The following is a 1,153,433-nucleotide window of genomic DNA, read 5'->3' as shown; positions in this document are numbered from 1 at the left end:
TCTGCTTGGTAGGCTAATTAATAATTGTGTTATATAGATAAACATAAATCAGTTGATTAGTAGCCAAAAATGTATTCAGTCTAAACTTCTGTATAGTAAACAGCTTTACTTTGTAAGTTTGCTTGCTGTACTTATGGTTATATGAAATCCTGGACAAAAATGCCCATGTCCTAATTGTGGCCCCTGTTGCTGGTACAGGAGTATGGGCCAGTGCTAATAGTACCACTGGCCCATACTCCTGTACCAGCAAGAGGGGCCACAATTAGGACATGAGCATTTTTGTCCAGGTGGTGCTGTTGGCATTGGAATTTGGCCTGCTGGCAATGTTGTAGCAATGTGGCTCTGTTATTTTTGTGGCCCAGCAGGGCAATTAGTATGAAGTGGGGAAAACTGATGCTATATGTGACCCAGCGATGCTGTTGGCTTAAGAAAGCAAATAAGTGGTACTCCTGGTATAGTAATGTGACTCAGTGGTCCTCCTGACATAGGAGGAAGCCCCAGTGGTGCTGTTGCAGCAGTAGCACCCAGGGGGTATTGTTGATAATGGATTGTGGCTCAGTGGAGCAGATATTTGGAAATGTGAGCAATGGATACTGTTGTTCCGAGTGTTGTCGCTAAACTGCGGAAAGCTCCAGTGCTTTAGCAATATGGGCTAGTAATCCTGCTGGTATAGCCGAGTGCTGCAGTGGTGCTGTTCATGTACAAGTGCCATGATATAACTGTGCAGATGTAAAGATTCTGGTAAATGTCTGACATAAAGCCAATAGGGAGCTAGGAATTAAAAAAATCCTGAAATGAGCCAAATACAGTTATTAGGGATTCCCTCAGCTTGCCTTGCAGGGGCAACACCCAATATCTGAGCTGTGGGCACCCCTGGGTCTTTTTAACTATTAATGCCATGCAATGACATAATTTAAACAATTTAAAAAAATACATAGGCATATTATACATTATGGCCAGTTCTAATTGGCACTCAAAGCTAAGAGCTGAAAGTGATACCTCAATGGGTAGTTTATTACAATTTGCATTAGGGATTAAGGAATGGTAGGTGTGTTAGAACTAGTCCCTTTAGCAACCAATTGGATGTTTGCTTTTAAACAGGTGACCAGTAAATGTTTCCTGGGTTACAGCTCCTGGGCAAACTTAGTGCCTTTTATTACATAATCCCCATGGTCTATACTCCACAGAACTGAATTGTGTTTAGCTACTCAGAGCAGTCTCATTTGTACAATTTATTCTGCATGCCACATTAATAAAATATAATTTTCAGTTATTATACCTGGTCTTAATCTCTGCTGGTACTATCACTTAAAATATAAATTTTTTAAGCTTAATTAATAGATTGATATCTTCAATTCTGAAGCTAATTAGATTCTTAGCATTATTGCCTCCCCAAACATAAGTAAAGGGTTATTAATTATTTCAGAAGTGTCTTACAATTCTATGCAATAGATAAGTTGCATGAGGCACCACTCTTGTGGTCTGTGGTGTCAGAGCCCCTGATCCAAATGAGAAGCTTTCTGTAAAGCAGTACAAATATATGTTTTATTTTAGCCTCTGAAATCCAATTTGAAAGTGGGATATTCTAAAGTTTTTAAAAAAGCTCATTATCAACATTATTTTGAAGTGTGATTCATAAAGGGGTTCCCTTAGGTGAATCTGGGCAGATAGTGATTTACACAGCCAGTAATTTGCATTGAATTGCCAGCTCTTTGTGACTAGGGCACTGGCTGGCACAATACAGATAACACTGTATGTATACATGCAGAAAAGGAATCAGATGATTATCATTTTGTGTGGCAGACCTTTCAGCTCGGTCTGATAAGGGCTCTCTCCCAAGCACTGCTGAGCTGTGGGTAATATATCTATTTGCCTTTTGTTGCCTTTCTATTCATGTGTTACACAATGGGCAGAAATTAAAGAGAACACCAGAGAAAGCTGTGTCTTGGAAAGTGACCTTTTGCTTTGCTCTGCTTTGTGGAAGTTGCTTTATCAGCTCAGTTATTTTCCCTTCATTGACATTTTTCCTTTTTCAAATTATCCAGTGACTCTATACAAAGCATCAATATTGGAATCAGATGAGTTCACCTGGGCAGGTCAGGGAGATGGAAGCAATAAAAGGATACTTTAGAATGGTTCTTGGGAAGGACAAATCGTGTGTGCAGAAGGGCTACTTTGAGCTGTAGGTTTTACTAGTACGCGGTGTAACCATGCTGCCATCACTTGCTTCTCCTGCCCCACTTCCCACTAACTAGTGGGACAATAGAAAGACAATATTGTATATCATAGTATATATAGTTTGAGTTCCACAGTTTTTACCCAACACATTTAAAACTTATTGATTCCTTCCCAAAGAAAGGCAATAAGAGGGATTTCTATAGTGTTTTAAAGAGCTTCCATAGAGGTTGGAGCAAATTTCTCTTATATGGGGGTCTGCTTTTGCCCTCTAACCCCCATTTGTAATAAGAGGCTCTAAGTTTGCCCAGGAACACTAAGCCATAACAACCAATGAGACATTTGCTTTTAAACAGATGACCATGGCTTGCTCACATGGAGCAAGCCATGAACTCTGACATTAAAACAAGCATTCTACATAACTTATTAGATGATCTATTTATATATTTGCACTTATTTTCCTTAGCTTTGTACCACAGCAGAATAATAATGGACCTTTAATGCTGACAATACATGGGAAAAGTAAATACTGTATAAAAGGGAAGGTTATTGGATTTCCCTGATTCATGCTCAGCTCCTGTTGATTATTCAGTAAAACACAGCTACGACCAATGAAGACTTTTTATAGGTTTGTTTGTGAACTGTCTTTACAAAGTTATGGGAATCTGTTTTTACACAACCAAAATAACCAACTGGTTATAGATGGAGAACTTAATTCATGTCGAAAAACTCAAAACTCTTTGGCCAAGTTTTTTCCATAGATCTTTATAGAATTTCCCACTTTATCACCTGTTTCCATGCTTCTTTATTTTTTTTATTGCATTTGTAACATGGCCAGATTCAATTCAAGTCAGAAAAACTTATTTCATCATTTATCCCATTGAATACTCATGGGCGAGATTCAATTCGAGGAGAAAAAACTTAAATTTTGAGACAAGTTTTTCTGACGTCAATTGAATCTCAAACTAAATCTTGTCCATGAGTTTTCACATGATAAACCCTTTTCTCACGAAATTGAATCTGGCCTGATTTTGGTCATTCTTTAGGGAGTATTTTTTAGAAAAGAAGTTAGGAGTCCTCCATTAACTGTGATAGTGACATATTCTTATCAGGTATTGGAATGTGTCAGTATCTTGGATGCAAACAGTTGGTTTCAGCTAGATCTCAAACCACTGTGTTATATTTATAAAGACTGCTCCATGAAGCTTGGCGGCTTTGTGAGCAAATGGAAGAAGACTTAGCCATTTGATCCCCTATAGATAGTCTATTTTCAAGACTAAAAGTAAACTTTTAAGCTAAATGGAAGTGTCCCTTTAAACAGTAATGATGCATGCATGTATGTATGTACAACTTTATTCAGTAAGCACTACAATGATATGCAGCACTGTACAATTTTACAATATAAATCAGTACACAGAGAAGGCAATATTATTCTAAATAATAGTAAATAATAATAACTAAGTATAAAAGACACATTAGAAATAAATCCCTGCCTGGTAGAGTTTACAAGTTAAGTGGGTGATAGACAAACACACGCACACGTATGCATACATACACTACGCCCCCACCCACACATATCTGTATACATACATACACACACTACGACACACACACACACACACACACACACACACACACACACACACACACACACACACACATACAAGCTCACATATCTGTATACATACATACACTACCCCCCCACCCACACATATCTGTATACATACATACACTACAACACACACATACAAGCACACATATCTGTATGCATACATACACTATGACACACACATACAAACACACATATGTATGCATACATACACTACCCCCCCACCCACACATATATGTATACATACATACACTACGACACACACATACAAGCTCACATACCTGTATACATACATACACTATGACACACACATACAAACACACATATCTGTATGCATACATACACTACGTCACACACATACAAACACACATATCTGTATGCATACAGTACATACACTATGACACACACATACAAGCTCACATATCTGTATGCATACATACACTACCCCCCCACCCACACATATCTGTATGCATACATACACTACGACACACACACATACAAGCACACATATCTGTATACATATGTAGGGACCCATAGGGTTAAATGGTCCCTATGGCTTTAAATCCCTACAGGTTCAGTTCCCTTAGTTGCTGGGCAGAAGGGAATGTATCTAAGTGAGTTCATTAACATGTGTGCTATTGGTTAGAAGGTATAGTGACCACATCCTGCCTGACTTTGGTATAGTGTTGGGAGAGGAGTGGCACCTTCCTGTTGTTTGCTTCCACCTTAGGGACAAGGTGGATGTGTGCTGAGAGCCCAGGGCATGGGCCCAGGCCCAGTGAAGTCGGGGAACAGGGCCCCGTGAATGAGGCATTAGATAGTGGCAGGTGTAGCTCCCTTTATAGTACACTCTAGGAGTGTAAGGCAGTTAGGGCTGAGCTAGAATGAGCAACATGAGCTCCTGCATAGGATTTGCAGTTTTTCTGGAGACAGCTCTCCCAGGCCACATTGCCTGTAGTGTAGGGATCCAAGTGAATAGGGAATCAGGATAGAGAATTCCCTGAGGGATCCACTACAGGGTGTGTCGCAGAGGTGAAGGGAGATTCCTGCCAGTCTGCCCGCAGGAGAGTGTTAGTCTGAATATACACTCGGTATGTGTTGCATGTACCAATGGCCTCTGAAGCTGTATTGTGAGTAAACCCTGTGGATGTTCAATAAATACTTATTACTTTGTTATTTGCAAGAACCTCTGGCGCCCTCTGTTTTCATTTTTCTGCATAGCAGCAAGAGAGGTGTAGTTGCACAACACCCTCACCTTCCTCTTCCACTTAGCGAAGGCCCATTCTGGGTAAGAGAGTACAGTGTAACCCATGTTCTACTGGTACTAGTCCGGGAAGGCAGCTATTGAGCTGAAATAGGTGTTACACATACATACACTACAACACACACATACAAGCACACATATCTGTATGCATACATACACTATGACACACACATACAAACACACATATCTGTATGCATACATACACTACCCCCCCACCCACACATATCTGTATACATACATACACTACGACACACACACATACAAGCACACATATCTGTATACATACATACACTACAACACACACATACAAACACACATATCTGTATGCATACATACACTACGACACACACATACAAGCTCACATATCTGTATACATACAGTACATACACTATGACACACACATACAAGCTCACATATCTGTATGCATACATACACTACCCCCCACCCACACATATCTGTATGCATACATACACTACGACACCTCCCTCACAAAAGTCACAAGCTCAAACACGTGCATCTCCCAATCATTGACACACTGCACCTCAAAGATTCCTTTCTGTTTGTAGATGAGAGGATTTTCCTGGTAAGGGAATTAAACCTATCATGATCACCATATTCTTATAAAAGTTACTGAACAACACAACAGAAAAATAAAAACACGGAAAAGCATCTCTTCTTGCCTTCTGATTAGTTGCAGCCCAAGCCTGGCAATGAGACAGTTTCCATATTCCTCCCACACCATAATTATTCTGTACAGGTAAATGGCTAATTTTCTGTGTATTGTGAAACCTGGCCCTTGAGTCCTGCTCTCAATATAACAATAAAATATATTTAATTGCTTTTTATGCTTCTCCAGCTGCTGACAGGTCTAATGTTTTATCCGTTACAACTCCCAGGCCAATTCCACCTGAAAACATCAATATCTTTGCAGCTCTTAAGCTTGCCTCATTCAGTGTTGATTTTAGGAGGAAAAACAACTGCAAGGGTTACAATGTGACAACCAATTGCAGTTGCCCAGGGGGTGCCACAGGGCTTCAATTGCAGTCCCGTACACATTTATTCACTTTTCTGGCAATATGCCTTAGAGAAATTGCAATTCAAAGAGGGGAGATACACCAGGTATAGTAAATAGAACAGCTGCTGTTTGAGATTTTCAAACATTTATTGACACAGCAAACAGTGCCTCTTGTTTTGTGCCTAAAGTGAAACATCCATAGGCTAAGGTTTATCCCACAACGTTTTGATATTTAAAGGTATATGAACCAATGGGGGACAGGGAAACATCCACCATGGGAGGCATACATTCTTCAGAAAGGAAAAAAAGAACAACTCTCCTTGTTATTACAGAACATCCCCAAAACACAATTGGTAAAATGCTCAACCATTCCTGTTATACTGTAATAGAGAAAGAACATTTCCTGGTTTTGAAAGGTCAATATATTTATGGTAAAATGTCAGATTTGCTCTATGAGGCTACACTTTTATTGTTATTGCCATTTGTATTACTTATCCTTATATTCAAACCTTCTATTTATAATCTAGTCTCTGATTCAAACCAGTGCCTCATTGCTAGGGTAATTTGGACCCCAGCAACCAGATAGCTGCTAAAATTCCAAACTGGAGAGTGACTGAAGAAAAAGCTAAATTATTCAAAAACCACAAATAATAAAAAAAAAAATCAAGATGGCATTCAAAAGGTTTTGCTTTTTTTAATAGACTTTTTGTAAATGATAGCTTGGATGCAGTTTTATTATATTTTAAGTTTTGCTGACATAATATGACTTATTACATGACATTTTGATATGCTTAACCTAGACGCTTGGGTCTGGCGCCTGCTGCTTGTATATACTATTATTTCCTAATGATATTCAACTCTGTGGCATAAATTGAATGCATACTATGGTTTAACTTACAATGGCCTGTGTATTGTCACCAATATTTCTGTTATTGTCTGAATAAAATAACCAACTGCTAAGTAAAATAACTTATTATGGAACATGACTACATGATTGACAGTATGAATCAACCTTCTGAGCCAAATAAAATGAAATATTATTTCAATCTTCATAAAATAAATGCTACCGGTGTTGTGATGCCCTGCTGTTATGTAACACATATTGAAGGATGTGATGTTGGTCCTTTCACAAAGCACAGTTGACACTTAAAGGAGAAGGAAAGCTAGACATATTATTGCCAATAGATTAGCCCCAATAGTGCAAGGTAGAATGCTGTATTTATTCTGTAGAATGCTGTACCATACCTCAGTAAACAGCAGCTGCCACTTTAGCTTGGTCTGACTTCACTTCCAGGCAGCAGCGATCAGACATCTCTCAGCTCAGATTACAGCAGAGAGGGGAGGGGGAGAGAGGAGCAAACTGAACAGACTTGTGCTGTGCCCTGAAGAGCAGCAGTTCTGTAAGTATTTATGGCTGTATTTACATAGACCTTTCTGATAAAGCTTAATTAGTTTTTACCTTTCCTTCTCCTTTAAGCAATATCCAGACATGGCAATACTCTACTGAAAGCAAGACAATGTTTAAGTATCTTACTGCCATGCTTGACTGACGGTTGGGCCAGACTATCTGTCAAAATTGTGTTGTAAGTTGTAGACCATTTGATGCAGACAATAGCTTAAATGCGGAGTGAGGGTAATAAACCCAATTTATACTGCAACGTAAGCTAAGAAGTAACTTAGTTTGGTAAGACCATACAGCCCCTGATGGTACCCCTGGCTATGATGTTGCTCAATGCACACAATGTGCTGGAAACAGAATTTCTGCAGGCTGCCAGTCAGTTTTTAGTGATTTTTCCAGATCAAATAATCAATAATGAAAAAGTTCCCCACCCTGGGTGCTGGTGTTTGAATGCCTTCCTATTGCTGTGATACCAATGTCTTGATCATAGGCAGCCGGCACATCTCATCTCACACAGCCTGCTCATCTCCCCCTGATAATATCTAACGTTTCATTTCATGTTTTGACAGCTGCATCACACTCCCTCTCTCTCTTCCTTTTTTCTCTGAATCTCTTTCCCTCTCTTTTGTTTGCTCAATCGATTTAAATGCTTTCCACTTTCTCATTTTCCTCTCTGCTTTTGTTCCGTGCTATGGGTAAAGACTTTTTTTTCTTTTTCTTTCCCCTCCATTAAATCAGAATGGGCTCCATCAATAACTTATGGGATTCAAGCCCCCAGATATTAAAAGGAAAAGGATGACTTAGCTTCAATTAAATAAACAAAGGAAGTGCAGGCAGGGATATATATATATAGCAAAATGAAACACACTCCTGTCAGTTGCATTTTTTCTCGTCAGCATTAACCCGTTTTTCCTATTGAGCTGTAAATTTACTGATAGTGTTAAACCACCCATTGTTTACAATGTGGAAAAACATCTCAAAACAAAGGAACTTTGAAACAACCTGGTGCTCCTACTAAAACCTTCCTATCAGTTTTAGTAACTTTTAACAACCAATCAGAAAGTAGCATTGACTGGTCCAATCTTTGCAAATATTTGATTGGTTGTTATAGGTTACAAGACCTTGACAAAGTTTGGGACTACACATGTATGTGTATAGTATGTGCTCAAGGCAGAGCAGAAAAGGGAATAAATGCCAATGGGTTAGTTTCAGGCTTACATTGCCTTAACTAGCACGTATCTGGACCTACAGAATAATGCAGTGTTCCTTTTCACTGGTGTCTATGTTTGACAAAGTGATGTGCCCCAGAAACATTGCATGCTATGTAATAAACTCCCAGGGGTTAATCTCACATGCAATTACTCCATTTTGTACTCAGGGCCACCATCAGGGGGGAGAGGGGGCACAATTGTACTGGGCGCCACCATGAAATGGAATGGGGGCCCAGCCGTATTGCGAAACTTACACAATTGACAACTTCCACAAAAACAGTCTAGAAACTTATGTAACTTGCATATCAAGTTAAAGACAAGGCAGAAGCTTTAAAAAACTTAAGCCAAATTCCACTGCCCCCAGTGAACTAACATTTTAACTATTTATATGAACTGCTTATAATAGAGTAACATCATCTGTTTATTTTGGGATCTGTGTAGTCAATTTTTCAGCAGGGGAATGACTGGTTACTGGACAGCACAGCTACAACATTGAGCCCTACACTTATACAATTTAGGTAACTTATGCAAAAACTTACATTACTTTCAAAGAAACTCCACTGACCCCCCCCTTTAGCACATTAATTTACTATTTTTCTAAACTACTACTGACTAATTATTGGGTCTCACAGAAAGATCATTAAGCCCCTAAACTTATGCAATTTATGTGACGCAAAAACTATAATATCAATATCAAGCGATGACGGCGCAGAGCAGGGGAAGGAAGGAGTGTAGGGTTTAAATTCAGGACAAACTCCATTGACCTCCAAAGAGCTAACCATTAATTAGTGCATTAATTAACAGAACTCTTTATATTGCACACAAAAGGGACATGGCTAAAATGTTGGTACTGCAAGCTTGTGTTCATGGGGGCCCCATATAAACAACATGAACAGAGCATCAAAGTTTATGATGGTGCCCTTATTTGTACTTTTATGTCTATCACATATTGGGAGGGGGCCAATATGGGGCCAAACATGCAATATTCATTGGGCAGGTTGGTTGATTACCATGTTTATGAGCTCTTAGAAATTTAAGAAGATGGAGTTCATTTTAAAAGCCCTTCACTTAAAGATCCAGCCTTAAAAAATGAAAATGCCTTTCTGTAATGATGCACAGCCTGACAATAAAGGGTTACCTCAGCTCTCGTGCCCTTGATATGAGCCTCATTTATCTTTACAAATGAATCCTTCTATAAATAAGAAATATGAATGATCCTTTTAAGACCATTTGTCCAGAAATCTAATGGAACCAGCAGCATCCATCACCCTTCTCTGTACTTTATGAGAATCTTTTCTTTATAGATCCTCTTAAATATGTATAAGATGGTGTTACTTATCTTGTTTACAGGGTTTAGTCCTTCGCATTTATTACAATCATAGGCCGAGCTTATTTATGGTAATTTCCCTGAATCTATTGCAGCCTGTTTAATTTAAATGAATACGGTGACACGTTAGCCTTGGGTATATGAAACACGTTTCTCTTGTAACTGGAGGTAAAGCAAGGTATTTATGATGAGCTATTCATTTTATCGTGATAGCAAACTATATTTTGATTTATTTCAGAGCAGGACTCACTGATGAAAATACAGCATACCATGTCTCCCCAATGCTTTCAGAATTAGCTTGTTTTAATATTGCAAAGGAAATCATTTCAATTAAATATCATACAGAGAAAAAAGACAGAATGAATGCTTATGATACATGCTATGAATGAGCTTATTATAATTAGATACATGGGTGGAACGCTAATGTTTCTGAGACCATATATTTATTGAAAAGAATTAAAGACAATATCTGAGTTATTATTTTCAGGCAGAGCAATTGTACTATTGGTGTTAGACTAGAGAAGATACTCCACAGCACTACTTTAAAGAGGTTGTTAACCTTAAAATTAACTTTAAGAAAGATGAGAGTGATGTTCTCCATTGTTATTGTTTGTAGCTTTTCAGTTACTTAGCTTGTTGTTCATCAGCTCTCCAGTTTGGAATTTCAGCACCATTCTGGTTGCTAGGGTCCAAAATACTCTAGCAACCAGTGGTATAAATGAGACACTGGTAGGTGATCAGGAGAGCACCTGAATAGAAAGATAAGTTATGAAAAGTAACAATAACAATAATCTTGCAGCCTCGCAGTGTAATCGTTTTTGGCTGCTGGGGTCAGTGACCCCATTTGAAAACTGGAAAGAGTCAGAAAAAGAAGAAGCCAAATAAATAAAAATATATGCAAAATAAAAAAATAAGAATTGTCCATTCTGAAATGTACTAAAAGTTAACTTAAAGGTGAACTACCCCTATAAGTGGGCAATGTCACATAAGATCATTGTTACTTGTATTGGCAATTAACACTACTGCTATTTGCCTCAAGTTGCTTCACTATAGCATCAATGGAAGAACTATGGACCATTCCTGGCATGCAATTATCATCCAAAATTGTACACCAGCTTACTCATACAGCAAGCTACACAATTGTATTTTTGATATTTATTGTCATTGCTGAACAAGGCCATTTTCCTAAGGTCCCCTTGTCAGATTCTCAATATGTAATGCCAATTGCTGTCACTGTGCTAGCATGATCCTAACTGGTTTTCATTTAGTAAGCTCACCGCAACTAGGAAGGAAGAAAAAAGCTAAAATTAATATAAAACCAAAATCTTTTTCTCAAACCTGGCCATACACGTAACAATTTGATCTTTCCTGGCACCATTGGTTGCAGGAAAGATCATTCATACCCTCCACTGACGTTTAGGGCTGAATTGTCAGATATAGAGGTAGAAACAATAGGAATTCTACCCCATCTGACGATTTAGCCCTAAACGCAGCTTGAAGTGAACTAATTACTGTATATTGGAGTTAAACCATTTGTCAGCTCAGTTTGTCTTTCTCCTCTGTTTCTTTTTGTGTTGTCATGATATTTAAAGAGGGCCATGAGTAGTTTAGTATGATGCTTGTGTAACCCTATTCTGGCTGATATTCAGGCAATGTCCAGCTAGATGGTACAGAACACGCGTACACATGACTCTAACACACAGGATGAGCCTTCTCAAATGGGAAGAGTGCACTTGAGAGATGTTGCATAAGTACACCTCTCCACTGCCAAAGGTAGTACTAATAAGAATAGGACGCCAGAGGTTCTTTGCAAATAGCTGGAACTTCATATATTGTCCAATACAAAACAAATGTGCATAGTACAGCAGAACATCAGGTGCAGTCAATATTAATGCAGAGTGTTGTAGCACCACTGTGGAGACCAGTGTGGGAAAGCAGACTGAAGTCCCAACCATTTTCAACAAATATGGCCCAGATCTCTACAGCCAACTTGAATTGACTGGCCTGGATTTGTGGTGAGGCCACAAAGGCACAAACTTAGGGGCATGGATGCTGCCCCGCTGCTCACACGCGCATGTGCTCTTACAAATGTATAACCTGCACGTTGACTTACCCTCATTTACAGGGTGTAAATGTCACTCTGACCCCGACTTATGTTTCGAGCTATGACTTTTCTCTAGGGCTCCTGCCAGACACTATAAAATGCACATATGGACATAGAAAAAGTGGTAACATGTAATTCTGCATTGTAACAGCAAACTAGGAAATGGTAGGGAATATGGCTATAGGGATTGTTAACCCTATGGTTCCCTACACTTGCCCTGGTTTATTGTCTTTTTTGGAGGAAAAATACTTTTTTGATGAAAACAAGGGGCACTGTGAGATATTTTCATCCAAATAAAAGTCTACAAAACTCCCATTAATGTATACATTATTTTCTTGTAAGAGAGAATATATAGATATAATTTAGCTTAGTGTACTTTTTGCCTAAAATCTTACACATGGAACATGATAGCATGTCACTCTGGCTCAGAAACGTAGGATAGAATCCTCATTTATAGTCTCTTTCCTTATTTAGGCAGCACAGAAAATGATTGCCACTGTGATGTGGGGAATTCCTTTGAGTTAGAGTGACAAAGGATGAATTCTCAATTTAACCAAACCCCACAGGCAAGGCTGGAGATGGGATCCTTGTGAAAGAAAAGACCAACAGGGTATTACCTGCACTCTATGTTAGTGAAGTTTTTTTCCCACCAGGTTAAGGGAAACTTATATTAACCAGATGGCAAGCAGATCACTTTTGCTAGGGTTAAGTCGAAATATTCAGCATTGTTTTGGATAATAAATACTTATGTATTGTCAGCAGCACAGCTTGCACTAGGTCTCTCTTTTCCTTTAGAAGTCCAATCCCAGTTAAGAGAAGAGTTAGCAAAACATTCAAATTGTACAGGTATGGAATCTATTATCCAGATTTGGGATATTCTATAATTTGGATCACCATACCGTAGGTCTACATTATACTAAAAAATATCTGAACATTAAATAAACCCAGTAAGATTGTTTTGCCACCAAAATATATTCATGCAGATTAGTTACCATCAAACTGATAATTTCTGACTTATAGTGGTGTCTATATGGATGACCTTCCTGTAATTCTGGGTTATGTTGGTTAACGGATCCCATATCTATTCTATCACACACAGCAAGGAAAACAGCAGTGTAGAACAAATCAATGTCCATTTTGTAGATCAGTGATAAAGAATTATACAGTCAGAATTATTCAGTAATACTGAAAGCCACATATCAGCATAAGCATACACATATGTAGGCTCATTAACAAGAATACACTTGTAGTTATGACTTGAGAAAAGGGGTCCTCTTCACATACAGAGAAAAGCATTTATGAATACGGTGCACCTCCAAAAAGGTGCCTATTTGACTGTACTGTTTTTCCAGTATGCCTTTGATGAGAATAGTAAAATGATAAAAGATCTTAAAGCAACAGCACAAAGCACCTAGGAGGTGCACATCAGTGTAGTGCCAAGTGCACAAACTTGAACATAGGAGGTGCACATCAGTGTAGTGCTAAGTGCACAAACTTGAACATAGGTGGGGTACATCAGTGTAGTGCCAGGTGCACAAACTTGAACCTAGGAGGTGTATATCAGTTATTACCTAGGGCAGGATGGTAATATGGAATTGGGTATGAAAGAATTTATTTTACAAGGAATAGAATTTGTGTTGCATCATAATTATTTTTGGTTTAATAACAAGTATTTTCTACAGCTGTGTGGCACCGCCATGGGGACACGATTTGCTCCCAGTTATGCCAACCTATTCATGGATTATTGGGAAAGGGAACATCTAAAAGGCTGGGAGGCAAACCTCTCCATATGGCGGCGCTACATAGATGATATTATTATAGTCTGGAGAGGGACTAAAACGGATTTAAAAGAATTCCTTAATGAATTGAATTCCAATGATATGAATTTGGAATTTGATCTGAGCAACAGTAGAGAAAAAATAAATTTTCTAGATCTAGAACTATACGTGAAACAGTCAAAAATACAATCTAGAACATACTTTAAATCAGTAGATGTAAATAACTATGTACTAGCCTCAAGTAACCATGACTCAGCTTGGCTTAAAAACATACCCTATGGTCAGTTTAGGCGAGTGAGGAAAAACTGCAGTTAAATAGGAGAGTTTGAAAAGCAAGCAGAGGTGATAACAGAGAGGTTTCAAAAGAGAGGGTATGAACCTAAGGAAATAAAAGAGGCAAGAGAAAAAACTAAGAAACTAGAGAGACAACAACTGCTGGTATATAAGGACTATGATCAAATAGAAGGAAATGAGAGGTTTGACTTAATAACACAATACAATCCTCAAAGTAAGGAAATAAAAAAAATAATCAAAAAACATTGGGAAGTCTTGAAATTTGAGGAAAATTGTATCATACTTACCATGATTTTCCTTTCCTGGCCACTCCATGTCAACACTTACTGGGATAGCCCCTCCCCTCTGCTCCCATCAGAAGGACCCTCCCCAAAGCTTTAAAAGACCAACCCTACCTCCACTCCGGTGTCTAGTAATGAGCTTCTAGAAACTTACCGAAAAAGGGTGGGAATCTTGACATGGAGTGGCCAGGAAAGGAAAATCACGGTAAGTATGATACAATTTTCCTCATTCCCTGGCCACTCCATGTCAACACTTACTGGGACATAGCAAGCTAATATCCCTAATCGGGAGGGTAAAAGTTCCACAAAGGAAGGAAGTCTGGATCCCAGAGTATAAATCTATTCCAGAAACATCCCAAACCAAGTGAAAACCCCACTGTGGGGTGTAGAAACCAATATCTGGTAAAAACCTGTGAACCCTATATCTGCCCAGGAATCGGGGCTGAAATCAAAGATGATTGAGCTGTGTGAATCGCCAGGGTAACGACTTTACGTATAAAAAGGTAAAGCCCACACCAAAATAATTATACCAAATGTGTAACCCACATCTGGGGAAAGAGGACCAAACACTTACCGATAAGGGAGGAGGATAGTTAGACCCGAAGGTCTTCTTACTTCCACTACTTACCAGCACGCCTGAAACAACGTGCCCTCTCAGCGATCACTACTGGAAACCGCTAAAGTAGTAAACACCTGAGGAAAAGACTTAGCAGGGGAAACAAAAAAAAAAACAAACCAGTCAATGACATTCTACCTGTATCAGACCAGGACATGCTAATACTAATAGCCTTCTTGTTTACCCCTGCAAAACATACGCATCTTGTAGATATGTCACTCCTGATGTCTACAGAGTGCATAAGGGCCTGCCCATGTCCTAGCCCCCAAAACCCATGAATCCTTCCAGGAGTCCAGTTGGGAAAAATCTAGCTAAGCATGAGACCCCTGAAACTAACCCAGCAAATCCAACCGGTCAAGAGCCTTGTAAGTCCCACAGGCTCTAAAATGGTACCCTTCACAAAAGCCTACCAGGTAGCCAGTTTGATACCTACCAAACATATTAACAAATGGTTTGCCAATACTAACCCCCAGAGACTACATGCCACCACTGGAAGTGAACAGTGCCCGTCTCTGTGAGGAAACCGCATAGGGAAAGCTTCAGACAAGGCTGATCCTAACCCTACACTCCTGGTACCCTGCCCAAGCATAATTTGGATGGCACTACAGGATCTGTGCAAAATAGAATGGGGGTCCAGCTGTAATACATGCCCACAAGACTGGCATTTGCAGAAATGCTTTTTTTTTTTTTTTTTTTTCTCTTCTTCCCCTCCTACTATGAGGATATATACCTTAACAAGGATAATAGAATTCATCATGTAGATTGGATCTAGAACCTATGACTCATTTGCATGCTCTAAAATAAGGGCACCAACAGGAAATGAAGACCCAGGTAAAGAAAGGATTAAATCTAGGTAAGGGGACAGTTATCCCCCTATAGATATAAAAGGAAACCGACCCATACCAACAGTATGACAATGCTCAAACCCATAGACAACTTAGCTCATGGGTCTGTCCCATAGCCTTAGCCTGCTGATGGTTCAAGCACCCTTCTAAGATTCTAAATGTGACAGTTGTAATATGTGGCCTCTGAGCCTAAACTTAGTCCGCTAACTGGCCCCTCTATGTACCTGACCAAGGATACTGGACAGGCCTATCTTACTATCTACCCCAACAGCAAGGCCTGAAAATGATGCACTAGTCATGGCCATAGTTGCCTATACAGATTACTATCTCTGTAGTCCCATATACAAGAAGTTCTTTAAACCGATGCACCCACCGAATACTGGACTTAAATGGTGAACCAATCATAGTGTCCAGAGCCAGGAATGTTTATTGACCATACAGAGCCCTATTGATCAGGCTTCTAGCATAATGCCCTGTTATATGGATAACCATGGAAACCTACAAGGCATTGTGAGCCACGTTCCTCTGAGCCGTCCCTTGTTCCTAGAAGTATCTGCCAGATCAGAAGCCCTGGCAATTTAAAAAAAAAGTGATAAACATTTATAACACTTACCCCAGCAGCACAGCCGTAGTGGGAATCCTCCAACCACTAGTCTTGAGAAAAACCAGCACCTAACAGATCTGAAACCATAACGTAATTTGAAAATAACATGACTACTGTGTCTACAGTAAGGCTAAAACTCCGAGTTAAGTCACATTAAACCCATACACATAATTTGAACACCTGTAGCATGCCAGTGCATACGCAGTGTGTAATACCTGTCTGCACTCAGAGTGTGGCCCTTCGCATCTACACAATATAACAGTGCATATGAAGCCAAGATGGCTGCTGGTTTCAGACCAGTGTATCCTACCTAAACACAGTCTTGGCTGTTTGTACTGGTCCTGTATTGAAAGAAGAGAAAAATACATATACACTGTGTTGTTGCCCCCTCAGAATTTAGCTTTTTACAAATATACAGTATAATACCTGCATGCAACACCTCTGTTAGATATAATACATATACAACCACAATTCTGCTTGGTTGTACCCTTAAGTCAGTTGACCACTACCTTAAAAACAAATAATACAGCGTAGGGACTGCATTAACATGCAAACTACATTATCCTGCTTGGCTGTTGCTTCTACATAAGCCATAGTCAATGGGTGAGCAATACCCAAACAGCCCGTTTCAATAGAAACTATGCTGTAAACCAAAATAAATGTTGTTTAAACAAGCATGATACCGGGTCACTATCAGTGATAATGTTACCCCTACTTACCTGGAAGCTGCATAAGCCAATATGACCCAAAACGGAATCAATACAGTATGGACATTGCCTTAACCCACAGAACTGATAAAATGCTGCAACATATACATTCAAATTGTTAGTTATCTAAGCCTGTCAGGCAACTACATGTTGTGTTTTAACATACATATCAGTTTAAATGGCATATTACCCTGCATGAGGACCGCTCAAGTGTTTGAACCTATACATTCAGTATTACATGGAATATTACCCACTAATATGTTTACCCTATACATTCAGCATCGATGGTATTTTACTGGAATGACTTAATCTATACATCCAGTATAAATGGTAAATTGCCCATAGCAACCACTAAAATGATTTAACATATACATTAAGCATAAATGGTATATTGCCCATAGCAACCACAGAAATGATTTAACATATCCATTCAGCCTAGGTGGTATCTTATGCATGGGAACCACTGAAATTATTTAACATATACATTCAGCATAGATGGTATATTGCCCATAGCAACCACTGAAATAATTTAACATATACAATCAGCATATATGGTATATTACAAATGGAAACCACTGAAATGGTTTAACATAGCAACCACTGAAATGAATTAACCTATGCATTCAGCATAGATAGTATTTTACGGAAATGATTTAACATATACATTCAGCATGGATGTTATATTATGCATGGGGAACCACTGAAATGTTTTAACATATACATTCAGTAGGCTGTTCCAATAATCTGGCCCATAAAGATTCTGCTACAGAGCCATGCTGCCCATTCCAGGCTAGCACATATTCCCATGTACACACTGGCTGAGCCAGGTTACATATAAATATTGCAGACACCAGTTCCCTAGCTTAAAAAGACTAGCCCAACTCTTTACGAGAAGCAGTATGAAGGGAAGTAACAGCAACTTACGGCACCAAAACATAAGTGTAACACAAAGTCCTTACCTCATACTCCTGGGGCTTCAGCCTCACAGCCAGGAAGGAGAAAGGGAAGGAAGGAAAGGGGGAGGGGACCTATCTACCCCATTACCTACAGCTGAATACTGCCCTGCCAAGTAATTACCCAATTACCTGCAACTGGTGTCTGCTCCAACAGGCATTGCATTTGCACAGCTCCCAGAATAGACAAAATTGCAGACTTACCAATTTGCTCCAAGTGTTGAGATTTTGGAAATCAAGCTTGCATCTTGAGCATTACCTCCGTGTGCTGGCTTGAATGGCACCCTTTTTTTTTTTTTTTTTTAAATTACCTCAACCTTGGAAAAGACTTGTGAGGAAGGCAGCTGGCTCTGAAACCTGGAATCCTCCATTTAAAGAAAAAAAAATAATGCCCCAGTATAGGGGAAATAAGGAAAGGAGGCCATAAGGCTCAGGCCGCTAACTAAGTCCATGTTTCCTGATGCTTAGCTAACTGCCACCTCCCTCTCCCATCTGTAAAAATGAGGAGGAGTGTAGGGGCCACACACTCCACTGCCGCTGGACGCTTCACAAGCAGGCCCAGTAGGGCACACAGATGGGGGGATAAGCACCTGCCACCAGACCTGCTACCCGCAGCTGGGAGGGCACATGGATCAAGGACAAACAAGTGATACCTGCCATAGCACCACCATGCCCTCCTGATCTCAGAGCCCAGACATAAAGGACTCCAAAAAAAAAATGAGGTAATGTGCTTGGGGGGATAAAAGATCTCCATGACCAAAAACCCCCAGTCCCTAGGACGCTTTCAGGCAGCCCTAATGCTTCCCCAAGGCTAAAAAGAAAAATTTGCTTCCAATGGGAGCAAAACAAAAAGTGAGGCAGAAGGACAAAAAAGACACCGGAGTGGAGGTAGGGTTGGTCTTTTAAAGCTTTGGGGAGGGTCCTTCTGATGGGAGCAGAGGGGAGGGGCTATCCCAGTAAGTGTTGACATGGAGTGGCCAGGGAAAGATGCAGATTTATATCAACAATTACCAAGCGAACCGGGAATAATATTTAAAAGGGCAACCAACTTGAAACAAAGGGTGACAAGGAGCTGTATACCACCAGAAGCAAAATCAAAGGATAAAAGCTTAGTGGGGTATTATCCATGTGTCACCTGCAAAGCGTGTAAATATGGCAAGAAAACAAAAAAATTTACATCAAAAGTAACAAATGAGGAGTTTCAAATTGATACAATAATAAGATGTACAACTAAGAATGTTATCTATGTGCTAGAATGCCCTTGCGGCCTACAGTATGTAGGAAAGAAAAATCGAAGCGTAAGACAGAGACTAGGAGAACACATTGGTAATATTAAGAAAGGTCTGGAGACACACAGTGTCTCCAAACATTTCAAACTGGCACATAACCAAAACCCAAAGGGGCTAATATGCTATGGTATAGAGATAATAGAACCAAATTGGAGAGGTGGAGATATAGTGAGAAATACATTGCGTAGAGAAAGTTGGTGGATATATAAATTAAAAACATTAAACCCGCTAGGCCTAAATATTGATTACAATCTGAGGGCATTTTTGTGATTCCTAAAAAGTTTTTAAAAAAAATGTAAAATATTTTTTTTTTTATGAATGGGTTAAAAAAGTGTTTTTACATGAAAGGGTTAAAAATATTTTTTTTGGCTATTCTATGCTGTTTTATGCTGATATAAAAATCTATTGGTTTTTTATGCTGTTTTAATACTTATAAAGTTGGAATTGATTGAATTCTCTAAGCACAAAGTGAACACATGGACTTAGAGACATTGTGCAAACAAATGGTACAATAAAGTTTGGACATTTTGAACTGTGGGATATTTAAGCATAGCCAGGATGTAGTGAGGTCATCGCTCAGGAGGAAGCCGGAAGTGGCGAAACACGTCAGCGGTGAGAGAGGACGCAGAGGAGGAGCACTATACAGGGCAGGACTGCTGAACCCAGAAACGACACTGCAGGTCGGGAACAGGGAAAAAAAAAGGAGCAGCCACCTGATCCATACCAGTGACTCCTGACATGCGCACCCTATACTCTGTTTGTGAGTGTATTGGGAAGTTTTATTTATATTAAAGTATTTAAGTTTTTACACATATGGCGTATGCATTTATCCCACAGTAAGTGCACAGAAGGCGAAGGGAAACAGAAAAGTCATGGAATTAACCTAAAGTTGCTAAAGTTGGAAATTTACCTATGTGAAGTGGTTCCTAATACTGCCTGAAATTAAGAGGTGGGAAAGCAGAGAGTCGTGAGCTACAAGCGAACCAATTGGATGCCATATAAACCCAAGGGGGTCTGTAAGTAGATTGGCAATCGGAAAGGGATATCAAAACTGGGCACAAAAGGGTGATATAAGTAAAAGTCATCACTGGTGTTAAAAAGCACATGAGAGTGCACATTGTGAAGTAATAACAGTATTACACTATTTTTTCATTTTTTTTTCTTCTTTTCCTCATAAGACCTCAAGTCTAAAGCAGAAGAGGGCACTTTGGAGTTATTTATTGAACATCAGTGTAGTGCCAGGTGCACAAACTTGAACCTAGGAGGTGTACATCAGTGTAGTGCCAGGTGCACACTTGAACATGACACTATAAGATATGGTTGCCCAAGCCTTTCCTCACTGCTGCATACCATGGGAAAATGCATGTTAAGGTAAATGATCTCTAGTGCACCAGCAGTGCTAAAAAAAAAAAACAAAAAAAAAAAGTTTTTACATTTACTGACAAGGTGTCTATCTGGTCTACTCTGGGGTTTAACCTTAAAACTATCCACAAAGAAAAGCTCATTCTGTGTTGCCTTTAAAATTCTGATCTAGAGTCAACCCAGTGAATATATTTGGCCTGGGCTTCAACACACTAGGTACTAATTCCATTTGTTCCTGAGATAAGGGCTTTATGTTACAATTCAGATAAAGGGACCCATACAAGCAACTTTCTGGTGGGATGAATGGTATTTTTACCAGAAGACTGTTAATTACTATTATGGTATAGGTTATACTGTATGGCCTTACTAGTTCTCAACAAATGTGTTTTATACTCTCAAACAGAAGTCCATTATTCTCCTTATATAAAATGGTAATTTATCATGGAAGTAATAAAGAACTACAGCATATTAGGAGATGATCATGCTGAGCACATTAAGCACTGTCCATACCTTCATGATTTTTCCTGCACTAGTATGTATAACATGTTCCAACTCTTTTAGCATGTGGTTATATTTAGCATGTTCTAGCATAGACTAGTTCCTCTGGCTTAAGAATAGTTCATATACAGTAATTCTTGTAGAGATGGCAGTGAGAATGTACTTTGTATTCAGTAAATGATTTGTATTTCAGGAAATGGATTGCTTCCCGTAAGTATTTGCTGCTTGTCCATTAAAGCTACTGGAGCACAGTATCTTTACTAATGTTTGTCTCTACCTTGTGCTGTACTTTATTCTAATGTAGATCACATATGCTTTAAATGCTTTATTACAAAATTGTACTTAATTTTATTTAATACATATAATAAGCTGTTAAAATACCATAAAATAAATTATTATGTGCAAACTCTGCTTAATATACAATGAAACATGCAGAGATACTCACTAGCATGTTTAGAAGTTTGTAGCCTTCCTTGGGAGGATGTCATGCTACATACAGTATGTAAATAGTTTGCATATGTTTTTGGTATCAATTTTATTTATAATTGAATTTTTATTTATAAAAGTGAGCTGCTTCACCTGTTTTCTACTCTTTTTTTCATTCTGGGGCTTAGTAGATGTGGGCCATAATATAGTCAATACTCCAGATAGTCTTTCTGTTCTGTTGTCTGAAAGCTGTAGTACACAGCAACAACTATCTATGTATCTTCTGTCAAATAAGTACTTTCCCAGTTGTCTCCTTGGATTTCTTATACTTCCCTTGTAGAACCTGAAGTGTCCAACAGCTTCTATAAAGAGAGACATGTTTGGCATATGTCTGTTTCCTCTAGCCAAGTAGAACTCGTTCATAAATGGCTTACCATCAGTAATCTAACATGCACTAAGCTGCCAGTTCCAATGAAATGTCAAAAGATTCCTTGTATTATCTGTTTATTTATGAAATACTGAGCTGGGCCTTACAGCTATAGGCAATTTAATGATATGGTTGCAGTGAGGCTTCCTGCTACAGCTATATATAATCCCATAGCAAACAGGTAAATAGTTAGGGATTTGCCTTCCTTTAGCACTGTGACACCCAGAAGATGAAGAGAATCCTATTAAACATATAAGCTGCTACAAGTAAAAGTACAGAAAAGTAATGCAAGACTGCAACATATAGATGTTTATGTGTATATTTTTATATATATATATATATATATATATATATATATATATATATATATATATTGTAATTAACAAATAATAATTTGCTCTTCCTAAATCCCTGTGAACGTCTTTGGGATGAGCATATATACTGTATATAGCGTATATAAACAAACCAACAAAAATTGCTCTCTTTTGGGGAAATGCTGGGAATATGAGTTCAGCCCCAGCTGCTTTAGCTCTAGACTCATACAGTAAACATTCCTACTGAGAGAGGTTCAGTTTTACAGCAAATGGGCATTGTCATATGCTAAATAATAACCTATCATATGGTACTATGCTATGTCAGTATTTGTGCATTTCTCTGGCTTGACTGAAAAGAATATGCAGTGCACTTGATCTGAAGGCAATCATGTTAAAGTTCTTCTATAATTTATTATTATTGTTATTATATGTTATGTAAGTATGGTTAAATTGTAACTTTTTTTTAGAAATTTTAGAAAACCTGGGACATTTTTACATTTTTTATGGGGTGATTAGTTTATTATAAGTCAATATTTTATCCTGAAAAAATCTGTGCTTTACTTTATACCTTTTGGTGCTACAATATTTCCACCTAGCCACTTTATAACAGCATGGCAAACACAGCCAATGCGGGGAAGCAAGGCTCACAGGGGGCTTCAGTTATTTTCACCATGCCCTGAGAAGGCAGAAAAAAAGAGATTTATTTTCTTCTGTTTGTTTCTCAAAAGAAATATTGACCAAAGGAAAATGTAAACTGCAATTCCCAGCATCCTTAGACAAACAGTAACATTACTGACTGCTGTAAAGGGGAAGGCTTAGGTTATTAGATATTCTCAGTATTGCCAAGAGATGGCAGTAGATGAATTCACAATCAAGACAACAACAATCTCTCCAGTAAAGATGCGATTTGAACGTTTATCATTTGTAGCGGGGGTTATGTACAATATAACAGGCTGATTTTAGAGGGGGCATGGAGGGTAAGTGTTAGCCCCTCCTCCTCTCATCCTTTGCTTTCCCATAATATCCTCCATTAAAGTCCACGTCAATACTGAAGCCTGGCAGAACAGAGCCCTCCCATGCCAGTAACACAGCTGTAGGCAGCATCCACCTGCAAAAGAAATAATTTTTTAACCCAAGCATTGCTGCTATACAACTGTAGATTGTATCATAGACTCTGTGGGACTCTCTGTAAAAAAACAGGTCTATACTCCTAAAATCCCTCCTGCAAAATCTTGGTGTATCCCATTCACCTTACAAAGAGTTGCGGCTTGACTAAAGGAACAACTGCCCAAACAACTAGGACAAAATCACATTTAAATACGTCAGTTTCTCAGTTCTCAGAGGGAGATGATGAATTGATTGGTTCCATATTGTATATAAAACTCAAGCTCTGGATTGACCTGTGCTTTGACCTCTGATTGGTAGAATCGAATGGGTGCCTTTTCTAAAGGGCAGATGCTGTGCCTCCGCATTGGAAGAGGGTGGGGTTTGTTGGTGTCTGTTCAACTCGTTAATATGGTTTGCAACGCTTGTTCTCAAATTATGGATTAATTTCTGAGCAGGCTTTTTGGGTGGAAACAGAGAATGACTTATCATGTCTGGTTCTGTTTTTAAACATGACAAAATTCAGCAAACCCATTCTCTTATTTCTCTTATTTATGCAGATGTACTTCCTGGAGCCTTTTCTCTGTTTTGCAAAGAACAGGTCTCTGATTACTGGATGCCCTGTGATTAGTAGGCAAGTGCAGGCAAGATGGGCACTCCAGTTGTGACTGAACTTCAGAAGTTGGTACTACAGGCCTCATTTATATTGGGGGGTTGGTGGAAGGTTCTAAGTACAAAAATGCATAATACTACTTTTTTTGTTTAACCACAATGCACCTTGCACCCTCTTTTTTTGTGATCACTGGTGACAGAAATTGGTGCCTTTCTCTGGAACACATTAAGGGCATGGCACAAAGATGAAATACATAAATAAATATATCAGGAAAAAGGAATATAACCTGATTCAGTAACAACTATATTAAGTCATAGTATATATTCCTTTTACACAAAGAAGCATTTATTAGTAGCCTAACTGAAAACTTCTATATAGTTCATTTTGTAAAATGCTAGGTACCAGGGGCGTCACTACAGAGGAAACAAACCCCACAGAAGCAGAAGAACCCAGGTCTGCTTCCTATGTAGGGGAACTCGAGCGCCACCTGTGTTTGTTGGTGCATCATGGGTTGTGATTGTTCTTGTGGGTTACCTGCAATTTCCCCTGGGAAGGGTTGTCCAGAAAAAAATAGTGCAAGGGGTGGTCCTGGCCCCAAAGTTACGTTACTCCTTAGTACCTCCTAAAGGACTTAGCAATACTCTTACACCTACCTTAATTTAAGGGTTTTAACCAAAAAAATGTTTTGAGGCAAAATGATTGGAATGTAATATTAATACTAATAATAATGCAAGGCCATTGCAAATCATGGCGATGAAGTAAATGGCTAATCATCAATGGAGCTTGATGCATGCTGTATGATTGTTCTCTAAGCAGCCATGCAGCATGCATTTATACTGATCACTATTCATCCCTGAAGCAGAATTCAAAGGTATCACCTCTACTGAAAGATGAGGTGCAGCACTAAATGCATTAGTGCTCTTTACATACTCATTGAAATGGTAAATGAAGAGAGACATATTATCATTAAGCATTATTACAAGTATTATTTAGCTTGCCATTCACAATGCCTAATATAGAAATTCAAATGAATGTTTAGAACGCTTGGTTGAAGGCATCCTAATCTGTGTATAAAAATATCTACTTTCTAAAACTTATTTGTGCAATATCCTCTCTACTATTTTAACCCACACTTAGGTTTCTGACATGTTTTGCAACATCTTCCTAGTCCTCTGATGGTTCTTTCCACTCTCCACATATTTAGAAGTTATTCCTTTCCCACTTAGATGCTGATGTGTGACTTATTCCAGATGCTGCATCTTCCATGAAAGCTAATTCATAGAATTGTTACTTTGTTAAGCACAGATAAATTGGACGCTGCTATGCACAAAACATGTTACTCTGAGAAGATTTTTTCTTCATAACTGTACAGCACTGTAGAATTTGTTGGCGCTTATATGTATATATATGTATATATATATGTGTGTGTGTGTAGGTGTGTGTAGGTGTCCATATACTTATTACATCCCTACTTTGTAATTCAATAATGTCTTTTAACTTTCATTTTGCCTGAACTATCAGAGCAGGATGCATATGTAAAAAATGACTTCCTTTTGCTGTGTTGACAGTTCCGTTACTTCAGTCAATATCAAGGTAATTAAAATCCCCTATGACTTTGAGGCTTTTATATCTGCAATAGAAGCTGATCTGCTTCCTTTTGTACAATTAACTTGCATGACCTCTTACATTCTATGTTAAGAGTTACCCATAATGCCCAAGACGTATCATTAATGGTTATTACTATTACTTATTCTGCTAGAGGTATGGAATCCCTTATCCGGAAACCCGTTATCCAGAAAGCTCCGAATTACAGAAAGCCTGTCTCCCATAGGATCCATTTTAATAAAATAATTTAGAATTTTAAAACTGATTTCCTTTTTCTCTGTAATAATAAAACAGTACCTTGTAATTGATCCAAACTAAGATATAATTTATACTTATTAGGTGCAAAACAATCCTAAGGACTTCAGAGACCCCTTATCCGAAATACCCTTGGTCCCGAGCATTCTGGAATACCTGTTCTATATCCTTACATCTGTTAAATAGATATACTTAAATAGATATACCCTCACATTTTTATTTACCTTATCCAGTTGCTTTCATTGTAACCTTCTATATTCAGTGCCTCGTAATATGACTCATTCGGCCATACGTCTGTAATACCTGGATCAGCATAATGCATTCATTAAGTAGTACTGCCATTCTGTGCTTTATTCTCAAATGTTTAGCTACAGGCTTTTCTGTCCTTTTCCTTCCTTCCACACTCTGTCCTCATTTTACACAACTATAGCCTGTTATACTGCATCAATCCCAAAATTGCTCTCTTTTTCCCCTTGATCAGTTAAAACCCAATTTAACATTTTACATGTTTAAGGGGGGCATGTTTAAGGGGCAGCTGGAACAACTCGCGGGGAGACCAGTAAATGTATCAGTATGATGGTATTCTGCTGAGTGGTTCTTATAGAAAGGCTTTACCATCACATATGGAAATAACTTGACCGTTTTTGCTACCATAGTAAATATTTCCAGTAAATTAGAAGCAGAAGAAGTTAATTTTCTTTAGTTACATCCAACCCTCCCACCATTGCTACTGAGGGGTTTGTATCATCTTCTCTGGGCCTAAAATCACTGATAGCAAAATAATACTTTTTTTCTGTAGTCATGAGAAAAGGGGCTACAGGAGAAGAAATACTGTGCAGCTTATTGATTTCTGGGACCTGAAAAGGCATATTTACTGCTAATTATTATTTGTAAGAGTAAGGTGTGTGTATGCCTCCTGCAAATGCCTTCTTTCCAATGGAATTTTGAGAGCTGAATTTGAAATTTTGTTTAAATTTTTTCAGATCATTCAGGAATAATGAAAGGAAATGTTACTGCTGTTACAGTAAGGACCAAGAGGTAATAACAACTTTACATTCTTTAAAAGAGTCACCAGAACTCCTGCCTGCAATCTTAGTATTACGGATTTCTAATCTTATTTCAGACATTGCTTTCTTTCCTTTTGATATGCACTCTCATAAATTAATATTGGCAAACTTCCTTTTAAAATTGCAACTTTTTTCTGCCGCTGGTAGTGCCACCTTATGGTAGAAGTACCCCTGGATTTTATATGCTTTCCTGTTTATTACTACTCAAATCTATTTTTGAAACTTACAATATAATATGGTAGGGCTCATTTATAAAGACCAAAATAGTCCAAAAAAGTCAGATATTTATATCCTTGCTGGCTTTTTACTTCCGTTCCCATTAATTTTTAAACCCAATTGCAAGTACTAAAATGGGTGCAAAACTGTGTAAAATTGAATGGAATTCATAAAGGTACTTTATCCCATACATGTTCCTTACAACTTGTAAATAGTGTCAATGAACCCGTTTACTGAATAAGTGCAAAGTACAGACATGATGGATGTAAGGGCACCTTAGATACCATGCACTGGAAGCAATGCAAATCCCAATGCAACTTGGGTGCAATTCACATTGGGAAAATGCATGCAAAGTTGTGGTCATGCTATTAAATGGGTACCAACAATAACACTGAAAATCTGGAAAATCTGGTGCCTTTTTAAAAACATAAAGGGTTGTTTAGGAAAGATTAGCAATGAGCAAAGTGCCATGGCATGTTTAGACTCAAGCAGCTTTACCAAATCAATATGCGCACCATTTGCATCTATTTTAGTGGTTTCAGACTTATATCTATGTTTGCAAATGAGCCCTTCTGAGATTTGCTGCTTTGGTAGATGAGTCCAGTTATGCATTAGAACATTTATATAAACCGGGAAACATGGCTGTACCCCTGGCTTCTCTGCTTCATCCTTAAAACGAGCAAGGTCGATGGAATATTAGGATGATTTTTCAAACATTCATTGGACTTTTGATATCTGTGAGATGCGCAAAAGAACAGTGTTTAATCTGTCTCACTGGAAAAATTTCTGTCTTAAAACTCAATAAATTTGCTACTCACAAGGAGCAAGACAAATGCGGCACTTGTGGGCCCAAATAGCTTTACCTAAGCCTGCATTCCTTTTGTTGTGTTACAAAGGGGTGGGAATAGCTCCAGGCTTTACAATATGAACTGTCTGAAGGAAAATAACAGTTACAGAAGGCCCCTTGGCAATTCTGACATGTGACCCAGATCAGCCATACCTTACCTGTTGTAATAAAGACATGTAATAAGGTGAACTGCTTTCAAATGCAGTATTTACTTGCATGGTAACATGTTTATATGAACTAAATATTAAAAGGAGAAAACAGACAGTCAAACACTGAGCCTCTGCTCCTGTGAGATTGCAATCTAGTTTTATTTAAAGATCCTGAAAGTGCTAAGTCTACATAGAATCGAATGGAACCAGCAATTGGTGTGAATTGCATAAGCATGCATTTAACCATGGGACTAACCTGTCACTGCAACAAACTGCAGCATAATTGACTTCCTTAACAATCCACCAAGGGCTTTTCTGTTTAGACAATCAACAATATGCTATACCTCTGTGTGAACAGAATGATTATTAAATCACCATTGCAGTTTCTTAATGAATAAGGGTAAACATTTGTCTTTATATTTATTGCCTGGACATTCACAAATGGTTTTTGATCTCTGTCTTTACTCTACAACTCCCAGTCAGCCACCCCTATACCATCAGCAAAGGGAAAACATATACCAAACCCGAAGACTCCATCAACAACGCTCCTTGTATGAAATAAACTACTTTAATTAAACCAGTTAACTGCCCTCTCATTGCGTAATTTAAAACCAATACCAAAACCTTGTCCGAAAGGTTTTCTTATGCCTAAATCTTGGCTTAAGTAAAGGGCTAACATCTGTCCTGACTACTGCAGAGCTCTATCAGCCTCTGGCACTCAGTGATGCAGCAGAGATGCAGCTGCTCTCCATGGTGCTAAAAGCTCCAGCCCAGTGGTCACACCATAAGAACAAATGTTCTATGTTTGCATATATATATATATATATATATATAAATGCTGAAGAAGCTTTTTGGTGCCAGTGCTCATTGACACTACTTATCTGCAGGAAATATTAACGAAAATAATCAACATTATTTCTTAGTTTGTTGTTTTGTTTAAACATTATTCTCAGGATCACCAGCAGACAAAAGGTTAATCCACAAGGTTTAGTCTTGCAGAAGGATACATTCTGGAATTTACTTTGCAAGAGTATACATGAGCAAAGTTATTATGAAAATGTGTTTTTACAGAATGACAGAGTTTCTTCACCTCCTAATAATTTTTTAGACAAATGAGCCTGGAATATGTGGCTAAGAGTTTTGAAAGAGCAGAGGTTCAGGAGGAAATGGTAGTGGCTCCTGCAGGCTGATATATTTATGACCAACAATGAGTTCTGACAACCAAATAAAAAAGTGTGATTTCAGTAATAAAGAGCAACTGAGAAACAGTCACTTCATACGTGGAGCAAATAAACTTCTGTTTCATTGTATACCTATGGCTGTTGAGCTGGCACATCTCCAGCTTCCTTAGTCAGACCAGCCTATTACACTCACCCAAAAAATGCAGAAAGGAGAAAGGAAGCAGATTGTCTTTTTAAAACACACATGGGGGTTTTGTGAGAATTTTCTATACAAACTTATTTTGCTATTAATTCATGTTGTTTGGAACACAAATCATAGCAAATACGGATTGGAGCCCATGGCTGTGCAGGTGTACCAAAGCAACTAGCCAAGGCAGGCATAATACCAGCTGCCGAGTTAAAAGTGGTGTTTTTTAGCCTCATAATAAATAAACCTAATATGTAGTGATGAGCAAAATTTTTTACAAGGGATGGATTCGTGACAAATTTTCCTTTGCCGGATATTTTGTAAAACTGGAGCAAAAATTTGTGACGGAAAAATTTAGCGCGTGTCCATGTTTCGCAAATTTTTCAGGGAAGCGAAACAGGACAAATTCGCTCATCACTACTAATATGTTTTGCCATTCAATGATATTAAAGGAACCCAACCTACCATTCGAATATTAGTTTTCTTACAGTTGTACTCATGCTTAATTTTATTTTATGATGTTTAATGTTGCCTATCCGCTTACTTAGTACTGACTTGTCTTGTTAGATATTGTCAGAATGGTATAGAATTTACACCCCAAGATGAACGGTGCAACAACTGATTATTGTAAAACCAGAGTGGCAACAAGCTCCTTCTCTTTGATCCTCTATTGCTCCACCTAAATCATAAACAGAGTTTAAATAGCTCACTTCAAATGCTTTGTGGTAAGTTACTAATTACACCAAAAATGAAATTGTAAAAATTACATTTGTAAACACAGAAAAGATTTACCCTTCAGGAGAAAATGCTGCCTACCTTAATTGAACTTGATGGACGTGTGTCTTTTTTTAATCTAACTTACTATGTTACTATGACATTAACATAGATTATTAGCTGGTCATTTCTGTTCTGATATATAAGGTGCAGTGAAGTGAGACCCATGGGTGCCCTGTACGTGGCACTTGCAGGCACTAAGTACCGAGCTTGCTTTTTTACTGCACCTGTTGGAGCTCCCTCTTGTCAATAACAGAGGACTTCAATGTTATATTGGAAAACAGAAACTCAAAACTTATAGAGCTATGCATTATATTTATTTCCTATCATAAGCTGTCCGTGACAGCCTCTGTTTTGCTCTGTAGTGTGTACTCCTATGTGTAATAAGTGGAACTTGACTTGTCAGTGCTGAGTGCTTTTTCTACTTGAGCCTAAGCATGGTTTCCAGACTGAACCAATCCTTGTGGTTGTCTTTGATTTAGCTATTCTGCGGAATTGTCTGCCATCTGCAGATTTTGCCACCTTGCTATTTACGCTCCCCATTGTATGAATAATATATCAAATTAAATATAAAATGAATTATTGAAAAGCACTCAACTCAGTACAGGTCCTTGAGGAGTATAAGTATTTATTCTTCTCCAGAGTAAAAACTGACAGTGTACTTGTAATTTGTATTTCTGATCCATGAACCATGTTTTGGTCACAGTTAGGTTGTGCTTTGCAAGGTATGTTTGGGTAGAAAAACCCTTTTGGTCTTCCTAGGTAATCAAGCTCATTTCATCAAAATGTAGAGAGGTAGATCCACTGGAGCGGGCTTACAACATAGCATACATTTTTTTGTGGGATATATAAGTATTAAGAAGATTTACAATATATTAGCAAGTAATGAAGTAAATGAAAAGTTATTGGGGTTCTGTGACCATATACAGGTAGAAGGCTGAAGCTCTTAGAACTCTGAGCTGACTTCTGTACCTGTACTTCTGTTGTACATGTCTTGCATTATTCTTGGGTTTGCAATCCAAAGCACAGCTTGGGATGCTGGTGTGTCCTTTGAGAGAGTGCAAAATCTATGTCAATTGTTTAGCAAAGATACCTGCACCAACCCTGGGAATACAGCACTGCTTGAGTTTGTAAGTTCATGAGGAGTGGGAGGCAATTAAATATATGCCCTCTACTCATCCCTTAACTTAAGCATCATTTAGACACACCAGATAGGGAGCAGTGGCAGCCACAGACAGGGTCAGACTGGGGGGTGGAGGGCCCACTGGGGCCGCCGCCCAGGGTGCCCCCTGAACCCCCTGCAGGGGCCCCTGCCACCCACCCAACGTCCTCCCTGAACGCACATAAGTGAAACATGTCAGGGGAGGACATTAGCACCTAGGGGAAGTGGCAACAGGGATCGGGCCCAGGCCCACCAGTATTTTCCCTGGTGTCCCGGTGGTGTCCCCAGTCTGACCCTGGCCACAGGCCTCAATTGGGCCCTGTACTTACACTGAACACAACTCCATATTCCTTTTAACATTACACCAGTTTCTTTTATTGTGTAAAACAACTCATTTATAAAATAATGACCCTTATTGTATTTTTAATGCCTGCCCATATATTTTATATAAATAAGCTGACATTTCCCAGCCGGTGGCACTGTAATCCTGTCATGCAATACCAGCAAATACAGAATTTTTAAATCAAAAGCAGCTTAAATATTCAGTATCAAACGTACAGCAATAAAAATATTATACAGACAATTGGATGTTAAAAAGAAATAATATATATTCTTAACATATATATATGTATCGCCCCATTTCCTATGTAAGTATATAGTATATCTCTGCTATTTCTGTACAGGCACTGAATGACATCAGCAGACATTTGTTTAGGGAAGCATGAAATTGCAGGGAGTGGTGGGGGTTCCTTTGAGACTCCAGGCGGTACCTCCTGCTGGGACACAACATGTAGCCGCGCCAGTCCATTGGGACATTCAGCAAACAATTCTGGCGCCAGACTAATGGGCAGGTGTCTACTGCATGTAGGTCTCCAGCTAAACCCCTTCAGTGCTGAATAAAACACAAAGAATTATTTTACTCACTGTATGACTTATTATTTTAATCACTTTTTGATCAGGAAAAATATTTCTTACACTTATCCCTTACTTATTTAGCCCAGCCGTTTCAAAATATTTATATAACGTAACAGGGCTCAGAAATGGGAATTTAAATGTCTTCCGAATAGGAGCATGACCAGCACAACACTCAGCAGGGGAGAGACAGGGAAGGGATCCAGCAGACACTGCCTTTTGGCAGTCAGGTTTCTTTGCACCCAGTGTAACAAAGGTCTTGTTTGAGTTTCCAAAATCCACTAACCAACCCTTACTCATGCAGAGGAATGCAGCTTTCAGTTATGGATTTTAGGGTAAGAGTTGTCATTTGCCCTGGGGTCCGTTTGAAAAAAAAAATGTTATTTTATTACACGTGTAATATTAACTTAGAGATATTTTCATTTTAAAGTAAGGGATGGCCGACCTTCAACCTATCAGCTTCTGCTGAACTACTTCCAGCCGAAGGCTGATTTAAATCATTTTTTCTTCTAGGGATAGGGTCCATCATTTCTGCATTGTCATCTGCCTCCCTCTTCTAGAACTCAGACCATAAAGAATTCAATTAAACCCTTTCTAGAAATTCCACTTTCCCCTTAAATTTAGAAATAGCATTGGACAAATACTCAGCATAGCTAACACAGATGGCTCTTTGAAGATCTAGTCACTGACAAAGGTGGTTGAAGTTTCCTCACAGAAGGTTGCTCTGCTTTTGGCTCATTAACCATCAGGTACGCAGGTCTCCCTGTATACAGCTGAACTGTCAAACATTCTGACAGTCATTTACTGGGACATTAAGCAGCTAATGAAGCCCGTTCAATATCTGCCACCACACGCAGGTAAAAAAAGACACAACTTTTTAAGATGCAATTTCTTCTCTGATGTTCAACTATTTATATAAAAAAATGAATTTTAGATTTTTCAAGCAGCTTTAAAAAAAAGAAAGTTTTGTTGAAGTTGGCTACCTGCGCGCAGGATGAATGCTATGCAGCTTACAGATGGGTCAAGAGTAATTAAAGTTTTGATACAATATTTTGGAGAATGCTAATGCTTTATAGCAAACCTGTTCTGTAGCATGGCACTATGCAAATTCACTGTCACGTCAGCCAATAGTCAAGGAATATATGGAGTTAGACTAACATTACGATCCCTGAGACAGGTTCTGTTTGGGGTACCAAAAGCTGCAGTACCCATACTTTGGATTATAACAATGGACTTTAGGATGAAAACACATCAAAAGTCTACTTGACTCTTGGTATTCCAGCATATACTGTATATCTGCCCTAACTACTAAGTGTTTGGAATCAGGGCCTAGGTTCTGATTTTAAATAATATTAGTTGATTTAAAGAAAAACTAAAGATCAACAAAGAATAAAGTTAGAAATGCTAGACTTTTTATTTTGAGCATCTGGCCCAGGAACACTACAACCCTTTAGTAGTGCAGATCTGAAACCTCAGTAGCTCTTAATACTGTTCTCTGCTAATTCCCATTCCCATTCAGCTCATGGCATTTTTATGCCATATGAAGACAAACACCCTGATAATGTGGGGTTTTTTTTTGAGTGAAAACAGCCGAGAGCACACTGAGCATGTGCAGTGTCACTGACAGTCAAAAAAGGCCAAACAATATTGGGAAGTGACACTTCTATGGACAACTTTGAAGGCCTACAGTGCTGTCCAACTTCTGTAGTACCAAGGGCCAGATTTTTTCTGGCTTATATGGTGAAGGGCTGATAATGGTCAGTTTTGACAACACCCCTTTTTTTTAAACCACACCTACTTCAAACCATGCTTATGTTATCACAAGAGCTTTTAAGGCCATACCAACATAAATTATGGTAGCGCAGCAAAAACCCAAATGGTTGGTGCTCACTGCAGGGATATCACCCATCACTGTAAAAGATGTTTATAATGGCATATTAATTCCATATGCCTCCTCCTCCCCTGTGTATAGCACAACAAACCTCTGCCAGGTTCCCAGGCAGCATAGAGCAGGCAGAGTATGACACACAGGCAGGGTAGGCAGGCAGAATATGGCACATACAGGCAAGGTGGGACAGGCAGAGTATGGCACACACAGACAAGGTAGGACAGGCAGAGTATGACAGACACAGGCAGGGTAGGACAGGCAGCGTATGGCACACACAGGCAAGGTAGGAAAGGCAGAGTATGGCACACACAGGCAGCAGAGGGCAGGCAGAGTATGGCACACAAGGCAGCATAGGGCAGGTAGAGTATGGCACACACGGGCAGCATAGGGCAGGCTGAGTATGGCACACGGGCAAGGTAGGACAGGCAGAGTATGGCACACACGGGCAGCATAGGGCAGGCAGAGTATGGCACACACGGGTAGCATAGGGCAGGCAGAGTATGGCACACACAGGCAGCATAGGGCAGGCAGAGTATGGCACACACGGGCAGCATAGGGCAGGCTGAGTATGGCACACACGGGCAGCATAGGGCAGGCTGAGTATGGCACACACGAGCAGCATAGGGCAGGCAGAGTATGGCACACACAGGCAGGGTAGGGCAGACAGTACCTATAGTGATACAATGTTGGCACTGCTCCTACAGTCTGAGGTGTGAACAGGTGAACAATGTTGGTGCTTACAGTCTGAACCTGAGATGTGAACAATGCAGGGACTTAAAGGTGTGAACATTACAGGGGTGTGCAAATACAGGGGATTACAGGTGTGAACAATGCATGTGTTTACAGACTGAATTTGAGTTGTGAACAATGCAGGGGGCCAATTAATCTCGGGACTGATACCATTTAAAGTTTACTCAAAGGGAAGCAGTCACAGTATCCAGACAGCTCCCCTATGTGCCCCCCACTGGTCTAGCTGCTGTGACTGCTTACAGGATTATATAGATGAGTTCTATAGGGTGGTTAACATAAGTAATAAAAAAGGAAATATTACATGCACAGGGTATACACTTAACTCATCAGTGGGCCTTTAAGATGTGGCACTTGTCAAACTAATAAGGGATATGAAATCTGAAAGTGTTGTTTTATAGTTACAAGCACTGAATATTTCATTGCAGGAACAGTTAATGGATGCAGTGAGTCACCATACAGCAGACTATTCCCACTAAATTAGTTGTGGTGAACCCTTCCCCAAACATCAATATTTTAAAAACAACAAAAGAAAAAAAGCAGGAAAATTAAAAAAATATGTTTACTTCACCAATATCAACATCACATTATTATTATTATGGACATATTTATTTATTTATAAAGTAGAAAATAGAAGTAACAAGCACTGACCATGTGCAATGTACTGTAGTAAAACAATGCTGCATCCAAGCCAAACAACATCCAGTCATACCTTGTATTGGAAGAAGCACACCTTTGTACTCCGCCAAATGCCTTTAAGCCATTTATTTCAGCAGAAATGCAGCACAAGCTTTCGGGGGAACAGCTGTGAAAAGCAGTATTACCCTGAAAGCTTGTGCTGCATTTCTGCTGAAATAAATGGCTTAAAGGCATTTGGCGGAGTATAGAGGTGAGAGAGGTATAGATGTTTTCATATATGCCCCCTTATGAGTTATGGGTACCCAAGACTGACCAAATGTTATATCTCAAAGGAATTCCTCAGCCTAAGACCACTGGTCTGTGACCAGCTAAATAGCCTCATAAATGGCACTTTCCACATCTGGACTCTTATAACCTTTAATAATATATTATGTATCTATGTCAGCATCTGTAGTCCCCATTGGTAAGCATGCTTTTTTTCTGGATTTAAGTATTTATTAGCCCTTTAATGTCAACACAGGTCAACAAAACACACCTTTTTTCCACTTGCATGAGTGGCATTAGTATGCAACACACACACACACCTACACGTCTATATGCACAGAAATGCGTACAGGGCTTGGGGTTACCACATCAAAAGGCAAAACAATAAATTGCATTTGACTTTCCTGTTAAATAACTTGAGTTAATATGTATCTGCAGATGTATTAGGGGACCTGCTATAATTTCTGCCTTCATTTTAAAAAGGTTCATAGTCATTGATTGCAAAAGAACAATGTATGTCCACTAGGGGTGATGTTCCCTTGTACTTGCCAGCACTAGTTATAAATGAGAAATGTACAATAGCTGACATGCAATAGGAACATTTAATACACGCCAGTATTAGCCAATTTTGTAATACACAGATTACATTTTTCAAGTCCAGGGTACATAAATATTAATCTAAACAAATCAAAGCATAATGATGCAGTACATTATAGTGTGGCATTACTAGCAAAATGATATTATTCTTAATGCATCGGAACAATTTCTTCATAACTTAGTAAATATTTTAAAGGTCTTACTTTTAGTTTTAATTAAGTTTTTCTCCTTTATTAGCCAGATGTGAAATAAAGCACAATCATTCTTTTTATGATCAAATATTTTATTCCTAACAAATTAATCAAAAAGGGAATAGATTGATTCTACTTAATAGAAGTTAATTATCCAGAAGAAGAGAAATCTGTGTTTGAAGCCCACACCCCTCCCTTTATGTGCACACCTTCAATTCAGTTTCTTCTCTATCAGGCTGGCATGAATCAGAGGAATTCAACTCATGTACATTATGGCTCAGTGAGCACTTGCAAGAGCTGTGGATTTGAGAAATATGTTAAGCAATAAGACGGGGTTTAGTGAGAGTTTGTTGTTGGTGCTTTCATATTAGTTTTTTTTTAGCCTCCAGAAACGTACGCCAAAGGCATAACTATCAGTAATAAGTATGCTAAGAACTAGCACTTTAATGGGCATCCATTATGCATTTCTTGTTAGTGCTCGTGGGCAGATGATAGGAAAAAGTAGTGTAGAAAAATTACTGAACTAAGTGAGGCAATCTGTGGAATTTACATTAAGGGAATATGAATATACAGGAATATATATGTATTATATATGTTCGGCACAGTGCTGGCATATGAAAGAGGTTGTGGCAATATCTACATCAGGGGCTTAGCAATTGTTGGGCTAGCCCCTTGGGTTGGTATGGAGCAGTGGTAGAGGGGCTCAGCAGGCCAATTAGAGTGAGAATTTTAGGGTAATATGTGTTAGTAATCATCAATATATTCACCAGCCAAAAAGAAAGTTGGGGTGAGATTTGGAGTGAACACTTATTGTTACTAGATTTCCTTGAAACTATGGTTGAATTGATGATATGCCAATGTTTTCCTATATCTGTAACCTTATTATGAGCTAAGGGAGGCCCTGACCAAAGGTGAACTAACTAGTTTCAAGCTCTTCTCCAAAGAAGACAACCATTTGTCAACATGAATGATATGAAGCACATGAATGAGCTGTCAGCTATTCTCTGCATGGTGCACTAGTTAAGCATAACCAGTGACAGACAATATTCTTATTATTTCCCAGCAAAAAGGACAGATAAAAGCATGACTCATTTATGTTCATATATTGCCAAATCCGCAAGAATAACAGTTATATAAATAGCTATTATTATGGGTGTTGTTCACCTTTAAATTAACTTTTAGTATGATGTAGAAAGTATAGTGAGACAATTTGCAATTATTTGTGTTTTTTTTAATGATTTAGCTTTTTGTTCAGCATCTTTCCAGTTTGGAATGTCAGCAGCTATCTGGTTGCTAGGGTCCAAATTACCCTAGCAACCAGGCAGTGGTTTAAATTAGAGACTGAATATAAGATAGTATGAATAAAAGATAAGTAATAAAAAAATACAGAAATGATAAAATTGTAGTCTCACAGAACAATAGTGTCTTTAGCTGCTGGGTCAGTGACCCCCATTCAAATGCTCAAAAGATCCAGGAGAATAAACAAACAATTCAAAAACTATGAAAAATAAAAAATAAAGACCAATTGAAAAGTTACTAAGTACTGACCATTCTATAACATACTTAGGGGCCCATTTCCATTGGGTCCAAATTTCAGATATTTAAAAGTACGACTGAAAAAAATTGAATTATTAAAGCAACAGTGTGGCGCAAAATAACAGCCATTTGTTATACAGGTATAGGATCCCTTTTTCAGAAACCCGTTATACAGAAAGTTCCAAGTTACGGAAAAGCCATCTCCCATAGACTCCATTATAAGCAAATAATTCCAATTTTTTTTAAAATGATTTCCTTTTTCTCTGTAATTATAAAACAGTACCTTGTACTGATCCTAACTAAGATATAATTAATTGTAACTGGAGGCAAAACCATCCTATTGGATTTATTCACTATTTAAATGATTTTTAGCAGACTTAAGTTATGGAGATCCAAATTACAGAAAGATCCCTTATCTGGAAAACCCCAGGTCTCAAGCATTCTGGATAAGAGGTCCCATACCAGTACTAAATAAACAACATGAAAGCACATTCTTGGTTATTTGATGGGGCCATGTACTGAGTTACATGTAGAAGTAACTAAAACTGTGCTGTCTTTGTTCATTGGGATTTGTTCATTCTGTTGTTAGGAGGTTCTGTCAGATACAATATATTGTATTCAGTTGGAATGAGTTTGCAAAGGGATAGTCAGCCCTGTTTTTGCCCCACAGAGAAGCACTGTATAAAGCAAAAGCAGAATTCACATGCAGTAGTCCTTTGGAACAATGAGAGGAACAGTAAAGCTCGGCTTGTGCTAGACAATGTGAGTTTTTATATGCTATAATGGATTTACTTTACATATCTGATATAAAACAAATTACATTCTTTGACTCTGTTTTTTTTTTTTATTTCCTTTTTTCATTTATTTCATGTTTGCCGTCTCCATTTGCTTTTGTTGGAGCAGGTCGGAATGTTTAAGTGAAACAAAATGGAGAAAGCTCGAAATGAAAGATAGCAGGGAAATTAGCAGCAAGAGTGAGCAGAGCTCCTTCCACCTAGCCGCTGATTTCTCATAACATTCAGAGGAACGAAGTCTCCAGATTGAGAAATATGTGTGTCTGTAAGATTGGATTGTGCAGTGAACAGTAGCAAGAAGTGAACAATAATAAATCATGGTGCCGTAAGACAGTGGGAGAAACACTTGCAAACCCCCTGCCGGAATCATTCTGAAGGTGACCTTAGTGGTAGAAGAAGGAAGAAAAAAAATACCAAAATCAACATATGCTTATACAAACAACGCTGGGCTTGATGGCTTAAGACGGAGGCCATGAAAAGTGTTGCACATTCTCCAAGCACTTAATGTACAGTACGAAAGACATTTCGTGAAAGAAATAACCCTGTATTTGCCAATCAAATCCCCTGTATCCCAAAACTGTACTAATATACAGATCAATACCATCAGCGCCAGTTCTGTGCTGGATCTATATAAATAATGATGTTGGAGGGAAATGTTTGTGGCTATAGTTTTTTAGCAAATAGCAGAAATTCTTAACCTCTCACTGGCTGTTGTTGTTTGTACTCCATGCACCAGTTGTAGGGGCACTGCTCATACAGCATGCGCAATTATGCAGAGACCATCAATACAGACAACAGATATAGATCTATTTCCAAATATACCATGAATTCATTTCCAAGAAATTTTCGTATCCGAATGATCGTAACCTTTCTGACTTTGAACCTTCAGTGCATGATTTTGGAAGCCTCCCATAGGACTCAATAGGGCTGATTCACTAAAGTGCGTTAATTTTTATTGCGCGCTTTTTTGCGGTAAAATAGATGCGAAAATGACCGCGTCGCACATCGCATGCGTTAATTTGCGCGCAACATATGCGTTAATGTTAACGCATGCGTTTATCTGCGCGCTGAAATAACACTAAGGCATGATTCACAAACACTTAGATGTGCTAAATATCGCAAGTATTGGCATGTATGGCTAACATGGCGTGCATTTATTCGCACGACTATTTATATGCAGCTACTATTTATATGCTACTATTTATATGCGGCGACTATTTATACATGGCAACTATTTATATGCAGTGACTATATGAGGGGCGTTGACTAGCGCATGTACCGTCCAATACCGCACGAAAATAGTCTTCGTGACTAAAATAACGCATGCAGTATTGCACGTAAATTAGCGCAAGTATGCTTTTAGTGAATCGTGCGTTAAGTTGTGAAAAATTAGACGCACTAAAAATTTTAGCATGCTATAAATAACGCACGTTTTAACGTGCGTTTTAGTGAATCGGCCCTAATGGCACTCTGCAGCTCCAACCTGGCCCAAGGAAAGTCACGATACTGAAGCTTGAATGAACTCAAAACTTTCATTGCGTCAAATACGATTTTGTCGCACAAATTGACGCAAAGCACAAAAAAGTCTTGGAAATAAACGAAAATATTGTGGGAAATACGCATGGTTCTATAAATTAAAAAAAATACGATTTTTCCCATTCGGACCCAATCGTACATTGATAGATCATGTGGTGAAATTCACATGCATAGACAAGGAAGGATATCACCCCCTCATCAACTGCTCACAAACATCACAATCCTCAAAAGGGCAAGAGATATCCCACAGTCACCTCTCCTCAAGTCACATGCTGACTTAGTTTTTGTTTTATGACATTGTATTATGCAAGAATAAAACAAACAAACAAACAAAGAACTATAGAAACATGTTTGCAGAAATATTCAGTCCCACCAAGGGGAACTGTTAATACGAAAAATGATAAAGGTGTTTCACAAATAATCACAAAAAATGTTTTTTTTTCCTTACAGTTGCTTTAATGATCATAAGTTCTGTAATATAAGATCATTCTCCTGGTTGGAGACACACTTGTGCTGTGAGTCACTGACAAGAGTTGTAGGCTGCAGGTTAAAAATTTTTAGGTTTAGGAATCACATTATTAAAGGGGAACAAAACCCTAAAAATAAATATGGATAGAAATGCCTTGCTACCTTCCCATTTTTCTGCTGATCAGGAAGGGGGTGATATCACTCCAACTTGCAGCTCAGCAGTAAAGTGTGACTGAAGTTTATCAGAGCACAAGCCATATGGCTGTAGCACCCTGGGAAATGAAGAATATGGCTAGCCCCATGGGAAATTTCAAAATTTAATACAAAAAAAATCTGTCCGCATATTTCAAAAACCAATTTCAATGCAGAATTCTGCTGGAGAAGCTCTATTATCTGATGTGTTTTGAAAAATGCATTTTTCCCATGACAGTATTCCTTTAATGCACCAGCCTAATGTTCTGCACATCTACGACAGTAATGATCAAGGCCTTCAAAGCTGTGCCAGAGGACACCATCTTGCATTTAGTTAGGGGTGTCAATGACACTCACATGCTCAGTGTGCTCTGGGCAGGTGTTGAGAAGCTAAGCTTAGGGGTTGTTTCAAATGATCAAGCAAAAAGTCTATAACACCCAGAGGCCATTTTCCCTCACACACATCTATAGTGACATATACAGCTGCAAACAGCAAGTTCATGCAATGAAGAATTCTGGCTTACACAGGCGGAACTTACTTTGATAAAAAGTTCTGCTTGGATTAAACACTGTAGTGGTTAAACTGAGCTCAGCACAGGAGGTTAGGAGAAAAAACATCTCCAGCAGAGCACAGCTAGAGCAGAGTTTCTATGGAAACCAGCAGTGCCATCTCTTCATTGGCTACTAGACTGGAGGGCGTGTTTGGTAACCTGAGTTTAGAAGAACTGAGCATGCTCAGTAGCCAAAAGCCAAATTCAATTTCTGAGGGATGGGGGAGAGTGGGTTAGAGGAGGATTCCCAAGTGATTAAAGGGATGCTGCAGTCTTTCTATAACCCTTTGAACAACCAGAGTGGCAGGTATTTAAAGATTACAAAGAGGCCGTTCACTGATTAAATATTTGTGTGGGGGGTTCACATGTCCTTTGAAGCAAATTTGCTCAGTATTTTTACAGTTATAATGAATTGATTAAGGTGTGCTACACAATGGACAAACCGGCTAGTTGTAGCCCCAGGTGCAAGCTGAACCCTCAGCCAGGGTAAAACAATATCCAGGATAAAATGAAAAAACAGCAGCACTCCGGAAATGTTGTAGAAAAAAGTGACTTTACTCAAGTGCACACAGCAACTTGCTGTGTGCACTTGAGTAAAGTCACTTTTTTCTACAACATTTCCGGAGTGCTGCTGTTTTTTCATTTTATCCTTTACAGTTATAATGATTTCCATACCCAAACAAAAATAAGGCTGGAATGGCTCAAGCTTAGCTCCTAGGATTAGTGATCCCTGTGGCTTGACCGGTGACAAAATATAGGAATTCCAATGATGTCTTGGGCAGAATTTAATGGCTTCCTTCCTTCCTTTTTAATATATATAATGCTTCTTTGCTTTAAATGTGTATTTTGGTTTGTAATTAAAGTTTTTCATGGAAACGCGAGAAGCAGGATACTTGATAAGACTTTCTTTAGGTATCCTTACAATTACATTCAAAGCAAAGATAAGACAAAGCAGCAAACAACAAAATCAGGATGTCAAATTTGCTTTTAAAGGGAAACATTGTTCCCACTACACAGTTTTTCCCCATAGATAGCAAAGTGTCAATAAAAAAGAATAAAAGAGCAAAATTCTTACTCCATCTACTATGTGCAGCTCTACTTGGTAAACTTGTTTAAATCAATGTGCTCAGACTCACAAATTCTGTGGAGCCAACTGCATTAGAGATGTAGCGAACTGTTCGCCGGCGAACAAATTCGCGCGAACATCGGGTGTTCGCGAATGCGTATGTTCGCGAACTTTCAGCGTATGTTCGCAGTTTGGGTTTGCGCGGCGTTTTCCGCGGTTTTTTTATCGGCGCAAAAAATATCGCACAAATCACACATGGCGTTTTTCCGCAAATCCCGTTTTCATGGTGTTTAGCGCGAAAGAAAAAAAGCCGCGTATTTTCGCTAGAATATCTTGCGTTTTTTTTTGCGCAACGCTGTGCCAACAAAGTATTTTTTAGAGAAGTTTTTGCCCTTGATCCCCCTCCTGCATGCCCCTGTCCAGGTCGTGGCACCCTTTAAACAAATTTAAAATCAGTTTTCTGGCCAGAAATGGCTTTTCTAGTTTTTAAAGTTCGCCTTCCCATTGAAGTCTATGGGGTTCGCAAAGTCCGCAAATATTCGCGAGTTTTGGCGTAAGTTCGCGAACGGGTCCGCAAATTTTTTTTTCAGGTTCACTACATCCCTAAACTGCATTATGTGTTTAAAGTCTTTAGGAAAATCTTTTATCAGACACAGGATAAACAATGTTTTAAGATTTGTGGTCAGATCTACTTCCAGTGCAACCAATATATTGTTTTTGTGTTAAAAATGGGCAACAGCAACAGAGTAATACTACTATGTCTGCAGTTCATTATAAACCAATATGTTCTGGCCCCAGCCAAAGGATGCTTTGATGCCTCCTCTTTTTTAACAGCTGTCAACCTGAACATAAGACCAGTGACCAACTGCAATTTGGAATCTTTAAGGCCAAGTCCTTATGCTGACTTACTCTAATGCCATTTCCACACTAACAGGAGGGATTTTTGAGTCAAAAGAAATCTGAATATCCAATACCAGCAGCACTTGCTTATTTTCAGCTAATTGCAGTAATCTCATATTAATTCAAAGTTACTACATTAATGGTACTGCTAAAGGCATTAGACTTTGTAGCGTATACAAGCTTTATTAGAGAAACCATCTCCAGCTGCCTATACAGTGATTGCACTGAGGCCCTGCTTTTGCCATTCGAGAGCCCTACATTTGGCGGGGTCACTAAGTGGAACTCATCTTGATCTGGATGTGCCCTTTATCTCCTAATCCTAGATTCACTATAATTTACAATAGCCAAGAATGTATTCTCTAAGTTCCCTTTTACAACGTAACCTTTAGTCATCTCCTTGCTCTAGATTCTTTGCTGCACTCAGTTGGTATGAGATACACCTTTTAGTCATTTTATTTCAATCCAACACAACATACAGCAAAACAAAACACATGGCAAAACATATACATGCACATTAAGTTACCACAATCCTCCATTACCTGAGACCTACTTTAAAGTGCTGGGTATTATAACTTAGTACAGGTATGGGATCCAGTAAGCTCCATTTTAATCAAGTAATTCAAATTTTTAGAAATGATTTCCTTTTTCTCTGTAATAATAAAACACTACCTTCTACTTGATCCCAACTAAGTTATAATTAATCCTTGTTGGATGCAAAACAACCCCACTGGGTTTATTTAATTTTAAAATAATATTTTAACGTATGGCCCCTTATCTAAAGAACCCCAGGTCCTGAGGATTTTGGATAATAGGTCCTATATTTGTAATATTTAAAAAAATGCTTTGTTCTTTTCAGCCTTAATGGTTTCTGCGGGGCATGCATTGAACTACATAGCAAACAATGTACAATGCGCTCTCCTTTGGCGCAGTATCTGCAGTTGCTGAAAGCCCATCTTGGCTTGCTTAGTGCAGGACTTTTTAAACTATTTTTTTTTAACTAAAGCTTTTTTTATAGTAAGGGATTGTGCAAATATCTGATGTCATATTAGTACTTTTTCTCAAAGGCAGGAATATGGCTGCCAAAAATACACAGTGAATCTGCCAGGATTACAGTTTTTACAGGCTATTTCATTATTTCAAAACATGATGGAAGCAGCTGCTGTACAAAAGAGCAGCGAGAAATCCTTATCTCCTTCATGCAGCGTCCATTGTAAACGCTAATCCACCTGCTTAGCTAACCCCAATAATGTTATTAGTGCATGGCCTCTCATATCTGCTCTAGCACATAATGTGCTAAGATTATTATTTTGCTTTTATTCAGCAGACCCAGTTCCAGCTTTTTCACTTAGCAACATGCAAGGTAGAAGGAAAGCACTCAGCCAGTTTGACACACAAAAAACCCTTCTCCAACACTAACATGAGTATTTAAGGATCACTGGCAGAACAATGTAGCACTTAGGTAACCTTTCTTAATTTTGTGAGAAATGCCACAAACTTAATTACATATTAACAAGAGAAATCCTAAAACATTGTCAGGTCAGGTACTACAAGGACTTAATTGGACAGGTCTGGACACAAATTAGGTTGAAGAGGAACAAGTTACAATTAAAGTGACAGATGCAAGACCAATCCTTGCATAATTAAAGATTAACCCAAGTAAAATACCCCCAGACTAAATACCATTTAATAATATACAGAAATTCTTCCCATATTTTCTACAGTTTGGAAGAACACAGTTACATTTATCTCACGGCTGTGAACAAAAGTTTGCAAAGGATTTTAAAGGAAGTCTGAAATAGTTAAAGGCAGTCTTACATATCTTAGCTAATTACCAGTTAAGTCTATGTTAATGTATTGCTAATTGGTGCCTATTGGTATCTACACTGGTAAAATGCAGTTAGAAAAATGTGCACTTGTGTGCCACCTGATATCCAATCAAGAATCCTTATGGATACCTCCCACAGAGATGGAATTCTTAGATAGTGTGTGAATGGAATACCTCACTGCCCTTAAGCATGACACAATGGCACATTTTGATAAAATATGGGCATACTGGGATTATATGCAATACACCTATGGTAATAGACAAGGTTTATGAACACTGAGATGGACAAACCCTAGGGTTTGGGAGGAGTGAGGGCAATACATGTAGGTAAGGAGCCTGTATTCTCCCTTTTCTCTTTTCACTTACAATAGGCATTGGTCAAACTTACCCATGATGTGGCCTATACAAAGGTACCATAGAGTGATCTATTTAAGCTTGGTTTTTGTTCTTAGTTTTCCTTTGTTTTACCTACCCTCTCTCTTTTTTTTATTTACTATCCCTACAACTAGCAGTCTGCGAAGAATACAGGTGCAACTGGGCTGGTAACCCCCGAACTATGTATATCGCTATAACCCCAGTTCTCTTAAATGCTCTTGTACTGATCTAAAGGTGTTGCCTCATAACAAGTTTTCTTTTTTATGTAAGTTGATACATAACTAGTCTTGCGACTTGCATTTGCATTTATATTATGTTTGTGATTGTACAAAAAAATTCAAATTCCAATAAAAAGATAATTAAAAAAAAAAAAAAAGAATCCTTATGGATAATATCTATTCCTGGGTTTTGTTATATACATCAGTAAATAATGCATTTGGAATATTCCAAGTTAGTTAGTAATGAGGACATTATAGAAGCACTCTGTGGCTTCTCCAACAGAAATATATTGTAAATAGTTACAAATACATACTGATCCAACTGCATTGTTATATCATAAGAAAACCTTATAAAGTTTAATTAGGCAACCTCCTAAGTGAAGCTGAAAATGGTATAAGCCCTTGGTATACCAAATATTACTGAATGACAGCTTTAGAAACATATAACACATCCCCCTCAGCTGTAAATTGAACATATCGATCTATCTTCCCTTTAGGTCAACAAACCCTTCCTATTCTGGGGGAAATCCTTTTCTTGTCTTGATGGATACCCATTCGTCACCGGCATCATATCAAGGATGAAAAGTTTATTAGACAGATCTTTATACTGACCCTCTATGTATCAGCCAAAGTTGATTAAGTCACTTGTAAGGTGCCTCAGGTCATCAGAAGATTGGAAATCACTTTGGAGGAAATGCTATTAGTGGTGCTGTACTGATTGCAATTGATTGCAATTAAACCAAACGAATCATTATTCATGCCGCATGTATTTTACTATAGGTGATCTGGGACCCAAAACAGAGTTGCTCATTTACACCTTTGAAACCATAAACATATATTTACTGTATCTAATGCCATTTTGTAAAATTCTACTATGTATATTATCAGGAAGTATTTCTTATTACAGGGTTTGTGATTAATGAAAGCCTCTAATTGCCTTATTACAGGCTTCTAAAGACCTAATTAAAATGTAAGAACCCAATCCCAGTGACATTTTTATTAGACAATATATAGCAAGAACTTTGTAACCCATTAAAAATATATATCCACATATATATATAATGATATAAACATCTGTTTACATGTGTGTTCAAGCAATGCTGTTTTGTTGTATATTAAATTAAGACGCTATTTGTTATTTAATTAGAGCTTTATACAAAAAAAGCAGAACAGAACCTACAAACTCACTATCTGATCTGCTGGTCCATGGCATTTAATTTAAAGTTTCCCTGAACAACTTTGTTAGTATGTAATTTGTTATCTAACAACAGTGATCTGATTGCCCTTTTGGATTCAAGAATGAATTTTCTCTCACTCAGAGCCAAATTGGAGATATTTTTGTTTTTTCTACCAAACAACCATGCGGTTCAGCGGCTGGACATTCCACGCTGCTAAATTATGCTGAAATGAGTTGGTTATAGCAGGAAAATCAACTTCAAGCTCACATTATGAATGAGTTGTTAGCAGCAAATAAAAAAATGAAAGGTTGGGTAATGCAAAAACTTTAATATTTTTGAAAAAATGTAAGAAATAATCATAAATATCATTTGGGAAAGAGACTAATAAAGCGCAAACTCAACAGTTTAATGGATTTTTTTATTCACGGTGACGGATCTCTTTAAGCATCAAGGTTGAATTTGTCGACCTTACATGATCATTTTTTAATTTGACTAAATCCAGATAGACAAAAACATTAAATGTGATTTCTGTTGCGTTTTATTTTCAGTATATATCCTGGTCTCTGTAACATCCAAACCTTTTACACTTGAACCATTTGATAAATATATTATCTGGTCCTTTGTATGAAACAACCAATCAGAGTTAAGTATGCAATTATTTTGTTGCAGTTGATTGATCATAGTGATTTTGAATTGGTTCATATGTAAAAATTACCCCAGGTCTGAAAATGCTCTGCCATTTTTGAAAATGGTAAAAATGAACAGAATTAGTAGTAAAAAAGTAGTAATAACAATCATAGCTATTGTATATCATTGCATATGCAATATTGTGTATGCCTGCATCAGGCAACTTAAAGGAAAACTACACCCCAAACAATGTAGGTCTCTATAAAAATATATTGTATAAACAAGCTCAACAAGCTGTAAAACCCTGCTTCATCTAAATAAACCATTTTCATAAAAATATACTTTTTTATTAGTATGTGCTAAATAGAAGATTGCCATTTTAAGAATTAAGGGCAGCCTCCTGGGATAATTTGTTTCACAGTGCATACAAACAAGCCAAGGCACACATACATGCTGCTAGGCCACATCAGCCAATGAATGGACAGAGTTCTGCCTTTTGCTCCCACACTACTTCCTTACAGTTGCAGTTAGAGCTGCATTATTTCTGGTCATGTGATCTCTGAGGGAGCACACAGCCCATCACTAAATGGTGGATCAAGGGAGAAGGATAAAAGAGAGCAATATTTACTGATATATTCCAAGATTCTTTAATAGGTCACTGAATATGACATAAACTATCTGTTAGTTCAGTATTCATTTTGGGGGCATACTTTTCCTTTAAAAACTTTAGCCGCAATATGTCACAATATGTAGTGTGAAGAAGAGCTCCTTGACTTTTAGTACAGTGAATAAATTCTCATGCACATCAGCATTATTGGTACAAGTGTTATCCCAACAAGCCTATTGTATATAATTTTGGTCATACCACGACTCATTTTAATGGGCATTTCACTAATACATAAATAGTGGCTATGTATTTACACATAACATAGCAGTTACATAAGCCTTAACTAACAGTTGTAATGTCAAACTTTAACACCAAACAAATGATTTGCCATTGCTAGTATTTTAAAAATCAGGTTTAAGTTCTCAAACAAATGTATAATGCTATTTTATGTACCTTGGATAGAGTAATATTCCTTACAGAGTGCAGTGCAGATAATACAACTCATATAACCATGGTTTTCCTCAGTGACTTGTAATATCCTTATTACACCCAGCAGGAGCATTATATCCCTTACAGTGCATCTATTCCTGCAATCGGAGCAGATTAGGCTTACCACCTGTCTAGTTGTTAGAGGTTTGATCAGCACTTAAAGGGGTTGTATCACCTGCAGTTACAAAGAATATTTGTTTCTCAAAATGGGTATGTTGTTAAGCTCTTCTGGATAAATAATTAAGATAAATCCCATTTCTGCTGCTAAATGCACCATAGTTATAGCATGGAAGGTGAAGCAAATTTCCGTAGATTTCCTTAAAAACAAAATTGATGGGATTATGGTTATGGAAAAGATGTCTAGCATCTTAATGAATTCCCATAAGGAATTTCGTAGAATCTGGGAACCATGGCTTATACAGTATATAGGTACGGTGTGGACTAGCCTATCACTCTCCTTTTGCTGTAAACTTCTGTTTATTGACTAATGATAGTTAGATCACATTTGAGTGAAGGAAAACTAGGCCCCTTTTGTATACACACAGACTAATATTCACTTATTTAACATGTTATAATTCTTTTTATTTTTCAAGATGTCAGATTTGACTAAATTTGTTTGTTTTGATACGTTATATTTGCGATAAATGAATCGAAGTCTTTTACTTTATTCTCTGATGCCAAATGAAAAATTATTTAAATAAAAAAAATAAAAGATATATCCCATTTCTGGCGAGCTGCCTTTATCAAGAGCGGCTGCCAGTTAAAATCGCAAAAAAAATATTAAATATTATTCAAGGGGGGATTAGTTTGTTCTGATCAGCCATGATGCTGACCACTTGGAAAGTGTCATTGTATATTTAAGGCTTGAATTTTTTTTATTTTTGAATGCAAAGTAGCAATTTTTTTGCAGTTGGGTACTTTTTGAGTATTTTTTGCTTTAACGCCATATAATACTGTACAAACATAACTGCATTTGTATCAGCAGCTCTTCAGCCCAAGGTGCAACAGTCTGTACCTTCAACTGAACCTATAGCATTCACTATATCTTTTATAACTGTGCTCCCCTACATGCCAGAGACATGGCTGATCATAGTTTAAACCAATGTACAATTCCTAGGTCAAAATTCAATTCTCATGTATTTATACTGTGTGAAAATCCTGGTTCTTAACTGACTGTGGACAATCAAATATCTCTTCTCTACACAATGAAACCTATTATACCTCCTTTATAAAAAGAATCTTGCTTCTCTCCGACACAAGATGTGCTTCATGGCTTGTGATGAAAGACTCCATCATTTTTGGATGTGGTTGAATACTGAATACTATACAAAAGATTTGCCTGGAAATAAGAATTAAAGATGGACTCTAATCTGCATATTCATACTTGAGCACAGTCGTTAAAATGTCTTCATTTATAGATGCAAATGTATCAAAATTTCTATGTCATTTGTAAATGTAAAAATCTGTTCTACAGCTCTGTGGAATTTGCTTTGCAAATAAGTGTTAATAGCAATAATAATATTGACCTCCTTGTATGATTTTATGTTGTAAAGTCACATGACATTAAAGGTTTCTATTTCGTTCAGAATACCAAAAATGTAGCCAAATATTGCAAACAATGCTGTGGTTTGGTCTGATCCTGAATATAGCCCTGGATTCAATGCAGTTGTGCTCATGGTACCCTTGGTTTTAATGTAAGATGAAAATAGCACAAGGGATGATGCAGGAAGTTTGTCATTGCATGCTATGTTCTGTGTCACTGTCAGACGTGTGCTAAAAGGGTTAACACTTCAGTGGACTAGCTTCTATCTTATTTCTGCTGTGCTAACACATGCTACCTGCAACAAATGGTAGACAGGAAGGAGAGTGTCCCCAAGGGAGGATGACAGCACTGCTGTCTGCCTGTCTGGGTGGTGTTCAATCTATTATTCATTGAGTTGGGGAGGGGAAGCTGGGAGATTCTCGGAGCAGCTGTGACCTCACCATCTACTCACCAAAACAGGCAATTAACTGAAAAGTCATTTATAATAACAAGTGACATCCTGCTGAATCTCAAGACTTAACCACTTTATTGCTAGAGAGCAACCTATGCACATATTCTCTTGGTTGGAGGGTGACCTATTCTGCAACAGTTTCTATGCTATTTACATGAAGTGATATTAAAGTATAAGTGGCCTGCAATTAGTGGCCTATAGTGTTCTGACTGAAAATCAGTAACAAACAATTTCTCTCTACAGATGTGGAAAAATATACAAAGTCAGTGACAGAAAAATGAGCAGGTTTTCAGATTTGCAATGTTTGAATATGCTGAACTACAATTCCCAGCATTCTCAGGGAGCTGGAAACACATTGTTTGTAACACTGTGGGCTTTGAACTCCTATATCAGTCCCACCTTCAAAAGAAAACAGGCTAGGAAACACATTCTATAGGAAGTGCTGGTCCTGGAAGTCATTTTTTGGTAAATATGACTCCTGATCTGGCACCCCAGCCAAATCTTGCATAATATATATATATAGTGAATATATGTACACTGAAAATGCTGTATACTATATATATATAACAGTTCAGATGTTCAAGCGGTAGGCACTCACGATACTGAAGTCATCCAATGCCGAGGTGCAGTCCTCCAAAATCTCAAAGTAGATAAAGGCGCAAACAGGCATAAATATATAAATATATTATAAATATAATTTATTAAAAGTACAACATGACTGACGTTTTGGCTGTACGTTAGTCATGTTCATATAGTGAATAATGTACACCATGTTGTAAAATATTGGGATATTATAAGTTACCAAGGAGTTCCATTACAAGGTCTAATATCCTCATATTTTACAACAGGGGTACATTATTTATTATAATACATAAGATTCAGTGAACCATGTGACAAAAATGACATCACTAAGCACCAATTATAACTGATGACATCAGAATTCAAGATATATATTCATATTCAGGATATAATTTACAAGGTATTAATGGCTCTTTTGTATTTTTATATATATATATATATATATATATATATATATATATATATATATATATATATATATATATATACACATCATTTTTAATGTACATTTTGCATTCATGTACTAGAACTAGAACATGTATGTGCACAACACTGATTTACTAATATGCCCAAGAAACAAATTAAAAATAGAACATCTGACATGGGGAAAATGATAATTAACTACTGAGACAACAACTGTCTTTTTTATAGAGATATTTAAACTGATATGTTCATCTGATATGTTGAAAGTCTATTGGGATTTGCAGTCTCATTGGCTTATAGTAAGTATGGTTACTGCTTATCCTGGAAAATGGCTGTGTCTTCATCCTGGTGATCTCAGCAGCTCTGCACTGCAACAATATACTCAGGGGATGTAATGTTGTGTCTGCCTGCACAGCAATTATTCTGCCTACAAAGAAGTCAGGAGACGGCTCTGGTGCCTCTGCAGCACCGAGGAACTGGGTTTTCCTTTTCCCCTGAGGGTTTAATGTATAGCAGTAGTGCCAATAGTACAGAGAATTGTCTGCACTTGTTAGTGGGAACACATAACCAGCCTTAGTAAGTTGCACAGCACAAGCATTCTGATTATAATAGCAATCTATTTGAGTATACAAACACATGTTATCACTTCTTTCTTTCACAAGATTTTATTACAAACTTACACTGTACAATATTATAGGGATGTACAGTTTTTACATAGAATAACTGTGCATAACTTTACATTCATGCTGTTAACCCTCAGCAAAGGACTTAAAAGTGGCAAATGTTTCATGGCACGTTAAAATGCACACCTGCCATTTCAAAAACTTGTTTCCAAAACAATACGCCATTATACTACATTTTACTTTCTAACTATATTGATAATTTGCTGCTAATTCTATTTGAGTCAACATTGTACTCTATTTATGCACTCTGACCAAGCAAATGAAGGGCTAAAGTATCCTTATGCCCAAAACCAGTGCACAAGAAGGACAGATTTCTGGATAGGAGCAAATGTACTTTTAAACACTACCAAAAAAAAAAAATCTGCATGAAATTAAGAATTAACATCTTTTATGTACCCTGATTTGGAAAGATAAAAAAAATGATTAAGAAGGAACATATTAAACTGGAAGTCACTGGAAAGAGCACTGGAAATGAATTAGTGATGTAGCTAAGGGAAGATTTACTTTACTTAAATACAGGGCTAAAATGTTATATTATATCATAAATAATATGCTATCCAGGCTAGAGGTGGCCTTCACGTGAATTAAGTGAATAGAGCAATGGGCTTATAGAATACATAACAGGATCAACCTCCATCTCAAAGGCTTGCTTGTCTTTAATTTAGTGTATGATTCCCAGATCACTAGAAAATTCAGTGACAAGTATAAAAAATGCAAGTTACAGGGCTGCACAAATTTCTGTCCTTTTGCCCTAGAGAGGAATGTGCTCATGCGATTCTTGTCTATATGATGTTCTCAACTACTGGAGCTGTACCTGGGCATGAAGTTTTTTTTTTTTAAATTGTTTTTATTTTATTTATTTTTTTGTAACAATTGGGTTCCACATGTACAAAGTAGTGTCCATTACAAAGGAAATAATGTAACATAGAACTTGGCATATGCGACATTAGTACAGAGTATAATAATGTGCAAGAGTTGTCTTGTGTCTGATTGTCTCAATATTCAAACAGTTGCATTGGTAGGCTTATTGGAGATTAGCAGAAATATGGCCCATGAGGTAATTGGCTATCTCACACTTATAATTAAATCAAAACAAACAAAAAAGAAAATATAACACAAGGCTTTGGATAAAACCAACATAGAACTATTTACATTTAAGTTCACCGGTTCTGGACAGTTATTTGAATGAATACCTGTTTTCTTGTTGTATTGCGGATCCTGGGAGGCAGCAATGGTTTGTTTCATCCTGGAGCCGTTATGGCAAGTAGTATGGCAGGATGTTTTTTAATGATTGTGCACTTAAACCAGATTGATAGATGAATACCATTTCATAATAATCTAATAAATAAAATGTAGCATTTCAATGCTTTAAACTTTAAAATCTAAATTGACAGTGTTAATTGTGCCAACAAGCTGTGGTCTGCTTCTCTGTATTTGGACAAAAACTATTAACACAAGGGTTTCTATAACAATTTCTACTAATGCTACTTGCATTCCCTTTAGAGTCCCATTGTGTTCTGAGCTTTGTTCAAGTATGAAGTTTTGTATTTATGTAGTTACTACATACATACAAACCTTAATAGTTGAACAAAGATCAGAACTCAATGGGACTCTAAAGAGAATGCATTATGAAGAGTTTTAATTAAGTATTGGCACAGAAATAATATAAATCTAGAAGTTGAAAGGACATAATTCTACTATAGGGACAGATAATAAGCCAAGCTTTTATGACCTGATTACTTTACACTGCCCATAATAAATATGACAATGATACTTATATTGTTATGCTTCTTGACTTTTGGGACAGTCAGCTCAGTTGACCCTCCTCAAATATCCCACGCATGCTATATAATATACAATGAGTCTGCAGAGGCCAAATAAACAACATCTTATGGATACCACTAATAACTTGCTGTGGAACCCACAATATACAAACCGTAAATCCTGATTTTTGAAAAGCAAGCTTAGAGCTAAATCTTATTGAGTGCCCCACCCTTCTTCCTCACTTTATCCTCCTCATACCCACTATAATACCCAATCCTGTTTTGATCGGATATTTATAAAACCAAACAAGTTAAGCTGTATTTGCCTAGGTGGACATTTCTAACCAATGATAGACAAAATACGTCTGCCTCCGCAAGGCCATATGCACCATATTCCACGGTGTTTGAACCATTTCTATATTTGTGTATTTATCTGTCTAATGGAAGTGAATGAAATCTTTGCAGTAGTGAAATCTTTTAACAGAATTGCCACTGCAGATTACTTTTAATATGTTCCTCTTGTAAGACTTTCACAGTTCTCCTGTTTACTTTCATGAGAAATGTGAAATTAGATTTTATTTGTCTTTTCATTGTGTGATTATTTTAGTGAGTTTGCTCTTGTTAAGCAAATATTCCCACATATTTTCAGGTGCATAAAGTTTGTAATAGTATTTATCCTGTTTTATTGTTATCTGCACTTTGCGCATAAATTACCATGTATTTGCATAGCATTTTTCAGGCTTGGCTTGTTTATATCTATGAAGGCTCTGTAGGCTTAGAACAATAATATCCCATTGACATAATAGTTTTGCTGAGGTGTCAGGCAATAAAGTGAAATTAAACTATCTAATGTTGTAGCGCTGCCTTCCAAACCCCATTATGGGCTCATCCATGTTACAAGTTAATTCTTGCTGCATTTTGAGGTTCTAGTCTATTTAAAAGCTAAAGGTTCTAACAGTATAAATTCCTCGTTTCAGCGGCTAAGCTGTACCGTAAAAGCAAATATTCACATGTGATTTTCCAAATATTTTTTCTTTACCTTGGCTAGAGAGCCATTGTTTGGGATTTGCTAAATGTCTAAAGCAAGTTAACGATTGTCATGTGAAGTAACGATGTTGGCATCTCCCTATGAATAATCTCACCTAGGATTATTTACAAGCATGTTTTGCAAGGCTGGATTTCTAATTAATTTTCATACAGAATCTCCCAAATGTGTTTTAACTATGTGAGCACAAATGCGCTGGCAGAATAATAAACATGGTTACCACATATGTATTCCCTTTTCCATGCTATAGTTTGTGAATACAAATATACTGTATGAAATCTATTAAGCTGCCCAAACATGAGCAGACATCTTCCTCCTGATGATTGATATCTGACAGTGGCAGGAAATTTGTTTTTTTGAACTACATCTACCCATGACATAAGATTTCTTCCTTAGACTTAGCTATTGGGTATTGGGAAGTGACTGTTCAACAAGAAGATAAACCCAAAACTGCATGTATTACTCCCATGGGCTCTTTGAATTAAACCAAATGCCATTTGGATTGACCAATTCCCCTAGAACTTTTCAGAGTCTATATACACGTAGCAATTTTCAATCTTTCGTGGACCATCGGTCGCACGAAAGATCGTTCCCACCCTCCACTGATGTTCAGGGCTGAATCGTCAGATATGGAGGAAGAAACAATAGAAATTTTACCTCCTTCTGCCGATGCAGTCCTGAACGTAGATTTTGCTCTGTTGCCTTCATTGGCCCAGATCAAAATCTTTTAACCAGTCGCCTTTTGCGATATTGATCTCCTCGTCGAGCCACCATACACGGTTTCGTACGATATCATTGGTGCATGTATGGCCAGTATAGAACATCATTTGTTTCACAAAGTGCAGGCTGAACGTCAGTGGCCCAAGCCCAGTAGTGTGGGGCAAATATAGTTCTTGGGCTGCCAGGATACTACTGCTGCTACCTCAAAGGTTTCTTTTCTGTATCACTTCACCTCTAACCAGGCTGCTGGGGGGGGGGCATACCCCACATATAAGAGAAAATGCCAACATGGATGCTACACGGATTCACGGACGCTAGTTTACAAAATTTAAGTAGTGTGCTGGCTCAGGTTCAAGACAGGCTGGAAAGAGTTGAGGTAATTTTCAGCCTCAGCTACCACCCCACAGAGCAAGTCAACCACAGTCAATTTAAATTGAGTTGTTGGCGATTGTTTGTTTTGTCACTGAGAAGTTTGCTTTGGTGGGACACCACACGGACATTTATACCAAAGCACTGCAACGGTAACTTAACTAATTTTGCCTGCTGACAGTTTTTTTGTCCTGGGATGTATTGATGATGATGCCATTGGGGTTGGTCTAATAAGATTTATAGGAAAGCTACCCATGTTACAATGCAGGTCTTTTGTTATTCTATCCATTTTTAAGGAAATGCAAGCTGAAAATGACATTTTTAACTTTCTTTTTAACTCATTTCACTTAAAGCACTGAAACTGCCTCCTGCTTAGTGTTGTCAGTAACTCTAAAACATGGGATCGTATAGAAAGAAGTCCAATCCAAAGTACTAATACACAAGGTTGTGCAGGAAAATCTTTATAGACTTTACTTTATAGACACAAAGCAGTTGAAACAGATTTCCCCTTTTATATTTACCACCCAGAGCTTTTACATTAATTTTAAACAAACAAATATATATATACTGTATTATATATATACAGTATAAAATATAAAAATCATATCTCCTGTGAACGTAGAGTTCAGATTTATTTTTTGAATATATCAATGGTGACCTCCTGGTGTAGTCTTATGGCTGTATAATTCAGAGTAGTACCGGTATCACACTTTCCAACAGTGTTGCTCTGCACTTGTGATGAGAACATATGCCTTGCTATATCCTTTCATTTGATACTTATTTAATTTCTTGCTATGAGGCATGTTTAATATTGCTTGATCCAATTTCTGCATTTTACTGACTGCCAGAGCTTAGAAGGATAAACCGCGGTATGTACATATACTAAAGGCGGTAGCCAGAGGTATGTTTAAACCAGATAAATCAGCTGGAATTAGACAGGCAGAAGTTATTTTAAAACTAATTCAACTGTAGTAATATCCACCACATAGTCATGCAAAACCTGGTATTAATATTAATTGCCTTCTGCTCATTTTATGATGTTCATATATTCGCCCAATAAAGCCCAAATGAATATTACATTTCTTGCAGAAATTGCAGAAAATGTTTCCATGGATATAATTTACTGCCAAGAACATCCAAGCTAGGCCATTTTAATCACATTAAAAAGACAACATTTTGGTATCTACACAGTGACCCTGTGACTGACATGTGGGTTTTCAAACTCTGTACCTGGGGATGGAGAAACCTTCAAATGGTGTTAAAGATTATTTAGGAGGGCCTGCAGGGATATCCAGCCTATACCCTTTAGGAGTAAAGGTCCCCATACACGAGGCGATTTCACTCGTTGTGCGACGAACGATTATATCGACAAACGATCGTATGGTGATCGGGTTTCCATACGATATGCCATCCACGGGCAACGATAATTTGCAAAAGATTTCATCGTATCATTATCGTAAAATACGTACGATCATACATCTACGTACGATCCAATGTCGTGGCGGAAGCGGTATTTATTTATTTATGTTCGTTGACTTCCGCTGCTGGCAATCATGACATGCGCAGAGAACAATCGTTCGAAGACAAATGTCTGACACTCAAACCAACTGGCAGATTTTATCGTTAAACGACTAAAATCTTTAAACCTGGCCGATCGATTTTGGGGACGATAATGTCGGGTCGATTAGTGGGCCGACGATCGTTCGCACACCATCAACTATACGATAACTTAACGATAGTATCGGATCGTTCGGGAATCGGTCGTTTGACAGTAAAAAATCGGCCCGTGTATGGGGGCCTTAACTCTGGATACTAAGGGGCTGATTTACTAACCCACGAATCCGACCCGAATTGGAAAAGTTCCGACTTGAAAACGAACATTTTGCGACTTTTTCGTATGTTTTGCGATTTTTTCGGATTCTGTACGAATTTTTCGTTACCAATACGATTTTTGCGTAAAAACGCGAGTTTTTCGTATCCATTACGAAAGTTGCGTAAAAAGTTGCGCATTTTTCGTAGCGTTAAAACTTACGCGAAAAATGCGCAACTTTTCGCGTAAGTTTTAACGTAAAGAATCCGAAAAAATCGCAACACATACGAAAAAATCGCAAAATACCGATCATTACGAAAAAACGCAATCGGACTCCATTTGACCCGTTCGTGGGTAAGTAAATCAGCCCCTAAGAATTATATTGTGCGACAGCCTGAGGACTACACTTGTGATATCTCCTTTATTTTAGGCAACAGACAGGAGACACATTTCTTAAAATCAGTAGAGGAGGGCTGAATCCACAAACACTAGGAAAGGTTCTTATTTATACAAAATCTGCTAAAAGAGATGAATGCAGCAATCCATGTTGATCTTCTGCAAAATGTAATGTTGCTCTGAAAGGTTTTTTTTTTAAGCAGCTGTGATTGAATACCTGCCAAGTTTAAAACAGGAAACCTAATTTTCCATGCCACTTCCCCCCCACACTTTGTGACATATTTAGTAATGTTTCTCTTCTGCTCCGAAAACCCTATATTTAACATCACAGGGAGGATAATGCAACTGTTTATTCTTTGGGTCTGTGAGCAACAAATATAGCAAAACTGTTGCGAAATATATTAATCAAATAGGTTTCATGGAGATGTAGACAGGAAATAAATATTTTTCTAAATGCAACCCAAAACTTTACCATGGGTTTACGTGTAGTTTTTGGTACCTTGGAACCATGTACTGTGTATATATAATATTGCATTAATGTCACATTTCATGTTTAGAAAAAAAAATGCAGTAAAGGAAAGAACAGAACCAGGCAGTGATTATCCCTGTGTCTATAATGTCCTCTAGAGCAGTATATATTACTGGAGTCTTTGTCCAGATCTCTTTGAGCGTTCAGTCATATTGGCACTTTGTGCCATTTTGTACCATTTTGTTCACCTACATGAAAATTGCATGTTCCCTTGAGGGCATGTATAAGCCATAAGGCATACTGGTATTGCTAACTGTGGCCAAAGAACAAACCTTGCTGGCGCACACACATAGTGGGAGATAAGATGTCCTCAAATATCTTCAAAAGTAATGTTGCAATAGTGGCCATGATGAATTTCCTTACATATTGTAAGGAAAACAATGTGACAGCTAACTTTCATACTTTATATGTCATAAAGAAAGGTTCTGTGCACAGACAAAAATGATTCCGTAGCAGTTTATGTAAGGGCAAATAAAGTTTATTTTAAGGTAAGCATCCCTTTTAATATGCTTGTGTTTGTTGATTCCACAAGTGCTGTGCATTCACTCATTCATTACTATAAGAAGCAAGGCCATTCTGAGACCAACAAAAGTGACTCGACTAATGCAAGTACAATATCTTTTCATTTTTAAATACCACATGCTTTATATCTCCCCTCCATTATTTTCTACCTCTCTTGGTCACTGTAATCTATGCTCCAATGGAAAATATTTTAACAAAGCTGCATAACATCTAAATGTAAAAGGATTATAACAGCTATTAAAACAGCCATTTAAAATATAGTATACAACAAAGATAATCATTTTCACATCTCAAATCATTAGCATAAATTTAGGTCAATTGGAAATAGAGTACACACTGTAATCATATTAGTATTTTACATCTTATTCCAGGTACCTAGGGACCTCAAGGTAAGTCCTACTACCATACATATTACCTTACCTAAACTTCAGACCACTTCTCCCCTTCCAAATACATTGCTAGAAACTGGTGACATCGCTGGGGATGTTGGCTCACACACTATAATAAGTATGCCCCTTAATGTAGGCTGAAACATGTTTTCCAACATGAAAATTGGAAGCAATGGTTATATCTACTTCAGGGCACAAGGAAATCAGGGCTCCCTGTGCTAATAATAATTTTTATTTTTGGTATGAAAAGTTTATAAAAATATTACTATACAACTGTGAAAGCGCAATTGCACATGCAGTGCTTAAGATATAATGATGGGTAGGGGGCCACAGATCTAAGAAATAGTTTGAGGGCAATGCAGTCAGCGTGTGACTAAGCTTTTGGGTTGTGTAGAGAGCATTACATGCTTATCCTGCCCATATCATGCTGAAGTTTATAGCTGTGAGGCAACAGCAAAATAGGCATACAGCACTTTTTAATAGCTTGACTAAAGATTCAGCTAAGTCAATACTGAGATTTTTGTGTTGCACATTGCACTGTGGTACATTCCATGAATAACAGCATCAACTTTGACTACGGATCTATAATAGAATAATCAGAAGTAGGAGAAGCCTGTTTATAAATGATATATGGACAGCAACATGGCTCTGGTGCAACCTGAAATATGCAGTTATGTAATGACAGAATGACCAAGGACATAGCATGACCTTCCAGGGACCCCACCCAAACTGATTCCTATCTCCCCCACTATTAATAGCTGCTCTTACTTCTGAACCCCCCCCCCCTTGCATCTGTGTAGTCTGTTCTCCTTATTATTATGGTACTGAGTTTATCATTGTCTATACAGTAAAATGTTATTTTGAAAGAATATTAATAGTTTAAGCATCAAACCTCTATTAAAAGGATTTATTTTGGATTCCCAATTGCTATCACAGGTTTCAGTGTTAATGTTTCAAAAATTCCTTTGTCTGGCCTGGAACAGAATATCCCACTGATGAGGGTGATTTGAAAGTGTGTTTCATTCAAAATGTTATAACATATGCAGAAAAACATGTAATAAATGCAGCATGCACATAACCTCTAGCCCAATGCAATAGTATGTATTTACCCCTTTAATCGCACACTAGGAAACCTGCATGAACCCAGAGTTGTGCAACACAGAATCATGCACATACGTGTATCACACATGTGTGCTTACCTCTCATACCAGTTATACAAACACACAAGCAATTAGACATGCACACAGACCTGTGCATAACCAGACTTAGTCAATACAGCACAAAGCCCACTTGTAGGAAGTTTCCAGAAATATTGCACTGCAGTCATTATGCTAATGGTATAAGGAACATCAATTGTCCTTAAGAAAGAGCAGAATGGGGTGTGCAGTAAATGCCAGTGGATGAGTGATGGGCTTATTGCAGGGATGCTGGCTCCATCCTGCCTCCTCTCTACATTATCCTGATGAATTTTTATGGCCCTGCCTTTTTCCCTCTTTTCAGTAGCTGCACAGGAAGGTTTATGGTATGCAGGTTTTCTGGCTGATTGAATGCAACTGGCGTGCTTGCAGTGTAGAAGAAATGTACTTGGATAACAAGTTTAACCCTTGCTCTGCTCAAAGCTCCCTGACAGCTTTCTTTCTGAGAAGAAAGATTAATCTTATTGGTTTCAAAAAGCTCTTATCAGGTCACTTAGTGTAATGATTGTATAACCTTATAGAAAGCAGAAATTGTTGCATTGGTCACTCCCATTATGTTCATTCATGCATAAGACGCATAAAATGATGTACAGTTAATGCCATGGGACAGTCCACAAAACAAATTCTTCATTAGCAAGATATTTCCCAGTAGTGACTGGACAATAGAAATTTCATTGCTGAGAGTTCAGATATCTTCTGCTGACAGTTATCAACTGTTCTGGGAGCCCAAATATATAGGCTTTATTTGCTCATTCAATTTAATTGGCCAGGTATTGACAGAAAGAAAACCTGATCTGTGCAATGTTAAAAAAAAAATCATATTCACTCCATGTACCTAGAGTTGGATACAATCAATGCTTTGCTTGGACAGTATCAGAACTGAATCCGACACTACTGTTAGAATAACCTGCTCAGTCGCATTGCTTAGGCCGCCACACACCATATGACCCAGTGCACTGATTGGTGGGAACCAGATTTTGGTTACGGCTACACCAGCAGTGCTACTTTTATTCTTCCATACCATATCCTGGAAACATGTTCCCTTTCAGCTGTTTCACAAAAAAAGTCTATTGAGCAAGATGTTCTGTGAAGCCACTTGTGACAGGTTTGTTAGAAAAGGATCAGTTAGTGAGTGTTCTGTATTTGTCACTATAGTAATAATTCTGGTGTCACATTAGGAGCTGTAGAAGAGTGTAAGTATTTGACACTGTCCTATTAGAGAAGCAGATACTGGTTTTTGCCTTACAGATATTCATTTAGGTAACAAACTTTCATTCATTAAGGTAATAAACAAAATCAACATTACATCTGCGTATATACGTAAGAACATTTAGCAAGAGAAAAAAAGAAGCAGACACTTCTGCTTTCCAGGCCCCTGTCTGTCAGGCATGGACGTGTTGGTATTTTGATAATTTTAAAGCATGGAGGGAGAAAAACTTCTGTCAATTTATATTTTTAAATATTTGTGTGTAGATTCATGGCCTGTTAGGACTGCATATTTCTTCTGGGTAAGGGCAAAGGCACAAGCAGCAAATATGGGCATTGTGTTGCATTTTAGCCCTGCTGCCTGTTAATAAAATTTCTGGAATACCTTTACCATCTGCTTTGATAGCAATCACCTGGATCCACATGGGGCACTCATAGATCAAGTTTTTGTTCTTTGAAAACAATCACCTGGCCCAAAAGTACACTGTAGTGTCTAGGCTATTGCTTTGTAAGCGGGTAGTAAATCGATTTAAGGATCCTGCACACAAAAACTGACACCAAAGAGGTACTGCAGAACCACTCTTGTGTTTTTTAGGATGCAAGATCCTTCAGTATCCAAGATTTCTTCAGCAATAGTAGCCAGTAGTGTGTCCTCCATTGATTCGTATTTTAATGCAAAGACATTCATTCAGATGGACGGAGGTTTCACATTAAAGGAAAACTAAACCCTATCCTCAGCCCCCCTCCACTGCCCCACCTCCAAGCTTTCACCTCCACAGCTCCTCTTCTGTCATTTCGCCGATATGGATCTTGTGTGAACATGAACAGTCAAGGCGGATTCAGGCTGTAGATTCAGCTGGAAGATCTATTTGGGTGAACTAAAGGAGAGTGAAGACAGGGGAAGATGGTGCCTTTGAACTCCAGTGAACAACTCTTGCAGATTTCTCACACAGGAAAACTTACGAACAAAACAGATGTTGCAGGCAGTGAGCAGTGGAGGGGGCTGAGGATGGGCTAGGGGTTAGTTCATCTTTAATATTAGAAAAGGGTTTCTTACAGTAAGAGCTGTAAAGTTGTGGAATTCTCTCCCTGAATCAGTTGTACTGGCAGGTACAATAGATAGTCTCAAGGAGGGTTTGTTTTTAGAACGTGAAGAAATATGTATTAGCTCTTAGAATTAAGTTGATCCCAGGGACTGGTCTGATTGCTATCTTGGGGTCAGAAAGGTATTTGTTCCCCTCTGAGGTTGGAGAGGCTTCAGATGGGTTTTTGCCTTACACTGGATCAGGCAGCTTTTATATAGATATAAAAGGTTGAACTTGATGGACATTGAGTCTTTTTTCAACCTATATTACTGTTACATTATTGCCACCCTTGTTTTGATTTTCACATGAATGCAAACTATAAAGCACATTACTCCAGTTTATTAAAAATGACTTCTGAACAACATAACATACACACCATGGTTGGTGCCAGACGATCTGCAAAGTATAAAAATGGTGCTTTGAACTTCCACATGTCCTGTGTGTAAATAGGGCCCATAATCTCCAAGAAAGGGTATTTACAAACTTTGCTCTGTTTAACACACCAGAACTCATAACTGCTGCACAACATTTTGAGGGTCATGTTAGTAGCGCTGCCTTATAGAGTGCCCTTCAGCTTAACTGCCAGAGGAGTGTTGCAATAGCAGGACAAGAGCGCTGCGGCAATTCAGTGATGGGTTTATTTACCAAAGAAACAACACAACAAAAGTACTAATCAAAGCTAACTCCCCTCAGTCAAAGTTTCAACCACCTTTCCATATGAAAATAGCTCTTTATCAACAGGAATACATCTGGACAGTGGACTGAAAGATCTATAGTCCTATCTTTTAAGAAATAAATTACTTTGAGATTCTGCTGGCAGAAGTCCCACAATCCACACACAGTTCAGAAGTATCAATATCTCCTTAAAACTGAGTTATTATTTTAAATGTGTTAATCACAGACAAGTGGACCTTTAACCATTGTTTATTTGGCAGAAAAATGAGAAAAATGTGCAGTGAAGAGTGAAGACTTTCTAGGGCATTATACATTCTGGGAAATTGGCTAGATACAGATGATTGCATGCATATACAATCTCTAAATCAATACAAACAGTCTTAAAAGAATGATATTTTAGAAATCCCTATAATCTTACTCCACATCTAGTTCCGTTATCAGTTTTCAGAGCAAGTTACTTTTACATAAGCTCTGAGAATATTAATATTTCTGGAAGGATTCAGTCATGACAGTATTTTTACTTCACTTTAATTCTGTGTCACAAATCCAACATTGTCTTAAAAAACAAACAAAAAACCCCCCAATATATATGTATATTCTAAAGAGGAAAAGGCTGGGGGCGTTAGATACTAGTGGCCACTGAATGGGCAACAATCCAGCTACATAAACTGCAGCTCATATATCTGAGAAGCAAAGATTCTTCTTCTTTGATTAACTGAAATGGAACCGAGTAAAGGGAGAGTTGGAAACCAATCCCAAATTGATCTGTCAAAATGATTCAGGCATTAGGCCAACTATCTGATTTTTCTTTTTACCTTGCAATATTATTGAAATGGAGGTTTTATGCAATGCCTATTGATCTCATCAATCTCACTCTCCTTCATATCACCTTGTTTTGCAGCAAAACCTCATGCAGATTAACTCTACATTACCCTGCAAGCAAGCATTATTTCAATGTTTTTTCCTGTAAGTGGAGTTTCATATTTGAAGATTGTATAGAGACAAGAAGATTAGATGTCATTATTTAAGACATGTATGCATATAAAAGAAGAGATTTCTATCATTTAACATATATCTACTGCAGTATATATTGGATAATGCATCCATATCTGGAAATTATAAAATGATATATATACAGTATTAGAAGTCACCTTCTGCTTCATGAGTTAATTATAAAACATGAGTATTGTTACAACCATGACATAGAACCAGCTGTAGCCCCGTGCTGTAGTTTATCAACCATTAGTTTAGCACAGACTGTATATCCTTCAGAATTGTAGCTGGAAGTACTCTGGACCTGAGTCTCTAGTTTTAAATGGCATTTACTGGTAGACTAATGGAAAGTCTGGGTTTGGAAGGAAACTACTTGCCTGAATTAATAATGCTGACATTACACATTGGTGGAGGAAGAATAATGGTCTGAGCTGTTTTCCTTGGTTTCAGCTATGGCCCCTGGTTCCAATGAAAACAAAGTAGAAGCTATAGTTTACAATTCAAATCTTGACAATTCTGTGGTTCCTACTTTGTGGCAACAGTGTGAGGAAGGCTTTATTCTGCTTCAGCACAACAATCCAGTTATGTACAGCAAGGGTCTGCTATGATTAGGATGGGAAAACATGACTCGCCTACACAGACCCCTGAGCTCAACCCAGTTGAACACCTGTGGGATTAAAAGGAACCCCGTCTGACACCCGACATTGTTGGCATAAATAATTTTCTAAAATTTAGTGAAAATCCTTTACAGAGTACAGACTGTTATAGCAGAAAATGGAAGGACTAAATTCAATTAAATATTTGTCGGTGGGGAATGAGATATTGCCACCTCTCCTGCCCGGGAACTCCTGGCAGGGAGGTGGGGCATGATGACACAGGGGAGGGGCATAACATCATGGGGGCAGTATATGATCAGCCATTCGCTGCGTCAGTATTAGAGAGTCTGGTTTTCCAAATTGGGAAAACTGGGCGGGTAGTTTTGACCCAGACAGCCCTACCAAAAACCAGGCTGTCTGGGTCAAAACCAGACAGGTGGCAACCCTGCCAAATAATGTAATTTAGGGCAGCAACATTAAAGATGATTGTTTGTAGTCCTATGACTTCCCCACAGTCAATCTTTTATTCCAAAAAAGAGTAAATTCCTATTTTCAAACATCTATGCTCAGACAAAGCACAGATCATTGTTTATGTAAAATTTGGCAAACAGAGAGATGGGTTAGCGTGGTCTTAATGAACTAAACAAAACTGTCTCACAGCAACCCCTGGTTCTCTAATATAGATGACTGAAAACTTGTGGGAGATTGGTTGATGCTTTGATTTACTAATCATAACTAACCCTTTGGTCCTGTGGCACCCCCATGTGGTATTGACTTTTCCAGGAAATGGGCACATATTTAGCTGGATGAGGATGTGTCTGGTCTTAACTGGGTGCATTCTGGATAGATTAGGGTCTTGGCCTAATCTGGAATGTTGGGAGGGATGGATTTTTCTGCAATAATTGTGATGTTGATATGTTATCTTGCTCTCTCTCAGCAAGGAGTACCAATAACCAGTTTTAATTAAGAAGTGCCTTAATGCCAGGGATCTTTAATCTTGATGTATTGTATGTTGGAAATAAACATGGTGCAGCATAGATCAAAGAATAACCACAAAATGTAAATTCTACAGCAGCTGATGGGTGCTGGTACTGCTTGTCTCTGTTTTGCTTCAGAAGCAACCATTACTAAAGGCTACTGCTGAAATGGAACATTTAATATGTCAGTACGGGGAACAGAAATCTAGAAATGTTTTCATGTTTTTCCCCACAATGGGCCATATTCTTGGAAGCTGTTCTTTCTCTCCTTTATATTTTCAAGAGGCACTGTACCAATGACATATTTTACCTTCCTTTTACAGTGGTAGAAATGTTCTTAAGTCTAACATATTTTGCACCCGGTCTCAGCCTTATCAAAAATAAAGAATAACTAAAGGATTTCATCCTAATTCATTACACTGCAAGGTAATTTTCTTTTCTATTTTTTTCCCCTGAAACAAAAACTTATCTCTCGCTGAAAGACTGCAGGAGTCGGGAGAGGTCAGAGAAAGAATATCTGTATCTCTGGGTACTTCCAGGCTGTTTGCAGGAACGAGTGAAGATAACTGATTTAAGGCAGCTGATAGTATTTTTCATTATGCAATGCATTGCATTACACAGGTATACAGGATCCAACGGCTAATAAGAAATGAACATTTGTGACTGCAGAATTTTCTCTTAAGCTGAAGCAAAACACATTTAAACTAAATTCATGTGAAATGAATGTTCTGTAATTTATTCATCCGCCAGCCTAATATGCATTTAGTGAATTTATTAAGCTCTAGATTACTGCCAGTGCAGGCAGCAGAAAAGAAGAAGCAACTAACGGTGCAGTAAGGCAGGGGGGCTTATTTGTAGGTGGTGGTTTCGATGAATCTCTGTGATGCTGTCAGTTGCAGTCCAGCTATAGGGCTGCAGGCTGGACATTCCTGTTTTATATATTAGATATATAGTATTTCAGTAGATCAAACAGTGCAAACCTCTGCCTGCTTATTTTGTCTTCACCATTAAATCATTCCAGCTACAGGGCTGATTAATAATTATTCTATCATTCAGACTGAAAACTGTTGCACACCCCTAATATAACTAATATTCTATTTCCTAAATTCATCTTCCAAGAAAAGGGTAAAAATGTGATTATAATGTTAATAACGCAGAATCAGATTATATATCTTCTTTGCTAAATATTTTTTGTAATTTAATCTAGCAACAATATATCAACCCCTTTACTCTTTATATAAGAGTGTCTCTGTACTATGAGAGCAGATAAACGACTGACTCATTGGCGACTGCAGAATTCTACCTAGTCAGGAAACTATCAGTTAGATGCTATACAAGCTGATCCATGTTTGGCTGCCTCAGTCATTCCCTCAGTATGTTATCTGCAGACAGTCAAACACAGGGACACTATGAAAGCCCATTAAGACCTGCATGATGTCTGAACAATAAAATCTTTTAAAGAACGGGTTTCAACAAAGTGTGAATTATGCTGTCAAGTTGTCACTTTGTCTGACAATCATTTGGTTTAAAGTATCACTAGCATCACTAGATGGGGCCATAGAGCAAAATGTTTTTATCATATTTTGCAACCAGAAAAAGACAACTAAACTGCAGGCCAAACATGCCTTCTGAGTGAGGTGCATCCACAACCTTTGTGCATCCACACAGCCTTTATTGAGGACCATTACAGACCTCAGCTTCAGTTTGGCTGGTGAGAAGAGGAAGACTTTATTTGTAAGGCTATGTAAAGTGTTATTTACTTTGCTGGCTCTATTTAAATAAATCATGATGATTATGAAGGCTTGATAAAGTATTGGATCTCTTCATGTCTGTATTAATTCCATTAAAAAAATCATTTTTATAGATAAAATTGTATACATATATTGTACATCTAAAGCAACAACATGTGCACTCTTATATGTTTGTCTTGTTCCTTCACAACCTTTCTATTAACATTAGAGCTTTTATTTTAAGAGGGCATAGCATGTAACATTACTGTACAGCTACACCCCTTGGTCTAATTACACGCAAGTTTCTAAATAGTCCAAGACTCAGCATAGTTTTATACGTTTCCCGATGGGTACTGCAGGATGCCATGAAACGAATGTAAAGCAGAAAGTGATGCTAGAGGTCATGTTACTATCTTTGATAATGCAGTTTTACATAATATATATATATAAGTACATTGTGTTCTGCCAAGGATTCACCCTCCTGGTATGCCACCAGCACCTTCTTTTGGTCCGGACTCTTTGGATAACAGTTGCACTCAGTTGCCACAGGACAGAATCCCAGGAAAAGGGTGGCACCCTTTGCCATTAAAATGAATGGCTTGCTTTGACTTATTGTGATCATTTGTCTTTTATGGGGCCAAGAAAAAGAGTTTCATGAGCTACTCTATCATGGATCTAGTTGCAAGCAACTTTAGATTGACATAATCAGTCTTGTTAGCCTTGGCTGTCAAAGCAGCATGAGAAACTTGATAATGATACACTACAAGAATTCTGTGTAATGCTTTTGATTGTTCTAAGCTGCACCCCAAAAAGGCTGTCTGTTAGTAAACAGGAATTTCTATTATGTTTTTCTCGTTTATAACAGAATTTCAGTTTTTGGCCCACTGGCTGATTTCTTTGTTTCTTGTTGTTCAAAATGTTATCACAGAACTGTCAAGTCAAGGGGAAAAAACCATATATGTTATGCTAATATTCACAATGCATGTAAATGGGTTGTTTAAGGAAATCAGTAAAATATTTTCCTTGTCTTGTCTAGAAGAGATTTGCAAATCCAGACTGATCATTATTTTTTTTCAATCGTTACTACAATGAATTGCAGTAGTAAATTTGCCCAATGTGATGAGACTAAATCAGGCCTGTTGTCATCAAATGTTGGCCCATCACTGACATTATTCTTTACCATTGTGTAGTCACATGTGTTGTTATTTAGACCTACACAAAGGGATTTATAAGCCCAGCTGACATAACCACTAGAACATATATGTTATATGTGCAATGCTATATATATATATATATATATATATATATATTGCTATTTTATGGTTACATAAGTGGGCCAGGACTACAAGTGGTCATTTTATATATAGGCAGAGAATAATGAAGATTTAGAGAGGCTTGCCGTTCCAAAAAGAGACTGTCTATATAATTATATATACAGGTATAGAATTTATTATCTGGAAACCTGTTATTGAAAACTCCAAATTACAGGAAGTTCCTCTCCCACAGACTGTATTTTAATCAAATAAGTAGAGTTTTTAAAAATTATTTCCTTTTTCTATGCAATAATAAAACAGTAGCTTGATTCCAATTAAGCTGCATGAATCCATATTGGTGGAAAAACAATGTAATGTGTTTTTTTAATGTTTCATTGATTTTTTAGTAGACCTAAGATTAGTTATTGCTTACAGCAGAGCGTAAGCAATAACTAATTCCATACTGTATCTCTGCTTGCTCATTTCATTGGCTTATCAAGCTGTTTGGTGAACCTTTACGCTTTTCCGGGCTTCCTTGAATTTTTAGGCTCAATATAGCTGTTTAGAGCAGGGGTTCTTAGCTTATGGTGGTTCTGAACCCACCTTGATCTACTTTAAATTAGCGACTTTTCCTATGGCAGTACAATAGACCTAATATGCAGACAGTAGGAAAATAAAAGTGGGAACTTGTCAATGATGAATTAAATTGCAGGTAGACCAAATTCTGAAAAAAGAAAGCTTACTAGGAACCCTTTCATATTACAGGTATCAGACCCCTTATCCGGAAACCCGTTATCCAGAAAGCTCAGAATTACAGAAAGCCCGTCTCCCATAGACTCCATTTTAATCAAATAATTCAGAATTTTAAAACTAATTCCCTTTTTCTCTGTAGAAATAAAACAGTACCTTGTAATTGATCCCAACTAAGATATAAATAATCCTTATTCGATGCAAAACAATCCTATTGGGGTTAATTAATGTTTTATTGATTTTTTTAGCAGACTTAATCCAAATTACGGAAAGACCCCTTATCCGGAATACCCTTGGTCCCGAGCATTCTGGATAATGGGTTCCATACCTGTATTTAAATTTTTATTGATATTATTATTTGAAACTTCATCCCCAGATAAAAATAAAACTATTTGTATTCTATATTTAAAATGGAGTCTATAACATATACAGCCAAAACTGTATTTTGCATTTTCACATTTTATTTTCTCTTATAATGTTTATTGTCCTTGAAGATTTTCTATTTTATACACTTTTCAATTTATACTGCAAATATTTCTTATTTAATCTAATCATTTATTTTATTTTCATAACACAATATGTTTTCCATACTGAACTGCTGATCTGGTGCCTGTAGACATCTGTTTCTGGGTTCTGGGTTTTTTTAGTTAAATGCAGTGTCAGCCATACAATAATGTACTTCGCCAGCTGTGAGTGTGTTTACAGTGCCACTGAAGTAATAACTGTACCAGTCACATGGCATCAAAGCAAGCAGATTTCCTTGTTACAAAATATGTTTCTATTGTGTAAGAATAGTACTCTATAGTAGCCTCATAGTACAGTATTATATATATTTATATTTACTGGGAAGCACATAAACCTTGATTTACTTTTTGTGGCTTTGTCATGAAAATACAAAAGCATGTCATCTGTTTTACTAATCAAATCTACAGTTTACAAATGAAACTAATTTTGCTATATTTTACATTTGACTGCAGTTTACAACAATGACTGTAACTGCAGTTACTTCTCTGTATTTATTACAGTTATTTACCTGAATTCAGGGCTGTTTGCCACAAGCAAGCATTCACTATGTATAGTGGCTACCATGGGGGGCAGGGGCTGCACCAAGGCCTGCCCATGTACCTGGGCCCTTGGGTGTTTAGTTATCCTACTAACATCATAATAAGAAGGATGTATTCTCTTTACCACTGAAATACTGCATAGCACAAAAAAACCCAAGCCTTGCAACTCTTTTTTGAACAAATTTACTAAACAATATTGAATGACAGGATGATAGAGTTGCTTGGTGATTTACATCAACCCTTGACACGCCCTATGGTGCTATATTATATTAAACATCACAAACAAATATGTTTTGAACACAGTTTCACATTATGTATGATGGTGGAAATATAAAAAAAATGTACCAAGTCTAGTAACAAATCAGATGTTTGCTTTAAAACAGATGGCCAGTTAATGCTATTTGTTGCTATGGATCACTAAACTTTATGGAGGCTTTACATGTTTTATTATAGTACTACCTTAATGTGTGAAATAAGTGTTGCAAAACAGAAATCAGGAAGGCAAATATAGAAAATGAGGAGCTGATTGTGGCACAGACTAAGACTAACTTCACAAGATTTTTTCAAACGTTTTGGGGGTGTGTCCACCTGAAGAAGGTACCTACTTCTTTCTTAGTTCAGTTTTAGCCAGGCCTCTTTTTCTGATTTTCATAGACTTACTCTCATTTGATACAGCATCTATGAATTCAAGAAAAGCTGAAGTAATTCCAATATGTAAAAACAGAATACAATCTCAGCCTAGAAATTGCAGGCCCATAAGTGACCTCTGTGGTGAGCAAGTTATTTGAAAGTTTGTTAGTAATATCTGGGGAGCACTCACCGGAGCAGTTCCACAATCAAAGAGTTCCGTGCTGTCATGTCTGCATACGCCCCCGGTCCAGGCGAGAGTCAGAGCTAAGGAATGTAGATAAAGACAGAGCACTCCAGGACCTCTTTTCAATAAAAAATTATCTTTATTCGCGTGTCCATAAAAACATTCTTGTTGAACTACAACTCTAGCCTAACGCGTTTTTTATGGCGTCTCGCCACTTCTGTGGTAGCTTCTGAAGAAGTGGCGCCATGAAACGCGTTAGGCTAGAGTTGTAGTTTAACAAGAATGTTTTTATGGACACGCAAATAAAGATAATTTTTTATTGAAAAGAGGTCCTGGAGTGCTCCGTCTTTATCTACATTTGAAAGTTTGTTAATGGATCACATTCAAGATTAAGTTTTGGAGAATGGCATTATCAGGATAGGTCATGTCAGATAGATTTGATTGCAATTTTATGATAAGGTTCATTAGAAGTTGTTTAGAGTTGACATAATCTATTTGGTTTTTGCCAAAGCTTTTGATACAATTCTGCAGAAGTGACTGCTTTCTAATCTAAGGTCTGTTGGCATTAGTAATGTTGCTTGTACATGGATGGGAAACTGTGATCTTTTAAAGAGAGTCGTTGTCAATGGTACCATCTCTTTTTAGAGTAGAATTCTTAGTGAGGTCCCACAGGTTCTATATTAGGTCCACATTTATTTAAATTTGTTATTAATGAAGGAATTTTCAATAATATATCAGTGTTTGCAGAAGATACAAAACTATGCAGCCCAATAAATTTCATACAGCATGTGGCATCTGTGCAGATGAGATTCAACACAGATCAATGTAACGTTATGCACCTGGGATATAAAAATATACAAGTCACTTATATACATAATGTTTAGTTAAATTCATAAGGAAGAAGGACCCTGGGGTTCTTGTAGATAATAAACTTGGTTGTAGCAAGTAATGCCATTCCACAGATTTACCAGTTTTAGCGGCAACTACATTTGATTGCTTCAAGAAGGGGTTGGATGGCTTTTTAGCAAATAAGGAAATGTAGTGTTACTGAAAATAGCTCCATAGGAACTGGTCTTATTGCCATCTTGGATTCAGGAAGGAAACTCTTCCCCCGTGAAGCAAATTGGAGAGGTATCAGATTTTTTTGCCTTTCTCTGGATCAACAAGCCGTTAAGCAGGTTTCACTTAGAGGAATGCCTCAGGAGAACAGTAGCACTGTAAGTAATGGTTAAAGTACAGAAAGGAAACATATTAGAGAAGCATAGTGAGTGGAGTTCAGATGTAGGGCTTGGGTGGCAAAAGGAGAATGAGTGATGAGCTTTCTGCACAAGCTCTGTGACATTATAGCGTGAAGGGCAGCTTAGATTGTAAGCTTTATAGGGCAGCCTATATAACTATATAAGAATAGAGGTAATACCCCATCGGCCAATAGTTGATTATTCCATTTAAGAAGTGTGAAATAAATATGCTGAATTATGGAAGCACTGTTTTGTGTCTTGAGCTGCTATTTCTGACCTCCTTCCAAAGGCTGTTTTGAAAAAAAAAAATCAGAAATTAGCTGCTGAGAATAAGGATTAAACAAGTGACATGCAATAAAAATAAAGATAAAAATAACAGGTTTTGCCTAAGCCATGGAAGCACTATTACTTATAAAATTCTCAGAAGGGATGATGCTTTCATTGCTGTAAAGAGATTTCTGATAGTGTGGAAAGAGATAACGGCTCCACAAGCTAACTGGAATTATGCTTTAAATCAATACACAAATGTGCCTTGGTTCTCCAACAAAACATATATGAGATGACAAGTAATAAAATCAATTTTAATGTGGAAAAAAACACTAAATTTCATATTTAAAACAACATTATAAAGTAAATATGCATATTTCAAACCAGCATTTTTCCATGCTAAGGCTCAGAGCTGCAACTTGCATAAAAGGGGCACCTTGTGCATTGCACCCCTAAGGGCTTATTTTCATGGCAAACTACAATATTTTTTGTAACCTGTTAAAGGAGAAGGAAAGGCTAATAAAGAGTTAATCTCAAGCTGCAGGCATACCTTCAGTTGTCTCAATAGTGCCCTTAAGTCTCCCCATATTTCACCTGTTCAGAAGATCAGAAGCCAAACAGGAAGAAAAAACGCTGAGCTGTGTAAAGAAAGTTCCCATAATGCCTCACTCCTGCACAGACCCTGACCAAGTGAACATGCTCAGTTCATTAGACTATGAGTCAGCTTCCTGCTGATTAGATCAGATTCACATTCCCAAGGGGGGGAGGGAGTTCTTAGAATTCTTGAGGGAGGGGGGAGCAGGAGAGAGCAGGAAGCTGAAAGCTGCGTGTCTCTGGCACAGGAATTACAGACACAACTAATCTTTTTTCAGAGAAGTCAGTGCAGTTTCTGTGAGTGCTTATGGCTGTATTTACATAGACCTTTCTGATTAGTTTTTAGTTTTCACCTTTCTTTCTCCTTTATACATCCCATAGGTGCAGTTCTGCACTTCTTTCAACTGTATTCATGAAAGGACAGGCTGGGGAAGGCATGTAGGCATCCTGTATCCTGCCCCCTAGCTTGTATGTCATTCAGAGCCCTTTCCTTATTACCTGCCTATTAGTGATGGGCGAAATTTTTCGCCTTATCGCAAATCTTTTGAGCGATTCGCAAATTTTCCGGCAAAGCGAAATGGGACAGATTCACTCACCACTACTGCCTATTATTGCGCTCCTTAGTGTTAGCACTTGCAGCAGGGAATCCTAATATCTCCCAAAAAAATATTTTTTTTCCATTCCATTTTCTATAGCAATTCACTCACTGACTGGAGAAAAGAAGTCGTCTTGGGGATTAACTGTAGTCACCTCTACCCTGAAAAACAGAGCATATAGGACAACATGGTATAGTAGTGAGCTCTCTCAGGCCCCTGTATCCCTACACATTGGTAACATCCACTTGACCAGCAATGCCCAATATACCAGGATATTCAAAAGTCACTTTGTTCCACCAAATAAATCTTGGCCAGTCCTTTCAGCAGGGGTTAGGTTAAACTTGGGGATCAATTGCCTATTAGCTAATTTTCCTAACCAAATCCCTATTATGATTAATGTGATGCTTGTTCCAAGCATTCCCTTCAACGCATACTGATTGCTACCTTTATGGAAAAAAGCTTTCTTCCCTATTAATAACCTTAGCATCTAGCATAATTTGTACCAATGAGGTGGTAACCCTTTGCAGGCCCTCTTTCCCTATTGTAAAGGCATCTTATTAATATAGTATTCATATGCCATAGATTTTTGACTTTTTTATGTTTAAAGACCAGCCATTATTTTATTTTTCACTACTTTCTAGTAGAGCTGAAGTCTTCTGGGTCATGGATAATTATTATGCATTCATAGAAAAAGAGATCTGATTTCACCTGGTTATTATTAAAAAAACAAGTCTCACGTACAGATGAATGATAAACACAAACCAAAGACTTTATCTTGCTTGGGAGAGAGTAACTAATTGGGAAAATGCTTACTGCTAAACAGAGCCCTTAAGAGCATGTGGTTGGTCCCCTTGGAATCCCTCCTGTAGTTCTACTAATGTAATCCAATGCTATGTTGGAGACCTTCTCCTCATTGAAGCATTCAGCCACAGAAGTAATTGGCCATAGATGCTTATCATTAATTCACTGTTGAAAATTAAAAACCATTACCATTTAAAAAAAAAAAAAAAAGTTTTAATATTCTTATCAAGGCTAGGAATATAATATTAACCAACAAAAGAGTTTGTACAATGTGTTTTTTTATTTACATAAAACAGAAATGATACCACAATATTGTCTTGATGAAGGCACACTGAATGTGTGATAAAACCTTGAATTGATTTTCTGGAAATCATGAAAATGCCTTCACAAGTTCAAACAAAGGGGAACTTAAATTTAGTTTTAGTATTTATATTTAATAGGGATTTAATAGGACTTGGAGGCAGAAGCTAGTGCCTGTAGTGGGACAGAGTCACAGTATGCTTCCCTGCATCCCATTCCTTGATATAAGGCATCAGCAGATGTGCCAACCATCCTGCTGCAAGGCAGAGCTGCTGTGATAGTATGCCCTATGAGGACTGAACTGGGTGCTACAGTAAAAAAAGCAGCTATATTTCCTAAATTTAACTCTCTGTGATACCATCATACTAATGGTATGGATATGGGTTATTAAATAACTATATATTAGCAAGTTGCAGGTAAAACCCAGTACCCTTTGTTAAATGTATATTGAAGCAGTAGAATTCTTAATGAATTAGATAAAAGTGAGTGTAGGACTGGCCAGACCTGGAATGACTTTGACGTAGTCGGCCAGCTTGAAGTATATTGCAATATATGGACAAACAATCCCTATTTTGCTTAAGGCGTGGGGGCTTATCTTGGAAGCTTAATGCACAGAATGTCTTAATGTCCTATATAAGGTGATAATGGGTAAATGCTGAGCATCTCTTGTTGTTGCTCATGGTTACTAGACATGTATTACATTACTGCCTAACTGTATTACCTGTTCTTTGCTTACTGTGCCTTGAAATTTAAATTTTTGCTCTTTCTAAAGCAGCTTATGTTACATAGCACAATGATGGGAATGGGACCTGTGTGACCAGATTATTGTTTTATTACTCAGTATAATTGCAAAGAAGCAAAAATATGGCATTTTAACTGTGCCCGTTGGTTATTCGTAAACTCATTGCTCTGAAATTCAATTTTACTTTTATTTATTATTCTTATATAATGCTAGAAAACAATGGGTAGAAAACAATGGAATGTGACATAACAATGAGATGAGACTTATATAATACTCACATAGATTGCACCATGCATTTCATTAAGTAAATAATTTGTACTATCATATTAGTTTGCATAAAGTGTATTTTAATATAGTTTTTCCCCCCGCAAGCATTAAAAGCCCATACAAATTCAAATGAAAACAAAAGTAATGCAATCAAATAGCAATTGCAGTGCTGGTTATTGAATTGGAGATATAGGATTAAAGGGAAGGGAATGCTGCTGTTTTTAGGCATGCTTTAACTGTGCAATTAGTGCCTCTCGCTGTCACTCCAGAGATGTGTTTATCTATACAGGTGCAAGGAAATTGGGAAAGGGCATGAGAAAGCAGCAATACCAACAAGAAGGCAGAAAATCAGATACTACAAATGAAACACCCCTCTGTATAAATGCACATCAAGCTTGCGTTTATTGTCCTTGCTTCATCGAGGTTCTTCATACATTAATAATCCAGGCTTCCATTAGATCTTTTTTTCCCACTCAACTAGTCAAAATATGTTGGATTGACTTTATGTCAAATCATAAGCTATATAGGACTATATAGAACCTGCCATAAGACAAATTTTGTCTTTTCTTTAATGAAGCAATGTCCTTTTCAGTATATTAACAGGTTCTGTCAGTCTTTGTGGTTGGATGAAGCAACTACACATGACTACCCATGATAGCTTCATGTTAGCCGCAGTTCTCTTTATATATCACTCTATAGACTCTATTCACACTTAAACAAGAAGAAAAAGCGAAACTATCTTGTAGCTTTTCGTTTCAACCAGGTTCATGGTGGAAGACAGGAAATATTAAAATTAAAAAGGAGAACTTCTCAAAAGGTGATATAGTTGCTTGGGAGCTCAGCCTGAAGACCACAAAAGCATTGTACACATGGAGGTAATGATCCATAAGGAATAGAACCCCATATTTAGGGACAATGATTGTTAGATTTAGGGTAAAAAATGTTTTGCTGCCTTGTGTATTCTTTGAACCATGGATGAATGGCTGTTGCAGAAATGTTTTCATATATATGTAACTTTGTTATGAGCTCATGTGACTATGATTCATCAACCATTATAGGACCTCACACTAAAATCCCAAACTCATTGTGTTTAGATCCGGAAGTCACCATGTGGACCTTGTAGAGGTTACTTCTAAAAAACATTATTGTGGGTAAAGGAGAGATTTAGATCAGTTGCCCATAAGTCATAATGAAAAGGTTACATTTCTTTACATTCTTAGTTGTCTGTTGTACCAATAAAAATGTCTTTTAAGGCATGTTGTGTACATATACCATATGACTTGTAGAGTCATTCATTGTAGAAAACTGCCTTTCTAAATTCTAATTCCAAAACCCGGGGTGTTGAGAGGAAATTGGTCTTGTTTGCTGCTATACTAGCCTGTCCTCTTCTGAGAAGTGCAATTCATCACTGCAGAGATTGAGCTTGCACTGGTCTAGAATTTACTGGTGGCCACCTTTACTGCACTCCAACTGATGCTTAGAATAGCCGATGTTAGGCTTGTGTGCACCTACTCACTCACAAAAACCTCATGTTCCCAAGAAATTGTTTTGTTCTGAAGGCATGTTATGTACAAGCACTCTATGCCCAAATATATTCAGACATCTGCCTTTCAAAACTAAGGGTATTAATATGAATATATTTCTGTTTGCTGCTGGGAACGCTTTCCACTAGATGTCGGAATATTGTTACTGGAATTTGCTTTCATTCTGTCACAAACACACAAGGGAAGTTGGGTGCTGATTTGGGATGATCAGGCTTGGTTCGCATTCAGCAGTCCAATTTATCCCACAGATGATCAGCAGGGTTAAACTCAGAGATATATATATATTTCAAAAAGTGCTGTACTGGTATAACCAAGATACAGTCTCTAAGTGCAGGAAATATTCTTCAGTGCCAGATCTGCATTCATAGCTTCATAAAATTATTTTGAAGAAGACTGTAAAGGCAGTGGAAACACACAAGGTGTCATTTACTTAGCCCACTACACAGATGTGTAATTAGCCTATATACCTCTATTTTATTTTTCATCTACTTCTTATTAGTGCTGCCCATTTTTTTGTTACAGTCCCAATAAAATGACATATTCAGGTTTCTGCAGAATTGCCTGCTTTACTTTGCTTTCTTTTCCTATTTGAGTCAGTCAGTTGCTAACTAATCCTTGTAAGGGTTTAGAATCCTGCAGAGATTGAGACTGAGCAATACCAGTCTTGTACCCTTGGGCAACCATTAAACTAGGATTTAGTGCCGTTGGTCTTTGTTCCATCTTTATTACATCCATAGGTTTCTTGCACTGTTACTTTTTAACAAGACATCTGTTCCTTGTGTTTTGGAGCCATTTATTGACAAACATCAGTCTGCTGCAAGAGTGATGCTTGGAAAGTCAAAAATTAGTATAGTATTATTATAAAAATGTAATTGTGTTTTAATGTTTTGGTAAAGGAAACTGCTGCTATTTATGCATATGCTATTATATACAGTATATAGTTCTGAGTAACTCATTATTTCACATTATTCGCATCAGTTGCTTCTCCAGTGGAGCTTACAGTCTAAGGTCCATATCAAATTCATAGATTAAGGGTCAATCTTATCAAAAGCCATTACTTGGCTTTTATGTTTTTGGAGTGTGGGAGAAAAATGCATGCAGACACAGGGAGAACATACAAGCTCCTTTGCAGTGATCTTGATGGATTTAAACTCAGAACACCAGAGCTGAGAGGCAGAAGCGCTATCACTACTGAACCACCACATCTTTATTTCTCTATATGCAAGGTGCAAAAATGTATGATAGCTTATATATTAAAATATTTTGGTCCCGATTAACTAAAGGTCTATAACGCTTTAACACAAAAAAGCATGCAATAAATAAGTGCCGATTCATCAAAGTCATTTTGCATGCGTTAATCCGCATATCGCATGCGCAAAAAAAAGGCATCATCGCAAAGCGTTATTTCTATCGCATTGCGTTAATTAACGAATAGAAATAGTACGACAACGCATGATTCACAAACACATTTGAAGCCTTAAACGCGCAAAATATTGCTTTAATCTGTGCAGATATTAACACCTACTTGGGGTAGGCGGTACTTAAAGAACATTGCGGTTTGTGAGCGTTTGGCAACACAACATGGACTTTGCAGTGGGCTTTTTCAAGTATATGTTGGCCCTAGAGTGATGCAGCCTCCAGTTTGCAGGGAAATGGTAATTTTCAGAACAGTAGTTTTCAGAAAGTAATGGTTACGTGCGTAATATCAGGCGCTAATATCGCACGCGGCGGAATATATTGCACGCGGCGGGAAGTAACACATACAGAGGAAAATAATGCAAGAAAATTGCTCATCAAGAGTTAAATAATGCAAAGAACATTGCTTCTTAATTATGACACATGTTTTTTCCCTGTGTTCCTCTGGCCCAGTCTGACCCATATCATATCTCCCCTTAAGTACCTCTTCTCCAGCATAAACAAACTCAGCCTTTCCTCATAACTGGGGTAAATTAAATGTATGACTTCACCTCATGCAAAATGCTATTATTTTAACTGCATTATATGAAATCCTATTACCTGGTACAGGACAAGTTATAGTAGATTTACAAATACTGGATTTTGCTGTAATGTGGCATGCAGTAGGATTCATTTACTTTCCAGAGTGCAGTTTGAAAACACACTCAGCTACAATCAGCCATATTTATGCACTTTGTACTTTGCATCTAGGTCTTTAGGACTTGCCACAGGTCTCTGCGGTTCATTTTTGGCTGAGATCTGCCACTTGTACAACAATTGCAGCGCTGACTGCATAAGTCAGCATCAAATTTGTATGGGGCAGGAGGGGGGAGGCACATAGCTGTGCTATCACCCACCAGCTAACCTACAAGTCATTAAGAAGCATTAGTTCATTCTCGTCAGATGGCGCGGGCCACAATAGAGTTCTATGAAAAGCACCACTCTTCTGCACCACTCTTGCTGGATTTTTAATCCGGTAATCTGTGCAGAGTACAGTATTCCTCGAGGAGCAAGTGCTTGTTAAATGAGCACTAAAGGGCATGATCTTTGGGCCCTAATGTTCTAGCACTTGCTGCCCAGGCATAAGCAAATGACCCCTCATTTCTCGAAGCTAATAACTTTAAGTCTTTTATTGCAGAAATAAAGGAAATCAGGCCTAGATGAGGGATTTGTTTAGACTGGACACTTTGAAAACCACAATTCTGAGCCATCTGGATAATGGGATTCTGTATAATAAATCCATGTTCTATCAAGGACTGGTATAAATTATAAATCTATTTTGTGTGCAGTTAAATTAGAATTTGCTGAATTCTACCTCACTACTTCCATTTGCTCATCAGCTTCTGGCATTGAGCTCAACCAATAGGCAATTTGCCTATTGACAGTTTTAGATACATGGGGGGCATTTACTAATGCTCAATATTTATGCCAAAACACGAGAAAAAAAATTAATTAAGCGACCAAACCATTTCAAATCTGAATGCAAAAATACACCATCTTAAACCTGTTGAGATCATGTAGAAGTCAATGGCAGATGTCCTTTTTTCATGATTTTATGGGTTTTTGAATTTAATTGTATTTTTAAAGTTTTCTTTTTATTCGTGCATTTTCAATTTGGATATTTCGATAAATCACTAACATTCGTGTAAATGAGTTTAGTCTTTTAGGCTCAGAACTGCAGTAAATGTTTAGAAAATTAACACAGGACACTCTGGCTTACAAGTACTGCTTTACTAAACAACGGCTACCCCCAGACAATTCTAAACAATACACAATGCTAAATGTACAACAGTGAATAAAACAGCTAAAACACTTGTACTTTGCTTAGTTTAGGAAGTGAAGATTAACTGTGATCCCTAAAGAACTGCAGACTTTAGACAAAGGTAGAATCACATGGACCTTGCGTCTATGGCCACCTTTATGTTAAAATAATAATCCAGGCTCTTCCAAAGTCCAAAGGGGTGATTCTTCTTTCATGTCCTGGGTGGGATTCTACAGAGCAAGCTCATTTCCTATGAGCCAATCAAACAAAACTACTCTGGTATAGGATAGCTTCTCTCATAAGATAAACAGAGTCTGGTGGGGTGAAGAAAACTCCAAGTGCAATGGTTTGTTGTATTAACTAGAAACCTATTGCTACAGTGCTGACAACACTTAACCCAGGGCCTTTTGTTTATAAATAGGCTGCTGTGTCTTAGCGGCAAGGTGGAAATATCATTATTAGTCTGGGCCTAAGCATGTAAAAAGCCTATTTTGTAGTTTCCATACACTAGAAAACATTATTTTTCATCACACTACACAAGAACATCTTATATTTTACAGATACAAATCAGCAAAGTCAACCTTCCAGCCCTTTTGATCATCGTTTTGACATCCCCAGTTGTTCTTCACCATGGTTAGATTGCCTTGATATTGTGGCCTTGAATTGTTTTCTAGTAGTTACTGTATAAGGATTCCAAAATATTTGTGTGTAAAGACACTGAAAGTGTTTATCTATAGCCAGTGAAACAATTATAGTATTTAAAACATCATTCTTAACTCACAAATGAATAGGATTTTTAGTTCTCAGGGAACCACTGTTTCAGCATTAATTAAGCAAGTCTAGTGCCTGGTGCGTCTGTGGCCGAATACCCTCAAGTACTTAGCCGAGTATCATTATGGGTGGCTGGCTTTCTGCTTAATTATTTTAAGAATATTTTTTATAGATTTGCTCTTTTTTCTGCTTAACTTTCACTCCACGTATTACAAGTCCCAAGGTACATATTCAGTTTGATCCAGGGACTCTGCAAAGAAATATCTGTTTTTTTTTCATTATTTAAAAATATGTATTCAAGTTGCATTCTTATTTTATGTGAGTATCACCTTCAAATGTATAGCTGTAATGCATTCTCTTGTGAAGTAGATCCATATTGTACTTAAAAGTACAGAGAATACAGATGAAATCAAGGATAGGTATGGGTTCTAGAAACTTATGACAGACAAGTGAATATCTGGCCAGTAAAAAACATATTTACAGTGAATACTCAGAGAGACTGAAACTAGGACAGGTCAAAGGGTCGAGTCTTTTGTCATTAAAACTGCATTTGTCTTGTATTTTAGTTGCTGTTTCATGTGAAGGTCATAAAGCAGTAACTTTAAACTGTAGAAGGCATCTTGATGATCTCTATCTAGACAGGTAAAAAGTGCCTGCCATGGAACACCAAAAGCTGCAGATCCAAAGAAGATGCAGTTAGAAGATGCAGTTAGACCAGGCTTCTGAGGGGCCCAGAGCAATATTTTCTCTAAACTGAGTGCTTGCAATTATTTCCACCAACAAACTGCACACACAACGCCAGCACACATGTGACAAATTGTGGATCTCACATAGAATTTTGTATGGACTTACATAACTCAGTATTGGCTCAAATTCACATACCTCTCTGCACACAGAAGTTCACACATAAGACCTCATTCATCAACCCCACAGACCCCATAAGTGCTGGGTTCGAAGTGGCACAAAGTTGTCCCTCCATGGAACACTTGTACACAAGGGATTGGTGGTGCAGAGTGCAGCACTGTTTAGTGTACGGAGCTTTTATGGCAGACAAGAAGTACTAGGCTCCCCAGCACGTGTAATAAAGGGGTTAATCTTTATGAAAAAATATGCAGAATATGTGATTCTGATTTACTGCTAGTAAGTAATAATTTAGACAACAGCTAGAATTAAACATATTTACTTAGCTTTAAGTGACTGAAAAGTAACCAGTTCAGAATCACTGATGTGACCCTTAGTTTCCTGGAAATTAAGTGATGATCCAACATTCCCAATAATACTGTGAGGCAAGCTTGCTGAACACTAGTGGAAGTTCTCCTTTTATGCTGAAGAGACCTCCAAACCCAGTTGCTAACTTAGGGAATATAGTTTCTATAATAAATCTGTTTACATCAGCAAAAAGTAAAGCATTCTAACAAATGAGCACTTTTACACCTGGTTCTGTTATTTGTTTGTTAAAACCTGCTCTTAAGCAATGCTCTGTATGTGTCATGTGATAGCCGCGTTTCATGTATTTTTTACTGTTTTACAATTTTTTTCACAGTTTTGCTAATTTTTTGCTGAAGTGAAATGGGACAGATTCGCTCATCACTAATGACTATTAACACTTGGGTCATATGGGTGCTTCTTATATCTAAAAAATGTTTTGCTGCAGGATCAGTCCTGCTATTAAAACAGAACAATATCAAGTACAATTTTGAAATAAAAATAAAAACTGACAGCAACAAATTAATTTTATGATTTCATAAATTTAAAATGTTGCTTACCCACAGCATTGGCGGGTATTACTGCCAGGAGCAGGCACACTGATATTATCCTGACAAGTGCATTTTTTTATTTAAGAGCCACTATGTACAACCAGAATTCTAGATGGGAAGTTCAAGTAACAGATTTGTGCAAAAAACCCCACTATTATGTCATAAAAACAGACATTTGTACAAGCAAAGCTGTTGAATGAAAAATGTGTACCCTATTGGTCTTGCTAGTGGCAATGTGCTCAAATATATTCCATATATATATACTGCTTTAACAGAAGTCTGTCGTTATACTAATCAAATGATAAAATTAGATATGGCTGAAGGACGTGGCAACATACAGTAATACTAGTTGCAGGGATCAGCTGTTTGATTCCAAACGAAAGGTCAGCAAACTACGTAGAAATTCTTTCAGTGAAACATTTCATTGCTCAGCCAGTGACGGATTCTGATTCTAAATGAATGTTTCTAAAAGCGAAACCTCATGAGGATGAGTCTGTGAGCCGCAGTACATTGTTACTCAACTATCAGAAATGGGCTCTGTCCAATCTAATTACAATTAAGTTAAAAATCAGATAATGTTGAGTGCATTATTCCTTTATAAAGATTAATTATTGATAGATGGAATTCAACGTTACACTTTGTAATCGTATAAAATCAAAAGAACTTAAAAAGAGATATTACATACCTGAAAAACCTCTGGTGAAGAATGATTATGAGGTACATATATACTAATAATTTAACAGCCTATCTCTAAACTCCAGACACTGTTGTGAGTTATTCAACATCATCTTTCATGTACTTTTCTAACATTTTGTTGATTCTCTGCAAAATTTTAATTAATAGGCCAATGTTTCTCCACGCCCCCCTTCACCATAGTCCTATGCAATGTAAAAAACAATATTTACTAAGGGTAAGGGATACTTCTAAACGTCTTAGACTAATTAAAGACGGCGTCCTACTTTTTCCAGTAGAAACAATTAAACAGAAGCGATCAACTTAAAATAAAATATTATCCAACCTTGAGCTATATGTTTGCTATATGTCTGTTTTTCCAGGTTTTCCTGAGCACCACAGCATTAGGTAATGTGGTAGGAATGGGATGGGCAAATTTTCCTAGGGAAGGGGAATTACTATAAGAAAAGGTAACTGGAAGTGCCGCTGGTTGGAGTGAGATTCTATTTGAAATAGTTTTTTCTTGTGTGTGGCACATTCATTTATCATTTATTATTACCCAGGAGGCAAGTAGTATAGTATTAAGGGGAGATAAATTGTACCGGAATGAATGAGCCCTTGGCATGGCAATGCTTTGCACCTCGTGCTGCGGGTGCAGTGAAACCCTGTATGTAATACTTGCAAAAGGCAGGTGATAAGTACAGAGCTCAGTTGCTCCTTATACCCGATGGTGCTCCTCCAATGGGGTCGCCTCTTGTTGTCCCCTGGACCTCCCCTTTTTAATACACACCTATTGAACTCTAGAATTATCTAAAATGATGAGGTTTTTGACTTATATTCTGGTAGGCAAAGAAAAAGCACTATATGGGGCACACTAGTGTGTACCTCACTTGGCTAAATGCTCTGTAATTTCTAACCCCCAAAACAGCCTGTCTCAACACCACGACACAACATTTCACATTGTTTCTTTCATTGCAGTGAATAGTATTACTTCAGAACATGTTGCACTAAATGTAACATAAGCCTGTTCCCTCTCAATATCCATGAGTTATCCCCTATTTTTACTCATAATAGTCTCAAATTTAATGAAACAATAGATGGCTGGAGGAGCAAGTGCAAGATTTGCATAGGGTAAAAGTGGAGCAATGTGTCATAATTATAAATAACATAACAATACATTTACTTTAAATCAAATCATCTGAAATGGGTAAATGTTATATTACATGCACCAGTTTTCTAGACAGATGTAGATAATGGACAGTGAATGCAGAGCTGTGTGTGAGTATCAGATCAGTGAGGAAGCTGTCCGTGGTGCTGAAGCACATTGCTCTAACAGAGACCAGGAGCTCATTTGTCTGTGAATTGATTGAATGATTTAGAAATAGTGCTGCAAAGGGGTCTCTGAGACAATAAGCTTTTGCACATAGGATACAAACATCAAAGGGATACTGTCATGCTTTTTATGGTATACTTTTTATTTCAAAATTTACAGTTTACATAGCAAATAATTCACTCTACCATTTAAAATGTTATTCTTGAACCAACAAATGTTTTTCTTTAGTTGTAATACTGGTGTGTAGGCAGCCATCTCAGTGCATTGTGTCTGAGTCTGAGCTTTCAGAAGGAGCCAGCACTACACATTAGAACTGCTTTCAGATAACTCCTTTCTTACTCCCATGTAACTGGAGGAGTCCCAAACCGGACTTGGACTTCTTACTGAGTGCTACTCTGATATCTATTGGGAGCTGCTATCTTGCTGCCTTCCCATTGTTTTGCTGATCAGCTGCTGGGTCACATGGTTGTGGCACCCTGGGAAATGAAGAATATACCTAGCCCCATGTGAAATTTCAAAATTAAATATAAAAAAAAATTGTTTTGTTTTTGAAAAACAGATTTCAATGCAGGATTCTGCTGGAGAAGCTCTATTTCAAGCTATATTAGTTACTTTGTGCCTTTTCATTTGTGACTTAAAGGAAAAGGAAAGACATAATCACTGGGGTGGCCAAATGTTAGGCACCCCAAGTGATTATAATACCTTCACACCTGTACTTTTGTTGGAGCACCACGTGATTAACTCCTTCTGCTTCTACCCTCTTCTCTCAGTATGCATGCACAGTAGAGTGAAGAGATGCTTTTTTTCTTTCATTAAGAACTAATGAAACTAATGAAAAATGAAATAACTATGTTTTTAAAAGGAAAATACTACCTAGGTTATTTGCCAAATGTAGTAAATACACATCCATGAAATTCTCTTTTACTGCTTATAACCCTTGTTTGGATACAAGGGATATTTTTCCTTACTTGGCAATATATGGCCTACAGAGGGTTAATGTTGGTTTATTGACCAAACCCAATGACCTAAGTGCAGAGGGCACTGGTAGAAGTTATAGAATAAAAATATGATTGGTTGCACAGCATGTTACCTCCCCTCAATATTCATCTCAGTTTAATGTTGTATGGGATGGTCATGGGAAGGGCCATCAGTCCTGTTTGCCATCCCATGCCATTTGTTACAGTACCTTTACCAAGACTAGGTATAAACGAAATTAAAAATGAATATAATATATCTTATAAATAGTGAAACAACTCACCATATCCCATCAAAGAACCTTCTCAGTCCCAATTTCCTTACATATGGGATTCCAAGTAATATTTTAGCAGTTGCATTGTAAAGGGAAACTTTGCTCACCATTATGCGTCACTGAAATATCACAAAAGCCTTAATTTCCTGTAAGTTTTCCTTATATCAGCAACATTGCCAAATTATTGCAAATTTCATGCCATGAAGCAAAGAAAAAGTTAGATATTAAATACTCACCATGCATTACTTTCTGGGGTTATCTAGAATGTATAGGATTCCCCGTCCCTGTGTTTGTGTGTGTTCCCCTTAGCATCCTCCCTCACCCTACAAGGGTACACTCCGGCATTCTCAAGCACATTTTGATGAACATTATACAGTAAATAGATGGTGAGACAACCGGTTCAGTATGAGATGATCATCTTTACAGCTGACACTGAGTGTCTATATTGTATGGTTTCCTTTTTTCTTCTGATCACTATCATGGTTTGACCTCAGCAACATTTATGTATTGTCTGAATTGCTGTCTGCCTTGACTTATTTTCTGGACTCGCCTATTGCCTTGCACTGCTCTAGTATTCGGATGGCAGGCCTGTCCATCAACTGTGCCGTGTAAGCCATTTCCTGCTGGCTCTCCTGCTACTCTACACCTCAGCTCACCATTGCTTTCTTATTCAGTTTCTAAGTACTTATTGGGAGGTGCGGGGCAAACTATTCTTCCACGGATTATACCTTGTTGCACGTATATATTTATACATTATTGCTGTAGTACCTTATTGTCATTCTTTCTCACCAAAACATGACCAGTATCCAGCATTCTCTTCCTTTTCCAAGCACACTCTTTACACACGACATTAATATGTAGGTAACACACTCATTATATTTGTCTACTTCTCAAGATAATACAAAGGAGAAAGATATAGTTATCTGTCTCCTTTACTCATTTCAAATTAAATGCTTAACGATATCCAGCACCATTAAGCAGAGTGCTCATTATAAGCATATACTAACGATCATTATAGTGAGTAATATGCTCACTACTCTTCTATGGATATCTTCTGTTGTTATGTGCAGTGATCTCATTATGAGTGTTCAGTGTCTCATTATACAAGATCGTAATCAGGCTTTAGATTTTCACTGTATAGATATAGTTGCTACTCTTCAAGCTTAAACTGATTATACTGCAAAGCCATTTACACTACACACACAAGCACTTTTAAATCCTTAGTGATGAAGGTTTACTGAATTCGGGATTAACGAATATAACCACATATATACAAATAAACTAGTAATACATATAAATGGCTTTAGGCATAAAATGAACACTGTCTGCACTTTTGATTTGTTCCTTTAACACCCTTGTAAACAAATGCTACCCCTGTTGAACACACATATGTACGTACGTATGTACACACACACACACACACGCACACACGCACATACAAACACACACACACACACATGCACACACACACACATATGTGTTTTCCTCAAAATTTTACACATTTTTTTTTACACTGACTTTGAGGATGAGTATAGGGATTATCATTAGTAGACATGGGGGATTACTGTTAATGGTAATGATTTACACAGACCAGGGTCTCCCTTAACTGTTAACAAAGCTATATCTACATGAAAACATTTACTTTACTAGGTATTCAGCTTTAATAGTATTGAGGAAAGTGAATAATTATTTTCCCCAATATATGCAGAACTGCAAATCACACCCTAGCTGGCCTTTAGTCTAAACCCCCAAGATATTGATCATCATTTATATAGCACTAGCAAGTTATGCTGCACTTTACATGAATTTACAGAGGGCCCTGCTCACAAAAGCTGACTATGTAAAGGGTGAGGGAGCAGCTGAAACATTAGGAATATGATTCGTTAACTTCTGATCATAAGGATGCATTGAATATGCTTCTCCATGGTGGATCTATAGGGAAGGTATGAAGGTTTCTTGGGAAGGTATGAGTGTGTGGCAGTTTGAGGCAGGGTGTTTCAAAGACACATAAAGGGTGAATTTATAGTCAGAAAAACAGGAAACGTTTTGGGCCTAGTCCTGCCCTTTCTCAGACCAGAAGAGAGACAGCCAGAAACTTGATTGAAGTCTTGCAAACAGGAATGGGATAAAAAAATGAAGTAGAGGTGAAGCTCAGAACAAAGTGTTAATGTTAATACTTATCTTTGCCCACATGGGGAACAGTCCTATGTTTTGGGAGCTACACATTTAGGCCCATGTCTCAAAAGAAAAAAAAAGTTCCCAATGTCTGTCCAAAAATCCATGTATACCAATGGCTTTTCAATACCAGTACTTTCAACAAAGTACTTTTCGACTTGTCAATATAAGGTTGTGCTATTTGCAGAGGCACCAGTGAAACTCATGGCTTATTTACATTTTGCTAGTAGCTACTTTCTGTGCCACAAGAGAAATAAATATGGTACTGTGTGTGGGCACAATGGTATTTGGAAAAGAGAGATTTGCTGAAGAATAAAAACTTTACACCTCCATAGTAAATTAGATTTAATAATACCCAATAAGTCTAAAGAATGCCTAGAATGGATTTATTCATTACTTTCTCCGGTGGATAAAAGTTTGTTTACAGCTTGATTGTGCAGAGAACATTACACAAACTTCACACAAATGTTTATCACAAAAGAGACTGATTCATGACTCATTTGAGATAAGGTTGTGTGGGTTCCTTTAGCTCCATGCAAGTGATGCATTTTAGAGGCAGAATTATGCCTGCAGAAGATTCCTATTACACTAACAATGGTGGGAAAACTACATATTGATTCAGCTTAATTAAGGCTATATTTTTTATTTGCCATTTCATTTAAGATTTCGGGATTGTGGTAGGAAAAAAACCTTCAAGCGTAGCAAGATTTCTATTACAAATCCTGTAGGATCAATGAACAAAAGCATATCTGTATATTCTACTGTTATATTAATAGTATATTTAAAATAAAAATTGGTTTTTGTTGTACTTTCATTAAGAACTACAAGGCAGATTACAGATTTTACCAGTCATAGTAAGAAATGAATTAAAAAAAATATTGGCCTCTGGTATAGAATAGGTACTAGGATCAATGAAGAATATATGTTTATTATATTGTTATATTTAAAGTGTATTTAAAATAAAAATGTGCTTACAAGAATTACAAGACAGACATAGATTGATAAGTTGACTGATTTGCACTGCAAGGCACCCTATTATTACAGTCTGCTCTGAGGCAAACTTCATTTCCAAAGATCAGGTTGATCCTTATGGCTAGTGTGGAATGGCCTTGTATCTTATATATATAGGAATAGTTAGCTTTTCCCACGTGGCCTCATTAAGTTACCAGTGCAGTGGATCCAGGGCAAAGATCTCTAAAAATGTGGTGTCTGCTTTATTTTAAAGTTATAGCAGAATAAAGATGATGGTGTAGCACTACCCCTGTCCTTGTCAATTTATCATGGACATTTTGTTTTATGGCTGATACCCTTATATGTTAGAATAGTTATATTAATTTATGCAGCCTTGATTACCAATAAGAGCCTCCAGCTGAGGATATATGCCCTTGTATGCCATGGTTAGTGTCACCACTTCTTCAGTTGAGCTTGACATCTGAGGCCTTCCCCCTGTATTTGTTTATTTTATATTACTGTGTAAAGAATAGAATTATGCCTTACCTGTAAATATGAAAGCATGTGAAGTCTTTGCACAGAAATTAATTTTATGCTTCACTATGAGGTAGCACATCCTATTTTTCTACTTCTTTACTTTCAAACGAAACAGCAGCTCATTACTGGCCCCATGGTGTTATCTCATATTGCACTTCAAATGTGTTTTGTGTGCTGGAAATTGCCTTATGGAATAACACTCTTTTTGTAAACAAAGGCCTAAAGGTGCCCACAACATTTCACTGGTGTGTCTGACTGGGAGGATAAAATAACTCAGCATTATTTGGGTTGCCAGATAATTAGGGAGTCTTTAAAGCACATTTCCAAGTTGAGGGCAATAGAGACAATTTGTAGTGGAACAGATGGCTGGTCTTCATTTGCCTGTTGACAGGTAGAATGTCAGCACTTCAGGTTGTTATCATACAGAGAACAGCAGTTGAGAAACTTAATTAGGACCCAGAAGGGTTTGCTGTACTGAATTGGGTGCATCTTAACAGGCACACAAAGCTGCTTATAAAAGAATAAAAGAACCAGCTTGAGTTATCAATATGATTGAACTGGGAAAAACACATACACATGGTGAAATGATTTCCATGCTTGGCTGACTTTGATACCTCGCTATAAATGAGGACTTGCAGAGCTATCAAAGCCAAATCAGAAGAGCCCTATTTACCAAACACTCAGTTGTCTGTGGGAACTGAATAGACTATGGATGAGTAATATACCGACAGCTTTGACAGCAATAAAGACAATACCTGTATTCACTTATTTATAAATCATGTACATTGTTTATTTTTAAGTTTAATAAAAGATTTTTTTCCTCTGCAGTATTACAAATTGATACAATGCAAGCTCCGTATTATCTGCTGAATAAAGTGTATGTCTTACAAAGCTACCAAAGGAATAACTCTCATAGCAACATAATGGGGTTGTTTTACCCTGTAGTACAGCGACCAGCTGATTTCTGTGACCACGATACATTACATTAAGCTACATATAGGGAAAGTAATGGAGCTTTATAGCTTCTATATCACATTTTTAAAACGTATAAATATTCCTCTGTTTATTCCCACCATCTCACAGAGTAAAGGACATGTCCACCTAAATGATGACTTCTTCTTTACTTAATTAAACAACTTTCCAATATAATTCTAAGCAACTTCCCAATATACAATAATTAATCAGTGTTTTTATGTTATTTGTGTTTGAAGTTACAACCAAAAGCAGTTTCTCTCTGCCCTTTGCTATTCCCTTTTTAGTTTGCCAGACTACAGAAACAATTTATCAGGAAGCAACTCTCCTCTAACCATGACTCCAATACCCACAATGCTTTGCACACTTATGTTTTTCTCCTTCTCATGTCTGTTAATCCCAGAATATGTAATGCGTTGTGGGAATTGGCGTCTTGCCTGGAGGAAAGCTGACTACAGATAAAATGTTTCAATAGTATGAGTAGTCAGGGAAGTCAGAAGAGGCAATAGTACAGACAAATACTGCTTTCTCTAGCAGTTACAAATAACTTAAATTCATTAGAATAATTAATGAATGTTCATTGGAAAAATGTTTAGAATAATATTTTTTATAATTCAAGCAGACATCCTCTTTAACAGGAACTGAGAAGGGGGATCTATCTATCTATCTATCTATCTATCATCTATCTATCTATCTATCTATCTATCTATCTATCTATCTATCTATCTATCATCTATCTATCTATCAATCATCTATCTATCTATCTATCATCTATCTATCTATCTATCTATCTATCTATCTATCATCTATCTATCATCTATCTATCTATCTATCTATCTATCTATCTATCTATCTATCTATCTATCATCTATCTATCATCTATCTATCTATCTATCTATCTATCTATCTATCTATCTATCTATCATCTATCTATCTATCTATCTATCTATCTATCTATCATCTATCTATCTATCTATCTATCATCTATCTATCTATCTATCTATCTATCTATCATCTATCTATCTATCAATCATCTATCTATCTATCTATCTATCTATCATCTATCTATCTATCTATCTATCTATCATCTATCTATCATCTATCTATCTATCTATCTATCTATCTATCTATCTATCATCTATCTATCATCTATCTATCTATCTATCTATCTATCTATCTATCTATCTATCTATCATCTATCTATCTATCTATCTATCTATCTATCTATCTATCTATCATCTATCTATCTATCTATCTATCTATCTATCTATCTATCATCTATCTATCTATCTGTTGTAGGAGAGACATACTACATCCTTTATTTATATTTACTGTAACCCAGTACATATAGACTAAAGAAAGGTGGGCCATAAAGGCATGTACCCAGCATTTATAGAGTCTTAGGGGCACATTTACTAATCCACGAACGTCTGAAAAGCGTCCGAATGCGTTTTTTTTCGTAATGATCGGTATATTGCGATTTTTTCATAAATTGTCGCGACTTTTTCGTAGCCGTTACGACTTTTTCGTAAATTGTTGCGACTTTTTCGTAGCGTTACAACTTGCGCGAATTGTCGCGACTTTTTCGTAGCCGTCGAGTACGAAAGTTTCGGATTCATTCAAGCTTCAGTATCGTGACTTTCCTTGGGCCAGGTTGGAGCTGCAGAGTGCCATTGAGCCCTATGGGAGAGTTTCCTTGGGCCAGGTTGGAGCTGCAGAGTGCCATTGAGCCCTATGGGAGACTTTCCTTGGGCCAGGTTGGAGCTGCAGAGTGCCATTGAGTCCTATGGGAGGCTTCCAAAATCATGCAAAGTCTGAAAGTTTTGCCCGCCGTTTACGAGCGCTCAATACGAAAAATTCGCAACAATATACGAGCAAATCGTAACGGCTACGAAAAAGTCGCGACAATTCGCGCAAGTCGTAACGGCTACGAAAAAGTCGTAACGGTCGACAAAAATACGCAAAAAATACGAAAAAGTCGCAAAATGTTCGTTTCCATTCCTAATTTTTCCCATTCAGATTCGGATTCGTGGATTAGTAAATCAGCCCCTTAGAGTGCCCCTCTTTTAATTCATAGTCTTAGCACAAATTTGGAATGGGAGAACAAGGCATGACTATTTAGGAGTTCTGGCCCCCTGTCTGCCTTCTCTCTCATTTTTTAAACACTTGCAATGTAGTTTTGGTTACTGTTGGCTTTTCTAGCTGGGTTGTTAAAAACATGGCATTTATTAAACATGCCTTACTCTGCCTGTGCTAACATAACAATTACCATACTACCTCACTTTTAAATAAATATAGCATGACAATTACTGTGCAAAACCAACAACCTGAATTGATGTGTTGTGAAAAAGTGCCGCTTTTCAATGCTATAGTGAACAGACCTGATTGGAGGCAGAGATCAAGATTATGCATTTACCATCTATTGCTTTTGGAGATGGTGGCCAAAGGATTGGCTCAGCATTTATAGGAGGGGTCTTCAACGTGATCTCAGGCTTCTCCTGTGGTGCTGCAGCTAAGTGATAGGAGAAGAACTGAAAGTATAGCATGTATGATGGACTTGCTAAGACTTACTCTAAATCTGTGCTGAGCACATTTCCCTTCTATAAAGTGTTTCAAAGCTATTAGGAGAGTCACAGCTACGCTGTTATTAATTTAATATTTATATTAAGTGGCAAAAAATGCTAATTTCCCCAGACATACGAATGGTATTCAACTGAAAAAACATTTATCTTTAGTTTGAATTTCCAAACAAATTAAAAACCTTTGTAAAAGTCAGGCTTCAATAACTTTGCTTATTAGTTTCTGAGAAAGGGCAAATGTACTTAAACAGGGGTATAAACAATTACTGAGATGAAGGAATGTACACTGTGATTTTATAATTAGGTTATATATTTTCCAGGAGCTGCTGGTGCTTAGACGCTTGTTTAGGTATGTTTAGATTAAGCCACCCTAACCTTGCAATTAATTAGCACAGATGGTTTTATTCCACTTAATTTAGATATTAACACTTTCCATGATTCTTTCTTATCCTTAACCTGTGTAGTGAGAAAAAGAGTATATGTTTGTGGAGCCCATTATAGACTGGGAGTTTTATGTGGGGCTTTTGGCAACTGCTGAGTTTGAAACTATTAAATTCAGCCTTTCTCAGCGCTGTCCAGCTATTGGAAACGGCATTCCTTAGTATCAATAAGAGGTGTTAGAGGGGCTAGATTTATTTTTGGTCTACAAATGTTTGGTTACCAATAATAAACTGCATTATAAAACTCTGGGATAGGTACAAATTATATCCCCAGTACAATTAAATCACTATTGATTTGCAGCCAATTTATAAATGTTTCATGTGTAAATAAATAATCTATTGACTGAAGAATGTCCAGATCACTAATTGCAAATAGTTTACATGTGAAGGTTTACATTTGAAGTAAAAATAGTGCCGGCTGAGGTATTGATATGTAAATATGTGATCTTGAAGGAATACTATCATGGGAAAACATGTTTTTTTTCAAAATGTATCAGTTAATAGAGCTTCTCCAGCAGAATTCTGAGATTTTTTTTATATTTAATTTTGACATTTCACATGGGGCTAGCCATATTCTTCATTTCCCAGGGTACCACAGTCATGTGACCTGTGCTCTGATAAACTTCAGTTCCACTTTACTGCTGTGCTGTAAGTTGAAGTGTTATCACTTTCATCTCATCCCCCCCAGCAGCCGATCAGCAGAACAATGGGAAGGTAGCAAGATAGCAGCTCCCAGTAGATATCAGAATAGCACTCAATAGTAAGAAATTCAAGTCCAGCTTGGGACTCCTCCAGTTACATGGGAGTAGGAGAAACAATAGGTTACCTGAAAGCAGTTCTAATGTGTAGCGCTGGCTCCTTGTGAAAGCTCAGACTCAGTCACAATGCACTGAGATGGCTGCCTACAAACCAAAATTACAACTAAAAAAAAATACATTTGTTGCTTCAAGAATAAAATTTTAAATGGCAGAGTGAATTATTTGCTATGTAAACCGTGTAATTTAGAAACAAAAAGTATACCATAAAAATCACTACAATATCCCTTTAAACAAGGTATACCCTTTTTTTACAATAAGCATGACTCTACATATCATTTATCACCCATGGTCTAGTGCTCATAAATATTTACAAAAATAAAATCAAGCCAGATTAAATAAACATTGCAGGCCTATTTTATATTCTGGTCATTCTCCCCAATGTATAACATGACACCCAGACATTTCAGTGAGCCAATCAGAAAAGCACACTCACAAGTAAAATTCACATTTATACAGTAGGGCGCATTCACAATGCCTTACCCAGTGTTCAAGTGCAAATATAAGCTCTGTGCAGAAAGCAACAATCCCAGGGGGCACAAGGGCTGTTGCACTTGCACCCAGGGGTTTCCTAAACGACCCCTAATATCTTTTTGTGAGGGGATTGCTAAAATAATAATAATATTTTTATGAAAACAATTTAAGAAAGTCTTAAATATGTTGCATGAATACATTATTGGGGCTTATTTCTTTTTAATTGCATAAATATTACATAGCAGCTGGAAGTATCCTTGTCAGGCTTTGTGAGACAACTTTGTGCTACTACGAAGCAAATGTTTTACCCCCAGTAATTTGCATTATTCCTGATAGGAATGTATGACTTTTTTTCACATGTGCTGAAGGGGATTAAGCGCAGACGACTAAACATCATGTCTTCCATTACCCTTAGGGGCTGATTTACTAACCCACGAATCCGACCCGAATTGGAAAAGTTCCGACTTGAAAACGAACATTTTGCGACTTTTTCGTATGTTTTGCGATTTTTTCGGATTCTTTACGAATTTTTCGTTACCAATACGATTTTTGCGTAAAAACGCGAGTTTTTCGTATCCATTACGAAAGTTGCGCATTTTTCGTAGCGTTAAAACTTACGCGAAAAGTTGCACATTTTTCATAGCGTTAAGTTTTAACGCTACGAAAAATGCGCAACTTTCGTAATGTATACGAAAAACTCGCGTTTTTACGCAAAAATCGTATTGGTAACGAAAAATTCGTAAAGAATCCGAAAAAATCGCAAAACATACGAAAAAATCACAAAATACCGATCATTACGAAAAAAACGCAATCGGACTCATTTCGACCCGTTCGTGGGTAAGTAAATCAGCCCCTTAGAGTCACGTGACTTAAAAGTTCTTTAAAAGCTGATGCAAGTTTTAAAACTTTTCTCTTATTAGAAAATGCAAATTATATTTTGTATTTGCTTCAGTATTCAGAGGAATCTGTTGTGGAGGATTCAATATTTGGCTGAACCCATAAATGATGGATTCTTTCATTTCTCATTTTCTGGTCTGTAATATAATCAGATAAAAACTATTTTCTTAATCCTAGTTTAATGAGTTTTTCAAAAATATTTTTTAAGGAGAATACAAATGGAAACAATATAATAGAGTACTCCATTAGTGATGAGCGAATCTGTCCAGTTTCGCTTCGTCATAAATTTAGCGCAACTTTTTGTAACTTGCATCTTTTTTGCGCCTATTTTGCCGCAGCCGCAACTTTTTTTGGCAAATTTTTGCAGAAGGTTTGCCAATGACGAAATTCACTGTGAATCCATGCCTGGCGAAAAAAATTTGCTCATTACTATCCAATAAATGTATACAATGTAAAAGTGCACTTCAGGATGTACCAACTGTAAACTTTCAACCACTCCAGAGCATAGTGATATTGGCAAAATAATGTTTTACAATGATCTCACAAAAAGTTCTCAAAAACAATATATAATAAAACCACACACTTTTCTTTTATAAATACAGGTGTGCAAACCATTATCTGGAAACCCATTATCCAAAAAAATCTGAATTACAGGAATGCTATCACCCACAGACTACTTTATAATGAAAAAATGATTTCCTTTTTCTCTGTAATAATAAAACAGTAGAATGTACTTGATCCTAACCAAAATATAATGAATCCTTATTGGAAGAAAAACAATCCTATTGGTCTTATTTAATGCTAAAATATTTTTTTAGTAAACTCAAGGTATGGAGAACCAATTTATAGAAAGACCACTTATACAGAAAACCCCAGGTCTTGAGCACTCTGGATAACAGGTCTCATATCTGTACTAATGAATAGCAAGCCAAACTCCCTTGTATGTGGTACTGACACACCAGATAAAAATAAAGTGTATAAAATATAGTAGCGCTTTTTACAATGTGAATATACCCTCTCACAGCCTCATTGAAGTGCATTTTAATATAAACAGGCCATATGGCATAGCAAGTGAGTGCACACAATCCAGAAAATAAAATACCCCTACATCTTGTACATAAGTAGCATAGACGTAGGGTAGTTTACATGTTTCAAGATAACAATCTCATTATTAACCCCATAGTAATTATTTGCCAGTATTTGTCCTGAGGTTTATGGATCTTTTGTATGTAGTTACAAGCAGGGAATACAAAGCCTGCCCATTTTTTTTTATTTATTACACCACAATTATTTTCTTTTTATCTACTTTTAAGGAAAACAGTCCCAAGGCCATATTCCAGACACAGGCTTACTGTTTGGTAAATGAGTGTTTTGACACTGCATTGGACGTATTTTGGACATTCACTATATTCACCATTCTACTTCTGTACAGATCTAAGGGTATTTCATTGCCTGGTTTATGTGTACTCACTGGCTATAACGCATGGTCTGTTTATATTCAGTTGCAACTTATTGAGACTGTTAATGGATATATTCACATTATCATTAGATTTTATTCACTTTAGTTCTCAAAACAATCATATATATGGACAAGCATGAATAGAGCTTCATTATCCCTATGGCAGTACCACTCAAATATGTATTAATGGTATTGCCTAACAAAATTATTTTTATCATCTCCAACAACTGATTAAGAAACAAAACAACACAAGTGTTCCTCTAGATTAAACTGAGATCTATCCTAAGATTTGTTTCACTGTTTCTAGGCCTTTATCAATGTATATAGACAGGTAACATCTAATCCACAATAAGGGCTCTGGCACACGGGGAGATTAGTCGCCCGCGGCAAACTGATAAGCCCTAAAAAGCTTATCAGTTTGTATTTGCAAGTCTCTTATTAATGAATCACAGTTCATGATTGTTTTGCCTTCTGTGAAGGTTCCTCCCATTGTGCCAGCAGCTGACAGCTATTCTGCAGAGTTCATTGGTCCAGCCGTGACCTTATGCCACCTGAGCTTCGTACATCTGAGTCTGAGTATTCTTGTGCTTACTCCAAAATAAGAAGCAAGAAATGTTAACATGCTGACCTTCTCTTTGACTATGGGAATGCATATTGCTGTAACCATGTGGACAATCCCTTGTGCAGAATTATCAACATCTCTGAAGCCTTCTCGTAGTGTCAGGTGAAAATGGTGTTCACTGATCCACTGGTGCACTTGGCACAAGGTGTAATTCTCCTTGTCTCTTTTTAACTTATGTTGCTTATGATCTTCAGTCACACTGGAGGCTTAATTAAATATTTAAAACTCTACATGCTACACTCTCTATCCCCTAAATTATCTCTCTATCCTCAGCAATTAAAATATAATGCTATATTTACGCAGGAAGACTTGAGGCTTGGCCAACAAAGTTGCCACATTTCACATGCCACAAGCAAAAAATCTTCTGTGCAATTAGGTGTGTTTTAAGTGGAATTAATTTATGATACTATCTATACTATGGCAAAAGACCAGGGTTGCATTAATTGGCTTTTTTGGTTTTGCAGTACAAGATACACTATTGAACATGGCTATGGAGGGTTCAATTAATGGTCCCATTCTGCTGACTATGCCTCTAGTAATATCGTGCCCACTTAGCTGCTGGGCTCTTCCCCCTTTTGTATTAGGCTTGCATGAAACCCACCGATAGACTAGGAAACACTAAAGTTATACCAGTAAGAAACCAAAACATTTTGTAAGAGCTAGTGGGGAGGTAAAAGGAAAATAATTATACCTCCATTAGACAAATACAAAAGGAATATCAGAAATAGTGAGACTACAGACCTAAACACAGTTCAGAACTTAATAGTGAAATATTCCCCAGACCACCTCTGGTCTAAAGAGTAATATAACATGACAATCATAGTGTTCTGGAAAAATAATTTATACGGACGTGTAGCTGTTGAACTATTCTTAGTTATTTGTTTCTTTGCTTTTACGAAGCACGTACTCCAGGCATATCAGCTTAATTTAATATTTCACTGTGGATACAGAGTGGCTTTGTTTAACTTACACAGCTACAGGAATGCGAGCGGAGTATTCCAACAAAGGATATTAGTCATTACAGAAACTGAAATGTGTTATTTCTGTTTGAAGGTGAAGCTATTATTCCTGCATAGCAGAAAGCTCTGCGCCTCTCAAAAGGAATGCTACTAATGAACTTGAAATAGCGTTTGATGATCTATGGGGCATTGGTTCATACAGCAGTCTGAGGGGCTGCAAACATATAAAATGGACTTTTAAACAATCATGGGGATTTTAAATAAGGGGTTTTGCATAAGAGATGCACAAGGGGAAGTTTCTAAGCTCTGATAAATCGTAAAGCCGTATTTCAGTACAGGAACGGGGAACAGGAATGCTTCCTTAGACTTTCCGCACTTCCCAGCTTAGATTTTGTCTAAAGTATCTTACAGCTTCCCTGCTGTTGGAGATGAGTGAAAAATGTCAAAAAGTCTTAAAGAAGATTGGAAACCTGTGAACATCTTGTACTATCACTTAGTTCCTTGTTAGCTTCCTTTATAGCTCAAGACTGCACTAGCGTCTATGCAGCATTGGAATATGTATCCTTATAAAAGAGTGGCAATTTATCTCCTTATGATTATTATATATACCTAATATAGGGCTGCTTACATGTCTACCCATATGACCTATAGAGTATTCTGTATATGGATGGAGAAAACTGACCTTCATGTTCCTAGGCATTGCAGATGCACACTGGAGACCTTTAATAGTTTTTCTTCGATTTCTTCATCTCTCTTCATCACTCTATCTTTCTGTAGCAATGAAGAAATATAAGCATTCTTAGGGGCACATTTACTAAGCCACGAACGGGCCGAATGCGTCCGATTGCGTTTTTTTCGTAATGATCGGTATTTCGCGACTTTTTCGTATTTTTTTCGATTTTTTCGGCGTCTTTACGACTTTTTCGTTACCTATACGATTTGTGCGAAAAAACGCGATTTTTTCGTAGCCATTCCGAAAGTTGCGCAAAATCTGGCGATTTTTCGTAGCGTTAAAACTTGCGCAAAAAGTTGCGCTTTTTTCGTAGCGTTAAAACTTGCACTAAACGTCGCACCTTTTAAGTTTTAACGCTACGAAAAAGGCGCAACTTTTTGCGCAAGTTTTAACGCTACGAAAAAAATCGCCAGATTTTGCGCAACTTTCGGAATGGCTACGAAAAACTCGCGTTTTTTCGCACAAATCGTATTGGTAACGAAAAAGTCGTAAAGACGCCGAAAAAATCGCAAAAAATACGAAAAAGTCGCAAAATGTTCGTTTTCAAATCGGAATTTTTCCAATTCGGTTCAGATTTGTGTCTTAGTAAATGTGCCCCTTAGAGTGACCCCTGTGTTTAGTCCAATTCAGGGAGAATTTTTCCCTGGGGTAGAGATATTGAGAGTGTTTGATCTTAATGTGATGCCAGTAACATGTTAAGGTTAATTACTGCCAAGTATAACCCCACTGACATTGTAATTGGATCTTCTAAATGTTCATCTATATACAGTGGATGCTGTAACTATTGAATGAGTTTAAATAGAAAATAGAAAAAATTGACTTGGGACTAAACATACCACTGCCTGGAAAATGTGGTATGAAGTGAAAAATGATTTCCCAGTTGCTAAAGATGGCAGGCTGCTTTCCTGCCTGTAGGAAATTGTGCTCATTGGGCTCATTGCGCCACAAAGTGCCGAAAATACCTTGCCATTGGGAATTATGTAAAACTGAAAATGTCTTCTGGATTTTTGTGTGATTACGGTATTAATGGGTTCTTGTGCTACCACTATTAAGGTATAGTTAAGATATAAAAATGTCACCAAGTATACATAAATTGCTCTGGATATTATATTTATGCTGCCTGTTAATGCTATATTTCCCTTGTTCTTTAGGTTCTTTGCTCTCAGACCCAGTGCTCAGATCCAGGTTATTTGGTAATTATGTTTGGATGTGTTTTGAGACCATTGTTTTTGTTTAGCAACATGTTGAAACTATTCTATCTTGTTTACAATTCTGATTATCTTTTTTCCAGCCTTGAACTAATAATTGTAATCATATTCTTCTGTGTCATCAGTGAAGCTTTTGCTTATCACTAAATACAGGACATTTACAAACAAACTGTATGTGGACACCACTGTACATTTTTATCCTTCAACCCCCATCTCTTGAGAGAAAGGATTCATACATCCTGTTTATCAATCATACTTTTATGTAGGGAGATTTAATTCAGAGAGAAAATGAGGAATTATTGCTCAATATATGTAATGCTGGGTTGGCAAATCCCTGGGGGACTGTATTGAGAATCTATTACTTTACGTCATTTTTGGATCCTGGACAACGAGGGACAGATCTCCTAATTTTTGCTAAAAGTTTTTATTTTATGAAATAAATAAACAAAACCACTGCAACAATGCCTCTCAGTGTAGTAGTGAATGAAGTTTGTTGCTATGCTGCTAGTAGGCTGTAGTCCAATGATTAAATTAGCTTTATTTGGCCTTGTTTTAATGTTATTACAGTCAATGTATTCATTATATTATTTACATTCTACATTCACGATTTACATTCTTGCGGGGGGGATGGCATTTCGGGGAGATTAGTCACCCGCGTCGATGGAGATTTGTCACGGGTGACTAATCTCCCTGTCTGTCACGCCCCTCAGTAGGCACATTTATGCTTAATCAGGGCAGTGGCAGATGGGGAGATTAGTCGCCGCGCGACAAATGCCACGTATGCCACCCCACCGGTGGGATGGCATTTCGGGGAGATTAGACGCCCGCGACAAGAGAGATTTGTTTCAGGCGACTAATCTCCCTGTCTGTCATGGCCCTTAGACTGTGAGTGCATCTATTTTGAAGTAGTTGTTGACACAAATACCTTCAATGAATTTGTTTTTTGTGAAACTGACTGCGGCTGTTTTAGTGGCCGAGCAACTGCACAAAAATTGTGATATTATTGTCTGTTTGGAAAAAAATGGCTTATTTATCAAGCTGTGTATTATAATAATTTTAATGGCAGTCTTTTTTAAACTTTGCTATTTTTAGTTTTTTTTTACAGCCGGAATTTCCTTAATGCCTGACCCAACTGGAGTGGGTTCCACCATAAAAATAACACACCTTTATAAATTTGTAATTTCTTTACACTGATTTTTACATTGTTGTTACGCATCAAGATAAATATGCCCCTAAAGCAGTGCTGTCCAACTTCTGCGGTGCCGAGGGCCGGAATTTCTCTCGCATACATTGTGGACGGCCGCTAATGGAAGCCACTTTTGACCACTCCCCTTTTTAAACCACACCCACTTCAAACCACACCTATTTTATGACAATGGTGGTAGTGCAGCAAAAACCCAAATGCTTGGTCCTTACTGTGGGAATATCTACCGTCATTCATATGTAAAAGAATTTTATTATGTCATCTTAAGATATACCCTTAAATCCATATGCCTCCTCCTCCCCTGTGGATAGCACAGCAACCCCCAGCACATAATTACACACCTTAGGGACCATTTAACGGCTATTTCCAACTGCTAACAAACTCCCAGAACAAACCCCTGTCATGTTCACCTCCCACAGGCAGCATAGGGCAGGCAGAGTATGGCACACACAGGCAGTACTCTGCCTGCCCTACCCTGCCTGTGTGTGCCATACTCTGCCTGCCATTTGCTGCCTGTGTGTGCCATACTCTAAATGCCCTGTGCTGCCTGTGTGTGCCATACTCTGCCTGCCCTACCCTGCCTGGGTGTGCCATACCCTCCCTGCCCTATGCTGCCTATGTGCCATATTTTGCCTGCCCTATGTTCCCTGTGTGTGCCAGTATAGTCCTGTGTTTGCCATTATAGTCCAGGCAGTACCTACAATGTCTGAGGTGTGAACAATGGGGGTGATTACAGCCTGAGCCTGAGGTGTGAACACTGCAGTGGTTGATCAATGCAAGGATTAAAAGGTGTGAACAACACAGGGGATTGCATTTTTAGGGCTCTGGCACACGGGGAGATTAGTCGCCTGCGACAAAACTCCCTCTTCGCGGGCGACTAATCTCCCCGAGTTGCCTTCCCCTGCCATCCCACCGGCGACAATGTAAGTCGCCGGTGGGATGGCACACATGGCGGCGCGATTTTGGGAAATTGCCAAAAAAGACTTGCGAGGCTTTTTCTGCGATTTGCGCGAAATCGCGCCGCCACGTGTGCCATCCCACCGGCGACTTACATTGTCGCTGGTAGAATGGCAGGGGAAGGCAACTCGGGGAGATTAGTCGCCCGCGAACAGGGAGTTTTGTCGCGGGCGACTAATCTCACCGTGTGCCAGAGCCCTTAAAGAATACAGAGGGATTACAGCCTGAATCTGAGGTGAGAACCATGCAGGGGGCCAGTTAATCTCAGTACTGATACCATTTAAATCTTACTCAAATGTAACCCATCAAAGCAGCCAGACAGGTGGGGGGCCACACAGAGGGGGGACAGCACTGCCCTAAAGGTTTATTCAGGCCTTGCTCCCTTTTGCTCACTTAACACCCTAAAAAAAGCTTTTCTGAATATACAATGACCATATGTTCTGTGCAGAATTTGGCTGCACTTTAACTCACTTGCTAAAGTAATTTAACAAGTTATTTGGTCATAACCTCCAGTAATACCAGGAATATGTCTGCAATGCTAATCATGCTTTCCAAAATGTATAACTAAACATTGTAGCCCATAGAATACCTTCCCAAATACTGAGGTAAGAATCACAAATCTTGGTTGCCTTATTTGTAATCCTGTGTTCTGTGTTTTGGATTTCCTAAACTGCTTTTCTACCTTACAGCAGTACATAGCATCTGGAAACATGAATACTCAAAAATAAAAGTTGTTGGCCTTGATAACAATGAACTAAGCTCAACTCTTTCGTATGTACCATTTGGATTAGGCACTGTGAATTAATTCATTTTATCCAATCTTACTTTGACTAGCTAAAGAAGTATTTGCTTTATCCCTTTTGGGTCATAACTAGATTATTCGATTGTACAGCGCTGCATACTCTTGTGGCGCTTTATAAATAAAGTTATACATACATTCCTCATGATAAAAGGCTTTTTTTCTTATAATCGATGTACAAAATAAATCTTCAATACAAAGGAAAATTTTTATTTCATTTGTTTAAATAATGGCTCCACTGTTTTAGGGCAGAAATTTGCACAAACCTTTGGATCATTTTGATGATCAGTTACTAACAACAAAATTGCATGCTAGAATACAAAAGATAATTGCTAGCAGTGACTAAGTAACTTTGGAGAGAGAATTCTACAAATCCCCACCTATTCATCACTACCTAGACTTTGGGAAGAACCTCCAGTAGAGTTAAATGCCTCACTAGTGCCAAATAACCTACTCTCTGTAACTGAAAGCAGAACAGCATGAAGAGGCCAACCCAGGATCTTAGCAAGGCCTGAGGTTATTTTCCTATGCAGCAGGCCCTTCATTTCAGCCATCTGTATAGAATGACCTCTCAACCCCGTGTTGTCAGGTCATTGTGCGGATTTGGACTGATAAAGTATCATTCCTGACTCAGTGTAGTGTTTTGACAGCTAATGTGAATTCCCCTGTGCTTGTACCATAATAAAAATGCATTAGATACAGCATAGCAAAGAAATATTGCATTGCATGGGCCTCAATGAGCCCTTGGAAGATGTTACATGTCTAGGCTAGAAAGCCTTGAGCTTCACTGGGGAAGTAGCTGGGGAGTCTCACAGGAAATGAAGTTGCACTGACCCCATTATTAAGCCAACTTAGTAGTGATAGGTTAAAGGTGTTAGCTCAGCTGCTCAACAGCATGGAAGTGTTGTCTGCTTCAGATAAATCTACACTTAACTAGATAAGATACAGGGGAGCAGCGTAAAAGCAAATAATAGTTAACTTCTCCTTTGTTTTTCAGTTGCATTAAAATGCTTCAATTTTAGTAAAGGTTCTAGTAATATAAGGCTTTTCTTGCCACTGGCATAAAAAAACCTCAGTACAGAATTATAATATATTTTACTGGAATTCTGTTTGTACAGTTTTGTAATTATATATATATATATATATATATATATTTATATATAAGGATGGACCCCAAATTAATACATTGGATTCCTGCAAATATAAAACTCTAAATAGGCATTACTGCCCTTATAAACTTGTAGGCCATGTAGGACTGTGTTTCAGCCACACAACCAGTTTATAGCCCATATGCTATGGTTTCATTTGATTCCTTGGGATATCCACATGACACTGTGTCCAGAATATTTTAATTAAGCTAGAAATGTATATACAGGTACTTACATATGATCACATTCAAGCCCTTGTGTGTGAAATATTCTGCTGTATTAATAGGTGTTGAATTATGTTGAAAAATATTTTCACAGTTATTTTTTTGTGAGAAAATTAGATCTATTAATAGCTGAGATTTATTAACGCTTTGCTTAGATTGAGTCAGCTATATCACTATTGCACAGTCAGCTGTTAAAGAGATATGTGTTGCTTCTTTAAGAAAACATGGATAAACCCATATCTAATTGGGAAGATATGTAACTTTTGTGTGAGTCTGTGTAAACAATACGTTATTATGAAAGAGAGAGTAGGCTTGCCCATTTTTATGCATACAGGAGTCAGTATGCTCTGTCAGGGTAATACAGGTATAGGACCTGTTATCCAGAATTCTTGGGATGTGGGGTCTTCTGGATAAGGGGTCCTTTTGTAGTTAAATCTCCATAATTTAAGTCTACAAGAAAATCATTTAAACATTCAATTAAGATAGTTAAATAAACCCAATAGGATTGTTTTACCTCCAATAAGGATTCATTATATCTTAGTGTAGCTTAAGTACAAGTTAACTTTTTTTATTATTACAGAGAAAAGGAAAAATATTAATTATTTGATTATAATGGAGTCTAAGGCAGATGGCCTTCCCATAATTTATAACTTTCTGGATAATGGGCTTCTGGATAACAGATCCCCTACCTGTATTCCTACTTCCTTTGTATAATTCTTAGATTCCTGTTCATGTATGCATGTTACTTTTTCTGTGTGGGCTGAGTCTACTAGGTTATCATATCTTTTATTTAACCATAAGAGACGTATAACTGTGAGTTTCTGTAGTGATGCACTAAAATTCTGCTCTACTTAGTTCTGGGATGCTGCTTTTGCATGTAAGTCTACTATCCTTACACTAAATATTCTGGTGTATTCATGTTTTTTTTTATTCTTTTTAGACAAGAGAGTAATTTATGTTTGTAAAAATGTGCATTTTTTATTTTATAAGAATGTTGTTACACCAGCATTTGTAAGTGAGAATGTTGCAAGTGCAGAAAGTTGATAGTATTTTCTTTCTCACCTGCCTCTTGAGAGGAGAAATGTGGACATAGCCAGGCTGTACTTGTCGATTAGGTTTTTCTTTTCATGAAAAAAAAACTGCAGCACAGTTCGCTTTTCATGCTAGATTAGTGCTCCTGTGGCCAATTTGCTTTTACTAATGTCAGGGCCCTATGGAGCCAGATCATCTGTTGCATAGCAACAGCCCCAGCAGCAGAGTGGGTACCCATGCATAAAAGATTACACATGATGGCAGGGCAAAAGTGTGAAGAGTTTCAGAATTAGATACAATCTCTACAGGAGTCTGAACTTGGGGGTTGAACAGGAAGGATTTCCGTGCTTAGCTTACTCAGCAAATTCTATATTACTCAAAGTGAAGATGATTAACATCTACTAAACATTGCTTCAACTTTAACCTTTTCTGGAAGATAGCAGCCAGCAAAGGCAGGAGATTGTGCTGTACTTCTTATTTGTTTATTACTATCAGGATATGTGTTTTTGTGGGAGAACTGCATAATGCCACCTTATAGCTAATCTCTATTACTATATATATACTGTATATATACACATTTATAGGAAGGATGTTTATTAATGTGATTCTGACACTAAAAAATTACTTTTCAAAATAGCAATGTACATTAACAGTTACCTACAGGTCATGTTGATCATTTTTCACCGATAGGGCTGCTTTTGTATGTAATTGTTCCTTGAAGTGCCTAAACCTGACTGTGTTGCCAACCTGACTGTCCCTTCCCAATCTGTCAGTTACAGCTTCTAGTGCTAACGGACTCCTGCTGCACAAATATGGCAGCCCCCTCATAGAGGAACATGGGGGATCAGATAGGGAATGCAAAAGCATTGGGCAAATATGTTTAGGGCAAAGTTATGAAAAGTATGCAAAGACAATGTTATGTAAAAGAAAGATTTATTTCTGGTGTCAGTATCTGTTAAAGGGTGCTTGGGCTGGTCATGCTCTGAAGTTACATAGTAATAATAAGCCTTTGCTCCAAAACAAGTTGGGCAATGTTGCCACATGGCTTCCTGTGATTGCTAGAATATTTTTGCATGCATATAGTTAAAGTACTTAATAACGCATTACAAATACAGTATATAGATTGCACTTGTGTGAATAACTAATGCTCAAATGGTTAGTATAACTGCTGCAATGTACAGATAAAAAGTAGTGTAAAAATCTATTCGGAAATCCCTGTTACTGAAGTACTATTTGTAAATACGTACATTTTTTTTCATAAAAACATTGGCCAGTTGTGGAGCTTTTACCAATCTCCTTTCATTGGTAACAAAGTCAATCACTTGGCTTTGTGGAGCAGGTAAGCATTTATCTCTTAAAATATGAAGTCCACTTTTCTTACAATACACACTTGTGTCTTTGACACAATGGGAAGCTACAGTACAAAAGGTGCTTGTTATGATAGTACTTGCCTGCAGTGCCTTATAAGAAATAACAAGAGCTTGCAATTAACTTTGATTCTGGTCACTATTTATATATTTTTTTTACACATTTTTGTGCTGTATACAACCCCATTTTTATTGGGTTTTAAAAAACTCAGAAAACAGCGGGCTATGTAAGTCATGTCTCTTATAAGGTAAAACGCACCCAAGCAAAGCAAAGTAAATAACCTTTTATGGTGAAATATGCAATTATGTGTTTAATATATTGTACTTCAATGTATGTTAAATATGGATTAAGCAAGCAGAACAATATAAAAAGAGGCAGCATAATATATTCTAAGTGTACAAATAATAAATAACGGCAATTATAAAGTTAAGTGCTTTTGATGTATATTGATATTTATGTAGAGGGAGTCACGTATAGCTCTGTTAACTGAGGTGATAATTTTCTTTCTTCTGTATTTGTATGCAGATGCCATGTCTGTATATATATATATTTTTTTTTTTTTTTCTTAATATGTATTCAGGGCAGGTACAAGCTGCCTCAAATAAAATGCATGCAAAGAAGGTGCCATTTAAATCAAGTTAATGACGGAGCTGGGATCCTTATAGGCTGAGTTTGCTTGGTCTCTGGGTGCTGGTAAAGCCAGGCAGACACAAGAGTGCTACAGACTCATTCTGCAGGCTACACATACATTTCCTCTTGGGCCTAGTGGTTTAGCTTCAGTAGGGAAAAGACAGAAATCTAAGAGCATACACATACCTTGTCATTACAGCTTTTGTGACATTTACATGAAAAGATGGCATGCTCAGCTTTGGGACATCGAATGCAAGTTTAACTAAATAATTCAAATGTTTGAAAAAAGATGGAAAATACTACTTGTTGTAAAAGTGTTTTCATCAAGTTTTTGCTTGCCAAGGTCTAAAACCCACAACCCAAGTAGAATTTAAATAAAGGCCAATAGGGAATGGAATAAAAAAAAAAAACACAAAGCAACAAAAAAAACAAGAAAAGAAAAAAAATGGCACAAGTTTATTGATTGATAAAGCTTAGAAACCAAACACATTCTCCCATACTGATGTAATGCCGTTGGTCAGATAGACAGGACTATAACCACAGATCTAAGCGCCTTTGAAAACCCCTGGGTGCAGGTTTTGTCCTTTGTTACAATGTGCTGCTATGTAGCTCTCCGATACTATGTAGTGGAGCAATTTTGTTGGTCAGACATGTACAAGGGTGTGTTGTAGGCAGGGTAAATTGCACAACATTGTCATTGACCTCCTTCTGGATAAAACGATAGTCCTTAAATTATTTTGTTACTGTTCACTGGTTAAAGGAGAAGGAAAGGTAAAAACTAAGTAAGCTTTATCAGAAAGGTCTATGTAAATACAGTCATAAGCACTCACAGAAACGCTGCACTGAGTCCTCTATCAAAAGAAACACAGAATTTGTGTCTCCTTTTTTGTGAACATGTTCTTCTGTATCAGACTTCCTCTCTTCTAGGGCTCCTTCAGGTTTGGGGCATGAGTCTGCTCAGTACTCTCCCCTCTCCCTCTCCTGCTCCCCCTCTCCCATAAGAATGCATAAGAACTCACTGCCCCCTCCCTTAGGAATGTGTGATCTGAGCATCCACCGGCTATAACTGCAGCAGGAAGCTACAAAGACCAAGCTAAAATGGCAGCTGCTATCGGAGGGAGCTTCTAGGGCTCTTTACTCAGGTATTGTAATACTTTCTGCTGAATAAATACAGCATTCTAGGTGGCACTAATGTGGCAAACCTATTGGCAGTAAAATGCCAAAATGATTTTCCTTCTCCTTTAAATAGATAGTGGGGGGCTGAGGTTTGGGCAGTATGATAGCTCAACGATTAACACAGTTGCCTTGCCAGACTGTGTTCAATTCAGGCCTGGGTACTATCTGCATGGAGCTTTTATGTTTTCCCTGTATTGATGTATTCTCCTGCTAAAAAAGTGACAAACTTTATATATAAAATTTTGTTTGTCATCATTTATATCCTTGATACTTGCTACTTTCTCTATATCAATTAGAAATAAGCCCTTCAATAGCAAAGTATCTCCTCATGAGATATATTACTTTTCTTCAGGCGTGATAGAGGAAAATGTTAAGATTTTTATTTTTTTGCAGAAGCATGCTGTATGGCAGTTCTCATCATTGTTTTCATGTACATGTGCATAACATAGGCTATACCTAGGCCAGTCAAAAATTTTCCACCCATTTAAATGCAAATAAACAGATGAAACAAAAGTGCAAAGCAATGTATTCTTGATTCTTTTCATGCTTAATATTCCTATTGTCCTCTAGATGAGGTTGGGACATTTCTAACAAGCACTATTATTACCTCAGGTCTTGAGGAGCAGCCAACAAATAAAAATAGTTGATCTTGCTTCTCCTTCCTTAGTAGCTCAGGGTAACTCCAGGATGTTCTGTACAACTGTATATTTTGGGAACGTGAACAATATAGAAGTCATCTGAAGTCAAATCACCGCCAGAGAACAGCTGATCCAGTTAAACACTTCTCTTCAAACCAGCAAAAAATGGAGCAGATTAATTGTCCTCTACAGCCCGTATCTGTACCCTTATCTGGAAGCAGTGTAATACTTTCTCCATACAAAAAGTACAGAGAAGGAAGGAAAGTGCTGACATTGCTTTTTGTTGATAAATGTCATATTAATGTGACTCTTTTCTGGAACATCGCATTGTGAAGCTCTCCTTTGAATATTTCTCTTTGAATTTCACTGCCCAGAGCTGTTTACAGATATGATTTCAGTTTGATATTAGTATCTGAAGTAAATGAAAAAAAGTATAATAAAATAAAATAAAGCACGTTTACTGTATATTACCTGACTAAGATACACCCAACCTCAGATATGTATTGTTACATATTCTTGATATTATTAAAACCTAGTACAAATATATTTGCACAACAATGGGCTGCCTTGGTGCCTTGGTGCCTGGGAAAAAGTACTGAGCGGAGGTCAGCCTGAAAAACATGAAAGCAGGCATTTTTGGGCCCACCTCTGCTCTGTGTAGCTGTATTTTTCAGTGCAGATAAACTGAGCTGCAGAAGGGAACAGCCTGCAGAAAACAGCAGGCTGAGAGCAGTGGAGTCAATACTTTCTGTGCCTATGGCCTAAGGCAGGGGCCCCCAACTATTTTAGTAGTGAGCTACATTTGGACATAAAAAAAGAGCAACACAAGCATGCAAAAACTTCTGGGGGTACCAAATAAGAGCTTTGATTGGCTATTTGGTAGCCCCTATGTGGCCTGGCAGCCTACAGGAGGCTCTGTTTGGTAGTAATCAATCAAAGCTTTACCTCCCAAGCACCTGCTTTGAGGCCACTGGGAGCAACATCCAATGGGTTGGTGAGCAACATGTTGCTTATGAGCCACTGGTTGGGGATCACTGGCCTAGGGGCTCATTTACACCAACTACAGTGAGCCAAGTGCAATTTCACTGCGGCGATTGATACATTGTGGGGACCATGGAGCTACAGCTTCGTCAGGAGGTGGCAGTGCAGCAGCACCAGATTCAGAAAGGAAGGTAGGAAGGACTGAACAGTGCCAAGATCAACCATACAGAAGTAAAATAATGCTTTTTGATGCAAGCACCTTTAATAAAGGCGGTTTTATGTGCAACTCACTGCTGAGAAAAGTACAAGCTGCCCATGGTGCTTGCGGACATAAATGAGCCCTATAGAGGAGAAACAGTAATTATGGAAAATCGGGAACAGTAGTGTCACATGGTGATTGTGCGGTTGTAAATGAGCCTTAATGTCTTTAATATCTCTACCATCCTTCTACTCAGATGTTACATCTAAAGGCCTGGATATTGAGAGGAACAGGTTAATAGAAGAAAGTTTTAGTGTGAAGGATGCCATATTGACCAAGGAATAGAAAGAATATAACTTCATACTTCATACCTACATTTTCTTTTTCTGGTTACTATGGGCAGCATTCATTCCAACCCTCCCAATCAAATGCTCAGAGACAAGAAACAGGGGCAGAGGGGAGGATGGGGTGTATATAAAGGTAGGTAAGTTTCTAATTGGTGTATTTTTTCAGGAACCTGTCCTATGAGCAAGGGAGTTGAGAAAACTCCAAGTGTGAATGCTACCCATAATAACCAGTAAAGGAAATTTCGGTAAGTTTCATTTTTTCTCATCTTTATAAGAACTGGTGCCCAGTATTGTGGTTTGGATACAATTCACCACAATGGTATGCACAAACCATTAATTTATAAAGTGAATCTGCTATAGTGCGCATGTTCTCAATGAGTAAAGCCAAGGGTTCATGTGTTGGTAGCAACAGTTCAGGAACAATAATCTACTACTTGGTAGCAACAGTTTAACAGAATCTGGATAAAAATGGGGACCAAGTAAAAAAAAATCATCATAAAATGCTGTTCTCGGCACAATGGTGGGTTGTAATTGATTGGCAAGTAGTATCCATGTCATGATGGGTGTCAAACAGTTGGGTCAGGGGCTTCTTACACACACTCTTTACAGGTCTAACTAAGCACACATGGGTACACTGTGTAAATGTAAGGCTAAACTTTACGCCAGTCAGTGGCAAGTGTGAGGATCAGAGACAAGATCCTTTTTTCGACCTGGTGCTCAGTCTAGAGAGTCAGCACCCTCAAAAACACAATGCAAGAAAGTTTTGACCGGCACAACAGGTACAATGAAAGCAGGGCTTGACCACTGCGTATTTATTTCGAGTGAAGCAACATTTTGGGGGCGGACCCCTGACTGCACCCCTAATCATGAACTAGCAATAAGTGCAAGGGAAGAACTGTTTCCAGGTACAGTAAAATATAGATTAGGCCTATGACATTTTAATATACAAAAGTTTGCTTGGTTTATACCCCTAGTTTTGCATCTGCTAATAGTAAATTAGGAGCATTAAATTGAAAAAAGCACACTTTGAAAAAAAGCATTTGGTACATGTATTCTGCATATTTTCCTTTTCCAACTCTAGGAAATAAACCACGTATTATGTCTTTAAATCTGTATTTACAATTTAATAATCCTCTTATATTAAACACCAATGATGTTGTTCATTCTTGTGTGTATTGAATTTATATAAACAGACCTTCATTAACAAAATACTAAACAAAATAATATTTATGTTAATGCAATATATGCCCAGATTGACACAGATGCATTACTAGCACCTCTCCTTCCAATGACTGCAGAGCAGATGATACTATTGAATGTATGCTCCTATTACACAAATTTGACTCATTCTGCATACGTCAGCAGTCTGCCTCAGTGCGAAGACCAATACTTTGAACTGCTCACTTTCTCATTGCAGATATTTTTCTAATGATGCAGTCATTGCACCCCAGATATGCCCCCGCATGGGCTGTATTAATCAGTTGAGCTTCATTTCCTAAGACGGAGAAGGCTGTGGCCTTTCATTTGCTTGGTTTGTAACCAAGGAAATTCAATTCCAAGATATCTCCAAGAACATAAATCCTGTCGCACTGATCCTGCCACAGTTTCCTTACTCAATAACACCACAATTTATTTCTGAAAGAGAGATGTTCTGCTTGTGCTGAATGTCCCTTCCTGTCTATCAGGTGCTGTGCCTGAAAGACCTTTTCATTATGTCTGCCTGCCTGTGTTTATCCTTTCTTATTTTAATTTCCTTTGTGTTTTATATTGCTTTCTTAGGCGAATTCAGTTACTTTCCGCATCGAAACTATGCAATGCATGGGGAACTCATTTAGAAAAGCCTTGTGCAGTAAAGAAACATGCCCTTATTTTGGGGAATGTTTGCATGTGAATGTGTTAAAAAAAAAGTCTGGCCAATAAAGGTGAAAGAGAAATTTTCATAGGAAATGGTAAAAAGTAGCATTGTAGCATTAATATATATGTATATAATTGACTATTGGAAAATATGCTTTAAAAAGGGGGGGAACCAATAAACAGATAGTCCTGGTGCCATTTTTATAAATTTTCCCCAGATACAATAATACGCACAAGCAATTAAGTAAATAATCAACATACTTTTTAAGGGATTTGCATACTTTACATGTATGATTACACATAGGGGCACATTTACTAATCCACGAACGTCCGAAAAGCGCCCGAATGCGTTTTTTTCGTAATGATTGGTATTTTGCGATTTTTTCGTAAATTGTCGTGATTTTTTGTAGCGTTACGACTTGCGCGAATTGTCACGACTTTTCGTAGCCGTCGTGCCGAGTACGAAAGTTTCGGATTCATTCAAGCTTCAGTATCGTGACTTTCCTTTGGCCAGGTTGAAGCTGCAGAGTGCCATTGAGCCCTATGGGAGACTTTCCTTGGGCCAGGTTGGAGCTGCAGAGTGCCATTGAGCCCTATGGGAGACTTTCCTTGGGCCAGGTTGGAGCTGCAGAGTGCCATTGAGTCCTATGGGAGGCTTTCCTTGGGCCAGGTTGGAGCTGCAGAGTGCCATTGAGCCCTATGGGAGACTTTCCTTGGGCCAGGTTGGAGCTGCAGAGTGCCATTGAGCCCTATGGGAGACTTTCCTTTGGCCAGGTTGGAGCTGCAGAGTGCCATTGAGTCCTATGGGAGGCTTCCAAAATCATGCAAAGTCTGAAAGGTTTGCCCGCCATTCACGAGTGCTCAATACGAAAAAGTCGCGACAATATACAAACAAATCGTAATGGCTATGAAAAAGTTGCGACAATTTCCGAAAAAGTAACGTCGACGAAAAAATCGCAAATAATATGAAAAAGTCATAAAATGTTCGTTTCCAATTCGAATTTTTCCCATTCGGATTTGCAGATTAGTAAATGTGCCCCATACATTATGGTAGGCACCAAGATCTGCCTAGAAAGTTCAATGTTATGACTGCTTCAGCACAGATGATGAGAACTAGAATATGCCCCATTTCGCTTCAAAGAAAAATTGGCTGAAAATTTGGTGAAACTGCTACTGCACGACTTTTTTTCTGCACGTTTTCTTGACACAAACGCAATTTTTTTGACGCAACCACAACCTCCTTGTTGCGAACACGCCTTTTCCCTCACTCTGTAAAGTTTTGTTGCACTAAATTTTGCTGAAAAAATTTGCCAGTGGCGAAATGCAGCATTTCACAGCGAATTCATGCATGGCAAAAAAAATTACTTGTCACTAATGAGAAGAGATCTATAAAAACTGAAATGGATAGGAAGTGTATTAATAAGAAGGATTCTGGGGCAATCAGGTTGTGGAATACTCTGCTGAAGCAGGTGCTTATGTATGATCTGTTTAGACCAAGGCTTTAACATGGATTAGATGTCCTTCCAATTACAGGTTAGATAGGGCAACCCCTTGTGCAGCCATAATGCAGCCTTAGAGCCCTTTTAAATAGATTCTCTAAAATTTCAATTAGATTTTCAGTCTACTGTTCTGTAACCTCAATTGGGGTAATTTATTTTGACCCCAGACACAAGTGAAAAACACTAAGGTGCACAAAATCATACCCCGTAGTGCTCATTTGAAAAACACTTGAATCTGGGGTCAATACTCTACATTGAAAATGCACTGTGCAGAGTAAATGCAATTGCACAGATAATAAATCACTATAAAACTGGACCAGAGAATGTGCATTGATTGGCCAAGTCATTTCATTTTTAGTTAGCCTTGGAGTCCTTCCACAAGCCCTTTTTTGTATTTACATTAGGGCATTAACTCATATATTATACATACAAGATGAACTATTCTTATAAACATATATACATGTAATTAAATATAACAAAAATAGCAAGTAGCACAAAATATAACATTATTTTACGAAAAATAGATACATAAATATCTAAATATCCAATCTGCACAGAGCATGTGTATTTGATATTTTATAATATTATTTATATGCCTTTGTTGATACCCATTATTGCTGCTCATGTGAGTAAAGACCCTGCACTGAATCATCATGGCAGCTGTAGTGTTTCTGTGTAGGTCTAAGCTTGCAGCTTAGAAAATCAACCTTCTGAATAGGCAGTAGCAAGACCTGACTACAGGGCATGACACTGGTGGAGAGGGGGTTGAATGCATATTTTAATTATGTTTTACCAAATAGCAACATATATTATAATGGATAATGCACCCTCTGCTAAAATGTATAAGCATATCTAAAGTCACCCCCATGACCTGTATAAATAGCTATTTTAACATATTATATATTAAATCTCATGTAAAATGCATTGCAATTTTGATCTGTGTGTTCATATAAAATTTAGTGGAGAATGGAAAGCAGATCTGACATACAGTTCATCTATTTTTTGTGAGGGGCAGTGGGGATAAATGCAATACATTTTGCTGAGCAACATAAAATATAAATACATAATAAAATCATGGCTAACCTGTTTGGTGTCATGCTATACAGACATGTCTGTGTGTTCTAGAACAGGGACCAGTATATACACAGGGATAAGTAAACTCATTATTTGGTCAGGGTTAGGATATTGCACTGATTGTCAGGTTAAGTAATCCAATAGTTGCTCAACTGCCTTCTTTTTGAACTGACAACACTTCAGCCTGAGTTGTCAGACTATGAATATAAAGGTAACAGCGCCTTATGCATTATAAGAGCGGGGTGTGACATACAGTTTTCCCGGTACAATATAAATGCTGGGTTTTAATTGTTAAAATCTCATGCAAGAATATTGTAGGGGACCCAAAGCGATACATTTTCTGCCCTTGCTCAGGATGTTCCAATCTTTCACCTATGGCTTGTCGGAGGGCAGTTTCCACAATTGGCTCAGGGATCTTGTAACTAACTTATATATTGAGTGGGAGCAGATGGCTCCTCCTCTTTGGCCTTCACTTTGTACTGGGGTGGATGCACTGGTATTCTGAAGCATAAGCACACAATTAAGTTTTGAACCCTAAAGAAACCAGCAACAGAAAGTCTGGGTCCAGGGGGCCATAAATAGTGATGAGCGAATCTGTTCCGTTTCGCTTCGCCTAAAAATTCGCGAATCTTTGAAAAGATCCGCGAAACGGCGAAAAATTCGCGAAACGGCGAAAATGTTGTGCGACAAAAAAAATTGTCGCCCGCGGCTCTTGTTTCGTCACCCGCGGCTCGTGTTTTGTCGCGCGGCTCTTGTTTCGTCGCCCGCGGCTCTTGTTTCGTCACCCGCGGCTCGTGTTTTGTCGCGCGGCTCTTGTTTTGTCGCGCGGCTCTTGTTTTGTCGCCCGCGGCTCTTGTTTCGTCGCCCGCGGCTCTTGTTTCGTCGCACGGCTATTATTTCGTCGCCCGCAGCTATTATTTCGTCGCGCGGCTCTTGTTTCGTCGCGCGGCTCTTGTTTCGTCGCCCGCGGCTCTTGTTTCGTTGCCCGCGGCTCTTGTTTCGTCGCACGGCTATTATTTTGTCGCCCGTAGCTATTATTTTGTCGCACGGCTATTGTTTCGTCGCGCGCAGCTCTTGTTTCGTCGCGCGGCTCTTGTTTCGTCGCGCGCTATTGTTTCGTCGCCCGCGGCTATTATTTTGTCGCCCGCGACTATTCTTTTTTGACGCCGGCGACAATTTTTGGACGTGCGGCGAATTTTTCCGCGGCAACATTTTTCATCCGTTTCGCGAAACAATCCGCCAATGGCGAAACGCGGAAATTCGCCGCGAATCCATGCCTGGCGAAACTTTTCGCCCATCACTAGCCATAAACAAGGTTAAGGCAGTAGATAGCAGCTTTTTTGTTAAAAGTAGCAACAACGGAGTTAGTAAGTTTAGGGACCTCAGACTGGAAAGGGAGTCAGGCTAGTTTTATCCCTCAGTAGCTGGAGGCAATCCATTACAAGGAGGTGTGCCTGAGCGGCTAATCCTTCATAAGTTCTATTTCTTAAGAGTATTGATGGTAAGGCTTTACAAACTGCTTAACTTTTACTGTAGCACTCTAATATTGCCTCATCATTTATTGAACTCAGGAAGTACATTTGCTACTGTCTAATAAATCCTTTTTTTGTTAAGAATTGTTGGTGTACCATCATTCCTTAAAGTGCTTATATGTTGTTACAGCTCAGGATCCTGAACCTTTCCTCCACTACTCCATGAAGGCCAAACTGCAAGTGAGGGTTACAATGTAATAGTTTCCTACTGGTCAGCAACTGGGGAAGGGAAAACATTCAAACCCCCCTTCTACTCTCTTATCTGGATTAATTTAAAATGCTAAAGTTTGGTGCTTTTATATTATAGGCTCCCTAAGAGTCATTAATGAGACTCTGAAGGCCCTGCTTTATAAAATAGTCTAATAGTATTAAGTGGATTGAATATTTAAGATAATTATAAAAAAATAAACCCATTAACCCATAAACACCAGTTTCTGTTAACATCAAGTCCCTTTTTAAACACACAATTATTCATTTTTGACTGATTTGCCTTTTTCCTATAATAAGACTATATCTTTATTTTGATGTCAGCTAAGCTAGCATAAATCAGTGTTAAGGAGAAATTCTTACTATCTTGTTTTGTAATAATTAAATGTTTTTATTAGCTTTAAATAATAATGCCACAGAAACATTCTGGATACCAATTCTATATCTGTAGGTGCAACCAGAGAAACAAGTACAATTGATACTTTCCATCTTTCCTTTACTTCATTTTATGTAACATGCTACGGCAAAATTCGAAGTTGTAAATGTTCTGACAAACTTTTTGCCCTGGATATATTCCCCCCGTAAGATTCTAATCTTTTTTTCTTTTTCTTTTTCTACCTTCACAGTCTTTTACTGTCAACTCTTTATCTTGGTCTGACTTTGCTACTCTCATTCTACCAATTATTCTAGAAACTACAGTATGCTGTACAAAATATCCTTCAGGTAATTAGACATTTGCTGGTAAACCACAATTATTAATGCACATAAATGTTGTATCTTGCATATTTTAATAGCTGTGCAGATGTTTCTATGAGCATTTTATAATTCCTCTTTGCTCTTTTTAAGCTTCACCATTGTTCTCAGGTTTACAGAGTTGACTTGATAGCCGTGCTAGTTACTTTTTACTTCAATCAGTCTTTGGCTCTGCTACAGATTTACTGAGAGCTGATACTGATTATCACAGCAGAAATCAGAAAGTATGAAGCTATTACAAGCAAGAGCTTTAAGTACTATCATGACCTTTAAATCAAAACTAAAACCTAGATGAGGATGCCATTTGCCAGCTGAGGAACATATGAAAATGTGTATATAAAGATACTGTATGTATACTTTATATATACTTTATATATATATATATATATATATATATAAACAGTATATATAGAATGTAATGGAGATCCTCACATCACAGGGCTTAGAGGTGATAAAGAACACTTTATTCGGAGGCCGGCCTCCAAATAAAGTGTTCTTTATCACCTCTAAGCCTTGTGATGTGTGGATCTCTATTACATTCTGAATGCCTTATTTTCATGACTGCACCCAGGCCATCAAAAAGAGGAAATGAATGTGAGTGCCTGCTACCATTGACTGTATATACTGTATATATATATATATATATATATATATATTCATCTATATACAATATATATATATATTCCCATTTATGGTGGAAGCCACACTTCTGGCAAGATAAAGTGTAAGCAAGTTGACGAGTGCCCCATTAACGAAATAAAAACATTAACATTTTTCAAATGAGTATAATATTGTTAGTCCATTTATACATTGTGAATAGAGTTGTACAAGCAGAAGACCTACTTGAAGTTGTATTTTTGCCACGTATATATACATATATTACCCAGTAATAGGTTTTATTACACTGCAGACCGGTTCTAAATAAAGGGTACAAAATACACAAAAAAATGTTTATGCGTGTACTATATACAGTATGGTTGCCCCATTTCTGGTTATGAACCAGACAGTCCCATTTTCACTTAATCTGTCCACATTTCAGCGCTCTGAGACAATACACTACTGCTGGAGCTTTTGAAATACACTAGTCCCCACCTACCAAGTAATCCTGCCTCCTAATGTCATTGTCCAGCCCTAATATGTAATTGCCCTGCCCTATGATGTCACCCCCTGGAGCCCAAATTACCCTCCTGTCCAGTTTCTAAAGCAGAGAAAGGTGCTAACCCTAGTCTCAAACATAGAGAATGGCTGGGTGCCTACTCCACTTAGGGAACTGCTGCTGGGGAGTAAGTGCAGTGGTTCAGCAATGTTCATCTACATATACATTGACAATACATGCATGTTGTGCAATTTCATTGCTAATGCTGCTGGTCCTTCAAAACTGCATCTGCAAGACAGTCCCTACATAGCTTAACAAAGCCCCTGCTTGCCTTAAAATTATTTAAAATGAAGACCCCTTCAGCACAAATCCCAGTAAACCATAAATGTAATACCTACCCTAGGAAAAATAAAAAATTGTTGGTGAACTTTGTATAAAATACTTGCGAAAAAAAGCTTTAGTTCCTAGTTGTTGCTCTGTGCTGCAACCAAATACATTTGTAGAAATCCAAAAAATAGGAAAAAAGCTTCTGCAGGTTTGCTGCATTACATTTATTGTGGGTAGTGGTAACACAACATGTTTTGGGTCAACACTTGATAAAGGGTATTGAACCGAAACATGTTGTGTTACCACTACCCTTAATAAATGTATTGCAGCAAACCTGCAGAAGCTTTTTTTCCTATTTTTTGGATTTCTACCTACCCTAGGAAAATGGCATTTCCATGTTTTAAGTACCCAGCTATAGACTGCATTATCTAAATGACTTGGCTTTCAGGTTGGATGGGGATACACTGTAAAAGATAATATGAAAAAAAAAAAACTTTTATTGACAATTACAGGACATTAATGCTATACATCTTTAATGTTTGACTAACAAAATGCTAAAGCAAGTAAGCATAGCATCTTGGACCTTATTTTTTCTTGTAAAACCTGTTTTCCCTATTTCTAGCCCTGTTGGAAACTTAAATACCTACAGTAATTTGTTTGATTGGCAAGGAGCTGTATAGATATTTAGAACATTGAATCTATTTGTAATGATATCAGCATCTCACTAAAGCCTAGGCAAAAGGGAAATAACTAGGTGGGTACACATTCTTATATATGCCATAAAATATAGCTTTACAATTTTTTATTGCAAATGCATGACTGATGAGAAGGAAATAAATCAGTGACTCAGTGATGTATGGAGTGACTCAGTGACACAGTAACATCCCAGCAAATCAACAATTCTAAATACAGCAATGGTAGGAATAGTATATGAGATAGACATTAGCCCGGGCTTCCCTCTCAATGTGACTAATATAGGGTGACCAGATCACTTGAATATTCCGGGAACATGAAGATCTAGCTAGAAGGGCTGAACTGATTGCAGTTAAATACAAATGGAATCAGTGCTGTCCTGCAACAGGCATTTATTAAACGTGAGTTTTCAAGTGCCTGGTATGCAGTCTAAGATGCAGATTTCTCTAGATCAGCCTTTTTCATTTAGCAGTTTCTGTAAACAGATTTGGGTTTCTTATCCTGCATTTCAGTGTTAAAATATATGCCAGAATTTTATCAAGACATTATATTCCACATTGCATGCACTGAACATTCCTTCTCTGCATAGTTCCCTTTATGTGTAAGGCTAGGAGATACCGTTTGCTTTCTTAGGGCCAGTGATGCACAAGAATATTTGATCACTCTAAGGGAAAATCACCAGTCATCAGTCTTATCTGCCATTAGCTGATTCCAGGTGACATGAGCAGGAATGTACCAGTCTGTGGCAGATGGACATGTTGGCAGTTATAGAGAATGGTATTTTGAGAGATAATTCTCCCCATGGTGATCCAGTGACCTGTGTCCCATTGCCCATAAGTGATCAGTAGTGGATCATGTCTGTGGCTGTCTATCTGTGGCTGTCTATCTGTCGCTGTCTATCTGTGGCTGTCTATCTGTTGCTGTCTATCTGTGGCTGTCTATAGGAACACCTCAGGCAAAGCAACAACAAGACTCATGCATGGAAGGAATGTTATTTGCACACAGTAAACTTTTCACTCTATTTAACATGTTAAAATCGTCCAAGGAGAATTGTATTACTCCTCTCTTGCTCTTGCAAGTGCCATTGATTTTTGGCATATAATAATCCATAATGTCCATAATGTTTGGGAAAAAAATAATTTTTCTTTGTTTTACCCATCTGCTCCTCAGTGTAAAATTTTAAATCGAACAAATCAGTGCACATTCCAGACTTTAATTTAAAGTTATTTGCATACATTTCAATTTCACCATGTAGAAATTGCAACACTTTTATATATTGTCCCTTCATTTCAGGGCACCATACTGTTTGGGACAAAGTAATGGTAGGTATTAAAGAAGTCATGTTTAGTACTGAGGCCTATTAGACCAATTAGGCTGATATTTGGGGTGATCTCTTATTTTCTGTTTTGGAAATACTCTGAACCCCAACAGGATGATTGATATATATTTATAATATAAATGTACCCTTGTTCTTAGGTTAAGGGTGCTTGACTCAATGTTGCACATGAACGGGATGGTTTAAGCCTGAATGCCATTCTATTAAGGGAAATCACATTTCAGGATGGAATCATGTTTTCCTAAATGTAAAAACACAACTGAGCACTTGATTAGCAGAATATATAGACCAACTGGTTCATTTCTGATTCCAAATGTCATGTTTTATATTGTTATATAGGTTAAAATGTACCATATCTCTTTAAATTCTGTTAAAGAGCAAACTGAATCTTCATGCCTGCTGTGCAATTCCTATTGTTTAAAACAGACTTTTTAGCAAATGATATCAAATATGGTTGATTGTCTGCTCACACTTGGCCACCAGTATAACAATTTTCATTTTTTTCTAGAGCTTTCTTTAGCTTTTGTGTAGCTGTCTGCATTGTAACTGTCCTTGATATTTACTTCATCTGAGCTTCCCCTCTCTCCGTGTGTTCATTTTATGAGTGTCCTGTGAAGCAATGAATATACAATCAGTTTCATATTACAATGAAATCGAAATAATGCTAATTTTAACTTTCCAGCACTGGTATTATTCAGTAAGGGAGAAGATGAAATTTTTTTTCATATTCTGCTTCTGATCTTTCGTTACAAGAACAAAACCACATAACTGAACATAAAATATTAATGTCAGGCTCATACAAACCCTATTACAAAAAAATCTATGACAAGCAAATCTCTCTCTTGGTGATAACGAAAGAAAACATTCCAGATTAAATTTAATGGTCATACAAATAACTCCCGAAAAATATCCTATGGGGAAAAAACGCTGCAATCAATATTTATATACTTTTACTTGTGCAATATGCTGAAGATCAACAGCAGCCATGCCTCTGTGCTGGAATAAAGGAAATCCCCTTAATACTGGAATTCTATAGATATGCCTTTTGGCAAAAATATTTTAAGGGCCCTCCATGCATTGGGGGTGGGAGACAACAAGGTAGGTGTTATACTGTAATTTCAAACCATGGGGCTTTTATACTCTTAGGTTACCCAGCAGCTGTCTCTGTTCTTACACCTCTGAATGTATCTTTTAAGTCTATGTATGTTTACCTGGGTGAGTTTTGTTGAACATAAGCACCATGCTTGTATTATATGATCCACATACACGCTAATATAAATAGCATCAACTTTGTTTATTTCAAACATTATTTTCCACATTACAATAAAGCTTACAGGCTCCTGCAGACCTTAGGCCCAAGTTACCCTGGGGTTTTGATTGTCACTGATAAGAAATGCCAATAGTTCATCAAATGGTAACAGTTGAAAGAGTTGCGGACCAGGATTACTGAGCTTATACTGGGAAAACTGAGATGGAGGAACTATAAAAATCAAAAAAGCAAAAGGGAAAATGTTAAGGAGATAACAGAGCGAATACTCTCTTTTGTATAACTTAACTGGAAAGAATAGGAAAACTGCTGCATGAAACTGGGAGATAACACAGGTTGTATCTAAACTGGGGTGGCAGGAACTCTGTTGGACTATGATATATTCTAGTATAGCCTTGGGGATAAGAGGCATAGTAAATAAGCACTGAGAAATGCTGTTTGTCAATAAACATTACATAGCCGTGGTGAAAATAACTCAGTCGCAGAACTTGCTGTGCCAGAATGGGCTAAGGTCAGTGTGCCAGTATGGTTCATGTGTGGGTGCCATTGGACCTGCACATGTTCTGGGTGGATGGTTCACTTTGCTATGATGGACAGGGGATTGTTTTTTATGCGTGGGTTAAAAAAATGAAAGGTTTTAGAGTAATAAAATATGATGTACTGCTGTCCTGCATGGGTAACATTTCTGTGTATTCTGCTCTATAGCCATGGGGGCAGCCATTCAAGCTGGAAAAAGAAAAAAAGAAAAGAGCAAATGGCAGCAATACTCTTCAACATGCATAGGAAGGCTCAAGCACTAGCCTCCAGCTTCTGCAGAACTGCAACTCTGAGCAGCAACATGGTAAGAGTATATTGCAGTAATCCCCAACCAGTGGCTTGTGAGCAACATGCTCGCCTCCCCCTTTGATGTTATTCCCAGTGGCCTCAAGATAGGTGCCCTTTTTTAATTTCTGGCTTGGAGGTAAGAGACACAGTTTTCCTCCAAGCAGAGCCTCCTGCAGGCCAGTAGTCCTCATGGGGCTACCAAATAGCCAATCACAGCCTAGGCATCCCCAAAGGACTTTTTTCATACTTGTGTGGCTCACCAACACTTTTTGTGGCTCATGAGTAAAAAAGGTTGGGGATCCCTGGTATTTTGTATAGTAGTAAGTGTCTCTTCCACAGTCACAAAGCGAATTTGTCTGTTGTTCGTTTGTCTATTCTGGGTTTATACAGCTGGTTTGATTTGCTGTTGTACTTCCATGGTTAAGAATTTATAGAGTACAGTAACTTTAAAGTAAATGCCCTTTTCTTGTACTCAATTAAGGAGGAAAACACTTCTTTGAAGGAGAAGAAGAATTCGCCTCCATACAATCATTTCTATCAAAGTCAACACGAGGTACGTAATTAACTTTTTAAGCACAGAAATGTGAAATCCGCAGTGAGACTCCCACACATAACCATCTGCCACTGGGAATGAGATGTCCACCTCGCAAAGGAAATCCTGAAACTTCGTGCACATAGACAGAAGAGACACAGAAAAATCTTGTGAATGCAGCCTGTTTGTGAGAGGCTAAAGGACTGAACCATGGCACATACTGACCAAACTGCCAGATACAAGCTTCAGTATAATACCGAATTTACAGGCACTATGCATGTGATATGCACATAAGAACCAGCCCTAGTATGAAAGAAACAATCCTTAATTAGACTTAATTAGGTTTTACACACAAGGCTATATTTACCATTACCCCAGGCATTCAGAATCTGGCATAAAGTGCAGAGCACAATAATACATAGCCCAGGGGAGTTCTGTATTTAACATCTGAGATTAGTCAGGCCACCCAGTGGTGTAACTATAGAGGAAACAAATCCCACAGTTGTGGAGAGACCTGGGGGACAGAGGGACCATGGGGTATCCTTCATCTATTGGCACTCTACCTGGTTCCTGAAAGTTTGCATACCTGCTGCAAACTATCCTCAGCCAGCATGTGGTGGGGGCCACTGTGAAGAATTTTTTGCAGGGGGGGAGCCGCGCCATGTTGTTATGCGTCTGAATACAGCACTGCAGAATGCAGGCAGCTCCTCATTTAGAGCAAGATGCAGCTCCATTCTAGTTGTGCAGAGTACTGTGTCTCAGGTCACAACCCAATGGGCAATACAATACAACGTTGTATAGCAAAATATAGAAGTATATCATGTGTTCATGGTACCTTAATGTGTCAGATTCTCTTGATGTATGAAGTATGATACCATTATGTATTACTGGTATCAATAAAAAGGAAATTCTTTAAAAAACATTTTTCATTATTAAATTGTACTGCTTTGTATGTACAGTATAAAATTGCAAAGGCATTATTTTGAGTGGTCAATAATAACTGAATTTCATAGCAGGAACAGTAAAGGAGAACTAAACCCATCTGGTGCCATCTTCTGAATCTTTGTGTTCTCTTCAGATCATTTCGGCATCAGTGAGCTTGCTGGCGCATCTCAGAGTCTCTTTAAGTGCACGTGCACCAGCTAGCTCCTTGTTGCTGAACTGATCCAAAGAGAGCACGAAGCTTCAGAAGATTGAGCCTGCTAGCTCCGCTGCACTGTTTGCGCAGTGGCAGTATCATAGCCAATAAGGTCAAACCGAGGCGTTATTATTGCTAATTGTGATGAAGCTGAGGCTTGATGACAGCGGAGGGGCTGTGTTCCCATTAGGGAAGAGCTGCTGACTTATTTTTTGTCGGGGGCTTTGCACATGCTCATTATGCCTAATCATGCTTCACATCCTTGCCACAGCCATTAGGCAGGCGGGAAGTATTTTTCTTTTATTCCTTCCAGCTGCCAGCTGGAGCCTTACCAAGGCGATTAATGGCATTGCACCCGTACACATCTGCACCCTTTTTGTGTTTGATTTGTGCACCCTGGATGGGTCATAGTCCTCTGGGCTTGACCCTAGGCCAAGACTTGGTGGTTCTCACCCTAGCTTCTGCGAAGGTGGATCTGCCCGCACATGTTGTTCATTGGCGAAAGCCTTGGACACATGAGCATTGGAGCCCATGCCTTCGGGTTGGTCTCACAGGCGATGATTCAACATCGTTTGTATAGGTCAGCTTTACTATCAGAGACACTGTTCACTTAAATAGACTTTGCGGGCAGGGAGCAGGGAGGAGGCTCATTAGATGGCAGTGGATATGGGCTTTTGTCTGGGGGGGGGGTTAGTTCTCCCTTAAGGGCTTATCCTGCATGCAAGCAAGCATCTCCAAAATTGTCAATACAGTAATTAGAAAATTATTTTAAAAATGGAACCATATATTGTTTAAACAAAATGTGAGTGTATTAGTACTTACAGTAGGTGGCTTTATTAAGAGAGCAACAATCTCAGGTTAAGACACCTTGATTAGGCTTCTAGTGTATGTCAATTAGATTAAGCAATTAAGGAATGTTGGGTAATTTTTAAATAAGACATTTTTACTCCTATAAACTCAAATATATTATTCTAAACAAATGTGTAGATGTCCAGGGTTAATTTCCACTACCAAAATGAGTGGGTCAAGAGTGTACCACTGGTGGCAGAAAAGACTACACAATGTTAGACACAACCATAAAGGTCTTATTGTTTATGACCTCAGAAATACCCATATGTGGTGACTGGATGACATGGGAGCCCAAAGAAAAAGTGACCATTTTTGTGCCAGTTTATTGGCAGCTATCAGACTGTTGGATTACTGGAACCCCCTGGAAAATTCAGTAACTGAAAGGCATTGTCATGTTCAAAATAAGAGTAACTTGCATGTACCTGCCATCTTTCTTATTTGGACTTTAAGATTAAAAAAGATAGAATCATCCTAAGCATTGAATGAGGGGCACATGTATAATAAGCTGGCTTGGCTTTTATTTATTTTGTTACTAGTCTAGTCTAATTAGGCATTAGTATTCATTTTTTACTTATTTTCATTGTCTGGATATCCAGAATAAATTTAATTAACTATTAGCATTCAGGTAAAGGATGCTGTTAAACAGGAACATCTTACTCTAATTCTTAGGGCAAAGACATGTGGAACTACTTAGTAGCAGCTACTTGTCACAGCTACTAAATGCCAGAGAGTACTGAGAATTGCCTCTGTTAAAACACATGTTGAGGCAATTATCAGTAAATGATCAGCATTGTCTATTTTTGTAGCCGTGACAAGTAGCTGCTACTAGTAGTCTTGTGTGTCCTCCTTTAGGGCGATGAGACACAAGGAGATTACCTGCTTTACCTGATTACCTGCACCATGCTTTATTTATGTTGAAATAAAGCACCCTCAACTGCACTTCTGCATGGTTCCCAGTGGCGTAACAAGAGGGGTCCAACTGCACCCTGGTCCACACCCTTTGAGGCCTTCCAGAGATGAAATGGCTTCTTATCATGATTGAAAATGCACAGATATTTGCACATGTGCATTCAGAGGAGATCAGAGGAGATTGTGCACACGTGCAGTGGGGGGGGGGGGGGACTGGGTTTTAAACAAGCAGAGAATCTGCTATATTTGACAGTAGCTCTAGGTCAGACAGTGTATGGCCATCTTTAGCCTAACCAAACCAAAAAAACACCCTCCGCCTATGAAACCAAGGTTAGAAGGAAAGAGCAGAAGTCTGGGGTTTAGAGAGATATAATGACGCCTGAAATAAAACTTTTTATATCATAACATTGTCTCTGAATGATCTTTATAAATTTGCCAAAATGTACTTCCTGATGCTTTTATATTACCTATCTGACTCCCATGTTCCTCTGTGAGGGGGCTGCCATATTTGTGCAGAAGGAGCCTGTTAGCATTAGAAGCTATAACTGACAGGTTGGGAAGGGACAGTCAGGTTGGCAAAACAGTCAGGTTTAGGGACTTCCAGTAACACTTACAAATGGAGCCCTATAAGTGAAAAATGGTCAACATGACCTATAGGCAACTTTTAAAAGTAGTTGTTTCATATCAGTATCACTTTAATGATTGCCTGCCTGGAAGAAAGTAAGATGGGCAACACACAAGCACGGAAAACATTTCTCACCATTTCTCGCAGTATTTCTTCAGACCCCTGGAAGGAAGTCCCCATCAAAATAATAGGTCTGCACTGACTTATTTGTAGGCATAGAAAGGACATGTGAGTATGACAGCTGCCGACAGAATCATCTGAATGATGTGAATCTAATTTGGCAAGTGACAATGCTGTATCTCAAAGGTGCCATGTGGTATTTTTATAAGTGACTTTCAAACACATGATGTATGGGCCTATATGAGATCATGTTTTAGAGGGAGCACAAAGGGAATTAGCATCCTGCATGGTTGCTCACAGTGAAATACAATTTATTTAAATACATTTAAATAATGCATAATATTATGCTGATTAAGAGGATTAGTAGCCTGTATGGATTAGTACCCTGTTGGAAACATATTAGCTTATCACATGTGCACATATAAGGTCTGCTGTGCGTTGTATTTATTCTACAATGGTACAATACAATTGCAGGACTGGAAAAGAAATTGTATATTGCTACTTTGATATTCAAGGGTTTAGAAAGAATAGTCAGGCTGTAACGCCACTTGTGGTACTGTATCCAAAGAGTGTCTGATTAAAAACAAGCTCCACTAAGGTTTTTATGATATTTATAAAATGCATTTATATGTTTTAGCTAGTCTAGCTTGCATGTTTTTGGACCCCTGGAAGACGTCAATGGGGGTCATTTAAAAACTTTGCGCAGCTCATATTTTTTTGCAAATGGTTGTTTTGCACATATTTTCCCCTAAACACTTACATTTTGCACTGCTGTGCCCATCTTTCTTTTTTAGCGAATCGCAGTAAAATGCATATTGCGCACAAAAATCTAAAAATGAAATTGCAGTTTGCACAACAGGCCCTCTGTGCGTGTTTATTGTGCATAACTATAGCCCTGATTTTCACTTTGTTAATATAAATTCACAATTTACAAAACTATTTTATGCAGAGTGTGCATACAAGTATGCGCAATTTGCGATTATGCCATATTCAAAAAGCTTTTCGGGACATTTGCATTGCGAATAAAAAAATCCCAATTATGTTTGTGCATTTAATGCACCAGATATGTCCAGCTTTATACATATAAACACAGACAGGGCAAATATGTGCACTGTGCGAATAATTCTGCGCTGCACAAATTTTATAAATGACCCACTGTTTGTCTTATTTGGTGTAAACATGATGGTTTGGGTCTGAACCATATAAAAAAGCAGGCTATGGACATTATCCATGCTGTTTAAATCTAGATATATTAAACAACCCTTTATGTTTTATAAAATGCTGTGTTGGATGCTGTGTTGGACTGCTCATATTCCATCTCTTTAGTTACCTATATTATCGGGTACCTGTATGTGTACACTATTTAATGCTGGGACAGATAGAAGCCTGCATTATTTTTACTTTTCAGCCAGCATGAAACCACACCAAGAGGCAGATTGGCTTTGATTGATCTGCTATTCTGTACATGTTGAAGCAGATTATATCCTAGATTCCCTGCAGTAAATGGGTTAAATAAGAATATATTCAGAGAGATAAAATCAGCCTACAAATAGATGTATTTATTTTCTCCCAGTAAGGCTGCTGGATGACTGATATATCTGTGTATTCACTGGCTGTCAGGACGCAGTTTAAATATCATTAATCATCTCAGTACAGGCCGTACACTCAGGGCTGGCACACTCCACTGCCTTAATGTGGCCAATAAACTGGTCAAGGAGGAACATAAAATGTACTTTATGTATTCCATCTCATGGACAGACATACCAATATATGCCCATTAACCCTTTCACTTGGTTAGATCTGCTATGGGTACTGCTGTTACATAGAAGGTCAAGGATTTGCCATGCCATACAAGGTCCATTAAAGCTTTGATTTGTGTTTAGAAGAAATACTATTTGATTTGCACACTACCTGGCATGGTATTTTCTATTGTTATATAAAGTTTCATATTGTTATATAAAGTTATTTTGACATAACATCATTCTTTAGTTCAGTATTTTACTGTATATCTCCAGTATAGTAACATCAGCGGATTTCAATAAAAAATGTTAGCTAAATTCTCTCCTAGTGTAAAATTTATGAGAGAAATGTTCATTTTACATTTAGGTTTCCCCATTTTTTTTAAAATCTTCCTTTTATTTACCTATTATGTCTGCATATAATTTAGGCATAATGTAATCCATTCATTTGTAAAAGCACTACTTACTTTAAATCCTTCACAAATTCTGTTTTGAAGAATACTGTAAAAAAAAATAAAATCATTATTTTAATGAGAAATGAACAATGGAGCTGCTCATACATTGGGGCCAAAATACATCCATCCTGCAGCCTCCATTACTCCATTCTGATAGTGAGGTGGGATAGGCCTACTGGGAAGTGGACTGGGTTTGCATTCTCCGCCCACTTGCTATCACTTGTGAGGACTATATATATATGTATGTATATATATATATAGAGAGAGAGAGAGAGTTACATCCACTGACATGGCAGTTATGCAGCTCTGGATGTGTAATCTAATTTCCATTTAAAGAGTATATAAACTTAAATCAAAAGTATTCAGACATTTCTTTTATTACCAGGGACCTTTAATAGCCTATACATTTTAGGCTAATGTCTTTTATTGAAGGGAGTTAAAGAAAAACAAAATGAATGAAGGATGCCCAACCTGTGCTATTCTATAACTACAACTACAACTCCAACAATACCCCAGTGCTGTGAAGTAAAGCACCTGAGTTTTCTCCAAGACTCTCTTGTAAACATGGTTTGGTCTTCTCAGTACCGCTATGGGGTATAAACAATATTGTTTTACAATTTACATTTATGGTTGACTGTGAGTCAAGGGGCCAGAAAAGGACAGAAGACACTTATGACACTTTCCTGTGAATATTGGCAGTTGCCTTCCACACTCATATGTTGTGATTGCTGAGGAGCTTGTGCTTGGTGCAGTGTTTGTGCTAGAAGCAAATGTGCGGAAATTGTCAACCGCCTCTAAAGGTGTGCAGTTTAACTATAATTGCATATCATTGGACATTCTATTCAAAGGCCATAGTTTTAAAGCCATACAAATGCTACTGGTATGGGTTTCAAAAAGATCACATATCTATCCAGATATTCATGATTAGTGATAACCAATTTTTTTTGCCAGGCATGGATTCACATCTAATTTCTGAATTTCGCCATTGGTGAATTGTTTTGTGAAAAATTTGTTGCATGTACAAAAAAGTTGTGGTTGTGTCAAAACAGGTGCGGTCGCATAAAAATGGGCGCGGTCACGTAAAAAAAAAAGTGTGCGCAACAAAAAAGCTGTGCTACACCTACATTTCATGGATTTTTCACCGTTTCATGAATTTTTCAATAGTTTCACAATTTTTTTGCCGAAGCAAAACGGTACAGAATCACTCATCACTATTGCCGATATTAGCTGACCTTAACTCCCCTCTGTAATATCCAGCTAGATATGCTATCATTTGGAACATCCTGGGATATACCTTCATTACACAGACACTGCTGGCCCAAAGATCTGAATGAGCAAATGTTTTCACCTGACACAGATAGGCAGCTTTTCAGAAGTAGTGAACATGATTTATGAATCTGCACTAGAATTTCACCGTGATTTTGTTTCACATTTGTTTTATGCAGTAAAAAAAAGACAAGAAAAAAACACCCACTGACAATGCAAATTTTCAGCAAATATTTTTTACGATTTTACAAATGTTTCCAGTGTTGCTCATCACTGTCTCTATTCAATACTTTCAGTTCTGTATGCAATACATACAAAAAGAGAGGGAGTCATTTATGAGCATGGCACAATCAATGACCACCCCCTTGTATATATGTCTCTTAGTCACACAGTTCAGAGTTGCACCAGACTGCTGCTGCTGCTGCTGCTAAAACCCATTGATTATTGAGTTGACTAAACAGAAGAAAGTATAGATCCACTCTTTTCTAAGTCCAGCTCTGAAATGTGTGGGATGGAGAAATTTGTGTTGCTAACAACCAACCAGATCTTTCAGTCAGTTTAACTATCCATATAAATAGCTATGCTATACATATAGTGATGGGTGAAATAATTTGGCAGGCATGGATTTGTGGCAAATTTTCACGTTTCGACACATGGAAAATGTTGCCATCTGGTAAAAAATTGTCGCCCGCATAAACAAATGACACGCGATTAAAAAAATGACGTGTGTCAAACAGAAAGTAACCATTTCGCAACTTTTGTATAGTCTTTCTCTGAATTTAGTAAGGTTTTCTTCTACAACTGTGTTTTAATGTATTTAGTCTGTGGTGTAACTACTCTGCGCCGGGCTTCCCTACAAAAAATCCCTCCTGCAGGAAGCAGGGATTTCTATGGAACAATAGAGGAAGCAGACCCCGTGGGCAGACCATCTGGGTTCCCCTGTCCCTTAGGCCCCCAGCGACTATGGGACCTGCTTTCTTTATTTTTATGCCACTGAATTTAGTATCTGATGAATATTTTAATTGTTTAATTCTTTGTCCTCAAGAATGGTAAGGGCTGTGAATCTAGTGAATCTAGTGAATCTAGTAGTGTAGATAGTTTTATACGTAGTAAAAAAGTAAAAGCTGATGATGGCATCACTAGAGAAAAAGGGGTTAGTATGTTTATAACTGTATCTGTCAAGCATGGATTGGGATAACAGAGCCTTATACTCCCATTGTGACAATTACGATGGGGCAATTCTGTAGCTAAGTCAAACAACATGGCAGATCTAACAGCAAGAAATAGGAAACAGAACAGAAGTGGCAAAATGTTTGCTCCTAATTACTATAACAAATGCTGCACGGTTATTTACATTTCTTGTATTTCCACTACCAGGGTCTGTTGAATAAACTCATGACAGGTTCACTGTTTCCCATTTCCTATGTCTGATATTTCATGCGGTACTCTCTAATGTGGTACAATGTGCTGTCATTACTTACTATTCTGTAAAGATCTAAAGGCCTATATTTCCTTATAGAACCTTAATGACAACAGGACAACAGGGAAAATATGTTTTTGATCTTGGCAAAGCAGGCGTTTATTATTTAAGCAAAATAAAACTAAAATGTAGGTAAAAACAAGAAACCCTTTAAAGCATTTATTACTACACTATTTTGCTTGAAGGTACACATTATTTGTAAATGCCAGTAAACAGGGTAGAATATCCAAGGGTCAAGCTTTCTAGATAGATGCACATCACTAGAATATCAGTAGTCTATATTAAGAAGGCACTGAAAAGATGTTTAATGTTAAACTTGTTTTTTTCTGGGCATTTAATGATCTAAGTTCACTAGTGTGTTCTGAATTTATTTTGCCTTCACATGTTATAAATAATGTGCTAATTGGACCTGTTATTATGGTGTAACTAACTGAAATACATTTTCAAAAATGATAGCTTCTTTCTGCTTTATAGGTAGCAAAGAGCTCTAATTCTCAGCTCGTTCTCCGTAAAATGTAGGCAACGTGTTGAAGAACAAGTTCTTTTATTGCCAGATGTACATTAAATTCTCACACATACAAACACTGCTGTTAAAAAAAACAAGTTTAAGAAATTGACAGTGATCCTAAAATTACTTTAAATGACAAGTTGTTGTGCATGCCACTCCTACAAACAGGTTTGTTAAAATTGAATTATTTTACAAAAAAAGATTTATGTTACATTACAGTAACATGGCCGACACTTTTTATAGCGTAGTTATTTAGTATGTCAGCAGTCACACACTGTGTTGTAATGGTACTGTACATATCTCTGTAACATCGGCCACTCGCTAAAGTTTCTGCTTATTTCTCACTAAGAACTCGTATTTGCAAAACTGAAGCCAATATTAGCAACATAAGGACAAGTCCTCTCTCCATTATATTTTCCTTTGATCTCAAGAAGGAATGATTTTTTACAGAAATGTCTGTGGACTGTGAAAAAAAAGTCTTTAATTTAATAGAAATTCAAAGGTTCAGACTATGAATCAATGAAGATGGAACACAGTGTGAATGCATCTACTGAACATATGGCCATTCCAATATTTCTAAATTACTTCTTTGCAGCCAGAGGTGTCAGCAGTGCAATGTGGATAGGATGATGGCAATCTAATATATTTGCTTATAATACCTTCCTACCTTTTGTGTTTTATTGGAACTAGTGTTAAGATTGTTTGAATAGCTGCATGGCCTACAGCATATGTGTTTTACAACAAGAAAGGATTACTAGGCTCCATTTCCAGCTGTAGAAAAACACTCCATAGATGTAAAAATGACATGCTGGCTTTTTCCACTCAAGATCTCCACACAGTTTATATGGACTAAATAATCGCAAAGTCAGCACAGTGTGTGTGACATACAGACATATTTGCAAATACTCTATTATTAAATAATGGACATAGAGTATAATTAGCTTTGGTGTTTAGCATGCTTTGTGGCCTTCTGGGATTTATAAATGTGTCGCACTGAAAGAAAAAAATATGGTTCCCATATAATATACTACAACATATATGCGATACTGTGTGATTATATAGAATTTTTTTCCCCTGTTTCACAGTGTCATCGCAGTGCTCTACTCGCAACATGGAAGGTCTGCTCTGTGGTCAACAATGAAAATAAAATAAAAGAATACGAAAGTTCTAGAATGATCCAATAGGCAGTATTTCTAAAAGGGAGAAAAAAAATAACTTCATAATTCTCCAAAAAGTAATATTTAGATCTAGTGTACACTTTACTATCTTAAATGCCAGCTCCTTATGAATAAATAAAATAAAAGATTGCCACTTTAGAAAAAGAGCTTTTTTTATTTTTCCAGATTTTTGTAACTTTGAACAAATATCCAATACAATTCCTATTTAAGTGGGATTCATATTGACTTTAAAACTTTCCATATTTTGTGCAAATCATTTTACCTGTCTGACTGTTGGATGCCCATTAAATCACTGTAAAATGTATCATGTTAACTCTGCAGCTGGCCTGCTATAGTGGAACCTAGACTTTTATTGCTTTAATAAAATCATTATGTGAATTCTATTCCTTTTCATATTAAAATACTGCATGGTTAAATGCACAGACAGTACCGCACATGTCTGTGCCCACCTAATTTTTTATCGTAAACCAATACATATTCAAGTAAGTAGAACACTATAGTATTTCTAGCATAGGGCTATGTTGCTACCACCTATATGATTCAGCACAGAACTGGGGAACAGAAGAGGCCAGCATTATTTAGAAGAATAAATCAGATATGCATAGTATTCTGGCAAGGGAAAGCCTTAACCCACACCTACTAATGTCTGGCAGAGTAGTCAGCAGGGTTGTTTCTATCCCCTGAGTCCCTCTGAAGCAGCTCCTGCAATTCGGCCTCTTCTTGCTCCCCAGCACTTACCTTTCCTTGGTCCAGGGGGGGGCACATCACTAGTGCAGAGAGTGCAATTGTGCTCTCTTCACTGGAAGAGCCAAATTTCTTGTTTAATAAAGAGAAATTCAGTTACCAGGAGTTATCAACTTGTGCTGCCGCCTGAGGTGAGCTACTCAACTTGCCTCATTGCCACAATGCCCCTGGTAGTGGGCAATGGGCAAGCCAGCTGGTGTGCTTTTAGCTTGCAAAGCAGAATCAGTCTTGCTGTAGTTGTTATTATAATGGAAGAGAGTTATTGATTGCTATATCATAGTGACCAGTAGTGAGATAGGGACACTCTCATCCAGTGTTAGCTAGATAAGATAATATCAAAAATCCCATCAGGATGCTTATTTTATTTGATATTTACAACATTGAAGAAGTATAAATTGGTGCAGGTAGAAAAAATGTGGATCCATAATGCAGTCCTAATGCAGTCCTAGAGAAAGGCAGAAATGTTTAATCCTTCTTTTGTATGCCTTATGTTATGATGACTCCTTAGTACTTGTAAAGAACTGATCCATGGACAGACATGGTAATCAAACAAAGAGCCCAGATAACATGATATTAAATAAATAGAGACAAACTGGTGCGTGGTACACAGTATTCTTTTTTTCCTGTAAAGCAAAGTAGAAAAAGGATAGGTCTGCTCAAACTATAGTGAATGGGCAGAAGATGGCGATTCTAAAGGGAAAGAATCTAAGACAGTTACCATTTTTTTTCCTTCTACTTTAAACAATAGTTTAATAGGGAAAACCCAAAAATTACAAGAAGAATAAAAATTTCAGTTCTGAAAAAATATATTTTCTGAATATAAATTGAGAAATATATTTATTAAGAGCATTTCTTTACATGGTTAAAGAAAACAATTATTGTGATCCTACAGGTTACTGAACTACAGAACTTCCTACATAACTCATTTTACCTCCCCAAATCCAAATAGTTTATCATGCAAAATGATCAACATTAAAGATGTCATCCAAGTTCCCATCTCATTTCTAAAATACAATTCTCGATAGAGAAATGTCTGCCTCAGAGCAGTAATGGATCACAATCAATCAGAGAGTTGTGTACATTATTCTTGATGCAATCGGATACATCCAATCCTTTTGGCTATATAACCATGGCAAACCTTAACCTACTATGTGCTTTGCATGTGTGTTGTACATGTGCTTTGCACAAGGAGTGACATTTTGACATGCCTTAGCAACAAGTAGACCAAATAAATACACAAAATAAGCACGTTATATATAACCATAACAACGTTTTATTACCATTAAGACTAAACTTGTATTGAAAAGATTTGATATAACAAGACAAGAAAAAGCAATAGCAAATTGTAACTATCAACTAGATTATGCATAGCGAGTAACTTCCTAGTACTCAGGGAAGAGCAGAACGTTTTTTATTTTGTTTTATTTTTTAAAATATAGAACGCTACAGAGCACAAACATACTAAAATTATCAGTGCACTGGATGTGGGAGAACCACCCATTCCATCTTCTGTTCCCATAGCTTTGTTCTTTCGTCTATCAGAGTAACATTAAAATAAAGAACCAGTTTTTTTTTCCGTTTCTACTGTGCATTAAGAAAAATTATTCACGACAAACATGACAACATATCAAACAATATTTCTACACAAGTTACCTTGATACGCTTGTCAATCAAGTATTATAAGAAAACATTTTAAGACATACAAACAGAACTAGCAAAGTATTACAACTTAATAATAAATTAACAGAAAGAAAAAAAAATAACTTTATATATATATATTTATATTATATATACACGTACACACACAAGAAATGACACAATAATATGCTTCTTCCCATAGTTTAAGTAAACAAATAAATAGACTAGCCAAACCTGCTATATTTGATATTGGCCAAATGCATTACATCAGCAATTAAATAAATAAGTGTTGCAAGCAACATAAAAACAGTGTTTAAAATGTGCCAACGCAGCCCAGTTATATTGGAGTGGGCCATAAAGTGAACTCGAAAACTCTTAACAAATTTAAAGCAAATGTTTATTCTTTTTCTAAACACATTACATTGAACTATGATACTAAGATATGTAAATGATTTGTAGCACCTACTGCTCAAACTAAGGAAGTTTTTGCGCCCCCCAAAAAATTAGGTTTTCTTTTATTCTGCTGATATCCCATACTGATGACTTAAAGAAAAAAATTGTCTTGCAATGCACCTCTTGCTTTTTTGGGTTTTGACTGTGGTTTGGGGGTTCTGTGAAGAACACTCTCCCTTGCTCAATAGGATTGTTTGTAACATGCTATGAAAAGGTACGAAGATCAACTGTTTGTAACCCATCTTTCAAAAAACATTCTACTAATCCAATTTAAAACATGTCTTGTTCTCTAAAAAGTTACCAGTGCAGTATGAATGACAAAGTTGTCAATTTCCCCTAAATTAGCCAGTCAAAATATTATTTTATTTTTTTCTCAAATCCAGATTCTCTTGTAAAAATTCTTTATATTTTATAAAAATAGATTTTTCTGGAAACCCATTTTCAGCAAAGAGACCAACTCTTTGGCAACATTGTTCATTTATTTAAATTGTTTTGCGTCATCAGGTATTCTGACCCCTGTGATCCCCTCAGATTTCTCCTTTCAAAGCCTAACAAAGAAACAATACAGTTATTTGCAAAAGTTTTTTATTTTTGTTCCCTTTTTGCACAAATGTATTGTTCCTTTTTTGTTTGTAGCTCCCCTTCAGTGCTGAAACCTTTGCTACATCCCTGCACTTCAAGGGTTATCGGAAAGGAGGGAGGAGTGGGTCACCAATCTGAAAGGACTCATTTTGTGAACAAAAAAGAAAGCTGAGAAAGAAAAGAAAACATTTTTTTTCTTTTCTTTATTGTGTTTAGTTTGTAAAAATTGTTTTTTTTCCAAGTTTTTTTTTTAATTGTTTTTTCTTTTTTTTTTTTACTTCTTCAAATGAACTCATGGTCATCTTAAAAACAGCAACCTTCAAAGAAGGTGTAAAACTAGCCGGCTGGGTTAAAAAAGCCCTGCTCATTGTAATCTATGTATATTATATTCAACAACGACAGCTATGAAAGAACATTCAATGCATCAAAGTTTTTTTTTCTAAGCATTATAAAATCCTTTCCGGTTTATCACAGGATATCCAATGGTAATACTTAGGCAACACTGGCTTATAAAGTCCATGGTTGGTTATAAGCCATTGAGAGTTTGTTTTTTCATCTTCATTTTGTTCATAAGATTAGGGTGATCTGTATAGGCTAGAAATTCAAGACTTGTGGGTTTTGTTGGTTTTAAAGGAAACTTGCAAAACTCTGTCACCCAGGCGATATCCATTAAGGCTGGCAATGGCCATTGCAGCTTCATCATAATTGGTCATTGTGACAAAGCCAAATCCCTTGCACTTGTTGGTGTTAAAGTCACGGATGACTTTCACATTGTTGACAGCCCCGAATGGGCCAAAAAGCTGCCACAGAACACTTTCATCGGAGTCAGGAGAGAGGTTGTAAACAAAGATGCACCAACCAGTACCCGTGTGCCCAGGGATGTTCATTCCCACCAGGCTTGTCATTCCATCAATGGTGATTGGAGAAAACCTAGGCAGATAAAGAATAGCATGTAAGTTATGTGACACTGGGGTCAAGAGTGGGAATGAATAAATAGTGAAAAAAGGAATAATGTGTTTAAAAAAACTCATTGGATGAAGTTCATGAAGGGAATATTTACTCCAAACAACTGAAATAACAAAAATTTATAAAAGTTATATGACTACAAAACTTTAGCTACAATATGACGTGCAAAAGGACAGTTGTGTAAAGTTGTCAATGACCTGATGAATATTCAGGTCATTTTAAGAACTGGAACAATGACTGGTGGCTAAGATTCTCAAGCAGTTTGATTTCTTTAGCAGTGTAAATTATAAGGCTTTTTAATGTAGATACTTGGTGGATCTACCAAGCACAACCTATGTTGTGGTTTCTTTAATATAAATTTGGCTTAGCCAGGTATAAGGCATGCAGTATAGCCAGGGGCTTTGGATTAAAAGTAAGCTTATCTACTCCAAAAGATTATCATAAATATCATACATTTTGCATTATGTTAAAATGGAGTAGAATATAGAACATATTCATCTTTTGGGTATCTAGCATTTTAACTATTTGAACTATTTGAGCTCAATGGAATATGACCCATTGTGGGTTGCATGAATATATATTATTCTAAATTCTACTAAAAAGTCAACATTTAGTTTGACATAGATCATTGTCACCTTATATCTGTAGTAGCATAGGATCATTTCAAGCAAAAAGAGTACTTGATATTAAAACTGTGTAATTTGCACAAAACTGTGTGCAGAAATGGTACAAATTATATTTTATATTTTACAATTTTTTTTTATTTATTCCATTTATTCCAATATTGGAACTGGCATACTATAGAATGTATTGTGTTTATTCTTATATTCTACTGCACTAAGAGTAAAAAGCACCTTCAAAGTAAAATGAAAAAAATAATCATGGCAAAAAATGTATATAGATATATATGTAAATATACACACAACCCCCATACAAATTCACATCTGATTTATATATAAAGAAAGCATATTCAAGGAAACAAAATAAATAAAATGCTATAGTTAGTAATCAAAATACTTCTTAAACCTGCAAGTAAAAAAAGCCTGTGGCTAGTTAAGGTGCACACATCTACACTGTTCATGGAAATGAAATCCAGGACATTTCATACACCCTAAATTGAAAGGGTCAACTGTCCAAGTGTAAATACATGTTTTTTAATTCTGTTAATATTTTAAGGTGTGTTCAATGTGTTCAAATTAAAAAAGTGCGTTTGTGATGAAAGCACTGCTTCATAGCACTGTATTAATTGGAGTTATAATGGCGATGATCTGTTAGAATTAGGAATATTGTTTAATATTGTCCTAATTCTTAAAAGGAGAAACAAAGAAAATATGCTTTGTGACACTAAAACTTTGTTTTAAGCTTTGTATAGTTCTGCCACAACCCTACTGTTTATTGTACATCTGTTCTACAATCACCAGCATGCCAGGTGCCAGAAGGAAAACAACTAACCTGCTAGCAACCATCCCAGGAGCTAAACAGGATATGTTTCTGATGATAACAGAGGATTTTTTTAGGTGTTAATGTTTTAAACTGTTACCATTGGTAATTTTTGGTCAGTAACTATTATACTCAACTGAATCAAGGCCTACAATGCTAGTAACATTTTGTGGGAAGATTACTATTGCAACAAATGTTCACCTTGTTAATAAGATCTATTGTCATTAGGGATGATTGTGTAAATCTGAATTCAGCATTATCTGCACAGTGCTGCTTGGCCTATTGCTCACATTCAGTTTTATTATGTGTGATAGTGTATGTTATTTAGATGTTCCTTTGAATGTGTTTAGTAAACATTATTCTTTTACATGTCAACCAGTGTAGTAGGTGCACCTTAGTCTGGAGCCCACCTGCAAATAAAAGAAAATGTTGAAAAAACACACAATGTACTTGCTTCCCTCAAAGAAATAAACATAACAGAAGTTCCAACTCAAAAGAACTGAATCTGACATGCTGGTGGGAAAAAAGAGCAATTAAACAAAACACAAATAAAGTTAGTGAATTGAAAAAATACATAACAAAACAAACAAAAAGAAATAAATTGTAGCACCAATCTGTGCCAACATGGACATCTGGCATTCTGTGAAATTCTAATTACCTCTTAACGCCATAGGCCATATTAAGCAAATTGTCCAGCCTGAAAGAGAAGGAGTGTCTTTGGGTTAATGTCTTACAGATGGTAAGAGAGCTCAATGGAGCTTTTATAAATGACATCCCTCTTCAACAGAAAGACAAATCTTCTAGCACTTGATTTGGCTGCTTCTGGTTTAGCTTGTAGGAGGCACTCAAACAGTATTTCATATTTAGAAAACCCACACATTGCTGCTTATTAATTCCGCATTGCTAGCATAGGGTGGAAAAGGACCAAAAAGTATGTACTTCATATGAGATAGAGTTGAAATAGTCCTCTACATGAGAAGCATTTAGCAGTTCTGTCAGTTGTGAGAAGGTCATGTAATGCATCTCCATGGAGATGAGATCTGAGCCAAGAATTTCAGCCCCTCAGGATCCAGGCCTTATTTTAGCTGATCAGCTGCCATAAAGCCACATGCCTGATAATGTGGTGGGGGAGGCAAAAATCTCATCAGCCATCTATTTAACATCTCTTGAAACAAGAGTATTATAATACAAAACTTTGTAGAATATCCACCCCCCCTGTAAAATGCACCACCAAGGCAAAATAAGTTCCCAAGAAGGCCTCAACACTTTTGTTTTATATTGTAGACACTTCCATATTAATTACAACAAGAACAACATAAAATTACTAACAAAAATATTCCATTTAATTAAGTTCTAAGCTGTTTATTACACAAACAAGGACATTTAGGAGACATTAATTAAAGTATATATATATGCCACAAAATTAGGGCAAACTGTATGATGAAAGTAACTATGAGCATGATGAAGAGATATTTCAATAAACAAATTATTCTTGAGGGAGGTTGGTGAAAGGAGCCGTACCAGTGATGAGCAAAAAAGTTTTTCCCGTTTTTTGCCATCAACATATTTTCACAGAACAAAAACATGTAAAAAATGCAGTGAGAAAAAAGGCCATTGACTTAAAAAAAAAATTCCATTGACTTCAATGTATATATTGTACAAAACAAGCTAAAAAAAGCCAATTGACTTGAATTTCTCTCTGTTTTATAAATTTTACAGCTGCTTTGCATGTTTTTCCGCTTAACAAAATTGGAGAGATTCACTCATCACTACGCCTTACTATTGTATTGTATTGTATTAAAAAGATGCAAATTTGCACCAGTGCAGGAAACCATAGCAACTAATCAGAGATGTGCTTCTTAGGACTTTAGCCCAATCTTTAGTCCTGATGGTGTCTGCACTCCAAGGCTTTAGTATTCTGTGGGGTGCACAGCCAAAATCTGAGTATTTAGCATGAAATAATCCATGGCCGGCACACCCTTAAAATTAAAAAAAAATTTTTTATTGAAAACTCATTGTTTAAAAACCAATGTTTCGGTCCTCATTAGGACCTTTATCAAGGATAAAGGTCCTAATGAGGACCGAAACGTTGGTTTTTAAACAATGAGTTTTCAATAAAAAATGTTTTTTGAATTTTAAGGGTGTGCCGGCCATGGATTATTTCATGCTATATATATATATATATATATATATATATATATATATATATATATTGTATTTATTTATTATATCACTTGTCCTCCCTGTGTGTAATTTTGTATTCTGTAAGATTGTACAGCGCTGCGTACCCTTGTGGCGCTTTATAAATAAAGTTATACATACATACATATATTTTTAAATAAGCCCTTCATAATTCTGTCCTTATTGTCATCATTTTAGTACTTAAGAAGTGAGAAAGGCTGGTTTTGCTTCATTCTTAGTATTCTGACCTAAAGAAAAACTTGGTTCATGTTTTATTGTAACGGTAAATCTATAACGATTCTTTTTTAATGGATGAATCTACAAAAACGGCATCACTAGGAGACGTTTCACATTAAGAAGAATACAAGTAATAATGAATCTTTCTTTTTTTCAATAGCCTCTGCATGCACAGACATTAAAAAATGATGGCATATAAAGGATTTCAGCTTCCCAGCTCTGCCCGTCAGCTTTCTGAAGCACCACAAGAGAATATCGGAGAAGCACTGATCAATAACCCCTGAAACTTGGCAAGAAGATTAGTTCTCAGCCTTGAATAAAATGGGCCTTTGAGCAGTTCTGAGTGAATAATCGATTTATCTTACCTAGAGTTAAGAAGCCACCTAAGTTTATACTACATTACCTTTCTCACTACTATATTTCACCACCTGCATCACCATAAACTGCTGTTAACCTTTTAAGATCACAAGGAATCAGAAATAATAACTAAATCAGGGCATTTAATGGCTAGATGCAGAACTGGGGTACTGTAGCTTGTTTGCATTCATTTGTATTACCTACTGATAAATCCTAATTCTTTTTCATTGTTTTTGAGTTAAGTTTTTTGTAAACAGTATGCATTTTAGTGCCTGCTTGAAAGACCTATAATATATCCACTGAACAGTCAGGTGAATCAACAACATTTATAATGCTTCATGTGATGCTACCATATATATCTGTCAGGCATGAACTATGCATTAAGATTATACAATCTGTAAGTAGGCCCAAAAAGGTGTTTATAGTACAATAAATATAGATAGTTCTACAATATAATGTTCACAGGTGCTCAGTAAAGTGCTGGACATTCCACCAAAGGGTTAAGGACACTACACTATATCAACTTCTAGCGGTGACCATACACTGTGATAAATATAAGACACACTGAACTTCCCGCAGTCTCTACTCCTCCCAATGGCAAGATAACCTAGTCACCAGACAGAGACATAAATCATGCCAAATGCTAGACAATTCATCTTCCAGGCATTATTGTCTCCAAACATGTCATAAAGGAGAAAGCAGGGCAAAAATGCTTATAGTACAGATGTGTTTATAAACACTTTTTTTTTTTTTACATAGTCTACTTACAGGACAGATATGTTATCACACAGGCATATAATCAAAGCTGTGTACAGCTCTACAGATTTTCTTCATTACCTACTCCATACACCATATATATACACTCAAAGGCATTTCTCTTCCTGCAGGAATGTCCAGTACTTTACTGAGTACATAAGCACTTTGTATTATTTATCAGGTTACTACACTACAGTTTTTTGCACATTCTTTCAGACTGTATAGCCTTTGCAATATGTGTTCCTCCATGTATTAAGAGCTTGTCTGATTTTAAAGGGCACCTAAACCCTCTCAAATATTCTGGTTGCACAGGTTTTATATAGCCCCCCATTCCACTTCCGCTTGTGCTTAGTTTCCATGTGCACTGTACCCACATAACCCCTACTATCATTTAGTGACATCAAGCAAGAATCCATTAATTAAAGTCAGAAACAACCCTGATTTTTTAAATGATGGTGTCTAGATAATTCTGTTCTCCCCCTAACCCAACCAAAACAAGCATATATCCATATACATAATAGGGAATGGGCAGAGATGGGTAAGGACACCCAGTAATTTTGAGTACACAGAGAGCAAAAACCTGTCTGGCACTTCACTTTTGTACTAGGAAATGCTTAGCTTCAAACATCTAGCTAAACCAAGTAAAATATTATTTGGGGTTGTTTAGGGTGCCCTTGAAGGATTCCACAAACTTGGAGAACCTAAAGAGTGTCAGTATTTAGGAAATTATTTTAGGAACAGGAACAGCAGATTTTTATTATGTGAGGATAGCCTAAAAACTTACATTTGCGAAGTTATTTGTGGGTATATAAATTCCTACAGTCATTTATAGAGAGCAAAAAAAGGGCAGAATAAAAGTGAACTACCTGACTATTCTGGGACAAGCAAGAGAATTTCTCAAGAGGACTCTTGTCTCTAGCCGGCAATTGATGTCCCGCTTTACCATTTCAACAATTCAACCACTGTAGTATCTACATCATTAAGTATTTAATGTGAATACAGCATATAGTTATATTTACCTGAATCTCTGAGCCTGATGGTGAAGGGGGCCAGGATAACGTCTGTTGGGGGACTGGTAGAGTTGGGAAAGTAATGCCTGGCTTGTTTTCTGACTGGGGTTGTTGGCAAATTTCACAGTAATTGGTTCTGCGGCTCCACTTGGCTTCTGTCCATTCAATCCCTTTATGGCTTCCTCTGCTTCTATTCTCTTGTCAAAACGAATAAACCCAACTCCCCTGGACACACCTGAACACAAATGCATATTGTAAGGTTGCTGATCAACCAAGACAACAAGGCTTGTTCAATCTTGCTAGACATTTAAAGCTTTCATTCTGTCTTGAACTAGTCTATAATAACGTTTTGTTTGGTTTCTATCCTCATACTTGTATTAACAATCGTCTTGTGTATTAGGTCTTACCAAATGTGCATGTCACAGCAATATTAGCATCACTAACTGCTCATAAAAAGGTGATACTCATGCCATACTCAGGACACAAAATCCGGGGCATGACACTTCTTTTCCATTTTTAGCAGTTAAGGAAGTCTGCTTGAAGAGCCATCCAACATTCTATAGCAAGGGCCTGATTAATGTTTGTATTTTGTTTATTTTCAGGAATCATACTTTTAACTCTAAAAATGGTTTATTTTACTAATTACGCAAAAACATTTTTCGCAAGTTATCAAGTGGAAAAACCACCATCTAAAAGCTGGCAAGGTCATGTAGCAGTCAATGGGAGCTGTCGTGGGCAAATTTTAGCAATCTTTATTTTAGCTTTAGAGGTTTTTGTGATTTTTTTTTTCTTATGAAAATGAGGATTTCAAGGTTTTTGTATCTTTATTTGGATTTTTCATTCATGCTATTTATATTAGGATGTTTTAATAAACTACTTGGCATTCATGGTTTTAGTGCAAATGAGTGTTTTTTCATTGTTTCAAAAACCCACTAAAACCAGAATGTTGATAAATCGGCCTCTTAGTTTTCATTTTGCACGCTAGGCTATATTAAAATAAAGAAATCCTTTACATTTTTAAGATAATGTCAATACCCCTTTACATCTTGGTTTATGCACAAGAAGCTAAGGCAAATATAGGATTTTTATAGGTTGGATTCAGCCATTGCATCTCACTTATGTATTTGTTTTCTACAGATGCATGAAAGACAAATCTGCTATCAAACTTTTATGCTAACAGTCTATAAAAAATGTTGCCTGGTATAGGGAAGCAAGTAAATGCATTCCTACAGGTGTAGAAATGGCAGCTTTACTTATAATCTATAAAGAGATCCTGGACTGGAGGGAGATTCCTGTAATGTACTAGCCATTTTTGCTTGCGTATGAGCACTGAAGTTACTTGAGTTTAGTTATCAGATAATGTTTTAACACAGATGGATCAGGCCTTAATTATTCTGTCATCTCTACCTACAGCCACTTAGTCCACAGCTGACACAGGTATACAACAGTCTACAATGGAAGATAGTCATATGTATAGCCCACATTGTGACAGCTTGCTAGGACATAGATAATGCAGCATTAATTATCTGAAAATTACTTTACCTCTGGCATTCATAAGCATCTACATCACACAACACATGTTTATTGTTATTTGCTAAAAATTTAATTAAACAGTGGAAAAAGAAAGAAAAGTACAGTCAATAAAATACACAAGGGTATAAAAGAATCAGTCCTCTGACTTTGATCTTAATTCTTATGCCAGGATAGTAAAGTAAAGGTTTATTTTCTCTTATAAGTGGTTGTCAGATACATTATCCTATTGTGGAAATCATTCTTCTCATAGAATATGACAGTTCTCAATGCTACCTAAGTGTCAGATACCCAAACATAAACAAGACGAGACAGTCCTTGTGTGTGGGGGAAAAAAAGTAATGGCTTTGAGCTTATATGTATAAGCGTCATTGCCTATTGAAGATGTTGGATTTTTCCATTAATAAAATAATGACCCATGCCACACATTGTTGTACTGATAATAAACATGGGCAAATACTGTATGAGCAAACAACTTCTTCTTTTAACCTTTTACTTGGCACAAAAAGCAGTGGGTTAAGAAGCCTGTTAGGACATTGCCTATTAGGACATGAAGAAAATCAGTGGTGGCTAAGCCCTAGTGTGTCAGTAAGCCCCCTTAGCAAGCCTCCTATCCCCTTAATGCTTTGTGGATGCCCTCTTTATCTCCTATGAGACTGCAAAGGGATCAGAACAGTTCATTACAAATTCATGCACTTAGGAAGTGCCATCACAGGGGTGGGGGAATAAGGGTTCATTTAATAAACATTGTAAGGTTTGTACTAGTTTTAGTAACTCCTGAACTATAACACATCAGTGCTGACTACTTAGCTGCCATGTATTCTGACCCTACACCTATGCCAAAGAAGAATATAAGAGTTAACCAAAGTTTCTGGTGAACCCTTATTGCTCAGGCCAAAACCATGTGGCCAAAACCATGTGGGCTTACATTCATTCATGCATTGCTGTAACAAAAACTAACATCCCATTCCATGTATTGATAAACATTGTACCTGTAACTTGATCGACTAAGATTCTTGAGGTGATGATGCGCCCATACTGTGAAAATAACTGTTCCAGCTCTTTTTGTGTCATGGTTTTTGGAAGGCCGCTTACATACAAGTTAGCATCACGGATTGATGCAGAGCTGGGGCGGGCATAGGAAACCTACCAAATAAAAAAATGAATTGCCTTAAAAACTTATAGCATATAATACAGACATTTTTAGTTTAGATATCCTCTTTCTGCTGGGTGTACATATTCATATTTGCATACTATTTTGCAAGCACATTTGTAATACGAAAACTGCATTTTCCAGCAGAAAATCATAGATTCTGGGACTAAATTAAATCTGGAGCAAAGTAATTTTTTTCTACTATTTAAAAAACACTTTGATTAGTAAACAGTGAAACAGTTTCCTTTCCAATGAAAGAATTAGTTTGTAAAGAATGAAGCCATCATTTCTTTGATACATCTTGACAGTTGTTTCAATAGCACCAACTCGCGGCTATCATTGGACATGATTATTTTTAAATTCTTACTTAAACAGGAGAATAGGAATGAATTTCGCAGTTGCAAATAAAATAAAAAAAATAAATAAAAATATAGCTTTCAATGCAAATGTAAGCTATGCTCTTTCAGCTAATTTATGGACAGTAGCATTAAGGTATATTTTGTTTGTAATTAATTGCTATTCTACTGCAGGGCATACTGGCATGCTTAAAGATTTCTGTTACTATCCCTCTGTGAGGAAGCAGGGTGAAGGGCTTTACTGAGCTTTTAGTTCCACATACCCCAATTAACAGAGTTTCTACTAAAGTCAATAATAAAAAAATCAGTGTTACTGCTTTTGCAAATCCCCCTTACTGAAAGGTTAACCATGATTTTTCAAAGCATACACCATTACTTGCTAGGTGCATTCAGTATGGCTGAATGCCAGTGTAAATAAACTTCCTTCTCTGAATACTCTTATGGAAGCAATATATATAGAGGCATTGCCAAACACAGGAATGTCAGGCCAGCCTTACTCCCCTCCAAATGTAACGAGGCTCAACTTGGTTCCTTCCAACCTGTATATCTCAGCAACCTTATGACACTTATGCAAGACTTACTTTCAATAAACTATTCCAATTGTTTTGATTCCCCCTTTTTCTGTAAAGGCAATTAAAACATATATATGGCAGTAATGACTGCAGAGACCAATAATGTTGTAGTTTCTGAGGCACTGTTTCAAATAAGTGGGGGTATTGTGTTGCCTATTATTAACATAAAATGTGAGGCCTTGGGCCTTGTTGAAAAATGTACAAAGTTTGAGAATCACTGCTACAGGCAACAATATAGAGCATCTATGCATAATTTATAAATAGATAGCAAATAACACAGGCAAAATGGCAGCTTGTACTCAAGAATAGTAAAGAAGCAAATATGCAAAAAGAATGTGCCTTTTCCAACAGTAATCTTTATTTTATCTGGTGTTTATTTAGATACAAACATTTTAAATTATGTACTGATTTTAAAGGTAATTAACCATATTTTTGGTAGTTTCTATAGTATTGTGTTTGGGGAGATTATGTGGAACAGAACTACAGTGCAGTCATGTCTCACTAAAACATTGCTTGTGTCACTTGCCAATACTGCAGCTGTAACCACACTGTCTCTCAGAATATTCCTGACAAGTTATTGCATGCAAGATCTAATATTTCTGCAGACATCAGATTTTTTGGTGTATCAAAATCTTTAAGGCTCCAAGGAAAACTGAGATGGGTTTCTGCAGGATTACTTGTTAACAATGTGATGTACAGAAGAACCAAAGAACATATCACATCCAGCCCCCAGCCACAAATGATCTGTCTCTTTCTGTCCTGCTCTTAAAAATAGATGTTGACTCAGTGCAGAAAATGGAAGTAATGTAAGCTTTAGCATAATGGATGAAGAAATCCAAATTTGCATTTTTGTGTGATTGGCTGACTTTGGATCTTGCACTCCAGTCCTTGCTGTAACTGGAAATATAGGTTGTAGACCACAGTCTTACAAACATACTTTAGTAAAGTCATTTGTAGATCAAGCAGCCCCTTCATTATCAATCTGCCTCTTGCTGACATTATAAATGTTTATGGCAGTAAGTTATTTTGATTAAATTTCATGTAGAAGAAGTCATAGGTCACTTGCAGCCTATTTTAGGCTGTACAACAATAATCAATAGTGCATCAGGTAACTTTGTCAATTGCTCACAGTGAATAGAAAGCATTACCCTTTCATTCATGTATAAATCATGTGATATTGATTGACATTTGGCTGATATTCCATTTGGCATGCAACTACATGGTTTTGACTGCTGAGCTTCCCTTTGTGTGTTTTCTGCTTATGGACCCACTGAAACTGTATAAAATCACAATTACTACTACAATCTTTCACTTTCCAATAAAGATACCCAATTGCCTGGGGACATTGTAGTGCGACCCAACCACATCCAACCACATATCCATATGCCAGAACAAGCTCAGCAAAGGACCAGGACACTGGTAATAACAACCCAATAGCTGGCTTATAGACTGCACTGCCTCTAATCATAGTTCATTATGGACAGAACTAAAGCTTTTCATCATAACTGCGTAGGTTTACAGAATAAAAAAACACCTATTGCCCTAATATCACCTTGTTTCATTCTGCAACCCTGGTTTGTTATTTTGGGTTAATTCCTATTGTACTTACTGTTGCTACATAAACAAACAAAGATAAATTGCTGTGACTAACCACCAATTACTGATGGAAGAATCACACTGCATATGGCACAGGGGTGCAATCCTGAATGAAAATAAGAATGACCTTTTACTATAATGGGAGGAAATACACAGCAGTTCTTGATTTTGTCATATTTTTTTCCACAGAAAATAAAACAAATTAAATAGTCTTAAAAGTTGTTGCTGATACATTAAATTATTAAGAAGAAAATCACCTTTTCCAAAATAACAATGATTAATATACATATCTTGGCAATAAAACTGACATTTTACGCCAAACATTTATCCATAATACATTAAGTTGCAATGTCACTCTATTAACATGAAATTGGCTTGATTTTAGACATTAACCAATAAACCAATGACTTCCAAACTGTGGGTATGGCCCCCTTGGGGGTTTAGAGCAGTGGCTGGGGGCTCAGCCTGAATGTCAGTCAGGGTGAGACTAGGGTATATTGCCTTGTCTTAGTTGCTCCTGAAAGCCCAGCTTTAAGGTTAGTTAGGGTAAGATTTGGAATTAAAACATATTTGCTGTCCTAGATTCTCTTGCGACTGCAGCTGAATGACTGAAAAAAAAACCAATTTGCTGTATCTGTGTTATGAACCAAGGTGGGGGGCAGACTGGTATATTAAAAAGTTTGAAAAACACTGCAGTCAAAACGAACATTTTTAAATTCTTGTAAAGATATATCAAGGCATTCTATTAGAGAATCTACAATCTGTGTTGTTCTAGTGTGGAAATGGATGAAAGTGAAATGGCCTCTGGGATTTCACAGAACTGTGGTTTTTCTCTGTTCAGATTTACTCACAAGCCATCAGAATGACCTTATTCAGGCCAAAGACCAAGTAATGTCTGTCTTGCACTTAGGAAAGCCTGCTTACTTCCAGTATACTGTATGTGTCATTTACTGGGTAAAGCATTAATCCAATATATAAACATGTTATTATATGTTTAATGCATGTATGGCAATAGGTGGAACCATCTTACAAACAGTTTTTATTTAGTCATGTATCAGGGCTTGCAAATTAAAAATCACACATTGTTGAAGTATCTTTTTAAAACAGCATAAAGATATAACATAAATTATATTAGAGGCAAAACCATTTGAAACAGTCAATAGGTAAATCAATTGTGTGCTTTCCTATGACTCACAGACATGGGTGGTGGTATGATTAATCATCAAACCCTTTGTCCAGACGTCATCTAGGACATAAGGACTGAAGCACAATGGCCAAGCTAAATTCCTATTTGTGCTGAATTTTCATGTAGCTACAAATAGATTTTGTCTACTTTAGTGATATCCTATCTGCATGACCCAGCACATATACATAGCTCTGTGTAAAATGCACAAACAAGTACATTTTTTGATGTAGATTTCCATATCTAGTCAACCAATACACTTTGTACAAACATAGTGGTTGACCTTTGTATGTTTGTGAGTATCCTTTTGTGGGTGTTGGTTGGATTAAGGTGGTTGAAACATTACACTATGTTAATTTATGACAATACAATTATACTGATATACTGTAGAACAGATGCAGAGTTTCACTGGGCATTAAGAAACCTTCTTGATTTTGTTAGTGTAAAAGTCTATTTCAAGACATGTGGGCTACAGCTATAAATACAAACCATTCCAATCTGTTTCATCACAGATTTTTTTTTATTAAAAAGTACAGGTGTAGGATACCTTATGTAGAAACCATTTTCCCTAGAATTACTAAAAGACAATCTCCCATGAAGTCAATTTTTAGCACCTAGTTCTAATTTTTAAAAAGGATTTCCTTTTTCTCTGTAATATTTAATTATAACTAAGCTGCATGAATCCATATCAGTGGCAACAATCCTATTTGGTTTATTTAATGTTTAAATGATCATTAGCAGACTTAAGGTATAGTATGGTAGCAGTATTGTGTAAATTGCACTCACATTACTGTTTGTACAGGTATAGGATCAATTATCCGGAATGTTTGGGATCTTTATCCTTTATCCAGAAAACCCCAGACCCCAAAGATTCCGGATAATAGATCCTATACCTGTACAAACAGTAATGTGAGTGCAATTTACATTAGGGTAATATATATTTGCATGGATATACCATATTTATTCTTTGTAAAATTACCCTAATGAGACAGGGTTTGGCTATTTAGGTCCTTTCATTAAATGAGTAACAAAAAAGAAAAAAACATCAATTTCCACTAACAAACATAAAATGCTTCATAGAAGTTCCAAAAGATTCCAATACAATTCCTACTGAGATATGAGATCTATCTTGAAATTACATATTATTTGAGTTATCAGCTCCTACCATTCTCCAAAACATATACCCACCCCCCTATTAAGATAGTGGAAGGTGCCAGAGTGCTGATGATATCCCTATTGCAGTTACCCCTTACAAGCAAGTAAGCTATGTACTACTGTACATTATTGAAGCAAGTCATCTTGACTTTGCTTATCAAGTTAAAACATAATTACTTCATTCCAAAAAATCTCCATAGTTCTGGGTTAAAACATTAAATGTGCCTTAACATATTTGTATTATATATACAAATATTAATATATATAGAGAGAGAGTGCTACACTATATACAGAAAGTGTCCTGGGCTATCTCCTGGTGTATCTCACGCTCTCAGGAACAGTAATGAGCCATAGGTTTTACATATTATTAATTCACTAAATTGCAGATTTAATTGCAAAATAGTCCTTACCTTGATGGTTTTGGTTTGTAGTCTGAGTCCATTTAATGTGTTAATGGCTTTTTCTGCATCCTTTGGATCAATGTAGTTAACAAATCCATACCCAAGGCTCTGCCCTGGATGGGAACAAATAAAGGCAAATCAAGGACTGATCATGGTATGCCATTAGCTTTGTCTTAGAGTTTGAAGGTCGTTAGATTTCCTATGATTATAATCACAAATACACAATATGTGGACGGGCTTTTTAACAATTTAATCATTAATGTCAAACAATGTAAAACTAATTTCATATGAATTATATGAATTTAATTATGAACAGTTGTTTGAATTGTATTCTTCTTTTAATGCAGGTTTTTATACCTCTCTGACAGAGGCTCTTCCACTACAGTTACACACTGTCAAATTTTACTAAAACAAAATGTGCATTGCAAATTATTTAGTCATATTTGCACAACAGCAATACTCAGAAGGACTCATTTACTAATATTCATGCAGTAACCCATAGCAACAAATAAGCAATTACAGTGGCTGCTGTTGTTCCAGTGCGAACTATTGACAGCATATGTTGCTATAAGCTACTGCACTGCTGCAGTTTTGCATATCTGTAAAAACACAAAAGTGATGTAATGATGAAAGTTATGTTATCTGACTTATTCTATATAATCGGGGGGGGGGGGTAAATAGAAGTTACTTACTAACTTTTGGGAAAATATCTATTCTTCACACTTATACTGAAACTGTGCAGTGGTAGAACCCCCCCATCAAGCCCTCTTTACTTCTGACACCCCTACTAGGCCTGCTGTCTCAGTTAGTACAGCCCAAGATACAGTCTGGCCTCATTTACGTGAGTGATTTAGTAGTTCATGCTTTATTGGAAGACTTCTCTTTCATTTATTTCTTAAGCACTTAAAATGACTGACAGAATAAAAAAAACGGTTCCATTATACTGTAATTTAAGCCCCATGCTGTTCTATATTTATATTGTAATTTATTCAGATTTGTTGAACTGAAATTGAACAATATATATACACAACAACTCCCTGTATACGTTTTGGTTATGGACAAATCACCCACAGAAGCAGAAGTGCAAGCTCACACACACATGGGCACATAAAGGGACAGAGAGAAGGAAAGACTGTGGGGGCATGTGTAATGTGCACATTTGCTTGGTTCAGTCAAAAGCCAAAGCTGGTATACAGTGGTGCTTGAAAGTTTGTTAACCTTTTAAAATGTTCTATATTTTTAAATTAATGTTACCTGAAAAATCATCTAATTTTCAAACAAAAAAATGATCCAGTAACATATCTGCGTGTGGCGAAAGTAAGTGAATTGTGCTCTGAGTGTTTGGTGTGACCCCCTTGTACAGCAATTACTGCAACTAAATGTCCTACACATCGACTTGGAGAAATTTTAGCCCATTCCTCCATACAGAACAGCTTCCGCATTTAGATGTTGATGGGTTTCCTCACTTGAACCACTCTCTTTAAGTCTTTTGACAACATTTCAATTGGATTAAGGTCAGGACATTGACTATTCCACAACATTCACTTTATTCATCTTAAACCATTCTTTGGTAGAACGACTTGTTGTCTTGCTGCATGACCCACTGTCTCTTGAGATTCAGTTCATGGTCTTGACATTTTCCTTTAGAATTCTCTGGTATAGTTCAGAATTCATTGTTCTATCAATGATAGCAAGCCGTCCAGGTGCAGCAAAACAGGACCAAACCAGAACACTCCCACCACCAGTGTTTTTCTTTTTCCAAATGCTACGCTCTTTATTTAAGCCAAAAAGTTCTATTTTGACTTTGTTTATCCACAAAACATTAGAACTTACCCTGGATTCCATTGTAACCTCTCAGACTATTACATGCCTTGCAGTTGGATTTATCTTTGATGGTCGACCACTTCTGGATAGGGTAACAATGGTATTGAATTTCCTTAGTTTGTACGTAATCTGTCTGACTGTCGATTGGTGGAGTCCAAACTCTTGGATAGTCTTGTAACCTTTTCCAGCTTTATAGGCATTAACAACTTTTTTTTCTGAGGTCCTCAGACACCTCCTTTGTTCAAGCCATGATACACATCCATGTGTGATCAGGCTTTGTGGATCCCTGTTCTTAAAATAAAACACTCACACCTGATTGATATCCCATTGACTGAAAACACCAGACTCTGATTTCACCTTATCCTAAGGATTCACTTACTTTTGCTGCACTCAGATAAGTTATTGGATCATTTTTTTCAGTAAATACATGAGCAAATATAATAATTTATTTTTCATTTGTTTAACTAAGTTTCTTAATTTACTTTTAGGACTTATATGAAAATCAGATGATGTTTTAGGTCACACTCATATAAAAATATAGAAAATTTTAAAGGGTTCACAAACTTTTGAGAACCACTGTATATCTCTGAAGCCTTGTGCAACAATTTGCAAAAAATAAATGGATAGCTTGTCTTGGCTGTTTATATCTCATTAGCATCGCTCATATCTCAATCCACAAAATCAGTTAAATTGCCTGCCTGAACAAGGCCCTAGTTAGAAAATGCTGACTAATAAGTATGTCATTCTGTATTCCTAGCATTTCAACCCCCAACCACACCCACCAGCTGTAGAACTATAATTCCCATCATTTCCAGCCTTTAGATGGAAATCTGTGCTTTACATTTTTCAGTCTTAAATGTCACATGACTACTAAAATGTAAGCAGAATTAGAGAAGTCTGTATTGGGGAAAATCTGATTTCTCTGCTTCTCATAAAAGGAGAATTCATAAGCATTGTATTTATATTATTTAGCTCCGGCACTTTTCGAAAGCACAGTAAATAAGAGCAGGTCGTATAAATCTCAGACCTTCATGCAATACTAGAAGACAAGTCTAGCCTATTTCCTTTGTACGTTAATATAAACATCCAGTAATAAGCCATCAAATGTAAGGGAATGCTCTTTGGTTTATTTAGTAATATCCATGCAAATGACAGCAAGGCTATATCTGAGGATGAAAGGAACAGTAGTATAGCTGCAAACCAGAGAAAAACATCTTTACTGAGAAAAGCTCTGTCCTGTATAGAATGTGTATAGTAGCCATTACAGAATCTCTGCTGCACAAATGGTAGCTGCTCTTATGAATAATGCAGACACTACACCATGCAGGAGGAGACAGCAGCAGATGTGCATAGAGAGGAGTCAGCAGTGTAATTCTAAGGTTAAAATAATACAATCCGTAGGGATCAAAAGGTAAAAATAACCACGCACTAACGCCGAGACAGCAGAGTCACAATAATTCTGCTGGTTACGTGTATTTTGCTGATAACATGCAGTCCTTGTACAATGTCACCCCAAACTGGCAGGTTTTAATATTTAACCCATCAGACTGATAAAGAAATCTGACTTTCTTTATAACACACTGTAATCTTTATAACAATGTTCCTTTATAACTACACAACATTTCTCCTCGATGCTGTCCAAAGGGCCAAAGGAGAAGCACACAAAGAGCCAACTGGTATGTGAAGAGAAGTGCAGGCCTGGCATGTTTTTAAATTATTTTAATCCAGTTGCTCTGAATGCTTTAGGAGATAACGGCCAAATGTGTACTTCTCATTCGTTTGAAAGACAAAAGGCATCTGTCCATTAGCACTTGCACTGAGCTCAAGGGGTCTCAATGAAAGAAACTAATGATTCAGGGGAAAAAAGGGACAGGGATTTTTATTCATATTGTATGCCCACAAGCCACTATTTTGGTATGCTCTGGAATACTTTTCCAGGTATGTTTGGTGACCACTCATTGGTGATCACTTGGCTGCCCCTCCTGTTTCTATATGCAGCCATATGACAAGCTAATTAGAGGTGTTTATAACCAGGGGTGGGATGCTGGCTCACAGATCCAAAATACAGACAAACCCACATCACACCTATGAATGTGGAAGTCACTGAGGTAGAGCCGCTATACTTTCAACAAAGTGGCTTATCAATCTGGTATCTTATTCAAAAATGTTCAGTTTTGCTGAAATTTCTGTTGACAATTTTTTAAAAACCTGTTGTGTTTTTCAATTGACCATTTTAAGACCTGTTGCACAGTTAATAAAACCATTTATTCCATGTGCAAGGCAGGGCTTAATAATATTTACTAAAGTAGTCTTAACTGGGCACACAAAACTAAGTCTTCTATGGCCAAAATCTCAATTTTTAAAGGTGAAATGAAAATAAAGCAGACAAGTGACCTTCCAGCATTTTCTCCTTGGTCTTTAGGTGTGGCCTAGTGGAAACAATTATTACACAGCAGTAAATAAATAAATATTTATGGTTTGTTTTCTTCTACAAACCTAGAACCAAACCATTTACAGGGGTGGTTCTGCATGAAATAAAAGTACATTATGATTTCAGGCTAGTGAGACATCCTGTACATCAGCCTTGTCCAACTATGTCATTCTGGTGATTCTATGCTGTCTTTTCTAAGTATAGACTAGATCTTTTGATAATGTCATACAGAACAGTCTATTGCAGCCGAGGGGTCAGATATATAAAGGCTTATAGAAGGCCTCATCTTGTCTGGCTAACCCTAGTTGTACAGAAATATGTAGTCAACATACATATTTCCCATAAATCTAATATACCCTTGTAGAACTTAACTTCGTTAGAAATGTTAGCGTTTTGCTTTCTATAATTGTAGAAGGGCTACTGTACATTGCCCGATTAAAGCATTTTATATAATCATCACCTATTTGCAAGTTCTGATAAAGTAAGTTTAACTATGGCAGTCTTGTTTTGAATGTGTAGGTTTATAATTACTCTGAGAATTTTCCTGCAGTGATATACAATAGCCCTACAGCAGGAGGCCAGTAATAGTTGGCTTTTTGTGCAGCAATAATTATAAGAAGAACATTTTCTCCAAAGGGATAACAAACACTATCACAACTATGTTAATTTCTATTAATTTGTACAGAAAGCAAGCAATGCAGTGAATTGTTCCCATGTAACTAGAGGTCCCTCTATGCTCAAAGAGCTGGTTACACTTTTTGTTACACATAATATATCAGGCAGTTACCAACTAAACTTTTAAAGCCTTCTTTTTTGGAACTCAGGGGACAGCTCCATGTCATCTTTCTTCTAGGGCTATGGTACATAAAGAGATTTTTTGCCCGAGAGGAATCTGTGATACCCACAGGCGTCAAATCTTTCCAAAATGCATTTCTCCTTTACAACCTTGTGTATTGTCATATGTAAATTTACATACAATGATCTGGTGTTATCACTGAAAAATGTCTTCTTCTTACACTGGTTAGTAAGGGGAAATGCATTATAGCCCACAAGTAGCGCAGATATAGGAAACAGATATGGGATTTCTGATTAGTTGGAGCTTTCTGGATATTACGTTTCCGAGATCCCATAAAGTACAATTCAAAAACTATAAAAAAATAAAATGAAGATTTACTAAGAACTGGTCATTCTATAACATACTAATGATATATATCAGCATATATCACTGAAACAGCAGCCTATTAGAAAACTGCAAGTCTGCTGTCCAGGGTGCTGGACAATAATTTGTTTGTATTTCTCAACCCCATAAGCAATATTGTTAGCAGTTGGGATAATAAGGGTTGTTTTATTCACCCAGATATGCCCATTACTCCTGCCCTATCTATGATGGGGTTAATTAATATCCACACCTTTACACTTTCAGTTGTAATGTGAGGATGCCTAGTGACCATGAGGCTTTGTTGGACCTCACAGCTCCTTCAGCTTAACTCCTTTTCTTTTATTAAAAGGATATTAACATCCCAAAATGTCCCTTTTCTGTTTGCAAGCACAACTTTAAAGGGTATGAATAAAGCAACCCTTATTATCCCAACTGCTAACAATATTGCTTATGGGGTTGAGAAATAGAAACAAATTATTGTCCAGCACCCTGGACAGCAGACTTGCAGTTTTCTAATAAGCTGCTGTTTCAGTGATATATGCTGGGCTCTGGCTGTTTTGTATTATATTTAAAGGGCATGCTAAGTATTAAAGAGGCATACTAAATTACTATGGATTTGCTGTACACAGTTTACAGACCTGTGAAAGTCTCTTTTTTTTTCTTCAGTGTTCCTACGACACTCAGAGATATTTATTTCTGAGCTTTACGAGCACTTTATGTAATAGCATGTCTCCATGTTACTAAATTAAGGGTATGGTATATGTGACTCTATTGCAGACAAAAATGCACAGTGTCCCTAATCATATTCATTTTTTAATTTAACATTCATATTTGAATATATTTAGCAAAATGTCATTATTGCTCATTATCTTTGTTGCAATTTAAAAGTCACATTACAAATTTGAAACTCAAGGAGAATAACCTAAATGCTATAGTCATTTGCTACTGCAGAATATTGTTCAGCAACTTTAAATCTGTCTATTCTTATGTTCTTATTTTGCTATTTGTATTTAGACTCTGTAAGCCAACTTAATGACACAAATGATACTTTTAAAATAAAGAACATTTCTTAATTTATTGTCAAATGCACATTAAAGGGTTTATTTCCAGGACACGTGCCAGGACACCCCCACTAGTCCCAGACCAGGGATACAGAACTTTTATTATCAGTGCATTTATTAGTTCAACATTAAGATGCTGTGAATTCTGGAAGACGTAGCATGTACATTATAAGCAGTATGCATGTCACTGGCAGATCACATTTTAAGGAGAGGCCTTTGTCAGTGACACACTGATATGAATTGATATGAATTGACTAAGAGACATATATAAAATTAATGATCAAACAAGCCAAACCGTTACCACAAAATGAAATCTAATTCCACATATCACCCCTAAGAGTTCACTATATTCAGTATCTGGCTGTTTTCTTGCTTAGATTAAAATGTCCATACGTATAAGTGTCTATTTTTTATCTAAAATTTCTCTCTCAGAACTGACAAATATGATCCATATGGGAATCTATTTACAAAGACTAGGTTTTAAAAGACACTGTTTAAACACTTCTTGGTTAAGGTTTCCATTATATATCATGCACTATATGTTCCCGCCCCCATTTCTATATATAAAACAATCCAACAGCCTCCATCCACTAGATTTCAATGGGGAACAACTTTCCATTGCTAACTAACACATTGCAAGTCCCTCTGAAACAATAGATACATTATACCAAAAAGCAGTAACAAACACTACTGACCTTTCCCAAAGATAGGGCCCTCTTCAGTAAGGGGTTTCCATTTTGTGCCAGTGGCTAAATCCTTGAAGTGTTCCTCGAATTGTGTGCCTATGGCAAAAATCCTTAGTGAATAGGGCCCCATAAAAGTTATTGCTCTGTATATAATATATATCATACATATACAATATAAAATTTGGTCACCAAGGAGAGCAATAATCATCTCCTAACAAAAAATTATGAACATAATACTGATGACTTAAACACACTAATCACTTAACATTAACATTTCATGTATATGGTATTTTACAGTTATTTAGAGTTGTTAAAAAGGTAATAGTGTCCCTTTTCTCAAATAACTGTACAAACCTTAGATATCTTTCTAATATGCTTGATGTGTGCAGTTAGTTATTAAGCTAGGTTAGCCCACAGAAAGAAACATATGCATTCTCTGGTAGTGTATATACTGTACATAAGAAATCCCTCAATATCTCCTCCCCACAATGCTGCAACTTTTACATACTGCAGTACTTTCCATATACTCCTCATTTCACCATAAATGTCATTTTTATGTTAAATAAACTTGTAGCATTGTTTTTGTTCAGTACACCCTGTTTCTGCTAATCCAGTTGTACCAGATAACAACCCTGTAACTTGTGCGTTCCTTCATGTACTGATCCAAATACTCTATGAAGTGGCAATTGTTTCCTATAAATCATCGTTATTACTGCCTAGTACACATATGGGCTTTTAGAACCACTTAACTTAATAAAATGTTCAGTATAGCCAGTATTACTTTAAAATTTACTGAAATATTCTTTGTAAATTTCTATTCTTTACCTTTAATTATTTTTTTTAATATAGACTGTTACTAATCTACTTATAATAACCTGCTATCTTTACCCCACTTGCATTCTATACACTATTTCATTGTAATGCATTGTCATTCTATATCCCAGCACTCTTCAATACAGTTTCAATACTACACCACTGATATTTCTATTTAGAAATCCCAATTTAGAATGGCTTACAGAAGTGTAAAATGGCTACTTGCAGTGGATTATACAAAACTGTGCTGTTTATATTATTAAATTGTAGACAGTATATAATATATTTCATAAAATTCTTATAATAATTTAACGTTAACATAGATAATCAAATCACCAACAGTGGTTAGGCAACAAAAAAGGAAAATGCATTAATGGTAAGGCAATATAACAAGGGGCTCATGCCCAAATACTACATAAAGAAATCTGTTTTACTATATTTTATAGATACACGTTTTCTTTACATAATGCCTTGATCATCAATACATAATGGCAGAAACCCCATTGGAGGATGAAATAATGGATAGCGGTTTGAACTGAGACTCATGCTGGGCCCATGATCCTTTTTTCTAGTAACCCTTTCGGGAAGTACACAATATTATAGAAAGCTTGGGGCAGAGATATTTAAAGCTTGGTACACATTGGATATGGAATCCTAGAGGGTGGTTTTGTCTCAGAAACAAGAATGGAATTGCAGCAGGGACAAATGTCTCTGTGGTCTCACACTGATATTCTTGGTTATGTTTAGAAAACATTCACACCAGATTTTGCAGACATTTTCTTTAGTGCAAGACAAAAATAATTCTGCAGTGATGTACAGAAACCAATATAACCCTGTGCAATACATTTTTTATAAGCCTCCTGCACCCTTAGATAACTGGAATCAATAGACATTTACACAACAATTAAATGAGATGAATATTTTTCAAATTATATATTGGGAAGTTTAGTTTTATAATTGAATACACCTAAAGGGGAATAATGCAAATGTGAAAATGATAATATCACTAATTACTAACCTATGCATACCATGCTTATCAATATGCCTTTCTGTGTTTGTATTGACATTATGTTCCCCCCTGGGAAGGAACAAAGAAAGGAAAATACCAAGGACCACGTTGGGTGGTGATGGTTCTAAAAGGACTGAAGGAGACATTATTTAAGAAGTAAAAGCATTACACTGGCCCAGCAGACAACTAGCACATAATTTATTTATAAAGAGCTGTGTAAGCCCTTTGAAATGCTTCAACACGTCTAAGAGGATAGCAGATTTTTTTTCCTCCTCCAGCCTATTTACAGCAGGGGTTTTCCTTATTAACCACTGCCAGGTCAGAATGGGGATTGCATACTGTACAGACATTGATTTAGAAAAATCTAACTCCTACATATATGTGCAGCATGAATACTGGGGTGATCAAGTGGGGTGATTCCAAACAGCTACCTTACCACCTCCATGTCTGCAAACAATACAGGACTGCGAGACTTTGCACACTGCATTGCCTTCTCTGATTGTGGGGGACAGATTCAGCAAAAGGATTTCTTTTTTTTTTGTTAAAATGGGCAAAGGCGAAGATCTATCATGTATTTTCAGAGGCCTGTCCCTTTAAATACAGGTTAGCACTGAAATGGACAATGAATGAATGATATGATAAAATGTTAACACTGTTCCTCTGTGATGATAATCCAGCCCAGGAAATGTCAATCATTTACGCTTCAGTTTATAGAAAACTACAACTACCAGCATGCTATGGGCAGTAAGGTGGGGAGGGGTGGAGTAATGAATCCCTAGCAGCTTGAGCACAAAGGGTTGTTTTTCCACTGTTCATAGAATTTTGATATGTTCAGTTTTTCCTGCAGGATTATAGCAGTCTCATAGCATTTACTGCTACCGACAAAACTGTTTTGGTATATTCTCAATTAGCAGTGCACATCTGCTCCGAACAGAGAATAAAATCAGATCCTGCTAAAGTAAACGGTTTAGCTATGGGCTAATAAAACATGTATAGCATGGGAATCTATGGAAGGCGTTGAACAGCATTGAACATACAAGGCCCATTCATTTTACCGTGGCCTCATTTTATCATTTCCTTTCTGCTGAACAGGTAAAAAAGTTTATCAGTCTTCTTTCTGGCCTCTGTGCAGCTTCTATTGTTCAGCGGGGAACAGTTTTACTGTTAATTTAAAAAGCCAGAATTAATTATGTTTTGCAACTGGAAGGCATAATAGGTTCACTTTATGGCTAAATCGCTTCCCCCCTCATCCAAGCTGAGCTTCTTTACAAGACAATAACAGATACCGATCATATCTGTTCGTAACAGGCTCATTTAGGTACCACTGCATCCTCTTAAAGGGGAATGGTTCTGTTTTATAAGGATCCCCAACTTTATAATAGAAATTTAGATTTTAATGTTTTATTACTCCTACCCACCTATATTCATGTTTTCTACCTGGTTAGACAGTTCAGCTGAACTATCCAATATGATTCTTCCATTCTTCTACCGCATCCATATACAATACTTCAGAATCAGGGAGACCAGGATGAAGCAAATTACTCTAGAAAGTGCAATTTATTCACGTTACATGGCTCATTTCCTAACATAGGTGCTAATTTTGCACAAGCACAGTTACGAATAGCAACTGACAAGCAATTATATTGGAAATGTCTACTGCAATGATCTAGTTGGTTGCTATGGTTAACTGCCCAAGTGGAGTTTAGCACCTGTGTTCATAGACCAGGCATCACACACCATAAATCAAGAATGACCCAAGTATGACTCTTATAAGGGGTATGTTTATTATGCTGTGTAAAAAGTGGAGTGAAGCATTACTGGTGATGTTGCCCGGGGCAATCAGCAATTAGATTTCAACAGTTAAGGTCTCCATACACGGGCCGATTCTAGCTGCCGATTTCGGTCCCTTAGACCAATTTGGCGGCTAATCGGCCCCTGTATGGGCACTACTGACAGGCCTGCCCGACCGATATCTGACCTGAAATTGGCCAGATATCGATCGGGCTGGTTAAAAAATCTCAAAAAACGTTGATGCGGTCCCCGAACCGACTTTGCCTATGTCGTTATAATTTGATCGTTTGGCCCTACATGTATGGGGACCTTTAGAAAACCAAAGCAAATCATCTAATTGGCTGCTATGAGCAACATGAACGGCAATGTTTCACTCTACTTTTTACACAGACTGAGAAATATATCCTTAGAAAAAGGGATTGTGAAGCCAACATGTAGGATCACAGAAGTAATATGCTTGTCCTAGTCTCCATGCTTTCTACTGGGCCATCCATTTTAGGGAAATTACTAAGCAACTCTTGATTTCTCAACCTGAGGATTTTCCAAGTGCAATCAACTGATCAACTATACCTATCAGCATAGGACAATTCATTTTAACTGGAATAACTTGGTATAGGCAGCTCATGATTTAATACTATAACATTGTATACAGGGCAGATTATTAGAAATTGCAGAGGAATCCCAACATCATAGGCATGGAGCCACAGAGAGAGTTGTATACAGACCATAGAACTACAAGATGAAGAATATTCTAATATTCTTTTATTTTATAATAAAGGACGCATTTTTTTTTTTAAAGATACACAATTTTCAATGAGTGATTATATCCTTATAAATGGCACATTCTGACTTAACCAGACATACACACTATTTGGTATGTCTCTAGCATCTCTCACCCTTTCTCACTGTCCATCGGTGTTGCTCTTGTGTCCCCTGTCCTTCCTGGTATCTCACACACAACTTGCCTCTTTCTCATCATCTCCCACAGACACACTACCCATCCACAGGCACAACTCCAGCTCACCTACCCTTGCACTTCACCTGCTGGGCAAATGCCCACCTTCCCCTCCTAGTAGGAGCCATTGTGCTATTTCAGCCTCTGCTTCTGACCCCCATGAACCTGCTCCTGGTCCTCTGTTCCTTTATGTGAGCTTGTGTGTACCCTTGATCTCTAATTTCTTCTTTCCTATTTCACTAAGGAGGTATGTTATATAGCAAGATCCAACAAAGTAATAAATAAAGATTAAAGATTTGGGGCAAGTGCTGCATAATTAATAAATTGGCTAGGCATAATGCACAGTGGGGGGGGGGGGGGGGGGGAAGATGGATTGTGGGAAACATGAAGGGAAGAGAGAGAGATGCCTGAAGAGAGATATTTGAATACTAAACCCCCATATTTATATATAAGGCAGTAAGTTTGCCTAGGAGCAGTAACCCATAGCAACCAATACAATGTTTGCTTTTAAACAGGTGACCAGTAAATTCTACCTGCTGATTGGTTTCTATGGGTTACTGCTCCTGGGCAAACTTATTGCCTTTTATTACATAACCCCATAAGAACTGTAGATTATAATGAATATTATGCACCCTACTAAAATGTCTAAAGTTTTTCAGAATAGAAGTCACCTTGGAGTAATGTAACCCCTATAAAAGCTTTTTATATGGTCCCCAAACTCCTCCGTGAATTCTAATATCTTTATAAATTATCCACTTTATATTTTACAGGATATTCATTATTCTTTTATTCTTACATAAGCCTATTAATAAACCTTATAGCAGAGTATCAGTGCAGTACCCTTTTCTACACATTGCTGTGCTGTATATATGGGCACTTATCGCATTTAATTTTAAGTAAGAAGGGGATATGTTATGATATTATATGGGAACAGTACATGTGCCAAACTATTCTTCAGAAATGGCTATTGTGTCAGATGTAGATGTATTTAAATTTTTTTAGAAAGCCCTAAATTGACACTGGACTGGCTTATGTAACTTTCATTGTACAATAATTGGGGCAGACACGTGCAGTCTTTGGCTCCGTAATTGTTGAAACAACAAATGTCATTATTTGAAGGACAGTAGGCCACAGCATGGACATCTCCTGTGCCGTGAAGCAGCACCTTATCCCTGACATATGTACCAGTTATTTGTTAAATCAATAATCGTTACAGTGAGGCCATAGTTCTACATAACACGTCAGGCACTTTCAAATTCTTCAAACATTTTGTGAAACCAAAAATATAATATATATAATAAAATGATATGCCTTATGGCTTAGTGCACCTCCTTAATAAAATATAATATATATATGTACCTGTAATTTTATCCCGCACTAGTTTACAGGATTCTATCTCCCCAATGCTTCCAAATAGACTCCTGAATTCCTCCTGCGTCATATTTTGCGGCAAGTAGTTGACTATGAGGTTTGTTTTGCTGTCATCTGTAGCTGCGCCTGTCTGCATGGGAGAAGGACAGTTCCTGCTGTTACTGGATGGGCCATTGCTTGTATTGGAAGTTGGGCCATTCGACACCTGAGGTTCCATGGTGCTAATTATCTGTAGAAAACACATAATCAAGAGTTAACCAATCCAACAGCATGAGCTCAATTCAAGAAGTAATTAAGGTGGCAAATAGAATCTGGACAATACAATAACATATACAGTACATACCTTACAGTTTTCAAAAATCCCATAATGATATTAACAAAATATTTGACCCTATTTTCCTGGAGAGACCATCTTTGCCAGTTTTGTAAAAGGCATGGTTTTTTTGTTGTGTTGTGGTCTTTAACAAGGATTTGGTCTTTGGACACTGCAAATTGTAGTAACTGTATTTTGCCTTTATTGCCTTGTGCTAACATCAAAAGAAACATAATATAAATAAGAGGCTGCAACTCTTATAAGCAGACATATGAGACAAATGTGCACAAGCTACTGGTCCGCTCACTATTCCAGTGGAATATTTCATTGTGCATAACTTGATGGTTTGTGCCACAATTTTGCATTTGCACTGCCCTCATATATACTGTGAATTATAATTCCAGCTACTAATGTAGTTATTGACTAATTTCCAAGGGCTGTCCTTAAGGCAGGTTTGTCAAATGCTGAAGGGTCTGTCTCACTGAAGGGCTTGTGCAACAGGCCTCTTTATATAATGGCTAACCTGCCTTGTAAAGATGTAGTGTACCCCATTGTCCAACACAAATTCAGTAGATGAACATATGCACAGAACATTGTGTCTCTGTAAATGGCTATTCATAATATATTTATAAGTGGGAGATACTATATCACTTAACACTTAAGTGCAACGCTCTGCACCACAAAACAAAAGTAATAAATCGTAGCAACACTTTGTTTACCCATGTACCTTTACTAACATAACATACTTTACATTACATTTTGGCTATGATAAAACTGATATCAGCAATGCTGACTTCAAAATACGTTCAGGAGCTGGGACCATTAAAACAGCAAAGGCAGCAGTAATGTTGCTAGGCTTGCCCTTTGTGAGGAAAAATAAATATTTTGCATCCTACTATGTGCCTACCTTGCAGTTTGCAAACCGCAGTTTAATTTTTTATGTAATTTTGTGCCATAGACATATTTTGTAACTTAAGCTACAAAAGCAGTGCACGGAGCTTTGATACAACATGGATTTTATTTCAAACAGCACACTTAAAAAAACAGGCACATGTAAATCCTTTGGGTTTTTATAGGTTACAGTGTGATTTGCATCTTAAAGATGTATCCTTAATTAAATAACAGCAGTCTATTTTGAAAGATGTAAGCAATTTTTAAAAATAAAAAGTCTAAGGGAGGAGATATTAATGAATGGACCTGCACAAATATTGGGCCACCAAGGCCCTTTTTATTGTCAATGGTACAATGGGTATACTTTGCCCTTGGCTACTAAATATTAGTTTTTTCCTGGTAATTCTAGATTAGATGCCTGCTGGGACTGCAACTAATATTCTTGTTTTTAATAGATAATACCAATGAAATGGATAATATTTGTATAGACATCCTGTTTTTGTAACTTAGATTTTTATTAAATTTAATAATGTTGATTGAACATTAGACATCAATAAAGGTAAACATGTATGTAACAACAGTGCAGTTATTAAAAGTAGGATTATTGACAATATATGTAGAGTTTTACAATGATATATTTAACAGTGTCCAAGGTTGTATAGACATCCTTAGCCAAAGAAATACCCAAGCCTGCTATGTTGGGAAAGGGCAACAGAATGGAATAAAGGAAAGGTAATGGACCCTAACAGCACTGACAGCTAAATATATGAAAAGCAAAAATTGTGTGTTTGTGTATGAAAAAATCTGTTATCCACAAGAGCATGTGAATGCTTCAAGTTTAACAGATTTAAACACAGGCCCTGCGCAATTCAGCGTGATAAACTAAAAGACATGTTTGTTATTTATCGCATATATAACACGTTATGCTGACAAATCATTATAAATAGTCACGTTAACTCCTACAGGTTGCAGGCCTGCTGAGAGCTATGAGAAAACATAAACCATATTAAATGAATAAATAATAGATTAACAATATAATGTATATACCAAATCAGCTATAGGTATATAAATCAGTTATATACCTTAATGCTTTAGAGTCAGAGGCATACCAATATAATTGGCAGTATTTGTAGCTAAAAGCCAAATGTCACTCATTCTCTGCTACTCAGACTCTCTATTAGTAGTTTTCCATGACACTTTATCTAGTACTTTCCATATGGATTGTAAGCTGTCATGGGCAGAGCCCTCTCACCTCATGTCTTAATTTTACTGTGTGGGTTCTTCCCAATACAATATACAACAATGCTGAATATGATACTACATTATAAGTAAACTATAATAATAATGGTTTCTTTTGTGGTATGTAACGGCTGCTCTCAGTTACCCACAATACTCAGTGAAACCTAAATTTCAAACACAGTGGTTTAAAAATCATACCTTCTTACACCTGTCAGTTTCAGCCTACACCTAACTGAATAAGTTCAATGGAACCATTATGATTGGATGTCTGTGACTGTACTACTCTCAAGGGTTTAAATGCTGGGGAATTCCCTACCACTCATTTGAACTGGAGAATTTGAGTGGTGAAATGTTTTCAAGGAAAAAACTCTGAAAAGTCCAGTTGTTTTAGACTTAATCTTAATTCTACTTGATACTGTATATAATGATCTGGATAAATGATAATCTTCACAGACAGTGGTTTACAAAGGTTACCTGCCACTAATATCTTCTGTAGATAATCAAATTATATGGAGCAAAAATGTTTTTCGGTCTTAGCTGGAAGTACATAAATCAATACAATGAAAAATCATAACCAATTAAGGATAAAGAAAACTGCCCCCCCCCCCCCCGGCTCAATGCTAGATAAGCATGTTTGGATTCTTTAGCACCATGCTCCTTTAATTAATTAGCACTTTCATTTTGATTTTTTGAATTTTCAATTTGAAACATTAATTAACACCTTACATTTTACCTTTCTCTCCTTTACAATGGGGGGGGGGGGGGACTTCTAAGCTATAACTTATTAACTGCAGGAAATGGTTACCATTTGCCAGGAATGGAATTCTTTCCACCACACAAATTTAACATGACTTTGGATAGGGTTTTTCTACTTCCAGTGTAGAATAGTTTAGAAGTTAAGCAGATTTTACTTGGAAAAAAAGGTTGAACTCAATAGACAAATTTCTTTTTCATCTAATACAGTGATCCCCTACCACTAGCTCGCAAGCAATATGTTGCTCCCCACACCTTTGATGTTGCTCACAGTGGCCCTAAAGTAGGTGCCAAATCACAGCCAATCACAGCCCCTATTTGGCATCCCCAGGGAACCTTTGTCATGCTTGTGTGGCTCACCAAAATTGTACAACTGAGAGTGGCTCATGAGTAAAAAAAGGTTTGGGATCCTGAACTAATATGTGGCTTGCTTAGCCTACAGAGACATCAAATAAATCTATGCCTTCAGTAAGATTATTGTCCAGTGCTGTCTTTATCAAAACTGTGTTGTACTTTACACAAAATGGTGAAATGAAATATGGCCAGGACTGAAACATAACCTCCCTGTGCATGTAGCATTATTTGGTGTCTTTGAGTACATTTCTGTACCATAGGTTTCAAAATTTGCTTCAAGATACCCAAACTATTTCAGATGTCTTCCCTGTGTCAATTAGGGAGAAATTAGAACACTATCCCTGTATCTTTATTTTTCTATTATTCAAAACAACTTTCAGCAGTTTTATGACAAAGGATGAATGTACCAAATATGTTTTCCAATGGACTTTTCCCTGTGGCTTATGGATTTTTCACATGCCAATAAGATGGTGTATGGAGCAATATAAATTATCAGTGGCCAATGCAGTTTAACATCACCCACTGGCATATAATCTTTATATTCAACTCATCTTTTATATCCAGGAACATGAACATAATGGAGGGGAGCAAGAAATATGGGGATCCTTTAAAATCATACATAGCACATTCTGAACACATTATCTACAAGGCAGTAGTTTACTGAATGTTAATTGTATGTGACATGTAATATATATGTATGCATAACAGCTAGTCTGCAATAATATTACCATTATATCTGCTGTAAAATCACTGGTATATCTGTTATACGTAGCAAGTAAATGACTTCAACAGCACACAAATTCCCAAAAATAGAATTTTAGCTGAAATAATATATTTTCTATTACAGTTAACCCCCAGAAGCTCTAGGCATACCGTTACGCACGTCAGGCTCCCTGGCTGGGTGCTTATTTGCTGCCAATAAACAAGTTTTCCCTATTTTAGGTCATGACCATATTGTAATAATCTCTGTCCTTAGCTTACTCAGTGATACCCATAATTTCAGTTACTTGCACTGAGTAAATATGCCTCCATTAGCGTGGAAAGAAATATCTTTCAAAGTGTAAATGACACCAGGTGCCATTTTGCACCTGCTCTGTGGATCTGCTAATTTCACGCTTGCCGCTTCCTATCAGAAATCCTTACAAGCAGCCAGGGACCCATAAATACCCTCTATATGTGTCAGCATATATCACCTGACCATGATTTAGCTACAGAGGAAGAATCCATGAGTTGGTAGCTGAGTGCTAATAGACATGATAGATAATAGATTATGAGCTTCTGTCGTAGATAAAAAAATGAAATTTTTTTTCACAACATTTCCTCTATCTATCTATCATCAATCTATCTATCTATCTATCTATCTATCTATCCTTTAGTGCCTATGACACACCAACACACTGAAACAAAAGCTTTCCTTGATGTTCTTTGTAAAGGATGACTTCTACCATTAGCCGTTAGCAAAAAGCAATGGCATTTGGAATGATGTTTGGTCAATATTTGGAAAACATTTCAATGGAATGGCTTCACGCCATGATTTTTAGTGATGACTAAATGCAAACAGGCATTTTCATTGCCTGTTTTCCTGGTTCTGTTAGCAATAATTTCAAATATAGAAAACTCTAAAACTACTAGAACTGTGAGACATTAATGAGCTCTCACTGCAATTACCTTTTGACACCGTAGGGACACATGGGGACACAAATATCACAAGCCATCTGCAGTATAAATAAGCCCTATAGGTACATTCACTGTAGGTTTATATACAGTATCTGACACTGTTTCATAAAGAATGATTGCTGTGCAAAATGGGTTTGTGGTGTTAACTTGGGAATTGGGAGCCTATTATTCTGTTATTGTTCTTATTTAGTTTTTGTGCCAACAATTTAGTTTATGTGCCAAAACATACAGTACCTCTTCTTATTATAAAGCAAATTTTTCATTATAAGGTGGAAATAATACAAGATGTGCAAATCCATTTAATGCAGCTCTGTAAAACAACACAAACCAATCGAACAAAGGCTAATAACCCCCATAACCAGTCAAAAGCAAAATGTAACCAGTCATAAGCAAAATGTAACCAGTCATAAGCAAAAAAGGTTTTTCTGCAAAAAATGTCCATGCACTCCAAATCACTGAAAAAAAATTGCTCTGGATTGGGAAAAAGGCTCCAACTGACTTTTTCCACAAGTTTTGCCATTTTACAAATTTTCCAATAAAACGGGACAGATTTTCTGATCACTACTCATAACCTGTAATTCACTGAAACAACCTAATCTTATAAAATACACTAAGCAGACTTTTTTTTTGGCTTTGATTCATTCTCTTTCTTGGCATCTCCATTCTCTTCTTTCTCCCCTGCTTTTGTGACATACTGTATATGGATCTTTTTGAAATACTTTCTTACTGTTTTGTATTGCTATATTTGCTTGTAAACTTGCTTACAGGTGTAGTGTGAAGTTGAATTTCCATAGTGAAGTGACAAGAATTTAGGATAGTTGTTCATTACTACAATGATCCTTGTCTGCACCTCCCTAAGCAAGTAAGTATATTTGGCTTCCGTGTATTTAGAAATTATTTAGAATAAAGCTGTGTGAGATCCTGCATAGTAAATTGTATAATAACTTTAAATGTCTGGATAACAGCCTGAAAAACCTAACTTAGCCTAAATCTGTCACTAAATGTGTCTGTGGATAATGATGTAAAACAATTTTGAGTTCAGCCCCATGCCTACTTTCAGGAAACATGCTTTTGTAGTAATACTTTGCTGCTACTGAGCAGTTAGTTTTTCAAATCTATGTTTGTATGTGCTTGTTTTAAAGCTTAAAGAGCCACAAATGGACCATTTAACGGTTCTTTACTTTCATTTAAGTTGGCTTGTAATTGTAGGTAACTGTTTAGAAAATAAATATCTTGTTGAGTAAGTTAAATAAGCTGTATATGCAAGTTTGAAAATAGTTATTTTGATACCATATACCAGAGCCACATTACTAATGGGCCAGTCATCCACTATCCCACATATTCTTTGGTTAGATAGATAAAAGCAGACTAATTTCCTATAATTTAACATGCATGAAGAACACACACTGGGGAAGCAATGGAAAGGGGATCTTTTATCTGACAACCTGTTATACAGAATGCTTCAAGATACATCAATGCTATTTTTAACTATGTCCTAACAAACAAATTAAAATTGTCTTGCTAATTTGCTTTTTCTCTGAAATAGGGCAACATTTACATGTAGTTGATGGTAGCGAAGCTGTAGAAATCCATATTAGTGCCAAAACAATGCTTCTGGGTACTTTTAATCTTTATTCAATCATCTTCAGTATGCAACACTTCTAGTATGAGGACTTACCACAGCATGTCTCAAGTGCACTTCAGAGTATGGGGGTAAATCCACTTACCCAAAACATTCTGCTGTCATGACTGAATAAAGCTTGTATTCACATTTATATTAGCAACGTAAAAGACAACCATTGTTTTACACGTATACTGGCCTAATGTTGGAAGTAGTCAGCAGGCTCCTGAGGTAATCCCTCTTGTTATATTGACTTTTAGTGGACTTAAGGCATAGTGCTCAACATTTTAGAAAGGCCTCTTATATGGAAAACACAGGTCACAAGCACTTTAGTTAACAGATCCCAAACCCCCAAACCTGCAGTAACACTGTATAAAATTGCCACAGTCCAGTATCTCAGCCCGGTATTTGATTGTATCATTTATCATTCTAACTGTACTAGAGTATTAAAAGCTTGCTGCCTGGTGGTTTGTTAATGGGCCATTCAACTAGAGCAAACAAGAATCCCCTATGAAGTTCCCTCACAACAGGAATGATCAACTTCAACCCTTCTGAATTCAAAATGAGAAGGATGCAGGCTAAGAATTGCTTTTTATGTACCACATCTATAAAGAAGGAAGGATTGTCTAAATTGCAACCACCAAAGGTTGCTGATGTACAGCACCAACAGTCAATAGGTTATTAGGGATTGTAGTTTAGTAACAGTGCAAGGGCTTGTGGTGAGGCAAGCATGCTTACAGCTTGTGAGCTGATAGCTGATAGCTGAAGGGTATTTTTACCCTAGATCCTTTGCAGTTTGAATCTGGAGACAGCATTCATATCACAGAAGCGATAAAAGCCTTTAATATTTTATACTATGGCTCCTTCAGTCCCAGAATATCCTCAAACATAGCATTGTTCCTACATCAGACACTAGGAAAGGATTTCACAAGCGACAGACACAAAATGCACTGCATGGCTCTCCACTGGCAGAATATTCTATTGTCAATAACTATTTGCTGTTATCAAGGCTTTCTAGCTGTCCTACAATGTTAATGGGAAAACAATTAAGCAAATAGGTTTAATTTTTACGTGTAACCTTTGTCTACCTCCATGATAAACAATTAACATTGTATGTCAAAAAATACTGATGCTAACATGCACATATTGTTCAGCATTTCCCTCCTTGCAGTGATTAATATGGCCAAATGTTCCTTTATATCACTTAGCAATATGCAGGCACGTAAGCTTGAGCTCTGCCCACTGCCATTTGAATTCTCCTCTTTCCACTTTTCAGTAGAACACTGCTTTTCAAATTGCAAGACAAATTATTCCATGTCTGAATGCTTTTAAAAAAGCAAATTAATTCTAGCAGCTAATGATTTAAATTGTGCCATGACCCCTATCTCTAATTTACACTTGAATTATTTATCCGGGAAACGGAACAGTCAGGAAATCTGAATCATACCTTTTTACTACTTAAAATGCCAGTCTGATTAATTAAGATAAATACAGCAGCATAAAAAGTTACGATTATCAGTGATGGTGATTCTGTTGTTGCCTCATTTTGAAAACAATGTGCATATTTTTGCACTACTGCAGATATTCTTTTTTTATGTAAAGTTAAAAAAAGCATATAAAAAATCTGCAGAAACAAGGTTAGATGGGAAAAGTTATTTGTTTCATTAGTCAAATAAATCAGAGAAATGTGACAGCATGTAATAACATTAACAATGCTATAGATTTAAAAGTATCTGAATGCATGAAATAGCTTAAATTTGTCATATAAATGTAGTTACAGGTAGGCTTAAAGCGATTAAGTCCCCCGCCACTTACACTGACTCGCAAGACAGAGATCCTGATTTGATTCCTTATGCCACCTCCTTGCTTTGTCAGCAATTAATGTGGATTCATCTAGGGCAGCTAGAATCTAAAGGCAAGCAGCAGCAGTACTGGAGTAAAATTGTCACATTAATATTTCTGCATATGAATGACAGTGTTCCATAGCAGCAGAAAAAGCTATACTTGCACTCTAGGCTATTTGAATTTAAGATGGCCACATGGCCTGATTGGCTGGATGTCACTGCAATATAGCTACAGATGTGGGTAAACAAATTGCACAGATTAGCCTGCAGGATAAATGGTGTGATCACTCGGAAGGGTGGGAAAGTCCAGTCCTTGGTTTGCCAGCTATCTGTCATATACACTGAATCAGGTCAACAGTCAGTCTGATTTTCCCTTTAGCCTGATCATCCTTGGTGCAATTGCACTGAAGGGCTCATTGGCCAAATCTAATAATATTAATGGGCCACACAGACACACATGAATTTCAGTCAGAAACTGGAAATTTTGTGTGCGGCCAGCTGTACAGAACCTACATTTGTTAGGCAGCAGGCGGTATTTTACATTAAAACAGCATGAAAAACAGTTTCAATTCATATTTTGTGTTTTTATGTACAAGCTGTGTTAATAAAAGAAGAAGAAGTTTTTTTCCAAGCAAACCTGATGAGCTATATGGCATTCTTGTAGTATATCTGGCACACATAGAAGGACGCACATGCAATGGAAATAAAAAAGGTAGGCCATGCAACAAAGAGCTATAATCTGTAATAAAGTAGTCAATTTCACATGAAAAAGGAGGTCATTCTTATACACAATAAACAACAGCAATGTATTGGTAACATTCTATAGAGCTCCCAGCTAAAGAGTCAGTGACACAGAGCTCTAGATATGCCTTGCATTCTGAACTTGTGAATCACAGCTCTCTCCTTCCACCGCTGTTAACCTTTCATGTGCCAAATGCATAAATGCTGAGCCATAACAGTGCCAGCTATATATCAGCATCGGACTCTTCACCCTTGCAAGAAATAAGGATTTCCACATCTCCCAAGAATCAGTCAGACTGACATTGCAAAGAACAACATTAAAGATTATGTCCTTGTGCAATTCATTCTGCTTTGTGTTCCAGATTGTGCTGATGTTGCAACAATCTTTAGTCGATGCTTTAAGAAATAATCTTAAAACTAAATGCTGCCTGCTAATCAAATATATTGATCAGTGCTATTTCTAAACAACGATGTTACTATAACCATGCTGTTGGGAAATAAATGCAGACATGCAAGTGTTGGCCCACAGACATGCTCATCCTAAAAGAACACAGGAGATGATATATTTACATTGCATTTCATCACCAAAGAGCAGGTTTTCTAACAATGAAAGCATTTCCCCCCATGGAGTTTGTGAATATTTGTGAGAACATCTGAGACAGGGATAAAGATTTTTTTATGCATTTTAAGGGTGGAATAATTTATTTTTATGACTGCAAGTTTTCCTGCAATTTATTCAACTAAAATCACATACCACATGTAGCACGAGGTACAGCATGAAGTCTAAGGACACAAGCAAACTTAATGAACAAATAAAGAACAAAAGAAAAGCTAAATCTGAACACAATGCATTCATGTCTGCCTGACAACAAATTAAAATTTTAAGGGCTGAAATGTAATAGGCTCATCATATGCATAATGCTTATCTTATTATATTAGTATTATGCATTCTGAATTATGTTTTTGCAGAGGCCTAAACAATCACATGCAACTACAAATCTCTGAATGAGAACTTGGCAGAGTAGTGGAGTAGTTTAGAGTTCTAAATATAAGTTTATGTTGCCTTTAAACCCCAATCACATTTCTGTTCCCTTTGACCTCTGATTTGACCAAATGATTACCTGTGGAATAAATCACATAGTTAAAATCCTGGAGTGGGTTCTTTCATTTGAGTACCATTGTATGTTTGACTTTTTAATACTGGTCCAGTGTTTTGGAAACATAGCTGCTTTGTGGTCATGACAATGTGGGTGCAATCTGCTATATACATTCGCGTGCAATTAGCATGGTTTATCCAGCATGTACTGAAAGCCAGCAGAATGTATTATGAATGTCAGCCATCATGTGTAATTGGATATTTTGGAGGGAGAAATGGAAAAAGGACCCATTAACAATTCCATCAAACTGCTGGTGCATTGCTGCTGCTAAATGTGCTTACTTTGGCCATGATAATACTATATATCTTCTTGCTGCAATCAATATAATGCTGGCCAAAAGCATCACTCTGTGTCCAAATTGCAACCGTGTTCAATTTGCATTGAAGTATAAGCACAATTGCACTAATTTTATCACATTGTTTCAGGTATGCCCTTCCCCCCCGGTGACCACAAATGCCCTCGAATTCTCAGGAAAACACTGCATTTTGGAAAAAAACATGCCAATAGCTCTCAAAACTAAATTTTACTCACTGCACTTGTAGTTGTAAATAACCCCTTTTACATTTTTTACATTATACACAGTGCCGCATTCCCTTAAAAAAGTTTGCTTTGGTTTTCCGGCATATGAAATGCAAACACAGATGGGTTGGAAAGTGTGGAAAAATAGTTGAGCCCCCAGCATATAGATTACAACAGATGCTTATGGTTAGAGGGTAACTATTGCTAGACAATACTCCTGTATCACAAAATTCTTTCAGTAACTTATAAACACATAGCTTTTTGTTGAATACACATTCATATATCTGTATCTGTACAGATATGTACTGCATGAAAGACAGATATCTATTAATTTCTCCATTTTCCCCATTTGTAATCATTTGGCACATGCTTATGACTGGCCAAATCCCTGTCTACTCAGAGAGATGCCCAGAGGCCATAGCACACCCCCAACCAGCTGCTTAGCATAATACATCGAATCTCAATTATCTTACAATCAGTCAAGGTGTGAAAAGGTTTACTTATATCCTTCTGAATGTCCTTTCAAGTAGCAGCAAGGAGCAGAGTTGTAATCATTTTTACTTTTATAAATCCTAAATTTCAGGTTGTGTTCTCCAGCAGTTGGTAAAAGTGATTTTCTTTTTAATAAAAACGTCTGAATTACTTTACTTTCAAAAAACAACCAGCACTTGCTGATACAGCCTTGAATCCCATTATTGGCTACCTAGTCACAGGATGGGAAAACAACTTGCCCAAGGAAGAGATTGAAGCCAGAGTTTAAGATATGATTTCCAGATCATGGGAAATATAAGGGGAACTTCAAGATTGGGTTGGGTTGGGTTCCACAGATGCAAATAGTTCGTATTTAAATGGAAAACTGTAAATCTAGTCATGCTGGGTTTTCTAGAAGCTTCCCTGATTTTTTTTTACTCTGTATAAATTTAAAACTCAAAATCCTTTGAGACATTTTATACTCACTTCAAATAACACAGCTTTGTCTACAAGCCACCTCACTATTTTGCATAATGTCAGGTAGAAAATGAAAAACACCGATATACATTGATATTGTACAAAGCTGTGCAACATAGATGCAAATCGAATTCACGTAACTATAATGTAATAATAGTGCACAGGCACACATCTAATGTATAGAACTACACCCCCCCCCCCTTCAGCATTGCCACATTGTACTAGCAGCATGTAAGACGCTGTTTCAGTTCCATTTGTACAGAGCAATGTAACATAACATATCAGATACTGAAAAGAACTGTAGAACACTCATGTAACACAAAGAACCAGCAGGTTGATATCTTAGGTGCATATCTTAGGTTAGTCATATATGCCAATTCTTTAGTGTAACTGGCTAACAATCTAGGTTTTTGGCCAGATTAATTACACAAGTCATAGGCAAAACTGATCCAAACTTGCTTGGAACCAAATTATATTTACAAAGTTACTTGCATCAATATTCATACTACTAAATGTTGAAGTAAAATGGTGGTTGCACTTACTCTATGTCCTAAGGGGCAAAGTATAGGATCCGTTATCTGGAAGCCTATTATTCAGAAAGATAGCTCCCATAGACTCTATTTTAAGCACATCATTTTTAAAATTGATTTCATTTTTCTATGCTTGTACTAAAACAGTACCTTATACTTGATCCCTAATATGATTTAATCAATCCTTATTGGAGGCAATCCTTTTGGGTTAAATGGATTTTTATTAGACTTCAGGTATTGTGATCCAAATTACAGATAGATCTCAGGTCCCGAGCATTCTGGATAACAAGTCTGATATCTCTACAGAGTACAGAGATGCAAAGAGGTCCTGGAATGAATACCAACCTCAAGGAGTTGTAATGCCCAATTTACCGTATATACTCGAGTATAAGCCGAGTTTTCCAGCACTCAAAATGTGCTAAAAAAGGAATCCTCGGCTTATACTCGAGGCAAGCTGGATTACTTGTCCTACCTGCACATCCCTCGGCAAGTTTAAACAAAGGTCGCGCTGCGCGCCGAGAAAATGAGTCTTAGGTAAGTCTGTCTTAGGGGTACCTGGCTGCACATCCGTCGGCAAGCGAGAAAAAGAGTCACGCTGTGCGCGCACAGGGAGGGGGCGCGGCCCAACCTTCGTTCCTGCTCGGCGCGCAGCTAGACCAGCCATTCGTTCTTGGCGACGGATGTGCAGGTAAACCCTTAGCGTGACTTCCACTGTGCGCTCGGGTGCCGCAAGGGGGAAGCCGCGCAGCAACGTGACGTTTGTTAGTGCATGCCGACGGATGTGCAGGTACCCACTAAGACAGACTTATTTTCTCGGCGCGCGACCCCCCGTGCTTGCCGATGTATGTGCAGGAACCCCCTATGAGACACTTATTTAAGACAGACTTATTTACTGTCAGTGAAAAAATAGGATCTGTACAAGAACTGTGAATAGACTGTCAAATGGAGGGGCATACTGGGCCATTGCAATCTGATTGCATGTTGGGCCTGTAGCACAGAGAGCCAAATAACTGTAGAAGTGAAATGGCAGGGAAGCAAGCAAGGCAGTAAAATGGCAGGGAAGGCAAGTCAAATTGCAGTCTGTATAGAAAGATGTATTAGAAAAATAAGGATGACAGATTATTCCAGATTTATACCTTCCTAGTGAGTTTATTCCATTTGGTGCAAGTCAGTTTTGTGTGTAGACTGAACACACTAAGGTTAACCCTGCAAGTAAGAGGTACTCTTGCTACTTTAACCTTCTGAGGTGAACTGTAGCACGCTATAGCTCTACAACAACTTGTATCCGAACAATATGTGCACATAAAAGAGCAACAATCTGCAGCTACAGTAGCATAAGCATTCTGCAGCATTATTACTCCAGAGGGTATGGCATAACATACAGTTATGGCAACATATCCCATCAGGGCAAAACTGTGCAGGACTATCATTACCTAGACACTACAAAAATTAAATGAGATATTAACCTGTACAACCTTGCATGTGGTTATCTTATGTTGGATGCGCCTCATTTTCCAGCCCATACCTTGTGTTTATTAATATGGTAGTCATGTAAGCACTTGTGAGTGTCCTTTTATTAAATAATTTGATTATTGAAACTTAGCAGTAGCGGGTGCATTTCCCACCCTAGGCTTATACTCGAGTCAATACATTTTCCCAGTTTTCTTAGATAAAATTAGGTACCTCGGCTTATATTCGGATCGGCTTATACTCGAGTATATACGGTAAATGCTTGGTACTTTATTCACAGATTATATACCCTATGGTATTCAACTGTATCACCAATTCATGGGTTTGAATTTAATAAACAAGGACTACATTGTAAATCTTTTGCATGGATCTTCACTGGCGGTGTTAGATGCTAATTCATAGAAAGGTATGACACTGAATGGGGCAAATCTAAGGCAAATGACCATAGTGTTAGTGTACTGTATATACATAATTCAGAGAACTGTATTGGACTGACAATACTGTCAGTGCAAAGGTGCAAATCTAATTCATCTAAATCTAATAAAACTGAACCAACTCTAAATATGTATACTGTGAATGCACAGTGTCAATGCAAATTCAATACAAAGAAGTAGAAAAATAGTGCATACACTCTATGCGCAGATTCTAATGCGCAGATTTATATTGGTGTTGCATAGGCAGCTAGTTTGGTCCATAAAAATAGACAGCACGTGTATGTATAGAACCGTATTAAGAAGCAACTCCCAATTCTTTTCCCTCATTTATTTTCCAGTCTCTAAAGATACATATTTCCTGTTTCCCTAATTGCCCTTAACATAAAATTTTGTTCTTCCCAATATCACTTCACATGACAAAAGCCACCACTTTTGTTGTGGATTGTAAGTTTGCATTAGGCCCTCATTACCTTGAGTTGTGGAACATTATTATTTGTTATTGACACTTAGGGCCAGATTCATGAAATCACGAGTTTGAATCCTGAATTGGATAAATTCGGATTGGATACGATAATTTCTTAAGATCGCAAATATCACGAATATGCTTACAAAAAAATCATATTAGTCACGATAATATCGTATTGGCGATCCGAAAGTCACAAAATTTTTGTACCGAACAATCGTAAAATGCAGGAAAACCTTTCCAACTTTGATCCTTCTGTGTATGATTTTGGAAGCCTCCCATAGGAATTAATGGCACTGTGCAGCTCCAACCTGGCCCAAGGAAAATCATGATAACGAAGCTTGAATGAATCCAAAACCTTTGTACTCGGCGCGACAATACGATTTTGTCGCAAAAATTTTGTCGCAAGTACGAAAAATTCGCACAAGCGAGGAAAAGTCGCAGAAAATACACTAGGAGCGTTAGTGGATTAGTAAATGTGCCCCTACCTTGTTATACAGTATATCATTACATATTAGTACACAACAACAAAACATAATGGATACAACAATTTGCCAAGTGAATGCACAGAAGTGCATGCAAATGCAGAGTTAATGCATGAAATCCTTCTCAATATAGCATTTAGTACCAGTCTATAGCACTCTTATGTTGGCATCAGATTTTAAAGGTGGGTAGAGTGGTTGTTTTTATTCTGGCTTGCAGGTGTAAATAAAGGATTAGATGGGTCCTGCATGATGAATGATATTCATAGCTCTAGGGTTCATTTGGCACAGTTAAAAAGTTGCTACCTGCGTTTATTTTGTACCATCAGATGTGCATCTGTAGAGGCATTCTAATGATGACAAGGAGAAGTCTATTTATGCATGCCCAAGTGGCATTTGTTTGGAAAATATCAACTCAACAGAGCTTCAGAGAAGTAAAATATTAGAGAGAAGACAGCAAACATGCTGTTACCATCCGATTCTGAGAACAGATTGCTATTCCTAGCAGCATGAAGAAGTCCAAAATATTATCTATGCATAAGGAACTGTTCACTGCACCTTTGTGCCAGGAAAAGAGACTGTGGTAAATTGTGCTTCATAAACTATTCATGAGCTCTGATTTCATATTATTTCTCTTCTTCCTTAATGAAAACACATGTTGCATTCAACTGTATTAAGAAACATTCCAATATATAACACCTAAAGTACTGATCCTGAAAGATTAAAGGCTAACAGGCTAATGTATGATAGTCGGGGGTGCTAAGGGGCACAAAGTTGTGTTCCTTAGTGCCCATAAATTTGCCACTTGCTCCTCTGCTCATGGTCTGTGCTACAGTGCTATGTGCCCTGGGCCAGAATGTAAATCTGGTGCAAAACTGACAGGCGAAGGGAACCCTGTTTTTAAACACTTGCCATAAACTAGGGGTTTGTACAGGATTTCCAAGAGCCTTACATCCCCTTGGTATGAGCAATCCGAAACATGTGCAGGCTAGTGGTGCGCCAGCTGAAGCCCAAATGCCATTCACAAGCACAGGCAGCGCTACATACTCACAGAGGTGCAAGCCTTTGCACTCCTAGAAGAGAGTTTTGCACCTTTTTTTTTTTTTATTTTTGCTTTATGCCATGCCTCCATTCATAATTGCACATAACTATTCACATCTAGCATAGAATTACTAGAGTAGAGTTATTCATGCAAGTAGCACTGTAGCAAGACTTGGGACCTTCTAAGCTTGAGTTTGGGGGCATTATTATGTTCCCTAGTTGATTGAGAAGCAAAGGTGGTGCAAAATAGTGTCTTAAATGAGGGGCCCTTTAGGGTCTTGTTCTGCTTCTGAGTCTAATAGATAGTACTGCAAGACTGATAGAAAATGGGACTAAAATAGTAAAAAGTTACTATTTAGTCACTGTATAGTTGCATTCTACTAAGACCTGCTAGACTTTTTGTATAATTTAGGCCAACTATTGTCCTCTTATATATCAAATCGATTGCTTTACAAAATGCTCTGGTAAACTGTATAGAGGGAGCTGAACTACAACACTTAGCAACCCAACATCACCCTTTAGTAGTCAGTGGATGCACATGTTTTCCCCTAAACAGTTACATTTTGCACTGCTGTGCTATCATTCCATTTTTTGCGACTTGCTGTGAAATGCCCATTGCACATAAACATTTGCAAAAGGCTTGCAATTAAGATTGAGGTTTACGTGAGCATGGCCACTGTGCACGTTTGTTGATTTAGAGAAATATTTTTTTTCCATTTATTAACATGTTCCCAACTGTCAAAAATAGTCTCCTGATAGCAAATTTGTTTAATGATTGGCACATTCATCAGTGCACCTATTGCTTTGGTCTCTGCGCCAATTTGTCAAAATAGGTTCAATTGCTAAAAGCAACCACTTAGGTATACACCAAAAATGCTGTTTTATATGGATTTAATACATGTAATACCACAAGGACTGTGTAATACCATCTACTAATTTACTAACAATCATGTTCAGTTGCACAAGTGCATCTATTTTAGCACTTATCTATGGGATAATAAAATGATGAAATCAGCATCAATTATTTTAATGATTTTATAGAAGAATGTTTCTATAAAAGGAACACCTAAATGCAAGTAACCAGCCAAGAAAACTCTTTCGTAATCTAGCAGAATTTTAAAAACCTTGCCCCATAAAATATAAGGTGCTGTTTGCTGTCTTTTCACAGATGTCATTCAAACGACCTTGACTATTGCAATGGTTTTTAGAAATGTTATTCATATGACCTTGTCTATTGACATTCAGATGGCAAAATACAAATGAAACATTACGTGTATTGAATCCCCTGATCTCCATACAGGACAGAGTTTAAAAAGATCTCATCACAAGAGTAAGAGGTAATTGCCTCATTGAAATTTTATTGTAGAAGTTATTTCCAAAAGTATAGTATAGCAAATACATTTTTAGATTTTGTAACACAGATTAAAACATATTGACATAGTTAAGGTGAATAAGGTATACAGGAGAAATATCCATAGTGACTATAGAACAGGGTTGTGGGATCAATTACTATTCATTATTTATCATATTACAGTTGTAGATATTTTTCTTTATTTTTCTTTTACTGAAAAGGCATTGAGTCCATGTTTAAAACTGCCAACTACTCCCTTTGTTATTAGGAAATTTCAGAACCTGATTGTGTTTACAGTACAGAAGCCCTTATTATGCAGAAAGTGAAAATGTCTTAAGCAGCCCCATTTACTATATTTTTACCTGCCATTCATAATATTTACCAAAGACAAAACAAAGCTCTACTGAGATGATTGTGAGTCAACAATCATAAATACAAGTAGAGGTCATACGGGAGCAAACCTAAAGTACACATTTTCTAGACTCAAGGGAGGACATATAAGAATAAGACCTGTGCATTGCTTTTATAAAGTGAGAGTTTTCCCATTTACATTGCCCTCACATAAAGGTACATTTGCATGAAAGGTGACTTTTTCATTTGTGTTTCAAGCACTGAAATCCATCACTGACAACAATAACAAAAGATTGGGAGATCAGTGCTTATCTGGTTGTAGCCATAAGGCAGAATATTAATCTCCAAATTATTGTTCTACATTCTACACATAATTATCCATGCTGATCTTTGTAAAACCACAAATTCTCTGTTGTCCAGATCTCCTGTTTGATACTCTTCTTTTAGCCAATTTAAGCTAACCAAAACATAAAGGTTTATGCTGCAAAGTGCCACTTAAACGTATGGCCTTCATGATCTCTCCAACCTTACATAGCATACAACCTCCCCTAATCAAAGTTCCTGTGCAGTGGAGCTCTGGGGTGCAGAAATCTAATACACATACATGTCATTTTTGCTCTGGGAATACTCTTTATATCACTGGGAACTAGGTAGCAGCTGCCACTGAAGCAAAGGGAATGGAAATGATCTAAGGGCTACTCAGCTTCTTTACCAGATATACCTCGGCCTAGGCTTTGGTTGCTCAATTAACAGCCATTGGTACTAGCTATCCTTGCTGCACACAAAATGAAAGCAGAGCAATCATCATCACTAGCCTTCCCACTACACACTGGCCTCCTGTAATAAGGCTCAAAACAGAGATCTCAGAATTCATGGTGCTAGTTTTCTATAAGCATATTTCCAAGTTCATTTGGTTTATATTTATGAGGAAGCTTGAAAGTGAAGGCAAAACATGACTGGGTAAAGAAACATTCAATACGCTGATTGAGTGCCTATAAACTTACAGTAGATGGTTGATAAATGAAACATTGATATTACAGTAATGATGGATAAAGCAGCACTAATGGCTGTAAAATGTTATTGTATAGACTGTATGATAGCAGACACTGCAACAGTTGAAACTTAAAAGGATATAAACGCGTTTAAAAATGATAATTCAAAAGTAAGTATTAATGCACAATCATGACACAGCACGAACTGTTTTGTATATCTGGTATAATGGCATGCCACGTAATAGTGTATAATCAAGGGGTAGGCAGCTTCTTGATGCCCAAATATTGCCAAAGTATTTGGCTCCAATATTTCCAGCCAGCAAAATACTGGCAGAAAATCCACTGTTTGGCTAGACCCAGTATATACTGTACATAAATACATGAAACAAAAGCAATCTGCTGATAGAAACAATGAGATCAGCACCTCACAGTTTCCTCTACTGAACATGCAACTATTGTCTCGAACTTTTACTCTTAACTCTATAAATATTGCAGGCTCAGTTTACAGGACCTGCACATTAATCAACTGCGTGCAACTATATTATATAATATTATTAGGACGTACTATGAGCAAAAATATTTATTGTTAGTTACCGGTAGAAAGGTAAAAGTGCTGCATACCAGCACCTGGTACACCTGAAAGTTTTATACTAGAACACTGTGTTCTTTTTATTCTTCAATGAATCAAGGTCCCTTAACTAGTCTATGAGAAGCCCATCCCAGGAGGAGAGACAAATGTTCTATAGAGATCAATTCAAAAACTGAAAGTCAGCAAAATGTCTTTCACAATAGAACATTAAATTAGATCTACCTCTAATGGACACATCCTTATTTATTTTTACCTGAACTTTCCCTGCAAGTTCCCCCTCCACTGTCACCAATAAAGTTTGTAATAAATGCAACTTCCAGGCTCATGCACCTCATCAGCTGCTCCTACTCTGCCATGCTATTCTGCTGACAGTCCTTACACTTGTTTCTGCTTCCATACAGAAAGAGGTAAACTGATGCTTACATGCAAAACAGTTTACACATTTGCCCCCCCCCCGATACCTCTCAACTTATTTCTAAGAACTATCCTCATTTATCCCATTTATTACACTCTTCTAACAATGTACTCCTCAAAGCAATCAAGACTTTACTAGAGCAGCCTTCATTTTCTGAAATTTTACTACTTTTATATGAAACTGTTGAAAACAATAGGAAGGCTTTTCTATTTATAAAATATTTCATTTAGAAACTAGTAAATAACCTAATTGTAGCTGTCTTGGAAGACTTTTGAGGATTAGTTAAGAAAGTTTTTATCCTAATAAATTATTGGTACAGGCATGGGACCCATTATCCAGAATGCTTGGGACCTGGGGTTTTCCAGATAAGGGGTCTTTTCGTAATTCAGATCTCTTACCTAAAGTCTGCTAAAACATTATTTAAACAGTACTTAAACCAAATAGGATTGTTTTGCCTCCAATAAAGATTAATTATATCTTTGTTGGGATCAAGTACAAGGTACTGTTTTATTATTACAGAGAAAAGGAAATCATTTTTAAAAATATGGGAGATGGCCTTTTCATAATTCGGAACTTTCTGGATAATGGGTTCCCGGATAAGGGGTCCGATACCTGTTGTATGAAAAATGAAAAAATGAAACCAATACAAACAGGAGAATAGCCAAAATGACATGGTCTTCACCGGCTGCCAAGTCAATATTGATGAACCTAGGATAGTGTGGGTTCCAGAAAGTTTACTTCCATGATCAAACAACATATTTACAAAATTTTGATACCAAAGCTTGGAAATTTGCATCCTGCTTTCACCGATTCCCTTTGGAAATATTCATCAGGGAGGTCCAAATCAGTGCAAATTTTGATGCATCACTATTCACCATTAATCAAATCTTCAGCAATTTCAGCACCTCTTGTGTCAGGTATTTAGTAACACCTCAAAATAACCAAGTTGTTATCTGGAAACCCATTATCTGGAAAGCTCCATATTATGGGAAGGTCAACTCCAGTAGATACAATTTTAATAAAATAATTCAAAATTTTAAAACTTAATTCCTTTTTCTCTGTAATAATAAAACAGAAGCTTTAATTGAACCCAACTAAGATATAATGAATCCTTACTGGTAGCAAAACAATCCTACTGGGATAATGTTATGCTTAAATTATAGAAGTACAATAATTTGGATCTTAAAAAGATCCAAATTACAGAAAGACCCCTTATCCGGAAAACCTGAGAGCCCAAGCATTCTGTATAACAGGTCCCATACCTGTATATATATAAAAGTAAAGGAATGCTAGTGAATGTAAAATAGCTCTGAAAACCCAAACAACAAATTTCATCAGCTTGAAGTGATTCTCCCCAAAAAAGTGGGATGCAGGTTACAGTGGCACTGAATATGTTAAGTACAGGGGCAGTAGAGCAAAGCAGCATTTTCTGAGCTGGCTCTGCAATTTTCAGTGTGCTGCAGTCAGATCTTTGGAAATGTGCGTGCACATCCATTTTACTGACCTTATTTCTCACACACCCTCACCATCTCTCCAACCAATTTAATTAAAGATTCTGCGTGCTTCTAAACACTTCCTTAGCCTTTCAAGATCACCTGATTCTCCAGGGATAAGGAATAATGAAGGCTAGTGCAGGGTACAGCATGGTATGGTATCTCAGAGCTGCCCACTCTACAGATCTGGTAGAACATGTCTGAAAATTATGTAGAAAAAGGCCAAGAAAAGATTATTACAAGTTTAACCTCTCCATTGCCAAAGCCACACAGTGAAGAACAAAGAGCATGATTGAGTCATTTTTTTTTTTTTTAAATAATTGCATTTCATTTGACTTTTCACACTACAGATAAAAACAGAAAACACTGTTAAGAGAGCACAGGTCATTTTTGGCTGATATAGTGACTAAAACAGCAGAGTATGGTTGAAATCTCACATCAGCTTCTTGTGACCTTCTGAAAGGCCTTCATTTTCTACTGCCTCAGGTACCAAAAAATTAGATTATGAGATTTACAGGACAGACGCTTCCTGTAATTAAAAAATATGAGTACAATTAGCAGTGCTGTACAAGAATAATTATTAAAGAAAGTCCCTGGAAGTGTACTTTTTTTTCCTCAGAAAGCAACCGCCTGTTACAGGCAATGGCCTGTAAATTACATTCCCTATAAAATCTATGTACGCACCATTCACACATCAAACACATATGCAAAGGCACAAGACATCTGCAAGGCACAGAATGAAAAGTGAACACTTTGCATTCCTTTTCTAAACATACAGCTTAAACTACAATTCCCATCACTCGCGGACAGCTTCTTGCTGAGGGCTATTCCTTGTCTGTACATGTAACTAAACAGAAAGTGTTAAAAAGAAAGTAGCCATTTTCCATTTAGTATATTCTTTATACAGAACCTTCAGCAGATCATTCATATGAATTATGCATTTCACAAGGCTATATAGAAGGCATATAATATGCTGGCAAAGCGGTCAATAACTTTGTTAGCAAATTATCTTACACAACCATTATCCTCTAGAGTCAGTTTAAGACTTCTTTTTGTCATTCCAGTAGAGCCAAAATATTTTGCTCATGGGTCAATAAAACATAGAATAAACAGATAAACCACTGAAATCCCCAAACAGCATGCAGAAAGTAAGAACAATAAATAAATATTTGGAAATAAATCCCAGTATATTACTTATCTCTTCAAAGAGAGTATTACATTTTCCTCTGAAAGGCAATAAATCATAAAAGTCCATTTTAATTATGTTGACGCATATTTTTTGTTGGGTTATTAAGTGTCATGAAGCCACCAATATTTGCATCTTAATCATTTCAGTCTATGTGAATATCACTCTGTTTTATGGATGGCTGCTTTTGAACACTTATTTTTATGGGACGCAGTGATTGTTTTCCTGCATTTAAATTTGCCGTCCTTCAGCACACTGTTTATGTGACAACATACCGGGTGAGAGGTCAAGGGAAGAATAGACTGGACAGCTACCCCATGCAATGGATAAAGAGAAGACAAATTGAACATTCAACATCGTCCTGCCCCCATTTATACAACAGGTTCTTCAAATATTAACAATCTACCAAATGTTCCATACAGACAGCTGTGACTCCTGTCACAATTTATCGAGACCAGTGTTCTATATGTTAATTTAACCCATTTCCTTCAATGAGGACTTGGGAGCAGTAAATGTATTAAATATTTAACACAGCTTTCACGCTAGACATAGCAGACACTAGACATAGTGACTGCACTCAGTGAACTATAAGATATTACAGTTAGACTAGTTCTCCATGCTACCGGTCATGTAAATGGAAGAAGAGGTTAAAGTAAAACCAGTCGTCATTTGGTAAGATGAGTGCCAATGGTATGTATAATTTTGAAAACTTGCAAAAATGTCTTTTCTGCATATTTCTAAATGTTAATATAACATTCAGCATTATACACTTTATCCACCAGGTCACCCCTCAAGGTCACGTGTGTTTATCTGCAAGGGTGAGGGTTCTACCTCCATTTCCACCATTCTATGACTAGAAAAGACAGTGAACCAGGGAAAAATATTTTTTTCCTTTGCTTTTAAATTAATTACTTTTTCCCTTGACTTGTGGCCATAGTTCCAGTGCCATAGGTTGGTCTGTTTCTCTCTATGCACTTACATGAGCACACATGACACGAAGCTGAAATACATTCAAACAGTAAGTTAAATGCAGTAAGTGTATGTCGTTCACAATACATTTCTTAGCAAAACAAAGGAACTCCAAATTGACCTATGTATCTCTTTTCAGAATTTCAGAACTGCTTTGTTAATTAAACTTTGCTAATAAATGCTGAGGACCCCACATCACTAAAAGTTTGGTTCATCCCACTACTTTTATACAACCAATCTCTTCTTAATTAGTCACACTTCCCAACATTTAGACATAGAATAGCAGAAGGAGGAGCTATGTTATCTCTTGGGTTTATTACTCCATCTGGCAAAGCCACATGGAATTTGGTGATTATTTTGAAACGTTACCCAGCAAAGTGCTTTTTGCTTTCCCCTAAATATCCTAATGACATTGAAAAAATACTGCATTGCAGTACTCAGTCTACAGTGTTGTATCCTTAGCTGTTTTGTAGGCTAAAATAAATATAAATACATACATATATCCTGCTTAGAGGGGCTGTTAACTTAAGAAGTCCATGTATATCTAAGATACACCGTGGGCTGTTTCTTATAATTCCTTACACAGATACAGTATACACATTATTGGCTCCTGGAACTTTAGGGTCTAAAGGCAAAAAGCTTTAAAGGCAACGACCTACTATACCACAGAGCTTAGTGAACTAACCAGTAGAATGTATGAAGGTTGTGAAAAAATGACCATGCTGATGTTCTCTTTATTTGAACAAAAGGGTGTGTGTGCGTGTGTGTGTTTGGTGGTGGTGGTGGGGATCCATGCAAATCAGAGGCTGCTGAGAGACACTGAGATTCTCAGAACAAAGAAAGTGAAAGGAATTGGATTTAATTTCCCAGAAAAGAGAAGATCGCATCCCTGAAAATATAAATGTACATCCAAAGCATACGAATTAAATAAATGGTCCAAGTCATTGCAGACCCTTACTGCAGCATTTGCGGAAATAATTTGAAAATAGAAAGGATCTATAAAATCATTAATTGCACAAAACCACCAAAGGTTGTAACATAGTGGCTTATTACAACGTAACACAAGAAACAACTCAGATATTAGCTTGTCACAAAGAACTTTCATAGAGTAAATATTAATGGGTGTTGGGAACATATTATCTGTGGGATGCAACTACATCTGTACAGCATATTTCAATACATCCCTGTGATTTTCAATGGTTTTCTCCATAGAGCTCGGTACAGGTAAAGGGTCTATTATCTGGAATGTTTGGGAGCTGGGTTTTCTGGAAAAGGGATCTTCTGTAACTTGGATACCTGAAGCCTGCTAATAAAAATTTAAAAATGAAATAAACCCAATAGGATTGTTTAGTCTCTAATAAGGATTAATTATATCTTTCACTTGGATCAAGTACAAGGTACTGTTTTAATATTGCAGAGAAAAAGGGAATCATTTTTAAAAACAAGAATAGTTTGCTGAAAATGGACTCTATAGAAGATGTCCTTTCTGTAATTTGGGGCTTTCTGGATATGAGGTTTTTAGATAAGAGATCCCATATCTGTGGTATTTTGTATAAAAATTTTCAGCACAATGCAAGCAATTACAATAAACTAAGACAACAATACCTATGTTATCTGTATGGGCTCCTATACATCTCTTGATTGGGCTCCTATACATCTCCTATACATCTCTTGATTGGGCTCCTGTACATCTCCTATACATCTCTTGATTACCTCTTTTCAACAAATTTTTGTATGTTTAATCTGAAATCTAAAATGATCAGACCTCCTGCATAGGTTATAAGTGAGCGTTGTTTCAACAAACAACAAAGCATGGGCAAACAGGAAGAAAAGTTTGAATAAAGGAAACCGTGATCAAACCATGAGACCATGAGAACTTAAAATCATTTTTTTCTCTTTACAAAAGAATCAGTTGGTCAGTGTGTGATAGGATGGCAACCAATACACAGACTTATAACTGTTTACTGGAGCTAAATGAAAAGGGTAATTTTACCTCTTTTTACATTAGGTCTAATGGAGCGTACCGGAAAAGGGAACAGTATCATCAGTTTCTCAGGGAGTTCTGGGAAATGTGATTACAAAAGACATGGAGGAAGTGATAAATATGGAACAAATTACCATATTATCAGGCTCTCTGGCTAAAACTTGAGTAAAACTACTCAAACCATATAAGGAAACACTGGAATTTCTACATGCTGATAATAAGTACACCACAGCACATTTTCTAAATGAAATTGCTATACATTGCACATTATTGATGAAAATGTTCTCTGTTCTTCATAATAGTTACCCCCATTTAGCTCTTGGTGGGCCCATTCACATCTGTAAACGCCTTAAACCGCATACATACAGTACATACACATATATGTATGTTTGTAGGCATATATGTATATAAACGTGTGTTATCTTAAATTGCCTATAAAATGCATGTTTACATATACATATTTATATATTTACTCACACATATTTATATCTCAGTATACACTGCTTTCATTGATCCACTGCAATAAGGATCAAAGTCAGAAATTACTGTATCTTTGTACTCGACTGGAAGGGAACCTGCATTCAACAACAATACATGCATTCCCATAGCTGCTTGAATATTGCAAAACAAGCTTTATTGGCTATACATTATTTACTTACTAAATAGAAATAAAAATGTAGATATTGTGTGCAACAGAGTGTAGTATATCATACGATTACAGGGTTTTTCTGTTCTCCTATACTGATGTTTGACTATATTTCATGGTTTAACAAAGAGCAGATTAGAAGAGAGTAATTGCTGCTCATAGTTTTCTAACTTCCACATAATGTGTTATATTTAGTAGCTGGTACACAGGGTGCAAAAATAAGAGTAACATTATGATCTGAAAGTACTTAAACACAAGTGTATATGTGGTTGTAAGACTACACAGGTCAAATTAAGTCAAGTTTACACTAAATTCCATCTATTATATATACCATTCTTTAATAGTGCAGAATGATATCCCCTTGAATTTCACATGTGCCATGAATGACAGTGCATAACAACTCAACTACAATGTAAATAAATTGCCATTTATTGCTCAGCCCTCAAACTCGTAGTGAGGACCGAGGGTTTAAAAAACCATAGCCAAGTGACAGCTCCATGCAAAGAAACCTTTTTCTTTTTGTTCTTTTTGGATTGCAGGGTAAAAACTCAGTGAGAACAAAGGGAACTGTGAAAGGTTAGACTGGAAAAAGTGTCCATCTACATCTGAGAAACATTCTGCTATGTGTTTTAAAGTGACTGTTTTATCACTCCATCCAGAATCACTGGCGGTGGTTAAAACTCCTTTCTGACTGATCTCAAAGACAGAAAAGCATTTACAGAAACATTTTCTTTTCTTCTTGTGTTCCCACTGAAATTGCCTTTGTTCTTATAGCAAAATGACTGCAGATCTGTAATTTGGCCGTAAAGTGACTGCATGATAAAAAAATAAAAGTACAGAATTCTGCCCATTTACACATGGCAAGCACAAATGTGAGATGAAAAGAAGCATCATTATCTACACTCTAGGAACGGACAAGATCTTGCTTTGTAGGCAAAAGGGAAATAAAGAGAGGCACCCTGGTTACGGACGGACAGATGCTAAAATATACTGTTCAGCGAATCACTGTACATCTGTGGAAGCAATGTAATTAGCACCTATATGTAAAGAATAATTAAAGTTGTGACTGCCACAAAGAAGGGCATAATAGAGGTAGCCCCAGTCTTTTTTTGACGCGCTCGCAATATTCCCAAATGATTGCCACCTGCTCCCCTATCTCGGCTCCCTCCCTGGTTGTTTCCTCGGCAACCTTTCACTAGCTTCCCCTTGAAGCTATAGCTTTCAGTTCGACTGCTCTGTCTAATCTTGTTTGTTTTACAGCCATCAAAACAAGCAGACAGACAAAGATGATTCCTTAAGAATGGGAAAGCTGGGTGGGGAAGAACGGAGCCTCAATTTCTAGAAACAAGAAAGTGTTTTGCGGTGCAAAACACTACGGCAGGTTTCAGGGGTGTCTGAATTGCAGTCAGGGGAGTACATTACGCCTGTGTCCCCGCAGTGTTCAATGACATGCCATGCAGGTCACGACTGCAAGATTTAAGTGTGACACTTTACACTCATTGTGAGAGACCCATACAAAAGGAACGTCAAGTAGTTACATGGTCTAGGTTTGGGGAAAGAAAAGAAAGGACAGATGTACTTATTTAACATATGTGCTTTCTGCGGCAGACGTTTTTGCTTAAAGGCACAAAGCTCTCAGCGGCAGACTGGGGGGGGGGGGGGGGGGGGCGACAACTGACACGTCCAAAGACTCATGTAATTCAAATGAAGATTACACAGCATCAAGTAAATCTGTGATGGACATGCATTGACATTATAGTTGTCAAGGTACCCTCCCAGACTGGTTGAAACACACGCTGGCAGCGGCAGGGAAGGCGATTGAATATAGCCTAACTGGCAAAAAAGGTCCAAAATCAAAATAACTGCTTACATTCAGAAATAACCATGGGTGGGAAATTAGACAAAAATAGAAATATACAATACACTCTAAGTCACTTACCATCTTCAAGCCATTCCACTCCATCTGTGACTATAGAGATGGAGCCTTGTAGCTTGTCACAATGTCAGAAGCAAAAAGAGCGTTATGTAAAAGCTGACATTCCTTCTTACAGTACTGCTGGCAAGCGATGCTACGAAGGACACACACGCGCACACACACACACACAGTGCGCGCTCAAACACACGCCAGCCTCCTCCTCTTTTTATGAGGTCACGGCAGGAAACTCTGAAATACAATATGCAGCATTCACCGAGTCCCTATAAATCATTCTGATGAAAGATTACCATACAGAACGCGCAGCCCATCTGAAATTAGCAGGCGAGATGACATTCTGGGGGCTTGGTCTTTCTACATTTTTTTGGGTTCCTGGAGTCTTTTGTGCAAAAACACAATGGCAGAACTAAAATCTTGCATATAACCCCAGGACAGGCATAGACAGATGAACAGACACACAACAGTCTTTGAAGGTGTTTTACTGATAAGGATGATGCTATCAAGTAACATAGAGATGACCTTGAAAAATTATATTTCTTCTAATCAGCAGATTTCTAGGAGTCAAATCAGTGAAAAAGCGGAATAGCACTGCTTAAGCAACAAAGACCAAACGTAAAGCAACATATTCACAAAAGGTGCAGACACAGAAACAACAGATTCACAAACTGAATGGAACTTCAACACAAGAGAGGATTACGTACCATCACCATTCTTATGGGATTAAATTGAGTCTTGCCGGACTTCGATATTTCTCTTCAATTTCTCAACAGACACTTCGGGATGGTTTTATTTATTGAAATAATTTTGTTTGTTTAATGTATAATATATATTCTGTTTGTTCCTAATCCAGAGAGCACCAAGAAAAAAAAAAAGATATATACGCCTAAAATATTTCAAACAAAAATAACAAACAAAAATAAATAAATAAAACCAGAAAACAAAAATCTAAAATTAAAAAAAAAAAAAAGAAAAAAAACAAAGGGAGAAAAGGGAGAAGCAGAGAATGTGGTTATGCCTCTCAGAAGTAGGGTGTAGATATGAAAATAGGCTTGAGCCTTGCTTGAAAATTGGCTAGATGCTTGCATGCATTTATGGGACTATCTGTCACATGAAGCCAGCGTCTGGTTGGCTGTCTGGCCTGGAGAAGGTGGGGCTATATAAGGTGCTATTGAAATTGGCTTCTAGCAGACTGAAGATCTTAACTCCTTGTCTGCTGTTGCAGGCAGGCTTTTTAGATGTTCTTTTGACATGAGACGCTTCCAGAGCCCTGGGGCCAGTGGCTGGGGGATTAACAATGAAATGTTCCTTGCATCACATAAATAATGACTAGCTGTATCCTTTAGACTCAAGCATATCATTGTAAACTGTTTTAGTCCAAATGGCTGTTGACTGTACTATACTTTATTATTAAAAAAAAAAAAAAAAAATATATATATATATATATATATATAAGGGTGAGTAAAATAATTAAATAATTGTGTGTGTGTTGTGGTTGGTGACAATAATATTACAGTAATTGTAGTTCACAATAACTGGAAGGCTATTACTTTAGCAACTGTTATATAGATACTATCCACCAGCAACAACCATGTATTTTTTTTTTATCAACAACCCTGTTTTCCATTTCTTTTTAAGCATATGCACTTCTAAACATTTTCAAAGGAAAACCCCAAGAGTTATAATTAAATTATGTGGCAGGGAATTTACATTTAGAGAAATTTAGCTCCCTGGCACCCAAGCAGTTAACAAATGCACCTCCAACTCTGGGCCTTTAGCTCAGAGTTTTTTTCAGGGCTGTGATTTTCAACCTTTGGGCCTGCAGCGGTTGCTGATGTAACACCCTAATGGTTATCGGGATGCTGGGAATTGTAGTTCAGTGACAGGGGATGCTGGGAATAGTAGTCCATGTGGGTGGCCAAATGCTGGACACCATTGTGTGCCTTAGGATTAAATAGCTTTGCCATTTTCTCTGGGATATGATTTTTTTGTTGTTTTCTATTTTAGGGGAAATGTATGTAAGATTCCAGGTACTGGGCCCTATCTATTTCAAGGTAGGAGATCTCAGCATCTTATAATCAGAATGTAATCCTTTAGCAACTTCAGCATTGCAACTCAGTGCATTATATCTATAGTAATATAATGAAAAATGTATTTTAAACTTAAAACTAAGTGAAGTTTGGGGCAGTTTGACAATTGTCATAAAGTTCCTTGACATACACAAACTCTGCAATGTACACAAGTGCCCCAGTCCCCATTTATTACAGGAACATAAAATGGACACCACTCTCTAAAGCATTTTGTCCACATGCTAAGAGGTCACATTTCTTTAGCCCAATGAAGATTGTGCGTGATTAGAGATTCTTCTATATTTTCCATTTCTATAGTATGGCTAGTAAGATACATAGTGACAACCAAAGATTAAACTGGAGAACTGTTAAGAGAGCATAACTCTAGATTTTGGGAACTATTATTCCCATCATGCTCTGTCAGGCTGACTTTAAACCATCTGGAGTGCCTGTGTTGATCAATACTGCTTAAGACTCATTGAAACAAGTATTTTTCTGTACTAAAATCCTATACATCAAAATTGGAGCATTTTTAAAATAGCTTGAATTCAATTCTGTTGTTTGGTATATCCATATGTTTCTTTTGTCTCCATGGCTGAGCAGAATATTAAAAATCAATGCCTACCCTCCAGCAATCACCAAGTGTCCCATGAAGCAGAGGAATTTAGAAACCAATCCCACAGAGGAGAACAGTGTCTGTTAGGAGCTCACAGGTTTAATTTACAGGGTAGTCAATTCACTTCTACTATAAACATGTTAGGGGAAGGCACTGCTAAATCTCAATTTCATGGTGGAATGAGTATAACAATATACAGTTTCTTTCTCTTGCAGCATCTCCATTTTTCACTAGTACCCAAGTGGCACAGATGCATTAAGCAGTAGGATCAGCACGGGGTTAAGTGTCTGTATTATATCTGCACATACAGTGGTGGCGCTATCTTCCCAGCCTAAAAGTTATCCATAAACTACTCAGGTGGCCAATACAATGTATACTATGAAGCTGTTTTTATAATAGCTATTTTGCACTTGTATAATAACAAAATGGTACTGTCAACTCCCCTCTGTTTTGTATCTGTCCTCCTTATGTATACATCTATTTACACACCGAGTGCAAGATAATTGGACACAACAAAAGGCAAAACAGAGATTCTGTATAAATACACTGACTGTACACACTGAATTTATTTGGCAGATAAGAGAAACAGTTGTTATACTCATCTTCTTTCTCAGCAAATATCCTGATTTATCCTGTTTCAAGGTCACAAAAATAATCATTTCTGCAATAGCTGAATGCATGTATATCTTACTAGCAATACAGGGCAGAACAAGGAGACATACGCAAATTGATTATGTTATACCGGTATGGACATGTTTCCTTATAAAGTTATATTCACAGATAACAATTCTTGCTTTTATAAAAACAGTCTATAGTTCATATCTATTATATATGCACAAGAAATGCATGTGTAGTGCTACTAACCTTTAAGAAAAAGTACCCTGACAATGTATTAATGTGACCTTCAAAGGGTTGTATACAAAGGTAACTGTATGTGTAGTAGGACAATAATGGAGAAATGTGTTTCATGTCTATTCAAAAGTCTATATAATATAGTTAAGGATGATGCTTATTTTGAGTGCAGAATTGTTAATAGAGAATATATTCTGCATGCAAAGGAAAATTTTGTATTTCATACAGCCAACCAGCTCAGTCTCCCTTTCAGTTTGTAACTTTCCCAAGCAGTGCAAGCACGCAGAGTGATATAGTTAATACCAGCAATAGTTACCATCGCTCCAATGACTCTGCCATGAGCCATCCCAAATTATAGAGCAGTCCCACTGCCTTCTACACCTCTTTCAGAGCACAGACATAAGTAGAAACAAATCACAAAGGAAGAATTTTTCATCAGATTGACAGAACGCACTTGTAACTGCATTTCCAGAAAAGTGACGTGTCCCTCTACATCACAAGCGCTGAAGTGAAAAGTATGCAGACTTCCAAGCTTCATCCAGAGGGGGTAAAAATAAAAATCACAGTACAAGAATACAAAGACACATAAAGGAAAGTAAACTTCTCCAAAGCTTATCAACCAGAATCAAATCAAAGGACAACTGAATTTCCTTACCCTATATGAGCAGCCTTGTAAGTCATTAGTAGCAGATGCCGGTAAAAGAGATGGGTTCACGGCGTATCTCTTAGCCTGACTCCAGCACGCATTGTTCCCAAAGGTTACAGACATCTTAATATCACAAGCAATCAGCAGTATCTCTTACCGTCCAGATGGGCTACACCACAAGCCAATTCAGCATTAATAAACACCTACTCTGGGCGATTTTAAAGCCCCACTTGGTACTATCACAGAACAAAAACAGGTGACTGACGCACTCATTAACCTCTGTGCTGTCACAAGGACCAACAACGGACTGCGCTGATGAATCCTTTGGCTGCAGAGAGGTTTGAACTTCATGAAAAAAAATCTTGTTTTTTTTTTCTTGTTGTAAAATCATAAAATTACCATTTAAATGAGGCTAATTCATCTTCGTTCAATAAAAAAAAACCAACAACAATGTAATCATTCTTCATTATTGCAGTTAATACTTCAGCATGGAAAATTTTAAGAGTCGGATAACAAAGTGCCAAAATGTTACCTCATTATTTAATAAAGCAGCATTAAGGGTCCTGGTGATTTCAAACATCTTGCCAGAGAGTAACAAAATGAAGCCTTTGCTAAGCTCCGTCTGCAAGGGGTCTGGCCGAATTGTTCTTTCCAAGAGAGTCAATATGACGATTCCCTAGAGTTCGCACATCAGAGCTTCTATTCAGTGAGCTGGATTTTCTCCCTGATCAAGCACACAGAGTACAAATGCATTCAGCAGCATGGACCGCTCTCTTGCAAGGTTACACTGCTACAAACATGGCTGGTGTTAAAAGTATTCTTTCAAAGTAACAATTCAAAGCATCACCACCAGGTGGTTTGAGCGCTCACATGCAAATAACCTTGAGGAGAAAGAGTTTCTTGGTTGGATGTGCAGATACAGGTATATTGACTGTTTGCAATCCCAGCTGCTGCTGCCTCTCCACAACCCCTTATATCACACTATTGCCATAGACTCTGTGTTAGGAACTGCTCATTTCACGAGTGTCGCAGCATAACACAGACATCCTTTTAACTACCATGACTCACTGCTTCAATGTTGCTTATTGATTTACGCCTGTTAAAAAATGTAATGCATATATTTAGTGAGATCTTATTCTGAGCATTAATATACACATGCTGAAAAAAGCAAATTAGTTTACTCCTCCAGCAGTGCAGAATGCAGATCCTCACTGTAGGCTGGTGCACATCAAACCGATTGCCAATCATAGATTGTTGGCATCAACCGTGGTCCATTTAAAGCTTTGTTTTTGGCTCTTGAATTGTGTACAATCAGTTGGAGCTACAGTGCATAGGGGTTGTGAGGGACATAATATCTCTTGGTGTACAGGACTTTTCAATCATAACAAGATACTGTCTCATACATTGGTCATCAGCAAGAACCAGACTGTGTCATTGAAACTACTCTGACAGCTTGCTGTAGGTCAAAATACATACAATGTACAGGCATGGGATCCGTCATCTGGAAACCCATTATCCAGAAATATTTTTAATTGACATGGAAAATCAAAATGTTCTGCTCTTTAGTGCTTTTTTTGTGTATTCCTTGTTATTGTCTCGAATGGGATGGTAGGGTTTATTTATGAGAAGTACAGACACCATTGCTATGGGGTAAAAAACTGTGCCCCTAAAGGCTCATTTATAGAGTACTTCTGCTTGTGCCATTTAGAGATGCAAGTTGCACTGTCCACCTTTCAATTTACCACTGTTTTTGCACTTTTAAATATCTGAGTTTTGATATGAGTTTGGTGTAAATAACATTAATTCTTAGCATTGCCTCGTACAGGCAACTTTGTGCAACTTTGGAAAACTGAAGTAATGCATAGACCTTTCCACCAGCAACAAAGGGAAAAGCATTTTGGAGAGATTAGTCGCCCACGGAAGCAGAGATCGGGCAACTAATCTCTCTGTGGGACTGGGGGGTGCAGGGCAGGTGCCCCCGCCGGCCGCGTATAGTATTTGTTCTACCTGTTATTGCAAAAATTTTATAGCAGTTTATATACTTTTTTCACCGTGAGGGTTTATTTTGTGTAATTACTTGTGTAATAAGGGCTGAATTACAGCATATTGTACAATTCAGCCATATACATACAGTAGATGACTGCATTGCATTCACCTAACTGATCATACCAAAGGCATGCTTAAATGGACATGAGCTCTCTGTACATGCCAGTACAGGTATAGGACCCATTATCCAGAATGCTCGGGACCAAGGGTATTCCGGATAAGGGGTCTTTCCGTAATTTGGATCTCAATACCTTAAGTCTACTAAAAAAATCAGTAAAACATTAATTAAACCCAATAGGATTGTTTTGCATCCAATAAGGATTAATTATATCTTAGTTGGAATCAATTACAAGGTTCTGTTTTATTTCTATATAGAAAAAGGAAATCATTATTTGATTAAAATGGAGTCTATGGGAGACGGGCATTCCGTAATTCGGAGCTTTCTGGATAATGGGTTTCCGGATAAGGGGTCCGATACCTGTACAGAGTCATTTCTATACCTGTTTTTCTATTTAGGAAGTCTACACTTCAGCAACCAGAATTAGTAGGGCAAACTGCTTATTTGGGGGCCCACTCACATAAAACGATGGTCATAAAGTTCAGTCACAAATCAATGAATTGCATGAAAGTGGCCCATGTTTATTCACATTAAACTATAGCGAAGAGTGCTCAATTCTGCCTGAATGCAAAAGCTAGGTACAGGTATGGGACACTTATCTAGAAACCTATAAGCCACAATAAAGTCTCCCATAGACTTTATTTTAAACAAATGATTTTTTAAAATGATTTCCTTTTTCTCTGCAATAATAAAACAATGCCTTACTGGAGGCAAAACAATCCTATTGGGTTTATTTATTTTTAAGTTATTTTTAGCAGACTTCAACTATGTAGATCCAAGTTACGGAAGATCCCTTGTCCAGAAAACCCAGGTCCCAAACATTCCAGATAAAAGACCTATACTGAGCTCTATAGAGAATACCACTGAAAATCACAGAGATGTATTGGAATATGCTGTACAGAGGTAATTGTATCCCATGATAAAATCTTCCCAATTTTAACTAAGCTAAACAAATCCGTAATAGTGGCAAAACAATCATATTAGGTTTATTTTAAGTTAAAATGTTTTTAGCAAGCTTATTGTATGCAGGTTCTTAATTACGAAAAGATCCCTTATATGGAAAGCTCCAGATCCCAAGCATTGCAGATAATAGATCCTATACCTGTATTATCATTTGTATACAAGAAGCATCAGCATGAAATATTTATAGCATTATACAAGCGTTAGATAAAGGTACTCCTTTGGTATAAATAGTGTTTGAAGAGGATTGCTACACCTTTAGAGCAGCAGGCAGTACTTCTTATTGGTTGGTATGGGTAACTGTACCTGGGCAAATTTGTGCCTTTGATTATATATGCTAAGTTTTATTTCCTTTCGTGATTATCATTTATGTAAAATGCACTATTAAACAGGATCAATTTATGAGGTTATTGGGGTTATGTAATGAAAGATACTTATGGACTTATTTAATATTGCTTGAGCCTCAAGGTTTGAGCAATTGGTTACTGAAGCCACCCGTGAGTTCCTGAACTCAAGTGTGGTTTCTGTCTCTGTTTACCTGATTTTCTCACAAGCAGCTTTTTTAAAAAAATAAAAAGCTCAGCACCTGAAGCCTGATAATTTTTTTTTTTTAAAAACCCACTTAAGGGAAAAAAAATATTATCAGTAGATGGGAGGCTCAAGCATTAATAAACCCGGCCCTAAAAGGCCATTTATGACTGTAACTGCAGTATTTCGGACACAATACCCATGGTTTTTACATAAAAAGTGGTGTTTTTTACCCAGAATTCCATCCTGATAAGGGCTAAGATTCGGTCTGGGATTTGGCCAAGATTGGGCCATTTTCAGCATGATTCATATTCTGCTAAATCCATGTGCCTGGTCAAACCGAATCCGAATTCTTAAAATCACATGAATTTCTGTCACATATACATGGAATTTGAATGTTACAACCCATCCAAGTGAATCCAGACACAAACCCATTAAATAATCAAATGCTTTAAAAAAAAGCTGCTCAGTGGCTAAAGAATTATATCCTTTTTAGCGCTTGCGTTCATAAGTCATCTTTGAGGAGTATTAGGTGGGTAAAGGCTTTTGATTCCCCCTATAATTTTTTTCCTAGTCAAGTACCAGGAGCAGTATGTTTGTGCCTTTGAAATATGTATTTGCAAATATCATCCTTTAAACCATTAAAGGTAAATGTTTTAAACCAGCCTATTGTTCCAGAATGTTTTATTTAGATACATAATATTAATACTAGTCTGCCTTTTAGCGTTTTATTAGATATCCCAGTAATAGCTTATTGTTTATTTAAGGTTGTATTTATCTACATACCCCAACACATCTGATAAAACATTAAGCCATATTTTTATATTTTATACATTTAAAGGTAATCTAATGTAATTGATATTGTTGTGCTTGGATGATATTTATCTAATTTTTAGCTTGTAAAATTGTTAGAGCATATATCATTTTCTGCTCTATTTTTAAAGATTTTTAAGTATTGTGTGAATTGTGTATACAGTGGTTTCATAATACAATTTGCAATTGGCCTTCATTTTTTTAAGTCAGAAAAAGTGGCCTAATTTAAAAAGCTACATTAAAAGAAGTAGAAAGGTTAGGGTGAAAAAAGTTAAAATGATCCAAAATGCCCTGCTGTTGTGCACTGAATATATTGAAAACCTTTTTTTATAACTGAAGCATTCACAAAAATCATAGGTTTAACTTTCACTCAAGGATCATTGGATGTTTTGCAAATTACACTTTAATGTCTCTGTAGACAACTCTGGTTTATTAACACAAATAAATCCTACAAATTTAGAGCCAGATATCCAAACTTTCAGCCTGCTTGTATCTCGCCAGTGCCAGATATTGGAACATGACTTCTGAGTAGCAGTACTTGGAGAGCAACTCAACAGAATAACCATAGAGGTTATGGCTAAGAGGAGCCTGATAGTCCTTCCACTACAAAAAACAAGAATAAAGATAAAATTGAAGCTTCACAGTTAATCAGTATCTTAGCTGCTGAGGTCAAACAATATTTTAAGTTGCTGGAAGGAGGTAGAGCAGAATATGTTAATTCAAAAACAAGACAAAAAAAATGAAAAAAGAAGACCAATTTAAAAGAAGCTTAAAATAGCTATAAAGGTCACATATGACCTAAATATTTTCCCCCACTAGAAGTGTGGGCTTACAGACCCTTTACTCAAGAAAGAGAAAACACTTATTTTGTAGAGCAGATAACCATGGTTGATGCGCACAAATAAAGATAATAAGAGATTGCTCTATCTTGCTAATTATTCACATGCATGTGACACATGATTAGCGGACTAGTGATGAGTGAATCTGTCCTGTTTCATTTGCGCGGCTATCACACAACTTTTGTTTGATGCAGGTGCCTTTTAGTTCATGTGCACACTTTTTTTTCAACCTTTTTGACGCGACCATGACTCTTTCTTCACTCTGCAAATTTTTGATGCGCTGAATAGCTGCCTATTTGGCACCTCCAATTTCCTTATTTGTATATAGCAGTAGCTGAATGTTCTTTTGTACTGGTCTGGAAAATAATAAAAGCCACCATATAACATTGGATTTGCACCACAAACTTTACTTTATTTACTTTACATCTATTTCTGAACCAGGGACAACAACCACTTTAGGGTATTGTTCAGGTTGAGGAAAGTCAATCCACAGAGGATTGAGGAATTATCTTTATGGCTTTAGGCTTTATTAGGGGGCATGTGATGTTGTACATAAGCTCTGTTAGCATGAAAGGCCTTTTCATATCACAAACATAAAACAGACTCTAAACATTCCCATAGAAGTTCATGGAATTTGCCAGTTTGCAGTTGCCAATTTTTTCCAGCAAAACTGCTTCTCATTATTATTATTATTATTTTTCTTCTATTCTCTATACTTCATATACTTTCTTATGGTTGTAAAAACAATCGTATTTTAAAACATTTCTAATCATGTGTAGAGAGCAATTGTTTTAGAAATTGACTATTACTCATTGATGCCCTTCAGATCCCAACAAGTGTTTTCTTTAGTATTGTGTGATGTGTGCTGAACTCCATTAATTCCAAGTTATGATTACAATCATCCATTAATGCTATCACTAACTGACTTTCTACACAGTTTTTGCTTAGAATTTAATGAAATTATTCATACCTAATGTTTGATAAAATGTAATCACACGGCATATTGGCAGACAAATTACACTACACTGGCAGGTGCGTGTAAGAGGTTTTTTTTTTGTTTTCTCTATTCTGAACACCATGGGTTAATTCATCAGAGGGCAAACAAGTAACACTACTCCAATTCTCCTAACCCGTCCATCCTCAGGATACTTTGGCTGATCAATAATAACAATTCCCCATTGACATTACACCATCTGCCTCACTGCGCTGCTAAGTGCAACTCAACTGGTATAAAGAGACTTTTTTCAGTCTCTTAAAGTCACAGATCCACTTAGCAAATTATACTCAAGGTGCAGATGACTGAATGGGTTCTTCCAAATGACACAGAGGTCATCCACTTATTGAAGTTATAAAAAGACATGCTTTTCCTCATTTGTCACTGTGGTTTTCACATGTAATAGTGAAATTCATCAGTTGACTCTTTAAGGACATAATATATGGTGTAAAATTAGTTTTTAAAAAATGTTACTATTCATTTGACTTAGCACAAGGGCACAAATATTTAAATGTTCTGAAATATATTTGTAATTTAAATGCCACCTTTATGTGCATATCTGTTACAACATGATTATTTTCCTTCTATGGAAAAAATACAGGATACAAGCTTTGTTTTTATGCTTATTTGCTATGATGAGGATTAATGAAACCTGTGCTGTTCATTTGTGTTGGAGGTCATTGCAGTCTGAAACTGACAGCAGCTGAACCTCCTCTCACCTCCCTTGGATCATTTGCCTGTGTGTGTCCAACTCTCATGACATAATCTCTAGGGTATCGACCCCTGTGTAGATGTCATGGAGGGTGTACAGCAGGGCTAAATGAGACAACAGGGGTTGTGTTCAGAGAGTTTCCAGAAAAGAACTTCTTAGTCACTCCAGAACTCCAAGCAGCACTAGCTGCACCTTCCTAGAAGCCAAGAAAGAGATTATATATTGAATTCTTACTTTTCCCATTAAAGAAAATGTTGCACCTAACAATATTAGTGTACCTAACAATATTAGTGTAATTGCAATGTAAAAAAAAATGTTTCCCTTTACCTTGAGTGATAATTTTACGGATGGACTAATGGTGCAGTAATAATTTGGTAGGTGGTTTTATGTAAGATTTTGAAGGTATGCGTAGCTTTTTAGGCAGGAGCAATATACAGTATGTACATAATACATACTTGTTGTTGGTGACATGTAAACAACACATGGCCATCTAGGCAACGCAGAATTCCACAGCATTATCTACTTCTACTGTTTGGCCCATGATGGTGGAGTTTGTTTGTTTTTTGTTTTTTGTTTTTGTTTGTTTTTGTTTTTTTAAATGGATGAATAAAGACTAAGTTTTAAGAGAGCTTCCTGTTGTCCGGCGTGCTTGGATTTACCCTTCAACGTTTTGTCCATGATGGTGGAGATAGTAAGCTAGTTGATATTTTTTCGCAGTTTGCTGGGCACTGGCACTGCTTATAGAATGTTTACATTTTTTAGAACCATTGCCAGACTATTCGTTATACAGGCAATAGAAAGTTCTTTGATGAACTAAACAGTCTTATTTATGCTGCAAGTGCTTTATACATCACAGCTTTTAGAATTGTATATCAGTGTTATTGTTGTGTTGTGTGATTGAACAAAGAATCACACAAATCAAGTGGAGGTTTGGGGCATATTGGCTTACTAGTCTGAAACTACCCTGTATACTATTGCTCTTAAATTTATGGCAAAAGGGCTCACTAGGCACAGTGCTAGGCTTTAAAATCTATCCACAATTCCTTTGTGCCAACTCATCCAAATGCATCCTTTCATGCATGAAACCCTAGGCACAGTAAACTCTGGCATAAGAGAGCCTTGTGCCCAATATCTGCTTTGACCAGGCAGTGTATTCAGTGCTTTTTTCTGTTGTAGGTACTCACTGTTGAGCCATTTGATTTTTCACACAATTGAAGGGCATGAAGTACATGTAAATGCACACCCGTATCTAACCACATGCTCCCTTTTCCCACATTCAAAGGTTGTAACCATTTGCGAATAATCTAGTAACAAATCTGTACAATATTTTGGCTTCTGGTATCAGGTGCAATTTTGCTGGAATTCTGGAATAAGTGCTTTTTATGAATAAAATTTTCTCTGCACTGTTTCTCTGCATTTTACACTCCTTTAATAAACTAGTCCTAATATGTGCAGTATACTACTAAAACACCTTTACTAAAAATGAGCACAATACAGTATATAGGACTTGTGTTTAAAATGCATTCAGCCTATTTTTTATTATAAAAAAGATTGTATCTATGTTTTAGATATTTTAAAGCACTAATTTGAAAATTAGACTTTAAATTAAACATTGCCCTCCCCCTTTTTAAACAAGGCTTTTGTTCTACCTTTACACAAACAAAAAAAAAAACCCTCTTTTTTCTAAGCAGAAGCCATTGAGAAGCTCATTATCAAAGGGCTTCTCAGTAAACACTTAATTTTTTTTTTTTTAGATCCCCCATGCTCTGTGGGACAGGAAGTGACAGGAAGTGCTAAAGTGAAAATAGCTGCATGTTCTTGTCTGGTGCCAGAAATAACAAAGATCATACATATTTCTTAATTAAAACAATGGGCAAATAGGTGTATAGTGTCCCTTTAAAGCATAATTTTTATCCATACTTGATTTCATTATTTTGTGCTAGTAACAAATGTGTTCTTTTTAAAAGGAGACGCCACCTGATTTGTTGATATAGGTTATTTTGCCCCTGCAAAATAGAAACAAAAAGCAGGCTAAGATGCGGGTTATTTAGAATCTGGTATCAAACTATTACAGGCAGGCTGCAATAATGGCAGTCAGCGATTTGCCATTTCCCCCCACACACACATACAGAGAAAAGGGCTATCACTATGCTAGAGAAATAATTAGGCATTTGAACACCCCACCACTAATGCAATATTTGCGCAGCGGCAGCCATTAGCATTAGAAGCTATAACTGACAGGTTCAGAAGGGACAGTCAGGTTTAGGAACAGTCAGGTTTAGGACTTCAAGCAACAATTACTTACAAAAGCAGAGTATTTTCCCAGTGTCAGTATCATTTAATTGGGAAACTGTACAAGACTTTTATTACAGCTCAACTACACTGGCCAAACACCCAGAACATCCTACAGGCAGAGGCAGGATTACCAAGAATGCTGTACAAGTTCAAATAATAGCCTTCTTTCTCAAAATATAAGCTATTTTATGGATCTTATCCACTTGCATGTGTCTTCCAGACATAATTGTATTAGTTAACTCTAATAATCTGTTATTGCATTACACTGGCAGAGAGCTCAGTGATTTGATTAGGACTGCAAAGTCCAGCATATGCTCTGTACATTTGGCATGCAAGATATTGTCACTGTTTCTGCTCTAAAGCAGGAAGTAGACTAGATAACAGGAATCAGGTTTCTAGTGAAAATGTAATTCTCTGTGGCTGCACTTGGGGAAGTTTGGCCATCTGGATCAATCATTTCTGACCCATGTTAACTTTAGAAACATATGCACCAGAATTTCAGAACTGAAAGTTAACAATATAAAGTTTTGTTCAATATTTTGTCCAGAAAGCTGGGCAATGTGGTATTTAAACATTGCAACCATTTCTCTTCCAACCCATTTCTTTGTATTTTTCTATGGAATTTTCTGCCTACTGAAGCTAAAGAAACTGCTTTAGGTGAATCACTGTGATTCTTGTCCAAAGAATAAATATGCAGAAGAACCACTGATTGCACTGATTTGTTTCACTGGACTTTCCCCACCACCATTTTGATCCTGTTGTGATGTTTTGAAGATAGCAGCCGCTCCTTAAGTTTACTATGTTCTAGACCAGTGATCCCCAACCAGTGGCTCGCGAGCAACATGTTGCTCACCAACCCTTTGGATGCTTATTTTTGAATTCAGGGCTTGGTGTCAAGTTTTGGTTGTATAAAAATAAGGTGTATTGCCAAACAGAGACTTTGATAGGCTGCCAGTCAACATAGGGGCTACCAAGTAGCCAATCACAGCCCTTATTTTCACCCCCAGGAACTTTTTAAATGCTTGTGTTGCTCCCCAACTCTTTTTACATTTAAATGTGGCTCACAGGTAAAAAGGTTGGGGATCCTATTTCTAGACATTCCACATAAATGCACAAGCTGAATCTTGACTCATTTGATCCATGGCATGTATTGCTTTAAAATCTTTCAGCGAAATGATTATCTATCTGCTCATTTCTATTACTTCACTTTCATAAGCTCTTTATTACACTTTTATCATGCCTATGTACAATGCATTGTTAAGTGTATATAAGACAGCCACTGTGGCCTGAGATGCCATTTTTAGGGCTAACGTAATTGCCTGGTCACCCAGAAGCAAAATAGATTCATGTTGAAATTCTCATTTTTAAACTGAGGTCTACGGATGTTTGATTTCTTATTTTCAATTTACAAATTAATGCTCAGAAGATTTTCATCAATCTACTGTATATTGTTTGACTAGCATCAATATGGTAGCAGAGTCGGACAATATTATTATAACTCTGTGATTTAGAGGTCCATTCCAGGGAGCTGTATTTCATCCCTCAGTTCTCACATGTGACATATTGAGCTGATTAGAGCTACAGACTGATGTGCCTGAGCTAAACAAAAATATTGATTATTGTAATGGGCAGCACCCTTAACATAGGGGCAAGGAGTCACAGCTCCACATAAGCAAGGGTGCCAGATGAAATAAAAGGTAAAGGTGGCGTTAGCAGGAACAAAGCTTCACAGCAAATTTAGCCCAGTCAGGCCAAGGTGACTGGACCAGAAGAAGCTAAAACTGAACAGAGGCTAGACTTTATCTAGGCAGCCTCTGCTAAGAGGTCTTATGCAATGACATGCACCTTTAAGATAATACAGAGCAGCTGAAAGTAAGAGAATAGACCAACAAAAGGTTGTACCTTACAGTTGTCTGAAGTTCTGAATTACTGAATACTGAAATATTCCCCCAAGGCCCACAAAGGCCCCCACAAAGGCCTGGGTCCAGGGTGGCACAAATTGAGGGGCGACATGACGCCACACTGCATCGAAATTTTAAAATTTTGCTCCCATAAGAAGCTCTCGCTGTGGGGGGGTGTTCAAATGGGCACGTGCGGGGGGGGGGTGCGATTAATGGGGGTCGCCTCGGGGTGCCAGGATAAGAAATCTGGTGCTGATTCCCCCCAAAAAATCAAACAATTAAACCACTGCCTCAGAGTAAGAACACAAGAGATGTTTCGATCTGGCAACAAAATGTCCAAAATTACTTGTGATGAATACATCTGTTTCACTTTTACAAAACTGCCGAAAAATGTGCGAAATGAAAAAAAAAAAAAAATGTAAAATGCATTGAAGGCAATTAAAGTCAATAGGCATTTTTCATGGCTACCATGCAACTTTTTTGGCCAGTTTTTCTGCACTCCAAATGCAATAAAGTCAATTCACTAAAAAATCTAGACGGTATCTAACCCTTAACCATTATGTCACATTTTGTTCTCATAAGCACACACTTTATAAATGATGTCTCACGTTACTAAAAAGGAGGAAAGCCCTTCCATTTATCTAGTATGGCCAAACCATACTAGAGAACAGTTGCTTCAACAAGTTTAAAATTGTTAATGACTGACAGCTTGCAACTTTTACTTATTGCCTTCCAAAGCCTTTCAATCCCCAAATAAGAAGGAAAAACATGAGACGCATGAGGTGTATAATTGGCACATAGTCATGATATGACTTTAGATGAGGCATGCTAAGCCAAAAGATTTCAATTCATTCAGCAACAACAACAAAGTCTATATATGTTAATAGCCTAAACAGACACTATTTAAAAGATTCTTTTTGTGGCAAATTAACAGCTTAGTCAAACCCACCAGTATAATCTGCTCTCTCTGTATCAAGGCAAAGTAAGTAATTGTATTACCAAGTTTTTGCCCCCTTTTTAACCAAGAAAATTTGAGACTGGTGTTTTTATTTATTTTTTTGTTTCTTGCTACCATTATGTTTTAGCACATTCTAGCTGAGAATAATATTATCTCTGTCTAGCACATAGTGATGCTTCATGCACTGCAAAGGTTACATTCAACATATCACTATGCAACCTCTTTCCCCTTATATTTACTACTGCTAAATACCCATTGTGCATAAATAATATACTCCCTGGGGGAATGAACCACATTTCTTCACAGGAGGACTAATTACCAGATCTGCCTGTATTAAACCTGATCACTGTAATGCCTTGAAGACTAAGAGAATTCCACCCACCTATGAATGAAAATTGGTATTCAATTAAAAAAATGCAGGAGGTGAACAGTTTATAAAACATGCATCCCAAATATAAATACATTTTAATTGTATATTATTTGCTCAAAAGCAAATTATATGCCTTTAATGCCTAGTGACACTTTTTAAATCATAGCTGAAGGAAAAACTTACTATACTTTTCTTTCTTCCAAGATGAAGTTTTATTATGTTGGAGTTTTTATTTTTAATCATACTTATTAGAATTGTGTTTAAATATGATTTTTTTTCCCCTTCACCCAGGACAATACCAGTCTGACTTGAAAATGTGTATAACCAGATTTACTTCTGTTTTAACAGCTTCTTTTATGCTCCACTGATGATATTGTTTGGCTGCTTCAAAGGCTTTGTGACGCAATGCTACTTAAGTGTTGTATATTTCTCAGGTTTAATGAGTACTTGTGAAATCAAAAGATAATTACTGTACTAGTCACTGGTAGTGTTACTGTTTCTTAAGTTTTACATGCTGAATAAAATTCTAATGTATATACTTTCATCAGAATGCTGCATTATTCTACTTATTTGGTCCCACTAGCTAAGGGGACAATTACTTAGGGGCAGATTCATTAAAGTATGAGTTCGAATCCCGAAATGGGTAAAATTCGGATTAGATACGATAATGTCTGATGATCGAAAATGTCACAAAAAAATCATAATAGTCACGATAATATTGTATTGGCGATCCGAAAGTCACAAAATGTTCATATCCGAACTATCGTAAACGGTGGGAAAACCTTTCTGACTTTGATCCTTCTGTGCATGTTTTTTGAAGCCTCCTATAGGACTCAATGGCACTCTGCAGCTCCAACCTGGCCCAAGGAAAGTCACGATAACGAAGCTTGAATGAAACTTTCGTACTCGGTGCAACAAATACGATTTTGTCACAAAAATTGTTGCAAGGTACGAAAAAATTGCGCAAATTAATGAAAAAGTCGCAAAAAATATGCACAGTACGATAACTTAGAAGAAATATGATTTTTTTGCATTCGGATTCAGTCGTACTTTAATGAATGTGCCCCTTAGAGTAGGTTGAATTCAAGTCACCTCATTGTAAACAAATAAGGCTTTTCTCTCGATATCAAAATTGCTGGTATAGTGTTTAATAATCGTTCATTCAAAACTAGCTCTGTATCAGTTAATGGTTTGTAATCTTTAAGTATTATTTAGGTGTGCTAAATATGTGTTTAAACTTTGATATCCACAAGCAATACTATCACACTATACTAATACTAAAGCAGTACTAAATCACATCATAAATGAAATAAAGAATGCGGGTGTATTTAAAGGAGAACTGAAGCTTATTTAAAGAAGTGGGCCAGAAACTTTTTACATTATGTTTTGGGGTTAAGTACCATCCAAAAGCAACCACAGACCTTTAGCAGGGAAGATCTATACCTTTAAAGATGCCCCAGTAGCTCCCCATCTTTTTTTCTGTGATTCACTGCATATGCTCTGAGTTGCTGTCAGTTACTAATCTTAAAGACTGACTCTGATACATATCAGAATAAAAGTCTTATTATTACATTAATTGTACAGGTTTCAGAGCTACCATGCACTCATAATCTGAATTATTTACTAATCAGCCTTGTAGTAGCAGTATATATATATATATATATATATATATATATAAATATAAAAGTCACTGACACTTTTAACAAAATCCAACATGGTGACAACTTTGACTGTCTGGATCATATAGGAAAAGCTAAACCTTTTGGTTGGAGCAATAAGCTCAGTTTATAAAATATGGCATTTGTACACATATTCATTTCAAGGGTTAATTCGTCTTTAAGATAAACTTCACAACTCCACAACTTCACCAGAAAAAAATCCATTGCCTGTATTTACTTATACAGGACTTAGGACTCTGGCACACGGGGAGATTAGTCGCCTGCGACAAATCTACCTTGTCACAAGCGACTAATCTCCCTGAACTACCATACCACCGGCGAAAATGTAAGTCGCCGGTGGGATGGCACACGCTGCGCAGGCGATTTCGGCAAATCGCTGAAGTTGCCTCGCGAGGCATTTTCGGCGATTTGCCGAAATCGTCTGCGCAGCGTGTGCCATCCCACTGGCGACTTATATTATCGCTGGTTGGATGGCAATTCAGAGAGATTAGTCGCCCGCGAACAGGGAGATTTGTCGCGGGCGACTAATCTCCCCATGTGCCAGAGCCCTTAGAAATCTGGCAAATTAATGGTGTTTGTTAATCCTTTAGTAAACATTACCCAGACATTATCCAAATATTGTTATCATTTATTAAATATGTCAAAATAAATAACTACTATATTTAGAATAAAAAAACAGCAATTAAGTTACCGAAAGGTATAAGAAACAATGGCCTACCAATTACCAATATATCTCACATTAATCAATAAGAACAAAGTATGTAGATTAAAGACAATAGGGTTGATTCACTAAAGTGTGATAAAATGAGTGCTATTTATAGCATGTGCTAAAAATGTTATCGCGTCTTATTTTTCGTGTCTTAACGCACGATTCACTAAAAGGATAATTGCGTTAGACGCAATGCTGTTTGTGTTATTTAAGTCGCGAAGACTATTTTCGTGCGGCATTTGACGCACAAACTGTCGCCGCGTGCATAAAAAAGCACGCAATATTAGCCATACACGCCATTACTTTTGGAAAACTACTGTTCTGAAAATGACCATTTCCCTGCAAACTGGAGGCTGCATCACTCTAGGGCCAACACATACGTGAATAAATCACACTGCAAAGTCCATATTGTGACGCCAAAAGCTCATGTACTTTTCTATAATTACCCCCTGCCCCAAGTACGTGGTAATTTTTCGCACAGACTAATGCGATATTTAGCGCGTCTAAGTGTTTGTGAATCATGCGTTAGTATTATTTCTGCGCGAGAATTAACGCAATGCGTTAAAATTTACGCCTTGTGATCATGTGTTATTTAGCACGTGATATGCGATTTAACGCACGCAATAATACTATAGCGAATCACGCATTTTTTTTCACATCAATTTGAACGCAAAAAAAGCATGTGATAGCGCTTATTGCACTTTAGTGAATCAACCCTAATGTGATAATTTAGAATTTACTAAACATTCTTAGCACAGGCAAAGCAGACCAGGAAAGATAACTGTTTGGGTAATACAATAAATAAACATGGGTGGCATGCTTGCACAGTGGTTAGCATTCCAGCCTCATAGCTCTAAGGACTTCAATTTACAGTGTCTAATGAATACAAGGCTGTAGTGTTTGATGATGACAGATTGCTGCTAAAGGGCTCTAGTTTGTGAATATAGCTGTAAAAATTAGTGTTTAAAGGATTGTCTACACTCCCTTCTTCTCCTCACTTGCACTACAACATGGGACATATAATATTATCCAAGCACTCCAAGCAAATGCCTGCTCTGCTACAGATCACATTTAGCTTTTTGATTTCTAGTTAAATACCTGCTACAGTTGATTTAAGTTTTAATTCAACAGCAGATCCTGGGTGGTATGTAATATAAGAAGGAATCAAAATTCTGTGAAACTGCTGCAAAAATGCACAAAACAGACAAAACATTTGCTAAGAAAAACACCCATTGTTTGGAGTGAGAAAAAAGTTGTCGCGGTCACATAAAAAAAATTGTGTGCGTAACAAAAGTTCAAAAAAGCCAAATACTTGAAGCTGGTATAATTTTTTTGGCACAGAATAACTGCTTTTTTAATAGGATGTTTTATTACATATTCTGTGCAGTAGCACAGAGCATAAACCCCAAAGATCTATTATTATTCAAAGTGAATCACACAGATTTTGTTTTACATTTTTTTATTTCATTATTGCTGTTATTATATCACCACAAATGTCTGTAGTGCAATGTGCAATACACAAAATTCTGATTCCAGATTGGCACGTGTTTACCCACAATGCATGGTTTCCCCCACTATTCTAGCAAAGAATTACATTATCATACAAATCACTAGTCAGTTGTGGATATTGACACAACCTTCTAAGGGAACATTTGTTGCAGCAAGTCAATGCCCATAATTTATCAGAAAAGGCTAAAGTTTTGCACTGACCCTTACTCACTGCAAGTTGCAAAGGAACATTAATGAAAGTAAGTACCTTTCTAAATAAAGTAATAAACACACAGCTTTGTGTCCAAACTAGTGCTTTGCTTTTAAACTTGCATTAATTTATGAGCCCTTATAAGTGTATTGATTTAAATAAATAATAATTACAATCAGGGATGAACTTGGATACTTTTGTAATGTCTAATTTTGCTGAATTAATAAAACTACCATCATTGGGCACCTTTGTGTCTTAAAGAGATACTGACACCAGAAATGAAACCTTTTTTTTTGTCATAACATTGTCTTTGTATGCTATTTATAATTTTGCCATAAAAGTATTTGTCCAAGCTTTTACATTACCTATCTGATCCCACATGTTTCTCTATGAGGGGGCTGCCATATTTGTCCAGCAGTAGGCCGTTAGAATTAGAAGCTGTAACTGACAGGCTGAGAAGGGACAGTCAGGTTGGAAAAACAGTCAGGTTTAGGAACTTCAAGTAACAATTACTTACAAAAGCAAACCTATCAGCAAAAAATTATCAACACAACCTATAGGCAACTTTTTATGTAGATTCATATTTTAAAAAGTTGTTTTTTCGTGTCAGTATCACTTTAACATTCATACTCCATTTATAGCAAACAAAACTATAACTGTTTTACAGCTTATACCCTTTCTAATTCAACTGTAGATTTTATCAATCAAGGGAATAAAATAACTAGGCAAAGAATGTATGTAACCAAAAGTAATCTGTTTTATTTATTTTTACTCTAAGGAATTATGCACACAGAGTTGAAGATTGACCTGTTCCAATTACCCAGTGCAACTAAACAGCATCTGACATTTGATCTTTTAGTAATGTGAAATATTTTTAGTATAAGAAATAATTGAGGTTATAGCTTACAGATCAGAAATACTACCTATCTTAATTTACTGTATTGGACCATTTCAAATAAAAACTGCAACCTAGATATCTTGATACAAAAATGTATCTAAGCTGTTTTGGAGGCATAAAGTGGATCTGCCATTGCAAGCACACACACAAGGCATACTGTGAATTTGCACTTGGATATTTCAGAAAGATGCTTTGAGCAGATGAGCAAGACCCCTCTATAGGCTGGAGGCCCATAATAAGCTTATCTTCTGCTAGAAACCTACAGAGCTATTTTTGGATTTTGGTATAAACTTAACTGGATTGGGAATTATTACTGTAACTCCCCCTAATGCAAAGCTTAATCCACTTTACTAGTGCTAAGCTTTGCATCCTCTCCTGGGATAATTAACCAAAACAAAAAGATATTTCAGGCTTTAGAAAGATACTGATAAGATACTGATCATATTTGTTGCTCCCCTCCCTTCGAAAACATTGCAGTTGTGCTAAATCTCACCATTGGAACAGCTGAAGGAGGATATAGTATAAGTCTTGCACCTCAGTCATTCACTCATTTCACACTGTTTCAAGAAGTCAAACACATTCGGACAAATTCACACATTCATCAGGTTTTAGGAAAAAATGATTAACACTTTCTTGACTGTCAGGAAAGTGTTGATAAATGGGAAAGAGATTAAAATGCTGGAAATCCTTTTTGATGTACCAGTCTGATCCGTGATACAGTAAATCTACCCTTTTAATTGGCCATACATGTACCAATTCCCAAAATGATATACAATACAGTTTGAATTATTGTTTATGGTATTGTTCCATGAAACAGAATAATATTTTCTTAACAGTGTGAAAATAGGTTGCTAGTTCATTCTTTAGACTTTAGTTCACTTTTAAATAAACTTTAATATTTTGAAGATAATTCTGATATAATTCTTATTTAAATTATTTAACAGCAATGTTTAATTTACCCTAGTACCCAGACAGTGCTTTGAATGACAGACTGGCATATCTAAAAGAGAAGGCCTGAAAAAAAGTTAGCAATAAAAAATAACAATAAATAAATAATATTGTTCCATCACAGCTTGTGTGTTTGGCTGCCAGGGTCTGGGACCCCTGATAACTAATATAAGTGTGTATTCACCTACCTAGATGCAAAGTGCAATTTTAAGCACAATCACCTTTTCCCAGACCTTTCCTTTTCTACCCATTTGCAGACTCAAATAGACAGTTCTCTTGATGCAATTGCAATTTATTAGGCGCAGGTGTGCTGCACCTACTGATGCAGAGCACAGAGGGAACCCTGGAGCTACCACCTGGCAGGAGGAGCCGGTAGCTCCAGGGTTCCCCTGCATCAATAGGTGCAGCAGTGCTCAATTTGGACAGAAGGCTGAAAGGGCTGAGAACAACTATAAGTGCAAAGAGCACGTTTTGAGGCAAGTACCAGAAATAAAAGAGCAACTTATTGCAGGGAAAAGTGCAAGTTGGCCACTACGATTGTGGACATAACTGAGCCCTATAGCATTTTAAGTTGCAAGGTGAAAAAGATGCAGAAGAAAGGCAAATAATTAAAACCAATGACAAACACAAAAATGAAGAAACAGTTGAAAAGTTGTCAAGCATTGGGCATTCTATAATATAGTAAAAGCCAAACTAAAGGTGAACTACATGTCATAAACACAGCACACAGCACACTTTCCTTCCCAGCCCATCTGCAATTTCACTAGTTGCAAGTACTGTTTTACTAAACTAACTGCAGGGACAAAATGCTGCCTTCACTTCAGTACTATGGTCAGCACTATGCTTATCTTCGCTCTAATACAGCATACGTAAAATGAATGTAGAAATTGCAAAAAGAACTGTTATTTCTGTTGTAACCAGGGTCGGACTGGGGGATGAAGGGCCCTACAGGTGCCCCGCCGGCCGTGTCCCCTAAGTCTTCCCCCCCAATGTTACCCATTAATGCAATTCATTTTATTAAATCTGACAACTATGTACAAATGTAATAATTTTTTATGCATAAATGGCAGTAAGTACATATATATATATATGCCTGTATGAGCCAACTTTACTATTTAAAATAAATATATATATAAAAATATATATACAGTAAATATAAGCAAAAACGCATATTGACAGGAACAAGCTATGTGCATAACCTTTAAAATAATAAAAAAAAACCCATAAACGATAAATCTGTCTATCTCAGATCTATAGCCTCAGACTTTAATTTGTGGAGGATGTTGGAAAATGTACTTCAGTAACAGTGCAATAGATTTATCTACATTTTGTTTCTGAAACAGGAGCTCTGAGTTTTCCTGTACTCACTAGGCTCCATCTTCTTTTACTTACAGCACTAACCAAAAAAGCATAAGCAAAAAAACATGGTGAACTGGTTCACTCGCTATTAGTGAACACTGGAATTATTTTGTAAATTACCATTTCGCTATTAGTGAACACTGGAATTATTTTGTAAATTACCATTTCCTTTTGTTTATGTATAGAACATTCCACAGAGCAATAGGCACAGACTTATTGTTGACATTCCCAAAGATTTAATGTGGATCTGATAAACTCCAGATTTATTGTATCAGTACCATTGTAAAAACCTCACTACTACTGTATATATTCTAAAATGGCAACCATCCAGACCCCAGTCACTTACTTTCAACATACTCCCACATGCCTTCTCACATCTAAATCTGGCATGGGCGTAAGAGGGGCAAGGGTTCTAGAAAGTATGAGCAGAGCTAGGTAGGTTTTAGAAGTGAAACTGATACATACTGAATGTGCCTGCATCATTTTTTAAAAATTTTTACTTCCATCAAGTTATTAATGAGAAATTGGAGTTAAAATGTTGCCATTTAAAAGAGGATATAGTTGCCTTCACAAACAATTGAAGCATTGTTTACTAGACCTTTTTTTATTCTATTAGCAGTATGGCTGCACTCATGACATGAGATGGCTGTGCAGCAGCATATGACACCACATCATATCAATACTGGTGCATATTTGTTGCTAAACACTAAAAAACAAGACAAAAAAACATGTATCATACATTTAAAGGCCATAGGATACTTTAGATACTTTTTCATGCTTACACAGCATACTTATAACCCATTATGATCATCTATCATTTTAGTTGAGCAAAATAAAATTCACTTACACTATATAATTAGTATAAATCTCGTTTCCTTCAGTTTTGGAATTATTAAAACACAGCAAGCAGGCAGCTGCCAGTTTGTGAACAATGTTATTAAGGCAAACTTTGTATCATGCCAAAATCTTGTTTATATGATAGAATGGAGGATCAAATGCCCATACCAATACACTAGCTACATAAATAGATGTTGAGGAGGGAGGGAAAAGTGAGAAGTGCAGTGACATCTAGGTAGTGCTGAATGGATTTTTACATACCTTTATAATGGGTATGGATGTCTTATGAAAAAAAAAATTTGGGTTTCATGCTCAACTTTTAAAGAACTTTTATTATACAGCTTTTTATGTCTGGGTGACTGGTCCCCTTTAAGGTTAGTTTCCTTTTGGACAAACAAAATGTAGATTTAAGTAAACCTTGTTCAACTTCTCTTTATAAAAAAAAGATAATATTGCAGATTATCCTGGCATGTTTTGCAGGTGATTTTAATGCAATTGCCATATCTCTTTCTTCTTATTCAATTAACTTTTTTTTGGTTTTTTTTTTATCAGCACCCACTCTAAGCACATCCAGGGACAAACCAATACAGAGTTATAAATCTCACTGACAAATACAAATCCTCTTCTCATCACTTTTTGCAGTGTTCCTTCTTCCAACATTGATGATATCTTTTCTAATTCAGGATCCAACTTTATCTTTCTTACTTTTTTATTACTTTCATCATTTTTATGTCCTTCATTGTAGGGCCAGCTCCACTGTTGTTAAATGTTTTTACCTGGCTATGGATTGTTAGTTAATTAAATTTCTATGGTTTCAGGTATTTCTATTCTTATCTTTATACATGTTCATAAAAAAATATTAGCTTTGCCAATATGAGCAGTCTGTAGTACCCTCTGTTTTAGACCTACATGTTTTTTCTCACCCAGAAGGAATGAAACGATGAATGTGTTTGAGCTTAATGGATCCATTTGTGACATCATGATCATGAATGGAAGAACTTAATGGCTCTCTGCTGAATCCTTTTGTCATGCCCTCTGACTGCTTCACCTGATGTCTAGAATTTGCAATAGAGGCCACTCAGTTCATGCTCCCAAGTACTTCCTCTTTGAATGTCTCTATCTTTATAAGTCAGACCCTTTATATTCCATGTAGTGTAAGTGTAGGATTGGTACTGAGTCATAGGTTCAAGAGCACTTTTATACTGTATCAAGCCATGTATGTAGTTCTGACTTGAATTACAAGTCTCTGCTAGACTGAAATGGGAAGCCTTGAGGCTATTCTATTTTGCTTATTTGCACAAATCTGTTTTTATTTGTTGCACTTGGCAGTTTCCTTTTCTGTATAACTTTTAGTTTTAATATCTTCAATACAATCTTCCTTCTGTAATTGGTCTTTCTTGCAAGCTCAACTATGCAGAGTTTAGCTGAATTCTTTTTTCCTCTAAAAACACTGATCTCTGTAAAAGATTGCATGTATTTGCATCTTGTGCGAATAATAAAGTAAATTATTTTGCTTATTTTTAGCATTTCACCAATCAATATGTTTTCTTCTTTATACCCTGCTATCATTAGTTTACTGGCTGTTCCAGAGCTGCTAGAAACTGGTAGCTGAAACTCCAGAGAGACATAAAGATCCTTATTCCTGATCTATTAGATGCTTGTTTAAGTTTATTTACATGAGTCCATATTTTCATATACTGACACAAATAGTATGCAGATCTTCTTTACTCCACTGTGCATTTTCATGTTTTTACTTTGTGTATACAATCAATGGTTATAGATATGCTGAAATGAAAACAGTAATTACCTTGACCATACAAACCTATCAAATAGTTGTGCTCAATAATGGTATGACCTGTATTCTAGGCGATATTTGCCATTAATTATTGTTATCCTTTGCAGATTCCTTTCATTTTCATTTAGCTAAAACTATCTAATAATTAACCAATGACCAAAGCTATGAATGGTGCCTCTGTACTGACAGTTTCAAAAAAAATCAGAACTAAACCCTTAAATCAAATATGGGTGGAAATGCTATTATATACTGAACTTACTACTAGTATTTCAGAAAATCAAAAACAGTAATGATCCAGGCATTCAAAGTTGTACACAGGGACTCATCATCTTGTATTTTGTGGGGAGTGTCAGTGACATTCACATGCTCAGTGTGCTCTGGGCAGCTGCTGAGCAGTTAACTTTAGGGGTTGTCACAAATTATCAAGCAAAAAAAGGTTCCCATGATGTTCTGCAGGGCTGATTATTAGATGCCAATGCAAATTGCACTAATTTCTGGTCTTCCATGTAATGAGAATCTGAATAAATTACAAATCAGCCTTATATCATGACATTTATATTCTTAATATACAGTATATTGTGCATCGGTCCCTAAGCTCAGATAATTAACAGCAGCATAGAGCATGTGTAGAAAACATGATGGGGAGCTATTGGGGCATCTTCAGAGCACAGATCTACTTTGCTAAAGGGCTGTGTTAGATTTGGGTTGGTACAGAAGCCCATCACCTAATGTGCAGCATTTCTACCTTGCTTCTTTTTAAGTTTTATTCCCCTTTAAAACACATTTGACTTAAGTACAAGTAGCATATGCTCTTCAATTTGGAACAAACCTAAAAATCTCTTGAACAGTACAGTAACATTTGTATTATAGACAGGCAATATATATCTGGGCAAAAATGCATGACTTGGAGTGCATGGTAACAGACCTCTGTACATCACACCAGTGGTTTACAAATGCTGTATAATAATTGAGGATATTTTAAAAGGGGCAGCTGTATTAAAAGAGGCATAGATTAGCAGGTGGAGGGGGTTATTCTTCCCCTTTACAGAGCGCTGGTAGGGCCCCCATCTAGAACATGCCATGCAGTTTTGGTCAGTAGTGGTTAAACGGGACATTATTGAGTTAGAGAGGGCACAGAGAAGGGCAACTAAGCTGGTAAATGGTATGGAAAGTCTTAGTTATGAAGAAAGACAGAAGAGGCACTTAAATGGTGATATGATAACTATGTTTAAACATACAATGGGATCATATGAAAATCTCTCTAATGCTTTATTTATCAATAGGTCCTTCCAACTAACACAAGGGCACCCATTGCAATTAGAAGAAAGGAGGTTCTGTCTGAATATTCGGAAAAGGTTTCTGTAGTGAGAGCTGTGAAGTTGTGGAATTCTATCCCTGGCTGATACATTACATAGCTTCTAGAAGTGGTTGAATGGCTTTTTAGCAAGTGAGGGAATACAGGGTTATGGAAGATAGTTCATTGTACAATTTAATCCAAGGACTGGTTTGATTGCCATCTTGGAGTCTAGAAGGAACTTTTTCCCCCTCTGCGGCAAATTAGAGAGACTTCAGATGGGGTTCTTTTTTGTCTTCCTCTGGATCAGCTAGCAGATAGGCAGGTTATATATAGGTATAAAATTGTACAGCGCTGTTTACATAAGTAGTGCTTTAGAAATAAATATATACATACATACAGTACATACATAAAAGGTCAAATGTGTCTTTTTTAATCCTAACTTACTATGTTACTACTATGAGGCTCCAGTGTTTGTAAGGTGAAGCGGACTCATACCAACTGTTGTAATCTATCATTTGATGGCCAAGAGGACATTTCCTATTTGTGGGAACAGTAGGTATAGGCCTGCTGCTGTTTATTGCAGAAACATGTGGCACAGCTAAATACTCACTATATTTCCAGACCCAGACTGGAAATCTGTGGATTCTGGCAAATGCCAGAGGGGCTGCAGCAAGATTTCATAGACAGTGACTATTTAGTGAGCTGTGGGAAGCTGTTAATGCCTCGGTGTTCATGACATGCCAAGGCCTATTTTTAATACCAGTCCAGACCTGCTGTTATCTGGTCAAAAGGACTAAAATCTACAGATACAGTATTTTAATGCCATGTTGGCTGTTTTTTTATTCAAATTACACACTTTGAATTACACATATTGGGCTTGCAAAAATCCAAACAAACATCAAATAAAGTAAATCAGTTTGATTGAGCAATATTTAAAACCAGTTATTTTTGCCTTATAACTGCACTTGTATATTAAAATCAGCACAATCACAAATATGGTATTTGTTTTCTCACTAAAGGAAATGAGATTATCAAATTGGTCAAAACCTCTATATTGGTCCAGATAAAAAATGGAGGTGCAGTCAGCTATCAATAATTAGATCTGGTTCCTTTTAGGATCTCTCCTATTGCTCTTTTTTTATATACAAACACACATACATATTCATAAGCATACAACAAATTCCCATAGGGATAATCTATTTGCAGAATGACGCTCTGTTATGACAACTCAACTGCAGCTGTCATCAGCAACACCAAGGGATTATGGGGATTTATAAATCCATACTCCCAGCTGGAGTGAGAAGAATCACAAAGGGGAAAATAATTTGATATCCCCTTTTCACTGAAGAAAGCTAAGATAAACATAATTTATATGTACTGCACTGTTTCTCTCCTATTATATTAAACAGCAAGTTTTAATCACTACTGATAATTCCTCTTGTGGGAAGCAAACTGTTCCTCCTCAATAAATAACCCAATGTATGCTGGAAATTATATTTAAAATGGTAACTAAATTCCTTTTACAAAGGGCAGAAGCATAATTTTAATTAGCTGCAAACACTGCAAACACCTGATCGATTCAACAACAATGTCATTCATAAAGATGGTAGTTCACCTTTATATTAACTTTATTAACAGTGATTACAATTGGATGTCAACTTTTATTTTTTTTTAAATGAAGTTAAAATAATTTAGCTTTTTGTTCAACAGCTTTCTAGTTTGGAATTTCAGCTTGCTAGGGTCTAATTTACCCTAGCAACTTGGCAGTGGCTAGGACCCATATAGAAAGTAATAGAAAAGGAAAAATAATAATAGAATCTTATTGCAATATTTTTTTGGGGGGGTTACTAACCATTTAAATGTTGATATGGGGTTGATAATAAATAATTTATCAAAAAAATAGGAACAATTAAAAAGTTGCTAATAATAGGACATACAACAGCATACTAACTTATTTAGATTAACTTAATGGTTGCAGTGGAAAGTCAGAAGCTGAGCAAGTCATGCAATAATTAGAATTCATAATTTACATTTTCTGGGCTGCATTTATGGCAAATTCAGTGTGTATAAACTGCACTTACTGTAGATGTTTTAAACGGCTCCATACAAATACACAAAATTAAAAAAAAAAGATTATTTATGCTCAATTTAAACAGGTAAAAAATGAAAGGACAACCATACATGATTGTTTTCTCAGAGTATTTCTAACTTTACCTTTTAAAACCTTAATTACAGCTGCTGTCCCATAACTAAGGTTCTAGAGAACCAGGATTTGCAAAGTGGAGCAGACTTATCCCAACTGCTGTAATCTATCACTTGGCGCCCAGGAGAACATATAAGACTTTTTTGTTTCAAATTTATGACAATAAGTATGGGAATTAAAAAGTGAAGCCACAACATACTTCATGTGTATATTACATTTAAAACATTTTTTTAAAGGAGGTAATATTTATTAGAAAGACTGACCTTCAGTTTTGAAATAAACTTAAGTATGACTGCTATATAAATGGTAGCACAAAATTATTGTAAGTACCATTGGTGCTAGTCATCAAGAATGGCTAGAAATAGAGTTTTTTTAAATTTAAGTTATCTTCAGCATTATTGTTCCCTGAAGAACTACGAATGTTTCAGTAGAAAATGGTCAAAACAATTCTACATTTGGTTTATTTCTAGGTTTGTATATATGCACAATACAGTGCACCTTTTCTGCTTAAACACACATTTTGTCCAGTTTCCCCTCCAATTTAGTTTCCAAATCATCAAGTTTTCCAACGTACAGTACTTATTGCCAGTTGACTGGATTAAAGCATCAAATTTAGTGTGACTTTGTATTTATGTACCTTTGTATATTGTGCTGAGCAAAGCCACCCTTTTTCATATAAATAGATGTCTACAGTATAAATAACTGCAGTACCATCTAACTGGAGGGCCTCTAGATAAAGCTTAAGCCTAAGCCAGCCCACATGCTTAATACACTCCTGTGTATGACATCATAATTTTACTGTAAATTGACATTAAGCACATTGGATATTTCCACTCTATGGAAAAGTTGGACAGCAATTGTTTCTGATTTTTTGGCTTAAATCTCTTTTAAGGTCTAACATTTAGTGAGGCCCCTCTTGGTTCATGCCCAAATTATAGGCTGTAGATGTCAAAACATTGCTGTTTTAGGCAATGAGTCATAGTTTCATGAAATGTTCAACTAAATCACACAATAACAGTCCTAGATTTCCAGAAGAATCTAAAAAAGCAAATAGGCCCCATTGTTGTAACTCACTGTAATGTAAAATGCTGGACCCTCTAGCTACCTAAGCACATAGAAATAGACACCAGTTTATCCCAGCTGCCTTGTCATAAGGTGCCAGAACAATGCAATTGAGCAGAACAGGAATATTAGGTAATAATTTAATTTCCAGAAAAATACTGGTAAATGGAAAATAATTTTTATATATTTACATACGTATAGATTAAAGAGTGGCAGGTGTAGAATATTAGTTGGATCCTGAATGTGCAGCAAAGGTATCAGGGGTTGTTTCATTTTAGTGAAAAAGTCCTCAAGCAAAAAGTAAACATATAATTTGAATTGGTACATTATTGTGCCTTCAGTCTGTTATATTTTTAGTATATGCAACATGCATGCCCAATAGTTGCCCAATGCTTAAACTACATATCCCTTACATCTAAAGTCTAAGAGCTGTAGGTAAATAACAGTGTTAGGGCCACAGGGTTTATATTCCTAAATAAGTACCTGTAGTACCTGTATTTCTTTTTAACCTCTTGGGTTGTTGGGGCAGGCTTTATATCTGAATTCTGTCAGTTTAAGAAAAAAAAAATCAGTCCATGCTGCGTTCCACAGTACAAAGAAATATCTATCAGGGATGAATTAAATGCTAATTCTTCCCTCCTCGGCCCTCTCTTGGGAGGAGACAGTCTGTTGGGATAGGCTGCTGAGAGATTGTGTGTTTTTCAGTTACATTGCCAATTCTGTGTTCTGAAAATTGGAAAGTTGATATGATAATTTTCTCCTGTATATCAATTATTTTTATATAGTACTTGTTGTGTTCCTCTTAACTGCCCGCAGGAGGGAGGGATCTTGTAATGAGACCATATGCCATCTTATTGTACGATTAATCTATACTCAGTCTAAACTTTAATATGAACAACTGATTTGCAATCTCCTATTGCAAAAATGTTGCTGTTAGCACATAATCCCTATTACAAATTATTTGATCCATGTATATTTTCCAATGTCAGGTATAGTAGGTACTTTTGTTAGACATTAATGTTAAAGACTATGGATTGTAGCAACACTAACACATCCACACCAAAGAAAAGTTTACTGTCATCAAATCAAATAATTCAAAATTTAAAACACATTTCCTTTTTTCTCTGTAATAATAAAACAGTACCTTATACATTGCAACTTTACTTTTCATTTATCTATATTCATTATTGTACTCTGTATTTATTTATTTATCTATTATTATAATGATCCCTGTTTGTTTATTAATAAACTGTTCTGCTGTACAGTACTGCATACATGTAGCGCTTTTTAAATAAAATATACATACATACATTCTTAATCCTGATGAAGATATAATAAATCCTTATTGGAGGAAAAACATCACATTGGGTTTATATATATATATATATATATATATATATATATATATATATATATTAAAAGTCTAGGAATGGTGCACACAGAAAACTCCAGGTACTGCCTAAATTAAACACCATTTTTTTTGCTTCATAAAAGTACTGTGAGTGTGGTTTGTTTGTGTTTACTATATATATATATATATATATATATATATATATAAATTCCAGTGCTGTGGAATATGTTGGCGCTTTATAAATAAATGTTAATAATAATTATATAATATATATACACACACACTCACAAACTCGAATATTCATAAATGTTCACTACTAGTGAAAGGTAGAAAAATAAACCTGATTTCAAATTAAATCTGGTACAAAATTCCACCTTTTTTATGCATAAAAAAACCAACATTCATGAAAATTCTTATTGCTTAGACTCCATTTTTATAGATCATTCTCTGCACATTCACTGGAAAAACTCCATCCTCCCAAATGAGTTTCAAAACTATTGTATTGTTTTGCACCATTGTGGGCAATGTGAATCCTGCTATTGCCATTTAAAATCCACCAGTGGGATATAAATGAACATTGATATTTCACGGTGTAAATCATACAGTAAATGCCTAAATATTCTTTCTATAAAATCCATGGGATAATGGTTTAGAAGAAAAAAAATGTTAATCTGAAAACAAAAACTGAATCAAACACTGACATTTGCCCACATGGAAAGTGTTAGTCATAATCATAAGCAGCAAGCATGTGTTACTTTTGCATTCCATGAAAACAACTGATGGATTATCTTCCTGTCAACAAACACAAGAAGTCCAAATTGAACGTATGTCAGCTGTGCTGATAGCATCACAATAAAGTATCATTAAGACTTACTGTATCGGTAGTGGCTCTTGATACTGATGGCAATGAGATGTAATCACGAGCTGTGCAGAATGTGCATTACATTTACCCTTTATTACCAGTCCACCTGTTTCTTTGTGTGGAACAGTCCCACCCGCACCTGTGTGTGTGTGAGGGAGGTACTGCTCCTCCCTGTATCTGCCTACTGTTGATACGCTACAACAGGGCATTACATACCTGTGAGATTAGAGTGACTAGGAAACAGTTGTCACAGGTGCTGATGTTTGCCTTAAAGGAACATTAATACTTACAAAAGAAATTAACAAAAACATTGCATTGGGTATGAAACAGCCACTCTCCATGGTCATAAGGCTGACACATGTGTCTAAAAGTAAAAAAGTCCAATAACGTGCATGATGTGACTAAAATAAATGTTACTATTCCTCCTTCATACTGAGTTGGTGATGTATTGCATGCTCCATTTGTGCAGGACGAAATAGGTGCAATCAGTAACATCAGCAGAAAATGTAGCAGACAAAAGGAAAAACATTGACAAAAGGGAAAAATTGAACAAGTAATATCCAGAGTATCACAGGTTTGTGTGGACACATACAACGGTTATATGACCATCTCATATGTTTTATGTGGAATGCATCTGCCTTTTGAGATTTACAGAACAAAGCAGAATAACTTATTAAAACAGTTTTACCTATGTTAAAAAGTACAGATCTTTAGACTAGACTTACACAGACATCTTTAGTTCTTTATAAGAACTTACTATGTCCTATTATGAGTGAGTAGGTGCTCTAGTTTTAAACCAGCATTTTAGATTGTCAGACAAGCCTCCTAGAATTCTAGCAAATTCATTGCTATTTGTAACTTACCAAAGCAGGCAATAAATCACATCATCTATCAGTTCAGCTTGCAAGCCTATTAATGGAATTCCACATGGTATTGCATGGTTTTTGACAATATGTAAGAAGCAGCATTCAATGGGTTACTGCCATTGGCATTTGATTTGGTGACTTGCTCCACAAGACTTTTCTCTGTGTTAAATCACAATTGGAAGAACTATTTTGAGTACTCCAAGGAAATGTGCAGCTAACAGAGAAATATTGGATGCTGTACTTCGCTATCTGTTACCTAAGCCATTACTAATCCAAAATAAAGAGTTGTTCTAACATAAGTGTCTCCAAATTATGCTTCATATCCAGTAAAGCCCACTAAGTTTGGTACAGTAAGGCTAATGTTTTAAAGCTATAGGTATAAATAATACTATCCTCCGCAGCGTTTATGTCGTAATAGGAAAAGGAAAGTAAAGCTTACAGCTTTCTATAAGTAACTTCCAGTTATTAGTAGATACAGTATGCGTGCAAATCCATGTAAGACAATATGAAGGAAGGATAGGAAGTGACTAAATCGTATGTGGATCTTCGAAAAGTGATGCAGCAGATCTGCCCTTTCTGCTTGGGCTGGTGGGTTTTCCATTCATTTAATACAGTGATAAAAACTTCCAGTAACAAAGTTAACACATACTCCTGACCTTTTTCATTTTTGAACTACCAAGTATTTGACACATCAAGGTTATAAAATGTAATGTAACATATTTGGGGCCTGACTCCTCGGGCTGTAATCAAAATGTGGAAATTTACCTACAAAATGTTGACCTTTACACATTTTTCTCAAAATGATTTGCTGTCAGTCTGCAATAAAATGAGAAGACAAGGAACATGGTCACAAAATATAATCACAACAGAACACATCAGTGCTAGAGGGTGAATTTTAAATCCCAAAGCTATACATTTATATTTCCTGCCTAGGGACAAAAAGCTTCCTTGTTTAATCTTTTCTTTTTTAATTTCTGTGCTTTCTATATTAAGATGATATATATATATATATATATATATATATATTAGGGTTATGGACACTTAAGCAAAAAGCTTTGAGCTAAATGTCACTAAAGAATCTCGCAGCTTTAAATGCGATAGGTGAAGACTAGAGTGATAGAGAGAGAGATGATTAAGAAACATATCATAGCATTTCTTTTTTTCATGTTATTGCTAATTCTTTTTCAGACAATTTTTGTTCAACCCCTTCATTATATTTTGCTCATAACAACTTTGTCTGCCAGGTCAAGACCATTATCCTTACTCCTAAACAATTCCAATTATGTATCTGTGTTTTCCCACCTGTCTTTCCTTTTTACCTACATTGTTCCATACTGCTTTACATACTTTTCCTCAAGAATCTCCCACTCTAGATACTTGCCTTATTTGTCTCCAGATCTACCTCCCATCCTTCTCTGTTCATATTTTGTAAATCACTATTATATATGGCTCCTCATTTTCCCACAGTCCCTTTTCCCAAGTCTCTCCATTCTGTATTTATTTTACCCAGCTCTACCTGCTCTCTCCATACCAATTGCCAGGGTTGGACTAGGGGGTGCAGGACCCACAGGGGCTGCTGCCTCACGGACCCCTGCACTTTCCAAGCAACCCCCGTCGCAGGCTATGGTTGAAATGGGCAATATATACACCTTACACGTATAGGCCCTACAGTCATCACAATAATGCAGGTACTAGATTTATTAATAACAGAAACTGCTCAGGGTACTACTTAAGAGAAAATACAAAGGAATTTCCTAATGCATCAGAGAAAATACATGGATTATATATTACTGTGTTATATATTACTCTATACAACGTGCAGAGGTCAGAAAAAATAAATGTGATGTCTGAAAGTACACAGTTATTGGGGGTAATTCAGCAACAATGGGCAATAATGCATGTCATCCAACTGCATTTTGACTATTTGCCATCATGGTTTTACCTACCTCTAGCAGAAAAAAAGCAATTCATGCACTGGTTGCTGTGGTTAACTGCCCTAGTGCAAAGCTGCCCACTGCTGATAAGTAAGAACTTAGTTATAGAGATTATTACCAATTAAATGGAAAGTATATAACAATAGTGGCCACAGAGGGGAATGCAGTGTTCATCTCAATCACAAACATTCCTTATTTCTCCCTTGCCACCCTATCTCTATATTTCCCGCCTTATCAGTAGGGATACACCAAATCCAGGAAATTAGAGTTTGGATTTGGCTAAAACTTTCACAAAGGATTCAGCCAATTTCCAAAATAGTGGATTCGGTGCATCCCTACTTATCAATCTCCTGAGTGCAGTAAGAATATTACAAGTGATAAAAAAAAACTTGGCTATAGAACTAAAAGGTCAAACTTTGTTACAACAATATGAATCTCCTAGGTGATTGGAATAACTTTATTGCTCACAGTAGAGGATTATTTATTCATTATGGCCGATACAGCATGATTATAAAAAATAATAACTATTCTTTTGCATGTGCGGTTTTAATGCTCTTTAGTAAATTAATTAAATTCACTTATTTAGAACTTGTTAAAGAAGTTGACATTAAACATTTAATTAGAGTCTCGATAGAAAGGTACCTAGGGTTGCACATAATATTTCAGCAACAACAATGAAATAAAGGGAAAATATCTTAACATTTCTCAGAATATGACATTCAAAATCTTAACATTTGTTTTTTCAAGTGTTCATCTAGTTTTGCAGAGATTGAGCCTCCTTGAGCACTCTTTCGCCCTCTGACTATGATGACCTCAAAGAGGTGCTTATTGGGCATGCCTTATTGATTTTAATTGGAGCAGAGGTAGTGAGCATGCCCAGTTGGTACCTCTTTGAGGTCATCATAGTCAGAGAGAGTAGTGCTCAGAAAGGAAATGGGGGCAGACCTTCATGCTAGACAAGGAAGTAACTAAAACATCTGCTGTTTAGCTGCTTGTAATAGAGAAACAAAATAAATCTGCATTCAAGTACAAACGTGTGTTATTCTGGGGGCTGCTAAAAGTAATTTTAGGGGATTTCTTAAAGAAAAGGTTAACTTCAAAATTAACTACAGGTATGGGACCCATTGTCCAGAATGCTTGGGACCTGGGGTTTTCCAGATAAAGGATCTTTCTGTAATTCGGATCTCCTGCCTTAAGTCTACTAAAAAAATAATTTACACATTAAAAAACCCAATAAGATTGTTTTGCTGCCAACAAGGATTAATTATATCTTAGTTGGGATCAAGTACAAGGTACAGTTTTATTATTACAGAGAAAAAGGAAATCATTTTTAAAAATGTAAATTATTTTATTAAAATGGAGTCTATGGGAGATCGCCTTTCCGTAATTCGGAAATTTCTGGATAATGGGTTTCCTGGTAAGGGGTTCGATACCTGTACTAGTGTGCTGTACAAAATGGCATCCACATCCCATATGTTATAAAAAGCACAACGTTTTCCCAGGTGCTGTTACCAATAACAACCAAAAAGATATTTGCTTTTAAATCGTTGACCAGAAAATGATCCCTGCGGATAGCTATAGGTGATATATAGATGACAAATTAAATTTTGATTTCCATTTGTCTGTAATAACACAGAACTTTGTTAAAAAAATTCTAAGAATTGGGCATGATATAACATATTAAAAGGTGAAGGTGAACCCCCCCTTTATTTCATCTATAATGGAATTTACTTAGAATGACATTTTTCTTTTTTTATGCAAAATCTTTTAAAAATTATTTGCCATCAAGAATAAAAACTCACAAAAAGGTAAAGTAAAATTTCCCAAGTTTGTAGCTAGTTACAGTATTTGTATTGTAGTGTCTTTTTACTAAAGTTTTCCCATGAAATCCAGTGGTATAAAAGTACTAGATGATATTATTTTCTGTGTCTCCCACCAGCTGGGTCCTATATAAATTGGCTGCGTGCCAGGAGGGAAACTGGGCTGACAGCAATTTTCCGTGACTGTGTGTTTGGAACCTAACATAATCTGCTCATCATTGCCTGGTATACTGGTCTGCCACCTGTCAAGCTCTCTGTGGGCAAATTTCAGTTACGCTAACTCACCATGAGACTTTATTTTATATGTGAAATAAATGGACATTGTTTCTCTGCACTCTGACATACTGCTTCGAGGTGTGTTCCTCATGTTTAAAACCTTGTTAATTCTGACTGCCCCAGTGTCTGTGCTCACCTGGCCTGATCCATGTCTTTTCATAAGTGTTGACATAGCAATTAATCTAATCTCTATAATCTATACTTTATTTACCGAGAAAACTAGCACAGATTAGCATACAGGGAGATCTAATGAACTGAAACTGAGTGGGTAGGTTAAACATGCTGTGTTGTATTGTAGATTGCAGTAGCAGACTAATATCCACCATTTGTATATTTCAACTAAGAAACATGAGTAGGTGATTTTTTTTCTCTAGTAGCTCTAATTCAGATAAGTGTGTCATCTTTTAATGGCTTATGAATTGCATGGAATACACACCTCCGTGACTTATAATTACCTGAGATTTTCCGAATAAGTGATTTTCCATAAGTTGGATCTTGATACCTTAAAATGCAAAGCTAGAAGAAGTGCAAAAAAAAGGAAAAGGAAAATGAAATTCCCTCTTAGTGTAGTAATTTAAGTGTAAAAACACATACACATAAAATATATTTCCCCTTTACAGAGCCCTGGTAAGGCCCCATCTAGAATATGCTGTTCAGTTTTGGTCTCCAGTGCTCAAACGGGACATTATTGAATTAGAGAGGGTCCAGAGAAGGGCAACTAAGCTGGTAAAGGGTATGGAAAGTCTCAGTTATGAAGAAAGACTGGCCAAGTTGGGTCTGTTTACACTGGAGAAGAGGCGCTTAAGAGGTGACATGATAACAATGTATAAATATATAAGGGGATCATATAATAACCTTTCTATTGTTTTATTTACCAGTAGGTCCTTCCAACAGACACAAGGGCACCCACTCCGTTTAGAAGAAGGGAGGTTCCATTTAAATATTCGGAAAGGATTTTTTACTGTGAGAGCTGTGAAGTTGTGGAATTCCCTCCCCGAATCAGTCGTGCTGGCTGATACATTATATAGCTTTAAGGAGGGGCTGGATGGATTCTTAGCAAGTGAGGGAATACGGGGTTATGGGAGATAGCTCTTAGTACAAGTTGATCCAGGGACTGGTCCAATTGCCATCTTGGAGTCAGGAAGGAATTTTTTCCCCTCTGCGGCAAATTAGAGAGGCTTCAGATGGGGTTTTTTGCCTTCCTCTGGATCAACTAGAACTAGAAGTTAGGCAGGTTATATATAGTCATTATGGTTGAACGTTATGGACATATGTCTTTTTTCAACCCAACTTACTATGTTACTAAACAATACAAACATTGAAGAAGGCACTGATCAATGAAGTTTTACAATCTATAAGGGATGTGTCACGGTCTCCCTGAGGAGACACCATGGAGTACCAGGAAGGTGGGAGCCTGAAGACGGGGTAACCCGGAGTGTAACCATAGGTAACAGAACTGGTGTCAGAGGCCATGTTGATAGTGAAGAACTTTTAATAAACTTAGTGACTTAACAGTGCACACAAAGGATATACAGACTGAATCTTGAACGGCAGGCAGAGGCAGAATCCAAAACAGGCAAAAGGTCAGGGCAAGCGGCAGTCAAGCGAAGTAAGGACAGGCCAAGGTCAAAACCGGGAAATCAAGGCAGAACTAGAAAGGACTCAGGAACAAGGCAGAAGGCAGGATCAGGACACGGAACTGGAGCTTGGAACCAGCGAGAACAAGGACACAGGAACAGGACGGCAGGGTCACGAAAGACAATTAATGACCAAGCAAGGGGCAATGGTCAGGGAAAGGCTTATAAAGGGTGAAGATTAGGAGATGGGAAACACATGAGGTTAATGAGGTGGGCGGAGGAAAGAGAGCAGACAGAAAGTAGGAGACAAGGGAAGAAACAGACAGAGCCCAAATGCCTCCAGTGGCTACAGAGGCTAATGCATGCCGCCAGGAACACCACAAGTGGTGTTCGAATCCCGCTGATCCTGACATTACCCCCCCCTTGAGGATCGACCACTGGGCGATCCCAGGATCGGGTGGACATATTTTAAACATTTTCCTACCAAAAATGTCCTTAAGGCTTGCAGTCCAAAAAATGTCCAAAAGTTTCAAGTCCAGAGAGACCAAAAACAAAAGAACTGCAAAAAATTGAAAATAACCAGGATCAGAAGCCAAAGCCAGAGGGTCGTCAGGAACAGAAGCCGGAATCAGAGGGTCATCAGAAGTCGAAGCCAAAGGGTCGCCAGGAACAGAAGCTGAAGCCAAAGGGTCGCCAGGAACAGAAGCCGAAGCCAAAGGGTCGCCAGGAACAGAAGCCGAAGCCAAAGGGTCGCCAGGAACAGAAGCCGAAGCCAGAGGGTCGTCAGGAACAGAAGCCGAAGCCAAAGGGTCGCCAAAGCCAGGAGCCAGAACAGGAGTGTCGCCAGAGTCAGGAGCCGAAGCCAGAGGATCATTAACACAAGGTAGGCCACCAAGGTCAGGATTTAGAACAGAGAAGTTGCCAGAATCGAGAGCCACAGCGGATGAGACACCAGGGTCAGGAGCCACAGCGGATGAGACGCCAGGGTCAGGAGCCACAGCAGATGAGACGCCAGGGTCAGGAGCCACAGCAGATGAGACACCAGGGTCAGGAGCCACAGCAGATGAGACACCAGGGTCAGGAGTCACAGCAGATGAGACACCAGGGTCAGGAGCCACAGCAGATGAGACGCCAGGGTCAGGAGCCACAGCGGATGAGACGCCAGGGTCAGGAGCCACAGCGGATGAGACGCCACACAAAACACCCATTACAGGTGAAGCACCATCAAACACACCCATTACAGGTGAAGCACCATCATACACACCCACTACAGGTGGAAGAGAGATGCCCAGGGAAGCAACAAGACCACCACTCACTGCAACAGAACTGGCAGTGCCTGTGACAACAGAACCACCAGATCTAGTAGCAGGGAAGGTAGGCCCGGAAGCAATTTTGTCCTCAGAGGCAGGTGGCAGAAACAAAGGCACTGAAGCGAAAACAGGCACGACCGCTGGCACAGAGGCTGGAGCAGCCACAACTGCTGGCATGGGAGCTGGCAGGACCACTGGCACAGGAGCCGAAACTGATGGCTGGAGAACCGGCTCAGGAGCTGATGGCTGGAGAACAGGCACGGAGGTTGGAGCTGGTACAGACCTTACTGCTGGCACAGGAGGAGGCAGCCGTCGGGGTGCAGGCACAGGAGAAGGCAGCCGTCGGGGTGCAGGCACAGGAGAAGGCAGCCGTCGGGGTGCAGGCACAGGCTGAGTGGCAGACACCGGAGCGGGCACTGGCTGGATGGCAGACACCGGAGACTGGACTGCGGATGCAGGAACCGGAGACTGGACTGCGGATGCAGGAACCGGAGACTGGACTGCGGATGCAGGAACCGGAGACTGGACTGCGGATGCAGGAACCGGAGACTGGACTGCGGATGCAGGAACCGGAGACTGGACTGCGGATGCAGGAACCGGAGACTGGACTGCGGATGCAGGAACCGGAGACTGGACTGCGGATGCAGGAACCGGAGACTGGACTGCGGATGCAGGAACCGGAGACTGGACTGCGGATGCAGGAACCGGAGACTGGACTGCGGATGCAGGAACCGGAGACTGGACTGCGGATGCAGGAACCGGAGACTGGACTGCGGATGCAGGAACCGGAGACTGGACTGCGGATGCAGGAACCGGAGACTGGACTGCGGATGCAGGAACCGGCAGGTTAACAGCAGGTGCTAGAGCAGACAGCAGCAGCAGCTTTCGGGGAGCCGGCACAGGAGCAGACAGCTTTCGGGGAGCCGGCACAGGAGCAGACCGCTTTCGGGGAGCCGGCACAGGAGCAGACAGCTTTCGGGGAGCCGGCACAGGAGCGGAGACTGGCACAGGAGCGGAGACTGGCACAGGAGCGGAGACTGGCACAGGAGCGGAGACTGGCACAGGAGCGGGCAGGGAGTCAGCTGACACTGGAGTAGTCAGCTTTCGGGGAGCCGGCACAGGAGCAGACAGCTTTCGGGGAGCCGGCACAGGAGCTGAGGGTTGCCGTTCAGGCACAAAAGCTGAGGGTTGCCGTTCAGGCACAAAAGCTGAGGGTTGCAGTTCAGGCACAAAAGCTGAGGGTTGCAGTTCAGGCACAAAAGCTGAGGGTTGCAGTTCAGGCACAAAAGCTGAGGGTTGCAGTTCAGGCACAAAAGCTGATGAATGTTCAGAGCTGGACTGCCCGAGGACTGGTAGGGACCCAATCCGTGGGAAAGCTGGCAAGGGACCAAGCCGCCTGAGAGCAGGAACCAGAAAAATTGACAAATATGCAGGTGCTGAAGGCTGGGCAGCCGGCCCTGGAGCAGGTAGCATGGAGATAGCCAGCATTGGAGCAGACACTGGAAGCTGGGCAGCCGGCACCGGAACAGACAGGGGGATAGCTGGCACTGGAGCAGACAGGGAGATAGCTGGCACTGGAGCAGACAGGGAGATAGCTGGCACTGGAGCAGACACTGGAAGCTTGGCTGCAGGAACTTGAGCAAGAGACTGGTTTTTAATAGACAGACTCACGAACTGGGGTTCAGGTCTGAGAGACTTGAAAATGGTCACAGGTTTGATGTCAGACTGCCGAACAGCCAAAGCTGACAGAGGAGCAGTTACAGACTGAACTGAAGGTAAATGAACAGACATGGGTTTAATGGCAGTTTGAATCTCATCCTCATCAGTATCCACATCTTCCCAATCTTCATAATCAGAAAAATCAGTATAGTCATCTTCACAGTCTAGTTCCTCATCATAAAAATCATAATAGGAAGGAACAGTAGGCTGGTGGATATTCAATATATTTAACTCAACAAGCTGTGAATATCTTGGGACTGAAGGGGTAAACGGGAAAGGTTTTACAGAACCGGCAGTCCCAGTGGCACTTGAAGAGAACGAGTCAGAGGTAACTGGGAATAAATCCCCAGTAAAAGTAGCTTTCAGATAGGACAAAAAAGCACAGGGATCCTCCAAAAAACTGGCCTTTTCAGCAATGCACCATTCCGCCCATACACGAGCATCTCCCTCTAGGAGATAATGAGCTATAAGTCTACTCCTTAAAGGATTAGTGGCTTGTACAAAAAATGGAGCAGAACTTAAGGCTTTACATGATAGCAGAAAGGCAGAAAAAGAATCTTCCTCACCTTTGTATTTCTTGAGGGTAGAGAGCCAAGGAGCGGTAGAGAGTTGTAGTTCTACATCACAGGACATGGAGGAGTTACCAGCAGGCTCCATTTTGTATGGCTTGGTCATTCTGTCACGGTCTCCCTGAGGAGACACCATGGAGTACCAGGAAGGTGGGAGCCTGAAGACGGGGTAACCCGGAGTGTAACCATAGGTAACAGAACTGGTGTCAGAGGCCATGTTGATAGTGAAGAACTTTTAATAAACTTAGTGACTTAACAGTGCACACAAAGGATATACAGACTGAATCTTGAACGGCAGGCAGAGGCAGAATCCAAAACAGGCAAAAGGTCAGGGCAAGCGGCAGTCAAGCGAAGTAAGGACAGGCCAAGGTCAAAACCGGGAAATCAAGGCAGAACTAGAAAGGACTCAGGAACAAGGCAGAAGGCAGGATCAGGACACGGAACTGGAGCTTGGAACCAGCGAGAACAAGGACACAGGAACAGGACGGCAGGGTCACGAAAGACAATTAATGACCAAGCAAGGGGCAATGGTCAGGGAAAGGCTTATAAAGGGTGAAGATTAGGAGATGGGAAACACATGAGGTTAATGAGGTGGGCGGAGGAAAGAGAGCAGACAGAAAGTAGGAGACAAGGGAAGAAACAGACAGAGCCCAAATGCCTCCAGTGGCTACAGAGGCTAATGCATGCCGCCAGGAACACCACAAGTGGTGTTCGAATCCCGCTGATCCTGACAGGATGTTGTAGCAACAGCATTCTGCATAAAACTTTATTGTATACTATGCAGTTCAGTTAGGTGCCATTGGTCAACCAACAAATGTTTATTTTGCCCTATTAATTGTTGGACCAATATTGAAATGCACATTGTAGAGTATATTGTACATATTTGTACAGTATAAAGCATATCCACCTAGCATTCTAGACTAAAATATAACTACACAATATCAGATAAACCTTATAAGGCATATTTATCAAATAGAGCCTTTTTTGACGCGACCGCACCTATTTTGATGCGACCGCGACTTTTTTTGACGTGCAACAAATTTTACCTGATTCTCTTCAGTCACAGCTGCTGCAAGTAATGGGCAACTGGCCACCAATCTAAAGTCTGTGTCTCCATGTGCACACCTGTTTCTGTTTAAAGAACTAAAGCTCAAGTAAAGAAGTAGGGCAGAAATGTTGTACATTATGTTTTGGGCATTAGTACCACCCCAAGGCAACAACGGCCCTTTAGCAGGGAAGACCTGTGCCTCTGAAGATGCCCCCAGTAGCTCCCCATCATCTTTTCTGCTGATTCACTGCACATGCTCTGTGCCGCTTTCACTTACCTGAACTTAGAGATCTTGAATACACTATATATAGAATATAAATCACAATATAAGGCTGATTAGTAAATATTACAGTTTCTTAGAGCATGGTGGCTTCGAAACCAATGCAATTAGCATCAAGAATTAATAATCAGCCCTGTAGCATCAACTTCTATGACAGGCCAACCTCATTTTTTGTTTGATTATTTGCAATTACCCCTAAGTTTAGATTCTCAACAGCTGCCCATAGCACAGTAAGTATGTGAATATTGCAGACATGTGTATCAAAATCCAAGATGGGGAGCTCCTGTGACAAATTTGAAGGCCTGGATTGTTACTGTTATAGAGATGCTGAACATTTATGCCATTTTAAAGTTTAGTTCTCCTTTAAAAAAAAAAATCTGTTTTTTGGATAAATAATTTTTAAGCAATAGTTCTTAAGAGTCATTGACTAGGCCTAATTATTTGCAATTACTCCTAAGTTTAGATTCTCAACAGCTGCCCATAGCACACTAAGGGGCACATTTACTAACCCACAAACGGGCCGAATGCGTCCGATTGTGTTTTTTTCGTAATGATCGGTAATTTTGCGATTTTTTCGGCGTCTTTACGATTTTTGCGTAAAAACGCGAGTTTTTCGGTGTCTTTACGATTTTTGCGTAAAAACGCGAGTTTTTCGGCGTCTTTACGAAAGTTGCGCAAAGTCGCGATTTTTTCGTAGCGTTAAAACTTGCGCGAAACGTCGCGCCTTTTAAGTTTTAACGCTACGAAAAAGGCGCGACTTTGCGCGCAAGTGTTAACGCTACGAAAAAATCGCGACTTTGCTCAACTTTCGTAAAGACGCAGAAAAACTCGCGTTTTTACGCAAAAATCGTAAAGACGCCGAAAAAATCGCAAAAAATGCTAAAAAGTCGCAAAATGTTCGTTTCCAATCGGAATTTTTCCAATTCGGATTCGAATTCGTGTCTTAGTAAATCAGCCCCTAAGTATGTGAGTATTGCAGACATGTGTATCAAAATCCAAGATGGGGAGCTCCTGTGACAAATTTGAAGGCCTGGATTGTTACTGTTATAGAGATGCTGAACATTTATGCCATTTTAAGGTTTAGTTCTCCTTTAAAAAAAAAATCTGTTTTTTGGATAAATAATTTTTAAAGCAATAGTTCTTAAGAGTCATTGACTAGGCCTAATTATTTGCAATTACTCCTAAGTTTAGATTCTCAACAGCTGCCCATAGCACACTAAGTATGTGAATATTGCAGACATGTGTATCAAAATCCAAGATGGGGAGCTCCTGTGACAAATTTGAAGGCCTGGATCGTTACTGTTATAGAGATGCTGAACATTTATGCCATTTTAAGGTTTAGTTCTCCTTTAAAAAAAAATCTGTGTTTTGGATAAATAATTTTTAAAGCAATAGTTCTTAATAGTCATTGACTAGGCCTAATTGGGAGTCAGAAAGACAAGTGTTGAGTTCTTCTTTCACCTCCCATCACAATGCTGCCATCATCGGCCTATTATCTTTCCCAACCCTAAAAGTCAGTCAGTACAGTCGGAACATATAGAATACTCCATGAAAAAAACTTGATATTTAAAGAAAAATATACTTGTTTGTGTACACTGTGAATCTTATGATCCCAGGAGGCGGCCCTTAATTCTTAAAACGGCAATTTTCTATTTATGAGTACCCAATAGCACATACTACTAAAAATGTATATTTTTATGAAAATGGTTATTTAGATGAAGCAGGGTTTGACACACAAGCTGTATCTAAATAACAATTTTCACACAATATATTTTTATAGAGACCTACATTATTTGGAGGCATAGCTCTCCTTTAGGAATTTCCTAGGAAGATCCTGCCACCAATAAAGTACGAGACGCACTGTTATAAAAAAAAGTATGCATGTATTTACAACGTTCCTTATAAATGTATAAATATTGGTGTTCCCGCGTAAATGCACGTCTAATGTGCCGCTGCTACGAACAAGGGCTCAGCAAGTTCGCAACCTCGTTGTACGGTCACTAGGTCAAGGATATACGCGTTACGTATCTTCAGTACCAAGGACAGCCGAATAGCTCCGCCTCCAAGTGACATCATCATAACGTACAGGCCCATTCCCAGCACGAAACTGCAGGACGTCATTAGTTGCCATAGCAATCCTAGGACAGCGTCTCTTGGATGTTTGCGGATGAAAACAAACATGGCGGAAAGTCGCGGGAATACAGAGACGGGTCTGTTATTGTTCTCCCTTACGTGAGAGCTCCGCGGGTCTGGGGGAAAAGAGGGAGGGTTTAGGGGGCGGGACGGTACTATATAAATGGTTTAGCATGGTCGTTCGTTGTTTGAGTTTTTAATGCAGGCTGTTTCTTTGTGAAAACTTTTCGCTGTTTCCCAGCTCCATCACAAGGCTAGGAGGCGAGCAGTGGTTATGATCTTATATATACTTATAGCCCTATTAAAATACTATCTGCCTTGCTGTGCTACTAGATTGAATTATTATGTCATTTCAAGAAATGTAGCAACCATGGGTGCTGTACAGTTTAAGTTAAAGACATTTTCAGCCACTTGGAGTGACAGTCCCTCCATTAGTCCAGCATTTCTTACCCTTTCTCTCACAATGACAGGTGTATACTCTCCACTGCAGGCGACAAACCACTAAATCGTATTATTGCACTAACCTAACTTTTCCAACTAAAAGCCTTCCTACAAAACCAAAACACCAACCATAAAATCCTTCTGGAAAATCTTTACCCTAAAACAAGAATTCTTCTTTATTTATTAAGTTGATTGTTTTGATGGCATACAAGTAATTTAACTTTGAGCAAATTACATTGTGCATTAATCAATAGTAATAATTTACAGTAGATTTATATTTTGTAAATCATTTTACTAATTGTAATTTACTATTCTGATTGTAAAGAAGATTGTTATTGAAAGCAGTATTTGTCCCTTTCAGTTCTCTAAACTGGTTGATCTGTCTCTTGAAACAATGTAGCAGAATCCAACTGAAGAAGCATGCAAAGCTCAGAACCAGGCAAACAAAGAGACAAATACTGTTTTCAGTTGAAAATATATTTACATATATTTTGTTTCATTGAAATGTTTGTGTAGTTCCCCTTTACGCTTTGTGTGTGTGTATATACATACATATATATATAATATATATATATATATATATATATATATATATATATATAATTTATATATATATATATAGAGAGAGAGAATGCCATGGGCATGTTGAGAAACTCCATTCGATTAGCAGTGCCCAGCAAGTTACCAGGGGAGGCAATTAGCAATGTGTCTCCTCCTGACCTGATCCTACACAAAAAACTAAGCACAGGGAGGTTAGGGGCAGTGGCATTGACTAGGCTGCCTCAGGGCAGAACTGAGCCTTGAAATGCCCCTGTTTATCCCCTATGGTTAATATAATTAAAGCAATTTTATTAGTTATATATGTGATTCCCCAGAAGCACTGCAGACTGTGCTTATCATACATATAATTATCTAATGGTTGTGTTTATGAAGTTGTCTGATATCAAGTGACATCAAAGAATATATTTAGAAGTAATGTTTCCTATATGTAATGTATTGCAAAATTGCACCAGTTATGGTCATCTGTGCTATCTTTGACATGCTGCTAAGTACTAGTTGTTGTGATTAGTGTTTTCAGTTCTATCAATTACATTTTGGTAGTCCCAAAACAAACTGCTAATTATCTGTAATAATTGCTGGAATTTAAATTTTCAGTGTCAGGAAATTGCCACAACCATTCTAATTAGCACTAATGGACTATTGTTACAAAAATTAACTACTTAGAGTAAAGGAAGGAGCATTTCATCCTTTACATCACTAATAATATGACATTATTTATTAATTGCTCCTTCCCGCTAACGTGGGCATTATAAGTAGAAAAGAAATATACTTAAACTCAATCTTATAAGGTAACATTTTTAAAAAGCTAGACAATTTAAGACTCAGTTTGCTGACACCAATTATACAGTGCTTTCTTCATGATATACATAAGTGTCTTTACAGATGCTGCTGGTATGTGCATTTCATTCCCTGTGTATTTATTTTTTTTGTAACTTATAGTTTTTGTTAACTATTTCAAGAAATACATTATACCTTGTATTGTATGTATAGAGAATTGTACAAAAATATTTCAAATGGTAAATTCCAGGAAGGTACATGGAAATGACACAAAATACATAGAAATTTATGTCAACAGTAGCAGTAATAGCATGGGTGTGGCAAGAAGGGTACAAACAATATATGTGCACCTGCACCGTGCCTGCCCAACAGAAGGTGCTATACAGGTCAAGTGGGGTTCAAGCTTTTAGTTAAAGTAGGATCTCCCTGGTTTAATGATGTGATATAAGAGTCACAGCTGGACCATACGTTCAAATGTATTTGCACTGTATTGGTTTTAGAGGCTGTCATTTCTCAAAATGTTTGTTACTTCAACTCTAGTAATTACCTCAGTAATCGTAAAAACTATGGTTTCTACCCACCACCTTTACAGGACAACCTACCCCTTTTATATTTTCTTTTCTCTCCATTTATATAACTGTACCGCCCCTTCACTCTTCTGCCCCCTTCAAGACTGGAGATTTTGAAAAAAAGCAGTAACCCTAGTAAAAACCTTCAGGTTTCCCCATTCAGAAGTGACTACCAGCTCGACGGCAGTTGCCATATGATTTACAAGTTTTTGAGCTGGACACGTTCATTTTTGTATGGGTTAGCAGGAATTGTAAAAGGTTAATAGTAAAGTGGTCATGCTAATATGGTCATACAGGTATGGGATCCCTTATCCGGAAACCCATTATCCAGAAAGCTCCAAATTGCGAAAAAGCCCTTCTTTCATAGACTCCATTTTAATCAAATAATACAGAATTTTAAAACTGATTTCCTTTTTCCTCAGTAGTAATAAAACAGTATCATGTAATTGATCCCAACTAAGATATAAATAATCCTTATTGGATGCAAAATAATCCTATTGTGTTTAATTAATGTTTTATTGATTTTTTAGTAGACTTAAGGTATGGTGATCCAAATTACTGAAAGACCCCTTATCTGGATATCAGTACTAATGTTGTCCCTGTATCTGAACAATCCCTCCAACATGTTGTAAGACATTTCCTCTTTTTTTTAATGCATAACAAGTTGTTAGTCTTTATTATAAGTTTGTATCAAATAATCAGCATTGGAATTGTTGTTTTCCTATGGTGTTTAATGCTAATCTTATATATATATATATATATATATATATATATATATATATATATATACAGGTATGGGATCCCTTATCCAGAAACCCATTATCCAGAAACTTCCGAATTAAGGAAGGGCCATCTCCCATAGACTCCATTATAAGCAAATAATTCTAATTTTTAAAAATTATTTCCTTTTTCTCTGTAATTATAAAACTGTACCTTGTACTTTATCCCAACTAAGATATAATTAATCCTTATTGGAGGCAAAACAAGCCTATTTGCTTTATTTGCTTCAAATTTAAATTATTTTTTAGCAGACTTAAAGGACAAGGAAAGGCAAAATGTTAGGCACCCCCAAGTGACCTTAATCGCTTACCTTGTACCCCGACCTGGTGCCCCTGTTAGGAGAAAATAGCACCAGCCCAGGGTACCTGTAGCGATGCACTTCCTCCTTCCTGCTTTGTTTAGCTGCGACTATACGGTAGGCGCATGCTCAGTAGAGTGAAAAGCCAACTTCTCTGTTAAGGTTCGGCTTTTTCACTCTATTGCGCATGCGCGCGCACGGAAGCAGGAAGGAGTAAGCGCTGCAGGTACCCCAGGCTGGTGCTGTTCTCTCCGAACAGGGGCACCAGCCCGGGGTAAAAGGTAGGCGAGGTGACTTTGCCTTTCCATGTCCTTTAAGTTATTGAGATCCAAATTACGGAAAGATCCATTATCCGGAACAACACAGGTCCCAAGCATTCTGGATAACAGGTCCCATACCTGTACTTTTAAAGATCAGTATGATACTGAAAATATCTGTTAAAATACATTACATAATACATTTGTTAGTCTATGGGGGAGATTTATTAAGACACGAACGCTCGGAGTGTTCATTCGAACGATCCAAGCGTATTTTCGCCAATTTTTTCGCACTTGTGAGACTTTTTTGTACACCCGCGCAACTTTTTCGTACGCTTGCGCAAGAAATTCGGAAAGGTTCTGCCGCTGTTTACAACCATTCGGTATGAAAATTTTGGGACTTTCGGATCGCCAATATGATATTATCCTGACTAATACGATTTTTTCGTAAGCATTTTCGTGATATTTGCGATCTTCAGAAATTATCTATCCAATCCGAAATTTTCCCATTCAGGATTCGAACTCGTGTTTTAATGAATCGGCCCCTATCTGTTTGATTTGATAGAAAAAGCTATTTACTTGGGCATTCTCGACTTCCTTCTTGGTAAGCTGTGATGTACTGTAGCGGTACCACAGTACCTTAACTTATATGTCCCTGACTTGCTGGGTCATAGTTGACATCATGACTTATAGCAAAATATAGATATATTTTCTTAAAGGAGAAGGAAAGTCTACCAAAGAGTTAATCTCAAGCTGCAGATCGTTCAGATGATCAGAAGCCAAACAGGAAAACGAAACGCTAAGCTGGATAAAGAGGATTCCCATAATGCATCGCTCCTGCACAGACTGTAGGACTGTAGGCGGCGCATATGTCCCTCTTCAGCAAGCAAGCAGGCGTGCTCCCCTTCAGACAGACTGGCAACCGGGGTCTTGTTGCTATAGTGACGCGCTATATAAATAGTGCATGCAGAGGCTCGCTGGAGCCATTAGAAGAGGACGCGACAGGCGAGGGCTGGGGGGAGTGTTACCGGTGGGGGACAAAGACCACTCTAAAGGTGTGGTGCGGGGGGGTTGTGTGGACAAGGACAAAGACTCCAAAGGTGCGGGGAGCGGAGCGGGGGGCAGTGGGTGGGTGTTACTGGTGCGGGGAGCGGGGGGTGTGTGTTACTGGTGCGGGGAGCGGAGGGGGATCTGTGTGTGGACAAAGACTCCAAAGGTGCGGGGAGCGGAGTGGAGGGGGGGGGGCGGTGGCTGTGTGTTACTGGTGGACAAAGACTCCAAAGGTGCAGGGAGCGGAGTGGAGGTTAAAAAGCAGAATGTGCCACTAGTAATCCAGCGGGGAGCAGACAGGGGACGCATGCGCAGTAGAGATGGTGAGGGAAAAGGTATGGGCATCCCTTTTTAAAGATGGCGGCGCCGTTCACTGAAACAAGCATGTAGTTTGTAGTAAGTGTGTCTCTGTAAATCTTTCATTAGGCAAGCCAGAAATATAGCGTTTTTACACAGCAATAGTAGTACTATTTAATAGTGTGCTTAATAGATTTTGACTTTCCTTGTCCTTTAAGGATCTTAAGAACATCGCTTTTTATTTTCAATTCTTTGCAATCCTTTCTGCTGTATCTGTACACAATTTTAGTTTAAAACGTAGCAAAATGACCCCTTGCAAGGGTATGAAACCCACACTAGACTTCTGCCTGCAGTTTACTGTATTTTATTTTATGGAATCTTTATCAGCTGCTGAAGTACAAACACGGCCAATTTTAGTAGAACGTTTTATGACTCTGCACGGAGAAGTTGAAGTATCAAATGCAACTTGAAATGAAAAATCAATGTAGCAAAGCTGAACCGAGTTAATGTGACTGGAAGATTTAATTGGATTGGGTCAAAGTTATAACAAGTTACATCTGTTTACATTTTTTTCTGCTTTGCCTGCTTGGACTAGTATTTATACAAATGAATGAAAAACAAATCAGATTTTGACATCAACAAAATCTTGCTAATTATGCTACATATGTTAACAGGCACTAACAACAGGGAAAGAGTAAATGATAACATGCTAATTTACTGCTGACAGGTCTGAGTAGTGCCCTGAAGACACACTTGGGGTGTATATTTATCACAGGGTTGAAAAAGAGCTTACAACAGGTCAAGAAAGGGACATTTCACAGCTTTCTATTCACTTTTATAGGATTTTTAGGGTCTAGTCATCAAGGGGCAAAAGTTAATATGCTCAGCGTCGGCAGTCTGACAGAAGAAGATCCAAAGCGACATGAGATGGCGAGAGGGTGCCAATGGGGAAGCCTGGGATTGTGGCAGGGTTTGTTACACTTTAAAAACACCAATATAAGTATTGTTGAGAACTTACTCCACCCCTTAGTAAAGTAGTCCTTTGAGTTGAATCCTAATAGACGAGTCTCTAACTGATGATACGTATGCTTATGATAAGTAAATCTGTCACCGTGAAAAAACTGTCATTTTGCACAAAAACATAAGCCCGTTACATGAACTTTTGCAGTTTCACAATTTTTTTGCAAAGAGAAACGGCGAAAATTTGTGAAAAAAATTTTTCTCGCAAAATGCCTTGACGTAAACTGGTGTTTTTTTTCTCGTGGCAGTTTTCTTGTTTTTTTCTTTTTTTTCAAAGAAAATTTTCAACCTGAAATTTTGCAGTGGTTACATAAAAAAAAAAAAAAATAGTTTTATCATTGTTTTATCAATTTTGTTTATCACTACTTATGATATTTAACCCTTTTCTATACCAAACATAATTTAACGAGTTGTAGATTAAAGTGAAACCAGAAGCAATTTACAGAAGCAATTTGTTTGAGATTCCTTATCTGGAAACCCAATATCCAGAAATCTCCAAGTTTCAAGAAGGCCATCATTAGAGCAGAAATGTCAAACTTCTTACACCTCTCACCAGGAATATTGGACCACTCATCCTTTGCAAACTGCTCCAGGTCACTCTTATTGGAAGGACGCCTTTTCCCAACAGCAATTTTAAGATCTCTCCACAGATGTTCAATGGGATTTAGATCTGGACTCATTGCTGGCCACTTCAGAACTCTCCAGCGCTTTGTTGCCATCCATTTCTGGGTGCTTTTTGACGTATGTTTGGGGTCATTGTCCTGCTGGAAGACCCAAGATCTCCGACGCAAACCCAGCTTTCTGACACTGGGCTCTACAGTGCGACCCAAAATCTTTTGGTAAGACTCAGCGTTCATGATGCCTTTCACACATTCAAGGCACCCAGTGCCAGAGGCAGCAAAACAACCCCAAAAGATCATTAAACCTCCACCATATTTCACTGTAGGTACTGTGTTGTTTTCTTTGTAGGCCTCAATCTGTTTTCGGTAAACAGTAGAATGATGTGCTTTACCAAAAAGCTCTATCTTGGTCTCATCTGTCCACAAGAGATTTTCCCAGAAGGATTGTGGCTTACTCAAGTACATTTTGGCAAACTTGTAGTCTTGCTTTTTTATGTCTCTGTGTCAGCAGTGGGGTCCTCCTGGGTCTCCTACCATAGCGTTACATTTCATTTAAATGTCGACGGATAGTTCACGCTGACACTGATGCTCCCTGAGCCTGCAGGACAGCTTGAATTTCTTTGGAACTTGTTTGGGGCTGCTTATCCACCATCCGGACTGTCCTGCATTGCAACCTTTCATCAATTTTCCAAACTTCTTGATAATGTTGCGCACTGTGGACAAAGGCAAATCTAGATCTCTGGAGATGGACTTGTAACCTTGAGATTGTTGATATTTTTCCACAATGTTTCCACAAGTCCTCAGACAGTTCTCTTCTCCTCTTTCTGTTGTCCATGCTTAGTGTGGCACACACAGACACACAATGCAAAGACTAAGTGAACTTCTCTCCTTTTTATCTGCTTTCAGGTGTGATTTTTATATTGCCCACACCTGTTAATTGCCCCAGGTGAGTTTAAAGGAGCATCACATGTTTGAAACAATCTTGTTTATCCACAATCTTGAAAGGGTGCCAATAATTTTGTCCAGCCCATTTTTGGAGTTTTGTGTTACATTATGTTAATTTTGCTTTTTTCCTCCCCTTTTTTTTGTTCTGTTCCAATGCACACAAAGGGAATAAACATGTGTATAGCAAAACATGTGTATAGCAAAACATGTGTTACTGCAATACATTTCTGTGAGAAATACTTTATTTTCTGGAAAAATTTCAGGGGTGCCAACAGTTTGGACCATGATTGTATATGCTTACAAGGCTGAAGCCAGACATGGTATATTCTTGGCAAACAGAAAAACGCTTGCCGAAAATCAGCCCTTGAATAACACCTGGGTTCAGGTACAAGCAGTGCATTACTGCCTGAAACTGCATACACGAGCATTTCAGGCAGAAATATGCTGTGTGTGCTTGCACCCAGGTGGATTCAGTGCTTCTGGGTGCAGGCACAACATAAAAGCAGAGGGGCTGATACATTTGGCTGATGCCAGACTTGTATTTCCACTTACGAAAGAATACACAATGTCAGCCTAATGTAAAGACTAAAGGCATCTTAGAACCTCAGTCAGTTTTATGACACCTATTCAACTTGCTTTCAAATTAAAAGGTGCTTTTACTAATAATCCCATGTGCAAACACTTCAGTTTACATGGCATGTTACAGGCACTGATCTATTTAAACTGAACCTACTAAATGCTCATTATTATGCAATTATTAAATTATTGTAATCTGGGCCATTTAACACTCACCTGAGAAATCTGTTAAAAAAAGACTATTTGCAGTATTCTTCTCAATTGCTTACATGGTCAAACTGCTCTGTAATTAAATCTAATTGCTTTTTATAAGCTTATTCAAGTCAGTTATCAGAGATGCAAGAATATTTGTATTTTTATTTAAAAGTAAGGTTATGTTTACCCCCAAAATTTTTGTACCTGTTGTCAAATACACTTGACTTAGACCTTTACCTTTTCTTTACCTAACTAGTACAAGTAGGATTTATTTAGAAATGCAATGAAAAACAGTATAATTGTTGCTTTGCTTTCAAAAGTAACAGAATATTCAGACCGAGGAGGTGGGGATTTTACAAAAGTGCAATAAACTGAAATTAAAGTACAAAATATTATCAGAGTTATTATTGTTGTTACATTGTTGTTCCATACATATTTGGTGTACATTTTTATACAAACGTAACACTAAATTAATCTTAAAGCCACTTTTGTAATCTCCCCCTTTGATTTTCAGTCATACTTTTGCTTTGTTTCATCCCATAAAATCTAATCTAATTACCCTGACCTTGTTGTTATTCACTTTTTCCCCAATGCTACTAAAATGAGTGAATGAATGGAATACGCTCATGTGCAGGCATATGTAGCGGAAATCCACATAAAAACACGAGAGAATGCAGTTTGGCGTTTTTAAGTGGATTTCGGCTACATGTACCTGCACCCGAGCGTATGCCATTCATTCGGGTGCAGGCACAGGTAGGAGCGTATGCCGCATATTCTTGGCAAGCGTTTTTCGGCTTGCTGAAAACACATGCTATACGCATGGTGTGTCATTAGCCTAAGTTAGACCACAGTTCTTTGCTGCACTGTGGAATTAGATGATTACATTTGATTTGAATTTCTGTTTGAACTTTCTGTGTGATCTGAAACACAAGCATAGAGCTTTTTGTATTTTGGGGTAGCTGTCCTTGTATCACAGCCCTACATCTGAGGAAGAGGGCTACATGTACTACCACCTAAGTGATTCCCCCCCAGTGAGTATAAAATTCAGCTGTAAAAACTGATGTTAGTCTAAACCATCCATATATAAAGCAGCTTATGAACACTATTTTTTTGAATTTCTTTGCTGCCTGAATTGTCCTGTGGGCATAACCCGGTGTGAATTTATGTAAAACAGGGTTGTACATTTTCAGCATTTATCTTGTGTGAAAACAATAATATTAACTTTATAAATAGCAGGGTTAGCTCTTTGTAACGGTCGTGATATGTGGTATTAATTTATGTTTAAGAACATTAACACAGCATTATAAATACAACATTTATCTTTTTATCCAGAATGCCTGGGACCCACGGTTTTTTGGATAAGGGATCTTTCCAGAAATTGGATCTCCATACCTTAAGCCTCCATACCTCTTTTTGTTCAAAATGCCTGGGGCCTGAGGATTTCTGGATAACGTATCTTTTAGTAATTTGGATCTCCATACCTTGGCCTGTCCTGCAAAAGTCGTGTTAGTTGGGGGGTATGTTAGTAAAGAAAAAAGGGTATAATTTATAAAAATTATAATTATTAGCTTAAAATAGTCTATGAAAGATGGCCTTGCTGTAATTTGGATCTTTCTGGATAATGGGTTTGCAGATATATATTTCCCCCAAAAAGTTTGTAAGTACTAACAACTTTTTCTGTTGATCAATTTTGTGCAGTTTGGCTGTCAGCACCAAGGATATTAGAGCCATTTGAATCTTGTTGATAAATAAGCCTCTGCAGTTCTGAATATCTATTTACCTAAAACCCCCAACAATTGATATGTTTATTTACTTAATAGTACAGCAAGCTTCAGAATATCTTAACATGTGTTTATGCATCAGAGTCTCCCCATATCTATAGAGAAATATTATACAATTACAGTATGTGCAAAATTATTTCAGTCCTTATTTACCCAAAAGCCTTTTTCTTATCTCCATGCTACAATAGCAGCATGCATGTTTCTAGACACATCCTTCAAACAGTTAAATGTATTGTCATTTGAAATGACATTTCCATTACTCTTCCTTCTACAACTGGATGCCAGTTCTCTACAAATTATAAATAGGTTCTGTCTGCTGCTCAACTAGCTCATTTTTGTAGCACATAACAAATAACAGTATTTACAGGCAGTCATTTAGTGTTTCACAAATCGCAAGGTAAAATGTTCTGCCTCAGCGTAAATTGTGAATTAGCTGGCTGTAAAATGTAGTAATTGAAAAATATTTTACAGAAAAGTAACATTCCTCTTAAACATCATTTGTTCAGCGTTGGACTGCATGTAAATTAAAATTATCTTACCATTTACCTTAAAAATGTAGGAATGCATTTTTACATCTGTTTACCAAGTATTTTAAAACAAATAAATGGTATTGGATGAAAGTCTGAGATTTTAAAGCTGGTTCACCTCTATAGAGGAAGGCACTAACAAAATTTAAGGATATTCTTTAGTGATTGTCCTAACCCACCCATTCCATTCAGTGGAATTAGGCTGAGCAAATCACAGTGCAATTACCTGCATCAAGGTAAATGCATGTAATCACAGCAAGTGTATATTTTTAATTTAGCATTTCCAACTCATTCCAATCAGTAAGAGCTAATGACGGCTTTCAGCCTGTGGTCCTCTTTAGGTTCTCTATTCACAGACTTTTGCTCTATGTTGGGTTTAAGTGGATAAAGGAAACCTTGACCTGAAACAAGTTAAACAATGTACGGTGGTTTTACATCCTCATAGCAGAGAATGTCAGAACTTTACACTTCTACAACATTGTGTAGAGTTTTGCTTCTGCGGCTTCTACATTTAGCCTTTAACACACAAACTGTTACCGTTTACAGAATCAACCTGTCTAAAAACAGAAACGCATAACACTAAGGGGCAGAATCATCAAAATGTAAAATTAGAGCTCACCTCAGTAAAATTCACCCTATCCCTATTCCTAAGGGCTTTTTATAAGTGTATAAATACACTTCTAAAAATCCCAAAATGTTATTGTGGTGAGCTCTAACTGATAATTCTGCCCCTTAAAGGGAAGACCATGCTGGTGGAACAAATGTCACCTCTTTATATCTACAAATTTATCATGTTCAAATGTTTTTTCACAATTGGATTTTTTTGCGCTAAAAAACTCGAATTCTAATTATGGTTCAAAAACTTCAATGTCTGGTATTTATTGAGTGCAACAAAACAAAAACTTTAAATCTAAAAGCTTGCGAGTTTCTATAGAAGTCAATGGGAGTTGTCCTTTGCAAAGTCAAGCCATATTTTCAATTCAAGATTTAGAAATTGTAAACTTGATAATTCTTAATTTAATTTGCCTTATTAATAAATAAGTGTGTCATTAATAATTAATAAATAAATTAATAAATAAGCAAAACATGCAAGTTTATTCGAACAAACTCGAATTTAAAAATTGATAAATAAGCCTATTACTTTTGGCACAAAGTATTAGTATTGAGCATTATGTTTAATGTATAATGTTATAATAGAGCTAAAGTTTAAGTGTGTCAAGATATTTTATATCTATCAGTCTTTGAGGACAACTGTTATGAATGCTCATTGTTCCCAAGATCTTCCAGTGAGTGAATTGTTATATGAATAAATATAAATCAGAAACCACATGCAGCTGATTTTTTCTGAGAAATCGTGTGTATTTGTAGCTAATAAGTTTAATGCAGGTGCTAGTCATTCTAGAGAGCAAACCTGGTGCCTTATGAAGAGGATTTGTTCATTTTGCCTGTACTGTGCATAGATCATTTTCTACAGCAGCAGGAAGCTGTTTTCCCAGAGGAATAAGTGACTAAAGCATGAATACGTCTGTAGAATTTTGGGGTAGCAGATGGCAGACAGGCACTGCAGGATATCAAAGAGTCAGAGTAGAATCCATGCTAGAAAGAGAAAACTCACAAATGAGTCATACAAGACTATTATACATTATTTTGTGTTTATTGTTAGTGACCCATGCCATTTTAGTATTGCTAGAAATGTGACCTGTGTGTGAATTTGATTATAACTGGCTGTTACTGTCATACTGTAGAAAATAAGACCAGATGTGTTTATTTGTCAAACTAAATATTGAGGCAGGCTTAGTGATAGGAGAAATGGGACTGTCACTGCTGTGCAACATGTCTATATAGCTGTACTATCAACTGCTTATTTTCAAATAAAAGTACAGGTAAATGGAAACAGACACCATACTAAACATGGTAATGGAGCTAATGCTACACTAGGAAGGCTATATATTATTTGAATGTACACACACAAATATCTTGCATGACTAGTATTTTTTACTCTTATGCAATCCTAAATTAGATTCAATGATATCAGTCAGTATTGCAATCAATTCCCACCCTGGGTTTAGCCTATTTTCCCTAATGGTAAATTATAAGGGCATAGTTTATTGTGGGCAGAGAACATACCTCCATACAGTGAGGAACATAAGTATTTGAACACCCTGTGATTTTGCAAGTTCTTCCACTTAGAAATCGTGGAGGGGTCTGAAATTGTAGGTGCATTCCCACTGTGAGAGACAGCATTTAAAAAAAAATTCAGGAAATCACATTGAATAATTTTTAAAGAATTTATTTGTGTTGCATTGCTGCAGATAAGTATTTGAACACCTGGCAATCAGCAAGAATTCTGGCTCTCAAGACCTGTTACTCTGCCTTTAAAAAGTCCTCCTCTACTTCAATCATTAATCTAAATTAGTAGCACCTTAGTAGCACCTGATGTCTGAGCTCTTTAAAGACACCTGTCCACCCACAGTCAGTCAGACTCCAACTACTACCATGGGCAAGACCAAAGAGCTGTCAAAAGACACCAGAGACAAAATTGTGGACCTCCACAAGGCTGGAAAGGGCTACGGGGCAATTGCCAAGCAGGTTGGTGAAAATAGATCAACTGTTGGAGCAATTGTTAGAAAATGGAAGAGGCTAAAGACGACTGTCAGTCTCCCTAGGACTGGGGCTCCATGCAAGATCCCGCCTCGTGGGGGTATCACTGATGATAAGAAAGGTGAGGAATCAGCCCAGAACTACAAGGGAGGAGCTGGTCAATGACATGAAAGAGCTGGGACCACAGTTTCAAAGGTCACTGTGGTTAGAACACTACGCCGTCATGGTTTCAAATCATGCCCTGCTCAAATCATCACATGTCCAGGCCCGTCTGAAGTTTGCCAATGACCATCTGGATGATCCAGAGGAGGCATGGGAGAAAGTCATGTGGTCAGATGAGACCAAAGTAGAACTTTTTGGTCTAAACTTCACTCGCTGTGTTTAGAGGAAAAATAAGAATTGCTTCCCAAGGACACCATCCCTACTGTGAAGCATGGGGGTGGTAACATCATGCTTTGGGGTGCTTTTCTGCGAAGGGGACAGGATGACTACACTGTATTAAGGAGAGGATGAATAGGGCCATGTATTGTGAGATTTTTAGCAACAACCTCCTTCCCTCAGTCCGAGCATTGAAGATGGGTCCTGGCTGGGTCTTCCAACATGACAATGACCCACAGCCAGGATAACCAAGGAGTGGCTCCGTAAGAGGTATCTCAAGTTTCTGAAGTGGCCTAGCCAGTCTCCAGACCTTAATCCAATAGAAAATCTTTGGAGGGAACTGGAACTCCGTGTTGCTCAGCGACTGCACCGAAACCTGACGGATCTAGAGGGGATCTGTGTGGAGGAGTGGGCCAAAATCCCCGTAGTGTGCAAACCTGGTCAAGAACTACAGAAAACGTTTGACCTCTGTAATTGCAAACAAAAGCTTCTGTACCAAATATTAGCACTGATTCAATGTTCAAATACTTATGTGCAGCAGTGCAATACAAATAAATTCTTTAAAAATCATGCAATGTGATTTCCTGATTTTTTTTTTTACATGCTGTGGGAGAACTTGCAAAATCGCAGGGTGTTCAAATACTTATGTTCCTCACTGTATTTGCATGTTTGAAGACTTGACCACTGGCCATCTGAAAATTGAGTGCACCTGAGACCAAATAATCAAATATTTCACTAAAAGTATTTTTGGTTTTTAATTTGGCTCTTGCAGCTGCAGCACCCCCCCCCACTTTTTTTTCTACTTCTTGAAGAAAGAGATCACGCCCAGCCCCATATCTTTATCACAGGTGATGGCATTTAGCCTGAGTGAACACAGCCCCTATTATTCTCCAGATCTACTCTGTCTCATAGAATATTGTGGTCTGTGATTGCCAAAACTCTCTAGTTAATTTTTCAGGATTCATTGAGGTCTGGTATGGTGCAGAGAGACTGGCGAATTGCTAATGTGGTGCTGTTATTTAAAAAAGGAACCCATTCTAAGCCTGAAAACTATAGGCCTGTTAGTCTGACATCAGTAGTAGGTAACTTTTGGAAGTGGTAATAAGGGTTAGGGTACTTGAATACATTGCAAATCACAATACTGTAAGTTTGTGCCAACATGGTTTTATGCGTAAATCTTGCCAGAATAATTTAATTGCCTTTTATGAGGTGTTGAGCAAGAACCTCAATGGCAGTGGATGCCATCTACTTAGATTTTGCTAAAGCGTTTGATACAGTACCTCACAGAAAGTTAATAATAAAATTGAGGAATATTGGCCTTTGTACTTGGATAGAAAATTGTCTGAGAGACAAATTACAAAGATTGGTGGTAAATGGAAAATGTTCTAATTGGGTCAGTGTTGTTATTGGTGAACCGCAGGGGTCAGTCCTTGGTTCTTTGCTTTTTAACTTGTTTATTAATGACCTGGAGATGGGCATAGAAAGTACTGTTTTTATTTTTGCTGATGATACTAAATTGTGCAAAACTATAAGTTCCATGCAGGATGCTGCCACTTGCTGGAGAGAGTGCAGAGACGTGCAACTAAGCTAGTAAAGGAGATGGAAGATTTAAACTATGAGGTTATGCTGTCAAGGTTGGGGTTGTTTTCTCTGGGAAAAAGGCGCTTGCAAGGAGACATGATTACTCTGTACAAGTACATTAGAGGGGATTATAGGCAGATAGGGGATGTTCCCATAAAAACGACCAGCACACCAGAGGCCACCTCCTTTAGATTGGAGGATCGGAATTTTTATTTTACGGTGAGAGCAGTAATGTTGTGGAATGCCCTCCTTCCTAGTGATGTTGTAATGGCAGATTCTGTTAATGCCTTTAAGAGGGGCTTGGATGAGTTCTTGAACAAGCATAATATCCAAGGCTATTGTGATTCTAATATCTACAGTTAGTATTGATGTTGGTATATGTGGGTGTGAGTATATAGATAGGTCAGTATAGGTTTGTGTGTGCTGGGTTTACTTGGAAGGGTTGAACTTGATTGATTCTGGTCTCTTTTTCAACCCTATTTAACTACAGTGCTTTGCTGAAGTATTCACCTCCCCCCCCTTGCCATTTTTTGTTACATTACAACCTGTAATTTAAATGTTTCTTAATCTTATTTTATGTGATGGATCTGCACAAAATAGTCTAAGTTGGTAAAGGGAAATGAGAAAAATATATATAAAAAAGGATTGAAAAAAAAAAATAAAAAACTGAAAATTGTCAGGTGCATATGTATTCAACCCCTTTGCCATGAAGCCCCTAAAAAATCCTGGTGCAACCAGTTACCTTCAAAATTCACATAATTAGTGAAATGAAGTCCACCTGTGTGCAATCTATGTGTCACATGATCTGTCAGTATACTGTAAACACACCCTTTCTGAAAGGCCACAGAGGCTTCAACACCACTAAGCAAGAGACATCACACCATGAAGACCAAGGAGCTCTCCAAAGAAGTCAGGGACAAAGTTGTTGAGAAGTACAGATATCCAAATCGGGGGATCCTCACAGGAGCACCATCAAATCAACCATCTTTAAATTGAAAGAACATGGTACCACAACAAACCTGCCAAGAGAGGCAAAACTCACAAACCGGGCATTAATCAGAGAGGCAGCACAGAGACCAAAGGTTACCCTAAAGGAGTTGCAGATTTATTCCACAGCAGAGACTGGAGTATCTATTCATAGGATCACAATAAGCCTTACACTCCATAGAGCTGGGCTTTATGTAAGAGTGGACAGAAAAAAAGACATTACTTAACGTTAAAAATAAGAAGGCACATTTTGAGTTTGCAAAAAAGGCATGTGGGTGACTTCCCACATGTATGGAGGAAGGTGCTCTGGTCAGATGAAACTAAAATTGAACTTTTCGGCCACCAAGGAAAATGGTATGTCTGGCGCAAACCCAACACATCCCATCACCCAAAGAACAACATCGCCACAGTGAAACATGGTGGTGGCAGCATCATGCTGTGGGGATGTTTTTCAGCAGCAGAGACTGGGAAACTGGTCCAAGTCGAGGGAAAGATGGATGGTGCTCAATACAGGGATATTATTGAGCAAAACCTGTGTCAGTCTCTCTGAGATTTGAGACTGGGATGGAGGTTCACCTTCCTTGAATACTTTAGCAAAGCACTATATGTAACTAATCTAAAACAAAAGGTGGTTAAAACTCATTTTTTTCTAGAAAGTATTAATAAATAGGGTAGACATACTATATATAGAGGCTACATCTACAAGGTCATTCAAATGAACTTTTTAGTTTATGAAAGCCTCATTTAATCTACAATCTAAAATTGTAATTGATTAGTTGTTGGTAACAGGAGTTAAGAGTACCCCATTCAGGACAAACTAAACATATTTTAATTATTTATTGTGGTGCTGTTTTATGTACCCAAGATTATTTAATGTCATAGACCGTATTATGTACAATCAAAATAGTATAAAGCCAATTGTTCAGCTTTTCGGGTCAAACTCATGGTGTTCCTTTTCTTGTGATCAATAGTTTTCAGAATCCCAAACACATCAACTACAGCTAGAAGGCTGGGAGTAACACTATTTTTTTTGTGTGTTTATAACTATGGTATATGTTATATTGTTTCCTATTTCTTTGGTTTAGTAAAATGGTATGAGCTGACTTTTTGCAGGTTTTGATGAAATGAAACTGCAGCTTTAAATGAAAATACCATGGGGACTATCAGAAAATGTATTTTTTTTAAATCTGCTTTTAAGTTATTGCAATTGGTTTTATGGAAATGTATGGAATGCAAAGTTGATTTGTATAAAGGCACAATACAGGCAAAATTAGCTGTCATTTCAATACACTAAACACTTTATTTGCAATTATCCTGGAACAATGAATATAATCTCATTTTGCCACTTTTATGTAATGATTCCATTAGTCATAACATTACTTAGTCAAACGTTTAATGCATTATGCTTTTCTGTAAAAGCATTTCTTCTGCTTTCTAGACTTGTCAGTAAACTACGACATATATAATGCACATTTCAAGACATTATGGTATTTTCCCTTTCAGATTATTTATTATCAGCATTTACAAATACAGCAGTTCTGTATTTTGGCCTTGTTTGAATCAATAATTATTCTTTTTAATAATTATTCAGTGGAATAACAGATTATTACAAAGCAGTATCCTTGGAAACTGGCCTGGATTAAAACACCAGTACTACAGATGTTTTTTTAGCTTATGCTACATTTCTGGTACCTGCTGTGAAAAGCAAGGACCCAGGCATCCAATCATTTTCTTCCATAAAAGCTCAATTTCTTTCCACAAAGTCTGGAAAGTAAAGGGCAGGTATGTAGCACAAGAATTTAAAGTATATTTCACTGTTCATAAGAATACATTTTAGGTAAATGTATTTGTAGTTGGCATAGCTATATATATATATATATATATATATATATATATACACACACACACATATACACATTTTCTGTAACAGAGACAGGGACAGTATATCCCTTGTTTAATGGATAGGTCGACCATACCATATTGTACCATATTGAACCCCTACTAACAAAACAGTTGCAACAAAGGGAAAAGGAAGGTGGTTATATGTCATTTTCTGCCTCACCAGAATCAAACATCAAATAGCTTCAATTTCCCTGTTTTCCCCATTTAGCTGACAAAACCATACATTTGTCTTGACTGAAGGCAAAACGTTTGTTCAGCACCACCCTGTTCATTGAACTTGTGTTAAACAAAGGGTATACTGCCCATTTAAGAGCAGAATCTTGAATTGCAGGCATCTTCTACCTAATAAATTAGCCCTGCACTTGTTGTACCACCTTCTTTCTTTAATGAAAATCTTCTCCCTATAAGGCACAATTTACTAAATTTACATGGAGTTTGTAGCTGACAGTAATTAAAAGGCACATCTTTATGATTCCTGAACATATGACCTCTGGTACACACATAAATACACACACACTGCAAGACCATAAGCCTCATTTGTAATGTTTCTAAACAGATGTAAATATGGTGCCAAATGACATCATTCATTAAAGGTACTTAGGGCCAAACAGACTTTTTGCTCTGTAAAGTTGTGCTAAGTGCCTATGCGTCTGCCAGTCTGCTTTTAATTGTATACAAGTGCGGCCATTGATGCCCATAATTATAACAACCCTGAATAGGGCAGGATTTCTCAGGTTCCCATAGTGGGTTGCGTCAGGAGGTCAATAGCAAAATAAGCCGCTAAAGCCGCAATAGCAGACCCAAAATAAGTGCTTCTTACCCTAAAAACAAAAGTAATAAATGATGCTAACTGTATATAACATTAAGCCTAGGTGTGTAAACCCCAGGCTTGTCACTTAGGTTGAGCCATTTCATGCTAGCAGTTGTATTAAGACAAAAAATTGTGCAGTGGCCCAGGTGCATTGTTTCAAACTTGTAGGAATGAGCACTAATTTAGTGATGTGCGGGCTGGACCGATACCCATGGGATCGACAGGTTAACCCATGGGTTGGGCGGGCTTAGCTGACCCCGGCACATCACTTGCAGGCAGGTGTGGGTTGAGCTCTTCCGCTCCCCTTCTCGCCCGCAACCTTACACTGCCGACTACCAGCTTCTGTATTTATAAGCGCGCGCCCACCGGCCCAAACTCTTTTGTAACATCACTGCGTGGCGGCACGGGTCTATAAATAGAGGGGAGAAGCTGGGTAGGGTTGGGAGCGGGCGGGTTAGGGTTGGGTGCGGGCCGAGGTTTTCTCGACCCACACATCACTAATGAAATTTGTTCATATGTTACATTGTATCTAAGTCATATATTGCTAGTCTGTTTGTTGTCCATAACTGCAATAGTGCCCAAATAATCACACAATCATTTTTTATGGGCTGAAATTCTCTGAATGTTAGCTGCAACTTGCTCCTGGCTCACTATAATGCACACATGTAATTGTGGTTAAGCTTTCAAAGCAGAAAGTTTACTGTGCAGAGAATGCCTACCAAAATTACCTTGATCCCATATGCTAGCTTTGGTTCCTGCATGCTCGAAAGAAAACATGACAAGGGGACTTCTCCATTGACCCTTCACTTCCAACCATCCCTCTGAACCCCATTGTTACATACCTTAATGAAACACCAGGAGCCAGAAATGAGTAAAATGGCCACAGCATTTATTCACATTTCACAAGGAAATATTCAAAGCCAGAATTTTATAAGAGATTGCTGTTATGTTCTGCCATTCTTCACTGAAAACTTGATGATATTATATCGACCACTGAGTATTAGGCTATCTCTGCCTACAGAGGATGGCCCCAAACTCTGCTACCAACAGGAGCTGCATTTCCCTCCATGAGAGAAGTTCAGCAGCCCTGCTGCCAGTCCTGAATCTGCAGTGTCTTGGTGATAGGAAATCCAAGCAGGATGTCAACTAGAACAAGCAGTAGTAGCTACTGTATCAATCAACCCACTATATAGTCAAAGGAGAGAACCTCCTTTTTCCCTCTTATAAAATTTCCTTTGCAGTACACTGGCAAGGTCCTACCACTGCTGTGGCAAATAAAACTACAAAGTACATTATTATATATCTACTGTTTTTATCCAGAGGAAGGTAAAAACCCAAGCCTGAAGTCAGTGCCAATTATGCCTTAAGAGGGAAATTATTCCTTCCTGACCCTAATGTCGATCAGAAACATTCCCTGGATCAAGCATTCGGAAATAACATGACAATACAATTCTGACTCTAACATTTATACTGTATAAAGATAAAAAAACCACCATATAACAGTGCATACAGGAAAACATTAGGTTATTAATAGATAATATGAGAACATAAAGAGAAACTCCTGACATGTCACAAAATATGCAAAAAAAAAGAGGGGGGAGGGATGTTTCTATCTGCTCAGGGATAAGGAAGTGAGCTGCTTCCCCTGACTTCACATCCCTCTCTTTCTCCACTCCCAGCCAAGCTCCCCCCCCTTCACTCACCCAATCACAGCTACATCTGATTCTAACAATCTTTAAACGTAAACCAGTGCAATCTGGATGCTGGTCATTTGGATCCCTTGTCATGCATTCCCTGCGTTTATAGCTCCAGAGCTTTCCGTTAGACTGCATTTGCTCTTGCATCTTAACCCTGAACATACATTTTAATGGTAACAGATCTAAAGAATCTGTGTGCTTCTTTATCTTTTGCCGATAACATGCAAATCCGCCATGATATGTGTGTTCTGCAAGTATACATTACATAAAGTACTGTGAAAGTGAATAAAACCCAGTTTGTGAGTTTAGGTCAAAGTGATCAATTAGGTGTTTAGCTACATAATGTAAGTGGGTGACAGTACTGAATATTATGACATTATGGTTTATATCAGGGGTGCCCAAAAGGTAGAACGCGGTCTACCAGTAGATCACTTGTAGAAACAAGAGTTTCTGGTAGACCTAGAGGTGTAATGCAGGGGGATGACATCCCGCCACTTCATTTCCCCCCCCCCCCCCGCATAATGGAGCTTTTGAGTGCGGCTGCTCAAGCCATTTGTCTTTGTAGTTTCATCCCAGTATAGAAGATTGTCCCTACTGGCCCGCTGTATATATTTGTTCCTACTTCCTACTGGGCCATGAAGAAGGGAAACTACTACAATCCTTTCACATTAAACTTGAAGTTGGCACTTGAATAATGTTATGTGGGCATTAAATGTGAATATGGCACTGCATTTATATATTGCTATGTGTATTTGATAAACATCGATTGATACTTTTTCTTGCTTATTGCATAAAATGATAGACGTTGCACAATTTTAACTGTGGTAGATCTCATGATGGAGGTCAGGCGGCAAGAGTAGATCACAGGGTAACGATGTCTGGGCACCCCTGGTTTATATGGTTAATAATTTAGTTTTTCTTTTATGTATTAATGTCTCCTCAGTTGATCTCCTTGTATACACTGAAATATGTACTGTATATACTCGAGTATAAGCCTAGTTTTTCAGCACCCAAAATGTGCTGAAAAAGTCACCCTCGAGTCTGGTGCCATGGGTCCCTCCAGACTAGGACCCCCTCTGTCCTTTGTGTGCAAATTAGGCCACCCGCAACCAGACCCTCCAGTGCCCTGGCCCACTCCCAAATTTATCTTCATCTACCATCCTCACCTGTCCCATTCTGCACTAGATATTGTACTTTATATTCTATATAAACTATATATAGTTTTGAAGTAGTACTCTTAGGGGCTGATTTACTAAGACACGAATTCCGACCGAATTGGAAAAATTCCGATTGGAAAACGAACATTTTGCGACTTTTTCGTATTTTTTGCGATTTTTTCGGCGCCTTTACGACTTTTCGGAAATTATCGCGACTTTTTCGTTACCAATACGATTTGCGCGAATTTCGTAGCGTTAAAACTTGCGCGAAAAGTTGCGCTTTTTTCGTAGCGTTAAAACTTAAAAGGCGCGACGTTTTGCGCAAGTTTTAACACTAGGAAAAAATCGCAACTTTTTGCGCAAGTTATAACGCTACGAAAAAATCGCAACTTTCGGAATGGCTACGAAAAACTCGCGTTTTTCCGCAAAAATCGTATTGGTAACGAAAAAGTCGCAATAATTTTCCGAAAAAATCGCAAAATACCGATCATTACGAAAAAAACGCAATCGGACGCATTCGGCCCGTTCGTGAGTAAGTAAATGGGCCCCTTAGGGTATCATTGTTGATACTATATTGTTTTTGTTGACCCTCTTCTCTATTGAAACTTAGCAGTAGTTGCTGCATTTCCCACCCTAGGCTTATACTCGAGTTCAATAAGTTTCGACTTATATTATTATATACTTATACTCGAGTATATACGGTAATTCCAACACTACATACTTATTGAAGCTTCAGTCTGGATGCTCCATATACAGAGTGATAGATATTGCCGTTCTTTGCAAAAATATAAATAATACACATTTATAAATACATGGAGCAGCTCTGTTTAGAATTACTGTATTGTTATCTGTATTATTGTATATACTAGATGTTTTAATGTCTCACTCTTGCAAACTCTTTATTACATTCTGTTTTTTCTCTCCTTTGAACTATTTTCTTATTAGCAAGCAAACAAGCCTATAATTTCTTTAAACTTTAAGAAATGCAAATTGGAGGTTGCCATATCTCCAAAGTTCACGGCAGCAAGCTGGTTTTGTTTCTTTGATAATCTGATATTTATTTTTGAACATTTTAATTTGATCTCTGGTACTTCTTAAGAATACTTTGATACAAGCAAGAGAGGAAAGAGCAGAGAAAATGTTTTGTTGTGAGCAGATTTGGTACTCAACCTTCACATACATTTTCAAACTGAATATTAAGTACAATACCAACAGCAACAATTTTTTTTCAGAATTACTTACGCTACAGTTTTTTCACAAATTGGCTTCTGATTGCTTCTGCCTGGAATTTAGTTCATATACTAGCTTGGATGGGGTACAGGATACAAAAGCAAAATATGCTGCAAACCTCTTTTGAATTATACCAGAGGTCCCACTTGGAGGCTCACTCCAGTGGGGAAAGGGGGCAACTAACTCCCCTTCCCAAAGTATAAGCATTGGTAATAAGCATTAACACTCGGACATTTATGAAAGTAATAAATAGATATATATAATTTATAATACATTTTATTTATGTTTGTGTGCATGTTGTTAAAAATTAGTACTGGGTATGAAATTGTTAGTTATTCTAGTTCAGGGGTGGGGAAACTTTTAGGCTCATGGGCCACATTGACTTCTAAAATTTGACAGACGGGCCGGGCCGGGCCGGGCCAGCACTTACATGCAGTCTTGACGCCAAGTCTTGTGTGATGAGACTTGCGGAGTCGAGACAAAGCGAGACATACCAATCCTCGGCGGGCCGGATTAAAAAGGGCCGTAGTTTGCCCACCCCTGTTCTAGTTGCTTACCTGTTCCTACAAGCTGGTGCTCGTCTTCCTCAAAAATGCACCTGCCCAGGTGCATACAGAGGATTTTGTTTGAAAACACATAGGGACACATTTATCAAAATGTGATTTTAGAGATTAATACATAAAAACTCACCCAAGTTTTATTCATTCCTATGGGATTTTTAAAAGCCTATTTATCAATGGATGAAAGTTAGAACTCACCATTTGATAAATACGCTTAAAAAAATCCCATAGGAATGAAAAGACGAAGGGTTTTTATGTATAAAGTGCTAAACTCACATTTTGATAAATCTGCCCCATAGGTTTGCATTTACTCTGGCCTGATCACACAGTTTTTAAAAATGTGCACGCAAGTTTAAAATGTTCCCGAAATCATTTTTTCGCACACATAGCTGAGAAGGAATTAAAGAGAACATTGTCTGCATGGTTTAAGCAGAGGAGAGGAGGTCCTAACTGCCCATATACATTACCCCAGTACACATGTATCAGCAATGCTTTCCATAAACTGTAATGCAGAAAGCACAGGCTAGGGGGAGTGTGGGTCAAGTGTACCATTCTAATTAATTATGTTGGGTTGTTCAGCTTTGGCTTATTCTTCCGCTTTTTCTTCTTCTTCTTAGTGCCCCCCATTTTCTAAACACTACTCCGCCTACAGTTTTAGGGGTACAGCACCCAAACTCTCCACACTTCTTCGCCCTATAGCAGAGCAGGTTGCTTGTGCTTTTCTAAGTGATTCTACCCCCCGTCTTTTTGTGGCGCTGCTCCGAACCCCCCAATTTTCCCATTGACTTTGACAGGGAAGATATTCAAACTGCTGCCACGCTTACAGCTTTGAAGCTACACCCATAAACTTGAATAACCTAATATTGGGGTCACCCTGAATGAAACAGCGACATTTGTTGGATGACCCCAAAGTGGGAGCGGCTAACAACAGCCAATCAAATTTCACCCATTGACTTTTAAGGGGAAATTGAAACTGCTGCCAATCTTACAGTTTAGAGCTACACTCCCCAAACTTGAATCACATACTCATGGGTCAGCCTGAATGAAAATATGATGATTGTTAGATGCCCAAAAGTAGGCGGAGCTGTGAGCAGCCAATCAGATTTTACATATTGACTTGGAGGAAATTCAACTTGCTGCCATTCTCACAGTGGTTTTTACTATATAACTGTGGTCCAAGATTAGAAAAAGTGGGTGGAGCCAACAACAGATCAGATTTCATTCAGTGACTTCACGTTTTTCAACCCAACATGAAGTTTGAAGTTTGTTCCCTTTCTAGTTGCCTTCTGCTCTCTTCGCTTTGTTTTTTTCCCCTTCTTTTATCATCTTTGTCACAGTGTTTATATTGGTGATTCAACCCCCTTTTTATCTTAGGAACCACAAAATACATTTTTATTTAATTACAATTTTATTAAAGGAAAAAAAAGCAGCTTCTTAAACTTAAATTTGGACTTAAAATAGCCCTCTTTCCCTTTTTAAATACATAGCTGCTTCAGTGCTCAACAAATTGGCATCAGAATCCAGTTGATTACAAATTACAAATATTACAAATTTAAAAAACCTATTCACTGAATATTATTTGCTGGAAAATTAATGTAAAAACCATTGGGGGTTACAGCTTTATAAAAAACAAAAGCCATCAGTATATTACTTACATAAATTAATACAAATATTCAAATGTTGATTGGCAAAGTACTGCAGGAAATTACTCTGAAATGAAATAATCTATAAAACCAATTGTTTACTTGTATGAAATAGAAGAAATATGGCTACTTTCTATAAGGAGATATGTTTTTTTTTTTAATTATAAAGAGCTAGAGAGCATTAGGAGTGAATCTATCAGTTCTACTGTCACAAAGCAGTTAATTACTTAGTGTTTAAATAGGAGATTTGAACCAGGGAATGTACACAAAATCAGATAAATATACAACAGTTTATACATAAAAATAGCCTATAATTAACACTGCATCACCTCCTCAACACAGATTATTCAGAACACATCCTTGAATAGGTTAACTAGTTCTGCTTTGTGTAATCAAAGGGTCATCACATAATTTAGGAAGCCTGCAGAATGAGTTATTGATTACCCCTCTGTAAACCTATAGAAATGTTAATCATTTTTAATGGAATTAGATGGGATTAAATGAGGCTAGTCCATAATTATGTGAAGATAGTTTTTTTAAGTCAGGCATCTGCTCTGAGATGCACATATAAAGAAAATCTTTCTTTTGGATAAACAAAATGTAAAAAGTCCCCAGTGGAAATGTTGTTAAAACAGTAGTCAATGTAATTGTTGCTGATTTTTGATGAAAATTGTAAGATGCATAAATAAATTAATCCACTTCCTTAGATGGCAAACTTTACTGGGAAGGGAATAATGTAAATGATGTGTAAATTCTGTAATGAGTTGCTTATATGTGTTGGTTCTAGTGATGAGAGAATCAGTCCCGTTTCGCTTCGACAAAAAATTCACGAAATGACAAAATATAGTGAAAATGTAGTGAATTGACGTCAACAGGTGTTTCTCTCTGCGGCTACCGGCCAACTTTTTTTTTTTTTTTTGCAGCTATTGGAGTCTATTGGGAAACCTAGTGAAATATTTTGCTCATCATTAGTCAGTGCCATATAAATAAAGGACAATAATAATAAATTATACATGTTTTTTGGCTAAATCCACCAACTGGCAAAGGTGCGATACAATATTTTGCATTGCTGAGACCAATACTGGCATTCATTGTGTTTATGTAAACTCACCCACTCTCTTTAAGAAAAAACTCAGCTGTTACCTTCTGGAGCACTAAGACATTATGTAAGGATACTCACCGTGTTCGCCGCGTTGTCCGCCGTCGGCATGGTTTTCGTCGCTCAGTGCGTGTCGCGACCTGAACGTCGCATTGTGCGCATTCTCGCGCTCGTCCTGGTGCGCGCGCGATTATGCGCGCGCATCCATTGAGACGGGTCGCGTACATGCGCGGCGACTTTTCGCGAGCACGTACGGTGAAATTACGCGCGCGTATAGCGTTACGCGGCGTGCGTCTTGACGCACGCCAGGAGCATTGCGTGCGTCTTGACGCCCTTCCCCCTGGGCTATTTAAGGCTGGTTACAATGCCTATCAGTGCCTGGTTATCACGGTCCACTCCTAAGATACCTAGCCTGTTCCTGATACTTCGGTTTGACCCTGTTCTGCTTTGACCTTCCGACTACTCTCTGTTCCTGATTTTGGCCTGTTTACCGTTTAAGAACCTCTGCTGCCTGACTCGACCCGGATCTGCCTGACCAAGCCTTCGTCTTATCCTTGTGTACCTCGTTTCCGGCCTCACCGGCTACTCGTCACTCCCTCAGCTCCCTGTATCATCCTCAGGTGAGCTTGGGGCTGTGTGGGGCGCTCGTGGGTCTCTCTCTCTACACGTCTGATCCTACCTGGTAAGCCTGACAGAATAACCAGGCCATAAAATGGATCAAGAAGAGGAACCCAATACTCTCGCCTTGTTGTCCCAGCAATTGGACGCTTTAACCCTGGCGGTGCAGGAGTTGCAAGGGGGTTTCAACTCCTTCCAAGAACAATTGAATGATCTTCAGTACCCCGCTGCTGCTGCAGGTCCAGCAACCGCTCCCCCTTCGGAACCCCAAGTTGGACTCGCCCTTCCTGCTGGATTCGCCGAACCCAAGATTCCTCTCCCTGATCGTTTCACAGGAGATAGAAAGACTTTTCGCTCTTTCATGAACGCTTGCAAACTGTTATTTACATTAAAACCCCGGACTTATCCTTCTGAACAAGCTCGTGTGGGTACGGTTATCTCTTTGCTACAAGGCGAGCCTCAAACCTGGGCTTTTCGGCTTATGGATCAGCAAGATCCGGTATTGTCCCGTGTAGAGACCTTTTTTCAAGCTATGGCCGTCCTCTATGATGACCCTCATCGGACGTCGTCTGCTGAAACGGCTCTACGTTCCCTTCACCAAGGTAGACGTCCAGTGGAGGACTACACCCTAGAGTTCCGCAAGTATGCGGCCGATACTGATTGGAACGAGGCAGCTTTAAAGCATCAATTTCGCATTGGTCTCACAGAGAGCTTAAAGGACGAACTTGCTCGGACCGGTATTCCTGAGTCACTAGAGGATTTCATCCTACTAACCATTCAGCTTGACCGAAGACTTCGAGAGAGGAAAGTGGAACGTCAGACCCTTACTGCTCCTTCTTGGGTCACACCTCGTGCTCCACCTCCTATTCGGGTTGATCCCTCTGCTCCATCTCTTCCCGATCCAGAACCTATGCAAATTGGTGCCCTTAGGTCTGCTCTGTCCTCTGAGGAACGTCTCAGACGTCGCCGCCTTGGCTTATGCCTCTACTGTGGGTTGTCCGGACATCTTCTTCGGGATTGTCCCACCCGTCCTTCCATTCCGGGTAAAGACCTCAAAAGAATAAACTGTCGATCTGATTTGTGTCCTGCTCCGCTTCTCACAGTTTCCCTTATCTTACAGTGGGAAGACAAGTCAGCGGAGCTCCAAGCAATAATTGACTCCGGGGCCAGCGGATGTTTCATTGATGTTCAGGTAGTGAAATCCTTCCGTATTCCTCTTCGACTCAAGAAAGTTCCCATGTTTATCCGTACGGCGGATGGGTCTGCTATCAACTCTGGCCCTGTAACACAAGAGACTTTACCTTTAAGTTTATCCCTCAATAAAAGACATATTGAGACCCTATGTTTTGATGTTGTAGCTTCTCCTCTGTTTCCAGTAATCCTTGGTTTACCCTGGTTACGAGCGCATAACCCTTCCATTGATTGGTCTTCTGGAAAAATGACTTTCTGCTCCAATTATTGTTCCCAAAACTGTGGTGAAAAGTCTTCTCTTCATTTTTGTTCTCTAGTGGACAAGTCCGACGTCCTTCCTGAGTCCTATCGGGAATTTGAAGATGTTTTTGACAAGAAGGGAGCTGATGTTCTTCCACCACACCGTGAATATGATTGCCCTATTGAACTTCTCCCTGGGGCACAAATCCCTTTTGGGCGTATTTATCCACTGGCCGAATCTGAGCTACTCGAACTACGCCGCTATTTGGATGAAAATTTAGCCAAAGGATTCATTCGTCCTTCTACATCGCCCGCTGGAGCTGGGATCTTTTTTGTGGAAAAGAAAGATCATTCCCTTAGGCCTTGTATAGACTATCGTGAGCTAAACAAAATCACTGTTAAGAACAGATATCCTTTGCCTCTTATTCCTGAACTTTTCCAACAGATCAGAGAAGCAAGAATCTTCTCCAAATTGGATCTTCGGGGTGCGTATAATTTGGTCCGTATTCGCAAAGGGGATGAGTGGAAGACGGCCTTTCGAAGTCGTTACGGTCATTTTGAGTACCTCGTCATGCCCTTCGGCCTATGCAACGCTCCCGCAACATTTAAACACCTGGTTAACGACATCTTCAGAGACTTTTTAGACATTTTTGTTATCATCTACTTGGACGATATTCTTATATTTTCTAAAGATCTCGAAGAACATAGAAAACATATGAAGAAAGTCTTCCTACGACTTCGGACCCATCAGCTATTTGTGAAGCTTGAAAAATGTCTCTTTGAAAAAACTACCATAGACTTCCTGGGTTTTATTATTTCCCCTTTTGGTATCCGGATGGACCCCAAAAAGATTTCTTCCATTTTGGACTGGCCTGCTCCTACCTCTAGGAAAGCGGTTCAACGCCTCGTTGGCTTCGCTAATTTTTACCGCAAATTTATCAGGAACTTCTCTCAAATAATTCTACCCATTACAGAGTTAACTCGTTCTAATCAAAAATTTGTTTGGACTTGTCAAGCTCAGACTGCCTTTGAAATCCTAAAAAAGCTTTTTACGTCCGCTCCAATTCTCTGTCATCCTGATCCATCCCTGCCCTTCACATTAGAGGTGGACGCTTCAGAGTCAGCAGTTGGTGCTATTCTCTCCCAAAGGGTGGGACTAAGTGAAGAATTGCATCCAGTAGCCTTCTTTTCTCGGAAACTTAATAAATCAGAACAGAACTATGATGTTGCAGATCGGGAACTTTTGGCCATAAAATTAGCATTAGAGGAGTGGCGTTATCTTTTGGAAGGTGCTAGATTCCCAATCCTCATACTCACCGATCATCGCAACCTTGAGTACCTACGTTCAGCCAAACGTCTAAGACCAAGACAAGCCAGATGGGCTCTGTTCTTCATGAGGTTTAATTTTCACATTACTTATCGTCCAGGTGCCAAGAATGTCAAACCTGATGCCCTTTCCAGGATGTTTTCTGCAGATGCAGACTCTACGCAGAGAAGTGAACCCATCCTTTCTCCCAAACATTTTCTTATAATACAATCTTCTTTAATGAACCAGTTGAAAGAAGTCCTCCTTCTACAAAGAATTTACCTTTTAGGAATGGACTTTTCTTCCATTACAATCAAGTTTTTGTCCCGCCCGAACTTCGACTCGAAGTGCTCAATTCAGTACACGATTCTAAATTGGCCGGTCATCCCGGTATTAAGAAAACCACTGTTCTGGCCAAAAGACTTTTTTGGTGGCCGGGATTAGCAAGGGACTGTGCAAAATATGTTTCTTCTTGTTTTACTTGTTCCAGATGTAAAGACACCCATATGAAACCTTTTGGTTTACTCCAACCTCTGCCTGTTCCCTCCCGACCCTGGGGATCCATTTCCCTTGACTTTATCTCTGAATTACCACCGTCAGAAGGAAAGTCCACTATTTTGGTGTGTGTTGATCGTCTGACCAAGATGGCACATTTTGTGGCGTTACAAAAGTTACCGACTGCTGCTAAGACTGCAGAAATTTTTGTCAAAGAAATTATCAGGTTACATGGTCTGCCAGATGAAGTTGTTTCTGACCGTGGGGTACAGTTTACCTCCCAGTTTTGGAGGTCCTTGTGTAAGAATCTCCAAATTAATGTATCACTCTCCTCCGCTTTTCATCCGCAGTCTAATGGCCAGACTGAACAAACAAACCAGACACTAGAGCAATACCTTCGTTGTTACTCCTCCCATTTGCAAGACAACTGGTTTTCTTTATTGCCACTGGCCGAGTTTGCTTATAATAACTCTCACCATTCTTCCATCCAACAGTCACCTTTTTTCGCAAATTATGGTTTTCATCCTGCAGCTTTTCCGACTTCTGTCTCTTCGGAGATTTGGGTTCCTGCGGTTCAAGATCGTCTCACATTCTTGGCTGCCAATTATAAAATATTGCAACAAGCCATGACCAAAGCTCAGGCCGATTTCAAAACCTATGCCGATTGGAAAAGAAGGGGTGATATTAAATTTAAGGTTGGAGATCGTGTTTGGTTGTCAGCAATGAATTTAAAGTTGTCGTGTCCTACTAAGAAGCTTGGTCAACGTTTTTTGGGACCTTTTCCTATTATCCGTCAGATTAATGCAGTGACTTTCCAATTAAAACTACCGACTTCTTGGCGCATTCATCCAGTTTTCCATTCAGCTCTACTCAAACCCATGGTTCCAAATGTTTTCCCGGGTCGGTATTCTCCTCCTCCTCCCCCAGTCCTTGTGGATGGTGAAAATGAATTTGAGGTAGAAAATATTCTGGACTCTCGAATTAAAGGCAGACGAATACTGTATTTGGTGAAATGGAAGGGCTATGGTCCTGAAGAAAATTCTTGGGAACCATTATCCAACATCCATGCACCACAGCTTTTGAAGGAATTTCACAGGAAACATCCTTGCAAACCAAATGCTTCTCGTGTCCTGAGGCCACGCCTTGGGGGGGGGCAATGTAAGGCTACTCACCGTGTTTGCCGCGTTGTCCGCCGTCGGCATGGTTTTCGTCGCTCAGTGCGTGTCGCGACCTGAACGTCGCGTCGCATTGTGCGCATTCTCGCGCTCGTCCTGGTGCGCGCGCGATTATGCACGCGCATCCATTGAGACGGGTCGCGTACATGCGCGGCGACTTTTCGCGAGCACGTACGGTGAAATTACGCGCGCGTATAGCGTTACGCGGCGTGCGTCTTGATTTTGGCCTGTTTACCGTTTAAGAACCTCTGCTGCCTGACTCGACCCGGATCTGCCTGACCAAGCCTTCGTCTTATCCTTGTGTACCTCGTTTCCGGCCTCACCGGCTACTCGTCACTCCCTCAGCTCCCTGTATCATCCTCAGGTGAGCTTGGGGCTGTGTGGGGCGCTCTTGGGTCTCTCTCTCTACACGTCTGATCCTACCTGGTAAGCCTGACACATTATTTTGCCCAGTCCTGCACTTAAGGGCAAATGCCCATACCTGATGCACTCTTACCTTCCAGTTTGTGCCTGTATGTTACCCAACCACTCAGATTGTAAGCTCTACGGGGCAGGGACCTCCTTCCTACTGTGTCTCATACCACATGGCACTTATATATATATATATATATATATATACATATATGTATTTATTGTATTTATTTATTATATCACTTGTCCTCCCTGTGTGTAATTTTGTATTCTGTAAGACTGTACAGCGCTGCGTACCCTTGTGGCGCTTTATAAATAAAGTTATACATACATACATACATGTATAAGTTTAATGTTTCTGTTGACATGCATTTTATACTGGAGAGAAGGAGTTATATTATAATTATATATTTTAATTATTATCATGAACCTCTAAAATAGCATGCACTAATCTTTTCATTCGTGTGCTATTTTTGTCATATGAGAAGAATTAACATTGTTCTTTCATTACAACATTTTTTTTTCACCTCAAAATTCTTTTAGAATTGATTCAGGTTGTGTAAAATTTCTATTGAAAGTTTTTTAATATTCTAGAAAGTTGCCTCAGAAATAACCATGTTCAGAAGACCATAAGCGTTCAAAAGCGCAATTAACAACCATACTGTACATACCACATATTTAAATTCCCACCAGGCAGGTTCTTCACTTTTTATAATCACAGTCAGGACATAAGCTAGAATTATTCAGAATCATAAAACACTCAACCATAATATGAAAAAATACAGTCATTCTTTAATATCGCCAATATAATTTTTGAATGTCTGAGAAAAAAGTATAACCTTTTTCAGTGTAATTTACCGTTCCTTCTGTCCATTATTAGTTTATATTTTCTTTTTTTCCCACTTAGGAATTGTCACCAATCATTTATTCACCACAGGGGTGAATAATTCAGGAAAAGAAAAGTAAGTTATTAACAGCCAGGGGAGGAAACATTATCTTCACAGATGAATTTATTCTTGGAAAAAAATAGCAGCGTCTTGAAAGGAAAGTGCATCATTTGTTGCAGTCTTGGGACACTACAACTGATGTTCTAAGAATTTGCACTCCTGTGATGAGCTTGGTTAATCTGCTCCTCATTTCCAAAGCTGAAGTTACCATAGAAACTGCCACATTACATTGTTACCTGCACTATCTCTAATAAACAGAGCACCTTCTGTAAGACAAAATACAGATAGTGCGTGTATGCAGTGAAACATCTTCCGCACAACTAGCATAATAACGATTTTTATAGGCAATTTAAATGCTGGCACTAATATTCACATTTAGCCTTTTAATCAAACTATATTTTTGCTACATATTAGTTTGGGAGGTTGGTGAAAACTTTATGGATTCTTTGGAGTTTTATTTGTTTTAAATAATTATTATAAATATGCCATTGTCTTGCTAGTTTACATTTTAGACTACACAATATAGTGAGCAGGACTTTAAACTGCTTGTTTTTACTCAGGATGTTTTCTTCAGGAATAATGTTTTGCATGGAGTAATAGTAGTATATTAGGCAAATGGGAAGAATTGTTTATAGTCCCTGTTTTGCATTGACCATAGTAAGAGAACACTTAAAATTCACAGGATTGCTTCTTAGGAAGGCAAGACTTCAGCTTTGCATATTGTGCTACATATTCTAATAAATCAGTGGAAGTACTGAGCCTCTGACATTCAGTGAAATAGTTTCATAAGTAGTTCAATATTTGCCATTGGACAAGGTCAGTAACATTTTGTGGAGCAAATCTAGAGAAGCTAGATTCCTTTACAGAATAAGTTCTGGATTGTTGCTGTAATATGATATAGATAACTGTGATGAAGTTACTGTGCAGAGAGATGAAAGTTCAGTGTTGGTTTGTTAGATTCGGCACCATAGGCAAAGGGTGAATTTTTTGTTTGGGAAGGCTAAAGATAAGCCATACATAGACTGGCCAAAAGCTAATGTGAGACTTCACAACTACCACTTGCGGTTCCCACCGACTTTCAGGGAAACTGTGCGAGTTCTAAAGTGTTTAGGATGTAAAAGTATTCATACATGCACTTCAGTGAGGGGTTCTCCATCCATTCAGTTAGCTTAAATGTGTTTTAGTTAGTTTTATAGTGAGAAAGACAGCGGGTACTGAAATGCAGTCTTTATTTATAAAACTAGCACATTATATGAAGTGAGATGTAGTTGGTACTGATGCCAAATATTCAGGCATGCCCTCGCACTATAAACATTGGCAATGAAACACATTATTTTGTTTCCCAGCTATGCAGTCTCAAGAGGGGCTCCACTCTGATTAGAAATGAACAAAACAATGACAAAAGTAGGAAAAAAAAGTAAGTGCTAAAAACAACAACAACAAAAAAATAAATAAAAGGACAATTAGCTTTTTCAGGGGGAAAGAGTTAATTTAGGATTGAAGCAAGGGTGAAAGGGATATTATAGATGCTAGGTGACAAAAAAATATTTAATTTCAGCTAGTGATTCAGCCTTTAGAACATATACAGTAGTGATGAGCAAATTAATTCCTAGGCATGGATTCCGCATTTCGCCATTGCCAGTTTTTTTTGGCGAAACTGCCACAAAAATTCACTGCAAAAAAAAGGTGCAGTTGCGTCTGTTTCGCAAATTTTAACAGGACAGATTTGCTCAGCGCCAATATGCAGTATAGTGCCTGTGGGAGTGGGATGAAATCTGCAGCAAAAGTTCAGAGTTGGTGAGGATCTTAGTTAAAGTTTACAGCCTGTAGATCCTTCATTTCTGCACAGCCTTCAGTTTGTAATATCTCCCCAGCCCTGTCCACATCTGTGCCTTGATTGGTCAATTTTACTGTCTGGCAAGAGGGCTGTACTCTGAATCCACAAGAAGAAAGGTCCAATGAGAGCACAACTGATTACAACAGAACCGGAGCTTGCAGGATTGCAAGATTTCCTTGATGGTAAAAGTTCTAGATAAGTGCAGAAACGTAGTGCATTTTTTTTCAAGGTGCCAAGCAGGTTAGGGAGGCGTAGCCTCCTCTAGTCTTATTGAAAATCCGCCTATGTTCAGCACCATTATTTAAATGCTCACATAATTTATTGTATCTGCCTATCTTTAATTCTGCCTCTGTTTTTATAAAAAACAAAGGCATTATTTTTTACACAAATGTTTGCAGGATAAGGGGTCACAACATAGGAGTGTGGGATAATGTTGTTCAGTATGCATTGAGCTGATGTGTGGTGTGTGTATATATATATATATATATATATATATATAGTATACAGGGAGGAGCACACCCTATAAAAGTCCAAATGCCCTTGGTGCAGGTCAAAAAACAAAAATATAATAGAAAGAGTGCCGCACACATAGGCACTTGATACAAAAGAAAAAGTGGTTTTATTGAAAAAATTCCATTTTATTTTTTCAATAAAACCACTTTTTCTTTTGTATCAAGTCCCTATGTGTGCGGCACTCTTTCTATTATATATATATATATATATATAGTCTCGTAGAAAGCACTCCAGGGACATGTAAAAATCAAAAAAGTTTATTTAGACACAAATGTCTACGCGTTTCGATCCATACGGGACCGTCATCAGGACAGTATCAGGAAGTGAGGTGCATAGTTAAATAGTGACATGATCCAATCAGTGCATACATACAATTGAACACAATTAACCCCTTATGTGCATATATAAAATCTAAAAGTTAAAAAGCCATTACTATAAAATACAACGATATGTCTACCATCTAAAGTGCGTGTGACCACCAAATTTAATTCGTTCGGGTCATAAAACACCTGTAAATATTGTGATAAAATAGTTATGTCTGAACGGGACATAATAAGAAATATAAAATATCTCAAAAGGGACATATCATAAGCAATTGACATATTAGAAAGTGACTTAGTATAAAGTGACATATTATAAAGTGACATAGTGACTAGATAAGAAAATCTCCAAATATCATTGCGTTAAAATCATGTACATGCTGTATATATATATATATATATATATATATATATATATATATATATATACAGCAATATAAATACTGCACTCACAGGACTTATGGTGAAGAAAAAAGTTCATTTATTGTTCAAACATCAAACTGACGTTTCGGCTGTGTCCACTTTTTTCTTCACCATAAGTCCTGTGAGTGCGGTATTTATATTGCTGTAAATTTTCCGTTTTTCAACACTGCACCCAGGCATCCAGTGACTACTTTATACGTGAGTGCCGGCTTCATACATTCATACATATATATATGGACAGAGAGCCGCACACACAAGGACTTTATCGTTAAAGTCCTTGTGTGTGCGGCTCTCTGTCCATATATTCCCTTATTTTAGCCAGCACCCAGGGCGTTTGAACTTTTATAGGGTGTGCTCCACTCTTCCTTGTATATATATATATATATATATATATATATATATATATACATCCCAGCATTTGAAAAATGATAAGAGGGACAAAAAGAAATGACATTTTGATCATGCCCATTTTTGTGACCACACCTCCTAATTCACTTAAAGTATACTTGCGTTAATTTAGACGCGATGCTGCTTGCGTTATTTAAGTTGCGAAGACTATTTTCGTGCGGTATTTGACGCGCTAATGAACGCATTGTACACAAATAGTCTCCACGTGCGAAAAAACGCACGCCATATTAGCAATACACGGCATTACTTTCGTAAAACTGCTTTTAAGAAAATGGCCATTGCCCTGCAAACTGGAGGATGCATCACTCTAGGGCCAACACATACTTGAATAAATAACACTACAAAGTCCATATTTTATTGGCAAAAGCTCATTAACTGTACTTTTCTATAATTACCGCCTGCTTCTTTACTGACCGGCTCCTCAACTCCTCTCTCATTGCCTCCTCGCACATTCACATTCAAGATTTTGTTAGAGCTGCACTGCTTCTCTGGAATTCTCTCCCGTGTTCTGTCCAACTTTCTCCCAATCTTTCTTTCTTCAAAATATCTCTAAAAATATTTGTTTAGAGAATCTTTTTAGTTTAGCCTAATTTCAATGTGCTGCTAAATGCAATACCCTTTTCTACATCCCTCAGCTTGCTTACTTTTGATCTTGTCAATTCCCACACCTTGTGTCTCAACCCCTTCTCCTTATAGATTGTAAGTTATTTTAAGCAGGGCTCTCTTCACTGCTTTTATTGGCTATTGGTTGTTTTGTATGTAATTCTGTATGTCCAATATATAAACCCATGTGCCGCAGGATGGCAGTGCTACATTCACAGTTGAGATTCATTGAGCATCAAGGGCAGGGTTGCAGGCACCCCAAAATAATTGTGTTTATAAGCTGAATATGTATATGTCAAGTACAATTTTGGTACACTTTTTCCCTTAACAAAGAGCTGAAGGTGGTGTTAGACTCTGGTTACCTATTGTAAACAAATCTCTAAACTAACAGAACCTTTAATAATAGCAGTGGAGGGCACTACAAAAATGTTTTTCTCTCCTCATGACATCTAAAACCTTTGAAAACCTGATTTAAATTGCAGAGTATATTGAAAATATTTATTAGGCTGGACCTTTTAAGCATATGTGTGCCCCATGACACTGCTGTCTCTAGTCTTATAACTCTGTTGTGGCACAATCATTCATCTACCTGTCTAACCTTAAAGGAGAAGGAAAGGCTAATAAAGAGTTAATCTCAAGCTGCAGGCATCCCTTCAGTTGTCTCAATAGTGCCCTTAAGTCTCCCCATATTTCACCTGTTCAGATGATCAGAAGCCAAACAGGAAGAAAAAACGCTGAGCTGTGTAAAGAAAGTTCCCATAATGCCTCACTCCTGCACAGAAACCCAGACCAAGTGAACATGGTCAGTTTGTAAGACTATGGGGCACATTTACTAATCCACGAATCCGAATCCTGAACGGCAAAAATCTGTATTGGAAAAAAAAAATTCTGAACTTCGCCGTCGCGACTTTTTCGTATTTTTCACAACTTTTCGTCTCAAATTATTCGTATTGAACGATCGTAAACACCAGGAAAACCTTTCTGACTTTGATCCTTCAGTGCATGTCTGCATGGGCTCAATCAGTGCACTTGCGCACGAAAGAAACTTCGTTGTGCAACGAACGTTCTTTTGTTCAATCCGAAAATTTCGGTACGGTGACGAAAGTCGGGGAAAATACGAAAAAGTCGTGACGGCGATGAAAAAGTTGCAAAAATACCGATCATTGCGAAAAAAACGCATTTGGATGCCTTTGGAGCGTTCGTGGATTAGTAAATGTGTCCCTATGAGTCAGCTTCCTGCTGATTGGCTCAGATCCACATTCCTAAGAGGGGAAGTGAGTTTTTAGCATTCTTGAGGGAGGGGGGAGCAGGAGAGAGGAGACAGCAGAGAGCTGCGTGTCTCTGGCAGAGGAAAACAGACACAACTAATCTTTTTACAGAGAAGTCAATGCAGTGTTTCTGTGAGTGCTTATGGCTGTATTTACATAGACCTTTCTAATAAAGCTTACTTAGTTTTTACCTTTCTTTCTCCTTTAAAGCACATGAATATACATTTTAGTGGTTGCTCAGGCTTAATTTCTATTTGTGTACCAGTATAGGAGCAAGTACTTAGATTGTAAGCTCTACGGGGCAGGGACCTCCTTCCTACTGTGTCTCATACCACATGGCACTTATATATATATATATATATATATTTATTGTATGTATTTATTATATCACTTGTCCTCCCTGTGTGTAATTTTTTATTCTGTAAGATTGTACAGCGCTGCGTACCCTTGTGGCACTTTATAAATAAAGTTATACATACATACAAGTAAAGGTAGCTACCAGTTCCAGATTTAGGTCTCCATTTAATGAGAAAGGACATCTTCCTGCTTCACTCCCTCACTGGACTAGGTGGGTAATGTAATCCCCTGTCCTGCCAAATATCTATATTAGAAATTCTGTGATCATACAAAGTCACAAAACCTAATTTAGAACATGCTCTTTTGCAGAGCTTTGTTAAGAACAATTCAAGTATTCAGTGACTGCATTAAATAGTAACATCTAGTAATGATTAAGGGCTCCAAAGCTGAGCTTGTGTTAATAAGCCATGCTTGTGATTTCAGCCCTATTGCTGAGGATTGACTCTTTCATATGACTAACAGTTCCCTTGTTCCTGAAAAATAAACAAAGATTTTGTTGTTTAAATCTCAACTCTGTACAACATATTTTAAGTGTAACATTTAATAAACGGTAAACAATGTCTATTTGTAGGTTTCCAAACAGCTTTGTAGCAAATTAAATTGCTATTTTTTATATTACCTCTCATCAGGTTCACTTTAGCACCTACACACGTAGCTCTTCATTTTCCCAAAATATCTCAATTTATTTTAGTATGGCATATGGCTTACACCTGCTAATTTTCTCAATATAAAATCAGTCAGAAGGCCTTAGGCAGTGCAATCAGTTTATTTGTCTCCTATATTTTGTCCTTTCAGTTATGTTTTTTATATATATATATATATATATATATATATATATATTTTTTTTTTTTTGTTTGTTTGTTTTTTGTTTTTTTTTGTTTACAGTTGTCAAGGTACTAAGCTTTTTAGCTCCAATAAATATAGTGTTAAATATCATGCCCTTAAGCACATGCACACCCACTGCTTAACTGTAAAAATACATGCATATATTACTAGACCTAATTCTCAAAGTATCTCCAGATACAATTGTAACCCTCTCCTGGCACGTCATTTAAATGCATTACACTACAGAATACACAGGGTGCCTACTTGCTGTTGGAAACTCTCCATTTTGTTGGTTGGAGAGACTGAAAAACCTGGTACTTATTGCAAATTGTCTTAACCTGAAGAAACACCCTTGGATGTGACTTGGAGAGTCCTGCCAAGAAAGAAAATGCTAACCCAGATATATAGCAAGAAATATATAGGTTATATAAGAAACAAGGAAAATGTAGCAGGCATATATTACATTTAGAAAAAAAACCTGCACATGGGGCGTTATTAGCAAAGCCCATGGTAGATGACTGACTTTTAAAGTTATAGTACCTGTAAATGTACTGAATGGGATTGGGATATTGGGCACAGTTAATTTCCTGACATACAGTACTATCCCATGAACTATCCACTGGTAGTACTACCTTCCCTCAAAGTATTTCTCTTTGCATGAGAGATAGCTGCTTCCAGATAGCAAGTGCAGTTCTACACTAAAAAATAAAAGAACAAAAATGTAAATTTAAGACAGAACTCTTGCCATGTCACTTATCTTCTAATTAACTAAGATTTAGCATGCAGCAACATATCATCACTGCATAACACATTTATTCAAAAATGATAAACTAATTAAAACTAGATTGCTACATTAACTCAATATACATGTCAGGACCGGACTAGGATTTTAAATAGGCCCTGGCATTTCAAGTACACACAGGCCCAGTAAATAATGACTGTCTATAACATCTTACAGCAGCCCCTCTGACATTTGCTAGAATCCTTAGATTACCAGTCCGGGCCTGATACATGTACACAATCAATGGTGGCGTCTGACAGCATATAAAAAAAAGTGAAATTAGAGTTATTAGAGTGCAATTTAATCATAATTCCCTTTGGCAAAGGATTTTCGCCGAAATGTTGGGCATTCTAATTTTTTGCCAGGGTATCCGCTCTGTAACTGTTTTTTTTTTGTGTTCGCTTATTTGGTGGTATGTATTATATGTGATTAACTATATTGTAATATAGTAGCAATATTGTGCTTTGTTGAGTGCAATTTAATCATATCAATTTAGCCACATTTGTAATACAACTATAACACACTAGTGTGTAAGTGATATCCCATTTTCAGCTATATAGAAATCATATGCCAGCATAATTATTTTAGTACTCTTGCTTTGTTTGTTTAGCCATTTATGTTCATGGCAGAGCATAATGGCTTGCACCATATGAAAGCATTTTCAATGGTTTGTCCTCATAGTTCTGAGTTTCTTATAATAGTCTTCTCATCATAATGGCTGACTTTTAAATCATACAAATTGGGCCTTGCTTAGCAATACTTTCAGTACTTTTAATGCTTCATATGTGTTTGTGAATCATGCGTTAGTATTATATCTATTCGCTAATTAAGGCAATGCGAGGTAAATAACCCATTGTGATTGCATTTTTTTGCGCATGCGATATGCGCCTTAACGCATGCAAAATAACTTTTATGAATCAGGACTTAATTATCACATGCTTAATAAAACTTGTATCCAGTTTTATTACCTGGTGTAGGGGGGTGTAATGGGAGGGGGCACAAAGAGAGGAGAAGACCTGAAGTAATAAAACCAGTAAGGAACAGGAGAAATCAGAATGGCAGGCTTGATTCAGAAAATAAGTAAGTCATGAATCTTAGTGAAGGTGAAGCAATCCTTGAAGTCTAAAACATATCAGACAACAAAATGGTGATGTCCTATAGATTGCATCAACCTTTGAAGCATTCCACCTTACCATACATTTATATATGCCTGTATATGATCATCTGAGGCAAAGATGGGGACAGACTTTCAATAGGACCACATAAACGCACATCTGTAAATGCTTCATAAATCCAGCATGTTTGCTAATTGTGAATGATGACCCAACATTGTAAAGCACCGCATAAATATGATGATGCTTAATAAATTAGAGATTATTAATAAGAGAGGCTCTTCACAGGGCCTAATGTTATTCTCTCACTCTCACTCACTATTTCTGTTTATTGTAGATATTCACATCTGAAATGCGTTTTTCCTTTTCTTTTGTTATTGAAGGAGAAGGAAAGGCTAAGTCACTTGGGGGTGCCAAAATGTTAGGCACCCCCAAGTGACTTAGATCGCTTACCTTTTACCCCGGGCTGGTGCCCCTGTACGAAGAGAACAGCGCCAGCCCAGGGTAGCAGCGAGCGCTTCCTCCTTCCTTTTCGCTTGCGCTCGCATGCGCAGTAGAGTGAAAAGCCGAACTTAAACAACATTTTGGCACCCCCAAGTGACTTAGCCTTTCCTTCCCCTTTAATAACTTGTTTTTACTAAAAGGGCATTATTTACTAAGGTTTTCTGAGAAATTTCAGTTCAAGTTTTTTTTGGCAGTTTATTGTTTTGTTTTTCTGAGATTCTGATATTTATAAAACTTTGTGACTTTTTTTTAGACTGACAAAAAGTACACCAGGTTTAAAAGCTGCTGAGAACTACTGAGTCTTGTGGAGGCTTAGAATAGCAGTGGAATAGAATAGTCAGTGACAGCCTATCCTTGACACATTTTCAAGGGAAAATAATAACATCATTGTTTTCTATTTCACCTGTTTTAAGTGAACCTTAAATACATTATTGTTTTCTGAGAATGAGCACCAATGCTCCTAAAATGGGTGCTGGAGCACCTCCTGTTTTGGAAAAATAGAGGATTCATTGAAATGAATGGCCATTTAAATTTTTCAAATTTCTCAAAAATGTTGGCTCAAAAAATCGTGATTTTTGGACAATAAAATTAATATTTTCACTTGACTCTACAAACATTACTGTGACATTTATTTAATGCAAGAATGGTTGTGTGTTATTTGAAAAAATACAAAGTCAAGTTTATACGAGTTTAAGGCAAGAAAAATTCTAGTTTTAGTAAATCTGTTCCTAAATGTATTTTACTAAAAACTTCCTTCTAGCCTAGAAATTTGCAGGTGTCTCTTACTTTTAGTATTTGCAGCAACAGTTTTAGTTGTTTTGTTAGGAAACTAAATTGTTAACTTCCACTTCTCCCTTGTTTGATTATTTTCCAGTATGACTATACAGTATACTTAATGGTATTTGATCCAATTACTTGTTATAGTATTTATATTACAAGTGTATTTTATAAGGTATCCCTACCCCAGGCTTCATACTCCCCTTTGGCTCATAAACTGCATCCTTTATTCCCATAATGAATCCCTGGTAGACTACAATTACTATAAAAAAAAATGCAAAAGAAGCACAGCTGATAAAGCAGTATTGTACACATATTGGCAGAAAATATTAAGTGAACATAGATTTATACGGAATATTAATATAATATAATTCTACGTTGCTTAAAGTTTTGATTTAGAGATGTCAAAACTTTAGTATTTATATTACTAAACGACGAATACAAAATGTGAATGTATTTGGCACCTTAATAATAAGAATACTTATAAGTGACAGCTTGTCATGTAAAGTGACAGATTCTGTTGCAATTTACTAATACAAAAATCTTGTAGTATTGCTGTTTAAGAAAGGTCCTTTCATGTCTGTTTTAACCTGACAAAAGGAGTCTTTGTTCCCTTGTAAAAAAAAGAATGATGTTATGATGGATTTTTTTTTTACCCAAAGAAGTGCATCATTCTGAAAAAAATAGCTAATTAAACTGATATATATATATTAGGCTTCATTTTTTTTTTTAGTTAAGCTGATCATACAATAAATATGTGTGAGGTGAGGCTGCAAATAAGCTGATCTTAACCCAATGTAGGTCAGTGCTGGGATTATAATGGGGCCTATGCTGAACTCTTGATAGGGGACTTGCTGGCAGGTAATAGCCTTTGTGGTTAGCCTACGTGTTACTTGCAGGATGAAGATTAGAAGTCATATTTGGAAGAGAATAAATGCTGTAATAATGAATAAATTAAAAAGAACATTTGAATGAGATGCAACCTGTGAGACCATAAAACAAGCCAGTGGTCAGGGTAGGTGGCAAGCTGAAATCAAGCAAGATGTCTAGGCAGGCAGCAAGCAATACAAGTCATTTTAAAGAGGCCAGGGGTCAAACCTGGAGATCAGTTGAGTAGGAACATAAAACTCTGGAAATCAGGAACTTAGGACCTTTTGGACTGCATGAACTCAGGAGCAAGGGGTCAGAACAAGAAAATAACTTCAGCAGTAGAGTGTATGAAGAGGTTGGCTTAAATAGGCCCTTGATAACAGGAATACAGACACCTGGCCTCGAGAAAGCTGGGGGTGGAATTTGTCAGGAGGACAGCAGAGGTAGCAAATGCTTTTGAGAGTTGCACCAGCACATTCCAAATTCCACCAGCAGGGTAGTGCACATGCAGAGCACCACACAGGCCAGACTTTGAAACCAAAACATATCCTGACACTCAATTGCAGCTTTAATGGGAAACTATACCCAAGAACATTGAAGGTCTCTCAAAAAAATTGGCATATTCTTGAATGTGATTCCTTAACAAGCCTTTAAAAAAACTTGCCTATAACAAATGGCAAACTTACAACTGTCAGGTTGAAATCACATTGCTTTTCCAAATATTGGAATTGCATAAGGTTTACTTTAAAAGAATACTGTCGTGGAAAAAAAATATTTTTTTCAAAATGCATCAATTAATAGAGCTTCTCCAGCAGAATCCAGCATTGAAATCTGTTTTTCAAAGACACAAATGCATTTTTATAAATTCAATTTTTAAATTTCACATGGGGCTAGTCATTTTCTTAATTTCCCAGGGTTCTACAGCCATGTGACCTGTGCTCTTATAAACTTTAGCATACTTTACTGCTGAGCTGCAAGTTGGAGGGATATAACCCCCCTCCCAATAGCTGATCAGCAGAACAATGGAAAGGTAGCAAGATAGAAACTTCCAGTAGATATCAGAATAGCACTCAATAGTAAGAAATCCAAGTCCGGCTTGGGACTCCTCCAGTTACATGGGACTAGGAGAAACATTAGAAAGCAGTTTTAATGTGTTGCGCTGACTCTTTTTGAAAGCTCAGCAGTTTTAATGTATAGCTCTTTCTGAAAGCTCAGACTCAGATTTGTTGGTTTAAAGTGATACTGACACAAAGAACTACGTTTCAAAATATGAATGTACATGAAAAGTTACCTATAGATCATGTTCATCATTTTTTGCTCATAGTGCTGCTTTTGTTAGTAATTGTTACGTGAAATTCCTAAACCTGACTGTTAAGCCAACCTGGCTGTCCCTTTTCAACTTGTTACTTATAGCTTCTCATGCTAGTGGCCTCCTGCTGCACAAATATGGCAGCCCCCTCATAGAGCAACATGGGGCATCAGATAAAGAAAGTAAAAGTATCAGGCAAATACTTTTATGGCAAAATTCTAAAGCTTATATAAAGACAGTGTAATGATATATTAAAAAAGTTTAATTTCGGGTATCAGTATCTCTTTAAGAATAACATTTTAAATGGTAGAGTGAATTATTTGCTATATAAACAATGTAATTTAGAAATAAAAAGTATACCATAAAAATCATGACAGAACCCCTTTAATCATCTGGTACCATCTGAGAAGTGTTGGAGAAAATGACAAAAACTTTAATTACTCAACTGTGTATTCCATCAGACCCTGGGTCCTTGTGCTTAAACATTTAAGTATAACATCATGTGTCAGCCACTAAGAACTTGTTTGAGCTGAGCCATGTGTACCTTTATTCAGAGTCGGTCATGTAACATTGACTCCTTTTATGTTCATTACATTTGAATTAAACCAAATAGGATGGTTCTTAATGGTTTTAGATTTCTAAAAATGTAAAATATTTATGGTAATATTTAAAATAACAACCATATCACTTGTATTTAGCTAAACACCTCATGTCCTAATCTGCTTATTGAACCAATCATTTTTAGGGTGCTAAAGTTTGCTTTCCTGAAACTGAGTCTTTGTTTACCCAATTATGTTTTTGCAACAAACTTTAAATTAAATCATATTATTATGGTCACTATTTCCAAGGTGTTTTAGTATTTGCACATCTGTAATTTGCTCTGAGTTAGAGATCACTAAATCCAATATAACATCATTCATGGTTGGATCCTCAACAAGCTGTGACATGAAATTGTAATGCAGTACATTTATTAACTTGTTTACTGTAAATGGGTATTATTGCTCCAGTCACCAGTGAGATTGCCCTAAATTGTCTGTTTTTTTCTTGCATCATAATCAATGGATAAAACATCCTTGCATTGTTAATAAGGTTCTTTTACAACATTTTGTTATAAATACACTTCTCTCCTTAACCTCCATCAATAACAAGACAAAAAGCACCTCTGTGCAGCAAACTTTTCTAAAACAGATTCTAGTTATAATTCAAGTGAAAGTTTGTTAAATCCCTTGATTGCGTTAAATAAACAAAGCAAATTAAAATAACTTTTGAAAAAAAAACACTTTGTAGTTAATTAATTATTGATTTTATGGAAAATTTAAGTATGTGCCTTTTTTTACTGCAAAAATGTGTATTGTTTTTGGATAATGAATTCCAGTTACAAGCAAAAGATTAACATTAGTCTATATCTAAACCCTTTAGTAATCTAATTGCCAGTTCATGTTTTTCCAAAGTTTTATAGCTAACAGTATTTTACCCAGCAACTAACAGCACTATATTTGCATTTCAATGTTAAATACAGTTTATCAAAATAGACCAGAATAGATTTGTACTAACGATCCAGAAATGGTTGGTGTTATAAAAAAAAAGAACCTTTCCAAGCTACTGACCCATGTTTGTGATATGTTAAGTACTTGGATTTTACTAGCACTTCTCTCTCTTAAAGGAAAAGGATAGGCTAATAAAGAGTTAATCTCAAGCTGCAGGCACACCTTCAGTTGTCTCAATAGTGCCCTTAAGTCTCCCCATATTTCACCTGTTTAGATGATCAGAAGCCAAACAGGAAGAAAAAACGCTGAGCCATGTAAGAAAGTTCCCATAATGCCTCACTCCTGCACCGAGACCCAGACCAGTGTACATGCTTAGTTTGTAAGACTATGAGGAAGCTTCCTGCTGATTAGCTTAGATCCACATTCCTAAGGGGGGGTGAGATTTTAGCATTCTTTAGGGAGGGGGGAGCAGGAGAGGGGAGAGAGGAGAGAGCTGGGTTTCTCTGGCAGAGGAAAACAGACACAACAAATCTTTTGACAGAGATCTCAGTGCAGTGTTTCTGTGAGTGCTTATTGCTGTATTTACATAGACCTTTTTCATAAAGCTTATGTAAGGACCCATGTGGTTAATCTGCCCCTATGGCTTTAAACCCTACTACTTCCTTATTTCTGCTGTTACTGGACCCATGTATCTAGTTTATCCTTTGCACTTATGCCTTATTGGTTTATTTGGTTGATCACACCCCTTGCACTCTCATATAGTGTTTAGCAAGGAGGTGTGGCTTCCTCTTTGGCTGCCTTTGTGTCTCAGGTGAAGGTCCACTGAGCCTGGGATCAGAATAGGTCCCAGTAAAGCTTTATTGCCCTAGAGTAGCCATTCTATACTCTAGTGAAGTCGGGGACAGGGACCCCATGAACGAGGACCAGTTAGATTGTTACTCTTGTAAGAGCATTCTCTAGGTGAGTGAGATAGAGAGGGTAGGAAGCAAGAGCAGCTCGACTCCACCAAGGAAAGTAGTTGGAAGTATCCTTCCAAACAGGCAGTGTTGCCTCACCATAGGGCCACGGTTTAAGACATAGGAGACAGGCAGTATCTCAACCCTGTTCCACAGTCGGCTGTAGGACTCTCAAGCTAGGGGTTATCAACCTGAGGACTGAGGTATCTATCCTGACTGGCTCCAAAGGGGTGCCAAGCTGACCAGGTGCATTTACCCTGCCCAGACTCTAAAAGGAGGTGGGCTGAACCGGTGTCCATCCTCTCTTGTTGTCCTCAGAGTGTACTATCATTTACCATCTGTATCTGCATTGTGAGTATAACCCTGCATTGCTACTTGTCTCTGACAATAAATCTGTCTATAGTTCAACTGCAAGAACCTACTGGCATCCATCTTTGCTAATCTGCACTGCACATAGCTACAGTGAGTTGTAGTGTCACTACACCCTTGCTCCGCAGGCAGGTCTCTTCCATCTAGCAAAGGCCCATCCTGTCTAAGAGAGTTGCATGTACCCCATGCTCTAACACCTACACTAGCCTGGGTTTTGACTATTTTATAGCCAAATAGGGTTATACTTACTTAGTTTTTACCTTTTTTCTCCTTTAAGAGTGAGAATCTTATTCATCCACTGGTAAAATACCTATCATTGCTACCTGTTAAGCAAAGGATAGCATACAAAATCCTTCTGTTAAGTCACTATATTTCTTCAACTATCTCCCCATACATTCCTTGCAGTCTCGTCCACTTCTCTCTCCCACTGCAACCTCTAGTTTTAAACCTTGTGGCTCCTTGCCTCTGGAATTCTGGAATTCTATCCCCGAATTCCTCAGTAGGGAAAAAAATATCAAAAAGTCAGATCCCATCTTTTAGAGCACAAGAACCCAAACCTCTGCACACTTTTCCCTTCGATTTGTATCTATATGTCATCCACCCACTTAGATTGTAATCTCTATGGGGTTGGGCCTCCGTCCTACTGTGTCTTTTAGCATAATGCACTTAATCTCTGTATATTAATATATTAGAAATCATTATCAGGATATTCTTTTAGTTTCACATTAATTATATTGATACTGTATGCAGTAGCTCTACTTAAAAGTCCTATCCTGCCCCATCACTTGCTGTATATTGCTATACCAATTGCTCTATAACCCATCTTCTTTCTATTAGCTCTGTTGTGCAGCACTGGTGGTGCATATTGGGACTGTTAAAGGGGCTCTATAGTCATCCTATCTGGTTAAGGCAATCTGTTAGAATCACTAAAAACAAGTAGGTTTCCATTATACTTCCACTTACTTTACTAATCTTTCTCAGTTTGTCTACTTTGGGTAATATATCGTAAAGGACATTTTAATATTTTAAATTTATAAATGTAGCATTTTGAAACTTTTCCTACAACCTCAGAGATTGGTATTCATTTATTAGATGTAAAAGTTTCTTATTTAAATAAACAGAAATGTAGAAACTCTTTTACTAATTTGGGAGAAATACATATATGTGTTCCATTGTTTAAAGAAAGTAAAATCTCCTTATTCTCCATACAGATTTTTTGAAAGTTTCCAGGCCTAGATTTACAAATCAGGCACCCCTAGGCCCCTGTCTCCACAGTCACTGCCGCCCCCCCTCCCGTTCATGCATGCACATCCTCAGAGATCACCTGACAGGAAATAATGCAAATTAATTATGGAAAAAATGTAACAAACAAGGGTTAACTGCTTAACTAGGAGCAAATGTTTTATTGTTATTATATATGCTACTTTACAATGATTGAAATGCCTCATATATTTTTGAAACAGGTAATGAAAATGGCTATGAAGGGATATCTGGAAATGTGAGCAAACTGATTGTTTTTCCACATGGCTATTATGGTCAACCAAAAAAGGGTCATTTGATTTTTGATGCCTGCTTTGAAAGTGGTAAGTACCAAATGTACCAGTGTCAATAAGGTTTACAAGTTGTACATAATTTTAACCACATTTTTCTGAGGCTGGGTAAGCCCTATAAATAATATATTGTTTGGTTGCCACATTAGATTTCAGAAATAAGGTTAGCACTATCCATATACCTACATACCTATGTACATATTAATGGGGGTAAATATCATCTTAACGTACTTCTTCTTTGAAAGGTGTATTTAATGTTGTGTTTCTGTTATCTTTTTCTATTTTGAAATGTTCCATGCAGTATTTCACTACACTAAAATTCCTATTTTTTTATTAATGACAGTTTCTAAACTCTCAAAAGAAGTCATTAGGATAGACATAAGCAACTGCTTCTAAATTGTAACTGGCAACAGAACAACAAGGAGTCTAAATTCCTTAATGGGCCAGTAGTTTTTCAGTTTGTGTTGCCATAGCTGTAATTACAGGTTTCCAGATCTTAAACATTGATGTGAACCCATGATGTATTATTGGTATTATGTATGTATTATGATGTATTATGATGTATAAGGTGAGCATGTTTTACATCTGGTGTTGGTAGCAATAGTACCTACACTGATCATCAAGAACAGATGTATTACTGAAGGTAATATGATACCCTTCATACAACAACTTTATGCCATAATAATATGGAGAGCAAAGTTGGAAATAACCTTGTCATTGTCCTTGCTAATTTTGTAGTAATAGGACATGCAAAGCAAGCATGAGATATTTAGGGGAGGTTCTAGTAATGGCTGCTCTTTGTAAAGGAAATGGACAACCCAGAAAGAGGATGCACTTCAACAAATCTAGTCATTTTTATACATGCCCAGTTTCATTCTGACCTTTTATCCAGTCCTGACTATACTGACAATCCATCCTGCAATGCTGTCATTAGGTACATGAAAAGTAAAATTCACTCTCTAAGTTCTGGCATTCTAAGGGGTTTATATCATGCTGTGTAAAAAGTAGAGTAAAGCATTACTGGTGATGTTGCCCAGGGCAACCAATCAGCAATTAGATTCCAACAGTTAGAAAACCAAAGCAAAGCATCTGATTGGATGCTATGAGTAACATCGGTAATGTTTTACTCCACTTTTTACACAGCATGATAAGTATACCCCTTAGAGTGCCAGAAATTATAGAGTGATTGGCAAACCTCCAGCCAACGATAATATGTAAAATGTTACATGGATACCTCAATGAAGCTAACAGACAAATGCAGCAACTGAAGCAAAATATTTAGGTCAATAAAAGCATTTGTTAGTTCAGATACAGTACAGTATTCAAATGCATTGTTGCTTAACAATTTCACAATTTTGGTGGCTGAACACAAATGATAACTCCAAAAAAGATACCTCCTGTCTGTATTAGACAGGAGGCATACAATGCATGTCCGCTCCATTTCCAGATACTACAAGAAATTGCAAACCAAAAAGAGGTGTAAAAAGCCATCCCATATTTTACTTAAATGAGAATGAAGCTGGACCTTTAAATTCGACACAGTAGCCCAATGGTCTAGATTAACAGACTGAGTATCATTGGTAATTACAACTTAATGCATATTATCTCTCAGTAATAAATTATGTTAGAAAGTAGTCTATTATTGTTATTCACAGGTAAAGCTGGCCATACACGCACTGATAATATCATACGAAACCTCGTTCGTACGATATTCGGTGCGTGTATGGCAAGTAGGCGAGTCGACCGATATCGCAGGAGGCTGCTGATATCGGTCGACTCGCCGACCGGTCAGGTTAAAAGATTTTGATCGGCGCTATAGAAGGCGCCTCAGCAAAATTTGCCGTCAGGGCTGAATCGGCAGAAGGAGGTAGAAATCCTATTGTTTCTACCTCCTTATCTGCCGTTTCAGCCCTGAACGTTAGTGGCGTATTTAATGATCAAATCGCCACGTGTGTGACCACCTTAAGTAAGTATTTTATGTTATCTCATGAAAAACCCATGGTAATTCAAGGGGAAATCTAGAAGTAATCTGCTAATGGGTTTTCTTTAAATTCAGTGCAGCCCAGTATATCTCAGAGTAGTTGGAACACAACCATCGGTTCATACAACATGACTCATTCCTACAAATAAGTTTATTACTGTCAAATAAGTTTAATTCCCATTTGATGATGTGTATTTCATGCAAACAGTTTTATTATACTGAATTATTGTTAATGGTTTGATTTAAATATCAGCCTTGCAATTTGAATAGCTAGTTAAAAGTAAAAGAGCAGCTTTATTAATGTTCACATTTTTCTCTTTTCCACAAACTTTTTGTGCAGAAATTTTTTAATTACTATAAAAACACAAATTATGAAAATTTATTGAATTAAATTTATTTTTAAATGTAAAAACCTTATAAAAACTCTAATAGAAAACTACACCATCTAAAAGGTGACAAGGTCTTGTAGAAGTCAATGGTTTAGTTTTTTGTGTCTTTTTCATTTGTAATGGCACAAACTTTTTCAAATATAAGAAGATTTTGACGTATTTGTTTTCGTATTTGTTCCATTATTTTTTAATTTTTTAAAATCAACAAAATGGTCTTCTGAAATACTTTCTAAAAGGAGCCAATCCACTTAGACTCCGTATAATGAGGAAGACCTCTAGGTCATTTGTTCTTAGACACCAAAGAGAATAATGTGACAAAAGAGGTTTTGGGCTGTCCAGAACAGGGCCTGTAGATATTGTTTCCTTAAGGTTTTGTTATTTCCTTGACAGCTGTTAACCTTTAAAAGTCTCTTCAGCTGAAAGCCAAGTGAATGTATCTACAATATATATAGTCCTGTTTACATTGTAAGTTAGGCTGAAAAAAAGATACATATCCATCAAGTTCAAACTTTTTTATCTATATATAAAAGTTGATAAGGAGAAAGGCAAAAGCTCCATCTGAAGTCTCTGTAATATGCCATGGAGAGTCATGCAACCCCTTCTTGAAGCGATTTAATATATATATATATATATATATATATATATATATATATATATATATATATATATATATATCATATGACTGATTCAGGGAGAGAATTCCACAGCTCTTACTGCAAAAAACCCTTTCCAAATATTTAGACGGAACCTCATTTCTTCTAAACCGAACGGGTGCCCTTGTGTCTGCTGGAAGGACCTACTGATCAATAAAGCATTAGAGAGATTATTATATAATTCCCTTATATATTTATACATAATAATTATATCCCCCTTAAGCACCTCTTCTGTGTAAACAGACACAACTTGGCCATTCTTTCTTCATAACAGATAATTTCCGTACCGTTACGCAGCTTAGATGCTCTTTTCTCGACCCTCTTTAATAAAATCCTGCACTGGAGTCCAAAACTGCATGGCATATTCTAGATGGGGGTTTTACCAACGCTCTGTAAAGTGAAAAATAATCCCCTCTTCCTGCCAATGTATGCCCCATTTAGTACAGCTCAAAATCTTGTTTGCCCTTGCAGGAGCTGTCTGGCATTGCTTGCTGCAGCCACATTTTTATCAACAAACACTCCATTATGGATTGGCCTAATGCTGTCTCATTAAGGGTATAAGTGGCTTGCATCCCAGGTTCATGACCTTACATTTATCAAGATTGAATCTCATCTGCCTCTTAGCTGACCATATTGCCAGTTTGTCAAGATCCTGCTGCTAGGATGCCACATCCTGGATGGAATTAATTGGGCTGCATAGTTTTTTGTCATCTGCAAACACTGATACATTACTTACAATACCCTCCCAAAGTCATTAGTGAACAAGTGAAATACAAGTGGACCCAAAAGAGAACCATAAGGGGCCTTTGTATAGAAAGCAGTCATTTGTGGGCACAGTATCACTTTGGCAAAACTCAAATACATCTACTGCAACCCCACTGTCCAGCTTCTTACTAACCTCATTATTATAAGCAATTACATTTGTCTAACATAACCTATTTTTCATAAAGCAATCTGTATTACTGCTTTTAATGCCATTCTACAGAACCTAATTTTGTGATCCCTTAACAAGCCTTTAAATAACTTGTCCACCATGGATGTCAAACTTACTGGCCTATAATTGCCAGGCTGAGGTCATAATCCCTTTTTAAATGTAGTAATTCCTTCAATCCATAAGTACCAAAACAGATGAAAGTGAGTCTGAGAAAATCAGGTAATAGAGGCTGGCATAAAAATGAACTAAGCTGTCTTGTCAATTTGGCCCTGGTGCCTTTTTCATATTCATTTTCAGTAACACTTTGTGTTCCATAGCCTGCTTCAGCCACTGACTAGATCGAGCTGAGCCAACAGTGCAGTGGAACTCTGGCTCCTCTGATACATTGAAGAAAAGAACTGATTTAGTACATTTGCCTTTTCTATATCCGTTATAACCATAATATTAACATAAAATAAAGGAGCCACACTCTCAAACCACATCTTTTTGCAATTAATATACTGAAAAAACATTTTATCTGTGCCTTCTGGATTGCTGTTTTATAACATTTGTTTTAGTGTCAATATTCATTAAAGCAGCTTCTGCCCTCTCTGACTTGTAGTTTTTAAATGCTTTCCTTTTTCCCCTATTGACTTGTTTACTTCAAAATTAAACCATATAGGGTGTTTATTAATTAATTCTTCTACATTTTCTTCTTCAAGCCCCAATCTATGCTTTGAAGGAGTTACAGTTAGCTTTTCTGAAATTCAGGTTCTTTGTTGCCTCAGTGTAAACTTGTTAAATGAGATAACATTATGGTCACTATTACCCAGCGGTTAAAACACTTGCACATTTGTTATGGTTTCTGGTTGGCTTCTCAACAACCTATGACATAAAATTGTCATGCAACAAGTTTAGAATCTTGTTCCCAGTTACTGTCCTGGTAGTGCTGTTACTCCAGTCAGTATCTGGGTAATCACAGAACATTTAAGCTACAACTAAATTTGATGTCCTTATGACTTTGAAATATATACACTTTGGTCACACAGTTAATAGTAGTAAAGAAATTGGGTTGATAAATTTCAGCTGTAGGTGACCAAGTCCATACTTTCCAGTGTATCTCCTAGCATCGCTGACCCGTATTAGGATGGGTGAGTACTAATTATGGCAAGATAGTATAGAAGAACAAAGACTCATTAGTCTTTAGGCTCACTAGTTCAGGAAACTATGTAAGTGCAAGAGATCTAGTGCAAAAGAGTGTGTTGTACTTAATTGGATGGCCAGTGAGCTAGAGGGTAGGATTCAGGGGTAATTGCACATCTGCAGGTAAATGTCACACTAATTGTGAATGAACGCAATATACAAAGCAAACTACAATGTTGAAATGTGCTTGAATAATTACATACTTCCGATATATAATTAAGTTTTTTGTTCTGTAGAATGTTTAAGATTATTATATATTCTTATACAAAAATATACAAACATACAAAGTAAAACATGATAAAAGGTAGTTAATAAATTATGGTACTCTTTTGGCTTTGTTACAGATTATCCATTAATGTTAATAGAATACTCGGTACAGTCTTAAATTAAATATTGAATAATTACTACATTTTCATTACAATTACAATTATGCAGCATAGAAGTATAATTATAATTCTATTGTTTTCTTTTTTCATTTGATCCCAGAACCTTCAACAGCTATACACTAAACACACACACACCATTTATTATTCTGTCGCTGGCATGCTTTCAGGTTAGCTTAAGGTTTTCTGATCGCTATAGATTATATATAGTAACATTAGAAAGAATGCTGTAAAGATTTTCAGGTTTTTTTTTTTTTTTTAACTGCATCTAATATTTCTAGATGCACAAAGAATCTGCTGGAGTTGCCTCTTTATTTTCATATAAAAGGAAGCAGTAATTTCTGTTTTCAGACGTATTAAATGATATTGTCTAATTTCCTCACTTTAACTAGAACAGACCATTGTTTTGTTCTGCATGGAATTTCATTTAACATTTATTCTTTAAAAGCATCCACTTTGCATTTTACTTATAAGCGTACACACAGTTAACATATAAAATCATCCTTTGAACTAAAGAAGGTTGACTTTTTGTATAATGTTAAAACTTTGTAAAAAGTTGCAATGTTAAACTGGTTTTACATGGCTTTTTTCAAGCTAACATCCCTTTTAAAATATCAGAATTTTACACTTACCTATACCTTCGCATCAAATGATTGCTTGGTTTAAATATACCTGTGGGCTTATTTATCAATTTTCGAGTTTGTGAATTTGAGTTTGTTTTTCTGAATCAAATAAACTTGTATATTGAATGCTCACCTATTTAGTAACAAGGAAAACTTGTTCAAATAAAAAACATTTTACAAATATGGCTTTACTTTGCCTTGGACAACTCACATTGATTTCTATAGAAACTCACAAACATTTAGATGGCACATTTTTACTTTGGAGTTTTTTAGTGCAAAAAAATTTGAATCTCCCTTGATTTTACATGATGTACCATGCCATCAAAGTGGGAATGTGTGGTGTAGCTACCTAGTGAGACAAGCTACCACACCTTTTCCTGTATAAGATTATTATAATACACAAAAAACAATGATATCCTGTAAATGTTATATTCTTAGAAACAGTGCTTAGTGACATCAGCTTAATCTGTGGGTTGCTGGATGTTTAACCTTTCTGAAGACACTCTAGTCTTTTCAGTCAGCTCCAGATTACATTAGTGCACCTCTGGGTGGCACAAATAATTGCATTCATTTGGGTTCAACTTGAGCTTTGTACAAAAAGAGGCTGCATGGCAAGACAAGGTCATGCACTTACACTACTTTCAATTGGCTGAAATGACAGTGTGCAAAGAGAGCGAATTTCTGCCTTCTTGCACCTTGCATCATGCACTAAAGTAGCCACAACAAGCAGACTGTGGAAGGATGCTAGTACAGATAGCACAAGTAGGTGCAAGCTCTTAATGTATGTTTTTTTGGTTTTGATATGTTAAGCACCCCCAAGTGACTTTTACCCCAGGCTGGTGCCCCTGCTAGGAGAAAACCGCACCAGCCTGGGGTACCTGCAGCAAGCAATTCCTTCTTCCTTGTTCCTACTGTCGGAAAAATCCCTGGGCCGGTGCATGCGCAGTAGAGTGAAAAGCCGACTTTTTTGTTAAAGTTTGGCTTTTCACTCTACTGCGCATGCACAAGTGCGCGAAGCAGGAAGAGGAGACGCTCGCAGCTATCCTGGGCTGCAATTATATATTGTACCATATATATTGCAGAGAGAGAGCGTGCGTCCCTGCCCTGGCTGCAGGTCAAAACAGACATAGAGAGAGTATCGCACACTCAGTACTCCCATTTTCCTGAAACCACCGAATTATGGGAAGATCATCTGCCATGGAGGCCATGTTAATCAAACAATTCAGCTTTTAAAAATTGTTTCCTTTTTCTCTTTAATAATAAAATAGAACAGTGTACCTAATCCTAACAAATATAATTAATGCTTATTGAAGGCAAAACAACCTTATTTGATTTTAGGGATACACAAATCCAGGATTTGGTTCGGGATTCAGGCAAGATTCTCACCTTTTTAGTAGGATTCGGATTTGGCCAAATCCACGCTCCTGGCCAAAACAAATCTGAATCCTTAAAATCACATGTCACATTAACATGGGAGTTGACATTTTTTCAGTGCACACAGTTCTCTTTAACCCTACATGTCCTGATTTGCATATGCAAATTAGGATTTGGTACTGTATTCAGACAAATCTTTTTTTTTTTGCCCAAATCCAAAAATAGTGGATTTGGTGCATCCCTATTTGGTTTATTTAATATTTATATTATTTTTAGTATACTTTAAGTATGGTGATACAAATTATGGAAAGACGCCTTTTTCCGGAAAAATAAAGGTCCCAAGCATTTTGTATAACCGGTCCCATACCTGTATTTAAATTAAATCCTACAGTTTTCAGAACTTTTAGTCATGACATACATCTGTTTATATGTACTATTTATTTTAGAATGCTTTTATTTTTATCCCTCAAGCAATCATTTTGATCTCTCAAATGCTTACACATACTAAAAAAAGTCTAATATTAATTGCAATATAATCAGAAAGAATGACTATTTGGTCCCTAGCAGGTAATGAGGTTTAATGATCAGTAGTAATAAAGATATGTACAAGTGGTTTTGCTTAATTAGAATTGCTTAATATAGAATTCATATTTTTCAGATTACTATAACCAGTGTAAATAAAATTTATACCCAACATTGGAATATACAGTAAATTTAATATTAACAATATCATAACTGTAGGTTTTAAGACAGGTTAGATTGATAAACCTCATTTGTGCTTTTCTCTCAATGAGAATGCCGGAAGCTCAATTTACTTATAGAGATCATAAGATCCATACTTTATATCTGCTACTAACACTCCAGGCCCTGCTATTATTGTAGCAAGCTATTGGTCTTAAAGCAGTTTCAACTGATAAATCAACTTTTCAATTTTTCTCTATGGAATATCTCCAAACTCAGTTTATTCACACATTTCTAAAGATTCATAAATCTACCACCGATATTCTTTTATTTTAGCATCAGGATTGTATGAACTTCAGGAATGAAGCATTACATTTTTTTCTGAAAGGTCTCACTCACATCTGCCCCTTGTGTTATGACATTTTGAAATATTAACTAATTTTGGTTTCCAAATTAGAACAATATGATCACTATTTACAGCGTAAAAGGTAATAGATACCCTGTATATTCAGAATTGAATCACTAACTAGCTACATTTTCTAACCAGCTATTTCTTAAAATATATTAGCACATATTCATAAAGAAACTATACAATGTGTTTACAGTTTAGGGTTTTTTGGTGTAGATTGACCCTACAGGTATAGGATCCCTTATCTGGAAACCCAAAATCCAGAAAGGTCAGAATTTTGCAAGGGTTATCTCCCTTAGACTTTGTTATAAGCAAATAAATATAATATTAAAAAAGTGATTTCCTTTTTCTCTGTAATAATAAAACTATACTTTGTATACTCGGTCCTAAATAAGCCCCATGAATCCATATTGGTGGGCAAACAATTTAATAGGGTTTATTTAATGTTTAAATGATTTTTATCAGACATAACATCCAAATTATGGAAAGTTCCCTTATGAAAACCCCAAGTGCCAAGGATTCTGGATAATATATCCCAGCACCACCTCAGGGGTACCTTAGGCGACCAAGCTAATACCGCCCCCTAGCATTGTTGCGTTGGGGGGCGTATTATTTGCAAGATCGGAATATCACTCTCTGCACTTGAAGAGCTTGAAATTCCAATTTAAAAATCCAGAACTGGCTTTTTGCTGCCCCTGGTAACTTGCTAGGTACCTGTATATCCTTTACCTGTGTTCTGCAAGGATTTTGATCTAAATATAGTTAAGAATCTATGGGAATCATGCACATATCTCTTATCACATAACTACTACTTAATGTCAGTAAGCAACTAATACAAATAGGATTTATATTGAAAAGTTGCTCTTTACGTTAGGTCAAGGGCTGAATAATCAATGTCATCAATAAATAGGCTCAAATTGACATCAATCTCCCACTTGGACTTTTATTTTTTTTCCAAACAGCTGCATTTATTTTCTCGTTGGGTGAAGGTGGATTGGCCTTGTTTGAGTTTCTGTTTTCCTGAGCTTTATGTTCTTTAGTTGTGTTATGTTTTTTAATTGACTTCTGGGTTTTACTCATGGCCTGTTTACGCAGACTTGTATTGCCTGCTCAGGCCTCTGGTCTGATTTCAAGGACTGGTTTCAACTTGACACCTGCCCTGACCACTGGCTTGTTTTACAGACTTTTCTCACAAGGCACATCTTATTCAAATCTTCTGTTTGATTTATTATTTATGAAAGCATTTATTCTCTCTTAAATATGACTTCTGTCCTTGATTCTGCAAGTAACGTGCTTGCTGGGTTACCTAACACATAGGCTTTTACCTGCTAGCTACAAACATGTGACTACTTCTGACACATTGATGACTAACCTACATTTGTAGGAGCCTATGAGAATGCACCATCCCCAAAAAATCAGATCTCAAAATTCTCCACCTCCTTTTGCAAATGATTATTTCATTTATATATATGTTGGTTAAATGCAAACAGGTTCCAGTGAGGCAGTGGTTAACATTGTAGTTTATTTACTAAGCCATGACTATTGGTGCCTAATATCCCAGCTAGTCACTTGCTCATTGCTGGGCACAAGCAAGTGAGAAAGTTCATGTGCAGGGAACAGCACATTGTTACAAATTAGAGTCTCCTTTCCCATTCTTGGCAAACTCATTACAAAGTAATCACACCCTGCACAGAAGTGCACTACCTTTGGGACCAATAACTGTAAATAAAAAGGGCTGCAAGCTGGCTGATAAGTTGTTGTTCCGCAGATAATGCTCCTTTTTAGCAGAGTGTTTGACCTTTTTCTTTATATTGCCTCAGGCTTGTCTAAGACCCTCAAGGTCTACTCTTCATCTGAAAATTCTCTGTAGGAAAGAAAAATGTGTGACATCTAAGGGATAAATAAACAGGTCTGTATTTTTTACACTCCCTTTTGTGATTTTTACAATAAAACTTGTGATACAAGTTTTCATTGTTATTATGATTTGCTTTTCTCCAACTCAGACTAAATATCTCATATTTTAGGGCAATAGCTTCTTAATTTAAAAATACATTACCTAGGTTTTTTGACTAGCTTCACACTTTTAATGCACTGTGATTGCAGGACAAATCTACCTATGTGGTTTTATCCTAGTGAAGAATAAACAAGACACTAATTCTGTAATTTGTTGCTCATACATTATCCTGTTTGCGTATTTCTTAGATTAAGTGCCAAGCATTTGATTTTCATACATTTGACTGAAGATGTCTAGGAACTAATGGAATTCTATGTTAATGTAAACATGTAATGGAAGTATGAAACATTCAGTTTCCTGGTCAGAATAGAATAGGGGCTGAATTTCTGGGTAGACTGATACGTTACTGGTGCTCATGACGAATAGGTGAATATTATAAGGCCTGAGCAGCCAGTAAAGGAAGCCTCATTGAATTATTTTTTTGTTATTAAAATATGTTAAAGGGAAAGTTTATCTATAATTATCCTTTAGTGTATTTTCTTTATTATAAGCAAATTTTCTTTTTTTTTAATTTATAATTTTCATAATATCATTATTACCTTATACCCCCTTTCTGGCCTGAAGCTAAAAATGCTATCTGGTCTTTTGGGACAATGGTAGGATAGGAGCATTTTAGCAATGCAGGCGTCAGGTGGCTGCTATCTTGCTACCTTCCCATTATTCTGCTGATCGGCTGCTGGGGGGGAAAGGAGTAAGGGGATATCACTTCAACTTGCAGCGCAGCAGTAAAGAGTGACTGAAGTTTATCAGAGCTGAATTGAAGGACCTGGGAAAATAACAATATACCAAATCTCAAAATTAAACAGCTGTATGCTCTTACAATGCAAAATTCTGCTAGAGCAGCGCTCCAGCAGCGCTCCAAATATGGCAACTGTATATCAAAAGATGTAAATAATTCAAAGAAACATAAAAAGATAGAAAATATATTATTAAAAAAAATAGAATAATGACCTTTTGGCAATATGGTGCTTTCTGTCACAGCATCCAGTTTCTATTCTTTCCATGTTTGTCTTCCAGTTTTCTAGATGGTACCACTGAATATTATTATCATCATAGTTATCATCATCATTTGAGATAAATGCATTAATTTAAACAAACAGGGGTGTTACAATAATTTAAGCGGGTTACAGAAAATATAGGTTCAGAAGGCCATACTTGCGAGAGCTTACAATCAAAAGGGTTAGGGTACATTTGAAACATAAGGAATGTGAAACAATTGGTGATTTTAGATAAGTTTTTTCTCTGATCAGTCAAGAAAAATTGAATATGTCTCCACAAACAGATGGGCCTTAGGGAGCATTTAAGAGTTTGGAAGGAAGGGGAGGGTCTGATGGGCAGAAGTATGAGAGAAGTCTTGCCATCGGGAATGGGATGAACTGATTAGAGGCAAAGGCAGAGTTTGCATGAAGGAGAGAGATTGAGATGTGTGTTGGCGCTTCATTGTTAAGAGTCTTACATGTGAATGCTAGTACTTTGAATTTGATTTCAGAGATTGAGAGTCAATGAAGGGATATACATAGGGGAGTGGCTGATTTAGTGCAATGGGATGAATGAGTCTATCAGCAGTGTTTAGTGCCCATTGGAGTTGTTGGAAATGAAATTAAAAATGATTTTTTTTCAGCAACATGGAAATGAAAAAAGATGCATGGTGCGGTTCCAATAAAACTAGCCCAACAGGTAGTTTAACCGTTTTCCTGCCAACAACGTATGGGATATGTCGTGGCAGGAAAAGACTTTAACTGCCAATGACGTGTCTGGCAGTTAAAGATTCTCTCTGCAGAAGCGGCATGTAACTTAACAGAATTTTTTAATTACATCTACAAAAATGTAACATCTTTTCTAAACGATGCGAAAAAAAAAGTCCTAAAAGGAAATGCATGGATAGAAAAGGTGCCAATGCATCTCTTGAGGATTAGTGACAATTTAAGGGTCATCTAGAGTTGAAATCTTTGCTGTAGATAATGACATAGTGCCTGTTATCTTGGCAGTACAGATTTAAACAGATTTGAGTATTAAAGGTCAAGGTCATTTGTTCCTTTGCAATACGTGACTGAGCTTTAAGAAGATGATTAATAATACTCTACTCAGTGCTGTGTATCTGTGCTTTTTTTTCTAAGTACTCTATTTTTTTCAGTTGCTTAGTAAATTTTTGAAAAATTCATGCATTTCCTCTGACACACTTTGTTTTGTATGGCTTTACTAAAAGTTTAGATGCCCCTTATCCTAATAGACCCCTTCTTATTTCACAGACTCAAACACTTGGGTTAAAATGGCTTTAACTATGGATAGATATTGATGTCTGAAAAAAAAATATGGTGTTGCAACTGATAATATTGTCCTTATACTGTAAACCTTACTAGAGCTTTAAACCTCATAAAGGACCAATAAACAGGCAGATATTATAACTGCATTCTGTCCTGTGCCTACGATTTTACATAGTCACACTACACTTTCACACTAATGGAGCTTTACTGAATATACAAGACACCCCAGAGTGTGAGTGCATTTCATAGGAAATAGGAGCCTGCTGGTGATTAATGAGACTCCTGTGCTCCTGCCTGGTAACTGCCTGGTTCCTGATGTCATACTGTAGTAGATAACACAGCACCATCCACAATATGCCTTTAAAAAGCCTTTATTAGGAAAATGGCTTTGATCCCTGACAAATCTTGAAAAAAGGCCATGCTCAGTCCTGAGCATTGTGACTTGTCACAGATCAAAGCCATTTTTCTAATAAAGGCTTTTTAAAGGAGAAGGAAAGGTAAAAACTAAGTAAGCTTTATCAGAAAGGTCTTTGTAAATACAGCCATAAGCACTCACAAAAACGCTGCGCTGAGTTCTCTGTCAAAAGATGTGTTGTGTCTGTTTTCCTCTGCCAGAGACACGCAGCTTTCTCCTCTCTCCCCTCTCCTGCTCCCCCCTCCCTCAAGAATGCTAAGAACTCACTCCCCCCGCCTTAGGAATGTGTGATCTGAGCCAATCAGCAGGAAGCTTCCTCATAGTCTTACAAACTTAGCATGTACACTGGTCTGGGTCTCGGTGCAGGAGTGAGGCATTATGGGAACTTTCTTTACACAGCTCAGTGTTTTTTCTTCCTGTTTGGCTTCTGATCATCTGAATTGGAGGTATGTCTGCAGCTTGAGATTAACTCTTTATTAACCTTTCCTTCTCCTTTAAATGGATGGTGCTGTGTTATTTACTACAATATTGTGAGCCAGTTGAATAGTGGGCAACAAGCAACAATTATTGGTTAGTGCTGACTATCTGCATTGCTGCACTGTTCCTGATGCTTGTTTTCTGTGTCCTTCCCTATTGTTTCATATCTTCTGTAGATTTACTGTTTCAGACCACTGTCTTGTTTATTAGATTCTGCCTCTGCCCACCACCTGCCCTGACTTCTGGACTGTAAATAAGACTAATGCCACATGGGGCTGATTTTGTATAACAACCAGACAGACCTTTTACCATCTTTGTTTGGCCCCTCAGGAATGCCCATTATATCTGGGATTGTTTCTCTTACCAGTTTCCTGAAAGAACTTAAATATTCATCTACAACCTGTGATTCAGGGACATGATTGGTATTCAAAGTACACTACCCGTCTCCTCTGTAAATCAGATGCCTGCCAGTGGGAAAATGGCTACATATAGTTTACAACCCATTGATTCCTTGTATATTTGCATCTTTCATACTAAAGGGGGGAGACAATGACAATGATCACTTGACTAAAATTTCTAGTATCCAGGACAGAATTTCTAATTTATAAAGCTATCATTAAAACAAAGAAATTATTTACAAACTGGGGGCATGCTGACGTAAAGTAAATTTTTTTACTCATATACAACTTTGTTTATAGGCAGTGGTAGGATGTTTTTATTGGGGGAAATAAACTTTATAAAGGGAAAATTACATTTTATGCTAGATGTATTGATGATTTATTATATATTTGAAAGGGAAATACAAATAGTGTGTGCCAGCTTGTGCCGATGATGAATCAGAACAATGAAAATATATCTTGTATGGCAGAATAAAATGAGACAGGTGCCTTGTCTTGATGTTTCCTTTTTATTGTGTGCAATAGTCTAAAGTATATAGGAAACCCATTAACTAATGGTCTTTTACATGCCAAAAAATAGTCTCTATGTTTTAATTGTTTAATTGCTTGTTTTCTCTTTGTAAGGCAAACTTAGAGGTCTGTAAGCATATATTAGGAAAGCAAAAGTGGATCACTTTTGACATTTATGCTAAATTTTATTAGAGTAATCCTAAGAGTACAGTAGTTTTAGGTATAAAAAATGTTCCCATAACCAGAGTGGTGACATGAAGAGGTTTAGAATACAAAAACACTTTAGATTAAAAACTGAACTCTCTGCTACCAAATGTCATTAACGTTGATTTCTATCTGCCACCCCACTTTGCAGTTATTTATTTGTAAAAAATGTTTGGAATCATGTATGATTTTTGTTACACTTCTCACGTGTACACCACTTTGTATTGGTCTTTCACGTGGAATTTCAAATAAAATTGATTCATGTTTGTGGCTGTAATGTGACAAAATGTGGAAAAGTTCAAGGGGGCCGAATACTTTTGCAAGCCACTGTATGAATGTATTTACCTTTTTTTCATCCTTCCTTTAAGGCAGGCTATTGAACAAAATGTAATAGTGCCAAACAGACAGGTTTGTTTTAGCTACAGAAGAAGTGGACCATGTTTCACGAACCACATAGACCAGATTCTTTGAACTAAATTTGAGTTGCACATGCATTTGTGTTTGTGAATATTCTTTGCTATTTGTACTCTAATAAATAGCTGTTATATGCTGTACTGTAGAGCTCTTTTGGCATTCCTACTGGATTTGTGAGTGGGGCGATAAGAGGGTGATCAGGACATTGTCTGGAGTTCATTAGCCAGCAACATGAAAGTGCATGTATGATACTGACATAAATGTTACTAACTCATAATATAGATCCAGCGATGGAGGTACAAAAAAAGTCACCTAGGTGCACTAGGCTGGAACAAGATGTAAATAATCATGAAAATAACATGGTATAAAAGTTTTACATGTTTCATGCAATCACAGCTGTTCTTTACACAAAATGATCAAAAGACCAGTTGTGATTTCAGTTTGTTTTATTATGTGCTATGCTTTCTAGAACAGTTGGATATGCGTGTTACTCTTTTTTGTCTGTTTAGAAAAGGCAGGCTACTGTGGGTGAAAAGTTAAAGGTACAGTAACAAAGTTGTTTTTATTTTTAGTGTGTATATCATACTGCAACTACATTTTTACAATTGTTTTTTCAACAAAGTGTTAAAGTATTGTGGCTTTTAGTTGCAAATGACAAAACAAAGTAGGGTGACCAGGCACCATGGAACCTGCAGAAATGTGCGTGTGTCCTTACTTTGACTTCAAACCAGTAGTCAGTTTTTGCATTCATTGGACTGAATATGAGCACATTTAGCATCTTCTGTGAAAACTAAATAAACACTGGTGATGTAGCAATGTGTGTAAATTAATTTAACTATCTACTTTTAAACATTTAGCTTAAATGAAAAATACTCATACTGCAAGCTTTTTCCTGACTTATATCTCATTGGAAAATGCTGGAAAAATGTTTAGGTTCTGGGAAACAAGATAAGGTTTAGATGTGGAAAAGCTTGTAATTCTGGAATCAGCAATAGGTTGAGTGTCCATTTATTTCTGCTGTTGCTCTCTATTCTCACTCTTTGTAAATTAAATTTGTGGTTTGAGTCATACCCTTAAACAGAGTACTTTTTCTGTAGCTAAAATGAAAACAATCTTAGACTGTATGTACTGTATAATTGAATACTGTCCCTAATCTAGTAAATCAGATAATTCCAGAGCAAGTCACGACTGGAACCCTTACAGCACATTTTAGGGGAAAAAAATCTGATGTTTTGCAAAGCCTATATTTTATTACCAATAGCAGATGGTCTGGGACCCATGACCAAAAGACACAACTTTGCAGATGTCCCTTAATCAAAATTATCTGAAATACATCAGTGGGTCTGAAGGCAAATTCTAGATTAACATTAGTGACAGGCAGCATTTCCCATGGGCAACGATGACTAATTACTTATTGGGAAAGATATCTGCAGAACATGCATGAAGCATAGGTAGGGGTAATCATAGTTTAATGGGATCCTTTACAAAGAATCTACATATTTCAGAGACAATAATAGTCATGCAAGAAAATGTGCATCTTTATTTTTCAAGATACTGTATAATCACAAATAACTCCAAACTTAGTCTTAAATGCGTTAGGGGTAATAGCTAATAATAGATCATTGAAAAGATGAATGCATGTACAAAATATAATAGCAATATAATATGGTAAAGCCTACTGTTATCAAATTCTAGATGAGGTGGGGCAAAATGCATTTAGTCTTGCATACTGGGAAATTAGGATCATTTCTAAATGCAATAAGAATTGAGATGAGGTTCAGTATTTGTTAACTTTAAAAAAATAGACCCCTGGAGGGTGATGCATCAACCCACAGTTTAGCAACACAATGGTAAAATATATAACTACAACTATCTTAATGGATTTATCTTTTTTTAAGGATTTACTGTAAGGGCGAAGACAGAGAAACAGGCAGTTGCGGCGACTATTTGAGGTGACTAATCTCTGTGCAAAAATATACAAGTTGGCATGAACGACACTGAGACTTTTGCAGTGAGTGATTAGTAGCTGCAACTGGATTTTAAAAATTAAAGCGACTAATCGCCCCATCTGTCTTCACCCTAAATTGTTGCATTGCTTTTTTTTCATGGACAAAAGTCTGAATCTCCTATTATAATGGCAGTTACATTTTGTACTAAATATTTAATTCTTTGTTAGTCTTTAATACATTAGACATTTTGGATTAGAAATCTAAAAGCATTGTTCACTTCAGACAGGACACATTGTTTTTTAAATAAAGAATGTTAATGTAATCACTTTTTTTAAAATTATTATCCTAAAGACATAAATTATAATTTATAGGTGACCACTGCACACTTTGAGTGACTCCCTCATAAATATCGACTGTGGGTGGTAGTGGCGAATAAGGTATCATTACAAAGTATTTAAAAGCTGACATTTTGCTGGCATATTGCAATGAAACATATGGACTTTTAGATTCTTACAATATACATTATTTATCAAGCACAAGGATCCATTTTAACCCCATTACTTTGAAGCATCCTGTTTTTCAACTACACTACTTTCCATTTAGGATAATGGATAGTGGCCTGTTGATAAAGGGGCTCTAATGGCTTTGCATGCTTGCACTGATCTCATCTGACTCATTGGGGAATGCAGCTCACATCAGCGGAACCACAAGAAGCAATTACAGGACAAAGCTATCAATATGCAAACACGCTTAATTCTGTATCTTTTCAATTGTTGCTTTGTCCAAATATTGCATTATTTTAACATTATATTGTTTTTTCATGTAAATCAGGATTAATGTAAGATCAAAGTCCTTATCTGTAGCGCTACTAATAAAATGAAAGCATTTGAAAGGTGCACATCTTTTCTATATATTGCTGCTGTGGATAATAACTTTGCAAATTGCTCATTTCTACAAAAAGTTTTCATGGATTAAAGTGCCAGTTCTCCAGTTTTTATAAAGGTCATTTAGAATGCAGTAGTTGCAGTCTGGAATCTTCACTAAATAAACCAGCTTTCAGCTTACTTGAAAGGTCAGGGTACAGCAGACATTCAGAGTACTGTAAAAGCTTGGTAGAATTTTACTTATGTGTGATTTTTATATAAGTACAGCCAGTATTAGCACACTAGATCTTGTATTTCTCAATTTTGTAGAAAATATAAGAGTAAAATATGAGTACATTATTTAAGATAAATGCAATAAATGTGAGCTTGAACCATGATTAATTATGTTGATGGATATTTGCCATCAGTCAAACTAGCCTATTTAATGTATCTGTTAGTTACATTAATTCCACCAAGTTAGAATTTCTGTGAATTTTTTGCAAATATTCCCTTATATGTTTTACCCATTAATGTGAAAATGGTCAGGTATAGCTGGCTAATTTTCCTAATTAGTAACTTATTTTATCTATTGATTAATGTTAGGGCTTCAACCACTCATACATCTGGTAAATATCTTATACATCATGGTCTGTATGGCTGTTTTTGGAAAACTAGCAAGTATGAGTTAGTATTGACAAATTATGTGATAATTAAGTATTACTGTTATCCATATCCACCCATAAATAAGGTTTTTGAGACATAGGACAATTTAGTATTTTCCATGGGATTCTACTCAAATTTCAAGTGGCATTGAACACAGCCCTTTGCATTAATGTGGTTGGTTTTCATCACCTCTGTTACAAAAGAAAATGAATCTGTATCCAACTTCAAATAGCCACTAAAGTCTTGTACTTACCACAACCTTGCTTGATTTTTGGGACTTATTTATTGAGCAGAAGTGGTTGGAGGGAGCAGGTTAGAGTATGGGAAAGGGCATCAAGGGTCTAAAGTTTAAATGACTTAAAGAAACAGTAACCCCAAAAAAGAAGTATTTTAAAGTTAATCAAACTGGAAAAAAGGCACAGGTTACATAGCAGATAACAGTTACGCTTTTCAGAATACAGTGGTGTTTTGCAGGGCTTATCTGTTATGTTATGTAACCGGTGCCATAGCTCTGTTTCAGTTTTGAATGGCTTTCCTCATGGCTACACAACTGCTTTGTTTACAGTATATAAAGTAAAGTAGTGTTTATGAGCCAAAACACAACTTTTACCAGTGCAGGGCAATAGTACATACAGGACAATAGCACACTAGTACATTATAATTTAATTTCTTTGATGCACTTTAGTTTTTGGTGGGGACAAAAGTTCATTTTATTAACATCTTGTTGGCATTACCTTAGAGTGCTATATATAGAGTTACTGTATACATGGAGTTTTTACATTGGATTAACTTGTTCAGCAGCAGTGTAACTTTAATTTTTTAGAAGGTTTACTGTAGACCAAAAACTGAAATTTTCACTTTATTAAAACCCACTATTATCAGTGATTGAGACCTAAATGCACTAAATCATTTTTTTTAAATTAATGCATTTAAAGTATATATTATTTCATTTTGTATTTATTTTCATGGACTATTACTATTTATTATATCGTAAAATATGTAAAATCCTTGTAGAACTTTCCATAAATATTTAAAATGGACAGTTTTTGAATAATTTTATTCAGTGCCTATTGTTGCTTCTTACTATTGGAAAAGTAACCTTTCCAATCTTATTGCTGATGTGTTTCTTGTCAGAAGAGAATGTATTCAAGAAGAGAAAGAATCAAACTGAGTAAATGTACATTTGTTTGCTTTTGGTCTCTTGCCTTAGGTAACCTTGGAAGGATTGACTATATTTCTGAATTTGAATATGACCTGTTTATTAGACCTGATACCTGTAACCCACGCTTTCGAGTTTGGTTCAACTTCACAGTGGAAAACATGAGAAAATCACAGGTATGAATTCATTTATTTTGATTCTAGTAGTAACACTGCTCATTTCTTTGGTTAGCATTTTGCTGATTTTAATATTCACTACAATGCTTTCTCATATGTAGCTAGCTTATTCAGACTAGTTGGCCAATGTACAATAACATTCTGGTCAGCGCTATGGTGACAGCAATTTAACCCACATATATTAAAATGTCAGTAAAACTATTTGTGCCTTATACCTAGATCACAGGCCCCAGTCTCTCTCTTGCCTGAGGCATATCTGGAACTAAACAGAACTGCAATTATGCTTGTTTTCCTTTTTCCAGATATTTTGGGTAGCTTGCTGAGAGCATTCTGCCAACAGCAACTTGTTTTTAAACCTACAGATGCTGATTACTAGTTATATTGAGATGTTAAGCTTTTAAATTTGAATGTGTTTAAATTTGAATGATCTGTGATAATACTGCAGAATATATAGGTAGTTTTTTCTACATAGTCTGCTTCTCCTAAAATCCTACCACAGCAATATTTCCTGCTTGCATGATGGCAAGCCTCCACCTTGTCTAAACCATTGTAAGAATTGTTTTTGCATTAGACTATGATTAATGATTAACCAATCAGAGGCATCTATGTTTTTATTCTAACTTAATAAAGTATACTTTTTAACCTAAGGACTCAAAGTATAGCAAATAATTTTTCATTTAGTTTTCAGCTAATGTTAATGTCTTTTTAGTTTATGCGCCTTGTAATATATATCATTCCCACAAATTAAGCCAGTCCGTTATTAAACATTCTGCGTTGCAAAATTTGGAGCATCTGTAATCAAGGTTGCCACCAGTAACAACCAATGTAAGTTGTGTCCTAAAGTGTATGCATGTCTTTCACATTCAGTAATGTTAGGGAGTTCTTAAAGGTTAGGCACATAAGCAATTTAGACAAGTTTTTAAGTAACTTATTGTTGGCATTAAAGGGGAACTATCCCCTGAGGAGTGGTCCAGCTATTCTTGACTGACTTCTAAAGCTCAACCCCCACCTGCCCATCTTTCCTATCTGATAGAAAACTTTGAACAGAATTTGAAGATGGTCTAAGAATCAACCTAATTCACCCTTACATTATCTGACACTTTTTGTCTCACTCACCTGAGTCACTAACGAACACCTAGAACTTATAAACTATTTCTTGGTTATTTATGAGAAAAACATGTCACTTGTTTTTTTCAGCAGCAGCAATCAAGTTATTTAGCACAAAGGCCCAGCAATATGAAATATACATGCCAAGTGAGTTGGCAGGTGATGCTGGGAATTGTATTTAAACAATTGTAGTTTGCTGTAGCATTCAGTTTGGAACGGAAGGCCGAAATGGCTAAGTGGTGCTCAGCGTTACTATATGGGAGTGCAACGAGCAATTTTGATGCAAGTACCTTTTAATGAAAGTTGTTTTATATGCAACTTACTGCAGGGAAGTTGTGAAAACTGCAGCTGTGTTGGACATAATTAAGCACTAAAAAGTAATGATGAAAAGGTACCTAGCACCTGATAATTTAGTCACATACTTTCCTATTATGCTGGAGAGGTTACTCAGATATAGGGAGCCACATTATGGCTATGACCTAAAAAAACCTTTGGAAAGAGGTTTACTACCTCATGCAATCTGTCCTGGTGTTACTACATAACATCGAATTGCCAGATCTCTTATTAGCACTACCTACTCCTAAACGTAAATGACCTGCTCAAAAATTGGTCAGCTTCTGCCTGGCTAGCAATCACTTAATAAATGTTGTTAACAGTCCTCAATATACACAAGGTCATCTCTAGCGGTGAAAGTAACGGATGGTTAGAAAAGATAACAGCCCATATAATTAACACAGTACCATTGCATTCCACTGCATGATTTACATGGGACGCATACTTCTTAAATTCCTCAGGGGTTACTGAATCATATAATAGTGATCAATTTACACAAAGTACACAGATTTTTATCTGTCTCTGTGGCTAGAGGACTCTGCTAAATACCCTACCTGTTTGAACAATAGGAATACCTTTGTATAAATGTATACATTAGTTATGTTCTGTATTCCTGGCTAACTAACCAAAAATTCTAAGTAACAAAAAAAATATGTTGGGCATAATATTTTTTTATACTGGTGTTAAAAATACAGTGTGCAAAGTGTAATTGCAAGTGAAATTGGCTTTTTTTTTTACCACTATGCAACATATTTTTCCCAGAATTCCAGTATCATTGCAGACCCAAACAGACAATTCTCTTGATGCAGCTGCCTCCAATTTGCCAAAATGGATGCAAATGCATGTGCGTTTGTTACAAATTGGGAGCAGTTGCGCCAAATATTTTCAAAGTCGCATCATTACAGCATTCAGTGTTTAAGTGAATTGTGAGTCCTATGCTTTACGCACAAGTATGCTGCACCTATAGAAGCAGGGTGCTGAGGGAATCATGGAGCTACTGCCGGTCTGGAATTGTTGATAGCTACAAGGTTCATCTCCATCAATAGGTGCAGCTGTGCTTGATTCGGAATGCGAGGCAGAAAAGACTGAGCAGCGCCAAGCAAAACTACTGTATATGGAAGTGAAAAGAGTGCATATTGACAGATATCTTTAATAAATGGGGATTTGTGGCAAGATTTACGTGAACATAACTGTATTCTGTGTTGCAGATATAGATGACCCCTTTCGTATGTACTCCTAACATCAACAATGCTCAACAAGTACAGCAATTCTCACCCTTATGAGTAAATGCAAATTTTCATCTAAATAGGGCTTATTGAGCAGAATAACCTATGCCAGTATGTTTGCTTTCAAAGAACTCGTGCTGCATTTACAAAAAATATATAAGGATTACTGGGTATTTGTAATGCTCTGTAGGCTTAGAGCTGTAGGTATTCTAACTCCCTGTGGTGTTATTTTCAATACAAACAATCGAAAGAAGACCGTTTTACCATAAGCTTTATTTATTGGGTTTATGATAAGCACAGGTATATATTGCCCCTTTAAAAATAGTATGCTTGCACACTGCCCTTCTGAACTGCTTATATAGCGCATACCACTCTTTGAATAAAATGTATAATAGAAGGATAACAAATCACAAGTTGAACTGTTTTCAACTGCTTTTATTCACTAATGAATTTAATACCTACGGTTGTTGCTGTGTCGTAATAAAATTCACATCTGATTTTCTTCTCTGTTCCTTGTCTTTTGTATCCCACACCCCTTCATGCTGTTCTTTAGTTTTCTGCAATCAAATGATAATCTCAAAATGAATGAGAATGTGTCAGTGGAAGGAAAGGTCTGTTGGAGAGATACAATCTATCTCTAGAACTCAGGATATTTGTTTCTGCTGTATACTACGTACATGAAAGAGAACGGTTTCACTATTTAGCTTGGCTTGCAAAGTCTGTTTTTATAAAGTCTCTTTCTATAATCTTTTTTTCATCTTTTCCAATTTCCGTCAAGATGAGCCCTGCTTGGAATTAATCAATGCTTAGACCTTATTTAGAGTTTAGGGTAGGATGCAACAGTTTTTGTAACTAGAAACAGCTACATTAATTTTTTCAGCTTCTGAAAAGTCCTCACCTGAAGTGTGAAACAACAAATTCAACCAATGGGAAATATATAATATACTAAAAATTAGGCTTTATTCTCTATTTTTTTCCTTGAATTGACAGTAAAGAATGTCATAGTTTACTATGTACACAGTACTAAGAGCTAGTTCTGTGTTTCTTAACCTTTTTCTCACAGGACCTTTTTAAGTTGGGGAAATTTTTTCAAACACAAAAATCTGTTTATTTACCTCATTTATATATCTATATATTTTCTATTAGACTGGGAAGTTTCAGTGTATTCAGGGACATCATGGTAACCAAACAAAAGCATGGGAACCCATTTTTGTGTCCTGGCCCACAGGTTAAAAATCCCTAGGCTATTTTATTGGGTCTAGACCTTACACTTCCACTGTACTTTTACAACCCCTTGAATTTGTATTAAATTTTAATACAATTATTGTGCCTGAATTTACATGATTCGAAAAGATTGCAGGGAGCCCTCCAATTTCTGCATGTCATGGAGCAGGCCACAGACACTAGGCTCCCTTTGCTCCATCATTTTTAATCACACATATCGTGTACTAAAACTTCAGAAGCTAGGTCTGTTGGGTAAACCCTTGAAGCATTTTTATAGAATAATGTCTCCTATAGCTCTGCAATCATTATGAAAATAAGTCCTAATTCTGTTCAGTTTGTGTGCCAGTGCAGATACAATTTCTATAGAAAGCTATAGAAGTTTTATGGCTATTTTGGGAAAATACATCAACATATTAAATAAGTCTGGCAGCTTCAGCTCTTATGGTACATTCTTATGTTGCATTTTTATGTTCATTGAAAAGGTAGTTTACAGAACGAGAAATTAGTTAGCATTGTTATATTTTGCAATACTAATTTGTTTTTAAGTAAATTTGTATATGGAAGATTAAACCCCCTTGTAGAAGTTATCCAATCTATGCATATTTCCCACATTGAGTACAAAGTCACTAGATCAGAACCCTATCGATAAATTCAACGTTTTTCCTCGCATTCCCAGGTGACTGAAACCCCACCATAGGTTAGTTCCCCTTGCAATAATTATCCTCTGTGTATGAGCTTTGATATTTTATTGTGTGTGGCCCATTTTCCAGCTGGTTTACTTTATATCTACTAAAACTTCATATGCCAGTTTTTGCTGTTTTAGATGATTCTCAGGTAGTACCATTGTATGGTATTTGTAAAATCTCTCTTTAGGATTCTAATTTAGGTACCTATTCTCAATGATTGTTTTTCCTCCTTCTGTTTCACCTTTGTATACTAATGTATGTATGTCATAGTTTTATCCCACTAAATATCTTTTTAAAGGGAGGCTGAAAGCAAAATACAGTTTGTAGAATGAGATACACAGTTAGTATAATAATATTAACTTACAAACAGAAATCAAAAAGAGGTTAAATTCAACCTAAACCATTTTTAGTTTGTCTTAGAAGAAATCAAAGAACTTTTGATCCTCATAGGCTGACCAACAACAGGATAAACAAAAAGAGCTATTACATAAGATTTTCAATCTGTTTTATTGGTCAACAACTGATCTGAAATGGAATGAAGTGTATAACCAGATAGTGGTATGGGTGGATGTATATTAATAGTTATTGCATATGCATATTACTACCCAGGAGTAGCACACTAATTGCATTGAAGTGCATGCTCCCAGTCTGCATTGTCACTGGGCAGAAATCAGACAGTCCTTTGTATGAAGATGTTCTTTGTGCCCCTTGCAAATCTGCCAGCTGAGTCTGGGTACATTTTAATACACTCTTCAATAGGATCAATATCCGTTATTACAGGGTTCCCCCCAAATGGCTTTTAAAATGATTTATTCAGTATTTGTATCATCGCTTGAAAAGATTGTTCTGGATTCCCCCAAAATAGCAATATATCATCTGTAAAGATTGTATATTTCTAATTTAGTGATTGTGGGCAAAAGCGAGTAAGCTGATGTGAGAAAAGACCCTGCCTAATGCTACACCTCAAGTTTAAAATGTGAGGACAGCTGTTTACCCAAATATTTGCAACTGGGGCTTTCTAAACAAATTTAATTCAGGAAATGAAATTAGGCCCAAAGCCAAATGCCCTTAGCTGTGCCCATAAATAGAACCACTATCTATGGCTTCTAAAGCTTTTGCTGAGTAGTGTAAAAGAGAAGGGAGTGGATTCATTTTTAGACTGGAAAATATCATTCTGACAATGAAGATATCATAGGCTAGAATGCAGCATGCTTAAAAGGTAGAGTATCAGACTTTTTTCACAGATTATTTAACTGTCCGTGGAAAAGAGACATCTTAGAGGAAATAATATTGTATAAAATCAATGTAGACAAAATATGTACAAGGTCAGTGTAAAGTTGTGTCTATCTTTTTTATTTAGGTTTGTGCAGCTTACAAGAGAAACGCCAATGAAATTAACACAGAGGCAAATTAAGAACAGACTTTTTCTTTTAAAGAAAGAAAAGGAAATATTTAGTACCTAGTACTGAACAATCTAGTGTCCTGCAAAGGGTACCCACAGGTTAGCCACAAGGAAATAAGGTACCCTGCTGGTTGTGGGTAGATTTTTTTGAATGCAGGTATAGATGCAGGAAATACCCATATTTCTTATCTTATATTACCTATATTTTACTCCTTTACATTTTTTAAATGTTTTTTTTCTACTTCTGCCCACTTCTGATGCCGTTACTTCTGGTTTGCAGCAACGGCACTTTCTTTTTAATTGTCGTCAGAACGTTGTGGATCAGATTGCAGATAAGGCAGTTGTGGGTTGGGTCATAGCTCAAAGCAAGTGAAAATGCGGGTTGAGGTTTTGGCTCGTGGGTTGCAGACTGCGGGTTTGCTCCAGGTCTCAAAAATTGGTTCTGCACAACAAAATTCTCGTATCCTGCCTGGTGGGGCACTCTCAAACTCAGATTAGTTTTGAGTTTTTGAAAGGCTGCAGTCCATAGACTTTTTCTAACTTATGGGCATTGAAGATTTTGGTATCTATAGAAGACACTGTAAGTTTTCTGCTCTGTAAACCAAACTGTTGGTTCATTACAGCAAACAAATGTGTGATGGATTTTTATTATACTTTTTATTTTTTCTGTTTAAATCATTTTTCCTTTATACTTGCATCTAAAGGGAAATACATTATCCTAACTGCTAATAGCTGGCCTTATGCATGTCATTTGCTTTAATTTTGAATCAATCAAAAGTAATGTTTTTTCCCAAACTATGCATCATAATTATTACTTCTATCACCCGATGACATGTAATCTTCTCCTCCGTTTTATACAGTAGCTAAATGATCATCATTTGCACATACTCATCAAATGGTAAGATAATGTAAATAAACATTGTATTTTCCATTTTAAAAGTCAATGAATATTAAAAAAAAACTATTCACTAATATGTTTCACAATAAAAGAAAATGCAGTTTAAGCAATGTGCCAATATACATTAATTAAAAGTGGTTGTTGGTACATGTGTTTGGATTTGAAAGCAGTATTTTTTGTAGCAGAAATCATTTTTCCTCTAGGTTTATTAACCAGCTGGTTTCTTCTACATTATTTCAGCAGTCAGGACCAGAATAGCAATAAATAAATTCAAAATTGCAATTATTATTATTTATATAGTTGCTCAGTATTTTGTTTTATTATGCAAAAAAAACAAATTATGGACCCCTTTAATGGAAACTATTGATTTGCTTCTTCTGCTTAGGTTAAAAATTATGCTATCATTTAATTCAAGTTGCCTAGAGTTTGGTTTCTTTTTTCAGTGTGTAGAAAAAGTGTGGAAATTGTAAATGGAAGTAATGGCCTAGTATAACGATGGTTAACATTACAGTTGGCTAAACTACCCATGGTTTGCTAAATATGCTAAATATTTATTAAATGACTTCTAAAACCATCACTGGCTCTCTAAATATGAAAGTACCAGTTTCATCAGATCATGTGTTTTTTTCATAAATAGTCTACCAGTTATCTTTTGTTTTAGAATCATCAATACCTTCCCCCTCCCTCTTTAGTGGTGGTCCTTTTCCCGCTCTTAAAATATATTTAAATATATCTTATCTATTTTCTTTTTTGGTTTTAATTGTGTCTTAATGATTTTCATCTACTTGCCTTATTTATTCTCTTTATATCTAGTCCTTCATTTTTACATCCTTGGCCTTTCTCTATTTAGCACAAGGGCACACTAAGGCAGCCATTTACTAACGTTCGTATTTTTGTTTCCACTATATAGCAAAATGAAAAATGCAAGTATAAAAATATGCCATCTAAAAGTTGTCAACACTATACAAGGACTTTTAAACAGATAGTGAATGTTCTTTTTTCCCATAAAAATGATCAATGCACCAGAGACCACCCCTTTAGATTAGAGGAAGGGCACTCCCTTGTATAAAAGGGAAAAACCACAAAAGTAGCATTTTTCATGTTCTTTTTGTTTTTGTTCTACATTTTAATTTGTTAGTTCTTTTTCAATTAGGATCTTTTAATAAATGACTAGACATGATTTTAGTGGAAATTAGATTATTGGTGGTTTTCAAAAAACTCTAACCACTAAAATCTGAATGTTGATAAATCTGCCTCCCAGTGTAGGGTCCACTTCTCTCCACCTGCATTTTCTAGGCTCAAAGAGAGATGTGGATCCACTCCTATATGCCTCTTTGTCTAGCTCCACTTACAGGCACAGTGCAGCTACATGGAGCAGATGGCGATGAGGCCAAAAAATGTAAAAGCATGTATTTTTGGGGCGATCTCCTCTCTGTGTAGCTGCACTCAGCTTGACACTGTGCCTGTTGGTACAAACTTCTTTCTCCCTGCCAACAAAACGCAGGTAAAGATAATTGGACACTTCACTTAGGGGCCGATTAATCATAAGTCCAGTCACTATGTAAGAAAAAAGCAAAAAAACGAATATGCGAATATGCTGGAGAATATTCTTAAGAACTATGAATGGTCTGTATATATTAAAGAAAAAATACTCAAAAGCCCGCCAGAAGAAACTCAGCAAGTAAAAGCTGGTGAAGTTCAATAGAAGTCAATGAGAATTGTCTCCTAACAACTTTCATTATTTATTTATTTTCACAGCTATTAAAACATTCAATTTTTTTAACTGCATTAAAAATGAATGTGATTCTCATTAGTGTCCTACTTTTTCTGAACCAAAACATGCACGGGGACATTCTGAACTAGTGTTCAAGAAAAGTCGTACGTGTTTTGTTGCAGCTACTTTTTCCCCACAAACTGTGCCCTTGCCCTTAAAGTTGTAGCGACCCAATTAAGGAGTCAATATGGACTGTGAAGTTTCCTTTGTAGAAGAAAGGACTCCTGGGTCCATGTCTCCTGTAAGGTAGCAATATAATAGAGCATGCCATTCTTGTATTTTTATAGCCAAAGTGCATGTGTGCCCCACCATAGATATGTAGTGTTAGAATTAGTCTGTTAATCTATGTAGGGAATAAGATACCTCAATATAATGAGAGAATGTAACGACATATCTACAAGGCAACAATCCAAAAACATACAAGAAGGTTAATAGGCTCCTGATAAAATTAACTCTTGTGTGTGACCTTAGATTTTAATCTCCACTGGGGCTGGGACTGGTGTGAATGATGTATAATCTCTGTTATGTGCTCAATGTGTTGGCGCTATATAAATAACAGATGATCCACCATGTCACTTTGCTTGGTGAATGAAAAATAATATTATAGCATCTTTTTTCCCATGGCCCCATTTTTGTCTGGCCCCATGAAATTACTGATCTTCAATCAAAATGTTTATCTATGATAGTACAAGGTCTTTTTCATTATGGTATCCCTTTAGTATTTGTCACAGGTGGAGGACCTGGATGTACTGATGACCAGGCATATATCTGTCCATCTGTAAAATACTGCTCTAGAAATGTTGTCCATCTGTAAAATACTGCTCTAGAAATGTTGTACCTTCTTTGGGGAGACTTGGTAGAGCAGTTTTTTTAAGTTCTGGCCATTACCCCTCTGTTAAGGGCCTAATTGTAAAAGCTTGTATAGTATTTGTGAAAATGTGTTTGTGGTCCCCAAAACATTTCATACATATTCACTATTCTGCCATCCCCCCTTCGTATTTTATCTTCTGCAGTTTCCCACCACACTCCCTCCATAAAAAATGTGCATTCTCAATATAAACAGTGTAGTGCTTTGATATGACTTGCTTCTTCTTAAAATATGCATCTAACATTGTTGCTTCTCTTTTTCACATTGTTCTTAATATGCTTACATATTAATTTTATACTGACTGTGCTTGCCTTGAAGCTTATTGAATCAAAAGCTACTTACACATACACTGTGCAACAATTTGTTAAGTCAGATTACTGTATTTAGCAAGTTTTTTGTAGCTTCACTGGAAATATACGGAGACAAGTAATGCTATGAAGCACTAGGGGGAGTTAATTACATGGTACACACAATATACTAGATCATATAATTCCCATACATTCTACATGCTTTATTATTTCTATAAAGCTGCATCATAACCTTACATGCCCTGAGATAGATATTCCTGGTATTTCATCTATGATTCTATTTGCTATAGAGGTTTCTTAATATTTATATCTGGCATTACTCGAATGTACAATCTGTTTGATTTATAGCCCTGTGATCTCATGTATTTTATCTGTTGTCTGTGAGATCACTGTATTTATCTTTTGTGTGTGGTAGATAGATATGAATTATGCATAATAAACAACATTATAAATGTAAGTTTGGTGTTTCTGAGAATACTGTTATTCATTCTTTGGATAAAATGCTGACAATTCTAAATTGCAATTTAAATCCTAAAATCTAGATCTTGAGGGGGAGTTGTATGGCTAAAGATTATACGCAGATAAATTAAATCATCTGATTGGGAAAGTGTTTTTAATTTTTACCCATCAATAAAGCCATTTATCATTTAGAAGAAGAATGGGGAGATATCAACAGATATTAATTAAGTTCAAGCTGTCTGTTTAATATTTAAACTTTTTTCCATTATTATTATTTCTATCATTTTGTTCACATAAAAAGAAGTAATCAGGTACAGACAGCAGGATTTGTACTTTGCATTTTAATTTTTGCTTTTTGAAGCATACAAGCTTTGAATGGTATTACAGCATACCATGAAAACTAAAACCTTTTTTTTTTTTTAACTTTTTCAGTGAATTAAATTATTTACATTATCTGTGACAATTGCCTTGAAATTTTTACATTGGGTATAATGTAATTTAAAAATTATGTTATAACTACTTAAAGGAGAAGGAAAGTCATTTTGGCATTTTACTGCCACCTAGAAGGTTATATTTATTCTGCAGACAGCTTTACCATACCCGAGTAAACAGCTCAAAAAGCTCCCTCCGTTTGTTTAAGATAGCAGCTGCCATTTTAGCTTGGTCTCTGTAGCTTCCTGCTGCAGCTTTAGCCCTTGGTAGCATAGATCACACATTCTGATGGGAGGGAGAGTGCATTCTTATGGAAGGGGCAGCAAGAGAAGGGAGAGAGGAGAGAGCTGTGCAGACTCTGGCCCCGGGAATGAAGGATTTTCTGAGAGAGGAAGTCAGATACCAAAGTACATGTTTACAAAAAAGGAGAAAGAAATCCGGTGTTTCATTTGATAGAAGACTCAGTGCAGCTTTTTTGTGAGTGCTTATGGCTGTATTTACACAGACCTTTCTGATAAAGCTTACTTAGTTTTTATCTTTTCTTCTCCTTTAAAGGAATGGTTCACCTTAAAGATAGCTTTTAGTATTTTATAGAATGTTCTATTCCTAGCAACTTTGCATGTGGTCTTTTATTTTTTTTAAAGTTTTTTTTAATTATTTGCTTTCTTCTAAATCTTTTCATCTTTCACATGGGGGTCAGTGACCCAGCCAGACACAAACCTATTTCTCTTAGCAGCTACAATTTTGTTATTGTTACTTTTTATTCTTTACCTTTCTATTTAGTCCTTCTTCTACTTGTTACACATCACTGCCTGGCTGCTGAGGTAAACAAAATCCTAGCAACCAGATAGCTGGGGAAAGTTCAAACTGTAGAACTGGTAAAAAAAAAACCCCAAAAAAACAACTAAATAACTGAAAAATGAAAAAACAAAAACCAATAGCAAACTATCTCACAATATCAATGTCTACGTCATACTACAAGTTAGTTTTTAGGAGAACAACCCCTTTTTTGTATCACATACTGAATTTTGACCTGGACATCTTTAATTGGGTCTAAAGAATATGTGGTACATGTATGGGGCCTGTTATCAACAACGTTTGGATTTGGATCACCATACCTTTTGCCATGTCAGTGTGCTAGGTTGTTTCACACTCTATCTTCTCGATACTAACACACCCTATACTACCCTAGAAAGGAACCTATTAGTAACATAAAATATGTTGAGTATTATTTATGCGCATCCATTGCTGGATCATTAAGTAATTTCCTAGTTCTGTCCCCTTGCTCCTAAGTTCCTTGATTCTTGAGTTTCTTGAGTAAGTCTATTGACTTCAATGGTTAAAAAATTATACACAACGGTCAAGAATTCTTTACTACACGGAATACACAATGATGTTGGTTTAAACTTGTAGATTTTGTTGAGCAAATACCATTGACAATACTTTAAAACAGTGACAGATACCAAAAAGTTTAAGAAGGAAACAACGTGCCAAAGGTTTTTTAAGGAGGAAAAAAAAAACATTTCTCCTTGGGTGCCGTGAGGAAATCAGCATCTTTACATCCACATAGCAGCCTTTATCACAAAAAAGCTACAATTGAACACATAATCCTAGATTGAAAATGTCTGCTTTAACACTCAGCGGCACTGACGTGTCTTATAATTTCCTTACAGATGGAGGAGCTACATGAAAGCTTCTAATTTTCATACTAGCACTAGCTCAGTGCCCCTGTAGCTCATTATTTTTATCTTGTGGCAGCTGCTGATACTATTAGAGGAGCTGACTTTTTTATTTAAGAGAAACATTAGTCGGTTAGTGCTAAATTTCTGTACAAAACAGCCTTCTATTCACTACAGGAAAAGGTGGAGGATTTAAACAATTTGAACTCAGGAAAGGGTGTGATAAACTCTGGGTTAAGTTCAACACATCCCAACCAGGGTTGTTTTACAACTATTCCATCTGTGCTGCTGTCAAAATAATTCCCTGGAAGAAATGCCAACACTTCAAAAATGTCTCAAGCTGCATCAAAGAAAGGCATGCAGCTTCAGTTGTGTTTGTTTCACCCTGTAATGGTATACAAAAATATTTTCTAAACAATGTCATTTCAGTTTTCACCAGTAAACTATGAAATGAAATGAACTCTTCTAATGCTGAATGATAATGCTCTTAAAAACAGGAAAATACCTACCATTAATTTCATTTGGTTACAAGAAATACTGTATATATCCCTAGATTCTTAGACATGCAAAGATAGAAATTTGCTATGAAAATGCATGCCAATACTTGTCATTATAGAATAAAACTCACATTTTTGTCATTCTAATCAGGTTTACTAATAAACATTAAGGGGCCCATTAACCATCTACTTTTTTCTTTAAAGTAAGCTTGAATCAAATTTTTAGAGCAAAAAAGTCAAAGAAAAGAAACGGTGCAACTTTTCTGAGATTTACCATGCTAAAATTCTGAATCGACAATTTGTCAAGTTAAACTTGCCAAGTTCAGGTAGAAGTCAATGGCAAAGATCCCTTTCCTTTTTTCTTTTGCCTCTACACTTTGGAAATTTCCATGGGTTTCGTCAGAAAATCCCGACTTTTTAGAATTGTCACAACAACAGTTTGATTAAATTGTTATTTTCATGGGGACAATACAAAAAAGCCGAGTTGGTTATAACTTTTGCTTGCAACTTTTTTGTTAGTAAAATGAGAGACAATGGGGCCCATTTACTTACTCAAGAACGGGCCGAATGCGTCCGATTGCGTTTTTTTCGTAATGATCGGTATTTTGCGATTTTTTCTGAAAATTATCGCGACTTTTTCGTTACCAATACGATTTTTGCGGAAAACGCGAGTTTTTCGTAGCCATTCCGAAAGTTGCGATTTTTTCGTAGCGTTAAAACTTGCGCAAAAAGTTGCGATTTTTTCGTAGTGTTAAATCTTGCGCAAAACGTCGCGCCTTTTAAGTTTTAACGCTACGAAAAAAGCGCAACTTTCGGAATGGCTACGAAAAACTCGCGTTTTTTCGCACAAATCGTATTGGTAACGAAAAAGTTGCGATAATTTCCAAAAAGTCGTAAAGGCGCCGAAAAAATCGCAAAAAATGCGAAAAAGTCGCAAAATGTTCGTTTTCCAATCGGAATTTTTCCAATTCGGATTCGAATTCGTGGGTTAGTAAATCAGCCCCAATGAGTTTAGGCAAATTTGAAAATGAAAAGAGAAATGTGGAGTTTTTGCCCCTAGGTGTAAAATTACCAATATGTAGGTAATGATTTCTGTTTGGTTGCGCAAATTAAGCAGGAATTTATTTTGTATGCAATAGTTTAGTCACCATTTAACTAATCACACATAAGTTTAGTTTTTCATTATATTTTACATAACAATTTAACACTGCGAGTTGTCAAAATGGCCCAGAAGTTTAGAAAAATCCAGTGATAGCCCTTAAGGTGGCATAGATTAGCCCTGTGCAATACTATGATTGGCTATTTGGTAGCCTCATGAGGAATGCTGGCCTGCAGGAGACTCCTCTTAGAGTACAACTGTGTCTCTGTGCTTCCAAAACTTGTCTCCAAGCCAGAAATTTAAAAATGGGCACCTACTTGAGGCCACTGGGAGCAACACCAAAGGGGCTGGTGAGCAGCATGTTGTCCCCAAGCCACTTTTTGGGAATCACTGGGAAAGACCATAAATATACATCAGTATTCATTACCAGTACTAAAATGGCCAGGCAGTGGGACTCTTAGCCGTCTCTCACCTATGTGTTTTGGTAAGGTCAAATCCATGGTGACTGGCACTGAACAACCTTATGAGGTGGTAGGAATATAATATACTCATATTAATGCAAATGAATGCTACTGACACGTGGATTCTTTCATTAATTTCCATAACTTTTTGTTGCTTGAGAGGTGGAGATATATAGAGATTTGAATTATATTGACATTTATTAGTCTTAAATTGCATTGTTATGATGCACAGTAACATTTGTTTTGATTACCAATATGTAGGTAATGATTTCTGTTTGGTTGCACAAATTAAGCAGGAATTTATTTTGTATGCAATAGTTTAGTCACCATTTAACTAATTACACATAAGTTTAGTTTTTCATTATATCTTACATAACAATTTATGAACACTGCGAGTTGTCAAAATGGGCCAGAAGTTTAGAAAAATCCAGTGATAGCCATTAAGGTGGCATAGATTAGCCCTGTGCTGCAGGTAAAGGAAAAGGATACAAAGTGGCATTGTTCTGTATTTAGCATGGAACAACAGATGTTCTTGCAGCAGCGAGGAAGAAACGATTATCATAACAAAGAGACATGTTATAGTGTTGGATTGCTCATTTTTGAGCATCAGTGGCCCAGGGCCCTTAATGTTCAGACAATGAAATGCATAAGCAGAACATTGCGGGGATGAGGCTCATAAATCTGAATTCCAGGCAGAACTATGCAGGATTTTAAATCTCCCGTTCCTGAAAGCTAAAAGAATTAAAATTACCCCCCTGAGATTAAATATATCTTTTGTATTGTCAGGTATCATTTTCTCTACTGAAATAAAATTGTATTGAAACAGTTATGCTTCACTTATTACTCTTACATATTTTAACCTATTTAAAGCCATTTTTCCTAGCTCCTGTGTATAAAACATGTTATATTATAGATCTGAAATTCCAGGCACTTCTGTACTGTCAAAAAACTGTTTCTTAGCACAGGTATTACAGGATCTTAAGCCATCCCTGCTGAACTGTTTGCTGTTTAAAGTGGTAGACATTCTTCTTTAGTTATGATACAAGCCAAACCCCTTGCCATGCTGGTACCAGGTGGGGAAAACTACATGCCGCGTTTAAATAATATTATGCAAAGCCTTCTGTGGCTCTCCACAGGCCTGTAGTAACCCTGCTAAGTGTCACCAGCAGTATTTGTTAATAAATGCTAAAAATGAAAGAATGTGGAGATGATATTGATATTGAATCATCATGTGTGAGTCCTACCTGAAGGCATGGGCTCCCATGCTCATGTGTCCAAGGCTTTTGCCAATGAACAGCTAGGGTGAGAACGACCAGGTCTTGGCCTGGGGTCAAGCCCAGAGGAGTATGACCCATCCAGGGTGCACAAATTAAACACAAAAAAGGTGCTGAAGTGTGTTGGTGCAATGCCATTGATTGCCTTGGTAAGGCTCCAGCTGGCGGCCGGAAAGAAAAAAGAAAAATACCTCCCGTCCACCTAATGGCTGGGGCAAAGGAAGTGAAGCATGATTAGGCAGAAGGTGCATGTGCATAGCCCCCGACTAAAAATAAGCCAGGCACTTTACCTCATGGGAACACACAACACTTGATCTTAGTCAAAAGGGAGAAAGAATGTGAAGATAGTACATTTCCTTGTGGTCCAAAGGCCAGAGTTGGAGTAGCAAAGTTTTGTCGCCCATTCCACGAACAAATCAGCCAAAGGTGAATCGCCACTTACCCGTAACTCTTAAAACATTTGTGTTTGCTTTATAAACACTACTAGCCAAATTTATGCTGATTATGGTAAAAAGTCACATGCTTACATAGAAGATATCAGATATGTTGTGTGGAATATGGCTTTAGTTCTTGCACAGGAAGATAAACAGGGAACAAATACCACTTGTGGCTATTTACAGGACAACAGACTGAAAACCTCATATAAAATAGGACATTTTGCCAAGAAATAATTAGTGATGGGTGATTCTGTCCCATCTCAGAAAATTTGTGAAACAAGAGCATTTTTTGGATGCAGACTTTAATGATAATGCCACACAGGGCTGCTTTTTGGTCTGTGCATAAACCCAGAGTGATAATCAGCCAATTCACAGGCCTCACCTTGTTGGTCTGTCTACACTGACAAGCACTCCGTTGGTCTTGTTGCAGACACACAGAGTAGATTTTGTTTGGGAAATGTATACTCACGTGTTTCTGCCTTGAAGTCGGTTTTGTGTGTCTACATCCCAGCTGATGCAATGCTTGTGCATGCAGACACATGGATGAGCAGGGGCTTGCAGACTGGCTGATTCTTACCCTGCTTTAATACACAGGCCAAGAATCAGACCTGTGTGGGGCTACCTGTAATGCAAATAACATTTAAAAGTTTTACTTTTTAATGTTACTGGTCCTTGAAAAGTAATAGTCATCTTTCATCTTTCGTTACAAAAGTATTTGCTTGCTGATTTTATAAGTCATACACTTAGTGGCTAATTTATTATTTATCAGTAAAGCATTAAAAACATTTTAGGATTTAACTATTTAGTTTCTGCTCTGGCAACAATTTTAATTTGTTTGTCTGCTGGAACAACACGTGATCTGCATCTGGGAACATGGATTCAGATAGTGATAATGGATTCAGATTAAGATAATGCCCAGAATAGCTTCCCTAGTTTGTTCTACAATAAAACTGCTCATGATGTTGCATATAGACTTTGTAATAGTAATATTACCAAAATGTTAAAACAGTGTATTATATGTCATAAAAATATTGTTGCTTTTCATTCCTTCATTTTGAACTACTGAAAATGTTGAGAATGCATGAAACAGAGCAGAATTCTGCCATTTGTAGTTTAGCAAAAACTGAGGGGGCTGCTAGTTGAAAAACCTTGGTGGTAATGTTTCGTTTTTGCACTATTTTGTAGCAATTGGAATGGAAAAATAAAGTCAAATAGTGTGTTTATATAATTGGGTCCTTTTCAATTCTGCTTATACAACAATGTGTAAGTTGTGTGTAATAATTGGAATGGATCATTTTTGCACTGTTGCTTTCTCTATCTGCATTTAGTCTCAATTAGGAAAACTCATTTCCTTATAGAAAACAATTTAGCCCTGCTCTCAGAAATCCATGTCATTCAATTAAATGGCATTTGTAGTTCATGACTCCTAGATGACATACACATAGATGCTTGCACTTTGCCCACCTCTATGTTAAATAGCTGAGTTTACATTCTTGGCCATTATGAGAATGTGTCAGTCTAAATGACACAAATATTCCCAGTTGGAGCTATTGTTTCCCAGCTCTCTCATGAAAGTGAAACATCGGAGAATATTCTTGACATTACTTCTTCTGAATATCATCAGTGCAGTCTAATGAGTCATTCCTCTTAATGTAGCCAAGTATGCTGCTGTTTAAAATGCTATCATTGCAGAGAAAAGCAGAGGTGAAGAGGTTAATTCTTTGAATCTGCAAATATATTTCCTTAAAGTGTGTGCAAAGTACTCCAAAATTTGCATTTTCATTAAATTTAGAATTCAGCACTTAATGCTATAAATTTGTTCCCGAAACTCTCTTACTCCCTAGAGTGTTTCAATATATCGAATGCTGTTTGCTTTGTATTATGTCGACAGCAAATCTGCAGTGAAAATACTGTCAATATGTATTCATAGCTAACATTGTTAACTAAAAGCAATATTGTTTTTCTATTGTAAACTGTCATATATGTTTGGCACCCCGCAGTGTCAGCCAAAAAAAGCCAAATAAACATCAATGCCAGAATAGAAATAATAATAATAAAGCAGCTTTGATACAGCGTTGGGCATTCACCATTTAAATTTGCTGTATTATCATTTAGTGGAGGCAGCTGAGACACTGAAGATGGGAATTTGTAAGCAATGTAAAAATAAATTGTAATAGATTTGTGTGTTAGTAAAAATATTTTTATGGAAAGCGTAGAGATGTCACAGTGAAAAATAAATGTATGAACACTATTATTGGCCAGGCTGAAATCCACTTCCCATTTCTATGGTTGTTAACTTATACCTGGTATTCCATTCCTGGGAAAATAGAACGCAATCAGCAATCATCTGTTCTTTCTATCTGCTGAGACCAGACCATAAGCCCTAGGTGTTAGTGGCACACAAGGAGATTTCTGGGGCCTGCAATATGTACTGCATACCTTTAAGCTATAACATATTTAAATTGTTTCCCACATGTGCATCTAGAAAAAAGAATAATACAACCCATGAGATGAAATGGAAAGTCATTTTAGGTACAAATTTCTGCTGTCTCCATGCTTATCTGTGCGTAAATTTAAGGTGATTTCAAGCCATGCCTAAATTTCAGGAAATTTCTGTTTAAATACATTTTTCCCACAATTTCTGTGAAAGTATTTTACCTTTTTACTGTTCCCTTTCAGTAAGCTTTAGTGCATAAAATGATTAAAAACAGCATTACTGTAATAGTAACTACTATGTGCACTTGGTTTGTGATAGTTATGGTGCCCTATGACCTCTGTGGGTGTTGCAATATGCCAGATCTCTGAATATGTAGCTAAGGCTGATTTGAGTTTTGAGGGCATTTCTGTCTTTTCTGCCACTTGAAGCAGCAGAACAAATGCCACCCCCTCATCTATGCTAGGTGAGAATGGGCAAAAGTGCAAGTGTTGAAAAGCACAACCGCACGCTCTACACACACAAATCATGGAAACTTGGATATACATATTTACTGGTGCGGTACACAAGTACACATGACAGGCAAGGCACCTTCTTTACATACAGTCGACAGATATTAAATCCCACCAAGCAGGTTAACACACCTCTATACACACACCTATGTTATCACACACACTGCCCTTTCATTTGTTCCTTCACCCCTTCCATCTTCAGCCTTTTCTTACTCCTTGGTGGGGCATGTGCTGCCCATACTAACTCTCCTTGCCTATCTCACATCCCTAGGATGAGCTCTTAACAAACTAACCCTAATTCTAGCTACCCTTCAATACTCGCAACTGGTGTCTTCCTCCTGCTGTTGTTCCTTCTGCCTTCGGTGTCCCCAGGCCCCCTTTTTGCTACTGCAGTTGTTTCCCATTGGCCATACCCTAGTAGGCTCCTCCCACCTTTCTGTCAGGGAACCCACTTCTCACTAACTCCCACTGTTGGTGACTTACAGTAAAAATATTCCTATACCAAACTCTCTGGTGTCATCTATTGGTGTAACCCATACATTACCCATAACACACATTTAACCCTTATACAAAAGGAAATTTCACACAGGAGTACGTCTAAGCCTAGCATACCCTCTCAGACAAGCATGTGAGTGCACATGGCTTTGCAATAGTATAGAAGCAAGAATCCCAATGCTTAATTGCAGCTTTAGGCATTCCATTAGGCATAAGGCTAGAAATCAGAACATACCTTTAATCCATTCATATTGTTGAAAAAAATGCTTCTACTTGACTTATGAAAGGGACATTTCTAGTCCTACAATATTATTATTGTGCATTTAAGGCAAATCTCTTTGTTAATACCATTTACTTTAGGTCATGTGGAGATGAGTAAGTATCTGCTTCTCCTTGAATTCTTTTTGTGCAATGTAAGGGCAGACTTACTACTTTGAATCAGTAAGTGCATTTGAGAAGCAGAAACCAGAGGAAGATTTGGTCAGACCTTTGATACAAAAGCCCCTTTGCACATAGGCAACAATAATGATCAACTAATGGGTATGAAAAGTTTGCATTATAGCTACTTACAGAGCCTCCATACTAATAAATATGACTTCTTTGGGATGATTGACATATTTCTATGAATATTGCTGTTCACTTACAGCAATTTTTTACAGCAGTATCATCTTCTTGTACAATATGTTTTGCTTATTCTGTACATTAGTCTCCTGGCTGTAAGGTCTCAATGTTTAGCAGGAAGCTGCTTAGCACAGTGATATTGCTATGACCCTATACTCCTTGGACATAATGCACGGCTAGCCAGTGCAGCAGCCAGTCAGAAATGGGTTATTGAAAAATGAGTAAAAAAGTAAATAAGAAAGAGTGTATATATATATATAGATCAAAGTGTCTATATTTACTGTCAAAAATAAGATAGGAGCAGCATTAAGGTGCAGAGATGAAACAAACCAGCACTTATCCAGAGTCAAATCTATAAAGTGTCTTCGATTGCTCAGGGGATCTTTAGATATTGCATTATTTTCTCTATCTTATGGATAACTTGACCACCTCCGCTATGAATTTTTCATGATTTTCCTGACCTAGCAGCTTTTGCCTGCGGAGAGAGTAATATAGTATTGATTTGGGTGTTAGGTTGCTGCCTTTTGTACCACAACAGGATTTTTGTAGCCTAGAAACTTCAATCCCTGATTAGTCATTAGAGACTCAGAAAGTTTTCTTAGATCTAAACATGCAAACGCTGAGCTGATCTTGAATACAGGAGTCACAGCCTGCCTTTGTAGTGGAGTTTGAATGTATTTTGATAATGAGATTTATTTATTGTTAAAATTTCTCCCTAATGAACTACAGGATCTTATTTTTTTAAAGGTGTTTAATTTAGAAGATAATGAATTACAAATAATCTCCACTACAAACATGAAATGAAATGTTAATAGTATATTTAACTGAGATTTTAGTTATTTTTAATTGTGCACACACACATATATATCCTTAATTAAATAAACAACTTGTAGGTTACTTGTAAAGTTGTACGCAGATATATTCAGAAGATGTTTTTTCTGTCTCCCAGAGATTTAGTAAGTCTTATGTTACCTGATCTCTGCTGCAATGACCTCATTGATTGTACCATAGTTTGTCTAATGGGGCAAGTGTTCAAGCACTATACAGTAGGCACTTGCACTGGTTCATTACAGCACCTAGTATCCATACTTTTGCTTTTTACTAGTGTATCCATTATACAATGCAATCCTACAATCCTAACACCTCCCCAAACCTGAACTGACTAGTGCACCCAAAAGCCTTGCGAAGAGGCCTGCCATCATTTGCAGACAACTGAATGCAAAGTGCAAAACAGGCTAATTGAACCCTTTTTTTGCATTATGCAAACAAACAAAATCAAGCTTAACAAAAGATTTGGAGACATTACAATCTTGCACCCTCAAAGGTACAATATTACCAAGAGAAAGGGGCTCCAATTTCCATAGCATCTGAATAACTATAAGCACTAGCTCTAGCACTTGACAGTCAATTGCAGCCTTAAGACTCTTTTGCACATTTATATACAAAGTATTTGTAGGACATTATGATAGAATAATAACTCCAGTTAATTTTATACACTCAAAGAGAGATCAGCCTAGGCAAACAAAATGACCACTTCTTTATTTGCTATAAGCTACAGTATCTTTGCTCATTTGTGTCTGTTAGTTACCCCTCCCATATAGATTGTAAGCTCTACGGGGCAGGGACCTCCTTCATCTAGTGTTTCTGACTCTTATTGCAACTGCACCTTGTATTTATTTGTATTTATTGTTGTACTTTGTATTTATCCATTATCTTTTGTATTTATCCATTATCTTTAACCCCCTGTCTGTATTAATGAATTCTACTGTACAGCGCTGCGTACATAAGTAGCGCTTTATAAATAAAGATATACATACATATACATACATCTTATATTTTACTATCTACAAACCGGATTCCAAAAAAGTTGGGACACTAAACAAATTGTGAATAAAAACTGAACGCAATGATGTGGAGGTGCCAACTTCTAATATTTTATTCAGAATAGAACATAAATCACGGAACAAAAGTTTAAACTGAGAAAATGTACCATTTTAAGGGAAAAATATGTTGATTCAGAATTTCATGGTGTCAACAAATCCCAAAAAAGTTGGGACAAGGCCATTTTCACCACTGTGTGGCATCTCCCCTTCTTCTTACAACACTCAACAGATGTCTGGGGACCGAGGAGACCAGTTTCTCAAGTTTAGGAATAAGAATGCTCTGCCATTCTTGTCTAATACAGGCCTCTAACTGTTCAATCATCTTGGGCCTTCTTTGTCGCACCTTCCTCCTTATGATGCGCCAAATGTTCTCTATAGGTGAAAGATCTGGACTGCAGACTGGCCATTTCAGTACCCGGATCCTTCTCCTACGCAGCCATGATGTTGTGATTGATGCAGAATGTGGTCTGGCATTATCTTGTTGAAAAATGCAGGGTCTTCCCTGAAAGAGATGACGTCTGGATGGGAGCATATGTTGTTCTAGAACCTGAATATATTTTTCTGCATTGATGCTGCCTTTCCAGACATGCAAGCTGCCCATGCTACACGCACTCATGCAACCCCATACCATCAGAGATGCAGGCTTCTGAACTGAGCGTTGATAACAACTTGGGTTGTCCTTGTCCTCTTTGGTCCGGATGACATGGCGTCCCAGATTTCCAAAAAGAATTTTGAATCGTGACTCGTCTGACCACAGAACAGTCTTCCATTTTGCCACACTCCATTTTAAATGATCCCTGGCCCAGTGAAAACGCCTGAGCTTGTGGATCTTGCTTAGAAATGGCTTCTTCTTTGCACTGTAGAGTTTCAGCTGGCAATGGCGGATGGCACGGTGGATTGTGTTCACTGACAATGGTTTCTGGAAGTATTCCTGAGCCCATTCTGTGATTTCCTTTACAGTAGCATTCCTGTTTGTGGTGCAGTGTCGTTTAAGGGCCCAGAGATCACGGGCATCCAGTATGGTTTTACGGCCTTAACCCTTACGCACAGGGATTGTTCCAGATTCTCTGAATCTTCGGATGATGTTATGCACAGTTGATGATGATAGATGCAAAATCTTTGCAATTTTTCGCTGGGTAACACCTTTCTGATATTTTTCCACTAACATTGTGGGAATTGGTGATCCTCTACCTATCTTGGCTTCTGAGAGACACTGCCACTCTGAGAAGCTCTTTTTATACCCAATCATGTTGCCAATTGACCTAATTAGTGTTATTTGGTCTTCCAGCTCTTCGTTATGCTCAAATTTACTTTTTCCAGCCTCTTATTGCTACTTGTCCCAACTTTTTTGGGATTTGTTGACACCATGAAATTCTGAATCAACATATCTTTCCCTTAAAATGGTACATTTTCTCAGTTTAAACTTTTGTTCCGTGATTTATGTTCTATTCTGAATAAAATATTAGAAGGCACCTCCACATCATTGCGTTCAGTTTTTATTCACAATTTGTTTAGTGTCCCAACTTTTTTGGAATCCGGTTTGTATTTAAAGGTAAACAAATTGAAAGAACTTCTACATATACACAGAATATTTGTCCCTTTACGATCTATTGCTATATTCTTTTGTGAGAGGGAGTTATTTAATAATTTCCTTCAGTAATATTTGCTAATTTCTAAAATATTTCAGTTGCAACATGGAAAATATGCAGTATAACATACTTAAACTCACTAAAAGCTTCTTATACTGGAGTACAGCAGATGGACACAGAAGCATTAAATCTGGGACTGTGAAAAATAGAGAGGCAAGCAGCTTGCATTTTGCAATAAAACGGTGGAAAAAGAAAACATAGATCAGATTGTGAAAATGCACCTCATGAGGCCATTATGGAAATGACAGAGAGAGTACAAAAATGTCTTTCCAGTAAACAGCAATAAAGGTTTGCTCTGACCTTTTCTAAACACAGCAGAGCGGATCATTAAAAGCATTTGCATTCCTTAATTGAAAAAGCATTGCAACTCAAAAATGATTGTTGAGCCATGACACTGAAATCCTGTTCTGCTTCTCCTTACTAAACTGTAAGGCAATTATCTACATTACAAAATGGCAACTAGAACTGTTATTTCCTCTTCATGGCAATCTTTTGAAGATCACAGAGAAGTCATGCTTCTTGGCTGTGAAACTGGGCTGAAATTGTCTTGAAAATAGAGCATTGACTTTATAGGCACAGGTGTATCTGATTCTCATTTACTGAAAATAACCCAATAAAATCTGAAGTCCTCTTCACTTGCTTGTGTTGCCATTTAAAATCTGTGAGACAGTATTGTTGTGACCTTTAATTCCACTTATTTAATCTGTGCTTCCTCTGGCATTCCAAATAACACTAGACCCCACTGCAATACCACTGCTGATGTATGTATGACTGAATCCAAGTATTTAGTTCATCAGCTTGATGACTACGAATGAGCTCTTCTGAGCCTCATTTTCTACTGTAATTTATAAAACTTTTGAAAGACAGTAAGTGGCCATCATTTTTGCACCTGCCTTTTCATAGTCTTTCAGTAAAAGTTTCCACTGTTGGGCAAGTTTCCACTCCCATACATATAGGTGAGATTCATTGACATTATCACTTGTCTTCAGAACTGTGATAAAATGTTGGTCACATTGAATGGCTTGTTATTTCTAAAGAGGAGTTATCTTTTGCTAACTTTAAAAAAAAAACTTCTACACTTTTGTGCTGATTCATCAATTATATTATTAACCTTTTACAAGTGATACCCCCTAAATGTACAGAGACCCTTTGCCTTCTCCTTTGGTACCTTGTCTTGGTTATTTGCTCAGGCTTCTCTCTACTCTCGACTCCTCCTGTCCTCACCCTGGGAGGCCTTGTGTTGTGTGAGCCGTTTGTGTGACGCTAAACTTCGTGCTGTCCTAACCCTAGCTGGTAAGGCCGGTGACCAGACTACTGAGCGATATGGTAAGCCTGACAGAAGCCTTTCTACAACAAAGTACTAATCTGCAAAACTTTCCTAAAGGTAGCGGTTTTTATGACTTTTCTGAAAATTGCTTAAAAATGTTGCAATTTACCACGTTTATCTTACATAATTTCTTACATACAAAGGCAAATCACCCCAAAAATCAATACCAGAAGTCTACTGAACAGTTTAATGCCCAATATGCAAAGATATGCCAATGCATGTTGTATGTACGGACCCCAAATGAAGATGTTTTTCTACACCAAAGTACCAAACTGCAAAGCTATGCTAAAAAAAAGCAGATCAGGAACAGTGATGCAGGGATAAAAATGCAATAAAACCACAAAAATTGTGCGGATCAATGAAATAAAATAAGTCTTATGACAGCATAAATAGTGGTCAAAATACCTGATCTAATAGTCACGCTACCAAAATAAACAGCTTTTATGGGATAAACAAGACAGTGTGTAAGTGTATATATGAGTTTATATGTGTGCAAAATGAAAAGAACAAAAAAAAAAAACTCCAAAATGTGCTAAATTGTGTGCTGCATGTGTGTGCAAAAAAATGCCACTTACCTGCTTTGGAGCAGGAGGGATGCAGGGATCGCTTGGGGGGGGAGGGGTTCTGGAGGGACCGTGCCTGCAGAATGCTTTATCAAATGACATGTATTGCACCTTTGACTCCTCCTTGTCAATACTATCATTGATGGTGTAAACTAGCGGGATCCAGGACAGACAGACACTTTCTTGGCTTTAAGGCAGTTTATTTACACAGGGGTGCCCATTGCAGCATACAAAACAAATCATAAAAATAAATCCTGCCCTCTGGGATATTGACTCAGCCATCTTTATTGCACTCACCGGAGTCATCACTCATGCTAGAATTGGACGTTGGCTTTGATGTAGCCTGCTTTGCTTTTTTAAAACATCTAATTTCTGATTGGGCAGAATTTACATGCAGTGGCTTTCATTATAAAGCCAGCAGACCCCTTTTTGCATGTCCTTGCCCAAGGGCACCAGCTGTTCTCTAAAAGCTATGTAACAACCTATTGCCAGTGGTAACCAAGAGTCCCAACAAACTGTAAACCTTGCTGCCATGCATCTCGTAAATTGTTCATCTTAGCGCAGCCAACATATGTCCTGAAAATGCTCCATATAAACTCTAAATAACAAAATAGTGAGGTCCCGTGTTCTGGGAATTTTTTTACAAATTGTACTTGCATAAACCATAACCCATGGATCCAATAATTGATGGTTCTTGGAATAACCATCTTAGATCTATCCCCAATTTCACTTGGCTTTTTAAAAGGGGCAATTTATGAATTCTTTCTCTGGCTGTATCAAAGAAACAATATCTACATAATGCCTTTCTACAATCTTATGTTTATACGCACAGATTTGTCTATTAAAACAAACAGGGCAGATTCACATAACTGGTTACTCTACTAGGGAAAATAGTGTTGACAGGAAATGAGGAGCCACACATGTGCTCTAATGGCACTTGAAGAGAGATGAAGAGGTATACTAGCAATGGTCGAAGAGTAAGAGGAAGAGGCTACAGTCCCTGCTTTTACCCAGTTTTGTGAGCCTTGCATCTCTCTACTACCGTAGTTAATAAATTATCTGGTGTGCTGTCAGTACCCCCACCCCACACTCTGCCCCAATCAAGCTCATTATGAGTTGGCATATGAATCTCGCTGCAGGGGCGCTGCTTGTACAGCTTATCCCTAGCATAGGTGATGGGGAACGCTGTTGTGCATCCGGATTGGTCATGACGTCCACTCCATAAATGCATGGAAAGCTATATTTCATTAGGTCCCCTAGGAGGTGCTTCTGTTAGTATAAAACTGCGGTGGGCTGGATCGTTTCGCTTCGCCATAAAATTCGCAAAGCGACAAGAAGATTTGCGAAACAGCGTCTTTTTTGATGTGACCGCGCCCAATTTTGCCACGACTGCACCCTTTTTTGACGCTCAATTTGACGCAACCGCGTCCAATTTGACAAAATTTTTTACACACGCCAAATTTTCATGCAAGTTTCCCAAAACAATTTGCCAATTTCAAAACGCGGAAATCCATGCCTGGTAAAAAAAATATGCTATTATCTGTGTCTTTCTTCACAATCCCGGGCCAGCACTAGTGAAAGCTCTGATTCTACAGTTAGCAGGGAGCTTTGGAACACCAGATCAGGCAAACTTTTGGAAGAGAAACAGGACTCTTGTACAAAATGATCTGCAGAGTGTACTGATCTCACTGGTGAAGGTTCTAATCTTGTGCAAACAAGAAGCCTTAGGAATACCTTACCAGTCTACTTTTAGGGGCAGATTTACTAAAACTCTATAATTTCTCTTTTTTTCACTTTAAAATTCAACTAAACTCCTTTCCTCAAATGTCTAACATTTACTTAAAAAAAAAAAAAAAAGTCAGAAAAGTCCGTGCAAGAAAAACTGCAACTTTTTCCAATTGTCTCTGAGAAAACTCTAATATTTTGCTTTGTTGCACCAAAACCTCTACTTTATCGAATTGTCGCACAAAAAAATCAGCCTCAAAAATCCAAAACCTCTAAAGTTTCAAGACAAAAGAAGGTTCTTCAAGGAAAGGTTAGGACCTCTGCCATTGACTTCTGCATGATATTTGCAAGTTTTAGCAGGCAAATTCTTGAATTTGGATTTTTAGCCATTTAGATGCATAGTAAATTTTTTTAAAAATTGCGTCCTTTTTCTGCAATTTTAGCACAAAAAATCTGAATTGACAAAAAAAATGGGCCACTTAGTAAAGTCATTCTGTAATGTATGGAAACAACTACCCTGATCCAAACTCCTTATGGTCAGAAGAATGGTTTGCTGCCTATAACAGCCCGTATGAATGAGGATACTGCGATAATTGCTCTGTTACTGCATCTGCATTTAGCAGCATCTGTTGGGATACAACAACAAAATGGCCTGGCAGCCTGGTACCAATGTCATTATAAGAGTTGCAGGACTGTGACATTACTTAATAATTTGATGCTATAAGAACTGTGAGCTTTTACTTGGGGAAATCTCAGAGGCTTGGGTGTTTAGATGAGGACTCATTATGGACTTTTCTCTTGAAATATAACTGCATGAACTGGGCTTTAACTATCATAACATAAATGGTATAAGCAAATATGGTAACGCTTTAAGTACCCATGTTTTACCCATTTTGGCAGACCCTTGGGGTACATTTATGAAGAAGAGATGGTGCCTGTCATGGGCTTATTTGCTATTACTAGTTATCCTGTAGTTACAGCAAAACTTGATATCATGTGGCGGGTTTAGTGCCATCTGTTACAGGATATACATGGTTAAATTATTCTGTTATTTGGATTTGGATAGTAATCTTTTTATAGCCCTAATGGCACTGGTGCCATCTGGCTACTGAACCCAACACCTTCCATTATGGGAGCTTCACCCCTACTGTGTTTCCTGTCCATACCTTGTCTGCTTCTTTACACCTACAGCCCAGAAAGCTTATCAGACAAAGGGATGAAAATAGCATCCTCTTTCTGAGTCAAGAGGTGAAGAAGGTTTATGAATAAATTAGGAAGTATGTTCTAAGGGAGTCTTGATTGACTGTATTTTTTTTGGAAAAAGAAGCAACTACCAGAACGAGCCATGAAGACCATTCAGATTTCAAAACCCCTTAAAAAAGGAATTACCTTTCCCAAATGAAGGGAGGCCCACAATCCCTCCCTTTAAGATCCTTTTGATTCTTATGGACCCATCAGCCCCACTGGATCTGTGTAACCTGGAGGAACAATGAGATCAAGCACTGTTCTGGCTTGGCTATCTGTGGGACACACTAAGTAAATCCTGCCAGATGGTAGCAGTAACTCTTTTGAACTGTCACCAACATCTTGTGCTAAATACTAATTAAAATTACTTAAAAATCCCATCCCTGACGTCCAAATTATCTTGCCTGATAATTATACCATGTTATGGTTAATGGGTCAAGAAGGCCTACAAATGCATGCACAATAGAGTAAAGTCTGGCTTTTCTCTCTAGTGCGCATGTGCAAATGGCATGACAAAGGAAGAGGATCGCTCGCAGGTACCCTGGGCTGGTTCAATTTTCTGCTAAAAGAAGTACCAGCCTGTGGTATCAGTAAAGTGATTACAATAGCTGGGGTGCCAATTTTACCCTATTATTTGACTACATTTTGAAAAACATTCAGATGAAAGGCAGGTGTTAAGTACAGAAGTCCCACAGCATATTGTGTCCATAGGGACTTAATGAATAACATATACATGTAATGATGGCCATGGGTTGCCCTGGGGTTATATTGAAGGATCAACCACCATTTTGACCTTTGTTATACTCTAATTCTAGTTTCTTTAGAACACAGTGTGTGACACAGTTGGGTGCTTTTCAGAAATATGTTCCGGCATAAAAAAAAAACTTAAAAATAATAAAGATTTGATCAGACTAAAAAATTTATTTTTAGAAATAAGATCTTGCTTGAAGTCATTCCTTGTGTGCAGCTGAATCATTTAATATTGTATGGATGTAATGTTTTATAAGAGATCACTGTGAGTCATACCCAATTTTAATGGATGGTAAATAAGTAGGGTATCAAAACCAGAAAAAGACAATGACTCAGCCTGTCACAAAATGTTCTGGGTTGTTTTTGTAGTTGATTTACCATAATGGAAATTAAATTCCTTTCTGATGCATTATTATATAAAGCTGAAGACATGTTCCAAAACAGAATAAAAATCACAGGTCCCTTATCAAATATCTGAAACAAAAGCTAGAAGCAGCAAAACGACAGCCTTCTCAGTTACATTATTAACCCTGCAAATAAGATGAATAACACATAAATAGAAGCCCTGCACTGTATAGTGATATTAGAGATTACGCCAACGTTCTGTCATGAACAAACTCCACAAGACCAATGTCTTTTTTGCTAATTACATTGGTTGCTTTTGAAATTTAAATACTTTTTTACATTCTAGGTTAGCTCTGTAAAGAAATACTGTAGAAGTAACTGCTGCCTTGTATTGAAACTATAGGTTCCATGCAGGATGCTGCCACTTTGCAGTAAAATGGAAAATGAGGTTCAATGTTGAAAAGTGCAAAGTTATGCACTTTGGTGAAAATAATATGAATGTGAGTTACACAGTAAATGGTAGTGTGTTGGGGGTATTCTTAATTGAGAAGGATCTGGGGATTTTTGTAGATAAAAATTTGTCTAATTCCTGGCAGTGTCATTCAGTGGCTACTAAAGCAAATAAAACGCTGTCTTCTATAAAAAAGGGCATTGACTCAGGGGATGAGAACATAATTTTGCTTCTTTATAGGTCTCTGGTAAGGCCTTGCCTTGAGTAGGCAGTGTAGTTTTGGGCTCCAGTCCTTAAAGTGATAGTGACAGTGAAAAGTTACTTTTCAAAATATTAATGTTCATGTAAAAAGTGACCTATAGGTCATGTTGATAATTTTTTACTGATAGGCCTCCTTTTGTAAGTAATTGTTACTTGAAATTCCTAAATCTAACTGTTTTGTCAACCTGACTGTCGCTTCTCAGCCTGTCAGTTATAGTTTATAATGCTTTCAGACTCCTGCTGCACAAATATGGCAGCCCCCTCGTAGAGGAACATGGGAGTTAGGCAATATAAAAGAATCAGGAAGTACCTTAAGGCAAAATTCTGAAGATCATTCAAAGACAATGTTATGATATATTCAAAAGACAGATTTATTTCAGATGTCAGTATCTTTTTAAAAAGGATAATAATGAGCTGGAAAGAGTGCAAAGATGTGTAATTAAACTGGGAATGCAAAATTTAAACTATGAGGTTAGACTGTCATGGTTGCGGTTGTTTTCTCTGGAATAAAGGCGCTTGCAAGGGGACATGATTACTCTGTACAAGTACATTAGAGGGGATTATAGGCAGATAGTGGATGTTCTTTTTTCCATGAAAATGATCAGTGCACCAGAGGCCAACCCTTTAGATAAGAGGCGTGGGTGCTTTTTCACGGTGAGGGGATTGAGGTTGCAAAATGCCTTTCCCAGTAATGTTGTGAGGGCAGATTCTGTTAATGCCTTTAAGGAAATCTTGGACGATTTTTTGAACAAGCATAGTATCCAAGGCTATTGTGATACTAAAATCTACAATTAGTATTGATGTTGGTATATATGGTTTATGTATGTGAGTGTATAGATAGGGTGATATGGCTCTGTGTGTGCACTGGGGTGTGCTTGGAAGGGTTGAACTTTATGGACTTTGGTCTTTTTTTAACCCAACTTAACTATGTAACTGTGTATTTGGATATGATGTGATGGCCATTCGTATTTTGCAAGACTTGATAGCAAGCTCATTGCCTACTTAATTCTCATTAGGAAAATGATATTTGGTTACTATACTAAATGCCAGTCTTTATGGTTAAAATTATTTTGATTGGTGTGTCTTAGTAATTCTGATTGTGAGTGTCTTTGTAATTAAATGCTTAGACCTTATCTTTTTCTGCTCTATTTATAGAATATTGACTATTTTTGTTTTATCAGTATCTCTTTTTTATGTTCTCAACTACATGATAGTTTGTTGTCATAATCCTCACAGACAAGATATGGAATAGGCTTTTCTAACCTTGACTGTAATGTGTCCCCATATTTTGTGCTTTAAAATGAAGATCCTCTTTGCATGTGTAAATGCTAGGTTGTGCTGTGGCTCTTTTTTCTTGAAAATGTTCTGTAATATAAAAACAAAAACAATATGTGTTGTAGGTTTATTGTTCTACAAACCAGTTCCATAGTATACCAATTTATAATGTTACAAAGTTATGCTAATGGTTGCTAATGTATTCTAAATAGTGATATGGAAAATGACATGTTTTGACTAAAAACAATGTTATCATAATATAAGGCCCATTTTGACAATACATTTACATATCTCTCATCGTACTGTATTTAACAAAGTTGCTGTGATGTTTGGAAATGGGCTGTGACTTCAGCATATAAACATAGTCTTAAAGGAGAATTAAACCCTAAAAATGAATATCAGTAGGAATGCCAGATTTTATTTACTAACCTGACTGCACTAGCCAAACATTTCAACATCTTTATAGCAGTAATTATATAGGTCTTTACAGTTATCACAGGAGTGCCTCATCTTGGATTCTGTTAGAACTGTCTGGGGCAGTGCACATACTCAGAGCAGCTATTGAGAAGCTGATCTTAGGGCTCCTTGCAAATTATCAAGCAGAAAATAAGGTTGGCCTGTCATATAAAGTGATGCTACAGGTCTGATGCAAACCGTACTGGTTTCTAGAGATGTAGCGAACCTCACAAAAAAAGTTCGTGAACCCGTTCGCGAACTTCTGCCAAAAAGTACGAACTTTTGCGAACTTTGCGAACCCCATAGACTTCAATGGGAAGGCGAACTTTAAAACCTAGAAAAGCCATTTCTGGCCAGAAAACTGATTTTAAAGTTGTTTAAAGGATGCCACGACCTGGACAGTGGCATGCAGGAGGGGGATCAAGGGCAAAAATTTATCTGAAAAATACGTTGTTGACACAACGTTGCGTTTTGTGCTGTAAAGGGCAGAAATCACACTACATTTCTAAACTTGTGTAATAAACTGCTTTTACAAGGACTATTGGGTTACAGCAGATGAGATCAGCAGGACAGCTGTCCCCAGCAACTACATACAGAGCAGTAGAAAGTAGATTACTAGTCAGCAAAGCTACCTAAACTGCCCCTCAAACCCCTGCACAGCTCTCTCCCTATGCTAACTCATCAAGCACACACAGACAGAATGTAAAATGGCTGCTGGGCTTCGGTTTATATATGGAAGGGAGTGGTCCGGGGGTGGTCCAGGAGGGAGAGCTGCCTGATTGGCTGCCATGTATCTGCTGGCTCTGGGGTGAGAGGTCAAAATTTGGCTCCAGCTAAGGCGAACCCAAAATTGCGAACATCACTAAAAGTTCGCGAACTTGCGAACACCTGATTTTCGTGCGAATTAGTTCTCCGGCGAACAGTTCGCTACATCTCTACTGGTTTCAGAGCTGCCATATTATGTGAATCTGAATGAATTACTAATCAACCTTATACTCTTACATTTATATTCTATATATACAGTATATCAGTCAGTTCCTAAGCTCAGTAAGTGACAGCAGCAAGGAGCATGTGCAGGGAATCAGCAGAAAAGAACTGGTGCAGAACTCCAAAACATAATGTACAACATTGCTCGCCTACTTCTTTAGTTAGGCTTTAGTACTCTTTTAAGGCAGCCCATTGGGGTTACCCATACAGGGGCAGATAAGCTACCAAATTGATCTGAAGGATCCGAATCAGCAGCTGAAATCTACCCTTGTATGGCCAACCTTACTCAGTTGTTGAAAAGAGGCAGTGGACCTCACTTACAAAGTTCCCAGATGCATGTGGTAGAGCAGCATCAGGATTTTGCATCAATTAGAGTTTATTTAGTAAACGCTTGGGCAGTAAATGGTGTCATACTGAGTAGGCCAATGAACACATAAGGGCTCATTTACATTCAATGCAGTGTGCAAAATACAAATTTGGATGTATTCTGCATGTTTTTACCCACAATGCACCATGATTTCTATACTTCAGGTGGCATTATAGCATTGTGCTTCAAAATGGACTAAATTACGAGTGCAAGTTCTAAAGAATTGGACGCAACTGTACCCGAAGTTTGCCAGAGTGGTGATTGTTTCATTTCTGGTGCTCACTGAAGCATGACTTTTGCACATTATTCACTGGGCACAAGCCTGCTGCACCTACTGATACAACCTGCTGAGGGAACCCTGGAATTACTGTCAACTTAAAGGTGCTGTAGGTCCAGGGTTCCCCAACATCAATAGGCATCATTCATACAGATGCAGTGGTGCCAAATGCAACAAAATGAAAATAGAAGTAATGTCTTTAGATGCAAGTGTATTCATTCATTTTTTTGTGACCACAATTTCAGTTACATTCATAAAGGACCCTTATAAAAAAAAAATTAAATTGTGTATTATTGCACATATTTTATTAAAGAGTTGAATACCCTGAACATATAATTGGGTGAGTGGTAGTCCTAATCTGCAAGTATTAGAAAAGGGAACCCTTTAGGTGATTAAGCTGCATCAGGGTGATCAAATGCAAGTCAGAGATGCAAGGGAGGTCTATTCTTCAGGCAATGGCATTTCCTCTAAGACTTGTAATTTAAAAGAGCAAAATAAACTGTCTTAATATTTTGGGAAAAATAAAATCGTTCTATTTTTTATGCCTTGAAATGTCAAAAACTTGCCATTATTTAAATGGCAAATGCATTCAAATAGTATGTTAGATGAAATTCCATGCCATTTATGTGGCATGGTTAAATTCAGACTAATCTGCAGTAGCAAATAATGTTTTTCCCTAGATCTAGAAATCCATCATAAGGCTGAAAGTGTGTAAGAAATAGGCTGCAATTGTTGTTACTGAACATAGACAGACCCACTATTGGCAAAATAAAATTATTAAAATATTGGTGAAATAGGCAGAATAGTAAAATTATAAACTTCAAAATGTGGCTCTAAATACTGCATGTCAGTCCTTCATAATGTGTCTGAATGTAAGTTTAAAGGGGGTTAGCAATTTGCCCAAGCTCTATGGTTCGCTCCTGTGCCAAAGAGGTGAATCACATAGCCCATGTATATTTTTATAGAATGGTAAGCTTTATTGTTTCTTAAATTAGCCCCTTAGTGTAGTTTCTTTATACTTGTAATGTAAAGACAGTACTTGAGAAATCATTTCTACCACTATTTGTATTATCTTTACTTCCATGAATACTCACTTTTTTAAAATATACTTGGGAAAAATCACATAGAAAGTTGAATGTGCAAAGTGAATAGGATTGTGCATATTCTATCCATACTGTATGTCCTTATAAAAAGACCATTATTTGTTTTCCTTGGATTTATTTTGTTCACCGATCACTCAGAAGCTTATTGTTTTGACAGTATTACTTACAAATTCAGCCTTGGCAGGTACTATGGCATATATTACTGCAAATTTGCTTCCAGCATTCCATCATTAGCTGTTGCTAAACTTATTTTTTCAGTGACTGAATTACATGTGTTGGCTTGTATTTCTGTTTATATGCAAAGACAATTGTTTTCACCTGAAGACTTCCCAGTAGCCACGAGGAGACCACTTAGGGGCAGATTTATAAACCTGTATTTCATTTTATATGGAAAATACTTTTGGCATAACATCAAGTGTATATTTATAAAGCAGTGGTGTTTACACTAACTCAAAGTTTCCGCTATGGCATAATTCCAAAAAATGTATTTAAAGGGAACAAAGTTCCCTTTTATTTTAAGGGAATAAAGTGCTGCAAGTCAAGAAAACCTGTGTATCTTACAGTTTTACTAGCTGCTATATAAATGACATATATTAAATAAATTATAATATACTCTGTATTCAATACAATACTGCTAGATTTGCAAAATTTTCAAGCAATTTATTATTTTATCATGTTTCAAAAGTCTTCAGGAAACATGTTGTGGACAACATAATTACTGCATGCGGTGCTTTATATCAAAAAAGAAAAGGGAAACATAATGGAAAATGACAACCAATGTACATAGTATTTTTATCTGGTGCTGGTGCAGAGCAGCTGTTTCTCTGCACTTTCTTTTGTTTATATATAATTGTTTATAGTCCTATTGCTATACATCAAAAATACCCATGAACTGATGAACGCATCAAGTTATCAATACCTTGATAAGCTGAACTTTTAAATCATAGGACATATGTATTGTGCATTTAGAAAACACATTTGTTTGGCCTATAAAAAAGAACAGGAAGTGTGGATTTAAGTTACATTTTATGGGATGCAAAGTTTTGCCTTGTGGAGAAAGGGTTAATATTCCCTTGCAGCCAGGTAATTTAATGGCAGCTACCGTATAAGGGGGGGGGGGGGGGGGGGGTGATACCACACCTATGGGGCTCTTTTGTGTGTCAGTTAGGAAAGTTTTTTTTATGGATTTATCAATGCAGATACAGCTATAGTTTTGGCAGAATGTGTTTGACTGCTTTGAGCTGTCCAAAACTATTCTGCTCTAAAGGTTGTTAAGCACTGATTTCTAACACTCATTAACCCTCGATGCAAATGGAAAATTGGGTTTAGGGCTATCTTTATCCATTCTGTAAAAGAGCAGAAAAGAAATTGCTAAATGTAAAAGTATTAGTAAGTTTTGGCTGAGCTGTAAGAATCGTTACCGCTCAGTTAAAAAAAAAAAAACCCAAAGCATTATAAATCGGTCCCTTAGTATGAAATATATAAAAACTCTTTGGCATGGAAAATCTTCTATAATGGGTAAATCTTTTTATATTACTCTATATATTATTTAATAAGCCATAGTTGGAGAGGAAAACTGGCCATACATAGTAATTTTGTTTTCCCGCTTGTTTTATACTGTTTTTTCTCAGAATATTTGTTTCCATTCCTTTTTAATTGTAGCTTGTTCTATGCACCACACAGTGTAATGCTTCCATTGTCCTTGTTTTAGCTTGCTGCTTCCTCAAGCTCCAAATTGTCCTTCATGCCGAGTTGAGCTTGTAATAGGTACCCTAGTTGCTGAGTAAATGCTTTTGCTGGCATTCCCAGGATTACTTACTCAGTCAGCTTGAGTCACCTTCAAAACATCAAGATTATATGTATATACACAGTAATAAATAACCACCTGAGTTGGGCTGATGAAAATTGAATTTGTTGAAATATAGCCTACTATATTACAATTTATGCTGCTATTATAATTTTTATTATATAAAACCACTTTAAGGTGGATAGGACTAAAAGGAAATTAGATGAGAAAAACTTTTACAAAGCTAACTGTGCTGAATAAAATAATATCAACATCAGTGAAGGACCTGCTTCATTTTGTAGTTTTCAATAATAAGTGGAATCTCAGATTATTGCAGTTATCATGTTCTCTTTTACTCTTTTTTTTTTTTTTTTTGTAATAAAGCCACTGTTACCATCAGTAACAGAATGAGACAAACTCTTTGTTGGAAAATCTCATTTGATTTTTTTTTTTTGTCGCTTTCTATGTGTCAGGTTAAGCTTGCATTTCATACATAACAGATGACCTGGGTAACAATAAATGTTACCCTATTTTTAACAAAAGACATAATAGACTTACACCTTACAGCTTAAGATCTGAGCAACTGGTTCCTTAGATAACTGGGATCATGTATTTCTAATAAGAGCTTTTTAGGAGAAATATAACATAAATATAACATTACAGGGCTCATTTGCGGTCACAGTTGTGGTAGCTCGAAAAATGGATGCATATTTCAGCAACATTTATTAAACGTACTCGTGCCTAAATGTACTCTCTATACTTATGTTGCATACATATGTTGCACCCACCTCATCTGATAAGTGTTTCTATTGGTCATTCCATGGTTTCCACTGCAAGCTGTCTCAGTAGATGCAGCAGACAGCACCTAAAGAAAAACATGCATGCAGTGATTTGCTAAAGTATTCAAAGTATTGGCATTTTTTCATGTTTTGTTAACTCACAACCTGGATTGTTAAAATGGATTGTTTTGAGAGTTTGCACCATTTCATTTACAGAACATGCCTACAACTTTGAAGATGTATTTTTTTTTAATGAGAAGCAAACAACAAATAGGACAAAATAACAGAAAACTTCAGCATGCATAACTGTTTACCCCCCCCCCCCCCCCCCTAAAGTCACTACTTTGTAGAGCCACCTTTTGTGGCAATTACAGCTGCAAATCGCTTTGGATAAGTCTCTATGAACTTGCCTCATCTTGCCACTGGGATTTTTGCCCATTCCTCAAGGCAAAACTGCTCCAGCTCCTTCATGTTGTGTGGTTTTCACTAGGGAAAAGCAATCTTAAAGTCTGACCATAGATTCTCAATTGAATTGAGGTCTAGACTTTGACTAGGCCATTCCAACACATTTAAATGTTTCCCCGTAAACCACTTGAGTGTTGCTTTAGCAGTATTCCTCTGGTCATTGTCCTGCTGAGAGGTGAACCTCCATCCCAGTCTCAAATCACAGGCAGACTGACACAGGTTTTGCTTAAGAATATCCCTGTGTTTAGCACCATCCATCTTCCCCTTGACTTGGACCTGTTTCCCAGTCCCTGCTGTTGAAAAATCATCCCCACAGCATGATGTTGCCACCACCATGTTTCACTGTGGTTATGGTGTTCTTGGGGTGATGGGATGTAAAGTTCAATTTTAGTCTCATCTGACCAGAGCACCTTCCTCTATACATTTGGGGAGTCACCCACATGGCTTTTGGCAAACTCAAAACATGCCTTCTTGTGTAAGTAATGGCTTTTTTCTGGACACTCTTCCATAAAGCCCAGCTCTATGGAGTGTATGGCTTATTGTGGCCCTATGGAAAGATACTATAGTCTCTACTGTGGAACTCTGCAACTCCTTCAGGGTTACCTTTGGTCTCTGTGCTGCCTCTCTGATTAATGCCCTCTTTGCCCAGTCTGTGAGTTTTGGTGGGTAGCCCTCTCTTGGCAGGTTTGTTGTGGTACATGTTACCATGGTACAATGAATTTGATTGTGCTCCAGGGAATCCTCAAAGATTTGGATATTTTTTAAAAACCCAACCCTGACTTGTACTTCTCAACAACCCTGTCCCTGACTTCTTTGGAGAACTCCTTGATCTTCATGGTGTGATGCCTATTGCTTAGTGGTGCTTGAAGCCTCTGGGCCTCTTCAGAAAGGGTGTGTTTATACTGACAGATCATGTGACACTTAGATTACACACAGGTGGACTTTATTTCATTAATTATGGGACTTTTGAAGGTAACTGGCTGCACCAGGATTTTTTAGGGGCTTTATGGCAAAGGGAGTGAATACATATGCACCTGCCAATTTTCTGTTTTTAATTTTTGTAAAATTCTTCATTATATATTTTCTAATTTCACTTCACAAACTTAGACTATTTTGTGCAGATCCATCACATAAAATAAGATTAAGAAACATTTAAATTATAGGTTGGGATGTAACAAAACATGGAATGTAACAAAACAATACTTTAGAATAGCACTGTATGTCATTTTAACACAGAAATCCAGAAATGATACAATCCCCACTCTCAAATTCAGCACAATTGCACCTAAATCATCAAAATGTTCAAGATCAATGTCATGTTTTATAATGCATCTGAAAGGGTGACTTGAATTGTAGTTAACATTCTTCATGGCTGACTACATCCAAAATTGCACTTACATACACTTAACTTACAGTACATTTGTAAATGAGCCGTAATTTATTTAGGGTAAACCCTCTTCTAGCAATAGTGTTTATTTGCTATCATCACGTACAAATACAGAGGCAGATTTCTCAAAATGTGCGATTAGAGCTTACTACAAAAAATGTACCCACTTTCTATTCTTTCCCATTGGATTTTTAGAAGTGTATTTATCAAATGATGAACTCTAACTTTCACCCATTGATAAATAAGCTTCTAAAAATCCCACAGGAATGAGTAGAAAGCAGGGGATTTTTTAGCGGTGAGCTCTAATTTCACATTTTGATAAATCTGCCGCTCAGAGTATACATATTTATTCATTTTTACTCAGATTACTCAGCAAGTCCAGTTGCTTGCACTTGTTATTTGCTTATTTATTTTGGTAGAGCGCAACAGAGGAATTCATGTTAAATGAAGCAACTGATACCATTCCAAGTGACTTAAGTAAAAAGGGAACATTTATAATATGTCTTAGCAAGAAGTGCAGATATCTGAATCATGTAAAGAAAATCCAGGCATAGTAATTTCATAAAATAACCAATAGTGCAAAGTAAAAAGATATAACTCTATAAATAGATTAGACTTTGTATCACAAAGAAGGGAAGACAATGCTCTGTGCTAGGCATTAATCCATATACTGTATGTTAAGCTGAAAAAATGTTACAGATTCTAATGTCATCTACAGTTAAAGCTTTTCTCTGTTGAATCAAAGGAAAACTATAACCCTGAACAATGTACTGTAGTTCTCTATAAAAATATATTGCATGAGCCCGTTAATGGACAAAGTTCTGTCATTTACAATCACACTTCTTCCTTTTAAAGTTAGAGCTGCATTGTTTCTGGTCATGTGATATAAAAGGATTTAGATAATACTAAAAACCAAATGTGTATTTAGAAGGAACATACAGCCAACGTTAGGATTCGGTCCCAATTGGGACCTTTCTCAGGGCCTTAAAGCAGAGTACCTTATGGACATATATATATATATATATATATATATATATATATCTATATATATATATAATACATATAATATACCCATTTGGTAAGATACTTTAATAGATCACTTAGATAGATCACTATATGTTGGTTAAATATTCATTCTGGGGTCATAGTTTTCCTTTAAGACATCTGGTACCTTACTCTAAGTTCATCATGGAAGAATTTGAAGATAATACCTATAGAATCTATTATCCAGAATGCGCAGAACCTGGGACTTTCTGAATAAGGGATCCTTCCATAATCTCAATCTCCATACTAGTCTACTGAAAAAATCATTTAAACATTAAATAAACCAAATTGGGTTGTTTTGCCTCCAATAAGGATTGATTATATTTTAGCTGGGCTCAAATAAAAGGCTCAGCTTTATTATTACAGAGAAAAAGAATACGTATTTTAAAATTTTGAATTATTTGATTAAAATGGAGTCTATGGGAGATGGCCTTCCTGTAATTAGAAGGTTTCTGAATAACGGGTTTCTGGATACTGATTCCCATACCTGTGCAGAGTACAGTTAATTCAGTGGATCATATTTCAGGGTTGTACATAGATTATTCATGTGGTTCTACAGCCATACTACTTTCTTGCATACGTATTGAGAGTGTTATGTCCGGGTAACCCATCACTAGGACAAAAATGCGTCATTCATACAATACATGTTGGGTTTGAATTCTGTTGGGTTGCAAGTCCATTTTTTATTCATAGGTTTTGATTTACAGATTTTCTTTGTTTATATTCCTTTTATTTGGATCACATTTTACATTGTAAATATTTGTACCTAATCATTGTGCTATTTTTTATTATTGAATACAATTAATATGATTGGTAAAAACTATTTAACTTGTTTATTGGTTCATACTACCAACTCTCATGCTGTTATATTTTGGTGAGCTGGAGAGCATTGTTATGTTATTTGACGGCTCACAGAGGTCGCAGCAAGGGATTTTTGTGTGTGGAGTGCTTTGGTGTGACAGGCTAAACGAGGGGTTGGAAGAGCACAAATATAAATATGATGTGGTCCAGAATAAATATTTATGTGTAGATAAAATGTATGTAGAAATGCTAATTTAACCTTATATCTGAAATATACTTATATATTTATACTTTATATAGTCTTCTGTCCTAATGCCACAGATCAGTGTTAACAGGGAACCAGGACAGCTTTTTAAGAACACTTTACTAGGATAAGTGTCGTCTTTGGGAAAACAGGTTATCTGTTTCTGATGCCTTTTCCCTCCATTAGTGTACTCACTGAACTAGATCTAAGGTCCAATCGCTTTTACCACTCTGAGTTCCCCAGAGAAGTGAACTCAGGAGAGATTATAATGAAAATGTTACTTTCAACTTTCAGCAAAGCTACAACTGCAAAAGCAGCAGGGATCCTATTGGTCAAAAATTAGAAAATGTAGAAGTACTAAAAAGCATTGTAATACTAAAGTTGTTTGTTTTTAAATTAAAAACACTTTTTCAATTTAGCACAAATGTTTTTTCCTACACAGTTAACAGAGATAGGTACTCACAGTTAATTTATAATGGGAATGTTATTGAAAATACTATATATACATTATACATAAAACAAGATTTGCCAACCCAAAAATAAAATGTTGCCTATTCATTTGCTCTCTGCACTGCTAATCCAGAGCTTCAAAAAAATATAGCAGAAGCTTACCGTTTTCAATAACTGTTACTGTTTCAATTGATTTTAAATATTGTATTGAAAGCATGTTGGAAAGTTGTTTAGAATTATATTTTTTTTTTTGTTAAGTTTTTTAGTGGGGATTTACAAATCCTTCCATGATAACTCAACTCCTTCCTATATAAGTAGGCTTATATGTCCTGGGAGATGCAGTAGTAGGGGTCATTTATGAGGAGGAAGGCATGGTGCAAAGAACAAAAAAATGGGTGCAGTCTGCCATATTTTTGCACTTTGCCTTATTGCGTTAATGAATCTCTGCAGATCTCTGCTCTCCATTTTTTAGTGCAAAGATCTGTGACCACCATCTCCATAACTTAAACATTCTGACATGCAAGTTAGGAAGTTGGACACATGATGCATTGAAGCCCTGTACTTACCTTCTGCCATAATGGCAGGGCTAGCCTCCTCAAGTTGCAGGTGTAAAGCGCCAGGGCCGGGACTAGGGGTAGGCAGAAGAGGCACCTGCCTAGGGTGCAATGATTGGTGGGCGCCAAGCAGGAACCTCTCCTGCCTACCCCTAGTCTGCGCTACCTTGTCATTGCCCCTGCCGCTTTTCATTACGCAGTGGGGGCAATGACCAGGTGCAGGGGAGAGGTGGCTGAACGGCCACCAGCATAGATGAATTCTTAATTATCAACAAGTAGAAGGAACAACATATTTTTAAGAGGACTGCCAGATGGTGTCACTGACATACTTTGGAGCCTTTTGCTCTCTGTACAGTATAATGGATCCCATATAGGGTTGCCACTTCTGCCGGCTTTCTTGACTGAGCAGGGGGCGGGGCTGATGTCACGGGGGGGGAGGAGGCAGGGGAGTTACATCACAGGGAGGGGAGGAGGCTGGTCATGATGTCACTGGGGCGGGGCTATGTCAATGTTACTGAGTCCTGCCCAATTTTCCTAATTTGGGAAACCGGGCAGGAGGTTTTGACCCGGGCAGCCCTTTCGAAAACCGGGCTGTCCGGGTCAAAACCACATAGGTGGCAATCTCAATCCCATACTGTAATTTGCTTAATCCCACCAGCAATCCACCTGCAATCTGCCCTAAAAGGAAGGGATTTTCATCTCTGTATCCCTAATAGTCTGAAGTGCAACTGTGCTTCTTTTCAGTAGTATGTCTTACATACAAACACAGATCTAATTGTCACTGCACTACATCATTATCAGTTAATTATTTTACTTTTATTGTGCCAGAATAGAAAAGGCTAATAAGGTTTCCTAGGTAGAGGGAAGTTATTTCTCAGCAGTTTGCATACATTATTTTATAATTGTTTTACAGATTTATATTGAGTTGATTTTTTTTTTTTTTGCATCAGATGAATCAGAATCAGAGGTTTTTCCTTTGCTGTGCAGCGCTATACTATCCAGGATTGTAGCAGTTATTCCTACTTGATTTTGGGCCCTAAAATGTTTTCTATGGTCCTTAATGGCCCCAAATTCAGTTAATTGACCTTGCAAAGGCAAATGATTCCCATTAAGCTCTTACATTGGCCACTGTGGGTTGCAAATAATGCCAGATTTTTATTCTTATGGAGAAAGGTTCTTATTTTTTGAACCCGCATCATGTGGTCACTTAAAGGAAAACTATACCTTCGTAATAAACACTTAACCAACAGATAATTTATACCATTAAAGTAACCTATTAAAGAATCTTACCATTTTGGCATATATATATAATCAGTAAATATTTTCTTTTACATTTTGTACCTTTAGCCACCATTTAGTGATGGACTGTGTGCTCTCTCAGTAATCACATGACGATAAATAATGCAGCTCTAACTGTAACAGGAAGAAGTGTGGGAATAAAAGACAGAATGTTGTCTTTTTATTGGCTGCTGTGACATGAATGTGTGCCCTTAATTTGTTTGTGTGCACCGTGAATCGTATGATCCTAGGGGACAGTACTTAGTATTTGCAGTACTTAGTATTTGCCAAATGGCATTTGGCAAATGGCAAATGGCACTCTACTAAAAAATTATGTTTTTATGAAGATGGTTTATTTTGTTTTTTACATATGAGTTGCAATGTTCAGTAATATAGTTTACTTTTCATCAATTTTAAATTATATATTTGCCTGATGACAATGTAACTTGCTGAATCTTTTTAGGAGAACTATACCCCCGGCGCAAAAAGCTCCCTTAACTATCACTGCCTAGACCCTCCTCACCTCTCCCTTATCGCATAGTATCGCAGCAGTGTACCTGGCCAACATCTTTTTACCAACTGAAGACTCTTCGGGTCTCTCTGCCAACACTGAGCCTGCTTGTGCATGCACAATTGAAGTGGATTTCCTGCTACCTCCAACTGCACATGCGCAAGGTGCATATCGGCGGAGAGACCCAAAGAGTCTTCAGTTAGTAAGAAGATGTCGGGCAGGTACATGGCTGCACTTCTCTGCATTTTTAGCTAGCGGTTAGCGATAGGAACAGAGTGTAAACTTAAAAACTATGTGATAAGGGAGAGGTGAGGGGGGGGGGTCTAGGCAGTGATAGTTCAGGGGGCTTTTTGCAATCGGGGGTATAGTTCTCCTTTAACATCATTGGTTGGTGGCTAGAAACAGCCAAATATACAATATTATAAGCAGTGCTATAGCAAGAACTACAGGGGGAACTGATTTATAAAGAATCATATTTCCGAGGTTTTCTCGATTGAAAACCTTGAAAATTGGGAATGTGTGCTTATTTATTAATTAACTCGATTACATAAAAATGTGAAAAAACTTGAATGAGGCAAAATCACATTCTACTCATCTTTTTGAAACTTGAAAATTCAAATTGAAAAATATGTTGAATTTTACTAATACAAATCCCAATGACATTTACATGAATTCCCTGGCTTTATAAATCTCTAAAATTTCAGTTTTGGAAACTTAAATTCAAATTGCAGTAAAAAATAACATTTGAATATTGATAAATCTGCCCCTCACTGTATGTTTGCTCACATCCTGCAATGAGAGAGTATTAAACATAAAAATATCATTTTTAGATATTTCACTGTTCTAAACAGTATTTTGCTGCAAGTATAAATGTATAGAGCTCCCCTCCCTTTAAAAAAAAAACTGCTCATGCATAAATAGTTGTATCTGCACATGTAACATTAACAAATCACAATCCAGTAATTGGATGGAGGTGAGTTCAGTTCTGATGCTGGTTTGGCATATGTTTTATTCAAAAGATATTTGTTGTGCCCAGGGGTGTACAGAGGAGGAAGTTATTTAATCAGTACACCAGTGGCTTTTCCGTTGTTTAATATTCAAATGGAGTGCTGCTTACTTAGTCTTTAAGGACACATAACTCAAAGTAAACCTACCAATATAAAAATGAAACTCACTCTTTATATTACTTATAGTTGTACTGTAGTGATGGGCGAAATGTTTCGCCAGGCATGGATTCGCAGCGAATTTCAGAGTTTGATGAATTGGCGAATTGTTTCGCAAAACGGATAAAAAATTTTTGCAGAAAAATTTGCTGCGCGACCAAAAAATTTTCGCAAGAATAGTCGCACGTCCAAATTGTCGCAAGAATAGTCACAAGAATAGTCGCAGGCATCAAAAGAATAGTAGCACATCCAAATTGTCGCAAGAATAGTCGCAAGAATAGACGCAGGCGTCAAAAGAATAGTCGCACGTCCAAATTGTCACAAGAATAGTCGCAAGAATAGTTGCTGGCGTCAAAAGAATAGTTGCCGGCGACAATTTTTTTCCGTGCAACATTTTCACCGTTTCGCAAATTTTTTGCCATTTCGCAAATCTTTTGAAAGATTCGCGAATTTATTGGCGAAGCAAAATGGGACCGATTCGCTCATCACTATTGTACTGGCTTATGTGTTGTGTAAGAGTTCATGAATGGTACCTTCTGAATGCCCCTACCCTCGCAGGTGTCATTTTCATTGTTCAGCAAGCGAGTGATGTGTGTACCCTAGTCTTTTGTTGCAAGGGTGCTACACCTATTTTACTTTTTGAACTTATGTTTTATTGGGTTTTATGCAGTTGTACTAACATATCAACATTGTACATTCATATCTCCTATGAATTTATTCAAAAGTGTTCAAAAGTGTGCACCTATTAATGCAGGTGGTGAGGGAACCCTGGTCAGGAGGCGGTGGTAGCTCCAGGCTTCTTTTGCATCAATAGGAGCAGCAGGCAGGGCCTGATTCTGAACAGAAGGCAGGAAGGACTGAGTGGCAGTGAGCATGACTATATGGAAGTACAAGGAGAGCATTTTGACGCAAGTACTTTTCATGAAAGTAGTGTTACGCACAACTCACTGCAGGGAAAAGCACAAGTTGCCCAGGAACATTGTTTTGTTGCTCTTGCATTTTTTATAAAGCCCCATGATATGGTTTACAACTCAAAACTTGCACTTCAGTTTATATAAAAAAAATATGTATTAGCAATTTAGTGCATTGCTTCATGGAATTTGGGCACATGGATAATTTGCACAACAAGGTTTTGTATAGTCTGGCATGACTGTAGGAACACAGAATAGCTGTGTTTTTTAAGAAATAGAAAAGAATGTGCAAACAATGTCTTTTATTGTTTCATCTGAAACCTGCATCTGATGCTCTGCTATCTTTATTGGTTTGGTTGTTTCATTATAGTATTATCTTTGAGCTTGTAAGTGCAAGAACAAAAGTATCTTGAGAATATCCTTCTGATAACTTGCCCTGCCAAGTTCTTTCATTGCAGATCCTTTCTTCCTTCCCAGCTACAAACAGGAACTCCCAAGTCTGATGAAACAAGGAGCTTGCCACTAATTGAGCATTGTCCTAATACTGTAGACTGACTCCCGATAGCTCCTTTTAGGCTTTCACAGCAAGCATCTCCTGGAGTCACTCTGATGAAAACAGCATGGAAGTCAATGGGAAAGCACTGAAAATGGATAGAACTGTTTTAGTGTCTCAGCAGTTAATGTGCATTTAAATGTTTTTCAGGCGGTTAATGCAGTAATTTCTACATTACAGTTTGGAATCTAGCAGTCTAATGACTGTTGAAGCATACAATATGTTTTGGATTAAGCTTTATGTTTTCTTCAGCTACCTCAGATGGTTTACAATTACAGAAAAAAATATATTTCCTTAAATCTTCGAAAAACTCCTCTCTTTTAAATGACTTAAAATAAGTTTTCACCGTAATAAAAATGCATTGAAACGCTTAATTTGCTTCCACCGGCAGAAAGTGTTAGCAAGCTGGGAGATCAGCACACACCTTACTGGGTTCTGAATTACTTTCCATTAACTTATGTTCCATGACTTCAAAGTGAGGAGTAAGGAAACGAGCATCAGAAGAATCCCTAATAACAATGTGCCTAAAATAAATTAAACCATTTATACAAATGGAAAAAGACAAATGTTTAACAATTCCCCATGGAAAAGGCGAGAATATTAATCTGTTCTTTATCTGGAAACAAATCTACAGCCTGCCTTGACAAAAATTCTCTGAAATGATTAGGATTTATTTAAATGATATGAATCTTCTCAACGGAACCCCAGGCAATATCAGTGAAGTTCATGTATCTGAACATACATCAAGAACACACTGACTTAAACAGTAAAAACTATTTCAGATGATTATAAAAATGCCAAAAGTATATATTTAGTGTAGAACAATAAAAAGAAAGGGGAAAATAGGGGAGGGGTGACCTTGTACAAACCCTCAAAAAGTGTGCGCTTCTTTAACAAACCACAAGGGAAGGAAAATACTGCATTTGTATGTTTGGGCTGAGTGCATCAAAGTAATATTTCAGTGTAGGGGCAATCTAGTTGTGGTTTAAACTATAAGAATTTTTACTGATATATCCTATGTGTGCAGTATGTGCTCCAGTTATTTTCCCAGGGATACAGATCCGGTAGTAGGGGTACCATGACACATTCATTGGAAGGCTTGGAGTATAGCTTGCACATGTCAGTATAGGAACAATAGGGCTAATTTACTAGCCTAGGTATAAATGCAGTTACCCATAGCAACCAGACATCTGTTTCCATTATTTGAACTGTACAAGACCAATCAAAAGCTAAATGCTGAATTGCTGCAAATTTGATCTTGTGTCAGTAAACGAGCCCCATTGTGTTACTATGATAGAACTTATCACACAGAGATGCTTAACAATATGAATAAATATTCATATCATAAATATTATACATTGCTTTATTCACATTATATGCACATACTATTCAAAAGTGTACCCTATAACTAATACCTTTCACCCATTTCTGTCTTAGGAAAAACTTTAAGTGCAGTAAGTACATTAATCTAGACTTATTATTTTCTACCTGCTCGATTGTTAATGAGACCACTGGGGACTTCATCATTTGTACACATACTACAGACTAAGACCGTCTTGAACGAGAGTTAATCTTCATCATAATGACCCTTACCCTGAACTTGGCTCTTTCTCTGCCATGCAGTAATTAAATTCCATCCTTCAGTTTGAATAGATGGATTACATTTACATGTTGGAGCTTCTTCAACTTATTTAAACATTTGTTTATTGAGCTAATATCCATTATATAGGGCAACTTTTGCAATTCCTTTTTTCCATGTTGAGTTCAGGATTTTATATATGCCATTAGGTACTTCAAACAAAATATAATAATGTAAAAATATATATATATTTTTTTATTTCAATAAGGATTATTTAGAACATAATGTACTAATATGGACTGGAAATAAACAATAGATGGCATATTTAAAGGGAGAACAACTTTATTAGTACACAAGGTTTAGGTCCAATGGCATGTAAAATAACCTTAGTTCCAGTTTCTCACATAGATTTCACCTGAGATATTCTAAAGCTTGCATAGCAATAAGCTCCTGGACATCACAATGTCCCTATTATCTCTCTTCAGTAACTAGATGCTCACCACAGCTAACTACATTTAGGAAGGAATACAAAAGACAACATAGTTGCCAATGGTGATGAGCGAATGTGGCATGTACAGTAAGAGCAAATAAAAGTCATGAAACCCCATGATAGCTGCCAATGCTACCAAAGTATGACACAGATTCAATTAAATGAGTAAATGTCTACTAATTTAATTTTACATTTTAACAAAGAGTTTTAATGATAAACCATGAGATACATTTTTGTAATTAAATAGAATATGGCCCTAAATGTTTAGGGATAAGGTTCATTTAACCTTTGTGTGTCACTGGATGTATTATAGGCTATTTGGGAAATCATTAGTAATCTTGATTTCAGAATAAGCAACTGACATAAAAAGTTGGCACATTTATTTTGTAACCTCTAATAATGATATCTGTTCTAGTCAATGTCTGAATAAAATTTGTTTTAATACTATGAAGTAAACATATCAGCAAATTTGACATAGTAATGACTTATTAGTGAACCAAATAATCAAATATTCTGTCTGTTACAAATGTGCAATTTAAATTTGAAATGATGCATACCATATGAATAAATCATAAGAGAAAACTCGGATTTGTTGTTTATAACTAATATATAGACTTAATTCTGCCAGTCAGCTAGGTGGAAGGTTAACTCGCTATTAATTAAGCTATACGGGGCAATACTATGAAGAGCTGAAGGCTTTTTCTAGCAAAAAGAAACAAATGTAGCACTGATGAAACTGCATGAAATCAGACCATTGCGCACCTTTTTATCTCACAGAACATACAGTACTAATCACATTATTTCCATTTTTGTTAGAAGAAAAAACTACATACAACTGAGAATTTTAGTTGAAAGACAAGGCATCATTCATCTGTTTTAGTCTGTTTTTATTGATATGCCTTGTTAAAAATTATTGGTCAAATTGCACAAAGTGGATCAGCCTTACAATGTGTGGTATGGTAGAACTCCTTTCAGCTGAATGAACAACCAGAATGCATAGTCATACTTATACATGTAAAATCTTTTATTTTCAACCATGACACAATAGGAGTCATTCACATGGACCACAGAAGCAAGTGCTAGAGCAATAAAATGCCATGCACCCCATTTTAGAAGAACAATCTGGCACAAGGTGCAGAACACAGCTGCTGAGGACTCAAGGCATCCTTGTCCTTAGCACTTGCATTATGGATGAAATACAGGACACCTTTTTTACTCTGTGACCACTGATACCTGAATGATGTGCAATTAGGTGAAGCTGTAGGGGCAGGAGGAGGGATGTCTGTGTATCTCCCACTCACCTATCCCTCATTAATACTGCACTGCCAAAGCCAATGAACAGGGCAAAAAGCTTGACAACAACTTAAACCTGTTTTTGCACCCTGTTGTCAGTAAATGAGGCCTAATGTTCAAGTTTGTTTAACATTTGGGAAAAATGTGCTTTAGTATGCAGAAGTGTATCTTTTAGATGCCCCATTTTTACATCTTCTCATATCACATCAGACAAAAAGAAATAATAAAACTTCTTACTGAAAAATATTTTATTTTTGCTATGAATAAATGACACCAGTTTCAATCAGGTTTTAAAATCAGTGCTAGGCACAGTTAAAATTTGCAATGTAAGGAACTGTCAAACAAAGAATATTACATTGCGACAGGAAAAATTTTTGGTTTTTTTGGCAACTGGACTATCTGATATTCATCCGAGTGGCTTTTTCAGTTAAACTGAGTGTTAGGGAATTTCCCGATATTTAAACCCTGAAGGGTAGTACAGCCACAGACATTTAATCACAATGGTTCCATTGAACTTATTCAGTTTTGCAGAGGTGTGAAAGTGTGATCCAGTCACAATGGTACCATGATTTTCATTGAGGCAGGTATTAATCTTTAAATGTACATGACTGGAAGTGTGAATTGTTGTGAAACCCGGGGGTAAGGAAGTCAAAGCGGCATTGTATGTTGCCAACAAGCAGTGTTACAGGCTTCCTCCTATGTTCAGGGATGGGTTTTCCAGTTTGACATAAATGGCCTCCTTCACACCACTTTCAAATCATCTATCTTCTCGGATGCACCAAATTAGCAATATCTTGAAACATTGGTAATCAAGCCTTTTGCCACCTAAGAGATTTCAAACAATTCTAAGAGATAAAAACACAGAGGGAAAATAAAAAATGCTTTCACAAATAATAATAAAAAAAATAAATTAAAAACCAAACAAACCCTGTCTTGCATAAACAAACAATACATTTTGCAGTTATCATTTGATAAATGGGGAAAATTCACACACATTTTTACTTGCACAGAGAAAACCTCAAACTTTAGTAATTCTGCCCCTTAGTTTGTACTTTAATTAATTAAAGTACAGACATTAATTATTTAGCATTTTAAAAGGTAAAGCATTAGCTGAATCACGCCTGTAGTGTCTTGGCATTTTGGGTGCAGGCAGCATGTTTGCATTATAAGGCTAATTGAACATGATAGACTGGGTGAGATTTGGCAACAGATAAAAGAAAGATGAGCACAGTAGAGATAATAGAAAACACACCAAAATAAAAAAAAACCAAGACTTCTACTTCAAAGAAAACACTTTTACATTTACATAATATAAATAAGTGGCATGTCAGTCCAAATCAGTAATGTAATCTTTGATGTTACAGGTCATTATATGGAGATAAACAGGGAGAAATGTAATTCACAGCTCCTTTATACAGAATAGAGCTATTGCTGCATTTGCAGTATGGAGAGCTACAAGGGCTCATGTACACACAGCTCCATGCTTTTTTCCTCCACAGGTTTACCTGCCAAATACGTGGGGCACGAAGGTTGTGCCGTGCTATGAAATAACACACTTATCAGGTCTAGTTGTAGCCACCATGTAAAGCCGAGCATGTGAGTTGCCTTAAAGCAATTAAGTACCACAAGAATTGTTTCCAGTTGTCATTTTCCCTAAAAGGGAATTATTAAAAGAGATAAGCCAGTATTTCTCAAGCTTTCAAAAGCATTAGTGATGTTATATTTAAATACTGGAAATTATTGGTGCAATGTATTCACAAAGAATTATTTTGCTTGAAATTTAAGAGACATGTTTGCTTTTCCACCATATCAGGATCTGAAATGTTGCCTCAAGTCCTTTTTAATTTCCCCTGTAATTAATGCCCTTCATTCCATTGCACTCGCGCTGATGCAGCAATTGTTTTCCATGCCATGGATAGTTCTTCAGATTAACCTTGTTAGGATAAATACAATTATTTACTGACAAATTTAACAAGATAGCCAGAAGAAACAGCCACAACATAAAACAAATAAAATGCTGTATTTCCTACTATGTCCTACTATGTTTTCCTACTATGAAAATAGAGCAGAAAATTATGCCCAAAAATTCTTCATTTCTATAAATTTAAGTTGTTACATGTATTTTTAGCTTTGTGTAAGAGTCATATGGTAAATATATGTTCGGCTTATACTTTTAGTAAAACTGTATTAATGAAATGAAGTACAGAGTTCCAGTGAAATAACATTACCTCTTTCTACCTCGCAAAGCAGAAAAAGGAGGAATCATTTAGTGTTCATCTTTTCTATTACAATGCTCCCCAACATTCGATTAAAAATAAGTAGTGATGGCAAAATAATTCAGCAGGCATGGATTTGCGGCAAATTTCCGCGTTTCTCCATTGGCAGATTGTTTTGCGAAACATGCAACAAAATTGGACCGCGGAAAAAATAAAGAAAAAATAAAGTCGTCCATGTCAAAGAAATTGTGTGTAAAAAATTACAGGTAACAAAAAAAAGTCAGGTACGTACATTTTTTTACACACAACATTTTTGTCGCTTCGCAAATCTTTTCAAAGATTTGCAGATTTTTCAGCGACGCGAAACAGCACAGATTCACTCATCACTAAAAATAAGGTTACCACTAGGCAAATCTTGATCTGCCCAGGCTATGCCTACTGTATACAGATATATTCTCATCCACATTAGCCTTATCTCCATTTCAATTTCTAAATTACCTTTTTCATTTTGGTAATATGAATCTGGAACTGCTTCACCGAAACTGTGAAATTTTGCCAAATGTATTTGAGACAATGGATGTTTTTCACCGTGGTTTTTCTCACACCAAATGCAATGAAGTCAGTGATTGTTTTCTGACCATGTTTTTTTCTCACGCCCAGTGCATTGAAAGCAATTGACGTTTTTTCTTATGCCAAATGCATTGAAGTCAATGGGCATTTTTTTAATGCGAAGTACATTGAAGAGGTAATTCACCTTTAAGTTAACTTTCAGTATGTTATAGAATGGCCAATTCCAAGCAACTTTTCAGTTTCAGCCTTCATTATTTATTTGTTATAGTTTTTTTAATTATTTGCTTTCTTCTTCCAACTCTTTGCAGTTTTTAAATGGGGGTCACTGACCCCAGTAGTGAAAAAACTAATGCTCTGTGAAGCTACAGTTTTATTGTTATTGTTACTTTTTGTAACTTTCTTTTCTATTCAGGCCTTCTCCTATTCATGTACCAGTCTCTTATCGTAACCACTCCCTTGTTGCTATGGTAACTTGGACCCTAGCAACCAGAAAAAAAACCAAAACAATATTCTTTCCTAAATTCAAACAGAGGCAGTTTGAGTAAAACTCCTCCTTGTATACCAATAAAATAACCATCTCTTTACACACAAAACAGACCACAGACAAACTTTGAAAGCCTCATTGTTGAATATAGATACATATTTCCTGTTTCAAACTTATTTTGTTAATTTAATTTTTTTAAACAGATATATAGAGCAGGTTTTAACAAATAATTGTCTATAACTCTTGGGCATTCTATGTGAATATCTTGTCATATTATAGATATTTATACCAGGAAAGGTTTATCCAAAGCTTTTTCCTGTGCTCTGTCTGTATTGTCTGTATTTCTTAGTTTCAGTCTATACAACCAATCCCTTTTCTCTTAACCTAATACTGTAGCAATTTGTGAGAAGTCTTGTTTTATAGCAAAACATTGTCTAACTTGATAGAATGTAAGATATCTGAAAGTTTATGCTCTGCCACAGTATGGTACATATGCTCTTTTAAATTAGAGCCAGTTGCATACTTTACTCAAGAAGCAAACTTTTCTTGCACTCTGTGTTACTGATACAAGTGGATGAAAACAAAATGTGCTTGTTATTTGGAGCAAAATAAAACTGGTAGTCATTCAAAAAACAAGTGACTCTCTTCTTGTGCTGTTTATACTGCACCAAACAAGAAAATACTGTAGACCTCAACAGGACTTGCTGTTTCTCACTGAACTGCTTGTTATTTTTTGGGGGATATGTTATGCAATGTGCATACATAATAGATACAACTTGTGCCTGGGTTTGCAATATGACATGCTTAGTGCTGTTAGAATTTTGCATTGTCATAGAAATTGAACTGTAATAACATTTGTGAAGACAGATGATATTCCATGTGTGTAATGTCACCAGGAAGAGCATATGTCTGTAATTAGCTTGACTTTTAGTTTAACATGGTATTGCATACATTTATATGGTATGGCAGTTTGTCTTACAGCAGTGTTACTATGACCATCAGTGCGCCCCTCTGTAGGCAATTTTGACTTCTTGCAGTTCCATGTTCAGTTTCTCAAACAATTGGACCTGTAGGTTTCCCCAGCATTTGGTATGTGGGCCTGCAGGACAAACAGCCTGACTATAACCATCAGTCATAGGCGGAGGATGACTTTTTTGTTTGGGGAGGCTAAAGATGGCCCATACACAGACTGACCTACAGCTAAGGCTGATGCCACATGCGGCGTAGGGCTGATTTTTTCGGCAAGCGGAAAAACGCCTGCCGAAAGTTCAGCCCTACGCCTGCTACTTGTGCCTGCACCCGAATGAATGAGATACGCTCGGGTGCAGGCACATGTAGCCGATATACACATGAAAACGCGAGACTTTGCATTCTCTCGCGTTTTCGTGCGTATATTGACTACATGTGCCTGCACCCAAGCGTATTCCATTCATTCGGGTGCAGGCACAAGTAGCAGGCGTAGGGCTGAATTTTCGGCAAGCGTTTTTCCGCTTGCCGAAAAAATCAGCCCTACGCCGCATGTGGCATCAGCCTAATGTGACACTTAGTGGATTCACTGCTGGTGTAAAAAATTTACCTCCCAACTACCTCTGGCAGTTCCCACTGACTCCCAGGGATACTGTGCAAAAGTGCGGGTGGGGGGGATTTTTTTAACCCTAAAATGCTTAGGATGTAAAAGCATTCATACGTGCACTTCTGTTAGGGGTTCTCTATACATTTGTGTTCAGTTAGGTTAAAGGGGTAGTTCACCTTTAAATTAACTTTTAATATGATGTAGACACTGATATTCTGAGACAATTTGCAATTGGTCCTCTTTTATTTTTAATGGTTTTTTGGTTATTTAGCTTTTTGTTCAGCAGCTCTCCATTTGGTATTTCAGCAGCTATCTGGTTGCTAGGGTCTTATATACCAGGTAGTGGTTTAAACAAGAGATGGGAATATGAATAGTTAAGGGGCTGCATGGAAAAATAAAACTGTAGCTTCACAGAGCAATACTTTTTGGTCAGTGACCCTCATTTGAAAGCTGGAAAGAGGCAGAAGCAAAAGGCAAATTATTCAAAAACTATATAAAATTAACTAGGAAGACCAATTGCAAAGTTGCTAGGAATAGGCCATTCTATAATATACTACAAGTTAACTTAAAAGTGAACCTCCCCATTAGATGTGTTTAAGTTAGCTTTATAGAAAGTGAGGCAGCAGGTACTGACATCCCAGGCACGTTATATACAGCGAGACACAGTCTGTACATACAAAACCAGCAGATTATATGCAGTGAGACGCAGTCTTTATATACAAACCCAGCACATTATATGCCATGAGGAGCAGTGGGTACTGAGGGCAGATATTCAGGCCCTGGCACTATAACACTTACACTGATACACAACATTGGCCCCACTGTAACTTACTATAAATGAAAAAAACAATGACAAAAGTAAAAAAAAAAATAGAATGTGCAAAAAACCATAACAAATATATAAAAGCACAATGAGCTTTGTCAGGGGGAAAATTAACTTACCCTCCATCTGTTAGGGTAGGGGATATTATAAATGTCAGATGACAAAAAACAATTTAATTCCAGCTAGTGGGTCAGCCTTTAGAACATATACAGTATAGTACCTGTGGGATGAAAACTGCAGCAAAGTTCAAAGCTGGTTCATGGGTAAAGTTACAGTCTGCAGATTCTTCTTTTTTAAGTCTTCATTTCTGCAGTTTGCAAAATTTCCCGATCCCTGTCTGCATCTGTGTCTTGATTGGTCAATTTTACTGTCTGTCAAGAAAGCTGTGCTCTGATTGGAGAATATACTAGAAGAAAGATCCAATCAGAGCACAGCTGATTAGAGCAGAACCCGGAGCTTGCAGGGACAGGATAAGATTTGCAGCACAGCGCAGAAACGGAGCCAGGTTTTTTTATTTTATTTTTTTATTTTTAGGGTGCCAGAGCAGGTTTGGGGAGGCTTAGCCTCCCCAAGCCTTATTGAAAATCCGCCTATGCCATCAGTGTGTGTATAGCAGTACTTAGAACAGTGCCTCCTGTTGAAAAAGGAGCAATTATCTGAAATCATTATAAAAAGTGTGAAGATAAAATATTCAGATCCGTTATGTCTACAAATAATCATATTTTATTATACAACACAAGTGTTCAAATAATGCAGCATATTTATGAAAAAGGGGAAATAGTACTCATCTCAGGTTGAAGGAAATTAAGTCTGCCACTGTCTCATTCTTACTTTTACACTTTGATAAATACATAGTATCACATGCTTCCTCTTTATATATGACCCCCATCTGTTTTAATCAGTACCCTCTTCTCTTTACTGACTTTATCTTTAGGCTGATGCTAGACAGGTCTAAATCAGCCCCTATGTTGGCATCAGCCTTTCCCTGTGTCTCCACCTAAAGCCACTGCATTGACAGGCACACAAAGAGATTCCAGAGCTGAAATACATACTTGTGCATTTCAGTGTCAAAATATGCTCTTTGCGCCTGCACCCAGCTTGATGCAATGGCTCCAGGTGTAGGCACAGGGAAAGGCTGATTCCAGAGTAAGGGGCTACATCTATCCGCAGGCCAAAAATAAGCCCCGTCTGACAGTAGCCTTAGTTCCAATGTACAGACAGTTGTCATGTGACATCTGAGAGAAGCCAGTTAGATGTCAGGAGTCTGAATATATGAAGGCAGTGTCTTCCATATCTCATTTGCTACAATAAATTATTAACAAAGCTCTTTTATTGTATCATCTTACATCATGCCAGACTGTTCCAGACCTTTTGGCCCTATAGAGCCAGAGGTGGATGTGTGTTGCTCCATGTGGAATAAAACTAAACAGCAAAGCAGGAATTACTGGAGATTCTTTCCCACAAAGAATTTAGAGAGTGATGAAACACAACTAAAACGCAATTAAAACATTTGCCAGGGTTAAGATTATAGAGTTAATTTTCAAACCTGGGGGCATGGTTTAAAGTACCAAAACTGCTTCTAAATTGTAGTGCAAAGAGCTGTGCCTTTCTCAGAATTCAGTGCTGTGTTAATAGGTAGTGTAGTGAGTAGTATGTGGGCATTCAGACCCAGGCAAGACATAGGAGAGCCATCTATGTAATGGCTGCCTGTGGAGGGCTTTGCATAGATCACCACAATTACTGCAGATGCAAGTGGTCTACTGTTTTATTATTTGATTTTGTATGTTTTGAATGAATCAGAAGTGCCTTTATTGACCAATGTAGGGATTGTTCCTCTTTTTGTCAAATAAATATTTACCCTCAGATTCATATTTGCCATGTCATATTTACTTCTAAATAAGTGTTCTTCACTTAAAGGGAAACTCTGGCTTCTGAACCAAAATTTGTTAAAGAGCCCTACACAACACAGTAAACCCTAACTTACCTATCACTGTAATCTGTAAGTATGAATAAATACCATTTCTATATGCTGAAATCCAGCTGCAAAACAGTTCTTCTGTTTCTGCATCATTTGAAATCCTAGCAGGGGTGGAGGGACTAAAACATTGATGTTACAAATTGTAACAACTTTTCCTCAGCTTACAGACAGCATGCAGGAACTAAATAACCAAAAATGCATTTGCACTGTGATTCTTCTTTCCTTGTTGATGCCATGTGTGCAGGGAATTGTGGGATTTAAAGGATGCAGGCTAAAGGCAGGCTGAGGTCAGTCGACTACTGTTACATTTTATTCGAGACTCAATGTAGTCAGCCATATCAGCAGGAAAACAGGAGACCAGGCTTAGGTAACTGTTCCAAATCACAATATTACATTAAAAATAATAAAAAGGCAGCATTTTTTAATTGATGTATATTGCAAAGTGCTTAAAATTGTTTACTTTTCAAAAAGCTCAAGATGTGTTTGAGTGGAGTTCCTCTTTAAACAAGTGATTTCATGTAATCATTGTATACAATAGACAAAAAAACGAGTCACAATATTCACATCTATATCTTTTTACCCATGGACCTCCCACCCCTAAACTTAGCCACCCAGCTCTGGTACATTGAGCTCAGTTGGACAATAACTAGAGAATACCAGTTTGGACTTCCTTCTCTGTAACTATGGTTATTAAGTTAAACAAACTGGCCTACTGAGTATAGTTAATTAAGTATATATTGCCCTCTTATGGTTGAAACTGAATAGCAGAAGTTTTTATTTAGCATTTTACCTTGAAGATGTTTCTGGTTTGAGGTAGGTTTAGGTTTTTCTTTATGAACATATTTCAGCCTTTAGCATCTATCGCTGTGTTTATAATGCTGGTGTCCATTTGGTTAACCAGGAATCATTGCCACACTGCCATGCCAGAACATTACTTTCTTAATAAGAGTATTGTAATAGTTTTGTGTATTCACCTATGTCCAGCGTGTGTATGTATTCTGCTTTGTTTTGTTATTGCAGAGTATGTCAGTAGCATTGCTTGCCAGTGTCTGTACGTGAATGCTTCTATGTAATTATATTAAATGTGAGCAGGCTTTATGACCTTCACAAATGAATTAAAAAGTCATTTTCTATATTGGCTTGGATATATAACACAGCAGGGAAAACATGGGAATAAGAGAGGCTGACTAATTGTTGAAGTGGAGGAACTGCATAAAATCCCTTCAAGGGACCCGTCCCTTTGTTTTCTTGCTGTACTGCTGTTTCCCCCCATTCTGTTCTCTACATCCTTTGTGGAAGATCCTAATCTTTTTCTAAGAGTGTCTCGGAGAGATTCATTTGTGACAGTGGCAGAAGCATGCTCGCTAACACCCACACATGCAGGTAAATCTGCTGTGGTGATATATTTTAATTACAGATTTAGTCAGATGTAATTAAGGTTCTGTGTCACAGGGACGGAGCAGAGTTTTATAGAAACACATGCAAATTTATCCTTTGTGTTTGCACAGTTTGTGACACGAAGGTTTGCAAAACAAGAACCCCTCTGTGCTGTTAGATTAATTAATAGAAAGAGAATAAACTTAATGGGGCCAGAAAAGTGCAAAAAATGGTGCTTTTTCCACTGAATATCACACAGATGGAATGGTTGTCTTGGGATTGCGGTGGGGGACAGTAATTGCATTTTAATTACAATGCTGATGGCTTCTGCTTCCTAGCAGATGGAAGGGCCTTTTAAAATAGAGGCACAAACGCAAGCCTCTGCTTATTTTGTTCTCTCATGTTGGCTAACGCAATCTGACACAAGACAAAAGCCATTATGTTATTGTTTGATCAAAAGGATGCTATTCGGCATTCTGATTCTTTACCTTAGGAGGGCAGGAAGGAGACAGCACGGAATGGGTTACTGGCTTTTGTGCAAATCATTTTCCTCGGTTCCTTTTAAGATTTGAAATGCTTTATTTGAAGCAGCACAAATGATTCAGAGAACAGAGGTTCCTCTGTATAATGAAACAGTTTCTGTGGCTCATGTAAATGTTCCAAGGTGTCTTTGCTTTGTATCAATGGGGAAAATGACTTTGACTCTGTAACTATCAGTGGTTGGTTTAGGGTGGGTCACAGAGGGGGTTTGGCCCTGGCCCCCATCAGGCAGACATTGTAGACCTCATAAAAAGACCCAGTGGGTAATAATTCAGTTTACCATATAGAGTGAATCCCTGCAGCCCTTCAGCTGTTGGTGGGTTCTAGGAGTTGTAAAGGGTTGCATTTTGGATACCCCGAATTAACTCAGTTCTTCCCTTCAGATATGGCCCCAATATTACCTAGTTACTAGTTACCTAGATTACTAGTAATCATAATATAGAATACACAGGTATTCTAAGGTTTGTTAGAGTGAAAGGCAACCTGTAGCTCTCCGGATGTTCTACTGTAGGTGAGATCCTCAGAGTTGCGGCTGAACAACATGGGTAGATACAATGGATTTTCATTGAATTTGACAGATTTGGTATTTTGGTGCAATCCATCCCTTTTATATCTCAGTTACTGAGCTCAAGCTTAGTATATAACGTTGTTTGGCTTACAAAGAAAAATCTTTGATAAAAATAGTCATTATATTACTGTGGATGGGTAAGGTTTTGCCCACCTTTATCTAGGTATGTCCCCAGGAACGTTTGGCCAGTTAGGAGGGGCGGTACTGTGAGCCTTGCCTAGCACTTGGGATCTAAATAATTTGCTAACTAACTACACAGGATGTTGAGTTCATGTATGGTAGGTTTTAAGTGCAGGTAGCAGCGATACATAAGAAAAAGAAATAAATATCATATTAACTTGGGTAAATGGTACTTCATTAAAGGCACACTGTTATTTATTTAAAGGAGACATATCCTATAAAATTTATGAATGTACCAGTGAATTATACTCCTCTAGATATAGAAGGATTGTGCTTAAAAAGTTGTGTTTCTGACTGATTTATTGAGAAATTCCCCCAAACCCCCACTAGCCCCGCCCATCTGTTCCACTTCCTGCTGGCTGAATTCTCTGGATGAGCTGGGGAGCCGGCGGCCCTCCGTACCCTGCACTGTAGGATAGGAACCAATCAGCAGCTAGGCTGACCTGATAGGGAACTGAAGCCTGTCTGTGCTTGTGTGAGTGCAGGGCTGTGATTGGCTTTCCCCCTCCTACTGTGCTTCTGGCAGGGACCGTTAGGACATGCCCACCCCTCATTTCATACTGAATGGAGAAGTGATAGGATCTATATAGGGAGCTCCAATAAAGGGGCCATTGTTACAGAGAGGATTAATGTTTAGCCCAAAGGGAAACCAGCACCGTATATTATTCATAATTGCCTACAAAATTAGGTTTTTCCCCATTTATCCTATATGTCTCCTTTAAGTGGCACAAGTTTTAGCCATCATTGTCTTGAAGAGAAAGTTCCCAGGTCCATATAATACACCTTATGTACCTAAATAAGTATTATTGCAATTTGGATTTATTTAAAAATTTACATTTTTCATTATAATCCTTAGGCACATACTGTTTTATTATATGGACTTTACTAAAGGCATACTTCCTCTTTAAATAAATAGTATATAAAATATGGCTTTTTATTTCTTGAATGGAGAATGGGTTTCCATAGACAATAGATTAACAGCCTGTAAGTAGAACAGTTATGTCTCACTTAACTGATTTATCCTGCCATAAGAGATCATTTGATTTACAAAGACCCCTGGACAGGAGTGAAAAAGCACTGAGGCTTGCAAGGCTACACCCCTTAGTAATTATGCAGAGAGCATTTCGGTCTCTTTAACTCTGTCTGTGCTTCTCTGCACTGTATCTAAGCAGTCACGAACCGGTTCGATTTAATCTGTGCGTCGGTGAAACATCTGATATCGTCTGCGCATGTGCGCTGATCAGGGAAGTTGTACAAACGATACAACCAGTATGTGTATTGCAAACAAGTTCAACTTTATTTTGTTTTGATATTACTTATATAGTAGATAGAAAAACAAATCCCATTATGCTTACGTATCATGGGTGGGTACATATGCCTTGCAATTATTAGTAGAAATACAGAAATTATTTAAGTAGCTACTGAAGCTTTATTATGATCTCTTAGCCTTGAATATTAGCTGAGATAATCAAGGCCGGAGCAACTTGGACAAAGACAAGATAGTGAGGATAATCATAACAACTGAAGTAATACTTTCTCAGACCTTCGTGATTTAAAACAAAATTTGTATAAATTCAGCATTAAGTAATTTAACCCCTATCAGTCAGGGGTCTACATCTCGTGCCCAGATAAAAAGATCCGACATGAGGTGTAAAATGCAGCATCTATACTGATGTTCCCAAGTAAAATAGTGTCTACAATGGAATAACATGATTTTGCTTAGCTTTTAATATATTGTCTGTAGAAAACAATATATATTTTCTTAATACTACTGAGACAGAAGATTGAGAATAGCGCATGGTCCCTAAAGAAGAATTTTAGAAGCATTGATTAAACAGGCAAAAGCAAAGAAACATTTCTTCCAAAAAAAATTGAAGTGAGTGATATTACTGTGCCATGATTTAGGCATATATACCTTTTGATTTTAACATGATCTGCCAAGGGATATGTCTCCTTTCTGCAAATTAATTTAAACTGCATAATTGTGCCTAAAGTATACAATAGCTACCTTGGGGTGAAACAGTAAAAATTGCATACATTATTGGCTGCATCTTGGGGCTTCCTGTGAATTGGTATGTATTCATTTGTACTGATACTGTATGAGCTAAGGATACATACTTTACCAACTTGTCTTTGCTGTTTCTGGATATTTATTTGTAACATTTCAATTCCTAGGAGTATCGTGTATTAAAACTCTGGATTCAGATATCATAGACATTTAGGTGGCATATTTATAACGCTATACAAGGATAGAATCTATTATCCAGAATGCTTGGGACCTGGGGTTTTCTCAATAAGAGATCTTCCCTTAATTTGGTTCACCAGTCTATAATTCTACTAAAAATGATTTAAAAATTAAATAAACCCAACAGAATTGTTTTACCACCAATAGGAATTCATGCAGTTTTGTGACCATCAAATACAAGGTACTGTATTATTATTATTACAAAGAAAAACCAAATCTTTATTAAAAAATCTAAATTATTTGCTTAAAATGGAGTCTATGGGAGATGGCCTTTCTGTAATTTGGAGCTCTGTGGATAACAGGTTTCTGGATTATGGATCCCATACCTGTATGACACATGTTTTATATATTATATAGCTCTGCTTTATCTTTAGTCCTTATATATGAATGAAACCCTGTCCTTTGTGATCACAAAAAAATTCTGATAGAATCCATCCTTTATAAAGCATGTATATTCAACAAACACCAAACATGACGACACCTGGCATAACCTGTTAATGTCATTGGAACAAGTTCTGGTGTCAAAGAATTTATGTGAAAATTGGTGAATAAAGCTGTGGGGGCATTTATAAACAATTGGATTTTTGTGGTTTTTGAAAGTTTGAGTTTTTTTAAATGGCTAAACTAATTTCCACAAATGTCATTTATTAAAGGGGACCTGTCACCCAGACTTAAAGAACCGTATAAAGAAAGGCCTTTTCAAATTAAACATGAAACCCAAATTTTTTTTTTTTTATTAGCACACTCATACCTATTATAAAGGCATATAAAAATCCAAGCTATCAATCATATATTGCTAGGCAATTACATTCACTTTTCATTTAGCACCCACTTTCCCCTATTTCTTACACTGTTCACTATCTAAATGTGTAGCAGGCCAGCCATTCTGGCCCATAAACAAGATTTTGGTGTTGTCAAAGCATGTCTTTATTACAGTGCCCTCAAACTGGCAGCCGTCTGCTTGCTGTGATTGTGTAATTCCAGGACTGAAGGAAACAAGATTTATATTATTTAAATAGTGTAAGTGAAGTTTATTTTGCTTAACAAACACAATAGAAAATAATTTTGTAGTGTTTCTTAGGGTGACAGGTTCCCTTTTAAAAGATTTGAATTAAAAAAGCATGAATGAAAAAAGACAAAGAAAAACTTTTTCATATTGTTGTACAAATAACAGGGCCAAAAAAATTCCCAAAAACCTCTAAAACCACGAAGCAAAGAACGATCCTCCAATTTTTAAAGGGGCATCTGCCATTGACTTCTACAAGATCTTGAAGGGTTTTAGATTTTGTGTTTTGCTTTTGGTTTTGTCACATAATCAAGATTTTCTTCTACAATTGTACAATTGAACTTTTCCTTGCATTGGCTTTGGGAATAAAATGCAATCTCTCAATATCCAGTGTAACTGGATTAATACAGCTGCTTGAAATGCTTGATGTGATGATAGCACTGGTTATGCTGAATTCACAATCCAAGTAGTGCAGCTGTCTGTAGCACACTTAACCCATGACTGAATATAGCTAGCTCTGCAGCCAATTTAACAAGCCTCACACTTTGTGGCAGACTCTAGTTAAAGGAAATAAATCTGTTGGGTAGGATGAAGGGGCGGCAGACGGGGTTAAATGCCAATTAGTACAAAGGGGAAAAGTCTTACTGGAAAGATATATTACATCTCTTAGGGCACATGGGCACTTGCAGTTTTTCCAAGCAATAATCACATGACCTGTAAGAGCAGGGTCCTCTGATAACCATTCAGGTCAGTGGAGGGTCAGTTGTGAAGGTTTTGCCACACTCCAAGCTAGAGATCACTCAGGCGCCTTTATAACAGCATTTAAAACCCCATCCAGCTTTTCCACCACCCTCATCTATATCAACGTGCGATTGTGAAAAAGAAATTGCAATAAAACATTTTTTCTTCACAGGTTTCTTTTAGCCATGATCGCGAGCATTTTGAAGAATAGACTGAAATGGATTAATCATTATTATGTACAATCTCAAAAACTCAAAAACGTCAACATCAGCTTCGGTTTGAAGGAAAAAGCCAGCCTTTTCACTCTACTGCACATACATTGTCCTGGATTCATCAAAGATTAGAAATACCCCAGGCCTGTGCAGTTTTCTTCTAACAGAAGCAACGGCCTGGCATATCAGTTAAGTGATTATAATCACTGGGGGTACCTAATAATTAGCACCTCCAGTGATCTAACCTTTACTGTCCCTTTAAAACACTGGATAACAGAAAACAGCATATTTTAATTTAGATAATGCAATTTTTTGGAGTCTGTACATATCTAAATATGCCAATAAGGTTTAGTAATTTGTCTAATTTGTTGCCTACATTCAACCTACTAAACTGTTTCACAGCCTACAGAACAGCAATAAATTTCAGTTTCTATTGTATGAGAAATGGAGGGCCTTCAATAGACTGGGACCCATAATTCTCTGCTAGATGTCCTACATGCATATCTTGGATCTTTCTGTGTTTTTTTTTAAAGGAACTGGTGTACCACAAGTCTATGTAATACTATATTTTTTCTAAAAAGCAAAAAAGATCTATAACAATCTTTTGCACTCCAGTTTAACCTTCTCAAAACAGTACATGCAGGGTGTTGTACTCCTATTGGCTGCATGAAGTAGTGTGACATTAACACTGTCCATGTTTGTGGTCTGACCACGAGGCATGTTGTATTTGCAGGCCTTCATGTAAATAAACTTGCATTTAAAATGAAACATAAAGATGAAGAATTGATTGTATAAGTTCTTTACTGTGTTGAGCAGGGAGACCCAGGGCAAGGAGACATATTGGGTTGAACAAATGTATGTGCTTATTCTTGCTTGTGCCCAATGGGTCCAAATGACCTAAGGCCGGCCCTGGGTGGGGGCATGGGTTGGTGATTGGCAGCTCTGTTCTTGTTTGTTCCTGTTTTGGAGAACTTTTCTGGACATCAAGTCCTGGGATTAATGTAGGAGCATGTTCCTTACATGAGAAAATTAATATGCACTATTTTCATTCAAGGTCAATGAATGCCCAATATCTATGCATATTGGGCATCATGATGGTTTTCTGGGGGTCTTTGTACAGTTAGGGGTCTTACAACCAGCCCTCTACTGAGATTCAAAATAGTCCCTGGCATTTTAAGGGCACAGAGGCCCAAATAGCCCCCCACCAGCCCACTAAATAGTGACTGTCTATGGGCTATTACAACTGCCCCTCTGGCATTTGCCAGAGTTCACAGGTTGCCAGTTCAGACCTGCTGTTACCTGCTGTGTGAGATTTCACAAGTAAAAAAAAATAATATAGCACGCAAAGCTTTGCATGTATTTTTAGCACAAATATCCGATGAGATATCTTCTATTTGTCCGTAGCACTGAAGGAGCATGCAATTGCACCATCTTGACACTACATATGAAACGGGGACAAGATAAAAGGGGTGGTGTACAAAGTGCAGGGCAGAGTGCAAAGTGAAAAAAATAATACACAGTCACAAACTGCCATGTTTTTTGTATGTTGTACCCTTCCCGGTACTTTGCACCATAACGTAGGTCTTTGCAGTCAAAGATCTGCACTTCCTCCCATGGATACTGCCAGTGTCCAGCACTGCTGTATTCCAGAGAGGAGGGATGAAGGAAGCATGTAGGCTTCCCCTCCACCTAACTTTCTCAAAACTTAGATGGGCAAATGAGGTGCACTTGTGGCCCAGTGTACCCTATTCTTAACACCTACCCTATGGCGGACAGTAGGAACAGTAATAAGTACCCTGAGCTCACAGGGTATTTTTCTTTTAAACATTTTTCAGAGATTTTAATAACAAAGAAAAACTACAATAGCTTGCTGGAAGTCTAGAGAAAATAGTAAAATTCAGAATTTTAAGTTCTAAAAATTATGATTTGTGAAAAAGAAAAATCTGCAACCTTCAGCAAATTGGCCTCGTAGTGTGAGTTGGCGTGCATGTGTGTGGGCATTGTATTGTGCAGTTAGTGGGGTGGGGGCAAGGTTGGTTGGTTGGTCGGGGCGTTGGTAGCTGGCAGAGGGTTCCATGGCTGGGTGGGCAAATAGTCCCTGCCTATTGCTCTCTCCATGTGACTGGTGACCCTGTAACCCTGCCATATCACCTCTCTTTCTCTTGTTCCACTGGACCCCAACATTTCAGGGCACATTGTGGCACCCAAGCACTGAGCACTGACACACCAAGCATACTGTATACAGTGTGAGACAGTGATTATTGCCACTCAAGCACACAATACAGTGAAAGACCCAGGTTGTGTATTTTCAGATAGCAGTATGAATGCAGTGCTCACTTTATGTTTTATGTCCCAGAACACATAACAGAGGGCAATTGTTGGGGGTGGGCTGGGCAGCTTTATGTGCTTATTCCCACTGGTGCGGGGCCCCCATAGGACCCAGTAGGTCCAATTAGCCTAAGACCGGCCCTGCTGGAAATTGTCCAGAGGTGCTGTTGTAAGATGCTATAGTCACTGTTTAGGGGGCTGATGGGTGGATGTTTGCGGCAGATTTTTTCCATTGGCGTATTGGTTTCGCAAAATAGACACAAAAATTTTCAGCGCTAAAAAAAAAGTTACTTGAAAAATTGGCGTGCAACAATTTTTTTTCCAAATTTCGGGAATTTTCCGCAAATCTTTTCAAAGTTTCGCAAATTTTGTGCCAAAACGAAATGGGACAGATTTGCGTATAACTAGCCAGGGCCTTCTTTGAATCCCAGTCCAGACCTGAGTGGCACTTATACAGTAGAGTCTAGTCAGAATGTTCCTTATGATATCCTGGGCTGTCATCACCACTCTCTTGTTTAGCCTTTTGCCTGCACTGCTAGGGAAAAAACTGTTCTGGATTTATTAGCAAGCAGAGCAACTAGTGCAAATTGCAATGTTTGGATCCAAATTACCATGTTTTTTACCCACAATGCAGCATTTCCGCTTGCCGAAAATATCCTCCCTATGCCTCGTCTGCCATCAGCCTTAATGCATGCCCAATTTTAGCATCCATCGTATCACTTTGCACTTATGTTTGCGTTTGTAAATGAGCCCTTATGTGTCTTTGTGTGATAAATATACTAAGAGGAAAGGAAAAGTAGAAGCCTAACAATCACTACACTAAAGGATGTAGAAAGATATAAATTTCAAACTACATTAAAATTATAGGGTGCCTTTGAGTCAACCAATTATTTAAACAGTATATCAAAGCGTTACAGGAGTTTCATGAACTGAATTGTGCCAGAACTCAGCAAAGCGACAGTATTTATGGTCACAGTCCATTTGTTGTAAGTTGGCATACAGCAATTGGAGTTTCTAGCACTACAGCTTGTCCCTGTATAGATTTATATTAGACTGCAATGTGGTTTAGTCTTACTTTTGTCAGCATTCAGTTTTTTCTTTAGGATTTCAAAATCTACAAGGCAGGCATGTCACATGTACCCAAATCAATCAATTACTCAATGCACAATGGTATGTTTAACATATAACGCTCTTTATATGGTAAATATTCACAAAACAGTAAATACAATTACAATGCATAATATACATAACACCAGTTGGACAAAATGTAATAAAACAGAAAAAGCAGAGACATGTGGATTGAGAAAACCCCAACATTTCAGAACACAGTCCTTAGTAAAGGGGATTCTCATGTACTCCCCCAGGTTTTTGCATCCCCTAATATTATATTGGGTTACAGCACTGGAGTAATAGTTTGTTAAAATGAATGGTTGAACAGTATAAGTGACATTGTTGCTCTGGAATCACATTCTGGCCACTGTTCCTAAAAGGAAAGCTGAATTTCTAACATTCACAAATACTTTATATATTCTATAGTCATAGGTTCAATTCCCGCCAGGGCACATTTTGCAAAGAGCTTGTATGCTCCCCTCATAATAGTGGTCTAACTCCTGATATCTGAAAATGTGGACTTCTTGTCTTCAAAAGCTTTAACTTGATGCTTGACCGATGTGCTCTGAGAGCATAATTATAAATATGTAAGTTGTTAAGAAATATAGGCAAATACGGTAAACTTGCTCTACTTTTCTCATATATTTTAATGGCTTTCGCTAGTGAGTGTAATTTGTCACCAGGCACGAATTTGCATCAAAATTCCACATTTCGCCATCTGTGTCTTTTTTGTAAAATACAAAAGAAAAACAAATACACACCACAAAAACCACATGTGAAAAATACACCCATTGACTTCAATGCTTTTTCTTGTGGAAAAAAAACGGAAAAGCCAGGAAAAAGCACCCATTGAATTTAAGTTGTTTTGAAAATTTTTTGGTGCTTTGCACATTTTTCCAGGGTTTCGCATATTTTTTAGGCAAGGTGGGAAAGATTCGCTCATCACTAGGCTTCACCAAGAAATGTACAGTTTTGGCATAAATAAAAAAACATACACATTGTTATAAAAAGCTTGGCCTTACTTTACACTTTTATTCCAAAGCTGTAATATTAAGGCACATGTAGCTGAAATCCGCATAAAAACGCAAGAGAAAGCAAAGTCTTGCGTTTTTATGTGTATTTCGGCTACAAGTGCCTGCACCAGAGCGTATCTCATTCATTCGGGTGCAGGCACAGGTAGGAGGCATAGGGCGGTATTTTCAGCAAGCGCTTTTCCACTTGCTGAAAATATCCGCCCTACGCCTCGTCTGCCATCAGCCTTAATGCATGCCCAATTTTAGCATCCATCATATCACTTTGCACTTATGTTTGCGTTTGTAAATGAGCCCTTATGTGTCTTTGTGTTGATAAATATACTAAGAGGAAAGGAAAACCTAACAATCAAATGGCTTGTTCACATGGCTTGTTAAGGGATCACATTCAAAATTATGTAGTGGAGAATGCCATTATGAGCAGTAATCAGCATGGCTTTATGAAGGACAGGTCATGTCAGACCAATTTAATTGCTTTTTATGATGAGGTAAGTAAGAAGCTGGACAGTGGGGATGCAGTAGATATAATCTATTTGGATTTTGCCAAAGCATTTGATACCGTTCCCCACAAACGACTGCTTACTAAGCTAAGGTATATTGGTCTTAGTGAAGTCGTTTGCACATGGATAGAAAACTGGCTACAGGATCGGGTACAGAGGGTGGTTGTTAATGGCACATTCTCTACTTGGAGTAAGGTTCTCAGTGGGGTCCCTCAGGGTTCTGTACTGTGTCCACTTTTGTTTAATTTGTTCATAAATGACTTAGGGGAGGGTATTATGAGTAATGTATCAGTGTTTGCAGATGACACAAAACTCTGCAGACCAGTCAATTCTATCCAGGATGTGACATCCCTGCAGCAGGATCTTGACCAACTGGCAATCTGGGCAGCTAAGTGGCAGATGAGATTTAATGTGGATAAATGTAAGGTCATGCACCTGGGATGTAAAAACATGCAAGCCCCGTATACCCTTAATGGGACTGCACTAGGCAAATCCATAATGGAGAAGGACCTTGGAGTCCTTGTAGATAATAAACTTGGCTGTAGCAAGCAATGCCAGGCAGCAGCTGCAAGGGCAAACAAGGTTTTGAGCTGTATTAAAAGGGGTATAGATTCACGGGAGGAGGGGGTTATTCTTCCCCTTTACAGAGCACTGGTAAGGCCCCATCTAGAATATGCTGTTCAGTTTTGGTCTCCAGTGCTCAAACGGGACATTATTGAGTTAGAGAGGGTCCAGAGAAGGGCAACTAAGCTGGTAAAGGGTCTGGAAAGTCTCAGTTATGAAGAAAGACTGGCCAAGTTGGGTCTGTTTATACTGGAGAAGAGGCGCTTAAGAGGTGACATGATAACTATGTATAAATATATAAGGGGATCATATAATAACCTTTCTAATGTTTTATTTACCAGTAGGTCCTTCCAACGGACACATAACCGTATACTTAAGGGAGCAAGAATTGGCATGGGAGATTGTGTTCAGTGCCGCTGTAAGCACTACCATCCTCAGAGCAGAACAGTATTCTGATATACTGATAGAGGTATCATATTTATTATATAAATGCCTTACAGATTACTTGTGGAGTAGAAAAGCATATTCATCCATATTTAAAAATTGTCAGAATTGCTTTTTCCAAGATTGGATGGTTTTCTGGGGTCAGCGTACTGTTAGTGGCAAAATAAATATGATTATTTCTGGTTCTGTGCTTTGAAAATTCAGTAGTGCTGTGCTGTGAATTTTTGTTTTATACGATCATGACCCTCAACCAGTACATATTTAGTATTGCCTGTTAAGTATACATAGACATTTCCAAGTGAGATTTATTTTTTAAGACCTTTATCTTGTTACAGAAATGGAATTATACAAAGTACACTTACATTACTTAGTCTTTCCTGAAAAATAGAGTATGGCGCTTTATAAATAAATGTTAATAATAATAATAATTAAGGAAGGGAGTTGTCCCTGAAAAATTGTGCCCTCATTTTCTGCTTCATAATATATGATTTGGGGCGATAGCTCACAGTAAATTACATGTGCCTTCTTCCACTTTATTACAGTACATCTGTGTAGCCCTGTGAGGTATTCTTCTCATTGCAAAATCTAATAAACCAAAGTCTTTTCTATATTACCTGCTGTTTAACCCTTAACATCCCACAGATGATAAAATCTACAGCATTGATATGGAATTACCATCTTGCCAATTCCAACAATACTTAAAAAATGTGTTTCCTGGAAACTTGTGATGCCAGATGCACTTACCATGGCATATCAAGGATTAAGTTACAATGGAGTAAATAGAAAAATGTGGGCATTAAGAGTAGACTCATGAAAAGGAGTAAAATCATACTGATTATTTGGTGACAACATTCAGCAGTTTTTTATTTTGCTTCATATACATCCCATTCTAATGTGAACACATTGAATATAGGTATGGCAGTGTCACTTTAACATTCAGGGGGATGGATAGCCAAGCACACATTTGTTACCTGTCCAGGGATTCTATTTGGAAATTTACATAGCTTTTAAAACAGACCAATTGCACAGAATTATTTCAGTATTTGTATAACTAGAAATCGGTTCATTAAAAATATTATTTGAACTGGTGAACTTTGTTAAGACTAATTAAAGTAAGACTCTGGTTGCTGGATGCTGGGTTAGAGCTCGTGAGTACCAATTGCATCTGTTTTGGGAATTCTTTCCTCTTTCACATTTTTCTATAAGATATTAATGCTTCAAAAGAAATCAACATGAATGTGCATTTACAGACAACAACTCAGAATTAGTAGACCATACCATGTCTGGAACATAATGCTCTGTTATAAGGACATGGTGAAACCTATTTACTGATTTATTATAATGATCAGCGAAAAAAAGGGAAACTCTCATCTGATTAGCTAATTAATGTTGCTCCTGGAAACAACACAGTATTTATAGAGACGACAGGAGTGTGCCATGCAGACGTTTGACACTTGTGCATTGTTTTTCTAGTTAAGAAACAGATGGTACTTGAATATGTGAAACTTGCTTTGCTCTTCTCAGTGGAAACAGAAGAGACATTATAGATCAGGTGTATTGTTTAAGATTTAATAGGGACAATTTATTCAGGTAGCAATGACATCTATATTACCAATATAATTCTATTGTTATATGATATTGAGATCAGTGTTTGAAGTACCGTGTATGTTTAAGGTTTTTCGGTTTTTGCACAGTTTACATAAATCTACCAAATATACCCTGTTTATTAATAGGAGTACTAAAACCTCTTGTAACTAGCTTATCCTTCTTCTGGAGTCCTTTATCTGTATATAAAATCCATTTTTTTAGGGTGATAATGATTCATTTTGAAGACCCCACAACCCTATTTGAATATCATACACACTTCTGTAACCATACAACTTAACTGATATTATTTTGTAAACGCTCTGTCCTGTCTCCATTGCAACATTATACAATTAACCTATAATCAAATGTCACAGTGACTTAAAACATCACATGCGTCATAAACAAGTGTCTAGATTGGTCCTTTCATATATCTTCTAAACTTTGGACCCGAATAGAACAGGAGTCATCCGTTACCCCACTCTGGTCAGCCCCATGGCTATCCCCCGCCCACAGGATATACAGAGACAAGACAGACACTAAACTAAAATACACCTTAGACACCTGGGATGCACTAACTAAGACAGGAAAATGGTGTAACACACCCACCCTCCTTCTTCCCATTTTCGGAAACCCCGCATTCAGCCCAGGCCTAGACTTAGATAATTACAAGAGATGGAAGCTAGAATTACACTCAGGTGCAAGTTTATTCTACAAACACGACAAACTAAAAACTATAGAAGATCTATTAGGTGAATCCACCCCTCTGACCTAGATAGATTTAAATATCGCCAGATCAGACATTTCATACAATCAACTTTCCCACCGCATAAACCAAAAACAGAACTGAAATAGGATGAATCTGGTCAAGTGACAAGGCCCCCAAAAGAGCTATCTCCCTCTTATATAAACAGATCCTGGGTCTCAGACCACACCCCGCAATACACCTTAAAGAAAAATGGGAAAAGGATCTCAACATCAATATAGACGAAACTCAATGGTCTAACATCATACGCTTAGCCCACACATCCTCTCAATGCACAAAGACACAAGAACTTAATTACAAAATACTCACTAAATGGTACAGATATCCCACAAAATTGAACAAAATATATAATGCTTTATCCCCAAATTGCTGGAGATGCGGAAGCCACCCAGGCACCCTCATACACATATTCTGGAGCTGTCTAGTCCTCACTCCATACTGGTCCACAATATGTGACACCATCAAAGCAATCACGGACATAGAAGTTACAGACACACCACTATCAATCCTCCTTGACGACACCCCCACCTCAATTAAAGCAATTAGTCCCGATACTATTAGACATGACCAAAGCTACTATACCAACTAAGTGGAGAACCACTGCTTGCCCCTCAGTTAGAGATTGGCTGCACAAGGTGGCTGAGATCCATAGATTTGAGGATCTGAAACCGAATTCTGCAGCAGAATCACAAAAATGTACCACTAAGTGGTTCCATTGGAGGGAATTCACAAACCCGGCCCCGGGTGGATCTCTGACCCCAGGTATGTGCTTTTAATGCCTTCTGAATCCTAAATAACCTACCATGCTGAATCTCAGAAACCTACCCAGGATTACTCCTCTGCCCAGTCATAAGACTATGAACACTGCTCATAATTTAACTTCATAACTGTTCCAGACAGGACTTCCTTCACCCCCACCCACATACCCTATACCCCATTTTTACCCAGTTTCGTGTGTATAACCAACTTCTTCCCTCACCCCTCCCTCTCTCTATCTGTTCTCTCTTTTTTTTATTATTATAAGTGAACACCTAATCCGAATGAAGGCCCACTGCCACATGGCAACCAGACGCTCTATGACCAGAAACCTAAAAGATGTATACGCTATACCATCTCAGACTATGTCACCCGAGAAATACACTTTAGAGACTCTCTATCACACTGCAATACTAATGTTTTAGACATGTTTTTGAGTTAATATTTATTCTTTTGTACAAGCCATGTGTACAGTTGGACCTTCTGTTAATGCAATAAAACCTAATAGAAAGATTTGAACATAAAAAAAAAACATCACATGCTAAGGTGACTTGCAGCATTAAAGGGCACAGAGGCCCACATCATCAAATTGTTCAGAGGGAAAGAAAATAAAAGTTGGTTTATACACTGCATGGAGTTATGGTACACGGCAGCACTAACCCTTAACTGATACTGACAATTAAAATTTCAAGGTAATTTATGGGAGAAACTTCATGCCGCAATATTAAATACAGGTTAATTTACCAAAAATGGGGTAGGGTGCAGAGAACAACAAAAAACAATACAAAGGGCCCTGAATTTCAGCAGCTATCTTGTTGCTAGAGTCCAAATTACCCTAGAAACCAAGCAGTGTTGTGAACAAGAGACTGGAATAAAAATAGGAGGGGGCCTGGATGGAAGATGAGTAGTAAAGTAAGTAATATTGATAAATAAGCCTTCTACCTTGTTCTACAAAGTGCACATATGGAATAATGCATGTAAGAGTTGTGCAAGTAGAAACTGCACTCATGTGAAGGCCCCTACATGGTGGGTAAAACTTCTGACCAGAGACACTATTCACTACCATGGATATCAGTGGGTGTAATTGTGGGTAAAACAATGGCAATTTGCAGCAGTTGTTTTCCTTTTCCCTTTGCCCACCCAGTAAATAAGCCCTTGGTACTTTTATTTTGAAATATGTTTGCAGTTTACTTTGTAAGATTTTAGTAAATTGCTACCTTTAACCTACAATTGTACTGTAATCTGTCTGGGAATTTAGAACTGGCATTGCTGCAGCAACATGAAAACTGTTATGAAAAACCCAACAGCCTGTTATATGGCAGGATGTTCTGTTTACTAGAGCCATGCATATCCAGGCCAAATAGAGTAGAAAAAAAACACTAGGGTCTTGAAATTCTAGTCAGAGACCTAACCATTTGCAGTATTTTTTATTTTAAAGATTAGTTACATGGTCCATTCTACAGCAAGGATGTTTTTGTATATTTGATGCACATATGACCTTGATATAAAATGGTACTCTGACAAATCAGTCTGTGAAACAACTAGCATCTGCCAGCGACTGTAACTTATCTGTGCTTTCTCTGCTTTCACAGCACATTTAACTCAGCCTAACATCTTCCAATTGCAAAATGAGAATTGTATTCTAAGCTAAGATATGGAATTTATACAGTGATCACAGCTCTGGAATCAGCAATATTCATTTTTATTGTATTCCTTATAATAACTCCAAGGTTAATCTCAACACATATAACAGAATAGTTTTAAAATGAAGCCCTTATAAAGCTTTCACTATTAGTCCTTATAAATGACAACGCAATCATAGCATCTTACATTCTCTCACAGATTTCTATAAAATATAAAGCATAACCAATCTATAAAAATCACATCATATGAATTAGAACAAATATTTACCAACCATCCACATGCTCTTTAGCATTGTAATTATGCAGCAGTCAAATTGGTTTTTTTTTTATTAAAAAAAAGACTAAAATAGAACACATGCAAACAATATTTAAAATGCAAAATTAAAAAGCTTTGTGGCATTATGCTAACTGGTATTATGTGAAAATAAGCAAAGCTATTACAAACTGTTTTACTAATTTATACATATAAAATGCTACAATGATTTAGACTTTAAAATGTTGCCTTCTGCTGCACATTTCTGATACGAAGCATTCGCAGAGAGCAAAATGTAATGATTAGATGGTCTAATTAACACATTCTTACAATTATCAACATGATTATGGAGCTTTAGGGTTGGTGTCAGATGGACAGCTGAAGACAAGCTGTAATTGAATGGGAGAAATTTGCTCATACTCTTTGTGATATCACTGATAGCTTGCTTAGAGTGAGTGATCGGCTGTCTTTTGGGGAAAACAAGACCAGTCAAAGAGTCACACTATGTAAGATATACTTTCAACAACATAACAAGCTGCTTCCTGATTTAACAGAACAATACACCTATGAGCTACTGTCCTAGTGAGGCATGTGAGGGTTTGGGGTGTGGTTTAAAGGAACAGTTCAGTGGAAAAATGAAACTGGGTAAAATGGATAGACTGTGCAAAATATAAAAATATTTGCAATATAGTTAGTTTGGCAAAAATTGAATCTATAAAGGCTGGAGTGAGGAGATGTCTAACATAATAGCCAGAACACTACTTCCTCCTTTACAGCTCTCTAACCTCTTAGTTAGTTAGTCAGTTAGTGACTGGGGGGGGGGGGGGAATTGGACATAACTGTTCAGTTAGTTTGGGGGCATGCAGGTCAGATTAAAATGCAAACTAACTGAACAGTTATGTCTGATTACAATTTAGAGCGCGGAGGAAGTAGTGTTCTGGCCATTATTTTAGACATCTGCTCACTCCAGCCTTTATAGATTACATTTTTTCCTATCTAAGTACATTAGAAATACTTTTTTTTTGGTCAGTCTATACTATCTATTTTGCTTGTTTTTATTTTTACACTGAACTGCTCCTTTTAAGGAACCATACATTAGGGTCATTATAATACTTATATCTACAAGGCAGTAACAGATGATAGGACTTTAAGTGAATCCCAAAAGGACCTTTAACAAGAGCAGCTTTGCATTTTGGGAATTGATTGTGTAAATTAATTAACTGACATCAAGTGTATTGGAGGTACATATGACCTTGCTCCCAGACCAAATTTTCTTCATTGTTTTTTCCTTCATTATTTTCTGTTCATAGTAGAGCATCATGGTGTCTGCCAGACCACATAGAAAATAGAACAGAACATTGTGTGTCTTTTTGTAATACTGGTAGAAGATTAGGTAATTCTGCTTAGCACACAATGCGGTTGAAATATATGAACAGCTTTAATTGCAGGAAAAAGGCTTTCATATTTTAGTTATATTGATTAGTACAGAAGTAGGGCTGGTGAAATATTCTCTGGCACTCCTATAATTTTCTCCAATCAATGTTCTTGTATAATTTTATAGGAGGATTTGAGCCAAAATCAAATTTTTTTTAGACATGGCAATTTTATGCTTCTAGGCTATTAAGAAATATTTGATATCATAAAAGGAAATATTGGAACCTTTAAAAATCAACTTCCATTGCTTTTTTTTCCATTTTTTTGTTCCATTGCCGTTTTTTTTACTTTAACTTTGCTTTTATAGTTGTTGTTACTACTTAAAATTACTTTATGATATCAAAATCCAAGACTGGATCCGAGACTGGATCTGGAAGAAACTGAAGAGGTACAAGTTCAGGCTCAGAATAGCCACAGCTTATAGCCTGGCCTTATTAGAAAGAGTTTCTTGATGCCCATATTCACTGAAGGCATTTGGGGCCCAGGACTTTTGTAGCAAATCTTATAAAAATCTGAAACCAATGCAAAGAAAAGGAAATTACCAATCACCCCAAACTTTAAAGAGCTTCTTAATGCAATAAATGAAATGAACACAGTGGAATGCAGGTATGGGATCCGGAAACCCATTATCCACAAAGCCCATCTCCCATAGACTCCATTATAAGCAACTAATTCAAATTTTTTAAAGTTTTCCTTTTTTCTCTCTAATAAAACATTATCTTGTACTTGTTTCAAACTAAGATATAATTAATCTTTATTAGAGGCAAAACAACCCTACTGGGTTTAATTAATGTTAAAATGATTAAGGCACAGAGATCCAAATTACAGAAAGATCTCTTATCCGGAAAGCCCCAGGTCCCGAGCATTCTGGATAATAATCTGTACTAATTTGCTAGAAACAATCATTTATTACATTGTTACCTTGGAACACCTACTCAGATGGATCATTATCTTCTGATATTCTATAGATGAAATTTCCGCAGATCCTTAGATATCATTATCATAAACTTTCTAATTTTGGTTTTTTTTTGAAGTACCTAATGAGCTATTGAACCTAGCACTCTTCTTTCTTCTCTTTCTGCTCATTTTCCCTGTTGCATTTTCTTACTGGTATTTAATTATTCTAATTTACTTATTTAACTTGTTCTAACTTTCTCTAACCCCTTACTCTCATCTAGATTTGTTTTACAACTAAATGATTCTCTTTATTTTTAGTATATATGCACATGTTGCATATTGGTTAGACCATGTATGTTACTGGATTATTTCCATATTAATGTAACACTCTTAACAACTGAAACCTCAAGATCAATAAAAAATTATAAGTGGAAAGAAAAAAAATCCGATACCGATTAGATCACAAGGCGTTTATGGGGCAGATGGGGCAGTGGGGTCTGTCAGATGGATGAGTGAGGGCAAGTAACTAATGCCATAGGCCAGTTATCCCCAACCAGTGGCTCGTGAGCAACATGTTGCTTACCAACCCCTTAAATGTTGCTCTCAGTTCCCCCCAAACCAGGTAATTATTTTTAAATTTCTGACTTGATGGCAAGTTTTGGCTGACTAAAAACAAAATTTACTACCAAATAAAGCCTCCTGTAAGCCGATAGTGTGCATAGAGGCTCCCTAATAGCCAATTTTAGCCCTTATTTGGCACCTCCATGAACTTTTATGATGCTTGTGTTGCTCTCAAAGTCTTTTTACATTTAACTGTGGCTCACAAGTGAGAAAGGTTGGGGACCCCTGCAATAGGCCAAAGTGCAAGCCAAAGTTTATAAATGACAGTAATCACCTTAATCTGAAGGTTAGATTGAAGGTAAGGTCAAAAGGCATGTATTATTATAGGGCAATTCGGGTTTGGAAGTACAAGACGCAGCAATATATATATATATTATATAATATATGCAGACATAAGTGAAGTGCAGCAGATCAAAGGTAGGAAAGGTTAAAAGTTAATATTAATATAGATTTTTTTAAAAAAAATAGAAGTTATGAGTATGATTTTAAGAACAGACAATTCAGGTAGCAAGAAAAATTTCAAGGTCATACGTTTTTAAACTTTATATTTTTCATACTCCCCTGTCCCTCACCCATCCACTAGCAAGCAAACGTCCCCTTTATTTGCAACACAAAGCGTAAAAACAGTTCCATTTTCTTCAAGATGTGCAGCCCATCCTTGAATGTTGATTCAGTTTATTATAGAAATAATTCAAAGTGACTTAGGCTGTAAAATATCCACTCTTATTGACAGGAGTTGAGAAAAACACGTGTACAATGAGGTGTATGTTATTGTTAGCTAAATTTGTGGCATTGAAAGTAAATTTTCTATTTAAGTGCCACCTCATTGCTCCAGCAATAAAATGTTCTTTATTCACTGATCTTGATGGAAATGTCAACCTTGGAGGAGTCAGATCTATCCGCCACCAAAATTATACCTCCTTGCTTGGTCTGATGTCTCAACTTTTATGAGCAATTTTTGAAGCCATTTAATGTGATTTGAATTTTAGCTGTGCATCCTTCTGTGACAGTGGTGAGTGAGAATCCCAGCTTTCTTGAAGTGTTGAGGTCTTTAATGTCTCACTGTGCAGCCATCTGCAACAGAAGTTTTACCTGTCCCTCCCGAATGACATTCGAGCTATCCTTCAACACTTCATGAATAATGACACTAAAGATGAAATTGCTGCATTTTGCCAGATGTAGAATATAAGGTTAACACATTGGCTCCCAAGGTATCTTTCAGTGTATTCGTTTGCAGAGCATTGCCGAGCTCCCTGACAGTGACAGTGTTAAATTTGGAAGCTCCAATCAACTTGTCATATAGGCCTTCCTTCTTTTTTATGCTGTATGTGTACTGCAAAGAGATCATATTTGAATAAATGAGACCCGTGTTTCTGACACCATGACCCATTGCACATGTTTATCTACAGCTTGAAGCTCAGCAGGGTTAGGTAAGGATTACAAGGTGAACTTCTGAATACTGAGAAGTAGACTGCTTAATGAATAGATATGAATGTTGACTTTGTGGAGTAAGTCTGTTTTTCTCTGATTTCAGGTGCATAGAAAATACACATTTATTAAAAATGTAATATATTGCATCGTATTGTAGAAAGGTTTCTAGTGAACTAATACATTGTGCATTAGTTACAGAGTTCTTGGGTTAATCAATAAACAGACACATTTTGAGCCAAACCTTCTAGGCAGAATGACTGAAATGTTTACATAAACATATTGTAGGCAAACATATATTTAAAATATATTAGGAATGCTATAATACGCATAAATGACTGATATGAAAAAAATTCAGCCTGGTTTACGTAGGTAAAAATGCATGTCATTTGTTACATGGTTTATCATATAAGCTTATATTTGATATTGAGTTTGGGACTATAATGAAGTTGTGCCTTGCAATTCTGGAGTCCTAGGTTTGATTGCAAGCTGGGTAGAACAGGTATAGGAAACCGTTATCCAGAATGCTCGGGACCAAGGGTACTAAAAAATCAATAAAACATTAATTAAACCCAATAGGATTGTTTGGCATCCAATAAGGATTATATATATCATAGTTGGGATCGATTTCAAGGTACTGTTTTATTACTAGAGAGAAAAAGGAAATCAGTTTTAAAATTCTGGATTATTTGATTAAAATGGAGTCTATAGGAGATGGACTTTCTGTAATTTGGATCTTTCTGGGTAATGGGTTTCCGGATAAGGGATCCCATACTTGTATCTCAAGGGGAATTTATGCTCCTTTCAATTTGCTTGTAAGGTTTTCTTCTGGGTACTCCAGTTCTCTTTAACACTCCAAATACATACAGGCTGGTTCATTGGTTCCTAATTAAGGGAGTGTGAGAATACAGAGCATTAAAATGACATTGTAACAATCCAGTCCATAGGTGGCCAAATTAGGCAAAAATTGGTTAATTTGGTAACCATGGCAAATTAGCAAAGCTTGCAGGGTATTGCCAGTCTTATGACCCGAGTTATCCCATTTTTAAAAAAAAACAGAATAAAGACATTTGATATATAATGGAAACGTTTCTATTTTCCAAATACTGATCTTTTTTTGGTATTGTTTTGATCTGGCGATCTCTGTGTCATGGTTTTTAGAACAGCGTTTACTAAAATTTATCTCAGCTGGTAAAGGGCTCCTGTGCTTTCTAAACCCCTTTGCTTCTTTCTTACAGGAAGCACATCCACATAATCATAATCAAATTCTATTAGAGCAAAATCAGATACCACTGCTCCATCATCCTTTGTCTGCAAAACTCTGTATGCATCTTGGAATTCTATTTCTGGAAGAGCTTGTAAATGATATGTGCTTCCTGTAAAAATCCAGAATTTAATTTTCAGTAATTTAATATCAATATTTGATTTGAGTAGGCAACATGCAATCTTTTATGAGGAGGCAAGAGGAGTATTTTCAGGATGTGATAATTAAAAAGCAAAAAAAAAAGATATTTTTAAGTCCACACGTTTTACTGAAAATGATTGTGTTAATGTGCTGTATGTGCAAAAGAATTTAATGTAATACTAAGCCATATGAGAATGGAATCAAGCCATTTTAAAACATTTTCCTACTAATTCTACTTCTCCTTAATACAAGTTTTATCAGGACAAACCCTGTGGAAAAAAATACCTCTCTGTGCCATTTCCTTCTATGTATTTTACAGGCAGGTGTGTGAGTATAAATGTGACCAGATTTGAAAGGATTGGTTCAATCACACGTGGCCCAAGTATGTTTGATCCAAATTATGATCTTTCCAAGGGGGCGAACCAAAGATCTGAGCCTCAAACTTTAGTTCAAGTTTCTTAAAGAAGTGCAGTGTTCAAAGTTAAAATTTGTCATGTTTTTTTAGACACAATGCTAGGGTCTTACCCAAAACTCCAGCAATAATTGTGGGGGAGTTGTGGCCAGTGCATTTTTCAATTGGTCAGAATTCCAATGCTTACATTTAAGTGAGCACTGCTCCTGTCGATGCAGCCTGCTGTGGGAACCCTGAAGCTGCCTTCACCTGGAGGTGGGGGGACATACACGCAAGCGCAGCTATGTGAAAATACAAGGGTTGCGTGATGAGGCAGGTACTTTTAATAAACTGCAGCAATTCACTGACATTTTTCCCCACCTACAACTGCAGGGATGACCCCCATCTATTACTGACTGCAAGCTCAAATCAGCTTGACCAAATCTCAGCCAACCATTCCAGTGCAACCAAAATGTTAGTCTGAAAGGGGCCTTCACACACTAACCATATGATTGCATAATTGCAAACTATACCCTACCTATACCCAGGAAAATTTCTGTAGAATTTCCATTTTGAAAGTAAAATGTATAGGTATTTCTGTAGAATTTCTGTAGAATTTCCATTTTGAAAGTAAAATGTATAGGTATAGCTTAAGGCTGGTTTTCTACTGCAGGTTCTGCTTTGGTTCCAAAGTATAAATGTACTGTATATATGTGGAGATCTAAAAGGGAAGACAAATTAAAAATGGCACCTAATTTAAACCCTTTCCTGCCTCTAGTTAATCTTCAGATACCGGCACACATTAGAACCTTCCAAGTTTGTTTGCCATAAGATTAAAAGGTGTTGAAACTGTATATAGCAGTAAAGGAATTGTATGTCAAAGTTAAAGGTATGCTAATTTAGTTACAATACCATTGTTTTGACATCTACTAAAAGATCATTTTGTAAATACATTTCAACATTGAGTAGTGATGAGCATCTCTGATCTTTTCCATTGATCCAAGTCGTGATTCATTTAATGATGTGAGGGGATTTGCCAATAGCTCATTTATTATTTCAAGTGTTGGTTTATAGCAACTGAAGGATAACAAGTGATCAGCGGATACAAAGCTCTCCCTCACTCTTTATTTCCAACCGTATTTTCCTCTTTTATTGAATGCTGTTCAGTCTACAATAAAACTCCATTCTGATCTGGCTTTCTCAGGAAGGCTCAAATGCTATTTCCCTACTCTAGTTGCTTAATGCTCTGTGACACAGGAATAGAAGTAATTTCCAGCCAATGCACCTGATATACAGAAACCATAAGCAGCCTGATTTCAGTTCCAAGAATCAACAAAGGCTGGTGAGCTGGCTCCACTAGAGGAGAATATTCAGAGGGAGCCAACGCCTGTCATCAGCACATCTCAGGACTCTTGAGCTCACACGTTTGCTTAACTTTCATCTATTAAGTATTATTGTCATGAGAGGGAAAGATAATGGGAGAGGCAAGCCAGAGTCTGCAAGTCTGGATTTTTTTTTTTTTTAAATAAACAATACATTTATCTCTGATTTTTTCAATAACAATGATTGAATAAAATGTACACCCTGAAAGCTATATGGATAGTAAAGTGGAAAGAAATATAAATATAAATTAATTGATAAGCTTACCAAACTGAAAACCACAGTAAATACCCCTGGATAGAGCATGTCCTCGAGCTATAAAAAAATCCAGGGACGTGGTTACTGAGAAGGGAACATCAAATACCAGCTATTTCAATCAAAGATGTCCATCTGCTGCCCTCCAGCTGCCCCAAGGGACCCTCTGCAAGGAAGGGGTGAGGGCAATGCCCTTTCCATCATACAATAAAACCAGTCCTACAAAATACATGCCGATGTGTGTGTTTTTACACCTAGATAACTAAATTATCAGTGGCCAGTTCAGTGTTATTCTGTCTTTTGCTCACCCTTAATTTTTAGCCAGCCCAGATGTATGACTGCTATTTTATGTTGCCACAATCCACTGGCTTGAAAGAGAGCTGCAGCATGTTCTGCTGTTTCTCAGGTCAGCGGATCTAAGTTGTTGGCTAATTTGCTGGTTCAGTTTGCAGCTGTATTCAGAATGGATGGAAGCGCATGCAGTTCTCCATCTGCACGGATGACGAGTACACAGCTCTGCTAAACACCGGCCAGGATGTCTGCTAAACCAAATATGTTTGTGCTTGAAGTATTTTGGACAGAAGAACCACTGTTTAAAAAAACATGGCAGCTTTGATAGATGCATTCTTTAATTGGGGAGTTCTTGGATGCACTGCTTTACTCCTCATTTCTGTACGACTGAACACATTTCATTATTGACTCACAACATTTCAAGCCATTTGGACAGAGTTTTTTCTTTTTTAGTCTTTTTCAAAAGTTTTAACAAGATATAGAAAGAAAGATGGCTTACATTTTGGCAGCTTTCAAACATCAGCGTGTTTGTGCATAATTTCAATTGCTTCCCATTCCAGAAATACTTTTATTGCTGCTTGATACATCTCTGTATAAATATACATGAACAATTCCTGTAATGACAGGAAAGGAAGCTTTCCCTCACTACAGTATTTTAAAAAACAGCTAATCATTCAATGCTACAGTATATAAACTTTCTTCATTCTGTGTACCCTCTGAAAAGAAAACCTAACACACATAATAAAGGGAAAATAAAGTCCTTTTTGATATTTATTTTGTATTTCTTAAAGTGTTCATTTGTGTTAAATCACCTATAGACAGCAGCCATGTACAGTAATTCCACTCTTCTTTTTACTTGGTTGCCAGTTTGCCAGGTTATCACCCTCATTCACATTAAATGCCTGGATCTGCAAAGCATCAAAATCCTTCACAGAATCCTGCCTGCAAGACTAAAAAGAAACTAAATGCATGCCCTAAGTCCATTATTTATGATAAAAATACAGTGGTAGAAAATAGTCCCGTGTTTTTGTTGGCTTGGCACCATGATACCAAAATTGATCAGATGACAAATCTTAAACAATACTAGGCATCAGGAGATGCAGAACATTCTTAAGCTGCACATAATCATCAGATAATCTAAGCATGAAGGCCAATCAGCTAGAACTTTGAACATTGCAAACAGATGGGTGCAACTTGTATCTCTCTTTTGTGGAACAGCTGAAAAGTTTGTGAAATTGCAAAAAAATTCAAATCAGGTGTAGAAACATCACCGGCATGCACTCAACGGACTCACAAATTAGCAAAAACTGCATGATTTTGTTAACCTAGTCTCTGTGATGTTAATTATGCCTTTTCCTACTATTACTGAACCAATGCTTGACTACCTATATTACATGTTTGGATTGTACAAAAAACCCAATACAAATTGAAAAATTAAAAAAAAAAACTGCATGATTTTTTGACATGCGCAACTTTTTTGATGCAACCACAATTTAATTGATGCGTCCACCCCTTTTTTTGATGAGACTGCAACTTTTTCCTTACACTTTCTTTCGCTGCAAATTTTTGTGGCAGTTTCGCAAAAAAAATTCGACAATGGTGAAATGTGGAATTTTGCTGCGAATCTATGCCTGGCAAAAAAAATTCAATCATCCCTAGTTACCAGTAGTTGTTTGCTCACCTGCTTCTATACATGGGGAAAAGCACAGAGTGCAAAGTGTGGGGCATGGTGGAAAAAGGCAAAAACATGGCCCTTTTTTGCACTTTGCTGCACTTTGTACATTACCTCTATAAAGATCTGCATAATGGCTTTCAAAAAAAAAAAAAAACGCCTATCCAGAACAGATGCTGGGTAATATGTTTGCTAATACAAATGTAAAACCACAATTGCTTCTGAAAAATAACAATGCAAAAGGAATCATAAGAGAATTATAATCTCTAGTCATAAACCTTAACAGTGGCACAAATGGCTCAAGGAAAATGCCATAAATTAGGGTAAATAAAGGTATAACTAAGCAAAGTATTGTAATTGCTGACATATGGGTATTTTAATTTTGGCACTTATTAACCAGTTATTGAAGCATTATAGTGTATGCATGTGTGTGTACTTAATTAAATGTTATACAGGTATCGGACCCCTTATCCGGAAACCCGTTATCCAGAAAGCTCCGAATTACGGAAAGCCCGTCTCCCATAGACTCCATTATAAGCAAATAATTCAGAATTTTAAAACTGATTTCTTATTATGTAGAAATAAAACAGAACCTTGTAATTGATGCCAACTAAGATATAAATAATCCTTATTGGATGCAAAACAATCCTATTGGGTTAAATTAATGTTTTATTAATTTTTTAGTAAACTTAAGGTATGGAGATCCAAATTATGGAAAGACCCCTTATCCGGAATACCCTTGGTCCTGAGCATTCTGGATAATGGGTCCTATACCTGTACATTGTTTCCAGCGACTATACTGTATAGGTAGGCAAGTAGGAAAGGTTACACTAGAAATGCTTATCCAATGGGTCTTGTAAGTTTTTAATCTGTTCTGTTGCATTTAAATAAAAGTGATGCTGTCAAATAAAATAAAAAATGCTGTCAGAAAAATATGTGAAAGTAATTTACAGTGTCCCTCAGTTACATTTGGAAAACCATCATAGCTTCATGGGTTGGGCTGTAGATGTAGAACCCAGTGCATTTATATCTGGAATGTGGACATAAGGGTAAAATGTGGGCCATCATGGCCAAGTATTCCCAAAAACACCGCTCCTTTTAAACCTGAACACATAAGCTTTCATGGCAACAGGTCATTATAAAGTCCTGTGAACTGGCAATAAAGATGTTTTTTTGCTGTCTTTTATATTGACAAGGTAAAAAGAATGCCTGTAACAATGGCTATGCTCTAGAAAAGATGTGTGTATTGTTAGGGCTTTGGATCGGTTATTTTTCTTGCACCTCTTCTTTGTATAAATAAAACATTATTTCAGATGTTCAATTAAGATAAGTGCCCTTAATTTACAGCCTCACTCCGTTGTGCTCTCTCATTATTCAGAGCACTGTCTGTGATTCACACAGACAATTACTCTCCCCCGCTTCCCCAGTTAAATTACTGGTAATTTCTGGTTTCCCATTTATTTGGAAGGACAAAGCAAGGCAGTGCATTATAGCCTTGCACTGGGACTAATGCTTTTACTTAATAATGTTCAATTCCCAGTGTGTCTCCAAGAATCAAACGAAGAAAAAACACAGAAAAACTTCTGTATTGTGCTTGAGAAAGCTCCAATCTATTTTTTTTTCAAGCTGAAATTTTGCAAACAGTTTGTCTCATGATTCCATTTGTTCTGTTGCTGGAAAGAGAAATGAATCATGCAGATATATATAATATAAGAATATTTCTGTAAGTGCATATGATGAATGTTTAAATTTACAAAATGTAACCTTTTTTAAGTAATGGGACCTGAGAAGGCACAAAGGAAAAACATCTGTCTATTTTACATGATTTTATGCCTAGATACAAAAATATTTATTATGAATATTCAGTATTTGGTTCAAGTCTGCATTTTTGCACATTGTAAGAATCTTCAGGCCTGGACTAGTTACCTCTAACTCTAGGCAAATTACAGATGAGCCAGTGAACTTTAGAAGTGGATAAACCGACATGGCTGGATTGGAGGTGGGATACAGGAGCACTTGGGAGAGGAAGGAGGGGAGGAGTGAGGAATAGACATTGAGGATTTAGCACTTTAAACACATTTTGGATGTAGTAAATTATCACTGAGCCAGTGCATATAAATGTCATGTACAGCACAAACAATGTACCTAAGCACACGGTACTTTATACTGTAAGCCTAAGTCTGTGCCAAATCAAACAGGAAACTTCCATTCACGTATACAATATGAAATCATGGGTTGAAACCTACTGTACTATATTAAATCACCCAAAAGTCTTGCACTATATGTCTTTTCAGTAGTTAACAAAAAATAATTGTCTGTTTAATATTTAAAATAAAACAGATATGTTCTGTTCTTACTGCAATAATGCGAATTTTGTGGGAGCAATTAAATTGGCCAGTTTTGGAGATAATAGCAGTTTTAGGCTGCAAATTTCAGGCTTTTGACTTAACCCAAAGGTTACTATATAGAGGGCTCATAGTAATTAAATAGATAGCTGAGGTGCTGACATTCTTACCCTTAGAGCAGTGATCCCCAACCAGTGGCTCATGAGCAACATGTTGCTCCCCAACCAGTGGCTCATGAGCAACATGTTGCTCCCCAACCCCTTGGATGTTGCTCCCAGTGGCCTCAAAGCTGGTGCTCATTTTTGAATTTCTGGTTTGGAGGCAAATTTTGGTTGCATAAAAAACAAGTATAATGCCAAACACAGCCTTCTATAGGCTGTCAGTCCACATAGGGGCTATTAAATAGCCAATTATTGCTCTTATTAGCACCATCAGGAACCATTTTCATGCTTGTGTGCTCCTCTACACTTTTTCCATTTAATTGTGGCTCACGGGTGTTACCAGTCTAAAACTCATAAACCACCAAAAACTAAAAATGAATGTTAGTTGCAAAAGTGCATTCTGAATTGAGAAAGCCAGTTGGATGACTAGCGAAACATGTTCAAGGCAAACACAGCAAGTCCAGTTGATTTGACTTATTACTACAGATATACCATGACCTAAAACAATGAGGACCTTCATAGATGTTTTAGAACTAGCATACAAATATGTCCGCACTCTGACCTTTTTGCCACCATATCCCTTATTTAAACCCTCCTACATTTGTCATGCCTAAGCTGCAACTTTTGCTGTAGAATCTGATAGAGCCCTTACTGCCACTGCTATCGGTTATTCTGCCAAGTTTTTGACCTTTGCTAGTCTATGTATTACTGCACTAACTGCCTGCTGTGCCAGGTGGCCTGGGTTCCGACTGTGCTTGTTCTCTATTTAGTTCCTGTGTTGCTGCCTCCTCCTGTAGATGTTTAAGGAGTCATACATGACCTGTGATCCATGATCTACAGAATCCATGATCTACAGAATCATTTATTCATGTTTTATCTGCTATGAAACTAGGAGCCCTGCATATTTGCCTCCACTGTTAAAGAGAATATATACTTATACAAATGGAATAAGAGCACCTGAAACATGAACAAGCAAGCAGTTTTTGTGTGGGCAATGAAACATCCATCATGTATTCTAAATTGTGCACATTTAGCTGTAAACATCTGGCCTCTGTAAATCATCAGAGGTTGGTATCGCTAGCAACATAAGCACCAATTTTGTATTTTTGGATATTAATTTTCCTGAGGTCATTAATTTTGGCACTTTTATGCTAGTAATAGTAGGCTTCCTTAAAGTTTGTATGATTTTATTCTCAATCTAAAATATCTAAATGATAAATATAGTGTATAAAGATAGATTCATAATAAACTACCAAGTGATTTGAAACAGTTATTGCATTTAGAAATAAGGAATGCTAAGCTCTTACAGCTTTCTTTACTGCTGTTTTGTCATCTGTCAGTTGGGAAAGTTAGTAGCATATGTCCCTGTTGCAAACTGGTGTCACAGCCCAATTTTCTTCCCTGCTGCTGTTATAGGAAAACAGAGGCTATTAATTTAACAGATAGGATTGCCAATATAGGCATCCTTTATATAGAACTCTGGAATAGCTATAACCTTACAGCTCAGATACACTAACTCTGCGACCAACTAATCCCTAGAGGCTGTGCTACTTTAGGATTGGTTTCTAGATCAGATCACCTGCTGGCCATAGCAACCTCTAAATGCCCTCTGACAGTTTGCAAAGCTCAGCTTTTTAGCAGCTAAATCTCTGCTATTGTCCCAGAATTCAGTATATCTCTTCCTGGACAAAGCTGTACTCTGTTGCCCTCTTTATCTCACACCTTCATCTCAACTCAGCACTTGTCATACAGCTACAGCCACTGGCACAGATATTTGAAATCTAACTGGGCATGACACAGGTGAAACTCATAATAGATTTTTTAGCGCATGACCTTGAAACTTGGTTGCTTTGTACTGAAATTAATATTCTGCTACAGTAGGGAAAACTCTATTTAAAAGACCATGACTATTGTAAATATAACTAGCTCAATACGGTGCACTCTGAAATAACCTCAATATAGAAAATGCACCTTGTCTGACATTAGTTCCTATTGTACTTTAGGTAACAATATATATACATATATACAGTATATACAGTATATATAGTATACAGTTAATGTTTGCAGAGTGATACAGATACAGGTTTCCATAAAAAATCTGAAACAGTGCCCAGGAACCCACTCCAGTATATTAAGCTGTGGATTTGTGCAGTTGTATGTATGTATGTATGTATATCTTTATTTATAAAGCGCTACTTATGTACGCAGCGCTGTACAGTAGAATTCATTAATACAGACAGGGGGGTTAAAGATAATGGATAAATACAAAGAACAACAATAAATACAAATAAATACAAGGTACAGTTGCAATAAGAGTCAGAAACACAAGATGAAGGAGGTCCCTGCCCCGTAGAGCTTACAATCTATATGGGAGGGGTAACTAACAGACACAAATAGGCAAATATAAGTGCTATAGGTCACAGTGGGTGACATTACAGTATAAGTGCCAGTTTCCAGATCAGGTGCTGGGCGAGTGCTCCATAAGGTAGTCTTTAAGTTTAGTTTTAAAAAGACTGAGGGAGGATTCTCTCCGGAGGAAATCAGGGAGTGCATTCCAAATGTAAGGGGCAGCCAGGCAGAAGGATTTAAGGCGGGAAACAGCAGTAGTAGTGGGGGGCGCAACAAAACGGTTGATCTGCGAGGAACGAAGGAGACGGCCAGGAACGTGCGGAGACACCAGGGAAGAGATGTAGTGAGGAGCAGAGGAATGGAGGGCTTTGAAGGTTAAGAGAAGGAGTTTGTAAACTATTCTTTGTTTAACAGGAAGCCATGATAAGGCCTTTAGCAGGGGAGGGGCCTGAACTCTCCTGGATGAGAGGAGGAGAATTCTGGCAGCGGTGTTTAATATAGACTGTAGGGGGGAAAGATGGGAATTAGGGAGGCTGGTTAGCAGCAGGTTACAATAGTCAAGTCGGGATAGGATGAGGGCATGCATGAGCAGCCTAGCTGTTACAGTAGAAAGAAAGGGCCGGATTTTGGCAATATTGCGTAAGAAAAAGTGACAGGTTTTGACAGTGGTGTTAGTATGGTCAGAGAAGGAGAGACTGGAGTCAAAGATCACCCCCAAACAACGCATGGAATTGACAGGGTTGATGAGGGTGCCTTCAATAGAGATAGAAAAGGGGGGAGTAGGACCAGGTTTAGGCGGAAAGATCATTAGTTCAGTTTTTGTTAGGTTGAGTTTGAGGTGGCGTTGGTTCATCCAATTGGAGATAGCCAGGAGGCAGTTAGAGATTTGAGTCTCAGTTTCAACTGTTAATGAAGGGGTCGAAAAGTAAATTTGGGTATCATCAGCATATAGATGGTATTTGAAGCCAAATGAACGGATAAGATCTCCCAAAGACAGCGTGTAAAGGGAGAACAGCAACGGCCCAAGTACAGAGCCTTGGGGTACCCCCACATTAAGAGGAACTGGAGATGAGATTTTGTTAGCGTAGGAGACAGTGAATGACCGGTTAGAGAGGTAGGAAGAGATCCAGGATGCAGCCTGACTACGGAGACCAATCGAATGCAGAATTTGCATTAGGAGGGAGTGGTCAACCGTATCAAACGCAGCCGATAGATCTAGGAGGATTAGTACAGAAAAGTGACCACTGACTTTGGCAGCCTGAAGATCACTCGTAACTCTGCACAACGCTGTCTCAGTAGAGTGCGCAGGCCGAAAGCCAGATTGCAGCGGGTCCAGTAAATTATGTGCATTAAGGAAGTTAGTGATACGGGAGAAGACAATGCGCTCTAAGATTTTGGAGGCAAGCGGTAAAAGCGAGACAGGACGGTAGTTAGAGAGGCAGGACGGGTCCAGCGTGGCCTTTTTAAGGATGGGCTTGACACAGGCCTGTTTGAAAGAAGAGGGGAAACTTCCAGAAGACAGAGAAGAGTTGAAGATGTGAGTAAGAGCCGGAGTAAGCTCAGCAGCACAGTGTTTGAGAAGAGAAGAAGGCATGGGGTCTAGAGAGCAAGTGGTGAGCGGAGCTGACAACAGAAGCCGGGAGACTTCAGAGCCAGTTACGGGACCAAATGAGCTAAGACATTCAGAGGGGGGCTGAGGAAGGAGGAGCTCTGCTAATTCCATTTTGTAAGTGTAAGTTCCATTCCATTTTGTAAGTGCACTTATCATCAGGGCTGTACTGGCCTAAGGCAATCCCTTCCCTTTACAGGTAGCGCTAAGCATATACTGCACATTGATCGATAAGGGATTTGAACTGAGGGGTACCACCACATCCCCCCAGCACCCCCACTGGATTTAGAGGTGTCAGATGGCTAGAGAAATTTTTTTTTGTAAACTTTTTTTTCCACTATATAGGCACACAAGGGACACCCCCAAAAGCTGCCACCCTAGTCAAAGGCCTTTGGAGACCTATATGGTAAATAGAACCCTGCTAACCTAACATTCTAACAGAATCTGATAAACCTGTGAATTTTTGTTCAACTTGGTTTTTAACCAACATTGACCAACCTGGGATTATAAAATTTATGGTGCACACAAAAAAATCGAAGACACACATACATGCAGGGTCAGACTGGGGGGTGCAGGGCCCACAGGGGCTACTGCCCCGCACCCCCCAAGGTGCCTCCTCCAGCCGCATCCCCCGCAGGGGCCCCCACCGTTGCGCACCCCTAACCCCGCCCCCCTGACGTCCTCCCCTGGAGAGCATTGGTGGCCAGAGGAAGCAGCAATAGGGTTGGGTCTGGGACGCTGGGGCCCACCGGGTATTCTCCCGGTGTCCCGGCAGCCCAGTCCGGTCACATCAGACATTAAATGGGCAGGGCTCTGTCTTTTATTCCCACACTTCTTCCTGTTACAGTTAGAGTTGCATTATTTCTGGTCATGTGATCTCTGAGGGAGCACTCAGCCCATCACTAAATGGTGGCTCAAGGGAAAAGATGTAAAATGGCAAAATTTCCGTTTGGTGAGATTATTTGATATAAACTAAAATTCTTTTTATAGAATGTATTTATTCTGAAGGTGTGCATGGGTTAGATCCTAAACACTAGATAAATATAGGGTTTTCTTCTTTTCTGAAAAAATTATTTGCATATGTGCTCTTTCTGCTCTACTAATTAGATTAGCATCACATATTTTTTACCAGTAAGATGGCAAGCCTAGATAGTGCTTCTTAGCGGTGCAGCCCTAAAGTCAACAGATGATTGTTAGTGCCTTAGTGGCTAGTAAAAGGACACCAAATTAGTGAATTGGGATAGATGTATATCTCTTCAAGTGTTTCTAGAAGTTTTCCAAAGAGTAAGGTACGGTACTGCCTATCTGTATGAAAAGTGTATTTATACTAATATATAGTAAGGGGATTCATTACGTCCTTGTTATCAAGAGTGCTCAGCTATATTAATGGTCCATAGGACATGAATGAAATATGGTGCTATGAATGATCATCAGGAACAAATGTGTAGAGCAGTGATCCCCAACCAGTGGCTCATGAGCAACATGTTGCATAAAAACCAGGTATACTGACAAACTGAACCCTCTGTAGACTACCAAATAACCAACAACAGCCCTTATTTGGGACCTCTAGAACTTTCTTTATGCTTGTGTTGTTTCCCAACTCTTTTTGCATTTGAATGTGGCTGATGGATAAAAAAGGTTGGGGACCCATAGGGGGAGATTTACTAATCCACAAATCCGAATCCTGAATGGGAAAAAAACGGATTGGAAACGAACATTTTGCGACTTTTTCATTTTTTTGCGTTTTTTTCGTCGCCATCGTGACTTTTCATCGCCATTACAACTTTTTTGCGAATTGTAAATGGCGGGCAAACCTTTCCGACTTTGCATGATTTTGGAAGCCTCCCATAGGACTCAATGGCACTCTGCAGCTCCAACCTGGCCCAAGGAAAGTCTCCCATAGGGCTCAATGGCACTCTGCAGCTCCAACCTGGCCCAAGGAAAGTCTCCCATAGGGCTCAATGGCACTCTGCAGCTCCAACCTGGCCCAAGGAAAGTCACGATACTGAAGCTTGAATGAATCCGAAACTTTCATACTCGGCGCGACAGTACGATTATTTCGCGACAGCGACGAAAAAGTCGGGACAATTCGCGAAAAAGTTGTGACGGTGACGAAAAAGTCGCGACAATTCGCGAAAAAGTTGTGACGGCGTCGAAAAAATTGCAAAAATACCAATCATAACGAAAAAAAACGCATTCGGACGCTTTTCGGACGTTCGTGGATTAGTAAATGTCCCCCATAATGTAGAAGCCACAGCCACATGCACCCATTTCATGTTAAGATAAGCGTAGTCCTTTTTCTGGAAGTCTAGGCCCCTGGTAGAGCTGCCTTCTCCATGGCTGCCCTGCAAGAAGCTATATTTGCTTCTCTCAGATCCCCATAAATAGCAGGGTGCATGTGTTCCAGAGCCTGGATACAGATATGTGCCTGAGGCAGTAGGCCTCATTAAGTGCCCAGAATGAGTCCCTATGAGTGAGGATGAGTGTAGACATTCTAGGTGTGTAGAATAATGAGATCTGTTTTATGAGCAACTTTGCTTCTCTAAGATGTTTACAAGGGTTAGTATTTTAAGTGGATAAGCCTCCAGTCTTGGGTCTAATGTTCATAGACTTAGGAAAACCTCTGCCTTGTACAGCTGTTGTTGGAACCAAAGTACTATACACCTCTGTGTGCATTGTGCTATTGAATACTGAATATTGCATCTAATGTGACACTTGTATCACCACTGTTTCTGGTGACAATCTTTGGGGCAGATTCACTAAAGGTCAATAACGCTTATCGCATGCTTTTTTGCGTTAAAAAGCATGCGATAATTAAGTCCCGATTCATCAAAGTAATTTCGCATGCATTAAGACGCATATCGCAATGTGTTATTTACCTTGCATTGTGTTAATTCTCGCATACAAATAATACTAACGTATGATTCACAAACACATATGAAGCGTTAAACGCGCTAAATATCACATTAGTCTATGCGAATATTAACACCTACTTGGGGCAGGCGGTTCTTAAAGAGAATTGTGGTTTGTGAGCTTTTGGCAACACAATATGGACTTTGCAGTGGGATTTTTTCAAGTATGTGTTTGCCCTAGAGTGATGCGTCCTCCAGTTTTCAGGGAAATGGTAATTTTCAGAAAAGTAGTTTTCCGAAAGTAATGGTTATGTGCGTAAAGTCGTGTGCTAATATAGCAAGCGGCGAAAGATATTGCGTGCAGCGGGAATTAACGCAAGAAAAAACACTCATCGCGAGTTAAATAACACAAAGAACATTGTGTCTTAATTATGACGCCTGTCCTTTTAGTGAATTGAGCATTGTCACAAAAAATAAGAAGCGATAACATTTTTAATGCATGCTATAAATAGCGCTTGTTTTATCACCCTTTAGTGAATCAACCCCTTTGTATCTTGCTTAAAACACTGGTATCTGAGTGATTTTTTTGACCACATAAAACATGCACACAACTGTTCTAGTAAAGCAAAGGCTCAGAAGTATAACCTGTGCTGTGCTTGAATTAAGCCATCAAGGGCTACTATAGTCTTCAAAATAGTCTTACAAACTCATCATTCACAATACAATGTTTTGGCATTCTGTTAAATATTTGGGCAGTTGTTAAAACAGCTATGCTTTTGAGCAGCTTGTTTTCTCTATTAAGAGAAAGCGGTATATCTTGTGGTGGATTTTAATGATCACCTACATCCTCTTTGCACCTTCTTACTGTCATTTGTGTCTTTAATTTACCCTGCTCATCTTGCCACCATTTCTGCATAGGGTGGTCACTGCATCAGCTCAGGGGGTCCATCACAATAAAAGTGGCATCAAAGAAGTGAATCTCTTAAAATGATGCCTTGCAAATAATTATTTCCTATCTTTAAAATTACTCCAAACAACCCCCAGAATAACGTACCTTAGTCCCTGCATTCAGTCAGATGTGGTTTTTGATTTATAAGTTGAAATCTCCAGCTCCTTTCCTCTTCTTCTATAAATTCTCTTTAAGAACCGCCTGCCCCAAGTAGGTGTTAATATTCCTTCCTGTTCAGTTCTCTGAGAGTAGAGCCTTCTGTGCATGCCTGATGGAGAACGAGCTTTCTGGGAATATGTTATTGCTAAACATGTCCTTATGTAAAACATCTTTAAACTATGAACTTTAAAAACTTTACCCACCAAGTCTTCAAGAAAAAAAATAGCAATTAATTTAAAGTTTTAGAAAGTGCAGCCAAAGAAATAACTGGCAGATAAAATGAAATGTATTATTTAATTATAATTAATAATAGTCTAGTTCTTGCAGTCTAGAGACTTTGCAAATTTGTTTGCAAAGTTTCTGAACTGACTGATAGTACATGCAGTCTAAAGAAATAGTTTACCCTGGAGGACAGAAGAAAAACATTTACTATTTAGAAAGTGACCCAAAAACTCTCCAGAACAATACAGTGTTTGGAAAATGTCAATGCAGCGGTCTCTGAAACAACCTGACATGCACCATAAGCTTACATAGTTAATATAGGTTGATAAAAGACAAATATTCAAAGGCTTTAACAGAATCTGCCATCGCAACATGACCTGACAGGGCATTCCACAGCCCTCACTGTGAAGAACCATTTTTATTATTTCAATAAATAATAATGAAAGTTCAGTTCCTCATGTCTAAAGGGTTGGTCTCTTGTTCTTTGTTCTACAAAAAAAAAATCCCTACTTTTCTCTATAATTTATTTGTAAACAGTAGTCATGTACCCCTGGGAGTGCGTTTTCTCCAGTGAAAGCAACCCAAACCTTGATAGTTAGGACATCTAAACTTAAGCATCTTAGTTACTACCTTATACAGTTGTCTTTGCAACATAATCTCAAAGGAGACCATGGTATGATCTCTGTTTCCTAAATACTGGAGGTAAATATGGTATTATTAGTTATTGGTAAATTCAAAGACCATCTTTCCTAGTAGGTTCCTGGACTACCTGGAATAAATAGTTATAATGTACTGTAGCATATTTACAAATCTGAATTGTCTACCCCTTTATTCCAGTCAATGTCTAGATGCTTAAAGTCACTCATGATAACAACTTGACCTAGTTGTGAAGATTCTTCCATTCACCAAAGTAGTCCAGCTTCATTCTCATTTATACAGAGAAATTTGTAGTAAACAACACCTCTTGTATCATTTTTACAGGAAGTTTGAAAGTATATGTACTGAGCTTGCAATTGGCAGAGCTTATATTCAATGGAGCTCAAACAAATAGCCTTTAAAAAAGTTTTTTTTTTTAACCTTCTCAGATACTAAAAGCATCCATATAACAACAAAGCATCCATTAAGGGTTTTGGAAACTTCCAGATTTTTCAAAACTGCCCTGTATGAATTGTCATTTGCAGGTGCTGCTGACCTTTTTTTAGTAGCCAATTTAAGTTTTAAAAATGAAATGTGTTGAAGTCATTAATTATAATAATAATAAAAAGATTAATAAAAACTCATTGTACAAAATGTTTTTCTGTTATTATTAACACATTTTGTATGTTTCCTGGGCATCTTAGAAGCATAGCAAAACCTTCCATTGAGATATTCCAAAAACTTCAAGCCAGGGGAAACTGATTAGGTAAAGGGGGGCAGTGAGGTCTTCTATCCAAAACTGTTAAACAGATACTTTTTCTTTGTAATTTGTTTTCAAATGTGTAGAATTTGACAGTTTTGGGGCAAACAAAGCTTTATTCTCTATGTGGTAGGGATAATATTTCCTGCCTCCAGTATATAAAAATAAATATAGTGTTTGCATCTTAATAGCACATTCTTAACAGACAATGCTCCTGTAGCTGTTATGTATCACTGCACTCAAGCATCAGTAATAAGAGGTCTGACTGACATCCAGCAGATTTTGAGACCACAGTCAATAACATCTTGATAGCCCATCTGCTTCTAAGTGTGCTTATATCCTGGGAGCTTCCCATTATGGGATGAGATTTCAAGACACTGCAGATTGTGACTATTGGCAGCTTTGCCACATCTAAACTTCTGTAATGTTCTCAACCTCTAAAATGCTAGTTACCACACTGGGATAAATCAAGTATCATTTGCAAATGAGATCTGTAAATATATCCTCAAATAATGGATTACTACTATTACATTACTTGCTGTATATATTTAATATTATATAGCTCTACTTGTACAATGGTACATTTACAACAATCCATCGGAACATAAAGGAGAGACAATGCAATAAATAGAATATAAACATATATAACTACATTCAAGATGGAAAGGCATATTAATCAAAATTCTAATTTGTGAGGTTTTAAAAGGTTTTTTCTACTTGGAATTAAAAAAATGCTTATTTGTTATAAAAAAAAAAAATCAGAACATGAAAAAACTCAATTGGTTAAAATCATGCATCTAGTTTGTGAGTTTACACGCTTCAAAAAACGCAAATGAAATAAATACTTTTGCCTAGGACAGCTCCCATTGGCTTCTACATGACCTCGAAAGCTTTTAGATGCCAGAGTTCTACAATCAAGTTTTCTTTTTAGCTTAATAATGACTTCATTTGATGTTATAATTCGAGTTTGTGAGTTTTAGCACAAAAAACTCAAATCGTGGTAAAAAAAAATATGAACACTGATAAATCTGATAACCCTGGAATGAGAAATTGTGTTTTCATGCCTTAATTTGTTTGTCCTTTTTTTATGCAAATCAGTACTTTATAAAAACTTGACCTAGTTGTGAAACCTCTTACATTTAAAAAAGTAGCTGGGGTTCATTGTCAAATTCAATCCAAATAACCGGGAGAGTACACATGTTCTTCAGTGCAACAGTGTCATTTATTGAGATATCCTCACTTTTACTGGGTGGTGTGTAGCAACCACTAATAATAATGTAATTAGTAACCTTAAGTTAAAGGGTAAATCTCTACCCATAATGTCTCCTCACACTGCCTACTGTTATCCTTGGTATGTTGGTATTTGTGTTAAGACAAACTCCTCCACACTTCTTTTTTTCCTAAAAAGTGTATAACCATCTAAATTCACACATTTTTTGCATAATTTGTGCATTAGTAAATGAGCCCGGCTGTATTTTTAGCACTGATTGCACAGATGTGCACAATTATCACATCTGGGCACCTTAAAGTCCATTATCTTGCCTTTTTATAAATGCAACTTCCAACATTCTCAGAATGTCAGAGTGAATATACTTGATGTAGGACTTCAGAGTTTCCAGAGGGACCTCTATACATGCTGGAAGTAGAAGGTAAGAAGGTATCTAAAGTTTTACCTCCTGACAAAGGCAGCACTTTTAAACATACATGAAACTCATGTAATAAAAGGCACAATATTTGCCCAGGCGCAGTAACCCATAGAGCAACCTATTAGATGTTTGCTCTCAAACAGGTGACAGGTAAATTCTACCTACTGATTTGTTGCTATAGGTTATTAGATCTGTAGTACATTCTGCACCTTTTATTACATACCCTTAAGGATTTAAACCAATATAATTTTCTTTGCACATGGTTATAATGAACTTGAAATAATGTTGCAGAAAGATGGAGTGATCAGCTTGCCTTTACACCTAGGCCTTATATCTCACTTACAATTCTCTTTCTATTACTATGGCCCTATACCTGTTCCCAGCCACACAACAAGCTGCAACTTCTCTTTATGTTTCCAGTCTCAATAGATTTGCCAAAATGGGGCATCAGCATGTTAAATTTTTAAACCAGCTCAATACCAAATTGACTGATATCCATGCTATCATGACTATTGGTCTTGATCATTGGACCACATACTGAAAATCATGCAATTAATTTATTCTTATGTCTTCTGCTTATTCAGATTCTTATTAAAATAACATCCCCCCACAATTTCAAAAAATGTAAATTTGTCATTATGTTTTTAGCCAGTATCACTTTAATCAACATTAAATCCCAGATCTAAAGGAGAAGGAAAGGCTAATAAAGAGTTAATCTCAAGCTGCAGACATACTTTCAGTTCTCTCAATAGTGCCCTTAAGTCTCCCCATGTTTCACCTGTTTAGATGATCAGAAGCCAAACAGGAAGAAAAAACGCTGAGCTGTGTAAAGAAAGTTCCCATAATGCCTCATTCCTGCACCGAGACTAAGTGAACATGCTTAGTTTGTAAGACAAGGGGGCACATTTACTTACTCACGAACGGGCCGAATGCGTCCGATTGCGTTTTTTTCGTAATGATCGGTATTTGGCGATTTTTCGGAAAATTGTTGCAACTTTTTCATTGCCATTCCGAATGTTGCGCAAAATCTGGCGATTTTTTCGTAGCGTTACTACTTGCGCGAAAAGTCGCGACTTTTTCGTAGCCTTCGCGCCGAGTACGAAAGATTCGGATTCATTCAAGCTTCAGTATGGTGACTTTTCTTGGACCAGGTTGGAGCTGCAGAGTGCCATTGAGTCCTATGGGAGGCTTCCAAAATCATGCTAAGTTTCGCCCGCCTCTTACGAGCGCTCAATAAGAAAAAGTCGCGACAAGATACAAGCGCATCGTAATGGCTACGAAAAACTCGTGTTTTTTCGCGCAAATCGTATTGGTAACGAAAAAGTCGCGACAATTTCCAAAAAGTCGTAAAGGCGCCGAAAAAAATCGCAAAAATTACGAAAAAGTCGCAAAATGTTCGTTTTCCAATCTGAATTTTTCCAATTCGGATTCGTGGGTTAGTAAATGTGCCCCTATGAGTCAGCTTCCTGCTGATTGGCTCAGATCCACATTCCTAAGGGGGGGAGTGAGTTCTTAGCATTCTTGAGGGAGGGGGGAGCAGGAGAGAGCAGAGAGCTGTGTGTCTCTGGCACATGAATTACAGACACAAGAAATCTTTTGACAGATAAGTCAGTGCAGCGTTTCTGTGAGTGTGTATGGCTGTATTTACATAGACTTTTCTGATAAAGCTTACTTAGTTTTTACGTTTCTTTCTCCTTTAACATTTTTTGTGTAGATGAATAGTTGCTTTGTCCCGCTATGGCACTTTTTAAAAGCAAATCATTATCACTCCTTTTCCTATTGAAGTAGATGCTGAAAACAAGTATGCTCTGTTTGTAGGTGTAAGAAAAGGGATACTTTCTAATTTTGCCATGTAATAATGTAGCATAATTCTCAAAATATGTCAACACTTCTTCAGTATCCATTGTGATCATATAATATCAGTATATCTTATTTTGTAAGATATTCTAGTTAATTCTCTTCAAGAAATAACTTACCAACTGGGCAGCTTTTCCCACTAGAGAGATGTTTGCACTGCATGATAAATGTAATACTGTGTTTTCTATGAAAAGAAATTAATATATGCCCATTACTTATACCTATAATCATCTATGGAGTTTTAATGAAAGCATATTTGTCTGTGATTGAATGGGAATACAAACACAGAATGTATATTAAATAACACAAAACAGTTATTATGTTAAATATGTCTTGCTCATTTTACTTATTTGAATATAAACCTTATTTTTTTCACAAGATGAGGAGATATTTTAGAATGGCAGCAAAGTAACAAAACCTCCTTAACAATCTCCTGAGGATAATTTGTAAGACTTTTAATCTGTTTCTTGTAGGAGGCCTCATTTTCCCAGCATGATGTATACAATCTGTAGGAGCTTTCTATAAGGAATTCACATCATGATTACAGCGACCATTATTCAAATGAAAACATTTTGAAGTGGTACTATTGTCTGGCCAGTTAGGACCCCTATGACTGAGTGAAGGATGATGGCTCTGCTGTAGGCTAATTACATGGCTAATGTCTTTACTTTGCATAATAATAGATGGTTCCATAGATGAGCAATGACTGTGGATCTATTACCAGCCCAATACAATGCTTTAAATTAGTCAATATTTGTAACAAACAGAATTAACTCTTTTAGTAGAGTTGCCTGCCAGAGATTGCCTGAAAGCTTTTCTACTTGAAAAAGAAATGTGGAGGGGAAAAAAATCAAGTTTTTCATTTTGATTTTGTTCAGTGTTGCAAATCTAGGGGAACATTTACCTACATTCAGAAAAACATTCAACGTTTTCCCCTTTTTTCCTGGAGAAAAATTAACTTTGCAAAGTTGAAAATGACTATATATTTTTTGCTACAGGAAAGAGTGAACATATTTCTCTACCAAGTGCATATAACATTAGGGGTATATTTATCATGCTGTGTAAAAAGTGGAGTAGCACATTACTGGTGATGTTGCTCATAGCAGCCAATCAGATGCTTTGCTTTGGTTTTCTAACTGAAATCTAATTGCTGATTGGTTGCCCTGGGCAACATCACTTGTAATGCTTCACTCAACTTTTTACACAGCATAATAAATATACCCCTAAGTGTTGGTTCAGTCAGTTAAACTGTTATTGTTCCAGAACAGGATTCTCCATCAGTGACTTGGGAGCAACAAGCAACAAGCAAAAGGTTATTTTCTAATTCCTTCTTCAAGGCAAGTTTTGTTTTCATAAAAACCAGGTGTACTAGCAGAGCCTCATTTAAGCTGCCAGCCACATAGGGGTTCCCAAAAGCCAAGCATAGCCCATATTTGGCACCCCTGGGAACATGCTGGTGTTTTTATTTTTTATTTGAATGTGGCTGTTCCAGAATATCCTATGCACACTCATGTGATTTCCATTGGTGCTGTGTGTGTAGGGTTATAAGGGGCTGTCAGTTTTACCTTCTAGGAAAGCATGTATCACAGCTGTAAACAACTGAGAGAGATAGACAGGGGTTTGGATCATAGATTGTTCACATCAGTAATGTCAGACTAATTGTGATTGGCTGCCTTCAATGTCCCCAGTCACCTATGTTACATGTTGCTCTGCTAACTATGGCTAATAGTACATGGCTGCCAGCATCTCTCCTTTGAGTAGAAAATGTTTCTGGAAAATTGCGTGCCTCTGAATCATAGCTTCCCCATGTTACCAGATGTGAATAAATGCATTGGGAAAATGTACTGTTTAACCCTAGTGTGTAAGCATCAGGCTTATCCCCCACAGTTCTCGAATTACAGGTCCTTCTCCAAAAATTAGCACATTGTGTTAAAGTTCATTATTTTCTGTAATGTACTGATAAACATTAGACCTTCATATATTTTAGACTCATCACACACAACTGAAGTAGTTCAAGCCTTTTAGTGTTTTAATATTGATGATTTTGGCATACAGCTCATGAAAACCCAAAACTCCTATCTCAAAAAATTAGCATATCATGAAAAGGTTCTCAAAATGAGCTATTAACCTAATCATCTGAATCAACCAATTAACTCTAAACACCTGCAAAAGATTCCTAAAGCTTTTAAAAACTCCCAGCCTGGTTCATTACTCAAAACCGCAATCATGGGTAAGACTGCCGACCTGACTGCTGTCCAGAAGGCCATCATTGACACCCTCAAGAAAGAGGGTAAGACACCGAAAGAAATTTCTGAACGAATAGGCTGTTCCCAGAGTGCTGTATCAAGGCACCTCAGTGGGAAGTCTGTGGGAAGGAAAAAGTGTGGCAGAAAACGCTGCACAACGAGAAGAGGTGACCGTACCCTGAGGAAGATTGTGGAGAAGGACCGATTCCTGACCTTGGGGGACCTGCGGAAGCAGTGGACTGAGTCTGGAGTAGAAACATCCAGAGCCACCGTGTATAGGCGTGTGCAGGAAATGGGCTACAGGTGCTGCATTCCCCAGGTCAAGCCACTTTTGAACCAGAAACAGCGGCAGAAGCGCCTGACCTGGGCTACAGAGAAGCAGCACTGGACTGTTGCTCAGTGGTCCAAAGTACTTTTTTCGGATGAAAGCAACTTTTGCATGTCATTCGGAAATCAAGGTGCCAGAGTCTGGAGGAAGACTGAGGAGAGGGAAATGCCAAAATGCCTGAAATCCAGTGTCAAGTACCCACAGTCAGTGATGGTCTGGGGTGCCATGTCAGCTGCTGGTGTTGGTCCACTGTGTTTTATCAAGGGCAGGGTCAATGCAGCTAGCTATCAGGAGATTTTGGAGCACTTCATGCTTCCATCTGCTGAAAAGCTTTATGGAGATGAAGATTTCATTTTTCAGCACGACCTGGCACCTGCTCACAGTGCCAAAACCACTGGTAAATGGTTTACTGACCATGGTATTACTGTGCTCAATTGGCCTGCCAACTCTCCTGACCTGAACCCCATAGAGAATCTGTGGGATATTGTGAAGAGAAAGTTGAGAGACACAAGACCCAACACTCTGGATGAGCTTAAGGCCGCTATTGAAGCATCCTGGGCCTCCATAACACCTCAGCAGTGCCACAGGCTGATTGCCTCCATGCCACGCCACATTGAAGCAGTCATTTCTGCAAAAGGATTCTCGACCAAGTATTGAGTGCATAACTGAACATAATTATTTGACTTTTTTTGTTTTAAAAACACTTTTCTTTTGTTGGTCGGATGAAATATGCTAATTTTTTGAGATAGGAGTTTTGGGTTTTCATGAGCTGTATGCCAAAGTCATCAATATTAAAACACTAAAAGGCTTGAACTACTTCAGTTGTGTGTGATGAATCTAAAATATATGAAGGTCTAATGTTTATCAGTACATTACAGAAAATAATGAACTTTAACACAATGTGCTAATTTTTTGAGAAGGACCTGTAGGTGTAACAAGCTAAATGTTCCATTGTTTAAAATTTTTTGAACTTTCTAATGGCTGAATTATTTTTCTCAAATATAGTTTGCTGCCTAAGAGGGATGCAGAAATCTTCTGGGCAACCTAGGTAATTTGCACATTTGTGACACACAAGTACAGTATGTTCATAATGTGACGTGCCACTGAAGACCACGTCCCTTTTGTTTAGTATTCATTTAGCTTAGTTCTACAGGAAATACATAGTAATGGTCAGTAAACTGTATATATTTTATGGGACAAAAATGATAAAATGTCTTGAAGTGTAAACATTCAGGCCTCCATATGCGTAAGGTTATTGGCCCTTTTGCTGCTGTAACCTTGAGGAATCATAACTCAGAGCAATATATAGAAAGCTGTCTGAAATATGTACAATACCCAATGCAGCTCTGGATGGACATGGGCCTCAAATAATTAGGTGTAGCCTTGTTAAGAATTTAGTTTTTTGTTTTGTGTCTGAACATTTCTGCTTTATTTTGGTCTAATTGACAAATAAGACCTACTGACACAATATCATATAGTCATAGTGCTACTGAAGTCCCACTAGGTTATTCCTGTTATGAGTTTGCTGAAAAACGATCTGCAACCTGATAGTGACCTGCTGAACGTCTTATTGTCAATTACTGTGTATGCCATGAGAAATTAAGCTGTTACATTTTTTTTTTCATTTCTTTTGCATAGCGGCTACTAAATTAGTTGGAAAGAAAACAATTCACAGTGTGAGCAGGGTGCAATCATTTTGGTTTTATCAAATTCCCCAGTCTGGCCTGATGGGCTTCCATCCATACTTCTTACAATGCTACAGATGGATTCATAAAAGAAATTGGGAGCCTTCTTGCCAACTGTCTTCTGCAGGAGTCTGAGAGCTTATTATTTAGATTTTTTTTTCTAGGCAGACTGATCTCTGAATCAAAATAAAGTCAAGCCAAAATAAGAATCTAGAGTGTGGAATGTTTAGACAATTTACTATTGCTATTTGCTAATCAAGGTATCCAGTAGATGTAAAGGTTTGTTGATGCATTCAGGCATGTCTTTTAACTAATTCTATCCCTCTCAAGTATTCAGTTCTATATAAAGTATATATATATATATATACTTTGATTAATGCTAAATCTGTTATGTTTGGCAAATGCAAACTCAGTGGCTAGAATACGGTGAATGCATGAAACAGTTATAGCCATAGGAAGCAGTTCTACATTGACAGACAGAAAGTTGAAGAGCAGGCTCTTTCTTTTGCGGCCGTTATTCCCTAATCGAGTGAGGAATAGTACTGCAGTTTGCACTGGGGTTTCAACATTAAAGGTCAGTCCTTGTCCCATATTGTGAACTGGGAATTCAACTTTATTGCACACAGTCTAGTGGCCAGGTAAGGGACGCAGGATTCAGGAGACATAACCTGTGCAGCAGCTCCAATACTTTTGTTTTAGTGTCTCTTTTTATGGTCACAATGTGCTTTCCCAGAGCTCAGCTGCTCATTATATAGCTTCATAAAATTTTCAAAGTAGAACGAGCATGCTTTTTGCCACAGATGGTAAAAGAAGGATAATCATGTCGTTTCAGTATTGATTTCTTATTGAATTACCTCTCTGCAGCACTTAGTACTACTATGTAATCTACTCAAACTGCTTTTACAATATAAAATTTCCATTTTCTAAGGTCAACATAATGCAATCAAAAGCATTGCTTTGAGGAAATCATATCCTATTTCTAGCTATCTTGCACTCTCAGCATCGAGGGAGTTAAGCATCATAGTGATAAAGAATACAATAGTCTGCTGTCCAGGGATATTTGTAAACTATGGCTTATACTTAGCTTTCTAATAGAATCATATGTATCAGTTTCTTTGTGTTCTGCCATCATTTCCTTCCAGATATATAAAGTAAGTAAAACGAAATTGCTTAGATAGTGTTACCATCAACCTAATGTTCTAAAGAAACCTATTGGGTTTAGTGAAAAGTTTCTTCAAGGGCATTTTAAAGTAAAGCAAAAGAATAGAAAACGCCACACCTAAAAGAAGTTGAAATTATTTTTGTTTGTAGATATATTGTGTACAGGTGAGGGGTTTTGAAAATGTTGACATTAATTCAATGAAAATAATTACTTTTTGGAGTTGTAACAACCACACAGCAGAATTGTAAGGTACTTAAAGCAAAATCCTATACATAAAAAAGTACAAAATTAGAGTAAGTAATCATTGCACTTTTCAAACTTATTCTTAGCTGGTGATTAGGGGAAATTGAAATGTGGATGCACTTAAAGGGGTGTGTCACCTAGAAACCAGCCTTCTATAACACACTATATTTTATTTGTTATAGTTTTTAAATCATTTGCCTTTTTTCTTCTACTCTTTCCAGCTTTCAAAGCAGGGTCACTGACCTGGCAGCCAAAAATTATTACTCTGTGAGGCTACAATTTATTTTTATTACTTATCTTTCTGTTCTATTAAGCCCCTGTCCTACTCATATTCCCGTTTTTCATTCAAACCACTGCCTGGTTGTTAGGGTAATTTAAACCCTGGCAACCAGATAGCTGCTGAAATTCCAAACTGGAGACCTGCTTAACAAAAAGTGAAATAATAAGAAAACTACAGAACATAAAAGGTGAAAACCAATTGCAAATTGTGCCAGAATATCAAGTTATTCATTAAACTAAAAGTTAATTTTAAAGTGGACTATACCTTTAAGTTATTTGATCATTCAAATGGTGGATAGGAATATCAGAATCTATAGTGTTATCCATACGATCCATCCAACATGACATACTGTATGTAGGATCATGCAGAGAAGGTCTGTTATTTGCAGGGTCAGAATGGGCCGCTGGGATACGATCCCTGTTGCTGCTTCCACTGGCCGACAATGTCCTCCCCTGATGCGGTTCACTCACCCGCACTTAGGGGAGGATGTTTGGAGTGGGTGGCGGGGGCCCCTGCAGGAGGTTAGGGGTGTGTGTGGCGGGGTCCACTGTAGGGGATGCGGGTGATGCGGCCGGAGGGGGAACCTTGGGGGGTGCGGGGCCCCTGGGGCGGCAGCTCCGGTGGGTCCTACCTCCCCCAGTCTGACCCTGGTTGTTTGCAATGATTTATGACTATTCCTTCAAAGGAAAAGTAATAGAGAGCTAGTAAAACTAAAAGTAAGCTCCCTCTAAGTTTGAGAGTTTCATGAACTATATAAAGAAATCCCTAAAAAGTTTAGATCAAGATAAACCTTGAAGTGACATGTATGGAAAAGCAAAATCCAAGATCCTCAACATACAGACTGAGATGCTTGTGTAGTGGTTTTATTTTAAGTAATGGTGTGTTGTATCTGTTTTACCAGAAATATTTCTTATCAAGCCAGGTGCTTATTATCATTCTCCCATATCTCCTGACCGGAACTGAACTGCTGCGGATATTAATTGCCTACTTGGTGATACATTGTAAGCCATGATTTTATATATTACTTACCAATGTAATGTGTATACAGTAAAGATATTTAAGAAAGTATGAAACTGGAGACTGGCATATTACACGGGCCCTCAAGGGTAATTTAAAACATTCTGAGAACTAAATGTTCTTCTGTTATTCTTAAAATGGCTTCAGTGTCATGCAAATGCACTGCCAAATACAAACCTAGTTCATTTTTCTGCTGATTCATTTTATTTCATTTAATTACCCAGAAGAGACAAGTCAGAATAGCATTTAAAGTCAGGCCCAGTAGCAGATTATAGAAATATACTATATATCACCAAAACAGAAAGAAAAGGTCTAAAAAGACCCTCTAGTTGGACCACTGATTTTACCTCTGTTAATCCCATTTTGCTTGCTGTTTTTGTAATTTACAGTGCCAGTGTGCTTGTGTCAAGCAATTATAACTGTCCTAGTAGTCTTTGACTAGTAGCCTTTACTTTTTCTGCAAGATGTTTAAAACTTCCACTTTTATTCCAAAGGCTTACTTTTTAGACTATCATTACCTCTGCAAGTCCTCCTGGGGAACCTCAGGGCATTGTCTCTTGCTTTATTGTTAAGCGTTCTTCAAAATATACACTTTCTCATACATAAGCTGAGACCTTTGAATACTAAAATATTTAAATAGAATATCCCCTCTATTGTCCTTTCTTAAAGCAGTACATGGGATTTATTCATCTTTAAACAAGGGGATTCAGTAAATTGTTTTTTTTTTTTAAATGATCACATTCTTTATCATGTTACATTTTTTGTTAAATCAGACACATTTTTTCTATTTGGTTTAACAAAGAGATAAATACAATGAACACAATTGTTTTTAAAGCGATTTACTTGATGCCCCTCCTTGAAGATTAATTAATCAGCCCCTAAGTGTTTTGAGTGTGCCTTGATAAATTTGAATTATAAATGATTGCACTCTTTTAGTCCTCCTTAGAATTTCTCTAGGTTGTTGCCACCTTCTTTGTTATGTAATGTAAGTTGAATGCTGCCTTCTTTCAGTACTTTATTATATATGAAGAGTAATCTGTTTTGCAAGATTTCACCTAGCTAAATACCAGTGCACTGTTGCTACAATCTAACTGTATACATTCAGTATGGTTGTGTACACAGTCTTGGGTAGGACCTAACAGTACAGCAAATAGTTAAAGCTCATAAACACAAAACATACAAAATGTTATGAAGCAGTCAATGATTCTTTAAATGTCAGTGACTACATAAAATGGCTCAGTGTTTCTTTTTGAGCAAGTGCATGTTTTTATAGATACATTTTAATCCCCAAAAGAACCTGGCATTGTGTTTCATCACCCCAGGCTGAATTTTGTGCAGTGATTTTCTTTTATTTAGTATTTAATTTAATTCCAAACACACTTTCCTTTAGAAAATTGTTTGTGAATCCCCATTCCTCACCATCACCTGAAGCTTGTCATAAACCAAATTGCTCAGCAGTGACCTAAAGCCTACTGAGAATTTGACTAGCCAGTCTTTGACCAGCCTTACTTCATTCAACGATTTTTAATAAAGAAAGAATACCGTACCCTTATTTTTTCCACAAATTAGTCAGTGAATGGGCTTCATTCCCTTGCCTAGACAAGCTTTGTTTAACTCTAACTACAGGGCAAAGGCAAAAGGTGGCCATACACATTGAAGACAGCCAATGTGGGCATAGGTTGACTGCATATATCACAGTGCTTTTTTGTGGCCTCGGGCTATGATAATGTCTGGGTAATTCATAGCTCTTGGTAGGGGAAAGAAGTGACTGAACATGAGTATGAACTTCATATATAATTAATAAAGGGTGTGATGTAAATTATTTGGCAACTGAACTTCAGAATCTCCACTGTTGGCTACATGCAATTCATATATTCAATATTAAATGAATAAGCCAGCTTTCTTAGTTGAATGAAAATTGGTCATAAATAATGATGAGCGAATCTGTTCCGTTTCGCTTTACCAAAAAATTCACGAAACTACAGAAAAATCTGCAAAAAAATTGGAAAACCCCGGTGTCATGCGACCATATTGGCACGCACATTTTTTTTGCCATGACTGTCTCTATTTTGACATGACCACACCTGTTTTGATGCAACTGCACCCAATATGACACGCCCGTGCTTATTTTTACGCGACTGTGCCCAATTTGACGCAACTGCAACTTGGTTCCGGTGCAACTTTTTTTTTACACTGTAATCCATACCTTGTACTTATTCTGCATAGTATGTGAATTTGTCTTTATTGCGGTAAATGAGGGCCATTGGTACAGATTACATTTATTTACAGGCCCAAAGGTTTGTGCTGTGTGCTTTTACATGAATGATTGTTTATTTTCAGCCAAAATCTTCCATTGTCATTTGCAGAACAAAAAGGCTGATTGTTCATTTTGAAACACAAAATTAACCTACTGGGTATCACAGATTATTTTATCTGTAGGGGCATGGGGTTATATTTTAGCAGCCACTTTTATCAGTCCTAAAACATTTGGAAAACGCAGTAGCTTTTAAGGGATTGACATTAGAATTCTTCTTACTCAAAGCAACAGAGTGCAAAATCACATAATACATTTAGAATGTAATGTGAATTATAGCAAATCCTTTCAAACCTCTCCTACAATATAACAACTTCACAGATCCTGCTATTTCCAATTATTAAATTCTCAATTATAAAAGTGTTAGATTGAGACAAAACCAAAAGGTACAGTATCTCCAGTAATCAATATATCTGTCTTTTACAGCTTTTTCTAACCATCCACAAGACTCTAGTTATATCTATCATCTATCTATATATATATATATAGAGATATATATATATATATATATATATATATATATAGTATTGTCAAGTATGTAAATAAAAAATATTAAGAGTGCAGTGATATAACAACATATTTACAGCACATGGAAACAAGCTAATGGTGCACCAATATATGTGCACATAAATAAATTTATTCTTATGCAGAGGAGGAGGCTTGATATTGTTAGCACAGTCTGTTGAGGTTTAATGACATTAAAATACCTTTTAGAAGTGCACAGTGGAAGGCAATGTCTTTTAATATGGCATACCACTACAGTATACATTAAAATCTATCCAAAGCATAGGTAACTGCTAGATGTTTTTATAATCTATAAGACCTTAATTGCTAACTAAGGGACTCCCATCGACAAAAGTTTTCTGCCTCTTTGGCACTAATTAGGTTAACATTTTCCTTGTAATAAATGGTATGGTAAGCACCAGTCCCATGAAAATACTTGCAAATTTATCCTTACATTTTACAGGCTAAAACACCTTCTTGATAATTACTGCTGAATACACACAAGCAGATCAGACTGCACAAGTGGAGTCAAGTACTACAAAGAGAAATTCTCCAAAAAAAAAAGCAATTAAGGATGAAACCGGGTTTTGGAAATAAAAGTTCCAGCTAAAGCTGCCTCTTATTTGTGAGCTTACATGCAGTTCAGATATTATTCATCGTTAGTGAAATGATGGTATTGCCCAGAGCAGCAAGTTGTTAAATCCTTTACTCTGCTTCTTGAGGTTAGATTAGCAAGACGGCAGCAAAGATCTTAACATGCTGAAAAGTAAGGCTGATATGAATGTAACAAAAGTAAAAACACAGTCAAGGTTAGAGGTTGATATGTGTTATAAATAGAGTCCTCATAATTCCTAGGCCCAAATATGAGAAATATTATCCTGTGTTTATTAGTCTTCTGTCTCTGAGCCCTTACCTTTCAGTCCTTCAGACCAATACAGCTACTGAATGTGTAGAATGTTAGAATGGTAGTGTATTGTATATAGATAATGGTTCCATGAAATATCTTGTGATTAAAATAATTACACCTCCCAGTGGTCTATTTTTGACTGACATGTATCAAATCCCTCACCTCCTTAATTTTAGCATCTCTTTATCAAATGCTAATTTGTCTTTTCAGTTCATATGTTACTCGAATTCCACAATCCTCTGAGACAGTGCACTTTATAATATCCATCTGTTTACTTTACTTGACCACAAATCTGATTTAGCAAAAAAAAAAGGAAAAAAGAAAAAATCCTCCCTGCTAATTTTGGGGACAGTAACCTTTATAGTTCTAGCTTGAATGTAATAAAGAATTTACAACTGTGTAATGTATCAGTTTTAGACTGCATTACTACTAATATAAGTAAATAATATATCAATAATGCTGTGCATGTATATACACATGCATATACTTAAAATGGGGGTGGTAGTGCCTCACCTTAACAATAAAGAAGCTACAAAATGCCCACAAAATGTGAACACTGTTTACCCTGTAAGCTTGGAAACATGCCATCCCTTGTTGGAGCTAGTGTTCTTTGTCTTGGAATCAATTGGGCGGGACTAGTAGGGTTTTTGGAGAAAATTTCAAATGCTATTTTTCTCAAAACATTCCTTCTACTGTATATTTAGATGAGTACAATTCACTGCCAAAATATTGTTTTTCACACAATATGTCCCCTTGTCAGGTCCTCAGCATACTACCAAATTATGTGTGTATATATATATGTATAATGTGTATATATATATATATATATATATATATATATATATATATATATAGCCCAGCATATTGGTCACAATTTGGTGAACATGGACTGAACAGCCTAAATTCATCCTGACATGGACATTTGATGGGGTAGTAATTGATGCTGGTCAATTTTAACTTCAATTGATCCTGTTGTTGCATAATTGATTTTGAGGTCTCTATAAATAGTACTTTGCACTTTGCATGATTACAATAGCGATCTGGTAATTAAGAAGGTCATTGCATTAAACTTTATTGGATCAATTAGACCAGACAATTCACTTCAAGTTCTTTAACTAACTACATATGTACTAACTACATATTTACTAACTACACAGTATTTCTCTGACAGAGCAAAGAATGGATGACGTCTCGAACTGCCATAGCCCATACTGGAAATATTTCTCATATGCCCTTTTCTGTACCCATGTGCAAATAGTCTAGGTTTTAGTCTGCAAGCCATAGTAAGTTTAAGGAAACTAACCAGGTCCTAGGGGAATTGATGCAGGAGTTGTGGAACATTTGGCTTTTACTTGACCAAACCACTGAGTCTGATACCATGCAGTGCATAAAACCTGATCTAACACAGTATCGTTTAATATAGATATACATTCACCATTTCATAGTCAGAAGAAATTGTATAATGTCTTTATTGGAATTATTTTAGTAATATCTTTATTTGTATGTTATACACACACCATTGTTAATGGCAATAACAAGAGGAATCATCTGTGAACCCACAAGTGGCCATTTTTTTGCACATGGTATTGCTGGATGCACAGATAGCCACTACACTCTGTTTCAGAATGAAGAGACCTGTGGATGCCTTTGCTAATACCACACTGACTGCATTATTCAGTGCTGTGTTAGTGAGGGGTGCACAGGAAGGGCATTTAGGCAGGGCTGCTCCTGCCATGAGGCAAGGTAATCAGTCAAATAAACAAAAGTATAAATATAAATCAAACAAAAAGGTGTATGACTAAAGCAAAGCTAAGTAAACAGAACTGCCATTAGTACTGGGCAAAATAGGAATAAAGACCCGGGGGTATACTAATCCCTAATTAGCAAGGTCAAATTCCCAACACAGTCAATGGTTACCTGTGTTAAAGAATAACTCACCGTGTCCCGAAATTGGTCCGGGTGTTTGAAGCCCCGAACCCGTAGCTTGGGGAGGTAAATCATAAGATGAAAAAGATGACTCCAAACACACCGGACAACAGGATATCCACTTTAAAAAAAATTGACGTTATTGTTCCATTAAAAGCATCACGCCTGACGCGTTTTGCTCGCAAGCGCACTTAATCATAGGCAGAAGATAGGTAAGTTACATTGTACTTAAATAGCAATATGCTAATGAAACAGGTAAGTTACATCATACTTAAATGGTAATATGCTAATGAAGTGTGCCATTAATATGATGTAATTTAATTATGGAACGCTTCATTAGCATATTGCCATTTAAGTATGATGTAACTTACCTGTTTCATTAGCATATTGCTATTTATGTACGATGTAATGTCAGGCGTGATGCTTTTAATGAAACAATAAATCCAATTTTTTTAAAGTGGATATCCTGCTGCCCGGTGTGTTTGAAGTCATCTTTTTCGTCTTAAGGTAATCAGTCAAAACAAATTTATCAGGACCCACCCAGGTGAATAAATGGCCTAGGTGTGAACGCCCCATGCCCTCTGCTCAATTGCAAATTCATTTATGATAACAACATAAAAAATTACCAGGGGAGGCGAAAAGCCACAAAAATTTGCTAAGTGAGAAAAAAAATTGCGAAAGTTGTGCAGTAACTGCATTTCACTAATTTTTGTCATTTTGAGAAATTGTCGGCGAAGCAAAATAGGACAGATCCGCTCATCACTAATTGGGAGCTTTTCTTATTGAAATGAACCTGTGCAATTGAATTAAATTTTTTTACCGAAGTTGATTGTTTGAATGATTTTGGAACAGTTTGTGCATTATATTACTATTCCAATATTATTCACATTAGCTTATATGCAGGGTATGTACTGTAGATTGGATAAGAAAAATACTCTGAACATGTAGCCGCTTCTCGTTAATAAATAAACATTTAAAACTCTTACCACCAGAGGCTCGGGTAAACCTAACTATCAAAAGATTTCCATGTCCAAATGCTCACACAAGATTCTATATTTGATGCTATTTAGGTGCTATTTTAAATGTGGACACACTTAAAAAAATAACCAAATATCAATGAAACATCACACAAACATCTGCAATAAAAAATAAAATCATAAGCAAATGCTTAAAGAGAATTTATTTAATAACGGAATTATTGTATGCTTCTCCTTCAGGTGTAACTTTGTAGCAATGAGTTAAACAGAAAACCAGGGGGCTCAGTATTAGAGATGTAGTGAACTGTTCGCCGGCGAACTGATTAGCGTTCGCGAGTTGGCAAGTTCGCGAATTTTTCGCGTATTTTCGCAATTTGGGTTCACGTGGTGTTTTTCCACTGCGTTTTTTCTCGGCCTAAAAACGCCACACAAGCCACACATGGCGTTTTTCAGCAAATCCCATTTCTATGGTGCTAATAGTGCAAAATAGCAAAAAATGCTGCGTATTTCCGCTAGGTCTGCCAGCTGCCTTTGCGGTTTTACGCAACGCTGTGTCAACAAAGTATTTTTCAGAGAAATTTTTGCCCTTGATCCCCCTCCTGCATGCCACTGTCCAGGTCGTGGCACCCTTTAAACAACTTTAAAATCAGTTTTCTGGCCAGAAATGGCTTTTCTAGGTTTTAAAGTTCGCCTTTCCATTGAAGTCTATGGGGTTCGCAAAGTTCGCGAATATTTGCACTTTTTGGCGTAAGTTCGCCAACCATTTTTTTTTAGGTTCGCTACATCCCTACTCAGTATGAGTGAAGAAAAAAAAAACAGACAAAAAATAGACAAACTTACTTTTCTCTGAAGGGACCAAGTTAATGTTAAGGGGCTTTTGGTACAGGGATTCCCTAATTGTTTTAGAAGCTGCATAGTTAGTTAGCTGGGAGGGGGCTTAGGGAATTCAAATCTGTCCCTCTTTCCTGGAATTTCCCCACACTTGGTACCCAGCATTCTGAGAGGATTGTTTTCCCATCCCAAGTCAGCAGCTTATCAGCCAATGTATGGGGCGAGCCCACAAAGACCTGGGCCTAGGGCGGCATACATTTAGGGGCATGCCGCAAGTAAAAGTTGAACACATATGGAGCACTGGAGACGGGACACGCTGAAAACTTCAGCTCCTAATCCAAACTGAGAACAGTGTGCCTGTTGACATAGGAGAACCCTTTAGGTGGCATCAATACACGCAGTGCACTTTTGGGCGTCCATTTTATTTTGACACCATTTGACTATCGGAGCTATTGTGTCTTGCATCAAAATGCAATGCAATTTTGCAAATTTTGACACACTGGCCGCAATGGTGTCAGGCGTGCATCTCCCTCCTGACCACAAGTATGTAAAAAATACTGCATTTTCTGTAAAAAAAACAAAATGACTATTGTGTCCAATTTGCAGGTCGTAAATGAGCCCTGATAGTTTTCCTGGAGTCACTAAATGCCCTTCTGTTGCCCACAGGAGAAGAATAATACACTGAAAGTTTGCATTGCACATATTTGTACCAATTCATTACAATCTGACAATTTAAAGCAGAGTAGTTGAGGTTGGCTTCATGTGAATATTCAGGCATGAGCTCAGAGCTAATGTAGGAAAAAGCGGTTCCCGGCGTTACCCACCTAAAATAGAAGTTATCAACTGTTTTCCATAACATTCTGTCACTGGCTCAAATACGACTGCACCATTTTTTTGATAGTATAACAGTGTATGATTACAGTAATTACAGCCATGCTTTATATCACTGCATATCTTATCTGCTGCCTGTTTCCAAGTCAAAGCATCCTTTTACCAAACCAAAGATAATTGAAGTTTGCTAACTCAATAAATCACACAGCCATTTCAAAATAAACCATTTCAAGTTTCCACAGTTATCAGTCAGCCCATCAAAGGTGGGAATAAATACATGAATTAGTAACATTAGACACCCTCTTTTTAAATAATATTTTAATTAGTTTTACAAATAGGCAATGCATTTACTGAGTGGTAGAATTCATTACTTAACAGAGGGCTTGAACAAGCATGTAATCCTAAATATGCAATTTATACAACTTTTGCCTACAGTATAATTAAATCCTAATGGAGCAGAGGTGCAATTACCTATAAATACTATGCTAATGTGCTTGAAATATGTGTATCTACTGTATTTTATTCAGCGTTTACAAACTCCAGCTCTCTCTGCTATGTTTGTAATTTGCTGGAATAGGTCAATAGATTGAACTGCTGTCTTTTTCTGTAATAAGCAAACAGATTCTAGACCATAAAGAACCAGACATTGTTTAGATACGTCATTATGGGGAAAGAAAGGGCATCTGTTCCGTGCTAAGACTGAAACATGCTTCCGATTTAATGACCTAAAGCAAAATACATTTTCCAAGAGAAGGCTGCATTAATATAACCTTTGATATATACCTTGGTTCCTTTGTATTTACCATGAGCATTTCAATATGAATAAAATGCCTCGCTCTGCATATTTTTAACATTTTACATCTAATCTTGTGATAGGATTATTTATTTTACAGAAGATCATGTGCGCAATTTCTTCTTGCTAAGGTTTTTGTCAAAGGTCTATATCCTTACTATATTCACTATGACCTCAACAGCCTTTATTGCTGGAATTTGTAGTTTTCATCAATACATTGCAGGCTTAGGGTGAATTCCTTTGGTGTATATACTGATTTTTGTAATTGGCTATTGGCAGAAACAATCTCTTGTTTTAGAGAACAGCAGGTTTGCACTTGCCATAGTGATTACTAGATAAACCCATTAAAAATATAAGAAGCCCTACCACACATGGACTATGTGGTACCAGGCCATATGCCAGCTTTATAATTAATGGGTATGTGCTACTCAGTCATATATGTTAAAAGACATTGATCCATCAAATGTTGGGGGACTGTAAGGCAACAAAAAGCTCAACCTGTATGTCTTTCTGGATCAGCATGCAATATTTCAACCATTAATTGTCCTAACACTATTTAAGCCTAAAAGAGAATGTATTATATAGTCTGGTGCTTTAGAGAGCATTGTCCCTTGTCAAAGGTTTAAAAAAACAAAACACATCTTCTAATATTTAATTTTTATACATTTCTGTCTACCAGAGATGTATGAAGAGTTGCAATAGTACACACAGGACCTGCCTGTTTAGAAATGGGACCATATGTGTATGGCTGAGCCACAGGAGATTGTTTCAGTTTTTGGAAAAAAAAAACTTCTTTCCTTTCTGTCCTTATCTGAAAACTTATTAGCTTTAGCTCCACTTAATTCTTTAATTAAGGGCATATTTAATCCGTGTCAGAGATGATCAACTAGGCCACATGTGTCAAACACAAAGCGCGCGGGCCAAATATGGCCCTTCTGGCTGTTTAATGTGGCCCGTGGTGACAATGCCTGACTGTGCAGCACCAATCACCTGACTGCACATTGACTGTGCCTGACCATACTGTATCCTAATAAAAAATTTGTCTGGCAACTTAACCTGTGTTTTGGATTTCAGACCCCGTGTGATTGGGTTCACACTCCTGAACTACGCCCTGAGTAGACCCCATTTGCTCATAGCTTCATTTCTAATGATCATTTTAAAAAGCTGATGTATTATAATGAGTATGTATCCTGGTCTCATGATTTATCTCAAGCACAAATTATAAACAACCAGTAAGAGAAGCACAAACTTACAAGAAATCAGCAATATAAGTGGATAGAAAGAGGAAGTTTGCATGGTAGGGAAAGTCAATTAAGGGTGGGCTCTGCCACACAGAATGATGACATGTATGGGGTGATTAATTAAATAATAATAAGATGATTTCATTAAAAGCCAATGAAATGCTAACATTAAAATAAGAACCAATCAAAAGATAATGATATTAATATCATAATGTGGTTTTATGCAATAAAAAGTTATGTAACGGTGCACGAGCTCTCCTGACTACTGAACACATTGGTATTTTGAGCTTGTTGTAGCAATAAATCTTCCTTCTCCACTCAAACTGGTTTCCAAGGACTCTGACTGATGGTGATTTCTAGCCTCAACATCCATCCACTTAAAGGGTAGTTTACCTTTGAATTTTAATATGATGCAGACATTGATATTATGAGATAGTTTGCAATTGGTCCTCTTATTTTTAGTGGTTTTTCAGTTATTTAGCTTTTTGTTCAGCAGCTCTCAGTTTGGTATTTCAGCAGCTAACTAGTTGCTAGGGTCTTATATACCCTGCCGGTGTCAGTGACCCCCATTTGAGAGCTGGAAAGAGGAAGAAGAGAAAGGCAAATTATTCAAAAATTAATTAGAAAGACCAATTGCAAAGTTGCTAGGAACAGGCCATTCTATAGCATCCTAAAAGTTAACTTAAATGTGAACCTCCCCTTTAGATGTGTTTTAGATCTAAAGGGGAGGTTTATAGGTTTATAGAGAGAGAGGCAGTCGGTACTGACATCCCAGGCACATTATATACAGTGAGACGCAGTCTGTATTTAGAAAACCAGCACATTATATGCTGTGAGAAGCAGTGGGTACTGATGAAAGATATTCAGGCCCTGGCACTATAACACGAGCACTCATACACAACATTGGCTCCACTGTAACTATTTAGAAATTAACAAAAAAATGATAAAAGTTCAAAAAACAACAACAACAAATATATAACAGCACAATGAGCTTTTTCGGGGGAAAAGAGCTAACTTATCATGCATCTGTTAGGATAGGCAATAGGGATATTATAGATGTCAGGTGACAAAAAAAAAATTTAATTTCAGCTAGTGATTCAGCCTTTAGAACTGTATAGTACCTGTGTATAGTACCCGTGAATAATACCTGAGTATAGTATCTGTGGGAGTGGGATGAGGATACAGTATAGTACCTGCGGGAGTGGGATGAGGATATAGTATAGTACCTGTGGGAGTGGGATGGGGATACAGTATAGTACCTGTGGGAGTGGGATGATGATACAGTATAGTACCTGTGGGAGTGGGATGGGGATACAGTATAGTACCTGTGGGAGTGGGATGATGATGATACAGAATAGTACCTGTGGGAGTGGGATGATGATGATACAGTATAGTACCTGTGGGAGTGGGATGATGATGATACAGAATAGTACCTGTTGGAGTGGGATGACGATGATACAGAATAGTACCTGTGGGAGTGGGATGACGATAATACAGAATAGTACCAGTGGGAGTGGGATGAGGATACAGTATAGTACCTGTGAGAGTGGGATGAGGATACAGTATAGTACCTGTGGGAGTGGGATGAGGATACAGTATAGTACCTGTGGGAGTGGGTTGAAATCTGCAGCAAAAGTTGGTATGGTTCTTAGGTAAATTTACAGCCTACATATTCTTTTTTCCGTTTTCATTTCTGCACTGCCTTCAGTTTGTAATATCTCCCCGAGCTCTGTCTGCATCTGTGCATTGATTGGTCAATTTTACTGTCTGTCAAGAAAGCTCTGCTCAGATTGGAGAATCCACAAGAAGAAAGATCCAATCAGAGCACAGCTGATTACAGCAGAAACGGAGCTTGCAGGAACAGGAGAAGATTTGCAGGACAGTGCAGAAACGGAGAGAGGTTTTTTTGTCTTGTTTTTTTTTAAGGTGCCAAGCAGGTTTGGGGAGGCTTAGCCTGCTGCCTGCCTTACACACTGCTAGCCTGATGCCTACCTTACAGACCTCTAGCCTGCTGCCTGTGTTACACACCTCTAGCCTGCTGCTTGCCTTAGGCACCTCTAGCCTGCTGCCTGCCTTACAGATCTCTAGCCTGCTTTTTGCCTTACGCACCATTAGCCTGCTGCCTGCCTTACGGACCTCTAGCCTTATGCCTGCCTTCAAGTTTCAAGTTTATTGTCATATACAAATATCAATGAAGCATCATTACTGTAATGAAATTTTTTTGACCCGTGTTCCTCCCAACTTTACATAGACAAAAAAAAAATAAAAAAATACAAATATTAAATATAATAAAAGTGTGCAATAAAGGTACAAGTATTTACAATAAAAAAAAAATGCAATTAAATATTTGAAATTGTGCAGTGAGGATTTAAAGTGGCTTTGCTTAAAGTGACACTGCGAAGAGTTCAGTAGTTATGGGGAGTGTGTGTTGGTTTGTGCTTGTGGGTAGAAACTGTCTCTGTATCTGCTGGTGCGGGTCTGGATGCTCCTGTACCGCCTGCCTGATGGTAGGAGCGTGAAAAGTTTGTGGCTGGGGTCAGAGAGGATCCAATGCATCTTCCTCCTACATCGCTGTCTGTACAGGTCCTGCATGGCCGGCATGATGCGCTGTGCTGATCTCACCACCCTCTGCAGAGCTTTGCAGTCCAAAGCATTACAGCTGCCATACCAGGTGGTGATACAGCCAGGCTAGCCTGATGCCTGCCTTACGGACCTCTAGCCTGCTGCCTGCCTTATGGACCTCTAGCCTGCTGCCTGCCTTATGGACCTCTAGCCTGCTGCCTGCCTTATGGACCTCTAGCCTGCTGCCTGCCTTATACACTTCTAGCCTGCTGCCTGCCTTACACACCGCTAGCCTGATGCCTGCCTTACAGACCTCTAGCCTGCTGCCTGTGTTACACACCTCTAGCCTGCTGCCTGCCTTAGGCACCTCTAGCCCGCTGCCTGCCTTACAGATCTCTAGCCTGCTGTCTGCCTTACGCACCGCTAGCCTGCTGCCTGCCTTATGGACCTCTAGCCTGATGCCTGTCTACGCACCTCTAGCATGCTGCTTGCTGCACCTCTGTCCTGCTGCATGCCTTACGCACCTCTAGCCTGCTACCTGCCTTACGGATCTCTAGCCTGCTGTCTGCCTTACACACCGCTAGCCTGCTGCCTGCCTTATGGACCTCTGGCCTAATGTTTGCTGCACCTCTAGCCTGCTGCATGCCTTACCCACCTCTAGCCTGCTGCCTGCTTACAGACCTCTAGCCTGCATATGCACTTATACTGATTTGCTGTTATTGTTATGTAACCCCTATTTGGCTGTATTAGTCAATATGTCAAGCTAGGATAGAGCACGGGGAACATGTGACTCAGTTTGACAGGATGGGCCTTCGCAATATGGAAGGTGCTTTATGGAGGTTGTTGTATAACTACACCTCCCACTGCTGTGTGTATGTGTAAAGTGCAAGAATTAAACAGGTGGACGCCAGGAGCTCTTGCTGATGAACTAAGTAACAGGTTTATTGATGCTCAAAATGTAAAGAGGCAGGCTTCAGCAAATGTACTCACAGACCATGAGGATTTATAGCAAGGCAGATGGTACAGATAACATAGTAAACCAGTTAGCACCACTGTGGAAAGTCTAGGGAAAGTAGTCTTTATCCTTAGGATATCACCCTTATTGGACCGGATCTCAAACTGCCGATGATGGTTTAGGGATTTACACTGACCTGCAACCTGTATCTAAACTGTGGTCCCTACAATAAGGCAACAGTGCATGTAAAGGAGAACTAATCCTCTATCCTCCTGGATGGAGCCAGAAATTGCTCTTACTTAACAAACTGTCTTTCTACCGTGGTTACAAGTGCTATAACAGAACATAGTCTGCCTAGCTATTCCCTCATTCACAGGGTCCCTGCTCCCCGAATTCTCCAAGGGTGCTGGTCTCCCTTGGGGCCTAAACTTCTGGGCCGGTGTGGATCACAGGCTTTAAGGAGCATCCACACAGAACAAAATGCTGCAGGCCAAGAAGGCAGAACCACCCCCTTCCTAACAGTATATTAAAATGTGGTAGGGTGTGGTCTAGCCTTGGGCCAATAACAGGGTATATGTTAATACCAAATATGATACATGGGTCTTTGCCCAGTAACAGGAAAAGAAGAAGTGTAGGGCTTAAAGCCATAGGGGCATTAACCCTATGGATCCCTACAGTTATTATTCATTTTATTATTCCACTTTGCTTTTTAAATTATATAATGCATTACTACTTTCCTCTAGTTTTTCTTAATTCACATATTTATGGTTGTCCAGCATATTTCATATTTCCATTTCATTAATATTTCTAATATGATCCATGTACAGGAGCAACACTGTATAATTAATGACATTTAATAGCAAATAATAAAGAATATTTCTAGAGATTTGAGACCATGTGATAAATCCCTGAATCTGATTCACCATGCTATGCTGTTGGAAAGTTGTTTTTGTGATGCACATTTGCAAATTGTTCACAGTGTTTCATTGCACCATTAAAACTGCCAACATGGTAACCAAAATGTTTACACAGCACTGGAATCAACATCCCACTGAAACTGTGATGGAATTTGAATTTATTTACAGCCAATTTGTACCACTCTAAATACACAGAATTTTTCACTGCCCTCTCTATTATGTATATTTAATAGTACATAACCCTAAAACAGTAACATGAAGCTGCTGCCTGGTCTGGAGGGGGCAGTAGCTCCTGGGTTCCCCTGTGTCAATAGGCACAAGCGCAAATATACATAAATATATAAGTGCAAAGGTTACATTTTTAATGAAAGTAGTTATACAACTTTCCCATTGTGCTTGCAAACATACTGTAAGGGGGCGGTGGAAGAGAAGAGAGACAAATAATGGCACATTGAGGACTTTCATGATGGTAACAGCCCCCAGGGCCTTAGGGCCTCTGGGCCTCTGAACTGTACACCAAAAGCAAAGGCAATGCCCGTTGATCTTATTTGGTCACCAGTTTTATTATATACTAGGAATGAATGTTCCTTTGAGTGCTGGGGGTCCTGAGTTTGATTTCAGCCAGGGCACTATCTGCAAGGGGTTTGTATGTTCTCCCTGTGTCTGTGTGGGTTTCCTCCCACACTCCAAAAACATACAGGCAGGTTAACTGACCAAAGCATTAATGTAATGGGGAACTGTAAGCTTCACTGGGGCAGGGAGTAATGTGAATGGTGTATAATGTCTGTAAAGCACTCTTTATATGTCTTAGTGGTATATAAATACCAATAGATAAATAAAGGATGCACATGGGGCATTCTATATATTTATTAAGACAAACAAAATATACATAAAGTGCCCAACAGACACTGTCTTTGCTAATGTAGGAACCCATATGGTTAAGCTCCCTATGGCTTTATACCCTACCTCTTCACATCTCTGTTGTTACTGGATAAGAGCCCCTGTACTTAAGTTACAGTTCTAAAACTATTCCCTATAGGTTTAGCCTGTTTGTACATGCCCCCTGCAGACTGATATAGTGTCTGACAGGAGGGTGTGGCTTCCTCATTTGGCAGCATGCTGCCTTCCAAGCAAGAGCTCCATCTGAGCCTGGGAGCAGACAGTAGGCCCCAGAAGCCATTGTACCCTAGAGGATACTATACCTCTAGTGAAAGTCGGGGACAGGGCCCCGTGAACGAGGAATTAGTAAGCACAGTCAGATTGTTTAATAGAACTTTCTAGGAAAATGAAGGTAGTCAGCTCTAGCAAGAAAGGGCAGCCATTAGCCCCATTGAGGAGTATTTCTCCTATCCAGCAATTTTGCCTCAGTGCAGGGCCACGGAATAGAGATAGTGACAGGCAGGATAACCCCTGATCCCTACTCACCGAAGGACTCATCCACTAGAGGTTATCAACCTGAAGGAGTTCTTACTAATTGGACTACCTCCCAAGGGGTACTGGTTGAAAGGTGTGTTTCCCTGCCCAGACTCTACCAAGAGGTGGGATAAAATGGTGCATTCCCTCTCTTTTGCAAAAGAGCATTTCCTTATTGTACCATCTCAATCTGCCTGTCTGTCAGTATGATAACCCTGCATAACATTTGTGTCTTGGACCAATAAATCTGTATTATAGTTTACCATAAGAAGCTCTCTGGCATCCATTTATACCATCTGCACTACACAGCCTTAGCAAGTTGCAGTTCAACTACATCCTCAGCTCCTATTCAGTATTCTCCCACATAGCGGAGGCCCATCCTGGGAAAGGGGGTCGCATGTAACACATGCTCTACATCAGTGCTGTCCAACTTCTGCGGTGCCGAGGGCCGGAATTTCTCTTGCATACATGGTGGAGGGCCGCTAATGGAAGCCAGTTTTGGCCACTCCCCCATTTTAAACCACACCCACTTCAAACCACACCCATTTTATCTCAATGGTCGCTACAGGTATATCAACCATCATTCATATGTTAAAGAATTATATTATGTCATATTAAGACACACCCTTACATCCATATGCCTCCTCCTCCCCTGTGGATAGCACAGAAACCCCCAGCATATATTTACTCACCTTAGGGACCATTTAATGGCTATTTCCAACTGCTAACAAACTCTCAGAACAAACCCCTGCCAGGTTCACCTCCCACAGGCAGCATAGGGTAGGCAGAGTATGGCACACACAGGCAGCACTCTGCCTGTCCTATGCTGCCTGTGTGTGCCACACTCTGCCTGTCCTATGCTGCCTGTGTGTGCCATACTCTGCCTGTCCTATGCTGCCTGTGGGTGCCATACTCTGCCTGCCCTATGCTGCCTGTGTGTGCCATACTCTGCCTGTCCTATGCTGCCTGTGGGTGCCATACCCTCCCTGCCCTATGCTGCCTATGTGCCATACTCTGCCTACCCTATGCTGCCTATACACAGGCAGCATAGGCCAGGCAGTACATACAATGTCTGAGGTGTGAAGAGGTGAACAATGTGGGTGATTACAGCCTGAGCCTGAGGTGTGAACACTGCAGGGGGTGAACAATGCAGAGATTAAAAGGTGTGAACAACACAGGGGATTACATTTTTAAACAATACAGAGGGATTACAGCCTGAGGTGAGAACCATGCAGGGGGGCAGTTAATCTCAGTACTGATACCATTTAAAGCTAACACAAAGTTAAGCCATCAAAGCAGCCAGACAGGTGGGGGGCCACACAGAGGGGGGTCGAGGGCCGCATGCGGCCCGCGGGCCGCCAGTTGGACAGCACTGCTCTACATCATCTACTAGCCTGGATTTACCTCTTTATAGCCCAAATAGTGTTACACTACTAATAAAAAAGGCTGTATAGCTTACTGCATACTGGACTCTTGCCGATTTAGTTCTCTCTGTGAGAATCTCAGCAGCTAAAATGCTCATACCAGCCTGCAGCTAATTTTCTAGTCACATAAATTGAAAATGATCTGCCAATGGCACATGCTGCTACTGTCATGAAGTGAGAATTCCTTAGCATCCCGTATCTGATATCACCACAGTCTGCACAGACAAAACATTTCCCTTTCATGTGAATGGCCAGCGAATGTAGGTGGTTAAAGGGGACCTGTCCAAATTATTCCAAATCCTTTTCTATCATGTTAGTTTAGCAAAATAAACTTTATCTACACCATATAAACTGTTTAATGTTTTTTCCTTCAGTCTTGGAATTTACAGTCACAGCAAGCAGGCTGGCGCCATTTTATGAACAATGTTATTAAGGCAAGCTTTGTATCAACCTAAAATATTATCCATTTGCCATTTAGGTGCTGAATGGAAATTTAAAGTAATTATAATTAAAAATCTGAGCTGTCAATCATATATTGCCTGCCCTACCTTTATGCCTCTGGATGATTTCTTTAAAAAAAAGAATATGTTTTATGTTCAATGTATAAAGGACATTTCATATACAGCTTTATGTGTGGGTGACAGGTCCCCTTTAAGGGTGTTTTGACCACCTCAGGTCTCTTTTTAATCTATATATCCCTATACCCATAGTGTTTTTCTGCACACACTTTTAAAAATCGATTGAAAATGAATGGCTGTCTCCTATTTTGAAATTCATTCAGTTATTCAATGTAATTACAATTTCAAATGACTATATAGCACTGTGCATGTTGCAAACCCTCATTTAAACTGATGCTAGAAATATGTATGTATACATGTACATCTTGATTTATATAGGACTACTTACGTATGTATGCAGTGCTATACAGTAGACCAATAAATGAATACAGCAAACAGGGTTATTACAATAATAGGTAAATACAAAGTAGGATAATACAAATAAGTACAAGGTATGGTTGCAATAAGTTAAGAATCAAAGAGACAAGAAAATGGAGGTCTTATGACACTAGGCTGACTTGTAAACCACCAAGCTTACTCTACTACCATATTAAAGGAACAGTAACACCCAAAAAATGAAAGTGTATAAAAGTAACTAAAATATAATGTACTGCTGCCCTGCACTAGTAAAAGTTGTGTGTTTACTTCAGAAAGTCTACTATAATTTATATAAATAAGCTGCTATGTAGCCATGGAGGCAGCCATTCAAAGGAGAAAAGGCACAGGCACATAGCAGATAACAGATAAAACACTATTGTATTCTACAGAGCTTATCTGTTATCTGCTATGTAACCTGTGTCTTTTCTCCTTTTTTCCAGCTTGAATGGCTGCCCCCGTGGCTACACAGCAGCTTATTATATAAATTATAGTAGTGTTACTGTAGCAAACACACCAGTTTTACCAGTGCAGGGCAACAGTGCATTATATTTTTATTACTTTAAAACTCTTTCATTTTTTGGTGTTACTGTTCCTTTAATAACACTGCCAAAACCTGCCGCTTTTTCCTCCACAATATTGCCAAGATACGCCCCTTTCTTTCACAAGTAACAGCTAAAACACTAATCCATGCCCTTATCCTTTCCCGCTTAGATTACTGCAATCTCCTACTAACCGGCCTCCCAGACTCCCACCTCTCTCCCCTGCAATCAATTTTAAACTCTGCTGCCAGGATCCTCCTGCAGGGAGGGAACCTGCTCAGCCTCAATTAAGCTCACTAGCATGGCTGCCTGTCAAGCAAAGGATAGCTTACAAAATCCTTCTGCTAACATTCAAAGCCCTTCACTCCTCTGCTCCTCACTACATTCCTTCACTGGTCTCCCTGCATGTTCCTGATCGTCTCCTCCGCTCCTCTCAGAGCCTCCGTCTTTTTACACCATCCACACCCACTGCGCTCTCTCGTCTTAAACCTTTCTATCTCACTGCTCCTTACCTCTGGAACTCTATCCCTGAATCCCTCCGTAGGGAAAACTCACCCACTCTCTTTAAAAAAAAGCTCAGCTGTTACCTTCTGGAGCACTAAAACATTATTTTGCCCAGTCCTGCACTTAAGGGCAAATGCCCATACCTGGGGCACTCTTACCTTCCAGTTTGTGCCTGTATGTTACCCAACCACTTAGATTGTAAGCTCTACAGGGCAGGGACCTCCTTCCTACTGTGTCTCATACCACATGGCACTTATATATATATATATATATATATACATATATGTATTTATTGTATTTATTTATTATATCACTTGTCCTCCCTGTGTGTAATTTTGTATTCTGTAAGACTGTACAGCGCTGCGTACCCTTGTGGCGCTTTATAAATAAAGTTATACATACATACATACTACCAGCACAGTCATTAGGTGAAATGTAGCCCATATACAGGATATTTAAATTAGATTTTGGACCTGTTGATCAGAGCTATGAATCTTCTACTGGAATTATCTAGTGGATGTGGGTTTAAATGCATAAATAACTTAGAAGGGTGAGCTTAAATATTCAGGGCAGGTTCCAGGAATTGTGCCTTGAGCTAGGGCTATAAATATAGCAGTTCAGGCCACCAATCAATGAATGTCAGTGACAGACATAAGGTTAGTGATTTGGTAACTGATTTTTAAGAAACCTGAAAACCAATAATGACATTGACTGTAAACCTTTTTACGAAAGCTCAAATGAACCCAACGTATCCTTTTGTTCTCAGCTGGTGCCCAACAGCAACAGATTAGGTTGGCAGCTGTCAAATAAACCCCAAAATCAAAAAAAATTATATCTCTTCTGCATCTTCACTGTCACCGCTTGAACTCATAGCATGAAACAGTTAACAGTGCCCTTGGTCCCTTGCTTTAGAGCTCTCTTATTAGCCTGCTGCTATAAATGTTTACTATTTATCAGGGAGAAGTATGTAGAGCAAAAAACAAATAAGAGTAAACCCGAAAGCATATTATTAATTGTTTTCACTGCCAAGCAGCCGCTTTGACCTCTTTGACTCCATACTTAATCTACAAAAATAAGCAATTGGAGTTGTTCGTTCAGCACATCCCTTGCACGCTTTCCTAAGATATATCAGCAGGCTTTTAATTATCCTGCAAATGATTCTATTAAGCATTCCCCTTGCATATTAAGTGGAGGGGACATTGTTTTGAGCTTCTCCTGCAGCCTGTGAAAAGAATGTGGGCAGACATAGAAAAATCAAATTATTTTCATAAATGAAAACAACCTGAGCAGAAGAAATCATTTGGAATAATGATAGCTTGAGTAACACAGTGACCCCTTTCTTATATTTCACCATTACATAGGAACTCACTTGTCAGAATGTGCCAGGAATGTGTCATGTACAAACAAGCAGAGACACTATTAAAGTAAATATCGGAAAGTGCCAAAGTATTTTTATATGGAAGACAAAATGTGCTTTTATAATAGTTATCAGAGTTAGTGTGATTCCTGTTCAGCTCATACTCCACCAGGATATCAGACATTAGAACAAAGTCTGTCAGAATGGGGATATTTGTTGTCTGGCCATGAAAATAGCTTATTAAATCCTTATTCTGTTGGTAGAACAATCATATATTGTAAGTGTCTTTGGCACAGGGATGCAGAAGTTTCAGCTGCTGTTGCTAAATAAAGACAATGCAAACATTCTATTTGAAACCTCTGAAACCTCTGAAAAACTGAATAAAAGGCATGTAATTTCTGAGGTCAGTTTCAGCAAGTTCATGGTAAACATTGAATTTACTGTAAATCATCATTTTTCTGCCAATAAAACAACTCACATTATTTTTATCATCCTATTAATCCCAATCAACAAATGTGCTTCCCGCTACTGTTTATGTAAGGGTTTTTCAAATGATCTATGGTTCTTAGAGAAAAATAATAGATGGGTCTTATTGAATGCTATACGCAAGTGCATAATTGGGAGCACTGTATACTTACCCGGAGTAACTTGAAAAAATACTCTTGTCTTGATATATACTAGAATACAATGGCCACTAATTTAAAATACAGTATGGCTATTGCACATAGAGCAGAATAAATGTTTTGCAGTATGTTGTGAATCTATAGCTTTTTCTGTTGTAACAATAGCAATAACTGAGAAAAGGAGCTCATCACACTCATTCTATCACTTACTGGGTTTGTATCTTCTTCTATGTATAATCTTTTCCATATACTCCAAGCAATATATATACAGGTTTCCAATATATACTCAGAAGAAGGGCATTTGTGAATAAAGCTTTAAATTACTCTGAGTATCATTTTTCCTTGTTTTCTGTAGGGGATTCCTACTAAAATCTCTATGATTAAGGTTCAATGTCATGATGTATGATCTATGAGCAAGTGCTGCAGTGTTGGAGTGAATGAAGTGGTGATCTGGGGCTTTACTAGAAATAAGAGAGATAAGATAGTTGTTAAGTGTCTTAGTTAGGATAGCCAGCTTGGCATTTTCAATCCAATGGTAAGGACAATTCAAGATACTTCTCATAAGAATGTGTTTATTATTTTTGCTCTCAAGTAAGAGTGTGAATTACTCAAGTAGATGAAGAGGTTAAAAAATAAACAGCCATATACTACAAAGGCTGCAAAAAAAAGTTGCACAGTAGCTGCCAAAAAAAGCCATTGACTTCAATGTGTTTTGTGTATTTTTGTATTTTTTTTCATCGCTAGTACTGTACCCTTTCTGGAGCAAATTGGAGACTGTTTAGATAACTGGAGATATTTGTATATAGTAATCTAGGGCTAAATATTTTGATGGCTAAAACAAAATATATGAATTAGTTAAAGACTTTCCAGTATTGAATTGTGTTAACATAAAGTAAAAGAGAGAAAAAGGAAAGAGGAATCCAGTATAGGAGAGAGGCTACTAAAGGAAAACACAGGACATCTTGGACATCATGGCAAAGGAAGGCAGAATTCTAAAATATATTACATAGATGTAAATGACATTTTTAAGTGACTGGCAAGCCTTTTTTTACCAAGCATGTTCAGCTTCTTGTGATAAATCCACATCATTGTGAACATACAGCTGGATGTTTATTCATGTGAAGGCCGGCATGTCAGAAAGCAAAGTCTTAATTGCTGTGTCCCCATACAAATGCAAGTGTTCTGCACAAAAAGAACTGAATGTTTAACTCATAAGTGATTGTTCTAGAAATGTGTTTCCCTCCTCCATGTTCCATCAGGAAACAATAGCTTAAATGCTCCCATATCGTTTACTGCAGTTTCTTTTTGATGAAAATCACTTTGATATGAAGAAATCCACCTTTCTGCCCATGATAAAGGCCACAGTTCAGGTAGTAGTGCTGGATGCTGACAGGCTTATTTCCAACCTGTCAGAATGAAATACTAATGGTATTTCCTATCACTTGTGACATTGCTTTCTTATTTTCTACATCTCAAGGTTATTTCAAGCCATGGTCACATTTAACATGCAACTCATAAAGGACACAATTGTGTTTTGTATTAGCATGTGGCCTGTTTTGTCAGATTTTGTAGCAAAGCAATGTACAGCCATACATTCTAGTTTATGTTTAGGTTATTTCTAAACCAGCTTTAGTCTAGTTGAAATGTAACAACTTAAACAACTTTTAAGAGATAATGCCTGGTAAATCTAATGTAGATGTCATGCACAGTAAATAAACCAAGCATCTCCTCTTGTGCAAACACTGGTGTCTCCCTCCTGATGATAATGCTAATAATAATTTAGTTCTGTCACTTGCAGGACCACTCCTCATTTGTATTGCCAAATGAAACAGGCCCCTGACTGGCTTCAACTAGACGATATTGTTTGAAATGGTTGTTTTCGTTGATAGACAGATAATTATTTTAAATTATTGTTTTATGATAAGCTTGGTCATACAATAACAAAAAGATCTTTTAAAAATCTATACGTGTATGGCCAGATTTAGACTACTAATTCAGTGAATGGGTTTCCTTTACCAGAGAAAGATTACAATGTAGTGATCGAAATCTTGGAAATTGTTATCATTAATCTTGGTGCTCTTCAATGTTTGTTTTTATATATATATATATATATATATATATATATATATATATATATATATATATATATATATATTTATATATTTATATATATATATATATATATATATATATATATAATATACTGTATATATATATATATATATATAATATATTGTATGTATATATATATATATATATACTGTATATACAGTATATATATATATATATATATATAACTGTATTCTTATAGATTACTGGATCCCTGGATATTATGCTTTGTCAAGACATGTAAAGCACTTTTGAAAATTTCAACATCAAAACAACCACCATCAGCTCAGATTTTAAGCTGTTGCTTCAGGTAAAAATTTGGTTCAACAAGCCTAAAGGTGTGGAATTGGTTCTTTTGTATGTAAAAAAGATCCCTCATTATCTATCTATCTATCTATCTATCTATCTATCATCTCCTTTAATGTATTCGTAAATTGTAACAAACACCTCATTTCCATAGATAACAACCCCAACATTGATAGGACCAAGGGCAAATCATTGAAGTACTCCACTAACTACACTGCTCTAACTAAAAAGCAAAAAGTTCAATTTATCACCACACAACTCTTTATTTCAGACAATTTTCTAGCCTAGTTCTAATAGTATTATAAAGGTCATTATTCCTTATTGTAATGTTTAACCTTCTGTTTGAAACTATATTAAATGTTTTAGCAAAATCTAAGTATCCCATCCACTACAACCATGAAGTCTAGGTTTATGCTTATGTCTACATAAAAGGCAATTAAATTTGTCTGGCACATAAAACCAAGCTGGCACAAGTTCATAGTATTGTGATTTGAAATGTATTCCAGAAGCTGTGCTACTGTCTTTGTCAAATGCACAGGCCTATAATTTTCTGGCTGAGAATGGGATCCCTTTATGAATAATGGCACCACATTAGCAATTTCTGGACACCACACCAGACATAAAAAAAAACCTAGAATACTGAGTAAATTGTTTGGCACAGAGATAAGCTCTTCTACTACCCTGGGGGAGATTATTATCTGATTGTGAACAATGTTTACTTTCATATATTCTAGTTGCCTTTTGATTTTCTTCTTGAGTAGGGGTCCCCAACCTTCTATATGTGTGAGCATTCAAATGGAAAAAGTGTTGGAGAGCAACGCCCGCATGAAAAAGTTCAGTAGGTGGCTAATAAGAGCTATGATTGGTTATTTTTGTAACCCTTATTTGGACTGGCATTGTATAGAAGGCTCTGTTTTGGCATTACACAGGGTTTTTATGCAACCAAAACTTGCCTCCAAGCCAGAAATTTAAAAAGAAGCACCAGCTTTGAGGCCACTGAGAGCAACATCCAAGGGGTTGGTGAGCAACACTGGTTGGGGATCACTGTTCTTGAGACATCTGTATTTAAATACCCGCAATTCCAGTTTTTCAAGACCTGACGCTCAGGATCCCCTTTATTTTGTAATGCTTCTATCTGCCCTGGCTACATCAGTCAATTGTTTTTTGTTTTTTTTCTGGCTCATTGTACAGATCCCTAAGGTCTCAATTTATTTTAATTCTCAAGCAACCCCCTTATTTGCAGGTTTACAAATTATCCTAAATATCTGCCTTTTCCATCATGTTTAGTTGAGCAGTTGACCTATATCCTGTTCTGTGGGGTGTTAGAAAAGCTATGACACCCCAGTTTGTTTGTTAAGCCACAGCATGAGCTTCTCAATAATATAAATGCAGTGTACAGTGAAGTTAATGGTAGTTTTAGAATTTTTTAAAACTCTTTTTAGCATGAAGTGAATCCTTTCATTGCTGAAAAATTCTTTCTAAATATTGTTATATTTCTCTGGTTCTTAAATCTGCCCCCACATGTGTTCAGTTCTTGACATGTATATGTAGACCAAGTTTTCTTACTGCATTTTTGAATAGCTACACATTTTCCAATCAAATCTTTTTTTTGAGCAGTAACATACTAAGTGAATGTACTTTCAGTAAAAAGTAACCAAGGTCATTTATCTTTTATAGCCTTTAAATGCTCTGATTGCATAAAATAGCTTATTATTTATCCAAAGTATATTTATCATATAGCGCAAATATCTCACATACAGACATAACAGAATTATGTTAAACCCTATTGACTCCTTTACCCTTTACTTTCAACAACTCTATTCCTGGTAAGCAAACTATTGTTCATGCATTGCAGCTCTCTGTAAAGCTCTATCAATCAGACATATATTCTAAAGGGTATCTTTGCATATAAAAGATGAGTGAGGTTGTTCAGCAGTAGTGCCCAGTAGTGATGAGTGAATCTGTCCCATTTCGCTTTGCCATAAAATTTGCGAAACAGCAAAAAATTTGCGAAACGCATTTGTCACACGATTTTTTTATTGCCCGCATCTATTTTTTTACATGACTGCGCCTTTTTTGTTGCGACTGCTGCTTTTTTTACATGAACGCGCCCTTTTTTTACACGATTGTGCCTTTTTTATGTGACCGCAGCTTTTTTTACACGTCAGTGCCCAATTTGCCTTGACCGCGCCCTTTTTTACGTGGCTGCGCCCAATTTGACAATTCGCCAATGGCGAAATGTGGAAATTCACTGTGAATCTGTGCCTGGCGAAAAAATTCACTCATCACTGGTGCCCAGCATGCCTCTTTAGCCCTTAGAAATTAGCCAATGGTTTTAATTCAAATCTTTTCCAAAGGAACACTTCTTAATATTTTTTCCATACTGTGTTCCTCTTGGATAAATAACTGGCTGCTGTTCACTTTTAGAGTGGCATATCTGGGCTGAAGGGAAGGTTGAATTGCTATAGTGGTAATAATTTTATTAGAACCTGACATATTTTGTTGAATCAACTTACATTGGTGAACACCAGGTTTAACTACATTCACCAGGCTGATGAACTTACAGCAGACACTCATTTCATTCTCTACGTTGCAGCCTCCATGCTAATATTTCACGTGCATAATTGCTTTATGCCACTCATTTTCCGGCATATTTTCCTTGTTACAATTGTATGAGGAAAAAATGCTGGCATAATTAAGCAAAGTATTTACTTGTTTTAGCACAATATGCTTCCAATGACATTAGTTAGATTTTCTTAAAATATGCCTGATTTATTAACACAAACTTTGGTGGAGTTAGATTAGCAGTTTATGCCAATAGTTCTTAATAAGAACAATTAAGTATTGCCATCTTACTTCATAATGCCTGATATACCTTAAACTTTCTTTATACAACTGCTTGTTTGTTAGTCTCCGCTATGTGCATGATAGAGAACAGCCAGTCCTGACTGCACCCCATAGACATCTCTATCTGAAACTTTCTTTGTACACTGTAGTGTGAAATTAGTATCCTTGCATAAGAACATCATAATAGAACTCCCGGGAAGGGAAGTAAAATTTACTGCAGGGAGCTAAATACAGAGCCACCTAATTTCTGACAGCTTTTGGACCCTTCTTCATTAAAGTTGGGTCTGACCACATTTATTTGTTAGCAACATAAAAGAAAAATTATCCATACTTTGAGAGAAAGAGTTTCATTTCCCACAGTCACAGCATGAGAAGATGCCTCAATTCCCTTTCTCTATTTTCACAGAATGTTTGATCTTTAATCATATTTTTTTTCATTATTATCTGTTGGATATCGCACACTACAGTGCTCGTATATAATCAGAAATGAAATAAACTCATTGTACTTGTGAAACATAAAGAAAGTGTCACAGTGGGATTCCAATGTCCTCTCTTTATCTACACACAAATGTGTGGACTGAAGCAGTAACAAGTTGCCCACTGTACACTGGATCCTCGGCGACCTTATCCCTGACCCATCATTCTGTAAACAAAAGTAATTTTACCTTACACATGGGCAGTTGCCTTCTGTGCTCAGACAATCTCTTCTATAGGTCAGAAAGTGAATGCAACAGCAAGATGTTTTTTTTTATATAAAGTCTTCTTGTTGAATGGACTAGAGACACCTGGACATGCACTCCAGGTTAATGAGCTTTATCCAAGGAACAATACTATAATTTAAAACACAGCACCTGTTCTATTGTATTGACAAGTATTATGAGTGGTTCAACAGCTATGTTTGGGTTAGCAATAATTCATGTTGGTCTAACATAATCTAAAGGGGAACCAGGTAAAACGGGAAGAGTTTGGTGTGATTAACAACCCTGTGTCTGAAGGGGGGGGGAGAATGTTTTTTTAGTGTTCTCTGATTCAAGCTTCTATTTACTTAACCAACAATGGTCATGTTGCCTTAGTTACCTATATATAATACATCTTTTAGATTGAAAAGTATAAAATATAACAGATAAGCACTAATAACTACCTACTACTACTAACCTTCATGCTGGGTCCCCTTTCCCCTGCATTAGAATTCCTTATAGTGGCCAAACCCAAAATGTGATCAAGCTGATAGGAGTGATATGATTGAGTTATAGGTCAAAAGAACTTCACCAGTGCTTACAACTAGTTTAGAAATAAGTAAACTTGTTTTTATTGAAACTTTGAACTAAAACAATGTTAGGTCATTTACAAAAAGATTAGCTTCCCTCAGTGCAATTGCATTGTTGGAGTTGGTTCATGTAATATCACTTGTGGATATGCTGCCCCTCGCAATGACTGTTATGAATGTGAGGCTGAATCAATTAGTAACCTTAGAGTAATAAAAAAGAATGTATTAGCTGAATAAAAATTGTTCATAAATGTTCATAGAAACCCTGGCAACATTACAGAGTCCTGAATTGCAGAAATTTTTAGATAAAATTGGCCTGGGTTTGTATTTTATTTTTAAAAGGGTAGAGGAGCAACACATATTACAAATATAATCATAAAAACAATCACACCTCATCCAGCCCTGTTGGCCAGTAATGCAACCATCTCACTGCTCCTAGGCACCTAAGCCATACTCGAGTGTTTGCTGCATTAAAGAGATACTGACACCAGAAATGAAACCCTTTTTACAACTGTCATAACATTGTCTTTGCATGAGCTTTATAATTTTGCCATAAAAGTATTTGCGCAATATTTTTATTTTACCTATCTGATCCCCCAAGTTCCTCTATGAGGGGGCTGCCATATTTGTGCAGCTGTAGGCTGTTATCATTAGAAGCTATAACTGACAGGTTACATGAACATTAACACCAAGAAATGAAAATGTATCAAAGTAATTAAAATATAATTGCCCTGCACTGGTAAAAGTTGTGTGCTTGTTTAAGAAACCCTACTATAGTTTCTGTACAGTAAATACCCTGTTGTGCAGCCACGGGGGCAGCCATTCAAGCTGGGAAAAAGAACAAAAGGCACAGGTAACATAGCAGATAACGTATAAAACACCATTGTATTATACAGGACTTACCTGTTATCTGCCATGTAAGCTGGGCCTTTTCTCCTTTTTCCCAGTTTGAATGGCATGCAGGCTATTTATATAAACTATAGTATTGTTTCTAAAGCGAACAGATCTGCTGTACCACTGCATGGCAACAGTACAATATATTTTAATTACTTTAAAACACTTTCATATTTTGGTGTTACTTTTCCTTTAAGGAGGGACAGTCAGGTTGGTAAAACAGTCAGGTTTAGGGACTTCAAGTAGCAATTACTTACAAAAGCAGCCCTATCAGAAAAAATGATCAACATGACCTATAGGTTACTTTTTAAGTACATTAATATTTTAAAGAGTTGTTTTTTAGTGTCAGTATCACTTTAAGCACCATTAGGTTGGGACAGTTTTCTAAAAAAAGATTGTGACCATTCCTTTCTAAGGGCAACTTCATTTTAATTTTCATATGATTGTGTCAGCATCAGTTCAATTACTTTGCCAAGCAAGCTAACATTTCTTTTTGCTGCCAACAACATAACCTTGCTGTTGGGTAGTTGGAAATCACTTTGTTAGATTAGGTGAAGTCTTTGAACATGAGGGTGTTGTTTGCAGCCTGAAAAACATGTAAATATTGAATCAAATGAAAGAATAATAAGCAGTTTATTAAACATCCACTCCATTTATTTTATAATGAAAGCTTCCCTGTAATATCTTGCAGTAATTGTCGGCAGCCTTCTAATCCATATATGGGCCCAAAATATTCATTATGTCAAATATACTGTAGTTCGTATCATGACATCCCAGAATTGTATGTAACTGAATACTCCACTAACTGTATGCATATCCTGTACAAATGCACTTCCCTGAACAAAATTCCAGAACTCCTGAGCAAATATAATGAAAACTCAGTTTAGATTAGACATATTCATTGGAAGGTCCACTTTCCAATTCTTGCTGTTACAATTTTCATTTGGACCAAAGGAATAATGTTACACTTTTATTAAATGATTTCAGATTTGAAATCTGAATGATACAATTTTATCAGCAAATGTCATGTATTATTAGCAGGTCTGCAATTAATATAGCACAGGGCAGTAAATCCAGGCTCGTCATAATATATATCCATCCACGTGACCTTTTAAAGGTTAAAACATTATGCTTCTAGTATGAAATTGCGTTTGGATAGGTTACATAGCTAATACAATAAGAGAGTTCTCTTTATGTTGAAGTGAAAGCTCTGCTCTAGATTTACAGTGCCTAAGGCTGTTTGTTTTTGCTTTTTAATGGGTTTATAGCAATTTAAAGTCAACCAAAGCTGTCAGATGCCCTCACATTTTCTAAAACTGTCTAACGGTAAGAACATGAAGCACAGCCAACGAGTTTCAGCGTGCTGTAATCTCAACAAAAGTTTCCTGTTTAAATTGATTTTCTGCTGAGATTAGTTGGTATTTTTGCTTTAAGCCAGTTTGCTGATCCCTGTTTTGAAGATACCAGAAAAGCATTTTACCTTGCTCTATTTAACCAGCCGAGGCCTCATTCAAAATGCAGCTTTTGCTTACAGTATAATAATAATTGCTCTATACAGGGCTAGAAAATGCGTTAAAGGTGTCCGAAAAATATTATAAAGCCTTCTCAGGGATAGATACAATGAGATAGCCAGTGTCGGACTGGGACCTCAGGGGCCCACCAGAAAACCTTAGACCCTAGGCCCACTCTCCAAACAATTTTTCCTCCTTTCCTCGCCGAACATCTTTATTCTCCCAGTCTCTCTTATTATATGCTAGCATCTACCCTTACATCTATTTCTCCTCTTTGTTCCCATACAGAAATAGGGAATGGTCATGAAATAGTCCAAATGGTCAGGAGCAGGAGGGCCCACTGACACCTGGGCCAACCGGGAGTTTTCCTGGTATCCTGGTGGGCCAGTCAGACACTGGAGAGAGCTAATTCTATCTCTTAGCTTGCAGGACAGTGACTTGTTGCTAAGTAAAGTGGTTCTACTTATACAGGTCAGAATTTATATAATCACTGTTCTTATTCTGCAATATACGCTTTTATATTTAGAAGCTTCAGTTGTATTACTTTGAATAAATAAACACGTAACAAGCTGTAAAAATCTATGCTTCTTTTCAGTGCTATTCAATGCTCCAGATTCACTCTCAGTCCTGTACTTATTGTACCCACATGGTAATTCTGTTCTTTATTTGCACATATTGTACCCATATTTCTGATCTGTTCTTTAAGCAAACAGAATCTGATAGATCTGGAGGTATCTGATAATAGGAATTTAGATTTTGCTGTTCAGAAAACATATCTTAAAACATAAACATATAACATTCCAGCAACATAGTACCAACTAATTATGGTGCGTGTTTTCTGGATAAAAAGAAAAGCAAATTAAATTTAGATAACTATAATGTATCTCCTTCTTAATTCCTTAAAAAGATTTCCATGTTCTGTTATATGTCCATCCTCCAATATAAAGAAAAGCAAAAACTCTGCAGGAAAGTTTAGACTGTGGTGTAGCATTTTGTTAACAATATTGCATTTAAGCAAATCATTATGTTGTTGGTTGGTAACATATATATCATGCACAGTTAAGCTAAATTTCTTGCAGCTACCAGCAGCCTGCAAGGATAGTCAAATATCATAAAACCTTTAACTGGAATGTTAGATTGAATGAAGTGATCTGCTTGAAAAAAGAAGGGAAGTATGGACCCTCTTATAAATCTGTCCATGCCTCATAAAGGCACTGTGAATGGGCATCTCCAAGATGTACTTATATCCACAGATTGTAAGGCAGTAACATCGATATCAGCAGGTCAAATATATCAGTGCATGTATGGCCACCTTACATTATGTTTTTTCTCACTGCATGCTAGTAACATTCCCCTTAAATGGTATGAAGAGATAAGGGGGGGTTTACTTTAAGTTAACTTTTAGTATGTTATAGACTTTCCTATTCCTAGTAACTTTGCAATTGGTTGTCAATTGGTTGTCATTATTTTCTTTTTTATTATCCTCTTCTATATCTTTCCAGCTTTCAAATTGGGGGTCTCTGACTCTGTCAGCCAAAAACTATTGCTTTGTGAGGTTCCCATTTTATTGTTGTTAGTTTTATTCTTTATTTTCTTATTAAGTTATTATTATTATTATTAACATTTATTTATAAAGCGCCAACATATTCCGCAGTGCTGTACAATAAGTGGGATTCATACATTGGACATACAGAGTAACATATAAAGCAATCAATAACCGATACCGTGAAGAGAGCCCTGCCCAAAAGAGCTTACAATCATGATGTAAACAGTGCTATTCTGAGACAATTTGCAGTTGGTCTTCATTTTGTATTATTTGCAGTTGTCAAACTATTTTGCTTTTTGTTCAGCAGGTTTTTAGTTTGGAATTTCAGAGGCTAAATAGAAAGATAAGTAATAAAGTATAGAGTATAAATAACAATACAATTGTAGCCTCACAGAGCAATAGTTTTGTGGCTGCTGGGGTTATAACCCCCATTTAAAAGATGGAAAGAGTCTGAAGAGAAAGACAAATAATTCAAAAACTAGAAAAATGAAGACCAACTGAAAAGTTGCTAAGGATAGGCCATTCTACAACATACTAAGGGGCTGATTTACTTACCCACGAACGGGTCGAATGGAGTCCGATTGCGTTTTTTTCGTAATGATCGGTATTTTGCGATTTTTTCGTATGTTTTGCGATTTTTTCGGATTCTTTACGAATTTTTCGTTACCAATACGATTTTTGCGTAAAAACGCGAGTTTTCCTATCCATTACGAAAGTTGCGTAAAAAGTTGCGCATTTTTCGTAGCGTTAAAACTTACGCGAAAAGTTGCGCATTTTTCGTAGCGTTAAGTTTTAACACTACGAAAAATGCGCAACTTTTCGCGTAAGTTTTAACGCTACGAAAAATGCGCAACTTTTTACGCAACTTTCGTAATGGATACGAAAAACTCGCGTTTTTACGCAAAAATCGTATTGGTAACGAAAAATTCGTACAGAATCCGAAAAAATCGCAAAACATACGAAAAAATCGCAAAATGTTCGTTTTCAAGTCGGAACTTTTCCAATTCGGGTCGGATTCGTGGGTTAGTAAATCAGCCCCTTAATGTTAACCTGAACTACCCCTTTAAACACTACATATTGAATGCATGTCAGACAGCCCTTATATTAAGAGTCACTGACCCCAACTATATACACTATCCTAATTACTATATACACTATCCCAGTGTTGCAGTCCTTCCCCACAATCTTCAGGGCCCCCACAATATTAAGGAGCTGTGGCAGTTGCCCCCTATAAGAACATTTGCCCTAGGGCTACCTCCTTATTTCTTGAAATCCAGACTTAAATAAAGTGCGCAATCTGAATGGTTACACTACACGACATGGCTAAGAAGCAATCTGTGTAGTCTGCAGCATGAATGTATTTAGCCATGGGGGATGCAGAGGAAATGTGGGGCAAGAGGGGAGCTTGGCTGATGAGAGTTGCATGAAATAGGGTCACAGAATAATAACATGGGGCATAACTGCAGAATTCCTGGGGAACAAAGCTAACAATCATTATTCTGCTTTATCCCCTGAGCCACAGCAGGGATGTGTTTTTCTGCTTCCCAAAGAAGGTCTGCAGAGGCTGAGGTCTTATCACCAGATGGGACAGTGTAAAACTTAGTTCAAGTTCCCCCATTTAACCACAAAGGAATAAAGAATTGACCCATCCTAACTTTTTGCTCGCTGTCCTGGTATAGAACTCCACCCCCCCATACAGAACTTTCGCACTTACCTAGATAACCCGCTGTAGGTTAGTATTCGTATTCCAGCAACTCATTCAAACCACTGCTTGGTTGCTTAGGTAGACAAGGCCCTAGCAGCCAGATAGCTGCTGAAATTCCAAACTGGAGAGCTGTTGAACAAAAAGCTAAATAACTGAAAACCCGTAAAAAATGAAAACCAGTTGCAAATCGTCTCATAATATCAATGTCATCATACTAAAAGTTAAGTTAAAGGTGAACAACCCCTTAATGTAGGTACTTAAGGGTCCATTTTTGCTTTGCACATTGATGGTGTATAACTGGAAAAAGCACAGTAGTGTTCCTGTAAATGAGATATTTTAATGAGAATAAAACATTTGTATCGATAGCTGGGAACCTTTTTTACAGTATGCTTCCATGTTTATAGAATAGTTGGCAATTTTTCAAACCAGTTTTTTCCCATTTAGATATTTAGCAGTAGTGTACATATCGTCCATTCCTTCCAGATAGTTAGTTTTATGACATGGTATGAATACAATAAAAAGTGAATCTCATATGGTATGTGCACAATAAAGTAATTCAAACCCCAAACTGTGGGACAGCCCATCCTGGGAGGGCGGGTGGGTCAGTGGTAAGTAAGACATCTGTTTTCTTAGATACACGTAACAACAATTAGATCAGTTAGGTCAGTTAGGGGGAAATACTGATTTGCTATTCAAGATATTTCCAGATCAATGGCTAAATGGTTGATACAGCAGTGCATTCCTATATCTGTAACCTTGTTATGCATTGGATTGGGCTGTTGTGCTCTGCCACCCCAGACCCACTGCTTGCCCTGTGGCCACAGGTAGGAAATGGCAAGGAAGAAGGTATATTGTGGAGGAGGTACATGTTGTAGAGGGAAGACTAAGGGGGAGATTTATTAAGACACAAACGCTCCGAGCGTATTTTTGCCGAGCGCTGATTTTTTCGTGCTTGCGCAACTTTTTCATACGCCCACGTGACTTTCTGGACGCTTGCACGAAAAATTCGGAAAGGTTCTGCCGCTGTTTACAATAGTTCGATACGAAAATTTTGTGACTTTCGGATCGCCAATATGATATTATCGTAACTAATACAATTTTTTTGTAAGCATTTTCGTGATATTTGCGATCTTCTGAAATTATCGTATCCAATCTGAATTTTTCTAAGCTGTTCTGGACATAGAACTGAGTCTCAATAAAAACCAGTCCCCAGAGGGCCAATACCTAATAAGTCATAAGTCAGAAGCTGTGTCCATGTACGTAGTATATACAGTATTTGCTTTATGGTACAGGTATGGGACCCATTATCCAGAATGTTTGGGACCTGAGTTTTTCCGGATAAGGGATCTTTCTGTAATTTGGATCTCCATAAAAGATTTTTATACATTAAATTAACCCAATAGACTTGTTTTGCCTCCAATAAGGATTAATTGTATCTTAGTTGGAATCAAGTACAAGTAACTGTTTTATTCTTACAGAGAAAAAGGAAATCATTTTAAAAATTAAAATAATTTGCTTATAATGGAGTCAATGGGAGATGGCCTTCACGTAATTCGGAACTTTCTGGATAATGGGTTTCCGGATAACAGATCCCATACCTGTACTTAAATAAACAGACCTATGTTTTGGGCAATGCTGCAAGAAACTGAGAGCATTACTTTCCATTACTAAAATGCCCAATGAAACTTAATTCACTAAGGACAAGTAAAACTTATATTTGTCTTTGCCTTACAGTTATCTTAAGGCCCAAAAGCACAGATACATTTTTCAGCATTTTATTACCATTACAACGCTGACAAAATCTACAGAACTGTCCCTTTTCCATAGAATTTGTTCTTAAACAAGTAAAATTAATTACTAACATCATTTTAAAACACACAGAGATAATTAGAACTTGTATTGAAATAGACCTGGCAAAAAAATGAGATTGAGGTTTCTGAAATAAAGATCTCTGTATCTCACAACTTTCCTAGTATGTCTTTTATTTCTTTTACAGGATACAATGAAATGTCCCCTAGGACTTATATAACTACTAATTGTCTTTAGTGTTATCTAAAAGCTTTAAATATATCAGCTTGGTAATAAAAAAAGCTTCCTCTCAGATGTTTTCATCTGTGAAGGCAGGGAAGTGCTTTAGTTCTCTTATGGATGTATGCTATCCATAAAAGTTATCTAATCACAATAGACACACTCTGGATACTGTCCCGCAGGAATAATGGATAAGTTAACTGGGCACTTTTTAATTTTGCAAAGTGCAGTCTTACTTATAATTTACTTAATACTGAGATTTAATGTACTGCAGTTTACTGACCAAATTATGTTAAAAGTATTTTAAAGTTCCAAGGGAGGGTTGCTTTAAGTAACTGGTTTATGATTTGATTAGATAAGGGAAAGGACTAGCCGACTTTCTGAATCAGTGTTACCAGGAAATATAGTTAGCATAATGCTAGCTGTCAGACAGAATATAAGGATACAGTACCACAGGGCAGTTATTATTGCTACAATCAGGGTGAATGGTAAAAGAAAGGGGGTGTATGTTAGACGAGATTAGGGTAAAAGGTGGGTTTCGCAGAAACTGACACACATTACTTTATTAATTCAAACTACTCACTGTATTGAATGAAATGAATAATATGTCAGTCATGTGGAGGATAGTCTGCAAAGTAAAAGTATGCAGCAATCTTGCTCGGAAGGTTCTATAGCTTGGGGTTGCCAAGTTACAACAACAACGACAACAACAAAACATTTGTAAAGCACTTTTCTCCCGTCCCAAAGCGCATAAGTTTGTCTCAGATCAGTACATATCTATGTGTGCAGAGGAAAATTTATGTGGACATAAATGCCAGACTAAACAGGTCGCTTTTCAGTTTTGATTTAAACGTGTCCAGGGTTGGAGCTGTCTTGATCCCGTTTGGCAAGGCATTCCACAGGGTAGGGGCAGCATGACAGAACGCTCTGGATCCAAAGGTTTTTAGTTGAACTCTGGGGGTGGTCAGATTATTGGAACCATTTGATCTAAGATTGTGGGAGGTGTGACGTAGTTGCAACAAGTCCTTCAGGTATCCGGGGCCTAGGCCATGTAGGGATTTGAATGTTAGCATGCCAATTTTAAAAAGGATTCTCCATTTTATGGGTAGCCAGTATAGTGAGCGAAGGATTGGTGTTATGTGGCAATGGCGGGGTTGGCTTGTTAGCAATCTTGCGGCAGCATTCTGTACTAGCTGCAGGCGGTGTAGGTTTTTATTTGGAAGGCCTGCATAGAGGGCATTGCAATAGTCCAGTCGTGATGTGATGAAGGCGTGAACTAGGGTTGGAAGAACCTCAGAAGGAATGAGGTGCTTAATTTTTGCAATATTCCTTAGGTGAAAGAAGGAATGTTTCACCACAGCTGAAATTTGGCTCCTGAAGTTAAATTCCCCATCAATTAGTAAACCCAAGCTGCGCACAGTGTTGGAGCTAGCAAGATCTAAGTTCCCTAACCTCAGTGGCGTTGACTGTGTCTGGAGCTGCTTTGCTGTTAGGCGCCGGCCACCTATGACAAGAACCTCAGTCTTGTCAGCATTTAGTTTGAGACAGTTTTTGTTCATCCACTCCTAAAGTACAGCTAGGCATGTGTTTATTTTTGGGATAGGATCTGTCATGTTGGGTTTAAATGACATATATAGCTGGGTGTCATCAGCATAGCAGTGGTATGTCAGGCCGTGTTTTTGGATGATTTTCCCGAGTGGCAGCATGTATATGGTGAACAGCAAAGGGGATAGTATTGAGCCCTGGGGCACACCATATTTTAGTGGTACAGGGTTGGACTGGAAAGGCCCCAAGGCTACCCATTTGTTCTGCCAGCCAGGAAGGAAGAGAACCATTGGAGGACTAAGCCATCGATGCCACAGTACTCTTGCAGTCAGTTAAGCAAGATTTCATGGTCGACTGTATCAAAAGCCGCTGAGAGATCAAGTTAACGTTACCTGGCATCTGTTTTTAATCCTGACCTGTACTAAAATGAGTGAACTGCTCATAAAGGTTTGCAAAACTGTGGAAACTTTCACTGAAATGCATTTAAATGGTAGGTTACTGATGAGACTTATTTAAAAAAACAGCCATTTTGCTTCTATAGCTGCTGCCATTTTATTTTTTACGTGCTTCTAGGGTTGTCACCTTTGCTGGTAATTAAAGCCGGACAAAGGGGCATGTCAATGACATCAGAGGGATGGGTTAATAATGTTGGTAGGTGGAGCTATGATGTTGGTGGTGCATCTGGGGATGTTGGGGGTGTGGCTATAATGTCCCTTCCTGCACAGCTAGTAAAATTGTGCTATAAATTCCCCCCCCCCCCCAAAAAAATGGACAGGATGTTTTGAATGGGACATCCACCTAAACAACAAATTGGCTGGTGGCAACCCTACATGTTTCTAATATTAACCTATGTTTTTCCCTTTTTTTGTATAATAGTAGATGAGGTTGTGCCTGTTCTACTATCCTTGTCTGCAGTAAAGTATGAGAAATAAACCACTGATGCCTGGTAGCAATAAGCAACATTTTTCACCAAGTTTTGCTGTGAAAAAATGCCCATAGACTCCAATGACTGTAAAAAATGTTGCGTGGTTAGAAAAATTGTTGTCTATTGACTTTATTGCATTTTGTGGATTTTTGGCAAAGCGAAACGGGACATATTTACCCATCACTAATGTCTGGTCACCTTGAAATTATCTATGATTTAGAAAATTATATTTAGTTAACAATTATTTTTCATTTTTAGTGTTTCTTAAATTAATTTGTTTGTTCAGCAGCAATTCAGTTTGGAATTTCAGCAGTTACTGTATCTTGTGGATAGCATCCAGTTTAGCTTGAACTCTATATTTATTCTGCCCTAGAAACTCTCTCTGTTTTTTTAAGATAGCAGCTGCCGTTTTAGCTTGATCTCAGTAGCTTCTATGTTGCAGCCCTGGCTGCTGGTAGCTGAGATTACAAAGCATAGTTGGGAGAGGCAGAGAGTTGAGGTGGGAGAGAGAGGACAGAGAAGGGAGGAGGAGTGAGGAGCAAACTGAGCAGACTCGTGCCATGCCCTGAAGGATTTTTCTGAGAGCAGAAGTCTTTGACGCAGAAGATCATGTATACAGAATAAAAGAAAATAAAGGTGGTGTTTCTTTTCACTGAGGACTCAGAGAAGCAGTTCTGTAAGTGCTTATGGCTGTATTTATGTAGCCCTTTCTGATAAAGATTACTTCGTTTTTACCTTTCCTTATCCTTTTTCATCAAAACAGGTGCTATGGATAGATTCTAGTACAGATTTGCCACTGGCTAATTAAAATAGTTAAACTATACCAGGCACAAAACTTTGCTCATTTCTAGCGGCAGTTTGTCATGCTTTGACCTAAATTGCCCTCCATTAAATTATAGACATACTATCTTGGCTTTAACAATATCTGGGCAAAACATTCCAGTGTCCATAAATGGGCTTATTTATTACTTCAACCACATTTCATTAAAAGATATTGTAATTGTGTTCAAAGACACTTCTTGCACTCCTCTATAGTTGTGCTTGGCACTGGCATTTCCATCCCTCCTTCTCTTCAGAATCACATTTGCGCATATTGATGCTACATGGTTCCAACAGCAGGCTGTCAATATATGCAATGTACTTTTGGGTGAAACTGCCAGGTTTTGCTTTGGCGCAAAGATGCGTCACCATAGAAAAATTCATGCAATGGTGAAATTTTAATGCCAAATGCATTGAAGTGAATGGAGTTTTTCTCTTGCACTAAATGCTTTGGAATGCATTTTTCTCCCCATGCAAAGAAAGCTCTCTAGTTACGAGTGAAACAAAGCTATTGCACAGCCATTTTTAAATGCGTAACTTTTTTTTAAGCAGCCGTGATTTTTGATGCAACTGCAATGCATTTGACGTGACCATGACTTTTTTTACATGACTGCGATTTTTTTTTAAATTATTTCCTTTTTCTCTGTAATTATAAAACAGTATTTTGTACTTGATCCTATCTAAGATATAATGAATCCTTATTGGATGTAAAACAAGCCATTGGGCTTATCCAATATTTAATTGATTTTTAGCAGACTTAAGTCATGGAGATCTAAATTACAGAAAGATCCCTTATCCGGAAAACCCCATGTCCCGAACATTCTGGATAACAGGTCCCATATCTGTACTTTAAATTTTTGTTTAGTGCAATTGCAAAATTCAAGCACAGTTATGCACATTTTGATGCATCACGCAATTGTGCCCTTATACTGTATACTGTATACACCATTTTCATTACCTCTTATTTTTAAATCTCAATAGCAAAATAAAGCTAATGTACCCTTGATTTCCACTGGCATGAAATGCACTTATATATTTCAGAACAATGATCAACTCAGCAAATAGTTTTCCCAAGCATTAAAAATCAAATTGCAGACTGATAGTCACTTACTGCGTATTGATATTTTTGAAAAATGTAATTGAATGTCGGAAGAAAAAAAAAAAGACTTCAGTAATATCAGAAACCATTGACATTTGTATGCCTTCTTGCAAACCAGTATAAACGAGTTTTCATAGTAATGTGATATTTAAGAGGAAAATAAATCCAACAAAATAAAATGGTAAAAGGTATTAGTGACTATATAGTGATCTGAACACTAGGAACAAATTAACATTTTCAATGAGAAACATTTTCTCACACTTTCACACTTGAAATTTTTTCAGCAGACATCGATTTGCTGCAAATATCTGTACTTCACCATTAATGATTTACTTTTGGGCGCGCAAAAAAAATTTGCGTAAAATTTGTGGTGTAAAATAAGTCCTAGTGGCATAAAAAAGGTTGTGGCTGTGTCAAAAAAGTCACACACGTTTAAGTCATGCAGTAGCTGCAATTCACAATTTTTTTTGCCATTTCGCAAATTTTTCAGCAAATGAAACAGATATGTTCATCACAACTTGCTAGGCCCATTCTACATGGCTACTGGACCTTATCAAAGTGAGTACACTGGTACCAGGTATTCATCTATCCCCACACCATTATGGAGGTGCCAAAGAAGGGGAGCATAATGACAAACCTATAGATAGCACAAGGATGGGTTTACACAGTGATTTACTATTTCTTTTATTGATTCATGGTTATTATGACTGCATAATCAACGAAGATGAAAAGTAACTTTTTGAATGACGTCTAATAATCTTGTGTGATTTCAGGGATTATTCATGTGTTCTATATTGTATAATAGGGACAGTGACATAATAGCGATATAGTGACATAAATGATGTTATTTGTAATAGAATTATTTTTATATGTCACAAGAAACCATTCATGATTAAGATGGATTTTACATCAGTTTGTGAAACGAATTGGCTAATTTCTATCAAAATATTTTTTACAATCTCCTGTAATCAATGCAGTATAGTGCATAGTTCAGTAGTGTTTTCTTGTTCCAGTTCCAAAAAGTCACAAAATTAGGGTAAACTGTGGTCATGATTTGAATGTATAAAAGGGATTGTTCACTTTTAAATTAACTTTTAGAATGATAGAGAGAGTGATATCCCAAACAATCTGCAATTTGTCTTCATTTTTTATTTGTTGTTTTTGAGTGATTTAGCTTTTTTCTGTAGCTCTCTAGTTTGGAATATCAGAAGCTATATGGTCGCTGGGGTATAACTTACCCTAGCAACCAGGCATTGATTTTAATGGGAGACTGAATTATGAATAGAAGAGACCTAAATAGAAAGGTAAGTTATAAAAAGTAACAGTAACAATAAAATTGTAACCTCACAGAGCAACAGTTTTTTGGTGCCTGGGATCAGTGACCCCTGTTTGAAAGCTGGAAAGTGACAGAAGGAGGCAGCAAATAATTTAGGACCTATAAAAAAAGAAAAAAAACAAGACCAACTGAAAAGTTGATTAGAAATAGCCATTCTATAACATACTAAACATTAACTTAGTTGGTCATAGACAGAAATTCTTTATGGCTAGACTACATTGGGATACTTCAGACCCCTCAGCTTACTCCTGCTCAGTCAAGTAGTTTTTTTGGACCCTGTTCTTACCATAGATTCTATTACTACTGCAATCCTCTACCCCTACGCCATAGCCAAGGAATCAGGGTGCATTTGCAACCAGTGCTTTGTTGTAGTAACATTTATTATATTCTGTTACAGAATGGATTAAAAACACAACCACCCAGTCATTGTTCTCTCTAGTATGTGTGCAAGAACACAAAATATGATCCCGGCAAACTAACTGTGAAGCACACAAATAATTATATACACAAACAATTCACTAGAGTCTGGGACCCACCCAACTGCTCTACACACATAGCTTTTAAAATGGGCACACTAAGGGGCACATTTTCTAATCCATGAAGGCTCCGAGCGTATTTTCCGCGACTTTTTCATTGCTTGCGCGAATTTTTTGTACTTGCGACAAAATTTGTGCAACAAAATCGTATTGTCGGGCCGAGTACGAAAGTTTCGGATTCATTCAAGCTTCATTATCATGACTTTCCTTGGGCTGGAAATGTTCTGCTGAGATAGGAAACCTTGTTTTGAAAAGAGAAAAAAGAAGACATTTACATCTAACAGCAAGTAATTCTGGCCCATGTATTTAATGCATTTAAACTATAAAATTACACTTTGGGGTTATAATTAACTAGTGGTGCCAATTATTATTGCCATTAATAGGGTAGAATGAAACCTGAAGAAATAGTAAATTACTAGCCATGTGGCAACCATACTCTTCCTTTTGTTAATTATTTTAATAAATTAAGTGGATTGATGTGGGGATAAGTAATAATCTGAATTTAGCTACCACAAAGCATGAGCAGATTTAAATGGTGGAAAAGCTCCGTTTTTATTTTGAAATGGATGGTTTTGCTCAATTGAATCCCACTTTGAATGTGTTAAAATGTTTAATTTCCAAGAATTAGCTGCTCATATCTATGCCTGGGTATAATGAATGTATTTAGTGAAAAAGCTCTAATATTATCCTTTGCTTGGGTGGGGGGTGGCAAGAATGAAGGAAAAGCTGAGATTCTCAAGGCTTTGAAACAGTAGATTCTTTAATTAGCTGTGAAAGACACTGGCTCTATAGCCTGTTGTTTTATTATACCGTCTCTGTTTTCAGTTTTGATATTCAGGGGCATTTGCAGTCAGCTGCCTTATAAAATGTCTGTTCAGATTTGGATGTGACATGTTTAGTAGCCATGGCAACACAGGTTCACTTCAATCAGGATTTCCTTGTTGCTCATTTTCACTTTTTTATTGTAAAATTCAGCTGTCATCCAGTGGATTTATTTCATGGAAGTAAGTGCCAGGTAGTTTAATGCAGTAGCTCATATTTCTGTTTCCAGCTATGCAGCCAACCCCCACATCGTGAAAACTGAAGCAAACAGCAACATTTTTTTTTTCTTCCCAAAGACTTTCATTGTTATACAAATGGTTTTCAGTTATACTTGTCCATAATGCTAAACAAAGGGGTCTGCTTGTAGATTAATGGAATATAATGCATCACAAAACACAGTGAACCTTTCTTAAAAAAAATACTGTTAAAATGTACAATCTGCAGTTTTGATGCTCAGTGGATTAAATCTCTTTCAGACATGCATCTGATTATTCTAGAACACAGATCCCATGACAGTAATATGTGGTCATGTTACCCATATAGGGCCTGGTTAGGAGGCTGGCTCCTGCCTTTTATACATTATCAGCCTACACTTACAGATCTATGCTTTCGAGGCAGCCCTTTAAAGGTTCACATGTCAAGAAGTGTTTGCATGGCCCAGGTAGTAACTGCATATGACATGAACAGCATGTTCTGGCCAAGCCCAGTAATATAGAGCTGCCCTATATACAATGAGCAAATGCAATGCCACAAACACTGGAGGACTGTTAGTTTAGGAGGGACAAGGTATTTAGTAATTCTGGCTTAATCCTGTGTTAGGGTTTAGTTTCTTGGCATAATAAAATAAAAGACTGCTGCTCACCCAATATTAACTGAAACTACTAGGACTGTTCAAACCACAAAACTGTCAGTTTTTTTTTTACATAAAATGGAGTGCTGGTCCTGGAATAAAAATTCCAAGTTAAGTAAATGGTGAACTTGATCATGCACCCTGCTGTTATATTTTTAGCATGTAGGCACTTAAGGACTGTGTTGTGTGTGTGTATATATATATATATATATATATATACAGTGGCTTGCAAAAGTATTCGGCCCCCTTGAACTTTTCCACATTTTGTCACATTACAGCCACAAACATGAATCAATTTTATTGGAATTCCACGTGAAAGATCAATACAAAGTGGTGTACACGTGAGAAGTGGAACGAAAATCATACATGATTCCAAACATTTTTTACAAATAAATAACTGCAAAGTGGGGTGTGCGTAATTATTCAGCCCCCTTTGGTCTGAGTGCAGTCAGTTGCCCATAGACATTGCCTGATGAGTGCTATTGACTAAATAGAGAGCACCTGTGTGTAATCTAATGTCAGTACAAATACAGCTGCTCTGTAACGGCCTCAGAGGTTGTCTAAGAGAATATTGGGAGCAACAACACCATGAAGTCCAAAGAACACACCAGACAGGTCAGGGATAAAGTTATTGAGAAATTTAAAGCAGGCTTAGGCTACAAAAAGAGTTCCAAAGCCTTGAACATCCCACGGAGCACTGTTCCACTGATCATTCAGAAATGGAAGGAGTATGGCACAACTGTAAACCTACCAAGACAAGGCCGTCCACCTAAACTCACAGGCCGAACAAGGAGAGCGCTGATCAGAAATGCAGCCAAGAGGCCCATGGTGACTCTGGACGAGCTGCAGAGATCTACAGCTCAGGTGGGGGAATCTGTCCATAGGACAACTATTAGTCGTGCACTGCACAAAGTTGGTCTTTATAGAAGAGTGGCAAGAAGAAAGCCATTGTTAACAGAAAACCATAAGAAGTCTCGTTTGCAGTTTGCCACAAGCCATGTGGGGGGACACAGCAAACATGTGGAAGAAGGTGCTCTGGTCAGATGAGACCAAAATGGAACTTTTTGGCCAAAATGCAAAACACTATGGGGCTGATTTACTAACCCACGAATCCGACCCAAATTGGAAAAGTTCCGACTTGAAAACGAACATTTTGCGACTTTTTCGTATGTTTTGCGATTTTTTCGGATTCTTTACGAATTTTTCGTTACCAATACGATTTTTGCGTAAAAACGCGAGTTTTTCGTATCCATTACGAAAGTTGCATAAAAAGTTGCGCATTTTTCGTAGCGTTAAAACTTACGCGAAAAATGCGCAACTTTTCGCGTAAGTTTTAACGCTACGAAAAATGCGCAACTTTTTACGCAACTTTCGTAATGGATACGAAAACTCGCGTTTTTACGCAAAAATCGTATTGGTAACGAAAAATTCGTAAAGAATCCGAAAAAATCGCAAAACATACGAAAAAATCGCAAAATACCGATCATTACGAAAAAAACGCAATTGGACTCCATTCGACCCGTTCGTGGGTAAGTAAATCAGCCCCTATGTGTGGCGGAAAACTAACACTGCACATCACTCTGAACACACCATCCCCACTGTCAAATATGGTGGTGGCAGCATCATGCTCTGGGGGTGCTTCTCTTCAGCAGGGACAGGGAAGCTGGTCAGAGTTGATGGGAAGATGGATGGAGCCAAATACAGGGCAATCTTGGAAGAAAACCTCTTGGAGTCTGCAAAAGACTTGAGACTGGGGCGGAGGTTCACCTTCCAGCAGGACAACGACCCTAAACATAAAGCCAGGGCAACAATGGAATGGTTTAAAACAAAACATATCCATGTGTTAGAATGGCCCAGTCAAAGTCCAGATCTAAATCCAATCCAGAATCTGTGGCAAGATCTGAAAACTGCTGTTCCCAAACGCTGTCCATCTAATCTGACTGAGCTGGAGCTGTTTTGCAAAGAAGAATGGGCAAGGATTTCAGTCTGTAGATGTGCAAAGCTGGTAGAGACATACCCTAAAAGACTGGCAGCTGTAATTGCAGCAAAAGGTGGTTCTACAAAGTATTGACTCAGGGGGCTGAATAATTACGCACACCCCACTTTGCAGTTATTTATTTGTAAAAAATGTTTGGAATCATGTATGATTTTCGTTCCACTTCTCATGTGTACACCACTTTGTATTTCACGTGGAATTCCAATAAAATTGATTCTTGTTTGTGGCTGTAATGTGACAAAATGTGGAAAAGTGAATACTTTTGCAAGCCACTGTATACAGTATATATACTGTATATAAACATTCTCATTAGGGATGGAAATGTCCACGTTTTGCCATTGGTTTTTTTTATTTCAAGGAAAATTTGCCGCTCAACAAATAAATGTCACCCGAGTAAAATAAATTGTCACCCACTTTAAAAAAAGTTGTGCTTCCAAAAAAATCACGAGTGACATTTTTTTGTCAAGTGCAACATTTCTGCCGTTTAGCTCATCACTAGCCTTCAGTCTGGCTGTAAAATTCTCAGCTCTAAACTCACTCTCAATTATAGGTCAAGCTTCCTAGGTGCCTTGACTTGACGCTGCCATGGTCATACCTCATAATTCTACTTTTGTTAACTGGTTCTGACCCATCCTGTTTGACAACATCTAGCTCCTTCCTTACCAGCTCCTTCCATGCAGTATACATTTGGCCACCTTGCCTGCCCCTATGGCAGTCACTGGATTGTTGTGCAGTTGGTCTGGCAGCACCCGAGTAGCTGAGGGCCAAGCCAAAAGCCAAAGGTGGCTATTATAGGATACCTAGACAGGAATCCAGATACTCCCCCAGGATTTGTATCGTCATATGTGATACTATGCCTACAAGGGCTTACAATCGAAGAGGAAGTGAGTGAAGAGTAAGGGGATTAGGTGATTGGTCTAATTACTGCGGGCTTAGGAGACAATCTTAAATAAAATGGTGGTGATTAAATTCCTGGAGGTTCTAGTGTAAAGGGACTGGGAAGAGTGAGAGGATGGGTGCAGTATGTGAAAAGCCCTGGATGTGGGAGTGAGAAGAAGAATAAGGATGAGAGAAGGTCATATGCAGACTCATGGTCATGTCTGGGTGTACTTGGTGTAATGTGGGGAATGAGTGAGAGGGCAGACTTAGGGGCACATTTACAAAGGCACGAATGCTTGAGCGTTCATGCGAACGCTCCGAGCCTATTTTCGCCGATTTTTTTGGGCATCCGGACGACTTTTTCGGACGCTTGCACGAAAAAATTGGAAAGGTTTTACAATTTCGTACAATTGTTCGGTACGAAAATTTCGTGACTTTTGGATCGCCAATACGATATTTTCGTGACTAATACGATTTTTTCGTAAGGATTTTCGTGAAATTTGCGATCTTCAGAAATTTTCGTTTCGAATCCGATTTTTTCCCATTCGTGATTCGGATTCGTGGATTAGTAAATGTGCCCCTAAGAGTTGCCTAAATGTATTACTTATCAGCCTCTTGTGTAAATGATATGTTGTGCACTTAATTTTTTGCCGCATGCATCCTCTTTAGTTTTAAGGGTTAAGATTGTATGATTTTTACATTTGTATTGAATTAACAACTGTATAAAGAAACCTGATATCCCGAGCTCAGAATTACAGGAAAACCGTCTCCCATTTTAAGCAAATATTTCAAATTTGTTTAATGAATACTTTTTTCTCTGTTATAATAAAACAGTACCTTGTACTTGATGGCAACTAGGCTGCATGGATCCATATTGGTTGCAAACATTCCATTTGGGGTTATTTATTGATTACATGTTTAAGTAGCCTTAAGGAAGTGCTGTCCAACCTCTTACATGTTGCAGGTCGATAAATTCTCATACAGTGTTTTGGAGACCAGATAATAATAGAATGCTATCATACAATGAAGTCTATGGAACCCTAAAGCAGACTGGGGGTCTGCAGGCCTCCAGTTGGACAGCCCTGCCTTAAGGCATAGTGATTCATATTACAGAAAAAACCCTTAACTGGAAAACCCCAGCATTAATTCCTAGCATTAATAGATAGATACCATACCATGCACACATAAAAAATACCTGTACTATGCATTACAATAGTTTACTCCAGGGAGCTATGTAATTTGTATTTTGGAGCAAATAATGCAAAATAATTACATTTTAGCCTTGTAAAGATTAGTTTAACCTGTATTGTGGGGATATTTTCTTTTCTTAAATCAACTAGTAAAGGGATTTGTAAGGGCTGACAATTGTTGCCTTTGCTTCCGGCCACGTTTCTCACCTTGTTGCTGCTATACGATTTCTAAAAAAACCATGTAGTCCTGCAGGTGTGTGTGATCTTAACATTTCATCATTCTCAGTCAATCAACAAAAATACAGTTGCGTAGCTTAAATTTAAGGGCTCCTTAGTGCTAAAGTACTACTAATATCACTTGTTATATATTAAAACTTTGAAGGCAAATAATAAAAGACCCCTGCCTGTGTTCTTACATTCAGGGTTCCCTCTAAATCCCAACACCTTATTTCTGACAACAAATGTTTACTTACAGTTTAACAGGATCTGTTTTAAATATTTATTCATTGTTATCCCTCTAACTGCATTTCTGACATGTTACTGAAAATAGATCTGCCTTGTGCTGAGTGCAACTTGTATGATTCCCACGCATGTGGATGCTGTTGTGACTGACCCTACCACTTGTTTGTTGTATGAATGCTATAGAGATCTTAGATCGTAAGCTTCACTGGTGCACAGACTGATGTGAATGATGAATGATTTCAGTAACATCATATATAAAGCAGTGTAAGGTGCATATTTCTTTTATAACAAGATATTTCCATAAAGTGCAGCAAAAAGAGAAGCCCTTCTTCATAAGCACATTTGAGACAGTAATTATGACTTTAGGCTGAGCTGACATCTTCAGCGAGTTCTGTGCTATCCTACCCCTTATTAATGATGGTAGGTTTTTTGAAGTGGGTGTTTCAAACGTCTTTTCTTAATTATCAGTGTGCCACGGAAGAAAAGCTTGAGTATGCCAGCATTATAGGCTCTGAGTGGATTTGATTTGCTTTGTTTTGATATTTTCCTCACTTGAAAGTATGTACACAGATCAGAGAACGAGAAGGGATACAAACCGCCTATTGCATTACCACAGATACTCATTTCCATTAAAATGTGTTGACTTTTCCCTTTGCTGTTCTAACCCTCCTTGTTCTGATTTTCCTTATTCATTAACTGAAGTAGCTGGGGAATGTATAAGACAAGCTATCCAAATGCATATGGATTCATTACACGCAAACAAAAAATGTAAGGATTCATTTGACGGCGCCAGTGGTCTTGTTTTTTGCCTTTTTTAGATTCGGATTGTTGCAGTCTAATGATAGGACACATCAAAGTCTAAATCCAGGGCTGAAGCTGCTGTTTTTCCCCTTTTTCTACTAATGTAAAATGAATTTGCTCTGTGTGTGTGTGTGTGTGTAAAAAAAACTCTGGTATTGCATCAAATAAAAACATGTTCAGTATTTTTTAAATATATGCCAGAATTCCTTTTTTTCTGTTTTTTCTACAACTGAGCTTGCAGTATATTTTCCAAATGCACTTACATAGTACAGCAATGTGCAAACACATTTGTAAAGTTTTATTGGAGATCCAGAAAACATTTTGGGGCAAAATCCCCTTCTTCAAGTGCTCTTACAAACCATAACAACATAGCATTATTTTTGGGGGGTAGCTTCACACAGGAGCATTTTCTCATAAAAGATTGTAGATGTACCTACAATGGGCGTGGGCGACAAAAAAAAAATTGGGCGACAAATGCGTTTCGCAAATTTTTTGCCGTTTTCGTGAATCTCCTTGCCGTTTTGCGAATTTTATGGCGATATGAAACGGGACAGATTCGCTCATCACTAATTCTGACTCCACAATTGCTGCTTGGTTGCTAGGGCAATTTAAGTAGTTAGTAAAAAGTAAATAATTTAGACATCAGAGATTATTTAAAACCTACAAAAATGTGCACATTGTTTAGAATATTACTGACTACTCTATACTTAAATATATGTTTAATGCAAAACTACCCATGGAATCTATCCATGTAATATTGAGAAAAATTTTGTTTTAAACCAAAACCAAAAAAAGTACGTTGGACCAATATTGATATCAAATGCACTTGAAAACTTTTTTTTACAAATTGTCTTCAGCAGTCTACGGAGTTCAGCAGTCCATTTGATATAACAAATTCCTGAAGGCTAGGACTATGATAAATAATGAATTTTTCTCATTTGTGAGACTGACTTATGGAAATTGCCAACTTGACTGATCTTTCATAAATCTATAAAAAATCATTAAATATCAAATTGATAAGAATCCCGCAGGCTTTTCTCATCAGTGTGAATCCAGCCCTATATATGTAGTGGTCTAAGGTACAATTTAATAAATATGTCAATAAGTATAAAAGAATACTTGGCATCTCATATAATGGCATATATTATGAAGGTATATAATGGAACTATAGCTTAATAATAATAAAAACAAAACAAAAAAAACCATAAACCCCCATATGTAATAAAACACACTGGGGGTCATTTATCAACACTGAGCAAATTTACCCATGGGACGTAACCCATGGCAAGCAATCAAATTGTTGCACTCATTGTTTTACCTGCAGCTGACTGATTGGTTGCTATGGGTTACTTCCCACAGGCAAATTTGGCCATTGTTGATAAATGAGCCCCACTAAATTTGCCCAGGAACAGTTACCCATAGCAACCCATAAGATGTTTGTTTTTAAATTGGTGACCAGTAAATGCTACCTGTAGATTGGTTGCTATGGTAAACAGCAAACTTAGTGCCTCTTATTATATAACCCAAAATCAAGATGCTATAATTTATGACCCCTATCACATTTAATAAGTATTTATTTAAACAATGACATCACTTCCTGCCAAAACAGCATTATTACACGCCCTTCATGTACTTCAGTTATTGACCCTTGTTTGTTCATTTTTCTACAGTGCAAACTTGTGATGCTGAACTTTTAAAGAACAATGTTGATCAAAGCGAAATTGCATCTAGTCAACCATACTTAGAGATCAGCAGAAAGTACAGAACTGTAGCCAACTGGAAACTGCTGGTAGCCTGACTCAACACAATGTCTCACTGTGAAAGTGGACTTAGACCAAATCAACTAGGACAAGCACATTTAAAGTATATGTTACAGACTGTACACTGATAACATTTTATTAACTGAACGCTATAAGAAAAGCTTTATTTTATGCTCTTAACTATTAATATTTTCTGGAACTGAGTTTCATAATATATTCATTTATAAGATCTTTAAACTGACTTTTTCGGGTATCAACTGAAAGGAAAAATAGTTGTTTTTAATCACATTGCTTGTGTTTTGTATAATACACATGACTGAATATAAGGAATATATGGCAATTAATATTTTTATTTAGTTAAGTCCCTAGAATTTAAAGTGTGTTCTTGTAATACATGAGAAAAGGCATAGCTTCAATAGGTTTCCTTTCCTTTTTGCTTGTTTCTGTTTATAAAATGATCGGTATTGGCCTTTCAGAAAAAGACACCTTTGTGACAGAAGCCGGTGTTATTGAATGGCTTATGCCTTGTTCCACATTCCTCCATTTTTCTGCTGGGCACTCATTTTAACTCTAAAAGAAATCTCAATATTTTTTCCTGACAATTTTGGGTTGCTTTCTCTCAAGTATTCTCACAGGCACTTGAAGGGAAAACAAATATTCCCCGTCAAGGGGAGGTTTATTTAATAATTACCATGGTCAAAGTGAAAAAAACCCACAATGGTGAAAAAAAAAACGCAACTTAAAACAGTAAAAAAAGTTTCATGGAAAAAAAAACTTGCGCACTAGCAAAAATTACATTGTTCCATTAGTTTTCAGTGAGGCTGAAAACAAACCTCATTCAGTAGGTCCCAAATAGGGTTTTATGGTTCAATAGAGCCATTTGTCTGTTGATGTGTGTCAAGGGTCCGACAGTCTTTACCGAGGTTAAAGTCTGGACCAAGGAGAAAAGCAGAATTCAGATTTGGAATATCCAAGGGGTTAAGAAAGCTCAAAGACATATTTAGGTCGAGGCCGGCAACAATGAATGTAGTCAGAATCAAAGCAGAAAGCAGGAACCAGAAGATCAAGCCAAAGTAGTAACTTAATTGCACCCTGGGAACTCACGCAGCAATGTGATTGCCCATGGGCGCCACCATCTTGGCAAAGAAGTTGAGTGCTCCTAACTGAAGCACTTCTGACAGTGTGGCCCCAGGAAATTCAATTAATCGTGATGAATCTCAAATAAGGGTGGATTCTAATTGTTTGGAGTTAGGGGATGCTGCAATAGGAACAACTGCCACAGTTGATACTAGATTGAGAAGGTAAATTCTACATACATATATTCTTATATTATATTCAATTCATAATTTTTTTTTATCCTCATTCAAATTCATTATGAGGCTGTTTTTTATGACGTATCTTTATTTTCAGACCCACTCTTATTAATCTTTCAGTCTATCATTCAAACCATTGTGTGTTTGCTAGGGTATGTTTGATATTTAGTAAGGAAAATAGTTTAGCTGTCCTAAAAGGGAGACAGCACAAATCAGCTGTTTTTGAAGAGGCCTAGAAGACATTTTTTGCATTATAGAGGATGGTGACACAGTCCTATCACCTTTTACTTAGTAAATTTGGGTTGTAAAAGACAAAGGTCCATCAAGTTCAGCCCTTTCAAATCATACAAAGTGCACAAATATACACATACCAATACTGATATATATTTTAGCTTGTCTGGTAACATGTTGCGTGCTTTTTTGGCCTTTTTGTACCTGATAAAGGTGTTCGCTGTCCCAGCTAACTTGAAAGCCTGAAATGTGTGTTTTTTGCTACCAACACCAACACTTCTATCAAAACATAACTGTTTTTGTTTGCAAGGCCTTTTCTTACTTGCTAGAAAAATGAACTGACATATATTTATATATATTTTATATTTGTGTCCATATTTAACCTTATACAGCCAAAGTAGGTGTCTTATTTACTGCCTTATACAGTTGTCTCTGCAACACAATCTAAAAGGAGTCCATGTCATGATCACTATTCCCTAAATGCTCACCCATACAAATGCTAGAGATCAGTTTGGTGTTACAGGTATGGGATCCATTATTTGGAAACCGTTATCTATAAAGTTCCAAATTACAGGCCATCTCCCATAGATTCCATTATAAGCAAATACTTCTAATTTCTTAAATATGGTTTTCTTTTTCTCAGTAATAATAAAACAGTACCTTGTACTTGATCCCAACTATGATATAATTAATCCGTATTGGAAGCAAAACAATCCTATTGGGTTTAATTAATAATTACAATTTTTTTTTAGCAAACTTAAGACTTGGAGATCCAAATTACAGAATGATCCCTTATGTTATGAGATCTAAAAGAGCATCTTTCCCAGTAGGTTCCTGAAATAAAACTTGCCATGTATTTATTATCATCGATTTATAAAGCACCAACATGTTCTGCAGCTCTGTACAATAGATGATTATATACATGAACATATATAAACATTTTAAGATCAATTTGAAATTTGCCAGACTCATTATAAATGATGGGTAGAATGTCATTTTACTGCATTGGACTTGTTTTTTCGATTAGAGTTGTCTATTCATGTTTTTACATGATCAGGTTTTTAAATTCAAGCTTTTTAATAAACAAGTGCACATTCAAGATTTTTTATTGTTTTTTTGCAAATTAGAAAAAAAAACAAAAATACAAAAATTTGATTTCTGATAAACTGACCTCCAAGACTTTAGCCACACGTTTAGCTTCTTAAGCTATTTTATAGCTTTATGTATAGATGTCCTGTAGCATGTTATTTTGTTTTCTGCAGCACTTACCCACCTATGCACACAAGGAACAACAAATGAATTTTTTCCATATTATTTGCAATTTAACCCATATTATTTGTAATGTGACTAGACCTGTCGGGGACACATATTTGGTAATTTTACTTTAACATTTCATTAGAAAATGAAAATGAAAGTGATGATCAGATAATACAACTGAAAATGACCAAACCAACTCACAACGTGGGGAGCATTTGACCAAACATCATAAGTAGAAAGACAATTATTATACTTAGCTACACCCAAGAGTTCAGTTTCATTGCTTTAGGAGACTGAGGGGCAGATTTTACTCCAAATTTTTAAAATTTTCACACCAAAACCTTTTACAAATCTTTGCAGAAAAAAACAGCGTCACAAATCTGAAACCTAACATTTTAAAGCGAAAGAAGGGTCCTCCAGGGAAGGGAAATGACATCTGCTATTGACTGCTACATAATCTCAGCAAGTTTTAGCCATTTTTACACATTGTAAATATCGAAATATTCACATTTTTTTTCTTGCGACATAGCGCTAAAAAAAAGCGCTAAGAAAAAAAAATCAGAGCCTTAGTAAATGGCCCCCTGAGTTGTCATGTAAGGCACTACTTAGTTTAATATTAAGTGATGCTTATATTCATAAAAAGAAAAACAGTACCAAAGCAGTAGGGAACTTTCCTGCAAACTCCATTGCGCTCTAGTGTAGGTAGATTCCCAAAATGGCAGTTATGTCTATTTAATAATCACCGCTGCTGGTTTGGCATATTGTGTAGAAAAATAAAAGAGAAAGAATGTTCAGCCTGTTAGCAAAAAAAGAGAAACAGTCCCAATCCTCATAGGATAAAGCTAAGAGATAGCAGAATGCTGAGAGCCATCCATCATTGCTGACAATTTCACAGCCTAGAATAACTTGACAGGGACGCAGAACAAATTGTTGTTGAGAATTGAATGCTGCTAAGCTGAGTGAATTGACTCTCTGGTGTCAGAAAGAGACCTTCTTCAAGTGGATGAAGATTCTTCTTCTTGATTCAAGGACAGAAGTGCTTTAAGCAGAGTCATAGAGAATGGGCAAACATATTAAAAGGACAGTAATAGGCTTCACCACATTTCAAATGAAGGATGTTATTCAGTACCCAGTGTTTTATTTGAAAACAAGAGCATAATCTATGAATAAATAAGCTTCCCCTAGATTCCCTTTGCAATAGGGGTTCCTGTCCTTGATTTAATGAAATGGTTTAATAAAGGGCTAAACCAGGAAGAGAAACTTCTGCCTCCTTCTTACCCTACGCTGTTCACAATGGTTTGGCAGAGAGAATAACGGATGGGGGGGATGTATCCCAGGAGGCAGCTTGAGTAAAATACTCAAACAATAGCATATTATGGGCCATATTCAATTGTGATTAAAGTGACCTGATGTCTTCACCTTAGTGCAATCAAACAATTGATGGAAAATAAAAATGTCAATTCAGTGAAAAATATTTCTTATGGTTTATCATGTAAAAAACTTCACTAACATCTATAGGAAAATCTGCAATTGAAATAGGAGAAAAGGTTTGAATCTGGCCCAATGAGTGATATCAGTCAGATCACTAAAAAATCCAAAACTGGGCCAAAATTCAATTGAATGATAAATCTGTTTATCACATGAAACTCTATTAAAGTCTGTGGACATCACGTGATTGTATGGGTTATCCCGATTCAATTTGAGGAGAGAAAAAGATTTATCATTCAATTGAATTTTGGCCCAGTTTTGGATTTTTTAGTGATCTGACTGATATCACTCATTGGGCCAGATTCAAACCTTTTCTCCTATTTCAATTGCAGATTTTCCTATAGATGTTAGTGAAGTTTTTTACATGATAAACCATAAGAAATATTTTTCACTGAATTTACATTTTTAGTTTTCATCAAGTGTTTGATTGCACTAAGGTGAACACATCAGGTCACTTTGATCATTTTAATTTTCACATTAAATTACTTAAAGAAGAACAAAAACTCTTTAGTGATAAGCAAAATGTTTCAGCAGGCATGGATTTTTAGAAGGGAATTTATCAAATGGGGAACTCTAACTTTCACCCATTGATAAATACACTTCTAAAACTCTCATAGGACTGAATAGTATATGGGTGAGTTTTTATGTATTAAGCTCTGAACTTACATTTTGATAAATCTGGGGGGGGTATCAACATTCAGATTTTTGTGGTTTTAGAGTTTTTTGAAACCATGACAAAAATGATTTCCAAAAATATCAGTCATTTATCAAAAGATTCGAACTGGAAAAGCACAAATGAAAAAGGCACAGAAAAATGTAAAATCCATGAGGTTTTCATATTGTTGCACAGATGACAGTGTAAAAAAAAAAACTGAAAACCTCTAAAACCATAAGGCAAAGAAAGATTTCCACTTGTAAAAGTGACACCTGTCATTGACTTTTTGTATTTTGGCGCCAAAAAAAAAAAAAATGAAAAAAGCAAGCATTAGTAAATGCCCTCTTTAGAGTCTTATATGTTTTGATAATGGGTGAGTGCAGAGGAACTCCACCCCCTGCCTAATGGTTTCAAATCTAGTGGTGAGTACAGCTTTCACTTTTTTTGCTATAGTTTATACAGTAGCAGTGACCAGCTCCATGTTGTAGCTCCCACCCTTTTCAGCTACAGTCAGGTGGTCCCAATGGACCAATATAAAGGCAAACATTCGGGGGTTTTATTCATGAAAGCAAGCAATTTGCAGGTAACATTCAGTCCCTTTGTTAAATGTATATTGATTGTATAGTGAAGCCCTATAATTTTTAACGAACCAGATGAAAGTGAGTGTAGGACAATGCACAGAATGTCTTAGGGGCAAATTTATTATGTGTAAAAAAACAGCGAAAATATTTGCCACACAAGGCATCAAATCAGCTTAATCTTTTTACATGTTTTTTCTTTCGACTGAACTGCGTAAAATCTGGCATCCAGGTGGCGAATTTCATTTTACACATCATAATGTATAGTGATGAGCAAATCTGTTCTGTTTCACTTCAGTGAAAAATTTGCGAAATGGAAAAAGTTCACAAAATGCATTGAAGTCAGTAAGCGACCTTTTTTTATGTGCAACAATTTTTACGTGCTCGAAAAGCAGTGTCAGTGGATGTTTTTCTCACTCCAAATGCATTCAACTCAACGGACGTTTTTTTTCCAGCAACTTTTTTATGCTCATCACTACCTATATATATATATATATATATATATATATATATATACTGATAATGGGTGAGAGCAGAGAACTCTTTTCTTTCTTTCCATATGAATTTTGTGGTCACAGCCTCATTGCACCTTCATCTAATGGTTTCGAGTTTAGTGGTGAGCCCAACTTCCCCCCTTTCTTATCTGTAAACTAATAGTAAAGTTTAATACTTGACATAAAATACCTCATGTAGTTGTTAAAAAAATATTCTTTCCCCATAGCAGCTCAACATTTCATTATACTCGGTTATACTATTATTTATTCTAAATAGAAATTGACCTTATGGTTTTGTCCGAAGATTGGTAACTTCTGGAACTTGGTGGAAAGATTCTTGAACCACAGGTTGAATTTAAATATAAAGTTATCTCCTAGTTTCGCTCTATTACACATTAAAGGAACAGTAACACCAAAAAATTTATATATTTTAAAGAAATTAAACTATAATGTACTGCTGCCCTGCACTGGTAAAAGTTTTGTGTTTGCTTCAGAAACATTACTAGAGTTTATATAAACCGTGGAGTGTAGCCATGTGGGCAGCCATTTTAAAAGAAGAAAAGGCACAGCTTATATAGCAGCTAACAGATAAACCCTGTAGAATACAATAGTGTCTTATCTGTTATCTGCTATGTAACCTGTGCCTTTTCTCCTTTTTTCCAGCTTGAATGGCTGCCCCCATGGCTACACAGCAGCTTATTTATATAAACTATAGTAGTGTTCCTGAAGCAAACACCCCCGTTTTACCAGTGCAGGGCCACAGTACATTATATTTCAGTTACTTTAATACACTTTCATTTTTTGGTGTTACTGTTCCTTTAAAAAAGAGGAGGTGTTTTCAAGCATTTTACCAGTCTCCTTAGCACAAAAAATTGATAAAGTATTATTTTTGTTAATGGCTGCCTCTAAAAAAACATTATTTTATTATTGGGTAAAAGAGGAAATCCCTCCTATAACAGAAATTATTTCTTATCTTAATCAGCTCAGCTGGCAAGAGGCCATCAAAGCAAAAACAAGTGAACCTAAATCCAGGATCTCTTTTAAAAATACATGGTCATTTTTCTTTAATGCTGTAGATATAAGTAATAAGGATCAGATTTATAAAATGCTGCATATATAGATTTATTTCAATAATTCATGAACATATAAGCAAAATTATCCTTGATTTTGCTCTCTAGGAAACTTTTCTTTTCTTTTTATAGTTTATCCACTGGGCATAGTTAGTTAATTTGTTTTGTTTTTCTCTATTTAAATTACTTATTTTGTTTCTCTGTAAGCATTCTATTTTCTTTATTTCTTATCTTTTTGAAAGACAAACTGTCGAATGTGACTATTGTTGTACAACCTATATTTAAATAATTTGTTATTATTCATTTTACATGTTTATTGCAAAACTTCAATAAAATGAAAAAAAAGAAATTGACCTTACTATGCAAAAAGTCTTGTATGAGCTCGACAATTAACGTCACTAAAATAATGGCGTAAAGCATTTAGATTTGGCTAAAGCATAACATTTTTAGCCCTGTCATAAATGTCTTGCTGCTTTTAAAATGCCCTTTTTAAAATGCCCTGTTGATTTATTTTTGGTTTGGAAAGCAAGCATTTTCCAAATGGAGCTAGCACAATCTCGTAGCATCTTCTGTGTGTCTTGGACCTGTCATCCTTTCGACAAAGACATTTAACTGGAGATATTCATCATTTTGTGATGTCTCTGTTTTGTTTACACCGCTTCAGTAATTCACATCTGGGACTGAAAGTTGCTTTTGAGGTTTCGACACACTGCAGGATGCCAAGAAAGCATCAGATTTTTCTGCATTTGAAAGCTTTTGGGCCATCAAGTGATCAAAAGCTGCCAGAATCAAACCTGAGACCTGCCATCATGAATAAGACACTGACAATTCTTCGTGTGACTGTGTGCCCGAGGGGTTAAAGAATCAGACAATGCTGAATTGTCCGTGCTCGCCATGTAACTGTGACATATTTTAAACATTGAGATTCCTTTCTTTGCTTTATAGTTACGGATTAGAGTTTTAGACCTAAAAGTATTTGTTTGGGCCAAAATGATCTTTCTTAGCTTCCACAGTATGGTTGTCTTGCTCTTCTTGATATACCATATATAAAGTCCAGTTGTTTCAAAGAATAGTCCAGCGAGCCTAATAAAAGAAGTTGTTATTGAATAAATGAGAGTCCAGGACTTGCCAATTGTCTCTAGTTTATATTGCTCTAACATATATGTTGTCACTATAAAGAATAAGGGTACGTCTGTCTACAAAATTGCAGTATATATTTCCTTGCTGCTGCTAAAACAAGATCCTTGGTGTTTAATGCCTGTTCTTTTTGGCTTTTTTTTGTACTATATTTTGAAATAGCTCCAACATGTCTTCTTCTGGGGTTTCATAGTTCCACACTTCCTTTATTTGGAATTTAGTTTTACCTTCTACGTAGGTTGGCATTCTGCTACCATCAAAAGTTCAAATATCATTTATTAATCTTAAATATTAATTACTGATTAAGGTAGTATAAGGAGATCTACATTCAGAAATGAATTTATACTTTATAGAGGTTGGTACAGTATGTGTTAAGTACAGCCATGCTAATACCGAAGAGCTAAGCAGGTATTCTCAAAAATGACAGATTACATAGAGAGTTCATATCCCTAATCCATTCAGCAATATATCTTTCTGATACATGGTAGATTCAATACCATTTCTTTCCAGGAGTTTGTGATTTGCTCAAGGCTCAGGTGTCCTACTAATGGTCATATTAGCCTTGTTTTTCTCTAGTAGTAGGAAATTCCATAACTGATATATTAATTGACATAAATCATTACTTTATCAAATACACATACAATCTTTGGTACATCTTTGGTCTAAGATGTATAACAGTGAGGTTTTTATAGGGATATTTATGCCCAAATACTTGAGCCAGGATCAGAATATTTTTTAGTTACTTTATAAGAGAGTAGTAGTGATGAGCAAATCTGTCTGGTCTCACGTTGCTCTAAAATTTGCGAAACTGCTGAAAAATTAACAAAATGGCAACAAAATTGTAAAATGCATTGAAGTCAATAGGCGTTTTTTCATGGTTACTTCTCGACTTTTTTTACGAGTGACTTTTTTTTTCCTCACTCAAAATGCATTAAAGTCAATGGGTGTTTTTTCTCACTTCAAATCCAATGAAGTGAATGGGTGGGGTTTTTCTTGCTGAATTTTTTTTTCTTGGTGAGTTTTTAGGCAAATTTTTGCTGCAGTTTCGAAAAAAAAAAAAAATGTGCAAATAGCCATACAAAATAAGAATTTCAGGTTTTTGAAAACTTGAAACCATGAAAAGGAGCTACTGCGTATAGGCTGATTAGGTCAGAAAAAGGCTGTAAGGATTTATATAGTTGTATAAGTTAAATCCAGAATTTATTACACATCATAGTAGGAGTGACCAGCTAAACTATATATAAATCTGTGTTAGGCAGTATGTAGTATATAGTAACAGTGGAAGGACTTTCCCCTGCAATTATCATGTAGGCTCCTCAGTATCTTAAAGTGGAGTATAGGATATTATCCATTAAGCTGAGAGAAGAAAAGAGAACAGGTATCAGTTTCTCAGATATGCATTTAGTTTATGTGTAAATGATTCAAAGATCATTTAAAGTTTTCATAAACCATGTGTTATCATTATTTGACTGATATTCAAAGGGACACTTACAATTTGTGCCTGTATGTTACCCAACCACTTAGATTGTAAGCTCTATGGGGCAGGGATCTCCTTCCTACTGTGTCTCATACCACATGGCACTTATTCCCTGTGCATTTATATATATATATTTATTGTATTTATTTATTTATTATAACACTTGTCCTCCCTGTGTGTAATTTTGAATATTGTAAGATTGTACAGCGATGCGTACCCTTGTGGCATTTTATAAATAAAGTTATACAAACATATATACATAAACTATCAAAATTATAACAGTAACAGTTGTATGTAAAAAGAAAAGCTTATTATTCAGTAAAGTAGTAGAAATATTTGGGTGAAAAGATCTTTGCTCTTGTAAAACAATATCTCTCTTCTAGCTTCTAGCTTTATATTTTAGCAATCTGTATAACAGAACCGTCTGTTACACAGAACATGCATATTATCTGCAGGGTTTGGAGCCAGGGCAGGATGAGTTAGAACACAGATTAGATAAGAAATTAAGCAAAGGAAACAGCTCTGAGTTGTTTTTAAAATATGTAATTTTATAAAAATGTTAGTAACTACCAAGCATTAATTCAGCAAGCACAAAAATAACATTAACAATAAAAGAAGGGAAATGATGGGATGATGGGATGAAAGTATCCTTTAGCAGGCAATGGTTTGTAAAAAAAAAAAAACTACAACCACCTCCACTGTAGTTGAAAAAAGAAAGCAATAGGGAATTAATCGACAGAGAATGATTTCTAAAGCCACAAACCATTTTGCTTGTAAAATATTTATCGTTTTTAAACACTTTCTTAATACCTGTGTGTTAAAGAAACGTAACATTTGCCCTGAGTGAGATTGAAAAGTACTCCCCTGTATCTCGGTAAATGAAATTTAAAGGATTGCGTGGAATGAGGGCAGTCTTTGAAGAGCCACATCTGACTCACCATGCAATATTCATTAAGAGAGATCCCTGTCTTATTTCTCTCGGGTTGCTTGTAGCTGTGACTTGAAGATGAATCTTTTATTTCTGGAGACGCCAGAATAATGCCAAAGGGCTTTTAGCTCTATAGGGAATGTAGAGGCTGTGTGGGTTCTTGTTAGTAGAGACGTGGAGCACTGAATGCACAGTGTTTAGTGTATTTTGCCAAATTCATTTGGTATTACAATTTCTGTTGCATTACTGTACTGCACTGAACTGTATTGTACAATTAAAGCAATAGGTCATATTATAACCCCTGCCATGCCTATCCATGGACAGGGTTGAACTGGGGGGGGTGCAGGGCTCACCAGGACTGCCGCCCCAAGGGCTCTGCAGGTACCCCTGCCTGCTGCATCCCCTGCATCCCATAGGGGCCCCACTGCACCCCCTGACCCCCCGCTGAGCCTCCCTAACCCTTCCGCATGGGCCCCCCGCCGACAGTATTCCTCCCCTGACGCGATAAACTCACAAGTGCTCAGGGAAGGACATCGGGCAGGGCCCCTGTGGAAGGGTTAGGAAGGCTTAGCGGGGGGTCAGGGGTGCAGTGGGGGCCCCTAGGGCATGCGGGGGACGCAGCCGGCAAGGGTCGTGTCTGGGCCTTCAGGGTCTACTAGGGCCGAGCCCCGCCAGGTTTTTTCCCAGTGTGCCGGCAGCCCAGTCCAACCCTGTCCATGCAAAGTCCAACTGCAAACCTCAGTACTTCCCTTCTGATTAGGTGATAAAGAGGGCAGTACAATATCTATATATTGCCCCTTTGTGTCTTTTACAAATTTAAACATATTTCTCTCTCTTATTTCTCTTTTTTTTATACTGATTGTTTGGGAACCAGTGGCATTACTACCAGGTAGGGGAGGAGGGGATCCCACTGCTTCCAGGCATATCCCCATGGACCCACCAGGGATACCACAGCATAATCTTTTATATATGGAATTTGGCAGGCAGGGGACTGGTTGCAAACTGTGCACCTGGGCCAGTAAGGATATAGTTTTGCAGCTGTTGGGAATAATATTTTTTACTATTACTTTTAATAATGTCTCAGTAGTATCTACCTGTTAGCAGTGTCAGACTGGAGCACAGGGTTATGGGGGGGGGCACCAGATAGAGAACCTAACCTTAAGGCCCCCATGTCCGAAATGCAACATGAATAGGTGGTGGCCTTGGCCAGTGCCCTATCTATGTAAATGGAATAGGAATGAGGCAAAAGAACCTGCTGTGCAAAAGTGAAACTTGAATGGATGAGCTGGGGGCCCACAGGGATATTTCTTTATACCCCAATAGACCAGTCTGTTGCTGCCTGTTCTGTTTTATAATAGGCTTAAAACAGGGCATGAAGAACACTGCCCTGTCCCAGAAATGCTCACAAATCTTCCCTTAGAATCAGTTAATACTATTTTAAGTTGGAAACACAAGATATAACACAAACACAAGATATAACACCATTTTTTTACAAACTGCAGTCATTTAGAAATGTTATATTAATTTCAATACAAATTACAAATTTCTTTCAGTTGAACAGAAAAATGTTAAAACCTGAAATCAATGCATACATATGTGAATCTGTTATTCAAATGTAGCAGTTTTCTAAAGATATTTACATCTTAAACTAGACACCTGTGGTACAAGCAGAAAAAATAATTCTTGCTTACTTGTTCACTTTCTTCTCACAGCATTAATTGTCATCTCTTGAAATTGACCCGAATGTGTATTTCTTGTGTTCTAGAGAAATAGCTTCACTTGGGCAGGAATTGATGTGGAAATATCAATGTTTATGCAAAATTCTGTACATATACAGGTATGCAACCTGTAATCCCGAATGCTTGGGACCTGGGGTTTTCTGGATAAGGGATCTTTCCGTAATTTAGATCACCATAACTTAAATCTGCTAAACATCATTTAAACATTAAATAAACCCAATAGGATTGTTTTGCCTCCAATAAAGATTAATTATGTCTTAGTTTGGATCAAGTACAAGGTACTGTTTTATTATTACAAAGAAAAACAGAATTATTTTTAAAATGAAGACTATGAAAAATGGCCTCACCATAACGGATCCCATATCTGTATATACAGTATAATGAATTATAAAGCAGATGACTTGCACAGTAATGTGTGGTTTACATGCACAATATGTAGAGCTGATATTTTGTATACAACTATATTTGTATCACTGCACCATGTTTTCTGGTACATGTAATACAGTAATGTGGAGAAACAGCCACTCTGAGCTCATCTGTGTCTACTTACTCATATAGCGGAACAGGTGCACGCTCTTTGGTGCCAATGGTTCCAAAAAAAGATATGAATTGGGTTGCAACTCTAGTAAAATCAATTGTATTAGCACTGCCTAAAAATGATTTGCCTTACAGGCGACCATGTGATACATTTTTTGTCATTGAATTGCATTGTTCCAACTCAGAAGAAAAGATTCCTTTTACATTTGTCACTCTTTGACATTTTCTGCTGAAACTGATCTAGGGACATTCAGGTCTAGTGGTTTAAAATACATTTTTGTTATTAAAAACTAATATTCGGTGCCAGTGTAGGGTATTGTTGGGTAGACATGACCATAATGTGCAAGGTCAGATAGAAAATAAAAAATAGCTTTCTAATCTGTTGCTTTTAGGAAAGCAGACAAAGAAACAGGTTGACATCTATTGAAAGGTTCATGTACATTTCTAAAGCTGCAAGCAGTCAACATTGTGGATCTATAAGGTCCATGAGTCTGCTCATTTGAGATCCAGCAAGGCCTGACATTCCATAGCCAGTTTCTGTCAAGTGCTGAGCAGACAGCAAAGGGTTAGTTAGTTTGTGTGATGAGATTAGCTTTGCATTTTCCCCACATCTAAAGTAAGCTCACGCAAGCTTTAATGTAATGTGCTTCCTTTTGGGCTTTGTGATAAAAGGATGTTCAGATTCTTCGTTCCTTCCTTGTGCATTTCATGGCTGATCCAAAAGCAATTACTGGACTAAATTTAGCCTAATGTGAAGACACAGCAGAGGAAAGTCAGTTGTGGGCAAATATGATGATGCATACAGTCTTAATGCTTTTTCACAGCATGCTGTGCACCTGTTCTGCAGATGTTGTCCTGTTATAGTGAAGTTCATTTGCACTGGCACCTGCTCTGACGCATGATCAAAAGAAATGCATTTAAATTTAAGATTTTAAAAAAAATAAATTTGAAATAATGAAGGGCAATGTACTCGTATTCCAAAAGAGAAATTATAAGTCTGGCTTATCATTTTTGTTTAAATTTGTGTAGTCATGATAAAATATTTAAGGGGCCACTGGCATAGTCAGCAAAATTAAACATGTCTACCTTCTAAGACCAGACTGCAAAAGTTTCTTGTAATTCTGAATTACTCAGATAGGGGGTTTTCCAGGAGCATAATTATGCACACCGTTTAAACTTTATACTCTCACCAGCCACTGTGGGGCGAAAATGCACTGTATCTTCTGACACATGCAATATGCCATGAAGTGTTCCCACAACAACCCTAATCTAGTTTAGCAACACCCTGTGCCCCACCTCTCACAACTCTGGTCATGCCCATTCCCACATCTTGTGTCTCAACCCTTTCTCCTTGTAGATTGTAAGCTCTTTTGGGCAGGGCTCTCTTCACCTCTTGTATCGGTTATTGATTGCTTTATATGTTACTCTGTATGTCCAATGTATGAAACCCACTTATTGCCTCTTTATAAGTAAATGTTAATAATAATAATAAGTGCAGAATGTTGCAGTCACCTGGCAATCACTTCTATAGAAGCCAACCAGACTAGTCACATTTATTGTGACAGAGGTTCTTTAAAAAAGTTAAATATATGTGTCCTTAATAGAAATAACTCAATATAAAAATACTTTACTATTTAACTCTTATATATAACTGTTATATATATATATATATCCCAATAGAAAAAAATTCTAACCCATGGCTGTAATTCCTATATTTTTCAGAGAGTTATTTTTAACATTGTCAACTTCAGCAAAACAAAAAGCCTTTACCGAGATGGAATGGCCCCAGTAGTGAAATCAACAAGTCGGCCTAAATGGTAAGTCTACAAAAAAAATGAGTCTATAAATTCCATGTAGAGAGAGAGCTTTCTCATTTCTAGCTTTTATATGAAGATAGGAGCCTAAATTAATGATCGCTAGCAGCAGTGGTCACAAACAGGCCATCAATTTAGACTAAAGAAAATGCATTTTTTTAACTAAAATGATGCAAACTTGTCTTTCCTGAGAGGGAGGTAATAATGTATGCCTTCCCTGGTAGTTATATGCTGGCAGATTTTTTACCAGGAGATTACAAGTCTTTTTAAAACCATAAGGCCCCTCCAGGGCCACAGCTGATCCCCAATATTGCCTCTCCATTGTACCTGGGTTTGGTGGGTTCCATTTTGTACCACTGTTGAACCCAAGTCTGGATCAGCTTCACCTGTGCATCCTTTTTTTGAAAAGAAAATCACCCTCCAACCCTGCTGTACTACTTTGCTTTTTATGAACAGATGGCATAACTGGACAGGACTGGGGGTCCACATTGGTCTTTGTAATGGGCCAAGGCCATGACTCTGCCCACTTTTATATATGCCCCACAAGATTTGGGGACAGTCACACCTTTATTTGGAAGCCTATGTGTTTATGCACAAACAATGATAAACCAGCACACCCTTATTGTGTTTGTGTTATTGTGTAAGTGTGCTTTTTTGGCACATCAAACACTACTAGTTTCTGAAGAGTTATATTTCCGAACCATGTGAAGCAATCCCATTGTAACTGTGAGCAAAGAATGTGATTTGGATTGAGTTCATCTACAGCAGTTTATGGGTAAAACATATCTCACCTTCATCTGAATAGAATTGTATTTTCTAGCGAAACCAGTAATTGTGTTTTTGTGCTACAGTATTTCTCTCGCCTCCATAATCATGTAACATCCCATCTGTCAAATTCCTAGATTGTTATTATATACATTTAAATTAGAAACTCTTATTTGGATGCCTGAAGCAGGCGCTTTTACTTAAAATGAAAACTTTTATTGAAAGCATTTTCCCATATATTTGATTAAGTAGGTACACCATCTGAATCGCTGAATCTGATTATGCCACAAGCACAATATTGTTAAACACAAGAATCTTGGAAAATGTTATATTTTATTTTTCTCTAGAATATTCCTTATGGAAGTAGCAGTTCTTTTTATTTCTTTATGTTAGACATTATGAATTTTTGTAATTTTGTGATGACTGTATGGGTTAAAGCCATAAAGCCAGTCAGCAACTCGCACACAAGAAAGGAAATGGTATACTTTATTGTATATAATTAGAGGTCCTTGAAGAAATTTAGAAGAGGACATAAATAATCAATCAAATTATAGAGTGTTTTAAAAATAATTGGGAAAACCATAAATGGTTCATACAGTATATTGATCTGCAAAGTAATATTTAGAAATAGCTGCCTGGAAATATAGAATGTAGAGTTTTGGCGCTAAGGCCCTTTAAAACGAGCACTGTAGATTCTAATATCTAACGCTTAAAGGGTTGCTTCTGTCAATTAAGATAAGTCACCTTGCATTGTTTTTGTTAATGTGTGCTCTTTGCTCATTATTATAATTAATAGTGAACTTGAAGAACATTTACATACTTTACACAGGTCATTAGACTGTCCAGCCATTAAATAATCAAGGTTGGCTACAATGAAACTAATGTGAGTAAGATAATAGTTGGGGGAGTTCTACATACACACAATTGAGAAAGTGTAGAGCTAAGCAGTAAGAAAAGATAATAGCATAGGGGAGTAGTACTAGCTCATTTAATGAATACAGGTTATTTTAGGAGCTTTACCAGGATACTCTAAACAGTGATAAACTGGTGTATATTGTAAAGATTGTATGTATGAAAGACAGGAACTGCAAATAAAAAAAGAATCATATTTTCCATATTGTGATATTGGAATAAGGTTGAGGCTAAAGCTATACGGGGCTGATTCCCAGCCTGCAGAAAAACGCTTGCCAAGAATCCCACCTTTCCTGCACCCAGAAGCATTGTGTCTGCCTGGCAGATATTGGGGAAAAAAATGCAAGAGTACTCTTTTTAGCAATGTCTGCCTGCACCCAGGTGAAGACAGTGCTTCCAGGTTCGGGGAAGGTAGGAAGCTGATGCCAACGAAGGGGCTGATTCACGGCAAGGGTTTTTCTGCAGGCCAAGAATCAGCCCTGTGTGGTTTCAGCCTATGTTTGCCAGTGCTACACACCTTGCACCACCTTTCTCCATGTGACACAAAGTGCAGAACTGCGCCCCATAGTGTCAAGAGTCTACATAAATGAACCCTGATGTCTTATTAATGTGTGGGAGTGCTAGTAACTATATAAAAATGGCAAGGCCAACAACCAGAAAAGTACCCTTCATAAAAGTGTTTACAATGTATTTCACCCACAGGTTTGCTTTCAACAGACCATGTAATACAGTATGATGGCATATTTGTATTACTTTATATACATATAATTTAGGACTGCAATACTACTTGTCTCATCAGAGGCATTTACAGTACAATTCTTAAGAACAGCATTCTTATTTTGCCCACTACAGAATGACTGTCCTAAGTGCATGAGAGCGCCGTTCATAAATCCAAAATTAATTTCCGAGCACTTTTATTTTTTTTTTGTTTATCAGCTAATGCTTTTAAAGCATCACATAGTCTCTGAATTTAAAATTTGACCCTATAAAACCTGTCATAAAAGTATAAAATGAAAACTAAATACCAGTGAGTCACTGAGCTAATGATATATTTGTGTACATGAAATGACTTCATATATGATCACACATTCTCTGACAATCAAAATATATTCACAAGCATATGAGAAAGTATATACAGGCACAAAAATAATCATCCAAGTTCACTGTATGTCTATATTTAAATCATGTTAATTAACTGTACAAGGAGGGCACAGTCAGATCAAAATACACTGTTTTTTAAATATATATATTTATTGTAAGTTATATTTTATAGAAAGAAAATAATTTGTTTCTTTTGTAGCAATAAGGAGGCCATTTACTCCAGTTGGAGTTTTCATGCAACAAGTCGAAAATAATTTTTTGCGACTTTTCTGTAACTTTTCCGGCACGTTCTTTTTTTTTATTTCAGATTTTTTGATAAATGTCAGACATTCGTGGAAATTAGTTTATTCAAATTTTTAAAAATAAAAAAAAAACGAGAAAAGTAACAGTTTTAGTAAATCTGCCCCTAATGTAAATGGTACATGTAAAAGACTACAGAGAGATTGCGGCTCCAGTGGTGCTCATTGGTTTGTGAAAGGCTTTTCCCTCCCACATGGTCAAAGTCGCATGTTAAGAACAGTAAAGGGCCCATTACACTTCCTTGACTACTATTAGCCCAAGAGCTAAAAAAGACTTAGTGAAAAAAGTCAGTTGCAGCTTTAATGCAATTTTTTTCCATATTAATTTGTATTACAGTCATCTATTTCCCTTTTAGAGACACTATTTTCTGAAGTAAGTACAATGTATTCATGTCGTGTGAAAGAATTTATTGCAAATAAAAAAAGATTGCACTTCTTTTTGAGCAAAGCTTAGGCTTGCTTTGAAAAAGTATATATTTGCCCAATATTTGCAGAAGCACAGCTGGAAGGAGGGAAATGACTTCTATGGGTAAATATCACCAATAATTACTTGATGCATTAGAAAAACACAAATTAACCTTGTATGTGCTGAGAGGTCAAATAGATCCCATTATGTAATAGCTCAGTGCTGAGCTGCATCTGTTTAGTTAAGCTAAAGAGCAAAGTCCAACGGTAGAAAATAATTCTTTTTCATGCTTATTGCCAACAAGAGAATGATTGACCTGCGCCGTGCCTGGTCCCATCTCTCTTTGATTACACACTGGGGATGTTAGGGATCATTTGTCTCCTTAGAAAAGCAAAAGCCAGATGCCAGCTCTTATGCAGGTGGTGGGCTCCTCGTGACTTTGGGGTTCTTCATATCCTCCCAATCCCTTTAGAGTCATCTGTGGAAGAGGGTTTTGTTTTTTGTTTTTTAGCAAATCTCCTGAAGTTTTGTTGTTTTCCTTTGTTACATTAATTAACAGAAGGAGAGTTTACTATATGCTTATGTCAAACTGGAGATGTGTAGTTACTGTTTGTAATTGGTTGCATTGTTCTCTGTAAAGGTCCCCATACACGGGCCGATCCTAGCTGCCGATATTGGTCCCTTAGACCGATTCAGCAGCTTATCGGCCCATGTATGGCCACTACCGACGGGACTGGCCGACCGATATCTGGCCTGAAATCAGCCAGATCTCGATCGGCCAGGTTTAAAAATCTAGTCAGATCGGGGACTGCATCGGCTCGTTGGTGCGGTCCCTGGACCAACTTTTTTCCCCAGGGCCAAACGATCGAATTAGCCTGGATTCTCCCGATATAGCCCACCCATAGGTGGGCTATATCTTAAGGTGTATGGGCACCTTAAGACAAGTAGCTTATTATGCCCATACCTTATAGGTGGCTACAAACAGCAGCTACTAATCCCTCTATGGGAAGTGGTCACTGTCCCATGTACTGTTTCTTTTTTCAAAGTGTTCACAGTTGTTAATGCTGGCAGGAAATTTTCTTTACAAAGTTTTATCAACTAATCAACAAATCTGTTCAGTGATAGCATTTTCAGAAGCAAGATTATAATTCATGGTAGACAATGGAATTTGACTTATCAACACAGGAGATGTTTTGATAAATGGGCAAACGTATCTAATGTGTCAGAATGTCAGGAAAATGTTAAATAAATGTAAAAAAAATCAAACTGCTAGAAAAATGTCAGAAAAATGTTGAAATTCCAAATTCTGATCATTGATAAAAAAAAATAATCCTTTTTCTTTGCAAAACTTTTGCTTCAGTGTAGACTAAGGGGCACATTTACTAATCCACGAACGTCCAAAAAGTGTCCGAATGCGTTTTTTTCGTAATGATCTGTATTTTGCGACTTTTAAGCGAATTGTTGTGAATTTTTCGAGCGCTCAATACGAAAAAGTTGCAACAATACGCGAAAGTCGTAACGGCTACGAAAAAGTCGCGACAATTCGCGCAAGTCGTAACGGCTACGAAAAAGTCGCGACGGTGACGAAAAAATCACAAATATACGAAAAAGTCGCAAAATGTTCGTTTCCAATCCGTTTTTTTCCCATTCGGGATTCGGATTCGTGGATTAGTAAATCAGCCCCTAAGGGTCAGATTCATTAAAGTGTGAATTACGAGTACGATTTGCAACAATTCGCATTAAATACTAAGGTACATAGAAGCATTCTAAGCTAAGTTGGAAATGTGTACTGTAAATAACTACTGGCAGGGATGCACAGCACAGCAGGCACCCCCCCCCCCCCAAATCTTGCAATATGGCAGTGGAAATGTACATTTTATTTGTAACAGTAACAGTACTGTATGTTTTTATGCTCCCACTGCTCCTTCTCAAGTTATTCTATCATCTATAAATATGCATTAGGTATATGGGATTAATCTGCAGCAAATATAGACAAATTTTAAACTCAATTTATAGAAATTCATAAAAAATAAGAATAAGCTGGAAGTCAGTTCTGTCCCTCAGTTTATGGATGACTTACGGTCTTTCCTACAGAGCTGCCATTTTTTACATTTTGCAATAAGGTTTTTGATTGATTGTCATGAATAGCAGACTTTTCTGTTTTTAGTTCATTTCTTTAAGGTCAAGCAATCAACTGAAGGGGTCTGACAGGCACAGGACTGGCAGTTTGCACACACTTTTCAAGTACAAATGGAAGTAACTTCCTGTAGGGGCATCTGACCTATTAAATGATAGAGTTGGCAAATACTCCTTGTGGGGATAGCAAGAGCTATAATTCTCCACTATTCAGCAAGCCCACTGTCGCGTTGGGGACATTAGTGCCATGAAATGAGATAATGTGTTTCAAGTAACTACTGACCACTCATCACCTGAGGTATTTCAGGAAAGTCATGTGAAAATTCCTAATTAGTATTTATAGAAGAGTAGGTCTTCCCAGTAGAACAGTATCTGTAGCTGCAAGATACTTAGTTGAGAATAGTTACAGCGATTTTATACAGATGAATCATTTTACCTATGATCCCCTTGTTGTGTTTTAAAAAGAAATTAATTTTCTTTTGAACTGCTTTGGCCATACATTCACTTTTATAATGACCCGGCAGCACTCTCCAGCTGCCATTTGCTCCGAATGTTGCTTTAATTATAACCCTTCTCAAGATTTTCAGAATGTATTTCTATGAAAATGTAAACTGCCTCGTATAAATAATGGGATGATTATGTGCAATCACTTTGTACTCCTAAGGTCGGCATGGGTCAAATCTCCTACATGGAGGAACAGCTGGAACATGTAAAAGATAATGTGATTATATAGAGTACAATGCAGTAATCAAAAGCCCTAATTCTACCATAAAATATTAACTAAATCAATTGTTAGCTAATAATGCTACTTCTAATAATATTTAGAGTGTATGTGTAAAATGCATGTTTATAGCCCTTAAAGCTTTTGACTTTTCAGTCTTTAGGTTGGAGGACAATCAAGACTGACTGTTTGTCAATGTACATGTTGGTTCTTAGCAGAGCAGTAGGCTTAGCTAGGAACAATATTAAGCTCAGTCATAGCATTCCTCTCTAGAAATGAGTGAAACATTTTGGCAAGGTTAAAAACACTATAGAATGAAAAAAACCTATATCAGAATGCAAGGATTCATTGCATTTCTCAAGCTTTAGTAGCTACTGTGCCCAATTACATTAGATGACTATAGCAGTTATGTCTGCTTCTCAGTGGCTTAAAGGGATTAGCTAACAAAATGAGCATGACTTACTGAAAGAGGAAAAGGAATATATTTGGAAGAGAGCTTCTTAACTGTTGAAAAATATATTTTCCCATGTTTTGCCATATTTAATAGTATGAAAGCATTTATGGTATGTTATTTTGCCCATGTTTGCTTATACCTGCATTGCTTCTGTGGCCTCAGCCTGCAGAAGGGTAATTTTGAAAGTTGTACTTGTGAAACATTAAAACATGCTTTTTACAAGTTGCAAAACATCAAACAAGTAGTTCCATATTAACACTTTAAGTGCCACAAAAGGTACAGTTTACAATCTGTTTGCAGCACTTCTGGACTGTTATGCTCCCATTTTATGTAATAAACAGGTAGAAATGAATATCCAAATATATATCTGCTGTCATCTATGCTTCCTGCCCCTCCCACACATCCAACCTGCAATTTTGTCAACATGGTAGCCCTCCTCTAGATCCTGTTGCCCTCCAGTCACTTCTGCCTGCCTGCATACTGGTAAGTGACACACGCACAAACATACACAGAAACAAATGCTTCTTTTTTTTTTTGTTTTGAGTGTTTTTATGCACTGGTGATTTCACTGCATTTTTACAGATTTTATTGCATTTTTAGTAGTTTTATTTCATCTTCAGGTCTGGATTGCTGTTAATTGCTTGTTTGGGCTCACAAAAAACTCATTGCACATAAAGACTTGTGCAGCTGTTTGTCATTGATCTCTATGTTCAACAATATTTTTTTATAGCTTTGACTTCTGGTGTTTGTCTTATGGGACATACGATGCTGTGCAAGCTTTGAGGCAAATATAAATGAAAAAAAAAACTTAGTCGTTTGATGTAGAAAGGCACATTTACCCATTTGTCAGCATGTGTACATATTCTGGGTTTCATTTGCTGTTATGGGCTCTTACGACACACAAAACACATGAAGTGTACTTATTTTTAGTCCCCTGGTGTTAGAGCTTTGAGCAAGGAGCGCTGGACAAACATTTGGCACTCTGTGCAGAGGGCAGCATCAGGAGAGGCAGCTCAACCCTGTCCTTACTGCCAGCCTTAGGTTAGGTGGTAAGGACCCAGGCTACATGTCAATTCATTCCTACCTTGCTACTTAGAATGATGCCTAAGTGCCGCCCCCTGCCCACCACTCACTAATACAGTGCTCACTAATGCAGTGAAGGGAGCCAATTGCTGCCTTTATTTGCACTTTGCACACTGTATGGGGCACCACAAATGAGCCCTAAGGTGCAAACATTTCTAGCCTAAGGTGTACATATAAGGTGTATACATTTTAGGTGTATATATTTACAAGGTGAATAAATACTGTTTAGCTTTCGTTTTCATTTCAGACATGGGATATTCTATATGGAACTGCTGGGTGTGTAAAAAAACGAAAATTCACCACAGTAGGAGAATCAATAATAATAAAGTATACAAAACATTTACTAAATAATAATACATTTGTTCATCCAATAGTATTCTTAAAACCAGATACTTGGCTGTTTTAACTCGAGAGGGGTTAGGTATATTCTTACAAGGCTGCGTATTTTAACCGAATTTTCTTTCAGTTAACACTAAGGGAGAGATTTGTTTGATTTTTGAATTTTTTTTTTTACGATTCAAGTTGTTTGCTCTAAAAAAAAACAAAACTCATTCAAATTATGATTTATTCAAACAAGTTTTCATTGTTAATAAACAAGCACGCATTCTACGTGTGAGTTCACAAACTCGAAAATTGATAAATAAGCCCATAAAAGGCAAACTTATTAAAATTTGAGTTTGCTTTTTTTTACGAATCGAGAGAAGACGCAGTGAAAAAACAAGAATGTGAATATACTCAAGAATATTTTTAAGAACCATGAATTGTCTATATTTATTTATTTAAGAAAAAATCCTCAAAGTTGCCAGAAAAAAAACTTCAATAGAAGTCCTAAAAAAGTCACATGAATTTTGTTGCAGTTATTTTTTTACATTTGTGTTTTTTTTGTTTTTCACAAACTCAGATTTGATAAATCTAAAGAGATATAATAATACTGGTTAGTGTTGTTATTTTGCCAGATCAACTTTAGCTCTATCTCTCTATCTCTTTACTGGTGAAAGTTTTCGCTACAAAACTTGAGGGGACATTTACTAATGCTCAATTTTTTTTTTTGGGTGTTTGGCATCAAAATATGATCACATGTGGGTCAATGGCAGGTGTCCCTTTTACAACTGGAAGGTTTGTGTTTGTGTCAGGGTTTTTTAACACTGTCATTTGTACGACAATACAAAAAAGTTGTGATATTTGCATTTTTCCATGTCTTTGATAAATGACATTTGTGGAAACGGGTTTAATGATGGTTTCAAAAAACTTAAAAACTACAAATATCAGAATGTTAATGGTAATAAAAGCAACATTGAGATAGAAATTGCACAGAAGGATGGTTCCAGAAGCAAACAATACACATATGGGCATGTAAGAGTGGGCAGAAGAGATTTATCATGGAAAGAGACTTAGAGGCAAATTTATCAAAATATGAGTTCAAAGCTTAATACATAAAACCTTTCATATGTTCTTTTCATTCCTATGGGATTTTTAGAAGTGTATTTATTAATGGGTGAAATTTAGAACTCACCATTTAATAAATTTGCTTCTAAACATCCCATAGGAATGAACCGAATATGGGTGAGTTTTTATGTATTAGGCTCTAAACTCACTTTATGATAAATCTGCCCCTTAGCATGGAAGAGACTTAGCATGCAGGACATTCTAATAAATTGTGCCACAGGTATAGGTTTGCAAGCAGTGTCAGGAACAAGTATGCAGAAAATGATTTGAATGCTAATTTATGATCATAAGTACAAATGCAAATAAATGTAAAATTGCCTACAACAGTCTTAAAAGGTACTTTCACTTATACATACAACTTAGCATGCACCCATTTCCTATTCTTTGTTATTCTTTATTATTGGTAAAACCATGGCAATATATGTTTAAAATTGCAAATTGTGCAATACACTACATATGTAAATAAGCCTTTGGGTGTATGGTGCAGAAGCAGTAGAAGGAATTCAGTCCTGCTATTAGAATAACATTCTATGTGCTCTACATCACATACTTTGCTGGTGCTGTGGGAGGATTGCAATGAAGGAGAAATAGTTTCAATTTTTACAGGGCATTTTTGGGAAAGTTCAAGGTGTGTAGGTTTGGAGTGTTTTTGCAAAACAAAATAAGAACAGAATAAATGTGGTATCTAAATATAATTGTTTGTACATCATGAAAAAAAGCAATAACAAGGCTTATAGAGTCATAGGTTTAAAAGCAATTTCAAGTGTAGAATCAAAGAAAGTGTTCTGGACTGGTTTGGACTATATTAGAAATATGAAAGGTCGACTGATTTAAGCTTAGCTGTGCAATGACCAAGAACTAAAGACATTTTCTTACTGAGACTTATAAAAGGACATAAATCCAAGGTCTACATTTAATCCTACTTCAAAGTGTCAAAGACTTTCAGAACTTTGAATTTTCAGATCTTTTTTTATCTTATGTGATTTAAAAGTACCAGTATGTACCACTATTTACATAACTGAGGAACAATGATCTGGATGACAGAAGAGTTTTTCAGCTATTATTTCTTTTGTTTATGTGTCTCTCCTACATAGAGCCCACTTGTGGGACATTCAGTACACAATATCATAAAAACTACATAGATGTGGTACATGTTCATGGATTGTGCAATTCTCCTGGCACTAGTGGCATATTCTATTGCAGTGTTTTCAGCTGGCCAAGAAATGTCTGAACCTGGCTAAGCAGCCTGTTGTTTGCTTTAATGGAAACTGGGGCAAAATCAAGGCATTACTGTAAAGTTTTGGCACTGAAAAAACTGGCATTGAATATGCTACATTAGGCAATTGTCTTTAAATAGCATTTGTTGCAAGCCATTTATATATACCCAGTTGAGGAATTCCAGGGAAGAACTGACTGAAACATGGGTGAAAATCAATTTGGCCCTGTTGAAAACCAGTCCTTACCACCAGGATGACAGTGAATCCATAGCCAACAAATTCCCATAGATTAATGCAAAAAAATGTGCTAAAAAAACACCCATTGACTCCAGTGCGGTTCTCAAAGTGGAAAACATCAGTTAAGCTCATCACTAGTGATGGGCGAAATGTTTCGCCAGGCATGGATTAGCGGCGAATTTCCGTGTTTCGCCATTGGCGGATTGTTTCGCGAAATGGATGAAAAAATTCGCCTCGGAAAAATTCGCCGCACATCCAAAAATTGACGCCGGCGTCAAAAAAGAATTATCGCGGGCGTCAAAAGAATAGCCAAGCGACAAAATAATAGCCGCGGGCGACGAAATAATAGCCACGCGACAAAATAATAGCCGCGGGCGAAGAAACAATAGCCACGGGCAACGAAACAATAGCCGCGCGACAAAATAATAGCCGCGGGTGACAATTTTTTTTTGTCGCACGACATTTTCGCCGTTTCGCGGATCTTTTGAAAGATTCGCAAATTTTTCGGCGAAGCGAAACGGAACAGATTCGCTCATCACTACTCATCACTGTTTGCAATATTACCTTACACCGAAGGGCTGGTTATTTGTTCCCTTTATATAGTCTAATATGTTCATTATAAGATCAATACTTGTTCTTTGCGACATTTATACAAGATTATACATGCATACTGAAGAATAATCAAGTTAGCAGGTGGTTTTTAACCTACCGGCAGGTAATTTGGCTCCTGGCCCATAATGTATATGCATGCGTGTGTGGTAGGGATCTAACATTGTAAGCTTGGACATCACACAGCCTCTGTAAAAAGTGTCTTTATATATTTTGGAGGACTCAAGTTTATACAATTTTTAATTTTTATTTAATCAACTTATGTAAAGCACTGTATAAAAATGTTGGAGCTTTATAGAAACAAATAATAATTTCTGGTTCTCACCGTGAATGTGAAATTTGTAACCAGCAAAAGCTAGCATGTGATAATAAAACTGTTCAGGTTGTTAATAAATTAATGAAACTGCTAATTTTCTTTGATAGTGTAACCATTAAAACATTTACACCTATGCTATCTGACCATTGGAATATTGAATGTGGTGGTGTTCTTTTTACTTTATTTTTAACAGCGCTTACATTAAAATGCTGAAACCAAGGTCTATATGAGCTAGGTTATGAAATCCATCAATTATTTAATACAGATTAGTCATTGTTTAAGGTTATCATGGAAGCAGAGTACGGAACTTAAACAAATATTGTAGCTCATCCTTGTTGAACTGGCATTATGTACCCGCATGGAACAAAGAATGAATAAATATGCCATAAAAATGCAATTACTTAATAAGGAATGTCAGCAATGAAGCAGATTCATTTGGGATATGCACAGGGTGTTTGTATTAACTTACAAATTCCATATAAAAATAACTGCAGAGAGAATTCATTGCATTTCTGCAGTTTGTTAATATAGTAATGAATTCAGAACCTGTCATCAAGAAAGACAGCTCATTTCAGAGACTTTAGTTTTGCACTACAGACAGATATACACTTTATTTATTATAGCTAATGTCCTGCTTAATATAATATGTCGTTCTTAAATGGGAAACCGTTTTCATATTCTGCATGTAATAAAGCCAGCCATTGAATGAAAAGTCGCCACAATAACTGTCATGAATTGCCTTTTAGATGAAATCTTATTATCTACGTTTTCCCATCACAACCATATCAAAGCCAGTTAAACACAGAGCATTATGAATAATACATGCATGTTATTATGTCTGCCTGTGATAATAACCCCTTCCTGTGGTTGTAGAGCTGTTATGGGTTTGATAAAGTTTGTAAATATCCTTAAAAGGAGTAATCTCTGTAAATGTATAGGGAAAAACCCAATGAAATCAAGTGTAATATCATTATACCTGCCATGCTAACTTCTCACAGAGATCTAGAGGATATCATTAAAGAAAAAATAAAAATGGAATTATTATTGTAATGTCATGGAGCACGTGAAAGGTTGATATCTTATTTTGTTTGTAAGAGGATTTGCACACGAATAGATGAAAGCACACTTGAATCCCTTTACTGTAAATTATTTAATTGCTTCTGGCCTATTTGTCATAATGTTTAATTCAGCATTAGAAAATGTTCTTTTTATTAAATGTTTATTTTGCAAGTGTTTTGCAATTAAATCTTTTAATATGTATCTCACTGTTGTTTTGTATGTGGAGAAAAAAAATAAATATATATATATATTAGACTTCATATGGTATGCGGTAGCACACCTTTGGGAAGAAAAAACAAAATCAAGCATATTCTGTAGCCATAAATGTTTTTTTTCTATCTCTCTACTGACTCTACAGGCCAATCTTTTGAAAACTGCTCCCATTTCTTCCACATATCTTATCTTTATGCATTTTTTAGACTTCTCCTAAAGTGTTCGGTGGGATATAGATCTCCACTCATTATGGGCCTCTTTAGAACCCATTATGAATTGTTTCATAAATAAAATGGGGTTCAAAATAGACTCAGATGTATATTCAGTACAAATCCAGGTGGTTTATACATAAGGCATATGATAGGATCCATAATGAAACAGGAGGAGCATAATGTTACAGATGTCATCAAGATTATGGCCCCTGCAATGCTCATGCAATGTATATTGAAGGGATTTATCATTTTGATCTGATTGACTCATTGAAATAGTGATTGGCAGCTGTGCTCAGATTAGTGAATAATTCTGCAAACAAATACAGATATTGTCAGTCAGCCTGATTTGAAGGAATTCTGAAAAACAAAATGCATCAGCCAATCTCTAAATGTTATAAGGCACTTTGTGTGCAGGTATTGCCATTTGTGCATAATAAATGACTCACATCTGCATGACATATTTCATTTATGTCACCATTTAAATTTCATCATTTTTGTCATAATATGGGGTTTAACGGGAACCTGTCATTCAGGCATAAAAAGCTGTATAATAAAAGTCCTCAAATTATACATGGAACCGAAATTCATTTTTTTATTAACACATCCATACCCATTATAAAAACATTTAAAAATTCCAGCTAAAAACGTATACATTGCCTGATCCACCTCTTTGCCTTAGATATAGAGGGGGGGCAGACACTTACTTTCAGTTTCCATTCAAAATTTCTAAGATGCCACTGCACTCCTCACATCCCCCCCCTCACTATCTAATTGTGTAACCAGTGCACTGGCATGAGCATTGGGCCCCCCCATTCTGGAACATAAACAAAATAAACAAAGTTTGCCTTAATAACAGTGTCTACAAAATGGCACCTACCTGCTTGCTGCAACTGTGAATTCCAGGGCTGAAGGAAACAAGATTCCAATAATTTATATAGTGTAAGTGAAGTTTTTTTTGCAGTTTGGAATGATTTCTTAGGGTGACAGTTCCACTTTAAAAACAGACAGTAAATTGTAAAGCAGTCACTGATCTACAGAGTGAAATTGTTAGAGCAGGGTTCAGACTGTGACTAGCCTTACTTATAGATGGTCCTAAGAGCAGACCTTTCAATTCTGTGGTGGGAAGCACTGAGTACGTCCATTTGCCAACTTGTTTGCCCTTTTACTGTATTCTAATATTGTCATAATTTGATCTGTCAAACTGCTTCTGCACAAAGACAGATGATTAGTCTGTTCATTCCCAAGACATTGGTATTAAATATTTACCTTGTGCGTGACCAGCTTTTGCTTTGCAATTTACATGTATAAAAAGCATATTTTTTTAAATTATAAAGATCATTTTTCTTTTCTTTGTTCCAAGAAGTCTACAATAAAGCTGAGTCATTAGGAAATGCCATTATAGTTATGTTCACTAATCTGTCTTTTGTTCCATTAAACCTGAACACCTCTCAGTGGCATAAACAAAGAACATGATATCCGCAAAATATGATATTTTTTCCAGAAACTAATGTTTGCAGAATGGAAATAAAACCATATGAAATTACCCTTTTCCATTAGCAGAAAGTCACTGCTCATTATGTCAAATGTTAGAGCTGTATTAGAAATCATCTGCGTTCATAAATTGTCCAAGATTATAACAGTTGTAGCACTGCATCACATGTACCAGTTGCCTATAACAACCAATCAGCAAGTAGTTCTGATCAGACTACCAGCATCTATCTTAGTAAATAAGCCCTATAGTGTTGCAAACTAAGGTGAGGATTTTTCAAAACTTGAGTTTAAATTTTTTTCTTGTGTCCATAAGAACGTTTTTCACAAACTTGAATTTTGATAAAGCCTAACCTGTAATGGGAAGCAGGAAAAATCCCTACACCCAACAATACCATTGCCCCAACAATTTTTCAAATGGACAATAAAACCTGGAGCAAAAAGGGGGTTAAGGAACCTCCATTTCTGTCATGACTTCCCTAATCTTCGCTGCAGGTTTAGGAGTACTAGAAGAGTATCTGATTATATACTGTATCATCTATAGACTCCAATGAAACAGCTTCCTAGTGGCCAGAAGATTGAAAAACAAACTGTTCAGCACTGTGGCCTTGCTAAGTTAGAATTTACAACAAATTATCTTTTATACACAGTAGAATTCACTGTAACATAGTGTTAAGCTCAAACAAAAACTTTTGCAAGCCTTCCCATTCACCTTTCTCTGAACCCTTTCTAGTTTCGTAATGTTCTTCTGCATAGTAAAAGTACTTGATATATTCTACATCTAAGGGGTCATTTAGGACCATAAGAGCAGTTGCACTCCAGCACTTTTACCCACAGTGTGTTGTGCATTAAACCCCATTCTTTTCATAGTACCATTTCATGTACCATTTTTCGACAAGTGTAAAAACTACTTGAACGTATTGTATTACACTGTAAAGACTATAAATATTTCTATTAGCAGACTTGCTCAGGTTATGCAGTTCATGGAAAGAACTTGTTTTTATTTTTATTCAACACTTTTTCACAATTTGTATTTTTTTTCCCAAAACATGTTTTTATTGTGGAAAGAAACATGATTTTCTCACGATTTATTTTGGCAAAAACGTGGCACATCTGAAAGCAGAAATACGCCATAGAAGTCAATAGCAGGTGTCCTTTCTACAACTACTGGAAAATCTTTCTTTGCTTTGTGGTATCAGGTTTTTCTGATGTTTGCATTTGTGTGACAATACAGGGTGTCACAGTTTTCACATTGTTTATACGTCTTTTTTCCGTTTGTGGTTTTTCAATTCAGATCTTTTAATAAATAAATAGACATTTGTGGTTGTAGAGAAAATTATTAAGTCATGGTTTAAAAAAACCTCCAAAAATATGAAAATGAGAATGTTGATAAATAGGCCTTGATGTGTTGAAGAACACAGAACGATTGTCTTTGCTGTTGGTACCAATAAACCTGTTTTGATTTAACTTTCTGATCTGCTGGATTGCTCATTGACTCCCTGCCTACCTGCATGTGCTCTGATTCCGCTCCCCTAGCTGTGGGCTCAGGGCGGTGCACCATGGTCTTCTCTTCAACTTTGTTGAGTTATGGACAAGACTCTTATTATTTTCTATACAGTGACTAACAACAAGGTGCATTTAATAATATGCAGATAATTAAGCAATAATAATGCACTGGACTTAGTACAAATGTTTTTCTTTTAAGAATGTTGTAACAAGGTAAAGATCACAAGTCAGATTTCAGTAAACCATATACCTGTGCTGGTACATAACTCTACTTTGCCAATGAGTGGAGAGAGAGCCAATCAATGTGAGCAGCTCACAAAGAACATGACAAGTTAAAAAGCCCTTCTTTAAAATAACTGTCCAGAAGGTGAGCTGGGGGAGAACCCAGCATTATTATATCATTCACTACCTCTGCATTACTTTGTTATCATCAATAACAGTATTACTTAATATAATGTATTACACATATAAAGTGTTGTTTTTTTATGGTAATCAAGAAATACTAACAGCTCTTGATCATCTACTAAATCTCAGGTTGGAGAAAGTAATGGTGAAAGTCCCAAGGGCTAGTGAATTCTGTGTAAGCACTTTAATACCTTGATAGCCTTAGATATATTACAAGTGATAAACTCTATGCATAAGTTAGGCTTGAAGCAGTGCGTATATATTATGCATGTTAAATGTGTAAATATAAGACCCGTTTAGTGTGGCTTTTCACACCAATGGCATATTTCTTGCATCGTAGCTACAGTATCTCCAAATGGAAAGTACAGCACTTTTAAAACAGTGTTTGGTATGTTAAGTTTAAAGGAACACAGAACTTCTTGTTAATGACTTAGGTTTGAGGCTTGAAAAGTCTTTCCAACTCTAAAAAATGCTATTATAAAGGTATGAAAAGAGGTTTTCTTGCACTGTGTAACAAACTTAGCTAGTTCAGATTAAGCATCCCTTTGATCTGTCTGTAGAAAATCTTCTTGGGTCAGGCAGAGGATACCATAACACTATACGAACCTAGAATAATTGACTGAAATATTAACACAGACTTATACAGAATGTGACCTCTACAGCTGAAAGCAAATGTTCCAATGAACCAGAATGCTTGAGGGTTTTTAAAAGAACAAGCCTGCAGCATGGAAATAGGGCAGATAGAGATGTACCTTTGATCCACCACTCTGGGATCCAATGTCATTTGTCATACTGTTTGCTGTTATTACAATGGAGTTTCAAACCTACAGCCCTAAATAGAAAACAGAGTTCTGAGTATTCTGCAATTCTGCTACTGTTGCTTTATGACTTAAAGGGGAAGGAAAGGCTAAGTCACTTGGGGGTGCCAAAATGTTAGGCACCCCCAAGTGACTTAGATCGCTTACCTTGTACCCTGGGCTGGTGCCCCTGTTAGGAGAAAAAAGCACCAACCCAGGGTACCTGTAGGAAGCGCTTCCTCCTTCCTTTTTCTTCTGCCGGCAAAATCCGTCGGCCGGCGCATGCGCAGTAGAGTGAAAAGAAGACTTTCTTGTTTAAGTTCGGCTTTTCACTCTACTGCGCATGCGCGCGCAAGCGAAAAGAAAGGAGGAAGCGCTCGCTGCTACCCCGGGCTGGTGCTGTTCTCTTCTAACAGGGGCACCAGCCCAGGGTAAAAGGTAAGCGATCTAAGTCACTTGGGGGTACCTAACATTTTGGCACCCCCAAGTGACTTAGCCTTTCCTTCTCCTTTAAGTGACAGGAATCATTTGATATCAAGTTTATCATCTATTGTCTTTATGCTTTGCAAGTCAAGTAAAAAAACAATGCAATGTAAAGTCATGTATCATGTATAAGTTAGAAAATCTCTTTTATAAACATGTGAAACTCAGAGTATAATAGGAAGTTTAAAAAACAGTGAGAGTCAATTATAAAGTTTTCACGGGGCATATTTGTGTTTGCAGATGATTGTTTTGTGCATATTTTCCCATAAAAAATGGGACTGATTCGCTCATCACTAGTGTCAGGTAGTTTTTTCTAGTGATATATGAGGTTATTTCTGTTCTCTTGGACTCCCTTCATAGAGGAGGCAGGATGAATTCTGTGTAGGTAATATCCAATTGAGGAGCTTATTGTACAGAATGCTCCACTGAAGAGAGAACCCTGGGGTAAAATTGACTCATGGGAAAAGCTGCTCCACGAATGAGTACTAGTGATATGGTAGAACCTATGTGCAGTCACTGTGGGATAGTCAGACATAATTAGTAGACCCTTGCAATCACATCTGCTCAAAAATGTTAGTTGATAAAGTTGGAGCCCAGCACTGGCCCACAGGGCTTATATTTTAAGTTTGGGGCCTTGGGTTTAGGTTCATACATAGGTGTAAACATTGGTTGGATAGGGCCCTGGATGGGTATGCTGTCCATATTGTGGATTATTAGTTCTGAAAGTCTTTAATAATTGCTCTAAATAACACCACAACATTTCAAACTGGTGATAATTTGTGTAATATAAATCCCTATTTGAATTTATTTCATTAGAAATAGAAGTTGGGTTATAAAGAAACAAAAATAAAAGTTTTTAGCATTAAAAGTGTCTTGAAAGTAAATAACAGACATGAGATGTTTCCACGTCTGCGCAAAGATGTACGTTGCCATAATTTAATAATAATTTTAGATAAACAGTAAAGCTAGAAAAATGTTATTCAGGCATAATAGATATTATAGTGGCGTAATGGATAAACAATCTGTTTTTATAGACTTGGTGATGTCCAGTTGTACAGTTCAATGAATGATAAGGTCATTCCATAGAGAAAAGTGGCATACCTTATCTGATCCAGACACAATAACCCATGTGGCCGGGATGCAAAATGTAACTATGAAACAATAACATTGCTGCTAATAAGCATAGAGAAGAGAGGGAATCATTGAGTCAGTTTCAATGTTGGCAATAAAATAAGCACCGTTAATGTTGTTTCTCTTCTGTTCAAACTCTTTTTTTTAACCCAGATTTTCTTCTTATGCATATTTACCATATACTGTATGTGTGAGAAGATCTGTACCTCAGTTTTTTGGATTATTTGTTTAAATGGGCTTCTATAATACATGGTAGAGTGATGGTTCAGGTGAATTATATATATATGCGGATATGTAAGAGTTAAGTGGCAGTGTTTTGAGATACAGTAGACAAGGCATGGCAAGCACATCTGTATTACTTCGCTGTATTTATTCAGCTACAAACACTGCTTGATATTCAGAGAGGAGGGGACAATAAGTAAAAGTGACTACATCTGATATCTGTAAATTAGGGAATCTATATTGTATAGAGTTTTTCGACATTGAAAAAACAAGATGAGAAGTAAGCAGGAAAGTATTGCAACGGATCAGAAAACAATTTTATACAGTACAAAGAAGAGGAAGATGGGGTTGGAGAGAATGTTTGAGATGAGAAAAAAAGAAGTAGGAATTGTTGGTATTTTTTCTAACCCAACATGCCTTGTCATAAAACAAGACTCAAAGACAAGGTTCTCTGAGAAAGGCTGAGTTATTTATTAGTCATACAAAATCCAAGTCTTGTGGAAGCAGTCCCTATAGCAAACCAACCAAGGCAACAGTATGTGATAAGAGAGGCTTCAAAAAATCCAGTAATGATCTGTACTTTCATAACCTGTCATATATGACGTTTTCTATCAGAAGCACAATATTCAGTTATTTCCATATAACACAAATTATAGGCAAACTTGTTTGTTACAAATTGGTTGCAAAAAAACATCTATCATTATGCGCATAAAACTGTATTAAACTTAAAGTTTACTGTAAAAAGAGGATCTAGATGCAGTGTTTATTCTCACCAAGGGGTACAGGGCTGTCTGCTAAACTTCACAGTCTCAAATCTTTCAACTATGATCTTAAAACAAGTATTAACCCATTACTGCCTTTACCATTCCTCTTATTCCACCTTGTCTAAGGCCTGTCTATATTGGGGACACAAACTGGGGCTATAGAGCAAATAAAGGCAAGTGTCTCATCCACAGACAGGCCTGTCTTCAGGTGAAAAGAAAATATGTATTTTGTGGCCCCATATAATGCCTATAATATATAAAAGTAATTTGTACCATTCAGAAATTAACAATGTCAGCACTAGATTATTTATTCTGGATTCTGGAGCATTTAGATGTTGGATATTCAAATAAATTAATTAATTTATGAAATATGTACACTGTTCCTTTACATACATTTATCTCTACTCTTATTCTGTAACTTTTTCTTTAGTTGTAAATTTAATTGTAAAGCACAACAGGGCACAATTCACTAGCGCAAAGGGCATCTATTCCTAATATACCAGTTATAAAAGAACACATTTGTATTACAGGAGAAGTAAACCCTAAACACAAATATGGGTAGAAAGATTGTATTTTATATACAGAAGTTTATGCACCAGCCTAAAGTTTCCAAATCCCCATAACAGTAGTGATTCAGACCTCCAAAGTTGTACAACTGGGGTCACCATCTTTGTTTTTGTAAGAAGTGTCAGTGACACTCACTTGTTCAGTCTGGTCTGGACTGCTGTTGAGAAGCAAAACAGAAAATGAGGTTTGCCTTTTACAGAAGCTGATGGTAGAGCAAATTCTGATGCCCAGAGCATGTGCAGGGAATCGGCAGAAAAGAAGATGGGGAGCTGCTGGGGGCACCTTTGGGGGCACAGATCTTCCCTGCTATAAAAGGGCTGTGGTTGCGTTGGGCTGGTAGAGAAGCCCAAAATACAATGTACAATACATCATTTCTACCCTACTTCTTTGTTAAGCTTTTGTTCTCTGTTAAATGCAATTAGAGAAAATGAAACATTTTGTAATGTTGGTATGTATATGCAATATATACAGTAATTACACTATAAGATTAAACTGTGCAAAGTTTGATAACATAAAACAAATTCTGTTGATTGTTACAGAATCATATTTATGCTCTTTTGCTTTTCTAAGAAAAAGCACCAACAGTCTCTTTTTTTAAACCACTTATTTAGTACAGAGGCAGTTCCCCTGCAACTGTGCCTATGCTTGTGGCTTATAAAGAGTAGTTTTTTTAACATTTTCCAGAATCAATAAAACAACTACTAATTTGTAGAACTTTAATGGAAATTTAGTATTATAATGTAACAATGACTTGACATCCTCCAGCTTAAAGTAACTTTTATCATATGTATGGCTAAGTAAAAGAACACACCATTTATTGATGAAACAGCAGGGCAGCCGAACCAACCATTTCAGAAATCCTTCCCATTTTTGGAGAGTAAACTGTATAAAGGGCAAGAAAAAGCTGCAATTAATTAGGCCCTTAGAGGAAGGGAGTTAGGCAGGAGGCAGACATGGATTGTATTTTAAAAGTATGCAGCTGAGTACTTAAAGGACCGTTTGCCTTTTTTTTCAACATAGACACAATCCAGTGTCAAGGCGCAAAATGATCCCAGAGCCTTAATAATTGAGCTTAGTTTGCTTAAGATGAAGCACAATTTTGCCTAAAACCATGTTAATATTAATGATCTGCTTTGTAATTCTTTTGTTCTAATACAAATTTGTTCAGTTTCCCTTATTTTAGATGCATTTGCCTTGTGTGTTTAGAAATTTTGCACACATAATATACACTATTTTAGATATGGAAAATTAGATTACAATACTTATTTGTGTGTGTATAATCTGTTTTATTTAGAACTCCTTTTGTGTCTTATACACCATGTAGAAAAGGGTGGTCTTTTACAGATAGAAACAAAAGCAAAAGCTTATTACATATGTTTCAATAAGCAAAGCTAGGAATTATACATGGAATTAAAAGTCATAAAATCTCATTTTATATTACTTACACTCAACAAATGTTAAATGGATCAACAAAGTTTGGATACTACTAGTAGGACATTAGATAGCAATCAAGAACAGATAAATGACTTCAAAGAATTAGCTGTAGTCAGTGAAGGACTGTATCTCCTATGGCCCACTGGAGTACCTCAGATCCAAAGGCCACTAACACCAATTAGGCATAACGTACAAATATTTCCGATACTAGTGGGTAACTAACAGTAAGTTATGTGTGATCACTAAATATTTACCTTGGCTTATCTGGGTGCAAAGTGAATGCTGTTGCACCACTTATCTATCATCAGTGTTAGACTCTTTAGGGCTCTGGCACACAGGGAGAGGAAACTTCCGTGATTTTGGGGAAATTGCGGCGCCGCGTATGCCATCCCACCGGCGATTTACATTTTCACCAGTGGGATGGCATTTCGGGGAGATTAGTCGCCCGCGACAACGGAGATTTGTCACGGGCGGCTAACCTCCCCATGTGCCAGAGCCCTTAGGGGGAACGCCCTTTCAATTTATGCAGTACAAGATGTTTCATTCATATATTAATTTAATACCAAGATGAAGCAAATGTAAGATGGGAAACCTCTTCATAATTACTGTATATCATTATATATTTTATAGAACTGGTTCCCAGTATCTCTAAGTAAGTGAGAATGGATAAAATCCAGCCCTAGAAATCTGACAATTTCTTAAAAACCTATGAGATTATGATGCAAGTGTAGGTGTGAAACCTTTTTCATAGTTACTTTATAGCTTTATATGTTCTGTAGCTCAGGTTCCCAGTACTGTATCCCTGAATAAGTGAGAAAAGATAAAATCCAGACCTAGAATTTCCTCACATTCAAATGCCTAATTTCTTAGGGACCTATGAGCCTACATTATGCTTTAAGTGCTAAAAAAAAAAAAAAAAAAAAGTTAATTAGCACATTGGGGGAAAATTATTTTTTCCAACTTCATATACAAAACATCAGCAGGAATTTGACAGGCTACATATCCTTTATAATAATGATATCTCCATGTGTCTAATTGTAATTAGTTTGTGGGGGTGGGATATTAACAGTATTTTTAGGCTTTAGTAGAGGCAATATTTATTTATTTTTTTAAATAGTGCTTTACTGATTCTACTAGGGCAAGCTATTTTTGGATACACTAAAGCAGGGGTCCCCAACCACCGGTCCGGGGACCGGTGCCAGGCCGTGGCTGTGCTGAACCGGGCCACCTCTGGTCCCAATTACTTGTGATCCCAACTCCCTAATGCGTTACACAGCCATGACAATAGCTATGCGAAGCCCAGGGAGATTTCTACTGATTACGACAAGGACCAAAGTACTTTATTAAGCTGTATGTAATAATAATATTAATAGTAAAGTGAATAATATAAAATTTAACTAAAAGTAGTTGCGCCACACACCCCCCCCCCATCCCCGGTCCTTGGAAAAATTGTCTTGCTTGAAACCGGTCCGTGGTGCAAAAAAAGGTTGGGAACCACTGCACTAAATAGACAAATATTTCAGTTATTGTTGATTTGTTGAATCAAATTGGTATGATTAATTGAATGTGTACCTTTGGCACATAGTCAGCCATGGCTTTCAGTACTATTTCTTTGCCCTTAACCTTGGCTTGGATACCCATTATGCATTCTGTTCCCTTCTGGCTGCCTACAGCTCTAGTTTCCTGATCATCCATTGTCTCAACTGTCTGTGCATTTGAAATGAGTTGGAGTCTCTAAGACTCGCGAGTCTTTTTCGGCGATTTCGGGAAATCGCGCTGCCGCGTGTGCCATCCCGCCGGCGACTTACATGTTCGCCGGTGGGATGGCGGGTCATGGCAACTCGGGGAGATTAGTCGCCCGCGAACAGGGAGTTTTGTCGCGGGCGACTAATCTCCCCCGTGTGCCAGAGCCCTAAGAGTTGCTGTATACATTTTTGGACCCTACAAGATCTTTATGAATGCTGCCACTTGAACCATTTTATTTATTTATTTTTTTAGGAACATGGTAGCTTCCATCTTGTTTTCAGCCATGCCATACCAATAAAGCTTTATAGATCATGTATCACTTTATGTGTAAGGCTCTTCTAGGTGGTCACAGCTACACCAACAACAATTTAGAGGACCTGGAAGAAGCATGAAGATTGTGAAATAGTGAGCATCTGTCCAGAAACTGTATGAGGCAGGGACAGGAGTTGCAGCTTTTTAGAACCAAAGCAGCATATAACATGTAATATAATTGACTGCACACAAAGGACTGTTTTATATCTCACAGCTTAGCATAGATAGAAAAAAAAACAGAAAACCTGATAATACCCATATCAAAAGCCATTTGGAGTTAGCGAAAAAGCATATTTGATACACATGTAACAGTTCTGATGAGACCAAAAGTAAATGAATGACCCTAGATAGTGCTTGAGCAATTTAGTCAAAAAGAATGTGCAGACATTTTAGGATCCATATGTGGTTGAGAGCTATAAGAATACTTGCAACCAACAAACACCTGCTTTTTGTTTAATAAACCTTTAAAATCAGAAAAAATTGCAATTAAATCCATCTTAATTCCAGGATGTAACACTACAAAATATGGATATGCCCAAGGGAATAAATATGTATCCATGGAAATGTAGCACTGCATCAATGATTTAGGTGTGTTTATTACATTTAGAACTGTGTAAAAGAGGCAACTCAATAGAGGGGCACATTGTAAATTAGAAATAGTGTATCTTGGGCTATTCTTGCTAAAGCTTTGGCAAAACATGACAAAACTCCTAAGTAAGCTTACAGTGTTTTTTTCTGACCAGAATATGAGGAGCAAATAGTCATTCACACTTTGTTAGTAATATCATTTAGGCTGCCTTTGTTTGTTAAAGCAGAATGGGTGACAACCTCAAATGCCTTTCTTTCATTTTCACCGTGCTTTATAAAATCAGGCAGACATGCAAGTCAGAAAACGGTGGGCAAATGAGGTTAAATCAGCGTACATTTCACTGAAAGAAAGCGTGCCCATTGAAAGATGCTTGGATACATTTGCATTGCTAAGAGAACTCTAGACTCATTAAGCATTCACCGCACAACTAAACAAGGCAACACACTCCTGTCTATTTGAAAAGACAGTTCATATTCTTTGTGATATAAATAGCAGTGATTCAGTGTAAGCACGGCCATAAAAAGGCAGTTTCTAAGTAAATGTACCTGCATTTGGACAGTTATGATGTGAGCTCCACAGAGAAAGCTCTGAGAAAGAATGTGCAGTCATTTAAAGTCACCTTTTGGGGGAAGTTAGCCGTTGAGCTAGTCGGTCGCCTTATCTATTTTTTTTTTTCCGTCAGACTTTCACAGCCTACGATAGAAAACCAGTTTTATAACCAACAGCTACTGTACATCAAAATATTGAAATTCTGTTTTAAATGTCGTTTACCGTAGCAGCAGCTTTGCGCCAGTAATTGCCTTGTCAATCACTCAGCTTCCTACTGCTAGAGAAATAACAGGTTGGAATAAAATGTGGTATTTTTTTCCAGATAGCGATACAAGTCAGTTATAAAAATAGTATGGGAGCTTGAATACTGTGCTTCAAGAACAAGAAACACATATAAAGAGCTTGCTTACTCCCCTTCTTAAAGGTGTAGCTGTACAAGTGACTAAACATCAGCAAAATGTTTAGCAGTGTATTTCATGTTGCACATAATACAAAATACAGTTTTTAAATTGAAGAATGGCATGTCGCCTGAACAAGGGGTTGACTAAACTGCAATATATAGAGGATAAGGAAGAAGTAGCAGCCCCATTACATAACTATTCTTAGTAATATTATCATGCGACGAATGCCTATTGACAGTGCTAAAAACTAGGGAGTCTTTGTGTTTCTTATCACCCCCCTTCCCTAGCTTGCCTTTGGTCCTTCCTCATCCATTGAGTGGAGTTAAAGGAACAGTAACACCAAAAAATGAAAGTGTTTTCAAGTAATTAAAATATAATGTACTGTTGCCCTGCGCTGGTAAAACTGGTAAGTTTGCAACAGAAACGCTACTATAGTTTATATAAATGAGCTGCTATGTCAACACGGGGGCAGCCATTGAAGCTGGGAAAAAGGAGAAAAGGCACAGGCACATAGCAGATAACAGATAAGCTTTGTAGAATATAATGGGTTTTTATCTGTTATCTGCTAAGTAACCTGTGCCTTTTCTCCTGTAAATGGCTGCCCCCGTAGCTACACAGAAGCTTTATTTATATAAACTATAGTTGTCTTTCTAAGGAAAACACACCAGTTGTACCAGTGCAGGGCAGCATTACATTATATAGTAATTACTTTTATACACTTTCATTTTTTGGTGTTTCTGTCCCTTTAACTACATAGTTACATAGCTAAGATTAAATAATAGTTAAAATAATAGTTAAAAATAGAGCAAAGAGTCCATATATACCTACTTATACAGAGGTCTGTATACACTATATTAACTATATATGCTAATACCTTTGCTAAGTAACTAGCTGTAGATCTTAATGGGTAAATGCAATAAAAAACATTAAAATATTCTCAATATGAACATTAATGCCTTTGTGCAAATTTAATATAGCTTTTGCAAACCTGGAAACTGTTTAGAGACCACTTCCGACAGTAAAAGAAAGATTACTGTGAAAAAACACCTGTTTTTGCTGCTGCAAATGAAAGTTCCTCTTATCTAAAGGGGTGGCCCCTGGTGTGTTAAACATTTGTATCGGAAAAAAGATCCCCTGCTGTCTGTCTATAATGTCCTCTAATGTACTTGTAAAGGGTAATAATGTCCCCTTGAAGTACCTTTCCTCTAGAGAAAACAACCCCAACCTTGATGTTCCATTCCTCTAACCACTTTAGTTGCATCTCTGCATTCCTTCCAGTGCATTAATATCTATGAATGGGGCCCAAAACTGCAGTGCATACTAAAGGTGAGGCCTTATCAGGGATCTATAATGAGGCAAAATTGTCCCTTGAGTCAATGTCTTTTTTATGCAAGACATTGCTTTATTTGCTTTAGTAGCCACTGAATGACACTGCCCCAAATTACACAGGTCTGGTCAGGTGATCTGAGGGAGCACTCATAACATCACAAAATGTTGGCTCAAAGTAAAAGATGTTAAAGGATAATATTTACTGTTATACATACACCCATCATGTTCAACCATAACATGGTTATAACCTATATATAACCTGCCTAACTTCTAGTTGATCCAGAGGAAGGCAAAAAACCCCATCTGAAGCCTCTCTAATTTGCAGCAGAGGGGAAAAAATTCCTTCCTGACTCCAAGATGGCAATCGGACCAGTCCCTGGATCAACTAGTACTAAGAGCTATCTCCCATAACCCTGTATTCCTCACTTGCTAAGAATCCATCCAGCCCCTTCTTAAAGTTATATAATGTATCAGCCAGAACAACTGATTTGGGGAGGGAACTCCAGAACTTCACAGCTCTCACAGTAAAAAAACCTTTCCAAATTTTTAAATGGAACCTCCCTTCTTCTAAACGGAGTGGGTGCCCTCATGTCCGTTGGAAGGACCTACTGGTAAATAAAACATTAGAAAGGTTATTATATGATCCCATTATATATTTATACATAGTTATCATGTCACCTCTTAAGTGCCTCTTCTCCAGTGTAAACAGACCCAACTTGGCCAGTCTTTCTTCATAACTGAGACTTTCCAGAGTTTGCAGAGTTTTGTAGAGTTTTGCAGAGTTTTGTGTCATCTGCAAACACTGATACATTACTTATAATGCCCTCCCCTAAGTCATTTATGAACAAGTTAAACAAAAGTTGACCCAGTAACGAACCCTGAGGGATCCCCACTGAGAACCTTACTCCAAGTAGAGAATGTACCATTAACAACCACCCTTTGTACCTGATCCTGTAGCCAGTTTTCTATCCATGTGCAAACAACTTCACAATAGACCTTAGTTTAGAAAGCAGTGTGGGGAACGGTATCAAATGCTTTGGCAAAATCCAAATAGATTATATCTACTGCATCCCCACTGTCCAGCTTCTTACTTACCTCATCATAAAAAGCAATTAAATTGGTCTGACATGACCTGTCCTTCATAAAGCCATGCTGATTACTGCTCATAATGCCATTCTCCACTACATAATTTGGTATGTGATCCCTTAACAAGCCTTCAAATAACTTGCCCACCACGGATGTCAAACTTACAGGCCTATAATTGCCAGGCTGAGATCTTACTCCCTTTTTAAATATAGGAATGACATCCGCCTTCTTCCAATCCCTAGATACCATACCTGATGAAAGCGAGTCTGAGAATATCAGAAACAAAGGCCACTGTAAATCTGCCCCTAGCTCTCTCAGTACCCGAGGGTGTATTCCATCTGGCCCAGGTGCCTTGTTTACATTTATCGTGTGTAACCCTTTAAGCACCATATCCTGTGTCAACCACTACGTAGTTGGAGCTGAGGCAACAGTGCAGCTATTGGGTGGGACTTGGCCCACTGGCTCCTCTACTGTATACACAGAAGAAAAGAACTGGTTAAGCACATCTGCCTTTGCTGTATCCGCTGTAACCATATTGTTACTATAACTCAATGGGGCCACACCCTCAACCTGCATCTTTTTACTATTAATATACTTAAAAAACTTTTTGGGGTTAGTCTTGGCCTCTGCCACAATGCGCTCCTCATTTTCTATCTTTGCCTTCCGCATTGCTGTTTTACAACACTTTTTATAGTGTTTATATTCATTAAACACAGCTACTGTCCCCTCTGACTTATATTTCTTAAAAGCTTTCCTTTTAACTTCTTTACCTCAGAGTTAAGCCACCTAGGGTGATTCTTAACACTTCTACTTTTTCTTATTAATGAAATACTAATACTTTCCATCTGTCATCTGGGTGATATCTAGGATCCCACCTAGTTTAGGAATGGAGCTGCATTATACTTATGATTTATTTTATTGCTTGGTTGAGCCTTGCTTTTCTGAAAAAAATAGTGCCTTCATCTTTTCCAAATTAGCTCATACAAATCAATGTATTTTGCCTTCTTGAAAGCAGCAAATCTATATAATTTCACTACAATTAAAGGCCAAAATGCCACCTCACCACCCAGTGATTATAATCACTTACCTGATGTGACAGACAGGGGCTGTCTGCTTAAAACTGCACTTCCCTGGGTTATTTCTGAAGAAGCTCCTTGCCACCATTTTCTTTGGCTTCTTCCATCTTCTCTTCATTCTGGTCCAGGCAAACGCATGTGCAGGAGAATGAAAGAAGAATTCATACATCCAAGGGAACTTTCACACTATTGCCCATTAGCCTGCCAGGCCCAGAGGAAAGAAAACAAAAGAGGAAGATTGCAATAAAAGAGCATCTGCAGAAATACCCAGGGCCGGTGCAGTGTTCTGTTAATTGGAGTACTGGCCCAGGGTATCAGGCAAGTGTTTTATAACCAGTAGGGCAGGGGTCTCAAACTCGCGGCCCGCGGGCCATTTGCGGCCCTCGGTACAATATTTTGTGGCCCGCACCAACGCCTTCTCAAAAGCAATGAATGGATCGCGATTTTAATTGCGATTCAAGGGATAATGCAAGGCATGGCGGGCGGGAGCTGCTGATTGCGGAAATGACGTTATGCCATCATAACAGTTATTATGGGAAGACGTTCTGTGTGCACAATTAGCTGCTAAGGAGCTAATTGTGCACACAGAACGTCTTCCCATAATAACTGTTATGATGGCATAACGTCATTTCCGCAATCAGCAGCTCCCGCCCGCCGTGCCTTGCATTATCCCTTGAAAACCAATTTTTTGTGAAATCCCTTATGCGGCCCAGCCTCATCCTGACTTTGCCTCCTGCGGCCCCCAGGTAAATTGAGTTTGAGCCCCCTGCAGTAGGGGGTACCTAACATTTGGTACCCTAATGAATTCTCCTTTAGTTCTTCTTTAATATAAAGTGGATACAAAGAACTTTGGTAGCCCATAGCAACCAGTAAGATGTTTGCTTTTAAATAGCTGACCATTGAATATTACCTGCTGATTGGTTGCTATGGGTTACTGCTCCTGGGCAAACTGAGTGCCTTTTATTACATAACCTCATAAGATTATAATATGCCCTGTTGTAAATGTATCCCACATTTTCACTGTTATTTTACAGCTATATTCATACTTTGCTTACCGTAGACCCTTATTTTTACCAAAGATTTTAAAAGCATTGTTTATTCAACAGCAGCAATTTTACAGATGAATAAACTGTTTTCTAATGATTTGTTTAAAACAAATGAAGTCCATCATGCCAAGTATTATTTCCGACACAGGCAAAACAGAAGATAATGTTGTTTAAATGGCATTTATCAGTTGTTTGGTTTGAAATTTAAATTGCTTGGGTAACAGGCAAGAAAATACTGATTTTCACTATGTACCTCCCCATTGTTATTCAGTCTGCGGCACTAAAACGCTTTTTCTCTGATGGTCACAGAGCTGTGAACTCTGGAGGTTTGTAATACGAGACACGTGGAACCCAAAAAACAGGGTCAAGTAAATGATACAATGAGTGGTTTGATTCCGCTAGAATATAGGAGAAAGCAGAGTATAAAAATGAAACAATCTTGTTTTCTTATTTCTTTTTTGTGAATATTTTAGATCCCATTCTGCTTTTGCTTTTATTTACTTTTTCAGTCATGGTTTTATGAATGGAATGAAATCACTGAGAACAAAGAGCTGTGTTTTTCTAATGCTGCTTATAAAGGATGGGAGGGAGAAAAAGGATATTGCACTTTCAGGCAGCAAGATATAAATATAATCTCTGATGGTATGACATGATGTTTGAATGCAAAACATCTGTGTGTTTCTAATGTATTAATGTCTCAACAAAAGAATTTCAGAAATATAGTAAGATTACTGTTAAAAATGAAAGGAGGGGGAATAGGGTTGCCACCTGTCCGGTTTTCTGTCCCTTCCGAAAACTGTGCTGTCCTGGTCAAAACCTCCTGTCTTGTTTTCCAAATTAAGAAAACCGGGCAGGACTCACTGAGACTTGCGACTATTGGCAGTCATGGCCCTGCCCAGTGATAGTTAATCTCTCACTCTGACCAACCTGCTCCTACCACAAAATCATACAAATTCCATGTCCAGGCAGACCAGATTGTACTGGGTATTTGGTGCATGCAGCAGACATGACACTCCATTTTATTCAGTGGGAAAATAAGTTAAACTCCTGTTTTATCTGCATATGTTCAGTTACTGTAAGATTATTTTTAATTAAAACTTGTTTCCTGATTCCCAGTTATTCAAGGGGGAATTTATTAACATGCGGATTTTGGTGGTTTTATATTTTCTTGAAAACCATAACTAAACTCATTTCCATAAATGTCAGTTATTTATCCAGTTTATATAGTTTATGTATGTGAATGTATAGATTGTATAGATTGGTAAGTATAGCTTGTGTGTGCTGGGTGTACTTGGATTGGTTGAACTTGATGGACTCTGGTCTTTTTTCAACCCTATGTAACTATGTAACTATCCAAAAATCTGAATAGAAAAAGCATAAACAAAAAAGTTGCAGGAAAAACACAAAAAACATAACTTTTTCAATTTGTTCCATGAAAATCAGAACTTTTTGTATTGTCGTACAAAAGCAGCATAAAAAACCCACTGAAACTGGGAAGCAAAGAACGACCTTTCAGTTGTAAGAGGGACAGCTTCCATTGGCTTCTACATGATCTTGACAGGTTTTAGATGGAGTATTTTTCCATGCAGATTTGATGCAGACATGATTTTTCCACGTAAAATTGTGTTTTTGGTATAAAAAATAAAACCCAAAGCGGAAATATTGCATAATGGTAAATATCCCCCTAAATGTCCAAATAAAATATATGGATCTCAAATTGTAAATTCAAAATGATTATCATTAGTGTTAATTTTTTGCTTATCCACTGCACTTAAAGCTATCTATATCATTATTCCTATCAATATGCATGCATTACCTTGTGTAATAATCTAAGCTAGGGGGCTCAAACTCAATTTACCTGGGGGCCGCAGGAGGCAAAGTCAGGATGAGGCTGGGCCGCATAAGGGATTTCACAAAAAATTGGCTTTCAAGGGATAATGCAAGGCACGGCGGGTGGGAGCTGCTGATTGCGGAAATGACGTTATGCCATCATAACAGTTATTATGGGAAGACGTTCTGTGTGCACAATTAGCTCCTTAGCAGCTAATTGTGCACACAGAACGTCTTCCCATAATAACTGTTATGATGGCATAACGTCATTTCCGCAATCAGCAGCTCCCGCCCGCCGTGCCTTGCAATATCCCTTGAATCGCAATAAAAATCGTGATCCATTCATTGCTTTTGAGAAGGCGTTGGTGCGGGCCACAAAATATTGTACCGAGGGCCGCAAATGGCCCGCGGGCCGCGAGTTTGAGACCCCTGATCTAAGCTTTTACAAATCTAAACATTTCCTCTACAAATGTACTAAGTGGCAGAAAAAAAATAAAATGATTGTATGGCAAACCCTATTTTAACAAAACAGAGAAAATTATGTAAAATTGTTTAATACTTTCATCAGTACTCTAAATGATATATTTTCCATGCTTTATTAATTACATTGTTATGCAAAATAAGAAAGAGAGAGAAGTCTGAAGGTTTCTTGTCATTAGAAGTTCATGATCAATGATTTTTATAGGGGGGTGTATCATTGTCAACACCATTTATCAATGCAATAAATGTGTGTATAGTTGTTTTGCTAAGCATCACCCATAAATATTAGCATTCCTTATACATGGGACTAATTATTAATATTATTTGAATAATTGCTTACAAGACACAGAGTTACAAAGATTTGCATATTCTGCTGCTTAATAGTAATAATACTGCTGAAGATAATAAATGATATGAACCTTGGTAATAAGTAATGAAAAATTAATAAGCACATGAAAAGCAGAAGAGTGACACTGTTTATTTTCCATGCACTGGTGTGTTACTTTAAAACACAGACCAAAAACATCTCCTAATACCTAGAAACAGTGTACATCAAAAATAACCCATTATCTGCATTCTTTTGTCTCATTATTTATGTTTTGCTTCTAGGGGATTCTGAAAGCTTTTAGTAGATCCCTGTTTTAATCAATAGACAAAGGGATGTAGAAAGTAATTTCTTCAGTAACACCTACTATTATAGTAAAGTTCAGAAAACTCAGAAAATTGCAGGCAAATTGCAGTCATTGATCTCCCCAGATGGACCTTAGTAAATCAGCGGAGTTTCCATCGGTAAATTGATTAACCTAAACCCAAACCATGAAAATTGGTCTGTAGATTTTGATTTGTATGCCGTTCAGATACAAATTGCATTCAAATCTCAGAACAAATTGATTAGTATTGATTAACGGATGGATATGACTGTTGTGAATCTCAGTGGTTTAAATTTTGATAATGTTTTTCACAGCACTGAATAGTTCTATTCACACATTTAATAATATGCCCCCATGCTACATAGATTAGTGATCTAAACATCAAAAAATATAAAGTGAGCCAGTCTCTAAAGGGTGGCCAGAAACATCTCAACCCAACATGTAGGGGCAGATTTATCAAAATGTGACTTTAAAGCTTAATACATAAAAACTCACCCACGTTCTATTCATTCCTATAGGATTTTTAGACATGACTTTATCAATGGGTGAAAGTTAGAGCTCACCATTTCATAAATAAGCTTCATAGAACATGGGTGAGTTTTTATGTATTAAGCTCAAAACTAACATTTTGATAAATCTGCCCCATAGAGTAAGTTAAAAAGTTGAGAGATCTTCCTTGGAGGACAGAAATATTTATAGTATGACCAATTACAAGAAAGGTGGCAGTAATACCTGTGGCTGAAGTTCATATGATATCAATATGATGACCATGTGTAACAGGAAAGCAGTAAGTTGCATTTATTGATATATTTTTCCTGATGTTTAACTAATGGTCAGGTTGGCTAAAATAAACTGTGCCCCTAGTTTCATCAGCTTAATCAAAGTTAAATGTAAATGTTAGGACTTGTATGGGAATAAAATGCATACTGTGTGGGTTTTTGCTATTAGCCTGCACTGCTTCTTTTACTAGGTGGTAAAAGAGGCCATTGGTTGGATTCCTGCCCCACAGCATTGATTTATGAAGGGCAGGGTCCAAATACTTTGTTTACATACTGTAGGTTGCTCAGATCCTAAAATAAGTTAAATTGAATTTGCAAATTCAAAAAAATGACTGTGGGGTAGTGATGAGCAAATCTGTCCCGTTTTGCTTTTCTGTAAAATTTGCAAAACTTTGAAAAAATTCACAAAACGGCCAAAAAACTGCAAAGCACAAAAAAATTGTCGCTTCCGGTTTCATGCAACCATGTTTCTTGATGTGCTGCAAATCCATGCCTGCCGAAAAAGTTCGCTCATCACTACTGTGGGGGCTAGAAATACACAGGCTTCACATAACATGGATAAGCGTTGGTACCAGAAGTATCACTATAAAGCACTCTGCACAATGTGTTGGTCCATAAGATTAATCCCATCTACATAACTCTCACAAAAAAGGAGCACATTTATTTAAATTCATATTTGTGTCCTTTTCATGTTTTTTTCTACCTCGATTAAACTCACTTCATAAACAAGAATGAATGTTTCCTCATTTATTAAAGAATCCGTTTATAGAGCTTTGTTTACTTAAGAATTTTTGTGCAATTACAAACCCCCCAAAAAACTGTTACACTTTGAAGTAAATAAATATTTTACAATTTGCAAAGGACAGCTCTTATTGAATTCTATATGACCTTGCCAGCTTTTAGATGGTGTACTTGGCTTTTTTGTGGTTTTTACACTTTAAATTGTGAACATTCATGGTTTGAGATTCATTATTTATATAAAATACACAATTTTTTGAGCAAATTGCGGAAAAGAAAAAAAAAATACAAATGTTAATAAATGTGACCGAGTTGCTAAGCAAAACATACCTGTATGAAATTGTATAGATGCTGGTAACTGTCAATTGTTTGCATACAGTAAATCACACTTAAGTAACCTGCTTGTTATTTGCATTTGGAAAAAAGACATATCAATTCCAAGTTTCCTTAGCATCAATAAATGCACTTGCTGGCAGTTAATAATGGGCATCACGCTGGCAATTTGCCCAAGTATGCACACGTGCAAGAAGCATATATGGGAACAAGTAACTTGTATGTATTGTGTTTATGTGTGTGTGATTCTGCATCTTTTTTAGTGCACCATGCTTGTGGTTGTGTTCATAAATGAACTTTATATTTTTCTGAAGAACTATCTTGTTCAACTTACTATTATTTTACATTTTTACAAGTTCTGTGTTTGATTTGATATTATTTGTCATGTATTGTTGAACCCACTAAAGATATAAAAAGGAGCCCATATATGAAAATCCTCTTGGGCATCCTTTCAATAATCAACAAAATTTAGTTTGATTTTGAATTTACACAATAAAGTTTCTTACAATGAACCTGACCAGTATGCACAATCAGTCTATAAAAACTGTAAAGTGGACATACAATTATATCTGTGTTTCTTAGCAGTGAAGGGTTTTACAGGAATTAGGGCTGGCCTTAGGCCACATTGGGCCCAATAGGTTTTCGCACCAGCACATCGAACAAGCACATAAAGCTGTCGATCCCTCTCTCAACAAGGATGGATTTCCTGCTGCTATGTGTTCTGGGAAGTTTGTTCGCACAGAGGCATTAATTTTCACACTGCGAATGTTTTTTTTGTTACTGACTTTTATTACATTCCCCCTAAAGTGAGCACTGCATTCTTACTGCTACCCCAGGGTACACACTATCTTACATGGAGAGAGTGAGAGGCAGGGACTATTTGCCCACGCAGCCCTAGAACCCTGTGCCAGCTGGCAGCACCTTGGGAATTATTCATTAAAGTATGAATGAGAAAAATTTGTATTTTTTTCTTAAACTTTGCATTATTTAAACATATTTTCTTTAAATTCCACAACTTTTTTGTGGTTTGCGTTAATTTCCGCAACAAAATCGTATTTGTCGCAATGACTACGGACATTTCGGAGTTCATTGAAGCTTTGGTATTGTGACTTTCTTTTGGCCATGTTGGAGCTGCAGAGTGCCATTGAGTCCTATGGAAGGCCTCCAAAATCATGCATTGAAGTTTCAAAGTCAGAAAGGTTTTTTGCGCCGTTTATGATCGTTTGTATCCGAAAATTTTGTAACTTTCGGATCGCACCACAATATTTTCGTATGGCCACGTATGGTTGCTCTGAATTTTTTCCTATTGAAATGGTCCCAATAGGGCCCTGCCATTTATAAGACCAGCCCTGCCTCCACCCCACTTACTGCACAATAGAATGCCCACTCACAAAAACACGCCAGCCAACTCTACAAAATGCAGTACATTTCAATGTATGTTGCATAAAAAATTGAATAGAAAAAAAGACCCATAAGCTCCAATGTATTTTGCGTGAGAAAAGTCAGTGTGAAATAAGTTGTCGAGAAAAACAGTTGCATTGGAAATAGTTGCAGTAAAAAAGTCCCTTTGACTTAGAATGTATTTTGCAAATTTTCCTGTGGTTTCACTCATCACAATGAAGCATCCCTGAAAGCAAGCATTAGTACTGTATGAAGTTAGATTGAACATGTAGCTTTCTGTCCATTGCCATCTCTGTGAGTAATGCCTACATCTACTGTGGGGTCAAATTGCCTGTCTCACTATAAAAAAATGGCAGTGTATTTGTGTTGCTATTGTGAGTGCTTTTGTGAGTTCATCTGTCGGTCTCAGTCATATACTTTATTCTAATATTTTTTGGTGGAACTTGCAAGTACATGTATAACTGCATATTAGCGTTTACTACCAGATTATATGATAAAATAGCTGTAGCTAACAAATAGGGCTCCATTATTGTGCTGTTAGCTGAAAATAAAAAAATGTAACTACCAGGATATGTGTATTGCTAGATGAGGATATGTCAGTTTAGGTAGAATATCTTGTAGATGTTATGTTAGAGTGTCTTTGTATAGGAAAAGTGTAAAGGATGAGCTCCCCTTACAGAAGCCCAGGAGTATTCCAAGTATGGTATAATGTGGCACTTTAGCAACTGCAGTCAGAATTACATATCATTTTTTATGTTGCATTTCACTGCACAGATATGTGTCTTATTTATTAGATATTTATTTGTTACCATTTAAGAAACACTGTTCTACTTGTAGTGAGTGCCATACACTGTATGTCACCTCTTGGCCCCATACCTTGCCAGGGCCCATCCAGAGTAAAAGGGGTAAATAACCAATTCTCGTCTACTGCATAGATAGCCATGTTAGCAATAATATTACACTATAAACTGCTAAGGAATGAGAAGGTATTTGAAAAAGGACAAAAAATAAGGCATTTATATAAAATTCTTTTACTTTTGACACAGCTGCTATTTATACAGCAATGTAGCTCTCTTTAATGTCAGTGGAGTTACCATAATAGTCCATGCTGTAAATGGATATGGCTAACATATTAACTTTCTAACACATTCCAGGAAAAGAAATGACACAATTTATCTGTAAAGCTGCAGAGTAGTGAGAACTACAGGCAACTGCTAAAAACATCATTATACACTTGAATAAAGGTGGGCTAAAAAGTATATTGAAAGTAGGTACTATAGAAGTATGTAGTTCCTAAATTAATTAATTAACATCTCATCATGCTAAGGGCCATATAAACAAAAAAAAGACCTATTTTCTATTTTAATTGATAAAGGAAATGACCGTAGAAATTTACAGAAAGAGGACATATTTAAAAGGAGAACAGTGGTAAAGATCGCCATATCATTACCCAAAATGCAGTATTTCTCAGAATTGAAGAATAATTGCAGATGCTTGATAATTAGCATGTGCTGCAACTTGAGATTTACCAATGTGTATATAAATTAGCAGTCATGTTGATGAATCAAATGCAAGCTGTGTTCCCATTATGCTGGCATCAGTGAATGTGTTAACGGTATTAGTTCTGCTGCAACAATGCTCACGTTGCCAAAACAGCATTAGCATGAGATTCATAAGGTGCAAGTCAGTTGTAAGTAAAACACAAAGGGAGCCCTTGCCATAAAATTCTTCAAGGTAGGTGTTAACTCAAGGTTTGCAAGACCTTCAAGCCATGCAGCAAACCAGGTGCAACCAGAATTTGAGTCCAAGATGCAAGTACAAACCAGTGTGCATATAGCCTGGTTTGCTAAGAAACTGGCTTAAATGCACTAGTGCAGTTGGCTTTAGCAACCAGTCAGGCTGTTGCTTCCATTTTATTAGCTAGAAGCAGATTTATCAACACTAATTGCTCAGGCTATGCTTTGTCAGTAAATTGGCCCAATACACTTAGCAGCCTTTTCACCAAACCCTGCTGAGTGAGGTTACTACTTTTTTTTTTTTTTTTTTTTAAATTAACATTATTTTTACACAACAACACTGCTTTGCATGCTGCATTACTAGACTTTTTAACTGTATTTTTAAATGTATTTACTTTTAATACATGTGCATTAACTATAATGAAGTGCTAGTTTGTGATTATTACTTGTGTGCTTTGGTGGTAACATTTGCCCAACGGATCCCATGTTTCATGCTATCATCTTATAAGCAAACAGTTGTATATACTTACTTGGACTTGTATACCCGGCTGGGCATTGCATTACGACAACATGTCATTGATTTAACGTTAACTCTAAGGGGTAGATTTATGAACATGTGAGAAGAGTTCACCACAGAAAAATTCACTTGCTTTCTATTCTTTCCTATGGGAGTTTAAGAAGCAAATTTATCAAATGGTAAACTCTAACTTTCTCCATCACATAGGAATGAATAGAAAGTGGGTGAATTTTAATCTGCCCCTTAGTCTGGCCATAGGATACATATGACTTCATAATAACCAGGATAACTCAAACTGTGCACATGTACAGAGCCAATCACTCTTCTCCTTTTATATAAGGTCATTACAAATAGGAATGACCCAGGGCAAAGCGTTTATAGGACTAACCTTTCATGCTAGATAGATGTGCTGTAATAATGTTAAGCTACTGTTGCACTTTATTTAAACTTTCATTTCATTTACTAAGTCTGCCTACCTTCTTCACAAGACCACGAAATGACTTTCCAGTGCTTCTTTTTCTTCCTTCCTCATCGTCATGTGTGGAATCATATTGCTGGCAGCAAACCAGTTAAGGGCCAGTCACAAGTTTTTATTTTCTAAAGCCCATCTCCAAATGAACTGCAGTAACTGAACAATAATAGGATTCTTTGAGGCACTGATCCTCCTTGACTCCTGTCGTCCCATGAGGCTTGCTGAAAGAGACAGGGATCTAACCTATTATAGATTTACATGATGGAGTCATAAGAGTGGATTGTTTTCAGCTTTGCTCTCAGTCTGCTGGAAAAAAATGAGAAGCAAACCATCTCTCCCGCTGGGCTGAAGCAATAAACAGGGCTAAGGAACCGATGCCCTAATTGAAAAACATAGACAGCTATAATGAGTTTTATTAGACTGTGATATTTGAAACATTTTAGAAGATTATGAACTTCATTGCCATGTGCCATCAAATGAAATGCATATAAATACCTCTGTTTATCTGGTATTCTTCACTTCCTGTGTCTTAAAGGACTATGGCTTTTGTTACAAAAATGAATACAAATTAAACATCATCTGACTGGTCTTATGTTAGTAATATATATCTAGGTAGTGTGCCATAACATATTATGTATAAATGCATCCTAAATAGGCAGTTAAAATTGGTAGCCCAACATTTGTTTCACAAAGTATGGTGCTCCTGATTAAAAATGTATGACATGAGGCTATATATCTCATTTTAGCCCTAACCTGATGAAAAGATTTGATTAGTATCCCATTTAGGGCAAGTTATGATCACTCCGATTGAGACTAAGATGCAGAGCATATAAGCATAGCTCTTGAATAGACTGTTTTTTCCATCATGGGGTTAATACCTGCTACAAGGAGAATCTAGGTTCAGATAATTAACTCAGCACACAAGCCTTTATAACCAACTCTATAAACAGTGTCTGAATCATCTGGCAGAAAGTTTAGGCTGCGTGCCAGAACTCCTGAGAGAAGATACCATTGGTGCTGTAAAAATATTTAATCAACCAGGTGTCCTGTGGGACATTATTTACTAAGTCTTGCCATCACAACATAAAATACAATTCAGAGATGTATAAGTCCACAGTACAAGTGCCATAGAAATGTGTCAGCATGTTCTTCTTTAGGGTATTGTGCTGCGGAAATGACTGCGATTTCTTCAGAATAAAACAGTGGGGACTATCTATGCCTTGAATGTACATTTAGAGATTGTGAGTGGGAAGTCTCAAAAGTAACATTATTCCAAAAGCAGAGGAAAGCTGCTGCAAAATGTCTTTGTGCACAAAAATAGTTTCATTAATTTACTTATATGCAGACAGATATACTCTTTCATGTACAACAAATACTTTTAATAATGGTGTCATTAGCAACTTTTTCATGTTTAGAGATCTGCATATTTAGAAATATTCTAGTAAACATTTGTAAATCTAGTCACATAGCAACCCAAAGCATGAGGTTGCCCTCCAAGGCATTTTGGTCCATGGACTAGAGAGAATTTTTTAAATAATTTTGTCTATACTCTATGGGGCACATTTATCAAAGTACGACAGGTCCTGTGACGGCACCGAGCTGCTTGAAGGACGTGGACATAGGGTAAGACTCACAAACACAATTCCTTTAGAAAATGAGGCTCTTTATTGTAGCTTTAGCATTACCAGTTTGCTCATAGTTCCTATGGTAGCCAGCCTGCACTTAGCGTTCTACCTGCGGGGGGGGGGGGGGGGCAGGGCTGGGCACTGCTACTTCTAGGCACTGGAACTTGTGGGTACAGCTGTGATGGTTAGAGCTGGGCAGTCTCTGTGATCTTCCTTGTGTATAAAAAGACTAACAAATTGGAATTGTTAGCAGCCACCTTTGTAAGCCAGAAAGGGAGCAGCCCCTGTCGTAAATGCAGAACAGTGTTTGATTCCTTCTGCCAACCCAAAGGCAGCTTCCAGAGGGGCCAATCACAGCTGATACCACTGGGCCAATGAGTTGCCATTTAGTGAGCATGCTCAGTTTAGTCTGTATGCAGGATCCAGACAGGACTAAGCCCTTACAGGGGGTCTTGGGCTTTGTTTGCCCTCACAGCAGGGGTCAATTACCTTGGGAGAACAGGAATCCAGGCTGGCTACACATAACATTAAACAGACATAAACACAGGTTGTACCATTTGCCCCACAGTTACATTATAGCAGAAAAGATAAAAAAAATTTCTCAGAGTACATTAAAAGTGGTTTTATCACAGGTCCGATATCAAAAAAATCGTATTTTTTCTAAAGTTTACAATTTTTGAGTATTTTCTGTGATATTTTCGTAAATTTGCACGACTTTTTCGTACTTTGCGACAATTTGCGCGATAATTTGTGCAACATCGAGTACGAAAGTTTTGGATTCATTCAAGCTTCGATATCGTGACTTTGTAAGCCAGAAAGGGAGCCAGGTTGGAGCTGCAGAGTGCCATTGAGCCCTATGGGAGACTTTCCTTGGGCCAGGTTGGAGCTGCAGAGTGCCATTGAGCCCTATGGGAGACTTTCCTTGGGCCAGGTTGGAGCTGCAGAGTGCCATTGAGTCCTATGGGAGACTTTCCTTGGGCCGGGTTGGAGCTGCAGAGTGCCATTGAGTCCTATGGGAGGCTTCCAAAATCGTGCACAGAAGGATCAAAGTCAGAAAGGTTTTCCTGCCATTTACGATTGTTCAGATACAAACATTTTGTCACTATCGGATTGCCTTTCGCAAACGATCGTTTCAATACAAAAATTTCAGAACTTTCGGATCATTAGTACGAAATCTCCGTATTCAGACAAACGGAATTTTCGTGACTTTCGCAATCAACAGAAATTATTGGATTTCGTGATTCAGATTCGTACTTTAATGAATCTGGCCCTAACTGTAGATCATAAGATCACAAAAGCCTTGGATATTATGCTTGTTCAAGAAGTCATCCAAACCTCAGTTAAAGGCCTAAACATAATCTGTCATAACAACATTACCTGTTAGAATATTCTACATTCTCACTGCCCTGACAGTTCAGTTCCTTAAAGGAGAACTAAAGCCTAACTAAAGAAGTAGGGCAGAAATGTTGCACATTATGTTTTGGGTTTCTGTACCAGCCCAAGGCAGCCACTGGCCTTTAGCAGGGAAGATCTGTGCCTCCAAAGATGCCCCAGTAGCTCCCCATCTTCTTTTCTGCCAATTCCCAGCACATTCTCTGTGCTGCTGTCACTTACTGAGCTTAGGGGCCGATTCACGATATACTGCATTAATAGAATATAAATGTAACAGTTAAAGGCTGATTAGTAATTCATTCAGATTCATATTAAATGACAGATCTGAGACCAGGGCAACTGCATCCGAACTGAATATTAAACCCTGTAGAATCAGTTTATATGACAGACTTATCTCATTTCTGCTTGCAAGGACCCCTAAGCTCAGCTTCCCAACAGCTGCTCAGAGCCCACTGAGTATATGCACTGTCCCGGACAGAATCCAAGATAGGAAGCTACTGTGAAATCTGTAACAACCTATATAATTACTACTATAGACATGCTGAAACTTTAAGGCAGTCCTGTCAGTTTATTATATACAATATGGCATTTCTAGCCATATTCATTTTTAGGGTTTATTTCTCCTTTAAGTCTTAAGGGCTTCTGGTTTCCTGATTATTTTTAAGGGAAAAAAGGTTCCCCCTATCTTTCTATGATGTCTTCTAATGTACTTATAAAGATTAATCTTGCCTTTTTCCAGAGAAAGCAACCTCAGCCTTGATAGTGTTTCTTCATAGTCTAATTCTTCCATGAATTTTACCAGTCTAGTTGGATGTCTCGGCATTCTATCCATCTTGTTCATATCTTTCTAAAGGATTTAGGACCAGGAAAACAGGCAAAATTATGTTTTCACCCCTAGAGTTAATGCCCTTGTTTTATACAAGACAGCACTTTATTTTTTGCTTTAGTAGCCACTGAATGACACTGCTTAGGGTTACATGTTTATAATTCACAAAAATTTTGTTTAAGGCGGCCCCCAAAACACCACCATTTATGTCATTTCTACCAAAGTGCATAACTTTGCATTTAATAGGCAACAATTTTTTCCTCATGTGCGCAACTTTTTCTCTCTCACTTCAATGACCATTTTTTCTTCTACCACGCAACATTTTTTTCTTATGCTTGTTTTCTTTTATGCACAAGATTTTTCTTCTCACTCCAGAGACATTAAAGTCAATGGGCATTTATTATTGGCAAATATTTTTAGCAGTTTCGCGAAACTGACAGGGAAATGTGGGATTTTGCCGCAAATCCATGCTTGGACAAAAAATTTTCTCATCATTATCCTTTAGCCACTTCTCTATCCAGGCACTCACATTAAGTTTAATATCCCTTAATTTAATTGGTAATTTTCTGTGTGGTGCTGTATAAGATGCTTTAGCAAAGTCTAAGAAGATCATATCCACTGCCATCCCAAGTCTAGGTTTCTGCTAGCCTCCTCATAAAAAACAATTAGATTAGTTTGGCAAAATGTGATATGAAAATTAAGTAAAGAGGTTAAGTAATCTCAGAGCTAAACTCTATCAGTACGCTGGGATTAGCTGCCAAAATCACTAAATCATTTTCCTCTATGCAAACATGACAAGATCAGTCTTAAAAAAGGGAGAAACAGATAGATAGATGCTTCTAAAATGAAACATTAAAAGGAGGATGGGAGGTTGTGATTCTAATTACTTACTTTTTATCTGCAGCCATTGCCCCCTTCTTTTAGTTTCCCAGGCACAGAAACTATTCTACCTTAAGGGCTACAAACTCTACTTTTTCAGTTGTGTGATTTGGAATTAGGTCTTAGGTATTGAACCTAAGTCCTCTTAATGAAAGGATTTACATTTTTTTGGATTTTATGGAGTATCAACAGAGGAGACTGAAGAAGCTGACTACCTTTACTACCTTTTACTAGTAGCTACAACAGAAATTAGCACTGCAAGGCAGCAATGTCAAGGTGTTCATGACAGATTTGAATGCCAAGTAAGGAAGGGAAGTTGCACTTAGGAAGTGTGTAGGCAAAAGAGCCTCCATTTTTACTTTCATAATGGAGGAAGACTAATTGATTTTGAAATGGGAAAAAACATGATCATTAAGAGCACTTGCCTTCAAAGAAATTGCTTGGTTCTCCCCTGATGGAACCACCTGGCTAAAATAAATCATGTACTTATAGATCAAAGGCATGCACAGGATAATGCAAGTAGATAGCTGTAGATGTGGTGATGGGAAACGCATTTCCTTATAAGAGTGTATTAGTAATACAGAATCACCTATAGAACTGTTGAAAGAAAGATTTTAGGCAGATATGATGACTAAAAGCTTAAAAAGGAAACAGTCCAGCAATATAAAATGGATATAGATTTGGGACAGTAGGGAGCAAAGAAGGAAAATAGAAAGCAATTAAAGGACATGTCAACCCCCCAACCAAAAATTTTAGCAGAGAAAAGCCTCACAGCACTGTTTAAATACCTGCCACTCCTGTCCCTCAGAAGCAAACACTGAAGCTGCAGCGATCCCTTGGAGTTTCTCTCACTGCAGATCTGTGTAACTCCCTCTCCCCCCTCCCTTCAGAATCTCCTTGTCTGCCTGGCGTGGTGCACATGCCCAGTTCCAAGCTGTTTAATGAGCATGCTCACTTGAGATGAATCTCTTCTCTACACAGCAGATGATTGAACTCTTTAACCACGCCCACAGTCAATCCTCCAATGAGCCAATCTCATAGGCAGTTGCTATACTAACTCTGCCTTTGTAAACAAGAGCTCTCTGCTCCCTCTCTTGGAACACGATCTACTGACTGCAGGCAGGAAAGTTTAACCTTTTTCAGGAAAACGCTGTCTGTACAGCTTTCTTTAAAAAAGCAGAAGCTTGAGAAAAAAAAACTCCTTGAAGAGATCAGTCGCGTGCTCTCAATGATGTCACCTGGCAAAATGGCTGCCGGGTGACATGCAAAACGGAGCAGAAAAGAATGCGGTGGTGACCATAAAAGCTGGTGGCTGTTTAAGTCTAGAAGGGATATGTGAAGAGAGGAAGCTAAGGGATTTGTAACAAATGAAATTTGAGTGCGTCAAAAAAAAAAAACTGTCACGTAAAAAAGTAACACACATCAAAAAAAGCTGAGAACGTAAAATTAAAAGTGCAGCACCCACAGTTCGCAAATTTTTCAGCGAAGCGAAAAGGGACAGATATGCTGATCACTAGCAGTCACTTAGTGCAACCAATCAGCTCTTTGTCTTTATTCTCCAATTTCTATCAGACTGCTGAAACCTAGTTGCTGGTTGGTTGCTACTGCACATGTGTAATTTAGCATCTCACTGTACATATCAACCAAAGTTAGGCAGTTTAATGCAAAGGTCATAGAATTAAAAAGGGTGCCTAGTCACAAGCCAGCTTCTGTAAAGACAAGAAAGGGAACCTTGTACAGTACTGTAGGTTGAAAAGATCAGACCCTTAACAGATGACCTGAGTACTTCCATGAGATCAGGGGTCACTTTCATCTCATTAATTTAGAATTCTACTAATTTACTATACATTTTTCATTGGAACTAAGTATTACTGTAGAACTGTCTCTAGGCTGCAATGGTATTTTCCAGCCTTTGCCCAGGCTGAGATATGCAACTGTCTCTGTGCTGCAATGGTATCTTCCAGCCTTTGCCCAGGCTGAGATATATAACTGTCTCTAGGCTGCAATGGTATTTCCCAGCTTTTGCGCAGGCTGAGATATATAACTGTCTCTAGGCTGCAATGGTATCTTCCAGCCTTTGCCCAGGCTGAGATATGTAACTGTCTCTGCGCTGCAATGGTATCCTCCAGCCTTTGCCCTTGCTGAGATATATACATGTCTCTAGGCTGCAATGGTATCTTCCAGCCTTTACCCAGGCTGAGATATGTAACTGTCTCTAGGCTGCAATGGTATCTTCCAGCCTTTGCCCAGGCTGAGATATATAACTGTCTCTAGGGTGCAATGGTATCTTCTAGCCTTTCCCCTGCCTGAGATATATAACTGTCTCTGCGCTGCAATGGTATCTTCCAGCCTTTCCCCAGGCTGAGATATGTAACTGTCTCTGCGCTGCAATGGTATCTTCCAGCCTTTGCCCAGGCTGAGATATGTAACTGTCTCTAGGCTGCAATGGTATCTTCCAGCCTTTGCCCAGGCTGAGATATGTAACTGTCTCTAGGCTGCAATGGTATCTTCCAGCCTTTACCCAGGTTGAGATATGTTACTGTCTCTAGGATGCAATGGTATCTTCCAGCCTTTGCCCAGGCTTATGTAGGGGTTTGATAAAATAGGCCCCACAGGATGTATACCCCTAGGATAGGCCCCCGGGGTGGTAATGGTTAAGATACCATTGCAGCCTAGAGACAGTTACATATCTCAGCATGGGGAAACGCTGGAAGATACCATTGCAGCCTAGAGACAGTTATATATCTCAGCCTGGGCAAAGGCTGGAAGATACCATTGCAGCGCAGAGACAGTTACATATCTCAGTCTGGGGAAAGGCTGGAAGATACCATTGCAGCCTAGAGACAGTTATATATCTCAGCCTGGGCAAAAGCTGGAAGATACCTTTACATTCTAGAGACAGTTTCATATCTAAGCCTAGGCAAAGGCTGGAAGATACCATTGCAACGCAGAGACAATTACATATCTCAGCCTGGGCAAAGGCTGGAAGATACCATTGCAGCGCAGAGACAGTTACATATCTCAGTCTGGGGAAAGGCTGGAAGATACAATTGCAGCCTAGAGACAGTTATATATCTCAGCCTGGGCAAAAGCTGGAAGATACCATTGCAACACAGAGACAATTACATATCTCAGCCTGGGTAAAGGCTGGAAGATACAATTGCATCCTAGAGAGATATGTAACGGTCACTGCGCTGCAATGGTATCTTCCAGCCTTTGCACAGGCTAAGAAATGTAACTGTCTCTAGGCTGCAATGGTATCTTCCAGCCTTTGACCAGGCTGATATATGTAACTGTCTCTAGGCTGCAATGGTATCTTCCAGCCTTTGCCCAGGCTGAAATATGTAACTATCTCTAGAATGCAATGGTATCTTCCAGCCTTTGCCCAGGCTGAGATATATAACAGTCTCTAGGCTGCAATGGTATCTTCCAGCCTTTGCCCAGGCTGAGATATGTAACTGTCTCTAGGCTGCAATGCTATCTTCCAGCCTTTGCCCAGGCTAAGATATGTACCTGTCTCTAGGCTGCAATGGTATCTTCCAGCCTTTCCCCAGGCTGAGATATGTAACTGTCGCTTGGTTGCAATGGTATCTTCCAGCCTTTGTCCAGGCTGAGATATGTAACTGTCTCTAGACTGCAATGGTATCTTCCAGCCTTTTTCCAGGCTGAAATATTTAACTGTCTCTAGGATGCAATGGTATCTTCCAGCCTTTGCCCAGGCTGAGATATGTAACTGTCTCTAGGCTGCAATGGTATCTTCCAGCCTTTGCCCAGACTGAAATATGTAACTGTCTCTAGGTTGCAATGGTATCTTCCAGCCTTTGCCCAGGCTGAGATATGTAACTGTCTCTAGGCTGCAATGGTATTTTCCAGCCTTTGTCCAGACTGAAATATTTAACTGTCTCTAGGATGCAATGGTATCTTCCAGCCTTTGCCCAGGCTGGGCTATATAACTATCTCTAGGCTGCAATGGTATCTTCCAGCCTTTGCCCAGGATGAGATATGTACCAGTCTCTAGGCTTCAATGGTATCTTCCAGCCTTTGTCCAGGCTGAGATATGTAACTGTCTCTAGGCTGCAATGGTATCTTCCAGCCTTTGCCTAGTCTGAGATATATAACTGTCTCTCAGCTGCAATGGTATCTTCCAGCCTTTGTCCAGGCTGAGATATGTAACTGTCTCTAGGCTGCAATGGTATCTTCCAGCCTTTGCCTAGGCTGAGATATGTAACTGTCTCTAGTCTGCAATGGTATCTTCCAGCCTTTGTCCAGGCTGAGATATGTAACAGTCATTGCGCTGCAATGGTATCTTCCAGCCTTTTCACAGGCTGAGAAATGTAACTGTCTCTAGGCTTCAATGGTATCTTCCAGACTTTGCCTAGGCTGAAATATATAACTGTCTCTCAGCTGCAATGGTATCTTCCAGCCTTTGCCTAGGCTGAGATATATAACTGTCTCTATGCTGCAATGGTATCTTCCAGCCTTTGCCTAGGCTGAGATATGTACCAGTCTCTAGGCTGCAATGGTATCTTCCAGCCTTTGTCCAGGCTTAGATATGTAACTGTCTCTAGGCTGCAATGGTATCTTCCAGCCTTTGCCTAGGCTGAGATATATAACTGTCTCTCAGCTGCAATGGTATCTTCCAGCCTTTGCCTAGGCTGAGATATATAACTGTCTCTATGCTGCAATGGTATCTTCCAGCCTTTGCCCAGGCTTAGATATGTAACTGTCTCCAGGCTGCAATGGTATCTTCCAGCCTTTGCCCAGGCTGAGATATGTAACTGTCTCTAGGCTGCAATGGTATCTTCCAGCCTTTGTCCAGGCTGAGATATGTAACTGTCTCTAGGCTGCAATGGTATCTTCCAGCCTTTGCCCAAGCTGAGATATATAACTGTCTCTCAGCTGCAATGGTATCTTCCAGCCTTTCCCCAGGCTGAGATATGTAACTGTCTCTAGGCTGCAATGGTATCTTCCAGCCTTTGTCCAGGCTTAGATATGTAACTGTCTCTAGGTTGCAATTGGTATCTTCCAGCCTTTGTCCAGGCTTAGATATGTAACTGTCTCTAGGCTGCAATGGTATCTTCCAGCCTTTGTCCAGGCTTAGATATGTAACTGTCTCTAGGCTGCAATTGGTATCTTCCAGCCTTTGTCCAGGCTGAGATATGTAACTGTCTCTAGGCTGCAATTGGTATCTTCCAGCCTTTGTCCAGGCTGAGATATGTAACTGTCTCTAGGCTGCAATTGGTATCTTCCAGCCTTTGTCCAGGCTGAGATATGTAACTGTCTCTAGGCTGCAATTGGTATCTTCCAGCCTTTGTCCAGGCTGAGATATGTAACTGTCTCTAGGCTGCAATTGGTATCTTCCAGCCTTTCCCCAGGCTGAGATATGTAACTGTCTCTAGGCTGCAATTGGTATCTTCCAGCCTTTGTCCAGGCTTAGATATGTAACTGTCTCTAGGCTGCAATGGTATCTTCCAGCCTTTGTCCAGGCTTAGATATGTAACTGTCTCTAGGCTGCAATTGGTATCTTCCAGCCTTTCCCCAGGCTGAGATATGTAACTGTCTCTAGGCTGCAATGGTATCTTCCAGCCTTTGTCCAGGCTTAGATATGTAACTGTCTCTAGGTTGCAATTGGTATCTTCCAGCCTTTGTCCAGGCTTAGATATGTAACTGTCTCTAGGCTGCAATGGTATCTTCCAGCCTTTGTCCAGGCTTTGATATGTAACTGTCTCTAGGCTGCAATTGGTATCTTCCAGCCTTTGTCCAGGTTTAGATATGTAACTGTCACTGCGCTGCAATGGTATCTTCCAGCCTTTGCACAGGCTGAGAAATGTAACTGTCTCTAGGCTGCAATGGTATCTTCCAGCCTTTGCCTAGGCTGAGATATATAACTGTCTCTAGGCTGCAATGGTATCTTCCAGCCTTTGTCCAGGCTGAGTTATGTAACTGTCTCTCAGCTGCAATGGTATCTTCCAGCCTTTGTCCGGGTTTAGATATGTAACTGTCACTGCGCTGCAATGGTATCTTCCAGCCTTTGCACAGGCTGAGAAATGTAACTGTCTCTAGGCTGCAATGGTATCTTCCAGCCTTTGCCCAGGCTGAGATATATAACTGTCTCTAGGCTGCAATGGTATCTTCCAGCCTTTGCCCAGGCTGAGATATGTAACTGGTAACTGTCTCTAGGCTGCAATGGTATCTTCCAGCCTTTGCCCAGGCTGAGATATGTAACTGTCTCTAGGCTGCAATGGTTTCTTCCAGCATTTGCCCAGGCTGAGGTATGTAACTGTCTATAGGCTGCAATGGTATATTCCAGCCTTTCCCCAGGCTGAGATATGTAAACTGTCTCTGCGCTGCAATGGTATCTTCCAGCCTTTCCCCAGGCTGAGATATGTAACTGTCTCTAGGCTGCAATGGTATCTTCCAGCCTTTGCCCAGGCTTAGATATACTGTACCTGCAACTTACTTGCTTTCAAGGTTAAAACCCCCCAAATGGTTGGTCTTTTAATGGCCAACACTGGGATTACCTGTCTGTAGCTAGGAATGATAACAACTTAGAGCTGGCCCATAATTCTTTATAAACTATAGGAAAAAAGGGTAAGTTGTACTCAACAAAATTTGTAACCTTTAGGCAGGGGTGCAACAAGGCTGTGACAACAAAATTCATAATGAAACAGAAACAAGAGGTTCTCTGCACTCACCCATTATCATTACCCTGGATAACCCATTATACTAAGGAAATTAACATATTTTGTGCAATTTCAACCCTTAACCTAGAGGAAATCAAGGCTGCTATTAGAGAAGTTAAATACACAAGAAAATCAGTGTGTAAAATTATCTTGATGACAGGAGTTTCTTATGAATGTTGTTAGTTATTCAAGTATTATCTTGTATCAGTGCAAAAATCTTTTAAAACACCCAGGCTTAGTTGAAAATTTGAACTGATCATAATAAGACCATTGATGACTTGGTCTAGAAATCTGGACAACAACAGAGCTCTCAAATAAATTGGAGTAGAAAAGATTGAGAATTTTTTACAATTTATAGGGTCAAAGGATGCTGGAGAATTAAAAGATATGGAGAGCTTAGGGATCTGTGCATTAAGACAAATATAGTATCTGAAATAGAACACAGTAGATTTAGGGTGACAATGGCACACAGAAAGGATGCCAGAATACAGAGCTGGTTGCAAGCATTATACTGGTAAACCAGGAGGATCAAGGCAGAGGGCCAGGCTCAGGATAAGACAGATGGGTAATGTGGACTGAAATTGTCCAAGAAGCTAAGGCAGCAGTGCCATAAGTATGTGTGCTTCTAAAAAAAAGCTCATCACCCTACAATTCTTTTTCCAATAGTTTTACAAATAAAAGCTGTATAGATCATTTCTTCTTTACAAAGCATGTCTAGCAATAGATAATGATTTATTAATTCATGTGTCACTGTTTATGTGCTCTACATGATTCTGAAATCTAATCAGGCAGTAAAACACACAAACAAGGAAAGCAAATGCCTTATTTATAAATGCTTGCCTGATCTTACATGATACGCTCACTTGTGATGTGCATTGTTATATCTGCATTTATTCATTTATACAGCACCACAGTTGTAAGCATTGGTTTACAAGGCATAAACAAAACACGTATTTATTTATAAATTTAACTGAACATAAGTACAAAAAGTTCTAGAAGTTTTGCACACAACTGAAATGAGGTCTCTGGCCCCAAGAGCTTACAATCTATATTTGTTACAAATTCTTTGTTATGTTTTTACATGCGTAATGGGGCTATAGGTTTTTAGTCCTAGGCACCTTTGAATTAATATCCAGGCAAAACAATCCTATTGGGTTTAACTAATGTTTAAATTATTTTTTAGTAGACAAGCTATAGAGATCCAAATTACAGAAAGATCCCTTATCTGGAAAACCCCAGCATTCTGGATAACAGGTCCCATAGTTGTAGCAACAGTAACAAAGAAACATAAGAACAAAATAGTAAGGCTTACTCATGTCTGTGAAGTTTACCCTTTGCTTAAAACATTTATTATAAAGATATTTTTAAACCATGTAGGAAGGTAAAAGACTCCATCTAATGGAGAGAAAAAAACCTTCCTGGCATGGATGATAGGCATTAATACCAGGGTATGAGTTCAGTAGACAAGTGTATGAAGGCAAAGCAGAATGAATTTTAGACCCCCTTGCCTTTCTGTTCCACCCTTGGCCTTTTATATCTCATATTCACTCACACATTCACACACCATTCGCTCCAAATGATTAACTATACCTACCCGTAGCTGTAGGAAGGAAAATGTGTTATTATATGTATATATGCATATCTCTCATTTTAATGGAAAGTCCTACAACAGGAATGAGGGAGGATTTCCTTCTGTTGGCATGGAAGGCTCCACTGAATTCTGCATGAAAAAAAGAGCCTCTTAGCTAGGATGATATGGAATATGTGGCTATGTAATGATAATAATCCAAGGCTATATTTCTATTTAATTAGCATTCAGCAGTTATGTACTTACTGCTTTTAGCTGGAAAGGGAGTGGTACCTTTCCAGCTCCACCCAACTGAGAGAATTAAAGAATGGGTGGTGTTTTATATACCCATCACCAAAATGCTGACTTGGATCTTTCTCCAGGAGCTAAAGAAATAAGAAACACAAACACATATTAATTATAGTAACTATATTAATATAGTAGTATATCTTTGAGCTCATTGGATTCTAATGCAATGATGTATAAAACCAGAGACCATTTTCCAGCAATGGAGATGGGGAACTGAATTAAAATACTGTGGGGTTTAATGTTCACACACACACACACACACAAACACTTCCCTGTGCTCACACTCACCCTTCTCAGAAGATCCTTCAGATTATCATCCAGCCAACGAGGAATCTTCCTTTGTAAGACCTTGAAAATAAAGAGAATACCAAATGCTCTGAATGACTTCTGCTTTGATATTCTGACTTTATTACCATATTTAAGGAACTACATAATCACATGATTATCAGAAACAATTCACTTACATAACTGAGAAAAAGTAAAAAATAAATCCCAATATAACTTTTTAGACAACTGCTAAAATATTACCTACATATTACCATAATATGTGTATTTGATAATCTGAGTTTTAGATCATGCTTAGAATGTGCTTTGGGGACATTATGCAACACGTATTTCTCTTACTGGAACTACCTAATACCAAGTCCTGTTGAGTGCAATCCATCTTTATCTGCACCCAGGCAAGTTATATTTTTTGGACTGAGTGCCTCTTCCAGTGGAATATATACATATATATATATATATATATATAGCTGGAATATATATATATATGTATATATATATATATATTCCAGCTTCAGATATCTAGAGTATAAAAGCAGTATTTTACTCACTGCAAAATGCCAATGGGCACATTATGTTCAGCTGCTTGCACACATTTACAGCAGCGATACTATAATAAAAAAGCACAACCACTACATTTTCTTCAAGCACAGAAACATCATTGTACCACACGTCTTTTCTACTGCCTCTCACACACAAACTCGCAGATTTCAAACAGCTCAAAAGCCATATCTCTAGAATATCATCCTCTCCCACTGACAGCCTCAGCCATCACTTCATAACACTGAAGATTTTTCCCCTGACTTGTGACGTTTCCTCAGGGAATGTCAGCCGTACAATTCTCTAGCGTGTTATGTTTTATTTTTTAACTACTTACTACAGACAAACCCTTGTACAGCTTTAATATCAGGTGGTTTTGCCTGGAGAACAAGACAAGAAGGCACAAAGCTTGAAAACTGTGATAAAAATTAAACTCTAAATCTCGCCAGCCCTCAAGGAAAGTGAGCTGGGAATCACAACTGCTCAGTGAATTGAGCTGAAGATTACTTAATTAAACAGGGTTATGGATTCAACTTTAAACTTGAAATTTAAGTGAATTTCCTTGGTGAGGAATCTTTTAATGACTTCTTGAATGTCATTCTACTATTTTTTGCCAGCGCTGGTACTAAATGTCATTGCATTTTGAATAAGAATGAAAAAGTAATTACTTATTTGTTTCAACACAGATGTTTTTACACATCGGTAAGCATTGCGTTTGAGAGAACCTTTTTTTATGTCTTTAGAGTAGCTTTTTGCCAGCTGGAGAAATTGCCCAATGATATTTTATTCTTCCATTATTTATGGTAGTCTGGTTTAAAGGCACACATTTTACTTTGGTTGTGAGGATGTTTTAGGTGCTGTCAAGTTCCTTAACTTTGCCTTAAAGGGGAACTAATACCGATAAAAACATACACCCATATAAAGACCTTTCCAGCCCCTGCATCCCCAGAAAAAAGCTGTCCCAACAACTGTGATCCCTTCTTAATATCCTATTCTTCCTGCTTTTCTGCTGCAAATAATGATTCCTTCTTTTACATCACCTTTCTTTTTAGATCTGTATGTAGTTCATTGCTTTGCTATCTACACAGTATCGTTTTCTTGGTCTACCACTTTATTGGCCTAATTGCCTTATATTGCTCTGGTTGTATTCTCTACTTACTGCTGCTTGCATTCTTTTACCTCAGCACAATTTCACTAGGCATTCCAAGCCTGTCCCATGTTGATTAAAGAGCCAATATTCCAACAACTTTCACTGGTCCATGTGCTCCATTAATTCAGCAAGTGAGGAACAAGTCACAGACACATTAGAAAAAGTCTCGGTCACATAGAAAAAAGTTGCGGTTGTGTAAAAAAGAAAAATCATGGTGACTTAAAAAAAAGTTATGTGAATCAAAAAACATGTAATAGCCCCATTTTGTTGGTTTGCTAATTTTTCAGCAGTTTCACAATTTTTTTGGTGGACAATAGCTGGCCTTTGGTTGGACAGACCAGAGTTAGATCTGAACAGACCTAAGTTAGACCTAAATGCCTAGGAATATTATTGCAGCACAGTTGTGCCCTTATTTAATTGGTCTTGCTAAACATCTTTTTCTCCTACATATGAGACAGTAATATAAATATTCTAAGACATATGTTGATTTTATATTATATGTTACTTGTTATCCAGAATGCTTAGGGGTTTTCCATATAAGTAGTATTTCCATAATTTGGATAGTCGTACCTTATATATATACCATATATATACTTTATATATATATAATTAAAAAATAACTTGCAGTTTGTTTTCATTACCTTTACAATGTTAGATGAGTAGGAGAAGATCATTTTAAAAAGATAAGAATAACAATGAAATTGAATCCTCATAGTCCTGTGTTTTGGTTGCTAGTATCAAAGATCTGACAAACAGATATATACAAACTTGTACAAGAATTTTTTTTCCAGCATTTTTAGAAATGGCCTGAGAAGCATTTAAAACAGTGCTACAAACCAACATGAATGGGAAGAAGAGGAGAAGAGCATGTTTTCTCCAAGTCTTATTAGATGGCATTATCTACAGCAGTGCTGTCCAACTTCTGTGGTACCGAGGGCCGGAATTTTTCCGACCTACGTGGTTGAGGGCCGATAATGGAAGCCAGTTTTGACCACTCCCCTTTTTGAAACCGCACCCACTTGAAACCACACCCATGTTATCACATGACCATACCCATATTAATGGTTGTAGTACAGCAAAAACCTGCCATACTCTGCCTGCCCTACCCTGCCTGTGTGTGTGCCATACTCTGCCTGCCCTACCCTGCCTTTGTGTGTGCCATACTCTGCCTGCCCTACCCTGCCTGTGTGTGCCATACTCTGCCTGCCCTACCCTGCCTGCGTGCCACACTTTCACTGTGTGTGCCATTCTTGGCTGGTTTGTGCCAAACTTGGCCTGTGTGTGCCATACTCTGCCTGCCCTACTCTGCCTGTGTGTGCCATACTCTTCCTTCCCTACCCTGCCTGTGTGTGCCATACTCTGCCTTCCCTACCCTACCTGCGTGTGGCATACTTTCACTGTGTGTGCCATTCTTGGCTGGTTTGTGCCAAACTTGGCCTGTGTGTGCCATACTCTGCCTGCCCTACCCTGCCTGTGTGTGCCATACTCTGCTTGCCCTATGCTGCCTGTGTGTATGGCACACACAGGCAGCCTACAGTGACACAATGCTGGCACTGCTCCTACAGTCTGCACAATAACTATATATTAAAAAACTTTTTAATTGCAGTACCACATCAGTATATGTTCTTTTTGTAGTATGCAGGGATTATTTGTGGGTTTCTACTGCTCCTGAGGTGTGAACAGGGGAACAATGGGGTGATTACAGCCTGAGCCTGAGGTGTGAACACTGCAGGGGGTGAACAATGCAGAGATTAAAAGGTGTGAACAACACAGGGGATTACATGTTTAAACAATACAGCCTGATTACAGCCTGAATCTGAGGTGTGAGCAATGCAGGGGGCCAGTTAATCACAGTACTGATACCATTTAAAGCTTACACAAGAGTAAGCCATCAAAGCAGCCAGACAGGTGGGGGGCCACACAGAGGGGGGTCGCGCGGGCCACCAGTTGGACAGCACTGATCTACAGTATAGCACATTTTCAGTTGCAAAATATACTGTTGATCTAAACTAAAAACTTGCAAAGCCAAAACTATTGGCCCAGTATTGTTAGATCATTTTAGATAGGGATCAGTGCAAGATTTAGGAACAACAAGGCCCATTTATCAACATTCTGATTTTTGTGGTTTTAGAGTATTTTTGAAACCACAAATAAACTCATTACCACTAAAACAATAAAGGCCGTGACAAATGGGGAGATTAGTCACCCTGAAATGCCATCCCACTGGCTAGAATGTAAATCACAGGTGGGATGGCATACACGGCACGGCGATTTGCCGAAATCGCCGAAGTTGCCATGAGAGGAAACTTTGACGATTTCAGCGTTGCATATGCCATCCCACCGCGATTTACATTCGAACTGGTGGAATTTCGGGGAGATTAGTCACCCGCAACAAGGGAGATTTGTTGCGCGGCGACTAATCTCCCCGTCTGCTACGGCCCTAAATGTCTAGTCATTTATTAAAAGATCCAAACTGAAACGCATGAATGAATTAAAATGTGGAACACAAAAAAGACAACACAAATACCACAATTTTTTTTTTCCACAAATCTACAGACAAAAAGTCTACATCCACTGATAAAAGATTGTTACAACTTGCCTAGGACAAATCCCATTGACTTCTACAGACCTTGACAGCAAGTGGTTTTCGTGGTTGTTACAGTTAATAAATCATGAACATTTTGTGTTTTTGCAGAAAAAAAACAAAATTTTAGTGCAAAAAACACAAATCGTGAAAACAAAAAGAGATTTAGACCTTATGTGGTAGTTAGCTATGCATGTATCCTGATAAATGCAGTGGCCAGCATCAAAGAAAACTATTGTGAAAGATACCTTTATTATGTGAGAGTGCCTTCAAAGTCATTTGACTCATTTGATGTAACTTTACTAGCTCGGCCTTACTTTTCATTTAAGCACAGCTATCCAGTTTTGTCTTAAACTAGCAAGTGAAAGCCATTCTAAGACAGAGGAGCTCATTTATAAACACTAGGAAAGTTTCAAATGGGCAGTAACCTATAACAACTGGCAATTGTTTTTTCTTTTTTTTTGATTGGTTGGTTGCAAATGTTCCCACTGTTTATAAATGAACCCCAACTTGTGCTGGTAGATCCATCAGCATATATTTTGTGTATTTATCTGCTCCTTTCCAAGTTCCAATGCTTCTTATGTTATAGCTTGAGTATTAACTGATCTGAGTCTGTAAACTCATGCCAGCAGAAGAACAGGTGACTCAGTAAAGACTGCACATTTATTCTATTTTTTATGAACACCTTGAGAGCTTGTCAAAGTCATTTATTCACATATGTGCCTAAGGCATCTTAATATAGATTGTTGAATCTATGGGGGTAGTGATCCACTGTGCTTGAAGATTTCTTTAGTTAGTGCTGCTTACTGGCAGCTCTGTATTATAATAAGGTTTATAATAACTGTGGTCTACTATTAGGTTCCAGTTTTTCAAGTTTTCACCCTATAGACTTTACATTTCTACATTGCCAGACTGGAAATGGCATCTCATGCTGTGAATGTGCTAGTAATGGGTGATCTAAATGTGTCGTCCAGGCTGAAAGACCAAAGATATTTGTAAGAATTAATTTTTATACTCATGGAATGAATTCCTATTAGTGACTTCTCTTGTATAACCATCACACTTTGTGGAGATGTAGTTTAGTGAAATTAACTCCGAGAGCTGCTCTTTGCTGTGTTAATATTCCACAGGGGTTTCTTTTGCAGAAAACTCATTAGAATACATGCTTGAAGCTAAAGAGAAATAAGAGTAAGGCATATTGTGGGGATACCAGTTGTGAGGAAGAGACAGCTGGTATGATAATTTTCTAATAAAGCTTGGAAAAATGGTTATCTCTTAAAATGTTGAGCGAAAGACTGAATAAAGGACAGCAATTTCAATATACTTTTTGTTTAGCTGTGTTTTGTGCTCAAAAGCTTTGAATGCTATTCACACTTTTCCACTATCAGGAAAACAAATTGATCTTGTCAAAACCTTTCAGAAAAATTTCTTTTCAGCGAACATATATAGGCCATGTATTTAAAAATCTGTGCTGGAAAAGAAAAAAGCTTCTCGGTTAATAAAAGCTCAGCATTTTTGCCTGTTTGTACATTTTGCTCTCTAATAACTGTATATGCATTGCATTTCTCATTAATTAAGTACCTCACCATACATAATGTGAATGTTTAATGAGGGGAAATGATATAATAATAAAGCATTGACTGTTTACAGCAAGCAAAACAAATCAGCTTGGCGTGAAAAGTATATTATTTGAGGGCTCATTCAGGTACAAGGTTCAAGTAATGTTTTTTGAGTACATTTCCATTTCTGTGCACTGCTATTCATATAGGCATTATAACATACTGTGCAGCCATTTCATTCCCAGATTAAAGTCCCAGTATACAGTATATACATTTATTATATATCATAACAAACTACATATGTGTTGGCACTTGTAGGGTAGTGGTGTGCTGGCCAGTCTGTAACCTGCAGGTCAGGTGGGTTTGGGCCAACATTTGTACAAATTTTTGGTAGTGGAAAGAGCCCACTGACTTGCATTGGGCTCAGAGAAAAAAAATGCAAGAAAAAAACGCCCATTGTCCAAACATTTGGTCCGAGAAGAAAAAAAGCCCTTTGACTTTAATGCACTTGGAGAAAGAAAAAACTCCTGTTCACGGGAAAATGAGCATTAAATTTAAAGTAACACAGTTTTGATATGCAGATAAGATTAAAGTGGTAAATGTTCTGTAAATCTAAAGCTAGTATTGAAACTCATTGAGTAGTTGTGAGTGAAAACTACAGTATTGTGATAAAGAAAATCCAATAGGTAATCCATTGTAGTTTCCAATAATGGGACAGACTCAATCCAGTTAGAAAAATATATCTCCTTATTCATTTCCAGATTTCCCCATAGGCTTCAATAGAGGTTTTTTTTATCAGATGTTTTTCTCTTGAAATGAAATATGATCTATTGTGTAAAAATGGTCCATTGGGAGAAATAAACCAAAATCAAATCTTAATGCTAGATTTCCCCATGGACTCCAAATGAGATGTGATAAACAATAAGGGTCATTCACCAACATATCTGCAAGTGCATGGACTCGATTGAGAGTATATAATGTGTCCAAATGTACTGCACTTCCAAATGGTTACAAATGTGTCCATCCTGCCTCTTCTCATGAATGGTATATAAGTGTGCTATCGAAGCAGGGGAACCCTGGATCTGAAGGTAGCTTCAGGGTATGCACAGTGGGTTGCATCAATAGACATACCAGCCTAGTGAATAGGATGCAAATGCTTTGAATGTGTGTTCCAGAAATGGCTCAACCCCCACTGTAAAAGCTAGATGCAACTTTTACACACGATTTGCATCAAAACACATGCACTATTGTGTCTGTTTTGATGCATCAGCCACAATCGCAAAGAATACTAATTGGAGCACAGTCACAATAACACTGGAATTATGAGATGAATTGCTGACTGATAGATGAAAAACATGGTGATTTGCATCCAAAATTGTACTTTACATACTGCATTCATAAATAACTTCTAATAAAAACTCTTTTTTTCTTTCCAAATAATTGTATAATTAAATAGGATGAGTGACAAAAGGGCTTATTATATATTTCAGATACTAAATCAAAATCAAAACCATTCTACCTATTTTTACCCATAATTCCATTTTTTACCTAGCATTTTTAGCATAATGGCGCTAATGTAAAAATTACGTGCAAAACAAATTGTGCCCGATTGTTCAATAGAGGCTGATGTTTGTGCCCATTTGGTAAAGAAAGTGCAAGTTAGGGTAGCGTCAGTATGAGTGTGCCAGTCCATGTGATATCAATAGTATTATCTGCATGCAGATAGCGCCTGTAGATGAGACCTTTGTTAACCTTTGCACATGGCATTTACTAAAAAATAAAAAATAAACAATTTAATGCAGTTGAATAAGCACCACAATATATGATCATGGACCTTTTTGCAAAAAGAAAAAAGTAGTCAACAATAATAATAAGTCACAGAAAATCAGCATCTGTTTGTCTGGTGAAAAATGATGAATAACTTTTTGTCAGATTGTAAGATTTATAGAAAAGGGTATTCGTGTGTTGATTACACAACCCCTAAACCCACATCAAATTCAAACTAGGAAATAAGAGCAGTAGAGCTAGTGCCTTATATTCACGAGTAACAATAGTAAGTACTTGCCTAGCTTAAATAACAATTGAAAGTAATCTGTTGGCTTAAAATCCTATCTTCTCTTTGTAGCCGAATATTAATTAAGGTGGCAAACAGATATCCTATTAAACTGCATTGAAAAGTACAAAGTGCATCTTGTTGTGTTATGTTACTATAAGCTCATATAGCTTTGCCAGTATTGGTTCACTTTATATACTGAATATCTTTTATTTGCTTAAAATACATTTGCCAAAATGTAGATACCAAACTGTATTGAATTTGTCTGGTTCTACTACAAAATCTACTACAAGATTCAATTAATTCAATGAATTAAAATTGTCAAACACACAAGGGAGATTTGTACTAAGCCTCGCAAATACAAGTCATTAAGAGCCATTCTGCGCTGTAAATGCTGTGACCTACGTAAAAATCTCAGCTGTAAAATCTCAGCTGTTGGAAATCACACCTAGAATCCAACAAGGAATATGTATTTTTTTTTTATGTTGTGTCTTAGCCATGTCAAAATGTTACAAATTAATAAATGAAAGAGCTAAATTACCCTTAGATTTTACAGTTACCAAAGGGTAACTGGGATCTCTTCATGTTATGAGAAAACCTAGGGTGGTTTCCCTAGGATGGAGAGCCTCATCCAGCAGTAGTCAGCTCTAGTCAGCAGGGCCAAATTTAAAGTTTCTGTGACCTTAGGTACCCCTGTCGCTCGCTCCCCTCCTTGCCTCTCACAACCCCCTTGCCGCTAACACTTCCTCCCCTCGGCCACGTTCACCCATTGGTTGCTCACAGCTTCCTCATGATCCCATCCACTGGGAACTGGGTAGGCAGGACATTCAAATGCCTGTCAAAATCTCTTGCACAGTCCCCAGTGGAGATGTGGCCAGTAAGTTGCTTGCCACCCCCCAAACTTTGTCGCCCTAGGCCTCAGCCTTTGTGTCTTGCTCACAAGTCTGTGCCTCCTAGTCAGGGTTCACATTTCTTTGTATCCACAAATCATTGGTTCCCACCAATTCTCATGCCACTTAAATGATATTAAAACATCCTTTATTATCATAATAGGGTGAAATGGGAGTAGAAACAAAATAGAATGTACATGGAAAATGATAAAGAGCTTCATGCCAACCTCACACTTAGGTAACAGCTTCTGCATAAGTACATGCTTAGCTGTCAATACTTTTATACAAACTTTTAGCTCTTACTATTTTTATTAGGTGAATTTGAATAGAAATTGAAAAAAAGACAGTATTATGGTTCTAATTGAGACAAAATTATTCATGTAGCTGTTTTTATTAAATGTTCTACTTTTATAGGTGTACTGCACTTAAAAATTATGGTTTTTTATGTGCATCGATTTCTTTTCTTTTTTCGCAAATTTTTCAGCAGTTTCGCAATTTTTTCAGGAAAGCGAAATGGGACAGATTCGCTCATTACTAGCTGAATCTGAATCTGGATTGTGAATATTTCAAACCTCTCTTGACCAACTAGGGCTACATTTCTCAGGTTAAACGGCTTTAAGTGTGACTGGATTACAACACCAAATTTCCCAGGTCACTCTTGTAAACAATGATTGGAAGTACGTTTAATGGGAAAATGCTATAAAACACAGAGTGATATATATAATGAGAAAAGCCTTTAGGGCCTACTTTTCATTAAACTGTTAGGAAAGAAATGTTATGTTTTTATCATAAAAAGGTTTACTGCTGTTTCTTTTACAGTCAGGCAGTAAAAGAGATTTAAATTAGCATTACAAGTAACTTTTGCCAACTTAAAGATGCTAGCACATACTTCAATACATTATTAACAATAATAATTGCTGTAATGCTTTGGGAATAGTTATGTTGTTAGCTAACAACAGCTTGTGTAATAAATCTTGTCGTTTTTATCCAAAGTAAAGTAATACTGAATTGGAAACATTCAGCAAGACCTGCAATGGCTTAGCCAATGATTAGCTAGGAAACACGTAAGTTATATTTCTCCTGCAGATAGAGGCGGTATGGCCTTATTCTTGACCAGCAGGAGGTTGGGTGTATGGAGCAAAACTTAGTTCAGGTATTGGATCTGCTATTCACAATGCTCGGGACCTGGGGTCTTCCAGATAAGAAAACTTTCTGTAATTTGGATGTCCATACCATAAGTCTATTAAAAAAAAGCGTTAAGCATTAAATAAACCCAATAGGATTGTTTTGCCTCCAATAAGGATTAATTATATCTTAGTTATGATGAAGTACATGGTACTTTTTTATTATTGCAGAGAAAAAGGAAATTACATTTAAAAAATTCAAATGATTTGCTTATAATGGAGTTTATGGAACCTGGAACATTCTGGATAATAGGTTTCCAGATAACTGATCCTATATGTAATGTGCACTATTCTGGAGTACCTAATAGTAGCACTTTTAAATGGTGAAGTCAAGTCATTGTAAAGAACAGGAAACATTTAATGACTTGTTTTAGCTATACTTGACAGATTTCATAGGTATGTTCAGCTCATTTCTTTTAAGCTAAATTTGCACTTCATGGGAAATTTTTATATTGACAAACATTTTTATGGGACAAATAAAACTGTTTTTTACCCCACTGTGCTCTAAACAAAGAGCCCTAGAAGCTTTCTCTGTTTGCTTAAGATAGCAGCTGCCATTAACTTGGTCTTCATAGCTTCCTGCTGCAGCTCTAGCAGCTGGTAGCTCAGATTACACATTCTGATGGGAGGGGGGAATAAGTTTTATGAATTCTTATGGGAGGTGGGGGGAGCAGGAGAGGGGAAAGAGGAGAGATCTGTGCAAACGTTGGCCCCAGGAATGAAGAATTTTTCTGAGAAAGGAAGTCTGATACCAAAGAACATGTTTATCAAAATAAACACAGGATTTCTTGTCTCCTTTTTTGTAGAGGACTGTAGAGGAGTAAAGCTTTTGTGTGAGTGCTTATGGCTGTATTTACATAGACCTTTCTGATAAAACCTACTTAGTTTATACCTTTCCTTCTCCTTTAAGGATCTGAAATGTGAATAATATGATAATTCCACTGCTAAAGGATTGCAACTAGTCATTACTTAAAGATAAATATGGGCATTTTCGCTCATACATGTAATGTTGTGACAAGGAAAATTTCTTGTGATTTTGTTAGCACTTAATATTGCTATGATTTATGATGGGCCTTCTTAACTGACTGATACTAATATACATACAATTAGCCACCTATGTGGCATGAAGACACTGCAATATACTCTTTGCATACAACTCTTTTTTCAGCCCCTGAAAACAAATTCATAAATCATCATTAGTGAAGAGCGAATCTGTCCCGTGTTGAAAAATCCTCAAAATCTGCAAAACAGCAAAACATTTGCGAAACACGGAAAATATCGCTCATCAATAAAAATTGTAGGACGCGTAAAAACAAATCTGACGCGCAACAATTTTTTTTTTTGCATGTTATTTTTTTGCCACACAGGACATTTTTTTTGATGTGTGGCAGTTTTTTGACGCACGCAACTTTTTTGTCGCACAAAGAATTTTTCAGTTAATTGATGCCTGCTGAAAAAAATTGTGCTCATCACTAACCATCATCAATGCCTCTAGCGATGAGGTAACCCAACAATATCATATACAGGTATATTTAGAAAACAGATATCCTGACAGCCTTACAGTGACTAATTTCCAAAGTATGCACCAAAGTTTAAATTTGCAGCATTTAGTTTTACCACTAACTCTTTGGTACAAAGACATAATTGTCTGGCAATCAATGCATGGCATCTTCTGAATAAAAAAAAATAGGAACCACAAATTCATGATTTCCAAATAAAATATAAAAGTGCAGTACAATTTCCTTTGTAAATTTTTATGTAGCAAAAGACAGTAAGTTTAACAGTAAGTTAATCTCCAGAAAGCCGTGTATTTTTAAACACACATTTTGATGAATTCATATGGGTAAATGTCTTTCAATTCCAAACTAACAAACTGCAAATATTTACTAGATTACTAACAATGAATTGACTGGTGTCAGTCATTAACCCTTTGGTAGCTGACTATCTGGTATCATTTTTTTATTCTTTATATAGTGCCAACATATAGAGAGAGCTTTACAGAGATAATTCATCTTTTACCTTAATGTCTTCCCCAATGGGTTTTGCAGTCTCAGGACCTATCACATTCACACACATTATGGTGAAATGTACCAGGAGCCAAATACCCTTTCTATATGTTTTTTTGGAGTGTGGGAGATACAAAAAATAACTCTTTGTAGATAGTGGTCTAAAAATGTAGCAGTGCTAACCGCTGCTTGCTGTGTTGATCTACAGTGTAAAAATACTATGGAGCATTAAATAATAAAATTATTGTCAATTACTCAGATACAAAATTACATTGTATTTGTTATTGCGATTTATTCTAACAGTTTCTGCCCAGCCACATCTAAAAAATAACTGATACCAACAATTCTAACACCCCCTATGAAATACTTGTGGATATTTCTTCCATTTGAAAATGCATTAGCCAACTATTCAGTGAGCAGTTATTTATTTATGCTGGATGCAAAAGGCCATCATTTCCCAGAGCCACAAGCTGGATTCACTAGATGTCAACAGGCATCCTCTGAATAGAATACAATGAAATGATGTTACAAAATGACAAGAACCTGACGAATTGGAGATAAAGTGAAGGGACATAAAACACATATTGCCTTCGTGCAGTGATCCTCTAATTATAGCTGGTGATTGAGAAAAGGCTGCAACTCACAAAGACAACATGTCATATGTCAATTACACATTGAGATAAAGCATGTATTCAGCACTCAAAAGACAATGCTTGTACAGAAAGAATAACAATTAGCACAGTAAGAGATGAAATGAAAACCAATCGCTGAAGCTCCCAGATTTAGGAATGGAATTGTGCACTGGAATATCCTGACCATATGGTTCACAAACAATAAACTAAACTGCTATTGTCAAGTTTTTTTTTCCAACAGCATCAATGAGGCCAAGTGTTTTCTTCTCAAATGTTGGTGGCACACTTGTCTCATCAATGACATTATGTCACTTACAACCACTTAAACAAATGGAGGCTGTGTGGGATCATTTTACCTGCCTAAAAATATAGGTGTTTTTATAAATATAAGGATTGCTTAGCTGTAAATGTTTACATTTGTGGGATATGCTTAATATGTAAAAATGTATCAGGGAGAACACACAATCAACTATCTGGTTCTATACTGAACAGTAGGCGTTCCTTGAGATTACAAGAAAAGAGATTTTGTTTTAGAAGGACATTTCCAACATTAAAAAAAGAAAACTATGTTCAGTTAAAGTGAGTAGTTTTGGAAAATTGGGATTTACTCGGATATAGTTATGTGCAAATCTGTCCCATTTTGCTTTGCCAAAAAATTTGAGAAATGCATTGAAGTCAATGGGTATTTTTTTATGGCAAGTTTTTCAATACTGCACAAATTTTGCTCATCACTAATATCTAGTAGAGAATACTGTTCAGCAATAAATACAGATGAATACAAATGCAGAATACTCTTCTTGGAGCATTTGAACTGGCAAATGCAATAAATATTGTCAAGAAAGAATTGGCAAATGTGAAAAATATAAGATTGGTTTGTGATATGGAATACCAGTATGTAAATCTACAGTTGCCTTTGAAATACATTTAGTCAATAAGCACTTTAATAGTAACTTTTAGTTAGACTTTGAATCTCAAATGTTGGCTCAAATTTAAGTCTATAAGTAATGGGATAAGCATGACTGATTGAGTGTTCTTTTCTGCACTTTGTACCCATGTCACTCTTTTCCTGTTATTTAGTTGATGTGTGGGAACTGAGCTGGTTGATGGTTGAGAAGACCCAAAAAACGGAAGGGGAATAGTTGGATCAGGCACCATTTTGTTTGCTGGATTGTGATTTAGAGAAAGATGTTTTACCTTAGGGAGCTTAGGGTTCCAAGAATTGATTCCAGGAGGACTGTTGGCACTGCAGTGTATTCAGTTGTTGGAGGCCTCACTAATAATCTGCTAGTGGTGCTGGTGCACTCTCCTTTTTGGACTTGTGACCTTACTGACACCTATTTCAAGCATCATGGCTTTGGCTGTCCTTTCTAGCTGGCCAGAAACAAATTGCCAAATATCAAGTGAATCACTTTTTAGAGTTGCTTTCACAATGCAACTGAATTGAAAGGCAGGATGCAAATATGATTCAATTTCTCTGAAACGGATAGTGGTAAGACATATGTGGATGTAAAATGTTGTTTTAAGCCGTGTCTTCCTTCATTGCATGCAACATTTCAGCAGGCAAAGGGTTCCTGTAGACATCTGGTCTCATATAAATAAGATTCATTTTTGTTAGCACTGCTGTTTTAATTTGGCATTCTGAAATTCAGATCAAGCCATGTCTATTGGGTGCATATTGACTGTCAGATTAATGGATGCTGTTTTCTTCAGTTTATAACTTCAAGCCAGCTGTTTCTTTCTTAGGGAACATCATAGAAATGAAATATTACAACAACAACAAATTATAAACAGGGCTGATTACGAGACAATGAATTGAATGGACTTTGTATGTCTAAATGTATTCAACTACATTCGATAATTCTTAGATTGTTGTGACTCTCTGAGGAAGATTCCATATTGTGTGCTTTATATTAGCGAGTTTAATTAAAAAATGAATACATTTATGCTGAATGGACACATTTAAATACATTTATACTGAATGGTTAGTGTAACTCATAAGGTAAAAAGAATAGCATCATTTCACTATAAACCACTAGCTCATAACTATTTATCTACATATTTCTATAAGCCACAATTCATTCCAGAGAGCATGGTCATAATATCCATGTTAATATTGTGCTGTGCCTATGGTAGGGCATATACACTACATGATTATATATATATATATATATATTTTTTTTTTTTTTTTTTTCTAAACAGAGAGGAGCACACCCTTCACAAGTCCAAATGCCCTTGATGCAGGTAAAAAAAATTAAATATAAAGAAAGGGTACTGCACACACAGGGGCTTAATGTAAAGAAAAAAGTGTTTATTGAGAAAGATCCAACATTTCAAGCACAAATGGTTTGTCTCTGAGGAAGATGGTGCAAAAGAAAAAAATGTAATTGAAAAAACTTGTTTTGAGTACAAACAGTACTCTTCTTCAGGGACAAAATATATATATATATATATATATATATATATATATATATATATTTCTTTGTTACTTTATTCGTATAATTCTTATAACAATCTAGAATTGTTTGCTCTTGCTAGAGGGTTTATAATATATATTTTTCAGAAAACTTGTCTTTCCAAGCGTTCCTGCTTTAGGGTTTGAGATGCAGAAACACTCTTGACAGCACCCTACTGATGGGATGCTTTGAAATTGTCAGGGGTGTTAGTGAAAAATGCTGGCAGCTTGTGATCGTTCACAAAATCCCTTGCTATGTTTCTCCATTTACCTGAGATGTAATGGCACCACGTTGGAAGGATTTTTACGAATGTCAGCGTGTGTTTCTATTACCTGTCCAGAAGAATCCTACAATCAGAAGAGCCTTCTCAGTCTGACAAGCCTATGTTGTAACATCCAGTTCAGCTTCTGCTTTAACTTTGGTAAATGCTCATTTATATAGACCTATGATAATATTAATGATTAATGTTTTTGTTTGGTAATGAGCCAGTTTACTAACAATGTTCTTACTGAGTTGTTAGGTGGGTATTGATCAATACAAATAATGTAAATCATCCCCAGTATTTGGAAATAAAATGTTAATATTTATTTTAAATTCAATTAAAAACAAATTTTGTAGAAACTTTACGAGTGTTAATGTTATCACATATTTGTTGCTTGGAAATACTCTGGTTATAATCATTTTTAATCCATGACTTTTTTGGATTGAATCAAATGCAAACTTTTGCGTTTCCGTGCTGATATTTGCTCCTTGTAGCTCAACACAGGCCGATGCCGTGCCTGTCAATTGAGCTACAGGAAGGATTGCATGACAGTAGATCCACTTTCCTTTGCAAGTGTATCATGCAAAGCAGATGTGCCCCTGGCCTTAGTATTAACTCTTGTTTAATTTTCCATCTGACTGTCATTTGCATTTAATCTGCAAGTGTACTGGGCAACTTAAACTTCTACCTGCAGTCAGTTCCACGTAAAACCACTGCTATTAAAGGTACTTGCACTAAAATGTGCTCATCCCCCTTCTGTATAGTTGCACTCGGCACCGCTCAGTCCTTCCTGCCTTCTGTTCCGAAACGAGCACCACTACACCTATTGACAAGGGGGAAACCTGGAGCTACCACCACCTTCTTCTTCTTCAGGCATTAGCTACAGAATTTCCACTGTACAATTTGCCACAGCACAATTGCACCAGAAGAATAAGGCACACATGTCACTCGCATACCAAATGTCAGAACAGACTTATTCAGCACAACCGCTTCTGATTTCCAATGAAGTTTGTGCACAGTTGCATTCATTGCAGTTACACTGGATGCAGCACAATTGTGTCAGATTCAACATGCCCTCTGTGCCTACAGCAATGCTGGAATTCTGAGGAAAAACACTGCATTGTGGGAAAAACACAGTGATTGCGCTCAGAATTACACTTTCTTCACTTAACGCAAGTATAGTAAATGAGCTCTGTAGTCTCCTGAACTTTGCATACACTTGTCTTAGCAATCAGTTATAGAGATCTGAAGTCACATGTCTTGGGACTGCAACTTTATTGGGGATATTGTTTTTTACGATCACAACAGTTTCATTTCATTAAAATAATTCATTATTTAGTTAAGTCTTAGAATAATAAATGCTGAAACCAATGCATTTGCATTTCTGATATAACTTGGGAATTCAGACTTTAAATGAAAGAAAGCTTAACTGGATTAGTAAAAGATTAAACGCTTTTTACCTAACCTAGCACCAAGATTGGACCATGGGAAAACTTGGATTAATGACTTTAAATGTGTCAGTCTTCCTTATAAAGAGATGTTTAGAGAGATGTAAATTGGATGGTCTGTACTGCAAGTTCTAAAGAATTTACTTAAATATTTATCTTTTGCCCACTTTCAGCTTAGCTGTGATTATCTGTTTGCTACAGTATAATAGGTCAGACAAAAACGAGAAGTCATCTGTACTCATTATAAGAATATATACAGTATATGACATTAAGACATTCTGTACATTAAGCAACTAAAATGCCTTCTCCTTTAGAAAAAAACAGGCATCTTGTCCACATATCGCAATATATTCTAGCTGGCCAACTACGTCAAAGTCATCCCTGGTCTGGCCAGTCCTACACTCACTTTAGCGTGTCCCTTTCCTCACTGCTCCGTATGTGAGTTAAGTGGCGCGCATGCGCGTGGGGGGGTAGGTGGGCAGGGTAGGCAGAGGGGTGGCCTCGGGGCACCCTATTCTCAAATCTGGCCCTGTTGTAGCCCACAATATCGTATTTTTAACACAGGCGACAAATGTCCCCATGTGTCATTGTCCTTAACATTTTAAATTTGTGTGTATGTATTTAAATTAAAGAGAAAGAGAAATAAACTGCTGGCTGTTTAAGAATAACAATTCTGCTTAGGATCTTGTCGGTTTTAAAGACGTAAAAGACATGTTCAATAAAGAGTCATTTAGAAAAGAAAATGCCATGTATAAAATAAAACCACACTTAGATAAAATTATTTATATAAATACAACAGTCAAACCTCAGTCTTAATTTCAGAGTTCTGAGTATAGTACACATTTGGCAAAATTAAATTAATTATTCATTTTCTCACACAACCATTAGCACTCTAATGACACCCATGATTGTGCATCATGAAACTGGCCAATATTATAATATATATGATATATAGAACCAACAAAATCCGCAAAACGCATTTGCCATGCAAATTTTTTTTATCGTGCCTATTTTTGACTCGACCGTGCCCATTTTGATGCCACCATTTTTACGCACAGTTAATTTTTTTCAGTGGATTTTTGCTGAAGTTTCGCGAAACAATTCGCCAATGACGAAATGTGGAAATTCGCTACAAATTCATGCCTGCCAGAAATGAGCTCATCACTAATTAAAAATAACAGCTGACACCAACTTTTCATACAAGGATAACCCTGATCTATCTATGTGCATATGAGCACTGCTTGTGGCTAGCTGATGCTTGCTACTGACAGCCACAATGATAACTCAATTTGTTCTTACCCAAAAGTACCTATCCCTGTTACTTTTAAATTCCTGGGTTTGGATATGGATGCCTTGGCCATTATACACAGGAGCTGGGTGGAAGGGCTGGTACAACACATGAAAGTCTTAACTGTTTATGTTTTCAAAGCCCTTGAGCTAGTATTTGGTAGAGATCATATTTTTAGCAAAAACACAGGAGTTATGTAATAAAAAAAATTACAGAGATTATACTAATTTTCCCTGTATTGGCCTTTTTAAGGGACACATAAAAATGTAATTGCAATACTGTCACCTGCATCCAAGATTAGTTCCTATAATTCCTTTTGTCTATTTGCATACATATGAGGTGGTCTCCTCAACACTAATGATTTGTTTGTAAATGGTTGCTTTGAACTTTTTGAGGTAAAACCCTATTTCCAAAAAATTGATCTAGTGTTTCTGCTTGATTCCGTTTTGACAAAAGCCCAGTCTGGGTATCCATAGACAAAGTCACACCTTGGAAGCTTCTACCTCTTGATAATCCAGTGTACAAGGTGTATCCAGTGTTAGGACTGGAACAGCGCCCCTTTGTAAGAAGACAAACCAAACATGGTACACAGATGTGTCCTTCAGTTTATTGTACCCCTTCGTTTATTGATTCCCCTAAACATTGTGTTTATCTAATTTTGAGATATTAAATAATAGAACTGCACCTGTGTGCCAGGTTTTGTTTGCCCTCTACTACCATTCTGGTTAGCCACGTGCTTTCAGAGCTTCATTGAGATGCTTGTATTGCTTGTCCTTAAACTCAGCATTATTTGTCACAGTTTCAGTATTGATAAAGTGGTTTGTCTGACTTTTATGCAGACTCAATGACTTTATTTTTTTAATGCTAAAGATGCTTTTTTATTTCAGTTAAAGAGTTTTTATCATTACTTATCTTTGTCTGAAGCCTGTAAAAGGCACCTTTTTAAAGAAAGTTCCATCACATTCAAAATACAATATTTTACAAATCCATGGAAGCATGGTTGCAAAAACAACAAAAACCTCTAAATGGCAGTATGCTTTTTTTTTTGGTCCAAAATGCCATATTTTGCAGATCTAGACTAGAACATTTTCTTGTTTAAATCTTGAACTTCTGGTGAAATAGACCCTGTATGCTGTTTAACAGTGGAAACAAGCTATATCCTCAGGACATGCATGAATGCTTGCAGAACATTAGTAATTTGCTAATACCCTATTACATTCTGGCCTAGGCAAAGCACAAGGGAAAATTGTCAGTCATTTTCTAGAAGTCTGAAGGGGACTGCAAATGGAATTAAAAATTCCACAATATTCTTAGCAGAGATTGTAAAATACATCTCAGCTTGAAACACAAGTATTCAGTGTATCATTGCATTGTAAACGTATTCAAAATCATATGTTATTCTAAGAGTAGTATTTGCTTTTAGACTTGTGCTGTGATTTGATCAGTAGGTCCTCAGTCTCCGAAGAATCATTTCAGTTCAGCCACTAAAAGTCTCACTCTAGTTTTTGCAAGCATGAGAGGTCAACTAAGCTGTATTTAGAAAACCTGGAAAGCCAAGGAGTTGCTAATCTATACAAAGAGACAGTGTAGTGCAGAAGAGCCCTATGAAGAAGGGAAAGAAATCATATGAGTATTATCTATACGGAGGTGCCCTTAAGTGGACCTCTAAGAAATTTTTATGACCACCATTCTCCTCAGGGGCTCCACGGATTTTGTGTATTTGATTTTAATCCCGTCAAATATGCAGTATAAGAAATAATTGCCCCATTACATTACAAAATGTTGAACAGTATTGGTGTTGGGGAAAAGGAGCTGTGCTAAAGTTAACGTAAGTGGCTTAAGATATGTTAGTTGTTAGGATGTGTCTGATATTGTTTCAGAATATGGTGTTACAGGTTACCAGTGATACACACACATTATTAGGACCTACTTGAGGAAAAGCATTTATAGATAAGGTTCCTCAGAGCCTGTGGTCAATATTCTCCAGAAAGAATGGGTCATTAAAAAAGGCATGGGTAAAAACTACCAAGGAATATCATTGCACTTACAACATATACTTAATTTACCGTAACTTTGTGTTTTAAACATAGCAAAATAGCAATTGTTTTATTTTATTGGGATTGCAATGTAGATTCCATTGATATGTTTCTATTAACATTTCATGTTAGAATTTATCTTATTGTATTATATATCTGACTATTTTGCCTTCACTTCCAAAACAGTTTTCTCACATGTCTTGTAGCCACCGATACAAGCAAAAGTACAGGTATGGGACCCATTATCCAGAATGCTCCGAAATACGGAAAGCCCATCTCCCATAGACTCCATTTTAATCAAATAATTCAGAATTTTGAAAATGGTTTCCTTTTTTTCTGTAATAATAAAACAGTACCTTGTAATTGATCCCAACTAATATATAATTAATCCTTATTGGATGCAAAACAATCCTATTGGGTTTAATTAATGTTTTATTGATTTTTTTAGTAGACTTAAGGTATGGAGATCCAAATTACGGAAAGACCCCTTATCTGGAATACCCTTGGTCCCAAGCATTCTGGATAAGGGGTCCTATACCTGTATTTAATTATTCCTGGTGATCATCAGACATACCCCATTATAGACTATTGTATTATAACCACAATGGAAATATCATTCTGTATAGTACATTAGCATGACAAATTAGTGCTTTGATCATGCTAGATATCACCATATTCATTTGTTTAATTAAACAATTCATGGCTTCTCATGGCGTAGGTCATTTAAAAAAATGTAAAAAATAAAATTAAACACATAATTAAGCTGACAAGAGATAAAGACCCTTGTGTTTTGAGTTGAAGGCAGTTAATTTATAAGAAGCTTGGTCCCCAAAGGCTATGTAGTTTATTAAACTTACTCAGGCAGAGATGTGATAAAATATTTTATGTGGTTCCTTAAAGGCTAAATTGCTCTGACACTTTTAAAGTCCACGAGATGCAGTCAATTAGGATGCCTTGTTATCATGTTGGTATGTGATAAAGTGAGCAAAACAAAGATCCTGGATGTTTGTGGATTAGTTATATTTCCCTGGTGGTTTTAGCGAGGTTGCTAGAAAGACACTTTTGCTTGTTCAGTGGGGATATTTTCTGCTGCACATGTTTTTGGGTCCCTCTGGCATACTGAATGCTTACATAGTCTCAGTAAATTGAATATATTAAGCCTTTTGATTTATGTTTATAGATACTTTTTGTTAACAGTACTATTTGTATATCCTTTCATTTGAGTTGAGCATGATTTAACACTGAAAACAGTATAACTAGATTTTTTGTGTGACTGTATTTTTTTTTACTGTAAACCTTTTAAAATCTACTTTTTACAGTAATGTAAAAATCTTGTTTCAGATTTTTATAAATATCAGGGCATTATATAATAGGATCTCTTTTTAAGCCATTTTAGGATCGACTGAAACAAGCCACTGTCTTCGATCTATAGCAATAACTTGTGGCTATGCAACATTTTCTCACCTATCATCCATCCATCTATCTATCTATCTATCTATCTATCTATCTATCTATCTATCTCTATTTTTAACAAACACAATACTGACTAAAAAGAAAAAGCATTTGCATATTAATAACCCTCCTCAAAAGTGTTTACCCTCATCAAAAGGGTTACCTTCAAACCAGGACTCTAACTAAAGTCTAAATCAATATTTGTAATTTTAAAATCTATTGAATTTCCTCTATACACCTTTTACCTTTCATCATGAGCTTAAAAGTGTGGTTGGGATCATATTTAACACGTGAATCAATGACATGATGGAGGTAGGAAGGGGAGAATAAGAAATGAAAATAAATGGTAAATAAATGTTGTGCAGGTTATTTAGAGTGTAGAGTGTAATACAGTGGGTTTGTTTAGTTAAACAGAATATTGTATAGGAGACCACTGTAGATTTATCTCTGCAAAAGTCTGGTTCTAAAAGAAACTGGCATTGTACAACTTAAGGGTCTGTGCCCACCTTTGTACAGAACTAATCTGAGCTGTATGCCAAGATTTGGAGGTGTTTGTATGAGACTGCATTGTGGCTTGGCAGAGCAAAAGTAAAATCATTAGTGGCAGCAGTAAATGTGTCATAATAAAGAGAGGCAGCCTGATTATGACAGGAGATGCCTGAGATGATAGAGTAAAGTAAATCATGAAGGTAAATGTATATAGAGTTTTCAGGTTACAGTATGTGCATGTCTAGGCAGCTAAAGGAGCTATTGTGAGATGAAATGTTAGATTGTTATCAGGGAAGGGGGAAGGGAACTCAATGAAATTAAAAACTGAGCAGAATCTGTAGACCAGTGTTCCCCAACCAGTGGCTCGTGAGCAACATGTTGCTCACCAACCCATTGAATGTTGCTCACCGTGGCCTCAAAGCAGGTGCTCATTTTTTAATTTCTGGTAAGGAGGCAAGTTTTGGTTGCATAAAAACCAAGCATAATGTCAAGCAGAGCCTTCTGTAGGCTGCTAGTCCATGTAGGGGCTACTAAGTAGCCAATTATAGCTCTTATTGGCACCCCCAGGAACCTTTTTCATGCTTGTGTTGCTCCCCAAGTTTTTTTCCATTTAAATGTGGCTCGCGGGTATAAAAGGTTGGGGATCCCTGCTGTAGACTCTAAGACCTAGGGAGTTACCATTGGAGTGAGTGGGGGAATCTGAACAGAGAGATAATCCAAAACAGGATGATGGTTTCCATAACTCAAATGTTCGATATTTATTAGGAATGAAAAAAATGGAATGACTTGAATGGAAAACTTTGGCATCTAAAAGCTTGCGTGTTCATGTAGGCGTCAATAGAAGTTACATTATTAATTAGTAGATTTTAGAATATAAAATACACACATGGTTGGAAGGATATTTAATTGTAACACAGAGGTGCTTAAGGAGCCCACTACTTTAGGCATTTCTTAATCCTTGTCTATAAAGGCATTATTAAAGTTTCATCATCAACCTACCCTTTTCCCATGTTAAGTTTGTCCATGCGTTTTGAAGGAGTTCCTAAATGGTCATTAACTCTGTACAATAGATCTACAGGTTTTAGATCATTACGCCCATTTAGAAAGAGATCATTTAGTGACCTACCCCCCCCCCCCCCCCATTCACCTGAGCTGGTGGAGTTTTAGGTTGAGAAAACCAGGTTTCTCTAATTTCTTTTTCACTATTAAGATTAATAGTTATTCCATTCAGAACTTGACATATCCTCTCATATCTCAAAACATTATAAACAGTATTGACATTCTAGACTTAAAATTTAATCACACATCTGTGTACTTTGAAATCTGGTATGTATATCTCAAGCAGAGCAGGAAGCACATCTGTCACAGGCCCAGACTGGCACTCTGTGGATTCTGGCAAATGTCAGAGGGGTTGCTGTAAGATGCCATAAACAGTCACTATGTTAATGGCAGGGGGCTGTTTGGGCCTCTATGTACTTGTAACACCAGGGCCTAGTTTGTGAGAATCAGCTGTGCTACGTTTTATCTACCTAAACACCGGACTAGAAATCAGCCCAGACACTGTTTCCACAGAATTGTCAAGATAATTTAACTAGTATTTGCAAAACAGAGAAGCACTTTGCTAAAATCATTGTAACTAGAAGCTCAAGTTATGTATATTAAATTCCCAAGAGTTGATAAACTCTATGCTGCAAGCTAAGAAGCAAAAATAAATGTTAAAATAAATGGGTAAAATTGAATATCTTTTTTATTCATATGTAGTAATCAAAAATAATGTATATACATTTTGTATTCTTTATCAAAACATGATAGGGTTAAATGTGTAAGGGGGTAAATACCAAGATTTATATAATTATTCAATGCACGTGCACAAATATATAGTGATATACATATTGATATATAGTGATTGAATTGACAGCCTTTATAGCTTCTGACCAAGTTCTTTATCACCCTTAGTGAACATTGCAGAATAGTCAGGTTCAATGCCTTTTTGATATAAGTTGTACTTTGAAACTGGGTAAGTTGGGATCCAGGTTCTGAGGGGGGGCTCATATTGTATAGTTAGCTTCCAGAAGGAGAGGATTTTGCTCACTTGGTTTTCCTTCATGCTTGCCAGGACTTGGGCACAGTCAAATGCTCACCCTAGGAAGTAGCATAAATTCAAGAGCTCCAAGAACAGAAGAAAAGTAAGCAGCAGTACCTGACAATTGCCCAATAACAAACTTGGCTTTTATATGTGCTTTATTGTGAGCCTTCATTTTTTTGTAGCACAAAGATGTAAAAAAAAATATAGAAATAGGATCATTTATTTGGAAATCTCTGAATTACTGGTTGACCATCTCCCATTCACTAAATTTTAATCAAATAATTCAAATTAAAAATGATTTCTAATAATTGATAATAACCAAAACAGTATCTTGTACTTGATTTAAACTAAGATATAATTAATCTTAATTAGGTATGGAGATCCATTATCCAAAAAACCCTTATCTGGATGCCAGGTCCCAAGCATTCTGGATAACAGGTCCCATACCTGCTTAGGAATTCTGAGATAATTTGGAGATGTGTGTGCAATTATTTTTTTCATAAAATAGCGCTCACAAAAAATGTGTGCGTATAGCACCTGCAATGGAGTCCAAAGTGTTGTGCCATGCAGCTACCAATAGTAAAGATACTAGTGTTCCTTATATAGGCTGTATAAATTGAAATGCAATTCTATATCCCTTAGTGCAGTGCTGTCCAACTGGCGGCCCGCGGGCCGCACCTCTTTGTGGCCCCCCCACCTGTCTGGCTGCTTTGATGGCTTATCTTTGAGTAAGCATTAAATGGTATCATTACTGAGATTAACTGGCCCCCTGCATGGTTCTCACCTCAGATTCAGGCTGTAGTCCCTCTGTATTGTTTAAAAATGTAATCCCCTGTGTTTTTCACACCTTTTAATACCTGCATTGTTCACCCCCTGCAGTGTTCACACCTCAGGCTCAGACTGTGTTCACTTCTTCACACCTCAGACATAGGTACTGTAGGCAGAGTATGGCACATACAGCCAGCATAGGGCAGGTAGAGTATGGCACACACAGGCAGCATAGGGCAGGGAGGGTATGGCACACACAGGCAGCATAGGTCAGGGAGGGTATGGCACACACAGGAAGGGTAGGGCAGGCAGAGTATGGCACACACAGTCAGGGTAGGGCAGGCAGAGTATGGCACACACAGTCAGGGTAGGGCAGGCAGAGTATGGCACACACAGTCAGGGTAGGGCAGGCAGAGTATGGCACACACAGGCAGGGTAGGGCAGGCAGAGTATGGCACACACAGGCAGGGTAGGGCAGGCAGAGTATGGCACACACAGGCAGGGTAGGGCAGGCAGAGTGCTGCCTGTGTGTGCCATACTCTGCTTGCCCTATGCTGCTTGTGGGAGGTGAACCTGGCAGGGGTTTGTTGTGGGAGTTTGTTAGCAGTTGGAAATAGCCATTAAATGGTCCCAAAGGTGTGTAATTATGTACTGGGGGTTGCTCTGCTATCCACAGGGGAGGATGAGGCATATGGAATTTAAGGGTATATCTTAATATGACATAATTCTTTCACATATGAATGATGGTTGATATCCCCACAGTAAGGACCAAGCATTTTGGATTTTGCTGTGCTACCACCATTGTGATAAAATAGGTGTGGTTTGAAGTGGGTGTGGTTTCAAAAAGGGGAGTGGTCAAAACTGGCGGCCCTCCACCATGTATGCTAGAGAAATTCCGGCCCTCGGCACCGTAGAAGTTGGACAGCACTGGCATAGTGTATTTAGACTTAAACCTGTGCAACTGGTAAATGAGTCCTCATATGTACATATAACATATAAAAGTGACTAGATTTTATTTTATTCTGATTACACTGTAAGTTCTATTGGTCTTAATAAAGTTACAGGATCAGGTACAGAGGATGGCAATAGTACATTCTCTACTTAGAGTAAGGTTTTAGGTGGGGTCTGTATTAAAGGAACAGTAACACCAAAAAAAGAAAGTGTTTTAAAGTAATTAAAATATAATGTACAGTTGCCCTGCGCTGGTAAAACTGGTAAGTTTGCAACAGAAACGCTACTATAGTTTATATAAATAAGCTGCTATGTCAACACGGGGGCAGCCATTGAAGCTGGGAAAAAGGAGAAAAGGCATAGGCACTTAGCAGATAACAGATAAGCTTTGTAGAATATAATGGGGTTTTATCTGTTATCTGCTAAGTAACCTGTGCCTTTTCTCCTGTAAATGGCTGCCCCCAAGGCTACACAGAAGCTTTATTATATAAACTATAGTAGTCTTTCTAAGGAAAACACACCAGTTGTACCAATGCAGGGCAGCATTACATTATATAGTAATTACTTTTATACACTTTCATTTTTTGGTGTTACTGTCCCTTTAAGTTCCCTTTTATTTAATTTGTTTATTAATGACTTAGGGAAGGGTATTATAAGTGATGTATCAGTGTTTGCAGATGACAAAAAACTCTGCAGACCAGTCAATTCTATTCAGGATGTGGCATCCTTGCAGCAGGATCTTGACAAACTGGCAATCTGGGCAGCTAAGTGACAGATCAGATTTAATGTGGATAAATGTAAGGTCATGCACCTGGGATGTAAAAATATGCAAGCCCCGTATACCCTTAATGGGACTGCACTAGGCAAATCCATAATGGAGAAGGGCCTTGGAGTCCTTATAGATAATAAACTTGGCTGTAGCAAGCAATGCCAGGCAGCAGCTGCAAGGGCAAACAAGGTTTTTAGCTGTATTAAAGGAGAAGGAAAGGTGAAATGTTAGGCAACCCCAAGTGACTTAAATCACTTACCTTGTACACCGGGCTGGTGCCCCTGTTAGGAGAAAACTGCACCAGCCCGGGGTATCTGTAGTGAGTGCTTCCTTCTTCCGCGTTTCTTCTGCCGGCAAAATCGCTGGGCCGGCGCATGCACATTAGAGTGAAAAGCTGACTTTCTTGTTAAAGGTAAGGGATTAAAGTCACTTGGGGGTGCCTAACATTTTGGCACCCTCAAGTGACTTAGGCTTTCCCTCTCCTTTAAAGTGGGCATAGATTCATGGGAGGAGAGGGTCTTTCTTCCACTTTGCAGAACACTGGTAAGACCCCATCTATATGCAGTGCAGTTTTAGTCTCCAGTGCTCAAAAGGGATATTACTGAATTAGCAAGGGTCCAAAGAAGAACAACAAAACTGCTAAAGGGCATGGAAAGTATCAGTTATGAAGAAAGCATGGTCAAGTTGGGTCTGATTAGACTGGAGAAGAGGTGCTTAAGGGGTGATTTGATAATAATGTATCAATATATAAGGGGTTCATATAATATTCTCTCTAATGCTTTATTTACCAGTAGGTCCTTATAGCATATGCAAGCACACCAATCCCAATTAGCAGAAAGGTTCTTTCTAAATTTTCGGAAAGGGTTTTTTTACACTGAGAGCCGTGAAGTTGTGGAATTCTCTACCTGGGTCGTACTGGCTAATATATTAGATACTGTAGCTGCAGGAAGGGGTTGGATGGCTTTTTAGCAAGTGAGGAAATACAGGGTTATTGAAATTCGCTCTGGGTTGATCCAGGGACTGGTCTGATTGTCATTGTGGAGTCAGGAAGAATTTTTTTTCTCTCTGAGGCAAATTAAAGAGGCTTCAGGAAGGGTTTTTTGCTTTCCACTGGATCAGCTAGAAGTTAGCCGGTTTCCTATAGACAAAAAAGTTTGAACTTGGTAGATGTGTGTCTTTTTCAACCTAACTTACTATGTTACATCACTTTCCAAAGCAACATAATATGCAGTTTTGTATGAATGTGACCTCTTCACTAGTGATAAGCAAATTTTTTCGGCAGGCATGGATTTGCAGCGAATTTCCGCATTTCGCCATTGGTAAATTGTTTGCGTGAAACTTCTGCAAAAATTAGCCACGCAAAAAGTCACACCTACACATCAAAAAAGTCACGCCCACGCGCAACACCCACATTTTGCAAGTTTTCCGTTGTTTTGAGAAAATGTTATAGTTTTGCAAATTTTTCATGATAAGTGAAATAGGACAGATTGTGAATCACTACTCGTCACAGCTCAGTAGGCTCAGTAGGAACAGTGGTGTCCTCACACCTGCAAAAGTAATGTATATGTTGCCAACTGCTAGTCTGCTCCCTATCACCAGCAGCAGTCTGAAATTAAATTGAGTTTTAGACAAAGAACTTTCATTTTGCAATAGCTTACCAGGTAATAGAAACATTCATTTCCGTTTCTGAAACAATATCAAAACTTGTATGTCAATATAAAATGACAAGGCTTTGCTGTAATCATTATTGATCAAGTAATATACTGAATATTGTGTGGCATCAGGGGATGACAATAAAAGCTGTGTACATTCATGATGATTTTATCTTTCTCTTGATCCATGAAACAAAATCTCATATCAACATGGAAATGCATATACACTATACCTATGTCATATATCCAGATATAAAGGGTTGTCTTTTTTTTACCATGTGCTGATCACTACATAAAATTATTAACTGGAAAAATCATACTATGGCATCTCATCTCTTTTGGTTTATATCTTGCCAATAAAGTAAGCCCTTTAGAAAATATTAAGGGGAAATCCAGTAAAATCCTGTAATTTTTCTTTATTGCTAGGACTTCCTAAAAAAATGTTTCAAACAGGATTCATTGACAGAAAACATCAAAAAGCTCCTTTAAATGATACAAGCTGATGTACCTGGGGCTGCCTAATAAATCTGATGCTACATCTATTTTGCCCTTTGCCACAATGCAATGCTGAGTAGTTCTCTGATACTGTGAAATGCTACAATCCCAATGTTCAGATGGCCATTTCATCTCGCTGAAAAATTTGCAAAAATGTCACAAAATGCATTGGAGTGAATGGGTGTTCTTATTGTGGTGTTTTTTCTTGTGCCAAATGCATTGAAGTCAATGGGTTTTTTTTTTTAACCACAAAAAATGTGATTTTTTTTGGGGGGGGGGGTGAAACGAAACACATGGCAAAATTCTAGCAAAGAATTTCCAAAAAATTTCACCAGTCACAAGAAAATTTCACAGCAACTCCATGGCAGTCTAAAAATTTTGCTCATTCCTATGTATAACCAAACTTAACACCCTTAGAAACCATTATGTATATGGCCTATACAGAATGGTACCTCTATGGAATGGTGTGATCTCTTTGGACAGGAGTGTGATTTTGGAGTTGTGGAGTTTTGCAGTGTGATTGGATGGCAGATTATAGCTCATCACCAGTAGTTGCATAGGAAAAAAGACTTTTTACATTCACTATGATTTACTTCCTCTGTGGAGTTGGTTGGATTTACATAATGTAACTCTATCCTGTGGAAAAAGGGTGCCCCAAAATCAATGAACTACTCAAGGTCTTTGTGAATGTATTACAGCTGTACCCAAGTGAAACTGAAATCCAGGGTTAAAATAGGTATTTTCAGAGGAATAATCCCTAGATAATTATGTAAGGAGCCTTTATAATGGTGGTGGATGATTGCTTTGATAACTAGGCCATTTAAATTTTTAAGTGTTATGGCTTAGGCTGATTGGCTAGAAAATTATCACTTTTTAAAAGTCTTCATATTGTACACAGGATCTAATAAATACCTAGAACTATTTTTAGGATCTTTGGGATGTGTTTTCCGTGCAAAGATTGAAAGGTAATTACTGATCTAAAGGATTCACGGAGATGTCATACAGTAGGGTTATAGGAAGAAGCATCACATGGAAAATGTCATTTTACTGTGGTTACTTAAATGTCTAATTTATTGTCAGTGGGTAGAAAAACTCCTGTAATATGAAAGATGAATTTAGATAGTGAATTTACATCTCTGAGTAGTTATTATGAGATGATTTCTCTCAGTTCCCAGCATGTTCTTCTCTGTAGGTATCACAGAAATTTGAAAGGTGAAGCAGCAGGAAACATGGACCTCAGGCTGTTGGGTGTCTTCATTTCTCAGTTTTTCTTATATTCTCAAAGGTTGTCTTTCTAATAGAAAACACTACACATCATGGGGGGGATTGCTAAATTTTGCTTGCTCTTTTTTTGTGAGAAGGCTTAGGTTTCCATCTCAACATACAGTATAACAGAGATTTAAGCTACTGTGGAATTAATTTGCAGCAGGACAATATGCAATAATTCATATTTATTATGGTCACAATTTCAATTTTAATTAATCTTTTTTAAAAAAGGAGTAAACATGTTTAAGAATTTAAGGCTTATATATATACAGTATATGAATATAAATAGGTAACATCTCAATGGGGTTATTCACAATGGAGTTGATTTATGGTGCACCTTTGTTGTCAAATAATTAGGATAAAATGCTATTATAAACTGCTAGAATAAAATGGTTTCCTTTTCATTCCAATTGCCTCTTACATTCGGGTTTTCTTTATAAAAAAAATCATTTTCATACTGATGGATGTAATCTTTGACGGAGATCAAACTGAAAGGAGAAAAGTTTGCATTTTGGAAGGAACAATTTGGAAGGAACAAAGGAACATGCATACAGTAATGTGATTAGATGCGTTGTTCATAGGAGATAGTGGAGTATTGAGTGAAATATGAGCTAAAAGTTACAACCATAATACAAGAGTCATAAAGTTGGTGTTTTGTAGCTAAAATAACCACACAAAAAAAGAAATACAATGCAGTGATTACTGATGTAACTATTTATTAAAAGAATATATATCCTGTCTAAAAGTTTACTAAACATTCTTTGGGAATGTTTAGCAAAATATGTATTATCTTGCACTGGGACTTTTATATAGCTGTATATTTTATTTTATTATTGTGTAGGTTTTACCCTTTTAATCATGGGACCCAAATTAGGTCAGGGAATCCTCTTTGTGACCAGTGAAGCACTTTATTTAACTAATTTATTTGCTCTTGTACAAAGAATTTCCCAAAACTAAAGGCAAAGATCAAAACTAGTGATGAGCGAATTTTTTCAGCAGGCATGGATTCGCATCGAATTGTTTCGTGAAACTTCCGTAAAAATTTGCAGTGGAAAAATTGGACGCGTGGAAATTTTTTTTTGTTGCGCGTCAAATTGGGCGCAGTCGTGTCAAAAAAGGCGCAGACACATTCAAATTGGGCTCAGCCATGTCACAAAATGTGGTTGACAAAAAAATATACACGGACGACAAAAAAGTGACAAAAAATACGCGGGCGACAAAAAAAATCGTGTGACAAATACGTTTCGAAAATTTTTCCTCATTTCGCAAATTTTATGGCGAAGCAAAACGGGACACATTTGCTCATCACTAATCAAGACTCCTAAACAGAATGGGAACTACGGTGTAAGGTTTGTGTTCCAAGCCATAGGTTAAATATCCCTGGTGTAGGTGCTGCCAATGACTTGACTTGGCTTTTATGAAGAATGATTGGTTATCCAAGCTACTTTCAGATAAGGGAGTAGTCACCATTTTTTTTTCAATTCAATTTTCAATACTAACTATTAGTATATCTTTCATTCAATGCATTGCTTGTCAAAAATATTACATCCAGAATAAACAGTTTATTCCAACATGGAAGAAATTGTTAAAGAAGAGAAAATTCTTCCTGAGAAACTTTCCTCTTAAGAGTTTGTGCTGATTTTTAAACATGTTTTGTGAACTGGAGACTTTGCTAAATGATCCGGTTCTCAGGCCATGTACAGAGACTGGATTTAAATAGGCTGTAAATATTTCTTTGCTAGAGCTGCTTATTGATCAGACCTGGATGCAATTAAACAGTTGGACGGTCACAGCAAAACTCGCCTCTTTGCTTTGTAGTTTGTGTTCTTTGCCCAGAGCATTTCATTGAATACAGCTAGATTCCAAAATGGCCATCTTGTTTGATAGATGTTCTTTTACCACTAAAATATTCAGTAATACAATATTTATCAGAATAATATCACAAAGGATAAGTGATCTACAGTGTAGCAGAACCAAGAACAGAACTGACAGTGGGTACTTGGAGATGTAGTTTAAAAGCAGAAGGGAAAACTGTGCATCCCTAGCCCAGGAACCTATTAACTTAATTTTCCTCAATTTGTATTATTAATGGAAAATTACAGTAATCAGTAAATAATGAAGCAATAAATTTGAAAGAAATCCCTGACAAATTTACAAGATAAATTCAACTTGGTAGTAAAAATTACTAGTGCGTAATTGTGTAGGGCATGTGCAGCAAACAATGGAGTAAAAATGTATCTCGTACAACTATCTAATCCATTCTAGTCACCAGCACTGCATAACTTTGCTGGCAGAAGACTCCAACACAGAAAATATTTGTTCAAATCTTAAATTTGAACCTAAATGTTGCAGTTAATTTAGCAGTTAAGAGCACTGCTGCAAGCTCTTACACCCTGTAGAGAAGAATGGTGTTTAACAGCTCAAAATCACATCCTGCAAAAAATGGCACATGTAATAACAAAATGAACAAAGTAGCAACAAAGTATCAGTTCACCACGGTTTTACTTGCCCAGTGTAGCCAATTCTTAGAAACACTTTAACCATAAACTACGACTCCTCATTTCCTCATACATTTCCTCTTACTATACAGCTCTCTAGGCATGTGTAAAGAATTTCCAAGACCGCTCCAAGTTTCCTTTAATATACTCTTTCCAAGATTTGCCTTATTGTGCATTGAGATATTTCATCTTGAAACGATAACAAAAACATTCCCAGATATCAGTATGCCATTTTGGCAAAAGAGAGAACAGGAGTGAGGGCCCATATCATAGTGTAGCATTTAAGCAGCCAAATCTAGATGTAACAAACTGATATGCAGCCAGTTAGCGGCAGCTTCTGCAAGTGCCAACTTGGTATCGTAATAGTGTTGCTATGACAATAGTGTTGTATGTTCATATTGTTCCTTGAATTAGAAGTATACCCACACTGGCACACCGGCTTCTGACTTTCTTGGTCAGTCTGTAAGGTTTAAGAAAGTGTTTTGCCTATAAAGAACAATTACATTTGTTAATTACAAATTGGATAATAAATATAAAATAATTGTGACGTGCATATGCTGCATTTGTTGGAAGATCTCATTTACCTGTAGCTTTCATTTATTTGTGTGGATGAATAGAGGTCTAATCGTATTACTGAGAGATCAGTCCTGTATTATTTTTGTAATACAAAATATTGGTGGAATTATCAAATTCAATGGTACTTGCCAACTTTTGTCACAGAGGAGTGGGTGGTACCGTACCTAAACAGTATGAGGATGAATAAATAGCATAGTTCCTAAATGACTTGCAAACGCTAATCGGTTGCTAATGGAAACTGCACTTATGTGTTAGTGTCTATGGTAATTACTGAGCCACTATGTAATTTTCCTTATGTAAGATTGTTTCTCAGCCATATTTTCTAGATATCTTGGTAACATCAATCTCTATTAATGATTATGAAGTAAGGCTTACTGTGTTTATATTTATAAAATGGGCATCTTCACTTTTTGGCTTAAAAAAGAAAAATAATTCTGAGCATATACGCACCAACCATTTCACCTACAAAGTAAACCTCTTCTCAGCAAAACAGCTTTTTAATAACTCTTAAACAGTAAAATATTTAATTTCACATTTCCTTCTGACAGGGATGTAAATTAACTTGTGAATTAATCACATTACATTTAATGAAAATGTATAAATACAGCCATGCTGTATGGCTTCAGGGAAACAATTTTTGAAAAAAAAAAATATATATATATTTGGTGTGAATATCCAACACTGACATACAGTTAATTTAAGTTTGTTTATGTCAGGCCATAAAGTGTTTTGTGGTTACTTGTTTTATAAATACAGATTCTGCCTGATAGTCCAAACCCTTAGTTTGAATCAGTTTTTTATTCTTTCTGGTTTAGGGCTTCAACAATCTTTCTAGCCTTTAGACTAACCATACAGTATTTAGGGGTAATTTATGTAAAGAAAGCAGTGTGCCAAGTGCAAAGACAATGCTTTTCTTTCCGAATAGTCCTCAGGTCTCTGTGCTCTGAAAGGGCTACCCCCATGAATAGACTGCTGACTGCCTTACACAGCAGGTAACAGCAGGCCTGGACTGGCAATTTGTGGATTCTGGCAAATGCCAGAGGGGCTGTGGTAAGATACCATAGACCAGTGATCCCCAACCAGTGGCTCACCACTAATTAACCAATCTGAATTCTTATTGGTCACATACTAGAAACGTTTTTGTGCTTGTGTTGCTCCCCAGCTTTTTTTTTGTATTGAAATGTTGCTCACAGGTAAAAAAAGGTTGGGGATCCCTGCCACAGACAGTTACTATTTAGTGGTCTGCGGTTTGGGCCTCTGTGTACTAGAAGTACCAGGACCTGTTTTGAATCCCAGGACAGGCCTTATTGTAAGACGCCCTAACTGTACAAAGATCCCCAGAAAACCACATATTTTTGGAAAAGACACATTCGGATGAAGTTCAAACAGCTAAAGATGTAATTCTCCACCAAACTACAAAGCCTTACAAAACATAGCATTTTTATGATATTTCTGAAAATCATATAAAAATGTTGCAGTTTGTTGAATTCATCTCACACAATTATGTGTGATATGATGCCTAATATGTATAGATATACCAAAGTATGTGGCATTCACAGACCCCAAATGAAAAAAGCGCATATTCATTTTCTCATGTAAGGAACAGGCTTCTACAGACAACAACAAGAGATCCTCTGCACTCACCCATTATCAATATATATAGGACTTTAAGACATTCTATGCATTAAGCTACCAAAAAATGCCCTCCCCTTTAAGCAAAACAGGGATTGTATATTACAATATACTTTGCAAATACCAAAGTCATTCCTTCTGGCCAGTCCTACACTGGTTTATCTGATTCATTAAGAATTCTACTGTTTCAATATACATTTAGCAAAGGGAAAAGGAACTAAGATTTTCCTGCAACTTACTTGCTTTCAAGGTTAAAATCCCCATATGTTTGCCCTTTAATTGGCTCCACTGGGATCACCTGACTGTAGCTGGGAAGGGTGGGAGCTACAACATGGAGCTGGCCACTGCTCCTGTATAAACTATAGCAAAAAAGGGAAAGTTGAGCTCCTACATTAATCCTATGACTTGATGTCCTCAAAAGGTGTTCTATTGCGAGAAAAAAAATAAATAAAATGTTCTGACATCATTTAACGATTATCACTCACTTTCAGAATACTGACAGGCAATGAACCTTTGATCTTTAATATTTTCCCAAGTAATATCACAAGCATCAGGAATGTGTATCAAATGACATTAGTACTGGCAGTAATAAGAAACTGATTTTTCCTGCAACAGTTGCTTTCAACTGTCATAGATAGCACAATTCCACTAACCGTGACAGGACAACCAGCCATAATTATGATTTGATGGTATAAGCTGCTATTATCATTAGCTGCCCTTGAAAATGCAAAAACAGGATTTGTGGGGAAACATTTCTAGGTGAGCTTGTCCGGGGTCACAAGGAGCCGCCCAGGTGGTAACCGAACGGGGGTCCCAGCAGGAGATTTCTCCTGCTAAAGGCCAACACCCTAACCACTAGGCTATCTTCCCTCCTCTTTCTGGTCTCTTGTCTGTTACATACGTTACAGCTGTTGGTACCTCCCAATTGTGTGAATGAAACATGTAGGGTTAAAGCCCACTGCTTGCACCAAGACCTGTATAACTACGGATACTGTTTAATAGGTGAGACTATGAATCTGGAAAATGTGCTGCACTATGTATAGCACAATAATAGGCAAAACATCTATTTGAAAATCATTTGACCTGAAAGCAGTTGCTTGTGTGGTTAGTCAAGCTGGAAGAATAAAGCCTATGTAGCTTATATGAGAGAGTTTCCATAGAAGGCTTGCTGGCTACTATTATATTGAGTATGTTTTCTGGTTTTATTTAATGTGTATATTGACAGACATTTTTCTAAATAGTTTAGAAGCTGGACGGGCAAACAGGAACACAGCTGCCAATCAGTGTGAAGTGCCAGAACATAAGAAACTTATAGGGGTATGTAATAAAAGGTATTACGTTTACCCAGGAGCAGTAACTCATAGGATCCAATCAGCAGGTAAAATTTACTAGTCACCTGTTTAAAAGCAAACAGCTTATTGGTTGCTATGGTTTACTGCTACTGGGCAAAATGAGTGACTTTTATTACATATGGGGGTTAATGGGAAGTGATATACACACAGAATAAACACAGAGGGGCTCAGATTGGGATTTGGTGAGTTCCCTTGGTGCTGCAGCCACAAATAGTCATGCCCCCACCCCACTTACTGCACAATACATAGATGGTTATCATTTTTTTTGCAGTCTGCCATGCACTCTGTATTTCATAAATTGTGGACAAGATGGTGCAACTGCATGCACCTTCAGTGCTACGGACAAACAGAAGACATCTAAAACTGAACTGGTTCTCTTTCCCCCATCCAACGCCCACATTGTTCCCGAGGTATCTATAACGGTTAACAATTCTACCATCACCCCATCTTCCCAGGCCCGGTGCCTTGGGGTTATCCTTGATTCTGCCCTGTCCTTCACCCCTCATATCCAATCACTTATCAAATCATGTCACTTTCACCTAAGAAATATCTCCAAAATCCGATCATTTATCACCCAAGATGCTGCCAAAATTCTTATTCACTCTCTTATAATATCTCGCCTGGACTACTGTAACTCCCTATTAATTGGCCTTCCCCTCCAAAGACTGTCCCCTCTCCAGTCCATAATGAATACTGCTGCCAGGCTCATACACCTCTCCAACCGCTCCTCCTCTGCCATGCCGCTCTGCCAATCCCTGCACTGGCTTCCCCTACCATCCAGGATAAAATTCAAGCTATTGACCCTCACATTTAAAGCAGTCCATAACTCTGCCCCACCCTACATCTCTGAACTCATCTCTAGGTACCATCCAACCCGCTTGTTACGCTCCTCTACTGACCTGCTTCTCAACTCCTCTCTCATTCCCTCCTCACTCGCTCGCATTCAAGACTTTGCAAGGGCTGCCCCCCTTCTCTGGAATTCGCTCCCACAAACTGTCAGACTTTCTCCCAATCTCTCTGCCTTCAAGAAATCTCTAAAAACACATTTATTTAGAGAGGCTTACCCTAATCTAGTTTAGCAATACCCTGTGCCCCACCTCTCACAACTCTGGTCATGCCCATTCCCACACCTTGTGTCTCAACCCTTTCTCCTTGTAGATTGTAAGCTCTTTTGGGCAGGGCCCTCTTCACCTCTTGTATCGGTTATTGATTGCTTTATATGTTACTCTGTATGTCCAATGTATGTAACCCATTTATTGTACAGCGCTGCGGAATATGTTGGCGCTTTATAAATAAATGTTAATGTAATGTAATGTAATCCCATTGGATATTTGTGCTAAAAACACATGCAAAGCTTTGCGTGCCATCTTATTTTTTATTTATTTGTAAAATCTTACACAAGCAGTTCCCTTGGTGCTGCAGCCACAAATAGCCATGCCCCCACCAAGGGCTTGCCTTAAGCCAGTTGGACCTTTTGGGCCCAATAGGGCACTGCACCAGTGGGAATAAGCACATAAAGATGTCCAGCCTACCCCCAACAACAATTGCCTGATAATGCAGCTATGTGTTCTGGGACATTAAACACAAAGTGGGCTCTCATTCATACTGCTATCCCAGACTACACACTGTCTGTCACTATGTATTGTGTGCTTGAGGGCCCAATAATCACTGTCACACACTGTATATAGTATGCTTGGTGTGTCAGTGCTTAGTGCTTATGTGCCATGAATAGTGGTGAGCCAATCTGTCCCGACTCGCTGTGCCATAAAATTTATGAAACGACAAGAAAATTTGCAAAATGGCGAAAACGCATTTGTCATGCAACATTTTTGTCACCCGCATCTTTTATTGTCACCTGCATCTTATTTTTGTCGCCCGTGTCTTATTTTTGTCTCCCGCATCTTTTTTTGATGCGACCGCACCCAATTTGACGTGACCGCGAATTTGCGACATTCGATTAATTTTTCTGCGGCCAATTTTTATGGATGTTTTGCAAAACAATTTGCCAATGGCGAAATGCAGAAATTCGCTGCGAATCCATGTCTGGCAAAAAATTCATCTATGGTCGTATTTTGTCTTTTAGGCCAGCTTTTTCTTTATATCTTAGGCAAGGCTTGAAATTATTGTAAGATCAGGCACTGTAAAAGAAAATACACACTTTTATAAACAAGCCAATGATGTTCCCAATTTTTACACCATTTTTCAGCATAAATCGTTCACACCGTTTGATAAATAGGCCCTGATGTGTCTTGGGCCTAAAGTGATGTAATACTGGGCAAAATAATATAAAATACAATTTTTATAAACAAGCCATTTATGTTACCATTTTTTATACCATTTTCATCACTAGATATCATTTTACACAGTTTGATAAATAGGCCCTGATGTGTACATAAAAGCAGTATGAAATTAGAGCTCACCACAGTTAAATTTCACCACTCTCTATTCATTTTTATGGGGCTTTTAGAGGCATTTTATCTATGGCTGAAAGTTGGAGCTCATTATAGAGCCCGTTTGCTAAAGTTTGCAGTTTGTTTGTTTTCATGAATCGTATTTGTTACTGCTAAAAATAAGTGGATTATACTAATTAAGCTAAATCACAAAAAACATTGTAATTTATTAAGCATAAAAACCACAAAACCCACTACTAGAAAACTTTGCCATCTAAAAATTGGTTATGTTGAAGTCAATGGGAGCTGCCCTAGGCAAATTGTAACAATCTTTATTCAGTTCCTGGTTTTAGAGGTTTTCATAATTTTTACGAAAAAGGAAGGATTTCAAGGCTTTTGTATTCCTATTCAGTCGATTCTTTTTGTGCTTTTCTTTGTTCGTGTTTATTATATTAGGCCATATTAATAAATTACTTGGCATTCAGGGTTTTAGTGAAAATGAGTTTTTTTGAAAAACCACTAAAATTACAAAAATCAGAATGTTGATAAATGGGCCTCCCTGTGATTTCTATGCCTCTAAAAATACAATAAAAAAAAAAAAAATCAAAATGATTAGAGAGCACTCAGGGGTCTATTTATTATGCTGCGTAAAATGAAATTCACTGAAAAAAGGAGTAAAAAAACTGTAAAATAAATTGTAAATTTATCAAAGTTTTATTTCACGTTGCCCGAACCCCAGATTTCATTTGACGTTTGTTTCTAAGTTGCTCTAAGGAAAAATGCATTCAAAACTATGATACCCCTTAGTGTAGTGTTTTTTACTTTTTGTATATGGTTAGGGTGCAGATCTACAAGAGTCTGTTAAAGGAACAGTAACACCAAAAAATGAAAGAGCTTTAAAGTAATAAAAATATAATGCACTGTTGCCCTGCACTGGTAAAACTGGTGTGTTTGCTACAGTAACACTACTATAATTGATATAATAAGCTGCTGTGTAGCCACGGGGGCAGCCATTCAAGCTGGAAAAAAGGAGAAAAGGCACAGGTTACATAGCAGATAACAGATAAGCTCTGTAGAATACAATAGTGTTTTATCTGTTATCTGCTATGTGCCTGTGCCTTTTCTCCTTTGAATGGCTGCCCCCATGGCTACACAGCAGCTTATTTATATAAATTATAGTAGACCTTCTGAAGTAAACACACAACTTTTACCAGTGCAGGGCAGCAGCACATTATATTTTAGTTACTTTTATACACATCGATGTATGGTTGAAAAAGTACTTTATGTTGCACATTAACCTCTCACTGTAAATGTTTACTGTATGGAATTTTATATGAATTTTTATATGATATTATGCATACCTGTAATTTTTGGACTAACAGTCTTCACTAAGTCACTTTATTATGTTAATGCTGCTTAACACTTTATTAGGCTGATATTGCCTAGCACTGAACACTTTACAGCACTTTTCAGCACTTTCACTTGCTTTATGGCTTCAGCCACTTTATGGCAGTACACTGTGATGTCACTTCCTATTGATTTACTGTTTTTTGGTGATTTAAAGATGTGTGTTACAAGACATGGATGCCCTGAGAAAGGTCCCGATGGGGACCGAAACGTTACGTCGGCTGTTTATGCTACTATATATATGTTTTGATTTTTCACAAGAAATCCCGGAGTTGCTGGTTTTTTTTTATACTATATATATATATATAGTATATATAAAATATAACTTTTTTGGTATTTCTTAAAGCTTCATTGCATACTATACAAAAAGCCAACAGAAATAATATGTAATAAGAATATGTATATATATATGTAATAATATAAAACAAACTATTTATTTGCGCTGATCGAGAGCTGATTTCTGCAGAGCAGATCTGTCTCTGGGAAAATTTGTGAAACAGTGAAAAGTTTCACTGCAACTTTTTCCATGGTGATGTATTCTGCAAAAAATACGTTGGATGCTATGGGTGTTTTTTTATTGTGCCTTTTTCTGCAGAGTACAAAATTCGTAAAATATTTGCAAGATGTTTTATATAATATATATATACTTTGAGTAAAATGCAGCAGCACTGTATACATTCCAACAGCACGTGGAGACCTAAATGTCTTTTTTTCCCTAACCCATTTTTTTTTTCAACCTCAACATACTGGTAACTGAATGCCTGCAATGACTCTACTGACATTGCCTCTCAGATTTCTATTGTAAAATGTTTAGTCGTCTCTTTAGCTGAGTGCACAGACATCTGATAATTAAACAGGATACCACAAGATATTAATTCCATTCCCAAGACAGAAAAGAACAACAGGAATAGAACAGAGCACTTATGCACCAGACTCCTGTCTAAAACTTGAACTATTTCATGAAATATTCTGCTTTTTCTGTTCTTTAATTAATTTTTAAATCCCCATTTGTCTGTTAACTGATTAGTAACTTCTATTAAGAGGTGCCCAATATCTCTCCCATTATGCGCTTAGGGGCTTGCAGTATTAGGAGGTAGTGAGAATGTATTCACATTGTGAAACTAAAACAAGGATAACTCCAAAAAAGAAGTAAGGTGACATCAAGGACAAGTGTTCTCGGACCAAATGGTTTGATTTGACAGGCCTCTACAGATTTGATTTTCTGTGACCTTGAATAGGGCTCCTCTGGGAGAACATCCCAAGCCTTCTAACCCCATTAAGTCACGTCTCCCTTGGAACATACAGCCTAGGTAAGACAGCTTTTAACAAAAACGCACCACAAAGTTGCATGTTGGAGGATCAGTGACCTTAGCAAGACCCGAATTGTGGTATAAACTATTACTGACAGAATCAAAATAATGAGAAGTTGCAAAATTCAAAATGTCAGATAAGGACTTTTTAACTCATCTACAATGGTAGTTTTTATAGGAAAAAAACACAAGGTTTTTCCAAGTAGAATTTACTTTTCACTTATTTCTCATGACCAGGACAATAGTGTTCTGGTATGGGATTTTACCTATTTTAGTATTCTGTTTTAAAGCATATATATTAGTTGAAGTTTAGTTTTCCTCGGTTAGGTGGGTTCTTTACAGAGATTCATACCAATAGCTTTATCAGTATTTGACAACTAAATAATATCAAGTTTGTTTTTATACATCTTTCATACATATGAACAAAACATGTACAGAGATGAAATGTTTTATAAAAACATTAAGGCGCTGATTTATCAATGTTCAAAGTTTAGTTTGTCAGTTTGTAGACCCATTAAAATGTTTTAGTATCTATTGAGGAGGACATACAACAAAGAAACACCATGCCTATAAATAAGGTACAGATAAGATAAATTGCATTATAGCATGTACTCTGCTTTGTTAAAAGGGATAGAAATGTATTTGTATCATTCATTTCTATTGAAGTATAAACAGAATTGAATATACACTGTAAATATATTGTTTCTTCCTAAATCCAAAATCATGTCTTGCTTCATTATTTTTTGTCCTTTTCCCATAAACCACTCTGTCTCTTCAAACAGCTTAGTCTAATCATCTTACAAAAAGGCAGCATGAGGCCTGGTGACCAAGTTGACATGATCTGATGACACTGAGGGCACAGTAAATGAAAATACTTGTAGCCAAGAAAAATGAAGAGCAGGCAAAGGAGCATCAGGAACAACCCATAAAGTCTAGTCAGACAGCACATGTCGAATACAATTCAATTATGTTTTTCAATTGAATGCCGATATCTATTGTAAATTATACTCACTCATGTTTCCACTGCATGTACTATAATTCCCCTCATTATAGGAATACAAAACTCATATTTATTTGTAAAGAATTGTGCTTAGAAAAGGACAATAACTTTTACCTTAATATTAATATTTTTAGACATTGCTGAGACATTCATGAGCAAGCCTAATATTTTTTCCCACTGCTCCATTATCTGATTTATTTCTACTTTTGTTTGGCCATTTCCCAGCGATATCTGTCATTCCATATCCCCTACTGCACTTTTGTAAGGACATCACTCCACAGGTAGTCTATGAGAGGACATAAAGAAAGTGGTGGTGCTGGCAAGAATGCAGAGAACTATGCAATATATACTCTGTAAATTTATAGTACCTCTATAGAAGTTAATGAAAAAAATCTGAAAACATTTTATAGATTAAATTCTAATGGGGCAAGTAATAAACGCTAATATTAAAAATTGCACAAAACAAAACAAAAATGTGCGTTTTGTGCCATAATATGCTTCAATATGCAGCTGTTACATTGCAAACATTATAAGGACCTGCTTAACCTGATATAAATGTAAGTAAACAATACATGCTGGATATTGATTTCTGTTGGTAAGGTGAAAATGGCACATCAGGGACCAACATGTCTAGGACTATGTAAAATTAGACAGAAATATTCTCTTTCAGGCTCAGACTTACTTGACATGAAAAATGAAATATTATCCAGAAAAATAGACAGGCCATTACATCAAAAAGACTACAGTTTATCTGAATAAGTAGCCACTGTGCACACTACATCATAGAACAATGGCAAATGTATCATTTTTCATCAGTTGTTAAAAATCCTATCTTGTAACCATTTACAGTATCTGTCACTACAACCTATTCAAGAACAAAATTCCAAAACTTCATAACTCACGATGTTAAATAAAACCTTTTTGCTCCTCCTTTCTTATAATCTCAAGTGATGCCTTTTGAAAGATCTACTGTGAATAAAGAAAGAATCATAGAGGTTATAGTATGATATATTTATACATAGTTTTGATATTCCCACTTAAGTGCCTCTTCTATAAATCCAACTTGACCAGCCTTTTCTTATAAGTGAGATCTTAATTTTATCACCTTCAGAGGTGTCTTACGACCAGGCCTGTACTGGGATTCAAAACAGGCTCTGGCATTTCTGGGACACAGAGGCCCAAACAGCCCCCACCAGCCCACTAAATAGTGACTGTCTATGGCATCTTAAAACTGCCATTTGCCAGAATCCAGTGATTGCCAGTCCAGGCCTTCTGCTACCTGCTGTGTAAGATTTTACAAATAAATAATAAGATGGCACGCAAAGCTTTGCATGTGTTTTTAGCACAAATATCTGATAGGATGTCTTCTGTTTGTCCGTAGCACTGAAGGAGCATGCAGTTGCACCATCTTGTCCACTACATATGAAATGGTGACAAGATATAAGGGGTTGTTTACAGAGTGCAGGGCAGAGTGCAAAGTAAAAAAAATAATAAACTAAAACTTTAATAAATTTTTTTTATTAAACGTTCCAGGGATTTTAATAACAAAAAAAAGTAGAAAGCCATTTGGCTTGCTGGTATTGAAAAATTCACAATTTTCTGTGCTAAAAAAATCCATGACCTTTAGCAAATGGGCCCCTAAGTGTAATTTTGCTTGCACGTATTTGTGTCGGCATTGTACTGTGCAGTAAGTGGGGTGGGGGCATGACTATCTGTGGCTGCAGCACCAAGGGAACTCACCAAATCCCAATCTGAGCCCCTCTGTGTTAATTCTATGTGTATTTCACTTCCCATAAACCCCCATATGTAATAAAAAGCACTATGATTGCCCAGGAACAGTAACCCATAGCAACCAATAAGATGTTTGCTTTTAAACAGGTGACTTGTAAAATCTACCTGCTGATTGGTTGCTATGGGTTGCTGCTCCTGGGCAAACTTAGTGCCTTTTATTACATATTCCCAAAAGTCTCTTATGTTCTGGCACTTCCCACTGATTGGCCACTCTGTTCCTGTTTGACCATCCTGCTTCTAAACTATTTAGCAAAATGTCTGCCAATATATACCTTTAAAAACCAGAAAACGTATGTGATATAATAGTGGCTGGCCAGCCTTCTATGGAAACTTTATTACTTTCAGCTTGGCTAGTCACACAAGTGACTGCTTTCAGGTCGCTTTTTAAAGGGCTGAATGTTAAAGGATGTCAGCACTTTACCACTCCAATTTTTTTTCAGAATAAAGCCTCTTTTCAGGACATAAAGTGCTGGTATTAATGTATGAGGATGTTCCTTACATGGGAAAATTGATATGCGCTATTTTAATACAGGGTCCATGGATACCACATAATTTGGTATATCTATGCATATTGGGCATCATGTTGGTTTTCTTGGGGTCTTTGTACAGTTAGATTTTCAAATTTATGATTTGATGAAATAAAATGGGACTAAATATGGAACATTCCCAGCACTCCAGTCCAATGAGAGAATGTATTATCACCAAATATTCTCTGTACAACATCAGAGATCCACTTTTCTATCTATGTCCAACTAGCACCACCAAGACCAGCACACCTTAGTTTGGAAAGCAAGCATTTATTGGGCTCTATATCAAATGAATTGGCAAAATCTAAGTAGAATACTCTGCACTCTGCTGCAACTCCATTGTGCAACTTCCTACTTACATAAAAAGCAAGCAAGTTTTACATTATCTTTTCTTAATAAATCCTTGCTGGTGACTACTTATAATTCTGTTCATCAGAATGTCATATTAAATGGCATCTCTTAATAAAATACATTAAATTAATTGAAGTAAATTCCCAATGACAGATGTCAAACTTACAGACTTATAATTGCCAGGTAGAGACCATAAAACATTATTAAATTAGGTACAGCAATTTTCCTCCAATTCATTAGTACTTTAATAAATGAGAGAGAGTTTAAGACAAAATAGTAACCTGGTTTGGATTGCACTAAACTCTCTTAAATATTCAAGGCTGTATTTACATTAATTTTGCTTACTATATTCAGACTGCCACTGGCAACTTACAAGCTAAGTGTTCTGTGGTACTACAGAGTAAGATCTAAAACACTGGCTCCTCTAGTGGAGAAAACCAATAACATTTCTCTGAGTGCACTGTAACCAAAATATTTCTGTAACAGTAGCCTCCTCCTCTTATTTTACTGGAGAGGGGTCTGTAAGGACCCTGTTGTAATTTACTTGCAGTTGCTTTACAATCCGTGAAGAGCTCTACCAATATAGCTTTATCACTAATATCCACTACAACTTCTTTACTTAACTTCTTTAATTAAAATGGCTTTCAAATCATGCCTAACCCAGATACATCCTTTTCTATTTCCCTTTATCTTGAAGTCGACACTTCTTTATTTACTTTCCAATTTATTTCATTCAGCCATGTTTCAGCACCAAAGTTTATTATAATGCGCATTCAAATCCATTATTGCAGCCTGCCTATTTTGACAATCATGCTTCCTGCAACAGTGAACATATATTTATTAAAGCTGTTGATTTGTACATTGTCCACCCCACTTACTTCACAATGCAATGCCCACTCACCCACAAGCTAGACAACTCACACTAATGTCCCATTTGCTAAAGGTCATGGATTTTTCTTTTCCACAAATCAAATTTTTTAGCAGTAAAAATTGTAGATTTTACTATTTTCTCTAGACTTCCAGCTAGTGATGAGCAAATCTGTCCTGTTTCGCCCCGCCCAAAAAAAATGTGAAACAGTGAAAATGACATAATTGTTTTGACGCAATTTTTTGTCATGCAGTAAAGTTTTCCATGCCACATTTTTGAGCCTGTTTCACAAAAAAAAATGCCAGTGGCACAACACAGACTTATTATTGCCAGTGATAAGAACACAAAGTGGGCACTGCATTCATACTGCTATCCCAGAGTATGCACTTGCCTTTCACTGTGTTCTTGAGGGCCCAATAGGTCACATTGTTTCATGAGGCAGGGACTATTTGCCCACACAACCTTGGAATCCTGTGCCAGCTGGCAAGACCTTGTGTAGGAGGCCCCGCCAAAATGGTCCCAGTTGGGCCCTGCCATGTCTATGACCGGCCCTAATTGTATGCATATTTTTTTGGTCATGCATATAATATTTGATAAGCCCATCCACATCTCTACCCTTATTTTTCCCTTCCTAAAGTGAACCCCTTTTACAGAAAGTCCTACTATGACACCTTTATACATGGAACTTGTCTCCTTACCTCTCCTTCTCCTGTTTCCAATAATAACTTGATGAACTTTCAAGAGACGAACAGGAAAGGCATTATGTCAAACCTTGTTAGGTCCTATTGCACTTGCAATTCATGAAAAAATACTATTTGTTATTTATTAGCATTAAACAACAGAATGTAACTAATGTTAGCTGTTTTTTGCATTATACTGGAAAATAATGCATAAGAATTTCTTGAGCAAACACTTGTGGGTATGAGCCTTTAATAACTCTAGTTTTGTCTTTATTTTCTAGTTTGACTGATGGAGGACAATTGAATGATAATAACAACAGCTTGTTCTGTTGCCAGCAGAGGTGACACTGCATATGGCTACAAAAGCCTGCAAAAGGCTTTCTTGGACTCTGTTAAAGTTAATTGGCAGCATCTGCTGATTGTAACAATAGAGCAGGGGAATAGCCTCTTGATGTGCTGGGAAAAATCATAACGTCGCCGTTTTCTTAACCCACTAGGAGCAAGTGGAATTTGCAAACATATAATTACTCATGATAAAAAATATTTAACTCTTGCAGTGTAAGGTAGGCAAGTCCCATAATGCATATTTTAGCATAATGGATTTATCAGAGTCTGAAAAACCATAGTGAACAATATTAAAGCAAGCAGTGTTCGTGCAGAAATTTGTGCAATATAAGATTTTAAGCTATAGATAATTGATTTCATAAACTGATACAATTGTTATAATGACAACTTTTTTATATGCAACAGAAACATCATGTAAAAACTGCAAGTTCAAATATGAAAAATATTTATCTGTCTGTCCTTTGCTGTTTCCTATATGAAGCAAAGTGGCACAATGGTTAGCAGTGCTAGGTTCAATTTAAGCAAGCTGTTTCCTTCTAGCAACTGGATTTCTTTGTACATAAAATATAAGAGGTTTAAGTAACTGTGCTTAGAGACTATAGATTGTAAGCTCCACTGGAGCAGGTACTAATATGAATGATGCAGATTCTCAGTAAAAGCACTGCCGAATATATCTGTGTTATATTCAAAATAAAGATTCACTGCACTGTTGGTTCTGACTGCATGTACCCCCAAAACAATGTTGAGTAGTCACCTACCCTCCGGCTAAGATTCCAGTTTCCACAAAATACTTTGCATACTCATGACTTGTTGTTCACATAATGAAAAGTTGCTGGGAGTACTGTTCTGAGAATGTTTTCAATTTAAATTAATTATTTTGGATTTTTAGTGTTTCTTAAGTTACTAGCAGTTTTCAAGTGCTAATCTCAGACTTTTGGCTCAGGAGCTCCCATATATAACTAATCTGAGAACTAACAGCTTTCTCTGTAAAATAGTCTGCCTATCCAACTACATATATACAGATTTACGGTATGTTTTTACTTATATTACTTTCCCCAGCATTCTCTGGTGTGTTTATTTTACTGGAATTCTGGTTTTTAAAGCTGTCTTCCATAGTTATTCACCCCTCATGTAATAGTGGTTGAACTTAGTAAGAGATTTGTATTTTAGTTTTACTTCCCTCCCCCCCTGAAATCAGGAATTTAGTTTCATAAGTCATCATAAGCTCTGCTGCATCTGCCTGTATATTATTTTTACAGACAGGGTCAGACTGGGGGGTGAAGGGCCCACTGGGGCTCCTGCCTCCCCGGAGTGCCCCCCTAACCCCCCTCACAGGGCCCCCCACCCGACGTCCTCCCCCGAGTGCATAAATTTAACGCGTCGGGGCAGGAGCGGTCGGGCAGGGAGAACGCCGGCAAGGGTCAGGTCTGGGCTGCCAGGGCCCACCACCACCCTGTTTACAGATAAGGGGGAGTTTATTAGATTGGGAATTTAACTGGAATGGGTAATGTCATTAACTACTTTCTCCTCATCCCTCTGTTGTAGTCAGTTTCTCTCTTCTGAACAGCAAATAACAAAAATATATACATCCACATTCCCACTCCTGCAAGGCTGGACCTTCCTGCATACACTAGACTATTTAAGATAGTTCCAATGGACTGTTTAACAGCAACACAGACTGCTAAAGTCTCATAAATTTGCATCCCTATGCACATTTTTTGCACCCCAACTAGTTTGCAAATAATAATTTTTTTATAGTGCCAGAAAATTCATTTAAAATAGTAATTACACAGTGATTTTTAAAAACAAAGATGTTGAACTGGGAAATGTTTCTCAGTGTTCAGTTACTAATGTGAGCAATGCTCTGTGCTTGTCCTTGTTATAACATGCATGCACAGTCTAACCCAGACAGGTCATAATACTTTAATACTAAGCTGTAACTATTCTAAGTACCATTTATTTAAGAACAGTGTTTAATAAAAGGTAAAAATGCTATAGTGCTCATCCAAAGTATATTTTAGTGGCAGAACTCTTGCAATAAAATTTAACTCATTTGTACGTTTTTTTTTCTTGCAAGATATGTAGCTACAAAAATCCATTAGCTGCATGTTCGGCTATCTTGTCAATGTAATGTTGAATATTCCTTCTCGGTTTTATTTACCCTGGTTTTTCATCACACATTGCCCTTCTTGTCTTCCTCATCCATAAGATTTAGTATTTCACTTTTAAATCATTGATCAATGTCCAAAGCCACTTAATGCCAGTGGAAAAATCAATAGCCGCTTCTGATTGGCTGGCACAGTGTCTTTAAAGAGCAGCTGCACAGTAAAGAGGGGGGTATGGTTGTCTTCCATGGCTTCGTTTGCGGTTGCTATGCAATTTCTACACAAATCCAAATTAGCAATTTAAAAAACTGAGCACATCCTACACAGGCTGCTTTAATCTTTCTTTCCTGAACGTTAGCACCACGATATATACATTTATTAGCCTGATGTTATTGCTCAGATTGCAGTTGCGCCTGGGGAATCGTATCTCCCTCAAGGTCACAAGCACATAAGACAGTAGGAGCATCAAACCTAATGAGAAGGCTACGTGTGTTGGGGTAACATTAAGGACAATGAACTCTAGGGGTCTGCAGTCACATATTTTATTTTAAACCAATTAACAAAATGAACTGCACGGTATTTCTGCAAAGCCTTATTGAAGCACAGTTAAAAGAGAGAGAGAGTGAGAGAAAAAAAATCATACAATCAATATCTCGTTTCATACAACCAAGAGATCTGATGGGCATTCTGATCAGCTCTATCTTCTTTTTGTGTTACCGTGGCAAATAATTAGAAATTGTTCATGATAAATTCTGTGTCTCTTCACTCCAGCAGCCAGTTGTTATGGAAATCAGATGCAATCAATGCCAAGGGACACTGTTGATATTTAGCATTAATTGCCGTCGTTATGTAGAACAGAACGCTTGGAATTTGCATAACTCTCTGTTTCACAGCGCTTCTGAGATAGCGTGGTCGTTCAGCACTCAATGGGGGTCAGCTGGTGATGACTGTACTAAATACTGTGGCTACTAGCTGCAAAAATGAAGCCAAATGCTATGATTGAGAGGTAGGTTCTACACACACTTGCTGCACCGTGGGGGCTGATTGCTATGAAAAATGTTTTTACTAAACAGTCGACAGATTCGCCAGACCACTTTCATAGCATTATGTAAGATCAAAAGGGGGCCAAGATTTCTTGACTTATTTTCATTTCTCAGCTTAGAGTGAAGGTGTGAATACATACTCCAATCCGACAAGCCAACTATCAGTGGAGATCTAAGCTGTACCCTCATGTGCAGGCCATGCCACTAATTGATCCACTGGTACCAGTTTCAAAATATAACAGTGCAGTTTATATACACAGAGTTTGTATTTTTGTAGTTTGTATTTTTCTTATTGTAGTATCAGCATCGCTTTGGGCATATAGACCCTTCAACTGTTGTGGGTTCCACATTCTGAGCTGGTGACTGGATGTTGAGTGGCCAGTAAACCAGAAGTAATATAGCAGCTTGATTTGTACACTAATTTGTTATGCTGGCACAATATAAACTAGTGCTAGAGACACAGTGTGGGATACAGCCCCCAGATTAAAAGGCACATCAAACATCCATATCAAATAAGTAACCCAAACTAAACACAAAATATCAATTTAAAAAAAATACAATTTTTATTCAAATATCCATATTAAAAGCATACAAACCCCACAAAGTGCTATTATTATTAACATTAGTTCCAAGATTCCCACTGACCCCTGTTTACTGAGGGGTTTGTTATCTTTATTACCGGAGAATAAACTTACATTGTGATGGGAAATTAAATTCACAAATTTAGGATTTGCACTGCATTGTTTAATTATCTGCACTGAAAACAATAAAAAAGGGTGTGAGCTAGGAACTGCCTGTTGTAATCTTACTGATGCAAAAAGACCATCATTTCAAAAGTTCTTGTTTAATTACAACTTTGCCCTTTTCTGTTGTGTTTTCTGCTGTTTTATTTGTTACCTGGACTATAAAGCAAGAAACAGAATATGGCTCTACAATGCAATGCAATGTGCATGCTGGAAGTGGAGATGAATCGGCATATTGCTTTGCTAGTGTTATGTTTAACACTGCTTTTTTGTAATGGGATAAATTGCATTCAAGGTGCATTTTTTTACTCCAGCCACGCTTCTTTCAGACAAACTAACAAGAAATTAGATCATCGGACAACCAGAAATCTAATTTGTTTCTGGCTTAACTAGCAGTAACAGGGTTAAATGCCCCATAAAACAATTTTGTATATGGCTTAACCCATTCAATGTCCTTTCTCAAAACAATAACATTACAAGAAAATTCAATAATAATGTATAGAGAAAAACACATCCTCTCCACAATGCTACTCAGCTCCCACTTGGCCTGTTTTGGGCTGTTCCTAGCAGTGTTAGCAATTACTATTCCAATGGCTTGCCCCTGGAAAGCTCTGGTTTGTACCTGTTGGGACAGAGAATCCATTTTCCAGACGCCAGGGAGTCGGAGGCAGAGGCTGGCGCCAGTGAGGGAAAGAGGAAGATGATTAATATGTCTTATAGATTCACTGCCTCTTCACTTGTCTTGGCCCTGCCAGTAATTCCTATCCCCTGTGGATCCACCTTGATCACTGATAATGGAGGCAGATAGAAAGTTTGAAGACACAGGCCTCTCTCTCAGTGAACTGACATTACTCACTCAGATAAAATGAGTTCTGACCTCCTGCACCTGCTTACCACAATGTTTGTTATCTTGATATTGTGTCTTCTATGTACATAACTGGATACATTATACAGACTATCCATTTGCAGCAGCAAAAAGAACATATGGGTATTTCTTTCATCCCTGTGTGTGGATAATGTGTCTGCATTACAGATACAAAGCTGATATATAAGCGTTTTGTGCACTAGCTCAGAATGCAACAGCGTCTCAGTCTTACCCAGGAGTCAGTGTATAAGAACGGCACAGAAAGTGTCAGAATGCTTTGATGTTTATTAGTACTAACTGGCATATGTACCATTTAAACCCTCTAACATACTACAAATGATACACTTATCTTGTAAGGCTTTGCAGATCTGTGCAGCATCACATTAGCGTATTTTTATCAGTAGATTCATAGGAAATGTATTGCCTCGGTCTCCGTGCATTATGGGGCATAAGCTCCGTTGTTTCCTTATATGATCATCAAAATAATCCATTACAAAAAGCTAACCCTATAGAGGAGTACTTTTTGTTTACACCAAGTTTAATGCCTAAAATGATGCCATTTTTTTACACCCTCTAAACCTGCCATAACCCATAATAGTCATTGGGAATTATTCAGGTGGCAAAGAGTTTCTAGAGTAAAATGCTCTCTTTTTATGGGAAACTGCAAATATGAAACAGTGTAAAACGGTTTTATTCGTATAATTAATTTATACATTTCCAACACGTTCCATTGAGCTGTAGAAGTATAGTATATATGGAGGGAAATGAAGTAAGGTTATGAATGCCCTGTCCCTCCCCAACTTTATGGAAAAACTAAATAAATTACAGAGTTTATTTGTATTTTTTAGACCTGCAACTAAAAAGCCTATATTAACTGCAAGTGCAGTAGGGCTGATTCAGAGATAAAATTAAGCTGCACTCTACTCTGTAGTGGTTTTTATTCAGGCAAGTATGTTTTTATATAAGCTACAAGCAAAAATTTAGTACAGGTATCGGACCCCTTATCCGGAAACCCATTATCCAGAAAGTTCTGAATTACGGAAAGGCAATTACGGAAAGGCATTTTCCGCAATAAAACTTTTGAAGGGCTGAGTCCCGTATTAAGCTCCTGAGTGCCGTTGCTGTCTATCTATTTGGAAGTTGTGGGGAGGGTGCCGATCCCTCTAAGCACTGTGCACCGAGCGGTGAGTGGATTTTGGAGAGCGGAGGGAGTGCGGGTGAAGGTTCATTTTTGCATGCTGAATTACGGAAAGGCCATCTCTCATAGACTCTATTGTAATTGGCAACTATTGCTTTCAAAAGGCATTGACAGTACATAGATCCCTGTTTTTAACCTTGGGTCAACCAATGTTGCTGGACTACAATTTCTAGCGTCCTCCAATACAGCATTAATGGTCAAGGCATTGTAGGTGCTGTAGTTCTGCAACACCTGGGGTTCAAGGTTTAAAGGAACAGTAACACCAAAAAATGAAAGTGTATAAAAGTAACTAAAATATAATGTGCTGCTGCCCTGCACTGGTAAAAGTTGTGTGTTTACTTCAGAAAGTCTACTATAATTTATATAAATAAGCTGCTATGTAGCCATGGAGGCAGCCATTCAAAGGAGAAAAGGCACAGGCACATAGCAGATAACAGATAAAACACTATTGTATTCTACAGAACTTATCTGTTATCTGCTATGTAACCTGTGCCTTTTCTCCTTTTTTCCAGCTTGAATGGCTGCCCCCTTGGCTACACAGCAGCTTATTATATAAACTATAGTAGTGTCACTGTAGCAAACATCCCAGCTGTACCAGTGCAGGGCAACAGTGCATTATATTTTTATTACTTTAAAGCTCTTTCATTTTTTGGTGTTACTGTTCCTTTAAAATGATTACTTTTGGGTTTTGCCACACTTAGAAGTTATCTGTTAGATTGTATATACCCCCTATGCTCCCCACAGTAGCCTGTTGCTGCTCAGTGCGCCCAAAGATGACTACTAGGAGAAAGCCATTATATAAGTATTATTCTTTCTTTATCCACATTAGTAGAAATATTGTGACTACATTCTTAATATAGGTCATGTCATTTCACACATTTGGCCTTTTCAAGATAAGCTTTTTATTTCTGCCACTATAACATTAACTGCTGATTCAACTTCAAAGCCAGCTAATCGCATGAAAGCATTGTGTACCATTAGTCAGGCAGGTGGAGACTTTAACCATTTAGCAGGATGCACTGAGATATTGTTGCATTAATAGCATTTTAACCCCATTTTAACTATTGTGATACTGATTCTGTAGCCCTCCTGAGGTAGCAAAGAAAATATTAGTACTTGTATAGGGTCTGTTATCCAGAAATCTGTTCTATTCTATTTTAAGCAAATAATTCTACATTTTAAAAATGATTTCCTTTTTCTGTGTAATAAGAAAACAGTACCTTGTATTTGATCCCAACTAAGATATAATTAATCCTTATTGGAGGCAAAACAATCCTATTGGATTTAATTAATGTTTAAAATATTTTTTAGTAGACTTAAGGTATGGAGATCCAAATTATGAAAAGACCCCTTATATGGAAGACCCCAGGTCCCAAGTATTCTTGATAACAGGTCCCATTTTAATTTTTGAAGGAAACAGGACACAATCTGACATTAAAAAGTGGTAAATATTGTATATTGACAGCATATTTTACCGACATTACATGGCTAGTACAGTTGTATATGTATCAGTAAGAAGGGAAATCAATGTTAGGGCAAAGTCGCTGTTTCATATTTATCAAAACCTCACATTTATCTGAATATTGCAACATAAATGCCAAGAAACAAAACACCTGACAGCAAATGTTATTCCCCTCTGCATGTCCCTGCCAGCTTGGCCACAGAGAACTCTTACTGGCTATTTTTGTTGTCATGGGTACATTGACCTCTCATTTATCTGTAAAATATTAGCATGAAATGTTTGAAATACATGAAGGTGCAATATGATTAAGCTATATGTTCAAAATGTCATTTCACAACATATTGTATGCACTGCTACATTGTTATTGTCATGTTCACAGAAGGTGATGACACCACAATATTTGGTATTGTTTACCTATTTTTCCTTATGTTTGTTAATATTTTTTTGTCTTTTTTTGTCTTATTATTAATATACTGTATTATGTCATATCACTCATTGAAATATAGTTTTATTCCCATTATATACTGCAATTAATCCTAACAATAGCCATTGTTAGAGTAGGGTGGTGAGGGCCCACCAGAGCTGTTACCTCTGGAGCCCACCCCCCCCCCCAGTTATGAAACGTGCTGCCCTCTCCCCTTCCCCAGCAATTTGTACATCTTACAAATGTCCAAATGCAGATCTGGGTTTTTTCCTGCTGTCCCACTGGCCCATTCTGTCTCTGACTGTAGTAGCTGCATAAACCCTACCATAGTTAGCTATAGTAACATCTTGTAGAAGACTTTTTTTTCCTTCTAGAGGTGCCAGGTACTCTGTCAGACAGTGGTGTAATTTGGGAGCCCAGTGGGACTAGTCCCTCCTCCCCTGCCTCCTTCCATAGTTACATAGTTACATAGGGTTGAAAAAAGACCAGTGTCCATCAAGTTCAACCCATCCAAGTAAACCCAGCACACCTAACCCACACCTACCAATCTATACACTCACATACATAAACTATAAATACAACCACTAGTACTAACTGTAGATATTAGTATCACAATAGCCTTGGATATTCTGATTGTTCAAGAACTCATCCAGGCCCCTCTTAAAGGCATTAACAGAATCTGCCATTACCACATCACTAGGAAGGATATTCCACAACCTCACTGCCCTTAAGGTGGCCATACACGCACTGATATTATCGTACGAAACGAGGTGCGTGTATGGCATGTCGGCGAGTCGACTGATATCGCAGGAAGCTGCTGATATCGGACGACTCGCCGATCGGACCAGTTTGAAAATTTTGATCGGGCGCCATAGAAGGCGCCTGACCAAAATTCTCCCTTCAGAGCTGAATCGGCAGAAGGAGGTAGAAATCCTATTGTTTCTACCTCCTTACCTGCCGATTCAGCCCTGAATGGTGTGTGGCGGATCTTACGATGTTTCGTGCGACCGATGGTCGTACGAAACATCGTCAGATCGCCACGTGTATGGCCACCTTTACCGTGAAAAACCACCTACGCTGCTTCAAATGGAAGCTCGGTTCCTCTAATCTAAAGGGGTGACCTCTGGTGCGCTGATTGTTTTTATGGGAAAAAAGAACATCCCCCATCTGCCTATAATCCCCTCTAATGTACTTGTACAGAGTAATCATGTCCCCTCGCAAGCGCCTCTTTTCCAGAGAAAACAACCTCAACCTCGACAGTCTCACCTCATAGTTTAAATCTTCCATCCCCTTTACCAGTTTAGTTGCACATCTCTGCACTCTCTCCAGCTCATTAATTACCTTCTTAAGGACTGGAGCCCAAAACTGCACTGCATACTCAAGGTGAGGCCTTACCAGGGACCTATAAAGGGGCAAAATTATGTTCTCATCCCTTGAGTCAATGCCCTTTTTTATACAAGACAGCACTTTATTTGCTTTAGTAGCCACAGAATGACACTGCCTGGAATTAGACAACTTGTTATCAACAAAAACCCCTAGATCCTTCTCCATTAAGGAAACCCCCAACACACTACCATTCAGTAGATAGTTCGCGTTTATATTATTCCTACCAAAATGCATAACTTTGCACTTATCAACATTGAACCTCATTTTCCAGTTTGCTGCCCAGTTTTCTAATTTTGTCAAATCGCTCTGCAAAGCGGCAGCATCCTGCATGGAACTTATAGTTTTGCACAATTTTGTGTCATCAGCAAAAATAGAAACAGTACTCTCTATGCCCTCCTCCAGGTCATTAATAAACAAGTTAAAAAGCAAAGGACCAAGGACTGACCCCTGCGGTACTCCACTAACCACACTGGTCCAATTAGAAAATGTTCCATTTACAACCACTCTTTGTACTCTATCCTTCAGCCAGTTCTCTATCCAATTACAAATATTATGTTCTAGGCCAATATTCCTTAATTTGATCATTAACCTTTTGTGAGGTACTGTATCAAACGCTTTAGCAAAGTCCAAGTAGATGACATCAACTGCCATTCCAGCATCGAGGTTCCTACTCACCTCCTCATAAAAGGCGACTAAATTAGTCTGGCAAGATCTGTTACGCATAAAACCATGCTGGCACAAACTAATAGTATTGTGAACTGCAATGTATTCAAGTACCCTATCCCTTATTACCCCTTCCAAAAGTTTTCCTACTACTGATGTCAGACTAACAGGCCTATAGTTTTCAGGCTGAGAACGGGATCCCTTTTTAAATAACGGCACCACATTAGCAATCCGCCAGTCTCTCGGCACCATGCCAGACCTCAATGAATCCTGAAAAATTAAGTGAAGAGGTTTGGCAATCACAGCACTAAGCTCATTTAATACCCTGGGATGAATCCCATCCGGCCCTGGACCTTTGTTTACCTTTACATGTTCAAGTCTCACACTGTGCCGAACCTCCGGGCCTGTGTCGCTCTTTTAAAAAAAAAGGTATGAGAGGGGCCAGGGAGGGGGACTACAATACAGCAGACCCCCTGGTCTGGGCCCCCCAGCGACCGTGGGTCTGCTGTATAGGAAGTAAGCCTCTGGGATGGATGATCTTACTTATAAATTGAGGTTGTTTTCTTTAGAAAAGATGTTTTTTTAGATGGATATGATCAACACATATAAAACATATAAAAGGTCAGTATAAGCTTGTTTAATTTGCTTTTTTCTTTCTGAAGGTTTTTTTTTTTTACTATTAAAGCCATCAGATAATTACATTTCCTACCAGTAGAGCTGGTAATGAGTGAATCATCAATAGATAAAAAATGTGATAACATACCTTTTTTACCAAAATTGCATTCTTCTTTATTAAATGACTGGCAGGAATTGACCAAGGGAGCAATTTTTATCCTGCATGAGAGTGATTATAGATCTCTTTAAGGAAAGATGAAGAACTGAAGTTTCTTTGGTTTTTGAGTACAGGGATTAGTGCTCTTTGCACTTTGCCATCTGAGGAAAAGCCTAGGCTTTAAGCTCATCCTTGCCTTGTCCAGAGAACACACACAAATGCAACAAAATGCTTAAGGTGGCCATACACGGACCGATTTTTTACTTACAAACGACCGATTCCCGAACGATCCGATGCTATCGTTAAGTTATCGTATAGTTGGTGGTGTACGAACGATCGTCGGCCCACTAAACGAGCCGACATTATCGTCCCCAAAATCGATCGGCCAGGTTTAAAAATTTTTGTCGTTTAACGATAAAATCTGCCAGTTGGTGTGAGTGTCAGACATTTGTCTTTCAACGATTGTTCTCTGCGCATGTCACGATTGCCAGCAACGACATCGATCGTACGTAGATGTACGATCGTAGGTATCTTACGATAATGATGCGACAAAATCTTTCCCGAATTATCGTTGCCCGTGGATGGCATATCGTATGGGAACTCGATCGCCATACGATCGTTTGTCGATATAATCGTTCATCGCACAACGACCGAAATCGCCTCGTGTATGGCCACCTTTACTCTTTGGCAGACAATAATAAGGATGAATTGAATAGCTATGGAACTTGGGCTACTAAATTAAACCAACCTAGGGTTTAGTCACCTAGCCCTGAGGTGATCTATACCCTCATATTGACATAACCTAATAATTTCAGTGGTGAACCCACTAGTTTTGCACCATTATAAAGCATAGAATCACAAGATCATTTAATTTGCACACACAAGCACACATCTTACTAACAACTACCTGAACTAGTTGCCCTAAAACTATGTGGCATGCTCCGTAAGGATGGGATCATTTAGAAGAAGTTGTAGTGAGATGGCCAATAATGGTGGTTGCCAGGGTGATCATTTGAGTACTGCCTGGAAGTTTGAGTTAGTTTCACGTTTAATGAATGCAGTCATTCATTTAATTCAAGATAACCTGAAATGCCTTATATTTACCTCCACACAAGCTGATAGTCATAAATAAAATATCTTTTTGAACAGAAGAATTTGTAGGTCTATAGCTTTTATCATCTTAGTTCAGTTATCCCCTTTGAAAAAAATGCAAATTATGCAAAAGCGAAGTCATGTTAAATGCAACCATACAATGCGTGCAACTGTTCTTTGGTTTGTAATGCCCCTAGAATTTGTTTGTAGTGTTCATTTCATTTAAAATAACAAACACAAATGAAACAAACCGTAAACACCAGAAAAGAGGAAAAGGTTGAGAAATTGGCAGTTAGCCTACTTTTAGTAAAGCAAAAGTGATTCTGCCTCACTGTACCCAGGGCACTGCTGTGTAGGAGGGAGGGAAGATAAATGGATAAACAGAATGGCCAGATTTATTTCTACAAGCTCTGGAAAATCACAAGTTTTCCACAAAGAACAAAATTTGAATTAAATGCTGTCTGAAGCCACAGAGTGAATTATTGTGCAGCTCTAAGATAAGTTAACCAGTCTAGAGGACAAAATATAATGGGAGTTTGCCATTACCCTTTCTGAGCCAATGGATCCTGCAGATATTTTGCTATTTACTGACTTCTTTGATGTCTGCCAATAATAAGGGAAGTTGTAGTTAGAAATGGCCATGATAAACCCTAAGGACAAACACGTTATCCTGATCAAATTGAAACAAAACAAAGGTAATATTATTACAGTAGTCAGTATCTCAGAGATGCTATGCTTCATAGGGAAATCTCTATTTACTTGGCCATCAGAGACTACTGTTTCTTGTGGGATATTGCAAAGAAGTTTATCTGGTGACTGTAATAAGGAGATGTATGGGGGCTCCCACTCAGAGCAGTAAACACACACAAAGTAATAAATAATGCTGCTTAGGATTTAAACCCTAAGTATAAATGAAATTTTTAATCATAATATTTTCACTATTAACATTGCAAATGATTACAATTTTAGAGTGTCCTATGTCTTTTTAGGTATGGGATTGGGTGCTATGAGTTACTGCTCCTGGGGAAATTATGGGATACAGTAAATTGTACCTTGCATTTCTGATTGATAAAGTGCATCACACCACTCTACTTTAGATTCTGAAACACAAAACATCATTTGCAGCAGAGCAAGCATATGCCATTACCTGTACAGCACAGGGTCCCATATTTGGTTGAAGTGTCCAAACAACCACATTGCTGGCTGTACACTAGACTGAAGAACAAGCAGAAGAAATAATAAAAATAAAGGAAACTTAAAGGAAAGGTATTCAAAATAAACACAATAAGTTAAATTCCAGTTTAGAGCTGTTTCCATTATTACTGTACTGAACTTAAATTCACTTTTTTGGTGGGAAACTATAATTTCTAACTCATTGCTATTATCACATTTGACCTGAGGAAATGCAAATGTTATATAGTCTATTAAGCTGCGACTCAATAAATGCCCTACATTAAGGAGGAGTCACCGAATTTGTCACATTAGCCCTGCGGAAATGCAAATCTGGTGCAGACTATTATGCTTTGGCAATAAAACGCCCCTTATAATAAAGGAGTCTGCAAATTCATCTAAAAGTGAACTTTTTTTAAGGGATACAGCAAATGGTCTTCGACATTGGTTTAAGGGTAATTATCATAAATAATTTGTAATAAATGTGCATATTATACTGAATACTTTTATTAACACCTTGAGTAATGATAGCATATGGAAACTGGAATATTTTTATAGCTTGTTTCAAAAAGAGGTTCACCGGCATAAGGGGGTGCAACTGCCAATGGGGCCTGCAGGAGAGACCATGGGAAGAAGTTTTGGTTAGGTTCAGGTACAGGGGACAGGCAGGATTAAGGCAGCCGTGGTGCAATTTTTGCATCCAGACCTAAGGTGCTATAGTTACGCCACTAAGTAGATTCTCTGGCCTGTCAGTTTTATTTTTATCAGCACTCGTTACTTAGCCTTATTTATAACATTAATATGAAAAATGAGTTCTATTTCACTTTCTTTGTTATATTTATTTATTGTGCAAGTATTTTGTTTAACAAGCATGCATAGCTTGGGATTCTAATGCTGGATTTTTATATTATATTTGGAGTTTTCTCTATCAGTGTATCTACCTGGGGGGTAAAACTTTGATCCACTTTCCAGGGGTGGGCCAGGCTGACCGGGTTGCCTAGGGCACCCCTGCATCTTCCCCAACCCCCCCTCCCCATACTTTGGCGCACATGTGCAGTTTGTGGGGGTTGGTGTCATGCGATGGGTCATTGCCACCACTGCTAATGACAAGCGGCGGGGGCAATGACAAAGGAGGAGGACTAGGTGTAGGCAGGAGAGGCTCCTGCCTGGTGCCCCCTAATCATTGCGCCCTGGGCAGCTACCTCTTCTGCCTACCCCTAGTTCAGGGCCCTGCCACTTTCTTCTGCTTCTAAATGATTGTGCATTGACAGGCATGACATTGGCCTGCAGAGATGCCAGAACTAGCCCTGCCCTAACAAGCCGAAGTTATGCATATCAATGGCCCTTGCACAAAATTTCAGGACCTTTAAAAAAATTTCAGTTTTTGATGGGAACTATTTCCAAACAATAAGTCTTTCATTACATTTCTGCAAATCCATGAATTTGCATTTACAATAACAGGAAAAGATCCTGCCACCTTCAGGCAGGCTATAAAAATATACAATATGTAATTTAAATGTGCAGTGTAATAAATAATGAATATTAGTCTAAAATCTAATATTCATTATTATAATATGAATTGCATTTTTGAACTATTTTTGTTCATATATTTATTCTTTTATCTTGCCTAAACACATTTATTAGAGTATAATAACTATAAAAATCTACCCAAAGTCATGAGAACAGTATTTTCCATTGCGTGGAAAACTGGGTGCATAAATTGCCTATTAAAATATCATATAATACTTTAGCCTGCTTGTGCATATTTACACTAGTGCTGTGCATCAGCTTGGGCTTATTTGGATACATAAGGTGCAAGGTCTTGCCCAGGCTGTTAGTACAAGGCTCCATTTGCATGTTTTTCCTTAAGCTGAGGAAAGGCTGATGTGAGTTTATGCTGCAATGGTTCCAGGTCTAAGCTTTATTTTTGCAATACAGGCTTTTTAATTTATACCCTGGATGGCGTGGTTGCTCAAAATAGAAATATATATAGAAAGTACATATGACGTACATATGAAGCCTTACACATTTTATGTTACATAAGCGGGTGTTTAGGGTGTTTCATTTGTAAGGCTACTTTTGTACTTAAATAAATTTCTACTTTGGATTTTTACACTCCTGCTCTTAAACAAACAGTTGATGTATTAACATAAGAGACAAACATCACAACAAACCAATCCAATCTCTGCTTTTGTTTTCTAACTTGTATTTAGGTGTTCAAAGCTATTTGTGAATTGGTTGCTATGGGCAACATCACCAGTTATAATTGTCTCCAGTTTTGATAAATACACCCCTCAGCATTCATTAACCCAATGCCTTATCCATTACAAACAAGTGCCGCATTACAACTGTAAGCCCCAAGGATCATAAACAACAAAGCACAATCATTTTTAACGACTATATGTTTCAAACAATCACATATTAGTTATTGTTTAAAATAAACAATTACATTTGGCCAATGAAGAGCTAATTGTATAGTACAGCATCTGTACATGTAGTGGATCTTCTTTTTATCACTTGAATTCCTGTTTTCTTGCAATCTAGTTATTGAGCCTGGGGGCTGAAACAAATAAATTGGTGCTATTTAACTAAGTCGGTTACAAGTTGCATCATGATTTGATCACTCAGCTTGCACACAAAGGGGCCTATTTATCACACTGTGTAAAGTAATTACACTGGGGAAATGGTGTAAAAAACTGTGTAACATAAATGGCAAATACATCAAGGTGTTTGTTTTATTATATGCCACATTATTGGCACATTTGATTCCATTATTTTACACTGCTACAGACCTTGTGTGATCCATGAAAGTCAATGGGAAAAATTCAACTGGAAATAAGTCCCAGTGGCATAAAGAAATATGGAGAAAAAATGCAATGGATGAACGCTGTATTTTCACATAGCATTTTCAGGTGGCTGCTTACTTTTACGATGGATTTTTACACAGAGTAATGTGACCGCTGAAAATCAATACTCTGCTTAATAAGTAAGCTGGGGGTTTTTTGTTTTTTTTTTTGCTGTGATGCCTGGTGAAGGGAAAGCAGGACTTGCCAGACCATGGATGACTTTGATGCAGTTGGCCAGCTTTAATATATTGCAGTATATGGACAAACAATCCCTATTTTGCTTAAAGGAAAGGACATTTCCTAGTAGCTTAATGCATAGATTGTTTCAATATCCTATATATATATTAATAATGGATGAGTTCATCTTTTCAGTGGTCACCATTTTTTACACAGTATAGTAAATAAGCTATTGCTCATGTTTGTCTAACACTGAAATGTAACTGGACAGTGTCTCCAAGATAAAGTATATAAGCTCATACTGTATGAAACGATTAATGCTGGTAATGTAAGGGTCACTTAAGGTCCCCATACACGGGCCAACTATAGCTGCCGATATCGGTCCCTTGGACCGATTCGGCAACTAATCGGCCCGTGTATGGGGAGAGCAGAGCGGCCTGGCCGACCGATATCTGGCCTGAAATTGGCCAGATATTGATCGGCCAGGTTAGAAAATCCGGTCGGATCGGGGACCGCATCGGCTCGACTGCCCCATTGCTGCCCACATAATCCGATCGTTTGGCCCCAGGGCCAAACGATCGGATTATTTTTTTTTTTACCTAAATCCTCCCCGATATCGCCCACCTGTAGGTGGGGATATCGGGTGAAGATCCGCTCGCTTGGCGACATCGCCAAGCGAGCAGATCTGCTCGTGTATGGCCACCTTTACCCATATTTCTACCCTTTGCAGGCATCTACAAAAAGTGTGCTGCACTATAATGTGAAAAAATGAAAACAGACAAAATCTTTACATATTGGTCCTTCCATTGCTAACAAGTGTTAATGCAATGCTTAGAATAAGCAGAGCCCTCTTTGTTCTACTCACACAGCACAGGAAATTGGCCCATTCAATAAAGCTCTTTAGCTCATGTGAAATTAATGCAACACTTTACTTTAGCAATTACTCAGGCTGTATATTAGGCACTCTAGATAAATAGGAATTTCTATGCTGAATTCAGAACAGCTCGATCACATTCACAAATGATTATTTCCAAATGCTAATTTGATTAGGAAGGAACTTTTTGACACCATGAAGTTCAATCAAACAATCAGAATAAGAAAGAGAAATTGCTTTAATATTGGCTTGCAGTCCTGAATGTATTCTGCTTATATAGAGCCGTGTTGCAGGCTTGTCAAGAACACACTGGTGCATTAAGCTTTCAGGGCACCAAGTTGAAATATACAGTATACAAGTTCACCATATATATATTTCTTTATGTGGATTTATACCTGCATACATTGTTTGAGGTCAAGCAGAAGAATGAGAAGTTGAATATAAATTGGATGTCCTGCAGTAAATGTATCTTTGTACCTAAAGAAAGTTTTCCTCTGCCTAAAAAAACAATATGTTCTAAAGAAAGTGGATCAATACCGAGAGGGGTATAATTTATTCAGTAATAGAACATCAGTTCCAGCATTTCAGCCACTGTTTCATCTGTTAATGTTGCTACTTTCCAGTAGTGGACTTCTAGATGCATCTCACAAATATAGAGACAGTTCTATATAGTCACTATATTTTCTAATCGGATTTATTATACGTAATTGGGGAAAGTTTCATTGGTCTTGATGAAATTGACTTAAACCCTCATATAATTATATTAAACAAAATAGTTCAAAAATGAATGACATCTGGATATGCACATCAAAGCTGTAATAGTAAATAAGTGAGATATCTCTGGGTATGCATAATAAAAGGTGCTTGCTACAGGTCTAGTCAGCTATAGCAACCAATTACAAGGTAGCATTCACTTGTCACATGTTTAAAAGCAAACACCTATAGGTTGCTATGGGTAATTGTACCTGGGCAAACTTTATGCGTTTTTACATATGGGGCTTAGGCTATGTAACAATTCAGTTGTTTGTAGAACCCTAGCAGGCAACTTAGGTGTGTATTTATTAACACTGGAGACAAATATCACTGTTGATGTTGCCCATAGCAACCAAACAGATGTTTGCTTTTGTTTTCCAACTTTTAGGGCTCTGGCACACGGGGAGATTAGTCGCCCGCGACAAATCTCCCTTGTCATGGGCGACTAATCTCCAACATGTAAGTCGCCGGTGGGATGGTACAGTGTGAAATTAGAACTTTTTTTTTAGAGGCATATTTATCAAATGCTGAACACAGTAAAAAGGGTGGGATGATTGGGTTTAGGTCAGGCAGGCAGCAAGTATTGTAACTAAGGACAAGCAAGGGTCAAAAAAACAAAAAAACAGCAAATATCTGGGCAAAACAGAAGCAAGTGTATGCAGTGGTAATGAAAAAGTAAATGGAATTGCCACTAAGGAGGAAGGAGCAAAAGCAAATACAATTGAGCCTCAACATCATTAAATGTGTTTTGGCATCATTACACCAATCTGTGAGTGTAAGAGATGAGTGTGCCAGTTGGATTGGGTGCCACACATTTAAGTGTAGGAATTTGGTACAATTCATCTTAAATCCATGGTAACAGAGAAAGTTAAGTTGAGAGTATCCAGGTTACAGGTTCTCAGCTTCCCTTCTGTATGACTGAATTCCTAACTACATTTCTTTATCCACTCCCAACAAAAATAAGGCCAGGAGGAAAAGTTCCTAAAGACCATTTAAATTCAAAGGAGAATATGGATGAATTCTCTCTTCCTTTTGGACTATGTCACACTATGTGGCCGTGTGTACTGTAACTAATATTCGCATTCGCCTGTCAATAAGGTGCATTTTCTGTAGAAATAAACTAGCCTAAGTATGAAGATACCAGTTTTTATTAGAAAAAGTTAAAGCGAATATAGAAGTTGCCACAACTTCCAATTAAAACTAAAAATACATGTTATAATCTATAGTAACATGTATAGAATTTATTTAAATGGGGGAGGGGGGATATTGGGCATTGAAAATTTTATATTTCCAGTAAATATGTTCTTGAAATAAAATCTTCAGTATTCAGTATCTATGTCAATACTGAACAGTGACAAGTATAAATGTTATCAATATGCATAAATATGTTCTGGGAAAAAATGTATATCTAATTTCACCAGTGGGTCCAGCAATGATCAAATTACATGCGTTTTGACTTATGAGAAGGTTGTTGTTGATATCATTTCATGTAACTGAGCAAATATAATATCATTATTATACAAGAGATATATATATATATAAAGAACGGATAAATGTCTTGCTGTTCCTACTAAAGACTGTTATTGGGCAACTGATCATAGTTTGTTCAGAGGCTGTTTGTCTTTAATCGCTGGAGTTAAAGCTTAAAATAAATAAACAAGCAAACAAATAAAAGAGATACTTAACCCTTCAGTTGCCAGGGAGTTAAGCTTTTATTTTTGAGACAATTCTTCAGACACCTCATTTATAAGGGTCACTGCAGAATAACATTACAAAAACATGGGGAGAACATACAAACTCCATGCATATAGTGTCCTAGCTGGGACTGAGCTCAATACCCCAGTGCTGCAAGGCACAGGGGCCCTGTCCCCGACTTCACCAGAGCGGATGTTGCTCTGGGGCAATGGCTTTACTGGGGCCTAGTTCTGATCCCAGGCTCAGTGAGCTGAAGTCACACCTCCTTGCTAGACACTATATGAGACTGCAAGGGTTGGAGACAACCACATAAACCAATAAGGTGTAAAGTATAGTGTAAACTAGATACATGGGACTTTGCCCAGTAACAGTAAAATCAGGAAGAAGCAGGGTTTAAAGCCATAGGGGAGCTTAACCCTATGGGTTCCTGATTCTGTTCAGGATTGGGGCAATATTCAGCCAAATCCACTCTCCTGTCCAAACAGAATCCTTGAAATCACGTGACTTTTTGTCACATAAACACAGAAATTGAAAATGTAACCCTCCTGTCGGCCAATTTGCACATGCAAATTAGTTTTCAGATTCGGTATTCGGACAAATCTTTTATGAAGGATTTTAGGTTCGGGTGAATCTGAAAAAAAGTGGATTCGGTGCATCCCTAGTTTATAGATTAATCATAAGTAATAAGTAATTAAATATAATTTTATAGGAACACGCACTGCAGTGGTCAGCCAATGTAATCATTTTTAAACAACCACCATTTCTTGTGTGGGGAGTCAGTTGCTTTTGGACTATAAAGCAATAAAGTTGGCATGTGTGGAAGATTGCTTGCCATGTAGCCATACAGGTCTATAGCCAGAATATTCATCACATACATATTTTTAAGATTGTGGTTTGCTGCTTGAACCACTACCTGTGCAAATATAAATATAAAAAAATTGATTTTCCAGTAATTATTATTGTAGTGTTATTGTGGGTGTTTCATTGATGTCCCTATTGCCAGAAAAAAACTGTAGCTATCAAATGCCTCGAGTGGGTAATGCCAATCAATGGAAGCGTGAAACAGCAAGTTAGGATTAAACGATGTACAGGACAATGTGGCACATACAAGTCAGAAGTCTGAAGGAGAGGTAAAAGATATGAAGAATAAAAAGTAGTAGAATTATATGTGCATGAAGAAGCAGTCCTTTTATTTATTAACATACCCATCAGAATTAAGTGAGTAGATATGCCAGTCTGTTAGATTGATACGTTATAAACATTGCCAGCCTCCCTCATGAAATAAGGTTTTTTTTACATTTATTTTATATATGGCTGTTCATGAACAGCAGAGAAAAAGAGAGTCTTTGTGATCAAATGATTTGGTGTTTTTAAATATGGAGTAGCTTATATTCTTGGAGGTATAGGCAAATGAATATATTCTCTGAAATATAAACTGACAAAGTAGGGCCTGCATGAAATGTAGCCATCTTACTGTTGAATACATTGCCTAATCACAGAACATCAAAGCAGTTTATAAAATAAGTAAGTCAAATATTTCCTTCACACTTTCAATCTGTTGCCCATTGTTAGGACACTGTGTGAGATTAAAAGGTTCAATTAAACTCTTTAAATGTTTAATCTTTTCAAATAATATTGGTATTGATATAATTATTCCACACAACATAAAAAACCTCTTAATTCTGCCTTCGTTTGCAGGTTTTAACCAGCAGATTACACTTTTGAAAAAAAAAAAAAAAAAACACTAGTCATAAATTGTTTCTAAAATGATTTAATAGCTATTAGTTAAATACTATGAGTTAATGTTTAGCTAATTTTGAACAGTTGATCTAATTAACCATGCATACAAAACACAATTATTGAATGAGAGTGAAGCATAGTCAAGTCCTATTGATTGGTAGAAGTATATTTTCCAGCTGCTTTAATTTAATGCTATATTTACTTGGCACAGAACATTTTGCATGTGCAATGCCTCCTTTGATTCTGCAGTTGTTCTATGCCCTTGGCACAATGATCATACATTGTTTAGAAGCAGTTCCAGTCACCAAAGAACACTGCCACTGACTCCTTAGCCTTCATGCCACCTTTACCGTACCTGGCACTGTTCAGGGAGCACTCACATCCATTAGCTATCCAGACTCAGGTTTATTAATATTCACATATATGTGTGTAAACACAAAATAAATAGAAATAAAACAATGAGCAAAGCCCTCTCCCTTCAGCCATATGAGGGTTATTGGAGGCACAAAAACCTGTCACATATTTGATATCTAGTAGAATTTGCAGAATGAAGTCAGGCAGAAGGTATCGTAGGGAGGATGAGATAGTTTGAGTTAGTAGAGGAAAGGATCTGCATGTGGATAACCTTTGTAATTCCTTATTTATATAATGCAGACATACACCCCAGCCCTACAGACCTGAATTGCATAAATAATAGTTGTTGAACTTAATGGACCCAATATAATTGTGCTTTATAACCTGAGACTCCTGTGTACAAACAAATAGCTGCACCTGGGGCAGTGGTCTGTTGTACTTTGTGGCTGTATGAAGAATCTGGTTCATTGTGCAGAATGCAGCACTGTCAGGAGCAGGTGAGCCCTGTGCTCAATATCTGCAGGAAGCAGTCAGCAAGTAAAGAGCAAAGGAGCTTTCTAGCACTGTTCCAGGGGACACCCATGTGCCAACCAACACCAGCCCTCCTAAATGCATCTCTTTCAAAAGTAGGCAGCATCACATTCAAAGCCAGGTGCAGCTGTTTGCATTTCATTCCAAAAGCCCCTTAGGGTACAACAGATTGCTTAAATGTAGTTTGCCTGAAATCAGTTCAAAAAATAGATGATTGTATATGGGGTATTTATCACAAATGTTCCATTTCAAGTGTTAAATCTGCATACTTCCTTAGGCTCCAATAATTTGACTACATTGCTCAACTTTTGTATTTGGTCTGTCTCTTGTGTTCAAATTTTTCAAATAATTGTTTTTTTATTCTCTTATACAGGCTTTAGTTAATATCTAAATAAAGCACTGGTCATAGTGGGTAGTGTATATTTACATAAATGACCTGTGAAGGCTGACAGCTTTATGTCTTGGATTGTAAGATTACTCTGACCCTTTCTATAAACAAACTGTCAGCATGGCCCATCAATCTTTCTGGATGGACCCAATGTCAGGCAGAAAAAAATCTGCCAACACATCTTATTTTGAAGCAAGAGCAATGGCCATTATCAACATTTACAAAATAGAAAAAATCTAATTTTACTCTGAAAGTGAGCATGTAGTAATTGTTCCTAGGATTAAGATGATGCTAGAAGGAATATATACTGCTGCTAATATAGATAAGTACAATTGTGGGAGGGGAACATTACAGGTTGTGGGATTAGGGACAAACCTCTTTACAACAAAGCTTTAGAAATGAAGCAATCGGGAATGAGACATGGAGAATATTTTTGTGCACAAACTAGTCTTCTGAGAAAAATATATATAAGAATTACATTAATTTCATTTTGGGAAAGTGCTGCCTTTTTTAAGATACTGGTAAGGGATCCATTATCCAGAAACCAATTATACAGAAAGATCTGAATATAATTGCCTTTTTCTCTGTAATAATAAAAGGTACAGTATCTGTTATCCAGAAACCCATTATCCAGAAAACTCTGAATCAATGACATTTCCCATAGACTAAATTTTAAGTAAATAATAAATACATAAAAAAATAATAATTTTTGTAAAAATAATTTCCTTTTTTCTCTGTGCTTGATCCTAACTAATAATAAATCCTTGATGGCAGTCACATCTAATTATCCTGAACTTTACTCTGCAGGAATTCCTGCAACCACCCTTGACCACCTCCCATGAAAACCGAAAAGGTTGTGACATAAAGAAAGCATCAGCCTTTAATTTAAAGACACTAACGTTGATTCACTAAAGTGCGTTAATCTTTATCGCACGCTTTTTTGCGTTAAAAAAGACGCGACAATTAGCGCACGATTCACTACAGTATTATCGCATGCGTTAATTTGCGCGCAACCACATGCGGTAATGTTAACGCATGCGTTAATTAGCGCGCAGAAAAGAATACTAATGCATGATTCACAAACACTTAGACGCGCTAAATATCGCATTAGACTATGCGAAAATTAACACCTACTTGAGGCAGGTGGTAATTATAGAAAAGTACAGTTAATGAGCTTTTGGCAATAAAATATGGACTTTGCAGTGTTATTTATTCAAGTATGTGTTGGCCCTAGAGTGATGTAGCCTCCAGTTTGCCGCATATAAATAGTAGCATATAAATAGTAGCCGCATATAAATAGTAGCATATAAATATTTATATGCGGCTACTATTTATATGCTACTATTTATGTGCACTATTTATATGTGGCTACTATTTATATGCTACTATTTATATGCTACTATTTATATGCGGCTACTATTTATATGCTACTATTTATATGTGGCTACTATTTATATGCTACTATTTATATGTGGCTACTATTTATATGCTTCTATTTATATGTGGCTACTATTTATATGCGGCTACTATTTATATGCTACTATTTATATGCTACTATTTATATGCGGCTACTATTTATATGCACTATTTATATGCGGCTACTATTTATATGCTACTATTTATATTTGGCTACTATTTATATGCTACTATTTATATGCACTATTTATATGCGGCTACTATTTATATGCTACTATTTATATGTGGCTACTATTTATATGCTACTATTTATATGTGGCTACTATTTATATGCTACTATTTATATGCACTATTTATATGTGGCTACTATTTATATGCGGCTACTATTTATATGTGGCTACTATTTATATGCGGCTACTATTTATATGCTACTATTTATATGTGGCTACTATTTATATGCTACTATTTATACGCTACTATTTATACGTGGCGACTATTAGCGTGCATAATAATAGGCGTTAATTAGCGCGCATGCGGTAAATGCCGCATGCAATATCGCGCGTAAATTAGCGCAAGTATGCTTATAGTGAATTGTGCGTTAAGTGGCGAAAATGTAAGTTGCCTATTATGGTCACTAGGTGGGCAAGTAAAACAGGTGACCGATTGCCATGACCCACTCCCTCCAGTTGGCTACTTTACCGTAAAATCCCTGGGCCTAAGCTGCCAAAATGAAATGCGTTCCGCTTCTCCCCACCAGCTGTAACAGTGATATAAATATGCTAACTGACACTCAGAAAATAAAAGAAATGCTTCCATGGATGAGTGCTGAATGCTGTCGGATGGTGCGACATCCAGTACAATGCTCAATTTGGGGCCATTTCTACTTACAAGACCCACTGGGGAGGCTGCCCCTTCCTCAACCATGTCAAATAACATAGCTGCACTGTTAGTCTAGGGGGGCTTCCTCAAGCTATGTAATAAAACTATGCAAATCTGTAGCCAGGGGTAAATATGTGGCATAAACTTGAAAAAGGTCACTTAAAATCTAGCTTCACTTTTTGCACAGCAAAGAATATACCTTCACAAATACATCAGTTTTTTAATGGATAATGTATGCAACTTGTTTTGTATGGAATTCACTTTGCAACCTTTACCCTTTGTTTACCATAAAAAATGTAAATATGCAGTTTGGTGGTATTATTTTAAAACACAATAACCTCTTTTTTTTTTTTTTTCATTTGAACACACATTTAGCTAATTCATTCCTCCCTTCTGTTTTCCTTATTTCCTCCCTGTGTGCACGTTGTCAGAAATGACAGAATGCTGAATGTAGAAAAATAGGTATTAAATCTTTTTCTTAGCCAATGTTTGATTTTTTTTTTTTTTTCAACACATTCACAGAAAAATAATTGACCCTTTCTACCGGCTGAAGGCAGATAGGACATAGGCAGAAAAGGTCACTAGGAGCAAAGAGGCATGTATATAAAAATCAGATTTCCCATGTAAAAATGTGAAAATTAAAAAAAAAAAAGTTCAATCCAGAGTAGTAACTCATAGCAACCAGAAATTAGCTCTAATTATTCAGCTGCAGTAAGCATTACCTGTAAGCCATCAGTTTGAATACACATGTAAACATACTCGGATAAGAGATCACACTGTGCTTGACAGTAGCAATTTATATTGTACATGGTGCACAAGGCTATTGAAAAAAAACAGTGTGCCCTCAAAAAAATGAATGCAATATAATTTTTTTACATATTTCACTAGTTAATTGGGAATCCAGTAATTTAATATGGCACCAGTGTTGCTAGCAAAGGTACCCCAGACTGTAGGGAGGTGAGACCGTGTGTGGAAGTCTGAGTGGAGTGCAGAGCTGACCTTACCTAGAAATCCCCTAGGCATCATGCCAACCTCCCCACAATTTCGCTTTTGGCATTTGGAGCAGTAACAGAGCTATTTAGAGAAGCCTGGTGCTCAAGACTGGTGTTTTTGCAGGGCAAGGTAATCTAGGGAATCTGCATTTGAACATTGCCTAGTTGAGATGGTAAGATTTATTTCTGTCCAGGCGGTGCTGACATTTTATTGCCGTGTGTGCAAATGTTTAGTGTCTACATGCTGGAGCAGTGACATTTTCTAAAGCAAATGATATTCTTTTCTAATGAATAGCCTCTAACTCCAAAACATATACAGTTTTCTCTTGCTGCCTTCCACCGGGAGGCTGTGACAACATTTTGGCAAGTGGAAGTAAACAGCTTTGTGTTGGCATGCAGTAAATTAAACTGAGTAATTAAAATCAATAGCAAAACACCAGCTAGGCAGAAAGGTCATATAACGCAAAAGAACACTGTTGAGTAGCATATTGCAGAAAATCAAAATAATTTTGTGAACTTTTCAGTAATTCTTATAGGACTTAAAGCAGCCCCTGTACAGTACCCATGGGTACACATGCAAATACTGGTATTCACATAGCACTTATTATAAGATTTCCTACGATTTTTTCCTGCAAAAAAAATACAATTTTTAAAAAGGTCCACAAAAAACTTTTTGAGAAGAAACTGAAAGTTTACCAGTTTGCTTTTTAAGCCATTGCTAGAAACCATTGCAGTCTGCAGCATGCATCTAAATTAATTACTAATCATGCCCCCTGTATTTTATTGTGTCATATCTTTATTAATGGAAAAATAGCAACACAATACCTTCTTTGTTTTCTCACATGCAGGCATGGACTGAGATTCAAAATAGGTCTTGGCATGTCAAGTACACAGAGGCCCAAACAGCCCCCACCAGCCCAATATATAGTGACTGTCTATGGCATCTTATAGCAGCCCCTCTGGCATTTACCAAAATCCACAAATTGCCTGTCTGAAGCTTCTGACATGTGTTTGTTTTGGGCCAGGTCTGGGTACTTTTTGAAGCCAGAAGTGTAATATCCTCCAGTGTTAAAAAGTGTTAAGAGAAGCAGAAACACCCAGATGGTTAATTGCAAATGATGTCCATGGTTCCCTTACAATAGTTACAGACTATAAAATGGTGGTCTGCATGGCTTTAAACAATGTTCTTGCCTGGGTGAGAGCCACAATATTAATAAAATGGCCAGCATGACCAAGGATACAAGTGATAGTACAGGTATCGGACCCCTTATCCGGAAACCCGTTATCCAGAAAGCTCCGAATTACGGAATGCCCGTCTCCCATAGACTCCATTTTAATCAAATAATTCAGAATTTTAAAACTGATTTCCTTTTTCTATGTAGAAATAAAACAGAACCTTGTAATTGATTCCAACTAAGATATAATTAATCCTTATTGGATGCAAAACAATCCTATTGGGTTTAATTAATGTTTTATTGATTTTTTAGTAGACTTAAGGTATTGAGATCCAAATTACGGAAAGACCCCTTATCCGGAATACCCTTGGTCCCGAGCATTCTGGATAATGAGTCCTATACCTGTAGAATGAGCGCTGCTAAGTGTGATTTAGCACCCCAATGTTTCCTAGGACTTAACATTAACCCATTATATGCCACATCCTGTAGCATCTCCGGAACTGGCGTAAAAGTACCATTGTGCTGACTCAGTAAATTGCCTGGTTTCTCTTTGATCCTCGCAACACCTCATATTTAATGGCAAAATGTAGCACAGCATATTGCTCTGTGTTGCTAGTAAACATTTGGAATGCAAAAGGTTAAAGGGGTGGAAAACCTGTGATGTTAAAAAGTTACAAGGGCAGAAACAACAGCCACCAGCATCAAACAAATCACAATTTAATGGGGGCACCTCAATACTCTTGGGTGCTATAATCCACATATCAGTGTTTTAATAACAAAACAACATCCATTTAAGAGAAGAATTCTATGTTTTGGAGCAAGATTGAGTGCAGATAAGCAGTATAATAATAATAATAATAGTAATAATAGACTTATTCTGATCAAACTGGAAACTGTTTGTTGTCACAAAACTAGAGGTTTAACAATTGTACTTATCTAAAGGGAAAGACCCCTTTTTCCATTGTGCCATGAGAAAGTGTGCTTTATTTTGTAGGTTATTTTTGATTTACCCCTTTAAGTTGCAATAACAGTGTAACACACTGCTCCATAGAACTGACAATCTATGTTGCAATGGGGGATTTTGTTTTTCACCGGTAATATGTAATATTGACAATGTATCTTTGTATCAGACAGTGCAGGCTTGTGGGATTATGTACTTTAGATTCAAGGGCAGTCAATTCCTTTCTTAAACTGCTTAGTAAATGCTATATTTTCCTGTGGGAGAAGCATTTAATGAGTAGCTATAATGACAGAAATGCTGGCGGACTTTGCCGTTCAATAATATAATCACTAGTCATGGACCTGCTGCTACTGTAACTCAAAAAAGGTGAGGCCTGTGTGGGTTAGTAGATTAATGGGCTTGTGATTTAAAGGGGCAGCCTCCTCAGAAAAAACATTTTCTTCTGCTACAGTTGCCTTATCCTGTCTGTTCTGATTATTGATTCTCCATTCTCAGACCTGAACTCTGGACATATTGGCAATATTCATTTCGCCATGCTTAGATTGCAACCTTTCTTCATCAGTTATTTGGCACCGAAGGTGATGGAATTAAATAGTTCCTAATGAGAACTGTAGTACAATGTATTGATTGGCATATTGGGCTCAGAGAAAAAGAAGTTTGCTTACTTGCTGTTATCTTTAAGTGCTCTGATATTAGAGTTTTTCATAGCCTGAGCTAAAGAGCATTCAAAGCGTTCAGTTGTCTTCAAGTGGATGAGATAACAATAAAAGTGAGAATTGCAGCTGCATTTTGTAATAAGCTAGGTGGCTGCAAAGTTCAATTTAGAAAAAATATTCTAGAGACGTGTCTAGCTAACACATGGGCGAATCATCTATCTCATCAGCAAGGGCCATTGAACATATAGCAGAGGCAAGTGTTTATTCCTAATATAAATAACTTTTAGTGTCCCTGAAAAAACAGGCAGCCTGGATTTTCATTCAAGGCATGTCCCTGGTTTATTTGACTTGGCAATGCTAAAGAATTGTAGGGATTATTTACTATGATTGGTGCTAAAATGCATAAGTGCAGTTGCCAGTAGCAACCCATCAGCAACAAGCTTTAAACAGCCAGTTAGAAAATGAAAGCAAGAGTAGACGTAAGCTAACTTTAGCAAAACATTTGCTCCCAGAATCTCTTATGTTGTTAAAATCTTAGCTGAAATATTTTGAAATGTCTGTCTTGTTGTATCGCAAATTATTTCTCTGAAATCCAGTACCGGCTTTGCTGTTTTACAGCTGAAAATGACTGGAACTGAAAATAGATAAAATTCTTGCTGCACTCAGCACACAGAATATAGGAATACAGGTTTAAATGAAATACAAAATAAGAGTATTCCTGTGGTAAATAAATGGTCCCCAGAAAGAAAAGGCAAAACTACAAGGTAGGCATTTAGGGGTAATTTACAACCTCCTGTGCAATCCAAGTTCAGCAGTGCTATAATCACAAGGATAGGAGCCTCCCCTCCCACCCCCAATTTGCACATCATGCAAGTGAGAAAGCTACAGAGGCTGCAGGCTGCAATGGGCCCTGTCCATACTACCTTCCCTATGGCCGGGACAAGACTGCCTTGTGCCCCCTGATGCTGTATTGTACAACTGTGCCATATTTTATCTGCATCAAAATACACATTGCAGTAATTTCCATGGGCAATAAGGGGCATGCTCTAGCGGCCCTGAGTGGTCTTGTACTTTTGCTGTATGTGATAGACTTGGTCTTAGGATATAGGTCAGTCACTTTAATGTTGGCACAGCATAAAAAGCAGGGCTGTGGTGTCTGATAACTGCCCCACTCCCATGTGCCAAGACCCGGTACCTGAATAAATATGAGGCAATATCTTAGCACATGATACAATCTCAGTGTTTAGGGTAATTCTGTTGGTGGAAGAGGTTTCCTTGCAGTGAAACCTTATTCCAGCTGCTTTCAAGGCAGAACACTGCTGCATTGCAAATTCTTTTCTAGTACATTTATCACACAGTGCTAGGGCACTTCCAGAATACAACAACAGATGAGACAAAGTTTGAGGTTGCGTTGTACAGCAAAAGTTATACAGTGGCTCAGACACAGATCAGCTTAGGACCTAGACCCTGTGAAGAGTAAATCTTAACTCTTAGGCACACCTCCATATAACGGATCCTCTTCAGTGGAATCCTCTCTAGTGGATACATTTGGAGAATTAACTCCACACTACTACTACTACTACTTGGTGGAGCCCAATGCTGCTCTTTCCAAGTAGGACTATCTCACAATTCTTATGGGTGTGCTATGCCAGAAACTGCACTGCCTTTACATCATTTATGGGGTCCTTGGCCACCCCCATCCCACCACTGATTTCTCTAAGGTTTCAAAGCTTGATATTGGACCTTTCTATGCTCCCAGAACATCCAGCACTAGTACTATGTGGAGACCAAAGAGAAAGAGCCATGTGTTCCCTCGGATTCTATAACCTGCAGCTTGGACAGGAACTTGTCACAAAGTCTTTGGGTCAGTTGGGTAAATCTTACTCTCACAGGGCATTGGAAACAGAAATGGGAATTCCTAAGCAGTAGGGGAATGAAAACTTTTAGTCCCCTACAGTAAAAACAAATAAAAAGTTTTCTCCGGTACTACTAACCAATAGCAAAAAGTCAACAGGGTAGCATTTACTGGCCACTATCTGTAACAAAAGATGACTAGAACCGGACCAAACTTTGTGTCTGTTATTGCATTAGCCCTTGTGGTCCTAAAAATTCAAGTCAAGTAGAATAAAAATAAAAAAGATAATTTTCCTGAAATACTATAAAGTCTTGATCTGCCCACATTTTAATTTGTGGGATATTTTAGCATCACTTTTTCATCCTGTCAAAAAACAATTGTATTGGGAGACAGGTTCCCTTTAAATATGAGGAAAATACCAGCCACTAATTATTCAAGTGATTTTGCAACAGTGGGGTTTCCAGAGAGAAAATCAGCGGTTCAGCTCGGTAGGAGTCCTGCTGTTCAGACGCTTAAAAAAAATCAGGTAGGTGAGATTACTGCTTTTAATCCTTGCTCCAATCTATGTCTGCTAGGTGCTCATTAGGGGCTCGCGCTGATTAAAGGGCCATTCCAAAGCTGCTGCAATTAACAGTGCTTCTAGAAATAAATTGTTAATTTCTCTTTTTTTATGATTAGATTTCCAAAGAGATTTTTCTAAGGGTTTTTAGGAATGACTCGGCCTGCTGCCCCCAGAGACTTTAGAAACCTTCTGATTAAAAGCATATTTACTGAGGGAAAATTGATGAAAATAAAGAGATAAATTGAAAGAAAACAACAAAAATGTTCTTGTGATTGTTTTATCCCTGTGTTGATTTAGTGGGTCTGTGATCGGCCTATTGATCATTGCTCTGCCTGTCATCTCATGTAGCGGGTTAGAAATATTGATGCGTGTCTGTAACAAAGTGTGTACTTGATCCCAGACGTACCCTGTTTAAGGGGTACTATTGATCTGGCCTTTTGCTTATAGCCATGAGAATAGCTATAATATGACACTTTCATGTCGGCATTTGCAGGTAGATGTTTTATAGTTACATAGCATTGCGATATCAAATGTACAAAGACTACAAAATCAAAATGTACATATTATATAGTACATATTATATATTGCACCCAGTCTATGAAAAGAATTCCTGCCTCATTATATAAGGAGATGAAGGCTCAGTGTTGAGTGTCCTAATAACATGCAAGCTAGGGGGCGTTCCATAAGGTACTGACATGTCACTCACATGGTGCATTAATCACTTTCTACCTTACCCCACTATAGTAAATGAACCCTATTGAGCCATTTAACACTTATCACGCAATACGATTCTGACTGGGGAAGTATAATGCCATATGTTTGTTGTTTTTGTTAAAATATTCCAATTATTTTATTTTCATATCTATGGACTGGCCAAAATTGTGTTATGTTTCCAGTAGTCAGAAGATCACATACTTTTAAGTACCATTGCATTGTTTCCTGTGAATTGCTATGCTTTCTTCTCAGTCTCACTACTTGCCCTTCTGACTGTCATGTATTCTGTGTCTTCTACTGTCATGCATTCTGTTTAATACTTTAACTTTATTGAAACTAAATTCATTTTATACACAGTTGTACTTTACTTTTACAATAAAGTCTGTAAATAGCATTCTATGAATTCTAACAAAGTCACACAGGCAGATAAATAGCAGCTACTTGTAGGCTTTGTTATCCCCTCCCTGGACATACTACTATCAGCTGCTAATCTCTCAGTGTACCATATACACAACCTCTGGCTGCAGAGGTTACCTTTCAGTTTGTTCACCCCTATTGTGCCTGGGATGAAGTACATGTATTGAACCCACTGTTTGAGGTTGTTGGTATGCAGCCTGCTGTTGATTGTGGCTGATGTACACATGAGAAGAAATATTTCTATGAACACATCTATCATGCCCCAACCCTATCTGATCTCTTTCAGAGAAGTTCCATTATAATGAAGGACTAATGTCACAGGTGTTTTCACCCCAGGGAAATACACCTAAATACATAAGGGGTAATTTACTAAGACCTTGGGCACAAGAGTGTGTCCCTCAGTGCAGAAAGTATTTCTACCCGAGGTCTGACTGCACTGTGTATGTCACATTAGATATAAAATCTAGCATGAGGTGCAGAGCACAGCACTTGCATATAAAGCAGGCAGTAAAGCTGGCCATACATATCAGGCCCTGTGTCCTCACCATTCCCTAAATTGTGCATCTGAATGATGTGCTACATACCCAGCTGCCTTATGTATACAGTGCTGCCAATTGCATGCAGCACTGTATTCATATGAGTGGCACAGGTCTCTGTCCTCTAAAATGAAACAGAGATCTTCAGCAATTTATTTATCCAGGAAGGCAAGGTGCTCTTGTTTTTTGCACTTTACACAAGACTTTGGTCTTTCCAGTGGTAAATGACAACAGCAATGTTCAGGCCTGGACTGGGAATTAAAACAGGCCTTGGCATTTCAAAAATATAGATACCTAAACAGCCCCCTCAGGCCCAATACAAAGTGACTGTCTATGGCATTTTACAGCAGCCCCTCTGGCATTCGCCAGTATCCACAGATTGCCAGTCTGGGACTGATGTCCTAGCCAAAAACATATTGTTTATAAGGTATTATGAGTGGAAATCTAAATATCTGGCTTTCCATGTTTGACTGACAGAGGCTCATTTGCAAACACAAGGGAAAACTCCACATTTTTATCCACAATAAATATTTCCCAGAATTCCATGTTAATAATGAGTGCCCGCTAAGTAGTGTGCAGGCCATGACTTTACTAATGCAGATGCTAATTTACTTCTCCTTTGGTTGGTCCGTGCAGTATAAATTAGCATTATATAAATGCAATGTTTTTCATAACTTTTACTAAAGCGCAGCCATAGTTCCTTGTTATAAAACCTTCCTTCTATTTATAGAGAGGCTGTGGTTTATTTTCTCTTATGCAAAACCTCCTGATGAATTCAGATTAGTGTAACAAGCTACTTTGATTGAAGTTTATTCCGCAGACTTAATTAACATAACAAACCTCAGCCACTTGTTTTTAGACTATTGCAACTCGGCGAATTCTTCAACTTCAATAAACTGGCAGAAATTTGCAGAGGAGTTTTGATTTTCTCCCCCCCCAATGCCTGAGACTAGAAACTCTAAACGTGAAGTAGTAGAAAGACTTTGTGTTGCACAGCTGAGCTATAAAAGATGAGAGATATTCACAGAGACTCCTCTAATTAATGTTGGCAATAACAAAAGCAATACTATTAATCCTCTGCGTCTGCAATGGCTTCAGTGAACTGTGCCAAAAGATTTTACTTTCTGAAAAGAGCACTTAGAGCAGGATTCAATCTCAGATGAGAAATGTTCTTGGCTGGAGAACTGTGTGATGTAAAATGTCTGCAAGGTTTATTCCGGCTAGGTCTGTGCATTTAGCTTCTTCATCCATACAAGCGCTCGGATCTGTTTTCCAGAATGTCATTTCTGACATTAAATTGATGGTAGGAGGAGTATTTTGAAGACGCGTCTCTTGGTAGCATTGCACTCTGCTACATATTTGTCATCCTTGCATCTGTAAGTAATTTTAAGAGCCAGGGATACATGATGCGCCAATTGTTACAATATATCATTTTGTAATGTTTTCTATATGCCCCAGAGGAAGCGGCAACATCTTCATTAATTCCTTTGACACCAGAAGTGTCTCTGATACACTGTGTTTAATGATTTGGGTGCCTTTGTAACACCCTGTGGGTTATAAAGCCTCTTGCTTAAAGGGTTGTTTGATGCAGATGAATACAGTGCAGTAATTTTATAAGTCTGAGAGCATTAAAATGACAGCACAGTAAAGTATATGGCTTCTCGGCTTGTGCAGTCCACAGAGGGAAAAGCCAGGCTGGGTAAATAGATCTATTTTACTGAGGATGTGCATATGCATATATATATATCACTCTGGTAAAACAATACTGAGATCAGGGAGAGCATTTGCTTCCGTTGTACTTTTGAAATCCAAGAGTGAGGATAATGGAAATTATATTTAGCAAGCAGAAACTGGTAAATAAATTGATAAACTCTGGCAAATACATTTCATTGCTACATCAAAGGGGAATTCCATCCAAATAACGACAACATAAAACTGTTCCTAATGAAAGAAATTGCACATTTCAACAACTTTCAATATACATCATTAAAAAAGTCAATGATTTTATTGTTATTATGTATGTACTGTATATTTTTATTTATATAGTGCTACTTATGTATGCCGAGCTCTACAGCAAAACAATAAATTAATAGAACTAACAGGGGTTCATTACAATAATAGATTACAGATTCCCCAGAGATAAGTGTCTAAGAGACAAAATAATGGAGGACCCTGTCCTGTAGAGCTTACAATTACATGAAAAGTTATTTGTAAATGTAATTGCTCGAGGTAAAATTGACCCTAGTGTGCTTGTGCGGATCTGATAGGGGCTTACATTTGTAAGCTTTACTGGGGCAGGCACTTGTGAGTGATATATAAGCACTGTGAAATATGTCAGTGTTACATAAAAAGAATAATAATACTGAAAGCAGCATCTGTCTGTTTCTTATTATTCCCTCTCGTATTATTTAAACTTTGTAGGCATACATGTATCCAGTCAAGATACCAGTTCCCACAGTTTCTTGCATTTTCAGCTATTAACAGACTTGAGTATACAAACATGCAAGATACTATGGGTATTGGCTGAAGAGCTGATTTTTGGTACATTGTTTCAGTCAACCAAACTGAAGTGACCAGCAAAGGACAGACTGATACAATTTTCAGTAGAAATGACACTATTAACTATAAAAAAATTATATTTTTGTATTGTAAAATTGCATAGAATTACATTTTCTTTCATTATACAGGTATGGGATGCCTTATCCAGAATGCTTGGGACCTGGGGTCTTCTGGATAAAGGATCTTTCTGTAGTTTGGATCTCCATGCTTTAAGTTTGTCAAAAAATGTATTTAATTAAATCATGTAAACATTAAATAAACCCAATAGGATTGTTTTGCATCCAATAAGAGTTAAGTACTGTATATCTTAGTGGTGATCAAGTACAAGGTATTGTTTTAATAATACAGAGAAAAAGGAAATGATTTCTAAAAATTAGAATAATTTGTTTAAAATGGAGTCTATGGGAAATGGCCTTTCCATACTTTGGAACTTTCTGGATAACAGGTTTCCAGATAACGGATCCTTCACCTGTACAAACATAATTCCCCTTTACTTTTTAGAAAGCAACTTTTTTTTATGTCTCCTTCAATAGCTTTTGGAATCAGAGAAAGCCATGGCATTTTGAGTTTGACGGTGAAGAGGGGTGGGGGGATTTAGCCATGGGCTAATAAGGTCTTAATGATTATATAGTGACAAGATTGCTTGTCTATTATTGTGACTACAGTATTACACAATAGCCTACAGCTGCTGCAGGAGCTCCTGAGACGCTGTGAATCACTGTTCTATTTCAAGTAATACACCCCCAGAACAGAAAAATGACAGCTGTGATCATGAAAATATGTCATGAAAGCCACCACCGCCAGGTTTGTCCCTGTTTTATATACCAGCTACTTTAGTTTAAATGTAAAGCACGGTGTAAAATTGCCAAAACATTATCAATCTATTCAAGTCCTGACTATAGCTCTTTATCTGAGATAGCTACACGAGTCCTTGCCACTGCATTAGAGCTAATAATATGAATTCCTAAGAGGTTTATACAAATGGGGAAATGCACTGGTAAATGGCAAACGAGGATCAACATTGATAAATGCAAAGCCAACCATTAGAGAAATAAAATACATTTGCAATATAAGCTGGAAAATGAGATATTATTAGGAGAAGAGATTTCCACAGATTAGCAGCAGGCCGTATAGTGCTCCGTTGTACATCTGATGCATGATTTCCCTTTTGGCATCCTGAGGGCCAGCAGCCCAGCTAGAGTGAGGAGCGGCATTGGGCACATTGTAAATATGCCCGTAGGCACCTTTTTTTTGCCACTGACAACATTGTACATCCCCCATATGTTCAATATAACACTGCAGTATTGCCTCATGGCACAAATACAAAGATTACCTTTTTAAACACATTTAGTGGGACAATGAAAAAAAAAAGCAGCACTATTTTTTTGTATATAATAAATGGAGCCTAGACAAATAAATAGAATTACATTCCCATATCTGCAGCTACAAGACATATTAAGAGCATGAGGAAATATTTGCCAATGTAAGAAGTAGATCAGCATTTTAAGAAGGGCTTATAGCCAATGGTTCCCCCTCCCCTGGTTTTGCCTATTTATGCATTACTAGCTCTTTGTAAATGTTATGTGTATATTTAAATCAAGGTCACGAAGCCCAGTGGAATAACCGTGTGTGGAAAAAGTGTTTGTTTTGCACAACATGCTTAGAAAAAAAAACGAACATATACCTGATGAAGCATTACTAATGTCCTACAAATGATGTGCTGAATTAACACATTCTTCTTACTTGGGAATTCCAATGTACTCCTTGGTCAATATCAGTTACATAAGGGGTTTCCAGGGTTCCATCTTACATTTAGTTTTACAGAACATTAAACTGTGAACACTGAATCACTACCAGAGGTTGGCCATGCTATACATGATATGGCTGTAGATTTGCTAATCTTTCAGGGTGAAGACACACAGAGCTACAGTATTAGTAGCAGCTACTTGTCACGGTTATAAGAATAGATAATGCTGATCATTTACTGATAATTTTTTCTATGTGTGTTCTAGCAGAGGCAATTCTCAGTATTGTCTATGGCAGGGTATTTTCTGCCGTTTAGTAGCCGTGAAAATTAGTTGCTACTAAGTAGCTCCATGTGTCTTCACCCTTAGAAACCAAAGTACTCTAGCATGAGATTCCCTAAGGCACAGGCTCTTAATCATAGGAAGAAGAACTGTGCCAGCCTGCACTGTACTGATAACATGGTGGTAAAGTCATTACTATGTAGTAGGAGCAAAATGCCATATTTATTTATTTTTTTACGTAGCTGTATAGTCATTTAAGACTTAGGCTACAACTATTGTGAACGTGTTACTTTCATCTGCAGTAAAACTATAAGGTGTCAGACGGAACTCCCTAAATGCCTGAAACAGAGAAGATAACAGTGGTTTTGAAGGGGCTGGGTATGGAAGGTAGCTGTCTATTTTTGCTTCAAAGGGCAAATTGATGTGTATAGCTCCTGAGAGAAAGTACTTAATGCAAAAATGTTAATAACAACTGGCCATGACTATTGCATTTCCTAATATTTATTTTAACCTGTAGAATTGAACTGATTGGTTTGAACACAAGGTTAGTAATACCAGAAACTAGTTTGATTTGAGTTCAAGACAAGCTTATTTCATTCTGCAAGGCATACAGTGACAGGGCACGGGGCAGATCCTATGCCAGCCGTGCAGAAATATTGATTGTCCAAGACTACTTATAACAAGTTCTAAACTTATTTCTGGCACTGATTGAGAAGATGTATAAAATGACTGAAGCGCTATCATTGCAGAGCTATAGTGCTGGGAAATTATTACCACATTTTATGCCATCACTGAATCTGCTGTTTGTAATCATTCTCACTGTCACTGCCTCGGTTCATACCACATCATTGCTAATTTTCTTTCCCATCGATCTTTTCAAGTTCCTGCAGTTTTATTGGTTTTATCACCAGACCATCATATTACTTTGAATTCTGTTGACTTTGACAAGAATCATGTAGGCAGATAAAAGATGATGAAGGAATATTATTTTAACAGTTTTGATTATATAACCATTACAAACCAACCAAGATAATTAAAGTCAGAGCTTTTTAAGTAACAGGGCTTGTATTATGCTCAAGGGAATTTCCCTATAAATGAGACCCCCCAACTTGCTTTTCAGCACTTATTACAGAAGCAGCAGATCAGGTAAGAACCACTTAACACATCTCTTCTGCACATTGGCTGCACCTTATGTAGCAAAGCTGTAACAAGACAGGAGTCTAGCCTTGAAAAAAAATTCTATGCTAAGTCAGGCAAAGGCAAATTCCCTCTCTGATGTCATAACTACACACTTCTTAATCTGCCCCATGCTTGGTAGAAAGCTCTACAACTTTTCTTCTATAATGAAGTATAATAGTAATGTAGAAGTATACAAGTTTAATTCATCAGGGCTCTAATGATACTGTATGTATCTTAAATTTGTATATTATATGTGTGTGTGTGTGTGTAGTGTATTACAAATATGAACCATGGATCTTCGTGGTTCATTGTTTCTCCTTATCTCCCTTCTCAGATTGATTGGAGCTTGTTTCACATTATGGGTTGTGCAGAGGTATGAGTGGAGTTTACTCTACTATAACCCATAGCAATCAACTAGCAGAAAATTTTCGGTTTATTATTACAGAAAGGCATCTCCCATAAACTCCACTATAAGCAAATAATTCAAATATTTAAGAATGTTTTCCTTTTTCTCTGTAATAATAAAACAGTACAGGTATTGGACCCCTTATGCGGAAACCCATTATCGAGAAAGTTCTGAATTACGGAAAGGCCATCTACCATAGACTCCATTTTAATCAAATAATTTTTTTTAAAAAATGGTTTCCTTTTTCTCTATAATAATAAAATAGTACCTTCTACTTGATCCCAACAAAGATATAATTAATCCTTAATGCAGCTAAAACAATCCTATTGGGTTTAATTACTGTTTAAATAATGTTTTTAGTTAACTTAGGAGGAGATCCGAATTGCAGAAAGACCCCTTATCCAGAAGCATTCTGGATAATAGGTCCCATACCTGTACCATGTACTTGATACCAACTAAGCTGCACAAGTCCATTAGTGGCAAAACTATCTTATTGGGTTTATTTAGTGTTTAAATAACTTTTTAGTAGTAAAGTACAGAGATCCAAATTATGGAAAGACCCCTTATCTGGAAATGCCCAGATCCAAAGCATTTTGGATAACAGGTCCAATACCTGCACAACTAAGCTGCCATATCTATAAATGTATTTATATTTGTGAAAAGAATTCTTTTTTAGATTTTAGTATCTAAAATTCAACCAAAACATTGTGTAAACTTGTCTGCACCAATTAAAATAGGGAACATAACACACCTACATTCTGTAGCAGCAATTAGATTGCCCAAGTTTGCAATTAGGCAATAGATTGCCTAATTTTGGCAAGCATTTCAGCTGTACATACTACATATCACTCTTCCCCTTAAGTCACTGTTTTGGACAATTTTAAAATAAAGGAGTATACAGAAAATACAAAAACACAATCACACACAGCATCCAAACATATTGCATTTCTGAGCAAATTCTCAGAAAGTACAGTATATCCTCAATGTGCCTTTGTTTAATAATGTTTCCATTGGTGACTGCCCTATGATGTAGTCTGCTGCCTTAATTATGAGGCCAGCATTCATAAATAACATGGTTTTTTATCCTGTACCCTGTTGTGTATCTTGTACCTGGACTATATATTCTGTACCCATTCAGTTGCTTCACTACTCAGTTCCACCATGCTCATATAGTTTTATCTTGGGATATATTCAAAGCTCACAGCTTGATAAAGAGCCAATTAGGCTTGAAATGTTGCTGTTGCCCCTGATGTGATAATAAAGGCGTCATAACTGGAGTATTGTCTATAACCATTTGAGCATAAGTTGTCCCAGGAGTGTAAGGACCTTGGTGGATGTGCACCCAGTATTGAATTTTGCATGTAAGTAGTAACTATTTGCTTTGAGTATCTTGTAATATAAACAATTATACATTATGAAACTCCATTAAACAGATTTGAATTGCTGAATAAGAATAAAGAAAGCATGTATAAGTGTGCATAAGATGGTAAATGAATCATAAATGCCTAAAGCTTGTCTTGATGCTGTAGCTTAATAATTGCTGACTTTGCTTCTGACCTTGCTCTACACTGAAGCATTGTGGCACATATCCATACCAGTAATGGGCTCCTGAAATGCTACCCAGGTTGCTATAGGTCTGTAAAGTAAACCACACAGAAGCAGAGTGTTCACTAAGCTCCTTATGCAATAAATTTCTGTAGGAGGAATAATGGAAAATATTCCAATTGTGTATCTTTGAAAAGATCCAGTGGCAGCAAAATAGTCTCTGCCCTAAAGAACTTGAGGCCCTGTAGGTATAGGAGTTAAATAAAATACTCCTTCCTACCAGGTTAGCAAGCAATGCACAAAAATAGTGAGCAGAGTGAACTGTTGTGGCCATTGGTGCCAGAGACTGGGGTTGTCTGGAGAAGCTGACCAGCTGACAGCTGACCAGAACAAAGCAAAATTATAACCCCAACCTTGCTACAACATAAGCATATTTCCATCACAGTTAGTCTTAGTTCCTTTCTACAGACGTCACCTCTCATACATAAAGAGAAAAGCAGACCTGACAGATTTCACTTGCTAAATCCCTTTGCTGTCAGTGGAAATTAATAGAAGAAAATGTCCCAATTTGATTTTTTCTCTTGCGCATATTGAATAAAAGTATGTTTGTCTGTGTGAGCATTTTTATATTGCAGCATATGTAATACATTGAGTAAACTATACTTTCAGAGTTCATATTAACAAATACCAAGCAACAGTCACATGTATGGCAATGCATTTAAGCAACTTTAATTTTCACAAAATGAATAGGAATGCCCCAGTGGGCCATATGGTAAGTAGCACAGACCTACCTATCTACATATTTATTGGAATGTATGGAAGCTGTAGTGAACCTTCTTTTGAGCTAAAATATCATTAGACTTCAATGAAGCCTTGAGCCCCTGTGGCCAAAATATCATTAAAGATGCTTGTATTTACTGCTTGCTTGGATTTTGATCAAATCATCTTGGTGAGATTTATGCACCCTTACTTTAGTCATCAGGCAAAGTTATTAATATTGATATTAAGCTGATTTTAGTTTATTTTGCCTTTAATGCATAGGTGACTATTATGACGTGCTTCATGTCAGCAGACACGTAATCATAGGCTGCTGACATGAAACACGTCAGGATATTTTAACTGCTGAAATATAATTGGATTTTATTCTATACAAGTGACAAGTGTAGTGCTTGCTGTTTAGGCTTCCTACGGGTTTGTGTCAATGCACCCGGGCCACTTGGAAGTAATGGTGAGTGTGCCTTTCTCCTGGTTTTTTGAATGACCGTATATCGGCTTGTCCAGAATCGAAGGACCTGAGGTTTATACACCCAGGTCAATTACCTTGTCGGGTGAGCAGAGAAGTTTGTTAGCTTATAGAATAAATGTGGAGACTTCCAAATAAGAATTTTGACGTTTTATCACTAGTTTTCCCAACAGAATTGAAGCCACACTCATCTTGATTATAGGTCACCATTACATTTACTTTTGTTATAAATATTCTTTCTCTAATACATTTGTGTAAGTACTATGGTCAACAAACACCACTCACCAAGGTGATATTTAAAGTATATTTAGTGTGGAAAAGAGTTACAGAAGTTACATACAAATAACCAATGGTTAAACCAGTCAAAAACAATATTGACAGCTTCCCAATACAATACAAAGTATGTATGTATTCATTTAAAGTATTAAAAATGTATGCATGTGTGTAAGAGTGAATGTATGTAAGTGAGAGCCTGTGTGAGTGTAAGTGTGTAAGGGTATATATGAGACCAGCCTTTTGTTACTGATATATATCCCTGTTGGAAAACCCTCCCCCACTGTATTACCCATAAAACCATATGTTTCCTATAAATCACATTCCAGACTTAAGGAACAATGGGGTATGTGAGGTATAGTGTGAATGGCAAGTCAGTTGCACACTTGTAACATGTTAACCCATTCAAGCCTGGGATACAACCTATTTTGCAATACCCAATATTTAGCAATTTTCAATGTACCACAGTTAGTGCCTTCTTTGATATAACAGCAAAAGCACCATCTTAAAGGAGAACTAAAGCCTAACTAAAGAATTAGGGTAGAAATGTTGTACATAATGTTTTGGGGTCCTGTACCAGCCCAAGGCAGCCACAGCCCTTTATAGCAGGGAAGACCTGTGCCTCCAAAGATGCCCCAGTAGCTCCCCATCTTCTTTTCTGCTGATTCACTGCACATGCTCTGTGCTGCTCTCAGTTACTGAGCTTAGGGGCTGACTCACAATATACTGTATATATATAGGCAGATTTTAATGGAGGCTTAGGGAGGCTAAGTCTCCCCAAACTTAAATCCTTTGTAAATTTACCTTGAACTTGTTTGCAATATAATGCTGTACAAGGTTTAACTGAAAACGGAACATGAGGGAGGTTGCAGGTTGAGATCAGCGTATCACTAGCAGGGCTGTGTGGGGAAAGGAGGGTTGTGATGTGAAGGGGTGCAAGTATAAGGCAATAACAATCCAGGTTTAATGTATTCCACCTTTCAGGCTAAGTACAATCTTCCTTAGTTTCTGCTCATAGCCTGCTACTCTTCCCTGCCTTCCTTCCCAGTGTAACATTAGCCCACCCAGCAGGGGGAGTGGATACACGGAGCTGAAATTACTGAGGGAAAGCAATGCAGAGAGCTGGAGAAGGTGCTGCTTTACCTTATTAGTAAGATAAGCACATATATATTCCTTTATATATCATTTATGTTTATAGTCTTGTACTACTGTATATCAGAATTGTAGGAGTGCTGGCAAAGTTTTACATAGCTGTAATAGATCTAATGTTCAGCTCATATAAATTAGAAGTACACCCAAGAGTTACGTCTGAGGTGGTAACTGATTCTTTTGGGGATATCTAGATTAATCTTTCTAGGGAGTGATAAAGGATTGGGGTGCTAGAAATATGAACTCTGTTAAGGCTTATGGGAGAAATGTTCAGCTGGAATTGGTTATTGTGGGGGGCTTAAGTTTTGGAACTGGAGATATTAAGCTGATAATGGCTGGACTGGCTGGGAGTTGACAGAAAAATGCAAGAGACAATCTGTAGAACTTAAAAATGAATGCTGGGAGTTGATTGTAAGGCAGCTGTTGTTATAGAATTAATCTCATATTAAGTGTTCTTAGAGAGACAGCATTATGGAACTGAACAGAGCTAAAAAAAAATTTCAGCTGTAAAGGACCAATGCCACCAAAAAATGAATGTTTTTTTGTTTTTTTATGGGGGCAATTAATCATTATCCCCATAGCATTAGCTTATATTACAGGCCAGCCTCATTTTCTGCTTGATAATTTCCGGTGACCCCTATGCTTAGCTTCTAAACAGCTGCTCAGAGCCCACTGAGCATGTGAGTGTCACAGACACTTTTCAAGTTGGGGGGAACTCCTGTGACAACTGTAAAGATCTGGATCATTGCTGCTATTGAGATGCTGAAACGTTAGGCTGGTGCAGTAAGTACAGTGTATATAAAATATGGCATTTTTAGGCATTTCATTTTTAGGCTTTAGTTCTCCTTTAAGACTCTGATTGGCAAATATGCACACAGCGGATTGTTGTGCTTCTGTTGCTCAGACACCAGAACTGAAAGGTTTATGACCTGAAGACACTTACCTAGCACTGATTGTCATTCCCACACTTTGGGAACTATCTTGACAGATGCATAATTTCTACTCAGTGCTTCAGACCCGAGCTAAGTCATTTTCTTCCACTCGGAATGTGACTTTTCCCTGCCAGGTTTTGTGCATATTAGTATTCCACTGGCAGCAGAACCTAGGTTGGGATATTTTTTTTTTTGTCCATAACCAGAGGGAACAATCACACTGAAGCCGTTCTCCGGCTATAAAGCCGCCAATGTAATTGGTTTTAATTTTAATTTTTGTAATGGCTTTAAATTAATAGGAGCAGCTGCTGCCACAGTGTGTGGGTGTCCTTTTCCAGAAGGCAGAGAGTGCAAAAATAAAATAATAAGGAAAAAAAGAAAGTAAACAGTATGATTTGTAGGACAATAAAGGTTAATTCAAGAGTTAAGCAATAGTTTTGGCTTAGCACATGCAAAGTGGGAGATTCAGGACTGTGATTTTCCTTCTTCTAATTCCCAGATAACATCACAATCTTATTAGCCTGCACTATATAAAAAAAGGAATGTGCCGTAAGTATGTGAGCATTAAACTCGCTGCCTCCCCATGACTCACTTAAATAGATTAGTGGTTACAAAGTGTTAGGAGAGATAAGAATAGATTAGGAGAGCTAGAAAGTTTAATATCATTACTTTACAAGAAGGGGTTTGAATAGGTTGTATTTATTTTTGGTTTGGCTCTATTAACCCTAAGTACTAAGACGCTATCATTTATTTATAACTATGTGAGCTATCATGCAAGATATGTAGGATATTCTGTATACAGGTAGAAATGATGTAACTCTAGCAGTTTATAATGAGCATACCTTGCCTGTGAGCCACTGACTGAGGAAGGTAAGCCTCTGTACTTCCCACTGATACCAGTGATAAGAGTGCCACACCAGTGATGGAATGGCAGTAGCACTGTTGGGTCACAGAGCAGAAATCAGGAATAGCCAGAGACTTCTTAGACCAAACATGGCACCCAAATTAGCAGGCAGAGATCAGGGTTAGAGTCAGGCAAAGGGTCATAGCAGTAAATTGGGAACCTTGTAATCCGTAGGCAAAGGCTCAGTTACACCCAGGCAAGGCCGGAGAGATTACTTTGCAAAGTGTGCCAGACCTAACGCCTGGGCATTTTTGCACAGTGACATAAAGATATCATAGCTTTAGGATGTGTGTGTGTTTCTTGGGGAGATTAGTTTCCCACGACAAATCTCCCTGTTTGCGGGCAACTAATCTCCTCGGATTGCCATCCCACCGGCGAGAATGTAAGTTGCCGGTGGGATGGCACACGCTGCTCAGGCGATTTCGACAAATCACCGAAAATGCCTCACGAGGCAACTTCGGCGATTTGCTGAAATCGTCTGCACAGCGTGTGCCATCCCACCGGCGACTTACATGTTCGCCAGTGGGATGGTAGTTCGGGGAGATTAGTCGCCCGTGACAAGGGAGATTTGTTGCGGGCGACTAATCTCCCTGTGTGCCAGAGCCCTAAGGGATCTTTCCGTAATTTGGACCTCCATATCTTTCCATATCTAAATAATGCTTAATGTATCCTCCAATAAGGATTAATTATATCTTAGCTGGGATCAAATACAAGGTTTTGTTTTACTATTAGTGTGAAAAAAGAAATCATATTTAAAAATGTGAATTACCTGCTTATAATGGAGTCAATGGGAGATGGCCTTCCCACAATTTGGAGCTTTCTGGATAACAAGTTTCCAGATAACAATTTCATACCTGTACTTGTCTTTAAGCCTACCACATACCACTTTATACCTACCATTCAGTACTGTGAGAAACAGCAAAAGTATATATTCTGCAAGAGTATTGTTATTTAACACAATCTGATAAGGTATCTGAAAGGTACTCCATCTATATTTACCTTCCTGATTTTTTTCTTTAAATAGTTATCTACCACACCTACAGTTTCATTGTAACTTATCAACTGTATTATATTTCTTTAAGGTTAGGGCACAACTATTGATTTGAAGGGAAATAAGGAGAAAACAACAAATATAATGTAGGCATTTTCTGAGATTATGATCTGAAAAGAAATACTTGGATTGGGATGTTTAGGGTTTTTATGGAGGATTGATTTGATGCATATTGAAGATTTACCAGTTTTCTGGACCTACAGGGTTAGATGCATTATCACATATGTTATAGATATGAGGAGCAACATAAACTGGATTCAAAGCTCTATTACAGTCTGCAGAAAGTTGTAACAAGTCAGAGCTACATATGAGGAATACAAACACTGCTGCCAGATGGCCTGGGATCCAAGGTTGGACATATTAGCCTGAGGCAATGCAACAACCAGTGTCATAGTGGGTAATAAAGCAGATGTTTAACTTCTGTAATGAAGGTAAATAAATTGAGGATGATAATCTAGGTTGGGTTATGTAAATCCTAAAAAAATGTACAATGTCTTTTTGTTGAAAAAAAAAATATTCCTAAAATAATTTTTATTCGTCAATTTTCAACAGGTTTTTAACTGTTTCTTTGCCTTGATGTATTTGTGTGGAATATCTTCTTTTGTGTAATATATAAATATATTTAAGCTATTGTAAGGGGGCTCCATACCTTTAAGGTAGCAGGATCCTTGACGGTGCTAGGAAAAGCAGAGGGAGTGAAAAGCGTTAATAGGTACAGGTTAGGGCTGGAGGAGGGGGATCAGGATAGGGAGTGTTAACAGCAGAGAGGAAGCAGTGGTGGTCCCAGTTACCTTGTGGAAGCTAATGAGCATTGTCCCGCACTTGAGTACAGTGGCGGATCGGGGGGGGGTTTGTTCACAGCTTTGTCACCTGAAACGAAGGTGGCCGGCATGGAAGGCAGCCATGTTTGGTGGTTCTAAGTTGGCAAGCATTCCAATGGGCAGAACATGGATGTTATTGGTAAAAATGTTATTGGCAAAAATGTTGATCATTTTAGAACTTACTTATGTATTTATCTATTTACATATTTTGTGTTTAATAGAAATTGTGGCCTGTTATAGCCCATCCTGCATGTCATCATTGTCTCTGAGTTTCCTGGGGCGGGGGAAGGAGCTAAGTAAAGAAGCCTGTGAAATTGACTCTGCACTGTCATACAGCAACATGTCATATTTTTTATGGATGCAAAAAGGGTTGATGTGCCATGTAGGTTAAGCAAATTTAAGTGGATTGCCTTGTTTTACAGCAAACAAGAGAAGGCAAAACCTAAATGGTTTCCTCCTAAATCATTCAGCTTCAGTCTCATTATTAAAGGGGCAGGTTTATGAATCTCTGCCTGTCTTCAGGCTTGGTTCAGAAACTGACTGATTGCTTTTGGCTCACTGACAAACGAATTGGAAAAAAAAAATTACAATTATTTTTTCCTATGAGCGTATGTTTGTTAAAAAAAAACCCAACAAGTTTTAGGTGTCAGTTTCTGCAATCCCTTGCCTGAACCTGGACAGAGTCATAAATCTGCCCCTTAGTCTTAATTATTTCTGGTCTTAACTCTTAGTCAATACTGCTTCTTATTCTGTAAATATCTCCAACGTGCAACATACATTAACATCCATTAAATGAAAATGTAAATGCAGCAGTAACAGATTTAGTGCATCAAATAATCAAGAGAAGTGAAAGTTAGTGGAGAACAAAAGGCAGAAGATGGTAGAGAACTGATTTAGTAATTAAAAATAGGAGGAATCAATCTGTACTAACCAGCTTGTATTATGCATATTAAGCATGTTACCAGTGTAATAACTAACAGTAACAAAGCATCTCTACCTCACTACAGGTGTCATTTACTATATGTAGGGTGCAAAATGCAAAAAACTAGCATAGTTCTAGATGGAGGACAGCGGGACTCCACAAGGGGCACTAAGGGGCATATTTTTGTATCTTTTAGTGATCTTGCACTTGCGTCTGTAGTCAAAGCAAATGACCACTTATTAAATTGGCACGAGCAATAGGGGCACAATTCCTGTTGTCGTTATTACTGTGTACGCCAGGTGAGCAAATATTGATTGTGTAGGGATGAACTGGTTCTTATGCAACTGTTTCAAATTATGTGTTTTCAACTTTTGAATTTTGGTCCAGTTCAGAATCTTGAGTATGTATGTATGTATAACTTTATTTATAAAGCACCACAAGGGTACGCAGCGTTGTACAATCTTCCATCCTTTAAATCCCACAATTCCCTGTACACGTGATATGAATAAGGAAAGAATCATCACAGTGCAATGCATTGCGGGTTATGTTTTTCCTGCATACTATCTGTAAGCTGTAAAAAACGTTTTTACAATTTGTAACATCAGTGTTTTAGTCCCTCTTCCCCTGCCAGGATTTCAAATGATGCAGAAAGAGCAGAACTGTTTTGCAGCTGGATTTCAGCATACAGTATACAAATGGTACTTTTTGAAGGGACAGATTACAGTGATAGGTATATTAGGGGTGTCTGTATTTGTCTGGGGCTCTTTAACAAATTTTTGTTACAAAGGTAGAGTTGCCTTTTAATAGGAGCATGTGGCCATTAGGCAATTATCCTATTCTTATAACTTGCGGTACGTGTACTTTTAGATAAGATATGATATATCACAGGTATGAACTGAACATCCAGAACTGAACATTGATTTAGTAGTCCAATTATAAAGATGGATGTAACACAGTAACTGTATCATATGTTTAAGATGTTTTCTGTACAGTATATTCAATAAAATGTCACTGTAAGGATCATAATTTGGTTCCATGAAATTCAGGTGTTCTCCGCTAGAATTAAAAGTTAGTGAATGAGGCCACAATGACGCATATGCTATGTATTACAGCATTGTTACTGTGCTAGTTTTCACTTTTGTTTATTTGTCTGATCTTGAAAAGAAGAAAAAGCATTTTCAGGTTTAAGTCCATTTAAATTTGACAATGCAGAAAAAAAGAAACATCAAACATCATTTGATGTTTATATGGAACACTTACATAGAACATTTCTTTTATGTGTCTACGTGGCTTGTACTTGCCTACTAATGCAATCGTCAAACCCATTTTCATACATAGAGTAAATGAATGGAACTTGGGCAGAAAAAGGAGTAGGTTAGTCATTGCAGTATCTGTAGTGATCTGATCTGTAAGGGGCACATTTACTAATCCACGAATCTGCATCCCGAATGGAAAAAATCGGATTGGAAATGAAAATTTAGCGACTTTTTCGTCGCCGTCGCTTTTTTTTCGTATTTTGCGCTATTTTTTCATCGCCATCACAACTTCATCGTATTTTGTGCGACTGTTTCCAATTTTTCCTCAACGGCGACGAAAAAGTCATGTAAAAAAAATACGATAAAGTCATAACGGCGACGAAAAAATCGCGGGACATACGAAAAAGTCGCAAAAATACCGATCATTACGGTAAAATGCGTTCGGACGCTTTCGGTCCGTTCGTGCATTAGTAAATCTGCCCCTAACTATGTCTTAAAAGTTTTCTAGTTATCTTTTTATAAATGGCCAATCAGACCACAGTGGTCCTACTTTCCATCTGAAACATATTTTTTTACATCACTGCCGGATTTGATCCTTTAATGGCAGTAATTTGCAGAGTGACTGAAAAAAAGAATAGCAAGTGAACAACTATACTGTTTTATAATATGTCATCTTATGAACTTTCTGTATATGTCCACAGCTAATTAAAAGTGCATACAAAAAGAAACAGAAATATTTAAAATATGGAAGTTTGATAACTGTATTATCCCTTTAACACAGCACTGGGCAAGTGAAACAACTGACTTATTTTCATTTTTTTTTGCAGGCAAAGGCTTCCACCCAAAAATGTGTATTACTATCGTTGCCCTGATCATCATAAAAACTATGTCATGTCATTTGCCTTTTGCTTTGATCGAGATGATGATGTATATCAGTTTGCCTACTGTTACCCATATACTTACACACGCCTTCAGCATTATTTGGAGAATCTGGACAAAAGGAACCTGGAATACATACAAAGGGAACTGCTTGGTTTAAGTGTGGTAAGTAGTTGGTATTTCCAGCAAATGACATAATGAGACTGTAGTTGAGGATGGAGATGCTGTCCTTTATGGTCAGGGAGCTGAAGGTCTGTCTATACCCAGCTGTAACAAGAAGTGAGCTCCTATTTAATGTGACAATGCTTATGCTGTGGTAAGGCATACATTATGTATGAAGCTTGAGCAGCGGTAGATGGACTGTCACTTTAAAGATCAATGCACCCAGTGGTATGTAGTAAAAATGCACCACATACATAAGATATGTAGGAATTAACTTTCACCTTCATTTGTACAATGACCAAAAGTCATGTGATATTCTGGATTTGATTTGACCAGGGGCTAGGATTTAGTCAAACTGAATCCTTTAGAAAAAATGCTGGGATTCCCGATCTATCATCTTTACTTGCTGTATTAATTTTGTGCTACAGAGCACTGTAGGACTCTGTAAGTGTGCAGAGTGGACAGTAAATTCACTATAGATGTGGCATAACCTACACCACATGCAAAAAGATACTGCTTAGCCCATTTTTATTCTATTGTGGATTGAGACCAACAGGCAAAAAGCTTTAATTAGCTTTTAGGATGAATATCTTTTTGTCCATGCTATATGCAGCCCTTGCCTGTATAGTTCAGCGACTAAAGCTTTTGCAGTTTTCCTAAATACATTGAAATACTAAAGCCCTGTTCCGTGTAATAAAATGTTTTTACTCATATCAGCTGTTAAAATCATTTTAGTACAGTGATATAATTAAATGTTCTTATGTACCTGGCAGCTTATTCTACAATACCTGTTTTAAGCCAACAAAGATACTGTTCAATGCATTTCTGCTAACATGATTCGACAGCTATATGTAAATGGTATGGTGACAGTATGGTGACATGGTATAACAAAGTGCAGCTTTCCATATATATCTAACAGTTACTGCAGTCTGTATACTGTATGTACGCTAACTTTATTCAGCTGCAAGTCATCTTGTCTATGTCTTGATGGTAAATTTGATGGATGTCTCTATAGCAGTTTTTATACACCCTTCAATGAAGATACAATCTGCATTATTACAGTAATAGTATCATTAGTATGCAGTGTGACCTAGCTGGCAATGAGCTGTCTCCTGATTGGCTGTAATAGCCTACATATCAATGTAATATCGATAGAAGTTATGGGCTACTAGGGCCCAGCTGTAAAATGATAGGCCACCACTGTTACAAGCACACTATCTAAGGTTTTAATTCTCATGATATATTAGTATATACTAATGATATTCCCAGTCTTTGAAAACATAAAGGGGTGGTTCACCTTTACATTAACTTTAAGTATAATGTAGATATTGACATTCTGAGACAATTTGCAATTGGTCTTCATTTTTTATTTTTTGTGTTTTTTCAGTTATTAAGCTTTTTTGTTCTGCAGCTCCCCAGTGTGTTATTTCAGCAGCTATCTGGTTGCTAGAGTCTTATTTACCCTAGCAACCAGGCAGTTGTTTAAATAAGAGATTGGAATATGAATAGGTGAAAAACTGAGGGGGAAGATAAGTAATGATAAGTAATAATACTAATAAAATTGTAGCCTAATAAAATGTACTAATACAATTGTAGAGGGCAATCAGTGACCCCCATATGAAAGCCAAAAAAAAGACAGAATAAGGAGGCAAATGAGGTGTATTTTATGTATTTTACATTTTCAAACCCTTATTCAAGTCATGGATTGAAATGAAAAAGAACATTCATTAGCTGAGCTTTGCCTGTGATGATGTGGAAAGGTTCACTGTTGATACGGGAGATAAGCTACAATATATGATCCAATCGGAAATCACTAATTATTTCTGCTAGATGTTGTAATGATACCTGCTATGTAAAAGCTCATTGCGTTTTCCTGCAGACTTTAACAAATTTAAATGATAAAAGGCAATAATATCACTCTTCCCCATGTGTCTGTAGCACTAAACTTTGTGGTGACAGGTCTGTCAAAATGTTAAAAGTACAGACAAAGAAGCAGGAACATATGCTGCCATAAAAAACGAATACGGAGAACACTCTAAGCATTACCTGCCTGTTTTGAAAAAGAAAAAAGGTTCTCAGCTATTAATTATAGCGATTCACATTTTTAACAAATTTGGGGCAAAGGAAAGAAACTGTTGCTGTCACTTTAAGCATCAAAGGCTGTCAGGGGGTGTGAGAAGCTATATTTCAATAACATATGAAAGGCTATAGACTGACCATACTTCCCTTTGAAATATAATGCTGTCAGTGTACTTTCTAGTATAATGCTCGTCTAGTGGAGAGCAATTTTTAAGCAACTCGAAACGGGACAGATTCGCTCATCACTAGTGCCTAAAAAATCATCAGTGTCTAAAAAATGCATAGTTTGGTATAATGATATTCCAACATGTCTGCATAAGAGGTCTACAACCTTTCTATAGGGAGTAGGGATTCTTGGAGAGCATTTGTAAGCACCAATGGTTGTGCAAATTTAGTGTAGCGACCAAAAATGACCCAGGCATGGTTAGAGTAAGGGTAGTTTCACTCTCTTTGATCCTCCTTAGTGAAGAAGTTAGATATTTTTAAAAATCTGGAAAGGGGACCCACTAAAGATGCATTGGGAGAATTCAGTCAGTGCGCAAACTGGCAGATGTATGAGCCAGTTGTCCAATGTGTAAATGCCATAACAGCAAAAAAGCCCCCCTTGACAAGTGGTAGGAGCAGTGCTGGAATTGGGGAGGGATGCGCACTTCTCCCCAAACTTTTTTACTGAAATACCAAAGCTTCTTTTTGCTCCTCCCCACCCTAAAAGAGCATATAGAAGATAAAAGGAGGGGAAAAATTTCTGATAGAGAAGAGATGGAGAATTGTTTTATGGATGAATAAGGTGAAGGCATCAAAGATGATTATAGAAAAGAAGAAAATAGGAGAAACAAAAAGAGAAAATGTAGTAGGTAGAGAGAAAAGGAAAAAGAGAAAGGTAGTACTGTGGGTTGAGGAATGATGAGAGGTTGTGCTGTTATGGCACACAATACACAGGCAGGGCCACCGGGGGGGGCTAGAGGGGGTGAAGTAGTGGTGGGGATGTGAAATCTTCCTTAAGGGGGCCTGGTCGCATCCCGAAAGTTATGCAAATTGTAAGTTACGTGTATAGTTATGCTACATTAAAGGCGCCTGATCAAAATCTTTTAACCTGGGTGATCAACGAGACAACCGATATCCACAGCCTTTGTGATATCGGTCGTCAATCCGCCATACACGCATGAGGTTTCGTACAATATCATTGGTGCGTGTATGGCCAGCTTTATGCAATTTACGTAACATACACAAAAACTGCCTAGAAAACTACATAACATAAAAGACAATGCAGAGAAGGGAGGCAGGGGCAAACGCCACAAAATAAATTAAAAAGGCAGTTGTCATTTTGTGGACACTGTTATTAAGGCAAACTTTGCACCATGCCAAAATCTTGTTTATATGATAGAATGGAGTACCAGATGCCCATACTCACACACTGGTTACACAATTAGATGATTAGGAGGGAGGGGGAATGTGCAGTGATATCTAGGTAGTGCTGAATGGAAAGTTATTGTCTGCCCCGCCTCTATGCCTAGTGCTATAGGCAATATATGATTGACAGCTGGGATTTTTAAATGCCTTTATAATGGGTATGGATGTGTTAATAAAAAAAAAACCACTTTGGGTTTCATGTCTAATTTGAAAAGGGCTTTTTTTATATAGCTTTTTGTGTTTGGGTGACAGGTCCCCTTTAAGGTAAATGCTACTGCCCCCAATGAACTGACTGGCTTATTAGTACATTAATTATTCACTTTTACTCTATATATGAACCGCTTATTAAATAGTAACATCAGTTGTTTATATTTAAAGCTATTTTATTACATGAACCTTCTAGCAGTGGTTATTGGGACTCCACTGCGCCCCCCCCCCCCCCACAAACAATACTGACTTTGTAGCAATTCATTATTTTAACTAGTTTTATGAACTACTACTGACTAGTTATGGGGCCCCACAGCAACCTATGCAAAAACTCACGTAACTTTCATATCAAGCAAAGACACCCTGAGCAGGGCCAGGTAGGTGGGAAGGGGTTAAATTTAGGGCAAACTCCACTGACTCTTTATATGAACTGCTTATTATAGAGTAACATAAGCTGTTTATATTGGAAACAAAAGGGGCATGACTAAGATTTTGTGTGCATGGGGGCCCCAGGCCCAGAATCGTTCTAGAGTAGTGATCAGCGAAATTTTTCACCAGGCATGGATTTGTGGCAAATTTCCTTGGCAAAAAGTGCAATCGCTTAAAAAAAAAAAAAATCACATGTGGTAGCCACATTTTGTGAATTTTTTGCCATTTTGCAAATTTTTCTGCAGTTTTGCAAATTTTTTGGTGAAACGAGTCAGAAGAGATTCGGTCATTACTATTTGCCACCAGTATTCATGCAGTTTAGGTTGTATCAAGTACAAGGTACTATTTTATTATTACAGAGAAAAAGGAAAGAATTTTTAAAAATTTGATTTATTTGATGAAAATTGCCTCTATGGGAGATGGCCTTCCAGAAATTTTGAGCTTTCTGAATAACATATCCTATGCCTATAAGTTTCATAACATTCATTTATCTGTGATCTTGTTCCTAATATTTTTATTCAAAAGATATGATAGGAAAGTGAAAATTATAGTGTTGTGGCTCTTTAAAGAAAAAGCTTTTTGCATGTACTTGCTCAATTAATATGAAAGGATATTAAAAATTATAACTTCTTGAAATCTAGCATTTCAGTGGCTAATTCCTTATTCGTCACCCTCATCTTCCATGATCTCTGTACTCTTTTAGCTGCATCATTTTAATACAAAACATTAAAGGGAGTGCTATAAATGATAATGGAATATTCTGGTAATTGAAAATGCTATTCTGGAACACAGTTACCGAGGAAACTATTTACTTTTTAAAAAGGTTTGATAAAGCTGTTTTAGTATTTTTTGATGCATCTGTTCTCAAGGGAAATGTATGGTGTGTTTCATTGGGTTTCCATATTTACTGTAGAAGCAAGCTTCTATAACTCTGTAGGGTTCAATGGGTTTAATGTAAAATTTCCTTTATTTATCAGCATAGACATTCTGCCATTGTTTAGCAGTAAATATTCCATCCAAGGTATGTCCAGAAGCAGTTGATAGACCAGGACCACAGCATAACTGCATTAAGGATACCATAACTGCATGTATTTTCTGTATTTACTGGATAGATGGCTATATAGATAGATATATTTTTTAAATAAATAAAGTATACAGTAATTATACTTGCAGCACAAACTGCCTTCTGGTTTGCAGTTGGCACACAGAAGTCTATTTGAGCTTCAGTGCTAGAGTGGGTGAATGGTATGTTTCCCATTGTATCCAACGTTTTTATTACTAAATTACACTGTGTACATTTAAAAAAATTCATTTTACCATTTTATTCTTGAACCAATAAATGTATTTTTTTAGATGTAATATTGGTGTGGAGGCAGCCATCTCAGGCATTGTGCCGATCCTGTGCTTTTAGAAAGAGCCACCAGTACTTCACAATGCAATTGCTTTCAGATAAGCTGTACTTAGCTGTTACTACTTCATGTAACTGGACAAGTCATGACTTGGGTGAGCCAGACTTGGATTTTCACTATTGAGTGCTATTCCCCACCACTAAGTGGGGCATGGGAGCATGTTTAGCAATCGTGGTGTCCAGGGAACTGCTATCCTGTTACTTGCCCATTGTTCTACTGATCAACTGTTAGGGGGGGCAGTGAAAAGAGACTGAAGTTTATCACATGTCACATGGCTGAGGGTACCTGGGAAACTAAGAAAACATCTTGCCCCATGTCATATTTTAAAATTAAATATAAAAAAATCTGCTTGCTCTTTTGAAAAACAAATTTCAATGCAGGATTCTGCTGGAGGACTGCTATTAACGGATGCATTTTGTAAAAGACATGTTTTCCTATGACAAAATCCCTTTAAAGGGTAGATAGGAGAAGTCAAAGACAGCGGATGTGAATCTTTTATCCCATTACTCTATTATTTCTTGGTAGAACACAGGAAGCATTCATCCATTTTATCATAATGTGACCACAGGGGAAAACATTTTATTACAGTCTATGGAAAATGTTTCATTATACTTTAGCACAGCAAGAATGGAAGCATTTTAAGTTATTAATAAATACAAATATACAGATAACCCATGCATGTAAATGTTCTGGAATATTTATATAAAGATTTTTAATCAAGTGGGTATATTTTCTATGTCTGTGTTGATTCCTTGCTACCCTGGTGAATAATGGGGTAATGTATTACATCTAATAACCCACAGGAATTAACAGCATCATTTGCCTTTGGTTCGAATACATACAGTATCATTTACTGTATTACACCTCTGTCTCCCAGCACCCAGGACATGAGCGTACCAGTTACCTGCCATTCAAAGCAACCAGGTAATCAGCAGGTAGCATTTACTAGTCACCTGTCTGAAAGCAAATATCTGATTACTATGTGTTAAGGTGGCCATACACGAGCAGATCCGCTCGCTTGGCGATGTCGCCAAGTGAGCGGATCTTCCCCCGATATCCCCACCTACGGGTGGGCGATATCGGGGAGCATTTAGGTAAAAAAAAAAATAATCCGATCGTTTGGCCCTGGGGATTATGTGGGCGGCAATGGGGCAGTCGGATCGGGGACCGCATCAACGAGCCGATGCGGTCCCCGATCCGACCGGATTTTCTAACCTGCCCGATCGAGATCTAGCCAATTTCAGGCCAGATATCGGTCGGCCAGGCCGCTCTGCTCTCCCCATACACGGGCCGATTAGCTGCCGAATTGGTCCAAGGGACTGATATCGGCAGCTATAGTCGGCCCGTGTATGGGGACCTTTACTACTATGGTATGTGTGTCCTATGGTACATTACTTTATGGTATGTTCTGTAGATCTAAGCAGTGCCTAGCTTAGTGCACAACTCTGTATATAATCAGCAGCATTACATAGAAATATTATAAAATGATTAAATAAATGTAAATCAATAAACACAAGTCACACAACACCATTCACACCTAGAGAGGGATAAGTCACATCCATTGGGTTGTTTTTGCCATACGGTGTTCCTAGAACTGGAAATTCATGTGCAGGTGCAGAAAAGTAAGAAGGTATGTGATGTGGGTGCCAGCACTGGGAGGAATGAAATATGAGGTATGTTTGCTAGAATGTGCATCATTCAGGGAAATTTATATTCCCTGCAGGTTTTATCTTGGCACTTCATTGCTCTGCCTAATCTGACTGGTAATGGCCCTTAAATGGATCATTGAGCTGAAATGTTACCAATTGGAACCCAGTGAGTAATATAGGGAAAACAGCACATATAATTAACCCCTTCGCTTATAGCGAGGCAGGAAAAAGTCATTTTGTATCATTATCTTCTAGCAATTTTCACTTTTTTCTGGAACACCATTTCTCTAACAAATATCGGCAAATGTCATTTCTCTAACAAATATCAGCAATGATTTTGTTACAGCTATTTGCATTCAACTCATTAAAAAATAAAAAAAAAGTTTATTAATGAAAGACAATGCAGTAAATAGGTTTTATATTTATACATCTAAATACTTACCAGTATTACATTCCTAAAATTAAACTAAGGAATACCAGTATAGCTTAAAACTTGTATTTCATTTTCTGTTTACTATATACTATTGTTTAATTCCTTGAGGTTCCTCCAAAAAATATAACCTAAAACCAAACTTTGCTCATGTTTGATCCCCCTACGAGTGGGAATATTTAACAGTATTTGTGATATTTATCAAGAAGTTATTATAGAGTGAATTCCATGTTAACCTACTTGATTTATTCATTTTTTCCTAGAAGTAATATACAACTGAGAGCGCTGTAGGTCCCCTTTTTTAAACCAATGGTGGGTTCTATGTTCACAAACCTAAATATGCCCCCGTGCCAGCTATATTGTGCCCAAGTGATAAATATTTTGCAGGGTGGTGCTTTTGCAACCTATTGATCATTTAGCTCCAATTACTCTAGATTAGGGATGAGAAACCCGCCTCCCCACTAATTTGAAATAAATGTTGCAGCATTTTTTAACCATCAATGACTTGCTAAGGCTTCTGGAAGACGTGGCATTCAACTGATTTGTATTTATGTAAGTATATTTGTATTTATATAGCCTTCCTTTCAGATTCTAATAAATATATATGTGCTACACAATTAGGATGGGCATTCTGAGCAAGTCATAGCCACACAAGGCACATCTGGTACAAGCATACTTCATTTTCTTTCTGTCCCTCGTTCTGGTACAGATTGCCGCACATTACTCACATTTACAACATCAACTGCTCCTTCTACTGTGTTTGATCTGTGGCCTGAATTAAATAGATTTTCCTTTTGTATCCAAGGGAATTTATGGATAAATGCTCCCCTTTTATTACCAAATCCTTGTGAAACATTACATGATATCAGGTTTTAGTATTCAGCACAAAGCAGCTCTCAGGGTCCACAGCAGACTGCTCAAGTAAGCATTTTTTAATGCAAAGTAAAGGTCACAGCGCTGGAGTCTGCTTCCATTAATCCTTTGTGCCCTTAAAGCAGATAGGATTGTAACAGGAGAAAAAGGATGATTAAAAATGAAATCCCTTGAAATTCACAAAAGAGAACAGTTTAAATGTTTTTCGTCCTAATGTTTAATGTTAAAAGCTAGAGCATTTGCCACTTTGCATTTTTACAGGCCAAATCTGTATTACTTTTTGGAAGGGGGCACTGCCTTGGCCCTCTTTTAGGCAGATGGTCATTTATTTCTATGACTGGGTGGATAGGTTAGGTTCCATGCTTTTACTGTATTACTTCTGTCATTCGGTGGGAAAAGAGGGGAGGGAATACTGTGATGTTTGCCTTTTTTGTTGGACAGATATTATTTAAGTGGAAAATGAAATATTGGGAGCTCAACTATGGGCTAATTAATTAGACAGTGCTCAATGTGGAGAATTATTGCTAAAGTGAAATATACAGATTAACCCATTCTGTGTAGTACTGTGAAAGGTCTCTTTGTTTCTCTATACTATGGGGCTGATTTACTAAGACACGATTTCGAATCCGAATTGGAAAAATTCCGATTGGAAACGAACATTTTGCGACCTTTTCGTATTTTTTGCGATTTTTTCGGCGTCTTTGCGATTTTTGCGTAAAAACGCGAGTTTTTCGGCGTCTTTACGATTTTTGCGTAAAAACGCGAGTTTTTCGTAGCCATTACGAAAGTTGTGCAAAGTCGTGATTTTTTCGTAGCGTTAACACTTGCGCGCAAAGTCGCGCCTTTTTCGTAGCGTTAAAACTTAAAAGGCGCGACGTTTCGCGCAAGTTTTAACGCTACGAAAAAATCGCGACTTTGCGCAACTTTAGTAATGGCTACGAAAAACTCGAGTTTTTACGCAAAAATCGTAAAGACGCCGAAAAACTCGCGTTTTTACGCAAAAATCGTAAAGACGCCGAAAAAATCGCAAAATTACCGATCATTACGAAAAAAACGCAATCGGATGCATTCGGCCCGTTCGTGGGTTAGTAAATGTGCCACTATGTGTATGTGAGTGTATGTGTATTTGTGTGTGTGTGTATTTCAAGATGGACAGCAGTTCAGAGATCATTTGACAGGGAAAAATGCAGTTTAGGAAGATGAGTGGATGTAAAAGACAGAACTTTGTCCATTAATTGGCTGATGTGACCTAACATGTATGTGTTTCCTTAGTTTGTGTCTGTGAATCATATGATCTTAGGGGGGCGGCCCTTAGTACTTAAAATGACACTTTTCTATTTAGGATTATTAACCAATGGCACATAAAAAGTATATTTTTATAAAAACAGTTTATTTATATGAAGCAGGGTTTTACATATGAGCAGTTTTATGTTATATATTTTTTCTAGAGACTTGCATTGTTAAGGGGAAATAGTTTTCTTTTAAGGATTTATTCCAACAACAAACCCTATTGGATGAACATAGGAAAATTAGAAAAGTTCTGTGAAGGGCATATAAGACAAACATAGGGGCCCATTCATTAAACCACAATTTTTTGGTGGTTAAAATCACGATTGGAATAATTCGGAGTAACCGCAATAATTCCTGATGTTTGAAAATGTCCCAAAAATTCTTTTATCGGTCATACGAAAATATTTTGGTTGCGTTCACAAAATGTTTGTATCAGAACAATTGTAATTGGCACAAAAACCTTTCTGGCTTTGAAACCTTCAGTTATTTCGGAAGCCTTCCATAGGACTCAATGGCACTCTACAGATCCAACCTGGCCAAAAGATAGTCACGATACCAAAGCTTGAATGAATTCTGAAATGGTCGTAATCTTTGTGAACTTTTTTGTGGAAGTTAGCAAAAACAACAAAAAAGTTTTGGAATTTTAACAAAATTATCATGGACATTACGAAAAGTTCTATAACTTAGAAAAAATACGATTTTTTTCTCCAAAAAAAAATAAAATTGCAGTTTAATGAATGGGCCCCTTAGTGTATATGTATAGGGATGTGGTAAAAGAGATAGCCTTATGTGGTCAGTACCTCTAGAAATGTGTTCAATCAGTGACAGTCAGTGAGTGCTTTTCAGAGGGATTGTAGTGGCAGAGCTAGGGAGCTTTATTGTGGGTTGGTATGGGTTTAAAACCCTTAATATATAAAAGGAAGGAGTTTCTTTGAAGTGTTTCGAGGACCTGCACAAAAACACTCGTAAAGTAGAGGACCGTGTAAATGAAATAAATAGCCACGAGGTAAATGAAGTAAAATAATAAAGTAACAGCTTAGAAGGATGCTCCAAGATTACTTAGTGGGGCTAGCACATATGTGCAGTATGGAAGTGGAGGATGCTCCAGCGAGAAGAGGAATTACTAGAGCACTGAGGGGGATGTGTATTGTGGATTGAGCCATTAATGGACCAGTAACATCAAAATAAATGTGACCTTACCTGCTGTTGAGTGCTGTTGTATTCAGCCATCTCTTTCTTTTGTCAAACCAAAGCCCCACTTGTTTCTTTGTGCTCAGTGGAGTCTTAGACAATCTATATGTATGACTTAAATCCAACACCTACAGGTATTTTCAAATAAAAAATTCATACTTTCCAGTAATGGTGCAGTAAAATTTTTGAATTTGCAGGTCATTTTAACAAACAAGCTCTAGATGTAAAGTTTCTGTGGCACTGTATTTCCCAGTCCAAACAATAAACTTGCTTTTGTTTGGTTAAGAACCACCATTACCCTATAATCTATGTATAAACTGTTATTTAGAATATACCTTCTCCATTTATACTGTGAAATCCTTGACTATGAATAAGAATTCATAGCCATGGTGTATTTTGAGAGGCTTTGATATGCCCCAAAAGAGTGTTAAATGTGAATCACTCATCATTTGTCTCTTAATTCTGTCTTACAGTGTTCTGTACCTAGATGGGTAACGAGGACATGTTTTCCTTCTGTTGTCTGGTAGTTGACAGTGGTAAATTGTTGGTAGCTGTTGGTGTCTAAAGATCTTTTTTATGTACATTTTACATACATTTACACAACATGTTTTACACTATAAAACAAGGTTACATTTCCATGCTATATAGACGCATATAGATGCATGTGTCTGTCCAGTACAAAATATTTGGGGGTTTTTGGTACCCCAGGAGACAAATGTGTCTGTATGCAGCCTGCAAGCATTGCAGTTTGTGTGGATCTTAAATATTGGACATGCCGAATGCACATTGTTTTATGGCAGTGACTTTTTCGTAGAGTTACGACTTGCGCGAATTGACGCAACTTTTTCGTAGCCGTTGCGCCGAGTACGAAAGTTCCGGATTCATTCAAGCTTCAGTATTGGGACTTTCCTTGGGCCAGGTTGGAGCTGCAGAGTGCCATTGAGTCCTATGGGAGGCTTCCAAAATCATGCAAAGTCTGAAAGGTTTGCCCGCCGTTTACGAGCGATCAATACGAAAAAGTTGCGACAATATACGAGCAAATCGTAACGGCTATGAAAAAGTCGTGACAATTTATGAAAAAGTCGTAACGGCGATGAAAAAAACGCAAAAAATACGAAAAAGTTGCAAAATGTTCGTTTCCAATCTGAATTTTTCCCATTCGGATTTGTGGATTAGTAAATGTGCCCCATAATGTATACTTATTAGGAACAGGCAGATAGGCCTTTTGCCTTGGGTTCCAAACCAGCAGGGGGCCAAAACAAAAACAAAAAAGCTACAAGCACAAAAGCGAAATGAGACAAGGCTATTGGTAGATGCTAGGAGTTGCAATCCACCTCTGAATTATATCTCCCATTCTATAAGCAAATTGCTACTATTGTACTAAACAAAAGGGTATTTCTCAGTATTGGGTATTTTTTTTAATTGCCCTTGATAAAATATAGAATGTGTAGCACAAGATCATTTTTAATATTAAAATCCATAGGTTCATTTAGTAGAAAGGTTAAGTCATGTGTTTGCCGTTTATAGAGAGGCCAGCAGCAGGCAGTCTTGCTGTATATTCATATATCTGATCTCATTGTATGCTGAAGGCACAAATTCATTCGCAATAAAACCACTGGAATATTGACATCCAGCATCGATCTGCCCAGCTCAGCATCTGTCCCTTCGCATGTGTTCTAGTACAAAGGCACAATCTGCTATCAAAATGCTTTTCTGTCAAGGCAAAAAAAAAAAAGTATGTGTGTGTATATATATATATATATATATGTTCTATCGTATAAATAATCTTTACACTTTTTTTGGCTTCAGTGAGATGCTCTGTCAGCAAGATGAAAGCAGAATTTGCTGCACTTGTACTAAATTTCCCTTGGGGGGGGGGCTGTAAAATATGGTTCCTTTTCCAAGGGCAATCTAGTAGGAGCGGCAGCTGCAATTGATGTTTGACATAGCGCCCATTTCTCCGGTTTTGTCCCACAACCTAAGCCTTCTTAAGTGAAAAGTTACAAGTTTCTTGTTAAATTGAATTTCTCTCTGTTTTGTCTTACAATTTATTGTGCTGCTGCAATTTTTATAACTTGGTAAAAAACTTGCTGTGGCATCATTTGTACAAGTGAAAGGCCATCTAGTATTGAACAGGTTTCTTTCAGAGCAGCTACTGGCTGCATAGCAAGATAGATAGGTGGTGCTGTGGCTTTGTTTCATATCAACCTTTTTTCTTATTTCTTACCACTAAAATCCTTACTTTATAAAACAGGATGCAGGGCAGCGCTCAATAAATGCCAGCAGTATTTAATGTCCTAGATTGGGATGTTATGTTCTTTTCCAGAAATTCATTGATAATTCTAGTTTGTTTTTATCAACAGCTAATACAATATATTTCCATGCCAAATATTATACCTAACATTGTATAAAAAGATTTATTTCCATTACTAACAGCAAAACTTCCAAGTGCGAAGATTAACTAGTTGTTACTAGTGATGAGCGAAATTATTTGTCAGATACGGATTTGCGGTTTAATTCCGAATTTCACCATCAGCAAATATTTTGCAATATTGCATAAAGGAAGTCACGAAAAAAGGTCCATAGGCTTCATTGTATTCTGTGCAGAAAAAGTAGCAGCGAAAGAAGTTGCTTCAGAAAATGCCCATTGGCTTCAATGCATTTTGCAAATTTTTGGGACAGATACAGTAGCACACAGGCAGGTTAAAATTACACTGTTAAAGGGGTGGTTCACCGGTTAGATAACTTTTGGTATGTTATCGAATGGGCCAAGCAACTTTTCAGTTGGTCTTCATTATTTTTAAAGTTTTTTAATTATTTGCCTTCCTCCTCGACTCTTTCCAACTTTCAAATGGGGTCACTGACCCCGGCAGCCAAAAAAAAATTGTTCTGTGAAGCTACAATTTTATTGTTACTGTTACTCTTTATTTCTTATTTTTTTTTATGAAGGTCCTCTCCTATTTGTATACCAGTTGCTGAACAAAAAGTGGAATTATTAAAAAACCACAAATAATAAAAAATGAAGACCAATTGCAAATTGTTTCAGAATTTTACCCTCTACATCATACTAAAAGTTAACTGAAAGGTTTAAAGTGGCGTTAGCACCATTTATTTTTAAGTTGGCTAGGGGAATTTGTTTTTTATTTAAAAAAGGGCTATTATCTAGGATACGATCTTGTATTAGGTTTTTAAAGGTTGCACCAGTTTTTTGGGGAACATTGAGCCAGAGCCATCAACTTTTAAGAAGTGGGGACCAGGGGAAACTGCATCGCAATTGGCCAACGGGAGACCGGGGGTAGAAGCCAAATTCAGGTAAGTCATAAAAAAATAGGGGGGATTGACAGCTCTGGATTGAACTATTAGGGGTTACTTTATGATTGGCTGAAGATAAGTGGGAAAGGCTAAAGGGTCATTTATGACCACAACCGCCATGTTTTTTACTCACAAAGCAGTGTTTGTTCCCCACTATTCTAGTTTAAGTGCAGGCAAGAGATTTATATTAGATTAGATTAGATTCAACTTGTCATTACACATGTATAAAAACAGGGTAACGAAATGTGGTTTAGCATCTAATCAGAAGTGCAAGAAACAGCAGTGCAATATACACACTATATACAATATAGTTCAATGTACAGTATAGTACAGTAAAGTTGAAATAAATGATGTACAATACAGGTATAGGACCCGTTATCTAGAATGCTCGGGACCAAGGGTATTCCGGATAAGGGGTCTTTCTGTAATTTGGATCTTCATACCTTAAGGGGCTGATTTACTAATCCACGAATCCGAATCCCGAATGGGAAAAAATCGGATTGGAAACGAACATTTTGTATATTTTGCAATTTTTTCTTCGCCGTCGCGACTTTTTCGTAGCCATTACAACGTGCTCGTAAATTGTCGCAACTTTTTCATAGCCATTACGACTTGCTTATAAATTGTCGCGACTTTTTCATTGTCGTTACGACTTGCTTGTATATTGTCGCAACTTTTTCGTATTGAGCGCTCGTAATCAGCGGGAAAACCTTTGCGACTTTGCATGATTTTGGAAGCCTCCCATAGGACTCAATGGCACTCTGCAGCTCCAACCTGGCCCAAGGAAAGTCACGATACTGAAGCTTGAATAAATCCGAAACTTTCGTACTCGGCGCAACGGCTACGAAAAAGTCTATGGGACACAGGCTTTCCGCAATTTGGAGCTTTCTGGATAAATAAATTAGGCATCAGTATACATAAGGAATAAAAGATATACTATATGCGTAATGTGATGTTAGGAGGACCCAGAGGTTCAGTGGAGGGACAGAGTTTTTAGCAGAGAAACAGCTGAGGAAAAGAAGCTGTTCCTAAACCTGCTGAAGAGGCTAACACAAAGGCTGATGCCACACGAGGCGTTTTTACGCTGCGTATTTTCTAATTTTCTCAGCGGCTTAAAAAACGCCTGATATCATCATCCATAGAAATAACTTGAAATGACTCGAAGCAAACCACACAAAGCGTAAATACGCTAGAAAACGCCTTAGCACAGATTTTTCAAGCGTTGGCTGAAATACGCCAGTATTTGCAAAGCAAGCTATTCCTATGTATACACAAAGGCAGCTGCCAGACCTAGCAGAAATACGCAGCGTTTTTTGCTATTTCGCACTATTAGCACCATGGAAACGGGATTTGCTACGTCACCAGTACTAGGCTGAAAAACGCCATAGTCAGGGGCTGTGTGGCTTGTGCGGCGATTTTAGGCTGAGAAAATACGCAGCGTAAAAACGCCACGTGTGGCATCAGCCTTAAGAGGCTGACACTATTTCAGCCATAACACATGTGCAATAATAAGACAAAACAGAGGCGCCAAAAAGATAAAATTAGCTAAAAACACTTAAAAACCCAATGGGTAATTCAGAGGAGGTAGTAGTAAACTTACCTCCTCCAGACAGACACCAACAAAAGTGGTAATTTTAAGTAATAATTTATTCACAACAATATTGCTACGCGTTTCGCAGGCATTTCCTGCTTCATCAGGCAATGTAGAATAGGCGCAAAAAAACAGTGTCTTTGTATAAACACACCAGGAGCCTCTGTCTGGTGTTCCTTTTTGTTTTTCATAACACATGTGCAGTTGTGCATGCATTTTAACACAAATCTGATACAGTTATGCCGAAAATCTTTGGTGTCATCTCCAGTGCTGGTTATTAAATTGACATCTGCGTCCAATCCTTCAGGCACAAGTTCACTGTTTCAATTGTCACAGGCTGTTGTGTGAACCAAGAGCTACAGGGTTTCGCTTAAGCAATGGGGGCGCTGCATGTGATTTGCAAGAGGGGGACACCAAATGCAGCTATACAGAAATGCAAGGAGTGACTTTAGATAGAATGCTGTTTTTTATGTGACAAAGCCTGGAGATTTGTGGCTAATTTTGTTGCCGTTTTTTTACACAGCATAATAAATAGGCCCCTATAGTTTATAAAATCACAGCCTTTAAAAAATACAACTAGCCCTTCCAACATTGCTACTGTGCTCCAGTTAAAAAGCAGCCACCTTTGGGCACAAGTAATTTTGTACAAATGACCAGCATAGTAATGGTTTGAGCTTCACATTGAACTGCAGGGACACACAATAATTGTGCTACTTTTCCTTTTTTTCCCCTTAATTGTAAAGTGAGTCTAATTTCAGACGAAAATAGCGTTATAAAAAAAAGAAAGTTTTATCCTGGCAGCAATACTAGAAAATAGTTTGTTAAGGTTATAAACTGAGCCTAGCATGATGGCCCACCGGTTTAATAGTTGTTCATAAATAAAGTGCAGTCATTTATTCTAGCAGTAATGATTTGTAGCAGGTTTATTGATGGCTCTACGGACAATGAAGGAATTGATCAAAACTCGCTTCATCAGTCTGCTATACTTTTCTATTGATAACTCTATTTGTTTTGCTGAATACAATGCAACATTTGTAATTTACTGTTTTAATTATTTAACAGTCTCACACTTAACTTTTCTCTTCAATATGTTGAGTGATTTTACTGAGAAAACTGCTGGTTTTATTACATAAAACAGACAGAAGGCTGGTCAGGGCCTTTCCACACTTTGCCTGAGTGTGAGTAAATACACTGTTCCGTCTAGCGCTTTCTTGCAGGATCTGTGCTGTTGGTGACATTTATTTGTTTATGCTGTTGGAGATATACAGCAAAATATAAAACCAGCTACAGCAGTTTATTGTTAACTAGTCTATTCAAAGAATGGAGACCCCAGTATATATATATATAATCTCATATATATATATACCTATAAACAGGACCAGCACACGATTTCACAGCAATTCTTCTATTTATTCATTCACTGTGCGTTCCAACGTTTCGGTCCCTCCTGGGACCTTTTATCAAGGTATATTTATAGAAAGAGAGAGAAAGAGAGACTTAAGGTGCACACCATAAACAGTTGCTTTCACCCGGTACCCGAAGTGAGAAACAACCTAAACCATGCAGAAGAATTGCACTCACAGGAAGGAAGTGCACTGTTTGACTCCCAACGAAGGTCCTTGTGGGGCACAGAAACGTTGAACAAAAGATTCCTTTATAAATCCAGCAAATCCTATGAGTGTTGTTCTTCTACAGCAGTGATCCCCAACCAGTGGCTCATAAGCAACATTTTGCTCACCAACCCCTTGGATGTTGCTCCCAGGGGCCTCAAAGCAGATGCTTCTTTTTGAATTCCTGGCTGGGAGGCAAGTTTTGATTGCATAGAAACCATGTGTACTGCCAAACAGAGCCTCCTGTAGGCTGCCAGCCCACATAGGAACTACCAAATATAGCTAATCATAGCTCTTATTTGGCACCCCTGGAACTTTTTTTCATGTTTGTGTTGCTCCCCAATTCTTTTTCCATTTGAATGTAGCTCACAGGTATAAAAGGTTGGGGATCCCTGTTCTACAGCATATATTCTATATATTTTTACTTTGGAGTGCTCCCGCAACCCCCCTTTTGTAAGAGATTGTAAATTACAAGCCAGAGTTATAATTTAATCAAAGGCTGAAATGCTGGTTCATGATATACAGTATCTAACTGGGGAATCCTAAGGCTATGGTAACATGAAACAGTCGCCTCAGCCAGATCCTGTGTCTGCACTAACAGGCACTGTGTCGGCATGTATGCAGGCACACAAAGTGGATTTCACAGTGGAAACATGTAAGTATGGATTTTAATAGCTGCAAGGGAGTGATCCTTTTCGGTTTGTCTTCATTCTTCTGAATCCCAGGGCCGGAGCATGCGCAGTAGGGTGCAAATGACGCATGAAGAAGGGAGAGGATCACTCCCTTGCAGCTACCCCGGGCTGGTGCGATTTTCTCCTAAAAGGAGCACCACCCTGGGGTAAAAGGTAAGCGATTACAATAACTGGGGGGTGCCTAACATTTGGCACCAACCAGTGATTCTTACCTTTCTTGTTGGAAACATTGCCCCAACAGTCGGAAAGTATGGCTAAATTGGCACATTACTAAAGGTGTTACCCGTGTCTATTCATGAGAATGTGTTTGACTGCTTTGAGCCTTGTGGGTTGTGCCCTGTGGCATAGCTCCATCCATTATAGGAGCACAATTTGTTGCATCTTGAAGCACTGCATTCAGAGTGGTTTAATGGTGGGTGGTACAATGGTGTCCCCTGGAACACCTTCTAGCGTATGTTAAATCACCAAGGCTAGGGAGTATTGGGGACTGCAAGACTCAGCAGAGCTCTGTACTTACCTCTGATGCACAGTACAACCTGCATACCTAGTATTATTAGTATTGCTTAGTTGCACTTGATTAGTTGAACTGATTAGCTGCACTACATATTTCAAATTGAATTTGAATCCAAACTAAATTAAATCATGTAAAAAAGCATTTTTTCCCATTAAAAGTACAAAGTGGAACCCAAACTATCTATATACAGTACATATATACAACAACATAATAGCTGCTTTTTTCTTCGCCTTGCTTATCACAACCAGTGTCTGAGGCGCTCTCTCGTCTTAAACCTTTCTATCTCGCTGCTCCTTACCTCTGGAACTCTATCCCTGAATCTCTCCGTAGGGAACACTCACTAACTCTCTTTAAGAAAAAGCTCAGCTTTTACCTTCTGGAGCACTAAAACATTATTTTGCCCAGTCCTGCGCTTAAGGGCAAATGCCCATACCTGGGGCACTCTTACCTTCCAATTTGTGCCTGTATGTTACCCAACCACTTATATTGTAAGCTCTACGGGGCAGGGACCCCCTTCCTACTGTGTCTCATACCACATGGCACTTATTCCCTGTGCATTTATTTATATTCATTGTATTTATTTATTATAACATTTGTCCTCCCTGTGTGTAATTTAGTATTTTCTAAGATTGTACAGTGCTGCGTATCCTTGTGGCGCTTCATAAATAAAGTTATACATACATACATACATACAAATATCCTTAACTCCTAGTCATGGTCCTCTCTGAAAATATATAGATGTTGATTTGAAAAAACACCTCTATACTTTTGATAAGATCTGCGAGTGCGGACTCTCTCTACAGCTAAAATATATATTTATATATTATGAAGTAGAACACCCAGGCTGGAGATTGTTATTCTGTGCATAGTGTCAGTGTATTACTATGGGGCATGTTTGTGTAACTGGCTTATTGCGTTATTGCAGAGAATGAACATGCTGTGTGCTGGATGAGCTACTTTGTGCTGGTTGGGTGCATAATGTAAGCACTGAGCTATAGCTTTTTCCATTTAATTGCATTACGAAGAAAAAAATATAAAATATATTAAAATGGACCTGTTTAATTGTATTCAGATGATACAAATCTAAAAATACCATTTGGCATCTAATGGGCATTTCATTGGCTAATTCATGTTGAGGTTTCAGCAAATGGTTTTTGATAACAATGTTACCCTGCTTTTAAAGCCATGATGCACATCACTGTTATCTTGTTAGTTCCACAATGCAAAGCACTTAGAATGAGTTTGAAATGGATCTCAGGTGAAGTCACAATGCCTTTATGGTTATAAGCGTTCCAGTGATGGAGTCATGCTCTAGATAAGAAACCTATTATAGTAAGATATGATTTACAGCTAACCAAGTTTAGCAAAACACAATATAAAATTAAAGGCATACTTCAATAAAACAAAAATGCTTTATTTGTAATTTGAAACTTTATTTTGCTGCATAAACTGAATTACAATAGCAACTACAAAAAACCATAAGCCTTTAAACTGTTTCCCTTTTGGAACTATTTTTATATTTTTCATAAAATAGTAACAGAGGATACTGTATGTCTATCTGTCCATATATCCTGGTATCACTCAGATACCTTCATTCCCAAATGTTTTCTCCATTTTTATTTCATACAGTCCCAGTAATGCAATTGTGTTTGCCATTAACAAACTCTTTGTGCAGTGTTACCTAATGTATCTTAAGCATGACAACACTTTCCTGTATTTTAGTGCATTTTACTAGGTGAAATCATTGTTATTATAAATTCAACGTCTGGTGCTTGGATATGTGAGTCATGTGACTAGCAGAGCTTCACACAGGGCTGGAAAGTTTGAGAAGCAGTTGGCAGCAGGTCATGGTTTTACAAATATAAATAAGTGCAATTTTCAGTGTATGCTCCTCACTTCAGATACCTCGTGTCCCAGGCTAAGTCTAAAGCAGAAGAGGGCACTTTGGAGTATTTTATTGAGCAGGTCATGGTGTAAGGTTTGGGGAAGGAATAGGTAGGTATGCCACAAATCAGGGCAGAAGGGAAGAACTAAGGGGCATGTTTTGCTGTGGGATGGAGTGAAGGAGAAGGTGGGCACACAATATGACCAAAGTAAAATATGGTGTCTGACACAAACGGATGCAATATGCCAATGTTGGGTAATCGTAGAGTGTAGAAAATGAATTGGGTGTACAGGGGTTCAGAGGGAAAAAGTTTATGAATTGTGGTGTTTGAAGACATAGGAGAGATGCTGCTGGGAGGATTAAACATAAAAATTTGCCACAACAAAAAAGTCGTGTTTCGTGAATTTTTCGGAATTTTCTGAAGTTCTTTGCCGAAGCGAAATGGGACAGATTAGCTCATCACTATTCCTTACCCTTCATTGCCTGTTCTCGGTGTATATAATACATGATGTACTCCCTGTATACCCTGCCCTGTGCCCCTGGTGTATACTCTATGGTTGTGCTATTATCTTGCCATGTATTCTGGCGGTTTATGCATTAAACTGGCACTGCATTTAACCTTGCATGTTGTTCGGGTATTATATATCAAGCTGGTCCTGTATTCTGTATATGTAATGTGTTGGATATGCATTTCTTTGTGAGGTGACATTTTAAAAATAAAAGTGATTTTCTTTAGCCTCCCCAAACAGAAAAAACACACTCTGCCTATGATAGCCACAGAAGTGACTGCTTTCAGGTCAGTTTTCAAATAGATGTTTTGCCTATTATTGTGCTATATATAGTGCAGCACATTTTCCAGATTCATACTCTCTATTCATTAAATAGTCCCCCTAGTTATACAGGTCATAGTTATACATATGTAACAGACAAGAGACCAATAAGACAAGTGGGATGAGGGAAGATAGCCTAGTGTTGGCCTTTAGCAGGGAAAATCTCCTGCTGGTACTCAGGTTTGATTACCTCTTGGGCGACTCCTTGTGACTCTGGACAAAGTCACTCACCTCCCAGTGTCCCTTGACACTTGGGTGCTGAGTCGACTTTTTGAGTGGCAAGTTTACATTTCCCCACCAGTCCTCTTTTTGCATTTTAAAGGGCAAGGATTTATGATACCAGCTATTGAATTGCCCACCACAGTTACGGCTGGTTGCCCCTGTCATGGTTAGTGGAAATCCGCTGTCTATAACAGTTTAGGAAAGCTTTGCAGTTTGGTGTAGAAAGACATCTGTAGCTATTTTAGATTCATCAGAATTTGCCCTTCACAAAAATATGTAGTTTTCTGGGGGTCTTTGCACAGTTAGGGGGTCTTACAACCAGGCCTGAACTGTGATTCAAAATAAGGCCTGGCATTTAATGTACAGAGAGGCCCAAACAACACCCCACCATCCCACTAAATAGTAACTGTCTATGGCTGTAAATGGTTATTTGGTAGCCCCTATGTGGATTGGAAGCCTACAGGAGGCTCTGTTTAGCAGTACATCTGGTTTTATGAAACCAAAACAGAAATTCAAAAATAAGCACCTTTCTTGAGGCCACTGGGAGCAACATCCAAGGAGTTGGGAAGCATCACGTTGCTTCCGTTGGGGCCATTGGTCCATGGCATCTTACAGCAGCCCCTCTGGCATTTGCCAGAATACACAGATTGCCAGTCCAGTCATGATGCTACCTGTGTAAGATTTTACAAAAAAATAAATAAATAATAAGATAGCATAGAAATGATGATGGGGGGTAGGCTTCTCCTCCATTTAATGTTCTTTCAAAATAGCAAATTGCCCGCCAAAATTATGGCTGGTTGTCTTGTCACGGTTAGTGGAATTGTGCTGTTTATGGCAGCTGAAAGCAACTGTCGCAGGAAAAATCCATTTCTTATTACTGGCAATAAGAAGTAACATAGTAAATTGGGTTGAAAAAAGACATACGTCCGTCAAGTTCAACCATAATGCCTATATATAACCTGCCTAACTACTAGTTGATCCAGAGGAAGGCAAAAAACCCCATCTGAAGCCTCTCTAATTTGCCGCAGAGGAGAAAAGTCAATTGATACACATTCCTGATGCTTGTGATATTACTTGGGGAAATAATTTAGTTCAAAGGGTTATTGCTAGTGTTGAGCAAAATTTTTGGCAAGGCATGGATTCGCAGCAAAATTCTGCATTTCGGCATCATTGCAGTTTTTTTGTGAAATTAGCACAAAATTGTGGCGTGAAAAATTTGCAGTTTCCGTTTCGCTAACTTTTCAGAAGTTTTGAAAGTTTTCGGCGAAGAGAAACAGGGCAGATTTACTCATCGCTACTCATACAGATTGACTCATGAGAGAAAGTAGTAAAAGCTGTAAACAGAAAAAATATGCATAAATAAGACAAATGTGTATTTCACAATGTAGCTTTGTTCTACAAGGGAATATCTGCAGAAACTAAAAGTTGCCATTTTAGAACTAAACCTGCCTTAAACTGCTTTTTTACTTGCATTAGCACAGTCGTTTGAATTCCAAGCACTGCGAAACAAACCCCACTTAGTAACTTTGCATGATTTCTCCTCTAGTGTGTAATTTTTTACCTTTAAGTAGTCTTTATTGTGATTCACTCCTCAATTTCTCCTGTATGGTAGGTCTTAAAAATTATTTTACACATTTTCATACTAATAATTTGCTGCAATCAAATTTCTTTGAAGCGCCTTCAGGCTATCTGGCCTTGCTATCAAGAATTTCAAAAGCTACTTTCCTATACAGCATTTTCCCCCCTGCATTATACCTAAATGGGCATCTACTGATCATTTCTGGATTTGAAAATTAAAATGATATTTTATATTGTGTTTCTTGCTGTATAAATCAAGGTTAACTTTGTGTAAGGGCTGTTCCTTGAAAGTTTTTGCTCAACATGGCCAACCATTTCACTTGAAAAAGGAAAAATAGACCTTTACTGTCCATAAAAATAAAAAAATTAAATGCCTGTGCTTTATATGTCAAAAATAAAGTATCTCAAACAACGATGTAAGGTTATTTGGTTCAGTGTGTGCCATCCCACCGGCGACTTACATTTTCGCCGGTGGGATGGCAATCCGGGGAGATTAGTCGCCCGAGAAACAGGAGATTTGTCGCGGGCGACTAATCTCCCCGTGTGCCAGAGCCCTTAGGGTGAAGACACACAGAGCTACTAGTAGCAGCTACTTGTCATGGCTACTAAAATAGACAATGCTGATCATTTACTGATAATTGTCTCTTTGTGTGTTTTAGGGCTCTGGTACACGGGGAGATTAGTCGCCCGCGGCAAAACTCCCTGTTCGCGGGCGACTAATCTCCCCGAGTTGCCTTCCCCCTGCCATCCCACCGGCGAACATGTAAGTCGCCGGCGGGATGGCAGACGCGGCGGCGCGATTTTGGGAAATCGCCGAAAAAGCCTCGCGAGTCTTTTTCGGCGATTTGCGCGAAATCGCGCCGCCGCGTCTGCCATCTCGCCGGCGACTTACATGTTCGCCGGTGGGATGGCAGGGGGAAGGCAACTCGGGGAGATTAGTCGCCCGCGAGCAGGGAGTTTTGCCGCGGGCGACTAATCTCCCCGTGTACCAGAGCCCTTAGCAGAGGCAATTCTCAGTATAGTCTATGGCAGGGTATTTTCTAGAGTTTAGTAGCCGTGATATGAAGCTGCTACTAAGTAGCTCCATGTGCCTTCACCCTAAGGGCAAAGACACATGGAGCTACTAGTAGCAGCTACTTTTTAATGGCTACTAACTCCAGAAAATGCCCTGCCATAGACTATACTGATAATTGCTTCTGCTAAAACATACAAAGAGACAGTTATCTGTTAATAATCAGCATTGTCTATTTTAGTAGCTATGACAAGTAGCTGGTACTATTAGCTCCGTGTGTTTTTGCTCTAAAAGTAGAATAAGCTAGTCAGTGCCAAGCCAGAGATGCACCATAAGTTTGTTTCATTCTTTTCTTTTGTATACGGTATTTGCTGTGTATACACCTTCTATTCCCTCAGAAAGTCAAGCAAAAATAAAACTAGACTGCTACAAGGTCTTATTGCACAGTTTAAAATAGGGAAGTATGCAGACCTTCTAATACAAGGTTTCCTGCATCATTTTATTTCAGATGAGCTAGCGAAATAGAGAAAATTAAGCCACTACATTGGTTCCTTCATAAGAATTCAATTTCTGAAAATGTCCCCCATAAGACTCTAAATGACTTTTACTATGGATTCTGATTTTAAAGAATAATCGCTCCTTTTGTGATAATGTGAGCTATCATGCAGTTACTTTATTATAGAGCAACAGACTGTCGAAAAGTGGTTTCAGAAAGACATTCATTAATGTAATGGAGGAGAGCCAAAATGTTTTCTCCTTCTTGTAAAAGAACAAATGGTGAACGTGCAATTTAAATTCTAAATATTTTAGGCCAGGAACTGCCAAGTCAGTATACCAGGTTGCAAATTGTTGTGGGGAAATTAGGAAAGCCTCATGTCCAATAGATTCTTTGCTTTTTCAAACATTTTTCCTGCCATCTTCCCAATTCAGAGGATTATTGCTGTGGGTTGGAAGATGATGTGTTTATGTTGTCTAAGAGCAGCTAGTCAGAAATTTCCTTCTTTTAGGAAATATAAATAACTCTCCTTCTACTAAAAATGATTTGTTAATAGACTTGTTCCTAATTTCTGCTATAAATTCTGCAAAGTCCCCTTGAGGCATCAATACCTGTTTTCTTATGCAAATATTCTATAAACTGATTGATTTAAATGGCAATAGCATTAATTGCTACTATATATATATGCTTGTACATTATTTTTAATGGGGCAGCCAAGAATAATACTTGAGATTCAGTCAGCTGTTGTAGTACCCAGTCTGTAATACTTAGATTAAGTCAACAGGGCTTTGTCAGAAGAATGCAGAATATGTTAAAATCCAGAATGTTATTACCCTTTGAGAGCTGCAGAGAGCTCCCTAAAGTATACAGCTGGCATTGCTTAATAATATTGTATGCACACTTGAGGCTTGGCAACACTTAGAAGAGAGACCTTGCAAGTGATTATATTTGGTTAAATAATGCTCTATTGAAAAGACTGCAAGTTTTAAAACCCATAACATAAACCAGTCAGAAGGCCGGATAAGTAATATGTGTTGTATCAGGTCAGAGGCACCTGCTGATGATGCTTTTTAACCCATTCCATGCTGCTTTATGTTGATGCTACTCTGCATGTCCCTGAGCCATACATAACTGATTGATCCCTTTTAAAATAAAGGGGTTGCAGGCTTTTATTGTGTACATAATCAGCTGGACCTTCTTTACAAGGAACTAAATGTTGAATGGTATTACAGCACTGAGCATTTAGAGGCTTCAACAAATGATTTAGCCTTTCACACTATGGAGACCATTCTGCCTGTGCAAGAGCCTGTGAGAAGCAAGATTATCCCCTGCAAACTCTACCTAATTGGAATATGCTGTACAACCTCCAGCTCTCTTTCTTGCAGCATCTTAGATTCCCTGGACCAATGTAAGCAATGTTGGCTTCACTATGAGGTTACAAACCTACAATCCTCCTCACTGGGCCAAGGCTGCCTGTGCTTTCTAACCTAAGCACTAAGTATGTCTTACCTCAAAAATATTATCTTACCACTAGCTACTTCTACACACAGTAGATGCCCCTGTGGATGTTACTTAGGTCAAAGAGGCTCTTCCACTGTACCAACCCCCTTTATAAAGGCTGTAAGCCTTTGGACAACCCCCTTTACTAGGAACTTCTAGTGGATTCCTATCCACGGTGCAGCCTTAGGGGTTTCTACTAGTGATGAGCAAAATGTTTGCGGCAGGTATGGAATTGCAGTGCAACAAAAAAAAAAAAGACTCACGTGTAAAAAAAATTACACGCATCAAAAAAATTGTTGCATGCGTCATTTTTTTACACGCACGCGAATTTTTAATGTTTTGCTAATTTTTTGTCATTTCCCAAAGTTTTGCAAATTTTTCTGCAAAATGAAACTGGACAGATTTGCTCATCACTAATTTCTACCACGTAATACCTACTCTTTTGATGCAGAGTATACTCAAATATATTGACTCAACTCTCAGTATGTGGATTGTCAGTCTCATGTAGAGTACGCTAAGTGATTTGCTAATAGTGACAGTTGCACAGTTTCGGTTTCATTTAATAACTCGTGCAAAGGTGCAAAAACAGACATAAATAACCAGATTTTGTTTTATCCTCAAGATATTTTTTTTCTCAGAATTCCACTCTAATTGCAGGTCCCCATAAGTATAATGTGATGCAGCTTGTATGCAGTTTACCATGAGAATGGAAGTCTGCCTAAGCTGTGGTGGGAAATTTTATGTCAGCAATTCAATTCTATAATTTGTCAATGTATTCTGCTTCTCATGCTGGATTTAAATCCAACATGAGGATCGCATTGTTTCCAATGCATTCGACACAAGAAAAATGCAGAGAAAAAACATCCATTGACTTGAGTGCATTTTGAGCAAGAAAACACAGAGAATAAAAATGCTTATTCACTTCCATGTGCCCATTGTGCGAATTTCTGGTGAAATGAGGCAGTGGCGCTCACCACTAAGAGAATTAGGAAATTTAGTAGCATTGCTTATAATTATTTTCAACATAATTTAGCCTACTGTTTTATTGATAAAGCTGGTTAGTTTTCTCACTTCACATAGACCCGTTTAAACGTCACAGCTACATGTCTAATGACACATGTAAATCAATGCTAATATTGCCATGGGCAGGCTGAGGTCCAGTAAGCATTATGTTATGCTACTGGAAACACTTATTGGTCTTCATTTTGTGACACAAATGACCAGTAAATCAATATAAATGATTTCTCACAATAACAAAATTAATGAACATCGAAAAATAATACAAAAATAAAAATGTGTGGAAATGTACACTTTATAATGGGAGTGAAAACATTCATTATCTGGAACAAATTACTCACAATGCAGTATATCAATGTCAATGTCGCATCTTTACAGATGCCTTCCATAAATAGAAGATGAGTGACTGTTTCACTACATAGAAATGGTTATTAGATTGATCATCTTTTCTTATGCATGATGATGATTACATCACATAAAAGGAAGTCAGAAAAAATGATTAAACAAACTGAATGGATGTTATCCTTTCCTGCAAAAGAACATTTTATATAGTCATCCAGGTCAGAAACGGTCTAACTGGAAACTCTGGGGAAAAAAAAAAATAGAAATTTTTTTGAACAAATTTGATGAGCAAATCTGTCCTGTTTTGCTTTGCAGAAAAGCTGCAAAACTGCTGAAAAATTCCCGAAAAGGTAAAGAATTTGCAAAACGCATTGAAGCCAATAGGCAACAAATTTACACAGGTGGCATTTTTTGCGCACAATTTTTTATTTTTTTTTACTCAAAATGCATTAAAGTCAAGGGACATTTTTTGTTTCAGCAACATTTTTGTCTATGCAGCATTTTTGTGGCAGCAAATTTTTGCTTCAGACAAAAAAAATCACCAAAGGCGAAATGCGGAATTTTGCTGCAAATCCATGCTTGCTGAAAAAATTTGCTCATCAATAATAGAGATACATGCTAACTGTTGTTTATATATGATGTCACTAGTGATGAGCGAATCTGTCTCGTTTCGCTAATTTATGTATTTTAATTAGCAAAATTTGCAAAACGCGGGCCGTTACTGGACCTATTTTGACGTGACCACACCTATATTTAGGCAACCGCAACTGTGCAACAAATTTTTTCATGGTGAAATTTCGCTGAAGTTTAGCCAATGGTGAAATGTGGAAATTTGCTGCGAAACCATGCCTGGCAAAAAAATTTACTCGTCACTAGATGTCATAGTACAAGGGGAGGCATAGATTGTAGCTCCCCTAGTACTTTAAAACATAAACGCTGTACTAGGGGTTGGGTGGCGGAATTGCTGATTTAAATAGCTGTAAGGAAAATAGAAATAAGTGAGAGAATCTCAGCCTAAGGGGCACATTTACTAATCCACGAAAGGTCCGAAGGCGGTTTTTTCGTAATGATCGGTATTTTGCGATTTTTTCGGAAATTGTCGCAACTTTTTCATAGCCATTACGAATGTTTCGCAAAATGTCGCGACTTTTAGTACCGCTACGACTTTTTTGCAGCTTTCGCGCCGAGTACGAAAGTTTCGGATTCATTCAAGCTTCAGTATGGTGACTTTTCTTGGGCCAGGTTGGAGCTGCAGAGTGCCATTGAGTCCTATGGGAGGCTTTCCTTGGGCCAGGTTGGAGCTGCAGAGTGCCATTGAGCCCTATGGGAGACTTTCCTTGGGCCAGGTTGGAGCTGCAGAGTGCCATTGAGCCCTATGGGAGACTTTCCTTGGGCCGGGTTGGAGCTGCAGAGTGCCATTGAGCCCTATGGGAGACTTTCCTTGGGCCAGGTTGGAGCTGCAGAGTGCCATTGAGCCCTATGGGAGACTTTCCTTGGGCCAGGTTGGAGCTGCAGAGTGCCATTGAGCCCTATGGGAGACTTTCCTTGGGCCAGGTTGGAGCTGCAGAGTGCCATTGAGCCCTATGGGAGACTTTCCTTGGGCCAGGTTGGAGCTGCAGAGTGCCATTGAGTCCTATGGGAGGCTTCCAAAATCATGCTAAGTCTGAAAGTTTCGCCCGCCGCTTACGAGCGCTCAATACGAAAAAGTCGCGACAAGATACGAGCAAATCGTAACGGCTACGAAAAAGTCGCGACTTTTTGCACAAGTCGTAATTGTTACGAAAAAGTTGCGACAATTTACAAACAAAAGTCATGGCGACGAAAAAATCGCAAAAAAATACGAAAAAGTCGCAAAATGTTCGTTTTCCAATCGGAATTTTTCCAATTCGGATTCGGATTCGTGGGTTAGTAAATCAGCCCCTAAGTATACTTTTCTGACATTTAAAGAATAATAATTCTAACAATGGACATTGTAGGTGAAACATGTCTCACATGTCAAGTTTAAAGACCTCCCAATTGTGGGGAACTGCTAAAGGTGTGGAATCCTGCTTTAGATTATACAGTGCTCACAACACTGCCACACTCTATTCTGTTCCTTCCTTTTTTATGAAGCGATGTTCATAAATTTTGGGGCTGAGATGTATACAGAAAGAAACCAAAGTGTTTATTCAATCTACTACCTTCAGTCTCTAAATGTAATTCTAATACCTTTTAATAATCTGCTTCACACTGTTGCCTGTGCTAGGGATTAGAGCTGAGCAAAATTTTTCACCAGGCATGGATTCGAATTTCCGTATGTCACCATTGGCGAACTGTTTTGCAAAAGTTACGTGAAAATTCACAGCAGAACAGATTGGTTTCCATCGAAAAAAGTTGTGGTATAAAAAATGGCTGTGGTCTCGTCAAAATCAGATGCAGTCATGAAAAAAAGGGGGCGCAAAAAAGACGAGGGTGACAAAAAATGCATTTTGCAAATTTTCTGCCATTTTGTGAATTTTCTTGTCGTTTCGTAAATTTTATGGCGATAGGGATTAGTGATGACCGAATCTGTCCCATTTTGCTTCGATGCGAAATTAGCAAAAAACATCTACACGTGACTTTTTTGACACACTGGGTTTATTTACATGACGGCAGCTTATTTTTCATGACTGTGACTTTTTGAGTTTACCATGACTTTTTCCTTCTCTGCTGAATTGCAGCAGTTTCACAAAAAAAATTGCCAATGGTAAAATGCAGAATTTTGCAGCGAATCCATGCCTGGTGAAAAAATGTTCTTATCACTACTAGGGATCCACCTCCTAAACGCACTTAGATGCAGTTAAAACTAAAAGTCATTTGCAATCTTCTGTGTAGGCCTGAGGAATTGGAAATGACCTCTCTACTCTCCTGACCTTAACAGAAAACTGTTCCTAGAAATCCCCATCAGTTCAAATAAATATAGTGAATCAACAGTATAAAAAGACTACAGGTTTTTTTTCCTATTGAGCAGCAGCATTTTAAGACTTTAAGGCATAAATTAATTAAATAAAACTCACTTATTATCTATTTTTGTATAAATAGATAATTGTATAAATTCCTGAAAGTAAATGCTGTGAATCGGTTGAGAATGCATTAGACAATTTGGTAATGATTTTTTACCAATTAATAGAGCTCACACGTGGATTTTGTTTAAATTAATGCAAATTCAACATTTTTTGTTGGGGAGAAGAATATACTGTGGAAGTGTCCAACTGAGAGTCACACAAAAACTAAAATATAAAAGATTGGGGAGAAGCCACTTTTACAATCCTTCTGAGGGGAGAAATTCAGTAGATTTCAGGAGTACTTTCTAAGGGGCTTATGAGTAGCTATATAGTTTGTGGGAGACTTTTTGAAGAGAAAGCAACAGGCAGAATGTGTTGTGAAATCCATGGGAATTTTAAACCCCCTTAAAGGAGAGGAACAATCTTTCTCAAATGAAGGGAGGCCTAGGCCCAACATCCCTCCCACCAAGGCCCCTTGAACTCTTATGGAACTATCAGCCTCACTGGATCTGTGCAACCTGGATAAACAGTAACATCAAGGACTGCAGTATATCAGCCTATCTGTGGCTTGGCTACACATGGACTACCTGTGGGACAGTCTACACTTTACTGGCTAAATCCTGCCAGCTGGTGGTACTAACTCTTTGGCACTTACGGCTTAAAATGGCACCAATATCTTGTGCTACTAGATAATTACTAGATAATCCTATCCCTGACCTCAAGTTCTCTTGCTTGATAAATATACCATGTTATGGTGTATGGGTCAAAAAGGCCTGTAACAGAGATGAGTTTTGCTTTGCCATAATCTATCACTCTTCAATTAACAAGGACCTTGCAAAAAAAGCATCAGTACTACTATTTGCTTTATAAGAAAGGAAAACGTGTATGCTAACATTAAGGCAGAACTCATGCAGAAATCAAATAAGTGTATCACTTTCACCATTATTGGTATTCTAGGGATTTTTAAATTTTGATTAAAGTGTTAGTCAAGTGTTAAGTCTGAATTACATACACTGCTCCTGTTCTCTTGTACTTAACTATCAAGCAGTCCAAGCTAAAGCAGAGCCTTTTTATTGGTCATGGCTAATTGAGCAACATTAGGTTCTTATCTTTTCACTGATTACAAAAACCTGAGCAGAAATCATGAAACACCTTCATCGAACTACCACCACATAGTTATCCAGCCATTATCAATCTGTAGCATTAGTGGCAATTGACCTTTGCATATGATAATGACATTTTTTTGTAAGGTTGTACTCCTCAGTCAAAGGAAGGCAGAACAAAGTGTAAGGCTGTAATGATGAATCCAGAATAGGTTGTCCTCATTAAAACAATTGCTGTGGCTGTGATTGAGGCACACACTTCATCTTCGAGAACCCTTCAAGCTGTATCTCTTCTTGATAAAGATTTTACTTAGCTCATAGACAGTTTGCAGCACAGACTCCATTGAACTCGCTTGCCTTGAAATGTAAGCTGGTTACAAATGAGATGTGTGCAAAAACTGAAGACTGCAAAGAAAATAATAAGAGCATGCTAACCAATTGCATGGCCTAAAAAACTCTGGATTTCTTCACTAGAAAAAAAGGCTTTTGTGCTTATTGTTAGTTTGTGTGAAAGAAACTTGTTAAAAAGTAGAAAAAATGTGCTTCTTAATAATTTACTCTTCAGTTATGTGGTATTGTTATCAGTTAGTGGATCTTTTTGCATACTTAACACTTTTTTGAATCACATTGCAAGTTAAACTTTCATACTGTTCCTGTTGAAAAATGTATAATAATCCTATGTTTCAGCTTTCGTGCTGTAACTGTATAAACCAATAGAGCCCAGCTATTTCCTGCATTTTACCGTATATTAAAAATAGTTATACTATATAGAGGGGTAATTATTACCCCAAAGGGTGATGGAACATTGGATGAATTGTTTTGAGCATCTGTCCCCACCATATTCCAAAAGACCAAATTGGCTGGTGTCCCCATGACCAAAGACCTCAAAGGCAGCAGGTTTACAATATGCAAAGACTTCCTACTCTAAAGCTACTGACACCACAAGAGACAATATGAAGAGATGCTTGAAACTTGCTTAACAACTGAGAGGTTGAGAGAGAGTTGCAGGACTGTAGTGAGCTATATTATTTTAAATGTAATCATAAATAAAAGCAGAGCTTTTGTTTCCAATCATTATAAGTATTATGATTATTATACAATAGAATTGTAAGATAATACTTCATCATCCTGATTAAGTAAGATTTTGCCCTCATACCAGTCCCATTTTTCTTGTTATAGGGCTGAAGAAGCTTTTAAGTGTGAAGACACACAGAGCTACTAGTAGCAGCTACCTGTCATAGCTACTGAAATAAACAATGCTGATTATTTACTGTAATTGTCTCTACGTTTTTTTTAGGAGAGACAAAATAGAAGTATGTGATTTCCATTAGTCAGAGTCTAAGGGGGGAAGCCCCTCTTCATCAGGATGATAAAAGAAAAGTGCAATTACAGTGATTTAAACAGTGTAGTGAACCCATGCCTAAACAAAGTGAGGTTTGATTTCTTGTTTCCAAAGTAAGGCGTTGATCATAGTCCAGTACAAAAAAAGCCCATTAAAATGTCCATAAGTCCCAAATAAAGCTCATTTTGTTCAAATGTATCCTATGTATCAAGTGTTTTGTTATACTACAAATCATTATCTTAACAAAATCCTTTTGTATTTAACTGTTACTATGGTTTAAATATACTGTACTGGCAGGCTATAAAAATAAAAGGATAATGGCGATACCAGAGGGACTGTTAATTTTACTTTCTGTCAACTGGTGATTAAATATCTGGTGAGAGAAAGGGAGAATTTGTTACAAGTTATTTACAGGAAACAAGATACATTCCAATGTTCATTTAACCCTTTTGGGGGAAATGTTTCAAATTTCCAGGTCCAGTATGCTTCTGTACATAAACTGCTTTCAGTCCCAACTATGCCAGTGATCGTCTTTAAAATTTGTTTCTAATTTATGAAACAGAATTTTTATGTTAAAAAAAAATAGACAACTGTGTTTATTTTTATACCATGTATCCTTGTCTTTTTCTTCATCATCATTTCGGAGTATTGGCTGCAATTTATGAATCATTTTGCAAATGAAATGTAAATGGGGGTCAAACATAGCAATACATGGGATCCTGCTGATTCTATTCCTTAACAAATTATCCATATTGTTTAAAAAAACTTTCTCTCTCCTTAACAAGATTGGCAAATATTTGTTGTCTTAAACATTTTTTTTACAATATATTTTTATAGTTTTATTACTTTGTTTCAATAACAATTCATCATTTGAAGCAATCCTTTTTAGACTGATGACTCTTGGAGAGGCCCTTTTTGATGCATGGGGTGTAAACTGCTGTAAAATAATGTTGTTCCTATATGTGGGTTTAGTATGCAAACCCATAGTCAACCACCCATTTTTTCATGTAACTTTTGCATCAAGGTAATACAGTGTCCATAGTAAATATAAACGCTTCCTTAAGAATTTTATCCCGGATCTTGTCCAGATAAGGAACATGTTGTCCACATACAAATTCCAGACTTGCTAAATACCTGTGCATGAATAAATTGCCATAGGCTGGTGCCATATTAACAGCCATACTTGTTCCCTGCATTTGCAAAAAAACATCTTTGTCAAACTGAAAATAATTGCATTTGAGCACAAAACCTACACATCTTCCCTTTGATTTTGCGCCTTTGCTTAGGTCTAACCCTTCAGACACGCTTATGAGGCATGGCTCTGTATGCTGAATCACATAATGAGGTTACAGATGAAAACACGGTTGTGATAGTCACTCACCTATTGTTCCCAGACCACAACTAAGAACTTACTTTCAATAATTCACCAGGGGAAAAAACTTAATAAAAAGCAGCCTTTCCCTGATTGTGACATGTGGTTAAAACACAGATCCGGTCTGGTTTATAAATCAGGCCAGAGAGTTTGTTAGGTGGCTAACAAAAGAGCAAGTCCGTATAACAGGCCAGGGATCAAACCAGCAGTTTAAAAGATAGAAACAAGGCAGGGACCTCAGGAACTCAGGAGGGCTAGAGCAGAACAAAGCTCAATAAGCAGGAGAAAGCGGCATTCTTAAATAGACCTTTAATTGGACAGATGCTGGCACCAAACATAGTTGCATTTGAGTGCAATAAGAGGTATATGCAGAGGGGAAGAAATACATAAAAAAAATTAATAGCAGAGCCCACAAAGCCTCCTGTGTGTTAACCAGAAGGAGTACACGACTATTAGAATATTGGTCCTGGGTTCTAGACCTGACAGGTCTTGACAGATGTTGCCATCAATGAACTAACCCCACTACACATCTGTAAGGCCCAGCGGCAGCAGCGCGGCCGCCCGCCTGGCCACAAAGGGGCGCGTACTGTTACCTGCGCGTGCAATGACGCTGGCGCGCGCAATGACGCCGGCGCGCGCCTTAACGCGGGTGCGCGTCTTGCCCTGCACCAGCTGTTCTTTGATGGCAGGAAGGTCTGCTGCTGCTGCTGCTGAAACTACTACTGCTAATATTATACTTCCTGTAGGAAACATCTATCTTGCAAGTAAGTTCCTACTCAAACCAAAGGCTTCTACGCTGGAAGTAGGAGCCCAGTTTACTGTACTCTATAAACAGTTATATATTTGTTTAAGGTGGTGTAGAAACAATGCAATGCGGATTGTCAGTTTATTCCTTGGGGTTCACAACATTTTTTGCAAGCAGACTTTTTTGGAAGTACTGAGAAAGCAGGAGTTTTGTAAAATGTGTGTTCCTACAACTGTGAAAGTTTTGAAAAATCCATCCTCTATTAAATCTCTAAGATATGTGACACCTGCCTTAGCGCAGAGTTTCATCCTCAGTAACTGTTTAAATTGCTCTAGTCTGTCACTGTTCCATAACGCAAGATTAGGGGATTTAGGAAGGTTAGGAATTAAGTTTAAATACAAATTTATCACTTTGGCACAGACTCCTGTAACATAAATATGTAAATAAAATAAATATAAGCTTGTACAGAATATTGTTGACGATTCTTGAGATGGGATCACCCCTGGGAGCGACGTGTTCCAGCTGATGGCATTTTTGCTGTTTGTCTGAAGCAGTGAGTACTCTTCCAGTATGCTACAGCACAGATGGTTCGGATGGTAGTGAAAATTAGCACAGGGACTGCAACCAGCCAATGATGTGAGGCTGTTCAGATGCAGACAGGTGCTCAGATTTAAATTTAAAAAATGCGTAAGACTGAAAAAAAAATAGCAATTAGTTTCCATATAATGAATTTAGCACAATTAACCCTTTAAATTCTAGTAAGAATAAAAAAAAAGACATGACTCACATTACTGTTACAATTCTGGAGTGATATGAAGGACTGATATTAGACAGTGTGCAAAAATATAAAAATCACTTAGTAGTGCTGCCATAGTATATATATGTATACAGTTTAATAGTTACATAGTCAATGAGATTGAGCAATTTAAAAGGATTAGGTGTTTGATCATTAATGATTTTATTTAGAAATCATAACTGATTCAGTCTTGCTCTGTACAGATGAATCACTCATCATTACTGTTCTTGATCCAAAGAGAGAATTCCCACGCTGAAAGGGAAACCTCCTTTGCCCCAGCCTCTATAGATGTTCTTCTGCCAACTGCACCATGCTGTGGAAAATGTATTAATTGGACACTTACATTTAGTGACCTTGAAGGTACTTGTCCATGATGTCACTATTCCTTCGTTTCTAAGGAGAACAAAGTGATGTGTCAAGCATTCCCCTGTAATATAAAGAACAGGTTTTAATTCCATATGTTGCTCTTCTATGTTCATTTTGTAGGTGAACATGCAAAGTTTTATTAAACACACAAGAAGGTTGGCTGGCTAGTTTATAGAGCAGGGGCTACCACAGCTATAAATCAAAGGAGTATCGTGAAGTGAGTCTTGTCTACCCTTCATGTTGAATAAATGGGTTAGTTTGCTCCTTTATACTTGCTCCCATGCCTATTTTCCCTTCATATGATGAGGCACAGAAACCATACACTGTCTGCCACTAAGCAGAATGTACCTAATAACACATACCACAGAGGAATTTCTAATGTAGCAGGAGGTTCCAGCATAGTGTGAAACATGTCTTCCTCCCAACTGAGACAGCAGGAAGTCAGCGCACTGACACCGACCATGTTAAAGGCAGACAAAAAACCATTAGGGTATCTCACTGGTCACTAGGCAGACTCCTGGGAGTCTAAAAAGTCAAAGCTGCAGAGGCGAGAAGCTCAGCATGAAATATGTCATCCTGTTTCTAATGCCAGATGGAAACTCAGAACAGATAATAAAAGTAAAATGTTTTACTTGTACTTATTTTGTTGTTCTGTCAGAAAATGTTAATATGCAAACATTCTGTAAACAAGTACATTGTGTGCTGTATATATTAAACATCAAAACAATTCGACTTGTAAATTGCTTCCAATCAGTGGAATCTGGTATGTCGGTGTACTATATTGTTAAAAAGCTATAATGCCCTGAGCAGAGACAAACATCACCCACTTTTTGTATTGTGGCAGTATGTCTAAAGGGGAAATGATAACTTCCTTTTGATGAACACATACAGATGGACTTATGCAGAAAAGGCACATACATTATCTGAACTTACAGAAATTAAAAAAAAAAAAATGTTATCTGGAAACCAGCTATCCAGAAAATTCCAAATTACAGGAAGGCCATCACACTTAGGGGCACATTTACTAATCCACGAACGTCCGAAAAGCATCCGAATGCGTTTTTTTCATAATGATCGGTATTTTGCGACTTTTTCGAGCGCTCAATACGAAAAAGTCGCGACAATTCGCGAAATTCGTAATGGCTATGAAAAAGTCGCGACAATTCACAAAAGTCATAATGGCTATGAAAAAGTCGCGATAATTCACAAAATTTGTAATGGCTATGAAAAAGTCGCGACAATTCATGAAAGTTATAATGGCTATGAAAAAGTCGCGACAATTCACAAAAGTTATAATGGCTATGAAAAAGTCGCGACAATTCACAAAATTTGTAATGGCTATGAAAAAGTCGCGAGAATTCATGAAAGTCATAATGGCTATGAAAAAGTCACGACAATTCACAAAATTTGTAATGGCTATGAAAAAGTCGCGACAAGTCAAGCAAGTCGTATCGGCTACAAAAAAGTCGCGAAATGTTCGTTTTCCAATCCGAATTTTTCCCATTCGGATTCAGATTCGTGGATTAGTAAATCAGCCCCTTAGACTCTATTGTAAGCCAATAATTCTAATTTAAAAAAAAGGTTTTCTTTTTCTCTGTAATAATAAAACAGTACCTTGTACTTGATCCCAACTAAGATATAAATAATCCTTATTGGAGATAAATCTTATTGGATTTATTTAAAGTTTTAAAGATCCAGATTATGAAATGATCCCTTATCCAGAAAACACCAGGTCCCAAGCATTTTGGATAACAGATCTCATACTTGTATTTGTTTTACACAAATAGAAGCCACAGAAACCATTTTCCGAACCCCTTTAGTCAACCTCTCCCTCACCTTGTTTTATTGTGAAGTGTGATGGGTTCAGGAACACAAAGTCCCTCTGCAATACCAGAGTCTATGCACCACCCACTATAGAAAGCACAAGGACTACAAGTATTTATTTAAAACAGAGATATTTGGATTTTACTACTGTGTCACACCTGCTCTGAGCAACAGACTAAGCAACTGATTGACAGGAATGTAGAAAATGTGGAAACATCACTACATTTGTCTAATATTTCCTAGAATAAATCTGTTTTAATTGTATTACTTTCACATGGCGGGGCTGCATTTATTTATATTGAAAGAGGCCACAGATTTAAAGTAGAACAAAAGACTAACTAAAAAAGTAGGCTAGAAATGTTGTACATTATGTTTTAGCAGGGAAGATCTGTACCTCTGAAGATGTCCCAGTAGCTCCCCTGCTCTGTGCTGCTGTCAGTTACTGAGCTTAGGGACCGACAATATACTGTGTATATAGAATATAAAGGCACAATATAACAATATAAAGCTGATTTAATTAATACAGATAATTTCTACATGAAAGCTCACAAACCAATGCAACTAGCATCAGACTGTAATAATCAGCCCTGTAGCATCAGCTTATATTACAGGCCCATTTTCTGCTTGATAATTTGCAACAAGCCCTAAGCTTAGAGTCCAAACAGCTGCTCAGAGCCCACTGAGCATGTGAGTATTGCACACACTTTCCAAGATGGTGACCCCCTGTGACAAGGTTCAAGTCCCAGATAAGATGCTGAAAATTTGGGCTAGTGCAATAAGTTCAGTATATTAAATGTGGCATTTTACACCATACTCATATTTATGGTTTAGGTCTCCATTAAGTTTACAAACAAGGTATTTTCCAGTAAATTTGTGTGATCTAGGTGCCAAGCCCTGAAAATGCAGCTAAGGCTGTGCAGGCCGCCCAAAAATATTTTTTTAATGACATTTATTATTGCTTGCTATTTTTTTTTACAGGAAAGTTAGCACTTTTTAACTATAAAAATATTTATACTAATTCTGTAAGCCCCTTATAGATTAGCCTAGGTAATTAATGTAATATTTGTTCTTCAGGTTGAATACATAGGGTTTTATAGTTTAGCACCTCAGCACCCAATAGGAATAAACTGAATGTGACTGCTTAAACCTGTCAAATCAATTCTGATTAGTGATGAGCGAATCTGTCCTGTTTTGCAGAAAAATTTGCAAATCTTTGAAAAGACAATTTTTTGACGTGCAGCAAATTTTTCCACAACAAATTTTGTCACCCATTTTGCCGATGGCGAAACGTGGAAATTCAACGCAAATCCATGCCTGATGAATGATTTCACCCATCACTAATTCTGATTAACTGACAATTTAAAAAGGCTGTGATAAATATGCCAGTTTAATAAAACACCTGACTATCTGGAAAGTTTTAATAACTGATGGCAATCTGTCAGGATCCCAAGTATAAATGTGCCCTTAGTGTAACTACAACCTGTATTGTAAATCCCGACCCACTGATAGAAGAGGGCTGCTGTGACACTCACCCTCAGAATTTCCCTGGCACATCTGGAAACTCACCCATTCACCCATTTCATACAATGTATATTTGCAAAGCAGTTTGTGTTGATTGTGCCTTCTTTTGTGAATCCTAATTACTTATGGATACAATATACACATTATTTTAATAGCTAATGGCTTTTTCATCTTTCTGCCACAGCTAAACAATTATTAGACTCTGTACTGATTCACAATAATACATCCCATTCTGTAGTCGTTTTTTCCATATTTGTTTTTATTTATTTTAAGCTAAAGCTACTTTAAAAAATAACAAGAAACCCTCAAGCAGAGAAAGGGAAGAGGGACCATATGCCTTCCCTCTGGATATTCCCTGGCATCAAGAAACTGGCAAAGTAAATTTCTTGGTATAGGAGCCAGAGAAAGATGCTTAATGGCTTTCAGACTCTGATATGAGATCTGTGACCATGTGGGTCCCTCTTCAGTTGTTGTAGGAGATGAGTTTGAATTACAGCTCAGCCTAGCTTGCCAAGTTTCCTCTGCAATTCCAAAAGGCCAGCCTGCCAAGCAGGATTTATAGAGCTTTTAGCTGGGTGTCAGTGGAGGAGACCGCACTGTGTGATAGGGACGGCATGCCAGCGATTCTTATCAATGAAGAAAGGCATGACTTCTATGATCATGACTTTTGTATAACTCGTGCTTGCTTGAAACATTGTTACTGCGTTTTTATAAAACACAGCAATATTAAGCTTAGCAGAAAAAAACCCACTTGTTATTCTTCTCGCTAACTCTGGCACTGCAGTTGGTACAGAGTCTGAGAACGGTAGCTTCATGAGTTTCAAATTTGAAGACTGACCAGCCATGCATTACAATATATTTTAATTGCTTACTGGGCTTTATAGCAGTAAGCCTGTGCTTAGAAATTGGTTAAAGGTATCTGAAAACAATACAATTGCCAGAACTTAAGTTCCACGCATTTTCTTAAAATGCCTTTACAAACCTCTTGGAAGACCGTAGTTCTGCAGAATCTCTTGGAAGTCCTCGAAATCCCAAATTCTTGTAGATGAGCATATATGTTGTTTTAATCTCATTATGTAAAATATTCTAATTGCCCTTTGGGAGTGGGCCTTCAGGAATATCTAGTAGACCACTCAAATCTCACCCTAAGTGGCACTGGAAGCCCTACAGTTGGACGCAAAGGATAAACATACAGATACATACAAAGATCAAACAAATAAGGCTTAATTTTAAAATACAAAGCAGCTTGCATATTTTTTAGACATTAGTGAATCAAGTCCCAAGAGCCAATTAATATAGAATCAAACCTATATCTCCCACTGAGTTTAAATTTTGTCTTATTTTATTAAATTAAGATGAGCAAAGGTGTTGTGCTTTGTTTCAACAAGCCAGTCACTGAACCAATTATACATTTTGCGGTTATTTATAAACTTAAATCTAAACTTTCTCTGCCTTAATCAATGTTAAAAAATAAGTAAACCTTTTTTTTAAATCCCCAAAAAGACTCTACAGTATACAGCCCCGATGTCTTTCTAAGATAGATGCAAAACCATGCTGCAGAAACCTGTCACTTTCTTATCTAGCTTGAACCTCTGCCCCTTTAGTATACTGAGCCTTTGAACAGGAAGTCGGCCAAAGTGTTGACTACCGAGCATGCTCGCTGCCTCCTGCTAATGAAAATCAATCAGGCATGCGCAATAGACAGCTCTTTGACCAACTTCCTATTCAAAGCAGAAGTAAAGATTAGTATATTAAAAAAGGAGGATCTTGAGGCTAGATAAGTAAAGGTGGCCATACACGCACTGATAATATTGTACGAAACCTCGTTTCGTACGATATTCGATGCGTGTATGGTATGTCGGCAAGTCGACCGATATCGCAGGAAGCTGCTGATATCGGCCGACTCGCCGATCGGACCAGTTGGAAAATTTTGATCGGGCGCCATAGAAGGCGCCTGATCAAAATCTCCCTTCAGAGCTGAATCGGCAGAAGGAGGTAGAAATCCTATTGTTTCTACCTCCTTACCTGCCGATTCAGCCCTGAATGGTGTGTGGCACATCTGACGATTTTTCGTGCGACCATCAGATCGCCACGTGTATGGCCAGCTTAACTGGTCTCTACAGCATTTTTCAACTTAGATCTTAGATAGGACATCCAACTCAATGTATAGAGAGGGGTATATCATTTTGGGGGCTGTTTAGAGTCATTTTAAGAATTTTTAAAATAAAAAGGCTTACTTATCCATTGAAATGACTCATGCAGCATGGGCTTAAATCGCTCGATAAACTAGAAATAAAATTGGAATCTCTTTGTCCCTTTATTTCATCCTGTAATAATTTTTTTCACATTGAGCACTTTCTCTTTTCCTCCCCCAAGACTATAATGGTAACTGGAACAGAGGGGGAGGTATGCCTGATGTGAGGAATCCTTCCTTTCTGCATGGTTTATGATTCAAGTATACCGTTAACATTTTTAAAGTATCCTGCAAAATATTAACACATAGGGTTTGGGTTGTGAGGAAAAGATTTGGCAAAGCTCTGGCTGTTTTCACTAGACCTGGGTCTTATTTCTTCACTCAATGAAAGGATTAATTTAGTTTTGCAGATGATTTTTTCCTTAGATTGCCTCCTGATCCAATCATAGGTGAAAATTCTGAAAAAATGCTGAAAATAGGCGAAATACTGAATTTTGCCACCAGTCCATGCCTGCCGAAAAAATTAGCTCATCACTACTACCAAAGAGAATGCTATCAAAGCACAGATGTGCTCCTTATCCGAAATTCAAAACCGTCTGTTTGATATCTGACTTTTAGACAGATATTGGTTGGACATGTCATGGAGCCCCATACACAGGTCAGTAAGGTGCTGACTTGGTCTGGAGCAGTGTTCCCCAACCAGTGGCTCACCCACCCCTTGGATGTTGCTCCCAGTGTCCTCAAAGCAGGTGCTCATTTTTAAATCTCTGGTAAAGAGGCAAGTCTTGGTTGCATAAAAACCAAGTATAATGCCAAACAGAGCCTTCTGTAGACTACCAGTCCACTTAGGGGCTATTAAGTAGCCAATTATAGATCTTATTGGCACCCCCTGCAACCTTTTTCATGCTTGTGTTGCTCCCAAACACTTTTTTCATTTATATGTGGCTCACAAGTATAAAGGTTGGGGATCCCTGGTCTGGAGAGACCAAATGGGCAGCTTTTATCAGCCCATGTTTGGTCACCTTTGGTTTAATCATTTGCACTGAAAACAAAACACACATACAATAACTAGATTTATTTTCTAAGCTAAAATATCCAAGTGACTCCAAAAAGAAACCTGCAAGCAACCACATAGAGCATTATCTGTCTCATTACCTGGGCTTTGGTACAGTAAGACTGCTGGGCCTGTCAGACTAAAGTTTGACAGTGTATTTATATATATAGGCAGAGGGATATAACAGATTGTCAAATGAACCACAAGGATAACATTTTATATTTTCTGTATAAGAGTTTTTAGATAACAGAAACCTACATAAGCGAGTCTCTCTTTATTCTGAAAACATTTTGTGCAAACAAACACAGCATGGGCTTCCTTGTGTCACTTGGAGTCAACAAGTATAGCAGGGAGCCAGAAGCCTAGGGTAAGAGAGGAAAGGTAATTTGGCTTCCTTGCTAATTAAATTGTGATCCTTTTTGGAGAAGGTCAGCATCACTCATGCTTAAATTGGGCCAATTACCAGCTGGATGGATATTCTACTCTGACAGAGAGTTACAAACCGTGCAGCATCTGTGTTTGTTTTTGATTTCCAAATTCTTCATAAATACAGCTCGCAAGAAAAGAGAGCAGCACATGGAAATCTATATGCATTCTGGAGGAGTTCCATTGTTGAGTGAACAGCCATTGTAATAAATGCTGACCTGAATGCTCTTTGGTGTGAAATCATAAAGAATGAAAATGGAAGATAGAAATCACCAAAATAACTGAATGGACTAATCATCCTTTTCTTATACTATTTCTGAATCTGACATTTTGTGCAGGCCAACAGTTTTGACTGAATGAGGATCTTGGGAGTTGCAATCCAGCTACAACAGGAGAGCTAACCTTTGGCAAGAGTTCATGTCTATTTATATATTTTGTGATAATACAAGCTACAGTAGTGGTTTATTAAAAACAATAAAATAAACAATACATTTTTCTGTCATTTAAAATCCACATAAAGGACAATTTATATTCACTAACATATATATATATATATAACTTTTCATATAAATTTTGTAACCTTTTTATCTAATAGTTATATTTTCAAGAAAAATGTTCACCCAAGAAAATTCTTTACATAAGGGCTCATTTACAAAAGGGGAATGGTTCAAGGTGCAAAAAGACATTTTTGCTTGATGATCATATGCACAACTTCCAGAATGCAGAAGTGCTATTTGACTGCAGAAGAACACTGGAGGCCAGAGGGACCATCCATACCAATAGCACTAGGGTAGTCTGACCTTCACACATGTTCCTCTCTCTTCCTTTATGCAATCAAGCAGTGGCTTCTTGCCATGTAACTTCATGGAGTCCCTGGAGGCATGACAAAGCTGCTCTATTTAAGTTAAAGCACAGAAGCTTCCACCAAGGCACTGTTTTGCTTCTACACATAATTAATAACGATGTAGTAATAAGTTTGAATTATACACCATATAATATAATTTTTATTAAATTGATACTGACACTAAAAAACTTCTCTTCAAAATATTAATTTACGTTAAGGAGCAGATTTACTAAAACTCAAATTTATCTCATTTTATTGTCTTTTTTAAACCATGAATAAACTCGTTTCTACGAATGTTAAGAGTTTATCAAAAAATCCGAAGTGAAAAAGCATGTGCAGAAAAAAGTTGCAGAAAACCTTTTTCAAATTGTAACACAGAAACCAGGGTAAAGAATCCCAAAAATTCAAAGCAAAGAAAAATTTTCGAAGTAAGGGACATTTGCCATTGACTTCTACATGACAGGTTTAAAGTGGAGAATTTTCGGATTTGGAATTGTTGCGGAAAAAACTCATAATAAATCTTGAAAAAGTTGTGTTTTTTGCTGATAGATCTGATTTTGGAAAATTCTTAAACCTGACTGTTTTGCCAACCTGACTGTCCCTTCTCAGCCTGTCAGTTATAGCTACTAATGCTAACGGACTCCTGCTGCACAAATATGGCAGCCCCCTCATAGAGAAACATGGGGGATCAGATAGGTAAAATGTAAAAGCATTGGGCAAAATTACAAAAAGCATCCAAAGGCAATATTATGATAATAAAAAAGAGATTGCTGTGACATCACTTCAAGGGGCATAAGAAATAATATGTTAAGATGTTCATAAATATAAGAAAGGGATGGTTCAGATCCACAATCCTCTTACAATAAGGGATGAGTAAACAAATTAGCCCATCAAATTAGCCAGTGGCAAAAATGTTTGTGAATTCCCAATGTAATCTGTTTTTCTGGGGAAAAAAATGTTGTCTGTTGCATCAGGGAACAAAAAAGATGTCAGTTTTATCCATTCTTTGCCATTCACATAAACCAATGGATGGTAGCACATGGAAAAAGAAAAAAGGAAAAGTATGAACTACAATGTTGCACCTCCCCATCTTTTAACACATAATAAATGAGTCTAATTGCTCCATTAAGACTTAACCTATATTGAGATCCACAAATAAAAATTAAAAATTACAATGTGTTGTGCAGAAATAAATTAAAATTTACATTAAAACTGTTATTGGTTTGGGCAGGGCCATCCAGCCATCCTACTAGGAAGTCAGCATTTAACAACCATTATATATACTGATTAATATCACAACTCTAATTGGCTACCAAAGAATGACTCTTCATTACCAAATGGGGCTTTATCAAAGGCTGGATGGTAGCACACCCCTGTCTATCTACAGTGCTGTTTGGGTGCAGTTTTGGAGAAGAACTTGTTAGCTTGGTAGATAACTCTGGAGCTTTCTTTTCTATAAAAAATAGTTGCATCATAGTTGAAAGGAGCTTCTCTAATAAGTTAGGGCAAAGTAGATGCTATTTCTAAGCTAAAAATGCCGTAACCTCAAGGTACATTTTCCTTACTATTGACTCAAATGCCTTTTTGGAAAAATTTCGGTTGAATTTCTGTTGAAATGCCGCAAGTTATCTTCATACTATTTTGATTCCAATTGATTGGTTCCTAACCATTTCTCTGACAAATTAAGAGCTACACTTGTCTCCTCACCAAATTAAGGCTCAGCAGATACAGTGGGTATTTAACTTCAGCGTGTACCAGATCTAGTACATTTTAGTTTCTAGATACGTTGGTGCCCATAATTATTTAAATCATATGTTGTAACCTTTATTAAGCTGGTGCAAAACACATTAAATAAGAGGAACTCATATAATAAGATAAACAGAGAGAGAGAGGTAGATAACATATTCTCACAGCCAAGCTTGAGCTCATACATTTAAAGTATATACTGTACATCTTTCCAGGACTCTAATTCAACCTGTATTCCTCATAGTGCCCTCAGGTCTCTCACTAACTGGGCATGATACCACTACCAACACTGCATTTAGAATCCCATGATCTGTATTAATTATTAGGCCACAGGCCTAATAGGGTTAACTATATTTTAATATACTACATAGGCTTATGTAGGCTTACAATTGTTGCATTATCATTTTAGCAGCAAGCTTTTTATTTTCTTAAGCAAACATGGTAAACTGTTAACTAAGGAAACAATTCCAGATGATGGACTGAAATCTCCCGCCATCTTCATGTAGCATAGTTTCCAGTATGAGTCCAGTCTGAGTGGGTTTTGTACTTAACTGTGACAGTACCGAACACACAGAGCCATTAATGGGTTATAGTGATACAAAAAGACAAATCCATTCTCTAAGTAAATAGATTTCCCAATCCAATAATACACAGCACTGCAGAAAAGATACTCTGTCCTTTTAATGATCGCATCCATCATCGTCATTGCTTTCTGGAAGATGATCTTAAGGCCGTGTACCGGATTCAATGGCAATTTAATTAAAACGCATAACAAAGGCTGGCTAATGAAGTAAAAGGCAGGAAGTATAGAAGAAAAAGCTAACTGTGTAAAAAAAAGGGGAAAAACCACATTAAAAGCAAGAAGAAAGGTCATTTGTAGCAATGTTTTTGTAAAATTTCTGGCCTCAGTGGAATGCTGCTTTGCTTTCAGAAAATGGCTCAGACTTTTAAAAGCAGCAGTTAAAACAAGGTTCAAATCTTGCCTATTCTAGAATGCTCTCTAATGCACTGACATTACCAAGCAAAAGGGCACCGTGACCACTAAAGATTTTGTATTGCTCAGACAGTACTTTTTATATATAAAATGTCTATTGAGCACACATCCTACAATTGTACTCATCAAAGGGTGTAAGATGCAAGTTGAGCTCCTAGGATATATTCCTTATTCATTTAAAGCAGTGGTTTAAAACCTGTGGGCTTTGAACAGTGGCTGGGGCCCAGTCTGAACATGGGACTTGGGTAAAACGCCTATTTTATCTATTACATTAGATACTTACATACTTCTGAAAGCCAAGCTTGTTATAATGTACAGTATAATGAGATTTGGTAAGATAACCAGTTTACTATCCTAAAAATTCATGGAACGCTGGAATTTTTGTCACATGATTTACTACTACTTGTGTATTATAATAAAGTATTCCCTGTTGTAAAATACTAGGATATTATTGGTAAACTTGGAGTTCCATGAGCTGTAGAAAAGCACTTGGCCTTCAGCCTCATACTTTTAAATGGTCATGGAACCCCTCGTGACTTATAATATCCTTATAGTTTATAATGCAGAGAGATTATACAGCATTTTTCAAGACAAATGTTCAACAGGATACTTGAAACGGGTAAATTTTGTCACCTGTTTTGCAAAACAATTCACCAATGGTGAAACGTGGAAATTCGGTGCAAATCCATGCCTGGTTTCAAATGCAGCCCACTGAGAATGCAGTAGGCATGCAAAGTAATCCCCTAATCAGGATTTAAATGGCAAAGGACTACTACCCACTAGGGATGTAGCGAACCTCAAAAAAATAGTTTGCGAACGTGTTCGCGAACTTACGCCAAAAAGTGTGAATATTCGCGAACTTTGCAAACCCCATAGGCTTCAATGGGAAGGCGAACTTTAAAACCTAGAAAAGCCATTTCTGCCCAGAAAACTTATTTTAAAGTTGTTTAAAGGGTGCCACGACCTGGACAGGGGCATGCAGGTGGGGGATCAAGGGCAAAAATTTCTCTGAAAAATACTTTGTTGACACAGCGTTGCGTAAAACCGCAAAGGCAGCTGGCAGACCTAGCGGAAATATGCAGCGTTTTTTGCTATTTTGCACTATTAGCACCATGGATACGGGATTTGCTGAAAAACGCCATGTGTGGCTTGTGCGGCGTTTTTAGGGCGAGAAAAAAAGCAGCGGAAAAACGCCAGGCGAACCCAAATTGCGAACATACGCGAAAAGTTCGCGAACTCGCGAACACCCGATGTTCTCGCGAATTAGTTCGCCGGCGAACAGTTCGCTACATCTCTACTACCCACTGACAGCTGTGACACAACTGTACAACCCATATAAAGAATGAAACATTTCAAAAGTGAAAATGTCTATGCTCACATTTGTTTTAAATTAATCATTATGTAGCATTACATTAAAACACTGGGGGGGGGCAGCAAACCTTTTCTATAGGCCGATTTAAGGCCCGGAAGTTGATGTGTGGTAATTGTGGACAGCAGCTATATGCTCCACAGTCCCTCTGTGCTTTTATAATTTATTACAGCGCTTTCCATTAATTATGGCAAAGTTTAGACTGGCAGTAATTCCAGAGTTCCCTTGGATCCATTCACACATTTAGACAAAATTCATTGGAGAAGACTGAAAAGATTTAAAGTAGCAAATGGTATCCAGTAACTTTAGAGGCTCATACCGTGGCTACAAACATACTTATTCTCCCTTGACAACGTTCAGAGCTGTGATAAGTAAACTTTAATCCTGTGCAAGCAGTTCATATATGTGTTTTATCATCTTGTTAGTGCACAACAACATAACAGCGGTGGCATGTAAATGATAGCCTTGCATACAGGACGCCTTCGTAAACCTATTTAGAACCAGAAGTTATTTACAGCTTCTGCTATCATTCTTGCAGAGTTTGTTTCTTGCTCTCCATGGGTTAATTGCACTCAGAGGAATTTTTAGGCTACTTTATTCTAGTTAGCTGTTTTGATGTCAGCTCTTTTCTAAACAGCATCAGCTGTTTTAGCAATAGGCCATTAGCATCACTAAAAACCTCATACAGCCTACTGTGGGTTTTACCAAATCAGTACCATTAATATCCATTACATGCTATAATCAGTCATGTACATTGATTTATTCAGGGCCTTACTCTTTCTAACTTATGGCTGCCCTTTCTCCACCACACAGTTTACTTTTGTTGATTTTGTTAAAATGCAATGGCCCTGAGAGGGAGGTAGTTGCAATTTGGAGATCAGCTGATTAAAAAATAGACTTTCTGGACCCTGTATGTAAACACTAATAATAATAAAATATGCAAAATATTCTGTTTATATTACTGCAGGTTGAAGGGAGTAATTATGTATGTAGAGAATCAAGACATGATATTAATGAGCATGAATGAGCATAAACTCATATGTATAAGCATTAATGAACTCTGCTTAGTGTTCAGCTGTGCTAAAGCCTGTGCTAGTGATAAGCAAACCTGTCCCGTTTCGCTTTGGCCAAAAATTCGCAAATTGAAGTCAATAAGCAACTTTGTTTCTTACTCCAAATGAATTAAAGTCAATAGGTGTTTTTTTTTCTTTTTTAGCGACTTTTTTGTCTTAGCGACATTTTTTCTTGGCAACTTTTTTTGTCTTGGTAACTTTTTTGTTTCGCCGACTGTCTTGTCGAATTCATGCAAATCCATGCCTGGCAAAAAAAATGTGCCCATCATTAGTCTGTGCAGTCTACTAGTAAGCATACTTTCTCAGTCTGTTTGTTGACCTTCATTGAGAATGTTGGAAGGAATACACCTGCAGATTTCTGCACAGCTTTCTCCAGTGTTTTTATCTAACACTTTTCTCTACAATGATGCTCATTAATATATTTAGATGCATGTTTTTTAACAAATGAATTACAATAGCGATGTAATAGGGGATTCTGTTTGCAGTTAAAACAGCTTGTGCATGGATGTTAGTCTGATATTTCCAGATTGTATCTTGAAAGGGCATTCAGGTTCAATACATGATTGTACAGAAATGCAACTGCAGGATGGTCAGAGTACAGATGGTGCTACAATTATCCTACTTTTTAGTACAGTATAACCATAATAAAAGAGCTCTCATTAGCTCAGGATTTCTTTAGTTAGTTTTCTCCAATGCACCCAAAGGAGCAATATCTTTCCTCTCTGCAGATTTACTGATAACACATGAGAAAATTAGATATTCTGTGCTATTCTTCTCTAGAGAATTCCCCACTATAAATAGAGAGTTGATATAACTATGAACCATCTGTATGTAAAGTTTTCTGCAACTTGTTAGAACTGTAGATCATTTCTAGTCTTACTACAGCGTAAGACTCCAAGCTATTTCAGTTCCTAAGAAGTAGTTTATGCTCATATAATTGCAGATGCAGTAAGACTAAAACAATCAACTCTTTCGTATCTAATAGCATTTTGAACCAAACTAATAAAAAGTCTCAATTTTGAATTTATTTACCAGTAAAACCTGGGGCTTCATTTATGCTGAGTGTGCCACAATCCTCTACTCTGATTCTGAATTGGTTGCTAGGCACTTCCAGGCATTATCCTACCTTCATAAATAAATTGCAAATCTAAAGTTAATAACTAGCAGAAGCAGTGAAGGAGTTTAGTAGCAGTTGGTAGTTCCATGGCTCCCTGCTTTCTTAATGCTTTGTTAAACTCTGCTGGGTTGTGCACAGTGCTTTTAGTTACTTGCTTTTAAAAATTCAAAAATGGTACAGCCATAGACTGGTATTTATACTATACAAACTTAGGAAATTAACCTTCTAATGCTTTGCTGGCCAGATGCAGGATTAAATAGAATCACTGCTGTCTCTCTATTGGCCTGCCCCTGGAACTTTTATCTAGAAATGATATTGTTCTTGTAACCATTAAATATATAGTGATAACTTTAAAATCATTGAATGTTTGTAAGTAATGTATATTGGAAAGCTGCTTAGAATTACATTACAATAATTTTTTTAGATGTTCCCCCTTTAACAGCTCTTCTTCAAACAGAACAAAATAGCTATGTCTATGCCCATAGACATCTACCTTCCTGCAGACAATTAAAAAATCTACTTAGATTTACTTAATTTGGTTTAAAATGTAGCATTTATTGCACTGCCTGGATAACTAAAAAAAAGACATATGTGACTGAACTGCATTCATGGCCCTTGACTAATGTCAGTTTGATATCTGACATGGGTACATGGGTTGCATACATAGGCCAATAAGCTAACAACATTGTCAAGAGTCAGAAGCCAATATTGGGTCCTGTATAGCTAGCCTAACAATATGGCTTAGGTAGACTTAGCATTCGTGGGGTGAAGCTGGCCATACACAGACTGACCATTTGGTCATCCAACCAGTTGTCAAATCTGGCCTGCATGACCAGATGGGTAGGAAGTATAGGACCAATCTGTCAAAATGCCCAGTATTATATGCATATTTTTACCTACAGTAACACAGTGAGTGTATTACTGCAACGTAGAAACACATGACAGTGGCATAAATTCTACTATAGACCAAAAAAGTCTGTAATAGCACTGCTGTCAATTTAGGGCAGTGTACATTTATTAAAAGGGTACATCTACTAAAATAGATCCTACCAATAAATGTCATAAGGAGAGAAAAGTTTGCAGGGCCTGTAATCTGTGTCTGGAGAAAACATATTTTTTGCTTATAAAAAAGTAGCACTTTTGTGGAGGCAAAACCTGCAGCCCTCAGATTAATATAGGCAGCTACCCAAAGAATGCTCTTTTCAGTGCTTGTGACATTTAAACCATTTAGGAAGCCGAAGCACAAATAAAATAAAAAGACCACATCACTTCTCTGCTCCATTTCTGTGAAGGTTAAGCCTCATTCGAGGTAAAGTGGCAGCCATGTAATCAGTTTAAATGTTGGGATTGTAAGAGCCCGGTTCTGAATGATATATCTGAAACCAGAACATGTAAACAGGATTTCTTTCCCTGCAGAGTTCCAGCTTAGGCTTCTTGCTTGTCTCTTTTAATATGATTTGTCCTGGCCATACAAAACAAGAGCTCCCTTTTCCACCGATCCCTCTGCTAATGTAATTAGCATCTAGTCAATAATGTTCAGCATTTCATTTTACCGCTTTAATTAACAAATTCAATTTGTTCAAAGCACTGTGAAAGCAAATTAAAAGCAGACAGAAGGAAGAGCTGCAGGTCTGAAGATATATCGAAAGGTGTTTGGAAACCAGATCTTCATTCTTCTCCTTGTTTACCTTCACTTTTTGTTTATTCCTCATATGCAAATAACTCTTAAACCTGCATGGCGTATGGCACTCATCCAGTCACAATGACATTGTGTTTCCAGGTGTGAGCAGTTGTTAGCGGTTTGAAGCTGTCTGAATGGCGAGAGAAATGCAAGTGGCATTTGAGAAAATGCATTGATGTGTATAAGGATGCAGATGGATGTGAAGATCATCAGTTGCCAGAGCGCAGCAAATTTTTCTAACCTGCTATGGTTATTCTGTCTACTAAACTACATCACAAGAGGGTAGCCAGTGCCATGAGTTCTGCAGTTTGGCAGATTTACTGTATATTGTTAGGGTATTGTATTTTATGCTCTTGTTACTAGAAGCACTGATAAAAAAACAGCTCCATATAATTGGAATTCCATTTAAAATGGAAGAGCAGGATGCTGAATATTTTATGATTATATTATATAAATATAAATATATAAATATATTTATATATACAGGTATAGGACCCATTATCCAGAATGCACGGGACCAAGGGTATTCCGGATAAGGGGTCTTTCCGTAATTTGGATCTCCATACCTTAAGTCTACTAAAAAATCAATAAAACATTAATTAAACCCAATAGGATTGTTTTGCATCCAATAAGGGTTAATTATATCTTAGTTGGGATCGATTACAAGGTACTGTTTTATTACTACAAAGAAAAAGGAAATAAGTTTTAAAATTCTGAATTATTTGATTAAAATGGAGTCTATGGGAGATGGGCTTTCCGTAATTCGGAGCTTTCTGGATAACGGGTTTCCGGATAAGGGATCCCATGCCTGTATATATAAATATATATATATATATATATATATATATATATATATATTATAGCTTGCCCAGGTGCAGCAGCCCCTTGCACCACTCTGTACCTTGGGGGGCATGTAATATTTCCCATGAATGAGCAGTCCTGTCAGGTGATGATGAAATGGTGGCTCAAGGTAAAATATGTAAAACAGATCATGTTGATCCCCCTTAAAACTTTATTGTCTTACTGATAAAAGGTACTGTAAAGTATGCTATTATCCATTCATGGTATGTTAGCATTTATTACTTAGTATATACAGTATAACAAAAGTCAGGCTTGTCAAATAACAGAGCTACTGGTGGGCCTAGATTTCAGCTGAACATTTGTTTCACCTATTCAGTTGGTTTTCCTTACCATTAACACCACAGTCACAAAGGATTTTCACAATGGAGTGATATTGAATCAATCAACAAGCAGATAAACAGAAGAGAAAAAAAAAGAAAATTGAGTAAAGGATACAGTAGTAGATAGGGAGACCAAAATGGAAGAAATTATTATAAAAAGATGACAAGATACAAAAATAAAGAAGAAAGTAAAAAAGAGGAAATGTGGAAAACATGGATACATCATATTCAGCAATCCTAATAATCCACTTGAAAATATAGATTTCAACATTTCAGCCATAAAGGTGGAAATTGTTTTCCCACCTTAACTAGTGGTGAGCAAATTTTTTTTGCCTGGCATGGATTTGCTGCAAAATTCTGCATTTTGCCATTGGCTAATTTTTTTGCAAAAATTTGGTACAATAAGAAAAAAGTGAGAAAAAAGTTGTGATTCTGGCAAAAAAAAGTCACTGTCACATCAAAAAAAAAATAGCTGTGTGCGACAAAAAAAAGTTCTGTGGTTGCGCAAATTTTTCAGCAGTTCCATTAATTTTTTAGTGAAGCGAAACAGGACAGATTCACTCATCACTAACCTTAATGTAAAAGTGATGATCTTCATAGGCCCTACACTGAATTCTCAACGAAGTCACGATAAGGTCCCCCTTTAAATTATATTTGACATAACAGCTTTCGTGGCAGACAAACTATGTTTATAACAGACATAATGGATAAGATTCATACTTTTTCCTTTACATTTTTTCATACAATGATGTAAAGGAAATCTGGTATGTTACTATGCACCTAACCCCAGATCTTTTTTGTTAGCTGTCTGTAACCCATTAATCTAAGTTTATTTACAATAGTTTCATGCTGATTCGCATAGTTTATTTTAAAATCATTACAATCTTTTTGGGATATATGCAATCTCACTTGTTTTGTGGTCTGCCTTGGCCTACGCGTAAGGTCAATGCATTCTTTAATGGCCACTGTACGTTATTAATTTGGTGCCCATGAATTACTAATTACTTACTTTAGCTTGATATTATTAAAATATGTGGCCTGTTGTATGCAATTGTGTCAGTTGGAATTATGGGAAAAATCACCATATACACTACAGGGGTCACCCAAACCACAACGGCAGTGTGCAAGGTAACATTTTGGCTACAACTGGCATCCATGCAGCCATTGATGGTAAAAAACAGGTCAATTGTATCCAAAACTTTACCTTGCACACTGCAAGAAACTTCACTAGGTAGGTTGATGTATTTTCACACGGCCCTTCCCTTGGGAATTCTTTCCTATTCTAGTTTTACTTCCATAGAGGAACACAAAAACCTGATTTGATTCTAGCCAAGTGGGCAAACATTTTAATAACTGCTTCAACACTGACAAAAAAATACATTTCCTTACTGGGAATTGATAGTATCATACAAAGTAACAGAGTGAGAGACTGGACTAAGGTGGTTGCTCAAAGCTTTATCAAGATGGATCTACTTGATCTTCACTTCCAAACTTCTGTGTTTGTGGTTAACTGTTATATTTGAAGCCTGAGAGAAGCAGGATAGTGAGGAAGGAATCACTTTGTAACACTACTAAATCTGATTTAGAGATATCACCTAAAACATTTATCCAGTTGTAAGATAGTCCAGTGGTACAAGCGTAACATTTAATATTAAACCTTTGTATGTTATAGCCTTGTAATTCAGCCAATAGTGCAACATGTTTAGTGTTACTTTAAAATGTTTATATGACTTTGTTTTGAAGTATACATAGGTATGTACACACACACACACACACACACACACTCACTCACACACACACACACACACACACACACTACTGTATGCAGAAGTGATGCCTGTGAGTGATTTCATTTATCTCCAAAACCGCAATTTACCGTTTTTGTGCTGTGACATTAACATGATCACAGAATCCAATATATTGAAACTGATAGAAATTGCAGTACATAATTACTCTCCCAGTGGTAGACATTTTATTGTCAGTTAACATTATATTATGAGCATCTGTGCATTTCAAGTGTTAAATTTCTCTGCATAAGCAGCTAACAAAATTGCATTATCCAGAAGAACAAAGGGTCTTTATGCAGACACATTTCTGTATATAAGTGGAGAATAACCATTAAAGGAACCTTCTGTCCCTAATTTACACTTACATTAACTTCCATTAATAGTTTCCTTGGCAACCATGTTATTGCCTAAAACAAAAGAATATTCCTGTGCTGTCACAGTGTATGAAAACAAAATATTATTGTTCAGGCAATTTTATAACCAGCTGTGTCCAGGGGCTGGTTAATCTGGGAATAATACTAGGTCACTTGTCAAAAGGTTTGTTGTGCTCAACACTGGACTGCTCATGAACTTCATGCTATATAACCAGCAAACTGTGTGTGTCCTACCACTATGGCCGGACAGTCACATTTATTTTCATTCATTGTTTCCTAGATGTCACTGGACTCCTCCTTGTTCCCCCTCCCTCATCACTGTCTATAATTGTGTAGCCAGTGCATTGGCACGTGCATTAGGTTCCCCATTTGGGGGGGATACAAAACTTGCCGTAATAAAAAGTGTCCAAAAAATGGTGCCTGCCTACTTGCTGTGATTGAGAAATTGCATGACTGAAGGAAACAACATTTAAATAATGTATATAGTCTAAATATAGTTTATTTTGCACCACTAATGTGATAGAAAAGGATTTGGAACAATTTCTTAGGGCGATAGGTCCCCTTTAAGTTTACAAACTTTGCACAGCATATATGTTATCCGGATATCATTATATTATATCATATTAATTTTAATATTGAACAAATTAAATGGGAACTCCACCCAAACACAACAACTTTGCAATATACATCAATTAAAAAATATTTTCTCCTGCTGATCTGATTAATTACATTGACACTCAAAAATATGAAAAAGTAGTCGACTGCCCTTAGCCTGCATCCTCCAAATCCCACAATCCCCCACACACGTGATGTCAATAAGGATAGGAACATCACAGTGCAATGCACTGTGGGTTGTGTACTTTCTGTATGTTGTCTGTAACAGCTGTGGAGAAGTTGTTACAATTTGTTACATCAGTGTTTTAGTCCCTCCTCCCCTGCCAGTATTTCAAATGATGCAGAAAGAGCAGAACTGTTTTGCAGCTGGATTTCAGCATATAAAATGCTATTTATGCATACTTTTTAAGGGGAAAAGATTACAGTCATAGGTATATTAGGGGTTTCTGTATTGTGTGGGGCTCTTTAACAAATTTTGGCTAGAAAGCTTCCCCTTTAACAATGTAACAATGTATTATATTGTAAATATATTATAGCAATGTGTAAAAGAGTAGTTTTAAACCTCATATAATTTGAGTTATGGGGTAATCCTTTGATGAGGCATTGTCATGTCTTTTGAAGGAATAAATTACAAATACTAGATAAAATGCAATAGAGTGTAGTAATTATTCTATAGCAATGTGTGAAATAATATGTTAAAACCATAGATAATGTGAGAGATATAAAAATGATGTAAATGCATTCTGTTACAGGAATAATGTTTGCATCAAGAGAGCAAGATAAGTGATAAGTACATCAAACAGGATATAAATTGCACATCACCTTCTCCAGTGTGATAACAGTAGGTTAATTAAAACTGCAAAGCTTATTTAAAAAAAGTATTTGTAGCTCCAAATTTCTTATGTAGGTCTGCGTGCAGTTCCATGCTATGTAACCCAACCCCCTAGTTTTAATTCTGAAACACATAATTCTTTCCTGTGTTTGGTAGTTTAGGTTTTAATACAGGGTTAATCGTGTTTCCATATTGACATCTCACCAAAAAACACTGCTTTAATTAATCTGGAAAGCTTCTAGAAAGGTTACTGTACATAAATGCCAACTCTACATGAATAGACACCATACATTTGTGATTGCATAAACAAGCATATAAATCCTAGTGATGCAAACACCTATCAAACACTTCAAAATTAACAATAATAATGATTAATGTGCATACTTTACAAGAGATGCCTGCTTAAGGCCTACTAACTGAGAGGCACAACCACAGCAAGAGGTCCCCATCTGTTGACAGCTGCTTCTCTTTCATCTCATTGGATATGCACTATCTGCTCCAAAGAATTTTGCTGCTGGTAGTTAGGTGTTGCTCAGAAATGCTCCTTTATGCAAGCAATATAAAGCACCAACATGCCATTATACTCAATTCAAAATCTTATATTATTATAAGAGGCTCACAGAGGCTTTCAATTCCAATAAATCTCAAATTAAATGTTTGCTTTATTCAAATGTTTATTTATTAAAAAATTCTAATGTAAAAAAACTCCAACTCAAATGCATCAAATTATACTCAATAATTTTCAAAGTGTCTACAAACTCTCAAAAAAACTGAAAAAATTAACCCACAAGCTTTTAGAAGCTGAATCTTTCCATTCGAGTTTTATGAATTTTTTGTGCTTTATTAATATCAGGCACTCGAGTTTGCAAGCCCTAATTCAAATGCATGGGTTTTAGAGCCCAAAAAATATAATTGTTGCAAAAATGTGAATTCTATTGATAAAGTTGCACAGAAACGGTTTCAGTATTAATTTATAGCATATTCATGGCGTTCCTAGTCATCCTAGAAAGCAACATGGTGGCTCAGTGGTGCACTAGAAAAAAGTAAGTTTGAAGCAGAGTTTACATAAATCACCTTTAATAAGGGATGCCTAAAAGAATTGTGTGTGCATATCTGTACATAAATCTGTGAGGTCCTGGTTTATATCTGATCCCGTTCATATCTGTCCTTTTAAAAGTGCTGGCAATGCTAGTTGGTAGTCGTATGGGTCACGCCTTTGCCACTCTCTGTGATCTATAAAGTACAAGGAACCTTCTAAAAAATACCCTTCTAACTTGCTGGTGCATTCTAGAGAAAGTAAAACATGTATGGAATAATACTGCCAAATCTGGCAGCAGGGGATAAAGATGGAAAAAATATGATACAAAAACAATACTGAATATGTTTCACTGGGAAGATCAGTATACAGTCACCAATTTCAATTCTATTCTATTCTGACAGCCACTCCGTTGCCAAATATTTATTTGTTATGGGAACTACAGAGTGGTATACAGTGAAGTAGTTTCAGACAACTAAATGAATACTGGGATTTGTAAACATGATCTGGTGAATCCAATAACATACTTCACTGCTCATAATATAAAGTCCAGTGATACCATCTATTTTATTTTTAAGAGAAGAACTTTGTATCAGCTCTAACAAAGAGAGCTGATGTCTGTCGAAAGAAATGCTCTTGGTGCTGTATATGTGTCTCTCTCTTCGGCTTTCATCCTGCAGATTTGCTAGGTGTAATGGATCTTCTAGAGGTTTATGTTCCCAATGAGATTTCCTATTATTGCACATTAATCAGAGCCTCCAGGCATTTACACAGAGGCAACCAGGAGCTAAATAAGTTAGAATACATGAGAGCAGATAAAATGCTGTAAGGGTTTACTGGAAAGAAATAGTTTCCCTTTGCTTCTTATATAATAAATATTCTATTTTATTAAGGACAACTTAGAGACAATAGATACTTAATGGAGAGGAGCATTCCTGGTGTAGTCCTTGTGAGCAGTTCCCTGGTCTACACAGAACATACTTCTTCATGCTCACACAACCAAATGGTACTAATCTGAAAATTCTGGGCAAACCTATAATCTCCAAAGGAGAGGGTGTAATTTAATAGGGAAGTACCTTCACTCCACTGTGCCTTAAAGCATAGCCATACATGCCGTGCATTTCATAACTGATATTGGAAGAGACAGCATCCTGGCACAACCACAATATCTAACCTGGAAGCACAGGTATGTTCAAAACAGGTCACAAGTTGCCCATTTGGAAACTCCCTGTCCAAGTCAATATAGACCTTGCACATACACCTTTTGGTGTTTGGTGTTTACACCATACCATCTCTTTTCCCAGTACCAGTTCAGTAATTTTCTACTGCTGGAAACTTCTCACAGCAACAGCTTATAGCAGCCTATGGAAAAAAAACCTTATCACAATGTTTATACATGCAGTACTGCAAGACCTGAACACATTTATCCCAAACTCACCTTACTATTACATAGCCATTCAGAGCCTAACAGCTATCTTTCATCTAAACAGGAAAACAGACATTATCCATTTATTTTACAGCTGATATTATTGCAATTTAAATAGAATCTTGAATGGCCGTTTCAGGGACAAGTGCAGGGCTATTAGAGGATGCATTTTACTGTTGCATATATAAAACTGTAAAGCTAATATTTTAGGCAAGTCTAAACCCACAGTGCCCAGCAAAAAGCAATCAGCTCAAGTACTTTCTCAGAGATAAAAACTGTCCTTCAAAGCTTCATTTTCATATGCTCTATTTCTGGTCTGGAAAGGAATTCCAGACACCTGAAATGACCCCCTGTGGTTGCCTATTTTAATATTATATCACAGATGGGGCATCAGCGTAGGTTCACTCAGCTGTGCAGATTCTTGGAAGGCATTATCTTCAAATGGTAATATATTTAAGTAACTAAACCAATGTTGACAAAACATTGCCTGGGGAAAATGGTCTTTTTTCATTCTTCTTCATTCTTTTTTCATTCTTGGGCTTGTCAGCCTAGACTACTCCAATATCATTTGCACCGTATTGTGCAATTTTCATACCCCCCATGGCTGTGCAGTAATTGTAATTTTCATTTTTTTTTTCTCATTAAAATCACAGGCAAATCAAATAAAAAAAAGTCAATGGGAGGTCAATACAATGTTATGCCATGTAAGCTGGACTTCTTTTAATGTATAATCTTTCACTGAATCATTAGTGTTTTAGGTTTTATAAGTATTCATTGTCGTCAAGTAGAGAAACATAGTTATACATATACTTTATGTTTTTCCCCACAGGCATGAAACACCTCATACTTTATGATCATTTATATAACTGCTTGCATCCTACAGGAGGTGTAAATAACTTGTGCCAATATTCTCCACTTTGTTATCTTAATGACAATAAAAGAAATTCTGGATTTAAAGGTTTTCACACTGTTGGGGTATTTTAGTCTTTAAACTTTTGCTGTCCCACCCCCCATCCCAATATAATGGCTTATTAAATACTTAAATGGTTTATATAGTCCTGCAAATAATTGCAGCCGCATTGCCATTTAACCATATATTTTGGGACACCCAAACAAGGGGGTGAGCCCTACAGTTTTGCAATAATTTGTCTAAAATATTGTGAAGAACTAAAAACCCCTAGTTCTAAAGTGTGAAACATAAACATTCATAATGCATATTACTGTACCTGTATAAATAACTACATAAGTTATACAAAATTTGCATCACTTAGGGGCAGATTTATCAAAGTGTGAAAAACCCATCCACTTTCTATTCACTCCTATGGGATTTTAGGAAGCGTATTTATCAATTGGTGAAAGTTCACCCATTTATAAATACACTTCTCAAAATTCCATAAGAATGAATAGAAAGTGGATGGGTTTTTGTTCAGTGAGTTTTTATTTCATACCAGGGGCAGGCCACCTTGCCCCTGCACCTGCAATGACCCCCCTTCCCCGTTGGGGGTGGGATGCGATGGGTTATTGCCCCTGCCGCTAATGACAAGCGGAGGGGCAATGACAAAGGAGGAGGGCTAGGGGTAGGCAGGAGAGGCTCCTGCCTGGTGCCCCCTAATCGTTGCGCCCTAGGCAGCTGCCTCTTCTGCCTACCCCTAGTTCCGGGCCCTGTTTCACACCTTGATAAAACTGCCCGTTACAGTCACTTCTGTCTTTTTTTACGATTTGTTTCAATATTTGATTTTTTCCTTGTTAAAACACCTTACCAACACTACAGCCTCTCTGTGTCATTTCTTAAAGCCTAAAAGTTAAGTGTATTTACTTGGGGTATGAGTCCATGAATCCAGGGCTCTTAGGATTTTCATAAAGGTTTTTATTAATGCTAGTGTATCACACAGTGTTCCTTCCTCAGCGCTCTGACAACAGTCCTAAGAGGTTTAAAAGCATATTTTTTATTGTTATATTTTTAGACTTGGTGCACACTTTGCAACTTGTTTCATTATGACTTCTACTACTGTCTAAGCTGCTGGAAGACTCTGCAATTTCTAAAATTAAATCTATTAGCCAATATGAATTAACTATTGATTATTTAAGAACGTTTAATATCATTGCAAATGTAAATGTACAAAACAATAGATGTACTGTGTGGTCCTGTGTGGTTGTCAATCCATTCTGCCGCAGTACATGTTGCTATAGCCCGGAGATTTGTCATTATAAGATAATTGTTATAAAATGAGTAATTGTGACCATAGCTAACAAACACAGTAAAAAACTGTTTACATCAGTGTTTCAGTGAAATTGAAAATCTCTGGAGCATGTCAGCATGTGATATTAAAAAGGAAATGTACTAACAATTTATATATTAATAGAAAACATTTATTTAACCATGAAGGTGGGGCTAGAGTAGAGTGAAATAGACACATACTGAATTCTGAAGAGATTATATTACAGGACTAATCACACTACCATAAATAATATTTATAACCCATTCTGTGTATGGTGGATCACCCTTTTGTATTTGCTGGTTTAATGAGTAATATCCTTTTCGAAAAATAATACATTGTATGCAAAATAATTAATCTAAACTAAGAGAGAATAAAATAAAAGAGAATGATCAAAAGCATTCTCTTGGATCTGTTTTGCAATTGGACATAAATTTGAATGTCCAGAACCAGCAGAATATGGCTTCAGACACACATGAGTGGGGACACTGAGTGAGGAGTAGTTAGTAGATCGTATAGAAATTTTTGTACAAGCATTAGGTAGTTATGGCTATATAGAAAGGGCAGCATCTAGTGTCATACTGTAGGCCACATCCTGGGGGCACTGACCTATGTTATTCTTCTGGTTCTCTTCATGATTACGGCTGTTTGTGTGTAACACAGTTTCTCCCAAACTAGGGTGTACATTGCCCTGGGGGGCAAAGAGGGGTGTTACATTTCTACTACATTTTTCTCTCACCACCAGTGAGTTACACTGATTGGCCAAGTTGGCAGGGAGATCGGAATGGAGTTTGGTCTTAGTGAGAGGAATGCACTATGAGCTTAATAAACTGTATTTATCTGAATTAGAAAGCTAGATGAAATTAAATGGGAGAAAAGGAACAGGCTGCTGAAAGAAATCACAAAAGGAATAATGGTGGGAGGCGCCGAGCATAAACAAAGTATATGAGAGTAAAATTTAAAGAGAGAAGAAATTTGGGGGAAGGGGAAAAAGGGTAGAAGCAAAAGAAACTTGGTGTGAAAATAAAAGAAAAGAAAAAAAAAGATGCCAGTAAAAGTTTTACCTAGCATGTTTAATACATCAGTTAAATAGGAATTGTAAACACATCCAACAAGTGGTAAAATTTGGTTAATTTTAAAGAGATTTTTACCACAATGTAGTTACATTTTTTACAACAAACCGTAATTTTCTATCAGTAGGAGTTTTATATATTATTTGTTTTTATATGCTATTAGTCATATTTATATTTTATATGTTATTATCAGTCTGCTGTATGTGGCAATATCCGTATTGAACTTACAAATCTCCCTGATCTTTTCTCTCAGAAGCAACAACTAAAATGTTCTTCCTTCCTTGACTATTTCAACTTTTCACTAACAGCCTTTCTGATTTCCCATTTGCACTTTTCATGCCAATTATTTGCACTGCAGTCTCCTACCTTTCTCTTTTGCTACTCCTCTGTATCCTTCAACATACATAAGCCTCCTTTGATTTAGTGCCACTGTATCAAAAAATAATATTTATGAACATTTGTAATGTTTTACAACATATAAAATCTCTGTAATTAACATGTTTCACATGTTCTTAGTATGAGAATCACATCCATATTATACTTCCTTTTTTTAGTTAACATGTATAAGATGCATATGCAACTGGTTGTTAAAAAGACAAATAGTAAAGGTTCCAGACTTAGGCAGGGGTGGGCTTTGGGGAAATACTAGAGGCTGTATACAATAAGTGCAAGGAACATACTAAGGCAGGACAACTCCAAAGTTACACAAACATGTTTCCTTCTGTGCTTGTATGTTAGTGAATATATCTTCATCTTCACTTCATCTTCAATATAATTTTTTCCATTGTGTAAGTGGTAACGCATCCTTCAGTACTGTCTGTATTGCACCTTCTCTCTGGCATACTAACAGTAAATGGTTGTGTGCAGAACACAGAGAATGAATCGGAGTATTGCAATAACCTGGAGGTCATGTTATAAAGGCAATCTGCCTCACAAGAAGGAGGTCTGGCTGCTTTTTATAAATTAGCTGCACGCACAGGAGAAAATGACGGGAAAGGTTAATGAAATGATAGGAGGAAAAGCACATAGAAATAACAACATCAAACAGACTTGTATTCTATCTAAACATGGATAACTGGTACTTCTTTTCTATAGACAAGGAATTAATCAACACATTAATAACCACTTGGCACCCCATCTGCTTCTCAGTAGAAAAGAGAGGCACTCCAGCTTTATGCTGCAAATATAGGAACAGGTGAATAGAATTAAAAATATACACATTACCATATAATTTGGTCTGTAATGTCAGTAGTTGGGCCACCATTGCATAGATCTCTAAATTTTTGGTGGAAGAGTAACAGTCATAGAACAGCAAGAAGGAGAAGGATTTTGCATGGATTATAAAAAAAAACTGATCCCTGATCCTCTGTTCTTAATATCCTTTTAAATATAAAATAAATAGGTAAAATTTGGTGTAAACATTGTGCTCTATAGCTTTGTAGTTAACCACCTTTTCAGAATTTAGTACAGTAGTGATGCTTCTTAGGAGATGAGGGCTGTGTTAAAGGAGAACTATACCCCCTGGCGCAAAAAGCACCAATAACTATCACTGCCTTTACCCCCCTCACCTCCCAGTTGGAGGTAGTGGGAAATCCGCTTCAACTGCGCATGCGCAAGCAGTTTAGGTGTCGGCGGTGAGACCAGAAGTGTCTTCAGTCAGTAAGAAGATGTTGGGCCGGTACGCAGAGAGGTGAGGCACCTGGGGGTATAGTTCTCCTTTAACCATGTGTGTCAGAGCTAGTGAAAATAACCAGTAAATGTAAATTGTGGTACATGGGTTATTAGAGTACCATTTGCACAGGGCTGTTAGGTGGTGCCCCCTAGCTGGTTTAAAAAGAAATGGGAGTAGGTATCTTCTTTCTCTTGCATCTTCTCATGAAGGGTAGATATATGTATAGATCTGGAGGTAGAGAGAAGGCATTAGTGAAAGGTGAGAAGAGAAGACCTAAGTGGAAGTTTTGTAAAAATGACACTGTAAATGTGTAAGCTAGAGGATGGTTGATCCCAAGTGTATAGATCATCAATTCAAGTACCAAATATATTACAATGCAGGCAGACATGTTATTGCCACATCAAGTTTGGGCAAATAAAGGCCTTTAACAGTTTGCAGCACAAGTTATTTTGTTACTATAAAGACCTCTCCCCAAATTATACTACTGTTGTAGACATCATAGTTCTTATTGCCGCCGGTCAATCCATTTATATTAAAGAACAAGGAAAGTTTGAACTGAAGTTTATTCCCAATAGATTAGCCAAAATACTGCAAGCTAGAATGCTATATTTATTCTTTAGTATGCTTTACTACACCTGAGTAAACAGCTCTAGTTTGTTTAAGAAGGCAGCTGCCATATAAGCTTGGTGTGATGTAACCTCTGTCTCCTGCACACAATGCTGGCTGGTAGCTATCAGCTCAGATTACAGCAGAGAGGGGAGGAGGGAGAAGAGAGGGAAAGAGGAGCAAGCTGAGCAGGCTCAAGCCTAAACCCTGGAGTTCCTTAAGGAATTCTAATACAAGAAACTATGGAAACATTTACTAATCCACGAACGCTCCGAATGCTTCCGAATGCGTTTTTTTTCGTAATGATTGGTATTTTTGCGACATTTTCGTCGCCGTCACAACTTTTTCGTACCTTGCACATATTTTTTGCGACTTTTTCGCCGCCGTCGGGAAAAAAACGTATTGTTGCGCCGAGTATGAAAGTTTGGGATTTATTCAAGCTTCGATATTGTGACTTTCCTTGGGCCAGGTTGAAGCTGCAGAGTGCCATTGAGTCCGATGGGAGGCTTCCAAAATCATGCAAAGTCAGAAAGGTTTTCCCGCTGTTTACGATCGTTCAATACGAAACGTTGCGACGGCGGCGAAAAAGTCGCAATATTTTCGTTTCCAATCCGAATTTTTCCTATTCCCATTTTGGTAAATCTGCCGCTATGTCTACACAATAATAGGAAAGAAATGCTTTATTTCTTTTGAAAGAGAACTTGGAGCATCATTACTGTGGAGTGTTTATTGGTGTATTTACATAGACTTTTCTGATAAAGATTAGTTTTAAACTTTTCTTCTCCTTAAACTATATATTATATCAAAAGGATTGTTAATTAATAGTTTTATACAAAAACGTTTGATACAAAATATTTTTTTTTACAGTAGAACCCATATACATATGCCATACATGTGCCAATGTTCTGATTTGTCCACTGAGTAGTAGAACTGGGTGTTACAAAGAGGTTTCATGTGTATTGAGAAAACAACATAAACTATAAAAAAAAATGATAATTTCTTAGATAATACATCATTGCAATAGCTTTAATACCACCAGCCTGTTAATACAATATCCAGTTTTGTATTAATATTATAAACATAAGGCATATCTTATATACTAGATGAATTTTAGCACTTCAAACATTATGTAATTTTGATAAGCCTTTTCAAATATAAAGTTCTACAGTTTGTAACCCATGAGGCATGCACCCTTAAAGGAACAGTAACACCAAAAAATCAAAGTGTATAACAGGAACTACAGTATAATGTACTGTTGCCCTGCACTGGTGCAACTGGTGTATTTGGTTTATAATCATTAATATAGTTTAGTAAATGAAGCTGCTGTGTAGCCATGGGGGCAACCATTTAAAAGAGAAAAGGCACAGGTTACATAGCAGATAACAGATAAGTTCTGTACAATACAATGGTGTTTTATCTGTTATCTGCTATGTAACCTGTGCCTTTTCTCCTTTTTCCAGCTTGAATGGCTGCCCCCATGGCTACACAGCAGCTTTTTATATAAACTATAGAAGTGTTTCTGAAGCAAATGTGCAAATTTTACCAGTGCAGGGCAACAGTGCATTGTATTATGATTACTTCAAAACATTTTTATTTTTTGGTGTTACTGTTCCTTTAAATAGAATGAAAGCATTCTACTAGTGCTAAAGATATCTAATTGTATCATTACCCTCCTTTCTAGTGCTCATGTGTACATAAACTAGGGGTTTAGCACGTTGCACCCAAACCACCCCTACTGTCCATTGAGTTTTGTTCCTTCATGTATTTATTTTCTGTATGAGGCACCTTACTGGTTTAAGAGTAACTTGGCTTAAGAACCCAGCTGAAGTACCACATTGTCCTCTTTTTAAAGAATAACTAAACCCTAAAAATGAATATGGCTAAAAATGCCACATTTTATATACTGAACTTATTGCACTGGACTAAAGTTTCAACATCTCAATAGCAGCAATGACCCAGAACTTGTCAGAGGGGGTCTCCATCTTAGAAAGTGTCTGTGACATTCACATGCTCAGTGTGCTCTGGGCAGCTGGTGAGAAGCTAAGCTCAAGGGTCTTCACAAATTACCAAGCAAAACATTAGGTTTGCCTGTCGCTGATGCGACAGGGCTGATTATTAAATTCTGTTGCTAATTGCACTGGTTTCTGAGCTGTTATGTAGTAATTATATGTATTAATTACTAATCAGTCTTATATTGTGATTTTTTTATTCTATATAAACAGTATATTGTGAGTGGGTTCCTAAGCTCAGTAACTGACAGCAGCACAGAGCATGTGCACTGAATCAGCAGAAAAGGATAGGGAGCTACTGGGGCATCTTTGGGGGCACAGATCTTCCCTGGGCTGTGGATGCCTTGGGCTGGTACAGAAGCCCAAAACATAATGTACATTTCTAGCCTACCTCTTCAGTTAGGCTTTAGTCCGTCTTTAAGAAAACAAACTGAATTTTGCTGAATGAATTAGTGAAACATTCCATGTAGCATACCCAATCAAGTTTAGGTTGTAAGCCCGTGTTTCTCAAGTATGCTGTGTTAAGGTGTTTATGTTGAATGTACTTTCTGCCTTGCTTCCCCATACTAAGTTCTAGTAGAAGCCGAAATATTACTCTATTAGTTACAAAACCTAGGTATATTTATTGTATGTATTGTAATGACACATGAATGTTATTTTGAATAACATAGTGAAACAAACACCAAACAGACATTTTATAAAGGCTGCCAAAACAGCCAATTCTAAAGTGTAATAATAAACACTAATGGCTTGTTTATACATGCGTTTTATCCTATTGCATATTTTATTTTGAAAAAATGTAAAACCTGGTATTTGTTAGTTTATAATGCTTATGGAAACCAGGTCTCTCAGTTGCACGTAGAGGCTAGGGGACATGACTGCGTGGAGGAGAGATCCTCAGAACTTTGTAGTGGTCTATCGTTTCAGAGGTTTAATTGCAACTCTGTAAAGTCATGGCAGCCCCACTTACGATCTCATGGGGTTATTTATTGTGCAATCTAATTTTCCCAGTGTCTACCTTTGTTGATATACAGTTTTATTTGACAAAGCGAGATTTATCAAGGGATCAAACAGTTGGGTCTTTTTGTTTGTTTGTTTGATAGTTTTTGCATCTGTTTTGGACACATTTTGCAGCTGAACAAATTTGATATGTAACTCCCTTGATGTTCATGGCTTGTTAACCACCGTACAAATTTAAATACATCTCAATAAATTACCATGAAAAGATAAATAAAAAAATAAACACACACAGCAAATTGTCTGTCCTTCATTGCAGCCAGTACTCGTCATCTTAACCTTATGAATATAACAGCTCTTTTAATAAGTCCTTGCATCAGCAAAGGGAAAACAGATCTAGCTAATAGGCTCTTTTGAACAAAAACATCAATATATGTTTGTGGGACTCAACTCAGCACATTCCATAAGGGTAGTAATTTTAAAATTAGCAGTTGCAGTGAGAGATAAGCACCATCAATAAATTAAACTGTAACCCTGCGGTTTCTCCACAAAAAGGTTAAAATAAACTTGCATGATTGACTGAGAATTTTAAGTAGTTTTTCTTCAATGTAATCAGGGCTGTACCAATGTCATTGCTCATTAAAAAGAAAGATTTTCATTCCAACATTTGATTGAGTGTGTTTTTCCTCTCATTTGCATTTAGCTTTCTACAGAGTAAGCATCTTGCCTTGCCAGTGATTTGATTTCCTCCCATCCCTTATCTGTCTATAAAGTCATACACTGAAAGAGAGCAGTGATTTGCAGGCCTCTTACATAAATGATTGAATGAGGATATTGACTGGAGAGTCCTACAGCAAACAGGCCGATGGATGGACTGTCTTTGACAGAATGATGGAAGGGATCCTTGGTTCCTACTTAGCTGCCCTCCTAATTGGCCTTTATGAATATTTAATGAAATCAAGATGAAATTCAATCAGAGCTTTTAACTGCTGAATCTTAAGAGGAAAAAATGCGGCATTTTATTTGAGGTCCCTGTGTACATAGTGCAGCGGTGCTGAACGCAATCACCCCCCCCCCCAAATATACACACACATCTCTTCTATATTGGTCTTATTTATTATAGTTTCCTCTCTGCATAACTGAGACAAGAAAGCCCCAAAACCAAGTGCCACTCATACAGTAAAATACTCTTTAAAGGACTAGTAACGTATAGTGTTTTTTTTATTTTGGATATATAATTAGGATTAGTGATGAGCGACCATGTGACTTTTTTACCATGACCATGACTTTTCTCTCACTTGCCGATTTTTTTTTTTGTGTCAAATTTACACAGCAGTTTTGCCAATGGCAAAATGCAGAATTTCTCAGCAAATTCATGGCTGGCAAAAAAAAAAATTGCTTATCACTAATTAAAATGTGTTGTGTTGCTTGAATTTTTAGCAACTTGGTTTTTAAATGGTGATTGGAACCACCCATTAAGGTTCCAGCATGGAAGGAGTAAAAACTGAACCAAAGTCAGGTCTGCTCAAGCCTGTTTTTTTGGGCAAAAACACATCTGCCAGAATCTTGTCCCACGTGAAAGGAATAGCCCTTATACCAGTGTCTACTGTGGAATATTGATTACTGCCATTGGGGGGGGGGGGTTGCACTCCTTGGTACAACCAAGGTACCCACATGGTTTTTGATTATTATTGCGTTCTGTTGAAAGATATTAGACCTCCTTTACAATGCCCCAGAGCAAAGTGTAAAAAAGGCTGCAAACTGCCATTTTTCCGCTTTGCCCACTGCATAGGTGGGGTATTGTGTAAATAGCTGCTGTCCTCTGCACTCCGTTTTGTGCTCTTGCGCCCCTTAATGCTCCGGAACTTGCAACGGGACGTAAATGACCCCTATTCTATCCATTTAGAGAAATGTAAACACATCAACAATACTGTTTACTTTGCTAACAAAGGCTTAATATAAAAGATCCTTTATCTGGAAAACCCCAGGTACTGAACATTCTGGATAATAGATCCTACCCCTGTACTGTTATCTGGGACAGTGGACACATAATATTAACAATGTAGAGATGCTTCATTAGCAATTACTTTGGAATGCAGTCTCACTCATGGGGGTAATAAATGATGATGTGTTTTTTTAATAAATAATATTTGATTGGCGTTGTGTTTCTTTAACAGCCATTTTATTCTCATTCTGTTTAACAGTCATACAGCAGTTCCAACCGTAGCAGAATTCTTCCTGCACAGGCAGTGAATGAGTATTACTCTAAACTATTACAGTAAGCTTTCAAAAAGAACAATGAATATTTTCTATGAATCAATGGGCAGCCTCTGTGTTATCCCTTGAAAGCTCATTGTCAGAATGTATAGATTATGATATTTGCTTAGAATATATTGATTCCTCTCTGTTTACTGAAGACTTAAACCAGTGTCATACACATAATAGCTATTGTTTTGTGCAGTTGTTGGTGGGATGCTGGGAGTTGTAGTACAAGTATCTGTAGGGCTGCAGATTTGTTTTTACAAGGATTACTGTATGTTTTTGAAACTATTTCTCAGATAAACATCTACAGAAAGCTATTGGAAAACAGGCTGGTGGTCTCAATTTACTTTTTACATTATTTTGGGGCTTGGTAAATTTGTTTTGCTTGTAGTCCCTTGTTCTTTGACAGCATAGTGAGCCTAAGCATCCTGAGCAGGTGAATATTTCCTGCAGGTCAAGGTGTTTGATTAAAAATGGTTGCCTTCCCGTGTGTAATAGTGGCCCAAAACACTTGACAGTCGTAACAGCCCTCTCCGGGTTACATTTTCAGCATGTGGACTCAATTCTAACTTCCCCATGCAACCTGTCCATGGTCTGTGCCTCAGTTTGACAGAGTTCTGTTCTTCTGTTTCCGTTCATTTAAATGTAGATTTTGTTTTCGGAAACGAAATGGCAGAAAATCTTTTCTTTCATGGAAGCACAAAGGGAAGATTAGTATATAAATGGAAAAGTCACACCACAGGAGAAGCGCTCTCCATTTTAGGATTGCAAATGTGCATGTGTCCCTCTCTCAGATAAGCTGTTCATTGAAGCAATGTGATGCCTTTATGCAAAGCAAAATACATTGTGTCGACAGCACTCTGAGCATTAGGAAATCTGAAAAAAGCACTTCTATATTTTACAAGGAACACAAAATAAAAATCTAATCATGCGCCCATCCAGGCTGCCCATGAGAAGCCCCATTCAGAATGTACTGGGAAACATACATGCATCCTGTTATACTGTGGGGGGTAATACTTTCTCTGATCCCGTGGCCTCTCTAATGTTCACTCAACAGGAAAAAAACACACCCATTAGGAGAAACTTTTAAATATAACTGGAAACCAGCCGTAGATTTAAATGAGGGTTGAAGGTGAAGGCAAGGCGCCAGGATGGCATAAAAATATCACAGACTCCCTCAGTGTTATTGCCTGCTGCAGTGTAAATACTGCTAACTAATGGCCCATGCTACCAAAGCCCACAAATCAGGTTACCAATAAAAATAAAGAAAGCAAAGATCTGATTGGTTGATAATCAATATTGTACTGGGAAGAATTTGCACCTGTAGTAAAAGACTGATATAGTAATAAACAAAAAGTGATTGCCCACATCTAGTAACTCATAGCAACCAACCAGATACATGTTTGCAAGCAGCTGACCAGGAAATGCTGCTGATTGGTTACTATAGTGTACCCTTTACAGTAGTTATTAGACAAATCATCACATTCTGCCTTCGGCTCCTTTAGTTTGAGTTGGCAGCTTATATGCCCATGTATGGGGCACTCTGATGGGCCTACCTGACTGATATATGTCTGAAAATCAGGCAGATATTGATTTGACTGATTTTAAAATCTCGTCTTAGAGATGGCCCTGATAGCCAGTATCCCCGTCATTGTGATCCTAAAGGTGGGCTTAATGATTCAGTCATCATAATGGTATTAGATGCAGCACTGATAACTATTAAGGCATTTCAAAATATTCCAAATCAAGTATGCTGAACAGTTCAAGTGAACAAAGGACAGGCAGAGTATGGCACACACAGGCAGGGTGGGGCAGGCAGAGTATGGCACACACAGGCAGGGTGGGGCAGGCAGAGTATGGCACACACAGGCAGGGTGGGGCAGGCAGAGTATGGCACACACAGTCAGTATAGGGCAGGCAGAGTATGGCACACACAGGCAGCTTAAGGCAGGCAGAGAATGGCACACACAGGCAGGGTAGGGCAGGCATAGTATGACACACATAGGCAGGGTAGGGCAGGGAGAGTATGGCACACAATCAGGCAGAGTAGTGCAGGCATAGTATGTCGCACACAGGCAGTACTCTGCCTGCCCTATGCTTCCTGTGTGTGTCATACTCTGCCTGCCCTACCCTGCCTGCGTGGGCCATACTCTGCTTGCCCTATGCTGCCTGTGTGTGCCATACTCTGCCTGCCTTATGCTGCCTGTGTGTGCCATACTCTGCCTACCCTACCCTGTCTGTGTGTGCCATACTCTGCCTGGCCTATGTTGCCTGTGGGAGGTGAACCTGGCAGGGGTTTGTTCTGGAAGTTTGTTAGCATTTGGAAATAGTCCCTAAGGTGTGTAATTATATGCTGAGGGTTGCTGTTCTATCCACAGGAGAGGAGGAGGCATATGGATTTAATGGTAAGTCATAATATGATAAAATATAATTCTTTCACATATGAATGAAGGGTTCTCTACAGTGAGCACCAACCATTTGTTTTTTTGCTGCGCCACCACCATTAATGTGGGTGAGGTCTTAAAAGCTCTTGTGATAACATGGGTGTGTTTTGAAGTGGGTGCAGATTAAAAAGGGGGGTGGTCAGAACTGACTTCCATTATCAGCCCTCCACCATATTGGCCAGAAAAATTCTGTCCCTCTGTCCCACAGAAGTTGGACAGCACTGTTCTACATAATCTGCATTATATAGAGAATAATGTACCTATTTTAAATAATAAGGATATTATCAGTCACCAAGGAGTTTATCACCATTTAAATGCTTTTATATAGGTCACGGAACTCTGTTTCTATTTTACAACAGGGGGCACATTATGTATTATAATACACAAGTTTCAGTGAGTCAAATGACATCAGTAAGCATCGATTATAACTGATGACTTCACTAAACACCATTTATATAGATATAATTTTCAAGACATTCATAGCTCTTGTGTATTATAAACAACTAATTTATAATCTAGCAGAAATCCTTCTGCATTTTTGGGCCATTACCCAGGATCACAGCATATAAAATGTTTTACATGTAGTGATTCCAACTAATGGTAAGGGGTAGGTATTATCAACTGTTTCATTGTCCGCAGGAGAGAAGGTTTCACACCAGGCGATAAAGTGCCCTGTGTGACAGGGCCCTAATGGTGCATGAATGTAAGCACTGTACTATTGCTAGAACTGCAATTCAACTAAATCAAACACTTTAACAGACGCAAACAGACACAAACTCTTCTAAAAAATATTTTCCACAGCATTTCTTCTTTTATTTATGATATTCATTTTGACTTGTTTCTACTAGAAAATAAGGCCCATGGCAGGAGCCTGCAGAAAAACACCCCTGGCCACATTTAGGTGCTTTATAGGCAGCTGATAACACTCTGGTGGGCAATTTGCCCAGTGTGCCATAGGCATTAGGGATATATGTTATGAACCTTGGCTTGGGTTGAGATGCGATGCACTAAGACTTTAAGGGCTATTGACTACTAGACAAAATTCAGCTCTGACCTCTTTATCTCTTCTATCAGGTGCATTTGTCAAAATTCATATTCTATATAAGACCTTCTATTATGATACAGCTCCATGGAATATGTTGACAATTTATAGATGAATTGTAATGAAATCCATATCCCAACAGATAATTTAAAAAAAATTGTATGTGCATTTATGTGGTTCTCAAATACATAAGATCATATAGCTTTTCACAAAGAACAGAGGAAAGTTTGTGTAACTTCATGAAGCAGATCACTCAACTGCCTTATTCACGTCTGAATACCTCTGCTGACCTTGTCCTTTAGCTGTCATCACTGGCAAATGCAGAAGAGGTTGCAAGATCACAAACAGAAAGGGACGTTGCTGTTCCACGCACTCTCCTGCTACCACAATCCTCCCTCGTCATTTATAGACTGCATTGCGACACTACCAAGGTGACCCTGCATTAAAATAATTGAAAGGCAGAAGCTGTAATGATTTCAGCATGTTCGGTTTTTGGTTTATAATACAGAGGTGGAAGTGTTTTGTAACAGCTGTATGTGAAAGTACAGCTCCCAGGAGCACAATATATTTAATACCCAAGTAAACATTAATAACACAGGCTGCCTGTGTTTTTGTAACTCACAGAAAGAGATGTGGGTCCGCTCATAAAACAAACTGCTCACGGCTTTTCTCCTGAAATATGCATGTCCGGGGATTCCAAGCAGTGGGCAGTTTTAGTGTTTGGATGGATGTGCATTCAAGCACAAAGATATGTTTGTGTACCTCTATATATTCAAACAAATATAATGCTAAAACCTTTAACCACATCGCTGCCAGAGGGAACGAATGCTCCTCTGCAAGTAAAAGGAGACCGAAATACGCTTTCTGAAGTTCATATTAAAATGGCTGCCTCCATTTAGCTGCCACATCCTAAGGTTCACCCTCCAAAATGTGCACTTTATTTTGTAACTGAGACATAGAATTTCTTGTTGCTAATCTCCATGGAAACAGTGTGTCAGTTATTTCAAAAGCCCATTTCAACTGCGAATTACAGTATCCTCTAATGTGAATTTGTCAGCAAAATATAGTGAAGACGACTAAAATATTTTGCTTGAAAGCAAAATAAGTGCCTGTCTACGAGTCACACATAATTCTGAGGAAAAGCTGTTTGCAGTCTCAAGACCTGCCGCCCCAATTTCAAATAATGTTACCTCTTTCCAGTCACCTACCTACTGTATGTGCCTAGCTGAGAGCAATATTTACAAAAAAAAAGATTATTGATTAGTTTTTTTACTGCAATTTTTTTAATGCATTTACAAAAAATATAAATTGTATAAAGTGTAATTATTGCACAGTTTGCTGATTTTTCTGGGGTCCCCTTTGGTACTGTGTTTCATTTTGGGTAAATTGCTGATGCAATGTACACAATGAAATGATATTTATGTTTATGGTGATTAACCTTGGTCTGGTCTTGCACCACTCATAATAGTAATGGATATTAAAGGGAAACAATACCACCAGAATAAATACTTAACAAAAAGATAATTTATATTATGTTAAGTGACATAATAAAGAATCTTACCAAATTGGAAAATATTTCATAAAATTGTTCCCCTTTTACATCTTTTACCTGGCGCCACCATTTTGTGATGGGCTGTGTGCTCCCTCAGAGATCACCTGACAGGAAATAATGCAGCTCTAATTGTAACAGGAAGGAGTGTGGGAGTAAAAGACAGAACTCTGTCCATTCATGGCTGATGTGACCTAACATGTATGTGTGCCTTGGTTTGTTTGTGTGCACCCTGAATTGTATGATCCCAGGAGGTGGCCCTTAGTACCTAAAATGGCAATTGTGTATCTAGGATTACTCAATGGCACATACTACTAAACAAAAGTATAATTTTCTAAAAATAGGTTATTTAGTTAAAGCAGGGTTTTACAAATGCACTGTTTTATATAATATTATTACATTGTTCTGGGGTATAGGTTTCCTTTAAGTAACTTGCTAGGGCTACATGAGAATTAACCATGGCCTAGCCACGCACCACTTAATGGTTTTAAATGAAATTTCCAATTATGCATAAATTTTGTTCAGTATCTCTGGTACACGTCCTTTGAATACATATGACAATATGTGCATTATTAGTAGAGGGGAGCAAATGTTTCTCTTCTTTTGGAATTCATGTACAGCTCACCAAATACTAACCAGTTTTCAAAAAACATCTAATTTGCTCTTTGTTTTGTCATTTCCTAGCCACTATTTTGGGGATGTCAGCAAAATCAAGAACTCGTGGTAAAACGAAGAAGTTAAACATTTTTATGGGGTGGATTATATTCTAATGGAATTAGGAGAGTGGTGTAGATATAATGAAGCCTTAAAGGAATGGTTCATTGTAAAAATGAAACTGGGTAAAATAGATAGACTGTGCAAAATAAAAAATGTTTTCAATATAGTTAGTTAGTCAAAATGTTATCTATAAAGGCTGGAGTGAGTGAAGTCTAACATAATGGGCAGAACACTACTTCCTGCTTTCAGATCTCTAACCCCTTAGTTATTCAGTGACTTTAGGAGGGGCACATGGGACATAACTCTTCAGTTAGTTTCAGGTCAGATTTAAAAGCAAACAAAGTGAACAGTTATGTCCCATATGGCCCCCCTTCTCAAGTCACTGATTGGTTACTGACTGATAACTTAGAGATCTGTTAAGGAGGAAGTAGTGTTCTGGCCATTATGTTGGACATCTGCCCACTCCAGCCTTTATAGATTACATGTTTGCCAAACTAACTATATTGAAAACATCTTTTGCGCAGTCTATCTATTTTACTCAGTTTCATTTTTACACTGAACTATTCCTTTAACACAAAGGCATCATTTTGGTCTAAAAAGTCAGGCAATATATTTCAAAACTTTCACCATACTAAGTGGGTAAAAAAAGACAAAATAGTAATTTACCAAGGCAGTCAGTTAGTGTGGTCAAATTATGACGGATGCAAATGTTGTACTTATTGAATCATTAAAGGTTTTTGCATCCTAACATGCTACTTACACTTCTGCTGCTACTGCTGAATTGCTGTCATGTTCAGAGGGATGGTAGGTCCAGGGTTCCCACACTATGTTCTGCAACAAAAAAATCATGCACTAATGATTTTTTTAATGCCACTCAGTGGAAGTGACACAATTAGCAGTAGGAAGCATTGGTCACACCTGTGGCCGGTGCAACTTCATGTGCAGCTGCAGTTATGCTGGAATTCTGGGAGAAATGATTCTTTGCATCCAAAAATGCACTTTGCACACTGCACTGGGTTTGTTAATGACCTAAATGTTTGTTTGAGATATCAATTGACTAGAAAATACAGGTCCATACACAAAGAATCCCAGGGCTTGCAGCAATAAAAGAGCAATTGAAGTAATATAGTCTGAAATGAGAGTAAAGGCGTGCAATATTTTCTCCACTTCTCTATAGTTATAGAAGGCAATAGGTTTTTGGATAGACCCCTCTAAGTTATAGCATTCAGAATTCCCAAACTTTGCTTCCTCCTCCAAAGCCATTCATTACAATATATGAAAAGTGTGGGAGTGCCCAAATTGTGCAAAAACGTTATAAAAGAATATATATTGCACTTACAAGATTTTCATTTTCCTAGGCATAAGTCCCATAGTCCAGGATTCTCTGAGGGTACAGATTGATCTACAAGCCGATGTTCCAGAAAATACTGGTGCCATGCTGGGCCTATAGTAAAATATTTTAGGGCCCATAAATCTTTGGAAAGACAACCTGTTTCACAAACAAATTAACTATTCTTGTTGTGCCTTTTACACACATTTTACAAGATTGGTACACCATTGAGAACATCATTTTCTATCCCAGCTTGTAAGCTTCTATTTATTTCATGGAGAGCCTGATCTTACCAGTATGCTACAGGTTTATACTGATAGTATTTTAATACTGAGCAAGGTATTGCTAGACAACACACCCAGATAGTGACAGATGGATATTTATGGCATTTAGTGCAGGCAATTCTGTAGATTTACTCAAATATCTTACTTTTCTCTCATTTGTCCCTGGGAGGCTGTGTTTTTGATAAATTATGCAAGCACTAATACATGTGAATCTCTAATAAGGACCCCCATCCATGCTGATGATGCAGTGTACCCCAGCAAGTGTACAATTACTGCAAAGGGGAGCACCACCACAATGTCAAAGCCTAAAATTAATCAAAGGTGTGTACGATCATAATGATATGAACCTATTATTCTGAAAAAGAAAAAGCTCCAATGTAAGGGGTGAAATGTGTGTTGGTGCTTTTTAGTTTCAAATCAGTCAGAATCTCTCTCTTTTTTATTATTTACCTGATGGGGAGCTTTTATTTGTAAGTACTAGGCACTGGGGAGTTGTTTGCATCTGGGGCAGGTTTGACCCATTTCTTGCCACTGAGACTCATTACTGGTGAGTGTGGTATTGGGTCACAGTATGGAATGTGTGTGTGGGTTTGATTTGGTGCGATTTCACACATTAATGGCAGGATCTTTTAGCCACTTTTTTTAGATAGTAATTTCTGAGTTATAGTGGTTCAGGAATCTAATATATAATCCAGTATTCCACGTGTGTTATAACCCAGTAGTGTAATTGTTTACTGCCTTTTTTTCTCCCTCGGGAGTTTGATCCCCCTTACCAGGTAACCCTGCGCTGTTTTTGATAATTTTAATTTATTTAATTTTTTTCACATTTTTTGTTATTACACCTATTTATGGTGTGCATTTTATCTATACTGAATATAGATATACTGTTAGCAGAAAACTGCCTGGGCTTTTTCTCAGAGAGCACCACAGAGCAATCCTCTTCTTCTGCTTTGTCTTTCTTCACTACCCCAGTGCCGATGCATGCACAGTAAAGTGAAAAGGCTGGCTTTTTTTTGTTAAAGTTCAGCTTTTTACTCTACTGTGGATGCACACCCATGCAAAGAAAGGAGAAGCAGGAAGAGGATCACTCCGTGGTGCTTGCTGAACTCTGGGCCAGTTTTACTGGTGGTAAAATCACCTGAATGCCTAACTTTTGGAATCCCCCTATAATTACAACTTTTTCTTCTCCTTCAATTTGTTTGCTTGCATTTTGGAATGAAAACTGCTGTTTTTAGGGGTCGTTTACCATGCAGTGTGAACTTGTGGCAGGACCCTTGAATTGAAACAGATCCAAAAGTGATGTGCAGAGGGAGGCATGCAGGCGTCCCCTCACCCACCCCCTAACTGGCAGCCCAATCCAGCACCAAGAACAGAGCGCAGTTCTTAAGTAAGGACTAAGCAGCGTGCACTTGTGCCCCTTAGCACTACAGACATGTGTCCTGGGGTATAGTGACCCCTATTGTTGCTTCTTCTATTTGAGCCCACAAACGCTATTACAATAGGAAAATAATCAAAGGCTGCAAGAGGCAGAGGCCATTACTCTTTATTAAATATAGATGTGGACAAATGCTGTAACTGCAGTGGCAAGTTGTACAAAAGAATATAGCAACCTTGTGGCACAGTATATGACTGGAAAGAAAGCTTTAACAATAGCCATTAACATGGGCGTCCGCAGAAAATTTTCCAAGGGGGGGCAAGTAAGCTAGCATCATCCTGCAACAGATAAATATATATATATATTTTTTTTTTTTTTGCAGGATGATACTAGGGGAGGCTAAATATGGCCCATACACAGACTGACCTACAGCTAATGTGACACTTAGTGGATTCGCTGCTGACGTAAAAAGTTAACCTCCCACTGACTTCCAGGGATACTGTACAAAAGTGCGGGTGGGGGTGCTTTTTTTTTTTACCCTAAAATGTTTAGTATTAGTAGTAAAAGTATTCATACGCGCACTTCTGTTAGGGGATCTGCAAACATTTGTGTTTGTGATCAGTTAGCTTAAAGGGGTAGTTCGCATTCGAATTCACTTTTATTTTTAATGGTTTTTCAGTTATTTAGCTTTTTGTTCAGCAGCTCTCCATTTGGTATTTCAGCAGCTATCTGGTTGCTAGGGTCTTATTTACCCTAGCAACCAGGTAGTGATTTAAACAAGAGATGGGAATATGAATAGTTAAGGGGCCTACTTGGAAAAATAAGTAATACAAAATTATAATAATAATAAAATTGTAGCCTCACAGAGCAATATTTTTTGGCCCCCATTTGAAATCTGTATAGAGGCAGAAGAGAAAGGCAAATTATTCAAAAAAATTAATTAGGAAGACCAATTGCAAAGTTGCTAGGAATAGGCCATTTTATAACATACTAAAGGTTAACTTAAAAGTGAACCACCCCTTTAGATGTGTTTATGTTAGTTTTATAGCAAGAAAGGCAGTGGGTACTGACTCCCCATTATATACAGTGAGACGCAGTCTGTATTTACAAACCCAGCACATTATATACAGTGAGAAGCAGTGGGTACAGATGGCAGATATTCAGGCCCTGGCACTATAACACTGGCACTGATACACAACATTGGCCCCACTGTAACTTACTATAAATGAACAAAACAATGACAAAAAAAAAAAAAAATAGTAAGTGCAAAAAACAACAACACATATATAAACACACAATGAGCTTTTTCAGAGGGAAAGAGTTAACTTACCCTCCATGTGTTAGGGTAGGGGATAGATTATATATTATTATAGATGTCAGGTCAGGCAAAAAACAATTTAATGTCAGCTAGTGATTCTTTAGAACTGTATAGTACCTGGGTATAGTGCCTGGGTATAGTGCCTGGGTATAGTGCCTGGGTATAGTGCCTGGGTATAGTGCCTGGGTATAGTGCCTGGGTATAGTGCCTGGGTATAGTACCTGTGGGATGAAAACTGCAGCAAAAGTTGAGAGTTGGTTCTTAGGTAAAGTTACAGGGGCAGATTCTTCTTTTCAGTCTTTATTTCTGTTTCCAGTTTGCAAAATCTCCCGATCCCTGTGTGCATGTGTGCTCTGATTGGTCAATTTTACTGTCTGTCAAGGAAGCTGTGCTCTGATTGGAGAATCCACAAGAAGAAAGATCCAATCGGAGCACAGCAAAAACGGGCTTGAGGGGACTGCAGAAACGGAGTAAGGTTTTTGTTTTTTTTGCTACTTTTCCAGGGGGGGGCAAGTGCCCCCTCTTGCCCCCTTCTGTGGACGCCCATGCCATTAATTGGCCTAGATGTTATCTGTGAAAAATAACTTACACATTTAAATGTTTAAAATCTCTGTTTACATCTCTTCTTATCTGACACGTTTCTCAGAAAACACCTATCGTAATATTTACTTTCATTCTGGAAAGGGCTATGAAGCAGCCCAGCTGCAACATTAGGTGGCACTGTCCGCTGTGGGCCCTTGATGTTCGGCTCAAATACTTGCCGCTCCAACAGACATCCGTTTTGATGCTAAAATTAAAAAAAATGAAGGCAGTGCCAAAATCATTTGCCTCTGTGTTTTGTATTAATCTTTTCTAATCCAGTTACTGCCTCCTGCCAGCATTACTCCTGCTACATTTAGCAATAAAAGTCCCTCCTACACACAAAAATGATAAAGCCAGAATACTCCGTGCCAAACAGACATGGTGAGCATTAAATTATCCCTTACTTACCACCCAAAACTACAAAGATTAAAAAAGCACACCCATCCTGTGAAATTCTTCCTCTTTATTCCAAAGACTAACACAGCCTGAAATATTTTCTAGATAATACCAGAGATTTTAGAATTATGAGAAACATCTGAAATCAATTCTGATTTTGTCCATAAAGAAAGAAAAGAGAACTTAACACTGACTATGCATTGCCTGCAAGGCAGTGTATGCTGTTGTGCCAGATTAACCATTGCATTATAAAATCTATAAATGTGGAATCCCTGTTTCTAAACTATACCTTTTCACACTGAAGGTTTATTATGCTTCTTAGTATAATTTCTATAGCTGTTATATATGACATCTATTCCTATTCTGCATATCTAATAGGATTTAGATACTGGCTGGCTGCACTGCTTTCTGTTAACTATATGGCTAATTTACTGTTACCCCATATGCAAGTGTAGGAGCACTAAAGAACACACAAATTCATCCAATAGGCACCATAGGGCGAGCAGAGCGACCAATAGTTATCAGGGCAATAGTGTATGCATTGAAAAGTCCTATTGGGCTGCAAGGCTGCCATAGATAGGCATTACATTGATACACAGCTTCTAAAATTAAATGTAAATTGCAGAAATGCAGGTCTAATGTGTCACTTCTCATTAACTTTGGGGCTTAGATCCCAAACAATGGTAAAGGTATGCAGGTACCTGCTACATACGTTGAGAGATGACTCTATTGGCAGACTAAGCTGAGTGCTTCTTGTTGCACTGGTGCTTTATACAAGAAAGTGAAGGGTGCTATATTGGTCCCTACCCTACTAGGATTTTCTACTGTCTACTGTATACTCAACATTAGACTTCAGAAATCAGAGCTGGAGTCATTACCAGAGTATTTTCTTGGTGACTTCTGCACAAACAACAGACAATTACGTTACTATCTGACATGGTTGCCAGGTAATTTTGGAAGGAACATGTCATTTCTCAAGTCATAACTGATGAATCCACTCCATCTTTCTGTATAGAGCAAATACAGAAGGTTGGTATTACTTGAGCAAGGTATCATATTTTTCATCATTTTATCATTGTTATGTTTTACTTTGTAAGAAACATAATAGAAAATGGGCTATCCAGTACACTATGCTTGGTTAGGGCCATACCATAAAATAACAGGGTCTGTAGTGGTCTGTCAGCTTACTTTGCTATGGGTTCTTTGCACTTTGCGCCCTACCTAAATGTATTGTTGCTCTCTGATTTGAAGTTCTGAGACTTGTGGCCAATCCCACAGTACTGTCTGCATTTGACACTGTTTTTTTCATGAAGGCAGAAAGCATGTTGACAACCCCCTCCAACCCCCTAACTTTCATTCTGATGTGCAAGTTATAGAGTAGTGGGGGAAGAAGGCCATAGCACGGCCCCTACTTACAACCTATCCTATGGCAGATGATAAAGACAAGGCCGGCTTGCTCCCGGCAGATTTTTTATACTGCACAAGAGGCAGAGTGCAGCCAATCATTGGGCAGAGGTGATTTCTGTATGAGCACTAAGAGGCATGCCCTTGCACCTGTATCTTAGTTCCTACCATGGATAAGCAAACAAAGCATTGTAGAAATAGACATGGCATTTTCTATATTTTTCCAACAGCCAGGTAAGAATTGTTAAACATAAAATTTACAAAAACCAATAACCCAAACCATTATTTGGGTAGAATTCTCATTTAAGCCTGTAGATTGAGAAAAGGGCATATTTACTAAAGGGTGAAATTAAAAATTTGGAGTATTTTTATCAAAAATGAAAATTCCCCAAGACATTGCCAATTTACTTAGATACATGAGTCTAAAACCAGTTTCATCTAAATGCACTCAGTGCAGTAGTTGCGCATAGTGCCAATTGGTCTTTTCCGCCTTTTTATTCCAAACTGATCGCTGCTGTTGCTATTGATGCATTGTGCCCTGCAAACCCCAGAGCTACCATAGGGTTACCACACAGGGACAGTTCTTAAAAATGCATGTTGCAAAGCAGCACTGATTGCATTTAAATTATATTGCAATCACTGCAGCCCTTCTAGCTGGATTTTCTAGATGTGTCCCTGAATTTTCAGGTGATCTGGTCACCCTAAGATATCATAACCCGCTGACCAGGCGGTAGCTCCAGGGTTTCCTCAGTGCTTTACATCAATAAGATGCATCACTCTTGTAGCTAAAGAATCGGGGCAGTTGCATTGGCCACAGCGCAACTGCATCCGATTCAACATACACATTGTACCACAGTAACCCATACATTTTAGGAAAAACTCGGTGCATTATGGAAAAAAAACATGCCAATTGTGTCCAAAATTGGTATTTGCTCACTGTGTCTGGGTAAGTGAATGGACCCTAATATGTTCTTAAAAAAAAATCTAATTACAACTGAACAGCTTGTGCAATACTTAGTGACGCCACGTAGGACATTGCTTTTAACACAATATGATATATAAGGACATGTACATCCGCAAGTACAGTCAGCAAAGAGCAATTTCAAATGCAATCCCCAAAATGCAGCGTTTTCACTGCCAGAATTCCAGCATCATTGCATTCGCATGGAGGAGATGCTCTTGGTGCATTTGCACTGTGTTTACTGCAATCGCATCCAATCACCCATTACAACTACGAATGCAGATGCAGTTATACAGAAGTCTGTTGTCATTTCTACTGTTTGGTGCTCTTATTGCTGCTGGGCTTGAAGGGAACAATAGAGCTACCACCTGTTCAGGAGGTAAACAGAAGGGTAACAGTTAAAGGGATCAAACCAGAACTAACAGTAGACTTTGTTCAGTATTCTCAAAGCATAAAAGATAGTAGCATGGGCACCATGATTAAAGGTGCTTTGGCACAAATGGGGCAGCAGCCCAGCATGCTTCTGTAGTAAAAATGAAGGATGCCATGTTGGCATGGGATAAGCGCGGGTACATCTGATAAAGATACTAATATTTTATGATGATGGAAAAACGTTGGTTTGGAATGGCGATCAGTTCTATTCTGTTTATGTTGAATTTTAAACAACATTGGATCAATTGGGATGTTAGTTCATTCACACATTATGCTCTTCTAGAATAGACTGAAAATACATTATGAGGCAAGGTGTAAAGTAAATCTTTTTACAACCACTACAACCTAAGAAATATGCATAGGCAATTAGTAGAATACAGGACAAGGTTGGAGAAGAGGTCAAGAAGAATAATGGTAATGGCTATCCTTGGCTGTGTGCAGGTTATTGGTTACTTTATGGAGGACTAATTTAGTCAGATATCCTGATTGGAAAACATGCTGGAAAGGGTCAACGAGACAATTATTGTCAAGTCAAATGGACAATTCAAGGATAGAAGATGAAAACTGATACAGGGCTGCAGTTAGGGAGCATTAAAGGGCTATTGGAAAGCTGCCTAAGAAAGGTCTTATCATTTTATACATTAAAAAATGAGACAATGCCAGAAGAAATTGATACTTTACACGTGGTTCATTTAAGATCATCCAGCTCAATAGCAGTGGGGATAATGTGAATACAGTTCATACACTAATCAATATGTTTTCTAGACATATAAACAAGTGTCTTTCAGTTAGAATCTCAGTGTGCCAGCAAACCTTTTATAGGTGTTGCAGTTTGGCCTTTTAGATTTAATTGCACTTAAACTCCACCTAATGGAGTACAACTCTACACTGTACAGGACAGGGGCCAAAGATATCACCTCCCCTCCCACTTTAAGAGGAGGAAGAGGTGATGGTTTGCTGAAGATCAGACTGCTAAAGAGGGCAGACAGGGTTTAGATGTGTTACACAGTTCTTTCAGCATGCAAATCTTTCATCTTCCATTACTAAGTGCAAAATAAACAGCTGGAGCCATTACTGATTAAAAATAATAAATGCATACTAAACCTCTTTTTAATGCTTAACAAGCTTTCGTAAATCCTTTGGCAAGTGCCAGTTATGTACACGTTATTGATTCTTATTTACTTTTTCGCCCTTTAATTGCTTAAATCCTTTCAAGCTTAAAAATGAGCAAAGTGAATGTTACCCTGCATAAGAATTGAAAAGCACAGGGATAATGGACAACTGAGGAGAGAGTAATACACAGGCTCTTTCTTCTTTTTTTGGTATAATTCTAAGGAGATAAATAAAATGATGTTTTTCATTTATAATGATGAAGTTACAGGAAGGCTAGGTCCGCAGCTGGAACTTTCATCCTGTTGTCCAAGCATCACAATGACAGTCAAGGATGTGCAATACAAGATCTTGGAAAAGATCTGTCAGATAATTACTGTGCATTGCTGATTATATTTTTTATGTATTTACTTTTAAACCATGCTATGTATTAACCTATATATGAAAATCAAAATAAATATTTCAGCACTTAGCTTAGTATAAATGAGGTATGACATGAATATATTCATATGTGCCAATGATTTCCACTTGCTGGATTAGTATTGTGTATTCGTTATATTTCTAGAATCTTAGCTGAATAAAAAGAAATAAATATTCTTTATCTTTTATTACAGCAACAACGGAGAGTTGACCTACTTACTATAACCAACCCTGGTAAGTAAGAACTCCTTTCTTTTTACAAACATGCCATGTGAAGAACTTCTTGGCCATGGAAATCTTGATTCTGAAGTCACCAGTTGAGAATTTATGTAAAAAAAACTATTTGTGAAATGTATTTTGTTTTAGTTAATGTATATAGGTTTTGCAGATAGAATAAACTATATACTGCATAGACATTTAGTTCAGATGGCTTCACAGATCGTCATTACACCTCTTTTCATTTAAATCGATGTGCTGTGTGCACTGTACGTTGTAAAAAAGAAAACAAAGTTTGCTCTATCTATAAGAAACAATGCTTAAAGCAAAGGGCTGTTTCAAGGCACCCATCAGGGTTAAATGTTTTCAAGAAAAAACCCATTAAAGTCCAGTTGTTTTAGACTTAATTCTACTAGATACTGTTTATATGCAATGGTATTTCTGCTGGAATATTGATGCACCTGCAAAACCACAGGTTTTTTTCTTTTGGAGAAACTGTATTATCATTTATTTTTCAAGTTTAAATAGCACTCACTTACATAGTACATGCCTTATTTTACCTTACCATATGAGAGTGTTATAAACGCAGAAATGCATAATTAGAATTTGCTTGTGTCCTCAGAAGGATTACAGTTAAAAAGTGCCATTTAGGTTACTCTAAGGGGCTGATTTACTAATCCACGAATTCGAATCCGAATGGGAAAAATTCGGATTGGAAACGAACATTTTGCGACTTTTTCATATTTTTTGCGTTTTCTGTCACCGTTACGACTTTATCGTAAATTATCGCGACTTTTTCGTAGCTGTTACGACTTGCGCAAAAAGTCGCGACTTTTTCATAGCCGTTACGATTTGCTTGTACATTGTCGCGACTTTTTCGTATTGAGCGCTCATAACTGGCGGGCAAAACTTTCAGACTTTGCATGATTTTGGAAGCCTCCCATAGGACTCAATGGCACTCTGCAGCTCCAACCTGGCCCAAGGAAAGTCTCCCATAGGGCTCAATGGCACTCTGCAGCTCCAACCTGACCCAAGGAAAGTCTCCCATAGGGCTCAATGGCACTCTGCAGCTCCAACCTGGCCCAAGGAAAGCCTCCCATAGGACTCAATGGCACTCTGCAGCTCCAACCTGGCCCAAGAAAAGTCACGGTACTGAAGCTTGAATGAATCCGAAACTTTCGTACTCGGGGCGAAGGCTACGAAAAAGTCTCGACAATTCGTGCAAGTCGTAACGCTACGAAAAAGTCGCGACATTTTGCGAAACAGTCGTAATGGCTACGAAAAAGTCGCGACAATTTACCAAAAAATCGCTAAATACCGATCATTACAAAAAAAACACATTCGGACGCCTTCGGACCGTTCGTGGATTAGTAAATCAGCCCCTAAGGGTCAGATTACTAAACCTCTAAATTTCTTAAAATCCGAATTAGAAAAAAAAATCCAGCCTTTAGGCCCCCTAAGTGTTATGCAAAAATATGTCAACTGCTTGAAGAAAATACTGTAGCTCTTCATAACACATCAAATATATTGTCCAAATCTATATTGGTTAAAGCAATCTGGAGGAAAAAATACACTGAATTTAACAGGGTATAATTTGGTTTTGGCTGTGTCACTGGATTCCAGCACAGGAATGCAGGGGTTTCATCCCATATAAGTATCGGTCCTTTGTGCAAGACAGTTCTCTGCTGCACAGACACCAAAACAGCACCATTAGTTGTTCAGAGCAGGGGCTCAAATAACATAATGTACAGTTCTATATAATTTGATGCTTTGTAAGAAATAACCTCAAAACCCTGTAATATTGTACCCCATACAAATACTTGCACATCAGTGTGATATTTATATCGTGATCAGTGTTCTAGCTACTGTGGCTTGAAGATTTGATGGGACATCAAATATTGCTGTTCTGATATCTTCCAGTGCTTTGTCTTTTTACTGCTTCTGGAGAGCTATGCAAATCTTAACATGTAATAGTTCTTTGCAATATTCTAGTTCTTCCCTAGAATATTGAAAATCCATGACCTTCGAGCTCCTTTACTCTGTCTTGTACCCATTTTAAAGGTGAACTACAGGCAGAGATTAAGACTGCTTCACAGTTACAATGACCCTATATGGGGAAAAAGACCCTCTGGTCTTACGTATTTGCCCTGTTTGCTTACCTGCACCCATGTTGGAGCATATGCACAATCAGTTGCCTAGTGAGTGCTGCATAGAGTGGGCTGGCAGCAGAGCAAAGGATCAGAAAGTTCGAACAAAAGATCAGGGAGTACAGGGCTGCTGTACATGCTGCAACAGTATTCTGCCATGAAATAAGCATACTAAGCCCGACTCTTGGGGTTTAATCCAGCAATTAAATTAAATGTAATTAACATTCCGCGTGTTGGATATATAGATGATATAGAGATGGGTTATGTTAAATCTAGACTAATTTGTGTTATATATAAGTATAATTAAAGTTGCATATCTTTTAGTAATATTGAAAGAAAAAAAACCATTAAGGAAGGAGTGCTGATTAACTGAGATGCTGTATTGATGAAATAATATTAGATGTACAGGCAGCTATTACAAACGGTCATATTAATCAAGAATAGAACAATATTAAACAGAAGACAAAGGAAATATGTGGAAAAGAAAGCATATCTTAATGTAGGAATTGTAACTACATTACATTAAATTGTTAGATAATGCGATAACATAATAAAAAAAGACAAAAGTTGTTTATGTGCTGGCTTTGTATGTGTGTATACTGTATATACAGTATATAGAGTATAACACAGAGCTGTCATCTTGTAAATGTAGACAACTGGCTACTGCTTACTGTGCCTTTTGCGCGTACTGTGCATACGCACAATGGGGTTTGGTGAAAGTATCAGACCGGTCGAGGGACACCAAGATCGGGCAACTCCGAGGGAGTTGACAGCTCTGATAATATATAGTACATAGTATATACATAATGTACCGCAGGCCACCTGTACCCCATTGGCTCCCCTATGACTTTTCAACATTGTAACCAGACATAGCTGCCTGATTAAATTACAGGCATTGTAACTGAGTGAGTAGTTATGTCTTTACCTGTTGACCACTAATCCCATAGTGCTCTTTCTACGGATTGCTACTTGAGTCACCAGATTGTGAATGCTGTGTGTCACATTCCCTCTTGACTCTGTTTCCTCTTATGTCATTTCTCCTCTTTCATAAATATTTCTATCTCTTTTTTTTTTTACCGACACATTCCCACAGCCTTTCAAACACATGGACACCAACCCTATTCTTAAATGACATGTAAACCCTACATTTTCCTACCATGTACAAAAGTTGGGCAAATCTCCCCCACGCAAACCACACCATTTGTATGGCATATATCCCTGTTCGCCAGCACCATCACATTTTCTAAAAACATAGCAGCTTTCACCCAGTGACATTTACATTTGCAAACAGCATATATGCACTTTAAAATTCATGCAATCAAGAATGCAGGCTTACACAGGCAGAACATACTTTTATTTAAAAAAAAAAAAAAAAAAGTCCTGCTTGGATTGTGCCCTGTAGTGTTTAAGCTGAGCTCAGAAGAGAAGGTTAGGAGAAAATACATGTTTCTCCAGCAGAGTGCACAGCTAGTGTAGAGTTTCTATGGAAACCAGGATTGCCATCTCTTCATTGGCTGCTAGACTGAAGGGTGTGTTTGGTAACCTGAGTCGAGGCGACTGAGCATGCTTAGTAAGCCAAGAGCCAAAGTCAGTTCCTAAGGGAGGGGGCTGAGGTTAGAGGAGGAGAAGGAATCCCAAGTGATTAAGGGGATGCTGCAGCCCTACTTTTAACTTTTGAACAACAGCAGGGGCATGTATTTCAATATTTCAAAGAGGCTGTTTACTGATTACTATTGGTGTTTCCATGTCCTTTAAAGAAACTTCTCTGAATCCTGCAAATCCCGTCCTTTAATTATTGACCAATCTCTCTTCTTTCTGTCTCCTCAAAATTACTGTAACTGCACAAACACAGTCAACTCTCTCACTATCTATCACCTAACTCCTTACAAAACCCACTACAGTCTGGTTTCTACTCTCACCACTTTTTAGAGACAGCCCTTACTAAATGATTTGCTTGCTGCTAAATCCAAAGGCTACTACTCTGTCTTAATTCTGCGCAGCCTTTGACACTGTTGGCCATTTTTTGTTGCTTTTACTAGACACATACCATAACTATAATAACCAAGAGGAACTCTAAAAACACAGTGGTTACCCTCACCATATATCTCACTTCCACTTTTCTTTTAGATTGTATGCTTTTGCGAATAGGACCCTCCCCTATTGTCTTATAACAATATCCAATTATAACTTATTTTTGGAGAAATCTTTGTCTGTATATCTAAACTATTATGTCTTGTATTTGTATCCCTTACTCTGTAAAGTTCTGCAGGGGACAATGGTGCTATATATTTATATATATATACAGTATATATATATATATATATATATATATATATATATATATATATATATATATATATATATATATGTGTATGATTTTTACAAATCCTATAACCTATAATAATCATTTGGACATGTTTTCTATAGTTGCAAGCATTCAGATCTCTATAATCACAAACTGGACCTCAAAGCATAATAAACCAGCGTGACATAATTGATTTTTGCACAGGGCTGTTAGGCTCTATTACCCGTTTGTAAAATGTGCATGTAAGAACCTAAAATGCTTTATTTCTGTGTACTTAGTAGCATTACCTGTAAGTACTTTTTGACCCCATAAATCCCATTGATCCAGCCATATTTCTTACATTGATATGTTTGTGAGGCAGATGTGAAATATTCCTTTTTTGTAGGGCAAATTTGTTTGCAAAAACCCAGAGACACTGGCCTTTGTTGTTTATGGTGATTACAGATTTAGAATAGATAGAATGGTGTGAACTTTTTGATATCTTCCTTCATTACCTATGGGCCAGGACTCAAACATGGGCCCATGTGCTGTTTAGGGTGGCTCTTCATGATCCTATTATCCCATGAATTGCATATCCTGCTACAATTAAAAAATGTACATAAACACAATTGGCTGACAATGCTAAGTTTATCAACTGGGTCCTTTTAAAAAAATTGATTAAAAAACACTACTGTTATAGGTTTTAATATAAAATTAATTAATTGTATGTCTTTTGTGCAGATTTTTTGTGCTTTAAAGCAACTTGATGGGAAAACATCATTACTTTAATGAGGTTGTTTACCTGTAATATGGAATCCCTAGCTGTTTGCTAAGGTCCAAATGACCTTAGCAACCAGGCATAGTTTTGGATGAGAGACTGGACTATGAATAGGATAGGAATTAAACAAATAGCTAAGTAATAAAACTAACAATAACAATAAAGTTGTAGCCTTACAGTTCAGTAGTTTTTTTTTGGCTGCTGGGGCTAGACAAATTTGAAAGCTGGAAAGAGTCAGAAGAAGAATACAAATAATGTAAAAACCATAAGACCAATTGAAAAGTGCTTAGAATTGGTAATTCTATAACATACTAAAAGTTAACTTAAAGGTGAGATATACCTTAAAAATAAATTTTTCCAAAGTTAAACATATAACTTCATGACAATGAATACTTTCAGGAAATATACTAGTGAATAAACCCATATGGGCCAATAACCTGCTGACTCAGTAAGGTCCAACTGATAGGGTTGTCACCTTTCTAAATAATTTTAACTGGGCGGTGGTTGGTGGACACAAAAGGGCATGTGATGCAACAGGGGGCAGGGTAATGACATAAAAGGGAAAGCGAACGGGACAGATTCACTCATCACTATGACTAACCATTGTGATTTATACTGCAGACAGTAACAATATGTTAGGATTCTACAATCATAATTGTTTACAAATTATAAAAATATTGCTACCCAATAATACAGTATACTAAAATGGGATTATCAGAAATCTATCCAAAGCTGCCCCCTGATTAGTTTAATGTCTTTCTCCAGCAGTTGCTGTTTTTCTGGTCATATTACATTTATTGAACTGTGTTGTTAACCACATCTGAGTTTCAGAAGTGTTTCTCTGCCTGCTATTTTTATAGATAAGTATGTACTCTACAGTATTCTTTTACCTTGGTCGCCACAATGTTTCTATGCACCTTGGAATGTCCCATTAATTGGATACTTGGGTATGAAAGTCCACTGAGCTCCATTGAAGGCTGACATTTCTAACAAGATGACCTTTTCAGCACTTCGTAATGATTATCGCCTGGCTTTGTTTGGATACAATAACACATACTTCACACCATAGATAGAATATGGGCTTTGAAAACTATTCAAAATCCGGTTAGTAAAACGAGTAAATTGGGTAACAACATTCATCAGACTGTTATTGTTCTGCTATCGATTTAAATGCTCTTTCATCTCTCCTGTTGCATTATAGAGTTCCAAATTAACTCTTATTCCCTATTCTTGTTTTGCTGGATATTATTAAAAGGTCAAATGCTTTCAAAAAGACAGATCTGCTGGATAAAGGCTGTATGATAACCATCAACCTTCAAATAACCTTTAATGGGACTATCCCTCTCCTGACCAAAGTAATTGATGTGCTCATTAGACAAATAGAAGCCAATTTTAAATATTTGGATCCTGTGGCAATAATCAAAAAAAGGTTTTTCAGATATATGGCTGTTGAACCCTTACTGTGAACAAGTGGCTCTCTCTTTCTAATGGCTTAAGAGTAGGGCAAAACACATTTGAAATGTCAGCAGGAATTATTATTTTGACCGTCTTTTAACAAGTGGCAGACATTTATTTTGACTGTGTCTTATTGAGCACTTTAAAGGCACATCATTTCCTTTTCTGTACACCAAAGCTGTTTCGTGTCGTACGTATATCAACACTGTTTTCTTACAGAGCTCTGAAATAATCTAATATTAAAGATAATATGAGGCAAAGCAGTTAAAGGGTACATGCATTTAGTTTTATTAATGCTTCTCTACTATGCTGCATGGCATACTTAAGGTAATGCTTAAACGTTGTTAATATAAATATGTTTCTTGTTCTGTGTTTTTTTTTAATCAATATAAGAGGAGAGAATGAAGGGTTACTTGGATGTCATTATACTCTTTCATGTACAGTATTAGAAATGGGATACCTTATTCATGTAAGGTACAAGTAGTTTGTACAAGTATAACCTCTTACTTGTGCTTAGAAACAACCTTGGTTTAGTTCCCCCGTGTACAATGAACATTAGCTTGAAGCATTGTATAGCCGGGAAAATGTTAGCAACTTCTAGTCAAAGGCCACTTCCTCAGCGACTGGTGACAAACAATTGCTTTATCTTTATGCCTCTAAGCAAAATATGATTGTCTGGATCTAAGATGCCATCACTTGTCAGTTGCTCATTGTTAATTCTCCATTATATGCCATTGGCGTGTTTCTGACTTACCGCAATGGACTTTAAGATGTTAAAAGAAAATATGTGTAGCACCTATTCAGGCCAACAAACACAGTATTTTTTTTACTATAGTAAATACAGTATATTCTAGTTAGAAGCAATAATTACAGGCATGGGGTCCCTTATCTGGAAACGCATTACCCAGAAAGCTCCAAATTAAAGAATAGTTATCTCCCATAGACTCCACTATAATCCAATAATTCTAATTTTTAAAATTGAATTCCTTTTTCTCTGTAATAATAAAGCAGTACCTTGTACCTTATACTTGATGTTAATTAAGCTGCATGAAACCATCTTGGTGGCAAAACAATCCTATTGGGTTTATTTAACATATAAATTATTTTTAGCAGACTTAAGGTATGGTAATCTAAATTACAGAAAGATACCCTGTCTGGAAAACCTCAGGCCCAATATCTGTACTGTGTACATTAACATTAGTCCAGATTATCACCAAAGATTACTCCTCATAGTGCTTACTTTTGCTGTACTATGAAAGGAGACTGGAAACCGACCACACTTTTGACTTAGTATACAATATTTGACAGAACAATATACCATGTAGAGATATGCTAAAAACTAGGTAGCACTATGAACCCTCATACAGGCCTTTAATAGGTATATTTAATGAGTATAAAGGGATGAATTGCTAGACTTTAAGTGGATACTTACTCCACAGCTGCTTGTAAACCAGTCTATAGTACTTATCAATATTAATTGCTAATTAGCCATTTAGGATGTGGATCTTATGTTGATCTGAAGGAAGAAAGAAAAAGATACAAGAAGAGAGTGTAACAGAGGTTTCCCTGTCTGTACTTTAATTAAAAATGTTCATTTTTCTTCAACTTTGTGCTAGACATCATGGTGTTTATGGAATAGAGAGGAGGCTTAATTTTTGTGAAGGAAAAGATATAAGGGCAAATCCTGCATTTAAAACAGTATTCTTGTAGTTTTTGTTGTGACTCAAGCAATCCAGATGGTTTAGTTACATAGATGTTTTGCCAAGCTCTAACCACACCCGTGAATGAGGAACACCACCCAAAGCCACCCAAACGTAAGCTTTTTGAAAAGTAAACATAATTTCAAGCAACTTTGCAATATACCTCAATTAAAAATATTCAGTCTTTTCATGATTTTTATGTAATAATATGGTTTGGAACAGTTACCTAAGCCTGGCCACACTTTTCTCCTGCTGCCTTCAGCCTGCATCATCCAAATCCCACATTTCCCTGCACTTGTGATGTCAATAAGGAAAGCAACATCAAAGTGCAATGCATTGTGGGTTAATTGTAACATCAATGTTTTAGGACCACCTCCCTTGTCAGCATTTCAAATGATGCAGAAAGGGAACTATTTTGCTGCTGGATTTCAGCTGCCAGCTCTCAGTAGATTTTAGAATAGCACTCAATAGGATCCAAGTCCGGCTTGGGACTCCTCCAGTTACATGGGAGTAGGAGAAACAATAGGTTATCTGAAAGCAGTTCTAATGTGTAGCACTGGCTCCTTCTGAAAGTTCAGGATCAGGCACAATGCACTGCCTACAATGTCTGCCTACACAGCAATAGTGATGAGCAAAACTGTTCACCGGGCATGGACTTGCACAGAATTTCTGCATTTCGCTATTGGCATATTTTTTTCATGAAACGGCTGCAAAAATTAGCCGCGTGTCAAAAAAAAGTTGCGGCCGTGTCAAATTTGGCGTTGTCACGTCAAAATAGATGTGGTTGCGTCAAATTGGGCGCAGCCGCATAAAGATGAGCACGGTCGCATCAAATTGGTCACAGTTGTGTCAAAATAGGTGCAGTCGTGTCAAAAAAAAGTTGCGTGCAACAAAGAAAGATGCGTTTTGTGCCTTTTTTTTTTACTGAAGTTTTGCAGATTTTTCGCCAAAGCAAAACAGGACATTCGCTTATCACTACACACCAATATTACAACTAAAAAAGAAATACATTTGTTAGTTCAGGAATAACTTTTTAAATGTTAGAGTGAATTATTTGCTATGTAAACAGTGTAATTTACAAATAAAAAGTATACCATAAAAATAATGAAAATATCCCTTTAATGCATTGTGTGGCCAATAATATTGGTAATACATGTGTAAATCATAATAGTATTAACACTACATTTACATTATTCAAGAATCTTAGACAAGAATCTTTATTAAATTGTAGGTGATGACATATGGTAAGAGGGTCTGCAACCAAGCAGAGGCCTGCTGTTTTATACCTTACATAAGGAAACATATCATCACTTATTCTTCTGAATTTCGACTTCATGTGACACAAAAACTGCTGGCACCAGATTTTAATGGCTGGATCGGGACCTAACATCTGTGCAAGGATCAGTTTTATTGCTCATAAGAAAGATTTTTTATTCTACCACAGTTTGTTGATAATGCTTAATTAGATGTTTGCTTTGTGTGCTTGTGCAGGGGAATGCCTCTGTGATACAGATTTTTACAGGGTTATGTAGAAATTGAAAAATTACATTGATTTGTACTCACCAATTGAGTGCTGGTGATAACTACCTGAAAGTGGTTACGTGTAAAGCTTGAACTCCTCAATTAGTACAATTAATTGGAACTACACTCAGAAATTCATACCATGTGGATAAGGGTTGTTTTGTAAAGCAAATAGGTCAAAAGCGGCAGGGCATATTTTCTACTGGCATATATCAGCCATTAAAAATCACTTCAAACCACCCCTGCCAGCTCCTGTTTTTTTATTATTATTTTATACAGTACATACAATATCAAGTAAATAACGCACCATCCATATAGGATTAATCCATAGGAATATAACATGCCAGCTCCTGTTGGTGTGAACAGAAAATGTCTGACATCACTATATTAAGTTACTCTTATTCCAAAATGCACTTTGGAGTTTCTTAGGCTGAGAATTGGCAAGATTGTAATGCTAGGCAGTTTAAAATGAAGACAGCAAAAGCTGATTTTACAGCAGGAAAGTATCCTGTATGCCATAGCCTTTAGTTTTCAGACATGGCTGCCTTTTTAGACAAGGACATGTGTCTGGCCAGTTTGGTCAAAGATGTCCAAACTGACGACCAACATTATGAAACAGGTTGTGACTGACTGTCTTAAAAAACCAACCCATATCTTGGTGTCTAGGAATCTCTACATTCAAAAGCAACTATAGGACTGTGGCACAAATGGATATAGATTTTCTTTTTAATCTAAATCTTGTCACACATTGGGTCAAATTCAGTTACATGAGAAAATGTTTATATGTTTAAGATTTATCACATGAAAACTTATGAACAAGATTCAATTTGAGGAGAAAAATTTTCTCATCAAATTGCATTTGGCTCTATGGGAAAATCTAGAACTGCATGAGATTTTACGAGATTTTTTAATCAAATTAAATTCAGCCATTATCTGATAATGCTGATTGTAAGTTTAGACATTCTTGACCAATCTGGCCTGACATATGTCTCTTCTGAAGTAAGTTAATGATAAAAAAAAGATTGGCACCTTATGCCCCCCCCCCATTTATATATGTACAGTATGTATTCATTTCCACCCCTTACCCAAGCTAGCTCTGTAGGTTCCGGTTTTGCAGCAATGAAACCTCTGTCTAGTAGGAAAATACAAAATGTGTGATTTCCTGTCTTTCCAGCATGGTAGGGCAGATTCAAATGCATCTCTGGCACGCTAAATATGTGATACACCGACTACCACATCTGCCTGTATGAACCCAGGATTGCAGTGATATGGTAGAAACAAACTTTGAAAATAGAAGCTATGATTGATGTTATGGTTCCTTATGTGTAAGCCAGTAAGTGTTTAGTCTTTTTCCAGTGGCCAGATGGCTTTGTTTTTGTTCCAGATGCACATCTCTATAATATTCAGATACACAGTGTAGAAAAAAATTCCAAACTTAACAAATTCTGACTTTACAAAACAAGTACAAAGCAGCACTCACTAAAATCAAATACAGGTACGGGATTCGTTATCCGTAAACTCATTATCTAAAAAGTTCTGAATAAAGGGAAAGCCATCTCCCATGAAAGCAAATAATTCTTTTTTTTTTTTTTAAACTGATTTCCCTTTTCTCTGTAATAATAAAACAGTACCTTATAACTGATCCCTAATAACATATAATTATTAATTACTGAAGGTAAAACAATCATATTTGGCTTAATGTCTTAATGATTTTTTTTAGAAGACTTAAGGTATGGAGATCCAAATTACAGAAAACCCCAGGTCCCAAGTATTCTGGATAACAGGTCCCGTACCTGTATGTATATATATATATATATATTGTATATGGTATTCCCATGTCAACATTGTGCAGTGTTTAAATGAATACAGGTTAGGTACACTTTGTTTTTTGATGCTAAAATAAATGATCTTGGTATAATATAAATCAAAGCAGTCACAGCTGCAGAAATGGAGAAGAGAAGTACTCTTCCCAGGGTATGGGGAAGAGTATGCTGCATAGGGATATACTATATAGTAGTTGGAGCTCAAAATTAAAATTAAAGATAACGTTAATAGATATTAAAGACTTTATGGCTCATCATGCATGCAAGTGCCAAAAGCATTATTATGTATAGTACATGTAAATGCAATTCACAAAGTAACTACGTAAACCAACACTACTATCTACCACCAATGTGCTGGTTTAGCCTGCCTAAAAGAATTACAAGAAGGGTGCAAAGGAGTAGAGGGTGTTTTGTGTATTTTGTGTCTACCCTGGTGCCACAACTTGGCATGACTTAACCACGTACATGAACAACATTTTGGGGGCCCCTGTAATTATGCTGCAGTTTGTGCATTTTGCACTCTGCAATTGAATTTGTAATTGAGCCCTAATGGCTCTTAATTCCCATCACCCTTAGACCCTTTACAAAGGAATAGCAGCAAATGAGCTCAGCCCTCATAGCAAACACCATAAATGAAAGCAATGTATTCATATTAGCTAATAAATAAACATATAAGCAGCTTGCAGATGCCTGTTAGATGATTACATAAAAAGTGCTAAAAACAAATACCAGAAATTGTTACTGCTTGCCATTATGTACAATGATAATTCTGCACCTGAATTAACCAAAGCAGCATAGGTAGACGGTAGAGCAAGGCAAGGTGCTTGCTGATATTTCGAGGAGTGACTTTCTATGGTTTGCATTATAGGTGCATATAAATACAGTATGCTTTGGGCACCAGACTTTATTAAAAGTTAATACAGTTTGTTATCACAAAAGTGACACTGCAACAAACCTGATATGTTGAGATTTATTTACATACTGCAGAAGAATAACGTAATTAATCTTAATTAGGCTAGGTCACCTAATATGACCCTATCTGATGCACTGTAGATGCTTGCTACATTAGTGCCAGCTTCAGCTGGGGGATTAAGAGGTAAATGCCAAAAAATGACTGCTGACATCTCACTAAAACTCAGTGTACCATCAAAGATCAGTGGGGCCCTTGGCTATAAATAGGAATAATCACCAACTACCATGTGCTCAGCTGAGTTGTCTTAAATGACATGTGCCCATCGGTATATCTGAAATTATAGGGAAGCACCACCAGGAACTTCTCAATTACATCAAATTCTGCAATCTGGGGTCAAATGATAGGGCCAGGTATTCTTTTTGCCTGTTATTTTTAAATCTGTATGCATCTGAATAGATATCACACACAGAACTTACAGGTCTATTTGTTCTTATTCACAGACTGAACACAAACCATATAATCAGATACTCTGTGTATTATGCAAGTCATTGTACAGAATCCACTCCTTATATTCAAATATGTGATAATTATATGAGGACTCACAGCATGCAGTCAGCTTTACACAAAGAAATGCAGTTTCAACTGATATCACAAAGGCAGGATTTAGTGTACACATTAGAGATATTGAGAATGTTATTGCTTTTTAGCTAAAAGTATATATATATATACTGTATACACTGCTTCTATCAGCACTCACCAAATGAAAAATACTAGCTGGGTGCTGACCATCCAAATTATATTATCAGTAGAAAGCACTTGTGGCCACTAGGTCTGCATAGGTTATTCATCAGTCTTTGTTCTGTATCCAGATATGAGTACAGAATAAAGATTGTTGAATAACCTGTGTAGACCTACTGGCCGTGAGTGCTTTCTACTGATACCATATATATATATGATTATACAGTATTATGGATATATATATATATACAGTATATATATATCCATAATACTATATAATCAGTCACTGTTTCTATATGTTATAAAAGCATCAAATTACTTTTGTAAGCAGAAAACTGAGAGTCAAAATATTTAGAATCTGACAGATTTAAATGACAGATTTACTTTCACAGGAATAACCAGTTACTTTATTTCCTAAATCCAGAGAATACAGAACATGCCCATAATACTGTATAATCTATTGCAATTTCTGTATGTTATAAAAGTGTCAAATTACTTTTGTAAGCATAAAACCGAGAGTCAAAATATTTAAGATCTGAAGAATTTAAATGACAGATTTACTTTAGCAGTAATAACCAGTTACTTTAAGTTGCTTTGCAGCCTCTTTTCGATTTGATTGTTGAAAAACACAATTAATTATTTTCCACATAAAAAGCTTGTTGAAGCATTTTTTTAGAAGCAAGCTAATAAAAGAAAGGAGTGATTAAAGACAGAATAGTCTACGAGAACTGTTCTTTGCTATCACTTTTATAATCATTTGAATCATAGAGAGTTGCTAAATAATGCAGTGTGTCCCTGTTGTTATTTTCTGAAGTTTCCTGTTGAGTTAGATGTTAACTCTTTTATACTGTAGCGCACACACAACCTGTATTTCTGCTTGTTACAACCGACCCCTGTCACTCATCACAGCTTTCCTTAGCCTTTATGTAAAGTATTCAGTCTGGCAACCTCAGAATATGACTTTACAGGTATAGAATCCATTATCCAGAAACCTGATTCAGAAAGTTCTGAATTATGGGAAGGTCTTTTCTAATAGACTCTGTTTTATTTAAACAATTCCTTTTTCTCTGTAATAATAAAACAGTACCTTGTACTTGATCCCAACTAAGATATAAGCAATCCTTAATGGAGGCAAACCAATCCTATTGTGTTTATTAAGTTTATATGTTTTTTTTAGTATTATGGAGATTCAAATTATGGAAATACCCCTTATCCAGAAAACCCTAGGTCCTAAACATTCCAGATAATATCATATTACTTCTAATACTAAAAATAATAATAAATCTCTGTCCTCTCTCTTTATTCCATGTACAGAGCTTGATCATATAACCTCCCAACACACACAGTCTTCTGTAGTATGGATCATGATTTCACCAACCAGATTAGCTTTATACCTTTTGGGGAGTTAAGTTGCAAAATCCAATAAATACACACAAAACGCTGAAGGGGCCACTTGAAATATACTAAATATTTTAGCTACAGGGGAGTGGCTGCCTACTTGCCTCCTAACAAATAGAACTAGACCTAACCAGAACGAATAGAATAGACCTCTGGCAATTCTACATTCAAGGAAGGGAGTGCATAGTTCAAAAAGGTGCATTGTTTTTTGCACATTGCTTCACTTCGATGCTATATAAATAAACAATAATACAGTCAACAATATGTTTATTAGAAGATTAAAAAGAAATGTTCTATTTGTGGAGCTCTAGGTTTCTCCCTATTCTGTTTGGCCCTAAAATAAAAATGAAATAAGTACATCACAAATGCTTAAAGGGATTCTGTAATGGTTTTTATGGTGGTTATCAGAGCACAGGTCACAGGACTGTGGCAACCTGGAAAATGAATAATATGGCTAGCCCATGTAAATTTCAAAATTAAATATAAAAGAATCTGTTTGGGCTTTCAAAGAAACAGATTTCAATGTAGGATTCTGCTAGAGAAGCTCTATTAACTGTTGCGTTTTGAAAAAAAAACATGTTTTCCCACAACAGTATTCCTTTGAAAACTTTGTATGCATCATGCATAACCCCTTCCCCAGTCCACAGTTCTCCTAGAATTATGCATGGGCATGGTCTATGTCTCCTGTTTTCCTCATCCAAAATTCTCTAACTTGTCAGCCCTTCTACAGATCCTCTTAAGCTCCCTTGTCATTCCCCAGCCCAATTTATCTTATGCCTTTGTCTTTCTTCCTCTCCAAAGTGCTGTTACTTTTATACCCTCCTATGTCCTTTAGTCCAAAGTCTTCCTCCACCCTTTATGTTAATGGTACTTCTGTATTAAAGTTTGCCTAGTATCCACACTGTCATGCAACATGCTTAATCTTTACGCTTACATTCTGCTCATTTTAAGTGCTTGAGATTCCAGAAAAAAACAAACAGCAATTTGTATAAATACTTTTTCTCTCCTGGTATACAGTAATTAGATATACAATTAGATATACTATTTCTGGAGTGCTTACTGCTTTAAAATGCCAAAGTCTCTTTCAAAATTTACCTTGGGGAAATGACACAATAAGCACTTAAATAACTTGACCTGTAAATGGAGCCATCCTGTCAGTTATAATAGAAAATGTACTGTGCCTCACAAACATGTGATTACATTCATTTCATCATTTCTCACATCAGTGAAATTTTATTGTATTGTATGGGGTGAGCAACTTATTTTTTTTCTTTTAAATGGCATCAAATAAAGGATCAAATAAACACATGCAGCAATTTCCAATAAAAATGTATGGCACTAAAGAATGTTCTAGTATATTGATTAGGTTTTCAACAAATTTGGGCAATTAAAGACTTTATTATGTAGCGGTTATCTTGTACAATCTTTATAGAACCCTCTCTTTTCTAGCTTACTTTCTGACTAGTTTTAACTTCTATTTTGTGGCTAGCATCCTAGAAAGCATACAAACATACAGAAAATGTTCTATACCCTTATATAATTCAGTATATGCTCCGACCCACCCTCTTCTTTGTCGTTTTGAATGAGTGTATGCAAATGCAACGTTTTGCCCACACAGACTCTACCTACTGTATCTACCAGAAAACATTTGGTGGTAGCAAGTTAGATGTAATAAAGCAAACATGGTAAAAAGTTCAGATGTTTTTTTACCCAAAATGCAACATTTTCTCAAGCCTAAAGGTGGCCATATGATCGAATTAGAACCACATGTATAGGTGCCGTCAGTTTGAGGACCGCATCAACAAGCCCCGATCAGACAGAAAAATAAAACCAATTTCAGGCCAGTTGTCAGTCGGGCAGGCCTGTCGTTCTAGCTCATACATAGGCAGATAAGCTGCCGAAATGGTCTAAAGGACCGTTATCAGCAGCTAGAATCGGCCTGTGTATGGCCGAAGCTGATGATTCTCAGATCTATCTCTCCTCTCCTAATCTCAACCCAGAGCTCCTAACTCGTATCTCTTCCTGCCTGTCTGCTAACACTACTTGGATGTCCCAATGTTACCTTAAATTAAACCTCTCTAAGACTGAATTGGTTCTCTTTCCCCCATCCAACACCCACATTGTTCCAAAGGTATCTATCACAGTTAACAATTCTACTATAACCCCATCTTCCCAGGCCCGGTGCCTTGGGGTTATCCTCGATTCTGCCCTATCCTTCACTTCTCATATCCAGTCACTTATCAAATTATGTCCCTTTCACCTAAGAAATATTTCCAAAATACTAGCATTTATCACCCAAGATGCTGCCAAAATTCTTATTCACTCTCTTAATATCTCGCCTGGACTACTGTAACTCTCTACTAACTGGCCTTCCCCTTCAGAGACTGTCCCCTCTTCTGTCCATAATGAATACTGCTGCCAGGCTCATACACCTCTCTAACTGCTCATCTTCTGCCATGCCACTCTGCCAATCCCTGCACTAGCTTCTGCTACCATTCAGAATAAAATTCAAACTTATGACATTTAAAGCAGTTCATAACCCCAGCCCACTTCTCTGAACTTATCTCTAGATACCAACCAACCCGCTTGTTACACTCCTCTACTGACCTGCTTCTCTGGAATCTGCTCCCAAAATCTGTCTGACTTTCTCCCAATCTTTCTGTCTCAAAAGATCTCTAAAAATGCATTTATTTAGTTTAGTATTAGCTCAGTGTGCTGCTAGAAGCAATAACTTGTGCCACACCTCTCACATTGATTAACTCTGATCTTGCCCATTCCCACACTTTGTGTCTCAACCCTTTCTCCTTGTAGATTGTTAGTTCTTTTTGGCAGGGCCCTCTTCCCCTCTTGTATCGGTTATTGATTGCTTTATATGTTACTCTGTATGTCCATTGTATGAATCTCACTTATTGTACAGCACTGCATAATATGTTGGTGCTTTATAAATACATGTTATCTGCAGTTAGAGAATACAATTATATTCACTGGGGCTATGTTAGAACTTTTGCAACTCAGCCTTTAGCAGTAACTTTTAACAGTTAGATTTTCTTTTCTTCCGTAGGAACTGCTTAACCAGCTTACCAAAAAAGGTAATTTTTTCTCAATAAAGTAAGAGAATTATTTATAGTTGGCCTGTCCTATATTATAACAAATCTTAGTATTTAAATTTGGCATACTGAAATTAGAAGAACCTAATGTGTTTTGAGTAAATGAGTCCACAAGTGTACAATAAAGGCTGCCACTGGTGACGGAAAGAACATTAGATTCTTTCTATCATGTGTTTCTATTTCCATTCTGCAAGTTGTTACAGACTTGGTAAATACTTAATTAAATAAATGAAGAAAAAAAAATCAAAACAGATGCTTATGTACACAAATGCCTTTATCCACACAGAAATCGAGCCATAAAAAGTTGATAAATACAGTTAGCTACCAAATGCTGCTCTGCCCCACTGGGTATGGAATGATTTGCCCCATGTTATGAAAAAAACATGCTCAATGCAGACCATGTTTGATCAAAATATACTATTTGGGAGTTCAGCTGTAAGTGTATTTTAGCAATCAGCAGATGTTGAGGGAATCAGTTGTAAGCAGTTTCCAGTGTACTCCCTCCATTAATCACTAGGCAATGCTGTTGCTCTGCTGCTCGGATCAAGAAGAACAGGGACTGTGATTTCTAACTGAACTGTAAATAATGCTCCCTGATAGACCATAATCTCAGGCTGATAATGCCACAATTTTGGACAATAACTTCACATCTTGAGATGGTGTATAAAAATACCTGTCACGTATGTACATGTATGCAAGGCATTTGTCAATGACAGTGATACTGACACCTACGAAGCGGCAGCATCACTGGAAAATGAAAGCTTTATGCTGCACTAGCAATTCTGATCTCATTCTAGGACTGGATTGACTTTCTGGATCTCATAGTGAGTACTGCAGTCTCCTGACTTGCCTGCTGGTGGGATTTAAGCAAAGGCAATGTGATGCTGTTGCTGTATGCTGCAACTTTGGTCTGAGACTGTGACTCAAATCATCATATAATGTAGTCAGAAAGCATGTCTGTCCTCAAGTAAATGGTCCGGTTAATCTTAAAGTTTTCATACACATTTTAGTTTGCTTTATTATAAAAAATGCAGATCACCAGTGTTTCACTATTATCCCTGCATCTTTCCTGTAATGAGCTTGCATGGGTAGTGGGGTAGCCTGTACTCTGCTTGTGAGCACGGTTCAGGGACATCAGGCATATTAGAAGGAGGTCATTGCACAATGCTGTGTTCAGATAGCAGCACTATAACCTTCAATATCCTTGACCATCTGCCTACACCCACCTAATTACGGTAACTAATTAGGCGGCTTGTAGATGTTGCAGCATGCACATGTATCACAGCATCTTCCATACATCCATGTGCTTTTTGAATTGCACTACTAAATATACTATAATATTAATGCAATTCCCATCTCACTTCTCACACATATTAGTGGAAGCTGCTATACTGCCACATTGTTTGCCTTGGTCGATACCCAGAGCTGGATTAAGAATACATGGGGCCCTAGGCAAGGTAGTGTGCTTTTGGGGCCCCCACCTGCCACCTGCAATCCTATCACATTGCATTAGCACCCAAAACCTCACACTTAATTCAGCATTTCAGTCTAGAGTACCAGGTCCCTGAAACTAGGCTATCAATCTGGCACTGTCAATAGCAATTACATAAGACTATAAATAGTAGCCTGGTAGTATTGCTTTTTTAAGTAACCTTAGGTATTATCACAGCATTCCAATAATGACAAAAATTCTATAGAAGGGTCCATTTCCTGAAAGAGTACAAAATGCATAAAACTGTCAACATTTACTGTAGTTGTTACCTGCAAAAATGCCAGGGTAATTGTGCCGCTATAATCAGGTGCAAAATGTGTGACATACTGAAGGCTTAAAGATTTGTGTCATTTACTAGATTTTGTGCAATTGTTGCCTTCAAGGGTCTGGCATGAGTGCAGGACTTAAGTGTGTACTTACATGTGAGTCAACTGCTGCAAGCTCCGTGGCTTGCTGCTTCGGGACCAAAGTAGACACAACTGCCTCCTGCCCGCAAGCCAGCCACCAGCATCGTTCCCCGCTCTGCTGCTCTACTTACTTCAATATGTGCTCCACAGTTGAATGCAGTGAAGTAAGTAGTGCTGTGGTTAATTGGGGAGCTGTGGTTGTGGGTCCTTAGGTGGCAAGCGACTGAGTTGGAGCACAAACATGTGTGTGAGTGGGAACAAGAGTGTTTTGGGTGTTTTTTTGGGGAGGAATCATAAATGAGTCTTGAGAAGCTGTAGTTATTTAATAGCTAGGGTGAAAAACGTTGCCTGTCTGAAAATGGGATATAATATAAAAAATGATCCCAGTATAATATTTATCTGCAGTTGGGAGTAGTGCTGTCTGTCTGAAAAACAACGACCTGCAAGATGGAGATGTTTATGAAGTTCTTCAAAAACATTTTACAATGCAGAAAGCTGTTCCATGGCCTTTATTAAAAAACCATCATGAGAAATAGAAATCACAATGTTAAACTTACATGAGTGTGATAAGATCTACTTTCTGTGCAAGTATCTGGATCCGGCAACAGAAAATCTAATTATTTTAGAGAATTGGGCTGATAATTAGTTCAGAGAAGCAGAAAAGAACAATGCAAAGCATTTCCCTGCCTCCTCCAAAAGTTAATTTCAGACAATTTGCCATCAGCAACAATTTCTTTAACTTTTGTTAAAAAACAGTAAATCATTTGTTATCACATTTGATTTAGGTTCAGCAAAGACAAATTAGCTCAGGCTCTTACAGACCTACCAGTGTATGATGATAACCAGAAGCAAATGAGATCCTGTATAATGGACTGTTTATTAGCCATGGTGCTAAATTTTCAAGACAGATGTGTTTTCTTTCTGGTGGTTTAAGTCTTGACCTTTTGATAACTGAATTGTCTCTGACACTTCCAGGTTCTTGTCAAAATATAATGAACAAATTGCAGTGCTAATCGAACACAGGCCTTTGCTTGATAGTCACCCATCAAAGGTCACTTCCTTGCTAATGAGGCCTTATGATGGTACCTTGTGCACATCTTGGGTTTTCTTAAAGGGCAAGCTTTATTGGTGCCACTTGGGGACAATGTGTAGGAATCTGAGCCAGGCAGAAATATAATATGTAGCTAATGTGTACCATTCGAATTAAGCAAGCAGTTACATTATTGAACTTGTTTTTATACTGTTCTTTGCATAGCAGGTTTTTAACACTGTATTTTTAGATATGAGTTCGAAAAATCTGTTTATTTGTTCTTAAGACTCAAGTTACAAATTCACGGAAAAAACAGATTTCAGGTCTTAAACGAGAAGTCCCAAGTAATTAGCTCAAATGGTGATTAATGAAATAGCTACCACAAACTACACAAGGAATAATAGAAAATCATAAAAATTTAAGTTGATTTTATGGTAAGTGACCATATGTCCATATGATAATGCAGTGTGGAGTGCCATATATGTTATTTAAACAAACTGGAATTTTTGAAAGCTTAGGGGCTGATTTACTAACCCACGAATCCGACCCGAATTGGAAAAGTTCCGACTTGAAAACGAACATTTTGCGACTTTTTCGTATGTTTTGCGATTTTTTCGGATTCTGTACGAATTTTTCGTTACCAATACGATTTTTGCGTAAAAACGCGAGTTTTTCGTATCCATTACGAAAGTTGCGTAAAAAGTTGCGCATTTTTCGTAGCGTTAAAACTTACGCGAAAAGTTGCGCATTTTTCGCGTAAGTTTTAACGCTACGAAAAATGCGCAACTTTTTACGCAACTTTCGTAATGGATACGAAAAACTCGCGTTTTTACGCAAAAATCGTATTGGTAACGAAAAATTCGTAAAGAATCCGAAAAAATCGCAAAACATACGAAAAAATCGCAAAATACCGATCATTACGAAAAAAACGCAATCGGACTCCATTCGACCCGTTCGTGGGTAAGTAAATCAGCCCCTTAAAGTAGGCATAATGGGGACGTAAATCACATTTTTGCAACAACTAATACAAGCAGTATGCCATATGCCCAATGTAAGCCACAGGCATTGATGTGTAAAATAACAGTGATAAGTAGAAGAACAAACAAAAGAAAATAAAACTAATGGCAGCCACACGCAGACCAACTTTGATGCCATCCAATAACAGGACTATCAGCCTAACAGGCCATATTGTTTCAACTGGCCATTTACATGGATGACAAAATAGCATTATTTGGGCCCAAGTTAATATTAATGGAAACAGAAAGGAGCCGTGACCCATCTTAACACTTAATCTCTGTGCCTTATAGACACACAGAGATGCTACATTGGTAGAATAGATCACTTGCCCTGCTGTATTAAATGCAATTTAATGGGACTGCAGGATGATCCAGCCAAACTGCCCCCCACGCTCAAGGTGCCTATATACGAACAAGTGACTGGCTGGGTAAACTAATATGGTGAGTCAGTTTGACCAATTTCAAAACACAGTCCAGAGAAAATACAAGGCATTCATTCACCAATACAGGATGCATAAAGTTGCTCAATACAGGATGCATAAAGTTGCTTCCAAAGGATTAAGTGCAAAGAAAGAATACTTTGTTCTATGACTAGAAAATAACATCTCCATCATTAACGGAAGAAAAACATGTGACCACAGTAAATTTTTTTCCAGTAGACATAATACAAATATATATTGAACAAGAAAAATATAAAAATGACAAAATATGACATTGATTTCACTTTGCTGGTATCGATCTGTTAAGCATGTGTAAGCAGTGCACAGAGGAAATTGCAGGTGCCAACTCTCTCCACAAGAAATGTGATGGTTTATAGGCCTATCATGGCGTTCTCACAACGGAAGGCATTTTGATTGCAAAGTAATCAAACAGCATGAAAAGTATAGGTCACTTCTATAGTATATGTTGTTATTCCTTGAGGAGTTGTGGCAGTCAAAAAGATAACTGTAATGGCTAACTAGCTCCAAAAACCATTATTTGTGCTAATCGCTTGCCTTTTACTTGCATCTCTGTAACTAGACTGTTAAAGGAGAACTAAACCCTAAAAATAAATATGGGTGGAAATGTCATATTTTATATACTGAACTTACTGTAGCAGAATCTGCAGTTTCAGAACCTATGATTCAGGCCTTCAAAGTTGTGTACAAGGGTCCCCATCTTGGATTCTGTTAGAAGTGTTACACACATACACGCACATACTGTACTCAGTCCACTGTTCAATTCAAATACTTTCTAATACTTTAAAAACAAAGAAATTAATACTGCATTACCAATAGCCTTTTATGGGCTCTAAATAATTAGTCATTATCTTAGGAGTCTGAGATAACGTATTCCTGAATGCTCCAGCAGTGAGAAATGATGATTTTGTTTTAATTGATCACCAGACCTATAGAATCTATATGCCATTCGGACTGATTTAAAAAAAAAAAAAAAAGAAACTTGAAAAGTTGCCAAAAGAAGTCAGCAAGTAAAAGCTGCCAAGTTTGTATAGAAGCACAAAGGATTGTTTCTAACAACTTAATTTCTTTTCCCACTTTATTTAAACATTTCAAATGATCAGCCTCATTGAAAAGGAATGGAACAATGTGTGTAACGCTGGTATGTGACTTTTTTTCCACGATAAAATGTGAATGCGACTATTTGGTTTGAGTTTTTTCATAAATAAGCTGAAAAGAGGGAAAAAAAGTGAAAAGTCATTCATGCTGTGAATTGTGTTAAACAGTACTAAATAACTAAGCACGCCTTCTCTAGACATATTCAAAAATCATTCATATCATAAAATCATTTAAAAAATAATTTTAAATCTAAAAAAAATTGTTTAGCAATGCTGGGTATTACATTAGGTACCCAACAGGGTAAACCAAAGGAATATATGAGTAAGTCAAACATATCATGACACTGACATTTTTTCATAGTTTTTTGCTATTATAAATACAAATAGTTTTATTCACTGGACTTTTCCATTGACCACCACTAATCAGAGTGCTCTGGAGTGCGTAATAGTGCAATAGTGTGCGCTAGTATCGCGTGCTATGAAATAACACATAAATATATTGCATGCTTTAACCTTTTTACTGCCAACGACGTATGGGATACGTTGTGGCAGTAAAAGGGCTTAAATGCCAACGACGTGTCCCATACGTCGTTGGTATTTAAAAGCGTCTCTGCAGCGGCGATGACAGCCCCCCTGGGCAACGAGCCAGGGGGACTGTCATGAGGGTCCTGCGACTCGCATCGCGTCTGCTGCTTCCTGTTTCCCCCCCAGCGCCGGCCCACTGCAGCATGGAGGATCTGGAGGTGATCGAGTGCTTCAGGACAGGTAAGGTTTTTTTTTTTAGTTTCTTTTACCTAAAAACTGTTTATTTTGACAGCATGACTATTGGATCAGATATTCTGACCACTAATTACACTGTCATGTGACTTATTTTGTTGTTTCACTGATTTGCACAATTTTTGTGTTTTTTTTTTTTTATCCCTGTATAAGTGTTCCTAATCTGTTTTTAGCGTAGCTTTGCCAGGTGTAACTTTGGTGTACAAAAATAACTTTACCTATTTTGAATTCATCAGAATGTGTACTTTCCAAAAATATATGGTTTTCTGGGGGTCTCTGTATAGTTAGGGGGGGTTACTGCACATAATACGCTGACAGGGGGCTCTGTGCAAAAGCTGAGTTGGCAAGTTGGGGTCAGTACATACCAAAGACTTTGGTATATCTATGCATATTGGGCATCAAACTGTTCAGTAGACCTTAGATGTTCCTATTTGGGGTGACTTGCCTTTGTACACAAGAAATTGTGTGAGATAAATGTGGCAAATTGCAAAATTTTTAGGTGATTTTCTGAAATGTCATAAAAACCACTAACTTTAGGAAAGCTTTGCAGATGGGTACTTTGGTGTAGAAAGGACTCTTTACCCATGTTGGATTTGTCAGAATGTGTACTTTCCAAAAATATATGGTTTTGTGGGGTTCTCTGTATAGTTAGGGGAAGTTTCGGCACATACTGTAATACACTGACAGGGGGCTCTGTGTGCAAAAGCTGAGCTGGCAGGCGAGAAATCCTTATGCGCTATTTTCATTTTGGGTTCAGTACATACCGCAGACTTTGGTATATCTCTGCATATTGGGCACCAAACTGTTCAGTAGACCTTAGGTGTTCCTATTTGGGGTGATTTGCCTTTATCTGATCTTTATCAAGAAATTGTGAGAGATAAATGCGGCAAATTGCAAAATTTTTATGCGATTTTCTAAATGTCATATAAATCTGCAAACTTAGGAAAGCTTTACAGCTTGGTACTTTGGAGCAAAAAGAAATGTTTACCCATTATAGATTCGGGGGGATGTGTACTTTTGTAGCATTATCCCACATAAAGGATGTAAATGTGTTGATTTTGCAGGAGCTGAAATGATAGATCATATGGGGGTATGTTCCCATTGGGGCCCCTACATGCCACATACTTAGGTAAACCTATACATATTGGGCATCAAACTGTTCAGTGGACCCCTGGCGTTCAAATTTAGGGTGTTTTATCTTGGTACCTAACACTATGTGGGAGATAAGATGCTGCAAAGTGGAAGCTTTGAGGGGATTTTTGGAAATGTCATCAAAATTGCTAACTTTAGAAAAGCTGTGCGGCTTGGTACTTTGGAGTAGAAAGACATGGGTACCCATTTTAGATTCGGGGGAATGTGTACCTTCCAAAAATATATGGCTTTCTGGGGTGAGCATACTTTTTACTAGCTTTATCCCACATAAATGATGTAAATGTGTTGATTTTGCTGGAGCTGAAATAACAGAAATGATTAATCATATGGGGGTATGTTCACATTGGGGCCCCTACACGCCACATACTTAGGTAAACCTATACATATTGGGCATCAAATTGTTCAGTGGACCCCTGGCGTTCATATTTAGGGTGTTTTATTTGGTTACTTTATGACCTGTAGGAGATAAGATACTATAGACTGGAAGCTTTGAAGCGATTTTTTAAAAAAAATCACAAATTTTGATAAAAGCCAATAACTTTAGGAAAGCATTGCGACTTGATAGTTTGGAGTAGACAGACAGTTGTGCCTATTCTGTATTTCCCAGAATCAGTTCTTTCCAAAAATGTACAATTTTCTGGGATAAACCTTCTGTTAGTGGAATTTTTGTTCTTGAAATCTAAAGTATGCAGCTTTCTGGAGCAGTGCTTTGGAAATTTGGTAGTGTACTGCTGGGAGTTTTTGACCTATACAAGTGAGAAATCTCCATAAAACTATATATATTTGGTATTGGCACGTTCAGGAGACATGGGACTTTCCAAATCAGTTGTATATTTGTGCATAAAATAATTTTTGTTTCTAGTATGTGTGTTTATATTATGGAAAATTTGTTTTTTTTTGCATTTTTAGACATTTAGAGGCCTATATCTTGTTACAGAATTGGAATTACACAAAAATTCTACCATATTTTGAAAGCTTAGGTTGTTCTGAAAAAAATGATATATTGTTTTCCTGGGTAAACTAAAATTCCCCCCGAGGAAAGGCCCCTAAAGTGAAACAGTGCAAAATGTTCAAAAACTGTCTGGCAATACAAGTTCTGCTTTGACCAAAACGGCTGGCAGTAAAAGGGTTAAAGTATTGCTTAAAAATATGTCATCACAAGATAAATAAAGACAATAACATTGCTTCTTAATTCAGACAAGTGTCCTTTTTGTGAATTGATCGTTAATTCTCAAAACATAAGAAGTGATAATATGTTTAACACTTGCTAAAAATAACACTCGTCTTTTCGACCTTTTGTGAAGCAGCCCCAAAATATATTAGGTCCTTTAGTTGAGAATATTTTTGCCACTATTTTTATATTTATGAATTAATAACACAAAAAGCATTTGTAGGTAGGCAGACAGACAAAGGTTGATCCCATTTTGCTAAAGAATTTAGTAGAGTAAGACTGACAGTTTGGAAAGCTTATAATGAGACTGATAAATGGAAATATATCACAGAAAACACATTGGATTTGTATCTCTGCAAAACAGGTACACTGTAGCCTTAGGGGCTCACCATAAAAGACAACAGGTTTTTTTTAATTTAATCTTTTTTATTATCTTCATCTCATTTTACTTATCCAAACTAATATTAAACAATATCAAAAAGGACAACCAAAGCCTGAAACAATAATGTAAGAATTATCCCATTCATCCTACAGTTTGTATTTCTTATCCCTCTATTACAACAATACTAGAGTAGGTTTAGATAGAGACACCAGGCTTTTATAGTTTTTGTTATTTATGGCATATGTGTACAACTTTTGGAAGTGTTCCATTGTACTTACATGTATATTGGACAGTTAATATGTTTACAGAAAAAAGTAGTACCCCGCCTGATTCCTTGACTGCCCTGCATAACCTGTAGGAAGTCAATACTTAGTATTGTCAATACTAAATTCCCAGGACATGGTCATAGAGGAAAGTCAGTAGCAATGATTCTGATGTTGTGTACCACTTAGTTGTAATAACCACTTCTAATGAATGAACCTATGCATGTTATTGGTATTGCAAACACAAAAGGGACACTTATACCATTTACCAAACTTCAGTATGGGAAGTAAATGAGAAGGTATCAAATATATAATTGGACTGGTTTCAGAGGTGCCATGTACTAATAATCTGAATGAATAACTAATCAGTTCTATTATTTATATTCTATATATACAGAATCTTGTGAGTTGGACCTTAAGCTCAGGTAACTGACAGCAGCACAGAGTATGTGAAAAAGAAAAGAAGATGGAGAGCTACTGGGGGTATATTTTGTGCTTCTGTGCCAGCCCTAAGCTTAGGGACAACCCACTTATGTTGCTCACCCTGCCAGTAGAGAAAGGCTAGCTTACCAATTTGAACCCCTTCTCTACAATCAAGCTTACTTGGATTTACAATGTTATGATGGGACTGGGGCTCATGCTATAGTTCCATCTTTCTTTCTGGTCTATTTGTAGTTTTGTGGCTTCTTTCACTCATTTTAATATAACTGGAGTTTTTTTGCATCACACTCGGGATAAATGTTTTGGTTTTCTTCTTGATTTACAATGAAAGCACTGATCTCTGAAGACTCATAAACATAATGCACATTATGTATGTGTGTATGTGTACTTTTTTGTTTGTATTTAATGTTTATTCCGTGGTATCAAACATTTACATGTAACATTGCATTAGAAATATTATATTCACAATAGCCATTTATCATATAATTTCCATAGGTAGCAGTTCACATAGTTTTACCCCTTCCATATAAGGTTAAATATCTTATAAACATAATTAAAGCTGTAGTAATGAGTCATTTAGCATTATTGTACCACAAAAGAGAACCAGAACATAAAAAAGGAGAGATAACATCTCCTATTAACATCAAGCATAGAAGTCGCCCTCTCTCATTCAGAATGTATCATTTATTTAGATTTGTGTATGTGAACTTTTTATCTCAGCAACAGCTCTAGATTTTAAGCTTTTAACAATCTTACAGTACATTCATAATACTGAAAAGGAAGTAATTGTATGGTAGTAAACAGAAAATAAATGATAGTTTTATTTCCTGGATCAAGCACATAAACACTGCAGTTTTAGACATCCACAGTGGCCCAAGGACATTGTCCAGGTGAGGTTACAATCTAAGTTATATACTGGTGCCTCTACATATCACGGAGCAGACGGATTTAATTTTTATTCCACTCTTTTGCCTCTATTTTGTCCTGCTTTTTTTTATTATTTTTCTGCTATATCCAATAGTTCTTTTGTATCACCCTTTCCTTTCTATGTACTGTATCTATCTGAGGTCTTGGCTGGAACTAAAAAGAAGTTGTAAACAATGTACTCTCAAAGGCTAACTTGATTTCACCATTGCCTAGGTTATTGTGTTATATTGAAATATGATTTTTTATTAAACCTTTATTCATCACCAACATCCATAAATCACACAGCAGAATGTTCCAAACGGTACACATGCTTTCATGTCTTAAATTTTACTTTACAATGTATTTTTAAGACAAGCATTATGATATAATAGAAGCAGCATAAAGCCTATAAATACATTTCAGTGCCCATTTTGTTTAGTAAAATAGGCCCTCAGAACCCATTTGGTTTAGTTAAATGGCCACAAGTGCTCAGTCTTTAAAATTCATAGTGCCTTACATCTATGCTTTGCGTTGAACAGGTAGCATGAAACTTGTGATCAGCACCTTACTGGGCAAATTCAGAACTGAACACTAATGATGAGCAAATCTGTCCCATTTCGCTTTGGCAAAAAACTTGAGAATTTTATAAAAGATTCACGAAACGGTGAAAAATTCACAAAACGGCATAAGCAATTTTTTTTACAGAGGCAACATTTTACCGCTGCAAATTTTGTTGCCTGTTTTACGAAACGATCCACCAATACCGAAATGTGGAAATTTGCCACAAATCCATGCCTGCCAAATTATTTCGCCCATCACTGCTGAACACCCCCCTATAGTCATTTTTACACAGGTAATCCAACTTCCACAGCTCTGGACTACACTCCATCACGTCTTAAAGTGATACAGACACCAAAAAAAGTTACCTATACTTCATTTTGATCGTCTTTTGCTGATAAGTCTGATTTTGTAAGTAATAGTCACTTACAAAACTGTTCCTAAACCTGATTGTCCCTTCTCAACATTCTCAATTATAGCTTCTAATGCTGACAGGGACTACTGCTGCACAAATATGGAAGCCAATTCATTGAGGAATATGGGGGATCAGATATAAAAAGATTGGGCAAATACTTGTATGACAAAATTCTAAAGGTCATGCAAAGAGAATGTTATTTAAAAACAGTTTTATTTTAGGTGTCAGAATAAACCCTAACCCATCCTCAGCCTTCTCTTCACTTACTGCCACTGGGCACTCTCCAAGCTTCCTCCTCGCAATATATATTTTGTTTAGAAGGTTCCTGTGTGCCGACCTACCATAAATCTGCAAAGTTGCACAGCCAAGTTCAAAGGTGCCGTCTTCTTCTGTCTTGTGACATCTCCTGTCAGTTCTCTGATACAGATCTTGCGGGAGTGTGCACAGTGAAAGATGGTTCAGGATGTAGATTCAACTGTGCATGTTCCCCACAGAAATGTTGGTGTGCTTTCCTCTATTTTATTGCATGTGGACTGTTGCAAAGTGAATTGACTGGGAAAGGCTTATAACTGCAGCAAAGCTACAAGTCGTGAGCTGTTTATTAAAGGTACGGTAGCTAAACATGCCCCTCGCACTTAACCACGATTGCACCTTACTAGTCTGTTTATTTGTATTAATCACAAGTTCGCCTATTGACACAAGGAAGGTGGCTGTAATTCCAAGGCTCCCAGTGCAGGCTGCGTTAATAGGTACAACAGCCTTGCACCTAAAGAATCAATGACAGACTTCATTTTGATATATGTTGTAACCTCTGCTTGTGTGGACATTTTGGTTAAAGGCATTTCTATTGTTTTGCCATTCGTCTTTTGATTCATTATCCTCTTCCTGTTTCCCACTTCCTGTTTAATCTGAGAGCAAGTATGGAGCAGGCCAGTCTTACCTGCCATGTTATAAAAAATGTTCCAGAAATTGCTTGTCTGACTGCTTCACCTGAACTAACACAACAGAATCATTAACCCACTGCTATCCAATCACTTTATTACAATGCTGAGCACAGTAAATAACACAATCCTAACTCCAAAACATTTCAGTGGATTTGCATCTGCTTCGTCAACATGCGCAGGTGCAGTCGGACTTGTTTTGCCTTAATTGTCACAATAATATCAGATGCAAACACCCTTGCAGCTGCAATTACACTGGCAATGTTGGAAAAACTGAATTCTGGGTAAAAACATAGCACATTTGCATCTAAAATTGCACTAGTTTTGGTAAATGACCCCTATGGTTTTATAAAGCACTTGAAGGAGAAGGAAAGGCTACCAAAGAGTTAATCTCAAGCTGCAGGCATACCTTCAGTTGTCTCAATAGTGCTCTTAAGTCTCCCCAAATTGCAATCGTTCAGATGATCAGAAGCCAAACAGGAAAAAAAAACACTGAGCTGGGTAAAGAGGATTCCCACAATGCATCGCTCCTGCAATGACCTGACGACCAGGACTGTAGGCGGCGCATGCGCAAATGACCCTATTCAGCACAAACAGACGCCCCCCTTCAGCACAAGCAGGCTCGCTCAGGTTGCCAGGTTGCCATGGCGACACGCTGTCTGCATGCAAGAGGACGCAGCCGGCTTGTGCTGAAGGGGAGCGCGTGGGGGAGACTCAGAGAAAGTTTGCGCAGTCTGTGCAGGAGCGGGGACGCAGCCAGCAGGTGCGGGGAGCAGAGTGGGGGGGGCAGGGGGGGTTGGTGACTAGAGTCTGTGCAGGAGCGGGGACGCAGCCAGCAGGTGCGGGGAGCAGAGTGGGGGGGCAGGGGGGGTTGGTGACTAGAGTCTGTGCAGGAGCGGGGAGCGGGGGGGGACAAAGACTCAGCAAGCAAGTGCTTGAGGAGCGGGGTGGGGGGGGTGACAGACACAGCCTGCAAGTGCTTGAGGAGCGGGGGGTTGTTATTGTGTGGGACAGACATTGCCTGCAGATGCGGGTGGGGGGGCTGTTATTGTAAGGGACAGACGCAGCTTGCAGGTGCTGGGGGAGCGGGGGGAGGGAAGCCTGGCTGGGGATGCATGTGCAGTAGAGAGAAGTGAGGTAAAAAAAGTGGGCATCCCTACTGGGTCCACTTTTGTTTAATTTGTTCATAAATGACTTAGGGGAGGGTATTATGAGTAATGTATCAGTGTTTGCAGATGACACAAAACTCTGCAGACCAGTCAATTCTATTCAGGATGTGACATCCCTGCAGCAGGATCTTGACCAACTGGCAATCTGGGCAGCTAAGTGGCAGATGAGATTTAATGTGGATAAATGTAAGGTCATGCACCTGGGATCTAAAAATATGCAAGCCCCGTATACCCTTAATGGGACTGCACTAGGCAAATCCATAATGGAGAAGGACCTTGGAGTCCTTGTAGATAATAAACTTGGCTGTAGCAAGCAATGCCAGGCAGCAGCTGCAAGGGCAAACAAGGTTTTGAGCTGTATTAAAAGGGGTATAGATTCACGGGAGGAGGGGGTTATTCTTCCCCTTTACAGAGCACTGGTAAGGCCCCATCTAGAATATGCTGTTCAGTTTTGGTCTCCAGTGCTCAAACGGGACATTATTGAGTTAGAGAGGGTCCAGAGAAGGGCAACTAAGCTGGTAAAGGGTATGGAAAGTCTCAGTTATGAAGAAAGACTGGCCAAGTTGGGTCTGTTTACACTGGAGAAGAGGCGCTTAAGAGGTGACATGATAACTATGTATAAATATATAAAGGGATCATATAATAACCTTTCTATTGTTTTATTTACCAGTAGGTCCTTCCAACGGACACGAGGGCACCCACTCCGTTTAGAAGAAGGGAGGTTCCATTTAAACATTCGGAAAGGATTTTTTACAGTGAGAGCTGTGAAGTTCTGGAATTCCCTCCCCGAATCAGTCGTGCTGGCTGATACATTATATAACTTTAAGAAGGGGCTGGATGGATTCTTAGCAAGTGAGGGAATACAGGGTTATGGGAGATAGCTCTTAGTACTAGTTGATCCAGGGACTGGTCCGATTGCCATCTTGGAGTCAGGAAGGAATTTTTTCCCCTCTGTGGCAAATTAGAGAGGCTTCAGATGGGTTTTTTTGCCTTCCTCTGGATCAACTAGTAGTTAGGCAGGTTATATATAGGCATTATGGTTGAACTTGATGGACGTATGTCTTTTTTCAACCCAACTTACTATGTTACTATGTTACTATGTAATAAAGATGGTGGCACTGTTCACTGAAAAGAGTCTGTAGTATGTAGTAAGTGTATCTCAGTAAATCTTTCACTAGGCAAGCCAGAAATATAGCGTTTCTACATAGATATAGTAGTACTATTGAATAGTGTGCTAATTGATTTTGACTTTCCTTGTCCTTTAAGGGACTATGAAGTATGACATTAAAATAATCTCCAGTTATAGTCAGTCTTTGATTATTGTAGCAAAACAGTAAATGTATACTGCTAATTAGTTATTGTGAGTTACAATGCAAGAACTGGAGCAAATTTGCTCAAACATTGCTGTACTATACTATGCTTTATTTTCACCAAATAAATTGGAATATTCTTATTTTGCTATGTATGTTTTAAATCTTGAGTTAAAACATCAGCGCATGGTCACTGATTAAACATAAAAATGAAAATGACTGTTTTTCTACTGAATAATTTCAGATTGCAGTATTGGCAAAAGTGAATATAATTGACATGCATGTGAACCGTGATTTCAGAATTCTCAGTAGCTAAACCATTATTCTCAGAATTCTAATAATATTTATATTGCTTTGGCTATTTACTGACAGAAACACGCTGAAACATTCAAACATCAATTTGAATAGCATTTTGACAACTCCTAACCAAATTATAGCATGCATAATGTTTTATTGGCAGCTTCATATTCTGTTGATGGTATTTTAATAATGTATCGAACATACTTGTTGGATTTTGGGAAAATGGATAAATATTCACTATAGAGAGAATGTAATTCAGTGACATAAAAACCCTAAATGATTGTTTGATATTGGATGTCTCACTTTGTTCTTTCTCATTAATCTCTTCAGCATCAATCACATCACTATCTCCATCTAGTTGACTGGTACATCCAGTTGCACATTATCCCTTTTTGATCAAAATTGTTTAGTTAGGGATAAGTGTTATATGATTCATCTTTATGTATGTGCTTTTATTTACACATTAGATAGGAGAAAATAAATAGAGGGTAGAAAAAAATAATTGGCAGTTGAGGAAAATTAATATGTTTACATATTAAACAAAAATGATCCCTACACCCCCCCTAAATTATTATAGTAAAAAAGAAAAGCATTTAAGTCATAGTTTTAAAATGTAAAGTAGATACCTTTGCTTTGGTTTTCTAACTGTTGAAATCTAATTGCTTAGACTGATTGCTTCACTCCACTTTTTGCACAGCATGATAAATATACTCCTGCCTTAGGGTAAGGACCCACGGGGTGGTTCAGTCACCCACGATAGATCTCTACTATTGTGGGCCACTAGCCGCTCCAAAATAGCTTTGCACTGGCAATAATAGGAATAAATCCCTTTGCATTACTTTTGTATTCTGATGTTGCACAAACTTTCCCCCTGCAGCAACTTTGCGCCACTTCGAAAAACTCAGGTGATCTATCGCATGCGACTGAACTGCTCTGTGGGTCCTTACCCTAGAGATTCCAAAATCCAACCCAACTGGTTTGAAAGACATGAAACATCACCCATTAGTCAATTTAAAATTAATGATATCATTAATTAAAATCAAGTGCCCTATACTCCATATACTGTACACAGACTCCAAGGGGGAGATTTACTAAAACTCTATAATTTCTCTCTTTTTTTTTCATTTCAAAATTCGACTAAACCCATTTCCTTGAATATCTGTCATTTAATAAAAAAATCCAACATGAAAAGTCCCTGCAAGAAAAAGTCACAGCAACTGTGATTTTTTTTGAATTGTTGCAACAAAAACTCAAATTTATTGACTTGTTGCACCAAAACCTCTACTTTATCGAGTTGTCACACAAAAAAACAGCGTCAAAAATCCGAAACCTTAAATGTTTTGGACAAACGAAGAATCTTCAAGAAAAAGGACCACTGCCATTGACTTATACATGATCTCAGGAAGTTTCAACTGGCGAATTTCAGATTTTTAGCTGTTTTAACACATTTACCTTTATGTCATCTGGTGAGTGCCGGACAAGTAAAACCAAGTAAATACAGTTTATTTACATGAAAATATTTTATTGGCTTGACCAACACCTGCAAACTTGGCAGCAAAAGTGTTCATCCTATAGCTGATTAGAGAGCCATGAACAACATTTGAGCCCATCAGTTATAGGGTTCAAATTACCTAAGCACCCAGAGAGTTGTTTGAATGAGGGACTGGTATATGAATACTGGAGACCTGAATAGAAAAAGTAACAATAACAATAAACGTGTACCCTCATAATCAGTCTATACTGTATACATACTAAAAGTTAAAGTAAAGATCTATTATTCTGCTATTCAAATGCAGGCACTAGTGATGAGCAAAATTTTTCACCAGGCATGGATTCGCTCCGAATTTCCACATTTTGGCAGATTTTTTGGAGAAACAGGCACAAAAATGTGCAGTGGAAAAAATTTGCCGCCCATCAAAAATAAGTCACGAGTCAAAAAAAGTAATGGTCGCGTCAATTGGGCACGGTTGTATCAAAATAGTTGTGCGTGTAAAAAAACATTATTCACAACTTTTTCAAACGTTTCACGAAATTTTGCAGTGAAGCGAAAAGGGACAGATCCGCTCATCACTAGCAGGCACTACAGTCCTTCTGGAACTGGGATTGTGGTCCCCATGGTAACATAATAGCTTATTTATATATATATTATTTACGTGCTTTTAAAGCAAATACAGGTATGGAACCAGTTATCCAGAATGCTTGGGACATGGGGTCTTCTGGATAAGGGATCTTTCCGTAGTTTGGATCTCCATGATTTCTGTTTACTAAAAAATAATTTTAACATTAAATAAACCCAATAGGATTGTTTTGCCCCCAATAAGGATTAATTATATCTTAGTTAGGATCAAGTACAAGGTACTGTTTTATTATTACAGAGAAAAAGGAAATCATTTATAAAAATTAGAATCATTTGTTTAAAATGGAGTCTATGGGAGACAGCCTTTTCGTAATTCTGAACTTTCTGTATAATGGGTTTCCGGATAAGGGATCCTATACCTGTACATGTTTTAGTTCTGGGTAGCATTATGTTATATTTAAATACATAAAAAACACATTTTTTGGTGTTTCTAAGCCTGTATGTAGACCTTTTTAACTTATGTTAACCCTCATGGGTTAATTGCCTGGTAAGAAGCTTGATAACTATTGTTTATTCATAGCTTTTTCTAATTTGTATGTTATTGAGGCTTTCATTTCAACAAAGTTTGGAATTGTTTGAAAATTATATTTTTCACCTTTACATTAACTTTTAGTATGCTAAGAATGTGCTATTTTTACCAACTTTTAGTTTGGTCTTCATTGTTTATAGCCAAATAACTCTTATTCCATGAGACTACAATTGTATTGTTATTTTACATTCTATTCCATATTTTTCTATTCAGGTCCTCTCTGTTCATATTCCAGTGTCTCATTTAAACTACTGTCTGGTGTAAGGGGGCATTGTAAGTATTTTAGGGTAAAAAAACATGGAGCTACTTAGTAGCAGCTACTTATCACAGCTACTAAATGCCGAAAATACGCAGAAAATACCCTGCCATAAGCAATACTGAGAATTGCTTCTGCTAAAACACATGTAGAGACAGTTATCAGTAAATCATCAACATTGTCTATTTCTGTAGCTGTGACAAGTATCTGCTACTAGTAGCTCCATGTGTCTTCGCCCTTACTAGTAGTCAGATGTTTACAACTGCTAAATATTTCAAGTTGTTATAGAATGCCATTACACCCAGGAAGGTACACTGACTGATAACGTAAATGTTTCTTTTTCCATCTGTAGTAGGCTCGTGGGTGACTGCGCCAGGGCCCCATCATCATTCGGTTTAGGTTTACTGAGAATTATGCATATATAGATTCTATGAGAATTGTATTCTTATCATATGGCTTAGTAAGATTTCTGTGCACCACATTTTAATCACAAACATTTCCTTTGTACTGGTCTAGCAGTCTGTGTACTAAAAGGACCATTTGGGGGAGCATTCAGCAGAACCTCTGTGCTGTAGAATAACACCGATTTCATGCCGTGCTGCTTCCTAAATTTGTATCTTCTCTTAGAGCATAGAATGTATTATTTGGTGCCTAAGGCAGAGCAAAACTAACACTGGAAAAGGCTTTCATGTTACAGAATTCTACGGCCTAAAGAATAGTCAGGCTGTTTATCTGCTCTCAGTGTTCTGAACTCTCCTGGCATTTTACATTTATTCTTTCTAAACTAGGGATTATACTATTGACTTTACCTATAATTTTCTTACGTCTTAATCTTATCCTAACGTAATAGTATATATTATTTATACAGAATAAATTAATTAAACTGTATATCTCCCTCAAACTACTACTTTTCTTAGTCCCATCTATATCAGTATTCATTTTTGGTAAAACACTTTGGGGGGAATTAATAAAAGTAGGTAACAGAAAAAATATTACTAATGCAAAAATGTATGCCTCTGTGCAAACAAATTTGCCTTTTCACAAATTTAATATAGCTTTTGCGAATGCAGAAGCTGTTACGCGACCACTTCCGACAGTGGAAGTAAGTTTTCGAATTTTATTGTTTGCAACAGTGCACAGAGTATGTAATAAAACTTCTTAATGAAAAACTTGTTAAAGTATGCCTTAAAAGTTTGCAATGCACAATTAAAATACGCAATGCAATAACAGTCTATTGAAGAATATTACATTGAAATGTGAAATGTGAATTTTTATTTTAGTGAGAATTTTTTTTTTTTTCACCTGGGCACAATTTGTACCACATATGATGGTATAGCTGCAATATATCACTCCCAGTGATTCTGCTTACCAGCTTCCTCAGGTTGTGCTCCTCTTCCTCAAAAAAACACAGTGGTCTGGGAGAACTTTTTTGCCGAGTGCTTCACCCCCATCTTTTTCCAGTCTCCTAGGTACCCCCGACGGAATTTGGTGAGTACATGCACAATACAGACATTTTCCTGGGATTCTGTACTGTGTATATGCCCTCCTAGAGTTGGCACAGAATGAAAGAAAATGATAGTGTGGCCCTGTGCAAACACTGCATTTTTTTAAAGAAGAGGTGCACCACCCCAAGGTAGCAACCTTTCAGTGATTTTATCTTTTCTTGTCCTTCAAACACATAATATTGAAGGGATTCTGGCATTATAACATATTGGGGGTAATTTAGTGTTTAGTAAGGGCACATTGTGCAAATATATCTGTACAATGCACTTTGAATGAAACTTGCCTGCGTTAGGCATTCCCCATGCCTTGCACATCATTCAGAGGCACATAGTACTGAGCAGCAGGACAGTAAGGATGTAAAAACAGAGCTGTTGCTCTTGTGCCTTTTAGTGCTATATCACTTGCGCCTCTGGGGTCTAAAAAGATCCCTATTGTTTTTATACTACATATAGACACGCCCCCTTTTAAAGTACAGCGTTTCTTTTATATATTTTGTTACTACTCACAAAAAACATAACAAAATAACATACAAAATTATGTAAAGAAATATGCTTAGAACGGGATATTTCATCTCTTCCCAAAGATGAAATTGTATATGACTGGCAGGTGATTCTCAGTGCCGATAATACAAGATCATGCATTTGGGGAACAAAAACAATTATGTAAATTATACACTAAAAGGGACATCATTAGGGGAATCTTTAGTTGAGTATATGTGCGTGGTGGGTCATATGCAGTTAATAGACTCTGCAAGAGTGTGCAATTGCAGTCTCTGCTAAAGCAGGCAATGTAGTATAATATATGCAGGGGGTAAAGTGAGAGCACCTCTCATCAATCAGCGAAATTGCATGGCAGTCTTTCTGTAGACGCTCCATTATAGTGATGCTTATAATACATGATTCCATGCCATCCGTATTACTGGAAGCAGCACCTAATAACATAACTCTAACATTATGGAAAGCAGAGTCTGTCTTTAAGTGTTCTGTTTACTGTTAATGTTTTCATTACTAAGAGATTTTCTTGTTAAATAGCAGAATTTGCACCTTTCAGTTTTGCATCTCAGGCTTTTTGTTCCACGGCAGCCTGATCTACTCACATTCTATTCCACGGCTGGTGTCATTCACGTAACCTTTCTATGCAAAGGCAAGCTAGTATGCAAACAAACAAAGGGCTCCCTGGGAGTTGGCTTTAAATGAGAACGCCACCACTGTTATGTGAATGTACGAGCTGTCAGATCTTAGCTATTAACTGCCTGCATCTCCCCACTGTGTGCATGTTAACCTGCCTGTAGAAACTGCACACAGGCTCACAGACATACAGTCACACATTTTATATACAGCTGCCACTTTGTAAATAGGGCTGCTCCAAAAAGTCTACCACTACTTGAATATGCATTGTTTAAAATTGGATACAGAACTCTGTCAACAATAGTTAGATATAAATTGAAATGACTATATATGAATAAGGGACTGATATATTAAATCACATGAGGGCAGAAAAAAAGCATAGTTGATAAATGTTCATACCATGCCTCAAAAGGGATTTGTGTAAGCATAAAGCAATCTTAATGCACATCTTAGTGTATATTACATATATAAACAAGCTAGAATGCTAATTAATATTACATGATAATATTTTTATTTGAAAACTGTCTTCGTATTGACCTATTAAAAAGAAACACATTTTGACAAATGTCATGGTATTGGCGTACACTATTTTTCAAGAGCACTAAACCGGATGAGAGCAAAAAAAAATTAAAAAAATACTTTGGCACAACTGAAAAACTTTAGAATATTGATAGTAAAGTATACACATAACCTATTTTATCAGGCTTAATCCAGTTCTGGACTGATACTGGGATTTTCATTGGGGTTTTTATCTGGTTGAATTTTTACAACTATATCAATGTACAAATTGTATTCTTCCACAGCTATTTCTAATTTATCAACCTTAATAAGCCTCTTGAACTGCCAGCAGCATAACATAGAAGATACTGATTCTTAACAGAGTGCATAGCCCTGTGGTGTAATTCAAAAGGTAAATCCTCAGACACGTCTGAAGTGTCGAAGACTTCCCCCTACAGTAGAAAATGTATAGTGCAGCTGCATGCTTGGCTAATTATTATACAAGCTAGGACTGGAAAAGAAGTTGGATCCTATCAAAAGGACATATCTTTATTTAATTCTAACTGCATACACTTACATTTGTGCAACAGCAGCATTTTTGTTTTCAACATGCAAGTAAGATATGACTTCCTACAAGTCAGATGTAGTTGCATGAGTTAAAATATAATGGGACTGATACAAACATCTGATGTGTAAACCACATGAAAGGATTGTCATCAGCGTCTGCATCCAACAACATAAAATCTGATGGTGCCTTTTTTTTCTCATTGAAATACATTCAATGGATGTAGATGCATGAACAAAACACGCAATCCAACTTTATCTGATCTGACTTTATATACAGCTTATGGAGATAAGATTTTGTAGGTTCCTACAAAATCTTGTGCTGTTGCTTGGTGTTGCATTGTAAGATCTTTTAAAATTTGACCGACAAAATCTCACATGGAATTTAGCCCTGAAATTCCCTTTAAACCTTCATAGGGAATCAAGATGTTTTAGTTATTAACAAGCCCAGCTAAACTGATTTAATTAATAGGGCACTATTGTGAAGTACTAATTAGCTGGTTCTTACTTGAAGAGTGAGAAATGGCTAACGTTCAGGTTAAATTCTTTTCACAATTAGTGAGCACTGGTCCATTGCTTTGTTTAATTATTGTCTTTAACTGTGGATGTCTGTTAAAGAATTCTGCGTTAACTTCTACTATCAGTAAAAAGCATTTCATTTTATCAGTTAGAGGAATCATATTAATAACACCAGAATAAGTTTTTAGGAGTAATCAGAACCCACCCCCCCCCCAAAAAAAAAATCCCAAATAACTGAAACACATAAAATGCACATATATACATAATACATACAAATGTAATACATATAAAATACTGTACGCCAAATATTAAAATACTGTACTGTGTGGAAATTATTGTGAAGTTCAGAGAGATAAGCTTTACCAATACTTCTTAGAAATATTATTTTGTTAGAAAAGTGAATTGCTGGTTATAGGGTTTTTTTTTTCTCAAGCCCGAGCATAATAAGAGAACTGAAGGCTGTCAAGGGGAACTAGTTTACCAGCAGATGGATGGCCAGAGGTTGAACAATATGTTTCATTTTTTTTCTCTAGTGGTGTCACGTCATTGCCCAAGACCCATTCTTTTAACTTCAGGCCCAGACATTGGCCAACCCTTCAGGTTGCAGTCCAAAAGACTCCAGCAGCTAGATATTATTCACCACCATTAGTACAATGCTTATGATGCTATACTCAGAAGAGTAAACTTAAAATTGTTGTGGTGACACCAGCACACAAATATATCCTGGGGGATAAAGAACATTTATTATTTGACCTTGATCACGCTAGTAAAGGTGGTGGAAGTGTTTTATTAGTTATTCTGAACATTTATGGGATAAACACTTATTATTATGGATATATATACTGTATTTATATATATATATATATATATATATATAGGAAAAGCAAAATGTAGAATGTCGGCACTCACGAAACAAAGAAATATAGATGCCTGGGTGCAGTCCTGAATTATTGTATTGATGTATATTCTTCGGCGAGGAATCACAGGACGCACTCACAGGACTTATATTCAAGAATAAAGTTTTTATTAGCCTTTCTCAAAGCTGTATATATATATATATAATACAAAATATAAACATATTAGTTTATAAACTACTTCTAGTGGTAAAATGTGAAGCCAAAAGGGCAAATATCTGAACCTTTTTTGTAATCACAATTTTGTGCATTCTCTTACCTTACTTACCAAATTAAATATCACATTAAACATACCATCAGATTTGAAAATACCTTTCAAGTATGAATGGAATGTAAAATCAATGGATATCAATGGATATTTCTGGTAGAAAGTTCACTCACAGACTTCACAGAGTCTGCAGTAGAATACAATGCCTTCTTGCTACAGTAACCTTTCAAATTCAGAATGTTCTTTGCTGATTTTTCTTCCTCTCATCCAGCTATTCGGTAAGTACTTTTAATCTGCAGCTTCTGCCTTCTAGAATTCTTCCTTTGGATACGATACTAGATGATACACACTTGTACTGCCAGTACTAACTAACTACTAAGACTTAATCCTCATCCAAATCAAAAGACCAAAATAAAGAAGAAATCCACCTCAAGCCACTTTAAATTTCTGCTTGAGTTGCTTTTCAATTACATTTGGTGGAGCAGAACCAAATTCTTGCAGCTTTGTATTGATTGTGTTACAATCCATTAAGGCAAAAAGAAGATATCTATCATATTGTGTAACAACTTAACTGCTTGCAATAAACGAGTGGTCCTAGATCTCACCTTATGTTACACCTGCAGGAACACATTACTTCTTGGTTGAACAAAATAAAATCTAATTTGGTTCAAAGCACCTCATTCGATTTATGATCAAACAAATCACAAAGAAAGCTAACACAAATGCCATTCAATTGAAACTGCAAAGAAGCCATTTTGGTCAAAGTGGGACTATTAAATGAATAAGAATTTAATGTTGCATTGGATATAGAATATGTGTTTAATGTAAACCTATTATTTGTAGTAATTTGCCATCTAATTTCAGATAAATGGCTATTTCAGCTTATAAAAATGATCTGAACTAAGATTATGTCATTTTAGTACTTTGTTGCCCAAACATGCTTTCATCCTATAAAACTTTCTGTGTTTCTATAAGCCTCACTTTTTTAGTTCTGAAATTACGGGTCTGCTCTGCTTAAATAAGGCAGTTCTTTGTTGTTCTTACCACACTTGAGTGGGGTGAACAAGAGTTTTAGTACATGCATGTCCCTTGTAGACAAGAGGGGGGGTCATTTACTTATCAAGAAATTACTGTGTTCTTTACCCAGTGTGTATAGTTTTTTTCCCATGAATCCAGAGTAATTGCAGTCACAAGGGGGAGTTGCATCTTTCACAATTGTGGCTGATGCACTAAAACTTAAGCAAATGTGCTTATGCTTTGAGGCAAATTTGACAGTGATAGATGCACCCAATCCTTTAGGCACAGCTACGCTGAGCCTGTTGACACAAACAGCTGTGAACCCTGGCAGTGGCAGTAGCTTCAGGCTTCCCACAGTGGCCGCCTTCAATAGGCTCAACTGTACTTAGTTTGAATAGGAGGTAGGCAGTGGCACTGAGCACAACTGTATAGTGTTGTGGAGTTTTCAATGGACCCTGCATTAAGAGAAAATGTTTGATTGCATATACTTAGAGAAGTGTACATGGACAGATACTTGTAAACTGACCCTGGAAGAGTAGGTTTTTTTTTATAGGTTCCCTAATTTACAATTTGGAAAAATACCCATGATCCTTGCCCAGTAGCCTTACTGTCTGAGTGAAAACCTTAAAGGAACAGTAACACCAAACAATGAAAGTGTATAAAAGTAATTACAATATAATGTACTGTTGCCCTGCACTGGTACAACTGGTGTGTTTGCCTCAGAAAGACTACTATAGTTTATATAAATAAGCTGCTGTGTAGCCATGGGGGCAGCCATTCAAAGGAGAAAAGGCACAGGCACATAGCAGATAACAGATAAACCCCCATTATATGGGGCTTATCTACTAGTTTTCTGCTATGTAACCTGTGCCTTTTCTCCTTTTTTCCAGCTTGAATGGCTGCCCCCATGGCAACACAGCAGCTTATTTATATAGTAGCTTTTCTGTAGCAAAAACACCAGTTTTTTGCAGAGCAACAGCACATTATATTTTAATTACTTTAAAACACTTTAATTTTTTGATGTTACTGTTCCTTTAAGAAAGCCATAGCATGGTAGGGTTGTTATTCCATGTGCAGGATTCATGACTCCCTTATAATAAACAGAGATTCACTATATCTTACAAGGTCAGTTTCAGAACATATGGCAAAACTAATTAAACATGGTCTTTAAAGGCACAGTAAAGTTGTACATCAAATAGAGAGAGAGAGAGAGAGAGAGAGAGAGAGAGAGAGAATGCATGCAAGTAGGCACTCACGTTTATCCAAGTCAGAGTATGCCTGGGTGCAGTATAGTAGAGAAGTAGTACAGTCCAAAATAGATGCCGCACTGACAGGACTTAGTGCAAAAAATGAAAATATTTATTGATGGAAACACGTCAAACACGTCAAACTCAGTTTGACGTGTTTCCATCAATATATAAAGTCCTGTGAGTGCGGCATCTATTTTGAACTATATATATATATATATATGATTGTACAAATAAGATTATGGAAAATCTTTATCAATGAACGTGGAATGGATCTTCTAGTTATACACTGTAGCAATTCTTTGTATGTATATCATTTTAAAGGGTGGTTCACCGTTACTTTAATTTTTAATATGTTATAGAATGGATAATTTTAAGCAACTTTTCAATTAGTCTGAATTTTTTTATCTTTTATAGTTTTTGAATTAGTTGCCTTCTTCATCTGCCTCTTTCAAATGGGGGTCACTGACCCCAGCAGCCAAAAACTATTGCTGAGGCTGCAATTTTATTGTTAATTTTTGTTGCTCTATTCAGCCCCTCTACTATTCATATATCAGTCACTCTCTCAAATCAATCCCTGGTTACTATGGTAAATTGGACCCTAGCAACCAGACAACTGCTGAAATTCCAAACTGAAGAGCTGTGTAAAATAATTTGAAAACTGCCAATTGAAAATTGTTTCAGAATAGCACTGTCTGCATCATACTAAAAGTTTATTTAAAGGTGAACAAACCCTTTAAGATGTTTCAACATTTACATGTTTCAGCAAGCAAGTTGTAAATACATTTCTTAACTTACACATACTTAAGGGAGACATTAGGTGAAAAAATTTATTAGCATAAAAAGGGCTTTATTATGACCAATTAAAACATGACAAATTGCAACTGACCAGTATTTGTATGATTATGTAAATCCAGGAGATAAAACAATAGCTGAACGCAGTCTATTCTGGTCTGCTGGTTCTCCCTGAAGAAGATGTGCTTTTAGAGTTGAACAGGGGAAGGCGGAGGGAGAATTCTTACAAACCAATTAACAGTGTCATGGAGTAAACCCAAGCATGCACTGAAGATCTATACAGTTATTATCAGTGAAAAAGAGCTGTGGAACTACGTTTCAGTTCCAAGTGCAGGTACTGATTGAAACCTTGAGATGGTCTGTATTATGCAAAAGAAGCAATTTATACATTCATTCAGCCGCTAAAAACTCTTCAGACCTTGAACAGTATATAAACAGGTAAAATGATCCTTTGAGCAGAAAGGCATAAAAATAACTCAAGTGCTTAGAATTATATCACCTAACCTTGTCTCTTCTCCAACATATCTCATACCCATAGAACAACAATCAAATATGTCTACATACATAAAGGCAGACAAAATGTACAAAATGCTCTTTGGGCCACTTGCCTTTTTGCTAAGATTTATCTTAAGATGTATTTGTCCTTAATTTATATTTTAAAGAACTACACTTTACTATTATCTCGGACATTTGGACATTACTTATCACTTCTTATTGGATTAACACACTAATTTGATATATATTTAGTATATACACATACATTATACATACAGAAAACTAACTGTAGCCCTTGAGATCACTGTAGCCCTTATTATTATGTTGTATCCAATAAGTCATTCAAGCTCCTCTTAAAAGCATTAATACTGAAAGTGCTCCTTTACTTACTGCCCTCGCCTCTGCCTATTCTGGTCACATATACATGTTTTCATGTAGTTGAATTAATGTCTAGTTAAACTGCATGATTTCTGTGTATGTGTGGTCTCTTAATAAAGTGTATTTAGCTGTATGAACTTTCACGTGATTGATTTGACTAGCACAAATGGCCTGACTGTACACATGTATTGGGTAACTGGCCTCCCCAGAAAAGCATATTTTCCAATTCTGGTAACAATGGCTGTAATATTTTTAGACAGGATAACAGGCACCAGTTCTTCATTCTGGCCTATGTGTGGCCAATTAAGCCAATTTAATATAACTCTGCCTTGTTATCAACTTGTCTGCTGTCTGTCTTTTCCTCTTCAATTATGGACTCCAATTCTTTGACCTTTGGAAGCTGGCTCTATATTGTTACTACCACAGAAAAACCAGCTGCTTCCTTGCTCTCCTTAGGGCATAGAGAGTCTTTTCAGTAAAGAAACCAGGGCATTCGTTTTCTTGGGATGGTGTGATGGCAGCAACATTTTGCATTGTGTTTCTCTTTATGTATTGTGCATTGTAGTACTTGTTGAAAGACTGCTTTTTTAGAATATACAAGTGTGTATCTACTGTTTTTTTTTGTGTGGGGCAGGTCTGTAGTGCAATTACCTGGTCAAGAGTCAAAATTAACTATTTGTGCACCAGGGAAAACGTTGTAGCCCATATCATGTACCAAAATACTACACATCTCTATTTATTGCAAACAGAACATTACATATAAATAGGCTGTCAAATATAATAGCAAGCAAAAATACTTCATGGCATTCAAGCACTTTAAAAGTCAGTAATGGCCAGGGACTTTATTTTGTGGGTAGCACAGCAGCACAATGGTTAGCGCTGCTGCCTTCCATAATTGGGGCCTTAGGTTTGATTGCAGCCAGGGCACTATCTGTCCTGTTTGAATGCTCTCCAAAAAACATGCAGTAAGGTTAACCATAATGTGTGTGAATGTAATAGGGATCTTAGACAGTGTCAGTGACTGATGTGAATGATGTTATCCCTAAGAGCATTGCAGAACATATTGGTGACGTATAAATAAGTAATAATAATAATTTTCTTTTTCTTCGGCAGTAAAATACAGGTTAGTAGAATGTTTAGAAGCATGTGGCCAAACATTAAACATTGCATTACCATATGCACAATTCTCCCTCTGAAATAAATAGGAAAAAGTATATGCCATGTTAAACCAGATGTTTCACAAAATGTGGGGAGCTTCTATGAATTAAAACTCATTTGTCAAAAATGATCAAAATCATTTATCATTGAATAGTTATCCCTGATATCCTTCTTAAGTCATAGCAATAAAGGGCTAACAAAATTACCTGAAACAGATTTTGCAAAAAAAAACACCTGCTGAAATGTTGTCTCTTTATCTCTTTTCCTTTTGGTGTTGTTATTTAAAGGGATGTAACTCAAGATAACAAGATGGGTCACTAAGACTATCATAGATTCATATTTTCTACAGAGTGACCAGCTTCATTACTCTCCTTACAGCCTAATTAATGTATATAACATGGTCTCCAACATACTATTCCCTTTCCCCTATCACTCTTTAATTGCTTTATTATTTTCTAGCAGATGTTGTTAATATGTATATGCAGAAAATTGTATTAGGCGGCATGCAAGAGCTCTTTATATATCTATAAATAATAGTTTATTTGGTATGGGTCGGTTTAATTGCTGCCAAACGGTGACAAAGAAAAACACCTGTACCATGAAACAAAGCATTTATGGCTAATCACCCTACTGCAGCAGGATGGTATCACCCCTAAGATGTGGATAATTGCTGCTCTTGAGACATTGTTATATGGCAATGCAACTTTAAAAATGTATGCAAGGCATTGTGGGTAATATCCTCATATAAATCGGATGGTTTAACTAAGGATCTTTCACTTCACAGAATGACAGAGCCTTGGGCCACGAAAACCTTTTATGCCTTTGAAAGTAAAAAAAGAAATATTGATCCCTTAAACAAGATTAAACAGTGCACGCAGGTGCTCCTTTAGAACCAAACGTGTTAACATCTTTGAGATATGGGCTCACTCCGCCGTGAAATTTTACTGTGTTCTTTTGGATATAATCCCAATTGCTAACAGAATAAGTAATTGCTTGCTAACTGAACACAGAAAGCTAATAGTTTTGATGTTTTGGGGAGGTCAGATGTAAAAACATTTATGCATTGTTTAATACACTTGCACTCTAAAGGGCAAACCTATTAACCCCTTTAACACTTCACTTTGTTTAAATTGCAAAAAAGATGCTGCCAACCTGACTTCAATGTGACATAGCGTTTACATAGACTGACATATCCTGACAGGCCATATGAGTTTCTGTTCCTTTATCAAACTGTGAGCTATGCAGTTCATGGAAAAAGAAAACCAAACAAGTGTAGAAAAATACAAAGAGAGGATAAATATAACACTAAAAAATAAGTAACAAGCATAGTAATAAGTAAGTACAAAAGTCGAGAGATCAAGTGCCATGTGCTAAAAGACTCAGCAGGACAGAGGCCCCCTTCCTCATAGAGATTAAAATCTAAGTAGGTAAATAACATAGACTCAAATCAAAGGGCAAAGTGTACTTAGGCTAATGTCAGCTGTGGCGTATTCTCGACAAGCTGAAAAACGCTTGCTGAGAATGTGCCCCGTTACTGTTAAATCCTCCTTCTTGTACCTGTACCGGGAAGCATTGAATATGCTTGGGTGCAGGCAAATGTAGCCAATATCCCAAAAAAATGCAAAGTTTTTTTGGTGGATATAGGCTTTGTGTGCCTGCACCCAAGCAGGCACAGGTAGAAAAATTTTACAGTAGCGGGCGTATTCTTGACAAGTGTTTTTTGGCTTGCTGAGAATACACTTCGTGTGACCTTGTGTAGCCTAAGGGAAAAGTGCCAGGACTGGAGCCAGGGGTGTATTTAGGTATGGTGCTGCCATAGTCACTGGACCTAAATACGTCCCCTCTGTCATGCATGTGACGTCACTTTCACAGAACCTGTGACCCCCATACACCCCTCAACACCCAGCTGCGTTGCTGGATTTCCTATGGAAATCCGCAGCAGAGGCTAGAGAACCCTCAATACTTGCCACCCTAGGCACAGGCCCTCAGGTGCTTTATTATAAATACGCCTCTGACTGGAGCAGAAAAGATATGTGCTAGTGCTCCAAAGAGAGAGAGAGAGAGATTTAGAGAATGTTCTCTACAGAGAAATTCAGGGATATAATTTCAGGAGTAAGAAGCCGCAATGTAGAAAGGGTTAAGATGCGAGATAGCAGTTGGTGTGGATGGTGTAAAAAGAGGGTGGCTTTCAGAGAAGTGGAGGAAACAACCAGGACCATACAGGGAGACTTGTGGGAATGGTTAGTATTGCCGTAATCTTAATGGGATAAGATAAGGTTATGGATTAGCATTAGCTTTTACGTGTGAAAGAAAGCAGCGTATCTTGCCAATATTATGTGGGAAAAAACAGCAAGTTTTGGAAGTGGAATTAATATGGTTAGAAAAGGAATGGGACTAGATCAAGATACCCCCCAGGCACATACCGAGCAGCATTACTGCTCATGGCATCAATAGTAATTGTATTGTTATAATGATATGGGAAAAAAAATTGGTAATGTGAGCCAGTAGAAAAATTGTTTATTAGTGTATGCTTAATGCTCTATTGTCTAAATGAAACATTCTCCTTAATCAAAGTTGCTTAAAGCTTGAACTTAAATGCACATATAGAAAGAAAGGCTACAAAACAACTATTTTGGCCAGATTGTCATTAAAAGACATGTAAAACTCCACAAAAAAACTCAATTAGTGAACAACCTATTTCAAATATTTAAATACTTAATACTTATTTTTAATACTCTCTGGGGCTGATTTACTTACCCACGAACGGGTCGAATGGAGTCCGATTGCGTTTTTTTCGTAATGATCGGCACTTTGCGATTTTTTCGTATGTTTTGCGATTTTTTCGGATTCTTTACGAATTTTTCAGATCCAATACGATTTTTGCGTAAAAACGCGAGTTTTCCTATCCATTACGAAAGTTGCGTAAAAAGTTGCGCATTTTGCGTAGCGTTAAAACTTACGCGAAAAGTTGCGCATTTTTCGTAGCGTTAAGTTTTAACGCTACGCAAAATGCGCAACTTTTTACGCAACTTTCGTAATGGATACGAAAAACTCGCGTTTTTACGCAAAAATCGTATTGGATCCGAAAAATTCGTACAGAATCCGAAAAAATCGCAAAACATACGAAAAAGTCGCAAAATATTCGTTTTCAAGTCGGAAATTTTCCAATTCGGGTCGGATTCGTGGGTTAGTAAATCAGCCCCTCTGAGTGTTAAAAGATTAATAGTAAGGCTGAAGCATTCCCTTAATTACTTAGGATTCCTTCTCTTCCTTTAAATCACTCGGCTCCCTCCCTGACTTTAGCTGTTGGCTACTGAGCATTCTCAGTCCTTTTCAACTCAGATTACTAAACACGCCCTCTAGTCTAGCACCCAATGAAGAGGTGGCATTGCTGGTTTCCATAGAAACTCTGCTCTAGCTGTGCATTCTGCTGGAGAAACATGTTTATGTGTCAGAGGGAAAATCGCTGCAAAGTCAAAGCTGCTATTTGTTTTAGAAAAATGTGATGGTGCTGGTGAATGGTGGGGATATATGCAGTAGAAATTATGCAGTTTGAGTGGGGGAAATGTGCCTAACCTTTATACATAGGAGGAAAATGTAAGGTTTACATGTCCATTAAGGGCATAATGATGGTCTAATTTAGACCATTGAATGGCTTGGTACGACAAAATCCCATCTTACAACTGGGGCCAAAAGATTTTTTTAGGAATATAGTCCTATCACAAAAGTGTGCCTACTACAAATGATTTTATTCTCTGGTTCCAACTCTTGTTTATAAAAATGCAGTACTCCTCCAGATCTGCTAATGTGTTGAATTCTGCTGTGTTACTTCTGGACTTAGAAACAGAAATGCAAAGAATATAAATGAAACAGAAACTTAAATAGCAATTGTGTTTCTGAATCACAATATAACAACTCAACATTTTAAACGTATATTGGAAAGTTGCCCAGAATTATAACTTCTTTCATGATGCAAAACAATTTATTGGGTAAAGGATCCCCTTTAAAAAAATAAAAAAAAAATAAATAAATCCAAAAAGTCTCTATGATTGCTTTTCTTCTGTGTCTTTCTTACTTCCAAAGTATAACTTGCAACCATTTTAAAACTTTATTTTGATGTTTAGAGAGTTAACAGTCACTTTTTATGCAAACTGTTCTTTTTCAATTATATTTCTGTTTGGTCACCATTTCAATCCTAACTGAGCAGTATGCTGTTGGTAAAAGCCATTGTTTAGAAATCATCAACAGTCATTTGATAGCATCAGGTACATAATGTTCACGCAACAGCTTCATAATTCTCTTGTTCTTGGTCTGAACTACCATAGGACAGTTAACCTTTCCAGTGTTGTGATAAAGGTAAAGTTATGAGCATTATGAACAATAACCATCAATTCCATAGGAGTGCACAGTGTCTGTATCATGTTATAGTGTTCCTAACACATTCTTGCTTCCTGTGTGATCCCCACATACACATACATGCACAACTTAGTAAAGGGGAAACATTCCAGCTCAGAAATTGTGAAAGTGAAATAGGCCCACTTGGTAATATAACATTTAATGTATTAATAAGTGGTGCTCTTACCATTTGTGTCAATAAACTGTTAGATTGTTGTACAGTGAAAGGCTAAGTGATATATTCTATGCTTGACTAGTTTTAGTGAGGATATTTTCTACTATATATTTCATTACATAACTACTGCATATCTGCACAGACACATTTCACCAGCACACCAGGCTTATAAAAAAGCACTCTGTACCAAATTTGTGTAGAACCATCAAACATTTGAATTTGATTAAACGGAAAAACTAATCTTAAATATCTCCCAACTGAACTGTGCACATTGCAATTCACAGTCCGCATGGTGTGTTTCCATGCAATCATCTGTCAGAATATTTATTCCAACTGGGAGACGCGGGAGAATATTGAACAGAATAAAAATGGATGTATTAAATTTTTTACTCAGGTGCCCAGTTTTGATATTTGTAGGGAATTTAAGCTGCAGGCGATATAACCACCTGAACAGTGATTCATGAATAAAAAACACAACTAATATGGAAAGCCTAGGAAAAAAATTGCCTTTCCTATGCATAAAGTAGGCGAATATAAAATATGCATTCCAGCTGCCTGTGCTGGCTTGTCATTATTTTTACTGATCTTATGTAACCTTGATAAACATTGCTGGTGAGCGCTAAGCACTGCAGCCATGCAAATAATGGTAACCTTGCCCTTGTAAATACAAATGAACTTTCTAGTAGAGAAAAAACATTAATAATGTAGAGGGTGAATCTCGGGACACAGGCAATCATCCAGGACAGTGTTCTGTGCTATTGGACATGGTAATATTTTTTATGCCTCTCCGTATATTTTCACATTTTTTAAAAAAGGGAAAGAAAAAAAAAACACAGAAAAGTGTTGCTAACATAATTTTCTTTCCTTTGTGTATTGACAAGCAAAGCTCTGTTATTACTGAAAAAATGCTCAGATTCTCTGTGGAGGCCACAATCCCTACAAATGTAAGTATTCAATTATTTTACCCCAACAGCAAGCTATTCTGTCTGTATCATGTGCAGCACATTGTCACTCATTGGCGATTCCCTGTAATTTGGGTTCTTCAGACCATTTTGTGGCCTTTAAAATATGGTTTTGGGCAGGATTTGTTCTCCGATTAGCTAGATTTGAATTATGCATGCTGTGCACTACCATTGTCAACTTGGCCACAATTAATACTGCAATGAAGAACAGAAACTAAGGATCATATGAAGTTGGTACAGGAAAGTAGTAATGTAGAATAAGTGAGTACAATGCTTTGTTCCACAAAAACTCAAAACTGGATTAATATCCAATACTATATTAACAGCAATACTTCTGGTGTTGTGGTTCTGTTGGAATGTAACCTTTGCAGTATACAATATGCTGATCACCCATTCAAAGACAGAATCAGTTAACGTATCTTAAATATTAAGAGAAACATATGGACTCTTAATTAAATTCCACTTCAGGCATGCAGCATCATGGATTGTTTGTATGTCAATAACTGCCTACAAACGTCAGCTGCTGCCCATTGTACTAGCCCTTTTACTTGTACAAGTATATGATTTCTCTGTTCCCCTTTACCTAAAGCAAAGCATTCGGGTCTAAACTGCTCTATATTAATCTAATATACTCTATATAGCAAGTATTGTAATATTTTTTTTTATATCAGAAATCTGAGCCCACACATGAGGGCATATATAAACCTCCATACTGCATGAGACATATTGATTTAAAAAATAAATCTTTATCCTAAGGTTCTGGAAACTGTTACAGTCCTTAAGGTATCCCTTAAATCAGACTCCTATCTCTGTCTCCAAAGTATTTCATCTTGGATAATTCAACACTGTGTAAAACTGAACCTTTTTTAATACTTAATACTTTTAATACAAATATTCCTTTTCATTTATATGATTCCTAATTCCTGTTGTACATGTGTCATGGAATCACATAGGAGTTTCTCATGCTGGGTAAGATCACTTAACTACCTTTTTACCTCCTTTAGATCACAAATCCCTACACTCCCACTCAAATTAGCTCGTTTAATATTAATGGACAAATGTTTCTTTACATCGTGTAAAGATTTACTTTTTCCATAGTTAAATTAGCCACTGTAAATAGCATCCAGACTGTCTCATAAAACCCTTCGCTAATGTTACAAACTTATGAACTTCTCGCACTACCATGGGTATAAAGTAGGTCAACTTACCTTGGAACAGCAGAATGTCTGTTTGAATACCTTCTGCTTGTTTAATAAGCAAATTATCTTAAAAACATAAAAATTATATAGAAAAAATATATAAAAAATGATATAACATATGCAGTACCACCTGATCCCGAATAGAGTTTATTGCCCACACACAAAATATGAAAACAATGGAACCACAACTTCTTCTGAGATTCTTTATTATTTTTGCTACTATTGTCTATCATGTTGTCCAATATCTATCAGAAGTCCAGTGTAATAGAACCATATCTAAGTATCTTACTAACACTGAAGAAGTCTCTTCATTTGTAGAGAAGAACATCTCTTATCTTTCAGTAACTGGGGGGCCGATTTACTAATACATGAACGGATCGAAAGCGTCCGAATGCGTTTTTTTCGTAATGATCGATATTTTGCGTTTTTTTTCGTTGCCATCGCGACTTTTTCATAAATTGTCACGACTTTTTCGTAGACGTTACAACTTGCGCAAATTGTTGCGACTTTTTCGTAGCCGTCGCGAAAAAATCGGAAAGGTTTGCCCTCCGTTTACTAGCACTCAATACGAAAAAGTCGCAACAATTCGCGCAAGTTGTAACGGCTACAAAAAGTCGCAACAATTCTCGCAAGTCGTAACGGCTATGAAAAAGTCGCGACGGCGCCGAAAAAACCGCAAAAAATACAAAAAAGTCACAAAATGTTCGTTTCCAATTCGGATTTTTTCCCATTCGGGATTTGGATTCGTGGATTAGTAAATCAGCCCCTAAATCTTGCAGGCTAAAAACATAAATCTCTTCTTCTTTAGAAAGATAAATTATTTCTGACCCTCTGTAAATAAATGCATAACCTTTTGTAGACTATGGGGTAATTTCATCAAAGCTTGAAAAACTTTCCAGCTCACTGTTCACTTGTATTTGATTTTTAAGAGCATATTTATTAAGACTAGACAGTATTTCAATCTTTGATAAATATGCCTCAAAATTTTAAGTGAACTGTTTGCCATTGGTGAACTGTAGATTCATTCCTTGATCAATATGCCGCATAGTCCAAACACTGGCAGGCTGACAAGAAATGTGTGATTATTTTCTAAGGGAAAAATTTTAGTTACCTGCAGAAATCAAAAGCATTAATATGAGGCAGAGTTTTGGTATCAGGGGCTTGCAAGAAATGTTTGTTATGTTTATATTCAGATATTGCAGATCTCTGCCTGAAATTGATCTGGGAGTAACAATGAGAGGAAAACACTGACATTGGTAAAGTGAATGCAAAGCTGCGTTTGGTGGATTACTGCCAGAATGTGATTGCTGTGCCTTTTATGTCTATTCTGCTTGTTGACCCATCACAGTGGGTTGTCTAACCACAGTATTTATTGTACTGTGAGTTAAGTGATGTTGTTGTTCTATGACTTTCAGTTTTGGGCTCTAGCTGGGCCACGCTGTCTTTTTTTGTTTATTTGGTTCTATTTTTTAATAATGTAAACGTAGAAATATGCCTTTTTATTATGTCAGGTGGGATGTGGACTTGAAAGAGTAATGCAGGGGTATATTATATTACAGTCTTTCCAGCTGAATTTCTATGAAAGTAACGCCTAAGTAATGTATCTCAGTCCACATGCATTGTTTAGGTTTTTCCTGGTTGGCTTTTTATAGAATTTTCCCAGAATCATCTTGATCTCCATAACTTCCAGCTTGGTATTTGTCATTGCATTATCTTCTAATAAGCAAAGCATATAAACAAAAAAGAAGATGGGGAGCTACTGTGGGCATTTTTGGAGGCACATATCTTCCCTGTTAAAGGGCTGTGGTTGCCTTGAGCTGGTACAGACGCCCAAAACATAGTGTACAACATTTCTAGCCTTCTTCTTTGGTTAAGCTTTATTTCTTTAGCAAATAATTATAATTATTCCAAGTGTTTTCTTTTTCATGTTATAACAAAACAGTACCTTGTACTTGATCCTAACTAAGATGCATGAGTAAATATTGGTGGAAAAACAATCCTTTTGGGTTTATTTAGCAGACTTATAGGAATAAGGTATATAGATCCAATTTACAGAAAGATCCCTTATCTGGAAAATCCCAGATCCCAAGCATTCTGGATAATAGATATACCTGTATACATTTAAATTCTACTCTCTTGAATGCTTTGTAAAGTAATTTTCACGGCCAGTTGTCTATTCCTGTTCAATATCAAAAACATAATATACAAGTGGCATCTTATCCCCTCAGGGGAAGTTCACTTGATTCATGCCAGTTAGTTCAATAGGTAGCATTTCTACAGTCTCATATCTACTCCCCATCTATTGAACAACACGCAGAATATGTTGGCCCCCTTATAAATACTTATTCGTTTTTTTAAATAAAATGCCTTTTTATAACAGTTTAAATCCAGTTTAGCAGATATATAGGAAACTATTGGTCCTTCATTATGTACTAGTAAAGTGTCCAGCACTGGATGACAAGTAAATAATTTCTCCTTGCATTTTCATGAAACCCAGTCTCATCCTGTACTGCTCATTGCAATTGTATGACCTAGAAACTAGTCAACAATTAGTTTTTTATGTGTCTACTTGTGGTGTAACTACTCTGCCCTGCCCCCCTGCAAAAAAAATCTTCAAAGGGGCCCGAGGCAAAGTGGAAAACCCTACCTGGCGCCTTTCTCCAGACTGTACACATCCCGCAACTCACTTGCGTATAAATCTGTCCTCCCCTGAGGGCTGCGGGGAGCAGGGATATATATGCATCAATAGAGGAAGCAGACCCCCTTGGTCCAGGCCCCTCACGCCCCCACGCCCTACTCCCCAGCAACCTAGGAATTTGCTTCCTCTGTTGTTACGCCACTGCTGGCTACTGCAGTTAGAATAAGGCCCTGATTTATCAAGGATCAAATTGGGAATCCTGCAGAACTCTCAGCCAATCCTAGCCTGATATAGCCAAAACGATCTTCTTATGAGACACAGGAATGCTTATTTCAATTTAATCAGTGGGCATTTACTAAATTGAGATTTTGTTATTTTACTTCATTCCATTATAACCTCACAGTATAAGGTATAGTAGTTCTCTTTCTCTTCTGCTCTTGTACTGTGCTTTCTTTACTGTTTTCATGTCTCTTGTGTTTTCATCGCATCTTTTTGACATATATTTCATAATGTAGCGATGTTGATCATTATTATTTTGGGGTATACTGACATTTATAGGCATCCTGACATAACTTTCTAAGCCTGAATATGCAACTTGTTTACTGCGATGTCATCACTGGGAGTTTAGGCTTTAAAATTGCACTGGTGGTATATTAACCTTTTAAGGGATTGTATGTGGTTTGTTCATCTTGAGGAAGGTTACCTTGAGTGACCAAAATATGTTGTGTTCTCAGTACACCATTACAAGTGTAACTGATTTCATTTTGCCCTGTGGGTCTGTACTCATGGGAGAAGACATTAAACCTGGATTCTGATTAAATTGGTCAAGATCAATTAACATATAAAATAGTTTTACCACACATCAAAAGCAGATGAAAATACAGATGGGTACGTACCCTAAGGAGTTCTGCCAATGCAAGAAGCAGTTTATAATGGAACTTAGTATCATAGCATCATTTACTTAATAGGCAAATCTATTAATAAAAGGCTAGTACTATTTATAACAATTTCAGAATTGAGAGACTAAATAGTATGCTTGCAGGCTGGGGCATGGCTACTATTTGGGGCACGGTTTTTTACACATACAACTTGGGTCCTGTGTCATTTTGGGTAGATTGGGGCCCAGGTGAAAATGGTTATGTAGCTATGTTTGGGGCCAGGTGCGGTGGCCTAATTTTATTAGATAATGTGGGCCCCAAGATTTCTGATAGCAACCATGGTTTGGGACATTTATTAATACTATGTTTTTCACTGGGTATAAGGGAGTTAAATGCATGAAATGCTGACATGTTTGGCTGTTTCCCTAGAAGCAGCAACTTTTCTTTATTGATTAATCATGGAGAGAAGTTGTCTTAACAGCTTTCAGTGCAGCAAGGTGTTGGCAGTAATGTTTCTTCATGAATAGAGTCAGGGCAACATGTCTTGCTGCTGCCTGAGCTCCCAAAATACACAAGGCTACACCAGCAAGAGGCTATATTTCTGTGGGTAAATATATATACATTTACACATATACAGTGGTGTGAAAAACTATTTGCCCCCTTCCTGATTTCTTATTCTTTTGCATGTTTGTCACACAAAATGTTTCTGATCATCAAACACATTTAACTATTAGTCAAAGATAACACAAGTAAACACAAAATGCAGTTTTTAAATGAGGGTTTTTATTATTTAGGGAGAAAAAAAATCCAAACCTACATGGCCCTGTGTAAAAAAGTAATTGCCCCCTGAACCTAATAACTGGTTGGGCCACCCTTAGCAGCAATAACTGCAATCAAGCGTTTGCGATAACTTGCAACGAGTCCTTTACAGCGCTCTGGAGAAATTTTGGCCCACTCATCTTTGCAGAATTGTTGTAATTCAGCTTTATTCGAGGGTTTTCTAGCATGAACCGCCTTTTTAAGGTCATGCCACAACATCTCAATAGGATTTAGGTCAGGACTTTGACTAGGCCACTCCAAAGTCTTCATTTTGTTTTTCTTCAGCCATTCAGAGGTGGATTTGCTGGTGTGTTTTGGGTCATTGTCCTGCTGCAGCACCCAAGATCGCTTCAGCTTGAGTTGACAAACAGATGGCCGGACATTCTCCTTCAGGATTTTTTGGTAGACAGTAGAATTCATGGTTCCATCTATCACAGCAAGCCTTCCAGGTCCTGAAGCAGCAAAACAACCCCAGACCATCACACTACCACCACCATATTTTACTGTTGGTATGATGTTCTTTTTCTGAAATGCTGTGTTACTTTTACGCCAGATGTAACGGGACACGCACCTTCCAAAAAGTTCAACTTTTGTCTCATCGATCCACAAGGTATTTTCCCAAAAGTTTTGTCAATCATTGAGATGTTTTTTAGCAAAATTGAGACGAGCCATAATGTTCTTTTTGCTTAAAAGTGGTTTGAGCCTTGGAAATCTGCCATGCAGGCCGTTTTTGCCCAGTCTCTTTCTTATGGTGGAGTCGTGAACACTGACCTTAACTGAGGCAAGTGAGGCCTGCAGTTCTTTAGATGTTGTCCTGGGGTCTTTTGTGGCCTCTCGGATGAGTTGTCTCTGCGCTATTGGGGTAATTTTGGTCAGCCGGCCACTCCTGGGAAGGTTCACCACTGTTCCATGTTTTTGCCATTTGTGGATAATGGCTCTCACTGTGGTTTGCTGGAGTCCCAAAGCTTTAGAAATGGCTTTATAACCTTTACCAGACTGATAGATCTCAATTACTTTTGTTCTCATTTGTTCCTGAATTTCTTTGGATCTTGGCATGATGTCTAGCTTTTGAGGTGCTTTTGGTCTACTTCTCTGTGTCAGGTAGCTCCTATTTAAGTGATTTCTTGATTGAAACAGGTGTGGCAGTAATCAGGCCTGGGGGTGACTACAGAAATTGATATTGAAATTGAAAATTGAAATTGATAAACCACAGTTAAGTTATTTTTTAACAAGGGGGGCAATTACTTTTTCACATAGGGCCATGTAGATTTGGAGTTTTTTTTCTCCCTTAATAACGTGAACCTTCATTTAAAAACTGCATTTTGTGTTCAATTATGTTATCTTTGACTAATAGTTAACGGTTTTTGATGAGCAGAAACATTTAAGTGTGACAAACATGCAAAAGAATAAGAAATCAGGAAGGGGGCAAATAGTTTTTCACACCACTGTAAATATAAAAGTAAATGTGCCTGCACTAGTCTCCAAAAGTTCTATTGAGGTGCACGACCAATAAAATGCACGTTTTACCAAACACGCACTGATAAAATCGTACAAAACCTAGTTTCTTACGATTTTCGGACCATGTGTGGGCTCAAAATTATCCTCCTGATAATTTGCGTACCATGGCGATCGGCCGTTTTAGGCAATCAGATAGGTTGGAAAATTTCAGTCAGATAAAGATAAAATCTGCACATATATTGTGTATCTGACGACATCCTTGGAGGACCAACAATGCAAGTCACTTTCGTACAATTGGTGTCTGCCAACTATTTCATGTTCAGAACATCCTCCAATTTGTTATTTTTAGGGCTTTATCCTACAATATCAGTATTAAAGTTAGTTTTAGATTGTTGCATTTAAGTGTATGATCGATATCCCTACGTTCGTCAAAGAAGACTAAAATCTAAACGCTTAAGCCCATAGGCATAGAGAAAAGGAATTGCTATCTAACCCTCCTAGCCATGCCTACAAACTGAGTAGCAAATTAAAGATTCTAAACACGATAATTTCTGATGTGCGTTAATTCCGCGAAAATTTGCATCGTGGTCATACAAAAATATTGTGGTACAATCCGAAATTTTCATATCCAACGATCGTAATTGGTGCGAAAAACTTTCTGACTTTGATCCTTCTGTGCATGTTTTTGGAAGCTTCCCATAAGACTCAATGGCACTCTGCAGCTCCAACCTAGCCCAAGGAAAGTCACGATATCGAAGCTTGAATGAATCCAAAACGTTCGTACTCGTTGTGACAAATACGATTTTGTTGCACAACTTGGCACGCAAATCATCGCAAAGGACGAAAAAGTCGCACAAATTCATGAAAATATCACAGAAAATACTTAAAAAATGTATTCGGACCTGTCGTACTTTAATGAATGTGCCCCTAAGAGTGGCTATGTCTCTCTATGGGGCAGCACACCAACAGGCCATTTGCAAGATGGAAAAGCCTTGAAAAGGCAATTTGAAACATGGCAGTGTGACATGTATAGTTTAGCAATCCTGTTTCAGCACTTTAGCAGGGAAGATCTGTGCCTACAAAGATGCCCCCCAGTAGCTCCCCGTCTTTTCTGCTGATTCACTGCACATGTTCTGCTGTCAGTTATTTAAGTTAGAAGCCGACTCACTATATTCTGTATATATACATCCATATAGATGCCATGATACAAGGCTGAATCCTCCCTTCCCATACAAGATGGGGAGCGCCCAGAAGTAACTATTGGGGGTGCAGGGGATTGCACCCTGGTCTACACCCCCTAGTGGCCCACTGGAGGCCGCATCCTGGGAGGAGTGGGGGGGCCGTTACAAGTCCTGCACCAGGGCCCAAGAGATCCTAGTTACTTTACTAGGAGCTCCTGTGCATATCATTGAAGGCCTGCATCATTCCTGTTAAAGAAATGCATCATCATCTGGAAAGATCATACTACTCTTATCAAGATTTGCCATGCTCATACAGATATTGTCATATGACCAAAATTCTCTAACCTATCGAATGATCGAAATTTTACACTGTGTGTAAAATAAATTACATATTTGTAAAGCTGTGTATTTTCACTTATTTGTGAAACCATCCATTAAAACTAGTTACTGTATATATTAAAGTATTTTCTTTTATGTAATTTCAACACCTTATTTTCCACCACCTCAGAAGTTGCATAAGCCATATCAAATTAATGGGGTTATTTAGTAAACACCCCAGACTTCTAAATAATGGAATAGTTTTTATTGGAGCCAGAGTGGCCATTCTAAATTCTCTTGCAAGTGGATCTGCTGATGAGGATGCCATGACCACAGGGAGATATCGTTTACACACCAAGTTCATGGCAATTCACCAATGTATCTTAAATATCCCCCACCCCCCAAACACTTGCATTTATCAAATGTACTTATGCTGTACTAATGAACCTTTGACTGCAGTCACATATGGATATTTGTTTTACTAAATATAACAGTAGAAATCTCCAACACGTTGATTGTCTCTGATCTCATTCTATTCTCCATTCTGTTTTTCACGTGTAGAACAAACGGCCTCAATTAGGGCAAATGGCAGATAACACGACATACGATTCCATAAATATAAAGTTTTGGGTTGCTGACATTTCGTGCATTGTCACAATTTTAATGACTGTTTAAAACCATTCTCGCTGGTTACAAACTGTGCAATACAGAAGTGCGACTACGTGGGTCTGAGGGGCACAACTTGTGCAATCAGCAGCCTGCTTGGCAGCGAAACGGTTACCCGCGGCTCAGCTACTCAGTTATCAATTGCTCTCGCCTGCCCGCCGCTGTATCCTCCGTTGCCAGGGCAGCCGCGTCCTGCCGATCGCCGAATCCCGGGCCCGGGTGCGGGCGGATCATGTTCGCCTTCGTCCGCTTTTTAGAAGATAACGTGTGCTACGCGCTGCCAGCGACCCGGGTCCGGGGTTTCCAACCCCGCTCTACAGACGATTTCGATAACCGGAGAGTGTACGCTGTGCACCGGAGCTTGGAGGAGGAGGCCGGCTTCCCTGGAGCACCCCAGCGAGCACAGATCCTAGCACTGGCAGGTGAGAACCGCTAAAGGGATGGGGAGGCGACATTGCTTAAATAAAGGCATCCTGCAGCAGTAAAGCATAAATACAAAGGTGACAGGATGGTGATAAGACACAATGAAACCAGACAGGCGAGGGGGAGGTGGATAATGAGACACAATGCTCTGGGAGGCTGCTACACACACTTAACTCGGGAGGCGATGGAATTGAGGGGGTACGGGGTGAGAAGAGGGTCACACAAAGATTGCACTGGCGGAATATGGAAAACTGACAAGACCCATAGGGGCAGCAAGGGGAGACCTGTTAGGGAAAGGGGTGGGCAATGAGTATGATGAGAGACGTGGTTGATATTTGGGGTAGAAAGCAATGTTAGAGACAAAATGGGATCGAACACTGATTGGTTGGTTGGGGCAGGAAGATTTGGAACAGAGAAAATGAAAATATATGGAAGTAGAATAGTGTGTGTGTGTATCAAAAGAAACATTCAAATGGACTCATTAACTGGTTGCACATCCCTCCTGGCTTTTGGGATAAATTGATCTTTTTTTTTTCTTAGAGTTCTGGGATTGTTGCCCTGCTTGTTATGTTTAAAGTTACCTAAGTATTTAGGCTCAGCCAGTGTAAATGAGGCCCCATTCTGGTGTTCTGTGGGCTTAGAGGCCTTATTCATATTGCAAGCTTTTGGCACAGGGCCTCACTGTTTGGCCTTTGAAACAAAAAAACACCTGGTCTGGTTGCCTAAAAAATAAATGTAAATTTCAAATATATGTGATTGGGAACTCTTCAAGAAAAAGGGCATAAGAGCACAGTTTAGAGCACATGTTTCTGGGTATTTAAATAGGGCTGCCCTTAGTTTACAACAAAATGACATTTGTGGAAATATTTCTGGATCAGTACTTTGTCCATATTTTCAGTAATGTCTAGGGTCCACATAAGTTTCACCCTAACTTTATCCTAGGGCTACCCACCCTAGCCACTGCTCTGAGGTCAGCTCAACTGTTTTAGAGGGAGCAATGTGTTACTGTATGGAGGTCACACAAAAATTGTCTGTCAGATTGTGGCAGGAAACACTATGGCAGCAGTGAAGCTCCTACTTGGTTTAGATTGCAAAGTAGAGGTCTGCATTTTTGGCATAACTTTATGGTTTCTGATTGTGTAAATACTTAAATATTCTCAACTGGTTCTTGATGGATTGTTCCTTCTAAGGCTATCCAAAGACTTCACTCTTTGGCTCTGACTGTTTGTTCTAGTGTGAAGTGCACAGTATAGTGACAAGTTTTTTGTTTTGTTTTTTGCAGTGCAGTTAGGTACTACTCGGTTTTGGCATATAGGACATTGGAGCACAGCAATACCTCCTGTCTGTCTGAGGTAAACGTCACCCGCAGGCAGTTCATAAAGGTTCTGCACTTTCACAGTGGTGTAAATAGGAATACCACATCTTTGCTGATATGGTAGATACAGCTCATATGATTTTGCATTATAGTTTAGAATTCAAAAATTCTCACTACTTACTAGGTTCTCACAGCTTACTCCCAGGTTACTTAAGAATAGTACCAAGTTCTAATTTAACTTCAGATATAAATTGAATGTTGGCAATAAAGGGGCTCCCACAAATCTCACACTCATTGATTAAAAATGACACTTTTAAGACCTGATCAATTTTAATAGGATGTAAGCCCCCAAATAAAACATGCATGGTGAAAAAAAATATAATTCTATGATGTGGCAAATATCTAATAAGCATTGCAGGGTCAGTGCATTGGGGTTTTCACCTGCTGTGTGTCATTTGGACTCAGAGGTGTTGCACCCAAAGTATGCAGATTTAGCTGGAATGTGGAATATTCAGGTTGGCTTGCAATGAGATGCTTCCAGGCTGGTGCCATTGCAAGTCTTGCCTGGAAGGAGACAGTATGCAGAGCTGTCTTGAATGGAGACTCTTCAGAGCCGGCTTGGATGGAAACACATTTCAGAGCTGGCTTCAATGGAGACACTTTGCAGAGCTGGCTCAGAAGGAGACACTTTGCAGAACTGGCTTAGATGGAGACACTTTGCAGACCTGGCTTAGATGGAGTCACTTTGCAGAGCTGGCTTGGATGGAGTCACTTTGCAGAGCTGGCCCGGAAGGAGACACTTTGCAGAGCTGGCCCGGTAGGAGACAGTTTGCAGAGCTGGCTTGGATGGAGTCGCTTTGCAGAGCTGGCCCAGAAGGAGACACTTTTCAGAGCTGACTTGGATGAAGGCACTTTTCAGAGCTGGCTTGGATGGAGTCACTTTGCAGAGCTGGCCCGGAAGGAGACACTTTGCAGGGCTGGCCCGGTAAGAGACACTTTACAGAGCTGGCTCAGAAGGAGACACTTTGCAGAGCTGCCCCGGAAGGAGACCCTTTGCAGAGCTGGCCCGGAAGGAGACACTTTGCAGAGCTGGCCCGGAAGGAGACACTTTGCAGAGCTGGCCCGGAAGGAGACACTTTGCAGAGCTGGCTCGGAAGGAGACACTTTGCAGAGCTGGCTTGGATGGAGTCACTTTGCAGAGCTGGCCCGGAAGGAGACACTTTGCAGAGCTGGCCCGGAAGGAGACACTTTGCAGAGCTGGCCCGGAAGGAGACACTTTGCAGAGCTGGCCCGGAAGGAGACACTTTTCAGAGCTGGCCCGGAAGGAGACACTTTGCAGGGCTGGCCCAGAAGGAGACACTTTGCGGGGCTAGCCGTGAAGGAGACTCTTTGCGGGGCTGGCCTGGAAGAAGACACTTTGCGGGGCTGGCCCGGAAGAAGACACTTTGCGGGGCTGGCCCGGAAGAAGACACTTTGCGGGGCTGGCCCGGAAGAAGACACTTTGCGGGGCTGGCCCGGAAGAAGACACTTTGCGGGGCTGGCCCGGAAGAAGACACTTTGCGGGGCTGGCCCGGAAGAAGACACTTTGCGGGGCTGGCCCGGAAGAAGACACTTTGCGGGGCTGGCCCGGAAGAAGACACTTTGCGGGGCTGGCCCGGAAGAAGACACTTTGCGGGGCTGGCCCGGAAGAAGACACTTTGCGGGGCTGGCCCGGAAGAAGACACTTTGCGGGGCTGGCCCGGAAGAAGACACTTTGCGGGGCTGGCCCGGAAGAAGACAATTTGCGGGGCTGGCCTGCAAATTTTGACTGGAACAAGGCTTCAATAGGTCTAGGCTGAAAAGAGACAAAGATGCACTTTGCCTGTCTGTGCTGAAATGAAACATTTGCATGTCTATGCTGAAATGAGATGCCTGCAGTTTTATCCTGGGAAAAGATACAGGTACTTGCAGTTTTTCAGTTGAATTAGGCAGTTGCAGGTCTGGACAGTGCACTTTTAAAACGTGACTGTAACAAGGCACTTTCTTGTCTAGACTGTAATGATACACTCCATACTGGAGTGGAAACAGGGACTTGTTGTTCAGGATTTTAAGGAAGTACTTACACACCTGTATTGGAGAAAGATCCTGTTCTGGATGTCTAAAAACAGAGAGTACCAAGAAAGAGTGTTTTACTGGCTAAACTTGATGAAGGATCTTGTACATTAAAGGGGACCTGACACCCAGACATAAAAAGCTGTATAATAAAAGCCCTTTTCAAATTAAACGTCAAACTCAAAATCATATTTTCATTACCACTGTCAATCATATATTGCCTGCCCCGCCTTTATGCCTTAGGCATAGGGGCGGGGCAAACAGTTACTTTCAATTTCAATTCAGAACTTCTTAGATGTTGCTGCACTCCTTACATTCCCCCTCCCTCCTCACCATGTAATTTTGTAACCAGTGCATTGGCATTTGTATCAGGTCCCCCCCATACTGGCACAGAAACAAGATTTTGGCAGGATGCAATGCCTGCTTTGATAACAGTGCCCACAAAATGGCGCCTGCCTGCTTGCTGCAATTGTGAATTCCAAGGCTGAAGAAAATAAGATTAAAATAATTTATACAGTGTAAGTAAAGTTTATTTTGCTTGACAAACACAATAGAAAACAATTTGGAATTATTTCTTAAGGTGACGGGTCCCCTTTAAGACAGAAGTTAGGTAACTGTTTTAGAATTGTAATTATTTAGAATTGTAAATAATTAAGATGAAATGCATTTCATGTTCATAGTACTTCAGTTCTGTAAACATTATGTTATGTTTTTATAAAGAAGTCAAGAGGGCTTATATGTTTCTCTCTGAAAATATTTCCAATAAGCATATCACCTCCCAGGTTGAGTAAGTTTTTAGCAGGCCAACTTCTGTTTACAAATTCAGAAAATTACTAATTCAGTGACGCTAGATTGTCTAAAAGAGATCTACATTTCAAAGTGAAATTCTTGCCAGAGGCAAGAAAGTCTTTGGTTTGGTTGTGGCTAGAAGATCCTCGATTCCGTGTTGCTGTTCTTAGTAGATGAAGGAAATTCTTAAAGCTTAAAGTACTGCAATCTAGCAACAGGTACTGACAAAACATCTGGGTTTTTTTTAGATTTGGAGATATTAGAATATTAGTTGTTGAACCTCATATGATCTTTTAGACAACATTTGGAGCATGCTGAGTGAAAGAAGGATCTGTATATTATATGGTAGACTGCAGGTGGACTGCCTTCTCAGGGAACTGAATGTTGATGTCTGTAGATGCTCCCCAGTGTTCTACATAAACATACCCACTCTTTACATATCACCACATTTGGCTGTGTGGCTTACTTCTGTATGTTTTCCTGCAGTGTTAGCAGTGACATTATAGGGGCTTGCTTCCTGTGCCCATGTCCAGCAGTCCTAGCCCTAGTCCTTGACCTAGGACCCTGTCCTTATATTGGGTTTCCGGATACTGACTTCTATAGCCTTTCCATTGTCATACTCAGGCAGACTCTGGGGTCTCTTCTTTTAAAATGTTTAAATAAGCAAGCAGTCTGCCATAAAGAAACAATAATATGATAGGTTGAAGCTAGTTTACCTGTGGTGGTTTTGTCAGGTAAGTTACATCCTTATTGTCTACAGATATATAATTTAAGTTTTATAAAACATTAACACCTGTCTTTTTAAATTTCATTTAGAAAATAAATCTGATTTGGAAAACCGTGTAATGCAGAAAAAAATTAAAATCCCCAAGCTATCTCTGAACTACTCAGAAGAGCCTTGGGAGTTTAAAGACTATGAAGATGAGGAAGACTCTGAGCTCAGACATTTTAAGGTAATCCGTTACTCAAAACTTTTTCTATTGTAATTGAAGCCTGTCGCTCAATAACAGAACTAAACATCCCCGGGGCCTGGGTACCCACCCCACCCCCCCCCCCCGGATAAATTTTTTAGTGGCGAATTTCGAATTGCTCACATCAGTGTGAGCGTCCAGTGGGCCCTCGTGCAAACACACCCTCCGCACCCAGGGTAGTTCTGCCACTCCTGTCACTTTATATGTTTAGGGAATTTAGTTAAAATGATTAGCTTTGCAAATAGGTTCTTAAAAGCCAATGTTACTGCCGACTCAGTTGTAAAGACTGATTTTTTTTTCCAGTTTGGAGCACTAGGTGTTAAGGCAGCTAAAAAAAAAAATGTATGCTGCGTTGCCTAGAAATGAGCTTTTCCTGAGGTGCCCTTAAGCCAATGAAAATGCTATCAGGGAAAGGGTCAGTGGACATGCTGTGAAAACCTTTTAAAAAGTAAACTTAAAACTGCCAAAGCAAAACTTTTAATTCTTCAGTGGCTGAAAATATGCCAGAATTATATTACAGGTATAGGACCCATTATCCAGAATGCTCGGGACCAAGGGTATTCCGGATAAGGGCTCTTTCCGTAATTTGGATCTCCATACCTTAAGTCTACTAAAAAATCAATAAAACATTAATTAAACCCAATAGGATTGTTTTGCATCCAATAAGGATTAATTATATCTAAGTTGGAATCAATTACAAGGTTCTGTTTTATTTCTACATAGAAAAAGCAAATCAGTTTTAAAATTCTGAATTATTTGATTAAAATGGAGTCTATGGGAGACGGGTATTCCGTAATTCGGAGCTTTCTGGATAACGGGTTTCCGGATAAGGGGTCCGATACCTGTATTACAAATGTCCGATCTTAACTTCAATGTTAAAAAGACAGGTTGCCACCTTAATTGGTGATTTTAAAGCTTAGGTCTTTTTGTACAGGTATAGGATCCCTTATCCGGAAACTCGTTATCCAGAAAGTTTCAAATTACGGAAAGGCCATCTCCCATAGACTCCATTTTAAAGAAATTATTCTAACTTTTAGAAATGATTTCCTTTTTCTCTGTAGTATTAATACAGTACCTTGTACTTGATCCAAACTAAGATATAATTAAACCTTATTGGATGGAAAACAATCCTGTTGGGTTTATTTAATGTTTAAATTATTTTTTTTTAGTAAACTTAAAGCATGGAGATCCAAACTATGAAAACATCCCTTATCCGAAGACCCCAGGTCCCGAGCATTCTGGATAACGTATCCCATAGCTGTATTATCTTGTCTACTCTATTTTAATTTTTTCCTTTATTAATTCCTTTGAACACTGCTTAATTAACAGCTTCTTGTGGAACTGACTTTGTAAAGTATCACAAAGGCAAAATATAGGCAAAGTCAACAGTGAATTCATTTCTTTTGGACAGTGTATCAACATAGTTTGCTGCTGCTCTAAGTCATGGTAGTATATATAGATTGCTGTAAAATATAAAAAAAAAAAAAAAAAACCTTGTATGAGCATTTACAACCTCAGAATGCATTAGTGTAAAAATTCTTCTTGCTGTGCTTTAGACATCTTAATGGTGTCTTATTGTATTCCACTTAAGATATAGCATTTTAAGAAACTCTAAGGTACCCAATACAAAAGATTCTTTTTTTAGTAACTGTTAAGTAACTTTTTTTTATTTTGTGGGTTGTTTAGGAAATGAACAATTTCAGAACATGGCAGTGCAATATACTAGTAATTTTACACACTTATATTCATCAATGTATCTAGAGAACAGATGGAAGAAAGCAAGTGGAAGGCGCTCACAAGAGTATTGAAGCTGTTGTGGCACGGTTGGAAAAGCAGAGTTTTATAGGACCAAGTCATAACACACGTTGTGATGAGGTTTTTTCAGAACCATTTCACTCTGTAGGCCATATGGACAGGTTAGAGGCAGCTGTGGTTCCAAGGGTTTTGTATGAAGAATTACTGAGGAGCTACCAACAGCAACAGCAGGAAATGAAGCATATTCAGCATGAACTGGAAAGAACTCGGAAGCAGCTAGTGCAGCAGGCAAAAAAGCTGAAAGACTATGGAAGCCTTGTGACAGAAGTGAAGGAACTTCGAGTACTTAATAGGAGGCTCCAGGACGTCTTACTTTTAAGGCTGGGCAGCGGTAAGTTTATTTAAGATTCTTGGTGGATTTTGCAATTGTACTCAATGTACCATATATTCATATTTTTAAAACCATCCAGGAAGTTTCATATTTTCATGATGGGGAGAGTGGGTTTTAGCAGCTTTAGAGGAGCATTAGGACCACAACCCTTAGAGAGTTCCTTGATTTGCATCACAACCCCAGGAAAGATTCAGCTTCTTTTAGGTAATTAGCAATTAGTAAAGCTTGCATAATAGTCCTTTTGAAATTAAGGCTATACAGGTAGCAAGTGTATTCTTAAGTTCCAGGCCCCAACATATAGATAGTAGCTGGATTATAGAAGTTGGTTTACATAGTTACATAGAGTAATGGGTCATTTAGTTCTAGAAATTGAAAGATGTACCTTAAAGGAGGAGAAAAGGTATCACTGGGGGGGCTAGTGTGCTTCATTAACAGAAAACTGCACCGGCCTGGGGTACCTGCATGTGAGCGATCCTTTTCTAATCTTTCTGTCCTCTGTACTGCTCCATCTTAAGCAGGACCGTAATTTTTCCATTTGGGGGCCTGTCTGTAAAGCATTATATATATTCCCTTACTTCTACTAAAACAGCAAGAATTGAGGGTCACAATAACCACTGACGTATTCTTATTTTAATTTTATTTAGTTACCATTGCCAACACCACCCACACAGCCACAGTATGCCTGTACGACTGCCCAGTATGAGTGTACCAAAAACGTCTGTCTAGCAGAAAACCCTTGTAGATAGAAAGTAAGGGCAATCATAGAATTCCATGATAGTCTATTTCCTTTAGTTTGTGAAGTAAGTTTGGTGTTGTGGATTTCTGTTTTCCACCCACAACAGCAATGAAGTGTTAATTGATTCAATCTGTCCTTTGGGATTATGCCTGCGGGAGTGGACATTACTACTGAAGGCAGAAAAATTAGCTCAAGACCAATTTCTTTTGCATTCAGCGTTAATTTACAGACTCGCAGGGCAGATTGAAATCAATGAACACTTGCTTTGCCATGCTGTGGAACACAAAAATCCACTGTACATGATACTGTACTGTTTTTTTTTTTTTTTTTTTTTTTTTTTTTTATAAAGTTTCATACATTTCTTGCTTGTAATTTCAACTGCTCTTGTGTTTCACCTAGTGATGCTTTACACTGTGCTCTTCCTGTCACCTATGTTGTTTCAGAGCTGTGCCCTGAGAACACCCAAATGCTGTTCTATATACACACACACACACACACACACACAGATCCATTTATTCACAATTACACACTTCTAACATATGTCTAGTGTTAGGCTTTAAGGACAACTAATTTAGCTTATAACTTGCTTCTAATGTGTTGAGCAAGTGCATAGTTAGCTTTGTGGGTCTTAATAACTTTTCAGAAAGGAAACTACATGCTGCTTGTCCTTTTTCTCCGAATGTGTCTGACACATACTAAGTCGTGTCTGGTCCATCTGTCAAGGATATACTCAAATACTGGTCCATATTTTTTAAATTAACCTAACTACAGGACTGCTTGGTTGTAGCGCTAAAAGTCGCCAAAAATCGACTTGGCACATGAAAACTGCGACTTTCTCAAATTGTCACACAAAAACCAGCGTCAAAGTGTCCCTCACATGCTTTTTCATTTCTGATTTTTTTGATAAATATCTGACATTCATAGAAATTTTTTCTTCAATTTTTTATAAATAAAAAAACTAAGAAAAGTTATACTTATAGTAAATCTGCTCCTTAGTTTAGTTTAATTGTGTTCTCTGGGAACATCATTATTTCCCTTTGCTAAGAGAGGCCACGTTTTTCTAATTCCCGTTAGGGTATGTATAGATACATAAGCCCTTACAACATGTTTAATCTGAGGAGTCTTATATGAAGCTCAAACATGGGCAACGCAGACCCTATAGCAGAAATGAGCAACAGACATTAGCTACAACTCAAACAGGTGCCTGTGACACAGTGCCAAAATGTTAGGCACCTCCAAGTGACTTTAAGCGCTTACCTTGTACCCCGGGCTGGTGCCCCTATTCGGAGAAAACCGCACCAGCCGGGGTACCTGTAGCGAGCTGGGGAAATCCCTGGGCCGGCGCATGATTAGACTTTTTTGTTAAAGTTCGGCTTTTCACTCTACTGCGCATGCGCAAGTGCGAACACGGAAGAGGAAGCATTTGCTGCAGGTACCCTGGGCTGGTGCAGTTTTCTCCGAACAGGGGCACCAGCCCGGGGTACAAGGTAAGCACTTAAAGTCACTTGGGGGTGCTTAACATTTTGGCACCCCAAGTGACTTAACCTTTACTTCTCCTTTAAAGGAGAAGGAAAGTCATTTTGGCATTTTACTGCCAATAGATTTGCCAGATTAGTGCCACCTAGAACACTACATTTATTCTGCAAAAAACATTACTATACCTGAGTAAAGAGCCCTAGAAGCTTTCTCTGTTTGTTTAAAATAGCAGCTGCCATTTTAGGTAGCTTCCTGCTTGCAGTTATAGCTGTTATAGCTCAGAGAGTACATATTCCTAAGGGTGGTGGGAGTGAGATTTATGAATTCTTATGGGAGGGGGAGCAGGAGAGGGGAGAGAGGAAAGAGCTGCTCAGCCTCTGGCCCCTGGAATGAAGGATTTTTCTGAGAGTAAATCAGATACCCTAAGAACATAATTATGAAAAGAAACACAGGATTTCTTGTCTCCTCTTTTGTAGAGGACACAGCTTTTCTGTGAGTGCTTATGGCTGTATTTACATAGACATTTCTGATAAAGCTTTCTTAGTTTTTGCCTTTCCTTCTCCTTTAAAATGTACAAATCTGCCATTTACTTGCACCCCATTAAAAAGAAATTGACAGCCTCTTTTATGAATAGTAGCCTTTGGCGAAAACAGGTGGCTAGGAATCATGTAATACTAGTACACAGGCAACTGTGACATGAGCTGCTTATGAACTAGATACCAGTTCCATAAGAACATGCTTTCAAATTTTCAGTGGAATCTACAATAGTTTACTTAACTATAATTATAAATTATATAGATTACAATGAAAAATATCAAGTAATGTGGCTAGTAACTGAGTATGTAACTGTTTAAAGCAGTATATGTACCAAAAGAAACTGGATCCGGTGTGTGACCATATAATTACTGTAAATGTATGTAGTTTCAATGGTTATATTCTATGTAGGAGCAGTTTTGCATTTAGGCTTTGGTTACAGAATTGATAGCACTGTATGTGCTGAGTTATCTATTATGACAAAAGCCTTCTCAGAGGGATGTTGGATGGACACAATGACCCAAGAACAGTTATTTTTCTTGCCTTATTATTCTCTATAATGTGAAGCAGGAAAACATTCAAAAGTGATTCTGAATTTGTAAATTATGAATGGCTTTGGCCTGTGGTAACTACCTTCTAGATTTCAGAGAATACTGTTGGTCTTGCCTTGAAATACTATCATTTGGGAAAGATCTCATTATCAAAGATTTGCTTTGATTTTCCTGACTTTGAGATAAATGGATCAGTTGGTCAGAATGTATTTGACATCTATTCTCTGGTGTGTTAATGCTCAGTGATTTTTTAACCCCAATTTATATTGTAAGGGGGTTTTAACAGTTTAGGCAATTCTTCCAGGCTGGAATAAATAATTTTAACATGGAAAATAAACAGTATAACAGTGCTGCTTTGTCCTTATTGGACAAGTAATTTTTAATAAGAGCCCCTTTGCTGAACCCTGTGTGTATTGTTTAAAAAATGGTTAGGTTAGAAGGAGATCTTAGGGTTATTCTTGGATTCACTGGATGTTTTTAAGAACATGGTGCATGTTTTAGAGGGGTACATTATTGATAGTAACTTTTATTTTGTTGTATATTTTTCTTAGTTTCATCCTGGAGTTACAGATCCAATGGAGTTCTTGTCTCCTCTCAGGTGTTAATAGAACAGAAAAATACTGAATTCTGTGGAAGAAATGCAGGTCAGACACCCTTAACTGGTAGAAAATACCTTGTTTTAAAAGTCTAATGACAATTGTACCCAAATAAGGATTATTTTGGATAAAATAATAGCCCAAAGTGCATTAAAAACTGTGTTGAAAGTCCTAAAATGAAGTTGCTTTAGTGAGTTTTTTTATGTATAAAGTTCCTACAGTTTGTACCAGAGCAATGTTTTCCCTTGTAAGTCAAAATAGTGAGCAGACATTTTGGTTGAGGGTGTCACAAAATTTTTGGATCCGAATGATCGTAAACGGCGGGAAAACCTTTCTGGCTTTGAAACTTCAATGTATGATTTTGGAAGCCTTCCATAGGAGTCAATGGTACTCTACAGATCCAACCTGGCCTAAAGATCGTCACGGTACCAAAGCTTGAATGAATTCCAAAATGGTCGTAGTCTTTGTGAAAAATACAACTTTTCCGTGGAAGTTAATGGAAACCACGAAAAAGTTTTTCTGAAAAAAAAAAAAAATTCATTCTTTTATGAATGGGCCCCTTTGACTTCCTTCTGTGAATAGTAAGTCTGACAAAGAACAGTCTACTGTGCATTCTTGCTGCCTCCTTCTCAAGTGGAAATGAATGAGTAGCCAGCTCGTAGAATGGCTTCATTCTCAAAGGAGAAGGAAAGCTCAGTTATGTTTTTTTATGATGTAATAAAAAGGTTTTCTGCTTATCCTTAAGGAAGTGGAGAGGGATAGAAATTGTCAGCATTCTAAATATAATCTTAAAGTGATACTGACACGAAAAAAATATGAAAAGTTACCTATAGGTCATGGTGATCATTTTTCACTGATAGGGCTGGTATTGCTAATTGAGGTTCCTAAACCTGACTGTTTTGCCAAACTGACTGTCCCTTTTCAGCCTGTCAGTTATAGCTTCTAATGCTAATGGCCTATGGCAGCCCCTCATAGAGGAACATGGGGGATCAGATATGAAATGTTAAAGCAAAATTCTAAAGTTAATGCAAAGACAGTGTAATGATATATTTAAAAAACTGGATAACATGGACACATGTATGCTTTACAACTCATTTCCTGCAATAGATCTCATCATAAATGTTTAAGTATTTTTATTCTGTTTTACTCCTTATTATTCATGACAATAGAAATGATAACTGTATACAAAACTTCTTTAGCAACTGATTAGAAATGTATAACTTAATTAGGAGGATTGTGTTGTCACAGAGGGTTTTATGTATCCCTACAGTTGTGCTGTTTCTTCCTAACTGTATGAAAATTCAGTAAAATTGTTAAATTAAAATAAATAAGGGGGGTGATAGGAGATAAAGAGCACCCCTCCCTGCCTTGTACCATTTGAAAGGTTAATGGGATTATAGAGGTAACCTGCATGGGTAACTCGTGTCATGGGCGATTTGTAACGCCATAAGGAAGGGTATGTTTATGCTGTATGCCTGTAAGGCCTCCGACAAGCATCCCCAGCTTCATTTCCAATCTATTTCTATAAGTTTTAATATTGGTCTGGTATTATCAGATTCTTGTTGCCCTTAACAAACCCTACTTGATCAAGATGAATAGTTTAAGGCAAGATAGGTGGCAATCTTTTAGCCAGGAAGTATGACACTTTAAATTTGACTAGCAATGAGATTCATAAAAAAAATAGTTTGTAGAGAGCCCTATACACCATGAAAATGTTAACTCTACTTTAGTACTTTAAATGGCTGTTTTTATATAATTAATTATCGAGTGGAACATACTATTTATATGAAACTGTCATTTTACATATGGGCTGTTTTATATCTTTTTATGTAGACCTGCAATGTACAGGGGTATAGTTTCCCATTAACATTCTACTACAGTCTAAAGGTAATGTCCCACAGAGGGATAAGTCGCCCTTGACAGATCTCTGCTACTGTGGGTGACTAATCTCTCCGAAATGCCTTTCTACTGGCAACAAAGGGAATCGTCAGTTGAAAGGTCTATGCGTCAGTACGGTTTTCTGAGGTCATGCAAAATTACCTGCAGGAGGAAACTTTGCACGACTTTGGAAAATCGAAGCAATGCATCGGCGATTCCCATTGTTGTCAGTGAAAAGGGATTTCGGAGAGAATAGTCGCACACGATAGCAGAGATCTGTCAAGGGCAACTTATCCCTCCATGAGACATTACCCTTAAGGGTTGACAACACAATGGGTGTAGCACCTCAGTGTTTGCACAGCATCTTCTATTCACCAAACCAGTGTGTACAGTGAACCAGCATGTACATTTCAAGCTTATTTTAACACAATGAAAATTTATGTGGCATACGTGTAAATCAGTAAAATCATTTCCATTCTTTTCACTCACAGAAAGACACAGAAAACACATTTTTTGCTAACAATAGTGAATTTGCCTTTATATTACTGTAGCAGGCTTCAGCAAAGTGATCAGTAATTGGAGTTTTTTTTTGCAAATGTAAAGAAATGTATAAAAAAGTAATGCACTGCAAATCAATATTGTAGAGCATGGATTTTAAAGATGGTGATTGCTTTGCACACTTCAATACATACTGTATGTTTGCCATATCAATAACACCAAGCCACTTAAGGTACAGCCATACTTAAGTAGAGAATCCTGTGTGTTAGCATTTGAGCTATTGATTAGCAACCAGTGAAGGGAGGAATGAGCTACAAACCACTGCTTCAAGAAAAGGGCAGACCAAACAATGATGTTATGTGTGTATTTGATGTTTTATTGCTTGCTTTTGTCAGTAGAATATTATGTATTAATGTTAGCAGCTCTTTCTTTCAGGTCCTACAATTGAGCTTCAAATTGATAAGTCAGAATACTGTGATCCTGATCCTGAGCCTGAGCCTGAAATTCAGAAGATAAGCAATGAAGAGGCAAGCACCTCCTCTTTCTTCTCTACACCAGCTCCTGTGCTGGACAAATATATTCTAGAAAATGGAAAGGTATTATACCATACAAATATATATATCTATATATCTAATAGATCTATATATATATATTAGATTTGGTATGTTATCCTTGGCTTGTGTGCCAGCAAATTATATGCCATTAACAATGCTGATGCTTATTTGACACCCACACCCATGAATGCTGGACACATCCCAGAATGCTAGGTTTCTCTAAAGAGCAGTCTGAATTATGTGTAGTTCTTTCCTGGAAATTAAGCATTATATACAAGGAAAACATTTTAAATCTGATGAACATTGGTGCTATAGTAATCCATACATGAATTATACACACTTCACAGTATGCATAGTGCATATAATAATGCAATGTGTATTTTAAAGGAAATGTTTTTAATATCATTTTTCATTACCTTAGTAATTAGTCATATAGCAATTACACAGTACATTTTAATCCCTTAAAAAAGAATGTGATTCTCTTTATATGTGTTTTTCAGATGAGTGTAGGGCTCATTTACAAAATGCTAGGCTCAGCTGCAGGAGTGCTATTTTTAACACTGCTACTGGTACAGGTCTCCTCTCCATAGTATCTTGTACTCCCACGTTGTGTCTTAGCACAAGAAATAAATTCAGTGAGGACAAAGTGTAAAAAGCATGCTCCTGTTTTTTTCTCATTTTGACTTGTCTACATTCCCTAAAATAAACTTCTAATGTAAGAATTACCATCCCCTCACCCTTTGACTCTCCCATATGGATTGACACATGAGCTTCTTCTAACTGCACCTAAACAGCAAGTTTCATGTATAAACTAGTACTAAGGCTGCTCTCTTGACTATTCTGTGGCCCTTCTGGCCAAAACACTAGGTATGATATTAGCATATTTTAACTATAGCATTTGACTATATAATATATACTCAAAACTCAGCATAACAGGTTGCAGATGTAGCACAATTACTGAAATTGCACTTGCTAGACCATTCAAGAGAGGTTCAAGTATGGCAGCTGCTGGTTTTAGTGATCATGCTGGAGCTGTAGTCCAATCAGACTGTGCTTTCATAACTGAAATAGGGCACACTTTTGCACTACACCTTAAAGGATGTCAACTACAAAATCACTGGGCCCTGTGTTGGGCACCCTTTAGTGCATATTGGCTTACTTTAGACCCCAGGATAGTGCTTCTGTTTACTGAAAAGTGCACAGCCCTTGGTACTATGCAGTGCAGCTCCGTCATCTGTCCCAGGGATCCTCAGTGAATTTGAGCTGACTTGTATATGTATGTATATCTTTAATGGAACAACTTAATGCTAGTGGCACAAGCACTGATCAAAGGCCAGATCAAAGCTCAGATCAGCTGTAGTTTTTACTTGGGAAGTAAATATCTAATCTCTGTATTGAGGCTCATTCACCTTCACCTCTTCTGTTTTCTGCCTCCCTCTTATCACCGGGTGGTTTGCATCTTTTTCCCATTTAAATGTCCATTTTGTAAGCAGACAATACCACCATGGTTGTTAGAAATGTATTTCCTGATAATATCCCTCATCATATTACATTTTTGTCCTATGTATGTGATGCAAACAGAAAGTAATATTGCTCTTTTATCTTGGAATTCAGTCACTATAATTTCAATCTATGGATCTGTTATGATTGTTAATGGAAGATACAAGTATTTAAGATCAGTGTTCTTTTTTGCAGGTACACCTTGGCAGCGGCGTGTGGGTGAATGAAGAAAAATGGCACCAACTCCAGGCAACACAGGGAGACTCTAAATATACAAAGAATCTGGCTGTAATGATCTGGGGCACAGATGTACTGAAAAACCGCAGTGTTACTGGTGTGGCAACCAAAAAGAAGAAAGATGCAGTTCCCAAACCACCACTCTCACCTCACAAGCTGAGTGTAGTCAGAGGTAAAAATTTTTGCATTACAGTACATGAACTTTTTATATTTTGTAATCCCATTGAAACAGTAAAATGTGTAGATCTATAAAGTATAGCTCTCTAACTAGCAATATCTCTAAACCAACCATTAATTTAATACAAATGTATAGTGTGTACAAAATCATATATATATATATATATATATATATATATATATATATATATATATATATAAATAATATAATTTAAGATCACTGCTATGAAAAATTGGCTGCCTTGGGACGTTTCCTCTCAGTACGTAAAAAAAAAAGTGAAAATGTCTTCTGGAGATGGGTGGGTGGCAATTCACTTAGAAAAAACATTGAAAAATACCTTATTTATATTAGGTAAATATTGATATTTTTCAGCATGAGAAATCGAATTTACAGTCATCAACCATCTCAGCCACTGTGGTTTTAGAGTTTAGTAAAGCATTAATAACTATTGTATATTAAAATAAAGAAACAGATATAGCAAGTCCTCCATCTACTGCAATAGCTTAAATATAACAGGCGAAGCAAAAAATTGAATGTGACATATTGCAGGAGAATGGAGGAGGAGGCTATTTTCTTTATAACGTGTCCTGTTATTTATTGTATTGCTGATTGCACTGTGTGCTGTTCATGTTTTAGTAGTTAAAAAGTAGATCAGTATAAAGAATTAAAATTAATTTGTTTCTTCTGCCTTAGAATGCATGTATGATAGAATTGCGCGAGAGACGATGGATGAAAATGAAATTGCACAAAGGCTGTCGAAAGTCAACAAATACATCTGCGAGAAAATAATGGATATCAACAAGTCTTGTAAAAACGAAGAGAGGAGAGAAGCAAAGTATAATGTGCAATAAATGTTGACTATTTTATATGGTCTAACTGTGTCTGTTTTTCCATTGCGCAAACAATATCTGACTTTATGTTAGAATGAGTACCAATATACAGTGGTGTGAAAAACTATTTGCCCCCTTCCTGATTTCTTATTCTTTTGCATGTTTGTCACACTTAAATGTTTCTGCTCATCAAAAACTGTTAACTATTAGTCAAAGATAACATAATTGAACACAAAATGCAGTTTTAAAATGAAGGTTTACGTTATTAAGGGAGAAAAAAAACTCCAAATCTACATGGCTCTGTGTGAAAAAGTTATTGCCCCCCTTGTTAAAAAATAACTTAACTGTGGTTTATCAATTTCAATTTTCAATTTCAATATCAATTTCTGTAGTCACCCCCAGGCCTGATTACTGCCACACCTGTTTCAATCAAGAAATCACTTAAATAGGAGCTACCTGACACAGAGAAGTAGCCCAAAAGCACCTCAAAAGCTACACATCATGCCAAGATCCAAAGAAATTCAGGAACAAATGAGAACAAAAGTAATTGAGATCTATCAGTCTGGTAAAGGTTATAAAGCCATTTCTAAAGCTTTGGGACTCCAGCGAACCACAGTGAGCGCCATTATCCACAAATGGCAAAACATGGAACAGTGGTGAACCTTCCCAGGAGTGGCCGGCCGACCAAAATTACCCCAAGAGCGCAGAGACAACTCATCCGAGAGGCCACAAAAGACCCCAGGACAACATCTAAAGAACTGCAGGCCTCACTTGCCTCTATTAAGGTCAGTGTTCACGACTCCACCATAAGAAAGAGACTGGGCAAAAACGGCCTGCATGGCAGATTTCCAAGGCGCAAACCACTTTTAAGCAAAAAGAACATTATGGCTCGTCTCAATTTTGCTAAAAAACATCTCAATGATTGCCAAGACTTTTGGCAAAATACCTTGTGGACCGACGAGACAAAAGTTTAACTTTTTGGAAGTTGCGTGTCCCGTTACATATGGCGTAAAAGTAACACAGCATTTCAGAAAAAGAACATCATACCAACAGTAAAATATGATGGTGGTAGTGTGATGGTCTGGGGTTGTTTTGCTGCTTCAGGACCTGGAAGGCTTGCTGTGATAGATGGAACCATGAATTCTACTGTCTACCAAAAAATTCTGAAGGAGAATGTCCGGCCATCTGTTCGTCAACTCAAGCTGAAGCGATCTTGGGTGCTGCAGCAGGACAATGACCCAAAACACACCAGCAAACCCACCTCTGAATGGCTGAAGAAAAACAAAATGAAGACTTTGGAGTGGCCTAGTCAAAGTCCTGACCTGAATCCTATTGAGATGTTGTGGCATGACCTTAAAAAGGCGGTTCATGCTAGAAAACCCTCAAATAAATCTGAATTACAACAATTCTGCAAAGATGAGTGGGCCAAAATTCCTCCAGCGCGCTGTAAAAGACTCGTTGCAAGTTATCGCAAACGCTTGATTGCAGTTATTGCTGCTAAGGGTGGCCCAACCAGTTATTAGGTTCAGGGGGCAATTACTTTTTCACACAGGGCCATGTAGGTTTGGATTTTTTTCTCCCTAAATAATAAAAACCCTCATTTAAAAACTGCATTTTGTGTTTACTTGTGTTATCTTTGACTAACAGTTAAATGTGTTTGATGATCAGAAACATTTTGTGTGACAAACATGCAAAAGAATAAGAAATCAGGAAGGGGGCAAATAGTTTTTCACACCACTGTATGTGCTCGGACACATTTGTTTGTGTTGCCGAGGTCAGATTAATACAGGTGCTTCTTTTTACTTTGAGTTTTTAAGAAAAAATGCCAAACATTACAGAAAGATATATCATCATATATCATGTTGGGACCTACAAAAACTATTTTGAAAACTCACAACACTATGGGCCAGCTTTATGATTGCTTGAGCCTTCAGGGTTGAGCAGTAATAAAGGAAACCCTACATAAGCTTGCCAACTCAATGGGTTTTGAGCGGAAAAGGCTCAGTTATTTCCGTATGTTTCCCTGAATGGGCATTCGCAAGGAAATAAAACTTCGGCACAAAGCTGCCAAAGTTTTTCTGTTTGAAACCCAGTGTGAGTTAGCAAACTTGAGCGATCATAAATCTAGCCCTGATTGTATATATTTGTTTCTGCGGTACTTTATGTGGATGAATATTCCTTGACAATTAAAGCAATGCCAGTGTGTGGCATTTTTTAAACTTGCTGTCTGTATTTTTCGAGCAGGAGCTAACTTAAAACCAGCCTTTTTATAGCAACAGCTACTCTAGGTTCTGTTAAGTAGAAGAATGATTTACTTGTGTCCTAAGTGTGACATTAGGTGATATTGTGTCTCCATGCATGTTATTTAGACAGTTTTTTTTTTTTTTAATAAAAGCAAAATAATACAGGGGTAGATATTTTCTGACCTAATTCTTTGTATTATGTGCCAAATCTCTTCATATCATAATTACACTAAACAAAATATGCCTTAAAATGCAGCCATAGTGTGGATTTATATTACTTTTTCCTGTGTATTTCTTACAATAAGATGGACCACGGTGACCACAGCTTCACCTGACCACAGCTTCACCTCTATGCCAAAAGCAGGAATTCTCTGGGTCCAACTGCCTCAGCTTTACATACGCTTATTATAAACCACGTGCTACATTAATACGTTTCAGTAAAAGAAAAAACATTCTACAGCAGGGATACAATTAACAACTTCATATAGTCAATATTTCTCCTTTTTCAAATAGAATATATGCTACAAACTTTTTTAATATATATATAAATATATATAGTATGTACACTTGCACAAAAGTGATATACTGCTGTAATCAAAATAGCAAATAGTTAAAATCAGTCATAATTTCTTTTTCTGTCTGTAGGAATGCAAATAGTAATGGAAGGTTGCAGGAAGAAAACTAAAAATATCATTAAACAAACATTAAAAAGTTATAAATGTGGTTGCTATGCCTTCCTCTCATAGTTAACAAGGTAAAATTGGCAAGATAAATAGGACCTAGCCTTAAAAGAAAATAGGAATGAACCCAATAGCTGTATAGCCTGTTCTTGCTTGTTAGTGACTCCAGAAATCATTTAGGAAATAAGACAAAAAATTAAACATAAAAATGTAAAACAAAGAACAATGGCAAGTTTACTAGAAATAGGATGAACTATAACATATAAAAAGTGAAATTGAAGGTAAACCGCCTTTAGTTTTAAATTTTTCATATGTTACATTGCTCGTGCAGTAGTTCTTTGTATTGTATGTATGTTTTTTAATTTTTGCACTGCCTTTATGTATATCTGATATAGAGTTTAAACAGACTCTAACGCATTAGGCTTAGGCTCCACTTTATCCTACTTCAGTATTACTCACTATTAATTTTTTTCCATTTTCCTGACCATCCATCTTATCCTTGTTTACTAATCTTTTCGGCATGTATTTTAACTAGGACCATTCTGGATCCCCAATCTCACTATCCTGTCTCTACTCGATGATTTACCGCCTTAGACAACAATGACATTCATAAAGCACCTTTTTAAGGACTTATTTCCATTGGCAAAGCCAAAGCAAAGAGTGCACCAAACAGAAATGTAAAAGCTAATTTAAGAAATTAAGTGGGAAAAAAATCAGCTGGCAAGGGGGACACGCTATGGATAACTTTTATTGTTCCACATTTTATTGTTCCATTTAAAGAGCGTTAAATAAAAGTAGACCCGGTACAGAAACTTGCGGAATGTTACTTCAGCCCTAGTCCAAATAGAGAACGTACAGCTGACAAGTATTCTCTGCAAACAATGCTTCAGCTAACTATACATAAAGAACTACCAAGAAAATAAGTGGCACTGTATCAAAAGCCTTGGCAAAGGCTACAATATTCCTCAGACTATAACCTCTACTGTCCAACTTTTACTGCATCATAAAAAGTGAATTTGTTTGACGTGCTTTAACATTCAGAAAATCACGATTACTACTTAATATATATTGTTCTCCAGGAACAAACCTTGAATGTGATCTCTTCTCCAACCTTCATTTACAGAACCTGTAAAATGTATTCAACCCTTTGGAAGTTTTCATGCTTTATCGTAGCAGAACATCACTGAGGATTTACTTTTGTTTTTTTGACAGTGATAAACAGAAATAGACTTAGGGAAAGATTTATCAACGTTTAAGTTTGATTTTTTTTTTTTTTTTTTGTTCGATTCAAGTTTTTTTCTGTGCTAAAAAGAACTCAAATCCAATTTTGAATGTCTGGTATTTATTAAGTGAAAAAAAATTGTAAACTCAAATGTAAAAATTCGCTAAAATCCAAAAGCTTGTGAGTTTCTATAGAATTCAATGGGAGTTGTCCTAGGCGAAGGCAAGTTTATAAACTCAAAAAATTCAAGGTATTCAGGTTTTTTATTCTAACAAGTTTTCCTTATTGATAAATAAACGAGCATTTGATATGCAAGTTTATTCGGTTTAGAAAAACAAACTCAAATTCACAAACTTGAAAATTGATCAATAAGCCTGGACAGATGTCAGCAAAGTGATTCTCTTCATAGGTTTTACCCTGGAGATTTTGAAACTAACGGCTGTTTTGCAAGCCTCCAATTTAGTACGCATTTGAAAAACCAAAATTAACCAACCGATATTTGTTTTTGCTTGGCTTTTATATTTTTTTATTGACATATTTTCCTCATCTACAGTATATATATATATTTATATATATATATATATATATATATCAGACTGCAACTTTTATATGTTTATTCAGCTGTATTTCACATTGCTTGTACATCTTTCATCCTGTACATCTTGGTGTAGCCTATCAGGTGTTCACAAAGAAACCTTTTAACTGATCTTCTGAGCTAAATTTTGGGGGAATTTACAGGAAAAATGTATTCAGTCATAATAGATAAAAATCTTTCAGTATGTACCAACAGCCTTTAGATTAAAGCTGGCCATACACACACCAGTAATAGTTTCGTACGATATTCGGTGCATGTATGGCTAGTCGGCGAGGTGACCGATATCGCAGGAGACTCGCCGATCGGGCGGTTAAAAGATTTTGAGTGGGCGCCATAGAAGGCACCTGAGCAAAATCTGCCTTCAGGGCTGAATCGGCAGAAGGAGGTAGAAATCCTATTGTTTCTACCTCCTTATCTGCCGTTTCAGCCCTGAGGGTTAGTGGCGGATTGGAACGATCTTTTGTGCGACCAGAAAGATCGAAAATCGCCACGTGTGTGGCCACCTTAAGGGATCAGAGTTATAGCTTCAAACTTCTCCCATGATGTATAAGAGGTTCTCATGCAGCGATATGTAGTGTCTATAGTTTCAAGTCCTTTAACTAGATGTGTTTGAAGTGTGAATGATTCCTGTGAGTAATGTATATTGTAGCTTCTTTTGTATGAGGAAAGGGAACATCATTTACTTAGTGAAATCTGTAGTCTCCAGAAAAAATAATATGTAAGCAGGGCTTTCTCATTTGTTCAGCTGAGTGTATAATGCAAAAGGGATTGCTTATATATTGTTTCTGTACATGTGCATGAAAATCCTTTCAGCTGAAGAAAACATCATGGATCTGAATGACTGACATAGGAGAAAAACCTGCACCAGTACCTTTAACCATAGCAACCAAGCAGCTATGTTTTTCTTTTTGCTTTTTGTTAAATACAGCATTTTTTTTCTAATCCACTAATCATGTTTCTCTTATTATGGTTCTTTTTATTTTTATGCAGATTATTTAGTTCCAGACACTAAGATATGTTTTTTTCTGGCCTTGAAACACAATATGGTATAAATTCGAAGTAACTATGATTATTTCTGTGGTTCTAAAATGTCTCGACAATGCTTTTATCGTTCTTTGAAAATACCGCAATTGCGTTCCCAATTACTAAATTTGTGTGCTGAAAATTTTGTAAACGCCACGAAAACAGTTCTGGCTTTGGAAGCCTTCCATAGGACAGTGGCACTCGACAGATCAAACCTGGTGAAAAGATAGTCCCAATGAAAGAGTAACCAAAGCATTAAATAATTATGAAATGTTCATATTCTTTGCTCAAAATAGGATTTTTTTTTCGTAGAAATGTACCGAAAACCGTGGGGAATTTTAACAAAATTTTCGCATACATTCCGAAATGTTCTATAACGAAAAATACGAATATATCTCAAATTTTTTTAGTAAATGGGCGCCTTGTACAGTAACTTTTCTAATTTTTTTTATTTTAAAAAAATTCAAATAAACTAATTTCCACAAATGTCTGACAATTATCAAAAAATCTTATATGAATAAACAAGATGGGAAAAAGTTGCAAATACTCTGAATTGATCGACTTTTTTTTTTCCGAAAACTATAACTTTTTCAAATTGTCACACAAAAACCAGCGTCAAAATTCTGAAAACCTCTAAAGTTTCGAAGCAAAGAAAGATCTTCCAGGGTAGTGACATCTGCTATTAACTTCTACATAATCTCGACAAGTTTTAGATCGCGAATTGTCACATAGTAAATCTCATAACGTTTGCGACTTTTTTTGGCAACTTTTAGCAATAAAAAAAATCAGAATTGGGAAAAAAATCTGTTTGTAAATGGCCCCCTTATGGTATGAAGATCCACATTACAGAAAGATCCCTTATCTGGAAAACCCCAGGTCTTGAGCATTGTAGATAACAGGTCCCATACCTGTACTCTTCTTTATAGCAAAACCATAGGAAAAAAGTAACAGGTATGTATGCAGTTTTGTTTATGTGACATAAGAAAAGCATGTTTTTATTGTACTGCCTAAGGCTAGAATAGAATGAGGATGTCATGAACCCATCTATAATTATAAATCCATTTCTACAGGTATCAATTGACTTGACAATCCCAACACTGCTCTAAGAAATAAATCCCATATCTGCCATGAACCTTTTATGAAAATGAGTTGTCAACAAGTTAATGTATGATGTTGCATCAGATGTAGCATCTGAGAAATCTAATGGCTTCTAAGAGAAAAACATAAATGGTTGTGTTAAAGGGGAGCAGATCAAAATTTGTTAAAGAGCCCCACATAACACAGAAACCCCTAATAATGTAATCTGTTCCTTCATAAAGAATGAATGAATGAATACCATTTCATATGCTGAAATTCAGCTGCAAAGTAGTTCTCTTTCTGCATCATTTGAATTGGAACTTATACCAATCTTATACAGGTATGGGACCTGTTATCCAGAAAGCTAAGTACGGGACGGCCATCTCCCTTAGACTTCATTAATCTAATATATAATTAATCCTTATTGGAGGCAAAACAATGCTATTGGGTTTATTTGATGTTTAAACTACTTTTAGGTATAGAGATCCAAATAACAGAAAGACTCCTTATTCAGAAAACCCTAGGTCCCAAGAATCCAGAATGCGGAAAAGCCTTTGCCCAAGAAAGTAAAACTACATTTAAAAAACTATATATGGTCACTCATTACAGTGTATTTACTGACTCCTGATTTTTTATTTATTTTTTTTGCAAAAGTGATACCCCTAGTATGGTGTTGGACTGTTGATGTCTCTTTCATGTAAAAGCTATGTAGCTGGCACTCTGTAATTTGAGAGTTTGCAGTGTAGATGTTACCTTTCACAGCACATAAAAGATTTAATACCATCCTTATGGCAATTAAGGGATCATAACCCCCCCCTTCTAGCATATATTTATACTGGAGAATGGGATTCTGTTTAGCAGCCCTAAAGGCTAACTGTTATATTTTGTGTATTTAAATATAGTTGTATTGTGGCTTTCATATAGTGTAGAGTTTATATTGTCAGGGGGAACTGCCGAAAGCATTATTTTTATGGTTTTGAGGAAAGTTCTTGAGTAATTACCGAAGCATTCAACCTGTGCTGTTTAAGGGCCTTTGACATTCATTTGTATCATGGAGACAGAGGAATCATTACTCTACAAAAATAGCTTCCCTAATGAGTGTTGGTTTTTCTGACTGCATACGTTTAATGAGACAATGGAGGCTTAATGGATTTCTTTGAGATGTTCTAACCTGTGCCAACCTTATGTACAACAGTAAGCTCTGGCTCCTCACTCCATTACCTGTGCTGAAAGTAAATGAATCTGGTGTTTCCCGTTTAAAGGCACATTTTAACTGTTTTTTGTAAAAAGGATTTATATTGTAGATGATGCATTCTTTGTGCCCAACATTACGTAGATTAGTGCTACAAAATAACAATAATAATGCACCATGACATACTTTTAGGTGCTAAACTCCATGTGAGATTTTGTAGGATGGTGTTGAATCGACACATACTACAAGTTGGATGTAGTTGCATGGGTCAAATTATTATTGATTGGGACTGATAGAAAAATTTGACATGTAAACTACATGAAAGATTTGCTATCCGACACAACACACCTATCGGAAGGGAACGCTGATTGCTGGGTCTTCATCCAATGAGATGAAATCTTATGGTGTCTGACAGATATATTAACTGTCAGGTTTAGATGCAGGTACAAAACACACCATCCGGCTTTATCTGATCCAACTTAACATTACAGCTGTGGAGACTAGATTTTGTAGGATTCTACAAAATGTCATGGTGTTGTACTGTTACATGACAAGACATTTGTAACATAACACATAACTTACAGTAGTTCAGGTTGCTACTAAATAAGAATCAGTGTCTAAGAGAGTGTTCCATGGGCAGCTAGGGGTAATTATTAGCAGTGGCAGCTCCAGGTGCTGAAATCTCACATGGATTTAAAGGAGAAGGAAAAGCTAAGTCACTTGAGGGTGCCAAAATGTTAGGCACCCCCAAGTGACTTGAATCGCCTACCTTATACCCCGGGCTGGTGCCCCTGTATGGAGAAAACAGCACCAGCCTGGGGTAGCAGCGATCGCTTCCTCCTTCCTGCTTAGCTGCGCACGCATGCGCAGTAGAGTGAAAAGCCAAACTTTAACAGAGAAGTCGGCTTTTTCACTCTACTACGTATGCGCCTGACTCGGAGTCGCAGCGAAACGAAGGCGGAAGTGCATCGCCCCAGGTGCCCCGGGTGGTGCGGTTTTCTCCTAACAGGGGCACCAGCCCGGGGTACGTGGTAAACGATTCAAGTCACTTGGGGGTGCTTAACATTTTAGCAAGTGACTTAGCCTTTTCTTCCCCTTTAAGGTCCCCATACAGTACACGGGCAGATTGTAGCTGCGAATATCTGTCCCTTGGACCGATTCGGCAGCTTATCGGCCCATGTAGGGGCAAAAACAATAGCCATACCCGACCGATATCTGGCCTGAAATTGGGGTTGCAGACACAGAATCTGCACACACAGAATTTATTCCTTATTAATAGCATCTGCTGTTAAGTAGAATTGTAATAGGCAGAAGTAACAGGACTAATGGGGGATTATATATAGATGCCAAGGCTTTGCGTTTGTGCCATTTTTTTGCTGTAGATTAAAAAATGACGGTTTTCTAACACTGTTAATGAATAACATCTAATTCTGTGATCCCCATGTTCCCCACTGATGTTTTACTGAACTGCCTAAAAATACCATAGTCCTTGACAATACTAAACTAAACTGCTACAGATAATTACCATGCTACTGTTCACCTCCAGCTGTACTGAGGTTTCAATGAAGGTAAACATGCAAATCAGCATACCCAGGTCGGCTGGATGTAGGTCGGAAAAGTACAATAAAATAACTGCAGTTTCAGTGAAGATTTGTCGGGACTAGCATTTTATGTCTGTGAAAGACATTTAGAAGGAAAAAAACCTGCAAAATTCATTAGTAATATTTTCATGATTTTGCACCGTATACAAGATATAACAAAAAATAATGCTCTACAATTTCATTTCTTGGGTTAATTGGGTCTTCCATAGCCTATTTCTGGTCTAATTAGGGTTAATTGAGTTTGCCTGTGCTTGTAACATTATTTCCACTAACCTGGACTATGGATCAGAGGACCTCTTGAGCATGTTTATCGTCTTCTGTTAATTCTCCAAGCCAGTGTTCTGTCAGTTCTGCAATTACTAAGTACATGACTTGCTTGAGCTTGTGCATTTTTCTACTCTGTTAAAGTTTACAGTTATCATCCCCAGAAATTACTATGTTGAATAAAATATATATATATATATATATATATATATATATATATATACATACATACAGGTATGGGACCCGTTATCCTGAATGCTCGGGACCTGGGTTTTTCTGGATAAGGGGTCTTTACGTAATTTGGATCTCATATTTAAAGTCTGCTAAAAACATTATTTAAACAGTAATTAAACCCAATAGGATTGTTTTGCCTCCAATATGGATTCATTATATCTTAGTTTGGATTAGGTACTGTTTTATTATTACAGAGAAAAAGGAAATCATTTTTTAAAAAGTGAATTATTTGATTAAAATGGAGTCTATGGGAGATGGCCTTTTCTGTTATTTGGTACTTTCTGGATAATGGGTTTCCAGATAAGAGGTCCGATTATATTGATAATGGGTGAGTGCAGAGGATCTCTTGTTGTTGTCTATATGTATTTTGTGGTCACAACCTCATTGCACCCCCACCTAATGGTTTAAAATGTAATGGTTGAGCACAACTTTCCCCTTTTTTGCTATATATATATATATATATATATATATATATATATCTATGATACTGTTATATAGGTATAGGTATGCAAACCCCTGTTATGTACATTATCAACTTTTGTGTTAATCTTAGGCAATGTTTTGCTTTGAAAGGAAAAAAAGCAAAAAACCCCAATATCTAGGGGTTTCACATGTGCCCTGACTAATTATGGCACTGACCCCACCTGGGCACTTTTCCTCTAAGGCTGATGCCACACATGGCGTAGGGCTGAGAGAATGCAAAGTCTCACGTTTTCATGCGTATATCGGCTACATGTGCCTGCACCCGAGCGTATTCCATTCATTCGGGTGCAGGCACAAGTAGCAGGCGTAGGGCTGAATTTTCGGCAAGCGTTTTTCCAAGTGTGGCATCAGCCTTAGAGTCACTTTTGTCATCTGACTGTACTATATTGATATCTGAGCACTTTTGATTCACTCACTTATCACCACTTGTTGACAGTGGCCACATGAGTGTATTCACAGCAGGGCAGAGATCTGCCTGGGCTTAAGTAGGGTTCTCATTATTTTAGAGGTTTAAAGGGCAACTTTAGAATCTTTAGAATAGCTCAGTTAAGCTGCAGTGCATTTTCAGCAATATATCATTGCTGTATTTCATTTGCATTTCCATTCAAGCATATACCATACAGATGGTGTTTCACCCTGCATTTCCCAGTGGTGGAGTTCTCCTACATTCAGAGCGCAGGATGAACACAGCACTTACATGCCCCTGCATTAGTACAGCCCCATAAGAAAGAATGGATTGCATTTTTTCCTGCGCTCCCCTACTGTGGAATGCAGGAGAACTCCACCGTAGGGAAACGCAAGGCGAAACACCCTTTTGTATGAGCCTTTAGAAACTATAGTTGGAGAGAATACATTTAAACTGACCATGCTAAGATTTATATAAAAGCAGTACACCAATCTCAAACAATAGATGCTGACCACATATAATATGTATTTTTCTGCATTAGGTTACACTGCATCTATTGAAAGGCGATTCCATGCTTATGCCACCATTTTTGTAAAGTAGTACCTGTCTGACTTGAGTCTATTTGCATTGTTTTCTAATCATTTTCCTCTTTTAAGTATATTCTAAATAAAGCTGATTTTTTAAAAACTTCTATCACTGCAATATTTCCCTTGCACATCACTGAATCGTCATAGACACTTTGTGCTATCACACGGATCCCCAACCTTTTATACCCATGAGCTACATTCAAATGGAAAAGTTTTGGAGAGCAACACAAACATGGCAAAGGTTCCTGGGTGTGCCAATGAGAGCTATAATTGGCTATTTGGTAGCCCCTATGTTGACTGGCTATAGTTTAGGGGTTATTTTATACTTCAGTAATGCAGACCTTCTGTAGCATAAGCCTGCTTGTGACATATATAAATCATACATGGATCCTTGTCTGTCTAATGCAGGCATGCTATTTGTGCCATTCTGGCATGCACAGTGTAACAAATTTATTAAACACCTCATGCTATAGCCCTCCTGCAAAAATGCACCTCATAGTCAAATAACATGACAGGCCCAGTTTTGTGAGACTTCTTCTGGAAGAAAATCACCTGTGCTCCATTTATCCAAAAGTTTAGTGATGTCCTTGCTCCTTGGATGTAGAGCTAGCCAAGCATTATTGCTGCCCAAGGCAATATAACTTGTTCCAGCATGCTCAACCACCCCACTCAACCACTGACCCCACTTTTTTTTTTTTTACTTCCTCTCCTGCAATTCTGTATGCATTCTGAACTGTGCACCCCACCTACCACTAGGCACATGTCCGCTCCATCCCTGATTGTACCTCTGGCTAAGCATCACCATATATTATATTGAGTAACAACAGGAATAGAACTCATGCATTTCAGGCATTTTAGCCAGTTTTATAAAGCCACAGACTGGGTTGTAATGAAATTCACCTTTGTTTGGTGTGACCAAGGAATGGTGATCCCCCTGAAACACCCGAATTTCATTACAATCTAGTCTGTGACTCAGTAAGGCTGATGTCAGACATGGCGTGTTCTCGAATATGCCCCGCTACTGGAAATGCGTCCTACCTGTGCCTGCACCCGAATGAATGAGATATGCTCAGGTGCAGGCACATGCCAAAATACACATAAAAACGCATGACTTTGCATTCTCTCACGTTTTTATGCGGATATCAGCTACATGTGCCTGCACCCGAGCGTATCTCATTCATTCGGGTGCAGGCACAGGTAGGACATATTTACAGTAGCGGGGCATATTCACAGCAATCATTTTTCGGCTTGCCGAGAATATGCCACGTCTAACATCAGCCTAAAACTGGCTAAATTGCCTTAAATGCATGTGAGTACCAATCCTGCTGTTACTCAGAACAGTTATTCCAGATATGCTTTTTTTGTTGCTGGAAATTCATTATCATGTTGGTCAAGTTAATGAATAATAAACAGATCTGTGTCTTTGTAAATTCAGTTAAATCCCAAAGAGAAATGTTATTTTTCTTAGTGCAGATTTTAACACTCCCTATTTAATTCTGTTTGGCTGCAGAACAAAATGATGGCAAAAAATATTTGCTCTTAAATAAGCCTGAAGTAGAACAACACAAACTGCTTTGAATTTACAAACCTTCCTGCTGCTTATTTCATTATGTGACCATGTCATATATGTTGATTTGGGAACTTTGTTTATTAAAAATGTCATTTATTTCAAGAGTAGCAATAAAAACACAGACACTATTCACCACAGCAGAGAAAAATTGTCTATTACTGCTTCCAGCCAAATGAATGCTGATATTCCAGATTGGCACAAAGATATTCAAATAAATTGCTCTGCCTCCTAGCAAAATGAAAATGTGCGTGTTGAAATAATCAACATATAAAGGGATGCAAAAGAATTTGTGTTACTTAAGTAATTTCATGGCTGATGAAGATAAAGAAAATTAGAGCAGTTTCTAATGATTCCACGAAGGAAGGCTGGCTGGCAGGCAATTTTTAGAAAAAAATGTACAGACTGATATGTGTGTTATAGGCAGATTGCCCTAAAGGCCAGTTTGATTACAGTGACATAGGCCACCTGTCCACAAAGACCTTGTAGTGTAAATGCCTTGCCATGTTTCAGGATCCCTTTGAAGGTAAGCCTGTTAATCATTGTCATCCTTGATAAGAACCATTACTTTTTATTGGTTTCTGCTTGATGAAACAGAGGGGAAAGTGACAAATAAGCAAACAAGAGGTTCTACTGTCCTTTTTTTATATATCCAAAAGCAAATTTGGATATTAAAGGTCCCTATCTCCAAAACTTCAACTGATGTATTTAGATTGCATGGTGGCTCAGTGCTTGCTGCTGCTTAGTGTATAAATTTAACAATAAAAGTTATTCATGCTGTGAATGGATCCACCTATGTGCCCTTCCCAACATTGGCAAAACAAAAATAGATACAAAATAGAACTATGATTGTAATGTTGTAAGTGCAGGTTTTTCAGGACCAGTACCCAGGAAAGAAAAACAACAAGATTGTAATAGAACACCGGGGTAGTAACCATAATAATATCTTTTTTAATGTATGTTATATCACGGGTATTCATTGGGTTAGCAAAATACTATATTTCAGGAAAACAAACTTCATAAGTTAAGATGATTTACTTAAATACATATTTGGATGACAGATTAAAAACCCCACAGCAGAGTGGTTACCATTTAGAACTGTTATAGCATTATTATTTCCAGTATATCTCCTTAGTAAATAAATATAATAACGTTATGCATCAACTCATGTGGTTTAACTCAGAATAAGGAATGCAAGTAAGATTAAAAATTGGAAGAAGAAAGCACTTACAAAGTCAAAGAGCCAGATGCATCTTTCAGAAACTATAAAAAATATTATAGATATTGTAAAAAGAAAAAAGTTCTGCAAAAGCAAATAGAACATTTGCCATAGATTGCTTCACTTACAAAGACCAATTCCCAAAAAAGGTTGAAATTGTGAGCCTTTTGAAAAAAATAAACATATTTTGCTTACAGTGGACTCAAAAATGCCAATGTGCTTAAAGGGGCTGTTCACCTTTGAATTAACTTTTAGTATGATGTAGAGCAGGGGTCCCCAACCTTTCTTACTCGTGAGCCACAATCAAATGTAAAAAGACTTGGAGAGCAACAATAGCATCATAAAAGTTCACAGAGGTGCCAAATAAGGGCTAAGATTGGCTATTGGGTAGCCTCTATGTACACTGTCAGCTTACAGGAGGCTTTATTTGGTAGTAAATCTTGTTTTTATTCAACCAAAACTTGCCCCCAAGTCAGGAATTCAAAAATAACTACTTGGTTTGGGGGCACTGAGCAACATCCAAGGGGTTGGTGAGCAACATGTTGGGGATCCCTGATGTAGAGAGAATATTCTGATACAATCTGCAATTCATCTTAATTTTTTATTTGTGTTTTTTTAATTTTCATTTTTTCTTCAGCAAATCTTCAGTTTGGAATTTGAGCAGTTAACAGTTTGCTAGGGTTCAAATTTCCTCAGCACTCAGTTAGTGGTTTGAATGAGAGACTGATGTATTTATAGAAGAGGACCTATACAGAAAAATAAGCAATGCAGGTATGGGATCCCTTATCCGGAAACCCGTTATCCAGAAAGTTCTGAATTACGGAAAGGCCATCTCCCATAGACACCATTATAAGCAAATAATTCTAATTTTGTAATAATAAAACAGTACTTTGAACATGATCCCAACTAAGATATAATTAATCCTTATTGGAGGTAAAACAAGCCTATTGGGTTTATTCAATAAAATGACTTTTAGCAGACTTAAGTTATGGAGATCTAAATTATGGAAAGATCCCTTATCTTATCCTAAACCCCAGGTCCCGAGCATTCTGGATAACAGGTGCCATTCCTGTATTGCTTATTTTGTGCACTGAAGCATTTGGTTGCTGCGGTCATTTGAAAGTTTGAAAGAGTCAGAAGAAGAATATAATTTTAAAATAATTTCAAATAATTTTAAAACTATAAAAAAAATATTATGAAGACCAACTGAAAATTGCTTAAAACTGGCCATTCTATTGTATACTAAAAGTTGAATTACAGGTAAACCACCTTTTTAATGTGGATATTTGATCTTGAATTTGATCATTGAAGATATGTCCTAGAGAACAACATTATGAGTAGTAATCATCATGGTTTTGTGCAGGACAGGTCATGTCAAATGGCCTAGCATTGCTAGCAGTGGTTTTGTAGTAGATGTGGGTTATTACTTTGATACAGTGACACATAAACATTTCCTTTCTAAACTATGGTCTGTTCTTGATGGTACTGTTTACATTTGGACTAGTAACACAACTTTTTACAAAGAATAGCTCATCTTGGTACATTCTCTAATTGGACTAGGGCTCTAAGTAGCGTGCTACAGGCCACAACAATGACGCCAACTGAATACATCAAGGATGGGTCATTCTCTTAAGGAGATCTTGGCAATATGGCAGTCTAAGTAACAGATAAGATTCAGTTTTAATAAATGTAAGGCTTTAAAACCTTGAGGATTCCCCAGTTCAAAGTTTAGTAATTCTGCCTCTAAGTCTCAAAAATGCACGGGGAATGTGTTACTTTAAGGCAGTGAGACATTAACATCTTTGTAAAAGCTAAGGGAGTAACTGAAATGGCAAAATTATAATTCATGAATTCACTTTTAAATATTAATATTGATAATGTTCATATTGGTTCAAAAGGAAAATATAAAAATGTAAGAAATATACATACATACATACATATATATACACAAAGATATAGTAGCCCTGCGGTACCTACAGTCAGGCATAAGCATATATGAATCTTGTTATGAGGCTATTATGGAAATAACACCAGACAGCAGAAAAACATATTCAGTGCCAGTAGAACGATACGTTTGTTTAGATCCTGTAAATACAAGGGGTAATTATGAATGCATTTATTTAAGTAACAAAATCAATAACTAGACTAAATGCAATCTCAACCATGGTCACTTTTTATTAGTCGCTGTGCCACCCACAGCTCCCATAGGGCTTTACCTTTACTATGAAAAATTGCGTTCCAGTTTATTTCCGATTTGTGTCTTCAAAATAAAACCTGGATAGAGCATGGAATGGGGGTATAGCAAGGTATAGAGAATGAAAGAAGTAAAAATGCCTAAGTACAACACGTTTGCCATGTTAAGATTATATCAGCCCAGCTTTCTGGAGTTCATAAGGTTATAATACACAAGAGCCATAAATATCCTGTAAATTACAGGTATGGGACCCATTATCCAGAATGCTCGGGACCAAGGGTATTCCGGATAAGGGGTCTTTCCGTAATTTGGATCTCAGTACCTTAAGTCTACTAAAAAATCAATAAAACATTAATTAAACCCATTAGGATTGTTTTGCATCCAATAAGGATTAATTATATCTTAGTTGGGATCAATTAAAAGGTTCTGTTTTATTTCTACATAGAAAAAGGAAATCAGTTTTAAAATTTTGAATTATTTGATTAAAATGGAGTCTATGGGAGACGGGCATTCCGTAATTCGGCCTTAAAGAGTGAGATATCACTCATAAACTCAGCGCTTGTTGGTAATCGTCAATTATAAATAAAGTCTCCAATACGGTGAAAAAATGTGAACTTGTGCTGCTTCCTCTTGATGAAAAGCTCCCCTTCAGATGAGCCTCAAAATATGTGTGCAGAATGTTGATAGAAGCGCATGTAAAATAAAAACAATATATAGTGCAAACGAGTAAAACAGAAAATATCAATGAATCGGGTGAGAGCTTTAGTTGAACACCACCTTAAATGTGACCCAAGCTCTATATATGTACAAACTGCTCACCAGAATAACGTAGCAGAAACGCATATAAACAAAACCCCCACTGGGCTTTTGATTGAAGTGAGATCCAGTTCAGCGTTGTATATAGAATAGAAAATGAGGCAAAATATAGTGTAAAACTATTTAATAAATATAAAAGGCCCTGCGCTCTGCAGGCTACTTACAGTACAGCAGTAGTATATGAATAAAAACAATCGGAGTGTCCTCCAAAGCTCAACGCGTTTCACGTGTTCTACTACACGCTTCCTCAGGAGCAATAAATCAAATGTGCAAAATCGCGTCCCCATGATCTCAATTTAAACGCTTATAATTAAGGTAAAAATGGAGCAGCCGGAGTAAGACCGGAAGAAGTTGATGACACGCAAGTAACCTCTACATGGCGTGTATAGCGTGCATAAATGTGCGCCATTGCCGACTCAGGAAAGAGACGGTCACCATGGCAACACGTCAACACTTAGTGTGTATGACGTTTACAGAACGCGCCCGGAGTACGCGATCAGCTCTTAGCGGTTACCATGGGGACGCGTCTCCCCTCCAGTGCAAGCAATGTTTGTGGGGAGCGCCATATATATACAAGAGTATATGTGATACACATAACTACACGGTTATAAGTAAATATAATATAGTATCCTAACAATAAAAGGCATGACAGCCCCAAAAGATATGTAAAATGTTATAGGTTATTATTGTCATAATAACTCGCCACTAAAATGTGAAGGATAAAATTCCTTCTGATATATATAAGTAACTTAGTGAATGCAAATTGGATAATATAACATATATTTATATGTGAACAGAAATTTAAAATTTGACATAAAGAATATAACTCTAAACTGTATTGGGGAGTGATCTCAAATACAGCAAAGGAACTGATCCTATTGGATAGTAGCATAATTCCCTTGAAGCTATATGGATTAATAGGTGTTAAAAAGCCGCCAAATCTAAATCTATATTGAGGCCCACAGGTTGCAGAGTATTGAGCTTAAAAATCCAATATGTCTCCCGCTGTCTCAATTTAATAAAACGGTCCCCGCCCCTAATGTTAGGAGATATTTGTTCCAATCCTATAAAGGTTAATCCTTTGGGGTCACTGTTGTGTTTCAGTTTGAAGTGTCGGGAAACCCCATGGTTCATTTTGCCTGCTCTAATATTGCGTATATGTTCATTGATCCTGGTGCCAACTGATCTGATAGTTCTCCCTACATAAAGCATTTTGCATGGGCAAGCTAATAAATATATGTCATATATAGAACGACAGTTTACAAAAAAATTCTTCAGGGGTATATCTATAATTTTCGATTTTTTTGGGTGCAACAAAAACACAAGATGTGCACCTTTTCTTACCACACTTATAAGTACCTTTCAAGCCAAATGGATTCAGGAATTTCACATCCTCTTGGCGACCCCAAACTTTTGAAGGTGCCAAAATATTACTTAAGGTTTGAGATTTTTTAAAATGTATTTGTGGCTTTGATTTGCAGCAATCTTTCAGAATAGGATCAGCCAAAATAACATTCCAATGTCGTTGGACGATATTTCTAATGTTGTAAGCTGCAGAAGTAAATTTGGTGTAAAAATTACAATTGTAGGAACTGTTGTTCCTAGGTTTTTGAGGACGTATAAGATGGTCCCTATTGGTGTTATCAGCTTTATATCTGGCTTCCTGAAGCCAGGATCTTTTATACCCTTTTTCTATGAATCTGCTAACTAGGACAGAGCACTCCAATTCGTAGTCCTCCACCCTAGAGCAATTCCTTTTTGCTCTCAGAAATTGTCCTTTTGGAATGTTCCTGATACACTGAGTATAATGGCTGCTAGACGCATGCAACAAGCCATTCCTATCTGTAGGTTTCCGGTAAAGTTTTGTATGAATCCTATTACTATCACAAAAGAGCGTTAAATCCAGAAAATTAATAGTATTCAGGTGAATATCCGAAGTAAACTTGAGATTGAAAGTATTGGTATTGATATGTACTATAAAGGAATTTAAAAGTTCAAGGGAACCATTCTAAATAAATAACAAATCATCTATGTACCTAGTGTACAAGACTATGTGTTCGCTAAACGTGGGGGAACCCCAAATAAAATCATCCTCCCATACAGCCATGTATAGATTTGCGTACGCTGGAGCAAATTTGCTCCCCATGGCTGTACCTTGTTTCTGTAGATACAAGACATTGTTAAAATTAAAATAGTTGTGTGTCAGTATAAACCAAATACTATCTACTAAAAAAGTTTGAAAAGACAATGGTAGGCTACTCTCTAAATGCAACTTTTTTCTTATTGAATCAACTCCATTCTGATGCGGAATATTAGTATATAAGGAACTAACATCACAAGTGATCCAATAATATGTTTCCTTCCACTCAATGTTTTGTATCTTATTCAATAGGTCCCTTGTATCTCGTAGATAAGATTTCTGTCTAACAACTATATCTTGGAGATAGTGGTCAACAAAATCTGAAAGATTACTAGTGAGGGAATCTATTCCTGAGATGATGGGTCTCCCTGGAGGAGTCAGAGCATCTTTGTGTATTTTCGGAAGGTGATAATACAAAGCTAATCTCGGAAATTTGGAACAAAGGAATTTATATTCTCTGTCTCCTATAATCCCATTCTTTCTCGCTTGACCCAACAATACTTCCATTTCACCTATGAATTTAGTGGTAGGGTCAAAATCCAATTTTTCATAAGTATCCGTATCCCCCAGTATTCTCTCTGCTTCAGTGAAATAATCACATTTGTTCTGAATGACCACCCCACCTCCTTTGTCCGCTTGTTTGATCACTAAATTGTGATCTTTCATAAGTGACTGTAAAGCATGTTTCTCACCATGAGACAAGTTTTTCTTTATGGTGTGGGTGTTGTCAAAGAGAGCATCAAAATCTTTTTGGACTAATTTATGATACATTTTAATGTGTTCGCCCTGACTTTCCCTGGGAAAAAAATTTGTTTTTCTGTAGCAATTGAAGCTATTTGTGTAAGATATATCTGAAGTAGCATGTACCGTAGAAATAGATGTCTTTGTGGAGTTATATCTTTTAAGGGTAAGTTGGCGTATAAATTTTTGGAGATCTATATATAATTCAAACCTATTTGGACCAATACTAGGGGCAAATTTAAGTCCTTTCTTTAATAATTGAGTTTCATGGTTAGTCAGTACCCTGTCAGAGAGGTTAAAAATAGATGTTTGTCTTAACGCCGAAAGTCTCTTTTTCTCCTGAACTCTTTGTCCTGCCCTGGTTCCTCGATAAGGTCTGCCCTTCTCTTTGTACCCCTTGGAACCGGGAACAAATGAAAATCCCTAGACTCATTCTCTTGTGATGAGACAACTGTATTGGGATTTCTAGCCTGTGGTGAATGATTTGGTATATCTGTACTCAAAAGATTAAATCGATTAGAATGAACATAACGTTGACCCGTGTTATAAGTATCCCGGGTGTCATGAGTAATGCGGGGGGAAGCTTTAGCCTCATATCTATTGTGAGGTGTATGTGTTTGCGTCTTTGGGTACTTGGCCTGCCCCCGATATGTTTCACTCTGTGTGGGTTTAGTGTGTGGTTTTGTGGGTCGGCCATTATCATAATCCCTATAGTCACGTATTAGCTTACCCTTTTTGCGGTATACCACTGTCTTTTCGTGTGTTTCACATCGTGCCATAATATTCTGGTTCAATTTTATACAATTTACATCCTCACTATGTTTTGACAGTCTATTCTGTATACTGGTAATCTCCTTGCCTACTTTAGCTAATCTCCTATCCCTATATTCAATGAGGATGCTCATAAGTTTGAAGGAGCAATCATCAAGTGTCTTATCCCATTCCGTAATTAAATCTACATCTCCATAAATATTGGAGGGTTTATCTATCCTTAATCACCTAGGTATAATTTTATTGGTAAGATAATGTTGTAAGTAAGTTTTATCATACCAATCATTAGTTTCCTTTATGAAAAGTTACAGGTATGGGACCCATTATCCAGAATGCTCGGGACCAAGGGTATTCCGGATAAGGGGTCTTTCCGTAATTTGGATCTCAGTACCTTAAGTCTACTAAAAAATCAATAAAACATTAATTAAACCCATTAGGATTGTTTTGCATCCAATAAGGATTAATTATATCTTAGTTGGGATCAATTAAAAGGTTCTGTTTTATTTCTACATAGAAAAAGGAAATCAGTTTTAAAATTTTGAATTATTTGATTAAAATGGAGTCTATGGGAGACGGGCATTCCGTAATTCGGAGCTTTCTGGATAACGGGTTTCCGGATAAGGGGTCCGATACCTGTATATCCTTATAAACTGTGCTTAGTCATCTGTTATAATTAGTGCTTAGTGATGTAATTTCTGTCATATGACTCACTGAAACTTGTGTATTGTAATAACTCTTTATATGGCCATGGAATTCCTTGGTAACTTCTAATATCCTTATATTTTACAGTAGGGGGGGTATATTATTCACTGTATCTACACTATAATACAATGCAACGCAACTCATTCTATTTTTTTTTTTCTTTCAAATATCTTCAGATGCAGAAAAACGGCGTTGCTAATATTACATTAACATATAAATGATAGCAATAAAGTATTGTAGAGATTTGTTAGGGGCAGTCAGGGAACTGCCAAACAGGAAAATGTACTGGGATTGCATATAACATTGTGTAGTGCAATTAAACACCTGGTGAAGCATAATCTGCATAGTGAGTATTGCTGAAGTAGCCTACAGTGATTTGTAAAACTCTTCCCTAAACCATTCAATTGATGAGAAACAATTACTTATAAATATATTTTATGTTCTTTCTTCACCTGTCAGGAAGTGCTGCTGCTGAATACAGAAAGTTCTTCTTCATACATTGTGGCTCTTATTAACAGTAAGCAATGATCTACTACAGTAACCAGGGCCGTAATTCTGTATAGGCCCCTGATAGCCCATGCATAGGGTGGCTGCTTATAAATTGAAACCAAGACCTTTAAATAAAATAAACTTCCCCAGGCCACCCCTGAACACTTGCAGCTAAATTCAGCTGCAAAACTGAGGGGTGCGCCCCTCTTGTCCCTGAGGAGGAGGGGCAAATGGCCAGTGCACCAGATATTGTGTTCTTTTTGCAAATCAGGCAAGAATTAGGAACTTATTTATTAGTGGTATTTCTATCATTTTGTTGCATTGCCTTATTCTATATACTTTGTAATTGGTTTTTGGATAATAGATCCTATTATTATAACCATCATATCATATATAGCAACTGGCTATATGAGAAAATCTGGCATTGCATCTGTGCATCTACATACACATTCAGAAACAAAAACCTAATTTACTGTCATAACACCTACATAAATGAAGTTGTTAAATTGTATCACTGCAGCAATTTACTGCCACTACCTACCTCAACTATTAGTTTTTCTACTACAACATAGAAAATAAAACTAAAGATCTGATTGGTTTCTATGGGTGTGCTTATACAATGTAGTTCAGGTATGGGATCCCTTATCTGGAAACCTGTTATCCAGAAAGCTCCAAATTACAGAAAGCCAGTCTCCCATAGACTCCATTTTAATCGAATAATTCAGAATTTGAAAACTGCTTTCCTTTTTCTCGTAATAATAAACCAGTACCTTGTAATTGATGCCAACTAAAATATAATTAATCCTTATTGGATGTAAAACAATCCTATTGGGTTTAATTAATGTTTTATTGATTTTTTAGTAGACTTAAGGTATGGAGATCCAAATTACGGAAAGACCCCTTATCCGGAATACACTTGGTCCCGGAGCATTCTGGATAACGGGTCCTATACCTGTACCTCTATTACTAAATCATCACTGTAGTCTTCACTGTATGTACCAAGATTAATTCCTTTGCTATGGACCTTTTGTAAGCTTATAGCCAAACTAGGTATTAAGCAAGAAAGGGACAGTAAATGTAGTACATTTCTTTGAGGTCATTACTCTCCTTCTACTGAGAAAACCTCTGTTTTGCAGTGTCCTGCTGCTGTCCTGAGAGCCTGTGTATGACAGAGTTATTTATTATAGCAATGCCTTGTTTATTCTCCAAGTGATGCAGAAGTCTTAGCTTGCTGCCTTTCCATGGTTCTTACTTAAATGCATTCCAGATATTTAATCATACACGTTTAAGCTTGACATGCTGCCAAGCTTAAAGATTAATAAGGTTAACACTGGAAAGCTGAAAAAATTGAAGAAAAAATGATTTTGTATTGATCTGAGAGCAAGAGGGAATTGGGTATTAGACCATGGTGCATGCTGGGAGTAAATATGGTTGGACAGTCATATAAAAGAGTACATTGGAGCAAAGACTGTGCTGCATCGAGGAGAAGTAAACTTGCAAATCAAATTCTGTCCACTGGACTCAGGCATCAAGAGTTTAACTAGTTTAACTATACCTTAGCATATTAGTGCACATCCCTGTAGGGCCTTTTTTTGCCTGCACTAGTACAGCCAACTCTTTGAATAGCATGCATTCTACAGGGCAAATTTATCAATATTGGAATCTGACTCTTCAATGCAATCTGAAAATTTTGTGTCAAAGGTTTTGTTTCCGAAACCCTAATATAAAACTTCTGAAGCGTGTAAAAGCTGGTGAGTCCACATAAAAGTCAGTCATATTAGCAAAATCCAAGCTATTTTTCAATTCGAGTTTCAAGATTAATAGAACTTGGTAATAATGAAAATGATGGCTAGAATGTGATTTTTTTCTGCATTTGTTGAGTTTTTTTTCCATATTCTTCCATGACCAAGTTTTTGCGATTTTGATAAATCAACCTCCCTGTGTGTCTTAATAAATGTAAAGCCCCCATTAATTTTATTCCAGATAGTGAATGATTATAGTAAAGAATACAATGTATTCAAAACAATCTGCCAAGTGCGCTTTGTTGCAGCCATAGGTTGCCAGTAAGGACCCGAGGGATCATTCCTTACCCCGGGCACACAAATGCAGGATAGAAAGAGCGTGCCCCTTAGTGCTCACTTACAGAACACTTGCACCCCTGGGGTTGAAGGTCTCTACCCTCGATGCTGAATCAAAAATCTTGCACTCAGTGCAGAGAGCAGTGTTGGGATGTGCAGCTAAGCCCTGTCTTAGAGCAGGCTGTAAGGACAGCACCAAAATGTAGGTTGTGACTCCTGCCACAAGGACTCCTGTCATAGGGGGATATCTATGTGCCTCCTCTGCCTGCATCTCACCAATACAGCGCTGAATAACTCAGTCAGTGCTATATTAGTAAGTGTGCCAAGTTACCAAATTGTAACCCATGTTCGTAAATTGTTGGCAACCAGGTTCCTGACAGTCTTTGTGGCATGCAGCTGGTAACTTCTATCTGACTACATATTTATTTGTGCCGCCATTTGCAGCAATGTAATGTATTTGACAAGAAAATCAGAATGTATGAACAGAAAGATACCTACATGTACTCATGTTTCTGTCTTTTATTTAAGAATATTTATAGTTCTTGTTTTTTCCTGCCTTAAAAGAAATGGCAGCTTCTTGAAGCAACAAATGACCGACCGTGTCTCCGAGCAGGAAATGCCTGGCGAGGCGTTTAAGATGTTTATATTTATAACCTGTTTGGGCAGCTTTATATCTAATTATTTCCACTTTATTCAAACATGAGCTATTTTTGCTCTGCATTTGAAGGAATGTCCCAAGCTCTGGAGGGAAACCAGCACTGTAGTCCTGGGGACATTATGTTAATGACATTACTCCATTTCTGGAAGCAATGCTGATTAAATATTCATTGACTTTGATTATAGTGAAATTAGGGCTAAAGCGCGAACTCAAATTGAGTGGAATAATGGCAGTGTAAATAATGCATACTCTCTAAATTGAAAACAGCAGCTTGTGCATTGCGTTGGCCTCTCTGTCATACTGCCATTTGTGTGGGAGCTAAGTGCTCTGATCCCAGCCACTCTGGGATAAACTATTGTGACACAATGATTTTGTTTGCTTTTGGGGGTTTTTTTCAGCACATATTGGGGAAATTTGAAACTGAAGGTAGAGAAAAAACTTTTTTTCCCATCATAATAGTCCATTATATTTTAGGATGAATACAAAGAGATACCAATCTTGTGCCTCCTCCTTTATCACAATAAACCAACTTAAGAAACTCCCTAACGGGTGTTCCACAACAGACTTCAATTAACTGCACCGTTATTTAGTTGCCTAATTGGACTCACTTAATTAACACAGAGTTTTAGTAGATCGTGAAATTAAAATTTAACCTTTATTAATTTATAATAAAACTTACATAAGTAATAAATAGAAAAGAAAAAAAAAAAAAAAAAAAAATCCCATTAAAAATAGCAGGGGGTATATCAGAGATCTTATCAGTTCTCCAGGGAGCATCAATTGTTAGTTGCTATTTCACTGAGGCTAACATGAGCCTCAAAACAATGTTACCAGTTTCAAAAGCAAACAGAGTTGTATCAATTTCTCTCCACTTCAAATTGCAACTGGAAAGTAGTAGGGAAAGTCCCTCACCAAATTAGTTACAAATGTAACTACCTTCACAGCAGACAGAGAAAGAAAATCTATTAATGCTTGCTAGAAAAAACGGGAGTTTTGGAGTGCTTTTACTACAACACTCCTGTAATATTTGTAACGCTCCCTTTAACAAAGTAATAATATCTAAACAAGTATTGTAGCATATATCAATTGTCCCATCATCCTATAAAGTATGGGATACGTGGGAGTTCCAGGGTGCTTTTACTACAGCACTTCCATAATGTTCCCAGCGCTCCCCTCTATAAAAAAGGGATATCTGTCACAACTCCGTAGCCTGTATAATTCACCCCACCATAGAGCATATTGTCACCTCCCCGTCCCTGGAGTAAACCACCCTGCACCTAAAATTATACGACCATAATGCACCTTATCAGTTATACCCCATTACGCGATTACTACCCCGCATCAACAGCCACCTCCCCCCAGAAACCACTGTGCCCGCCCGACGCGCGTTTCGCTCCCTTTCATGGAGCTTTCTCAATATGATCACTGAGATTTGTTTTGGAAATATGGAGACATTTGTTCTGGGTGCTGTAAGCCAAATGCAAAGTACAAGAGAAGCATTTCTGTGTTTTTTATCTATAGAAAACAGCTTGTTTTATAAGGAGCTTTAGAAGTGAGAGAGTTTTTGTGTCTTGTGACCCTAACTGAAACATGCACTTGTAATCTTTGGAATCTACTGGAATATTTCCCTCCAATATTTCCAAACTGAAACATGCACTTGTAACCCCTATTCTGAAAAAAACCTCCCTTGATCTCTTCAATCTTAGTGACCTCCGACCTATCTTTCTGCTCCCATTCATCTCCAAACTACTCAAGCGCCTAGTTTACAACCGACTGATGCTATTCCTCTGACAATAACCTGCTGGATCCCCTACAATCTGGTTTTAGACAACAACACTCCACCGAAACTGCTCTAACCCGACTAACTAATGACCTCTTATCTGCCAAAAACCACTGCTCGCTACTAATACTTCTCGATCTCTCAGCTGCACTGTGGATCACCCTTTTCTCCTCCAGTCTCTCCACTCTCTGACACTGCCTTATCCTGGTTGTCGTCTTATCTCTCAGATCGATCTTCCAGTGTCTCTTACAATGGAGCATCATCTTCTCCCTTGCCTCTTTCTGTCGGGGTTCCTCAAGGCTCTGTCCTGGGCCCCTTACTTTTTTATACTTCCTCACTTGGCAACCTAATCAATTCTTTTGGCTTTCAGTACCACCTATATGCTGATGATACTCAGATCTATCTCTCCTCTCCTGATCTCAACCCAGAGCTTCTAACTCGTGTCTCTTCCTGCCTGTCCGCTATCTCCACTTATATGTCCCAACATTTCCTTAAATTAAACCTCTCTAAGACTGAATTGGTTCTCTTTCCCCCATCCAACACGCACATTGTTCCCCAGGTATCTATCACTGTCAACAATTCTACCATCACCCCATCTTTCCAGGCCCGGGGCCTTCGGATTATCCTTGATTCTGCCCTGTCCTTCATGGTTAAAATTCAAACTAATGACCCTTACATTCAAAGCAGTCCATAACTCTGCTCCACCCTAGAACATATTTCTACATACCAACCAACCCACTTGTTATGCTCCTCTACTGACCTGCTCCTCAACTCCTCTCTCATTCCCTCCTCACACACTCGCATTCAAGACTTTGCAAGGGCTGCCCCCCTTCTCTGGAATTCACTCCCACAAACTGTCAGACTTTCTCCCAATCTCTCTGCCTTCAAAAGATCTCTAAAAACACATTTATTTAGAGAAGTTTACCCTAATCTAGATTAACATAACCTCAGTGTGCTGCTAAAAGCATTACCCTGTGCCACACCTCTCACAACTCTGGTCATGCCCATTCCCACACCTTGTGTCTCAACCCTTTTCCCTTGTAAATTGTTAGCTCTTTTGGGTAGGGCTCGCTTCGCCTCCTGTATCAGTTATTGGTAACTTTATATGTGACTCTGTATGTCCAATATATGTAACTCACTTACATGAGCGTACAGCGCTGCGGAATATGTTGGTGCTTTATAAATAAATGTTAATAATAATAGTGTGTCACAGGCATGCCTATGCCTCAACTTATTTGCTGTATTGTTTGCCCTAATTAACACCCATCCCCCCCCCAACTGTGCTAAGACAGTAATGTCGCTCCCTGATAAGGTGTTAGGGAGGATTTGGAAACCACAACTAAAAAAAATAGCGCATTGGGTAGATTGGTGGGAGTGTGCAATTTGTGTTCTTTTGTCACCCCTATAGTTACACTGTACATTGCTGGTTGGCATAAAAGGCACCTCTTACTGATCGTTCCATTCTTAAACAAGAGTACAGAGGTTAGGAAGATTTTGATTAGTTAGTAGTTACTCCTGTAGGAAATCAAGGATTAACCAAAGCTTCAGAAGCAAAAAGGATGTCATAATTGTCTCTGAAATATTTGTCAAAAGGCATTTTTTTGTTATTTCAAAAAAAATTTACATTTTTTTAAAATATATATATATATATATATATATATATAAAAAACAAAAAGAAATCTTGGCCCTATACGATGGTTTTGGGGACAAAATTATGTACACATGATTCCTTGACCTATCATAAGTGTATATGATGTTGTAGATATGACTCCACATTTAGACAATCGTTAACCAGGGTGCCAGTATATGGTATAACATTTTCTTTCTTATGTCATGCTAACACGATTTCCTTTTTGCCTTATGCTTTGTTTGATGGAATAAGAAATAACCCTGTTATATGTATACTTTATATATGTAATTCACAAGGTTCCCTTTAACATCTAATAGGGATTGAGGGAGTGGCTGATGGGCTTGCCCCTACTTATACCTTGTGTGCTATCTGTTCATTATCTTGATACTTGACAAAGAGGAGGGAGCCTCGAAATGTTGTATTTTGTCTGCATAATACAGTAAAGTTTTCTTATCTTTCACCATATTAGTCTGGACCTTTTTGTTTTTTCTATATACATTGTCCGTAATTACAGACTAGGTCATCAGCTCCACTCCAGTTTGTACGGATATATATATATATATATATATATACAGGTATATATATATATATATATATATATATATATATATATATATATATAGCGAACCCAGGGGGGCACTATGCTTCAGCTCTTACCTCTGGTGCAAGGTAAATGATTTAAATATCCAAAAAAAGACAAGTAACACTTGATTGATTCCAAAAAGATCAATCGTGTATTAAAAACGCATGAACAGCCAACGTTACGTTTCTGTCTCCATCGGCCTTGTATATGTGTGTGTCCAAATAAGGCCCTTGTCTCCAAAATCACGTTCAGAGATTTGCAGATTTCACCATTTGTGTCTGACATTATGTGCATGGTGTACAAATGTAGGAGCTTGTATCAAACATGCGCACATTTAGCAGCTTTTTGTGTCTCTATGGGTCAGCAATGCTGCTATAACTTAATATCTCCTTGGCAGGTATACTTGGCAATTCTGAGCACAAGAAATTGAGATAAGGGCTAAAAATATTAGCGCATACAACAAACCGAATACAACAAACAGTTCAATTGATCAGCTGGAACATTTACTTCAAAGTACATTAAAGGGAACAATGTAGGCTAATAGTTTCATTACATTTAACGTTTCAGTTCACTTCAATAAATAAATCAATTAGCATTAACTTATAATTTAGGAGCTGTATATACCATTCCTAAAACAATTTGGGAGCTCAAGAAGCTGGTAGGAGACAAGGCAGTAAATTAGTTTAGTAACTGGTCTCTTAGATAAGGGAAATTGTTATTTGGGGATATATTAATAATCAATTTACAAGATATACTGTATTCTCTTCTGCCAAAGCATTTCAGATGAAATCATCTTCATGCTGAGATTACAGGAAAAGAAGCTTCATCGCTGGGGCACATTGCTTTTTTTCTTCTATATTTTCTTTAGAATTCTATGCATACATATCTGTTTTTTAATCTGACATTTTAAAAATAAGTTGGTAGCAACCAACCTAGAAACAGATCAGAAGTGCAAGCCTATGGTTCCAAGCATAGACCTTACTGTCCGCAGTTCTGATTGGTTGCTAGGCTGGTTGATACTGATTTAGTTTTCATGCTGGTTGTTACTTAGTGAAATGCAGATCAGGGAAATCATGTTAACTTCACAAACTCTGTACAGGTATTGGATCCCTAACCTGAAATCCCGTTATCCAAAAAGCTCCGAATTACAGGAAGGCCATCTCCCAGAGTCCATATTAAGCAAATATTTCTATTATTTCAAAATTATTTCCCTTTTCTCTGTAATAATAAAACAGTACCTTGTACTTGATGGTAACAAAGCTGCTTGAAACCATATTGGGGGCAAAACAATCATATTGTGTTTATTTAATGTTTAAATGATTTTTATCAGACAAGTGAGAGATCCAAATTACAAGAAAGATCCTCTCTCTGGAAAACCCCAGGTCCCAAGCATTCTGGATAATTGATCCCATACCTGTATCTAAACTGAACTATTCTTAAATCTGCTTTTAGTGTTAAGAATTCTCAAGAATAGCAACCTTTTCAATTTCAGACTGTATATTGCCATGACATCCAGCAGCTCACTATTGAACATCACAATGTCAGTGCACAAAGCCTACCTATTTGTATTCTGTAATGCCACACTCAATAACTTTGTTACCAGAGAAACAGGAAACCTTATGATTCTGTATTCCTTATGAATGTGGTACTTTATCTATGGTTTAATTAAACTGATTCACAGAGGGACTAAGCATACCTGAATATCTTTACATTCTGTTTGATGTGCAATGAAGAAAGGCAGTGGGGTAATTTATAAATGTAGCGCAGTGCCTAATATTCACACAGAAAACAAATTAGCCGTGGGCATGTTTATATATTTAAAGAGATGGATAAGATCAGTGTATTTAATGTGCGAACATAATTACCAATTTTTATTTGCGCTGTGATTGTCCTTGATTTTTAAATTCCATCAAAAATCGCCAATATTTATGCACACACATTGTGTTCAAGTTACACCACAACTGGCAGAGAAAAATATATGGGAAACGTGTTGCAAAAATTGGGAAGTAAAATTCGTAAAATGACATGCATAAAGGCCACGCTGGCACAAACATCCATTTGAGTTTCAAGCCATTTGCAAATATTTGTGCATATTTATATATAATCATAGTTCACAAGAAAAGTAAAGATGAGCATGGCAACACAATATTTAAACATTTAGGAAAAACGTGTCAAACAACCATATGCGATTAAAAGTGGTGCAAAAAGTTTGTAAATGTAATTTGTTCTGTGTGTGAATATTTTAGTGCTGCACTACCTTTAAAAATGGCCCCCAAAGTCCCTGTTAAGTAAATTAGACTGAATAACAAAGGTTCCTTTTGCATACAGTTCTCTTTAATAGGCATTTTAAAAGTGATAATAATGAAGTGCTCTCTAAAATGTTAGCAATATATATATATATAGGTCATTGCAATTATAATAATTAACATGATGCTGCTGCTGCAAAACCGACATTTTGATGCAAATCCTGGACATCCAAACCATTAGAAAGCACTAATTAAGGCTTATATGTTCTTCTTGCTACTGATGGTCAGACGTCTTTCCAAATGATGTTTCTACCAAAGACCAGCAAGCTTTGCAATCTGCATACATAGGTGTTCTGCTTCACACTGTAGCATCTGCCTTGTAACAAGCAGCTTTCCGAATCCCGTGACACTCAAATTAAATGGTTTCAGGATTATTTTCATTAAAACGCAATTAACCTAGCTCTGATTAGCCCTGGGAAATTCCACTTAAGTAGCGATCATTGGGAAATTACATATATAAATGTCTCTGGTTGCCAGTAGATTTTATTTAAATGTGAGCTGTAGCCCCTTTAAGATGTGTAGTTACAACAGAGGTGTGTTCATACAAAGAGTGTTAAAAATACTGTATTATATGATTTTAATATGATTCTGCCAACAAATGTTGTACATTAAATTATAACACGCTATTACGTAATCATAAACATACATTTAGTGAGATGGTTGTCACAGGATTAACAGACAAGTCTCCAAATGTTTAAACCGGGGACTTGAGTCATTTTTAGAGAATTGTATGAATTGTTTTACATCCTTTTGTACAAAAATGCTATACATTTTGGTTTTCGTGCCTCATTGACAAGGCATCTACTGAGGCTCAGAATTTCAATCAGGTTCACAAAGCCACACAGAGACAGGGGCATAACTAGAGAAGGAGCAGACCCTGCAGTTGCAGGTTGTCCAGGAGTGTAGAGGGCCCAATGATACCCTAGAAAATGAGCAATTTCAATTTATATTGTTAGAATAGGTCAACCTACCAGTATTTAGGGGCCCTAAATTGAATTTGTTGTGGGGCCCTGTAACATCTACTGTAGTTACGCCACTGCACAGAAATGCCATGCTGTGAAAAATACTGATATGTGATTGGGAAAAAACATTGTAATTTTCTAGAAATTGCAGCCACTACACTCTGAGTCCCCTTTTATCTGAGCTTCACTGCATTTGAGTCCTCTATCTATCTAAAGTTATCTTAACTTTACAGTATATTCAGTTATTCATAAGGGGTCATAAATGAGCAAAAAGGCCCATATGCAGACAGTGTTGTATTCATGAGGGGTAGGCACGGGGCGGCATGTACCATTTTCCCTCCTACCACCCCTACCTATCATGTAGCTTGCATATGATTCAGATGCACATGTTAGGGATACCTATGTCTGCCAACACTGCCCTCTGTGCCTTCAGCACCAGCAAATTCTATTTGCTGCCAGACCCCAGGAAGAAATGCTCTCTTTATGTGCTTTAAGGGGCACATTCTTGAACCCTTTAGTGCTCTTTCATTTCTTCCCTATGGTACAGTTTAACCAATAAATCTATCTATATATAAGACATGATAACATTTTGTACATTGAGTTAGTGCCGTCCCTTTTAAACAAAACACGTATTGTTTGTCCACATATTGCAATATATTCAAACTGGTTAAGCTGACTCTTTAACCCTTTGGGTGCTATTGTACCTTGGCCTGTCTACAGTTTCAGGATTCCAGACTTCTACTAAAAAGTCACTGTGGTTTTGGCACTTGTCACAAAGTGGAGATGCAAGTCTTTATTAATTTATTTCCAGTTATTTATATAGTGCCAACACATTTCCACAGCTCTTTAGAGAGATTATTAATCATTCACATCAGTCCCTACCTCAGAAGAGTTTACAAACTAAAATCCCTATCACAATTTATTCAGGTCAGTTTAGTCAGAAGCCAATTGACCTGCCTGTATGTTTTTGTCCTATTCCAATCAGCTATTTGTTTTTGTCATTCAATCCTTGCTAGACCAGTAAGGCTAACTGCTGATTTGTTGCTAAACTGGGCAAATGTTACTACTGGACCCCATTAGATTATATGACAGTAGTGGGTTATCTGTACTATGGTCACCTGGGCAGCTGCCCATTTTGCCTCTTCATTAAAACTGTCCTTTTTTGAAAATTTATAGTCTTCCATTCCTTTATGTCTGAGAATATGGCATTTTATCCATGTTTTATAAATCATATCCTGCTGCTGTTATATACTAACATTAAAACGCAGGCATAAAACTGAAATGGAATTATATAAAATGATATGTTGCACTACTGAACTGACACCCCGTCAGCAATCTAATATATCCCTGTGTATGTGCTACAGACAACTGTATTTACATTTGCACTTTTATTTCATCCGAGTTTCTCCTTCATCTCTTGCGGCTCTACCATACTGTTTATATTCCACGCAATATTTCATTTTCACTGGAAGAGCGTCTTTGACTTTCTGTATCTTATCATTACTTTAACGGCATCTGAGGCGCATCTTAATAGTCAATAAATCATGTTGCTGTTGATATCAATTATTAATTCTGAAATGAAAAATTATATAAAGGATATCACATTACTATTAAAGTTGCAGAAGCTTTGTGCTTCCAGAACAATACATTCTGTTTTGTAATAAAAAAATAAAAAATAACACAGCAGCACGTGCTGAGAATGAAGGTTGCCGGCATTGCAGATGTCTTCCCAGGAAGCATTAGTATTAGATGAATGCAACCTCCAATTGCAATTTTATACACATGATCTAAAGGTACATGCTACAATAACAGCTCCTGACACCACTGCTGAAATAATCTCCTATTTTATGAAAACTCATCTAGCTCTAATCATTATCTATATAGAAATGTCATACTTTAATAATACCTAGAATTGTGATTTATTTAGGGCCTTGTTATTAAGTCTTCATCAAGATGTGCATCTCATATTTATAAAGTAGTTCCATAAAACCTTGTGCTGGATTAGTATTTGGGACATAGATGGTTTCCTTGGGGCTCCTTTGTAGCTGTGTAGGCTGCACAGATTGTATGTCTACTCCTGTCCTGTCCATACATAATTATAGGTAATGGGTTTGTAATTTGCAATGATGCAACAAATTGTTATTGGGGTAGCTGAGTCCCCCTTAGGACTTTAATTTAGTGTTAAAGGACACTTTACATCAGTTATCAAGCAAAAGGCATTACATTTAACTAGTTTTTCCATATTCATGCTAGAGATATGGCCAGGATTTAATATCCTGTGTAGATAATTGGTGGTTTATTCATTATCAGTTAAGGACAAATCTGCCCTAGAGATGTACTAGTAATATGGCTATGTGCATGACAAGCTAAATGTGACATCTATCATTTCAGTGGGGCACAGAAATTCATGGAGGTGCAGCCACAGACGGGGTCTTAAAATATATTTAGATCTGTTTGGCACTTTTTCAGATATATAATTGCCTATTAATGCTTTCAAAATGTAAACCATTCTCTTTGACCATAATTTACAAGTGCAAAAGAAAACAAAATCAGTGCAGTTTGCCTTATGTTACTCCCAAAGCAACATTCTTTTGCAATCTGGTGAAAATGTTTGCTCCAGATTTATGGGGCAAGTACAAAGTGCAGTGCCCACAATTGGAAACAACCTACACCTGCCATGTAGGGGGTGGCATATGGGTAGGACATTGCACAGGATTCAGACAGCACAACACTAATCACCTTTAGGTGCAACATGCAAAGGGAGCCCTGTATTTAAATCAGATTAAGGCCAGTGTTATGTACAAGGTTCCCCAGGGTTGGAGTGTAGTGTCCAGGGCCCCCCGGGACTGCCCCAGGAGGTCACCCACCCCAGTGACAATTTCAAACCCTCTCCCTCATCATTGTCTACAACACTTACTCCTTGCTGCCTCAAAGGGGGGGAGATACGCCTCCAGTTGGCGGAGGGAGCTGGCCTAGGTCGGTGGGGCCCACAGGGTTTTTTCCCAGTGCCCTGCCAGCCAAGTCCAACCTAAGATTTTGTTGCAGTGTGGTCATATGGCAGGGCACAAGTTGGCACAGGCATTTTCTGTATCTGGGCAATTTGGTACCTATTATTTTGCCTGTCTTCGTAAAAGATCCCTAATTTTTTTGAGTAAGTTACTTAAGTTAAAAACTTATATTTTTCCTAAGCAGTTCCTACACTTCCTTTGTAAACCCTGTTTCTTATAGAGGACCTTGGGCCCCTTTGGGTGCTCTTTTGGGCCTCTTTTGGTGCTTCTACAAAAAATAAAAGATTCAACAAAATGAGGCCTTTTTACAGCCCTTTTCTCCTTTTATGACCTTCTTTAAACTTTCTGTTTGTCAACTCCCTTCTTCCTTTTTTTCCCTTCATATTATCGCCTTCGTCTACTCCCTAACATCCCTTTTTTTTCCTTTCTCCTTCGTTTGTTCTCTTCTATACTTCTTTTACACTTGTTTCTTCTGCTAGAATAAAGATCTTTTTACTGATCTTTGTGATTTGCAGTGCCATTACACTGTCCCAATTGTAGGAAGAATACAATTCCTCCTATACATTTAATTTTGTTACAGTAGTATCCCTTTCTTGTATGTCTTTGTAAAGGAACCCTTATGAAAGGCTTTTTATCATATTTCTATTATTATTTTGCACTATTTGAGACATACATCCTACAAAGTTTCTCTGTCCCACACAGAGCTTCTACAGGCAGTGAGTGGGTTACATTTTGATTGTAAATCAATATTAGAAATAATAGACAGATACATTTTTGCAGGTATTTAAATGGTCCTGATTAGCCAGCAGCAGGAAACCTTTTTGATGTGAACCTTCTGAGCAGCACTTATCTTGAGTGAAATTGTAAATAGCTCTGCTAATTTTTATCTTATATAATTTTTAATCAGCCCCCTGGAATTAATCTTCACTCTTAGAAGAAACTGGCGGCATCTTGAGAAATGGCTGCTCTTTGTGGTGCCAAAAAGCAGGAACCTCAACAAATGTACTATTAGTTATTTCTAACATTAGATTTGCTGTTGAAGAAAACTAATGCTATAAAGTGTACTTTGTGTGGCGATCAAGCTAAATTGTGTTTTATTTAAACCCAGTTTTATTTAGAGTCCAGCTATAAATACAAAGCTGAGCTTTAATTATTGCTATCTTACTTAGAAATGTGCTATGATCTTTTATGAAAGGTTTATATACATATACATATTTTTGTCTTCTGTCAAAAAACATATCTTTTCATTCCATTCAAAATTATTGGCGGGTGCTACAAATTTTGGGTCATTCTTTGTTTAAAAAAACCTGATGAATAGCAGGGCTGTATCACCCTGTGCCTGGATTGGTTATGTGCTTCCCCCATATCCTATCATATTTGTTCATTACCTGCTACCTGTGAATCCTGTTTAAAGGGGTCACATTAAGTTGTGGCATAGTGGGTGAAGCAGGAGCAAAGGATTCCACATAGTACCTTCACTCAAATACAGTATATTGTTGGTTTGTGGTTGCTCCTTTGGTAAGAGTTAATAACCTCTTATCATATATGAGACAACAAAAGTGCAGTTTTTATCAGGATGAAAGTGTATATAGAGTGTATAGGAAAGTGTGTAGACACAGTTAGATGTTGCATTAGTTTAAAGTTTACACTACTCTGGTGTCCAAATAATACTCCACAGTGACCAATACACTGTATCTTTTGTGAAGAGCATTTGATGAAGTTGGAGGTTGTAAGCAACCCAGACCACACTCACACACACAAATATGCATGCACAACAAACACACACACTGGCAAAATAACTAGAAAAACCCAATAGTGTGAGTATGTCTCTCCCAGAGTGCTCTAAAAGACAAAACACAAGTAATCCCTGGAAAAAAGGGGTAGGGTAGGGGCTGTGACTGTGCTTTCTGTCCAAAAAGTAGGAACCAGGAATTGGAGACTAGCTGCTGCAATTTTATGAGAGCTGCGGAGAACAGAATAAGTGCAACTGAAATTTTGTAAGAAAAATTTTTGCTTTGCATAAAACACTAGTGTTACATACTTAAGGTTACCCTCAATGTCTTTTACTTTCAAAAGTATATATTACCACTTCTGTCATTTGAGTGAATCCCTCATTATCTTTATGTGTGTTTATGCGATGCATTTAGATGGATTCTAAATTCCCCGAATAATTGTTATCTAAAGTATATGTCATATATATTACCTTTTCTAACTGTAACCTAATTTTTTTTCTTAGGTTAACTAGAAACTCACAGATTTCCACAAAATGACTTTCCTCTTTAGATTTTTATTTTATAAAATTAGATTTTCTTCTTGTAGGTTATGGCAAATGTATTCACTCTTAAAATCATGCTAGGTGGTTTTTGTTATGACATGAAATATTACATTAAAATGAGTTTTTGCAAGCCTATTATGTCTATACATTTGCACCAATGATAAGAAAGTTAATGAGAAAGTGTTAAGTCAGTGGGCCCACAGTTATTAGTAACAAAGGTCATCTCAGCCAGATACCATGGAAAGGATTTGATTCAGTAACAACTTGCTTATTCTGGCCCAACATTTTGGGTAGAAAATGTTAGTGAAAAACAAATGTATGTATTTTTCCTATTTTAGAGAAAAAGATTGTATTGGACATATAGTTCCTAAAACTACCTACAGCATTATTGCTACATCTCCCATCATCCTTCAACAAGCTTAAAGGAAAACTATGCCCCCAGAATGAATACTTATCTGAATACTTACTGTAAGCAACAGATATCATATTAAGTGGCCTATGATGTGATGAAGTATGTTTTGTATAAAAGCAGATATACTTTTTTTTAGTTAGTAGTTAGAAACTAGTGTTTTCAGTCTCTAGGTCCTGAAATTAATACAAGACAACAAATCAGAATGTATCTGAGCTTCTATCGTCCAATGAACTGCATAGGGAAGGATCCCAACAAGCTGGGAGTTTTCTGGGCCATAAAGTTCCCATGAGATTAACCTCTGAGGGGAAAAAAGAACCTTTACTTAACATATTGCAGATGATCATTGTATTTACAACATTAAAAAGGGCAGGCAATATAAGCTGTCTCTACAATGTCCACATGCCCACAACCCCTCTCCTTATTTTATTTTACTTATTTATATATTGTTTTGCTGGAATACTCTGATACTACAATATTTTCCTTGATGTAACATCCCCAGATTGTCAGAGAAATCCATGCAAATTATCTCCATAGCTCATTCATTAGCGAATGGATGATATAGTGTTGTAAAGAAAATATGGGTAGTTTAAAAACAAAAATCAAAATGTAGTCATCAGTAGTGATGAGCGAATCTGTTCCGTTTCGCTTCGCCGAAAAATTCGCGAATCTTTGAAAAGATCCGCGAAACGGCGAAAAATTCGCGAAACGGCGAAAATGTCGTGCGACAAAAAAAATTGTCACCCACGGCTATTATTTTGTCGCACGGCTATTGTTTCGTCTCCCGCGGCTATTGTTTTGTCGCGCGGCTCTTGTTTCGTCGCCCGCGGCTATTGTTTTGTCGCGCGGCTATTATTTCGTCGCTCGCAGCTATTATTTTGTCGCACGGCTATTGTTTCATCGCGCGCGGCTATTGTTTCGTCGCGCGGCTCTTGTTTCGTCGCGCGGCTCTTGTTTCGTCGCGCGGCTCTTGTTTCGTTGCCCGCGGCTATTATTTTGTCGCCCGCAACTATTGTTTTTTTACGCCGGCGACAATTTTTGGACGTGCGGCGAATTTTTCCGCGGCGAAATTTTTCATCCGTTTCGCGAAACAATCCGCCAATGGCGAAACGCGGAAATTCCCCGCGAATCCATGCCTGGCGAAACTTTTCGCCCATCACTAGTCATCAGCTGACACAGAGAATCTATGATGACTATGGGATTGACTTTCTGACTTTTAAATCCCTGCCATACTTGTTATTTCACTTATATAGCAAAGTCACAGTGCAACGTCTTATAGCTGAGCAGGCAGGGCTGGATATAAAGCTGGTGTGCACCTAGACTGCTTGCACTCACAGCCCCCCTTTCATCCCTCCCCCACTTGCACCTACTCCCCACTGTTGCTACTATGGATGCCATTCTCCTGATCACCAGCACTAAGGACTTGGAGGTCAGGAGATTCAAACAACAGTCAAAATCTCCCACCCAGTACAGATGTGTTGAGTGGGCAGCATGCTGTCCCCAGATATTTGCCACCCTAGGCCTGGGTCTTTGGGGCCTGCCCACATATCCAGGTTGTGCCCTGACTCATGTAGATGTTTAGGGTATGACTGAGTTAGATACCTACTGCCTACTGCCCCAGCCCTGTTGTGCATGTTCAAGTGTTGTACAATATGAACTCCAGAGCATCATTGATTCTAAACATAAAATGCCAAAATAGCATTAATGGTTATTGCTGTTATTTGGTTGAGCATCTTTAATTTAGGATTAGCCAAGGTAGAAATAAAAATTGGAGGATAACTATTGCCAGATGAAATGTATTGCCATGGGAATCCAACTTGCCTCTGTCTACCTATAGATGTAAATCTGTGTTTATGCTACTGTATATCTGAAGGTGTAACAAAAATGTAGCAGACTGAGTATCCTTCCCAAACCTTTACTCGACTCACTTGCCCCAACTCTAGTTTTCATCCTGTTTTTGCCTTATCATATAAACCAAAATAAGATTCGTTAGACTGTTCACTGTTAAATGACCACAAAAAACAATATTATTTATTGTCCAGCATAGTATGGGTATACAGATAAGGCACATGTGATCCAGAATGCTCTGGACCTGGGGTCTTTTGGATAACGGGTATTTCCATAATTTGGATCTCCATACTTTAACAGTCTAAAAATTGATTTAAACATGAAATAAACCCAATAGGATTGTTTTGCCTCCAATAAGTATTAATTGTATCTTAGTTGGAAACAAGTACACGCTACTGGTATTATTACTGAAAAAAAATCAATTATTTCATTAAAAAAGAAGTCTGTGAGAGATGGCCATCCTGTAATTCGGAGCCTTCTGTATATCAGGTTTCCAGATAATGGATCCTGTACCTGTACTGCGAAGGGAAGTTTTTCCTAAAACACTAGTGCTAATAGGCAACATATACTTTCCACCAATCATTTCACCCCCTAGCATCACAACAAGCTCAGGACTTGAAGAGCAGAGATAGAAAGGCTGAGAAGGCAAGTCACGCCACCATAACATATGTTTTTACCTGCTTGCACTATAAAAAGGGGTCTAAAACAAGGTGGGAGGACAGCAATAGGGTAAATTCTACTTAAAAGTGCAAAGCTGTGATTTTTTAATATTTAGCTAAAACGAATCAAAGGTAGACAACACAAACCATAGATAGGCAATGTGCCTGATCCAGATGGCATACACCCAGGTATTGTTAGGGAGCTTAGTACAGTAATAACTAGATCACTAATTTTAATCTTCAAAGCCTCAATTTGCTCAGGCAAGTTCCACAGTGTTGGCAGGAAGCCAATCTGTTTCCTTTATTAAAAAGTGTTCCGGGAATAAAAAAAAACTTGCGTCTTATATCAGCAAAGTCAAACTGTGCAAAGGCATATACTGGGTTGTGTTTAAGAATATACTGTAGAATAAGTGCAAATCAGTATAATTGAATGACTACAGAGCTTGCCAAAGTGGCTTCTTGGGTTTTATAAAAAGGAAAGTGGAAACATAGATGTAAGGCAGTAAAATGTACATAATGTTATGACTAACCGTTAATACAGCAGCAAGCAGGAAGCTGTGCATGAAAATAATAACATTTTAGGTAGGAAAGAAAAAATATTTGTAGTTGGTCTGAAAAATGTTCAAAATCAGCTGCGTGGCATGTTCCTGTAAATGGCATTCAGTGTTCCACTTGCCATTTTTCTTTCTGCAGAGGAATACTGATTAAATGGGGGATTGGGCTGACAAATTTCTCAGAAGGTTGTACAGAAGAAATCTAAATTAGAAATAAAAGTTCTTGCTAATCATTTAAAGGGTTCATTTAAGGAGAATCCACAATGGAGAACGAAAGTACCTGCAGAATGCAGAAGCAATCACTCTCAATGCTAAGCTGAAGCTGAATGGAATGACGCTGCATTGGGGAATTGTGAACTTTAAATTTGTTCCTTAAATAAATTACGCTTGATCTGAGGTTATGTTTTCCCTTTAAATATGCAATTGCTCATAAATTATCTGCAGAGAACGTGGTGGGAAACTGGTGAAGAATGTACCTGTGAGAGAGAAATGCTTCTATGTCTGCTGCCCTTGAATGTAGCTTGAGAGAGAGATTAACTGGCTGTCAAATGCCGGCATAGCTAGAGTACCCAATTAGAAATCCAGAGCATTCCCCTTGCATGCTATTTATTACCATAAGCTGCTCCTTTGTTTTTTTTTTATACCTATGTACTTTTCCTCTTTTATGAAAGGTATATTATAAAAGAAAAACAAAGCCAGCTACAGATACATACATTTTGGTGACTCCCAGCTTGCAATGTCTACTGGGAGTTAGGGTTTAGAGTAAGGTATATAGAGTATGGTATATAGAGTATGGTTTAAAGTACATATACTCTATATATAGAGTAAGGTATATATATTTGTATATGGAGTTCCTCCCAGGGAATCCTGTAACCCACTTCTGAATACCAACCGGTGTGTGCGTGTGTGTGTGTGGTGGGGGCACGCTTTTGATCTGAAGTCTTTAGCTTTAAAATGTCAAAAAGATCATAAAATGTAATTGTTTTATGTGCATTTGTGCTTGGGTCATATTCATGAAACCGTGTAACTTTCTATGTAGCTGTGTCAAAGCTGGTATATTAAATAAGCCGTGAGTAAAACTTTGCATAGAAATCTGTAAATGTTTTAATAAAACTGATTAAAAAGTTTATGAAGCCATCAGGTTTACCAACCAATGTATCCACGTTAGGTCACTATGGTTGTGTCCTATACACTCCAATGGATTTTGCCAAGTTAAGTAAATTCTTACGTTTGGAGAAGAACTCAGTGACAGTCTATCATTTTTATATTTATAAATTGTCATTACATGAGAATTTATGGCAAAAAGTGGATACATACACCTCTTTGTAGATATGTATATAACTTTACAGAAATAAGTATATTAAGTTATACATATGCCCCATAGTATTTCCATTCTAAAATATTGCTTGAAAATATGGTGTTTTTGGTATAAACCCACTACATGCCAAGTCCCCATTCACCACCAGTTATTTTATTCTGCTAGCTGTAGTTACTTAAACATTATGGATGTGGTGATAAAATCTGATTCTGTGCCCATAGGCCCAGTCACAACTCTTGCACCCTTTTTTGCACCCTGTTGCAGTGAAGGTATTTGACCTCCACCTGCAGCAGTACGTAGAACTACTAGAAACTGAAGCAGATAGAAAAAGCTAAACACATATTCTCAGATGGAGATTTAATTTAATTAAAATCACCCTAAAATGGATAACAGAAGTAACTTACACTATCTTTTTTTTTAAATTGATATGTCAGAAAATAGAATTGTTCTGATAGGTCAGACTTGTTCCACATTGAGTCCTTTTGAATTTTTAAGCATCTTTTGTTCACACACCACTGAAACCATATGTGCAAAGGATAACTTGCATATTTATACTCAACAATGCTTCTGTTTACATTAAAAAAAAGTCTGGCAATATAAGTGAAACCGTGTCAGGCAGAAAACATCTTTGAGATAACAGCTACAAAACTGTCAGACTTGTGCTTCATTCTGATAAATATTCTCCCTTTGAATTCATAGAGCAGAAAGCTTTTTGATGCACAAACAGGATGGATTTATCAATCATGCTACAAAGGATCTCTTCATTTCCTCTCTGCTTGCTGCACCACAATTTGTTCTGTATGCAAAATGATGGTGGGGGCACCGGACAGTTATCAGAATGACTATTTAAATCGCTACAGTGTACTTAAATACTGCTTTATTATCAACTGTGCTGCATTACAAACAATACACAAAGGCTTTATTTTGTTCATGCTGTCAGAGGCTTCCAAAGTACAGTAACCATATCCTAGCTTGAATAAATCTAACATTTTGAGGACTCACCCTTATGGGATATGTACTGTGTATAACCTGTATAAAGTGATCTTACAGTATAGGCACAGATTATAAGACCGATTCAAAGTGGTTTAAAAAGTGAATTTACCAATGTAAAAAAGCCACCTTTTCTCGTGACATTCTATGGATATTTTCTGGACAGTCTTTCTGCATTTTACATCTGTTATGTTACTAAATCAGCCTTTTTTTGAATAGGTGGGTTCCATTCATTAATACAAAGCTTGAATGTACTCATTACTTGACTAAGCAGGAGCTTTTAGGTTGTAATTCTTTTGAATTTGGCCTAAAATGCTCTTGCCTAGAGGTGTTAAAAAGGCAGTATTATGTGCCAAATGAATGTACAGGACTAACACGAGATTGGCTTAATGTATACCAAAGTAGAAATAGTATATAACTATTTGTTGTTAAGTTTTAAAAATATCCTTTTGACCCTCTCTCCCTACATCCCATATCATCTCTATGATCCATGTGTCTGTGTTTTGGACCACTGAGGTTGATAAAAAAAACTGAGCAAGTGTCCCTGCTTCCTTGTTCTGGATCAAGAGATTAGAGTGAGTTAAGCCCACAATCCCTCAGACTCAAAGTCTCATGTTTTTCCGGCAAGTGTAAAAGAACATACATGATATGATTGGAGATGTTTATGACTACACTACTGATCCCACTACTGACAACACTACTGAACGAAAAATGTACTTCTTAGAATATGATCTACCTTTGAATGATGAATTAGTACCTTATCCCCTAAGTATTGGAAATGTGTCCAAAATATAATAAATATACCTTAGTGACTGACAAAGGGGTGATTGATGCCTGTGTTTGGGGGGCTACTGTAATGGAAATGGTCCAGGCTGCAAATGATTGTTGAAGAACAATGACTAAGAGGATTTTGACATGGATTCTTTTAATAAACTAGATATTGTGAAGTATTTTCTCTTGTCCTGCAGTTAACTTTATTTTGGCAGCTAAGTATGTTGAGCAGGATAGGGTTGATTGATGTAGTTATCTCACGGAACAAGATTCCCTTTATCTATAACAATATCACCTTTAATAAAAATATATAATATTGTTTTTACCTTCTTAAATCTGTATTATGAGACAAGTGGTGCAGTGAAATTACAGTGCTGTGGTGTTATTATTTGCTTGTGGTGGAGGGAGCGATTAGGCAGCACTTGCAGTTATTTACAGATATCTAAACCTGCTATTTTAACTGCTGGATCATTTGAAGACTGATAAACTTCTTTCCACTGGAACATTCATAAAAGGGTTAATGTCACTGAGATCTAAGGTTGTCAAAATGAAATGGAATACAGTCATTTCATGTTTTTTCCCATCAAGCCAGCAGGCAGCAAGATTGTATGTATGGGAAGATGCGGAGATACAGAGACAGTAATATTGTCATTTGTCTTTCAGCAAGAAAGGATATTATAAAACCCAGATCATATGATGTTAAAGTTTGATAGTCCTGATGCTGTGAATTTTTTATTACATTGCATACTGGTAAAATTAGACCTATTCCACTCATAGTTCAGTGCAAATATTCCAGTTTTTCTCTTCCTATGGGCTAAGTTTTTGACTCCTGTTATCTTAGGACAGTAGATAAAACTGTGATTATCATAGTTCATATTAACCTTAATTATCAATGGTGATCTATTTATTAAAGATAAAAAGATAAGGATCACCTTTGGTTAAATTTGAAAATATTTCCTTTTTTTAAATATTACAGCCTTATGTACTTATTGTTAAGTTCACTGTAAGTTTTTACCAAAAGTTCAATAATTTTTGTTTTGTGCAAAATAGTTGAAAAAAAAATATTTTTTCCAATTCATTAAGGCAATGTTTTTTTTTCTATTTCAGTATCAATGTATTTCTATTTCAGTCATAAAGCTGCAAAGGAACAGTTTAGTTATGGTTTGATAAAACTATGCAAGCATTTTCATTATTTTTTTATGATGACACTTTAGCTCTTGGAGGAAACTTGAGTCAGTTGCAGGAAAATGGAGTCAGTTGCAGAGATTGGTGCTCTGCTGAGGTTCAGTATGATAGTACCCAACTATGTGTTTGAACAAGAATACATAAAAATGAAAACAATCTTTCTGTATGATAATGCAAGGCAATATGGCTTGCTGATCATGCCTAAAACACTAATAATCAATTAGGTCAGTGCAATCCAACTTCTGTGGATCTGAGGGTTTGAATTTTTATGGTCTACATGGTGGAGGGCCGATAATGGAAGCCAGTTTTGACCACTCCCCTTTTTAAACCACACGTATGTTATCACAAGAGCTTTTAAGACCATATCTACATCCACAACAATATAGGAGATTACAGGTGTAAATAATACTGGGATTTACAGCCTGAATTTGAGGTGTGAACAATGTAGGGGGCCAGGTTACTCAAAGGTAAGCATTTACCGCAACCAGACAGGCGGGGGGCCACATGGGGGGGGGAGGAGCGGGACGGATGTGGCCCACGGGCCACCAGTTGGACAGCCCTGAATTGGGTTATAAAAGAGACTCCTCTATATGTAAAAAAAAACCAAACACAATTGAAGTGCTTTGTGCATTGTGTAATATAGAACTTTGGACACAAGTTACCATGTTTTTTACCAACAATGCAGCTTTTTTTTTAAATTACCATTTTAATCTCATTATTTTGTGTTTATTTTTTTTATAAAAATCACAAACATTGCATTTTCAAGCAAGGTGATAAAGTGTGAATACCTCAAAGTTACTGAAAATATTGCTATTTGTAGCTTGCTTGAATGCTGATTGACTTCTATGCCAAAATAAGTTTCAGCTAGGTGGAATTTAGGTTTGTTTTTTGTTTTAACTTAAGTTAAATTATAAAGGCATATAATACATAAGTGCAATTACTTTACTGTAAATTATATCCTTATTAGTCCTTAGTGATGTCATTTTCTGTCACATGACTCACTGAAACTTGTGTATTATAATTAATAATGTACCCCCTGTTGTAAATGTGAGGATATTAGAAGTCACCTTGGAGTTCCATGACCTGTATATAAGGTTATGACTTATAAAAACCAAATATTTTACAACAGGGGATACATTATTCACCATATAATCAACAGAGTGCTTAGTTCTCTGCTGCATATTAGAGGAGGCACATTGTCTTATGCTTCAGTTTAAGTTTGATTCTGGCATCTAAACTCTGATGTGTCACATCTCATTATTTCTTTGGAGGAATATGGATCATAATCCCAATGCTTATCACATGGTCATCATTGACAATTAAATGGGTACAGTAAAGATCTGCGTATTTTGTTACTCCCACTTTGTGACTGACATTTCACTCTGACATAATGTGACACCTAGAAAATTCTATGGGGCCTTGTACTTTACACCTGGTTGCACCAATCATTAACTTTAGGGATCATGGGCTTGTGCCAGCTGTCAGTGTAGAATTCTGTTAACTTTTCTAATGAAGCAGAGCCGCCAGCGCTTACCATAATAGCATGGGGGGGCTGGGAAGTGGGATCTCCTGCTGCATAAATCTAAAGAAAATTAATAATGAAAGCATAAAGCAAAGACATCAGAAGAAAAAAAGAGATATCAAAGGCAACATTTTGTTAGGAGGGCTATGTCCCAATTACATTGCAGTGGACTAAAGTGCTAGGATCTACTCTATGCAGCACTGAGTTTTGCCACTAATGATAATATGTGGGAATGCTTGTTGCTTTATATAAGAAAGCTGGAACATTTACAGTTGCAGGGGTTTCGTTGTTTTTACTTTTGGGAGCCACACTGTTACATAAGCAATTGTTATTTGTGTGTGACTTTGTAATGTTTTGCTGTAATGTAAATACGCTCACAAAGGGTTACCTGAATTTAAACAATGGCTTTAGGCTCAAATGGCTTTAGAGCCCAAAGACTATGCTTAGGGCGTGTTAAAGTATGGACATGCAATTCAACAGAATTTGAATTTCACATGTATGGTAATTAACCTATCTGCAGTTTGGTTTTTAAACCCTATAGTAGTATTGTTGAATGATAAAAGTAGTGTTTGTGCATGTTCCATTTATGTAAAGCTTATGAATAGACCCAGTCTTTGCAACTTTTGTGCCATAAGGAAAGCAGTATCCATCTGCTGTTTAAAGGCATACCCTCACATTAAATTGCAAAATTTGTACTGACTGCTTTTTTATATAAGGAAGATGCTAGAACTATACGATAACATAATAGTAAAGACAAAGGAGCTCATTTACTAACACAAAGGGTGCAAATTCTGGAGTCTTAAGGGGAAAAAACATGGGGCTGGGGGTTCATATTTTGTTCTTTGAGCTAATTTTAAATGGGGCACAACCTAGGGCATGCTGCAGTGGAATCCACCTATCTCCTCCATACAATGCTGCCAAAAGAGATAGGGATAAAAAAGTTGGGCAACATGCAAAGTGTAAAAACAATTCAATTTTGCATGTTATCCCTTTTTTCATAAATAAGACCAACTGTCTGGGTTATTATTGTTTAACCTCTGGCAGTATGCATTAACCTTCAAAGCCATATCTATTTCAGCTGTACAATAATTTGTTCTTATAAAGATATAATGAATGTTACAAGCAGACTATGGAGACTAAGCAGACACTGTGCTGGCTATACATTATGTTACAAAAATACAATCCACTTTCACTTTCAAAGAACCTCCTGTAACATTTAACTACATAGCATTCCTAATGGCAGGAGTAAATAGCAATGTAGGTCTATTTTTTTAACCATTATACTTACTACTCAGGCCCAGCGACATCGATTATTTATTGGGCCTGTGGGGGGCTATTTGGGCCTCTCTGTACCTGATATGCCAGGGCCTAATTTGAATCCCACCGGACCCGAGCCCCTTTTGCTATGTTTTGTGTAAAGCACTACACTACCTTTCACTTCCATTTGTAATATTTCCCCTAGCCTGCACATAATGCAATATTCTACATTCCTTAACTGATAAGGTTACATTCTCCACAGTCCATCCTTGCAATCCTGGAATATTCTCATTTCCCTGCTTACTGAAATATAACTTCTCTTATAGCAGTGCATCTTCTGCTAAATGCATATCCTTCCTTTTTTTATATGATATAATGTTTCTCCTTTGTGAAAATATTTTCGAACACCATGTGATGCAAAATGATATGTTCAGTGCTCATTCTCCTGCCTAATGCTCTGTATGCAGTGATTTGACATGCTCATTATGGTAAGGTTCACCTTTGTATTACTTACCCAGTATTCTCAAACAACACTGCCCTTCAGTGTGCTCTGCAGTATATCATGTCCTTCCTTTGCCTCCACTAGGTGCCCCCCTTCTTTTACGGTGCACTAAATTCTAATATTGTTCTTTAATATATTTTATATTATCCAAATATCTGTGTCTTTGTAAAGATAATTTATTGATCTAGAAATAAAATACCTACTTTTGTTGAAGCAGTATGCTCTTTTTCTTTTATAGCACCGGAAAGGTACATAGGTACAGTAGAGCATATAAGGCATATGCTGTGACCTGTGGAAGATATTAACATGAGTCAGGTTTATTTAGGTAAAAGGTTGAACTTGAAGGCATTTTATTTTTTGCTACCCCAGGCACACCCAGGTGCATATATATAAAAAAAATTTTAATAAAAGAAATTCACCCTAACCTGTGCATATACTTGCACCAAATAGGGGGGTGGAGGTGAGGGGGGGCACATGCATAGATGGTCCTGCACAAGAGGTTATTAGCAAGGGGATGGAGTGTGCTGAGGCCCAACAATGCCTAGGTTAGCTCCAGACCTAAAAACAGCCCTCCTTTAGGGACATATATTTATTTTTAATCCTAAACTACTACTATGTGCCTAGATATAGAGAAAATGTAATCCTTATTATACTCCATAGGATTATTAGAAATCACTAAGACTATATGCAACCGGTGCAAGGTAATTACATGCTTCCAGCCATCTAAGCCAGCATTGCTATTTTAGGCACACTGCATTTTCTGGACATAAAACTAGTTATTATTTTTCTAATGTGATATTACAATAAACAAGGGAACATATGGGGCTAAGGGTATTTATCAGCCTAGACCATTAGACCATTAGTTTTAAAATGCTGCCAGAAACCCCAGTTTTTACTGTATGGCAGTTGCATGAGAAACAACAATGAGGCACAGTAAATGTAAAAACAACACACAAACTATTCATTTTTAGTAGCAGCTACAGTTATTGATAAATATCCCCCTCTAGAGTGAGTAGTGAAGCACAGCCTATTATAATAAAGCAACAGTTACCAATTACCCACAGCCCTGCAAAACATTCCATTTATTATCATGATCATCATTGTACTCATTATCATCATCACAATCTGACTCAGGGAATCCATTGTAAAGAGTTAATAGATACTATCATACAATACGGAGCAGTTATTGATGGAGGGGACATACCATGACAGTAGAAAAACAAGTTTCAGCCTGTACCATATCCAAGCCATTTAACTTACTTGGGTTTCTAACACAGAAAACAACTGTTCTCTAAACGACATTGTTGCTTAGAAACAGAAGGGACAGATACATGCCAAAAAATATCTTTTTCTGAGCAAACTTGTTTGAAAAACAAGCCTATGGATAGTGTAAAGTTTCTCTAAGTGGAAACAGGCTGGGAATCTAGCTTCCAGTGAATGATGCTCAGTCACTGTGGGTGATGTTTAACAGGTTAATTCCTTTGTATCCATGTTATGCCATTTTCCTTTGGTATTCCTGTCAGTTGGCATTTTAAGGATGTGCATATATAGATTTCTGCATCACCCAGCATGCCAATTTTTCAGCTTTTGAGGCTTGGGGACTGACTGACTAATGCTGACACGAGAACATCTCTGACAGAGCAAGAGCTTGATGCTAGAGCGGCAGTGCGTGCCCAGCATGCCTTGTATGTGGAATTCCTGATGCCACCCAAACCTCAGTTTGTATAAATATTTATCTTTGAGTAATGTTTTTTTTTCTAAATGATGATGTGTGTGAATAGAAGTTAAGGTAGATAGTTGGTTTTGGAAACAAACAGACGGAAGTACAGTATCCTGCCTTTAAAGATCTGGCAATTCATTATCTTGCTGGTTGAAGGGCACATTGCTTAGAGGCAAGGGGAATTAATTCCCTTGTCCTTATTGATTGTTGAGTGCTGCCTCTCATACACATCTCTCCTTATCTGATGTCCTTCATTTCTGTCAAGTTTTGGATTCTGTCTTGGTAAGATATAAATCAGCCCATAACATAAGCTATGCTCAGTTACCCATTGCGCACATAACCACATGATGGATAAGCTGTCTGTTGGATAAATCAAAGGCTATATAACCAAAGACTGCTCTTTGGAGGGGTGAGGAGTGGTACTAGATGTGTAGGGTAGGAAATAATAAAATATATTGATTTTTTTTTTGCCAGAGGAGTTGCTTTAAAACAACTCCAGTCTTAAATGTCAATTTCAGTGTCATTGTAGTGATTTTGTAAAGGGGTAGAACCAAAAGAAGGTTCTTTGTGCCGAGTTCCTCCTTATCTCTCCTTAACGGACGTTAAGTCTTTAAAGGGACAGTATACACCCCTTTTCAAGCTCAATTAATAGGGTTATGCTAAACATACTTTTTTGCCAATTTTTTTTATTTAAGAAACATCTATGGTTTCTGTTATGTCTGGCATTAAACAAGAATATGAAGCCACTTTCACTTTAGCACTTACTGTTTCCGAAGAACTTCAAAGAAGCAATAAAACTTATTACCAGTCTACCAAGAAGCACCTGATAATTAAATGCTCAAAGACTGCTGCTTAGATAAGGGAGAGTTTTTTTTATTTAAAGGTAGATAGAGAGCTCTGAACAAATTGCCATGTTAAATTGGAAAGGAGGGATAAGGTTAGTGAACATGTGCCAACTTTCAAATTAGGGCATAAGAATGGCAGAAAATATGTTTTTTTTAATTAAAATATTATGCAGAATGTAATCTCAACACAAGCTCTATTTATTGTACCCATTTTTAGCAAAGGTGCTTTTAGGTGTATACTGTCACTTTAAATTCACACTTTGTGGCTAATTATTATTAATTGTGAGAGTGATAATTCCCCAAATCATTTCAGGGTAAGGTGTCTGTTTGTTTTCTTCCTTGTTTAGCTTGGACTCATGCACTGGGCAGGACACTGCCCAGTGCAGGATTTTTGGTTCCCTGCAATTTCACTGTGAATTTACTCACCAGTCAAGGTGTAAAGTAAAAGTAAATATTTGCCTGTTTGACCATCCTGCAATAAACATGCATTATTATTGTTAAAGGAAGGGAGGTGGGACAAAATAGAAGCGGAGACACCCTTCTCCACTGCTCATTGCAAGTGGCAATTTAGAGAGGCTTCAGATGGGGTTTTTTTGCCTTCCTCTGGATCAACTAGTAGTTAGGCAGGTTATATATAGGCATTATGGTTGAACTTGATGGACGTATGTCTTTTTTCAACCCAACTTACTATGTTACTGTAAGTCTTTGCCGTTTGGTTGCTAGATAGGCAATGGTGCTTTGAAGGTTTTGTTATGCAAAATAAATAGATGCTTCAGCCTCATTAAGTCTATGTTGGGTGCATTGTGTAGCTATTCTGGATGGTTTATGTTATGCAGTTGAAAGTTTAAGGACTGCTGGAAATGGTTATAAAGTGTCCTGGTCATATTTATTGTCTAGCACCACAAGTGTTCCACTATGCTGCACAAGTTTTAAAGGTACCCTTTCTGTCTTGTGACAGTTTTTATAACAACAGCAAATTGTCAGTTCCTGCAGCTTGGGTAAGATATGCCAATGCGGCTCTGAGCCACACAAATGCTAACTTTCTGCATAATGCTGCACCATATGATCATCCTCAAGCGCTATCCTGCGGGCAGCAAAGAGGTTAATGGCAGATACCTTTGCTTTCTTATGAACAGACAATGTGACATAAATCCCCAACATGTGGGGAGAGATTTGCATTCTGTCACATTGCCAAGCGGGATCCCCACACGCCATCCAGTGCCTCTAGGGACTGGCATCAGCATCCGCGCAATGAGAATATCTCCGGAGCTGTTAGCAAACACTGCAAGTGACACAGCCAGATGTGTGAGCCTCATGTTAATTCAGAAGCACACAGCTTCAGGTCACCTCTAAGACCAGTAAGAAGTGACAAGACGCTGTGTAAATCTGCAGTCCACAACTAATTTTCTCCGACAGCTCTGGGTATCTCAACATAAATGAATCACACATACTGTATGAGCCGTGCTGCTAGGAGGCGCGGAGGTTTCAGGCACATTTTAATTAATGCTGTGTTGCTGCTATTACATGTTAAGATTCCTGTCATAATGAACTTCCATAAGCATTCTTTTAATGACATTTCTTTTAGACTCCACATATACTATTTTACCTGATAACCCTCAGGTTAGGGTAACCCTTCTGATATACAGCAACTTTCTGCCCCCCCACTGACAGCCATGACTGCTGGCAGTTGTAGTTCAGACAAAAACAGCAGGGATTCAAGTTGGATATTATTGCTTTCGATACTTCTCTTTCTTTAATCTTCCAGACGGAATGCTTCTTTTTTCTTATACCCCAGTTAAAATAAACTGTGGGATCATATCAAAGATAACATTTTATAAAACTCCATTTTATTTATTTATTTTCCCAGAATGACATTTTCAGGTCAAAGCAATGTTATAATTAATGTAGTGTTTCAGCCCTTGGAACTTTCTGTAAACTGTCACGTAAATGCCACTGGTGTCTGCCCCTAAAACTGATCGAGCTGAGGCGCCACTCAATGTAGGTTTGCTTTTTTGAGATAAAATGCTAATTTAAAAACCTGCACAGGTTGCAGAATATACAAACAATTTAAACTATGCTTGTATAAGCAATTATGTAATCTGAGAGCCGTGCCCAAAAATATTTAGCAACTCATCTGTTGGGTTCTGCATCAATGCACAATGAATGTAATTAACCTTCCTACTGGTACATCTACACTTTGCTATTTAATTTCTGGAAATAAGCATTTTTATATATGACCCTGAAAGCTGTCAGTGGATCATAGTAGTTTAGCAGCAAAAGCATCAAAAAAGTAATCCTTTATGACTGAGCCATTAGAGGTGCTAACTTGTATAAAAAGTGCCAATGTCAGGCCAAATTTTAAGTAGCACTTAGGGGCACATTTACTTGTAATGATCGGTATTTTTTTTCGTCGCCATCGCGACTTTTTCGTATGTCCCGCGATTTTTTTCGTCACCGTTACGACTTTATCGTATATTTTCCGCGACTTTTTCGTCGCCGACAGCGAAATTTTCATTTACAATCCGATTTTTTCCCATTCGGGATTCGGATTTGTGGATTAGTAAATGTGCCCCTTAGCATGTGAGCCTCTATGCTGACGATACTCAGATCTATCTTTCCTCTCCTGATCTCAACCCAGAGCTTCTAACTCGCGTCTCTTCCTGCCTGTCCGCTATCTCCACTTGGATGTCCCAACGTTACCTTAAATTAAACCTCTCTAAAACTGAACTGGTTCTCTTTCCCCCATCCAACACCCACATTGTTCCCAAGGTATCTATAACGGTTAACAATTCTACCATCACCCCATCTTCCCAGGCCCGGTGCCTTGGGGTTATCCTTGATTCTGCCCTGTCCTTCACTCCTCATATCCAATCACTTATCAAATTATGTAACTTTCACCTAAGAAATATCTCCAAAATCCGATCATTTATCACCCAAGATGCTGCCAAAATCTTATTCACTCTCTTATAATATCTCGCCTGGACTACTGTAACTCCCTATTAATTGGCCTTCCCCTCCAAAGACTGTCCCCTCTCCAGTCCATAATGAATACTGCTGCCAGGCTCATACACCTCTCCAACCGCTCCTCCTCTGCCATGCCGCTCTGCCAATCTCTGCACTGGCTTCCCCTACCATCCAGGATAAAATTCAAACTAATGACCCTTACATTTAAAGCAGTTCATAACTCTGCCCCACCCTACATCTCTGAACTCATCTCTAGGTACCATCCAACCCGCTTGTTACGCTCCTCTACTGACCTGCTCCTCAACTCCTCTTTCATTCCCTCCTCACACGCTCGCATTCAAGACTTTGCAAGGGCTGCCCCCCTTCTCTGGAATTCGCTCCCACACACTGTCAGACTTTCTCCCAATCTCTCTGCCTTCAAGAGATCTCTAAAAACACATTTATTTAGAGAAGCTTACCCTAATCTAGTTTAGCAATCAAAGTTCCAGTATCCAATCTAGGTAAATACAGGGTTGTACATGGCAAGCATGATCACATCTTTATATGTTTATCACCATACCTCTATACAGCACAATTTCCATTTAAACATATGACAACTGAATATACAAATGAAGTTCAAAGGGAACATTTAACCACTTTTTGATATTCAAACACTTGCCCTCTTTTCACAAAAACAATTCAAATGATGCTTTTGGATTTGATATAGATCCAGCCAGAAGTTTGATTCTCGGAGGTCATATCTCTCTTCACTTGTAAATCTAAAGTATTGCCGCTGTGATTGGTCCTGTGTCACTAGACCCCTCTCCTGCTATATTATTCCTCAGTAAACTGGTTTTATGGCATTCATTTTCCATCACTTGGGTGTTATGCATCTTTATTTTAGTGTGTTTCAATAATACACAGAGAGCAGATGGAGGTGGAATTTGCTTTGCCTGTTTTCACTTGTTGTTATTGTATTTGTTCTCAGAAATGATTCATTTAGGTTTTGAAGCTTTGTAAGCATATTTTTAAGCCCCGAAGGCCTTTGGGTTTTGTTTGATTATCTCAATGTTTACTGGGAGCTATATTTTCTAACAACAGATATCCAATCTTCAGGATTACCAAGTGCTATTTTCTGCATTTTGTGCAGCCCCGCTACCTTCAGCTTTTTCTTCCTTGAGTGTATAAATCACTGTGTAGTATCCGACACTCATCATGCTAACCAGATTTGGAGATAAATTCCCCTTGTGAAGGTCATATTTCAAATACGATCTAGCACTGCACTTTTATGGCTTTATAGCTGTCTCACCATATTAAAGTCTAAACTGCATCTAGTTTAGGTTTCTATGTGCTGTGTTTTAGATGTATTGACACACTTTAAAAAGACATCTCTCATTGTCAGCATATAGACATTGTTGCTGTTTGCTTTTGGACTGGAGAGGATACGTGCAATATACTTGACGTGAAACTTGTATTGCTGTGCATTAAAATGTATGACCTGAAAGAAGGATAGGTAGTGAAATCGGACTTATTTGCTTCAAAACGCAATAAAACCTTAATGTAATCTGCATTTGTGTTTTGTGGTATGTGGAGAGCTCAGCGCTTACAAATAAGTTATATGCAAATGTAGATTTCTGGGAAGGAGATGGAATGTGCTGCCATTCCCGTTGTTTTAAAAGCAATTTACTTTTATGTTTCATTACTTTTATGTGTCATTTTCGATTTTTAAAAGCTACAGTAGCGCCCTTATTCAGTGCCCCCAAAATAATATTAGCATTTGGAAAGGTATCTAGTGATGAGTGAAACTGTCCCGTTTTGCTTTGCCGGAAAATTTGCGAAACTGCTGAAAAATTTGCAAAACGGCATAAAATTCATGAGATGCAGTTACTGCGTAACTTTTTGGACGCAAGCAACTTTTTTTGATGTCACCATTACTTTTTGACGCGACCACAACTTATTTGACACGACCGTAACTTTTTCCTCACTCTGTGCTGACTCGGTCTGAAGTGCCAAATCGGCAGCTTAGGTCTGCCTGGGTACGGTCACCTTTAGAATATGTCATTATCTAACAGTGAGAACATGCTGTAAAATGAGAAACAATGAACATGCTCTAAAACACTGAGGCCTTGTGCCCCAATCCCTTACAAGCCAAATACTTTTACAACTATGAAGATCCTGCAGACATGGCAGCTCCTGCTTTGTCCCAGGCAGCTACACTGTATCAACCTGCTCCCCAGTATTTCTCTTACAATATATATCAATACTAATATGCCATCCATTTATTTTACTACATCTTCCATCATATTAAGTTGTATGCTTGCCATACATGCAAACATACTAATGTGGTCCAGTTGTTTACCTAGATTATTTTTTTCAGGCTTCATTCTAAAAAGTGTATCATTCACTATGCAGGTATATAGAAAGGCTGAACAAGCCAAAATGCCTATGGAGGAAATTTTTTTTGCATAAAAAGGGCATTAATTTGAGGGATGAAAACATAATTGTTGTCTGGTAAGGCCTCACCATGAGTATTCAGTGCAGTTTTGGGCTCCAGTCCTTAAGAAGGATATTAATGAGCTGGAGAGAGTGCAGAGACGTGCAATCAAACTGAAAAAAGGGATGGGGGATTTAAACTATGAGGTTAGACTGTCAAGGTTGGGGTTGTTTTCTCAGGAAAAAAAGGTGTTTCAGAGGGGACATAATTACCTTTACAAGTACATTAGAGGGCATATTAGACATATAATGGGGAATCCTTTCTCCCTTAGGCCCAAGGAAATAACCTTTTATTTGAAACAGCATGGGTGGTTCTTCACAGTGAGGTTGTGGGTACCCTGCCGAGTGCTGACAGATTCTATTAATGTCATTACAAGTTACTTGTAAGGATTCTTTAACAAGCATAATATCCACAGCTATTGTTATCTTAGGATCTACAGTACTTTTAGTACAGGCATCAGTATATACAGTCTATATGTGGGAGTATAGATAGGTCTGCATATGTATGTGATACACTGGGGGGGGGGGTCAATTGGAGGGGTTGAACTTGATGGACTTTTTCAACTCAAATTAACAATGTAATCATGTAACTATGTAAGTATAATGTCAATTAATTCCTTGTTCGGAATATTACATTTAGTTCCAGTTAAAATATACTTTAATGCATCCCTTGGGTATCATTCACCATCAATTTCCTGTACGACCACCAAACTGCCAGACCAAATGTGCCTGTGTGTTTCACATTGTCACTGTTGATTGGAGTTAAGATTCTGTTCCAGCTGGAGGCCCACACACACTGAATAACCTTGTTTCATATAGGAACAATATCTTACAATTACTTCACAATTTATTATGATGTCACTTCTACTTTTACAAAGAAAAATTGTCCAAGAGCTCTCTTATGAGCTTATGGACAGGAAAGAATTCTCATACTTTCGAGGCTTTATGCATGCTTCCTAAATTACCAGAGTGACATGTCAATGCAAATAGGTCCATATGTCTTTTAGGATGTAGAGATATCTCTACAGCATAAGCTTTGAAAAGCTTAAAGGTTTAGTTATTAAAGCAAAATCAAAAAAAAAACCAAACTGGTGCCAAATGGTAAGTTTTTTGCCCAAATTGCACTACTTTTCCCAGCCTTTCCCTGCCAGGTGCAAATACTTGCTTTTGACAATGAATAAAGTCCATACTGTATCCAAGGTTAACCCATGTGTATCCAATAAAGGTTTTTTAATTTTGATGCTATGGTGCTGTATGCTGTTCATACAATGAATACAGTCCATACAGGCACAAACTGTCCATGTAAGAGGCAATAAGTGGCCATCCTACTGCATGCCCCTTCCTAGGGTAATATGCCACAGGTGCAAACAGAAATACACTTTCTTGATCATATATTGATGTTGTATCTGGCTGTAGTTTAAAAAGAGATCTAGTGCACACACGTAGAGGTTATTGGTATAGTTCATACTGAATTGGAGCTCCTACACAGGGCATTTCACCTTCCATTCCCCTTTGGTGGATTTCTCCTGTGTTCCACCACAGGGGAGCACAGAATGAAATACAGCCCATTCTTTCCCATGTGGATATACTTATTTAGGAATACGCAAGAGCTGCAATACAACTTATTGCATTGCAGTGCTTACATGTGCCTGAATACGTAAGGCCAATCCAGAAGAAAGGGCTGTGTTTGTTTCTGCATTCCCCTGCGGTGAAACACAGAAAAGATCAACTACAACAACAAACGCCCCTGTGTAAAGACCCTTGCACAGAATGCAGTACAGAAGACACAGTAATTTCCTGACCTGCTGCACAAATAGAAAAGGTAGCATTATTAAATTAAAAAATAGTCCCTTACCTAAGGAATTGTGAGTGAAGACATGCAAATGATTCCTTATAGGCACCTTTGGCCAGCTATGCATGCAAAATCACAACATTAAAATGATAAAAAATAAAAAACATGACATATAGACATATTATAGTCAATGAAAGTGACGTTTCCCTGCTGCTCCTAAACAAGAGTGGATGACATATAAGCAGATCTACTGCCACTAAATAAAGGGGTTGAGCTTTTAATAAAACATATAATACCTTAATGGTGGGCAAAATATGCTGGCAATTACCAAAAGCTGAGATACAAAGCCATAACGAGAATAGTAAAATCACGCAAAATGTATTCACACTGAAATGGGTTAAAAAGTACACAGAGGAAAGCAGGAAAACCTCTCAGACAGCAATCCTCATCAGCTCTGACATTACAAGGTAGCACACGGTATCTTTTCAAAAAGAATTGTAAAATCCCTCAGTATAAATGGCAAAAGGTGATTTTGTTTGTTTCTTGAAGTCCGTGTATGCCAAACATTCTGACAAGGTGAAGCCGCACGCTCTGTATAGCTTGACATCTTTTCATGCCCTCTGAAAAATTCTCTGTTTAAGTCACCCATACTGAAACTCAGTTCAGAGGGAAGGGGGCTTTCATGAAGAAAATCTGAAATTACATTTCTTGTTGTCTGTTAGAAAAGCTTTGGCTGTCCATAAGGGGGAGGCTTGGGCTGGGAACTGTTCTTCAACTTTTAGCTTTTTTATCTATTAGATACCTACAGGCTTCAGCCGTGAACAGCAATGCATTCTCTGTCAGGTTTAGTATCAAATTAAATCTGTTGACTTGTCTTTACACATTACCTTCTGCAGTTCAACAGTTATGGTTCCAAACCCATAATGTTTTCAAGAGAAGTCAACACCCAGTCAGGTTTAATGTGATGAGACAAATTGTATCCAAAGATCCAATGGCAGCAATAGATTTTATGACCTTTCCTTTTTAATTGAATCCGGATGATAATTCAGCCACTATGCAAATCTTTAGCTTAGCTCATACTCATACTGACCAGAGGTCTTTTGCCTTTTGAAACCCTATAGAAGAACGTAAAAAGGTATAAAGATGATGACCAGCAAGTTTACCAATCAATTTCATGATGCATATTACACTGCTTATTAAGAGGTGATTAATACAACATGAAGCGCCCTTTCCTTCTATTATTGCCGCTTTGTTTTTATGGGGTATGTACATTTTAAAATAATTTTTTATGTGTTGGCAGCAGGGAAATAAAGGTTTTGCTTGTACTAATGTGTTGCCTCAGTGATCAAAGCAGGGGTTAAAGGAACAGTAACACCAAAAAATGAAAGTGTATAAAAGTAACTAAAATATAATGTGCTGCTGCTCTGCACTGGTAAAAGTTGTGTGTTTAGTTCAGAAAGTCTACTATAATTTATATACAGTGGAGGAAATAATTATTTGACCCCTCACTGATTTTGTAAGTTTGTCCAATGACAAAGAAATGAAAAGTCTCAGAACAGTATAATTTCAATGGTAGGTTTATTTTAACAGTGGCAGATAGCACATCAAAAGGGAAATCGAAAAAATAACTTTAAATAAAAGATAGCAACTGATTTGCATTTCATTGAGTGAAATAAGTTTTTGAACCCCTACCAACCATTAAGAGTTCTGGCTCCCACAGAGTGGTTAGACACTTCTACTCAATTAGTCAACCTCATTAAGGACACCTGTCTTAACTAGTCACCTGTATAAAAGACACCTGTCCACAGAATCAATCAATCAAGCAGACTCCAAACTCTCCAACATGGGAAAGACCAAAGAGCTGTCCAAGGATGTCAGAGACAAAATTGTAGACCTGCACAAGGCTGGAATGGGCGACAAAACCATTAGCAAGAAGCTGGGAGAGAAGGTGACAACTGTTGGTGCGATTGTTCGAAAATGGAAGGAGCACAAAATGACCATCAATCGACCTCGCTCTGGGGCTCCACGCAAGATCTCACCTCGTGGGGTGTCAATGATTCTGAGAAAGGTGAAAAAGCATCCTAGAACTACATGGGAGAAGTTAGTTAATGACCTCAAATTAGCAGGGACCACAGTCACCAAGAAAACCATTGGAAACACATTACACCGCAATGGATTAAAATCCTGCAGGGCTCGCAAGGTCCCCCTGCTCAAGAAGGCACATGTGCAGGCCAGTCTGAAGTTTGCCAATGAACACCTGAATGATTCTGTGAGTGACTGGGAGAAGGTGTTGTGGTCTGATGAGACCAAAATAGAGCTCTTTGGCATTAACTCAACTCGCTGTGTTTGGAGGAAGAAAAATGCTGCCTATGACCCCCAAAACACCGTCCCCACCGTCAAGCATGGGGGTGGAAACATTTTGCTTTGGGGGTGTTTTTCTGCTAAGGGCACAGGACAACTTATTCGCATTAACGGGAAAATGGACGGATCCATGTATCGTGAAATCCTGAACGACAACCTCCTTCCCTCTGCCAGGAAACTGAAAATGGGTCGTGGATGGGTGTTCCAGCACGACAATGACCCAAAACATACAGCAAAGGCAACAAAGGAGTGGCTCAAGAAGAAGCACATTAAGGTCATGGAGTGGCCTAGTCAGTCTCCGGACCTTAATCCAATAGAAAACCTATGGAGGGAGCTCAAGCTCAGAGTTGCACAGAGACAGAAACCTTAGGGATTTAGAGATGATCTGCAAAGAGGAGTGGGACCAACATTCCTCCTAAAATGTGCGCAAACTTGCTCATCAATTACAAGAAACGTTTGACCTCTGTGCTTGCAAACAAGGGGTTTTCCACTAAGTATTAAGTCTTTTTTTGTTAGAGGGTTCAAAAACTTATTTCACTCAATGAAATGCAAATCAGTTGCTATCTTTTATTTAAAGTTATTTTTTCGATTTTCCTTTTGATGTGCTATCTGCCACTGTTAAAATAAACCTACCATTGAAATGATACTGTTCTGAGACTTTTCATTTCTTTGTCATTGGACAAACTTACAAAATCAGTGAGGGGTCAAATAATTATTTCCTCCACTGTAAATAAGCTGCTGTGTAGTATGGGGGCAGCCATTCAAAGGAGAAAAGGCACAGTCACGTAGCAGATAACAGATAAAACACTATTGTATTCTACAGAACTTGTGTGTTATCTGCTATGTAACCTGTGCCTTTTCTCCTTTTTTCCAGCTTGAATGGCTGCCCCCGTGGCTACACAGCAGCTTATTATATAAATTATAGTAGTGTTACTGTAGCAAACACACCAGTTTTACCATTGCAGGGCAACAGTGCATTATATTTTTATTACTTTAAAGCTCTTTTATTTTTTGGTGTTACTGTTCCTTTAAGTCCCATTTAAATTCAGTTTCAATAGTGTTTACATTGGAGACAACATGCATACATTAATTCAAAGTCTAGAAAGCTCTTACAAAAGTTTTACGCCTTGGTCAGTTGGGGCAAACTATGCCCTGATTCATTTGCATTGGCTGAAATTTTCTTCACATTTCTAAAAACACCATTTCACAATTTTATATGAAAATCTCAACATTTTTTGAATGATCTGGCTCAAAGCTTTTCCTCACTTGTCCCCTTTGAATTTTTCTTTTAAAAAAGTATTTTGACCAGTCAGAAACCATTCTAAACTGAGGTGAAAAGTCATGACAAGTATGCTGTCTAGGTCTAATGCCTTACACTTTTCTACTGCTGATAAAAAGTGAATTTTGCTTCCTTACCTACAGTATAATTGACTGCTCCAAGGATTTTTCTCACCAGGTCTTAAGCTGGCCATACACGCACCGATGATATCGCACAAAACCTCATTTTGTACGATATTCGGGGTGTGTATAGCAGATTGATGAGATGACCGATATCACAAAGGCTTCGGATATCTGTAGTCTCGTCGATCAGCCTGGTTAAAAGATTTTGATTGGCGCCCAAACAAAATTTGCATTCAGGGCTGAATTGGCAGGTGAGGGTAGGATTCCTATTGTTTCTACCTTCACATCTGACGATTCAGCGTCAGTGGGGGAAACAAATGATCTTTCTTGTGTCAAAGATCAGAATTGCTACATGTATAGCCACCTTTACGCCTCAAGCCCCCTTTAGGGGACACCTCCACAAAACAAGAGGCCCTTAACAATTTATAAAATAAAAATGGTGGGTTATTAAGTATCAATTTAATAAATACAATAACAATAACACACAATCCCCTGTGGCTGGCCAGCCTACATTAAAATTAATAAAACATAACTAGATTTAGACCCCTAATTCAGTCATAAATCAATATCAATGGAAAAAAGTGCATCCATAGTCCTATAGTTTAATCTGTATGGTAACCATCTGTATGTAGACACCCAGGGGGAGAAATTTGGCTTCCTTTCCATTTATGAATATGGCCCAGACTGGTAATAGTAACTAGTATAATAGAGTATAATAAAGCCATATTATAAAAAATGCATTTCTCCATAAATTTAGGCAATATATTCTAAAATACTTGCATACATATGCAAAAAAATCATCAGAATAATTCAGATGTTACATTTGCAAAACAACTTATATATATATAAATTTTGAAGAGTAGTTTTTAGTGTCAGTATCACTTTAAGACATGTCAGATCATCTGTGATCCTATGTTTTGAAAGGGATGAATTTATGGACCTATCTTATATTAAAAGACAAGGACACTGTTTTAAGCAATTGATGTTGCTGTGCCAGAAAATAAAAGAATTTCTCATTAGCATACTATGGAATGCCTAAACATGATTAAAAAGACACAAGTTCATAAAGAAGCTCTGCACTTTTCAGAAACTGTAAAACAACAATAGTGTGGAAGACAGCCGTACTGTGTATTTGAAGTACAATAAATATAAACCATTAATCTCGACTCCTCGTCTCCAGCACATCTTGCTTGATAAAATCACCTGATTAATGAGCAATGGATGAGTCATTATTTGCAGATTCTCAGATAGGATTGCAATTAAAACACAGAGCAAAGGCTGAAGACAGATACTGCCTCGTGCCTTCTGAAGACGAAGCATCTATTTATCACTGTTATTTGTTTCTTCATTTTTTTGAGAAAACGTGCCTCCAAAATGGATTTATTCTTATTTTATTCTGTTTTAGAGTTTTAAAAATCTATTTGTTAAAGGATTCTTTACAATTCTTTTTGAATGTTTTTTTAAGACGTCCAGAGATTTTAGGTGGGTAGAAAGGGCACACATTTGTAATGTGTTTGTGTGTGGATAGGCAGTGGGGAGGGGGGTTAATAGGAAAAATACCCTGATGTTCAACAAACATGTTTTGGTCAGGTCACTCCTGTGAATTACAGCTTTGCCTATTTAACCATGTATGTCACAAACTAAAAATACTTTCGTCTTTTATATCAGTTAGGATATAATTGGAGGGGGGACCCATAGGGGCACATTTACTAATCCACGAACGTCCGAAAAGCGTCCGAATGCATTTTTTTCATAATGATCGGTATTTTGCGACTTTTTCACGAATTGTCACGAATTTTTCGAGCGCTCAATACGAAAAAATCGCGACAATTCGCGAAAGTCATAATGGCTATGCAAAAGTCGTGACAATTCACGGAAGTCATAATGGCTATGCAAAAGTCGCAACAATTCACGAAAGTCATAATGGCTATGCAAAAGTCGTGACAATTCACGGAAGTCATAATGGCTATGAAAAAGTTGCGACAATTCGCGCAAGTTGTAACGGCTACGAAAAAGTCGCGACGGTGACGAAAAAATCGCAAAAATACGAAAAAGTCACAAAATGTTCGTTTCCAATCCGATTTTTTACCATTCGGGATTCGGATTCGTGGATTAGTAAATCAGCCCCATAGTTTAAGTTTCCCTGTTATAAACAATCTATAGAACAGTAAGTAGTTGTCTTTGGCAATATTTTATTTGATGAGCAGTATGATGTTACCCATGCTGCTCGCTCAAATGTGGTTGCATGTCACATGTTTACAAAGTTAATATTCATACAGAATGCTATTAGGACCAGAAATGGTTTCAGCACTATCTTTATGTAAGAAATGAAGAGCAGAATGTGCATTTATATTTACTTGGCACCCCCTCCAAGTTCTTGTAGAGGTTTTTTCTGGCTCGATGTTTAGTTTTTGCCTTACTTCTCACCACGAAGGACCTCCTTTTTGTTACAATACCATAACAATAATCCAAAAAAGGGGCCATGCCCTAAAAGTTTGAGTTGACATTTGGCCATTACCACACAAACAATCTGTAAATAGTGCACTTGTAACGTTGGTACGATTGAATGTCATGTTCTCAGCTTGGGACAACATGGGCCATTACTGTGAGTAGTAGTCATGACACAATAATTGCATTAATCCACAGCAGGCTGTATTGCAGGTTGTACGGGCAGGGTGGAGACAATTGACCAGAAATAGATATATCAATAACACATATGTTTCTTCATGGAAGACTCTCTATCTTTTGCTTCAGCACGCTCACCATGTTGTTCTCTCTCTTTCACGCAGTAATCCTTACAAAGCCTCCAGGACCCCTGTATTCTTACAGTGCCCAGCTTCACCAGAGTTGCCTCACTGCAACTCCCATAGGCCCTCTTAGCTTACACCTGAATGCTATCAGACTCCTATGTGGCGTACAATAGCCTCAGGCTGGGAGGTGAGCCACCTGGGGCAAGCTAGTCACAATCTCTTACATCTCTGTCTAGCCTAGCAAAGATCTGGTGCCCACTTGGTCTGACTCTGTACATCTGCTCTACCTGTACATGTTAGTAGGCCAAAAGAGCAAGTGCTCTGCCAATACACCTCCTTATATAGGCTCCTGAAGGGTTTCTTAGGCTGATGATCTTGAGAGTATCCTCAGTAGAGATGCTAAGTAGTTTGTGCAAAGATTTTTGCTCTAAAAAGTCAAGGTGAAGCAGAGGCTAAAACCTATGAAAAGAGAAAGTCTATAAGGAATGGACATATAAGAGTATCATTTATAATAAGGAAGGCAGTGTGCAACAGTGTTGGTCTAGGCTGACGGGACACTGGGAAAAAACCCGGTGGGCCCTGGGCACTGCTGATCCAGTCCTGCTCCCAGGGCCACCATAGGGAAGGGGGGCAGTCCCGGACCTGGTGGCTTTTACATGTTAGGGGTGCCTGGCAATGCTGCACTGACAGCAGGGGGGCCAGCTAAAAGAGTAAGCGTAGCACAGGTGGGCCCCTTTGGGGGGAAGGGTCACGACTGGGGTGAGGGGCCCATGAGGTAAAAGCCACGTTGGGACTTAGACATCCCAGTCCGACACAGATGTGCAAAGTGCAAAATAATCTGTGCACACTGCTTTCCTGGGGTCCTACCACAGGTCTTTGTGCTCCCATTTAGGGCTCTGGTACACGGGGAGATTAGTCGCCCGCGGCAAAACTCCCTGCTCGCGGGCGACTAATCTCCCCGTGTACCAGAGCCCTTAGAGCACATTTAGAATACAATACTATCTGCGTTTGGCAGGACTGTTTTCAAGAGAGGCAGGAGGGCAGCGAAAGGAACCTAGGCACCCCCCTCTAGCCCCCATCGTTATATAACTTGCATGTCATTTAGATACACAACTTATAGGGAGCGGCAGAGGGCAAAAAGGGCACTGTCTTTACCTTCTGGGTTCATTATCAGGGAGGGTTTAATTATATGCATTAGTTTGCTTTTCTAAATGAAATTATATTAGATTCAAATCCACTACTTCCAGCTAGTGAAGACAGAGGACTATACAACCATGTATAAAAAGGACAGGCATTTATAATTGAATATGGTATATTAAGAATATTATTATAGCATAACATTAATAAATTATATTGTTAAAGTCAAAACATGTCCTATTTATTGTTTCTGTAAAATTGTTATGTTCTGAGCATTCATTTACAGTATTTTGAAATACAGATGACAGTTCTTGAATGCAGCCCTGCTCTTAAGGCTTCCAGGCACTTTGTCATTTGTCAGAATGTACAAAATGTGTTCCGTTGTTTCTGAAACTTTTTAGGCAATGTCAAAAATATTATAACCATAAATCTATGTTTAACTTATTGCTTTCAATGACAAACCCTTCTGTAAGCCCATGATTCACCTTTGCCTCTTTTATGGTTTGGGAAAAAAAAGCTGTTCAGGAATCCTTTAATGCTGGCACATAATTTTTCCCATTTTTATCACCCTCCTCAAGGCAAGAAATAGATTAGATTTCTGGGTCAGATCATCAGGGGTCAAACTGAACAAGACCTTGTATCCACTTGTCAAAGAAAGGTTCATCCAGGCAATCTACAAAACACCATTACACTCCATAAGATTGACGCTTCTCTAGAAAATTGGAGACGCCAGTTTGGGAGAAAGCAAGAAGGTCACATGTAAAGCCTTTAATGATGGTTGCAATAGATCAAACAATATTAGCCAATAGTTTGCAATATTAAATGAATGCTGGGGTCACGGGGAAAGAAAATCATGGATAAAATGTCAAAGGAAACTTGTAGCAACATGTGTTTTTCATTAGAATTCTTACCCCCATATGTAATAAAAGGCACTAAATTTGCCCAGTAGCAGTAACCCATAGCAACCCATAAGATGATTGCTTTTAAACAGGTGACCAATAAATTCTACCTGCTGATTGGTTGCTTTGGGTAACTGCTCCTGGGCAAACGTAGTGCCTTTTTTACATAGCTCCATTAAAGTCATTAGGCCAAACTGCATCTTTAAAGGAGTAATAAGCAAACCCTGTCACCTTATGTTGCATAACTATAAATTCAAGCTCCCTACACCAGGATATCTTCTATAGTGACAATGTCCTTTTGAAAGACACACTCTAGGCTACAGTGCTTATTGACAAGCATAAATAAGCCCAAATGGAGTGCGCAAAGTGAAATTTTTACCAACAATGCAATTCACAAGAGGAGGGGGCAAGGAAGAAAATGCATTTTTGTCAGTAAAGTTGTCATTTCATGTGTATGTTTGTGCAGGATGTTGTTTCCTAAACAAGAAAAAAATAGCATATGAAGTATACAATCTTTTGATAGAGTAGCAGATGCAGGGTTATTGCTGTATAGAAATGCAGACACTGGCAGGAGATGCAAGGGGTTACATACTATAGCTGTTCTCTGTGGATTTGATTGGTGGTATATATTCCTAGTTTTTCATGTTTTGTTGAACGCTGGGAAAATATTGATTTTTGTTTATCCCTCTGTTTATCCATGGATTCGGTTGCTAGGCAACACTTAGAAAGATGACAAATATCCATCTTCGCTGGCATCCTAATGCCCCTCTCCAGGAGAAACAGGTGTAGAATCCTGAGGGGAAATACTGAGACCATTAAATGTATTCACAGATCACAGAGGTTTTAAGAGGGCTATTTATCAAGGCCCCCCTGTTGTAAAGCTGGGGCAAAACAAATGCTAATGAAACAGCTCTGTTGAGCAGAGTAAATATAGAGTATTCCATTCTATTACTTCCAACATGATCTATAAATTCAGCGTGAAGTTTTTCATTTTCTTGCAGCAGTTTTGCAGGCTTTTTTCTGTTACACTGCAATTTTCTTTTTCATTCCCCCACTGAGGACCTTTTTCAAATATAATATTTGATAATTGAGTTTCCTCCATTTGACACAGATCATTAGCAAAGGATCTTTGTACTGTTTCATAGACGAAAGGTTTTATGGCTCCTAGAAATAAGTGATGGAGAGATGCATAATTGGTAGCAAATCCTCCACTGAAGCCATTACTGGCAGGCAGGGAAGCAATGCCGCCAATACGATGATTATTACATTTCCATATCTCGATCAAGCACCAAAATATTCTTATAAAGTTTCCTGTAAGATGATTCCCTACTGCAGGGAATTTCAACCTATTACTCTACAGATGTTGCTGAACTTAACATGTCAGTAAGAATGCATGGAATTTTAGTTCAGCTGCTGGCAGACTGGAAGCTAAATATGTGTGATGACTATACAATTTTAATTTCCATTCATGATTTCCTTTATTTTGTTCAGATGTTCAATTTTTTTTGTAACATAAGGGATGTATTTTTATACTGCTTAAAAGAAAACTATACCCCTGAACAAAGTAGGTCTCTATAAAAATAAATTGCATAACACAGCTTTTATGGAAAACCCCTGCTTTATCTAAAAGAAAAAAAAACTCCCGGGATCATATGAATCACGGTGCACACAAACAAACCAAGGGCACACATACATGTTAGGCCACATCAGCCAATTCCTGGACTAAATTCTGTATTTTACTCACACACGTCTTTCTGTTACAGCTGCATTATGTCCTGTCAGGTGATCTCTGAGGGAGCACACAGCCCATTGCAAAATGGTGGCTCAAGGGAAAAGATGCAAAAGGGAAATATTTGCTTATATATATGTATTCCAGTTTAGTAAGATTCTTTAATAGGCCATAAAATATATCCCTGAACAATGTAGGTTTGTACAGTTTTCAATACTAAACAGATTTTAATATGAATGAACCCCGCACATGGTTCATTGGCCCAAATATCTTTGTCACTTGGACAAGAGTTCCGAACTAGTGATGAGCGATTTTTTTCGCCAGGCATGGATATGCAGGGAATTTCCGCATTTTACCATTGGCGAATTGTTTTGCGAAACTTCCGTAAAAATTTGGCGCGTTTAAAAAAATTTCCCTGGGCGTCAAATTGGGCACAGTCGAGTCAAAAAGTGTGCGGTCACAGCACAAAAGCGCGGGCGACAAAAAAGACACGATGACAAAAAAAACAAAAAAATAGCGCAAACAAATGTGTTTAGCAAATTTTTTGCCGTTTCACAATTTTTTTTGCCGTTTCGTGAATTTTATGGCAAAGCGAAACAGGACAGATTTGCTCATCACTATTCATTATATATGAGCGAATCTGTCCCATTTCACTTCGACATAAAATTCGCGAAACGGCGAAGAATTCGCAAAACGCATTTGTCGCACAAATTTTTTTGTCACCCGAGTCTTCTTATGTTGCCTGCCCCTGCGGTTTTTTACACTACCGCGCCCTTTTTTACGCTGCCACGCCCAATTTGACGCGCAATGAAATTTTTGACGTGCGACAAATTTTTCACTGACGTTCATGAAACAATTCGCCAAATGCGAAATGCGGAAATTCACTGTGAATCCATGTCTGGCGAAAAAATTCGCTCATCACTATTCTGTATCAGCCCATTGTACTTTGCCAGAGAAAACAGCATTATTTCAAGTGAAGAGACTAGGTGGGTGTTTTGCTTGTTCATGTGAAATAGGGAATTTAACACATCAGTGAGTGATCTTTTTCATTCATCTTACAGAAGTGAGCTAATCATTGTGTAGCAGCTGAAGTGCTCATATTTCATTGCCATTTCTATGCTTTTCATTTCAGCAAACATTTTAGGAGAAATAATGAGTGAAATTTCCATCTCAGTGTGTATTGTTTACAGTAGTAACCTTTAAACAGGCAGTTAAAGGCAGCCCTAGATTATATTTTGTATTAATATTTGCTAGTGTATCAAAATGCCTAGGTGTCAATGGGACATTTTTTTTCCTCATGTATTATTGTAAAGTAATATGTTTGTGTGTGTTTTTATCAGGAACTTGCTATGTCTGGTAAAGGAGAAGAAAAGGTAGAAACTAAGAAAGCTTTATCAGAAAGGTCTATGTAAATACAGCCATAAGCACTCACAGAAAAGCTGCACTATCCACTATCAAAAGAAACACAAGATTTCTTGACTCCTTTTTTGGAAACATGTTCTTAGGATATCTGACTTTCTCTCTCAGAAAAATCCTTCATTCCCCCCCTCCCTTAGAAATGTGTGATCTGAGCTACCAACCTCTAGAGCTGCAAACAGGAAGCTAGGAAGACCAAGCTAAAATGGCAGCTGCAATCTTAAACAAATGGGAGGAGTTTCTAGGGCTGTTTATTCAGGTATAGTAAAGATTTCTGCAGAATAAATATAGCGTTCTAGGTGGCACTAATGTGGCAAATCTATTGGCAGTAAAGTGCCAAAAGAGTTTTCTTCAGAAAACTACAGAACCTGTACAAAAGAAGGGCGAATTCTCTGCTAAGTAGAGTAAAGTAGAATATGAATGAGAGCGCACTTTGAGTTTAATGTCCCAGAGCACAAAGTTGCTTTATCAGGCAATTGTTCTTGGGGAGTAGGCTGGACATGTTTATGTGCTTATTCCTGCTAGTGCAGGGCCCCCATGGGTGCGGGGCCCTATTGGGCCTAATAGGTCCAATTGGCCTAAGGCCAGCCCTGTTTATTTGAGCCAAACTTATTTGAACAAACTTCTTCCCCTAATGGGTTCACAAGAAACCTGAGTATTTTAGCCATACTAGTAATTAGAGTATAAATGTCAAATGGCTTCCCTACTGTTGACTTGTGTTCTTAATGTTTTCTTTGGTCCCGAAAGATTAATGTTTGTCCACATTGCCATTTGCTTTGGTTGCTATGGATAACTGCATCCTGGCAAACAGTGTGCCTTTTATTACATTTGGGGGTAAGTTTTTCCATGTGCAGTAACTCCAATAAGATTTATACTTTCAATCAGGTGACATTTTTTTGTTACATTTACATATGAATTTTATTTTAAATACAACATCATGAAAGATATATTGTGACCTCCTAGAGGGGAGCTCTGACAGAGGTGATGTACGTGAAATTCTACTTCTTGTCAGTTTGAGAGAAGCTGGCACTTTCCAGGCGAAAGGAATATATTCTAGAGAACTTTTATGACTCTACCAAGGAGATGTAATGAGCTGCCTTGGAGATTTAAACAATAAGCCTGTTGAATGAGTACAAAAGATATAAATGGTAAAAAAAACTGTTATAATAAATTCACACTTAATCATTTGAGACCAGAGGAAAGTGTTGGAAGAAAAATCCAATATCCTGCTTCTTTCTTCTGTAATCTGAATGCTACCTGTCTGTAAAGGCACTTGAAATAGATTTTGGCGTAAAGTAATCTGTTTAATCTAAATGTTCTCTATTCCTGCCGTGTTTCATTACCTCAATATCTGCAACTGTAACCAAAAGCTTATAAAAAAATCTATGGTTCTTATTGAAGATCAAATGCTCACTGCCCAATATCAGGGCTTATTGTAAGGAAATGGTTAAGATGTGCTTATCTGCCAATAGCAGGAGTGGTATGGTTGGCTGGCAATTCTCTATAGGCACAGTATATACTTTTAAAAGCATTTGTGAGATAGTTTGGGTCAGTTAATTAAACTCTGTCTGCATACAGACGTATAAAATAGCAAATGATAATGTTATTTTGAAACTGCTTATTGCTGGGTATTGCAAACCCAATGCCGGTATGCTAGTTCAGCATGTATGGGTGTATATTTACCAATTGCAGTGACATCACATACACTTGCAATGTCATTACTCTTGCCATGATTTTACAAGGCACATTATGGTGCAGTGGCTTAAGTGCTGCATGTGTACCAAGAAATATCAGAGCATACCCACTGGTCAATGAATGTAAGGGGAACAGAGGACGCACCTGACCGGTGGCAGTATGTTGAATTGTTACTGGTGAAATCATGGAAAGAAGATATATCCCTCCCAGAATTCTCTATGAACCAGCACAGAGGTCAAATGAAAATGAGGGCCTAGTAAGGTTTGTGTTGCTGCTTAGTCTTACCTGTAATAAACAAGGTATGGTCTGACCGCAAGCTCACACCTGGAAGGTGGCTGTATAGCTCAAACTGCTAGGAGGACAGTCAGAAAAAATAGACTCTACTTTCTGTTTTGAAAAATATTAAATTAACAAAGACAGAGACCACCTTGGGTTTTACCTGCTGTTCCTGCCTCTTGTATGGTAAAGGTGCTGCCACTACTACCATAAGGGTGATTCCCCCACAATAGTGGGGGAAAAAAGTTATTCATATCTGTAGCAGAAAGCATGAAGCTTCCCAGGTTGCAATCTGAACATACAAACAGAGTATATATTCATGTAATGACTGCAGATAACTGTGCTGTGTTTAACAGTAAATGAGCCTTCTAATGTCCTTCCATATTATGAAACACCATGGATATAATGCTATTGTTGTACTATCAACATGGATTTAATGTTAGCTTAGTTATCAATTAAATATATTGCTTTAGTATAAACAAGAAAAAACAAATCAGTAAAAATAAGGAATTGTTTGTTTATCAGGATAGTTGGAAAATATGATGATTTGGATCTTTCTATTTAACAGGTTTCAAAGTAGATCCTATACCTGTATGGCAGGTAGGAACAGATGTTGCTTTTGCACAATCATCTGAAAATTATAATTAGGGACACATTTATCAAATGTTTTTTTTGTGTTATCTTGCATAATCCCAAGTAATCTGTGTTGCTACAATCAATAAACCAATGAATTTCCTCGAGCCTGACTGTATTTAAGAAATACACGTATCTCAAAAAGTTTACTCTTAATCAATTCAGTTAGGGAATTATTCTCAGCTTGTAGCTAGATTTTCAAACCACAGTGGTTTTATGATTTCCAAAAATTCTATGAGCATATTCTATGTGATATCTTCACAAAGTTGAATATTAAGGTTTTCAAGAAACAAAAATTTGATTACATAAATGCCTAAATTAGAATATTTCATTACATTTGATTTAAAATAATTTATAATAATGGGTCAATGTTAGACTTTATCTTTGCTGCATTTGTTTGCTGTGGCCTGAGGCACAGTTTAGAGGTTAGGGTTCCCCTGGGCAGAAGTGCAGGAGCTCCTGCGCCCTTCAGTATTCATTCTACCCAGGGTTATGGCTACCTGTGCACCTCTTGCTGGATAAAAAGGGTGCAAGGTCCACACGGCAGCACCAGGGGCCACAGGCCAACCCTGATCTCACCACCTGATATAGGTCAGGTGTTAAGAACAGGGTCTCATTGTGACCAATATCTATTGCCTATGCGACTCCCCTGCCCACTCGTTTTTTGAACTTACATTCAGCAGCAATACATACAGAAGTGGAGAAATGGGCAGCCCACAAGAATTGCTTAGAATGCCCATAGCTTTTGTTTTACTTAGAACTTGCAAGCTGGGGAGTACTGGGGCACACAAAGAGCCCTGTATGCCAGCTTGCTTATGCCAGCGGTAGATACAGGGTTCACTTGTGCCTTTAAAAACTGCTTTCTGACTCTTAAAGGAAGACTATACCCCCAGAATGAATACTTAGCCAACAGATTTACAGTTTATATTATGTTAAGTAACCTTATTAAAGATTAAAGAATCTCGCCAAACTGGAACATATATATCAGTAAATATTTCCCTTTTACATCCTTTCCCTTGATCCGCCATTTAGTGATGGGCTGGGTGCTCCCTCAGAGATCACATGACCAGAAATCATGCAGCTGTAACAGGAAGTAGTGTGGAAGCAAAAGGCAGAACTCTGCCCATTAATTGGCTGATGTGACCTAGCATGTATGTGTGCCTTGGCTTGTTTGTATGCACTGTGAATCCTATGATTCCAGGGGGTGGCCCTTAATTCTTAAAATATCAATTTTCTATTTAGGATATTTTTATAAAAATGGTTTATTTAGATGAAGCAGGGTTTTACATATGAGCTTGTTTATGTAATATATTGTTATAGAGGCCTACATTGTTTGGGGGTATCGTTTTTTTTAAGCTAGATTCTTGCACTTGTGAATAGTATTTTTGTGCCCCTTTTGCCTTACTCATTTGCACCAGCACCAGAATAATAGAAGTAACATCGCAGACTGCTCATTTTTTACTGTTTAAATCATGTAGTTTGTCTCTGTTGTAAGAAAACACTAAGTTAAAAAAGCACACTTTCATAGAAATACTTTTCTCTTTCGTTAAATTAAATCTCCAAAGCCCGCTAGCATTTTAGGTGCTTATATGTAAATGTCAGTAGGGATTTGAGATTAAAAGCTGTATTTTTCTACAAGTCAATGAAGATCTCCAAAGGATAAAGAAATGTTTAAATAGAAATTCCTCCAGCACCACAGAAACACAGTATTCACTGGGCTCTGTTTACCTGCCTATTCTTCAGATTATTTTGTACTAATGATATCGTTTATGCAACACAAATACTCACGTCTTCCACAAGTAATTCTTCTCTTATATTACCTAGTAATAGTATATAAAATATATACTGTAATACAGGTATGGGACCCGTTCCACCTGTAGAAAAAATGCTCGGGACCTGGGGCTTTCCGAATAAGGGGTCTTTCCATAATTCAGATATCCTACCTTAAGTCTGCTAATAAAATTTTTCAAACAGTAAATAAACCCAATAGGATTGTTTTGGCTCCAATAAGGATTAATTATATCTTAGTTAGGATCAAGTACAAGCTACTGTTATATTATTAGAGAGAAAAAGGAATTATTTGATTAAAATGGAGTCTATGGGAGATGGCCTTTCCGTAGTTCAGAACTTCATGGATAATGGGTTTGCGGATAAGGGGTCCAATACCTGTACCATCACTTAGGCCAATTAAGTTGCACACAACACAACATATATTGGTGTATTGACTTTGTGCTGACGACTATACGCATCTTTTTACCGACTGTAATTATGCCACTGAGTCTTTGAAGAGACACAGTTTATCAAGTCAGCCAATGCATTTTTCAGCAAAAGTAATTACACTCTAGCCTGGCAAACTACTATCATAAATAGATACTAAACACTTTAGCTTCTCATTATTTACATCAGATCCTCCATGCTAGTATCCTGCATATGTTGTGTTCATTTGCCATTGTTCTTTCCTCATTGATCCTTAGTTGGGATCAAGTACAAAGCATTGTTTTAATATTACAAAGAAAAAGGCAAATATTTTTAAAAATTAGAATTACTTGCTTAAAACTATGGGTGTGAGCCTTCATGTATTTCAATGTTTTCTGGATAATGGGTTTCCAGATAAGGGATCTCATACCTGTATTAACATTTATATATTCTTTCGCTGGGCAAAACTTGGTAAAATCCTTGCAATGTGACATTGTTTCAGATATCAGATTTCTCTGGCTTTTGTCTCTATGATCTAGATGTAAATGACAGTACCTTGCAGTAGATTGGGTTTTTAGTCACTCATAGCTTTTCTCAGCCATTGTATTGTAGTCATCAGAAACTCGCATGAAACTGACCCGTGTTTCCTGTCATAGACATGAAGGGAAACTATCTGTTAATACTTGTGACAGAATCACTCAAATTGGCACTTTCAGGAAAGAAATAGCAGGTACTGTAGGTTCTTGTTACATCCTGCCTAAATTTGAACCATTGCCCTGTAGTTTGTTGTGCAGTGTACAATGCCTATGTTTTATGAGCGAATTGCCTAGGTTCCTTGGTCAGTGTTTTGTCACCCTTGAGTTTCCAGGTACACGTCAACTTCTTTTTCCTTCCCATCAGCTTTCCTACATAATTTCCAGATCTGACTTCATTCACTGCCTGCTTGAACACTGAATCATGTATTTTGGTACCAGATTTCAGCCTCCTGCCCTGCCCTGGTCCTGTCTCTAGTCTTGATCTCCTGGGTTTGACCTCAGCTTGTTTCCTGTGTCTATTCAATCTGTGGTTGTTTATCTGGTTCTGACTCAGTTCAGATGACTTTATCTAGCTCTGTGCTTATTAGTTCCTTCCCTGAATCATACATTGGGCTCCTGCACTCGCAGAGAGAAATATCATATGTCCTTTCTGTTTATAGGACAGATGTCAAACAAGTCCAGCATCTCCTTCTGTTTTCCCAAAGGCCATATCAGTGGAAAAAACTAATCCTTTTTGGAAATCTGAGACAGATAAGCATCTTAGTCTAAGAGACTGATTTAGGAAATACAGAACTGGTGTATCCTGAAGGATTCTAGCAGTTCAATCTTTTTCACGTTTAACAACATTTTTCAGACAGCCAGGAAAGTTTTTATACATGGACACATTTGGCAAAGCTAAAACCTTGGACAGTATCACCTGTTTAAATCCTAACTCTCCCTTAAGTGTTGCATTTGGGGCAAAAGTATTCAGACAAGTACTTTCTGCACTGGAACCATTTTTAAACAATACTAAATCAAACTCTTAATGTCATATGCATCTGTGCTATACAAAAAATGGCATCAAGTTATTGACTGTAAATACCATTGCCCGTGATATTGAATAATACATATTTGTGATCTTACAGTAAAAATCAATTTATTTTTTGTGTAAACAAAGGCAAAATCAATCAAATGTAAACATTTGCCCCTGCAGCACCTATACCACGCCATGACAATATTTGCCATTGCATTTACATTTTTTGTTTCATTGTACTACCAGGATAGGGATACAGTGTGTTAATTCTTATTGTGAGTTTTTGCATAAAAATGAATTTCTAGTTATGTCATGTGTTCTACTGTGTTATTATTTATAGTATAGTAAATACCAAAATTCACTAAAATGGCAGAGGTGGCCTTCTCTAAAGTAAAAAAGAGGCACTACCAGTGTTAGCTTCTTATGCAGGTATTTGCCTGTGTTTTATTCACAACAGTGGTAGCTTGCAAGCAGTGGGGGTGGTGCAAGCAGTGGTTTATAGGAGCTGAGAGTTGGACTAGAGGGAAGAAGAGGGGCTTGAACAAAAGTTGTGTGCTCTTTAACAGTTTTTTGGATTTAGATTGTTATTCAGGTCCATCCCAGGATAAAAGTCTTAAGGGGATCCTCCTTTCAAAAAGGAATTTAAAATGTGCTTTCAGTAATCATAGCTTATTTTACTTATACATTTGTAGTTAGTAATGATAGATAGTTATGTCTACTCCACAAATATATAATATGTACATACACTTTAGCTAGATGTACTTTTGTGATTTATTTGGTTTTGTATCCCTAGGACTCCCCACCACATTTGTCTGCCGCACTTACCTTGTTCTACAAAACAAATCATACCTGACATGACCAAATGGCCAATACTTTACCAGTCTATCCAGTAAAAATAAGCCTTCATGCTAGGGATGCACCAATTCCACAACTTTCTGAAATCCTAAGCCGCATATACAAATTAAGCTACAGAAGTGTTAAATAGAAGCAAATGCAAAACATTTTTTACTTCCATGTTCTTGTGACACTTGTATTTTCCCGAATCCTGCCTAAACATCCGAATCTTGACCAAATCCCAAACCGAATCCTGGGTATAGTGCATCCCTACTTCAGTATAAAGTTATTAAAGGGTCAGTTTATTCACTTCTCAACATGAGCTCAATATCAATATTTATTGCTCTAAACCGGTCAAAAGGGAAATTAAAGCTACTTCATTTTGGTGTTAAATAGAAGCAATGCAAAAGATTTTTTACTTCCATGTTCTTGTGACACTTGTATTTTCGAATCCGAATCCTGCCTAAACATCCGAATCTTGGCCAAATCCCAAACCTACTTCATTTTGGTCTTTGTAAGTTAGATAATTAGCTTACCAGTGCACAGAAGTCAATTATGCAGGGGGCTTACAGGTATATGTGCTCTAGTAATCTAATCTGCTAGTGTGTCAATATATATATGTGTGAGTTGCACCAGAATTTACATCACAGTTATACACTACAAAGTCACTAAAATCATGCTAAGGTTACTTACTAAGGCCCTTAGTAAACAGCAAGTTCATATAGCAACCTTATCCTGTATATTCTTATTTTCCCCTGCAAGTGACTACAAAACCAACATACAAATTAAGTACCCATTAACTCCCTCTCTCCAGCAGCAGCTCAGCTTGCATGTACTGTATTCCAGAACAATAGCTAAAGGTAGTTTTGTTCTCCCTGTATTAAACCCAAATGTCCTATCTCTAAGGTACAAGCTGTAAAATGGCTTTTGAAGCAAAAATCGTTTGATTTTTGTTTATAAAATGGAGCATAAATCATAACTTTTATAAACGTACTATTCCAAAGCGAGCCAAAACATGCTGTTCAAAGTCTACAAAAGTCTTTTTTGTTTACTGAAATCGGAAGGTACTGGAGTTAATGCACGGCTTTCTTTCAATTGCCAGTATTTTCCTCTTGAGTGTACTAGGAAAATTAGTAAGCTGTTGGGCTGTTACATAGAGAGCTATAGTTCTTGTTTGGCAACCTCTGTATGGTCATTCAAAGGCTCCTATTACTCTCTCTTTCTTCTTCTAATTTCTGGTAGTGCACCTCTGTGCTACAGTGTATATATAGATAAATGTTGCTAAAAGTGCAAAAGGACATATTAAATCATTAAAGAGTTGCTAGGTAGTTTCATATATACACATCAGGTATGTTAGTATTCTCCTTTTAAAAATAATAATCTCCTTAAAAAATAATTGAAAAGCATTTATTCATTTTATAATAAGTATTTGGTCAGGGTTTTCATTCAGATCAACCAAATTCTTAAGTGCATCCTTAGGTCATGCTTACAGACTTCACTGCAACTGCTATCAGATCAATAGTCCCCTGTGTATATTACCAGTCTATCCAGTATATTATATATCCAGTATATTATATTATATTGTATATTACAATGCAGGTGCACAGACTTGTACAACAGAACTGCTGCTTGTATATGGGCCTTGAACGTACAATCCAGCAAGTTCTGGTTGTTTTCACAAAATGAGAAAAAATCTGGGATTTAACCAAATGCCTTTATTTGCTTAAAGATTCAATTTAGCTGAATCCATTGGCTTTTAAAGAACCAGTTGTGATCCCTTAAATGAATCATTTTTAGGACAACTGAAGTTTCTACACACGTACATATTTAAGTCTTTTTTAGGCCTGACCACATACCAGAAAAAAGTTATTCTGGAAGCTTTAATACATCAATAGTATTTCAAATTTCGTAAAACCATTTCTTGCTGCTTTTCCTATTGCTTTATGTAAATCAGAATGTTGCTAGAGATGTCTTTCTTCAGTTCAGTCTCAGAGCTATTCATGTGATCTGTAGTGAGCAAGCTACAAATATATATATTATACATACATTAGCCACACAGAATAGCGAAATATTCATTGTTGGCTGATTATTTTTTCCTTCATTATTTTGTGTCAGTCTTTACTATAAGACTCTAGGGTCTATACATTAAATTTTTATCTTTACCTTGTTATGTTCCAAAAGAATTGCAATAATCTTGCAATTTTTTTTAAGCAACGAGTCCTCTGATTTTCACAAGGAAAGTCAATCCAAGACTTCTTTGGACAATAAAGGGTTATGCTAGCATTTCCCTTATGGAAGAATGAGAAGGTTTGGGCAATTTGTTTAATAATGGATTCAAGGAAATTCATAATTTATTATGTATTTTAATAAGAGGGGATATATTAATATTAATGCTCCAATCTGCTTCTCTGAATTGATGAGGTCTGTTTCTTTCTTCTAGTGAACCTGGTGTCTGAAGATGAGCAAAGGGTCGTGTTTATAACTGCTCGAATACACCCTGGGGAAACTCCTTCATCCTTTGTGTGTCAGGGTGAGTGACTGTCAGTCTTTGCCTTGCTACAAGAAAAAAATGCACAAGGCTTTCAGGGTCAAAAGACATTGAACACCTACGTTTTTTTCATAGAAAGGAAAGACTCTTAAACTGGAAGGTCAGTAGCAGCATTCAGTGAGCCAGCAAATAGCTGCAACTGTGATAATAAACAACACTGTGTGGGGCCCTACACACCTAGCCATTTCAAATAAGAAAGCACATCTAATAAATACACCATATCATTCCTTTACTACAAACTTGTGATTATGAAGCACATCCAGTTGTCTCTCTAAATAATGGTTACAGCATTGCAAAGAATGATGGGATTTTTCTCCAACACTAAGCCTCTTCCTGCTTGAGTGGAATAAGGAGCACATTTTATTTTAAATGATATGTCATGCAAGGTCCTGGTAGTTTATCGATCCTGGAGAAATAGTTGTTTGCTACAGCTAGCCTTACATCTTTCATAGATTATAAAACCTATACAACCTAATGTGTGTATATATACAGTATATATATATTATTTTTTTTTATTTTTTTTTTTCGAAGAATTGAAGGATGTTAATAAGTGTAGTAGTAACTGCAAAAGCAGAGTGCTAGATTGTAAATTTCTGCTCTATTTTTTTACGCAAAATATTTCAAGAATGGGAGCTATTAGTATCAATCCTGCAATTCTGTAATAGTAATGGAGTGCAGTCAAGATAAACAAGTTCATTTACAGAGCAAAATTGTCTTCATGGAAATAGACTAGATAAAAAACACATTTTGTGAGTCATCTAAAGTAAAAAGAAATAAAGAAAAAGGTGTATGCAGGAGTTTCCGTTTATGTAAAGGAATGCTTTTATACTTTTTTTTTAATTTCATTTTTTATGGCCTCATCAGCGAATGGTTTTGGCCTTGTAAACATCTGAATACTCTCAATAACTGCATACAGGTTTATTATAGGCATGCTTCAAACTGATAAGTTGATAAGTCCAACTGATGAGCTGAACGACATTACAATCGATAACTCATTTCCCTGTAAAAAATGTATGTATGTATGTATATCTTTATTTATAAAGCGCTAAGCAGCGCTGTACAGTAGAATACATTAATACAAACGGGGTTGTATAAGAAGTTAAATTAGAAAAACCACACAACATGTTGCTAAATGCATTGGAGTCAATTAGTATTTTTTTCACAGCATTTTTTCTTGTGTCAAATGCATTGAAGTCAATAGTAATTTTTTTCTTGTGTTTTTTTCCAGCACAAAAAAACATAATGCATGCTGCAATTCTAGCACCAATTCACAACATTATTTTCTGTTTAGAGGAAATGACTGAACAATTTAGATGCTAAACTACACAAATTTGTCCAATATTTTACTTGAAGGTTTATGTAAAACCCTGACAGGTGCAGCATAGAGACTGCACCCCTTCCGATTTGACTCCAACCTCGTACCTCCTATCCTTAAAGAAAATCAGACACCTTGGTTGGAAAGAGATGGTCTCAGTTGTTTATTTACATCATAATAAACATAACTTTACATATATAACATTGTCAACTTGTAGCCAAACCGTGTGTATAACAAACATTTTATTAACCGGCAACTTTGCTTTACTAGCCCCAAAAGCTAAAAAACTACTTTCACTCCTTTCACACCCCATTTTAACTTGCTCTGGGGCTCTGTGTAAAGGTGCCCACCGCCAACAGTGACAACAAACACACCCTGTCTTCTAGGGAACGAGGGTGGGACGCTGCAAGCTGCTGCTCCTCCCAGTGTCCCTCACCAACTGGAAGGTAAGACCCACGTTCTCTGTGTAGCTCTGCCCCCTCCAGTCAAAGACCGGAGACTTTAAAGCCTGGCCAATCGCAACCCCTACAACTTGTGGGAGGAGGGGTGCCTCATCTAGCCTCATCAAGCCCTGCTTCCCTACTCTGCGTTACGGGTCATTGGGCCCCATGACCATATCATTGTAGCTACAAAAAATAGATGGCGTTGTTGTTGTACTTGCAATTTCTGCATTAGATTGTACAATCCCTTTGCAAAAACAATCAGAATTCAATATTTATAAGCCATGTGTCTGCAACGCAGGTATGCTTGTGGGCATTAATATTACACATAAAAAGCTGGATTTATAAAGCTGCCATTATATAAAATATAAAATATTTAAACATCATGCAGGGGACACGGGTTCATGTTTTTGGATCAGATTATGTACATTGAATAAGAAAAGAAGCAAATCATGGGTATTACTTCTGTTCTTACAAGGTCCCCCACAAGATAAAGCACAATACACATAACCATTATATACAGAAAAGGTAATCTACCAGCAACTACCAAATTGCTCTATACAACTATATAGGAAGCAGACCCTGCAGTCCAGACCCTCCTGTACCCCCACGACCTTTTACTTTCTCCATAGTTAAGCCATTGCTGCAGATCAACTGATCAACTGGCACAATGGAGCAAAGAAAAGCTAGCTACAGCACCAAAAAAATCTTGATATATGAAGGCTTATTATGTCTGCAAATGCAGTGACTATAACCCTAACCAGTTCGGCACCCTCCAAAGTAACTGCAAATTTGCAAAAATACTGGCACAACAAGGCTGTTTCAACAGGATATACCTGATAATTTATTATAGTGCAAACCATGTGAACGTTTTTGGGACACACTCCTTTGTAAGACAAAGGGACTGACGAAGGCATGTGCCCCGAATATTTTTGCAAATTTGGTTCAAATGCAGTGAGCAATTTTGAGCACAACTGCCATTTTGTTTCACCCAAAAAATAATTTCCAAGAATTCCGGCATCATTTTGGACACAAACAGGCAATTATCTTGCAGCAATTGTTCTGCACTAACTACAGTTGCATGTGCAACTGTGTGTGCTTGCTTTGTTGCAAACTGGCCAAGTTTGCACTAAATATTTTTCTATGTCTGCGTGAGAGGGAAGCTGTGCACAACATCTCACACTTTCTTCTCATGACAGTTCTTATCCCCTCAAAAGTTAAGTTCATATGCTGATGTCATAGAGTATGGATGTCATTTAGAATTAAGCCTTGAAAAGAAAACAAACAAGTGATGGGTAACAGTAGATTATATTTAAAAGCAGTTTTGGTGACATTGGTCCTTTAATAAAAAAAAATACATGTTGTAAATAAGCCAAAATATCCATACGTACATAACATCACATTAGATTTTGTTATCTGGGATATTAGAGGCCTAGCACAAACTAATCTCATGTGGCCTCCAAACTAATTACTTTTTACTTCACCTCATTTATTCTCCTCTATCAAGACAAGAAGGATGTCAGAAATTGTTTTCACCTTACTGTGGAATTAGACTTGACAGTAGATGTATATAGTCAGGAGTATTAGCAAAGCTTCAGTGTCTTTTCAGTTACAGTCCCTTTAGACGCTCTGTAGCAAACTCTCTGTAGTTAAACCTTTCAATTATACTTCACTCCTTTTTTACAAAGTCCATTTAAGGGGTTTGTTCTGTGGGCAAACCCCATGAATAGACATGGTAAGAAGGAATGTAGATGTTTTTTAGTATGTTGCAACTGGTCTTCATTCTTTATCACCTGTTATTTATATAGTGCCGGCACATTCACGTAGCACTTAACAGAGATTGTTCATCATTTAAATCTAAGGTTTCTATCACACTGACATACCTTTTTGTCAATATTATTAGGAGCCAGTTAACCTGCATGTGTGTTTGCGGGAGGAGTGTGGACATAAAAACTCCTTGCAGACAGTGCTACCCAGTAAGCCACTGTGCTGCCAAGTCTTTAGATTTTATTCTCTGTGGGATTGAAATAATGGAGCTTTTTGTTATGCCAACTCAAGTGTTTGGCATTTCAACAGCTAATAGGTTGCTAGGACCCAATTTACCCTAGCAACCAGTTGGTGTATAGTATAATCATAATTCACATACTATGACTATACTAAAACAGAAATAATGGTATTTTAGTACATTGGTTACTGGATGGATCAAATAGAAATCCTAATGTACTTAATGCCTTCACTAGACTAATTCCTTTATGATAAATAAACACACTACTGTCCTGTCTAAATAAGATTTTTTTCTGTTTTTCCAAGAATACCGGAGAATACCACTCTCCCAGAATAGCTGGGAGAATGTGCCCATCATCAGGGTCGAACTGGGGGATGAAGGGCCCACCGGGGCTCCCGCCCCAGGGGCCCTGCAGGTGCCCGCACCCATAGCCCCCCCTCGGAGGGGCCCCTCTAACCCCCTTCACAGGGCCCCCCACCCGACGTCCTCCCCCAAGCGGGTAAAATTAACGTGTCAGGGCAGGAGCGGTCAGGCAGGGGGAGTGCCACAAGGGTCGGGTCTGGATTTTCCCCGGTGTCCCGGTGGCCAGTCCGACCCTGTCTGTGATTCAGAACAGAAAAAGGCTGTCAAAGTAAAAAGCCTAGAAACCGCTGATTTTTTTTTATTATCTGTATTGAGCCATATCTATTTATACAGCTCATTTTTTTTGGTATATAATAATAAATTTTAGCACCTATGCACAGAGCACTTGAATCTAAGCAATGGCTGTGCACTGCACCTTGTTACCTGCAGAGCACAGTGCCAGCAGGCAAATGGAAGCCCTGCACTTGATGCTTGCCAAAGGCAGGCTGATTGTACATAGCTCTTCTGCACTTTGTAGCCACTGGTACTCCCTAATCTGTGTATCTGATCAATACACAAGCTGGGAGGCATTCCAGGGATGGCTACCGACTACCGACAAACCGCTACCTGGTGTTGCTGAATATAGTGCAGACAGCTCTGTATTCAGAAAAAGGTGCAACAATTTGTACTCCATTGAAGGAGTTTGAAGAGCTAAACTTTGGGCAGGCCACAGGGCACATGTCTTTGTATATTATGACATGAAAGCTGACTTCCGTTAAACTGCACAAGTTAGTTGGCTATAGTACCCAATCAGCAATTACAGACTTACATATTCGCCGGTGGGATGGCGGGTCATGGCAACTCGGGGAGATTAGTCGCCCGCGAACAGGGAGTTTTGTCGCAGGCGACTAATTTCCCCGTGTGCCAGAGCCCTAATAAACAATTGAGCTGGTAAGCAGGGAGTGGCTACAAAATTCATATGGACTGAAAAAAGGAAATAGGATACTGCTACCAGAAAAGATCATTGGCAGATTACACTAACGTTCAGAGCGGAATTGTCGGATATGCAGTAAGAAACAAAAGAATTCTACCCCTATCTGATGATTCAGTACTAAACATTTGCCAGTGCTTGGGTGCCTTCAGAAGCTATCCTATCACTGATTGATTCCTGTGGGTTACTCCCCAGATGTAAATTTGCCCAGTGTTGATAAATAAGCCTAATCCTTATTTTACTTTTTGTATTGTTTTTAAAATGTTACACATGTACTGCATAGGTTTCTGTATGCATATACAGGCGTGGGACCTGTTATCCATAATGCTTAGTTGGGAAAAAGGTACTGCATATAATGTATTATTATTACCTAAAAGGAGATCATTAAAAAAAATATTAAAAAACAATTATTTGATTAAAATAGAGTCTGGAATATGGCCATCCTGTAATTTATAGCTTTCTGGGTAACAGGTTTCCAGCTGACAGATACCATACCTGTATATGTATTTTTTCCTCCGATTTTTATGTAGGTTAAGTTTTCAGTGTAATGAAAGATTTCCTAACCATGCCCAAATTATCTGATGTTTTGTATTTCATTTATTCCTCTCTGTGGGTATACACAGCCAATTGTTTAGCCAACATATTCTGACCTACATCATTTTTACAGTAAATAAGCCCATAAAGTACTGGAGTACAACAGCTCTGTTACCTGCTATAGCTATTAATTATAGAAACAGAAAAGCATAAGGCATAAACCAGAGAGAAAATAACGCAACCTTGGGGGTGGAAGAAATGCTATTATAAGCTTTATGCGTGACTAAATTGTATTTTTTTTCTAAATGTCTGGCACTGAGGCTTGCAATGTGGCCCCAAATACAGGGATTATTTCTTAATAGAATTAGAAAATGTTATTAGTTCGCTACTTACAGAAACTACCTCTTTAAAAGAAAGGAAAAAAAAGTCAACTTGGCTGCGATGCAGAAAAATTACCAACATTCGCCAAATAAAAGGTTACTCAGCATAAACTGATCTAATAAATGTCTTAAAAGGTTCAGGCCTCTGTACCGACAAATACATTAGTTATTGCTGCTTTAATAATTGTCTCTTATAAGGAGTAGTGCAGCAGTTCAAATAAATACATTCACTATCTCTGTGCAAGTTTGAGATTATAAAAAGTTTGTCACTGCATCATTTAATTTTTTTTTTTTTTAAATGCATTTGACATTTTAGTGTTTGTTAGAGCTCCATGTTGGACTCCTATATCCTGAGTGCAAATCAGTAGGGTCATCTGTGTGCTGCCAGTGTAGCCGCCTGATTTAGGTGACATTTCAGTGCCAAAGAGGTACAGAAGCAATCACAAGCTTGTGTACAATGAGATAAAATAATAATCAGTGCTATACAAAAGACATAACATTTAGTCAAGCAGTTTGACCAATTTAAATCTGAGTGCCTAACCATCTGTGCATGTTTGGTCACCTTGGGAGCAATTTGGCATGCTGTCCTGTTCAAATTTAAATTTCATCTGCCAATGAACTTACTCTGCTCAAATATGGGGCATTGACACATGCAGCTGTTGGACTACAGTCCCTGATAGTTACAGGTTTGTAGCATCACAGCAGACAGTTGGCCTTCTTTACGATTGCAAGTGTAAAATAACAAGGCAATTTACATCCCAAAACTGCTGTGCGGTCGTACATAAGGCATGGTCGTACATGACAGGTATTTCATTATACCTCTGCATTACTCAACTACTGTTTTTTGTTTAAATTTTCTGCTTTATTAAGGAGTCATTCTAATGGCCAATGCATCATTACTTGCATTATTTGGTGAGTGTTGTGTCATCATCTGTATACCCTGGGTCTGTGGACACAGGACCTACATGCACTTTATAAATCACATTCTATACTCTGAGTGGATTACAGATCAGGACATCTGTAGCATGCACAGAAAATGGTGGACTGGGCAATGAAATGAACAGCAGCAATTTCACATTTAATGCAGCCGCATAGTTTGACATTGAGCCCTCCATCTGTGTAAGGCATAGGCTTGCTGCTGCAACATAGCTTTCTATGTGGAGTAGACTTATGACAGTTGCTTTAGAAAGGATAGCTGGTGGTGGTGGTCCGTGGTGTACACAACCCATTATAGTACAGCCTGCTCTGTATTCCCCAGTATCTTTCTAATTGGCAGACCAATTAATCCACTCATCTGTGAGCAGAAAATGTATTGCGCTAACTACCTTCCATTTGCTGAGCCATTCTCCGAGGTAACATAATCGTGGGCTTGTTTATCTCATGCCCTGAAATACACTACAACGCCTCGGCAGTATCAAAGGTCAATTAGTGGACAAATTAAGCTATTATTAGCGTCTAACGAGGGTGACTGGCATCATTACCCTTCCTGTTTACCAGCAAACTGTTATTTTAATACAAGGACCAAGTAATAAATCAGTACATCTGCTGCATCTCTGTGTCTGCTTTGTGTTAATGATATTAAATAGGTCCTAGCAGATGCCAAATTCCTTACCTTAGTGTAAAAAGGAACAGTAATAGGTATCTTGCCGATTACAGAAGCCTGAGGATAAGGTTTGCATTGATTGGTTAATGCAGAAGACGAGTTCATGGCGATGTGTTTTCTAGCAACCTGACACTGAAAGGTGGCAGATAAACTCATTTCAGCACTGACTTTATTATTTGCATTCCATGCTTTAGCTGGAATTGTAGTATTTCTTGTGAATACTGTGGTCATTTGCCTTTGCTTGAGAAGCCATTTCCTCTATAGGGAACCTTATACTGCAGTTCATATTTACCAGAATATATGGCACTTTAAAGACCAGCTATAGCTCTATATCTTTATTTGCAAGATCAGGGAGAGAGAGAAGACATAGATACAAAGCAAAAACAATTGAAGCAATTTGAACTCAGTACATACTAGCAATGCTAAGGGTCATTTTTCTATGTTTTATGCTGGCAGCTGAGACTGAGACAATGTCAGAGATCATATAAATGTAAATTTGTGTAATTGTTAAAATAGCATCTACTAATTTAACAGAAAACTACACCTCTGAATAGTACAGGTCTCTATAATAATATACTGCATAAAACAGCCCATATGAGAAATTCTACTTCATTTAAATAAACCATTTTCATAAAATATACGTTTTTATTATTACGTGCCATTTGGCTAATCCTAAATAGAAAATTGCCATTTTAAGTACTAAGGGCTTGTCTCCTGTGATCATACAACTCACCATGCACACAAACACACCAAGAGCATACATACATGTTAGGTCACATCAGTGAAGTTACAGCTGCATTATTTCCTGTCAGGTGATCTCGTATTCATTCAGAGAGTATAGTTTTCCTTTAAGAACTCCTTCAGTTTGATTGCATGCATCATAAAGTGTTACTGTGATTTAATGAATCAGAGCACAATCCCCGTCAATGGTAGGCTGACTCCACTGTAAATAATTCCCAGAAAATAAAACAAAGGGGATTAAACACTTGACAATCTATATTTACTTTATATATAATATATACATACACTACAGTACATGCTTACATTAAGGATTTGTGTATATGACATGTGACTATGTATGTGTGCTCATTCCTTAATTAGAGGAAATCATATGGTCCATAAGAAGTGCTGTTATTTACTGAACTTTTAAAATCTGACATTTTGTCTTCCAGGTATCATTGATTTTCTTATAAGCCAGCATCCTGTTGCCATATCTCTGAGAGACCGTTTGGTTTTCAAGGTAGCACCAATGCTTAATCCAGATGGAGTTTACTTCGGAAATTACAGGTATGAGAAAAATAAACTTTTGCAAATATGACGATTTGCAGCTGCATGTGTCTTGGGCACTTCTTCCAGATCCGTTAAAATGTTAGATATTGGCACACATCATTTGGATATTCGGGTCACTTGCCAATCTCAAAGCATCATTCAGTTCAGCAAGTTCAGCTGGTGCTTCTAAGATAGTTCTGTTTTCGAGGTGGCAGAATAGTCCCCTGATAAAATGTGTAAAGGATAGTGATGAATGAATTTGTCCTGTTTCACTCCTTTGAAAAATCTGCAAAATGGCAATAAATTTGCCAACGCATTGAAGTAAATAAGGGTTTTTTTGTGGCTGCTGTGCATTTTACTTGTGCAACTTTTTTTACGCATGCAACTTTTTTCTCACTCCGAATACATTAAAGTCTATAGGCATTTTTTCTCAAAGTTTTTCTCATTCCAAATGCAATAAAGCAGCGTTGCCCAACCAATGGCTCATGAGCAACATGTTTCTTGCCAATCCTTTGGATGTTGCTCCCAGTGGCCTCAAAGCAAGTGCTTATTTTTGAATTTCTGGTTAGGAGGCAAGCTTTGATTGCATAAAAACCCAATGTGATTGCCAAACAAAGCCTTCTGTAGGCTTCCAATCAACATCTAACTTCTATCTAACAACTATCAAATAGCCAATCATAGCTCTCAATGGCACCTCCAGGAACTTTTTTCATGCTTATGTGGCTCTCCAAAACTCTTTCCATTTAAATGTGGCTCACTGGTATAAAAGCTTGGGGATCCCTGCATTAAAGTCAATGGGCAATTATTACACATGCACCTTTTTTTTATACATGCCATTGGCAAAATGCAGAGTTTCACTGTGAATCCAAACCCAGGGAAACAATTTGCTGCTCATTAGTAAAGGACCAAAAAGTTGTAAACAAGTAGTAAATAAAGCAAAGAATGTATGTTCCTCAGCTGCTTTTATTAATTTAGCTGGGATTCTACAGCATGGTGTAATAGATGAACATCCATATTCACTGCTTCTCTCAGTGTGGTGCTTCTCAAATAGTAAGATAGGATGGGACCTATGCAAGGAGTTTGTTTTACCTCATGGTAAGTTTAGTAAGAGAGCTTACTGTATATAGGTATGGCTGCATTAATTAGCCATGACAGACAGGATCAGGTGATTTCTTTCATGGTATAAATGGCATGTTTTGTCTCCATACCTAGGACAGTTTTAGAGAGTGCACATGACAGGACACCCCTGTGCTATCAACTAAGAGGATCTGAGATGGCTATGGTAGAATCATAAGCTAGACAGAGTGGTGAGTAACACCAGGCTGACACTTGGAGTGGAGTGCAATGGGATTAGTGTTTTTAGAGGTGCGGCCCCATAAATGATTTTCCTGGATAGTACTTATAACAGTTGATCCAAGCAGGTGGTGATCTGTGAAAAACAACAACACATTGCACTGTGAAAGACAAATAATAACGTAACTGCTCCTACTACCAAGAGTTCTCAATAAGAAAGATGTGAACTGTGCTAGTAATGTATCTGTTAAGTAAGGAACTGTGGCCTCTTTCTACCAAGTGTCATATTAAAGTTTTAATTTTTGGGTGCCTATAAAGTAAGTGAATAGTAGACATAGTTACTTAACAACATTATATGATATATCTCTTATGAGATATTGGCATTGGTTATTGGGATGTATATCACACCCTGCCATGGGCAATCTAAAAGACTGATGGAAAGTTCAGTTTATATTAGTAAATGCTTTCTCATTGGCTTGGCCAGTGTCCCAAACATAAAGCCCTAATAGGAAACTATAAATACAATTTATGTGAAGTTCTCTGCTTTGTGGCAAAAGATTAAAAGTGATGAATTTCTTTAGACTAAAACATATTAAACATTTGACTAAAATATGAAAGATATTTTTTGAAATGTCCCCATTTTGGAGAGGTTAAGGACAAATCCTGAAGTGTATGTAATAAGTTTGCATTTTAACTTAAGTGTTTGGTATAGAACTAGCTCTGAAAGCAAATCAGCTATGGATTATTCATTTCTTGCCTGGAAAGTAACAAATGACTTTTCCGTTTCTGACCAAGAAATCTCATGGTCACTTTGCTTGCATTAATTTAGTAGGAATAAAGTAAAGGCATTTATCACAAAGGCAATTCCCAAAGTCACCAAATGTTGAAAGTTAAAGTCCCGCAGTAGGAACAACTGTGAACATCCAGAATGCTGAATCCAGTTGGTGCAGGTCTTAGTACCTTTGCAAAATTGTGCAGCCAAATATTAACCAAAATTCTTAAAGTGATACTGACACCAAAAAACTACTCTTCATAACATGAATGTACATTATAAGTTACCTGTAGGTTATGCTAACTGTTTTGCAAAACTGACTGTTCTCCAACCAGTCAGTTAAAGGAACAGTAACACCAAAAAATGAAAGTGTATAAAAGTAACTAAAATATAATGTGCTGCTGCCCTGCACTGGTAAAAGTTGTGTGTTTACTTCAGAAAGTCTACTATACTTTATATAAATAAGCTGCTGTGTAGCCATGGAGACAGCCATTCAAAGAAGAAAAGGCACATAGCAGATAACAGATAAAACACTATGTATTCTACAGAATTTATCTGTTATCTGCTATGTAACCTGTGCCTTTTCTCCTTTTTTCCAGCTTGAATGGCTGCCCCCGTGGCTACACAGCAGCTTATTATATAAATTATAGTAGTGTTACTGTAGCAAACACACCAGTTTTACCAGTGCAGGGCAACAGTGCATTATATTTTTATTACTTTAAAGCTCTTTCATTTTTTGGTGTTACTGTTCCTTTAAAGCTTGTAATGCTAACATACTACTGCTGCACAAATATGGCAGCCCCCTTATAGAGGAATATAGGGAAACAAATGGGCAATGTAAACGCATCAGGCAAATACAATTAAGACAAAATTATAAATAGCATGCAAAGACAATGTTTTAATAGATTTAAAAAAAAGGTTTAATTTCTGGTGTCAAATCTCTTTAATTATATCCCTGACCCCGTGGGGTTTGCCATCGAAGGCCTCTCACACACAACAGAGTCTATGTTATCAGGAGTAAATTTACCTGCCTGTACTTTTTTTTATGTCAATAAACCAGATGACCCTATTGGAGAAGCCATTTCTTCCCTTGCTTTATTTCTTTCTTTCTGGAGCTATCCATTAATCAGACAAGCAAAATTTAGACTCACTTCAGAATGAGTAGTTTTTTTCTGTGCCTCCCCAAAGGAGTATAAGGAAGGCTGTCAAAAGCACAGATAACATTTCACGCACATCTAAAGAAAAAGAACAGGTGTGAGTCACCCACAGATCCAAGATAAAAAGTGCCCATTTTTAGTATCTAAAAAGTAGCTTTGTTTTGGTTTGTTTTGTTGTATTAAATCACAGAGTTAGCAAGCACAAATCAGAATACTGTTCTTTTTATATAACAAAGCTGTATCCTGTCATTTTCATTTAGACTCATTAGCAACTTTTAACTACGTACATGTTACTTGGTACTTTAATAGGCCAGCAACAATCAGTAAAATATATTGGGCCTGATTCACTAAAGGGCGATAAAACGTGCGCTATTTTTATTGTGCGCTAAAATTTTTACTGCGGCTTAATTTTGGCGATTTTTCGCACGATTCACTATAAGCATACTCGCGCTTTTTTACGCGCGATATTGCATGCGTTATTTAACTCGCAAAGACTATTTCAATGCGGTATTTGCTGGTACATGTGCTAAATTACGCCCGCGAATAGTCACCGCATATGAATGGTAGCTTAGAAATAGTGTATAAAAATTGTCGCCGCATATAAATGGTGTATATAAATATTAGCCACATATAAATGGTAGCATATAAATAGTAGATGCTTATAAATAGTAGCCACTAGTGATGAGCAAATGTGTTCTGGTTATCTTTAGTGAAAAATTAGCAAATCTTTCGAAAGATCCACGAAACGGCAAAAATGTTGTGCGGGCAAAAAAATTGTTGCTGTGACTATTATTTTTTGACGCTTGTATAAATTTTTGGATGTGCGGTGAATTTTTGCGTGGCGAAATTTTTCATGAGTTTTGCCATTGGCGGATTGTTTTGCAAAACGCATGAAAAAATCCGCCGCAAAAAAATTCAACGCACGTCCAAAAATTCGCTGCGAATCCATGCCTGGCGAAACATTTCATCACTTGTAGCCGAATATAAATAGTCGCGCAAATGAACGCACGCCATGTTAGCCATACACGCCAATACTTGCAGAAAATTACTGTATTAAAAATGAACATTTCGCTGCAAACTGGCGGCTGCGTCACTCTACGGGAAACACATACTTGAATAAATAACACTGTAAGTCCATATTTTATTGCAAAAACTCATTTACTGTACTTTTGTATAATTTTTCGCCTGCCTGTAGTAGGTGTTAATTTTCGCATAGCCAAATGCGATATTTAGCGCGCAAAAGTTATAGTGAATCATGCGATCGTATTCTTTTCAGCGCGGAAATTAACGCATGCGGTAAAACTAGTGCGAGAAATAACCCATGCGAAAATGGCGATTTTTCGCACGCGATAATACTATGGTGAATCGCGCGCAAATTATTTTGCGTTTTTTAACGCAAAAAAGCGTGCGATAATTTTTATCGCACTTTAGTGAATCAGGCCCAATATGTCTTAGTAATTTGCTATGTATTACTTAACAAGTGAGCCTCCACCATTAGTTTTGGCTGTGCATTTGGGTTACTGATAGTCTGCAGATTAGAGTATCTCCACTAATCACTCCGCTGTCTGCAAAACCTACAGCAGCTGGAGTGGAGCCACATCCAATTTGCTAAAATAAGAGTTATATTTTCATCTCTTAAAGGCTCTTTTGAGGACCTGATGACTTATTCCCTTGGATGTGTTTATTGAGATTGTGTACCAGTTTTTCTTGTTCACTATGCTACCATACACACCAACAATCTTAAGAGGAAGACATACCCCCCAACTGTCCCGCTTTCCACAGGACTGTCCCGGTTTTTATAGCGCATCCCGCTGTCCCAGATAGTTCAATGAATGTCCCGCATTTCTGTAATAGATTCCGGAAATGCGGGACATTCATTGAACTATTTGGGACAGTGGGATACGCTGGCTGGAGGTCCTCGAGCTGCTCTGCTTCTTATGCGGCTTCTTGTGTGGCGGCGACAGGCCCTTTTATAAGGTTGCGCCCGTACGTATTCACAGCACACGTACGCACGGTGGCACAACCTTATAAAAGGGCCTGTCACCACTGCACAAGGAGCCACATAAGAAGCAGAGCCGCAGAAGAAGGAGCGTCTATGAGAGGCACTGTGTATGGGGGGTACTGTCTAGGGGGGCAATTGGGGCTACTGTCTATGGGCGCACTGTGTATGGGGGGTACTGTCTATGGGTGCAATTGGGGGCACTTTCTATAGGGGCATTGTGTATGGGGGCTATTGTCTGTGGGGCAATTGGGGGCACTGTCTATGGGGTCAATTGGGGGCACTTTCTATGGGGGGTACTGTCTATGGGGGCATTGTGTATGGGGGGTACTGTCTTTTGGGCCACTGGGGGCACTGTGTACTTATAACTGACTGCCTTCTCTCTATATTTGTATTTTATATGTAGGAGTTGCTATATTGTTTTCTTTAGGTAGTACAGTATGAGGGTATAGCACATTTTGCATCTGATCCCACCATTTCAACTATATAAAAGGAGTATTTATTGAACAAAAATGGGGTGTGGTAATTGCGGCATGGCCACAAAAGTGGTCGTGGTCAAAAAAAAAATTTCCGCGCTGTGCGCGCCAAGTCTTTTTGCCCCTCTTTTCATTTTCCAAATGTTGGAAGGTATGGGCAAATGGCTGGTATCTGAGTAAATTCAAGTTATGTTTTTTGTTGTGTCTTTAAAAATGCAAATAGCTACACACAGGTTACCTTCCAGGGATGACACTTAGGTGGGGATTTACTAAAACTTGCCTTTTTCAGGTTTATATTTGTTTCAACCATGAAAAAAATCTATTCCGACTCCAGTTGCTGTGATAGTGGCTGAGTTTCCCCTGAGACCTTTCTCCCTGGGCCTGTATGGAGCTAGGCACAACCACTGTGGGCAATCTTTGCCAGATAGCAGAACTCACCAGACACTTGGAATCCACAAAGGTTCTTTAGTTGGAACAGATGTATAAATGCTGCAATGGGTATACAAATGTTGGAGTGGATAAACAAATTCTAGAGTGGATGAACAAATGTTGGAGGTCAAAAAGAATATTGCTTTCCTAACCTCTGGAGAAGCTGGTCACATGTGGAAAGAAGCAGGAACAGGAAAGGAATGTCAGGAGGAACTGACATCACATATAAGGAAGGGGAATGGGAGGCTCTACAGACTTAGAAATAAACACCTTGCAATATGACCGTGGTCACTAGGTGGCAGTGTAACAATGTATATGCATATAAACCATTCATTCTATCTGCTGGGGCAGCATAAAATCATTTCCACGAATGGCAATCATTTATCAAAAGATCCGAACTGAAAATGCACAAACAAAAAAAGGTTGTGGAAAAGTTGCAAAAAACTAATTGTTTGGACCTGTTGTGTCATAACCACAACTTTTTGCATGATAACCTCTTCTTATTTGACTTATCACACAATATCTGCAGCTTTTTCGACTTGTTGCATCATAACCGTGACTTTTTCGGATTGTTCCACAAAAGCCAGTGGCAAATGAGTCCTTTATTCTTAGTCATCTAGCACAAGAAGTGATGTTAAAAATATGAGTTAAAATATGATTACACTCTAAAAAGACAATGATTACGATAAGGAGGTGGAAACTGTTTTGAAGATATTGCAATGATTAGGGAAATTTGGACAATGCTTATAGTTGCAGTCACTTTGCAGTGCACCTAGCTGTGAATTGAATGCCAAGAAACTATCTTTACGGAATTAGCTGCTGTAAAGCAGGATGCTTCCACAATTACATTGGCATAGGCATGCTTTGCCTACTTACTTATTATTTCCTTCAGTACAAAAGCAAAATAAAAGTAATTTACTTGGGTTGGTATTTATATAATGCCATGGTATGGTATGGATGACAATTTCAGGCTTTCAGGCTGTTGACCACATTCTTTGGCCCCCAGATCGGAAGGGCCCATTTTTACAAAGAAGCCTGAGACTGTAGCTGGTATTGCCATATTTTTATCCTGGCCTAAGCCTAGGGTTTAATAGAAATTAACATTTCTATTCAGTTTGCTCTCAATACGATGATTTAGTTGCTATTTCCATGGTTGAACTGGGCCGGTGGGGCACCAGGGAAAAAATCTGGTGGACCCCACCAACCCAGGTCTGCTCCCTCCTCCGGTAACTGTGGAAGTGCGGCATGTGGGGGGGTTGACGTTGAGTAGGAGCTGGTGACTGGGGTAGGGGAGCCCCCAGACAGCAACCCTGGTGGGCCCTGGACACCCCAGTCCGAACCTGGCAATTTCCATGTCTGTTCTATTTAATTTTTGGGTAATGATACACAGAACTACAAAATAGACAATACTGATAATTGTCTCTATGTGTGTTTTAGCAGAGAATATTTTCAGTGTTGTCTATGGCAGGGTATTTTCTGGTGTTTGGAAGCTGCAACAAGTAACCTTTAAAAGGTTTGCGCCTGTCTTACATATTTACTCATTTGGGTGCCACAATACACGTTTGAATACTCCCTAATGCAGAAGGGGAAATTAAAATCTGTATTTGGTTTCCAGCATTCACACCTCTTTTCATGTGATTGCACTATTGAATAGCTGCAATTTTAAATATGAAAGTGTAAGATGTTAATTGTCTAAAAGCCTAACTGAGTGCACAGATGAGCATGTGTGTTCCTCCTACAAGCTACAAGCTTTCAGTAAAAGATTCTGTGAGGTCGCCCATGGCTTAGTGTTTCTTTTCTATCCATCAGACCTGCAGTAAGTTACAAGCATTGTTTTGTGTCTGTAAGGTTGGTTCCAGGGCTAATGGGAATTCTGATGTCTTTGGAATAACCTAAGATACAGGATCTTTTTGTTCCTTCCATCTACATTATGTGCAATGCTGCCCTCTACTGGTTAATAACATTTTCACTCAGTTTAGCTGAAAACATCAAGAAGCCTTTTCTAATCTTACAGAATAGATGCACACTGACAGAATCTGTGATCTAGCCCTTTGCCCAATATACAGGTTGTTTACAAATCATATTTTCCAGGATTTAATGAGATAAATCAGAACTGAATTTGCATGTGAATGCATACCTGAAAAGTGGGCCACATATATAAGTGAAACAGTAAGCCATTTGCTAATTTATTTAAAGTTGTGCTGTGTAACCCCTATCAGATTGCCGTTGATCGCTACAGACTGGTACCTTTAAAAGCATGTTAAGAGAGCAAAGGCAATGGGAGCTATACTGTAGGGGAGGCAATAGGAGCTATGCTGTGGGGGGAGCATTGTATTCATGTGTTACATTTGGTTGAAGGCCTAGAGACCATTTCTGTATTCCAGTGCTTGCACTTAGTTGTGCTCGGAGGGCAGAAACAAAATAATACAGATAAGGAATCTATTGTCTGGAATGCAGGGGCCTTGGAGTTTTTCTATCATTTGGATCACCATATGTTCAGTCTGCTAAAAACCACTGAAACATTAAATAAAGCAAATAGAACAGTTTTTTGCCAATAGAGATTAATGCATTTTAGAGAGGATGATACATGATATGGTTTTATCATCACAGAAAAAAAGGAAATCATTAGTGATAAGTGAAATTCTGTATTTCACCATAGGTGAATATTTTTTGTAAAACCACAAAGAAAATCTTTGCTGTAAAAAAAATGCAGAGACAAAATGCCCATAGAGCCTAATCTATTGTGTGCATATAGTAGCAATGAGCTGCAACAAGCTTACATTTAGGAACTAGGTAACAGCATCTGCCATACAGTACAATACATGCAACAAAATTAACTAAATGGCTTTATATATTCAGTTAAATATAATGTACTGTTAGTCTGCATATGTAAAAAGAAATAATCTTTGCTTCAAGTTTTTATACATATTATCTCCATTGTAGTTGTAGAAGTTGTTATGCAGGACCCTAGGGCTCAATTTGCATAGCAAAATAAGATTAAGTCATTAACAACACATTCACATTACTTGTGGGATTGTGACGCTTACATAAACAAAGAGATGCCGAATGTTATTCTGGCCCCTTATAGTACAAGCTGTTTATTTTATTTGCTAAGTACTTAAAGTAAATAATCATTTTTATGTATGTTTTGTGCATTTTAAGCCCAGTCTATGGTAACCACAACTTTCCTTGTAAGCCTTTATTAGCTGGCTCCTCACTTGTGTGTACTTATTCACATTTTAGGTAGGGTAGGTAAAATTTCAAAGGAATGTAAACAAAAAAATGAAATTTTGACTAATAAAAGTTACATAGTTAATTTGGATTGACAGAAGTCTGACAAGTTCAGCCCCTCCAAATCACCCCCAGTGCACATGCATTACATTAAACAGACACTTACATTTAGCCTTAGATATTATGCTTTTGCAAGAAATCATCCTTAAGAGGTGACATGATAATTATGTAAAAATATATCAGGGGATCATATAATAACCTTTCTAATGTTTTATTTACCACTAGGTCCTTCCAACAGACACAAGGGCACCCACTCCGTTTAGAAGAAGGGAGGTTCCATTTAAACATTCGGAAAGGATTTTTTACTGTGAGAGCTGTGAGGTTGTGGAATTCCCTCCCCGAATCAGTCGTGCTGGCTGATACATTATATAGCTTTAGGAAGGGGCTGGATGGATTCTTAGCAAGTGAGGGAATACGGGGTTATGGGAGATAGCTCTCAGTACAAGTGAGGGAATACAGGGTTATGGGAGATAGCTCTCAGTACAAGTGAGGGAATACAGGATTATGGGAGATAGCTCTCAGTACAAGTGAGGGAATACAGGGTTATGGGAGATAGCTCTCAGTACAAGTGAGGGAATACAGGATTATGGGAGATAGCTCTCAGTACAAGTGAGGGAATACAGGGTTATGGGAGATAGCTCTCAGTACAAGTGAGGGAATACAGGGTTATGGGAGATAGCTCTCAGTACAAGTGAGGGAATACAGGATTATGGGAGATAGCTCTCAGTACAAGTGAGGGAATACAGGGTTATGGGAGATAGCTCTCAGTACAAGTGAGGGAATACAGGATTATGGGAGATAGCTCTCAGTACAAGTGAGGGAATACAGGGTTATGGGAGATAGCTCTCAGTACAAGTGAGGGAATACAGGGGTAGGGGAGATAGCTCTCAGTACAAGTGAGGGAATACAGGGTTATGGGAGATAGCTCTCAGTACAAGTGAGGGAATACAGGGTTATGGGAGATAGCTCTCAGTACAAGTGAGGAATACAGGGTTATGGGAGATAGCTCTCAGTACAAGTGAGGGAATACAGGGTTATGGGAGATAGCTCTCAGTACAAGTGAGGGAATACAGGGTTATGGGAGATAGCTCTTAGTACAAGTTGATCCAATGACTGGTCCGATTGCCATCTTGGAGTCAGGAATTTTTTTCCCTCTGTGGCAAATTAGAGAGGCTTCAGATGGGTTTTTTTTGCCTTCCTCTGGATCAACTAGCAGTTAGGCAGGTTATATATAGGCATTATGGTTGAACTTGATGGATGTACATCTTTTTTCAACCTTACTAAGTTACTTTTAAAGGCATTAAAATAATCTGCCATCACAACATCACCTGGCAGGGCATTAATAACACTTTACTGCCCTCACCATGAAGAACCAGCTATGCAGCTTCAAATGAAAGTTCAGTTCCTCAAGTCTCACCTTCTATAATCCCCTCTAATGTACTTGTACAGAGTAATCATGTCCCTTTGCAATCACCATTTTTCCAGAGGGAACAACCCCAGCCTTGACAGTCTAACCTCATAGTTGAATTATTCCATCCCTTTTACCAATTTAGTTGCACGTCTCTGCACTCTCTCCAGCTCATTAATATCCTTCTTAAGGACTGGAGCCCAAAACTGCACTGCATACTCAAGGTGAGGCCTACCAGGGACCTATAAAGAGAACAAATTGTGCTTTCATGCCTTGAGCTAATGTCTTAACTACATTATTTAGTTTAACAGAACAAAACTACATTATTTAGTTTAACAGAACAGCAACTGAGTGACATTGACTAGAGCTACACAGCTTGTTATCCACAAAAATCCCCAAATCTTTTTCAATGAAGTATGCCACAACACACTACCATTTAGCGTGTTACCTTGCACTTATCAACATTGAACATCATTTGCCATTTTGCTGCTGACTTCTCCAGTTTAGTTAAATCACTCTGCAAAGTGGCTGCATCCTGCTTGGAACTTCTAGTTTTACACACTTTAGTATCATCAACCCAAATAGAGATAACACTTTCAAAGCCCACCGCATGGTAATGTGCATAGTAATTTTAAGCAAGTTTTCAAAAAGCAATAGTTTTCCAATACTTCTCCAAAAAAGTATTTGTAAATGTAACAACTATTAAAATTAGCATTTGTTGGATCCTTTCTGTTCTCTGCTCTGCTTAACCTGACTTTGGAAACAATGTAGCAGCATATTTACAAACCTGTGAAGAAATCTGCAAGGTTTTTCTACATTATTTTAAAAGTCAATATCAGAAAACAGAAAGGGACAAAATTGTATTGATCATTAATATTAAAAGTTGTTAATAAATATAGGCTAAATGTTATCTTTAGGGTTAACATACCCTTTAGTATACATCCTTGCAACACATATTTTACACCTTAGCTCAACCGAACAAGGAATCCTAGGTTACAAACTAGCAATAACTTATTTGGATGCAGATTGTTTTGCTGCAGGCAGTTTTTTCAAGGGAACTGGGAAAACTGTAATGGTAATTGTTGAGCCATCAGATTAGGCAACTGAGAATGTGGACCATACAGTACACTATTGTAAATATTTTCTGCTTTTTCCAGCAATTTTACTAAACCTAAAAATTATTATAGTTGTTCAAAATCTAAATTTACTTCAAACATGAGCTCTGGAAAACCAACCTTCTTTTCTATTTATAGTAATACTGAAATGTACTGAAATGCAAGAAGCTACATTTGATGTAAAAACATTCACATATCTATTTTCATATCTAGAAATGTATTAGCATGAGGGGATTAAACAGACTGACTATACTGAGTCCAACCCCTGTTTTTGTGTCATGTAGAAATTTAAAGGGGACCCATGGGGAAGGCAAACTATGATCGACAGATCAGATTTCTGGATGTATGGATGACTTAATAAATGCTATGTATAGCACCATGTGACAGACTGCTTCATGTAAAAAAGGGTGATTGGGAGTTGAATGAGGCCTAGTTGATGAGAGAGTAAAAGGAAATATGATACTCTATGGCAGGGATACCCAACCTTTCTTACTCGTGAACCACAGCCACATGTAAAAAGACTTGGAGAGCAACATAAGTGCCAAATAAGGGCTAATTGGCTGTTAGGTAGCCTCTATGAACACTATCAGGTTACAGGAGGCTTTATTTGGTAGTAAATCTTGTTTTTATTCAACCAAAACTTGCCACCAAGTCAGGAATTCAAAAATAACTACTTTGTTTGGGGGCACTGAGAGAAACATCCAAGAAGTTGGGGAGCAAAATGTTGCCCCTGAGCCACTGGTTGGGGATCACTGCTCCAGGGGCTTAAAATTGAGTAGTAAATAAGGGCAGCTGGGGCACTTGAGCATCAGGCCTTTGCTGATTGGAAACACTGTCTACCTTGAGTTGATACTATTGCCATTCAAATATAGAAATAGAGTAAATTATGAGCATGTACAGGTATTTCAACTACAAAACTCTTGACAAAAAATTCGGAATCATCATATCACTTATGGCCCAAGGGGAAATAAAGTAATCTCTAGTAATAATTTGAGTGTAAGAGATTGTAGTTAGAGCTAGATTCTCAAAACTGAGTTGTGCCTGTGCTGATTGACCCAAAGGATGCAGGAGGAGCTATGATGTAGCTGCATGGAAGCTATGTGCTGTTATTGAACTAACAAGAACTGTGTGAATTAGTAGCTGTTAAACAGTAACTGTAAATGGACCTATGCAGTCAGCTGCCACTAAGGAAACAAAGTTTATGATTGTGTGTAATAGTGACCATTACTCTATGCCACAGAGTATGCATCTTCTCCAGTGAAAGCTAACCACAGACGTAGAGGAGAACTAAACCCTAAAGATGAATATGACTAGAAATGCCTTATTTTATATACTAAACTGACTGCTCAAGCTTAAAGTTTCAGCGTCTATATAGAACTGTCGTGCTAAGTGGGCTCTGAGTAGCTGTTAAGAAGCTAAGCTTAGGAGTCTTTGTATAAACTGATGCTACAGGTCTGATTATTAAATTCTGATGCTAATTGCAACGATTTCAGAGCTGCCATCTATTCTGAGTCTGAATTAATTTGTAATCAGCCTTATACAGTAAATATATAGTAGTACAGTAAATATATAAATATATATATACAGTATATTGTGAGTCGGACCCTAAGCTCAGAAGATGGGGAGCTACTGGGGCATTTTCAGAATCACAGATCTTCCCTGCTAAAGGGCCGTGGTTGCCTTGGGCTTCTGTTCCTGGTCACATCTGCCTCAAGATGACTTTTGGTTTTTGTTTGTACCAAGTCCTATTATCTTTTTCCTAGTGCTCTTCTCTTATTCATTCCCTGCACATCTCATCTAATCAGTTTACTTCTTGGCCAGTACAATTGCCCAGGGAACTTAAAAAGCAGTGTGCAAATATGGCAGTGGATTTAATAAAGTCATCCCTCCTATCTATTCCCACTCTCTCTTGGTCAGGAGGCATATTTTAGGGAACTGACTGCCTATGTAATGATAACTGTCACTGATACTGCAGAGATCGTACAATGAGGTAAATAAACTCATTTAAAAAATAAACTTTTCACTGTGGGCAACACCATGAGTCAGAAATCCTCCCTCAGTGAAAACTGATTTTTCCCCAATATTACTAGGAAAACTGGAAAACAAGCTTATTCATAATAGATCATTTAACAATCCCCCGGTGTTCTTTCAGACCATAAAAAGAAATTATGCAATACACTAAGCTATATTTATCTTTTTGTATTATTATACATTACAGTATAATATTAATTTACTCTTTTATATATTGCAAGTTAAGTAAAACATAACTGTCCATTCAACAATCCATTAACTTCTGTCTTCACCTAAGAATACAAGAATACAGGAATTGTTACAACAGAATCTGATACACCTTTGAGAGCTCCATGTGCTTAATTGTTAATCAATCTAGCTTGAAAGTTTAGTTGTAGATGGCTCCCATTGATAAAAAACACCATAGCTCAGAGTTATACCCACCACCAACACTGGCATGAAACAAACATTTGTAGTGAGAATTCATGACTGATGTCACTGCAGAAGAAAAGGAAAAGGAAAACAAATTAGACTTTCTCTTTGTTATACTGACACCAGTGTTTATTAGCCTTAAGAAATACTCCTTACAAAATATATCACTGGTGACCTTTATTTGCCGTAAATGAGCTTTTAATTGGGATATATTGATCAGGCAAATAACAGCATTGGATTTGGTAATCTATAAAGCTTATTACTCTTTAATAAACACTAACAGTTTTAATTACTATTACTTACATTGACTGCAATTCATTTGGATTATATAAAGATAACAGAGTAGGCATAGAATTTTGAGTATTTAAATGAATGCTGTACATTACTAAGACCAGAACTAAGAATACAATTTGCCATTATGTTGGTTGCTGTAGTGTCAAATCTTTTATAACTGGTGGATTTGAATAAGCCACCTTACTTGTCTAGAACATCCTTTAGGAATATAATTGGTCTATTGGCTCTTATGGCTGATTTATACTCAGAACAGGGCTGCAAACCATCTTCCCAAAGTTTGCTGGTTGTGGAGGATTCCACTAGAGCACTGCATCTTCTAGTTATGCCCTTGGCTTGGAGTATATTCTTTTCATGCTTGTGCAGAGGTGATGGCCACACTGAATTATCATGGGCAGTAGCTGAGTGCCCTGAGTTGGGAGGAAATAGGGTGCTAAAATAAATAATTTTGCGTGTATTGCTACTATTGCAGCTTCTATTGCAAATTCTTTCCTGCATTTAGTCATAGATTGCATATAACACCATTCTTACAGTTATGTCTAGGAGTACCACCTACATTGCATATAACACTGTTCTTGTTAAATCATATCTACCCCATAGCTGCAGAAACACTTTTCCCTGAGCTCACATTACATCTGAAATGCCCTCCAAGGATTCTGAAAAACATCATATAAGCAAACTTGCTCTGTGTCTCCACAAGCAAGGAGTAGGCAATGGGGAGTTAATTAAGAGATGGGCTGGGGTTTTAGATATAAAGCAGAGCTGCTGTTGTGCCGGAGCAGCAGTATAATCCTCTGCAATTCAATCTTCTGCAGTAAATAAATCAACTACTCTTACTTTCAGATGCTTTTGACATATTTTACTTTCAGTTGTGTATGCCTATTTCAGTAGAACAACTTATTTCTTTGTGTTCAATTGCACTTTTTAATTCTAAATATTTTTCAAATCTTTGACGTTCTCATTCACTCTGTTCACATATTGGATCATTACCCTAGGCATCCAGCAAGGTGAAGGGATCTTCTCTTACAAACACACACAGAGACTTACATATCCACTTTATTTAAAGCAAATACATATACAGCTAATACTCACATCCACTAGCTCCTCTTTCTGGAATGACAGGCACTGCATAGATCTGCATAGATCTATGTGCATACACATGGGGACTGATTTATCAAAGTCCGAATTTTGGAAAATTTCATATTGCATCGTGATGGTACAAAAATTTTGTGGAACGATCCAAAAGTTTCTGAAATTTTTGTATCCGAACGATCGTAAAAAGCGCAAAAAGTTTCTGACTTTGATCCTTCTGTGCATGATTTTGGAAGCCTCCCATAGGACTCAATGGCACTCTGGACTCAACTTAGAAATAACAGGATTTTTTTGTATTTGGACTCAATCATACAATTTGATAAATGGGCCCCTTGAAGTGAGTTTCATTGAAAAATGGATACACTTGTGGTATTGCACTGAAATCTCTGTCCGAATGCAGGTCATTGCTGTGCCTGTTTAAATGCAGGCTGAGAAACAGCAATATCTGGCATTAGCCGTAGAGTTTAATATTAGTTTTGCAATTCTTGTCAGATATTTAGATAGATGGAAATCCAGAGGTAAATAATACAGTACAATATCTTGAATAAGGGTTTGTATGTTCTGTCTTTAATATTATACTGTATTAGCTGCAAAAACACTTTATAATAATGAATGATGGTTATGCCTAATGTATAACACCACAACCTCCTTTACACTGAGACCAGCAGGTCTTTCGCAGAGAAGTAGTATATTATAATAATATTCCTACATACTTTCCAGGTGTACAGTACTGCATTCTATATATACCTCCATGTTTGTTTCCCATTGCACCAAATATGAAACCAGTTATCCAGAATTCGTGGGACCTGGAGTTTTCTGGATAAGGGATCTTTCTTTAATGTGGATCTTCATACGTTGTCTACTAAAAAATAATTTCAACCCAATAGGATTGTTTTTTCTCCAAGATTATTTATACCTTTGTGAGGATCAAATACAAGGTACGGTTTGATTCTAACTCAAAAATTTCAGTTAGATTGAAATTGAGTCTGTGGGAGATGGCGTTCCCATAGTTTGGAACTTTCTGGATAATGGGTTTCAGGATAATGCATCCTATACTTGTACTGCATTCTACATACATCTCCATGTTTGCTTCCTATTGTACAGTACTGCATTCTATATGCACCTCTATATTTACTTCTGATTGATCCTTTTGCATACTATGTTGGAGTCCTATAAATAATAGATCTTGGTTTTGTTACTAGATTTCATTTATTAACATAATATGCGCTACATCCCTTATGGCTGGCATAGCTATGAGCAAATAGATACATGCTATGTACATCTTTGAATATCCCTTTTGTTTGCTCAAGGTAGACACATGACATTGCTAAGATGCTCTGTTTTCCCCATACTACAATGCATTGCATGCTTCTGTGATGAGGAAGGGGATAGTCTTCTGATAATATAATATGCTGTTTCTTTTGGCAGTTTATCTGTGAGTGTGTTAGTAATAAACACATTCTCATCTTCATAAACACTAGGCCAAAAATGTTTGGCACGATTGATCTGTCTGCATCTAAGTATTCGCCTCCTGTCGGAATCTAAGCCTTAACCACCAGTGCTGTGCGCTTGTCTTAACTCCGCTTCTTCTTCTTAGTGCGTTCTTGATGTCAGCCCCTGCAGCACAGGATGTTAGATACATTTGTAACAATCTCTGTCTCCTTGGATAGAATCCCAGAACATCAATGAGCAGAAGATTTACATCTCAATGTTAGTTTCCTGGTACAGTGTATGTAAACAAATACTATTTTGGAACAGTGGGCGAGAGAAATAGCTTAGATTAAAGGAAAATAAAATCAGGGCCAGATCGGGGGGGGGTTCGTTTATGACAGGCTAGGTGTTTTCATGTGAGGCTAAAACAGGAGAAGGTGCTCTAATATATATCGAAATTATTCATGTATTCAGTCTTTGGTAATGCAAAAACTGTACGTTTACTGCGGCGCTGAAATGACAGGCAGAGCCATTAAAAATAATGAACCATTTATTCTGATAGGCATTTTCATTAATGCGTACCAAACTAATAATTCTGTAAAAATATCTCTTTAGCTGTTCTCATAGCTGCTACACTCCAGATGATTAGTACTCAAACATTAGATTCCAAGGTGATAGGTTTTGTTTCACCATCTGGGCTGACAATTTGGAATGGTATAGTATAAATATATAATGTCAACTAATTATATTTATTTTATCATGTATTTAATCACACAAATATGATTTAATAATGCAGACTGATTATTTCCTTATTATATATTTTACGAAAGTTGTCGAATCTATTTTGCCTAAGGAACACCTACAGAGTTTAGCCTAAGGAATGCTTAGGGAGCTGTGAAGCTAGGCAACTGACTTTAGTCACAAAAAAGAAGAAGCGGAGCACCACAAAATGAAAATAAAAACTCAGTCTTTATTCCAGCATCAGTAAAAGGCACATATACATCAAAAAGGACCTACGCTTGACGCGTTTCGCGGCGTCCTGCCACTTCCTCAGAAGTGCTCCCGTGTTTTGGTTCATATTTTGCCTATAACTGACTTTACTCAACTGGCTTTAATCAACCAAGGTATTGCAGAGCATCGCAGTTTTCTCAAAATACTCAGGTAGGGGCAGATAAATATGGCATAAGTACTTTCAGAAGATTGCCCCATTGGGTTCCATTTGTGCCATTTTGAGTTCTTTCTCAAAGTAATTTAAGTTTCAACATGGTAACATTTCTTACGGTTCTTAAGTTAATGTTTTCCTTTGTGTATTTCAAGGAAGGTATTTTTCTTGTACTTCTAAGGACAAGAAAACTTGTTTCTGTAAAACCCATGTAGAGACACTTACCAGTATTGTCTATTTTGTAGCTGCCAGAAGTAGCTCCATGTGTCACTGTCCTAAGTGATCATAAAATAACGGTCGCATGTACCTCATGCTCTAAACCTTTCCCAGCCGAGCTTTGACATATTATAAAAGGTGGAAAATCCTCTTTCCGTGTGGTTGTACTTCTACCACAGGAAGGAAAACAACTACTATAAAGGAAAAGAGAGCCTCTAACGTAATGCATAGAACAAGTAAAATAATTTGCCCTATATAATGATGGCAGACTCATCTTTTCATGGGACCATAACTCTCCAAAGACTGCAGGTCTGCAATGGTCTCTATTAAGACTTATATTGGTAATTTATACATTCTATAAATACTAATATAACTAATTTATAACAGTGTTTGTAATAATAAATATTGTTAATTACCTCCAAAATATTCACTCCAGCATAGTACGCAAAAGGAACAATCAAAAGTAAACATGGAGGTTTATATAGAATGCAGTACTGTACAATGGGAAGCAAACTGTTTTTTTTTACTGTATAAGCAGTGTGTCAGCTGTGAGTCAGAAATGCCTGCTGCAATCCCACTGAATATCAGCACTTTGCCTACAAATGCTATATGCAATTGAATAAGTTATTTACATCTATTGTTAAAGGGGAAGTAAAGTCATTTTGGCATTTTACTGCCAATAGATTTGCCACATTAGTGCCACCTAGAACAGTATATTAATTCTTCAGAAACCATTAACATACCTGAGTAAACAGCTTTAGAAGCTTTCTACATTTGCTTAAGATAGCAGCTGCCATTTTAGGTAGCTTCTTTCCTGCAGTCTCTAGTCTAGCTGAGATCACACATTCCTAAGGGAGGGAGTTCTTAACATTCTGGTGGGAGGGGGAGCAGGAGAGGGGAGAGAGAAGAGAACTGCGCAGACTCTGGCCCTGGGAATTAAGGCTGTTTCTGAAAGAGGAAGTCAGACACTGGAACATCATGTATACAAAAAAAGACACAAGAAATCCTGTATTTCTTTTGATAGAGGACTAGAGTAGGATAGAGTGCAGCATAACTGTAAATGCTTATGGCTGTATTTACATAGACCTTTCTGATAAAGCTTACTTAGTTTTTACCTTTCCTTCTCCTTTAAACAATATATTTATTTGTAATTTTAGAGAGGTGCCATATAACTATTTCTAGAAGTGACAATTTCCCTACGCTTTGTACAGTACAGCTTAAGCTTAGTGCATCTTTATGTACTTATTTACATGTAAAAAAAGACACTATAAATATATGGCTATTGTTATTTTTTCCCTTTTGGAATTTAAATCCTTTTAAGCTAACTGTTCTGACGACCCATTATATTATCTATATACAATGTTTACATTATAAAGATTTTTATAACCTGCAAAATAAAACTGGCATGTGGCGTGGAAGCACATAATAACTTGGCCTTTTGAAAATTTGCCCTGTATTCTGTGCAGTAAGCATTTCCTTTATGCTAGAAGTTCAGGATAATGGCTAAAAGACTGTGGAGTACAACCAGCATTCAGCTTACCATGGAACATTTATTGTGTGTGTGAAGATTCATATGCAGTCTTTTATTTTTATAGGAACCATTTTGTCTGATTAGCAGCTTGTCACTGCTCATATAAGCAGAGCCTTGTGGAAGTAAACTGAAGGAGACCTCTGAATAAATGTGCTACTCTTATTTATGTTTATGGCTATATAAATCCATAATTATCAGGTACTGCCTCAATATATTGAAACTGCTCTTTAATGACAATGAAGTTTTGTTGCCATAGAAATGAGAGCAGTGAAGTTACAAACCATTTTTCATTCTTGGACCTCACGCACACTGAATTATAGCATTACCATAGTAATTGGCAATTAGTCACCATGAAATAAGCAAAATATATAAAAATGGATTGCATTTTCTCATGTAAAATGTAAATTTCCATCACAAAATGGGCATTTTCTGAGTGGTAAGAAAAACAAAATAAAATGTTCAAGAGTATATTAACCTGTGAGAGGCCAGCATGTTATTTGCATTCCTTTAGATTTCATATTGCTGGTGTTTTACCCAGTTATGGTATTATCGATACCATGGCACAAAATAAAAAGCATTCTCTCAATTAATAGTTCCCTTACATTAACTTTGCTTACCTTTTCAGTTTAACAGTGGAAGGTTTTCAGGTCAGGCATCACTACTGGCATCAGGCATCACTACAGGTCACATCACAAGTACTGTAAGGTAAATATCTTAGATAGTATTGGCACATAAGGTTGGGCAGAGTAAGAGGTAAGAGTGGCTGTTGCTCCAAAGAGCAGTATTAGTAGATTTACTTTTCCAGGTGTAGTTCTGTATAAGGTTCCCTCGTGGTAGGATTAATAGTCTTGACTGTTAAGAAAGAGGGTGTGGGGTGTGGGAGGAAACCAGAGAACCCTGAGGAAACCCACACAGGCAGGGGGGAACAAACAAACTCCTTGTAGATAGTGCCCTGGCCAAGATTGAACTCAGGACCCCAGAGCTGCAAGGCAGAAGTGCTGCTCACTGAGTCTCTGTGCTGCTGCTGTACTTGCCTTTGACTACTGTTATCTACTAAACATCCATATCTCTAAGAACCAGAAACACAGACATTTAACTTCATGTTCAATTATTAGGTTGTCACAAAAACAATTTTTGCAGCAAACCCTATTTTTATGGCAATATTTTGCTATCAGATCTGCTGTGTTTTGCTATGTTTCAAGTTGCAAAGTATTTAATAAAGCCAAATATATTTATTTTCTGAAGCAACAAGCCCAACAATCCATCCAGATGCATCTTTAAATAAGCATTTTATGCAGTGGCGTAACTAAATATTACTGGGCCCTTTAAACTCCTGCCCCCCAGCAACAGCAGGTTTCTGCTTCTTCTGTAGTTACACCCCTGATTTTATGCTTTTTAGAAGTGATGCATTTTGTGAAAGTGCAGGCTAACAAGCACAAATGTGTTCCTGTATTAAGTATTTGCAGATTCTGGTGTTGTTGGACCTGTGGATTCGTGTCTGAATGCATAACTCCTTCTAGGCAGGGGCAGTTTGTCTCTTGGTGTTTATTAGAAGCAGGGACTATTGACATAGAGTATGGGGCTGATTTACTAACCCACGAATCCGACCCGAATTGGAAAAGTTCCGACTTGAAAACGAACATTTTGCGACTTTTTCGTATGTTTTGCGATTTTTTCGGATTCTGTACGAATTTTTCGTTACCAATACGATTTTTGCGTAAAAACGCGAGTTTTTCGTATCCATTACGAAAGTTGCGTAAAAAGTTGCGCATTTTGCGTAGCGTTAAAACTTACGCGAAAAGTTACGCATTTTTCGTAGCGTTAAGTTTTAACGCTACGAAAAATGCGCAACTTTTCGCGTAAGTTTTAACGCTACGCAAAATGCGCAACTTTTTACGCAACTTTCGTAAAGGATAGGAAAACTCGCGTTTTTACGCAAAAATCGTATTGGATCCGAAAAATTCGTAAAGAATCCGAAAAAATCGCAAAACATACGAAAAAATCGCAAAGTACCGATCATTACGAAAAAAACGCAATCGGACTCCATTCGACCCGTTCGTGGGTAAGTAAATCAGCCCCTATGAGTTTAAATATGGGAGGGATGGTTGATAATGAACATTACTTGCACCATGGTGGGATATTCAGAAACATCAAATCAAGATAATTACTCACTGTTGGAAAAAAAACAGTTTCTCTCATGCTGTCATTTATTCTTCATATTCAGCCTCAACAATGTTTTGGTCTTTCAAGAAAATGACATTCATGAAGAGGATTTTTAAATCTTCCTCCATTTAAAGGAACATAACAGTCCAATTATGGATTTAGGATACAATGCCTGTGCTGCATGGTTTTTCTTGAGTAAAGTAGAGAAGCTCCCATGTCTAAGGGATACTTTCTGTAAAAGGCATTTCTAGTTAAACCCAGTCAATAGAGATCAGGGCTTCAGCTGAATTGTTCCTGCCAGAGCTATTATGTAAGTTTCCGGTTATATGAAGAACCACAAATTATGAGCAATTTTCTAGCTGGTCCGAATAGTATGAATAATCCCTGTGTGAGATAAACTGTGACAGCACTGGACAGCCCTGACTAACAGATGGAACAGAGCTATTGTTGTATATGGTACTCAAACTGAACGTACACTATTGACTTCAGGGGGGTGATTTATAAACATTCAAATTCAATTTTTTTCCACGATTTAAGTTTTTTTGTGCTAAAACTCCTATAATTCAAGTTGGAAGTTGTCCTAAGCAAGTTCCAGCCATATTTTCAATTTGAGATTTTCGAGTTTTTTGAGTTTGTAAACTCACAAATCTGAGGTATTCCAGTTTTTTAATTTAAATACATTTTCCATATTAGTAAGCAAGCATTCAAGTTTTTTTTTTTTAAAGTTCTGCAATTGAACACCAGACCTTAAATATCAATTTTAAATTACAGGTATATTTGTTTTAAATGGAAACCATTGCACTTGGGGGTCTTGTACAGGTGCTACAATTGTAGAATAAAACTACAATAAATACAATTCTTAACAAATCTGATGAAAGTCAGGTAGGACTGGCCAGGGCAGGGATGGGGACCTTGACAAAGTTGGCCAACTTAAACATATTGCAATATACAGACAAACAGTTCCTTTCTCATTTAAAGGGGAGATCAATTTTTAGTAGCTTAAAGGAAAACTATACTCTCAGAATGAATACTTAATCAACAGATAATTGATATCATATTAAGTGGCTTATTTAAGTATCTTACCAAACTGCAATATATAAATCAGTAAATATTGACCTTGTACATCTTTTCCCTTGAACCCTTTAGAGATCACCTGACAGGACATAATGCAGCTCTAACTGTAACAGGAAGACGTGTGGGTGTAAATGACAGAACTTTGTCCATCACTTGGCTTATGTGGCCTAACATGTATTTGTGCACTGTGAATCTTATGACCTTAGTGGGCGGTCCTTAATTTTTAAAATTGAATTTTTTTTTATTTAGAATTGCCTAATGGCACACACTACTAAAAAGGTATATTTTTATGAAAATGGTTTATTTAATTTTCCTTTAATGCACAGAATGTCTTATGGGCTTATTTATCGTTATTCCAGTTTGTGAATTTGACTTCGGTTTTCTAAACCGAATAATCTCACATATCGAATGGCCGCTTATTTATTAATAAGAAAAACTTGCTGAAAAATAAATGTAACACTTGTTTGGCTATGATTTGGCAAAACCCAGGCTAGGGATAGGTATAGAGCATGGGTTACATTCAACCTTAATGCACAGGAGTGGGCCTCCGCTATATGGGAGGTATTGATGGAGCTGAGGGTGTAGTTGAACTACAACTAGGTAGAGCGTGTGTGGTGCAGATGGAATAATGGACGCCAGAAAGGTTCTTGCTCATGAACTATAGTACAATTTATTGGACAAAGGCACAGCTTAGTAGTGCAGCAGGGTATACTCACAGACACAGCAGTGTATGATGTCACAGATAGTACAGCAGATGTGACACTTTAGGCACAGAATAACCCCTTTGGAGATTGCACAGAGGATTAGCTGAATTCAGGAATGGATGCCCTTTATCTGGAATGGATCCCTCCGGCCGACTATTGATCAGGGTGAGAAACTGCCTGAATGCTACGTCTTAACCGCGGTCCTACAGAAATGGCACACCAAGCCTGGGTGGACTAAACCCTTTAGTTACAACTCCTGGTTGGGGCTATTTCTGCCCTTGCTAAATAATCTGACTACTCTCACCTCTCCTAGAGGGTGCTATAATAAAACTGTCTGTGCTGGCTTTACCTCGTTCACGGGGCCCTGTCCCCGACTTAGCACTAGGGTATGTGGTCCCCTAGGGTACAAATGGCTTCTGGGCCTATGTTCTGGTCCAGGCTCAGTTGGGATCTGTCCAGAACACAGCATGCAGCCAAAAGAGGAAGCCACTTCCTTGTGCAAGACACTATATAGTCTGCACAAGGGGAGTGGTCAACCTGGTTAAACCTATAGAGGGCAGCCTAATAACAGTAACCTGAGATCAGAGGGCTCTGCCCTATAACAATACAGATTAGATAAGAATAAGGGAAAACACCATAGGGAGCTTAACCCTATGGGTCCCTACATTCACCCGGGGGAAAATTCCATTCCGACCCGGCAATGGCAAATAACATTAAGTACACTTTTCAAGCAAAACAGTAGTGCATTGATTTAGTGCAAAAATACAGTACCCATACATCCGTTTCTGATACCCTCTCCTGAGGAGTATCCGGTACATTGGATAGCTGAAAATGAAAATTTTAAGGCACAGAAAATTTTAACTGTTTCGTTACTAGTTACGTTTCTGTAAACCATATACAGTCATGAGTGTCACTATGGATCACTCAGGCACTTACTTATAGATCCATGACATACCATCTGACTCTGCAACAGAGGTATGACAGGCACAATACTTAGAATTCTTGAGTCACCTTCCTGCCCCTAAACAGTGGTGCTCAGGTACACACTTAGGTATCCTTGATATACCACCTGTAACCTGCAACAGGGATATAATAGATACACTTACACATGAGGACGATCCTGCCTTCACTCAGGGGTCCCCAGGCACATGCTTGGCTGTAAAGAAATTGTTATTGGGCACAATTTAAACTGTAATACATCCCCACCCATCAACTTTATTAAGTCCAGGCCTTCCACCCAAACCCAGTGTTCATGGATGTCTCGACATGCACTTCGTGGTGTGGATCAGGCAATGAAGTAGAAGTTGTAGTGGAATGGGGCGCAGCAGTCTTTTGTTTGTTCACCCAACTATTAACAAACTTTACAGTCTCTCCTGAGGAATGTGGAGAGTTCCAAACTTAAAATAACAAATCCACCACTGTGGATAAACTGAAGATGGAGTCACACCCTATATGCAGCATTACCGGCAGTCCTTTAGGAGTGTGCCCAATGAGAACGGTGGGTATTTTGCCCTTAACTTTTAGGGAATTAACATTACCCACCTCCCACCCGGGGGAAAATCCCATCTGGTGAAGGGAAATTAACCTGAACCGGCATGGGGTTTTCAGTGCATATTTCTCTCATACTTGGCCTTTGTTACCTCGTAAGAGACGTAGTATGCAGGGTGCGGCTTGTCGATCCGGCCTCCACTGGGGAGGTCTGAACTGAGGGAAAAATTCCGCTCCTCTTGGTGCTTACCACAAGATTTCACGCCGTGCTTGAGGATGGTCCTCCCGAACCACCACTCTTGGGCAATGTCATACAAGTAATCGACATCTCTATGGCGCTTCTCCCGGTCTTTCTTAAAGATTCCTCCCAAACCGATCTTTTCCCTGCGGATAAGCTCACCGTAGATCCACTCATCCACATGTTTGGCAATCTCGTCAAATACCCACTCAGGGGCATAGGGCATATAGAATCCCCATTTCTCAAACACTCGGGTGTTAATGAGCCTTTGAACTCTGGATACAGCACGGTACCGCTCTGGATCAGCTCTCCCCGGTGCCACCCAGCAAAAAGTGTCCTTATTCACCGCGTGTGGTGGCGGTGGAGTACTGGGCCACTCTGGCGGGAAACAGAAAGTGGGGTCTGTAGGTGGAGTGACAGATACCACCGGTTCAAATCGATGCTCCCTTTCAGGCAGCGTGCATTTTGGTAGAGGGCCCATGTCCATCAGGCCCCAGTTAGGTTTTGGGTACCTGCGCCGGGCAACGGATTTCAGCAGCATCCCACTCCCTGTGGATGAAGTGGAGCTTTTCTCTCCTTGACTCTCTGATTTAATCCTTCCTCTGCCTCTTGCCATTTTTAACAGCAGCTCTACATTCTCATCATCAGTAGACGGCACATCAGAAGTCTTTCCTGCCACTACCGGTTGGATGGTCATGGCTACAACAGCTGCGCACAGGTCCTCACTGCTGGAGGATTTTGTAGGAGACAACAGTAAGTCTCTTGATGAATCCACAGAACCCTGTTGGATAGGCTTCTGCTCTGCCTTCTCTGGCATGGGGGTGGCGGGCCTAGACTGGCTTGATGTTGCGCTGCCTGTCTGCTCCCCAGCCACTCCCTGTGGACAGATTAGTGGCTCAGCCCAGCATCTAGTCTTGCAGAATGGGCATCTAGGCTCCAGGTCTCTCCAGGCCTGGGAAATTTCAGTGTAGCAACAGCCACAGAAAGCCTCTATCCACTTCGACCCATCTTCCTCATACCTCTCCCCAAATGTGCCCAACCACGCATAGCGGTGTGGGGGCTGTGGCTCAGGATTACTCTCCGGGGCTTCCGGGGTAAGCTGGCGGGGGCTAGTACTGGCGTCAGCCATTTTACTCTAATATGCGCTGACTCTGAGGAATTGGTAAGTTAAAGTCCCGTACTAATTACCCGCTTCGGGTTTCAAGTAAGCGGTCACTATAGGAGTAGTCCGCAGCCGCGGTTGGTACTCACTGTTCAGGTCTCGGGTTTGCACTAGGCCGCAGCTGCAGGTCCTAACTGCACACACCCGGAAAGTCTTGGCACAGTCGCAGCCTTTCCGCAGCCGCAGGAAAGGTACGGTATGCTGAGGTAGGTTTGATATAGTAGTGGTGGTGTTCCGGTCAGCTATTCCAGGTCGCAGCCGCAGACTCTGGTTGGATCCGGTACCACTCGCCAGTCACCGCTTGGTCCCTCTGCAGCCGCAGTGTGGATAGGCAATGCTGGTTTTAGTTAGATTTGAAAACTGTAATAGTAGCAGCCGCTAACAGTTTTACAGTTTGTGGGCACAGGAGCTCCTGAGGCATGCGTCTCACTCGGTCATGTGCGAGTCACAAAATGGCCGCCGTGACGTCAGCTCCTGCCCCCTCCCCGGTGAAGTCTCGTAAACAAGTCACTTCACACGAGATTTCAGTAAAAAGAGCGCCAAACTAGTCACAGGATGATTGACAGGGGCGCTGGCCAATGGGAATAATCGGGGGAACCTTTCAAGCCCGAACCCACGGCCAATTACAGATTAGAATTTACGATCAGGACTGCAGGCGTTTTTTCTATAGCGATCAGCAGTGCCTGTCAGCAAAATTTTAAAGACACACACACAGCAGCTCAGTCCCTCAAGGCTATGGCTCCGGGTTAAATAAATTAAATATATCAGTACAAAAAGCACGTTGGGCGCCAAAATGTAACACTTGTTTGGCTATGATTTGGCAAAACCCAGGCTAGGGATAGGTATAGAGCATGGGTTACATTCAACCTTAATGCACAGGAGTGGGCCTCCGCTATATGGGAGGTATTGATGGAGCTGAGGGTGTAGTTGAACTACAACTAGGTAGAGCGTGTGTGGTGCAGATGGAATAATGGACGCCAGAAAGGTTCTTGCTCATGAACTATAGTACAATTTATTGGACAAAGGCACAGCTTAGTAGTGCAGCAGGGTATACTCACAGACACAGCAGTGTATGATGTCACAGATAGTACAGCAGATGTGACACTTTAGGCACAGAATAACCCCTTTGGAGATTGCACAGAGGATTAGCTGAATTCAGGAATGGATGCCCTTTATCTGGAATGGATCCCTCCGGCCGACTATTGATCAGGGTGAGAAACTGCCTGAATGCTACGTCTTAACCGCGGTCCTACAGAAATGGCACACCAAGCCTGGGTGGACTAAACCCTTTAGTTACAACTCCTGGTTGGGGCTATTTCTGCCCTTGCTAAATAATCTGACTACTCTCACCTCTCCTAGAGGGTGCTATAATAAAACTGTCTGTGCTGGCTTTACCTCGTTCACGGGGCCCTGTCCCCGACTTAGCACTAGGGTATGTGGTCCCCTAGGGTACAAATGGCTTCTGGGCCTATGTTCTGGTCCAGGCTCAGTTGGGATCTGTCCAGAACACAGCATGCAGCCAAAAGAGGAAGCCACTTCCTTGTGCAAGACACTATATAGTCTGCACAAGGGGAGTGGTCAACCTGGTTAAACCTATAGAGGGCAGCCTAATAACAGTAACCTGAGATCAGAGGGCTCTGCCCTATAACAATACAGATTAGATAAGAATAAGGGAAAACACCATAGGGAGCTTAACCCTATGGGTCCCTACATAAACATTGAATATCTCAAAATTTTCACATTTACAATATGGCTTGACTTTGCCTGGAAAAAATCCCATTGACTTCTATAGAAACTCACAAGCTTTTAGATGGTGAACCTTTACATTTCAGTTTCCAGGTTTTTTGCCCTTTATAAATTCCAGAAATTTGAGTTTTCAAGTTTCAAAAAAAACTTGCATAAAAAAAACTCTGCCATTAAAGGAACAGTAACACCAAAAAATGAAAGTGTATAAAAGTAATACCAATATAATGTACTGTTGCCCTGCATTGCTACAACTGGTGTGTTTGCCTCAGAAAGACTACTATAGTTTATATAAGTTAGCTGCTGTGTAGCCATGGGGGCAGCCATTCAATTGAGAAAAGGCACATGTTACTTAGCAGATAACAGATAAACCCCCATTATATGGGGCTTATCTACCAGTTATCTGCTATGTAACCTGTGCCTTTTCTCCTTTTTTCCAGCTTGAATGGCTGCCCCCATGGCTACACAGCAGCTTACTTATATAAATTATAGTAGTCTTTCTGAGGCAAACACACCAGTTGTACCAGTGCAGGGCAACAGTACATTATATTGTAATTACTTTTATACACTTTCATTTTTTGGTGTTACTGTTCCTTTAATAAATGCACCCTTAATGTCCTATATATTTACCTATAACGGGTAAGCGCAGAACAGTGCAGAGTGCCTTTGTCTGTATGAATTTTGTGGTTATACCTGTATCACTTTTTAACTATACAAAATCCTGATAATTATTCAAATTGTTAGTAAGAGTGTCAGGTCTATATGAGGTCACTCAATTCAGCTTGGTTGGTCTATGGAAAATCCAAATTATTTAATTTGTATTGTTTAAAAAGGCTGAGTAGGTAAGGGGTGAATATTTTTAATTTACTCCTACAGTACTTACCCACTGTTAACAAGTTTTCTTTAGTTGTTGGTGATTAATATCTCCATGGCTCAGCTCAGTTGCACTGTTTCCTAAATACTGCTATTTTCCTTTGGCAACATTCATTTAACAATGAATCAGGCTTGTGACGAACATACTTTTGCCTGCTGTTTTAATTAAAGAAAATCTACGGCTTTTGTTATTTCTTGCACTAAAGAGGGCAAAGACTGAAAGTGAAAACTTTCATTTCCCAACTTTCTGCATCTACCGAGTCACTGTTTGAGGAAGAGAAAGTCTGGCAAAATCTGTAGCTTTAGAAAGGGGTTTTTATAAAGAGCTGTTCATTTTAAAAAATTACCTTGTTTACACTGGGAGAAAAGGGATGAGTTCAGGAAAAAAATAAAACAATTTTATATCAGTGCTTTATAATTGCAAATATTTTGAAAATATGGTTTTGTTTAATTAAATAAATGGGCAGAATACACAATACATTTTCTATAAATAATTTCTTCATGTTTAACAAAGGAGCAGCAACTTCTGCATGTAGGGCTTTGTCACAATTGTACAGTACCCTTCCTGAGCCTGTGTTCAGTCACCCCCACTCCTTAGAGCTGCACACATACATATTCACTTGCACTTTTTTATAACGAATGTTTCTTGTGGACCATATGTTTTTCTTACCTATTAGTCTATAAGTATTTATCTATACGCAGGGGCACATTTACTAAATCCATTTTTTTTTCTGGGCTTAAAACACGGTATGGTAAAAATTCGGAGTAACTACGATAATTTCTGAAGTTCTGAAATGTCTCAACAATGCTTTTATAAAAATATTGCAATTGCGTTCCGAAAGTCACAAAACTTTTGTGCCAAAAAGTTCGTTATGCCACCAAAACCTTTCTGGCTTTGATGCCTTCCATGTCTGGCTTTTTTTTTTTTTGTGGAAATTTAACGAAAACCACAAAAAAAAGTTTTAACTAACTTTTTGCATACATTCTGAAATGTTCTATAAGTTAGAAAAAAGACAAAATTATCGCAAAATTGTTTAGTAAATGGGCCCCTTAGATATCTGCCCTACTTAGCATGACTGTGTGTTTCTTACCATAGTAAGAGTAATATATCAATATTAGATTACTTTAGCTATTGTTTTTCCTAAACTTTGGTAAATAAAATATAAATAAATATAGCTTCTCAGATAAAACAAGCTGTAGATTCAGTTAGAAAATATTTTTTCAATAAAGTGCTTTACAGAGAGTATTTTACCATTTAACTCTTCCATGCTTGCAGATTAAACTGCTGTTCTGTTGCTTTGGAGGGATTCATTCAATGAATCATATACATACATCTTTGTGCCTTTCTTCTACATTGATACCTTGGTGTTCCTTTAGTGACAAAGGTGCCACCTGTAGCACTGGAAATGCAGTCAATCACTTGTTTTTGTGCTGGAATGAATCATTCCACTGTGTTTTGCTTTAGGAGGTAAGGTAGTGTTGTGGCTGGCCAATAACACCTTTTGAAAATAAAAGAGCTTAAAGCAGTCAAACATAGGGGTCGATTCACTAAAGTGCGAAAATGCTTATCGCATGCTTTTTTGCGTTAAAAAGCATGCAATAAATAACGACCGATTCATCAAAGTAATTTCGCATGCCTTAAAACGTGGATCGTATGCGTTAAATCGCGCTACTGCAATGCGTTATTTTTAATGCATTGCGTTAATTGGTGCATAGAAATACTAACGCATGATTCACAAACACATATGAAGCATTAATCTGTGCGAATATTAACACCTACTTGGGACAGGCGGTACTTAAAGAAAATTGTGGTTCGTGAGCTTTTGGCAACACAATATGGACTTTGCAGTGGGATTTTTTCAAGTATGTGTTGGCCTTAGAGTGATGCATCCTCCAGTTTGCAGGGAAATGGTAATTATCAGAACAGTAGTTTTCTGAAAGTAATGGGTACGTGTGTAAAAATTGCGTGCAAATATAGCACGCGGCAAAATATATTGCGTGCAACAGGAAATAATGCACGCGGCAGAAAATAACGCGAGAAAAATGCTCATCACGAGTTAAATAGCACAAACAGCATCGCGTCTAAATTATGACGCCTGTCCTTTTAGTGAATCGTGCGTTAAGTCGCAAAAAATAAGCAGCGATAAAATTTTTAACGCATGCTATAAATATTGTGCGTTTTAACACACTTTAGTGAATCGGCCCCATAATCTGGTGAAGTGTTACATCTATCTGCTTTGATAAATTTGTCAGTTTTCAAACACTCAGTTATTAAATTGGAAAATAGCAAGAGAGAATAGATGGGAATACTTTTTGGATTCCTCAGCCATTTCCCAAATCAATTTATTTAAAATCTGAACAATAGGAAATACCCAAAAGAGCATGTAGTGGAACTGTTTGTAGACCATGTTGGGATGCTGTGATCAACTGGTCACCAGCTTCAGTCTGCAGGTGGTTCATGATCTACTCTACATTTTGGGTACCCTAGATGTGATCCATTCCTTCATTTCAGGCTTTATATGCTTTTTCATTTCATAATAGAGGTATTTGGGGAAAGGTCTATAGCAATTATGTTTCTGGTTTTCACCAAGTCTCATCGTGCATCATATATATATATATATATATATTTTTTTTTTTTTTTTTTTTTTTTGCATCAGTCCTTTTTAACCTTAGAAACTTTCCCATCAGTAAACAGTGACCATAAACTTTTTGCATCCTGAGACCTGGTGTCAGAGGCTAGTGCAGAGCAGCTCAGTAATCATTTCTCATCTTTAATGACATGTCAAGCTTCAGTCCTATCCACCCTCTCAGGTGTGTATTCACGTTGAGCGCTTTTCTTGAGTTTTATGTATTTTACCTCTGGGTAAAATTATTTATGTTTTTCCATTCTGCTTGTAAGCTCAGCTATCTCCTGATCTATGACCTTATCACAAACAACAGAGTTTTAATGCTAAGGCCCTAGGGTGCTCGCTGGGCAAAAACACTAACCGAATGTCAAAAAGATGGTGCTGCTACTTTTATGTTGTGTAAAATGTTTTTTGCTGGGAGTTTGCCTCTGTGTGTGTGTGTGTGTGCATATATTATAGTTAGTTTTGGGTTGCTTTTTTTTTCTTTTTTTTTATGATGAATTAAACAGTCCAGGAAGTTATGAGAGCTATAAAACCCACAGACATTTGTAAGAGACTCTGTACAGCTTTGACTTTGTAAATATTTAGAACTTAAAAGTATACTTGTGTGGTAGAGAAAATTCCATTTAAATCAATGTAGTTATTAAATAAGCCTTAAATAGAGATGTCTTATGTTTTTATACAAGGTCATGTGCATTCTACTCTCCTAGCTAAATTAGACAAATACCTTCCAATGTTGCAGTGCAGTAAATGAACCTTTGCCATATAAAAGTGTTTATTTAGATTTTCATTAGAGAGTACGACTGGAATGTAAACACTGATCATATTACACCATAGTCTAGAGACATGGGTTGGTTGTGTATGAACATTTTTTTAAAAGTTTTGCCCACTGTTCAGAGCAGGGCTGCCATCAGAAATCACGGGGCCCATCACAAGAAAATTTTCTGGGCCCCCCTCCACCCACGTCCTGCCCCTCAATGGCCCCTCCCATTAGTAAAAAGGACACACAGACATTGGTAGCCAGGGCCCCCTAAAACAGTGGTAGCCCAGGGCCCCCTAAAACATTAGTAGCCAGCATCTCCCCAGCATCCTCCAGTTAACCCCCCTCCCTTGTCCTCCTGTTCCTCCCCCTCAGCATCCTCCAGCTCCCACCTGCCCAAGCATCCTCCGGCTCCCCCCTGCTCCCACCAGCATCCTCCAGCTCCCACCTGCCCAAGCATCCTCCGGCTCCCCCCTGCTCCCACCAGCATCCTCCAGCTCCCCCCCAGGTGGCTTCCTGCGGTTCCCCCCTCTTGATATGTGCCCAAGCTCCCCCCAACATCTGCACAGCTCCCCCAGCATCCTCCAGCCACCCCACCAGCGACTTCCTTCAGCTCCCTCCCCACCAGCGACTGCCTCCAGCCCCCCCCAGCAACTTCCTCGAGCTCCCCCCCAACAGCGGCTTCCTCTAGCCCCCCCAGCAACTTCCTCCAGCCCCCCCAACAGCTACTTCCTCCAGCTCCCCCCCAACAGCTACTTCCTCCAGCCCCCCCAGCAACTTCCTCGAGCCCCCCCAAACAGCTACTTCCTCCAGCTCCCCCCCAACAGCGGCTTCCTCCAGCCCCCCCACACAACATCAGCTTCCTCCAGCCCCCCCAGCAACTTCCTCCAGCCCCCCCAGCAACTTCCTCGACCCCCCCAACAGCTACTTCCTCCCGCTCCCCCCAACAGCGGCTTCCTCCAGCCCCCCCCACAACATCAGCTTCCTCCAGCCCCCCCAGCAACTTCCTCCAGCCCCCCCCCCCCCCCACAACATCAGCTTCCTCCAGCCCCCCCAGCAACTTCCTCGACCCCCCCAACAGGTACTTCCTCCAGCTCCCCCCCCCACACCCAGCGACTCCCTCCAGCTCCCATGCGGCTTCCTCCAGCTCACCTTCCTCTTCTGCGTCCTCGCGATCTGTGCCCGGCCCTCCGCTGATCTGCACCTTTCATATGGTTGCGCCCCGTGCGTATGGACGCACGGGGCGCAACCAATCAAATTTCCCATTGGCCACCAATGACAGCCAGGGCCCGGAGTTCTTTAAAGGGGGCCCGAGCTAAAAAAAAACCTGTCACGGCCGGGCCCCCTTTAAAGCGAGGATATCGTCCGGGCCCGGCACAACAGTACCCCCTGTGCCCCCCTGATGGCGGCCCTGGTTCAGAGTATATGAGCCAGGAGAGGGTTATTTGGGAATAGTCCTCCACTGGTTCATGAAATGGCAAGTGCCCAGACAATGAGTTTCCCATTCCCATTTTGAAGCATACAGAAATGGTAATGATACACACAATAGCATGTTAGGCAAGGCAGAAACTTCAGTCATTTGATCAAACTAGTCCACCTTTAAAGGGAATCTCATATACAATATAATGTCTTAGAGTTGCTTTGCTAATATATACAACTGAGATTAAATGAATAATGTGTGCAGTGTGCTCTGTAGTCAAAAATAATGTAGCAATTGTAAGAATATTTTTTAGAATTCATATAGCAGCAGCTTGTACTATAGACAAAGTTTCAAACTTTGTATTTGTTCTGCACACAGCCCAGCATGCCACTCAAATTTAGATCCATATGTGCAAATGAAAGGTAATATTTTGTCTAAGCTGCATACATGTAGTTTAGAATGGACTTAGTGCGAAATGATAACTCTGGGCTGTCTGTACAACACACTGTAAATATGGATAGTTCAGGATGAGAGGCAGCTGGAATCCATTTTAGCTATTTTATGGCTGAGGAAAAACCAGCCCACTATGGACGTATGGCTTTGCCATGTAATTGATGGACCACTTGTTCTCCAAGGTTCCTCTCAAATCTCAGTTCATAACACTTGCACTTGCCAGTGAAGCCACTGCTGGGAACTCAGTGCTTTTTAGAGAAATTCAATCACAGCACCTTTCTTTTTATTGGATTTCCAATGGCTTCCAATTTGATCCTATATTTGATTCCCGTCTGTTCTGCAGCTTCTGTTCAATCTTATCTCTCTGCCTCACAGCCCTTATAGGAATGGTATCACAAGGCATCACCTTTGATGTTGATCGCAGATGGCTTTTCACAGTTTCATGCAGACTTTTTTTCTGCTAAAAATAAATCATTTTGTTAGCATTTACAGCTGCATTTAAAAAAGCAAATAAACCCGTGTTTTTCAAAAGAAATAACCTCTTCCATACCGGCATTGTTCAGATAAAAGTCAAGTAGTAAGCGGTAATTTTATGTATTTGCTAGTAGTTTGATTAAAGGTTAAGTTTTAAAAATGTTTTGGAAATGGCAGTTCTCTTATTTTTACAAATATTGTGTCACTAAGTAGTAAGTAAATGTAAACTTTACAACATCTAGCAGGTGTCCAATGGTTTTCCCTTAGTCCTCAATTCTGTCTCAGTCCTTTTATCCATCCTCCCATAGTATACCCACAGCCCTTCACATTACACTCTCAGCTCTATCCCCTGGCATCTCTCAGCTCTCCACAATATGTCCTTAGCCTTCCACAATCTGGGACAAATCATGGTAGATTAAGGAGGGCTGAAGGAGAAAGAAGAGGCCAAAATTAAGCCGTTGGAGTAGGGTTTATTATAGCCATGGTAAGAGGCAGAATAAAGGTCCCAGGAATATGAAAAAGTATGGCGAATTGGTTGCTATAGGCAACTTCATCGGTGATGTTGGCTTACACACTATAGTAAATAGGCACCTAAGGGGTATATTTATCATGATGTATAAAAAGTGGAGCGAAACATTACCATTGCCAATCAGATGCTTGGCTTTGGTGTTGAAATCTAATTGGTTGCCCTGGGCAAATGTGACCTCTCCCCTCTGAGAGGTGAGTCTAGTACTGACCTTCTCACTTGCCTAGCACAAGCAGGGTGTGGCCTACCAATTGGTCTGGCATCTACTGTCTGTCTTGCCTTTTATTATGTTATCAGACCAAAGAGGAAATTCCTGGCTTCTGCACTTCCTTATATGCTCCTATAGAGGAACACCCCTACAGGCCAACCTCAAGGGTTGGTGCCACCTGCTGCCCACACTAAATATTGCCTATTGGAACTATTTACATTTGAAATAAAATATATTTCACCTCCTTACAGGTTGGTCTTTTTGAATAAAAATACTTTCACAGAGTCGGACTGGGGGGGTGCAGGGTCCACCGGGGTTCCCGCCTCAGGGGCCCTGCAGGTGCCCCCGCCTGCTGCGTCCCTTAACCCCCCCAGCAGGGTCCCTTACCCAATGTCCTCCCCTGAGCATGTGTAAATTTAATGCATCAGGGCAGGAACGGTCAAGCAGGGGGAGCGCCGGCAAGAGTCGGGTCTGGGCCTTGTACTTTCAGGTTTATTAAAGTAGTTAGTACTACTGGTGCTCTGATCTTTAAGGCAATGAGTCTGCTAAAACACACAACAGCTAAACGGGTCAACTATAACTGTGCTGCCATCTGAATTATGGAAGCCAGGGTCGGACTAGGGGGTGCAAGGCCCACCGGGGCTCCCGCCCCAGGGGCCCTGCAGGTGCCCCAGCCAGCCATGTCCCCTACCCCCCCAGGTGCCCCCCTAACCCCCCCCAGGGCCCCCCACCCGATGTCCTCCCCGAGCGCGTATAAATCGAACACGTAAGGGGAGGAACAGTCAGTAGGGGGAGCGCCGGCAAAGGTCGGACTGGCCGCCGGGGCCCACTAGGGCTGGGGCCCACCGGGATTTTTCCCGGTGTCCCGGCGGCCCAGTCCAACCCTGATGGAAGCTTTAATTCAAAGAAGCTCCAGGGTAATTCCTGTGAACTGAAGCTTCTATTTCAAAACAATAAGCGCTCAGGCACTATATGGAAAATTGTAGAGAAGCATCAGTATCCATTAGTATCAGTGAGATTCATAGCACGGCCTGTGTTGTGTAATTAAACACTCGTGTCACATAATATGCATTTTTTTTCTGGGCTAAACTGTATCTAATGCGTTATGTGCCCTTGTGTATGAAGCTAACAGTGTAAAGGCTTTTAAAAGTAATCAAGCTCCATTTTCACCTGCCCAAGTCTAACTTGTTCCCCATAACTGGTAACTGCAAGAGCAGCACGTATATAAATATATATATATGGTCTGTCAAAATCATATTACTACTGATAGGATCTTAAAGTTAAATAAAATATATCTCAAAATGCTACATTTAAAACAATAAACACTTGAATCAGAAGTGAAAAGGGGCTCTTTGTCTGTCTTTTAAGAAATGATTTGTGCAGTTAAGACCTCTAAAGATTTACAATTCTTTCCGGATACCCAAGCAATGGTACGTGCAGTTTATTTCAGTGCTCTGGATGTGTCTATAAAGCTGGACTCCACCAAGTGGATTGTTTCAGTAATGATTGTATTTCATTTACCAAGTGAAATGTGCTGTACAATGTGTATGCTTCAGCAATAAAATATAATAACTACCACTTTTAATTAAATGGGAAAAGATCATTTGCCAAAGCAGCAATCTGGTACAATTTTCTATCTTCCTTATCAACAATGCAGCAATTTTACTCAGCAATCCAGTGCTGTTAATTGCAGTGCAGTGCAATTAATTTTGTAAAAAAAGGACAAAATGCAGTTTAAGCTGAGTTAATCTATACAGATCCAAAGCTTGGGCCTATTTGCTAAATCTGGTGCTAATTGTGGCATTAATAAAGGTGTTTGTGCACAATTCATTTGGTATAAGTATGAACACCTATTGAAACTACACACAAAGGGAACCCTGGGATTTTCACCTGCATTGGGCAAGTGTAAAGCAGGCCCAGACTGGTAATCTGTGGATTCTGGCAAATGCCAGGGGCTGCTGTAAGATGCCATAGACAATCACTATTTAGTGGGCTAGAGGGGGCATTTTTGGTGCATTTGTGTACTTGAAATGCCAGGGCCTACTGTATTTTGAATGCCAGTCTGGAGCTTGTGTAAAGTACTGGGCAACCATTTACATAATGCACTGTGCCTTGCGCCTCTTTAGCAAGACAGGTGCAATCTGCATATTGACTCATGGTACAAGTAGGTGCAGTACCTTTTTGAATGGCGTTTGTTCTGGCCCAATTCTGCACTGATATTTGCACCACTGCTGTGCTTTGCAATTGTAAGGACCTAATTTAACCATTACATGAGACATGGGTGTAAGATAAGATTAAAGTGCAAAGGGTATTGAAAAGAGAATGAATATTGACGATATTAACATGAAATGCCACCATATGTTTATGAATAGTGAATTGGTGGGTAGTGATGTGCGAATAGTATACAATTTACGTATTTTATATTGAAACACCTTCAAAATTCTTTTTTACATTCTCAAAAATTCATCTTGCCAATATAACCCTCTGGAATATTCAGAATCATAATAGAATAATTATGACCTGGGGCATTATTTGATGTTACTGAATGGTTGTGAACAGAATGATTCCAAGTGTTGAGTAACTAAAGCACTGGAAAATAGAGTTCATGGGCACGTAATTGTTGAACTAAAGGCAAAAGTTAGAAACAACATAAGGTGAAATCAAATCCATACCGAGACAGGGGTCAAATACCAGAATTGATGATAAGCAGAGGATAATCCTATGAGAAAACAAAAACCAAGGCAACAGTCAGAACTAGAAATCAATACAACAAATAATGCTCAGTGTCAGTCTAGGAGACAATCACCTGAAGGACTTGGTGTCTGTTTATGAGATGTGTGCACGCATGTGCATGAGGGCATTGAGGACATGCATGCAGAGAGGATTGTTTCAAATAGATCAAGGGACTAACAATTTGATATGTGTTAGTACTTAGCGATGTTGCTGAGCAGTGATGAATACTAACACTCATTGAAAAGAGTGTGTTCCATGTCTGGACGTAGACACAACATAGGTAGAAATTGAACAATGCAATATATTTCCACTAATGCTTAACCCACTCCAATTCATAGAATTTCCAATTACAGTGCAACTGATGGACTATTAAATTCTTATACAGAACTTAGATGACACTGACCCCCATAGCAAATTCAATTTGGGGCTCCAAAATTTTTGTAATTTGACTTTTTCTACCAAAATATATTGAAATGACTCAATAATTCTGACCTCTACATTCCTGGTCCCCCTGCAACTGTATGGTCTGCTTCCTCTGTAGTTATACCCCTGCTTCTATCAATAACTGTGAATTCATCACTTTTAGAATGTCAACCACATTCACAATACACTTATAAAAGTACAATACAACACACTTACTTAACCTGCACTTTCTCCATTTTTGGCAAACCTAGATGCTGCTTTATGTCTACTAAAACTTTACCCCATACCTCCAGAAATTTATAAGGCATATCACGCAGTCCTACAACATTTTCTTTTATGTAATCAAGACATTATTGCACAAAAATGGAAAATGATATTCAAACCATCCCACAAATATTACAAGAAATGGAATTACACTATCAACACAAACAAGCTGCTAGTCTAAGCATAAAAATGTCAAATGAGCTGAGAAAAGTGGAAGAAATATGCTTCTCTGCGGGGGAGAATGTATAGACCATGACAATATATGCAAAAGGTTGAGTAGTTTGTGCATACCCACCCTTCATCTGTCCTCTGTTTTGTTTGTTTGCATTGCCTTGCAGGCATTGTTTATGAATAACTGAGCTCAATAATGAAATGCAATAAAAGTTTACATTTACAAAAAAAAAAAATAGAAAATGTTCCGCTGCTAAAAGTAATCAAGCACATGAGGCAACTGATTCTTTAACACTTTCCTGGCTGTCATAAAAAATGTCCTGGCAGTCAGTAGTGTTAAATCTTAAAATAATGCTGGGAATTTTTCTGATTTCTCCAGTTTGGTCCATAATAAACTTGCCCCTAGACTCCAGAAATTAATGAAGCAATCAAGGTATAGTCTAATTTGACATCCATTCAAAGTGAAGCACAACTGCTCTTCTGCTACTGTGGTCTGTACTTTCCAGTATCGTGCTGATTTTCCTGTTACTTGGCCACATTGCTTGTTTACTTGTATGTCTTCTGTAATTGCAAATCTGAAATAAATCTCTTGTCAACAGATAGTGGAACAAAGGCTGACAGAACAATGTGTTATGCCTGATATTGTGAATGTGTCATTTTACTTTTTCCTAATGTGCTTTTCTGTATGTATGTATATATATATATATAGATAGATAGATAGATAGATAGATAGATATAGAGAGAGAGAAGTGTTTATCTTGTGTAGTTTAATGGAGAAATCCTTTTTTCTATTGGTAAACAAAAAGACAAATTAGAGTAATTTTCCATCCAAACAGACCTGCAAGTAAGTCATGACAAAATGGCTCAAAATAATGCCCCTCAATTCTTTATCTTCTTCAGTTATCCTAAAAATATACCAGAGGCATATAGAAAGACCGCAGGTGCACCACACATTGGTGTTCAAGGCAGCTGTCCTTACCGCTTGCTATAAGCTCCCTAACTTGCATATATGAATGACACACAAATTAGTGGGAGTAGGTGATACAGATCTGCTACAACCCCCACCCTCATGGATATAGAAATGCCAAATGCTGGCAGCGCTGTATTTATGTTGAAAGAAAAGGTTGTTATGGAAACAAGATACTGCCCCTCTAGGTGCTCACCCTTGGGGCAGGGCAAGGTGGCTTGCATTTCTTATTTGCACTTAGAACCTTGCCCTGTGCATGATAAATTACCCATATCATACATAATGGCATCTTTTCTATTGTTCCTTATATCAAATTAGCAAAATATTTTTTTACCTAAATAGTTATGTAAATTGACATTTATTTAACTTAATTGGCCCTAATATAATGTTATCCTAACCATTCAACAGTTTTATATTATCTTTTTGTATAGCCAATATGCATGCTCTTTTCTTTGCTTATAGACTCCAGTGCACTCACACCAGGTCTATAAAGAACTTTATCTTTCTTTCCTTTATGCAGTTAAAAGGTTATTTATGAAGATCCTGGACGCAGAATTACACCCCTTACTGATCATTCAATAAAGTACCTGAGGCCAGGGTCTCGCTGCGTTCTGCACTTTAAAATGAAAGATTAAAATTCCAGCCAAGGTGCATAAAACAGTGCCATAAGACAGGGTTCATTTTCATTATGCTCCTGCCAGTGCTCTCTAATTTGTATGAATAAAGTGCAAGTTAAAAGGTGGGATGGGGACATCTACATGCCTCCCATTTTCCCCCTCATGAATACAACAACTCTAAATGCAGACAGCACTGTTTTTATACAAATAACAGGTCCTTAAAACGTATATAGTGGCAACATAAATATAGTTATAGTATAATATTGGATTTTTAAGGGAACGACTTTTGTAACTTACTCCATGTACAATTTAAAATAGGATGAATGGGATGGTAACTCTTATTAAAATACATTGTATAACAATGAATGTATAGATACCACTATGTCCTAATAGGGAATTGAATGTCTGTTTCTACTGTTCTCTTAGGTGTTCACTAATGGGGTTTGATTTAAACCGCCATTGGCAAGAGCCATCTCCTTGGGCCCATCCAACACTGTATGCTGTAAAAAGGCTTATTGTGGAGATGCACAACTGTGCGGTAAGTACAAAATCTACATGTAGTATAATAACAGGAAGGAAATTATTGTCAATATTGTTCAGGTTTTAAAAAAAAATATGTATTTAGATATTTTGTAAAGAGAAAAGATCTAAATTCTTGATGTAGATATTTTCTTTAGTGGTTGGAAATCCCTATCTTGTTTCTTAAATGAAAATCCTTCAAAATATTTAACGTATGGAGCCCTCTGGGCATCTGTTTAAGCTTTGTGGGAGATCGGACTCAAGTATTTTTTATGACTGTTTGAAATGAAGTTCTGTGTAAGCTTTTGAAAGGAGATGGATTCTCAGTAATATTCCCAGAGAGCCCCCGTTCAACGCAAGCAAGGTCTTTGAATCATTAACCAGACACTGATTGATTGAAACATCATATTTTTTCAGACTGATTTAAATGATGTATGTTGGGCGATATTCATTTGAGTGGTAGGACTACCCATCTCTGTAGCGTAAAACTTATTTTATAGACATTTTACACATTTTTATGGTACTTGCGTGTATATACTGTGTGTATAAAGAAAAAAGAGAGAGAGAATAATTGATCCATGACATTTTTTAAAAAATACAAATATGTTTATCATATCCAGCATTTCTGGATCCAATTGACACATCCATCCATCTGCTTTAATAAGTGTATCAGTTTGTTAACACTTTCCTGACTTATCAGGAAAATTAGAATTGAGTTTGGTGTCCCCGTTGACCAATTCACAACTAATACTTTACAGGTGGTGATGCAAGACAAGGTCAAGGCATGAGAGATGCATCCACTTCCTATGGGCAGGATTCGGATAATAAAAATGCAGAAGTGCTATTGCACTCATCTGCACAAGTTCCACAAACGTATGTTAAGGTTTAAAACAAAGTCCCTAAGCAATAGGTGTGGTGAAATTTACAGCCTAGATTATACCTAATGAATTTAACATACGCGAGCGTCATGGTGGAGGCTTGGCTCTTTCAAATATACTATTATACTGCACAGAATGTGAACAACATGTGCCACAATGAAGACCCCACCGCTAACAAACTCTTGTCCTACATCACAAACTCACAAAATGATCCATGATAGGCTCTCCTGATATCCCCTCTCCCCTACTGTAACCTGGTGTAGATACTTCAAGAAAAAGTCTAGTTAAAGGCACATGGCTGAATAAAAGATCCATCTTTTTTCCAGCAGTCATATAAGCACTGGGCAAGCTGGCAAACTTGCCTGTCTGGCTAATACACTAATGCAACAATGGAGTAAGGAGTGCAATTGTCACCCCCTATCTGTATTTATTGCAAATCTGGTTACATACTGTGTTTACCTGTATCCAAGAATGCTGTATACATGCTTGATGCCTATACCATAATATGCTATTTACTAATAAAACCATTCTGAGCCAAAAAAAAAATAAATAAATGTAACCTCACAGAAAATAAATTTTTTGGTTCCAGGGGTTATTCTGACAATCAACTAGCAATGTAACTTATATTTACAACAAATAAAGAAGACGTTCAGAATAAAACCAATTTCTAAAATACTAAAAGTTAATTTGTGGTGGAATTAAAAAAAAAATGTCCTACTACTGATACATTCCCAAAACAATGCACTGCATAATGATTTCTTAATTAAGAATTAATTAAATAGTCCCTGAAGCTGTTAGTAGCAACAGCCTGTCTAAGGCATATATTAGCATATCTATAATAATATTAGAGGATTCTTCTGAAGTTGTCCAATTTTTATAGGATGAGATTCATGGGTCATAAATGTCCTGTGAATGTTTTTGTGACACTCCAAAGCACACATTTTTCAAAAGGAAGATCCCCATTGCAGTTGAGCTGGTTGTGTTTTGCATCTCTGGGGTTCCAGGTAAGGAACGGGTATCTCCTTCGTTTTCATTGGGGCATATACTTGGAAGCTAAGGGTGACCTTCATCAGCTGCAGTATTTGTGTGTATGCCCCATAAAATGTGCAAGAGAGGGTGGACCAAGGACCCAATGCTTTTAAATTGTTAGTGTGTATGATGACAGATGTACAGATACTATGACTTAATGCAGGCAATTATTATTTACAGAAGAATGGGGAAAAGGGTGCTAAACTATAGGCAAGTCAAGATGCTATGCAGGATTTTCACTTCATATTACCTCTTTAAAGACTGCTCAACTTTTAGGACTAAATTTCTCACTTCTGCAGGCTCTGTGGTTGCTGCAGCCATGCATTTTGCATTTTGGTTCAAAGTCTGATCTGCAATTAGTCACTATTTAATACCTTAATTTTATGATGCTTTCTTGAAAAGTGTCATAAATAAAAAGTATGTTTTCCTGAAAAGATGACAGATAGATGATAACTGTAGCTCCAAGAAGAACAACAACTGAGCTATAGTATCAATGCAAAAGTATATTTTGTCTTGGATGCAGTCATTAAGGCAATAATGTAGGAGGTTTCCACCCTTATCCTACAAATATAATTTGAAGAATAAGATTAGATTAAGTCCTGCTAGTGGGCTTTAATTTTCGCCAGTGCCTTGCAGATCAAAACCTTGGCCAATTCTTTATTAGCTAATCCTACACTGAAAGAATGTGTGCCCTTCTTCATGCAGTACAACAAAATGTTAACTCATAGGCCTAGTGTAGTTAAGCAGATAGCTGCATCTGGCATTTGATAGTAGTCATGTATTTAACACCTGGCTTGTGCATAATGTACAGAGCTCCCATTTCACTTAGCTTGCAAGGGGCATGCATATGGATGCCTACGGGCTGCCTACATGCTGCTCTTCACATGGCATTCTTAGCTTGTTGTGGGATTGCAAAACTTAGCACCTCTGTATTTGCATGCAAAAAAAAGCGTAAAAAAGAGTATTAGTGACGGGCAGGTCGAGAAATACTCAACCTGCACCTGACCCTAACCTGCCTGCTCCCAACCGGAACCCTACCCGACCCGGCTTCCTCCCTCTATTTATAGACCAGTGCCTGCCCTGCAATGAAGTCACAAAAGGGGGCGGAGCATGCCAGGTGCGCACCTATAAATTAGAGAGCCAGAAGAGGAAGTGTAAGGTTTGGGCGGGGAGGGTGAGCGGAAGCACTCAACCTGAACCCGCCCTTAACCCGCATTTGATGTGGGGAGGTTGGACCAAAACCACCCGATCCGCGGGTATTGGGCGGGCCCGCACATCACTACTGAGTATAAATGGTGAAGTAGAAGGTTAATTTCAAGGGTGGAGCTTCAGGTAGAATGTAAGAGGACAGGCATGTTAAGGCGGCCATACATGTTACAATAATAATCTTTCCTGCGACCATTGGATTGTTCATAGAATCTGCTAATGTTAAGAGCTGAATCATCAGATATGCAGGTAGAAACAACAGAATTCTACCCCTATCTGAGGATTTAGCATTAATGTACAGCTGATGTTCAGACGCCTTCAGAGGTGCCCAATCAAAAATTTTAGACCTGCCCGAAAGAAGAGATGACTGATATTGGCTGGCTCATCAACCCACCATACATGCACCGAATATTGTTTGAAACCTTGTTTCATATGATAATATCAGTGCCTGTATGATGGGCTCCTTTAGATGCAGTATTTAAAACTAAGTAAGCTATTCATTTTAGCAGAATGCTTATTGCTTACATAAACTCATAGTAATGAATCTTCATTGAAAAATAAACTGGCACATAAATATATTTTTCCATTTCCAACTTTTTTTCCCCTACCGTCTTCTGATCATTAAGGTGAGCAGACCTTTAGCTGGTGAGCGATGGAAGATACACATTGTGGGGGCAGCATGATGGATTTGCTTGTAAAGGTCAGGACAATTCCCAGCACAGGTCCTCACCTTTCCATCATTTAGTACAGTGCTGTGCCTCACAAATACTTTTTATCCTACTGTACTGACTCATGAGGCCATCATTCAGCAAAAATACAAAGCTGAAATTATCACTGACATTAAGGAGAAAATTGCCAGTTATTAATCATCGTGCTATACTGCACTTTTGTAATGTCGGCAGCTGTGTTAAATCAGCACTTGACTTACCTCAAAAATCATTTTTTTTGTCTTAAAATTGGAGCATTTGATCCAGTATAAGCAATGAAATCTAATTTACGAGATAACATTCATTATGAGATATTGTAAACCGTGGTTCATTGCTTTGACAAACAACATCTTTTTTAATACAACATTTTTATCAGAAATTCATATATTTCTTTTTATAGATATATTTTGCAAAACAACCATGTTACTGTGCATAAATATATTTATGAGAAATATTTTATTAAGTGAAACACTAAATACACTATGGGGCTGATTTATTAACGTTCATATTTTGCTTGTTTCCCCAAATTGAACTTTTAAGCGCTAAAACTTGTGTATTTAGATAATTACTAGATTATTAAGTTGAATACACATTTATTAGATAATTAATTAGATATTTTTTGTTATTTATAAAGTGTAAAAACCACAAAAAAACTCTAATACAAAACTAAAAGCTGGCAAGGTCACGTAGAAGTCGAAGTGAGTTGTCCTTATCAAATTGTAAAATCTTTATTTTATTTGAGGTTTAAGAGATTTTCAAGATTTTTTTATCTGTAATAACATGAAACTTCTTACAGAAACGAGGACTTCGAGGTTTTCCTTTTCTTATTCATTCTACACCAACAGCACTTGTGGGGTTGGAAAATGAGCCCAGGTGTATTTTTTTTTCTTCGCTTGGCTACCATAAACCACGCCCCCATTTTTACCCTTTGCTGCTTTTGGGTTTTGACTCCTAAATGAAATGTGCAATGTGTATATTATAAATTGTACCCAAACTAAAACATTGTGTTTGGTTTAATTACTTTAACATCACCAGAATGTCATGCTGCAAATAGAAATGTGTGCTATTACTAGATGGGGCAACAATAAATTTTAAGAATATGTGAACATATATGACATAATGCTATATAAATCATTGCTATAATATTAAGGGTTAAAGGGTTATCAGAAGCTAATTACCCTCCGTGGCCCTTATGCACTGACTGGGAGATGTAAGGCTAACCCTCATTATAATTCTTGCTGTGAAAGGCAGTTAGAGCGTTTTTGTCTTTGGCTGAAAAAGTACAATTTCATGTTCAGTGGGCTTTTGTCACTTTGTTTTACAATAGTATTTAATGGATTTAATGGCTGTTGAGCTATAGAAATGTATGAGGGTCCTGAACATGATTTTGGCTTAGAAATCTTTTTCAGGGGTGGTGTTGTATTGGTTGTCCCTGCATTTGTGACCTTGGCATTATATAGGATTTTGTTTTGGAAACTATCAATGTTATGTCCTCTAGTTTAAAGTCTTAATACCTAATTATAGTAAATATGCTGATGTCTTCTTTCATTTAATTATACGCTGTATACACTCACACTGGCATAAGAAGGCATGATCCTGGGTTCACAGCACAATATCCAGACACTATGTAGTTGCTTGGTACATTTTCTCTAGTTTTAAGATGCTGTTGCCTAAATAGCTCCATCCAGCTGCTTTGCTTTTATAATATGTGTTTGGTTAATGAGTGTTTAATTCCTATATGCTGTATGGTTTCTGTTTTGGACTGCTATGTGTAGTACAGTGATCAAGTTCTCACAATTCAGTATTTAAATAGTGACTTGGGTTTTCTGGTCAAAGAATAGGAAAACTATGCTAGTTTTTCCTAGAAATTAATTTAGCCCATTACCATTTAACTTTAAAGCGCCCTTAAGAAATTTTCCAGCAGACAAGACCAGTGATAAAAATGTATCTACCTAAGATATCAAATAATAGTTTGGTGTTGCAAGCAGATAAACCATAATCGCAAATACCAGCCTTTTATTGAAAAAAAAATATTTAATAAGAATCCCTAAGAAACATTTTTCCAACAGAAGGTAAAAGTAAATGCTTATGTTGAGCTCTTACAGCTAATTGAAAAAGCTAAAGCTAAAGAGGTCTGCCACTTCTGGGCGATGCTTCTGTCAAATTTATAGTAGGTTTGATGGTGGGCCCAGGACAATTGGTCCTTTTGGCCATTTATTAAAATGGCCCTGCTTGTAGGTGAAACTCTTCACTCGTGGCAAAAATCCATCGTGGACCTGGAAAAATATGTATGGTCCCATCAAATTGGCCACGGTCGTGTCAAAAAAAGACTTGCGTGGCAAAAAAAATTGTTCAGGACCCAACCAGTACTGTTTTTGATCTAAGGATCTCTAATATTAACTTATCTCGTGTTTAACTTATCTCAAAATTGAAGGAAAAACCAACCAAATATTCATATACTTTAGCTACACTGACTCACATTTTTTTTTCATATATTTTGTGAGCATTGTATCTCTAAATAGATAGCAGTGCAGCGCCCAGTTTTTGGCATTGTCCAACTCCAATATAATGCAGCAGAAATGAACAAAAGTGAGTTCTTTTAACACTCTTTTGACACAGAATTCAATCAATGCACCCAAAGATTTTCAACCCCTTTTCTTTCAAAGACACTCTAATGTACATATAAGAAGTGAAAAATGGTATTTGTGATATGCAACAAATAGTTACTAAAACATATTTTACTGTGCCACAATAATTTATGAAAATATTAGACAGGAGACCTACTGATTCTGCACAAAGAGACAACGCCAGAGATTGTCTGTCCTTTGCACTTGTGAATACAGATTTTTGAAAGCATTATCTATGACCAGCTAATCATTACAAACATTTATTACTCAAAATGCTATTCCCAGTGATCTGACAAGCCTGTTTCAGATAATTTATTAAAGGTGACAAAAATGCCTCATTTTGCTGTAGCTTCACCCTGACCTTCCCTCATACCAGAAAATTAATTTCTGGTGCTGCAACAAATGTATTAGTGTTGTCAGATTAATGCTGTGCCTGGGAGCATCTTTTTCACCTTAATCTATCACATAGGGACATATGATGGTGCTGTGACACTCACAGTTTGGTGACAAATCTTTTTATTCTCAGTCAGTCTTAATGTAGGAAGCTAATAGATCTATGGACGCTATGATGGCAATTCGCTAAACACAAGCTTGAGCTCTAATTTTGAAGCCTAAAGGTTGTCTGACCTTCCTTAGCCTAAATAACAAAACATTAGTGGCTTTATGTGTTTATGGGCTAGTGCTGGGTCCCTAGCAGGGGCAGTTTGTGGAGAGACCTTAAAGGAACAGTAACACCAAAAAGTGTATAAAAATAATTACGATATTATGTACTGTTGCCCTGTGCTGGTACACCTGGTGTGTTTGCCTCAGAAAGACTACTATAGTTTATATAAACAAAGCTGCTGTGTAGCCATGGGGGCAGCCATTCAAAGGAGAAAAGGCACAGGCACACAGCAGATAACAGATAAAGCCCCATTATATGCTACAGAGCTTATCTGTTATCTGCTATGTAACCTGTGCCTTTTCTCCTTTTTTCCAGGTTGAATGGCTGCCCCCATGGCTACACAGCAGCTTATTTATATAAGCTATAGTACCGTTACTTAAGCAAATACACAACTTTACCTGTGCAGGGTAACAGTACATTATAGTTTAAATACTTTAATACACTTTCATTCTTGGCGTTACTGTTCCTTTAATAGCTGCAATTTGTTTTTTAATTAAAATATGAAACCCAGCAATAAAATAATATTTTGATGTTGCATGTTAAAAATAAGTTTATTATATCTCCCATATAGGTTAGATACAAAAACACAGAGGCACTGTGCACTTCACCGCAAGCAGCACAAAGCTCTTGTAAATTTTAGAGAAGAACTTTTAAAAAATTAAGTTTGTCTCTTACTATTGTAGGAGTGTGATATGCTCATCACAGAAATTATAAAACACGTTCCTGTGCACCAATGGCAGCAAAATTGGTTCTAAAGAGTCACTCAGTAAGGACCGTGGAAACACAGGATTCATTTATCAAATTCCCTGCCCTTGATTGCTCATTTACAGAGAATTAGTGGCTGGGGATTTGAGTGCAGCCTGCACATTGCAACATGCAGATATCAAGTACAGGATCCCACTGGGCCCTGCGTTTGCTGCTGCCCCCTGCCCACCATTCTTGAATACTGAGCTGCTGAATGTAGGCAGAGCTGTATTCATTCTGGAGGTGCAGGTCCTTGTGCTCCATTATGGAGTACCTAGAATTACTAGGCACTCAGCGAGAAGTATTGTGCTAAGTGCAAAAAAAATGACAATCCTGCCCTACATTTTGTGAATGATTAGTATGTAGAGCATGTGTGTGATAAAGCAGTGCATAGTTGCGTATACAAAGAGTCATTATTGAAGTTCTAGGTTCTAAGTGCATTAGAAATAAGGGAAGCAATCTACCGTAGAGCCCCACACACAAGGTACTCGAACCTTACCTTTTAGTACACTCTATGCCTTCTGCTGAAATAAAAATCTGATGGGTCCAAGGCAACCTGTTCTTAATGCCTTACATAAGCAGGTTGTAACAACAGGCCATCTGGTTCAATAAATGTATTTAGTGAAGCTGTGGCCGACCTTCACACGTCTTTGTGCCTTCTTTATATTTACTTTATACCACCTAGTTCTGCTTATTAAAATGTATTAATCTAAATGAGCTGTTCCTCACCCCCCAGTCTGAATAGTGCATCGTGGATACAAAAAGGTGATTTTTATTTATTTATTTATTTATTTTTTTGCTTTATTATAAATAATTCCTTAAGTAAAAATTTGATTAGACATTTCATTGTGTTAAATCCTCAATAGTACCACAGATGTAAAATATGATAAACTGGTTTAAAAACCAAAATTGCAATCTACAACTAATATATAAATAAATGTACTAGCTCAGGGCATTCCCTGCTGTGATTTCTAGTTCTGCCTCCATTACTTTACATCTCCGTGGATCAGGATTAATTGGGAGTTGCTTATACTGCAGGTGTTAATTCTGTTAAAATCAAAATGCATTAAGACAAACATGCCATGTGTGTGCATTAACTATTCTTAATTATTAAACTGCCCATTTCTTGTTTTAGTATTTCGGTACAATCGGAGAACATTACTGGGTTGGATGTGTTTTCATGCAAGGGTTTGTTACTTTGTTGGCTGAGCAGCCATAAGATGAGATATATTCTGCACTGGGTAAGATATTATAAAACTGAAAATTTCTGGGTGTAGGGCATACAATATGCTAGCTGTCCATAGTAATGGCATCTTAATAATTCCCTTCTATCTGCAAGCACCTACATATTCTCACAGGATATATAAGGACTCTTCCCCAGCTAATGTAAGATGGTGGACAGTAAGTGGAGCAATGGCCGGCTGCAGCAGTTGTTGCACTGTTTGTACAGGACAACATAACAGGTAGAAAGAGTAGCCTGGGCCACTGTGGCAGTGCTAGGTTAGGGAGAGTAGTTTTGGCTGGAAATATCCAGCCAAAAGTCCGTGCTCAGATGGACAGAGTGCCTCAAAGTTAAATACATCCAGGAGTCTGCATCCCTAGTTCTGGGTTGTAATTAAATTGTTCAATAAAGAAGTTTTGTATATTTTAAAGGACATGTAAAGCCTACATTTGCCTGCAATGTATATCAGTTAGGAATATCTCCCCCACCCAAATGGCATCATTTGAACTGCATATATCCCCTCCGTTTGCCAGCACCATCACATTTTCCTAAAGCAAAAAGCAGCTTTCACCCAGTGGCCATTTTTCCTTTGATAGCATACACACACACAGACCCTTATTCAACATACATTTCATCAACAATACAGGCTCACACAGGCAGAACTGTCTTTGATAAAAGTTTTTGCTTTGTTTGAGCACTGTAATGCTAAAGCTGAGAGGAGGTTAGGAGAAAAAAAACTGAAGCAGACAGCTAGAGCTGAGTTTCTATGGGAACCAGCAATGCCATCTCTTCATTGGCTGCTAGATTGGAGGGTGTGTTTAGAAATCTGAGCTTAGAACAACTGAGCATGCCCACAAGCCAACAGCCAAAGCAAATTCCTTAAAAGGGGGGGGGGCGAGTGGGTTACAGGAGGAGAAGGAAATCTAAGTGATTAGGGGGATGCTGCAGCCTTACTATTAACCTCTGGACAACCAGAGTGGCAGGTATTGAAAGATTTCAAAGAGGCTGTTCAATGATTATATGTTTGTGTGTGGGGTTTACATAACCTTTAAGGACTGTCTCCATGTTTTACCTCGATTGTGGAAATATCTTACCTACTATACCCAATATATTTCTGCTGAACTATCACTTTGTATGATTATATCGAAATATTGGTTAAAGTGCCAAACAGATCTTGAGCTCTTGTCACTACTAAATCACTGGCGAAGTAACAGACTTTGTGAGGAAGCAGACCGCTGCTATTTACCATTAGATACCTGTTAGTACTTCCCAGTGCCTCAGGCCCTACGGACAAAGTGGGGTTTGTAATGTCTGTGTTCATATTGTTTGATAATCAAATCCAAATTTCAGCCCCAAGCGCAGAATGCTGACTCTTAACAACCTTTCCTAATGGAAAATGTAATTTATTTTCAAAATAAATGCCACATCTGCACAAGAACACATATTGAAAGACTTAATGTAGCTGAAAGTAATTTGTCTTTGGATGGACTTAAAAATTGTGAACCTGTCTGATATATACAAATATTGCAAGATTTACATGCTACAGATCAGCAATATTTTCACTTCCATCAACAATGGAAATTACTTTGCTTTTTTTTTCCTTTTGCAGCTTTTTTATTTTTTTTTTTACCCTGGATTCATTCTTTTCAATTACATAACACTGTACATGCATGGGTTTTCACTTTCTGGTGTACATACAGTACATCTACAGTGTAAACCTGCTCATTTTAGCTAGGGTTCTAAATGATTGGTTATATCTTACTAAACACAAGGGCATGTACATCTGCAGGTATTTTTTTCTCCTAGAATTCTGGCGTTATTGCAGTTGCAAAGGGGCGATGCTCTTGATGCATTTGTAAGTACTGCCACTGCACTTGCAGACATTCAATGTTTTAAACTTTTCTTGTTTTGACCCGGACAGTCTGGTTTTCGATAGGACTGTCCAGGTCAAATTGGAAATTTGGAAACCAGGCAGGATTCTCAAAGACTGACACAGTGGTTGGCCAATAACCAATCTTATTGCCATAGCCCCGCCCCTGTGACATCACTGCCCACCCAGTGATGTCACACCCCGCCTTCCTGTCCAGACTTCCCGAGCAGGAGAACAGTGGGGGGGGCGAGGTGAGTCCTTCTGGCAAGAAGCAGTTTGCAAACAAGAGGGTAACAATAAGGGACTTGACAAGCTGGAGGAGAAGGACAGAAGGGTACAGGAGGAAAAGCAGGACAGACTCAAGCAGACATAGAAGCAGAACAGACTGCAGTGGGTGGAGAAACAGAACCAGGAAAGACAAGAGCCATGGATAAGCCTCAGGCCAGGTAATGATGCAGAAGACAGGTTTAAATATGCTGTACTCAGCTCTAGGCTGGCCTTTACTAAACCATAAGTCTGACTGAATGTGTCAGTAACAATAAGGCAGTTGAAAAGAACAAATTCACAACAACCTACTGGCTACCTTCCTGGCCCAGTAGTTAGGGAAGAGCAGTTACCGAGAGGTTCCTGGTTTAAATCCCAGCAGAACCTTACCAAGAGTACTGAAAGGCACATTTACAAATGCAACCACAAATAATGTGAGCAAAAATGTGTGGACCCATCCAATCTGCTCTACTGAATAACACACAAGTGCACATATTGACACGGGAACCAACCCTGGAATTACCATCAGTCTAGTAATTCCAAGGTTCCCATAGTGGCCTGCATATATTGGCACTACTGATGGGCCAATTGCATCAGATACCATTATTAGCATTAACAGTGCACACATTGTCATTTTGGAAGTGATGCAGTCTCCACTGTGAAAATGCAAGTTACAACTTGCACTGTATAACTTGAACATGTAAGGTAATTAGCAAGGTAATCAGCAGATGCAACTTAATGCACACCAGCGATAATACTGCAATTATGGGAAGAAATTCCACAATGTGGGGGAAAAACATGGCATTTTGTGTCCCTAAAGCGCATGTTGCACCATGGTTGCATTTGTAAATTAGCCTTTTAGAAACCTCTGTTCTTAATGCTGTTTCTTAAAAGTACAAATTTATTTTGTAGCGACATAGATTATTGCATCAGTGTGTGTTATTTATGATTCATCAGCTCTAAAATGACACAGTTCCATAAAATGCTATGTTTTAAAAGGAGCTATGATACAAGTGATGAGGCTGATTACTGCTTCCCAAGTTACAGTAACTGCAGTGCTGAATAAAATAATGTAGCGATTGTATTTTGGGAATGCTGTGCTCAGTAGTCCACCCACCATTCCTGCATTCTGCAACCAGAATCAGGCCTTCACCTCCTACCTCCCACTCTGATTTCCTTCTGATAGGACTTGTTATTGCTCACTCTGCTGATGATGCCTCTGACAGCTCTTTCTGTATGTAAATGAAATACAATTCATCTTGAGGGCACCGTGATCTGGCAGGCTCATCATAAAAATGCATGTTATTTAGGTTTAACCAGTTCCTGACTCGTGCCCCGTGTCCTGTCAAAGAATCTGTTTTTCCTTTACTGCTAATAAAAGTCAAAGAATGTGTCATAACTGAGATGCATTTCCCCTTATCTTGCACTGTTTACAAGAATAGAATAGTCTATGCCTTAAAGTCATTGCTATTGTGAATAAAATACTGTATATTTATAGTACAGGGTTTTTCCCACACCCAGATTTCCTTCCATAAGTGGCAAGCTAGAAATATGTATCATGGGGGTTATGTTTTAAATGGTCTTAAGTTTGTTATTTGTCTAGTGACCCATAGCAACCGATAAGCAAGTATTATTTACTGATTAACTGTTTGAAAATAAACATCTGATTGGTTTCTATGGGTTACTAAATGTGTGCTTATCTAAAACATTTTATTACATTACCCCTTAGAAAATGAGCTGAAATCTTCAGCTAGGTCATGCTAGGTCTACTTTTAAGCAAGATTTTTATCTTTAGTCTAATGGTAATGAAGATGTTTATGACATAAAAAATATAGACCTTGTGTATATACCAAAAAGTATTTTCAGGGTGCTCCAAAATACATTAAGGACCAGTGAAAGTCTAATGTTGATTGTTGGCAAGCAATTTTGGATTATTTTGTGTAGCACTGGAACACTTGCGAAAGGATTAGGTCAGTGCTCTGACACATTGTTTGGCCAATCTAAATCCAAGAGGTAGGTGATTTTTTTTATTCTTGTATGCGTCATTAAGCACATGAGCAGAAACTGAAATGCCAAAATTGTGCTGCAGGCAGGTGCTTTCCGCATGATAATTAGCTTACAATACATGTGGCCATTCAACCATACATATGAAAATTGGTAGGTCAGTAGACTGGAGAATTAGTTTTCTGCTCTGTGAAGGGAGGAGGCAGAAACTTGTTTATGTGGTTTTCATCATTAATCTGGACAGGTGTAGGTTGCTCAGGTCCAGCGTAGGCAGGAATACACAAGGTGTAAGATAATGTGGGTACTAATGGTTATAAAAATAAGAATATTGGCCTGAACTTTCCATTAATAGATCCATATAGGTTTTAGTCTGCACTAGTCCCTATGTTTTCTATTGCATGTTCTGTGCTGTCTTGCCTCATATAACAAGCAGACGGATGCTTAGTTGGTCCAACTTCTATCAGCTTAACTATCTATAGAGGTATAAGGTCTATTGTCTGGAATAATTGGGACCATAAAGTCTAGAAAAAACAAAAAAAGGCTTTCTGGTTCTTTGCAAATAGCCTTTTCAGAGTGCACACACCTGCAGCTGTCTTCACTAATATAGTGCTGGCTGTGTTATTTAGAGCTGTATTAGTGAATGGCAGATGAAAGAGAGAAATATAGGCATTGTGGCACCCCCTACCTGCCACTAACTTATGCACCATTTTGAGGCGCAAGGTAGGAGCAGAAGGAGGAGCAATCCTAAGGCACAGCGCTAGATTTTTGATTAATGCTCTGTGCAGATAGCAACCACCCCAGGGGTGTGGGGGTTGAAAGTGCTTTGCACCCCCAGGGTTGTAAATAGCCCCTTTTAAACATTAAATAAACCCAATATGCTTTTTTTGTCACAAATGTGGAATAATGCAGCTTAGTTACCATCAACTACAAGATTCTGTTTTATTTTTACAGTAAAAACAAATAATGAAAAGAATGAAATTGCTTAAAATGGGCTCTATAGGAAATAACCCTTATGCAGCTTTCTGGATATTGGGGTTATTGATAAAAGATCCAGTAACTGTACAACTTTTTTTATCAATGAATAAAGGGGTAAGGTGCACATACATCTTAGTATACAGTGGCTTGCAAAAGTATTCGGCCCCCTTGAACTTTTCCACATTTTGTCACATTACAGCCACAAACATGAATCAGTTTTATTCGAATTCCACGTGAAAGACCAATACAAAGTGGTGTACATGTGAGAAGTGGAACGAAAATCATACATGATTCCAAACATCTTTTACAAATAAATAACTGCAAAATGGGGTGTGCGTAATTATTCAGCCCCCTGAGTCAATACTTTGTAGAACCACCTTTTGCTGCAATTACAGCTGCCAGTCTTTTAGGGTATGTCTCTACCAGCTTTGCACATCTAGAGACTGAAATCCTTGCCCATTCTTCTTTGCAAAACAGCTCCAGCTCAGTCAGATTAGATGGACAGCGTTTGTGAACTGCAGTTTTCAGATCTTGCCACAGATTCTCCATTGGATTTAGATCTGGACTGTGACTGGGCCATTCTAACACATGGATATGTTTTGTTTTAAACCATTCCATTGTTGCCCTGGCTTTATGTTTAGGGTCGTTGTCCTGCTGGAAGGTGAACCTCCGCCCCAGTCTCAAGTCTTTTGCAGACTCCAAGAGGTTTTCTTCCAAGATTGCCCTGTATTTGGCTCCATCCATCTTCCCATCAACTCTGACCAGCTTCCCTGTCCCTGCTGAAGAGAAGCACCCCCAGAGCATGATGCTGCCACCACCATATTTGACAGTGGGGATGGTGTGTTCAGAGTGATGTGCAGTGTTAGTTTTCCAGCACACATAGCGTTTTGCATTTTGGCCAAAAAGTTCCATTTTGGTCTCATCTGACCAGAGCACCTTCTTCCACATGTTTGCTATGTCCCCCACATGGCTTGTGGCAAACTGCAAACGGGACTTCTTATGGTTTTCTGTTAACAATGGCTTTCTTCTTGCCACTCTTCCATAAAGGCCAACTTTGTGCAGTGCACGACTAATAGTTGTCCTATGGACAGATTCCCCCACCTGAGCTGTAGATCTCTGCAGCTCGTCCAGAGTCACCATGGGCCTCTTGGCTGCATTTCTGATCAGCGCTCTCCTTGTTCGGCCTGTGAGTTTAGGGGGACGGCCTTGTCTTGGTAGGTTTACAGTTGTGCCATACTCCTTCCATTTCTGAATGATCGCTTGAACAGTGCTCCGTGGGATGTTCAAGGCTTTGGAAATCTTTTTGTAGCCTATGCCTGCTTTAAATTTCTCAATAACTTTATCCCTGACCTGTCTGGTGTGTTCTTTGGACTTCATGGTGTTGTTGCTCCCAATATTCTCTTAGACAACCTCTGAGGCCGTCACAGAGCAGCTGTATTTGTACTGACATTAGATTACACACAGGTGCACTCTATTTAGTCATTAGCACTCATCAGGCAATGTCTATGGGCAACTGACTGTACTCAGACCAAAGGGGGCTGAATAATTACGCACACCCCACTTTGCAGTTATTTATTTGTAAAAAATGTTTGGAATCATGTATGATTTTGATGTGGAAAAGTTCAAGGGGGCTGAATACTTTTGCAAGCCACTGTATATACAGTACATATACTGTGTTTAAAGGAGGTAAATATGCATGCAATATTGCAATTATAATTATTGTGCATTTAAATCATAGACGAAAGAATGCAAATAAAACAGAAATGAAAAAATGGCAAGCACACACTTAATGAATATAACTTATATTAAAGTCTTAATCAATACAATATACAGCTTGGTAGAATGTCAGTTTCCAATAACTGTAAATGTGATTGTTAAACCGGAAAATACCTTCACCTTTAAAAATGGACTTATTTGGATACCATCCAGCTGGGGGTGTCATTTAGTCTTAATTTTATAAACACTTTGCGTGAAAACAAACTCACAGAAACTTTGTCAGAATGTGTTAAATTAAAATCTTTTTACTGGAGGTCAGGAAAAGTCTATGATTTTGCCTTTTAGGCACAGAGCCAGCATCACTCAAGCTCATAAGTAATCAGACTCATTTTGTTACCACAGGGTTCCATCAAATTACAATAATGCAACGGGTAAATCTGGTCATAACTGCAGGCCCAGAGTGCCCTTTCAAAACTAATTTGGGAGCTCAATTAAAAAATAAACAGAAAATCTCATCTCTTAGCATTAATATTGTTCCTTCATGTTTCTTTGGGGCTGTAACACACAGACAGGCAATTCTGTGCTAGGAAAGGCTTGGCAATTATTTGGATAAAAATACAGTTTTTATAATTTAAAAAGTGTAATAAAAAATAAGATGAAGAAAAAAGAGCTAGAGAAGTTTCCTGCTGTGTTAAGCAAAGATACAAAAATTAGTGTGAATAAAAATGCAGGGCTGGTCAGAACTTTAAAATACATGTGGTTACAATAACAGAATTTGCCTATGGAAAGTGTGAATAAAGAACATTGGGGCCGATTCACTAAAGGTCGATAAAACGAGTGCTATTTATAGCGTGCGTTAAAAATGTTATCACTTCTTATTTTTTGCGAGTTAACGCTCGACAATTAATTAAGAAGTGATGTTCTTGGCGTTATTTATCTTGCAATGACAGGTTTTCAAGCGATATATTACGCAGCGCGTGATATTTTAAGCACGTAACCATTACTTTCTGAAAACTACCGTTCTGAAAATCACCATTTCCCTGAAAACTAAAGGCTGCATCACTCTAGGGCCAACACATACTTGAAAAAATACGACTGCAAACTCCATGTTATGTTGCCAAAAGCTCACGAACCACAATTTTCTTTAAGTACCGCCTGCCCCAAGTAGGTGTTAATATTCGCACTGATTAATGCAATATTTTGCGCATTTAACACTTCATATGTGTTTGTGAATCATGCGTTAGTACTATTTCTATTCGCTAATTAACGCAATGTGTTTGCAATGATGTGTTTTTTTTGCGCATGCGATATGCAGATTAACACATGCGAAATGACTTTGATGAATCGGTACTTAATTATCGCATGCTTTATAACGAAAAAAACTATGCAATAAGTGTTATCGATCTTTAGTGAATCTGTCCTACTGAGTCTTAAGTTTTGCTAATGGGTATAAATCAATGGTCTAAAGACTTTTTTGGTTTATAACTAGGTAAAATATGCATTAAAACTTTTCTGTTTTACCTAATGAGCCATAGTTTGGGCAATATCTAGATCTCACCCCGATTAATGTTTGAATTGGGATTCAAAGGCATTCTTCCCCAAATCTACCCTAAGTGGCCTTTAGGCTGGGTCCCATTTTTAAGCAGTAATCTTCTGACCCACATGTGCACCCACAGGTGCTGGTAATTCGAATTGGAATCAATCAGCTGGGATTTTGAGTTGTTTTTTGTCACCATCCTATCTAAAAATCTTGGGTGGCAAAACACACTTTATAGCCCCATATGCCATATTACACATTAGAGCCTCAGTTAGGCCTTCAATCTATGCCACACATTGCCATCTAACACAAACTTGTGAAAGAGATCAAAGTGCAAACCAAAAACATGGAATCTTTGGTGTTGGCATTTAGTTCCTTTAATGTGGGTGCTGCTTCTACTTTGGATGGCACATAAAGTTTTAAATGTGTTTTAGAGTAGTCTTTACTTACGATATGGAACTGTAGCCAATGTTATTCAAGAGTATATTACTCAATATTTAGGGCCCCACGCAGTAATAATTTGCTAGTCTCTAGATACTTGAGCAGGTAAAAATACTTCTTAGACTATATTTTTGTATAAATTAATGAATAAATAACAAACTGTATTCCTGTTTCCTCTTTGCTGTTGCTTATTAGCCTAATAAGAGGTCAGATTTAATTGACAGTTCCAAGGTGTAAGGTGACAACATAGGCAAAAAATTCAATATGACAAGCCAACGACTAGACACAGACAGACTATATAGATGTACAAACCATTAAAATGTAAACATTAAATGATGATGATCAGTACAGACAAGGAACATTCAAGCAGGCTATGAACCAGTTTAATTTGTCACAGGCCTAGTCTGTTCATCTGCCAACACTGTGCTTGTTCAGACTTTACGGTTTCTTTACCCTGACCCTGGATGCAAATGCTAGGGTTGTCTCTAGTCAGATGCACAGATTAGGTATCTTAGTTTAATGTAAATGTTTTGTGCCTGCCTTGACCTAGACTGGTATACAGAACTCGCATACAGGATCACATGCTGCTCTCTGCACCTCACACTGGAAGAGAAATGTGGCTTAGAGTGCCAAGCAAAAGGCAGCCAATGGGCAGGTGGTCACTTTGCAGTCTGTTCACCCGGCCCTCCCTATCGTGCACCTCTAAATAATACACAAGCTAGGGAATTGGGTAAGCAATAGGTAGGGGGGACACTTACATGAGTCCCCCTAACCACCACTGAATTTGGCAGTACTGCATTTATAGGGTGAGGCAGACCCTTGTGCTCCACTCTGATACACTCTGGTACAGGTATAGGCTGAGATAGAGACACCATTGTATGTTAAAGGAGTGGTTCACCTTTAAATTAACTTTCTTTGTATTATAGAATGTTCTATTCCTAGTAACTTTGCAATCTGTCTTTATTATTTATTTTTTTATAGCATCTTTCCAGCTTTCCATCAGGGGTCACTGACCCCAGCAGTCAAAAATGATTGCTCTGTGAGGCTATTTTATTTCTTATCTTTCTGTTCAGTCCCTCTGCTATACATATTCAGTCTCTCATTCAACCCACTGCCTGGTTGCTTAGGTAAACAAGACCCTAGCAACCTGGAAAGCTGCTAAAAGCTAAATAACTGAAAAAACACAAATAATGAAAAATGATAACCAAATGTCTCAGAATATTAATGTCTTTGTCTTTCTAAAAGTTAATTTCAAGGTTAACAACCCCTTTATGAGCTTTGGGACTGTTTTGGGAGCCATCCTACACAAATATACCTATTACATTATGCACTCTGCGTAGTTTAGCTCTCCTTGAAAACAGAATTATTTAGAAATAATTCGATATGGTCTACTGAAAGTGGAGCAATAAAGAGGCTTATCCAAAATGTTTACACTGAAGGCACTTTCTGTATTAGTCCTCTAAGTATTCTGTATTCTGTGGAATGATAGTTAGATACCTCACTGAGAAAAAATATCTTTCACTGTTAAGAAAACTGTGAACTTTTGCCATTTGAGGAAACCTCACTGTGATAATGAAAATTAAACAGCCTCCTGAAATTAAGTAGTCACTCACAGCTGATTAAACCCTTTTAGTCTTTGTGGTCATGTAGGACAGTGCCGTGCATGCCTAGTGGAAGCAGACAGATAACAGCAGTACTCATTAAAATCAAATATAATCCACTCCTTGGAGACCCTTTGCAGAGTATGCATTGGAGTGTGGGCTCCCAATGGCAAATGATCATGTTTTCTTCTTAATAGACAGTTCCACTGGGATCTGACTAATGGCATTTCTGTAACATTCCTGGAATATTCCTCCCTCTGTAGGTTAATATCTCTGGCTGCACCTGTCATGCTTCAGCTTTATGAGTTATGAATAGCAATCAATCACGGGCAGCATGATGTGAAGCGTCTTGTAATGCAGAATGAATTGTGAAAAGTGGGGACGAATCAAAGTGATGCAGTTAGCCTGTTTACTATGGAGTGATGCAGGATATCCAGAGAACTCAGCAATGTATTACAAATGCATATAAACAGAGCAGGAATATTGGAACCATGTTCTTGGTGTCACCAACATATTTCTTGCCATTTTAACACTAACAAGGTGTGTACCATATTAAAAAAAAGCATGCCACTGAATAAGAAAGTAGGAATGTAAGCCCTTCTAGCTGGATTTTCTAGAAATGTTTTCACCTGATTATAGACATATTCTCTCTCATTTTCTTTTTTGCCTCATTTCTATGCACTAAAAGAAATAATTAAAAAAAAATAAACTATGGAATAGAATTTTGGGGTAGATTTTGGGGAGTTCTTACAACAACATGTGCTATCTTGTACTTTAGGGAGGATTGATAAATGCTAGCTTGAATTTCTACCCTACAGAGGAAATATACAATTTCTACTTCAGTACAAGGAAGGTAACATATTCAGTGCTTTATACGTGAAATTTAATAATGACATTGTTCAGGTATGGGATAGGTTATCTGGAAACCCGTTATCCAGAAAGAAATAAGTCAGATTTTTAAAAGTGATTTCCTTTTTCCTTGTAATAATTAAACAGTACCTTGTATTTGATCCCAGCTAAAATATAATTAATCCTTATTGGAGGCAAAACAATCCTATTGGATTTCATTAATGTTTAATTGATTTTTTAGCAGACTTAAAGTATGGAGATCCAAATTATGGAAAGACCATATATCTGAAATACCCTAGGTCCCAAGCATTCAGGATAACCTATATATGTAAGCTCTGCTGAACAGGGCCCTCTTTTATTGGTTGTTGGTTGGTTTTGTATGTTTTCCTGTATATTTAATGTATACAACCATTTATTGTACAACTCTGGGGAATATCTTGGTGTACAGGTATGGGATCTGTTATCTGCAAACCAGTTATCCAGAATTACAGAAAGACCATCTTCCATAGACTCAATTTAAAACAAATAATTATATTTTTTTAAATGATTTCCTTTTTCTCTGTTATAATAAAACAGGAAAGGTATGGGACCTGTTATCCAGATTGTTTGGGACCTGTAGTTTTCTGGATAAGGGATCTTTCTATAATTTGGATCTCCATACCTTAAATCTACTAAAACATAATTTAACAATTAAATAAACCCAATAGGATTGCTTTGCCTCCAATAAGGATTAATTATATCTTAGTTGGGATCAAGTACAGAGAAAAAGGAAATAATTTTTTAAAATTAGAATTATTTTCTTATAATGGAGTCTATGGGAGATGGCCTATCCTTATTTTGGAACTTTCTTGATAACGGGTTTCCAGATAATGGACCCCATACCTGTACCTTGTACTTGACCCCAACTAAGATATAATGCATTCTTATTTGAGGCAAACAATCCTATTGAATTTCATTCATATTTAAATTATTTTTAAGTAGACTTTAGTCTGGAGATCCAAGAAATGGAATGATCCCTAATCCGGAAAACCCCTAGTCTTGAGCATTCAGGATACCTGTATTCTTTTTTTTTTATTATTAAGAACAACAACAATAATAATAATAATAGTAGTAATATGTAGAATACAAGTTGCTTCTACATTCTGAATTGAATAATATTAGATGTAATGTAATAATAATTGGAAAGTTTGCTCCAGTAACCCTTAGAAACCATCAGGTATCAATTTCTGCTGTTTTTTTAATTGGGCTATTAGACTTTATGCACACTTTGCACTTGTTGTTACATTACTGACTGAAAATGTTCACTGTTTTTGAAATATACCGTAAAGTTTTTAAACAAACTCTCAGCTTTGCTTTAAAATTAATTTAGAGATTTATTAAAGAAGATTAAAGTGTCAGTTTGGAAATGCAATTGCTTTGAGCAGTTGAACACCATTCTGTTTTATGTGGTGTTAGAGCTCAGCAGTAGCGCTGACTTCTAACACCCAACCAAATTGATAAAGTGCATTGCTTTAAATGTAATACAATACAAGTTAATTTGGAGAATTACTGATTGGGAACAGCTCTTTTTTGTGCAGAAACAAACTGTTCTAGTGTAAAAGAGCTTTTTTAAATCAGATTGCTATTTTATTAACAAATGGCAACCACTGTGAAAAATAGTGAATGTTAATATATCAATCCCTCAGTGTTTCAGAGGATCAGGACCAGGTGTTCACGTATTCCATTTGCAATTATTTGTTTCAGCTCAGAAAATAATCGTCCAAATCCTTTCTCACTGCATGCAATTATGCCTTGGGCGCAAAGATTCAGACAGGTGATAATGTTCAGCAGCACTGAGCACTCCCACTACATAGAGCTCAATGGCGTTCTACTGTATCAATTCATTAAAAACTTTCCTGACTATTAGGAAAATACTTCTGAGAGTGAAGAAAGTTCTGCTAAATCATTAAATTGATCCAGCTACTGGGAATCCTTATGGACTTAACGTGAAATATTTGCTATTAGTATTGTTAATTATTTTCTGGCTGGATCTAGACAAAATTTCGGACTGGGGCATTTACACAAATACCTGATGGGTGGTACACACTTTTGATTAGTAATTTTAAGAACAATAGGTTTAGCTTATTTGCAAAATATCCATGTTTGATCGTCCAAATGTCCTACTAAACTTTGCAAAAGCTGGCTCTGTACTTTATGGAAATTGTCAGTTGAAAAAGAAGCAAGTGAGTAATAATAATTTTTCTATCTAATATATGTTCTTGGCCTTGCAGCTGAATACCAATATTCACTAAAAAAAGGCTTTTAATTCTAAGAGAAGTTACATTTCTGCTGACTTTTGATCCCTCGCCAACAAAGAATGAATTTTGAACCAGACAATAAATTATTCTGTACAGATTCAACCTGGTAAGCAGCATGCCTCAGATTTATCATCATGTGAGAGAAGGGGAAAAGCACCTTACTTCTTCCACAACAAAATCTAATGATTTAGTTAAATCTTTCATAATCCCAAATTGAACTCACAACATGAAATGTAAGTAAGCAATAAGGCCCTGCTGGAAACATGATTTGTTATAGGTTTACACATTTCAGGAGGATAAAGAGACCGTATCAGCTTCAGAAGAACCTAAAACTTGATACACAAACATATAGGGCTTTGCTTTACAAAACAGAAATATAACTCATAGATATGCGTATTTCTATGGCTGGCTTCTTTGGCTTTATACGCAATTGTAGCTCTTCAGTTGTACTTAGAGATTTATTAGGTGAATCAGCTGGATCATGGACATCCAGACTATACAAATGTATTTCTTTTGGCCTCATACTGACCCATCTAACTGCAAAGAAAGTGGATACTCTAGACAAGTAATCCCCAACCAGTGGCTCAGGGCCAACATGTTGCTCACCAATCCCTTTGATGTTGCTCCCATTGACATCAAAATAGGTGCCCATTTTTAAATTTCTGGCCTGAAGGCAAGTTTTGGAAGCAGAGCAGAGAGACACAATTTTATTTCTGTGAATCCATTCCTACCGAAATATTTTGCTCCCTACTGTATACATTTTATTCTCTGTGCAAAGGACATCATGTTACTAGGTGGTGGGATTTATAAAAATTTATATGAACTGCACTCCATATTCTGACTCACCATTGGCACTCCATCATACTGGTCACCAAATAACTGTTGGTGCACACTGGGTTGACACATAAATACCCACTACCAATAAGAAAACAGACCTAGTTAAAAAAAAAAGTGCAATCAGGCATATTCTTAAGAAAAATAGCACCCATATCAGGGCCTTTAATTGCAACTAGTGGATACAATGCAAGACCCTCCCCTAAAGTGCAGGCAACATAAAACCTCCATAAAACCACATACATATTATTATATATCCTTAAACATGCACATGATTTAGGGGAGGGGGTTGCGGTGTATCCACCAGTTGCAATTAAAGGCCCTGATTTGGGCGCTGTTTTTCATTAAGACTATCCCTTTTTTACTGGGACTGTTTCCTTGTTGGTAGTGGGTGGGATTTCCATGAGCGCATTCATGGGATGTCTAAAGGGACAAAAACCTAAAGTATTTTTTTTTTACATGACCATCTGGAGCACTTTCATTTCCACCTGTTACCTTTCACACCAAGGGTCTTCTGACTGTGGAGCTACATTGTGACTTGTGTATTATTATCTTAAATACCTAACCATTATAATGTAGCAGTTTACAGATGTTTACGGTTTCTGTACTGTTCTTTATGTACATTGTATAATAGATTTTAATTTTGCTATTAGCCTCAACATTATGATTTAAAGGCATCACTATTTTTTCATAGCCAAGGCATGTTGGATTAATAGGGTATTACAAACTGTGCTTTGTGCTCTCACATTGGTGACCATCTTACTTTGTTGTGCTTATTATAAAGGGTTAATTTTAGGTTAGTGTAGACAGGGCATTTGATGTAGGCTCCTAGTATCAAGAGTCCCCTGTGCATCAATTATTAGATAAACACCATATATACATTAGGAATGTCCATGCTGCAGCCCTTAAGCTGCTGTTGAACTAAAACTCCCATTGACAGCTAAAGGTTGTAAGGCAATTTTGAGATTGGTACATCAGTTGCTGGAGAGCCACAGGTTGAAATATATGTATATCTTGCCATCATAGAAGCGTGCTGTCACCAATGCATTGGCAGAGGCCCCATCTTCCCTTATTTTGGCCCTGGTGACATTTGATCATCTTTATAATACATAACTAGATGCAGAAAACCCTCTACTCTATAGTATGCAGTAGAGCCAGATACAAGGCCCATTCCCCCTCCCCTCCAACAGCTGTTTCTGCCTAGAGCTGTATGTTGCCTTTTTATTTTCATTGTAGTCATAGTTTAAAATTTCTTTAGATTAAAAGAAACTTTTACCTCTATTAAGCCCAGATCCCCCATCAACGACTGAAAGACTGAGCTCTAACAGCATCCGCTTTGCTCCTGCTCAGGCTCCATCCATCAGGTTGACAGAGGAATCCGATGGGCCAGTCATATTGTCTATATTTCATACACAAACATCAGGCTTGCTGACAGCACTTTGCACACTCGGAAATTGCTTTTGCTGTGAGCTGAATTTTAACTAGAGCTCTTTTTTTCCCTTTTGCCTGCCTGTGTCTCTCAGTGTTTATGACCCTCAGGAATATCAGAGCCTCTTCGAATAGATAATGCCGAGAGCGCGCTAGGTTCCATATCTCGAGTATTTAATGTTTACAGCAAAATTGTTGTTTGTTAATTTGCATTTTTATATGGCAAGTAGATTTGTCATCATATCTTTTTGCTCATCCCTTGTGCAGATGGACAGTATTTTGGGCAGGGGGCACGGTCAAAGAGATTGGAGGCTGGTTTTACAGATGCTGCCCTATGACCCTGCTTGAAAATGTGTTTCATGAAGCAGGCAGTTAAAATGATGACATTGTAAAAGGCGGGGGAGAAGATATAAGTCTTGCACGGCAGCTGGTTATAATCCTGTCTATAGCTGAATGCCTGGACAGTTGTTATCGTGGATAACTGGCAAGCTATTCAAGCAGGTTGGTTAACTGTTCAGCCATATAAGAAGGGGTGCGGTATAAGAGATTATTGCACCCATGGGAAATGCCTAGATGATTGAAATAGTCCACACTGGTTATAATCTGGGAATTCTCACATTTTCCTCCAACCTGAACATTTCAGAACAGGCATTATAACACATTTCTCATCATCATGAACTGCAGTAACTAGGCTTTTATGTACCCCTGACAGTTATTTCTGCAGAGGGCTTGCAAGTATCTCTGGAAGCATGATCGTTTTATTTTCCCAGTCATTTCGTAGGGCATTATCATCTATGAAAAACCGAAGGCAAGGATTTGGTCTTTCTATCCTAGCTAAGTGCCAGATGCAAGCTAAAAGTGAAGCTAAAACGTAGCAAATTACATATGTGCTCGGAAATGTTATATCAAAAACACTTTTTTCAGGAGCTCTCTGAGAATTGGATATAAATGTTTGACACTCCATTTAAAAGTTTGCAAATTTAAAATGCACCAGAATCAGTAACAATAAGGTCAGGGTTAGTATTTTAGACAAGACTCGTTTTAAAAGACTGCATTTTAATTCACTTGTAAACTGCAGTCTAGCACACATCAATCTTGTACAGGTATGGGATCCATTATCCGGAAACCTATTATCCAGAAATCTCAGAATTACGGGAAGTTTATGTCCCATAGACTTAATGACACATTTCCCTTTTCTCTGTAATAATAAAACAGTACCTTGTACTTGGTCCTAAATAAATTATAACCAATCCTTATTGGAGGCAAAACAAGTCTATTGGGTTTAAATATATGTTTTAATGTATTTAAATTAATAGATTGAAAGTATGAAGAACAACATTACAGAAAGACCCCTTATGTAGAAAACACCAGATCGCAAGCATTCTGGATAACAGGTCTCATTCCTGTATAAGGACATTACAGCAGTGTAGGTGGGGGTGGAGAACCACTCTCTTAGCTTGTAAATTCTTTGCCATGTACTCGATCTTTCTGGAGTCAAATGAGCATCCAGAGAAGCCTCGGGAATGCCAGCACGTACTAGATATTTTGGGTGGAACTTTAAGGGATCTTGTGGACTATTTCTCAGATTACTGCAGGCTCATATTTGTCTTAAAGAACATAGTGGAATCTATTTTATTGTGCAACTGAACTATATGCTGACAGAATTGCATGTGATTGCTTGTGGATATAATTAAGACCAATGGGATCACACATAAGGGTCATTTACTAATGCATCTGCAAGTGAGAGCACATATTAACACTATTCATTAAGGTACTTGCATCCAAAAATGCACCTGCATTTACACATTGTTACCAATGTGCTCATCTTGCTTCTTTTAATGAATGGTGCCCAACTGCACATTTTGCTGCTGGGGAACCTTGGAGCTACCATCCTGGACCTAAAAGTAGCTCCAGGGTTTTGACAGTGGGTTGTGTCAATAGCCACAGAAGATTTGTACCCAGTGGATAGGATGCAAATGCAATTTTAAGCACGCTTTTCAGATGTCACCCAACCCATACTCTAACAATGCAAGATACAACTTAGTTCAAAATGGCAGCACAGCTGCATCTGTTTTGATGCACTGAACACAATAGCGATGGATGCAACTTTGAATGTGGCTGCAATTACACTTGAATTATCTGCAATTGCTGCTTTATGGGTAAACAAAATGTAGACACTGTACATGTGCACTTTGTACATGGAACTTGCATTCCTAATGACCCTTTGTGTTATATCAGCTAGAGTACTGTATTTCAAATATTAATATTTTTAAAATCACATGGGCAGCTCAGAATAAACTGATATTACACTGAAGTTGGAGAAGAATGAACAACTATATTTCCAACTTGAAGTTTTCTAAGCTTCCCCACTTTTTATTCTTCATAATCCAGCATGTATCAAGTTGGTTGAACTCAAAACCAAGCAGTTATTTATCTAGCCTGAAAGGGCCAGAACCAAGCCTGAAAGCTGCAGCTACAATATGAAATTCAAGGATGTGTAGTGTGCACCCTTTCATCTGGAAGGAGTAGCGATGAGCGAATCTGTCCCATTTAGCTGAAAAATTTGAGAATCTTTGAAAAGATTCTCGTGCAGGCGACAATTTTTTGAGGCGTGGCAAATTTTGTCACCTATTCTGAGAAAAAAATCTACCAATGGCGAAGCGTGAAAATTTGCGCAACTCCATGCCTGCCGAATTATTTCACCCATCGCTATCAAAGAATTATTACGATAAAATACAATAAAGTGTCAATTTAATTTTACCTTATATAGTGTCTAATATACAGGCACATAATATATATATAATATAATTGTTGTCTAGCTAGAGGCCTCAGGACCTACTAATTGGTAATATATAAATATTATACAGTAAGTGGGAAAAGAAGGAATTGTACTAGTGGCCAACTGGGCATGCCTGTGTGCAGTTCCGATGCAGTTTCCATGCAGAATTGAGACTATTTCAATTTTGTATCCTTCAAGATTAAATAATGCACAACTAATCGCATGACTAAGATAGTTCACCATGTATGTGTGGAATCTTTTTCTATACGGAAATATCTTTTAGAATGATGCCTTTACAGAGCCATAGAGCATGCAAGTTGGTATACTGCTCAGGGCAAAAAAAATAGTAATTCAGGGGAAAAATCTAATTATTTATGACATTTCATCCATCAAGTTCTAAGCTTCTCTTGAGAAAAAAGTAACATTTCATCTATTTGTCAGCCAACAAGGCATTGAGTGACTGGAAAATGTGTCAATGTATTTCAAACAGCAGCACTTAAGAATGAAAGGCAAAGCCAAATAAATTGCGAAGCATCGCCAGTGGTAAAATGATGAAAACACACAGACTTACTGATTCACTAACAGGGGAATACTACTGCTTTTGTTTTGTGAATGCCTAGATAACAAGCCAAAGTTCCACCGCTAAACTGACATTTTAAGTACAATCTGTATAGTAAACTCTGCAGGAGGTGGAGAGCTGTAGAAAGCAATGTCAGTGATGTAAGATAAAATTGCAGAAAAATGTATAGTCTTGGTTACTATGGTGTACAGACAAAACAGCATCTCCTTCAACATTCTCAGCAAGGATTCTGGTGCCTAGACTTCTTTTCTTTAAAGTGTATAGTAGGGCACTATCAAGATCTCAATAATACCCATGTTGATTGCAAGAGGTGAAAGGGTGGTGCTTCCAGAGTGAGACTGTGAAAACTTCCATGTCCACAGGCCCACTGGTTTATTAGATTACATAAATGTAGTCATTTCTGGTGCAATTCACCATGTTTTTTGCAGAGTTGATCCCCATAATTCCAGTGTAAACGGCAGGGCCAATTTAAGATGCCAGTGGGCCAATTTAACTGCCCCAATAAATTTGTTATAGTGCTACCCTCAAACAGATAAACGTAATATAATAATGAAAACCATAAAAAATGGCCTGTGTTTAAAGGAATACTGTCATGGGAAAACATGTTTTTTTTTCAAAATCCATCAGTTATTAGAGCTTCTCCAGCAGAATCCTGCATTCAAATTTGTTCAGATTTTCCTGCATTTTTTTATATTTAAGTTTGAAATTTCACATGGGGCTAGCCATATTCTTCATTTCCCAGGGTGCCACAGTTATGTGACCTTCAGTCACACTTTACTGCTGAGCTGCAAGTTGGAGTGATATCACCCCCCTCCCAGCAGCCGATCAGCAGAACAATGGAAAGGTAGCAAGACAGCAGCTCCCAGTAGATATGTGAATAGCACTCAATAGTAAGAAATCCAAGTCCGGCTTGGGACTCCTCCAGTTACATGGGAGTAGGAGGAAACAATAGGTTATCTGAAAGCAGTTCTAATGTTTAAATATAAAGCATACCATAAAAATCATTAACCCTTTAAGTGCAAATGGGGTTGAGGTGCACCACCTACCTCAACAGCAATGGTAGCAGATAAACCAATATTGCAAAATAGGAAAACAAAATTAAAAGTTAATAATGTCAGAATGTAGAAATGTTTTGCTGAGCCCTATGAAAATGCCCCTTGGCCCATTTATTAAAATGGCCCTGCAAAAGGGGGAAGTTGTTTATTGCCCATAGCTTTTCCAGTGGGTGATATTCTGCATATTACCTTTTTATCTTTTTTATGTAACTATTTCTGGCATTTTAACAATGCACTTTGGAATTGAAAAAAAAAAATCATTGAAATGTCATGTGCGCCATAAGCCTTTAACTAACAGATGAATAAGGGAAGTGGTGATAGCAGAGACAACTTACAGCGCATGAATATAGACTCTATCATAAAATTGAGTCTACCTTAGAATCCAGTTTAATAAAATAATTCAAATATTTAAAACTCTTTTTTCTCTGTAATTATAAAACAATAACTTGTACCTACCAATTAATATATAATAATCCTTACTGGAGGGAAAACAGCCCTATTGGGGTAAATTCACATATAAATGATTTTTAGTAGACTTAAGGTATGGAGATGTAAATTACGTAAAGACCCCTTAAACAAAAAAACCAAAGGTCCTGAGCATTCTGGATAACAGGTCCATACATGTAGCAACAAAGATTATTGACTATTTATGCTTACAGCTGAATTGGGATATTTCTTTGCACCATTTGCAGACACAGAGACTGAAAATCAAATAAAAACTCTTTAACCAATAATGTCCTTTAAAGGAAGCTTCATTACCAAGAAATACCCATGCAAAGTCAAAATACACTAATGGGCAGATTTATCATAAAGTGAGATCTAAATACATAAAAAATACTCGTTCCATTCATTCCTATGGGATTTTTAGAAGCCTATTTATCAGTGGGTGAAATTTAGTTCTCATTAGTGATGAGCGCATTTTTTTGCCAGGTATGGATTTGCATCGAATTTACGCATTTCGCCATTGGCGAAACTCCTGTGAAAATTCGCCACGGAAATATTCATCATGCACCAAAAACAGTTGCGGTTGCACCAAATTGGGTGCGGTCGTGCCAAAAAAAAGATGTGTGCAACAAAAAAAAAAAAACGCGGGTGACAAAACAGTTTTTGTTGTTTCGCAAATTTTACTACAAATCAGAACGGGGCAGATTCGCTCATCACTAGTACTTATCATTTGATAAATACACTTCTAATAATCCCATAGGAATGAATAGAGTGTGAGCTTTTATGTACAGTATTAAGCTTTTTAAAAAAAATCTGCCCCCTAGTGAATGATAATATTTTGAAGATCCAAATTTTAAAACTTTCAAAGCTTCAAATTTGAACTTCATTCAAAACTATATTATACAAGAGAGTAGCCCAGAAGTCTAATTTTCTCCACAAAGGAATATTAACAATAAGCTTATTTTATATGGTTGTGAAGTGATACATTTAAATAATACAAAGAGGGCCTCAAATACAAGTTTATTTAAATTTTAAACTCAAACTGAGCAACATTGCCCTTTGTGTCCAGCATGGAAGCTGGCTGCATTGTGCTGCAGAGTTGAATAAATAGATTTATTAGAACATTTCCTTGTTCCCAGCCAGGATATCCATGCCAACTATATGTACAAAGAAAAATAAAATAAATCACACAACAACAAATTTTGAAATGTGTTTTTGGGTTCTGTTCATCATAGAGACGAAAGAACCAGATGAAATATGGCTGCTATATTTTAAAAGTTTCTGACCTTTGCACTTTCAAAGAGTGACAACCTGTTGGCAAAACCAGGATAAAACAGAGTTTGTGCAAATGGACTACTGATACTTTTCACTAGTAAACATTGTTTTGTTTGTTTTTTCTTTTACAGTAACTATGAAAAAAGATTCTGTAACTTTCCATATTATTATAGAGTTGGTAAATCAACTTGCAGGCTGAATATATATGCCTTACATCTATTAATGAATATATTGATAATTATGCAGTGGTCTAACAATGAGACAAGTATTACATAGACATGTCCCACTGTCACTTATTCACATTCTAATGGTTTTGACAAAGGTAACCAACCAGCAGGAGTCTGGAGAGAGCCAAAGCAGAACCATCTAGCACATCTATTAATTAAGCCACCATTTGGAAACAAAGTAGACTCTTTATTTAAAATAAGTGGAATCATGGAGTTTTTACTCTACTCCTAATGCAAATATGCATTTACCTTATGCCGCCATAGGTGTAGCCATGTTCCAACTTTACCTCTCCAGTTGCATGCATAAAAGCAAACTTTCCAGGAGCTAAGGGTGTTTCCAGGTGGCAACAAGCTTGTAGAGTGAGAATAAGAAGGTGGGAGGCTGGCATAAAAACAGTTGGAGGTTTAGCATGGCTAACTGAATGATTCACAGGATGGCTGGATGACTGCATGATTTTTGGATTAGACTGGAGGTTGAAGTGTTCTGCGGAAGTGAACAAAACCAGGAGTGTTAACAAACATCTTCTAGATTGCATTGTCTCATATAATTCTTGTGTCCTAAGACCTAAAGTGATAAATATTGAAAAGAATAAGCACGTGTGACCCCAGTCAGTCAATACTCATGCATCTTGTAAGAAAAATGCTCATTTTGTTAGTAAAACAGGTTGCACCCTGGCAGCTTTAAATGAATACAAGAAGTATGGATAGTGAAACAACAAGCTTTTATTGGCTGTACGGTCTTGCCAAATGAAATTGTTGCTCTGCGGCTATCTTTGCTCTATGTTCTCTTCCATCTACAAACAATTAGAAAGGTCTATTTTTACAATGCAGTGATCATTTTGATGATTTTTTTTATGATGGGGAAACTAAACTCATTTTACAAGGTTCACTCAGCTTTAATGAGTATTGAGCTTCATAAAGTTTGTGGGGCTTCTAAAAGTTTATTAGTAACGTTTCAGCAAATTGTCTATCTGGGTATTTGACATTCTTTATTTCAATCCTCCCTTTAATCTCTTTATGTGCAGCTTTTTTCCCTACATTTACATGTCTCACTTATTCATTGATTTTAATATGCTGCATGTTCTTTTGGCTATAGTTATCTAGTTGCATATTGGGTAACTTCTTAGCTGTGCAGTCTCAAGGACAAAGAGAGGACTGTCTTAGCCTCAGTGAAGTTTATACATGAATCAGTGTGGATGAGCTATGAGCAACATTTGTCTGCTTTCCGTTAAACTGTGAAGCTTTTGATGAATCCTATAAAACAAGATAAATGACAGGCTGGATAAGACATTGATTGCATCTGTTTTAACCCTAGTCTCTGTACGCCTGATAACTTCAACTGCATTTCAGATAAAATGTAGAATATTGATTTTTGGATCTTATTTTAAAGCAGACCCAATGAGAAATCTTTTTCTAACCCCTCTACCACTACACAGTCTGGAGAGAACTGGCAGTATTTTGAGTAGGTGACAAATGAATGTAACTGACCAAGGTACTGGGTCATCAGTAACCCTCACAATGTGTAAGTGTGCTTCTGTGTTACTTATGTTATATATTGGGATTCTTTTTGTTAGCTGAAGTGTTTGTCTTGTGATAAAAGAAAAATGCAAAAAAAAATGCAATTTTGATGTTAAATAATGCACAGACTTTTTCCTCACATTATCCATTAACAGAAAAAGTGTGACTAAACTAGAAACACAATAACAAGAAAATCAAATATGCCATTGTTCTCCTTAAAATTAACTGTTAGTGTGTTGTAGAATGCTATTCTGAAACAATTTTTAATTGGTCTCCTTTTTTTATTATTTGTGGTTTTCAAATTATTTAGCTTTATATTCAGCAACTCTGCAGTTAGGAATTGTAGCAGCTATATGGTTACTAGGGTTCAAATTACCCTAGCAAGCAGGCAGTGGTTCGAATGAGAAACTGGAATATTAATAGAAGTGAACAGAAATATAAGTAATACAAAGTAACAATAATAATGAAATTGTAGCCTCAAAGACCAATCATTTTTTGGCTGCTGGGGTCAGTGACCCCCTTTTGAAAGCTGGAAAGTGTAAGAGAAAGAAAGTAAATAATTCCAAAACAATAAAAAATGAGGACCAATTGAAAAAGTGCTCAGAACTGGCCATTCTGCATCGTGAACCACCCCTTTCAAGTTAATTGCCCAATCCTTCAACCTCTTAGGTTATTATTGTAAATAGGAATCATTAGAAATGTATGAGCCAGCATTAAATATACATCAGACTGACAGTAAAAAGCTCCACAAAGTTATTAGTTATGAGGTATTAGTGCTGAGGATATATTCAACTAATTTTCCCAGCTAATTTAAAAATAAACAGTCCAGATGAAAGTAGACGAATCTGGTTTTAAGGCCTAAATCTAAGCTACTCCTATAACTTGTCTGCTAATTTTTAGGTGGGATGTGTTCATATTTTCACTCAGCTTATATGTGCATGATCCACACTTTTTTGGCAGGCAAGGATCTGTGGCAAAATTCTGCTTTTTGCCATTGGCAAATTCTTTTGCTAAACCACGCCAGTTTGCTGTAAAAATGATTGCGGCAAAAAATGCAGGAGAAAAAAACCCTGCAAATTAACACCCTAGACCCGTATGTAATAAAAGGCACTATGTTTGCTCAGGGGCAGTAACCCATGGCAACCAATAAGGTGTTTGCTTGTAAACAGGTAAATGTCTCTTGCTGATTGGTTACTGCACCTGGGCAAATCCAGTGTCTTTTATTACATAACCCCAATAGTCTTCAATACATTTTGCATGGGAAAAAACAAATTGACTTATCACTAGCAGTCAGCTGTCTGTCAGCTGTCTGAACTTTTAGTTCTTGTTAATCTTTTTTATGTCCGAGTTTATTATTATTATTTTTTTTAATATGGAGCAAAAAGTATTTAACACATCGTTCTAGAGGAAGGGAGCGTCTAATATGGATTTACTTTGTTTAACAGCCTTAGTCCTTATGAGTAGAATGAGCGATAGATAGTTTCCACAGGCTCCCAGTGTAAGACTCTGTTAAGATATAAAATGGAATTCGTGAACATGCTATAGCAACATTTTCAGTCAGTTGTAAAGTTCCTATTTGACATCTCTGCCAGTTTATATACATGTGGTATCTAAATTCAGTTGAGGGAAAGATAATAATGTGCACTGAAATGAGAATAGCATACATTATGGTAAGCCAGCTATGGTTTGCATTGCACTTCAGATTACTTTGGAAAGAAAACCTGGTGATTTTCATAATTCAAAATTAGTCTTGTGTGATTCAGAGTGTCCTAATAAATCATAGGAATGCACATAATATAACGTCATAGTTCTTTTATTATACCTTTAATCTTCCCCACTGCTACTAGATTTATGGACCACTTCACTGTACATAGACCCTTTCAGGCATATTATACCTCGTATCCCTTGTACCTACATATAAATTTAGTATCTGAGGCGTAAGGAGATAAAGTGATATGCCTAGGGTCAAAATGAGCTAACAAGGGAATTGAACTAGGTTCCATGCTTCTCACTATTTTCTAGTAGCATGACTCCTTTTACTTAAAAATGTCATCCTATTTTCTAGTAAGCAAGAAAATATTTATCACACTGCTCTTATCTCTCACTGAAATGCCATTCATACTGGTAGAATACAATTGCCTTGTCCTCGACCGTGTCAAAGCAAACTGCAGTAAATTACAGGCATTTTTAAAAAAAATCAGGGATGAATCTGGTTAACCTGTGTAACAAATGAAACACATGAAAAGGTGCACTGAGAAAAGTAGCATTCTTTTGTCCTGGCAGTGAGAGCATGAAACAAGTAACCACAGGAATCTTCTGCAGCAGCAAATAAGCCAGGGAATCTGAATACATGAATATTTATACCAGAGTAACTATATTTTTATAATAGTCACTAGCTATCCCATAATGCCTAAACTCTTTTAGATGCTCTAAAAAATTGGGAAAATTTGGAACACAAGGACCTGCACTTTCTGGATGAATACAGTGCTGTCTGCAGTTGGAGAGCTGTATTCATGAATGGTATCCCCCATTCAAGACTCTATGGGTCCCAGGGAACCTTGTTCTTACTGTCTGTGGCTGCAAGTGCTGCACTGTGCACCTCTAGCTAGATTTTTAATTGGGGGTTAAAGGACCCCCTAACAACTATAGTATAGTACTAGTATTAGTACTGTATATAAAATACCAGATTAGTATAGTATACTATAGTATTAGTATATATAAATATATATATATATATTTATAAATACAATAATATATACCACCTCCCTCTTTTTTGTGTATCATAGTATTAGTTGTTTTACATAATCTACTGAACTCATTAATACCATTGCTCTGTGTGGTTAATTATTATTATTATTATTACTATTATTATTATTAACGTTTATTTATAAAGCGCTAACATATATCACAGCACTGTAATTCATAACATTTGCAGTGTGACGATATAATGGTTAAATTGGGTTTTCCAGATAAGGGGGTCCCTTTCCTGTACACTAAAAAACTATACGAGATCTGTTAGTGTTGGTTATTCTAAATCCTCCTACTTGATTCAATTTAAAGGTGGAATTGCTTTGGCCTGAAACTGCAGGTTTTGTTTTTTTAAAGTCAGGGATCCCTTTGCAGATCATTGAGCCTGGGGAGTCTTAATGGAGTCTATAGTTCTGCTACTGTATATAAGCTTCAACTGTTAAATATTAATAGCTCTATGTAAAAGTTATCTACAATATTTCCAATATTTACAAATACACTATATAGTGTATATGCATATATTTATTAGTTTTCAAGTTTGTGAAGTCTAACTTATTGTACAGCGCTGCGGAATATGTTGGCGCTTTATAAATAAATGTTAATAATAATAATAATAATACCTTGAAAAAAAAACCTTCAAATGTTTCTTTAGTTATTAAAAATCCAAATATGAAATAGTTGACTGAATAAAAAAAACTTGAATACCTTGAATTTGTGAGTTTAGAAACTTGTAAAAAGCTTGAAAAACTCAAAAATCTCAAAATGAAAAAATGGCTTGATTTTGCCAAGGACAATGCCCACTTTTGCACCCATTTTGCAAAAAAATCCGCCAATGGCGAAATGCAGAAATTCACTGCAAATTCATGCCTGCCAAAAAATTGCACTCATCACTCCAAATAATTTGATTAGCGGAAAGAATTCAAATTTTAACACTGATAAATTACCCCTATAGATCTACACTGGGTCTGCAACTAGATACCGATTATTAGAGATTTATCAAAAATAATTCATAAAAACTCACCCACTTTCTGTTCATGAAGTGGGTACATTTTTCTACAGTGAGCTCTAATCTCACATTTTGATTAAGCTTCCCCTAAGGCTAATGTCCCACGGAGCGAGTTAGTTGCCCGCTATATATCTCTGCTACCGCGAGTGACTAACCACTCTGAAAAGCCTTCCCACTGGCAACAATAGTAGTCGCCGCTGGAAAGGATAACACATCACTTTGGCTTTCTGTAGTTGCACAAAGTTTCCTCCTGCAGGCAACTTCACAAAACTCTATTGTTTCTGGTGAAAAGGAATTTTGGAGGGATTAGCCGCCTGAGGTAGCAGAGATCTATCGCGGCCAACTAACTCACTCCATGGGACATTAGCATAAGAGGCTTATTCATCAATTTTTTTTTAGAGGTTTTTTTTCAATCTGAAAATTTTACCTGAATTCACTCGGTTTGCTTATTTATTTAAAATTTTGAATATATACATAAACTTATAAAATTTTCAAAACCATGAAAAAAAGTGCCTTGGGTAATCCTTAATTGAAAATTGCCATTTTTAGAATGGCAATTCTCACAGTGCACACAAGCCAAGGCACACATACATGCTAGGCCACATTAGCCAACGAATAGGGAGTTCTGCCTTTTGCTCCAACACTACTTCCTGTTACAGTTAGAGCTGCATTATTTCCTGTCATGTGATCTCTGAGGGAGCACACAGCCCATCACTAAATTGTGGATCAAGGCAAAGGATGTAAAAGGGCAATATTTACTAATATATATATATATATTGCATTTTGGCAAGATTTTTTAATAGGTCACTTAACATAATATAAACTGCTGGTTAAGTATTCATTCTGGGGGTATAGTTTTCCTTTTTTTTTAAAAATTTAACAATTTTTATTATTTCTTCATTACAATAGACATAACAATCATGTAACATGGGTATAGCCTTTCTACAAGTTGGTCACCTTGTAAATCTAGCCTTCAGGCCATACAACTTTTTATTAACTGTACTCTATACTCAATATAGAGTAATATTTAGAGGGTAGAGAAACGGCAGAAAGGGGGGAAAGATAGGAAAGAGGGAAAGGAAATGGAAAAAAAAACAAACCAACACATGAGTAAGTTAGGTATAGTTTTCCTTTAATGAGCTTTCAGATGCCAAAGTTTTAGTCGTTTTTCAAATATTTTTGTGCTCAATAAATTAACATTAAACTATAAGTGAGTTTTGCACAACAAATCTTGTCAAAATAATACATCACAAGCTGCAATATATTGCAGTGAATACAATGATATTTTACTTATATGGGTCAAATGTAAGATTCATTTTACAGTCAGATTAAACCTCTTTCTTTTTATTCTGCCTCATGTTTTGGGGCATTCCTGCATTTTAGCTTAAGTCAAAAAATGTTCTAGTAGGGCTAAACCTATTGCTCCATCATTTGTTCTTTAATAGCAACTGACCTTTATATTATAAATGTAATTGCTAATTGTGCATCTTATACAAAAATTATATTCTATGTATCTATTTTAAATGTTGTTAGTAAACCAGTATTATTTATTTCACCCACAGGATCGATGGTTGTCTTCTTAGCTGTTTAAAACCAGAAACATATAAATGACTGAATGTCTAATTAGCAAGTAATTTAGTTATATACTGCATGGCTGCACAGAAATCAGTTTATGTTTCAGCATGCATCAAAATGAGATGCCAATTAGCCATGCAGGATGTGGATTTATTTATCACCACGTTTAAAAGAGGCAAAGTGACAACCCTAGCTCAATCCTTATTTACATGGATGGCTCCAAAAATCTCAGGCAGGCTGGGAGCCATATAAATCCCTTGAATCATCACCTAGAGGCTTACAGCTGAAAAAGTCCTGGACTAAATTATTGTAGATTACAGAACATTGCTTGGATTCTATTTTATAGAATTATAATTTATTCAACGTTTAACTGTAGTGCAAATCTACCTTTGCTGAGATATTCTTATCAAAAACAGTTCATCAGCAGATATAATTATGAGCTGCAGGAATGTGATCAATTTTTTCCATGCAGTATTTCTGTTTAATATCACCCTACCCAAAACACTGTTTTAATCATAGGCACTGATTAAAGGAATTATAAAAAAAAATAATAATGCTAAAGGTGCATCACTTATACAAAAGCAAGGAGTGGCCACCATGGCATATAGTGCCAAAAAGAAAGTGTTAAAGCATTCCTCCCATACTAATCTTTAGTTTGCTTCCCTCGTCACTGCTCCAGGACACGTACAACATTTGGAAACCACAGCCTTCGAAGAAAAGAGATTATAACTTGTAAGCGTGAGTTGGATAACTAATGAAGCTTCAGAAGGTGATGTCATAATTTGTAGGTTGCTTAGAGTTAGGTGCAAGAAAGTCAGCTTGCTTTCCTAAGGTGGATGTGTGCCTGGGGTCTAATGTAGAGAAAACAGCCCTAGGGTTAGAAGACTTTCTAAACAAAAAATTTGGGAAAAAATTAACCCATGAGCGAAGATAGACAGAATGAATGCTTGATCCTAGAGGTAATGGCCCTAGGATAATGCCATTGGCAAATTTTTTCGTGAAACAGTGGCAAAAATTTGGTGCAAAAAAAATTTGCAGGGATGAAAAAAAATGTGCCCAGACAAAAAAGTTGCCACGAAAAAATGGCCATTGACTAATGCATTTGGAGCAAGAAAAAACACCCATTGACAAAAAGTCACCGAGAAATTTGTAGCTGAGAAAAAAAAAGTCGCCACAAAAAACCCACCCGTTGAATGCATTTGGAGTAAGAAAGAAAGGCCGTTGATTTTAATGCATATGGAGTGAGAAAAAACACCAGTTGACTTTAATGCATTTAGAGAGAGGAAAAAAGAAGTTGCATGTAAAAAATGTGTGCAAAAAATTTGTTGAGCATAAAAGTCACCTACTGACTTCAATTACCCTGCTGTGGTCCCAGGTTAAATTCCAGTAAGGGCCCTATCTGCAAAGAGTTTGTATTTTCTCTCCTTGCTTGCATGGGTTTCTTCTGGGTACCCAGTTTTCCTCTCATACAAGCAAGTTAATTGTATCTGGCTGAATTTGCCAATATTTTCACAGGACTGCAGGTAGGTCAATCTGTAGCATTAGTGGATCTGTCCTATTGATCAGTTTATTGATCTTTATGTGAAAATATCCTGGAAACATGCACAGATGGGGAAGGAAGTGGAGTGGAAAGGGGTAATATATCTGAAGACAGAATTGAATTTCAATTATTTAGAGTAGCCTGAAGAATGTAATTGTTTGTTTATTTCAGTGACTGAGGTCCCATATACTGTAGGTTTTGTCGCCTAGATCCCTGTAGCTGATGACCGAAATGATAAACTTGAAAGTTTGCTTTATAGAAAAGTTCACTTGCATTGAACATTATAAAGTCTTTAACTTCTCTTTTTTATGAAATGCTCTCAGACAGCCTCAAATATCTGCCTAAGGACAACTACGGAAACACAGTTTCTAAGATAGCTTTTCTCTGAATAAATGAATGGATAGATTTTATGTTGATAATAAAGATAAGTAATGCATTGCTTTCTGGAGCAGCGCCTGAAGGTACAAAGACATATGGGATTTTGAAGTGATAAGGAATTGAAACCTTTAGGTCATTTGCTTGTCAAGAGTAAAACTATCTCCTGCCATAAACCTCCCAATATACCTGCATTTCAAGCAATGACGAGCTTCATGTCGTGTGATTCTCGGCAGCAACTCTTGCTGTAATTTGCCATTTTTAAGACAAAGTGCATTTTGAGCTAAATAGAAACTACTGTAACCATTCAAAGCTAAACCGCTGCTGTTCTAGATCTTTGCATATATCATATACATCATGACATAAGTTCATACAGGAGCACAATACAGAGCATTGCCCACCTTGCAGTAAACTTATTTTTATTTTTATTAATTATATTTGGAAAACCAGATCCGTAATCAACATGTTTTTTTTTATTTGCAGCCATAATTCCAATTAATGAAATATGATGATGATTTTTCGTCAGGCATGAATTTGCAGCAAATTTCTGCATTTCGCCATTGGCAAATTGTTTCATGTAACCTCTGTGAAAATTTGCTGCGGGAGAATTTGTCACGCGTCAAAGTCGCGGTTGCATCAAAATGGGCGCAGTTGCATCAAAAAATTACGCACGTGACAAAAAAAGTTGCGTGACAAACGCGTTTCACAGATTTTTCCGCCATTTCACAAATTTTCCTGTAGTTTTGCAAATATTTTGCTGAAACTAAACGGGACAGATTCGCTTATCACTATTATTAAAGAGCATTGTAAAGAAATTGGTTTGCACAAGGAAAGTGTGATTATTGTGTATATATATACTTTATATATATATATATATGATGACTGAGATCACTAAAGAACAGCAGAGGGATGCTGCAAGTTGTAGTTCAATAGCAGTGTGTGGGGTGTGTAACGGAGCTTCCCATAAATGATAGGTCCCCAATAAGGGAAAGGGACTGGGAAGGCCTTTACTCAAGAAGTAGGCATGTCACAAATCTATGCGATGAACCAAGACAGAATTTATTGGCAACTTCTTACAGGTGTAGCAGACAGACCAGAAACTCAGAGTCCAGAATAATTCAGTTACACAATAAATGATAATAATAAAAAAACAACAAAACACAAATACAAGAGTATTGTAGAAATGATACCTATATTGGCTAACAATAAAAATACATTGCAAGCTTTCAGAGCTCTAAGGCCCCTTCATCAGGCAAAATTATTGTTAGCCAATATACAGTATGTAATATAATATATATATATGATACCTATATCATTTCTACAATACTCTTGTATTTGTGTTTTGTTGTTTTTTTATTATTATTTTTGACACTGGCTAACACGGTACTACAGTTTTTGTTTTGTTTTGTGAACAATAAATGATGTTATCCTCATTATGATGTTATCCTGTTATGATGAATATCCTCTCTTCCTCACACACATACCATATTTGCCTTGTTAATTCATAAGCCTCCAATGCCTCTGTCAGTAGCAATTGAGGTGGACTCCTCTCTCTCTCTCTAAAACACTTTCACCCTATACTACGTCACATCCAGCATATAGTACATGAGCTTCTTCTGAGCTGTCTCACTACAGTTCTACTAAATTCCCATTAACCTAACCCTAAACACTCCAGTTCCCTAACTGGCGCATAATCGCCTGGGGTCTCTTCCCCAAATACTCACTCCTCATCGGGACAACAGACTGTGTTTGCTGGCCTCCCTAAGTACCACTTACTCCTAGAGTGAGCTGACATAAATCTTCTAACTTGTTTCCTAGCTCTGATAAGTTACATCCTCCCATCTGGTCTGTCTCTGTGTACATCTGTCTGTTTGCTTGATGTTTGAAGGCCAAAGAGGAAGTCCCTGCACTTCCTTATATAATCTCTTGTAGGAGAATTTCCTACAGGCTACCATTAAGGGTTGGCACCACCTGCTGGCTGAGCTCAATATTGGCCAACTATTAAATTACAAAATAAAATATTTCACCTCCTTACAGGTGTGTACAGTTTGGCATCACTTTTGAAGAAGTAGAATGCTATGCCATAAAGCCCCATGCAGTGTTTATCTTAAAATTATGTACTGTTATCTATATTATCAATTGTTTTTGTATGGGGGTACCAATTATTTGATTAACATCTGTTCAATTGTTTAGTCATTAATATTTAGTATTTGGTATTTTTGAAGATAAATAATTATCAGCTGCGATGACCAATATTTCAATATATCAAGCAAAGATGTGCAACTTACAGTATGAGCAACTGATTCACTCAACACAGAGGCATTTGTATGCCTAAATGCTAATACATTATTTAACAGGATCATTTTGCAGTTTCAGGGTATCATCCAAATGTGCTGTAAGACTCCTGTGAAATAAGTTAAGGATTATGCACAAGGTTCGGCTAAGCTAACTTTTAAGCAAACCTGCCACTGAGTGTATGATGGCTAGAATTCATTATGTAGGCAGGGATCCTTTGTTCACAGCAGTGAGATTTTCAAAGGCGCTTTCATAGTAAATGCACTTCACTGTACATCATGAAGATAAGATTCTAATATACAGTATCCAGTATGATAACAGCTAAAATAAACTGTTGGTGTTGCTGCTTCTGTCATACTTCATACTTTATTTTATTCACCAATCTTTGCTAGTATTGACTATTGGCAAACAGCAGCTCAGAGGTTAATTTATCCAAGTGTTTCCCACTGGTTTAACCTTTTACTCAAGGTATAATATTTCCCTGCAGCTTCTACACATGATTTGATTGGTTTCAATATATTCTATAATTATACTGTGTCTATTAAAAAGACAGTTTTATGTTTTATCCTTTATCCAGATAAATGGGTGGCCCTGAGCACTGACCTCCATCCATAACCTTATCATTCTTGTTTTTATAATAACACTTACCTAGATGAAATTTATTACCTAAAACGATATTGAGCACCAGAAGTAATAAATATCTGGAGTGTTTGCGTAATGGTTATTTACAAACTAGAACAAAAGAACATCCTGTCTGAGAGATGAAGGGATGGACCCGCTCCAAGATTTGTTTTGTGATTCAGTGAATTTTAGCACTTTTAGCCAGATTAAGAATCAATTTGTCTTTACTGCTTAGCCAAGCTGACTCTGAACCCTAACCCCAACATGTAATAAAAGGCACTAAATTTGCCCAGTAGCAGTAACAACCAATAAGGTGTTTGCTTTGAAACAGATGACCAGTACATTTTACTTGTTATGGCTTACTACTCCTGAGCAAAAATAACCCCCTATAAGTCGGTTCGGGATTCAGGCCGAATCCAGCCTTATTTTTGAAGGATTCAGTTTATGAACAAATCCATGGTCCCGACCGAACTGGATCTGAATCCTAATTAGCATATGCTAATTAGTATTTGGAAGGGTTAAATGGTAGGGGGAAACCTGTGCAAAACCCTTACTGATCCTTAGGATTAGGATTCGGATTCTGCAGAATCCATCGGGGTGGGTTCAGGGGTTCGGCCGAACCCAAAAAAGTGGGTTCAGTGCATCCCTAGTTATGATATAGTATTCTGCAAGTTATCTATAAATTTGTAAGGCTCTGCTGTGGTTTGGAATGGTTAACTGAAAGGCAGCTTAGGGGTTCCCAGGGTCGGACTGGGCCGCCGGGACACCGGGAAAAATCCCGGTGGGCCCCAGCGGCCCAGTCCGACCTTTGCCGGCGCTCCCCCTACTGATTAATACGCGCTCAGGGAGGACGTCAGGCAGGGGCCCTGCGGGGGGGTTAGGGGGGCCCCTGGAGGGGGGTTAGGGGACACGGCTGGGGCACCTGCAGGGCCCCTGGGGCAGGAGCCCCGGTGGGCCCTGCACCCCCCAGTCCGACCCTGGAGGTTCCTGGTGAATTTACCTATGATGATGCCTCATAATCTAATTAGGGCCAGCCAATCACAACTAAGTTCTCCCTACATAGACATTCCCCTTTTCTTACTTCCTGACCAGGGCATTGAGGCTGATTGTCACTACTGTGCAGCTTGTCTGGCCTTGTTCCTTTTGCCTTGCTAACTAAATCCTTGTTTTGGACCCCGCCTTGTCTGAGTACCATAGTCTTTTCTGATTTGGCATTGTATTTATTTATCCTGCTCTACTCTGTCCTGTTCTATGAATACGCTACCCTGCATGCTACCTGGATGTCCAATGTAGCTAGATTAATATAAGATCCCTAACATCTATAGCCAAGAGATGTGCTTACAATCTTTCGGAAGGGAATGTTCATCCCAGGTGTCACTGTGATCCTGAGGGCCCTATCTGTCCTACCGTAAAAGTAGCCCTGTCCACACTACTTTTAGAGAGCAATGCTGTAAAGGAGGTCAGGCTAGGAGAATGGTAGCATAGATATATGTATTTTGGAGAAGAAGGTTTTCCCAGTTTGCCATTTTACAGTTAATAATAGAACTGATATCTTAAAAAAAGACAACCAAACCAGCATTCTTAGCTTGGATTAAAATCAGAAGAAATCAGGATATTTCCCAAGCTGCTCCCTGCAATGAGAAACATGCCTTGCCTTGCAGGAGAAATCCATGAACTATGGAGCAGTGACCAATTTGATGATTATTAACATTTTCTCACAAGAGAGAGAGAAAAAAAAGCAAGAAAATGTATTCAGCGGAGCTGTGAAAGTTATATTCTCTCGCTGTGCCTGCCGTCCATTCCTGTTTTGACAAAGAAGAGAAAAGAAACTGCTTTTATTTTACCAGCTTGTAGAAAAATTGTTCATAGGTACATAGGGTCACCTGATCTCATAGGTAATTACAGTTTTACTTTAAAAAAAAAAAAAACCTCCCAAGCCTTGTGAGCATAAAAAGAAGCACTTCTGGGAATTAAGCAGAGAGATGACTTTCTAGCTGTCGTGCGTTGAATCATTTGGAATTCCACCTCTAGAGCACAAAATGATGAGTTTAATATCATAGCAGGAGGTAGCTTGCATCTCTCTTAAAAGACTACTCTCAGCATCTAGCAATATTCCAGCTAACGATTTATTACTGTTTTTTGTTTTCTTATCCTTACAGACAAATTATGTGACAATCACCATTCAGGCATGGCTGGCCATAGATCTTTTAAATATTGCTAAACTACATTCCCCAGCATGTAATAGCATGAAAAATGTGGAAAAACTCTATTGATATAAATGGGGGGATGCAAAGGGAAATGGAGCAAAATGTGGCAAATATTTTTCCACTTATTTGTTCCCTAAAGGGTACAGTAGGTGCACAATAGGCACAGAAACATTTGCAAACTTTTCTTGCATTGCATCATTTTCTTTCCAACAATAAATAGTATGCACCTGCTGTTTTAGTGTATTATCAAATTTAATGCAACAACTTCTGTTATTTTGTGTGTATAGGTTACAAGGCACCATTAATCATTCCCATTTTTCCAGATATCCCATTAGCTAACCCTTAAAACTACCTTTAGCCACCGAATCAATCGTTTTTGTTGGAGCAGAATACTCTGTGGAACTGGATGAACACCATACAGACATTAATTTGTATATTCAAAAAAATTGCACGTAACCTGGGATACATTTGTGACCTTCAGTTATCAGGTTTTGATTTTGTTTGGTTAAGCACTAAGGATTCGGCAAAATCTGAATCCTGCAAAAAAAACTTCAATCCAGAATAATAACTTTCAAAGTTTTATAAAACATGATGATAAAGGTTGCCTCCTACTGAATATCAGTTATTAACCCCCACATGTATTGTCTATGACAGGGTATTTCTGGAGTCATGAAAAAGTAGCAGCTACTAGTAGTTCAGTGTGTCTTCACTCTTAGGGGCACATTTACTAATCCCCGAACGCTCTGAAGGCGTCCGAATGCGTTTTTTTCGTAATGATCGGTATTTTGCAATTTTTTCGTAAATTGACGCAACTTTTTCGTAGCCATTACGATTTGCACGAACTGTCAAAGTTTTATAAAACATGATGATAAAGGTTGCCTCCTACTGAATATCAGTTATTAACCCCCACATGTAAAATAGGCATAAAATTTGCACAGGTGCAGTAACCTGTAGCAACCGATGAAACAAGATGTTTGGTTGGTATAGGTGATAAGAACAAAACAAACTTTGTTCTGTGACATTACTAAAGAACACGGCTGCTGTTATACAGATGATAGATTATGATATCCTATTGTATTTTAAAGTAGTGAGTATAGTACTTATAAAACCCAGACAGAAAGATACATTGCTCAGGTCATATTGACTTTTGTGTGGAACTACTTCATACCCTCTTAAATTTGATTTCTGACCACATCAATATTTACATAGGAACCAATCTGTACTATCAAAAAATAGTACAATGTTAGAAATAACATCACCATAAAAAGCTGCAAGAACCTAAACCTTTTATACAGGTTATAGAATACTGTGGTGACTCCTCCTGGTAATACACAAGTTTTGGTTCAGTTCAGTTTCAGAGTCATGAAACACAATTAACATCACAATATCAAATCCATAATTTTCAGATTCACCCAAATACCAATCTCTCCAGCAAAGTAAATATGAATTTAAATCCTAATTTGCATTCTCAGATCTGAGGAAAATTTACAAAAAGAGATCTTGGTGATGGTGATGTTGCTTAGCACCATTTATAAGTATACACTGCACAAGAGCCATGAATATTCTGTAAATTATATCCTTATAAATGGTGCTGCGTGATGTCATCACTTATAAATTGGGCTTAATGATGTAATTTTTTAATAACATCATAAAAAATGATGTACTCCCTGTTGTAAAATATGAGGATATTAGAAGTCACCTTGGCATTTCATGATCTGTATAAAAGGCCTCGGCCTTTGGCCTTGCAGCTGTTTTGTACATATAAAGTTTATGTGGATGTCCCCATGACTGGGATTTTAGTACCCATTTGTAAAATATAAATAAAAAGAGAATGATGATTTGTAAATCATGTAAACCCCACATTTAATTGCAAATAGTACAAAGATAATGGTTTAAATGTTGAAACTAGATTTGTAGTTGTTCTCTATAACAACCAATAGATTGCGACTATGTAATTATGTATTTTTTAGTTTAACCTTTAGATGGCGCTTTCTCAACTGTTATTTCTACTATAACCAACAGATTGCATTTTTCTAATTCTAATTCCTGCTGTTGCCAATAGATGGTGCTAGTGAGAATGATGTTAAATCACTGCAATATTTGCCTGCACTGTCTTAGGTTGAAGACACACAGAGCTACTAGTAGCAGCTACTTGTTACAGCTACTAAAATAGACAATGCTGATTATTTACTGATAATTGTCTCTACGTGTGTTTTAGCAGAGGCAATTCTCAGTATTGTCTATGACAGGGTATTTCTGGAGTCATGAAAAAGTAGCAGCTACTAGTAGTTCAGTGTGTCTTCACTCTTAGGGGCACATTTACTAATCCCCGAACGCTCTGAAGGCGTCCGAATGCGTTTTTTTCGTAATGATCGGTATTTTGCAATTTTTTCGTAAATTGACGCGACTTTTCCGTAGCCATTACGATTTGCACGAATTATCGCGACTTTTTCGTAGCCGTCGCGCCGAGTACGAAAGTTTCGGATTCATTCAAGCTTCAGTATCGTGACTTTCCTTGGGCCAGGTTTGCCCGCCGTTTACGAGCGCTCAATATGAAAAAGTCGCGACAATATACAAGCAAATCGTAACGGCTACGAAAAAATTGCGACAATTTCCGCAAGTTGTAATGGTTACGAAAAAATCGCAAAAAATACGAAAAAGTCGCAAAATGTTCGTTTTCCAATCTGAATTTTTCCCATTCTGATTCGTGGATTAGTAAATCAGCCCCTAAGTGTGTTTTAGCAGAGGCAATTCTCAGTATTGCCTATGGCAGGGTATTTTCTGGAGTCATGAAAAAGTAGCAGCTACTAGTAGTTCAGTGTGTCTTCACCTTTAGAGTAGGGTGCCTTTCCCCATCTTTACTCCCGCAAAAACCCAGACTCCCTGGGATCTTCTATTTAGCATTACACAACTTTTCCAGTCTTTTGTTGCCCCTGTCCCATCTTTTTTAAAAGTTTCTAGTGGTTAGCATTTCCAGGTTATGCCAAAAGAAGAGCTGATATAGTGTAGCTTGCTTTTAAACTGTTCATGTATGTCTTGTTGTGTGTTATGAAGGCACCCATCTGCAATGAAAACAAACAAAATAATTACATGTACAAAGAATGTTTTGTTTTTTAATATCAGTAACACAGGTGTCAAGCAAGGATTTTAACACAATCAGCACCTGAGAATTTCCCTTTCAAAAGACTTGCTTTAATTTATATTTCATTACATCAGAAGCATGTACTAATGTATTTTTTCATTGCTTTGTATTTCAACAGAAAACCAGCCTTGAGTTCTATATTGACATACATGCTCATTCGACCATGATGAATGGATTCATGTATGGGAATATTTTTGAGCGGCAAGATCTATTTCAGAGACAGGCTATTTTTCCAAAGCTGCTGTGCCGAAATGCTGAAGATTTCTCTCTAGTAAGTGTAAAAATCCTTTGAAAGAATAACAATACAAATATTAATTCAGCTAATACTGATAAGGTAGGCATGACTGTATGGCCCTGAATGTTACTGTTGCTGAAGGTAACCCCTTAAGAATTTTGCTCTCTTTTACTTTTCAAAGTCTTTGTTCTCTACTTACATTACCAGACAGGGAGAAGCCAAAGACTTTATCAATTGCTTTTTTCCCCATGAGAACTTTTGGGAAAAAAACTGAAGGTGATTTTAACCTTAAACAGCAGAGTCTTCAGGCTGACAGGAAATATTAAAACCAGGTACCTAATAGAAACCTTATTGACAATAACAGATAATGGATGTAACAATAATCCTAAAACAAAACAATAAATAAAAACCATAAGTAGATTATATGGTAGTGATTAAATATTAGCAATTAGTTATTATTATATGGTAGTAAAGTGGCATAATAAAATTGTCTAACAGCAAACCCTACTCTCTCCTAACTATGAGATAAATATTACATTTACTTGAGAATCTAGCTTTAAATGGATACTGTCATGATTTTTATGGTGTACTTTTTATTTTTAAATTACACTGTTTACATAGCAAATAATTCACTCTAACATTTAAAATGTTTTTCTTAAACCAACAAATGTATTTTTTTTTAGTTGTGATATTGGTCTGTATGCAGCCATCCCAGTGCATTCCTGAGCTTTCAGAAGGAGTCAGTGCTACACATTAGAAGTCCCAAGCTGGACTTGGATTTGTTAATATTTAGTGCTACTCTGATATTTACTGGGAGCTGCTATCTTGCTACCTTCCCATTGTTCTGCTGATCGGCTACTGGGGGGAGGGCCAATATCACTCCAACTTGCAGCTCAGCAGTAAAGTGTGACTGAAGTTTATCAGAGCACAAGTCACATGGCTGTGGAACCCTAGGAAATGAAGAATATGGCTAGCCCCATGTTAAGTTTCAAAATTAAATAGATTTTATTTTATCTAATTTTGAAATTTCACATGAGACTAGCCAAATTCTTCATTTCTCAGGGTGCCACAGCCATGTGACCTGTGCTCTGATAAACTTCAATCACCCCCCCTCCCAGCAGCCGATCAACAGAACAATGGGAAGGCAGCAGGATAGCAGCTCCCAGTAGATATGTGAATAGCACTCAATAGTAAGAAATCCAAGTCTGGCTTGGGACTCCTCCAGTTACATGGGAGTAGGAGAAACAATGGGTTACCTGAAAGCAGTTCTAATGTGTAGCGCTGGCTACTTCTGAAAGCTCAGGATTAGGCACAATGCACTGAGATGGCTGCCTACACACCAATATTACAGCTAAAAAAAATTGTTGGTTTAAGAATAAAATTTGTAAATGGTTGAGTAAATTCGTTGCTATGTAATTTAAATATAAAAAGTACACCATAGAAATCATGATGGAACCCCTTTAAGGTAAAGTTCATTATTATACAGGGCTGTCTCTGTTGTAGCCTGACTGATGGCGTGGTTAGTAATTTAAGGAGTTCTTAGTTTCCCTACATTTTGTTTTGGTTTTTTTTACCCCCAGTGAACCCGTTGACAAAGATAAATATCCCTCGGTTACAATACTCTGGGAAGTGACCCAGTGCTATTATAGGTTGGAATACAAATATAAACTGCATTCTAGCTATTGATTGTTTTACATCATCCTTCAGCTCAATGTAACAAGGGGGCATTAATACAGTGACTGGGCTGTAAACTACTGAGTTATCAGCAAAATGTGTGATTCCCTTAAAAATGTTCCTAACTGCATAATGCTTGTTTTGTATAGGAGTGCTTAGGGTTAGTAAATGCTTAGGGTAAATGGTGCCTGATGCAAAATAGTGCAGTAAGTACCACTAAATAATTTCAAAAGGAGTATAGAAACTGTAAAAGTACAGTCCCCCAAATTACTATGTTTGTAACACAGGCCAAAGCTGGACACAATGTCATACTGTTCAGTACATACCCTTGGACTAATCTTTACAAAAAAATCAATGTAATAACATTCTGGGACATATTTATCAATCAAGATAAAACAGAGCTTTGCCCCTGTTATCTCTACTTTTTATTTGCTATTGGTAGTATGAAATAAAAGATATATAATGGAATAAAATTAGCAAAAAGGAATTTGCAGAATAGATATGGTATTCGTTATCTGGAAAACCCATTATCCAGAAAGCTCAGAATTGCGGGGAGGCCATCTCCCATAGCCTCCATATTAATATAATTCAAATTTTTAAAAATGATTTCCCTTTTCTCTGTGACAATAAAAGAGTGCCAATACTTGATCCCAAAAAAGATGAATCCTTATTGGAGGTGAAACTATACTATTGGGTTTTATTAATTCTTAAATAATTTTTAGTAAACGTTAAGTATGGAGATCCAGATTACAGAAAGACCCCTTATCCGGAAAACCCCTGGCCCCAAGCATTCTGGATAACAGGTCCCATACCATAGTGTTTATTGAACATTTTATTACACTGCAAACATTAACATAAGGCTAGCTTGAAGGTGGCATAAACCTTTTGTTGATAAATACACTGTGCAAACTACAAAATATGCCCCCTCTTTTGGTTTGTGGTTAAGTAGTTATATGTTCAAACAACCTATATTTACTATGTGCAAAAGTTTTTTTCCCGCAGAGGAAAAAATGTTTACATTGCTTTTATTTTTTTCATTAAAGATGTTTACAGTATTTCATTCCCCAAAGCCATTTACTTGGCCTAGGGAGACCCCCTCTGCAGTTTCGAACCACTTAGAAATGAAAGACTGTTCAGATCCCTGAGAGTAACAATTAGTTTCCATAATAAAAGCAGTGTGCCCAGTTAAAGCAAAGAATTAATTCAGTCTGTATATTGGACTAGACCCTGTATGTAACCTTTGACCAAATTTAGGACTGCTTAATTGTAATTCATCTCTCAAATGATTATAGACTGAGTAGTTTATTCCTTAATTCATTGATAACTAGAATTCAGAGATGAAGTTCAGTATGTTTATCTAAAAGTTGCATTTCTATGTTAAGAGGGTATTGGTTAATCTGTTCAAGGTGATTTGAAAAATATTTCCGCTCCTGGATTAGAATCAGTTATAGTTTATGAAGTCTTCACTTGGTTCTCTGCAACTGCTTAGAATGTAGCTGAACTAATTAATTAGCCACACTGTATAAGCCAATCAAATCCAATCTTTAGGGCTGATTAGTTGGTTTAAATGCATGTTCCTAACCCCTAAATAGATCTAGACGGCACTTTAAAGCAGAACTACACCACCCCAGCTATAAAAAAAAAACCCTTGAATGGCCTGCCTTGACCCACCTCTCCCTTATCGCATAGTCTGTAAGTTAAAAAACTGCCCCTGTCTCAAACTCCAAGCTTCTACAATCAAACAGAAGATGGTGCCCATGTATGCTGCTCTGCATTTTTAGGTTGGAGTTTGCGACAGGGGCAGTTTTTTAAGTTACAGAGTATGCGATAAGGGAGAGGTGAGGGGGGTTGAGGAAGGGGGTTTTTATAGCTGGGGAGGAATAGTTAGGAATAAGAATAGGAATAGTTTCCTATTTGACTCGCAACTAAGATTAGTAAAGAACCCACAACTAACACCTCAACTAACAAGAGCTGGATACTGAGCAACACACCGCAAGTCTAGGGGCAACTAGCGGGTTTCCTTCATCTTCATCAAGATTTTTTCTTGTAGAGGAACAGACTAAACATTGTTTATCTTTCAACTTTAATTTCTCTTTTCCTGCAAGTAGAAACTGATGGGATGGGATATTATAACAACAATTTCTGCATATTTTAGAAAAAAAGTCCATGTGATGTTTTGTAGTTCTTAAAAATCTGCTCTTGTCCAGGCAATAGTGAAATACCTGAGTTGTAGTACATCAGTTTGGATGGATCTGTCAAAATGACTGGTATGGAGATTTACTGTGAAATAATGTGGAAAGGTTGTTTAACCTTGTACTTCTTTACTTTTCACCATGATACATATCTTCCTTGAAAAAGTGTAGGTAGCGATCAAGCTAAAGCTAATTAATGTTGCTTTTCACTTTGGGACTACCGAAGATTACGTGGATTCATCAGTGTCATTGTGAGATCTTAAGAAACATTAAACTGTAATTAGTAAAGGAGAAGATAATGTTTATGCAGTGAATAGAACACAACTCAGGACACCGCCTGGGCCTCTGGATTTGAAAAATGAAGCCTTCAGAAGCTTTAAAAATCCAATGAAATGTGAAGAAAAATGGTTCTGAAGTTACAGGCTGAATTTTGCAAGCATATACGCATCAGACCTTAATCAGCACCATTGATATAAAATGATTATGAAATTCAGCCATTTCCATGAGTGAAAGTAGGTTGCTCCCGGGCCTACCAGCAATCCACACTACTGTCTATAATTGACTGTCTACCTAGCTGGGCTCAGAAACAATGTCCTATTACCTTGGACTGTGACAGACACACTGAACAGATTATTCTCCCTAAAGCACCTGTCAGTACAGATTGATTTACCAAGGCTGAGAACTAAAAAGGTCTGAAGTTCGGATACTATTTTGAAGGCATTTAGAAGACATGATAGTTGTCCTTTGATTCCTAAAGCCCATTTTACTTTAATAATCTTGATGGATTTAAAATGCAAGTTGTGTTCATAGAATTAATAACGTGTTTGCTGTGAAATAGGATTCAAGGTTTCATCTATCTGGATCTCCCCTAAATGAGTCACAGCTCAAAGGGATTTCATTCTGCAGCTTAGAAACTGCAATAGCATTGGGAACCAATCAACTAGGCAAAGAAATCTTGTCTCTACTATATGTCAACTGGAGATTACGAGGTTCACTTTGAATGGTTAATTGAATGTTTGGCAACCTAATTAATTTTCTGAACCTCTTGGTTAAAACTGCAGACATGGGCAAGATAATATATTAAGCAATTCTAATTTTTCAGTATGAAAGCAAAGGTTTATTAAAGGAAGAGAGGTTAAGCCTTAGTCTTGCCCAAGAAAAGGTGAATGCCATCACTTAAATTTAGGAAACAATATTAAAAGATTAAAACATTTTATTGAACAGAGAAACACTAAGGAATATTTATGATATTGTTGCTGCCCCACAGGCAAAATGCTGGGTTTATATATTTAGCTGCATCAGTATCACAAGCTTTGGGAAACTTGCACCACATATTTACCCAAATTGTCTACATACTGCATGGCTCAATATGTAGAAATCTTTTATATAGTATAGTAAATATGTAGGTTGCACATATGCTGCAGAGTACATGGATGCGATGGCCCTAGCCAAGTAGTGATTTGTGCCCCCCTATTCTTTGACAAATACCCTTCTTTTAGAAAAACATCATCTCACTAGTTACATAGTTACATAGGGTTGAAAAAAGACCAGAGTCTATCAAGTTCAACCCATCCAAGTAAACCCAGCACACACAACCCACACCTACCAATCTATACACTCACATACATAAACTATAAATACAACCACTAATACTAAAGGTGCCCATACACTATAAGATCCGCTCGCTTGGCGGGTGGGCGATATCGGGTAGCAAGTACCTTAAAAAAAAATAATCTGATCGCTTGGCCCTGGGGCCAATAAAGGGGCAAAATTATGTTCTCATCCCTGTAACATCAAATCGAAATGATCTGGAACCAGCCCAAAGTCAGTCCCAAAACCAGCCCAAAGCTAGCCAAACGCCACTTCAAAAGTAGCCCAAAAATAGCACAAGATTCACAGTGAAAAAAAAAATATATAAAAAATTAAAGAAGACATATGTTGGGAGGTATGTCACACCAGAAATGGATTTAGAGTATTGCAATAACCCCAGACATGATATACATATGGGTGGTTTTAACTACAACTCTCGGAAACCATAAGAGATCCTGAGAGTTATAGTAGTAGTACAATCTTATACCAGTAAGTGTAGAAAAGGGGTTGTAATGCAGACAAGTTGGGACTGAGAGGTTAGTAACAGCAGCAAAGCAGAGTAGAAAAGGGAGCTTCTTTCTACACCAGTCCCATTGCATGCTGAGTATTGTAGTTTTACATTAACTTTGGCTGTAGGCTTATTCTTAAACATAACCTACCTTATCTAACATGCACTGGGAGATGCATGCCAGGTTCACTAGGGAAAAAAATTGGCTAGTTTTCAAAGTACAAATTTGCCAAGGCTCCAAAAAGTAGCCAAATCCATATCTTAGCGGTTCTGTACTTTGTAAACCCACCTGGGCCTGACTTCTCTCTGTTTCATACTTCAAACTTACCCAGATCAAATTTATATATATATATCCCCTACCATTTAATGTTTCCCAGTCAGCATGCAAAGGGGTTAATACAGGCTAATTAGAGGCTAGAGGGAGTTCAATAGAAGCATTTGTCCCTCGGAGAGTTAATTTTAGAGAAAATATAAAGATGTTTAATTTATATCACAATCACTGTATCTTTCTCGAGGCGAGGGAAAACATATAGGTCATTTTGCAATATTTTCAGGGACAATTGAAGATAAATACAACTCAGTCTGTCTACAAAGTGCATCCTTAGGCTGGTTATGATATTTTCTCATATGGAGATGTAGCCACTAGATTTTTTCCTGTGGGTGCAATTCTCTTGGCCACACAGCTGTAACAATTCTTTCCTATTTTTGCAGGCATGTATTGGTGACAGAGAGTAACAGACTGTAAAAGATGCACATTTTCCCTTTTTCTCTGCTAGGAACATTGCCCTGCAGAAAATCTGGCAAAAAAGAAAAAAAATAGGACAGCCTTGTCATTTGGTGGCACAGAGTCCGATCTTGCTTGACCTCAGGGTGTTGTTTTAGAATTAACTGCCAGAGTCAGGCGCACAGAACGTGAAATTGAATTTACCACTTTTATGTCATTTATTCTGTGTTTTCTCCATTAAAAGTCCCCCTGGGTGGTATTCATCAGGGTTTGCTCTGGAGCAAAATACATTTCTCTCTTTTGTAAATTATGAGAGGCAACAATGATAGTCATCCAAGGTGTCAACTTTTTCTCCATCCAAATAGTTTCCTACAGTTTTGTAATCCCTGTACTTTCAAATATGCCTAGATAAAGCACTCTCTCAGTTGTTATGATTTGTCTCTTTAACACATCAACATGCTAATTCTTTACCAATATAACAGTAGTTATATTTGCTTGGTTCTAAGACTTCATTAGTTATAAATACATTTTTCCATTGAAGAATTAGAAGAGTATCTGAGGAAAACTGAGTTCCCAAAGCTGCCGACTAAAGTAGTTTTTGAACTGGTTTCAGACATCACCTGATGATATACATTTTGTTCACACAGGTGCATTGGTCTGGATGATCTAACATCTGAATGGTATGGGCCACATACAAACAGCTGCACCCAAGCTTAGGAGATATATCTGTAGTTATTAATATCTGGCCCTGCTGAAATATGAACTTTCACACAGGCTTCAGTATTCTTTAGAAGCCAATTTCAATGCAAAACAGCCATTGACTACAATGCATTTCAAAAATGTTTGCCATTTCTTGAAATAATCCAAAGTTTGCTTATCGCTAATAAGAATACTCAATTTCTTCTAAAGGAAATCAGGCCAACAGCATGATGATAGTACAACCATACTTCACTGGGTTGGTTGACTTTGGACTGACAGGTTGACTGGGTTGGAAATGCTTTTTTATGACTTTTGATTCTTCTTAAGGAGTAGAGAGGAAAAGTTATCAAGCAATACATTGCTGCTTAAGAAGCAACAGCCTATACATCTTAGGTTCATACTACGTTGTAGCTATTGTTGTAGGTGTATCTAGCAAATTGCATCAGATCACACCTGTATGTTCTTTTGTTTCTCAACTACAAGTGATGGATACAAGTTCCTGTAATGCTGAATGTTGGTCCTAAGTGCGACCGTGAGATATCTTAGTAACGTTTCTGGCATTAATGTTTTGCATTATTCCAATATCTAAGGCTGAATAGATTAACAATAGATTAAAAAAATTAGCCCCTACAACACTTGGCTGCCTACATCGGGAGGGATCTCCCCGTGTGGGCAGCCATGTTGTGGCACATGCTTGTGCATAATGATTGAGTGCCACAACCTAATTATGAGTGCCACAAGCTAATTATGTGTATGCATGTGATGTAGGTAGGTGAGTCTTCTCTTAACAGGAGTACCAGGGGTAAAAGGTAAGCGATTACAATCAATGGGGGTGCCTAACATTTGGCACCCCCCAGTGATTTTTAACTTTCTTTCTCCTTTAAGTCAGGACCTGCTAACATACATAGAACTGTAGAGTTATCCTAATAAGATATGCTATACTATTATATTATACTTTTGCCCTATACAGTTAATATACAGGTATATGTGCCATAATAATACATAGTTGCACTGGTACACATGTCATGGTGCCAAGTAATATATCACTTCTGCTAACCCTCTGATTTCTATTGTAATAATATTGCCTCCCTGAGCTGATTACTAGGATAAACTGCAATGTATTATATACAACTGAACTATGTACTGATCCATTTAACATAGATCCAGCATGGGGTAAAAGTTAGACGTTACATGGCACAACTGCATGGAGGGTAGAAATGAATTGGAGGAAGTTAAAAGGAGTGTTTATTTGAGAAATATCTTTTTGTGTTGAGCTATAGGGATATTTAAATACAAGAGGTACAATAAAACAATACGTATCCTATTTAGCTCATTTATATTGTTTTCCCTTTAGACCAATACTTCATTTAATAAAGACCTTGTAAAGGCTGGAACAGGACGGCGTTTCTTGGGGGGCCTCCTTGATGATTCTTCATATTGTTATACATTGGAAGTTTCCTTCTACAGCTATATGCCAGGAGGTACCAGCGTGCCTATCCCCTACACTGAAGAAACCTGTATCCTTTATCTCGGTAATCAAAAAGGGAGTAAAATATATTTTATAGTTTTAAAGGTATTCTCAGAAAATACTTAAGGTAAGTTGCTTGAGAATGCTTTTTATTCTGTCATCACTTAGGCTATTTATGATTTAATTCAGTGAGAAAAAGTTATCTCATATTTTATCATGTGAAAAATTATAGATGAGATTCAAGTCAGGGCGAAAATACTTTCCTAATTCGTTTTTTTCCCATAGACTTCAATAGAGTTATCATGTGATAAACTGTGAGATATGCTTTTATGACTTGTATTGCATCTCAAATTATGTCTCTGATAATGGCAAACAATCAGTTAGATGGGGCATTTCGGTATTTACAGATAAAATCATATTAATGCCAGTAAAAGTTGTGTCTCCACAACCAAAAGCAATCTCTATCAACTCATTACTGCAATACATAGTATTTAATTTATGCAACCGTCTACAGTATTTTGGAATGGAAAAGGATTACAGTCATCCTATTTTAAATATTGTGTAGCTGAACCCATTTAGTTTTGTTAGAAGATTGTCAGATACTAAAAAGAAATATTTATTTTAATATTTTGGGCCCATCCCTTGGATATTAATTAAAGTTTACCAACTTAGTACTTATTTTTATTTTCCTCACCCCAATGCAATCATTAAGCACGGTACACCAATTAATTACTTTATGAGTGCACACACCAAGCATTTAAAGAAATACTTTAGACACACTGAACAGTTAATAATATCTGACTGGACTCCAGGCCACAATAACAGACAGTGTAATTTAAACCTAGCTTAATTAAACTTACCCAAGGCAGTGTGTCTGCTATTCCTTCCTAAATGTTTTGTAATTGTCTCATTTTATTGTGAATGCCCAGTCATCTGGAGGGGTTTAGGCTGTCAGCATGAAAGGCTTTATCCTTTCTATTGGAATATATCTATGTTATCGTATTTTTGAAGATGTCAGATTTCTTTTTAATAATATTAAACAGGAAAGGCTAAATGAGAACTTTGAAGAGTACACTAGGACCAGATACAGAACAACCCCTAGATAGATAGATAGATAGATAGATAGATAGATAGATAGATAGATAGATAGATAGATAAGAACTCAAAATGCATTAAACTGTCTTTGTTTGTCTACCTACCCATATGAAAAATTGTGTCTTGGACACATATTTTGGTGTATGTACTAATAATGGCCACGGTCAATTGCAAAAAAACATTTCAAAAAGAGTGTGTACAGCACCTTTCTGGATTAAAATGCCTTTATTCCAAACACATGGCACAGACTTCAGATCTCAGTAACATTTCAAGCCTTAGGTGGCCTTTTTCAAGAATTTCTAATCGTAACAGACTAGCGCAACTCAAATATGGCAGCCCCCTCTTGGAGAAACATTGGGGATCGGATAGGTAATATAAAAGCAATAGGCAAATACTTTTATGGCAAAATATAAATAACATGCAAAGACATTTTCTGATGTCACTATCTCTTAAAACATAACAATTCTGATCTACTGGCACAAAGCCCCTATAATTCCATGTAAAAATCTTATGTTTAATCCAGGCTGCACTACGGCAGCTCATTTCCCAATGCCCCATTCACCACTTAGCAATGCCCCCTTGCCTGTTCCTTCTGTGGTGCCAAAACTTCTTCCCCACCAAAGTAGTAAAACAATGTTTTTCTTGTCATTTGCCAACAAGTCATTCTCTTTTTTAAAATCTCCATTGTGTGTGAGGGTAGGCAACAATGGCGAAAATTGTGTCAAAACCCCCCATCTGCAAAGCTAAATGGAGATAAAGTGTTTGTGGCATGTATGAAATGTAAACATTGTAGATGAAATAGAGAAATCTTTTTAAAAAAAAAAAAAAAAAAAAGATAAAGAAAAATTGTATATGTGGGTTACCTGGAAGTAAAGAGTTAAAAACTCATTTATTAGAACAAGGGTTAGGCCTAACGCATTTTGTGCCTGTTGGGGCACTTATTTATAGGCTAATGGACACACCCCTGTATATAGCTTTTATAGGGGTGGTGGCCAATCCAATTAAAGTACACATCTGTGAATACAACTTAAAAAAATGATTTGTGGGAAACCGCAAATACAATGTAATATGTAAAAAAACAGCAAAATCAATGCAGTGTATAAAAAGAGTCAAAGCCAAGTATTGTGCGCAGTTGTGTTACAATGTGAATTTAAGAATAGAAGCACATAAAATATAAAAGTACATCAGAAAAGAATCCCACAGAAAAGAACAAATAGCCAAGAACAATGTAAAGACACAATAGTAGAGTTATAAAAGGATTATATCAAATAAATACCCCACAGATAGAATAAGGGAACACTAGGCTAAATTTGTCAGAAAGTGGTTATAGTTTGAGGTACGCAGTATGGGTTCAGTAAGCTGGTTATAGTCATAGAGCCTGTTGGGGCTCCAAAAAAAAACAAATCAGAGAACACTAGGCTGTTTTATAAAAGTTTATGATTCATCTTTTTTATATAGATGGGTTATATATTTAAACATTAAAATGGTACATACAGGAATGAATAAATTACCCAGCATTTTACTGAAGATTGTTTACCGAGATTGTTGTTTATTTACATATATCCTTGCCTCAGTGGCATTTTCTATATACTGTAGTTTCCCATTCACAAAGACAATTGGAATATTGCCAATGTTATCCGAAGACAATTAACTTTCCTGTTTTTGGAGTGAGAGAAGAAGCTGGACTAGCTTGGAATACCGGGAGGAAACCCAGGCAAACATGGGGAGAACATATGAACTCCTTGCAGATGAGTTTTACAGTTTTCTTGTTACTAATTCCCATTCTGTTGGACGAAGTAGGCAAAACCCCCAATGAAGCAGTTTTAGTTTCCTATTAAGATAACGTGTTTTTCTGACGTCATCTGTAGCTATGAGTCTAGATAATAAAAAAAACTGTTATTTTTTTTTTTATAACCCCATGGGTTAACAATCCCTATGGCCTTATTCCATACCTCTTTCTAGTTCTTCTGTTTCTATGAAGACGTACATGAGACCATTTTCTATTTTACATATATGAGGTATCATTGGCCCTTAGATAGGCTGACCACTTCCTGCACACTGTAATATAGTGTCTGGCAGGAGGTGGGCACTTCCTCTTTGGCCTTCCTCTTTCCATCAGAAGGTTGGGTTCCAGGGAGCCTGGAGCATTTTTCAGGAACAGGAAACAGTTCAGCTTTATTTAGAAAGAGCAGTTGTGTGCTCCAACCAGGAGATATTAGTGGGAGTAGTTCTCCCAAGGCTCTGCTGCCTTAGTGAAGGAATTGCAGTAGTGACAGGGAATTCAGATTTCGTTACTCCTTGATTCAAGGCTGTAGGGATCTGGGCCATTTAAAGTGGAAACCCTTGGGACTTCTTTCTACTTTCTATATTGGTCCCCACAGCAGTGCTACAATGCTCTGATCTGCTTATGATTGTATCTGACCTGCTTATGATTGTTTTCTGCACAACATGAATCAAGTTCCAGTTATTTGCAAAGAATCTCTGGTGTCATATCTTTATTTTTACTATATCTGGCAGTGGAGAGGTGTAGTTCCTCAACACCTCTCATTTACACTTTTCCCTATAGTGAAGGCTCATCCTGTGTGTTAGAGTCATGTGTACCCCATCTAGCTGGACATTGCCAAATATCAGCCTAAATTGGGTTACAATTTAATAGTGCAGTTTCCTTTCTATTAGCATCTTGTGTGTAGAATTGTTTGATATGTTTTAACCAGTACTTCAAATCAAGTAATCATTGCTACAGCTATTGCTTAAAAAACTTCTTCATAACTTCTGAAGTGTCTTTCAGAGTTCCACCATTTCATTTATATCCTATTATTGGCATCCAGTTTTAGCAACGTGTGAAGGTCCACAAAAAGCAGGTGCATTGTAGATCAAGACAAATAAAGTGTTTAGACAATGTTATTATAATAAGTGCATAACACGTGGGGAAACAATATATTCAAAAGTCAGTAGAATTGCAAGTTTAACCAGGTTTTTAGTTGAAGTAAACCTGGTATAACAGCAACAGGATCACCAGCAAAACAAATCCTAAAAAGCAGCATTTATGAAAAAGACATTATGACATTATGGACACAGAGTTAAGCATAACCAACATTTTATAAAGCTTGTTGGAAGCAATAAAATCTACTGATTGTAAGGTTTAAAAGCAAACATTTTTTGGCACTTCTGCAGTCAAATTGGGTAGTTACAAGGGTTTTGGCAACAATGGAAAAATACTTTTTTCTTTATGCTGCAGCTAGAGAAAACTGTAAAAGCTATAAAACTAAATGAGCCAGGTCTAGAAATACATTAAGGGTTTAATCCTTCAAAGCCCTACTATACTAGAATCCTTTATATTATAGACTCTTTCACATAAATATGTATATATACCTACAATTTTACACCGTATCTGCTTTAGTTCCACTTCAAGAGAGTTCTTTTCTCTGCTTCACTTCCTGTCTGTGAGGGATCAACTGGGCTTATGTAGATCACAGTTTATCTCACCTACTTTATACAGCATGGACGTCTAAAGTCAGAGAGCAGAAAACAAGTTAGAGATCAGGAAGATTATTTGGAACATGGATTAGAGCTGTATGACTTTTTCCTAATAACCTCACCTTGCAAAGATCAGTGAATAAATCAGGTGTGCTAGAAACCTGTGGTATGGAAATATCAGAAGGTAGAGAAATGCAGAATGAGTTTAAGTTGAGAATTTTTTTTATAACTAAAAGGAAACTTTGGCCATGCTGTCTATGATATATACTCCTGTGATACTCATTTCTCTTCTTAGCTTTCTATTAAAGGGCATTTTATGTTTCAGCAATGATTGAGGGTTTGATTTACTAAAGTTCAGAGTGGGAATTGAAGGACTCCCCATCCAACTGATCTAAATTTCAATTGAACAACACCTTCCTGACTGTAAGGGAAATGCTTTTAAAGGTGTTAATGAAACAACATATTTATCAACGCAGATGCGTTCTTCAGAATATGTTTGAGCAATGGCAAACACCAACACCTTACCAAATATTTGCTGCCTGATGTAAATCAAATTCAGGAGTCATTTCATTAATTTTCAATATGAAGAAAAATTATTAAATAGGAAAAAGATCAGTATCAATCGCCATGCATTGGTACTGCCCATAGAAATATTAATTATTGATAAATTGGCGCAAGTTGTAAGCAAATAATGATACCCAGATGGTCTTACGGGGGAGTAACATCAAGTAGCAACAGGTCATGTCTTGCTACATGAGACCAAGAATTTTAAATTATAGCTAAGATGGCCAAAACTATTTCTGGTTTTAAAAAAATATTCTCTTGTCTCTTTATGTGAGTCTAAATGTATTTGTATGGTTAATCAACTCTACCAACCTTTATCTATAGCTGCAGTGCTAGAGTGCTAGAGTGCTAGAGTGCTAGAGTTGGGATCATTAGTGACTGACCTTTGACACTAGAGCTTCACTAGAATCAAAAAGTAGTTTCAGGTCTCTATGTCCTGAAATGGAGCAGCAGAGTCCTGTAGGTATTTGCATAATGTCCTGTGCATTGGAAAAACTGCAAAAAAATGGGTGGTCGCAGCCTCTTTTTGCCCTTTGCACATTTTGTGGTGCATTGTAAATGAGCCCTCTTGACTTCATGGTCAGGTGTCAAGGTGATTTAATGTGGTGGTTTCGGGAGGATGAATAGATACAAAATTATGTTTTAGGCCATGGTTTTGAGAAGTAAATCTGACAGACTGGCAGCTAAAATAAAATTGTCACAAGCCAACATGGGAGACTGCAGCTTAGGCAATGCTAAAACTACATCCCAAGATGATAACGTCATAGAAGTGATGGGAAAAAGAGGATACTTTTGCATTCATTCATTACAAAGAGTATAGCAAATCAACCCAGCTATGGTCTTTCAGGGGCTATAGACCATAATTAGTTGCCTTGATACTTCAGAAACAGAGGTTACCTTTACCGGGGGTATGGTATGTGTAAGAGAATCCATGCCTCTGTAATAGCTCTTGTTAGTGCATAACATGTCTCTTTGTACATAAGTACTAAGCCTGGAAAACTCAGTCTGTTTGTTCTGTGGGTTTTCAATTTTGGAATTTAAACTTTTGCACTCATATTTACATGGCAAGTACATAAAGGCTGTAACAGCCACGCACAGGCTCAAGAGAAAGCAATGGTATATGGCACCTTAAAGCTGCTCCTTTGTCAGAGTTTTCATATTGTCAGTCTTGGTAGTTGTAAGAGCCATTAACTCATAGCCCAAAATGACATAAATAAAAAGAGCTAAGCTTAACAAAACAAACAAACCTCAAGCCAGTTGGGCATATGGAAGATAATAGGTCTGAAGGAGATATACGGAAAGATTGAGTGTCTTTACTGTGCCATGGAAATATATGTCCAGGATCCAAAGATGATATAGAAAAAGGCAAATGATAACTGTGAGATGTTACACTTTATTAATCTACTGAGAGGATAATGAAACCTTGTGTATAGACAAAAGGTGTCACCTGCCAAAAACTACTGCATCACAGACCCACTCTGTTTTCAAATATACAAAAGCCGTCAGTTATATTTTCTATATATATGTCACAAGTGCAACAATTGTATTTGTAACTTAAGAAGAAATAGTTTCTCCCTTCAGCAGTATGAACATTTATATAATTTAAAATGCCCCTTACTCCAAAAACCCTATGGGCAAAAATAGGAGTTTTTAAAGGTGAATGCCAAAAATGGGGAGGAGGACAAGCCACAATACTATAATATTTTACAGCTATATTTTCTAATTACTGGTTAAAACTTATAAAGAAAGGAAGTTAAAACCAAGCAAGATAAATGTGTGCTTTTATTTACACATTCAACCCTTAATTAAGTGTCAGGGTTCCTAATTACCTTATTTACCAAATGCTGTATTAATTAGTGCCCAGTAGAGCTAGGATTTAGTTGATTGGTTATCCCCAAACTGAAATGGCTGCTTGCCAGTCTAATATGTACCTGTAGAAGGACCCTGATATTCTTTATATCAAAACAAAGGGAAGCGACGCAACAACAAAGGGCGCTGTTGTCATTTATGGCGGAGGATGCAGGAAGGGAACATAAACTAAGCAGAATGTTTTCAAAGCATCGCTTCGAGCTACTGTCAACACAATATACACACACAAAAATAAAAACAACAGGCATAATGCTGGCTTGTTTTCTTGCTATAAAGTAAGCATTATAGAAAAATGCATTCTTGAACCATACGAGCAAGCAAACTCACTTTAGTACAAATTGAATTATGTTTGTGCATCTAAATCAGCGTTTTCCAACTTTTCCCATGTAGTGGGCAATTATTTTGTTTACAACATGTTCAGGGGCCAAATTGTAATAAATAAATGAAGCTCTAAAATAATCTAGGGGCCACATCTGTCCATATAGATCATTTTACTCTGCATATATTTTAATCATCACTGTACTCTCCCCCCCCCCCCACCCCAATGAGATGATTTTTAAGGCCTCATGTACACTGGCAAGTTCAACAGTTGCATCCTACTATATCATCTTATTAAGGCCCATAGCTTTTTAGCATTTAAATCATAAAAATATTTAAGACTCTATATAAAATAAAGTTCTAATTATGAATTATTAATAAAAGATCTAACATCGTTTCCAGAAATCACTTCTGTCAGCTAAAATACATACAGGAGTGAACAATAAGTTAGAACAGCATAACAAAATACTTAATGATATGATGTAAGAAGTTATTACCAATGACAGATATCACGTATATGAAAAAAGCAACCATTTGAATTTGTAATTAACAATATATGAGAACAGACATATACTACACAGCATGGAATGCACCTCTCTTAAAATGTAAATACCCTGCCAGGCTAAGTAATGTTTACAAACTATTGTAGAAAATATTTTTTTGCTGTTTATGCCACAAAACAAAATCTTAAAACAAATATTGGAAAGTAAAATGAAGTTCCCCTTTGAAACAAATGGGTTTGCAAACTACATTAATACAAATGAGCAATCTGCATGAGCCAAAAAGGGTTAAAACTCACGGGAGCTAAAGAACCAGATCCAGCAGCAGAGATAGCTATTTACTTTTCCAGTTTGGCATACATGAAAATTGTGTTATCAAATGCACTGTCTGATCCTGTCAAGTGTATAGCAATCGCTTCAAACAATTTAATGTTGCTGAAAGCATACAGTTACAAATTATAGACTTTTAAAGTTATTTTGCAGTGATAATGCTGTCAGCCTTTAATACTGTTTCCAAAAGGCACATTGCCCATAATGACACACAGAGTAGTTGTAAGCCTGTGCTGCAAATTCCTTTGTTGCTTTATTGATATTTATATTCACATGTAATATCTCCAGTGCCTGCTCTCATGCCAACACTGGTTTCTTTAGCACTCTCCAGATGCCATATTATCACAGTGTGAAGTGTAATGCAGGTGCAAAGGATTTGAATAGAAACTCACAAGTGTAAATTCTAAAGAGATAAGCGTTTGTCTCAACATATCTATGCATTTTACTTACTGGTACACAATTTAAGGATTTACGGGCATATAAAATGACCTTTATCTGCTGTCCTAAGGGTTATATTAAAAATGCTGGCTTTTATTATATATTAGGGATATTGGATTTGTGTTCCATTTACTGATGTGGTTACAGTCAGAGCAGAGCAAACGGATTTGAGATGGATCCGAGAGAACCAATTCAGTTAATCACTAGGCTGGATGTGGATGCCATAAAATTGATGCAGATAATAACATGTAGCTCCTCCCTTGTTACTGACCATGCACTGAAAGATTGCTGTGCACCCCCATTACTCTATTTAAATAAAATTATATTTACATTTATATGCAGCAGGTTACTACTCCTTCCAAATTATACAATAATGAATACTCCTATATTGCATTGTACTGAGAGCTTAATCCTGGTTTCTTTGCACTCTACAAGACTATGTCTGACCCATAGCTATGTTGGTGCTGCAAACTGAATATTACAATATAAATCACCGAAACAAGGCAAATATTTTATAATAAGTTTATGATGTGTAAATTGTGTTATTTTGGTTCCAGAGACTAAATAGCGCTGAAAGTTAAGGGATCTAGAGTTTCTATCGTAGTCACTTTTTTAGCACATAAGGTGGCCATACACGTGGCGATCCGACGATGTTTCGTACGACCATCGGTCGCACGAAACATCGTAAGATCCGCCACACACCATTCAGGGCTGAATCGGCAGGTAAGGAGGTAGAAACAATAGGATTTCTACCTCCTTCTGCCGATTCAGCTCTGAAGGGAGAATTTTGGTCAGGCGCCTTCTATGGCGCCCGATCAAAATTTTCAAACTTGTCCGATCGGCGAGTCGTCCGATATCGGCAGCTTCCTGCGATATCGGTCGACTCGCCGACATGCCATACACGCACCGATTATCGTACGAAACGAGGTTTCGTACGATAATATCGGTGCGTGTATGGCCACCTTTAGAAGGGGATTTACCTAGATAGACTATATAAAAGGAAGAAAACAAGTGTGCAACTTGTTGTTTGGTGGATGTGAGAAGATTAGACTGAATGGGAGCTTAAGATTGAGGCTTACTACCTAAGTAAGTAAGTTGCTAGTTAGCTTGTGATGGGTTAGATCTGTGGAGCTCACTGTTGTTGGTGGGAGACAGTGGTAGGACAGCTAGTTGAGCAGATGTGGCACCAATGAGGAGTAAGGAAGGGGACATTTACCCCATGGTACCTTGCCAGAAAGGAACCCAGTGAAGAGCAAACTAAGCCTAGAAAGTCCCTAGTACCTTTAACACAGGCTAACTCCTGTTCCTCTAGCCTGTGAAATACACAGCACCTGACCTAAAGGGAAGAGGCAGAAAGTTAGACAACCAGCAGCCCCAGTGGCCTAGGAATCCTTGTTCTGTTTATTGGTAATAACTTAGGAATTGGTGTACCAGCCATCATTAGAGAAGCTTTACTGGTGACTGTGAATAGAATTGTCCCTGTGTACATTTGCAAGACTGTATGGTCCTCCAGTTTATTCTACTGTGTAACTACAATTACCTCGTGGTCTGTGACAGTGGTGGGTGTGTACCCTAATTCACCTTTACTAACATCTAGGTTAAAAACCTTCTGAAGACTAATACCTATCTACTGTGGGATTTTTCAACCTGCATAAGAATCTACTTGTATTTCCTTGCTCCATCAATATTCCTATTTCCCCTATTTTCATTAAAAAAGGTACGAGAAAAACTTTTTTGTGGGTTGAAGGTAGAGTTGAATACAGACTTTCTAAATTTTAAAATGTCTTCCCTTTTAATAACAATGGCACTGCACATAATTTTTACTGGCCAAGAAGCAACCCAAGCAGAGGGTTTGTACATAAACAGAAAATAGATTCAACATCATTAATACAAATACTTGCTCGGTACATTACTTCACACTTTAGATATGTGGTACAGATATTTTTCTTGGCTGTATAAAGCAATTATATGTATCTCATGACTCGTTGTTCCATATAAATGTCATTTGCTGCTAGCATTTCTGTAATGATGACTTTAAGCCCTTGTGTGACTTCTACTGTAGGGAAATGAAAATCCTCTAGGGTAATTTTGATAGAAAGAGTTAAGGAAGCAGCATACCTCCTTTTCAGCATAAGTTCAAATGACTAGGGCTTGTCCTTAAATAACTTTTTGTCTATTGTTTTCATGGAATTCAGCAACAAAACAGTCAGAACAAAAGAGGAAGGGAGGGGGGTTGTATACTAATCTACCTAGCAAGGACCTACCATGAAGTAGCTTCAATTTCCCTGTTTGACCTCAATATATAACAAAAAATAGAAATTGATTTTTTTGTGATTAAAACAATAGGTAAAAAAGTATGTTTAGCACAAAAGCCATATTCATTGCATTATACTGGTCCTTTACGGAGTTTATGTAAATTAGCTAACAAGCATTTTTTTAGTTATTTGTTGTTGTTTTTATAGACAATCAAGGTTTAACTTTAAAGAGCTTAAGAATTAAAGAGCATTATTAATGTTTATCGTTTTATGAGCAGTTGATGCTTCCAAAGACCGAATACCCTTTTGTGTATTTAGTTTAATTACGCAATAATATATTGTTGTTAATACAACTGTATTTTATGACTGTATCATTTACATGGATACTTTCCATATGCTGTCCTGCATTTTATATTCTTTGTATTTTATCTATTTATCTATTTTTACTATACCTACACTTTTATAAGCTAACTACACTGTTGTTCCTTGTACAGTGATGTTTTTGCATGCATTTAATGCATGTCTGAGAGACAGGATAAGCAGACAAGGTGATTCGATTGCATTTTATTAGCCTTGTTGTCCCCTCTAGGGTAGAACAAGTCTCCCCGAACTACAGTTTGCAAGCTTTTGGTTGTGGTGCTAGTATTTTGGTTGTGCTAGGGGTTTTACGTCACTTACCTTATAATGGTATGCACAACTTTGAATCACATCTTTGTGCTTTCCTGCCAAACACTGTATGTATGGGTCACAATTCATTGTCTTAAAGCTTCATTATTATTTAATAAAATACTGTTTGTGATTTAAAAGTTCTGTGAAGCAGTTCCTGCTTTGAAGGATATATATATATATAAAACATACAGCACACATAATGGAAGTGCAACAGTCTATTGTATAAAATAATCACATCATAATCTTACTGTACACATAAGAACTGCTACGTTTCGAGCCCGGCCCGGCTCTTCCTCGGGGCATATGAACAGCAACCAGTGGTGTGTGTGTGCTGTCCGTTTTTGAAATATATTGTGGAAGGAGAATTGGAGCCTGTTGGGGACTTGCACCACATACTTCTTCATAACAGGGTGCTGTGCTATCTCCAAACAAACTTATATATACAGTATATATATATATATATATATATATATATATATATACACAACCACACTGCGATCCGCACTCCGAATTTCAAATCCGTTTCCACCAAGTAATGCTGGGTGCAGCCTAGGAAATACAAATGTTAAAGAACGTTATAAGCGCACTCCAGGTACTTTTCATAAAAAAATCAGTCTTTATTTTCGCCCTCCGATCAATGTTTCAGCTCTGGCCTTTCTCAAGATACAAATGGCCACAGTAAAACATCATTATAAATACACCCATATCCATAGACGTGTCCCAACCCCTCAGCCCTTCACCTCCCCCTTAATTTAAAGGGGAAGTCATCATCATAAAAATCACAATAATCAAAAAAGCATATTAAGCAATAGACACCTGTCAATCATTGTTGTGCAATTCATCCTACCGTGTATTCAAAAAACTGTTAAATTAGCACTGTTCATTAAGCCCCCTAGGGGCCAAGGTCCCTAATTTTTTAATCCAATATGTCTCCCGCTGAAGAAAAATATGGGCTCTATCCCCCCCACGTCTAGGGGCCAGGACATGATCTATTCCCATCTAATGTTGGCAATCTATGCCCCATCTCCAAAAAATGTTTTGCTACCGGTATAACTGTTTTTGATCACGGAAGGCTGTGCTAATAGCAGACCTATGTCCATCCATCCGGATGCGAAATCCACATGGACAAGTTACCATATAAATTACATGAGTGGTGGTACACGTGATGTGGTGCTTGATCTTAATCTTTTGTCCAGTCTGTGGGTGATAAAAATACTCACCCCGGGTCATGTATCTACACGATGTACAATTTGGTTTATTCGTTTTAAGCCACATGGACCTCTGTCTCTGATAACTCTTAATAAGGTCTGTCACAAGCAATAAATCACGTAAATTTTGGCCCCTTGTATAAGCCATAATTGGAGGTTGAGGACAAAGTTTCGCAAGATCCCGGTTTGCTTTAACAATAGACCAGTTCTCTTTTACCAATCGGTAAATGCAAAGATTAAACGTTTTTTAGTGTTATGTTCTCTAGAGACCAGGGATTTAACCCTATCGACAGCCATATCAAGGGCTCTTTGTAACACTTTGTCCTCATATCCCCGTTCCCTAAATCTCTCCCACATCTGGTTGATCTGTTCCTCACATTTATTACTTCTAGAGTTGCTACGTAACACCCTACAAAATTGGGAAATCGGCAGGGCTCTTTTCAACATACAGGTAAATGGATGACAACTTGACCTGTGCAACAGGGCCAGCACACCATTTCACAGCCATTCATCTATTTATTCATTCACTATTTATTCATTCCAACGTTTCGGTCCCTGCTGGGACCTTTATCAAGGATAAACGTAAAGTTCCCAGGAGGGATCGAAACGTTGGAACGCACAGTGAATGAATAAATAGAAAAATTGCTGCGAAATGGTGTGCTGGTGCTAGGTATTTACATATTTTGACTTCAGCACCCATCTGTTAAAGTGGTTTAGAGTGCAGACACACAGCTTGACTTGTGTCACTTGTGCCACTGAAGGAAAAATGTCTGCATTTTAGTGAAAAGAGACACGTTCAGTTACACGGTTTTTACAAAGTATGCATAAGCTGACGCGCCCCGTCAAGGCAGTGTCCTTGCGTCAGTCCTAACCTAGCGAAAAAAGAGAATATATTTTCTTTGGGGGGAGAAAGACCATACCTGCTTTTCTCTTTACTGTACATATACCTATACTAACCTTACTTAGATCTTGAAATCACTGTAGCAAAGACAGCAAAACACAATAGAAATCGTCATAGACCATTCACCAATGCAAATGTTGGTATTTTTTTCCCCTGTGTCAACTTGGCTGCATCTGTATGTATTTCAAACTCCTCTGATACTGATATGTTTATATGCTACAGTAATCAGTCCTATACAAAGTTTTACAGCCATCATGTGATCCTTAAAGTTATGTGCCGATCTATAGTCATCAATAGAAACTTCTTTTCCTAAGCATATATCAAACATATTTCTGTTAATGTATTCAAGTCATCCAATCAAGAATCTAAAATGACTATATGACTAGTTTAAATGGCTACAAAATAAATACATTTTCATATTGAGAAAAGTCTTGGAGCTGAAATCTCTGAGCTTTAACCTTACCTTGTCTAATATAATAGTGTATGAACATGTTATCTCTTTCCCACTTGTCTTCAGTACCAGGGGAACCCTGAGGCAGTCAAGAGGTCAATGGCACCCTGCAGCCCAGAAAATGTTATCACATTAGCAGCTAGTTATCTTAGCACCTTTGCTTGGGTGTCCTTAGCAATTAATGCATCTCAGTGCCCCACCAGTGTACACTGAAAGGCTCTAAAGATGGCACCTCTAAATTTGAAAGGGTTATTACTCTTGTCATGCACGAGATGAAACTTTTCACTTGTGCCTTCTTGTGACATCCATTAATAGCTTTCAATCTATTACTTAGCATAACTGTTAGAAACTGCTGTGCATTTTATACTGTATAGCCATCTCTTCAGCGATGTAATGTTCTATGTTCTATAACATTAATTTTCTATGAAGCTACTTAACACTTTTATTCATCAGTTTACCCCTGATGTGCCAGTGACTGACTAGGAATTGGCACTCCAGCCTATGGATTAACAATATAATAATTATGCAGGAACAAAATTAAATCATAAAATAAAGACGGATGTAAAACCATAATAAGCCATAAAACGAAAGAATAAACCAGACAAAATTCACAAAACAAGTCCCAGTTATTAATATAGACTAGGGATTTTCAGTGGGTCCCCTTGCAGTTTAGGCAGTGTCACCATAATACCTTTTAATAATGCGAAATTTCTTTCTACAATAGAAAACAGTTATATTTGAGATGCATCATTCTGAGTTATTAAGCTGATTCACCAGCATAATTTGTGTTCCCTAAGAAAAAACATTGGAGCATAAAGGTAAGATCAGGTAAAGCCTGACATAATTTTCAATGTGCACCCTTAGTCACAAGCTATTTCTGATGCTTTGATCTCAATAAAAACATTATTATACACTACATGCATACTGATATAGTAACGCAGTGTCTGAAGGATGAGAAAAGTCTATGAATTATGTATCTCAAAACACATAGAAAGCAACAGACTATGTAACTATGTGACGTTAACTGTATGACATCCCTAAGAATAAGGCTAAAAATGTTCAATGTAAAAAAGCTTAATAAAACATGTATAATTATGTGTTACATGTTAGGTTCAGAGACTTTTCTCATCCCTCAGACATTGTGTTAGTGTGTAAGCCCATGTCACATAGCTGTTTGATATCTTTGGCCCATGTATAAACTGTTTACAGTTTCTTTGTCAACTTCTTTCCAAATTTGACTGCCACAGACCTTGCTTACATGCCTAGAATGGCAATCTGTAGGTTCTGACAAATGCCAGAGGGGCAGTTTTAAGATGCCATAGACAGTCACTATTTAGTGGTCTGGTGGGGGCTGTTTGGGCTTCTGTGTACTTGAAATGCCAGGGCCTATTATGAATTCCAGTCTGGACTGCTCACTAGACATGCACATAATCTACACACATGTTTAACCTTCCAATACAGTTTTCTGCACATTGTAGCATTTATGTTTCAGTCCAGGTTGTTTTGATGCCTGCCCCTGGTGGTAAAATCATGCGCATTCCATAACAGAATGATAAGTGTTAGCACACAATTCAGATAAGACAATGTGTAAGACAAAGTTAAATAGGAGGGACAGACAATGTGAACATGCTTTTAGGAACCTGGAGAGATGTATCCTGTAAGTGGGAAGCTGCATGGCAGCCCTTTGTCCTATAGTAATGATAATAAGGATCACTGTCTCTGATTAATTTATATTTTTTATGCCTTCATTGTATGCTGGTAGCCACTAATATTGACCCCTTAGCCAGAACAAAAAGGCAATGAAAGGGTTGATACCATTTATCCACCTTGGAGGGGAGGAGCCAAAATATTTAAACAACAAAATACCATCCAATTCATTTGAATAGCAGGTCTCCACATCTACAGAATTACATGTAACTTACAGTGCCTTACTGAAAATAATGGCATTTGAAACTATTTCCAGCTATTATGGAAAGAAACTTCTACTGAGAGATGTTTGGTAAGTGGGGAGAATGTGAGGACAACAAAGAAAATTGCTACCCTTAGCTTCTGGGAAATGTATCTAGTGTATTTGGAATATATTCATTTCTGGCAGTATTGGAAGAGAGATATGATGTAGAGTTTATGCTGATTAAAACGAGGGCTCTGCCATTCTTGTGAGATGATTCATCCCAAAGTTATTGCATTTTAAATGTCAGTGGTTTCTCTGCAACAGATCTCATAGCTGATTGCGCTGTTCTGTTTCTGTCTATGCAAGGGATTTGCCTCGAGCAACAAGTGACAAATGGTACTGCTGCAAAAATTACAATGGGATCTTTTAACTGATGGAACTTTTGATCTTGCAATATAAGGGCATACCAACCTCACAAAGACTCTGCTGTAAATGCTCAATCTAGATTTATGTTCTCTCTTAATACAGCATATATACAAAGTTTAGGTACATTTCTAATGAGCTGTCTTGTGTCAGTTCTTACCATGCCAAAAAAGACCACACCCAGCATAACCCCGTGTATATATATATATATATATATATATACTGAACAGGATGATCACACTGTGGTTACACTGTCAGCCAGGTTTTAGAGGATATAAATAAAGTTCCACTAAAAAGATAACAGTGCCTTTTACAGACAAGACAGAAGCTTCAAACAGAATTTGACCTCACTGGAGAGAGAATGCTACCACAAGAATATTATTTATAACTTTAATTCAACAAATGCAAAATAAAATAATTTGGGAAGATGTAAGTGTGCCCTTGACAAATGGTGCGTCTTGCTTTCTATTAGTAAAATGATTTTTACTGCGCTTGGAATGTAAATTCTACAGAGCCGTCTGTCAGGGACTTGACTGCAAACACTGTAGAATTCAGATTTCCACATAATTCTTAATCTGTATCACACTGCATGTTTGCTGGCAATGATTTGCATGGAGAGATTTAAGGGCCTTGGTAGGGAAGGGGTTGAGATAAAACTGATCACTGCTTAGGGATCTGGCCCATATTTAGTCTTTGTGCTCATTCACACAATCCATTTTCTCCCTAACCAAAAGGGCCACCATCAAAAAAAGAAAAATGGTTTTGTTTTATAGCATGATTTATGGGAAAGTTGTGGAAGGAAACAATAAATCTCCCAGAGAGAGAGATATTGTAATGTGCTGTTATCCTGCACTAATGAACAGCGGCAGATTTCACTGTAGGGCGCCCATTGGCCGTCCCCATTCTCTGACCCCCCCGATTGCCCGCATGCATATCCTTTTCACTCACATATGGAGCACTAAGATGCACTGACGTTTGATGCGTGGCCTGTTCCCAGTGCTCCATATGGGAGCAAATTTTACATGTGGCTGGGCAGCATGCCGCCCTTGGCCCAGGCCTTTGTGGTCTCACCACAAATCCAGGCCTGCTAATGAAAAAACTGTTTGCAAAAAAATATATACATGGAGGCTGCCATTAAATGTAATGGCTCACAGGACTGGTTTAGAAGTACTTTTTATTTAAGTAGACCGAAATAATACCATTACAGCCTCTAAAACAGCCCTCTGTAAACTTATATTGCAGTTGTGTGCCAAGTGCTTGTACTGGAATAGGACCTATTATTTAGAATGCTCAGGACTTTTTTGGGTTTTCCAGATAAGGTGTCTTTATGTAATTTGGATCAGCATACTTTAAGTCTACTAAAACACATTTAAACATTAAATATATATCAGTTTTGACGCACGCTCAACAGATGCACAGCAGTGGTAAAAATGAAACAGCTTTATTCATATCTCCTGACGAAAGATTCCATTAAATAAACCCAATAGAATTTTTTCCCTCCCAGTATGAATTAATGCTATCTTGTTAGCTTGGATGCTGCATTTTTGTTGCCAAGAAACATTTATACATAAGTTTTAAATGTAAATACATAAAACATTTTCATGTTTTGTTGTCTTTAGCCCTTTTATGTGAAACACCTGGTATTTCGAAATGAAATTCCTTTCTAAAATTCATTATGTCCCTAGCATGGTGAATATATTACAGTTTAGTGCTTGATTAGTGTTTGGGTTCCTATTTCTTTACTAAGAAAAATATGGGGGTTACCCAAGGGGTAACAGGGTTCCAGTGCAGCGGCAGAATTCAATGTGTGCCCCACCCAGTTCCCTATTAGTGATTGTCCGTAGGGCAGATTTAAGCCATGGCATTTTACTTACATTAGCTACTATCCAGAACATTACTATGTGTGACAATCACCAGGCAGGGGTTGGGGGTAAATGGACATATATGATCACATGATCTGTTAAACATATTCTAATTTGTGTAAATAAGTGTATATGGACTATGAAAAACACTGCTAAAATGTGTTAGTTAAAAGGCTTGACTAAACAGGAGATGTTGGTTAGATTTTGTGGGTAAGGCTGATGCCACACCAGGCGTAGGGCTGATTTTTTCGGCAAGCGTTTTTCCGCTTGCCGAAAAAATCAGCCCTACGCCTGGTGTGGCATCAGCCTTAGACCTATAAAATCTTGTCATGAGACAATACAAGATTTTGAGGAATGTTACAAAATCTGACCCCCACTGCTGTAATGCAAGTCAGATGGTGAGTTTTGGGAGAAAAATAATTTGTGCTTTGGCACACAGATAAACAGAAAAAGTGGCGTAAATAAGATATTACAATTGTTTAAAAAATTGTGGGCTTAGAGCTATGACTACATGTTTAGCTATTGGTGTTCTAACTGTGCATTATGAATATTAGATATGCTGGTATATTATAGGGGTTTTCGCACTGTATTGTATATGCATATGGAATAATTTTGTACTAGATATTAAAACTCTGGGGTTCCTGCTGTGTACAAATACTTGTCGATCCTTTACGCATATAGATATGTTTTTCTATAATACTGGGAATCCCTTTTGCTACAAATATGTCTTTGATCTGAGGAGTGAGAGAGAAGGGAGCAAGTAACTTAATTCCTCTCAACCTAAAAACCTTTTATTTCTGAAGTACTGGTCTTCGGATCAGGGGCAGGGATAGGGCCCGGTGCCAGCCCTAGCTGGTGATTTTCCAGTACCAGCCAGGTGGAGACTTGATCTGAGGCCACAGCTCTTGTCACTCAGCAATTATTTTTTATTTTTATAATGTTATTTCTTAATAAATCTGAAATTAAGCTTTTTAAGGAAGGAAGGAAGGAAAAGACGGAAGGAAGGAATGAAGGAAGGAAAAAAGAACAATAACAATCTGATGTTCTGGTGAGAGTACATTAGTAACATGGCTGGCTTAAAAAACTCTAGCAATAGCCTATGTATATTTGAGAATCCATACAGCAAGTTGCAGCTTTGTGCATTAGTGTCCCTATCACTAGTATAAACAACCACAATGAGTCTTCAGTTGCACCTGCAACAAAATTGCTGTATAAGTGATCTTATTGTGGGGGACACTTACCTGAGCTTGAGGTTTGTGCTTCAAATGAATATCTTAACCTTCCCATGCTAAAGCCCAATCTATAAAATGGAAAAATTAGCATAATAAAATGTATTACAGCAAAGGATATACAATATGAAATAACTCAGATAACAATGTCTTCTTATCACCCTGGAAGATATAAATGAGCAGTATTAAATCATAAACAAATCTAGGTTCTGTCTGGTACCCAAAGAGCTCCATTCTGAGAAAGAATGCAATAGCGTAACTGCATACAGATGCCTGTTACTCGAGTGCCCTCTACTGATATAAACACTTTGCTGCATTCAGAGTTTCTACTATCTGTACAACAGTATAAGCTGGAAACAATATATACATATAAATATTATGAGTGCAAATATAAATGAATTGTAGTTGGCACATTAATTATGTGTTACAGATGTTAATCTGCTAATTAGATTCATACAAAGATAAATATGGCTTTTCCTGTGAACTCAGAAATGTCATGTTTATACCAGAGCTTTTCAAGGTTATTGCAAGGACATTTGTGTTTATGCAAGATGACCTTATAATAATATTGATTGTCACACTTATTATGTCTGGTTTTGCATTATAATAGCATCAAGGAAGCAGTATATAGATGGGATGATAGGGTGCAGAACACATGCAATAAATTACATTCTTATATGCACTGCTTATGTGTTTACATAACTTTGAGGGGCCTTTTTATTATGCTGTATAAAATGAAATTAGCAGAAAAAATGGTGCAAAAAGCTGTATAGAATAAATGGTGAATTTGGGCATCCAAGCCCCAGATTTTACGTCGGAAGTAACAGCGTAAAATCTGGAGCTTGGACATAGAATGCTGTTTTTTATGCACCAAAGCCTGTCGATGTGTGGCATATAATATGGCTCCTAATGGTACAACCATACATAGCTAAACTAATAGGACTGAAAAATTTGATGGATTAAAACTAATACATTCATAATCTTAGATGAGTATTTAAAATCCTCTTCAAAGAGGTTAATATAGGGAACTTTAAATGTATATTCTTGCTGCTTTTTTCACAGCCATACATTTCAAGCTTAGTCACTGCAGAGCTGAACAGATTTCAGTACTGAATCTGTCAAAAGAGAATCCAGTTGAAAGGGGGAAGGGATAACCAAAAGGCACAGTAGCCAGTCTGATTCCCAGGGGTAATTTACCAATCAGACATATGCTACTATGTGACTGCATTGTATCAGGACTGGCTACTGCTTCCTAGATATAAGTGACAGCCAGTATGAGATGCACGTTTCATTCTATATATTAAGCAAAGGAGCAGAACATATTATGTTGTCATATGTTGCCTCATATACAAAAATGTGGCAATGGGAAAGGTGCAAAGTACAAGCAATGGGTGCAAAGTATTCAGTTTTTTGTACCTTGGTCAATGAAATTTGTGTTTTAAACACTGAAGTGTAACTCTTAGCATGGCTACAATGGAGCACAAAGAATAGTGCCTTGCTCTGTATGCAGTGCTGCCTGCATTCCGTAGTACTGTATACAGAATGTACAGGGGTTAAGTTGTACTTGGCATCACCTGGAATGCCACTAGCTTGCATGCCATTCAGAAAACATAACCTAAACAGTGATGGGGAGGCAAGAAAGTCCTGTATATACAGCCTACCTATAAGCTGGTAAATAGGGAGCACAATTGGATGCAACATTGCTGTGTTTTGCACGCTGTGCTGGATTTTAATTCCAATGCAGTGTGCAGAGTGCATGTAATAAACCAGAAGATGGGATATTATGTTCTTTTACATACTTTAGAATGTAGAAGAATACAAATACAATCCTGCACTTTTATGATGAATAGTTTAAGATCAAAATGTTCTCCTATATTTCACAACAGGCTAATGCAGTTATGTTAAACAATCCACTTTCCATGGAGAGGTGTCAGACTGGCTAAGAATGCTGGGTGTAGCACACAACAGCCCATCGGCCAAAAGTGTACTGCTAATATAAGAATGATATAGTTAACCAAATCTCTACAGGCACAATGCTCCAATATTTGGGTCAGAACACCTAAAAGTTGCCCTAGTCTCTCGAGGATATAACACCACTAATATTAAATAGGTTATAATTCTCCACTCCCTTACTAAATAATTGGAGATAGTGATATAGAGAATCCACAGTTTTTGAAATTAGGAAATCTTATGTAATAGATTTATACAAAAATTCACATTCAACCATGTGTTTTACAGGCTTGAATGATTTATTTTAGTATTGTACAACTTTTTTTTAGCTCTGTTGCTCCCTAAGGGCTCTTACACATGGGCTTTTCGCCCTGCGTTTCCCTGTGGTGGATCTCTCCTTCGCAGGAAGCATTTCTTACAGAATGGGTTGTACTTACTCAGGTGCAAGCAGGGGAACACAGGCCAAAACGCCCATTTGTAAGAGCCTTTACGAACAGAAAGGAGTTCCACTGCTCATAGTAGTTAATGCAGTTTTGATAATCTGCCAAAAGTTTAGATAAATTTGTCGATTCATTAAACTTTTTCTGCCTGTCGGGAAAATGTCTGTGTCAGGAAGGTTCTGTTAAAAACATGAAACTGCTGGGAATCCTTTAGGATACCCCATTTCAATATACCATAAATCAACCCCTAAGTGCTTTATCCATTTGCTTTCTGTCTGTGTATATTCCCATTTTATCCTGTGTAACGAATATAAATGCATAAAAAATGAAACCCCATATTAATCTCTAGACCGAATATTTCACTTACAAAACACATAGGCGTTATCGTTTTGTAAATATCTGGGCCTTTGGCACATTCCCCAACAAGCATTTAGTTCTATATATCTAAACTAACAACAAAACACATGGCATGTTGGGCCGGCTCAGCAGGAATAAATTCAACCTAAATTGCTTGTCTGGGACTTGCCTACTCAGCACCTGGTAACACTAATCATAGATCTTTAGTAACTTTGTAGCCGGTGCCGTTTCTCAGGTAGAAAAATTAGATTTTAAAGTGGATACAGAGTAGCTTGCTGTATGCCTGAAAAATAATAATACCGAAATAAAACTGATGTGCTTTAGAAAGATGAAATTCCCTTGAAATACAATTACACTTCACAAATAATCGAATAGGTCGCCAATTCATATTTCCAGTTAAAATTTAATCATAAAACATGGGTAAATTAGCTCAACTTTTTACAACTTTATCAGATAAATATGTTAACTTTAAGGTGGCTGTTTTCTAAATTGTGTTAAAATTGTCTATAATTCACTGCCTATTAATTCTGCAGATTTTTTGTGCATCAAAATTTACTCAGTTCCCTTGGTTTTTTTATTGTTGGTATTTCAATATTTTACATAATTTATGGAAGAGTACCAATTAATTTTAGCATTTTTTCTGCTATAAATCTTGCATATTTTTAGGGCCATTCCAATGGCAAAATTAATGAAAAGTTGCTATGAGTTATCAATTAATTGTATTAATGAAGGCATCAATCATTACAGATATAAGACCTGTTATCGAGAATGCTTTGGACCTGGATTTTCCATAATTTGGGTCTTCATACTTAAAAATGATTTCTTGCTTCAAATAAGGATTAATCATATCTTAGTTAGGATCAAGGGAAATCATTTTTAAGAACACAGTCAGTCATTATTTATTTTTTAAATTTTATGTTATCAATGAATTATATTTTATTTCTATGATTCAATAATAAAACATTTTTCTGTATTATTCTCCCCCAATTAACTGCCTAATGTTTGCTGGTCATGTTACAAACTGACCCACCATACAATTTAAGGTATGTTTTCATATAATACCACCCTCTGTATAGTGGTAGATATTGGTATAGCATAAGATAAGCTATTATAACAGTAGAAGGGTACATAGAAAACCTTATAGATACTGAGATACTGTATACAAGTGATATTCAACTTGCTGCCCTGTAATTAGTGTGAAACTACAATTCCTGGTGTTCACTGAAAGCCTTGAGCTGGTAGGCTGCATATCAGACATCCTCAGTGCACAATAATAAATGCACGCTGATATTCAATAATTCATTTTTATGGTGCGCTGATTTTGGTGTGCTTTAACAAATGTGGTCAATGTAGTTCTTTAGCTAAAAACTCTATGGTGCCAGGATTAATTTAATTTAGAATGTAAGTAATTTTTTCCCATGGCATGTACCATTACAGCCGCAATAAAGGAGAAAAGGAAAGGAAAAAGAAAATTTATCTCTGTTAGCCTCTAAAGTAACAAATGCAATTAAATTACTCATTCTCTATGATAAAAGCTAAAGCTAACAAAGTTTATCCCAGTTGTATGGCGCATCAGTAAAAAGAGAGACATTTATCAGCATTACGATCTGTTTATGCTTTTAAGGGAGGGCGTTCTCCTGTGGGTTTCGCCAGCCTACAGAATCTAAAGCTCTCCAACACCAAGTCAGCTGAGATCTGTAGATCATTTATATATATTAGTGAGAACATGGGCACAGTCTTAATATTTGAAGACATTACAATTGCTATGTCCCTGATCTGTGGCACAAACACTACAGCAATTTAAGTGTACTATTGGATTTCTAAGCACATTATTTGCAGTACAGGTATAGGATTCATTATCTGAAAACTTGTTATCCAGAAAGCTTTGAATTAAAGGAAGGGCATCTCCCATAGACTTCATTTTAATCAAATTATTTACATTTTTTAAATTGATTCTCTTTTTGTCTGCCATGTACTTAATCCCAACTAAACACCCCTTATATAGAATACCCCAGGTCTCAAGCATTCTGGATAACGGGTCCCATAACTGTACCAACTAATTTAAAGACACTGTTTACAGGCAAGCTGAAATTTAAAAGGCAAAGTATAATATCTCATATTTTCTGTATTTTATCTGTCAGCCTAAATACACATATGTGCCTTGACCATGATGAGTGCCATCTCAAATTCTATTCTAATAATAGAAAAAAGACACACATCAAGTTCAGTGCCTATATTTAACCTGCCTAACTGCTAGATGATCCAGAGGAAGGCAAAAAACCCCATCTGAAGCCTCTCTAATTTGCCTCAGAGGCGGGAAAAAATTCCTTCCTGCTTCCAAGATGGCAATCGGACCAGTCCCTGGATCAACTTGTACTAAGAGCTATCTCCCATAACCCTGTATTCCCTCACTTGCTAAAAAGCCATCCAACCCCTTCTTGAAGCTATATAATGTATCAGCCAGTATGACTGGTTCAGGGAGAGAATTCCTCAACTTTACAGTAGTGATGAGTGAGTTTTTTGACAGGCATGGATTTGTTGCATATATCCACATTTTGCCATTGGTGTGACAAAAAAAAAGTTGTGCATGTCAAAAAAATTGACACGCGTCAAAAAAATGTCAAAAAAAATTGTTGTGTGTAATTTTTTTGACGCGCGCAACAATTTTTTTTGACCTGCGCGATTTTTTTGCAAAGTTTTCAAAGTTTTGCAAATTTGTTGGCTAAGCGAAACGGGACAGATTGCCGGTTTGAGCACTGGAGACCAAAACAGAACGGCATATTCTAGGTGGGGTCTTACCAGCGCTCTGTAAAGGGGAAGAATAACCCCCTCCTCCCGTGAATCTATACCCCTTTTAATACAGCTCAAAACCTTGTTTGCCCTTGCAGCTGCTGCCTGGCATTGCTTGCTATAGCCAAGTTTATTATCTACAAGGACTCCATGGTCCTTCTCCATAATGGATTTGCCTAGTGCAGTCCCATTAAGTGTATAAGTGGCTTGCTTCCCAGGTTCATGACCTTACATGTATCTACATTAAGGGGCTGATTTACTAAAATTCCTTTTTTTTGGCCTTCAAAGTCGTTTAAACTCGACATGGTATAAATTCCAATTAAACACGATCGTTGTTGTATTTAAAAAATGTAGCGATAATGCTGTCGTACAGCCCTACACAAATCTGTGACTTAAGGAAAGCAGTAGGTTCCACCCCAAGTACAATGAGTAAGTTAAAGGAGAAGGAAAGGCAAAGTCACTTGGGGGTGCCAAAATGTTAGGCACTCCCCCAGTGACTTTAATCGCTTACCTTCTACCCCGGGCTGGTGCCCCTGTACAGAGAGAACAGCACCAGCCAGGGGTAGCTGCCAGCGCTTCCTCCTTCCTTATCGATCGTGCGCATGCACAGTAGAGTGAAAAGCCAAACTTTAACAGAGAAGTCGGCTTTTCACTCTACTGCGCATGCGTTTGTCCGGGACAATTGGCGAGCGAATAGGAAGAAGGAAGCGCTCTCGACAGGTACCCCGGGCTGGTGCTGTTTTCTCCTAACAGGGGCACCAGCCTGGGGAACAAGGTAAGCGATTTAAGTCACTTGGGGGTGCCTAACATTTTGGCACCCCCAAGTGACTTAGCCTTTCCTTCTCCTTTAAAGGCCTTTGATTCCTAGCTCTTCTAAGTCCTGAATTCTATAAATTGTACAACTAGCAGGCAATTCGTATAAGTATAAAAAAATTAATGATGATAAATAGATAGATAGACGGATATATAATAGATAGATAGATAGATAGATAGATAAAATAAAAGCAATTCAAAATTATATGAAATATATTATAGGGTCAACAGCTAATTTCTTGCTTCTGATGGTTTCATATCAGGTAGAGTTTCTCTGAACCTCTGTAAAAGCACCAGACAATGAGAAATTGCTCAAAATAATGAAGACACACATGATCTGGTTCCTCTCTTCTCTACTATACCTTTAATACAGAAATTTTAGAAAAATTATATACGAAATAACAAAGACAGAGAACGTACAATTAGCCACAGTATACAAAACTCAGTAGCTACTATACTCTGGCCCAGATTTAAGTTTGATTTCCTTGTAAAGTCCTTGTGATTTGGGCAAGTCATTTTTATCTCTCAGCACCTCAGGCACCAAACTAGACTGTAGCCACTCATTCTGCCTAAGAGATTCTGTGTGCATGGCTCGTAAAATGAATTTCAATATATAAAGACAGTTATAATGATACGGCGGGATCTGGTCAAAATATGCTGGTATTTTTCCATCAGATCTGAAATAGTTTAACACTTCCTCTGCAATTAAAAGGGTTGCTGTGGATACAGTAGTTAACTTTGTGCAGCAACATACCCAGGGAAAAAGAAAATGAAAAGCTGTAGGATGCTTTTGACCTTTATATCAGATTTTTAAACTATGCTTAATAAAGTAAGAGTGCTACTAGGGTAAATGTTTTGTTAGTGGGAATAAATCATTTGTTATTGTCTGAACACCAATAACTTCATTAGAAACTATAAATGGCTATGGGGAAATCTGCCACAAGCTACCCACACCCTTGTACCCATAGACATAGCTGGCCATTGACTTCTGATGTATATACAGTATATTAGTGTACTTCTTGCGAAAAAAAATATCTTATAACCTTTATCTAAACTTTTCTTTTTCTGATGATATATACAGGTATCTAGATAGCACACAAGGAATACATCTGCAAAGCCAAACTGTGATACAATTCTAAAAGATCCTTATGATTGAGTGTTTAATAAATCAATTAAATAGATTTTAGATGCAGTAATAGTGATGAGCGAATCTGACCCGTTTTACTTAGCCAAAAATTAGTGAAACTGTAAAGGTGAAAGGTAAAACTTTTTGTCAAATCTGAAATAATTTTTGGTCAATACAAAATGTAATAGTTCAACTAGAAAGATAATCCAAAAAGGTATATGGTTTCTTCAGTGTACATCCCTTAATTATGGAGTGTGCTGGTACAGTATATGTTGGTACTTTTAACTACCTAGTGTGCAGAAATGGCTGCTTTATTCTAATCCAAGAATACAGAGTTTTGGGAAGCTTTCCATCACACAAAATGAAACGTATCACAGAAGGCTTCCAATGTGGCTTTGCAACTACTTTTTATTTACTTTTTATTTTGCAATGACATGAGATGCACAAAATTACACGTAAGAATCCTTTAGGTTTAAACTAACCCAACCAAAGAATGCCATTGGTCAAAACTAACACAACCAAAGATGTTCTGTGCTTACTTCAGCATTTACTTCAGCATTACTTTAGCATTTACTTCATGGCCTGCTAGCTGCTAAAACTGCAGGGTAGCGATAAGTATAATTAGCTGTCATCTTTTTGTTCTGTATGCCATTTGTACCTTAAAGTGATACTGACACTAAAAAACGGCTCTTAAAAATATGAATCTACATAAAAAGTTCCCTATAGTTCAAATTGATCATTGTTCGCTGATAGGGCTGCTTTTGTAAGTAATTGTTACTTGACGTTCCCAAACCTGACTGTTTTGCCAACCTGACTGTCCCTTCTCAGCCTGTCAGTTATAGCTTCTAATGCTAACGGACTCCTGCTGCACAAATATGGCAGCCCCCTCATAGTGGAACATGGGGGATCAGATAGGGAATGTAAAAGCCTCAGACAAATACATTTATGGCAAAATTATTAAGGTCAAGAAAAGACAAAGATATGATAAATGTAAAAAAAAGGCTTCATTTCTGGTGTCAGTATCTCTTTAAACACAGAATAGTTTACAGTATATGCATATATCATTTATGCAATACTTCTTCAATATATCTGTATAATTACCATCCCAGCTCATCTGCCTTGGGTTGTCTTTCAGGTGACAACGATGGGGGTCTGAAGCCAGTCCAGACTGACAGCAGAGGGCTTCTGTAAGATGCCATAGACAATCCCTATTTATTACACTGGTGTAGGCCCTTTACGACACTGAAAATTTATAAAACCAAGGCCTATTTTAAAACCCCAGTCTGGACCTAAACTCAGGCGTCCCTTTCAAATCTTACCCGTCATCAGTAAGTGTCCCCAACATATACCATGATTGTATATTTGCTGCGCATATACTGTAAATGTGCAGGTGTCCATGATCTCATGTTATTTAGTTTATTAAGGAAATCAGTTGTGTACCGTAAACATAATTTTATTTCATTTACCAGAGGTTGCAGTAACACTTGCACCTATGCTCTGGCCAGCCCTGGGATGCTGCAAGTAGCAACCTGTAGTTACTAGCTGCTTCAAGCAAAGCTAGGACCCCTGCCAGGTATGTAGTGTACCAAATTCACCACCCACAAGTGACAGATAGTAAACACAACTTAGCAGGTGAACACCTTCACAGATTTTCCTGACAGTCTGAAAAGTGTTGATAAATGGGCAAATATCAAACTGCCAGGAATCATTCTGAATTTCCCAGTTTAATATCTGACAAATCTGCCCCAGGGAGCTGGATAAGCAATGGATGCTGTGGGTTTTTTTTTTAAAGTTCCCTCATGACAGCATCTGCTTTCTTTGACATTCCCTGCTGCTCATTACAGAATAGGGGAAAAAATATTTATCATTGTCTTAAAATACTGCAACATCTCAAACCAAAATGTACTTAATAGCTTTCCTTTACTATAGCAGATTGTTTAACAGTGTCTTTTCTCATAATCACATGTTTTCTACGAATCTATGTTAGCTTTTCAATGCCTGTAGTCAAATCCTTAGTGGTGGAGGAAGGAACCTTCCAGCAATTTAGACACTCAAGCCATCATACTTTCTTTTACATTCTGAGTGAAATACTGTGAGCTGCAGGTCCAACCTGATGCCCACAGTGGTTTTGAAAAGGTCACAGAGACATTATAGCATGTAAACAGTGAAGATAATAGCCATAAGCAGTGAAAAGTGTCTAACCTTCCCAGTTAAAAACCTTAAATTACTTTTGAAGTGTAAATGAGATCCAGGTCTCAAAAGATAGAGCATGAAATTGCATTAGACAAATGGCAGCAACATCTTAATAGTTATTACCTTAGTATCTCCTGGGGATCCCCAGATGGCAGCAAAAGAAGTTAAGCATTCAGTTATTGCAGAGCTTTAGTAAAGTAAAGAGTAGTCAAACAGGAGGAGTGCATACTTTCCCATCCCTTAGATACCTATGTATAGCAGTAAGAGTCAAGTACTGTGTACAATCATTTCTTTTCAGTACTAACTCTTCACCTGGTCACTAGTTTTACTGGAATGCTTCAAAAAGATTTTGGATTTTTTTTTTCCAGTACAAAGGCCTTTTTTTTACATGTGTGTAGATGTATTAAGTGATTTTGGACAAATAAATATCAGTTGCATTTGCGGCACAAGTGTGGCAAAAGGCTCACCTTTTAGTCATTTAGGAAGATGCAGAACAATGGTGTATGTACCACTTCAGCACTGGAATCTTTCTGCATGACTATCAGGGTTGCTATGGTTTTTATCTGTTCTTATCCGAATGTGAGTTCCATGATCCACTTTGAGCATATTTTCATCTATGCCTTGACTGACTATGTGTTCATGTTTTATGTAAATCCAAGTAAAGCAAAGGCTATTATATTGGGAATAAGCAAACAGACTCATTCAAGATAGGATGTCAGTGCTGACACTGGGACTACAGGTGATCAATTCATGATTATGTTTTAGAATATACTATCAATTAGTAATCATATTTGTATTTTAAAGGGCAGGTCTTGACCAACACTTTTACACAAGCTTTCCGATATATATTGCATAGAACGTTAGCTGTGAAAAATGAAGCTTGCTACATTCAGTGTTTAACCAAAGACTTTTGAAACAGTGCCATAGAAATAATTGCTGTGTAAAGTACACTAAGTGAGTCCTGGGAATAATATAACTTACATGAACAGAGAATTGGCTAAAGGACTACGTTCATGAGTCAATAGCACATCCTTTTTTAGACTAAAGTTATAAGTGGTGTGTCACAAGGTTCTATACTCAAGGTAATTTTGTTTAACCTATGTATTAATGACTTACAAAAAGAAAAGGAATAAGAGTAATGTCTTTGTGTGTTTTAATGAGAAAAGCTACTGTATGTAGACTTAACATAGGCCTAGTCATTAAGGACAAAGACACTGTAGAGCAAACGAAAAGTGTAATCTTTGTAGGGTGATCAGAACTGAGTTTCAGGTTTAAAGCCATGTTTTTTTTTTTTAAATGTTTAGTTTCAAGACCCCTTTTTCAAACAATATTGGCTGATGCCCCCTTTGCTCATACCCAGGATACAGATATATGAAAACACTATCATAACAGTCAACTTAATATAATATCAGCACTCAAATCCCCAATTGTGTGGCTGGCCCCTCAAGGGTATCTCAAGGCAGTGGATGGGAATCCACTGCCTTGAGATACCCTTGAGTGGCCAGCCACACAATTTGGGAGCCTCTGATTTACATAGTAGTGTAACGTGACTATTGTACCCACATAGGATTTAGATGGCCACAGGGTCGGACTAGCCTCAGCAGGGCCCACCGGGGGCCCCTGCTGCGGCATATTCTAAGCCTTCAGTGGAAGATATTTCACTTTGCTCCAATACAGACGACAATATCCAAGTCCTTTCTAACTTCTTACGCCTTCTACAGTTTACTTAACCATCCTGTGTCTCAAGTAGCAATTTAGCTACCCTCCTATATTGTAACTCTATGTGACATGGATTTTATGTGCCTGAAGTATTTAGTAATTCAACTGAAGAGCAAATAGAAGCCACTGTAATGTAGAAGCAAATGTTGGCTTTTTTTTAGTACTTTATAAAACTGGACATTGCTCTCTCCTGTTCTCTCCTTACTTACATAATGGCCATTGCTTGCCATTATGACCTTAGCTTAACCAAAAGGTTGCAACAATCTATGGTTTACATAGGATGTAAAGATTAAACCTTGTTTAATTAGGTTAAAAAGTATTCCTTGCCTTGGATTTATCCTCTATCATCATACTGTAGGTGATTAAACAATTCTGTTATATTCAGTAACTAAATTCCCAGTTCCTTAATTATATATTCTGTAAATGCTAAAGTGATACTGACACTAAAAACTACTCTTCAAAATATTACTGTGCATTAAAAGTTACCTATAGATCATTTTTCACCGTTAGGTTTGCTTTTGTAAGTAATTGTTACTTGAAGTTCCTAAACCCGACTGTGTTGCCAACCTGGCTGCCCTTCTCAGCCTCTCAGTTATGGCTTCTAATGTTAATTGACTCCTCTTGCACAAATATGGCAGCCTCATCATAGAGGAACATGGGGGATCAGGAAGGTAAAATAAAAGCATTAGGCAAATTCTTTAAGGCAGCATGCAAAGGCAATGTTATGATAGATGTAAAAAAAAGATTTCATTTCTGGTGTCAGTATCTCTTTAATGTACTGGTTTGATTACAACAATTTAGCCTATTAATGTTACCTGATCTCCCCCAACACCTACCCCCCAGCTGCCTGCTAACCTTGTTTTATACAAAACCCCAGTGATGCATCAGAACATGCGTATAAACAAATGCAGTAGCATAATCGTGATTGCTTTGCTTTACGCTAAGGAGAAAGGGGCAGACCAGTAGCAGTAGATGATGGTCACCTTGAGAAGTAATGGGGTAGGGCGAAATAGCTTGCAATGCTGTCAGGGAAATATGGAAAATAGTATGAAACTAATAACAACAGGATTTATGCCACAATTGTATTGACACAGTAGGGGTGATACAAACGGTGTGAAATATTTGACAGAAATGATGTTTCTGTTTTAATTGCATGGCAGGGATTATATATGGATATTTTAAAATAAATCACTGTAATCAAATGCTTTGATGGCGTACTATCACAATCTGATCTTATTATAGGGTTTGTGATTTGTAGGCTTGTCTGATCCAGAAATTGTAGCACTTCAGGTTTAATTTAATGTATAACAGAAATGCAAATACATGAAACAGTGACAAACAATGAATGACAAATGAAGTGACAAACAATGAATGACAAATGAAATTACAAACAATATCTCAGCCAAATAATAGTCATAGTAGTGGGGATCATTATATGTTATATTCTGATCACCAAAGTACATGCCCCTTGCTACTTCTCTTGCCTAGTATGCGTGTGTGTGTTTGGGGGGGTGGGATCTTGCCAAATTACTTCTCCTGCCAGAAACACAGAATATTATATGAGGGGCAGGCCCGCCATAGCAGGTTGAGCCATTACAAGCACCACGGAGAAAGGGAAAGAGGAATAAATAATATGAGAGAATAATCAAATGGAAACAATCAATTAAGAATGGGGAAATGACAACATTGTCAGTCATCTATAATCTAGTCATATCACCATATAGTACTTGCTTAATTTTTTTTGACCATACATGGGAAGCAACAACTTTTATTTTTTCTTTATTTTATATATATATTAAAAATATGTATGATTTTTTTCTTGGGAAGTAATGTCAGCTATCTTTAGAATTCATTTTGAATTAGGACCCATTTATATGTGCATGAAATGTCACCATTTAAAGAACACCTATCTTCCCTCGAGGCAGAAAACTAATAAGGGTCAGCATGCAGATGTGTATTGAGCAATAGGCTTTTATTCTTCTCATTGTTATCACCGTGCCAGCACTGAGCCTGCACATCATAAATAGAAACAAGCTCTTTCGCACAGGGACCTCTGTGTTCTTTGGGTCAGGTGCTGTTTTTCTTTTTATAACATTTAAGCATCAATAAAAAAAATGCTTGCAGCGCAGAGTAACCTTTCCTTGCCTAATAACATTTATAAGCTTTTACTGTGCTGTGTGGAGAAAAGGGCCTGATGAATTTTAAATGCTATGGGGAATACAGTATAATCATGGATTATATATCTATGGATAAACAGAAATTTTAAAGTTTTTTTTAATAGCTATCCATAAATATTGGGTTGTATCTTAATCTTTGTCATTAAGCCAAATGGTCTGTAACAAAGTAGATGGTGGCATTCTAGCTATTATCATGCTGGCAATGCATGCTGGCAGTTGCACTTCTGCAACAGCTGCAGTGTTGAAGGTTCTGTTGGACAGAGAACATATACTTTACCTTCAGTACTGCAGCCAGCGTTGTGGGCAAGTTAGGACACTCTCCAAATAAATGATCCAATCTGTCATAAATTGCTGGTGGTACATTTCATTTTCCTAAAATTAATATTTTCATTTAATAACAGTAAAATTGCTCTAAAATGATTGTATTTATATAGCACATAAATATTAACCTAAATATCAATTAGTGTAAACAGACAGCTAAATGCCACATAGGCCTTTTTGGAGCAGGGAGAACCATGAAGATCAAACAGCTCTTCCTTTGATGGTAGATACCAACATTTAAAACAATTCAAAGACACATATAGGTGAAATAATATCATATACAGTATGTGCCATATACATTACATTTACATATGGTACTTGCTGCACAGGCGGAATTGTCCCAAGACTGCTAAATAAACAGATCAAGGACTTTGTTGGCCAGTTTGCGTTACCATGTGTCATAGTTATCAGGTTGAAAGTGCTAAGGTTGAAAATACAATCCCCACACAACAATCTACAATACCTACCCAAAGGGCCTTTACATAGGAATAGGGATATACAGCATTATTTAGATGATGGGTTTTAAAAGAATTTTATTACCCTTGAATAAATATGTTTGATGCATTTAACTATATTGACTGCTGTTGTCTTGCCCATCTAAGACCCTCTAGGTAAGTTAGACCAAGAATGATAGGTAAGCCACTGAAACTTACCTGTTATTCAGTAGGGTAAGTGTTGTGACCAGCCTTTCTCTCATAAGGCCACCGTTCTTTTTGGTTTTCAGTCACCCTATTTCTCCAGGTGTCTCTGATCTGGCCAACCTCTGCCCCCCACATTTGTTTATTACATCCACAGTCTGCAGGTTTCTGCTGTTAACACCTACTTGAGGCAGGCGGTAATTATAGAAAAGTACAGTTCATGAGCTTTTGGCCATAAAATATGGACTTTGCAGTGTGATTTATTCAAGTATGTGTTGGCCCTAGAGTAATCATTTTCATAAAAGTAGTTTTACGAAAGTAATGCCGTGTATGGCTAATATGGCGTGCGTTTTTTCGCATGTGGCGACTATTTGTGCGCGATGCGTTGATTAACACGCGTTCCATCAAATACCGCACAAAAATAGTCTTCGTGACTTAAATAACACACACAGCATCGCGGCTAAATTAACGCAAATATACTTTTAGTGAATCGTGCGTTAAAACGTGAAAAATTAGACGTGATAAAATTTTTAACGCATGCTATAAATAGCGCACGTTTTAACGCACTTTAGTGAATCAACCCTAATGTTTTGGGTAAAAACGTGGGCAAAAATATATGGCCACAGAATTATCCAACAGTTATAGCAATTACATGTATTATAGGCTATAAAAGTTACAAGATCTCTGCATGAGTTAAGGAGTAAACATGCTATAGTAAAAAAAAGTTAAAATGTCTTAATTTATAATGATTTAAGAAAAAAAAAAATTTTTCATCTGGTTCCAGTTGCAATGGATTTGCCTATAGGTTTTAGAATTGCATGTAAAACATAATTTGCAGTTAAAATGAAATGACGGACAAAACTCAACACCTAATTCTGTCCTTATTTTAGATAGAAACAAATATTAATATCAATAAATTTCAAAGATACATACAATATAAAGAAATTGTGTATATAAATTGCACAACAGGAAAAAATGACATAATATTATTGTTATTTCTAATTGGGTCATAATAGATTTAGTTTTAAGCTTACTTGTGATACAGCTGCTGTAGATAACCACATACAATATCTAGGTTCTGTAAATTCCAGTTAGTGAGAGTGTTTCATTTTTTGCCTCCATTATTATATTCTGTTGTAAATGAGCAGCATTAACAGGCTGTTCAAAGAGCTCCCTATATAAGATTCTGTACTGTAATGTTTGGCCCTTATTTCCATTTGCTGCATTGTCTGCTAACAAACGACTTGCATTATAATCATTAGGCTATTAGTGAGAAGCAGCCTCAAGTCAAAAATGCCAGCCATTTTCACTCTGGCCATAAATCATCGTGAGGTTCTTTGGGTATCTGCTGGGAGAAAATATCTCAGGCAAGTGGCTGTGTACAAAAAGCCAATTCTCTTTTAGTTGGTATAGATTTAGCTAAAAAAAATTTCATTAATGCCAGACACTCTGTTTAACATCTAACCTGAAAGTACTAAAGAGAGTATGTTTTGGAATGTATGCGTACAAATAGAATTACTTCCCAAAGGAAAAAGCAAGATATTGTGTTCTAGTGCTGTCCCAACACATTAGGGTTAGACACGCTCACAGTAGTTGCACTGCTCTTTACTAAAATATATAAGTGCATGAGCAAAGATGCACATAGAAAAATACTAAACTGCTGTAACTAATTTTTTTAAAATTTTGCTCATCAACAATAGGAACAAACCTATGCTATAAGTAGTAGCTAAAATGTAAAGCAGAGTGTATCATATGAGGAGTTGACTTCCATATAAACCTTCTTGCAAAAGCATTACAGAGTATAATGCAAATGTTTGGAGACTGAGGCTCATTTGTCTATTTTCTTTTTGGATATCCCACCATATCAGCTCAGTATTTATATACCATGAACATTTTTGTTTATCAAAACTTTATAAATATGAACATTTCCTTTCAGGGCAATAGTATATGATGGGATGTGGTTGCTTTGGAAACAGCAGACTAACCTATTTCTTAGCTGGTACCTCATCAGCACTTTCATTAGTGCTTTCATCTAATGGCCATAATGGGCAATAGGGTGCAATTTTGACAAAGTGGTAGTGCCCCTCAAGCTGCTAAAAATGTGTGTACCAAAGCACCCAAAACTGTCCTATGTGCCACTTCCCTGAAACAAGCATCTACCTTTTAATTAACTGACGGACTAATGACCAGGGAGTGACAAGAACACTGTAGACTCAGTACTTTATATAATACCTAAATAGTTACTTAGCAGTGAAAGGTACGCATTTGCATAATATAATTTCAAATGCATTTGAAAGTCCTTATAGTATTATCTACAATGTGTGAGAAGAAAAATTAAGCATGCTTGGTATTATTTAATGCAACAGGTAACCAATGGCTCTGCTAGGGGAAAGCCAGTAAGACATTTCCAAACCAGAATACACCAGTACCCACAGAGCACATCATCAGCAGGAAACAACTCTATTTATGTTGCTAATGTGCTTTCCCTCTTTTATATTTGTACCCAACACAGGTCTTCAACAAAATGGCAAAAGCACAACAGTCTTCATCCTAGGCTAGTGTTTCCCCATGGAATTTTGTTAATAAATGCCTTAGTGGAATACTGTAATTGCAGCAGCAAAACTTGAGGAATTTTCCTTATGCTTTTCATTCAGTAGTGAATGCCCTTGAGTATTATCACTCAATTGAATGTATGTATGTATATCTTTATTTATAAAGCGCTACTTATGTACGCAGCGCTGTACAGTAGAATACATTAATACAAACAGGGGATTATTTAGATAATAATAGATAAATACAAAGTACAACAATAAATACAGATAGATACAAGATAAATACAGTTGCAAGTCAAAGACACAAGAGGATGGAGGTCCCTGCCCCGTAGAGCTTACAATCTATATGGGAGATTATAATAAACACGTCTGGATATATTTTGTGACTTAAAGTATTGTTAGCAAACAATGGGACAACAAAGTTTATATGTGCCACAAGCATTTCCCATGGTAATTTGCAATATGACCAGTACTCTCTTAAGGGAAGTGTTAAGATTATCTGATCAATTTGACAATGTTTTGTTTCACTCTTTATGCGTATAAATGTATAGGCTCTATATTCTGGAATGCTTTGCACTAGGGGTTGTTCGTATCAGGGGTCTTTTTGTAATTTGGAGCACAGTGCCTCAGCTTTTCTGTGTCGGTTATTATATTTTTTTTTTTTCACTTAGATTTTTATTGAAATATTTGCAGAAAGAAAAGGAAAAAACATTGTATTGGATAACATCAAAGCTTATGACTTGGCTATGTTGCTTAAGTGTATCTTATGACAAATGTTTGCATTGACCATTATTATTTAATTAGCCACCAAAAAGGTGGAGAAGGATGTAGTGGTTATATTCATACTAATAAAGAGAGAGAAAAAAAGGCAATAACTCAACATGGTAAGTTCACAAAGGAGGTTCAGTTGCATTGGAGAGTTCGTTAGCAGACAGTATCTGAGAATAATAGGTGGCATACAGGCTGCCGACATGTTGCCCTTAAGGAGGTGCAAATGCTAGCCCCTGTAATTCCCATGATGACCATACGTCCAAATAGTTTTGAATGGTTGACTCCAGAGCTGCAGGCCTATGTGCTCTTAAGTGCAGACCTGCAGCCCCTTATATAGCTGAATGCAGTGGTGAGGCAAAAAGATATCCTTCCCTTCTGCCCCTACCTTGGCCATCATTCCTTGCAGCAATATACATTTTGGGTGCTGTGGGTCAGGGTCTCTCTTTGTGTCTTATGTTATAGAGCATGTACTGTGTTAAAGCTTTGTCAGACATTCACAGTTGGGCTCATATAACTCAATTTAAATACATCTCATGTTTGAGAAGGCTATTAATGGATATCTGAGTTACTCTGTGCCAACTCGATTGATTCCCCTACCTCTGTTTTTTCTACCTGACTTATGGCTCTCATTTTTTCATTTTGTTGGACACTAAAAATCATTTTAAACTTAATTATTATTTTTCTCCCTGGGCACAGATAATGAGGTCTTATTATACATTTGATAGAGTATTTATCTAAACATTTTTCTATCCAAGAGGATGTGAAGGTAAAAATGGTTGGCAAGGTAACATATTTCTAATTAGCTTAAATCGTTTTTTCCCCCCAAAATTAGGTTTTATGATAAATACTAGATTCCAACAACAACAAAAACATGTTCTATCCTTGATGTGATCTTAGTAGAATCTGAAATACAGGTATATTTTTCTGTGTGAACCAAAATGAAGTACTGTATGCAATCTAACACTTCTATATTAAGAATGATTTAGTAGACCACAGTGGCCAGAGCTTAATAAAACAAAAAGGTATATTTTCACTTCACAAACTGAAGAGATTGAGTCCATAGATCTTCATTAGGATTACTTGCCTTGAAAAAAGTTAATGTCTCCGCTTGGCACATTCGAACAACTTTTTTATATTAGAACTTGAAATAAGTTCAGGTTATCTCCACTTGTGAGTTTAATGTTTTATGCCTTATGAAGCATACCAAAAATCACATACACTCATTTCTATAAATGGTTTTTCTGTATAGAAGGTATTTCAGCCTGGAGTAGTTAGTTAAAGTTTTCATGGCATAATACACTCCCATGCAAAAACTTGTCTCTATTAGAATGTAGTAATATATTGTTGGAGAACTTTTTCTCCAACGTGATCCTAAATTATCACCCCTGATTGCAACACTAATGAGCACTGGTAATTGGTGTTTTGATTTCATATATAATTTTTTTTGAAGTTTCTAATTTGTAATGAGTTTGGCACTCTGCGGCCCTCTTATATTGCTTTTCTTGTAGTTTTAAGAGCGCAGTTTGAATAATCAGTTTGGGAGGCAATGGTAAATGTTTAAATGGTCGTTCCAGCAGAGAGCTGTGATACATTGCTGTCTCAGTATTATTGAACTGCTGGGGTGTCAGTGTTGTTTAGCTAACATCATTTGTATTAGTGTCTAATAAAGACAAAGCGTTTGCCAAAAAAATGAACTCCTCACAAGAAGAGACATGGACTTTTTACAAAAGCCATAAATTTATATTGTTACAGCCATACAAGCTGGCATCAAGCAATAAGGATGGAGTGCATTGTAATTCAGTCATAATATAGTAAACCTCAGTGTATGGGAAAACCTTGCCAGATAGAAACTCTGACTCCTATCACTGGAACATAAAATATATATATATTATTGACCTGCTAATAATCACATATATTAAGCATTCATCCGATAATAGGTCCATATCAAATAAGCTCAATAAGAGTCAGTGCCAATAGGTGAAAATTACTTGCCAAACACATTGACCTTCACATGTATCCAGACTGAATTCGCAGTGTTGTGCAAAGGAGGCATCTGTAAAACCTTCAAGATAATTTTAATTCATTAGTGAGTGATTGCACACAGTGGAATGCGGATTATTCCCAATGTAATCTTTTTGATAACAAGCTATTTCTGATCAGAGAATAGGATCTAAATAATCTTAACACTAAATAAACCTAAAAGGAACAGTTCAGAGAAAAAACAAAACTGGGTTGCAAAATAAAAAAATATTTCTAATATAGAACCTATAAAGGCTGGAGTGAGCAGGTGTTTAACATAATAGCCAGAACTCTGCTTCCTGCTTTCATCTCTCTAACCTCTCAGTTAGTCAGTGACTTTAGGGGGGGGACAAATAGGACATAACTGTTCACTTATTTTGTTTTTTATTCTTAGCTAGCACACAGATCAGATTCAAAAGCAAACAGTTATGTCCTAGATGCCCCCTCCCCCCTCAAGTCACTGATTGGTTACTGATTGGTAATATGTTAGAGAGCTAAAAGGAGGAAGTAGTGTTTTAATATTATGTTAGACATCCGTTCACTCCAGCCTTTATAGATTACATTTTTAGCTAACTATATTGAAAACATGTTTTATTTTGCACAGCCTATTTATCCAGTTTCATTTTTACACTGAACTGTTCCGTTAAGAAATGGAAATGTAGCACTCATCCTACAACAGTGATACTATTGTAAAAATATTGGCATCCATTAGTAAAGTCATTAAAATTGTCCATAATGCTTCACCCATTAATGCTGAAAATGTCTTCGCACCATATTAACACAGCACCCATGTTTACTAAAGTGTGATGTACCTAATTTTCTTGCATTAAGGTGGCCATATACAGGCACATTTAAGCTGTCAATTCAGGTCCTTCAGACCAATTTAGCAGCTTATCTGTGGGTGACAGGCCTCCCCGACCGATATCTGGGCAGAAATACTGTAGGGCATATGTAGATTGGGCAGGCTTGATTTTTCTGTCGGATCAAGGACCACATTGGCTCATTGATGTGATACTCACTCCTATTTCTCATATATCCCTCATTGTAATGCAATTGTTCGGCCCTAGGGCCAAATGTCTATAACACAAATACCTTAGTAGTTTAGATAGGACTGTTATGGACAAATTCCAGGCGTTCTTAGAGTGGTTGGTTATAAAAGTGTAATAGAGCATGATGTGTGACAGGCAGGTACAGATGGAGCAAATGGCAAACGGCAGGGGGAGTATATGGCAGTTACTAACATTTCTCAATGCCAGAAAAATACCAGGGATACATGTGTGCATATCTGTGGTTAATACGCCATATGTATTTTTGCTGGAGGGTGGCATAGAAGAAAACTGTGAAAATTGCAGGATATGGGTCCTGTATTGAAAGGAAATGAACTTTTTTGTAGAATTTATAAGGGATTACAGTATTTCATTTATTCAGAAATCACCTTGTATCTTAATATCACTGAATGTAACAATTTGTAAGCAAAATTTTATATTTTCTTCATTATTGTACAATGTTGCTGTGTGTGTCTGTGAATTTGCTCTTTGGCTCAATTTAGCTTTCACAAAATCCTCTCATTTACTCATTTACAGAAGTCTCCACTGTGCTGTATTACCAGCTAGGATTCATTCAGCCACTGAGGGCTCACTAGCAGCACATCTTACAGTATATTCACTTGTACATGGATTAATTTGTAGCCCAGCTGGATCAGAATTATGTATACACTTTCAGTTCTACACATACTCCATTGCTGATATTCTGAAAATTTATTGCATAAATAGTAGATTCAAATGGCAGGTTTGAAAAAAACTTTGTGTCAAAATTGGGCGCGGTCACGTAAAAAAAAGTGTGGGTGCCAAAAAAATAGATGCGGGCAACAAAAAAAATTGTGCGACAAATGCGTTCTGCAAATTTTTCGCCATTTCGCAAATTTTATGGCAAAGCAAAACGGGACAGATTTGCTCATCACTATACACATATATCGATCAGGATTGATGGTCCACTATACATGTAACAATAACTTTGCTTCCTACAATATTACTGTTATGTGTATGTCCACTAAGCTGTCACTTTACACACCAACATGAACTCTAACGCCATGCTAGTTACCCTGACCTTATGTCTCAGCCACCCACCCTTTTAGAATGTAAGCTCTTGCGAGCAGGACCCTTCCCTCTAGCATCTCCAATCCTTATCAAATGTAAGCCATTTTTTGTAAATCGTCTATATGTACATGTTAACTGTTCTGTCTTTTGTACCCCTTTATTCCATAAAGCCCTGCATGAATTGATGGTGCTATATAAATAATAATAATATATGCATTAAATAAAATCAATTGGATTGATTTGCCTTACAATCCAATAAAGATTAATTATATCTTAGTTGCAATCATAAATAAGGCAATAATACATTTTGATCCATCAACATCCCATTTATTTGTTGTTCAAATTTTCCTGATTCAAACATATCAACACACACACACACACACATGTATTTATATCTTGGACCTGTTGCTCATCTTCCTTGTCTACTGCTTCCTTCCTTGTACAAGTGATAAATCCACTATCTGTAGTTCTTAAATCTTCCTAATCCAGTTACTCAATCCATTACTCAATAATACATTTTGATCCATCAACATCCCATTTATTTGTTGTTCAAATTTTCCTGATTCAAACATATCAACACACACACACACACACACACACACATGTATTTATATCTTGGACCTGTTGCTCATCTTCCTTGTCTACTGCTTCCTTCCTTGTACAAGTGATAAATCCACTATCTGTAGTTCTTAAATCTTCCTAATCCAGTTACTCAATCCATTCTCCTACTAATATTCCCCAATGTGTTACCCTCTAATATTTACCTTTAGTCATACAACTCATCTTGTTGACTCGGTTAAGCTTCAGTGAAGAGATTTCAGCGTACCCTTTTAATCCAGAACAACTGCATTTTTATGCCTTTTGCACCTCTCAGTCACAACTGTAGCATTTAACGCTTGCTATTTCCCTCTTTCTTGTTTTGGCTGCTCCATGGACTTTTCAACATAAACCCCATTTTAAGGCTATGTGTTTGGCTATTACTTTACTGTTAGTGAATTTGTTAATCAAAATGACCTTTCCTTCTCACAGACCATCTTCCTTTATTACAATAATGTTAACAGCCTTTCAATAAAGCCTATTCTTATTTAGGTTTAGCAGCCAAATACGCCATAATTTAGTCAATGTGCTGTCTGCTGCAGACAGTGAACCCCTTAATCAGAAGAAGATGCCAAAATCTTAGCTTGCCTCTTTCTTTTTTTTTTTTCTTATAAAACTTAGCCCAATTTAGTACAATTTTGCACAGTTGACATATGTTGATCAATAGAGGACTCTGGATTTAACAGGCATAGATTTTCAATTAAACTGAATTACAGCAAACCATAGCTTCTCACTATGCAATGGCTAGAAGTGCTTTACAAACAGAAGAACAGGGCTCTTACTACCATGCTGAGCTGCATCCACATTCTGCATTCTGAGAAGACCAAGCTTTCAACTTCTCATCAGTGCTTAATTCTTTAACAAAACCGTGTCATTAAAGTAAATTGTTTTTCTTTCTTTTTTTACAGTCTATAGATTAACCATTTTTAGAGTGACTGGGTGTTTTAATACATTCAATAACTATGAGATACAGACCTTCACACAGAAACACAGTAAAAGTTTTAAAAAGACAGTCACAGTGTTTGACATAAATCGTGCCTCAAAATCATTCCACAACCCCAATGTCTGTGACCAAGGAATTTTGAATAATAAAGACAGGTTGGGTTTTGTTTACTAAACCTTCACCATAAAGGAACAGCAACACCAAAAAAAAAAATTAAAGTTTTTTAAAGTAATTAAAATACTGCACTGGTAAAAATAGTATGTTTGCTACAGAAACTCTACTATAGTTTATATAAATAAGCTGCTGTGTAGCCATGGGGGCAGCCATTCAAGCTGGAAAAAGGAGAAAAAGCACAGGTTACATAGAAGATAACAGATAAGTTCTATAGAATATAATGGAGTTTTATCTGTTATCTGCTATGTAACCTGTGCCTTTTCTCAGCAGCTTTGTTTATATAAACTATAATAATCTTTCTGAGGCAAACACACCAATTGCACCTGTACACGGTAACAGTCCATTATATTGTAATTACCTTTATACACTTTAATTTTTTTCTGTTACTGTTCCTTCAAGTGGATAACTAATAATTTCCTTTTAATGAGTTGTAAAATTAGCAGCATTTTGGAACTATAATAATAGCACTATACCTGGAACAGGCTTTATTGAAGCATCTCGCAGTGAGTTCGGCGAACCCAAAAAAGTGGGTTTGGTGCATCCCTACTCTAAATGCCACATGTATTCACAGTAGACAAGGTTGTTACTGGTAATCTGTCATTTCTGGTATTGAGCTTTAACCTACATGTCCCAAACAGACATGCACAGCAGTGGCAAAAAGACATGGCTTAACCGTGGTTTTAAAATGGGGGGGGATTAAAACCTCAAGTATTTTATGCCAGATATACAGATGGGGCAAATATTGTTCTGCCATCACAAGGCCCACATGATTTACCATGGCACGTCATGCCATATCACTCATTTCAGCTGAAAAATGTGATCTATTTATCTACAACGTATTTTAATGGAGTGAAATGGTGGGACATGGTGAGCCATCTAAATTAAGTACCTACTGTAGATAAAGGTTTCTCCATCAGTATATTTAATTTGAATCCAGTTAATTAGCAGCATGATCAGCAAGAAAGATGTTTATTGGTAGGGGGGGTCTCTTTTTACAGTCCTAATATTGATTCCCCATTCGTATAACACATTAGTATTTTGTTGCATAGGCTGAATTGAACTGTAGTCTGCCCAATTAGTTTCCCAGGGTATACGATTTGTATGCAATATTATTGCTCCCAAAACTTTCCTATTTTCACCAGGGATGCAGGTGAAAAAAAAACTCTCAAAAAGTTTAATGTTGGTGTATAGTTTTGGTAGTGATTGAAGAGTACATGACGGATAGAGCAGGTATGATACAAGGGCTATTTTTCTTTTCACTGATGCCTAAATGGCTGTAAGTTGAGGAGTCAAACAGATCATTGCCCCCACTAAATTCCATTACCAGTACTATCTCTTACTGCCTGTTTTTAACTCTTAAGGCAACAGGTCTAACGTGGGCAGAAAATGACTGTAATGCTGTAGCCACGGGTACATTATTTGAATTGCGTAATCACACACAAATTTCCCCCGAGACATTTTTGTGTGATTTGCTTTTTTTTAATGGCAATCACAATTTCTCTGGATCAATTTATTATCTCTGTGAATAATATCATCATACAGGTATAAGATCCGTTATCCGGAAACCTATTATCCAGAAAGTTACGAATTATGGAAATGCAAAAAAAAAAAAAAAAAGAAAAATTTTAAGCAAATAATCCTAATTTTCAAAAATGATTTCCTTTTTCTCTGTAAAAATAAAATAGTACCTTGTACTGGATCCCAGCTAAGATACAATGAATCCTTATTGGAGGCAAAACAGTCCTATTGGATTTTTTTTCATGTTTAAATAATATTTTAGTAGACTGAAGGCATGAAGATCCAAATTACGGAAAGATCCCTTATCTGTAAAACCCCAAGTCCTGAGCATTCTGGATAATGGGTCCCATACCTATATAAATATATATATATAGCAAGACAATGAGCCGCACAAGCAGGGACTTTGTTAGAAAACAAAAATTTTTTTTAATGAAAACGATCCAACGTTTCGAGCACCAACTGTGCTCTTCCTCAGGGACAGGGTGGTTTGTCCCTGAGGAAGAGCACAGTTGGTGCTCGAAACGTTGGATCGTTTTCATTAAAAAAAATGTTTGTTTTCTAACAAAGTCCCTGCGTGTGCGGCTCATTGTCTTGCTATATACATGGTTTTTGCAAGCACCTGGGGCATTTGATTACTATTAGGGTGTGCTCTGTTCTTTTCTGTATATATATATATATTTTTTTTTTTAAATTAACTAGATTTCATCAGTGTTCTAGCAAGGAAAATGATGTGCGGAGGGTTGTGGTTAAATGTGAGAAGTTAGTTATTACCATCTCTGTCATAAAGATAATGAGAGCTCCTAAATGTAATTAATTTCTAACAGTCAAAGCTGCAGTGTCTATGAAGTAACATATCTGAAATGGAAAGTTCCCATCTTAACCCTATCTTATTACCATTATTCTTCCATTTAGAAGCAAATAAGGAATTGTTTTTTAAGTTGTATGAATAATTAGTGATAAATAAAAGGATGTTACATAGTAAGAGGATATTAAAATAAGTAGGAAAATGTAAATTGGAATTAAAACTATGGAACATTGTTTTGGAACATGGTGAAACTGGCTGAGAAGCATGAGGAAGACAAAAGGTCTTTTTAGACAAAAGTCAGTGTTTTCATATTCGGCATATTCGGCAGTAATCTAAATAACTTTGCATTTGATATTTACATTTTGCACTTTTTGAATTATTTTCCTTTCTATTCTGTCTCCAACCTGACATTTAAATTTCCATCTGGATGCAAGGATCACTGACCCTATGAAATTAAATATTATGTGTGAATATAAAAGCAGAGTATTAACAGAAATAGTAGGGAAATCATGCTGTATGTTTTTCAGCACCTGTTATGTACAAAACATTAAATGAATCACACAGCTTTGCTGTTCACATTATCTCTAAAGGGGCGCTGTTGTTAGGGAAATCCATTTGTATTTGTTTAAAAATGAAAGCAACATATCCAGCCAATTTCCTCATCTCTAATTTTCATTTCCAATTACTTCCACCACACCTCATGATGTAAATGCTATTACATAAATAAATAATATCCTATTTTTAATATTCCAATTGATTGTTACTCTTCTTCACATCTAGCTGCCCTTGTCTGCAGACCACTGAACCACGCTGTCTTTCATGGTGCCCATGGTTATCCATTTTATGGACCATTCACTTCATTAACATTGACTCTATAGTAAATGCTTTGTTGATTTATCAAATTCCATTTTTTGTCTGCCTTGTTAATTCTTTTATTTTTTTCCCAGAAGTACCCTGGTTCCTACACAAACATATAAAAGTGAAATGCCTCCATATAATATATTATTTAATTTTGCCAAGAGATTCAGTAACCCACCCACTGTAGGTTTATATTTTTTTTATATTTTCGCACTTTCATTTTCCTGCTGCTAAATTTTTAATATAAACCTGCTGTGCGCACTTAGATTGTTATATGGCTTCTCCTGGTATCACTCTAAATAGTCAAATGTAAGAACCTCAGAAATCATCTGAGTTTAATTAAATAAACATAGAAAATAAAGACATTGAATGTAGCAATATATATTTCATACAGTACCTGTCCCTAATTCATAGCAGTGATCAAACAGTAAACCTCTGCACAAGAATTCTCTTGTAACCAAACTACAATTTCCATATATCTCTTGTGATTAATTTCTAAATAATTAGTGCACTTTAAAGAAGAAGGAAAGTCAAAATCTATTAACCACACTATTAAATAGTACTACTATTGCTGAGTAAAAACTCTATATTTCTAGCTTGCCTAATGAAAGATTTACAGAGATACACTGCTACATTCTACATACTTGTTTCAGTGAACGGCGCCGCCATCTTTAACATGGCCGCCGCCGGCTTCTACGTTCACTGTGCCTCTCTCTCCTCAGCAACTGTCTGGAGCTGCATCCCCCTTGCCTCTCCCCCCTACCAGCACCGCCGCTCTTGTCCCCCTTGCCTCTCGCCCCTACCAGCTCTGCCGATCGTGTCCCCCTTGCCTCTCCCCCCTACCGGCACCGCTCGTGTCCCCCTTGCCTCTCCCCCCTACCGGCACCGCTCGTGTCCCCCTTGCCTCTCCCCCCTACCGGCACCGCTCGTGTCCCCCTTGCCTCTCCCCCCTACCGGCACCGCTCGTGTCCCCCTTGCCTCTCCCCCCTACCGGCACCGCTCGTGTCCCCTTGCCTTTCCCCCCTACCAGCACCGCCGCTTGCGTCCCTGTTGCCTCTTCCCCCTACCAGCACCGCCACTTGCGTCCCCGTTGCCTCTCCCCCCTACCAGCACCGCCACTTGTGTCCCCGTTGCCTCTTCCCCCTACCAGCACCGCCGCTTGTGTCCCTTTGCCTGTGTCTCATGCTGCCGCTGCCGACGCTAGGGGGAGCCTCCTGTTTCTGCGCATGCGCCACCTACAGTTCTAAGTCCTCGAGTCTGGGGACGAGCGATGCATTATGGGAATCTTCTCTACACTGCTCAGCGTTTTTTTTTCCTGTTCTTCTGAACTTCTGATCTTCTGAACAGGTGAAATATGGGGAGACTTAAGGGCACTATTGAGACAACTGAAGGTATGCCTGCATTTTGAGATTAACTCTTTACTAGCCTTTCCTTCTCCTTTAACAACCAAATATTTATGGGAACTGTATTTATGAGGGGGGGATAGTGCTCTACTTTAAAATGGTAAGTTTAATGCCACAGACCATCTATGTGACTTGGCTATTTATTTCAAGAAGGATATACTTATTATTAGTTCTGGGAAGCAGGATCTGTTCACTGTTACCTTGAACCCATAAATGAAAACATCACAAAGCAAACTAAGAACTGAAAGACACCACAGCAAAGCACAGGTTGTATTCCAGTTCTAAGACTATAAATAAGAGGTTTAGTAAAATCATGTGATGCGGTAAAATTTAAAGTTTATGTGGCACTGCAGGGGTCTGTCCTTGTCCCTTTGCTTTTTAACTTGTTTATTAATGACCTGGAGGTGGGCATTGAGTACCGATGATACTAAATTTTGCAAAGCTATAAGTTCCATGCAGGATGCTGCCACTTTCTACAGATATTTGACTAAATTGGTAAACTGGGCAGCACTCTGGTAAATTAAGTTTGTTATTGATAAATGCAAGGTTTTGCACTCAGGTGGAAACTACTAGTTGTTCGATAAATGGCAGAGTGTTGGGATGCTCCTTAATTGAGAATGATTTGGGGATTTTTTGGGGATTTTTGTGGATAACAAACTCTGCAAATCTAAGCAGTGTCAGTGTCTATTAAAGCGAATAGTGCTGTCTTGCAAAAAAAAGGCATTAGCTTAAGGGATGAAAACATAATTGTGCCTCTTTATTGTATAAGTCTCTGGTAAGGCCTCACCTTGAGTATGCAGTGCAATTTTGAGCTGAAGTCCTTAAGAAGATATTTATTGGCTGGAGAGAGTGCAGAGATGTGCAACTAAAAGGAATGGAACAATTTAACTATGAGAAATGACTACAAAGGCTGCGGTTGTGTCCTTGTGAAAGGGCACTTGCGAGGGGGACATGTTTATAATTTACAAGTACATTAGAGGACATGATAGACAGATAGTGGGGGATGTGTTTCCCAGTGGGGGGTGTGTTTCCCATAGAAATGATCAAGGAACCTGAGGCCACCCTTTAGACTTCTGGCATTAGGAACCAAGGAATTTAAGGGGGCCATTTACTAACGCTTTGATTTTTTTCGATTTAGATTTTTTAGTGCTAAAAGTCGCAGAAAAAAGTTGCGACTTTAACACCATTTGCTATGCAACAAAACAGCTAAAAATCCAAACATTCGCCAGCTAAAACATGCCAAGATCATGTAGAATTCAGTGGAAGATTCCCTTCAGTTGAGGATTCTTTTTTGCTACCAAACTTTAGAGGTTTTTGGATTTTTGACACTGGTTTCTTTTGCAACAATTTTAAAAAGTAGAGGTTTTGGTGCAACAATTCAAAGAGGTTTTCTCTGACCTTTTCAGTTCAGACTCTTCTGTAAATGTCAGATATTCATGGAAATTAGTTTATTTGATTTTTTTTTTTAATCTGTAAGGTGCGTATTCGGCGTTAGGCACAAGTCCAGTTTGGCCCTCGTTTGGCATTCACAGCGTGCCTGCTCTATTACAATGTGCATGCGCAATGCATTTAATAACACGCCAAGGCCTTTGCTTCCTTGCGAAGTGATCATAGCCTACCAGCCTGACTCTGAGCCTTTTCTGCATACTGAACCTACTGGCCTGATTTATGGATTGTTGCTATTTGTTGTTCTCCCGCTAACCTTGTGCCTGTTAACGGTTTATGATTCCTGCTGCCCGCCCCGACCGTTGGCCCATCTGACAACATTTTTGCCTGACATTTTTGTACCTCGCCTAGAAGTGCCTTTCTGCTACAGAACTTCTGCCACTCCTCCACGTGGTCAGTTCTGTTTCACTTTCAGGTGCTGTATCCATTGTGGGAGGTGCAGGAGAGGTTAATCCTCTTTGTGGCTCCTGTAAATTGTATCTAAAAAAAAGTATCTTGATAAAATGTTGGAGTTCGCCAAGCATGCTGCACCTTGAAACTCATGCCAAAATATATAGAACCAGTATATTGAAAATAGCAGAGCAAGTAATCACAGGAGCATTATGTATGGTGCTCAAATTGTCCAATTTTGGGCCTAGAGCTCCACCTCCTAGTCCAGAGCTAGTCACCTATAGCAACAAGTCAGCAGCTGGCATTTACAGGCGACCTGTTTGAAAGAAAACAGGATTTATGTGGGCTACAATGCTTGGCCACCTGTTATTGCATTACCCTATTTGTCTTCAATACTTATTTCTTTAAATTGCTGTTATTATTTGTGAACTGAATTCACTCCTTACACCACCTATCAGATATATGCTCTGAGTACTATTTTATATAGATGTTATTAGTAGAAGATGCCTTGTTTAAAAAAATCATGCACAAAATTAAATGTTTCCTAAATGAATAAGGCCAAATTTTATTCTGGAATAACTTGCCCCTCAAGTATTTTAATATTGTAAGTGCCTGTCCTATATCCATAACCTTGCTTCCTCTTCCATATCTGCCGAGCGTTATTATTTCCCTGCTGAAACCTTAAATCTCTTTTAAAAGACTGTGAGTTTTAATTGAAAATTCCCAATCAATCTCCCCCCACCCATTTTCCTCTGTACTTTTACACACACAGCCATTTGCAGTAAATAATCTCTGGACTTGCTTCCAGCTCAGAGAAATAAATAATTTGGAATTTGCTTTATCCCATGTGATCTCTGAGCTTTAAATCACTGAATTTTGTACTGAGCTCGGGCAAAGAAAAAAAAAGCCAGACCCAGTGAAGCGGAACTATTACTTAGAGACTGGAGCTGTACAGCAAGAGTGCTTATCATTCCCTACACTGCAAGAAACCTTCTGAAAAGAAGAAAGAAATGATGTACTGCAAGCAAGCAGCATTTCTGTGCAAAACTTACTTCAGCTACCAAATTTTTTTTTTAAAAATGCATACTAAATCAGTCTGTATTCTAATTGAAAAATAAATGTGGTCCTTATGTTAGTGTCAGGCTTAACATTCATTATATCATTGTGGTGTTGACAAGTAGCTGTGCCTTCCAGTATTTATGAAAGTAGCACCACTTAGTTCATAAATACTATAGTAACAGACTTGCCATTCAGAATGCTTAGGACCTAGGGTTTTCCAGATAAGGGGTTCCTCCGTAATTTGGATCTTTATACTTTAGGTCTAATAAAAAATAATTTAAACATTAAAAAAAACTGAATAGGGTTGTTTTGCATCTAATAAAGATTAGTTGTAACTTAGTTTTGATCAAGTACAAGGTACTGCTTTCTTAGTACAGAGAAAAAGGAAATCATTTTTAAAAATTAGAATTATTTGCTTATAATGGAGTCTATGGCAGATGGCCTTTCCATAATTTGGAATTTTCTGGATAATGGGTTTCCAGATAACGGATCCCATAACTGGGGAATGTCCTGAACTTTACTGTAGGGATTAAAATTGCTAAATTGTTAAACATTCAAATGTTGGCTGAATTTTTATCTCCAAGTCTTGGTGGCGGCATAAGGTTTTGATTAATGCCACATGGCGTATTCTCTTGTTTTTTTTTCAGCAGTGGAAATCCCCCCCCCCCAATTGCTTGCTGAAGTTCCTATAGACTTTATTGGGAACCCCACAAGACTGCAGGTGTTTCTGGCCAAGTATGCACTAATGGGCGAATGTTTTTGCCTGATACAGATTCACATATTCACGAATGGAGAACATTTTGACATGTTTTATATTGTCAGAATAAAAATCAAATTTTTTTCTCTTGGGAAAAAAAAGACTAAAGGAAAAATGGCTATAGACTTTAATGTATCTTGGAGTCAGGAAGGAATTTTTTTCCCCTCTGTGGCAAATTAGAGAGGCTTCAGATGGGGTTTTTTTTTGCCTTCCTCTGGATCAACTAGTAGTTAGGCAGGTTATATATAGGCATTATGGTTGAACTTGATGGACGTATGTCTTTTTTCAACCCAACTTACTATGTTACTATATAGGGGGAAAAAAATTCTGATTGACTGCAATGCAATTGGCGAGAGAAAAAAAAAAACTAAAAAAAAATACCCATTGACTCCACTGCACAAGACAGAACATGGTGAAAAAACACCTTCCCATTCCAAGTTAACATAAACTAACGTAGATTTAATTCTACCATTGCATAAGAAAATGGAATTTACTTTACTATTTGTCTTTATACTTATAGTTATATGAATCTATCTCATTCTAGTAAGTAGTTAGTTTAGGTTCTAGTTTATCCCAACCTTGCATCTTAATGATTTTTTAACACAAATAAACTAGGGAAAATATGAAAACAAACAAAAGTGTATGATAATAGTATCCCTTCACTAAAATGTAAAACGTTTTCCATGCAGTGTTCTGGTGGAAAAAAGCTATTTTCATTAGATTTGTTGCCCACATGTAGCACAGATTCCCCCTGCAGGTAAAAGATCTTCTTTAGTGCCATTGCCCTAATGGCATTGAAAAAGAGCGATGATTCTGGTCGCCGTGTGTAGTGGCAGGAATGAGATCTGTCTGTCACTGTACATGGGGAAGATTTCAGCAGAAAATGCAGATGGCAGCAATCTTAAAAGGCTTATCAGAGTTTTACCAGGGACCTCTTACTTGCAGCAAAAGTGAGCACTGTGAGTCTATGGGGTAACAACTCTTTTCCACACTATCTTGATCATTAAATAACACTGAAAATATTTTTAAACTGTAAACTATTGTTCCTTTTCTCAGTGGTAACCACTGCTTGTGATTTTTTTTTTTATATCGTAACCTATGCCTTAATTATATTCTTAGCTCTGTGGCAGTGTTAAACTTGTTACCATCCTATTATGTTTAATTACCTTACTGCATGCTTAGCTTTGCCTTATATTGTGCCTCCGCTGTTTAGTAATGCTGTACGCTATGCTTTTATTGCCTATAATGTCTGCTAGTGCATGTCCTCATTGCAGCTTCTGAAGTGTTAAATGCAATTCTAAACATTAGTGAGAGACCTTCACAAAGGTAATTAAAAGTTAATCAATATTATTGGTGTATAGTACAGATTGCTGATGCAATATCTAATGGAGAGCTCACCTTACAGTTATTTAAAAGATTCTGCCTGGCTGGTTTCTGTATAGGTCAGCAAAATACAATAAATAAGAATCTTCCATAACAAAATTGACTGACTGCTGTCTTTGGTAAAAGAAAAAAGGATGGCCATGCACTGGGCAATCCTCCAAAATATCTAAACAATCAACCCATGGATTAAAAGGACAAAGACTATATGAGTGTCTATACATCTACCTCCTATTGTTCTATATTTTTTTTTGTCTGACAAATTCTTTGCGAAATGGCAAAAATGTCACATGTCAAAAAAAAAATGTGTCAAAAAAAAATTCATGAATTGTCGACAATTTTTTTTGCTGTGAACGACAATTTTTTGTCGCGAGTTGAATCTTTCACCAATGGCAAATCGCTGAAATTCCCTGCGAATTCATGCCTGGCGAATAATTTTGCGCATCACTACGCACAACAGAAAAATCGTGAATTATTTTTCTTTAGGATCTTTGCAAGCGCATTTATCAATGGGTGAAAAATTTAGTCAACTATTTCATAAACACACTTCTAAAAATCCTATAGGAATAGAGAGTGGGTGAATTTCTGTAGTGAGCTCTAATTTCACACTGATAAATCTGCCCCTAATTGTTACCTGTCAATGACAGGAGCCATAAAACATGAATAAAAAAAACAGTTATAATATGAATTAGCATGTGAATAAGACATTGTAGTATATGGGAAAACCTGAAATTAATAAGGAGGTATATGTTTCTCATTAAACTGAATCTGGGCCTTTCCGTTTTTTGTACCAAACATAACAATTTGTTTCCATTTTTTCCACTTTGCATAATGCCCTGCGCTTAGTAAATGGCCCCTTATAAGTTATTCATCAAATTTCGGAGCACTTGCTTTCTTGTTTGTTTATTAGACACCCATGAGTATGTTTCATATTGTATGTGTGTATGTATATTTATATAGCACTACTAATGACTGCAGCGCTGTAGAGCAGAACAATAAATGAATAAACAAGTAGGGGGATATTACAATAATAGATAAACACAGAGTACAATAAAGAATACAAATAAATAAAAAGTACAGTTGCAAGAGCAAGAGACAAGAGGATGGAGGGAATCATTCATTTACTAATTGTTAAAAATAATTAATCTTGTAAATGTAATTATGCTAATAATATCCATATTGGTGCCGGTAACGTGCATAGGCAAGGTTATCTTTTATCCATAAAACACTGGAAGTACTGGAAGTCAGGATTCTAGATTTTATGGGTGCCTTATTCATGTAAAAAAAAAGGAAATATAATTTGTTTATGAAATGTAATTGACAACAGACAGTCATTTTGCTTAGGATCAGGAAGGAATACTGCATCCAACATCACCCATCCTTAACTTAAAAAATAATAGATAAGAAATTTGGAAGGAATGTAGCAAAGACATTCATGGATTACTACCAGTCAAACAGCTCAATGACAGCAGGACTTGCAGCTCCAATGACACGGTAAGCCTGCCTTTATTATTATTGCTACATAGAAGCATTCATTTACTATTTGTTCAAAAGTCACGAATCTTGTAAATGTTGTTGTTGTTTCAAGCAGTTTTTGCTCCTTTTTATTCTCGGCATTGCTGGTTTTCATTCCTGAAACAATTTAGCAAACGGGAATTATAATCTTGGATGGAGGATAGCTGGCTTTTTTTTTTTTTATAGTAACTATTGGCAGTTTTCAAGGTGGTTTTCCATGGTAAATAACTTTCTGCTTTTAGAAGCCAGTGACTGCAGAAAAAACAATAACCCTTCTGATATATCATACAAAGCCAGGTAAATGAACATGCATTAATCAACTGCAAAGGTACACCCTGAATTTTTTTAATAAAATGGTTTTAATTGGTTTAAACCATTTAAAATGATTTTAATTATATTTTCTTGTAACAAGAGTACTGTACCAACCAAACCTGCACTCATAAAACATTTTGTGAATGTCTCACTTAATAAAGGCCTTAACAGCTTAACACTTGTATAGTAACATCTATAACTCTATACTTTCTCAGGCCTTTGCTTGTACAGGCATGTGACCTATTATATAGAATGGTCAGGACCAGAGGTTTCCCGGATATCTTTCTGTAATTTTGATCTCCATACCCTAAAAAATTATTTTAAACATTAAATAAACTTTAATAGGATTGTTCTGCCTCAAATAAGGATTAATTATTTCTTTGTTGGGATCAAGTACAAGGTACTATTTTACTATTACAGAGAAAATAACTTTTAAAAAGTTGAATTAATTGCTTTTAATGGAGTCTATAGGAGATGGCCCTCCTGTAATTCAGTACTTTCTGGATAACAGATCTCATACCTGTACTCTTACAGCTATTTTGTCAATGTCCTGAAACATTTGTGTGGCTGGCATTTATTTCACTTTATACTTATTTACAGGGCACTTTAGCATTGTGGCATGCCCCAACAGGCTTGAAAACACAGCTAGAGTAGGTTCTGATCAGCTTCCAGCTACATGAAAGTCTTTGTTGGAGCTCAGCACCTGATTTCTGATGTATATGTGAGACACTGGCTCCACAATACAGAACATTTATAATTAGGAGAGTATAAAAGTGACCAAAGTGCTCTTTATTTTCTCTGTACCACTAACAAGCTTGTGTTTGTGTATCTGTCTCTCTATCTTTCTATCTATCTAGACATACACATACATATAATATTCAAAAACTATTCAAAGCTATTCTGAAAATATGCATGAACTCTAAGTAAAAAAAAAAACCTTTTATATATAATAACATGCAGAGTACACAGTATGATCCTAACTGACTAATTACCCAGAGGTTTTTGCTTAGCATTAGGGTTGTTCTGCTTGCATTTGCAGGAAAGCAATTACAGCAAGGTCAGGCGTTCTCTGTCATTGCATATAAATGAATGTTTATGATGTAGAGACTGTCACTTCTCCAGCAAGATACTAAAATGTTACATATATGTGTGTTTCTATAAAAAAAGATATATATACATATATATATATATTTTTTTTTTACAAAACATCTATATTTACATTACTGAAGCTTATATGGTTTCATATTTTAATTATGGCATTTCTGTTTCCCTAGTAGTATTTAGACAACAGCAGTTCTGTATATTTATTCTCTCTATATGTAGATTTAAAAATATATATTACAGTTTCTGCAGGTATAATTGAGTTATATACTAATTTATGTGACATATGGAAATGAATCCCAGGAATACTAAGGTGAATATTTATAAAGATGTGTTAAAAGCAGCTTTAAATTTTCCATTGTCACTTTTACAGCGTGGTATGCCATGGAAAAATCTAAAAAAATGATAAAGCTCTGTACTGATTTTTTTTTTTTTTTGTAGCCGTGTGTAAAATCTGGGGAAAGGAATGAATGAATGAAAATTTTACATGGCTTTAAAACATTTAGATACACATTGGGGCTGATTCATCAAAGTACAAGTTTGAATCCTGACTGGGTAAAATTCGGATTAGATACGATAATTTCTGATGATCGCAAATATCACAAAAATGCTTATGAAAAAATCGTATTAGTCATGATATTATTGTATTGGCAATCCAAAAGTCACAAAATGTTAGTATCCGAGCAATCGTAAACGGCGTGAAAACCTTTCTGACTCTGATCCTTCTGTGCATGATTTTGGAAGCCTCCCATAGGGCTCAATGGCACTCTGCAGCTCCAACCTGGCCAAAGGAAAGTCACAATACCGAAACTTGAATGGATCCGAAACTTTCGTACTTGGCGTTACAATACGATTTTGTCACATAATTTTTGACGCACAGTACAAAAAAGTCGCAAAATTAGCAAGAAAATTGGCGAAAATATGCAAGGTATGAAAACTTCATACCTTATTCGGAGGCAATCGTATTTTGATAAATGGGCCCCATAGTCTACACTGTTTTGTCAGTGTTAGTAACAGTAGAACAAGGGAAGGGTGACACCTAGCAGTAGATTTATGATCACTGACTACAGAAAGAGGTACCTACTGTATTATACAAAGAGCTACCTACTGTATGCCTATCTACTGACCAGTATTCCTTTACCTAAAAATATTTAAGGGCTCATTTACCTACTACACTTTTGCAAAGTGCAAAAAACAGAAGCACAAAGACCTGCAACAATCAGCATGAATACAGAGGTGCCAGCGTTTATTAGTGCTGTATTCATAATGAGCAGTAGATGTCACTTCCCCCAACTTGCATGTCATTCAGAGCACAATAGTGGTGGGTGCTATCTATCTATTTATTCTCACAAGGCAATTAGCTACTTTATGTAGATGTGTGCTAGGGTGTATAGTAGCTAGTGGCCCTATAATACAAGGGACTATATTAAGGTTTTTCATGGCTAAAATGTCAGTGTAACATTTTGTGAGCACCCCCCCCGCCCCATGTGACTGCCTTTAGTGTTATATTTAATTTGTCCCTTTGTAAAGAAGAGCAGCTTCAGTTATATCTGCATTGTTTCTTTTAAATTCCAGTCACAGAGTAAATTCCTGTTCAGATTTGCCATTGATTTTTCTTTTTCAGTTTTCACATTCAAGGTGCTTCATTTCATGTTTTTACAAAGCAGTCCACAAAAAATTGCAGGGATTAACAGAGACTGTATTTATCCAGAGTGAGAAAGGCATGTGTTTTTGATGCTAAGAGCGTGCATAAGAAGATATCATCCAAAAGATAAGACGTCCTCTCTCCACACACACTGTACATCTCTCCAAAGCACCTGCTGTTTCTCTGTAGTACTACAGCCCCAGCCATTCACTGGCATAGAAAAGGACATAATACAATAAACATAAAAGCACATTGGGCAGAGTATGCAGGTTAATTGGCCCTTAACAGCATCCATTCAACCCAGGGTAAAAATGGCAATTACAAAAACTGAGACTACCCCTGCTGAATCTTAGAAAACTATAGGGACTATAGTTTCTAGAATGCATGGACCTTGTTTTACAAACGAAGAGTCTTTCTGTAATTTAAAACACTATTCATTAAGGCTAGTAAAAAACATTAAAATAGGATTTACTGTATGTTAGCTTATCTATTATTAGGTTCAAAATCTTTCAGTATTATAGAGGAAATGAAAATTAGTCAAAGATGAAGAATTGTTTGTTTAATTAGAACTCTATGGGAAGTGGCAATGCTGTATTTGAAGACACTCTTGATAACAGGTACCTAGATAATAGATCCCATACCTGTATTATATTGCTGTCTTTTGCTTACTGGTCCTGCAATGTAATACGCTTTACCCATTAAACATTGGAATCAAATAAAACTGCTACCTTCAAGCATTTTGCCCCAGCCTATGGGACTGAATCAGTGTCTGGCTGCTTCTGCTAAAAAAACAGAAAGGTTAGGAGTCGGATTTTGCTTGAAGTGCATGCATTGTTAGCAGCTCTAGACATGATGCTTAATTAGAATATACTGCTTCTCGGAAGCTATGTAATTAAGCCAGAGGGACTCTACACCTTGTTGTTCTTTGCCTATTAATGCTTATTTAAACCCCTTTCACTTAGAACTGCAGGGGCCATGCAGCGTATGAGTGATAGGTATGGAAAAAACATTTCTGTTTAACAAATGTATGCACAGAGACTGCAATGTTAAAACTAAACACAGGCGCAACGCCTTTAAGTGGGTGACTATGTTTATTGTGCTTGTGTTTTTTACTGATCTTTAGTGCACACAAGAATACAATTAATGTGCTAGCTCTCTCCATGAATAAGCTTGCTAATAGCGAAGAACATAATATACATTATACTTTATTCGCATTTTCTTTTGAAATCTGAATATTACTACATAGATGGATTTATGATTGTGCAAGCCTTTCAGGGTTCCTTTTAAGATTCATCATAAATCTGCCCCTACAGTAAGTAACAAAAGTGCATACAGAATACAGGTATATGGATCTATTATCCAGAATGCATGGGACTGTGTGTTTTCTGGATAAGGACATGTTTCTATGGTTTAAATAACCCATACTTATAATCTACTAAAACACAATCGGACAGCTGTGCCACTGATATCGATATATGATGGTTTAGTTACTATTAATTACAATGTCCTGTTTTTTTATTGCAAGGTAAAAGGATATTTTTAATATGAATTATATGCTTAAAATGAACTTTGTATTTCAGACCTTTCTGGATAATGGGTTTCTGTTAAACAGATTTCCATTAATCTCTTGAATATGACATTCATTCATTTTCAGCCTATGTACAGTGTATGACTTCACATTGGTCTCTGGACTTCCCTGCTTCAAATATTAATCACAACCTCATCCTTGTCCTTTAGCACATGTAATAATTAATTAATCTTTAAATAAAATTATTTGATATTTTCTGACTATTTCTAAGCCCTAAAATAGTCCTATAAAAGAGAATGAAATAAGTCAGATGGCTACCAGCATTTTGGTAGCACCCCCCACTGTGTTTCTTGAAGAAAGGTTTGCCAAAGGGATTGCGTTAGACAAATGGTTAGTGATCTTGCCTTGATCATAATGTTATTCTGACACACAGAATCCAGTAAATGCTAAATATTTTAGAGAAACAAGAATAGGCACAAAATGTTTTACATTTTTCCATTAAACTAAAGCACATTTCTGCCAACAGGCACATGTAGCTGATATACAATACATTGCAATATTCCTCTTGGCCTTTGGTGTTACTTTGTTCAGGATGTGCTATGTGAACTTCTCTGCTTCCAAAGATGGGCTATTATTTAGTTTATTTAGTTTACAGCACAAGGTATATGGCACTGTAAAGCACTAATAGATATAATACTTACCGTATATACTCGAGTATAAGCCGAGTTTTTCAGCACGAAAAATATACTTATAGACTCGAGTGAATGTAGGCTGCGCTGGCATTCGGCGCGCATGCCGCAACCCCCCCCCGCGTGTACTCGGCCGATCGCGTGTGTGCACACGCGCATACGCGACGATGGGGGTGCGGCGTGCGAGCGCAGCCTATATTCCCTAACCGCTCTCTAACTGAATCCTCCCCCCCCCCCAAACGTGCGTCTGTACAGACCTGACAACTGTGCGCATACGCAACCGCCTAAGTACAAGCAGGGAGGAAAGGGGGGTGCGGCGTGCGCGTCGAATGCCAGCGCAGCCTATATTCCCCAACCGCTCTCCAACCGAATCCTCCTCCCCCCCAAACGTGTGTCTGTGTTCCTCTGCTGGCAGTTGTACTGACCTGACGTTTACAGTCTGTCTTTGCATTCCATTTACCGTGGGTCTTTGTTCCCACATGGAATCCAGCCAATGATCTGCAGGCTATTGACAGGTAATATGTTCCTGATTTGTTACTTAACTATAAATATATAACTTAGTCTTCTGTTCCTATGCCCATTAGGGATGAAGGCATCAGTAAAAAGGAAGGGGGTGGTCAAATCATTGGCCTACTCCCTCCATTCCCATATTATGTTTGGTGAAGGTTAGTGAATTGTCACACAGTAAAGGGTTAACAAATGGAGGAAAATTGTGGAACCTACTCGCTCCAGTACAGTTTGCCCTTTGGAAAATAAGGATGTTTGGAGATTAATAAGAATAAATTGAATTGCCCCACCACAATATTTTCCTGTTTATGAGAGACGCTCCAAGTGAGGACCACATTAGTGCAATGGTATCAAACGCAGAGACAGTATTTTTGTTATGTATGTTAACTAGTAAGTTGGGATCCTGTTGATGGGTGCCAACAGCCCAGGATATCCTCTAGATGTAGGTGATAGGATAAGCTTTGATTGGACAATTTGCTTAAAGGACAGTACTTTCGCATTGTAGTGATCTGACAGACAACTTTGTCTGTAGCCATGTTAGTGATTTTGAGGCCTGGGTGGAACTCTAAAAAATCTTTACCTAGAAATTCTGACAAGCAGCAGTTGAGAACACTGCTCTCATTGTTGGCAGATTCAGTGCTTTGCTCACAGTAGCTGCTTATCAGAAGTTCAAGGCATCGGGCACAGCCTTCCAGATGGGAGTGAGTAAAATTATTTTAGGCTCCATCCACCTTTCCCTAATCTTTCCCTAATCTGCAGCTGCCAACATTATATATTTATGAAGAGTTCACATGGAGTCACATTGCGTGTCCTTTATTAATTATTTGATTATTGAAACTTAGCAGTAGCTGCTGCATTTCCCACCCTAGGCTTATACTCAAGTCAATACGTTTTTACAGTTTTCTTAGGTAAAATTAGGCACCTCGGCTTATATTTGGATCGGCTTATACTCGAGTATATATGGTACTTGCTGTTTAATGTAATCTGTTCTATAATCTAAAGCTAAAGATAAATTAATACCACTTATAAGGGCTGTTACACAAGGGCGTTTTCTATTGAGCTCCTGTGCAGTGGCTCTTTAATGTGTTCCAATGAATGGGAATGAATATATCCTTATGTGGCCTGCACCCACAGCAAAATACTAAGCCAATAAACACAGGTGATACATTACATGTTGCATCCAACCTGCAACATAGTGATGAATGGGCTTTACTGACTCATGTCTTTCCTTGCGGTGGAACACACCAAAAGCCACCATGCACCACCCATGTAAGAGACTTATTTACCATCAGGTAGGCTCAAATGCTGGTGCTCTAAGGGTTTCAAAATTGTGTCCCACAGGGCACAACTTACTTAGAACTTGCACCTATTGATGGAAAAGTGCAAAGTTCTGGCCCTCGTAAGAGTTGCATCATTGTTAGCACAGCCACTGCAAGGTTTGAATCCTACTTTTCACAGACATTACAGGGTTGTGTATATACTTGTGCCCACAGTCACTCCTTCTTGTCCCTCAAGAATGATGCGTAAGTAAGAGGTATACACTTAGCCACCCATGGGCCACCAATGCACCACCTATGCAGCTGCACCTTGTTTTTTTTTCGCTTTGCATATTGGCTCCTTTTAATGAATGAGTGAAAAAGTACTATGTCTTTTTCGTCATGAAGTATCTAAAGTCTCTAACACCGATGGTAAAGTACAAAGTGCATTCTGGCCCTAGTGACAAGCAAGGCTCAAAGCAATAGAACTTTATACTTATAGCTTACATTTAACAGGTATTACATAGAAAACTGAATATATGACTTGTGCCCACAATCACTCCTTGTGACTCGTACATGTCCAGTGCAAATTTTTCATGACAGCTCCATTTTCACAGAAGCAGAATGCATCTAAACTTTCTGTATAAAGTACCTACAGTCTCTGAATCATTTACTGAATAACAGGAGAATACATGTAATCTCTGCAAATAGTTATGAATGTTGGTTCTACTTAAATAAAGAATAATCATAAAGACACCAACCAGTAACATTGTTTTTTACACATGAACACATGTACTGCAGCTTTGAGAGCCACACAGTTGCACGAGTCTGTATATTTTATATTTACTGTTCCTTTCAATTTTGACTGCACCTACAGTACGCTGCACAGCTAGGGGCATTCTATCAACCAACTCAGAGTGCCTGTGCTGTTGGAGAAAAGTGTTGCATCATGTAAGCCTCCTATCGTCCTGTTTGGTTCATCGTTATTTGAAAATGTAATTGTAGCCTGTAATATACATGACCAATGAAAATGATGGTGCTCTGTAATAACAGAGTGTTGCAATGCTGCTTTTAACCCATTCAGTGCCTGCAAATATACACTGGAAGAGTTATCATCAGACCTTTCCCATACTATGTGTTTTATTATCAGAGAGGTATGCTTGACATTTTATGCAATGGAAATAATCAAAATAGTTTAAGCCTTTGCATCCATATGGACCATGCAATATATGTAATGTTACTGCAAATAATATATTTCATCAATTAAGTTGTTGTATCTATCTATCTATCTATCTATCTATCTATCTATCGTCAGAGAGAAAGACAGATATGAATAGAGAAAGTGGGCTAGTATACACACACAAAGACACACGCATACCTATATCACTCTAATCTGCACAATATCTGCAAAACACCATAAATGAAGCTGTCATAAAAGTGTCTTTCTGTCATACACAATGCCTAGGCTTAGCTAAAAGCGTCCATTAAAGGAATCCTTCTAAACTGTACAGCTTGGACAGCCTCCCGCAGAGGGCTTACAAAAATCCCATCTTGTTACAATTACCCTGTCGAGTAGTTAGGAATCAGAATATACGGTTAGCAGCAAACAATGCATTATGTTTCCCTAAGCACAACTGCAGTGCCAGGCTAGCTCCCCAGCATGCAGACTTTGCTATATTACCACCAACAGCATATTAGTAAATACACAGCTCTGGCATAAATACATGTTATGGCTTTACGATTTCACTTTGTTCAAAACATGGGGAGATGATTATACTTTCGCAAGAAAAGAACTACTATAAATAAAAGCAGCAGGAATGAAAACCTGAAGTAGCTAATTATTAGCAGCTTGGTAAAGTATTCTCATTATATATAAAGGGGAAGTTTACTCTAAAAAATGTTGTATGTAGTAGATGGTATTAATTTTCATCATTTTTATTTTTTGCTTCATATTCCTTTAACTATATGATTCAAAACAAATAATAATCATATAATCAATGCAAAAAAATACCAACTTTTTAGTTAGATTCCAACTGGATTCAGTATTCAAGATCTCACCTAAACCCTAATAAATAGGTTTATTTGCCTTGTAAAGTCCTCTAAGGTGTCAGTAGCTCCAAGGTTCCTACAGTGGCCTGTGGTTAAAGAACTGGATGCCAAAGTAATTTTGATGCCTAGCACCATAAATTACATCTCAACAATGAAGATCTTCAGTACAACTGCATACAATTAAGGTCAAATCACAATGACTCACATTGCCACCTTGCAGCCGCAATTACATAGTTAAATTAGATTAAAAAGTCAAAACCCCTTCAAAAGATCCCCAGTGTATACATATTTAATATCTATACAGTCCTATTAATACACACACACACACACACATATAAAAATATATACCTACATAACCAGTACACTAAATTAAATAAACTGTGGATCTTAAGATCCTTAAAGACTTGGATATGATGCTTGTCCAAGAGATAATCCAGCCACTCTTAAAGGTATCATTAGAATCTGCCATCACTGGCAGGGTATTTTACGACACTCACATAATAATAGATACATTTAAATCTGCAAACAACACACACACACAGGCATTTATTCACCATACATTTCATCAAGAATACAGGCTCACACAGGCAGAATTGTCTTTGATAAAAGTTCTGCTTTGTTTGAGCTGAGCTCAGGAGAGGAGGTTAGGAAAAAAAAAATGATGCAGACAGCTAGAGCAGAGTTTCTATGGGAACCAGCAATGCCATCTCTTCACTGGCTGCTAGACTGGAGGGCCAGAAAGCCAGAAATCAAATCAAATTCCTGAGGGAGGGGGCAGAGTGGGTTTCAAGAGGAGAAGGAAATTTAAGTGATTAAGGGGATGCTGCAGCCTTTTTATTAACCTCTGGACAACCAGTGTGGCAGGTATTGAAAGATTTCAAAGAGGCTGTTCACTGATTAAATTTTTGTATGTGGTGTGTACATGTCCTTTAAGTTTCTTAAGTTAAGATAAGTGCCGAGAATGTCATGCTATTAACGCATCAAATATGTCTGTGAATTATGCATTAGTATTATTTCTATTAGATAATTACCGCAATGCGATGGACATAACGCTTTGTGAAAATTGAGATCATTGCGCATGTGATATGAGTAGTAACACATGCAAAATTACTTTGATGAATCGGTACTTAATTAACAAACAGACAAAATCGTATTGTCGCTCCAAGTACGAAAGTTTGGGATTCATTCAAGCTTCGTTATTGTGACTTTCCTTGGACCAGGTTGGAACTGCAGAGTGCCATTGATTCCTATGGGAGGCTTCCAAAATCGTAAACAGAAGGATCAAAGTCGAAAAGGTTTTCCCGCTGTTTACAATCCAAAAATCCAAAAATTTTGGATCACCAATGCAATATTATCGTGACTAATACGATTTTTTCGTAAGCATTTTCGTGATATTTGCAAACTTCAGAAATTATCGTATCCAATCCCAATTTTTCCCATTCGGGATACAAACTCATGATTTCACGAATGAAGCCCTATGTGTTAAGCATTAACAACTTTTAGTGAACCGGCCCCATAGTATCTCTGCCCATACTAGAGTTTTAATGGCAAAACAAAGCAGGCTTAGTGCTCCTATACAGTATCTAAAAATATCCGCACTCTCCATGCCAAATTAAAGAAACAGGTCGAATTACTTACAGGAACTACTTTTTAGGTGTGTCTATACTAACCATACCACCATGAATTAGCATTTATCAACATATACTATAATATTACAGGTATGGGAACCGTTATTCAGAATGTTCAGGGCGTGGGGTATTCCAGATAAGGGGTCTTTCCATAATTCGGATCTCCTACCTTAAGTCTACTATAAATATAATGTAAACAGTAATTAAATCCAATAGGATTGTTTGGATTAATTATATCTTAGTTGGGATCAAGTACAAGGTACTGTTTTATTACAAAGAAAAAAGAAACCATTTTTAAAAATGTGAATTATTTGGTTAAAATTGGATAATTCTGGATAATGGGTTTCCAGATAAGGGGTCTGATACCTGTAATATTGCTTACACAAGGCCAGTGAAGCCAGCAAAAGAGAATGCATATACACATGCATATACAGTACATTCCATGCATGCAGCTTTACCTTCTTCCCCTGATGTTGGCAGAATAAGGATATCAATAGCAATTTGGTTTTGCAACAGTTTTACTTAAAAAAAAATATTTAACAAAATGAAAATACTTTTTGCCAGTATTAGTAACTCTTCATGTCACCTTGGGTTCTAAAAATCAACTGCCAGACTGCTGGCCATTTCACTGTTAGTAAATATGTTTGATACACTGGTGTCATATTCTACTTGTCTTAGAGAAAAGCATGTATTTTATATTGCTGATTGCATCGTATTGAAATGTATTTTTTTATGTTTATTTTAACAGAGAGAAATCACCTGGTATTGCAGCAGTGCACCAGTATGGGGCAGGAGGAACCCAAAAAGGACAAAAAAGTACTAAGGAGCACCCCAAATGATCTTAAGATTGATCCAGTCTACAAAGCCTGAGCTAGAGGTGCAAGTTATCCTCAGTCTATAGAAATGAGTGGCAGATGGAAATTTAAAATGGAAATAATTTTCTTGAGGGTGCAGTATGGATCTTTATAAACAGTGCAGTGAAGAAATTCACCACCTAAATTAAACAGCAGTTTTCTTTTAATTCTTCCTGCAATACTGTGTATACTATAAAATTCATTATACACGTTTGGTAATGATTATTAAAGATGAAATGTTGCAAAACTGTGTGTTTTATTTATGTCTAGCTGATAATCATAGCAGTGCTTAGAGTGGTGCTCACAGCAGAGGCTTTGCAAACTCTGAACAGTGGTTTGTGTCAGACCATTACCAAACCTTCAGCTCTTAATAGTGTAGGCCCCTCAATTCACACACGCACACAAAAAATATTGATAACTTACCAGGTATTGTTTTTCATAGGTTTTATTTTGGTTGAAAGCGCTTACAGTTGTCTCAGTCCAGCATTTCTGGGCAACACAAATATCACCAGGCTAGGCATACCCTCTTATATATACAACTTGCTTGAAGTACCAAACACTGAGCAACGGTAGTAAGTAGTAATTACTTTGAGCATGTTTGCTTTGACTTGGCCAAACCTCAGTAGTGCAAAAAAAACAAAGGGGAAGTAAACCCCAAAACAACATTTTATCTAACGAAAGAACATTTCCAACATATATTCATTAAAAATCTGATTCTTGGAACAATGTAACAGAAGTCAGCTCATCTCCAGCCAAAAGACGGCTGTTAATCAGCTGGCTTGTTTCAAAAGTCAGAATCGCCAGCTAAGTGAATAGCAAGAGATAAACAAATATTATTCGCAATAGCAACTAAAAAAAGAAGAAGGTAAAAACTAAGCTCAGAAAGGTCTATGTAAATACAGCCTGCACTTTGAGTCCTCAGTGAAAAGAAACACTGTATATCTTTCCTTCTGTTCTGAACACATGATCTCCTTCAATTTGCTCCTCTCTCTCCCTCCCTTCTTCTCCCCTCTCTGCTGTAATCTGAGCCCAGAGCACAGACATGCAGGCACAGAGGTGAAGTCAGATCAAGCTAAAATGGCAGCTACTATCTTAAACAAACAGAGGGATCTTTTATGGCTGTTTACTTAGGTATGATAAAGCATTCTGCAGAATAAATACAGCCTTCTAGTTTGCACTATTGTGAATAATTTATTGGCAATAAAATGCCTCAGTAGCTTTCCTTCTCCTTTAGGCTAATGTCCCACAGAGAGATTAGCTACCCATGATAGATCTCTGCTACCGCGGGCGACTAATCTATCCGAAATGCCTTTCCACTGGCAACAAAGGGAATCGCCGGTGGAAAGTCATACGCATTAAATTTATGAATAACCACTGATGGTTTTAATGAATATATACTGGACAGTTGATTACAATTAGATATTTTGTTCTCATTAATTTCCCATTAGAAAAATTTAAATTTGGGGGTCTACATTACATTTAAGCCCCAAAAAATTGGATACAGTTTTTAAGCCCACTGGTTCCCTCCAGTTATACATTCAGACAAGATTGAATTAGCATTTCTGAGCTACAGTAATGTTTAAAATTAAAAATAAGATTGTCCTGTGGGATATATTAAAATAGCCAACTAAAACCCAGCATTTGCATAGTCCAGAAGGTCTCACATTAAAATGATTACTGATTTGATTTCCTATTGTACATAGCTTGTATGCATGTTGATTTTGCAAGATAGCAAACTTTGGCAGGCCGAGCACATAAAAAAGGCACAGCTGTGTAAAGACTAACAGACAATTGGTTGCCAAAAACAGTTTATTATTGTGTGTTCAAGTCAACTGAAGGGGTTTAATAAAGTATTTGAGGAAAGAATTAGTGTTATGGGCTAATACATTGGGAATGTATTAAATTGCATATTATAATACAATGTATAATGCTTGTGCAAAAATTAAATCTGTGATATAACTCGTCTGAAAAATAGATACATAAAGGCCCTTTTATTCAATTGTCAAGACCCCAAGTTAAAAAAGACATATTTTCTGCACTTTGTCCCCATAGAATTTACATTTAGCACCTCAAGGCACAACTTTTGATTTCCCTGAACGGAACACAAAGAGTCTCTATATGTTGCCTGCATTTGGCAGCACTGATAAAGGAGAGGCGGGTGTTACAGTAAGTGAGTGCTATGGTATTTATTTTATGCAACTCCCAGCAAAAACACTATGGCATATTTTATATATGCAGGTCTCAGTATTGTTATGAAACATGAAAAATAAGGTTTATACTTTACTATATACTGTATATACACAAAATGTATACAGAAAGAGCTACAAACCACTTAAAAGGGAACTAAAGACTGGTACAAATAAAAAAAACCCTGTATTGTAGGTGAAAAAACAAACATGGTGACTTGTGATAAATGACCCTTAAAAAGCATGTTAGCAGCCAAATCATATTTGGAAACCTTCAGTCAGGTGAAACCTAATAAACAGTATATTCTGATGAGACAGTCTAATGCTAAATGATTAGAAATCATCTAAGGATCTTGAAGATATGTTGGATTGTGAATGTTATGTTGTGAAGAGTCTGCTTAGTGTATTGGAGAAGCAATTATAGAGTGATTCATTGTAGCAGGTATCTCTAATGTTTAAAGAGCTAATAGCTTCAGTGACACCTCCAGCAGGATTATATTGTCTTAGAATATGGGGTTGTCACCAATCACTACAAATGAAACTGCGTCACTTTAAGTCAGTTCTATTACAATAATTGTTTGGTAGTCAATAAAAGCACAAGTGGAGTGTTCTTTCAGCCAGAAAAATCCTTTTAAATACCAACAGAAATGTCTAAAACAAAACTCTTTTGCTTTTTGCTACTTGCCTAGACTGAGTAATGGGGGACTAGATTGAATTATGGATCAAAATGATGCTGTGCATCAATTAATATGAACCTTCATTTAAAAACTATTTTGTTCTACTACTCCTTTCACTGCAACAGAAGTTAGGAGCTACTGGACACCAAACTAAATGAAAGAACAGGCTGTTCAGATTTTGTGGTACAAAAAAAGAGCTAGGATTTAACATTTTTATCTGTTCGACATTCATCAGTCAGTTTTCTCTGAATATCAATTAAAAAGAAAATTGTGTGTAGATTGTGCAAACTAAATACTATAAGCAATGCAACAGGGCTGAACGAATTCAGCATAGCTTTCTCAATTGTAGCTTGTTATGTACCGTATATACTCGAGTATAAGCCGAGTTTTCCAGCACTCAAAATGTGCTAAAAAAGGAACCCTCGGCTTATACTCGAGGCAAGTACCAAAATACCTATCCAACCGGGCAATTCATCCTCTCCAGGCATCGGGCGCGCACCGGCCAGCCGTCGCATCCAGCCATCAGATTTATACTGGCCATCCGTCTCATCCAGCCTTCCCAGCCATCTCCAGCCATTGGGCGCACACTGGGCAGCCGTCGCATCCAGCCATCAGGTTTATACCGTCCATCCGTCACATCCAGCCTTCCCCAGCCATGGGCACGCACCGGCCAGCCGTCGCATCCAGCCATCAGGTTTATACCAGCCATCCGTCGCATCCAGCCATCGGGAGCTGTTGCGCAAGCACCCCCCCCCCCACTTGACGTGCGACGTGACTTGCGACGCGACGTGCGTGACGGCTCCCGATGGCTGGATGCGACGGATGGCTGGTATAAACCTGATGGCTGGATGCGACGGCTGGCCGGTGCGTGCCCGATGGCTGGAGATGGCTGGGGAAGGCTGGATGCGACAGATGGACGGTATAAACCTCATTCCAATACAAACTTAACTTGCTTCAGGACATTAACATTTTATAGACCCACTTGTTACAATTTAGATTAAACAAGCTCCACTGCGGCAAGAGTATCTTTACCTGTAGGGGTTTGTATGGGAACTGAGGGGCTAGTGGGGAGAATGATATCTGTGGCACTGTTTGGGTAGGGCTAACAAGGGACAAAAAGAGTGTTTTAGGTCTGTGAAAGGATAATAAATCATCTGAAACTTTGGAAATGAAATATTTGGAACAGCTGGGAATCCCTCAGTATTTCCTAGTTCCATGGTTAGTATATCAGTCTCTGTGTATCTGCCATCAGGCATTTAGATGGATGGCCGGTTGGACAAGTAATCTGGCGCTGCCCTTACTACTCGGACACAAGCTAGTGTGCAGGTGTGTTAAAAGAAATGGATGCCTAGGCTTATACTCGAGTCAATAAGTTTTTCCAGTTTTCTTAGGTAAAATTAGGTACCTCGGCTTTTATTCGGATCGGCTTATACTCGAGTATATACGGTATGTATGTATGTATGTATGTATATCTTTATTTATAAAGCGCTACTTATGTACTCACCGCTGTTATATCTACTTTAGTTTCTGTTGGGTCTTTGGAATGGGCACCATGGGAAAGAAAAGTCGCACATTATACAATAATCCCCCTAGCCCTAATGGGAAAAAAAGATAAGGTGGATTTTAAAACAAGAATATTATTTTTTAAAAACTAGACCATTATTATAGGTTTGTTACTGATATTTGGGCCTATTTACTGTATCTTTACTGTAATCTTTTGTAGCAAAGCCCCAGCTTTTGCATTTCAGTCCAATCTTTTGTATAGTATCTAAGTATGAAACCTTGGTGTTTAAATTATAAAACCTTGATATTTAAGTTAACAGGCTCTCAAGGCAGGCTGGGTGGGGGAAAAAGGTATCATAAGGTGCATAATCCTGACAAAACTTCACCCTTGAAGGAAATAAATAAAACAATAGGTGACTTAAGGAAGGTGATAAGTAAACTCAAGGCCAGCTACCTGACATATAATGGCAGCTTTGGCAAAGATAAACTGCAAGTCATTATCTTCCAAAAAGGCAGGAAAAGAAAAATACTAGAGGAAAAGAAATATAGAAAGCCTTGTTTAATAACAATGTGTAAAGTGCAAATTTTGGAACCAAATCACCATGGTTTTTGGTTACCTACAATGCACTTTTTTACGCATAATTGCAGATGCATGCTATATTGCTTACATGCTGCCCATATTTTGCATTGAACTGGTGTTACTTCTGGTGAGCAGCGTTAATACCAGCATTAGCATCCAATCCACTAGGCACAAGTCAGTTGCAACTACAGAAGCAAACTGCTAAGGAAACCCTGGTTAAGGCTGACTAAAAATCCAGGGTTCCTTTGTTTCAAGGCATGTATTTGTGTGTAAGCTGAAGGAGAGTGCAATGGCAACTGTATAGTGCAAATATAAAGGAACTTATACAGGGGGCTCAAGTAACTGTATGAATAGTGGCAAGGCGTAGCCAATTTTGCATAAAGTTGTGCTCTGCACATTGTACTTACAATAATAAATGAGGCCTACAGTCTGTTTATAGGAGTTTTAATTACATATGTCTCCTAAAAACAGCTTTAACAGCAAAATCTACTACAGAATGATTCTGGACAGAATTTGGACAATTATTTTCTGCACTGGAATGGATTGTTCCAGAGTGGAAAATACATTTTTTGTGGAAAGTTTTTACCAAGAGGTAAGTTACCAATCAGTAACATTTTATAAATTGGCCCCCAAATAGTACAATTACCTGAAACAAATTTCAATAAATATTCTATTTAGTTGTATAGTGCATTCAATGAGCATATTAATCAGATGTAAATTCCATTTCCCGGAACACTCCAATCATTTACAAGACCATTTTATTTCTCTGAAAATTCCATTTCATAAAGAACATTGCTGAACTGAACATTCTATTTGCCTGTATATTCGATTTTTGGGCAGATTCCATTCAGCTACAGTTAAATATAATAACAAGTAAAATAGAATATTCTCCATTTAGTGGATGGAATGTTCAGCTGAATTGATTTTTTACTGTTCACTGAAACTTTAGAGGATCTGAATGTTTAGTGAAAACAAGGGGCAAGTTTAGGAAATTCAAGCAGTCGGAAAATTTTTTAACAACCTGGCGAGTTCCTAAATCAATAACAATTTTCCACGTCACTGAAATGGATAGAATATGACATCCACTCATTAACACTTGTTAAAAAGTAACAGGGCTTTTTCAGTCTTCCCCTAACTCTGGGCAGAATGCTTCCTGGAATAAAGTCTACATTTTCAGACAAAATGAACATTACTTTGAAAGAAATTATTTGCCTTTTTGCTTTGACTCTTTCCCTCAATACTCCAACACCCAACATTTCCCATCTGCATTTCCATTACCCTAATACCCTGTTTATATTGACCTTCCATTCTCCTGAACCTTTGATAGCTTTGCTCTTCCATTCCACAGTCAATTCCTCTGCAAATGTAAATGTTTTGATATCAAACAGTTTATTTATGACAGTATAAACGTCCACAGTGCCAGCTTGAGCATGGAAAGTTCCATTCATTCACTAACCGAGAAAACTTGGGTTTTGTACCTGATACACTGTTTCAGTGGCTATTTAATGAATAAGAGTGTGAATAGGAGATGGGGTTACTGCTGCACAAGATGTTTAACTATTTTGGGAATATTGAGAGAAGGGGGATCAACTGTTACTCTGTGTTAAGCTGGAAGGAGGGTGGTAAGCTATCTTTAGGGTGATGGTACATGGTAAGATTTGTAGCCTGCGGTTAAATCTACGCTACCGCAGGCAACAAGTCTCCTAAAAATATCTTGGCTAAAATATATAATGATAATTGTGACTTTTAAAAAGCAGAAGTAGTGATGGGCTTGTGTGAGACTGGGCTAAGCACCTGTTGGGCCCTTCCCTGCCCCCAAAGCAAAGCCTTCGTTTAACATCTTTTTTTTTTTTTTTTTATTTGAGCAATTGTTGTGCAGTGCATACAAAGACCCAAGTAAGTCAGTCACGTGATCCTTTGTTACCTGCATGGGTTAAAGGTTTACATTTTTATTTTACATTCAAAATGCTGATTCCTGGAATCTGAATTGGGAATGGTCAGAAAAGAGGGGTATAGATTGAATGGGGGCTGTTACTGGGCATCATGGTGCCCTTGCATTTGCGAATTTGTATTTGTGTGTGTGAGCGTGTGTATGTGTGTATATATATCTATATATTTGTTTAAAGGGAAAGGCATTACTTAGTAGCTTAATGCATTAAATGTCTCATATATATTGGGGGAGTGCAGAGGACCTATTTGGTGTTTGTATATACATATATATACAGTATATGTAATAATGCCTAATTGTATTTTACAATATATCTATCTCCACAGAATGTTATTGATACTAATGATGGTGCAACTGCTTTGAAACAATAACAATAAGTATTAAATATATATTGTACCTCTCTGGCAATGTTATCAGAGCTCTTTTTTTTAGGGTTACTTTACCCCGTAAATTAACATTTAGCATGATGGAGATATTCAGAGACAATTACAATTTTTTATCATTGCGTGTTTTTTTTTATGTAGCATTTTATTTAGCAGCTCTCCATTTTAGAATTCAATCTAGTTGCTAGGGATATAGAAAGTAACAATATAATAATAGAATTGGGACCTCTCTGACTAATAGTTTGTTTGCTAGCTGTGTTCAGTGTCCCCCAATCAATAAAAAAAATTAAATGGTGATCTAGTCCTTTAATTTACGGATTAGTAGGCAAGAAGATTGGCTAATGATGTTTTATTTCTCATATAGTGTAATATGTATTTTTTTAAATGTGTATTTTACTCATTTTTGTTTCTCTCCCACATTTTTTGACATTATTTTTTCAATGTTTTTCTTTCCATAGGACAGTCATAATATTATGGCTGCACATTTCGTTTTGGAATTCTTGTTATATTATTGATCATTATTCAGCCCAGGCTTAAAAGTAGGTTTTGTACTTCATTTATTTACATTGTATATTTCCTTTTAATAGGCTTCAACTTGCACCAATATTAAAGCTGCAGGTGAAGAATTAAAACCAATGAAAGGAAATGTGCTTTTCAGAGAGAAAATAAGAGTTCGACAAAATTAAATTGATGAACTAGCAGAGAAAAAACCGAGAAATGTGCATCTCAGGAAAACGATAAAAAATCAAGAAAAGGAAACTCAGGAGCGACATCGCCAAGCGAGCGGATCTGCTCGTGTATGGCCACCTTTAGTAGCTACAGTACAGGGGAAAGACACATATTAGGATGAATTTAAAATTAAACCTGTTTCATCCCCATAATTCTTCTCAATAAATGCACCAGTGTATCACAAGGGCACATATGCTTCTTCACAAAAGGTAAATGACACACAAACTGGCAAAGGGCAGTGTTGGGAGTGCAGATCTGCTTAAGCCAAGCATAAACTCAAGGAATTGCAAATGTTTTATGGGGAAATCTTGATCAAAACAAGTTATTCTGCCAGTATTGTCCCTCCCAGTCTTTCTCATATAATTACACATAGACCTTGATCTGGGCAGAGAAACCAAGTTGGTCGATAGCAACAACTACTGCACAAGGTCAGTTTGTTATAGTCTATTATAAGGGCAGTGCCCATAGCACTGTTTTACTGTTCTTGTCATTTATAATCACAATAAGTCCACAGTTAAACCATCCATCGGTAGTTTAAAAATGGTGGTGCTGGAAACCTAAAAGTTACTATTTGTGCTTAATATAGTGAATATATGTACCCACTATTGTATAATATGAGGATATTTATAAATCACTAAGTTCCTTATAGAAGCACAAGACTGAAGGACATCAGTCATGTGACTTAATAAAAGTTATATATTAAAGTACCCCCTGTTGAGAGATATAAGGATATTTCCTTTGATTTTTTTTAACAGGGGGGTACTTTAATAGATAACCTTCATTGAGTCACATGACAATTTACATCAATAACCACCAATTTATTATTAACACTACTAATTTATTATCAATACTCAGGGCTCTTGTGTATTATATAGTGACTTAAGTACCCCCATTGTAAAATATAGGGATATTATAAGTCACAGAGGAGTTCCATGACTATATAAAAGCACGAGGCCGAAGGTTGAGTGTTTTTATACAAGTCATGGAATTCCAAGGTGACTTCTAATATACTTATATTTTACAACAGGAGATACCTTATTTATTATAATATACAATTTTTAGTGAGTCATGACAGAAATTGCATCACTTATCTCCGATTATAATTGATGACATCACCAAGCACCGTTTATAAGGATCTAATGTACGGTTTAGTCTCATAGGGAAATGACCAAACTGTATATTATATAGCGAATAAAGTACCCCCTTTTGTAAAATATAGGGATATTATAAGACACGGCGGAGTTCCTTGAATCGGGCTTTTATACAGGTTATGGAACTCATAACGCATATTCAGTCCTGAAAAATAATTTCCCTTAGACAGCTGTTATAAGAAATGTTCTTCCGGGTAGTACAACTTTGCCTTTAATTGTCTTGGTTTATGCCAACTAAGAGAAGGAAAACACTTTTAAGTTAAAAACCCCTCAGGGAAATTAAAAAATGTATTGAATTACACAAAAATGTGTTTACTGTAACTAAAAGGGAGAACCTTAATATAATAATATTTTGGACTCAGGGAGAGTGGTCTGACCCCAGAAAATCTAAAAACCCCCTTTGTTTTGTCCTGCCAATGGGCTATGATGCTGTAAGATGTTTTCAGTATCCAAATGCATGTTAAATAGTCATCATTGCCTCCAACGTATCTTTGGATCTGTTTAACACCAGTGGGGTACCAAACGCCCCATCACAGTGGCAACAGTTTACACTGGCCCAGTACCAATTACCCTGGCACCCCATGGTGTTTTTGACATTCTTTATCATCCTCTTTACTTACCTAGTGGGTTAAGTGGACCATACATCAAGGTTCTATCAGTTACTTCTTCGGTACTGGTTTAATCCAAGTTCAGTTTGCGGGCCAAGAATTTGCAACTGATTTTAAAAACAAATAAATAAGGTTGAGGAGACTGCCTCATTTGTAGAACCACATGGTGACTCTACCTAAGCTGATCAGAAAACCCTGCACTACACTGATGAGCCCCAGAAAGGGCGAAACCGGTCTGTAGTTGGGAATCTGATCAGCTATTGTCCTGGCTTCAGCTTCAAAACCCAGTGGTTGAGCTGTAGCCCATAGGATAAACCCATGTAAATGGGATTTTTTTAAGAGTTTGGAATTCATTCCCAGAATTCCTTTTGTTTGCAACTGATTTTAAGAGCCTCACACCATCTTCTCAGCAATTGGTGGATTCTTTTTAGGTATTGTGTATGGGGTGAGGGCTACCTGTGTCAGATGGAGAAAATTTGCTATTGTGTACATTTGTGCTGCTATGATCCCAGCCTAGGCCTAGGCCACAGCAGTATCTCTACTAGAAAGTAGACCAGCCATGCACAAAGGCTTTTAAACACTAATATAGTAAAGCCATAAAGCCATGGAGGTGTTACAGTGTTCAGCCATTATCATTTATATTGAGATGGGTGGTATAAAGGTTGCCAGAACTAAGTAATCCAATTATAGGTATATATGGAAAGCCATCAGATGACCTGGAAGTAGAAAAAGTTCTCCTTCCTCTGCAGCCCATTTTCTACAAGCCCATTTGCTTTCTGGGTCTAATGTAGAAACCTATACAAGTTGGACATTTATATGTATATGGACTAATCTTCTATGATCCATTCATTAAACTTGCAACGGTAATCAGGACTTGACCTGTGTTAGGCCACATGAATTACTGGAGCTCTGTATATCTCCTGCAGTCTGCCTTGGGAGATACTGGTCCTAGATTACAAAATGTTCAGGACAGGCAAAATCCTAGACCTTAGAACCCAATGCTGTAGTTGATTGAGCCTGATAAGTGATGCTGAATAAACCGGCACAATGAGGGCAGGGCAACGTTATGAGGCACAAAAAAGCCCAGTACTTACCTGCCATAAACAGGCTGCAAATACAAGTTCACCTTGCTACCCCACCATTCTCTAAATACACATTCTGATAGATAAGTGCCTGCTGAGCCATTCCCCCCAACCCCTTCTGTAAGCACTTTGCACCCCCTTATTGTATATTGCACCTTGTGCTGTTTTTTTAATTAGGCCCCGTTACATTCATCTTGCAAATACAATTTCTGCCAAGGCAAACAACACGTCTAACTGCACAGACACAGGTAAATGTACCGACTCTTTGGGGCACAATTACTAACCCACGAACGGGTCGAAATGAGTCCGATTGCGTTTTTTTCGTAAAGATCGGTATTTTGGGATTTTTTCGTAATTTTTGCGATTTTTTTCGGCGTCTTTACGAATTTTTCGTTACCAATACGATTTTTGCGTAAAAACGCGAGTTTTTCGTAGCCATTACGAAAGTTGCGTAAAATCTTGCGATTTTTCGTAGCGTTAAAACTTGCGCAAAAAGTTGCACTTTTTCCGTAGCGTTAAAACTTACGCGAAACTTCGCACCTTTTAAGTTGTAACGCTACGAAAAAGGCGCAACTTTTCGTGTAAGTTTTAACGCTATGGAAAAAGCGCAAGATTTTACGCAACTTTCGTAAAGGCTACGAAAAACTCGCGTTTTTACGCAAAAATCGTATTGGTAACGAAAAATTCGTAAAGATGCCGAAAAAATCGCAAAACATACGAAAAAGTCGCAAAATGTTCGTTTTCAAGTCGGAACTTTTCCAATTCGGGTCGGATTCGTGGGTTAGTAAATCAGCCCCTTTGGGTTAATTACAATTGGCTGAAAGTGTGCCGTACCTCACAACATTAGCAAAAGGTCACATTTACAAATGTAATCTAAACCCTCTGTTTTGCTTGCTCTGCTGAGAACTTTTGCAGTTTACAATAATTATTTTGTCCTTGTTTTCTTGATATTAGCAATTTTTACTGTGCTTATATAATAAAAAAGAAACCGCTGGTCAGTTCTGTCACAGTCTGACTGGTGGGGTCTACAGATCCCTATATCTAAGATTTGTGCAACTGCCTAGTGTATAACACTCTGCCCTCCCTGGCACTACTTCAGGTTCCCCACATTAATCTGAGACCAAATACCTACATCCCACAGTTTCACCACAAGATCACTACACCACTGTTTTTCCCAATGAGGCCAAGGCTGCCCATATCACTAGGATAACACCTGAGGCGAGTTCCCCTTTCGCTAACCTAACATCATATGGCAGATGTCCATGCATGGAGTGTTAAATGTTACAAGTGACTCTTCCTCTGTACAATTTCTATTATATGAGCTTTGGAGTTCAAGAAACGTCCTTGAGGAAGGACCTAGCTAAGATCTACAGGGGGTTGTTGTCACCTACTGTCCAGAGTAGAAGAAACAATTAACTATTTACCTAATATTTATATTTTGACTCCTACCAGGTCCTCTTTTAATCACATTTGATGATCTGGCTTGCAGCATTGTTTAAGGAATCAATTTGTGGGTGGAGGACCTCATTAATGATGTCTTATTATTAGAGTCATCTGTGGCATAATCTGAGTAAATCCTGACAGTTGGGTCACTTCTTAAAATGGCACCTTTATATTGAATTGATTGCCAAATAAATCAGGTTTTAATGGCCTAAGAGGCAAAAAGAACTGTAACCATTCTGAACAAAAGACACAGCAAAACACGTGTATGAGCCTTGTTATGCGAGATTCAGGGCAGAAATGGAGGGAAGGGCACATGCTTTAGGCACAATTGGCAGGGAGTGGTGCAGCACACTTTTTTCCAACCTGGAACTGCAGTTACCCAGTGACTAACTGTACAAAGTTTAGGGGCACTAGGATTAATAGTTAAAGAACGGCAGCAGTTTAAATTTAAACCAATAAAAGTCAATAGGTAAATTGTGATTGGTGGTTGGTGGGTGTGCCTGCTTTTTCTAAGCTTGAGTCAAAGTCACCCAGTGACAAACAGTGGGCACCCTGGCATAAATAGTGTGAGAATGACAACACTTTACATTTAAACCAATAAAATTCAATGGATGAAATCTTATTGGCTGTTAGTGGCCCAACCCACTTTTCCTATTTTTGAACTGCAGTACCCCAGTGACCAACTTTGCATTTTACACTTCTCCATTGAAAGTAAATAGGTGAAATGTGATTGGCTGTTGGTGGCTCCGCCACTTTTTTTCTAACTAACGGCAAATACCCAGTGACTAACTTTAGAAAGTTTAACAACCCTGGAATTAATACTTAAATAATGGCATCAGTTTAAATATAAACCAATAAAATTTAAGGGGTGGAAATATTCTAAACTTGAATACGTGGTCAGCCAGTGACTGACTGTGCAAAATTTGGGAACCCTGACATAAATAGTTTGAAAAAGGCAGCATTTTACATTTAAACCAAAAAAAACCCCAAAAAATTCAATAGATGAAGTCTGATTGGCTGTTGGTGGCTCCACCCACTTTTTAAAACCTAAAAATTCAGTCCCCTAGTGACCCTGGTGTGAGAATGGCAGCAGGTTGAATTTCTCCATTGAAAATCAATAGGTAAAATCTGATTGGCTGGTGAGAAGGGCAGCAGGTTGAATTTCTCCATTGAAAATCAATAGGTAAAATCTGATGGTGCCTAACTCTGCAAAGTTTGGGGACCCTGGTGTTATTACTGTGAGAATGGCAGCAGGTTGAATTTCCTCTAAGTCAATAGGTAAAATCTGGGCATCCAGCAATCATCATATTATCGTTCAGGCTGACTCCCTGACTATGTGATTCAAGTTTGGGGAGTGTAGCCTCAAAGCTGTAAGGTTGGCAGCAGTTTCAATTTCCCCATTAAAGTCAATAGTTGAAATTTGATTGGCTGTCATTGTTTCATTTGGGGTGACCCCATGATTGTTATTCAAGTTTGGGGGATGTAGCTTCAAAACTGTAAGAGTGGCAGCAGTTTGAAAATCTTCCCTGTCAAAGTCAATAGGAAAATTGGGGTGTTCGAAGCGGCGCCACTAAAAGACGGGGAGAGGGATCACTTAGAAAAGCACAAGAAACTTGCTCCGCTATAGGCTGAAAAAGTGTGGAGAGTTTGGGTGTTGTACCCCTAAAAATGTAGGAGGAGTAGCGTTTAGAAAATGGGGGGCGCTAAGAAGAAAAAGAAAAAGCAGGAGAATAAGCTGAACTTGAAGAACAGTATGTTGGGTTTTTCAACCCAACATAATAACAATAAAATATAGCATACTAAAACTTTCATTTTTAAAGGAGAACTCCACCCAAACAGCAAGTTTTTTTAAAAAGTAAACATAATTTCAAGCAACTTTGCAATATACATCAATTAAAAAATTAGCCTTTTTATAATTTTAATAGTATGGTTTAGTTACCTAAGCCTGGCCCCCTGTTCTCCAGCTAATCTGGCTGACTACTTTGAGACTAAAAAAAAAAGTTGACTGTCACACACTTGATATCAAAAAGGAAAGGAACATCATAGTGCAATGCATTGTAGGTTTTATAGTTTCAGCATGCTGTCTGTAAACTGTGTAGAAGTTGTTACAATTTGTAGCATCAATGTTTTAGTCCCTCCTCCCCTGCCAAGATTTCAAATGATGCAGAAAGAGAAGAACTGTTTTGCAGCTGGATTTCATCATATACAAACGGTATTTATTCATACTTTTTAAAGGAACAGATTATAGTGATAGGTATATTAGGGGTTTCTGTGTTGTGGGGGACTCTTTAATAAATCTTGGTTTGGAAGCTGGAGAACCAGCCAATTCTCTTGTGTTTTTAGACAAAGAACCCTTGCTCAGTTAGGTTTTTTTCTAAAATCTTGTTTCACTGTAGGAAAACTCTATTCAAATATTAGGGTGGAACCAATGAATAGAAGCAGAGATCTGTAAATGGCTCTATTCAACAATTGATATAGCCCTAGCTCAGTGTTTTTCAACCTTTTTTGGGCAAAGGCACACTTGTTTCATGAAAAAAATCACGAGGCACACCACCATTAGAAAATGTTAAAAAATTTAACTCTGTGCCCAGCAGCAGTGCCCCCCTAGTACATTGGTGCCCAGCAGCAGTGCCCCCTAGTACATTGGTGCCAAGAGCAGTGCCCCCCTAGTACATTGGTGCCCAGCATCAGTGCCCCCCTAGTACATTGGTGCCAAGAGCAGTGCCCCCCTAGTACATTGGTGCCCTGCCTACGGCACACCAGGCAACAGTGGTTGAAAAACGCTGCCCTAGCTAATGATTCTCTCATTTTCTCCATTCATGTTTTCCTGTGTCTCTATATTAAATTCAATGTTTTCTACAATATTTATTGGATGGATAATTGTATTTGTAAAAGGCCAACTGATTGAATTATATCTTTTTGAACTCCCAGGACACATGGGTCACGCATCTTCAATGTAAAAATCAATGTGTGACCTGATAACTAATAAAAATAAACTAATTGAATTTTCTCCATTGCTTGCTATTTCTCTGATGAGAACTACCATAGAATAATTACAACAGAATTTAACATATGACATAAGTCCCACAGAAACACAAATGCTTGATGATCTCACGAACTTTACTATTAGTTCTGGGGCCTTTGGGAAAAAAACAAGAATTACTAATTTACATTCCTTGACAGTCTATGTCTATCCTCCCTCCCATGGGTGTGTTTAATTGCTCTGGAAGCGTTAGATTTAAGTATTTCTCAACAGCAAGAGTCAAGATGCTGTTTGAAATGTGAAGAAAAAAAACACAGTTGACATGTTTATTAAATAGTTATAACCACAAAGGATGTCAGCACTAAGGTTTTACATATAAATTAAGTCACACACGAAATGTAACAGCAATACTGGTTTAGCATGGGGGGGGGAAAGAATCTAATCACATAGGCCATCCTGACACGATCATTACATATCAACTTAATTAGGCGATCCTGCATAAATTAATTTACATTTCAATTAATGTCCTTAGCAACAAAATGTCGCTTTAATGGGGTAATTGCCTGCTAGGGAATGTGCACAGAAATAAATACATTCCAGGCAAGAATTCATATTTCTCATTTTTTTTTTCTTTGGTATCACTATAAATTAACTCAGTAATGATTGTTCGTTTGGGCAGGTCTTTGCTCCCCTTCTGGGTCTAATTATAAAGACTTAGTACCTCATTAAGCAAAATGGTTTTGGACTAACAGGAAAACATTACTCTACCTGGGAATCATTAGTTTTTACAAAATAGTAAAATCTGCAAAAATTCTGCATATTTAGTTGAGTTGTTTACTAAGCTCAGTAGCCTGTATTACTTGGAAGGCAAGTGGCACACACATTGTTCCTCTGTGGGCATATATACATGCATAGGTTATTGTTTCCATGTCTGATCCGACACATGTGCTCACTTACAGGCAGATGCCAAACCTACAGCATGCACAAGTTAGGACGAACAGGAACAGGTCAGTTTTTGTTGAAATACATACAGTCCATTTCTTGTTTTGTTCCATTGAGGACAATACATTTTAGTACCACTGCACAAGAAGCTTATCAACCAAATCTTAAGTATATGATATATTCATGCATAATTCTTGAATTGTATGATCATTCTGTGTGTGTAGCAAGCTTTAGTAGTCAACCAACTACAGAGCCATTGAGATAGCCTTCCAGCAACTCCTCATCCCTCCCTTTTTTGAAAGAAATACAGTACATAAAAACCAATTAGAAGAATTGCAAGCATTTAAGGCTATATTTATTAATGATAAAAACAGGAAAGGTGGAAAAAAATAAGTTGTTTTTCTCATTCTAATTGTTAATCCAATCCAATTAATGTCTTAGCTCTCACTAGCATGGTCTTCATCATTTTGTCCGTATACTGTATGTAAAGTTTTATTAGGGCTGATTCACTAAAGTGCATTAAAACGTGTGTTATTGATAGCATGTGTTAAAAATTTTAATGCGTCCAATTTTTTGCGTCTTAACGCACGATTCACTAAAAGTATACTTGCGTTAATTTACGCGCGATACTGCTTGCGTTATTTTAGTCGCAAAGACTATTTTTGTGCGGTATTTGACAGAACGCTAATCAACGCAGCGTGTACAAATATTTGCTGCGTGCGAAAAAACGCACGCCATGTTAGCCATACATGCCATTACTATCGGAAAATTACTATACTAAAAATTACCATTTCCCTGCAAACTGAAGGCTACATCACTCTAGGGACAACACAAGACTTGAATAAATCCCACTGCAAAGTCCATATTTTATTGCCAAAAGCTCATTAACTGTACTTTTCTATAATTACCGCCTGCCTCAAGTAGGTGTTAATTTTCGCACAGACAAATGCGATATTTATCTCCTCCAAGTGTTTGTGAATCATGCGTTAGTGTTATTTCGGCACGCAAATTAATGCATGCGTTAAAATTAACGCATGCGGTAGCGCGAAATTTAATGCATGCGATATGCGACTTAACGCATGCGGTAATACTGTAGCGTATCGCGCGTTAATTTTCGCGTCAATTTTAATGCAAAAAAGTGGGCGATAACAATTAACGCCCTTTAGTGAATCAGCCCTATACTACACTATACTAGTGTTATACAAATAATAATAACAACAATAATATATTTGTATTAATTCTCCTTTGGAACCTTATGGCACAATTTAATGCATCATAATGCATCATAATGTCCCCATCTGGATTAAATAGTAACAGACTATTCATGATGCTCCTAACATTTACCTTGTAAGTGTCAAAATACTTAAATAGGGTGCTATAAAAACTGGGACTGGTATTATTTTTATTACTGTTCCACTACCATGTGCTCAGGGCTAACTTTGGAGGAATAGCTACACTGTGTACCTTGTGCCAGTGGGCAAGTGGTAAGGATAGTGCCTGGTTGTGGCCTGTGTCTTTGCAGTTTTACAAGGCAGAAAGGCTGTGTGCAAAGTGGAAAAAACTTGCCTATTGTGTCCATTCTTTAGCCACCCACTTCAGCACATCTCACCAATACCAATTACTGGCACCAGCGCAGATAAACACCAAAGAAGAATATTGCATTGTGTCCTAGGACTCAACCACTGTACCACACAGCCAGCCCATGTGCTTGAGTCGGCGAGGCCCAAGAGTACAGGGGCCCACAAGGTTTTCTCCCGGTGCGCCAGCAGGCCAGTCCAACCCTGGAAAAGCCTGTGGGGTCATTTGTGATATACAGTGGTCTATTATCAACAATTCTCTGCAGAAGGCATATATATACATTTTTTATACTGATGAAGAATGTTCATTTTATTTGAATATTGAATTCACATGGTGAATAATGTTGTCTGTCTCAACTTTGAATCAAGGTCAGGAAATACATATTTAATAAAAGACATCGAACTGAGAGCAAAAAGTGGTCAATCGGGTCTGCAGTTTGTAACATTTCTCTAAAGATGATGCAGACTACTGTGGCCTTGTGAATAAACATTATTATCCAGTACTATTCTGGGGTTATTAAAACGTAATATAAATAGGTAATTAGCACTATACCTGCATTGAATAACATATTAATTGGAAATACAGTATGTTTCCAATAAAGCCTTTGGTTTATTAAATTGATATTCCTATTCATGTTGTTTTCAAAATAACAGGTCTCATTTAATAATACTGCTATGTACCTGGGTATTCAGTGATTTTGACTTGTAAGCACTGCACTACGTTTGGTCACCCCAAAACATATACCAGGAATAGTAGGAACTGGTAAAAAAAACTACCGTAGTCATTTTACTGGCATTTGCATTATAAATTGTTAGCATGTTGTCTCCTGTTTTTCTTTCTTACTCTCAAACCCCACTTCACTGCTTTATCCTGCTCTGCTCTATCCTTTATCAGTCTTTCTCTTTCTTTTTAAGGAGAACTAGGGAGAACTAAAGCCTAAAAACAAATATTGTCAGAAATGTCATAGTTTATACACTGAACTTACTGCACAAGCCTAAAGCTTCAGAATCTTTATAACAGTAATGATTCACATCATCAAAATTGTACATAGGAGGTCACCATCTTGGATCCTGTTATGGGTGTCAGTGACACTGCACATGCTCAATGTCTCTGAGTAGGTGTTGAGAAGCTAAGCTTAGGGCACTGCAAATCATCCCTAAGAAAATGAGGTTGGCCTGTCATATAAGCTGAAGCTACAGAGCTGACGGTTAAAGTCTGATGCAAAGATACTTCCACTCTGTAATTGTTTATTCTTCTCACTTTCTCTCCCAATTCTCTCACAAGAAGATTTTGAAGATTTTCATTTTTCTTCTTACACTCCCATTTAAAAATTCTGTTCTGTATTATAATTCAATTTCCTCCTATCTGTTTGTAGCCAATAGTTATAACAGGGAGACTAAAACAATAGTGAGCAAACAGTGGCAAGTCTTTCAGGAGCATGGTGCCAAGGGTTCAAAAGGGAGCAAGTTCAAATAAATCAGGTGATACTAACGTTTCACAAATCAATATCTGAATGTAGATAATACTTCATAAAAGTAATTCATGCAGTACTGCATTGATGAGCTAAAAGATTAGATTTTACCACCCATTCAAGGTGATAACACATGTACTAATTACTATCGACCTTTAGTGAATAGACTCCCTAAAGTCAAATCTATACCAATATCTTTGAAACATCCATCCACAGCAACCATATCCTGATACTAAATGGGTTCTTGATCACCCTTGCCTTTTACCTTTTTCAGCCCTATAATCAATAAATTAGATGGGAAAATTCATGTTCATCAAGTTTAACATTTTTATCTTTAGGATGTAGTACACACTTTGTACTTTAGTTTTAGTTAGAATTGTGTTGCTCAAGGTTTTCACAAAGTCACATTTTCTTTGCTTCACCAATATCTATATAGCATTTATTAATTTAGGTAACAGGATTTACATGACATCTGAAGATTTATTTAAGTAACAACTAACACCTGAGCAAGGTTATTTGAATTAGCATGCAAGATGATCCTGGTTAAATAATAACCATAATAGCAATAATCTGAGTTACCTTCTTTATCTATATTGAGTGACCAGACTTTTTTTCTTTATTGTGCAGTATAAAGTACAGTATATGCCTTCTCGTCTCTCATTAAACAATATTCTATATATGTCTAAAGTTGCACATATTGATCATCTGCACTCCTCTGAGGTGCTGTTAATAGTCTTATCCATATGCAACATGAACAACGCTACTATTTGTTTTATCCCCTTTAATTAATTAATTTCATTTTGTCTCTGAACCTGCAAAGATGCACCATTTCTCGTTAATTAAGTGCATATATTGGTAATTGGTACAGTGATTATGGGGAACTAGGTAAAATTGAGACCATTTTAAAACCATTTATCGGTCGTCCACAATTCATAGAATTTCAGAACTTAATGAATCTCTCTACTTATCTAGCACAGTAACATACAGTGGCGCTTGAAAGTTTGTGAACCCTTTTGAATTTTCAATATTTCTGCATACATGTCCTAAAACTAGATCATGCCCCCAATTAAATTATGTAACTCCTTTAGGATTCTTAGTTCATTTGAAGGGATGTTCATAGCTAGGTGTTTTAGTCAATGGGGTGATAATCAGGTGTTGGAAGCCCTGTCATATTTAAAGAACAGTAATCTGGCTCTTTACTAGACAAATATGATGCACAGGTTTGCGGAGCTATGTTATGGCACAACCTCTGAAAAATGGTTACTGAAGCTCACTACGCATAATTTAACAAAAACAATCTATTTTGTTCACAATATATTCCTTTCTGCCATAGAAGAAAGGTTCACATATATATTTGGGAGATAATCTTTGAAGTCTGCAAACAGCTCTTTGTCTAATATCAGACATTTTTGCCATTTGATTTGTAAATCTTAGCATGTCTGACCTTAACCCAGCCATCAACATCTATAACTTTTTATAAGGGACTTTTTAATGTCAGGACTTTAATATCAACTGCAATATTATTTCTTAAATGTCACAAAAAATTTCAGCTCCTTAGATCTTATCCTAGATCCTTATTTGTTTCTATTCTTAATGTTGACTACATTTCTGTTTTGTATCCTATCTCAATCCCCCTAAGTATTTGTGCAGGCTTTATAACTTGGTTTGGTTGTTTTATATTGAGTCCAAAGTAATACCTGGATTAAACTATATTTACAGGCCAATCAATCACTTTTGAGAGGAGAGACAGATCTGCAAATAAAATACATTATAAAGATGTGGTAGCCTCTACACAAATGTTAAACAGTAAATGAAAATAAGGATAATAAAAAAATCTATCTATCTATCATGGTTAATTGGTCAAAATAACAACAATTTAAATTGTCCCTTTTTAATATAAAACTCCTATATTGTTTAAAATGTTTAATTTCTGACATTTTTTACATATTCTATTTTTATATTAATTATTTATAAATATGTTTATCATGCTTTTTGGCAGAAATCTCAGTTCTAAACTCTTTCCTGCTCATACCTAGTGAAGTCTATTATGTTGAATAACATTTTTGGGCAAAATGAACACATAAATCCACATATTTATTAAAATTGTGAATACTATGAAAATTATTGGATTTTTTTATGTAGCATTTTCCTTAATTTTCATATATACACAATCCTCAGAGTTATTGAAATGTTCATTAAAATACTATGAAAATAATTGGATTTTTAATAACATTTTCTTCATATATAAACAATCAAACATTTCAGTTTCCCATAATTTGATGGTTTTTATGTAGACAGTTACAACTTTAGTGAAAACCAAGAGCAGGAATAATTACAATTTTTATAGTTTGTAAATACAGCACAAATTATATTTGCTTGCTTCTTTTTCCTTTTGTATGTACGATAATTAATATAACAGAAATCCTTTTGCTGGTGAGAGATATATTTGATCATTGGCTTTAGGAGATGTTGGGAAATGTAACGTCCAGAGGCAGATATTATATAAGAAATATTTGGTAATTAACTTTTAAAAAAAGATGTGGCATCAGTAGAGACTACATACAATACAGTACACTGATAAAAATATCCCCCCAAAAAAATTTAAAGCATGGGGATATATTGAGTGTGTGGTTGTTTCCACAAAGGCTCCCATCCATCAGAACAAAAGAAAACAATGAAAAGTGCTGCAGCAACACGTGGCCAGTATTTTCACACCCATTGGCATTGCTACTAATAATCAATGTTACAACAAAAAAGTTTTTTTGCACCATTTCTGCCTGCAATTGTAAATTTACTAGTTTCCCTCATGCCACACACAAAATTGCCTAAGCCTTTATTGCAGGACTGTATATTACCAATGTGTGTGCATGTAACTTATGCTCCCCCCTGCCATCCCAATTTGTTATAGGCAATGTTCCCTATAACTATGACACTATGGGTGTATGAACATTGTTGACATATGGTATGTACTGGTAGAATACACTAACAGGCAGACAACCAGTGTTCAGTGTCATTCCCATCACATTATACTGGCACAGGAATGGGTAATGGCATCGCTATCATTTTACACCCGGGCAGCATTGGCTCCTGCACCCCAAGCACATTATATAGGGAAAAGCACTGGGCCCTGGCACCACAACATTATATACAATTATAGATGCAAAATATGAGATACCCTACTCATGTTCTCTCTTGTTTCCTCTTCTATTGTAGTATGTCTTCTCTCCTGATTACTTTAATATCTTTTTTGTCTTTTTACTTCTTCCAGCTTTTTTATTTTTCTGTTTCCCTTGTTTTTTCTCTACATTTCAGAAACTTTTTTTTTTGCAATTCTAGGCAGCTTTCCAATTTTTAAAGGATTTTGATTCCCATGGAGACAATTACATATGATTTTTTACTATGAAATAATGAAGCAAAACAAAAGCATAGACTGGTTATGTCCTAGTCCTGGAAACACTCTTTCTGATCACTATTTACAATGCACTCTACCCCAATGGTGCATTATGTTGCAGAAACATGTGCATTATTTTAATAGTTATTTTGGAAACTCTGGGGATTTTAGGTTGAGGTGACTATATGGGCTTCTGCAGAGGTGTCTTTGAGAAGCTTCGTCCCTTGCTCCTGCTCCATCTCCCCTTTATACACTTTTTCCAAGAGAAAACAACAGACCTGTAGCCAGAGCCAAGAGCATGTCACTCATGACACATTTACACGCATTAGAAAACATTAAAAACTATTAAATAGAGGGGAATGCTAAACAGCCTGACTTTGCACACATTTAAAAAGGCAAAACTTTAATAGGTCAAAATCCCTCCGTGCAATTTATTTTATACATCAGGGGTCCCTATTGCATGCCATTGATTAGCCCGCCCTCAGGGTAACAGCTATTGGCTGTTATTACTAAAGCTGCAAGGCGTGGCTCTTATGGTTTAGTGGGCGGGTTAAAGCCAGGAAAAAGTTTGCTCAGCGTTGTAAGAAGAAATGTATGTCTGCTTAACGGAGCAAGATGGATGCCTGACTAAAACATGACAGGAAGTACTTGAAGGTACTAATTTAGCAGACGAAGGAATGGGTGTTGTGAAACCTGCGGGAAGGATGCAGCAGTGAAGAGGTTTGGGATGAATCAGAGAGGAGAATACTGCGGGGAGTGGCGGAGGGATAACTGAAGGCCTGACTACTTATGCTGTACGGAGCAGGGACTCGGATAGCGCGCATGATAGAGTCAGTTTGTGACAGGGAATTACATAGTAAAGCAGCAAGGAGCGGCGACAAGAGGAAGGAAGGTCCAAAGACATGGGGGAGGGAGGATGCAGCGTAGCAACCAGCCTCTGATAGGCTGCACTCACATGCACTAATGTTCTGCCGCTTCCGCCGGTGTGCGCATGTGCAGACCCAATAGTAATACAAATAAGGGTGAAGGAGACTAAACTTTAGCTGAATCATTTGTAGTTTATATTTACCATGCGCGCAGCATCAGGGTGTTGTTTTCTCAATACGTGAAAATTATTTGTGCTAATCTTGTTATTCTTCTCGATCATTAGGGCAGGAGGCATCTCCAAGGCAACACATACACAATTAAACAGAGTCTGTAGTAACCGTGCTATGCAATGTGGGCTTTCATTTCATTTGGTCCGCAGCTCCTGTCCTGAGGAGACTGTAAGTTTCTTTGTTGTTGCATTGTATTTCATTTAAATTGTATTTAATATAGTTAAAGGTTTGGTTCACCTTTAAGTTAACTTTTACTATGTTATAGCATGGCTAATTCTTATCAGCTTTTCAATTAGTCTTAGTTATGTGTTTAAAATAGTTTTTAAATTATTTGCCTTCTTCTTCTAACTCTTTGTAGCTTTCAAATGGGGGTCACTGACCCCTGAGCCAAAAAACTATTGCTCTGTAAGGCTACAGTTTTATTGTTATTGTTACTTTATATTACTTATTTTTTATTCAGGTCTCCTCCTATGCATATATCAGTCTCTTAATCAAACCAAACCCTGGTTGCTAAGGTCATTTGGATCCTAGCAACCAAATAATTGCTGAAACTCCAAGCTGGAGAGCTGCTGGACAAAAACTGAAATAATTAAAAAAACTACAAATAATAAGAAATGAAGACCAATTGCAAATTGTCTCAGAATATTACGCTCTACATCATACTAGACAATCCCTTTAACAGCTGGGGTACCTGTGCTGTTTTACTATACCAAAATTCTGATTCTCATCCCTCAGGGCTTGTGTGGGTGTTTTTGTTTTGCTATATGTTTTTCCTTAGACTAGAATTCCTTGGTTTTAGAGTTAAACTATTTGTGAAAACTGAGAAGCTATGCCAAATGCCATAATGCACTAACATACTTTCAATACATACCATCTTGAGATCTGATAACTGTGACCAGATCTCTCTGTAACTGGTAATTTTAATCAATAATACATAACTTATGCACATCTTAATGTAACCAACAACACTAAGGGGCTGATTTACTAACCCACGAATCCGACCCGAATTGGAAAAGTTCCGACTTGAAAACGAACATTTTGCGACTTTTTCGTATGTTTTGCGATTTTTTCGGATTCTTTACGAATTTTTCGTTACCAATACGATTTTTGCATAAAAACGCGAGTTTTTCGTATCCATTACGAAAGTTGCGTAAAAAGTTGCGCATTTTTCGTAGCGTTAAAACTTACGCGAAAAGTTGCGCATTTTTCGTAGCGTTAAAACTTAAAAGGTGCAAAGTTTCGCGTAAGTTTTAACGCTACGAAAAAAGCGCAACTTTTTGCGCAAGTTTTAACGCTACGAAAAATCGCCAGATTTTACGCAACTTTCGTAATGGCTACGAAAAACTCGCGTTTTTACGCAAAAATCGTATTGGTAACGAAAAATTCGTAAAGAATCCGAAAAAATCGCAAAACATACGAAAAAATCACAAAATACCGATCATTACGAAAAAAACGCAATCGGACTCATTTCGACCCGTTCGTGGGTAAGTAAATCAGCCCCTAAGGGCCAGATTCATGAAATCACGAGTTAGAATCCCAAATACGATAAATTTGGATTGGATAAGTTCGCAAATATCACGAATATGCTTACAAAAATTTGTATTAGTCACGATAATATCGTATTGGCGATCCGAAAGTCATAAAATTTTCGTACCGGACAATCATAAAATGCAGGAAAATCTTTCCGACTTTGATTCTTCTGTGCATGATTTTGGAAGCCTCCCATAGGAATCAATGGCACTGTACAGTTCCAACCTGGCCCAAGGAAAGTCACGATAATGAAGCTTGAATGAATCCAAAACTTTCGTACTCGCGCAGCAATACGATTTTGTTGCACAAATTTTGTCGCAAGTACAAAAAATTTGCGCAAGGTACGAAAAAGTCACGCAAACGGCGAAAAATTTGCTGAAAATACGCTCTGAGCGTTCGTGGATTAGTAAATGTGCCCCTAAGTCTGCCTCAGGTTCTTCGTTCTGGGTGGGCAGTATATTCGGGAACTGAGTTTCCAGTCCAGGCACTGGTAAGCTTGTAAAAACACCAGGAGATATTTCAAAACTATGTAATTTGTTTGTTAATTGGCCAAATACTTTCTGTTCTTACATTTTCGCCATTGCTTACAAAGCACATATTTTCACTGAAAGGAACTGGAGAATACCGTCTTCTCTCTTGAGCTGCATTGAAAAATGGCTTCAGGTTGCCGTGCTAATAGTCAGCAATGGCCCAGACATTTGAGGACTGAAATGTTCTTGTAGATGTTCAGGTATAATTTGGAAATATTGAAATTTATGTCAGATAGGGTGGGGAAAATGGCAGAGGTATATGAAATTTATTATACAGCTCTTTATTCAAGAATCACACTTGCTTTCTAGGAAGTAATTCATGATGTTCTTTAAGGACTCATTCACTTACTCTAGGCGAGTGATCCCCTACCAGTGGCTCGGGGGAACATGTTGCTCACTAACCCCTTGGATGTTGCTCTCAGTGTCCCCAAACAGGACACTGTCTTACATTCCTGTCTTACAGTAAAGCCTCCTGTAAACTGATAGTGTGCATAGAGGCTACCCAATAGCCAATCTTAGCCCTTATTTGGCACGTCTCTGAACTTTAATGATGCTATTGTTGCTCTCCAAGTCTTTATACATTTGACTGTGGATCACGAGTAAGAAAGGTTGGGGACCAGTGCTCTAGGCACATTTGCACCTGTGCATTAACCCATCACACATAATCATCTGCTTGCTTGGCAATGTCACTAAACAGCAGATCTTTTTTCCAATATGGCCACCTACATGCTGGGGCCATATTGATGCAGTCTGCCAAAACTAGTTTGAAGGTTTTTTTCTTCTTCAAATGTTACCCTGTGGTGCTCGTGCAGAAGTACCCCCAGGCCAGTGATTACAATCACTGGCGGCGGGTAACATTTGAGCATAACTTTAGGTTACAATAGTTTTTATTTTACGAATAGGATCTTTTTACTTAAGGGTGCTTCTCGAATTTTAGATGCTTTGGTCACTACGATATAAAACATATCTTGCCTACTGGAAATGTATTATATATTGTCTTAGGGGAAAACACATTTGATGTTTTTGGTCTACTAATCTTGAAAGAAATCACTGTACAGATGGAGCCAACTTTACTTATTCACATGATGCCACAAAACAATAATCATTTCATTGTGAAATATGGTTATAATGATGGTTATCTAAGCAATAATCTTTACAAGTACAATATACACTATAAATAAGTAGGACTTGTGCTTACGTTATTTTTTTTATAAATGGAGCATAAAATATATTGCCTTATGCAAATCTGCCATTGAGGCTTATTTATCTCTGTATGTGGGTTTATCCATATGAATGGAAGTAGCTGCACTGATTGCTCTCACTGGCTGAATGCCTTTTGTTTATTGGTTTATTGGCAGGTTGACTGATGCGCTTGTGAAAATTGTTTTATATATGGTCAGCAAAACTGCTGTGATTTTTGAATTATAACTTAAAAGCATTTTCTTCCATAAGGTTTAAAGTAAAACATGGCTTCTTTTAATTATTCTTGTAAAAGAAAACCTTAAATTATCTTTCCAGTTTTGCCAGGAAGCTATACTTTTACTTTAATATTGGTGTGCTCAGTACTGCCGTACATGACACAACACCTGGAGACAACAGAACACACAGATTTCTCTGTTTTTGGCTTATTCTTTCACAAACTATTATATTTTGTTGCTGCCCTTTGGTACACACATTGGTGATCCATATCATTTACTGTGGGCATGAACTGCATCCAGCTGTTGGAGACTTTTGCAAGATTGTTGTATTTCATTCAAATCCAGTTTTTAAAGCGAGAAAATCAATCCTTGCAGAAGTATTTAGACCCATGACCATTCTCTAATTTACAGATTAACAGACCCTACACTGATTTTTTGTGACACTGGTTTATGTTTTAGTAAGAACAGTAAACTGAAGTATACTCTTTGCATAAATATTCCATCACTACACAGTTTTAAAGGAGAACTAAACCCCCATAGACAAAAGCTACCATAGACTGTCCTCCATTAACCCCCCCCCCCCACCTGCTTCTTCCCCATAAAAAATAAAACAGTGTAAGGAGGGAATATTTATGCAAGAGTATGCTTCAGTTTACTGTTACAAACAGCACCACAGGTTGTGAATTGGGGTGCAAAAGCATTTTGGGCCTTTGTATAACTTTTTCTAGAGTACAGATAAGCAAAATTTTTCTCCAGGTATAAAGGGCCATTGACTTCAACGTGTTTAGCAGATTTTTTAGCAAAGCAAAATAGAACAGATTGCAAGTTTACATTGGTTGAAATTGTACCAAAAACAATTAAAAACAGGGTGTCCAAAAATATTTTTGGCATTGTAGATGTGCATCAGTGAAGAAGGTAGGTGGCAAAAAGTTGGAACTTGGATGTTTATGTTTTTACTTTCATCTACAGTGTGTTGCATGGGTGGCAAAATACACATGTCTTTGCCTTTATGCAAGTCTAGTAGCAGCTATTAATCTCATTGTGTGACAATGGAGGCTTGAGTGAGAGAAGTGTGCTGAACAATTTGGGGAATTACAGGCCATGTCCTACAAACTTGACAATATACATTAAAAATAAAGTGATCAATGCTGACAATATTTACTAATGATTAAGGCATAATTATAAGTGTACAAAGATCAATAATTGTAAACATATAAAATATATAAATATGTGTACAGAAGGGCTTGCTTTAGCATTTAATGTTCTTCCTCTTTAAAATATTAAAACAAAAAGGAAGCCTTTGTAAAAGCAGTCTTAGAGATAATTTGTCCTAAGCAGAATGTCCTTGAAGAGGTTTCTGGAATGCATCCCATTGCTCAGAGCACTCATAAATACACTTCTGCTGAGTAAAATGGCACTTCACCTAAGTGATGGTATATATGTATCATTATCCGTAAATGAAAGATTTATGGCCAGCCATCTTATTACTGGTTTTTACAAAGTTTTACACTGCATGCAGAGACAATTCAAAGCCAGTTCTTTCAAACAAAACACCTACTGTGTACTAATGAATTTATTCTAATTTCTGTATGTTCAAATGGCTCACTGAAATCATTGTGGTTTTTCACCTCAAACTCACATCTGTTTTTAGCATAACTAGTATAAATTGAATGTGGAAGGAACGCTAACTAAAGACTAGTGCCACACAGGGCGGATTGTCGACCTGCAGATAAACGAGAATCTGCCCCTACACTTGAAAAATCTGATTGTTTTGGCTGCAAGCGGAGTTTGCCCCTTGTGACATTGGCCTAAGGCTACGCGTGAAACTCCATATGCGAGCAGTTTTGTGTGGCCATACACGTAGCAATTCTGATCTTTACTGCGACTAGCCCCACTGATGTTCAGGGCTGAATCGTCAGATGTGAAGGTAGAAATAATAGGAAATATACCTCCACCACCCAATTCAGCCCTGAACGCAGATTCAATAGTGCCGATCAAAATCTTTTAACCCGCGAGACGACTAATATTCACAGCCTTTGCAATATCGGTCATCTCGGCGATCTGCCATACATGCACTGAATATGGTATGAAACATGGTTTTGTATGATATCATTGGGCTGGGCTTATTCTCGGCCTGCGTTTGTGTTTCTTCTTGGACTCCATATAGTGCAAGAGAAAGATACAAATCTCTGTTAATTTCAATCCTGATTATAGTTAAAAATAAAATTGCTTTAAAGGCCACCTGTCACCCTAGTTTTAAATCCTTTAATATAATGTTAATTCAGCAAAATAAACTTTACTTACTCTATATAGATTATTTAAATTTAGTTTACTTCAGTTTTGGAATTAACAATGACAGCAAGCAGTCAGGTGCCATTTTGTGGACATTGTTATTAAGTTATTAAGTTTTGTATTACCCCAAAATATTGTGTATGCACCAGAATGGGGGACCTAATGCACAATGGTGCATTAGTGCTGAATGGAAAGTGAAAGTAATGAATGAAGATGTGATTGACAGCCCAGATTTTTGAATACATTTATAACAGCTAAGGATGTTTGAATAAAAAAAGAATTTGCGTTTCATATTTAATTTCCAAAGGACTTATATTATACACATCTTAAGTCTGGGTGACAGGTCCTCTTTAAACTGCAGTAGCCATGTTTGTTGCTGGTAGAAAAATGTGCATTGATTTATTTGTGATTTTGTTTTCCAACTTATAATTTACATTAAAGGAAACAGTTATTTTGTACAGCTACTCTTTTTAGGGTGATTGGGCTTTTGAAACCTATAGCAAGTCTTAATTTCAGTAGCTTTGCAGTGTTAAGTTTATTTTGCATTGGCAATAAACCTGAGCTCAAAATTGAACATAAATGACACTGGTTGTTCTCACACATGAAAAAATACATTAAATGCACTTAGGTTGTGTAGTGGATTGTTGTTTAGTAAATAAACTGTGCCTTATGAGATACTTGTTTTCCCTTTTTAAAAATTGCCATTAACTGTGCCAGTTGTAATCTTCATTTCTGACAAATACAAGAACTGGAATCAAAGTCAAATCTTAATTGTTGTACAAAGCAATGTAATCATTTGTAATTGAATCGTCAGAAATGCAAATGTTATCTGTTTGACATTTTCTACCAGTGCTGTGTCTTTTCTAATTATCTTTATTAAAGTCTGAAGCTTACAAAGGGAATGCTTCACAATTAATCCCCAGTTTGTTACACTGCATGACATTTACCTCTGATAGCCTTTTCTCCTAGACCTTGATGTTTAATTATTGTTTTTTGTGCCCCCTCAAGGGAGTTGTTGAAGAACCTACATTTGAACAGTGACCCAGCTACATGGCAAGAATGCAGAAACAGGTTAAAGAGCATGTTTTCAACTGCTTTTGTTGTTCAGTGACAAAATGTATTATGTTAAAAAAAAAAAAAAAAATCGTATTTTTTCTATTAAATCAGAAGCCATCCTGATTATTTCTATTTCCTCCTAAACGAGTTTACTGCCATAGGTTCCTTTGTTGTAAAGAATGTAGACAGCTCAATTAGACTTTAATTAACAGTAAGTGATTTTATTACAGAAACACTGCATCTGTATAGATGTTGATATAACTGAAGTGGTCAGGTGCTTGCTCTGAAAGGTGCTGTACACTGTTTCAATATAAACAAAACTTGCATTTACTTTATAATACAGTGGTGGGAACCCAGTGGACCTCTAGATATTGTGTAATACAGCTTCCACTGATATCTGCTGTTAAGGGTTGTTGTATGTTGTTGATAAACAAGGTCTGAGAGGTGATAGTTTAAAGTGAAACTGACACTAAAAAAACTTCTCTTCAAAATATTAATGTAAATTAAATGTTACTTATCGGTCATGATTGTTTTTCACTAATAGGGCTGCTTTTGTAAGTAATTGTTACTTGAAGTGCCTAAACCTGACTCTTTTGCCAACTTGACTGTCTCTTCTCAACCTGTCAGTTATAGCTTCTAAATGCTTATGGACTACTGCAGCACCAATATGGCAGCCCCCACATAGAGGAACATGGGGGTCAGATAGGTAACGTAAATGCATAGGGCAAATACTTTTATGGCAAAAATACAAATAGCATGCATAGACAATGTTATGATGTAAAAAAAAAAAAATTACATTTCTGGTGTCTGTATCTCTTTAATGCATAATTAAAACATAATTATTTCTCTGTGTGATTTTATTGTTATTTTGACCATGGATTTGGCTTTTCATAAGCAGTTTTGATTCCATGGTCTCAACTTTGCAAAAACACAAAAAGATGTATTTGGCATAATAAAAACAAATTATGTGATCTGACCTCTATGGAGTAGCCTTAAGGAGTAAGCTACACATAAAACCCTACACTGCAGAGGATAATTTATCTTATTTTGGGAAGTTACCTATTACATGTGCGGTGTTCTTACAAGGCCGTTTTTGCTTGGTGCCTTTCCACAAAGTTTTTCCTGTCTGGCTGGCTTTGCTTTCACCCCCACCTCACCTGGGTTTACTTGGATGGGTTGAACTTGATGGACACTGGTCTTTTTTCAACCCTATGTAACTATGTAACTTGCTGTAATGGAATAGTTATGGAAGTCGGTAGGACTGTGCATTGTATTTGCAGAACTGCATAATTCTATTGGTTTATATAAAAACTGTCCTCTTGGGGCAGGCAAGATGGTGATGCACATAATTATTTATTTTTCCCCACCTGTCTTTGCTCTACCCAAGACAGAGAACATTGTTTTGGGAAAGCCGACCCAAAGAGGCTTGTGCATTAGATCTGTAAATAAACCGCATCTGTTCAGTTTCTGCTCCCTCTTAGACTTTATCTTTTTTACAGAATTTAACACATGCCCGGAAGGATAGCTCCTGCAGGACTTCAAGGAGCTATGAGCAGCCAACTATTGCCTCCAAATCTCGTTCGCCGTCACCTTATACAAGGAGACGTATGTGTGAACTGTCACAGGATACTAAACAGAGGCTGGCGCATTTAAACTTGGGACCCTACGAATTTAAGAAGGAAACTGATAACAAGCCTCCATTTATTATCAAACGTGTAGGTTCAGCCAGTAAATTTAATTGTTTTGACATGTCATTTTACATTCAGGAAAATTGGCATAAAATCAATCTCTTAAAAACTAAACATACTGTCTTTTTGAAAAGGCTATGTCATTGCTACAAACAAAAATGTGATGGGGAAATAAAGGAAATTGTGGGCTGCTTGTCACACTACTTTTATAAATATAGCCATAGACTTGTAGGAATGATATCTGAAACCCCTAGTTTTCTCTGTCTAATGACCTTCGTTTAATTTATTAAAAGTGGAAAAAACATATCTTTGTAGTACAGGTATGGGATCCCTTATCCGGAAACCCATTATCCAGAAAGCTCCGAATTACGGAAAGCCCATCTCCTATTGACTCCATTTTAATCAAATAATTCAGAATTTTAAAACTGATTTCCTTTTTCTCTGTAGTAATAAAACAGAACCTTGTAATTGGTCCCAACTAGGATAAAAATAATCCTTATTGGATGCAAAACAATACTATTAGGTTTAATTAATGTTTTATTGATTTTTTAGTAGACCTAAGGTATGGAGATCCAAATTACGGAAAGACCCCTTATCCGGAATACCCTTGGTCCCGAGCATTCTGGATAAGGGGTCCTATACCTGTACAATTTTTTTTTTCATAACCCCAAGTATAGCATCCAAAAGAGTGCCTCTTGAGCAAGAAAGGATATCATAGTTGCAAACACAAAACAATAGGGTTTTTATAAATGCCTTTTAAATATGTCTGTTCATTTTTATATTTTTAGGCAGACACTGGTAGTCCTTGTATAGACACATCACCTACATCATATTTCCCCAAAGAAAGTCTAAATGTACGAGAATGCTCCAGACTGTGCACTGGTAAGAAGTATAGCAGTGTACTTATATATACAGACGGATATAGTTAATAAATCACATTTCATTATATTGTAGTGTATGCATGTTTTAGAACATGCTTAAATGTGTGGACATGCTAGTAAATGAACATAAAATAATGTTTATATTATGGGTCTGTTTAAAGTCTTGATCACAATATATAGTATGGTTGTTTAATGCCCTGTTGTGATATATTACCAACAGAGGTTATACATGTTTGGCTTTTGTGGGAGCTACAGCAAATATAAGAGCTGTTACCTGTATTTTGTTCCCATGACTGAATATTTTACCTTCAAAGACCTGATTATTCTTACAATACATGTATAATGTGGGCAGGTGATTAAGTGCCAATACGTTTACTGTCAATATATCAAAAGATTGATGATACCAGGAAAAAGGCTGACCTTGCCCAAGCTTTGTGCATGGTGTTAATTAGACCATTACCTTTATTGCTGCTGATGGTCTACAAGCTTTACCTGCTCCTAAAATGCCACATACTGTATGTTTCAAGTGGTTGTAATGTAATATGTTGTAATTTCTTAAAGAATGGGTGATAAGGAGAACTTTTGTGGTCATGCCTGTTGCAGAATTATTCTATATGCACATGTTTAAAGCTTGTTACAGATTTGGGTTTGGTGTTCCTTTGCATTTCATTTTGATTTAATCTTACTTTAACACTAATAAAAATGTTTTTAACAGGTAATTCATTACTTGGCAGCTACAAACCTAAAGATTCCAAAGTAAGTACAGTGGAATGTTATAGATTGAACTGGAAGCATGTTAAGTGGCTATAAAATAACAATAATTTTCGTCCTTAGAGTACAATAAAAATATAAATAAATAAATAAACAATCTTGCAAAAACTGACACTTAATTGGACAGTGTCCTGCTTTACGATATAAGTTTGCCTGATTCATTAAGCATTCTAGGGGGCAGATTTATCAAAATGTGAGTTAAGACCTTAATACATAAAAACTCATGTTCTGTTCATTCCTATGGGATTGTTAGAAGCATATTTATCAAACGGTGAGTTCTAACTTTCATCCATTGTTCAATAGGCTTCAAGAAATTCCATAGAAATTAATAGAACATGGGTGAGTTTTTATGTATTAAGCTCTAAACTCATATTTTAATAAATCTGCCCCATGGCAACGCTAAATATACAAATTGAGAATAAAATGCAGAAATCTACATTATTAAACCTTAAGAATGGGAAAACAACAGAAGAATGAACTCACAATGTATCTATTGGGCAAAATCACAAGCAAAACTTAATTAGCTGTATATAAGGAGAGATATTTTTACATGTAAACCTAGTTGTAGGGTATGAGATACAGGATCAAATGAAAAAATACTAAGAGACTCTTATTCACATTCCTAGTCTCATTCTAAATCTGCCCCACAATAAAATGTTATGACAGAGAGCAAGCCAGCATATTGGTTATTACAGTCCCTTAACATAACATAGTAACATAGTAAGTTAGGTTGAAAAAAGGCATACGTCCATCACGTTCAACCATAATGCCTATATATAACCTGCCTAACTGCTAGTTTATCCAGAGGAAGGCAAAAAACCCCACCTGAATCCTCGCTAATTTTGCCACAGAGGGGAAAAAATTCCTTCCTGACTCCAAGATGGCAATCGGACCAGTCCCTGGATCAACTAGTACTAAGAGCTATCTCCCATAACCCTGTATTCCTCACTTGCTAAAAAGCTATCCAGCCCCTTCTTAAAGCTATTTAATGAATCAGCCAGTATGACTGGTTCAGGGAAGGAATTCCACAATTTCACAGCTCTAACAGTAAAAAATCCTTTCAGAATATTTAAACGGAGTGGGTGCATTTGTGTCAGTTGGAAGGACCTACCGGTAAATTAAGCTTTAGAGAGATTATTATATGATCCCCTTATATATTTATACATAGTTATCATGTCACCTCTAAGGGCTCTGGCACACGGGGAGATCAGTCGCACACAACAAATCTCCCTTGTCACGGGCGACTAATCTCCCCGAAATGCCATCCCACCGGCGAGAATGTAAATAGCCGGTGGTGCCAGAGCCCTTAAGCGCCTCTTCTCCAGTGTAAACAAACCCAACTTGTTTGTGCAATTCAGCATGCTAGGTTAAAGCCACTTCAGTTCTATTCAAAACAAAGGTATTTTCTAGCATTTTGTTGGGGTGTCATTATCCAGTGAAAAACTCAGTCAAAATTGTTCCATGGCCAATGTATTCCATTATTGATGCTACATGCTTAACATCTACCTTGCCACCTAAATTGCTTTTAATTATGAAATGGTGCAAATGGGGATGATAAATTAGGCACAAGCTCCATTGCACATAATATTTTTACCAAGAAGAAGGGAACCAAGCAGGAATGCTGGAAAGACATTGCATGTAGATGAGGAGAGGATGTAAAACTGCAAGTTTTTTTTGTTTTTGTTTTTTTTAATTAACAAGACCCATGATTATATTCAGATGTTTGTGATTTTACTAGTAATTCCTGATTTTGAGTATACCTAGTATTATGTTTCAAACCTGGAAGAACCAGTAATAAAGAAACCTACATTTTTATTTTTAGTGTGCAGAAACTATTACTTGAAATTCCAATTTTCTGTTTGTGTTGCCTCTGGCCTCTCGTTAACAACAACCCTGTGGCAGTGTTTTCTATATATCGCTAAGCCACACAAGCTCCATATAATTTGGTTTCCTTGGAATGTCCTGATGATTCACGACTGTTTTATCATAGAGATTTTAATTAAAATTGATTTGTTAGAAGGGAAAAAACGATATTAACAGCAGGAACTTTTGGGCCCGGTAAGACAGCAATGGTTGGTCTTTAATTCATCACTCCCCGGATGGCCCAGAGCTGCTCCGCTTCTCAGCAAAGTAAGGGAGATTGAAATCTACCTTTATTAGCAACTGAAAACACTGCATGGCTTTGAAATTAAATGAAGACGTGTTGGGAATGAACTATTCCCAGAAAATAAACAAATAAACATTAACTTTGTCAACGTGAGATAGATTTGATTTTCCTTAAGCAGTAAAACACAAGATATCGATACACTGATTCTGGTTGATTAATGTATTTTTTTCTTATCAGCTCACAGAATCTCAAATGACATGAAAATCTAAATTACTTTCCTCATGATTTCAGCTTCTCTTGCTTATTTACTGCCTACAGCCAAATCATTTTTACTAAACTTCTGTGTTAGTGTGGTGGTGGTATGCAACATGTTCCTAAACAGCCAGGCTGAAATTTACACCCATGCACAAGTTCTTAAAGGGGACATGTCATCCAGGCATAAAAAGCTGTAAATAAAAGACTTGTTCAAATTAAACATGAAATCCAAATTCCTTTTTTTATTAACACATCCATACCCATTAGAAAGGCATTTAAATATCCCAGCTGCTAGTCATATATTGCCTGCCCCCCTTCCCCCATACCTTAGGCACTAAGGTACTGTTCAAAATAATAGTTGTATAGTATTGTTGTATTCTCTGACTTTCTGTATAATAGAATCAAAACAATGCCCCTTTTTGTTTATATAAATCATCTTAGAATCCTTTCTATTCTTGTATCTTTCTTCAGTGTTTCACACAATTTAAAGGCAGACTGGCTAGTGGTGACCTTTTCTAGATTTCAGTTTGGCTCTTTATGCATATAGCTCATGGCAGAGTTTCCACCACAATCTTTTACTTTAAGGCCAGTGACACACAACACTTATTAGAGCACTTTTCTGCTTGCAGAATTTGAGCTCACTGGGTAACAAAACACCCCAGCTTTGTCTCTTCATAGACTAATGTGGGAATTGCTTTGACCCAGCCACTGCATATTTGGGTCTGGGATAACCTAGAACAGTGCTGTCCAACTGGCGACCCCCCTCTGTGTGGCCCCCCACCTGTCTGGCTGCTTTGATGGCTTACTCTTGTGTAAGCTTTAAATGGTATCAGTACTGTGATTAACTGCCCCCCCCCTGCATGGTTCTCACCTCAGATTCCGGCTGTAAATCCCCTGTATTGTTTAAAAATGTAATCCCCTGTGTTGTTCACACCTTTTAATCCCTACATTGTTCACCCCCTGCATTGTTCACACTTCAGGCTCAGGCTGTAATCACCCACATTGTTCCCCTGTTCACACCTCAGGAGCAGTAGAAATCCACAAATAATCCCTGCACACTACAAAAAGAACATATACTGAGGTGGTACTGCAATTAACAAGTTTTTTAATATATAGTTATTGTGCAGACTGTAGGAGCAGTGCCAGCATTGCGTCACTGTATGCTGCCTGTGTGTGCCATACACACAGGCAGGGTAGGGCAGGCAGAGTATGGCACACACAGGCAGCATAGGGCAGGCAGAGTATGGCACACACATGCAGCATAGAGCAGGCAGAGTATGGCACACACAGGCAGGGTAGGGCAGGCAGAGTATGGCACACACAGGCAGCATAGAGCAGGCAGAGTATGGCACACACATGCAGCATAGAGCAGGCAGAGTATGGCACACACAGGCAGGGTAGGGCAGGCACAGTATGGTACACACAGGCCAAGTACGGCACAAACCAGCCAAGTATGGCACACACAGTCAAAGTATGGCACACAAAGGCATGGTAGGGTAGGCAGAGTATGGCACACACAGGGAGGGTAGGGAAGGCAGAGTATGGCACACACAGGCATGGTAGGGTAGGCAGAGTATGGCACACACAGGCAGGGTAGGGAAGGCAGAGTATGGCACACACAGGCAGGGTAGGGCAGGCAGAGTATGGCACACACAGGCAGGGTAGGGCAGGCAGAGTATGGCAGGTTTTTTGCTGTACTACAACCATTAATATGGGTATGGTCATGTGATAACACGGGTGTGGTTTCAAGTGGGTGCGGTTTCAAAAAGGGGAGTGGTCAAAACTGGCTTCCATTATCGGCCCTCCACCACGTAGGTCAGAATAAATCCGGCCCTCGGTACCACAGAAGTTGGACAGCACTGAGTCCTAGAACATTCGTTATTGAATTTTAATCTTCTGGCTTGCTTTTGTACCTGCAAAGTCAGAACAATTTGTGTGTTTGTCCCAGAGCTAGAAATGGAATACGTTTCTTCTGCCATTACCCTAAAATGCTGCAGCAACATCACATTTGGCTGCAGTATGGCACATGGCCCTGGTGATTTTATTACTGCAAAACTTAACTTGAGTAACAGCATACTGCTTTAAAAGTCTAATCTAATGTATTTTTCTTTTATCCCATTACTGATTTCCATAACTGATTTTTATTAATTTCTTTCTCTTTACAGTTTATTAGACATCAGTACATAGATGATCTTAAGGGTTCTCTGGGCAGCTTAGATGGCCATCTGTTCTCAGAGCCAGCTGGCAGGATGCTCCATTCTACTAGATTGTCTCATTCATTGTCATCATCTGTACCGAAACACCCACCAAACCCCATCCTAAAGCGCTCTTCTCTAAGAGAGAGGTAAAAATCTATTAGTCTATCCTTTAGGGGGATGTCAGACAGTACACTTTATCCCCAGCAATAAATGTATTTTCCCATGGGCAAGAATTGGCCAGCAATACCTGCCCCTTTACTTTCATAATGTGTTTTACATGCAGTGATCCCAGGTAATCCCCAAAAATGCAGGAGGCATTTGTAATGATTTCTTGGGATCTGGAATTAATGAGCGGTATAACCCACTGTATAAGCCTGTGAGACAGTTTATGGGGATGATTTCATACCAAACAATTTATTTCAAGTACAGCAGATATTACAAAAAACCTTTGTAGATACTATACAATGAATACATACATCTGAATGTCTTGCATTTGGCTCAACATAGCATGAGACATACCATAGGTGTTGGTGTACTGTACCAAATTCTGAAGGATATAAAATAGGCAGTTATATCTTTCCTTTCTAATCACTTTTTTTCATACCACTTAGTTTTCATAAACTGCATGTTTTTTGTGATGTTCAAACTTGCCCCATATTTTCCAATGACCCTTTGTCACTGTTTTTCTTCATATTTATTATTACTGTTCCATGTTTTTAATTCACTTGTCTTTGGTATCTCATAGGGAGTTCTCTTTTACAGTCCCACACTAAAGCTGCCAGCACATATCTGAGTGTCAGAAATAGACTTTTAGCTCATTCAGCCGAGTAGTTCCATAAAAATTCAAATTATTTTGACTTTTTTTCAGATGTGTGGGCTGCTGTTAAACAAACAGTGTTGCTTGTATGCCAAGCTTATCTGCTGTCCTGAAAGAAATGTAGAATACAGTGTTTTTTTTGCCTTTATTAATTATACTGCAGGATTAATGAAATACTTGAAGAAAAGAAACCAGGCAGAGAATGCAATGCAGAGCTTTGCTTGCATTGCATAAGTAGGCAATGTCCATATCTGCTTTAAAACTACACAGCCAACTTTTTTCATGTGACATACTTACAGTAGTGAACCCCACTGTAGCCAGACTTTTGCAGTATAGAAAACGGGCAAGCTTACATTTTTTTTGTATTTTGGTCATTGTTCTTTAGAATGCATTTGGAAGTGCTGTATTCACAAGCACCCCATCCATATCCTGTGGTCTCCGAAATCTTTGTGGGTGTTTTTTGAGTGTGTAACCCTTAATACAGAGAGCAAACCCATGCAAGCAAAGGCACCTAATACAAACTCCTTACAGATCGCGCTCAGGCTAGAATCGAGCTTTAGTGATGTTGAACACTTTGCAACCATTTTTTAATGAAATACAAAAAGATATATGAGTTGTAAGAAAATCAGTTTATAGTTGAACCCTAGTTCTTAAGTAGCCAGGACAGTTTATAGTGTGACATATTTGATGGTAAATGTAATTCAGATTATAAATGTAATGGTTTGTAATGGTAATGGTTGTTGATCCTTTACATATGGTATAGTTTTTCTTGCTTTACTTGACAACACACGGTATATGCTATGACATATGGTTTACTACAGCTTTGCAAATTGTTGTCCAGCTCTTGTCAAATTTACTGTTTTAATCTTATTGAATAAACTGGGAAGAATTCCAATGTAGATTCATTTTTGTTTTACCGTGCCTCCCCATTGTGAATCTACGGCCATCCATATTGATTTCTCTCCTTTGATAGTTTGTCCTTGTAAGTAGTTTTTTTTTTCTCAGTGTACAGACTAAACCTTTGAAGCAGATAGGAGACGTGATAGCTAGCATTCTTTACAAATATGCACACCCTTGGGAATTGTGAAAAAGTTTACTGATATATTTGAGAAGATTATGTTCTTTTTATTCTATGCTCTCAAGTTGTCCCCGCTGATGTCACTCGCGTGTCTTTGTTTTAAACAGATAATTGTTTGACATTTGAGACAGAGTTTTGTATCGAGTGATGAACTGACAGAGCGTGAACTCTTCTGCGAATTTTGTCTTTGAGCTTGTAGCAACTGTCTTTAATCCCGCTGAGAGTTTTGCCACTGTCACGTTGACTAATCAAGAAATCTGTTTTCTGAGTGTGGATTATTTGTTTTTCTTATTGTCCCTTTTTCAGTCTGTCTTGCCATGCAAGTTGAAGACAAACGTGCATTCTGCCACGCCAAAGAGGAGGGCAGTTGATCACACTTGACAGAGCATCTTTGAAATGAATTATGAGGAGGTCTTCTGTTGATCTGGCTTTTTTTAGGTCACTGAGCAATAATTCCTAAGTGTTTATACAATCTATTGAAATCAATAAACAATTTAGACTGGTGTAATGGCAGAATGTTTGCCCGTGCTGAGGAAAATTGGAAGTATGACAATGAATATAGCTGAAGTAGTGTATTTCTATCATCATGGTATAACATATAGCTAAGGTATTTCTTTGTACACCTAAAACTATACATTTTATACTTAATATTTATAAAAACATGCTACATGTGTTATTGTATCAAAGTGTTTTGTATAAAGTATCTGTTTGCTTAATCAAGAATAGAAAGGTGGAAACAGAATCACAATATCTATCCTCCCTAATGTACCTTTTCTTTTAGCCTAAAGTGGCAGGGAAAAAAATTACATTTCGCTGTATGTGTTTACACATAAACCCTTGGCAGACTGAGCTGCCGTGACAGCAATACAATGATGCCATAGGCCTAAGGTTCACTTAGTTTACACGTTTTAGTTCTAGAAAGCATATGTTTATTTAAAAGCATCTTTACTTTGATTTTCTACAGTAATTATAGATGTCAATTTTGCATTTATATAGCTCATTTTTGCCAAAGGAAGCAAGAAAATTGAAAACTTTAATGGTTTTGAGTTGGCTGACTTCAAAAGGACAACCGTGTTTCTAATAAGTGGATAATTGCATATATTATATGTTATTTTTTTATTTCATGTAAATTGTATATACTTCTCTGCTAAAACGTGAATCCAGCATGATTTCATTGTGACACATTTAGCAGACATTTCCCATCCCTTTAACCAACATATGGTAAAAAAGATAATAAACTAGACAGCAGCCCCTATCAAGCACCTATAGGAAAAGCAAAATGCATTTGGGCCAGTTAGGACGTTTCATGTTCTGCATTATTCAACTTATCATGGTTGCACTAGAATGCAGTTTAACAGCACAGGGCATATCTGCAATAAATGTAGATTTGGAAACATGACTGGGAGTATGTATAATTAAAACAAATACTAAGGAAGTGTGCTTGTTTTTGTTTTTTTTATTGTTTTTGCAGAAGAAGGATTTACTGCTGATAATTATGAAGCAATTGATCCATATTGATTATTGGTAGTTGTTATCTTAACAATCAGTGAAGTTTTAACAATATTCCAGGAAAGAGCTTTTGATAGAGCAGTCACATAGTAGTATATAGAGGTGACCAGCCTAAAGCCACCTCCAGTACAATTAATTCAAGATAGAGATATGAGTCCCATGCTAGGGACCTGGGGTTTTCCAGATAAGGAGTCTTTCTGTAATTTGGGTTTCCATACTTTGTTTAGTTTTGCTTCCAATAAGCACTATATCTTAGTTGGGATCAAGTACAAGTACTGTTTTATTATTATTCGGCCAAATCCCATAACATGGATTTGGGGGTTCGGCCAAACCCGAAAAACTGGGTTCGGTGCAACCCTAATTAAAATTGAGTCTGTGAGATGGCCTTACCATAATTGGAAGCTTTCTGGATAATGGGTTACGGATAATGGATCCTTTACCTGTATTGATATTGGAAGGTTAATATAATATTCTGGTGTGAAACAGATAAATTAGTTACAAAGAGTTTTCTTATTTCTAAAATAACCTAAATTTTAAAGGACAAAAGTTTGTCCTACCTGAAGTAAAACAAAAAATCTAGGAAGATTTGAATGTACGTTTTCCTTCCATAAAACTAAATTGTAGAATCTTCAGGAACGGCTGTCTAGGACTTGACTACCACGTACCGTATATTATACATTTACACATCTCTACCTACTGATAAAAATACATTGCTTAGCTGATAAACTGCAGTTTTAGCAGGATAGGCCAAGGAATATTGGTGAATGTATGAGTTGGATTTTATTTCCACACGAATTCCATTACGAATGCAATTTTCTGTCCAACTATGCAGCTTGCCCAAAGTGGCAGTTTGCCTGTTACTACCTGCATGGTATTGCGTAGACTTGCTTTGGGAGACTTCATCATTAGTGGTTATCTTGGATAAGGGTTGAAAGAGTGAAAGCATTTGGAATATATTTCCACATAAATGTTTTACTATGCCAATGTATTTGGCATATATATACATACAATAATAAAATGTTTTGCATTGTAGAAAATGTACGGTAGGTGCTTCTTTAGAACATGTAAAATATTGTACAGCTAAGTAAATGTTGGTGGAATGCTTTTCTATAGTAACCGCATGTGAATTAGTGCCATGTAGCGTCATTAATCTGTACCAGTCTAGATCTGATATAGGCCGTTGAAGTCCATAAGACAAATTCTACAGAAATCTTACTAGGGTCAGAATTGGCATGTAAACTTATAAATGTCGAACCTTTTTTTTTTTTTTTTTTAATTTTCCTACATGATCTCAAAAGAATTAACTATACAATATTTTACATTGCATGCAGTGTTGCGGTTGTGATGTAAATTGTTTTTGAATGCCTTTTTTACCTTTTATAAATACAGCTTGTGATCATTATGAGACGATGGAAAAGTGTTTATTAATGAGAATATAGCACAGACTAGTGGTGTGTCTCTGTATTTCTAAAGGAAAAACTTTACTGAAGCCAAACCATCTTTGTAATCTGACTAAGATTACTTATATTTGTGTTTAAAAGGTGGAAAAAATATACTTGTTTGTTTAATTTTGCATTAAGTTGTACAGAGCTGAAGGGGAATGTAACTCCTGTTCTGTATATACTTGCTGCAGAATAGTTAAAACCCTGTCTTCTTTGCGTGTGCAACAAATGCGCTGTAAGTGAATTACTAACTTAATTCTAGCCTCACCTATTGTTTGCCTTCCTAGAAGCACTCTACTCTGCTAGTGAAAACTGACCCTAAGGCGGTCATACATGAGCCAACCATGTACCCTCTCCAGGCAACCATGCCATGGGCCTAGGTGGAGAGCGTATGAGGGACTGTATATGGTATGGCCATCTGCCTATTGTTCCAGTCATTCTACTAGAGGGCACAAACAATCAGAACAGCAGAAAGGGATGAACAGCTGTTGTTCAATATCATCAAAAAAGCTAACTTTAAACTTCTAACCCTGCCTTAGTTTTAGGTTTTGTGTATTCACTATTGTCAGCAACTGATATTTCTTGCCATGGATTTACTATGCTTACAGGTTTCAGTCTGATCAGAGAGCATCAGCAAACTGGGAGGAAATCCACACAAGAGTCAAAAACACGATTAGGACTCACAGTGCTAGACAACGTTTACTATCTGTAAGTTTAATATGGGTATGGGATCTATTATTAACAGTACCTTGTACTTTATGCCAACTAAACTGCATAAGTCCATATTGGTGGTAAAACAATGTTTTTGGGTTTACTTAATGTTTAAATAATTTTTAGCAGATTTAATGTATGATTATCCAAAATACAAAAAGATTCCATATCTGGAAAATCCTTGGTCCCAATCTGGATAATATTCTATACATGTGCAGACTTTCTAATTGATTGTATTTAGAAATATTCTTATTTCCATGAAATGAAGTAAATGTTTATTTTTAGATAGTTCCCCTTTAATATATTTTTCAAACTATTTAAGATATGTGCAGCTTCAAAGCCTAAAATTTTACGTTAAAAGATAAATTTCAGCATCTTCAAATAAATGCTGTTAGCTTGTACTTGGATGACATTTCAACTTGCAATTGATTTATGTTAGTAATGTTTGGAAAAAAGCAATATTGTCAACCTTAAAGAATACAGGAAAAAAATAACAGCTAAAATGAAAATATCTCAAGAGAACCTCATGGTGTAATTCAATAACAAGAAAAGTACAGCTACCGCTTGTAAAAGAAAATTACCAAGTAGGGGCTGATATGCTCAACATTTTCCACATTGCTACAAATTTCAAGTAAGGAAAAAGTAGTAATTGTGGTATTTTTATTGCAATAAATGTTCATTTCCATAGACTTTGATTTGATAGGGTGTTAGAGCCTTAGTGCTCTAACAACTCATGAGACAAAGTGAAATTCCACTGCTTTAAACTGTTGTTCAAAGTTTATTCTTTGATAAATGTGACAGTTTGGTAAATACTTTCCTAAATGTCATCAGAATTTTCCGGCAGGAATGTGTGTATGTATGGTGAAAAATTATTAAACTGCTGGGCGAGACTGAAAAACACAGTTCAATATTTTGTAACTCTACCACCAAGTTTTCTTATGTGTTGTGTCCTAAGAAAAACTAAGGCCTAACTAAAGAAGTAGGACAGAAATGCTGTACATTATGTTTTGGGCTCCAGTACCACAAGGCATCCACAGCCCTTAAGCACGGAAGATCTGTGCCCCCAAAGATGCCCCAGTAGCTCCCCATCTTCTTTTCTGCTAATTCCCTTCACATGCTCTGTGCTGCTCTCAGTTATTGAGCTTAGGGGCCGACTCACAATATACTGTATATATACCCCCATATGTAGAAAAAGACACTGTTTGCTCAATAGCAGTAACCCATAGCATTTACCCTTTTGCTTTTAAACAGATGACTAAAAAAATTCTACCTGCTGACTGGTTGCTATGGTTACTGCTCCTGGGCAAACTTAGCACGTTTTATTACATAACCCTTATAGAATATGACTGTCACAATATAAGACTGGTTAGTAATTAATTCAGATTATTAGTTGATGGCAGCTTTGAAACCAGTGCATTTATTTAATAACCAGCTCTGTAGCATTAGCTTGTATGACAGACAAACCTAATTTTCTCCTTGATTACTTGGAATGACCTCGGCTTAGCTTCTCAGCAGCCGCTCAGAGTACACTGAGCATGTGCAGGGCCACTGACAGTCCTAATAAAATCCAAGATGGAAAACTCAATAAACTCTTCCCCAACCACTCTCCCTCCTGCTGGAGGCATTGTGGACAACGGGGAACCTTGGAACACATATTTTGGTACTGTCCTGTAATTCAGCCATACTAGAACAATATCGCCTCCATAATAAACATATTGATACCAACCCAACTACAAAAGGACATAACAACCTTCCTGCTGGGACAACCCTTCCCCAATCTGCCTAAGCACCTTCAAACACTAAGCAACCATATACTCACCTCAGCAAGGCTATCCATTGCCGCGCACTGGAAATCACCCACCCCTCCAACCATAACAGAAGTGCTACGGCGGGTCAATAGCAATAAAGACTTTGAATACAGAATAGCGAGACTATCTAACCAAATCCAAAGACACATGGCAAATATGGGAATTCCGGGGACTTGCAAACCCACAACCACCACTAGACTTCCTCCCGAACTGTGAACGCTAAACACGATCCCTACCCAATCCCTCATCAGGTACCACTCTGAACCTTAAGGACCACGGAACCCAAAGAAACTCTGGACACCAGAACCAACCACTTTACTTCCCTCACAGACTATTTTATCCTAGGCGCAGCTCTAGTTTTGGTTTTGTTTGTTTTGTTTTCCTGTCCCCCCCTACACCCTCCCCGCCCCTTAACAATCCCCCTCCCCACTTCCCCTACTACCACCCCCCCACCCACTACCTCCCACCACTCCCTTCCCCCTGCCCCTTCCCCCCCCTGCCCCTCCATCCCTCCCCCATCCCCTCCCTTCCCCCCCCTCCAACCCCCCTCTAACCTTCTTCTAACTTCTATACAAAAAAAAATGTTGAAAATAATCCGCTTTAAGAGTAATCAACTGCATTAACGAACTATCTGTCTGACTGTCAAATGTCTCTGAATTCAACAATAAAAATATGAGTTACAAAAAAAAAAAATCCAAGATGGAGAGCGCCTGTGACAACTTTGAAGGCCTGTATCATTACTACTATAAAGATGCTAAACCTTTACACTGGTGCAATAAGTTCAGAATGTAGAATATGGTATTTATAGCCATATTCATTTTCAGGGTTTAGTTTTCCTTTAAATGTGTTTGGATACATTGGGTTCATTATGAAAAAATAAATAGAAATTAAGCATTGATGGTTTGGTGTTTATTAGGTAAATATGTAAAAAAAGTTGAGATTCCAGAGAGCTGTAATTACAGCTAACTGGTACAAATGATCAGATGTCTAACAAGAGCATATTACCATGAGAGCTCGCTGAGCTTTGAAATTTGACTCTGATGTGCCGTTTTACAAATGTTCTGCTGCCACAGGAGTTTTAAAGGCGTGAGCAGTGAATGGTAAGCACCAGTGATTTCCAAGGCCTCTGCAGATCCTCTGAATTTATAACCCACAGGAATTCCCCTTCCCTCTCTCACTTCAACAATGTTTAATTAAAAATATTCATCAGTTTGTGGCTCATTACTCTTCACTCTTTTTTTGCATTTAAAAATCCCAGGAATAGCTGTAAAGAAATGGACACATTTGCTTTAGAATATAAAATGAAATCTTTTTTTTTGCAAAATGTATTTGCTCTGTGGGAAATGCAGTTGAAAGTGATATTACGCCCTCATTTAAATGAACTTATTTTTTTGATCATCAAGAAGTTCTGTCATTAAAAACCAGAATTATTTGCAGTTTAGTTTAGACCATTAAGCTTGTGTTTATATCAGACCAAGGAGAAACGTTATTGGCAGTGGTTTTAAAAGAAGTATTTTTACACTGCTTACCAATCTGGCAAGACTTATGAGACAACTTCCAAACAAGCTTAAGTTCATCATTCTCCATTGAAAAGCATGATTTACAAATAGAATAGACAGCAGTCAATAATGATTTTTGGACAGCATAATCAGTGTTGTCTTATCATTTTAACGTTCTAACTTAGCATTCTGACAACAATTGCCAGAAAGCCTTTCAAATGCCAAAGTCTAGGTCGGTGCCCCGTTGTAGTTCTTGTTTGCTGTATTTTCTCTCTGTTTTATTTCAGATCATTCTCATATTATTGTCCTTTTGTTTTGCTTTTACTGACATGCTTTACCCTTCTTATTTGAAACCTGGCAGTTATCTGGACTTGACTCCTCATAGCCCACCTAAACTTGGTCTCCCCAGTATCCCTAGACTGACCCGATTAAGTTCTGCTTCCTTTTAGTCCACATCTATTTCTTGCATATCTGGTAAAAACCTCCAGATCATGGCCTACTGCTTAGCCAGTAGGGTTTCTTAAGGTGACAGGATTAGGCTGTAATAAATGACCCAAGAAATTTCAAATGAGCTTATTAGCCACATCCAGAAATGTACAGGCCTCTCAACAATAAGGGGCAGATTTATAAAAGAGTGAACTTGGAGCTATCACAGTGAATTCACATAAGTGGAAAAAGCTGTTTTAAAGTAAAAGTTGTTGTAAAACAGGTGTAAAACACTTTCTCCATATTCACAAACAGAAACTCCAACTCAACCACCACAGTTCAGTTTTTGGTGAAAGAAAGACTGTCTTCTGAACCACCATTTTCCCGGCCATTTTAAAATATAAAGTAAAGCTGAGTAAAACTTTTCCCCCTTTGTCAGATCAATTCTCTGCTCATCTTCTCTACTTTCAGTCTTCATTTCACACCTCCTGTAGGGGCACCATTGGGGATCATTAGCATTTCATTGGGGATTAGCAGCCTATTGTCAGGGGATAAGTTTTTGTCATACTCTAGAACAGTAGGTGTAGAAAGCCTCATTAACATTGTTATAAACAAGTAAAACACTGATTAAAAAATGTTATATAAAAAAAGTTTTAACCTCGCATTTGCATTATTTTTTTAACCAGGATTTGGTTCGGGATTCGGCCTTTTTCAGCAGGATTCGGCCAAATTCATGCCTCTGGCTGAACTGAACCCTTAAAATTAAATGACTCGTCACATAAACACAGAAGTCCTGCAATATATTTTTTTAAAAACCTTAGTTTAAGGAAATGACATTAATACATGTACTTTAAACATGTACATTATTAGGTCTATATCATATTTTATGGTATCATTTTTAATCAGTGCTTTGTAAATCTAAATATTTACAATTTAATATATTTTTTAGGAGAAGTCTGTGTCATGGCAAGATGAATCCAGCAGATGGAATACAGTGCATGATGACACTTTAGGTCTCAATGATTTGCAGGACAGGTAAAGTATTGCAATATTTACTCTGATTGCTGCGTGGCTGTTTGATTGCAGTGATGGAAACTGCCATGTGCCTTTTATTTGCATGTTGGTAACAGAATCATTAACTCATGTGGTGTCAAGTCTCCATGTGAAATATTCACCTAACAGCTGTGTGTAGGAAATGAAAACAGTGCTAAGTGTAAGTGATTGCAGGTCGTATCCCTTTCCTAGTTTATTTGGTTATGTTGCCCCAGGGCACACTTTTTTTGTGTAATGGGACAGTACATTTGCTATCCTTAGAGAGCCATTCCCGCTTGTGCAGTCTATTTAGGTTACATCTCCTTTTAATTAAATCCACTTGTACAGAATGCTCGCTTTATTATTTTGTGTTCAAGTCTCCCAGCTTTTTGCTGCATGTTCAATGAGGACATCTTTTGAAAGTCTAGCAAGTATTTGGCTTTGTTAGAAGACTTTCAACATTTCATATAAAGGCTTCCCATTTGCTGGCTCCATTGGTGTGAATGTGGTACGCGTAGCTCCAAATGAATTGTAGTCTTCAAAGCCAACTTGTTTACTGCAATTAACGCTAGAAACACTGGTTTCAGTTTTTTAGGAACACATTATTTCTCTATATCATTAAGGAAACAGGGCTAGAAAGATGCCCGCATTCTTGGTGCATTAAGGGAATATTGCAGAAATTAAAACAATATTTGGCAGATTTGCCCGCATTGTTTATACATTTTGCTATCCATCAAGCATTTGTCCTTACCTACTTATCAGTGCTTTTCCCTAAAACATCTGACCTTTCATAACATTAAATCTGCATCTTACATAGAGTAAGCTTATTTTACCTGAAATCCTGAGTTTGTCTCATAGTAGGATCACCTTGCCTTATAAAACAGCCCTATCATTTATTTTGTATTAATGCGCTAGTGCAGTGCTGTCCAACTGGTGGCCAGCATCCAGCCTGCGCCTCCTCCCCATGTGGCCCCCCCACCTGTCTGGCTGCTGTGACTACTTACCTTTTTGTAAGCTTTAAATGCGACCGCATTGATGGATTTAAGGGTGTGGCTTTATATGACTTAATAAACTTCTTTCACATATAGGTGATATCCCTACAGTAAGCACCAACCATTTGGGTTTTTGCTGTGCTACCACCATTAATGTGGGTATGGTCTTAAAAGCTCTTGTAATAACATTGTGTGGTCTAAGGTGGGTGCAGTTTAAAAGAGGGGAGTGGCCAAACTGGCTTCCATTATCAGCCTTCTACAGCGTAAGCCAGAATAATTCCGGTCCTTGGTACCACAGAAGTTGGACAGCGCTGGGCTAGTGTGTTTGTACTTGCCTAGGTTCAGCTTCCAGAAGCTATCAGTATGATGTGTTGCTTTGATGTGAAATTAGCATGTAATTTTAAAAAGTGATCTTTGCTTTGTTTCTTTTCAAGGTCTTCGTTTTATCCAGAGACATCGGTTCATCTAGACAATGGGGACTTCTGGTCAAACAGAGCAGCTTTGTATCGAGGAAAGAGTCACAGATCCGTGTTTGAAGAAAGCCTAGATAAAATATACAAGAACATGTACAGAAATGCCTCTGAAGGAAATGTATATAGGAAGACCCACAGTTCCTAGTACATTTTTTTTAAAGCTATAAATCTGACATGTAGGTCTAGTCTTAGATAGATCAAACAAATAACCACCTTGCATAGAATAAAACAATTGTTATTTAGGAACCAAGACATAGGGGAAAATTAACCAGCTGAAATGCAGGAATGTTTGTCCTTTTCCACCCTTGAAATAAATCTATACATCCCCTTCAGCTTAGTAGGGCATATACTGTACAAATGTAATTACAGTAAAACAATTTATAGTTTCAGATGTCACCTTTCTGAAGAGTTACAAAGTGCCATTGTGATTGGATTAGTGGAAGAGTATATATGCTGAGGACTTCCCATACCAGTCAGTTGAACTGAAGAAGCTGCTCGGATGAGTAGTGAAACGTCTTCAATGATTACCAAACAAGTCCAGTTGCTTTAAATTTATTTATACTAGATAATTTACAGTAAATTGTTTTACCATTAGTGGAAATCAGTGCCCTAAATTCACATTTACATAGTAACATAGTAACATAGTAAGTTGGGTTGAAAAAAGACATACGTCCATCAAGTTCAACCATAATGCCTATACCTAACCTGCCTAACTACAAGTTGATCCAGAGGAAGGCAAAAAACCCCATCTGAAGCCTCTCTAATTTGCCTCAGAGGGGAAAAAAATCCTTCCTGACTCCAAGATGGCAATCGGACCAGTCCCTGTATCAACTTGTACTAAGAGCTATCTCCCATAACCGTGTATTCCCTCACTTGCTAAGAATCCATCCAGCCCCTTCTTAAAGCTATATAATGTATCAGCCAGTACGACTGATTCGGGGAGGGAATTCCAGAACTTCACAGCTCTCACTGTAAAAAATCCTTTCCGAATATTTAAATGGAACCTCCCTTCTTCTAAACGGAGTGGGTGCCCTCGTGTCCGTTGGAAGGACCTACTGGTAAATAAAACATTAGAGAGGTTATTATATGATCCCCTTATATATTTATACATAGTTATCATGTCACCTCTTAAGCGCCTCTTCTCCAGTGTAAACAGACCCAACTTGGCCAGTCTTTCTTCATAACCGAGACTTTCCATACCCTTTACCAGCTTAGTTGCCCTTCTCTGGACCCTCTCTAGCTCAATAATGTCCCGTTTGAGCACTGGAGACCAAAACTGAACAGCATATTCTAGATGGGGCCTTACCAGTGCTCTGTAAAGGGGAAGAATAACCCCCTCCTCCCGTGAATCTATACCCCTTTTAATACAGCTCAGAACCTTGTTTGCCCTTGCAGCTGCTGCCTGGCATTGCTTGCTACAGCCAAGTTTATTATCTACAAGGACTCCAAGATCCTTCTCCATTATGGATTTGCCTAGTGCAGTCCCATTAAGGTTATACGGGGCTTGCATATTTTTACATCCCAGGTGCATGACCTTACATTTATCCACATTAAATCTCATCTGCCACTTAGCTGCCCAGATTGCCAGTTGGTCAAGATCCTGCTGCAGGGATGTCACATCCTGGATAGAATTGACTGGTCTGCAGAGTTTTGTGTCATCTGCAAACACTGATACATTACTCATAATACCCTCCCCTAAGTCATTTATGAACAAATTAAACAAAAGTGGACCCAGTACAGAACCCTGAGGGACCCCACTGAGAACCTTACTCCAAGTAGAGAATGTGCCATTAACAACCACCCTCTGTACCCGATCCTGTAGCCAGTTTTCTATCCATGTGCAAACGACTTCACTAAGACCAATAGACCTTAGCTTAGAAAGCAGTCGTTTGTGGGGAACGGTATCAAATGCTTTGGCAAAATCCAAATAGATTATATCTACTGCATCCCCACTGTCCAGCTTCTTACTTACCTCATCATAAAAAGCAATTAAATTGGTCTGACATGACCTGTCCTTCATAAAGCCATGCTGATTACTGCTCATAATGGCATTCTCCACTACATAATTTTGAATGTGATCCCTTAACAAGCCTTCAAATAACTTGCCCACCACGGATGTCAAACTTACAGGCCTATAATTGCCAGGCTGAGATCTTATTCCCTTTTTAAATATGGGAGTGACATTCGCCTTCTTCCAATCACTAGGTACCATACCTGATGAAAGAGAGTCTGAGAATATCAGAAACAAGGGCCACTGTAATTCTGCCCCTAGCTCTCTCAGTACCCGAGGGTGTATTCCATCTGGCCCAGGTGCCTTGTTTACATTTATCGTGTGTAACCCTTTAAGCACCATATCCTGTGCCAACCACTGTGTAGTTGGAGCTGAGGCAACAGTGAAGCTATTGGGTGAGACTTGGCCCACTGGCTCCTCTACTGTATACACAGAAGAAAAGAACTGGTTAAGCACATCTGCCTTTTCTGTATCCGCTGTAACCATATTGTTATTATAACTCAATGGGGCCACACCCTCAACCTGCATCTTTTTACTATTAATATACTTAAAAAACTTTTTGGGGTTAGTCTTGGCCTCGGCCGCGATGCGCTCCTCATTTTCTATCTTTGCCTTCCGGATTGCTGTTTTACAACACTTGTTATAGTGTTTATATTCATTAAACGCAGCTACTGTCCCCTCTGACTTATATTTCTTAAAAGCTTTCCTTTTTTTCCCTATTAACTTCTTTACCTCAGAGTTAAGCCACATGGGGTGATTCTTAACACTTCTACTTTTTCTTATTAATGGAATGAATTGAGAACAGTAATGATTTAATATCATTTTAAATGACAACCATTTCTGCTCTGTATTTTTATCAGAAAACATAATGCCCCAATCTATGCCCTGAAGCGCTGCCCTTAAGGAGCTAAAATTTGCCTTCCTAAAATTCAGTGTCTTTGTTGCCCCCGTGTAAATTTGTTTCCTGCACCAAACATCAAATGAAATAACATTATGGTCACTATTACCCAGGGGTTCAACCACTTGCACATTTGCTATACGTTCTGGGTCATTAGAGATCACTAGATCTAGTATAGCATTGTTCCTGGTTGGCTCCTCAACAACCTGTGACATAAAGTTGTCATGCAGCAAGTTTATAAACTTGTTCCCATTTACTGTCCTGGCAGTACTATTGCCCCAGTCAATATCAGGGTAATTAAAATCCCCCATTATTATCACTTGCCCCAAACTAGCAGCCTTTTCTATTTGCAACAGGAGCTGGGCCTCCTCCTCTTCGCTTACATTAGGGGGTCTATAGCATACCCCTACAATTAGTTTGGTAGATTCTTTACTATCTGTGAGAAGCTCAACCCATAAGGATTCAGCTCCCTCTGTTACCCCCATCACTTCCTCCTTAATATTTGCTTTTAAGTCGTGCTTAATGAACAGACACACTCCTCCTCCTTTCCTATTGCCCCTGTCCCTCCGAAACAATGTATACCCCCCAATATTAACAGCCCAGTCATGAGACTCATTCAACCAAGTTTCAGCAACACCAATCACATCATATTTCCGCTCCAACGCCAGTACCTCCAGCTCTCCCATTTTACCAGTCAGACTCCTTGCATTGGTAAACATACATTTAATACTGGTTCCGGCGTGAGAATGACGTGTAAACAACTTATGGGCCTCCCTGCCATTATCAGTATCCCGAAGCAAGTCTCCTCCCCCAATTTTCCTTACTATGCCCACTACCTCATCTATCCTGTCTACCACAGAATTTCCCGCTGCACCCTCCCCCCCCACTCCTAGTTTAAAATCTCCTCCAACCCTCTAGCCATCTTTTCCCCCAAAGCAGCTGCCCCATCATCATTGAGGTGCAGCCCATCCCTGGCAAAGAGCCTGTAGCCGATTGAGAAATCAGCCCAGTTCTGGAGAAACCCAAAGCCCTCCTCCCTGCACCAATCTCTCAGCCACGCATTAATCTCCCTGAGCTCCTGCTGCCTTCTTAATGTTGCTCGTGGCACAGGTAATATCTCTGAGAAAATTACCTTGGAAGTCCTCGCCCTCAACTTCGCACCTAGCTTTTTAAAATCGTTCTTGAGGACTTCCCCCCCTCCTCTAACTTTGTCATTGGTACCTATGTGTACCAAGACCGCCGGGTCTTCCCCAGCCCCTCCCAACAATCTGTCCACTCGTTCCACCACATGCCGAACCCTAGCACCAGGCAAGCAACACACAGTTCGGCATGTAGGGTCTTTGCGACAAATTACCCTATCCACCTTTCTAATAATTGAATCCCCTACAACTATAACCTGCCTTCCCTTCCTAGCACTACTCCCCCCACCTGTATTAGAGGTGCCGGCTCCCAGGGTGCTCTGAGAGTCAGCCTGCTCCATACACGCCAGCTCAGAGCTGCCTTCCCCAGCATCTTCACCTAACGCGGCAAATCTGTTGGTTTGTACAAGCTTTGAACCAGCCCCCCTACCCTTGTGTCCCCTACTGCCCCTCTTAACTGTTACAAATTTGTCTCCCTCATTAACCTCCACTGTCCCTTCTCCCCCCCCCACTACACCGGCCCCTGCCAGTGGTTGCTCAGTGAGCCTCCTGTTCTCCCCCATGTTTGCAGCTGCCCTCAGTGCTGCCAGTTCCCCCCTTAGATTCTGCACCTCAGATTCCAAGAGGAAAACCCACCTGCATCTCTCACAAGTAAATGCTGCATGGAACTGCTGCTCCAGGACCACATACATGCGACAAGATGCACACTGAGTAACACCAGCAATCATACTGCAACTCATATTGCAACTGGGTACTTACAGTCTCCCGAGTGCAATCCCTTGTATAGTGCCTTTTAAGTTTCAAACGCCTTTTTTGTTTTAAACGCCTGCTATACACTTAAATTTACATGCAACACTTTGGATTACATGCAAAACTCGCTGTGCAGTCAGAAACTTATTGAGGTTCAAACCAAACAGCCAAATGTCTGTTGAGAATTTACCAGATTTACTCCACCCCCTTAATTAGTATGCTCAATCAGCCAGGTAGCACTTACAAGTCACACAGCAGTTAGTTAATTGCACTTACTTTCTCCTTTCAACCAGCACTCCCAGCATGCACAGTAAACCCCAAACGCCTTTTTTGTTTTAAACGCCTGCTATACACTTAAATTTACATGCAACACTTTAGATTACATGCAAAACTCGCTAGCAGCTCCCAAACTCGCTGTGCAGTCAGAAACTTATTGAGGTTCAAACCAATCAGTGCTTTCTCGCATCTCCTTTAGGAGTCTGTCATTAGGACCATGGAACTAAAATGGCAATAAATCTGCTTTTCTGTGGGTGACTGATCTGTCGAAAATGCTTTCCCGCTGGCAATAATGTAAATCGCCGATGGGAACATATATGCTCCAGTTCATTTTTTTTTTTTTCAAAGTTGCCTCGCAAGAAAATTTCAGAAAAAGAGATGAACACTTTCCTGACAGCAATTTACATTATTGCCAGAGGTAAAGCATTGTCAATTATTCACCTACACTAATGCAAATTTATCATGGGCGACTATTCTTCCCATGCGCCATGGCCCTTGGGGTGCTTTTGTATGGCATTTCCATTCTGCTTTAGGAACTGGAAGTAATGTTTCCATTCCAAAACCTTTTTTGTCCTATAAAAGAATATTGGACCAATATCAATTGCAACCGGTGTTTTGCTGAAGCTGTTTCTGCATATTTCCTATTTTTAAGAGAATGCCAAAACACATACAAATTCTTAGCTATCATGCACAGTGACTTTTTTAATATAAAAGCAAACTTGTGTGATGAAATATGCATACCGTTATTTCTAAACCACTTATTTTAAATGCAAATTTTACTAGCAGTTTTCTTTATCCTAAACATTTATCTGTAAGCAAGCGTAAATATTGTTACACTTACAGAGTAAGATAATACTTTTTTATTAAAAATGTTCTTATACAAGATATGGTGTTTTTTTTGTTTTTATGGTTTTTTTTTTTCTTATACTGAACTTGAAGGGGAAAACAGTTCGCCTTTCAAAGTATTCTTTACAATGTATTGATTTTATTCCAGCACTAAATTTCTAAAAAAAAAAAAAATAGAGAGACTATAAGAAGCCCTAAGAGAGTTTTTCAATCAATTTTATCTGATTTGGGGTCAGTCTGACTAAAGAGTTTTGCAAAATTAGCCCAATGTAGGCCAGATCTCTGGGTTATAAACACAAAAACTAAAGTACTTGAGTTAGCAGCGTTTACAGTTGTCAGTTATAGGAAGGGATAGTGGAATGCAGTGAAAGGCATTGTGAACTGACAGAAAAGGTGAGGGATGCTGGGGTGAGTGAGAGGAACCCAAAAGAACCTCAAGTAAGTGCATATCTGTATACGATAATGCAGAAAAGGTAGAAATTTGGGAAGTGTTTGACTTGCCTGTGCAAAGCTCTGACCTCAATCCATGCGAATAAGAGTAAGGTGGATTAAACAACCAAACACAACATAAGCTTTTTGAAACGTAAACATAATATCAAGCAACTTTGCAATGTACATCAGTTACAAATATGCAGGCTTTTCATGAATGTTTTAGTCCCTCCTCCCCTGCCAGGATTTCAGCATATAAAAATGGTATTCATACTTATTGATGGAACAGATCACAGTGATATATTAGGGGTTTCTCTTTTGTGTGGGGCTTTTTAACATTTTGGTTTGGAAGCTGGAGTGTCCCTTTAAGAGCAGAGTCTGTTGTGCAGGAAAGGAAGGACCAACTTCATATTAATACTCTTGACTTGGAAGTGAGATATTGGACAAGCAGGTGTCCAGATACTTTTCGCCATACAGATATGGGATCCATTATCTAGAAAGCTCTGAACTATGGGAAGGCCATCTTCTGTAGACTCCATTTTAATCTAATAATTAAAAATTTAGTATTTTCTTTTTCTCTGTAATAATAAGCAGTATATTGTACTTGATTCCAGCTAATAAAACAATCCTATTCATTTATTAAATATTTACATTTTTTTTTAGTACACAAGGTATGGTAATCCAAATTATTATGTTATCCAGAAAACTACAAGTTCCAGACAGTTAATAACAAGGTCACATACTTGTATAGTGTATACATCCACATAGTGCCTTGCTTAGAGCCTAAAGCTGGCCATATCCAAAAAAGGACCAAGATTTAGCAATGCCATTTATCTCCCCTAGAGGCCTAGTTAAACAATTTTCTCTTAGTACGGTACATTGCACTTGATGATAACTAAGCACAAATCAACAAGGCTTTTTTATCTAATTTTTATGTCCGGCTTGTGATGCCTGTGACCAGTTGTTCAGATACAAGTGTGCTGCGCCTGTTGACGCTGGGCGCAAAGAGAACTCTGGAGCTAAAGCCTGTTCAGGAGGTGGAGGAAGCTGCAGGTTTCACATGAGTCAAACCAGCAGCTCTTGATTCAGAATTCAAGGCAGGAATGACTTCGGGGTGCCAAGCATAATTATATGGAATTGCAAGGAGTGCATTTTGACATAATTATTAGTGGTTTTACGTGCGACTGATTGCAAGTACATCAACTGCACTTGCAGAAGTACATGAGCCCTCAGGTCTAAACAATTGTATGTTTTAGCTCTACTCATATTGGTATATATTCCTATATAATGGAAATCCTTTACTTGTGCCCTGAGCTTTTTAAGTAGATCTAAACACTAGGCTTATTTAAAGGCATTATGTAAGCACTGGAAACCTCTATAATACACATACAACTCACCTCAGGTCAGACAACATTTTGCATATATATTTTGGCTGCTGGTAATTTAAATCTGCAATATGGACAAGCAGTATTTATTGCCTATTTATACATCAAGCCCACTTGCTTGTATTGGTGACTGAGCATGGGCACTGGTAGTATTTTATACTGGGAAAGATACTAGTACAATATATTGTTTTGGTGTGAGTTAGTAATGTTCAGTAAGAGCCACAATATGTAGTATGATTAGGCCACAAAGAATATAATCTCCTAAATCCCAAGTTCGTAAAATTCCCAGATGTGTCTCTTCTAAAGAATAACAGGTTTTCTACGATCTCTGTGTTTTCATTCGGAATAAATGCTACCAATCCTTAGCTGACTGATGAGTTTCTCTTTGCTTATTTGTTGTTCCATTTAATTTACACCATTCACTTGAAGGCTGCCCATAGAAACAACATGTTTGATTTACTACAAATAAGGCTGCAATAGCAATTTCACTCCGAATTACTTCTGAGAGCAGCAAGCAGCCGTTTGCATTACTGGAGGCCCTGAAACTGTTATTGCTTGCAACCTTTTTATCCTAATGTATGTCTCCTGCTGGCATATGGTGCTCTGGGGGATGAGACATTTATCCATATGAACAATCCTGGGGATGAATAAGCCTCACAAATGCTAAACACAGAGTTTGCCCATTATGGTTGATGAATGGGTGAAAAGTTGAATATAGACTAGGGTGGCACTCAATAACATTCTACACTGGAAACCTTCCCTGTGTAACAGAAACTGTAATACACTACACACATACATGATTACTTGATATCAATGCCTTTTTAACAAAATTTCACAGATATTTAAAATCTTTGTTTATATTTTAATACACTGAATTAACTGAATGTATGTTTGTTGCCAAAATGTTAGTTAAAATATGGGCTTTATAGAATTTCTTATAAGTGTTTAGAACAGATGTATTACTATTATTTTTTTTTTAAATGTATTACTTATTTTTTAATATAATAACTATCTTTTTTGCATGCCAAGGATTATCAACCAGCATTCATTTCTTTTTGTCTTTGTGGAGTCAGCTCATGAGTCAGATCATTACTGCTCTATGGAAGCATATAGAATTGTCACCCCTCATTACCCAAGCAGCTATACGATACATTTTTTACCCAGGTATGCCTCCTGAGATTTGTCACTGAAACAGGAGGATTTGATTCAACAAAGAAACAGATAATCCAAAGTTTTGAGCTGAAGATATCTTCTGAATGTGTCTACTGAAAGTATCTACTAGTGTCCTAGGTCTGAGTAAAAGCTTTTCTTGATCCTTTTTCTAATCATTGTTAAAATAAAGTTCCAATTTTAATGTGAGATTATGATAATTCCTGCTGTTTTTCAGCCAGATAGGGCTTTCCCTTGAGTATTAGGATATGTAATGTACGTTAGGGATAGATTCATAACCAGTAGAATGTTTTTTGGAATGGTGGTGTTTGAGTATGTTTTGCGGAAGAGGGTCGGCACTAGAAAGCCCAACTGCTACAGGGTATGACTTTTGCTTCACCTTGGTATATTTTTCTTTTTTGGTATTTTTTTCTTTATGATCCAAAAGAACAAGAAGGAAGCCCAGGAAAAAATAAATAAATAAAAACTTGCACAAACTGATGCAATGCACTATTAGTACAAGAATCTGATAAACAAAATTTGTTAAGTTATAGTGGCAACCAAATCTTTACAGCTACCCTCCTCTCTATTGCAACCACATTGAAAAGCTGTAACCCCCCCCCCCACACACACACACACACACACACACACACACTGCCTCATTGCCTTGCATTCTTCACAGTCTGCTGCCAGTTGGCTTCTGATGTATAAATTCAAAAGTAAGAGCTACCTATGCAGAGAATAACAAGGGGCAGATATTGCTTGCAATAGCAATCCTCAGGCAGCCATCCTCAACAGCAAAAAGAAAGTATCTCTAGTGAATGATCTGTTTGGGTAAACAAAAAAGTTACCCATGAATACGTGTGAGAACGAAACGCGTTAGGTTCTGTTCAATAAAGTTTTTGAATTTTTTTACCCGCTGTCCTGGGACTCGAGTGCATGCCATATATTTTGAATTTTTAAACATCAAAAAGCACTCCTATTGCTATAGGCATGGGACTAGTTATCCAAAATGCTTCGGACCTGGGGTTTTCCGGGTAAGGGTTCTTTCAGTAAATTCACACCTTATGTCTAGTAAAAAAATAGTTTAAACATTAATTAAAAAAACAATAGGATTGTTTTGCCTCCAATAAGGATTAATTATAGCTTAGATAGTAACTAGTAGAAGGTAATGTGTTATTAGTACGGTAAAAAGGGGAATCATATTTGTTTATAATGGAGTCTATGGGAGATTGCTTTCTTGTAATGAGGAGCTTTTTGGATAATAGTAGCGATGAGCGAAATTTTTCGTCAGACATGGATTTATGGCAGATTTTCGCTTTTTGCAGCAGCTAAAAAAGCGATATGCGGCAACAAAAATTGTCGCATTTTTTTGATGTGTGCAACTATTTTTTTTTATGCGCAACATTTTACAAGTTTTTCTATTTTTTTTGCTGTTTCACAAATCTTTGCAAAGTTTCGCAAACAGATTCACTAGATACCAGCTTTCCAGATAGCAAATCCCATACCTGTACTGAATAAATAAATGGGTGACTTTCTTAATAATTGTACCAAGCTCTGAAACAGAGAAATTACTTACAGGTTTACAGAAAGGAAGGAGTCCTGAATGGATCGAGAGCTTGCCTTTCCTTATATTAAACTATTATTGCTCAGGACAATAAATCTCACAGGTCAAAGCTACAATATGATCTTATATTCTGTCACTCATTAATATTTCAGAGCAGTTATATGTAAATGCAAAGGGCACATGGCTTGTAAAATTGTTTTATGTTTCAAAAGACTATTTATGGGGATATCCAAGAATGAATATTTCTCATCATACATTTGAGGAAATAGGAAGGTTCCTTTACAACACTGGCACATCTTACAGATGAGGGGGGAAGAAATTCTGTTGTTAATCTTCATTTTGTCACAAGTTTTGATTTGTTATTAGAAACAGAAAAGTAAAGATAGCTACAGCAGCTGAGGTATTTTCCAGATACAGTAACCTTTTGAGTTTTCCAAACTTTCCACCCGGAGGAACAGAAGAAATTATAACAGTAATCTCACTTAAGGCTGTAAGTCCAGAGAGACGCTGGCTTCAGGTTAATGGAAAACTGACACTACTTTCCTGCTGCGGCTCCCACCATCATTTTTAACTGATACAAACATTACACGGTGAGGCTTTTATGACTAGTACTATTTCCACGGAACATTGTGCCTTTGATTGTAGTTAGAGAAAAGCATTACATAGGAAAATATCCACTCATGGAATTGTCTAGGTTTTGCTTTGTTTATTTTGAAATGTATGTCAAGTAAACTTGAGGGATCATAGTTACTTAAAGGGTGAGATTTATCAAAGCTCCGTTTTTATTTTATTTTTTAATTAAAAAACACAAATTCGAACTATGGTTTGAATGTCAGATATGTATTAATTTTTATTTAAAAAAAAAAAAAACTCAAATGTAAAACTTTGCCATCTAAAAGCTTGCAAGTTCATATATAAGTCAATGGGAGTTGTCCTAGGCAAAGTCAAGCCATACTTTTATACAATTTGAGTTTTTTGTTTTTTTTCAAACAAGTTTTCCTTATTAATTAATAAGGGACAATTAGATATGTTAGTTTTTTTGATTTAGAAAAACAAACTTGGATTCACACACTCAAAAATTGACAAATAAGTCCTTCAATATTGATTTTAATGATTGTGCTGATGGTTTTCCAGTTCATAATCTTATTACTCTTCAGACACTGCGGGTAGGCTGGGCATAATACTGCTTCGTCACATGGGTCTGTTTATATGAATAAATGCATCTTCTCTCTATCACTTTTCCTTTTCATATTCTAATTTAACATGACATCATGGAGCAGATTTATCAAAATGTGAGTTCAGAGCTTAATACTTAAAAACTGACCCACATACATCTGTATATACCAATAGGTGAAAGTTAGAGTTCACCATTTGATAAATACACTTCCAAAAAACCTATATGAATCAATAGGACATGAGTGAGTTTTTAGGTATTAATGGACATGTAAACCCCACACACAAAAAAATAATCAGTGACCAGTCTCTTTGAAATCTTTTAATACCTGCCACTTTGGTTGTCCAGAGGTTAATAGTAAGGCTGCAACATCTCCTTAATCACTTAGATTTGCTTCTCCTCCTGTAACCCACTCAGCTCCCTCCCTCAGGAATTTGCTTTGGCTCCTGGACATGCTCAGTTTTTCTCAGCTCCCTCCATTCTAGCAGCCAATGTAGAAACTCTGCTCTAGTTCTCTTCTCCTATTTTTGTCTCCTAACCTCCACTCCTAAGCTTAGCTTAACCATTACAGTGTTCAAGCTAAGTAGAACGTTTATCAAAGACAGTTGTGCCTGTGTGAGCCTGTATCCTTGATGAAATCTATGCTGAATAAGGGTATTTGCGCTTGTATTCTGTTTGCAGATTTAAAGGTAACTGATGATGTGGCCACCGGGAAAGCTGCAATTTGTTTTAAGAAAATCTGATGGTTCTGGCAAATGGAGTGGATATATGCAGTACAAATGATGCTATTTGGGTGGGGGAGACATTGTTGGCTTCACATGTCCTTCAAGATCTAAACTCACAAACCACCTGATCAGCTAAAAATCAAATGTAATTTTATATATATACTGTTTTTTGTTTTTTTTTAAATGGCATTGTTTGTAAAAGTTTCCACATGAAAAAGAGTGTCCCTCAGCCAAACTGGGCACCCAAGAGATAGGGCAAATCTGACAGATCTCATTGTTCAGCCATTGAGACAACTATCAGATGACTTGTGGGCCTGGGCAGGCCCATTTGAAGTTCCATGCATTCCTCAACAATATAGTTTTTCCTGCCTTTCTGAATGAAATCTGAATGCTAAATCATTATTAGATATTATAAGTACATTTGGCACCACATGTGTGCAAATAAGCTGACAACTCGGTTGGGAGCATTTAGAAAATAAGGATAGATAATAATAATAAATAAGGATAGAGAATTTATGGGTGCTCCTGCCATGACTATGAGGCAAGGTAAGAAGGTTAGATGGCAATGCCCTGCCGGTTACCAGGGGTGGAAAAAAAGTCTTCTTATTATATTAACTTAAAGAAAGCTAAAAGGTGTTTGTAATACATTTTAACCCTATTTACTATATTTATCCTATAATTGCTTCACTTACTACTACTGCATTTTCTCTAAGATTTGTCGTGCAATAACATTAAATAGAGCTTACATGCAATTACCTGGCATAATATATACTTCTTGAAGAGTGTGGCTTACTTTATTGGCCATATTATGTACATTCTTACAATATATTTGTGATGCAGTGTTTAAATAAATAGTATATAGCAACAGTTAAGTGCCATAGCTTGCCAGAATGGGTGGGTTGATATCAGCACCACTGTGTCAACAGAGGCTCAGCGACATCATTGTACGTACTGGAGACAAGGCAATCGGATCTACCTTTAAATCTTACCTTTAAGTCTTATACAAGCTTGAAACTGCTCTATAAGAAAACAAATTGCCATAGGGACAAGCTGTCCCATTGACAGTTATATGCTGTGCTTATACCGTGTCCCTTTCTCATCACCCCATTAAGCTCACACCTCTGTTTGATGCAGGGGACACATGGGCTTGGGATATGAGAGCATTCTGGTCATATACATTGATGTTTACATCCCACTGATTGCAATTCAAACTATCTGCTAACCCAATTCCCATACCAAACGTGGTCTCTGAATGGCCTTTTTTATTGTGGAATCAACTTACACTGTTTACATAGCAAATAATTCACTTTACCATTAAAAATGTAATTTTTTTTATTTTTTAGTTTTAATATTGGTGTGTAGGTGCCATTACGGTGCATTGTGCCTGAGTCTGAGCTTTCAGAAGGAGCTAGCACTACACATTAGAACTGCTTCCAGATAAGTTAGTTTCTCCTACTCCCATGTAACTGGAGGAGTCCCAAGCCAGACTTGGATTTCTTACTATTGAGTGCTATTGTGATATCTACTGGGAGCTGCTATCTTGCTACCTTCCCATTGTTCTGCTGATCAGCTGTTGGGGGGGGAAAGTGCAAGAGCACAGGTCACATGATTGTGGCACCCTGGCAAATGAAGAATATGGCTAGCACTATGTGAAATTTCAAAATTAAATGTATAAAAATCTGCTTACACTTTTGAAAAATGTATTTCAGTGCAGAATTGTACTGGAGAAGCTCTATTAACTGATGCATCCATGACAGTATTCCTTTACCGTAAATATACATTTATACATATACAATATACATTTTGACAAGGAGGCAAGTAAGAACAAGTAAATCTGGATTTACTGGGGGTGCTAAAATGTTAGGCGCCCCTAGTAAATCTAGATTGCTATATTTTTTGCCCAGAGTCAGTGCACCTTTTGGGGGAAAAAAATTCACCAGCCTGGCGAAAAAAAACACCAAAGCACTGCCATTTTACTTACCTGTTCCAGGTGTCCCCTAATTACACATGGGCATGTAAAATGTACTCTACTGCGCATGTGCAAGCCCAAGGCTGGGAGGAAAGTAAGATGACAACACGTGCTCTGTGCTAGTTTTATCCTCACACCAGTGCACTTGCTTCTGAAAATAAGCACCAATCAAAAAGGTAAAAAGAGTAGAAATCTTAGCGATTTTACTGCAACCCAGTGAATAAGCCTTCTTTTAACCAAATAGAAAGGGTTAAGTAGAAAATGGACTAGGTACAGGTGGAAGGGGCAGAGACAGACATACTGGAAAAGTCTTTAGAATGTGATCAGATAATAAAAACATATTTGTTATGAAAATTATTTTGATAGTCTGCATAGTTCCTACTTTACCCCACAGTGTTGTGCAGCATCCTTTCCTTAATCATGTCACTTCTAATCCAATACAGCTTTTCCTAGTAATCTATGATTCTGACAGGCTTGCCAACAGATAAACATTAAGCATTTTCTGATGGACACCGTACTGGCTCTGTACACTTAAGAGAAAACATTTGCTGCTATCATTAATAATTTTTGCTGCCAGTGTTCCTGAACATCAGTTCCAATTTTGAAAACTTGCAATGCAAAGCAATGTTCTGCTATCAGGCTGCCTTGATTTATCATAGTGAGTGAGGGAACTGTGGCTGTTTGTCATAATGTTGATATGTCATTTCTGAAAAATTTCATATGAACAATAAAAGTGCAGTTTCATGAGACTTCAATGTCTATTTATCATGCTCCACGACTGACTGTTTCAAAAGTGACATTGTCATATTTGGATTTATTTGCAATGTGTCTATTATTTCAAGGTAAAGACAGACCTCAGTTATTCATTTCATTTTATGATATGTTTCTGCCTAATTCCCTGTTAGACTAATGCCACATATAATGCTTTATTACTGTAACTCTACTTGTAAAGAGCAACCTTTGATATCATCCAGCAGCTCCTGTGCAGATTAGGAATGCCCCAACAGTCTTTATTAGTTAAAGGGGACCTGCCACCCTAATCCTTTTCTATCATATACATTACACTATATTAATTATTTAAATCTTGTTCTCTTCAGTCTTGAAATTCACAATCACAGCAAGCAGGCAGGTGCCATTTTGTGGGCACTGTTAATAGGGAAAACTTCCCATCATCCCAAAATCTATCATATGCACCAGAATGGGGGCCCTAATGCTCTTGCCCATCCCCAGGCTAAACAAAAATAGACCATGAGAAGTGAGTGGGGATGAGAGGAGCGCAGTGACATCTAGGAAATGATGAATGGAAAGTGACAGTAAATGCCTGCCCTGCCTCTATGCCTGAGGCAGAGAGGCGGGGCAGACAATATATGATTGACAGATTTTTAAAGTATAACAGATATGGATCTTTTAATAAAAAGAAAAATGGGTTTCATGTTTAAAATTTTAAAAGGACTTTTTAATATACAGTTTTTCATGTCTGGGTGACAGGTCCCCTTTAATGAGTTGTCATATTGCCATATATTATATACTGAACTGTATGAGCCTAAATTTTCAGCATCTCAATAGCAGCAATAATCCAGGCTGTATGTTCTGTATATACAGTAACTGAGAACAGCACAGAGCATGTGCAGGGAATCAGCAGAAAAGAAGATGGGGAGCTACTGGGGCATCTTTGGAGGCACAGATCTTCCCTGCTAAAGGGCTGTGGTTGGCTTGGGCTGGTACAGAAGCACAATGTAAAATATTTCCAGCCTAATTCTTAAGTTAGGCTTAAGTTGTCCTTTTTAGCCAGACAGGAAGCATAGACAGAAGCACAGTGTTTCAGATGTTAGACAATACATTTGCCTATGCTGGTGCCCCACATAAGAGTAAAATGTTATTTCATGTTCTCAAAAATATCCCGTTTAATGAAAAAAGAAAATGTAGGTGACTACAATGTTTACCCTTGGAGCTGTTGTTAAAAAAATGCACCAGCCTTGCATATAGTCCTTTGAGCACATTTCTGCCATGTTCTGTGAGTTCCGGGGAAGCTTGACAGGCAGGCAGGGGGCAAACTCCACTGACCACCAATGAATTTAAAAAATAAGGTAAATTAAACTGCCCAAATGAACTGACTAACTTATTAGCACATTAATGAATTAATTAATGTTAACTATTTAAAATAACCACTTATTATAAAATAACAACAGCTTTTCATATTTTGGGATCTGTTTTTAGGAATATATCCTACAACAGGGGAATGACTAGTTATTGGTCAGCACAACAACATCATTGAGCCTCAATACTTAAAACTAAAATACAATTTCCATATTATATTATATTGTTGCTTGGTAATCAGCCAAGATTGTTTTGTACAAACTTGGTAGCCAACTAAAATGAAACGGTTCCAGAACCATGACTTTATTATATTCTTTTACAGTTTTCATACAATTACTAATTTGATCAAGGGACAAACAACTCAAATATAGTTACTCAAAACCCAGTTAGGGCTATGTAACTGGTTGACCTTGTTGTAACGTCTCCAATATTTTATTCCATTCTTTATCTGTGGCATGAAGTCATAAAAAATAGGTTGTCTATAATTGAACTTTCTGCAGAACTTTCTGCAGTTACACTGCATTTTTCATTACTATAAAATATTTTAGGAATACAGGTAAAGGACCTATTATCCAAAATGTTCAGGACCTGGGCTTTTCCAGATCTTTTTGTCATTTGGATCACTAGACCTCAACTCTTCTAAAAATCTTTTAAACGTGAAATAAACCCGGTACTTCCCATCTGCCCCATTTCCACCGATTCCTAACATATAAGAGGCTTGAAGCAGGAATTAAACCGCTAGGGGATGCCGCTCTGAAAGGTTGGTTTATTATTAGGGAACAACTACAAAGAGCTAACTCTTCTGTGCAAATTAATCATCTGGTCTATATGCAACTCAGGCATGCTTTTGTGTCACAATTCTGGACATCCCTTTGTTGATAACGAACACAACCTGACGCCGAAAAAGAGGGTCACAAAATGATATGGGGACATGCTTTCTACTCTCCCTTCTCCCTTCGCAAGGTCATACCTAGGCTGGCACTTAGATCACTTAATACAGAGGACTGGAAGGAGAGCATGCAGAAAGCCTATCAATTTCTTATAGTGAGAGAATCTTACAGAGACATGTGCCAAGAACAAGATGTAAACTACTTCCACATGATGTAGACATGTCCCCGAATACTGGGATAAATTAATGTCCTATATACAAGATAAAACAACCTTCCCCAAAATAACGAACAAAGTCTGCCTACTAGGTACTACTAGGTGTAATAGATGACCTCATCCCACAAAATACCTAAAGGGATTTATGGCGGTCCCTACTGTTTTATGCAAGTAAGGCAATCCTTATGAAATGGCTAGATGCACTTTCCCCCTCCCTTAAGTTTTGGCAGGAAATCATCTGTAAGAATCTGCCATTTATACAATTAATTTAAATGGCCAGGGGTTGCCCGGATAAATATGATAAAATCTGGGAAGAATGGATTACCGCTACTTCCTAAACAGACAGTGTACCGAAGATGGCCTTTCCATAATTCAGAGCTTTCTGGAGAACAGATTTTGGATGAATGGATCCTATGAACCACAGGTCACTGTAACAGTCAACCCTAGATACATCTTTGTTTATTCAGCTGAACCATGCAACCAAGAAACTAATAGACTATTGTGCAACATGTTTCTAGAATTCATAAGGGTATTGCAGAGCTTGCTTGTTGTATGGGGGCACACCCTTATCAATACCCTTATATATATTTTGAAATAGTAAACATGTTTCCCTTTTTGCAATATATAATACTGTTACATCACAAGTGTTAGCTAAATTGCTACTGGGTGTTGTGTAATGCATTTTCATTCACTAGACATTGCTGCCATCTTATGCTCAGTCAGTATACTGCAGAGAAGATTCTGTTAGGAACTCAACTCAGCTAAACCAAACCAATAGAAAAGGCACCCAGATGTCCTATGGAGAATTAAGTGCCAGGATTTTTAATTTTGGCAAAACCAAAATGCCCATTTGGATGTCACTGAGCAGGTTAAATAAAAAAAAAAAAAAAGAGTGGATGCCTACTTTAGTTTATAATTTCTCATCTTGCTGTTATGAATTTAGCTGGCCACATGAAAGCACATTTTCATCCACTGAGCAACTGAAAATTAGTACAATTTGGCTGCACAAAGTAATTAAAATATAGTTTATATAAATACCCAGCTGTGTAGTCACAGGGGCAACCATTCAAAGGAGCAAAGGCTCAGATTACATAGCAGATAAGCTATGTAAAATATAAAATGGTGTTCTACAGAGCTTATCTGTTATCCACTATTTCACCTGTGCCAGTTTAGCCCTATTTCAATTGCCTCCATTGCTACACAGCAACTTATTTATATAAACTATAGTAGTGTTTCTGCAAATACATAAGTTTTACTAGTGCAGGGCGTTGGTCTTACTGTTCTTTTAAGTGCAGTTGTGAGTTGGCTGCTTTGGATTGTGCCAAATCCTAGTTTATGTTTTCCATCATAATTAAAGGTATTTAGACTTCTGGGTTTGGTAAATCTAAAATATGTAGACGTGGCCAACAAAGACAATACAGAATAAAGAGAAAAGAAATATAGCCTTTTAGCATAATGCCTTTTTTCTGTTTTAACTGCACTCAAAGCTATTATAGTCTAACAACCCCATGTACCTTATCTTGAAATAGCTCTTTGCTACATCTATTGTTAAAGCAATGTGGAAGAGGAAAACGGGTCTGTGAATTGTCTCATCCAGGGATTATGTTTCACAAAGAATTGAAATCCATGAAAAATAGATCCAGTGCTTCCTTTTTACAACCATTGCTTTTAGTGCTCCCTTGCTTACTGTATATGAAAAGCAAACTGCATGGACATTTGTTATATAAAACAAGCTAAAATAAAACCATATCAAAGTTTTGTCAATGTTTAATGTCAAGACCATTTAACAATATTTAAATGCAAATGTTAAACCATTTCACTTGACATCATGCTTTATTATGTATTGTTAAATACATTCGTATGAACAGAATGTACCATTATTTGTGAACTATACAAACTTTAAGTACTTTTTTTTAAAAATAAGGACGTATGGACATATCATATTGAAGCATGATCCATGTTGCAGTTGGCTCATTGAGTTAGTTCTCGCACCACCCACATCAAAGCTGGTCACACAAGAAGACCAATGCTAAATACAGTACATTCTGACAAACCATTATGTAAAAAAATTGGAGTTGCGGAGTGAGCAGTGGTGTGGAGGGAGAGGAGGGACTAGAACGAATACTAGGAGGAGTGTTCTGGGGGGTGGGGGCTAGATGAAGCTGGGAGCTTGCCTTGCGTGCTGATCTCTGCTGACCAACTCTGCTGCATACCATCTCTAACTAGGGAAAAGTCAGCTAAGGTATCTCTTTATGTGCTAAATTCATGCAGGGGATATTAGCTGGACCACAAACTGCAATGAGAGTGGAACTGCCATAACCATGACAAATATAGTAAATTCCCAGGCATGAACTATGAATTGACCTGTCTGTTTGTCCATTCTCTCCTTTCAATTCATCTTATCCCAATACCATTGCATTTAATTCTTTGAGAGAACACTGAGGTAAAATAATTGTTTCCTAAGTTTACCCAAAATAACCCCACAGAAAGACATTGATAGCCAGGAGTATTAATGCATTTATATCACAAATATATCTCCATAAAGGCTTTTCTTCAATGCTGGTTAGCTTCCTCTGCAATCTCTTCTGCTCTTCACTTGACAGTTTGACTTCTGGGTGGATGGATATTCCACAAAACCAGAAATATAACTTCTTCCACCAGGAAAACTTAGCAACTTGATAAAAAAGAAAAAGAAAAACAGTTTACAAATTTTACCTTTCTCAGAATGAACAGAACTTAAAGTTTCTGACCAGAATATGGATAAAAGTAGATGGTGTCTAGGTTGGATTAGAAGTGTGTTAGGCTTAAATGGATGCAGACATGGACAAAAATGTTCCAGCTTTTCAGTTGGAGTTATAAATATTTTGTTTAGTAGCAAGTATACAAAAAGAAATATTGTTGAATAAGATTGGGTTTTAAGCAATTTACAGAAATCAGAGTAGGCAAGGTAGAAAGTGCAAAAAATGGGCCCAGCCCACCATGATTTTTGCCCTATGGGCCCTGCAGGAAGCAGGATTGTGAGAATGGCACCCAAGCAGGAGAAACCCTGTTTTGCTATTATATGACTTGGGTCTTATTGAGCAGGTGAAACAATAGGTTATCTGAAAGCAGTTCTATGGTGCAGTGCTGGCTCCTTCTAAAGGCTCATAATCAGGCACAATGCAACTAAAAAATACATTTACTGGTTCAAGAATAAAATGTTACATGGTAGAGTGAATTATTTGCACTGTAAACAGTGTAATTTAGAAATAAAAAGTACACTAAAAAAATCTGAATAGAATCCCTTTAAGATTGCAGTGGCACATGTCTTATTGGCTTAGATGCTTTTGTAAAAGCTAAACTTGATTGACATCTTTTCAATATTGTTATGTAACATTTTTTTCAGGACTTATTAGTTTCTTATTTCTTGGTTTTATGAATTCTAAACATTCAGGACCATATACACATTTTTGTTCTTATTTAGTTACCATACTTTACATCAATATGAATTGTATAAAATATAGCTTTACTCTCTTTAAAAAAATACTACCACAATTCAACCCAGACTTGCTTCTCATAACCCTTTGACAACATCATATGTTCCTTTTTATCAGTTACCAGGGTGCTAAAAGCTGCTTATGGACTGAAGATGTTTTGTTTTTATTGCCACTCCACTTTATCACAGCCTTACACATTTTCTCAGTCTATCTTGAACATGAATATACAGTGTTGTCAGAGGTACCATGAGAGGGTTGGAGTCTGACACATAGAAATCATCCCAGTCTGTATATACAGTATGAGAGGCATAGGTGTCTGTTTATGGCAAGACATTTTGCACAAACTACATACAAATATATTTACCTTCATGTTTTTCTTTCTGGTCTTCTACAACAGAGCTATTTTGGAGAACTTCTACAGCTGGAATAGATGGTCCTGCTGTTTGAGAAAAACAGACATCAAGATACTTCAAAGTTAGTAGAATGTTAAAAAGCACTTTGTAAACAGTCTAAAGATAAAATAGGTTTATCATTTGAATAATATCTATAATAAGTTAATTTAAGGCTTCAGGTTTACCTCACTACAAGAAGAAGCAGTCAAGACTCCCTCCCTACCATCATGGCTATTGTATAAACTTTTCTGAGATTTAGTCAGAGTGCACTGAGTTTATTTGCAAAGCTATGCAGTACAGTAACATATTTGTACCTGTTTAATAACATATTTGGCAAGCTGTAGCTATCATTAAAACTTCATTTAATGGTTCTATATTGGCATCAAAGTGTAAACAAGACATATATATATAAAGAATGAATTAAACAGAAACTCTTACAGGTCTTATGCAGAAGAAAATGGTGCTTTATTTCAAGTCTCTTTCACTATTCATTGCACTCATGTTGAGCAAGGGGGTATACTGCCCCTTTAATCATTACCTGGCTCTTTTTCTATAACTGGTATTATAGTAGGTATTTCAGCAGGGTCAGGTTCCTGTTGTAAATCATTTTCCAAATCTTCTTTGTATATAGGGCTGTTCCTTGTCCACCAAGTCATACGAGCAAGCTAACAATGCAACATGAAAAGAAAAGCCAAACTAATGAAGTTAACAATCACTTCTGTGCACCCATTAAACAGCAAGTTGACATTATATCAATAACCAACTGAGTTGGCAGGAAGCCATCAAAGCCAAAACACATAAAGGAAATGTAACCCCTTTCTTGGCACATTCACTTATATATGGGCTGTATTTTCAGGAGATGTGTGTTCTTCAAAGAATATTGATACTGGGAACTGGGAACAGCGCAGTGCCTCCACCTAGTGGACACTGAGGAACACACCTCTAGGGGATTTCCACTAGGAAATAATCACACACAGCTTTTGCAGAAATGTTAAACTTTATATAACTGTTGAAGTTGGAAGTTAACACTTTATGTATAACTGATTTTCCTGCTCTGAGGAACCCATGTAGTTTATCCACAGCTGGCACAGACAGTCTCTATAGATGCCCAATCCCCACTTGGATCCGGATAAACCACAACCCTTAGGTTAGTTCAGTCCCTTCCCCAAGAGCTCTTTAGTCCCCCCAGGTAGCGCTACCTGCCCCAGAGTACCTTCCCTGTATAAAGGTGGCTGCTCCCACGTAGCAGGCAAACGAGCAATACCTGTTCACAGCAGGGGACACACACAAGAGATACCACAGAGGACTGATTCCTTCCTGGCAGCCCAGCAGACTTTTTCCTTTCAAGTCTAACACACAATATGGCTGCTCACACTGTATCTCTTTCAACTCTGGCAAACAACAGCAGGGGCTCCCTTTATAAACTGCTGGGCCCGCCCCTAGATTTTTGGCTCCAAAGCTTAGGCACACCTCTCCCAGACGTGCACTGGGGCAGCCAGCCAACCAGATCCCTCCCCAGGCTGTAGCTAGGCTGGATGAGATCACAGACTGAGAAACAGGGGACAGGGTTCTCTGATCCCCTACATTCTCCCCTTGGAAAAACCGGCAACGGCCTCGCTTGCCGTACCTCCTTACACTCAGAAACAGTACAACACTCCACAGGGTTCTCCACAGCAGTCTCCCTTTGACTCAACCCCTCATCTCCTTCAGGGGAGTCACTTTCAGATATGGAAGGCTCATAGTAGGACTTCTGTACTGTTGGGCCTTTGTAAGTCTTACAGTTCCGGGCCTGATGACCCATCACATGGCACTTGTAACATTTCCCTGGAAGTCTCTTACGCCGCCGGCGTACTTTACACAATGCAGACTGGACCTGAACCTCATCAGGAACAGGGCAGTTTGGCTGTATGTGGCCTATCCTGCCACACCGGTAGCACGTTGGAGGTTTCCTCGTCTCAGTTGGGGTTTTAGCTCTCTCAGACAGTTGAGCTTTAAACGCTTCCAACTCTTTGCGAAGTCTCTTATTTTCCTCCAGCAGCTTTGCATCAGCAGGGGACTTCTCTGCATGCCCTAGGGTGGAACTCCTCCTCACCCTCACATAGGCATCAGCCTCCTCCCGCCGAACTCTCTCCATCAGAGCAACATAGCCAGGGGTTAGTGTATCCTGGTAGTAAGCTCTAATTGTCACGGCAACAGGGTCACTATTTAAAGTCCCTCTCCTCATTTGGCGAATCCTCAGAGAATCCATTTCAGAGCTTTGGATTACCCCACGACTCACCAGCAATCTCAGGCCTTGCTCCACCCGCACCAGATAGGCAGACAGGGCTTCCTTCTCTTTCTGGAAGGTAGAGTGGAAGTTGTGGAGCATCTCTGTAGTACTTGCTACAGGGCCAAACGTCACCTCTAGGACTTCTATCAGGTCGCCTGAAGTAGCATCAGGGTGACTAACTAGGTAGGATTTTACCACATCCACAGCAGGGCAGCGAAGGCTCTCAAGGATCTTCCTTCTCATGGTTGCCTCAGGGCCGGTCCAATCTCTCACGGACACCACAGTGGAGTCTCTCCAACTCTCAAATGAGTCCTCACCCGAGGGTACCGGATCTGCACCTGAAAACACTTTAAGTCTTTTAAAATTACCATTCCAGGCCAGCTGAGTCAGTTGGTCAGTCAGTAGTCCCAGCGCACTCACAATATCAGGGGTATCCAGCTGGCCTCCCGAGCTGGGTCGACTCCCCTTGGAGACCACGCTCTCACCGGATGGACATTGCTTTACTTGACTCTGTTCAGCTGGCGAATCAAACAGTCTCTTACTGGGCAGCACACCTCCCGGTGCTGTAACTGCAAACTGGGAAACAAGGGTGTCAACATGGGTAGTTAAATCATCTGCGTCATCAGACAGATCTGGCAGAACAACCTTCCATGGCCCTTCATCTCCCGCATCAATATCAGGGGGGACCCTCTCACGGTCTCTCTCTCTGGGGCTGTCTATAAGGACATTCAGCAGAACCCCGGCAGAATCTCGCCGTGACGCAGCCACCCCTGGGCGGAAAAATATGGACTCCCCATCAAGGATTTCATAAATAGAATCTTCCTTTACTCTTGGCATCATGGGCCCCATAACAGCAACCTTCCGGGGGTTAAGTCCCAAAGCATTGCACCACTGGCGAACAGTTTGTGGGGTTTCATGTGCAGCCATGCTTTCATCCAACATTCCCAGCTTCCCAATAGAATCTCAGCAGTGCCTCCAAAATGTAACCCCTTTCTTGGCACATTCACTTATATATGGGCTGTATTTTCAGGAGATGTGTGTTCTTCAAAGAATATTGATACTGGGAACTGGGAACAGCGCAGTGCCTCCACCTAGTGGACACTGAGGAACACACCTCTAGGGGATTTCCACTAGGAAATAATCACACACAGCTTTTGCAGAAATGTTAAACTTTATATAACTGTTGAAGTTGGAAGTTAACACTTTATGTATAACTGATTTTCCTGCTCTGAGGAACCCATGTAGTTTATCCACAGCTGGCACAGACAGTCTCTATAGATGCCCAATCCCCACTTGGATCCGGATAAACCACAACCCTTAGGTTAGTTCAGTCCCTTCCCCAAGAGCTCTTTAGTCCCCCCAGGTAGCGCTACCTGCCCCAGAGTACCTTCCCTGTATAAAGGTGGCTGCTCCCACGTAGCAGGCAAACGAGCAATACCTGTTCACAGCAGGGGACACACACAAGAGATACCACAGAGGACTGATTCCTTCCTGGCAGCCCAGCAGACTTTTTCCTTTCAAGTCTAACACACAATATGGCTGCTCACACTGTATCTCTTTCAACTCTGGCAAACAACAGCAGGGGCTCCCTTTATAAACTGCTGGGCCCGCCCCTAGATTTTTGGCTCCAAAGCTTAGGCACACCTCTCCCAGACGTGCACTGGGGCAGCCAGCCAACCGGATCCCTCCCCAGGCTGTAGCTAGGCTGGATGAGATCACAGACTGAGAAACAGGGGACAGGGTTCTCTGATCCCCTACAGAAAATTCATGGTATCCTTTTAAAGAAAATGGGACAATCTATTTTAATGCTATCTATTCAAAAATAAAGCAAGTAGAGTTTCTACTGTTTAGCCAAATGCAGTTTGACAATAGTAGATAAAAAGTTAAAAGAATATCATCATCAAATAATCTCCTCATTTTTATTGGTAGTAGTCCTAAACCTTTACATAACATTTTGTATTAAATAAGACCTAATATTCATAATATGTTGTATAATCAGAAGTATGGGAGAAGTACTACACATTACATTTGAATTATCCTATGTAACTGTCCCAATCTTATGTGCTGTTAATTAAAAAACTGTAATGGTTCAGGTACAGAGCTGCAATATGCATGTGCCAAAATGCCATACATAACATGTTGCCCATTATTTCTTCTTGAGAATGCAGTCAGTGCACCCATTTTCCCTATTATTGTGACTGAAGGGTAAGATACAACATGCTAAGGCCTAGGGGAGACTTATACTATACACCTGAAACTAACAAGGCATTTAATGTAGTGATCCCTTTGCACATAGTGGGGAAAACATGGGTTATTAGTATTTTGCCTCCAATAGGAAATTGACCCCATAATGTTAAATATCAAAGCTTATACTTACATCCTGTTCAGGAATGGCTGGAGTACAAAGGCTGATCACAACACAAACAATGGCTGTCAATCCAAACAGAAAAATTGCAAAATATAAATAATGAACATCTTTAAGCACAGAAGGGCGTAGGTCTTCTTCGCCACAGGAAGGGGCCTGGTAAACAAAATCCATTATCATACGGGTCAGTCCCACCAGCAATCCAATTATCAGGCCCCAGAATGCACCCTGCAAAAAATTACAGTGCAAAATTAAGGCTTGCATATATTCAGTGATAAGGGCCTATTTTCACCTACTTGGGATGTGATGAGTTGTATAAAAACAATTGGGGAGCAACACAAGCATGAAAAATGTTCATGAGGGTGCCAAATTGGGACTGTGATTGGCTATTTAGTAGCCCCAATGTGGACTGGCAGGCTACAGGAGGCTCTGTTTGGCACTACGCTGGGTTTTTATGCAACCAAAACTTGCCCCAAGTCAGGAATTCAAAAATAACTACCTGGTTTGGGGGCACTGAGAGCAACATCCAAGGGGTTGGTGAGCAACGCATTGCCCCCAAGCCACTGGTTGGGGATCACTGCTTTAAACCCTAATCCTAACTTTCTTTCACTGAGTGACCAGAGTAACACATTATAAACACAGAAAGTAAATTCGAAATTTTCTTACAACGATTATCGTGACATTCTATAAATACAGCAATGATCAAGATTCATTTGAATTCATACCGTGCTGAGTTTATACAACTTTCAAAGCCAAAAAAAAATGAATTTTATTAAATGAGCCCCTATGTGTATGGAAGTGCTTTGGGTTATGATGAGTCCTTAACCAAATCCTGTATTTGGCACATCTCTGGAAGAAAAAAATACAGGTATAGGACCCATTATCAGAAACCTGTTATTCAGAAAGTTCCAAATTACTAGAAGGCCATCTCCCATAGACTCCATTTTAATTAATTTCCATTTTTAAAAATAATTTCCATTTTTTCTATAATAATAATAAAACAGTACCTTGTACTCCATCCTAACAGACAATTAATCCTTATTGGATGCAAAACAATCCTATTGGGTTTAATTAATCCAAATTATGGAAAACCCAGGTCCTGAGCATTCTGGATAATAGGTCCCATCCTTAAATTGAATGGAACAGAATTGAACAAAATATAAACTAAAACTACAACAATGCTAGTGAACTTACTGGCTCATTGACTCGCTTGATAAAAATAGCCAAAATAAAAATGGCAGTGATTGGTGGAGATAGATAACTGGTCACAGACTGCATGTAATCAAATAGAAGTCCACTGTTGGCTGCTTGAATGATGGGAATCCAAAGGATGCTTATAACTACAAGAATGAGAATAAAAACCCTGTGCAGAAAACAATGAATAGAAAATGAAAAGTCAGGCATGTCAAACAGCTAAGCCTTATATTAAAAGGCACCCCACTTTTTATACCAAAAAATGCCATGTGCCACATTAAAAATACAAAACCATTCTTCAATACAATCCCATGTTAATGGGATCAAAGAGGCCACTAGATTTTGTATGAATGCTACATAGATATATTTTGGCCATGATCACAAGATTAAACCACTATTTTCTATGGCTTCTCATATTTTGAAAACTGATGTAAAGTCTGTTTAGCGAATAATACAGCTGCAATGTGTCCCATAATTTTTTTAAATATTTTAACTATGTTACTGTGTGCAAGTTAACAAGGAATTAAAAAGCAGTCATTTACATTAAACAAATTGTAAAGTGGTAAAGCAGAGGTGACCCACTTTGGCCCTCCAAGCTAGATTCAAGACTTAAAAGCTCCCTAGACTTATTCTGTGTATGACATGATTTTAAAAGCATGTATGACTGTCTACATCAACAATTTTGGATGCAGCCTAGAACCAAAACTACTATAAGTGATGACAACCACTCTATTGATACTCAAATGAATGCCACCAATTTGTAAATGAAGTAATAAAGTCTAGGTTAAGTATCAGCATAGAAAACAGGTGTACAGTATTTCACATTTTACAGAGTGCAACAGCAAACAATACAGTCTGTACTATGGCTAATGTGTCCCTTTTACAAGATAATGTAGTGTATTGTACGCATTTGTTTTGTAATGTCAATATAAGCAACCTGCCAACAATCATGAGCTCCTGTTCCTTGGCATTCCGTCGTATACGTAACCATACATCAAGCGTGAAGATTGTGCTGGCACTATTAAATATAGATGTGAGAGAACTCATAAGAGCTGCCATAATTACAGCAATCATTAATCCTTTCAGACCTAGAAGAGAAAGAACCCTATTATGAACTTAATAATGTAAAACGGGGTTCAGAAATGAAGAGAAAAAAAATGCATCTATTATTAGCAAGTGCTTTTTGTGAGGTTTTGTTATTTGTGTTTTTTGTTGTTTAGTTGCCATAGCCCAGTATTACATAGTGTATGTCCGGTGTACATACTGTATATATACAGTGGCTTGCAAAAGTATTCGGCCCCCTTGAACTTTTCCACATTTTGTCACATTACAGCCACAAACATGAATCAATTTTATTGGAATTCCACGTGAAAGACCAATACAAAGTGGTGTACACGTGACAAGTGAAACAAAAATCATACATGATTCCAAACATTTTTTACAAATAAATAACTGCAAAGTGGGGTGTGCGTAATTATTCAACCCCCTTTGGTCTGAGTGCAGTCAGTTGCCCATAGACATTGCCTGATGAGTGCTAATGACTAAATAGAGTGCACCTGTGTGTAATCTAATGTCAGTACAAATACAGCTGCTCTGTGACGGCTTCAGAGGTTGTCTAAGAGAATATTGGGAGCAACAACACCATGAAGTCCAAAGAACACACCAGACAGGTCAGGGATAAAGTTATTGAGAAATTTAAAGCAGGCTTAGGCTACAAAAAGATTTCCAAAGCCTTGAACATCCCACGGAGCACTGTTCAAGCGATCATTCAGAAATGGAGGGAGTATGGCACAACTGTAAACCTACCAAGACAAGGCCATCCACCTAAACTCACAGGCCGAACAAGGAGAGCGCTGATCAGAAATGCAGCCAAGAGGCCCATGGTGACTCTGGACGAGCTGAAGAGATCTACAGCTCAGGTGGGGGAATCTGTCCATTGGACAACTATTAGTCGTGCACTGCACAAAGTTGGCCTTTATGGAAGAGTGGCAAGAAGAAAGCCATTGTTAACAGAAAACCATAAGAAATCCCGTTTGCAGTTTGCCACAAGCCATGTGGGGGACACAGCAAACATGTGGAAGAAGGTGCTCTGGTCAGATGAGACAAAAATTGAACTTTTTGGCCAAAATGCAAAACGCTATGTGTGGCGGAAAACTAACACTGCACATCACTCTGAACACACCATCCCCACTGTCACATATGGTGGTGGCAGCATCATGCTCTGGGGGTGCTTCTCTTCAGCAGGGACAGGGAAGCTAGTCAGAGTTGATGGGAAGATGGATGGAGCCAAATACAGGGCAATCTTGGAAGAAAACCTCTTGGAGTCTGCAAAAGACTTGAGACTGGGGCGGAGGTTCACCTTCCAGCAGGACAACGACCCTAAACATAAAGCCAGAGCAACAATGGAATGGTTTAAAACAAAACATATCCATGTGTTAGAATGGCCCAGTCACAGTCCAGATCTAAATCCAATGGAGAATCTGTGGCAAGATCTGAAAACTGCTGTTCACAAACGCTGTCCATCTAATCTGACTGAGCTGGAGCTGTTTTGCAAAGAAGAATGGGCAAGGATTTCAGTCTGTAGATGTGCAAAGCTGGTAGAGACATACCCTAAAAGACTGGCAGCTGTAATTGCAGTAAAAGGTGGTTCTACAAAGTATTGACTCAGGGGGCTGAATAATTACGCACACCCCACTTTGCAGTTATTTATTTGTATGTGACAAAATGTGGAAAAGTTCAAGGGGGCCGAATACTTTTGCAAGCCACTGTATGCTGATACTCCATAATGTGATAAAAAAATATCAAATATATAATTTGTCTTAAATAAAACTAGCTGATCATATAAAAATAAATTACACCTTCTGTACACAGCACATACTGGGGCATATTTATTAAGATCGAGTGCAGCTGCAGTTGTGCAACATTTGTGGATCAGCCCCAATCATTAAGGCCGCTCCTTGCACTTTTGGCACAGTTAGAATAGCACAGCAGTCAATTTTCAACTCCACTGGCACTGGAACAAATTGAAGACTCCAGAGCTGGAGGAGAGAAAAGACAGGGAGCCTGTGTCTACTCAGATGGCAAAATGACCATGATCACTCATGAAGGGGACCTAAATCCGGAATATTTATATATATATTATATATATATATATATATATATATATATATATATATAATATATATATATATATATATATATATATATATATAGAGCCAGTAAGCAGCACACCATTAGCAAAGTAAGATACCTGGGTGCCAGTGCATAATTGTAATTGGTATAACAATAGAGAGTGACGGCACACACAGGAATTTCCACACAAGGTCATCAAGTGAAAATAAAAGGAGATTTATTCAGTCCCTGGACTGACTAAATCTCCTTTTATTTTCACTTGATGACCTTGTGTGGAAATTCCTCTGTGTGCCGTCACTCTCTATTGTTATACCTATATATTATATATATATATATATATATATATATAAGAGTGCTTTCTGAGGCAGCTTTAAGGGGCAGCTGTTGATCCAAAAACCTAATATAATCAATATAGAACTGCTAAAAACATCTAATAACTTGGAAACTACTAAAAACAAAAAAATGTATATGAATTACAAAAAAGTGCTCTGAGGACCACTCTGAATAGTTCCTTTTTAAGCCTTTATATTTTTGGGATGACTGGTTTGTGAATTAAAATCTAAAAATATGATGATGTTTCATTAATGCAGTCTTACTCTGTTACTTTCTGTAACATAAACATGGATCTTACCAACAGGCAGGAGCGTGATTACCAACTTGGGATATGCAATATTGCTACAGCTCACTTCAACACCACAATACTTGAGACATTCAGCTGGATCAACACATCCCACTTCATCTGTAGATAAAAATTAATTGTTAGTCATTGGTTGTTAGTCTTTGTGTATTTAATTGTCCAATATTAAATAGTAAATCTAATGTATATAAGATGCTTCTAAAGAAGTGGTTTGTGCCACAAACTTAGCTAGAGTGACAATGAAATAACTGCCCTAACTCTATATTTTCCTAACTGGGTCTGCCACCTGTTAGGCTTTATCCTGTACCAACCTCCCTGCAAGGTGGGATTCAGGAAAAAGCACTGAGCACAAAGGACCTCTCTCTTTTATACAAAATCACACTGCCATCTACTGGGCATTTCTTCTTCCGCTTTCATCTACTGCTTCAAGCAAATTACTTTAACCTGGATAAGATTTTTCCTACATAGAATTTAGGACCACACAGGCATCCAAACTAAAGCAAAACTGTCTGTGCAGCTCAGGGTCCCTACATAAACAAACACAATGATTAGCTAAGTATTTGCTATAACATTAATACATGGATGATGTTGTAATTGAACTGGGGTGTCAGAGACCCACCAGGACTACAACTTTCAGGGCCCTCCTCCCAGCGTACTGCATACCTCCATTCCATTCTCCTTTACATTGCGACTGTGATCAGGGGAAAGGGAATGGTTCGAGCGGAGGAGCAGGCCTGGGTCGGCAGGGCCCACCAGGTTTTTTCCCGGTGTCCCGCTGGCCGAATTCAATACTGGTTGTATTACTGTAAAACTACCTATGTGAATACTCTAGACTTACAGTATTTGTTAAGGAATGCTGTGTTACATATAGTTACATAGTTACATTTGGTTGAAAAAAAAAGTCCATCAACTTCAACCCTTCCAAGTAAACCCAGCACACACAAACCTATACTGATCTATACACTCACATACATAAACTATATATATACCAACATCAGTACTAACTGTAGATATTAGTATCACAATAGCCTTGGATATTATGCTTGTTCAAGAACTCATCCAAGCGCCTCCTAAAGGCATTAACAGAATGTGTGACGTATCTATACATAAGACTGCCACATGGACTGCAACAACAGTTTAAAAATGGTACCACAACCAGGATTTTGTAAGCAAATGGCAACCTTTAGGTCATTAGCAAGGAAAATTCATAAAAATAAGTTTGTTAAGGACCTCTAAAAAGGGGTCCTAAAAATACAGGAGAGTTTTATATTCATAGTTATTTATATATGTATTCGTGGCTTTGATGAGTCTCCCAAAGTGTAGGGTCAGTAAGGCTCAACTTTGGCCTATTACAATGAACTCAAATACAGGAAAAGCGTTGGAAGGTTATTTAGTCTGCTTTGTTTTTATTTAACCTACAGGTTAACCAACAGGGATTGGTACTATTCCTTCTGTGATCCATCCAATACTACAAGTTGGAGAACTTAAAGGTAGAGACACTTAGCAGAATAACTATAGTTAGAGTATGTGAGTATAGGGCTAAATACATAAAAATTGCCTATGTTCCATTCATTCCTATGGGACTTTTAGAAATGTATTTATAAAATGACTTTCACCCATTGATAAATACTAGGGATGCGCCGAATCATAATAAATACGCCTCTAAAAATCCCATAGGTATGAATAGAACATGGGTGAGTTTTATGTATTAAGCTCTAAACTCACATTTTGATAAATCTGCCCCTTTGTGTTGCCTTCTACTGAGTCTAGAAGGAATAACAAATACTAGCCTACCAATTAAAAAGTAAATACATTAAAGAGTTTTGGTGGAAATTTTAAGAGACCTTAATGTTTTAAGTGACAAATGCAGCCATTAATTCAGTGAATTCATTTTGATACACAGGAGCCTTACCAGGAAATAAAGCCTTGCTGATCATCCCTGGCAGCACTACAAAAAACATGGGCAATATTTTCAAGTAACCCCCAAGTACTGAACCTCCTTTAGCATGGGACAGGTTCTTTGCTGCAAGGGATCTCTGGACTATAACCTGCAAAAGAGATTATGGAAAACTAAAATTAATTTTGAAGTGTATTTATATTTCAAATATTAACTGTGTCGGGTCTTTTGTACTTAATTCTTTACCGTCACATAAAGGCAAATCCAATAGAATTTTTTTTTTGTAAATTAATAGTATAGAAAAACATTTTATCGCAGGCTGTTGTGTTCTAATGTTGTTGTGTTAACGGCATCCATCTGCAAAACTAGAGTTCCCCACTGGTACATTTACCCCAAGGTCAGTCATATTGCAGTTTTACTATTGAAATGTGTCCCCACTGGCCATTTTCCTTCCCTGTTAACTTTAAATGTGTACCCTCTTATGCTTTCTTCTATAGGCACACAATTATATAGATCAAATTAGACCAATGGCAGGAGAAAGAACTCTGGATTGAATGTAAAAATGTGGTGTATATGGTGGGTGCAGATCCAAAACCACTTTTTTTTCTAAAAGCGTTCATGCTTACATACAGTTAAGCAAAAAAAGCTTCACATTACACACAATGTATTTTTTTCTTAATTATGGCTTATGCTCTAATACTGGTACAATTCTAACAGAATAGATATTTGGTGAATAGATATTTGGTGAATTTCCTTAGATAGTGGAACAACCTTACCTGATCAGTGCACCAGACCCATGTGGCCAGCACAGTCAAACCAAATATGAGGCCGGGCCAAGGGAGGTCTCCTGTGAGAGGATCTCGAAATATGTGAAAGGCATCTGCACGTGGTAGATGGCATGTTGTGTTTGCAACAGTGATCTTTGGTATTGCTTCCATGTACTTTTGTTCAAGTCCAGGGTACCAACCAATCTTCTCAAAAGCTGCAAACAGAAAAAAGGCAAAACCAAACAAAACGAGCACGTTCATAAACAATTGTTAAAGGAAGTTCTTTTTAGCTTTTGTGAAAATGTTCTAATGTATGATTGAAAGCAAAGTACTTGCTAAACAAACAGGAATCAATTAGGGTATTTCAAAAGTGGATATGCAAACAGTGGAAAGTGGATATGTGAATAGTGGAAAGTGGATATGGTATATCGGGTATCGACTTTATTTGACTTTGTCAAGCCAGGTAAAAAAAATCATTAGAGATTTGAATAGAGGGTGGACCTGTATTTACCTGTTGATGTTCTGTTCTAACAGCTACATTGTATTATGTACCTGTGCCACCATAAATAAGACATTTGACATCTCAAACAAGGGAAAGGATTTCTATCTTAGCAATACAATTATTACATTTTATTTTTTTAGATAGGGGACTGCACACAATATTAGCCTGTTTATTTAAGATAACAACAGAAATATTGGGTGAGCTGAAATTCTCACAAAAATATGTCTTTAGCTAAAAAGGCACACTGTTTTAGACAATACATACATACTTACATATGAACATGAGCACAAAGGCACCAGCCACCATGATGACAGTCTGTAAGGTGTCTGTATAAATCACTGCAGTCAGCCCACCTGGTGGAGAGCGGGGTCGTTTATAAATAAATTTTATGTATTTGTGTTTTGTATTTGTTTTATTTTCTTATTTTAAGCATTTATGCTGTTAAATTTAGTCTCTGTGCTCCAAAATGAAGTTATGTCAATAACCAGCACCAAGTGTTAATATTAGTATCAGTTCATTTAATTTTAAACTTGCCATTTGAAAATCCAAGGTGAAAAGTTGTGACTTATATTTTGAATGCTGTGTGGATTTCCCTGTTTTTCTAAAACAATTGTTTTTTAATAGTTACCAGCTATTGTGTAAATTGCTGTTACTGCCAGTAATATCACAGTGGATAAGTAAATGTTCCAACCCAAAGATACTTGAATGAAGAGAGCGCCAGAGTAAATATCTGTCTGAAAGAAATAAAAAGCACATATCAACACAAACACAAAGGGTGTATGAGTTAACAGTAACTTTCATACACTACACAACAAATTAGCTGCAAAATATGCAAACATTTAATGGTTCCAGTTAAATACAAAAAAAATCAGAAAATCAAACATACTATACCAAACGACTCATGAAGCAACCAGTGGTGCGTATCGCATATTGTTTTTTGTTTCGTGGTTTAACAGTAGCTTTTACTCTATGTTTGTTAGTGCTTTTAAAGTTGGATAGTGCACTGTTCAATTTAATACTGGGTAAAACATACAAATCATTTATTACAATATCTGTTCATGCGTCCATAATGTACTATTCTTACTGTCTCCCCTTGCCTTCCCAGAGATTAAGAACTGTATGCAAACCCTTTCTTCTCCTAATTGTTGTCTGGTTATTAGGTTTACATTTAAGGATAATTTCATTATATATGAAAGAAGGGTAACTAGATTAAATACCTTCTCCTTCTTCCACAATTGTTATGATCCAAGGAAGTGAGGTTAAGCACAAAATGAAATTAGTTTAAATGTAATTGTTCTACAGTGTTTAGTACAACAATACAAAAGAATACATTTTATCAATTGAAGAGATAGGCATAATGCATTTTCAAAACAGGCCTCTCTAAGTCACTCTTTTACCGCTTGCTTCAGTGTTTTCTTTTTAGCACAAGTGATCTTTGGCCATCTTAATGCAACATTAAGGTAATAAACAGTACCTCTGCTCACACATACCGATATCTTGGTGAATATATAGAGAATAAGGGAAAGCACAGATATGTAAATACGTATCCTTTTTCCTCCAAAACGTTTCTTCAGGTACTCTGGCATGGTAACCACTCCAGAAGCAATATAAACTGGTACAAAGATCCATCCAAGAGCAACCAGTACCCATGATGCCTTTTAAAATAAACCATGCAAGAAAGGAAAAGTAAGATTAAATCCTTCCTAAAAAAAATGCATGCCAGTAAAGCTAGAGCTGGTTTTGCGATATACATTTTAGAACTTAAACAAAATCTACAATTGATATATAGTCAATCTTACATTCCATTCAAAGCCTCCAACTGCCAGTCCTCCTGCTGCAGCAGAACCTGCCAACCCAATAAACAGCCCACTGCCGACATTACTAGACATCAGAGATGCTCCAATCTAGAACACAAGGTAGTAGAACTGTTAAGCCCTGTGGAATGGCTGGTAAAAGAGAAACATTGTGTAATGAAGAAAATAAAAAGTCATGATGGTAATTATGTGATATTAGAATATAAAGGCTTTATATAGGTTAAATAAGAGAGAGCACAAGATAATGAATATTAATCAGAAACTCTAAGGCTGGAGGCTGCATTGGCCCATTAGCATGCATGCAGGGGGATTCTGGTGTCAAAAATGCCAAGATTCCCTGGCCTGATGTCATGCTTATTGGTGTGCACACAAGAAGGGGAGGACAAGAGCAGATTGGCCTTTTGTTGAAAATCCTGTGTGTGTTTCTGGTCTAGCATATTTTGTGATAATCATAGCCAGATTTAGCTTTTCTTCACTATTCCTATGCAGTAAGAGTTGTAGTATTACAGTAGTCTGAGAACTTCAGAACAGTACAAGCAGTCATCTGTCGCTCATAATTTTTCCATATCAAAATAATATCAGGCCAACTCCATTGGCTGCTAAGCAATTTCACTTCCTGACTTGATGATAAGTTAACTAGAGGACTGTTGGAAGGGAAATAGAGAGTAATGGCCGGACAGCTGGAGAAAAAAAGTCATATGCAAAGCTGAAACTGCAAGATGGGTCACATGTGACATGTGACATGTGACATGTTAAAGGAACTGTTCAGTGTAAAAATAAAAATGGTTTCAATATAATTAGTTAGCCAAAAATGTAATCTACAGATGACTAACCCAATACCAGAACTCAGCTTTCCCTTTTACAGCTCTAACCCAGGGATCCTCAACCTTTTTTTACCCTGAGCCACTATCAAAAGAGTTAGGGAGTAGTGATGAGCGAATTTCTTTGCCAGGCATGGATTTGCAGCGAATTTCCACATTTCGCCATTGACAAATTGTTTCACGAAAGTTACATGAAAATTTGCACAGAAAAATTTGCCACGCGGAAAAAACATTTAGTTGTGCATCAAAATTGGTTGCCAAATAAGGGTTATAATTGGATATTTGGTAGCCTGCACCTGGTTTTTATGCCACCAAAACTTGCCTCCAAGCCAGGAATTCAAGAATAAGCACCTGCTTTGAGGCCACTGGGAGCAACATAGAAGGGGTTGGTGAGCAACATGTTGCTCATGAGCCACTGGTTGGGGATCATTGTTCGAACCTGATAAAAGTCAGTAACCAAGGAGTGATTTTATGGGGGCCATATGGGATTGAAAAGGAGGACGTAGTGTTCTGGACTTTTCCTTTAAAGAGGGTGTTAAGGATCTTCTTGAATAATTACAACATAGTAACTTCAATACTTGTTTTAGCTGTTTTAGGGTAAAACAATATTGCCAGCCCTTAGGGCCCTTTTCACATTATTATTCCTTTAACAAAGCATCTGCTGCAGATGAGTCAAGGCAGAAAGTAATATAATTTATTGCTTTATTTACTGAGCAAAGGACATGTCAGCCTCAGCAAAGGATCAAATAAATGTAAGACTGCATTATCTCAGAATTCTGCTGACCTTTCATTTGCTACTTTGCACTTTAAATATAATGAAAAGTCTAATACAGCGTAATTCTAGGCAATTTTCCAAAGTAAATTAATGAAAAAATGTCAATGGTTTTTAAGTTATTTATACATATAATTGTACAGCCAAGACTTAGTTTCCCAAAATGCTTTGCATGCTTTTACACAGGTCTGTTACTTAACTGGCTTTTGCTACATTGTTTCAATAGTCAGAAATATTAGTGCAGAAAGTAGCATGGAACGGACAGATACAGCTTTAATAATAATTATATTTTATAATAAATAGAAACTAGTGATGAGCCACTGGCGGACTCAAAAATTCACAGCGTGACAAAAAATCGATGTCTAAAATTTGTGAAACTATGAACAACATTGCACCAAAGCACAAAAAAATTTGCAAATTTTTCTGCTGTTTTGCAATTTTTTTCACAGATTAGCTCATCACTGAACATTTGTCATGAATGTATATTGAAAAGTTGAGTGGAATAACAAAATGTTATTTGTAGGTTTATATTCCTTTTCACAAACCATCAACCAAATATACTGTATGCTTTTCTTGTGCCAGAAAACAACCCATAAAATGTGATTTGTGAAAACATTCTAGCCACTATTGTGCTTATCTTGGAGAGAGTATTTTCTTGTTCATGTCTCACAAAACAGTATCTCATGTCATGTTTGATGAGATTCTACCTATCTTTATAACAAAGCAGACTGTCAGAGTGGACCAATATCCAATGCAGCCTTTGGAGCCCATAGATCCAGAGAATGCTAAGAATTTTACTAGAGACTCTGGCACTATAATTGTATAATGTACTATCTCTGCTGGAGAAGTGTTGCATTCAAGAAACCAGCTCCAGTATAATAATGTGCCATCAGTATCCTTATCCAGAATAGACACAGCTGTTACAGCACTCCCATGAGGTTGAATGTGTTTCAAGCTTTGTAGCCTATTTCATTTACTTTAATGTAAAGTATTCAAAATAATTTGCTACTGAGGCATAGCAGCATATTCATTCAAGTATGTGCATTTGTCACCCAAAATGTAGGCTTCCTAGAAGATGGGAAATCTAGGTGCAAAGTGCATAATAATGCACCTATGCACCTCCCCCTGCCCATCCCTTATGAATATAGTATTGCTTAATGGAAACAGTGCTTTATTCATTGTGGGGGAGACAGGAAATTCACAGAAAGCAGGACATGGTACAAAGTATAGAAAACATGGCAGATTGTGCCTGTTTTTTGCACTTTGCGCCCAGTCCTGCACTTAATACATAACTTTTTCTGAGTTGGGGGGCAATGCAGTACTTTTATAGACAACACTTTCATGCAGCTTGCATTATCTTTTTATTGTTTTAAATCTCAAACACTATTTATAATATTGTAACTCAGTTGCTTAATGGTTTTATTTTGCACTATTTAAAAATCGGGGGTTGCCAGGCTCTTTTAGAAGAATCTGATGGTAGCTTTAAATATAGGCACATATAATCTTACTCAGGACTGTCCAACTGGAGACCCATGGGCCGTATATGGTCCTCCAGTGTATTTTTGTGGCCTCAAATCTTCTTAAAGGCTCCATAGACTTTAAAATGTACAACATCATTTTATCTAGTCCTCAAACATGTTAGATAAGAAATAATCAGCCCACTACATGTAGTAAGTTGGACAGCACTGATCTAACTAAAGCATTGGCATGCTGAGGATAATGGCTAAAATACAGCAGATGTTTTTGCCATGGAATCACCACAAACAGTGTAACCTATCAGATAATCTACTACTTCTGGTGCTACATTTTACATTTGCTTCATAAAAAATGACTGTATGTTTGGAGGAGCTAGCATTAGCTAAGGCCAGCTACTATATTACATGATGGACATCCACAGTAAGGGTCACCCTTAATGGAATTGAACACGATTATGAAACTGCTTAATCATGAAATGTTTATGTTCCCTCGCCTAATCATTATTAACTTGCCCTTGTCAAAACTGATGACTAAACAAATCCAAAACATAGGAAAGATTAACTTCCTCCTGTAACTTTTATCACCTCCAGGCTTTTCTATTAACAAACCCATTAAGCACCTGTTAGTGATGAAGGTGAACTTTTAGGGCAATGAAACAGAGGGAGATTTGTAGCCAGCATTAAAAAATCATTACTACTGGTAACAGATCTTCCTGAAAATGCCTTGTCATAGACTAACATTGGGAACGCTGCAAGTAAAACATATTACTCACAGCGATCTTGGCAAGTTTTAGCTGGCAAATTGTCCAATTAGGATCTTAAGTCATTTGGACGCATAGTAAATCTTGAAAACTTTTTTTCTACGACTTTTAGCGCTAAAAATTCAAATCAGGAAAAAAAAAAATCAGATGGTTAGTAAATGACCCCTTAAATAGCGGAGATATACAGGACCTCTAGCTCTTTGTGCTTCTCTGGTTTACCTAGTAGAACAGAATATACAATGCTCGGGGTGCAGTGCACATTGTGGTTAAATCTCCACAGATTTAGGCTGTGTTTTGGCTGCTGCAAATATGATACATAATATAGCTACTTTCATTTACTGATTTGTCTTTATCACCATCTCTTATGTTTATTAATGTTTCTTTACAATGCCAGTGGTTCCCAAACTGTGGTCACAGATGCCAAAAATAGTGAATTCATGTCCCAGCCTAACTCCCAGTTGGGTTGAGACTTAGTGGTTAATGCTGCTGTGGTATCCTAGATATGCGAGAAAATACTGGAGGTTGAATGTTCATATATCTTGCTTGGTTTTAGAGCAGTGGGATATGACCTAATGTTAAATCACAAATCAGGAACAAAATTCCAAAGGGTTTAAAAACCCTGGTAAACTGTAACAGAATCAATTCTGACTACTGCTGGGGTACCAGTGATAGTATAAAGACTGGCAGGATTTGCTAAAGCACTGCCTTAGAAAGTCATCCAGGTATGTGTGAGGTAGATACCCCGAAAGAATGAATTACTTAACACACTCATCACATTCTGCGGCTGTGAATTTGCTGCTAGTCAGAGTGGAAAGTACTTGCAATAATCTCTGAAAAACAAATGAAAAAGCCTATGATGGCAGGCTGTCCTGGGAAATAGCACCTCTCACTATTACTAAAGGGCCTATGGTAATTTTTAGCTCACATATATGTAAAACTTGTTTGGCGAGGAATTGGTTAAACCAGGCTTGGATGATGTAGAGCATGTGTTACATGCGACCCTTTTTCTTAGGAAGGGCCTTCGCTTAGATGGAAGAAACCTAGACAGGAGCTGAGGATGTAGTTGAACTACAACTCACTATAGCTATGTAGTGCAGATGTAGTAGATATGGACACCAGAGAGGTTCTTGCTGGTTAACTATGATACAAGTTTATTGTCCAAGACAAGATGGTAAACAGGGTAATCATATACTCACACGCAGCAGTGGTAGATGTAAATGCACAGTACACTCTGAGGAAGAAGAGAGGGTGTACACCGTTTTATCCCACTTCTTGGTAGAGTCTGGGCAAGGTAAATACACCTTTCAGTCAATACCCCTGTGTAAGTAGTCTGGGTATCACCTCCGGGTGATTAGGGATCAGGGTTTATTGTGGCCTGTCACTATCTCTACTCCGTGGCCCTACACGCAACATTGCCGGATAGGAGAAATACTCCCAGATCTAAACTCTCCTTTGTTGGGGCCATTAACCTGCCCTTGCTTACTAGGTGCTGACTACTTCACTTTCCTAGAAAGTGCTATAACAGACCTGCTGTGCTTGCTAAAACCTCATTCACGGGGCCCTGTCCCCAACTTTCCCCAGAGGGATGATATCCTCTGGGGTAAAATTGTTTCTGGGGCCTATGCTCTGCTCCCAGGCTCAATGGAGCTTTGCACTGGTAGACAGACTGCATGAGGAAGTCACACCCTCCTGCTAGACACTATATCAGTCTGCAGGGGGCGTGGACAACCTTATTAACCAATAAGGTATAAGGCATAGGGCAAACTAGATACATGGGACTCTGCCCAGTAACAGTAATATGAAAAAGTTGTAGGGAATTAAAGCCATAGGAGTGCTTAATCCTATGGGTCCCTACATATATTATTAGCATCTTACTCACAGGCCACCAAGTCATGCTTCTTCCGGCAAGAAAATATCCACCCACTGTGCCACGACTTGCACGGATTGAAGACTGGAATAGATAAATGTAAAGTACATAAAGTATATACAGTACATGTGTGCACGCATAGGATCAGTTGTTTTTTCTGTGTACTAATAAGGCAGAAGCTCATTCTTATTGTTTTGTTTTTTAAAATCGTTAGTAACATATAATGTGTGTTTCTGTTGTTCTGATTGCCAGAAGGATTGAAACAGCAGGAAGTGAAGAGGAGCTGCAGATTTACTTTACTTCCTCATCTGCCGACACACCATATACTAGCAGATATGGTTAAGATTTTCAAACAGGCCCCATCCCCTAACCAACTATTATCCATTGTATATGGATATTGATTGGGATTGCTGTAATATACAAAATCATAATTAATGTTATTAGACTGTACATAGCCAACTTTAGGCTTGGTGTTCCCCATAAAAAAGATAATGAAAGACCCTTTATCTGTCATCTCATGACATCACCATTTCAGATAAACCTTTTAAAACCAAGTATGGATAAAATGCCGTATTTTATATATGGAACTCTCTCAGCCTAAAGTTTAAGAATCTCTGAAACAGTATTATTTCAGGCACTCCGTGTTGTGCACAGGGGGTCACCATCTTGGATTCTGTTAGAAGTGTCAGTGACACTGCACATGCTCAGTGCGTCTGGGCAGCTGTCGAAGAGCTAAGCTGAAGAATCATCGCAAATCATCTAGTTAAATTTGCCTATCATAGAAACTGATGCTACATGGGTGATTATTAAATTCTAAAGCAAATTGCACTGCTTTCTGAGCTGCCATGTAATGATTGTTTCAATTAATTACAAATCAGCCTTATATTGTGATATTTATATTCTATATATACAGTATATTGTGAGTGGGTCCCTAAGTTCAGTAACTGACAGCAGCACAGAGCATGTGCAGAGAATCAGCAGATAAGAAGATGGGGAGCATCTTTGGAGGCACAGATCTTCCCTGCTAAAGGGCTGTGACTGCCTTGGGCTGGTACAGAACCAAAAAAGTAATGTACAACATCACTTGATCGCGTGTCCCAGAATGAAGCTAAAAAAGCTAATATAGATATAGGTTTTTGTGTGTGTTAGTTTTTATATACATACATTATAGACAAACTCCTAGCCTATTTTGTGTGGTTTTTCTAAGATTGATACTAAAATATATTACACTTTCTATTGCTCTACTTAAAAAAGGCTTGTGGAGTAGAATCCTTTCTTAATCAAGGCTGCAGTCCAGAACCCAAGTATGGATGCTAATAATAATACATTAACATATTTCACATTTCTGTACAGTAGTAGGGTATATAGATCAAACATACAGATTATAGACTAATACAAGAGGTAAAAAGGGCCATTTTGTTGCATAGTAAATCTAGGAAAAGTCCAAATCGGAACAAAAAAAAGTCTGACCATTAGTAAATGGCCCCCTTAGTGTACCTGTATAGGTATGAGGTATATACCACCCCAATAACCCATATATAAAATTCAGGTAGAGAGAACATTCACTAAACTTGTTTGAGTTATGAATTGTAGTACGTGTTTTTCAAATGCCGGGAATTCACTGACAGTCTGTACTGATAACATTTGTTTACAAGAACATCAGAAAAAAATGAGCTGACTCACCCATATTCCAACTCCAAGAACAAAGACAAAGTACACAACAACCACAATGATATCTGGCACACCAAATTTTTCAGGTTGGTTATCATCTGAAGGGGCTTCTGTGGTATTCTCCATGGCTGGCAACCAAATGAGAACTGCCTCTGTTAGACCGTATAATACTTTGTTAAGGTATTAACAGTGAGTTACTAAGTAACAGCCTTTATCTGTGTTAATCCAAGTATCTAACAATTATTGATAATGTCTCAGAGGAATCAGCCAATTGTAGAATTCCGCAAGAATTACTGGTTTTCACTGTTTTAATCCTTTAAGTATAAGAACAAATAGGGAAGAAGTGAAAGAGCACTAATCCGTTTTGTATATAAAAACAGTTCAAATATGTGCCCCTTAAAGCACATAAAGAGAGCATTTCTTCCTGGGGTCTGGCAGCAAATAGTATTTGCTGGTGCTGAAGGCACAGAGGGCAGTGTTGGCAGACATAGGCATCCCTAACATGTGCATCTGAATGATATGCAAGCTACATGATGGGTAGGGGTGGTAGGAGGAAAAATGGTACATGCCGCCCCGTGCCTACCCCTCATGAATACAACACTGTCTGCATATGGGCCTTTTTGCTCATTTATGACCCCTTATGTATATGAATTACTGAATATACTGTAAAGTTAATTGACAATGAATATGTGGATAGATAGATTTAGAAATCCCTTCCTGCCAGCTGCTCTCCTAACTGAGAGCATTTGGGGAGTTGGGAAAGAGGGGGCTGGAGGGCAGGTTAGTGGGTCCAGTTAGGGTTGGCTTTGCATGCTGTTGCACAAAATAGTGCATTCTGTATATAAATGCCAATATTATTACACTGGCTTGTTGCTGTCCTGAATGTTTCTCACACTGTGCAAAAACATTTATTTTAAAATTTATCACCGACTATCTGTCAATATTGTAAAGGGATTTGCTAAATGTCATGTTCAGAAAACCTGGCAAATAAGAGCAGGGTGCATATCATCCTGTGAATGCAGTGCTTCAGACATGTGAAGCTAGCAAACTTTGATCTTTGTCACCAAGCACTACATTATGCCTCATTATATCTTGCATAAACAAGGCTTACACTTTCTCCCTTCTCTAACTGCTGCAACTTTCACTTTCTGATACAGATACACAAAGGGCCCAAAAAGGTGTCCATGGCTCACAATCTCCACTAATGACTATACAGAAATTATGATTACCTCAGTTAGTTTTAAGGGAGAGATGCAATAAGTAAGAACAATGTTTAGGGTATTTTCAACCAGTGTTAAAGGTGGTATACAAGTAGCACCAGGGAAAATGCCTTGTTTTGCAGCAGGAAGTGCTGTGTTCTTGTTAGGAAAAGCCAGATAAATGAGTCCCTGGAATAAATGGAGGGTGAGTAGGGAGCCCATTTAGTGTTTTCAGTTGTCTGGCTGATTAGGTTGCAGGTAACCAGCAAATAAAAGAGTTGAGGGATTACACAGCAGGGGTCACTCAGAGGTGTGGTCACTCTCAGAGTAGGGCACAGGGCAGGAAAGCCGGCTGACTCCCAGAGGGGCTGGGGGTGCTGCCTGCCACTGCAAGGAGCAGAGGGAGCCGTGACCACATGTTTGAGTGCTGGAACAACAAGGCTTAGTGAGAAGCCAAAGTGTGCCAGAGGCTGGTGAGCTGGTATCCCAGGAGGGGAGAGACAGCAGGGCTGAGTGAGTAGCCTGAGTGTTCCCGTGTATGAGAGTCACCGTGGATGTGTGAAGGTCATTGGGGTTGGTGAGAAAGGTTCCAGAGTGTGAGAGTAAAGGCGGCCATACACGTTAAGATCTGCTCGCTTGGCGAGGTCGCCAAGCAAGCGGATCTTCTCTCGATATCCCCACCAGCGGGTGGGCGATATCGGCAAATGTAGGCCTGGGGCCAAACGGTTGAATTATAATGGCAGCAATGGGCGCAGTCGTTTCGGGGACCGCTTCAACGAGCCGATGCGGTCCCCGATTCGACTAAATCTTTTAGCCTGCCCACCGTTCCTGCCCCTACACGGACCGATAAGCTGCTGAATCGGTCTAAGGGACCAATATCAGCAGCTACAATCGGCCCGTGTATGGCCACCTTTACCCTGGAAGGTGAGAGTCTCAGAGAGGGGACAAATCATGAATAAGTTTGATGAATTGTTTGCTGATGAATTGTTTGCTGTTGAATTGTTTGCTGTTGAATTGTTTGCTGTTGAATTGTTTGCTGTTGAATTGTTTGCTGATGAATTGTTTGCTGATGAACTGTGATGTTTATGTTGGATAGAGTTTGTCCCAAATAAACCTGTGAGTTTTGCCTGAAGAAGTTGTGTCCCTGTCTCTACGATCCAGATCCTATGCCTACCTGCCTACCATAGCTAATTTCCCCCCAAAATTAAGTGTACAGGAAAATGGCATGTCATAATACAGAAAGGTAAACTGGCTGCACTGGGGAGCTGTAAATAATGCATAGTCTCTGTATTTAACAGTGTCATTGTTATTTGTGCCAGTGTCAGCCTTGCTGCACCTTGAGCAGGCTTAATGGTTGGCAAGGAAGAGAACAACCATGGTAGACACATGCCCCTTTATCATCATAAAACCGCCACACAACAAATTTGTTCTTCTGACCATTTTTGCAGTTTACATTAGTTATTTTTTTCTGTTGGCATTTATAACATTAATGTAACACTGCTAATCTCAAGAATTGTTATCAGGATCATTCCTTATTCCAGGGGTCGGGAAACCTTTTTGGCTGAGAGAGCCATAAACACCACATATTTTAAAATGTAATTCCGTGAGAGCCATACAATATGTTTGGCTGCAGATGCTGCGGGGCAAGGTAGGGTGGATGCCGGATGCGATGCAGAGGAGGACATGGCCTGCGCTCGGCAGATAGAAGAATTGTTCTAAGGCTTAGAACACGTGTTCTATCTGCCGAGTGCAGGGGCAAGGTAGGGTGGGTGCCAAGGATGCCGGATGCGATGTGGAGGAGGGTGTGGCCTGCGTTCAATGGATAGGGTGGGTGCCAAGGATGCCGGATGTGTGGCTTAGAGCCTGTCTTCTATCCGCCAAGCGCAAGCCATGTACCCCGTTAATTTTTTTATTAAAGATTTGGCAGAGAGCCAGATGCAGCCATCAAAAGAGCCACATCTGGCTCCCGAGCCATAGGTTCCCTACCCCTGCCTTATTCTGTCTGGACAGGGACTGGACGCAACTCTAAAAGCAGCAAGTGTCTCCAGATGCTTCTCTGCTCAGTTCTATCACTCAGGACTTTTCCTTCAGAATTCTTGAAAAATAATAATTTGGTTGCTAGGGTCTTATATACCCTAGCAACTAGGCAGTGGTTTAAAAGAGATGGGAATACGAATAGCAGAGGGGTTGAAGAAAATGTTAAGTAACAAAAAGTAACAATAGAAATAATATTTAAGCCTCACAGAGCAATATTTTTGGCTGACCTCCATTTAAAAACTGGAAAATATCAGGAAGAGGAAGGCAAATAATTGAAAAACTATAAAAAATAAATAATGAAGACCGAATGCAAAAGTTGCAAATGCCTTTCTACAACACACTAGGGGGCACATTTACTAATCCACGAATGTCCGAAAAGTGTCCGAATGCGTTTTTTTCGTAATGATCTGTATTTTGCGATTTTTTCGTAAATTGTTGCGACTTTTTCGTAGCCATTACGATTATTTCGTAAATTGTCGCGACTTTTTCGTAGCGTTATGACTTGAGCAAATTGTCACAACTTTTTCGTAGCAGTCGCGCAGAGTACGAAAGTTTCGAATTAATTCAAGCTTCAGTATCGTGACTTTCCTTGGGCCAGGTTGGAGCTGCAGATTGCCTTTGAGTCCTATGGGAGGCTTCCAAAATCATGCAAAGTCTGAAAGTTTTGCCCGCCGTTTACGAGCGCTCAATATGAAAAAGTCGCGACAATATACGAGCAAATTGTAACGGCTACGAAAAAGTCGCGACAATTTACGAAAAAGTCGTAACGGCGACGAAAAAAATTGCAAATAATACGAAAAAGTCACAAAATGTTCATTTTCAATCCGAATTTTTCCCATTCAGATTCAGATTCGTGGATTAGTAAATGTGCCCCTAAGGATCAGAAGGTTTCGTACTGTGCAAATTTTTTGTGACTTTTTCGTTAATTGGCACAACTTTTTCTTACTTTGCGACAATTTGTGCAACAATTAGTGCAACAAAATCGCATTTGTCGTGCAGAGTACGAAAGTTTTGGATTCATTCAAGTTTCGGGATCGTGATTTTCCTTGGCCCAGGTTGGAGCTGCAGAGTGCCATTGAGTCCTATGGGAGGCTTCAAAAAACATACACAGAAGGATCAAAGTCAGAAAGGTTTTCCCACCGTTTACGATCATTCGGATACGAAAATTTAGTGACTTTCGGATCGCCAGTACGATATTATCGTGACTATTATGATTTTTTTCATAAGAATTCGTGACATTTCCAATCATCAGAAATTATCGTATCTACAGTAATCCCAATTTTACCCATTTCAGTATAATAACTCGTACTTTGATGAATCTGCCCCTTTAGGTTAACTTAAAGGTGAACCATTTTTATAAAAGGTTAGGAAATGTTTCAGATAAAAGGTTATTTTTCCATCCTGAACTACTGTGTAACTTCTATGCATCTATTCTGTAACTGTATAACTATCTACAACCTCTTGCTTTTGTGCATTGCATTCATGCATATGTGATGGGCAGCATGTCATTCCCCATTACACTTAATCTGTAAACATTCTATTCTAGTATTTGCTGCTGTTCTGCAGAAATAAATGTTGATTTGGTGCAAGAAGTCAAATGTAGTAACCTGATCTACAACCCTAATTGTGAAAAGTTAAGTGCTAACAGGCATTAATATGGTGTCAGGTTTGTGGAAGTTCTGAAATGGTGCTCTCATTATGCTTTGGCATCTGGCTACTGACATGTGACATGAATACCAGGAAATGAATACCAGGAAATGAATACCAGGAAATATACAAACAAAATACATGGAGCTCATTTACTAGCACTGAGCAAATTTGTCCCAGAGCAGTTACCCATAAAAACCAATCATTAGTCAGCTCTGATCTGCCTGCTGCAGGTAGAATGCTGAAACCCAATCTCTGACTGGTTGCTGTGGTGGCTGCAATGAGACAAATGTGACTATACTTTTTCCAGCAGTGGAGTAAATTTCTTTAAAAAAAACACTTTAAATGTAACTTTGTCTCAGATCTAGTAAGCCATATAATCCAATCAGCACTGGTTACCTGTTGGTAAGCAAACATGATTGGTTGCTATGGGTTACTAGACCTGAGGCAAATTTTGAGATTTTTATTGCATTACCTTTTACACCCAGGTTGAGAGCAGGAAAGCTGCAGGTTGGATGTTCACAATGTATATAATGCAAACCTCTAAAGGCTGTTAGAAAATAAATGTCTTTTACAACATGTCTTATACAACATGTCTTATTCTCATGGAGGCTCTTATGGTTTTTCAGGCTGATACTCCAGTGACCCAGTGCTCTTTCTGTTCAAATGAATGGAAGAAACCCACAGCAGGTAGTGAGATTCAGATGTTATATTTGCCGTAGCTGTAACCTGCACAAACATCTCAATCTCAGGAGAGATGAGTTCAGACTGCGGTTTGGGAAGCCATTTGTTTTGCCTTTTCCATTTGAATGTAAATATTGTAAATGTTATACAGAAAGTTGTGTATTATACTATTTTACCAGCAGATGGCAGGCAAACTAAGAACTGTGAATCAGGAGTATTCAGGCTAAGTTTTATTTGCCTGTGTCCAAGAAACTAGAAAAACGCACATAGAGGTCCAAATCATTTAGCTTTTAAAAGAGGTGCCTACTTTGGGTATTTCTTCTTCTCTACTAAATATTATATCATTGTAAACTCATTTTCATTTAAGGCATTACAAAGCCAAGATAGATACCAATACACAATATATACTTAATCATTATTAGTATGAAGATATATAAAATTTCAATTTGTGGGGGCCTGATTTCCTGAATCCTTTGTACACGTAAAATATATTTATATATATATATACTATACACATTACCCCAGCACTCCATTATATAGTTTTAAGAGAAAATTAAAAACCAATTTTGCACACACTGAAGGAAAAATGTCTGCATTTTAGTGAAAAGAAACACGTTTAGTTACACGGTTTGTACAAAGCATGCATAAGCTGACGCGCCCCGTCAAGACAGTGTCCTTGCGTCAGTCCTAACCTAGCAAAAAAAGAGAGAATATATTTTCTTTGGGGGGAGAAAGACCATACCTGCTTTTCTCTTTATACGGCATGACCTATTCCAAAGAAACCATTCAGTGATTAAGCGAATAAATACCTTCTTAACTGCAAGGCTATCCTTAAAGGGGCGGGGTTGGGAGAGCAAGTATTCAATTAGGGAATAGCCACTTCCCCTTACCATACAAATATATCCAAAAAATACAGCTCATCCCATGAATCAATCAAAACTAATTGGGTGCACGTAGGTGAGTGGCTTGTATTATATACTATACACATTACCCCAGCACTTCATTATATAGCTTTAAGAGAAAATTAAAAACCAATTTTGCACACACTGAAGGAAAAATGTCT

At 37.6% G+C, this 1,153,433-nt stretch overlaps 5 protein-coding genes and 1 long non-coding RNA gene across 24 annotated transcripts; 3 read left to right on the top strand and 3 right to left on the bottom strand.

The window, feature by feature from the left end:
- Positions 1-14,510: 14,510 nt before the first annotated feature.
- LOC101734422 lies at positions 14,511-18,474 on the bottom strand. Its single transcript, XR_208576.4, has 3 exons — positions 18,189-18,474; positions 16,532-16,599; positions 14,511-15,162 (listed from the first exon to the last, which is right to left on the bottom strand). It is a non-coding gene; the product is annotated as an uncharacterized LOC101734422 (long non-coding RNA).
- A 120,473-nt stretch (positions 18,475-138,947) lies between these two features.
- Positions 138,948-201,734, bottom strand: elavl4 (ELAV like neuron-specific RNA binding protein 4). Of its 10 annotated transcripts, none has more exons than XM_012960489.2 (8): positions 201,462-201,733; positions 168,352-168,592; positions 162,434-162,520; positions 155,273-155,376; positions 149,840-149,993; positions 147,327-147,552; positions 143,435-143,473; positions 138,948-141,300 (listed from the first exon to the last, which is right to left on the bottom strand). In XM_012960489.2, exons 1-8 carry the CDS (start codon positions 201,507-201,509, stop codon positions 140,973-140,975), a joined length of 1,227 nt encoding a protein of 408 aa, XP_012815943.1. In that variant the 5' UTR covers positions 201,510-201,733; the 3' UTR covers positions 138,948-140,972. The 10 variants fall into 10 exon arrangements, with proteins under 10 accessions (XP_012815943.1, XP_012815941.1, XP_012815945.1 ...); XM_012960487.3 differs by lacking the exon at positions 201,462-201,733 and adding an exon at positions 200,939-201,103; XM_012960491.2 differs by lacking the exon at positions 201,462-201,733 and adding an exon at positions 197,451-197,808.
- Positions 201,735-243,648: 41,914 nt separating this feature from the next.
- Positions 243,649-1,053,454, top strand: agbl4 (ATP/GTP binding protein-like 4). Its single transcript, XM_031900949.1, has 13 exons — positions 243,649-243,771; positions 292,600-292,719; positions 312,677-312,801; positions 486,164-486,258; positions 635,150-635,366; positions 721,126-721,165; positions 879,283-879,372; positions 888,173-888,287; positions 929,889-930,000; positions 978,380-978,532; positions 987,238-987,400; positions 1,041,524-1,041,617; positions 1,053,102-1,053,454. The coding sequence occupies exons 1-13, from the start codon at positions 243,729-243,731 to the stop codon at positions 1,053,190-1,053,192; spliced, it is 1,458 nt and encodes a 485-aa protein (XP_031756809.1). The 5' UTR covers positions 243,649-243,728; the 3' UTR covers positions 1,053,193-1,053,454.
- bend5 (BEN domain containing 5) lies at positions 782,182-799,674 on the top strand. 4 transcript variants are annotated; one of them, XM_002931416.5, is made up of 7 exons: positions 782,182-782,752; positions 787,765-787,901; positions 789,681-790,065; positions 793,914-794,006; positions 796,770-796,930; positions 798,584-798,797; positions 799,497-799,674. In XM_002931416.5, exons 1-7 carry the CDS (start codon positions 782,563-782,565, stop codon positions 799,652-799,654), a joined length of 1,338 nt encoding a protein of 445 aa, XP_002931462.1. In that variant the 5' UTR covers positions 782,182-782,562; the 3' UTR covers positions 799,655-799,674. The 4 variants fall into 4 exon arrangements, with proteins under 4 accessions (XP_002931462.1, XP_004914054.1, XP_002931463.1 ...); XM_004913997.4 differs by having other exon boundaries at positions 782,187-782,752; positions 796,770-796,861; XM_002931417.5 differs by lacking the exon at positions 793,914-794,006 and having other exon boundaries at positions 782,205-782,752.
- A 22,940-nt stretch (positions 1,053,455-1,076,394) lies between the features above and the next one.
- On the top strand, positions 1,076,395-1,103,861 carry spata6 (spermatogenesis associated 6). 5 transcript variants are annotated; one of them, XM_004914001.4, is made up of 11 exons: positions 1,076,396-1,076,516; positions 1,077,013-1,077,127; positions 1,083,738-1,083,800; positions 1,084,413-1,084,491; positions 1,085,285-1,085,500; positions 1,086,262-1,086,355; positions 1,087,070-1,087,110; positions 1,091,653-1,091,831; positions 1,097,140-1,097,239; positions 1,101,925-1,102,010; positions 1,103,434-1,103,861. In XM_004914001.4, the coding sequence occupies exons 5-11, from the start codon at positions 1,085,393-1,085,395 to the stop codon at positions 1,103,615-1,103,617; spliced, it is 792 nt and encodes a 263-aa protein (XP_004914058.1). In that variant the 5' UTR covers positions 1,076,396-1,076,516; positions 1,077,013-1,077,127; positions 1,083,738-1,083,800; positions 1,084,413-1,084,491; positions 1,085,285-1,085,392; the 3' UTR covers positions 1,103,618-1,103,861. The 5 variants fall into 5 exon arrangements, with proteins under 5 accessions (XP_004914057.1, XP_004914058.1, XP_002931460.2 ...); XM_002931414.5 differs by lacking the exon at positions 1,084,413-1,084,491; XM_004913998.4 differs by lacking the exons at positions 1,076,396-1,076,516; positions 1,084,413-1,084,491 and adding an exon at positions 1,076,562-1,076,582.
- A 19,325-nt stretch (positions 1,103,862-1,123,186) lies between these two features.
- On the bottom strand, positions 1,123,187-1,153,149 carry slc5a9 (solute carrier family 5 member 9). Of its 3 annotated transcripts, XM_002931413.5 has the most exons (16): positions 1,153,113-1,153,130; positions 1,146,816-1,146,931; positions 1,145,145-1,145,216; positions 1,139,422-1,139,526; positions 1,139,113-1,139,277; positions 1,138,251-1,138,356; positions 1,137,895-1,137,975; positions 1,137,130-1,137,335; positions 1,136,369-1,136,504; positions 1,134,451-1,134,558; positions 1,131,625-1,131,775; positions 1,130,688-1,130,856; positions 1,129,506-1,129,721; positions 1,125,398-1,125,524; positions 1,124,832-1,124,906; positions 1,123,187-1,123,665 (listed from the first exon to the last, which is right to left on the bottom strand). In XM_002931413.5, exons 2-16 carry the CDS (start codon positions 1,146,927-1,146,929, stop codon positions 1,123,457-1,123,459), a joined length of 2,040 nt encoding a protein of 679 aa, XP_002931459.2. In that variant the 5' UTR covers positions 1,146,930-1,146,931; positions 1,153,113-1,153,130; the 3' UTR covers positions 1,123,187-1,123,456. The 3 variants fall into 3 exon arrangements, with proteins under 3 accessions (XP_002931459.2, XP_004914059.2, XP_012817059.2); XM_004914002.4 differs by lacking the exon at positions 1,146,816-1,146,931 and having other exon boundaries at positions 1,153,113-1,153,149; XM_012961605.3 differs by lacking the exons at positions 1,145,145-1,145,216; positions 1,146,816-1,146,931 and having other exon boundaries at positions 1,153,113-1,153,134.
- Positions 1,153,150-1,153,433: the final 284 nt, after the last annotated feature.

The sequence above is a fragment of the Xenopus tropicalis genome, chromosome 4 (assembly GCF_000004195.4).
Source record: "Xenopus tropicalis strain Nigerian chromosome 4, UCB_Xtro_10.0, whole genome shotgun sequence".
In the NCBI taxonomy this organism is placed as follows: Eukaryota; Metazoa; Chordata; class Amphibia; order Anura; family Pipidae; genus Xenopus; species Xenopus tropicalis.
Note: the sequence above shows the minus strand (reverse complement) of the source record. Positions and strands in the feature narration are given on the sequence as shown.

Excerpts from the sequence above, each read along its gene's own strand:
- elavl4 (XM_012960487.3), bottom strand. The coding sequence starts at position 201,052 with ATGTCTGTAACCTTTGGGAACAATGCGTGCTGGAGTCAGGCTAAGAGA. Across the intron at positions 149,994-155,272 it reads TACAAACCAAAACCATCAAG|GTTTCCTATGCCCGCCCCAG; the intron begins GTAAGGACTATT and ends TTTATTTGGTAG. Across the intron at positions 141,301-143,434 it reads ATGGCCTATGGCGTTAAGAG|GTTTTCTCCAATCACCATTG; the intron begins GTAATTAGAATT and ends TTATCTGCCTAG.
- agbl4 (XM_031900949.1), top strand. The coding sequence starts at position 243,729 with ATGAAAACAAACATGGCGGAAAGTCGCGGGAATACAGAGACGG. Across the intron at positions 312,802-486,163 it reads AAAACATGAGAAAATCACAG|AGAGTTATTTTTAACATTGT; the intron begins GTATGAATTCAT and ends TATATTTTTCAG. Across the intron at positions 930,001-978,379 it reads TGGAGATGCACAACTGTGCG|AAAACCAGCCTTGAGTTCTA; the intron begins GTAAGTACAAAA and ends GTATTTCAACAG.
- bend5 (XM_002931416.5), top strand. The coding sequence starts at position 782,563 with ATGTTCGCCTTCGTCCGCTTTTTAGAAGATAACGTGTGCTACGCGCTG. Across the intron at positions 782,753-787,764 it reads ACAGATCCTAGCACTGGCAG|AAAATAAATCTGATTTGGAA; the intron begins GTGAGAACCGCT and ends AATTTCATTTAG. Across the intron at positions 794,007-796,769 it reads ATTCTGTGGAAGAAATGCAG|GTCCTACAATTGAGCTTCAA; the intron begins GTCAGACACCCT and ends TCTTTCTTTCAG.
- spata6 (XM_004914000.4), top strand. The coding sequence starts at position 1,083,780 with ATGGCAAGAATGCAGAAACAG. Across the intron at positions 1,086,356-1,087,069 it reads ATGCTCCAGACTGTGCACTG|GTAATTCATTACTTGGCAGC; the intron begins GTAAGAAGTATA and ends TGTTTTTAACAG. Across the intron at positions 1,091,832-1,097,139 it reads CGCTCTTCTCTAAGAGAGAG|GTTTCAGTCTGATCAGAGAG; the intron begins GTAAAAATCTAT and ends CTATGCTTACAG.
- slc5a9 (XM_002931413.5), bottom strand. The coding sequence starts at position 1,146,929 with ATGGAGAATACCACAGAAGCCCCTTCAGATGATAACCAACCTGAAAAA. Across the intron at positions 1,139,527-1,145,144 it reads GAAGCATGACTTGGTGGCCT|ATTGGAGCATCTCTGATGTC; the intron begins GTGAGTAAGATG and ends CTTGTGTTCTAG. Across the intron at positions 1,136,505-1,137,129 it reads GGGTCTGGTGCACTGATCAG|GTTATAGTCCAGAGATCCCT; the intron begins GTAAGGTTGTTC and ends TCTCTTTTGCAG.